The following is a 1,153,433-nucleotide window of genomic DNA, read 5'->3' on the forward strand; positions in this document are numbered from 1 at the left end:
CAATTACCATTAACTAAACCCAGAGGAGGGTTATCTCCCCCACCCCCATCCAGAAGGCAAATACTAAAGATGACCAGAGGTTGATGTATAAGCAACACCTCCTAGAACACTTGACCGTAAGTGACAGAGCTTTCTACAGCCTTCCATTGTCTATTCTCCTAGAATCCAATGTAGAGCAAGTAACGCTCAATGAACTCAAGAAGCTGAGTCTGTGTGCAAGATGCTAATTGACAGAAACTTAACCAATTCCCAAGAAATAGCCACTGGTGGCTGATTGTCTAGAGAGCTTTATTTCAAAAGATGATTATTTGTCCCAAACCATGCTCCAAGTTTTTCCCATTTAAAAAAAAAAAAAAAAAAAAGACCCTCATTAAACACCTAGATGCCACACTCAATTCTATGCTCTGAATTCTAGCTGATCAGTAAAACAAAGCAGGTACGGCTGTCCCCATTCTACAGATGAAGTTGATGCAAGGAGGTTAAATACTCACTCTCCTTGAGGCCACACAGTAAGTGGTGGAGGCAAGATTCAAACCCCAGTGGCCATGCAGAGCCTTGCTGAAGCTCTGGATGGCTGAACCTGCATCAAGGTCACTAGCTGGGAATGCAGCTTTTCTAGGAGTGGGGTGAGAGGAGGGCGGGGAATTTAAAAGAACTAAACTAAATAATTAGACTCTTGTCTGGCTGGCTCAGTAACAAGCGAGATGACCTGCCTTCAGCACAGTCGCTCTGGTGTTTCAGTGACCGCACGCTGTACCCAGGACGGCCACTTCTCCATCGCTGTGTCTCGGAATGTGACCTCGCCCCCACTGCTGCTGAATTCTGTGCACTTGGCCTTCAGGAATGACAGTGAATGTAAACCTGCGACGGCAACACACACCTTTGTCCTGTTCCGGTTTCCGTTTACTGCCTGTGGTACTACAAAATGGGTGAGAAGAGCTGACCTTGGGCTCTGTTCCTGACTTGAAGTTGGGTAGGAATGCCCTAGTGATGGGGGGAGAACTGGAATAGCTTAGCCGTGACTACTGCTTGGTGCGTAGGATGGTCTCTAGGACAGAGAGGGCTTCATCACTGAGAAAGCCGAAGCCTCCCCAGGGCACTCGGTTAAGTCATCCCACCTGCACTCCAGCGAGGGGCTAGCACCGCTTACCACACTGTAGAAGAACAAATAACAGGTTCTTCCCACTGCACTGCCCTGGGAAACGAGCAGGGAGGTCAGCTGAGATGGGTGGTATTTCTGGCTGCCTCATCTGAGTACTCCTAAGCCTCTTCCTGCCCTTTGTCCTGAAAGTAAGGTGAAGTGATAACTTGCCAGCTAGTCAATGCCACCTGCTCTTGCCTCCACTCACGTTGTGAAAAATGCAACCTGTAATAGGGCAGCCTTGCTGAGCACTGAACAAAGCAAATGATGAGTGAAGCAGCATCTGGCTTGCAGGAGTGACAAGACTCTTCACCTGCCCTTGTAGATCACTGGAAACCAGGCAGTATATGAAAACGAGCTGGTTGCAACTCGGGATGTGAGAACTTGGAGCCGTGGTTCTATCACCCGAGACAGTATCTTCAGGTAAGGGTCTTAGTTAACCTGACCTTGCTTGACCAGAATGCCTGACTTCCCTTCTCGCATAAAGCAGGAGTTTTAGAGTAAACATGAATCCAGAAATGACCATCTCCTCATGACAGGAGAATCTCAACTGCCTTGGTTGTCCAATCTCACTGACCATTATTTGATCCAATAGCCCTGCGTTACTGCCACCAACTTGATCCTAAGCCTCAAACTTACCTGACTTCTAATTCATTTCACCGGGTCTTTTGTTTCTCACTCTGGTCTCTTCCTTCTACCTCCACTGTTTAAGCTGTAGCAAAATGAATCCCTTTAAAACCTTAGCTAGCATACTTAAAGCTTTCTCTTTGTCTTCCTAGAGCTTAAGCTTAACATCGTGAGCATAACTTGCAGGGCCCTGCGTGAAACTGCTACTACTTCTCCAGCCTAATCTTTCTCAATCCTTCCCTCACTATTCCCTAACCCCAGATTGTGCTTCTGGAGTATTCAGTGGCCCTCAAACTTCTTGCCTCCGTACTTTTCTATCTCTCAGTTACTTTTATCAAATCCCCTGCAACATCTTCCCTGACTACCCCCTCCTCAGAAGGTACGTTTTTCCCATAGTACCGTATCTATTTCTTAATTGAAGTATAGTTGATTTACAATGTTTTAATTTCTGCTGTACAACAAAGTGATTCGGTTATATATATTTTGCATATTTTCCATTATGGTTTGTTACAGGATATTGAATATAGTTCCATGTGCTGTACAGTAGGACCTTATTTATCCAGTCTCTATGTACTAGTTAGCATCTGCTAATCCCAAACTCCCAATCCATCCCTCCCCCACTTTCCCTTCCCCTTCCCCTTCCCCTTGGCAACCACAAGTCTGTTCTCTGTCTGTGAGTCTGTTTCTGTTTCATAGATAAGTTCATTTGTGTCCTATTTTAGATTCCACATGTAAGTGATATCATGATATTTGTCTTTGTGTCTGATTTCACTTAGTATGACCATCTGTGGGTCCATCCATGTTGCTGCAAATGGCATCATTTCATTCTTTTTTATGGCTGAGTAGTGTTCCATTGTATCTACCGCATGTTTATCCATTCATCTGTTGACCATATCTATTTCTTGTATGGTTTTTATATCAAACTCTCAAACACTGATCTTGTTTACATATCAGTCTCCCCAATGATAGCTCTCACAAGGCCAGAATCACACAACACGTTTATAAACTTGTTCCAACACCTAGCACTTAATGGTTCCTCAAACCTTAAAGAGGTGGCATGGTCCACCCCCCCAGGATAGTAGTTAAAATCTTATTTTTCTGCAGGCTTCGAATCAGTTGTAGCTACTCTGCAAGCAGCAGTGCTCTTCCAGTTAATGTCCAGGTTTTTACTCTCCCACCGCCCCTTCCTGAGACCCAGCCTGGACACCTCACTCTGGAACTTCAGATTGCCAAAGGTAAGACCCTCTTTTGTGGAGTGTCTGGCCTCTAGTCCAAGTCTTGCCACTTCTCTGGGCGTCAAGACCCTACCTTGGTAACAAGATACTTGCCAGAGGTGTTTATGTGGGTGATGGTCTATCTCAAGCCACCTAGAGGTTCCAATCTCTTTACTGCTTCAACTTGTTTTGGCCTCTTGCAGACAAACACTATAGCTCCTACTACACTGCTAGTGACTACCCAGTGGTGAAGTTGCTTCGGGATCCCATCTACGTGGAAGTCTCTATCCAACACAGAACAGACCCCAGTCTAGAGCTGCGCCTACACCAGTGTTGGGCCACCCCCAGCACAAACGCCCTGCTCCAGCCCCAGTGGCCCATGCTGGTAAATGGGTAAGTGGCTTTTTCCTGCACCTGTGTTAAACACCCTCCACGAAGCCCATCTTGACTGCTGGATATCCTTGCTTAGATGCCCCTACACTGGAGACAACTATCAGACCAAACTGATCCCCGTCCGGAGAGCCTCGGACCTGGCGTTTCCTTCTCACCACCAGCGCTTCAGCATTTCCACCTTCAGTTTCGTGGACTCAGCGGCAAAGCAGGCACTCAAGGGACCGGTACGATGCCACCTTCTGTGGTCTTCAGCAGGGCTCTAAACCCCCCAGCTCAAGTGTTCTCACACTGTGCCCCTCTTCAGCCGAAGTGGCCCTTAAACATTGGTTGTTGGTACTGCTTTGGACCAATCAAAGGATGCCAATGGCATGTGTGACATGTCAACTAGAATCGAGTATTTTAGTGATTCTGTGATGTCAGCTTGGTTTTTCAGGATTTTCTGAAACTTCTTGATTTCTTCCTGGGGGAGATAAAGCAGGTTTGCAGACTTATCATGACGTGTTACACCATGATCCCAATTCTGTTGGCTCCCAGGTGTATTTGCACTGCAGTGCATCGGTCTGCCAGCCTGCTGGGACACCATCCTGTGTGACAACCTGTCCTGCCAGACGTAAGTTTCCAAGCTGTCTACACCAGAGGACAGATTTCAGTGTATTTGGCGTCCCAGAGCAAACCTTCTTTAGCCTGTGGCAAATGAGTCAAACCGAAGATTCATCTTATTAACGAGGCTTCCTTAAGTACTTTCATGATGCAGTAGAACAGAAATACAACTAGTTTCCTAGAATTCCAGGCCTTCTAAATATAAGCTATAAATCCTGAAAACTCTCAGCTTTAGGTTTTCTCCATATAAATTTTGCCTTAGCCAGGAGTCAAACGGGTTCACAGCCTATAATCTAATAAGACATTTCTGGTGTATCCAGATATAAATGGTAGACCTCTATACTTGCCTGAAGGCTTACAGGTGGAATAGGATTGCAGACTTAGAGTTACGTGCTCTGATGATCAGGCCCGATGCTCATACAGCTGTGTACTCCACCTGATCCCACAGATCGTACCTGGCCTCCTGAATTAATGGGGATTCATGACCCCTGAAGCTTTAAGTCCCTTATGGCAAAAAAAACCCACCTCATAGTATTTTTCATAACTATCATCTAATAGATTAAATATTGAACATCCAACTGCAATGACACATACACTTGTATACATATAAGTCTATAAAAACTAAAACTTTGAAAGTTCAAAGATCTACAACTGGCAGTAGAAATAGGATTCAGACAGAGCTCTGCTGTTAGTGTCTTACCAGGTACCTTTATATCATAGGGTCTCAGTACTAAGATACAACTGTTTAAGCATCTCTACGTAAGAAGAATGACAGTTTGGGGATAGTCCAAAGTCATCATTTCTCCGAAAGTGTTAATACAAATGAGCAAGTCTGAGACTTTGTATCGAACACATTGAGGTTTTTCTTGAGGCCCATGGAACAGAGCTATCCATACTAAGGGACCTGGCACTATTTTAGACTCCTTAACCGCTCACACCACATGTACTAACAAATCCCTAACTCGTCTCTCCAACAGGAAGAAGAAGCTCTGACATCCATCTTCAGAACAGCACTGCTAGCATTTCTAGCCAGGGCCCCATGATTTTACTCCGAGCCACTCCGGACTCTTCAGAAAAGCTCCGTAAATACTCAAGTGAGTGGAAGGAGGCCCCCAGGAGGTCCCGTATCTGAACCATTGGTCAAACCAAAGCTACTTGCTCACCCTTGCTTCCCTTACTGATTTGGCCAATGTGAGCCTCAAAAGGAATTGTCTAGCTTTTTTTCCTGTAGCTCAAGACTGGCAGTCTTTATTAGGATGTAGAATCTCTTGATTTTCAGCATGCATTAATCTACCTTTCCATCCTCCAGGGTCTCCTGTAGACTCCCAAGCTCTGTGGGTGGCTGGCCTTTCTGGAACCTTAATCATTGGAGCCTTGTTAGTGTCCTACCTGGCCATCAGGAAACGGAGATGAGTTACTCAGACCAAATGTGTTAATAAAACCAGATTGCACTGCTAGCCTGTGCTCAGCTTCTCATTTGAAAGGTAAAAAGTAATTTCTTTACACTAGCTCATCTACTGTTAGCGTCACCTCTCTCCAGCTTGGGGTAATTTTTTCTTCTGCAGCCCTCCTATCTCCTGAAGAGAACATTTCAGTCGAATTTCATAGTTGGTTGACAACTCAAGCAGAATCTGCAAGAACTTAGTATCTCAGGCTTAGCAGACCTTTTACAAGTTTATGAGGGTGTAGAACAAAAGTCTTCCACAAAGTCGATCAAACTTAGGTAGAGCTAGTCTAGAGCTAGTCACGAATCTTCTAGCTCAGAGGTCCCCAACCCTTGGGCCATGGACCCGTACCAGTCCTCGGCCTGTTAGGAACCGGGCCTCACAGCAGGAGATGAGCAGTGGGCAAGCGAGCGAAGCTTCATCTGCCGCTCCCCATCGCTGGCATTGCCGTCTGAACCACCCCTCCACCACCCCGTCCGTGGAAAAATTGTCTTCCACGAAACCGGTCCCTGGTGCCAAAAAGGTTGGGGACTGCTATTCTAGACCATTGGTTCTCCACCTTTCGTGTGCATCAGGATCAAAGGAGGGCTGATGGAAACAGTTACTGCCCCCCCCACCCCCCCCCCCGCCCCGCCCCGCCCCGCCCCCGACTTTGATTAAGTAGGTCTGGGCTGAGGCTTATGAACTTGCATCTATCACCGTGCCTCAGGTGATCCTGATCTTTCTCTTCCAAGCATTACACTTGGAAAACTAGTGCCTAAAAAAGTATCTGATCATGTAATTGATCAGCTGGGCGTGGCTTGATCAGAAGAGGCTTTGTTTTGCCCCAGAACCAGCAAGTAATTTCATAGTGTAGTAGCTCTTAAGATTAGTAGAAAAAAAGCAGGAGAAGAATGAATTATCCTGACTTCCAGGTAAATGTCCTACTCAAAGAACTCTGGTAACTAACGCTGTTAACCAACCTCTGTGGATCTCCTCTCTCCCCAGGGGGTAAGCTATGAAGGTATGGCTGGTTAAATAAGATTAGGACCATTCATCTTCATGGAGCAACTTCCAGGCCACTCTGAGGTGTAAAGTTGTTTCTAGCTTGGGGTGATTAGTAAAAAAGCTTCTTCCTGTATATACAACAACCTTGTGCAATCTCCTACTTGGAATCAAAATGGCTGTGCGACAATAGAACACGGTGAACACGATGGTGTTACTGGCACTAGGTTGTAAAAGACAGCACAGCTTCTGCCTTGGATCATTTGCTCTGGAGAAGCTAGCTGTTATGCCGTAATAAGGATGCTGAAGCAGCCCTGTGGAGAAGGACTGAGGCCCCCCCAGCCGAGAGCCATGTGAATGAGCCTCCTTGGAAGCTGATCCTCCAGCCCTAGTCCGCACCTAACCAAAACCTCGTGAAAGACTGCACCAGAACCACCCAGCTGAGCCACTTTCAAATACCTGCTCCACCACAACTGTGAGAAATGATTAATGTTATGAGCCACCACAGTGTGGGGTTACTTTTTTTTTTTTTTTTTTTTTTAAGGCACAATAGATAACTAAGCCAAACAGTCTTTAAACTTCTTTGCGAAGATGTCTTATCTTGGATATCGAGGAGTAGAACTGCACAAAGTGTATGGTTTGGCAGTTGCTTATGAAGTTAAAACATTTTCCAAAGACATTCGAAACACTTAACACTCATACTAGCTTTGTAAAGAGTTTTACTTGCTCTAAATCCCGTAAGGATAGGCATCTGTTTTGGGGAGGTAAACAGTCTACAGTTTGTGCTATAGTCTAGTGTTGGCTCCTCCTCCTTAGCTTATGCCTAGTCCAGCCTGTGGGGGCCCACAGCTGTCTCCTCTCCCCTCTGTCATCACTCTTTTTTATATAATTTTTATTGGTATAGTTTTACGATGTTGTACAGCAAAATGAATCTGTTATACATATATCCACTTTTTTAGATTCTTTTCCCATATAAGCCGTTACAGAGTATTGAGTAGAGTTCCCTGTGCTCTACAGTAGGCCCTTACTAGTTATCTATTTTATATATAGTAGTGTATATGCGTGTCAATCCTGATCTTCCAATTTATCTCTCTCCCACTGTTAACCACCCCATAACCATAAGTTCCCTTTTTCTTTAAGATTTTTTTGATGGACCATTTTTAAAGTCTTTATTGAATTTGTTACAGTATTGCTTCTGTTTTATATTCTGGTGTTTTGGCCGCGAGGCATGTGGGATCTTAGCTCCCCAACCGGGGATTGAACCCACAACCCCTATATTGAAGGTGAAGTCCTAATAACCACTGGACTGCCAGGGAAGTCCCTTATTTTCTATATCTGTAACTCTACTTCTATTTTGTAGATAAGTTCATTTGTAGCCTTTTTTGGATTCCCCATAAGAGATATCATATGGTATTTGTCTTTCTCTGTCTGACTTCACTTAGTACGGTAATCTTTAGTTTCATCCGTGTTGCTGCAAATGGCATTATTTTGTCCTTTTTCGTGGCTGAGTAATGTTCCCTTGTATATATGTATCACATCTTTATCCATTCATCTGTTGATGGACATTTAGGTTGCTTCCAGGTCCTGGCTATTGTAAATAGTGCTACAATGAACATTGGGGTGCATGTATCTTTTAGATGTATAGTTTTCTCCAGATGTATGCCCAGGAGTGGAATTGCAGGATTATGTGGTAGCTACATTTTTAGTTTTTTTTAAGGAACCTCTATACTGTTCTCCATAGTGGCTCTACCAGTTTACATTTCCACCATCAGCATAGCAGGGTTCCCTTTTCTCCTTACCCTCTCCAGCATTTATTGTTTGTAGATTTTTTTGATGAGGGCCATTCTGACCAGTGTGAGGTGATACCTCATTGTAGTTTTGATTTGCATTTCTCTAATAATTAGTGATGTTGAGCATCCTTTCATGTGATTTTTAACCACCTGTATCATGGCTCTAGTTTCTGACACTGCAAGTTCGTAACTGCAAATTTTGTTAGGACTGTTTCCTCCTCCTCAGTGTTAGCAAGCTGGGGCGTGGTTGCTGCCCATGTCTAATCAGCCGACAAACAAGGGAACTTTAAGCCAATGAAATATACTGGAATTCACAAAAATTGTAAGACTGAGACAAAATTAACATCTTCAGAGTCAATGAGAATAAAGATCTGCTGGTCACCAACCATGCAGGGACCTAAGAAGTGTTAAGTTTCCTTCATTTTTCCAGGGAAACAATTTTATCTTAGGGCAAATCTAAGAAAACGCAAAGCAGCTGGCAGAAGACTGCAAACAGCATCTTGACATCAGCCCCATATATTGAAACATTATTTTATTGGATCTTCATGTTCAATGAAATAAACTCTCTTTCATACTAGGGATTGACAGTAGAGGACTCTATTTCAACAACCAACAAGAAACTTAACTTATGTGGTCTAGGAACAGGAGAAACAATAGGAAACCAGAAGTTGAACCTGATATCACAGTAGCCATTCAGGTGGAATCCTGTGATTTTTAATAGAGAATATCAACCTCCTGCTACCCAGAATATTCAGACCAGGATATGGCATGACTGCTGGCCAGACATTTAATCTCTACAGACTCAACCTTCTCACTCCTGAAGTAAGGACTAAATTATTTCTTTCTGTCTTTAAGAATAATCTAAGAACCAAAAATTTAATCTCCTTCCGTCATTTTCCATTTGTCCTGCTTCCTAGCTCTCCCTTGGAAATTGTACTTCCCTGATTCCTTGCTCAGAATTTTCATGCTGTGAGCTGGTGATGTGCTTTTGTGTCTTACACCACAGCATACTTCTGCCGTCTGAAAGCTAAAGCCTAGCTTTTATTTAATAAAAGTCTGAGCAAGCCTTACTGCAATAGCCATAGACCAGGGGTAGCAGAAATTAGGTACTTCTGCCACTTACCAACTTCTCACTTTTCCCAAGAAGTATTGCTTTGATATGAGACTGAGGACACTGCCACAGAGAAATAAATCACCTTCCCAACACTCCCGAGTAGCCCAGTCAGGTGATGAGAAATGACCAAATCAAATGAAGGCTCTCATTTCAAGCAAAGTGGCTGGGAGTGGAGGGAGCAGAGAAGAAAGGGCTGACTACACAAAGACTTATGGTTGTAAGATAAAGAATAGGTTTCAGTGAAGTCGGATAAAATTTGTTATACCTACAGAATTTTGTCTTATCTCAATATTGGAATAAAGGGTTGAATCGTAATAGCTACTTCAAGTTTACCAGGTGTTCTTATTATGTGCCTGGTCAGTTAATTGTCCCCTCATCGGCGTAGAAGCGCTGCTGTCTCAAAAGGTTGAATTTGTTTTACATGTGTCAAAAATACCTACGAGGTCAGTTTTTAAATAAGGCATCTGCTTTCTTACCCCGAGAGGTAGTCTTGTTGTCCTCTGTGGGGTAAATGTTAGGGACTGGGGGCCGGGGAGTGGGTGGAGATCAGGGAGAGGGGAAGAGTGCCAGCCTCGGGAGAGAGACCCACATGTCCACCAGACAGAGTGATTCCTCAGCATGGCAGAGGCACACCAGAGAAGCAGCCCTGAGACCGAGGGGGCGGTTGTTTGGAGGTCAGGTTCCTGTTGCCAGTGGCCTTCATGGCTGGTTGTGCTACCCAGATCTCATCAAAGTCAGACTTCCATCCTAAAAATTCCCTTGTCCTTGTCCGGGACAAAGAGCCTGGCACAGACCAGGAGCTCAGGGAACATTTGCTGAGTGAATCACACCAAACTATGACATAATTTAACCAGATGTAAAGGAGCCTAGAAAATTCCCAGAGAATGGATGGCCGGATTTTAACCAGAACCAACCACTCATCCCCTAGTATAGGAACTCCTGACCAGGCAGGGCTTTTAGGGCATACACACTGTCTGCCTCTGTTAGCAGCCCCTTGTGGTTCGCAGGAATGACAAAAACTTCATGATAAATATGGACGGTCCCTTTGCACAAACATACATCTTTATCTTTTGACAATGAGGAAAGCCACAGATTTCAAATTTCCCATTAAAACACCCACAACTTGTTTCTCCCCTTGAGGAAAAGTACTTAAGCAAGGAACAAAACTGCCACAAAGAAAAATCACAAATCCAGTAGCAACTATAGTGTGCTTTTCTCTTCAGAAGCCTAGCCTTTGGTTCTCATAGTTTAACATCCTTATTGACATATAACTCACATTCCGTACAATTATCCATTTAATTTGTACAATTCATTGGTGGTTTAGTATATTCAGAGTTGTGCAACCATCACTACACTCAACTTTAGAACATTTTCATCATCCTCAGAGAAACCCCATTAGAAGCCACTCCTGATTCCCACCACTCCCCAACCCCCAACATTCACGAATCTACTGTCTGTCTCTATAGATTTGTCTGATCTGGAGCAGCTCACATAAATGAAATCATATAATATGTGGCCTTTTGTGACTGGCTTCTTTCATTGCATAATGTTTTCAAGGTTCATTTATGCCATATCATGTGTCTGTACTTCAGTCCTTTTTAGGACTGGATAATATTCCATTGTTACATTTTGTGTATCCATTTATCAGTTGATGGGCATTTGGGTTGTTTCCACCTTTGGCTATTAAGAATAATGCTGCCATGAATTTCGTACAAGTTCTTTTATGGACATATTTTTCTCTAGGTTATATACCTAGGAATAGAATTTCTGGGTCATCTGGTAACTCTGTGTTTAACATTTTGAGAAACTTAACTGTTTTCCAAAGTGGTTCCACCATTTTACATTCCCACCAACAATATATGAGGGTCCCAATTTCTCCACATCCTCACCAACATTTATTATCTCATACTGCAAAGTAACGTTTATAAATGATTCTTTTTTTAATGGAGTATAATTGATTTACAGCGTTGTGTTAGTTTATACATATATCCCCTCCCTCTTAAGCCTCCCTTCGCACCCTCCAACCCCGATCCCACCCCCTAGGTCACCACAGAGCACTGAGCTGAGCTCTCTGTGCTATACAGCAGCTTCCCACTAGCTATCTATTTTACACATGGTAGTGTATATATGTCAACGCTACTCTCTCAATTCGTCCCACCCACCCCTTCCCCGCCTGTGTCCACAAGTCCGTTCTCTACGTCTGCGTCTCTCTTCCTGCCCTGCAAATAGGTTCATCAGTACCATTTTTCTAGATTCCATATATGTGTTGATATACAATATTTGTTTTTCTCTTTCTGACTTACTTCACTCTATGACAGACTCTAGGTTCATCCACATCACTACAAATGACCCGATTTCGTTCCTTTTTATGGCTGAGTAATATTCCATTGTATATGTGTACCACTACTTCTTTATCCGTTCATCTGTTGAGCAACCTAAATGTATATCGACAGATGAATGGATAAAGAAAATGTGATACATATATACAATGGAATATTACTCAGCCGTAAAAAGGAACGAAACTGGGTCATTTGTAGTGATGTGGATGAACCTGTAAATGATTTTTAAACGTGAAAAAGCATAAAGACAATAAGAAGACCCATAATCCTACCAATAAAAATACTAATGTGTATGACCAAATTAGAAAAAAATTCAAATCATATAGAAAAGCACGAGTATAAAGAACTACCATTCCCCACTCCCAGTCACTCTTCCTGAAAGTAACTGTCCTCAAGAGTATGTCAGGCCAGAAAAAGCAAGCCTCATGTGTATATGGTATACCTGTTATTTGGTATCAATTTGGCATACAGTATATACCAGTATATGGTATCACTTATTTTTTTCTATGTGTATGTCATCTGTCTCTTGTCCAGAAGTCCAGTTGCCTCCAAAGAATAAGGATGCATCGGTATCAGGATGACCAGATACCCATCAGGAGTCCTGGAGGGCACCTTTTGCCTTTGTGTCTTCCCATGGGCTTAGCAAAGTATTCTGTATACAGGAAAAACCAGTTTTACAAGATGGCTTTTTATTTGACCGGACTGGAAGAAGACCCTAGTGTGTGTGTCGGCTTTTTTGCTGAGTTTCCCAAAGTAAAGCCCGCGCGGTGGGGAAGGCTGAGCCCAGGGTCAACGGTGCTTTTATGTGCCTGCATCATACTCTGCACTAGGCCATTAGATCAAGCTCCACGCTCTTGATAATGCTTTGCATGCTGTCTTCCTTGTCTCCTTCAAAGGAATTCTACCTGCAAGCATGCTGTTTCTGGCATTTGCTGTTGCCCCGGAAGCTACAGGGACAGGTGATGGGAGAGCTTTCATAAATAAGTCCATTCATAATGACGGCCGGGGAAGAAGCCTTCTGTCAAAATCACATTTAAATTCAATGAGTCAACCCTTTTTGCAATTAGCGCACAGAAAACCTTAATACAGTCTATGGGAGTGGCCTCCGTAAGATGACACAGAAACCCTTAGACACCTCCGGGATGACTCGATGCCCTTGGTTTGGGATCAGTCAACTTAATACTTTGTGTTTCCTGGGAATGAACTTTCCCTCATTTCACCCCACTGTCTACATTATAAGATTCCCTACACTGTTATTTTAGCCTTTCTTAACCCTCTGGTATCTCAAGAACCATCTGCTTTTGGATAAAACATGGAAACTTTAACCATTGAAATAGGGTAGCACGATGAAAGTACTTCCCCAGCTGAGGTCTGGTGAAAAAGTTTAGCAGAATGTATTAATGGAAAAGTATACAGAGCACAAAAGCAGTGGTATTTAAATATTATGATTGTAATAAATATTTATTTCATGTTAATGATGCACTGGGTAAAATTAAAAACAAAATGAGATGCAGAATTAATCATGAGTCTACCCTGTTGAACTTATCTAAATGAAAGGTTATTCTATGAAACAAATGGTGTTGAGAGGAAAAGATTAATTTGTGCATTTTAACCTTTGAAATAGGTGTTTAGGGAGCATAAAATAATAATTACCATTTTTTAGCATATATAACATGCCAGACACTATGTAAGCGATTTCCATGGATTATTTTACTTAATGCACGCAATGCCAAATAAGTATATGTTTAATAAATGGTGATGACTGTGGTAATAATAGTGATAATGTTAATGTTGAGAATCTCTACCATTTTGTGTGCATTTTATGTGCACTGTGCTGAGCTCATTAAATATACCGTATTTAATTCTCATAACTCTCTTCTACATATTAATGTCATTTGTGGTATCACAGTTGTTAAATATATAGACACAGGGACAAAAATAGCAAAAATTACTGTTTATAGTATGCTACATCCTACAGAAGAGAAAAACTCTTACTTATCTACCCAAAGGTCTCTTTTGAATTTATCATGGGAGGTTGACAAAGACTGTTTTGGTTTCCCATGCATCTGGTGCTTCCCTTGGCCAGAATGAGGGACACACTTGTGAAAGCAGAAGTAAAATTCTTTGCTCAACGATGTTTTCTTAAACACTCCTTCTATGCTGGGCACTGTGTGAGGGAGGTACTGAGGATCAGAACTCAGTCTAGAGAATAAAAACTTATTAAGGTAATTGTGATAGAAAGATAGAGACAAGAAAGGGTATTGTCTATGGCCACATACAGGGACCTGAGTGTGAAGTGAGGGCTTAGGAAGTTGGGGATTAGATTGATGAATGGTTGGGATGGGAAGGGCAGAGAGAGTTTCAGGGCTTGGAGAGAGAGAAAGGAGAACATTCCAAGCAGAAGAAGGAGCGTGAACAAAGCCAGAGAGATGACAAACAGCCTGATGTGTCCAGAAAATGCCAAAGAATATGGTAAAGCTATCAATCTGTAAACACTGTGAAAATTGTCTGGAACGGATAAACACATCAATAGAACAAGGCAGAGAGTTGAAACAAAATCATTTATATCAATGAATTTAATATCCAAGGAAGGCAGTATTTCTAATCATTGCAGAAATGATGAGGAATTTCACTTCCCACTCTATATACCATTGTAGGTCAGGAGTTCAGACAAGAGCATGGCAGAACGGCAGAGATGGCTTATTTCTGTTCCACAGCTGTCTGGAGTTTCCCCTGGAAGGCAGGAGGTAATGCTGTTCCCCATCTCTGTCTCTCTCTCTCCCTTTCATGGGCCATGACTACTCCTCATGGCTATGCTCTTCTGAGCCTGTCTGACCCATTTTCCCCTCTTTCCCACAGCCTGCTTTCCTTGCTAACCCGCACCAGGATTCCAGTTTCCTCATGGCTTATAATGGCCACCTGGACGCTGGGTCACCTTCCCGAATTTTATGCTCTGTTCCCATAGCCCATCCCCTTTCTATATCCCAGTTCCAGACTCCAGAGAGAAAGTATAATTGAAGTAGCTCTTCTTTGAAGTCAGGCTTCACAAATCATGGGTCACTAGCAGCCTATGATTGGTTGTCCCTGGGGCACGCAACCATGCCTGGTCCAATCAGCTGTTGCATAAGTAAGCTCATGTGATACAAACCAAGGCCACTTAACTGTAGGTAGGCAGATTCCATTAGCATGGGTTAGCATGAGATCATGTAAGCCTGGGCTGTTGTGTAAGCCACCGGCTACGTGGAGAATTTAAATTAAAATTAATTGAAATAAAATTAAAAAGCCAGTTCCTCATTTACAATAGCCACATTTCTGATGCACAAAGCCTGCCTCCCCACCACCATTAGGCTGGGCGTGCAGCCTAAGCTAAGAGAAATGATCTCAGTCTCCTGGACATGGATGGGTTTAGGGTCATCATTTGACTCCAGAAGGGTCACTCTTCCGTGACTGACATAGGTACACACAGAGAGGAGGTATTTTGCCTTCAGAGAGCAGAAGCACTGAGAATCTTCTTAGCCTAGACCTGCTAGAGGCCATCGCTACAGCCACGTGAAGAGAACCTGACAGAGAACTGCATCAAATCCCAGGCTAGGAGAGCAAGGGGGAGAGAGGGAGAGAGAGGAAGGGCGACGGGAGGAAGGAGGCGGAAGAAGAGGAGCAGGAGAGAAGGAAGAGGTGAGAAGGGCAAAGCTTTAAAGTGACTTTGTCTGTACTTCTGGATTCACTTGTGCAGGAAGTGCCAGCCTTGTAAACAGTGAATAAACTTCCGTTTGCTGGAAGGAGTCTAAGTTAGTTTAGTCCACTTACAGCCAAAAGAATCTTCATTTTCTCCACATCCTGAAGCCAAACACTGTAAGGACAGGGAAGAAAATTAGCTGATAATGTAATTTATCCTAAGTTGCAAGTTACTCATGGCTCAGTGTTTCATCTACTCACTAAAAAGGTCAATTTGAAAGGACGCTGAAGAGTTGATGCCCTCTTTCCGTAGAACTCTGTATTATCTGCTTTTTTTTTTCCCCTTTTCCTCATACTCACTCTCTTTTTTATTAACAGAGTTAATTTTTTAGAGGAGTTTTAGGTTTATACAAAAATTGAGCAGAAAGTATAGAGAGTACCCCTATACTCCCTTCCTCCCTCCCCAACTATTCCCCCCATTATTAACATCTTGCATTAGTGTGGTACATTTATTACAATTGGTGAGCTAATACTGATACATTATTATTAACCAAAGTCCATAGTTGACATTATGGTTCACTCTTAATGTTCTGGATTTTGACAAATGCATAATGCTGTGTATACACCATTATAGTATCACACAAAGTAGTTTCCCTGCCCTAAAAATCCCCTGTGCTCCAATTAGTCATCCCTCTCTTCCCCAGCCCCTGGTAACCACCGGTCTTTTTACTATCTCCATAGTTTTGCCTTTTCCAGAATGTCATATGGTTGAAATCATGCAATATACAGAGTTTTCACATTGGCTTCTTTCACTTAGTAGGATGCCTTAAAGTTTCCCCTGTGTCTTCTCATGGCTTGACAGCTCTTTTTTTAATCACTGAATAATATTCCATTGTCTGGATGAACCACAGTTTGTCTATTCATTCACCTACTGAAGGACATCTTAGTTGCTTCCAGTTATGAATAAAGTTGCTATAGATTATAATGACCACTTTCTGTTACGGCTGCCTGTCCTATTTTAAAAGCTGCTTTTCATTTCAAGAGCCACTCAGATGTCACTTGCCTGATGAAGATTTCCCAACTCCCCAGGACAGTATAAATCACAGCATTCTCTCTACCTACCACATTTCTTAAGTGCTTCTATAATAGCTTCTATTATCACATTATTGAGTAGTTTCTTTGTCTCTCTATTCCTTACCAAGTGAACTCTTTCAGGATGTCTTACTCTCTCCTGAATTACTTAATCTTTCTTTGCCTCAGTTTCCTTGTCTGTAAAATAAAAATTGTGAGAATTAAATACATTACATATATATAATATATATCATATATATTTTTAGAATGTATATTTAGAATAGTACCTGGCACACAGTATACACTATATAAATTTTAGCTATTATTCTTTTTTATTATTAACACTCATAACTATATCCACAGCAATGAGCCACTTAGTAAATGCCACTTAGTAAATAATTTCCTCATCCCATTGGTTGATATATGACTGAACATGACTTATAACTTAAAATAATAATAACTGTGTCAGACTCAACATCTATTATTTGTTTGGTTTTTTTTTTTTTCATACTATTGCTCAGCTATTTTACTGAGACTTGAGCCTCTAGGTTAAGCTGCTTCTGTGATGAGGGCATGATAGGGGAGGGCCAGCTGACGAGGCCTGGAAGAGTTGAGAGAATGGGAGGCATTTGCCTCTTTCAGGTCCACAAACTTTGTAGACCCAGAAACTTCATTTCTAGTTCTACTGACTCGATTCATCTTTCAGGAATTGACAAACTCAAACACAACAAACTTAAAAGGCTCTGGTGAGTAAACTAGAATGGTAACTTTCATTTTTCATGAAATCTGCGGTTGCCAATGAAAAGAGGATGGTTGGAGAACCCCAACAAGTGCATTTATTTTCTCCCTATAGGAAAACTCGATATCATTATCATACCTTGGTCTGTGAGTTTAAAGACATTTCTCCAAATTTATATACAACCTGTGCCATTTGTACAAGGGGTGTAGACAACATCAGCACTCCGTTTATGTCCTCCTCCCCTTTCAGCAAAGAGCAATTAAAGTTGAGTTGTAGTCAGTGTGTTCTGGGCAACCTGGGAGACCAAGTCTCAAAGTGCAACATATCTGAGTTCAAAAAATCCAACTGCCCCTCTTCTTTTGTTTGTGAAATGGGGTTAGGGATACCTACTTTTTTTTTTTTTTTAATTTTTTAATTTTGATTTTTTTAATTGAAGTATAGTTAAATTACAATGTCATGTTAGTTTTAGGTGTTCAGCACAGTGATTCAGTTATTTATATATATATATATTTTTTTCAGAGTCTTTTCCCTTGTAGGTTATTATATTGAGTACAGTTCCCTGTGCTATAGGTCCTTGTTGGTTATATTTTATATATAGTTGTGTGTATATGTTAATCCCAACCTCCTAGTTTATCCCTCCCCCTGCTTTTCCCTTTGGTAACTTTAAATTTGTTTTCTACCTCTGTGTGTCTATTCTGTTTTGTAAATAAGTTCATTTGTATCTTTTTTTTTAAGTCCCCATATAAGCAACATCATACTTGTTTCTCTGTCTGACTTACTTCACTCAGTATGACAATCTCTGGGTCCATCCATGTTGCTGCAAATGGCATTAGTTCATTCTTTTTTATGGCTGAGTAATATTCCGTTGTATATATGTACCACATATTCTTTATCCACTCCTCTGTCAATGAACATTTAGGTTGCTTCCATATCTTGGCTATTGTAAATAGTGCTGCTATGAACATTGGGGTGCATGTATCTTTTCAAATTATAGTTTTCACTGGATATATGCCCAGGAGTGGGACTGCAGGATCATATGGTAGCTCTATTTTTAGTTTTGTAAGGGATACCTACTTCTAAGGGTTGTTGTGGAGTTAAAGGAGGAGCATCGAGCAGAGAGCCCACCGCAAGTTCCCTTTATTTTACTTGTCCACCTGACTCGCCAGGGCAGGAAGGTCCTGAGGATGCAAACACAGCTCTTGCTGCTAAGAACCCACTCCCCAGTCCAACTGGATTTCCAAGTACACCTCTGCCTCATTCACAGCAGACTTGCCTTAAGGCTTAGACATAACCAATTCTCAAGAGTTGAGTCAAAGATGAAAATTTAGAAAAAAAATTCCTTTGAGCCATAATAGTACTTGAAATTTAACTACTTTATAAATGAGCTTTGATCCCTCAGTTGTGACAGTCTCTCCACCCTCCCTCCCACCCACAGTTCAGTAGAGGATGCCTAATTATCTGATCTTGCTAAGTCATTAAATATGCATTTGCTAAAGTCATTTCCCTTCTCCCCCGACCCTCCCTAGAGATTTTATCCTAATTACTGATCTGCTTTCCTTCATTAGAGTATGATTCATTTGCAAATCTTTTGTTTTGCTAATGTGTCTATGTAGCTGGGGGACCCTGGGACTTCTGTGCCTGCACACCGGTTGTGTTCTTCTTCCTCTTTCCCTCCAAAGGAGAGAATTGCAAATGCCTGCCGCCTCTTCCCAGCCTTCATGGGTTGGGCCCAATGTCAGCCAGTCTTATCAGAAATTTGAGGTCTGCGCGCGATGCAGTAATGTTGGCTATACCTGAAAAGCCCGTGAGTTCATGGGAGATGCAGGGAAGCACCAGGGTTTGCCAATCTGTGGCTCAGAGCATGCTCTGTTCCTTCTTAGGAAGCACCTGGGTGCACTCGAGGCTTGCCCCCTCAACTACTCTCCACCGTCATGCTGGTTCTCAGGGATCGGCAGGCCCCCATGAGAATGGATGTTTGGAGAGAGCGCCCTTGAGCAAGCAAGTAGTAGGAGGGGTTGCAACTATAGTTGGTCTAAATGAGCAGTTTTTGAACTGGATACGCCATTGGTGTCACGGCCTGGGTTCTCCTGAAAGCAAAGACTGAGACAACATCTTCTGGGCAGGTAGTTTGCTTGTTGGCAGGGCATATAAATCAGGAAGAGGAGCAAGGGACCAAGAGTAGAGAAACAGGGAAGGAGCAAGAGGCGATGCAGGAGGGTGTTGCCATGGTAGTGACTTTTCCGACAGACAGGGGCTCCATCCCCTGGTGTTTTCTGGGGAGCTTTCTGACATGTGACTCCGAGCTGTCCTCCCAGGGGGATGTAGGCGACAGCATTTATTCATTGGCTCTGATCCCCTATCAGTCAAGGGGGGGTGCCTCATAGGGCGAAACTCCTCGAGTTGCACTTTTGGGCAGCAGGTGCATGAGTAACCTCATAGGTGATGGGAAACCTCGGGCATGTCGCGCTGCAGCACCAGAGAAGCCCAGGCAGGAGGCAAGGGGTGCACAGCGCTTTCGGGGGCAGCGGTCCAGAGCCAGCCAAACGGCTGCGTGGAAGGACAAGGATCGGAATAGTGCACTAGAGGTAAAATTGGTCTTCATACCATCAGTTGCTTTTAATTTTCTCCTTCCAATCTCATTTCACAAATGGCACAGCCCATTCTCAAGTCTTATATGTGATGCTGCTCATTTCCAACTGAAGGTTAGAAGGCAAATTAAAAGTGATTCCCAGCACTGTTTAATGACACTCTGGGTGCTGTCAATTATTTCAAAGCACACTGTAAAACTCTCCAGAATAATTTGAATCTGTGTATTAAAATACCATAGAACATATTTCAGAGGAATACTGAGGTGGGGAGGGATGCATATCGTTAAGTCAAGCAGTGATGAGATGGCCCTGCTCATAAAGTGTTAAGAGAGCTGAAAGCATGACACCCATCTTGACACTGAACCATGGAGCTGGGTGACTTCAAGTCCTCAACAGTGGAGGCGGCAGAGGGAATAAATGCCATCTTACAGTACAGGATGTATTTGGGGAAATAACTTCCTCTGATAATAGAGGAAACCATTGTCTGACCTGGAAGTGGCTCGAATGTGATGCAAATGGAGCATTTTTATATCTTTCCAGTGTAACAAAAGTAATTTAGAGTCTAAATTTAAATGTGCAAAGTCCTGGAGGGCAGGGAGTTGATTTACATACATATCACATTGTGACTAATCGTGTATTTGAAGGGCAGGGGGCATTATGTTAAGACAGACGAGGATGTAAAGGCCAGGGGGTCCTTCAGAAATCAATTACTTGACTCTGGTTCAAAATCACACCCATGGTAACTGACAGGAGGAGATTTCTATTCAGATCTGTAGAGAAACCATGACCTTCACCATCTAAGTTAAGGAAAGAACACTGTGCAGTCACCTGAGGAGAAACAAACACCAGTCCCCTAGCCCGTAGAAAGGTGAGCTATTTGCTATATAAACCGTAGACACATGGCTGTAGTTTTCAACTGTGATTTCTCCTTCTGAGGATGTTTTCAGGAAGAAAGCATGACATTAGGACAACATGGCAGGATATTTGCCTGAAGAGTGGGCCTAAAGCCTTAAAAAAAAAAAAAAAAATCAAGTGTGTTATAATTTCTGGAGAATAGGCCTTATGGTATTTGTCTACGCCATTTCTTATCCAAAACAATGGGAATTTGGGGAAAGTCGATATCCCAGATACGACTCTGGAGTATCAGTAGAGGCACGAGAAAGAAAGGCAGAAGGGGTATCACTGAGAGGATCTTCCAGTGAAGAAGGCGGGTGTAGGTTAAAGACAATGTCGGAGCCAGGACAGAAGCTAGAAAGGACCGCTTGTGAGACCAGTCATTTTTAGACTGTGTGGGAAGCAAAGGCAGAAGACAACATATTGCGAGAGGGACAGACAAGGTCAAGGCATTAAGAAACAAAGGCAGTTTATGAAGTTGATTTTAGAGGCTGCAAGCAATATATTGAGAAGGTTATGCTAAAGGCACGTTGGTATGAGTGAGGGATTTATCTGCAAGCTACGGGTGTATTTGGCTGCAACTCAATAAAAATGATTAAGCATAAGAAAAGAAAGCCATGATTTGACTCTTCTGCTCCAATAATGTCTGAAAAGTTTAACCTTTGTAGTTCTGGAATTGAAGACACAGCAAAAGTTCAGGCTGAGCTTGACAATAACACAAAGAGATTGGGGAAAGAGAGAGCGGGAGAGAGAGAGAGAGAGCAATGCTTTGGAAGGCATCCACATGAAAGCAGCCTGCCAACATGTTTATAAATGTGATCAGCTTCCTTCTCTAAATTCTCATCAAGGGGATTAAAAATTTTTTCTGTATATAAAATGCTTTATAATTGACTTGGGAAAATTAGGCAGAAGGCAAATGCAAATCTGTTAAAAGACAAATTCCAGTTAAAGAACACAAGAGAAACTCTTAGAGGTGATAAGCTTCCAGTAAGCAAATAAAATGATAAATGAACAGAAAAGACCATAAACTTTCTCTTAAATGCCAAAGGAAAGTGTCATCTTGAGGCTTACCCAATTTATTACAATCCCATTGTGAAGATTGCTATAATGCAGTCAGAAATCCTTGCCACAATTAAATTCTGCAATGTTTTAAACTACTGAAATAACTAAAAACACTAAGGGGAATTCAATGCCTTTGTTTTACCACATCCTTGAAGCGTGGATACAGAGTATTAACAAATGTGGTAAAGACTAATACTTACCAGGCATTGTTCAGACACATAGGAATGTTGGGTGCTTTATCTCATTTAATTCTCCTGACAACGCAATGAGGTATGATACTGTTATCTTCATTCTACAAAGGAAAAAACTGAGATTTAAAAGGGTTAGAAAATGTGCCATACTTGGTTTTTTTCACCCCTGTATTCATAGTATCTCCTAGCCTAGTGGCTGGCAAAGAAAGGCCTTTAGTAACTATCTACTGAATTAATGATGAGTAAATGAATGAAAAAATGAAGTGGTGGGCTTCCCTGGTGGCGCAGTGGTTGAGAGTCTGCCTGCTAATGCAGGGGACACGGGTTCGAGCCCTGGTCTGGGAGGATCCCACATGCCGCGGAGCAACTAGGCCCGTGAGCCACAATTACTGAGCCTGCGCGTCTGGAGCCTGTGCTCCGCAGCAAGAGAGGCCGCGATAGTGAGAGGCCCGCGCACCGCGATGAAGAGTGGTCCCCGCTTGCCGCAACTAGAGAAAGCCTGCACACAGAAACGAAGACCCAACATAGCAATCAATCAATCAATCAACAATAAATAAATAAATTAAAAAAGAAAAAAATGAAGTGGTGATACCTAGACTCACATCCTGGACTGCCTAATGCCAAATCTTTAAGGGCTCTGCTCTGTTGCTTATTACTGATAGGACTGTGAAATGCAGTTTGAAATGAGAGTTTTATAATATTAACAACCTTCTGCAGCCACCAAGACAAGTCATATCCTTTCTTAGGTACTTTGATGGCTAATCTGATGGGATATCTACCCAAACAATCTAAATACCTGTGGAGAGTGTAGACAAAAGTTGTAATTTAGTCCTTCCCTCATTTTCCAAACCAAAAATTTATCCCTAAATTCAAGATAGGGTAAAAAAAATGATTTCAAAAAAAAAAAATACGTTAACAAAGAAGTGAAGTAGCTGCAAAAAAAAAAAAAAAAGGCTAATACTTACAAATAAACTCCGAAGTATTCAACAATCAGGTAGAGATCCCAGTGTTTTTTTAAAGGCCAAGAAAGAGAGAAAGGAAAGGAAGAAAGAAGGAAAGGAAGAAAGAAATGTTTACAGGAGACAAAAGTGGCGCCCCTTCAGAGAAGTTTCAAAATATGAACTGAGAAAGAATAAAATCAAAATTGTGCAACATAGGTGATCTGTGTGCCATATTCACCACAGCAAGGAGAAACCCTGTCCCACGTTCGTTTATGAATCTCCTTCAATTAAGTAGTCAAGTTGTCTCAACTTGGTGCGACATGATTGTACAATAATTATATTAGGAGCAGAACACACTGTGCTGGTGCAAACTAGCGGCGGCATCAAACACGCCTTGCAAGAGTGCTTTACCGGCTCCTCACTTGTTTCCTCTGTTAATAATCCCCTGGAGACCTCCAGCCCAAAACTCGGCGCTCATATAGAAACTGCATCTTTAGCTCGGTTCAATTGCCTTTTCCTGGCTCTGATTACGCCTTCCCTTCTCCGGTGGTGTTAATTACTTTGCAAAGTTGCACTGCCACGGCTGAAACTATTTCCACATGATGAAGAGTTCCACCAGAATCTTGACTCAGTATGAAAAGTTGTCTTTTGGATTTGGATTGCCCCAAATCCAAAGCCTCAGTGAGATTAAACCTAGGCCGATTCATTTGAGTGCTAATGCAAGAAAGTCAAAAGACCAAAGTCAATCAGAAAGTATTTTTGTAAAGGTGGAGCCTAAAATTCCACTCACAGCACCAAATCAAGTGCCAAAAGTCATGTGTTCATTCATGTAACAAACATTTACTGAACAGCTCTAACTTACGGAAAATTATTCTAGGCGCTGCTGAATGAGAGCAGAATAAGGCAGCGACGCTGCCCTTCAAGAGTTCACCATCTAATAAAACAAACAAAAGAGATTTGCTTTTTAAAAAATGTTTCAGTAAAACGATATTTATAAATCCATACAAAGTACAGTGAGGAGGGACTTTGTTTCTTGTAGTCTGGCTATCCTGATCATCTTCCCCACTGGAAAACAGATAAAAATACTAAGTGAGATATAAAAACCAACTTTGGTTTAAATAAACATTTTTATTAAAGTACAACATGCATAGAGAAAAACGTGCCAGTAACTACGGAGTTGAATTAGCACAAAGAAACATAGCAACCACCCAGATCTCCAAATGTAACCCTAGGTGCATTTCAAAAGCCAGCTTATGCCCTTTCTCAGCCACAAACCCCCTCCTCTTCCCTCAAGTTGACTTTAAAGCCATAGTTTACTTTTGCCAGTTTGTTATCACGCCATGTTTATTGGTTTGGGATCTGACTTCTTTCACTCAACTGTGAGATTCATCCATATTGTTGCACGTGTAATAGTTCATTCATTTTCATTGGTGTATGGTATTTCATCGCATAAATACGACACATCCGTATAGAATGTATTTGTTTACTGAATTGTTGAAGGACACTTTCCTACTGTATGGTCAAGCCACTCAGGGTGGCTATTCTCTTGCCCTCTGTACATCCCCTGCCTGACCAGGGCCCGCTTCACCGACACCTACTCACATGACTGACCTTCCTAATTAGTAAATGCCTACATACTTGCCCCAGCTGGTGATTGTTCTTATCAAAGGGGCGGAGGGGCAGTGAAGGGCGTGCTACTCTGTTAGTTTCCCTGGTAACTGACGAGCCAACCTGACATCAATTCCCCCTGTAACTAGGAATCTCCCCTTCCCTCCGCGAGTGAAGACTGCTGCCGCGTCCTGCCTACCGTCTGCCACGCAGTGAGGTGTTCCTCCAGGACCGTGCTTCAGACGGGTAAGTTTCCCCCAACCATTAAACCACTGATGTCTCTGTCGCTGACTCGGGGCTCGCTCTTTGGTCTTCAAGTTGGGCAGGCACCGGCCTTGTGGGCCTGTGGGGTGCAGCCCAACAATTGGTGGAGCAGCCAGGAGACTGAGGAAACTCCCGTGAGCGCCGCCAAGATGTCGGGAAATAAGGACGGGGAATGAAAAGTTGCAGGGGTGATTCCGGGGTGTCTGTTCACCAATATCTGGGGCGCCAAAGTTGCAGGCGTAATCCCAGCGTGGCCGTCCACTAACGTGGAGCTTGAAAGTTCCAGGGGTGATCCCCAAAGGTGCAGGGGTAATCCTGGGGTAGCTGTCCACTACCATGGGGGGCCCTGTGGTGGCTGTCCTCGATAAGGGAGGGCTGCCAAGAGATTAAAGAACAGTGGTCCCCTGATGGCTCTGCTGTTGTGTCAAAGTGAGCCTTTGTCATTGGTGAGCCTAGCTTTCTAGAAGGAATTGGTATTTCTATTCTTGTGCCTTTGAGACATAAATGATCGACCTGGGCTCTCAGAAACTTTAATCAAGTGTGATCTCTAAGAGTGAAGGGAAAAAAAGAGCTTTTAGGTAAACTCTATAGGAATGATTATATTTGGGGGAATGTCTATCAAAAATAATCTCTCCAGATTTTGGTATCTTGAAATGAAACTAAGTGAAATGAAGAGAATTCATTGACTATCTGGGTCGTTTCAAATAGGATAAAATATTGGAACATTAATTGCTGTGCGGGTCTTAGTTTACCTACCTTACCTTTTTAGGAGAGGAAGACTAAAGCGTAAGTTTTCCTATCAGGAAATGCTGGTATGACAAACAGTCCACACTTATTTGCTTCTTGGTTTTTACCAGAGATTAAGGTTTTTAAGGGTTACGATTATTATCAGTCATAATTCTAGTTATTGTAACCAAGTTTCTTCATTGATTACATTGTAATCAGGTATTTAACTCTGATGCTTTTGCAAAAGTGCTTCATCTTCAAGAGGATTGATAGGAAGGACCTTTCACAAGTACAGGTCTCTGATAAATTTCAGATTATACCTCTGAACTGGGTAAAAAATTTAAAAATCCTAATGGAAAATCTGATGGTTTCATAAAATGTTAACAGAAGGATTGGTTAATGAGTGAACTGGTGAATATGGTTATAATTTTTATGGTTTTAGTCTGAAATGTTACTGGTTTTGATCTGTGTTTTCCTGTATAAGAAAGCCCCTCCCCTCAAGTTAGTTATGACTTAACAACAATTTGGTAAACTACACCTGTGGGTAGAATTGAAACATTTTTCTTCGCTCTCTGCCTGGTCGCTCCAGAAATTGGAGACTCTTGAGTTCTGAGTAGCCTTAGCAGGTGAAGGGGAAAGACTGTCTCCTGACACGTGCAGGAATCTCAATATTTTGGGGACCTCTAGAAGAGAAAAATCCACCAAGGTGGGGCATGATGGCAGGCCTTTGGCATGGCTTTCCTGGCCTTGAGAGGCCTTTTGGGAATTCAGTCTGAGATTCCTGAGGAGTTCCTCCACAGCCAGTTTGGAGGAGCCTATGTGGTCAATTGATCAGACTTGTTTTACAAACAAATTAGCCTTAATTTGGCTGTGTTTGGTGGAGAAGAGCGTAATTTTAGAAAAATATTATGTTTCAGTGGATATTAAATTCTAGTTCTGCTAATTGAGGTCTGTATTTATGGAAGTTACCGCATTGGCCATACTTCTGCCCTGATGATCAGGAGGGAAAAAAATTATCTAGTATAGTTGTCACAGAGTGTGACTACTCATGATCTGTGACACAGCTTGCTTTTAGTCTGCTGCTAAAAGCACATGTACAATGCTTGTGTGACCATTGGCTACAAGTGATAACATGTGCGGCCTGTAAAGTGTTTCCCCATTTACATACCTCTGAGCCTGCTCACCATATCTGATTGGTTTTCCCCCATTGTGGATAACTATGTGAATATAAAGGAGGCCTAGCACCAAGGGACATGATCTACACCCAGGGCAGGCAACTGAACTACCCCAGCTTCTAGGGACAAATATTTTGATCATCAGTGCTTTCTATTAAATGTTTGGAATCAAAAGGGGAAATGATGGGAAAATTTGCACATGTTGAGGTATGGGGAACTCAGAAGGCTTATACATTCTTTACCTTAAATTTCACTGACCAGAGCAACGTGTTTGGTGTACTTTTAGACATGCACTGTACATGTGCTTTGTCCACTGAGGGAGGCAATGCATTTGAAAGTCAAAATGGAGTAGCTGTGGTTCAGACATCCAAGGTAAAACTAGGTAGACATTGTAGATGTGATTTTTTTTTCGGGGGCGGTGGGTGTCTTGTTTCACTTTATTTTTTACTTGAAGTATATTTGATTTACAACGCTATGTTAGTTTCAGGTGTACAGGAAAGTGATTCAGTTATACGTACATATGTATGTATTTTTTTTTCAGATTCTTTTCCCTTATAGGTTATTACAAAATATTGAGTATAGTTCCCTGTACTATACAGTAGATATTTGTTGTTATCTATTTTATATATAGTAGTGTGTTTATGTTAATCCCAAACTACTATTTATCCCTTCCCCCTGCCACTTTCCCCTTTGGTAACCATAAGTTTGTTTTCTATGTCTGTGGGTCTATTTCTGTTTTGTATGAAAGTTCATTTGTATAATTTTTTTAAGATTCCACATATAAGCGATATCATATGCTATTTGTCTTTCTCTATCTGGCTTACTTCAGTTATTATGGTAATCTCTAGGTCCATCCATGTTGCTGCAAATGGCATTATTTCATTCTTTTTATGGCTGAATAATATTCCGTTGTATATATGTACCACATCATCTTTATCCATTCATCTGTCGACGGACATTTAGGTTGCTTCCATGTCTTGGCTATTGTAAATCGTTGTGCAATGAACATTGGAGTGCATGTATCTTTTTGACTTATGATGTTCTCTGACTTACGATGTTCTCTGGATATATGCCCAGAAGTGGGACTGCAGGATCATATGATAGCTATATTTTTAGTTTTTTAAAGAACATCCATACTGTTCTCCATAGTGGCTGTACCTATTTACATTCTCACCAGTAGTGTAGGAGGGTTCCTTTATCTCCACACCCTCTCCAGCATTTATTATTTATAGACTTTTTGATGATGGGCATTCAGACTGGTGTGAGGTGATACCTCATTGTAGTTTTGATTTGCATTTCTCTATTAATGAGTGATGTTGAGCATCTGTTCATGTACCTTTTGGCCATCTGTATGTCTCCTTTGGAGAAATGTCTATTTAGGTCTTATGCCCATTTTAAAAAATAATTTAATTTAATTAATTTATTTGTTTATTTTTTGGCTGTGTTGGGCCTTAGGTGTGGCTCACAGGATCTTCGTGGTGGCGTGCGGGATCTTTCGTTGCGGCGCGTGGGCTTCTCTCTAGTTGCAGTGTGTGGGCTCTCTAGTTATGGCACACAGGCTCCAGAGCGCACGGGTTCTGTAGTTTGCAGCACACGGGCTCTCTAGTTGAGATGCGCGGGCTTAGTAGTTGCAGCACGTGGGCTTAGTTGCCCTGCGGCATGTGGGATCTTAGTTCCCCGACCAGGGATCGAACCCACGTCCCCTGCATTGGAAGGCGGATTCTTTACCACTGGACCACCAGGGAAGTCCCTTATGCCCATTTTTTGATTGGGTCATTTGTTCTTTTTGATATCAAGCCACAGCTGACCCCCGCCTCCCCAGGAGACCCTCCAAGACCAGCAGGTAGGTCTGATCCAGGCTCATATGGAGTCACTGCTTTGCCCTGGGTCCCAGTGCACGTGAAACCTTGTGTGCGCCCTCCAAGTGTGGAGTCTCTGTTTCCCTCAGTTTTGTGGAGCTCCTGCACTCAAGCCCCCTGGCCTTCAAAGTCAAATGCTCTGGGGGCTCCTCCTCCTGATGCCAGACCTCCAGGTTGGGGAGGCTGACATGGGGCTCAGAGCTCTCACTCCTGTGGGAGAACCTATGCGATATAAGTATTTTCCAGTTTGTGGGTCACCCACCCCTCAGGTATGGGATTTGATTATATCGCGAAAGCACCCCTCCTACTGTCTTGTGTGGCTTCTTCTTTGTCTTTGGGTGTAGAATATCTTTTTTGGTAGGTTCAATTCTTGTTGTCAATGGTTGTTCATCAGTTAGTTGTGATTTTGGTGTTTTCATGAGAGGAGGTGAGCTCAAGTCCTTCTACTCCGCCATCTTGTCTCTCGTCTAAAAACTTAAATTCTGATAGATAATTCACTGACACCAAAGATTATATCCTTGAACACCTGTTTGAGAAATGCTGATCTCTAGGGAGAAATTCAAAATCATTACTTCAGGACTGTTATGGATTGAGTTGTGTCTCTCCCACAAAAGATATGTTGGTGCCCTAGCCCCCAGTACCTCAGAATGTGGTCTTAGCTGGAGAGGGTCTTTACAGTGGTAATCAAGTTAAACCGAGGCCATCGGGGTGGGCCCTAAGCCAATATGACTGATTCCCTTATAAAAAGGGAAAATATGGCCAAAGACACACACCCAGGGAGAATGCCATGTACAGGTTAGAGTTACACTGCCACAGTGAAGGATCTCCAAAGGTTGCCGGCAAACCACCAGATGCTAGGAGAAAGGCATGGGACAGATCTTCCTTTACAGCTTCAAGGAGAGGTGAGATTCCATACTTCTGTCCTCTGGAACTGAGACAATAAATTTCTGTTTAAGCCCTCAGTTTGTGGTACTTTGTAAGAGAAAATAATATGAATAAATTAGGCATTCAACGTGTTTCTAAATCAACAAACTATACAGATGTCCATTTTCTATAAATTAATTAATAATTTAACAAAATTATAACCAAAACCCCAATGGGAATTTTTTGGAACTTGAGAAAACGATTTAAAGCGTTATCTGAAAAGAATTAAAGCATTAGAAATGTAGAGAGTTTGGGGAGGCATAATAAATGATGATGGAGGGCTTACTTTGTTATATATTAAAACACATTTTAAAGTTTTAGTAATTAAAATATGGTCCTAATGTAGGATTTGTTCAAATGCTTCTTATTGCCAGGAACAGAAAGCTAGTTCAAATTAGCTTAAACAGTAATGAAAATGTCATTGTTTTATATAAATGAAAAGATGTATGGCAGGCTTCCTGTGATGGTTTAATTTAGAAGCTCATGATGACATCAGGATGACAGCTCTGTTTCTCTATGGTCCTCCCTTCTGCCTTTCTCTGTCTGTCAGCATTATCCTCAGACTATCTCTCTGCGATAGCAAAATGAATGTCTGACTTGCTAAAGCTTAATGCTTGTCATGCAGATCCAATAGGATAGATAGATTAATATCCAAGGGGATATATCACATCATGTACCATAACCATCAAAACAAAAAGTCCCAAGCTTACTTCTGATGAATCATCTTAAGTCAACTACCTACCCCTGTAACAGTCACAAGGCCAATGATATGATTACTTCGTTGATGACTCTCTTTGAACTATATAAAAAAGCTCTTTCTATGCAAGGATAATTGGAATCAGAACAAAAGGACACTTGAAATAGTAGGGAAGAAACAAAGTTTGTTAGAATTCACTAGTGAAATCACCTTTGAAGGAATGTTTTTGATAACAAATTCAATTACCTCAGTAGATTAAGGACTTACATTTTTAATTCATCTTGTCAATGTGGTACGGTGTTTTTCAGGAATCTGTCCATTTCATTTTAGAAAAAGTCTAAATTTTCAAATTTATTGCCCTATAGTTCATAATATTTATTATACTTTTAATATCTGTAGTATCTGTAATGATATCTTCTCTTTTATTCCTGAAATTAGTAAGTTGTGCTTTCTTTTTTTCGTGCTCAAATAGTACTGCCATGGATTTATCAACTTTTTTATTCCTTCCAAGAACCAGTTTTGGCTTCATCAGTCTTATGTTTTCTGTTTGTTTTCATTTTATTGATTTTAGCTCACATCTATCTTATTTCATTTTACTTACCTTGGGCTTAATTCTCTTTTTAAATTCTCTCTTCCAAATGTAGAAACCTACACAATTGATTTTAAACCTTTCCTTTTCACTAATAAAAGCATTTTAAGCTATACATTTCGCTACATCCTGTACATTTTCATATGTTCAACTTTAATTATCATCCTTTTTGAAATATTTTCTAATTTTTTTCCTTTTAAGACTTTTTAAAAAATTTTATTTATTTTATTTATTTATTTTTGGCTGCATTGGGTCTTCGTTGCTGTGCGTGGGCTTTCTCTAGTTGCGGCAAGTGGGGGCTACTCTTCGTTGCGGTGCGCGGGCTTCTCATTGTGGTGGCTTCTTTTGTTGCAGAGCACAGGCTCTAGGTGCGCGGGCTTCAGTAGTTGTATCTCGCGGGCTCAGTAGTTGTGGCTTGCAGGCTCTAGAGAACAGGCTCAGTAGTTGCAGCGCACGGGCCTAGCTGCTCCGCGGCATGTGGGATCTTCCCGGACCAGGGCTCGAACCCGTGTCCCCTGAGTTGGCAGGCAGATTCTTAACCACTGTGCCACCAGGGAAGCCCTCCTTTTAAGGGTTTTAATTTCAGCTGTTAAAAAAGGGGGCAGGACTAAAAATGGGGGCAGGGCTAAAAACAAATAAGAGAAAGTGGCAAAGTCCTTATAATTGTGGTCCCGGGTCGTTAGTTCCCAACTAGCTTTTGGCCTTTGATTTTTATTTTAGGGTTGGAAAGAAAGGAGGTCATCAATCCCATCTCCTTACCTTCCTCCGAACTTAGACCAAGATCTTGCTGATTCCTTTTTCCACAATGTTCCCTTTATTCAGTATTACAGCCAAAGCTGACAGTCAAAGCAAGTGGCCACTGATTGATTTCCTTCTGAGCCTTGAACCTGGATGGCCTCAGTCGACCTTGGAAGCTAATACCCCTTACTCTTTCTGGTTCTCTCTCAGAGGAGCAGTAAGAACCCTACAAAAACCAAGCATGAAATTTACATGAAATAGTAAACATAAAATCTAAATATTCTCTTTTACAACCACAGAGAATAAAGTAGAAACAAATTAACCTATCAGAATTACAGAAAAAAATACACCATTTTAGATTTACTTAATTATTCAGAAGTTAAGGCACTGAATTTTACATTTATGAATGCACTGAACTGATTAAAAATTTCTCCTTGGTCGCAGAAAATCTCTAGTTTTAGGAGTGCTGATTATCTCCTGCAAAATCTCATTTTGTTACTTCGGGAAAGTTTATACTATAAAGTTCCTTGCTTTGAATTGTGTTTTTCAGTTGTTAACATTTGCATTAACTCTGAGTCTCAGAATTCTGTCATTAAGTATCAGATAAAGTAATCTAGTCTTAGCCAGTTTAAATGAGTTCATCAATGCAGGTTAAATAAATTTACTGAATGTGTATCTCTGGCAAGTACTAGAGCTGGGGCTGGAATCCAGGTCACCGGACTCTTAAAGCTAGTGTTCTTCAAATCCTACTTGAAGACCAATGCATCCTGCCATCATCACATAGTCATAGGCTCTTAGGGGTTTCAAGATCATTCATGTAATATTTCCTTAAACTGTAGTCTGTGAACCACTTGTATCAAAACACTGTGCATTGGCAGAGAATGGGTGCTGATTTAAAATGCAGATTCCCTGGCCTTATCAGACCTTCCAAATCAGAATATTTTGGGGCATGGCTGAGGAATCTGAATAACTTATAAATTCTCAGATGATTGTTATGCAGCTATATTGAGCGTATCTTTTCTAGAAATACTGAAAAATTAGTCTCTACTTAAATACTTCTCACAGGAAACACTTTATTTCTCAAACTAGACTAGCCCACTGTTGGACAGAAGCATTAAAAGGTCATTGGAAAGTTGAACAAAGTCCTTCTTTTTATTACTTTTAACAGTTGGTTCTAAGTTGAAACAAAACGGGATATATTTTTCTTTTTTTTTCCCCGGAACTTGTATTTTTCAAATTCAATGAGTAGACCCTCTGTGTTTTCGTTCAAGTAATCGATCATACCATTCTCCTTGTTGAAGAAAATGGAAGTAAATTAAATATTAAGAAAAAATTTGTTCTCTTTCTGTGACCTGTTAGCATTATGCCACATTTCCCTAAGATTTGAAGCTATTTTTTTCCTCATAATTCATTTTTGATGATTAAATATTTCAAATGTATAAAATTCAAAGAAATTATAGAATGGACGCTTGTATCAGACCCAAACCTCATTTGCTTCCTTAGATTTCCTCCATGCCACCTACTTCCTGGCTCTTCCTCAGCCTCCCACACCAGACAACTTTGTTCATACCCTCGTGCTTCTGCTGCCTGGGGCTGACCAGTCTTTTACCCTTGGCACGTTGGGCCCTTCCTGTGGCGCCCCGCCTTGTGCAGCCAATCTGGCTGGCAACCCCCAGGGAATGTTGGCTCCTTTTCCTACTTCCAGACTTGGATCCACCCGCCCACTCAGGATATGGATCTGGTATCCAGAGTGGGCTTCTAGAGGAACCCAAGTGATTCAGTGGAGGAGGTGGAGGGGGGGACTTGTTATGCCTCAGGGTGAACTCTGCCCAAGGGGGACCGGAGATGGAAGAGAACTGACAGATTCACTGCCTGTCCTATCTTCTCTCGTGGACTATTCCAAGGCACAGTGTCCTTTACAGAATGTCTTGTGAAGTCCTGGTGGACTAACTGCACACACCTGCCCAGCAGCTCTCTTGCTCTTCCTGATTCATGGCGGAGTGGAGCCAGTGCCTGTGTGGATTAGTTTGCATTGCTGCACAGCCTTCCTTGACTCACCCTTACTGCTTGGCTGCCCCAATAAAGCATAGTCACTTCTATCCTTGTCTCAGGCTACATTCTGGAGCACCAAGGCTAAGATAATCCCATGTAGGCACTAGCCAAGATAAACAGGGAATAGTTCCTTTCTTGCTATTATGCTTTGTATGAATGATAAATTATTTATTTTTGCGTGCATAGCATTTTGCCTCTGCTCATTCTAAACTGAGCTTTCATGATATTTTCACATGTAGGCAGTCATTTCATTATTTATACTTTTTAAACAAAATGATAAGAGTTTCTACCATTTACCTCACTGGTGAGAAAACTGCTTGAATAATTGTATTTCTTCTGCATGTAATAAAAGATGAATAAACTGACAATCAGCTGGCTATAAATTTTTGTTACTTTATAATATAATATCTTGCCAAGCCTTCTGCTCCATTCATTTCTTAAATTTTATTGAAATATAGTTGATTTACAATGTATTAATTTCTACTGTACAGCAAGTGATTCAGTTACATATACATTCTTTTTCATATTCTTATCCATTATGGTTTATCATAGGATATGGAATATAGTCCCCAGTGCTATAAAGTAGGACTTTGTTTATCAATTCAAGACTTCATCAATTCAATATATAATAATTTGCACCTGCTAATCCCCAACTCCCAATCCATCCCTCTCCCACCCATCCTCCCCCAACCACAAGTCTGTTCTCAATGTCTGTGAGTCTGTTTCTGTTTCACAGGTAAGTTCATTTGTGCCATATTTTAGATTCCACATATAAGTGATATATGACATTTGTCTTTCTCTTTCTGACTTCAGTTAACATAATAATCTCTAGGTCCATCCATGTTGCTGCAAATGGCGTTATTTTATTCTTTTTATGGCTGAGTAGTATTCCACTGTATATATGTACCACATCTTTTTTATCCATTCATCTGTCAGTGGACATTTAGGTTGCTTCCATGTCTTGGCTATTGTAAATCGTCCTGCAGTGAACACTGAGGTGCCTGTATCTTTGTGAATTATGGTGTTCTCTGGATATATGCCTAGGAGTGGGATTGCTAGATCATATGGCAATGCTATATTTAGTTTTTTAAGGAACCTCCATACTGTTCTCCATAATGACTGCACCAATTTACATTCCCACCAACAGTGTAGGAGGGTTCCCTTTTCTCCACACCAGCTCCAGCATTTGTTATTTGTAGACTTTTCTATGATGGCCATTTTGACCGGTGTGAGGTAGTACCTCATTTCAGTTTTGATTTTCATTTCTCTAATAATTAGCAATGTTGAGCATGTTTTCATATGCCTGTTGGCCATCTATATGTCTTCTTTGGAGAAATGTCTATTTCAGTCTTCTGCCCAGTTTTCAATTGGGTTGTTTGTTTTTTTGTTGTTGAGTTGTATGAGCTGTTTGTTTACTTTGGAAATTAAGTCTTTGTTGGTTGCGTCGTTTGCCAATATTTTCTCCCATTTTGTAGGTTGTCTTTTTTGTTTTGTTTATGGTTTCCTTTGCTGTACAAAAGCTGGTACGTTTGATTGGGTCCCATTTGTTTATTTTTGCTTTTATTTCTGTTGCCTTTGTAGACTGACCTCAGAAAACATTGGTATGATTTATGTCAGAGAATGTTTTGCCTATGATCTCTTCTAGGAGTTTTATGGTGTCATATCTTATGTTTAAGGTCTTCAAGCCATTTTGAGTTTATTTTTGTGCATGGTGTGAGGGTGTGTTCTAACTTCATTGATTTACATGCAGCTGTCCAACTTTCCCAGCACCACTTGCTGAGGAGACTTTTTCTCATTTTATATTCTTGCCACCTTTGTCAAAGATTAATTGACCGTAGGTGTATGGGTTTTTTTTCTGGGCTCTCTATTCTTTTACATAGATCTATATGTCTGGTTTTTGTGTCCGTACCACACAGTTTTGATTACTGTAGCTTTGTAGTATTGTCTGAAGTCTGGGAGGGTTATGCCTCCTGCTTTGTTTTTTTTTTTTTCCTCAGGATTGCTTTGTCAATTCTGGGTCTTTAATGGTTCCGTATAAATTTTAGGATTATTTGTTATAGTTCTTTGAAAAATGTCATGGGTAATTTGATAGGGATTGCATAAATCTGTAGATTGCTTTGGGTAGTATTGCCATTTTAACAACATTAATTCTTCCAATCTAAGAGCATGAGATATCTTTCCATTTCTTTGAATCATCTTTAATTTCCTTTATTAATGTTTTATAGTTCTCAGCATATAAATCTTTCACCGCCTTGGTGAGGTTTTATCCTAAGTATTTTTTTGATGTGATTTTAAAAGGGATTGTTTATATTCCCTTTCTGATATTTTATTTTCAGTGTAAAGAAATGCAACCGATTTCTGTATGTTAATCTTGTATCCTGCTGCCATGCTGAATTAGTTTATCAGTTCTAGTAATTTTTTTGTGGACTCTTTAGGGTTTTCTATATATATTATTATGTCATCTGCATATAATGACAATTTTACCTCTTCCATACCCATTTGAATACGTTTTCTTTTTCTTGTCTGATTGCTGTGGCTAGGATTTCCAATACTATGTTGAAGAGAAGTGGTGAGAGTGGGCATTCCTGTCTTGTTCCAGATTCTAGTGGGAAGGCTTTCAGTTTTTCACCATTGAGTATATTATTTGCTGTGAGTTTGTCATAATTAGCTTTTACTCTGTTGAGGTATGTTCCCTCTATACCCATTTTTGTAAGGGTTTTTATCATGAATGGATGTTGAATTTTATCAAATGCTTTTTCTGCATCTGTGGAGATGATGATGTGGTTTTTGTCCTTTCATTGATGTGGTGTATCACGTTGATTGATTTGCGTATGTTGAACCATCTTTGTGACTCTGGAATGAATCCAACTTGGTTGTGGTGTATGACCGTTTTTATGTGTTGTTGGATTCGATTTGCTAATATTTTGTTGAGACTTTTTGCGTCTATATTCACCAAAGATATTTGCCTGTAATTTTCTTTTTTGGTAGTGTCTTTGTCTGGTTTTTTTTTTATCAGGGTGATGGTAGCTTCATAGAATGTCTTTGGAGTGTTCCTTCCTCTTTAGTCTTTTGGTAGAGTTTGAGAAGGATGGGTATAATTTCTTACTGTGTGTATGGTAGAATTAGCCTGTGAAGCCTTCTGGTCCTGGACTTTTGTTTGTAGGGAGTTTTTTGTTTTTTGTTTTTTTTTAAATTACAGATTCTATTTCACTGCTAGTGATTGGTCTGTTCAAATCATCTCTTTCTTCTTGATTCAGTTTTGGTGGGCTGTATGTTTCTAGAAACTTGTCCACTTTTCCTAGCTTGTCCAATTTGTTGGCATATAATTGTTTATAGTATTCTTTTTTGGTTTTTTGTATTTCTGCAATATCGGTCATTATGTTTCCATTTTCATTTCTTATGTTGTTTATTTGGGTCCTCTCTCTTCTTGGTGAGTCTGGCCAGAGGTTTGTCAATTCTGTTTACCATTTCATAGAACCAGCTCATAGTTTTATCAATTTTTTTCTATTGTTTTTTAATCTGTATTTTATTTATTTACTCTCTGATCTTTATTATTTCCTTCCTTCTGACTTTTGTTTTTCTTTTTCTAATTCTTTTAGGTGGTATGTTAGGTTGTTTGAGATTTTTTTTTTGTTTCTTGAAGAAGGCCTGTATTGCTATGAACTTCCCTCTAAGAACTGCTTTTGCTGCATCCCATAGATTTTGTATGGTTGTGTTTTCATTGTCACGTCTCTCAAGGTATTTTTAAATTTCCTCTTTGATTTTATTGTTGACCCATTGGTTTTTTTGTAGCATGTTGTTTAGTCTCCATGTAGTCATTTTTTCCTCATTTCTTTTTCTGTGGTTGATATCTAGTTTCATGCCATTGTGGTCAGAAAAGATGCTTGCAATAATTTCTATAGTCTTAAATTTGTTGAGGCTTGTTTTGTGCCCTAATATGTGGTCAGTCCTAGAGAATGTTCCATGGTGCACTTGAAAAGAATGTGTATTCTAGGTTTTGTTTCTTTTGTTTTGTTTTGTTTCAGATGTAATGCCCTGAAAATACCAATTAAATCTAACTGTTCTGTTGTATCATTTAGGATCTCTGTTGCCTTATTGATTTGCTCTCTAGAAGATCTGCCCATTGATGTGAGTGGGGTGTTAAAATCTCCTACTGTTGTTGTATTCCCATCAATTTCTCCCTTTATGTCTGTTAGTATTTGTTTTATATATTTGGGTGCTCCTATATTGGGTGCATATATGTTGACGAGTGTAATATCCTCTTCTTGTATTGATCCTTTTAACATTATATAGTGTCCTCTATTGTGTTTCTTTTATGGCCTGGGTTTTAAAGTTTATTTTGTCTGATATGAGTATTGTGACCCCCACTTTCCTGTCATTTCCGTTTACATGAAATATCTTTTTTCATCTGCTCACCTTCAATTTATATGTGTCCTTTGCCCTAAGTGGGTCTCTTGTGGGTAGCATATTTTAGGCTCTTTTTTTTTTTTAATCCAGTCTGCCACTTTGTGTCTTTTAATTGGAGCATTTAGTCCATTGACATTTAAGGTAATTATTGATAGATATGTATTTATTGCCATCTTGAAAAACTTGTTTTCCCATTGATTTTGTATTTCTTCTTTGTTCCTTTCTTTTTGTTTTTCCTTTTGTGGTTTGATGATTTTCTTTTATATTATGCTTCTGTTCTCTTCTTTTTGGTTTTTGTGAATCTGTTGTATGTTGTTGATTTGTGGTTACCCTGTTTTTCAAGTATGTTAACCCATTACTATATCTACTTGCTTTAGGCTGATAGTCATATAGGCTCAAACAAAGTCTAAAAAATATCTACATTTTCTTACTCTCCTCCCCCACATTTTAGGCTTTTGATGTCTTTCTTTACATCTTCATGCTTATCCTTTTGCTGTTCATTCTGGTTATCATCACTTTCACAATTTTTAAAAAATTTTTATTTTTTACTCTGTATAGAGCTTATTTAACTGATTTACTTTCCCGTTATGATTTTCTCTTTCCTATACGTTCTTGCTTATTTTCTACTTGGAGAAGACCTTTCAATATTTCTTTAAGGATAGGTTTAGTATTGCTGTATTCTTTTAGTTTTTGCATGTCAGAGAAATTCTGTATCTCTCCTTCTATTGTAAATGATAAACTTGCTGGGTGGAGTATTCTAGGTTGCAAATTTTTCCCTTTCAGGATTTTGAATGTATCTTGCCACTCCCTTCTGGCCTGCAACGTTTCTGTAGAGAAATCAGCTGATAGCCTTGTGGTGGTTCCCTTGTAATTAACTCTTTGTTTTTTTCTTGCTGCCTTTTGAATACTCTCTTAATCTTTGCCATTTTAATTTTAATATGTCTTGGTGTAGGTCTTCTTGGGTTCATCTTGTTTGGGACCCATTGTGCTTCCTGTACCTGGATATCTGTTTCCTTCTTTAGATTAGGGAAGTTTTCAGCCATAATTCCTTCAAATACATTTTCAATCCCTTTCTCTTTTTTCTCCTTCTGGGATCCCTATTATGCATAGATTGGCATGCCTTATATTAGCCCATAGGTCTGTTATGTTGATTTCATTTTTTTTTCCATTTGGCTATCTACTGTTCTGATTTGGTGATTTCCATTATTCTATCTTCCAGATCACTTATTCATTCTTCTGCATTACTCAGTCTGGTATTTATTGCCTTAAGCTCAACTTTCATCTTGACAAATGAGTTTTCTGATTTTTCTTGGCTCCTCTTTAGAGTTTCTAGTTCATTTTTACAGTAATCTGCATTTCTATTGACAACCTTTCTTAATTCCTTCAGTATTTTTATTATCTCCTTTTTGAAGTCTGTGTCTATTAGACTGAAGAGGTCTGTTTCGTTGTTTGTTCTTTCAGGGAATTCTCTTGATCTTTTCATTGGGGGTGGTTCCTCTGCTTCTTCATTTTACTTATATTTCTCTTACTCTATGTGTTTAGGAGAAACAATGATCTACTGTGGTCTTAGAAGGATATTTTTATGTGGGAGCTTCCCTGTGTAGCCTGCGTGGGTTTAATATTTTTGCTGTTAGGGCTGTGTTTTGTATGGATGCCTGCCGCCTCTTTCCTCAGTGTGTGCTGGCTGTTATCCCCTTGATAGGAGGTGTGATTCATGTGGTGAACAGAGCCCCGGATGTTGAGCAGGGCTTCCACTTGGCTCTGTGGTTGTCACAGTGCTGTCAGGGGCAGAGTCTGCTCCCTAGTTGTTGGTGCAGAAGCTCCCAGTTCTGTTTCTGAGCTGTGGTGTGACGTAGGAGGGATAGAAGTGCTCCCTCTGGGAGAGGAGCCACTGAATATCCCTCTGCTGGAGCTGTCCACTGGGGAGTGTGCTCTGTGGTGTCACCTGAAACATCTTGTGCATGCTCACAAAGTCCAATGTTGTTGGCACTGCCCTTGGCCTTGCCTCAACTGTGGGAGTGCAGGCAATAGGCGCTGGTGTCCCTCAGGTGCTGTTAACCAAGCCACCGGCACAGATCTGCTGAAGTCAGGTACCAGGACCCACGGTGGGAGCTATGGAAGCAGCCCAGACGTGGCCCAGCCTCTGTGTACATGCACCCACAGACCCACAGCTGCTAAGGCCAGACCATCCCAGCCACGGGAGCACCCATTGTCCACTCTGATGTCCTCCAGGCGTTGAGTTTACAAAGCCTGCAGTGGCGTAAATCCACAAATCACACAGCTGTGGGAAGAGAGCTCAGGTTTCTGCCCTGCTTCCTAAGTCACGTGGCCCCTGGGGATCAGCTTTGATTTTAGCCCCATCTCCTCTTGTGGGTAACCCACTGGCGCTGGCGCACTCCCAGAGCTCATAGACGTGGTGCTGAGGCAGCAGACAGCGCAGAGAAAGAGGCTCCCTTCCCATTCCTCTTAACAACAGTGCTTCACTTCTGTGCGGGCTTGGGCTTCTTCTGCATACACCCCCCAGCTGCTGCTCTCCCACACTCCAGCACTTTCAGGCTGTCTGCACAGCCAACCCCAGTCCTCTCGCCAGGTCTGTCCTCTAATGCCCGAGTTTCAGCACCAGGCCTCTGCCCATACCAGCAGATGCTCATCTTAGGCTGGGAGTGCAGAGCAGTGACAAGGACCATCTGTGCAGGTTTCTCTCTGTTCTGCCTGCCACAGGCCAGCTGCTCTGCTTTCCTCCAAGCCTCTGAAGCTCCCTTTCTGTCCCAGCTGATCACCCCTCCGGAGAAGGGCCTTCCCAGAGTGAGAGAACCTTTCCTTTTTCACAGCTTCCTCCCAGTGTCACAGGTCCTGTCCTACTTCCTTTTTTTGGTTTCATCCTACCCAGTTACATGGAGATATTTCTTGCATTTTTAGTTTCTGAGATCTGCTGCCAGCATTCAGTAGGTATTCTGTGAAGATTGTTCCACATGTAAATGTGTTTTGATTTATCTGTGGGAGGAGGTGAGCTCCACGTCCTTCTATTCCGCCATCTTGATTGGAGCCTCTCCATTCATCTTTATTTTATGTAGGAGGAAGGCCCTTAGCTTCGTCTTACTGTTAAAAGCTTAAATATCAATACATATCTCCAGTTTCTCTTTCTGCCAATAAAGAGTGTAATCCTCTTATGCCCACCTATTACTTTTATTCTTAACATTACATCTGTCTATATATTTCTGAATTTACATATGAAACACTAGGTCTTCCTAATTCTAATACATTTTTGAATATTAGGTACAAAACTGCAAGTAATTCAAATTACAATGTGCAATAACTTTCAGAATTGGTGGTCTTTTAAAAAAAATTCACTCTACAGTTCTTGCTTATGTTAATATACTATTGTTCCTGTTAGAAGCATTACACTTTGTAATACTTAGTTGTATTACCAGGTCTATAAAAAGTAAATTCTTTTTACAAAAACAAAAATCCTAAGGCCCATAGAGCAATGCTTAATGCAAATGGAGTATGTGTATATCGAGGTCATAGATTTCTTAGAAGAAACAGAAGTATAAATTATATGCCGTATGGAAGGAGTTAGAACCCGTCCTGGGTGTGTGAGGGTTGGTGAGCAAAAAAGGCAAATTCGATGCTCCTTTGCCATTGAAACACCTCTGGCACAATGCTGTGTAGTATCCTGTGATCCCCTAAAACTTTTCCTCAACTGATGGTACCTGAAATCTGTAAGAAGAAAATATAAACTCAAATTATTATTTTTTTCTTTTTCATATTCTTTTCCATTATAGTTTATTACAGGATATTGAATATAGTTCCCTGTGCTGTACAATTGGACCTTGTTGTTTATCTGTTCTATATATAATAGTTTGTATCTTCTAACCCCAAACTCCCAATCCATCCCTCCCTCCCCTCCACCCCACCCCCCAGCAACCACAAGTCTGTTCTTTATGTCTGTGAGTCTGTTTCTGTTTTGTAGATAAGTTTATTTGTGTCATATTTTAGATTCCACATATAGGAGATATCTTATGGTATTTATCTTTCTCTTTCTCACTTACTTTGCTTATTATGATGATCTCTAGGTTCACCATGTTGCTGAAAATGGCATCATTTCATTCTTTTTTATGGCTGAGTAATAATCCATTGTATATGTATATACATACCAAACCTTCTTTAGCCATTTTCATGTCAGTGCACATTTAGATTGTTTCCATGTCTTGGCTATTTTAAATAATTCTTCTATGAACATAGGGGTGCGTGTATTTTTTCAAATTATAGTTTGTCTGGATATATACCCAGGAGTGGGATTGTAGGATCATATGCAACTCTATTTTTAGTTTTTTGAGGAACCTCCATACTGTTCCCCATAATGGCTGCACCAATTTACATTCCCACCAACAGTGAAGGAGGGTTCCCTTTTCTCCATACCCTCTCCAGCATTTGTTACTTATAGATTTTTTTAATGATGGCCATTCTGACTGGTGTGAGGTGATACCTCATTGTAGTATTGATTTGCATTTCTCTAATAATTAGTGGTGTTGAGCATCTTTTCATGTGCCTGCTGGCCACGGGTATGTTTCTTTGGAGAAATGTCTGTTTAGGCCTTCTGCCCATGTTTTGATTGAGTTGTTTTCATGTTATTGAGTTGTATGAGCTGTTTGTATATTTTGGAAATTAAGCCCCTGTCGATTGAATCATTTGCAAATATTTTCTCCCAGTCTGTAGGTTGTCTTTTTGTTTTGTTTATGGTTTCCTTTGCTGTGCAAAAGCTTTTAAGTTGGATTAGGTCCCATTTGTTTGTTTTTGTTTTTATTTCTATTGCCTTGGTAGACTGACCTAAGAAAACATTTGTATGATTTATGGTAGAGAATGTTTTGCCTGTGCTCTCTTCTAGGAGTTTTATGGTGTCATGTTGTATATTTAAGTCTTTAAATCATTTTGTGAACTCAAATTATTATAATCATGATGAATGTTACAACTGGAGCTGGAGCTCTTAGCCACCATAAAGTAACTTATGGACAGTTATTAAAACCAATGAAACAGTCTATAGAACTCCATAAAGAAATAAGGTAGACACTGAAACAAAATAGCAAGATGAAACTTGTCCTACTGTCTTGGACTAAAGTTGCCAGTTGGTTCCTTTGTTCTGAAATAGCAGTGTTCAGTGGTGCATTTTTGAAGCCAGTTATTCATTTGATAATCATTTCCAGAACTCCCCTTATTACAGAAGTAGAATATTGGTCATCACAGATATTTCATCAAAACATTTGTAGCTATGTGTTTTCCTGTTTCATTTTTGCTATGTCATAAGGAATTATTATTTTTCAACCCAGTCTGGCCATAGTAGGAAAAAGATTAAAAAGAAACGTGACTTCTTAGAATAAGCTCCAGCTCTCCCATTAACCAGCATTTTGATTTCTGCCAAGCCATTTAACCTGCCTAGATTGCATCATCTGAAACACAGTTGTTTAAATCCCTTGCAGCTCTAATGTTCTAGAAGGCCTGAAATGTTATCTCTAAGAGGAAACTGTTAACCACTGCTGATTGTTTCCGTACTGAATTGTGACATTATATATACTCTGATTTGGGAACATGAAACTGTAAGGATTTATTAAGTTGCTTGTTTAATACATTAGCCACGCAATTACATATTATGACATAATTCTAGATAATGTGATAGGTTCTGACCTTGTCCTATTAAGAAATGGGTGCTATTAATATTTATGGCTATTAAAAAACCTAGGCCATCCATGAACTTGTATCAAGATCAAGATGCTCCTTCCCCAGCTTCTCTCAGGAATTTCAGAGTGATGGGCCGAGGTGTTATCAGTAAGGTGACAGGGAGGTCATCCTCTTCACAACATAATAGATATTTATGAAATAATATGGGAAATGTCTAACTGTCCACGCCATTTCCATGTCAGTTGTACATGAATTCCATGCTTCAGTAAATCTAATAAATATAATACATACTTAAAAGTTCTCTTTTACTGTGTCCAGAGAAAATGAGGCAGTGACCACACTAATGGCTGGCCACCCAAACACCTTTCCAGCAGTGAGGGAAAGGAGGTGCATAGTGATATAGTCACCCAGAAAACTGGAGCTTAAGAAATAGGAACATTTCCCTAGAAAAGCAAGATAGTGAAAAAAATGTACAATTTTCATAGGTATGCTTTTCCAGTCAGGAAACAAGTATTTTCATTACAATATGACTTTTAACTGAGTTTCTGTGAGGCTAAGAACTGTCTCCTGTGCATAAAAAATAATGACCATCAGTCTAAGGAGTAAGTACCATATAGTACATTTGGAAAAATTCAAATTCAGCTACTGATACCGGTGGCTAGGTTGTTGTCTTGTCACAGAAAAAATTCAGAGGTGAGACAGGCAGGTCAAGAAAGTAAAGCAAGGATTTAATTAAGTGATAGCATGCTCTCAAGGTGATAGCAGACAGACTCAGATGAGTAGCTGCCCTGAGTTTCTTTGGCAAGCTGGTTATGTGGAGGCGTAGAAATGAAGGGGTGGATATTCATTGGGAAGGGAGGGGTTTGGGGATTGTATTCCCTCCCAGCTACACCTTCCTGAGGGGAGCAGGGATTTTTGTCCTTATTTAATCTTGATTGGAAGTGTCATGGCTTTGGTGCATGATGGGAAATTCTTTGATTTTTTTTTTTTGGTTTTTCTTTTCTTTTTTATAACTTCTCATGTCAGATTTCTAAAAAAGATTTTATTGGAGTATAGTTGATTTACAGTGTTTTATTAGTTTCTGCTTTACAGGAAAGTGAATCAGTTATACATATACATATACCCACTCTTTTATAGAGTCTTTTCCCATATAGGCCATTTCAGAGTATTGAGTAGAGTTCCCTGTGCTATACAGTAGGTCCTTATTAGTTATCTGTTTTATATGCACTAGTGTGTATATGTCAATCCCATCTCCCAATTTATCCCTCCCCCCGACCCCTGGTAACCCTAAGTTTGTTTTCTACATCTGTAACTCTGTTTCTGTTTCATAGATGAGTTCATTTGTACCCTTTCTTTAGATTCCACATGTAAGCAATACCATATGATATTTGTCTTTCTCTGTCTGACTTACCTCACTCAGTATGACAATCTCTACCTCACTCAGTATGACAATCTCTAGGTCCATCCATGTTGCTGCAAATGGCATTATTTTGTTCTCTTTTATGGCTGAGTAATATTCCATTGTATATATGTACTACATCTTTATCAATTCCTCTGTTGATGGACATTTAGGTAGCTTCCATGTCCTGGCTATTGTAAATACTGTTGCTATGAACATTGGGGTGCATGTATCTTTTCGAAGTATGGTTTTCTCCAGATATATGCCTAGGAGTGGGACTGCAGGATCATATGGTAGCTCTATTTTTAGTTTTTTAACGAACCTCTGTACTGTTCTCCATAATGGCTGTACCAATTTACATTCCCACCAACAGTGTAGGAGGGTTCCCTTTTCTTTACACCCTCTTCAGCGTTTATCATTTGTAGACTTTGATCATGGCCATTTAGACTGGTGTGAGGTGATACCTCATTGTAGTTTTTTATTTTTTCAATTTTTATTTTTATTTATTTATTTTTTAACATCTTTATTGGAGTATAATTGCTTTACAATGGTGTATTAGTTTCTGCTTTATAACAAAGTGAATCAGCTATACGTATACATATATCCCCATATCCCCTCCCTCTGCGTCTCCCTCACACCCTCCCAATCCCATCCTTCTAGGTGGTCACAAAGCACCGAGCTGATCTCCCTGTGCTATGCGGCTGCTTCCCACTAGCTGTCTGTTTTACATTTGGTAGTGTATAAATGTCAATGCCACTCTCACTTCGTCCCAACTTACCGTTCCCCCTCCACGTGTCTTCAAGTCCATTCTCTATGTCTGCATCTTTATTCCTGTCCTGCGCCTAGGTTCTTCAAAACCATTTTTTTGTTTTTTTAGATTCCATATATATGTATTAGCATACGGTGATTGTTTTTCTCTTTCTGATTTACTTCACTCTGTATGACAGTCTCTAGATCCATCCACCTCACTACAAATAACTCAGTTTCGTTTCTTTTTATGGCTGAGTAATATTCCATTGTATATATGTGCTGCATCTTCTTTATCCATTCATCTGTTGACGGACACTTAGGTTGCTTCCATGTCCTGGCTATTGTAAATAGTGCTGCAGTGAACATTGTGGTACATGTCTCTTTTTGAATTATGGTTTTCTCAGGGTATATGCCCAGTAGTGGGATTGCTGGGTCGTACGGTACTTCTATTTTTAGTTTTTTAAGGAACCTCCATACTGTTCTCCATAGTGGCTATATCAATTTATATTCCCACCAACAGTGCAAGAGGGTTCCCTTTTCTTCACACCCTCTGCAGCATTTCTTCTTTGTAGATTTTTTGATGATGGCCATTCTGACTGGTGTGAGGTGATACCTCATTGTAGTTTTGATTTGTATTTCTCTAATGATTAGTGATGTTGAGCATCCTTTCATGTGTTTGTTGGCAATCTGTACATCTTCTTTAGAGAAACGTCTATTTAGTTCTACTGCCCATTTTTGGATTGGGTTGTTTGTTTTCTTGATATTGAGCTGCATGAGCTGCTTGTATATTTTGGAGATAAATCATCTGTCCATTGCTTTGTTTGCAAATATTTTCTCACATTCTGAGGGTTGTCTTTTCATTTTGTTTATGGTTACCTTTGCTGTGCAAAAGCTTTGAAGTTTCATTAGGTCCCATTTGTTTATTTTTGTTTTTATTTCCCTTTCTCTAGGAGGTGGGTCAAAAAGGATCTTGCTGAGATTTATGTCATAGAGTGTTCTGCCTATGTTTTCCTCTAAGAGTTTGATAGTGTCCGGCCTTACATTTAGGTCTTTAATCCATTTTGAGTTTATTTTTGTGTACGGTGTTAGGGAGTGTTCTAATTTCATTCTTTTACATGTAGCTGTCCACTTTTCCCAGCACCACTTACTGAAGAGGCGGTCTTTTCTCCACTGTATATTCTTGCCTCCTTTATCAAAGATAAGGTGACCATAAGTGCATGGTTTTATCTCTGGGCTTTCTATCCTGTTCCATTCATCTATATTTCTGTTTTTGTGCCAGTACCATATTGTCTTGATTACTCTAGCTTTGTAGTATAGTCTGAAGTCAGAGAGCCTGATTCCTCCAGCTCCGTTTTTCTTTCTCAAGATTGCTTTGGCTATTCAGGGTCTGTTGTGTTTCCATACAAATTGTGAAGTTTTTTGTTCTAGTTCTGTGAAAAATGCCATTGGTAGTTTGATAGGGATTGCATTGAATCTGTAGCTTGCTTTGGGTAGTATAGTCATTTTCACAATGTTGATTCTTCCAATCCAAGAACATGGTATATCTCTCCTTCTGTTTGTATTATCTTTAATTTCTTTCATCAGTGTCTTATAGTTTTCTGCATACAGGTCTTTTGTCTCCTTAGGTAGGTTTAATCCTAGGTATTTTATTCTTTTTGTTGCAGTGGTAAATGGGAGTGTTTCCTTAATTTCTCTGTCAGATTGTTCATCATTAGTGTATAGGAATGCAAGAGATTTCTGTGCAATAATTTTGTATGCTGCTACTTTACCAAGTTCATTGATTAGCTCTAGTAGTTTTCTGGTAGCATCTTTAGGATTCTCTATGTATAGTATCATGTTATCTGCAAACAGTGACAGCTTTACTTCTTCTTTTCTAATTTGGATTCCTTTTATTTCTTTTTCTTCTCCAATTGCTGTGGCTAAAATTTCCAATACAATGTTGAATAATAGTGGTGACAGTGGGCAACCTTGTCTTGTTCCTGATCTTAGTGGAAATGGTTTCAGTTTTTCACCATTGAGATCAATGTTGGCTGTGGGTTTGTCATATATGGCCTTTATTACGTTGAGGTAAGTTCCCTCTATGCCTACTTTCTAGAGGGTTTTTATCATAAATTGGTGTTGAATTTTGTCAAAAGCCTTTCTGCATCTATTGAGAGGATCATATGCTTTTTCTCCTTCAATTTGTTAATATGGTGTATCACATTGATTGATTTGCATATATTGAAGAATCCTTGCATTCCTGGGATAAACCCCACTTGATGATGGTGTATGCTCCTTTTAATGTGGTGTTCAATTCTGTTTGCTAATATTTTGTTGAGGATTTTTGCATCTGTGTTCATCAGTGATATTGGCCTGTAGTTTTCTTTCTTTGTGACATCTTTGTCTGGTTTTGATATCAGGGTGATGGTGGCCTTGTAGAATGAGTTTGGAAGTGTTCCTCCCTTTGCTATATTTTGGAGGAGGTTGAGAAGGATAGATGTTAGCTCTTCTCTAAATGTTTGATAGAATTTGCCTGTGAAGCCATCTGGTCCTGGACTTTTGTTTTTTGGAAGATTTTTAATCATAGTTTCAATTTCAGTGCTTTGATTGGTCTGTTTATATTTTCTATTTCTTCCTGGTTCAGTCTTGGAAGCTTGTGCTTTTCTAAGCATTTGTCCAGTTCTTCCAGGTTGTCCATTTTATTGGCATAGAGTTGCTTGTAGTAATCTCTCATGATCGTTTGTATTTCTGCAGTGTCAGTTGTTACTTCTCCTTTTTCATTTCTAATTCTGTTGATTTGAGTCTTCTCCCTTTTTTTCTTGATGAGTCTGGCTAATGGTTTATCAATTTTGTTTATCTTCTCAAAGAACCAGCTTTTAGTGTTATTGATCTTTGCTATCATTTCCTTCATTTCTTTTTCATTTATTTCTGATCTCCATGATTTCTTTCCTTCTGCTAACTTTGGGGTTTTTTTTGTTCTTCTTTCTCTAATTGCTTTAGGTGTAAGGTTAGGTTGTTTATTTGAGATGTTTCCTGTTTCTTGAGGTAGGATTGTATTGCTAGAAACTTCCATCTTAGAACTGCTTTTGGTGCATCCCATAGGTTTTGGGTCATAGTGTTTTCATTGTCATTTGTTTCTAGGTATTTTTTGATTTCTCTTTGATTTTTTCAGTGATCTCTTTGTTATTTAGTAGTGTATTGTTTAGCCTCCATGTGTTTGTATTTTTTTTTACAGTTTTTTTTTTCCTGTAATTAATATCTAGTCTCATAGCGTTGTGGTCGGAAAAGATACTTGATACAATTTAAGTTTTCTTAAATTTATCAAGGCTTGATTTGTGACCCAAGATGTGATCTATCCTGGAGAATGTTCCATGAGCACTTGAGAAGAAAGTCTATTCTGTTGTTTTTGGATGGAATGTCCTATAAATATCAATTAAATCTATCTGGTCTATTGTGTCATTTAAAGCTTGTGTTTCCTTATTAATTTTCTGTTTGGATGATCTGTCCATTGGTTTAAGTGAGATGTTAAAGCCCCCCACTATTGTTGTGTTACTGTCGATTTCCTCTTTTATAGCTGTTAGCAGCTGCCTTATGTATTGAGGTGCTCCTGTGTTGCGTGCATATATATTTATAATTGTTATATCTTCTTCTTGGATTGATCCCTTGATCATTATGTAGTGTCCTTCCTTGTCTCTTGTAACATTTTTCATTTTAAAGTCTATTTTATCTGATATGAGTATTGCTACTGCAGCTTTCTTTTGATTTCCATTTGCATGGAATATCTTTTTCCCTCCCCTCACTTTAAGTCTGTATGTGTCCCTAGGTCTGAAGTGGATGTCTTGTAGACAGCATATATATGGGTCTTGTTTTTGTGTCCATTCAGGGAGCCTGTGTCTTTTGGTTGGAGCATTTAATCCATTCACGTTTAAGGTAATTATCGATATGTATGTTCCTATTACCATTTTCTTAATTGTTTTGGGTTTGTTTTTGTAGGTCCTTTTCTTCTCTTGTGTCTCCCACTTAGAGAAGTTCCTTTAGCATTTGTTGTAGAGCTGGTCTGGTGGTGCTGAATTCTCTTAGCTTTTGCTTGTCTGTAAAGGTTTTAATTTCTCTGTCGAGTCTGAATGAGATCCTTGCTGGGTAGAGTAATCTTGGTTGTAGGTTTTTTCCTTTCATCACTTTAAATATGTCCTGCCACTCCCTTCTGACTTGCAGAGTTTCTTCTGAAAGATCAGCCGTTAACCTTATGGCGATTCCCTTGTATGTTATTTGTTGCTTTTCCCTTGGTGCTTTTAATATTTTTCTTTGTATTTAATTTTTGATAATTTGGTTACTATGTGTCTTGGCGTGTTTCTCCTTGGATTTATCCTGTATGGGACTCTCTGTGCTTCCTGGACTTGATTGACTATTTATTTTTACATATTAGGGAAGTTTTCATCTATAATCTGTTCAAATATTTTCCCGGTCCCTTTCTTTTTCTCTTCTTCTTCTAGGACCCCTATAATTCGAATGTTGGTGTGTTTAATGTTGTCCCAGAGATCTCTGAGACTGTCCTCAATTCTTTTCATTCATTTTTCTTTATTCTGCTCTGTGGTAATTATTTCCACTATTTTATCTTCCAGGTCACTTATCTGTTCTTCTGCCTCAGTTATTCTGCTATTGATTCCTTCTAGAGAATTTTTAATTTCATTTATTGTGTTGTTCATCATTGTTTGTTTGCTCTTTAGGTCCTTGTTAAACTTTTCGTGTATTTTCTCCATTCTATTTCCAAGATGTTGGATCATCTTTACTATCACTACTCTGAATTCTTTTTCAGGCAGATTGCCTATTTCCTCTTCATTTGTTTGGTATGGTGGGTTTTTACTTTCCTCCTTCATCTGCTGCCTATTTCTCTGTCTTCTCATTTTGCTTAGCTTACTGTGTTTGGGGTCTCCTTTTCGCAGGCTGCAGGTTCGTAGTTCCCATTGTTTTTGGTGTCTGCCCCCAGTGGGTAATCTTGGTTCAGTGGGTTGTGTAGGCTTCCTGGTGGAGGGGACTGGTGCCTGTGTTCTGGTGGATGAGGCTGGATCTTGTCTTTCTTGTGGGCAGGACCGCATCCGGTGGTGTGTTTTAGGGTGTCTGTGAACTTACTATGATTTTAGGCAGCCTCTCTGCTAATTGGTGGGGTCGTTTTCCTGTCTTGCTAGTTGTTTGGCCTGGGGTGTCCTGCACTGTAGCTTGCTGGTCGTTGAGTGGAGCTGGGTCTTAGCGTTGAGATGGAGATCTCTGGGAGAGCTCTTGCCGATTGATATTACATGGGGCCGGGAGGTCTCTTGTGGACCAGTGTCCTGAACTTGACTCTCTCATGTCAGAGGCTCAGTCCTGACACCCAACTGGATCACCAAGACTTGTCCACCCTGGCCCGCCTCCTCCCCTTGTGTCTCCTCTAACTTCCACTTGCATTAACTTCCTTCTGGTTCCCAGCTGGAGAGCACAGATTGCGCCTGCTCCGAAGGCCAGTGGGGGCCTTGCCTCACCTGCTGCTCAGCCTCCGTTGCTTCTGCTCATTGTAGGTTTGATTTGCATTTTATGGTTTCCTTTGCTGTGCAAAAGCTTTTAAGTTTAATTAGGTCCCATTTGTTTATTTTGGTTTTTATTTTCATTACTCTAGGAGATGGATCCAAAAAAGCTATTGCTGCGATTTATGTCAGTGTTCTATCTATGTTTTCCTCTAAGAGTTGTATAATATCCAGTCTTATGTTTGTCTTTAATCCATTTTGAGTTCTTTTTTTGTGTGTGTATGGTGTTTGGGAATGTTCTAACTTCATTCGTTTACATATAGCTGTCCAGTTTTCCCAGCACCACTTATTGAAGACACTGTCTTTTCTCCATTGTATATGCTTGCCTCTTTTGTCATAGCTTAGGTGATCATAAGTGCATGGTTTTATCTCTGGGCTTTCTCTCCTGTTCCATTCATCTATATTTCTCTTTTTGTGCCAGTACCATAATGTTGTGATAACTGTAGCTTTGTAGTATAGTCTAAAGTCATAGAGCCTGATTTCTCCAGCTCTGTTTTTCTTTCTCAAGATTGCTTTGGCTATTCAGGGTATTTTGTGTTTCTATACAAATTGTAAAATTTTTTTTGTTCTAATTCTGTGAGAAATGTCATTGGTAATTTGATAGGGATTACACTGAATCTGTAGATTGCTTTGGGTAGTAATGTCATTTTTATAATATTGATTCTTCCAGTCCACGAAGATGGTATATCTTTCCATCTGTTTGTGTCATCTTTGATTTCTTTCATCAGTATCTTACAGTTTTCTGAGTACTGGTCTTTTTCCTCCTTAGGCAGGTTTATTCCTAGGTTTTTTATTGTCTTCGATGTGATGGTAAATGCAATTATTTCCTGACTTTCTTTTTCTGATCTTTTGTTGTTAGTGTATAGGAATGCAAGAAATCTCTGTGTATTAATTTTGTATCCTGCACCTTTACCAAATTCATTGATGAGCTCTAGTAGTTTTCTGGTAGCATCTTTAGAATTTTCTAAGTATAGTATCATGTCATCTGCAAACACTGACAGTTTTACTACTTCTTTTCCAATTTGGATTCCTTTTATTTCCTTTTCTTCTCTGATTTCTGTGGTTAAGTCTTTGAAAACTGTGTTGAATAAAAGTGGCGAAAGTTGACATTCTTGAATTGTTCCTAATCTTTGAGTAGATTCTTTCAGTTTTTCACCACTGAGAATGATGTTTGCTGTGGGTTTGTCATATATAGCCTTTATTATGTTGTGGTAGGTTCCCTCTATGCTCACTTTCTGGAGAGTTTTTATCATAAATGGGTGTTGAATTTTGTCAAAAGCTTTTTCTGCATCTATTGAGATGATCATATGGTTTTTATTCTTTAATTTGTTAATATGGTGTATCACATTGATTGATTTGCATATATTGAAGAATCCTTGCATCCCTGGGATAAATCCCACTTGATCAGGGTGTATGAACCTTTTAATGTATTGTTGGATTCAGTTTGCTAGTAATTTGTTTCGGATTTTTTCATCTGTGTTCATCAGTGATTTTGCCCTGTAATTTTCTTTTTATGTGATATCTTTGTCTGGTTTTGGTATCAGGTTGTTGGTGACCTCGTAGAATGAGCTTGGGAGTGTTCCTTCCTCTGAAATTTTTTGGAATAGTTTGAGAAGGGTAGGTGTTAACTCTTCTCTAAAGGTTTGATAGAATTCACCTGTGAAGCCATTTAGTCCTGGACTTCTGTTTGTTAGAAGATTTTTAATCACAGTTCAGTGATTTTTTAAATCAAATTCAGTCCTTGTGATTGGTCTGTTCATATTTTCTGTTTCTTCCTGGTTTAGTCTTGGAAGGTTGTACCTTTCTAGGTCATCCATTTTATTGGCATATAATTGCTTGTAGTAGTCTCTTATGATCCTTTGTATTTCTGTGGGGTCCTTTGTAACTTCTCCTTTTCATTTCTAATTTTATTGATTTGAGTTCTCTCCCTTTTTTTCTTGATGAGCCTGGCTAAAGGTTTATCAATTTTGTTTATCTTCTCAAAGAACCGGCTTTTAATTTCATTGATCTTCGTTGTTGTTTTCTTGGTCTCTTTTTCATTTATTTCTGCTCCCATCTTTATGATTTCTTTCCTTCTACTAACTTTGGGATTTATTTGTTCTTTCTCTAGTTGCTTTAGGTGAACTGTTAGGTTGTTTATTTGAGAGTTTTCTTGTTTCTTGAGGTAAGATTTTATTGCTATAAACTTCCCTCTTAGAACTGCGTTCGCTGCATCACGTAGGTTTTGGATTGTCATGTTTTCCTTGTCATATTTCTCTAGGTATTTTTTGATTTCCTCTTTGATTTGTTCAGTGATCCATTGGTTGTTTAGTGACATAATGTTTAGGCTTCATGGGTTTGTGTTTTTTGCCTTTTTTTCCTGTAATTGATTTCTAATATCGTAGAGTTGTGGTTGGAAAAGATGCTTGATATGATTTCAGTTTTCTTAAATTTACTGAGGCTTGATTTGTGACCCAAGATGTAATCTATCCTTGAGAATGTTTCGTGTGCACTTGAAAAGAACGTTTATTCTGCTGCTTTCGGATGGAGTATCCTATAAGTATCACTTAAGTCTAACTGGTCTAATGTGTTATTTACGGCTTTTGTTTCCTTATTGATTTTCTGTCTGGATGATCTGTCCGTGGTGTAAGTGGGGTGTTAAAATCACCCGCTATTATTGTGTTACTGTCTCCCCCGCCTTTTATGGCTGTTATTAGCCTTTGCATTATATATTGAGGTGCTCCTATGTTGGGTGCGTATATATTTACAATTGTTATATCTTCTTCTTGGATTGATCGCATGATCGTTATGTTGTGTCCTTCCTTGTCACTTGTAGCAGTGTATATTTTAAAGTCTATTTTGTGTTATAGGAGAATTGCTACTCCAGCTTTCTTTTGATTTCCATTTGCATGGAATATCTTTTTCCATCCCCTTACTTTCAGTCTGTATGTGTCCCTAGGTCTTGAAGTATGTCTCTTGTAGACAGCATGTATACCTGTCTTGTTTTTTTATCCATCCATCCAGTCTGTTTCTTTTGGTTGGAGCATTTAATCCATTTACATTTAAGGTAATTATCGATATGTATGTTCCTATTGCCATTTTCTTCATTGTTTTGGGTTTGTTTTTGTAGTTCTTTTTTCTTCCCTTTCTTTTCTTGTAGTTTGTTGATCATCTTTAGTGTTGTGTTTGGGTTGCTTTTTCTTTTGTGTGTGTATCTCTTTTAGTTTTTTGGTTTGCATTTCCCATGAGGTTTTGGGAAACCTATATATATATATACGTGGTTGTTTTAATTTGCTGGTCTTAAAGTTTTAAGTTGCTGGTCTTAAAGTCTTTAAGTTGCTGGTTTTAAGTTGCTGGTCTTGTTTTAAGTTGCTAGTCTCTTAACTTCAAATGCAATTCCCATTTCCTGCATTTGTACTCGCCTCTTCTTACGGTTGCTAATTTCAATATCATATTTGTGTATGGATGATTTCCTGATTTTACTGCATGTTTGCCTTTGCCAATGAGCTTTCCCATTTGTTATTGTGTTATTTCTAGTTGTGGCCTCTTTTTTTGTTTCCCCTGCCTAGAGAATTTCCTTTAGCATTTCTTGTAAAGCTGGTTTGGTGGTGCTGAATTCTTTTAGCTTTTCCTTTTCTGTAAAGCTTTTGATTTCTCCATTGAATCTGAATGAGATCTTTGCTGGGTAGAGTATTCTTGGTTGTAGATTTTTCCCTTTCATCACTTTGAATGTATCGTGCCACTCCCTTCTGCCTGCAGAGTTTCTGCTGAAAAATCAGCTGATAACCTGAGGGGGAATTCCCTTGTATGTTATTTGTTGCTTTTCCCTTGTTGCTTTTAATATTTTTCTTTGTATTTACTTTTTGTTAGTTTGATTAATGTGTGTCTCAGTGTGTTCCTTATTGGATTTATCCTGTATGGGAATCTCTGCGGTTCCTGTACTTGGGTGACTATTTACTTTACCATGTTAGGGAAGTTTTTAACTATAATCTCTTCAAATATTTTCTCAGGCCCTTTCTCTTTCTCTTCTTCTTCTGGGCCTCCTATAGTTCGAATGTTGGTATGTTTAATGTTGCCCCAGAGGTCTCTGAGACTGTCCTCATTTCTTTTCATTCTTTTTTCTTTATTCTGTTCTGCAGCAGTGATTTCCACCGTTTTGTCTTCCAGCTCACTTATCCGTTCTTCCTCCTCAGTTATTCTCCTATTGATTCCTTCTGGTGTATTTTTCATTTCAGTCATTTTATTGTTCAACTCTGTTTGTTTGTTCTTTACTTCTTCTAGGTCTTTGTTAAACATTTCTTTTATCTTCTCGATCAGGGCCTCCATTCTTTTTTCGAGATCTTGGATCATTTTACTCTCATTACTCTGAATACTTTTGCAGGTAGATTGCGTATCTCCTCTTCATTTACTTGTTCTTGTAGGTTTTATCTTGCTCCTTCTTCTGCAGCATATTTCTCTGTTGTCTCATTTTGTTGTTCTTGTAGGTTTTTATCCTGCGCCTTCATCTGCAACATATTTCTCTTTCATCTCATTTTGTCTAACTTACTGTGTTTGTGGCCTCTTTTCCACAGGTTGTAGGATCGTAGTTCCTCTTGCTTCTGGTGTCTGCTCCCTGGTGGGTGAGGTTGGTCCAGGGTCTTGTGCCGTTATCCCCTTGTTGCTGGGGTGGGGGGGGGGGGAGATGACTGGTGTTGTGATGACCAGAGCTTGCCCTGGATATTGAGTGGGGCCTCCACTTTGCTCTGTCATTGTCACTGACGTGTCAGGGGCAGGGTCTGCTTCCTAGTTGTTGGAGTAAAGGCCCCCAGTTCTGTTCCTTAGCTGTATTTCTGATCTCTGGTGCTAGGTAGGCAGGATTGAATCACTCCCACTGAATGAGAGAAGCCACTGAGGGTTCCTCCTCTGGAGCTGTTCACCTGTGAACGTGCTTTGTTGTGTCCCCTTTCGTCCATTGTGCAGGCTCACAAAGTACACTGTTGTTGGCACTGCTCTCGGTCCCACCTTAACTGTGGGTGTGCTGGCAGTTGGCCCTGGTAATTCTCAGGCGTTTTGTTTTCCCAGGCCACCAGCAGAGATTCACCGAGGTCAGTTCCCAGGACTGCAGCAGTCATGCACCTGGACCCATTGTGGGAGCTATGGGAGCAGCTCAGACTCTGGCCTGGCCCAACCTCCCTGTGTAGGTGCCCAAAAAGCCCACATCTGCCAAAGCCAGACTCATCTCAGCTGCAGGAGCACTTGTTGTCTGTTCATATGTTCCACAGGTGCTGAATTTAGGAGGCTGTCAGCGGAGGTGTAACTCTGTGGTTCGTGCAGCCACAAGGAGAGATTTCAGCTCTTCTTCCTTAGTCACATGGCCCCTGGGGCTCAGCTGTGGTTTCAGCCCCACCTCTGTGTGTGTTCCTCCCACCAGAGTCTGCTCTATACGTTGCTGTCAGGTGGGAGGGGGCTAAAGCAGTGATCAGGGCAAGTGGGCTGCTCAGCTGGGAGGGAGCTGAGGCAGCGATCGGGGGAGCAGGTGTCCCAGGTAGGAGCAAGGGGCCAAGGAGGCAGTGACAGGGGCATGTGAGCTGGCTCCAGCAGGAGCCCTCCCTAGTGCCCATGGAGACAGGGACTGGTGCCCGAGGAGAGAGGCTGCAGTGGCGGCCCCACCCTTTGCACATCACTCAACAGTGGCGCTTCGCTTCTTTGTCAGTCCAGGCTTCCTCACTCGCATCCCCTCAGTCTGTCTCCTCACGGCCAACAGCAGTCCCATCCCCAGGTCTGCTCTCTAAACCCTATGTTTCAGCCCCCAGCCCCCATGTGCACTAGCAGACGCCTGTCTCAGGCTGGGCCGCGCAGGGCTGTGGCATGGACTATCTGTGTAGGTCTCACTGTGTCCTGCCTGCCACAGACCGGTTGCTGCTCTCTCCTCCAAGCCCCTGAATCTCCCCTTCTGTCCCAGTTGATGTCCCCACAGGTGAGGGGGCTTCCCCAGGTGTGGGCACCTCTCCTCACCTTCAGCTCTCTTCCAGGGGCACAGGTTCCATCCTGCTTCCTCTCCTCTTCCTTTCCCCTTCTTCTTTCTTCTGTCCTACCTGGTCACATGAGGATCTTTCTCGTCCTTTTAGGTGTCCAAGGTCCTCTGCTAGTGTTCAGCAGGTGCTCTGTGAGAAGAGTTCCATTCATAGCTGTATTCTTGATGCATTTGTGGGGAGAGATGAATTTCACGTCCTCCTACTCCTCTGCCATCTTGAGGATATCATGTCAGCTTTTATAATCAGTTATTACCATATGACTTAAAATTCTATATACACTTAAGGAGCACTGACTTTGACGACAAAAACCAAGTCCAAGCCAATCTGTCCGCCTAGCTGTGTTAATTCAGACAAGTTGTGCCTTTCTGAGCCGTAATTTTCTCAACCCGAGCAAGGAGCTGCGGCCACATGTGCTTTCCCGCCAGGCACTTAAGAAAAGGAACTTCCTATCTGCAAGGCTAATTTTATTGTAATGAGGCCATATGAGCAAAAGGTTACTTTTGGGTGTCAGAGATCCTCACCTCACACTTATCGCCCCAAAATGTGTGCTTTCCTGTCAGTCTGGCAGTCACTACTTTTCTCTGTCTGCTCAAGGACCCCTGTTGTTTACAAGATGTGTGGTTTCCTGCCATCTGGCCTGTGCCCCCCTTTCTCTGCTCATATCTAGCTAACTGCCTGCTCTAACATTCCCCCCTCAAGGAGTCTGGACCCTTAAAATCTTTTAAGGGGCACGGGTCGATGGTCTGTCTTCTGTAACTGCTTCAAGCTGAGCATGGCTGCTGTCCCTACCTGTGGGTCTAGATCTCCTTGCTTCTCTGTCAGAGATAGGGGTCTTGGGTTGTTTAGAGTGGCAGAGATGGAGAGTGGGGAGTAGAAGGAGGCAGCAGCCTTGCCCAGTGGGTGTTGATGGTCCCTATCTTCAGGTGGGATGGGTTGAAATCCCTGGCATAGCATCATTTGAAGTTGGAGTTGTTGTATCCTAGAGGATAGACATTTAGCTAGGTGGTTAAAAATACAAGGACCAAGGAGAAAGATGTGAAATATAGATGGGCCTAGAAATGGGAGAAGCCAAGTATGTCCTGGAAACCATCCCTTTAGGGTCTCAGTCCATTCCTGCTTCCCTTGATTATACCTGTGGATCCAGGAAGCCTGTTCATAGATTTCTTGAACATTTACTTTTACTTCTCCTGTGACATTAATATATATGCAGCACGTTTTATTTATGACAGCACAAACCCCTCCTTGGCTTGCTAGGAGATAGTCTAGGGCTCGATGGTTGTTGAAGGCCACCTCTGCCAGGGAATCTAGGGATTTTTGTAAGAGTGTGAGAGAGTCTCCAGTTCTCTTTAGTGTGCTGTCCAGGGAGGAGGTTAGGTACCTCAGGGTTGCCTCATTGTAGGTAAATTTTCCCCAAAGGGCAGCTTCACCTCGGGTCCCCATATTTCCTGCTAGCACCAAACCAAAGGCCCTTTTTTGTCTCACATGGGTCACACTGAGGATGGTTATTTGGGCTGGAGGCATAGTTCCCAAGGTGCAGTCCGCATAATGAAGTGTGGCGTCTAGATGTGAGAGATCAGTGGCTTTGGTTATTGTGAGGTCCCACAAAGGCATAAATAATCCAGGCGGTGCTGGTAAAGCAGCGTCATTGGTTTGCTTATACAGCTGGAGAAAAGTTCTGGGAGGCGGGAGACAGTTGTGGAGAGGTCCCATCTGCATTTTTGGATTTGGTCCCTGGTTTGGAGTGTCCAGGGTGAGGTCTGTATTCAGGGATAGTCCTGGTAAGGGAGTGTCTGATATAATAGCTAGCACAAGCAGTTCTGTTGGCATTAGTTAGTGAGCTGTCATACATACATGTGTTTTGTTAGGGGTGCAGATGAAATGTAAAGAGGCTGGCACACTATATCGCTCCAATTTATAGGCTTAAAGTTATGTAGCGACAGGCTTAGGCTTGTGTTAGAGGCTTAGGGGCTGAAGAGGGGTCTGTGTGTCCCCTGTGAGTATTGCTGTGACAAGGGGTGCATCCTAAGGTTTGACTGCAGATTAGGGAGGTTTTGGTGATATTTATAGCCCTTGAATAGGGAGGTGTGATGCGGTAACAGAGCGGAGGTGGCCTTTCCCATGTCACGATTAAGGAAAAATCTTGCCTAGGGTAATTAAGAGAAGATTGGTTAAAAGCTGAGAATACAGTATGGCTGTTGACTGTGTAGGCCTTGAGGCTGGAACTAATGTCTCCTGGGGTGGTGGGTTGGGGATGGCAAACCCAACAGAGATTGAGATTTTACCCTTTAGCAATAACCCAGGAGTTATTGACTATTCTGTTATCTTTCCATGTTAAGTCTTGGGACCAAAGAGATTAGATAGGTGAGAGGAGAACAAGTAAGAGTGGGGGTAGGGTCCCTAGCATCTTTCAGAAGGAGAAAAAAAGGCTGCAGGCTGTCTTTGGGTTTTGGACAGGTCTTATCAAACCCAGCCTGGACAGAGGAGTTCCCTCTCGGGTATAGGTGCAGAGCTAAAGCAATACTCATAAAAGATTCCGAGAGCGAGGAGGAGAGCAAGGAGGACAAGTATGCAAATCCTCCAGAGTATTTTGGTTATTTTGTGGGTAGACTGGGGTATCAGAAGGCAAAAAAGAAAATAGTGGCTCTGGGCAATCAGCCTTGGATCTGTGACGTTTCTTTGTCCTTCCTGAGTAAGAGCTTCAGGTCCTGAAGATGCTCTCGCATCCACCTGGACTCTTTTGGCCATCCAAGGTCCTCCATGTCCTGTGAAGACTCAGGGGGAGGGATAGGTTTAATTCTAGGAAGGTGCACCCAACTAGTGACCCCTGTAGTTTTACTACAGTAGGAGTGCTGAGAAGGACATAGTAAGGCCCTTTCCACTCGGGCAGTAATTGATGAGAGGGGGACCCTTCTCTCCATGTTTTTAGGAAGACAGAATCTCCTGGCTGAACCTGCATGGAGCCTGTTTCCTGGCTGGGGGCTGGCAAAACCTGATTTCCATATTCTGAAATCATCATTTGGACTTGCTGCAGATTAATTAGGTACCTAATGAATTCACTGGTTTTGGTGTCTACCAAAATATCAGAGGATAAAAGGGGCCTATCATAAGTCATTTCAAAGGGGCTGAGCCTTAGCCCTGTTTTAGGTGTGACCCTGGTTCTCAGGAGGGCTATGGGTAAAAGCTTTGTCCAAGGTTCTCATGTCTCTTGACAAAGCTTAGCCAGGATTCTTTTTTCTTTTTCTTTTTTTTCTTTTTCTTTTTTATTGAAATGTAGTTGATTTACAATGTTGTGTTAGTTTCAGGTGTACAGCAAAGTGATTCAGTTGTACATACATATATATGTATTTTTTTCAGATTCTTTTCCCTTATAGGTTATTACAAAATATTGAGTAGAGTTCCCTGTACTATATAGTAGATATTTGTTGTTGTCTATTTTATATATAGTAGTGTTTTTTTGTTAGTCCCAAACTACTATTTATCCCTCCTCCCCCGCCGCCCCCGCTTTCCCCTTTGCTAACCATAAGTGTGTTTTCTATGTCTGTAGGTCTATTTCTGTTTTGTATAAAAGTTCACTTGTATAATTTTTTTAAGATTCCACATATAAGCGATATATCATATTTTGTCTTTTTCTCTCTGGCTTACTTCAGTTATTATGGTAATCTAGGTCCACCCATGTTGCTGCAAATGGTATTATTTCATTCTTTTGATGGCTGAATAATATTCCATTGTATATTTGTACCACATCTTCCTTATCCATTCATCTGTTGATAGACATTTAGGTTACTTCCATGTCTTGGCTATTGTCAATCATGGTCCAGTGAACATTGGGGTGCAATGTATCTTTTGGAATTAGGGTTTTCTCCAGATATATGCCCAGGAGTGGGATTGCAGGATCATCTGGTAGCTATATTTTGGTTTTTTACGGAACGTCCATACTGTTCTCCATAGTGGCTGTACCAACTTGCATTCCACTAAGAGTATAGGAGGTTTCCTTTTTCTCTACATCCTCTCCAGAATTTATTATTTGTAGCCTTTTTAATGATGGCTGTTCTGACCGGTGTGAGGTGATACCTCATTGTAGTTTTGATTTTAATTTCTCTAATAATTAGTGATGTTGAGCATCTTTTCATGTGTCTTTTGGCCATTTGTATATCTTCTTTGGAGAAATGTCTATTTGGGTCTTTAAATTGTTTGCTTTATTTTGATATTGAGCTGAATGAGCTGTTTGTGTATTTTGGAAATTAAGCCCTTGTAGGTCACATCATTTTCAAATATTGTCTTCCATTGTGTAGGTTGTCTTTTAGTTTTGTTTATGGTTTCTTTCACTGCGCAAAAGCTTTTAAGTTTAATTAGGTCCCTTTTGTTTATTTTTGGAAAGAAATTGAAGATGACAGAAAAAGTTGGAAAGATATACTGTGTTCTTGGATTGGAAGAATCAATATTGTCAAAATGACTAAACTACCCAAGGCAATCTACAGGTTCAGTGCAATTCCTATCAAATTACCAATGGCTTTTTTCACAGAACTAGAACAAAAAAATTTTTAAATTTGTATGGAAATACAAAAGACCCCTGTATAGCCAAAGCAATCTTGAGAAAGAGAAACGGACCTGGAGGAATCAGGCTCCCTGATTTCAGACTATACTACAGAACTACAGTAATCCAAACAGTATGGTACTGGCACAAAAAACAGACATATAGATCAATGGAACAGGATAGAAAGCCCAGAAATAAACCCACGCACCTATGGTCAATTAATCTATGACAAAGGAGACAAGAATATACAATGGAGAAAAGAAGTATCTTCAATAAATGGTGCTGGGAAAACTGGACAGCTACATGAAAAGAATGAAATTAGAACATTCTCTAATACCACACACAAAAATAAACTCAAAATGGATTAAAGACCTAAATTTAAGACCAGATATTATAAAACTCCTAGAGGAAAACATAGGCAGGATTCTTTTTTAAAGTTGATTGCCCCTTCTATTTTCCCTGATGATTGAGGCCTCCAGCCAGCATGGAGGTGGTAGCAAATGCCTAGGGCAGTAGAGATTTGTTGTGTAATCTTAGCCACAGAAGAGGGGCCATTATCTCTTTGTAAAGACCATTGAAGTCTGAACCAAGGAATTATTTTCTTTCATAATGCCTTTGTTACTTTCCTAAGCTCTCTTGGTCCTTGTTGGAAAGGCATCCTGCCGCCCAGTGAAAGTGTCAATAAAAATTAGGAGGTATTTATCTCCCTGGGAGGATGGCATCTGGGTATAGTCTTCTCCCAGATAAGTTCCTCTTCTTTGGATGGGCTGGAGGAGGGGTGGGGGCCTCTTTTCTCTCTGGGCTGTTACGGTAGCATATGTTACAGGCCTTTGTGATTTCTAAGATAGTCTGAGAAAGGCCTATGCCAGAAAAAGCTTTTTCCACCAGGCTAGTCAAAGCATCCCTCCCCAGATGAGAGGAATCATGGAGTGCCTTTAAAATTTTCCATTGTAATGCTCTGGGCAGCATTATTGTATGTTCCTTAATCCACCATCCATTGGGGCCCTTTTGATATCCCCTAGTTCTAGCCTACTTTATTTCCTTATTTATATACTGGGGTGGCAAAAGCAGGCTGGGGTTTGGTACATGGAGGGAGTAAGGTAACCTGAGTTGAAGAGGTTTTAAGAGCTGCACTCTTTGCTGTCTTGTCAGCCAGGTTATTTGCTTTTACTAGTGTGAATTTCCCCTCTGGTGTCTCTTAGAGTGGATAAGTGCCATTTCCTTAGGGTCTTGTACTGCCTCTAGGAGTTCCAAGATCTCCTGGCAGTGCTGGATTGGGGAGCCCCATGCAGTCAGGAGTCCCCTGTGTTTCAAGGAGGCAGCATGTGCATGTAACACCAAAAATGCATACTTAGAATCCCTATAGATATTGATCCTCTTGTCTTTTCCTAGCCTTAGAGCTCGAGCTAGGGCTATAAGCTTGACTTCTGGTGCCAAGGTTTGGGGTGGCAGGGCATCAGCCTCTATGAGCTCATGTAAATCTACTATGGCATACCCTGCTTTCTGGATGCCATCATGTATGTAGCTACTTCCATCAGTAAACCAGTCAGCATCAGGGTCCTCGAGGGGCTGGTCCCTAAGGTCAGGTCTGCTGGAATACACCTGTTTGATGGTCTCAGTACAAGAATGAGACAACTCCCCTGGGGTTTCTCTTGGCATACGGGTAGCTGGATTTAAGGCCTGACATACCTTAAGGGTCACTTCAGGAGAGTCAAGAAGGACGGCCTGATATTTTGTGAGGCGGCCTCCAGCCAGCCATTGTTGTCCTTTAATTTCTAATACTCCCTGTACCTGCTGTGGGGTTAATACTTCCAGGGGTTGATCCATGGTGAGTTTTGTGGCCTCTTCAACTAGCAGGGCTGTGGCTGCTATGGCTCTCAGACAGCCTGGCCATCCTGAGGCCACTGGGTCCAATTGCTTGGAGAGATATACCACTAGCCGTGGAACTGGCCCCACTTTTTGGGTGAGAACTCCCAGGGCTATTCCTTTTCTCTGAGGTAAATAGAGTAAAGGGCTTGTTAAGATCTGGGATCCCTATAGGGCTCAGGCACTAGTCAGGGCTGTCTTTATCTAATCAAATGCTCTTTGTAAATTCCCTGTCCAGTATAGAGGTTCTGTGTCCAGTCCCTTCAAGGCCTCATACAATGGTTTTGCCATGAGACCAACCCTGGGGATCCAAATCCTGTAAAACCCAGCCCTTCCTCAGAAGGTTCTGAGCCGTTTCTTTGTATGTGGTCATTGTAAATGGAGGATTGCTTCCTTATGCTGGGTCGTAAGGGTGCGCTTCTCTTGCCTTAGAACATGTCCCAGGTAGGTGACCCTCTGGGAGGAAATTTGGGCTTTCTCGGGGGGATACTTTATACCCCCTGGAGCCCAGGAAACTGAGGATCTGTACAGTGTTTTGGTCTGAAGCTTCCTTTGAAGGCCTGTAGATAAGGAGTCATCTGCATATTGTAATAATGCCCTCATATCTAACTTTAGTTTCCTTAGTTCCAAGGCCTTGCCAAACAGGTGTGGGCTGTCCTGGAATCCCTGAGGAAGGACAGTCCAGGTATATTACTGGGTCTCGTGAGTGTCTGGGTCAGTCCATTCAAAAGCAAAAATGTATTGAGAATCAGGGCGAACAGATATACAGAAGAAGGCATGTTAAGATCAAGGACTGTAAACCAGGTGTATCCTTTGGGACCGAGTAAGGATTGTGTATGGGTTGGGAACAACTGGATGAAGAGGAATTACAGCTTCACGTAAGATTCAGAGATCTTGGACCATTCTATATTCCCTACTAGGTTTGAGGACGGGTAGGATTAGAGTTTTACAGGGAGACTGACATGGCACCAAAAGCCTATATTTGATAAATTTTGAGATTAGGGGTTGGAGTCTCTGGTTTTATGGGGTGTTGCTGCCTGGAAAGGAAGTTGTTAGTTTCTTTTAAGGTGAATTTTATAGGAGTGACAAACTTTGCCTTTCCTGGGATTCCCTGATCCCAGACCTGTAGATCTATAAGTTTTTCTGGGGGAATATTTTGGGCTGGACTGTCCATGTCTTGTATAATACATAGTCCAGCCAAAAACATTCCTTGCTTTTGGCTTTCAGGGAGAGTAAGAGTCACCCCCAAGGCTTAGAGAAAGTCCCTTCCAAATAATGGGCTAGGGCATTCAGGCATGACCAGAAACTTGTGAGTTGTAAGTATCTTTCCCCAGGTGCAAGGTAGAGGGGTGGTGAAATGTTTTCGCTTTGGTCTTCCTTCTACTCCAATAATAGAGCAGGTTTCGGGGGCAAGGGGCCCAGTGTGAGAAGTCAGGACAAAGTAAGTGGCTCCCGTGTCCACTAGAAACTGGAGAAGTTTACCTGCCACGTCAGTGGTCTCCCGCAGTTCTTCCTCTGTGATGATGACTGTCTTCTCAGGAGCCCTGGGAGGTCCTGGGTCCTATCAATCAAACACGGCCATGACTAGCTTGGGGGACTTACCTCACTTGCTTCGGAGCTGGGGGCATTCCCTCCTCCAGTGGTGCACCTTCTCACAGTGTGGGCATGGCATCCTGGGTGTAGCTGGGACCTGTTTCCTGGGCATTCCTTCCTCTAGTGTTTGGAGCTCCCACAGCTAAAAAAGGTTCCCTTTCCTGGCGGGGGTCTTCTGGGAGTACTTTTGGGGTGACCAGGTGCTGGGTTAGGTCTTGCTGTGATGGCTGCCAAAAGCCTAGCCTGCAGTCGTTCCTTTCTTAAGTCACACTGTTCCTTCCTTTCCTCCTTAGCCTGGTCTCAGTTGCTAAAGACCCTGAAGGCCATATCGATAAAAAGGTTGAGAGGCGTTTGGGGCCCCATGGCAAACTTTTGGAGCTTCCTATGGGTGTCAGGGGCTGATTGGCTAATGAAGTGGGTTGCAAATACAATGTGTCCCTCAAAAGTGTCTGCGTCTACATTCGTATACTTTCTGAGAGTATCTAGTGATACCAGTCGGGCTTGAAGTAGGATTGGATTTTCATCTTGGCCTTGGGTGATCTCTTTAACCATATCATAGTTAACAGGGTTAATTATGCATTGTTTCATCCCTTCAGCAAGGCAGAGGATCATGTGATCCCTTCTAGTGATACCAGGCTGGCCTGGCCAATAGTCCCAACTGGGATCCTTTTAGAGGCACTGCTGTTATGTCCACAGGGCATTGGTGAGGTTGGGTGACATGTAATCCAGCAGCATATGTTTGAGCCTGTGCCCAAATATGGGTCTTTCCTCAGTGGTGCAGCAGTGGGAAAGAACAATATTTAGGTCCTTCCAGGTAAGGTCAAAGGATAGAGTTAGTCCCTGGAATTCTTCAGTGAGCCAGCTGGGGTCCTCCGAGAATCAGCCTAAGCGAGTGCAGCACTGGGTTGGACAAAGAAAAAGGGGTGTGGACTCCGGTAATTCCCTGAGGCCCACTTACTACTTCCTGATGGGGGCTGGGACGCTCTGGCTGCACTGCTGGTATGGAAGGGTGAAGAGGCTTATAGGGCAGGGGAGGAACTGAAGATGGTGAAAGAGTGTGGGGCTTGGGCCTTCTGTCTGGGGCTTGTGTTCCTCCACAGATGCCACTAGAGAGGGCTTTTGTGTAGCCTGAATGGGTCCCAGCCAGCAAGGTTCCCTAACATAGGACTTGCGTAGCTCCAGGTTCTCTCTTAGGGCCATAAACGCCTGAACATAAGGAACTTCTGTTCATTTAGATGTCTAACTGCAGGATGGTATGTATTATAGTTGAGGCTTCTATTTTCTGGTCAGGCCTCATCGTCCTCAAGTGTATATTGGGGCCAGGCAGTGTTACAAAAGAAAGCAAGTTTTTTTCACTTTAAACAGTCTAGAGGAAACTTGTCCTAGGGACTCAGAATGCACCTGAGGGGTCAGTCCCTGGGGATGGAAGGGGTGTTTCCTATCCTTCTTCCTTCAGGGAGATGGTGCTCCCGTGACAGAGAGGAGCGTGAGCGTTAGGAGGTCCCGTGTGGATTCCCTGAGGCAGGACGAGTTCCAGGTGTCCCTGTCCACCTCATCCCTTCGACACTAGCCACAGCGGGGGCTAGCTACTGCCCATACGGCGGTCCTGCCGGCCCCAGCATCCTGGCGCCTGTGTCCTATCCTGGTGTCTGTGGTGCCCAGGATGAGTGACCGTCCTGCAGGCTTCTCTGTAGATTCTGTGGCCAGCGATTAATCTCTGTGTTCTGGGGTATGTACTTCTAGAACAGACATCCTCATAGTTCTAGGACCTGTTTCGGTTACAGCGTTTGTTTCCTAAGAGGGTGGTATATTTCTGGAAACAGGCACTGACCATTAAGGGAGGTGGTTTGTGAAAAAGCCTTTCTTTTCCCTTCCCTTTTGTGGGCAGCCCCCCCGGGCCTTGGTGCTACCCTGCCCCCCCCCCCCGCCCCCCGCCCCCCGCCCCCCGCAAATGCTCCATGCAGCGGGCAGCGCCACCAGGCGGGGATGGGGGGATATGGTGTCCCAAGGTGGAGGCACTGTGTCTGAACTTAGTGGGATGGAGGGCCCGACAGCCCTGCAAGAACACTCCCAATCACGCAACCCAGGGGAGGCAAGCATGGCAAACGGGGGTCATGTGTCCCTGGGGCGTGGCCATGCGCGCGTCCCGCCCCCAGCATGAACTGCCCCGCGCCTACAGTGTGAGCTGCGGGCGGGGATGGATCCCACTTGTGTGGCGGACCGTGGAGGGGGCTGGCCGAATGCAGGGCGCCGTGCAGAGGCGAGTGGAGAAGGCTGGCAGCCCAGATGCAGTCCCACCGCCGCTGGTTCCAACCGCACGGGGCAGGACTGTCCCCCTTCCCAACACCAGGGGTTATGTACACAGACCACCCGGCACAAGGGAGCTCCCGAAGGGACCGTAACAGCCACGGGCACGGTGGGAACTCCCTTACAGTCTGGGTAAGGCTGCATTTTATACTTCCACACAACTGAACCCGGTGACAGCTAATTAAGCGGGTGGATAAGGCAAACCCAGAGGGCAAAGCTCCTATGGTTTGGGTCCCTAGCTGCCTGTGAGAATGCTTGGAAGCTTTTCCTGACATGCCTTGCGAGTAATGAGATGTATAAGACCTAACGGTAAGGTTGAAAAATGCCTGGCAGATTCTCTTTCCCCATTTCCAGCAGAGTAAGGCATGAAATAAGAATGGAAAGTAAAAGATAGGACACAGAGAGAGACAAGGATAGTCAGGCATAGGTGGACCAATAACGAGCCTATAAAGGTAGCTGCAGGGAGTGGGTGGTGTTATGCTGTTAACTGTGTGCCTAAAAACGTTGCCCGGAAATTGCCTTGAGGTGGGCGGACGGACCTATCGTCTTTCTCGTCCACTGCACTACCCAGTCGTCCCGACGAGAGTCTTCCAGTGGCGAGTGCCCTAGTGGCTTTTAGATGCTCAACTCGTGCCCACATCTTTGCAACAACAGGTCCGAAAATGGGACAGACAATAAGAGAGGGAGAGAGAGAGAGAGGGAGGGAATGGAGGGGGGAGAAACGAATGGCAGGAAGCAAGGCAGCGCCTCTCAAGCGCGAGGGAGGCGAGCGGCTGAGGCTTACCGAACTCCCCTGGCTGCCTCGCCAAAGATGATACTGGCGGCTGATTTCTTGTCTCGTCGCAGAAGGAATTCAGGGACAAGGCGGGAGGTCAGGAAGGTAAAGCAAGGGTTTATTTAAGCGACTGTACGCTCCCTAGGGGAGAGCAGCCGGGCTCGGGTGAGTAGCTGCCCTGAGTTTCTTTGGGAAACTTGTTATGTGGATGTAGAAATGAAGAGGTGGAATATTCATTTGGGAGGGAGCGGTTTGGGGGTTGTTTTCCCTGATTTTCATCAGCCCCACCTTCCGGAGGGGAGGAAGGATTTTTTTGTCCTCATTTAGCCTTGATTGGAAGTATCATGGCATCGGTGCACGATGAGAACTTCTTATATGCAAGGCTAATTTTATTGTAATGAGGGCATAGTGACCAAAAGGTTGCAATGGACACCAGAGATTCCCGCCTTTTCCCACCTTTCTTTGTCTGCCTTCAGGACACTCGTCACCCCAAAATGTGTGGTCTCCTGTCAGTCTGGAAGTTCCTCCTTTTCTTTGTCTACCCAAGGACCCCTGCTGTTAGGTTCCTGCCACTTGGCCATCGCCCCCCTTGCTCTGCTCCTATCTAGCTGACTGCCTGCTTTAGCTGTTTATCTTATGGCGTAGGACCAAGAGATGTTTCCAAAGAAAACAAGTGGGGTAGGAATAGATGAAATAAGAAAGGGAGAAAAATGGCTGTGAGAGTGGAAGCAGAGGCATGAAGATATGATATTATGATACTCTTTGTGATTGTTTGAATACTTGAAAATTTCTGAGGGGATTACATCTCTTGAGTTCGAGTTAGGCAGTCCTGAGCTTAATCAGAGAAGGAGAGAGTCCCAGTGTGTTTGCAATTCGTGCAACATTTCCTGGGAGATTTAATAATAATGCCAACGCAGAAAATCTGCCCCTTCCCCTTTGAGGCCTTGAGACGGAAACAAAGAGGTACCCTCCTCCTCTGTCGGCCACTGACAGCACCAATGACAGTTTCTAGAGTGACCAGCTCTGCTCCTTTAGTCTTCCTCCAACACTGATGGCCAAAGTCCCCAAGTGGAAGGAAGCTTCCTTTCCTGAATCCAGCCTTTCTCTGCTTCTCCCTGAGCACTTGTCTGTCACCGACCAGGGCTCTAAAGCCAGGAGCGATCAATCAGGAGAGTCTACAAGAATCTGCAGAATCCAGGGGACAGCTAGGAATTTGTTTGCTCACCTCTCACCTGTACTGTTGTTTCATGTCAACTCTGACTTTGGCATTATGAACAGAAGGCCTGAATCTGTCAGACTTCATGTCCCAGAAGAACATTTATTCCTCTGCACTGCGTGCTTCCTCTGAAGTGTTTTGTGGCAAAGGGGAACGTGGTCTTGGATGTTTTGTGGACCTGACCTCATTTCTTTTATCCAGACTCCTCAGAACATGAGGTCACCTCCTTGAGCAGGATTGAGGATTCCCACAGCACAAACTGACTCCTTCACCCAAATCAAAATGTTACTGAGAGGTTTAGTATGAGCCTCCCCAGAATGTGCCACTTTGGCATGTGGATCACTTTGACCTGAAGTCAGTCAAGCCTCAGAAGACTCAGGAAGAGCTTTTTACCTCCTCCTTAAGTGTCTAAAAGAATTCAGATAGAAGACCTGGTCCAGGAAGAGAACCATCACCAGGGATAACTATAATAGAGCGTGGGCTGGTGCGGGAAGCTGGGGGGAGCCAGGCAGGGCCTGTTTGTTCTACCTGGCACGGCAAAAACTTGTTTACCAAATATTTGCTCTTGCCACCGTCCTGTGAATTGTCTTCCCTCCCTTTGAAGGTCCAGACCCCACTCTCTTCTCCTGAGCTCAGGATGGCGCGTAAGCCTCAGCTGCCTCACCGTTGGGAGCCTCCCATGTCTTTGTGGGGCTCACGTACATAAAAAATTGTTTTTCTCCTGTGAACCTGTCTTATGTCCATTTAACCTGCCAAAGAGCCTAGAAAGAAAAAAGGGCAAAGTTTTTCAAGACAAATGCAAAATCTAAGTGGTACACAGCTGTGATGTTGTGCCAATGGGCTGAAAAATGACAGTAGATACCCAGCACCGCCCTTGGTACACAGTAGATGTTCAATTAGCATTGGAACGTTTCATATATCACTTACTGGTGTGCCAGTCCTCTTCCAGATTAAGACAGAAAATGAATCCCTGTTGTTGCATGGAAATGAATTTGCCCTGAATAAGGAAGAGCTTCCTAAAATGAAAGCTGATTAAAAATTAAAATGATTTGGGAGACAGTGATTTTTCTGTTTTTGGTGGTTTCCAAGAAATATGGATGACCCCAAGACAAGGAAATGACAGGGGTGGAGCTAGGTGATTCAAAATGCTCCATAGCTCTGAGGTTCCGTAATCATAAAAGCAGAAAACTTGCTTAGCTACAGGGATGTATGACAGGCCTTAAGGCAGTGTTTGGATTGCCCTAGACACACACAACTTAAAAGCTCAAGGCTTTCAAGGCTTTTTGATGCATCCCAGTTATAAGTGAAATGGAGAAAGAGGGTGAGAAAGTTAAATAGTTTAATCAGAGCAGTTTTACAGTTCTAAAATTAACAAGCAGACCTTGTAATAAAAGAGCTCCAATATTTGCAAAATGACCTTGCTTCCATTCTGAATCTCTTTTTTATTTGTAAAGATTCGCATTACATTTAAAAGGACTCAAAATGGAGTGATTGATATATTATTATCCGTGGTTTTTTTCTGATGCAACTGATGAAATCCCTGAATGGATATTGCTTCAGCTTTGATATTAAAAAAATGGCCTGACAAGAAGTCCTTAATCCACAACTGATCACGGGTGGCCGAAAGAAAGAGAAAAACCCAAAACTACTGTCAAGTTCATAATGTATCACATTGTTGGTGGATGACACTGGCTCCAAATATACAATTAAGCCCACGACACTTTATTACTATGAATATAATTATCACGAAAGTTCTTTCACGTGGATCAACTTGCTTCTGAAGGTTTTCTTGGTTCGTTTAAACTTGCATAATAAACATGCAATGAATTATTTCTTCTGAAAGTGTATTTTTTGCAGTCTTTTTGTTTTCATACAAAGATTTCATAAAGTTGCAATATTGCATCAGAGCATTGGCAAAATAAGAGCAGGAGCACAGGGGGAGGGGAAATGGGCATCTGGATGAATGAGAAGAACCTCCTCGCATCCTGAGACAGGCCACCCGTCTTCTTTAAAAGGTGCACGCAAACTGCTTTTCTTACCCTCCCCCACCAAAGAAAAGCATGAAAGAAAAAAAAAAAAAAAAACCCTCACAAAAATCAATCTAACTAAGAAAAAAAGTCGACATAAAGAAAATAAAGATGTTTCTTCATGCACATATCTTCTGCATAGCTCAACCCACATATAGTAAGGCACTATTTCCCTTCGTAACTGGTGTCCACGGCAATCTGGTAAGTGCGACAGTGCTCTGTGACCATTAGAGAGTTCCTTTCCGGATGGTGAAATAAAGAGGCCGGATGAGTGTGGCTGCCACGCTTCTCTGTGAAGGTCCCACAGTGCAAGCTGATTTCCAGGCGTCTCAGAAGGAAATCTGTGTGTGTAATGATTGAGAGTCTCCAGAATGGTTTTCTTTCCAAAGTTACTATTTTGTCCTTGTATGAATTTAGATTACACTTCAGTCATTATTCTCAAAGAAAATACACTAGGTGGGGGAAAAAGCACAGTCAAATCTTCAGAAACACAGCTTCACTGCTCCGAGAAAGCATGTAACGCTGGCAATTCAGAAAATCAGCAGATGTTTCCAAGGGAACAGAGAGAGAGAGACAGAGTCTAGAAACAGAAGAACAGAGACAAAGACAGAGAGAGCGTGTGTGTGTGTGTGTGTGTGTGTGTGTGTGTGTGTGTGTGTGTGTGTTTGTTTGTTTTCGGAGGTGATTTGAGACTGAGATTAATTTAGCTGGTCTTCGTACTGTTTCCGGAAACAATCCCCAGCCGGGAAAAATTCCCAGCACCTTTCTTGATACATCTTCCAAACATAAGATTCCTGTAAAAGTAAAGGCAATGTGTTAAGAACATGTCTTTCCCTAGGATCTCTGTGTTACCACAAAATATAAGATAGAAAGAAACTCAAATTTGTTATTTTATATACATATATATATATATCACATATGTATAATGGTGTATTTCACATAGTTATAATCCCAAATTCATTTAGATAGTTCCTAACTATACCAGGTCTTATTTATTTCTACCAATAAATAATCAATCTTCATCCTGACTGTAATATAATAATGATAAAAAACCTATTTGTGATATATGATTTTGAGGGTTCCTTAAAACTATTATTTTTGTTTAATTGTACCATTCAAATTCAAACTATTAACAATGGGAGGTGAATATTTGTGGAGGGAGAATTTCAAATAGCTCGGGCAGAACCTTAAACATTTAATATGCAATTATTTATTTATTTTAATATTTTAAATTGAAGTATAGTTGATTTACAGTATTGAGTTAGTTTCAGGTGTACAGCTAAGTGATTCAGTTATACACATACATATATTTTTTTCTCAGATTATTTTCCCTTATAGCTTATTACAAAATATTGAGAATAGTTCCCTGTGCTATATACAGTAGGTATTTGTTGCTATCTATTTTTTATATATAGTAGCGTATATATGTTAATCACAAACTCCTAATTTATCCCTTCCACTCCTTTCCTCTTTGGTAACCATAGATATGTTTTCTATGTCGGTGGCTCTATTTCTGTTTTGTATATAAATTTATTTGTACCATTTTATTTTTGGTTCCACATATAAGAGATATCATATGATTTTTGTCTTTGTCTGACTTACTTAGTATCATAATCTCTAGGTCCATTCATGTTGCTGCAAAAAGCATTATTTCATAATTTTTTATGCCCAAGTAATATTCCATCGTGCATATGTGTGTGTGTGTGTGTGTGTGTGTGTGTGTGTGTGTGTGTGTGTGTGACGTCTTCTGTATCCACTCATTTGTCAGTGGACATTTAGGTTGTTTCAATGTCTTGGCTATTGTAAACAGTGCTGTAATGAACATTGGGGTACATGTATCTTTTCAAATTAATGGTTTTCTCCAGATATATACCCAGGAGTGGAATTGCAGGATCATATGGTAGCTCTATTGTTAGTTTTTTAAGGATCCTCCATACTGTTCTCCATAGTGGCTGTACCCATTTACAATCCCACCAACAGTGTAGGAGGGTTCCTTTTTCTCCACACCCTCTCAGCATTTATTATTTGTAGACTTTTTGATGACAGCCATTCTGACCGTTGTGAGGTGATACCTCATTGTAGTTTTGATTTGCATTTCTCTAATAATTAGCAATGCTGAGCATCTTTTCATGTGCTTTTTGGCTATCTGTATGTCTTCTTTGGAGAAACGCCTATTTAGGTCTTCTGCCCATTTTTGATTTGGTTCGTGGTTTTTTTGATATTGAGGTGTAGGAGCTGTTTGTATATTTTGGAGATGAATCCTTTGTCAGTTGCATCATTTGCAAATATTTACTCCCAGTCCGTAGGTTTTCTTTTCATTTTGTTTATGGCTTCCTCTGCTGTGCAGAAGATGTTTAGTTGGGTCCCACTTGTTTATTTTGGTTTTCATTTCCATTACACTAGGAGACAGATCCAAAAAGATATTGCTGTGATTTATGTCAAAGAGTGTTCTGCCTATGTTTTCCTCTAGGAGTTACACAGTATCCAGGCTTAAATTTAGGTCTTTAATCCATTTTGAGTTTTATTTTTGTGTGTGGTGTTAGGGAGTGTTCTAATTTCAGTCTTTTACGTGTAGCTGTCCAGTTTTCCCAGCACCACTTATTGAAGAGACTGTCTTTTCTCCGTTGTATATTGTACCTCCTTTGTTGTAAACTAATTGACCAAAGGTACGTTGGTTTATTTCTGGGATTTCTTCTTTTTTTTAATTGTTATTGGAGTATATAGTTGCTTTACAATGTTGTGTTAGTTTCTGCTGTACAGCAAAGTGAATTTTATTTATTTATTTATATATCTATATCTATATCTCCCCTCTTTTTTAGATTTCCTTCCCATTTAGGTCACCATAGAGCATGGAGTAGAGTTCCCTGTGTTACACAGTAGGTTCTCATTAGTTATCTATTATATACACAGTAGTGTATATGTGTCAATCCTAATCTCTCAGTTCATCCCACTTCCCCTTCCCCCTTGATAGCCATAAGTTTGTTCCCTACATCTGTGTCTCTATTTCTGCTTTGCAAATAAGTCCATCTGTACCATTTTTCTAGATTCCATGTGTAAGTGATATTCCATGATATTTTTTCTTTTTCTGATTTACTTCACTCTGTACGACAGTCTCTAGGTCTATCCACGTCTCTGCAAATGGCACTATTTCATTCCTTTTTATGGCTGAGTAATATTCCATTGTATATATGTTCCACATCTTTATCCATTCCTCTGCTGATGGACATTTAGGTTGCTTCCACGTCCTGGCTATTGTAAATAGTGCTGCAATGAACATTGGGGTGCATGTGTCTTTTTGAATTATGGTTTTCTCAGGGTATATGCCCAGGAGTGGGTTTGCTGGGTCATATGGTAGTTCGATTTTTAGTTTTCTGATGAACCTCCGTGCCATTCTCCATAGTGGCTGTACCAATTAACATTCGCACCAACAGTGTAGGAGGGTCCCCTTTTCTCCACATCCTCTCCAGCATTTATTGTTTATAGAGTTTTTTGATGATGGCCATTCTGACCGTTGTGAGGTGATACCTCATTGTAGTTTTGATTTGCATTTCTCTAATAATTAGTGATGTTGAGCATCTTTTCATGTGCCTCTAGGCCATCTGTATGCCTTCCTTGGAGAAATGTCTATTTAGGTCTTCCGCCCATTTTTTGATTGGGTTGTTTGTTTTGTTGATATTGAGCTGCATGTGCGCCTTGCATATTTTGGAGATTAATCCCTTGTCGGTTGCTTCGTTTGCAAATATTTTCTCCCATTCTGAGGGTTGTCTTTTCATTTTGTTTATGGTTTCCTTTGCTGTGAAAAAGCTTTTAAATTTAATTAGGTTCCATTTGTTTATTTTTGTTTTTATTTTCATTACTCTAGGAGGTGTTATCAAAAAAGAGCTTGCTGCGATTTATGTCAAAGAGTGTTCTGCCTCTGTTTTCCTCTAGGAGTTGCATAGTATCCGGTCTTACATTTAGGTCTTTTAATATATTTTGAGTTTATTTTTGTGTATGGTGTTAGAGAGTGTTCTAATTTCATTCTTTTACATGTAGCTGTCCAGTTTTCCCAGTACCACTTGTTGAAGAGGCTGTCTTTTTCTCCATTGCATATTCTTGCCTCCTTAATCATCGATTAGTTGACCATAGGTGTGTGGGTTTATCTCTGGGCTTTCTATCCTGTTCCACTGATCTATATTTCTGTTTTTGTGCCAGTACCATGCTGTCTTGATTACTGTAGCTTTGTAGTGTAGACTGAAGTCAGGGAGCCTGATTCCTCCAGTTCCATCTTTCTTTCTCAAGAGTGCTTTGACTATTTGGGGTCCTTTGTGTCTCCATACAAATTAAAAAATTTTTGTTCTAGTTCTTTGAAATGCCATTGGTAATTTGATAGGGATTACACTGAATCTCTAGATTGCCTTGGGTAGTTTATTCATCTTTTTAAAAATTTATTTTATTTTATTTATTTTTGGCTGCGCTGGGTCTTCGTTGATTCACGCAGGCTTTCTCTAGTTGCGGCGAGCAGGGGCTGCTCTTCATTGTGGTGTGTGGGCCTCTCATTGCAGCGGCCCCTCCTGTTGCAGAGCACAGGCTCTTGGCGCACTGGCTTAAGTAGTTGTGGCTCGCAGGCTCCAGAGCACAGGCTCAGTAGCTGTGGCGCACGGGCCTAGTTGCATTGCGGTATGTGGGATCTTCCTGGACCAGGGCTCAAACCCACGTCCCCTGTGCTGGCAGGTGGACTCCTAACCACCGCACCACTAGGGAAGCCCGGTTTATTCATTCTGACAATATGGATTCTTCCAACCCAAGAACATGGTATACTTTTCCATCATTTTGTGTCATCTTTGTTTCTTTCATCAGCATCTTATAGTTTTCGAAGTACAGGTCTTTGCCTCCTTAGGTAGGTTTATTCCTAGGTATTTTATTCTTTTTGATGTGATGGTAAATGGGATTGTTTCCTTTGTTTGTTTTCGTCCTTATGAAATTCTTTTAACTTTTTATTAGAGTGTATGTAGTTGATTTACAATATTGTGTTTCCTCAAGTGAATCAATTATACATATACATATATCCATTCTTTTTTAGATTCTTTTCCCATATAGGTCACTACAGAGTATTGAGTAGAGGTCCCTGTGCTATACAGTAAGTCCTTGTTGATTATCTGTTTTACATATAGTAGTGTGTATACGTCAATCCCAGTCTCCCAATTTATCCCTCCCCCCTTCCCCCCCGGTAACCATAAATTTGTTTTTTACATCTGTGACTCTATTTCTGTTTTGTAAATAAGTTCATCTGACCCATTTTCTTAGATTCCACGTATATATGTAATATCGTATGATATTTGTCTTTCTCTGTCTTACGTCACTCAGCATGACAATCTCTAGGTCCATGCATGTTGCTGCAAATGGCATTATTCCATTCTTCTTTATGGCTGAGTAATATTCCACTGTATGTATGTACCACATCTTCTTTACCCATTCCTTTGTCGATGGACATTTAGGTAATTGGGATTGTTTCCTAATTTCTCTTTCTGATTATTTGTTGTTAGTGTGTAGAAATGCAACAGATTTCTGTGTGTTAATTTTGTATCCTGTGACTTTACTGAATTCCTTGATGAACTCTAGTAGTTTTCTGGTAGCATCTTTAGGATTTTTTATGTGTAGTATCCCATCGTTTACAAACAATGACAGTTTTACTTTTTTTCCAATTTGAATTCCTTTTATTGCTTTTTCTTCTCTGATTGCTGGGGCTAGGACTTCCAAAACAACACAGAGTAAAAGTGGTGAGAGTGGACCTTCTTGTCTTGTTCCTGATCTTAGAGTAAATGCTTTTAGGTTTTCACCGTTGAGTGTGATGTTAGCTGTGGATTTGTCATATGTGGGCTTTATTATGTTGAGGTAGGTTCCCTCTATGCCTGCTTTCTGGAGTGTTTTTGTCATAAGTGGATGTTGACGTTTATCAAAAGCTTTTTCTGCATCTATTGAGATGATCATATGGTCTCTATCCTTTAATTTGTTAATATGGTGTATTACACTGATTGATTTGGGAATATTGAAAAACCCTTGCATCACTGGGATAAATCCCACTCAGTCATGGTGTATGATCCTTTTAATGTATTGTTGGATTTGGTTTGCTAGTGTTTTGTTGAGGATTTTCATGTCTATGTTCATCAGTAACATTGGTCTGTAATTTTTTTTGTGGTATCTTTGTCTGGTTTTGGTATCAGGGTGATGGTGGCCTCATAGAATGAGTTTGAAACTGTTTCTCTGCAGTTTTTTGGATTAGTTTCAGGATAGGTGTTAACTCTTCTCTAAATGTTTGGTAGAATTCTGCTGTGAAGCCATCTGGTCCTGGACTTTTGTTTTTTGGGAGTTTTTAAATCACAGGTTCAATTCTAGTACTTGTAATTGGTATGTTCCTATTTCTGTTTATTCCTTGTACCTTTCTAAGAAGTTGTCCATTTCTTCTAGGTTGTCCGTTTATTAGCATATAGTTCTTGTATTAGTCTCCTATGGTCCTTTGTGTTCCTGTGGTTTCCTACGTAACGTCTTCCTTTTCATTTCTAGTTTTATTGATTTGGGTGCCCTCCCTTTTTTTCTTGATGAATCTGGCTAAAGGTTTATTCGTTTATCTTTTCAAGGAACCAGCTTTTAGTTTCATTGATCTTTTCTATTGTTTCCTTTATCTCTATTTCATTTATTTCTGCTCTGATCTTTATGATTGATTGTTTTCCTTCTACTGACTTTGAGGTTGGTTTGTTCTTTCTTGAGTTGATTTAGGTGTAAGGTTGGGTTGTTTATTTGAGATTATTTTTTTGTTTCTTGAGCCTACATGGCTGTAACTATGAAGTTTACATGGCTATACACTTCTCTCTTAGAACTGTTTTTGCTGCATTTCATAGGTTTTGGAACCTCGTGTTTTCATAGTCATTTGTCTCTAGGTATTTTTTAATTTCCCCTTTGATTTCTTCAGTGATCCATTGGTTGGTAGTAGCATAGTTTCAACATCACTGCTTGTGACTGGTCTGTTCATATGTTCTATTTCTTGCTGGTACAGTCTTGGAATATTGTACTTTTCTAAGAATTTGTCCATTTCTTCCCGGTTCTCCCTTTTACTGGCATATAGCTGCTTGTACTAGTCTCTTATGATCCTTTGTATTTCTGTGGTGTCCATTCTGACTTCTCCTTTTTCATTTCTAATTTTATTGATTTGAGTTCTCTCCCTTTTTCTCTTGATGAATCCAGGTAAAGGTTTATCAATTTTGTTTATCTTCTCAAAGAACCAGCTTTTAGTTTCATTGATCTTTGCTATTGTTTCCTTTGTGTCTATTTCATTTATTTCTGCTCTGATCTTGATTTCTGTCCTACTAAATTTGGGTTTTGTTTGTTCTTTTTTCTCTGGTTGCTTTAGGTGTAAGGTTAGGATGTTTGAGATTTTTCTTCTTTCCTGAGGTTAGACTGTATTGCTATACACTTCCTTCTTAGAACTGCTTTTGCTGCATCCCATAGTTTTTGGGTTGTCAAGTTTTCATTGTCATTTGTTTCTAGGTATTTTTTTTTTTTATTTCCTCTTTGATTTCTTCAGTGATCCATTCATTGGTTGTTTAGTACCATATTGTTTAGCCTCCATGTGTTTTTGTGTTTTACAGTTTTATTCCTATAATAATTGGTTTCTAATCTCATAGCATTGTGGTCACAAAGGATGCTTGATATGATTTCAGTTTTCTTACATTTACTGAGACTTGCTTTTTAGCCCAGCATGAGATCTATCCTAGAGAATGTTACATGTGTACTTGAAAAGAATGTGAATTCTGCTGCTTTCGGATGGAATGCTCTATAAATATCAATGAAGTCCATCTGGTCTCATGTGTCATTTAAGGCCTGTGTTTCCTTATTGATTTTCTGTCTGGATGATCTGTCCATTGATGTAAGTGGGGTGTTAAAATCACCCATTAATATTGCGTTACTGTCAATTACTATTTCCTACCTTTACTGTATGTTTGCCTTGCAGGTGAGCTTTCCCATTTTGTAATTTTTTTTCTAGTTGTTACCTTTTCCTTTCTGCCTAGAGAAGTTCCTTTAGCACTTGCTATAAAGCTGATCTGGTGGTGCTGAATTCTCTTTAGCTTTTGCTTGTCTGTAAAGATTTCTCCATCAAATCTGAATGAGAGCCTTGCTGTGTAGCGCCTTCATGGTTGTAGGTTTTTCCCTTTCATCACTTTAAATATATTATGCCACTCCCTTCTGGCCTGCAGAGTTTCTGCTGAGAAATCAACTGATAGTATTATGGGGAATCCTTTGTATGTTATTTGTTGCTTTCCCATTGTTGCTTTTAATATTTTTCTTTAATTTTTGTCAATTTTATTATTGTGTGTCTTGGTGTATTCCCCCTTGGGTTAATCCTGCCTGAGACTCTCTGTATTTCTTGGACTTAGGTGACTGTTTCCTTTCCCATGGTAGGGAATTCTTCAGCTATTATCTCTTCAAATATCTTCTCAGACCCTTTCTCTCTCTCCCTCCCTTCTGGGACCCCTATAATGTGAATGTTGGTGCCTTTGACATTGTCCCAGAGGCTGCTTAAACTGTCCTCATTTCTTTTCATTCTTTATTCAGTTTTGAAACAGTGATTTCCACCACTCTATCTTCCAGCTCACTTATCCATTCTTCTGCCTCATTTATTCTGCTATCAATTCCTTCTACTATATTTTTCATTTCACTTATTGTTCAATTGTTTGGTTGTTATTTATATTTTCTAACTAACTCTTTGTTAAAAACTTCCTGTTACTTCTCACTCTGTGCATCCATTCTTTTCCTGAGTTCTTGGATCTTTATGATCATTGCTTTCAACTCTTTCTCAGGTAGGTTGCCTATCTCCATGTCCCTTAGTTGTTCTTCTGGGGTTTTATCTTGTTCCTTCGTCTGGAACATATTCCTCGGCCATCTCATTTGCCTGAATTTCTATTTGTATTTTTATGTATGTGGAAGGTCAGTTACGTTTCTTGACCTTGGAGAAGTGGCCCTCTGTAGGGGATGTCCTATGTGTCCCAGCAGTACACTCCCCTCTCATCACCAAGGGCCAGGGACCAGGTGGTCCCAGGGTAGTTTCTGACCTGTGTTTGCAGACTCAGTTCCACAGACTGGAGGCGATTGTAGTTTTCTTCCTTCTGGTGTCTGTCTGCCCCCTGGTGGGTGAGGCTTGTCTAGAGGCTTGTGCAGGCTTCCTGGTGGGAGGAACTGGTGCCTCCGCACTGGTGGGTGGAGCTGGGTCTTGGCCCTCTGGTGGCTGGCCATGTAAGGGGCGTGTCTAGAGGTGGCTGTGGACTCAGGAAGTCTTTCTTTAGGCAGCCTGTCTGCTGATGGGTGGGTCTGCATTCCCACCCTGTTGGTGGTTTGGGTGTTGGGTGGAGCCAGGTCTTGGTGCCAAAATGGCGGCCTCCGGGAGTGCTCAGGCCAATGAATCCACCAGTGTCCTTGTCCCCATAGTGAGCCACACCTGCTTCCCCAGGAGCCCCTCCAAGACCAGCAGGTAAGTCTGGCCCAGGCCCCTATGAAGTCACTGCTCTTGCCCTGGGTCCCGGGGCAAAAAGACCTTGTGTGTGCCCTCCAAGAGTGGCATCTCTGTTTTGCACAGTTCTTTGGAGCTCCTGCACTCAAGCCCTGCTGGCTTCAAAGTCAAGTGCTCTGGGGTGGGGGGGGGGGTCCTCCTCCTGATGTCAGACCCCAAGGCTGGGGAGCTTGATATGGGGCTCAGAACTCTCACTCCTGTGGGAGAAGTTCCGCAATATAATTAATTATTCTCCAGTGTGTGGGTCACCCACCTGGGGCAGGTATAGGATTTAATTATATTGCAAGTGCACCCCTTATACTGTCTCACTGTGGTTTCTTCTTTGTCTTTGGATGTAGAATATCTTTCTTTAGTAGGTTCCAGTCTTTTTTATCAATGTTTGTTTAGCATTCAGTTGTGATTTTGGTGTGCTCCTGAGTGGAGGTGAGCTCAAGGTCCTTCTACTCTGCCATCTTGTCCCAGGATATGCAATTATTTTTAAATGACTGTAATACTACTGAATGAAGTTCATTTGAAATCATCTGCTATCTGATTAAGCAATCAAGTATATTATAATTATCAAAACCCAAACTCAGCATTTTCAGCTAATAAATGTGCAATTCTAATTTTACTTTTTCTACTACAGCAATCTTTGCATACTCATCCAGGATAACAGGAATTTTATACTAAGATACCATGACTAATATCTGAAAGTAATTCCAATATTTATGTTTAATGTACACATTTATTCCAAAATGCAGAGATTCTTTTATCATTTCTTTTAGATGATGTATGGTCCCTGTTTACCTACCTGTCCTGTGTGCTCTGTTTCATCTTTGTTTATGAGATACATCAGAAAAAACCTACAGATACAGAGAGAGTAATCAGAAATGGATTGTATGGAAATATCAGCATAAACAGATACTTCTGGTTCTGCTATGGACTAACTCTTCATGGCAGAGAAAATAAATGGGTCAAACCTGCAGGGCCAAAAAAAAAAAAAAAATGCCATGGGGACCAACAGCTTAATCAGCTTTTAAAATATTTTTTTCAAAGGAGCTATAATGTGTTCACAGATCAAGTTATACCTCTTGGGAGCTGCTTTATACCAGGCTCAGTGCCAGACCCTGCCTGCAACTGTTTCCACATTCACTCATGGAGCAGGAATTGCAATCCTCATTTGCAAAACCGAGAATTAAAAAGGTTCAATAACTTGTCTAATATCACACACTTGTGAATTCCAAAACCCACTTTTTTTTTAAATTGCTACAATGCTACTCTATATCTTTTCTGTTAGATATTAAAATCAGGTTAGAAACGGATTAAGAAATAATATTGTACTGAAGTACAGTTTTGGCTAGTCTCAAGTAAGAGCCAGATTTCTATGTATTAAAAAAAATGCAACATTTAACTGTTTCCAGGGGTGCCTAAAGAGGTCTGTGGTTCTTCAGAAAAGAAAAATGAAGATTCACATATCTCTAGGGAGCAGCTGGAACATTCCTGTTTGAAATGGCAAACACGGCCAAAGCTCTCTGAGAGGCTTGGTATATATTCTGCTCATCCTTTCCACCTTTTCATTTCATGTTCTAGAAGGTATTGTTCACGTGGAGGGCTGCAACTTCCTTTCCTAAGTCAACCTACTCGAGGAAAAAGAACCACTAGCTGTGGGTCTTTCCCTCCAAGAGCTATAAGAAGCCTGAAGCCAATGGTAAAGAGAGGGGCTCTCTGTCCTGTTTCCCCAGCTTGCTAAGGTGGGGGATGCCTGGGTATCAGGAGAGGCAGGGGAGTCCGAGTCAGGCACACTCACAGATAATTGGCCAAGTTGTGTTCCTGTAAAGTGTGGGTTTCAAAGCCATGGGGCACAGTGTCGAAGTAATCATTGCCTATCCCACAGATGAAGCACTTGGTCTAGAAGACAAAGGCAGTATTCAAAGGTCAGAGTTCAGAAAGCAAAACAAAAGGAAAACACAACTCACCACTCAGGGGCAGCTACTTGGATTATTCGGTCTACATAAAAGATCATCCCATAAGACTGTGCCAAGCACCAGAGTATCAATTTAACTGTTGCCACCACTACATCTTGCGGTGGGGTTTAAACGACATAGGAACCAACAGCAAGAAGTAACAGAGGCAGAAGGAAGAGAACAAGATGATGATGACCGAAAAGCAATGTCTTCTTTTCTCTAGCCTAAGTGAGCACGCCCACGCTTGGTGATCACTCTTGTTCATTACACTGGCTCAAATTATCTAGGTAGGACTGAATGTGTCCTCAACTGAAACCACAAACTTGGTATCTATCCTAGCCAAGTCTGATGACCAAGCTGGTGGAGGGGGGAGGCACAAATGCCTCCCATCTGGGGAGGACCAAACCAAATACCAAGCTGTGAGGTGTTGAATCAACGGTTCAGAGAAGGTCCGCCACATGCCAGGCATCATGCTAGGCACACACACAACCAACAGACATGTACTGGGATGACAGTCCGCTCTAGAAACAGGACACCTGCTCTCTCCGCTTCCCTCCCATCCCATCCATCTCTCTCTTCGCCCGCTAGGTCTGCCATCTGCAGGCCTGGTACCCAAAACCCAGGGAGAAGCAGGCCTTCCATTTTTATCATTAGCATCTCCTATGTATCAACTCAAATGAATTCAATAATTATTGTCCTCATGTGGCTCCAGATGCTCATCTTCCCTGCAAATTAGAAGCTGTTTCATACCGTCAGAGGCATGTTTATGATGCCCTAGATGCGAGAGCCTAGAATCAAGATGATTAAGGTAATTTATAATTCTCCCTGCCTTACTGATCAACAGCTGCCGACAGCAGAAAGGCTGCATTCAGCATCCAGTCTTGTACACCATTCAGTGTCTCTTAACTAAACAGGTTCCCACTTAACAGCTTTCCCCAGGAAACTGCCCTTCCTCTTTGTTACCTCTCTCGGTCACTGTGTGTGTGTAACTGAGCCACCATGCTTCTTGCTAGAGGCTCATGCTGGACGGAACCTCAGTAACATCCCCGCTTGCTCCAAACTCTTCATCCTCTGCATCTGGCCAGTCACCAAGTTCTTTTCATGCCAAAGTACTGCTTGAATCCATTTGGCTCCTGCATCATCTCCTACCTAGAAAATGCTGACAGCTGCTTCCCTGTCCCTGGGTGTGCCAGTGTCGAGCTCACTCCCCCTATTTTAATCCATGGTTATCAATCTTTTTAAAATGTAAAATCTGATCACCTCACTGCCCCGCTTAAAACCCTTTTCTTGTTTCCCAGCCTGCAAGTTACACTGTAAATTTCTCAAATGCATGATTAGGCTCTTAATTAGCTGGCCTTCTTCTCCAGCCCCATTACTAGAAAGTAATGCTTCATCCTGAACCAGTTATGCTTCCAAGAAAAAAAATCTGCACATCAAATTCCTTAAAATCAGAGTCTTGGTATATAGAACGTCAGGCGGTGACGTTTTCACAGCATCCAATGTGAATGGCACCCCTGGTGATGGGCATGGTGGGGCACTTCGGGGTGGGGAGGTGGCCTGAACTGGCCTGCGCGCTCTCTCTCTCTCTCTCAAATCCACACCTCTGCAATCTTCAGGCCTCAGCTTGGGCATCCCTTCTTTTAAGTACGCCCCTGATCATACAAGAGGAAATTAGACACCAGCCCCAGAGACCCCGGCACTCAGGGTTTCCTCCTATAAAGGGCTCACCACACTGCTCATGATGTCCTGTCTACTTATTTGTCAGCGGATCCACCACTTTGAATGAATGGTCTCCCCCTCCTGGAGGGGCAGATGGCGCCACGCTACTGTTTGTATGTACCTGGCGCCCACCACACAGCCTAGCAACAGTGCTCAACTCTGTGTATTGCCTGAATCGAAAACAGGCCAGTGAAGCCATGCATTGTTCATGTCCCTCCCCCTGCTCCCATAGCCGTCATTCTTTGATAAAAGACAGTGGGGACAGGCAGTGTCCACAACAACAGAAACGCAGAGTCAGAAACGGAGAGACTCACCTCCATGTCTTCTTTGACCTGTTCTTGTTGGTCTCTTAGTTCCCCAAAAGCATCGATAATTAAACCTAGTGTTCAGTAAAGACGGGATTTAATCTATCAATCAACCAGAGAAGGATGATGAAATTCACAGCCCCCGGGCTAAGCCTCCCAAGGAACGGGACCGTGACACTGGGAGACGCTCGGAGCTTGGCAGAAGATGTGAGCGCGCACTGGATACTCCTACGAGGGCAGCAGCGTTCTCTCTTTGGGGGGCAGACAGACATGCAGTTCCCAGGGCACATACATACTGCCTGAAAAGGGGTTTAAAACTGAAGGGACAGCAGGAAAAACCTTGGGTTACCTTGGCATCAGCAACTGGTATGTTACTACCTGCTTCACGCCAAGAAGGAGCAATGGAGATTTATGGTCATAAAGTACAGAAAATGCCACTAATGAGATTTTCAAGTGCTAATTTGCAAATCAAACATGCCCATATTAACTGTAAGGAATTCGCCTCAAATCATTTTTTTCACGAGTTCGTCATCAATAAACTTTCCGTAACGTTATTAACTGTAGCAATCAGCAACTAACGGCTTCCTGCTGCCTTGTTCCCTTTTCTCCTGTGACTTGCCGGGCTGCACGTTTTCTTCCAAGTGTTTTATATGACTTATGCCCCCTTCTAAACACATTATTGTTACACTCAATAAAGACATAAAGGAAGGGTTGTGAATCCTTTAAACGCATTCCTGTACTTCACTGAAAAAAGGGTTATCATCATTTTTTTGCCTGTGGAATTTAGAGGATAATGTCCCATTTATAGACATTTAATTCAAGCTAGGATAAATGTGTAAGCAGAAGAAGACAACATGAGTGATTTTTCTGAGGGAAAAAAAAGTTACCTTGGAATAAAAGGAGAGGAAAAAACCACCCGCTCCAAGTTCCCTTGGAGTAAAAGGAAGATCGAATGGGTCAACATGGCACGGTGGTTGCACGTGACGGCTCTGGGTCCAGACCCTGTGCGTTTGGATTCCAACCCTGACACTTTTCAGCTGTACACGTCAGCCAAATTACTTAGACTTACTATGGCTCAGTTCCTTCAAATGTGAAGAACAACATTCTGCTCCCAGGGCACACGGAACAGACATCATTTTTAAAGAAATCTTTTCAATAACCCATGGTTTAGAGCTTTATATAATTTCCATGTGATAGACCCAAAGAGGCTAAATGGCTCACCCACCACTAGTTGTAAAGGTCATCAGCGGCAGGGCAGGAAATCAGACCCAGGAAAGTGCTCTTCCCGTTCTGTTATTTGAAAGGAGGCCAAAGAAACCTGTATCCATCTCCCCGCTAGAGCAGGGTCCCCTGCTTCTTTGTTTTTCCCTCTACAGATTTCCAGTGAAGAAACACTGAGCGGAAGAGTTCCATTTGGCTTTTCTAGGAAACACCTGACATTCTTACCCTGTGTTTAATGTTAGCATCAACAATATGTAGGTCAAATTCTAGATCTTCTTGAGGATGATGCTTACCTTGTATTATGGCCAAGAGAATGACAATTACAAAGAAGAAGAAGGTGATGTCAAAGATGATTCGATAGATCTCATATTCATCGCCGGCTGGGTCTTCGATTTCATCACCGATACCCCCTCCGGCACGTACCCCGACATACATGTGGAACATATAGCACTGGAAAAGAGAGGAATGATGGCTTCACTTCCCGGAGGACCACTGCCCATTTTTATACTCAACACACCTAAGATTATCTCTCTTGTTCCTAATCTTCACTGTGGAAATGATGAGCATCTTTGCCTTCTACATCACCTCTTTTTGTTTCAGTATCTGTAATTGTGATGCAAACACTTGGCTCTTACATTCTGCTGTCTTTTAAACAAAACTCGGTGCTGCCTACTCTGCTTAGCACCTGCTGTCATACTTTGCAGAAAATGAAAAATACCTCACTAGCATCAGCCATAAGGTTATTATCCTATTAAGATCACAGTAAGGGCCACAAAACTATATTTAATTGCACTGTTCAGTTTTTTGTGAGCATAACAGACAAAGGAATGGGGAAGTAAAAGTCCATGGTATAACTGGATGGAATGTTAGAAATTAAGTGAGGAAAAAACCAAACTTAACACTTACCATCCTCTCATCTATCACATTGGAATATAATGTGAAAATTTTTTAACTTTAATGTCTAGAGTAAAGAAAAATGAGAGAGGCAGGGAAGAAATAGCAGCTCATTGTTTAAACTCTGAAACTTTAAAGCAACCAACAACATGTACAGCTGCAAGTGTCCATTGCCAAAAAAGAGGGGTGCAGTAAAGCACTTTGGGGTAGGGTTTCTCAGCCTCAAATCCGTTAACATTTTAGGCCAGATAATTCTTTGTTGTGAGGTCTGTCTTACGCACTGTAGCATATGTTTGTTAGAAGGATCTCTGGCCTCTACTCACTAGATGCCAGTAGCGCCCCACCCCACAGACAATCAAAAATGTCTGCAGACATTGCCAAGTGTCCTCTGGGGTGGCAACATCAGGACCACTGGATTAAGCATCTAGGGTTTTATCTTTATTTAGGATAAGTCCACACTCTCCATTCCAGGCCCTCTGATTTAGCCATACTTCCCCTCTCTAAGTTGATCTTTTACTGCTCCCAAGCACTGCCCTCTCCTCTACCCATGCCTCCTCCAAATACAATATTCCTGATTCTAGATCTTTGCCTGCATATTCTCCTTACCTTGCATTGCAATATTCTTTCCCATTTGTATCCCATTAGAACCTACTCATCCTTCAGAGCCTCAGTGAATAATCCTCCTTCCATGAGGCCTCCTCAGACTGTTCAAGACACTTCCGTTTACCCAGCTGATGTCACCCATCAATGCAAAACAAAAAACACTGTCTGCTGTAACCCTAATGAACGGGGCAAAGACCTCAAAACAGCATCTTCACTCACTGAGACACCACACTCCTCTGGTTTTCTGCTACATTTCTGGTCATTCCTTCTCAGCTCCCTTGGCTGGTTCTTCCTCATCTCCCTATCTCTTCATGAACTAATGCCCAGGATTGGGTTCTCTGACTTTTCGTTTCTTTTAGGACACTCCCTTGGGGAACTTTTCCAGTTTCATGCTTAAATATCATCTGTGCTAATTACTTCAAAAAATTTCTGTTTACACCTTGGGTCTCTTTCCTGAATTCCAGACTTGTATCTCCAACTTATTTTTCATTTGATGTTTTATGATCTCTCTCACTCCACTAGAATTAGTCCCATTATAAGAAGAATTACTTGGGTTACTACTCTGTCATCAGTGCCTAAACAATGTCCAGCACATGATAGGTACTCAAAAATCACTTGTGGGATGACCGAGGAGTGAAAAGTTATGACTGGTCAGCTGTTCTCATGGAGAACGGCTCAAACAGACCTCAGATTCTCAGGTCATTTTAAAGAGCATAAAGTTCAGGCAAAGAATAGGCAGCAAGATGACACCAAAATGCTCAGAGTTCAACAGCTAATTACTGATAGGAAACTTTTTGTATTCTGCATCTAAGTCAGACGCCTGGAATTTAATGAACAGAATTAAATAAAGGTTGGGTCACTTAGGCAATAGAAGTGAAAGCAAAAATAAACGAATGGCATCTAATCAAGCTTATAAGCTTTTGCGCAGCAAAGGAAACCATGAGCAAAACAAAAAGACAGCCTATGGACTGGCAGAAAATATTTGCAAATCATGTGACTGATAAGGGCTTAATTTCCAAAATATACAAACAGCTCGTACAATTCAATAAGGAAAAAACAAACCACCCTATCGAAAAATGGGCAGAAGACCTAAATAGACATTTCTCCAAAGATGCTCATCATCACTAATTATTAGAGAAATGCATACCAAAACTACAATAGGGTACCACCTCACACCGGTCAGAATAGCCATCATTAAAAAAATCTATCAATACAAATAACAAATGCTGGAGAGGGTGTGGAGAAAAGGGAACCCTCCTACACTGTTGGTGGGAATGTAAATTTGTACAACCGTTATGGAGAACAGTATGGAGGCTCCTTAAAAAAACTAAAATTAGAGTTGCCACATGATCCAGCAATTCCACTCCTGAGCATATACCCAGACAAAACTGTAATTCGTACAGATACATGCATCCCCATGTTCACTGCAGCACTATTTACAATAGCCAAGACATGGAAATAACCTAAAGGTCCATTGACGGATGGATAAAGAAGATGTGGTACACACACACACACACACACACACACACACACACACAATGGAATATTACTCAGCCATAAAAAGAATGAGATAATGCCATTTGCAGCAATATGGATGCAACTAGAGATTGTCATACTAAGCTAAGTAAGTCAGAAAGAGAAAGACAAATACCATATGATATCAATTATATGTGGAATCTAAAATATGACACTAATGAACATATCTACAAAACAGAAACACACTCACAGACACAGAGAACAGACTTGTGGTTGCCAAGGCTGGGGGAGTTGGAGGAGGGATGGATTAGTTTGGGATTAGCAGATGCAAACTATTATATATAGGATGGATAAACAACAAGGTCCTACTGTACAGCACAGGGAACTATATTCAATATCCTGTGATAAACCGTAATGGAAAAGAATACAAAAAGAATATATACATATGTATAACCGGAATCACTTTGCTGTACAGCAAAAATTAATGCAACATTGTGAATCAACTATACTTCAATAAAATTAAAAAGAAAAAAAGATTGGGTCACTCAGAAAAGAGGTTGGTCAGTCTGGGATGCAATAAGCAAAGAGCATCACCCCAGAACTGTTCTGGAGCCCAGGGAAGGGGGTCTCTCTTACAGAGAGGCCAGGAGAGTCCTGTTTTACAGACAGCCTGATGAGACCAATGGTGCCTAAACTTAATCCTGCATTCACATTTCCTCGAGGCTTAAACATTCTGGATTCCTGGTACCACCTACTGAATCAATCTTTAGAAATAAAAATTTGAAGACATTTAAAAAAAGCCCTCAGGACATGGCATTAATTTCTTAGCACTGTTTGTCTAGAACAGTGCTTGAAACTGTTAATGGTGGATCTGTGGGTAGAGAAAGTTTTACTTTCCCTGTATATTCTTGCATACTGTTGGAATTAGTTTTTACCACATGCATTTCTTATTTTTATTAAGAAAAAATTGGGGGTTATATGTTTTTCTCCAAATCTGCCCGCACATGTGATTAACTGTGGCTACAGGAAATAGAATTATTATTGCAGCTGCCTACTCTTTACTTAGTGAACTAACATAGGCCATCCTTTCCTGGCTTTCCCATTCTTAGCTTTGTTTATAATCCTCCCCCTGCCCCCTTCGGCTGGCGACTTAACTTGGACAATCTACCTGGCTGTGGTCTGGCATTTCTCCATGTCAAATTCTGGCCCTTTGACTCCCCACACTAATAGCCATAGTGGGCCAACAGTGGATCACTGCAGTTCCCTGTGCAGGTCCTGGAATGCCCTAGGTCTCCAAGCCCGCTTATTTGACATGTATGTGACTAAGATGGTCTAGCTAATTCCTCTTGCTCATTCCTGCGGACCAAGACTTCTGGATTATAATTTGGCTCCCCACATAGAGTTTTTCTATAGAGAAGAGACTATCAACTTGTTGCTTGAACTTTTAATGAGTGGAATGTTGGTATTCTGACTGATACATCCGACTCTTAGGAGTCTGGTTAATGTGAGTCTGTCCTCAGGCAAATGATTCACTTTTACTTTCTAGACATTAAAGTTGAAAACAAGACCATGGAATGAGGCTAAATTACCAAAGTAAATGTCTCCTTCTTTTTAGATCTCTCGTCAGCCACTTGGCCTCTCTTGGCAACATCTGCATCTCACTGCTTGCCTTCATTCTATGATAGCACTAAGAATTTTGAGGAGGGGGTTCCACCGTATTTCATTAAAATGAAATATGGTCATGCTGTGAAAAGAGAGGTAGAGTTTTGTGGATGTGCTTAGTTAGGCTTAATAAGATACCAAAGTGAAAAAGAATAAAATGCACAGTTCACCAGTGGGATTTTGATATTGATTTTCCCAACCTTCTCCTTCATTATCAGAAATTCTCACCGAAATAGCAGGGCCATGGCTGCTGTGGTGGAGTAGGAGGAAATGTGGTGACCAGCCAGTCACAGGAGGCGGCAGGCTGTCAGATTACCATTCTGCGCCTGAAAAGGGAAGTCCTTTCATCTACCTTCCTTTTCAGAGAATCAGATTCAACCTGATAATAAGAGCTGGAGGAGCAATGCTGGGCAGCAAAAAGTTACACTGCTTTCTTCAGAGAACCTGAGTAATGAGGGAGGAAGGTGCCTGGTGCTACAGAAATGGGGACAGGGCAGTTGCTAATTCTCAAGATTTAATATTCTGTGACTTTCCCCCCATCCAGCTCCTAAACTGATACATTCTGCGGTTAATCATTGTTTTTGTTGCCTTTAGGGGACACTGAAGAGTAACAGTTTCTAGTGGACTGGTGAAGATCCTTATAAGATCTTCACCTTGGCCAAAAAAAAGGTAGGTGTCGGGAGAGAAACAGACACAGGGAGAGAAAAAGAGAAAGAGAGAAAACAGATTATTCGTTGAGAAGATAGGGTAAAATAAGTACTTTAGAACAACTACTTAAGCAGGTTACTTCCCTAGGAGTATACTTTTTAGCTCAACCACCTGGAAAGCTGTTTCCAAAATACACAGGTCTTGATACCTTTCCTACAGTTTCTGACTCAAGGGATCTGGGGTTGGTCTTGAAGATCTGTGGATTTACAGAGAGTTTTCCTGGTGATTCCTCTGGGCATTTGAGGCTGAAAACCACTCCTTTTGAGATGAATGCTCTTATATATGCCACGTCAGCCTCCCTGGCTCTCTAGTTGCAATCAGCTTTTTGCCCTGGACTTTAGAACTTTAGATTACCTTTCAATTTCTTCTCCTACACTCTTGGTGAACAGGTTCAAATCCTATCAGGTTATGGCTGGTTTAATTAGATTCTCTGGCTCAAAACACTGTGATTCCAAATAAATAAGTAAGTAAAGAAAGATCATCACTGACTCTGCAAAACTGCAGCTACAGTGCCACCTGCTGTAAGTTACGAAACACTGGCGGGTGAATTACGTCCCCTGTAAAACCTACAATGTTCTCTGAGACCCGAAGAAACAACCTGAAACAACAAATGCGATGGGAACTCAGGATGACAGCAATAAAATACGACGTGAGTGAGGAAAACCTATCTCAGATGAGAATACTAGACCTCACTCTTTGAAAAAGAAATGCTAAGGAGACTGGCATAAAGAAAGGATTCTCTTTGGGAAATTAAAACAATGAAATCTGACCACCTGCTACTCCATAATTCTGTCTTGCTAGCTGTTTGGTTTTACTAAGCCTCCACTTTTCATGAACAGTACTGTCAGTAATTACTTACATTTTAAGTGGCTGTGGCTTCTTCAAAACCTCCCTGCACAAGCATTAGTAAGAGGCAAATTAAAAGGGGTTTTTAGATCTAAAATTGAAAGGTTAACCTAGGTAATGTGGCCTCTGACACAGTAGTTGTTAAGATCAGCTGGAAATGGACTGTGCAAAAGCACGCAGACTCCTGTCTGGTTCGACTGATGGACAGCGGTGCCTAATTATGAAAGAGGTAGGAGCCGAGGTGTAGTTTGTATCCTGGAACTGAGTTTTCTTTTTCAAGAAAGAAACACCTAAGATGCAAACTTAAGATGCCTCCAACCTCAGCTCAGCCAAAGGCAAGATCTGTTCATTGTTATTTGTAGAGACAGAAATACCTACAACAGAGCTGGTCAGAGGCAGTCTCACCCATACAGACAGAGACTCCTGAAACTGAACAAAATCCTGGCTGTAGCTCAGTCCCAAGCCCACAGATGAAAACATCAAGAAGCCAATTTCGTCATCCTAAAGTGAGGCAAGCTTCTCTATCTTCTTTATACATTTCCCTGTCATTGGGTAAAATCAACCAGGTAAAGGCAGTGGTCTTCCTAACCCACCTCTTGTTCAAATAACGCACGGATTCTTCTCATAATAAATCCATTGACAAAATTAACAAAAGCAGTGGAAACGTCCTGAGAGCAAGATGCAAAAGGTAGTCATATAAGAATACTGTTAGGGCAACTTGAACAGGGTCAGATACGACTCATGATGTGAGAGTGAGAGACCAGGATATTTTGGGGGGGGTCCTACTGTGGTAGGAGAGGCGAATGCAAGTCACACGTTGTTCCCACCGTGTAACCCAGGCCACTGCACATCCCCATCTGAAACCCTCCCTACTTTCCACCAATCGTGAGCGGTTCACTGAACATCACACCCTCTGGGAATGAACGACTGCAGGACAACTTTCTGACCTGAGGCTGGTGAATTTTGAGATTTAGACCCATTGGGGTGATTCTCCTGGAATATAAATGCATCTCCCCGGAGTCAGTGCAGGCACAAGTGCCTACCGTTAGTCCTCACTGACCCTCCTCTGTGCCTTGTTGCCTCCTCCAGCCCTCTGCTCTCCTCCCTGCATCTGGCCAGCCGCTCCCCCAAGTCTTCAGGGCCATGGGACAGAGAGACAAGGTGGTATTAAAGGCAGCACACAGAAGAGGAGGTGAAGGATCTCTAAAGTACCTTCCTCACTGGGCCTGGAATGGTACGGTAGGGATGTGGGGAAGCAGCGAGGGGGGTGGCAAAGTGTCCCCCGTTAGCGACTCTGGTGGAGGTTACTACTAGTGACCCGTCAGTCTCCCGGCGCACAAGTTTTCTCTCTCCTTGACTTGTGGTCCTACTTCCTGTACGAACTCTTGTTAACAGTTTCTTATGTATTCTTCCAGAAAAACAGTATGTGTATTCTAGCATACCTATTATATACATTCTAGCATATGTGTGTGTATCATCTTGTACAGTTAGGATCCTTTTGATCTTTTTTTTCCCACTTAAGTATAATTTGTACATCTTTTCCATATCAGCATGTACAGATTTCTCTACTATTTTAAAAAGCTACATATTTTCCATTATATGGATTTACCATAATTTATTTAATCAAGACTCTATAGATGATAATTTATATTATTTTCAATTTGTTATAGCAGCTAATATCCTTGAATATAGCGAGGCATATTTGTGAATAAACAGGTCAGTTACTAGCAATAGAACTGACAAGTCAAAGGGTAAGTACACCTAAAAATTCAATAGATATTATAAAATTTCTCTCAAATTGTTGTGTTATTTTAAATTCCCAACAGTGTTCATGAAGGTGCCAGTTTTTCAATCAATTCAGTAACTCTGGGTATTAACAAACTTTAATATTTTGCAAACCTGATAGGTAAAGGTGGCAACTGATTGTTTTCATTTGCACTTTTTAAAGTATCAATATGATAGAGGCTGAGCATCTTTTCCATATTTATAAGCTGATTCAACTTATTTTATAGTGAATTGTCTAGTCATATAATTTGCTTATTTATTTTTCTTGGCTTGTTATTTCTTCTCTCAGTTGTGACAAAGACTTTGTAAATTAAAGAAACTGGCCCTTTGTTATAGTGTTCAGTATATTTTTGCTAGCTTGTCATCCGCATTTAAGATTTTCCTTATAGTTATTCCCTTTTAAAGTAATCTTTTATGCTTACATGGACCCTAGGTTTTATGTCATGTTCAGAAAGACCTTTTCCCCATTAAAAAATTGTTGTTATGGGGCTTCCCTGGTGGTGCAGTGGTTAAGAATCTGCCTGCCAATGGAGGGGACACGGGTTCGAGCCCTGGTCCAGGAAGATCCCACATGCTGCAGAGCAACTAAGCCCGTGTGCCACAACTACTTAGCCTGCGCTCTAGAGCCCACGCACCACAACTATTGAAGCCCGCGCGCCTAGAGCCCGTGCTCCGCAACAAGAGAGGCCACCGCGATGAGAAGCCCACGCATTGCAACGAAGAGCAGCCCCCGCTCGCTGCAACTAAAGAAAGCCTGTGCGCAGCAACGAAGACCCAACACAGCAAGCAAGCAAGCAAGCAAGCAAGCAATAAATAAATAAATAAATAAATCTATGAAAAAAAATTGTTATTATTTATTTCACAAGTCAAATCCTAACTTTCATTTTTCTCTTTCTTTTTTCACTGGAAGATTTATTTCATTTGGAATTTATTTTGATGTAAAGAACTTGGTTGGCATCCACTTTTAGCAGTTTCCTCCTAACAGCATGTTCATGGTACCAATACCATTTATTGAATTATTTTTCATTTCATAATTTCTAAGGCCACTTTTATCATACTTTTAATTTCCATGTGTATCTATCTGAATCTCTTTCTAGACTGTATTCCATTGATCTGTCATTCTCTAGGACAAAAACTGTCTTAATTACTAGTCTTTATAATATTAGTAGGTCTTTGTCACTACTCCTTTGAGATGTTTATTTTTTCTAGAGCAATTTTAGCATCATGATGTCCATCATCTCTTTTTACACCAGCCCCCAACTGGGTAGGTATCTCAATTTGGAGCTCACTGAAGGATTCATCTCTTTCCAGCTAGAGGTTAAATATTTTGTCTAAATTTTCCCCTTCCCAGTCTAGCGTCTCATATATGGTAATTTCTGATTTGTCATATTAGAGATGCAGGTTATAGAAGAGTGATAAAGCGATACGAAATCTTTAACATCTGTTGATTTTAAAACCAAGACTAAAAGGGTAATTTAACCCAGGATACTCAATATAAAAGAGATATTTTTGGACTTCAGTAATTTCAGTTCAAGTCATTAAGGTGAACAAATACCTAAACCTTCTACAAGGAAACAATTTTTACCTGCTGTCCTAGAATATATGAACAACAGGCTAAAGTGTTTACATTAATCCTTCCAGTTCTAAGGACTTTACTCAAGATTCTACTAATTATCAGGCTGATGCAGTAGATGTGCAAAATTGGCAGAAACAGTCCTTCATGTTCCACAAAAAATGAAAATCATCAATTCTTTAAAAAGCCACACAACTTTTTCCTGTGTACACTATTTTCTGTTTTTCACTGTTAAAGAATAACTACACAATTCCTTGGGTTGAAGAAGCAGGAGAACTTTTTTCATTCATAGGAGATCAAAGTGTATGAACTTACCGTTAGCATGTCATCACATTTCATGTCCGGTGTATCGCCATCTTCACTTTTATTGTAGAATTTTCGGAAAAAATTGAATGCCACGACAGTATATAGGTATACGACAACAGCTAATAAGCCAACGGTTAGTACAAGCTGGAAAGCAATGTGACATTGAACATATATTAGAAATATAAGTCAGTGGATTTACTGACTAAAAGCTAATGGAATCCACGCCTCATACCTTTCTTATCCCCCCAGTGGGGAAATCTATTTTCATAGTTTCTATATTTTATCAAGTTGCCAGTTTATTTTATGTAAAACTTGACTACTTAATTGGCTAATAAATGCATACTATAACTAGAATATGAATAAAACTCTGATTTAGTTTCATATCCAAATTGGTATTAATAATAATAAGCAGCTTAATATGTTCATTTTTCTATCATCTAAATATTTGGTAGTAGATACTACATTAAATACATTCTCTCTTTTTATAAGTTCTAGTCCCTTTAAATAATTTACATTCCTAACAAAAACTCTCTCATTTTTGTTATGATAGTAAGAGGGGTTGTAAATCACGTTTTCTTTCAGTCACGTCCTAAAACTAAATAGGAATTGTTTCTAACATCTGGAAATGCACGACTGTTAATAATGTGTATCATAAATATTAAAAAAATAAATAAAACTAAGAAGTCTGGCTTTGTTAACATAAACCAATGATCAAAGGGAAAGACACTTTAATAGCTAATAAATAACACTATTTTGAAGGCTAATTTTCTCAACGTATAAATAAATAATAAAAGTCAGAGTTTGAAAGGTCTTTCTTCAGCTCTATGTAATCTTTCTTTAATTCCAAACTATACTTTACATACATGTATATATATGCATATATATGTATGTATATATAAACATATATTTTATAGAATATGTATATATATGAATATACATAGAATTTGTATATGAATATGTATATTTTTTAAATATGACTTTCACCAAGGTGGTAAGAATATATTTCTGGTTCTATCACAGAAGTTCTAAACACACTAAAATGCATTATTTTTTATGTCTACTTCCTCTGATTACAACATACCCCTGGTGTTCTTAACTGTGGCAGCATATATTAAGTCTTTTAAAAATCACTTCATAATTATCTGGAAAAACACATGTTGTCTTAATAGAGGGCTTAATTCACTTCTATAAATTAAGTGTAAGGCCACTGTAGATTTCTGCGTGTTTTACCTATAAGGGCTATTTAAGCTCCATATATCTTTGCAAATGAAAGTTTGATACCTCAAAAAGAGAAGGAATAAAGTTTAGAAATAAAAGTTTAGAAATTGAGAGTAGTGCCAGACTTTTTGTGTGAAAATACTCCACAGATTTCGCATCTCCAGTTCTTCGAACATACTGGGAGCTCAAAACCAATTTACTTAATTGACCGATGAATATGCATAGTACACTTTTTGTCACCGGACTCATGACGTGCCATGCATATCATACTCGTATTCAGAAACTAGAGTGACATATATAAGAACATCGTGCTGAAATTTAGAAAACTGAAGGTCATGATAATGTGAATTTAACCATGGACACAGTTCAAGGTTTTGGGAAGGGCACTGATTTTAAAATACACTGGATTATAAACTTCTGGAAAAGAAGGACTCTGTTATTCTAAATAACTAACATAGAGTGTGTTACCTCCCACTGGACACTTGACAAATAGAGAATGAATTGATAAGTTTATTAATAATGAAAGTTTTAACATTACAAATGGGTTGTTTTAGAGCGTAAGCTGATTATCTGGAATTAAGCCAGCTTTTCTCCAAGTAAGCATGACCTTGTCAAGTGTGAAACATTATTATTCCTTTTGCGCAATTTAAACGTGGAGAAAAGAGCCCATGAACATCCAGTTTTAAAATACGATGTTGAATTAAGAATGTAGCATCTCAGGTTTTACTACTAATGTAACTAGTGTGTTAGGACGTTGCAACATATTTTGGTTTAAGCCACAGTATCAGATACAGCAGATGTCGTATCAGGAACAAAATAATAACTATCTTCCTGAGTGTTTAATGTGCTGGAGCCTGTGCTAAGACCTCCACATTTCTGTTTTTGTTTAATTTTCACAAAACCCCTATAAGGTAGGTACTTTTATTGTACTCATTTTACAAAATGAGGGAGTTGAGATTTAAAAGATCACTAAATAATTTATCCAAGGTCACACAGCTTATCCATCAAGCCAAGACGTGAATGTAGGTCTAGGGGCTCTCAAACTACAAATCTGCCTGGTCTGTAGGAGAAAAAGTACAGATCCTCTCTTCACAAAAGTCTTTAAAACTGTACACTGTCATTTGAGGTTTGGTGTTAACTTCTGTTAGAATATTTGTTGCTTTTTCAGTTTTTGCAGGGGGAGGAAAACAAAAACTTTTACCTGTTTGCCATTGTGTGTGACTGATGACAAGATGGTTCTTAACGTCTTGAATCCCATAGCAATGTCAAGAAGATGAGCGGCAAAAAAAAAGTTGTTATAGTGCCCGAGAACGGACATGGCCATATACCAGGCAAGGTAGAGGAAGGACTATTAAGACAAAATGAGAGAAAATAATCTCAGAAAATAGAATACATACTCTTGTCAAAAACTACTCTGCTCTCATTCTATGATAACCACTCCACTGACTTTATCTTCTTAGACTGAAGATTTATATAATTTCAATCAGTTACATCAGTTTGTTTGTGTATTTTATTTTGCTTTAGCTGTTCTGCAAGGTTCAGTGCCATTCTCTCCTTTATATCGGAGTGGCTCTTTTTACTTATCCTCCCACAGAGAAAAATGTATTGACTTACTACTCAACAGCAACTGACTAATGTCAACTATTGACAGTTTGGGCCAGATAACCCTTGGTGGTGGATTCTATCCGGCGCATAGCAGGATGGTTAGCTAGCAGCATCCTGGTCTCTACTCACTAGCTGCCGGTAGTAGCGCTCCCCCGCTCCAGTCACGACAACCAAGAGTGTCCCCAGATGTTGCCACATGTGGCTGAGTTGGGGTGGCCTCCTTTTTACTCAGGGGAGTTGCTTCTATTGCTAGGCGAGAAGTTAGCTGCAAGACACCTTACTAACAGTTGACAGTCCTAAAAGATACTTCAAGACTTGATTTTGAGCTCTCCAGAGGGTTCTCTAAGGTACCCAGAGTTCTGGGCCCACGGCTGGTTGAGGCGGGGTGGGGATAGAGGCAGGAGTATTTGGGGGAGGGCTGTCACAGGTCTTTAGGAGAATGGAACTAAGGTTCACTATAAAAGTGCTAAAATTAGAGTGAGATTTTGAGACTAAATGAGATGTCCAAGGAAGAAAGCACGGCAGCAAGAACAGCAGAAGGCCTTAGGGGAGCTTCTTACGATCCTTTCTGTAGGGGCTGTGAGAAGACGGTGAAAGAATTAAGAAGCAGTAATGAGGGGATGGGCTGAGATCTAACAGCAAAAATTGTAGTCCATCTATTCAGCCACGTTTCATGATTCTCTCTAGCAACTTCCCATAGCCAGCAAATGGTAGCACAAAAACAATTGACGGTAACAGTTATTTAAACTGGAATCTCTAAGAATCAAAAATGTCATGCTGTTGAGCCAACGAGGTAGTATAATGTGATTCTCTGCCTTGACAGCTGGTGGCTTTTAGTCACGGGTGATTTTTTTTTCCATAATATTTGGATATATACGTGGGTCCCATGCCTAACTCAGAGGCTCTTATGCTCTTTGATAAAAGAAGGATCCATCAAGAAAAAGAGCACAGTAATTTAATGCACTTTATTTGGCAGAAACAAGTGGATCGCAATTAATGTTAAAAAAAACTTTTAAAAATTTATTTAGAACTTTCTAACGTCTATAAAAATTTTGAAGAATGCGATTGCTCAACTAAAATCTGAATGAAAATACACACGAATTTGCATCTCCATTTCTTTTTCTCATGTAAATATATTTTCATTTTAACCTTTCAGCTACTGAAAATGGAATGAGATATGGGCTGATTAATCATATATTTCTGTGGGTCTTTCTCAGATGTGGTCAGTATTAAACAAACTGATATTTAAGTAGCTTTCTTAAATAGCCATCTTTCCAGCCACTGAAGCCCAACAAACTCATCTAATCAGAGTGCGTTTTACTTTGTGGTAATGAAGTTGGCTTACATTGTCAGTGAAAACGACTCCTAGTTTCCACATCTGATACTTCACATCAATAGAGTTCAGTCTGGAAAGACAAAAAAGAAGAATCTGTAGATATGTACATGAAGCAGAGACTCACAGGCTTGCAAAAGACTACCGTCATTCACTCTCCATGCGGCAGGGCTGGCAACCATCTCAGGAGATTAGTTCTAGTTCTGGAGCCCAGGAAGAGCTGAGAGCTCTGCTGGAAAATGTACTCCAGAGTTTTGTGATTTTTTTTTTTTCTTTTAAGAGGAATCTTGGAAAATACAACAAAGCATCACTATGTCTCTATTACTTAAAAATAGTCTCTTCTTTCTGACCTTTTCTTTTCCTACAGTAAATATAAAATAAACACCTTATATGTGACAATTATTCCTGGAAACTACTAAATTAACTAACATAGGTATATCGAAAGTTTCCTCCCTTTCATTATACATTCATAATTGCATCCCAACAGAATAATTTTTAGTTCAACTAATAAAAACTTGCATAAATGTCCACACTTGTTTTACAACTGTACTGATTTTGCCAATGAAAGGGCTTATTCATTTTGTTTTTGTTTCCTATCGTTTTCAGAAATGCCCCCTCTCTACTTCCTTCTCTATCCAAGAAGGAATTTAACCCTTCCCCTTGGTTCCCATAGCGCTTTGTAGACACTTCCCTTTATAATCGTTTCCCATGTTGTTTTTCAGGCATAGGTGTGTATGTATGTATGTGTACTGATGCCTTCCTCACTAGTCTGTGAAATCCCCAGCACCAAGCACGTTATATCATACATTGAATGTCTCTCAATAATGTTGAATGAGTGAATCTTAACATAAATATTCATGATCTTTGCAGATTAAAATATACATGTATTAAAATATACTTTTTAATTTTCACTTTTTTCCAGAATTTGTCACTGGTTTATGGGGCTAGAAATTATAATTTTGTTAGCCTTTGCAACATTCCAGGGAATTGATATGATAATAATATAATATAATTTTAGTGTTATTTTCAAAAAGGCTTCTCTAGACTTACTTAGTCTTTTACTTCTTTAATCATTTCTTTTAATTAGGCCAATCTTAAATTACAAGTGCAATGATAAATAGTTGATAATCTAAGCTGACTTCTTAGGAGACTTTTCCCCTTAGAGTTAAGGTTTAATTTTTTAAGGAAATAAAGCAGTCTTTGAGTTATAATTAATTTTATTATTAGATAATATTTTTTAAAATTTCATGAATATTTACAATGGGTTTCAATATAAGAATACGTTTTCTTAAAAAAAGAGATGAAAAAAATAATAAACCCATGGGATAATTTGCATGAGAGCATGATTATTTCCCATGAAAGCAATCCAAAACCAAATAAGGGTTTATATCAGGATGTCTGAACTTCCCATGGTCGTTTCTTACTTTATTTAAAAGTCTGTTCTTATGATCAGTTGTTTTCCATCCCTGTCATGCATTAGGGTAGCAAGTTTCCTACCAACAGCATTGAGAGTATTTTGTAGTACACAATACTCTTTTCTCACCAGTAGTGGCAGTGATGCTGTTTGGGCAGAGCTGACTCCACCCCCAGGGATGGAGCACAGCTGATCTAGGTCAGTCAGGGCATGGCGTTAACCTGGCCACAGGGCTTGGTTCAGGGGTAAACTAGAAGCCAGAGAAGCTGAGGAGTTTTGCTAGACGGTTTTGAGATTATAAGCTCTCCTCTCACTCCATGAAGACACACATGAGGAAGCATGCAGGCTTTCTGGCTGCTGGCAGCCATTCTATCCCCAGGAGGTGAGCTGGCCACTTGTTTAAATGTGCACATACCAAGCCCTATATATCTGATGATTGATAAATAAATACACGCATACATAGATACATGAATCATCCTTGTATGCAAATGGTCACATTAAGATACTATTCATATAGAAAACAGATAATCTTTTAAAACTCCATCCTTCTAAACACTTTAATAAAGGAACACTACATGTAAATTTTTTCCTAGTAATGTGTGTTATTTACTAGATCTTTATTCTTCTAATTTTATTATCCATGTTTAAAGGTATTAATAAAAGCCACATTAATTTCTTGGTACTTTGCTAGGGGTCAAACCTGCAAACATTTACTATGTAAAACAGTGGAAAATTCCACTAATTTAAAACTGTTTGTTCATAGTAAAAAAAGAGTCTAAACTTTCCTTCTATTTTTTTCAGACATTTTCTAGAGTCACAAATGTGACCATGGAAAATGCATAATTCAGTAAAACTATTTAATTCTACATTGGTTATCAGGGGTCTGAAAATGCTAGTAAGAAACTCAGCAGCCCCCCTCTCACCATAGTCCTTACACGATATTCTAACGTAAGGCCTTAATGCCTAAGGGCTGCCAGCTGTGTTTCATCTTACGTATAGTGACCACATTTCTTTAAGAACCACATTTGTTTTCTAAAAGTACCCAGGTAATATTTTAAATTTAAATTCATAACTTGCTATATATTTGCTTATCTAACTAACTACTTTTGAACTGGGTTCACATTATTTTTAAAGACCCAACTAGCTCTAACAAGGTTTCAGAGAGATAAAAAGTATATGACCAAAGAGATCAGCCGAAATGTTTTTTTTTAATGCTAACTAAAATAGTTACCTAAGACAAACTAACATTGCTCTACAGAACCTTAAATATTTATGTCTTCAGAGAAATCATCACATACCTAATTGACTGATACCTTAAATACACAGATAAGGGAAGGTAACGAGTACGTTTTTTTCTAAAATCAAGTGGCTACAATAAGAAATTACATTTTAAAAAGCATGTAGGCTTTACAACTGTAATTCTAGAATTATAGTTGATTAAATTTGCAAGACAGATACAGATGTATATATATACATATATATATATGTATACTAACACTATACGTGCATGTGAAATTCAGTCTCAGGTGAATTCAGTTCAACTGGTTTACATCCTTCTAATGATATCATGTTATTCCATGCAAGCACTGTATAAGAGTGCCTCATTTTAAAATAAACTTTCCAAGTAATAGTATGACCGCACAGTACTTCAGCATACCAAGTCTTCGCTATTTAAATAAAACACAACACTTATAATAAAAGAATATGAACTTTGAACATTTCTAATAAAAGGTCTACACAGCTTTCTTATTTTGGAAAAGGGAGCTAACTTCGTTTCAAACAGGAAGTATTAACAAGTCAAATATTATGCTTTTGCATCTTTGACTTCAACTTAAGTGGCATTTAGGGATAAAAAGGCAAATCGATAAATCTTTTTTTCTTGCTTTATGTATATAATGACAAAGTCACCTTCAAAAATTAATAGATTAAATCTACTGATTCCATAGTGCAAAAATACGCAGAAGTACAAAAGCAGACTTTATATATTCTCTGTTTCTCTCATCTCTACTCCTCCGACACTGAAGGAAAGGAAATCAACGCACTAGCAAGTTCAGAAGCGTATTACTTTTTCCTGCTTTCCACCTAGACCTCGGACAGAGCAGAATTACCACTCACACGGCCGACAGGGAGCTGTCTTTCTTTGGCTTCTTCTTTTCCCGGGCGTCGCTGAAGTCCAGGGCAGCTTTGTCCATGCCAAGTAACTCGCTGATTCTGTCTCGGCCATAGAACTCTCCATATTTATCCATAACCTGGGGCAAGAAAAAAAACCATTTTACTGGCCTCCACCATTACGTAATCTCATCTATATATGCACATACAAACATCTAATTATTTTTATACATAGTATATATCTGTCTTACTTTCAAGTTCGCTTAAACATCTAACTAACTTAACGGCTCATGTTCTGTGATCACACTGCTTAAGGTCTTAGTGCACTTGTAGCGTTTTAAATAATGCCTAGCTGAAGAACAAGATTTCTTATGCAAGAGAGAAAGGCAGGCAAAAGAGAGGATGGGCTCAAGTAAATGGGTAAAGAGGTGGGAGAAAATGGAATAAAGTAACCGCTCCCAAATTCATACTCTGTGCCAGGAATTATGCTAAGAGGTCTAACTTGCTCTTCCCTCGTGGGACTGTCACAATATGTAAGTTTCCTGTTGTTAGCACCCTACTCTGCAGATAAAGAAATTGATCTTGGAGAATGTAACATGCCCAGTCTCAGCTCGGCAAGAGATGGGGTGAGGAAGCATCCAGGCAAGGCTGACTCCCAGCAAAGACCTTCCGCATAGAGCACGGCATGCCACTGGGCTGCCCATGACATGCTGGTATCCCCTCTGCGGTCTCCATGGCAAACATTCAACTCCCCCCATAGTATCCTGACTCCAGCCATTCTTCAGTAACACCTGAACCTGGAGCCTGGTCACCATCCACAGGTCCTCAGTTTAAATCCTACCTAGAATGGATTCCTTGTCCATCATTAGAATCACTTCTTTGCAACCCCCCTTGGCTTCCTTGCCCCTCTCTCTTCTGTCACATTTGTCTGGGCTTTGCCCAGATGTTGGGTTTTTAGATCAGGGTTTAGCCGTGGGCTAACAGATCACCTGTGAGCTCAGTACCTCTGTCTCTGATACAGCGACTCTTGGCCTACAGTTTATATACCATGAGGATCCCGCACATCATTGAAAATGGAGGCAACAGGAGAAGTAATGAAAGAAACGCAGGAGGAGAGAGAGCTGGCAGCAAGAGAGGAAAAAGAAAGCAAGGAACAGGAATATAGGAGAAACAAAGGAACTGAGAACCAGCGAAAGAGGAGGGGGAACGTTAAAGTAAAAGATTAGAGTGGATGAAGGAAATATACATAAATAGAAAGAAAGGATTAGCAGAAATAAAAATGAGCTTTTTCTGAATATATACAATCAGGTAAATTAAAAGAAAACATAAAAGAGCAATGGTAGTTAAAAAGCCTATGAACATACACTATTTAGGTTCATTAAAACAATTTGTATAATGTCAACATCAGTATTTAGGAGTATATTTAATCAAGGTACAAGACTTGTTCTTATGTATGTAAAGTTGTATGTTTGAAATTACTGTAAAGTAAATTACTTTTCAAAAAAAAAAAACAATTTGTTTCCCATTATTCTCACAGCACTGAAAATGGGCTGGGCTGATCTGACTGGGAGTTCTTTAGGGGTTGTATTCTCGCCCAGGAGAACAAACTGGACCTCAGAGCAAGAACGCTATGGTTTGTCTCAGCTGCAATTACAATCTGTCTATTTATTTGACTCTAGATATATCGTGTCCTTCAGAGAAACTCTTGCTTTAATAACTTAGAAGCTGCTGCTTTATACTGTTAAATAATTGATAAGAATAAAATATTCAAATTATCTATTTTACATGACTTTTAAAAATTATTCTTTCAGAGCTCTGGCCTAATTTGGATGCACTCATCTGCATTCGTGCAATGCTACTACTCTGTGGTCACAAGGGGACAAAAACTTGCACCAAAATGAAAATAAACACACTGCTTCTTCCAACTAGGAAGTCTTGGGGGGTTTTTTGTTTTGTTTTGTTTCTGTTTTTTTAAATGTGCTTCATTTTAAATAATGTACTTGATTTAAATTCTTGACAAACTCTCTTATCTCCCCTCAGATTGGTAACAAAAAATTTTCAGTTGCTAATCACCAGCCACCCTATGAGTAGTTCTCAACTTGGTGGAATCAAGGGGAAAAATACCACTTCACTCGGCAGATATTTGTGGCCATTCACCCTAGACCGTATACACTGGAGCTACAACTCATTATGGTACGTGGCATGAAGTGACTCATTCTGGCAATTGGCGGGTTCAAGGAATAAGAAGGAGCTACAAAATAATGATTACTGTATTTTACAATGTACAAGTACTGGTACATGCATTATTATATATATATATATATTTTAAAGTGATCTACATTAAATCCTGTGTGGTAGGAAGAGCAGAGATAATCCTTGTCTCTCGAAACCAGAGCCGACATAGGTGCCGGAGTCCGTAGCTGAACTCCTATTTGTGTTCTTTCTATCACGCTCTGATGCAGTGTGCATCAGAAGAATAAAACTTTATCAAAATAAAAAGGTCTTTGAAGTTTATGTAAAAGTAAATAAAATTCAGTCCTTTGTTGTTATACAACAGCTTTACTTTTTTATTGTAAGGGAGGATCCCAGCCCTGGTGACTTAGCTGTCTTATCAGAAAAAGAGCCTTCAGTCAATTTCAGTTACCCGAACAATCTCAGAGAAAATTCTTACCGATTCTTGTTAATGTACAGACTGAGCACTGTTTAGTCACCTGAGTCAGATGACAGGTGGGTGAGCGATGCTTATTTATTTTTTAGCTGCACAGTATGGATCTCTTATGAAATTTTTGAAATTCATATTGAATCCTGTTTCCATTTTGAAATGACATTAACAGACAAAGCACGCCTCAATATCTCAGCCTACATATGAGCCACAGCAAATTCAAACCTGAATTGCACTTTAGGAAAAAAATAGAAAATTTAAGCCCTCTCAGTAGTATTACCTTTCTTTTAACAAATTTGTCCCAGTAGTTGTTGGGAAATGACCTAAAAGGTATAAAAGCATAGAAATAAAATAGTATCATTAAAAAAAAAAAAGATAAATAACAGTATAATTTTTGGAATAAACAAAATACTTAAAATAATACGTAAACATATATTCTTCCATTCACAAAAATTACAATGAATTTTCCCCACCTTCTCGCATAATTTTTCTATCATAAGTATATTAAATATTATTTTAGATGTTAGTATATACATGTAAATCACAAAAGAGACTACGGGCTAATATTGTAATGGAGACGATTATGAGCATATTTATTAATAAGCAGTCTTGTCATATTTTTTCTTTATGTATAATGTGTTAATGTATACATTTCTTTGTCAGTTGTCTTTAAAACTTAAAGTTTCTAAAACTGTCATTGTTTTTCCTAGGAAGTAAAAATAATCTCATTCCCACTAGTTATCCTTAAGGAAACAGCATAATACCATCACATGACTCCAGCATCTTAACTAATATAGAGTTCACCTAAGGGGACAGACTTGATTCGATTTAGAGTTGCTGAACAAAATACTGAGCTAATTTAGAGTAAACATTTATAACACACAAACAAATCATCCCCACTTGGAAACCCAGAACTTATTAGAAATCATAACTTTTTAAGAATAAGCAAAACTAATCACAATGAAAAGCTATTTCACTCTTGAGTAGTACAAACTACTGAAAAATATTGTATCACTAATACCTCTAATAGTGTAAAATTAGACTTTTGTGATGGATTTTTATCTGCAGCAGCAGCTAGTAGTTTGGATCTAGACCTCACAAGGCTAAATAACTAGTATACAGAAAAGTATGTGTTTTTCTGTCTTATATTTTACGTGTCATAATGTTTAGCTAGTTATATGCTACGCCTCTGGATGATACCAACTGAAAATTTCCAACTTAGATTAAAAGTGTGAAATTCAGTATTTTTGCCTTTAATGCTACAACTCCTTCCTTAATGAATAATTTTGCTTTCCTCTTTGCTTTTAGATGAGATAACCCCACACGGCAGGTTATGTACCTCCAGCTACACACTTCCCTGAACACTGAGTAATGGATGTTATGTTCCGTCAGTGCTGTGGAAATGGACTCAAAGCCATTTTTGATGGAGGAATTCAGAACACAGAGGGCAAAAATTGATGGCATCCATTAAGAGACTGATGGAGCTTAGTCTTTTGATTTTCTTGGCTGGATATATAACTGTTATTCACCTCTGCTAAACTTTTGATAAATCTGCAAGAACTCCGGCAAAGTATTTTATGTCTTGAAATTTTTGAGCACCGAAATGTCTCATCTCATTCTTTACTCACTGTGTGTTGATTACGAGTCTATCCCACTGGCCTTTAATATCATCTTCTGAAGGCTGTTCTGTAATATAAAGCCCATCAAATTCCAATTTTCGAGCTACTTCCTTTTCTCGCTTAAAAATAACCAGTGGGACCTACATTTGAAAAATAAACATGTTAAAATTAGTTTAGATTTACTGGCATCTCTTGTGGTCACTATCTTTACAAAACAGCTTTTGGAAAGAAATATTTCCCATGTTCCTTCCAGGACGGTAGAAATTGAGTGAAAATCAATCAGCTATATTTAGGCAGAAGGAGGCATCTAGAGGTTTTTGGAAAACAAAAGACAGTATAGATATTATATAGATATGCATATGTTTTTAAACACATAGAGGTTCATAAGTAATTGCATTAATGAAATCAATTTTAAATATTAAAGAGAAAAAAATTATACAAAATTGCTTTTCTTTTGCACATTACATATACGTATATATATAATATATACGGATTCAATAAAACATAGCACTAATGTTCCAAAATGCATACTTCGAAAAACTTTTTAGAGTTTTATTTGAGAAACCTCTTTAATAATTCCATGCTCAGCATGCCCATATGCTATTTTGAAGTAAATTTTCATTTCCACATCAGCAAAAATCTTTGTCAGTTTGCCAGAAAGTCTCCAGAATTTACTGATTCCCTTTTCATATGGACAGATTTTACACAAGGCACAGATGCAGAAAAGACGCAGACATTCTGGAAGCATCCAAGAATATCCCCTCTCCCCCCCAACAAAACAAGGGAGGCAAAGGGAGGTAGAGGAGTTTCTGAAAAAAACTTTACATTCTAGTCTTTTACCCTGGACCCTGGTTTTTCAAAAGTCTTCTAGAAGCTTCCCAATCAGAAGCAGGGCACAGTGAAATAAAAGCCCTGCAGTAAAAAGGTGTCATGCTAGGAAAAGATGAAGAGGTTTGCAAAGGTGATGGGCAGCCCTGAGCACTCAGAGAGACTATCTTGAGTTCTATTCACCAAACTATACTGTTCCCTTGGTAAGGCTCTAGGGATGGAGCGCCATTATTTTCCGGGTGACGTGACAAACAGTGAAGCATTTCTGCCAAGGATAGCGAGAGATACATACCTAATAACAAAACAATCACAATGACTCTCAGAGGTCCAATATGATGTATTTCTAGAATTTCTACTACACTGAGCACTGCTAGGAGACAGTGGGTGGTCACTTCTGTGGGGTCAAATTACAGGTGAAATTGGCTATATGTGAATAATTACTGACATGTGCAAGAAAACTACAATGTGACAGCCACATCCCCTTCCCAGGGCAGCCCGCATCCAGTGACTCGTCACCAGGGAGCTCTAAAGGCCCAGCTCCGATGCCCCAGCCCAGGGCTACCCTGAAGGGGGCATCTCAACTTCAGAACAGAGACCTGTGATGTGCCCTGTTGGGTCTGTACTGTAGCCCCACTTTTCCCTTTTCTCCATGCTGCTTCCTCTCCTTGCCCCGCAGGTGTTTATGGAACATTCCCTAATAAACTATGTGTATGTAATTTCCATCTCAGAATCTGCTTCCCCAGAAGTCCAACGTGCAACAGACACACACACACACGTGGACACACACAGGTTCCTTGGTGGCCTACTATCTTACTTTCAAGCAGTAGTATCCAATGATGCAGAAGAAAGAGATAACCGTGTGCAGAATGGCTAAGATACGCAGCGTGGGCTCCATGTAGCCGCTGCTCTCCTCCAGCACATAGTGAACTGCAATGATTCTAGGCGAGCTGCTCTCCAGGCTGCTAACTCTGGCGTTTTCACTTGAACTGCGAGTGGGGAGCTCCTTTCCTTCAACCACAGAAGAAGTGGAGACCTGATTCAAATCATTTAAAGTACCGTCAGTTCATTTCCTCTGACATCAGGGTAAACAAGAAACAATGGAAACCCAGTCTTAGCAAATAGCTGGACGTGAAACCACTGCACGATGAAAAGACTAAAAGCAAAGGCTAAAAAAGATAGCTTTTTCAGTATCTTGTAATAACCTATAATGGAAAAGAATCTGAAAAAGAACATATAATACCTATATATATAGAGAGAGAGAGAAAAAATATATATAAATATAACTGAAATATATATATATATATATAACACTGAGTCACTTCGTTGTATGACTGAAACTAACACAATATTATAAATCAACTATACTTCAATAGAAAATATAATGACAAATAATGAACACATTTTAAAAATTCCCACTAATTTACCCAGACTTGAGGATTCCAGTGCATGCAGGAAATAATTAGATGGCTAAGCTGCCTTCTCAGTGATCAAAAGAATTTAATACAATACAGATATGCCACACCCAGAGAGAGTAACAAGTGAGATATTCAGCCAAATTAGACTCTGAGTATTGTGGGTAAATCCTCTGCAAATCCAACATTCTTCAGTGGGGGCATTTCTCACTTAGTGTGAAGGAGCAAGTCTATCCCTGCTGTACTGGACAGTCAGCAATGTGCCTGAGATTCAGGTTTTCATTTTCATCAAATACATTTCAGCATCGGTTTTGATGTGCTCACTAGTGGATCTGTGAAATCTTTACATTCAATTCAGTCTTTCATATTGGTTATTAAAAGACTAAGATGTACATACCTTATAAAAGAGCAAGATGAAATTGATTGCAAACGCGACAAATAAGGCTAACATTCTCATGTTGTAAAAGTTGCGAGCAAAATAGTTCTGCAGGTGAAAAAATTATTAAAAGGTCATTGAATCGAGAGACTTGAAATTTGCAGACAACTGAAATAAAGCATTCATGCATTTCCCCAAAACTATTAGTTGAGGGCCCACTGGGTTTCAAGTCCCATGCTTGGTGCTGTCGATGTAAAGCACCAAGCTTTACGACGTAAACCACCATGGAGGAGACATAATAAAGAAGCACATTCACAGATAAAAAGCGTAATTTCAGGGAATGTTAACTGTTATGAAGAAAAATCCATCAGGTTTAGGACTCAGGGAACAGGGGTGCTATTCAGACAGGTGGTCAGGGAAGGTTTATCTTAGGAGGTGACATTTGAGCTGAGGCCTGGATGCCACTGGACGGCAATCAACTGAACAGCTGGGGATGGCAATGTCAGAGAAAGAGCTTGGAGGGCAAAGGTCCTGAGTTCCAGGTGATGCTGGTGTGTTTGACGGATAGTGAGGAGGTAGTGCAGCGAGAGGAGGAGAGAGTGGGAGGGAATGAGGTCAGAGAGGTGAGCAGGGGACAGGGTTCTGTAGCCCTCTGACAAAAAGTCTGTTGCCCCTTATAGTGCAGTGGTTCAGTGTCTGATCGCTGGGACCACACTGCCTGAGTATAAAGCCTGACCTCACCACTGACTCACTGTGGGATGTGGACAAGAGACTTAATCACTCTTGGAGCCTCACTTTTCTCACCTGTAAAATGGGGATAACAACAAAACCTGTCCCATAAGTTTGCTATGAGGATTAGGTAAGTTACTATAGGGGAAGTTAGTCATTAATCTTGTTAATATAATTGGAATTATTATTTTATTCTAAATGGGATGGCAAGCTCTTGGAGGAGCTGAAGAGGGCTGATGCAATCAGATGATTTGAAAGATGATTCCAGCTACTGAGTATACAATAGATTGGAGGCAAGCAGGGAAGGCAGGAGACAAGTTAGAAAGTTACTGCAGGATGCAGGAAGAGATGATGTTGGTGGTGGTGGCTTGGACCAGGCGGTGGCTGTGGAGGTGGTAAGAACTGGGCAGACTCTGGGTATATTTGGAGGAGAGAGACGAGAAGAATTATTGTTGGGTTGTATCTGAGGTAGGAAAGAAAGAGAGGACTCAGAGATGATAATTCTGGATTTGGGGGTCTGAGCAACCAAGTAAATGGTTGGTTCTATTTTTTGAGCTATGAGGGAAAAAAAATACAAAACACTCAGAGGAGAAGTGGGTTTAAGGAAAAAGGTTATGGGGCGTACCAAGAATTTGTTTTGATATTTAAGTGGGAGATGACTATGAAGTATCTACCCGGATATGCCAGGGGCTTTGGGCTTTAGCATCATAAGGCCACAGCAAAATGACATCTCGTTAGTTATCCCTCTCTGTGGACACACCCCATTTTGACGGTGTCATCTCCCCACACATGACCCTGACTTTTCTGCCACCGTTTATAGGACGAAAGTTGGCCACCACATCCAAACCGGGTCAGTCACCTTGGTTCTCCGTGGAAGGTGGGACTGGGTCATAGGTCAGAGTTAGTTACTCTGGTTATCTGAGCTGGGAGGTCACAAGGACTCGGGTCACGAGGGGCCTGTGGCACCTGGTGTGGTCATGATTGGGCTGCTGCACGCAAACAGGTGAACAGAGAAAGTCATATTGCAAGAGAAGCAGGAAAGTAGGAACTGTGACCTCTGAGACAGAAGGATGGAAGGAAATCTCAATTATGTGCTTTACTCAACTGCAGTTACACGTACTCTTCAGGAACCCACGGGGACCGCTGCAGCTTATAACAGTGCCTGGGCAACCTCACACCCTATACCACGCCCAGACCACACCTGCAGCCACGCCCACTGTGACAACACATCAAACTAGGGGTTATCCAGAGTTGCCTCAGAAACATCTGTGTTCTGTGTACTCTGTATTAAACAATATAGTAACATACAAGGTAGTTTAAGAAAATATAGGTCAAACTATTAATTAAAATATATATTTGTATACATTAAAAAGATGTGTCATATATACATTTATGCATAAGCAGTTAGAACATATCACCACTGAGAACAATCCATTTCCCTTACAGGTGAAGTTCTCCACTACGTGAGTTTCTTGTCTATTTTTTTCTCAAAGGCTAAGTATGATTTTGCCTTTCAAATGGCCGTATTATAGAGCGTTGCTCTTAATTTCTAGGTCTGACATTATTGGTCAGTACCTCTTACAGGTTTATTCTAGACATTCATCTCCCAATCTTTTCCTGCTTGAAAAAATTATATATAATATTTATGCACATATACATACATACACATAGAAGAGGCCTTTCAAACAAAATTTTTAACCATTCCATCCTGTAGGAACAGGAATAGAGAACTACGTCTCCTTTCTTTGTTTTCCACATACAAGTATATATTTTATTAACTGGGAGAGCATTTCCACAAAATGTTTAGGACACCACATAAAGAACTGTCTTCTCCCTCTTCCTTCTTTCATTTATTTACTTATTTCCACTTAAAGAAAAATTTGGAATAGACCTTCTTATTATCAGTGGAGAGTTGGCTCACTGCATTAATATTTTTATAACTGGAATTTTAATAAAAGGGCGATGTTCTAGAACGACTGACTAACCCCACTCTGGAACATCAATATGAATTACTTGTCCCCTAGAAGGTATTCTTTGCTATAACGTATGGCAGAGCCTTCCATAGTGTTCTGCAAAGAGGGAGCCCCGGGGTTATGTTTATTGACTTGCCCTAAAGTCCTTGTAGGAAGACACTGGCCGTCACTAAATCAAGTGGACCCTCGTGTGAATGTGTGCAGAGGTTATGTGTTTGACGACAGGGATCCGTGGACCAAGGCATTCATTTTAACATATAAACACTAAGATGGGCAAATACAACATACGTGCAGGGCTGACCCAAGTGAAGGTCAATGCATATTTACTGCACCCGAATGGTTATGATCTCACAGTATATCAGTAACAACATTCATTTTAAAACATCTTACTAGAAGTTTCTGTTGATAGGCTATGATTTTCTTCCAGAATGCTGACTCAGGAACTTCTGGCTCTCCATATCTGTGTGTGTGGAGCTGCCTCAGTTTTTGTTTACCCTTATCTTCTTTGGCTTTTTCTTCTTTTTCTCCATCTTCTCCCCTACGAACACAAATGAATGAAAAATAAGCCATCCATGAACTAAAGAACTGAACAGGTTTTGTGCCAAAATATACAAACGAACAAATATTTAAATCAATGTATCAGTTTTACTAACTGATATCTCTTCCAATGAATTATGATATTCAGAACTTTAGAATTAGGGGTAGGATTTCTTGCTTATCATAGCCCCCTATAGATGGATAATTTCTGTGAAGTTCAAATCTATAGGACATTTTACAGGCTTCAAGTATCTTTGTATCTATACCTAGCATATTCCTTTCCAAGTGTAGAGTAAAATATTTAAATGAAAGAATAACAATGGAGACTGTTTTTTGGCTGTGACTTTTCAACATACCTTATTTTTAAATTCTTATTTCAATGTTCAAGCTACTAGGATTTAAAATCAGAGGCGTATGCATTTGGTTGTTCACATATATAAAGGATGTCAATACATTAATTTTGCAGACAATAATGAAACTAGAGGCACTGAAATTTGACACCTAAACCCCTCTGGGTGCAAAATACCAAGCCTTCATGGAAGTATATTTATGTATATGTGTAGTCACATATATGTAACCCACATAACATAACCCATACTTAACTCATATGAGGTCAAACATTATTTTAACGTTAAAGAGTTGCCATTGAAATGACTGTCATGCCCTGTTACATCTGTCTGCATTTCACTATAATAGTCACTTATGTGGCCATTTTTACAACTGACTCAACAGTTCAAGGTCTATGACAATGAATAGTGCTGACTGTACAAAACAGACAACAGTGGCCCCTGTTTGAAGCCTAATTCAAACAAACCAACTGTAAATATACATTTTTCAGACAACTAAAGAAGCTTAAATATTTAGCGGGTATTAGACGGTACTAAAGAATAATTGCAAATTTTGTTCAGTATAAATAATGGCATGATAATTACGGTTTTTTTAAAGTCCTTAGCAATTAGAAATGTATACAAGATATTTATGGGTGAAGTGACATGGTGTCTAGTATTTTCTTTAAAACAACTTGTCGTACAGGAGGCCCGAAAATATGTGTGTGTGTCTATGGTAGGGAGGGTAGGCAGGAGAAAACCTAGATGAAACAAAATTAGCAAAATGTTAATAATTATTAAAACTTGGTGATGGGTATACGGGGTGCATTATAACATTCTCTCTTTCGTGTGTGTTTGAAAATTTCTAATAACAAAACTCTTTAAAATTTTCTATCTCAAATAACTTGGAAATAAAAATGATTTTCCCTGAAAAAAGTGTTAAGTTATTCAAAAGGTGACTCAAGTGATGGCAAGCAGGCATGTGAAAAAGTTGAATAAAACTGTTTTCCATGAAATACAACATTAGAAATAAGAACTATTTCTGAGTTATATCATTTAATGTTATTTTAATTTTATAGCTATAACTAAATTAACACAATTCTAAATAAACATTTGCTATTCTAAAAAAAAAGAAGGAAAAACAGAACAGACAATGAAAACAGGCCAAAGGAAGTAACAGAATAGAGGAGAAAAATAAAAGGCTACATGAGAACGCTACAGGTGCACTACAGGCACTTAAAAATTTGATTTCCCCAATTGTTAAAAACGTGCATATAAAACTATGTAAACTTGGGGAAAGATGTAGGTTTCAATTACTAACAGAAAGCCAGTGTTATGAGGAAATTATACATGTTCATTGCTTCACAGCCAGCTCTTTATTTCTCATTGTTGCATTTAGAACTGTGTTCCATAGCACCAGGAATATTGCTGAAAATGAAGTTTCCTGGGTCCCAGACCTGCTGATTCAAAATCTGTGCTGGGGCCCAGGAATCTGTGTCTTTAACAGACTCTCCAGGTGGTTTTTACGCAGGTGGCCCTAGGACTGTGCGTTGAGGACCACCATGCCCCAAGAATTCTGTGCCACGGCATTCAGAACGTTTGTCCCCTCCCTCTTTTACAAGGACAGAATAGATGCTCGATTTTAAGCAGAGAACTACAGCAGTCAGTCATCTTGCAGAGAGCATGGCATGGAACCACTGAAGTCTTTTCTGCTGAGAGAGGAACACACAAACAGAATCCTCACGGCACAAGAAAGAGGCGGGAGGGGCCCCCAGGGCGGGGGGTGGGGTGGTCTACGCTTATCCCTGCCCATGGGCTGAGGCTCTCCACTGAGATGACAGATGTCATCCTGCAGCCTGAGAGTCTCCACTGCATGCCCTGAAGAGAGAGGACGAGTGAAAGACACGAAAACAAAGGAAAGGATACAGAAACTACACCTACTCGGCTTTCTCAGGTTCGGATTTGCTTTCTTCTTTTTCTTCCTTTTCTTCTTCTTTTGCCTTCTGTTCCTTGGATGAGTCAATGGGGAAAAGAGAAGCAGGATTACACATCACTTTTGAATGAGTTTAGGGAGCCCCGTGACCCTGTGTCAAACTGTAACCTATAAATGATACCCTCCTGTCTCTGTGGAGATAAAACTGCCACGTGTGTCCTTTCTTCTACTGGTCCACGCATTTCCCCCTTCCCCGCACTTACCTACCAGGCCAGCAGTAGGTACCAACTTTCTGAGCTCCTTCCCACTTTTCTTATTTCACAACTACCTTCTTTCCCTCAGTCACCTACTCAAATCCTACTCAGCCTCCAACACCAACTTAAGTCCCACTGCTTAAGTCTCATCTAACTACTCCAAGCCATACTGAGGTTTCCATTTTCTCAACACAGGTAACCTCTACTGTCTGCTGCCTATGCTACTTACCACTTAATAATTCCCTAATTTTTTCATGAGTCTTTTATCTTTCTAATAAACTCTTTAAGGCAACTTGAAAGCAGTGAGCCCATCTTACATTTCTTTTAATTTGCTATGATACCCAGTGGTGTCAGACACCTGGCCAATCCTCATAAGATATTTGTGGATGGAATGATGATCGTTCAATTGCCTAATGTCAGGAGGGTGAATACTTCAGCTCGTACTTTCATAGTTTAACTTAATAATTTATAAGGAACCTTCACAAAAGGCTAGCTCCGCCTAACTAAAAAGCCATTCCTCTTTGGCAAGTCAAGTCACGTACCGAAAACCACTCTGGCACTAGCGAGACAGCTGATGTCAAGTTCACTTATCGTGCCCACCTGAGGTCCAGAGAGCTGCTGTGATTGGAGGAAAGTTACCTGGAACTTTTCTTGCACCTCGGGGATAGGGACGGGGTTGCTCATGAGGTCGCTCAGGCCAGCGTTGGGATTATGAGGAATCAGTTTGTACTGCCCGCCTTCTCGCTTCAGGTCCAAGCCAAAGATGTCGGAAAGCAGGTCACTCTCCTCTGTCAGTTCCTTTAGGTCCGTCAGATCTTCATTGGGCAGGGCGCCTTCCACGGCTTTCCTCTCCCCGTCCTCCCCGTCTCCTCGAACCTCGTCCTGCGTGGGGTCTGGCATGTTGGCCAAGAGCTCCGCCACCTTGATCTTCTTCGCCCCTTCCACCAGGCTTCCTCCCAGCAGGAGGCTGCCGACGATGCGGGAGAAGCCTCTGAAAACGCTCGCCACGAAGTGCAGGAGGCTCATAAAAACCCCCCAGTAGGACGTAAAGAAGGCCGTGACCATGTCCTTCACCGTCATCTTCTTCACCTTCTTCATCTGCTTCTTCAGGCTCTTTAAGCTGAGCATCCGCATAAGGGTCAAGATATTATACCTGAGGGCAAACAGGGCCGACTTGACCGTCATGATGGAAAAGAAACCCATCCTCGGCCCCTGCTCCTCTGGCTTCTCCTTCTCACTCTCCTCTTTATTCGCCGACCTCTCGTTCAAATCCGACTCTGAGATCTGAGCGGCCAGCTGCATCTCAAATATGGTGTCCTCACAGAAGTTCACGAAGAGCTCCATCTTCTCTTTTTCTCCCCCTTCGTTGACCACATCAAATATAAATTGCCTTTTGGACTCCTTGACCTGGGGCTTCTCCCACTGGGTTCGGCTGGACTCACTGATTTCAAAGTAAACCCTCTCGATGCGCTTGGCGCTGCCCATGATCTCGATGCGGCCCAGAAAGGGCTGGAAGTAATTCAGGACACTCTCGGCCAATTCCAGGAAGGTCTGCAGCCGGGTGTCGTTGGGCATGTGTTCAGAAAGGTTTGTCAGAAGCACCGCCACGTTGAAGCCGATGTCCTTGGCGGGCTCGTGGAACCGTTTGACAAATTCCTCGTAGTCTAGGGTTTCGTTTTCATCTGTCTCTGCGCAGGACAGGAGAAATTCAGTCTCGGATTGGGTGTAGTGCTTATGGCTCTCCATCGCTTTGTGGAAGTCCCTCTTGGAAATGACTCCCTTACCGTCGGGGTCATACTCTTTAAAGGTATCAGAGGACGTCAAGTCCTTGAGTTTTAAGAACATGTCAAAAAATTTGAGAATCATCTCCACGTTGTTGGAAGATTCCACGAGCATATCAACCATCTGTTTGCCGATGGTGCCATTAACCACATTGCCTGGGGGTAAAGAAATGCATTGGCTCAAAATGAACATTCCCGATAAAACCGGTGTCTAAGCCGGATAGAAGCTAGTGTACGTTACTGTGAATTAATTGTAAACTGGTCCAGTTGTATAAGTTGTCGCTAATTTGTGCAGGTAAATAATAAATATCTTAAAATGTCTAAAAAAAACCAGTGTCTCTAGAGAAAATAACAATATAAATCTTATATGACATCTGAATCAAAGACAGCTCCTTGTTTATCTTCCAAGGTACGAAGGAAAAGATGAGTAATTACTTGTAAACTCTAGTTTCAAAGAATAATCTTACATGAACACAAGCAAAAGCATATTTACAAAGTAATTAGACTAACGCACGTAAAACAATAAGTGAAGAAAAGCTGACTTTTTTCCCTCTAATTGTGTTTTAGGATTAAAAAAAACGCAACATGTTTTAGGATTAAAAAAAAAAATGGGGCAAACATTTATATTATCCTAAAGCCAGAAACTGAAATACAGACTCATATTAATAATAAAAATGAGTGTTTGCACAGACCTTTTGGGTTGAAATGTCACTGCTCGTAAACGTTACCTGATTTCACGTTCATATGTCTGTGAGGCAGGTACTTTTTATTGATTCTGATTTTACTCTTGAGAAAACTGAGGTTTGGCAAGGTTAAATTAATGTGCCGGCCGTGACATGATTATTGAGGGCTAAGGCCTGGATTTTAAACAGATCTGCTGAGAGCAAATTAGATGCTCTTTCTGATTTAAAATGTAAAAGATCTCCCTGCATTTCTTCATGGTCCAGAATGTTTATAATTAGAAAATGGCAGATTACAGATAAGCTTGAGGAAATGAGATGTTATCCTAAGGTATAGTCATCAAATGCTTTTATTGCATGAACAGAGCTTGATATGTAACACGAAGACATGCATCAGGAAAGAGATGCATGGTGAAGGGTCTGTTGAGTGCATTTGTGAAGCATTAAACACCGGGGTTAAAAGCATAGGCTCAGGAGCCATGCTATGGGGATTTGAATCCAGGTCCCACCATCTGTTAGCTGAGCTACCTGGGCAGACTTCTTCACCTCTCTGCACTCAGTTTCCTCATTTGCAAAACAGTGATAATATTACTATGCAATTCATAAACCTGATATTAGGATGAAAAAGTACTTAAACCAGCAGCTGGCATATTAAACATGGTTAATTTTAAGTTGTCATTCCTGCAGTTCCTGTTGCAGTTATTATGGTTGTGGTGTTATTATTTAGACTAAAACTTGAATTGAGGTCATGGGAAAAGGATCCTGTGCTCAAAGGGTATAAAGTGCCAAAGGGTATAAAGTGCCAACTAAGGGTTTCAAGCAAACGCTGCATCGCTGAAGTCCTAGCGCAAGGTGTGCCTACTGCCTTAATTAGTCAAAGTATAGTTGTGCAGTGCAGGGCGGACTAAGAAACAGAGAGAGGAATTAGGAAGGATTTAAGAAAAAAAAGGATAGGGAACATAACAGCAAACATTTTTTATTTGCTTTGGTCGTAATTCACATGATTGCACTGAACGCTTGCATCAGCCTATCATGAGCCCCATTTCACAGAGGAGGAAAGTGAAAAATGGAGATGTAACTTGTGTCAGGGTCACGCTGCCTGCGTGGGAAAGTGGGATGCGGGCGCTGGTGGCGGATCTCAGGACCCAAGCTCTTACCTACTACGTTTACTGTCTGAGACAGAAAAGAAATGCAGTAGCAAAGGAAAGTAAATTGAAAAGAGAAAAGAGAGAGAATGAAAACCCGAGAGAGAGGCATGTGGTGGGAGGATTAGGCTGCCGCTAGACTTGGCGGGCTGGGGCCTCTCCCAAGCCTTCTCCTGCAGAATCTGAAGAACCCATCGGAGTCACAAGGCAGTCAGCTCAAAGCAGCGATTTATACAGTTGGAGTGTATCCAAACGTCTGTAATCCCCACTGGTTACAAACAAACAAAATGATAAACAAATAAAACCTTCTTTAGGTATTCTGTCCGAAGAGCATACTGTCTGGGGTATCGCTATGAAATGAAAAATATCACTACGAATGAAGTACTAGTGATTTCATTCCATAGTTCTGCAAACTGAGATGGGCAGGATTTCTCTCTTTTAAAAAACAAACTTGGAAAAAAAGAGTCATCAAGCCAGCAATAAATCTGAGGTATCTGTCCCATCTCAGTGTTGATATTTTATCCTTTGCGGCATGCTGACTCCCAAAGGATTCCACGTATGGAATCCTTAAAATAAAAGATTAAAGGGGACTTGAAGATATAAACCAAAACTACCTTCCAACATGGACAGCAACATGACCACCATGTCCTTCTGAAGATCCATCAATTCTTTCAGCAGCTCAATTTGACTGGAATCCTGAAAGAATTAACATACTGCGTTTGAGATAATATGGGAAACCTATGCAGCAAGAATGTCATACTTATTCTCACAAAAAGAGTACGGATCTACCGATAGTAGACGCTTTACAGCAATATAGAGCTAAAGGGAGACCAAATATAAGTCTGCAGCTTATTAAAAATACACACTTAAGAACTAAAGAGTATTTACTGTTGATTCCAACTCATGTTTATTAAAGTATCTGTAAGGATAATGAATAAATCTAACAAGAGTACAGAAGAACTAAAGCAGTGGTGGAACCCCTGGGGCCAGGTAGGCAAGACTCAGGTGTTTCTGAACATTGGGTATCTTTCTTTTACTTGAGTAAAGACCGGACTTGTCTTTTCTTCTTTCTAACTTACTACACCAAGATGCTATAGATTTTGTAAAAATTAACATATTCTGGAAAACAACAGGCATAACAGTGATAAGAGATTAACTTATCCTACATAAATCTAGGCAAAAATGTACACAAGTATTACCTGTATTAATAACGCACAAAATATCTTATTTACCAATTTTATCAAGCTCTCAGATATTTCTCTCGTTAAAATTTTCTGGGTTTTTTTTTTTATTTTTCATTTTTCACCATGAAAAAAAATTATTTTACAAAGATATGTTGTGTCCAAACATCACTATGCTTAAGATTCAGTGCCTGGAAATATGGAATGTACTTATATTTACATTACGACCTCATGAATCATCAGATTTTCTTATTTAAAACTATACCCCTTTCTTCTTTTTTAGAAAAAATACAAGGTATCATTTTATTCATATGAATTTTGCCACATAGGAAGCCAAATTTCAACACTGCTGGAAGGATGAGACTTTTTCTTCCTAAATAGTTGTTACCTTGACTAGGTCTACCAACTGAACAACTGCTAGGTAGCACCATCAGATGGTCATAAAATGATGGCAATACATCCGAATCGGAACTCTCCTGTGAACGTATGAATTTGGTTCATGTTGATTTCCTTTACTTACTAAAATGTCATTAGCAATTAGTTGAAAGCATCATGATATTTCCTTACTTGGTTGATTACCAGTAACGAGATACTGACAAAGATTCTCTCCTTGACCAAACTAGCCAGCTCCTCTGGGCCCTCTGACCAACTAGGCTTTAATCTTGGTCTATAAAGACTTGAACAAAACACCACCATAGTTTCTAACAGCTCAAGGCTGCACCCCTAGGATGACCCCAGCCCCCCTTTAGAGTGCCTGCCTGAGAAAACTCAAGACTGCCAGAAAAACTGTCTGTTTGTTCCAGCCAACACCTGACGATAGTAGAACCTGTCTCCCAGGCTCTGTGGGAGGGTAGAATCCTGACTTTAATATTCAGCTGGCCCAATCCCATTTACAATGAACAACCCTTTGTAATTTTCCTCTTCCCTAACCCTACTGAACCCTGCTAACACCCCTCCTCCTCCCTTTAAAACACTTACCACCTCTGTACAAGTCCAAGTTGAGTTCAGCTCACACTAGGTTCTTTTCCCTACAGTAACAGTTATCACTGACTAAATCTGTCCTTGCCACTTTAACCAGTGCCTGGCTTTATCTTTGACCAAGATATCTTCCTGCTTGTAGGCCAGAGGGCAGATGTGAGTATCCTCACTTTGCTGGAGGAAAGGAGACTCAAGGAAGAGAGATGGGACATGTGACTGAAATCGTGGGAGTTGGACTGGAGTCGTTTGACTTTGAATCTGGCATTCTCTCCTCTACCTGACACCTGGCAGATACCCACACCCTGACAGACAAGTCAGGAGAGCCCATCAAAATTCACTGCATCACAGGGACATATTTACTCAAGATTTATATTAACAGTTTTTCTGTTCATGTAACTCTGAGCTCCAAATGCAATACACGAGTGAGAAAACAGCATTCTGATGTTTTCAAGATGTGCTCCCGAATGAACATTAAAGCATGGTGGAAAATCTGTTTCTTCTTTATTTGCCTATCTGCATAGCTAATTTTTTTTCCTCTTTGACTTTCACAAAGTAAAATGTCCTGTTAATGAGTGAGTGCCATCTTTTGAGAACAGCTGCTTGTTTATGACCCTATAAGAAAATTGTCTCCCCTTAAAGAGGGATTTGGAACAGATTACAAATCCTCTTCCAATTATCTGTAGGGCGGAGGAAAAAATCCAGTGAGTAATCATCGAGAGAAGTAGGTCTACAAAGGACTGTAAAATGTACAGTGTTTGGAGACTATGTTTTATTTCTCCATTATAGTCAATTCCTCAATACCTTTTGTTTTCAAAATTGAATAACGGCTTGCACCTATTCTCAGCTTGCATAAAATTCTTTTATTTAAAAAAAAAGGTTTGTTTTTTTTGAATGTAGAGTAAAAGATGTATAAAGAAGTCATCTAAGAAAGATAATATTCAGACAAAGCAGAGCGTGTTTAATTTCCCAGTGATCATGGTCTCCAGTGTGTCATTTAGGATGGTCCAGGACAGTGACCTCACCTGAGACAGCTTCATCTGCATGTGGGCGAATACATGAAGAAAACCCACCACCGCATCCCAGAGCCTGCTGTGAGCCAAACTCTGCTGGTTGCCAGTGCAAGGACCCTGGGGCAGAAACAGACAAACAACAATCATTCCTGATAATTTAATTGCCAACACAAACTTTACAATAATAGGGACAAAGTTAACTTAGTGTTGACATATCTTATCACCAGCATGTTATCTGAAAAGACAGGAACCCAAAACAAAAGATATACAGTGATGGTAATGGTATAGCACTCTTAGGAGATAAACATATTCTTCCTTGAAATGTTTAAATCCCCAAAACAGTTTCTCAAGGCTTTTCATGTTCTGTTTCTGTATGAATACTAAAACACTGGGGAAAAAAAGGTGAATTATTTCATTTTTGTCTGACTTCGGTTTCTTCTATTTAGAGGAGATCTTAGCTAAGTTATTTTAGCTAAGTCAGATCATCAGAAGTGACTACCTGTGTGGAAAGAATTTGAGATTATGCTTTATATGAGAGGTACTTACTTCTTATTGCTAAATAGTAACCTGGATAAAGCACTCATAGAGAGGACAAAATATCCTCTTCAGTGCTTCATTGTACAACTGTATCCTGGTTACCAATCATACAACCATTGAGATTTTTAAAGGTTAATACTTACGTCATTAACTTTATGAAGCCAGAATCCAAGACAATTAGAACCTAACTTTGCTCTCTTAGCTTTCACTTCAGAAGTGATCTTTATGTGACACTAGAGTCAGTATTGTAGCAGAGACTGTTTGGATGGAGACAACTTCTATTCTTACTTCCCAAGGAGAAATTCTACAATCGCTAAGTTTTGAAAACACACCCGCATCAACCAGGAAAAGAAATAATAGGGATTATATTTCAAAAGAAAAAATATATATACAACACAGTTCTTAACTTCCAACTCATTCACTCATTAGACAAATGGCTCAGAATAAGTTTAAGTTGGAGAGCACATTAAAATGTTACAGATTTTAGTCTGGAGACAAGTGACTGGAAGACAGGACTGCATTGAAGATACTGAAAAGATGTCGACATGGAACTCTGTCCTTTATCAAGCTACACTTGAGGCCCTACAGCTGAGGATAAACGATGTAAATAACCGAGTGGGACCCTATGAGGCCTTCCCAGAATAGACGCCAACCCATGTCCTCTGCCTTCCTTTTGTCTGTAGAAAACCTTTAGTCAAAGAATACATTTAATCGAAGAAGTGAACAAATGCAGAAAGAAAGGAAAACAGTCAAGCAAGACAAAATAATACTTTAGCCATTAAACCAAGTCACAGACCTTTAGTTTCTTCTCAAGGTCTATAGATAATATTCTGAGCCATGTCCTTTGAGCTGTTTGGCAGATACTGAAACGCCCACCAGGTGGAAGAAGTGAACTGCAGGCTGCCCACAAGCACGCAGACCCCAGACTGGCTGGAATCAGAAGGTCAATGATGCTGACTTCCAATTACCTCACCACCAACCAGTCAGAAGAATGTCCACGAGCTGATCACACAGCCCACAAGCCCTGTCCCTCCCCGTCTTTATAAACCTTCCCCTGAAAGCCTCGGGGAGTTCGGGCCTTTTAAGCACTAGGCTCCCTGGACTCCTTGCTTGGCGCCCTGCAGTAAACACTGCACTTCCCTTCACCACCACCGGGTGTCAGTAGATTGACTTTACCGCACGAGGGTGGGCAGACCTAAGTTTAGATCAGTAACAAAGACAGTAAGTGTCAAGTATCTCAGTATGCCAAAAGCAAGGTGCTAGATTCAGTACCTGCGAAAGGAAACTAAGTAGATCTTTCTACCTCAAAGGTATAAAGGCGCTGGAGCCGAAAAGGGAAAGACTTTGGAAAGAGCTCTGCAGGTGCCGGGCCTCCCAGCCTCCACCCCTGCTGCTGCAGGAGAGGAGAGGGCTGCCCGCTTCCCTTTACACCATGGAGAGAGCAGGGGTCAAGAGAGCCTTCAGGAGCGCTCGGCTCCTGCACCCTGAGCTTGGGTAGCACACAGTCCCGCAGTACGGACTGTGAAGACGGAAAGTGACAACAGAAGATTTCTTAAGTTGGGTACTCGGGAGGGAGCTGTCTTGTCCAGCAGGACTTGGAAATCTTGCCGACAAAACTGTCTGAAAGGGTAATGTGATTCCAAGGTGGACGGGGACCCCCAGATGCACAGAGTCTGTGGAACAATTCGAAGCTGGGTGGGAAAAGAGGTTATTTCCAGGCACTGGAAGCAGTAAGAGGGCCAAGCCCCCTCATTAGAGAAAGAATACAACATGCCACCCCAGAGGGCAGGCTCCACCGTGCAGCCCTGAACTCCACGTGCCGGAGGGAGACCTCCCCTCCCTAATCCTTCCTCCTGCGCACAATTCCAACCCGGAGGAAGCCTGAGACCGGCAGGAGGGGAAGGAGGAAGAGCGGACGACCCTGTGGAGAGACGGTGGAGAAGCCCAGATCCTACGTCTTGCCCTCTACCCCAAGGCCTTTCCCGCACAAAATCAGGCCCAAGGGTGAGGGGGATTTTTAAATTGGATAAGAGCTAAGTGATGGTGCCACCATACGATGACTGCAGTGAGACAATCCTGGTGACAAAGTGACTGAAGGAATTTTATTTATCTGAGAGTGGTCAGTGCACAAGATCCATTCAAAGAGGGACGAAGAAGCGGGCCACAGAGCAAGGCTGAAGAGGCAGTGCGGAGGGGTCAGCTCTTTTAACTTCGAGGTTAATACACGGAGCCCATTCAATGTACCAGGCCAAACTGATTTTACAGTGTATCTTAGTCCTGTCTGGCTGTTAAAATAACTCTGGGTCAAAGCAACGGATCTTCAGGACTCCACTGTGCTCCAGCCTCGGCAATGTGCCCCGTGTGCTAACACTGGGGAGGGTGGAAAGTGCAGGAGGGCATTAGGTGGACACTAGAAGGCCATTTCGAAGAAAATAAACTTGATTTTTCCTGAAGAAACAAACATTTTCTTCATGTGGTATTTAAGGTTTTAACCAAATGTTAAAATATTATATTAGAAAGGACTAAGATCTTCTGAAACCCCTAGGTGACCAAGAGTTGTTCTGCAAACCTTAGGCGACAGAGCTGCAAACCAGAGGCCCAAGTTCCTACTTTTCCCTGTAAACCTGAAACACACAGAAGGTATTTTCCAGGACTTGCTCAGCCTCAGACCATCGACTTCTGAGAACCGTTCACTACCTGAATGGAGCATGTCTTGCCTGCCACCTCGCAGGCCTATTTCTCCTGATCTATTCAGTGCCTGTAACATATAAAACCCTTGCTACTATTACACAGAGAATGGATAGACACCAAGGTCCTACTGTCTAGCACAGGGACCTATATTCAATAACCTGTGATAAACCATAATGGAAAAGAATCTGAAAAAGAATGTGTATACACGTATAACTGAATCACTGTGTTGTACAGCAGAAATTAACACAATATTGTACATCAATTACACTTCCATAAAATAAATTAAAAAACAAACAGACACCCTGGCTAACTGCCAGAAGGCAGTTACTTTCAGGTTGACCTTCTCGTGGGACGACAAATACAGCTTTCTCTCTTCTCACGACTCACCCTGTGGTCTTAACTCCAGGCACTTGGACAATATAATGTCCTCCTTCTCAGGCGGTTCTTCTTCCCCCCTTATGAAAACTGGAGTTGAAATCTTACAGAAGATTATGTTTATTTTGATGGCTTTGGATTTCCCCCCTTGCATGATTTTCTACAGTTAGCAAAAATTGGAGTCCAAAAGCAACATGCAGTCCTGTCAACTAAAAGCCAGCCCAAAGTAAGCATGAAGTGAATGATAAGCTTTTATTCATAGTATCAACAATAATCAATAAACATGATGCTAAGGCAAATGTCTTCAAAATACGTTTCGCCAAAGGCAATGGGGTGCCCTGGGTTGGCTCTTGGAACAGAACAAGGACATTAATGAAAAAACTGGTAAAATCAGAATAAAGTCTGTAATTTAGGTTATAGAATGGTGCCGATGTTAATTTCTTAGTTTTGACAAATGGATCATGGTTACTTAAAATGCCAAAAGCTGGGAAAGCTGGGTGAATCATACATGGAAACTCTCTGTACTGTCTTTGCAATTTTTCTGTATATCTAAAATCATTCCAAAATAAATTTTTATTAAAATATATTTTTAGGGAATTCCCTGGTGGTCCAGTGGTTAGGACTCGGCACTCTCACTGCTGAGGCCCGGGGTTCGATCCCTGGTCTGGGAACCAAGATCCCACAAGCTGTGCAGTGTGGCCAAAAAAAAAAAAAGTGTGTGTGTGTGTGTGTGTGTGTGTATATATATATATATATTTATTTGAGAGTTGATTAAATTATATAAAAATGTCAAATAAACAAGGAGTATTGAGAAGTTAAAAAATGAACAGGTCATAATGAGCCTTGCTACTTTACCTATTATTCCTTGACTGTTCATTTAGAATGTTCTGTGTTATATAAACAAGTTAGAATAAATGATTTTGCACACAGTGAAAGGTCAATGGATGCTTCTAGTTTTATATAAATTTAGGACTCTCACTTACTTTAGGAACCAAGAAATGTCTACTCTTGGCTGAAAGGAATTTACGTTTTATTTGTTATATAGAAGCCATTTTCCTGTTTCTATAAAATTCACTGGCTTGCTAACGTCATCAATCAATCTTATTACTTAATCAGGACAGTTCACACCAAACGTTGTATTGCTCTCTTTCTAGACACCGATGAGTATATTAAGGTAATAACGGAAGCCAAGGAAGATGAGGAAAAAGGAACATGAGTGGACTGAACTGGATTTAAAACTTTGCTTGTATTTGAATTAAAGAAAAAGTTATTAGCATTATCAAGTGTGGCTTTTCCATTTTTAAATACTGAAATAAGGATCCTCTGCCCTGCCCATGGAGACAAGAGAGAAAGTGAGATCCTTCCAAGGTACGAATACAGAGGAGAGAGTGAGCCTGGAGGAGGTGAGGAATGGCCATTCTGCCATCTTTCCTCTGCACCACTCTGCTTCGGCGGCTTCACTTGGCCATGAACAGTTCACTCACTCAGTCATTCTACAAACACCTGTAAGTATGCTAGGCTCTGGGGATACAATCTGTTATTTTTACTTAACTCTTTCCCCCACAAGATTATGTTTAGTCTAACAAAGCCAACTGTACGTTTCTTCCTCCTATTTTATCCTTGCACATGACACTTCAATCACAGTGACTGAGTCGGAGTAATATTGGCCATGGAGACAGAAGATAGAAAGGAAAGATGACTGACTAGTCTTCTAGAAAATGGCAATGTCTTGCTTTCCGAAAAAGGCAGAAATTTATAAAATCTTTTAAGAATCTGCAGGTTAAGACTAGAAGTCTACCCCAAGAAGAATATAAAGCAAATCAAGGTTAAAAAAAAAAAAGGTATATTATTCATGGAATTTGGAATCTAACCTATATTATACATTATCGTGTTATATAATTTTATATATATACACACACACATATATGTGTGTATATATACTGTGGACAAAGAATGTTGCCTGCCGTTTCAGTAAACAAAGGATGTTGCCGCCATCAAGACATCAGCTACTACAGCTGCCCCCTGACTGTGCACCCTGAGGGGATTCAGGATGGAGAAAAGCAGGATACTGGCCCTAGGTAATTAAGGTTCACATCAGGAATGATTTCAATGAGCCCAGATTCTTGCATCTTCCCATACACAGAAAAGCACTAAATTCATTAACTTAAGAGATGTTTGATTTTCTTTAATTAATAGTAATCTTTTGACATTCGGACTCCCTGGGTTTTTTTGTTGTTGTTTGTTTGTTTTCTTGTTTTTGCCAAAAAACTCTATATATCCTATATAGCCTCCCTTACCTCTTCAGAGCAGTCCCTCAAAGCTATCTGAGAGGCCGCATCCCGGGCTTAAGTCCTCAGTAAGTCCTCTAAGTAAAACATAATTCTCAACTCCTAGGTTGGGCATTTTTTTTTCAGTCAACAATACACACATACACGTATTAAAATGAACTTTTTAAATGCTCGTTTCTTTTTCATAAAGTTTCTATGAAACTTCTTCCTTATTTTCACTGGAATACTATAAAAAGTGGTTTACAACTCTGCCCTCTCCCCTTCACTTCTTCTCTCCCCTCCTTCCTTAATATTTATTGAGTGCTTAATATATATACCAGACCCTGGAAGTATGACAGAGTCAACATCATGGTTCATGCCTTGAAGGAGCTCATGATATCCCAACCTGCCAAGTGGTAAAGCAGGTTCATTCCATATAAATTCACATCTCAAGTGAGTATTTTAAGTGGCCAATTGGCTAAGAATCTATGGAAGGGGTCAGTAAGAACGTGGATGAGAGCAGGAAAATACTTTAGGCATATTGCATTTTTCCAAGGAATTCAACGCTTACCAGTTGACTCTCTTTTCTCTCTTTCTTTCCTTCTTCAAATAACAGAAATGTTTAAAGGTTTACCTGAATATACTCTGTAAGCGTGTTAAAGACTTGTTTTGCTACTTGAATCGCTTTGGAGAAATTCCTTTGTCCTTGTTCATCAATGACATCTTTCCCAGAGTAATACCAATAGAAGTCACTGATTGATTCCTGGAAAAGAGAGATGATAGGATTAAGGCACAATCTGAAGCTACCAAAGACCTGTCCAGTTCTGGACTCAGTAATAGGAAATCATTTTAAATAACAGATTGGAAGCAAACAAAAATATCTGCGAGGTAAATACTATTCTCAATGATTTCCCTAAACATAAAATATGGCGACATCCTCCCTAGATATAAATAACAACTGGAGAGAAGATTAGAAGTAGAAAACTTAGCTTTTAAAATGACTTTCTGTCTCTGATGACCTTGAACTTCACAAACATTCATAACATTAATGCATATTTATCCATAGAGCAGTTAGATGTTTACTATGTGAGCACAGAAATTAGACAAATCATAGAACAATATTTTTGGGTTCCAGACATTTGGTCTCCTTTTTCTCCAACAAAGCCAGTAACATTTCTCTGATGAGAATTCCAGGATGTTCCTGGCTTGTGTAACTGCCCCTGAAGAAACTAGCTGGACTCCTTATAAATACTGACAACAACTGTAAACAAACATCTAACTAAGATCAATCTTTCCAAACAGGATATTTTCAACACTAACTTATATTTTGAAGGAACTTTAGTTGCCTAAATGAATAATACAATTTGGGCTACCATTTAGGTTTTGAGACATGATTTTGAAAATCACAAATATATTTTCAGCAATGCTTCTTGATATATCTGCTTCAAAAATGGACTTTTTTTCTCATTAAGCTTTAAGTAAGAGTGTTGTGCTTTTACATATGCAAAGATTAAGGGAGAAACAGAGTTTGAATTTGCAGTTTTTAAAAGTACTATACCTGACTTCCTTATAAATAAAGTGAGAAAAATAAAAGTTATATAAAATCTTATTACTGAAGAGGCCTACACCTTCAGATTCGGTTCTAGTAACGTGTAAAACATTACTACACTATCAAAGATACTTTTAAGTGATGAAGTGTTAAGCTGAATTTTTAAATTAATGCAAATATTTCGAGAGCTGAAAAGAACTAACCTCAGGCTATTAAATTTAAGTGTATGGTAGGTAGTTTGAAAGCCTTTCTTTCCCATTTTTAGTAATGTTTCAAACATTATTCTCCTATTTATCTACCAACCGTAGAAGAAGGAACAGAGCATGTTCATGCTTTACAAATTGAAAAGGAATTTAAAATGCCATCAAGCTAAAAACTGTAGGAAAAAAATATTCCCACTTATAGAACGAAAATAAGCAAAGTAAGAGCCAGGATCAGAGGCAAAGACGATAGTGGCAGTTTCAACCTAAGACTTGGGGAAAGACTGCGATCAAAGACAAAATATCTCTACAAATTCTGACCTCATAAATCAAAACACATTTCAACATGTCAGTTTCACAACTCCACCATATCTTGCCAACTAACCAACCCCTTAATTTGTTACTAACGTAAAGCAACGTACCTGAACTCTCAGTAGGTAGTCTACAGTAGAGATGATTATGTTGACAGTCGTATTATTGCCAGTCTGAGTTCTCAGATAATTTTGAAAATCTACGTAAGATCAAAAGATGTTATTAAAGCGCATCCAAAAATTTAAAATGAGTTCTTTGAATAACTCCAAAAGCAAATGATGTCTCCAGCAAAATCACCATGGCTACGTATACTGTTATATCTGATAGTTTTAATATTGAATAATTTATATTTTCCATAAAAAGTGAGTACCTCAAAAACAAATCTAGGTGCTTTACAGAATATCAATATTCAAATTTCATCTAAGAGGTTGCTAACACCTGTTTCTTGATTCCTAACTCTAGGGCTCTGGGCATGTGAATGACTGAAAACGACTTCCATCCTGTAGGACAGAGTAATTAAATGATTTATTCCATAATCCCTTATTCCTTAGTACTGTGTTAAGTGCTGGGGAAGCAAAAATCAAGATCAAGTTCCTGCCTTCACAGATACACAAGCTTGATGGAGAACCAGATATATAAACAATGAATGTAAATACATCATGCAAAGTTACACAGTGAAGTAGATTCCCCCAGTAAGATAAGTGGTAAAAAAAGAAACAGAGCTACGCATGTCTCTATAGCTATCTATCTAATCTACATCTTTCTTCACCTATCAGCTGTCTTCTCTAGCATGAGAACAACTAATAAGAATTAAGTGAGGGACTTCCCTGGTGGCACAGTGGTTAAGAATCCGCCTGCCAGTGCAGGGGACATGGGTTCGAGCCCTGGTCCAGGAAGACCCCACATGCCGCGGAGCAACTAAGTCCGTGAGCCAGAACTACTGAGCCTGTGTGCTACAGCCCGCAAGCCACAACTACTGAGCCCGTGTGCCACAACTACTGAGCCTGTGCGCTAGAGCCCGTGAGCCACAACTACTGAAGCCCGCACACCCTAGAGCCCATGTTCTGCAACAAGAGAAGCCACCACAATGAGAAGCCTGTGCACCGCAATAAAGAGTAGCCCCCACTCGCCGCAACTAGAGAAAGCCCTCGCCGCAACCAGAGAAAGCCCGTGCGCAGCAACGAAGACCCAATGCAGCCAAAAATAAATAAATAAATTAATTAATTAAAAAAAAGAAGTAAGTGAAAGGGCTAGCAAAGGACTTTGAAAGAGGCAATGCAATATAGAAAATTTCCCAGCGCCTACGCAGCAGGTAATGTTCAAGAACTGTTTCTTGACCCAAGGGAAGCAGCATAATTGGAACTAACAGACTCCTATTATTGCTTCAAAATGCTTATTCCTGGGTACCATCGACGGTCTGGGGTCTCACAAACCTGAGTTGTGTCCCTCACAAAGCAGTTGCAAGAAGCGGAAGAGGTCACAGGTGAATTCGTCATCCTGCAGAACCTTTTCTCCTGCAGGAAGTCCAGAGGGACCCAATGTTATCAACCACCTTAGCCTCGCCCTCCCTTTCTATCCCCACCTCCATCAAACTTGCATGTTGATCTAGCATCACTCTGAACCCAAAACAGTCACAAATCATAGCAACTTTTCTCTCTGAAGCTCATAAGATCATGCGCTTGACAGATAGATGCACTTTTTCTTGGTAAGAAAAGAACACTTGAATCTTAAAAACTCAGATATCTCTCTGTTAAAAGTAGCAGCATGGGTTTGGCAACATTTTAGAAACAACCTGAAGAGATTAGAGACTTAAACTTTTTTTTTTTCTTTCTTTCTATCTTTCTTTTTTTTCTTTTTGGAAAGATTTGTGTAGGAATGATCTCTGCATCTCTTACAAATGTGTAAGTTAAATCTGCTTTGTTCCCAGAGTCTGACCAAATGATTCAATGCAGAAGTATTCAGTACATATATAAAACAGGACCAAGAGTTTCTTTTATTCAAATATTAATTAAAGGATTTTTGTGAAAACTCTGGATGACTGGAAAATGTTTTTTAACTCATTTCACTTAACTCTCTCATGAGCTTGTCTAAATAGAGGGCTCGTTGGTTGGAGCATTCCTTCCAGAGGAGGAAGAACTGACAAGCAGAAGTAATTCGAAATACTAAACCAAAAGATAAACTTCGCTGGCTCCTGCTAGGAGAGCTAAATCTAACAAAGAAATGTGAGAAGGAGGACATCTCAGTGCCATAGGAGGTGCTCTGCATCATTTCAACACTAACTATACATGTGGGGCAAGGATGAAGCCTCAGAAAAGGGTTCCGATCTTTCACCTACATTTCAATTTAAATGTATCTTGATCACAAGTTACTTTGAAAGCAAAAACACAAAGAAGGAAACGAACAAAAAACAGGCACCACACAAATGAAAGCTGATTTTAAAAGCATAGAGTGTCCGTGAAAAAAAACACTGTCAACATTATGAGTGTATGCTCTGGAATCTCAATTTGTTTAGAAAGCAAAATGACCAAAAAAAAAAAAAAAAAAAAAAAAAGAAAGAAATGTTGTTTGGCAAGTGAATGAATATACTCATGTATTTAAAAAAAATAATAACTTTTCAGACTGGAAATACTTTGGGCTAAGAAAGAAAACTATGCAATGATCAAATGATCATGTGTTTACTGGAACTAAAATTATGAATGATCATAATGACAGAGAGTTGATGGACTTACCAGTCTGCAGTCTGTGACTTTCAAAGTGAGAGGCTTCATATAATGGGAGGGTTAGGAAGCAAAACCATTTTGAAAACTAATATAAACATTAAAAAAAGTACATAAAATCACTGTACTGGTTTCCCTGTTAGCCTGCAAGATATTATATTTGGTGACCAAATTAAGATCACCACGTCTACAAATGCGATGTGGCAAGTTTAATGTGTTAAATGCACATTGTTTTGAATCTCAATACATGGCTGATAAGCCCATTCCTCCATGTTCACGTTCATGACAGGATAGGAAAAAAGGGAACAGTCTAGGCTAATAAACTAAACTCTTCATTGATTACACTTAGTATCATTTCATGAAGATACTTTAGAATGCTATTTAAATCAAACTATTATGAGTTAGTTACACAGACTTATTGACTCTTTCCTTGTGAACCCATCTAAGATGTTTTGTTTTGGTTTTTTCGTTTTTCAGAAAATTGAATCAATAAAACCACGGACATACTTTCAATGTTCACATATTCAGTGTGGAGTAAGTAACCCTTGGTAGAAAGTATTCAGAAAAGTTAACACAGAAATAAATTAACATGTAGTCTACCAGTGTGCCTGAAAATGCTCTGTACGATGCACATTGATTTATAACATAAGGGTTTTTTTTTTTTTGTTGGCATGCACAGTATTTTCCGGACTGTATACCGAAACACATACGAGTAACTTCACTTACATAGGACACGCTGCACACAGCAGAACAAGAGGGAAAGGTGTGGGGGGGGGAGGGGCAGGTCAAGCCTTCATTTACCATCAATTGACACCAGGTTAATCATATCGACTAAGGTGCTATTGCTTAATGAACACGTTAGTATATGATTAAAATGCTGCCATTGCCCATGCTGCATGTAGGCAGTGCAGGAACAGAGATGGATGATGGCTTTATGTCTGCAGAAGGTACACGAGCAACAGTCTATTTTGTGATGTATGCAAAAGAAATTCCATTGTAAGATGGAGACTAAGGTTAATAATAAATAACAAAATGGAGTAAAATGTAGTTGAAAGTGCTCTTATATTTTAAAAATATTATTTGCAACAGCTGCATGATGGCCAAATGTAGATAGTGTGAAGGGCATTCCTTTGGTTTTATTTTTAATGATAAGGGGCTTATAATTTCTAACACTGTAATAAAGGGAGAGTTATTTCAGTACTGTTGTGATGACGAATTTGTTCTCTGTGCCTCAGTTTCCTCACCTATAAAATGAATGGAAAGCGTACACTGTCTACCTCACTGGCTCTGCACAATCTATATGACCGTTTTTTATCAATTGTGGAGAGGTTAATATTATTAGTAGCAGTGGTAATGACACTAAATAAAGATGGGAACAACATGCCTACGTGATAAATATAGTTATGTGAACATAGGTATTAATTGTGTTTATATTTTCAAAAAGCCACCTTAATTTTAATGGACCAAATATTTTCAAAAATATACGTTTTCACCTGGAAATAATATTAGGTAGACCTTATTTGTTCAAGCTACCAATAAAAAGTAATTCCTCATTTAGAGATCTAATAAAGTTAACACACTTTTAAAGGCTTTTCTACTCACAACTGGTTTATCCAACTAACAGAAAAGTACACAAGTGTTTAAGTTCAATAAACACAGTTGTTTTTACTTAGAATTTTTACTTAGAATATCCATGGATATAGCTCAAAGTCTGCAGACTTATCTCCAGACAAAGCTTGATTTAACTGTTAATAATTAATTATCAATAACTGTTCTAAAATTAATGAAATAAATAAAAAGACTACTATATATATATAAACAATTGAAATAGCATCAGAAGACTAAGCTCCCCATCATTGTAGGGTCAGCATGTCTAATGATGCAGAGATAAAACGGTGAGTAGCATGAAACATGACACTGGCTGCATCAAATAATTCCCTGTAATCTATTGTTAAACAGCTCTCAAGAGCCCCCCATTGCCATGGAGGAAATAATTCTGATGACTTACTAATCTTTAGAGGACTTTAATATTTATTTTGTATATGAAAATACTGAAGGATAAAGGTTAAAAATATTTTTAAATAGTGAAAAGTCAGGTATTTGATTCCATGTGGGTAGTTTTCATATCATTGCTTAAATGGTCTAAATATGGCTGCTTGAATAATATTACAACTCAACTAACGAAGAATAAAAAATTTGATATGGATTTACGATTAACATTTAGTTAGTGACTATGGTGTGGCTAGGCATTGTGCTAGATATATTTTCTCATCATTTCATTTCAGGTTTACAAAAATCTTACAAATGAGGTGATACGATCCCATCTTGTGGTTTGGTAAACAACTGAGGAATTAAGTAACTTGACTACTGTCCTACAGCTATTAACAGGTAAAGGACTTGAATTCAGTAAACTTCAGCAAACATTCACAGTCTCGTATATGCTGGGCACCTTGTGAGGTGCTAGGGACAAAAAAGACCAATGGACACAATCCCTAACCTCAAGAAGGTCACAGTCAGGCAATAAACAGGTAATTTCGATACTGTATGGTCCTTCCGAATCCATCCAGTGTGCCATAGTTTCTACACTTCATAGAGCTCACATCAGTAATCAATCTCTGACTAACAATCATTACACTTACTGTACATGATTTAAATTGTGAACTCCTAACTTGTTTTTATGAATTTTAGAACCCAAGGAAAACCATATTCTAGACACGTGGCTTTAGAAAAGTCAATTCACACCTTTCTGAGTCTTTGTTTCATCATGTTGATATGGAAATTAACAGTCTCCTGACTTCCTGAATTCATAGGGCTGTTGGGAGAATCAAATTGGTCCAAACAAGTACAACTGCTTTGAAATATGCAAAGCACAGTAGGAATAAATGTGAAGTTTTAATGGCATGAAGTCATTAAAAAAAAACCTTTAGATTTCTAAAATATAGAACACTGGTGGGTTGTGGATATGATAAATCATTCATAATTCCATTAAGTACATGTATTTAATCTAAGGTAACAACCTGACACCAGTGTATAAAATGCATTCCTAGATAATACCAATGACCACTGTGTGTGAAAAAAGTTAGGTGTGACCGATGGAAAACAGAATTAAAGTTATAGGTTAGCTGTGGGGGAAGAAATCTTTTGCTTTCAAACATGATTTGCAGATTGTTTCTCTTATAGCCGTCTCTTTTTTTTCTTTCTTTTTTTTAACTGAAGTATAGTTGATTTACAATGTTGTATTAATTTCTGTTGTACAGCAAAGAGACTCAGTTATATATATATATACATTCTTTTCTATTATGGTTTATCACAGGGTATTGAATATAGTTCCCTGTGCTGTACAGTAGGACCTTGTTGTTTATCCATCCCATATCTAATATTCAGTAGTTTGCATCTTCTTGTAGCCTTCTCTTAGTGCTTTTCAGCTGTCATTACTCTAACTGAAATCCTTAATGTCCAACACCCATTCCATCCACCAGCATCCTAACTGATCTCCGTGCCTTCACATGGGACACCCATCTTACACCCTGTTGCTGACAACAGCAGCTACAGGCAATCCAATTATAACACTCTTCCTGATCAACAGACTGACTCCTGTAACGGTAATTATGGAAAGCACACTCTGAAGAATTCCCTGCAATCTATCGCTAAGCAGAGTTCCCCAGCTGCCGTGAAGGAAATGGTGGTGACCACTCTCTTTGGAGAACCCCATGTCTATTTAATACACTAGCATTACTGAGGAAGGAGAGATCTGTGCCTTTTAGTGTTAGTAGGTTCTACTGGAAGCATTTCGAACAGCGAATGTAGGAGTTTAATTCCAGGCGGATCATCACACAAAACATAATGTATCACTTAAGTGTTACTTATTTAATGGCTCTCCAGGGTCTCAGAAAGAAAGTACAAATTCCTGGGAAGAGCAAAGAAGGTCCTTCGGCGCCTCTCACAAACTATCTTTCCATCTTCTAAGGGGTTCATTTCTCTTCAGCCACACCAGGTTGGTTACCGTCCTCTGACATGTTTTGTACCTTAAACTTTGCATAGGCTGATGTTGATCCCTTCCACGGGAATGCCCTTCTTTGCCTTCCTTATCTACCAGATAAACTTCTACTTCAGGCTACGTGTTATGTCTATGGTGATACTTCCCCATCCCTGGCAGCTAAGTATCAACTCGGTTCTCTCTTACACAGAGGGCACTGTTCTGAAGTTGCTTGTTTACAAGTCTGTCTACACAATACTGGACTCCTGTAGAACGCCAGTGCCTAGGACAGTGTCTAGCACGTAATAGCCACTCAAATTTAAATGACTGCTTCAAAGTTTAAAAACTGCAAGGATGTTAAAAAAAAAAAATCTATTTAGTGCCATGAACTACAGGCTTTTTCTTGAAGAGAAAGTTTACCCACAGGAACTGCAGAGTAATATAGTCAGAACCCAGATGTTAGCACTGGATTACACCTGGGAAAATACTTTGAAAATCTGGGGCGGGAGAAGGCCAATAAATAATTAAGCACTAAAAACACTAACGAAAAATTAGGGTAGCCAATATTTAAAGATTGCTTTAATTATCCCTTTCATTAATTAATTAAAAGGAATCCTTTTTTCTTCAACTTCACGTAAACTTCATGAGGTCACTATAAATATATCAGCAAGAACCTCAATGCAACCTATTATCAGTTACAGGTGGAAATTTGAGAAGCTTAACTTGTATTAATGTTTTATACAACATTTTAGAAAATCAAACAATTTCTGAGGAATCAGATCAGCTTCGCAATTTCATCTTGCTTACGAAGTCAAGGATTCCTGCAAAATGATCAAAAATAAAATGCAGTATCTTCGACTATATTCCAAGAAGACATTTGAAAGAAGGAAAATTACACTTTCAAGCTCATCATGAATTACTAATGAGGTTAAATGGTACTGAGGAAAAACAAATTAAAACTCCAAGGATGGAATGAAATTTCAAAGATTGATATAGGTTTTTGGTTTTGAACTTCACTCTATGTTAAAAGAAAACACATAGGACTAAAAAATACACAGAGAGGACAACACTGAACATGTGACACATCTAAACACATTTGCTTAAGAACCGTTTTTTTAAAAAAAAAAAAAAAACAAGGGGGAGTTCCAGGCTTTTGTAGAAATGGGAGAAATTTAGTAAGGTGGGATAGGGCTACAGGACAGCAACAGTGTAGAGAAAGGAATATAAACAATTAGTCTGAGATCCAGATACAGCTGTCCTTCTGTATCTGCAGATACAGCGGTGTGACCGTGCTATGCCACTTTATAACAGGGACTTGAGCATCTGTGGATTTTGATATCTGAGGGGGGTGGGGGGGGAAGAGGGGGGGTCCTGGAACCAACCCCTCATGGATATAGAGGGACAGCTGTATACAAACTTTAAAGAAGCACATATTCCCTAACGGTATCTCAACACCAGATGAGGAATGTCACGTGTAACCATAAAAAGCTTAAAAGTGATATTAAAACTTCAACAGTGGATGCAAAAATCGGCAATAGATGGGTGTCTTTGAAGGGAGACGTTACATTAAGGGACCAACAATTCTACCTAAGCCAACATGCTGGACACAAAATAAGCCCCCCAAAGACTACTGAAGGATGGGGGTTAAGAGAGTAGGCATGTGGAATGGGCAAATTAAAGACGGGAAGAAGGCCTGCATTTCAGCCTTGACCCTGCCACTTCGCTGTGTGACCCTGGACAAGCCATGTTATCTTTCTCTCCCTCACTCTCCTTATTTATAAAATAGGGAAAATACCTCATGGGAAAGTTGTGGGTATGAAAAAGTTCGTGTATTCAAGTTATACAGTTTCCATGGCAATATAATTTATGGTCATTTTATCATCATCAGGAAGAGATTTAGCTTAATAAAGATAATTGGTTAGGATGGAGATTTAGATCTATCAGATTATTTTCCCAGTCCTGAGCCTATACTGCACAAGCCTCAAGCTTTGAAGCAAGGATATCACTAACAGATTTAGATTTTTCAGCCTTTTCTATGTTTTCCAAGAGGGATGACCAATGTTCTTTCTCCTTCGAGAGTACAAACTTTTCTTAATAGTTGCAGGAGCTTAAAAGAATGGTCACGTAACAGAAATTTTAAAAATATGCCAAAAGATAGAGTCAGTATAGGTGTTCTCAATCTGGGAAATAGTGTACCATTCATTACAGCGAATGAGTTGTCACTGCATATTCTCCTAAAAGATATGTTGATGAAGGCAACAGTGTGTATTCAGAAAGCACAACTTAATCTCTGAAGCCCTGTTGACATACTAGGTACTATTCAAAAAATCTCATCCCTTCTTTATTACCATTGTATGTCATGTCTTTTAGAGACTACTTTGCAATACCAATGCCATCTTTGTTATTATCCTAGCTTGAAGAGTAAACATTTGCTACTGTTTCTACTGTTCTTTAAATGCGGTCTCAAGAATGAAAATTTGTTTTTATGGTAGAAGGTTTTTAATGTGTGATATTTTCAAAGGAATAGAGAAAAACTGTATAGATCTCTCAATACTTGGAAGGGAAGTGGCAGAGCCCAATGGCTAAGATGAGACCCAGCCATTCATAGCACACACTGGATCGGCACTGATTTTCCCGTGCACCACTTGGTGCAGCCATAAAGCCACAGTATGTCCAAGACAGAAATGCCACAGGGAGTCTATTGCACACATTCATTCATTTACACAACAGCTGCAAACACTGGGTCCACCAGAACTTTTTTTAAATGAAAGAACAGAACCAAACAAATCTAAAACCATCATTTAAATGCTTGTTGCCCCTTCAGGTCTAATATGTTAATAACTGCACATCCTCATAGGATGAGGAAAAAAAAAAAAAAAAAGGAAAGCTTGATACATAAGTTTTAAAAGGAAAAGGATGCATAATGATGGAAAGTAAACAATCTACTTGTTAAAAGGGTCTATAAAAGGAAAAAATGCATAAAAACTGTCATTATCAAGACTGTACACAAAGCTAACAACAAATAAAGGAGCAAATGAAGAAAAGGCAGTTCATTTTTAATAATTACCACGCTCATGAGTGATGACTGAGGAAGGGAGAATAGTACATTGACGGTAGTTGAAAGAAAAGGAAATGGGAAAAAGAAAGAAGTTGAGAGTTTGTTTTTGCTTTGCTGTTTGTAAGGAAATAAAATGGAAAACGTGTTAATCAATTTGGGCAATTATTTTTGTGTGCCTCTTTAAAAAGAATAAACTAATCAAACCAATCTCGTATTGAGAGACAGAACTAATTCTCACATTAGGAGGGTCACTCTCATCAAGTGATTTCTGATTTGGGACTCACAAATGTTATTCTCATCTGTATCTGGTTGACAAAGCCTAGGAGGCCCAGTAAAATAAACCTGTGTGGTCGCTATTTCTTTGTGCGGAGCTGATGTAAAGAGTGATTCAGAATGATTAATGGAATTGTGTTCAGAGCCTCTGGTACATTAGGTAAAAACTGCAGGGGAAAATGAAATTGATTTCTAATTCCATGACAGGGAAGTCAGACTTTGGATAGAGAACTGACTCATTTTTAGGCACTTTCCAGCTGGAAAATGCACAGGACTTCTGTGAGACATTAGAGGCATGCAGTTAATGGGACCTGGGATTTGTCATGACTCTGAGTTCTCCAGATGGGCCCCTCAAGGCCAGGTATTGTTAACTGTCGACACAAAGGTTAGTAATGAAGACATTTGGCTTGATGTCCATTTTCAAAAAACCTAAGTGAGTTCAGAATTCTGCTGGTGATTTTTCTTGAAGGTAGCTAACCCAATTAAATAACTGTGTGACGAATACTTGATTACTGAACCTATACATTCAAATGCCAAGCAGAAAATAAAATTACACAGGTGAAATATACAGAAGCAGCAGCGTTAGCATATGTATAAATGATAATCTTTAAAATACCGGAAGAAAAATGCAGCTAACTTTTTTTCCTATTGTGAGAACAAAAATATACAGAGATAATTAGAGAGATTAGTTAGTTCTAAAATATTTCAGAAAGGCAAGCAGACTACAAATGGCAGAGGGGAGAAAATTTAGTTTTTGCAATAAGATTAGTTTTATAGAAGACCCAATGTTCCAAAACTAATACACTGATAAGATGACAACTCCAAACCAGACCAAACAAACAAAAACAGATAAACACACAGGGCCTTACTCAAACTAAATTAATTTAAAAATCAAACACAAAAGAATAAAAACAAATCAAAACCAAAAATAGTGAAGATACTTTCTTCTTAATAAATACCAAAACGAATGCGCAACTATAGTTATTTCTGCTTTAAATGCACTGTGTGCTAAATTTTCTAGTTCATACATCTATTTATAGAGAGAAAAGCTCTAAGATTAGGTGAGTCATTATTGTCATGCACATGTAAATTAAGTGATCAGAGTTATTTAAACACAAAAATTACTCTTTATTTCATTAAACAATTTGGACTTGCAAAGACATGGATATATGAGATAGAAGGATAATTGGGCTAAAAGAGAGGAGACAGTAAGACTAGTGGTGGATTGAAGGATCCACTAGTGGTGGATTGAAGGATCTGAAAGCATCACTATCCTAAGGAGACAGAAGAATTTGAAAGCCTGACAGTTTGCTAAAGTGGCCAAAGAAAGTCAAACATTTTCTAATGTGGCTCATCCATGGGCTTTAGAATTTTATAGATAATTCTCTAATAAGGGATATTTATTTACTTACTACCCAACTAGGGGAAAGGCCACTGACAGTAGGTCTGGAATAAAAAGGAGTCAATGACCAACATGGAAGATTGGGTTTTGGGTGTGACCTGAATGAGTGTCTAACTATGAACTTTTAAATGAGTCACGTAAGCACTGTGTCCCTTTAAAGATAACCTTGTATCTCTCTGTATTGCAAAGGTAATTTCAGGGAAGAAGTGGGGACACGTGATGCTTTTAATTTAAGTGATCAATACCTGATCCTTCCTCGGTCACCATCCCAAGTCCTTCAGCTTTGTTTTGTCGCTCAAATGCGTTTAGGTCAAGGACACTGCAATAACAGGGAGGAGAACATTTAGAGGCCTAACAGAACGTTTTCTTTCTTCAGGAGAGCAAATGTCTAAAAACTGAGTATCGTGAAACGTGAACCAAATGTTATCAGATACTGAAAACATACACTGACTCCATGCCTACCAACCATATTTTTCTAGTAGCAGACTAGTTTCTCTCCAGGGTCCACACTGACATGATCCATGTGAAAGTCAAGCATATGGCATTGATGGGTTTCAACTTTGGGAGAACGTTACAAAGCTAGCAGACATACTGAAATATAATTAGAATGATCATGTTTTTCCAGTTGGAATAATAACATTAAGTATGTGGCGGGTTCCTTAGCCAAATGCTGTCAGAATGATTTCAAGTACTGTAAAAAACAGGAAATGATGAATGTGATCATGATGATCATGGCTAAGGCTCATTCATTTAGGGCAGATGAGAAGTGGTCTAATGGCTCCCAGATAAAATGAAGAAGAATTTTGTTTTTTGTCTTTTAAAAATCATACACTACTCATTTCCAGGTATGCAGAATACACATTAATTCTCCAAGGTTCCTATTTAAGCACAGGGTAGACTATTTTAAGACATTATTAACGTGGAACAATTATTAATTAAGACATTACTAACACCTAACAGCAAGATAGAACATAAGACACTTCCACACTTTTGTCCCACTTAAAAGTGTGTTTAATCATTAAAAATTCTTCTATGTATAAGTGCTTTCGGTAACGTAAAACAAGTACTTTAAAAAGTACAACCATTGAGTGGAACCAAAGCAAGAAAAGCATGTGCTTACCTGCATGACTGCATCAGGCCAGCAAGGCTCTGAAAGAAGCCCACATCCTTTTTCTCCTTGAGGTAGTCAAGCATTTTCTACAGTAGATAGATAAACCACATGGTCACTTATCACAAATCTCGTTTTTTGTTAAATAAGAAACAATAAAAACATCCTTTGATTCTGAAATAAAGATAAAAAATATCCAGTGCATACAAACATGACGAACGTCACCTTGACCACGAAATAGTGATAAGCATGTCACAGCAAGACACTTGCACATATTTCTAAGTGCAGCAGGACATACACATGGCTTGGAACAAGGGAGTTGCTTTACAAAACACCATAAGCAGCATAAATATCAGGGGGAAATAATACTCTTAATTCTCTTCATGTCACTCTGTAAGTATCTGGAGATTCAGATACTTAGTTCAAGTTTACCGGGAAGAGGGCCCACCTGGATGCTATTCACAGATTTCATTACAAAAGTGAGTTCCTTAAACAGCGTTCCAATCCGAGAGCTCTGATTACCATATGCTAATGTTACAGACAGAAATTCAGTTTCCATTACCATGGTCTCTAAACCCAAGGACTGCTGGGAATCATGTGACTAGTAATTTTTCTCCTCTTTTCTCAGAATGATGTCCAGATTCTGTGGTCAACATTTTGGTGAAACATAAATGTAAAAAATGCTAAAGCAATGCATGGCTCCCACTTGTTAGTGTGTTGTTACATGCCACGATGAAACAGCTACTTTGAATGTAGATACAATGTGCTGGAGGTTTCAGATAAGAAGTACTATTTGCAGGGCAGGAATAGAGAGGAAGACGTAGAGAACGGACATGTGGACACAGGGCGGGGCAGGGGGAAGAACTGGGAGATTGGGATTGACGTACGAGCGCTGCCATGTGTAAAATGGATAGCTGGTGGGAACCTGCTGTATAGCGCCGGGGGCTCAGCTCGGTGCTCTGTGGTGACCTAGGGGGTGGGATGGGGGGCGGGGAGGTCCAAGAGGGAGGGGATATATGTATACATATAGTTGATTCATTTCATTGTACAGCAGAAACTAACACAACATTGTAAAGCAACTATACCCCAATTAAAAAAAAAAAGTACATACAAGATGATAAGATGACAGAGGCACACCAAAGGTTTTAAGAAAATAAAGACACTGCTCTTCTCTGAATCTTGACTAGACGGGATTAATTCCTATTATCAGAGCTATCTAGATAGGGCTCAGCTAAGCAGTCAAGATATTGGTAGTACTCTTTTTTCCAGAAATCAGAGAGTTAAAGGTAATACAAAACTAAATATGTGAAGGCTGTATACACATACACAGTGTATATGTATTTGTGTGTGTGTGTATATATATACACACATATATGCATACACCTACACATGCACAGATACACATAAATACAGACACACAAAACCGCAGAGCCATTTTGGGGTGTGTGTGTGATAACTTATTGGTCTAATAAAATATGAAGCACTTATTAATCATTGGCCTTTTAAAACAAAATGAATATGGGTTACAGGGTCAAAGGGGAGTGGTGGAATATATATCTGAAGGTTTAAGGAAAAAAGAAAAGATCTGTACAGACGATGAGTACATTTATTACATGGTCTCTCAAGGTTCCTTTTGGCTCCAAGGATTTCTGAATATATATACTACACAATTAAGGTCTTTTGAAGCAATACATAAGTCAAGGGGAATTATTTATTTATAAGTATTGTGGCGAGATTAGGTTGGTTTTCTTTATTTTTCCTTTTTTAAAAAAAGTCATGTAGTCATTTACTATGGAAATCAGAAAAGAAAATCTGTAAATTGGATGGGAGAAAATTCACCTTTATTTTTACCAACTTCTAACTGAAATTTAGCATTCCTTTCAACCAGTAATCTAAGCAACAAACACTAGGATTAGTAGTAGCTACGATTTTGTCACCAATAAAGATTTCAGGTATTTTCATATCACATTACAGCTGTTGCAGCTATTTAAAAATATTTAGACACGTCTTTTCTTCTCAATAATTATTAGACCAAGTACTAGATCTTTTATTTAATGAGTTCATAAAGAAACATATTACTTTATCGAAAACCTATTTTATAATATTTTGATAACCACATTTCAATATACTTGGTTTCCTTTGTCAATCTGTGTAATTTTAATTTGTGCACTTATAAACGTTACACCGAGAGGAGGCCAGAGATTTCAACGAACTGTCAGAGGCAATAAAAAGCTAAGAACCCTCGCTTAGGTGATGTCTACGTTCTCTTCCAGTACTAACATGTAATGATTATATTTACAGAAAAAAATACACAATTTGAGAACAACGTAAAGATGAATTTTATTCACCTAGTCCAAAACTTGACTAACCCAAAAGAAACCTTCAAATTTTCTCTGCTTGTCTTTTCTTAGACTCAAAGGTTTCTAGGAGCCTATTCCTAGCTTTGTGCCACTGTAGTGATGCCGAGGTTCACAGCAACTTGAAGTCAAACATCCTGAAGTTCTCATTTGCCTTCCTTTCCTTCAATGAGGGCAGCCTTTTACCTGCCTGACTAAAACTTACCCAAGAAAGAAACAGTTATTAGTTCCCTGTTCAACCGTTCTTTCTCATACAGAAGCCAAGATACAAAAATAAGAGAGACATTATAGTTTTAGAATAACACAATCTGATGCTTATATTATGTTGTGCTTTGTTGTTCTTCAATGAGCGTAAGATTTTTTTCTGAGCTCAGAGCCACACTGTTGGCCATGTGAATGTTGTCCCCAGAGGTATGCAGTACACACCTGTGACAGTCTTTTTTTAAGTCACTCAAATACTCTTTTTTTCTTTAGTGAAGTATAGTTGCTTTACAATGTTGTGTTAATTTCTGCTATACAGCAGAGAGACTCAGTATATATATATATAAGTGTATATATATATATATTCTTTTCTCATATTCTTTTCCATTATCACAGGATATTGAATATAGTTCCCTGTGCTATACAGTAGGACCTTGTTGCTTATCCATCTATATATAATAGTTTGCATCTGCTAACCCCAGACTCCCAATCCTTCCCTTCCCCACCCACCCCTTCCCCCTTGGCAACCACAAGTCTGTTCTCTATGTCTGTGAGTCTGTTTCTGTTTCATAGATAGGTTCATTTGTGTCCTATTTTAGATTCCAAATATAAGTGATACCATACGGTATCTGTCTTTCTCTTTCTGACTTACTTCGCTTAGTATGATAATCTCTAAGTCCATCCATGTTGCTGCAAATGGCATTATTTCATTCTTTTTTATGGCTGAGTAATATTCCATTTTATATATGTGCCACATCTTTGTTATCCATTCATCTGTTGACGGACATTTAGGTTGCTTCCATGTGTTGGCTATTGTGAATAGTGGTGCTATGAACACAGGGATGCCTGTATCTTTTTGAATTATAGTTTTGTCTGGGTATACGCCCCTGGAGTGGGATTGCTGGGTCATATGGTAATTCTATTTTTAGTTTTCTGAGGAACCTCCATTCTGTTCTCCATAGTGGTTATGCCAACTTACATTCCCACCAACAGTGTAGGAGGGTTCCCTTTTCTCCACACCCTCTCCAGCATTTGTTATTTGTAGTAAGTCACTCAAATACTCTTATTCTAACAAACTCAACAGACCTTGGCCTTCAGTTGGATATGGAGATTGCATCCTTTGTCATAACTGGTTGAAGTTATCAAAATCCCAGTCCAGATAATGTCTAACTTTTAAACAGAACATCGTTACAAAACTTGGTTGGGAAGTGATTTTCTCATATCTTAGGAGAATAGAAAGAATTACAACTAGAAAAATTCTTAATGGTGCATTCTGTTTACATGTTAACCTAGGAGGCAGCTTTGTACCAAATATACAACAAAATCTTAAGAGTCAATTTTTAGGAGATACAACACTATAAAACATGTTACCAAACTAGGCTCCCTAGGTAAGGGTATTTATTTTTCACTATTAAAACAAACCAGCTGCTTTACGCCAACTTATTCACATGAAATGCAGCATTGCCAATGATGACACCGTATGACATGACTTCAGACTTCTAAACAGAGTTATTATTTTTTGTGCTACCTAGAAGGGGTGTTTATTGTGCTACCTGGGATATATTTGGATACTGGGACAAGATGACCATAAAATAAAGGCACACTTTACATAGAAAATGAAAAAAAAAAAGTACAACTAACGTACAACTAATAGTTCTTTTAGGATGACTACAATAGTTCAACAGGACGACTATACAGTCCATCTCTTCGAAAAGCACATTATGTGAAAGGCTCAGTGACATACCTGCTGTACTGTAGAGTTCCCGCCATTTAAGATAGCAATTCCAAGTTTCAAAGTAGCGGCCACCATGGGTCCAGTTTCACCTTAAAAATACAAAATATTGTGCTCCTTATCACTTCACCTGCTACATTAACCAATTCTGTCTCAAAATGTGCACTTTTAAAGTCATTATTCACCTCCTACAAACCTATGTCATGGTGGAGAGGGACAGACTGACTCATATAACAACAACAAAAAAGAATTAAAAGAGTCATAATGAATATTTTGCCACCAATGTTTTTCCTAAATTCTGTGTAATATGTCCATGATTGAAACTACATGAGAACACAGAAAAAACGAACAGGAAGAAACAATTGATTTTGAAATACTGACACCTAAAATTCTTAAAATTCAAAACAAATCATGTGTATTAAAATAATATTGAAATGAATATGAGCTACTTAAAATATTCTCCTTCCTCCCTCAAGAATAGTATGTTTGAACAACTCTTACAATTTCCATTTCATCACTTTTATCTTAATATGTTTATAGCCTTGCTTTATTAGGATGACTAGTCACCATTTTAAGTTATTTGAATAATAATAACAAAATTTTAAATCCAAGCAGTTGTCTATAATTTAGCATATTATGTTTTATTTTTACATTAGTCGCCTCCACTTATCTTAGAAATGAAATAATCCCTATATTTGGAGAGGGGTGCTTAATAACCACCATTACTTTTCCATTCCATTAAAATTACAGTAAATAGTTTTCACAAAGAAGGTATTAACAATGTAAGAAAAATCAGCTTGTACTGGCTGGCTACTGAAAAATGCAACAGTACTTGAATTACTAAAAATGACTCACTTAAAAAATCTAAACATTTATATCAAGGGCCCCGAGGGCCGAGTCCAGCTTGGCACCTGTTTTTGTAAATAAAGTTTTATTGGAACATGGCCACACCATTTATTTACATATTGTCTCTAGCTACTTTCATGCCACTCTGGCGGAGTTGAAGAGATGCCACAGAGGCCCCAATGGCTCACAAAGCCGAAAATATTTACTATCTGGCCTCTATCAGAAAACATTTGCCCACCTCTGATTTACATAATCAGTTTGTTAGAGTTGTGTCCCAATATAATTTCCAAAACTTAATGAACAGAAATAAACAATCTCTTAGTAAGATTCTGATTAAAAAATAAAATCAACATTGAACTTGGTAAGAGAGGTGGCATTTGTGAAGTCACCTGACCTAGTCATGAACAAGAAATTCAGGGACTAAATAAATCGGTAGAATTTTAGTAAGGGCGCTCCTAGGAGTAAAGGGGAAATCTACAGAATCGGCCCTTCCGAGGCAGAGCCAAGAGCCTTACCTTTGCTGGCACTGATGGTCTGCAGCACCATCTCAGCCGCACCGCGGTCGTGGAGTCTGGCTTGTTGGTACAGAAGCTTTTGCTTTTCCATTTCTTTTTCCTGAACACAAATCCCAACCATTTATGTTGCAGCTATCACTAAGCCGAGCAGCTTTCTATAAACCATATTTTCAGTCATCTCTTCATGTATGGGCTCTATGACAACATTATGGACCATTTCAACACCAACAATGTTATTCAACAGATGTTAACATAGTCAACTCTTGGGTTTTTTTCCCTTTATATTTCTTGTGATAGACTTTTGGTACTGATTTATCAGGATGAATTTTCTCAATTGTAATGATTGGATTAGTCCAAAGCCTGTATCATACTTTTGAAGTACTGTACTTCATCATTGAAACTTGCACTTTCTGAATGATACATTCGTGCATCAGTTTGTCACGTGTTTAATCATCTCCCAAGTCATGGTCATAACTTGATACTGCTCAGCAAATGGCTCGAGTTGTAAGTTATCACTGAATGACAGAAAAACATTAACTGAGGACGTGTTAGAGTTTAAGCAAAATCGAAAGCTGATATGGATAAAAAGGTAGGCTTCAACTAAGTAGTGGACATATGATAACAGATCTCCCCAGTCCCCTCCCAAAGAATAAAAGAAGCAATGTGCCTTTATATTTTGTATTCTCTGGTGGTAACAAACGATACTGCATGGTACTGCTAGAGCAATGGCTAGAGTTTGTTCTTTTCCACTTAAACTACCACTGAAAACATACAGAAGGAAATCAAAATAAAATATAAAGGCACAGCAAGTTCAAGACTGGTAGGATCATTCACTTGAGCTATCCAGTTCGCTGGAGAATTGAGACGGAACCAAGCAGTATAAGTTGCAGAATGAAAGTTGCATAGAGCCCTATGACAGCGCGTCCATCAAATGGCGTGGTAGAGAAGCTTAGTCAATGGGACATGAAACAGTCAATTAGTATCATGTCCATAAACACAACGGCCAAAACATATATGACCTAAGAGCAGGAAGAGCTGCAGCAGAGGTAGCCAGAGTGACAGCTTTGCTGCCGTAAACTTTCCATCCAAAGTACGGAAAATAGACACTGGAAGATGGAAGAGGTTTAAAAAATGAAGGCTTGCTAGTTACAGAATATGAAAAAGAACATAAACTAAAAGGAGGGGGTAAAAGAAATGGGCTCAAACAAATGAAAAAAGAAACCTTTAAATCAAAAGCAACCAACACAGACATTTATGCTGTTACCAGAGAGTTCTCGCCGAGGCTGGCAAATTTGTCTCTTAAATCTTTGATAATATCGTGCTGCGAAAACAAAATTGATCAGGGTTTTTTTTCACACTATAGTTAGAGCTCCTGTGGTTAAATTTTTATTTTTTCTTAAATTATGTGATAGGCCTAAATGGAAGCAGAAAAAAGAAAAAAAAAGAAAAAAAAAAGGCAGCTTTGCTTTATATGTAGCCATGCTAACATCTAAAAGGTTTGCCTTCATGTTTAAACCTCTTCCTGTGAAGTCAAAAACAAAACGAAAACAAAACCACACAGACACACAAAACTATATTGTCATTACAACAGAGTTTCAGAAAAACTGAAAGAAGACCCTTTTGTCTGCTCTTCAGGTGCTATTTCAAATTAGTGAGCAACATTTGATTCTTCCTTTTAGACCCAACAATCTTTGACTTTCCTCCCGTTGCCAGAGCTATTTCTGGAACTTTTACTTCCTAGCTTAACCAACTCCCTTCGTGAAAGAGCTTTCCAGTAAAACTGATAAGAAATTACTGTCTTAAGGAACTGCACTATTATTTTCATCAACTAAAGAGGCAAGGGAGTTAGAAAGAATGATTCTTCTATTGACTCAATACAACATAAAAAGATAGTCATCAGGAAATCCAAAGAAGATGGAAGATGGTAGCATGCCATATATTCTTGAGGAAAAACAAATACAGAAACCCTTCACCATTTGTGCTCCAAAGTAGGGAGACCAGCTCAAAGATCTGCCAGAACAACCTGCACAATAGATTCTAAGGTCCCAGCATCCTCTTCAGTAACTGAAATCACTCATGATGGATAGACCTCAGGAGGACCAAGAAACACAGGATATCAAATTGCCTTCTTTACAAAGTAAACTCGTGAGCAAAGATCACGCTAATTTTCCTTAGATAACATCTAAATTTCAAGAATAATATTTCGGGGGAGATGATAAGAAACATTTGAAGAAAAAATATCGAGCAAAAAAACACACTCTGATCTAGAGGCAGGAAAATCATATTTCATAAAGAGGGATCAGGTCGACCACTCTTGAATTTCTTTGTTGGAAGCTCTCTCTTGAAGAGCATCTTTAATGCTATTTCTTTTTGTACTTTGTTGTCCCCTTTGAAAACTGCTTCTGGGTATATAATTTAATCCTTCATTGGAAATTTTATCATGACATAAAAAAGTAAAACTTTAAAAGTGAAACTAGAAAGTTTTCAGGCAATAAAATGATGGATTATGTGGAAAGAAAAAAATTCTTTCATTTCAAATTTACTGCAGATTAGCTTTTCTAACCAAATTGGAGATAGATCTTTTAAAAAGTATCTTATTCAGGGAAATAGCACCTTGAAAGTACTTTTTAAAGGACCTTTTTAAAAGTAGGGTTCCTCGTCCCGCCGCACTCCAAATTCCGCTTGAATTCCTGAAGGGTCTTAAATATAACACTATACCTTCAACCTGTAGTTTAGTCTTTAAATTATTCCAAGGTTACAAAGGGAAAAATGCTTCAGGAATTGTTGTTTCTCCCAAACAAGAAGATTGTCTCAGTATTTTATTGATATAGCAAACTTCTACATTTATATGATTTTATGTAGACTCCTGGAAACCTTGGAATCACTAGTCCTGACAACCTGCAGCAAATTAGCAAGACTCTGTGGCATGGGTTTCTGGATTAATCACATTCTTGGAAGGCTCTACTTTGTGTCCCTAAATGCTTTTCATCCCTCAACACTTTTTTTCTTCATCTAACTGTATTATGTATGATTGTGTGATATTTTAAATACCAAATGAGGAAAAGGTAGAGACACATATACATGTACAGAAGCTAGACATTATTTTCTATAAATCATTTTCATTGTGACATTCCTATACTAAAAAAGCATGCAGTTTATTTTCTTTTTCACCCCTTCACAAAAGATCAGAAGTAACGAAAATTTGCAAGCTTCTGATCAGTATTTATGCCCTTAGAAGAGTTATGAAATTGCCCTGAAAAATGAACTTACTCAAAAACAGCAAATCAGACAGTTTTAAAGGTGGATTTTACCCCTGAGAACATCCAGTTCAAAGCTTTCAGTCCAAAGATGAAAAGGCTGAGGTACAGGGTAATTAAATGCGACCTGCTGAAGGTCACCTGGTTAGCACCCAGATGGGAACTCAGGTCTCCTGCCTTGGGAGGTTCTGTGCTCATTATGCTAAAAGATTTCCTCTCATTGGGCTTCTCTGACTTGATTTTAGTAAGGAAGTGAAATTGATTAAATGTAATGATAATAGCAAATACTTATAGAGTTTGTTACGTGATAGGCAATGTTCTGAGTGGATTATATACATTAACTAGTTTAATCCTCATCACAATCCTATGCAATAGAGACCTTAATTAGTCCCATTTTATAGATAGGATAATTGAGGCTTAAGATCATACAGCCATATGGTGGAGCTGGGATTCAAACACAGGTGGTCTATTCGAGTGTCTCTGCTCTTAATGATTCTGCTGTATCCCATTTCCTGTAAATAATGTGGCCAAGCATAAGCTTCAACTGGGATTATTTTTTTTAATTTTTATTTTATATTGGAGTATAGTTGATTAACAATGTTGTGTTAGTTTCAGGTGTACAGCAAAGTGATTCAGTTATACACATACATGTATCTATTCTTTTACAAATTGTTTTCCCATTTAGGTTATTACAGATTATTGAGCAGAGCTCCCTGTGCTATACAGTACGTCCTTGTTGGTTATCTATTTTAAATATAGCAGTGTGTATATGTCAATCTCAACTGGGATTATTTTTAAAAACAATAGCACATGAAGTCAAATTATTGTGCATGTCAAAAATGCACAATTATATGTTTAAATATGTGTTATCTACATACTCACATGCTATTTAGGTCTGCACATTCACATGCATAAATTACCATACACAATATAGAGGACTGTGCTTTTTTGGAACTTTGGAACTTTCCTTGTATCAGGACCAGTACTCCAGGCCACACTGAACCCCCTTCTCTCCAAGTCTTAGCGACTTGCCTTGCTTCTGAAGTACAGTGGCCCTAGAAGTGGCTTGCACCATTACTGTGTTTACGAAAGCTGGCTCTTATCACCACTACCATTGTCTAAGGAAACCACATGCTGATGGAAATGGAGAGACTGCAGTGCCTGGACACTCGGCAGGCTGGACCCAAGCTGGCTCTGGCTTCCCCAGGGGTCACCTGGAAGAGCCGGTTAATATCAGCAGGAAGTATGAAGAAATTAACACCCCGTGACCAATAAGATAGGAGGTGGGACGAAACCAGCAGATAAAGTGCTCCTTGTTCCTAAAGCCTCTCCAGGGGCATCCGACACAATCTAGCAACTAGCTGTATGGCTGGTTAGTTGTGGTTAGCTGGTCAGCTCAAGAATGCATTACTGTGTTCTCTCTGCTTTCCTGTATCAGTTCTCATTTTCCCTCACTCTTACTCCCCTGAGATTGTAACACCTCCAACCCCAGTAAAGTGTTAGCAAATAACCTCTTTGCTCTGTTTTCTAGGGAACATGCTCTAAGACAGGAGGGTATTACTGCAGATCAACAATTTCAGTATATAAAAATGCAGTTGGCAGATTGCAGCAATAAGCATGAGTATTGGAGAACACTGGCCATGAAAATTCCTTCCCCCTCTCCCCTCTATGATTCAACAGTATGACAAGAAACTCAACACTCTAGGGTCCATATTCTGACACCACAGAGCTTCCACAGTAGAAACTAAAGAAGTGTAAATTTTCTTGATAAAAGAGAGAATTGTTTCAATGTTTTATATCCATAGCTTTATCTTCAATTTTTTAATATTTAATGGTTCTCTTTGGTAAGATTCAGGAAGCCCTGCTAATCTAAATTGCTGTGTTCCTATGAACACAAGTAAATAAGCCCATTCAAAGATCAAATTATGTAGCTACTGGAGAGGGAACATCTTATATAGCCAATTCATTCTTGTAGAATTACCAAAAAATTGAATTCTATTCAAATTTAGATCATTAGAGGGGCCAGACAAAAGTGCTTTTATCACTGTGTAGAGCTATATAACATCAGTCCTTAAGACATTTTAGACCTAAATGGATTCTTTCACACATAATGGTACATACTTTGGAATATGAGCTGGGTATTGGCCTGAGTACTTAGTGAGTATGATGTCATTTTAGTTATGCCTGAGGCCCATCTGGGAGACAATATAGGTTAGTCCCCTAAGTTTTTATGACAAAATATCAACTCTGTCACAGGCATATTTGGCATTTAAGACACAAGAAGTTCTCTTTAATCAATAAGACAGAATGATAGCACCTCAGGGACTCACCAGAGAACTTATCTGTGAATTAGAAACTGGGCATTTGCCAAAGAATGATGCAACTTGCTTAATACTTGAGAAAGATGGTCTAGAAGGCGAGTTAATGGTCCATTCCTCTAGATTTACTTAAGCTTCACTGTCATTAATTTAGGTTTTTCCATAAGTAATAAATCTACATTAAAGTACTTAATTCAATGAAAGCATTTGTGCGGAATATTATCATCGAACGTTGCACCCTCAGATTTGAAAGAATGGCAGTAGGAGAAGCAACCATCAGAAGCATGTTGCTGTATGTTTTGCAAAATCATCATTTTAAAATGTGGTCTACTGTGGTACCAAAGTTCTTTCTTGTTCTACGTGAGAAAAACCCATCGTGCTCAGAAAAGTCATTCGACTTGAAATATTACTCTTTGTTATTATTATTATTTGTTTTGGCTTATGAAAAGTTCAAAGCCGAATAAAGCAATCCACTGTAGTAATTAACATTTTGGGTAATTGCTAAAACGTTTCTTCCCTTTCAATTAATATTGGCCTCTTTATAATATTTAACTGTCCTTTTTCATAGTTTTAATATTGAAGTAGTCTCAAGTCTAAAAAGGATTATATATAATTACTAACTAAATATGCAATTAAATTTTCAAATAAGTAGTTGTAGGTAAATATACATATAAATAGATGAATCTGGGAATTAAATTATCAACTTAAGTCAGGCAAGTTTTAACAGGATCATATCAGTAAAACATACATGTGATGGAAGAAGAAAAGAGCTGGTAAATACTAGGCATTTTAGCCTCCACTCCCTGTTTTCCATGTTTTTTGAGCTTTATTTACGTTACTCCTCATGGAAATTTTCTTTATAATGCTACCTTTTTATATCTACTTCTTTCTTCTTCTCAATATTCTTATAATTTAAGTGGAAAGTACAGCAAATATTAATAATCAGCCAGTTATAGGGATAAAATTCAATTAGCACACTATGTTATTCCCAAATTTATTTAACATAATTTGTTTTAAGAATTACTGAAACCGCCAAGCGACCTTTCAAATTCATTATAACTTAGATGAAAAATTCCACTATTTAGACTATACTAAATAATGTTAAACAACCAGACATCTCAATGTAAAAAGTCTGGTCCATTACTAAATTTATAAAGAGAAAGCAATAATCCAGTTGTCTAGTCAAATTTTTCAGTGGTGTTGCTGTCCTCACAGGGTCAACCTCAGACAAAACCCTCTTTGCAGGTGATTGGTTCTCTGTCAGCTCTAAAAACACGGCCTCGTTCTTCAGCTTGGAAAGAGTTCATATTGTTTACTCACAGAGTGTGTATTTTGCAAATAGACTGTTCCACAGGTTAGGCATAAATGATGAGTTATAGTATAGAAATCACACGGAGAGTCAGTCAAACATTGGTTAAGAAGTGAAAAGTCCCAAATCTCACCTATTGTGAGTATGTGGCACCACTGGCAACTCTAAAATCCTGTCTCATTCTGGGACAGTCACACCTGGTGGTCTCTACCTCCTTTTTTTGGGGATTAATTACCAGGCTTCACCATTATGTGAACTTCTCTCCCACCATCCTAAATCCAAGGCATGTAGCCCATTCTCCCAGGCGGGGCACCATACGTCTCCTGATTTCTTGTTCTCAGTATGACCTGAATCCTACACTGTACAGGCTAAGAGTCCACTATTAGTTACTCCCAGACTTCTTTTCTGAATAGGAAACCTTTGTAATATCACCAAATGTGATCCTATTTACCAAATTTTATTTGCTTTTAGATCTCCCTGAGACTGCACTCCTCTTTCAAAGTAAAATGGTTTTCTTAACAAGCAATACTTTCTCATTCTGGCCTTCCTTACCCACCCCCATTCCGTCTAAATCAATACTCTTGGGCATGAATTTCAGTGCTATCGTGAAACAAATCTTGGTGGATGTTAGAAGTCCCTTTATGTTTTCAACCCTCAACAAGTCACAGGAATTCTATCTGAGATCATTAGTGATAAAACTATAAAAATCCAGCAAATTAGGATCACGTCCATTATACCTACTGATTTAAACCCATAATCTATAATTAAGTGTTATGCCTATTCTATGCCATTAAATTATATCCATCTGATTAGAGCTAAACCTGATAACATCTGCATGAACTCAAAGTTTAAAATATGAGAACAATATAGTCCTCCAAATAGTGGGTTAAAAACATTATAATCTGTTCCTTCTAAGTAGATTCTTTATGACATTCTAAATTCATCTTAACAGAAAATATTTCACTTTTTAAAATAGAAGGCAAAAAAGAACACTTTACACTTACAAACAGAAAAGTTTTCTCTCTTTTAACTAAAGTCATTATAGGTATTTTTTTCCTGGGATGTTTATGATCGATTTTCCGACTAAATAGTCTCATGAAAATAAAATGTAAGCTTAACAGGGTTCATATGAAAGGAGAATTTTTGTGATTTTACACCAAAATGTTTTCTCTTGGCAAATTTTCCAGGTACTTAGCTCTTCAGAATATTCAGAGACAGAAAGAGTCATCTAGTTCTTCCCTATAAGGAAATGCTAAATTTACACTGAAATCATGGAATATCCTCTCCAATTACCAGCTGAAGGTATTACTAGCACAATGGAAAAGAAGATTATTTCCAATCCCACCAGCAATGCCATATATCACATCTCTTTTCTAGTAATAAGACTGGTATAAAAACCCTCAAGAGGGATGAGGCATGAAATATTGCACTGAAAAGTCACCAGCTAGAATTTCATCACCGAAAGGGTGGACTCTTTCATCTCAGCAGAGTCCACAGCTCAAAGTCAACACAGAAGATAAAATTTCAAATTATGAGGCATTTAAATTGCAAGAAGAATAAAACCTGTGTCAAGGAAGGGCTACTGAAGAGACAAACTGCATTGGAGCTACAAACTTGGTAGAAAGATTGCAAGACTTTTTTTTTTTTTTTTTAACAAAAGAATCCAAGATGTTGGGTCTAACAAAGGTAAATGTCACAAGAAACTGAAACTCAGACCCAGACAAATACACACATATATATAGTTTTACCTTGCTGCGCTGGGATCCTGTGACCTTAAGGAAGGACGAGGACAAGAAGCAAAATAGCAATAAACAATTGCTCGGAAGACAACCGACAGACCATAAACGGTGTGCACTTCAGAAAAATAGTATTATCTGCTGCTCACAGCTCATTCTACTTTAGCTCGGTTTCTTATCAATGAAGATGGATTTGAGACTAGAAATACACATACATTAGAAAAGATTATAGTGTCATCCAGGAAATTAATCTTAAGGCATTTCTCTCAGCCAGCAATAGTCATGGGTCATTCTCAAATTAAGTTTGGGGATTTTTTTTACACAATGACTTCAATGCAATGCTGCAGAGATGCTCACATCCCATTGTTCCTGAAAGGGGCACTTACTCAATATCTACTCCTCACCTACATTTTTTTGTGCGTCCACTTTAATTAAAGACTTACAGCTGGCTACTAATATATTTCCAGACTTCTAGCTCAAAGCAGACATGTCAATTCACAGCAGCAAAGAAAAAAAAAAAGGTCTAATCCATTTCCTTCCATTTAATTTCTTTTGGAAAATTGCAAAAAAAAAAAAAAAAAAAAGAACCAATAAATAAGGAGAGGGTAGTTAGCAACAGCTGGTCTTTCTTATAAGAAGCAAAAGTACAGCCTAAGCAAAGGGGGAAAATAATATTTACTTTCCCTTTGGCTAATGAATATTGAGCAGTATTTCGAATTATACGGAAATGTAAAATCTGAGAAGGTTTGATGCAATAATCATAAAATAGAACACAGCCCTAGGAATATATGCAATCCTGCCTCATGCAAGCAAACTGCATTGTGTGCCACCATCTACATATGTACAGGGAATGAGTGACCTAATTGGGCAGAAGTCAAAAGAGGCTAAATCTTTAAGACTTCTTCGATTCAGAAAACAAACATCAAACCAAGGGTTTAATTAGAAACTTGATGTCATGTTGCTCTTCCATAAGTATTTTTCTGCCACGTCTGTTGGAAATTTCAGATCACATCATTGACTGAGATGAGAACAATTTAAAGCAACCTCATCTCTGAGGGCTCTCAGGAACACTCATTCTGAACATATGGGTTTTATTGGATTCTTTAACTAGTCTATGTTCCTTGGTCTTAACTGCAGCAAATGTTAGGACTCAGATTTGTCCATCCAGCTTCTGACATGCAGTTCCTCGACACAATAAGCTGCAATAAGCCATGAAGCAAGAAACATAAATGTCAGTTAGAAGCTATGAAACAATGTTTCAACGTAGACAAAAAACAACTATAGAAAGATTCATCTTACTTCAAAACTCTTCACTTCCTCTTCCCCATCATCGTCTTCCTCGTCATGACAACTCTGATACATGTAAAAAAAATTTTGAAAAGGTCAACAAGATAAGAATATGTTGAGGCAGAAAACATAAAAGAATTTAGCACAGAATACTGAATCATTTGTGTTAGTTTATCATCGATATTGTTTAAATATATACATTATATATAATAAGCTTAGATGACACGATCAATGCATCTGTGGCCTAAAAGAAAACTATACTGTGCATATACAAAATTAAAATACTAAATTACCAATTTTATATATATCATGGAGATATTTATGAGGTCTGTATCATACTACACATACTACTTATTCATGCATTTTCCTTGTTCAAATCAAGTTACAAGCCTTAAAAACAAGGATCATTGTTTTCTCCTTTTTTATGCTTCCATTACAATGTGTTAATCCAGATACATTTAATAACTATGAATTAAAATTAAAAGAAAGCAGCGTCCATTACTTAAAATGAATCTTGTCATCTTTTTTTTGTTGTTGTTAAGTTCATTTTTTACTGTATTTGGTCTAAAGGAGGAAAGTAAAATTCCAACTGCTACCAAGATTATTCTTTCACAGAAAAATGATAAAACAGACAATTTCATTATTTTGAGTTATTTTCCCAGAAATGGTAAAGGAGCTGTGCATGTATTCTTATCTAATTCCCACAGATGAAAATTTTGCTTGCTAAGGAAGCAGAGCTGTTTGGTGGTTAGGAACATGGCCTGAGGATACAGAGTGCCTGGTTCAAATCCTGATGTGGCCATTTATGAGCTGTTTAGTCTAGGGCAAGTTCCTTTACCTCTCTGGGTCTCCGCTTCCTCATATTTAAAATGGAAATAATAAAAAAAGTAACCAGGTTCCTGAGAGGATCACATGAATTAATATATGGAAATTGTTTGCCACTTAGGAACAAGTACCTGAAAAACAATAAGCTTTTAATAAATCTCAATTGCTATTATTATCATGGTTTGGTACTAGGAATATCGTGTTGACCAAAGGAAGCAGGTCATCAGCCAATACCTGTGCTAGGAAGAACCTAAAGCTCTTCCAAGTTAGATTACTGCAACCCTTCTAAGGATTTTTTTATGGTTGGTAAACACTCAATGTATCCATTGAGCTCATGGAAGAAGTGGTTAAATATAACTTACAAATCAGAAAAATACTTCTAACTCCATGATTCACAATACTTTGAGTACAGACGTGAAGGAGAAATGGGAGCCAGGGTACAAAATGTGATCCTTCCACCAGACTCAATGATAAATGCTAAAAGGTTTGTTACATTCTTTCATTCATTCAACAAACATGTAATGAGCATCGCCCTTTCCATTTCATGAGAATGTGGACATGGTTTGCAAAGGAGAAAATAAGGGGACACAGACCTGTGACAATTTCACTACATGGAAAAGTTGCTGAATAGTATGTTTCACCACAAAATCCAAGATGTTAATTATTCATTCAGAGTGCAGGAACTTTTTGCCTATATGCTAATGTCACCTTGACTCCCGTGTCAACAGTTAATCAGGATTTTGAAAATAAATACGCATGAGAAGTTTAGCAAAACATATCTGGAAGGCAAATCTGTAACCCTCCATAAATATTGTACGTATAATGTTGAATGCAGAGGAATTTTGGCTGAGCTGCTCCTTTCCCTACATAATGCTTCCTTCACATGCATTATAAATGAGGAGTGAAACATAGGGATTTTATCAAGTAACAAGCATGATCACTATCTAATCAAATTAGAATACTAATACAAAATGTCTCTTAAGAATATAAAGTTACACATTTTCTGAAACACATCGTCTCCTATATAAATTTCATTACCTTCAGAAATACTGGGGAGGAACAAGGTTTGAGTTGAAGAATACATTTAGAAAAGTTGGTATTTTGAGTTATAATGATATGCTTTTAAGCTATAAAATTCATATGATATGTTTGCTTTTATGTAAAGGAATTTAGAGCTCTAGCTGACAGATATAGATATATATATACACACATTTTTTTGGCCGCGTGGCATGTGGAATCTTAGTTCCCTGACCACGGATCAAACCCGTGCCCCCTGCAGTGGAAGTGCAGAGTCTTAACCACTGGACCGCCAGGGAAGTCTCTGACAGATATTTTTTACAAATAATTATTTTGAAACAAAATACCTTAAACTGTTTTTTAAAAATTTCCCAAGAAAATTTAGTGAGATTCTCTTCTAATAAAGTTAAAATTTTGATTTTAAAAAAACCTATTAAACCTGAATCTATTTGGAGACCTATCTGACAAAATTCAATAAACCCATAAACCACTTTAAACTTGTCCTGATTGCCATGGGACATGCTGGGACCACAAGAAAACTATAAGCGGATGTCTAGCACTTTTTTTTTTTTAACATCTTTATTGGAGTATAATTGCTTTACAATGGTGTATTAGTTTCTGCTTTATAACAAAGTGAATCAGTTATACATATACATATGTTCCCATATCTCTTCCCTCTTGCGTCTCCCTCCCTCCCACCCTCCCTATCCCACCCCTCTAGGTGTTCACAAAGCACCGAGCTGATCTCCCTGTGCTATGCGGCTGCTTCCCACTAGCTATCTATTTTAGGTTTGGTAGTGTAGCACTTTTTAATGTACTGAACAGAAACAGAGGGATTTACAGGCATAGGACACAACGTTTTTCAATAGCAAACTGCATCCACGCAATATGTATGGTCATGCTAAGTAAACAGTAGGTTCTATTAGATGGTCCTGCAACACAGGACTTAACTTTCTGGATCAAAATGATCAATTCTAGGCAAGGAAGAGTGATATCGTATTCCAGGAAGGAAAAAAGTGAATAAAACCCATTCATAAAGGGGCAGAAGCATGAAATAGAGAATTTAGAAGAAAGAAATTAGAGAAGACCAAAACAGAGGATACTTTAGACATTCAGATATCTGGATCAAAACTCAAAACTGGCAATGAGAATTCATAAAGCAGTAAATGGGGCACTTCACCTCGCCACTATCCGCTGGAAATTTCATTCTGCAAAACAAGTGTATGTCATACATTCTTCAGTTGCCTTTCTGACTGCATCACTCCTCAGAAGACAGAGGAAGCAAAAAGAAACTTTCAGGATGGATTTAAAACTAAGTTTTGGGTGAGATAGAAAAGAGAAATCTCATAAGAAAGTGATCCTGGCATTTTATAATTTTAACCAGCAAAGAATGAAACACTAGGTATAACTTAATGTGTACCTTTCAATAAGTTATCAGAGAAAGAAGAGGAAACGTTTTCCTTAGCCAGAAACTCAAAAGAGTGAAAACATTATTGAGTGTTTAGTTTATGACAGTATCATTCTAGATACTTCTACATGGTTATCTTATTTAAATTGGTAAAACCATTCCCTTAGAACAGAACAGCTTCAGACAGTCCAGAAGGGATGATAAGTAATACAGAGATATTCTGAGAATCAAGCATGAGTGACCACGATGAGGACAAAAGGAAGGGGCAACAGCAAACCAACGTGGATGCACTGGAAATTCTCTAAGATGTTCAAAAGAGGAGATATATATGATGTAAGGAAGGGGTTGGAAAGATAAGCAGGAAAAAAATGAACCTAAGGTTTAAAATAAAGTGTGGCTCGAAAAATACAAAGATGTAAAATGATTTTTTAACATACAGCCAAACACAAAGCAAGGAGAACAAGGAACAGAAAGTACCTGATTTACAGCAGAAACTGTAATAATAATAATAGAGAGAAAAGGCAGAACTACTCATCAGCCATTCGCTTCAGACTTAACCGCCAAAGAGAAGTGATTTTTAAATATGAAAGTTACCTAGCCAAGAGAAATGAACATTAAGACCCCAATGAAATGCTATATTACACCCACCTGGTTGACAAAAGTGAATAAAACATAAAATATCAAATACTGGAGAAGATGTGGATCATCAGAATCTCTCTTAAACATTGCAGGGAGGAATGTAATTTAATGCAATGACTTTGGAAAACAGTTTGGCATCTTCTCCTTAAGTTGAACATTCATATACCCTATGACCCTTGACTTCTGGACATGACTAAGAATAGGCATTTCAAGCCCTTTTTTCACATCAGCAAAAACATAGATTCAACACAAAAGGCTACCAACAAAATAGTAAATGGATAAGCTATGGTGTAGTCGCACAATGGAATATAATGGATAAGCTATGGTGTAGTCGCACAATGGAATATAATAATCAAATCAAATGATCTCCAGCACACACAAAAGTATAGATGAATCTTAGAAAACAATAATAAGTAAAACAAGTAAGTACCAGAAGATTACATATAGCATACTGCCCTTTTAAAAGTTAAAACAACTAAAATCTCAAAAATATGTAATTATATATGTAACACACATGTATATATGTAATATATGTATTAATAAATTCATATAACTAATGAACACTATATAAAAGGAAAGCAGGGTTATCCTGAACATGGGCTACAGGAGGATGATTTCCTTGTGTGGGGAGGCAGGGTATGGGTTAATGGAGAGGACTGTATGATTACAGGTAGGGTTATTATCAAGGTCTTAGCTTTTCTTGTGAGTGGTGAGTTTATGAGCAGTTACTACATTATTAGAAACTACTAAGTAACTACTTTGAATTAAAGGAGCCAATAATGTAATGGACCAATCAGGAGGGTGTATCATGAATCCAGAGTTCTGATTAACCCAATTCTGGGCTCCTATGGTTAAAAAAACAATGAAAACTGAAAACAAAAACCAACTAATATGTAAATGTTGCCTTCAAAAAGTCCTGCAAATGGAGAAGGAAGACATAAGTCTCTTGAACAGAGTTCAAGTGTCCAGATTCAAGGCAAAAATAATCATATGTGAATGTAAAATGACCACTGGTAAACTCTGAGAAACCATGAAGGCCAAGAGAAAGTTTCAGACTCCTGGGATGCTGACTGTCAAAGTGAAGAAAGGCAGCCTCCAAAAACTACTTACTAAAAAGTTTGGTATCAATCATCAAAACTAGCAACTTAGATAAACACAGGGAAAGCACACTTACGGGTTTGTGGTTAACATAAATGGAAAGAAATATTTAACACTGGATGAGAGAAATGAACTTTAAAAGTATTTTGGCCTTGGGACTTCCCTGGTGGCGCAGTGGTTAAGAATCCACCTGCCAGTTCAGGGGACATGGGTTTGATCCCTGGTCCGGGAAGATCCCACATGCCGTGGAGCAACTAAGCCCATGCGCCACAACTACTGAGCCTGCGCTCTAGAGCCCGGGAGCCACAACAACCGAGGCCGTGTGCCACAATTACTGAAGCCCACGCGCCTAGAGCACGAGCTCCACAACAAGAGAAGCCACCGCAATGAGAAGCCCGCGCACCGCAACGAAGAGTAGCCCCCACTCGCCACAACCTGAGAGAAAGCCTGTGCACAGCAACGAAGACCCAACAAAGCCAAAAAAAAATTAAATAAATAAATTAATTTATTTATTTATTAAAAAAAAATTTTTGGCCTTGGATAATAGTCTAACTCTAATTAGAGAAATGATGACTTACACTTAACTAAAGAGTATATCAACTGCCAAAATACAGGTATGTGAGGTAAACCTCAAAAGAAATTCATAAATGACATGGAATTTAGGTGAATATGCAAGCTCTACATGTGACAAAAATGTAACCTGGCTGCCAAAAAACCAGTGAATTCTTACAATTTATTGTAAATATATAGAATTCCAAGGCAGAATAAGCGAGGATAAAGTCCCAACGTGCACTACACAGCTGAACTCACAGCCAGCACACTGTGTTCAAGTAATTTCTGGGGGGGCACATCTTGATAAATGATTGAGAGAAGAATGAACTGAGTAATGAAAGCTTAGCATTCCTGGGATACATTAAACAATAAAAGGAACAAGGTTATTTAATTATGAAGGGAAAATCTTGAGAAAAAGCATCATCAAATATGCGATCACTTATCAAAAGAGATTAGATTTAACTTCAGGATACAACCAGGACAAATGCAGAGGCTGATTCTGTTCCAGTCACAAGGAAGAACTTGAACCATCAGGAATCTCCTACTCTCAAAACAGGAGCTTCTCCCTTTTGAGCCCACTTGCTCACTGCTTCTTCAACTGCGAGGACAACAGTCCACGGGCTCCTTTACAATCTCCTTACTTATCAGCTCCTTCTTTCCTCATTTCCTTATTTATCCTAGTTAGAATCCAAGATCCAATGCCTCAGCCACTGTCATAGCGATACACAAAACCCCTGTGATCCCCTGTCCTTCGACAACAGTCTGGCAAAAATCCTTACCCTTGACAAATCTAACCTCCTGCCTTCTCTGAATCTGCATGTGGTTCTGGGAACTGCTAGAGGAAAGCCACACAACCAGAAGACTGGTACTGTCCAAATTCATAAAAAACGACATCAATCAGGCTTTCCACACTGCCTGGGAATTCTATTTTAGTTTCCAGTCAATACTCAGTCCCAATTTCCTCAGAAGGAAATATCCTTCCTCTTTAATCTTTTAACCTAGTATTTTTTTAATATTTATTTTATTGAAGTATAGTTGATTTACAATGTTGTGTTACTTTCTGGTGTACAGCAAAGTGAATCAGGTATACATACATATAATAGTTTGCATCTTCTAATCCCAACCTCCAAATCCATCCCCTCCCACCCCTTGGCAACCACAAGTCTGTTGTCTATGTTTGTTTTGTAGATAAGTTGGTATTTCTCTCTTTCTGACTTACTTCACTTAGTATGATAATTTCTAGGTCCACCCATGTTGCTACAAATGGCCTTATTTCACTCTTTTTTATGGCTGAGGAGTTTTCCATTGCATATATATATAGAATTCAAATTCTTTAACCATTTATCTGTCGATGGACATTTAGGTTGTTTTCATGTTTTTTAAACTGTGGATTTCAACCCATTAACTGGACATGAAATCTATCTAGTGAATCATGATCTCAAACAACTTTTTTATTTAAATAGAATAGAAAATATCAGACTGCATTGCTCATAGTACAAGTATAATTTCATGATGATTTTCTTTCAAGGTATCTGTTTTTGTTTCTATAAATACACTTGGTAAATGTATTTCTGACCGTAGGTTACGGTTTAAAAGAAAGCTGGAAAGCCACGACTTTTCTCTTATGCTCTGTAACCTGTCCTGCTGCCCTGCTCCCACCTACTCAAAGCCTCACTCCACAAATTATTCCCTTGTCTATTCTTTTGGGTCCTTCCCACCAGAACAGAAGCATGTTCAAATCTATTTTGAAAAAGTAAAAAAAAAAAAAAAAAAAAAAAAAGAGGCAAACAGGTAAAAATAATCCCCCTTCAACCTCACAATTCTATATAGATATTTATCACCCTCTACCTTTCTCCTCTTTCTCCGCCTTCTCTGTAAAGAGATGTCTATGCCACATCTACTCACACATGAATCTCTACTCACTTCCCCACAACACACACTTGGACCACCAGAGCTCCATCTCACAATTCTCTGCAACTGTTCTCTCCATGGTCACATGATGTCCATGTAATAAATCCTGGAGAATTTTCAATCCTTACCTTGTTCAATCCCTCAGCAGAATAAGATTTTGTTGACCACACACTCCAACAGTTACTATATATGCTCACACTTAAGATTCTCTCCTATTTTTTTTTTTTTTTGGGCAGGGGAGCTCCTTTTTTTCTAACCATCTCTTAAGCATCCGTGTCTTTAGAGGCTTGGTCCTAGCCTCCTGTTCTTCTCATGCTTCCTTCTCTGCCTGGGCAAAATCATCTACGACTATGGCTTCAGTTACCTTCTAATGCTGACAATTCCCAAAACTGTAATTTTATTTTATTTTTTAAATTTTTAAAATAAATTTATTTATTTTATTTTTGGCTGCGTTGGGTCTTTGTTGCTGTGTGCAGGCTTTCTCTAGTTGCGGCGAGCGGGGGCTACTCTTCATTGTGGTGCGTGGGCTTCTCATTGTGGTGGCTTCTCTTTCTGTGGAGCTCGGGCTCTAGGCAGGCGGGCTTCAGTAGTTGCGGCACGCGGGCTCGGTAGTTGTAGCTCGCGGGGCTAGAGCACAGGCTCAGTAGTTGTGGTGCATGGGCTTAGTTGCTCCACGGCATGTGGGATCTTCCTGGACCAGGGATCGAACCCATGTCCCCTGCACTGGCAGGCGGATTCTTAGCCACTGTGCCACCAGGGAAATCCCCCCAAAGCTGTAAATTTAAGCCTTCTGTGAGATATGGAATGTCAGACGTGGCTATCTTATTGCATGTTGGACATCTCCACTTAGCTGTCTCACAGGTATTTTTAACTAACATGTCCAAAATTTAATTTGCCATCTTTCCTCTTCACTCTAGGCCTGCAATGATTCTGGTGCTCCCCACCTTAGAATATGGTTCTGCCATCTACCCAGCTGCCCAAGTCAGAAGCCTCAGAGAAACCTGACTCCTCTTCCCCTCATTCATTCTCAGGTTATGAGATTAAACGAAATAAGCACCCAGTAGATACTAGCTATTACTATTTTTGCATGGTCAGTTCATCATTCAACAGTCAAGGACTTCCTTGAAACTCAGACTAAGGCTATATAAACTACTCCCACTACTCCTAATTGTTTCTCTACCATTAAACTTGTCAGAGTTTTTTTGTAATCATTTGTTCAAATTTTGTCTCCTCCATCAGATGATAAACTCCAAGAAGGCAGGGTGTGTGTGTTACTTTCTGATTCACCACATTATCTCCAATATGATGTCGAGTGAGTATTTGTTGAATGAATGAATGTTTGGAAAATTAGTGAGCTCTCCATAAATAAAATGTTAAAGGAAGAAACAATGATTACCTGTCAACAACGTTAGAACAGATATTCAGGCAACAAGTGGAAAGTTGCGATTAATGCCCTGTAGTTTTCTAAAATTTAATGATATTTTATTTTAATCTAGAAACACACAGATTCTTATATTTTGCCATTAACATCAAGACATTTATTTACCTTTGCCATAATATCTGCATAAGCCATATATAAAAAATCTTCCTCCAGTTTGCTATGAAAAACAAGAAAAAAATCAGTTTTTAAGTAGAAGGTTAGTTACATGCAAAATCACCATCACTGTATAAAATAACTTTTATTTTTCAACAAGTATGTCTTTTTAAAAAGAAACAAACACAAAACTTAGGCAAAGCAATTATTCAGAAATACTGTAGAATCAGAGAGCAAAGATCTTAGACTTCCTAAACAGTGGCCCCATCTTACCTTACGGAAGAGACCTTCAAGTCTCACAAAATAAATGATCTATTGATTTACACACAAATGTAATAACATTAATATTCTCTTAAAACTACAAAAGTTGAACCAAGCAAATTTACATGATGTCAGGGCTTTTGACAGCAGAAGTGATATTTGACATTTGTTGGAAAGACTCACCCAATGATCATGCTACTACGTAGTTTAAAAATATGATGGTCATAATGATTCTTAAAAAATTAAGATAGGTTAAAATCTGTTTACTATCCTCTTTTGAAAAATTATGGAAACCACTAATTCATTGAAGAAAGGCTTCCATCAAAAAATACCTGACGTTTTGCAAAGTTATTTTAGCAGTTTTAAACTTATAGCCATCAGAAAAATCCACTTATGAGAAATACCTCATTACCTGACAATGCCAGACAGGGAGCTGCTCTATGCTTAGGGATGAGATGATTTTGTTAGTTAGGAAATAATAAGAGAAAGAGAGAGAAATTGTGAGAGAAGGATGGATCACATTAGCTAAGAGGGAGAAATGTACATTATTACGACGTGCATAGAGGTCAGATGAACTCTTTAAGACTCATGCGGATATGGACTGATAATTCAATTCTCTGCAGAGGATGAGGGAGGCCTGGGACAAAGTAGGCTTTCTCTCCCATGGCAGGGAAGCAGGTAAAGGTTTTAGAACCTCCACCATGGCTCATCTACAGAATCAGCCTATGCGGTGCCCCTGTAATGAGCAGATACTGAGCACATTTTGATTACTGGGCTTATGAGTGCATTTCTTATTTAACTCCACAGAGGTTTGCCCTTTGTGGTTTCAGTGAATTCATATGACCAAGACTGTAGGAACCAAGAAAAATGGAGAATGCCCGTAAAACAGATCTCAAAGAAACCTTCCACTGACAGGATGGCTCACCCACCTCCTCAAGTTTCCTAAGACTTACTGCTGAATGGAGACAGAATCTATCCAGGAAATTTGGGGTCACCAGGGGTCTCCAAACAGTTTTGGTACTGAAATTTGCTTTGGGCTCTTTTATTTTCCAAAGCCTGTTTGTAATCAACAGAAAAAGCATTTTATAAGAAGATTCAGAATCAAGTCAACCAGCTAATTACAATGTTGTTAAGAAAAATGAGAGCTAGGTAAATATTTGACAGGTAACTATTAAAGCCTGAAGTTGTGTGAGCGTTGGTTCATGGTGTATGCCAGACTGGTCCTATCTCTGAACACTTCTCTCTCCTCCCAAGAACAAGATGAAATTGAGACATGAACACGTGACGGACAGAACACTCGGACATGGGTTTCTATCTGTTCTTCCTATGTCTCGTGTGAACCCTCCCAACCATACCATTTCTCCGTTAAAGCCGTTCGACTAAACAGAAGGATCAGCTGGTGGAGAGGATCAACCCGCTTAGTGCCTTCATCTTCTTCCGGAGGTTCTGCTCCAGGTTTCTATACAAAAGTCAAATTGATAAAATTTCACATTTAGGTGAAATGTTCACCCAGCCCCAGGAGCACTGTGAAGGCTCGGAACAACAAATAAAAAGAAAGTCTTTCTCTTCCTATTGTGGTGCGTGAATGTGCCTGTGTTATATGCATTGTACCTGCACGTGTATGCACGTGTGTGTGTGTGTGTGTGTGTGTGTGTTACATTACTGACGCAAAAGTATGAAGCTTTAAAAAAAAAAATGCTATTTAATAATGGGACCAAAAAGCACTATGGGCAAGGATGACTTGCATCATTTAAAAATTCTGAATGCTATTCTTATAAGCAGATTCATAACTAACTGAAAAGTGTATCTGCTACATGGATTTCAGCTTTAGGGAGGGCTCAATTTACAAAGAATTGCAATAAAATGCTATGTCACTCCAAGTATAAAAATGGAGTTCATGTAGCAAGGCAAAACTGATTATCAAATGAAACGTTTTTGTTGCCTACATAGACAGAGAAAGGCAAAGAATGCTGAATGAGTTAATGTCTGAACCACTTACACATTATTTTTTCTCATTTTCAGTTACTTTTAAAACTTAAAAAAGTAATTTCATTCTATTGGATAGAACATGTACCATGAGGAAAATTATGAAGCATTTTTACTGACTGTAGAATTAATTAATCCCATTTGTTGAATGATTTAATGAATTTTATATCTCTATAAGAATTACCCATTCAGACTGATATTCTCTCTACATAAATGATGTTCTTTCTTGGATTTAAGGCTTAGTGTTGCAGGTACTGTGTAAATTTCTACCAGGTTGAATATTCTAATATTCTACAGGTTTTGATTTTAAAGACAAATGAAATTCATTTAAAATATAAGGGGGTAATCAGGGTTAAGGTTTTATGAACTGGATTAGTTTATCCTTTATGTTCCCTGATAATTTGTGAGTTAAACAAAACAAAACAAAACTTTTAGACAAGAGGTCTTTAACTTGGGAATCATAAAGCCTCTAACTAGTGTGCAAAATTCTGCAGGACTGTATGCTTATAAATTTTCCTAAGATGGTTCTTGGTCAGATTTTTAAATAGGTCCGCAGCTCATAAAAAATTAAGACAATGGCTCCCCTGAGTGAAGCACTCTCAGTAACAAAGCCTCCTTATCAGCATGGTTGGACTGAAAAATTCTACTTGCCATTTATACTATATTTACCATGACTTCCCGCTCTTCCTGTACCCAATCTATCATTCTCTGCCCTGTATATGTTTAACAACCAGCTACTTTTCATTGGCTTTTGTCAACCTTTAACTTAGTTTTGGTGAATAATTCTTTATGGTTCAGCTTTTATAGTAATATCCTGGTTCTGAGGTGTGTGAAGTTGCTTTGAGGAAGAATTTAAAAGAATAATAGAGTCAAAGTTTAGTTAAATTCTGAATTGCTGGATGCTGATGAGATCTCTTTGAAATAAGAAGAGTGAAATTTTCCCTAAACACTGCATGCAATAACAATCGAGAATAAAGTTTCCTAAGGCCCATACACTGCAATGATGTTTTCCCTTCAATGTTATAAGATAAATGGCTCACACCAAGGTTATTCCACCAAGCCCAGACTTTCTTTCATCTTCTAACCCCATTAAAAATGTACCGCTAAATCTTCTATCAGTTTATCTTCAAAGTAATGTTCTTCTGTCTCAATCCAAGATTTTTCATATCCCTGAAGAAAGAGATTGACAGCCCGATGCCTAAAAGGTAAGCACAATTTCAAAGTTATTTTTAATTAAAGTGAAAAGGTATTCAGTAGCACTTTATCACTGGATTATCTGTGTACTAAAAGAATAAAATAAAAATAAACTTCCCACTCTCAACTGGAGAGCAAGACATCACAGAGGATAGAGAAAGGTTTCTCAGATCACACACTGACATGGATTTAGTTATTTCTAAGTTTTGTAACATTGGTCAAGTTATCCAACTTTGTCGACTTTCACTTCTCTCATTTATAAAACTCGGATAACCCCATCTACGTGTCAGTTTTGTGAGACTCAAACTGAGATAAAGAATGTAAAGCACGTTGGATAGATGCTCATTACATGGTAGCTCTTATGACATAAAGTGGCTCTGGATAAACGATGTTCTGGAATTATCCAGTGTTCCTGTTAACATTAGATACAGACCCTGAGGATTACAAAACTAAATGTATGAAGGGAACTTTATGGGAGTATATATCCAAAGATTAAATCCTAGAATACTGATGATAAGTGGTTGCCTATGAATTAAAGAAGACCAGTGAAGACTAAAACCGTAAGTAAACTCATCATGAAATTGATGAGATTTATGGCTAAGGTTCCACTCTAAGAAAATCACGTCAATAAGGGAACATCATAAGAGAATACCAGACGTGTTACAATGAGCTGGTGCCATTGTAGGATGGAATGCTGAGCCTAACAGTATCAAAGGCGGGCTAAGGAATCATGAGACATAAAGGTAGACAGGTTTATGAAGGGCCTTGAAATACAGGGAGAAGAACTGTCAACACAGCTGGAACGGCCAGAACTCACCATAAATTCTTGTACGAGAGAGGCTCAACCTTGCTGGTACATCAGAATCCCTGTGGAGCTTTTCAACAGTACACATGCTAAGCCCTCAGATATTCTGATTCAACAGGTTGAGGCTTGGATATTTCTCAAGCGAATCTGAGTGTGTTTCCTAAAAGCACCAGGTCTGAGAACCACCGGAATAAGGGATACAATTTTGAATATGTTACATCCGAGAGAGTGGAACGGCAGACTCCGTGACATCGTAGAAACTAGCTTGGAATCTGCTGTCATCAACATGATGTGAGTCAATAAAGGGAGTTGAAGAGGTGGCCTTGAAGGGAAGGATGGTGATGTGAAACGGTTCAAAGGAAAAGTTGAATACCGTATGCTAACACATATACATAGAATCTAAAAAAACGGTACTGATGAACCTAGGGGCAGGACAGGAATAAAGATGTAGACGTAGACAATGGACTTGAGGACACGGGGAGGGGGAAGGGTAAGCTGGGACGAAGTGAGAGAGTGGCATGGACATATATACACTACCAAATGTAAAATAGATAGCTAGTGGGAAGCAGCCGCATAGCACAGGGAGATCAGCTCGGTGCTTTGTGTCCACCTAGAGGGGTGGGATAGGGAGGGTGGGAGGGAGGCTCAAGAGGGAGGGGACATGGGGATATATGTATACATATAGCTGATTCACTTTGTTGCACAGCAGAAACTAACACAACATTGTAAGGCAATTATAATCCAATAGAGTTGTAAAAAGAAAAGAAAAGAAAAACTTGATGAAACTTGGAAAATGTCTGTATAGGAGGAACCAGAAAAGAAATAAGAATATGAATTCAAGGTCAATGTTCTATTTGACTAAACTGTGACACCATAATTGAGTCAGAGAATTTAGAAGCAGCACGTGGTTTGAGAAGGAACTGAAATATATTTTATACTTAGTGAGTGACGAGATGGCAAGGAATTTACCAGCCTTAGTGAAAAGGAAAAGTTTTGTTTGTTTTGCTTTGTTAGTGGCGGGAGGCAGGGAGGAGTTATGTTTTTGTCTTGTTTTTTTTTTTTTTTTTTTACTCCCCAACTTACGTTATTCATTCATTCAAACACTTACTGAAAGTCAGTGCTCTAGGTGCTGAAGATATGAAATTGAACATAGCTCTAAAGGATCTCAAAGTCTGAATCAGAGAGACAAACAGTCCCAATACTATAGGAAAGTGCCCACAACTAGAGGTATGTGCCCTAGAAACAAATAGGAGGAAGCATTTTCAACTTGGAAAAAGTAGAAGGGCGTGGCTTAGTCAGAGATGGTCCAAAAAAGAGATGCAGCTGAGCTGAGCCTTGTTTAACAGACATGTGGATGACGCCACTTGTATAAAGCTCAGAGTGGGAAACAGCACAGTTTCTCAGGAGAATCACAAGAAGGCTGGAATGGTACCCTGGGCTAGACTTCAATGCCACGGGCTACTTTTCTATTAACAAGTATATCTGCTGTATCTCTAGGAGAAGGTTGATGGGTCTGTCAAACGTGTTTACATTATTCCCATAAGTTAGTTCCATATCAGCTCTTTTCCCCAAGGGCTAAATAATCACAAAAATAATAAACAACCATTAACACTGCTCGTGTTACGTTCAGTTCTAAGCACTGTGTATACTTCGACCCATTAAATAACCTGAACAACTCTATGAGGCAAATTTTACGGTACAGCTGAGAAAACTATAACAAAGTCAGGTAAGAACCTTGACCAAGGTCATGCATTCATAAGCTGTGAGGTCGATTCAAATCAAGGCAGTCTGACCCCCGAGACTGAGTTCCTAATTACTCTATCCTGCCTCACATATGTGAGCAGATCCTCCTGAATATTTAAAAGTAATAGAAAACAAACTTATGGTTACCAAAGGGTAAAGGGTGGGGAGGGATAAATTAGGAGTGTGGGATTAACATACACACACTACTATATATAAAATAAACAACAAGACCTACTGTATAGCACAGGGAACTAACTCTATTCAATATTTTGTAATAACCTATAAAAGAATCTGAAAAAGAATAGATTTTTATATACGTATAACTGAATCACTTGAAACACCTGAAACTAACACAACTATACTTCAATAAAAAATAAACGTCATTTAATAATGATCTCTTACAGACCAATGAGAATACCCAACAAAGGAAAACAAAGTCAAGTATTACACAGAAGAGCCAATAAATCTTGTCCATCCTTCTCTTGGACTACTGTACTCGCGTTAAGGTAGATGCCTCCTATCACTTGTTAGGGGAAGAATAACTTTAATCCATTATAAACATTAAAGAAATTCTGACCTTGGCAGATTATATAAAGGAGCCATCCGAAAGCAGGCAACCACTGCCCGTTTCCTCTGCTTAGAGAGCAGTTTGTGCCACACGGCCTTTTTCGATCTCTGAGGATGCTCGACCTGAGGTAGAACGACACAAAGACACACGTATTTAACCCCCCAAAGGCCCCCCAAAATACAGCTGCATCTTTTAGCTAAGAACTTCTAGAATTTCAATTCCAAAAGTACCTTACAGTTATTATGGGAAAACCCATGTCCTCCAAGTTACCCAATGCTAAATTTGAAATAGTTTCAAATGTTAAATATTTTCCTTAGTAAAAATACAATATTTTCCCAACACTGTGTACTTTAGAAGCTATGTCATCTTTAAAATTCAAAGAAATAGAAAACTATCCTATATAAAACAATTTTGTATCCTTTTCAGAATTCGGTTATGGTGCCAAAACATAGTTTTTGCCTATGCAAAACAACCCATTCTTATTTATTTATCCATTTCCACTAATTTTATCATAAGAGCTACAACAGTAAACATAAATAGAGGCAGTTAAAGAAAATTCTAATGAAAAGTCCACTGTTCCTTAACATAACACAGGATGGAGAGATGACAAGTCTTTGTGAACACATTAGTAGGAGTGAGTAAAAGAATTTAATTTTGCAAAAATGTTAAAATATATAATTACTTTGTTAGATAGGGACAAATGAGAATTCAAAAGTTGCAGTAAATGATGCAAGCAAGCTATGTGTTTAGCTAATGGTGTTTGGAATTTCAAGAAGAAAAAGAGATTAATTGTAAGTATTAGAGAGAAAAAAATCCCAGCACAGAATTCTACATTAATTAGTAATTTCTAGGCAATTGAACACTGTACTTCCCGGACTGTAATATCTCCGGCGCATACATGTAGATTTCTGGAAGAAATAAAAATGTTACGTTAGCTAAAAAAGTAAAACTAAATTTATTATCCTTTGCAGTAAAGGGTCAACATATGAATGTAATAATGCCTGAAGAAAACATTAAGAACGTTTGGATTACAGTGGTTTGGAAATTTTAACAAAGCAATTTGTATAATTTGAAAGCACTTATTTCTGTGATCTTCTTCCTTCTATAGGATCAATAAACACTTTTTTATAATTATCCAGTTCAATTTTCTTCTTGGTTATATTAAGCAAAACAAAACATTGTTGAGACACTGCAGGTGAAAACAGAATCAAGGGTCGTATTATTCACCTAGAATATGGCATTCTGATCAACATGGGTGACAGTCAACAAACATAATTAACAAGGAAAGACCTTAAATAGTGCATTTTCCTATAAATCAAGTAACTAGATGTTGTTAAGATCTGTGATCCAAAGGTGAACATCAAGATGTGTCTTGTAACTGTTTGAACACCTGGGTTTGCTGCTGTGTTAGCCTGTCTGGAGTTTGAGTATTAGAAAATTCCAAGGAGACAGCTTACTGTCCTAAGAAAAATGACCAGATGTACAGTACAAAATGTTCAATTGCAAAGGTCGCTGACCCTTGAGCCAAATGAAGTCTTTCCTCTGCACCCACTATTTTTGCACCGAGTGTGGCAAATGAAAATATTCTTTGCAAACTATTCTATGACTCACAAATTAACATTAGAATAGAGGTATTAAAGGCATGAATTCCTCACACAGATATCTTCCACTCTTTTCTATTCTTTGATAACTGATGAGTTCTTTTTACTCATATTCTTAACATTTTGAAGAATACTTGGCCATGAAAATCTGACCCTCTTACCTTTTCCTAGATAATTCCTACCTCTTTAAGGTTTACACAGGGATCACCCTCATCATGGCTAGAGTAAGTCTGGGTTCCTCTTACTCTCTCTTCAGTACATTTTGTATCCTGGCACATCTAAATCACTACATATTTATCTATGTGGCCATATACTCTACTAGAGCACAAGCCACTTGAGTAGAGGGACAGAATTCAGTCCCCAGCAGAGTACAATGCTGCCATACGGTAGTGCATGCAATAAATGTTCACGGGATAAACAGCTGCTCGGTAAAGTGAATCTCACCACTTTACAAATAACATCATTCATTATGATCTTATGTATTTATGAGTATATAACATATGACTATAATAAAACAGGGTTCAATAAACTTCATTTAACGTATCTAAAAGTCATTCAAGCAAATCCAGATACGTGCATGGAAACCAGGAAGAATTAAAATCTCATGGTAGAGTAATGCTGTCAGAAATGGTCCTCTAGGAGCCATTTAATTATCATTGAGTAATCTTCCTAAATATGTATATACTTCTGGAGACACAACTCTATGACTTTATATATCACTTAACATTTCATTACCTCAAATCTTGTCATCTGCTGATGGATGATCATTTATATTTATTGAATATGTCATGAAAATATTTAGGGGACCATTAAGTTGCCTAAATAATACTTTATTATCATATTATATTATTAATATTATGGCGTTACATAATGTAAATACGTATCGATAGCCATATGGTATAAGAGTATCCTAGCTTAATCTCATCAGGTGTAGTGATAAATTGCATGGCATTGGAGAAGTTATTAGCATTTGGGGGGCATCTGAGTAAGCAAGAAGGAAATTAAGAGGATGCTACGTTAGATATACCCTTCGGTTATTTAACTGGCCAGGGCAGTGACAGGAGGTCATCAGATAATATAAAATAGGAATCAAAGAAACACATTTATTATTGCTATGCTAGTAAGTTCTGCAAAACATTCAGATGACAACATCCTGAGGTGACATGGGGCATTTCATTATTTTATGTTCAGTGTAAAATAACCGCCCCTCCATGTCAGGTAGGTCTTGTCATGGAGACCCAGGGACAGAGCACACTCTTGGGTTTACACTGAGCACACTCAGTCTGGTGTTATTTTGCTGAATGGACCTCGTGAGAAACAGAGACTGTCTCTGTGTTGCAGATATTTTACCTAAGCCAGAAGATCCCTTATACAAAAATACAATCCACCGATTGATGACATTTCAGATATTATTGGTTTGGGAATTCTTGAGCAAAGGTAATAAATAAGAAAGTCAAATACACAGGAAGCTTTGTAGCTTAAAATAGAATACAACTGAAAAATGATATAAAAACATTATTCTCACATGGCTTTAATACCAATGCACCGCTCTTCTCTAAATGTAACATATTGCTGAACTTGAGAAAAATTAGCTCAAAAATATTAAAAGGAAAGGTTAAACAAGTGACCTTAAATTCAAAATTCAAATATCAGACCAGGGAAAGATAGTATCTCAAACATGTTTTTATGAGCAGCAATAGAAAAATAATACAGTTATAAAACATTTGAAATCAGGTGTAACTCCTGAAATTTTTGTTAGAATGGCTTAAAATTAATTATATAATTTTAATTATCTGTTTAATTTTAGAAATATTTTGAAAAAGACTATAAAACAGAGGCCTTGATCTCCCCAAATACATTATTTATCGATGGTTACAAAAATTACAGGCTTGGAAATGCTGCTGATTAGATACTAAGGACTCCCAAGTCATAGATTCTTGGTAATGAACATGCTGGACATATATGTTTTCTGGCCCACAGTTAACAAGTTAACACACATCCTTTAAAAAAATATTTTTTACGGTTAAGGCAAATGTGATTGAATCAGCACAAAATCTAACCTGTTCAAGATGAAAAAGCACATTTGCTATATCCAAGACCCTTTCCACTGTCTTCTCAGGATCTGAAGTGTCATCTGTCCTGTTGGGTAAATCTTTGTAAAGAGCCATCTGCCATCTAATAGCAGGATCCTCCACCTGCAGAAAAAAAGAAAAATGTTCAAAAAATACAGTGTAAAGAGGGGAAGACCCACTTCTGAAGAGTCAATCTATAGCTATTTATTGAGCATAGCACAGGGTGAAAACATGACGCAGAGATCAAGACAGAGAAGTTAAGTACCTTGTACTCGTGAAATTTATCGTCTGGTGAGGAAGGCAGACATCAAACAAACATTGACAGTTGTGACAAGGGCTACTAGAAAGAAATACAAGGTACCTGGAGATTTAACCTAATCTGTTGGTGGTTGGGAAGATTTCCCTAAACAAGTGAAGTTTCAACTAGGATTTAAGGATGAGCTGGAGATGGTCAGGGAAAGGAAATAGGCAAAGCAATCTTTTATCTTTCTCTTTTCCTTTCACAGTCAAACACTGAGAGATTCACATATTTACTTTAGAGGCAATGATATAGGATCACATTTATCTATAAATACAAGGATTCTACAACAGAGCTCAGTCTCACTGAAACAAAGATATCAATTAATATAAAGCAACGAAGGCCTACAAAATCACATTCTTACAATAAACCAATCTACAGACTCTACTTTTTAACACTGTAAATTTCCTGAGTGAAAGATACAACGGGATTCTGAATGTTTTTAAGAAATATTATTTTAAACCATAGAAACTGACAAATACAAGCATCTTTCCAGGGATACAGCACTTGAAAGAAATAATTTAGATTAACTATGTCATTAAAAACGGGCACAGCAATACTCGTATGCTTCTCCTCCCACTAAATATTTCCTTTAAAAATGGGAGACGGAGTGCAATGAAGCAGAAGTAAATGAACAACATCTAAAACTTCACAACTACTAGCCTGAGAAAGTGTAGTTTGAAATGTTAAAAATAACTTTCATCTTAGAGGCAAACAGAGATAGAGCTTTGTGCACTGAACGACTTGTCAACACCATTTGTCTTCTGATAAAACAAAATGCTTTCCTCCATATACTTTTTTCATCTGAGGACTCTGGTACCTCTAGATATTATTCCTTCTAATATACAATCACTCCCTCTTGTCCTCAGGATTACCAGTCTTACAATTTCAAGACAATGTATTCAAGAAGGAGCTGGGAACAAAAGAACTCATTGCTTGCAAGTCTGTATATACACGAGGGCCTTGGGGCCTATTTTTATATACATGGGGGCCTTGGGGCCTATTTTTACGCCTGGCGTAAAAAATATAGAATGAAATGTCACAAAGAATAAGTATTCATTATGCCTTTATTTTCAGGTTTCATTCGTTTGGAGGTGAAATATTGATTATAAATATGCATCCTTTTCAGCTCTTCTTGTTCCTCCTGACTCCTCAATACACAGCATACATTGTCCAAAGTATCCCTACAAGTAACCTCTAGAATATAATGGAAGAATTTCCTCCTGCTTATCCAAGACATAACTTTTATTTGACTGTTTCCTGAGAGTGGTATAAACCCCTTCTTAAGAGGTAGTGAATACTTTCTGTCTCTATGTGGGACCATGGTTCTCAAAGTGTGGTCTCGAATTCCCTGGGGCTCCCGAGGTCTTTTCAGGGGCACGTGATTGCCTCAAATGTCCATGCATGTAGTATAAAATTGAGGTTCAGCTGGAGCCTTTATGAACATTTTGAATACTGTTCAAAATGTTTTTGCTATCTTCAAAGAGATCATGCTCTTATAGGAACTAATCTCCTACTCTGTTAAAGCTAAAATTCAATGGATAATTGAGTACACAACAAAGTACACATGAAATTTGCTCTAAATAATATTTGTGCATTGTGAGTACTGTAAAAGCACGTTGCACCTTTATCATATTATATTCCAAAGTGTTGAAAGAAAATGAATATGGTTTGGATCTTTGGAAAGAAACATTTTAATACCCAGTAAGGGATACATTATACTATAGCCACTAGTTTTTGACATTTGGACATTTTCACAATTAAAAAAAAAATTCCTCAGAAGGGACATCTGAATAGAAGCAAAGAGTTGAGTCAAAATAATAAATTGCTAGACTTCTCATATTACATAACAGGTCCTGTAAACAAATGAACAGTTTATCCACTACTATGAAAGCATTTCCAAATAATGGTAAATGCTTGGACTACAAAAACTACTTTGAGCAAATTTTTTACCCACCATTAGAAAGTATGTGTTATCTTGGTTTCCATTCATGTTTCTCTTCTAAATGTACCCTGGCTTTGCTGTTAAATTAATTCTTGCTATCTCGTATGTACTAATGACTCAAATACACTTATTTAATTTCTGAGTACTAGGTGTAAAATATCAAATTTTCATAGACACCCGTCTCCATGTCCCAAAGGTCCTCAAACTCAGCTATATGAAGGAAATTCCCAACCTTTATTTCAACTGGCGACATCTTTTTTCAAAGTTTGACAATCTCCAATGATCTACTTTAAAAATACATCATTTGTTATCTTGAGAGTCATTAATACAAAAGGATTTGCAAGCAGGATAATGACTGATTAAGATGACATATTTTCACTACCTTACTTGTTAAAGTAACATTATTTGTAGTACTCTTCTAAAGAGAGGTTAACTAGTTTATAGGTGCTAAGTGTGTTTTCTAATAATATTGGGCTTACCTTGCCTTGTAAGTGAATATTACTGCGGATTATATCTCGAACTTCATCCTCAGTGTCTTTCTGTCAAGAAATAAATGTTACCTAAATGAAGTCTTATAATGCATCGACTGTCACAAGTCATTAGAAATAAACCTCTTGAAATAGTATATGTTTGAACAAACGTCTTTATAGGATTTAATACATGCAACAAATGTATTAAATCGCTCAGATAATTAATATCTGGGGCTTATAGCTCAGATAATTTTTTGATATTGCTGTGACTTGAAACAAGACAACCACCTAATTTAACTCCAGTGAAAGTGCCCTAGACTCAAGACAACTGAATTTCCAATTCACAAGAAGTAGGGCAGAAGCATGTTCCCTTGGGTTCAAACAGGAGTATGTCTCCAGCATTCTCTGAAATCTCCATGAAGTCATTTTAGCACCCAATAACATCCCCAAGGATCCAGTAATAATGAGGGGCATATCCTGAGAAGCAAATATTAGACAAAAGCCAATGGGCCTGCATCTCTGCAGCTCCCTTTCCTACAGTCTCCCTTCAATTTGCTCATGGTAGGGTCTCAAACTCTGGATATGCAGAGAGGTGCGTCAGTGTGGGAACATGGGAGGGAGAACATGTCCTCCAATTTACATGAATAAAAGACAGCAACCCCAGTGTATATTTTTGAAAACTTGCATCCTCTCTGTGTAACCATGAAGAGGAAAACCAGAGACCATCAAGAAATCTTGAGAACTTCATCTTGATGCTCACAAAGGAGAAAAGCTGTTGATTCAAAAGTCAAATTCGTATCTAATGACAATCAACACAATACATTATGCATCTAACATTCAAAATCACCCTTCATAAATCTGCAGATACCTCTCATCACAAATTTGATATAGGAGTTCATATGAAGTCCATATTTTTCCACTACCAGTGACTTGTTGCCATCTTTTCTATTTGGTTTCTGAATATGCCCTGGGGGTGATTAACGTAATTTAGAAATAAAAACAGCCTCCAAAAAAAATATTAGGCAGTCTTCGTGTCTGAGTCCTAGGGCCTGTGCAGAATAATTGCTTAATAAAGCATTCAATGCAAATGAAATATTGACATAGAGCAGTGCGACGAAGGAATCCAAACACATGAGCATCTGGAGGTTGCATGATCATTCCCGCTGGTAGGAACAGGAGCCTTACCAGACTAAATCGATTTTTGGCCAGAGCAATGAGCTCCTGGTCCCCAGGGGCACAGATGTTCAAGCCAATGGGCAGTAATCGCTTCAGAGCTGCCACGATAAGAGAGGTCTGCATGGAATACCGGTCTCCTTTGCGCTTCATTTTCTTCCTTTCCTGATCAGAAACAGCTGCCTACAGAACAAAGGTAAGTGTTGGAATCTGCAATGACTTCTTGTCTCATAGGACTATGAGCCTTTTCTAACCTGCCTGTAGTTTCACCTTCCTCGTTTCCCACTGGTCCCTATTGTTTAGGAATCCTATTGAAGATACCCTTTCTCTTTCCTTCTCGGCACCTCTTGCTGATTTTAAGTCCTACTCTCAGATTCCCAAATCACTAGAATTTACTGGTAGGCATTTCTATATAATCTTTTTTTTTTTTTTTTTTAAAGAAAAAAGGTTTATTTATTTTTTTGTTTCTTTTTTGTTGTTGTTGTTTATCTGGCCACATCATGTTTCCTGACCAGGGATTGAACCCGGGCCCCCGGCAGTGGAAGCGCCGAGTCCTAACCTCTGGACTGCCAGGGAATTCCCTCTATATAATTTTAGAAGGAAAATGCACATTGTAATTTTAGAGAGGCATATGGATGCATGAAAAATCCATGGTAATTTCAGATATTGTATGTTTTATGATTTTTGGTGGTTAACAGGAAAAAAAAGATTAAGAATAAATGGTTTTTGCTTTGACAAATGCTTGCTTTGCAACACACACACACACACACACACACACACACACACACACACACACACGGCATATATAAAACTCTCATATATTTGCCTTTTATACAGGCTGAACACTCGTCTCCCCAGGGCCTTAATGTAGATGTAATATACTAATCAGTGTTACATAAATATTCAGGATTATCTCTGGATAACCTGTTTACAACTGAGAACAGCTATGATACTTCAGGGTTCTCTAGTGATTTTGTTGAAAACTATGCTTGTGCCAGGGTCACCTCCAATGACAGAGTCTAATTTTCACTGGGTAGTGAGTATTCTTCTTTCTATTAAGAGGACATGTTCTAATGTTAAAATGAAAACAGCTGTCCCATATCCACTTCTTCGTGCATGTTAAATTTCTTTGTAGTAATAAATCAAACATTGAAGATAGTTTTATGATAATGATATATTGTAACAGTTTTGGGCTGAGAAATTCAGAAGATCATTTAATATACAAATGATTTGCTTTCCCCAAAAGAAGGCAAAATATATCACAGCATGATAATGAAAGAAGTTTTTTGCAAAGTGAAAGTACTGAAACATCTGAAATCATATCGTAACGGTAGTTGATATGTTAATAATATAATATATATTATATAATGTATTATATTATTACATATATAGTATATATTGATATATTATATCAAACCTACAATATCTGAACCACAGTAACAGGAATCATATTCACTTTGCAAAGAGATGTACTTATTGTGTGGATCCCGCTTTTATCTGTACCAATTTGTAAGAGAGTACTCTCAGTAAGTTTAGTAGAAAAAGCACAGTGAATAATTATTTGTACTATTAAATTGATTAACCCATAAAAATAATGAATCAGTGGTTTTACATGAGCTCTTTGCTAAAAGGAAACCTAACCACACTGATAAAAATAATTATCCAAATGAGGAACCACCATCCTAAAAATTAAGGAAATTGATATAAATTATGCAAACATATTTCTACCCAATACTGGTAATTTAGTTTTTGCAAAACAATATTACTCAACACATTAAAGTCTAAATTTTACTGGTGCTGAAGTTTTCTTTGATTTTAACTTGTAAAGGTCTTTTGGTTTTACTGTTGTAAAAGTAGAAGGAGCTTATACCTGGCTTGATATTTATAAATATTTAAGCAACCTTATAATAAAAATAATTTAAATCAACACTGAAGGCAACTCTACACTGCTCAGTTTTGAGAAGTACTAGATAAATTAATTCCTACTTTTGCTCAAAATATCATCTTGCTTTCTATACCATAGGAAATCTGTAAACTGAAAAGAACAGTCAATAAATCTTTGAACTTTCATGCGTGACATAGTCCACTGTTGGTATGAAGAAATTAAATATACGAGCAATCAAATATCTTCATGTACATCTATAAGGGCTGGTTTTTCCTTGTTCAGTGCCGATTTCCTCCCCAGACTATGGAGCTCCATTAGGGAAGTGGCCAAACCTATTTTGTTCCTTTTTGTATATGCAGAACCAAGCACTGTGCCTTACTCATAGGAGCTGTTCAATAATTTGAACAGAACCGCTAAAACTACTGAATTTGCATAGTTCATTTTCAATCCTAACGTTTGAATCAGATATGAATACACAACAACATGGTCAATATGTAGGCACTGAAGGAAGAAATTTTCACATATTGAGGTCTGGGAAAGTCATTCTGGCTTACACATGATTTAACTTAAATTTTACGCTAATTAGAACAGCCTGTTTCGTGACCCATCAAACATGCACTGTGCATCTGCTTTAACCACTGAAGAAACAAATGCATTTAAAAAATTAAAATAGAGTAACTGTGGTTCAGATATCCAAAATGGAGCTCAGTGGCCACTGTGAATGTGGTCTGAGACACGATCCTGCATCACAGAGAACTTGAATTTTCTGAACTGTACCAGTCTCAAGGACACCACCAGCCATTCTCAAAACAACATCTGCTAGCAGCTGCCAGCTGCAGCGTTGTAGTCTCAAGATCTCCTTGGTAACTATGCAACTATTTTGGACCTCGACCAATCCTTACTTAACAAGCACACTTACTTCTTGCCAGGTCCAGTCATAATTTTTGACAAATAACTTATGTAACTTTGCAGTGTTTGCCTTTGTAAGTCTCCCCCATTTGGTAGTACGGCGGAACATAATTCAACTGCTTCTTGAATCTGTGTCTCCCGGCTTATAGTCCTCAGTTTGGCTCAAATAAAACTCTTTTCTATTCCTATTACAGATGGTTTATTATTTCTGTCAACAGCATATTTAAGGAGGAGAGTCGGATAAATGACCTCTCTCTTAAATCAATCTGTATTTGTGTGTGTGTGTGTCTGTCTCTCTCACACACACACAGACACATGCACGCACCACAAATATAGCTCCAACAATTTCACCTAAAATAACCTAAAATTTAATAGAGGACCAAGAAAAAGGGAAGAATTTTCTAATATTCCTACAAGAAAATGGCCTACAACCCCACCCAAAAAATAGACATAAAGTCATAAATGATTTATGAAAATTTAGATATATGAAGGATAAAAGTGAGCCTATTCATCAAAAAGACAAGAGATTACAAGTTTTGGTGAGAATGTGGAGGAAAGGGAACCCTTGTGCACTGCTGGTGGGAATGCCAACTGGTTCAACCACTGTGGAACTTCATGGAGGTTCCTCAAAAAATAAGAAAAATAGAACTCCCAGAGTACCATGGCCAATTATACATGCACTGGCCTCTCTCCGGGCTACATATATTTTGCTTTAAGTCAAAATGAGCTTCCCTATCCCAGATTTCCTATTCCAAATCGGTCTGCTGGCCAACTTATATACTCTTCTAATTCGGGAAATGGCACGCCATACAAATAGTGATTATCCCTGCTCGAGCGACTGGCTGAAGACTGATGTGTGACAATGTGTCCTTTGGTTGGTGTTTGCATTTGGTCTCAATCTCTGGCCAAAAGTAGTTCGTTTTTCCTGCAGGACTCTGGGAGGGTGGCTCTATCGGCTGCTGTGACGCCTTAGACAGATGGTTTAAGGTCTCGTCACAGAAATCCCTGAAGCTTTCTGCATCTCTCTGCTCTCAGCGTTTCAGGAGGTAACACCTCTCTGTTCATTTCAGTTTCAGATGTAAGACCTCTGGCCACCCTACTGGTATCCATTCTTGACACCAGACCCAAATGATACAGCTTTTTGGGACAGAACTTACTCATGCCCTGACTACCTTCCACTTCTGAATCCTTCTTGCCATCCGTGGTCAGCTGAGAACCTCAATGATACTGATAAAAACTGCAGTCATGACACTGCTATGACCAACCAGTGACTCTCAAATCTGTCCAAATGTTGACACATGCACATCATGATTACTTTAGTAAAACAATATATGTAACATGTTAGTATATTTGACTCCATTGTTTGAACTAGAAACATTTTTTCTAGGAAAAAAGTTTATAGTACTTACACAATATAAAGTGTCAAGCACATATGCAGGCAAAAAAAATTTTTTTAAAGCAAAGAAGCAAGGCATAGTCGCTGATTTCTAAATTTTTCATCAATATTACTGTTATTTGCGATCCATCTCGTCTCAGAGTGTTAGCAGTCATAGGTAAAAAGATAAAAGGGTTAACAAAATTTGGGGGGGTGGACATTAAATTTGAGATGCTCCTATCCATTACTTTTGATTTTTTCCTGAAAATAGGAGTAAATGTCAATGGTTGTAGATGCCTCAGTGTAGGTTACAGGATGTACAATGCTTTGAGTGTATGCTTGGAGAATCATTGGACTAGAATGATGGAAAACAGGGAAGAGGATGTCTGTATAGACGTGTGCAGACCTCTGCTCTGAAGACCTTTAATTTATCTTGAGTTTGATAATACACTGGAGTCATTGTCATCCTCCAAAAGAAAACACTGACCTCTTATGTCCTCTCTCTATGCCTTTGTTCACACTGGCCTAAACTGACAACACACTGACAAAGCAGGGTAATTCACTAACAGTTTTCAGTTCAGAACATCCCTGTGAAATATATACTCTTAGTATAGCATCTTCTGAAGGAGCAGTTCCTCACTCTTTAGGCTTACTGTGTGCCCAGAGGAAAGAAAATTTATCATCTTTTATGAGTGTTTCAAGAGCACAGACCCACAGAGTAATAGCCTGTGGTAGTCGGACAACTGTTCTAGTCATGCAAAGCTTCAGCCAGCATTAGCTTTGAGTTCATGTGTAATAGTATCAAATACATGGCACTTACAACTCTGAATAAGACTAGAGTAAAGGGTGATGCTATTTTATTGTCCTGGTGGTCGCCAATGAAACAAGTCAGATGGACTCTTGGGGTTCATCTCTCTTCCCATAATTTATTGAGTTGGTCGAGACTGATTTCCGTGGCCACAGTGCCACACTATTTTGCATCTTTGGCCACTTGGTAGCATATTTTGTGTGTTACCCCATCTAATACATTCATTTTCTTATTTAGTGGTAATTCAAAAGATAAAGGCACATATTTTTCAGTGTTTTGAAAGGTCCTCCAGTCCCCAACATGAGTGATGGAGAAAACAAAAATTTCCATTTCATATGTGAGAACTTAGAATCCATCCACGTGGTTCTTAAACAATGCAGCTAATTATTTTGCATTGTATTTATTTGACACACATAAATGTACATACATTCCCTCTGATGAATACATATTATTGACTAATTATATGTATATTATACTGATTGGCAATTTTGTGAGTGTGCGTGTATATTAAGCATGCCTTTTTATTCTGATGCTTTGACATCGTGGGCCCTGCTGATCTTTGGGTGCCCCTCCCAGGGTTAGTCAATTCCTAGAGTTAGAAAATTACTTGCCTGCAAGCATGCCTTTCATATACAAACCAATCAATTCAGAGTCCTTGTCATCCAATCATCTCCTTTACCTGAATCTCAATCCACCTGCCCTCATCACCCAGGGCCAGGTACCAGACAACTAGGGACAGTCCCTACACGCCAGAGCCCACTGAAATGATTCAAGCTAGCCAATGCTAAACCTGCTTTCCCTACCTCACCTGCTCCTTTCCACAGAAACCATAATAAAGGCTCTTGTCCACATCTTCTCCTTGCTCCCTCTGCCTCATGGCTGACCCTGATGCTTCCCCATGTGTCCTCACTATACGCTGTGCCTTCTGTTTCCAGGGAACTGTGAGTGAAATTTTCTTCCTCCATGACGGTCATTTCCATGCCTACATGTCTTGCCACACCTGATTACAATAAGTCCCAGGTACCCTTAAAACTGTGTGTGTATAATCAGTAAACATATTATCAAATCCATCAAATTCCAGTTACAAACCTCCAAAAGATCTAAAAAATATCAACCAATTCAACTAATGAACGTTATATTCAGACATTTTCTAGAAAGTAAAACAGATTATAGTAATACCTTGGACATCTTTGACTTGGTGTCCGTAATGAGGAAAGACATATTGTTGATTTCATTCTGTACCACGAAGTTCTGCTCTTCTCTTTTGAAATTCTGAGAAGTCCCAAAGGAAGTTTCAATTAAAACCACAGATAAGTAGTTCACGTAATAGAGGTTACAAAGGAACGCAAAGTTTCTACAAAGATAAGTAGTAATTTGATATATAAGACTTATAAAGAAAGGAAGCAAATAGTTGAATATCCAATGAGGGTGCTTGGCTGGGGGCAACAATTCTGGGAACTAGATAGAAATATGTATGTTTCAAAGATGGGAATACTAAGGTTCAGAAAATTTAAGTAACCAAGTCACACACCTACCAAGGGGTAGAACGAATACTCAAACACCAAGCACCAGGTATATGCTTACCTGGTGGAAAGCATATACTGCCTTTTGGGATAAACACAGATTTCCTAAGGGCATGCACAACTATAACACAACTTTCCATTCTGTCAGATATTTTATCTACTTTTTCATATACCCTAAAATTATTTTATTCACTTTTAATTTAGGAACATAAAAACACTGGCAAAGTCAAGTGTTTAAGCAGTGGTAGTAGTGAAAGCAAATACAGAATAAAAGCAGAAATAATCACAGAGTTTCAAAAGAGAGGTTAACAATCTAATTATACGTGTTTCTTTTTTAAAGGAGCATAACCCAAACAAAATAATTTCATAGTAAGCATCTACATATGTTAATAATTGATGAGTAATAAAAGATTTTGTATGAAGAACAGTGAATAGACTAAGCCTCAATTTTCATTCAGCTCATATTAACATTCTAATTTTACTATTAATAATATTATAACTGCTCACATAGTTTCACCTTCAAAAATTTGGGTTAGAACGTATATAACATATATTAACAGATCTGTGTTTTAAATATATCCATGAGATTCAGAAGCACATATTCAGATTCTTTTTCTTATTCTTGAAACTAACACTAGGCATTCACCTAAAAACCTACTGATTATGATAAATACTCAGCACAATTAAAAATCTCTGTGATGGTTTGAAGATAAATTACAAAACTCAAAAGAAGGCTTGGATTGCATCAAACTCCCCAGGGAAACCTAGTCTCTCTCCTGACCAGTTAAGTGATACTAAGGAGATGACCCTGAGAAACACTCTGATAGGTATTTACTAAGGGGATCGGAAAATTGATTAAATTTTGAAAGTCCTTAACATATTCCAGAGAGTAAGCACTGCCAGTATTTTCCTACTTACGTGGGATTTTGACCAGTAGATAAACACCTCGGCAACCATGCGGAAAAGATCTTCTGCTTCTGGGTTAGGCTCTTTTAGCCACTTTGCCCTAGATCACATAATAAATAAAGTGGTGTCTCAGTTACTCCTTAAAGTTAATTAAAAAAAAAAAAAATCACCCTCCTAAAGTTAAATGTGAAACCAAGTAAACTGAGGGCGAGCATGCTTGCCCACAGAGCTCATAAATGGCTTCAGTGTACAGCCGTTAACATTTAAAATAATTTAAACACTGTTAACTGTCAAAGTGCTAGCTTTTACACCCACAGGGCAGACTGCTCCACAATGGGATCTCCAATTGTAATTTTAAGATGTTTGGTGAAATTCACATCTGATAACGTCATCATTGTGAACACACTCACTGCTAAGTAGTGAATGAAGCAATTCCACTGGGACATACGAACGCAGTAAGGTTACGAGGGAATTAGAGAAATTAAATCACTTTTGAACATTCTACCTGTTATAATCCACAAATCTAATCAAGAGCGGGTAGAAGGCATAGAGATCTCTGGCCAGCGTGGTGAACTCGTCTAGAATGAGAAGTTCAGCCTCGGACATATCCCCCCTGACCTCGGATTTCAGATGGTCTTCCTCTGATACCACCATCGCTGCCTTTTTCTTGAGTTTCTCCATTAATGGCAAGAAATGAGTTTTCAAGAGCTGAGGTTTCACTTTATTTATAATAGGCTGGGAAAATACTGTTTGAAGACAGACATTAGTATTCCGCTCTGCATAAACATTCATTAAAATGAGGATGAGACGGTCATTACAATCGTATAGCATGATTAAGCCTCGCTCTCCTCCAGCACATGACTTCCTTTAGAATTCAGCCCATGCCTCAGTCCTTTTTCTAGTCCCAAACCTAATTACATAGCTGCTGTTCAAAAATGATTACTGAATTGAAACTGATGTGCTTCCTTGTTGTCAAAAAAGAAAGAAAGAAAGAAATTGGCGGCTAATTTAGAACTTTAAAAAAGACATTCATTCACTTTGGAAATCAATTCTTTTCACACAAAGAAGAAAAGTCCCCAAATGGAAAAGGTCCCCCGGCCCTTTTTTTAGAAGAGATACACACCACTGAATACTTATATGAGACCACTACCTACTTAACTACTACACCATCTCATTATAACCATCCCCATCCTTGTCCCAGTGGAAGAGATAGATTACATATAATACTGCTCTTTTATTTAATAATAGTTGTAGCTGTTAGCAACAGTTCTAAACTTGATTAGGCCATTTTTTTAATCTAATTTTTACTTTATATCAGAGTATAGTTGATTTACAATGCTGTGTTAGTTTCAGGTAGACTGCAAAGTGATTCAGTTATACATAAACATATATCCGTTCTTTTTCAGATTCTTTTCCCATATAGGTTATTACAAAATATTGAGCAAAGTTCCCTGTGCTACAGAGTAGGTCCTTGTTGATTACCTATTTTATATATAGTAGTGTGTGTATATTAATCCCTCCCCCTCACCTTTCCCCTTTGCTAACCATAAGTTTGTTTTTTAGGCCATTTTAAAAGGAATTTTTTTCTCCCTAAGAGTAACATACATACACTGGGGAGGTGTATAAAAGGGAAACGTTAGAAATCAACCATAATTACCCTACCCAAATTAGTAAGACATTGGTGTATTTTTTTTGGAAATTTTACCAATAAGTAATATCATTATGTAAACTTCTGAATTCAAATTTTTAAAGTTCTTCTTTTAACCCTCCATGATATTCTGAATATTTTCCACATCATAAAATATTGTTGAAATCTTAATGTTTGGAAAAAAGCATAATATTCTGGTATATGGATGTGCACAACCTATTTAACCATACTCTAGTGGCTGGCCATTCAAATTGCTTCCAATTACTCAATATATATAGTGCAATGATAGAGAAGCTTAAATGTAAATATTTGTATCTTTTGATTATCCTCCCCCATTCCTGCTAAGAGAGATGACTAAACCTGGGTGGCTTCAAAATCCAGTTTTATTTTTGTCTGTCTGCAGAATCATTAATTTTTACTGCTGTGTGCACTGATTAATCTTAGCGAGATTAGTCAAATCCAGAAAATGTTTACTCACTTAAAAGTAGTAACTATATGGAAAGTTACCCAATGTCTGATTAAATCTACTTTTTTTTTTTTTTTAGAACAGCATGACAGAAATAATCCAGAATATTTTTTGAGCACAGAGCAAATATTCACAAAGATTGAGATAGAAAAATTTTAGTCTTCTGTATTTCAAATCTTTTTGGAAATAAAACAAATGGAAGTGGCACATTCCTTCCCAATCTTACCTGCTAACCTTTTCATCCAGGCTCCCTCATCAATTCCCAAGTTATTATATATGATTTTCAGGATATTTCCCAGCAGCGTGTTCATGTGCTCTGAGTTCAGAGCCGTGCAGCACATCTCAGCCCTTCCTGGATTATTCTCGGGTCCGTGCTCCCACCAACGAGACATGTAGCTACACAGCATGGGCAGGATAACTTCCATCACATGTGGCATTTGTGTGTAGCGAATACCGGACTCAGCTAAGTCCACAATTTCTTCCATGAGTTTCTCCAAAGATGGTATATTTGGACAAACATCTTCGACATTAGTTGGCAAATTAAGAGCTAGAGAAGCACAGGTACAAATGACATGTATCCAGTGAAAGAAGTGACCCGAAACAGACACAAGCAACCATTTCACACTGGGCTTCAAAACTCAGCCAGACCTGGCATGTCTTCAGCTGGATTCCTCTCCTTTTTTTTTTTAAACTGAAATGTAGTTGATTTACAATGTTGTGCCACTCTCTGCTGTACAGCAAAGTGACTCAGTTATACGCATATAGACATTCATTTTTTATATTCTTTTCCATTATGGTTTATCAGAGGATATTGAATAAAAGTTCCCTGTGCCTCTCCCTTTTCCCATGGCAGCTATTTCAAACTTTCTTTTTCCCCCGAGTCCCTACCCAACCACCTGAAGATCAGCAAATGACCGATCCTTCTACTTCAGAACAAACAGGAATATCAGATGTCTCTTCTTCCAACTGCCTGCTCTCATCTGGACAGGATTTCTGTGTCTGGTCTCACATTCACGTCTGTTCCCCTTTTCAGCAGGAGTTCTGAGGTCCCTACTGATGGTTCGCCTGTGTTCTGATGTTGTCTACCCTCCAGCAGCCGCCTTGCTCAGGACTGTATTTTCAGCTCCTTCTCTAGTGCCTCTTCCCCAGCAAACCTATACACATGCTCAGCTCTCTCCTAGACTGTTTACCTTTCCAAGTGCTCTCCTAGCCACAGAAACGAAGGCTTCTGCTTTTCACCACTGAACGAATTTATTCTTTTACAATCCTTATCTTACTAAGTGTTTCAAGGGCGTTTCACATCACTGACCAAAGTTCCTTTTCCTAAAATCCCCCTTTTCCTTAACTTCAATGCATTCAGTCTTTCTTGACTCTCTTCTGAATTTTGTCAGTCTCCTTTTGCTAACTCTTTTCTCCTTGCTGAACTTTTAAATCTGGGTTTTCTTTAGGGATTTATCTTGAACTCACTTCTCTTTTTCAGCTTATATGTTTGCCTAGGCAATTCTGGCCATTCCTATGGGCTTCTGCTATAAGAGAATAACTCTCAAAGCCATATTCCCTGAAGTTTTTTTGTGTGTCTCATAAGGAATGTGTCAAAAGCAACTAAAATACAATGGGTCTAAATTTAAACTTGACCTTTCCTCTCCAATCTACCTCTTGAGCCTGCGCTACTATCTCGTGAGGACAACATTATCTAATGAGTCACCCAGGCTAGAAACCTGGGAGAAATTCTAGGCTCTGATGCTCCTTCATCTCCTACAGGAGATGATTCTACCTCTAGGATTTCTCATAACCTCTTCACTATAGACTCCATCCAAGGGGTCTTGCCCAATTAGATTTCGTCTGCATTACCACAATCATTTTCTAACTGCTGACGCACACTCATCCATCTTCCTTATTTCTGCCATGATGGAGTTCTAAAATGCAAAGCTACTCACGTTACTCCCCTTTTTAAAGCCAATAAAAGGACCCTTTTTGCACTGGTACGGTCCCCACTCCTTACCTGACACAGGAAGCCTACCTCGCCTCTTCTTGGCTTTCCATTCTTGTCTCATCTTTTCTCTTTCTTCCCTGAAAGCTACTGCCACCTCAAAGTACTTGAAGTTTCCCCTAACTACCAGAGTTTCAGTGTTCCTAATTTCAAGGCTCATCTGCACAAACGCTGCTAAGTCTTCCCAGGTGCTCTCAGCTCAAACTGCTTTTCTGTGTCCCCAGTGTTCTTTATTCTGAATTCTATCACATATATTCACCAGTCTGTCTCCCTCTACTGCAACTAAAAACTCCCTGAAGAAAAAAATCAAATCTTATTTATCTTTGTATATACCATCTTCTCCATCTACCAATGATCATTTGTTGAATGACTTGACTAAAAAAATGAATGAAGGAGAATCATTAAATGCAATTCCTTTCCTTTGTTATGCAAACGACGTGTTATAGAAAATAAGCGGGGAAATTATCTGCTCTGTGTATTTCCTTATCTGTAACAAAATAACAATCTGCTTCATTCTTGATTCATTACAAAATATTAATGAATCAAAAATCCTTAATAAGACAACTTAATAAGACATGCTTATACAGATAGTTAACAATCCAAACTCAACTGTGTTTTACTGTTTACAAATATATTGTACAACTTATATAGAAAAATATTGCTAAGTTACATTCAACATATTTTTCTTTAACTTATTCTGTGATATGAAATTAGAATCATAAATTAGGCAAATTAAATAATGATTATTCAAGCTTTTAAAAGGTTCTTCACTTGAAAAATTCACTATAAAATCAGTGTAACCAGTAGCTCCCATATAGACATGAATTACACAGAGAAATGATCTCATCAACAGAGAGGTATGCATTTGTGAACAGCTAATAATTCTTGTTCAAGTTGGGGAAACTCTTGAGGGCTTTTGGAAAATGATTAAAATAAAATATACTTTATCAGACTTAGAGGACCAAACTATTAGAAAAACATCACATGGAATAAAACTGTTCCAATAAGATAGACATACCTGGTGAACCAAGAGAAATGAAAGGTACAAATCTATAACTGTAACAAATAAGAATTCCATACACTTACTGACTACCTATAAGAGATAATTGAATCAGAAATCAGATTGACCTATTTTTCCATATCTGCTGATTATTCTGTCTTATTATTAAGAGGGTTAATTTGTCTGTGGCTCATTGACTTAGAAGAAATTAAACTAATTTTCTTTCAGAAACACTATGGAAATAGTATACAGCATTCCAAAAAATTCCAAATAATAACACCTAAGAACAAATAACATGGAGCTAATAAATTAAAATAGCCCATTAAAAAACCACGGTCAGAAAACACAACAAATGTCATTAAGTTTTAGCTTCAAATATCAAGTAGTGCACATGCTTCTGTGTTACCTGCTCTCTCTCGAGAAGACTTAGTATTGTAGATGGAGTAAATATTGTGTTTGTCGAGATGAGTTTCCAAAAATGCTACAGGAAAGGCACCAGCAAAGGCAGCCAGACACTCTCCTAATGCAGAACGTTGCCTATAAGTGGAAAACGCTTATATTTTTTAAGTCTTCTAAGTGAAAAACTGAAGAAGTTATATTAAAATTGGAAAGGTCAACCTAAAAGGACAATCATAGTGCTACTGCTACTGATAAAAACTAACCCTCAAATCCAATTTCTATATTGCAAAACATCATGTGCTTTCAACAGCAAATTCCCTGCCATTAAAAAAAAACACACCTAAATTATCTGTCAGCTAAAAAGAAGTTAAAAACAGTACAGACAAAAATAACAACAACAAGAAAAAAAAAAACCCAAGCCCTGTAAATTCCCTCATAAGTTTGGACATTTCACTTTCTTTCTTTCTTTTTTCTTTCTTTGAACATGATGACCTAAGGAACAATTCTTGCCACGTGAATAAACGCATTTTGATAAAAATTTAAAAATCAAATACTAATACAATACAAAAATAAAACTTTCTGAAAATTTACCATGTGTAAGTAATCTCAGGGTAGCTATGAAATATAAGGACATATTAGATGCTAAAAACTATTGATAACACTTAAAATTAATTTATCATTTTCAAGGGAAGGAAGGGAATCAGACTGATCAATTTATTCAAGGCTTCCCTTGCCACTGATATAAATTCTCTCTCCCTCAGTTACCTACTTCATCCAAGGCTTTACTGGCATGTTAAGTGTTCATTAAATATAGAATAATGTGAGAATTATTTCAGCAAAGTATGAACTCCTTAAATAACTTTGAATATGTATTTTATTTAAAAGTCAATAAAATGGATCAAATTAAGATTACATAATTCTCTTAGACAGTTATAAATTTCTCACTAAAAAAAATCATACTTAAAATTAACACTGTCTGATTATCTAATATTTTAATTAAAAATGACTAGATATATATTCAGCTGGGAGAAAATATCCCTTCATAGAACGACACTGAATAAGATAAAGTTCAATTCAAACATTTCATCACATTTCATTACTAAAGATAATTTAGGACATCAAGAAATTACAAAGAGCACGGGCTTTGATTCAGACAGACCCGAGTCCAGATCTTAGTCCTAACACTGTGTCACTCACCATAGGAAAATTTCTTACTCTTTTCAAGTTTTTCTTTCCTTACCTAAAAACAGGGACACAGAATTGCAAAATTTCTGGCACACAACATGGGTTCAATAAATGTTTTAAAAGAATGAGAAATACTTTATTTAAGAATTTAATAGCCTAAAATGTTTCATGTATGACCCCAAACAAAGTAGGTAATCTATTTCCAGACATCTGACTGGGCTAGTCCTTTTATTTCATTAATAATTCATCTGAATTAGTTAATAGTTCACTTTAAGATATAAATTCAGTTAGTAACTCTCAGATCAACTCTGATCATTTCTGTTGCTATTCTGGAAACAGCAATTTTTCTTTTAGATGAGTTGTATTAAAATAACTACTTTTCTTTTTAGTATAGTGCCATTTCTTTCAAAATACCTTTTATTCACCTTCAAATTTTTATTTTTATATTCTCCCAAACTCACTTTATAATTGCAAAGTTAACTGAAAAAATATATATCTTTTTAAAGAACCTAACAGAAGATCCCAAATTCTATCAAGAAAAATACCCAGGCAAGAGTAGTAACAACTGTAACAGTAACTGCTGAGGTATGAGAGAATTTGGACTACCAGATATTAAAATGTATTAGAAACTACTAACAATTTAGGCTAGATGGTATTGCTCTAATCATTTAAAAATCAAATAATTTAGAACAGAATAGAAATTCTAGAAATATAACCTAGCAGATATACTTAGTATATGATGAAGAGTTTGTTTTAAATCAGTAAATAAGAGAAATATTTAATAAATCATTATATTAGAGACATGGTGAACGATTTAAAAAATTGAATTTGAATTCTACATAACACCAAAGAGAAACAGGAAACAGGCTCATTTCCAGTAAATCCCTTCATACTCCAGAGACAATCATTTCAGACATTCTATGCCTCCCTCAAGCTTCTCACACTTGTTTCTTCAACTGTCATCTGGCTGAAGACTCAAGTCAGACTTCACTGAGACAATAAAGGCTATTACACACAGACCCATTTACACCTGACTTATCTTCTACCTGTTTCCTGTTACGTAGAGAAAGTTCTCAGTCTAAAAAGCCATGTTCTCAAAGATGCATTCCTGATTACCCCGTGTCATTCTCTGTATTGTGTGCCAACTCACACACAATAACTTGCCCCTATTACGTTCATCAGTTTCCTTGTTTTGTTTCTCTCCCTTGATATAAGCTCTCTGAGAGCAGGGATCTATTTGTTCACTGTTGTATCCCAGAACCTGACATTTGATCAATATTTACTGAATGAACAAAAGGATTACAAAGTAAATCTAAACAACTGAAAGCATGAAAAACCTAGGAGAATAAATATTTGAATTTCTAGCTATTAAGGGTATAGTATAAACTTCTTAAAATCATAAAACTAAGGGGGTGAAACACATATAGTATAATTGCTAGATCTGATTATATAAAAATCCAAAATTCTCATGTCATAAAAAACTATCTGCACATAATGATTTGTATATAAGCACTATAAAAGTAAAAACATGCTAAAAGTCATAAAAGCAGGAGAAATAACAGGCAAGACGTTAATAGTTAATAAATACAATGGTTATTACTCATCAGTAAGATAATACATTAATAGAAAAATGGACAAAAAATAAGAAAAGGCAATTTATAAAATAAGTACAAATGGTAAGGTAAACACACACACACAAATAGCTAGTAACTGGTAATGAGGAAAATGCATTTGAAAATAAAAATAGGATCTCATTTTCAACTAATAAATTTATAAATAGTAAAAAAGGAAAATAATCAGAAATGAGAAATGTGAGGAAATGAGAATTCTCTTGTAAAACTTTAAAGTACGAATTGAATTATTTTTTTTTTAAGATAGTAAAATGTGTATCACAAACCCTTAATACATGCATACTCTTTAACCTAGATCTCCAAATTCTGATAAAGGAAATAAAATAAATATACACAGAAAACTATGAACATAGATCTAGCATTACTTATGTAAGTGAAAAAGAGAAAAGAGCCTACATGTCAAAAATAAAGGAACATTTCAATAAATTATAATACTTCCTTAGGATAAAATATTTTATAGCCATAAAAATCATATGAAACTGTTGATAGTTTAACTTAAAATGCAGGTAAAACTTTAAAAATATTCAGAGTAAACTCAATTATCTTTTTCCATTGATCTACTTTCCTATCTCTTTGTAATTGTCACCTTATTTTAATTACTGTTGCTTAACTTTTAATGTTTGGTAGGCCACGTGAATGCCCTTATTACTCTAATTTTCTCTCTCAAAATTTTATTGGCTAGTCTCATGCATTGATTCTTTCAAATGAACTTTTAAATTTTTTTTCAAGTTCAACAAAAAACAAATTTCTACTTGAAATTCTTTATTAATTAAGATTAATTTGGGGAGAATTTACATCTATTCAATATTCTTGTCTCAGAATATCCTTTGACTTATTTATTTCATTTATTGGTCTTCTATTAGAATGTCTTTTTATTTCTTCTAACGTTTAAAAGCCCTCTTTCTCTTCTCTCTTCCACAGGAATCTTACAGAAGTTGCCCATGTGATCTCTCTTGTTCAGTTCAGTGGGGACACCTTATCTTACTTGACCTGTCCACAACATCTGACTCTGCTAATCTTCTCCTCTTGAACTTGAGAACATGAAATAATTAAACTGCTTTTAATAACTGCCTATATTCATTCTTATTTTGTATTTCCAATATAGAATTAGAAACCGTACCAGCAGATTCCTTCATAAGACTCATTAACACTCTAAGTTTAAACTTTATATTAAATATAGGCGTTACCACTATGGCTTTACATTTTTTGTTCATAATTCGCCATTGTCTTTTATTATATCAATTCAAATTTAGCTTAAAGATTGTCTAATTACTCCCAAGGAATTCAATATGTCAATCTGATTGTTTAGTTTATAACTAAGGAAAAAGTTATAAAGTGAAGACCCTTGAAATAAATAATCATAACACTCGAAAAAACTATTAATACAGAGTTAAACTTTTAAAATCTTACCTTTCCACATAAATACTCTTGCTGGTTCCCAATGCATACAAGCTAGTCAGAATTCTATAACATGATACCTGTACATCTTCCACTAAGGAAAAAGAGAATCTCACTTTAAAAAAAAAACACTTGTTATCAATACATTGTCCTGAGAAAGTTTAGGCTAACAACAAAATTCCATATTAAAGGCATACTAACATTTTAATATTTGAAAAAAAGCAATACAAGAACACACACACATAAAATGAAATTTAAGACCCTTTTCTCAAACAAAATTCTTTTCTTGAAGGTGCTGAAAGCATTCTAAAGAATTGTGCTCTGATTATACAGACAGAATATTATCAGGAACAATTTCTTTAGGTATAAGAATAAAGGATTTCTTCAAGAATAAAACTAAGCGCAAGGATATCTGGGAGGACAGGTCCATTTTGACTCCTGTTCCAAAGGTATATAAAGACTGTACCTTTTATTTTAACTCTCAAATGAACAAGAATAAGAATGCTAGAGAACGGGGTGTATCATTTATTTCTGAAATGACCTGAAATTCAAGGCATAAGTAAGTCACTCTTGTAGTTTTTAAAGCTAGAAAATCAAGTAAAACCTCTTAAGATGATCTCTGATCCAATAAACATGGTCAACAGGCAAAGAAAACTAAGAACCTTGGATTTCTAATGCCAACTCTGCTACCATTTCCCGGAGGACACACCATGACACGAATGGAGAAATCATCCTCATCCCCCATATTTGTTTCTGTGTCCACATGGGGCTGTAAGTAATGCTCCCATTGGTTCAAGTAGTGTCAATGTCAATGTTTTGAAACTAGTGGTTATGTCATTCACTGATGAACACAGGTGGTTTTTACACAGAGCTGTACTTCACCGGGGAGACGTACAACACTGAGAGTCTGAGTGGGTGGGTCTGCAAGCAAGACCCACTTGACTGGCAGACAAGGGCTCATATCATCTTTCATGTTCATACAAGCAGGAGAACAGGAACTTAGGTCATGTGGTTCCTTTTCCACGCAACCTTGGGCATTCTGAGGATATTTTTAATAACTGCAGAATTCCAGCCAGAAATGGCTGATGAAATCCCCTATGAAAAGAGACTGAAACCTATAAACAAAAGATATTTGAGCCACCCTAGTAGGTCAGTTATTTAGACACAGAATTTGTCTCAGCAGTCTTCAAATTTATCGGTAGGATAGCTTGCAGAAACAATCTGCATCGACTCAGAAATAATCTGAAAACATTTAATGCTGCATGTCCTTTGGTGAAACTGCATTAGAAAATTTCCATGGAAAGAGACACCACAGAAAGTGTAAACTTTGGAACTTGGATGTCAACAATGTGGGCGTTGACTGTCCATAACCAGTACCTTACTGGTCCCTTCTGTGAAGCTATGTGATTCAGAGATCTATCTCTATTAAGAATGGTTTTGGTTTTGTAACGCAAATGTCAACCTAAAGTGTTCTTAAAAAAAAAAACCAAAAAAACATTTTAATGTATAAGCAGTGTTTGAATAACCTCGATGATGTGGCTGATTTCTGATTGTACTATGTAGATAATGAAACTCTAAGTAATAGATTTACATACATATTAGATCTTCTCCGAACTGATGCTGGCCAATATGCTCAAATAATGATGACAGCATTGGCAACAGTGCCACCGTGGTATAATTGATAATCTGAGTAACACCTTTGGGCTGGTTTCGGGTGTGGGTGAACTGGCCCTGCTTAAGATTTTCCATCGTCTTCTCCAGATCCTCTGCGGCATTGTCCAGGAAAGCTCTGAGCGCACTTTTAACACTTTCCAGGCCAGTCTTCATCACAGTCCTAGGGAGTAAAGAAGAGACAGCTTACATCTTGTGAGAGGAGCACGTGAAATCCAAATAAAACATGCTTCAACATCGTGTTTATTTTTGTCCATGACGACATTCACTCAGTCAACTCAATTTTTTAAAATCCACTTTCAAATCATTCTTTCCTATATACTTGAAGTTACAGCAATAGCTCTCCGTAAATGCATAACGTTTCCTAAATGCCTTTGTAGTCAACTTAATTAGGACCTCGGAGCAAACGGCAGTTCTAACGCTTTACGTTTTCCACCTGTGGTCTCAAATGTTGAGAATATTTACTGGATAACTAAGAAACCCAGCTCCTGAGTCAGTTTAGTTCATCCCAAATCCAACAAAACTAGAATGTTTTCTGAGGCTATGGGTGTGAAAGAAACATTTAATGCCGGCTAAACCACGTTACCGAATGATACGGTTTTGTTTTTTTTTTTTTTTTTTTTACCTTAAGGGTAACAATCAATCTTTTCTAAATAAGCTCTGAAGGCTGAACTTTGCAGAGAAGTGACACTCCAAAGCCGCCATTTCTTGTAGAAAATGAAGGTGTATGGTAGCATCTCCTTTCTTCATTTATTATACAAAACACCTCAAATAAACTTTTAAACACAAAAATGGATAATTCAAGAGTATCACCACATATTCCCTGTAGAAGACTTTTAGGAACTTTTATTTAGATGTATCCTGGATAATAAGTAAATTAAATGTATGGCTTAAAGGCTGAATCAATCATGCTAACCAAATTGGTTTTGTATTTGGATTTCTGGTCATTTTAATAGTAGTGCAGAGTAGAAAGTGCACAGACTTGGAAACTGGTATATTTCCACACTTACCACGCAATCTTAAGCTTCACTTTACTCATCTATAAAATGAGAATAAAACCTTCATATTTCCTATAAAGCTAAACGTTACTAGAAATATGGAGAACCACCACCATGCCTTGAGGCTAATAAAACCTCTAGAGCTGTTGTTCATCATTTTTACCTCACATAATACAGTCCCAATTCAACCCTCAATTACATACCTAGCTCCTACAGAAATTACTTAAAATTTAAATAACAATCTATATATGATCATAAAAATAATAAAAGGCCGTTGTATTACTAATTTACAAAAGATATTCTTTTCACCTACATTAAAGTCTTTATTGCAATTCCAAAGAATAAAGACACTAGGTTCTTCTTATTATTCCTGTATATCATTATTACACTCATTGATTTAAATAAAAATGTATCCATTTACCTTGCATCCAAAGTCTGACCCAAAATATGAAGACAGTTGACAATTGATGTTGCATCATTTCCTAAAGAGGAAACAAAAAGCTGCATAAATTGCCCTGAGAATTTCTCAATGTTCTTCTTTTCTATTAATATTTGTGTTCCAAAAATTAGTCAAGGGCACAGCTCAGTAAGGATAACTCAATTCAAAAGATTTTTTGATAATCAAGTTTAAAATCATGCAGTTTTTCTGCTTAAAAGAGGTTATGCGAATGTAAGTAGAAAAGCAATAAAGCATGTCTCATCAAATAGCTGACATACTCAAGAAGCATTCAAAGCACTGCCTCAGGCTAAAGAATTTTAACTGGATTCTTCAAATATATCCTCCTCCCCATACTAGCTCACCTTATTTTTAAATCATATTGTATGCCAACTTTTTTAAGTCAGCTGATATCCTTTGTGAAATGAGGTGGGCTAAAAGTCTAATAAATTTAATTCCCTTTTAATTACCCCAAGTAACATCTGCTTTCTTATTGCATTCAACTGCATTGAGATGAATTAATTTGCCTGAATTCAATTGCATTGACATGAACTAATTTGCCTGAATGTTGTTCGTCTTTGGTGAAAACGTAGTACCAAACTATCATGCAAAAAAGCATCAGAGGCTGAATAAGTTAAACATTACTCATGAGATATTTGAAACGGGGGTGACCCTTCTTGAAAATAAGATGAAACTCAGCCATTCTGATTGGCATATTTCATCACAAAGTACAGAAATATGAATCACATAATTAGTACACATATTTTACTTTGTGATAAGGATACAAAAAAGAAAATATGAATCCAAAGTAACAAAATGATTTGACCACTCACAATACAGTCTGACACTCATCACTTCCTCATTCCATACTTTCCTATTTCTAATATATACAGTCATTCCCTGGTCCTTAGGTTAAAAACTCCTAATTGAATGTGAGTTTTTAAAACATTTGAGCATGTTATATTCTTTATACACAAAAGGACCCTAAAAGGAACAAATGAAATATACATGGAAATAACTGCCTTAGAATGTGGGCATACCAGTTTAGTGATATGACGCAAATAAGAAAAAAATAAATAAGGTATTCATTGCTAAGACTCTTGAATTCTTTCAGAAATTGTTCCATTAATCTCGTGCTTTGAATCTCAGAACTTCCAGGTAATAATGAAGACAAAATCAGCAGAAGGGCAGAATTTGTCATGCTCCTGTCTACTGACTGGTGGCAGTGCTAGGGCTTCTACAATACTATAGCCCTTAGAAGTATTACTCAGTTAATTATTCATTCACTCAATAAATGCATGTTAAATACCAGGCACTCTTAAACTTCCAATAATAAGCAAAATAGAGTTCTCATGGTACTTGCATTTTAATGGGGGACACAGACAATGAACTATTAAGCAAAACATAAATCAGTATGTAACATAGTATCAGGCCACAGTGAAAATATATAAAGCAGGGAATAGGGATTAGAGCAACAGGATAGAGTAATAGCATTGAGTGGTCACCAGAGCCTCCCCAAGAAGGTGGCATCTGAGCAGATATTTGAATGAAGTGAAGGAACAAACCATGCATATAACTGGGAGAAGGGCCCAGGCAGTGGAAACAGCATGTTTCCGGGGCAGAAAATGAACCTGGTGGTCCAGGCAAGGAAGTCAAGATGACTGATGTGGGCAAATTGAGGGGAAAGAAGGAGAATATAAGGTGGAGAGGAGGGAACCAGGTTCTAGAGCCTTGCAACCAGAGCAAGCACTTTGGATTGTGCTTCAGTGGTTAAGAATCCACCTGCCAATGCAGGGCACGTGGGTTCGAGCCCTGGTCTGGGAGGATCTCACTTGCCATGGAGCAACTAAGCCTGCGAGCCACAACTACTGAGCCTGCGCTCTAGAGCCCGCGAGCCACAACTACTGAGCCCATGTGCCACAACTACTGAAGCCCAGGCGGCTAGAGCCCGTGCTCCCCAACGAGAAGCCACTGCAATGAGAAGCCCATGCACCGCAACGAAGAGTGGCCCCCACTCGCCGCAACTAGAGAAAGCCCACGTGCAGCAACGAAGACCCAACGTAGCCAAAAATAAATTAAATAAATAATTTATTTAAAAAGAAAAAAGAATGTATGTTACGGTTTTGCTTATGGGTTGCACGTTGGTGACGGGGAAAGGAGACAAGGATGACTCCACGATCATTTGGGTGAGCAACTGTGTGAGCAGTTGGGTGAATAGTGGTAGGATTCAATCACGTGGGGAGAGCCCAAGGCAGGAGCAAAATGTGTGGGGAGGGGAGGGGGGAAGGGTTGGGCGTTCTGCTTCCGACAGGTCAAGTGTGATGGGCCAATTCATCTCAGGTAGAGATGTAGGCAACTGATACAAAAACCCGGAGTGCAGGGATGAGATCTGAGTTAGGGCTGTAAACTCGGGCCTCATAAGCATATGGATAATTTTTTAAATCATGCGCCTGAGTGAAATTAGCCAGCATGAACATAAATACAGAAGCATAAAGGTCCCAGAGCCTCCAATGTTCGGAGGTAAAAAAAAGATAAGAAGGGTGCAGCACAGAAAATGACAGAGGAGAGGCCCAGGAGGAAGAGGGGATACAAAGTGATGCCTATGAATCTCATGCAACCAAATTCAGCACCAAATCAGAGAGGCTGGTCCCTCACTCTCTTCCTAAAACTCACAGTTATACTGTCTCTTCATACAGATCATCAGTGTTTGTACTTTGTACTGAGCTTATCCATGCCTTTTTCCAAAAGGAGGTCCGGGGTACTTTAAACTTCCTTTTGTATAAGCTCATGAGGTGTGATTTTTGTTTGCTTTGTTCCCTGATGCAGCTCTGCACATAGAATAGTGCCTGATTTAGAGCAGGAGCTCAGTTAAATATTTGTGGAATGACTGGAATGTGAGTAAAAAGAGTAGGAAAGGGCACCAGTGGCCAGACAAGTTCTGTGGGTCAAATGTGGAAATGTGTGTGGTGAATATGAGATTCCTGTGATTGTTAGTCACAAAACTGGAAGCTATATCAGTTGACACACTTTGGTACACTCCAGAGCAGATATAGTACAACTTTAAATGGAAACATCTCATTGTAAAAAATGGTGGAGAAAGGACCCTAAGGAATGCAGTAACAGTATTAATTGAACCTTCAGCATTTGAATGTATGGACCAGCAAATGTATCAATTTTATTGGCATGTCTAAATGCCTAAACTAATGGTTAGTCTTGAAGAGATAAAGTACGTAGTAAGGCTTTTAAATAAAATAGCAACCTGGATATCGTCCTTCTAAAGGCTCTCCAGATCACCATAATCAGGAATGTCAGTCACGCTATTAGTAAGAACAGGAAGGGCTAGACAAAGCGTAGTAAGATGGTAAAATTTTAAGGTGATGACTGTATTTTTTCATGTTCTTAACTATATGTAATTTCTTAACTGCTTTGAGCAGTATAAAAACCAAAAGTTTGATACCTTCAACTCACGTTTTTTTCAAGGTTCAAGCTACTTTCTTTGTCTTCAAATATAACTCTCATCACCTCTGAACACTTAGGGAAACACTTATGGATTGCCTATTTATCTTTAAGATTGTATGTTTGCATCAGTGTGTGTGTGTGTGTGTGTGTGTGTATAAGCGTAAAAGGTACAAAATTAAAATCACAGCTCATACCTGAATCTAATAACAACATACAGCAAGCACTGGGTTTTTAAAAACATTGTTACCAATTCTCACAAAATACAAGTCTCTAAATAATAAAAATAACAAAGCTAACGCTGTTAAGAGTCAAAATATCCTTTTTGTATCTTAATCCCAAACTGTTCTGTGGTTTTTAACATAAGATTTCTATAATTCAGGAGTTTTCAAGGTCATCCAAAATTTGATATATCACGTACCACTTGTTTTATAATCTGATTTATTGAGAAGTCTCAGAATGTTGACTTTCTCTCTTCTGAGAAAACAGTAACAGTCATTCTAATTTTTATTCTTCTTCTTTACTTTTTCTAGCATGGCTGTTGACACAATATCTCATTATATTCTCTTCTTTGAAGAAATGATTAATCTTGGAAAAATCCTTATTAATAACATGAAATAAAATTATGCTAGAAGATACAAATTTCTCTCAAAATTATGAAGAGACAGAAATTGAAGCATGTCAAAGATTTTATTACTTCTGAAGTCAGTGATATTGAAAAGAATAAAATTAGAGTCCCTAACTTGGTGAGAAGTTTCAGTTAAACTTAGAATATATATTACACATTCTATTCATTTGTCTCAAAGTCAGGAAATTCTCTCAGAGTAATATGTTGAAATGAAATAAGTATCTATCTCTCTAATACAATCTTCTGATACTATTTTCATTATAGGTGTCTGAGTCTGATATTTAACCTCTATAAGAATTAGGTTATTTTTTTATATAGCAACTCTAATCCAGGAAACTCTTGCCTTTATCATACACACTGTCATAAAACTACAGAATCTTTAAGTTAGATAAGACCTTAAGGATCCTCTAGTGATGAATACCATACTCAAAATAGATAACCAACAAGGACGTACTGTATAGCACAGGGAACTCTGCTCAATATTCTGTAATAACCTAAATGAGAAAAGAATTTGAAAAAGAATAGATACATGTATATGTATAACTGAATCACTTTGCTGTGCACCTGAACCTAACACAACATTGTTAATCAACTATACTCCAATATAGAATAAAAATTTTTTTAAGTAGCAGATTGTGCTACTTTTTTTTCCTATTTTCCTTGACTATCATCCATTTTATTTAACCTTCAGGTTTACTGACATAAAGTTATATATAATTTTCTAACAGATTGTGCTACTTTTTAAATTTAAACCATGACATTCTCAAAATAGTGACACATTCAGTTCTCACATATGCACTATCCTCAGAGATTCTTAGTGCTTTAAGTGACTTTCCTTTCATTATATGTGTCCTATTAAACAAGCACAAGCACAATCTGAACCTTTTTAGGGATAATACAAACACATACAGTCATTCCTCAGTATCCGCAGGGGATTGATTCCAAGACCCTCCTCCAACACCAAGAATCCAAGGATGCTCAAGTCCCTTGTATAAAATGGCATAGTATTTGCATATAACGTACACACATCCTCCTTTATACTTTAAATCATCTCTAGATTACTTAAAATACATAATACAAAGTAAATGCTATGCACATATTTTTGAGGGATGGCGATTTCAAGTGTTGTTTTTTGGAACTTTCTGGAATTTTTTTAAAAAATATTTTTGATCCCCGATTGGTTGAATCCATGGATGCAGGGCCTGCGGATAAGGAGGGATGACTGTACTAATTTTCTAATATCTCCTGATACAAGATAGCCTCTCATTTAAACACATGAAGGGGGTTTGGGGTCGGGGATAACAGAAGGATCAACATAAACTTATTCCACTAATTCTTTAATCAGAGAGAGATACCAATTGATAGAATTCACTATATTACTTTATTTACTGTTAAAACTCTTTTAAAATTAACATTAAGATTTAGGTACCAGTTTAATCATTCATACTCGCCTAGAGGAAAAAACAAATACTTTAACAAGACCTATTGTTTCATTTAAGCACATGATAATACTTGTCCAGTATTCCTGAAGCTAATCTTGGAGCTGTATTAATGATGTTCTAGGGTCATTGAGGTCAACCAGAAGGAACGTTGGAGTATGAGGCTCATAATGTTGCAAAATCCTTGCTTTATTCCAGGCATTCCTAGGAATCTGTCTGTCATCAAATTTGGAAATTCTCCAGTAAATCTGGGGTGTCTCTGGACAATTAACTGTCTTGCTAATATGTTAAAAACTCACCAGAAAACAGGAAAGTAGAAAAGGCCTCTACCAAAATGTTCATTGCAGCTCTATTTACAATAGCCAGGACATGGAAGCAACCTAAGTGTCCATCAACAGATGAATGGATAAAGAAGATGTGGCACATATATACAATGGAATATTACTCAGCCATAAAAAGGAACGAAACTGAGTTATTTGTAGTGAGGTGGATGGACCTAGAGGCTGTCATACAGAGTGAAGTAAGTCAGAAAGAGAAAAACAAATACCATATGCTAACACATATATATGGAATCTAAAAAAAAAAAGGTCATGAAGAACCTAGGGGCAAGATGGGAATAAAGATGCAGACCTACTAGAGAATGGACTTGAGGATATGGGGAGGGGGAAGGGTAAGCTGGGACAAAGTGAGAGAGTGGCATGGACATATATACTCTACCAAATGTAAAATAGACAGCTAGTGGGAAGCAGCCGCATAGCACAGGGAGATCAGCTCGGTGCTTTGTGACCACCTAGAGGGGTGGGATAGGGAGGGTGGGAGGGAGGGAGATGCAAGAGGGAAGAGATATGGGGACATATGTATATGTATAACTGACTCACTTTGTTACAAAGCAGAAACACACCATTGTAAAGCAATTACACTCCAATAAAGATGTTAAAAAAAATAAAATTAAAAAATAAAAATTAAAAAAATTAAAAAAAAAACAACTCACCAGAAAACAGGAAAGTGGAAAAGGCCTCTAAATGATAACTATTTTGTGCCAGCCTTCTCAAATAGTTCCTCGAACTGAAAGGATCATTGTTGGTAGAGTTTAATGATTGTTTGAAAAGTCATTAATCATGTGTTGCTTCCTTTTCAATGTAAGTGCCCTAAGTGTTTTCATGGACCACTTAAGGAATTTTTTAAAAATGTGATTCTCATAAATTAGGAGATAAGTGGATATTTTTCCTAATATTCTCAAGGAAAAAAAATGTAAAGCCTGGGTTATTCATGAATGTAAGAAAATTCCAAATTGATAGCACTCATCTCATTGTAGTAAGCATCTGCTGACCTATCTATCTTCTCTGTTAAGACTGTAGACTTCTTAAAGGTAGGACCTGGTTGGTTGATTAATTCAGTCATCGGATATTTATAAAAGAGCCACTATGCACCAGACTTCCTGCTGGGCTCTGAGGATACAAAAATAAGCCCTCGAAGGGCTGAGTTTTGGGCCAGAGAAAGAAGTTAATCTAGTAACATCATCAGTGAGATGAAGGAAAAGTATGCAGAGCTATGAGAATGTTGTAATAGTAGAAGGAGAGAGTATAATCAGGGAGGTTGGGGATGGTCTTCCTGAGAGAATACTATTTGGGTTGAAATCTGAAGGATGAGTAGTTAACCCCATTGTGGGTGTGAGGGACTGGAGAGGGGCACGTGGTGTACGGGATCCCATCTCCGTCAGTAATTACAGCATGTGCAAAGGCCCTGGGCAGAAAGGAATACATTTTCACGAAGCAGAGAGAAGGCCACTTAAGCTGAGGCATCATGAGGAAGCCAGAGCATGCTGGGAAATGAGGATGCAGGGGTACACAGGGGACAGACTATCAAACACTATGTGGCCAGATGAAGAATTCTGATCTTTATTACAGAGAAATGGGAAGCCACTGGCTACACAGGAGTGTATTCAGTGATGAGACCATCTTGTCGTTCTGTTTTGGTTTTTGGTTGGGGAGGGGGAGAGGTATGATTGCTTTGGAGCACAGTTTAGAAGGGCAAGAGGGAATTCTAAGAGAAGGGTTAGTACATTCGTGGAGGCATACAGGTAAGAGACACCTGTAGATTGGCGTGGGGTGGTAGCAGCAGAGAGGGAAAGAAATCTGTGCTTTTCTATCCTCACAGGCTAAGAGAATGCTCACACACAGCAGACGCAAAACTGGTTACTGAAAGAATGCACAAAATGAATGTCATTAAGGCATTCGATTCATTCTCACATGTAAAAAGAAAGCCGTTAAGAAGTCTTGATACACACACACCTGTGCCACCATCACTATCCCTGCTGGAGTTCTGGTTACCAGATTCTCTTTCCCCTACAAATGACTGAAAGTCTAAAAATAGGCTGTAATAGTAAGACTTAAGTATCCTCTAAATGCTTTAAAATTAGGCAGTTAGAGAGAGACAGAATTTTCACTTAGCGTTAAGTGGGCGGAAATGGTAGGATTAAAAGCAATATTTCGTTAGTCAACAATGTGTCCATGAAAACGGCAAATGGGATCCTTATTCCTTGTCAACCTGCCTGCATCTTACCCCGTCCTAACTGATTTTCCAAAATACAAGCGTGCACCACCTTGCAATCACAAGCATTTCAGAAGTCAAAAGGGAAACCTAATATAAAATAGATGCTATTTTCCTTACTAATTTTTTCTATAAAGTATTTTAATAGATACCCCAGAACGACTGTTCTGTAGGGAATATGGCTTGTTCCCCTTTTTTAAAACCCTACCTTTTTCTAAGATAAAAGGAAATGGTTTGCACACCTTCAAAAGAATACATGAGGCATAAAAACATGACTCATCTCTCTTTAATCCTTAGTGTGCGTCCACGTATAGAAAATATTTTAAAGTAGATAAAAGATATACATAAATATAGAAGTTCAAGTTTGGGGAATCCTCACTTTACATATCAGAAAAATTTCTGAACAGCTACAACCTGGCAGACACCTTGGAATAAATATTCCATTACGGATCATACTCAGCTCCCCACAATGACCACCACCAGGACAAGAGTTTTGACTTTGGTTTATTTTAATGCTTCCCTCTTGTCTCCAATCCCACCTTGCTGACATGTTTCAGGTTAATGTATCTCCTTCTGTATTTTTGCTCCTTGACACGAAGCCCAAGTATTTCTTTGTTAACCTCAACTTTCACTTCTGTCTTACTTTATTCTTAGGCTAGGTCATGAAACAATTTTTTGGACTAAGCACAGGAAAAACATTTTGATCATCAGTTAATGTCTGCCAGAATACAGAAAAAAATATATATAATGTAAAGATAGGGTGAAAGAAAAAATAAGAGATTAATATGTCTATATATTTACAAAAGACCACTGTATATATGCTGTTGGGTCTCTCTCTCTCTCTCTTCAGGAAAATCCACAACGGTATAATTGATATATCAAAAAGTAAATACTTGGATTATACAACTTCTGCTTTGATCTGGAAATGGCTAGATTATAAAGGCTTCATGGCGCATGTATTTTAAATAACCAAGTTCCCTAGCTTAGTGTGTATGTAATTTGATTTATCTAAATAAAAGCTGTACAAATACGACTAAGAATACCTTAGATTTGAAAGCGGTACTGTTACAGTTTACATAGCACTTCAACATTCATGTCATATGAGATTTTATACATGCAATACATCTCTAAAGTTAGTAGTTATTTTAATCTAGTTTAAAAATGAAAAAAACCAAACAAACCAAAAACCAAAGAACAAAGGTTCAGAGAAGTTACGTCCCTTGTCCAAATCATTCAGCTGGTTTAGTTGCAAATAGAGGACTTACATACAGGTTTTCTGATTCAAAGCCCATTATTCTCCCCAGGACATCATGTTAACATCTAAAACCACGCTGTAACTGTAACATGTAAAGTTTACATGTCTAAGACTTAACATGCTAACACTTTGACAAGTCTGTATTACAGTATGTTTGATTAATAAAAGCTTCTTGAAGTCTGTATTGTTTTACAGGCAAATGCCTAAGCAAATTTGAAACAATAATAAGACACTAGAATAATATAAAGACTGCATTAAAATATGCTTTTGAGATAAAGATACATAGTAGCTCTCCAATAAATTCCTGTTAAAAATAAAAATAATAGTATTTAAAGGCAAAGGGATTTAACATACAATGCCTAAATGAAATATAAGAATCACAGAGAGACAGAATGAATGTTAAAATCCAGTTCTTCTCCTCTGACTGGTATGACAAGTTATATTATGCATTTATCTTCAACTACTGAACGCTCAATATATTCAAAGGCAAAAGAGAGATTAAACAACAGGTAAAATTAATACATGGTAATGGAAGTCTACATTAGTAGACCGGTAGATTAGTTTACATATAGTTCCTTTGCAGAGGGTTATAAATTGCAAAATGGCACAAGGCAGGCTTCTGGGATGCTGAAAATGTTCTATGTCTCGACCTGAGAAAATGGGCAGATACATGTAAAATTTCATCAAGCTACGTCATCAAGCTGTTCTCAAGATTTGTGTACTCTGCCGTATATATGGAATGCCTCAAAAAATTAAAAAAATAAAATTACAGCAAAACATAACATGGGAAACCAAGAAGTTAAAATATGTAAGAAGCTAGAGAGAGCACAACAGAAAGTATTATTATGGGGTCCCCATCAGAGCCTTCCCCTATCATGAGAAGGTAAAGAGTATACAAAAGCTCTGTCTGAACAATTTTCATAGAAATTTTTCTATGATGAAGAGAAGTCAAACAAAAGCCAGTCAACTGGAGAGCTTTCTGAAGACAATTTCCCCGTTAATTTTGGATAACTGAAACATTAATGCAAAAACTCAGGCAATTTATGAGAAGTATATCTTAAAAACACCCAGATACTGGATATAATAATATTAGAAACCAAATACAGCATTAAGTAGTCATATCCAGAAACTATCATTTCTCAAAAACTGTACAGAACGTAAAAGTTATTTGCATATATATACACATACACACACGTACGTGTACCTATTTCTCAGCTTATCCACTGTGGCTTTTATAGAAATGACTTAATCCTTAGGTTTTCCTGTGAATGGAATGGGACTTATAACATCTCTATCAGTACACTCAATGTTTTCTTACTGAAGTCACCCCGACGCTGTCTCAAAACCTATAGAGCATTGAGCTAAAATTTGCCTTGGCAGTTACGAAGCCAGATGCAGAAAAGCATAAAACATAAATTCTGCCGGCTGCTATAAAGTCTTAAAGCCCCACGGCAAGGAGAGTCTGTGGAAAGTGAGTGACCACCCTGCAAGGCTCTTTGAAAGCAGGTGTTTGGGAACATGAATTTCAGCTACATGAATTCTCAGAAATGAACAAAAACTGACTACTATGGGGTGAGGGGTGCTAGAAAAGTCGCTTTTGCCAAATCCAGGCCTCACTGTCTCTACTATGAAGCTCCAGTGTCTGGAATACGGCGACATGCAAATCTGTAGTCAGGAGCATTAAAAAAGTAAGTGCAGTTAAAAATTGTTGGTGTATAACAACTCATTACTTTATCTATAAGAGATAACCAAACACAAGTTCAGAGGCCCAGTTTTGCTTCACCCCTCTGAAATAAAATATGGCAGAAGCTGCCATTTTCGTTCATTTGACCTTTAATAATATAAACTTTTGATTTGCAAGTGTGCTTTGGACTAGTATACAAAGTTACAGTCTTCAATTTCACCATAGGTAATGCTACTTATAAACAACCTTGAGGACCTTACCTTGGCCTATGACGACCATGCATGCAGCCATGCAAACATGCATCCATGCAACATAGCAGCACACAACACAGTGCAAAAATGGCAAAGAAAACCAAGTGATGGCCATGCTAGTATTTGTTCAAGGGTCTCCTTACCAAATAGTGAAATCCTATGCCTGACAAGAACTCCAAGTTTGCAGAATAGGCTGAAGACAAAAGAAAAACAAAAGAGAAAAGGGAAAAGGGGGAAGGGAAGGTAGAAAAGACAGGGAGAAATTAAATTAAAATAAAACAAAAAAAAAGAAGAAGAAAAAAAAGAAAAATAAACAGCTGATACATGAGCTGGAAAAAAGCAACATGATGTCACGCAGAAAGAATCAATTCTCTGAGCAGAGTGTGGAGTAAAGATATTAAAGAAAGAGTCTCTGAGTGCGTATCTTTAACATGGTTAAAAAAGCACATATTATAAGGAATCAAAAAAAAAAATTGAAAGCAAAGCTAATTAATATAAAAGCAATCTATATGAACCCCGTAAGAATATAACTACTAAAAACCACAAGGAGAAAAATTTAATTTTATCTGCCCCAAAGTACTACTGAAGTTCTAGAAATTTGTTGTCGTTGTTATGGACATTATTTAACAATGGAAGTATGGTGCGTTGGGCATAAAATGTTTACTTTTAGTATGTTTTATCATTTGACCTTTCCTTCTCCCTGACCTTGACCACACCCCTTACTCATATACCAAAGCATCCAGTGAATCTGAACACAATGAACTAGAGAGAGAATTTAAACAACTGATAATCCCTCAGAGAAAAACGTTACAGGTGTGATAACTTAAAAGGCTTCTAATGCTAATTCATGAGTTGAACATATATTTCCTCTAGACTAAGTTCCTGGGTCTTCATGTCCTTCCCGGTGGTCACCAATGAGAGATTCCAAATAAGGGGGCCCAGCACTCAACATGATGGCATTGGTACGCACTAATGCTCGGATCACACCCCAGAGCCTGGGCAATACCCGTTCTTGTCCTGTCACGTCTGTCACCAGGCAGTCTGGTGGCTTTCTTGCTGGGCCCTGTTTTTAGGAACATCTTTCACTCAGTTCCATGCTACAATCCCTACTAAACATCCCTCAGGATTCAGCTCAGACAATGTTTACTCCAAGAAGCCTTTTCTAACACCGGGTGTTCCTTCACCACTCCCAACCCAAGCTCAAAGAAGTCCCCTCCCAGCCAGGGGCCATCTGCAAATATCTACCAGGACACTTAACCTCCCATATTACAACTGACACTATTTTCACTTCTATCCAACACTCTTCTGAACCCTCAGAGAGCACCGGTGGTCCACAGCCAGAACTTACCAAAGCTCTAACCTTGAAAATCCACTTGTACAGCACCCCCCACACTCAGCTTGATTTTCCCAATCATGATGACAGCTATGTCCTCACTGCCCCATCCTCTCTTGCAAAGCTTTCCCATCACCAGCAGTGTGCAGATGTACACTCGTGAGGACTGGGGAGACAGGCTCTATGCCATGGAATACAATGATGGCAACTGCTCGTGGCAGAATGGGAGAAAGGAGTCAGGATCACCTTTGTGATGTGGACCACTTTTATTACAGTAGGTTTTGGCCATCATCTCTCACTTCAGTAACAATGTGAAATAGCGTATTGGTGAAAATTAATTATATAGGGCATGGGGCAGCTTTTCCAAGAAAACATTCATCCGCAAGTGCTTAAGTGACTTCGAGGAGGTCTTGGGAAATCTCTTATCAGTGCTAAATTTTTTTCAAACAATGATCTATTCAAGTAGATGTTAGACATAAGATTAGACATTAGCCAACCCCCTCACCCCCCCCCCCCCCGCCCCAGAGCGGCATTATTTATCTTTAGGCTATAACTGAAAAGAACAAAGACAATAAAACAAAAGCAACTTTCTCCAGGTGCCCTCATTCACTGAGCTTTCTGTGTGTTAACAAGGATCTGTCTCCATGTAAAGAGAGTGATTACATCTTAGAACTGTACACATTTTGGATTCTTGGAATCTAGTCTATTTTAAGCGACATCTTTTACCTCTTACGCGCTGACACTTTCTAGTGTCCAGAGTGAAACATTCTCCAATGATGTTGAATTTATAATACTAGGATTACGTTTTTAACCTATGAATTTGAATTACGAATTTATAATACTAGAATTATGTTTTAATCTAGACCCGGGGTGTTTTGCGGTGATAGGAAACAGAATTGCTCTGTATCCTGAGCACATTTATGTTGGAGAATCTCTCCGAAAAAAATGACTTCTTATGGTATCAGCTGCTTCCTAACTCTAGGTGTTCCTAATTAGTAACAGATGTGCCACCAGAGAGAAATACAGATATATAGAAAGCTAGGTCCTGAGAAAAGACAAATCGTATCTCTCTCCCTTCCTGTGCCATCCTCTTTCAGGGTGTAGCTTCTGTGCAGACTCTAAGGTTTGATTATTATAAACTTTGGCCTATAGTTTTTCTAAAGACAATTTCCATAATCCCGTTATCCCCTTTCTCTATATCCCTTCATTATTAACATTCTTAAGAATTCATTCTGCAGTTTCCTCCCTGACTCATTGCCTTGTGAGGTTGCTTTCCACCTCATCGCTCTCCTGAAAACACTCTCTTGTTCTCAATACCCTCTAAGTAGCAAATCTAATAACCTCCTTTTCAGTCTCCATCCTGGAGAGCTCTCCACAGTACTTGGCATCATTAACTACTTAAATCTGCGAAACTCTGGTTCCTGTTTTACAGTATTACTTCCCACTTCCTCTCTAATTAATTGTTCTCTCTATTCTTCAAAGATCCACTTCTGAAAACCCGGGAAATGTAATAATTCTCCAAGTTTTGGTTCAGACCTTTCAGCTTCTCTCCGATTCTCCCTTAGTTTCATCTGCTTTCAGAGCTTCGAGCAGGAGATGGGTATAGATAATCCCCAAATATGTCATTTCTTGCCCTGATCTCTCCAACACCAAACACCTACCTCCCACTTTCTGCTGGAGATCTCCGGCTGAATGACCTGTTAGTACTTTATCCTTCCATACGTACCTCTTTAACCAAATTTAAACTCTTCTTCTCAAAACTAGTTCTTCTGAAGTTTCTTGTTTTCGCTAGTGAGACCACTATTGTTCCAACCACTCAGCATTGAAACTTCAGTCCCAGGTTGGCCTCCTCCTTTCTACTTGATAGGACTCATTACCAAGGCATGCTTATTTTCCCTCTTCCGTGTTTCTCAGATGCAGCCCCTCTCTGCATTTACATCTCCTGTGCACTCCCAGCACTTTATATATGGCTCATTTACACACATCACAACATAGTTCATGGTTAGCTCTATATGTAAGTGTCTCCTCAGCTATACTTCTAAGTCCATTAAAGTTGGGAACTGTGCTGGTGTATCTGTGTGTTTATCCTCAGACCTAGGACAGCACCTGGTACCCGCGGGGCATTCAGAATACTTGCTGAACAAACCCACGGGTAGCACCACCTACTGGAAGTAGCACTTCTGTTACAACAGCTTGCATCCCTGCCATAGCTCCTAACGCCTGTGATGGCTTCCCAGCCATGCTACTCTTATCAATCCTACTTATGCTCCCAGACTGTCCTCATTCTTCTATTTAAAAAGTGTCAATGGCTTCTTAGTGCTAATGAATTAAGTAAAAAGAAAAAAGATATTTTGACAGTTACTCTCAATTACAGTGTTCCATCATGAATCTACATAACCTATATTTCTCCTAAATGACCAGCTTCTATGCTGTATGTTGTTATCTAAAAAATATACCTTTTTCTTAATCTCTGACCTACATATTTTTTAAGATCAACTTTGAATGTCATGACTTCCATAAATCTCCAGCCCATCCATACCCATCTAAGGGGTTCTTACTTTACTTTGAATCCTATAGCACCACTCAGCTTTCTGCTATTGGAACAATATTCATTCCCATATACTTAGCCACTGCCATGTATACTCCTGGAGTGCAGATACCCCATCTAACTCATCTCTGTGGACAGGAGAATACTGACTTTAGACAGGAAACGCTCGATACCTAACTTCTAGTACCAGGAGGTATCTAAACAACTAATGAGAACAACCTGGTTTTAATTGTGGAGAAATTAATTTAGACCCACATAACTACTGCTACACCCAACTGTTAAACACAAATTGAAATGATCATGGCAATGCTCATCATGTGTATGCAGGTATGCTTGTTTATTCACAGTAGCAGGGCCGTTTTTTTTTTAAACCCGTTTTATTGTATTTTTTATGTATTTTCCTCATTGAAGTCATACTTAACTGTAGTAAGAAATCAGAGATTTACAAATTTCAGTGATTCCATTTCAACATGCCAAACAAATTATTTAATTTGTTTTTGTTAATGTGATAGTGATGTTGGTTGTTTTAAAACATATCTTTATGATTATTAAAGTAAGATGTTTTTCATTTTAAAAACTTGGAAAACACATAAAAATAGTAATATAAAATCTACAATGCACTACTTAAAGAAAACAACCATTAACATTAAATTTATCCCTTACCAGTACTTTACTATACATAAAAATTTAGGTTCTTTTAAAAAATCCGAATCAATACTATTTGAACAAATGTTTTATTTTTTAAATGATAATTTTCCTAAGTTATCATGTATTTGTATCCATCATCATTTTAATGACTGGACAACATGTACCATAATTTATTTATCATCACCTTATTCATTTTTCAACTCTGATTTTTTTCTCTCTGAGGATACATTCTACCTATGTTTGGCATTAAAGTACTGTGAAGAAATCAGTTACTTCTGTTATGTCTCTCATTCCTGTGTGTTGGAATTTTAATGGCATACATTCCCTTTTTCGGAAGTGCTATTGGGAGAAGTAAAACTTACCAACCCTCTTTCCAAGAAGTGAAGAAAAAAACTGAAGATGAAATCATTAAAAACTGGGGCAGTGTTATTAAAGGCCCCAAAACTACATCAACGGAGGCTAGCACAGAATCGTGATGTTCTTCTGATTTCTTCTATGAGGGATATAGTTGGTAAAGGAGAATTAGTTACTTCTGTAGTTAGTGAACAGTTCTTAGAGTAAAACTGAAAAATGAATGGCGAAAACAAGACACAATAAAAGGGGAAGGGAAAGAGCAGAACTTGCGTAATTTTTTTTCATTTTTTTCCCTATATTCTCCAACTGTATTTTGATTTATGTTAATGAGTGTGATTGAATTAACAACACCCTCTAGGAACAAAGTTTCTGTTACAAAAGGTTAACCGGCCAGGAAAGACTATGAGACTTTGCAGTAGCCTTGGTTCCATAGTGTTTAACGATAACTTGGTGTCCTGGTGTTTTCCAGCTACTGTGTGCACTCACCACCCACAGGGGAACACGGGGCCAGTGGTGTAGATGAGCGCACGTGTGAAATGAGGAGAGATGGGTCTCTCTCTCCCCTAGGGAAGGCGGAAAGGAGGCCATGCCGTAGTGGGGAAGGGGAGGGGGTTATTTGCATCTTGGAAAGTAGCTCTTCCTTCCCTTTCCTTCTGGTAACACAGTTGGTGGAAACAAAGTAAGTCACTGGAATGGATTCTCTGTTATTTTAACTATTATCCATTTTATCAACTTCACAGGAAGCTTATTACTTGAAGAAGTTTGGAAACATTTTTAATGCTGCTGCAATCCTACATCACATGATTGGCTACCTATCGGTTGGTAGACAACCAACTAGACAATAAATTTGAGTAAAGAGAGGAGCTTAAGATCCCACCCCCAGTGCTATGCACCGCAGGAATCTTACTTCCTCTTTACCCTCTGAGGACAGTCTATATTCAATGTCATCTCACCCTGTCCAACAGGCTGATACTGCACTGCCATTCAACATATCGTTAAAGTCAAGTCTATGCTATGAATCTAAAACTGCTCTAAAAAAAAGTCTTAAGAAAAAAAAAGAGGTTTGTTTCCCAGGCAAGCCGCTGATGACAGATCCATAGATACTGTGAAATGATAAATGCATATTCTTTTAAGATGTTAAACTTGTGATAATACTACTAAACAGCAATAGATAACTAAAAAGAGTCAAGACCAAGGAAAGCCTGTGTTCTACTTTATACAGGGTACTCATTTTTACAGAAATTTTTTTCAAATACAATCTAAAAGCTTGGTTTGGACTCCTGTGCAATGTAATACAGAAGAAGATTTTCTCAGTAATTGATTCTCATGTATACTAAGTTGTGGCAGAATTTTGAGGACTCAAACTTGAAATCCCCAGCAGGATCACAAATAAATCTCCGAAGAATACTTGGGTTTAAAGAGAAATAAGAAAGCATTGCTAGGATGCTGGCTTGACTGGTGTGAGCAGAGAACTTTAAAAAGTATGTATGTTTACTTCATTTTATCCCAAGATTGCTCATACCTTTTTAAAATTTAAAGTTATAATTTCTGAAAATGAGATTCTGCCCTCCTGAAAAATACAGGCTGCCAAAAACATTAGATTGAATAAATTTTAGGGAATCCAATGTTAAAAGGCATCATTTAACAAAAAATACTAATACACTGATGCATCTCCAGCCTCTACTTGTGGACTCTGTCTGTATTGGGTATTTTGTTCCTTCTACTCAGCATTACATTTAGCAGTAAAATATAAGAAAACTCAACACCTAGAACACATGTATTAACTTGCCCAAACCATCCTTCTCATAGTGTTTGATTCCAAGGGGCCAGGGGCCGGGGAACATGGGTGGGAACTCTTTGCATGATCCTACTTCAAGAACCTGAGATGCTCTTTCTCAAAAGGAAATACACTTAAACAATAGTCTTTATTTGTTATAGCTGTTTACCTAGTCACCATTTCTTTCTCTTTGTTTGATGCATGTCCTCCAGAACAGAGAGGTCTGCTTGCTGCAGATAAGAAGTATAAACGATGGTTTTTGAAATACTGATCAATTAAAGGAAGAACAACCTGAAAGAAAGGAAAAGAAAACAGATCTACACAGTGGACTCTTCCGGGGGATGAATGAGTGCTGAGTTTTTAGAGCAGCCAGAGTTCTGTCCACATGCAATAAGTCCCCAATATCCACAGCCATGCCAGTCAGCACCATTTCAAAGTATGCCTCTCATAAGTTTCACTCTACTGTCTCCAGTCCCTCTGTGTGTGTGTGTGTGTGTGTGTGTGTGTGCGTGTGTGTGTGTGTGTGCATGTGTGTAATCATAAAAAAACACATCAAATTTTCAGTGGTTTGAAATTAGTCTTAATATTTTCTCAAAATGAAACAGTCTTAATATTTTCACATCATATGGTTTCGTGCCTGAAAGGTTCAAAAACAATCAGTGATGACCTTCTACTGAGTCTCTACTACATCTGAGGATTGTAACTGATATGCTATCATTTCATGTATCCCAGTAACCACTCTGTATGGTAGGTGCCATCATCCCTGATTTCTAGGTATTAAATTGAGATGTAGAAAGTGAATGATTTACTCAAAGTCACATTGCCACTTACCTACCTGCACAAAGCTCTTACCTGGCCTCTGTCAAAGCCCACCTCCCAATTCTGCCCTCCAATCCTGCTGGCTGTTGGCCAATTCCTCCCCCTCCCCGGTCCACAGGCTTTGTACCTGCCATTCCCTCTGTCTGAAATGCTCTCCCCAGACCCCGTAACCTACTCATTTCACTCCTCCTGCAGGCCTCAGTGCAGTGGCACTTCATCAGATAAGCCTTCGCAGGCCTGTCAACTAGATAAACTCCCTGTATCCTCTGGTCTTTGAACATCATTTGCAATTTTATATTTTATATGTATGATTTTTGGGTTAGTTTCTCTCCCTAAGAGTCTATAAGGCACACAAGAGAAAGAAACATTTCTGGGTTTGTTTCCCATTAAAGCCCTCTCCTGGCCTCTATGACTACTGCTTGTTCTGTTTCATTTACCACTGACGCACCAGCGCTTAGGACCTTGTTGCAAGCCTGTAGCAAGCACTAGATAAATATTTGTTGAATAAATAAAAGAAAAAAGCAATAATAACTGGCATTACCAGTATTTAGACTCAAGCCTGTCTAAATACATTTTTCCCCCTACAAGGTAGGTATATTTTTTAATAATAGGAATACAAAAGCTTTTAGTGATCTTCCTAGGAAGTGGTGACACTGCCTGAACTTAGTGATTGACATATAATAGGTACTCAATAAATATGTGAATGAATGAATCACAGACTTTGTAGAAATTAAGCCACATTAGGCATGCATCTGCAAACAAAATCACTAGGGGCGCTGAGTGCACAGGCAATGAAATACAAGAATGTATTTTAAACGTTTGATTAGAGGCCATGAATACAGCACTTCTGATCACTGGTTCTCAAGGGCGATTACACCCCAGCAGAACAGATAACCAGCAATGTGCAGCCCAAGACAGACTTCAGAGGACTGATACAGATTTTGGGTGCAATACTGAGTGGAAAGAAAAGACAAGAGAAATCTCCCTTACAGTAAAGGGCACAATTCTGAAAACATGTAATAGAAACCAAATATTAATCAATCAAAATAACATGTCATTTTGTAAATGACCTATAACCACCAAATGCAAGTACTTTGAGAGGAAATGGACGGAAATCATTAGGTCTTCAGGTTAACGAAAACATATTGTAAATAGGAAAGCTTCCCAAGGGCATTCTGTCTTTGTGATAGTGAATCTCCAGGACATAATTCAATGCATGGCACAGACTAGGCTCAGAGTAAACACTGAGTACGTGAATGGACCCAATGTGGACACTCTGCAACTCTTCATCTCCTTCCCGTACTGGCTGGAATGTGCACACAGCAAATTCCTGATGAATTCGTATTAAACGGAATAAATAAGGTCATGGGATATACTCTAAATATGAACAACTGATCCTCTCTGAGCCTCAGTTTTCCTCTTCTGAGTAGGATTCAGGTCCCACAATGAGGATTCTATAGTATAGGTTCTTATAACACACCCACTGATAAATTAACTCATGCTTTTCCTCTTTAACAAAGAAATATTCATCTAAAAATTTTAAATCAGAACAATATTCAAATGTTAGGAAATAGATGTTTCTCCTTTATGTCATGTGATAAAGCCAAAAAAGAGAACTTTGAGTCAGACTTCACAGAGAACAAAGTCATTTGAGAAATACGGTACAGAGAGCACAGCGAGTTAAAGCATGACCAAAGGTGCTGGGAGCACATTTATCCCACATGATTCATGCAGTTATTTTCATGCCACAGAATATCTACTTAGAGTAGAATTCAGATTTGTAGACAAGTGCATTCCACAAAGAGGCAACGATCTAAAGAGTGTATTTGGTAAACAAACATATTGAAGGAAAAACAGGACGGATTGTATACTGTACTTTAGCAAAGAACTTGATTTCTTGTTCATAAGGGAAATGTTCTCCTTTGCTTCTGCTGCCACCATCTGTAGACATGAAGAGTTTTTAGGTACACGTTGCACTTCAAACATTGCAAGATATTCACCCCAAGTGCTAAGTTTAGAACACATTGCTAAATGCGTTACCCCACTAAACTGAATACACAAATATAAAGGCTAACTTCAGCCGTGTAATTTAAAAAAAGATTAAAAACATACCCAAATCAAAATAAAAAAGCTCTTGAGACAGCCCATACATGTGGTTACGAGCACAAACATACTGGTGTCGCTTTGAGATCTGATTGACATGTAGGGAGGAAACTGGAATAAAGTAAAAATCCCACAGTTTTAGCAGTAAAATCCCACATTCTCTTTCAGTAAGAAAGAAGCTCCCTGGGGTGAGAAAAGTGAGTGGAAAATAAGTAAACATAATTTGTTAGATTTTTAACACGGACCTCTAAATAAAGACAGTGACTTTTTGGTGTGACTACAAGTTACAGCCTTTAATATTAACATACCAATGGAAAAATTTCAGGAAGCCAGTGCCTGTAATGAGGGGGAGGACCACAGCTGTAATACTAGGTTGGGAAATTAACATTCTGCTAAAGAATAAAAAAGTTCACTGGTGTCAAAAGATAATTTCCATAAGCGAAGCAAAAAGCCCCGAATTTTCCCCATGGTGTAGAAAATGAGTTCAAGGTTAAGAACTGATTGACCGAATGCGTTCAGCTTAGAAGGTGGCCTTTCCTTCCTCCCTCATGCATACAAAGGAGGTTTCATGCATATAGAAGAGGTAGTAATAAACTATAATAACCACGATGCAATGCAGAACAGATTGGAGAGCTAAGAATTTCAGAACTGGATATAAGGTTTCAGTAAAATCTGTAAGCAGAGCTTCCATATTTTATAAGAATCAAACTGACTTTTGCTTGAAAAAGTTCTTTTGCACACAGAAATATAAACAATTTGAAATACGCTTTATTAAATCTTAAGCATAAATTCAGGATAATTTTTAGAGAACTTAGGTAATACTTTGTAAAATCAGACAGTGCTCTTCCCATGAATAAGTAAAAGAAAATAATGGCTTTTCAATACTTGCGAATTTCAATTTCTTTTAAATCACTTTTGTACTACATCTCTCTCAAGCATATTATGCAGAATGGCTGGATTCACCTAAGGGACCTTCTCATATAAATGTTATTAAGACAGAAGTTTGTACCTATCTAAATCTGCTAATATTTCAAAGAACTAAACAAGAAATATCTTTCCTTTCACTATATATTTTAACAAAAATGCCTCTGTAGAAAATGTGAAAAGATTTGGAGAGAATATGATCTGTGATGTAATACAAAAATTCAAAAAAGGCATAGGCATATTCTTACCATAGCCATGAGTCTATGTTTAAGAAAGAATATATTAGAGATGTGTTGCAAAGGCAATAAAGTGAAAGATAAAATAACAAGGTATTACAGAAATTTTGGTTTTTAGTAATAATGAAAATGAAAACAAATGATTGTATAGACAATCTCAACTGTGCTTCTCCTCTTGACAGAGTTCTTGTACATAATTTGCCTTGACAAAGCCACCTGAAAAAGGAACAGGTAACAGCAGCAATTGTAAAAAAAAAATCTAATTTTGTTGGGCTCTATATTAATCTAACCTTATTTCTCCCCAGAATTCTGTTCATAAGACCTTCTCTATCCTATAGAAAGAAAGAAATGTGTGAAGTGGGTGAATCTGCCCTGTAGTCAGCTTTAGTTAGCTTCTCACCACTCCTTATACACAAACGCTGTCCTAGGAGGTTTATTCAGAAACTTGAATATAATGTGAGTAAAGCAAAGCCTAAACACATTTTACCCTTCAAAGTTCTGTTTTTGCTACCCATACATAAGCAAAAACTTATTTTCTTATTCCCTTTCCAAATGATCACTCTTTATTCCCTCTTCTCCTCTCTCTTGTCAAAAAAAGAAGGCTGGATCCCAGAGCTGCTACTCATACAGATATTTTTAAATGTGGATTAGAAATGTCAACACTTAACTTTGTGCATAAAAGCTTCAAAAGTTCACCATGGGGGCTTCCCTGGTGGTGCAGTGGTTGAGAGTCTGCCTGCCAATGCGGGGGACACGGGTTCGAGCCCTGGTCTGGGAGGATCCCACATGCCGCGGAGCAACTGGGCCCGTGAGCCACAATTACTGAGCCTGCGCGTCTGGAGCCTGTGCTCCGCAACAGGAGAGGCCGCGATGGTGAGAGGCCCGCGCACCGCGATGAGGAGTGCCCCCACTCGCCGCAACTGGAGAAGGCCCTCGCACAGAAACAAAGACCCAACACAGCCAAAAATAAAATAAATTAATTAATAAAATAAAAAAAAATACTTCCTAAAAAAAAAAAAAAAAAAAAAAAAACTTCACCATGGCCTCATGCTTGTTCTTTGGTCAAATTTCATTCAGACTAATTTGGCTACTAGTCAAGATGACTATCATATTTTAAAAATATATTGTTGGATGAGTTACAAAGAGACTGCATATTATAGATTAGTTTGTATAATTGGCCTTCATGAAAAAGATGGTTAAGAGAGCAAAAAGATAGCATTTGTACTGTAGCTAAAGAGGCAGATGGAAAAAGAGGGAGGTTCTTTAAGAGAACGATGCTCAAGTAGAAAATCTCGAATCACATTTGGGATCCAGGGGCCAGGAACAAGAAAATACCAGAGCTCGAATTTCTATAAACTTTAATCTGATGCTGTACTGAAAACTAATATAAATCCTAAGAAAACAGCAGCAAAAAGAGCCCTTGGTTAGGAGGGGTTTGTTGCTGATGTATCATTAAGGGATCTAGGACTATGGGCCCCAAGGAAAGGGGCTGAAAACAGAAAGAATGAGGGTTAAAAAACCAAAACAAAACAGAAAGAGAACCTTAAAACTGGAAAAGAAAATAAGAAGATCACCACCAGCAGAGCACACTGCCTTTCAAAAAGGACCAAACTCTACTTCTTTATATCCTAATACCAACCAGTGGCTGGAAGGGGATCTGACACAAAGGTGAGTAATTGACAATGTGAATTTTAATTCAACAATGCTGAGGACAAACACAAAATAAGAGAAGTGAGAGGAGGCTGTCTTGATGATCTGTTCTGAATCTTAGATTTAAAATAAGGAGTTCTTTTTGTACTTAAATGGCACTGAGCCAGATGGGGAAGAGGTCTTTCCTTTTACTCTAAGAGAATAATCAAGTATTCTGTATTGCAGATACTCTAATATAAATGTGTAACCCTGCAAAGGCTAAACTCAAGGCCTTTACATTGTCTAGAAATTTGGAGAATCCATAGGGTTTTAGTTTGGTTTTTTTTAAGAGCAGAGAAATGAATTTCATAAGGAAAGATTTAAGTGTACCTTAAAATCTGATGTCCATCCAAGGTATCTTTCAAAATGAAAAATCAATGCCAATAAACATTTTAAGGAGAAAAGTATTACATGTTAGATTTTTTTAAGTTCTCAAAATTTACCCATCCTTAAAAATGAGTTTCCCTATTGACTTTTAGACTCAAATTAGTATTACGATGGATAGAAAGTGTTTATACCATCCGGGAGCAGACCACAAGCATCCCAGTGGTCTATGCTGTTCTATCTCCTGATGTTGTAAATGTTAAGAATAACAAAAACTGGGCCGTTAGTAATAGGACTATGGTACCTACCAAACTCCAGGATATACTGGTGGGCTTCGTCCACATAGCGAATGAGTTGCTGAAGGAAACTATAGGCAAATCGTTTCTCAATAGAAGGTGTGTCCAATTCCAGGTCCTTGAATCCTCTAGAACAGCAAAAAGGAAAGATGGAAACCAACATCTACAAAGACTGTTAGAAGGTAAGGTAAAAACGAAATATATTTTGTTAAATACCTATACATAGAGAAGTATATTTAACATTTTACATATAGCAATATACAGATGTGTATATACACACACACACAGATACAGATAAATTTGCAAGGTTAGCTAATATTCTTGTAGCTAAAAACAAAAAAAGATTTAATTTATAAAAAATACTTTGCACCTGATATAAAACTGTACTAAATAACTATTACTATGTAATAAAATGTTGCGTTTAGAAAAATAGAGTGTCATTTTTGCCTAGGGATTTTGCCTAAATGATGGATGGGGACTTAACATAAGAAGTGTAAGGAACTCAATCATGTGGCACAACAGCTAAGGGCATTAATGTTTCTGACACGTATATTTTGAACATACTAAACAGTAGCTCTAAGATTTAAAGAGATCACTGAGTTCATTTTCAGCCTTAAATCTGATAGGGATATTTAAATATTCAGTCTTACAACGAGAATGTGTAACTGGAGAAGGTGTGCTTTTACCTGGATACAGCATAGCCATTGATCTGCAGGAACTTGAGGATGTCCTGTGCTTTTTCCCTATCCTTGGCTTTCTCTTTGGCCGTCAGTGTATCATAGGGTACCAGCAGGGGATGGTTTCCACCTCCTAAGAGGACGTCAAGACAAGAACACAGCATAGTAATTAGAAAATAATGTGAAATGAGATATGGTTGCATGTATAATAGGACTGTACTACAGAACTTCTGGTGTCCTCCACTTATACACAGGATATATAGGACTCATATAAGACTCTTCCCTCTCTAGTGCCTTTAATGCTCCAATTAATTTAGGAAACCTGTTCAAGAAAGACTGTGCATATGCCTTCTAAGAGGCAATTAAAACATGAACATACAGGCATTTGTAATTTCAAATGCCAATGACATCTGCAATCACACAAGAAAGGAAAAGAAGCTGTGTTCTCTCCTCTCCACTGGAACTCCAAATGCAGAGTGTATTTATGCACCAAAACATGCACAGCTGGATCCAGTAAAATTACGAGGCATGTTTCAAGCAATATGCTTCATTTGCCACCGCACAGAGAGAAGAGAAAAAAATGTCTTAAATATGGAATTTTTACTGTGCCTCCCAGATCAGAGAGTACTTTATGGTCACATCTTTCTAAATATACAAAACCATACTTAGACTGCAGGTACAAGTTGATTGCTCTTAAATATCTAATAAAAGTAACATATGTACTTGGTTAAGAATTTTGGCAAAAACCTAGGTTTCTGGTATACCTCTTCTGGTAAGAAATACTAAAAGCATTCTTTTAGATTTGAAAGTTCTGGGAAGCATTTAAACTTTAAAAAACTGATAAAAAGAAAACAATTTATAAAATTATAAATTTTATAAAAATTTTTGTAAAAATTATAAAAATTTCAAAAAATGCACTGGTAATTCCAGATATTAAGATCTGATACAGGGAATGCTATTAAAGCAGCAGCAAAATGAATAGCACAGTATGTCCCAAATTTAAAGTTTACGAAACACATATAGGAATATATTTTATGCGGGATGCTGAAATTCCTTGAAATACAACTGCTAAGGGAACACCAGAAAAAAATAACTATTTTGTTTGAATTATGATGACAACATAGAGACTATTAAATCCCTGTCCAATGGGGTTAAGCCAGGAGCTCCCCAAACAATCATAAATGTTGAATCGGTCCCACACAAGAAATAAGCAGACAAAAAGACAAAGGAGAAAATGCCATGCTTTCCTAGAGCTTGCTTTGACTGAGCGCCATCTACAGAAATGCAATCACGCACTGAACCTTCTGACCATTAGGTGACACTATACACCACAAATGCAAAGGGAGAGTCAGGAACTACCACGTTAACACGAAGCATATTAAGAAGCCATCAGTAATTTTACGGTATGATACAATTATTAATGTAATATAATACACTTGTCAGTAGAATACAATTCTCATGTGATACTAAGAAACATTTTGTGGCCAGCAAGAAGGATACAGAATCAACTACTAAGCCCACTGAGAACAAATTTGACTTCTATCATAATCCCAGATAGAATTTAACAGCATATTTTATGCAAAAATTTATAAAGCAACCATTTAATTTAATCATGCTGCGATCATAACCTATTTAGAAATTCCACTATTGCATGTAGTCTTTTATTCCTAGAGAAATTGGCAACTTAATTTGTAATCCACAATGATCTGTGGGGGGAGGTCAGACACGAATAGGTTACTTTGGGAAGGGTGAGGGGCAAGGGCGGTGGGGAAGAGGAAAAGAGGGAAAGAGGGAAAGAGAGAAAGAGAGAGAGAGAATGAATAAAGCCTAAACTTTAAAAATCCTCAGAACACAAAGTACGCTCGGACTCTTAAAATCCTTCAGAACTAGATAGGGTGGGTTCTTTGAAGTCAGCCAACAGACTGGAAATTATGTCCTTTGCTGTGCCACTTAGCTAATGGCAGTGTGACTACCTTGATCTTGCCTACTTATAACATGAGTATAGATATTATGTGGAAGGGAGGTAAAGAAACTAGTTAAACCCGAGAGGTGAATAAATACGCAGGAATTCCTAGGACTCTGCCTCAAACATACTGTCTGCCTTGTGTACTCATTCATGCTAAAGGGTCAAAATTGTTTGATAACAGCACTGTCCTTGGCTTAGTGGCAGATCATTGCAGCCCAAAATATGTGGTAGTGGGGACAGAAGGATAAAAAGAAATGCTAGTTCTTTACATTTTTCACTAATTGGGGAGCATGGATAATATTTCTTGGACTCTCACTCCTTTTTTCTATTCATGACATACTCCTTAAACTGCCTGATTTCCCCCAAACTCTGCTAGCTTCTTAAAGCAGATTGGGAGGGCACTGAGGAACAGACAACCTGGGTGAGCAAAAGAGGAAATTTTCTCCCGGTTTTTCTAAAGCAGATTCAACTTCTGCACATAGATGTACGGATGATAAAAGAGCCCTGAGCCCTGGATGGGCTGAAACAAAAGTGGGCAGGTTTGGCACTGACTCTCTTAGCTGTCCAAGTGTCTAAATGACTAAATGGCTATTTCAAGTCATTTCCTTATTCCTGACTTCCTGGCTTCTCTCTTCTCTCCTGCTGTTTCTCCGTCTCTTTCCTATTGTTTTTCAATGTCTCTCTCTCTCAAACACATACACACACACACACACACACACACACACACACACACACACACACACCATAGGTACCAAGACATGCAGTAGGTGACAGGCCTCTCCCACGCTCCCACCCAGATCTTCTTGGAAGCAGAAGCAGAGTTGTCAGGACACAAGTTGGCTGTCAAAGTCTCCAGGAGAGGGAACACATTGGAGAAAAGACACCTGTAGTTTCTGTCCTAAAACTGTCCACAGTCTCAAGCCTCTCTGGTTCCAAGAATCATTTCTCCTTCCTTTAGCCCCAGTAACTTAAAAGCCAAGATCCAGCGCTATATATTTCAATACCTTTCCTATTGGCCTGCTGTTTTAGTGCCAAAAAACCCACTTTCTCCTTTGAAAGGGTAGCCTTCATGGGGTAAGAATACTAATTTCATCACCTCCCCTTTTAGCCTTTGCTGCAACTATGCTTGTCTCTACCCTACACAGTATGAATTTGGACCAATACAAGCTGGATGCAGAGGTACAGATGGCTCATTTATGAGTCGTGTGCTTCAAAGAAAACACTGACTGTAGGACACCTACTGGCTGGGCCAGAAATTAAAGGATGATGATTTTCTAGCATACTTATTAGAAGTGAGTACTAAGATAGCTGCTTATTACTTTTAGTTGTAACCAAACCATAGTGATTGAAACATACTTAGAAAACAAAACTGAATTTTTTTCATGTAATCTGCTCATGGAACAAATAGTAATTTTGTTATCTAGTTATGTGGACAACGCTCCTTCAAGAACCTCACTAAGTGAAAATTCTATGACTCTGTAACTCAGTTATCCATCCATCCTTCCATCCATCCGTCAGCCAATCAAACAACTGATCATTCATTTTACAAACACGTATGGAATGTTTCTACAAAAACAGATCTAGCCCTGAGCCAAATTCTTGAATAGGCAATTTTGGTATATGGAATCCTTTTTGTTCGTATCAATGCCCAATTCTAATTCGTTTTACTCGGTTTCCTACTGCTTGGTGCCTGGTACCACCCTCCAATATCACAGCTATTCCTTTCATTATGAAATATCTTCACCTCTCAAAATGATCTCCTTCTCTATTCTTACCTGTATCAATAAATAAGAAATAGAGAGTTTCCTGGTGTCCAGAGCTGTACAATAAGGATGACAAAAGTAATCAAAATTGTGGCCCTGAACCTGAACTATATTCTCACTGGGGGAAAGAGACCCACATAGGAAGTAATTAAAGAAAACACACACACACACACACACACACATTATAAACAATATGTGTATAATCTAAAGCTAATGCTGCTGATTTATTCAGCTAATGCTGAATAAATGACAATGAAAGAGATCATCAGATGCATTAAACTGAAGAAAATATTTATGCAAATAGCATATATTTATATTAAGAAATATAATTTTCTCAATAAACTAAGGAAAGATTTGAGAAATGACTAAGAGAATACTAGGTTGTTTTAGTATTTAACAAAAACAGCAGGAAAGAGCAAGCAAAAGAATGTAAGAGGGGTGGAGTCAAGATGGCATATGAGGAGGATGCGGAATTCGCGTCTCTGCACAGCTAGGGCACCTATCAGGCACCGGTGGGGGACCACGGACACCTGAGGGGACGGAAGGAACCCCCAGCGACCGGGTAGGACACGGGGCGTGGGGGGAGTGAAGGAGGAGAAGTGGCGGCGGGACGGGACTGGCGCCCCTGAGGGGAAGGGATCCCAGGCCCGAAGGGGGAAATTGGGGAACCACTGGGAGGACAGAGGATCAAAAGGGAGCGTGGCCAGGTTTCCCCTGCCCACTTGGGCCCCGGGGAGCCTGCTGAGATCCTGGGCCTGATCCTCTGCCCAGTGAGGCCCCCTCCAGCCGTGCAGGTCCTGAGGGAGAGGGAGGGGGGGAAGGGGGAGCAAAAGTAAAGGCTGGACCTCTGGGACTGGCACCCCTGAGGCGCGGCTGAGGGAGGGAAGGAGTTCCTACACGAAGCGGGACCCACCCACGGTTAGGGGTCCAGTGGCTACGGGGGAGGCCCTGGGGGAGATGGTGGGGGAGGGGCACGAAGGAACGGAGGGGAATGCAGCCAGCGCTTTCCCTGTCCACTTAGGCACCAGGGAACGTGTTGGGCTCCTGGTCCTAATCCTCTGCCCTCGAAGCCTCCCTCCTGCTGCTCAGAGCCCAAGCCCCGCCCCTACACCCCCACCCGGAGCCCCACCTCTACACTCGGAGACCCCCTCTGAGACCCCCTCCAACGTGCTGGGCCTAAACCCCACCCACACGCCCTCACTCAGGGCCCTGCCTCCAAACCCCGGAACTCCACACTCCGGAAGCCGACCTTTCCACGTGCTGCCTCTCCCCTTCTGCGCAGGTCCTAAGCAGAGGCCCTGCTCCACCCAAAACCCCGCCCCTGCCTAAGTTCCATCCACCACCTAAACCCCGTCCCTATAACCAAGGCTTTTTTGTTTTTTTCCTCTTTCAGACTGGGGTTCTGCTTTACTTGGTTGATTCACAGTTGTTGATTCTTTTATATTTTTATTTTTCCTAATAAATCTTTTATTTTTCTAATTTTATTTTATTCTTTATACTTTGTTAGTGATCTCTCCTTTTGGTGTGTTGCCACCCCCCCCCAGCTGTTTTTTTTCTGTTGTGGTTTTATTTTACCTTGCTGCAGTTGTTTCAATTATAGTTTTATTTTTCCTAATATACTTTTTATCTTCCTAATTTTATTTTGTTTTTTATTCTTTCATATTGTACTGCTCCTTTTTTTCTTTCTTTCTTCCTTTTCTGTTTTTTTTTTTTTTTTTTTTTTTTTACCGCACCACAAAGCTTGCGGGATCTTGGTTCCCAGGCCAGAGGTCGGGCCCAAGCTCCAGTGGTGGGAGCTCTGAGTCCAAACCACTGGACTAACAGAGAACCTCAGACCCCAGGGAATATCAATCAGAGTGAGGCCTCCTGGAGGTCCTCATCTCAGCACCAAGACCCGGCTCCATCTAACTGCCTGCAATCTCCAGTGCTGGATGTCTCAGGCCAAACAACCAGTAAGACAGGAATACAGCACCACCCATCAAAAATAAATAAATAAATAAAGGAAACGAAAAGAAAAAAATGTTACAGACAAAGGAGCAAGGTAAAAACCTACAAGACCAAATAAATGATGACAAAATAGGCAACCTACCTGAAAAAGAATTCAGAGTAATGATAGTAAAGATGATCCAAAAACTCGGAAATAGAATGGAGAAAATACAAGAAACATTTAACAAGGATCTAGAAGAACTAAAGAGCAAACAAACAGTGATGAACAACACAATTACTGAAATTAAAAATACTCTAGAAGGAATCAATAACAGAATAACCGAGGCAGAACGGATAAGTGAGCTGGAAGATAAAATGGTGGAAATAACTGCCAGGGAGCAGAATAAAGAAAAAGAATGAAAAGAATTGAAGACAGTCTCAGAGACTTCTGGGACAACATTAAACACACCAACATATGATTTATAGGGGTCCCAGAAGAAGAAGAGAAAAAGAAATGGTCTGAGAAAATATTTGAAGAGATTATAGTCAAAAACTTCCCTAACATGGGAAAGGAAATAGTCAATCAAGTCCAGGAAGCACAGAGAGTCCCATACAGGATAAACCCAAAAAGAAACATGCCGAGACACATATTAATCAAACTATCAAAAATGAAATACGAAGAAAAAATATTAAAAGCAGCAAGGGAAAAGCAACAAATAACATACAAAGGAATCCCCATAAGGTTAACGGCTGATCTTTCAGCAGCAACTCTGCAAGCCAAAAGGGAGTGGCAGGACATATTTAAAGTGAGGAAAGGGAAAAACCTACAACCAAGATTACTCTACCCAGCAAGGATCTCATTCAGACTCGACAGAGAAATTAAAACCTTTACAGATAAGCAAAAGTTAAGAGAATTCAGCACCACCAAACCAGCTTTACAACAAATGCTAAAGGAACTTCTCTAGGCAGGAAACACAAGAGAAGGAAAAGACCTACAATAACAAACCCAAAACAATTAAGAATATGGTAATAGGAACATACGTATCAATAATTACCTTAAATGTAAATGGATAAATGCTCCAACCAAAAGACATAGACCGGCTGAATGGATAAAAAAACAAGACCTGTACATATGCTGTCTAAAAGAGACCCATTTCAGACCTAGGGACACATACAGACTGAAAGGGAGGGAATGGAAAAAGATATTCCATGCAAATGGAAATCAGAAGAAAGCTGGAGTAGCAATTCTCATATCAGACAAAATAGACTTTAAAATAAAGACTATTACAAGAGACAAAAAAGGACACTACATAATGATCAAGGGATCAATACAAGAAAAAGATATAACAATTGTAAATATTTATGCACCCAACATAGGAGCACCTCAATACATAAGGCAAATGCTAACAGCCATAAAAGGGGAAATTGACAGTAACCCAATCATAGTAGGGGACTTTAACACCCCACTTTCACCAATGGACAGATCATCCAAAATGAAAATAAATAAGGAAACACAAGCTTTAAATGACATTAAACAAGATGGACTTAACTGATATTTATAGGACATTCCATCCAAAAACAACAGAATACACTTTCTTCTCAAGGGCTCATGGAACATTCTATGGGATAGGTAACATCTTGGGTCGCAAATCAAGCCTTGGTAAATTTAAGAAAATTGAAATTGTATCAAGTATCCTTTCTGAACACAACGCTATGAGACTAGATATCAATTACAGGAAAAAAACTGTAAAAATACAAACACCTGGAGGCTAAACAATATACTACTAAATAACCAAGAGATCACTGAAGAAATCAAAGAGGAAATCAAAAAATACCTAGAAACAAATGACAATGAAAACAAGATGACCCAAAACCTATGGGATGCAGCAAAAGCAGCTCTAAGAGGGAAGTTTATAGCAATACAATCCTACCTCAAGATACAAGAAAAGTCTCAACTAAACAACCTAACCTTACACCTAAAGCAATTAGAGAAAGAAGAACAAAAACCCCCACAGTTAGCAGAAGGAAAGAAGTCATAAAGATCAGATCAGAAATAAATGAAAAAGAAATGAAGGAAACAATAGCAAAGATCAATAAAACTGAAAGCTGGTTCTATGAGAAGATAAACAAAATTGATAAACCATTAGTCAGACCCACCAAGAAAATAAGGGAGAAGACTCAAATCAAAAGAATTAGAAATGGGGCTTCCCTGGTGGTGCAGTGGTTGAGAGTCTGCCTGCCAATGCAGGGGACATGGGTTCGAGCCCTGCTCTGGGAGGATCCCACATGCCGCAGAGCAACTAGGTTCGTGAGCCACAACTACTGAGCCTGCACGTCTGGAGCCTGTGCCCCGCAACAAGAGAGGCTGCGATAGTGAAAGGACCGCGCACTGCGATGAAGAGTGGCCTCCGCACCGCGATGAAGAGTGGCCCTCGCTTGCCGCAACTAGAGAAAGCCCTCGCACGAAACGAAGACCCAGCACAGGCAAAAATACATTAAAAAAAAAAAAAAAAGAATTAGAAATGAAAAAGGAGAAGTTACAACAGACACCACAGAAATACAAGGCAACCTAAGAGACTACTACAAGCAACTCTATGCCAGAAAAATGGACAACCTGGAAGAAACGGACAAATTCTTAGAAAAGTACAACCTTCTGAGACTGAACCAGGAAGAAGTAGAACATATAAACAGACCAATCACAAGCACTGAAATTGAAACTGTGATTAAAAATCTTCCAACAAACAAAAGTCCAGGGCAAGATGGCTTCACAGGCGAATTCTAACAAACATTTAGAGAAGAGCTAACACCTATCCTTCTCAAACTCTTGTAAAATATGGCAGAGGGAGGAACACTCCCAAACTCATTCTACGAGGCCACCATCACCCTGATACCAAAACCAGACAAACATGTCACAAAATAAGAAAACTACAGGCCAATATCTCTGATGAACATAGATGCAAAAATCCTCAACAAAATACTAGCAAACAGAATCCAACAGCACATTAAAAGGATCATACACCATGATCCAGTGGGGTTTATCCCAGGAATGCAAGGATTCTTCAATATACACAAATCAATCAATGTGATACACTGTATTAACAAACTGAAGGATAAAAACCATATAATAATCTCAACAGATGCACACAAAGCTTTTGACAAAATTCAACACCCATTTATGATAAAAACTCTCCAGGAAGTAGGAACAGAGGGAACCTACCTCAACATAATAAAGGCCATATATGACAAACCCACAGCCAACATCATTCTCAATGGTGAAAAACTGAAACCATTTCCTCCAAGATCAGAACAAGAAAAGGTTGCCCACTCTCACCACTCTCATTCAACGTAGTTTTGGAAGTTTTAGCCACAGCAATCAGGGAAGAAAAAGAAATAAAAGGAGTCCAAATCGGAAAAGAAGTAGTAAAACTGTCACTGTTTGCAGATGACATGGTACTATACATAGAGACTTCTAAAGATGCTACCAGAAAGCTACTAGAGCTAATCAATGAATTTGTAGAGTAGCAGGATACAAAATTAATGCACAGAAATCTCTTGCATTCCTATACACTAATGATGAAAAATTTGAAAGAGAAATTAAGGGAACACTCCCATTTACCACTGCAACAAAAAGAATAAAATACCTAGGAATAATCCTACCTTAAGAGACAAAAGACCTGTATGCAGAAAACTATAAGACACTGATGAAAGAAATTAAAGACTGTACAAACAGATGGAGAGATATACTATGTTCCTGGACTGGAAGAATCAACATTGTGAAAATGACTATACTACCCAAAGCAATCTACAGATTCAATACAATCCCTATCAAACTACCAATGGCATTTTTCACAGAACTAGAAAAAAAATTTCACAATTTGTATGGAAACACAAAAGACCCCGAACAGCCAAAGCAGTCTTGAGAAAGAAAAACGGAGCTGGAGGAATCAGGCTCCCTGACTTCAGACTATACTACAAAGCTACAGTCATCAAGACAGTATGGTACTGGCACAAAAACAGAAATATAGATCAATGGAACAGGACAGAAAGCCCAGAGATAAACCCATGCACATACGGTCACCTTATCTTTGATAAAGGAGGCAAGAGCATACAATGGAGAAAAGACCGCCTCTTCAATAAGTGGTGCTGGGAAAACTGGACAGCTACATGTAAAAGAATGAAATTAGAACACTCCCTAACACCATACACAAAAATAAACTCAAAATGGATTAAAGACCTAAATGTAAGGCCAGACAGTATAAAACTCTTAGAGGAAAACATAGCAGAACACTCTATGACATAAATCTCAGCAAGATCCTTTTTGACCCACCTCCTACGGAAATGGAAATAAAAACAAAAATAAACAAATGGGACCTAATGAAACTTAAAAGCTTTTGCACAACAAAGGAAACCATAAACAAGATGAAAAGACAGAAAGAGAAAAACAAATACCATATGCTAACACATATCTATGGAATCTAAAAAAAATGTTTCTGAAGAACCTAGGGGCAGGACAGGAATAAAGACACAGATGTAGAGAATGGACTTGAGGACACAGGGAGGGGGAAGGGTAAGCTGGGACAAAGTGAGAGAGTAGCACTGACATATATACACTACCAAATGTAAAATAGATAGCTAGTGGGAAGCAGCTGCATGGCACAGGGAGATCAGCTCAGTGCTTTGTGACCACCTAGAGGGGTAGGATAAGGAGGGTGGGAGGGAGATGCAAGAGGGAGGGGATATGGGGATGTATGTATACATATAGCTGATTCACTTTGTTATACAGCAGAAACTAACACAACAATGTAAAGCAGTTATATGCCAATAAAGATGTTAGAAAAACAGAATGTAAGAGAGAATAACATAACTGGACTGAACAAAACAAAGGGGCTGAGGATGGGAGATAGAATGAAATAAGAGAAATATTTAAGTTGGGGATAGAAGTCAGTGAGGGAGGTCTACGTAATTAATAGAACACCTCGGATATTAGGATGAGAAATATAGTTATCTACATGCTAAAATGGGCAAGAGAGAGCCATCAAAATTCTGAGACATGAGGAAATATACACTAGCAATAAGGAAATCAGGAAATAGCATTTCCACCTTGAAAGTATTACAGCCATATTTGAACCATTCTAATAAAATAAAGCTGTAATGAGCTCTTATGCTGAAAAGACTATTTTATCCTTATCATACATTCATGTACTCAAACTCTGATTGTTTTTTTATAAGGATTTTTAGAAAATACTACCTTTGGACTCCAGTTCCAGTTTCTTTTTCTTTGCCCATATATTATGGTAGTTTTCAGCCATCATTTCCGCCATAGCCTTAAACGAACAAAATGTTTAGCAACTAAGTTATACTCTAAACGGATAGTAGAAAAAGATAACTTTGCCTTCCAATATGTAATATCAAAACATACTTTAAGTTAATAAATCGTAGTGTGCTAGTGCTAAAACGCATCTAAAAGATAATTAAGCACAGCTTTCTTATTTAGAATCTGAATTTCAGAGGATTCTAATGATCTGTGAATTTACAAACCATCAGAGGTGATGTGATGGGAATGGTCATTGTTCTTTATAATGTTTAAAGATATATGTTTTGTTAATTTAATAATGAAACTTCAAACTAGCTATGGACTTTAAAAATATGTTTATTTACAAGTTCTTATTTTAATTTCTAAAGTTTTAAAAGATGATGTAAACCTTACTGAATGAACACTGAATGCAAAGAGAATCAGACAAGCAGTCTAGATCCATGTCTGTCCCAATTTAGGTCAGTCTGAGGTCTTGGACGAGCCTTAGCCTCTGTGGCCTTTGAGTTTTGACAAGATTACCTCCAAGATTCCTTTCATTTTTGATTTTCAAGTTTACTATGTCATGTTAATACATTCGTACCAGAGCAATGACAAAGGGCAAGCCAAACAATTTAACAATCCATAGATTTTTATCTTTATATACTTATATCTCTTGGAATAATACTAACAATGCCAATATCATTGTCTGATCATTATATTGACCTGTTAACTTATGTTCCATGGCAACAAACTTTATCTTTTCACTCAAATCAGGCAATTCAAAGTAGATTCCTTAGTGACAAAGGAGACAGATAGAAGTATGGCTGGAGAAAGCAAAATGCCATCCGTTTCCCTGGATAAACAACTTATAATATATATTCTTTCATGAGTAATTAAAGTGATCCTTGAGCAGAGCACTATAAACTACTGATTTAGTCTCTTCTCACATGCAGTTATTTAATTATATTAGGACTTTTACATAGATATGATCTTTAAAGAAAATATATTATCCTAGAAGAAGTTCTATCAACTTTTACAGCATTAAAAGCTTAGGGTACATAATCTATAAATTCCATGGACCTTCTATATGATCACTACATTCAAATAATTCATGCTGTAAAATACATGCAGGAAATGTTACAGTATGCTTTTTAAAAATGGAATTTGCAGAATATTTTTAAAAGTACTTACATGCAGATCTCTGGATAGTGTAACATTGCTCATGTCAATGGCTCGGGGGCTATAACCATGGGCGGCATCTACAGAAACCTAGATAATTTGCAAAAAAATATAGCATCTCATTAAAAAACCCAGTAGAGAGAGATTTAAGAGACACTTTGGAAATATAAGGCAAACAAAATTCCAAGTGTAACGTTTCCTCAGATAAAACTGGCAAGTAGCTACACAAATTAATTTTGCAAACATATCTAGCAGATTAAATTATATTTGGGTGTCTGACAAGTACTTATGATTGAATAATACATCCCAATATCTTAGGGATTGCCAATCTGTAAAGCTAACGATCAGGATTCAACAAATTACGTAGTGAGTCCAAGATTCTGAAATATTACCGGAATCAAAGGGTAATTGAATTCTTGAGTTTCTTACAAATTCTAATTGGCTGCAATGAAATTTTCTTTTCCTCACACAAACGGTAGTTAATCAAAGAGGTCAGTATTTATAAATGTCTTTATGGGCCAAATAGTAAGATAAAATAAAGCCAACGTTTTAATTTTAAAAGTGCATCATATAGTAGTACTCAAGTGATTTGTAAAGACATCCTCAATCACCAGAGGGCTTCCTTAATATCTCAATTTTGACATTTTAAGGATGAAATCTACAAAACAAAAAGACAACCTACAGAATGGGAGAAAATATTTGCAAATGATGCGACTGACAAGGGATTAATTTCCAAAATATACAAACGGCTCAGTATCAATTTCCAAAATATACAATACAGCTCAGTATCAAAAAACAAAAAACAAAACAACAACACCCCAATCAAATAATGGGCAGAAGACCTAAATAGACATTTCTCCAAAGAAGACATACAGATGGCCAACTGGCACATGAAAAGATGCTCAACATCGCTAATTATTAGAGGAATGCAAATCAAAACTACAATGAGGTACCACCTCTCACTGGTCAGAATGGCCATCATTAAAAAGTCTACAAATAACAAATACTGGAGAGAGTCTGGAGAAAAGGGAACCCTCTGACACTGTTGGTGGGAATGTAAGTTGGTGCAGCCCCTATGGAAAACAGGATGGAGATTACTCAAAAAACTAAAAATAGAGTTGCCATATGATCCAGCAATCCCACTCCTGGGCATATACCCAAACAAAACTATGATTCAAAAGGACACATGCACCCTTATGTTCACTGCAGCACTATTCACAATAGCCAAGACATGGAAACAATCTAAGTGTCCATCGACAGACGAATGGATAAAGAAGATGTGGTACATATATACAATGGAACACTACTCAGCCATGAAAAAGAATGAATGCCATTTGCAGCAACATGGATGGACTTAGAGATGATCATACTAAGTAAAGTAATTCAGAAAGAGAAAGACAAATACCATATGATATCACTCATACGTGGAATCTAAAATATGACACAAATGAACCTATCTACGAAACAGAAACACACTCACAGACATAGAGAACAGACTTGTGGTTGCCAAGCGGGAGGGGGTTGGATGGAGTGGGAGTTTGGGATTAGCAGATGCAACCTATCATATACAGAATGGATAAACAACAAGGTCCTACTGTATAGCACAGGGAACTATATCCTGTGATAAACCATAAAGGAAAAGCATATAAAAAGAATGTATATATATGTATAACTGAATCACTTTGCTGTACAGCAGAAATTAACACAACATAAATCAACTATACTTCAATTAAAAAGACAAGAATGAAACCTATCTTCCCATCAACTGCAAGAGGGTTTCACTTACTGTCAGGAGCTCTTACCTCATTCCACCCAATGGCATATTATGGGAAAGTATGCCACAGAAACGAACTCTGGTTCATGCTTATAAATCTGAAATTATATTTGATATATTTCATAACTGTGTATATTCTCTTGTCAGACATGGATAAACAAAAAGCTAAATAAAAGGTACAATACAGCTCAGATCTGTGCCCGTGAACCAAAGGGATGCTATCATATGCTACCATTAACCATGTTCTCATGGGCTACACTGAACTCACTGGTCAGTTCTGACGGAATCTTGGCTTCTGTGTCAGTACTGAGCCACTGCTGGGAACCATCCATAATAGAATGTGAAATAAAAATCACAGTTTTTTCTCCCTTAAATACCCACGAAAGGAAATTGAGACTTAGAGAACTTAAGTGACTCACCCAAGGTCACAGAGCTAAAATTCTGAGCAGGCAGGATTCCAACTCAGGCTGTCTGACTCCAGGCCCACTTCCCTCTCACTGTCACCTCTTTCCTTCAACATATCGCAATATATTTCTTTCCCCAGCACTCTACTACACCTGCCCTCTCTAATGTAATCAGTTTCCAAGTTGCCAAATTCAAAGTCCTCTTTGCAGCTACCATCAAACTGGTCCTTCTACGCTGGACATGACTAACCACCACTCAACCAGCCCCCTCGTTTCACGAAACCACCCACCTGGCTCTCCACTCCCCTCTCTGATCTCTCTGCCTCCTTCTCTGGCTCCTCTTCCATAAATGACCTTGAAATATTTGTGGCTTTCTGGGTTCACTCTTCAATTGTTTCTTTCTTTATTCTAAATGCTTTCTTTAGGTGTCCCTAAATATGTCATTTATCAACCATGTTTTATTAAACCAAAAATGAGTTGATCCAGCCTAGCATTGCTCCTCTGCTCTAGACTTACATTTTCAACTATTCATTACCATCTCCATTTGGGATTCTATACATGTATTCATTTTCTACTGCTGCTATAATAAGCGACTGCCAGAAATGTAGTGGCTTAAAACATCACAAAGTTATGAGAAACCTGAAACAGGTCTCAATTAGCTAAATTCAAGGTGTCCACAGGGCTGTATTCCTTTCTAGAGGTTTTATCAAAGCAGCTTTTCCCTGTCTTTCCCAGCTTCTAAAGGCCACCCGCATTTTTGACTCATGGCCCCTTCCTCCGTCTTCAAGTCAGCTATACTGCATCTCTCTGACCTTCCTTCTGTAGTCACGTCTCCTTTGTCCAAAGCCAGGAAAGGGTATCCACTTTTAAGGATCCTTGTGATTACGCTGGACCCACCAATAATTCAGTAGAATCTCCCCCATCTCAAGATCATTAACCTTGATCACGTGGGCAAACGTAATCGCATTGGCAAAGCCCCAGGAAATCAACCTTTCTACAGACAACAGTGATTGGGGATCATCTTTGGAGCCAGAATTCTGCCTAACACGACATCTAAAATCAAACGCATATTCTCTCCTTGCCACCCACCCCCCAGCACTAACCTCATCTCACATACGCTACCCACCTGGTAGGCCAGTACAGACCCATGGCAAACCCCTCTGATTAGTCCTCCTCATCTGCTATTATGGATCAGTCACAAAATTCTGTCTCTTCTACTACAAAACATCTCTGAGATACATCCGCTTCCCTCCATGTCCACTGCCTTTGCTCTAATTCAGATATTTAATGTTTTTGTTTTGTTTCATGCAACGTATTCAATATCCTCCTAGGGAGTCTGTCTTTCTGCCTTCAATCTCCCCCTTCTCTGACTCCTTCTCTACTCTGTTGTGAGAATTACATTTCCAAAGTATTGATTTTGTTATTCCCTGAGTTATAAGCCTTTCCACTGAACAGTAAAAATCTGCAGGCCTAGGCTGAGCCTCATTCATCACAGTATTCCCAGAGTCTGGCACAAGCCATCTTTCATCAACTTCAGGATTATAAAATGATTCCCAATCTCACAGATATTGAAATATGGCAAACATGCGTCTTAAAACTAATTTTAAAAAAGCATTAGACTCTGCAAATTTTGTTGAATAAATGAATCAAATAGAGTTGATATCGATAACTTTATTTGTTCCTAAAATAAAATTCTCAGTATTTAATATCCTCTTAGACCATGTTCCTTATATAACTGAAATTTATATCCTTTTAGCTTTAGAGTAAGTTATTGAGGCTGGTTTAAAGAATGCAAGTAGATATTTGTTTATTCAGAGATAGATTCTTTTTATGTTTTTCATAACCTGTTTCTCTCCTTTACATTCACAGAAATCACAAGACTGGCTAGGTCTTCTATAATTTCAAGTTACTTGGGATACATACCATCTCTGAATTTAATTAACTCTAGTCTTCTTAGCAATAATAATAACAACCACCGTGTGAATGGTTATGTGCAAGGCACATAGATTATCTCATTTCTTTAGAACAATTCTGAAAAGGAGGTACTGCTTTTTGTCATTTTAAAATGAGAAGAGGATCAAAAGAATTAAATAATTTTAAGTCATTATATCATGTAAATTGTAAACAGCAGAATCAAGTTTTTAAAGTAATTCTGTCTGACTCCAAAGCACTTGTCAACTTTCTTAAGACGGCCCCCAATGTTCCACCTGATTTGGCCCCTGAGACCTCTCTTCCCATCTCTTTGTTACTCATGAGCTCCAATCTCACTGGATTCCTCGTTTTCCCTTACACACACCAGGCCACACTCCCCATCTCAGAGCATGTGGACGACCTGCAACATCCTTCCCCCAAATAGGTCCAACTCCCTTCCCTTCTATTCAATTTATCTTCTCCATGAAATCTGCTCTGATAACCCTATTATCATACTGCAACTCATCTCCAAAGGCTAACTAACTCCCCTGCTCTGCACTCGGAATCTGCCTTTCCATGCTACGTTTTCTCTTTCCATAATATTTATCACATTTTGATGTAGTATGTAATTTACTTATATCTATTATTTACTTTCCCCGTTAACGTGTAAGCTCCATAAGAGCAGAGGTTTTTGTCTATTTTGTTCATGGACCTATTTGAAAAGCTTAGGATAGTACATGGAACATAGCAGGTGCTCAGTAAATAACTGTTAAAAGAATGAATGAATCATTCCTCTATCCTAGGCTGTATTTTAGTTAAAGATAGGTAACACTTTCCAAATTTTATTCCCATCTTCCTCTCCTTCTCAGGTTATAAGCTTATTTTTTAAATTTGTTTAAATAATTTATACCCTACATGTGTAATAAAAACCAGATATAAGAAATCAAAATTGGGAGGTAAATAAGTAATTACTGAGAACCTGTGGAATATGACTGAAATTGCCAGAAATGTCCTCCTTTTCTGCTGACTTGAGTGACGACCAAGAAGTCAAAATCCACCAATTTAGCTGCTCTACTCAGCATCTCCTCACTGATAATTATATCAGCATCTATACACTCTATTCTTTTTTTATTTTATTGAAGTACAGTTGATTTACAATGTTGTGTTAATTTCTGCTGTACAGCAAAGTGATTCAGTTATATACATATATATATATATATATATATATATTCTTTTTCATACTCTTTTCCATTATGGTTTATCACAGGATATTGAATATGGTTCCCTGTGCTATACAGTAGGACCTTGTCATTGATCCATCCTGTATGTTTAATAGTTTGCATCTGCTAATCCCAAACTCCCAATCCATCCCTCCCCAACGGCAACAAGTCTGTTCTCTATGTCTGTGCATCTGTTTCTGTTTCATAGATAAGTTTATTTGTGTCATATATTACATTCTACATATAAGTACATACTCTATTCTATATCCTATCAAGTTACTGGCTTTGTCATTGCCCAAATATTATCTTAATATGCAAATTACAAAACCCTGAGTGGCAAATTTCCTGAAATCATGATTCATGTAGTGTTCACGGTAAACAAAAGACATTAACAATGTTATTGATCCATGTAAAAATAATAATAATCATAATTAGGTTTAACATTGAAATATATGCCTGTCACTCCTTTAAGTGATTTATAAGCATCACAACATGTAATTCTCACAATAATCTTTTAAATTAGATGCTCTCTTCTGTTTCATTTTAAAAAAGGAGAAAACTGCAGCATAGAGAGGTTAAGCAGTTTGCCTGAGCTCACAGAAAAGCTATCTACTCCATGGTGAGGCCAGGATTTCAACCCAGACAGGCTGTGCCAGATCTTGCTGAGTTAAACACAGGCCACTTCTGCCTCACAGACGGAGTGCTGAGCCCCAGTGGAAGGAAGCTAAGAATATCAGCTCCAGAATCATGTCAACAAGTGATCTCAATTCACCCAATTGCAGTCCTTACTATACAGTGATGTCACCAAAAGTGTTCCTTAATTTATTCAAGAGTGTATCTATTACATAATAGAAAACATCTTTATAGTCACATGGGAAATCAGTAATGGAGAGAAGAAAAGACATTAAGAAGTTTGGCAAGATGATAACTGAAAAAGATGATAATACTGTTAGGTTAGTAATTAAGAAATGACAAGCCATTTTAACATTTCAAATAATGTTGGATTATGCTTAAAGAATGTTTGTGTGAAAATAACGGCAAGGGTTATAAATATATTTGTGGCATTTGTTGCTATTTCTGATACTGATAGAAATATAGAAATATTCTTTCTTTTTTTTTTTAAACGACTGAAAGGTCAAAGTACTACAAACTCAAACACCCTCTTTTATTTACCTTTGAAGAAATGCTCTCTGGCATTAAAAATATATAAATAATAATGGTAATAATAAGAGTTACCATTTACTGAGGTAAACAGATTGAGTAACGAGCCCAGCAGTTTATCTCTAGAAAGTGGTGGTCCCAGGATTGAAGCCCCAGTGGTCTACCTCCAGAGCTGTCCCTCTTAATCCGTACATCTGGCATAAGCACCTCCTAATATTTTGAAATGACGTAGGAGATTTAACACTATATGTCGTATGTCACACATGTCACTCTGAAAATCATTAAGACTTAAAGAGATGATTATATGGGTATCAATTAATAGTATCTAATTGAGGGCTTCATGGGAACTGAAAACTGCACCAGGAGCTAAGCGGGGTGTAAGAAGAGCAGAAATATACACAACATACACAATTTTTTTTTTTTTTTTTTTTTTTTTAGCCACCTTGAGAAAAGTTTATTGAAATTCAGAAAAACGTAATTATGATTTTCCTGGGGTGAAAACAAGGTAATCCTTTTCTGAAGATGGATTGGTTATAGCTTGTGCATTATAATTTACAGAGTCTGTAATCACTTCCGATGTTTTAGAATCAGTTTCTTACGTTTCACGTAACATTTTCTATCTGACATGATCCAGTACTGTTTTGGACTTTGTTATGTTTCGGTTACTGTTTTTTTTTTCTCAGAGATGCTCGCAAAAGTATGAAATCTGTAAGTTATTGTAGTCTTCAGGTGAGCGTGGCTAAAACTGTGGTAGGAACCTTTGCTTCTCTCCCTTTTCTGGTATTTTTGAAAAATTCTAGAGATAAGACAGGCAGAGGCCTACTCAGCAGTCTGCCCTACTTGCTCTGACAGCAGTGGCAGGAAAAGGTATGGCAAAGACAGCAACAAGAGAACGGAGTACCCCTCCCTTCTGTTGCAGCCCTTCCCTTGCCCTCTCTGGGCTGTGCTCCAGCATGTTATATAGGCCCAGGTTTTCTGGCTAATAGACAGGTCTTTTTTTCTTGTCTGCCTCCTACCATTTCTACCCTTTATTGCTGGCCCACAAAATCGGCACCGTTATTGTTTCAAAGGGCATGTTCTCATTCGACATATACAATTTTAGATTAGAGCACATAATTTTTGCTATGAAGGGCAGTGGGAGAATCTATTTCATTTTTCCTGGCAGAGCTTAAAGTCACTTCCATTATGTAATAATTTCCTTATTTCCTATACAACTTACAGGAAAAAAAAAAAAAAAAGACATCATTCCATTCTCTGCACTCTGAGCGTTTTGTACATACCACCAGCCTAAATCTTATTGTTGTGGTAGGTTTAACTAGACTGTCTCTAACACCAAGTTGTGAGTCTTTAGGAGTAGAATTGGATCTTATTATCTTCGTATTCCTATCACCTAGTACTCAGTTTGTGCTCAATATTTGTTCGAACAGATTAAAACAAAATGTGATTTAGTTAGAAATGTGTGCATACATGATAACAAGGTAAAATATGCTTTTACAGCTTCTATCTCCAGGATACTTAAGAGAATATGATGTAAAATGTGCCCAAATCAGAACTTAATCTATTTAACAGTACTGTATTTCAAATATGAAGCATGTGAAGCGCACGCTTTTGAGTACCTTCATTTTCTTTTTTTTCAAAAATGTCATCTGCGTAAATGGCAATAATAAACACAACAGTTCGGTTAAACCAAAGGCAGTGGCCCAAGCAGTCTGGAAAGGGATGACGACAGGTTTAGCTCCCAGGAGAAATGAAAGGGCCAGTTGGTATTTGGTCCCCACCTTGAACCTTAGGTTCTCAAGGTCAAGGCTGTCCTTATTCTGCCATCTTGAACACAGAAGCCCCACAGCCACGCCTTGTTCAGCTGACTGGACTTCCCTGACCTGATCCACTAGCGGTGTGCTCTTCGATTCCTGCGCTGCCTGTCTGGTTCACATCTTCCCTTCGCAAGTGGGCAGGTGCTCAAGCCCACCTGTACGGAGCACCCATGGGGGTTTTAGATCTGGATCGCTACTATCTGACCACCCCTCCAGCTCCTAAGAACCGACCTTCAGTTCGTACTGGTAAGGAGACAAAAGCTCTGTAGACAACCTTTCTGTGGATAAAGGAACACATTTCACATCCTTCATTAGCGTAACTTTAAGACTTCATCATCGAGTACTCCTTCATATACTGTCAGGAGAAGTACAACCTGATATATAAACTCCAGTACTTTAACCAAGACCTAAACTCACTTAAATTAAAAGGAAGAGAGTTTTCCCCCTTCTGAACTTTATGTTAGTCTTCAGAATTTTCAAGTTAGTTGTTTTGGAAAACACAATAATTAAATGAAATATTCAAATGCTTTTAAAATAACATAAACAGTGGATTCATCACTGTGATTCTTACCTGGCTTGTCTGGGAAATACGACGAGTCCGGTTATAAAGGGCCATGCTGTCTCCCTCCCGTGTTCTTTCAATTCTCCACCCCCAGGCCAGCATAGTTTTTAAAGATTCTTTGATTGGCCAGCGATAAATTTCTTTTTCCTAGAAAAAAATCAGAAAAGGGTGGGGTATTATGAACCTAAACAAAAATTTAAAATATTTAATGCTTTGTTCTGAAATACTCTTGTCTTCACCTACAAATTTTTGATCGGCATTGTTTATTTAAAAATAAAAAAGGAAAGTAAAAATTCTGAAGAGCAGAGTGTGAGCAGAGACCTCGTTTGACTAATGCTGCTAAGAGGGATCCTGTCTTATTATATAGCATGAGGCTAATTTCCTTTAGTTTCCCAGATCCTGATACTTCAGACAGAAACCAGAAAGGAGAAACACAATTAGGAAGAAGTGCCAGATTATATGACGTGTGCTTGAAGCCGTTTCTACCATCTGAATAAACAGAGAAGTAACTTCCTCTGTAAGCACCAAGCTAGAAAATCCTTTTCACTTCATTTATCAAGATATGCTTTCCCCTCAAAGAAGTAAAATATATGAAAACATAAATAATAAGCATATTACAATATATTACTTCGTTACCCCTTATCAAAAAACTCTTAAGAATGAAAAGAATATTTTCTAAAGTTCTTAAAAATACAGGAGAGGAATAAAAATAAAAAAGAAACAGAAAAATACTAAGTAGAGAAGAGAATAACCAATTAAATACTGACAGAAAATGGTGCTACAGAGAAAAAAACAATAGATAAAAAATGGGACCTTTGAGAAAAGGTAAAAATAGTATATATAAAATAGATATGTTAATAAGAAATTTATATAACAAAGAAAAAAAAAAACTTCCCCCCAAATTAAAACCATATAAACTTAAAAAATAAACACGTCACCTTTTCAGATAATAGTTTATATGGCTTCATTAATGGTTGAACTTTAGACGAGTCTGAATATATTTCTCCATAAATCCATCCATTTGCCAACTAAAAAAAATATCAAAAATGTTTTACATGCTTTAATTTTAGAGAGTGTAGGTGTGCATGTGTTTAAGTGTGTACTTGATAAAATAAATCTAAAATGAAGCAAGATAAGGATTAAGGTTTGAACTTTATCTAGCATAAGTCAATATAAAGACTTTCATCGTAGTCAATATTATTTTGAGTAACCACTTGGAAACAAATCTTTTTATCCAGAGATTAAAAGCATCCAGTCTTCCTTAGACAGGTCTGTGATTATGTCAATAGCCCTCCCCTAGGAGGAGGCTAAAGGCTGCACCACCCCTATGATATTCATTTTGGCCCATCTCGGGACCCCAACCTGTGTGACGAATAAGCGTGAAACACTCATTTCAAACAGGAAAACTGGAGCAGCTGACTTATTTGGAAGTCTTTCTGAATAATGCTACTTGTTTTGTCCACTCCTTTGTCCAATGACTTCTCAACACATTTGTTCCACGTGATTTTGCCCATATAATTTGGTGCATTCACTGTTTCCCTATATCATTTCATGTATGTCTATGGGATCCGGGTAACTAGGCTGAAATAGCTCAGGACTGCCTTCCTGTAAATTTCCTCTCCATCGCCACCCCACCACCTACTAGAGTCTTTATAGAGGACAGACACTTCACTCTTACTGACTTACCCAGTAAATCGATTAAGTTACTGAACAAAGAAAGAGCCATATGCTTAACAAAACAAAAAGGGGGTTTCTTGGAAGGAGGGGCTGGTTGGCAGAGGCAAGGATTGAAACTTAATATCAAGTTTAAGAGGGTGATACTGAGTTGCCACATAACACAAGCAACCCTTGGAACCTTCGCTCTTTGATTTCCACTTCGCCAAATCAGTACATGCTTATTTTAGATTCCTGCTTCATCTCAGCTTAATTTCTCTGACAAATCTATTTTAACCATCTTTTCTCAAGTTTAACTAGGCTTAACTTAAATGTGACCACATTTTTCCTCCAGAAAAATCTCATAATATGTATGTAGGACTTATGCCACGGATTGCGACTGCTTTAGTTATCTCATTCAAGTTATCTTTTCTTGACAGTGCAAATAAAACATGCCATCTTGCCTGGTAAGTGAACTGCAGATCTACTTAGAGATAAGAAATACAACAGAAGAGTAGAAGATGTAAATAATCACTAATTCTAATTAATAATTTTCAAGATTTTATCTAATATAAAATTATACATAAAGCTAAAGTTCCCTTAAAAGATGTCTGGACCTACAGTCACTATTTCTTACTGAAGACCCTAATGATAGTTTTTGAAAAAAATTTTTGAAGTATAGTTGTGTTAATTTCTGCTGTACAGCAGAGTGATTCAGTTATACATATATATATTCTTTTTCAGATTCTTTTCCATTATGGTTTATCACAGGATACTGAATATAGTTCCCTGTGCTATACAGTAGGACCTTGTTGTTTATCCATCCTACATATAATATTTTGCATCTTATTACTACTTTTTACTCTCACAAAAATGTATGTTTAGAAACTATATTTGATTTAATTAATAGATTTTTTTTGAATTTTTTAACACTGTGCTGTTTATGAACACAAATATTCTTATGTGCATTATATGTACATCAGTGGCAGAACTAAGTATTTTATTAGACTAAATATTATGTCAGCAAATCATAATTAAATGTTCTTTCCTAATCTAAAGTTCTCACTTGAAAGTAGAAAACTGTCATGGTCAGAAATATCTGAGCCATGATCATTCATTAGGTATGTTCAGTACTGAATTAGAATGTGATATTCTGACTTTTACCTTGTCCATTGACCACTTGTCATGGGAATGTTCTGCATATTTGTTAATGAAGTATTCCAACTTCTCAGGAATTGTAATACTATGAGAAAAATAAAGAAAAAAGGCTTGATTTTCACAGCACTTACAGGGAATCATATTGATAATTTACTCACAGCTTATGACTGCTTATACCCCATTCGATGCATAACTGTTAAAAAATCGGTTTAACAAGGTATTACTTTTCCATATGATAGGAACAATATAAGAAAAGTCAAGCAGATAAGGTTCTATCCACTCATCTTATAATGAGTCACACTTTATGTCTTAATGTAAGTTATATACAATAAAAATTATACATAGTATAAATGAAAATAATTAAAATGTATTCAAAGAAGAGGACAACAGATAACACCAATTTTTTCTTTAAACCTGAATGAAGATATAGTTAAATTCAACAAGCTTAAAGACATACTTTTCTCCCACATTCGTTCTTTGAAGTTATTCCTCCTTTTGACTTAAGTCTCTTAGGCAACAACTATAAATGGGTAAAAGACTGCTGAAATCTGACCTGTTCCATTTTTAAATGTACTAAAATTAATTTTAAGTTAATTGCATACAACTAGTGATATGTTAATAATTTTAAATGTTAATGGTCTATATATAAATTCTAGATTTTACTAATATGAACTATAGGGAAAATTAACCAATTCATGCTTTACGATTTTGATAACATTTCTTCTTGATTTCTTTCATGCTTAAATAAATATTTAATCCCTTGAACAGATGTGGAGTCCATGCAATTGAAGACCAAGTCTGATGGTAAATGTAAGACTTGGGACTATCAAATATATCTATGAATGGAAAAAATAACTTACTAACGCAACTAACTTTGAGAATAGAATTATAAGTAAAACCTAGTATAATGAGATGGTTTACTGTTCTTTTCTAGCAATGTTATCAGTTAGTAATTGAACTTTATGACATACACATACTTAAAAAACAATATGTAAAAAAATCACAAAGATGCAAAAATTATTGCTATCACTCTGCAAACCTAGTCTGTTAAGAGGTCCCCAAGGGGGCTAGCCGAGGTAAATTAATATACATGCCCAACACTTATTCATTCATTGGATTTAATTAATCAACACCAAAGCCACAACATTGTTCTAATGTTATTTTAAAATCCTAGATTACATTGTATGTTAACAAACCACAAACTTACCCAAGTAGGGATGTGAACATGTGATATTTTGGTTTACTTACTTTAGAAGAGATACAAAGGATCAATCACATAAGCCAAATACTGGGGGGGGTGGGGGTAGAGTCTTTTCTCACAGGACTGTTATCAAATACCAAACATGCAAATTTAAGGCATTATCAAACTAATGGCATACCACCTGGCTTGAAATGTGGATCTGGTTATGGGAGCTAAACCAGCTGAGGGGCCAGCCAGAGACGTGAAAGTTGAACTCCCAAGCAAATTCAGATGCTGCGGATGGTTAACAACCGAGTGACTACCTTGCTAATACTGATCTTGCTGAGTCACCACGGAATGGGTAAGATAATGTGGCAGGAAGAGCAGCCTCCTTGCAAATGGAAAACCATGGTCCTACTTAAAGACAGTAACAACAACAAAAACGCTGAGACTCCGAACACCTGATGTACCCAAACATCCCACCTGTAGGGCAATTGACGCAAGTAGGTACATGGAAGAGCTTTCCTAACGATAAGTAATATTTTATCTGTGGTGAAGGTTGTCACACCGCATTCTCAATCCACGCTAAATTTTCCAGAAATATTCTCATTTGATATTCCCTTCACTCTCACACTGTGCTTTATGAGGCTGAACATAAGCTGCTAACCCTAGGCCTGGCTGAGATGTAGTGATGATGAAGTGATTCCCCCATAGCTCACAGAAAGAGCTTTGCACTGCATGCTGGGAGCACCCTGAATCAAAGACTCTGCACAGAAGTTGGCTTCAATTATTAATAAACATTTAGGGTAGAATTTCAACTAAAAATATAACTGATATACTTTCTTGATTCTCATTATCATAGATATTGCCATGTGGTTATGTACAGAGAATCCTGATGATATTAAGAGTATATCTCTTAGAAGGTGTATCTTGTCTACTTCTGATATTTGTATAACCATTATTATTACTACTATCATTTCATCAAGTAGAGGGACCCCTAGTAAAAGGATACCAATTCAAAGGGGGCATGGATGAGAGAAAGTTCACTTTAGTACCTTATTCAATTTCAGACTTCACACATCATTTACAATAAAAATCTGCTGCAATAGAAAGAGTCCATACTTTGAGGTATCAACAGGTTGTGGGTTAAAGTTCCCTTCAGAATCCATTGATGACTGTTTTTCCATCATACTGACATAATTTGACTCCATGTAGTCTGGAGGCAAAGCTCCCGCAACTGCACTCAGGCAAGGCAGTGCCAGTTTGAAAAGTTCTTGTTCATATTTCTGGGAAGAGATGGAGGACCAAAAAATAAATACTCCATTACTATTGAGCAAAAGCTGTCAGCATGACCACTGCGGCTGACATGATGCTGTGAGAGAAAATCTGAATTACCTCGGGCTGGCTCAACTCCTCAAAGGATTCTTTCTCTAGAAAATGGAAACTATAGCCTGACATCCCATAAGATGAGATGACTGAAGCTTTGTACTGCATAAAAGGAATAAAATCTGTGCTTCTCTAAACGTTTATTCTCCAATATTGGAAATGAAGTGAACCTGAATATGCTACATGTATAACGTGTCTTTACAACATAAACATAATTTCAGTCAATGAGGACTATTGCTGCACCACATTATAAAGACTAGACATGAGAAATACCCAAAGTATAACATTCCAGAGAGTAAGAAATTTTAACTGGTCTGTACTGCATTACAAAGGTATGAAAAATAAAATTCTGAACTGAGAAAGAAAGTCTATAGGAGATATGCATAATCAAAATTTCTGGGGAGAGGTATTTGTATACTAATTACATAATAAGTTAAATTTGTATTTGTAGAGTTTTTTAAATCAAAAATAATAATTCCTGTATTTATTATTAAAAAATTTTTAAATTGAAGTGTAGTTGATTTATAATGTTGTGTTAATCTCTGCTGTACAGCAAAGTGACTCAGTTATACACATCTAGACATTCTTTTTTTAAAAAAATATTCTTTTCCATTTTGCTTTATCCCAGGAGACTGAATACAGTTCCCTGGGCTATACAGTAGGACATTGCTGTTTATTCATTTTAAAAGTTATCTCACTTTAAATGTTCAATTTAAAATTAAAGTTGTAAATTCTTCTCAAAATACCTTCTACATATTATTTCAAAAGGGCTCCGGGTTTACCCAAGGCAATTCAGCAAGAAAAACCATTGAGTTGTAGCTACCAAATGTAATCACAGATAAACTTCCCTTATTATACAGTAAACTCTTGGTTATACTATTCCAGTCATCTGATAATGTCTCTTTGGGAATTCAAACTGATTTTGATTAATAATTTAAGCATAAGCATATGAAGCATGTTGTTCTGATTTTCTCTGAAATAATACACTCCTGTCTTCTGAAAGTATATGAACTATTCAATATAAATATGGCAACTATAAGGGAATGTCACATACATAAAGCACTGAGTACTTAAATCTCCATAGCAGCAAAGTGGGAAAAGTCAGTAAGGCCACTGGAATATTATAATTTTATGAGATTTAATATTTTACATTTTTATATTTGACAGGATTTCTTCAGGCTTTATAAGATTGGGGAGGTGACTGACTAGGTAGGGTTTGAGTCCAAAGAAGTCCAAATGTACCAGAAACTGATCAACCCATGTGCATAATTTCCTAAAATGCTTGGCCATTTTAAAGTCAGAAAATGTTATGATCACAAGAAACATGTTACCATCATGATTATGAAAAGTTAATATAAATTGCATTCTCAACATTTGTTATAAATGAAGAGAAAAAATAAAACTATGCCAAGTCTTGATGAGCAAAGACAGCATTCCACTATTCCACTAAGAACACTATCTTACCAAGATCCTATGGCTTTTCAGTTGTTTTATCATACAAATAAAACCGCAATTACCTTTTGAGACAGGGCATCAAAAATGCCCCAGAACAACTTTCTTGATAAATGAAGTTCTTCTTCTGAGGCAGCTCCAAAGTTTCCCCACCCTCCAGGCAGGCAGTAGTATTTCCAGCATCTTTCATAATGATTTGTCAGCAGCTAGGTGGGAAAACAATTCTAAGAGCACTGAGCTAAAGACACATGGTATATATTTTCCATTTCCTCCCAAATGGCATTCTAATGCCATGTAATAAGGCCAACTGATATGGAACTGCTCAATCCCACGTGAATTCTTTTGGAGAACACTATGATCTTATATAGGACGGCTCCTTAAATTTAACGCTGAGCACAGGATGAAGACCAAATGACCAATTTCACAAATTATCTTGAACAGAATTATTTAGGAGGTTGTTTGGTTATCTGTGTACCCCTGAGTTCTACTTTAGTTGCTATCGTTTACTTACAATTTTATGACTTGTTATCCCCTGGAATCCATGCATGTAACAGAGGGACTGATGTCACAGTGACCCAGAGGATACAGCACCTAAAATGTGCATTCTCAAGGGACAATACCTCTGAATATTTGTGCTTCCTCTCTAACTACCCTGAATCATTACACTACGATTTGCTTCAGAACCGACATCTCTAAGTAAACTCCCCAAACTGCCCTACTTCCGTAATTTCTTTATCTGTAGTTCTTTGGTGGTTTTGGATGTAATTTATTTTCTTACTGGGGGTCTATGTTGCTTCTTAAGTTTTTAACCTACAAATATTTTGTGGGACTAAACTAGAAGTTCAAAGACATGGATGGAATTTTTCAATTATTCGGTAACTCTTTGGATCGTTTATTCTGGATATATAAACCGAAAACTATTCACAACTCTTTGCCAAATTAATAAAATTATTATTAATAATAATTAAAATAAAATTATTTTTTGAATAAACTGTAAATTTTTGGACCCTCTTTCCTATAGCTAAGGAGGAAAATAAATTGAGCGTTACTCTTATTAAGGCCAACTAGGTCTCTTACTGTATAAATATTTCTTCTCGTTTGGTCTCCCTCACAGTTACGAATCACTCACACACACACACACACACAATTTAGGAATCTCAAATGATGAAATATTGAGATCTAATTTGCTTAGAGTAACAGGCAAATATCTATAATGCAAAAGAGTTTTATCACATAAAGTGATACTGCATCTTTTTTTCAGGTATTTTCCAGCTCATTTGTATCAAGAAAATTTTGCATGACAAGCAAATGATAAAAACTGTAAAAAAACAGGATTTTCAGCAAGGATATAATTTACTTTACATAATTCATCAATTTCTCTAGGTTTATTAAGCCAAAATCACTTTTTGTAGAGAAAGATTGTTTTTGTTAAATATCTCGGTGTGTTTAGTGTAAGAGCAGCTGAAAAAAATAGCAGCTTATTTTTATCTTAAACCTCTTTTCACAGCGCAATTACTGGGTGGCCATGAGGAAGAAATGATGTTTACCAGGTGGCAGAGCAGAGTGGTCACCTATAAAAAGTCCACTACAGGACAATGACCTCCATGCACAGACCATGCCACTAGATCACACATTGGAACACACCTAATACCTTAATCGTGAGCCAGGATTGGTATATTACATGACAGGAAAATATTCCCAAGTCAGTAAGACAGAATGAGACTTGATCATTCACGAACAGAATAATAAAGCTGGGAAGCAAAAATGTCAGGGACTTTACTGTGACAAACTGTAACTGTATATACATAAAGATTATATTTGATCCTTATGAAATGATATTTGGAAACTGTCATTTGATTACCAGCTTAGAAAATGTTGTTTTTAAAACCTATTCTTTATGCCTTGAGGTTGCTAATACTTTAGGCCAGGCCTATTACCATGTTTTCCAGCCTAAGAATATCCTGGCTCATCTTTTTTCTTGTGGCCCATTTTCTTTCCATTGATTTCTATTTCCCTTGATTTACAGTAAACCAATCTTAGGATTTCTCTGGTCTTTTATTACTTGTTTATTTTAGGTTGAGGTACACGTATCTATAACTTACATGCCCATTTCAATAACTGGAAGAAATTTCCCAGCATCAAAGATCAAACATGATGTATCTGAGAGATATACATATTGCCAATAGGAAGCAAACCCAGAGGACCCAGTAATCAAATAACTACAAACACTTCCTGTACTTACCTTAAGAGGCATCTTTGCATGTTCATTTAATAATGGGACATCAAATACTAATCTTCTGAGTAAGTGCTGCATCATAGAAGGTCTCAGTTGGCTGGTGGAACAAAGCTAATTTTAATAATGAACATTTAATAATGTCTAAACTAAGTAGATAATTCACTAGACTAGATTATACATGCCAAGAAACTGTACCTACACCACTCTTCAGATGATGTTAATTTTAGGTGTTCCTAATCCAAAGATTAACTAATAGTTACATACTTTTGTAAAAAGTTCCATTTCCAACTCATCTCTAGCTCCCTGATCTCAAGACCAACCCTTATTTGCTACAGGAGACGTTCCTCTTCTGCTCCTTCCCTTCCTACCACTCACAACTGCAGACCCCACTGTTGCTACTAATTTAGTAAATGCTTCTTCCCTCACTCCAGTGAGTGGGAAGGGTCTTCAGTGACTAGATAGGAAGCAAAAAGAGGAGGGAGTGTAGGAGCAAGAGGAAGAGAAAAAGACTGAGACCGAAATTTTGCCAGAGGAGAAAGGGAAAGAAAACTAACACACAGTGACCATTTACTGTGTCAGCCATCCTGAGTGCTTCATCTCATTTAATATTTAGAAAAAATCAGTGAGATAGATATTTTGATTCCATTTCACAGAATTTTGGGGTCAGGGAACTAAAATTAGATTATGAACTAATCTCCTTTTTTTTTTTTTTTTTTTCTTTTTTTAACCTCCCTCAGTCCCATCTGGCTCCTACACCCATACACTCGTTCCACTATGAGTGAAAACCTTTCCTTTACCGATGTACTGGGCAGGCTGCAAGCTTTCACCTCCAAGAGCTCCCGTCCATCAGAAAGAAACCATTACCCTAGCTAGAGGCCTGAGAAATTGTCACTTTGACTGTCAGAACCTCAAAAGGAGAAGATATGTTTCTGGTTTTCAGAGTAAGACCTTCAAACACTTCTATCTATAGGAAGCGGCTTTCCAGGCTGGAGGAAATAGTCTGTCTTCATCACTGTCACAATAGGTCATACTTTAATATTATACTACATATATTTTTTATCTTTAATAAGTCTCTGTTTTCTCTTCTCTTCTGGAAGAGGAGTTAAAACCATCACACAGTGAAAAGGGGAGAATCTATTAATATTACACTAACATGGCCGGCGACACCTCACACGCCAACATCCAGAATAGCATCATTGGTCCAACACTGTATCCAATGGCTAGATACCGAGAGAGTCTAGGAGGAACACTCTTGAACTTGATCAGGAGCAAGGGCACCCTGGTAAGACTCATACCCCAGCACATAAAATGCATTAATTTTACGGTGCAGAAATTGTTGACAACATTCAAAACAATTTGTCAAGGGCCAGAGACTAAATTCTCTTTCTTAAAGAAGAAGAAACTTGGTTTAGACTTCATTGCCCACTTACCCACAAATAGAGAGTAAACACACTTCTATGGAATCTCGTTGAGCTTTGGTAAGTGAGCAGCCCTTAGAAAGTCTGTACACGGTGTGAAGTAACGAGTCAATGAGGGAAGCATGGTGCTCAGTGCCAGCAAAAAGAGGAGCACATCTTGTTAACAAAGGCAACACGGCCGTGCAAAGGTACCGATTGAGGGCCAGGGCCATGTCTGTAGCGCTCAAAGCAGCCTAGAAAGGAATTGGAGAGGAGACAGTCATTTGTGTTGGGCAGGAGACAACTTTCAAAGGGATCCGCAAGTTGACCTGTACTTTCATTACCTAAAAAACGACCAAAGTACGTAATACGGAAATGGATTCCTCTGTTATAGATTTACCTGTGGTTCATATGCTTTTTTTTTTTTTTTTTGTTTTGTTTTTTTTTTTTTTTTAATTAATTAATTTATTTTTTTTAATCCATTTTTGGCTGTGTTGGGTCTTCGTGTCTGTGTGAGGGCTTTCTCCAGTTGTGGCGAGCGGGGGCCACTCTTCATCGCGGTGCGCGGGCCTCCCACTGTCGCGGCCTCTCCCGTTGTGGAGCACAGGCTCCAGATGCGCAGGCTCAGTAGTTGTAGCTCACGGGCCCAGCCGCTCCGCGGCATGTGGGATCCTCCCAGACCAGGGCTCGAACCCGTGTCCCCCGCATTGGCAGGCAGACTCCCAACCACTGCGCCACCAGGGAAGCCCCATATGCTTTTTTATCACTAAAAACAATCAATTTTCAATTGCTCATAAATAGATAAAAATGAATGAAGTAATATCTATCACTTCAAAAGGCCCCAGAGGTTCATGTTCTAAAATAAAATATTGGGAGCTTCCCTGGTGGCACAGTGGTTAAGAATCCACCTGCCAATGCAGGGGAAAATGGGTTCGAGCCCTGGTCCGGGAAGATCCCACATTCCGCGGAGCAACTAAGCCTGTGTGCCACAACTAGTGAAGCCCCTGCGCCTATAGCCCGTGCTCTGCAACAAGAGAAGACACCACAATGAGAAGCCCGCGCACCACAATGAAGAGTCACCCCCGCTAGCCACAACTAGAGAAAGCCTGTGCACAGCAACGAAGACCTAATGCAGCCAAAAATAAATAAATAAAATTAAAAAAAAATTTTTAAATAAAATATCAAGGGTAGGATGGATGAAAGATAAAGACACTAATGATATCAAAGAATGTGACTGCTTCCCTTTACTAGGAGAGGTAAGAGAAAGTTTATTCTCACAGTAGATCTCAAATACATAAATTCTTTCTGAATTCTATGTATGAGTATTAATTATATTTCTGTTCATGTCCACCAGCATCAATAACCAAAGGCTGATTGTCCTACCACGTTATCAACTATACTACTTAGGTTCAGAATTTCACATGAACACAACCAAAACAGAACAAAAAAATTCAGTTTCATTTTTGTGATTCTCCTCTCACAGCTTTCACTATTGCCACCTCAAGATCTGATTTCCTCTGATATCAAAAAGACTCATTTAATTGAGAATAATAGGAGGTTTTATTATAGCTACTAGAATAACATTTAGAGTTTCAGCTTATTTTACAATGTTTCAAATAGTAGAACACTTACACTGATAATGGCAGGTTCTCAATACTGGCCACTGGATTCACAGGACAGATTTGAACCTATATGTACATTAATAAATGAAGACACCAGGATGATACTGTAATTGGCATGACTCAACAATGTCCACTAAACCTTCTCAATACTTTAACTGCTTTTGTTGAGATGCATAATTATTTATGTTGACTTCGAAGTGAACAGGAGCCACTGTGACCTCCCAAATCAGGGTTATATAAACTTTCTATTGTCTTCCATTGCACCTGATCAGAATTCTTATCTTACTCTTCAGGTTGTCCATTTTCTCCATTATTCAGTGAATTCCTTGAGGATATAGTCTATTTTTTTTTCTGTTTACCCTATGCTTGCCTAAAAATATAATAGGCACTCAATAACCATTTGGTGACAATGAATGAATGAATATATCTATGAAAGAATATCATATGGCAGAGATTGAAGAGTTAAAAGTTGCAGAAGTCATTTGCTCAGATCATTACCGTATCTAAAGAAGCAGCAGCCCGCAGATCTGGCAGAAAGCCAACCTCGAGAAGATGGAGGAGGAAATCTTGAACCTCAATTCCATAGACCCTGTCAAGGAACAAAACCATGGCTGCCTTGTGATCTGGGCAAAACCCCGCAGACATGTCAGGCTCCACCACATTCCCATCTAAAAAAGAGAAGGTGACACATTGTTGTTAATGAAATAGATTACAAATGGCTACTTTCCAGCCTTCTGGTGTTTTAAATAAACTTATCCGGTGAATGGTTTTCTGTTCCTCTACTATCCTCAAGCAAGGGCTGGGACTTAGCTGAGGCAATATGGCAGTGCAATGTAAATCCATGGTCATTTAAATGTTATTTGGGCATCCATTTGTTAACTGTATATATGATTAGGACATAGCATTATGCCAGATACCGAGAAGGAAACAAAATGGCACCCAAAATCCAAACTGTAAAACTGAGAGTAAATATCATAAAGCTAAAATGTAAAGCAAGGTTTGCATTCTTTTCAATACAAGAACCTCTTGAAAACTTAATAAAACATTAATAAAGTTCATGTACCCTATGTGATAATCATGGTACATTTACAAAATTTACATATTTATGGCTTAGACAATTACAGAATAATGAACAAAACTCCAGGAACCAGTCTGACTTTCAAATGAGAGGTGTTTCATTAATCATAATAGCATTTAATAACATTTAAAACATATTTGAGAGCCATATTATTTTCTCTATCAACAGTCAGTGCTTGATGCCTATATAGAGGAGCGAATTCCTTAGTATAACTCTGTAGATTCATAGAGGGGATCACTGATATGAAGAATTAGGGAATTATGTGCCCACTGAAAATACCGGAGAACAAACTTGTTTTCTGTTTGACCATGTGATAATTATGCCACATTGCTGCTGACCACACGCTATAAGACTCTGCAAATACTATCACAGAACCTTTATTACTGATGCAATGTTGGAGAAAGAAGGACCCAGGGAAAGATGACACATGACCATACCCATCCTGAAAGAACAGTCACAACGTTTTTGTTTTCATTCACAGTCGATGAATGAATTTGATATTTGAATCACGAAAATGAACAAATAACAATGCTTTAAAGGAAATTAGACTGAAGACTAGTACCAAATCACTTCCATTCCTTATAATTAATAATAAACTAATACACCTAATACCTTCCTTCCTGTAATTACAATAATAAGAATAACAATGCTTGTCATTTGTGCTGTTGTCAGGTATTGTGTTAGGAATGTTCCAGACACACTTTCATACAATTGTCACACGTGCACTACGAAGGTGGTATTATTATCTTCCTTTAACACAAGATAAAAACCGACTTTTAGGGAAGTTAAATAACGTGTCCAAAATTGCACATCTAGTCATTGGCAAAGTTAGATTTAAACTAAGTAAAACTGGATTTAAAATCCAACCCGAGGTAATTTAATCCTTAGGTTAAATCAGCATGCTCTAATTTTTGATTAAAAATCTACATGAAATTCCAGTTCCATTCTCCTAAAAAAAAATCACATTATAGGTAATTTATACTTATAGGATTCTATTCTTCTAACAGAAAGCTGTGCCTAAGGAAATGATAAGCAACTCATCGATCTTGAAATAAGATCTGTTTTTTAAACACTCATTCAGGTGGACATTCATTTTAAGGAATGCTACAGCTCCAGCTGCCTGGGAATGAAGACTCATGGATTGGCTGCTGTTTTATGTTCTCCGTCTCCTCAGACACACTGGGGACAATACAGCTGATGAACTGCCTCCGCTCAGACTCCTGGAGAATGAACTGGCACAAGGAGGGCCAGCTGCACCGGCTTTGCCCTGTGCTGCCTGCATCATTCATCCACCTAAAAGTACTACCTCAGACAATCTGCCCAAACCTGTCTGAACCAAGAGCTGCAGGAAAAGAATATCTACTTTTGAGATTAGATACTTGCCCCTTAATTTTTCTAAACTCCTCTTTCTTTCATTATCATTTTGGGCTACCCTCTAGGTCTAGGATAAGTATAATAAAAATGTATGAGACCCATCAGAATGGCCCTCATCAAAAAGTCTAGAAACAACAAATGCTGGAGAGGTGTGGAGAAAAGGGAACCCTGCTACACTGTTGGTGGGAATGTAAATTGGTGCAGCCACTATGGAGAACAGTATAGAGGTTCCTTAAAAAACTAAAAATAGAGCTACCATATGATCCAGCAATCCCCCTCCTGGGCATATATCCAGAGAAAACCATAATTCGAAAAGATACATGCACCCCTGTGTTCATTGCAGCACTATTTACAACAGCCAAGACATGAAAGCAACCTAAATGTCCACCGACAGAGGAATGGATAAAGATGTGGTACATATGTACAATGGAATATTAGTCAGCCATAAAAAAGAATGAAATAATACCATTTGCAGCAACATGGATGGACCTAGAGATGATCATACTAAGTGAAGTAAGTGAGACAGAGAGAGACAAATGTCATATGATATCACTTATATGTGGAATCTAAAAAATGATACAAATGAACTTATTTACAAAACAGAAAACAGACTCACAGACTTAGAAAACAAACTTATGGTTACCAAAGGGGAAAGGTGGTGGGGGGAGGGATAAATTGGGAGGTTGGGATTGGCATACACACACTACTATATATAAAATAGATAATCAACAAGGACCTACTGTATAGCACAGGGAACTCTACTCAATACTCTTTAATAACCTAATTGGAAAAAAATCTCAAAAAGAATAGATATATGTATATGTATAACTGATTCACTTTGCTGTACACCTGAAACTAACATAACATTATAAATCAACTATACTCCAATATAAAATAAAAATTAAAAATAAAACTCATGGCCTAGGAAAAAAATGTATGAGAAAGGCCTTAGCTAATACTGAGGGGCAGGGTACTAATGTTTAGAGACCAACTTCACATATTAAATACAGAACATATAATAGGAATTATCAACAATAGCTGGTGATGCTTAAAGAACCAACTGACTTGTCATTGAAACCTAAGAAGAAATATTGATGATTTGAGTTTTTAAAGTTGATTTAATGCATACCACAGCAAAATAAAAACATACAAGTTTCTGTCCATATTCTCCATAAAAAGAAAGAAGTTAAAAAAAAAAAAGCATCAATTTAACAATGACCAGTAGATGGTGTTTTAAAAATTAGCTTTCAGTGTGACTGTGATAGTTCACAAAAAATCCTTTAAATCCTAAGGTAGACAATATACTGCATATTTAGGACAAAAAAGTTATAACGTTACTATAACCCAACTAAATAGGACAGGAAAGAAACTAACTTGGAAAATCTTAAAGGCTAGTAAAGACAGATAACTGGAGGCAAAGGAGGTATATTGAGACTTTTGGGGCAATTCTGAAAGGGACATCTGGACACTCTTACAGTCCTTGTTTTTGGTTCTTTGTTATTCCTGATTTTAACTGTAAAGGCTAGCATTTCTTTATTCCCTAATCTGTGTGTCACTGGTATTATTCTTATCTTTTTTCCTGAGAGTGTCATTTTTGTGGCTCAGAATGTAGGGGAAAGACAAGATATTTTAGCTAAGTAAATGAACACGAGTTAGAAGTAAGGTGAAAAGAAGGTAAATGAGGAGAGTCTGTTTATACACAAGAAAAAGAAACTGTCTAAAATGGGGAAGACAAAAAGCTAGGGGACAATTTTTAAGGTCCAGCTTTCCCTAAATTTAGAATGAGTATTCAGTTATCATGGCTGTTTGTGTCACCTGAAGATGTGGGTATGTAAGGTTAGCAAACACAAAACTTTACTTCCTAACAATACGGCCGGCAAGTAGGGTAGACCGCTTGCCATTACACAGTGGTCCCCTCATTCTAGACTTGAGGTACTGACAGCTAATCTTCTCTGGGCATAATTCATGAAAGAAAAGGGTCATCACGTGTCCTTCCTATCTAATTATGTTTTCGTTCTAAAATCAGAAGCTTGTATAAAAATGATATATGTAACAATATCCAATAAAGTCTGGAAAACAGAGCAAAACTGCCATTGGAAAAAGGGAGAATTAAGTATAATTTGGGACCTAACATATCTTTTAGGTGCCTTCAGTAACTGCCTAAATTTTTTTACGGGAGGCAGAGAGTGAATTACCAACAGGGAATTGGGCCTTGGGCCCAGGCCATGTGCCATTTCTGTTGTAGTCTGGGCTAGTGCAGGGGCTCAGCGTGGGGGAGAACCGGGGTCCTATCACCACCTCCACAGTAAAGCATCGGCTCCTCACTCCATCCTTCCTGAGCTGGGCCCTCCCATCTCCTCCCAACCCAACGCGAGCAGGGCTGTAAGGAATCACAGCTTCTGGGCGTTTACATGGAGAGTCTGCTGACTTTATTTTACATGCTTTTGAGTTAACATTGGAAAACTAATCACAAGCAGTTCTAAACCAAAAATGGCATGTTGTAAAAGAACAATAAACGTTGAGTTAAAACGGGGAGAAACAAATCTTTCCAAAATGTTCTCCTCAGTCTTGAAAAGAGCACTTCTTTCAACACACTGACAATTTTTAAATCGCTAAGTCAAAACCTATGACCATTGTTTTAGAAAAAAAGCATTATAAGCAAGTGACCACGAAAACTATCAAAAAGAGTGAATTAAGGTGTTGCTGTCAAGAAAGAGAAGAATAGGGGACCAAAGAACTCTAGGAGAGACATTAGATAAAACAGTTGAGATGCTTATTTCCCTTTTCTGGAAACTGAAATGTCACCTGAAAAAGAATTAAAATCTCTTTGGAAACAGAGCTGTTTAAAAACAATGCATGTAGAAAATATTTTATAAAAAACATATTGTTTTAATTGGGGTATCGTTGCTTTACAATGTTGTGTTAGTTTCTGCTGTGTGATGAAGTGAATCACCATACATATATCCCCTCCCTCTTGGACCTCCCTCGCACCACCCCTCCATCCCACCGCTCTAGGTCACCACAGAGCACCAAGCTGAGCTCCCGGTGCTATACAGCAGGCTCCCACTAGCTCTCTTTTTTACACATGGTAGTGTATATATGTCAATCCTAATCTCCCAATTCATCCCTCTCTGTCCACACATCCGTTTTCTACATCTGCACCTCTATTCCTGCCCTGAAAATTGGTTCATCTGTATCATTTTTCTAGATTTCACATATATGCGTTAACATATATACAGTGGAATATTACTCAGCCATAAAAAGGAATGAAACTGGGTCATTTGTAGAGATGTGGATGGATCTAGAGTCTGTCATACAGAGTGAAGTAAGTCGGAAAGAGAAAAACAAATATTGTATATTAACACATACATGTGGAATCTAGAAGAATGATACAGATGTAGATCATTTTTTAAAAGAAACTTATGTAGTGTAACTATGCTGCAGGGAAAGAAACCGTGGGTACTGATGATCTTATTGAAAACATCACACCATCCACGTCCTACTGAATTACAAAGAATGGAAATTCACCTTACCTTTGGCTATCGTAGGCATCTGAAAAGCAATGCTGATTACTCCCACCAAATCTCCCAGTGGAATCAGGGATCTCAAAATAGACCTGATTCTGATGGCTTCTCCCTTAGCAGAATGAATCAGCTACAGGCAGAAAAACAAAGGAACAAAGAATCACTTTGTGAAATCAATGTTCTATCTAGAAAATTGGAAGAATGGGAATCCAAGTCTAAAATAATTTTCTGTTAATTATATATATATATATATAAAGTTAGACCTCTTTAATAATAGAACCACTCTATGATAAAGCAATTCCAATCCTGGGTATATATCCAAAGAAAACAAAAACACTAATTCGAAAACATATATGTACCCAAATGTTCATAGCAGAATTGCCTAGATATAGCACCCTAAGTGTCCATCAAAAGAAGAATGGATAAAGATGTGGTGTGTGTGTCTATCTATATCTATACCTATCTATATCTATATAGATATAGATAGATAGACATACACACAACAGAATACTACTCAGCCATAAAAAAGTATGAAATTTTGCCATTTGCAACAAAATGGGTAGACCTGGAGGGTATTATCCTTAGTGAAATAAGTCAGACAGAGAAATACAAATACTGTACATGATCACTTATATGTGGAATCTAAAAGATAAAACAAATGAACAAATATAACAAAACAGAAACAGACCCACAGTTACAGAAAACAAATTAGTGGATACCAATGGGGAGAGGGAAGGGGAGAGGGGCAAGACAGGGGTAGGGACTGAAGAAATATAAACTATTATGTATAAATAAATAAGATACAAGGTTATACTGTACAGCACAGGGAATACAGCCAATATTTTATAGTAACTTTAAACAGAGTATAACCTGTAACAATACTGAATTACTATGTTGTACACCTGAAACTAATATAATATTGTAAATCAATTATACTTTTTTTTTTTAAGTTGGTTGTAGGGTATTTTTATTTATTTATTTATTTATTTATTTATTTATTTATTTATTTATTTATTTATTTATTTATCTATCAGTGTTGGGTCTTCGTTTCTGTGCGAGGGCTTTCTCTAGTTGTGGCAAGTGGGGGCCACTCTTCATCGCGGTGCGTGGGCTTCTCACTAACGCGGCCTCTCTTGTTGCGGAGCACAGGCTCCAGACGCGCAGGCTCAGTAGTTGTGGCTCACGGGCCCAGTTGCTCCGCGGCATGTGTGATCTTCCCAGACCAGGGCTCGAAGCCGTGTCCCCTGCATTGGCAGGCAGACTCTCAACCACTGCGCCACCAGGGAAGCCCTCAATTATACTTTAATTAAAAATTTTTTAAATTAAAAATAAATAATAAAGTTGAAACTCTCTCAGAAAGTGCTGTTTCAGGCTTACAGACAGATATTTACTTGCCACACAATTTTTATTGACTTCAGCACACACTGAGTCACATACTGCAGTCTAGGCCAACAGGTATATCCATTAGAATAATAGTTTTTATCCTCTCTGGGGTTTTAAAGTATTTTAAGACTGATAAGTCTGTGAATGCTTACCCCCCAAAATTACATATAAATATCTATCCATAACATGAGCAATAATACTAAGGGAAAAATTATTATCTTTAGGTTTTGAACATATACTAATATTTAGGCTGGTTTAGCCTTTTTTGTTCTGTGATAAAAATATAATTGTATATCCACCTATATTCTACCCTGATTTCTCCCAAGGATGGGTTTATAATGTTGGGGAAAATGGTGAACATGGATCCTAACAGGTGTTTTAGACCTTCACTGGCTAATGAAGTATCTATGAAGATCGTGGACCTGACATAGTCAAGGATCTCAGCCCGTCTCTGCAACAGACTGGAAGCTTCCAATGCCAGGGAACGCATCTGTTCCTTCACCACAGAGTGTGAAACATAAGCACAATTTCTGACACCTAGGAAGTCCTCAATTAATGGTTGTTGAAGGTGAATAAATTTCTGAAGTGCCAAGGTTAGTCCCTTATTAAGTCACTTGGTTGTTTTTCCCTTTAATATAATAGAACAAAAACCTTCTATTTATTAGCATAATTTCTCTCATGTTTCCTTTGATCTTCCACTTTAACAGGAAAAGAATGAATATTGTGAGCATAAAGTTTTTTCTCTGCAATGACCTTCCAGCACACAAATTTTTGATAGTCTATTCCCATTTACTATAATGAAAATCTCATTGACAACAAGTTAAGTCGTTACAAAAATCAAACTCCAGGTTTTCTAACATTCTAATATTTCTACATCCTGCAATTCCTCTCTGTTCACAACAAAAGGTTACATCCAGAAAGCAAGAAAGTTTTAACCTATGGGTGTGAGAGAAAGAGACAAAAACAAACAATCAAACCCCGCTCCCCACACCACCGCCCCCCCCAAAAAAAAAGACATAGATTCGAAGGGTAGGGAGAAAGGTGATGTGTTATAACAGTCACTTTGGCTTCATGCTCAGAGCAGTTAGAAGTGTATTTGCTTTCTTCCCCAGGACTGGTCAATGTGCTTCAGACTCTGGCTGTCTCCCATCAACAGATCATGAAGCTAATTTTATGGGCCCTGGCTAGCATTTTTTAAATTAATATAATGGAAGAAAACAGAATAGATTAGAATAAAGTAGAAAATAGCAGAATGCATTACAGAGTAAAAGTAAGTATCGTTCCACGAACTTCAATTACCTTTTGGTCAAAAAGTTTATGAAAACACTAATCAATAGGGTCTACATAGCTCTTTCCTTTCCCCTGACCTGCTCCCAGCCCCACTTTCCCTTAAACCAGTGGCAGCACGTAGCAGCTCCTTCAATAGGACTAAATATTATATAGCAAGGAAATAACCCTTGATAGGAGTGGTGCTTTCTGCATGCACTAAAAACAGGAAAAGACACTGTATAGGAAAAATAAGTTCTTTCCTGCTTAAAGTGTGGGGAGGCTTATATGAGTTTTAGAGATATATTAGTAACTGACTATTCTATTAATGACTCATAACGAAATCTCATCACTAATTTCTGTAACCAAGAAGATATTTCCAACTAAACAAACACTTGTTCAGCAATGAGGCTGCAGCGATTATTTTTAATGGAGCATGAAGATTGCTGGTTTTGGATACTTTTGTGGTTTTTGCCAGTGATGGATGTCTTAACAAAGAGGAATAAGCCTGGATTTTTGTTCTTGGACCCCACGGCACTTACATGCATTTCGGGAGCACAGCGTCCTAAGAGGTCAATCAAAGCTGCATAAAATGTCATGATGGCATTCCCCATGTGGATGGTATCATCTTCCTCCTCTTCTGTATCACTTTCGTGGATTTTTCAAAAGAAACAGAAAGAAAAGCAAACGGGATAATAAAATGATGTTTCAGATTTATTACATACTTCTCAGAGGAAAGGGACCAGTACAGTAATTAATTCTACCTCTTCTGACACTTTTCACATATGTGTTTAATATACAGCTTGACATTTCAAAAAGGAACATAAAAATGGTTTAAAGACAAGATTTGAGATTCTATCACCAAGAATGCATCTGTGGGAACTTTAATATTAAGATTCCTTCAAAATGGAAAAAAAAAGAGGAATTATTAATTTGATGGATTCTGCTTATTTCTACTGGCAGGCAAGATATTAACAGAAAATAACTGATTGAAGAACTTGGTAAGTTTACTTTTGTCAACAGCATACATTTAGAGAAAGGGTGACAAAGATCTGTCCTATAAGATGACATATACAAGGCACCCAGTACGGTGATTTGCCCAGAGTACTTCATAAACGTGATTTCATTTACTCACCTCTCTCTTTACTCTGCCCCACCCACTCACTCCCAAGTAATACAACATGAAAAACATAAATATTTCATCATCTCGTTGATGAGAGACAAATTTGGATGGCCCTGGAAGATCATGTCATTCCTCGTTTAGTGGCCTGGCCGAAAGCTGCCTCAGCTGGACTCAGCAGTCTGCAGAGTAACAGCAAGGCCTGTTGACAATATTGTTCCTTGCAAGCAATGCTGTTCCCAAGGTCCTCAGGTGCACACCCGCTCAGGTGGTACTCGACCAGCAATCTCTTGGTATATTTTCTACTTGTTGGAAAAACTAAGGGATTCCTAGTTCCTCAACAGCTAACTGATAAATATGTAACTTGCTCTTTGAGTGCTCCCAGCCTGGAACCCTGGCCTTGCTGTCGATGGAACATTTACGCCAGGTCTCTAAGTGGGAGAACCAGGGTTTGCAGGACTACCTCTTTGCTTGGAAAATTGCCTCCAATAAGCCCTATGTTATATCTTTACCAGTGGTGCTAGCAGTGTGGTTACATGGCCCCCTAGCAGGACACTCAGCTCCACAGATTAAAAAAATAGGAAGCTGGGACTTCCCTGGAGGTCCAGTGGTTAAGACTCCATGCTTCCACTGCAGGGGACATGGGTTTGATACCTGGTCGGGGAACTAGATCCTGCATGCCACGTGATGTGGCCAAAAAACAGGAAAAGAAGGAAGCAACACGCCTGGATGAATTTATTGCTGGAATCAAGTATTAACAACAAAGACTATGGAGAAATGTAAGGTAGTCGCTGCCTCCCTGGTCACCAAGACCTTAATAAAGCATTTTACTCCTCAAAGTGACAACATCCCCTTTTCTCTGCCAGCACACCAGTTTAGTTAAGTCCCCATCCTCTTGCTAAAGGTCTCTTTCTCTCTTACTATTATCATGAAAATTCGTTCCAGCTAACCTCCCAGTAAACTCTATTCTAATTTCAAAGGCTCACTTGCCATCATTTGTAAGAACTCACTACTCCCTAGACCCCTGAGAAAATTCACAAAATACATCTCCTCCTACAACCTAACTTTTTTTCGACTAAATCCATACAATCTTCCTGAGGTCCCTCTTTGTTAGTTCACCCTATTCCAGCAGCAAATTCCATCCCTTTTCTCAAAACACATTTCATTTTCAAGGGAAGAAATCCGGAGTACCAGAGAATTATACTGCAATTAAGAGAACGCAAATTATATTTTGTAAAATTAAAAGTCAAGTAGTATCATTTAATCTCAGGAGTGTGTATATTCGACCTACGGGGTTTTGCTGGATCCACTAGTTGGTGAGGGACCATCTCGAGAAGGATCCTCAGCTATTTTTATGGCTTCTTCCATGGCTGCGAGCAGACCATTCCCACCTTCCCCTCTCAAGGCAGGACCGAAACACTCAGGCCTCCGAATGAGCAATCTCACCACGACATTTGCATTCTCCTCCACACTTTCCCCTAAGATCAAACGGGGAACAGGAGTAAGCAAACATTGACTACATGGAAGTTCTGAGCAAACAATGTTATACTAATCTGCTTATATTTAAAGAAAAATAACTAAAACCTAATAAGGTAGTAGTAGAGCCAAAGTTGAATCCAAATTACTAGTGTTCTGTCCATAAGACTCAGTAAATTTCTTTTCTTGCACTTAAAATTTTCCAAGTAAAGAAAAGCACGATGGAGGTATAAACTATTCATTTTTGTTAATTTTTTATAGGAAGTGAAGTCATTATCCTAGCTATTATTAGAGTCTAATTATAAAAACAGCAAGAATGAAAGTGCCTAAAAAGTTTTATTTAATAATGAAAGCCCAGCATCACGATCAAAATAAATATTACAAAATAAATTATTACTGTGAAAAAGCCTACTGATTATAAAATATTCAATTGCTTTACTACTATTTACTTCCTTCATGAAAATGCTGGGATGCCTCATTATTTTATACATCTATTTTTTTGCAGTTTTAATAATGACCATAAAAGACCCTAAGCAATTCATCCTACCATTACAGAAGACAGCAAATCTGAGAAAGTCAAGATATCGTTCTCCTTCAACTGGATTCCACCCAATGTCGGGATAACCCTTCGACACCAGCATCTGACAACTTTGCAGTCCACAACCAGCCAAATATCGCACTACCTGCAAAAACAAGATGATAAGCAAAAACGTTACCCCTTGGGTGAGATACTCATTAGAAGCTTGCACTAGACATGGTAAATGTTATTATCAAGGGATGGTTTAAAACGAATGCATTTTTGCAAGTTCTTTTTAATATCATGACCGTCTATATGAACCCCCTTTAGTAAAACCTTAGAATTAAGAAATACTGACAAACTGTAACAAAGTGCTATCATAGTAAAAATGTCTATGAATGAACTCTATGAAAGAAAAATATTCCTAAATTTCGTATCATTTTCAACTTTCACCTACAAGAGTCATAATATTTGATAAACTTCGAAAATGCCTAATGGCCTCTGGCCCGGTGTAAAACTTGAATCCATCTGAGATAGTGAAAGATCCATCTGAGATACGATGATATTTTAAAGAAGTGAATTTATTTCCAAAATAAAATATCAATTTAATGGGGGAAGGGGTGTGTGTGAGAGGACACCTAGAGAAGTGGAGAAAACTAAGCTCAGAGTCAAATATCACTGGGTTCAAATCTGACCTGCATTAGAACTTAGTGTATCATCTTGAACCACGGTTTCACTGTCTATTAAGTTTGGGATAATACTACCAACCTTTCTGTTTTGTTAAACTTAACACATTAAAATTTCTGCTTAGTTTGGCCTTTTAAAATATTCTGTCTTATGTGAATGTTGGTTCTCTATATAAGATTTCATAACAGAACCAGTTTTAAAAGAAATCCCTAAAAAAAAAAAAAGGAATCCCTGAAGAAGTCACTATCAATGGTAGCAGATGGTTGGAGGAGCAACTTATCAAACAAAATAAGCTACACCCAGCTCAGTCACAAGCTAAGCCAGGCTTAAAAATAAGTAAATAATACAGCTAAAAATATTTTACATCATCCTTATTGAGGTATAATTTATGTACAATAAATTCATCTATTTAAAGTATAAATTCAATGATCTTTGAGAGATTTATCCATCTGTAAGAATCCACAATCAAGATGTAGAGCATTTTCCATTGCTCCTCAGGTCCCCGTGTCTTTTGCAGACCATCTGTCCCTACAAGCCTCGGTCCTGACAACCTGCTTTCTGCCACTACAAACTAGCTTACATGTTCTAGGACACTGATACATGCAGTCATCCATTATGGGTATTTCTGAGCCTGGCTTATTTCACTCAGAATAATGATTTTGAGATTCATTCAAGCTGGAGTACATGTCAGTCCCTCATTCCTTTTTATAGCCTTATCATGGCATCTCACTACTTATGGAAATACCCCAGTGTTGTTTATCCATTCACCAGTTGTCTGGTGAGCTGTCTCCAGTTTTGGGCTCAGATGAATAAAGCCATTATCAACATCCATGTACACATCTCTGTGTGGACATATATTTGTATTACTATTGAGTAACTACTTAGGAGTGGAAAGGCTAGGTGCATATTTATGTTAGGTATGTTTAACTTATTAAAAATAATGCCAAACTGCTTTCCAACTGACTTAACCATTTTTCATCCCAACAGCAGTAGATGAGCGTTCCAGTTACTCCAAAGCCTACTCAGTGTTCAGCATTGTCTACTTTTTTAAAATACTAGCTATTTTATCAGTGTGTAGATAAAAACATTTCAAATTATATATGGGAGAAAATTCTCCAGAGGTTATGTAGAGATGCAAAGCTTCATGACGCTTGACTGGCATGTCAGAAGGATTTGGGCGAGAGTTCACTTTTTCATGCTTTCAACAGCTATGCGTTGAGCATCTACCCAGTGCCAGTGCTAAGACTGGGAAAAAGCAATGAGTAGCAGAGGAAAAAATGCCCTGTACTCACTGGCCTTACATTATGGTAAGGAGTAGATTTTGAAAAATACATAAATATACAGATTTTAGTAAAATATATTTATATTAAAATGTAATTTTAAACCATAAATATTTAAACTATAGCACGGACATGGAAGAGCTGAAAAGAAGGTGACTTTGGAGCAATGACTGGAAGGGATGTCTGGAAAAGAGCCATGAGGACGTCTGGCAGAAGAATATTGCAGACGGAGGGAACAGCAAGGGCAAAGGCCCTAGGGCATGAGCACACCTAGCAAGTTCCAGTGACAGCAAGGGGTCCAGCGTGGCTGGAGCCAAAAGAGAGACCCGGAGGATTGCAGGAAATGAACTAAGACTGATTGGATGGAGCTATTGCAGTGCCTCTAAGTGTATGCTCAAAGTGAGATAGGAAGTCTTTCGAGAGTTCTGGGCAGAGAATTAATATGATCCTTTCAAGAGACTCACTCTGGCTGCAAGGGAGGGATCAGGAAGACCACTTAGAATGCAACTGCAATTAAAACACGGGGGAAATTTATCCATATTTTGGTAAACATATATGTGGCCTAATATGCTTAGAGTGCATGGCCTTCAGTATACCAATGATACCTTGCACTGTAATATGCAAACTTCTGTGATATAAATTGTATATATAAGATGTTAAAACAATTTCTTTTAAGAAGTGTAAACTATATGATTAAAGCAAAAGTGACAGCAGATTACCAGGAAAGGACAGAAACGCAAAAGAATATAGAGTAAGTGGATTCTCTTTCCAAAGAAAACTGCATGTGATCAGAGAAAATACCTTATCTCAAATTTCTTGTTCTTTATAACTTATAATATTACATGTAAGTGTAACATATTTATAATACATAGTATATTATAATTATAATAATTATAACTGTAGTATAATTACACTTAAATATCTTGAGGAACCACTATGAACAAGTGTAATTCACACAAACACACGGGGCAGGGATGCTGTTTACCTTTTCCAGATCTGGCTCCCGCAAAGCTAAGGCTAGTTCATTATTATCCATCACTGAGGCTGCTGCCACGTCCAGTGGCGTTGAACCTCTCATAGCTGGTGAGGCTGTTCATTGAAACAAAGATGAAACAAAACCTGAATTGCGCTGCAACTATGAATTCCATGTAAAAAAAAAAAACTTTCACTTAGAATTGTATTTCTAAATGCAATACGTATCGCACTAATCCAACTTAATCTACATTAAAGTTTAATTTTAAAATCCAATATGTAAATCCCTTTTATCTTAAAGATTAAATGAAAGTCATACATTTACTTACCAAGACCAACACTGCTGTTTTCCAGTAAATAACTGAGATGATCGAACATTGCTTTCTGATTCTGCCTACTTATACGACAGAAGTAACAGAGAAAACGGCAACAGTTGGCCACCATCTTGGGAAAAGTGATTTCCTACATAAAGAGCATTTAGTTAGCTGGGAAAGCAAAGGATCTTTATAAAATTGAGTTCTGAAGTTGAGGTCTCAATCAGATTGCCCATCCGTGTGTGCCCATGTCTGCCAAGCCTCAGGTACAGAAGACCTTCGAATGTCCAGACTTGGACTCATCTAGTCCTAGAGCCACCAAAAAATCAAGCCTGGCACTAATTCGAAGCCTCACTGCCATCAATGGGTTGATCTGGAATTAATCTACAGCCCTAAACCTAAAGGTGGCATGGGCCTGGTTTAGGAATCAGGCAGGCTCAGCTGTGACTCCTGACTCACATTATTTAAGCTGCGCTTCCTTGGGGAATTATGCAATCTCACTGATTCTCTTCTGTAAAATTGTAATAAGATGGATGATAATATTTACTTGAGGCAAAGGAGGGAGAGTTCAATGAGACATATTGTGAAATATACCCAGTTTAATATTTGGAACCACATAATAGGATGTTCTTATCATCAGTGTCGCTGTTGTATTATTATTAAGATTCCGGGAACTCACATCTTCCCTGACTGGCACATGACTCATCTCCTATGATGAACACCCTTCCTGGAAGGTCTGCCCGCTGGGCCCCAGCAAACACATCTCCCCTGAGACCTAGCTCTTATTCTAGTATACCACAGATAATCCCTAAAGACTCCAAGTCCTTCTCAAACAGAGTATTTTATAAATATCTTTATAAGTCTGTCTAACTGGTAGTCGGAACATGAGAAATATGGACTCACGTCTATATTTTGAAAATTACATTTTAAAATTTCAAAAAAAAACTGAAACATTTTGCAAATCAGCGGTCATGAAATTGTATTGCTTTATATGGAGTTACATATTTTATTATTCTATTTGTTTGGTTTTAAATTTTTTTATTTTAAATTTTAATCATTTAAAAATGCACCTTAGTGTCTTATAACAAACGCTATAAAGCATCATCTTCAAATCTTGGTCTGGATCAGGAATTTAGTGGAACCAACTGTTGTCTGAATCAAGGGAACGGGTGGGTCTGAACAGCATGCTTGTGTTATGGACTTCTAATGTGATGGATATGGATTTATAATTCGAAATCTTACAAAATTAGCATAGTATTAACTTTTAAGGTTTCTAAATACCCCCTAAGTGAGGATAATCTAGGAGATAGCAAATTACATGGCATAAGGAAAATTGTTATCAATATCAAAGAAGAAACTACAGTCAGACCTCTATATTTGCAGGTTCCACATCTGCAGATTCAACCAAAACGCAAAAAATGCCGAAAGTTCTAAAAAGCAAAACTTGGATTTGCTACATGACTGCAACTATTTACATAGCATTTACACTGTATTAGGTATTATAAATGATCTAGAAATGATTTAAAGTATATGAGAGGATGTGCATTAAGTTATACACGAATACTACACCACTTTATCTAAGGGACCCGAGCATCTGTGGATTTTGGTATCTGCAGGAAGGTCCTGCAACCAATCCCTTGTGGATACTGGGGGATGACTGTAGAAGCATATCCAACTCTCAGTCTGTACAGTTTTGTTCATTTTTTTTCAAAAAGTGTTCTTTGAAAAACAGTCCTAATAGAATTTACAGAAGTTCTCATTAAGAATATGCCATGTACATATTCTAGGAGGTTACAATAAATGGCATCCCAAGAATCAAAGGGTTTCCTTTACCTTGGACTCCCCACCTCCAAGGACATTCACCATGACCTCCATCACTGTCTCGTGCATCCCAAGTGCCCTCATGAGATTAGGGTGCTGGTAAAACACTTTATTATTCATGATATCCCTAGAAAGGACAACATAGGTACAAGGGAAACACAGAAGTCAGAGCAAAATTTAAATAAAAATGTATCTGAGATCATGATAAATCTTCTGGAAATAATTACTGGAACGTATGGAAAAGTAAGAGCAATCATCGTTAAGCCATAAAAGTTAGTAAGCGCAATTGGGTCTTCCTCAAAAACACTGACAGCCTACCAAAAATAGCATACAAGTCTTCTACTCCTCTCAATTATAAGAAATGTACTAAATAGGTAAACATTCATTTATATGAAACAGACTTTGCGACACATATTCCTAGTTTTATGAATATCTAAATTCAATCTTATTTTGTTCAACCTTATTTTGTATAGAAATATGAAGCAGTGTTATACCATGTTCTTATGAAAATTTCTATATAAATAATTGTTGTATAAGTATCTCTGCTTTTCACATATGCTTTTTAGTACTATATTCATTATTTGTATGTTTAATAACAGTAGTGTTATTTCCTGCCACATTTATGTTATCATTCTGGCGAAATGCTTTTAAAGGATACATATTCTCCCAGAGACACTGAATACACATGAAGTCCAGGTACGAGTAATCCAACTCATTAAAAGGGACATTTAATTTAAAGAAACAGCAGCAGATGATACCTAGAATGTTTTGTATTATTATTATTGTATTACACATTATTACAATACTTAATGTAAAGGTACTTTTAAAGATCTTAATGTTTAGCAGTCCTTGCAAATAAACAGCTCTGTTGATTTTTATTTTAACATATAGCAAATCATGCAAGAGTCTTTTCTATAAAACACTTTCTTGTCAGAACCAGAACAAGAAAATAATGTACAATCAACGAGAAACCTGAAACTTTCCCTTTGAATCGGGTTACCTTAATTGAGTCACTCATCTATTCATTTAGTCATATGCCAACTTTTAGTTATTCTGGCTACATCAAGAAAGTGGAATAGTGTGATTCTTTTCTTTTCTTTTCTTTTCTTTTTGTTTTAGTTCTTCACTTTTAATTTAGCTTTGTTTAGGTTTGTGCTAATGAAGACAGTTTTTAGGTAGCACAACTCAGAAAAATGACTTGGGGGCCCAGGGCTCATACAGGTCTGATCTATTTAATGCAAGGACGAATAAGGTAAAGAAAGACATCCTTTCCTTCACATCAGATAGCAGCATATTTATCAAGAGAACCTTCAACTCTCAAATCACAGATGTAATCATGAGATTTGTTCTCCTGTTAATTCAAATCCTTTTGCATGACCTAACTTTGGAAGGTATCTAATTGAAAAATCTCATTTGCCTTTAGTTCCAGGTAAATTAAATGGATTTTTAATTCTACCACCAGTAGGCAGGTTGTCACTTATTAAATGTGTCATTTTAGGATCTTTCTAATACCACAAAAAAGTAACATTTTATCTTGTTTCATAATCATTTTGAGTTTTATCCCTATTGAGTGATTTATATGTTAATAGTACATCTTACTTGTTACATGGTCATTTAAGAAAGAAAGTGCTCTCCATTTCCTGGAAGGCTTTCTTTCTCATTTAATTAAGATCACTTCTCAGGAGAGGCCCCCTCAGGTTAGATTTAAGTACTAATATTCCAAAAAAAAGGCTCATGCACAGACAATTATAAATAAAGAACATAACATTAGCTTGTGTTGTTTAGGTTTTTCTGTTTTCCCTCTTTGTCCCATTAGTACACTGATTTTTAGTGTGCAATCATTATAATGATTTTTGGAATATAACCTCCCAGTTTTATGATTTCAAATACTTAATAGTCCCACAGGAAATATATAGTATTGTGTTCTGAATTTAAAATGTACATAAATATCACATAATCTGAGTCTTTCCACACTTTCGTTTCCCCTCAGAATTATTTTTCTAGCCAAAGAAAACATCGGTTATTCTATTTCCTTAGCTGTTTTTCAAAGAGCCAACGCTGAGCTTTTTTAATCCTTTTTATTATTTGTGTTTTATTTTACCTATGTCACTAGTTATCATTATCTCCTCTTTCATCTGTTATTTATAGAACCAGATTAGCTTTTTCTTGGTTGGGGGTGCTAAATATTTGTCTTTTACATCACTTTTCAACATTCTACATTCCAGATTTTTACATCCTTACATTTAGGTATTTTTTCTTATGAATATCATACAGCTTAATTTAAGCTTTTATTTTTCTCTGGTATTTTAATTCTCTCATATCTTCTTATCCCCAAATCATGCAAGCTTGTTAATGATTGCTTAGATATATGCATATATATGCACCAGTAATATACTCTCTGAAATTGATTACCTCCCATTCTTCTGAATTCCATTTTCTTTTCCAGAATATACAGCCTTTAGAAGTCCTTTCAATGAGGGACTTTAAGTAAACATTCTGAAATATCTTTGTTTTGCCCTCACCCTTGAATATGGAATATAAACTCCAATATCCAAATCCACATGAAGCACAAGCTCATGATGATGAAATCTTAGTTGAGTAACACATTGTAAACTGATGGCTATTTTCTGTTGGAACTTTGTGATATTTCGTTGAGTTATGATCTCTAGTTTTACAACTGAGAATTCTAAATATTGTTTCTTTTCAAGTGTCCTGGCTTTTTCTATTTGCTTTCAAAATATTCTATTTATCACTGGTTTTATGCTGTTTCACTATAGTCTATCCAGCTGTGGATGTGGAACGATTTGTACTCTAGGAATCTGTGAATTCATATTTTTCATCAATTCTGAAAAACTCAAGCCAATAGCTCTTCAAAGTTCCCATTCTATATACAGCTCATCTATTCTGTCTTTTCTGTAACTCCTATTCAGCATATGCTGGACCTCCTTATACTATCCCCTATGTCTCTTAACTTCTCTATCTTTCAGTGTTGCATTACTAATTTCCTCAGATCTATGATTCAATTTATTCTCTTCAGCTTTATTTATCTATACTTTTATTAATCACTACTCTTAATTTCAATTATTATATTTTTCATTTCTAGAAATTCTATTTGGATATTTTTCAAATTTTCATGGACCTTTTTTGTGTCTTATTTTTGGAGATTTGATTCATTCTCTCTTATTTTTAAACATTTTAAATACAGCAACTTTACGTTCTCTTTCTGGCATTCTATGATCTGAAATTCTTGGGGGAGGTGTTCTAACTCCACTCTTTATTGTATCTGCAGACCCTTGCCTATGGTGGATTGTTTCCTTGGGTGTTTTGCAAATTTTGATTGTGGGCTAATCTTTAGTAGTATGTAGGTTTTTCCTGCAAGAATTCACAGTGAATTGAGTTGAGAAAGCACACCTCCAGGCCAAATTATTTGTTAATTTCTCAGCTTGGGGATCCTTAGACTACATATTAGGTATAAATGTTAACCCTATTTAAGACTAGTATATACAAACTATTATATATAGAATGGATAAACAACAAGGTTCTATTGTATGTCACAGGGAACTATATTCAATATCCTGTAATAAACCACAATGGAAAAGAATATGAAAAAGAATATATATATATACATATATAAAATTGAATCACTTTGCTGTACACCAAAAACTAACACAACATTGCAAATCAACTATAACTCAGTAAAAAAATGTTAACCCTGAAATCCACATAAAGTACAACCTATGATGTTGAATTCTAAGAACAGTTGTTTTATCCCCCATTCTTTGCTCAAGGCCCAACAGACATAGGCAAACTTCCTCGTTATTTCCTGCTTGTGATTGTCTGTCCCCCTGTGGATTTTATTGTGTTTTTATTAATCTGTATTTTTTATATGTGATTGTACATTACTGAGAAATTAATAAAAATAAAATCTAAGATATTTGTTGTATATCATAGCCACCTTAGCATCTAGTTGTAAAATTAGTCATGTTTTGTTATTGAGAAATTTTCCTATTTAGCTTTAAAACATAATCTCTAGCAAAATGACAATCTAATTTAATGATCATAAAATCTAGACAGTGTATTTATACTAATGCACCTACTGTACTACTATTGGGATAAACAACTAGAAAGAAGACATTTCTAAGACAAAGGCTGTAATAGTTAAATAACTTACCCTAGTCCACGAATCATAAGTTTCTCTTCTTCTTTGCCCATTCTCACACTCAGCAGAGAACGAATCTGACCAAGAGATGCCAGCAGGTTGATGGTATCCTCCACGGAAATACCATTTATAGTGTAGGTCTTTGGCAGAGCCCGGACCAGACCCCCAATGCCATCATACTGTCGATGGAGCAACACGAACATGGCCCTCACCAACTCAGGGTCTTCAATAACAGACTCTTGAGCCCATCGGACCATGGTCTCAGAAATCAACTGCTGAAGAGTGGCTGCAAAGTAATTATGGATACTTCTTAAAGAAGGAGAATAATAAGACACATTAGATGGGCATTTCAAATGCATATCTCAGATAAGCCAAACTGGTATCAATATTTGTGCCAGGGGGCTTCCCTGGTGGCGCAGTGGTTGAGAATCTGCCTGCCAATGCAGGGGTCATGGGTTCGAGCCCTGGTCTGGGAAGATCACACATGCCACGGAGCAACTGGGCCCGTGAGCCACAATTACTGAGCCTGCGCGTCTGGAGCCTGTGCTCCGCAACAAGAGAGGCCGCGATGGTGAGAGGCCCGCGCACCGCGATGAAGAGTGGTCCCCACTTGCCGCAACTGGAGAAAGCCCTCACACAGAAACGAAGACTCAACACAGTCATAAATGAATAAATAAATAAATAAATAAAAGAACGTGAATTTCTTTAAAAAAAAAAAAAAATTTGTGCCAGAATTTCAAAAATATATTTTTTGAAAAAAATAAACTTCATTTAAATATTCTTCAATGTCAATATGTCAATACCGATAAGTTACAGACATGCAAGGATAAAAATACACAATATTTTCTTTAAAAACTATTCTTAAAACAAAGGCATTTAAGTTGTTTCAAAATTGCAGCCGCTTTTTCAAAACTACTATTGGCAATCCATAGGGCAATCAATGAGTGATCCTATTACTTTTACTTTTATTTTCTCTGTTCCATTCTTTTTCTCCCAGAAGATGTGACATCATATATCCTTATAAAGGTCAACCATGGGCATTCAAGGAGCTTTCTTTTTATCCAGCTGTCTCCTCATTTGAGTCCTTTGTAGTAGCAACCTCATGAAATTATATTTCTACTTCAATTTGTATCCCTAATTGTCACTTAAAATGTCTTCCAAAGGATTTGATTATGAAACTGTATTAAGTTGAAAAGTTACCCCATACATAGAAAATTACTTGCAATGTGACAAGCAATATAGCACACTTAAAAGCAACAAAACTTCCAAACCTCTTAAAATATATAGTAAAATTATCAAAGCTAAGTAGGGTTGATGTGACTAATTCATACATAGGTACTTAGTTCCTATCATCAATACACTGATTTCCAAAAGAAGCTGTTTAACCTGTTTTAATCTATACCATACTAAAAAAAAAAAAAAAAAAAAAAAAAAGGCCATGAAGAACCTAGTGGCAAGACGGGAATAAAGACACAGACCTACTAGAGAATGGACTTGAGGATATGGGGAGGGGGTGGGGTGAGATGTGACAGGGTAAGAGAGTGTCATGGACATATATACACTACCAAATGTAAAATAGATAACTAGTGGGAAGCAGCCGCATAGCGCAGGGAGATCAGCTCGGTGCTTTGTGACCACCTAGAGGGGTGGGATGGGGAGGGTCGGAGGGAGGGAGATGCAAGAGGGAAGAGAAATGGGAACATATTGTATATGTATAACTGATTCACTTTGTTATAAAGCAGAGGCTAACACACTATTGTAAGGCAATTGTACTTCAATAAAGATGTTTGAAAAAGGGAAAAAAAAAAAAAAAAAAAAAGCAACAAAACTTCCAAACCTCTTAAAATATATAGTAAAATTATCAAAGCTAAGTAGGGTTGATGTGACTAATTCATACATAGGTACTTAGTTCCTATCATCAATACACTGATTTCCAAAAGAAGCTGTTTAACCTGTTTTAATCTATACCATACTAAAAAAAAAAAAAAAAAAAAAAAAAAACTACCAATTTTAACCAAATACAAAATTTAGATAAAATGCCAGTATACTTCCACGTATCTCAAAACCATGTTGTCAGTTTTAATAGGTCAAAATTGATAATAATAAAAAGTGATTCATAAGAAACTTTGAACTCTGATTTTGAAGAAGACCTGGCTCAAATTTGGTTGTGATACTGAAGAATAAATTTAGAAGTAATTGTATGGATAAAAGATTTCCCTCGTAAGTTAGTGTGAAAAAAACACAAAATTTTCATGAGTTTTTTTTTTTCTTTCCATAAAAGCCATTAATAAACCAACACTGCATCTTAAATGAATGGAGTCTCAGCAGTGAGACAGTAAGTCAGCAGATCTCACAGACCTACTTCATGAAACCCTTTTGGATGAGCGTGCAGTGTCTCAAAGACCGATTGCCTCGGCGTGCTTATTTGGTTTCACAGAGTATCAGCTGTGACTTTTCAGTTAAATATTATATGGATGAATCAGAAATGCATAAGATTTTAGGAAATATTTCAGAACCAAAATATAGTTACAGACAATATCTATTTAACCTTTAAGCAAAGGTTTAACTTGATGCAAGAATATTTGAAAGTCAATAGCATAATATTTAGATATGAAGGCTAAATTACCTGCTTTATACTTTCTCTTGATAAGACTGATCCAATCCCTAAATGTTTACTTCTCTAGGGAGCCCATCCACCCTTTCAAAGCTGCCATCTCTCAATCTGTTCCTACAGATATGGCCTGATGCTGCCGTCTACTTCTGGCGGCTACAGACGTCTACTTAAGAATCTGATTCTTAGAAGCTGCAAACTCAATTTTCTCACTGGTTCATCTAGTATAATATTTAAGAGATGAGTAAATGCCGTAGTTGAGTCATTTTGGCAGTGCCCTTGCATAACTTACATGACTTCTTGGAGTCACTCTCAACGGGCTTTTCAGCTTGCTTCTTCTTTAGGTATGTCACCTTTCCTACCAAGGACAGCAGGCGTCCTCTAATTGTTAAATCACTGTTTCCATCCAGAGACCCATCTTCATCCAGCTCAATTCCTAGTAGGAAGAAAACAAAGAGAAAGAAGAAAAGAAAAAATAATATTAAAAAAACATTTAGGATAAATAATTCTCAGGTTTTGCAAGTTTTTCCATTCATAGCTTAAAGCAATGCTGCCGTGTCTGAAACAGCTGATGACACTGAGTTAAGCAATCTTGCCCACTAGCACTCATAGGTAAGAGTCACTCATTGCTCTCTCTTCCTTCTTTCTCTTTTTCCCCTGTTCTTGTGATATCAGAGCTATCAGCAGCCAGTACAAAATATAAAACCAAGCAGAGAGGGGAAAAGACTCCCTTAGGAGTCAAAATCAATTGTGCTACTTGGGCTAACCCTAAGGCATCTCTTGACCTTGGGCACCATTTAGACCTATGGTTCTGCCCTGCCTAAAAACCTCCCTAGTCTTTTATCTTCCTTACTTGCTTCCAAAAATATCAGTGATATTTTAATAAGTCGAGAGACAGAGGGAGCAGATATCATTAGATATCCTAAACTAAGGAATACTTTATGTCTGAAGCAATAAATCTACCATTTTAGAGCACTCCTTTATTTACAGTATATATATAAATGTGTGTGTGTGTATTTATAGTATAACCTTCTGGCAGTCATTCAGTGGTTCTTCATTCATAAGCTGAATTAATATACTTTTACTCTCTTCATTAAGATAAAACGAAAATAATATCACTGGCGCTATATATATACCACTTAAGAAATGGCTAATTCGTTTTCTTTCACTGAGACGCAGACGCAGACTTATCCACACCACCGCATAAAGGGAGAAAGAACCACACATTCAGAACATCCAATCAATTCCATTTTAAAAGTTCTTAGAATAAAAATAAGGGAGAATCCCCTTAATGGATCTGGGCTACTGACATATAATTTAATGCAGGAGTTCCTTAGGTCTTAATTAATTTCAAAAGATATGTGCCAGATTTCCTAGGCCAGTCCTAAAAAGTGGCCCCTCAACCAGTTTAAATACAACTGTTTGTGATCAAATTTCTTGAGACTAAATTAACTTAACACTCCCCTCTCTGCCAAAAGCACCTGATTACATGTCCCCATTCCCCAGGCCACTGAGGGAAGGAGGGAAAATAGAGAAAGAATTTTGGTCGTGGCCTGCTTGGTCTTAATGCCTTTCTGATCTCTGTACCCCTCATGACTTCCCACATGGGGGTTAGTTAACCATTTTGCCATAACAAATATTCTTATATGAACTCCTAACAGGCACCGTGTACATTTTTGAACGTATTTACATACATACTTACTTTTGTACCAGTATATGTGTACTAAAATATACATTTAATAAGAGTTGTAGGTCAAGAAGACCTTACCACAATGTGTCATCAAATCTTCATGAAAATCCAAGAGTTGGTCTTGGATTTCTTCGGGACAGGGACATTCGCTTTTGTCATCCTTAAAATTGAGAAGCATATTGATCTGAAAGTTTGGAAAAACAGAAGAGGAAGAACTAGAGTAAAAGAAAAGTGAATTCAGGAATGGCACAGCAAAGAAGATCATAAAAACCAAAGATGTTCAAAATCTGTTTTTCAGTATTCATAGATAGTTGCCCAACAGACAAAAAATCATTATCACTCAATCCAACAAACACCACAAATAAATCATTCAAATCTTAGCATGCTGAAAAATAGTTATATCTTTTGCTTTCTCTTTCTCAATTCCACAATGTTAGCCCTTTGTATACTTGGCGTTCTTCAATCAAGATCTAAATGTTGGTTTTAAAATTTTTTATTATGCTTCTCCTAAATTTTCTTTTTTTTCCAGTTAATTTCCATGCTTTATTGAATATTTTCAAGAACTATTTTTAGAACGATACAGTCAAGAAGGAAAACCAAACATAATTGAAGAGTAATATAATAACTATAACTTTTTTATATATATGCTTTATATATATGCTTTATAACTATGCTTTTTTCTAACATTAATGGATCAATTAAACAAACTGCAAGAAACTTTCTTCCATTTGTTTTAGTTTCAGATACAATAGCATCAAATTCACAAATGAAGAATAGTATTAAATTCATAAATGAAGAAAAGTCTGTTCCATAATTTTCCTTTAGGAAACAATTGTAAGTTTTCTTTTTAGAGCTTTGTATTTGAATTTTTTGTTAAACTATTATTTTGAGAAAATTGTAGATTCACATGCTATTGTAAGAAATAATACAAAGAGATCCTGTGTACCCTTTACCCTGTTACCCCCTATGGTGACATCTTTCAAAACAGTAGCACAGAATCACAACCAGGACACTTACACTGATAGAGTCAAAAGAGGGAACAATTCCATCATTTCAGGATCCCTCCTGTTACCCTTTTATAACCACACCCACTTCCATCTTGCTTGCTCTTCATCCCTAATTCCTGTCAACCACTAATCTGTTCTCCGTTTCTATACTATTGGCATTTCAAGAACGTTATATAAATAGAATCATACACTATGAATATATGTATTCCCACATGATCCTTTTGACAACCGTAGGGTCTGTATTAATATCTTGTTTCATTCCTGATTTGATAATTTGTATCTTCTCTTTCTTCCTTTGTCAGTCTCTCTAGAGTTTTATTGACTTTACAAATATTTTTAAATAACCAGCTTTTGGATTCACTGATTTTTGTAACTGTCCTGTTTTCAGTTTGCATTCATTTCTCATCTGTTCTGTATTACTTGTTTTGGGTTTATGTTGCTCTTCTTCTAAATTCTTGTGATGGCAATTTAGATTATTGCTTTGAGTGTTTTTCTCTTTTTAAATGTTAAGTATTTAATGCAATAAATTTCAGTTTTGGTTGTTTCCACAAATTTTGATATGTGATATTTTCATTTTCTTTCAGTTCAATGTAGTTTTTAATTTCTCTTGAGACTTGATTCTCAAACTATGGATTATTTAGAAGTGTGTTGTTTAGTTTCCAAGTGTTTAGAGATTTGCCTGTTACCTTTCTGTTACTGATTTCTAATTTGACTCCACTGTGGTCAAAAAAACAATTCTGTATAAAAAAATTCAATTCTTTTACATTTGCTGAGGTTGTTTCATGGCTCAGGATACAGTCCATCTTTGCAAATATTTCATGGGCACTTGAAAAAAAAATGTGTGTTCTGTTATTGGGTGGAGTGTTCCACAAATTTCCAAAAATCCTGCTAGTTGATGACACTGTTGTATTCTCCTACATTCTTGCTGATTTTCCATCTAGCTTTTCCTTCAAATATTGAGTGAGGGGTGTTGAAGTCTCCAACTAAAATTGTGTATTTGTCTATTTCTCCTTTCAGTTCTATCTGTGTTGACTTCACATATTTTGCAGTTCTTTTGTTTAGTGCATACACATTTGTCTTCCTGGTGGATTGATCTTTTATCCTTTTGTAATGTTCCTGTCAGTCTATGATAATTTTCTTTGCTCTTACCTTCGTTTGATTAATTTTTCATGACATACCTTTTTTCATCCTTTTACTTTAAACATATCTATATTAATTATATTTTAAGTGAGTTTCTTGTAGACAGCATGTAGTTAGGCCAAGTTTTTAAAATTCACTCTGTCAATCTCTGTCTTTTACTTGGTGTATTTAGATTATTTATATTCATGAATTTACTGATATGTTTCTGTTTGTTCTCTCTGATTTATTTTTCCCAACATGCTTTGAGTTCCTTGAACTATTTTTAGGATCCCATTTTGAATTATCCGTGGTATTTTTTAGTGTATCTCTTGGCATAGCATTTTTAGTGGTTGCACTGGATATTATATTAATATATACATAATTTATCTCAGTCTACTGGTATCAATACTTTACCAGTTTAAATGAAGTATAGAAACCTTATCTTCCTTTATGTCCCTTATTCTCTCCACTGAAAATATAATTGCCTTAGATAACTCTTATGCATACACTTAGAACACATCAGACAGTTACCATTTTTGCTTTGTCCATCAAACAATTTAGAAGACTCAGGAGGAGAAGGAAATTGTATTTACCCTTAACACCTTGTGTTGTTTTGCCTTCCTTCCTGATTTTTCGCATTTTCTTCTTTCATCATTTCCCTTCTGTTTAAAGAAGGCATTCTTTCAGAGTAATCAAATTCTGGTAGTTTTCCTTCATTTGAGAAAGTCTTGATTTCCCCTTCATTCCTGAAGGATATTTTCACTGCATATAGAATTCTGGTTGACAGATCTTTGCTTTCAGCACTTGAAAAATGCTGTGCCACTTCCTTCTGTCGTCCATATTTTCTGATGAGAAATCCGTTGTCATTTGAATTGTCTTTCCCCTATGAGTGTCACTTGTTTCTCAGGGCTTTCAAGATTTTTCTTAGTCAAACTTCTGAAAACTGAAGACAATGATATGTCTTGGTTTAGATTTGGTGGGTATCTCGTTTGGGATTTACTCAGTTTCTTGAATCTCTTATCTTTGTACCTTTTGCCAAATTTGAAAAGTTTTCAACCATTAATTTTTCAAGTATTTTTTCAGTTCACTCTCTTTCTCTTATCCCTCTGGAAATCTAATGCCACAAATGTGAGACCTTTTGCTATATTTGCACTCGTCCCTGAAGCTCTCTTTTTTTTTTTCACTCTATTTTCTGGTTTTTCAGGCTAGGTAATTTCTATTGTTCTCCCTTCAGTTCAATGATTCTTTTCTCTTTTTCCTCCATTCTGCTGTTAAGTCCATCCATTGAAGGTTTATAAAAATTCAGATACTGTATTTTTCACCTCTAAAATTTCCATTTGGCTCTTCTTTGCATCTTCTATTTTTTTTTTTTTGCTGCAACCTTCTTTTTTTAGTTTTGTCATCTCCGAGTTTGTATCTATTGATTGCCATTTTTCATTCAAGTTTTTGCTGGTTCTTGGTGTGATGAGTGATTTTTAATTGAAACCTGGACACTTCTGGTATTATGTTATGAGACTTTGGTTCTTATTTAAACTTCTGGCTTCTTCTGACACTATCCAGCAGGAGAAGGGCTGGGGTGCCTCATTACTGCCAGGTGGAGTGGAAAGTTCATTTCTCCACTTGACCTCCGTGAAGGAGAGAGGGGACCTTGTTTCTGCTGTGTGAGGCTGGGAGATCCAGGTCCCCAGTGGACCTGAAGTCACACAACCCTGGCTGGAAAGGGTAAGAGTGCCTTGGTATATCTCCCTCCCTGGCCTCTACTGACACTCAGGAAGGGGTAGGTGTCATTACCACTCAGCGGGGATAAAGTCCCAGCTCCCCACAGTCCCAGCTGGAGCACCTGTGTACAGCCTGGTGAGAGTGGAAGTCTAAGCTCTCCACTCAGTGTCTGCTGGTTTGGGTAGGGGGTGGGGCACAGGGTTTACTGTGGTGTTTGGCTGGAGTAGCATGGTCATTACCTAAAAGTTTTCTGTCTTGCTAGAAAAAACAGACAGTTTTTCTGGTCCTTTGGCTAGACAGAGAAGGCACTTGTTGGGGCTTTTCTTGTCTATGCCCGCTGGCGTTTCTGGGTTGCCGGCTTCTTTAGCTCCAAGTCTGGGATAGGTGAGGCAAAAAGAAAACCCAGGGAACTCACCACCACGTCATTCCTCAGCTCCCAACTTCCGTAGCCACTCTTTCTTCTATCTTTCAGAGTCTTCTTATGTTGTCTTTTATGTAATGTCCAGGGTTACAGTTGTACTTAGAAGGAAGAATAGGGAAAGGCACATGTACTCCATCTTTCCAGAAGCACAAGTCTCCCAATAGTAGTTTAACAAATGGAATTACTCTGGGAGAGGTTGGACTTGTTCTCTGCCTCAGTAAATGTTGTTTACAGCAATAAACAAGATTCCATGTCCCTTCCCTCAAAGAAATTACATTCTGGTGAGAAAAAGATAAATTCTGCAATTAGTCCCTAAACATTTTCATTCAGAGGTATCTTGGACATAGAGGGAAACAGCAAGGTAAGATATTGAAGACGCGATCTGTCAGTTATACCTTGTGACCACCATAGCTACATTTTGGTAATATCTCACACTACGAGACCCATCCTGAGGTGGATGCCAGAAAAATGCACAATCCTAGACTAGCTCATTCTTGGGTTTAGGCATAGGCTCTTGGTTTTGCTGCACCCAAGGGAGACCTGGGTTTGGAGGTGAGCAACCAGAGGAAGAACCACAAAGAGGTGATCACTATTCCTGCAAGACTGGTGGCAGTGACACTGGGTTCTTCTAGGAGACACAAAATGAAAAGTATTAAGTCCTAGGAGTCAAGGGTGCCTATTAGCTGGGGCGGTGCTGTGCCAGCCAACGAAGACCCACCTGTGCTTGGATATTATTCCTATTTGAAGAACTTCAGAATCTGGCACAGTGGTTTCCACAGAGTCCATAATACACCTGATACCTTTTAATAAGTCTCTCATCTGTTTAAACTAACAGATAATTAGATAATTTTGGTGAAACCAAATAAGTAGGTAATTTTGGTGAGACCAAATAAGTAGGTAATTTTGGTGAGACCTATGAATACTGACTAAACGAACTTAGCCAGTTTAAAGAGAACAGGAGAAAAATACACTCGCAACTTCTGGTATCATTTTGCAACGTGTGGAACCTGAAGGAACTAAAACCCAAAGTAAAAGGAAGACCTTTCAGTTCATTCTCATACCTGCTCTTGAGGCGGTGATCTGAATTCCTTTGTCTTCCTGGCTGTGAGTGCAGCCGACATGTTTAAGGCTTGCATAACTTCGTTATAGCGGAATCGTTGATTGTCTTGGAGCTTGGCTACAAAGTCATCTGAAAAGGCCACAATGGCTTCTATCCGGTGCCGGACCTGGCAGTCACAGAGGTACTGAAGTAGCAGACACATCTAAAGAGACGATTAAAAAGACACCAAATTTAATTTCTGCAACTTAGTTAATGTGTATCAAATCAAAATTTGTGGCAGACACGCTTAGTTGTCAACTCTTCTCCTTTATTAACAGAATCCTGATTTTATGTAGATAGCAATGTGCTCGGTCCCAGGGGATGAAACAGAATTCGTCTAAGTCCAAATGGCAAATACCCTCTGATGAACACTTACTGTCCCAGCCTCCTCTGCAGCTAGAGGCAAATGAGATAATGAAGAGAAGTTTGCAAGGGGTCTTCTGGGAAAGATTTTTCACCATTAATAACAGGCTAGAATATCCTCTTTTCAAAAAAACTGGCTAATGACATGATCACTGGAGGAAGAAGGAGGTGACACACTTTAGGATAAAAACCATAAACTGAGGATTGCAGGACGATAGTAAGGTCTGGGTTCCTGACGACACCACTGAGCTACGACATTCATTCTAGGACTGTCTACCTCCAGACTTTAAGTTAACGAAGTGGTTTTATTGCTTATTCATTAAATGGTCAGCTGGGTATTCTTTTACCAGAAGCCCAAAGGATTTTCAACTGATAATGGCACATCAGTAGAAACATGCCTTCCAGAGAATGTTCTGCCCAAGTTTAGGGAAACATTTAAATACACTTTATACCAATTGTGATATAAATACACAGCAGTGTTAAAGAGGACTTTAAAACCCTGTCTATCACCATCCACAGCATGGCCATTTCTGTCAATGCCAGTTCTGAGACAGCCCTAGCGTCTATGTCCCTCTCTCCATCCGCTTTGGCTTTGTCCCACCCCAGCATAAGCATTGCCCCCCTCGGGTCTGAACCAGCATGACAGCGTTCTACTAGGTGGGCTCTGGATGACCACCCTCTCTTACTGCTCTCACAGGGAGCTCTACTGAGATTTTCAGAATAAAATTATCCTGCTAAAGTTCTTCAGAGGTTTTAATTGAAATTAGAATAAAATTCAAATCCACCATATGGCTGGTTTTAGCAAACAGCCAGACTCTGTATGCACTGCCTTCTGCCTATTATCTCACCCTCCTTCCCCGCAGATGCTGGTCTGGTCTCTTCCGGAGTCAGAGCCTTTGTCATGCTCCGTGCTCCATGTGAAAAGCTTCTAGAACACTCTTCCCCTCCTTCTTCACAAGTACTGAACTCCCGCTCCTCAATATCTGACCTCAGCTAAAAAGTCACCCTTTCAGAAAGGGCTTCCCTCACCTTACTCACAGTATTCCAGTTGAAATTTTCTCTCTTCTAGAAATCCATTCTTTTCTTTCTGAGCATTTAATGCAATGAACAATAAGATATTCTAACAGAAATACATATAAATAAGTGTATATTTCCCCCAGAGATAGTGAGCTTCCTTCACCCAGCACCCAGGGCCTGGCTCAGAGGAAGACCTCGATCAGGGCTGACTGAGGAAGGAAGAGCAAAAAAAGGGTGTCAAGGATGCAAGAGACAAACCGATGCTAATGAACCAAAGAGGCGTTAGGAAAGGGTCCTTGGGACATCTGGATGAGCACAAAGACAGGCAAGGTCTTTGATTCTTTAGAAACACAGGTAGGAAGTAAAATCTTGCGTGTGAGAATGGACACACCTACTGGTGAGCAAGCGTCCTAAGGTTGGAAGGGTAGAGGTGCGGTTGGAAACAGGCACTGAAAGCCTTGCATTTCAGGCATTCCAACAGAATGTCGGTGAAATGCATCCACGGAAACAAGGAGACGCAAGGAAACTGCTAATGAATAAGAGGGAGAAGAAATGTAACAGGGAAGAACAAATGTGACTCCATATTGGATTCGTTTCTTTTACTTTAACCTTTATATTCTATTGCTTTTGCTACAAGTTGATCACTAAAGGGATGTTGCTTAAAGTATACATAGTGGTCCGTCTCCAGGGACCCTGCCTCCCATGCCTGAACATTAAGCTAAAATACCTTTGTTTAAGCTCACAGGAAACATCCTGACCAGGCCCCCCGCTGTGAATGGCTGCAGGAAGAAGAAATTAACACCTCCCCTCCTGAATCTGGCCAGAACCAGGAAATATCTGCAATAACTTCTTGCCCTTTTTTTTTTTTTTTAACTTTACTTCCACATCTCTCCCTCTTTGCTCCATAAAAGAAACCAGCATCCCAATCCAGGCAAGATGGTTCTTTGGGACACCAGTCCCCCATCTTCTTGGTCTGCTGGCTTTCTGAATAAAGTCACTATTCCTTGCCCCAACACCTCGTCTCTCGATTTACTGGACAGTGCGGCGAGCAATATGAGCTTGGACTCGGTAACACCGGCAGGACAAAAACCCACCTCCTAGGCTCCTTTCAGACAGACAGACACACACGCACATGCACAAATATGCACACGCACACAGACACACAGAGAAATAGCGACATGCCACACACACACGTGTATGACGGGCGGACACCTATGCTCCTTTCAGACAGACATACACACACGCACATGCACAAATAGGCACACGCACACAGACACACAGAGAAATAGCGACATGCCACACACACACGTGTATGACGGGCGGACACGTACTTGACCAAGGAAACCACCTTGACAAAAACCCAAAAAAATCTGTCAACTGACTCAATTGGAAAATACATGAACTTCATTCCAAACGCAAGAAAATTAGACGGGCATGTCCCCAGGCATAACAGGAAGTTGGTTAATTTTATGAAGAACTATCTTTACCCAGGAATACAAATACACACACAGACACACACAGAAAAAGAGACCAAGGTCAGTGTTAATAGGTCGTGAAATTCACTGCAATCTTTTTCTCTGATTACCTGCAATTTAACTGGCTCGGGCAGTTTCATTTGGAGCAGGCCTTCCTTGGACCTCTTACCCCCTTTGTTTTCTTCCTCAGCGGCGCCTTCCAGCTTGGAGTCTTCCGCGCAGGGCTCCTTCTCTGGCGACTCGCCCTCCTCCTCGGGACCGGCAGCTTCCTTGAACACGCTGGGCTCAATCAACTGCAAGATGTGCTTCAAGTCCTCGTTGTGGAAGATGCCCATGATGAGCAGGGTGTAGAACAGCTTGATGAGAGGGACGAACAGGAACTCAGTGGTCCCCCCGACGGGGTCCCGGGCGTGAAGGCTGCCCTCTTTCACGGCCTCTGTCAGCATCTGTATGGTCTTGGCCTTCAGGATGTCCAGCGGGAACTCGGGGCTGTGCTGGTAACCCTCGTTATTAATGCTGACAAAACTCGGGGAGGAAAACTGCATCCGCGGCCGGAGGGAGGTGCTGAGGCCGATGCCCGGGAGGCCGTGCTTTTTGTTCTCGTCGGGGAAGAGGGTGATGCTCTTCGTCTCCTCCGTCATGGGGACGATGAACTCACTGTTCATCATGAGCCTGGCGGTGGCGTAGGAGCTGAGGTGGATGTCAATGAGCAGGTCGTAGTAGCCGGCGCGCAGCAAGCCGGGCATGTACTTGTTCTCAATGGCGTAGAGCAGCTGCGGTTCGTCCACGTGGCTGCACAAGGCGTGGGCCACCCGGTGATTCCCAAGCGCGCAGACGGCCGAGTAGAGCCGGAGAGTATGGTAGTGGAATTTCAGCAGTTCTTCCTGCTCGGTCAGTTCCAGGATGTCCACGGATCTGGAGACAAGAGAAGTGAAACATGGGCATTGAAAACGATCCTCCATCAGAGGAGAAATCTACATACGTCGTTGATGTCACAAGTTATGGAAACAGACACTATTTTTTAAATTAGTTTTCTATGACGTGTTTGATGATAGCACAGATTTTAAAAAATCAGTTCTAGATGTTTTTAAGTTTTCTTCCAGATAGAATTTGATGTTGGAAATTTCCAGTCACTAGTGCTTGGAGCTTTCTTCATTCTTCATCACCTCAGGACTCTGAACATCTCTTTTAGATATTTGGGTCTCAAGCTGACCCTGGGGACTCCTCTCCTTTCAGAATTTGAGCACTCTTCGAAAAATCCTGAATCTCCTTTTCCAATTTGGCTAACCTGCTTCAAGAAGCCAGAAAACTTAGCCTTAGGCTATGTTGCTTTGTCTCTGACTTTAGGATCAGCTCTGAGTGTAACCAGTCAGTAGGTAAACAGAGGGATAATTCCTTTGACATAATTTACCTACTTACACGTCCCTCACAGACCCAAACATATGCCAATGCCACCCTGTTTCCACCAGGTATGTGCCACTCATGAAACAAACACTATTAGGGACATTTTCACTCAGGGAAGTTTCTGTTGGGAATCTGAGTTTATATCAGATCATTTTGCTTCTACCACACATCATGACCTTTCAATGCAATTAAACCTTAAGCATATGTCCAGAATGTACCTAAAGTCAAGTCATTCCTTTTAAAAGAAAATCTATTTTAAGAGCACATAATTCCTTTAGATGCGCTAATTTTTCTAAACTCTTTAAATTACATAGATTGTTCATGGGCAACACTATAGTATTAAAGGTAGAAACTTGATACATTGAAAATCAAGGGAACCACTCATTCATCTTGCAATGTATCTTTGGTGAGACTGTAATATAAGCTCATCAGGACAGGGGCTATTATATACTGTGGTTATTAGCATTCATCCAGCACCTAGCCTAGCACACAATGGGTACTGAATAATTACTTGTGATTATTTATTGTTAAGCTTTGTCACTATCCTTAGATACCCTGTCATCCTGCCCACCCCACCTATCCACTGTACCTGTGCTTTTCAGGTCACAGGCATTCTGCTAAAACCCACTGTGGCTTGATGGTGCAGATTTACTCCAGACTCCACCTTCTGACTCTCAGAGTCAGAGGATTCATGCATTATAAAATGCCTAGCAAATAATTACCCACCCTGTGTACCACCTAGACTTCCAGGAAACCACACATCTGCTGGGCCCAGTTGCTAGCACCTAGTTCTTGGAAAGGTATAATTGAGTAAGCCCCCGCCACCTCAAGGTGTAGTGGAGGATTCCCATATCTTAACTGGGCTCTTCAATCTCCCAAGAAGACTGTTACCCACCCCTCAGCCTGGCAGATGGCCAAAATATATAAATCCATTTATTGTAGCAACACAGAATATCTGTACTCCAGGTCCTTACTGAAGAACGCAATTCAGTCTACTGTCTGATCAATCTCAAAATGTCAGTTTCTAGAAACAACATATAAGGACTCTACAATCTACATTGCTGCTGCCACTCCCAATTCACCCCCCATGATTCATTTTATGATGCCATGTTCTTTCCTATAAAGCACCCCTCCTCCCTACCAGACCAGTCTTTTAAGGTAAGGGTCATGTCTGTTTTGCTCACTATTTTCTATCCAGTGCCAGGAACACAGTGGGCACTAATACATGTTTGTGGAATGAATGAATGAATGGGAGAAATCGGAAGGATTTGTAGTCTACTTCTCATAACCTGACTTAGGTCAAGGCAAACCAAAGGATGTACCTCAACTAATTCAGTCTGTCTTTCCACACCAACCCATTGTAGCAATATTCATACATTAATGAACAACGGCTTTAACTGGAGGAGAGCAAAAGAAATAACTCACTGTTTTATCTGTTATAAGCACAACGCCAAATATATCATCTAGCACATCTTTAGCGCGTGCTGTAAATTGTATTGTTGTCAGTAAATATCCTCCTTCTCCTTTCTTCCCTGTAGATGGAGTCATCTTATCGACCCTACTTACTTTGGGCTTGACTACCTGACTTGCTTTGGTCAATAAAATGTAACTGGATAGAACATCTGCCACAAGGGAAAAGAAAACTCTTAGAGGTCTGTTAGCCCTCCTTCATATCTACCCTTGACCAAGGAAGCTATACGTCCCAGATCAGGGCTGCCCCATCAGCTGGGCAAGAAGGCACGTGAACCACATCTGCAGACCATCTCCCCAGCCTGGAGCAGAGCAGCAGTGGACCCACGACCTCATGTAACACGAGCAAGAAATACAGGTTTCTTTGCAAGCCACCGAAATTTTGGGGGTTGCCATTACAGTAAAATCTGACTAATACAACTCATTATAGTCTTTAAAGTCTCCAGGGGAGAAATTTCCTTCATGACTCAATATCATTCTTTTATTCCTCAAATATTACAGAGTACCTATTATGTACTGATCACTGCGCACTGGTGAAATGATGGTGAACAATACAGACAAGATTCCTGCCCTAAGGGAGCTTACTGCCTAGTTAAAGAGAGAAACAACCCAAAAAATAAGTAAATTAAATTATGAACTATGAGTGAGATATCTCCTGAAAGAAACAGAGGACTGACATACATCTACTACCATTCAATTTTTAAAATATTAGTTAATTGCCATATTATTGGGGCATGAGGAACAGATTCTACTTGAATACTAGTCGGCATTTCCATTTTGGAATCTGAATTTTGAAACACATCCGATTTTTCTTTGGCTTCTACGAAGTGTGAAACCAATGTGCAACCATATGATGGTGTGATGTGAATGACTGTGGACCAGTCCCGGCTTTGTTATTTTCCTATCCTTACCTTCTCTGCAACCTGATTCCAATGACACTTTTTTTTTTTTTTTACAAATTTGCATTTCATATATTTTGGGAAATTGACTCAAATTCTTTACCGCCTATAGTAAGAATTTAAATTATCCATTCATGCGCATATAACTTATCACAGGTAATTAACATAAATGATACATTACTATGGCAGGAGTGTATGTTGGGTTTCTATGACATGCCAACATATTAAATCACAACCTTAAAACTCTCTGCTTAATAGAGAGAGAATATTTTCTCTTATAAAGAAAAATTCGTTCCCAAATGTGATGTTTCTTTTGGTTGCAGAGTAATTTTTTTAAAACATTAGATGCAATATTCCAATAAAACTTTTCTCACATAAAATAAAAAGTATGAAATTAAATTGAATCCTCTAAAGGGTACATTATGAATGCTATATCTAATTATTTCACCTAAAAATATACAAATAAATACTAATGGATTAAAAAAAATTCACCTGGCCAGATTTTTTTCTTTGGATTTCTTCTGTTTGGAAACAGCTTTATTGAGATATCATTTACATACTATACAACTTACCTATTTACAATAAATAATTCAATGGCTTTAGTATATTAATGGAACTGGGCAACCATGACCATAATCTAAGCTTAGAACGTTTTCCTCACCCCACAAGAAACCCAGTAGTACCCAGTGGCAGTCACTCCTCAGGTCCACTGCCCCTGCCTCCCCTAAGTAAACATTATTCTACCTTCTCTCCCTAAAGATTTGCCTATTACGGACTTTTCCTGTAAGTGGAATCCTATAACGTGTGGTAGTAGTATAACTAGTTAAAAACTTAGTATAATGTTTTAAAGCTTCATCCATTTTGTAGCACATATAAGTACTTCATTCCTTTGTATTGCCAAATAGATTTACAGTATGGATTCACCACACTTTATTTATCCACGAATCAGTTGGTGGGCATTTGGGTTGTTCCCACTTTTTGGCTACTGTGAATAATGCTGCTCTGAAATTCGTGTACAAGTTTTTGTGTGGACATGTTTTCATTTCCCTTGGGTATATACCTAGGCGTGGAATTGAAGGCTCTTATGGTAACTCTGTATTTAACTTGTTGAGGAACGGACCAATTGTTTTCCAAAACACAGGTTAAATTTTAAAGGTATTAAAAGAAAATAAAAGTGCCAAGCATGTCTAAATATATAAAAATGAACATAGCTTCTACAGCTTTTTAAGAGTAGAGTTTTAAAATATAAGAAAAATAACAAATATGTGTGTCTTTGCATTGTTTTCATGAAATGTTTTCACTCAGTTTGTGACTTAACTTTTTAATGATATTTTGGGAGGGAAATCTTGGTCCCAAACTTATTGATAATGAGGTTGCTAAAATGAAATCTCTGCAATTTAATTGGCTCTCACATGGAAAGACTAAAACTCATAAACAAAGCCACCTCTGAACATTAAGTGTACTTCATATTATTACTATGACTGTCTAGAATGCGTATAAACTTGTTTCCAAAGCCCTCAAGGTATTTTCACAATGCTCTTTCATCAACATCTCTTGGTCTCAGTTTTTCCCATCTGTCAAACAAAGGACTGAACTAAGTGATTTTTCTGATTCCCTCTTTACTATCTTACAGTTCTGTGATACTCTCTTACTCGGCTGCCTTAAGTCAGATGGCAGCTGTACATGTCTGAATTTTTACTTACTGTTATTCTCATAAGCAAAACAAGAATGAGGAAAGAGATCATACACTATCAAATCACCTCTTCACCTGTAATAATTCTGTCTCAGTAACCAAGGAGTTGAGACACAGACTTAAACTTAGGATGTACAAAATAACGTCTGCATGGCCCCAAGAAATCAGTATTTTTTAAACCCCATTTTGTTTCCCCAGCACCACCCCTGAACCCTGGGGTAGGCACCTAATTTGATGGGTCCCCATCAGACAGTAACGGACGCTCAGGCCTGACCTGTTCTCCTCTGGGATATGGAGAGACATGAACTGCAGAGGTTCCACACACTGCACCAGCCAGCCTTGGCGTTCACTTATTCGAGACACGTCTACCTTCAAGAACTGGTTGGGCATTCTGCTCCAGAGGACGTGTGAGAGGAACTGCACGTGGAGGCGAGGGGGACACTGCGGCACGGGGTTTTTGTGCTCGCTCTTGAATAATCCCGCTGAGAGAGGCATCACATTCTAGGAGATGGGGAAGCAGAAAAAGAATGAATGGATGACACTCCTGGGGGGGGGGGGGTCAATAAAGTGATGACTAGAGTTCTGCACAGGAAAGAGATAATGACAGATACGCTACGTGTTGAGCAGAGTCAATACAAAAACTAATAGAAATTGGGTTGAGCTGTTTCTGAAAGGACTAGTGGAGAAAATTTGGGGATGTCTCCTTCCCATATACTCAATGGCACAGTGAGAATGCAAGAGCAAGAGAGTATAACCAGGTATCTTTCCTATTTCTTTACCAAGCTGCGTCCTCAGGGACGCTTGGCATGTCTTTAGCTGCTTTCATCCAAACATCCTGAAAAGACTGGTCACATCCACTTGGCTTTCTCCCTCTCTTACTGTCTGTCCTTTGTCACCCACCTCATCCATCCTTAAACTACTCACACCCTCACTCATCGTCAGGTTTCTCAGGTTTGAGCAACCAGCAATATACCAGACACAGCTCAACAGATAAACCTGACTATTAAACAAGAAACACAATTTCTTTCTCCTCCACCTTTAATATGTATCCTCAACCATTCCAATTCCTACGGTCTGGCCTCAGGGAAAGAAAAGTCTCTACTTTGCCAAAGCTTATTCATTCATTTATGATCGTGATACCACCCCTGCCTGCCTCTTCTGGGCCAATAAAACAATTATCTCATCTTTCCACGTTACCTTCGGTTTCTCCCTCTCCTCTAGAACCTTCTCTACTGCATTATTTAGACTTGCTCATCCTCAAGCTACTTTCCTATTCTCTTCTGCTAATGGGGACAAAAAACCCAGGCACTTGTGTCAGGCACTGAGAATGTATCAGTGAAACAAAACAGACAAAATCCCTACCCTCATACAGCTTCCATTTCTTTTTCATTAGACATAAAATAAACAAAATCAGTAATTAACTAGTTATTAGAAAAGAGGTCATGGAGAGGGAAAAAAAAGACAGGATGGGGGAATCAGAATGCAGGACAGTAATAATAAACAGGGTGGTCAGAATGGTGTCACTGAGAAGATGACATTTACAGAAAGATCCAAAGAGAAGAACCATGTGGATATGCAGGGGAATAAGTTTCCATGAAGAGGGAACTGTGAATGCAAAGAACCCAAGGAGGGAGTTTGCCTGGCAAGTCTGAGGAAGAGCTGGGGGCCAGGGTGGCTGCAGTGGAGTGAAGGAGGGGACAGCAGGAGGAGATGAAGTCAAAGGGGTTAGAGGAGGTCAGGTGGTTTAGAACTTGAGAACCATCATCAGACCTCTGAGTTTTACTCTCGGGGAAATAGGGTTTCTAGGGTTTCAAGCAATGAAGTGAGTGACATGGTCTGATTTTTATTTTAAAATAATGACAGTCACTCAGATTGTTCTATGATAAACAGAGGGGTGAGGATGAATTAGAGGCTAGTGGCGAAATACAGATGGGAAACGATGGTGATGGAGGGCAGATCAGTAGGAGGGGTGGTGGGAGAGGTCAGAGGTGGAGGATTTGCTGGGGGGAGGAACTGGGATGCGGAATGTAAAGGAGGGAAGCCAAGGATGACTCCAAGGTTTGGGGTCTGAGTTATTAACTGACAGATCAGGAAGACTCGATCAGGCAAGTCAGGAGGAGGGGGGAGTGATGGTCAGCGGTCCAGTTTCGGACATATCCAATTTGCAATATCTATGAAACACGAAACATAAATGTCAAATAGACCAATATCAGAGTCTGGGTTCTGAGAAACTACCACTTTTCTGTCAAATTTTAACTTTTTTTCAGTCATCCAAACTTGCTGCCTCCTTTCCCTCACGTTCAATCTCAAATAATAATATGAATTGAATGATCTTGAAAAAAATACTACGGCTTCTTCCATCATTTTACTGAAATTTTTCTGGCAAGGTCACTAAAGCCCTCCTACTTAACAAAAATCACAGATTCCTTTAGTCCATATCGTATTGGCTCTTCTGCGGCAGCTGGAATCTCATTTTACAAAGGCAGAAACTGAGCTCATATGGTTTAAGAAATATGTCCAAGGTCACTGAGCCAGCATGGTAAAACTGTCTACTACATTCACCCTGAGGGGTGCCCAGCATCTCATTGTTTACAATTGCGAATTTCAACTCAATTCCTTTTCCTGAATTTCAGCAGGCTCTTCTGCTTGTTGTTGTATTAGTATCCCTTGGCTGGCCAAACTAAAAGTATTTAAATTAATCCTTTTCAGATTAACATATACACACTACTATACATAAAATAGATAACCAACAATGACCTACTGTATAGCACAGGGAACTATACCCAATATTTTGTAATATCCTATAAGGGAAGAGAATCTGAAGGAGTACACACACACACACACACACACACACACACACACAACTGAATCACCACGCTGTACACCTGAAACTAACACGACATTGTAAATCAACTATACTTTAATTAAAAAAAAAAAGTCCACCCCCAAAAAAAGTAAAAAAAAAAGAAAAAAAATTAATCCTTGATTCTCCATTCTCCTTGAGCACCAAATCCAATTTCAACAAATCCTATTAAACCAATTCATTGACAAATTCTGTTAATCTCTCCCCTAAAACATCTTCTTAAGTATCACTCTCTCTCTATGATGACTTTCGTGAATCTCATCATCTTCTCCCAGGTGGACAATATCAAACTGTTGATAGATAATTATTACTGCCTGCTCTCATTCATTTGAGGGCAGATATTTCTCCACATTACTACCAACATATTTTCCCAAAACAGGTTTGATTATACTCAGTCCCCTGCTTCAAATTTCCAGTAAAGCACCACTGCACCACTGCCTAGGGAACAGGTGTACACTTCCTAATGTGGCATTTAAGGCCTTTTCAACTTGGACTACCTTCCATCCATATTCATCTCTAGCCATATCCCAGAAGCATCCTTTGTTACAGTCACACTGAATTCCTTAACCTTCAGCACTTTCATGCCTATGTATTTTCACTTTCTCTCACCCTCTGTCTAGAATGCCCTCTCCTAGCAAACGTACCCTGAGCTCTGTAATTCAACAGTTAAGAATCAACCTAAATGTCATCTCCTCTTTCAGCTTTACCTGATCCACCCCATCCTACTTAGTTGTCCTTTCATTTATGTTCCCAGAGTACTCAATACCTGCCACTCTCGCATTTACCACAATGTAGCATACTTTCAGCTCTTCAAGCCCGTTCGCTAGCTTACCCGTGAGTTCAGTGATTATTGAGCTGTATGTAATTTGGCATTTGTGTTCTGTACAAGGCTAGTTTTATTGAATAATATACTTATGATAACCAAAGAAAACCCTTTCTAATTACTTATGTTACTCTAGTGACCTTAATGAGATTACAGAATTTTCAAATATGGAAACTTTTAAAGAATGATTTATGTGATTAATATCAGTACTAATAACGTATGGAATTAATTGAAGAAGAAGTAAATGCTATTTCCTAACAAAAAACAACCCAAATATAATACCAGGAATGAGTCTTTCTTACCTTTATTCTTCCCAACTCAAACTGAAAAACGTTGGGACTTGTAGCTTGCGCAAAAACTGCAGGAAATAATTTTGTACTTGGTTCCACCTTAAATAATCAAATGAATTTAATAATATTAGTAAAGGAAGGAACACACACAAAAATATATTTTCTTCCTAACACCTAAGAAACACTTTACAGAAAAAGACTTTTTCTTCCTCTCATGCAGATATTCTCTTTCAATAATTATTTGGAATATTTCATTTCAGGACTATGTGAACATTTTTGGAGGAATGTACTGTTTACTCTGAAGGGCTTACGGCACTGTTATTACTCAAACAGAAGTAAAAATACAGAATTGACTCATCTGTGTTTTCATTTCCTTCTAGCTTATAATTTACTTTTTGATCTTGCAAAATGTGTTCTCCTCTCTAACGGGAATAAAGGTTTCCTCCCTGGAAGCACAAGGCCATCCCTGACCACATACCTGATAGTATGTGCTCAGCTCCTTGCCGTTGGCCGTGAAGGTGAGCAGCCCACTGGCGGTGTCCACCACGCAGCCAATCTCCAGGCCGTTGTTGTTGCGTCCTTGCCCGGGGCTCAGGCTCTCACCCGCACACACCATATAGCAGTTGCTGCGTTTGATGCTGAATTGCAAAAAAACATGTTTATCTTTGAACAAGCACAGGTAGCGTGGAAAGCATGGACGTCTGGCAAACTAAACCTAAGTTATGCTGTGCAAGCAACAAGCTCATGCTGAAATGGGACAGGTGTACAGTGGGCCCGATTCTGTGATTCTGAGCAAAACTCCATTGACTTCAGTGGACATTCTGAGTCAGGTCTTCCAATCTCTCAATTTCACACCTAATGAAGACAGGTCAATGAGTTGGAACCAAGGATAAGAACTGACCTGCACCTTCCCTCCAAAAACTCAAACCAAACTGGACCTTTTTCTGAGGTTCAAAAAAGTTTAACTATGATAAAGCAGAAACTAACACACACACACACACACACACACACACACACAAAAAGTTTAACTATGTAATAATCATCCAAATTGGTAATTTTCATTCTCATGGGTTTTTTTTTTTAACATCTTTATTGGAGTATAATTGCTTTACAATGGTGTATTAGTTTCTGCTTTATAACAAAGTGAATCAGCTATACGTTTACATACAACCCCATATCTCCTCCCTCTTACGTCTCCCTCCCACCCTCCCTATCCCACCCCTCTAGGTGGTCACAAATCTCAAGGGTTTTTTTTTTTGTTTTTAAACCACTTGTTCTGAGATGAGAAGCACCTGTTTCTGAACACTATCAAAGTCTTTAGGCCAATTCTACATGAGCTGTCAGTGATTCGACAGATATAAAATTTGGCTAAAATTAAGCCCCTTTCTGGACAATTCCTGGTGATCTGTTATGAGAGACAGACTTAGCTGGGATGTGCGCAAGGTCTGTGATATTAACAACAAACCCCACCTGAGTTTCACCCTCCACAAAACCTTTACCAGAGAGAGTAGCAAACTTAAGCGATTTGAGTTTCACCTCCTTCCCTTTCTCTACTACTGTGCAGTGCATGTATGAATGAGGCTGGCAAAAAGGGCAAACACAGGCAAGTAGGAGGAAAAGAGCAAGAAGGCGGAGATAAAGTCAGTTTCTGAATAATCAAAAGTTGGCTGTGTTTCTATGCTCTATTTATGTAAGATTCAACAACCTTCCCTAGCCTGTATTTCCTACACCAAAAACATCAATCAGATACCATATCCCTATATTATCTCCTTTCACTGCCTCCATCTCTGAAAATCAAATATATCCCTCAGAATATTCCTGGAAACAGGTGATTTGGGCCCCCCCGGGCCCCCCCCACCCCCCGCTACTGACGTAAAGCACTGTTCATTGGAGAATTTTTGCTAGGCTCACTGTCTCAAGCGCTAAGTTCATTGCGGTTCAAGTGTTACAACCTGAAGGCAGGGGAGGGAGCTTCCGGTCACCAAAAATGATGGTGCAGGTATTAAAGAAAAGCAACATTATGGGGGGGGGGGGGCTCTTTCTATGAGACCCATCACAGCAGATCAGAGAGGATGCACGGGCACAAAAGGTAGATGCAAATGGCCAGATCTTCTCTTGTCTTATTCTGCAAGGAAGATAGCCTTCTTCACTTTTTTGAAGGTTTGGTTTGAGTTTGGTTTGTTTTGTTTCATAAATGAAAAAGGATGGCACAGAAACTGTAACTGACTTACCCAAAGCCACACAGCGAGTCAATGGCAAAGCTGAGGAAAGAACCCACGGCTCCTCAGTCTGAGTTCAAATACGTCCACCTGGTCTAAACCACTAAGCCCACACTGTCTTCACCTTTTTCTCCCCACCTCCTAACCAGTTCCCAAGGTGCAGATCAGACCACAGGCTAAATGCCTCACATTCACCCGTCTCTAATCCTCACACAATGGCTAAGTAATGGTAACCCAAGTCATTAGTCGTGTGCGCTGTCACCTGAAGGAATATATGATTATTACCCCAAAGAGATGCACTGCTCTTACTTTATAAGATTTTGCACTTTTAATATATTCAGATTCCTTACCGGCTTGTATGAGTAACAAAAAGGACATGGACGTTAACGGTTTGATTACACTGTTCCTATCAACAGAATATTATCTTGGACATAAAATCCAAGAGAAAAAAAAATGCCTAGGTTTATCAACATTTTTATCAAATGTCATTCATGTAAGAAGTCGAGGAAAACCTACCTTTCATGCACCTTCCCTTTTTCATCTCCTAGAGTCACGGTCACCGTACGAACTCTGTCCAAGTCAAAGCCTGTATCATATTGATGGAAATCAGACGTGATCCAGCCCACCCAGACGCTGGCAGGTTCTTGTCCAGGAAAGATTCTCACTGAGTAATAGTACTGTCAAGACAGCAACACCAAGTATCGGCAAAGCAAAAAGAAACAAAACTTTGACTTGCAATGTCTTTAAGTTGCCTAAGAAGATATGTCTTTGTTTAACATCGTTTGGCATATTTGCAGCAACATGGATGCAACTAGAGATTATCCCACTAAATGCAGTAAGTCACAAAGAGAAAGACAAACACCACATGATATCACTTATATGTGGAATCTAAAATAGGACACAAATGAACCTATCTATGAAACGGAAACAGAATCATGGACATAGAGAACAGACTGGGGATTGCCAAGGGGAGGGGGGTGGGAGAGGGAGGGATTGGGAGTTTGGAATTAGCAGATACAAACTGGTATATGTAGAAAGGATAAACAAGAAGGTCCTACTGTATGGCACAGTATAGGGAACTATCTTCAATATCTTGTAATGGATATAATGGAAAAGAATCTGAAAAAAATATTGGGTTGGCCAAAAAGTTCATTTGGGTTTTTCCGTAACATGCTATGGAAAGACCCAAACAAACTTTTTGGCCAACCCAATATACACAAATGTATAACTGAATCACTTTGCTGTACACCTGAAACTAACACAACATTGTTAATCAACAATACTTCAATAAAAAAGAAAATAATAGTATATTCAATACTAATAATAGTATATCCAATTATGCTATAACAACAACAACAACAAAGCCCAAAGTTTAAAGCAGCAAAAAAAAAAAAAAAAATCCTTTGGCCTAAGTAAAATGTTATAGGCACAAAGGACTGATGTGGCAAAGGAAAAGTCTTAAAACAGAGATCCTGAATTATTTCAGAAATAATGGGAAAAAGAGAAAAGACTATCTGAGCAAAAGATGATCTGAAGCTTTTTATACTTCCAAGTATGTATGGATGGGGGAGTACATATATAGTATGTTTATGTGATAAAATCATCAATCCATTACACAGGTAAGCTTTGAATTCTTCAAGCTTACACCAGAACAATAATCTATGCTACAGCTTTTATACCTGTTTTATACCTTGAATATGCTATCACTAACATAATATTTTGAACCCTTAAAATCACTTCGAAATAGTTCAGATCTGATATGTGAAAGTCAAGTTCAAATATGGGGGAACTCTAAAAGGGACACAGCTATATATTTTTTTTCTATTTGGCGTTTTATGAGAAGTGCTTTAAAAATTCAAAATGGCAGACAGCACACCTTGACCTCTAACAAAGTACGATAAATGATCTTGCAGACATATCACTGAGACAAAAGAAACTGCAAAATGTACTTGGAAAACTTAAGTGGCAAATAAAATGCTGTCAAGAAAGAGGATAACAAAATCAGGACTGAGGGTGCCATTAAGGATTATTTTTCCTAAAATAGCTCTCTTATTGCATAATATCCATTAGAATATACATACGTCTTTCAACTTTTCAGTCCCCAAGATATAAGTGAATAATTATTTTAAAAATAAGCTTGCTAAACAGTACGAATCAATGTTAACTATCTGAAATGCAAAGCATGATCACTGATAAATAGAAATAAATGACAAAAGCTGCAACCTCATACCGTGGACGTTTGCATCAAGTAATCATAGTCGTCCCTCTCATCTGCGAGGACGTCTTCTGTGAGTCTTGCAGAATGGCTGGTGCTGTAATCTGGCTTTGTCTTTCTAAGCAAAAATCTGAAATATAGTAGAGGACTAGGAATAAGCAACATTAAAATGTTCTGCCTATCTCAAACATAAACATATAATTAACTTAGTAGAGTGGTTGCCAGCCAGGATGATTAGCTCCCAAGAGGACATCTGGCAATATCTGGAGATATTTTTGGTTGTCACAACTTGGTGGGGGAGGGGTGCCACTAGCATCTAGCGGTGGAAGGATCCTGCCTAACCATCCTTCAATGCACAAGGCAGACTCTTACAATAAATAATTATCTAACCCAGAGTGGCAATAGTGTTGAGGTTGAGAATTTCATATTTAGTGTAAGAAAGGATGCTAAAACAATCTACCTTCTTATCCATTAAGAAGTACTATTTAGAGAGAATACTCTAAGGTTCAACCAGTAATGTAAATATAAACGTCTTAAAAACTAACACTTGGGAGAAAATACAAATCATATATCTGATAAGGTTAATATCTAGAATACACAAAGAATTCCTACAACTCAGCAACAAAAATGCAAATGACCCAATCAACAAATGGGCCAAGAACTTGAATAGACATTTCTCCAAACATGTTATACAAATGACCAGTAAGCATATGAAAAGATGCTCAACATCACTAATCATCAGGGAAATGGAAATCAAAACCACAATGTGATATCACTTCACACCCATTAGGATGGCTACTATCAAATAACCAGAAAGTAACAAGGGTTGACAAGCACTTGGAGAAATTGGAACCCTCATGCAGTGCTGATGGGATTGTAAAATGGTACAACTGCTATGGAATAAAATATAAATTTTTTTCCTCAAAAATTTAAATATAGGGCTTCCCTGGTGGCACAGTGGTAAAGAACCCGCCTGCCAATGCAGGGGACATGGGTTTGAGCCCTAGTCCGGGAAGATCCCACATGCCGTGGAGCAACTAAGCCCATGCGCCACAAGTACTGAGTCTGCGCTCTAGAGCCCGCAAGTCACAACTACTGAAGCCCGTGTGCCTAGAGCCCGTGCTCTGCAACAAGAGAAGCCACCGCAATGAGAAGCCTGCGCACCGAACCAAAGAGTAGCCCCCGCTCGCCTCAACTAGAGAAAAGCCCACATGCAGCAACGAAGACCCAATGCAGCCAAAAAAATAAATAAATAAAATAAATAAATTTATTTTTTAAAAAAATTTAATTACAGAAGTACCAGGCATCCCACTTCTGGGTATATACCCAAAAGAACTGAAAGTAGGGTTGTGAAAAGATATTTGCACACCCAAGTTCTTAACAGCATGATTCACAATAGCCAAGAGGTGGAATCACCCTAAATGCCCATCAGTGGATGAATGGAAAAACAAAATGTGGTGTATATACCCACACTGGAATATCATTCAGCCTTAAAAAGGAAGGGAATTCTGACATATGTTACAACACATATGAACTTTGAGGACATTAAGCTACATGAGATAAGTCAGTCACAAAAAGACAAATACTGTATGATTTCATTTATATGAGGTATCTAAAGCAGTCAAATTCATAGAAACAAAAAGTAAAATGGTGATGACCAGGGGCTGGGGGAGGTTGGAAAAGGCAAGTTATTTCATGGGTGTAGAGTTTCAGAGTTTTGCAAACTAAAAAAGTTCCGAGATCTGTTTCACAACAATGTGAATATACTTAGCACTACTGAGCTGTACACTTAAAAATGTTTAAGACGGTAAATTTTATTTTTACCACAATAAAAAAAATTCATAGAAAAAGTAACTCTTGAGATAGATTGTTAGTGGTAACAAATTAGATGGTCAACGGACTGCTTTTTCTTCTGTAGAATCCTTGGTACATAAAGAAGGAGGAAGAGGAAGAACAAATTGACCTTGGAAATCCCTTACCCGCTATTACCCTCTCCTGTGATCCCCTAACATAATAAATACATATTTTAAATCATTAAAGAAATTAAAATTTAAAAAAAATTTTAAAAATCATTTTGCATATATCAATGACCTTTGTTTCAGACGAGAGGGCTTTTCCTGAGCATAATCTTTGTGGTTGTTAAACTCTGGTTTTGTAGCTTCTTTGTCTTTGTCCGCTCGATCTGGCACCAGATGGCCATGAGCTGTCTTCATGAGAACCTCGAAGTCCGAATCCACATCATAATCCTCCAAATCATTCTTGGGCCCAAAGAGACTGGCGCCAGGGATGCCTCCAGCCGCAGTCTTGGAGAAGACCTCCGCGCACTCGATGGGCATGCTCAGACGATAAAACATGATATCCGTGCTGCTGTTCTGAGAGCCAAAGGACTTCTGAGTGACCTTTAAGCACGGGGAACTGTCGATGGTGCCGTCTATTCTGGTCACCTAACAAATGAAGACATGATTGTTCAAACGCTCACCATTGTCAGTTTCCTGATTCTAAAACCCTAACGAGCATCACACCTTTACAACCCAAAACATGGCCCGCCCATGGCATAATTTCATAAATGAGATCATTAAATAGAGGGATTGCTGTGTTACAGACATACTCACAGTTCTGTTTCTAACTCAGAAGATGATTTGGGAAATTCATGTTAAAACTGTATATATTCAGATTGAGCCTGACATTGCCTACATAAAAAAAGAATTATATACAGTTGACCCTTGAACACCGCAGGTTTGAACTGCTTGGATCCACTTTATATGTGTGTATTTTTCAATAGTAAATACTATAGCACACTACATAATCCGCGGCTGGCTGAATCCGTGGGTACAGAGGGCCGACTATAAAGTATATGCAGATTAACCCCGAAGTTGTTCGAGGATTAATTGTAGGTAATCAGTCTAATCAGCCTCTCATAAGTACCTAAAATCAGAGGGTAATCCTGTCCTTAGATTCCCCTACAGTGGAACACATCAGAGCCATCATTTTAAGGAAGTGACAGCAACTGTCCAAGTAGGAACACCCGCTCCTGGTTTTTGGCAATGGTCTGATTTCTAAAGGAAAAGCAAACCTCAATATGCTCGTGGTTTGATGGAACTTGGAGAAACTGAGGAAGTCTCTTGCTTAGCCACATGGTAATATCCCTGTTCGTGTTAACGGCAAATGGTTCATAGCTCTCTTGTAAGCCACAGATGGTGAAATATTTCAAGGTGCTGACATCCTTTCCAAAGTTCATCCTGCCCACTTGAGCCACTCCAAGGCTACATACAGGTATGAATCCTGGGAAGAAAAAACAAATACATCAAAATCTTCAGTATCATTCGTATAAGATCCTTTCAGCATGGAATCACCAAAAGTATTGCTCTAAAACTCTTCCTTTTGTGAGAACCGTTGCCCTGAGGCAAAAATAATAGTGGGGTAAAGAGACCACGGACACTAAGTACTAAATGTGAGGATCAGAAGACCAGTATTTGCTCTTGGCATCATAATTCGTTAAATGTGGGCCTGAGGTAAGTCCCTTCTTCCACCCTGGACTTCCGTAAAATGAGGTAACTACTAAGCAGCCCCGAGTCCTCCGGAAATCCTGGGGACCACAACCCCCTCCCCACAGCCTCCCAGCTCCGAAGTGCAGGTGACTCTCTTGCAGAGGGAAAATGAGAAAGAAGTGCCAAAGCGCATTGCCGAAGAGCCTGAAAAGTGCAAACATCAAACACAGCTGAGCTTTACATGTAACTCAAAGAAGAAAACAAAAGGATTGGAGGCCACGTTTTTAAAGGTGTTCATTCACTTATAGCTGCCTTTGATCTTTGAAGAGAATTTTGCCTCTTTTTTTCCCCCTAGGGTACCCTAGAACTAAGCGTGGAAAATATACATATAAATAAGAATTTGGAAGTAGCTGCTAAAATCCTACTGAAACTCCTCCATCTGTCCCTTTCCCTTCAATGTCACTGTCGGTATAGATTAAGCAGGGTAATGCAAAATTAACATAAATAGCTAAGATAAGAAATCAAAAAGTAAGTTAAAAGTTAACAAGAAACTAAATCAAAAGCAACAGCAATAAGCAATGAAGAAAAAACCAAAATATTTCAATGTGTGGCAGGGATGGTTAATCTTTCCATTATTAAATAAAAAGGGGAAACTACATTAATTATGTTAATTGTTTGAGTCCTTTGTAATCAACTGTCTGGCAAGGGGATGAGATGATACTTTTCAGTGGAAGGGGCATTTACATACTCTTCATATCTTTCTGTAATATTTTACACATGAAAGTTCAAGCAGTCAGCACAATAAACAAGGCCAGTATTGGGATGCAGACTACAAATTAGAGGATCTAACTTGCAGATCAAAAAAGCAGGGGAGGGTTTCCCTGGTGGCGCAGTGGTTGAGAATCTGCCTGCCAAGGCAGGGGACAAGGGTTCGAGCCCCGGTCTGGGAAGATCCCACATGCCGCGGAGCAACTAGGCCCGTGAGCCACAACTACTGAGCCTGTGCATCTGGAGCCTGTGCTCCACAACAAGAGAGGCCATGATAGTGAGAGGTCCGCGCACTGCGATGAAGAGTGGCCCCCACTTGCCGCAACTAGAGAAAGCCCTCGCACAGAAACGAAGACCCAACACAGCCAAAAGTAAAAATTAATTAATTAATTAATTTAAAAAAAATACTCATGCCTGGGCCCACCCCCAGATATTCTGGTAATTGATTTGGAGTGGGGCCTCAGCATATTCTGGGGGGGGGGGGAAAGCAGGGGACCCTCAGAGTAAGCTGACAGATTTCTACCATTATGATGTCCATTTCTTCCCTTGTTGAAATTAGTGGCAGTGAAAGCAATGTATAACTCTCAAGACAGCACAAGACAATAGAAATTACATCTGATAATTCATAATGATTTCACCCAGTTTGTATCATCAATATATATTTAAATAAATGGTTGAGTCATAGCATTACCAACCGGGAAACAAGAACACATCCAGCTGGGTTCAAGGAAGTGTGAGTGATGAGTTTCTAGCTAAAACTAAAAAATCCGCAGCTGTGTCTGCACCTGTGCCAGCTCTTGATGCAGTAGTCAAGGAAAGTTGTCTTAAATAAGTGTCCCCAAAGGAATCAAAGAAAAGGATTGGATAAATGCAATAGATCTGAGACAGCTTGAACTACATTTACACAAACGGGAAAACCTAACATCCATTTGACATAAACTAGGGGATACCAAGCCAGAAACATCTCTGCTGATGCTAAACATTTTTGTTTCTAACCACTTTATATGTAGTTGGAGTTCCTACTCTAAAAGTGAAGTTATTGGATATCTTAAAATATCTGTATAGTAGATCTTTGGGTGTTCGTTATGAACTTTTCTGTATGTCTGATATATTTTCATCTAAAAAATCAAGTATTTAGTGTTGTGCGCAAAGATTTGTGTCCTAAACTGTTCACTATGGCTATGTATACAATCATAGAATATTGTTTGGACAATAAATATGTGTTTTTCTTTTCCTGGAGATGGTATACTACTTAGCTTTTGAAAATCTGGTTCTCAAAGGTTCATTAATATATAGGAAAATATTCACAGTATGTATTATTTCGAGAAAGAAAGATGGAACATATGGCTTATTTTTAAAGATGCAAAAACACCAGAAGGGTTTTTTTAAAATCAAAAAAGTTTCAGAAGGGTGGAATTTTTAATGCTTCTTCCCTCTTTTTATGTCTCTCAATTTAACAATTTTTTTCAATGAATATGTATTTAATGATGACAACAAATGACAGCCTTCGTAAAAATAAAATATTCATTTAAGAAAATGGGATATACCTATATCTTTCTCGTATAGAAAGGTGGAAGAATGATGTGGATATAAAATGGTCCAAACAACATGTTCTTCAAGTTGCTGAAGTTCAAGTTCTCATTGCTACTGAGTGTGCAGTGAGCTTGGTACCAGAAATCTTGCTAATAAAATTACACTAGTACAAGAGTGATGAAAAGTGATTTAGCAATATGCATTAAGACACTTTCACCTATTCATTTCTTTATCCAACAGAGGTTTATTGAGCAGCTACCGTGTGCCAGAAACAGGGAATACTAGGTCGCTAACACAGACCAAGCTAAATGTTCTCATAGTCTAATACAGTGGGGAGACAAGTGAAGAAGTAATAAAATAACCTACTGACCCATCTAAAAAGAGGGAGGGGCTTCCCTGGTGGCGCAGTGGTTGAGAATCTGCCTGCCAATGCAGGGGACACGGGTTCGAGCCCTGGTCTGGGAAGATCCCACATGCCGCGGAGCAACTAGGCCCGTGTGCCACAACTACTGAGCCTGCGCGTCTGGAGCCTGTGCTCCGCAACAAGAGAGGCCACGACAGTGAGAGGCCCGCGCACCGCGATGAAGAGCGGCCCCCACTTGCCGCAACTAGAGAAAGCCCTCGCACAGAAACGAAGACCCAACACAGCCAAAAATAAATAAATTAAAAAAAAAAAAAAAGAGGGAGTGCTAAGAGCCGAGGAAGAGTAGAGAGATGAAGTCGAGTCACCATCTAAGTAGAGGGCAGACAGGCAGTCCTGGGAAATGACTAAGAACAGGGACTTTGGAATCCAAGAGACCTGGATTCAAGTTTCAGCTCCACCACTTCTTGGCAAGTTATTTAAGTTCCCTAAGCTTTAATCCTTTCTTCTGTAATATCTACCCACTAGGGTTATGGTTTTAAAAACAAGATCCTGTATATATAGTGCTTAATATATACGCTCACTAAACTCAATTTTAAATGGGAAAAAAAAGGTAAAAGAAACTAAATAGGCCTAATAAGAGAATGGTTAATTATGATACATACACAAGATTAAATAGATGTAGTCATTAAAAATCATGTTCAGGGCTCACCAAAATAAAACTATACAGGGAGGTAAAACTAACGTGGCAACATTTAAAAACTGGTGATTCCAGGTGAAGCGTACACAGGTGTACATTGCACTATTCTTGCACTTTTCTAAAAGGCTGACATTTCTCAAAATATGATATTGGTAAAAATACAACAAGTTATGCTTAAAATACTTTTATGCCTTAGGACAACATATTATATATAATATTAAGTTTAAAAAAGGTGGCAAAAAATTATTTTTACATCTCAAACCTTTAAATGGGAGAAAAACACATTAAAAGTCAAATTTCTCTCTGGGTAGTGGGAATATAATTTTTAACCATTTTCTTATACTCCTTTGTATTTTCCAAATGCTCAAAAAGAATATATTAATTTTATGAAAGATAAATAGATACACTTTTTCATTAGCTTATAGCAGTAGGTGGTTTTTTCACTGCTTTAGCGTTTTGGTCTCCTTTAAAGGAATTTATCTGTGAAAGTACATCCATAAGTAGAAATTACGCTTTTTTCTCTTTGTAATTTAAATAAAGTAGAACTTAATAAAAATTAAATTGTATTCTGACTTCAGAAGATGCAGTTTTAATAGCTGTTATGATAATAAAACAATAGATATTTCTAAAAACTACATTTTTTAAATTAGCATATCACAGCAGGAACAACTACATGGCAAAGGTATCAAAGCAGATATAGAGTGGAGGAAAAACTCCAGGCACTTTTCAGTCGCCACATGGGAAAGGGCCAGGCCTCAGTCACTTCCATTTGGCCAATGCCCTGCAAATAAATGTGCTGACAACAGATGAAATGCTTACCACACAAGGCTCCCTAACAGCAGCTAATTCCCTGAGTGTTCATCTCAGTGACCGTTAACGACCATTCATTGAGACAGGAATCATTATTGTCTTTTTCCAGTGATTTAAGTCCAATCTCGGCTTAAATCACAGCTAAGTGGCCAGAAAAGAAACCCAGGTCTGCCAGATCTCAAGCTCCGTGCTTTAACTCAGGCCTGTAAATCACCAGAGAGTAGAGATTTTAGGTTTCCTGGACCATATGGTCTCTGTGAAAACTACTCAAGCCTGTGTTACAGCGCAAAAGCAGCCACAGATAGTATGTAAACAAAGGAGCATAGCTGTGTTCCAATAAAACTTTACTCACAAAAACTGGTGGCAGGCTGGATGTGGCCCTCAGACCTTAGTTTGCCAACTCCTGCTCTAAGTTTTCAATATTCAAACATTGAGTATCAGGTCCCTCCATTTGGCAAATATCTAAAGAACACCGAACAGGTACCAACCACTATTCTAGGCACTGGAAATACAGCTGTGAACAGAACAAAAAGGAGTCCCTACCCTTCCGGAGCTTATCTTTATGTAGAGAAGGCAGATAATGAATAAATAAATAGTTACCAATATACATAACACAATGTCAGGAAATCATAAATGCTATCAGGACTGATGGAATGTTTTGCCATGAATTACACAAGACGAGTTGATAAATGACCTCACTCTTAATCATTTTCCACAGCAAAACATGATAACTGAGGTTCAATTCTTTATTAGCTTGAGGTAGTCTGAACGCAAAAATATTCCAACCCAATGAAACAGACTTCCACAAATTCACACACACCCCCCGGCACAGGTGAAATGTTGGTCCTACCTTCCTGTCCTTTGTGTTCTCGATCTTCTATTCCAGTTACCTTAACTGACACCCTGCAAATAACAAAGTCTGATGTATCTAAGGGAAGTTTTCTTCCTGGCAGTGGGTCTTAAATTAGTACACATGAGTCCAATTGGTTACTTGGGCCTGTGCCAGACCCGCCCTAGCTATTTGTAAATCTGTTAAAACAGGAGCTACAGCTTATGGCTAAACTGCTTCCTCCAACAAAAGACAGATGGCTACAGCAAATTTTAACTTTCTCCGTTGAGAAGCCTCTTCGCTCCTGAGCAGAGGGGTGTGTTGGGAGCATGCAAGTCCAGCAAAAGAAGTGGCAGTCACAGGATGTGGCACTGAGAGGCCGGCGTGAAAAGAAGATAAAGCAGATCACAAGCATACCAGCTTTTTCTAAGAATATACGATTTCAGATTTCAAATTTTCTAAAACACAGATAGGAATCAACATTTACAAGCCAAACCAAACGGCCAAAAGCAGATAAAAATGGCCGATATTACACTAACATGTAAATTTGAGTTATTTCATCAGAAGGAAGGGTAACATTTACTGGTGGCCTACTATGTGCCAGATAATATATAAGCACTTTTCCATTCATTATTATTATTATTATGCTTCTTTTTTTAATTTGGCCGTGTTGTGCGGCATGCAGGATCTTAGTTCCCCCACCAGGGGTTGAACCCATGCCCCTTGCAGTGGAAGCAAGGAGTCTTGACCACTGGACTGCCAGAGAAGACCTCCCATTTATTATTAAATATTAACCCCATTTTTCAAGATGAGGAAACAACTAAGATGTTAAATCATCTTGTCTAAGGTCCTACAGCTAGTTAAATGGGATGCTAAAAGTTGAATCAAGAATGCAGAGAAGGAGGAAAAAACAAAAACAAAAAACACTTGCCTTAGATTTCTGGGCTCTTTAGAGTTGCAAGGGTATGAAAAGACCATTTCCAATTAGTGTTTTTTATTTTAAGGATACGAAAAGAGAGGGGCTGGCCATTTGCCCAAGATCATATAGGAAGAATGATTTTCAGAATAGGGTCTAGAACCCAGGGTTTCAGACATGATATTTGTTGCTTCTATTTCATGTTGGCTTCGAAAATCAATTAAGGAATTATGCTAAGTGAGGTGTTAGGGAATTTTCCATGATGCAAATGCATCTTTAGTGCATGGATTCTGTAACATCAATGCTGGCACAATAGGGACATTCCCATACTTTCTTCCTGGCTCTTGGTTTATTTCAGACAATCAAAGCAGTAGAATTTTTATTTTTGACCTTGAATATCATTTTAAAGCCATCACATTCTCTCCATCAGTCCAAATCCAGAAAAAAAGAACGTTTAATATACACAGGGTTCTGACATCCTTTATTCTTATTCCTTGATCTTTTCAGTATAATTTAAACATTAAATCTTGCTGTTTGGCTCTATAGCATTCATAAATAATAAGCCATTGGTGTTGTAAATAAGCCATTGGTGTTGCACATCTGTATTACCCCTTCTAGTACCTCAAACATACATTCACTATATGCAAAACTGCCAATTTGCGGATAGCCTAATATATACACAAATTACCTCACTAACCACCTACCAACTTTATTCATTCTCAAAATGGTCTGTAAGGTAGAAATTTCCTCTGTTCATCAATATATAAAATTTAAATGTCAATTAACTGATCAGTTTAGGCTAAGCAGTTTGATTTTCACTGAATTCCCCAACCATTTCACAATGAATTTCCCCAAACAACATGTTGTTTAGATTACATACACATAAGCTCAAAAGATATATATTAAATAATAATCTGAAATTTAACACGAAATATTAAAAATCTCCTCACTGCTTGAAGTATTCCATGAATGTAGTACATATTTAAGAGTTTCATTCCTGGAAATATCCAGAGTGTTTCTAGGATAGCTTCCCTTTCTGATTCCAGGGAAAACTATGGGACTGATTATGCTGGTTTCCACCATCTTCATACTCTTTAGAATGTGTCTACCACTTTATAACTGTCTTTATCTTCACTCAAAATATGTAGTGTCCCAACCCAATTCCCTGACTTTTTGAATTGCTCCACTGCAGTGAGTCATACTCCTAACTTCTTCCTTCCTTCAACAATAGCTTATTTTTAATTAGGGCGATTCCCAATAACGTTACTTTCCCGGGTCTGATACAAACCTAGGTCCCAGGTCTGTACCAACAGCAAGTTGCACAGAGTGTCACTAGAGACAGGAAAGGAATTCCATGCAGTCTCAGCACCAGGTATTCAGTTTTGCTTACTGTCCTTTCAAGTGGCAGATACAGAATTAAAAGCATCCTTTCTGGATTTGATTATCATCATTATGGGTGTAGAACCCGAGGGCCCTGAGATCAGCTTTACTTACAGAAGAGCTGACAAGCTTGAAAAAGCTCCAGTGTAATGAGACATTTACACAACACAAGATATGTCCCAGGGCCTACTCTGTAAAACACAGGTAATCTCCAGACAAAATAACTATTCTTTCACCATCTGGCAAGATGTTAAATGACTCTCTGCCTTGCTTTAAATGAAGGATATGATTAGCTCTTCAAATTACTGGTAACATAAAGCTCTTGCACATTTAAGAGTAAATTGAAAATGGTTCTAGATGAGTATGGGATATAAGCGCAGAGGGGTCGTGTATTAATTTCCTAGGGTTGCCACAGCAAAATACCACAGACATTTTCTTTATTCATTCATCTATCCACAGACACTTAGGTTGTTTCCATATCTTGGCTATTGTGAGTAATCCTGCAATGAACATGGGAGTGCAGAGATCTCCTTGAGATCCTAATTTCTATTCCTTCAGATCTATATCCAGAAGTGGTTTTGCTGCAGCATATGGTAGTTACAGTTTTAATTTTTTGAGGAACCTCCGTACTGTTCTCCATAGTGGCTGCACCAATTTACATTCCCACCAACAGTGCACCAGGGTTCCCTTTTCTCCACACCCTCACCAACATTTGTTACCTTTAGTTTTTTTTGACTATAAATGTTCTTACAGGTGTGAGATGATATCTCGTGTTTTTGACTTGCCCTTCCCTGGTGATTAGTGATGGAGAGCACTTTACGTATCTGTTCAGTTTCTTTGCCCATTTTTAAAATGGGTTATTTGTTTTTTGTTTGTTTGGTTTTGGTTTTGGTTTGTGCTACAGAGTTGCAGGAGTTCCTTATATATTTTGGATTACCCCATATGAGATATATGATTTGCAAATATTTTCTCCCATTCCATAGGTTGCCTTTTCGTTGTGTTCATGGTTTCCTTTGTTGTGCAGAAAGGTTTTAGTTTAATTCCACTTGTCCATTTTTCCTTCTGTTGACTTTTCTTGTGGTTGAAAAAATCATTGCCAAGGCGACTGTCAAATAGCTTCTCCCCTATATTTTCTTCGGGTTTTACAGTTTCAAGTCTAATGTTGAAGTTTTTAATCCATTTTGAGTTGATTTCTGTGTGTAGTCCAAAATCATGCTGTGTACAGTCACAAAAACATTTTCTGTGTGGTTCAAAATTAGATAAGGTCCAATTTCATTCTTTGCATATGAATATCCTATTATCCCAACGCCAGTTATGAAAGAGATGACACTATCCTCACTATGCATTTTTGTTATGCTTGTCAAAGATCAGTTGACCATATATGATAAATTTCATAGTAAAGTTTACCTCTCAATAAAGTTCAGTGATTTTCTCTGTAAAAGTATTGTACACCTTCTGTTATAAATTTCACAGTAAAGTTTACCTCTCAATAAAGTTCAGTGATTTTCTCTGTAAAAGTATTATACACCTTCTGTTAGAGTGATAACTAGTGATTACTGAAAACACCTGATGTTACTGTAAATGGTATCTGCTATTTAATTTAGTTTTCCAGGTTTCCTGCTGGTATAGAAATGCTACCTTGCTAAATGCTCCAGTTATTCCTAGTAATGTCTGTAGATTCTTTAGGGTTTTCTTTGCAAATGATTAAATTATCTGAAGATAATTATAGACTGTTGTTCCTCTTATTCCAATTCTTAACATTTCCAGTTTCTTTTTCTTGTCTATTACAAGTTTGAAAACCAATTTAGGACAAGAGCGTTTTTAGCACAAGAATAAACTGAAGTACTAAAAGAGTTTATAAATGCTCTATATTTAAATTCCTCTCACATCTACCTGTCTTTATATCTGTGCCATGCTTGATTTGGGATTTTTACCGTCTTCATCATGTCTTCTTATTGCTACAGAGAATGTCAGCTCAGATATAAATATATTGGCTAGTAAAGCAATCAAAACAACAATGTGGTAAGATATACAAAAATATATTTATTCTCTACTAGCCCTGTTCTTGTCCCCCACCTAACATGGTAAGAATCATCTCCCCTGGGCTCCTGAGGAAGTATATCAAGGCACGCTCCACATAAAAATTATAATTTAAAAAAAAGCTTCAGTCTCAAATTTGATATGGAATAATCTCTGGCTTTGATAAGATGAACTAGACTCTGGATGAATCAGAAGAACCCCTTTCAGGTTCTTGCTATGGGGCATATCTCGATTGGCTACCAGACCTCTGTGGGTAAAAGTTAGAATGTCTTCTATGTTACGGGCAACTTGATTTGTGATCAAATTAACTCCTGATTAGTCAACTGTGTATGGACTGGGGGAATACATCTAAAGATTCCTGATGAAGAGAAATGCTTGAGGTAGACCAGCTCGCAAGCATTAATTCCTGTTCTCTACCTTTCTGAGTAGACAGGCACTAAGGATGCCCTTTGATAGTTTTCTGAGTCTGAAGGTTCAGTTGAAACTAAAAATGTATTGGTCAATGTATTTGTTTTCCATTGCTGTTGAACAAACTACCACAAACTTATCAGTTTAAAATAATGCCCATTTATTACCTCCTAGTTCTGTAGGTCAGAAGTCCAGGTATGGCATGACTGGGGTTCTCTGCTTAGCGTCATGAGGATGAAATCAAGGTACTGGCTGGACTGTTTTCATCTGAGGCTCGGAATCCTCTTTCAAGCTCCCTGGTTGTTAAATGAATTCAGTTCTTTGTGGCTGTAGGACCGAGGTCTCCTTTTTCTTGCCAGCTATCAACCAGGGGCTGTTCTCAGATTTCCACCATGTGGCCCTCTCACACCACAACAGTTTGTTCCTTGCGGTCCAGGAGAAGATTTTATCTCACACTTTGGATCTCTCTGACTTCAAGAAGGAACCAGTCTCTTTGAAGAGCTCACCTGATTAGGTCAGGCCCATATGGCTAATCTCCGCTGGATTAACTCAAAGTCAACTGGTTAGTAACCTAATCATGAGAGCTATACCCCATCATATTCAGATTCTGCCCACACTCAAGAAGAGAGGGTTATACATGCCATGTCCACCAGGGATCAGGCCTCCTAGAGGTCGCAGTCTTAAAATTCTGCCTACAACAGAGGGTACTGCCAGCTCTTTTCTTGGACTCTCCCCATTCTCGATCCTGAATGTTTGTCAGTACAATGGTAGGAAGAGATGAGGAAAAATTCACAGAAAACCTTACCAGGGACGGCATCTGCACTTGTCAGCACTATTCCTCTGTTGACATTACAGCCAGAGGACTCTTTGAAAAATGAAGATTCAATTAATCTGTTTGTTTTACTTAGAGATATTCTGAAGAGATATTTTTAAAAAAATCAAATAGAAGGGAGAATCCTAAAAGAGGACCTGCCACATAGATGAAATAGCTTTTAAAGTCTGAAAACTCCACTCCAGCACTACACAATGCTCTTGATCTCGACCATGTAAGTTCTGGTCCTTTGAGGGGAGATGAGAGGCTAACAGATCTTGTTCTTCTACCAGAGATCAGTGTATCTCAGCAATTTGCTCTTTGTCCAGTTCACATATGAGCTTTAAGGTCAAGTCCGTGGTCACTGAGGGCAAGTGCAGTCCCTATATGGGAAAGAGATCTGTAGCTTTTTAGAAGAGCCCTGCCTGCATCTTTATGGAATAACCAGATCCTCACTGGAACTACCTGTATGGCTGTATCTCCACCTGGATTTAACTGGATGACCCCATCAGTCTTTCAAAGATTTTTGTGATTTTCCTTTTGACGTTATCTAGAAACAACGTATACTGGTCAAGACATCATTTCAGTTGTGTAAACTGTACAAAAGGCAGAGACATCAAAATATGTTTAGCCACGTTGTCTACCAAGCTGATCAGATAGGATCTGCAGAGTGTGCGTGCATGTATATGTATATATTTTATATATAGAAAACTTTCTATCCGTCCTAGCACACAGTTCTTTTGATTGCTTTACATATGACTGAGCTATCTCTGCAGCAACAAAAAGAAATTCTGAAGATGTTAAAAAATACCAAATCAAGCATGGCACAGATATAAAGACAAGCTAGGTATAAGAACAATTTGAAAATAGAGCACTTATGAAACCTCTTTAGTACTTCAGCAACAACAGTATATTCCTAAATTAATGGTTTCTCGAACATGCTTCTTTGAGTCATAGATATCCCCAGGGCTCACTTTCAGTGGTGGTGGGTGAGTTAGGGAGCTCAACTCAGGGCCTCACATTGTAGTTTCACCCAGAGCAGTTCCACTGTATTTTTTAAGAAGCTGTGTAAAGTTAATAGGGAGGAATAGGAAAAATTCCACTCCCAAAAAGCATTTGGAAGTCACAGGCATGGATAAACTCTGTAGTCCTTCTTACGGCAGAAAATGTGGAATTATGATTAACCCCTAAAAAATTAATAGTTAATGGTCATGGCTAAATAAAATTTATCATCTGCCTCAGAGACCAAAAGGATACATCCCAACACATCCAACAATAATCCAACTGATGGACCATAAAATTTTCAGACAGTTCATCAGAATGCTATATTAACTCAATAATTGAGTTTTCAGGGTAAGTTTCAAGTCATTTTTAAAATTTTCAAAATTACGTGAAGTGTAAAGTCAAAAAACAAAGTTGTTTATATGACTGTGCCACTCAGACCCACCTCAGAGCCTAGCTCATCACTACAATGGTAATTGGTCTCTGTGACAGGGCTGTAGCATGAACATTATGTGCTTAAATAGTATGAACGGGCATACTGCATTGTTTATAATTCTAACATCATTCTGTGAATCTACGTCATATAAATCAAACAAGTAAAACTCACATAGGCATTTCAAGAATTTAACTTCATGAGAAGAAAAGCATAACATGCAAGCATTTTAAAATAACAACCAATTAAAAAAAAACCAAAATCTCAGGTCATATCCACAGTAGTGGACAGTATAGACAGATAACATAGAAAAAAGTCCTTCTCCCACCTTCCCTGTGATATGCTGACACTGCTAAAAGCAATACTACAGGAGGGGAGATAAGTGATGGAAGGTTAGAGGGCCAGTTTTGAAACCGAGCAGGACCCTTGGGGCTCCTGGGGCCGAAAGCCTTTCTGTGTCTCCTGTTTCTTGTTTGTAGGGAACAGACCCCAGCCTCCATGACCTTCCTTGAGTTCCAAAGGGCAGATTTGAACAGTTGCTAATCAGGGAAGGGAGGGGATGCAGAAACAAGGGAGGAACAGCCAAGAAACAATAGTGCAGCCCTGAGGCAGGGTCCTGGCTCTGCCTCAAGGGATACATATAACAATATCTTTAAGCTCTTCATAGAACTAAACCCCCAACAAATGGAAGATGTCAGCATTCTTCATTCCAGATTAAAGGAACCAGAGAAGCTCTTCAAGAAGACCACCTGAGGCCAGATTAAAGGAACCACAGAAACTCATTAGATTACCTGAGACCAGATTAAAGGACTGCAGGCCCTGCACACACCCTAATCTTATCAGCAACCCTGTCCTTGAACCAATGCTATAAAACTCCTCACCAAATCCTCCCAGGTTGGGGCACACAGTTTTCGAGGGCAGGAGCCCACTGTGTCCCCATTTGCCTGGCAAAGCACTAAAGCTATTCTTTTCTACTTCACCCAAAACTCTGCTCTGAGATGTGATTTGGCGCCGGTACACACAGGCTGCGTTCCCGGCATCAGCTTCACCCGCCACCCCGCGATACAGGTGTGCAAAATAGAAATTAAGTTATACAAATGCAAAATTCCTATTATTTTCACAAACCTGTGTTTGAGAAATGATGGTCATACCTGCTCAAAAGCTTGTTGAATGAATAACTATAGAACTTAATGCAAATAATGAGCTGGCTAACTTTTTGAGGATTGGCAACAAGTTTACAGAATATTAAAAGTATTTATTGGGGTATATCTTAAAATCCAAGACTATATATAGATATATATTCAAGTAATAGGATATATTCAAAGCCATTTTGAAAAAAACTGTTAGCTCATTTTGAAATAGATATTTATAAAATACTTTGTTAGATATTATCTTCTTTATATGCTCTAGGTTAACACTATCCAGTAGAACTTTCAGTGATGATGTAAATCTGCTCTACCTCTGCTGTCCAATAGGGCACCATTAGCCATAGGACCCTACTGAGCACTTGAAATGTAGCAAGTGCCACTAAGAAACTCAATTTTTTAATCTATTTCACTTAAATTAACGTAAATTCAAATAACCCCATGTGGTCAGTCTACTGAAGTACAGCTCTAAAGAACACCTACCTTCTCATTTGCTTCATAAAGGGCTTTTGTCCTTTTCTTACAACCCTGTTCAAGGTCATCTCAGAGCCCCACAGGCAGAGGTATTTTTTCCCTGCATTGTGCTTCCATAGAACTTTCTGCATTTCTTTATTTTAGAACTTATTCACTGAATAGAAATTATACAAGTGAGAACTTCCCCTGGTGTACTATCATCTGCCTAAAGATAGGACAGCTTTGTCATCTCAGCATCCGGCAGAGGGCCTGATACTTGGTAGGTTCTCATTACATTTTTTTTTTTTTTGAAATGAATGAACAGATAGAAGCCATAAGCAGTTGATTAAACAGGGAAGTTCTAAACGAACATTTAATATTTGTGGAAAACTGTCCTTTTGCCTGCCATTTATTTTCTTATTCACACTCATAAAAGCCATTTCTGCCTTATGGGAATCCTAGCTAAGTACCAGAGAAACAGTTTCTGCTAAAGTAATTTCAAGGGTGTTGAACCAAATAAGCCACATGGCAACCTTGTGATCTACAGCTGCAACTCACCTGCTGGCTCACTCTCAAACCAAGATGGCTGGTCAAGAGGCATCAGAACAAAGAGCTTTACTGTGCCCCAAACCTGAAAATGACACAAGATGCAGTACACTTACCATCACCAACATCAAAGTCCTTGAAAGCCAATTCTGAACCCGAATCATCAAGAAGGATTTCGCCGTTCAGTGTGAACATCATGGTACGTTCTGTCATGTCAACCATACACCCCACAACATCGCCTGCTTGCCAAGAGCGTCCATAGTGCTCATTGCCCTGGTGCCACCGCTGGGCCTAGGGACACAAGAGTCATTGTCACAGAGAAAGCCAGCAGAACAGCACCCACCCACCCCTAATCGGCATGACTCACAGTAGCCTTTGTATTAACGAGCGGGAGGAAGGAGTATAGTCAGCACATCTGTCTACAGAAATGCACAAAGCAATGTGGAGGTGCCCGGGGATGCCAAACCCCTGATATTAACATTGTATGTTATTGAATCTTGAGAAAAACCCAAATGCTATTTCATGATTTTCAGAGTCTAATATTTAAAAAATCTAACCCCACATCTTTTCTATTAAAAGAAAAACTGTCTCTTTAGAAATTTATTATTCTCACTACAATGAATGCTTCCCAGGATATGGGTTGTTTTTGTTTACTCCCCCAAATACAGAGAAGTATGAGCAGAGACTCAACTGGGAACTGATCAGAGAAAATGACATTCTAGCTTTCATCTATTTCAAAATAAAATCCCACTCCTTGGAAGCAAAGGCACTCGCACTTCAGCAAAACAGAAATCTAGAAGCATTTCAGTACATACTAAAATCAAAAAAGGTTCAAATCAAACTTAAATATATTCTCAAGATATTTTCTGAAATAGTAAGCCAAAAATTGAATATATATGTCAACACTGCCTTATATAACACACATGAAATCTCATAAATACCTTTGAAACATAGGATAAATGTCACTTTTTAATCTATAAGTATGTTCCACTGATTTATAGATACAAAATTAGTTATATTAAATATTCTGTCAGATAAATCTTTAACTTTTTCCCTAAAGTATCACCTTCATTGTGAACTGACATATAACGGGATTTAGTCACCAATGCAAAACAATGATTTGATTCTTCTAAAACATAACACATGGTACTTTTTAAATTTTTAAACTAAATTAGGTATCAAAAGGTGTTAAATTTTTCCATCTGAAATAAAAAACAGGATTCAGGAAATGTAATATTTCAGAACATAGTGGGTCAGTTGTCCTAGAAGACACAACATTAATTTATAGCCTAGAAAAGCTTTCCCACACACACACCTGGGTACCCAGGTGTCAAATCTCTTCATGATTGCTTATTTATTCTAATTTTCTTTTTTTTAATTAGAAAATACTTTTTTCCTTCAAAAGGAATACAAATTCACTGAAAAAAATTAGGAAATAAAAATAGAATAAAAAAATAAAATGTCAATAATTTCATCCCCCCAAAAAGACTATTATTATTCTCTATGGCTGTGTTCATATATACGTATTTTGTATTTTTATTTTTTTATTAGTTTTTAAGTTTTTGTCTTGATATTCCTAATAATGTGTTTCTTTTTTATAATTTTTGAATTTTATTTTATTTATTTTTATATACAGGCTTTTATTAGTCATCCATTTTATACATATTAGTGTATATATGTCAATCCCAATCTCGCAATTCAACATACCACCACCACCTCCCGCCACATACCCCACCTTGGTGTCCATACGTTTGTTCCCTACATCTGTGTCTCTATTTCTGCCCTGAAAACGGGTTCATCTGTACCATTTTTCTAGGTTCCACATATATACGTTAATATACGATATTTGTCTTTCTCTTTCTGACTGACTTCACTCTGTATGACAGTCTCTAGATCCATGCACATCTCTACAAATGACCCAATTTCCTTCCTTTCTATGGCTGAGTAATATTCCATTGTATATATGTGCCACATCCTCTTTATCCATTCGTCTGTCGATGGGCATTTAGGTTGCTTCCATGACCTGGCTATTGTAAATAGTGCTGCAATGAACATTGGGGTGCATGTGTCTTTTTGAATGATGGTTTTCTCTGGGTATATGCCCAGTAGTGGGATTGCTGGGTCATATGGTAATTCTTAGTTTTTTAAGGAACCTCCATACTGTTCTCCATAGTGGCTGTCTCAATTTACATTCCCACCAACAGTGCAAGAGGGTTCCCTTTTCTCCACACCCTCTTCAGCATTTGTTGTTTGTAGATTTTCTGATGATGCCCATTCTAACTGGTGTGAGGTGATACCTCATTGTAGTTTTGATTTGCATTTCTCTAATAATTAGTGATGCTGAGCAGCTTTTCATGTGCTTCTTGGCCATCTGTATGTCTTCTTTGGAGAAATGTCTATTTAGGTCTTCTGCCTATTTTCTGATTGGGTTGTTTTTTTAATATTGAGCTGCATGAGCTGTTTATATATTGTGGAAATTAATTGTTGGTTGCTTTGTTTGCAAATATTTTCTCCCATTCTGAGGGTTGTCTTTTCGTCTGGTTTATGGTTTCCTTTGCTGTGCAAAAGCTTTGACGTTTCATTAGGTCCCATTTGTTTATTTTTGTTTTTATTTCCATTACTCTAGGAGGTGGATCAAAAAAGATCTTGCTGTGATTTATGTCAAAGAGTTTTCTTCTATGCTTTCCTCTAAGAGTTTGATAGTGTCTGGTCTTACATTTAGGTCTCTAACCCATTCTGAGTTTATTTTTGTGTATGGTGTTAGGGAGTATTCTAATTTCATTCTTTTATATGTAGCTGTCCAGTTTTCCCAGCACCACCTATTGAAGAGACTGTCTTTTCTCCATTGTATATCCTTGTCTCCTTTGTCATAGATTAGTGGACCACAGGTGCAAGGGTTTATCTCTGGGCTTTCTATCCTGTTCCATTGATCTATATTTCTGTTTTTGTGCCAGTACCATATTGTCTTGATGACTGTAGCTTTGTAGTATAGTCCAAAGCCAGAGAGTCTGATTCCTCCAGCTCCATTTTTTCCCCTCAAGACTGCTTTGGCTATTTGGGGTCTTTCGTGTCTCCATACAAATTTTAAGATTTTTTGTCCTAGTTCTGTAAGAAATGCCATTGGTAATTTGATAGGGATTGCACTGAATCTGTAGATTGCTTTGCATACTACAGTCATTTTCACAATATTGATTCTTCCAATCCAAGAACATGGTATATCTCTCCATCTGTTTGTATCATCTTTAATTGCTTTCATCAGTGTCTTATAGTTTTCTGCATACAGGTCTTTTGTCCCCTTAGGTAGGTTTACTCCTAGATATTTTATTCTTTTTGTTGCAGTGGTAAATGGGAATGTTTCCTTAATTTCTTTTTCAGATTTTTCATCATTAGTGTATAGGAATGCAAGAGATTTCTGTGCATTAATATTGTATACTGAAACTTTATCAAATTCATTGATTAGCTTTAGTAGTTTTCTGGTGGAATCTTTAGGATTCTCTATGTATAGTATCATGTCATCTGCAAAAAGTGACGGCTTTACTTCTTCTTTTCCAATTTGTATTCCTTTTATTTCTTTTCCTTCTCTGATTGCCATGGCTAGGACTCCGAAAACTATGTTGAATAATAGTGGCCAGAGTGGACATCCTTGTCTTGTTCCTGAACTTAGTGGAAATGCTTTCAGTTTTTCACCATTGAGAATGATGTTTGCTGTGGGTTTGTCATATATGGCCTTTATTATGTTGAGGTAGGTTCCCTCTATGCCCACTTTCTGGAGAGTTTTTATCACAAATTGATGTTGAATTTCGTCAAAAGCTTTTTCTGCATCTCTTGAGATAATCACATGGGTTTTATTCTTCAGTTTGTTAATATGGTGTATCACATTAATTGATTTGCATATATTGAAGAATCCTTGCATCCCTTTGATAAACCCCACTTGGTCATGGTGTATGATCCTTTTAATGTGCTGTTGGATTCTGTTTGCTAGTATTTTGTTGAGGACTTTTGTGTCTATATTCATCAGTGATATAGGTCTGTAATTTCTTTTTCTGTAGTATCTTTGTCTGGTTTTGCTATCAGGGTGATGGTGGCCTCACAGAATGAGTTTGGGAGTGTTCCTTCCTCTGCAATTTTTTGGAAGAGTTTGAGAAGGATGGGTGTTAGCTCTTCTCTAAATGTCTGATAGAATTCGCCTGTGAAGCCATCTGGTTTTGAGCTTGTTTGTTTGTTGGAAGATTTTTAATCACAGTTTCAACTTCAGTACTTGTGATCTCTTCATATTTTCTATTTCTTCCTGGTTCAGTCTTGGAAGGTTATACATTTCTAAGAATTTGTCCATTTCTTCCAGGTTGTCTATTTTATTGGCATAGAGTTGCTTGTAGTAGTCTCTTAGGATGCGCTGTATTTCTGTGGTATAGGTTGTAACTTCTCCTTTTTTGTTTCTAATTTTATTGATTTGAGTCCTCTCCCTCTTTTTCTTGATGAGTCTGGATAATGGTCTATCAATTTTGTTTATCTTCTCAAAGAACCAGCTTTTAGTTTTATTGATCTTTCCTACTGTTTTCTTTGTTTCTATTCCATTTATTCCGCTCTGATCTTTATGATTTCTTTCCTTCTACTAACTTTGCGTTTTGTTTGTCCTTCTTTCTCTGGTTCCTTTAAGTGTAAGGTTAGATTGTTTATTTGTAATTTTTCTTGTTTCCTGAGGTAGGCTTGTATAGCTATAAACTTCCCTCTTAGAACTGTTTTTGCTGCATCCCATAGGTTTTGGATCATCGTGTTTTCATTGTAATTTGTCTCTAGGTATTTTTTGATTTCCTCTTTAATTTCTTCAGTGATCTCTTGGATATTTAGTAACATATTATTTAGCCTCCATGTATTTTGTGTTTTTTACGTTTTTTTCCCTGTAATTCATTTCTAATCTCATAGCGTTGTGGTCAGAAAAGATGCTTAATATGATTTCAATTTTCTTAAATTTACTGAGGCTTGATTTGTGACCCAAGATGTGATCTATCCTAGAGAATGTTCTGTGTGCACTTGAGAAGAAAGTGTAATATGCTGTTTTTGAATGGAATGTCCTATAAATATCAATTAAATCTACCTGGTCTATTGCGTCATTTAAAGCTTGTGTTTCCTTATTAATTTTCTGTTTGGATGATCTGTCCATTGGTATAAGTGGGGTGTTAAAGTCTCCCACTATTATTGTATGACTGTCGATTTCCTCTTTTATAGCTGTTAGCAGTTGCCTTATGCATTGAGGTGCTCCTATGTTGGGTGCATATATATTTATAATTGTTATATCTTCTGCTTGGATTGATCCCTTGATCATTATGTAGTGTCCTTCTTTGTCTCTTGTAACATTCTTTATTTTAAAGTCTATTTTATCTGATATGAGTATTGTTACTCCAGCTTTCTTCTGATTTCCATTTGCAGAGAATATCTTTTTCCATCCCCTCACTTTCAGTCTGTATGTGTCCCTAGGTCTGAAGTGGGTCTCTTGTAGACAGCATATATATGGGTCCAGTTTTCGTATCCATTCAGCGACACTGTGTCTTTTGGTTAGAGCATTTAATCCATACATGTTTAAGGTAATTATCAATATGCATGTTACTATTACCATCTTCTTAATTGTTATGGGTTTGTTTTTGTATATCCTTTTCTTCTCTTGTGTTTCCCACTTACAGAAGTTCCTTTAGCATTTGTTGTACAGCTGGTTTGGTGGTGCTGAATTCTCTTAGCTTTTACTCGTCTGTAAAGCTTTTGATTTCTCCGTCGAATCTGAATTGAGATCCTTGCTGGGTAGAGTAATCTTGGTTGTAGGTTCTTCCCTTCCATCACTTTAAATATATCATGCTACTCCCTTCTGGCTTGTAGAGTTTCTGCTGAGGAATCAGCTGTCAACCTTATGGGAGTTCCCTTGTACGTTATTTGTCGTTTTTTCCCTTGTTGCTTTCAATAATTTTTCTTTGTCTTTAATTTTTGTCAATTTGATTACTATGTGTCTCGGCGTGTTTCTCCTTGTGTTTATCCTGTATGGGACTCTCTGTGCTTCCTGGACTTGGGCGGCTATTTCCTTTCCCATGTTAGGGAAGTTTCCAACTATAATCTCTTCAAATATTTTCTCAGGTCCTTTCTTTGTCTCTTCTCCTTCTGGGACCCCTATAATGCAAATGTTGTTGCGTTTAATGTTGTCCCAAAGGTCTCTTAGGCTGTCTTCATTTCTTTTCATCCTTTTTTATTTTGTTCCATGGCAGTGAATTCCACCATTCTGTCTTCCAGGTCACTTATCTGTTCTTCTGCCTCAGTTATTCTGCTATCGATTCCTTCTAGGGTATTTTTCATTTCAGTTATTGTATTGTTCATCTCTGTTTGTTCTTTAATTCTTCTAGGTGTTTGTTCTTTAATTCTTCTAGATTTTTGTTAAACATTTCTTCCATCTTCTCGATCTTTGCCTCCATTCTTTTTCCAAGGTCCTGGATCATCTTCACTATCATTATTCTGAACTTTTTTTGGAAGGTTGCCTATCTCCACTTTATTTAGTTGTTTTTCTGGGGTTTCATCTTGTTCCTTCATCTAGTACATAGCCCACTGCCTTTTCATCTTGTCTATCTTTGTGTGAATGTGGTTTTTGTTCCACAGGCTGCAGGACTGTATTTCTTCTTGCTTCTGCTGTCTGCCCTCTGGTGGATGAGGCTATCTAAGAGGTTTGCGCAAGTTTTCTGATGGGAGGGACTGGTGGGGGGTAGAGCTGGGTGTTGCTCTGGTGGGCAGAGCTCAGTAAAACTTTAAGCTGCTTGTCTGCTGATGGGTGTGGCTGGGTTCCCTCCCTGTTGGTTGTTTGGCCTGAGATGACCCAACCCTGGAGCCTACCCGGCTCTTTGCTGGGGCTAATGGCAGACTCTGGGTGGGCTCATGCCAAGGAGTACTTCCCAGAACTTCTGCTGCCAGTGTCCTTGTCCTCACGGTGAGCCACAGCCACCCCCCACCTCTGCAGGAGACCCTCCAAAACTAGGAGGTAGGTCTGGTTCAGTCTCCTATGGGGTCACTGCTCCTTCCCCTGGGTCCCAACACTACTTTGTGTGTGCCCTCCAAGAGTGGAGTCTCTGTTTTCCCCAGTCCTGTCAAAGTCCTGCAATTCAATGCTGCTAGCCTTCAAAGTCTGATTCTCTAGGAATTCTTCCTCCCATTTCCGGATCCCCAGGTTGGGAAGCCTGACGTGGGGCTCAGAACCTTCACTCCAGTGGGTGGACTTCTGTGGTATAAGTGTTGTCCAGTCTGTGAGTCACCCACCCAGCAGTTATGGGATTTGATTTTGCTGTAATTGCGCCCCTCCTACCGTCTCATTGTGGCTTCTCCTTTGTCTTTGGATGTGGGGTATCTTTTTTGGTGAGTTCCAGTGTCTTCCTGTTGATGATTGTCCAGCAGCTAGTTGTGATTCTGGTGTTCTCGCAAGAGTGAGTGAGCACACATCCTTCTACTTCGCCATCTTGAACCAATCTCTCCATATTTTGTATTTTTAATTTTAAAATATATTATGCAGCTAAAATTATCATTAAACACTTATATAATGTATAAATAAACAATAAAAGAAGCAATTGAGGGGAATTCCCTGGTGGTCTAGTGGTTTGGACTCTGCACTTTCACTGCTGTGGGCCCAGTTCAATCCCTGGTCAGGGAACTAGGATCCCGCAAGCCACGAGGCCTGGCCAAATTAGAAAAAAAAAAAAAAAAAAAAAAAAGCAACTGACCAGCTTCCACCAAATTTAAAAACAAAAATTACCAATAATGTTGAAAATGAAAACTCTTGGCGATTGCAAACAACAAACAGCGTTCTTATGGCTATTAAATGTTTATACCTATCATTAATTATTGCTTGAGGATAAATTCCTTTTATGGAATTCCTCTGTCAAAGTGAATATATTTTAAATTAGCATATGGATTTTTAATATTTTTGATAGACAAGGATGATTCGTCTTTTTGATATGATAGAGAATCAATATTTTACTTCTTGAATTTTGAATAATCTTTTGACTATTCACAGGGTGAGGGAAAACGTTTTAAGACTACAAGAACAAAAGTTCTCCTAGGAACTATTTTCTCAAGGTTGAGCTCAGGAAAGTACTAATATTACTGTAAAACCAAAAGGAATACCAGGGGAAATCAAGCCAGGCAGCGTGGGAGCCCACAGCGTGTGGATGCCTGGTGCACAGCAGCCTACAAAACCAGGAGTCTACAAACTCCAGTGTCCGGTGTCCAGCAAAGCACACTCACCTTGAAGCCATCGAAAGCAAAGGCACGTTCATCCGAGCCAAGCTCCTGATCGGGTTGACAACCTGGCCTGCTCCAGCCAACTCTCATGTCTCCAGCAGTGACGGCCTCAAATTCAAAATACCACCTTCCTGCCTTCACAGCGTAAGTTTTCTCAGCGCGGAAGATTCGGAACCTTTCTCCTGTGCCGCTGCACACTTCAGCTCTGGCAGCTGTGAATGGAAAGGGATTCTGGTGATTGTTGCATGGGGAATTGAAAGAGGAGGGCAGATATCACATAACCTACAGGGATAATTCTAATGATACCTTCTATTCTTATCTTGGTTCATATGTTACAAAGTGTTTTCATATCAGATGGAACCAGCTGGGTCAAGTGGAAAGTACATGGCCTTCCTTGGGAGATGCTGGTTGTTAAACTTCACTAATGCTGTAGGGAAGATGATGTAAAAAAAAAAAAAAAATTTTTTTTTTTTCCCGTAGAAAAAAGCCTAACAGCCACTTGGTGGTTTGGTAGTGGAAGATGAGATGAACTTGAGGGCAAGAATGGGAAGAAGACAATAAAAGAGGTTTAAACTGTTCTGCATAGGAAATAAATAGACATTTATGGGAAGAAGAGAAGAGAGAAGAAGCACCCAGGAAGTGAGGAGGAGAGAAAGAAAACAACAAGAGAGAGCTATACATTAGCAGAGAACGGAACCATTGATAAGTTTCCCAGACAGAGTGGCTAGGGGCATAAGTCTTCTGCTACCCCACCTCTTCACTGTAATGTGCTATACACACAAATGCTGTGTTTAAGTGACTTGAGGAAAAAATAAAAGGGTCAAGTCCAACATTAGGATCCGTGTGGTGAGATGGGGAAAAAATATCTGTAGGACGTGAGGTGCACCAGAGATGGAGTATGCCAGTGGTACAAAACCTCAGACCAGGGGACCTGGAGCTAGGATGACTTGGAGAACGTCACCTCCTAGGAAATCACAGCACATGGGGACAAGGGTCCACTGAACTGATATCAAAGGATATGGTCAGCTCCATGAAGTTCAGGGTTAGATACAGAGAAGCAAATTTAAGTGACTTGACTGAAGTCACACAACTAACAAATAGCAGAATTAGGGAGCTGCCAAACGCTACAGCCTGTGTTCTCTCCACTCTACCTTCAGGAGCTCACACAGGATTAGTAGGTACCAGTTAAATATTAGTGCTCATCTGTTCTCAGGAGTTAGGGAAGACCTGATAAATAATAAAAGTGTATTAAAAGCTAAACTACTAATGTGGCCAAATAAATAAAAATAGTCACGATAAGCTCTAAAGGTTGCCGATAAACACACAGATCACCTTTAACAATTTAAGATTAGATTAAAGAAAAGAAATTGGACTAAGAGGTCCCAGCACATAATAGGAGCTGACTTAATGAAATGATCAATTATTACTTTTTGATGACTTTATGGTGATTATAGGGCATGTAGATGAAGTGCATCTGCTGATAAACCTTTCAAAAACTGGGTTAAATGTCTGAATAAGCAACATTTTGTTTTTTCACCTTTCCCCACATACACACACATGCTCACACCTAACAACCTAGTCTGCTCCAAGCAAATCTCCTGTGTCCAGCAGGGACAGCCTCAAATGTCACACATTCATATCATGCAATACATTCAAACACCTTACAGAAAAAATGAATGCATTAATACAGTTTAAAAATGAGACATTTATACTACTCTATGGAGCAGAGAGCATGTACAAAATTCTCTGAAGAAAGAAAGTTTGCTTTTGATACATTCAAGTTGGGAGTGGAAAGGGGCTTCAATGAGAGAAACATCTCCATGGTGAAGGGTAAAATAGTCTCACATCTGTTACTTAATAACTGAATGATTTTTGAAAGGTAGAATAGTAAACTACTTTTCTGAGGACAAGAAAATTAACTATTAAGGAGATAGTTCTAAATGCCATAATACTAAAAAAAAATAGGAAAAGCCACATTTCCAGAGTCAGTGTTTGCTCAAGAAACAGCACACTGATCCACTGCTTCTTTAAATCATGGTTGTAATCTTCCCTAAACTAATCTAAGAGGTACAGGAAACGAGCTATGAACTACACAAACATTGGGAGATTCCTTTTCAGGAAAATAAAACGCTCTCACATATTATCCTTATTTTTAGTGATGTCGACATGTGCAAATACAACCATACTTATATTCTAGTATGCACTAACAAATTCAATCCCAATTTCCTGAGTATGAAACACTCAGCTTTTTAGAAAACTAAACTGCTGAAAAACTCACATGTCCTTTTTCCTGTTTTATGTTCCCAGGACATCGGACTCCTTGAAATGCACAGTGTGCTCAAGAAATGCAAATAAATGTTAATATTAGCTTAAATCAAATACATTGGAAAATGTGGTATAAAAATATAACCACTATTTAATGTCCTTAAAAGCTCACTACAGAGCCTGGAGTCTCGCCCAGGGCAGCTGGTCCGCTCTCATCGGGGTGTCCTGGCCAAAGCCCGCATAGCGGGCAGGACTCGACAAGAAAAGCATCACTGGAGCTCAAGTTTGTTTTGCAAATAGCCTCAAGTTCTACCTGTCCTCGCTGATCTGTGGTTTTCTATGTGACCAGGAAATCAAACTGATAATCTGACCAGTCTGATCTCCAAATTGGAGCAGGAAGATAAAGTGATGACAGAGGAGAGAGCAACTCCCCCAGGCACCTGTCCAGACTTGGAAGTTCTACTTAAAGCCTAAGGGTTAACTTCTAAGCAGCATGTTTTTAGAAAAGAACAATCTAAAGGTATAAAAATAGTAAGAGTTCTGATTTTCCACAGTGGAAAAATGCCATAAATTAGAAAAGACACAAAGTTACCAAGAGAGTCATTTTCCCAAGAGAAAATGTGGCCCCTGGAGAGAGACCGTGAAACTGCTGTGAATTTGGAGTGAAGCATAAGTTATCTCCAAAATTACATTTTCTTTGAGCATTCCTACAAGCCATTGTTTGCATCAATGTGACTCAGATACTGAGTGTTTCAAACATAAATTGGTATTGGTTTGGCTGCCCTCTTCTTATTTTTATTATTACTTGTTTTATTTTAATCATATTTTTTAAATTTTAGTTTAATAACTTTTTTCTTTTTTTTTTTTTTTGTTCTTTTTTTCTTATTTTTCTCCCTTTACTTCTGAGTCATGTGGCTGACAGGGTCTTGGTGCTCCAGCTGGGTATCAGGCCTGAGCCTCTGAGGCGGGAGAGCCGAGTTCAGGACACTGGACCACCAGAGGCCTCCTGGCTTCATGTGATATCAATCAGCGAGAGATCGCCCAGAGATCTCTGTCTCAATGCAATGATCCAGCTACATCCAACGGCCAGCAAGACAGGAACACGACCCCACCCATCAGCAGAGAGGCTGCCTAAAGTCATACTAAGTTCACAGACACCCCAAAACACACCACTGAACATGGCCCTGCCCACTAGAAAGACAAGATCCAGCCCCACCCACCAGAACTCAGGCACCGGTCCCGTCAACACAGGAAGCCTACACAAGACACTGAACCAACTTCACTCACCTGGGGGCAGACACCAAAAATAATGGGAACGACCAACCTGCAGCCTGTGAAAAGGAGACCCCAAACACAGTACGTTAAGCAAAATGAGAAGACAGAAAAACACGCGGCAGATGAAGGAGCAAGGTAAAAACCCACCAGGCCAAACAAATGAAGGGGAAATAGGCAGTCTACCTGAAAAAGAATTCAGAGTAATGACAGTAAAAAAGATCCAAAATCTTGGAAATAGAATGGAGAAAATACAAGAAACATTTCACAAGGACCAAGAAGAACTAAGCACAAAAACAATGATGAACAACATAGAAATGAAATTTAAAATTCTCCAGAAGAAATCGATAGCAGAATAACTGAGGCAGAAGAACAGATAAGTGACCTGGAAGATAAAATAGTGGAAATAACTACTGCAGACCAGAATAAAGAACAAAGAATGAAAAGAATTGAGGACAGTCTCAGAGACCTCTGGGACAACATTAAACGCACCAACATTCAAATTATAGGGGTCCCAGAAGAAGAAGAGAAAAAAGAAAGGGACTGAGAAAATATATGAAGAGATTATAGTTGAAAACTTCCCTAATATGGGAAAGGAAATAGTCAATCAAGTCCAGGAAATACAGAGAATCCCATGTGGGATAAATCCAAGGAGAAACAGGCCAAGACACAAATTAATCAAACTATCAAAAATTAAATACAAAGAAAAAATATTAAAAGCAGCAAGGGAAAAGCAACAAATAACATACAAGGGAATCCCCATAAGGTTAACAGCTGATCTTTCAGCAGAAACTCTACAAGCCAGAAGGGAGCGGCAAGACATATTTAAAGTGATGAAAGGGAAAAACCTACAACCAAGATTACTCTACCCAGCAATGACCTCATTCAGATTCAACAGAGAAATTAAAAACTTTACAGACAAGAAAAAGCTAAGAGAATTCAGCACCACCAAACCAGCTTTACAACAAATGCTAAAGGAACTTCTCTAGGCAGGAAACACAAGAGAAGGAAAAGACCAACAATAACAAACCCCAAACAATAAAGAAAATGGTAACAGGAACATACATTTCCATAATTACCTTAAATGTAAATGGATTAAATGTTCCGACCAAAAGACACAGACTGGCTGAATGGATACAAAAACAAGACCCATATATCTGGTGTCTACAAGAGACCCACTTCAAACCTAGGAACACAAACAGACTGAAAGGGAGGGAATGGAAAAAGATATTCCATGAAAATGGAAATCAAAAGAAAGCTAGAGTAGCAATTCTCATTATCAGACAAAACAGATTTTAAAATAAAGAATATTAAAAGAGACAAAAAAGGACACTAAATAATAATCAAGGGATCAATCCAAGAAAAGATATAACAATTGTAAATATTTATGCACCCAACATCGGAGCACCTCAATACATAAGGCAAATGCTAACAGCCATAAAAGGGGAAATCGACAGTAACACAATCATAGTAGGGGACTTTAACACCCCACTTTCACCAATGGACAGATCATCCAAAATGAAAATAAATAAGGAAACACAAGCTTTAAACGACACATTAAACAAGATAGATTTAATTGATATTTATAGGACATTCCATCCAGAAACAACAGAATACACTTTCTTCTCAAGTGCACATGGAACATTCTCCAGAATAGATCATATCTTGGGTCACAAATCAAGCCTTGGTAAATTTAAGAAAATTGAAATCGTATCAAGTATCTTTTCTGACCACAACGCTATGAGACTAGATATCAATTACAGGAAAAAAACTGTAAAAAATACAAACACATGGAGGCTAAACAATACGCTACTTAATAACCAAGAGATCACTGAAGAAATCAAAGAGGAAATCAAAAAATACCTAGAAACACATTACAATGAAAACACAGTGACCCAAAACCTATGGGATGCAGCAAAAACAGTTCTAAGAGGGAAGTTCATAGCAATACAAGCCTACATCAAGAAACAGGAAAAACCTCAAATAAACAACCTAAACTTACACCTAAAGCAATTAGAGAAAGAAGAACAAAAAAAAAAAAAAAACAAACCCAAAGTTAGCAGAAGGAAAGGAATCATGAAGATAGATCAGAAATAAATGAAAAAGAAATGAAAGAAACAATAGCAAAGATCAATAGAACTAAAGGCTGGTTCTTTGAGAAGATAAACAAAATTGATAAACCATTAGCCAGACTCATCAAGAAAAAAGGGGAGAAGACTCAAATCAACAGAATTAGAAATCAAAAAGGACAAGTAATAACTGACACTGTAGAAACACAAAGGATCATGAGAGATTACTACAAGCAACTATATGCCAATAAAATGGACAACCTGGAAGAAATGGACAAATTCTTAGAAAAGCACAGCCTTCCGAGAGTGAACCAGGAAGAAATAGAAAATATAAACAGACCAATCACAAGCACTGAAATTGAAACTGTGATTAAAAATCTTCCAACAAACAAAAGCCCAGGACCAGATGGATTCACAGGTGAATTCTATCTAACATTTAGAGAAGAGCTAACACCTATCCTTCTCAAACTCTTCCAAAATATAGCAGACGGAGGAACACTTCCCAACTCATTCTACGAGGCCACCATCACCCTGATACCAAAACCTGACAAAGATGTCACAAAAAAGAAAACTACAGGCCAATATCTCTGATGAACATAGATGCAAAAATCCTCAACAAAGTACTAGGAAACAGAATCCAACAGCACATTAAAAGGATCATACACCATGATCAAGTGGGGTTTATCCTAGGGATGGCAAGGATTCTTCAATATATGCAAATCAATCAATGTGATACACCATATTAACAAACTAAAGAAAAAAACCATATGATCATCTCCATAGATGCACAAAAAGCTTTTGACAAAATTCAACACCCATTTATGGTAAAAACCCTCCAGAAAGCAGACATAGAGGGAACTTCCCTCAACATAATAAAGGCCTTATATGACAAACCCACAGCCAACATCGTCCTCAATGGTGAAAATCTGAAATCATTTCCACTAAGATCAGGAACAAGAGAAGGTTGCCCACTCTCAGCACTATTATTCAACAATAATAGTGAATAAAACCCACAGCAATCAGAAGTTTCAGCCACATCAATCAGAGAAGAAAAAGAAATAAAAGGAATCCAAATTGGAAAAGAAGTAAAGCTGTCACTGTTTGCAGATGACGTGATACTATACATAGAGAATCCTAAAGATGCTACCAGAAAACTACTAGAGCTAATCAATGAATCTGGTAAAGTAGCAGGATACAAAATTAATGCACAGAAATCTCTGGCATTCTTATACACCAACAACGAAAAATCAGAAAGAGAAATTAAGGAAACAATCCCATTTACCTTCGCAACAAAAAGAATAAAATACCTACCTAAGGAGACAAAAGACCTGTGTGCAGAAAACTATAAAACACTGATGAAAGCAATTAAAGGTGATACAAACAGATGGAGAGATACACCATGTTCTTGGATTGGAAGAATCAACATTGTGAAAATGACTATCCTACCCAAAGCAATCTGCAGATGCAATGCAATCCCTATCAAACTACCAATGGCATTTTTCACAGAACTAGAACAACAAATTTCACAATATGTATGGAAACACAAAAGACCCCGAATAGCCAAAGCAATCTTGAGAAAGAAAAACAGCTGGAGGAATCAGGCTCCCAGACTTCAGACTACACTACAAAGCTACAGAAATCAAGACAGTATGGTACTGGCACAAAAACAGAAATATAGATCAATGGAACAGGATAGAAAGCCCAGAGATAAACCTACGCATGATATGGTCACTTCATCTTTGATAAAGGAGGCAAGAATATACAATGGAGAAAAGACAGCCTCTTCAATAAGTGGTGCTGTGAAAACTGGACAGCTACATGTAAAAGAATGAAATTAGAACACTCCCTAACACCATACACAAAAATAAACTCAAAATGGATTAAAGACCTAAACGTAAGGCCAGACACTATAAAACTCTTAGAGGAAAACATAGGCAGAACGCTATGACATAAATCACAGCAAGATCCTTTTTGACCCACCTCCTAGAGAAATGGAAATAAAAACAAAAATAAACAAATGGGACCTAATGAAACTTAAAAGCTTTTGCCCAGCAAAGGAAACCATAAACAAGATGAAAAGACAATCCTGAGAATGGGAGAAAATATTTGCAAATGAATCAGCAGACAAAGGATTAATCTCCAAAATACACAAGCAGCTCATGCAGCTCAATATCAAGAAAACAAACAACCCAATCCAAAAATGGGCAGAAGACCTAAATAGATATTTCTCCAAAGAAGATATACAGATTGCCAACAAACACATGAAAAGATGCTCAGCATCACTAATCTTTAGACCAATGTAAATCAAAACTACAATGAGGTATCACCACATACCAGTCAGAATGGCCATCATCGAAATATCTACAAACAATAAATGCTGGAGAGGGTGTGGAGAAAAGGGAACCCTCTTGCACTGTTGGTGGGAATGTAGATTGATACATCCACTATGGAGAACAGTATGGAGGTTCCTTAAAAAACTACAAATAGAACTACCATACGACCCAGCAATCCCACTACTGGGCATATACCCTGAGAAAACCATAATTCAAAAACAGTCATGTACCACAATGTTCATTGCAGCACTATTTACAATAGCCAGGACACGGAAGCAACCTAAGTGTCCATCGACAGATGAATGGATAAAGAAGATGTGGCACATATATACAATGGAATATTACTCAGCCATAAAAAGAAACAAAATTGAGTTGTTTGTAGTGAGCTGGATGGATCAAGAGACTGTCATACAGAGTGAAGTCAATCAGAAAGAGAAAAACAAATACTGTATGCTAACACATATATATGGACTCTAAAAATATATATTTGGTTCCGAAGAACCTAGGGGCAGGACAGGAATAAAGACGCAGATGTAGAGAATGGACGTGAGGACATGGGGAGGGGGAAGGGTAAGCTGGGACAAAGTGAGAGAGTGGCACTGACATATATACACCACCAAATGTAAAATAGATAGCTAGTGGGAAGCAGCCGCATAGCACAAGGAGATCAGCTGGGTGCTTTGTGACCACCTAGAGGGGTGGGGTAGGGAGGGTGGGAGAGAGATGCAAGAGGGAGGGGATATGGGGATATATGTATACATATAGCTGATTCACTTTGTTATACAGCAGCAACTAACGCAACAATGTAAAGCACTTATACTCCAATAAAGATGTTAAAAAAAAAAGCTCACTACAAATTTTTCTTGGTATTAATATTTACCACTAATCTTTTCTCCTAATAGAGGTAATAAAAACAGGGGTAGTATATAGAAAATGTGGGTCAATAAGAGGTAATGATGAAGAATTTCTTAGTCCTGGCATTTTTTTCCCTGACCTTAAGCTGTTGCACTATTCTACTGTTTTAATTGAAGTGTAGTTGATGTAAAATATTATATGTTATATGTGTACAATACAGTGATTCACAATTTTTAAAGGTTATACTTCATTTTTAGTCATTATAGAATATTGGCTATATTCCTTGTGTTATACAATATATCCTTGTAGCTTATTTTATACATAATAGTTTGTACCTCTTAATTCCCTATCCGTATATTACCCCTCCCCCTTCCTTCTCCCCACACTGTTAACCTCTCATTTGTTCTCTGTATCTATGAGTGTTTCTTTTTTATTTGTTATATTCACTAGTTTGCTGTATTTTTAGATTCCACATATTAGTGATATCATACAGTATTTGTCTTTCTCTGTCTGACTTATTTCACTTAGCATAATACCCTCCAAGTCCATCCATGTTTGTGCAAATAACAAAATTTCCTTCTTTATTATGGCCGAGTAGTTCTCCATTGTGTATATATACACATCTTCTATATCCATTCGATTGTTGATGGACACTTAGGTTGCTTCCGTATCTTGGCTATTGTAAATAATGCCGTTATGAACATTGGGGTACTTGTATCATTTCAAATTAGTGTTTTTGTTTCTTTCAGATATACACCCAGGGGTGGAATTGCTGGGTCATAACTGCTACACTATTCTTACACTCATTGATGGCATTCAACTGAACTTGAAATTAACATGCTATTCATAGATATCATCATGTCAAGGACTTGTAAGCTCCATGGATCTTCCTCCAAATGTCCATGTGGCTCATAGTTTATCTTCTGTATTTCTTACATTAGTTTAGGGTAGCTTGCAACCATAGTTTAAAGAAGCAACAGTTCAGCATTCTGTTCCTGGATAAAATACTAATAGATAAATGGAAATCTGGATCCACACACGTTGAAAAACAGATTACGCAGGCAATCTGAAACAAATTTTTGTTGCATACCTTGTATCTTCAAGTGGTTGAACACAAAGTAGGTGCTCTATAAATACCTGCTAAATTGAGTCTAGGAACAAACAGTCTCCTGATCCCTGGACACAGGAGCCCAGGCAAATAGCTAATCAGCAGTACCACTGTCAAAGGTATAGAACTCTCCCCCGCAAACATGCAATTCTCATCCTTTGCGTGATTTTTTTTTTAATTTTATTTAATTTTTTATTTTTATTTATTTACTTATTTCTGGTTGCGTTGGGTCTTCACTACTGCGCGCGGGCTTTCTCTAGCTGCGTCGAGAGGTGCCTACTGTTCGTTGCGGGCTTCTCATTGCGGTGGCTTCTCTTGTTGCAGAGCACGGGCTCTAGGTATGTGGGCTTCAGTAGTTGTGGCACTCGGGCTCAGTAGTTGTGGCTCACAGGCTTAGCTGTTCCATGGCATGGGGGATCTTCCCAGACCAGGGATCAAACCTGTGTCCCCTGCATTGGCAGGCGGATTCTTAACCACTGCACCACCAAGGAAGTCCCCCTTTGCTTGATTTTAAACACTCTACACTCATACAATTCTAGCTCATGTAAGTATGTTACATAAATGATTTTTAAATTGTTATAATGAATATAACACTAATTGACATTTTAAAAAAACAAACAGCAGATATATTTCTATCACACTTATCAAAGCTACTCAAAGAAGAAATTCGGGATTTATGCCCTTAACAAACCACTTTAAGGGCAAGGTCTGATAATATACTGTGTTCCTAGTACCTCACAGATCCTAGCACTGAGAGGGCAAACACCAATGACCGTTCAAATAGGATGTAAAATATCTATACACGCTGCATTCCAAACCATACATTTAAAAGACAATTACCACTAGAGGGCAGTCAAGATCTAAGCATGTATTAAAATTACAAGTTTTTTATAACAAGCTATGAAGGAAGGCAGGCTAGTCTCTTGAAAATTGTATACGTATCTTGAATCCTTCAGGTGTATCTGTATAATAATCTTAAAAAATCATTGATATTAACCAGTTATCCTTTTAACCTGGTATAATTTCTAAGTAAGCAATTCAAATCTCAGTAAAACTTTGTAATGAATAAAAATAAATGACTTTTTCAAATGTTTTAAAATATTATTTAGAACAATTCTCCAAAAATAGTATAATTCAAATATTGAGTTCATATTCATTCTGGAATACACAAATCATCATTCTGCTGACTAACAGAAAATAAATGATAGCCCTGACCAATTACATAAGGTTAGATTCAGTTTTATCAAAAATTTTTTGTCCTTAACTTTTTTAATGTCAGCAAAAGCAGTACAGTCAATTACAAATTAATGTTTTAAATCTTATCTTAGTGATCACCATTTTGCTTTATTCCATAAAATCTCACATCTATCTATTAATTTCCATTTTTCACCATCCTTGTCCTGAAGATCACAATATTCCCAAAGCCTCCCAACTGGTCTCTCTGTCCAAGCACTCTCCCCCTCCAATCTGTTCCTTCCCACTGTTGTCATAGTTATTTTGTTGTTCTAAACTCTGATCACAAATCAAGTTTTTGCTTTAAAACTTCCTGGCGCTAGAACTCCTCGTATAACTTTACCGTATTTCTCAACTGGGTTTTCAAAATATTCCATATTTTAGCCTAATCCTTCTACCTCCATTTATTACTGTTCTGTCCTCACTTAGACCCTATAATTTAGCCTAACTAGACAATCAATTTCCCCTCAACTCTTTCTAAATTTTATGACATCAGATATACTTCCCCTCTGTCAGGAATGTCCTTTCTCCCACCAACCTCTTCTTGCTGCTATTTTCACCTCTTCAGCAGCTAACTCAGATGCCATTTTTTCCCCTTACTGATTCCTCCAATTGGAAAATGAATCTTTCTTACGTATTTTCCATATACATCAATTTAATCCCTACTAAGAGGTAGGCGGGCTCTTGGATTCCAGGACACACTGGTGAACGAAAAACAGGATCTCAGGGAATTCCCTGGCAGTCCAGTGGTTAGGACTTGGTGCTTTCATTACCATGGCCCCAGGTTCAATCCCTGGTCTGGAAACTAAGGTCCCGCAAGCCACGCAGCATAGCCAAAAAAAAGAAAGAAAAAAATACAGGATCTCAGCCTCCATTGTGGAATATTTTACATGAGCCTCTCCGTTCGTTAATCACATAACTTCAGTAAGACTGAAACTTGTCAATCAGCTATCAAGGGTTCTATCTTTAAATTCTTAAAATGCAGAAACCATGCCATCCTCTGATCACCATTTTTCCTCCCAGTTTTCTCATTTCCTTATTCAAACACATTCACTCTTCAAACTCATTAATTTCCTCTGCGGCTTCCCTTCCTTATCTCTACAGCTTTCAGTACCTTCCTGCTCTATTACTCTTCTCCTCACTTGCTCTGTTAACCCCAATCTTTGTCTAATTTTACTATCTCATTCTCACCATCTATACTTGCTCTGCTGAGCTTGCTGGAAAACACACGCACACAAAAGACTGGCACCATTACTAACTCAAAGTCTCTAACCTCAATTGGACCATTAATGTTTCTCTGCTTTTTATCTCTCTGAAACTTGCTCTCTGTCCCATCCCACAAACAACTCTCTCTAATCTTTACTGCTGAGTGACATCAGAAGGAATAGCCAAGTATGGACCTCCAAAACTACTCTTCTCTGTAAAAGCAATGAGAACAATGGAAAAAATGGTCAAAATCAACTTTTTCAGAGCTCTAAAAATTAATCAAAGGCTGGCAGCAATCTGGGGAGTGTTTATTCAATAAAAAATGGCTCAATATGCTGTAAGGACAGCAAGCTTAGTGGTGCTTTAACTTGACTTAGTGCTATTCCTTTCTTCCTAGATGCACAGTACAATGAAAACCAATAGGCCTTCAATTAAAGTGAAAATCAGCAAGCTAGAAGCCTCTGGAGGGGACAGAGCAGAGTGGCGCTCCTCCAAGCCCCATTCACACATAACTGTCATTATTTCACCTTTCTGGTAGTTCCTTGGAAAATTCCACTGGCAATACTTATCTTTATTTGACCTGATTTAGAGTTTGCCCATGCAAACAATCTTTTCCCCAGGGTCATCTGTTGAAAATCAGAGGCCATTTTTTAACACTGCAGCTGCTTGAGGTGGCGATAACAGCTGAGGCAAACAACAAGCTGTCCAAAATATTTGAAAAGAAAAGCTGGGGAATGGGATATCCACAATAGGCTGTGAAAAGTTTCAACATAATCCTGGTGATCTAGTAAGCCATGCTCACGCCCGGGGTTCTGGGTTCAGGAAAAGACCTGAGAAGGCCTTAAGTTCTCACATCTGGAAGACCCTGAGGTTCTGCAAAAGCCGTAAGTGAAGGCTGAGGTGGAGACTGGCTGGCTGTGTGTCCAAGGCATCTCCCAACATGCACACAGAGTCCCTCCCTTGACAAAAGCTGGGAGATTTATAGGTCCCATTTATGGAAGTCTCTGTCTAATCACAAGCTGACCACTAAGCTGATGAAATAAGAGATTTCAGCAGCCACACATGACAAACAAAACATCCTCTACCGAACTAGTTAAGAAAATTCATTAAACAAATAAGTAACGACAATTACAACAAGCACAATAACAAACCCTGAAGGGAGAATCCAGAGTTGCCATATTATACTATTTAAAATGTCCAGTTTTCAACAAAAATAGTGAGACATGCAAAGAGACAAGAAAGTACATCTTATATACAGGGGGAAAAAAGTCAATAGAAATTGTCACTGAGGAAGCCGAGATATTGGACTTATTAGACAAAAATGTTAGGTCTCCCTTTTATACAAGGCCAAACCCTTTACCCATGCTGTGAATTTCATTCCCCCACCCCCAACCATCCTCAGATCATACTTCGTCAAGTTCCTCTCCTTTCCTTTCAACTCTCCTTTCCTCTGATTCTTTTCCTTAGCATTTAAAAATGTCCAAATTTCTCCTATTTAAAAAAATGAAAATTTTAACCCTCTTTTTCTCTCTAGCAATAGTCTCAGCTTCATATATGTGTGTGTGTGTGTGTATACATATATACATATGTATTGAGCCTTGGTTACTCCGTCTAGTTGTCTCACATGCATCTCAGACTCAACATATTTAAAATCAAACTCAAAATCTCCCCAATTTCCCATCTCTATCTGCTCCAATTCCTGTGCTCCCAGTGAATGTGAAGGTACTCACCAGCTACTAACCCAGAAGCCATCCCAGACACTCCTTCGTCCTTCCACTGATTCTATTTCTAAATGCCAAACAATTCTGTCCTGTCAATTCTGTGAATTCTCTCTATTCACAGTATTGGCTAAGATCAGGCTTTCAACACTCCTCATCTATACTTCTTTTATAGCCACCAAACTGCTGTCCTCACCTCTAATTTTGTTCACCTTCAGCCCATTCTCCAAAGAGCCACTGGAGTAATTCTTTTAAACAGAAAACCCTCGTTTCAGTCTCTGTCTTCTCTCCTTCATCTCCTCCTGCTTCTCAAACTTCACTCTATATTCGGCCATGTAAAGCTATCTGATTCCCACGTGCAACCCTCCCTTGTCACTCCAAGCCTTTACACAAACCATCCTCTCTGTCAGGAACGCATGAACCTCACTGATTCCTACTCATTCCTCTAAATTTCACCCTAGCTTTGATGGTTTTAAAACATGTCTCCAAATATTTTGTCACACTTCCCTTCAAAAAGTGTGGGCTTAAGGGTGCAATGCATTTAGTGACTCACTTCCAACAAACAGAATATGGCAGAAGTAATTGTAACAGGCATTGAGGCTTCCTCCTCGCACTATCTCTTAGATTACTAACTCTGGGGGAAGCCAGCTGCCATGTGAAGGCACTGAAGCATCTCTCTGAGGAGGTCTCCATGACAAGGAACTTAGGTCTCTTGCCAATATCCAGAGACAAACTGAGTCCTTTAACCAACAACTAATGCAAGTGAACTGTCTTAGAAGCAAATCCTCCAGCCCCACTGAAGTCTTCAGATGACTGCAGCCCTGGCTGACTTGATAGCAACCTCAAGAGAGGCCATGATTCAGAACGACCTAACTAATCCACTCAAATCCCTAACCACAGAAACTTTCAGATAACAAACATTTGTTGGTTTAAGCCATTAAATTTTAGGGAGGGGGGGTATTTGTTACACAGCAGTAGATAACTAATACACCTCCTTTATGAAGATTTCTCTGACACCACCAAGCTCAGTTAAATCCTCTCTGCTGTGACACTTGGGCATTAATGTTTACACTGTATAAAAGCATTGACAATTTAGTCTACCTTCCCTGCCTATCCTGAAAGCGAGCTGTGGGCAAAACCGTCTTATTCATTGTTCAATCCCCAGAACTAAGCACGGGAGATGTTCAATAACTATGTATTAAAATCAAATGAAAATGAGGATGATTTGAAATATGGAAGTAACATGAAACCCAAAGATGGATTTAGTAAATATAAGCTCCTTTTCTTCCTTCTTGAAATTCATATAAGTCTCAAGAAAGTAGGTAACCATAAAGTAGTAATACATTGCCTCACAGAGGTGTTAAGAAGATGAAATTTTATTATGGCTGTAAATAATATAAAACACTGTATGTCATCAGAATAACATCTTATCCAGTATCCTCCTGAATGCAGTTCTCACTAAAAATGAATACATCAGATCTGACACAGTTTATGCCCATAATTGATAATGTTTTAAAATATAATCACCATTATTTTTCTCTGGCATACACTGCTTATTTCTTTGTACAGGGCTAAATGTATTCTCCTCCTTGAATATTGACCACAATTAACTATTTCCTTGAAGACTTAAGGTTATTGTTAGAGCCATGATTAATCATTTCTCTGAGCTATACAGTGGGCTTGTTTCTTTCCTGTTTTCTCCTTAATTCACTGGCTGTCATCTATAACTTTAGAACTGAGTCAGCCTGACTTGGGCAGCACTCTTTCTATGTAATTTTCAACGAGTATCAGAAAAGCAATGGTGGAGGAAAGACCTATAAATGTAGGTAAGACTCTAGACACCCAAAATATAAATATTCATGTGGGAAGGAATGAAAATAAAATTGGGGGATATCAAATGGCTGATATGTCAGACTTTAAAACCATGGTTGATTTTTCCCAAAACCTTTATTATTATCATTATAACATCTTCCAACAGAAAAGATATAGACTCTCATCTCTCTTATCTAATACTCTCTAGGGAGACACAAAGTTAGAAAGAAGCTCAAAAACTTCTATGACTACTGTACCCTTGTTAGGTATTTATTGTACTTATATTACGTATATACCTAATAGAGTAGTTGAATCAAATATTTTAAAAGTATGCAGGGCTTCCCTGGTGGCACAGTGGTTAAGAATCTGCCTGCCAGTGCAGGGGACACTGGTTCAATCCCTAGCCGGGGAAGATCCCACATGCCGCGGAGCCACTAAGCCAGTGCGCCACAACTACTGAGGCTGCACTCTAGAGCCCGTAAGCCACAACTACTGAGCCCACGTGCCACAACTACTGAAGCCCACACACCTAGAGCCTGTGCTCCGCAACAAGAGAAGCCACGACAATGAGAAGCCCGCGCACCACAACGAAGAGTAGCCCCCACTCGCCGCAACCAGAGAAAGCCCTCACGCAGCAACAAAGACCCAACACAGACAAAAATAAAAACAAATAAATAAATTAATAAAAAATAATTAAAAAAATAAAAGTATTCAAAAACACTGGAAAATGCTATACTATCCTAAGGTATTATTAATAAACATTTGTATGCCTGATATTTCCAATTGTTCATTAAAGAGTACATTTAATAGGTAATTACAAAAAGAGATTGTGGCTTTGTGAAACTAGGAGTCACTATGACTAATGATTGAAGTTCTCCATAGAATGCCACAATCACTAAGGAGATATTAGACACAGCCACTCATAATTATGATAGTTTACTAATAATAATCCACAATTGATGATGTGGGAAGATAAACAAATGTCTGAAAGTTTAACCAAAAAAAAAATAAGATCAATTAACTCTTTAAAAGATTTACAAGTCTTCAAAATCAACAACGTCTGCTCCATGGAAGATCTCATTTAAATAATGAAAAAGCAATCCACAAACTGGGAGGAAATATTTCCAATATCTGACATAGTTCTTATACCCAGAAGAACATACATATATGTTTATATATATAAATACATACATTTTCACAGTTTAATAAAAACAAGACAAAACAACCCAGGTTTTTTAATGGATAAAAGATGTGAACAAACACTTCATAAAAAAAGATATACCGATGGCTAACGAGTATAAGAAAAGATGCCAACATTATTATTCTTAAGGAAAATGCAAATTAAAACTACAATAAGATACCATTTTACACCTACTGTAAGGGCTAAAATCGGAAAGATTCACTACCAATTCTTGGCCAGGATGTGGGAGCAACTATACCCTCACATATTGGTCATGGGAACATATTTGCAGAACTGTTTTGGAAGTTTCTTGTAAAGTGAAATGTACGTTTGTCCTATGACCCAGCAATTTCACTTCTATTTACCCTAAAAGAAATGAAAGTACAAATCTGCACAAAGACTTGTCTACAAATGTTCATAGCAGTCTTATTCATAACAGTCAAAAACTGGAAACAACCCAAATCTATATCAACAGGAGAATGGATTAAAAAAATTGTGGTTTATTAGTCAAATGGAATGCTACTCGGCAATTAATTTTGTGATACTTGTGAAAACATGGGTGATCACAAAAACAGTATATTGAGGGACTTCCCTGGTGGTCCAGTCATAAAGAATCCACCTTCCAATGCAGGGGACGCAGGTTTGATCCCTGGTTGGGGAACTAAGATCCCACATGCCTCGGGGCAACTAAGCCCATGCGCCACAACTACTGAGCCCACGCGCCTCAACTAGAGAGCCTGCGTGCTGCAAACTACAGAGCCCATGTGCTCTGGAGCCCACCCACCACAACTAGAGAGAGAAAAACCCACACGCCACAACTAGAGAGATGCCTGCGCACCACAACCAGGGAGAAGCCTGCGCGCCGCAATGAAGAGCTCACGCCGCAATGAAAGATCGCACGTGCCGCAACTAAGACCCGATACAGCCAAAATAAATAAATAAATACATAAAATAAAATAACAAACAAAAACAGTATGTTGAGCAAAAGAAGTTACATAAAAAATATAGTGATTACTATTTGATGGGAATGTAAACTGATACAGCCACTATGGAGAACAGTATGGAGGTTCCTTAAAAAACTAACAATAGAACTACCATATGACCCAGCAATCCCACTATTGGGCATATAGCCTGAGAAAACCATAATTCAAAAAGATACATGTACGCCAATGTTCATTGCAGCACTATTTACAACAGCCAGGACACAGAAGCAACCTAAATGTCCATCGACAGATGAATGGCTAAAGAAGATGTGGTACATATATATACAATGGAATATTACTCAGCCATAAAAAGGAATGAAATTGAGTCACTGGTAGTGATGTGGGTGAACCTAGTGTCTGTCATACAGAGTGAAGTCAGTCAGAAAGAGAAAAACAAATACCGTATATTAATGCATATATACGGAATCTAGAAAAATGGTACTGATGAACCAAGTGGCAGGGCAGGAATAAAGACTCAGACGTAGAGAACAGACTTGTGGACACGGTGTGGGGGGAGGGGAAGGGGAAGCTGAGACGAAGTGAGAGAGTGGCATTGACATATATACACTACCAAATGTAAAATAGATAGCTAGTGGGAAGCAGCCGCATAGCACAGGGAGAGCAGCTCGGTGCTTTGTGACCACCTAGAGGGATGGGATGGGGAGGGTGGGAGGGAGGCTCTAGAAGGAGTGGATATGTGTATACATATAGCTGATTCACTCTGTTGTACAGGAGAAACTAACACAACATTCTAAAGCAATTATACTCCAATAAAGATTTTTAAAAAATATATAGTGATTACATTTATGCAGAGTATAAGAAGAGGCAAAATTAATCTGTGATGATAGAATTTAGAAAGTGGTTACTTTTCGGGGGCAGAGGGAACTTTCTGTGATGAAGAAAATGGTCCCCATGTTCATTTGGGTGGTGGTTTCTCTCGTGTATACAACTGTCAAAATTTACCAAATTGAACACTGAAGATCTGTGCATTCTATTATATAAAAACTATACCTCTTTTTAAAAATATTTTAAAAAGAACAATTAGCATTGAGGGCTTATTCTGTACCAGACAGCTGTAGAACTCTTCCCAATTGTTGTGTCTTGACTTGGCAGGGTTTTACTGTTTATCCATCCCAGGGGCCGTGTAGACTGCACACCCTTTAAGACAGGGATATTTTCTGTATCTTGCATATCTAGTAGTATCTGCTTCATAATAAGATCTACCAAGTATTTGTTGCTATAAAGCTGACTTCAAGATACATTACATTGTAAGAAGTTACATTATGATTATGAACATTATTGTTATTAAACAGGTATCTAATTTTATTTGTAGCAAATATAAGGATTCAGTAACTACAATGAACTGTCCAGATGTTAACTACATACTGACTCAACTCAAAGGACTGAAATCTGGGGTTGGGATCCTGCCTCTACCATTTAGTAAATGGGAAGACACAGAAGTATCTGAATCTGTTTCCTCATCTGTAAAATGAGCATAGTACACAGACCATCCTCAGAGAGTTACTGTGAGGATTAAACAATAATTGTAGAAGTCTTCTAAACACTTGTTACACATGATAAGCACTATATAAATATTACCTATCATTACTATTTAAGACTGAATTCCTATACACAGATACTACACTGAAAATATTAGTCATTAGAGAATATCTGACATAGATTTTTAAAACTTTCTATCAAAAAATACAGGCACTACAATGAAACACGCAGAGCTCATGTCATTTTTGGCAACCTTAAAATATGGATATTAACACCAACTCAAACTACAGGAGCAAAGGATTAAGGTGTCAACCGTCTTAAACCATATTCTTAAAAGGTATTATTCAAAGGAAATATTGTTCTTCATAGACCCTTTAAAAATCCATTTATTCAACACATATTTATTGAGTGCCTATTCTAGAGTGTTTTCCTTAAAGCAAAATATTGCACTAATTAACTACTATGGCCTATATGTAAGAGTCTAAGCAATGAAGGTTTAGAAAACACTGGCTCCCACTATAGGTTTACTCCCATAAACCACTAAAACTAGCTCTTCTGAAGCAGAGCTGCTGTGATAGGTGGGAATGAGGGGCAAAAACAGAATCACGGAGTTAACTGCTCCCTCAGACTCTTCGGGAAGGTAAACCCATTTCTTCCCCCTGCGGAATCACTGCGGTCCTGAGCCACTCTGCTGCAAGATGGGCTAATCCTCCAAGTGTCCTTCAGGACAAAAAATGCTCTAAACTCCTGGCCTCAATTACATTCTTCGACTGAAGGAGTCTATCTTGCACACTCCCCCTTTTATTCACGCATTTGGCTTTAAAGAACTTACTATGTTATTTTGCAACAAGAGGAGAAGAAAGCAAAATGAAAATACCATGATCTTGATCGGGCGCCTCCAGGTTGTAGCCATACCCCAGCAGCGTGCGCACAGCCTCACGGAGGCTGTCCTTGTTGGATTTCTTAGTTCGGTCATCTAGAAGGGCATAGGGAACCAGGCGAGGGTTTCTTCTGTTCTTTACATCCTACAGGAAGGCAAACAAGGCACATGATCATCAAAGAGTGACCAACAGCATTTGGAAATGAGACAGCCACCAAATACATCCAAATATAAAGCATATGAAGGTAGATACTGTGCCTTCTACCTTCCCTTTGTCTTCCCAGGCTGCAGGAGTTACTGAAATACTATCAGTATGAAAGATTTAATCAAGTGGGTAACTGCATCAATTTAAATCAGGCCCTCTCCATGAGAAGAAAATGTAAAAATAACAGCAGTAACAAAAGCCGACTTTAAGGATCTCAGTAATCATCTTCCATCTGCCCTGGTCACAAGGCAACGGGCTAACTTAAGAGAACCTACCATTTCCTTGCCAAGTTGACTGACAGGTCTTTGTTATAAGAAGAGCCTAATTATTACCCGACATCTGATTTTTGAGTCAAAGGACGACACCAGGCTGCTGTCCCTTCTTCAGAGAAAACTCAGTGCGTGGGCGGCCATCCCATGACCTCAAATAGCTTGGAAAATATGCATTAAGTTGATTCCATCAACTGGTGAAACTAGGTAATACCAGGAATACTGAAATAGCTACAAACCTCACAATTCGTCTTTTACAAAAGAGGGCCCAAGTTTAAAATGTGATTAAAATGGTGTTGACCAAGCAAGAGGACAGGCTATCTTACGACCTTGGAAAAGGATACCTAATTTACGAGTAAGTACAAAACTTAATCCCATGGGAGGTGGAGATACCCCAGGGCTGCGAGTCTTTAGGGCTCTAACATTTAAGAAATTACTTCTTTCCACTCACTCACTGCTGCAGGTTTTGTCAAACTTTCCATATTTCAGGAGGCATACTCGATTCTCAATTTACCTTAGCATGAAGAAGAACTAAGAGGCTGTGGATATTCCCCAACCTTCTCCAGAAAAAAAAAATGGTATGTGGTGGGCAGGGTTTGTTCTGGCTGGGGAAGAGCAAAGAAAACTGTTTCCTAATTTCTTCTTCCCCCTCCCTAGCAAATCTGTAGTAAATACCTCATCCGGACTATGTGACCATCTCCTGACACCTGGAGTCCAAATCATCTGGGTTGCCTGATGGGGAACCCCACTCCGAAGCCACCCCCAAATACACAAGCAGCGTAAACAGAGTGCCTGCACTGCCAGTGCAACTTCAAGACACATTAGCCAGCACCCCTCCCTTTCAACACTCGTTGTTGCCCCCCAACTTTTCGTGTAGAGAAATTAAGAGGCCTCCGATGAATCACACTCTCTGGAAATGGTGTCCTGGGAATCTGATTGTGAAAAGGAGCTGCCCTGGGGTTTCCACGTACACAAGTGCTTGAAATCAAGTGTGCTAGAGAGGCAGAGAAGAGGGACCTCAAGCAAATGCCTGCTCTCAAGGAGTTTACGACCTAGTTGTGAACCAGATTATTTATGTTAAGGAGAGGGCGATGAAAAATTAAAGACAACGCTCATTCAGATAACCCAGTAAACTTGTGCTCTGTCAGTGGGGAATGGGGTGGAGGGATGGAGTGGGAGCTGGGAGAGGGGATGGAGAAACGGTTCCAAGGAGAGCTCTGGCCAGCTCAGACAGAGCCCTGTGTTTTTATGAGGAGGACCCTCATGCACAAGGAAGAGGCGGCCACCAGGGGGGTTCTGGTTTGTCCCACAGAGTCATGCGGTCTGCCAGGCAAGTGAGCGCTTCTTTGGCAGAGAGCAAATGTGACCCCTTATCCCCCTGTGGTATATGGTTCAGGTTCACACACACACACATGCACACACACACACACACTCACACACACACACACTCACATACACACTCACACACACATACACACTCACACATACAAACTCACTCACACACATACACACACACACACACTCAGCTCAAGTGGATTGAGTACTGACAATTTCATCAGTTACAACCAGTTTAATTCAATATAAAATTAGCTTATTTTAGGAAGTAAATCAAGGCTCTCTGAGTTTTCTTTAGCCTTGCAAATGACAAGAGTCACTGGTTAAGAACAATTTTGGAAACATATTTTTCAAACCAACATGTAGCCTTTATCCTGAACCATGGCCTAAGTTTATAAGTAATAATCCAGTTTATTCCTAAAAATCTTTAAATAAAGGCACTGCCCACCATGAGCTGTCAAGAATCACTGTGATAAGGAAGAGAAGAATTTGGGCTCTGGAGTCAGAAGGATTGATTCCAACCTGGTTCTGCCACCTGGGTAGCGCTGGACAAACTGTTCTCAAGCTCCCTGTACATCATATGTGAATTGGCAATAAAAATTGTTCATCCTTCATGGAACTGTTGCAAGAGTTAAAGAAGAAAATAGATGTAAAACTCTATGCATAGTGACTGGCATCTTACAATAATAGCAAACTATTCTATATTATTTGTTAGGTGAAACGCACTGCTGTAGCCTTTCTTATACATAAGTAATATAATGAAGTTTAATAATTCAGTGAGGAGGAAAACAGTGGCACAGAGAAAATTAATTTAAGTAGCTTTCTAAAGGTCACACAGTCACTAAGAGGCAAGGCTAAATTTGCTCTGCTTTGCTATCTCAATATAGACCCAATGACTGTTAGTTATTCCTGTGAGTGCAACCATTAAAAGAAATCCATGATTCTGAAATCCAGAAAACTCAGAAAAGTCGGTTTTTTACTAAGTTTAACAAAAACTCAGTTGGTGGCAAAAATGATCTGAATTGATGCAAGGCTGTGGATAATCTTTACTTACCCCTCTTGGTATCATCAGCCTACACTGCTGAACAAAGAATAATTTATATATAGTCCGCTGCCCTGCTGAGGGCACTAGGTAACATGATCAATGTATCACCATTCTGAAAACCAAGAAATATCTGGATTCTGAAATTCATCTGGTCCCAGGGGTGTTAAATAAGGAATTGTGGGACTTCCCTGGTGGTGCAGTGGTTAAGAATCCGCCTGCCAATGCAGGGGACAGGGGTTCGAACCCTGGTCCGGGAAGATCTCACACGCTGCAGAGCAACTAAGCCCGTACACCACAACTACTGAGCCTGCACTCTAGAGCCTGCGAGACACAACTACTGAGCCCGCATGCCACAACTACTGAAGTCCGCGTGCCTAGAGCCCGTGCTCCGCAACAAGAGAAGCCACTGCAATGAGAAGCCCGCGCACCACAACTAAGAGTAGCCTCTGCTCACCGCAACTAGAGAAAGCCCGCATGCAGCAATGAAGACCCAATGCAGCCAAAAATAAATAAATAAATTAATTAATTAAAAAATAAATAAGGAATTGTGGACCTCTTCTATTATTAGTTTATCTCGAACTTCTCGTATTTCAAAAGCTTCTCCTAAAATACAATCTCAGAGAGAGAAATGCCACAAAACCATGTTATAAATCACTGGTCTAGTAATATTCACTGTGCCCCTCATGATAACAACCAGACTTGGGGTGGTCTGACTTCTTGAATCAGGCGTTTCTGTGCATATGTACATTAAAGATATCTATATGATGTGAGTTTTACGATGGTCATTACTTAATCTCTCCTGTTACAAATTATACTAATTCCTACTTAAGTCAATCTCAGAGTACGTGCTGTAGAGCTAAATCCCCACGTACCTGTTGGATGCCATAGGTCCAGCCCTGCCGGATTCGATCCCGGGCCCACACGTTATGAGCATTTTCCGCCAACTTGTCCACCATCGCCTCCTGAGACGGGGTGAGCTTGATAAAGCTCAGGTCCATCGGGGCAGGCTTGTATCCACTTGTCAGCTGGTAACTACAAAGCAAAGCCAAAGAAATATATAATGGGCCTGTCCAAAAACAGTCAAGGTTGAAAAATCCCTACAACAGTCTGTTAATTCCAATTGTTCCTAATTCTTATTGTTCCATAAACCACAGTGGTGACCAGTGGTAATGTGTCCAGCAAGCCTGAGCCCCTTTCACTTAAGCTAAAAACTCATCCGGTGCAAAGGCCACACGATCTTTATGTTTTCATTTTCACACCAATAAAACAGAAATGAGGCAACACCTGTCTCTCAAAGTTGAGAAGCATTTATTTTTGTTTGTGTTCCAAACAGTTGATGCTTTTTTACAGGATGATAAATCAAAGTATCAGTAATTAAAACATCTGATAAATTTCTCTTCCTGTTAAGTCCTCATTTTTCTTCAACATTTACATGTTATATTAAAGTAATATTTATTTCATAAATCAGCGTATGCTTTCAGATACTAGCTATTCATTATTCTACAGGGGAGTTTTAATGCATTTATACATTATTTCCCTACTGCTATTCCTAGTTACATAATTTAGGAAGCCTCAAGATAAGATAAGACACTAGGAAATACCAGGCATATAATCATCTAAAATATGATTAAGGCCTGGATTTTAGGGAACTCATACCAGAGACTATTTCCACACTCTGAGCCGGAGAGGAAAAGTATTCAAACAAGTATAAGTTTTAACCTTTTGGGAGAAATATAAAATTGAAAATAAAGTTTTCAACAGACATATATTAGGGCAGTAGGAATGCTCTGCTACAAACACACACACACACACACACACACACACACACAGAGCTGTCTCATCTATTTAACGAGAGAGATTGGCACAAAGTCTATTGTACAGTTGCTTCTCTTTCATTCTCTGTCATTGTCGTGTCGCCTACAATCAACCATGCTTTGAGGTCAGGATCTGCTCCTGATCCATTTTTCTTTTTTTTTTTTTTTAATTTTTATTTATTTATTTATTATTTTTGGCTGTGTTGGGTCTTCGTTTCTGTGCGAGGGCTTTCTCTAGTTGTGGTGCGCGGGCCTCTCACTGTCGCGGCCTCTCTTGTTGCGGAGCACAGGCTCCAGACGCGCAGGCTCAGTAGTTGTGGCTCACGGGCCTAGTTGCTCCGTGGCACGTGGGATCTTCCCAGACCAGGGCTCGAAGCCGTGTCCCCTGCATTGGCAGGCAGATTCTCAACCACTGCGCCACCAGGGAAGCCCCCTGATCCATTTTTCTAATTGTCATTATACTTAAAAGAGTGCCCAGCAGAGAGCAGCCTTTCAGTCTATAGTTTTTCAAAGAATTAACTTTATTTACAGAATGAATATAAAGAGATATCTATCTTCATCTCAAAGATTCTCCTTTGGTGCAAACAAAGTAAAGAAAATTCACCAGATAATTAAGCTAAGTTTAAGAAATTATCAGAGCATGAGAAAATGGTCTTTAAGATAAAACTATACATAATCTTTCTTCTTCTAATTATTCTGGACTACGGCTAGCCTGATTACAAGGTAAGCTCCTTAACAGCAGGGAGTTGAGAACTGCTTTGCTCATAGCTATCCCCAGGAACTAGAATAGTGCCTGATACGTGGTAGATATTCAATAAAAATTTGTTAAATGAATCCATGTATGACAGCAATAAATAATGTAAGGTTGAATAAAGTTGACTTTACCTTAAATACTCCTATTTCATTATAAGGCATCTTCTATTTTATAAATGATTTATCTATAGGCAAAAGTTTTAGAGAATATTTTGTTTGGTTTAAAGAGATCAGATTGACCTGGCAACTGCAAAAATTATGGCTAACTACCACCTTATGTCACTTCATTTACATCCACGAGCTAAATTTATTGACATGAAGTTTTGTTCTGTTTTAAATCAGAACTCTGTATGTTTGGGTAATTATCAATATTTTTTCTTTGTTTTTCTATAAAGAAGCCACATGGGATTTTTTTAATCACTCACACAAATCACTGTATTTTATAGAATTTTGATGTTTAAATGGACGTCTGTCGACTGCAAGCACAGCCTATATATAAGTTCTCACTCGGAAAATAATTTCTTCAAGAAAGAGCTCTCAATGCATTTCAAATGCACCAAGAGGTGATCAAGCCAGTATCATCTAATTTCTAAATTTAACATTATTTGCTGGAAGCAGGGTTGGGGGTAATGATAAAGAATTTGGTCTTTTGCATACAGCTGGCCAGTAAGCAAATGAAAAGATGCTCAACATCACTAAGTATTAGAGAAATGCAAATCAAAACTACAATGAGGTACCACCTCATACCGGTCAGAATGGCCATCATTTAAAAGTCTACAAATAACAAATGTTGGAGAGAATGTGGAGAAAAGGGAGCCCTCCTATATACTGTTGGTGGGAATATAAATTGGTACACTCACTATGGAAAACAGTATGGGGGTTCCTCAGAAAACTAAAAATAGAATTACCATATGATCCAGCAATCCCACTCCGGGCATGTACCTGGACAAAACTGTAATTAAAAAGATACAAGCACCCCTATGTTCATAGCAGCACTGTTCACAATAGCCAAAACATGGAGACAACCTAAACGTCCCTCAACAGATGAATGGATAAAAAAGATGTGGTACATATATACAATGGAATACTACTCAGCCATAAGAAAGAAATGAAATAATGCCACTAGCAGCAACATGGATGGAACTAGAGATTATCATACTAAGTGCAGTTAAGTCAGAAAGAGAAAGACAAATACCATATGATATCACTTATATGTGGAATCTAAAATATGGCACAAATGAACCTATCTACGAAAACAGAAACAGAATCGTGGACACAGAGAACAGACTGTGGTTGCCAAGGGGGAGGGGGGTAGGGAGAGGGATGGGTTGGGAGTTTGTGGTTAATAGATGTAAATGATTATATACAGAATAGATAAACAAGGTCCTACTGCACAGCACAGAGAACTATACTCAATATCCTATGATAAACCATAATGGAAAAAAATACAAAAAAAGAATGTATATATCTGTATAACTGAGTCATTTTGCTGTACAGCAGAGATTGGCAGGACATTGTAAATCAACTATACTTCAATTGGAAAAAAAAAAAAGACTTGGTCTTTTGTACTCTCCCATCTTCCCACCTCTATTTCTCACCCTCCTCTTGACTTTCCCCACAATCACCCAGCACATGGTAGCATAACAGTACACAATTCTCTTTTTTCTCTCATTTTCCAGTGGTCCTGACCCCTCCTACCTGTCACAGAGGATACACATATGGTCAAGTTTTGAAGCTAATCTATGAATAGTTGACTAGAGCCTATGCTACCTCAGTGAGGGATATATGCCCTCTAAAAGAGGAAAGATCCTTCCCCTGCAACCAATTCTAATGGTAGACTTGCCAGCCATGTCTTACATGGCATGGGGAGGAATTTTTGAGGGGTATTTTCTATAAAAAATTATAGATAAGTTTTACTAATCTATAGTAGAACTACACAGTCTACTATATGTCTATAGTATATATATATAGTATATGTATATATAATATTGGCATAAGCATTTCTCTTTATTTTCTAAATTTTCCTCTTCCTATATAGAATATCTACTAATGTTGCTTTAATTTGTGATCACAAGGAAAACCTATGGAGACGCATTTGCATCTGTTGATTTGAAATAACACAATGATTAGTTCACACTCATTTTCAGATGTAGACTACGATTCATTTTACTTGCTCTTCTTCATAGCCCTGTGCAAGAAAGAATTTAAAGTGGTTCTTTTAAATGGCCAATAGTCCCATCCAAATTAAAGTTACTAATTCCCTTTTCACCTGAACCTTATTTCCACAGTTTTACTTCATCTTCTACAGTAAAAATACAAATATCTTTGAAATTAATAGACTTCAACCTCAGTAGGTTGATAAAAATGATGACATCATGAATACTTTAACCAGTGGCATCAATGAGGATTTACAAGACCATTTTTCTTTATGTAAGACATGACAAAGTAAGAATCAAATCATTATACCAAAATGAGATTTTTAAAAAGTGCATAAATGTACCTCAGCAAATAATGTCCATTTCATCTTATTAATACAAGTTAATTAGGTACATAAAGATCAACTAACTACTAATATAAACTATTTTCTTTTTGTGATTGAAAACGAATAAAGAACAAAGCTTTTGAATAAAATGTGACTGATGTGAATCTTCGAAGCTAAATGGTTCCAAGTAAAGCTTCAGATTGATTTCCAGAGATTTAAAAGAAATAAAGGAAAGACTGCTACAACAATTCTTGGGAAGTAGAATTTTGTAAGCCAAATCATAGGGAAAAGGCATGTCATTAGTAATTATATTAATACAAAATAAATATAGCTCATATTAAAGACATCTATGTATTACAGTCTACCTTCTCAAGCTTTCTGGGAAAATTCTGCCAGAATCAGTTAATAGATCTCTTTCTTCTGCCATCTATTTGTCTAGTAGGTGTTAACTTCCTTTACTTTAATATGCAAAGTTGCAGTGCTAACAATCATTTTGTAAATTTAGGTTATGAGGAATATATATGGTATTAAACAAATACATTCAATATGTTCATTTCCAAAGCATCAAAGTTCTTTTGTAGCTATTAGCTTAGTTTTATTTTGATGTAGTATATAATGCAATAATATTTTAAAAGTGAGATTAACAAATTACATAAACTCTCTGGGCGTCAGTTTTCTTACAGTAAAATTTCTTTTTAAATACGTCTTTGCCTGAAAAAAAGAAAAACCTACTGGCAAACTGCCAGTTTCATTTGCATCAAATTACCAAAGATGTAAACAAAAAAATTGATAATACTTAGCCCTACTGATGAACTGCCACGTGAAGCAGCAATTCAGTTTTGTGCTTCATTCCCACCTGACCCACATTTTTTTCTAAGCAGGAATTCTAAATGAGCCTTTGAAAAAAGTGTTCAGTAGAATATCACTTAAGGGCCAATTAAAGTGGTGCAACAAAAATGTGGCAGAATACCAAAAACACTAAGGAACAAGCCTTTTCTTTTTTTCCAGCCTCTCCCATCTCTCAAGCTTACTTGTTTAGTATGAGTCGGGTTAAATGAAGCTTGGAAGTCATTACGTTGTGAAAGATGCACGGTAAACATGAAAAGATTATGTCCAAGTTCAGTGGATGTTAGCTGTAAATTTCAAAACCAAATCAGCGCTTCAAGTACCTTGGAACAAATGGGAAAAATCTCAGATGACTGCACGCCAGAGAGATTAACAACAAGTTTTGCTGGAAGCACATCTATCAAAAATGAATACTGGGCTGACATTCTCACAGAAAGGAGATAGAGAATATTCAAAAACCCTTCTCCAGAAAACAAATACAGGAGAATAATTTCAGTGTAGAAATTAGAAGGGAAAAGGACAGGGATCTATTTCTTCTACTACTACACTTCTTCGTTTTGTTTTTAAATAAACGTGTAATATGATGATATGCCCTGTGTGTCCCCCACCACTAATTCCTTTTTTAACCCAAGGCCTCCCTGTACCTCACAGCCTGTTTGAAACAAAACCAAGAGAGGGTCATTTCAAGAGAGACCAAAAAAAAGCCATTCTTGGGTTTTGGATTTTTAAAATAGGCTTTGAAAATTCACTGCAGAGACAACAGTCTTTAGAGAAAAGCCTTCTGATATTAAAAGCTCTACTTATGAACACCAAAAGCGCAAGGCCCTGATGTGTTGGAACATAAAAGGAGACCAGATAAAGAGTCCAGTCTGTCCAGCCCCAGACAGGCTGAATGTTCCAGAGCCTGGAGGAGAGGAGACCTGGAGGGAAGCCAGGGCTCTCCAGCCCCCTGCCCAGATGGAGACCAGACAGATCCAGAGCTGAGGGGAACTTCTGTCTTGCTTACCAGATTGGACCCAGGAGAATGGCCAGGTTCCAGAATCTCCCACACCCCAACCCTTGCGCAGCACAGTTTCAGGAGAACAGATTTGGCAACAAACCGAGTCTAGGCTGCCAGGCAACCTTCCCTCCTCCCTCCACCAAGAGACTGCAGTCCCCAAGTTGCCAGAGAGGGCATTCCTAGGTTTCCAGCCTCCTCTTAAAGAGGCATAAGTGAAGCTAAAAGCAGGGCAAGGACCTAGAGGACACAAAAGAGATGAGGAGGAGAGTCCCAGCGTGTGGTCCAAAGGTCAGTCAGGAGAACACGCATCCCATCATGAGGCAGGAGACAGACGGGCCCCAGATGAACAGGTACTCCAAGATGAAGACAAGAGCCGGAGGGTAATAAGAGGAGCTGAGCCCTGCCCAGATAAAAACGGAGACAGACCACATTTCCTCATTCTCGAAGCCAAGGAGGCGTTCTCAACTACACATGCACGGAAAGGCTCCTCGGAGGTCAAAAAGGGAGGGGGCGCCACCCCATGGTAGGTGATGTCCACCTACCCACAGGCCTCTTCGCTAGAATCCACGTTGGCTAAGAGACGCACGCGCACACACAGGGGAGGGCCCTGAGATGAACCAAATACAGACTCGGAACCAGGCAAAGCAAGATGACTGGCCAGAGGAAACCCGGAAGAAATGCCCCATATAAGTGATTCAAACTACCACGAGGGCACGACTCTTTCTCTGCATCTGCCCGTGTGAGTCTATTCACACGTACCCTTTTTCCTCCTAATAAACACTTCACCTGTTTCACTGCTTTCCATCTCTTTGAGGGAATTCGTTTCTACAAAGCTGATGGACCAGGGGCCTTGTCACTGAGCACTGGTCTAGTGGTTGGGATTCAGGGCTCTCACTGCCACAGCCCGACTTCAGTCCCCGGCCAGGAGCCGAAATCCTGCTTCAAGCCGCTGCAGGCCGAGGCCACCCGAGACCAGTAAGATGCTGGCAGAGACGCATGAAGACGATTAACAAAGACCTCCCTTTGGCCAAACTTGAGTCAGGCTCCTCTGAGTCCTCTTTCTGACCTGGCCTCTGACCTTGGGCTCTGTCCTTGCTTCGTTTAGTCCAGTTTTAGCAAGAATCCTGCTAGGTCAAGTTAGTGGAACCCCCCACCTGTGACCTCCGATCCCACCCCTCATCCCCCGCCTTTCACAGCCTATCACTCTGGTCTGCCTTCAGCAAGAACCCTATCAAGTTGGCTTTACCAGAATCCCCCTTTTCCTTAATGTCTCCTCTTAGTAATTTTCCATCCACTGTCCCCCACTCTGGTCCTGAGCTACAAATCCCCGCATGTTCTTGCTGTTATGTGACTACTGAGATCTCTCTTCCCCTATTGCAATAGTTCTGGAATAAAATTTGCCTTTATGGCTTTAACTTCTGTCTGGCTCTAGTTTTCTTTGATATAATTCAGCCCCTGACAGCAAACTCAAAAGAGAATGCCCAAGTATCCAATGTCCCCTCCCCATCAGGTGAGTGTCCAAAACAGACGTATAGCCCTGGGAATGAGAAGGGGGTAAACCTTGAATTAAAACTTAACAAATATTCATTCTGTAGTTGAATATTTCAGGCCCTGTTCTAGGAACTAATATCACTGAATAACATGGATAAACAATCTGTATCTTTATAGAAATTACATTTAGATGAGGAATCAGGCAATAAACAAAATAAACATAAAATAATAGTATGTCAGAGGATATAAGTGCCGTGAGGAAAAATCAAGCAGAAAAGGGAGCATGAGAGGACGTACAATTTAAAATAGGGTGCAATTTTAAAGAGGTAGAGAAAGACAGCTGGAGAAGATGACCTTTGAATCAAAACATAAAGGTGAGAATAAACACAGAAAACAGTGATTTTAATGGAGTTTGTACTGAACAGACAAGGATTAGGTTTCCACTATCAAGCTGCATTCTGCCTGCAAGGCCCATTGGGTTTAAATATGAAATTAAGTCCGACGAGAGCAAATGAAGAACGTTACACATGAGCACATTTTAAAATTTGTGGTCTGTGAAATTTACTTGCTACACATAAAAAGGGTATATAAATATTTTTTTCTTCACAATCACAGGGCCTCATCCTCACAGAAAAAAATCCAGCTGCATTTGTAACACTATTTTTCATTTAGGTAAATATTTATATACACTGAATTTTGTGCACGTGTTTGTGTCTATATGCACTGTATAAATTTGGGTCTGCACATTTGGTATCCCTCTAAGCATTCATTTCCGAAAGCCATTTTAAATTTACATATACGTATAAGCATTGAGAATATCATTCTTAACCTTCTATCTGCCCCAATATGCCTGAGAGATACCGCTTCCCATCACTACAGTGGCTACACAGCATGAGGGGGAAGGACGTGGTGCAGGAGCCAGGGAATTTAGCACTAGTCTTAAATACCTCTCAAAGGATTCGAGTATGTTCTTTCACAATTCAACACTACCTCGTACTTCCCAGCGATACCTACAAGCAACCAGTTCCTGACCTATGTTTTGGTTTGATTTAACAGCAGAGAAGTGCTAACAAAAAGTCTGAATAAAAGGCATTAGTATTCAGACAAGAATTTTATTTTCATTTAAACCTTTACATTTAAAAAAAATCTCAGCTACTCAGGGATATGAGATACTGGGAACCACAAGCTCTGGGACTGGATTCCTGTTTAGTTGCGTTTTTCTTTATTCCTATAGCAGCTGGACTCTGCTCATCAAATTCTGCAGTGGGTCAAGAGCTTAATTTTACAACAAATGTGGGAAGGTTTATGAATTTAAGAACAGACAGTTAGGTGCTGTACCATTCAGCTGTCTGCAGGTTTGTTTAGAGAGGAGGAAGAGGGAGAAAGTGAGAACTGAGCTACAATCAATCACATATTTTTTAAAAGTCTTTAAGGATTTTAAGTGAAATGATCTGTATTATCAGAAAAAAAAAACACCTAACACTCAGATTGCCTATTTTCCAATAGGGAATGTAGCACATCATTCTAATTACATTTTGAGTCTATGTGTGTCCTTAAATCTGAAATGGGTCTCTTGTAGGCAGCATATAGTTGGGTCTTGTGTTTTTATCCACCTAACCACTTCATACCTTTCGAATGGCAAATTCAATCCATTTACATTTAGAGTAATTATTGATATGTAAGCGCACACTAATGCCATCTTATTAATGGCTCTCTGGTTGCTTTGTATTTCCACTGTTTCTTTCTCCTTCTATGTCTACTTCCATAAATTGATTATTTTCCATGTTGGTGTGCTTCTGTTTTCCCCCTTTCTTTGTCTTTGTGAATCCATTCTATATAGACTTTTGTCTTGTGGTAACCTTGTAAATTACATGAAAAATCGTATAGATAAAAACAATCCATTTTAGGCTCATCAGCTATCGCAACTCACCTGTGAAAGCCTATGAAGGCTCCATCTTTTGCTCCTCCTTCTTATATTACTTATATTACAACTGATATTACTGATGTTACAACTTACCTCTTTTTATGTTGTATATTCATTATTGATTTATAGTAGCTATAGTTCTTTTTACTACTCTTTGCCTTTAACTTTTATACGATAGTTGAGTGGGCAACACCCCCCCCAACATGGAGTTACAATTCTCTGGTCCAAACTGCCTCTGTCTCTCCAGCACCAGTGTATTGTCTATTTTCGTATGTTGTCCTGTGTCAGCATCTTTTCATTCCAGCTTGAAGAACTCCTTTCAGCATTTCCTGCAAGGCAGGTCTACTGGCGGTGAACTCCCTCAGCTTTTGTCTGGGAAAGCCTTTATTTCTCCTTCTTATCTGAAAGCTAACTTTGTTGCATACACTATTCTTGGCTGGCAATTTTAATCTTTCAACACTTTGAATATGTCATTCTACCCTCTCCTGGCCTGTAGAGTTTCTGCTGAGAAATCAGCTGATAGTCTAATGGGGTTCCTCTGTACCTTACTTTCTTTTTTCCCCTGATGTGCTTTAAGATAATTTCTTTACCACTGATTTTTTAAAATTAATTTATTTATGTATTTATTTATTTAGGGCTGCATTGGGTCTTCGTTGCTGCACACGGGCATTCTTTAGTTGCGTCGAGCGGGGGCTGCTCTTCGTTGCGGTGTGCGGGCTTCTCACTGCGGTGGCCTCTCCTGTTGCAGAGCATGGGCTCTAGGTACGCAGGCCCAGCAGCTGTGGCTCACGGGCCCCAGAGCGCAGGCTCAGCAGCTGTGGCACACGGGCTCAGTAATTGTAGCACATGGGTTTAGTTGCTCCGCAGCATGTGGGATCTTCCTGGACCAGGGATTGAACCCGTGTCCCCTGCATTGGCAGGTGGGTTCCCAACCACTGCGCCACCAGGGAAGTCCTATCACTGATTTTTGACAGTTTCATTGCAATGTGTCTTGGAGAAAGTCTTTTTACATTGAGATAATAGGGTGTTCTTTCAGCTTTATGGACTTGTATGTCTAAGTCTGTCCCCAGGCCTGGGAAGTTCTCAACTATTATTTCTTTAAACAAAGTCCCTGCCCCCTCCTCCCTCTCCTCTCCTTCTGGAGCCCAATTATTCAGATATATGTTTTTCTGATAGAATCTGACAGCTCTTATAGGCTTTCATCACTCTTTTAAATCTTAGTTTCACCTCCTCTTCTAATTGTATTATTTCTATATTCCTATCCTCCAAGTCATTTACTCTTTCTTCTACATGGTCTGCTCTGCTACATATGTTCTGTGTTACATTCTTCATCTCATTCACTGAATACTTTAGTTCTAGTATTTCTGTTTGGCTCTTTTTATAATTTCATTCTCTTTGTTAGAGTACTCCTTCCATTCATTAATTTTACTTCTGATTTCACTAAATTGCCTTTCTGAGTTCTCCTGTGGCTCGCTGAATTTCTTAATACTATTTTGAATTCTTTATCAGTTAGATCACAATATTCCATGCCATTGAGCTCAGCTGCTGGAGAACTACCATCCTCTTTTTGTGATGCCATATTCCCTTGACTTTTCCATATTGGTTGTAGTCATGTGTTTCTGCTTTTTGCATTTGAAGTAGCAGAAAGCACCTTAACTGAGCTTTCATGTCTTTTCTGGTTCTTATAACTCACCAGGCTGGCTATCAGAAACCTCTCTTTTGTTTTCCAGAAGGCGGCGCTATAGCTCAAGCTTGTGGTCTATCCCTTGCCCATCCACATGGTCTGTCTACTGGAGCTCACCCTCCTTGACCAGACGTGTGCACAGGGAGCTGGCAGCAGAGTGGGAGGGAGGTGTGGGTTTAGCACTCGGTGAGTTAGGGGTGCCCACAGTCCTGGTAGGGAGATCCCGGGAGTGGCACTCCCAAAGGCATGTGGGTAAACTTTCTGCTGAGTGCAGCCCCTTTAAGGCCATTTGAAATTCTTATCTACTTCTATTTCAAAGTCCTCCCAGCCCCCAGCTGCAAGCTCCCACCTTAGTACTCCAGGTGCCAGTGGAGAGAAATGGGTTTCTCCAGCCAAGTCCCACCCAGCCAAGGCAGTAGGGCGCTCTCATGCTCCTCCTCTTTCTCCAAGGAAGAGACGTCTCTGCCACATAAATCAGCCCGATCACTACCTTCTTGGGGGTGGGGTGGTGCTGGGAAAAGTTTCTCCTACTGCCTCCGCTGTGATCAAACTCCTGTTTCTCTTTTTGTTTGTTTTTTTCTTTGTTCTTTTTTTCTCCAATGGTGTGTTGGCATCTCCCTTTGGGAGGGCTGGACTTCTGCAAGTTGTCTGTCATGGGTGCGTACCTGCCTGATTCACACTCACCAGATTCTGGTCCCACAGCCAGGAAAGGGGCCCAGGCAGCCTTACTGGCTTCATTAGGTCTGCAGCTTATAGGGATGTTTCTCTATCTCCTACCAGATGCACTGGTGAGCAAGATTCCTCTTGGGTCCCTGAGAGCTAGGTGCGAATTGCAGAAACCCCACAAAGGGACTCTTATTCATGTACGGATATCTAATTCACTGATTTATAAAAGGGGGATGAAAAGGAGGAACATCTTATGCTGTCATGTTACAGACATCACTCCTGTACTAGGTATTTTAGAAACTGGGGGCCTTGTAGTAAACAAAGCCCCGGCCTCTTATTGAGTGCATATTTCAGTTTAGGCAACCCAAAAACTAAACGAATAAATAACATCAGCTGTAGGAGTGCAAGTGAAAAAATAAAGCAGGTTAAAGAAAATGATCAGAGCATTATAAATAGAATGCTTAAGGAAGACCTCTCAGAGGAGTTTATATTTAAGCAAAGACTTAAATGAAGTGAGCGTTCTTTTGTGTTTTGTGTTTTTTTCTGATTTAAAAAGTCCTTCTCCACCTCATGGTCATGAAGATATTCCACTCGTCTTCTAAAAGTATTTTTGTTTTGTGCAATTGGGTCTTGAATTAACCTGCAAATGTTTGTGTATAGCATAAGGTAGAGACCTAACTTTTTTCTATTTTGCTAGTCAATTATATGAATACCATTGATGGATCAGTTTTCATTTCCCCACTTATCTATAACAAGATCTTTGGCATATGTCAAATTTGTATATATGCATGTATATATTTGGGAACTCTGTCTCAATTTGTCTAACCCAGTACCATTGTAACACTTCCTTCATTACCATAGTTTCATCATAAGTCTTGATATCTAGCAGAGCAAGTTTATCTTCTTTTGTAAAAGACTTCTAGATATTCTTGAGCCTTTGAAATTCCACATATATTTTAGAATAGCTTATCAAGCTGCTTAAAAACCTCTGTTGGCGGAATGACTGGAATAGTATTGATTCTAAGATTAATTGGAGGAGAACCGATATATTTGTGGTACCATCCATGATCATGATCTATCTCTATTTAGATAGTCTTTAAAGACTTTAAATCCAATTTAAACATTTAGTCTATAGAGATCTCGCACCTCTTTGGTTAGATTTCTCATCTACCTTAGGGATTTCTTTTTTTTCTTTCTTTTGTTTTTTTTTTTGCACTTCTAAATGATATTTTAAAGGTATTGATCTAGCAATATTGCTGTACTTATTGTCAACAAATAATACTGTAGATCCTCCTGAGTTTTCAATGCAATAACATTACCTGCTATTGACAACAGTATGTTTTCTTCCTTTCCAAAACTCGTAATTTTTTTCTTGTCTCACTGCATTGGCTATATTGAATACATCAGGTAATAGTAGTTTATATGTCTTATTCCTGAATCCTAAAGGAAAAACTTTGGGGTTTTACCTTATAGATTATTGGTTGCTATTGGCCTTTTGTCAGGTTAAGAAGGTTCTCTCAGACTACTGCTTGCTAAGAGTTCATATGCTTATAAGTAAAACATTTTATGAAATATTTATTACTAAACATATTGGCATGATCATATGAATTTTCTCCTTCACTCTAGTGTGAATTTAATAAATATATTTTCTAATGTTAACCCATCTCTTTATTACTGGAATAAATTTAGCTGGGTCATAATATACTGCTGAGTTAAGTTTGCTAATATTTTACTTAGCATTGCTTTGTACCTATGCCCATAAGTGAAGCTGGATTACAATTTCCCTTCCTCACACTACCCTCATCTGGGCTTTATTTTATTTATTTTATTGTCAGATAATAAGCTGTAAAGTGCTGCTTCTTTTTCATTTGAGATTACCCATTCTTAACTATTTGCTGGAAATCAACAGAAAAGTGGTTTGGGATGTGTGTGTGTATTTTAAACTATTAATTCAAGTCCTTTAATAGCTGTAGCTCTATTAACATTTTCTTTCTTCATGGGTCAGTTTTGATAATATTATATACAATTGTCAGTATTATTTAACTTAGAAACTAATTTGTTAATTAATAAATTTGTTACAGTTTGCGGTCCGTCTTAAAATATCCCTATAATTGCCAAAAGAAATATTTATTTTTTCTTTTATCAATCTTTTCAGAGATTTTTCTTCCTGCTTATTAGGTTTCTAAAACATGCTTTCTCCAAGTATTGCTTTAAATATGCAACTCATGTTTTGATATGAAGTCTTTGCCTTTGCCATTCTTGTATTTTAAATTTTCACAATGATATGTTTGATCTATAAGCTATTTAGAACTATGTTTTAAAATTTTTAAATATGTCATGACTTTACATGATTTTTTGATTGTTACTGTTATTTCCTGTGATTCAATAAATATGATATTTACAATATCAATGTCCTCATGTTGTAAAGGATGTTGAGTTTTATAAATGTTCCATGTGTTTAGTGTTCTATATATGTCAAGCTTTTAATTTATAAGGGGTTAAATTTTTATTATTCTTCATTAATATTTATCTGTTACACATATTAGTTTCTGGGAGTTATGTTAGGAATTATCACTATGATTTTACATTTGTCTATTTATTTTGGAAAATCTATTAATATTTTGCTTTCTTGATTTTTTGAAGCCATTTTACTTGGTGCATACATGAGTAGTATTAGCATAATGCTTATTTTTTGGATCCTTATACAGTGTGCTTCTTTCCTTAATTTTGCTTTCAGAGCTATTTTGTCTTATATAAGGCAACTGACAAAAAGGAAATTGCAGTTTCCTTTTGAATAATATTACTTGGAACATCATGTTCTCATTTTTTTTTTCAACTTTTCACATTCTGAATTTCTCAATGTGTCTCCTTTAGCTGGGTTTTATTTTTGTGAGGTGTATACAACATGAGTTATCTTTCTGAATCTAATCTGACAATCACTGTATCTTACCTGGAGAATTTCACTGATTCCCATTTATTGAGATTAATGATATATTTGGATGTATACCTGTCATATTTTTATTTTTAAAAATAACTATTTTTGGATACATACAAGAGAATATACTTTAAAGCATTATAATGAAATGAACTCCATTAACCCACCACCATGTTAAAAATTAGAACATTACCAACACCCTTGTATTTATCTGTGTGCTCCTCCCCTTTCAACACCCTTGCCTATTCTCCAACAAAGGTAGTTACTATCTAGAATTATGATTCCACTGCTTTAGAAAAATAGTCTTATCAAATAAGCATATATCCCTAAAAATATGTACATACGTTTTATGCATATATGGTTTTGAGCCTCAAAACTAGTCCTATACTTTATATAACCTTGTAGGATATGTTGTTATACATATTTTTTAATGGAAGATCTGAGTAAAAAGGTTCGTTGGCCTAAAGGAACTGCTAGAATTTGCACTCGCATAGCAAGCACACGGTTTCTACTTTAATTTTATGTTTATCTGGGGTGACTGATAGAAATTATGGAGTGGCTACTTTGTTTATATCTCCATGATATTACTTAGCACATTTCCAGGCCTGCTATTTACAACATGCAGGCCTCAGAAGAGTGGCTTGAATACGTAAACTAAACTAAATAAAGAAAAAGTAACAATATGTAACAGTTATCATTTATTAAGCACTTATACTCATTTAGTCCCTAAAACTTCCCGTATTAATACCTGTTCGCAGCTGAGAAAGCTGAAGTTTTAAGCAGTTAAACAAGGTCACAGAGGTTGTAGCACAGCAGGCAAAATAACTCCGAGAGCACCCAGTGCCTCCGTTTTCTCATCTTAAAGTGGAGGTGATAACACTGACTGCATAACTAATCCTGAAATAGATTTTCTTTGTAAAAATAAATGAAATTATACATCTTCTGGTGGAAAGTGGGAAACCATATCCAATCAGTTAGGATGTGGGCACGCGTGTTCACACACACATACACAAAACAAAAATAACACACTCATAACACACTACCAAATATTTTGAGAGCTTGTTTCCCCTCTGGGCACTGTGATGGATTCTCACCCCACCATGGCCTTGATGTAGCCCCTAGTGTAATACGGCAAGCTTAAATTTTGAATCTGAATTTTATAGCTTACGTGTAAGCAAGGCATCTAGGATTCCATCAAGAGTTTTGTGGGTGCAGTAACACTAAAGTAAGGCACAGACTATTTAATATTGCTTAGACATTCAACTTACTTCTTCGGCAGCTTCATTTTTTTCACCTTTTCTTCGGTGTGTTCATCTGATATACCCACATGACATCCTAATGCCAACAAAGTCCTGGAAAAGAAAACCAGACATAAGCTGCAACAATTCCTTCCCTATGTCCAGAACAACCCAACATAATAGCAGCTGGGAATGAGGTATAATAGTCCACCTCGAATGCAGAGAGAAGTATTTTGTTATAAAGCAAGAGGAAAGCTTACTTTGTTGTAAATTATTTACTGTTGAGTAATGAGTAGGACATTTGAAAATTAAATGTTTCAATTCAAACACAAAAAGGAACATATTGAAAAGTAAGTCTCTCTACAATCCCTTCCTTCTATTCCTGTTTCTTTCCCTAAAGGCACTGATTGCTACTAATTCCTGAATGTCCTGCTACAATCTATGCATATTCTAAAGCAGGTGTGTGTGTGTGTGTGTGTGTGTGTGCGTGTGGTTGTTGTTTCTGCTTTCCTTTTACGCATTGGTTATATGTAAGAGTTCTCCACAATCCGCTATCTTGACTTTACAATATAACTTTGATATATGACTTTGACTTACTGTTCTTCATATAAAGCTGGTTTATTTTTTTTTAATTTTTTTTATTTTTTTAAAATTTGTTATTTATTATTTATTTATTATGTTTATTTTTGGCTGTGTTGGGTCTTCGTTTCTGTGCGAGGGCTTTCTCCAGTTGCGGCGAGTGGGGGCCACTCTTCATCGCGGTGCGTGGGCCTCTCACTATTGAGGCCTCTCTCGTTGCTGAGCACAGGCTCCAGGCGCTCAGGCTCAGTAATTGTGGCTCACGGGCCCAGTCGCTCCGCGGCACGCGGGATCTTCCCAGACCAGGGCTCGAACCCGTGTCCCCTGCACTGGCAGGTAGACTCTCAACCACTGCGCCACCAGGGAAGCCCTGGTTTATTTTTCAATAGCTCTGAAGTGTTCCATTCACTGAGTGTGTCATAATGTCTTACCCAATTCTCTGTTCACAATCTTTTGTTACTACAAACAATGCTGCAATGAATAACCTTATACATTTAATACATGTACTATATCCTTCATCTGTAGGATAAATTCCTAGACATGCAATTACTGGGTCACAGGGGTGGTACATTTCAGAGTTTGACAAATATTGCCAAATGTCTATAGAGCTGGTAATCATTTATATTTCCACCAGCAAGGTATGACACTGCCTATTTCCCATACCTGGTCCAACACAGAGTTATCAATTAATAAGCTAATGAGATGTCTCATTTACAGTTTTAATTGGCATTTTTCTTAATGTAAGTGCATTTGAGCACCTTTTTCGTATGCTTTGGCGATATCTGTACTTCCTTTTTTTCTGTGAAAACATTCCTTGTTCACTTTTCTGTTAGATTTGGGTTTTTTGTTGCAGTTCAGAAGCTCTTCAAATATATGAGATACGAGTTACAAATATTTTCTCCAGTTTGTTATTTGTCTTTTTACTTTCTTTATGGTGTTCTATGTAGAGTGTTAAATTTGTTTTTATATAACTGAATTTTTCTATCTTTAAAAAATGGCTTCTGAGTTTTATGTGATACTTAGAGATTTCCCAATTGTTAAATCACTTGAAGGAAATGTCCTTGCTTTTTTGACGGGGAAGGGGTGGGGCAGGGGAGGCTATATGTCTTAAGGTAGAGATTTAACTTTATTTCCCAGATGGATACCCAGTTCTCCACAAAATATTTACAGAATAATTCCATTTTTACCACTTATTTGAAATGCTACTTTTATGATATACTAAAGTCCCCATATGTTTTTAAATCCTTTTCTGGACTTTCCACTCTAGAAAAATCTCCCTTTCACATGACACATCGGGGTTCCAATTGGGCAGAAACAGTTTATCCAGTGCTTAGATACACTGTATTTTTTTTACTCCCTTTAATGAATAAGCTTTTGTTGATTTTCCCAAGAAAGATCCTCACCATTCACATTTAGAACTCAACCTTAAAAGTCCCCAGACCTAGGTAGAACAACATCCTTTACTATTCATGACAATGAGTGGTTCCACCTACCTCAATAGAATAAGATGCAACATCATAAACTTTTTGGATGACAGAATTTCTAAGGTGTGGTCAGTTGCAAAAGGAAGGCAGCAAGTATCTAAAATCCATCTATACTTACCCTCCATAACACTTAAAAAATGACAATATGGAGATAGATACACACACACACAAACCCACACACTTACACACACTGTTAGCAAGTTAAATTTTAGGTTATATATGGCAAAATTGAGATGAGCCCGTGAAATTACCTTTGGAGTGTTAAACTGCAAAAATATGGATAGAGCAAGAGATAACTGAAGCTATGAAATTATCTAAAGAATGTGCCACTTCAAATGAGATTGACTGGCAACAGAAGAATCAAAAATTGACTCACAGAACAAACACAGGCTATGCTTATTCAAACACTGTCCAAGGAACAGGAAGTTTCCTGCCATCATCCTCCATTCATTTATCTATTCAGTAAGTATCTTTTGAATGCCACGTCCTGTGCTAAGTTCTGGGGATAAGCTTACAGGCCGGTGAGGACTAAGACAAAAATTAACTATAACACAGTGTCTTGCATGCAGTGACATATGTACAGGGCTATGAAAGGGTCAAGCAGGATCCCAAACCCAGCTCTAAGGGAACTCAAGGGTGACAATAACATTGGGATTTATCTTAAATCCAGGTAGTCAAACTTCTGAGTGCATGCCTACCAAGAAATCTGATTATAACATATGGAGAACCCTGCCTAATACATTAAGTGACGATAATGGCTAGCACGGTATGACCATCGCTACAATCCAGTTTTAGAATATTTCCATCACCCCATCAGATTCTCCATGCCTGTCTGAAGTCATTGATTATCCCCACCCCCAAGCAATCAGAAATGTGCTTTCTGTCTCTAAAGAACTGCCTTTTCTGGACACTTCATCTAAATAGCATCATACAGTATTGAATCTTTCATGTCAGGCTTCTTTGACTTACCATGTTCTTTAGGTTGATCCGTGCTGTAATGCACATTAGTAGTTTATTTCCATTTATTGCTAAACAGTATTGCATTGTATGGCTCTATTACATTTTGTTTATCCATTCGTCAGCTGATGGATGTTTGCAGTTTTTCCAGTTTGGGGATGTTATGTATAATGCTTCTATGAACATGTCTTTGTGTCAACACAGCCTTTCATTTCTCTTGGGTAGGTATGTAGGAGTAGAATTGCTAAGTTGTATCATAAATTTATGTTTAACATTTTAAGAAACCACCAAGTGGCAGGGCCATTTTACATTCCCATCAGTAATACATGTAGATTTCAGTTTTTTCTATATCTGCACCAATACTGAGTATACCTGTCATTTTGATGATGGCTATTCCAGCACGTGTGCGGTAGTATCTCATTGTGATTTAGTTTGCATTTTCCTAATGACTAATGATGTTGAGCATCTTTTCATGTGCTTATTAGCCATTCACATATCTTCTTTATTAAAATACATACTCAAGCGTTTTGCCTGTTTTTTAATTGGGCCATATGTATTCTTATTACAGAGTTGTAAGAGTTACCTATATATTCTGTATACAAGTTCTTTATCAGGACTTGTATGATTTACTACAAACCCTATAAATGTAAACTTACATGATTTATAAATATTTTCTCCCAACCTGTGGCCTGAGTCTTCATCTCCTTTGTGGTTTCTTTTGTATTACAAAAGGTTTTACTTTCAATGAGATCCAATGTATTGATTTTGTTTTCTTTTACGGATCGCATTTTTGGTATCATATCTAAGAACTCTATGTCTAACCCAAAGAGACTTTTAAATGAGAACAACAGATCATTTAAAAAGTCTAATGTTATCAACCACACCAAGTTCTTTGAATAAGAACTCTTTGGTCTTTATATTATCTTTATTAAAACCATTTTACTTGACTTAGCACCATTCAACTCAGCCATTTAAAATGGTTTTAAAGTCTGCAGAGGGTGGGGAGAGAGCAGCGTGAGTTGTGGAGCTTGTGCAGAGGTTAGCAGAGAGGAACAGAGTACGGGAAGTGGAAAAGGACGAGCTGGAGGTGGGCTCTCCATCTGATTCCTGTGCTTCCCACAGTAACCTGCATATGCATTCAGCACATATTTGCTACAAGATTAAGTGGCAATAATTGGTTCGTGTTGCAATTTAGCACTTCAAGTATATGGCCACCGACAAGAAGAGGAAACAGACTGGCACAAAGCCAAAGAGAGAACTGGAGGCACCATGTCCATGATATCCATTTGGTATATAAAAGCCTGGCTAGAGACTGAGCTTTATTGCTTATTCGTTGCTTCATTCATTCGACAAATATTTACTGAGCTCTGTGTAAAGTTCAAAAGATGGTGAATAAAATCAAAATCAGATGCCTGCCCTCAAGAAACTTAGGTCTGGTGGAGTAGAGAGGCCATCCTGTGATTATACATAGCTGGACAGTTTCTATGCTGAGAGATACAAACAGGCTGAGTGCCTATGAAAGGGGGCTTTATTGAGTCAAGGAGCTCAGCAAATGTTTCCCGAAGAAGTGACCTGAGATGTAAAGTATGAGAACAGGGCATGGAGAGGAGCATTCCAGGAAGTGGACGTAAAGAAGGGGAAAGGAACATGCAAACAGGTGTGCAAAACAAAGACTAGTGTGATGGCAAACAAGGAAAAGGAAGAGTAGCCTCCTACATGATGATGCTGGCGAGAAGGGAAGCAAGACCTTGCAGGACCACTGGGCAAATTAAGGTACTGCCTTTATCTTAACAGCAATGGGAAGCCATTAAAGGAATTCAAATAGGGAGAAATGACACTAAATATTTGAAAAAGATCAGAGTACAGAATGGGTAAGAGAAGAGCTAGGTTAATATTTCAACTGGATCTGTCGGGACAGTTTTATAGTTTCAGGTGGGGAATAATGGTAGCTTAGGCTAAAGACATGGAAGCAACCTAAATGTCCCTCAACAGATGAATGGATAAAGAAGATGTGGTACATATATACAATGGAATATTACTCAGCCATAAAAAAGAATGAAATAATGCCATTTGCAGCAACATGGATAGACCTAGAGATTATCATACTAAGTGAAGTAAGCCAGAAAGAGGAAGACAAATATCATAGCATTTGACTTATATGTGAAATCTAAAAGAAAGAAAGAAAGAAAGACACAAATGAACTTATTTACAGAACAGAAACAGACCCACAGACATACAAAACAAACTTATGGTTATCAAAGGGGAAAGGGGGAGGGAGGGATAAATTAGGAGGTTGGGATTTATATATATTACTATATATAAAATAGATAACCAACAAGGACCTACTATATAGCACAGGGAACTATATTCAATATCTTGTAATAAACTATAATGGGAAAGAATCTGAAAAAGAATATACATACATATACATATATATATATATATGTATAACTGAATCACTGCACTGTACACCTGAAACTAACACAACATTGTAAATCAACTATACTTCAACTTAAAAAAATGGTAGCTTAGGCTAGGGTGGTACAGTGCTGTTCTGGAAGAGGGTGTCAGAATTTCTGCAGTGCTGTACAGCACACAGATGATCATTCAAATCGGAAGTAAGCTGTCTTTTTCAACAATTTACGTGATAAAAAAAAATCACAGAAAGAGCAACAAAAATTCATATTCACACGAAATCACCCAACATCCAAAATAAGGAACATTCTGAAATAATCGTTTGCTTATTTGTCACTTGGCACTCCTCAAGATTTAAATGAGTAAAGTTGCTAATCCCACCCACATTATATATATATATTTTTTTAAAAAACTGAACTTTACAGAGTGCTTCTTCTGTTAGACATTATGGTGCTAGAGGCTTTATCAATATTGTATCATTTAGTCCCCACTACAATTCCATAAAGTAGATACACTATGATCCCCATTTTAAACTGATGTTAGAAAGTCTAAGGTTCAGAGAACCTAGGATTCCCTTTGTAGGAGCAAGTCCTTAAATCTAGACCATCCAACCATCTAGACTCTATGTTCTTACCCACTCTGCTCTAATGCCTATCAACTAACCAAGTGAATAAAGGAAATACATAAAGTACTGTACTTTCTTTAACTACTGGAATTGGGCATAGTGTGAATTTTGGAGAAATAGGAGCTCTTTCCCCCCTAATTTAAATTGTAAAGAAACAAGTGAAATTAGTTCATCATAAAACCATATAAATATTAACAAATACGAAAAGGGTTATTAGCATTCGTCATAGGCAACAGCACCATGGTACGTGCGGTCTGATGAATAATCAAACCAGCCACCAGCAGCTGTTAGGAATGAGATTAGGTTATGTGTAGCAGTCAAAGGCTCAACATACCAAGGAGATTGGTATGGAGATTTCTACATTCCAGGCTTCCCAGGATTTGCCTAGCTGGCTTAGCTGTCAATTGCTAAAATTATAGGGAATGTACTGCAAATTTAACTAAAATATCTTAGGCCATGAACTTTCAATAAAAACATCTTGTTGTAAAAGATGGGCAAATAATGGGCTGCCGTGAATTAGCAAGCTAAATGTACAAGCTTCACATCAAGACCACAAAGGAAGACAGGAGACCCTGAAGAGGAGGTCGCAGTGATGTGTTCTGCATTCCTTATTACAGGCAAGCCTTGTCATTTCTTTTTTTTTTAACATCTTTATTGAAGTATAATTGCCTTACAATGGTGTGTTAGCTTCTGCTTTATAACAAAGTGAATCAGTTATACATATACAATATGTTCCCATTTCTCTTCCCTCTTGCATCTCCCTCCCTCCCACCCTCCCCATCCCGCCCCTCTAGGTGGTCACAAAGCACCGAGCTGATCTCCCTGTGCTATGCGGCTGTTTCCCACTAGTTGTCTATTTTACATTTGGTACTACCCAGCAATCCCACTACTGGGCATATACCCTGAGAAAACCATAGGTCAAAAAGAGTCATGTACCAAAATGTTCATTGCAGCTCTATTTACAATAGCCAGGACATGGAAGCAACCTAAATGTCCATCGACAGATGAATGGATAAAGAAGATGTGGGACATGGGCTTCCTTGGTGGCGCAGTGGTTGAGAATCTGCCTGCCAATGCAGGGGACACGGGTTCGAGCCCTGGTCTGGGAAGATCCCACATGCCGCGGAGCAACTAGGCCCGTGAGCCACAACTACTGAGCCTGCGCGTCTGGAGCTTGTGCTCCGCAACAAGAGAGGCCGCGACAGTGAGAGGCCCGCGCACGGCAATGAAGAGTGGCCCCCGCTTGCCGCAACTAGAGAAAGCCCTCGCACAGAAACGAAGGCTCAACACAGCCATAAATAAATAAATAAATAAATAAATAAATAAATAAAAATTAAAAAAAAAAAAAAAAAAAAAAAAGTAAAGAAGATGTGGGACATATATACAATGGAATATTACTCAGCCATAAAAAGAAATGAAATGGAGGTATTTGTAATGAGGTGGATGGAGTTAGAGTCTGTCATACAGAGTGAAGTAAGTCAGAAAGAGAAAAACAAATACAGTATGCTAACACATATATACGGAATCTAAGGAAAAAAAAAAAAAAAAAAGGCCATGAAGAACCTAGTGGCAAGATGGGAATGAAGACACAGACCTACTAGAGAATGGACTTGAGGATATGGGGAGGGGGTGGGGTGAGATGTGACAGGGTAAGAGACTGTCATGGACATATATACAAAGCCTTGTCATTTTTTACCTGTAGTGGTTTCTCAATTCACTCGATTTGTATATACTCCTTTTCCTTTTAAGTTACTAGTAGAACCTAAACTCATTCTAGGCCCAATTTGTTAATTTTCATAAGGAAAATCACTACCAGATCTTTGAAGATATATACCTGGACCCAAATCCTAGAATTTGAAACAGTGTCTAAGTTTTATGTTCTGGGTCTTTGGTAAAATAGCTTCAATAGAACTAGCTCTTTGCACTTAACAAAACTGAAACAAAACAGAAAAAGGACAAAAGTATTGGTTTATTCCTAATATAAGCAGGTTTTGAGATAAGTGACCTATTGGAACAAATCCAGTTCTTTGAGGCCATCAAGGATGGAAAAGCGCAAAACTATATACTTAATAAGGTACTTCCTAAGTACTTGCTGATGTGACAGTTGTCTAACCATTACTGAGTTAAGGAAAGGACCCCATTTTCTGATCATGCATCACCAAGTCTTACAGTGAAAAACTGTTCTAGACTAGAAGCTAGAGAAGCTGGACCCCAGTCCTAGCACAGCTACTAACTAGCTGTCAGGGCATTTGACAGCTCTATGAGAATCCCCGGCTGTGACATCACTGGTAAATCTGAAATAATAACACTCAGTCCAGTGTGCTGCTAGGAAGATTAACCCAATACCTGTTAAGTGAGAGTGTATGTGAAAAGGCAAAGCTCTAAGTAAATAAACATACTAATTAGTATAAAGTATCATATGGTATTACCACTAACACTAATAATAAATGCCATTATTCAAAGCTCAATGCAATACCTTAAATTGGTATAAAAATTTCTAAACACTTGTTCAAACTTTTATTTACCTAGTCACACACTGGTAACAATTTATGACTGACTCTCTGAGGGGCGCTGCATCCAATGCCAAAGTCCTTGTATTCCGAAATACCCATAAACATCTGTAGAATACTCTTCGAGAAATACTTACATAGAGCACAAAGACATACAGTAATATGCTCAAAGTCTGTTCCAAACAAATACTGATTCAATTTACCAATGCATTATGGAAATTTCTAACCAGAATTAAAATGAATTAAAGCATAATATCAACACTTGGTTTCTTTCGTGTAATACAGATAGGAAAATAGGAAATTTAGGACACTCACTTCAGGGTCTCAAGCGACATCTGTAAATTGTAATTGCGTTCCTGTTCAGGCAGCTTGGAGAACTCCACCAGACACGGGTGCTGTCTCTTATTGTCATCTCTAACCTGAAACAGAACAGGATATCGACATATAATAGTTTCTGAGGTCAGATACTAGCGATGGTGATCTAATTGCCTGGAGGAAAGCGAAGGGGGAAGCAAGAAGGGGAACCCAGACCATCACCCCAGCTAAGCTGCCTCCGTCATCTCCCAGGCACAGCTAATATTCGAGGTCAGTGGTCAAGCCTGGCATTGTCTGGGCTTCCTGATGTCTTCCATTTGGCACCGTTCCTGGCCCCAGTGTCCATCCCCCATGCCCACTCTCCCAGCAACTTCCAGCATTTGCTTCAATCTTACTTTCTCAATGAGGCTCATCCTGCCCGCCTTCCTAATATGCCAATCTGCCCACTCACCCTACTCTTTTTTTTCCCGTAACAGTTACCACCTGCTAACAGACTAGGTCTTTATTTATTGGATTACTGTCTATCTCCCTGCAACTAGAATGTATGACCAAAGGAACAGGAATTTGATCTCTTTTGCTTTTTGACAATGTGTTCCCAACACCTAGAACATGCCAGGTACATGGCAGGCACGGAACAAATATTTTGTAAACTGAAATGAATTCTAGGTAAGAAGGTGTAGTAATCACTTAGTTTTGATGTGCGGGAAGTTTTACTTGTTTAGAGCCAAACAGATTAGAGACATCAATTAACATCACGACTGATTGATACAAACTCTTGGAGGTGGTTCCAGTTGTTCATTTCACCCCACGTAAGCTACTTCTGCTCTCACAAATCACTCCAGCGCTTTACCAAAGTCAGTTAACATCCCACAGCCATTTTTCAGATTAATCCTTGAAAAAGTGGATTAGCAATCAGAATAAACTAAATTCAAGATTTTAGGGATGAATTAATGAGAAAGATGTTCTGTACCCTTGCATTAGTAATTAGGTTTTTATCTTCTTAGAGACCTAAATTACACAGGCATTACTGCCGTGGTGACACCACGATCACAGCCATATGTTGTCAGGGAACAAATTACTTCATGGTAATAATTACCAGGCTTTATAAATGCCACATAAAAAGTAGGTAAACACGAGTAAGAATTTTTTTTTAAGTTTTCAGGAGTCGCCAAGTTAAAAACAAGATAGTTATTCCTTTCTTTCCAGGGATCATTGCAAATGAACAGGACTTACACAAAAGCATATAGTTTACTTATTCAAGTGTGTAACTTTGGAAATGAAATCTAGAGTTACAAAATGTAACACTAAATTCTAAACATAAAGGTAAAAATGAACATGTCCAATTCCGGAGATAATTTAATCTGCGTTCATGTAATTTCCACTTCCCCTCTATTCTCTACTCCAGAGAGTAACTGACCCCATCATCCTCTCGGGTGTCCAAGCTAAAACCAGAAATCTACCCAGATTTCCTTCCCTCTCTTATCCACATCCCATAGTGGAACTTCAAAACATCTGCAGTCACGTCTCTCCAGCCCCACTGCCGGCACACAATTGGGAAACTCACAACCTCTCACCTGGGCCACCTGAGTCCTCTCCCTGACCCCTTTTCCTGCCTCCAGGCTCACTGCTCTTCCACAAAAACAGCAGAGCAAATATTTACCACCTCCTGGAAGCCCTCCCTGATTTCACCAGAAAAGTTGTAAATATTCCTCCCTCACAGTTAGCATCTCCACTACAGTACTTAGCTTGTAACTGTTTGTGTATCTATCACTCAGCTAAACCAGAAGCACTTAAAAGAGGCAAACTGACTAAAGCAAGGTCTTTTCAATTTGTGACCCCAGTACCAAGCACATCAGGCGAATACTAGGCAAAAGGGACACACGAATGCCTGAATGGACAGGCCTGATGTTATTCCATAAAATAGAGCTCTTACATGATGCTCCTGTGAAACACATCGCAAAGACATTTAAAGAAACTAAGTTCTTTCCAAAAAGTAAAAACAAACAAAAAACCCCAACTTATTCAACAGTTCAAACTGCTCTAAAGTAAAACACAGTTGAACACTTCATTTAAAATGTCAAAGAATTTATGGAATTAGTCTCAATAACAGGGATGTACCTAAGTCTAGACTAACAGAGATCATAAAGTCAGGGATGGTGGCCACTTATCTGAAAGGAGTTTTAGGAAAGCCCTTGTAAAAGAAGCAGGACACAAGGTCAATTGTTACACGGTAGAACAATGTGAAATCTCCTCACGTGTCAGTTTGAGACTCTCCCAAATTGCTGACCCTCTGATATGACACCTGGAGCTGTGCTTGCCCAGAACGAGCCCTAAGAAAACAACCGTTTCGTTCTATCAGCAAGTATTTGAGTATGTTCCTTGTCCCAGGAAACGTGCCAGGTGCCAGCACTACAGCAACAGACTAAGTGCTTAATCTCCACCCTGGAGGCCCAATAAACATAAAGTCCAACGTTGCTTTAACCAGCCAGGACCAGGTAAAGGATAACCGGCAGCAACCAGGATGGCTCTGTGGCACCGTATTCTCTTTCAGCATCTACAGACTAGCAGCAATAGAAGGTATGGTATTGAAATGAACTGGATTTAACTGCAAAAATAGATAATAATGAGACCTTACATTTCCTCTTTTTTTAAAAGAAGAAACATAAGGAAGTTCACTGTAGAACGTAATCATTTAGGCAACCTTTAGAAGCTTGCAATAGAAATCATCTTTCTTGCGCATAAGCCTGTTAAACAGTTCCTGTTACTGTACGGGTTTTTTGTTTTTGGAGGGGAGTTGTAATCAGATGTTTTTAAATCCTAGCCTGTAATTATCTTTCTCCAAATTTTGTCCATAACTCAAATCTCTGCCTCATCTTGGAATCTTGTGGTAAATTCTGTCAGTAACTCCTCTGGCAGTTGACTAGGTACACCTTTATGATATCTCTCCTCTTACTGACTTTAACTGACGGTAAATATCTTATCTAGCATTTATTCATTTCCTCTATTTTTAAAAGTCAATGAATATAGCACAAAACTATATACTTAACAAGGTAACTTTGTAAGTGCTTGCTGATTTGACAACTGTCTAACCATTACTCAATTAATGAAAGGATCCCATTTTCTGATCATGCATCAGTAAGTCTTAATGGTGAAAAACAATTCTGCACTAGAAGCTAGAGAACATACATCCTAGTCTTAGCACAGCTGCTAGCTAGCTGTCAGGGCATTTGACAGCTCTATGAGAATCCCCAGCTGTGACATCACTGGTCAAACTGAAATAATAACACACAGCCCAGTGTGCTGTTAGGAAAATTAACCTCATACTTGTAATTGGGAGTATATGTAAAAAGGCAAAGCTCTAAATAAACAAACATACTAATTAGTATAAAGTATCATATGGTATTATCACTAATACTAATAATAAATGTCATTATTCAAAGCTCAATGTAATAAAATATGACTGGCTGAATACACTCATTTCTATATTCAGTCAAATATAAGAAAGTGTTACAACCTTTCGGATACTTAGGCTATTAATATCATAAAAATGAAAATGTTGCCACAGTCCGGCTAAAAAATGATATATGCTACACTGGGATTACACGGGAAGTTGTTTTGGTTTTATTTCATCTAAATTTTATTGATAAACGGTAAACTCTACAGGTAAAAACTACAGGTAAAGTTCTCTGAAAAATAATCATTTGGAAACGCATGCAGTCATTATTTCTCAGCCTCTCTTCCACTTAAGAAACCGACTTGAATCTTTGCCAAGAGGACTTACACTGCTACTTACAACTGGGACTAAAAGAAGTGAAACATCGGAGGAGGAGAGAAAATTGACTTCTTTCCATTTTCAGTTTTCACTTTCAATTTCAGTTTTTTTCCTGAGTTCCTTAGAAATCAATGCCTATTGTCTGTATATGTTAACCTTGATTTAAAAATGTAACTTTCAGCCTGAAGATTGATAACATTTCAATTGTCTAGGCAACTAAGCCATCCTTCAAAGAACCCGCCACTAATGTCATTCCCTCTCGTAAAGAAAAAATGCCCAAAAACTAAAGTGTAGGGGAAAAAAAATCAATCGGATCGACTCATGTCACCACGTAGCAGGATGAGTGAGAAGTTATGTTTTCAGAAAGATGTATTAACAGAATCTAAAAATAAATCACAAAATTATGTACCGGACCATACTGCCAGCCAAGTTCGATTTTATTCATAACCCAGAGTTCATGGATATTCTCTGCCAGTTTTTCTCTTATCCTCTCCAGGTGGGGAGGCAACACAATCTACAATTGAAAAAAAGAAAAGGAAAAACACATCAGAAAGAAATGCAAGAAAATGCAGCATTGATCGTCCTCACTGTGAGTGGAACCAAATAACATAGTCTCATCAACCATTAAAATATAATCATATAACAAGGTTCCAAACCATCTATTCTAAAGTTGTAAAACTAGGTACCTAAGCAATTAATAGGTAAATTTGGGGAAATTATGAATGAAAGTTAGAAAGAAAGAAAAGAGTATTGCTGAGGACAGCCATCATTAAGAAAAAAGTCCTAATGGATTTGGTACAACCACCAGAATATGCATTATTTACAAACAGAAATCATCCCAGAGTTCTTAAACCAACCTGGCCAGCACCCACCAGCTAGAAAGAAGGCAATTCAGCGTCCAAAAGATAATCCGCTGGCTCTCTGCGTCTAGAAATATCTGATGGCAGTGATTTATGTGTTCCCTTAACTCTTGTTACTTTTAGTGGTTTCCAAATATAAGCCTCAGGGGAAAAAATCTGAACCTGTTCCCATTAAAAAGGGGAAGTTCAACGGCCTCTTCATAACACAAAATGGTTTTCCAGGTGACGGCTTGGCTGTGCACACCTGGCGATGCACTGGCATGTGCCCCACAAGCAGTCCCTCAACACAGAGAGCAGGCAACTGCCCACCATGCCCGTGGATGCGGCAGATTTTCCACAGGGGGCAGGCCATCCCTGTCTCCTTCCCTCCAAACAGTAGAGGTTATCCAGGGCTCAGGACATCCTAAACGTGCTAGCGACACCACAGAGTCCCACTGTCCATTCCAGCCCATCTCCCGCCGTCCACTCCAGCCCATCTCCCACTGTCCACTCCAGCCCATCTCCCGCCGTCCACTCCAGCCCATCTCCCGCCGTCCACTCCAGCCCATCTCCCGCCGTCCACTCCAGCCCATCTCCCGCCGTCCCTTCCAGCCCATCTCCCGCTGTCCCTTCCAGCCCATCTCCCGCTGTCCACTCCAGCCCATCTCCATCTTCCAATCGTGCTTCCCGCTCAACTCTGGTAGCACCACACACACCCTGCCGTGTTCCAGCGATGGCAACACAAACTGAATTTTAGCCATGAACAAAGCTTGTTTGTTTACGTTACTGCATCATATACAAAGCCAGCAGGGAGAGACAAGAAATATGGTTCAAGGAACCAAACAACGGAAGCTTCTGAGGCCTGCTATTAATTCTATTTCAGACTTCAGACATTTCTCTGATCCTCAAAAGCTAATGCACAAACTATGAATATCTAACCAACCGGAATGAAGTTACTTCACCATTAAAATAGAACAATACTTAATTCATTGTCAATGTCAGGATACTTGCAAGTCTATGAAAGAGAAAAGCAAGAGTAACTGCTAACATTGCTTGGGTGCTTATTGGCAAAGTATTGTGCCAATGTGTTATTTATTAACTATGTCAAACGTACTCTGAACATCCCAATGAATGTGACGAGTAATTTTCTCGAGTCCCAGAGCACACATTCGATCCCAGGCATTTTGATCATAACCCTAGGGCTCACGATCTCAATCTCTACCCAAGATAAAAGTCAGTTAAATCACTTCAAAATGCCAAGTGTATCTAGATGGGAGAAGACATTGAAAACTCCACCACTACCCTAGGTAAAAAAACAACACTCTAAAATTAGTATGCATTACCTCAGGTTGTGGCCCATTAGTACATTATAAAGTCAATTTACTGGCTTGAAACCCCCCTTAAAAAACAAAATAGAATAGACTAGGCAAATGGCTATAAGTGGACATGGTAAGGGTAAGCACTAGTTTATGAAACCAATTATACATATAAATTGTATCACTGTAAAATGCATTCGTATGGGTTGCAGTCAAAGGTTTGAAAGCCACGGCATATGGGAATGACTGCAATTCAAACGTTGCCATCACAGCTGACGATCTGGGTACCTGGCTGGTATCCACGGGGATCGGTGTGAAGGCGGCTTGTGTCAGGGAAACTGTGGGACCCAGGAGGTCCCGTGTATAAGTCCTTTCTTGCTTGTACTCTCGGCTGTGTTCCACTTTCAACTTTTCTTTTGGCAGAACAGCTTCATAACAAGGAGCATACCCGGGCGGAGGAAGGAACTTAAATTCTCCATGTCTCCCCCCAAGCAGAAAGCGTACCCTGAAAAGGATGCATGTTGGGGTCGGTTAAATCTCTGGCATACAGAAAATTTTCCTAATCAACAGAATACAAGGAATAAATTATGAGTACAAAATTAGCTTTGTCAGAAGCCACATTTTTTTTCCTAAGTACCACCATAATGTCAGTACCTTAGAGATTAAGAGCCTCTAATCATAAAAGTAAAACCTGATTAAATTATGTTAATGGCTCAGCAAAAATTTATCACTCTCTGGAGAAATAATAAAAGCATATGCACCATATTCCTATGTGAATGAAATACCTGTTCATAGTATTTGGTCATTTAATGTCTCAAAGGTGCCCAAATAATCAATAGAGAAAGAACAGACTTGATCTAAATATCTGTGTACTTAAAATTGCAGGGCTGGATGAGATCTTATAAAAAGAAAAAACAGTCACAGCCCAATTTCCCTGTGAAATTCCTTAAAGGGGACTCAAATGATACTTCTATATACTAAATTATCACTTTAATTTCTCTTCCATCTGGTAGTAGCAAAAAAGGAAAGGGTTAGAGGAAACCACCTTGACCCAGCTGACCATAGGCAGATAATTTACAAGTATAGCAGGTAGAGGGTGACATGGAAAGGAGTCATCTTGACCTGATCAACCAAAACACATGTGCTTTCTGTAGAAATGAGGGGGTTTGGAGTAGGGTGGCAGAATATAATGAAAAGAAAAATTAATGAAAATAAATATGAGAAAATAAATGGTATTTTTAATGCAACATTGTTTATTTACCCTTATTAAATAAAAAAGTGAACTTAAATGGACTTGAAATATTTCAGGAACACAGGATAGAGGGATAGTCAGCAGATTGCATATCTAAAATGGTTGGATACATGAACAAAGGATTCAGCCTCCCGAGATTCCCCTCTTAGGTGAATCTTATCTTCACCCTTCAAGGAAGGGGCAAAATGCCCTGTGGACAGACGCCCAGGAGTGAGAGAGAGAAGGTTAGCAAAGCAAGTGTGATGGCAGGGCAGTCTTCCATGAAAGAATGAGAAGTGCGAAGGCAAACAGACCAAAAAACATAGAGATACTAACTTGATTCCTGCAGAGAAACTGACAACTGGAAAGAAGAGGCCATCAATGTTGAAATTCTCAAACATGCCTTGAACAGGTTGTCCGTTAATTCGGAAGGAGATGCTTGGGGCACTTAGATCTAAACAGCAACTGATGACATCATCAGTTCTCAACAGATGCTGGTTTGGTGAGCTGACAGTACGGGCAATACAACCTATGGGGAAACACATTAAGGAGGGTAATGCATCTTTATCTCAGAGAATCATCTTCAGAACCCGAGTTAAAGATCTGAATAGGCAGTGACAATCACCAAACGGTACTGGACTAGACTAAATCTTGAATGCGTATTAATGTTATATGTCAACTCCTTTACCAAAAAAAATGTTGCTTTTTTCAGGAGCCATGCTGCTATCTTTATTGTAAAATGGACCTTCTGACATGCAGAAATTTTTGCATGCAGATGGATGGTATTTGATGCTGATATCATCTTACAGCTGATAATATAATGATGTCAGGGGAAAACCTCTAGGGAAAGGCTTGAAGTCAAATTGCTACTTTATCACCTACTACTTGTATGACCATCAGCACATTACTTAAGCTCTATAAACCTTGATTTCTTGTAAACCAAATGCCATCACCTCGTAGAGTTGTTATGATGATTAAATTAATGGTTTATAAGAACAGTCTCAGACACAGCAGGCATTTATTTCAGTCCCCTTCTCAAAGATTAAATACATTTTGTTTTATAAAATAAAAATATAAAGGGATAATGAAAGCAGAACATGTGCTCATTTGTGCATTGTTTATTGAGAGACAATACATGTCAACTGGTTTGTTGTTGTTCTGTAATTTATTTCATACAAGGCCTTGGTTGGCTTCTTAAGTAGGATACAGCAGGATACAAGCTGAGGCATGAAAATGATATTTTATAAATGTCATTACTTGCCCTAGGCAGCCTATGACCTATGCCCATTCTTGACTGTGTCATAACTCCTTGGCCGATTAGTCTCATGGGCACAATGGAAAACAAGAAGGTAAGATCCTCCCAAACACACATGCTCACAAATGCAACATACAAAATTTCTCAATTTGAGCAAAGACAAAAATAGATTTGATGATGCAAGCTTTGCATTTTTTATAACACCTTTTTAAAATTTCTAGCATGCCAAGATTTCTACCAACAGCATATCTGAAATGCCAGTAGTAGAGCATATCTACATTTTAAAATGTGTACCTTTTAAAAATTTTACCAATATTCAAATCTGCAAGCAATACATTCGTTATGAGGTGGTCCCTCTAGAATTCCCTGGATATAATAAAGCCAGCTTGTTAAAAAAAATCATACAAAAGCAACAGAACTCACAGATTAAGGTCTATATCCCTGTTTGTATCAAGATCTGTAGCTGATAATGTTATTAAACAGATATTTACTATAATCCAAATATATTGCTCAATCTGAGGGATATTATAATGCTAATACGAAGGACCATAGTTAACTGTTTTGCAATGCCTGAAACAGACAGAGTGACCAGCCTAAGTCCACAGTTTCAATGGCACTCACACTGCTGAATCCGCTAGGAAGCATTCTAAGGTTGCATTTACATAAACTCAGATCAAATCCATATGAGAACTATATTCCTGTTCGCTGCATTAGCCAGAAAGGAAGACAGCAGTGGTCTGATTTATAGGTCCTGTGAGAGAATCCTTACCCATCTTTCCCATACTGTTCTACGACATTCCTCCACAGTTTTATACTTAAATTCTCCAAAAGCACCAAGGTTTTTCACACCTTTGGTCCTTACAAACACAGGATGTGGATGCCCCAATCCAGGGGTCCCCAACCCCCGGGCTGGCATCGGGCCGCACAGCAGGAGGTGAGCGGCCGGCGAGCGAGCGAGCAAAGCTTCTTCTGCCGTTCCCCATCATCACTCGCATTACCGCCTGAACCATCTCCCACCCCCCAGCCCCATCTGTGGAAAAACTGTATTCCACGAAACCGGTCCCTGGTGCCAAAAAGGTTGGGGACCGCTGCCCCAATCCAATTCTCATTCACACAAGGGGAACATAGCAATGCTATGCAAAGTTTAAGTTGGGAAGAAGAAATGAAGACAGAGCTCAAAACTTGTGCTGATAAGCCAAATTCTGGTTACAAGGAATATCTCCACTCTCCAATCACAAAAAGTTAAGTGTTCTCTCTCAGAAATCACAGATAGTTGATACTTGAAATTCTACTTCAACTATTAAAAAGAAAAGGAATAGGAGAGTGAACCCAAGAAGATTATGTGAATTACAGTGGGTTTAACAACGGAAACTCAGTCAGAAGCCAATTAGTTTAGATTTATCTTTGTTGATCCTGAATCTAAAATTAGCAATAGATCCCAGGGCTTGAGAGAACATAGCTTTCAACTACAGACATGGTAGACTGCACATTTTCTTGCCATTTGAAAAAAGCAGTCAAATATTTTCTCCTGATACAAAGTTTCAAGATGAATTTCTCCTGAAATTCCACAATGTATCCTCTTTTCTGTGATCCGTGCATAGATTCACTGAACATTTTTGTTGCTCTTATCACTCTGTTTAAAAGATACTTTGCCATGAAAAGCATATTGCATACACTTTCAACTCCAGAAGCTCTGGGTTCTTCCTCTGTGTTGACAGAAAAAGCTTCAAACTAAATGCAAACATGAAAATGATGAAGTGGCGTTATATGGCTAAAATAATGAGATGCAATTCAGCATTTTTTGTTTTTTTACCAGTGTAATGTTTCGTTTCGTTTTTCCCCTAATCTCTGTGTAATGGGAAAACAAGTGAACATGCTTCATTCATTCACCTGAGGACCCATTTTGTGTGGAGTGATACTCGAAGGTAGAGAGAGGGGATAATATCTGAAGATAATAGTTATTATATATTATAAATGTATTATCAAACAGACATTAACCCTATTTCATCTTTGTGAGGTCTTCTGAAGGTAGGGCTCTTTGCCTTTGTTTGGTGGGTAGAAAAATTCTGGAACAAGCATTGTGACTCTCTTCTGACCAGCACAGTACACCTGTGTATAAGACACACCACACTACGGCCTGGGTCCCAACCAGTGCCCCACAGGTTAGATGAAATATCCAACATACAGCTTCATCTCCTCCAGGCTACTGAGCTATTGGCACCAAAGAAAGGAAAAATTTAGTAAGTATTATTGTTCGATACAACTACATGGAGTGCTTTTCTTTATAAATTCCTTACCATAAACTCTTAGGTTTAATTAAATTTAATTAAAAATGTTCTTTTCATAATTTATGAGGCCTATAAAGCATTAATAAATGAATACCACTTGATTTGCCCATGAGAGGCAAAGTTCAGCTTTCTGTAACGTAAGGAACCTCTCTCTATTTTCTGTGTTAAATGTGCTATAAAATATATCAGGTTCATTCTAAATGCAGCTTTCTGAATACAAGCATATGTCTGCAGAATCCAAATGAATTCCAATATCTACCTAATCAAAAGGTAAACTTTTAAATAGAGCCAATCAAAATACATGTTTTAATAAATCTGAAAAAAAGAGTACTATTTTTATATATTACTCATTTTTAATATACTTTCAACCATCAAAGCTTAGCGATGGTAGCTAGTGAAATGAACTATACATTCATTTTTAAACCGTTCCACACTTCTGAAACGAAGCATCATTTTATTATGAGCTGACTCCTCACAATACACTTGACAAATTACCAACTCCTGACATGACATTACCCACCAGAAGATGGAACTTAGTCTATTTATTCCAATTATTTTCCAGGATTTGGTCTTGGTTCTTTTTTATATTGGAAGCTAATGCTTCACACATACCAATTAAAACAAGTAGGAAACATTTAAGTTTTTGCACTTGATTCTTGAATCAGAATGACACTTCTGAAGCATACCATTCAAAGGCAAAAAAGTCTTTTGGAGAGGTACTACAATTGTAAGAGTTTTCTTTTTCCCCTAGTGAAATTCTGCTTTTTACTTAACACTCTCAACATTTCAGTGTTACGTTTCTGAAATAAATGTACCTGATATGAACAGCACCAATACCAATAGCTTCTAGAAATGTCCAGTGAGGGCAAAAGATTTCCTTCAAAAACACTGTGAAAGAAAATGGATACTACGTACCTGACCAGAGGTGAAGGCCATCAAATCCATAGGAGAAGAGGTCATCTCCGACACCATTTCCACCCCACTCCTCGCCCCCTCCAGGGTAGGGCGAGTACCCCTCCGTTGAAGCCCAGCCCACTCGCAGATGAGTGGCTTCGGCGGTCACGAATGGCTCGGTGTGGTCCACCATCAACTCATAGTACCATTTCCTATACTGCGCAGACCCTTCGCTGACACCCAGAAAAATATTGGGTCTCATGCTTTAAAGAGATGGGAATAGCATGTGAGAAAATCTGAATAAAACTTTCATTGTCTTAACTTACATCATGCTATTTTGAATTACTCCTGCTTCTCAAAGACATATATTACATATTAAATATGTTTCCTTAAGTACAACAAATTACTGAAGCAATCACTGAAGTCTGCAGTGACAGCCAACCTTACAGTTAACATTCAGAGACTGATGTTTGCTTCTGGGATAACTTGGCAATGTCACTCAAGGGTCTATTATTTTTTCTTAATTGCTCTCCAGCATATTTTATATCATTAATCATATTTAAGGGGAGGCACTCAGGATAGCACAGCAGGCCCTCGGACCTAATGGAGTTACTATTAATCCAGGACATAGAGACATTTTCCTAAGCTAAGCTCTGTGTCATACAGAGTTTGAGGCTGAAGCAAGTCATAGTCTTAGTGAATGAACCAAGGTGATTAATCATCTTTGTTGTTCTCTATGCTTTGCTGTGAAAAGAATAATTTCTAGTTAGTTGTATTTAATTGCATTTTACTGAAGAACTTTTACCCTAAGTTAATACTAGGGATTAGTGAACATCTCAGAAAATACTGCTCATTAACGACAGGTCTATTATATAAAGAACCACAAAGGAAGTCTTACATCAATCTTTTCTAAAAAATCACAACGTAGAAATATACACTAAACCCTACATTTTTGTTTGAACCAGAGTGAAGTAGCAAGTATTTCCTGGACAGCTGCTAAACACAGTGTATTAAAGTTATCACTATCACATATAACATTTCCTTAATTATAAGCTGTATTTATTACTGTTGTTGTAATTATTATTTTGTATATGGAAGGCACTATGACATGGTGGTGAAGAGCTCAGTCTCTGGAGTTAGACCTGAGTTCCATTTCCAGTTCCAACATTTTAATCTATAAAATGTAGATAACAATAACACTTTGTGCAAACACAAGCAGCGTAGGATACTTGTAAAGCATCTGGCATTGTGGCTGGCACAAAGTACCCAGTGAATGTCTGATACCTTGGAAGGTAGATCTAACTGAAAATGTAGTTTTATTGCTTATTTGTAGAACTTATTATACTTTGGACATTTGAATTCAATGCCTTTCTTATACATATTAGGCACTTCACCATTGGTATTGAAGGATATAGTGTTTTTAGTTATGTTCTAAGAAGATGTAAAACATAATTATATATAATTATATCCCTGTATCATTGTCAGACTGCTCCTGAGGATGACAACGGCAATTCAGCTACCTATGAACGTGAATGAGAGCTCTTATACATTTTTTTGTAATAAATGTGTATTTTGCTTGGGTCATCTATTGTTGTTATCTCATCTGATGGGTAGAAAAAAACTCCTACCCTATTCCCTGGGGAAATATGTAAAAGATTCTAATCAAACAAATAGACTATACAATGTTTTAGCGACAAAGCTAGAACGTGCATTTTTGGTTATGCTACCTATCTGGCGACGTGGGCTCTCTGCACCTACCTGCTGACGTGGTTCACAAGGCGTGTCTGCAGTAACAGGTCTCTTCCTGGCAGAAGATTGTCACAGATGAGATGCTGGTTAGAACGGACTGCTACCCCATGGCAAACACAGAGGGAGCATAAGACGTCCAGAACCTGAAAAGAGAAGCCACCTTCAGACTCTCATTCCCTTCTCAGGTTCAAGCGTCAGCAGCAGTTTCCACAAACACATTCCCTCCAGTTACCTCTGACCCAGTCACTTTAAACATTACAGCCACGTGTCCACTTATTTTCCAACCTTCCTTCATACACAAACTGAGAACTGCTCCATCCTCCCATTGAGGCTATGCATAAGCACTAAGCAATATTACCTGATTGGAACTAAAAGGTGACAAACACTCCTGACAAATTTGACACACCTTTTAAAGATTATCTTTTTTTAAAAAAAATAGTTTTAAAATTATTCCAGAATTTATTTCTGGCAATAAAATGGTTCACTTACCTTGTGATTTCTTCCATGCTTGTCTAAAAGTGAGATAATGGATTTAATATGGCCTTCTTTAATAATATTGAGAGCTTCTGGACTTTCTACTAACACACAGTGTAAAACTTCAAGAATACCTGAAGAGAAAACAAAGAAAGGGGGGAAATATGATTAACCAAGCTACAATGATCAGTGGCTTTCCTCTTCTCTATGTGTTTATTCAGGTGCTGACTGAACATAATATAATTATTACGTGCTCAATGCATTTGTCACAGGGCACCTGTGATAGGGGACAGGTGGTGTTTGGAACGCAGGGCTGATAACCAAAGATGATGTCGAGTGAGGACAAGGCAAAGATACAGTGTTCAGCTGAGTAAGCAGGTAATTCTGCCTGCAGAGAAATGAAAGAAAGCAACATTTAAGTGGGGCCACAGAGAACTCATTCATGGCCATTTTCCAGACAGGAAAAGATGGCGGTAAAGTGCTGAGTGAAGTCTTGAATGGGGGGCATACCTCATGCGCCTGGGGTAGAAAGCCACTAGGGGATGGGACACGTAGGTTAGGGCCAGCTTACGAAGCTTCTGGACACTGAAAGCATAACCCTGCAATAATGCATCCTAACCCATGGAGATCATTACATTCTCCTGGAGGTTTATAGCAGAAAATGTTTCTTGGTTTGCAGAACAAGAGAAATATACAAGTTAACACGAAAATAAATAGAAATATACAATATACAAAACCTGGAAAAGAAGGGTAATATTTTTAGGTATTAGCTATCAGAGGATATAAAATGGAATACATCTTCTCTTAAAGTCTAAAACAGAAATTAGAAAATAAGTCTCATTATCAGAATTTTTAGTGTGAACTTGAAAAGCTAAATGGGTACATGTATATTTATTTTTTTCAGAGCAAGCCTGCCTTGTCAACAGTGAGAATGTAGTTCATTTGTAGCAATTAGACATAACACTTAGAAAGTGTGATCTCTGTCTTGAGAGCTACTGTCTGACATCTCTGAGAGTATTGAGAAGGGTCCCAGAGGAACCTTGTAGAAAGATTTATTCATTTCAAATGGAGATCACTTTCTTGGAAAAGAAATGTAAAGTGCTCAGGTTTACAAATGGTAGAGTAAAGAAGTAATTCACTATTACTGTCACAATTGACACTTGATCCAAACCAAGACAAGGGCTGTTAATACAAATTTCTTCACCAATGACTTAATTTTTTGAAATATAAATACACATTCAATGAAAAAATACCCAAAAAGGTAAGTTAATTTTTGGTGTGGTTCAAAATCTGTTGCTGTATTCCAACAATCGGTGCCTGTTGAAAATCAAAGAGAGCAGAAAATAATAATACAACAGGCTGATGGATAAATTAGATTTTTATATAAGGGTATGGAAACTATTTCTGCTATTATTGAAAAGGTAAGCAATAAAATAAACTCCATCATTCCAAGCTAAAAGAAACTAAAATAACAGAAAGGGAACAGCATTTTTTTTTTTTGGCTGTACCGTGAGGCATGTGGGATCTTAGTTCCCTGACCAGGGGTGGAACCCACGCTCTCTGCAGTGGAAGCGCAGATTCTTAACCACCGGACCGCCAGGGAAGTCCCGGGAAAAGCATTTTTAATAGATTAGTCATATGTTATCCTAATGTTTTTGTTTTTTTGTTTTCTCCCTATTACTTATTACTATAGAACACGTGGCTGCCTATGTTTATAAATAAAGTTGTACTGTGTTTACACGCACGTTTGTTCACATATCTTCTTGGAACTAAAAGTATGACCCTGCAGCAGTGCATCCTAACTAATGGAGCTCATTTCACTTTCCTGGAGGTTTATAGTAGACAATGTTTCTTAGTCTCCAAAACGAGAGAAATATACAAAATAATACAAATGGTGCTCTTGCATTAAAAAGGCAGAGCTGAGCGGCTGCAGCAACAAAGTCCGATAGTCCCAGAACCTAAAATATTTACTATCTGGCCTCTTACAGAAAGAGTTTGCCAATCTCTGCTATAAAACATAATCATTAAGAAAAAAACAAGTAGAAGATCAAGAAAAATAAATCCTTCGTGTAAATAAACATTCACGAAAACCCACAGCTTTCATTCATAAACCTAAATATATCAGAAAAGATTAAAGACTAGATTTTTGGAAAGAACAGCACGTATCACAAAATGCAAGAATGGCAATGTGAAAATAAATCTCTGATTTTTCTCATATTCAGCCTATTCTAATGGAAGGGTTTCAGAGTTTTGGGTTTAACATTAAATTTTTTTTTTTCAGTGGGGCCAGGTCAGAGCCAACAAATAAACACCTAGATGAAAAGAACTACTGCCTCTAATGTTGACAATAAAAAGTCAGAGAAAACTATTTTTAATTTTAACTGTTGGAATAAACTGCAAATAAACTGCTTTTACTTTTTATAGCAAGAAATTCCTAAAGGAAAACAATTGGAAACACCAAGAGACATTTTCAAAAATAAAAACTAGCCAAACTGCTTCATGTGTATATTTAAATTATACTGATATATGCCTCAAACACTTAGGTAAAAAAAAATGAGACAGAGAAACAGTGCTTAATATTAAGTGGCAATAGTTGACTAAAGATGATTTGACATTTAAAATTTAAATTCACTGAGTAAGACCCAGGAATGGCAACAGTACGTAACACTTATGGTCAGACTCTCAAAGAAAAGTTGTAAAGCTTGGTAGATCATAACAGGATTACCGGAATGAAAGAATTATGAACACGCTACAAAGTGTAAAATAAAAAATAAAAACCCACCCAAACTAGTAAGACAAAACATTTTGATAAGTTTAATAAATTTATGGAAATGATTCATGAAATTTTAATAATAACACAGAAATGCATAATGTATAATGTAAACTTTTAAGAGTAAATACAAAATTGTATATATATTAGGACTGCAACTATGTATACTTATTTACATAGTTGAAGTCCTAATAAAAACACCAGAAGTTATTACATCAGGATGTTAGTGCTAGTTATTGCTCGACTATGAGGGAGACCCTTGAACAACATGGGTTTGAACTGCACAAGTCCACTTACACACGGATTTTTTTTTTTTTTCACTAAATACATACCAGAGTGCTACGTGATCCACAGTTTTTCAATCCGTGGATGTGGAACTGTGGATACAGAGCCAACTGTAAAGATATACATGGATTTTCAACAGCCCAGAGAGTCGGCACCCCCAAACCCTGTGTTGTTCAAGGGTCAACTGTACTTCTATTCCAATCCTACATACACTCTATGATGTGAGCACACCTAACTCTTAAAGTAAGAAACATTTCTAGGTCCTGGTTCAAGGTAGTGATATTGGAGGATTCTAAACTCAACTCCTCCCAAGAATATACCATATCTCCATGTATATATGGAACAATTTCCTCTGCAAGAAACTCAAAACTTAACTGAGTGAATCCTATACATCAGGCAAACACAACAAAAAACCCCACACTGAATCAGGTAGGAGAGGCTGAGACACAATCTCGCTATAAACCCCACTCCCAAGCAGCAACCCGCAATCAGCAAGTGACAACCCCGAGCTTCTCCCTGAGTAGCAAAGGGTTTGGAACCCCATATCTGGCACCCCTACTTTAAGACCTGCACCTGAGATCAAGCCCCCAAAACATCTAGCTTTGAAAGCCAATGGGGCTTGCATCCACAAGACCCATGAGGCTATAGCAAATTGAGAAAAAGTCCCTAAAGGGGCAGCAGGAACTCACCTACCCCAGGGCCCAGCACAGAGGCAGCCAAAAGTACCCAGTCCTTCTGTAAAAGGCTTATGTGCTTACCTTAAAGCTTTGGCCTGAGGGGCAGGCATCTAATTTAACACAAATCTGGGGACCAACTGAAATTCTCTCCAGAGATGGAGGTCGGCGGTGCGGCACCACCTTTGTGCTCCCCAACTGACTTGCTTCAGCTCGTGGGTATCTCCTAGAGGGAGTTTCTGTGCATGACTGATGCCCCAGTTTTACATCTAGTGCCCTGATGCACAGGGACGCCCCTTCATCACCTGGCTGTGATGGCCAGCATGGCCTGTGCTCGTGTGTTCCATGAAAGCATAACACCCTGCCCAGGGTGCCGAACAGACAGAGCCAACTGAAACCCACCCCCAATTTTCTGTAAAAAGGCCTATTTGCTGTCTTGGAGCTTTGGCTGGAGGGGAAGGTTTCTGGTCTGGCATACATTTCAAGACCCCAGATCATCGGTGTCTCTGAGAAAGGAGCTTGCGTACATGTCTGACGCACCAGCTCTTATGGCTGTGAACCAAAGGACACATCCCTTGACAGTTTGGCTCTGGTGCCAGTGGGGCTTATGTTCAAGTCTTCAATGGGACAGTAGCAAAGAAAGAAGCAGTTCTTACCTAGCTATCACCCCAGGATTTGACACTGAGAGAGCAGACAGAAACGCCCATCTCCCAGTCTTCCCCTGAATGAGGTATATTTGCATATTTTAAAGGCTGCTGCCTGAGGGTCTGGCTTTCAATCAGCCTGAATCTAGGTTCTGAGATCCTCCTCTTTGAGATGCTGACAGGTCTTGGCATACTCTCTAAAAATAAAGAAACCAACCCATCTATATGCTGCCTGCAAGAGATTCACTTCAGATGTAAGGACACACACAGACTGAAAGAGAACAGATGGAAAAAGAAATTTCAGACAAATGGAGACCAAAGAAAGCTGGGATAGCTATACATATATCAGACAAAACACACTTTAAGACAAAGACTGTAATAAGAGACAAAGAAGGTCATTATATAATGATAAAGGGGCCAATCCAACAAGAGGATATAATGTTTGTACATATTTATGCACCCAACATAGGAGCAACTGAATATATAAAGCAAATATAAACAGACCTAAAGGGAGAAACAGATAGTAGTACAATAATAGTAGGAGACTTTAATGGCCCAATTTCATCAATGGAGAGATCATCCAGACAGAAAAGCAGTAAGGAAAATTGCCCTTAAACGACGCACTAGACCAGATGAACTGAACTAACATATACAGAACATTCCAACAAAAAGAAACAGAATACACATTCTTCTCAAGCACACGTGGAACATTCTCCAGGATAGATAATATGCTGGGCCACAAAACAAGTCTTAATAAATTTAAGAAGATTAAAATCATATCAAGCATCATTTCTGACCACAATGGTATGAAACTAGAAATTAGTTACAAGAAGAAAACTGGAATATTCACAAATATGTGGAGATCAAACAACAGCCTACTCAACAACCAGTGGGTGAAAGAGGAAATCAAAAGAAAAAGCAAAAAAGAGAGCAGCAAATGAAAATGGAAATACAACATACCAAAACTTATGGGATGCAGCAAAGGCAGTTCTAAGAGGGAAATGATGTGATAAATGCCTATAATGAGAAAAATCTCAAATAAACCACTTAACTTTACACTTCAACAAACTAGAAAAAGAAGAAACAAAGCCCAAGTTAGTATAAGGAAGAAAATAACAAAGAGCAAAGTGGAAATCAATGAAATACAGACTAAAAGACAACAGAGAAGGTCAATTTAACTAAAAGCTGGCTTTTGGAAAAGATGAACAAAACAGACAAACCTTTAGCTAGACTCACCAAGAGAAAAAGAGAAGGGACTCAAATAAATAAAATCAGAAATGAAAGAGGAGATGTTACAACTGATACCACAGAAACAAATTGGGAAATGTGTTAAAAAAATGAATTCTTAGAAACATAAAATGCACCAAAACTGAATTATGAAGAAAAAGAAATTGTGAGTAGACTGATTAACAGTAAGAAGATTGAATTAGTAACCAAAAACCTCCCAACAAACACAAGTCCAGGACCAGCTGGCTTCACTGATGAATTCTACCTAACATTTAAAGAAGAATTAATATAATCCTTCTCAATCTCTTCCAAAAAACAGAAGAGAAGGAAACACTTCCTAACTCATTTTATAAGGCCAGCATTACTGTGATACCAAAAACAGACAAGGACACCACAAGAAAAGAAAATTGCAGGTCAATATCCCTGATGAACACAGATGTAAAAATCCTCAACAAAATATAACCCAAACAAATTCAACAATACATTAAAAGCATGTCAGTCCCTCTTCTAGATGGTTTAACCTTCCTTTATTGCCTCAGTTCCCACCACTTCCTCCTACAAAGAATGATTAATACATACTTTTACTTAAATATTAATCATAAATATTTATTAAGTACCTACCAGGTACTGTTCCAAGCAATGGAGATGAGCAGTAAACAAGGCCTGCAAAGCCCTGGTGGAGCTTGTAGGATCTTTCTCACCTTCAACCCTTCGCACATATTTATCTCAGATTTGAACACACTTTCCTTTTCTGAGACTGCAAAATCTGAACCATCTTGCTAAGGCAAAAAGTCACCTCATTTGGTGAGTCTTTACTAACGTCCGGGGATGAATTAGTCCTTCTTTGCAGTATTGATCACATTTTATTAAAATTATTTACTTTCATTTCAATCTCCCATGAGACAATGAGCCCTTAAGGGCAGGGACTGGCTTAACTGTGCCTAATGCAAAACTGAGGAGCAAGGCATTATACGTATAATACAAGCAACATTCAGCTATTTGCCTTAAAACTTTAATAGCTGTGACTTTCTGAATCATTTATATTCTCATGAGAAAGAAAAATCTCTGAGGATATAACAAAATGGCTGGAAAGAACTTAATGGTAATGGGAGCATCCAAGTGCTGGGATGGTAGAGAATGTTCCTCACTTTGTTTTCTGTAATCAAAGTACAATGGGCCAGTTTGCTTTTTATCGATAGACGTACACGTTTGTTACCTGGTTTCCAAAACTGGGGAAGCTCTCCATCTGGGATCAAAGTTGACTGTGCTATTTTCTATTCACGGGTCATGCCCAGGGCTGTCCACGGTTGGACAAAATTTGTCGAGTGTCTGTATGGGAAAACTGGAAACAAGCCACAGAGCAGAAGTGCTGTATTTGGTCTGACTTTACCTACCAGGAGGAATCTAGTCTGGGGATTTCACCTCAGACCAAGTAGGCACAAGCTCCCTGGTGAACCTCGTCTACTTGAGAGAAGGAGTGAATAGAATCAGACTTGGAGCCACTCCAGCATAGAAGGCCAATGAGGAGCTAGAGCAAGCCATGGTACTTGGGCTCCCAGTGTCGTCACAGGACAACAAGGAGAACCAACTGACCTGGAAAGCACAATGCCAATCCCCCCAGGACATTATTTTCTCACCTATGGTCACAAGAGTTTTGCAAAATAAAACAAAATTAAAATAATCCCAGAACACTGAGGTAGATGTAGGTTTAGATGGAACCTAGTTCCCAATGCATTAGGGGTAACATGGGTGTGATTCAGATTTGAGAGAAAGGAATTATCACTTACATCTCTACTGCAAGCAACTCCAGAAGGAGTCCATGGCCTCAGATGAAGATTTCAACATGGAAACCCCTTGGGCTAAGCTAGTGGTGAGCAAATAGGAAGGCTTCAACCTGGGCGCTGACTGGTGTGAATCACACTGCTCCCTAGTTACGGAAACACTGGGGACAGGGCACATGCAAGACACACAGAAGGGTGGTATCCACTGCAGGATCAGTGACAGTTATAATTAGAGAAACCATGAATTCCAAATTATTCCAACCACAGGCTGCTTTTTTCTCTTCTCTCTTTCTAGGAGTTAAGATTTTTTGCCACGTTTTGGTCAGACCTTATTATTAGTGTCCCCAGGGCTCACTGAAGGCAAAAGGAAATAAGGAAATTTCTATTTTCGCCCTGGGTAATGAAATTTAAACAAAGTGACACAACAAGTAAAAAGACTGGGGGAAAGACACTGGGAAATGACAGAAAAGAAAACATGAAAACGCACAAACGTGAAACAAGCAGACCAAAGCTATCCATAGAGGTTACGGGAGATAGTTTCCGGATGCATTAACAAGATATGCAGTAGAGTGTCGTGCTTTTAACAGAGGGACTGGTCTACTCAATATTTACAAGGCTTAATGAGGAAATATAATAATGAGATACTGTTATTATTCTGCTGTTTTATGTACTGTTTATAAACACAGTCTAAAGGCAACGTGCCCAGATTTTAGTCCTGGCAGATTTTAGGCACATTACTTAACCTCTCTATGCTCCAGTGTCCCCGTCTCTAAAATGGGGACAATAATGGTGCCCACCCTGGGGGTCTGTTGTGAGAATATGTGGAAAGCATTTAGAACAGGGCCTGGATCCGAGCAGTGCTATATGATCACCTGCTATTATTTTATGGTTGTAACAAAATAACATAAAAGACAAATAAAGTGAAATAAAAAGGATCAACAGGGAAACATTATAAATATGCTTCTTTTTAAACAGAGGCTAAAAATTAAAAAACAGGGAAAGGTAGGGAAATGCCGAATGGACAACACTGATTAGAAGAAAAATTCAGGGAAAATATTTATCGATCAGCAGGAAGAAATGAAATAAAGGTTAGTTATTAAAATAAAATTAGTTAAGGTAGTATATCCGGACTGCGGTAAGAGAGCAAGAAGGGCAAGTAGACTCAACTGTAGAAAATTTTTCTTTCTTGAGACAGCAGGACTGTTGGGCCAAAAATACAGTGAAAGATTAACCAAGTAGCCTTACCACCTTAGAATGCTAAAATAAGGCATAAAGCACTCCTGGTGGACAGGAATCCCTTCTCATGATATTATTACCATTATGAGAAAAGAAAAATATGCAAATAATCACTGGTTAGAGAGAGCAGAAGACAAGTCCAGCTAGCGCCATGTTGACTAAACGTCCGAGGAGTCTGGGAGTTTTTGGGGTACACACCAAATGTGAAGCCATGAAAGAAAGAATCTGACAGGTGTAAAGGGCTGCATTTGTACCTGGGCCTGTGCATTTGAGAGGGTCCCGTAGAGACACACATCTGCTGTTTTGTTCCACTACTTTAAACTAAACTGCCAATAAGTCACAACTCACATATCCCATCCAAGCCATCCTTCTTTCATGGGTGGGCACGAACATGGAACTAGAAATGGCAGAAACGTCTAGTCTGAACTGGTTGGGAGCTCAGTTGGCCCTCACCCAGAACAAATAGCAGGAGTTGAATAATGAACCAGTATTTAGCATAATTACAACACATCTTTTTTAACATTTACAGTGAATTTTGCAGGTTACAGATTGAAGCGCTGAGACAGGAATAATTTGTTATTATACCGTTGTATGGGTATAAATTTGAATTCAAGGAACCATTTCAGTTTCAGTATGAGATGAACTGCTAAATTTATTTTTTTCACTTTTTAAAACAAATAGAGAGGGAGAAAAGAAAAAAGAAGTAATACAAATTTTGCTTTCTTTCCATAACAGAGGGCTAACTTGTGAAATAAATAGGAGTCACCCTAAACAGGGTTTCTGTATCTCACTCAAATAGAGAAAGAAAAATGAATTAAATTGACATCAATATTAAAATATATAAAGGCTTAAAAATAATGATCTTAAGAGATATGGTCACAAGCCAAATTAGGAAAACACATAATGGCATATACTTATAATTTATAATAATGGTTTTGAGGCTAGAGAAGAAAATGGACTCACTAAATCCTGAGCTAACATAAAGCTGAGAGGGAGAGAAAAGTGACAGGAATGAGATTAAAATATAACAGAACTTGACAAAAATAGGAAAATGAGAGGAAAATTAATAAAAATGGAAGTTAGTCAAGGTAAAGGTATTGTTGCACTGTTATTCATATACAGAAAGGCAGAATATTAGGAATGCCTTAGCAAGAAAATCAAAAAAGTTGGACCTAGGGCATTTTCTTGGAAGACAAGATGAACATGAGTCAAAAGTTTCCCATGGTAAATTAGCTGAAATAAAGCACATAAAAAGAGTAATGTAATTATAATGTACCATCCTGCCTTAGTTAGGCCTCTGATGGTTTGCTGCCTTCAGTTTAGGGAGCAATGATTTATAAAAGATAGACAAACTTCAGAAGTTAAAGGACAGCTAAAAGAAGAAAAGAAAATGTCAATTAAAGGCAGTTTATGATACAACAGAGTTAAATAATAATGTTAGAAATTTTACACTATATAAATATATGTTTGTATAAATTGTCATGTCTCAAGGCCTATGAAGTGCTGAGTGCCAGACAAGACATCATCAATACTTTAAGACAGTCTTATCTTGCTATTTTTTTTTTCATTTATTTGTTCGTTTATCACTGAGTACATAAAATGGGCCATTCTCAGTGTTAGGTCCTGGGTATGAGTAAAGTGCAGAGCAAAAATTGATACAAGCCCTGCTCTTGTCAAGTTTACAGACCATGCAAGTTCAATTCTAACTCCATTACTTTCTTCGATCTTAAAAAAATTACCTCTGAGCTTCTTATCCTCAGATTCTTCATTTATAAAATGGAAATTATAATGGAACATACCTTATAGGGTTACTGGGGGAATCCAGTGAAATAATACATATGACAGTCTCAGCACAGTGCCCTAAATTAAGATTTCCCTGGCCACACAATGCAGTCATTAAAATGTATACAAATCCAACAACTGTGTCTCTCTGTGAAATATTAGTATCTATAGAAATTCTGGCAGATGTAATTAACTGCTCTAATGCCTTTTAAATAAATATTTAGAAGATCTACACATTTCGGCATCTTCAAGATGGATTTCTCCAGGACAAGAGAAATACAGATTAATCAACTCTTCAAAAAGATACTTGCCTCAAAGCAGCAAATATTTATTGAGAAAATTATTTTGGGCAGAAATGTAAAATGATCATAGCATCTGCCTGAGCTTTATGTCAATTTTGAAAGTTCTCTTGCAGCATGAGGACAAGTCAGGGGCATTCTTTCCGATAAGCACAAAAGAAACAAATACAAAGGGATAGAATAAACTAATTCTGATACTTGGCAAGTGTGAAAAAAGGGGAAGGAGAAAAGTTACACGATACATCATTTAATGAAAAAACACAATTTCAGATAGGGTGTTAAGTGCAGAATGGTATGCAGTCCTGAGATATATCAATATGCACGGAGAAGAGAACAGCTTAAAAATGCATTTAAAAGTGGATATAGTTTTAGGAGGGTAAGCAACTGCTCCAGACCAGAGAATATCAGAAAGTACTGGCAGAGAACTTCAAAATACTTAGTCACGTGGTGGAGAGTAGTATTTTAGATCATTCACTTCTAAACTGCATTGTGTAATGTGATTCAAGAGAGCAAATGAAAGAGGGGACACAGTGCGGTGATGCCCAAGAAGGCTAGCCGGGTTAGGATACCCCCCAAAATCACTTCCACCTCAGAAATTCTACAAATCTCTGTCAACTGAGCTGGTCTATTTATACGAAAGGGTTATTATTCTCCCTCATGGTATTAGAAGAATACAATTGCACATAATCATTTGCTTCCCCCCACCAGAGGGCCGTCTATCATGAAGGGGAAGAGCATGAAATAGAGCCACACTGCAAGTGACACAGTGTAATTACTTCACCAAAGATGACGCTAAAGAATATTTAATAACCGGAATGGCATGAGCAAAACTCAAACAGACGAGAGACACTGGCATTAAACAGTCATCTACCAGCAGCAAAGCAGAAGAGCTGATGTAAATCAATTATACTTTGATCAAGTTTTTGAAAAACACGAAAAAGCGCTGAAACGTCAGTTCTGTCCATAACAATGAGACAGAAGTTCAGTACCTCAAGAGGACTAGAAACCGACCAGGTGAAATGCAGAGATCACTGTGGTTTTGTTTTTAATAAGCAGTTTTTCTCAAGTGAGCCCTCCCTGGATAATATCGTTTCTCTGAGACAAGACTCCCTCTTTTATTCCTCTCGCTAACCAGGATTTTGTAGAATGCCACCCTAAAGGGCTGCGTGCAGAGAAAAATACAATAAGTAAAAGTGGGGAACACTCCCATCTGCAAACCAACCGTGGAGAATCTAAGGAAGCAGGATGGAAACATGAATTCCAGGAACCACCCAAGAAAACCCCTGGGAGACAAAGGCTCTCGCGAATCGGTGGGAGGTGGCAGCTGCAGCGTGGATGGAGACCAGGCACCCAGGACAGGCGAGACAAGTGTAAGGCTGCCATAAAACAACGGCTTGCCCTTGGCTGCAAAATGGGCAGCAGCAGCCCAGGCCACTGGGGCCAGTGTGGAGTAATGTCAGGAGAGCACTACAGCCCTCCAAGGTCAGGGAAGTGACCAAAACAGGTGCCAACTGACCCCTGCCTTTGGGCAATCAACCTTTCGCATGTCTCTCATCTAAATATTCAGGTGACTGGTTAATTAAAGCCTAGGGAGACCACCTCTGTATATTATGCTCCTTTCTGGGGTTTAAAGTCCTGGCCTACAAAAGCCATCTCTCTATAAAAGCCAGGGATGCTCTCAGCCTGGATACTTCTGGTATCCTTCACACTTTAATGCCTACTGCTAGAAATTAGTGATGTGGTTAAATGGTAACTATGGAAAATGATTATAAAATCAATTCTATGTTGCAAAGCACTAAATTTTTTGTCTCAAATGTGAGATAGTTGAAGATCTTTTTCAAGAACCATTTTCTAGAAATGTAATTTGCCATCAATCCCACACATGGGTTTTTAGAAAAGCATTCTGGAAAGGACACAGATTTTGGATAACCTAGCGACTTGGATCATGTTTGCATTCAGAAAAGAATGTTCTCATTCATTTGGACTTTACTTTGGGGGAATTCTTTCTTCATTTTTCACATTGCTGGTGAGATATTTCAAAATACAGGAAGCCCTCCAAATCCAGATCTCTGTCCCCTCTTTTTTCTTTCCAGCTACAACTTAACGCTTTACTGAGAAAGGAAGAAGTATGGCTGTATACTAAGTTTTCTAGCATCATTCAGAAGTGAGTAATTTTGACAAGGGTCACAGCTAACTATTATTTTTTTAATTAATTAATTTTATTTTTATATTTTATTTTATTTTTTGGCTGCACTGGGTCTTCGTCACCGCGCGCGGGCTTTCTCTAGTTGCCGCGAGCGGGGACTACTCTTCGTTGCGGTGCGCGGGCTTCTCCTTGTGGTGGCTTCTCTTGTTGCGCAGCACGGGCTCTAAGTGTGTGGGCTTCAGTAGTTGTGGCTCGCGGGCTCTAGAGAGCAGGCTCAGTAGTTGTGGCGCACGGGCTTAGTTGCTCTGCGGCACGTGGGATCTTCCGGGACCAGGGCTCGAACCCGTGTCCCCTACATTGGCAGGTGGATTCTTAACCACTATGCCACCAGGGAAGCCCCTTAGCTAACTATTAAATTAGTAACCTTTAATTTCTAATACATGATTTCAAACATTTAGAGGGGATATCTTTGAAAAACGTATTCTCTGCTTCCCGGTCTTAAGTGACCCATCAGCATTAAACGTAATTTACATATCCTGATGACCCAAGATCATTATTTAAAACACCAATCATTGTAATGTACTCTAGGTGACTCTCTGGATGCAAATGGATAATTATGATGTGGGGTTACAGAGTCAAACACATATTGATCCCTACAACTATCATAAAAGATTTTCTTTAAAAGGTCTCCAATATCATCATGATTCTGATTTAGTGCTTCTTATAAGGTCCAGGTACATAAACTCCTGGGTTTAACACAGCTGACTTTCTGCAAAATCAAAAGCTTTCAATCAAGAGCTAAAGTTGTCTTCTCCATGGCTAGCTCCTAGAACACTGTCCCTTTCTCTGTTAGCATTAGTGCTGTTTGAATTGTTGGTATCACTTAAAAAGGTTAGCTATGATTTCTGCATCCCTAACAGTGGATCTCATATAATATCCTGTGAACTCATATTCTTTCTAACTCAATTGCTCATACCTAAGTAGATACTAAGGTGGAAGAGTTTCCTACACACAAGATTCTGGGACAAATTATTCCACTGGTTACAAATTTTTCCCTTTGACAAATGATGAGCTTATGCTTTGCAAGAAATAGTTGTGCCATCTTTGGAAGCTTTAAACTATCATGTTTCCAGTTAGCAAAAGCTGGATTGGACATGAGCGCAAAGCTTTGGCAATTCACGGCCACTCAAAGCCCCTTATTCCTGCTTAACCCCAGAGGGAACTTCATTCATGGCACTTGCTAAGAGTGGGAGGAATTGGCAGGAATCCCTAAGAAGGCCATTTTGATCCCTGCAAAACTATCTGGGGGAATAGACTGTGTGAAAAATAAGACTTAGAAAAAATATGCAGCCTCCTGACCAGTGGACTGTTCTTAGCCATCTCTTGAAATGCTCAAAAAGTATTTCAAGGGTTAAGAACATCCTAAAGAAACACCCAGCCTTCAGAAATACATCAACTCAATCAGTGTACTTGCTCATACAAGTCTTTTGTCTTTTCAATTAAATTTGACGCAGAGACATAGTCACACATGAAGTCTGGGCCAATGTCCGATTTATCTCCCCTCCCCCGCAAGAAATTCATAGTGGTTGTTCTTAAAAACTGATCAGATATTCTAAGAAGGCTTTATGCAGTAGCGATACTGGTTAACTTTAGATAATGCAGAATGTGAACAAAAAACTCAGCGGCCTCTTTATATCATATAGTGAAATAGCAGTTGGCTGGGTAGCAGATGCTGCCAGGGCCCTGGTTAGACTCTCATCCTCTCCATTCAGTGAACACTGCCTGATTTCCAACTGCCAGCGTCTGCACTTCTTTGCTTCGAGATTTGTTGTGACCACAGTGGTAGCCGGAGGAGCCCCAGAACTAACGTCTCCAGGAAGCGGCACCAACCAGTGACAGAAGATAAGCTGGTTATTAACACTCCAACCCCCCTCGCCCCTCAGGTGGGATAACTCTGAGGCATGGGTCCGCAGAATCACCCCAACCCCAAGTAGCTCCAGATTCCCACGGCAGTAACCTGCTTATCAACACACCCTCTCTGGCCCCTTCTCTACCTTGGCTCATGTCCACTCACGCCCCAAATAAGCTTGCCCTTCGACCCTTGTCTCAAGGTCTACTTCTGGTGGAACCCAAACTAAGGTAAGCTTTTTCACTAACACACGCTTTTGCTGACTCTTTTCATGTCTTCATCAGATTTCTACTTAAGTTTAAACCAGTTTATTTTGAGTTTTGTCCATTGCCCTTTTCTGAAGGCAACTGAGAGCTCGTAGACCCCCAGCTCTGCTCTGCTGCTCATATACAGACACAGAAGCTACTCGTACAGCTGGGAGATTGACAAGCAGAGGAGAGTGTGTATTCAGCAATCCCAGATAGAGAGAAACTAAGATGATGCATATGGAAGCACTCAGTAAACAATACAGCATGATTGAAATACATTTATATTATTTCTGTGTGTGCATATACATATATATGCATGTCCTTATTGTTACTGTCTCTTTTAAAAACTAAGCAACATTCTACTTCCTCCAGGGGAAAAAACACAGTTCACTAAAAGAATAAATGTAACTACAGCAGAGAAACCTGTTCAGTGAAAAAAATTTTAGATACTTAAAAACTAGGAGGCTACAAGGTAGAGTGAACATATTTCAAGCCTGATGTGAGGGAGCTGGTTTTCATCTTGGCTATAAAAATTAATTCTAGCATCTCAAAGCAGTCGTTTCAAGGTTCTATGCCTCAATTTTCTTCCTCCAAAGTGAGAATGTTAGGTGAAGCATTCTCTAAGGGTCCTTCCTACTCTTGACTTTCACCCTGCTCTCTCAGTACACAGGGCTTCTATTTTAAGTAGAAATGCCCGCGACCAACACCTGGATTGGGAAATGATCATAGCAAGTAGCGATTTGTAGCCAATGGAACTGTGCCTATAACTGACTAAACTGAAGACTGTAAACATTGGACTCTGTGTGGCTGAGCCTGAAACCATATGCAAGCCTCTGTGTCCCTGTCCTTTGAAGTAAAAGGCTTTTGCTTTAGTCTCTCAGGCTTCCCTTAAGTCTCAAAAGGCTGGCTCAAGAGTTAAAGATTAGGAAATGTGAAGATGCAGAAACAAAGAACAGCCTTGGGCCCAGAAACTAGTAACAATTTAGACTATACATCTGCCACATAGCAGAATCACCAAACTCCCAGTTCCCTGAAATATACAGATAAAGGCCCGACACACATTCCTAGATTGTTTTTATAGGAAGCAGACCCCAACCAGATGAAAATTGCTGACCGCAAGTGCATACACTCAACAGTGTTTGAAACCAGAAGGTTGATGATGCTTGAAACTTCACCTTGATGCCAACCAATCTGAGACCCATGCATGAGCTGATCACACACCCTGCAGCCCCCTCCCTCACAATGCCTTCCCTGAAAGCCACTGGGAAGCTCGAGTCTTTTGAGTGTGAGCTGCCCATTCTCCTGGCTTGGTGTCCTGCAATAAACGCTGCACTTTCCTTCACCACAACCCAGTGTCGGTAGACTGGCTTTACTGCATGCCAGTGAGCGAACCCAAGTTTGGTCCTATAACAAGCTTAAAGGATGCTCTGCTCTGTTCTTTCCTTCTCTCTCTCTCCTCTTTTCCTTTGCGCTTTTTTTGTTGTGCATTTTTTTAAAAGTGAAGCAGCTGATTTGCCCAGAATTCATACTGCATCCTGAAGGTTGCTCTGTTCCTTTCTCTTTCCAGATACTCCCTGGGCCAGGGAAAGAGACCAGCATACTTCTTGTATCTACTGGAGCTTGCCAACAATTCTAGATGCTTTGAACCAAGAATTTATCCATTTTGCAATCCCTGCCATCACCTTACTACTATTTGATCACTTCCTCCTAGTAGCTATTCAGTTTTTCCTTATTGAATATATTCCATATTGATTCATAGTCATCTCATTCATGCTGTGATACCCTGAAAACCCTTGTCTCATAATTCTTGCACCTTTTTTACTTCAACCATCTCCTTTTCTATTTTTGCCACCCAACAATCCAGGAGTGCCTCAGAACTCATTGTTACTCAAATTTCTCTTAACTTAGATTTAAGTTCCTGAATCTTGAACTTTGAAATTTCACTCTGTGACTTAAAAGTAACCTCCTTTGATCATAGCTATCTGTTCTTCTACCTCTCTATCCATTCAGTTCCAACAAACCTGTCCCTGAGTGGGTCTTTATCATGAAAAATCATGGAATTATTTCTGTATTAACAGGTATATTATTTAGTGAATTCAAACTGTCATTCATTCAATCAACAAATACTATTAAGCCCCTACTAAGTGCCAGATGGTATGGCAGGTCCAGAGAATACAAAGATCAATAAAACCGAGGCCCTACCTTCAAGGAGTTCACTACTAATGTAGGAGATGGACAGGAAAAATAAATAACAGAAATGGGCAGTAGTGCTATAGAAGGGCAGCTAATGGAACACTATACAAACAGATGGAGGAGCAGCAGATTCAGTTTGGGGTGTCCCTGAGGCAATCTGTGGTGCCAGAGTTCAGGCAGGCCTGGTAAGCACAGGTACATCTCCACAACAATGTAAAAGTAACATACTTGTTAGAGACAGATGTATCAGATTTATTGCCTTTAACTATTTTACAATGATGCAGACTGTTTACTGGTATTTATTAAATCCCTTTAAAACAAACTATTGTGCTACATGATTTGGAAAACTAATTTTTTTTTCCAAATCTGTCCACATAATCGTTTGAAGACAAATTAAAAATGTGAATTCCAAACCAATCCTTATTTTTCAAATTCAATTCACTTAAAGAACAAAAACAATTCACCCAAACCAATCCTTTTATGTGTATGGTATTGTAATGTACTAATATATTAGTACATTAGGAATAATTGATTTGAAAAGTAATGGGAATTCTGGCTCTTCAGTGGCTTTCCGAACTTCATTCTTTCTTAAATGTAAATGAAGATACGGTTAGACTGCTTTTCAGAAATAACTAATGAAAATACCAATGATTTTAGCAATCAGTAAACTTTCTAACCTAGTAAAAGGAAAACGTTTATATTGCACTGAATCTCAGTTTTTAATGTCTTAAGGGACATAAAATAGAAAAAAAAAACAAAACAGGAATAATATATCATAAAAAGGAGATAGTGGAAAACATACCAGAAGAAGCTTCCAGTCTTTCCAATCGGCTGATTAACCAGTCGAGGGAGCCAGAAAATTGAGCACAGTTTTTACGATTTCCTCTAATTAGAGCCGCTGCAAAACAAAAAGCAGATTTCACAGTTACGTGATTTTCTAGTTCAAAACCAAAGTAAGCTAATAGTAGCCATAAAATGTTGGATCAAAAACAAAATACCTTTATTTTATACCTAAAACGCATACAAATACACACATATATACATACACAAAAATTGAGACATTAAAAAAAGAATTGATATTTATTAATGGAGACTGAAAAAAATACTGCTTATTAGAAGGACTATATTTTGAGAAAGTAACATTTCATATTGGAAAGTCATAATGAAGGGTAATGGAAAAACCAGTGTCCTGGGAGTTTCCTCACTTGGATTCTAATACTTCTTTCTTTTAATGAGTTGTGAGACTAAATTATTTAATTCCCCTAGAGCTCAATTTTCTCACCTATATAATGAAGAAGTTAAGATAACATCAGTTTACCAGAAAACGTGGCACAAAATACTAGGAGATAGAACTGGTAATTATAACAGACACGCAAAGAGATTATCATTAAACGTTACAGGAAAAAGAGGGTGGGAGGGAAGATGGCTAGTAAGTTTGAAAACCATTTTTCCCCCTGTATCTCTTCTTTCCATTTAGAGATTCACAAGGCACATTAAAGACTCTAAGAACTAACCCCTGCAATAAAGTCATCTATTCTAACTTTGGTTAACCTAGTGTTTTCTACACTTCTTTGACCAAAGAACCCATCTTACATGAAATTCCTATGTGACCCTTAGGATCTCTTTCAACCCCACTGATATACTCAATTTAAAACTTTTATTGTTTCCAAATCATTCACCTCTTTCAAAGCAAATGTGATAAATATTTTATGTAAATTCTACTCTTACACCCATAAGATTGTTCAGAAACTGTATAACTGTTTATAAAGGGCTGATGAGGTTTTTATATAAAAAAATATGTTTAATGTGAAAAAGATGTTGCTATAAGAAAAATCAGTATTTAAAATCTGGTAGTGCTAGGAAACAGTCTGAAGAACTGAAGTTTGAGAATACCACCTGCTCATCTCCTTGTTAAGAGCAAAACAAAGGAGACCCTGTAGGAACAGAGTTCAATTAAACTTAAAGATTTCCTTCACATTTCCTTTCCTCCCCCAAAAAGTTGGCCTGAAAGTAAGAAAAGAAATAATGACAGAAAAGACAGGAAGGCTTCAGTTCTTGCAACTGCATAAGAAAAGCTCTTTTGTGAATGGAGCCCCCATAACATTTGTACAAGTATTACAAGGTGATGTATTCAATTACTTAGGCTCTCTTCCGGCTCTGGGACCAACAAGAACCAGCTACACACACACACACACAGAGGGACAAGTGTGTCAAGGATGAGGTGTAGGAGAGGAATGAGGAGTCCGATATGCTCAGTGGGACTTCTAATCTTAACCTGTAGGAACATCTGTTCCTGACTTAGAACAGCAGCAACTGGGGGAAAGTATACGGTGAAGTTTTTGAATCTTTATAGAGTTTGATTTGTTTAAAATTTAACCCATTCCTTTAATTTTGACTTCTGGTTTTTAAAATTAAAGATATTAACTATTTTCTAGAGGTCAAATGTTAGAGATAAGGTAATTCTTGAAGAAACTAATAACACACAAATAAACCCTTTTAATAAACCATGGAACGTTTAAGAAAATCATACAGTAAGCCACAAAGAAAACTTCATTAAACTTACTACAAACAGAAATGGTGTACAGACTATGTTCTCTGACAACAATGTAATGAAATTTGAAATTAGTAAGAAAAGCAGAAACAAAACTAAAACCTACATAAAAATTTAAACTCTCTCCTAAATAATTTTTTAGTCAATGAGGGAATCAATACCACAATTTTAGAATATCTAGTAAACATCAAAAATAGCAATGCTAACTTATAAAATCAATGGTCGATGGTCAAAACTTTACTTAAGGAAAAATAGACTAAACACTTTAATTGCTAAGTAACAGGGTGAAAAATGTTAACTAAACACGCCTTTCAAAATATATAAAAAGAATATCAAAAATATTAGAATAGGAAAAATAGAGAGCAATAAAAGCAGAAATTAATATGTTAGAAATAGTAGAAGTGATCTATGTAATAAATTGAAATATGATTGATCAATATAGTCAAGGATTCTTTTTAAATATAAGCTAAATACCAATGACATTAATCAAGAAAAAAAGAGAAAAAGAACAAAGTTAAGAAGAAAAAGGAATTATAAACACAGCCACTTTATATATCTCTGTACTGGAATTTTTGAACATTTAGGAAAGAGGATGGCCTCCAAATATATTTTTTTTCACCAGAATTGACCAAAGAAGAAAATCTAAATAGAGTAACAAACCATGAGTAATATTGAGAAGTATGTCAAAGACCAAAAACTTTTTTTTACATTCAAGAATTAAGTCATTTCTATAATAAACTGTTCCAAAGTAAAGAAAGTAAGAAAACCTCCCTACTTTTTTACAAAGACAGTATAACTTTGATATCAGTGCCTACCAAAGAGAGTATGCATGTAAGAAAAACTAGAGGGAATGGGAAAAGAATCTAAAAAAGAGGGGATATATGTATATGTATAACTGATTCACTTTGCTGTACAGCAGAAACTAACACAATATTTTAAATCAACTGGACTCCAATAAAATTTTTTCAACAAAAGGAAAACTAGAGGGAACTCTTACCTATGAAAGCAGATCCCAAAGTCTTATACAAGGATGGTATTTACAAACCATATTCAGCAGTGCATTAGCAGCATTAACTCAAGTGGGGCTTCATTACTCCAGTGAGACAGAAATGTATTAGGAAATCTGTTAGTAAGTCACATGAAACAGATGATGATCTCAATAGACTCTGTATGCACTTCTAATCAAAAGAAAACTGAACTCAAACAGAATGCCTCCTGAACATTATGAATGCGTGTGTGCATGTGTGTGCACGTGCAGAGTATGTTTCCCAAATAAACAGAGTGTGTGACTTATTATAATTCAGCAAGTTACCCATGAAAAAATCAGCTGAGTTTCTGAAGTAATGGAAGAATATACAGAGAAATACAAGAAAGCTCATCCTAACACTATTTATAATAGCAAAGCGCTGGAAACAGCTTGAGTGTGGGCTAAATAAATGATGACAGATCCCTTCAGTAGGGTGGAGTACATCCACTAAAGCCCGATGAAGGTTTATAGTCACTGCCGAGGAAAGATGTCCACAATACAGAAGTCAGTGGAAACAAATGCTATAAAAGAATATTGAGACTGCGATCCCATTTTGGTGGAGTAAATGTATATACTCGATATGCATGTGCACAGAATGGAGAAATTGCGTTTTTTAGAATATTTCTTAGAGAATGAGCTGACTTTTTGAGAAATAGATCATGATAAGTTCCTGGGATAGAAACAGACCTTGAGGAACATTGATAAGGGTGGGAGAGCTCTCCCCGGGTCAAAAGGAGAAATTTTCTTATTCTAAAATGGGGGGTGGGGGGAAGGAATGAATGGAGCTGGGAGGAAAAAGGGTCACCCTCTGTGACACGATTCTGCACAGGGACCCTCTGAAGCCACAATAAATTCTGTAAAATAAATAAACAAGCAAACAAATAATTCACAAAGCCTGGATAAGAATGGAAGTTTGTACGAACCAGTGAGGAGGTGATGGTCTACTGCAAGATATTACGTAACCTCAGATAAACATCAGATAATAAGGAAGAAGCATGCAAGTGGGAGACAGTGTAACCAAATAATGCCCCTAAGTGTACAGGTATCAAAGGGAAATCTTAAGTCCGCCCCAGTCCATCAAACTGGAACGTGGACCAAGTCAACTAAACCTTCAGGGGGATCAGGCCACAACTAATGTCCACTAGCAGGGATTTGCTATTGTTTATGTATGCACGTGGGTGTGTGAAATGTTTTACGTGTACTTAATGTTATATTTAGAGTCAAAGAAATATTTTTTAAAGCTTATACACCAAAATGGGTGGTTACATTTAAAAGTTGTTTCTACCTTCTTTTTTTGGTCAATTATCTAAGTTTTTTATCATGAAGATGTATTCATTTTTAAGTTAAAGAACACAATAAGGTTACTTTCTTTTTAAAAAGAGAAAGGAAAACAATGCCATTAATACTGACAGTGGCGTTAGCTATCAGATGGCTTGGAGCGCCACTCTCATGGCCAAAGAACAATGGCAACTTTACATTGTACCTCAATGTACAGAAACAAACTCAAGACAAATGTAGCTGCATGCATGCTATACCTTAAAATACTCTGTTATTGCTGCCTAATTGGCCTGGAAGAAAGTTAAGACCTTTCACCCGCCATACTATTTTTCCTCATTTATTTAAGAAATATTAACGTTAATGCATCAGCCACTATGGTTGGCCCTGCAAATACAAGCTTGAATAAAGTGTGAATATAATACAATGGTTTGCAGGTCTTCTTCTAGCATATTCTAAGCTCCTTTAGAGCTGACGCTCTGTCTTACTACACTTTTGCACATTGCCTGAAACTTAGAAGGTATGTTATTTCTTAAGGAATAAATAGTATCCAGTCTCTTATGGAATAACATCGGTGGTTAAGTGCAAACTTTATTTATATATTTTTTACAATAAATTTATTTATTTATTTATTTATGGCCGCATTGGGTCTTCATTGCTGCACGTGGGGCTTTCTTTAGTTGCCGTGTCAGGGGCTACTCTTCAATGCGGTGCACGGGCTTCTCATTGCGGTGGCTTCTCTTGTTGTGGAGCACAGGCTCTAGGCACATGGGCTTCAGTAGCTGTGGTGCGTCGGCTCAGTAGTTGTGGCTTGAAGGCTCTAGAGCACAGGCTCAGTAGTTGTGGTGCACAGGCTTAGCTGCTCTGCAGCATGTGGGATCTTCCCAGACCAGGGCTCGAACCCGTGTCTCCTGCGTTGGCAGGCGGATTCTTAACCACTGCACCACCAGGGAAGTCCCAATTTAGATACTATAAACACATTTTGAACTAAGTGCATATGATGGAAGTGCTAGTTCAGTGAACCAAACTTCTTTTGGTGCTGAGTAACTCATTAAATCCTTAAACTTTTATCAATCAGAATACAAAATGCAAGTAATATTGGCACTTAATTGAAAAATCATTACTGTTAAAAATACTCTATTCTGTATTTCTTACTAGTATCATAACATCCCCATGTCTTCATGCTTTTGTGTTTTAAACTCTGACTCAAAATTTCTCAAAATACTAACAGAATCAGAAAATTACAGATGGACTGAGATATAGGGACTTCCAAGATAACTCTCACTTTTAAAATAAATTTTAAATACTGATTACCTGCTTCGTATCAGGCACTGTTCTAGGTGTTGGAGACACACAGGAAATAAAACTATGTTTCCTCTTGGAGTTTACTTTCAAAGCCTAGAAATACTAAGTGAATAGGCCTTAAACACCACAGACAAATGAGGAGGCAACAGAACTAGAATCCAGAAAGATATTTATAATATTCAGATTAATAAGTGAACACTCCTAAATCTTGAAAATCATAAAAAACAAAAACAAACAAAACAAAAAAACCCTCAGAATGTTGTTGAAGAATTTAAGAGTGTAGTCTGTGGGTTCCCAGGTAGGCTGCCCCAAAATGTGCCTCTATGGCATATTGAGTATTTTGAATTAAAGTTACTTAAGAAATGGCCAAAGCAAGAGGGACACTCTGACCCTCCTTTCTGTCTCCCTGAAAGCAGGAAATAAATCTCTCACATGAAAGATTCATTCATATTCCCTGCATCTGGAGGTATAAGGATAAGCTTACCACCAGAAGCAGGGAGTCTGGGCCAAGAAGCCTTTGTGAACACACCCTGTTACTTCTATAATTGACAACCCAAAGCCCAAACTCTGCTTAGATTCTTCATTAATTGGGCTCTCAAAACCCAAGTTTCTTTGTCCTGTCAATTCCTCACAAATTTATTATTTCTTTGTCTAAAAAGTATAAAAGCTGCCTGCTTTGGCCACTTCTTAGGTCTCATTTCTATGACCTCCGTGGGCATGAATTAAAATCTACTTCTTTTTCTACTGTTAATCTGTCTCGTGCCAATTTTATTAAGGACTCAGAAACTGGTAACTTCTCCCATCCTAAAAGATTAGCTGTCTATCCTGTTTGTTTCATACTTCGAATTTTCATAACATGAGTAATCATAGGGAGAATTTGCCAAAGAGCATTTCTCAGGACATCTTCAGAAAATCATCCTGGCTTGCAAGCCTCCTGTAGATTAATTGTGTGGATGTCAGAAAAGATGTATGAAAGCATGCCACAGCGATGCGTTTCAAACTATGAATATTGGTGTCTATAATAGAACCTTAGGTCTTCCAGATGGCAGGCTCATAAATCTGCTTTTGCCATTCTCCACTTAAACACATATTAAATATATCCACGTCAAATTTTTAAATTGTTATAGATTATCATTCCCACCTTCTCCCTTTTCTCTCCATGCTAAATAAACCTGCTGAAGTAAAAGAAGAAGGTTTATTTCACACATAACCTCATGAAAGAACCTACTGTCTACCTTTTTGCAAGAATGGGGAGGAGGCTTAATAAATTTGAAGTTAATGATACTTGGAGCAAACTTTCTGATAGCTGGGTAAAGAGGGACAATGAGATATAAATATCACATTGAACTCCAAGTACTGCTGCCAATCTGAGACTTCTCCAGCCAAGGTGAAATATACACTTACATATACATGTCTACCTATCTTATGATTACACCGACTTCAATAAAAACTACTGGCGTCAGTTGGTTCTTCAGTCAACATAAGATTTTATTCACTATTTTTTTCCTGATCATGAAATCAGTACTCACTACAATAAAAACAGATTATCAAGAGTGGTCAAAGGAACATTTAAGCCACAAAATCTCTCATAGTTCTATTCACCTGAAACAACCATTATTAAAACTACCATGTATATATTGAAAAAGATTCTCTTTACATGCACTGACATATTCTATTTTTTAACTCAACTGGGATGAATATATTAACTTTTCCTTTCATTATCAATTATCTAGCATTACACATTTCTGTTACCTATTTTTTTAATTATAAAAGTAATACATGGGGCTTCCCTGGTGGCGCAGTGGTTGAGAATCTGCCTGCCAATGCAGGGGACACGGGTTCGAGCCCTGGTCTGGGAAGATCCCACATGCCGCGGAGCAACTAGGCCCGTGAGCCACAACTACTGAGCCTGCGCGTCTGGAGCCTGTGCTCCGCAACAAGAGAGGCCGCGATAATGAGAGGCCCGCGCACCGCGATGAGGAGTGGCCCCCACTTGCCGCAACTAGGGAGAGCCCTCGCGCAGAAACGAAGACCCAACACAGACAAAAATAAATTAATTAATTTAAAAAAAAAAAGTAATACATGTAAATAGGTTAAGAATACATGTTCATTAGAACACACAGAAAAATAAAAGATCCCTCCCCCAAGAAGCAGCCACCTAACAGCTTTCTGTGCATCCTTTCAGAAATGTCCAATATATATACAAGAATGTATATGTCTCTACAAACTTTTAATTTTATGCAGTTGGAATCTAACTATGCATACAGTAAGCATCTTGCTTTTTTTCCCCCTTAATCCCATATCCTAGATTGCCATACTAAGAAGACCAGAAACCTAGCCTGTTTCATACAGTTTTCCAAATGGTATACTTATCTCAATTTTCAATAACACAGTTTTACACTCTATAGGTATACTATTACTTATGTAACCAATCCCCTGTTGATAGAAAAATTGTTTTCAATTTTATGCTACTTATAAACAATTTTTCAGTGGACATCCTTTCCACAGTTGCACAAATATATCTCTAGAATACACTTCTTAAAGTAGAAATTCTGAGAGTAAAAGGATATATACATTTAAAGTTTTACGTGTATTGTAGACCGAGGTTTGTTTGGTTTTTTAAAATTTCATCAATTTGTACTCCCACCAAGAAGATACTACCCAACATTTTCACCAATGATGGATTTTACCATTTTTTTGGTCTGTGCCAATCTAATAAGTGAAATATGATCTCTACTTATTACTTTAATTTCCATTTCTTTATTTGCCATGTTGAGAATCTTTTACTATTTTACTCATTGTTCTGTGAACTACCCGTTGCCATCTGTTGTCTGTTTTTCTATTAGACGATATTCACTTTTCTTATACATTTATGAAAACTCTGTATATTACAGAAACTAGGCCTTTGTCTTTCATATAGATTGAATATTTTACAAAATTCCCATCTGTTTTTTATTTTGTAATGATATTATTTATCCTAAAAGTTTTAATTTTCATGTAGTCCAATTTATCAGTCTTTTACTAATCACTTACTAACATGATTTAACAGTAATGTGTACTGAGATGGTTGAGGCACTAACTGTACAGCACTGTGGCTGGCTTTGCTATTTACAAAGCCTGTCTCTCTTACTCAACCATAAGCTTGATGAGAGCAGGGACTATATCCTGCTAACAACTGCACCTCATTGCCCAGATTACGGCATATCCCCTAGCAGACACTCAATCTATGATGAATGGATGAAGCTTCTATTAAAACCCAGGTCCACTGGACTCCAAGCGGTCTCTGTTACCAAGGATGCCCCTTCAGGAGACTATACAAGCAATTAAGAGGAAAGATATTTGAGAACACAGATAAAAGAGAAAAGGAAGCTTTTCTGAAGATATATATATACGTATGTATATATATATATATATATATATATATATATATATATATCTCAAGTGGTTTGCCTCATATATAATACATATATACACACACACATACATACTTGCACACACACACACACACATACACGGGGGTAGGGGATTAGCAAAAACCCTCTGAGGAATAGCAGTGTGAAACTATAAAAGTTAAAGTTAAGAGTGTGTGTGTGTGTGTGTGTGTGTGTGTACACGTGGAAAGTACATTCAGAATTTATGTCTCTCATTGCATGAAAAAATTAGTTTAAAAGCCACAAAGCATGCTTTGCCTGAAATCACTGTGTGCTCTCTTAGTGACACATATGGTTATTATGCTATCTTCCATTATGATGTGCGTTCTAGGGGGTCCTAATTATGTCAATTTTAAGTAATAGCTCCCTTAAATCCTTCCTTAATCAAATGGGATGTAAAGAATTAAGGAAATAAATGCATATACTTAAGAAATATATGCTGTATATATACATACATACTTAATATAGAATATATATTTTAAATAGAAATATATATTTCTTGTATATCAAGTCTCTGATATAAAATAATTCTAGACAGTCTGGAGGGATAGTACTGGATTGGAGGTAAGGACAGGCAGGACATAATGCCAAGTGACTAGAGATAAATTGGCTGAAGTCACAGGTGAAAAGGAAGGGACAGACCAGCCATGGGGCTTGAGTATTCCAAAGACTAGAACAAGAAGTTATACACCAAGTATCAGAGAGTCAATGAAAGTGCATGAGGAAGCGTGTGAGGGCTTCCCAGAGCCTAAAATGAAGATTGGTGGAGAAAAGAAGTGGAAGCACAGAGATTAACCAGAAATCTCACAATAGCCAGCTAGCAACACGGTCTCAGGTGTTTACATCTCAAACACCTGCTGAGCACCGTCTATGCACCAGAGATGCAGGCTACCAATGTATGAAGTGTGTGATGCTGGGTTCAAAGAATGGGTGAAGTAACAGAATGCAGCATTTCAGCCCGGAGGCAACTATGAAAAAAACTTTGTTCCTCCATTTTCTGATGAGGAAACCAAGAGGAGGGTGTATCTGCAATAATCATGATGCTACGGCCTTCTATCAGCTAATCCAGAACTTCCCTTGCCATATCCAACAGTTCCAACTGAAGTTCCTTTTCTAAGACATATTTAAAAGGCAGGAACAACAAGAACAAAAACAGAAGTGGAAGAAACAAGCATGACTATGTTAACGAGGGAGAAGATGACGACGCAAGTATCCAAAAGAAGTGGGCATACATGATAAGAAGAACAATAACATGCTAATGTTAAGCTTCTGACATACATCATCACAATGAAGCCATCCAACAACCTTATGAATGTCTGCAAAGCGCAAACAGGAATGCATCATAAACCACTGCAATTTTTGCTGAGCATATGCCAAGTTACCTAGAAGTTGCAGATACAGATCTCCACAAGCTTAGAGAAGGAGACTGGAGGAGATCCCTGACAAGATGGGGTTGTGAGGAGTAAGATGGGCTCTTGTATGACTAACTTCAGAATCAAAAAGGGAACATTTAATGCACATCCCTACAGAGGTCCCTCACCTACAAGACTACACCCTAGACGACTCGCCCCCTTTAACCAAAGGCAAAACTACTGCTCTGGCCTCCTGTCCCGCGCAGAGATGGATTTAAATACTAAACATCATTGACTTTAGTGCAACTAAAGGAAAACTTGAAAGCCTCAAGTAAGAAGCATGTTATAAAGCTGCTGTAACCGTTACACGATCATGTTAAATAGACATAAGTCGGGTGCCTTGAAAGCCCAATCATACTTCTTACCCAGCAACTCATACAGAGAATTCAGAATCGATTTCCAAGATTCCCCTGCTTCTCTCCCAGCGACATCCGCAAAGTGTGCAGCGCTGCTGTACACGTGCAGCCTGTCTATACACTCGAGTACAAGGTTGATCATTCCCTGGAAGGGTAGAAAAATCCCCATCAGAAACTGCGATTCGGCTCACGGGCAAAAAAAAATGCTCAGTCGGTTTTTTTTTTTAAAAAGCCTGGTGTAAAGTAAGTCCGTTCATCATAAAGAACACTGACCTCATTTACTCAAAGGACAGGAAGAAACACGCTTGCATGTGAAATAAAATGTTCCTGAAATGATTTGAGTGGTTTTTAAATCCTGAGTGCTGTTCTCAAATAGAAGCAGAACAATATAAAAATACGTACTTCATACTTACATTTGCAAGGCTTAATGGTAGAACGATGAATCCGTCATAACAGTATTCTACCGTAAGTGAAAGGGTTCAGTGTGTGCCACCCCAAAATATGCCACTTTGGCATACAGATTATTTTGGGCTGAAGGCAAGTGAGAAAAAGCGGACATGGAAAATTCCCTACCCTTCTCTGTTCCACCAGGAAGGGCAGGTGGATGCTTGAGACAATGTTTGATCTACACATCAAACCAGCCCTTAACTGCCCACTAGTTTCTCCCATATATTTCCTTCCCACAATTTGTTGACCCTCCAAGCTCAAAATTCCTTTCGTCTTATCACTTCCCTACAAATTTATTATTCTTTGTGTTAAGATGCTATGTAAACCTGAGTTCTAACCACTCCTTGGAGTTACCCATCACTGAGTACTCCATGTATACACATGGTGCACACATTAATAATCTATTCGTTGTTCTCTTGTACATCTGTCTTTTGTCGGTCTAAACTGCAGGGCCCCAACCAATGAACCTGAGTAGAGGAAAATGATTTTTTCCCCTACCCTGCATAAGCATAAGAGCAGATCCTTACTTTTAGGGAGGATACCATCATCATCATCATCATCATTCCTTTTTAATAGTAAACTGAAGATACACTAAATTAATAAAGAAAAGCTCATGAAAACATATCTTTAAGGCAAATCAAAAATTCATTACAGAACTTTGTAAGAAGTTGTCTACTTTTCAAATTATGCTTTTACTATTATTTCTAGATCAAGGTTGTCAAAACGAGGCAAAGCCCATAAAAGGAAGAGCTATAAAGAGTTGACAAATTAAACTAACTTGCTTCACACAAAGAATGTAAGAGGCATTATGACCCTAAGAATATTTCTAGGTTCCCATTCAGATTGTCTTATATGAGAAATTGAAAAAAACACTAATCCAAGTCAATATTTTAAATTTTCACAGCCCAATATTTCATTTTATTTTTCTAGATATTAAATAAGTGTAGTATACCTAACAGTTTGGCACGTACAAAAAGAAATGATCCCAATAAACTATTCCATGTTGCTATTATAGGTTTATGCTGACATTTCCTGTGCTTTCATGCCATTATGAGCTCTAGATAGGTCATTTCTTTTGTACACAGTGAAAAAAATCCTCAAAAATTAATGTACGTTTCAACGGCTTTTGATGGAAAATTAGGAAACAGTTTTAAAACTAGAAGAACATAGATTTAGGAACTATGGGAACTCAACCATGTCCACTAACCATTTTTCTTAAATACTTTTTACAAAGATACTTTCACTCAGAAAAATGCATTAATCCATATACAGGGAGCACTGATAAGAATGGGAACACTTGCTGATCTGGCCTGATTTGCCAGCTCAACTCTGACATCCTCCCACTGAAATTCTTGAATACGTGGTACTATTTTGGACACCAGCATCAGGACCATTAGATGTACCACTTGGTCCTTCTGTTATTCTGCCTATAAAATATGCACTTGAGCTCTTTTTAGCAGGGGAACTTTCAGAAAATAAAATCACAGAATCTTAAGATATGCAAAAAGAAAAAATGGGGGTGCTCTATCCAAGCAGGGAGTCTGCAGCCTGCCTCCCAGGTGGCCCTCTCCCAGGCAACTTCCACCCCAACACAAGGCTCCAGTGGATCCTGAAGCATTGCCAAGGAGCCCCAAGGAACCTGCTGAACACTTCGAAAACCTTGTGCTTTCCAAAGCCTGTATCCATTTAGACGCTTTGAGAGTCTGTTTTTATATAACGAGCATAAAGCAAACTACTGTGCAACAATGATCAGAGTGAAAGCTGAGCAGACAGTAAAATAAAATGTCTTTTGCCAGAGAAGCGAAGAGTGTCATCTTTTAAAATTAATACTTACTGAGAGAGAAATAAAAACCGTTGCAGGATTCCCCCAAGGCCTGGTTCCCTTGTTCCCTTGTACAGTAGTACACCTGCTCATGTATATCTCAAAATGCAGATGTCAAATAGCTAGAGAATTTTCCCCACCAAGAAGTTGTTTCCCCAAGACAATGACAGAAAAGAAACGATCATTGGTAGAAACTCACCTCTTCCTGGAAGAGATTTTGCCGATTTTTTAGAGCTCGTAATCTGTTCTGCTTATCTTCATGCTCTAAGTGCTCATCTGGTGGGTGGAAGTAGCCAATCAGGTCCTGCAGACTTAGACTTACAGACTCTATAGGTAAGTCTACAGTGGAAGCCTTCGCTTTTTTGCTGAGAGCATCAAGGCCCCTAAAATAAATAACAAATGTTTCTCCACATCAGTGATTCATAATTTTATTTTATTATTTTTTAGTCTATAGATGATTGAAAGCTTTACTCTCTCTCCCTATATGCCTGTAAAAGGAACACATAAGAAAGGCCCTAATTTTCCTCAAACAAAAACAATGAATATATTCAAATGAGAAATGTTATAGTCCGTCAAATATATACAATGCTATATTTAAAACACCAGTATCAAGAGAAACTCATCTAGAAGAAAATCTAAAGGATCTGGAGAACCAATGCCTACAAAACCAATGTTCTAAATATTTTTAAACCAACTGATTTTCATTTTAAAACACTATATACTTCACCATTTGAGATGCAATTTCCCAGGCTCATAATTCTGACATTTACTTGTTCTGTTTTGTTTTGTTTTTGGCATAAACACCGTTAACTGCTATGCTATCACTGACCCTCACTGCCATCCTGCCTAATTCCTGCCAATTTAAAGATATATCCCAATGATAATAATTTAGAAAATTCACTTATTAATCAGAAAACAATATATTAACATGCTTTTCTATTGTCTGAAAGAGATGTATTTAAGAATGAGATTAAGAAACAGCACCAAGTTGCATTTTCCAGCCTTTGAAGAAAAGCATATGACTGGCATGTAAATGTGTTAATTTGTTGGTCTTCTGAGACTCTGAATTTTAAAACTCATAGCTTTGTATGTATCTGGAAAGAAACACTTTAAAGCATAATGTTTGTAAATCAAAATTATTCCAAAATAAAAAGATCAGTAAAAAAATACCCAACAGATACCATAAAAGAATGGGAAAATGCCTATACTATAGTTGATATAGTAACATTCATATTAGTCATGACAAAATTTGATGCATAAAATATTATACTGCCTTTTCTGCCCTCTGCATCGGCAAAATTATATGGCAATATTTTATTCCAAGGAAATATTTCTTTCTAGTTATCTGACTGTATTACAATTTATATTTTAAAAAACAATAAAAACCTTATAAATGAAAAATTAGCTTATCTTTGAACTTTATGATGCTATTATTTAAAATATATCATCATTTACATAAATATTACTAATAATTTTGGAATATTATACTTCAGCTTTATAAACAGTTCAAATAGTAAAACTGTGTGACTATCTTAAAGTTTCTACCTGTAATTCCAAATCAAGTATATCAATGAAATTCATCTATTACCTTGTCTTGTCATCTCTGCAAGGCCTTCTATGCCCAAAAAGCAACAGAAATGACTTGTCAGAAGAAAATTATTTCTCCCTTTTTAAAATGAATACTCATATGCAATGTAACATTGCTGTTCTAAACATTTTAACCCATTAATTCTAGTTGAATGATAAATATAACAAAGTCAAATTCAAATCCCATCATGCAAAAGTAAATAAAATTCAAAAGTAATTCAAATATAATATCTACATTTTTCAAACCTAAAGAGAAATAATAGCAAATGTCAGTTTTTAGGTTATTAGGTTGAATATATCTGCTATCAGAAATGTAACCATTCAATTGCTTTCCAGGAGAAGCCTCTTGTCAGACAAATGCTATCCAAGACTCTTAAAACTGTTAATGATATTGCAGCAATATCTTTTTCAATCCATCTCCCAGCATAATGGAAATTTTAAAAAATAAACAAATGGGACCTAATTAAACCCAAAACCTTTTGCACAGCTAAGGAAATCATAAACAAAATGAAAAGACAACCCACAGACTGGGAAAAAATATTTGTAAATGATATGAGCGACAAGGGATTAGCCTCCAAAATTTACCAACAGCTCATGAGGCTTAATATCGTCAAAACAAACAACCCAATCAAAAAATGGGCAGAAGACCTAAATAGATATTTCTCCAAAGAAGACATACAGATGGCCAAGAGGCATACTGAAAAGATGTTCAATATTGCTAATTATTAGAGAAATGCAAGTCAAAACTACAATGAGATATCACCTCACACCAGCCAAAATAGCTATCATCAAAAAATCCACAAACAATGAATGCTGGAGAGGGTGTGGAGAGAAGGGAACCCTCCTACACTGTTGGTGGGAATGTAAATTGGTACAGCCACTATGGAGAACAGTATGGAGGTTCCTTACAAATGTAAAAGTAGAGCTACCATATGACCCTGCAATCCCATTCCTGGGCATATACCCAGAGAAAAACATGGTCTGAAAGGATACATGCCCCCCAGTGTTCATTGCAGCACTGTTTACAATAGCCAAGACATGGAAGCAACCTAAATGTCCATCGACAGAGGAATGCATAAAGAAGATGTGGTACATATATGCAATGGAATATTACTCAGCCATTAAAAAGAATGAAATAATGCCATTTACAGCAACATGGATAGACCTAGAGATTGTCATACTGAGTGAAATAAGACAGAGAAAGAGAAATATCATATGATATCCCTTATATGCGGAATCCAAAAAGAAATGATACAGATGAACTTATTTACAGAACAGAAACAGATTCACAGACTTAGAGAACGAACTTATGGTTACCAGAGGGGAAGAGACAGGGAGTTTGGGATTGACATGTACACACTGCTATATTTAAAATGGATAACCAACAAGGACCTACTGTATAGCACAGGGAACTCTGCTCAATGTTATGTGGCAGCCTGGATGGGGGGGGGGAGATTGAGGGGGAATGGGTACATGTATATGTATGGCTGAGTCACTTTGCTGTGCACCTGAAACTATCACAACATTGTTAATTGGCTATACTCCAATATAAAATAAAAAGTTAAAAAAAATGTTAATGATTCTAAGTTTTAGGACTATCCAATAAAGAGACATTTTTCATCTTAATTTATCAAGGACAAAAAAAAAATGAAAAAAATATAATTGGGGGAAATCAAAGGTGGTAGAAGCATGCTACGTCACAACGGAAATTAAAGCCATGAATTCCAGGTCTACATTTTATAATTTGAAGATTAAATCATATTACAAACATACATTCCTCCCTTATCCCATTTACTTCAAGAATACATTTATTCACTAATATGTATAAAATGGATAACTAGTAAGAACCTGCTGTATAAAAAATAAATTAAAAAATTAAAAAAATTTTTTTTAAAAAGAATACATTTATTAATATACCTAGAGGAAAAAAAGCTATACCCTTTTTTTTTTTTTTTTAACAGTGCAGAAAAATAGAACCCTTTCCCCTATACATGAAAGCAAATGCAAACACACACACACCCTCACACACACCCCATCACCACCACTACCCTAACCTTGGGGAGAGAGACCAGAAGGGTCACAGAAAATAAACTGCATAAGAAAAATACAAATGAACAAAAACAAAATAGATCTCAACTTCCACTCTAAGAAGTAAAAAAGAAAGGTGTGAGTTTACATTTTTTTAAATGAGTCTCTTAATAGTATATAAATCTACATTAATAAAATGAATACCTAAAAAATTTTACTTTGAAAAATATGTGGATATTGTAAAATATTATAAAGATATTGAGGTTTTAAATACTTTTAGTGCTTTCATGAATGTGACAGAAGGATCAAACTATGTTACTTAAAATAACATACGCTTTACAATGTTCTGTAATTATGTAAAACTTTTCAAAGTTTCTAAGCTATATTAAAGAAGCTATATTAAATTACATTAAGCTATATTAAAGCTATATAAATTCAGGAATTCAAATAGTTCAGTAACATTAACAAGCACATAAGTAAAATCCATATATATAGAAATATATACAAACATGATGAATTAAATAATATAACCAGCGGATGAGTATTCTAGAAAGAAAAGAGAACAAAATAAAGCTAAATTAAAATTTAATTTTTGAAAAACTAATACATAATTAAGGTCAGTTAAGTTTAAAAAAGAGAAACAGACTCATTATCTTCATCCATAGCATCTGTTACATGATCACAGGAAAGAGACACACTTTTAAAAGGAGATGCTGGATAACTAGGAAAAGACGGTAGTTTGATGATGGGCTTGTGATTAGAAATCTGAAGGAGAAAAAAATATCAATATAGAACTAGCAAAGATTAGACTACACTTGCCAGGGGAAACATGGAATTTCATCTCGAAATACGAATTTCATGTGTCAACTACATCTGAGTTGCTTTCAGCCAAGATAAAGTGAAACAACCCTCCTCCCCCTCCAAAAAAAACACAAGACAAAATATTTGGAGAAGAACACATTTCAAGACACTGGACATCAAGAAATAAAGGATAGATATGATAACAACCAAGGTGAGTCCTACAATGGCTCCACTTTGCTTTAGGAGAATTTCTAGGCCATGATACAGGTATGAGAACCCAGGTGAGGCAAAGAAGACTCCCTGAGTTGAGAAGACATTGCTGAGCGTCTGGGAGACCAAGGTTGCTAGAGTTTGCAGGACACAGTACCAGAGAGGAGACCGCTACACAGGAGTGGACTCTAGAGAAGTACAGAGGGTCCCCCTCAAATATTCAGCAGAGGGCTGATCAACACGTACACGTGAGAAAACTACCAGGGCAGGGAACAAAGCCTTCTGAAATAATTAGAGAAAACAGTAACCGATACTCACACGGGATGTGAAATGGTGCCTCTTCCCATCAGTCGGATTGGGAACCCTCATAATTCCTGGGGCATCAGGTTGAGTATACAGATGGTCTTGCCTCAAGAGTGGGGAATAATTAGCCCTAGATTTAACACGGATCTGCTCCCACCCCAAAAATCCTAAAAGCAAATTCCAGAAGAATCAAACGTAACCAAGTAACTTAACTGCCTCCCAGAAAAACTCAAAAATATTGACAGGAAGACAAAAATATCCAGTACCCAACAAATTTACAATGTCTGACAACTAAACAAAAATGACCAGATAGGTAAAGAAGAATAAAATATAATCATCAATAAGAAGAAAAATCAATGAACCAAAAGAAAAAAAAAGTCAGCCTAGAATGTTATACCCAGAAAAAAAATCACTTAAAAAGAAGGTAAATTAGGACATTTTCAGACATACAGTAGCCAAAGTTTCCATCTCCAGGAGACCTGCACCATAAGAAATGTTAAAAGAAGCACTTTGGGAATAAAGATAAACTACCCACAGGAAATGTAAATCCTCAAAAAAATAATAAAGATTAAAACACCTGAAATGGCAACTATATGCACAAAATATTAGGTGCATTTGTTATTATTTAAATCTCTTTGAAATCTAATTGACCTTAAATAAAAATGATAAAAATGTAGTGTGGGGTTTATAACATCTATAAAAGCAAAACGTATGACAAAAACATCACAAAGACTGGGAGAGAGGTATACTGTTGAAATGTTCTTATATTACTCACAAAGGTAAAATGACCTGAAAGTAGGCTGTGATAAGTTAAAGTTGTAGGCTAAACATCTTAAGCAACCACTAAAATAACAAAAAAGGAATTATAACTAATAAGCCAACAAAAAAAGGAGATAAGATGGAACTGCAGAAAATTCTCAACCCAAAAGAAGGTAGAAAAAGAAGGAAAAGGGACAAAGACCAGAAGGGACAAATACTAAACAAATAACAAGATGGCAGGCAAACTTATATATCAATAATCATATGAATATAAATGGACTAAACTTCACAATTAAAAGGCAGTGACTGCCAAATTGGATAAAAAATCAAAACCCAACTACATACTGCCTAAAAGAAATGTACTTTGACTCTAAAGACAACAGTAAGTTAAAACTAAAAGAATTTTTTTTTTAAATATACAATGCTAACACCAAGGAAAACAAGAGAGCGGAAGTGCTATATTAACATCATACAAAGTTGATGTCATAGCAAATATCACTAGGGATTTTAAAAAGGTGATTTCATAATAAAGGGGTCAGTTTATTATATCCTAAATTTTTTGATGAACCTAATAACAGAGCTTCAAAATCCATGAAGAAAAAAATGACAGAACTGCCAAGGAGAAACAGAAAAATCCAATTATAGTCAGATTTCAATACCCTTCTCTCAATAATGAATAGAACATATGGACTGAAAATCAGTAAGGAAGCAGAAGATCTAAACAACACTATCACCCAACTAGATCAAATTGACATTCTTTAGCACTCCACCCAATAAAAGGAGAATGGGCACATGGAACATTTATTTTACAGTGCACACAGAACATTTACCAAGATAGAACATATTCTGGTAGAGCAACTAACAGAAAACATTATGAAAATGTCTGAGAGGACTTGTAATTGAGTTGATTAGTATGACCTTGGCTATGAAGGTAACAGAAGAGGGACCGGTGCTTAGACTGAGTTATAACACTGTTCCTGGTTCAGCGACAGAGTAAGGGCTGTAATTTGTTCAGGCTGCCTCGGAGTAGCCATGCCTGTCTCTCCATGCAACCTACATACATCCTCCTGTGCACCTCCTGTGCATCTCTAGATTACTTATAGGACACAATACAATGTAAATACTATGTAAATAGTGGTAAATACAATGTAAATGCTATGTATATAAACAGTTCCCAGCATGCAGCAAATTCAGGTTTTGCTTTTTGGATCTTCCTGGGCCATAAAACATGTCTCAATAAATTTAAAAGCATTCAGTTTTACAAAGCATATTCTCTGACCACAGTGATATTAAATTAGAAATCAGTAACAGAAAGATCTTTGGAAAACCCCAAATATTTGGAAACTGAACAACCTATTGGTCAAAGAAGCAATTAAAAGGGAAACTGAAACACAGCACGGCAAAGAGTGAGAGATGCCGCTAAGGACAGATATTTTAGCACTAAATGACATAAGAAAGGTCTCAAATCAATGATGTCAGCCTTCATCCTCTGAAACCAAAAAAAGAAGAGTAAATTAAACCCAAGGCAAACAGAAAAAAAGATTAAAGATCAGAATGGGAATCAGATAATCTTTTTAAATGATCATCCCTCCCTCAGTAGTAATGGTGTAGTATTTACATATAACCTACACATACTCTCCTGTATACTTTAAATCATCTCTAGCTAACCTACATAATACAATGTAAATACTATGTAAATAGTTGTCATCATGCTTCAAATTCAAGTTTTGCTTTTTGAAACATTCTGGAATTTCTTTCCTAATATTTTTGATCCATGGTTGGTTGAATACACAGATGCAAAATCCTTGGATACAGAGAGCTAACTATAGTTAAATATAGGTTATATAACTAACCTATTTTACCAAGATAAGCATAATAAGTGAATTTCATTAAAATAACCCAAACAAAAACTGAATTTCAATATGAAGCAGCAAATATATAATTCAGTAAGTACTTTTGCCACAGAATCCAAATTTCCCATGTTTGGTTCTCTATCTAATCAATTCAGCAAGTGTTGGATTCTAAAATTAAGCTTCCAAATCACAGACAATACTTTTTAAAAAAAAATATGATTGGTCTTGAGCAAAGAGCAAATTTGCAAAAGCAAATCACATCCAAGATGAATTATCGTATCTCGATCAACATACAAAGTGCCATTTAAGGCATACCATCACTACATTAAGTCTAAACATGGATATAGTATCTTTCTGACAAAATATGTTTTAAAACAAATAATCAGTTATTTCTCTGGTATTAATTTAGCTCTTGCTTGCCAAATGGAATCTCCATAGTGCCTCTGAAAATACCACACAAGTCACAATGTAATAAAAATTTGTCATTTTGTAGTTGGAGAAGTCAGTACTGATGTATATAATTACATAGAAAACAGACTATTTTAAAGATTTATGATTATTTTCCTCAATCCTTATAGAACTGATTGGGCTATAGTCAAAAAGAACCATGGAAAGAACAAGATGGAAAAAAATCTAAGTTGAACTGATCCTAAAATAAGTTATAATTTCAAAGTCAAAAATTTATGTATTACAAGAAATAAGTACCATAAAAAATGATAAGAATCTGATGCTTACCCCATCTCTAAGCCTGACTCCATCTAAAAAGGGTTAGAGTTTAGATGAGGCAGAGAAGTGAGATAAATACTAAGGATATGATGAAGCTGAACGCTGTGCACATTGTTTGACTTCATGAAAGTATGCACACAAATGCACACACACACAGTGGGATGGTTTATAAAAGAAGCAGAAAATAATTAAGTGAATGTTTACATAATCTTGGGTGGCAAAGGTCTTTCATATGCTGATTTATAGAGTAAACTATGATGAAAAAACACTTTAAAATCTTTTCCAAACCAGTAAGTTGGGAAAATATTTGCAATTTATATACGATTATAGGTAATTAGTATCTCTAACATAACAAAAGCTCATAACAGCCTAACAGAAATATTATCAAATAATAGGGTAAATCACAAAGAAAAAAATAAATGAAGAAAATTGGTCAACACCCATTTTTCACAAGTCTCACATAAATGCAAATTTTTAAAATAATTATAAGTAAATATGTACCTACTATAAATATATACATATACACATATATATCACTTTTTCCCATCAAATTGGTAAGCTTAAAGAGATACATAATATCCATCACCAACCAGAGTATATATTGGTATAATGTTCCCAGAAAACACATTGGACACAAGTTTGGTTTAGTTTTGTAGATATGCAATTGTTTCCATTATTAGGGTGGGAAAGGTTGCTTATTGCAAGAATCGTTCTTTTGAGTTCAAAACTCACAACGTATGTAGGCTGTACTACCTCCAGTGTGAAAGGGCTAGCACAGGGATATGTTATAGAATAATTCTGACATACAGCTATCAATTATAAGTTACACATACAAGTTTTAAAACCACAGTCTTTTTTTAAAAATTCATTTCAAAGAAAGACATAAAATCATCTAACTAGCATTTTCTAATGGGTTCTGCAGAACTGCCAAATTGTATGAGATTTACCACCATAGTATATTTTAGAATTGTTTACTTGTAAGTCTGATAAGATAATTAAAATAAAATATTAAACAACCACCACAACAAAGGACAATGTACCTAATAAACCTATTGAAAAGGAAGACTGTGCTCCGGATGACACGTGCTGTCCGTGATTCTTCATGCTGAGATCTGGATAAACTTAGGCCATCATCCATGTGACCTTCATGATGCATAATAGCCTGCACGAAAGCAGAAATAACGCCATGACTCCCAATATCTCTTTTTCAAATGGGTGTTAAGAAGTAGGCAACTCAAAAAGGTGAGCCATGACAGTAAACAGAGTCAAAACACAGCTGAAGGGAACTGTAAGCTGTCAGGTTCAGGTTAAATAACATGCACAGGTCCCTTTACAAATTAGTCATTCAATATATTTATTCAGCTATTGTTTTAAAGATGACTCAGTTGTTGTTTTAAAGAACCAATCAATAAATATATTGATTTGAAAACCAGTCACTAGAATGTTTTCACATATCTATGTTCAATGATTCATCCACAGTCTAAGCAACTCTGAACAAAGAAGCAAAGGAAAACATTACATAGGATACCAGTTATTCAGTAGTTCTGAACATAGCTGGGTTCATTAATAAGTACTGAGCAATGCTTCTAAGGCACATCAGTTCTTTAAAAAAAATGTGTTTTTATTTTATTAGTTCTTTTGTTAGCTTTATGTTTTTGAACATTCTATGAAAGAACAACATGAAGAGATAAGTGCAAAATATTAAGTGAACAGTTGAATGAATTTCACAAAGTGAACAAACCACGTAACCAACACCCAGATCAAGAAAGAGAACAATATGGCACCTTAAAACCTGCCCTGGAGTTCCCTTCCTGCCCCATCCACCACAATGTTCCCCATCTTCACGACTTTCAACAGCAAAGGTCACTTGTGTGCTATATGTAAAGGGAACCATTTGTGTCTAACCTCCTTCACTCAACACTAACAGCAAGATGTTTCTAGACCATTTAATCAGGTATACTGAACTAAAATTAGCAACCAGAACTAAAATCATAGACTATCTAGAAAGCAATGTAAAGAGGAACTCCTAATACCAAAATCAATGAGACAGATACATCTGTATTCAAAGTCAATTTTGTAGCCTTAAATGCCTTCATTGACAAAGAAACAAATGACTAAAGTGAAGGAACGTATTACTCACTTTAACACTCTAAACAAGGAAAACAAATTAAATAGAAAAGGGGAATTAATGAAGATAAAAAGAGAATTTAATGAACTAGAAATCAAATAAAATACAAGAAAAGGTTGAATAAACCCGAAATGTTTATTTTTTGAGAAGATAAATAGTTAAACCTCTCACAAACCAGGCTAAGGATAAAATGGAAAGAAAGAAAAAAACACAGAGAAAAGAATATAAGATACAAAAGACATTAAAATTATAAAATGATAATAAGACAATGCTATATGGAACTTAATGGCCAAAAAAAATTTTTTTTTAATTTAAGAACATAACTGACTACTCCAGAGGAAAAGGATGGCTTCCCAGCAAGTTAAAAATCATCAAAAGGAATCTGCCCAACAAAGTAGAAAATTTGAGGATACCAATTTATTAAACAGAGATTGGAAAGGAAATTTAAGATCCAATTTTTAAAAGATTATAGGACTAGACAGTTTTACAAGTGAGCTCTAATGAACCTTCAAAGAAATGATACTCTTAATGGTAGACTAGTCAGTGAACTACGACCGCTGCCTATTTTTATATAGCCTGTGAGCTATGAATGGTCTACAATTTTAATGGCTGAAAAAAGACCAAGAAAAGAATATTTCATGAAACCTGAAAATTGTATGAAATTCAAATTTCAGTACCCATAAACAAAGAAAAATTCATATATAACTTTCATATATAAAATGAATATATATGCTAATTCTAGACAAATTCTAAATAAACATAAATAGAATCTAATAAGATTTCAAAAGAATAATAAACTAGGCCAAACTGGGTTTAGTCTATGAATGTAAGGATTCTTCAATATCATGATGTCTATTAACCTATTTATCAACAAAGTAAAAGACACTAAAACATGATTTTTTTCTCTCTTCAAATGATAAAATTTAGCAATCATTGCTAATTTTTTTAAAAGTCAGATAAAATAGAAATAGCAGGATATTATTTAAATATATAAACTATTTCAACTGTCCACAGGATGCAAGAAGGCATAACTTCTGTGAAAGAGGAGTGAAAATTTGCAATAAGAAGTCATACTGGGATGAACAACCAGAATAGACGAAAAGACAGCACGCTGAGATAAAAAGTGACCTGGGTGAGGTAAGGAAAAAGACAAGAAAACTAAAATTTCAAAGGCATGGAAAGACATTAAGGAACAGAACTGCATCAAAGAAAACAAAGTGAGTGATTTGGGGGACACATTTGAGAAGCAAAATGCAGAGACTGGGTAAGAAGGACAGGAATGCCAAAGGGGAAGACGGCTGACCTAGAGGAGAGAAACTAGCTGTGCTCCTGAGAAAGAAATTACAACTGTAAGAAAAGGAGGCCAAAGATACGCTGCACAATTCTCCTCTCAGTTTTAAAAGACCTACGTGTGCTGATTAAAAATCCTTCGTGACACAGACATAGAGAACAGACCTGTGGTCGCTGAGGAGGGGCGGGAGAGGATTGGGAGTCCGGGGTTAGCAGATGTAAACTATTATATAGAGAATGGATAAACAACAAGGTCCTACTGTATAGCACAGGGAACTATATTCAATATCCTGTGATAAACCTTAATGAAAAATTTATGTATATGTATAACTGAATCACTTTGCTGTACACCAGAAACTAACACAAAATTGTAAATCAACTATACTTCTGTAAAATAAATTTTAGAAAATCCTTGGTGACAGATGCATTTCATAATTCAGAGTTTTCAGGGGTTTTTTTTATAATGTAATACAATGTATAAACTGTATATGTGGAACACCCGGTATGGTAGGTGCATCACTGCATAATCAATAAATTTATATTTCTGCAGCAAAACATGAATATCTACACTAAGTGGGATACATAAAACCCATGAAAAGTGATTCAGACATTTTTTTAGCTAACCAAGATTTTATTCATATGAAACAACAACAGAAAGTCAGTTTCAAATGTGTAAAGATTTGGCGAATATACAGCCAACATGCTTTTCTCGAAAAATAAAATGATTTGAGGGCTTCCCTGGTGGCGCAGTGGTTGGGAATCTGCCTGCCAGTGCAGGGGACACGGGTTCGAGCCCTGGTCCGGGAAGATCCCACATGCCACGGAGCAACTAGGCCCGTGAGCCACAATTACTGAGCCTGCGCGTCTGGAGCCTGTGCTCCGCAACAGGAGAGGCTGCAATAGTGAGAGGCCCGCGCACCGCGATGAAGAGTGGCCCCCGCTTGCCGCAACTGGAGGGGGCCCTCGCACAGAAACGAAGACCCAACACAGCCATAAATAAATAAATAAAATTAAAAAAAAAATGATTTGAAGATACTAGCTAACTGGGAAGTGTATAAAAATTAGGAGATCTAGACTGAGAAGTCCTCAACTGTCAATGACCACACTGAAGTCTCTCAACAAAGATTTAATATAATAGATGGTTCTAGAAGTAGTAATACATTTACAGTAGAGATTGTATTAGATTATCTCTTCTATGGCCTATCAAGTCTGTTTCACATGTTACTTTACTAATGTAAATAAGACTGGTTAGCTTCTCAACACCCCTGTCAAATTCTTCTATAAAGCAAGCTCTTTGTTAGCCTATGATGTAGAATGTAAGTCCCACTCTGACTTTAATCCATGGTTAAGGAATAAGAGAGTGGAGTAATAATAATGACAACAGGGTGAGGGCTAAATGAAATGAGTGGAGGGCATTGAAAATGCTGAAGGTGACTGATGGATGGATACACAGGGTCCATTGGACCATCCTGTTTTCTTTGCATATTATTTGAATTTCCATAATAAAAAGTTAAAAACAGCGAGGCTCAGTCGCGGGACAGAATGAACGCTATACAAATACTGAATACAAACATATTTAAATTTATGAGCCTAGATCAAAGACCCCAAAGACAAGCGACCGTATCATAACGATTATACGGGTCTGCGGGCGAGTTGTCCCAGGCTCTCCATCCGAAGCTCTGAGGAAGGTGGTACAGGGACGCACTTAAGCCCGACGCCATCAAAGCTGGCTTAGCTTCCCACTCCACTAATATCAGCGCTGGTCACTCTAAAAAGATAGCAATAACCTTGAACAATCCATACTGGAATGTGTATATGTTAACGATTAGGAAATCTACTGAAAATAAAAATTTCTTCCCCACTACTTCCCTTCCAAGGTCTGTTACAGAAATAATAGTTATCCCGTTAATCTGATTCTGAGTACTGTTACATGGCGGTGTAAAAACATGAAATGTGAACGATCTAGTATCTATGCTATGTACTTGCCATAAAGAAGCTCACCAATTAGAGAGAGACAGATGTAGCCTAGTGAATAAAACAGCACAGAGAGTGTATATAAAATTTAATCATACACAAATATTATGAGAACACAAAGGAGGGTGTACTAGATGAACTTAGATAGGAAGAACGTCTAAGATCATCTTTAAACTTAACCCCTGGGGGATGGATAGGAAGTGAATGGAGGAAAAAAAGAAATTTAAAAGGGCATTCCAAACAGACGAAATGGTATGTGCAAAGGCACAGATGTGGAAAAGCCACGTTTCTTTGAGGCACTGGAAGGAACGTGCTGTAAGTGGCTGGTGTGCTGGGGAACCTGAAGACACCTAGAGACTGGACAAAGAATAGGAGAATGGGGCAGAGACAGACGGGAGGCAGGTCAGGAAGGGCGTCACATACTATCAAAAGGTGTAACTGTTGTCTTGTAAGCGATGGGGTGTCAGTGAAGGACTCAGAGGTGAGTGTATGAGCACGTCTGCAGATGAGTTTGGGGAATAACAGAAACGAAACTCACAAACACTAAACATTTCTACGCATGAGCGTTATTGAGCATTGTAAAAAAGATACTGTACACACAATCCCAGCAGCATCACAGAGGACACAGCGAATTAGGCAGACCAAGCTAGGATCCAGAAAAGAGTAGCGTATTTCTTCACTTAGTATTTAAATCAGTGATGTAACATCCAGCGCTGTTCACTTACAAAAACCAGAGAGTTTATTAGGGTGGGACTGGACCTCTAGCATGTAAATTGCAAACATTAGCAGGTGGCTGAAAGGGTTAGCTACTTCTTTTTGTCGTGCGTTTGTGTTTTTCGTTCATTAATAACGACTGCCATAAATACTGTTTTGAGATACTCTTACCTTACGTTGTATGCATCCCATTCTCACAGATTTCACATCCACAGACTGGTAAGTTAGCCACAAGCCCGTATTGATATGCTGTATATAGCACACTGAGTCTCCATATTTTATTTCAGAGGTTCCCATGCCATCAACTTCTTTTCTCACCCCTACATCCAATTTTTCCTAAGAGAGAGAGAAAAAAAAGATAAGAAAAGGTTTTAAAAATAGTAGTTTATATAGAAAAAACTTTGCCTTGTTGTAAATAATGTTCCTTGAAAAATGCAACTCTCTGCCATCCTCTGAAATAATAATGGTCAAATGTTCCATGCTAGCAGTTCAACCTCGACTGAAAACTGAAGTAGGAGATTGCAGAGATAAATAACATATTCCTGAATTATTCATACTGGCAGAAAATTATTTTGGCCATAACACAAAATTTTATATTGCTTCATGGCAAACTCCAAACCAGAGATCTTAAAATCAGTAATTTAGGCTTCATATTCTTTCCAGATTATGATTTTTGTGATTGATGACTAAGAGCATAGGTTTGAGGGACAGAAAAGCCAATTTTGAGTCCAATCTCTGCCACTTATTACGTCTGTGACCTTAGGATAAGTTAATTAAACGTTTTAAGCCTCCGTTTTCTCATCTGTAAATACAGCTAACAAGAGACTCTCCCCCAGAGTATCAGAAAACATGAGATAATGAATGCAAAGTTCTCAGCACACTGCCTGAGATAAAATAAACACTTCAATAAATTCTAATGATTTTGACCATGAAAATGGTATTGATAATGGTGATGATGATTTCCTTCTTCATAAGGATGTTAGACATAATGATGATTTCTTTCAAACTAATCAAGGCTATAATTCAGTTTCAACTACTTGCAGTTTCTAACTCGGACCACAGAGGTATTCACTCCTAAAGGGCTGTCATGCTAAGCTCCCTATGCTATGAAGAAGCAATCAGTCCTCTGATACCAACTAAATGTTTCTTTTAAATCCCTATTTATTTTTTATAAAATTATTTATTTATTTATTTTTGGCTGCGTTGGGTCTTCGTTGCTGTGTGTGGGCTTTCTCTAGTTGTGGAGAGTGGGGGCTACTCTTTCTTGCGGTGCACAGGCTTCTCATCACAGTGGCTTCTCTTGTTGCGGAGCACGGGCTCTAGGCGCACGAGCCTCAGCAGTTGTGGCACGTGGGCTCAGTAGTTGTGGCTTGCAGGCTCTAGAGTGCAGGCTCAGTAGTTGTGGTGCACGGGCTTAGCTGCTCTGAGGCTTGTGTGATCTTCGCAGACCAGGGCTCGAACCCGTGTACCCTGCATTGGCAGGCAGATTCTTAACCATTGCGCCACCAGGGAAGCCCCTAAATCCCTATTTATTTCAATGCTTCTTCCTTCAATTTTCCCTCCCATGCTTCATTCTGATCTTCAAGAACACATTATGCCTTGAAGTTCTGTAGAGTTCTTAAAATAACAGCAAAAAACCCCACAAAAAACCTAATGTTCTTTTGGTTACAATACCTCCTTTTGTGATTTCTTATTCTTCTCCTTGGTCTAACTTTCCTTGTTACATTTACTAAGTTTCATCTATTTCTTTGGCTATTTGACTGTCGTGTGAAGTTAGTGCCAGTTACACAAATGTTTTTGAAGATTAGGTTGGAATAAATTTTATGTTTCTTACATAAAAAGGAACAATTCAAGTAAGACAGATTTTTTATTTCTCATGGTATTATTGCACCATACTAATAGTTAGCAACTCCAAAATAATTACGGACACTCTGCCAACAATTGAAAATTAAAATTTAAATGAGTTGAAATTCTTTTTTTTTTTTTTTTTTTTTAAAGTAACAAACACGGGACCTTGGATTGCCATCTGTTACTTCTTTTTTTTTTTTTTAAAGTATTTGTTTTTATTTATTTATTTATGGCTGTGTTGGGTCTTCATTTCTGTGCGAGGGCTTTCTCTAGTTGTGGCAAGCGGGGGCCACTCTTCATCGCGGTGCGCGGGCCTCTCACTATTGCGGCCTCTCTCATTGCGGAGCACAGGCTCCAGACGCGCAGGCTCAGTAGTTGTGGCTCATGGGCCTAGTTGCTCCGTGGCATGTGGGATCTTCCCAGACCAGGGTTCAAACCCGTGTCTCCTGCATTAGCAGGCAGATTCTCAACCACTGCGCCACCAGGGAAGCCCGAGTTGCAATTCTTAATGCAAAAAGGGTCAAGGTCATATAAGAAAGTGAATGCAATTATGAGTTAAGTTGATTTAACCATTAAGCAAATAACTTGAAACACTATTCTAAGAATCTGCAATCAAACAGATACTAAACCACTCCAATTTCATTCTATCAAACCATATAAACTACTAATCTACTTATACCAACCCTATAAATAGGAAAATTAAATTCCAGGGAAAATATATAACAATGCAATTATCTCCTCAAAATAAAACAAGGAGCCTGTAACATTCTTTTTGTTTGTCTTTTATCCCAGTAAATTAGTATGTAGTCTATTTATAGGCTTGTGGATTGTGCTTTGAGAAGCCTCAGTTACGAAGTGCAAAAGTATGCTGTGTTTGCTTTTTACTGAAGTAGTTCACATCTCTCTCTGGATTAGAAATTTTAATCGTGAAACTTCATGATGACCAGGTTTTCATAATTACTCTGATCCTCAACTCAGGTAAGAGCTGCTAAAATGATATTACAGAAAAAAAAAGAAGTGTGATTATTTGCTGAAGAAACACGAATAAAGGGCAGTCGTGCTCTTTCCTTCTTTTATTTCCTATCATTTTCTGTAGCTCAGGCTTAGGAGAAATTCAGGTGAAAATCATCTAGATGCTGTGACCAACCACCAAGTCAAGAAAACGTGACAGCTGGTAGAAGCTTCTAACAGATAATTAGTCTGTATTACTAGAAATAAAGTGTCCAGCTTAGGCGAGTAGTAATCTTCCTAAAACCCTATATTGGCTACCCTATATCTAAATTAGTGGCCTTTAGTTTCAGCATCGCTTTGATTTATTTTGTAAATCATCTAGATTTATTTTTCTTTTGAGTTATTCTGGCTTTGGGAAATGACGGTGTGGTTTAGTTGGGCTAATCCCCCCACAGATAACAGAAAATTTGGAAAAAATATTTTTCAGAATCTATTGGAAGGCACTTAAGAGGGACCAAAAGCAGAGAGAAAGTGAACAGCAGACTTCTCTCCAAAGACAGAGTACCCAAGTGATTTGTAAAAAGCAGCCTTTGCCTTGGGGCATGGCCCGCCCAATCTGCCTGGAGCTCAGGCAGAAGAAAGCTTCTGCTGTATTGATACTTGAGGTATCAGAGGACACAGTTTGGGGCTCACAAGCAGACATAATATTAGATAAGCTAAATCCTGGATGAGAAAAGTAGCCACAAAATCTGTTTATAAAATTTGCCCCAGGGACTTCCCTGGTGGCGCAGTGGTTAAGAATCCACCTGCCAATGCACAGGACACGGGTTCGAGCCCTGGTACGGGAAGACTCCGCATGCCTAGAAGTAACTAAGCCCGTGCGCCGCAACTACTGGGCGTGCACTCTAGAGCCCGCGTGCTGCAACTACTGAAGCCCGAGCGCCTAGAGCTCGTGCTCTGCAACAAGAAGCCTCTGCAACGAGAAGCCACCGCAACGAGAAGCCAGTGCACTGCAAGGAAGAGTAGCCCCCGCTCGCCGCAACTAGAGAAAGCCCACGTACAGCAACGAAGATCCAATGCAGCCAAAAATAAATAAAATTTAAAAAAAAAATTTGCCTCAATTCTTGCTGACCACTATACTATGCATGCTCAGGGGAGGCCCAGTTAATGGCAGCAGCTAGAAACCGAAATAACTGAGCACAAATAAATAGTACAAGCAACAGCCCACTGCCAAAGAGAGAAAGAAACCAGAGTTTCACTCAAGCAAGGTTCACTGCCTGCCAAAACCACCGTCACTCTTCAGAGAAAAACAAAAAACAAAAAACTACTCCCAATCCTTGCATTCAAACAATCCTACTCATGAATGCTTGGCAAATCTAATTTTCAACTGAGTATCAAAATGCTTCCAGAAGTAAAAAAGATCAGCCTGAAAAATAATAAGTGATATTTTGGCATTGGGTATACCAAACTGGCTCATGACTAAGTCAAAACCATTTCTGAGCAACTGTTCTCATTAAATGATACACACGCATTGGATATACTCACTGGATAAAGTAGACTCATTAAGAAATGTAAACTAGTCCCATAGGATTATGTTTCTATTATACGGACAAAGTGGTTCAAAGAGAGTCTTCTAGCATTAATTGAAATCTTCCTTAAATGTCTCCAAAGTATTCTGTCAAGTGGCTGATAGGAAGAAAACAAAGGCCTTTATCCTTAGATGATGAAGTGTTTGTTTTGGTAATAGCCAGTTCTCCTTAAGACAAATAACGGCTAAAGTTAGGAGAGTTAAAAGGTCCAAAAAATTTTATTTATTTGCTTCTTTATGGGGCCACATTTTGGCACAGAATAGTTGGTCACTGTGAAATATGAGTCTAAAAATGCTACAGGGTCAGAGAAATTGCTGGGACTGACAGACCAGGCCAAGCTTAGCCCATCCAGGGCAGAGTTGCAAAAAAAAATAGACAGCTTGCTTTAGCCCTGGTGTTCAGAAACTTCACGAGGAGACACTCTGGTGGGTGAGTTTGTGGACAGAAGAGCTTTAAAACTTTTCTTGTATTGCGAGGTGTAAGCAGCTCTTGGCAGGAAAAAAGCTCTTTGCAGGAAAGAGCTCTCTACAGGGGACCCCTCTGTCTTGTCACTAACCTTACACCAGGTGCCCCCCATGCTCTACTCATCTCGGGCCCTAGCACACCTTTCAAATCTTTTGACCACACAATACCTTGCCTAATCCATTGGTTCTTTCCATAGATCAAAGAAGTAGAAATGAAGAATAAGTAATTAACAGATGAGCAGATCTCTTCCCTAGCTTCTGCGTCATTAATCTCGCCAACAAACTGTGTGAACAAGACAGCATCTAAAGAAAGATCACGAGGGATCAACAAGCCTGCACACAGGCCTGCACGCAGTGGGAGACGGCGAGGACTCAGACCCCCTATCTCAATGGTTCACTGAGACGACTTCCCTGTTTCCCTTTAAAGGCTTTCATGGTTGAGCAGAATCTTCAGAGGTAGTTTTTGGGGGACACTGAGTCCACCATCTCCCCAGACTGTAAGCATTCTGATTAAAGGCAACTTTCCTTTCTATCAACATTTGTGAGTATCGATTTTGTAAGCAGTAAGCAGCGGGACCTGATTCAGTAACAGAGGGTCTTTGAGGGGCTTCCATGGGGCAGTGAAACAAGGTCACAGAGCCTTAGGAGAAGCCCTCTCATATCTTGTACTACATTTCCCTCCTCTGGAGTGTGGGTGGAGCCAACGAATATGTTGGGACATCTCTCCTGCAATGAGGTTATGTTATATGGCAAAGGTGAGACGATCTTGGAGATGTAATTAAGGTCCCTATTCAATTGACTTTGAGCAAATAAAATGGGAGGTTCTCCTGGGTGAGTCATACTTAATCAGGCGAGGTCTTTAAGGAGGGTTTAGGCTTTCCCTGATCTCAGAGACTACAAACAGTGCGTCCCATGGGTTCCATTCTGCTTACAATCTTCCTTTCCAGGCCACTTGCACTATGGACTCCAGGCTTACTCAGTCAGCCTCACAATCTCATAAAGCGAGTCCATGTAACACATCCCTTCATGTATACGTATCTCATGCTGGCTCTACCTCTCGTTAAACTCTGACCCATACACCTCATCTTTTTTTCATTTTTGTTTTTTTCTGGTTTTTTTTTTTTTTCATTTTTAAGGACATTCACTGCTTTCTAATTTTACAAACAATACATGTTCACTGCAGACAACTAAAGATACCTAAAAGTATAAAGTAAAAATTAATGATCACCCATACCCCATCCCTCCTAGAGATAACCATCATTAGCATCTTGATGCATTTCCTCCCAGTACCTACATTTTCTAAAAAATTGAAGTATAATTGGCCTACAATACTACATTAGCTCCAGGTGTACAAAACAGTGATTCAATGTTGCTATACATTACAAAATCGTCACCGTGATGTCTAGCTACCATCTGTCACCAAAGATACTATAATATTATTAACTATATTCCCCATGCTGCACACTTCATCTCCTGACTTATTTATTTGTATCTGTAAGTTTTTACCTCTTAGTCTTCCTAACTTGTATCTTAAACATTTTTTGAGCCAAGAATAAAAATCTCAAATAAAAACAACATACTAAAACTATGTCCTAAAAATATTTTGTTCTTTCTATTTTTGCCATTTGCTCCATAATCCTTGTAATCTCATTGGCAGTCTTATTTGAGGTTGGTATTCCATCATTTCAGCAGCAAAAGGTTTCTATTCATGGGGCATGAGAGAGAAAAAACTGGAGGAAATCACCCACAGAGGAATATTTTTAGGGCATTTTAAGCTAAAAAAAATGACATCCCGGGGGTAGTATAATACGTGGGTGATTGGCAAGACCTACCTTATGATGAAAACTGACATTTCAACACACTAATGCAATGGTTAAAAATTCTAGGAGTAGAGAAAGTGAAGAATAGGTCTAAGAAAACGTGCATGAATCAAATTGAATTCTTCATGATATAAAATGTTTTCTTTAAGAAAAGACCAGCATAAGTATTTTGCAATATATATGTGCATCAAATCATCACATAGTACACCTTAATTTCATACATTATTAAATGTCAGTTATATCACAATAAAGCTAGGGGAAAAAAGAGGACCAACATCAGTGATTTTATAAACTGTCTTCCACTTAATTCTGTTTATTCTGAATATATATAGTCATCAACAATTGTTTATTATTCTGCAAATCCTGAATTTGAGATTGGCTAGTGAGTGTTCACGTTAGTGCAAAGATATCCCAATGGCAATCAAAACAATTGCTCCTTATATTAACTAGTAGAACAGGTTTTTAAAGCCATTCTCATAATTTTAAGTGAGAATGATCTTAATGATTTGTAAAAAAAAAAAAAAAAAATAGTATGTTTCAAGAATATACTTTCAAAACAGTCTCATACAATCATAGGTAAGGGAATGCTACTGTAAATGCAAGGGTTCTATTTTTTTTTTGAGTTTGACTTTTTTTTTTGAATTTTTGAATTTTATTTTATTTTTTTATACAGCAGGTTCTTATTAGTTATCCATTTTATACATATTATACACTAATATGTCAATCCCAATTTTAAAAGTTTAATTTTTCATCAGTAATGAAAACTTGATTTGCTTGATTTGCAACACAGTAATTATGTCAATCAATAGTCATTTATTAATTGTATACTCAAAATATACCAAAATTGAAGAAATATCTTACACACACAAGTCTTTACCTTCCAGAAATATAAGTACTCATTATTTTCACTGGAAACAGTATAGCAAAGATACATAAAGATATGGCAAGCATTTTCAACTTGTCAGTGGCACTAAGGGAAAAAAAAAAAGAATCAAATACACCTTTACGTAAATCTGATTATTTATTTTAAAGACCAGGGGCCGTGACCAAATGTGATGATTAACAAAAGGATGAAAGAAACTGTTTAGCTATATCATCTTCTCTAAAATGTTGGCAGTATAAAAACTATTTTATTTTTAAAACATACAATTTCATCTATAATTAAGGACTGTACTTTTATTCTAGTTTAGTTAGTTCTAAGTTCAATGCTTTTTTATTATGTAATTATACTTTTCATCATGAATAATTTTTAATTTTAATAATTAGCCCTATTAGTATCAAAATATGTATATATTTGTTAAAAACTGAAATACACACACAATACAGTTGTTTCTGAGTGATGGATAGTACATGATTTTAATTTTCCCCTTACCTCATTTTTGCAGTATTCCCTTTTAAAATCCTCTATAATGACTATACATTACATATAATGAAAAAGTAATTTTAGAAAGAAATAAAAGAGTTACTATCTTGACTTCATAGAAAACACTTTATTACCTTATCTGTCAGTGATTTTAAAACGAAAATTCTTTGATTTTAAAAATAAGATGTCCTCAAAAAACTAAAAATATAGTTGTCATGATCCAGCACTCCCACTCCTGGGCATATATCCAGAAAAAACTCTAATTCAAAAAAATACATGCACCCCTATGTTCATAGTAGTACTATTCACAATAGTCAAGACATTGAAACAACCTAAATGTCCATCAACAGATGAATGGATAAAGAGGATGTGGTACACATATACAATGGAATACTACTCAGCCATAAAAAAAGAATACATGCCATTTGCAGCAACATGGATGGACATAGAGATTATCATACTAAGTGAAGTAAGTCAGAAAGAGAAAGACAAATGCCATATGATATCACTTATATACGGAATCTAAAATCTGACACAAATGAACTTATTTACGAAACAGAAAGAGACCTGCAGACATAGAGAACAGACTTGTGGTTGCCAAGGGGGAGGGGATGGGGAAGGGATGGATTGGGACTTTGGGATTAGCAGATGCAAACTATTATATATAGGATGTATAAACAACAAGGTCCTACTGTCTAGCACAGGGAACTATATTCAGTATCCAGTGATAAACCATAATGGAAAAGAATATGAAAAAGAATGTATATATATGTATAACTGAATCACTGTGCTATACAGCAGAAATTAATACATTGTAAATCAACTATACTTCAATAAAATAAATTAAAGAAAATAAAAAATAAAAATAAAATGTTTTCCTGGATTTCTCTTCCACCTTCATGACTCTCAACCATGTTATATACAATTATCATAGTGGTAACTGACAGTGGGTTATTAACAACCTGTGTATTACAGTGGTTCCATAAACATGAGTTCCATGTAGGAGACTAGTTTTAGAGAAACCAAACAGTTCATTAAAAGGCAATGTTGGAGGGCTTCCCTGGTGGTGCAGTGGTTAAGAACCCTCCTGCCAATGCAGGGAACACGGGTTCGAGCCCTGGTCCGGGAAGATCCCACATGCCGCGGAGCAACTAAGCCCGTGCACCACAACTACTGAGACTGCGTTCCAGAGCACATGAGCCACAACTACTGAGCCTGCGCCCCACAACTACTGAAGCCCCCGTGCCTAGAGCCCGTGCTCCGCAACAAGAGAAGCCACTGCAATGAGAAGCCCGCGCACCGCAACGAAGAGTAGCCCCGGCTCGATGCAGCTAGAGAAAGACTTCATGCAGCAACGAAGACCCAACGAAGTCAAAAATAAATAAATTTATCTTTTAAAAAAAGGCAATGTTGGAATCCTAGGTCTCTGTACTTTCAGTGTAACCTATGACATTACACAATCACCAAAAGCCAGAAACAGAACCTCTGAGCAGAGACCACAGAAGGAGCTGGTCAGTAAAAATTCTTCAAATGCAAACTATAACTCTAACACTGACAGAACATAAGCAGAGATATTTGGGGGGAAATGTTTCAAAAGCTATTGCTTTGGGCAAGAACCGTTATCAAGAGATTTTGAAAATATTCATAGCTTTTGAGTCAGTATTTCTGTTTCTAGGTCTAGCCCTAAAGAAATAAATTTAAACTGTGCACAAAACTTATGTCCAAGTATATCAGTACAATGGATAAATTTTTTAACTGATTTTTTTGTTACAAAGGAAAAATGGCTATCATAATAGGCAAAATAATCCAGAGATTTATTTTTTAAAAGTTAAAGAAAATGCTTTCCCCTTGCACTCATACTCTCATACACCTTCCATTTTGATCTTTCTTTTTATTAGTTTTATTTTATTTTTTTATATTTTATTGAAGTATACCTGATTTACAATATTGTTAATTTCTGCTATATAGCAAAATGATTCAGTTATACATATATACACACACACACATTCTTTTTCATGTTCTTTTCCATTATGGTTTATCATAGGATATTGAATATAGTTCCCTGTGCTGTACAGTAGGACCTTGTTGTTTATCCATTCTCTATATAATAGTTTGCATCTGCTAACCCCAAACTCCCAATCCTTCCCTCTCCCACCCCCTTCCCCCATTTTCACCTTTCTAAAGCAGCCAAAGTTAAAAGATTAGTGTAGATTCTTCCACATCTAATATATAATCATATATAAACACACACACACGGGTCTTTTTTTTAAGTAAAAAAAAATTAGATTTTTAAATTGCATTACAATTTGTTTTTTTTCTTCACTCAACAATATTATCATGGGTATCTTTCCAGATCAATATATTCTGATAGCTAATACCACTTAGCTATCAAGTCTATTCGTTAAACATTTGAGTCTACCAATTTTTCTGCCATGACAAAGAATGATAATGTGCACAGTTTTATTTTATTTCTGTAAGAAAACTCCTCTCATTAAAAATACATTTATATAGAAGACTGCTAGATCAGCAGCTGCATGTATGCAAGAAAGAAATCTTTGAAATATGTTAATATACTTGTCTCTTTTGCACTTACATTTCCATTGGAATAATCTAGCCCATTTTGCTAGAGGCATCCATTTACCTCCTGGAGAATTAGGATTGTCACAGAGTGAAAAGAGAAAGATCGTGTAGGTATTCATCTTTCTATAGCAAAATAGGATTTTTGGAGACCATGGGAATATGACTGTTACAGAAATAATGAAAAGAGAAAGATGAACGCAGTATTCAGATTTCTCCAGCAATAGCAGGAACTAGGGAGACCACAGTTAGACAACAGTGTCAGCCACCTGCCCGGGAGGCCCTACATGAGGCCCTGGTGTACCTCCAGGCCCCAGGGGCAGCCCTGACAGCCTGGGGGTGAATGAATGACCAGCCAGTCCAGGGTTCCAGGCCTGGAAGTCAGGCCTGGTTATTGAAACCCCCCCTGGCTAGTGGTTTGGAGCAGAGGTAACTTCATGTTCACTGGATCTTCTTATGTGCTCAGCCGAGTGACATGGACAAGTGGCTCATCCTTCCTGCCCTTAGTTTTTCCATCTGTAAAATGGGGATCCTGATTCTCAGAGAGATCAGTTAAGGAGACTATTGAGATCAACTGGCAGACTTACAAGAAACAGAGAATGGTAGCAATTATTATCTTTAAAAGGCCAAGAAATTAGGGAAGAAAGGGTCTCGCTTCCCAGTGCCATCAACAAGCTTTAGGAGGGCACACACTGTCAGCATGTTCCCAGCTCCCAGCCAAGGTCAAGTCAGCCCTTAAATATTCCTGGGTGAATACATGTCCACTTCCCTTCTTTCACAAACCTCCCCGCTCTTCCACCACCTTACTTTAGTAAATTTTACTACAATAAAAATATTGTTTAGTGTTTTTACTGATAAATATCTTATTTGTCACTTGATTTTGGAGTTTTAAGAAAATATTATTTGACTTTTCACTGCTTCACTGGAAGCAATCAGAGCACCTTTCATTTTTCCTCTTTCTCCTCCAATTTTTGTTAGATGTATTTTTCCTTTTTAAATGCCATATATTGAAATTTTTTCTAACATCTTTCATTGTGATATGGCTGTTCAGCTTTTTCTACTTCTTTGGGATTTTATTTTGGTAGATTATATTTTGCTGGGATGTCGTGCATTTCTTTTCACTTTTCCGATTTCCTACCATTAAGCTGTATGTCATTTTACGCTTTTTTTTTTTTTTTTTTTTCTTTTTTACTTGAAAAGGGCTTCCACCATCAGATAACTGATGCATCTTTGGTGGGTTGAATTTTTTTTTTCTTTCTGGACTGAGGTGTTATCAGTGGACAAACTAGCAAATTCCCACCACCCTGGTTAAAGTGTTGAGGAAGAAGCCCATCAGCACCAAGTCTGTTCACATTGCGATCAACTGTGCTTTCCAACTACAGACACAAGGAGCAACTAACTGCCCACCTGAGGTTCACCCAGGTACCCTCTCCAGAGCCCCTCTATGGGTCCCTACAACAAATTATAGATGCCAATCCTGTCTCAGATTATCCACTGGAGCTGACCAGCTTTGTCTATTTTTACCATAAAAGATGGGGACCTACACTGGCTGTCTTTCCAGAAGCTCTCGGGAGAATTCATCAAATCAGAAGCATCTTCTACCATTCTGTGTCCTCCAAAGCAAGAAAACTGAGAGCGTGGCACTAGGGATGTAAACTGAGGCTACTGTCTTTTTAGAGTTACTTCCGGTCTTGCTCAAACTTACCTTTATCTGTAACAGGGGTGTAAAGTTTTGCATCTCTGAGACAAAAGCTAACCAGTAAGTTAATACCTTTCCTATCATGATGCCCAAGTTTCACAATCTTCATTTAATTAAGGACAGAAATACACAATTATCACAAAAATGCATATATATAATCGATGCTTGGCATGTGTCAAATGAACAAGTGATTTTCAACTATTCCTGAGATACTTCACTATTCAGGACATCTACTGTTTTCCTGAGGCATGGTTAGCAATCCACTGCACTGCGGGGTTGGTGAGTTACGAATCTTTCATGAGGTACTGCGTGGGCCTAGCTGTGCTAAAGCACCAGCATTCCAACTTGACTTTGATGTGCATTTATTTTTTTTTCTATTCTACTCATCATCTAGTTCAGAGGGATTCTCATGAAAGATACTAAGGATTCTCTTAGAGGTTCTGTTCTTACAAATGATTCAAGAACTTAAGAAGAAAGGTCTGTATATAAGAGCATCTGTGTGAACGTTCTGGTGTGCCCATCACATTGCTATACAACAAGAGCACAAAGTCTGTGCTTACTGCACTGTCAACACCTAAGAAAACTAAAAGGGGCTGGATGGATGAGCTACACGTAAATAACCAAAGAACTATAAGCCAGGTGCAACACCTGGGAAGGTGTTAGTGGTTTAGGAAATAGGCTTTACTGAAGAGGAAGGCATCAAAGAGAAAATGGGAATTTGGAGATACATGTAAAACATACATCATTTCTTTTTGCATTTCTAACATCAAAGGAAATGCAGTAGGGATGTAGTTAAAGGAAATCGAAAATTATACATTTCTGTCTTACCTTGGAAGATCGGAAGGTAAATGCTGTTGATTTGACATCAGCTTTTTCTTTGTCCATGAGTAGAAGGCTTTTGTCTTCCATGAGGCTCAAGTATTTTCCTGTGGTGACATGGCGTAGTCGGAAAGGCTGGCCCCATCTTATATGGCTTCCACTCCACCTAACAAAAACAGGTAAGACTTGATCCAATAGCAAATACAATGACAGGAGAAACAGCAATTAAAATGTATGTGTCAGACAATGAACAAAGGTGCTTTGCATACACTGTCTTCTTTAATGATCCCCCAAACCTTATGATGTTGGTGTTATTAATTTCGTATCACAAATAACAAAATGGTTATTCAGAATGATTAGGTAATATTCCATGTCATAGAGCTAACAGTAAGTAGAAGCGAAATTTAACTCAAGGTCTTCTGACATTAAATGTAATACCATCCACACCAAACACTACTCCACGCAAAGATGACCAAGAAGCTGTGTTCCAGGTTAACCTCTAATTGCTAGTCACAGATATAGACATTATGAGTTTAAATGATACCTTAGCATTTACTAGTTATTTTTGGATTTGCACAGACTTGAAAACTAGTGATATTAGAGTCAATGCCTAATTATGATTAACTGGAACTCATATATATAAACTGAAGCAGGTATTTATCTGAAAAAAGAAATCTCTTCCTATGCTTTAAATTTTAATAATGTGGAACAATTATGTCATTAAAAACCAATGAACAAGAAAGACAAACAAGACTATAAATTCTAATAGAGTCAAGAGGAAAAACGGGAAAGCAAAATTGAATGCAACACAGAGAAAATATAAACTAAGATTGCAGAAAAAAGATAAAAAGCAAAGTTGTGATCATTAAAGTCTGCTTTTAAAAATAATGACTTTCAGATAGGGTAGAAAAGAAAAATTAAGATACAGACCATCCTTGCTTTGCACAGTACTGTGTTAACTGAAAGCCATCATTATCAGAGCCTTGCCCTTACTACGGTACAGAGTGGAAACAAGGTTCTGATAATGGTGACTTTCAGTTATCATGCTAGTGTGCAAAATGAGGACAGCCTCTTACCAATGATGTAAAATCAAATTAAAAAAATACAAATAAAAAGGATTTACCATGCATACAAAATCAAAAGAAAACAGTGATGGTAAAGTTGATAGTAGAGAAATTAGAATTCAAGGCAAAAAAGTATAAAGGGGACACTGTCGGGTATTTTATAATGAGAAAGATATACTCTAAAAAGAATGTACTATGTTATGAAGCTTCACATGTCAATGGCAAACAGAAAATGAAACAAAAGAAACACAAGGATAATTTTTTAAAAGACAATTATAGTGGAAGCTTTACCACTAGGTAAGGAATCAAATAAATAAAAAGTAAAGGTATGGAGGATTTCAATATGATTTTATTAATTAATAAACCAGTTTTAATACAGAAGCATTATAAACTTTTATATTCTACAAATTAAGAACACTTTAAAAAGAATTCACCAATCTTAGTGAACTATATGTCAATTTTATGCTGTTTTCCCAACCTGGATTTTTGACCTGAACTATTAGCCTGGAAAATTAACAGTAGAATGATATTGTAATAAGTCCATTTTTACATGGATTCGTTTATAAAGACAATTACTTTGGACAAGTCCTCCTACTAAATTAATAATCATGTACCAATAAACCCTGATAATAACACACTATTGTCTTAAAAATGAAATTAAAGTTCATTTACCAACAACAGCATGTTAAAGCATTTCTAGTCTGGTAATAGTGTATACTTTTTACCAGAATTTCTATACGGTATTCTGGATACCATGTTCAAATCTATTTAATAGGGCTCATATACATAAGCACTCCTCTCAAGCCACTGTTAGAAATGGAATGAATCTGACCAATCATCAGCCAAACTTTGTAAAGTCTAAACACATTTTCTTTAGCTCACAGGTCCAAAAGAAAAGAGGAAAAGCGCAGGAGAATCAAGGGGCAAGAAAATAATATTTCAGTAAAAACTGAAAATAGTTACAGTAAAGAAGTTATATAAAGCAGCTTCCTATATTATTGAAAACTGTTCCATATGTATTATCTATATTTACTTGTAATTATCTCAAAGAAATGAGGAGTATTTGGTCACCTGTCATGATATGTTAATTTTTTAAAGATTTGTAACACATAAGAAAGTGGAATTTTACTTAAAATACAAAATGCGTATTTATAATTGCAGTGATCATGCCCATTACAGAAACTAACATATATCCTACTTACAGTGTTCTTACAACTTTGTCCTGGGGTACAATACAGGAATGTGTTTTCTATTACATTTGACTCCCAAAATTAAAACTTACCTTATTAAAATGTTCATAATACTGAAAAACTTTTGACAACATTAATGTTATGTAAGTAAGCAATATAAAATATATAATTACTGGAGTACATAAATTATAACAAATACAAAGTTTGGGGCCTCAGTGGAGGAAAAAAAAACAAATGGTATCCCAAAGATTATAATACAAACATTGACCTTTGGAAATAAAGTTCTGTCATAAACATAAGCAGGATCTTTGACTATTAACTTCCTAAGTAAAAAGAAAAATTAATTATGTGGCCATTGCATATAATAAGACATGCAAATTAAATGCAATCTAATTTGTAAATGAGGCCAAAGTAGGTCAAAGATGCAACAAAATCTAAAAAAAAAATTTTTTTTTAATAATTACATTTGTTACATATGAACCTCCTGCTTTCCTACTGTAGATATACATCAAGGGTCATAGAGTAGAATCAAAACACCTCTCTGTAATTTTTTAAATGGTTGAAAAAATGGTTGAAAATGTCCCTGATCCACCTTGGCTGTCAAGCCCCCTTGCTGTCATCTGGATTCTAACATGCATAGCTACAAACACATGGTGATAAAGTACCCCCTTTCATCTCCATTATCTGAAGAAGGCCCAGGCCCTTTCTATATATCAGTCAACCAAATTCAAAGTGAAAACAAACTCCAAACTTTCCCTTTCAAACTTCAAACATTAGGCAACAGCAGAGAAACAGAATTAAGACCACGGGATAGAAACACGTGCTGGATAATGGGATTTATGTAATTGCAGTTCATCAACAACATTGTTGACAATGAAAAGGAACTCTTGTTGGGCTTTCAGGAGCTCTCATCCTTTTTTTTTTTTTTTAAGCCTATAAATTGAGACAGATTTAGGTCCTGGTTTCCTCAAAAAAAAAAAAAAAAAAAAAAAAATCATTTCTTTAACCACACAATTGTGAAGGGTAGGTAGATCTATAAATGTGAAAACACATCTGGAGTCCGTTTTTTAAAGGCAACAAAACTTCTCTAAATTTCACTTTTTTGGACTATTTCATTTCTCTAATTAAGCTGTCATTTTTATAATACACTAGGCAAATTACAAAAGTACATGTATATATTTGAAATTCTTTTCCCTAAATTCTCTGAATAATTTATGAAGCACACAAAAGCTATGAGTTTTCTTCCCTTTCCTTTTAAGTTATCTCTTCTTTTTCCATTGCATTAAGAGGTGCACTTCCCATAAAATTTTACTTTTATGATTCACTTTGTTATAAAGTAGAAACTAACACACCATTGTAAAGCAATTATACTCCAATAAAGATGTTAAAAAAAATTTTACTTTTAAGTTCAATGTTTATCAAAAGTTTTAATATTTCAGTCCATTTGACCAACTATGAATTTATATGGAAGAAATTTAATATCATCAATTAATTAAGAATTAATGGGGTTAATATAGAAGCACTTTTTTAAAGTCACAGACTTACAATCAGAGAAAATATAAAAAATAAATTTAATTTACATGCATTTTTTTGGTTGAATAGGAGTATGACACAGTAAGCAGAAAAGTCTTTCAATCATAAAAAAAATCCAATTGGGGTACCATTCTGTCATGGGAGAGTAAAGGAAATATGATTTCAATGAGAAAGATGAATAACACATATTTTTTTCACTGTTAAAGGGACCATGTTCAAGTATTTTTAAATAAACAAAGATGGGTATTAAATCACAGCAGTACTTAGAGACAATGGGATACTTTTATAAGACTGGTGTAACCATTTTATCTTAAAATGTCACTACTTATAATACATTGTAAGTTATATTCTATGCATCTATTTAAACTGATAATGAACAAATTTCTATGTCAAGCCTAACAATGATCAAAGAAGTACAAAGTTTTTCAAAATCATTGTATGGGATATGTAAGCAAAAAAAACAAAAAGACGAAAAACTGAAGACCACTGAACCACTTTAATCATCAATAGATAAGCATTAATCTCAAAATATCAGGTTGACAAAGACAGCTATTCCATAATAAGATAGTTCCCTACAGCCATCCATGAAGTCTGTTACCCTAAATCAATAATTTTTTAAAGTGTCATATAATAGGGAACAAATACATTGAAAACTTACTGATTTTTAGGTAAAGGACTGAAACTTCCAATCTTTTTTTTTTAAATTTAATTGATATTTAAATTCTATTTAACATAGTTCAAAATGACACCTTTACCATCAGTATTGCATTTACATAAAGGAACTAAAAGTCAATCTCTGGACAGCTTATTGAAGTCACCAGAAAAAAAAAGGTCATTGTTTCTATAATGAATACACAGTGACTTGCTTGCAATCCACATTTCTCACTCAGCTATCAAGCTATTTGTAAGTAAAGATAGTGACTGCCAGTTATGACTGTCACATCTCACTCAGGTTCAAGTTTCCACTGTTTTACATGTGACTTTACAAGGTTAAACCCAGACCTGAAATGTGTGACAGGGTTGCAAACAATTTGTCCTGTCTCCAAACCTTACATCACTCTGCTCTGGGAGCTCTTCCTGCCAGGAGATGAACAGACTGGGACAGGACGATATTATAAAAACATATGGGAACATATGTATATGTATAACTGATTCACTTTGTTATAAAGCAGAAACTAACACACCATTGTAAAGCAATTATACTCCAATAAAGATGTTAAAAAACAAAACAAAACAAAACAAATGAGGCTAAATGCAAAAGCAGATGGTATAAAATTGTTGCTTACTACCTGGTGAATGTAGGCTAGTGAAAGATAAATAAAGGCAGGCGGAAGGTAAAAGAGGAGAGACTCTCCACTTTCTCAGGGTTTCATTTGCTTGCTGGTTGTTAGCATGACCATCTCACATAAAAGCACAAGAGCACTCGATGTACTTTGTACCCGGAGCGTCAGGCTGTATTTAGAAGTTCTACTTACGCAACTCTTAGCGTCTCTAGTCTCCACAGGGAACGTGCGTGAACAGATACAGCACCGCCTTCGTAATGAACAGTTCTGTTAAAAGAAATAAAAAGCCCAATTTTAACGGTGCATTCTTGGACTCAATTTTTCAAGCCAATTCAAAGAGAAAAGTAAATGGGAAGGCTTTGGAGAAACAGTAAAAGCTACTTTTTGGTAGGAGACAATATAGCTGGAAATAAAAATAACAACAGTGACCTGAATAAACATTTGATTTAAACACATTCCTTCGTCCTTTACTCCCTCTCATCCCCTTCATCCCCTCTCCCTCACCCTGGCCATTTTTCTCTCTTTATCCCAGTGAATACTTTCACCATTAAACTTAAGTCCATACATGTACTCCACTATGAATTTAGGTGTAGTTTAATATATTTCAACACATGCATATAATTATTTGCAATTCTAAACTCTTTCTAGACATTTAAAACATTTTAAAGAAATGTGAAAACACATTAATTTTAATGTTTTCATGACAATCTGTTAAGTGATGAGAGATAGGAAAATGTAAACATCAATAAAATGTAAATATCAACAAAAAACTCACACACACACACACAGAAATTTCTTCGGATGTACATCACACATACCAAAATTCCAAAGCTCTCGTAATAACAATTTGTTAATATGCCAGACGTGATGCTAAGTAATGTATATACATTATCCAAATTGGTCTCTATACCATCCGCTTGAGATTGGTTTAAGGAAACCAAAACTTGTTTCCTGTTTCTTTCCCGAGTGCTCACCATCTGCCTCTCCACTGGGTCTCTTCATCATCCAAACACACATAACCCTGTCCAGTCACAAACATAATAACGTGTGACCATATTTTCCTCCCCTGCTTCCCTTGCTTTTCTGCCTCATTACCACCTCCTCTTAATCCTCAGTGCACTCAATCTTGTCTGCAGACCCACTTCTCCACGGAGACAGATTTAGCTGAGGCCATCCAATGACCTTCATGTTCCCAAATCCAGTGGACTTATTTTTTTTAAACACTTTGGAAAACCCTACTGCTTTGACAGTTTTCCTAACACCATTCTTGCCTGCATTCCCCTTACCTACTCAGATATTCCTTCTCATTCTATTTTTATTGTGGAACTTTTCAAAGACACACAAGTAGAGAGAACATTATAATAAACCCCAATACACCCAGGACATAGCTTCAACAGTGATCAATATAGGGCCAACCTTGTTTTACCTATAACCACAAGTTATCCTTCAACATACAACCTCCACATAAAACAATACAAAAGTATTTTTCTATACTTGATATACATATATATACATAATCTGTTTTTATGAAATACCCATTCACTGCTCAAATTTTCCCAATTGTCTCAAAAATGTCTTTTTCACACTGAAGTAATGCCATTTGCAGCAACAAGCATGGACCTGGAGATTATCATACTATGTGAAGTAAGTCAGACAGAGAAAGACAAAAATCATGATATCGCTTATATGCGGAATCTAAAAAAAAAGATACAAATGAACTTATTTATGCAACACAGACTCAGAGACTTGGAGAAGGAACTTATGGTTACCAGGAGGGAAGGGTTGGGGGTAGGGACAGTTAGGGAGTTTGGGATTGACATATACACCCTACTATATTTAAAATAGATAACCAACAAGGACCTACTGTATAGCACAGGGAACTCTGCTCAATACTCTGTAATAACCTAAATGGGAAAAGAATTTGAAAAAGAATAGATACATGTATATGTATAACTGAATCACTTTGCTGTACACCTGAAACTAACACAACATTGTTAATCAACTATACTCCAATATAAAATAAAAATTTTTTTAAATGTAGCAAAAGCCATAGAAGACAGAATGATCAGGCATCCTACCGAGAAGCATGAGGTAATCATTCTCAGGTTAACTTGCTTTCAAATTTTATTCTTTTTTAATAATGAATCTACTTTTATCCATCATGTCACAGGATGGGAAAAATCTGAATAAACTGTTCTTCAAGGAAAAAAATGTCTTTTTCTTTCTGTTGCTTTTTCAAATCAAGATCCAAATGAGATGCATAAATTTGTTTGGTGTCTTTATTTTATTCTCGAACAGTTCTCCCTTCCTCTTTTTTTTTCCTTCTTGCCATTTATTTGTTAACAAAAAACTGTATCATTTGTCCTGGAGTATTTTCTACATTCTGAATTTTGCTGATGACAACCTCACAGTGTTTTTTAACATCTGCCTCTAAGTGGTAGATCTAGAAATCTAGAAACTTGCTCAGGTTCAAGTTTGTGATTCTTCAGCAAGAACATTTCAGAAACTGGTGTTTGCCTTCCTATTACATGACATCAGGAGGTAATAATGACTACTTGTTTATCTTTCTACATTAAAATTGATTCAGGATCACCCTGATCCATTATAACCTAAGAATTTTAGGTACATCAATGACCAGGGTCCTCAGTAGGGGCTTTTTAATGGTGGTTGTGAATATAATCATGTGGATAGCTTTTAAAATCCTGAAACCTTGCCCTCACCACTGGCCAATTAAACCAAATCTGGAGTCAGGTGTTTTAAAAGCTCCCCAGCTGGTCGTAAGGGGGAGCCAAAGTTAGGAAACTATGGTCTATACCAGTCTCTAAACAGTAGCACTACTGACACTTTGGTCCGGGTAATTCTTTGCTGTGGGGGGATGTCCTGTGCACTGTAGGATATTTCCCACATCCCTGGCCTCTACCCACTACATACCAACAGTAGCCATCCAAGCTGTGACCCAAGTTGTGGAGACATATATATATAAATCCTAGTATATAGAATATATGTTATATAAAAATACATTCATATATATGTGTGAATGTGTGTGTGTGTGTATATATAATTCTATAGAAAGAATTTACTATAAGGAGTCTGCTCATGCAATCATGGAGGCTGACAAGTCCCAAGATCTGCTGGAGACCCAGGAGAGCTGATGATGTAAGTTCCGGTCCAAGCCCAAATGCCTGAAAACCAGGAGAGCCAATGGTATCGTCCCATTCCAAAGACTGACAGGTTCGAGATCCAAGAAGAACTGATGTTTCAGTTTCAGTTCAAAGGTAAGAAATAATTGATGTCTCAGCTCAAAGGCAGTTAGGCAGAAAGAGGTCCCTCTGATTCATGAAGAGTCAGCCCTTCTGTTCTATTCAGGCCTTTAACTGATTATATGAGGCCCACCCACACCAGGGAGAGCAATCTGCTTTACTCAGTCTATAGATTTAAGTGGTAAACTCATCTAAAAACACCCTCACAGAAACACCCAGAATAATTTGATCAAATAGTTTGATCAAATATCTGGATACTGTGTGGCCCAGTCAAGTTCACACATAAAATTAAACATCATAATAACTGAAAGTCCAACTTATCTATCTATATTTCTAAATCTGGAATTAATACCTACATGGTGAGTGATTCCTTTTTTTCTCTCCCCAAGATAACTACAGATAAATTCAGAGTGTTTCAGAACACTTGGATCATCCCAAAAACGTTAGTTTGATCAGTGAAGCATGAGCAAAAGAATTGTCTTATACATGAATTACAAAAATAACAATTACGTCATTTTCAATTTACTTTTGTTTCTTCAACATAGGGAAGCCTTAAATTTAGTACATTATTTTAACACTGGACAGCTCATAATCAATTATTAATGCAGTACCACAGACACCACCTTTTTTTTTTCCTCCAAGTGAACTATTTTTTTTAACATCTACCATATGACCTTCAAGCAATGGGGTAAGGGATGTTGTCATTAGTGTTCTACTTTTTGAACACATACTGGTTTCTTTTTGTCCAGAGAGAGGCTAGAGTGTGTAACAAATGCTGAACAAGAAAAGAGGGAACAAAAATAATACAAAGAAATTTAATCAGTCACATCCAATTTTGATGATGAACCAATTACACAAGTTAAAAATAAAGAAGAGTAGTTTACTGGCTTCTAAAGATTGCCGTGCCAATTCAAATGCTTATGACATGTTTATGTAGAATTCAGTAGGGACAAAAAAAGTCATATCACTGTATTTTAGTTACTGCAATGCAGGGCAGTAAAATAAGATCAGAATTCTTCATTTTTCCAAACTTGATGTTCAATAAATGAATGACGGACCACAGAGCTAAATTCTCTTTTGAAAAATGTTTTTTTAAATCCTAACGAAATAGATTTTAAAAGTCATAATTGGTATCCATAGGAACCATCACTACTTTTTATCTCAAAAGAAATGTGCTGCTTTAATACATGTAGCAAAAATGATTACTTTTCTCCTTTTGTACACATAAGTTTATTAATTTAAAGTATCACTGAACATTCATAAAATCCATCACATGCACAGGCTAAAGAATAAAAACCATGTTATCATATCAATAAATGCAAAAAGCATTTGACAGAATCCCACATCCATTCACAATGAAAACTCTTAGAAAACTAGGAATAGGAGGGAACGTCCTCAACTTCATGAAGATCATCTATAATCAACATCATTCTTAATAGTGAGAAACTAAATAATTTCCCCCTAAGATACAGAACAAGGCAAGAATTTCCCCTCTCACCAATCCTTTTCAACATTGTACTAGAAGTATTAGTTAATGCAACAAAACAAGAAAAGGAAAAAAAGGTATGTGAATTGGGGAGAGAGAAAAAAAAAAACTGTTTTCTTTTGCAGATGACATGATGGTCTATGTAGAAAATCCCAAAGAATCAACAACAAAAATAAAACTCCTGAAACTAAGAAGCAATTATAGGAAGGTTACAGGATACAAGATTAATGGAAAGATTAATGGACAAACTCAACTTTCTTATATACCAGTGATGAACAACAGAAATTTGAAATTAAAACACAATACTATTTATATTACCACCAAAAGGAAAAGAAAGGTATATTTCTTACAAAATATGTACAAGATCTATATGAGAAAAACTACAAAACTCTGATGAAAGAAATCAAAGAGTAAATAAATGGAGAAACATTCCACGTATACAAACAGGAAGACTCAATACTGTCAAGATATCAGTTCTTCTCAACCTGATCCATAGATTCAACTCAAACCCAATCAATAACCCTAGGAAACTAATCAGTTATCTTCATAGCAATTCTAAAGTTTATACAGAAAGGCCAGAGACCCAGAATACCCAACACAATATTAAAGGAGAACAAAGTTGGAAGAATGACACTACCAAACTTCAAGACTTACTATAAAGCTACAGTAATCAAGATGGTGTGGTCCTGGTGAAAGAGCAGACAAATAGATAAACGGAACAAAATAGAGAGCCCTAAAATAGGCTCATACAAATATAGTCAATTGACCTTTGACAAAGGCACAAAGGTGCTCCATTCCTTTCAATGAAAAAAGGATAGTCTTAAATAGCTAAAGTACAGGAGATTTTTAAGGCACTGAAACTATTCTGTATGCATTACAAGGGTGGATATATGTCATTATACATTTGTCAAAACCCAGAAAATATACAAAACTAAAAGTGAATCCTAATGTAAATAACGGACTTTAATTAATATTAATGTGCCCATATTGACTCATCAGTTGTAAAGGAAGTACCACACTAAAGCAACATTTTAATAATAGGAAAACTGCAGAGGAAAGTCTGGAAGGGATATGTGGGAAGTATCTGTACTTTCTGCTCAATTTCTTTGTAAATCTGAAACTCCTCTAAAAAATAATGCCTATTAAAGCCACAGTAATCAAAATAGCATGTTATTAGCACAAAAACAGATATATAGATCAATGGAAGAGAATAGGGAGCCCAGAAATACACCAATGCATCTCTGGTCAATTAATCTATGACAAAGGAGGCAGGAATATACAACGGAGAAAAGACACTCTCTTCAACAAGTGGTACTGTGAAAGCTGGACAGCTACATGTAAATCAAAGAAATTAGAACACTCCCTCACACCATATACAAAAATAAGCTCAAAATGGTTTAAAGATCTAAATATACGACATGACACCAAAAAACTCCTAGAAGAGAACACAGGAAAAACATTCTCTGACATAAATCGTACCAATGTCTTCTTACAGCAGTTTCCCAAGGCAAAAGAAATAAAAACAAAAATAAACAAATGGGACCTAATCAAACTTAAAAGCTTTTGCACAGCAAAGGAAACCATCAACAAAACAAAAAGACAACATACGGAACGGGAGAAAATATTTGCAAAAGATGTGACCAACAAGGGGTTAATGTCCAAAATACACAAAGGGCTCATACAACTCAATATGGAAAAAACAAACAACCCAATCAAAAAATGGGCAGAAGACCTAAAGAGACATTTTTCCAAAGAAGAATTATAGATGGTCAAAAGGCACATAAAAATACGCTCAACATTGGTAATTATTAGAAAAATGCAAATCAAAACCACAATGAGATATCAACTCACACGTGTCAGAATGTCTATCATCAAAAAGTCTACAAATAATAAATGCTGGAGAGGGTGTGGAGAAAAGGGAACCCTTGTACACTGTTGGTGGGAATCTAAATTGATGCAGCCAACATGGAAAACAGTATAAAGGTTCCTTAAAAAACTAAAAATAAAGCTAACATATGATGCAGCAATCCGACTCCTGGGTATATATCCTGAGAAAATAAAAACTCTAATTCGAAAAGATACATGCACCTCAATGTTCACAGCAACACTATTTACAAGAGCCAAAACATGGAAACAACCAAGTGTCCATCAACAGATGACTGGCTTAAGAAGGTGTGGTATATGTATACAATGGAATACTACTCAGCCATAAAAAGAATGAAATATTGCTATTTGCAGCAACATGTATGGGCCAAAGAATATTATGATTAGTGAAATAAGTCAGACAGAGAAAGACAAATACTATATGTTATCACTTTTATGGGGAATCTAAAAACTAATGCAAATAAATCTATATACAAAACAGAAACAGACTCACAGACACAGAAAACAAACTTATGGTTATCAAAAGGGAAAGGTGGGGAGGGACAAATTAGGGATATGGCATTTAACAGATACAAACTATTATACATAAAATAGATAAGCAACAAGGATTTACTGTATAATACAGGGAATTACATTCAATATCTTGTAATAACCTATAATGGAACATAATAAAAAAATAACTGAATCACTATGTTATACACCTGAAACTAACACAATATTATAAATCAACTATACTTCAATTTCAAAAGTCTTAATTTTTAAAAATCACTTATTTAATGTTTTTAAAAAATATTTATATATTAGGAGAAAATATACTAGGACTTTACTAGGAAGAAAATGAAGAGGATGATTATAAAATTTAGCCACTTTTATGCTTTTCTTTTGTTTTGAAAAATATCACATTTTACTAGATTTAAAAATTTTACGTTGGCAGTTATTTTCTTTAAGCACTTTTAAGCTTACATCCAATGTCTCCAATTGTCTCTTACTTGAAGTGAGCTGTAAATCTTACTGTTGTCCCCTTAAAGATATCACATCTTTTTTCTATCCGTTTTTAAGTGTTTAATTTTGTGTTTACTTTTCAGTACTTTTAGTCTGATGTAAGTGCGGTTTCTTTTCATTTGCCTTACTTAGGGTTCATAGTTCTTGAATCTGTGGCTTAATATACTTAGTCAGTTGTGGAGAATTCTTAAGCAACTGTATTAAACATTGCCTGTGCCTTGTGTACTTGCAAGCACTCTTTTTCTTGTTCTCTGTCTCCCTCCTGCTTTTCTTCTCCTGCTGCCTCCCTCCCTTCTCTATCCTTTTATTTTGGAACTCCAATACATGTATGATAGACCATTCATCATTTATCACGTATTTCGTATGCTCTTTTTCATACTTCCCAATCTTTTGACTATCAGTGTTTCAGTATTAGGTCAGAATATTTCTTCTGACCTTATTTCCAGTTCAATAATTCTCTTCTCAGATATGTCTAAGCTGATATTAAATCTATCTGTTCTAATATCAGTTATTTTAATTTTCAGTTTTAGAATGTCTATGTGACCCCTTCTTATAGTTACCAGTTCTCCACCAAATTTATTCACCTGGTCTTTTAATTCTTAGATCATAATAATCATAAATATTTAAAATTCTACTTGTGATAACACTATTATCTGTGTATCCATGACCTGTACGCCTTTTTCTATAGTGTGTGTTTGCCTTTACTTTTCAGGTGGGTCCTATCTTATATGCCTGTGCTGTATAACAAAGAATCTGGCTGACCCATGCCCCTGGTTCTTAGAAGGGAGATTCTAAACCCTTGGAATTTCCCAAGTGATATAAGTGACTATGTTTTTCATGAGCCTCTTAGATCACACCTTCATTTATGGTAATGGGGCCACTCATGGTGGGCCCCTAGATAGCTTCAGTAAGAGGGTTGGCCATGCTGGAAAGACAAATAAGATGACCAGAGGGTTGGAAGTTTGATCCAGCCTGACCTCTGAGGAGTGAAAGTGTGGTGGAGACTGATTAAATAATTGAGTACATGATTGAACTCAAACATTCCTACATAACAAAACACCAAGAAAAACACTCTAGGACAAACCCTTGACGGAGCTTCCTGGATGATGGACATGATGATGTGCCAGGAGGGTAAGATATCTTGATCCACAGGTACAGGGAACAGAAACTCTACATTTGAAACCCTCCCAGACCTCGCCCTATACATAGCTACATCTGGCCCGACTTGTAATCCTTTATAATAAAACTGTAATCGTAAGTATAGCACTTTCCTGAGTTCTTAAATCTAAAGGGGTTATGGGAACCCCCAAATTTGTAGCCAGTTGTACAGTAGTACAGATGGTCTGAGGACCAGCCCTCTCCTTGTGGCTGGTGTCTGAGATAAGAGCAGTTTTGTAGGGAACAAAGCCCGTAATTTGTATGATCTATTAATTCTGGGGAGTTGGTGCCAGAACTCTACTGCAGTACATCAGTCAGGGTTGAAACAAAATAGCGTGTTTAATTTTGATTATTAGATACGGTATATGTAAAATACAGAAATCACTTGAGTTCTTTGTGTTAGTCCCCCACCCCCCAAAGATGTACTTTTGCTTCTCGCAGGTAAAGTAATCTAGGGGCACCAGCAATCCCACATCATCTTAATCCAAATGGTAATTAATATTATTTGAGGCTGAGTTTCAATACTTGCAAGGGCTGCTCTATTTCCAGTTCATCACTGCTTCAAGGGCATAGTTCTTTTAGTTCCCTCCTAAAGTGCCTCTTCTTTGGTGGGTCTTGTACTACCACTTTTGATCCACTTGCACTCTGATGCTTCCAGCAGCTCTGCCCCACTTCTGAGCCACTCAGCCACTGCAATCCCCTGGAGAGAAGAGGCTTCCTCAGATGCCGAACTCACTCCTCTGTCTCCTATTTTGGGAACCTGGCTCCACACATTTTCACTGCTTTTTTAGCTCTCAATTATCTTTGAACAGATTTTTGGTTTTTCTCAGAGGGAAACATGGCTTGGAATAACCTCATCTACTATTGTTATCACCATCACTTCAAAAAATTCTCTTTAAAATACAATTATTTTCAACTTTGAGTCCATCAAGCTAGTGCGGAATTCAAGCACTTATTATTGTTGCTGGAGTGGTACAGTAATCTCGGACCTTGGGGAGTAAGCCCAGTTCATTTGTTAGATCTTCTAAGCGCAAGGTCTCTATTTACATGCTCCTGTCCAGTCTGAGGGCTGACGCTTTCCATTCACTTGAGAGGCTCAGGACATTTTGCTCAAGTGAAAAACCCCACAGTCATTGCCCTCTGAGTCTTGCCATCTCCTGATAAGCCAGGATGAAATGGGGAGTAGCAAGTTGTCAGGGAACAGAGCACTGGTCAGCCTGAAAGTGGAACTCAGAAAACTCTGCTCCCTCCCCACTCTCTATGAATGCTTTAAAAAAATTTTTTTTAAGATAACCATAGATTCACATGCTGTTGTGAGAATACAGAAAAATCCCTTGAACATCTGTCTGGTTTCCCTTAATAGTAATATTTTTCAACTATAATGTAATAGTTACATATATACATAACCTTAATAGTTACATATGTGTAACTATTATATATGTAATATATATGTAACTAATAGTTACATATGTAATGTAACTATTACATATACGCTTAACTATTACATATATATATGTAACTGTTACCTATATATGTACTATTATATATGTAACTATATTTTAAAACTATAGTATAATAGTTACACATATATGTAAGTACACATATATTCAAGTTACATATATATGTAATTGAATATATATATATATATATATATATATATACTATAATGGTTTTTCAATGAAGATATTGACTTTGATACAATCCCCTGATCTTATTAAATTTCTCCAGTTCTGCTTATATTCATTTGAGTATGTGTCTGTGTGTGTGTATTAAATTCTATACCATTTTATTAACTGTGTAACTTCCTGGAACCCCATCATTGTAAAGGTCCTACACCACAAGGATGCCTCACATTGCCCTCTTCTAACTAAACCTACCTCCCTCTCGCTCCCCTCTCTTGCTTCCCTAACCCTGGATAACCACTAATCTGTCCTCCAGTTCTAAGATTCATTTCAAAAATGACATAAACATGGACTCACACAGTATGTGATCTTCTGGGATTGACAATTTTCACTCAGCATAACCGCCGGGAGGTCCATCCCAATTGTTATGTATCAATAGGCCATTCCTTTTTATTGTCGAGCAGCATTCCATGCTATGGTTGTACTGCAGACTGGATAACCATTCCCTTGATGAAGGACATCTGGGCTGATTCCAGTTTACAGCTTTACACTAAGTATTTGTGAAGAAGTATTTTTGTGAACACAGTTTTTGTTTCTTTGAGATAAACACCCAGAAATGCAATTGCTAGGTCGTATGGCAGTGCATGTTTAGTTTTTTAAGCAACTGTCAAAACATTTCCCAGAGTGGTTATACCATTTACAAGCAATTTATGAGCGATCCAGTTTCTCTGCATCCTCGCCAACATTTGGTTATCAGTATTTTGTTTTGTTTTAGCCATTCTGATAAGTGTGTAATGATAGCACCTGGTGGCCTTGTATTTCCATAATCGCTAATGACGCTGAACATCTTTCCCTGTGCTTACTTGCAATCTGTATGTCCTTTCAGTGAAACCACCGTCCATGTTTTGCACCCATTTTCTAATTAGGTTGTTTGCTACTGTTGAGCTTTGAGAGTTCTTTCTGTATTTTCAGATATTTGTCCTTTGGTGGACATATGATTTGCAAATATCTTTGGCCAGTCTATAACTTATCTTTTCATCCTCTTCACAGAGACTTTTACATAATAAAATTTTCTCATTTTGATGAGATCAATTTATTAATGTTTTCCTTTCATGGACATGTTTTTGATGTCAAGTTATAAACTCTATGATCTCAAAGATTTTTTCTTAAATGTTTTACATTTAAGCCCATGATCCATTTGAATTAGATTTCATATCAAGTGTGAGGTTTGGGCTGTGGTTCATATTTTTTTTTTGGCTTATGGGTGTCCATTTGCTCCATGTGAGTGTCTTTTAAGTCTGTGGAAAAATCCTTTCTTCTCTTCTCTTTCTGTCAGAGGGAATCTCTCTCTCCCTGTGTGCAAGACACTAAGCGTAACAGCCTCCTTGGATTTAGTCTCTAGGGAATAAAAGTCAGGAAGGGAAGTGCCTTCTAGAAAAGTTAAGCTTTCTGCCAACTCTCAAACCTCCCCTGAGGAGAAAAGTGCACTGGGACTTCTAGCTGCTTAAGTGGGGGAAAAAAAATAGGAAAAATACTGGGAGAAAACATACGTTAACATCACAAAAATTACCTCGCAGGCAAAAGTTTTGCATGTTGGCAAGTATGTGAGTTCTCTCTGAAAAAAATCTATAACATACATCATACTGTCAAAATATCCACAAACCACCCCACCCATTTGTTTAAATCACTGTCTTCAAGGCTCAGATTCCTGCTGTAGGAATAGGGATTCTTCCCTGTGGAGTGACGTGAAGTCAAGATGCTTCCAATAGAGAAGGCTCTTAGCCAAGGATGTGGGGACTCAGAGGCCTCAAAATAGTGTTCTGTTCATTCAGGTTGGTAGGTTGGTTTCTTCCCCTCCTGGAATTGCAAGCAGACAATAATCTTTTAGGAGTCACGGAAATCCTACAAACAGGGACCTCAAACTCCTCTGAATTAACCAGAGCGGTTCTCGAGGCGGGCATCACACTGCTCTCCTTAAACAACCTACGAGGAAGTGCATGACTTTTTTTTCTCCATTAATTTCTTTCACAAACACAAAACAATCAGCATGTGTGTGCAGATTCCCATATATTTGTCACTCTGTGAAAGGGGTACAAAAATGAATGATACAATCCTGGCTGAAAACTAAACAGAATAGATGAACACACAGATACCAATAAAGATAATAAATGGCAGTATGTGATAGATGCCATTTACCTGGGGCAGTTAAAGACACAGACAATTCTACTACCAACACGTCCTCAACCAAATTAAGTTCCGTGTGGTGATGTATTACCAGACCCTGGATGTTGAGGATTCACCTACGAATCCTTTGAAAAACAGAAAAATTACTCACACACAGTTTCCAATGAGAGTCGATACTGAATGGCAGGTTCAAAACAATTATGGGGAAGAGAAGTTTGTTCTACTAACTTACAGGCTGGCAAAAGTATCACCTCAAAATCCAAGGCCAGCACAGATTTCCTCCTTGTCTAATCCTCCTCAACGGGTAGAATAGTAAGATACGTTCTCTACGATCTCATTTTTTTATAGCCAGCACACATCAAAATGCTTAGAACATACAAGCCCTCAATAAGCATTAAAGGAATTGAAAAATAGACCCAGGATTAAAAGATTATTGCAGAGAGAAATTATCAGTGTTTCAGTTTACACATTTTCTCAGTAGAATTTCTGCTTGCACACCAGTCTACTACGTAAGGGCCTAAGAGAGTGTTTGGCTGAGCAGCTAAGCCCCAGGCAAGCTCCCAGGAACCTCTTCATAGTAACAGAGAAATCAAAAGTATATGCCTATACAACACTTAGAGAAGCATCACGTATTTACTCAGGACTGAGTCTGTGATATTTCTATTCAAGCTGCTGCACAAGGGGAAACAGGTATTGAGACAGGACATGGACGGGCCTCAGGCTGAGCAGTTTCTCCCCTGTGGACAGAAACTCCGTAATAGCAGAAACTCCATAAAAGCAGGATGATGGAGGAGGCTGGGCCCTGCCCAGGTAAGAGATAAAAGACCCCATAATCCTCATCCTCGACGTCAAGGAGACCTTCCTGACTACATATGTGCAGAAAGGCTCCTTGGAGGTCAAAAAGGGAGGCAGCGCCACCCCACAGTAAGTGATGCCAACTGCCAACTACCCATAGGCCTCTTCGCTAGAATCCATCTTGGCTAAGAGACGTGCACGCACACAGAGCAGGACCCTGAGGGAGACCAAATACGGACTCAGAACCAGGCAAAGCAAGATGACTGGTCAAAGGAAATCCGGAAGAAATGCCCCATAACAGTGATTCAAACTACCACAAGGGCGAGACTCTCTCTCTCTGAGCCCACCCGTGTGTCCATCCATACATACTGTACTCTTTTCCCTCCTAATAAACACTTCACTTGCTTCACTGCTTTCCACCTCTATGTGGAAATTCATTTCTACGCAGTTGATGGGCCAGGGCCTTGTCACCGGCCACTGGTCCCTGGTGGTCTAGTGATTAGGATTCAGGGCTCTCACTGCCCCTGCCCAACCTCAATCTCTGGCCGGGAACTAAAATCCTGCTTCAAGCCGCTGCAGGCCGAGGCCACCCGAGATCAGTATGTTTTGAGATGTCACGTCTGCATAAAATGTGAATGAATCATCGTGGATTAAAAACAATAACGTCCTTACACTCCGAATCCATATTAAAGAATCTTATAAATAGGACCAGAGCAGAAAAACAACAACAAACATTTGCTACTTTTACTTTTCACTCCGTACGGAATATAACACAACCACAAAGGAATTTGGAAATTAAAAAAAAGAGGACGCTTTTCTTTTCTTCCTGTGAGATATTGCTTACGCCTAGATTAAGTTAAGAAACTAAACGTGGACCAGTAAAAGCGGTCTTAAATTTTCACTGAGAAAATAACTGGGAGATTTCTCTCTCTTTCTCAATGTTGATTTTTAATCTATTGTCTCTTGCCAGTCACTCACTCTCAGTGCATCCAACACCTCAATTGGTTTTTTTTCATTTTTACTGTTATCCAGTGGCTCCAATTTCTGTGAATATTTTTAATCCTTTGCCCTCAAAGCCTGTATTTTGGAAAACAGTGCCTTCTAGCCCAGTTGTTTCTGGAGAGCGTGGCTCTAGACCAAGTCAGGCTGCTAAATGGTGACAGGCCGAAGCAAGGCCAGGGTGCTCTCTGCAATCAGCAGGGAGGTTAAGTTTAGGGGGAAGACTGCATCTCTCTACAGGGAGAAGAGGCAAAGAAGAAAAAAATAGCTCTCCTTCATGTGCTTACTCTTCTAGCGAAACTATTTGGGAAATCTGTCCTATCCCCAGACGCAGGCTAAAGAGGTATACACAGGACATGAAGAGAAGGAAGAAAAGTTCTTATATGATAACTTGACCGTTTTGGAGCAAAACAGCGCAGCTTCAGAAGCTTGCGCTGAGGTAGTGACTGAGGGCGTACAAACCCTGCAGGGTATTAGTCATCCAATTGTGTATGTAGACATAAACCACGCCTCTCCTTCTAAGCCAGACTGAGAGACACTTAATTCATTAGATCAAACCCATCTCATGCCTTATCAATTATTCACAAGTAAAGCTCACTGAATCATAATATTAAAAGGGGCATGAAGGCAAAAATATTGTCATGCATACATACGGCATGGCTTTTGCCTGCTGAGTCACATTCTGGAGAGCAAATGTAGCATTTATCTCCAGACATTGTCAGAAACAATGACTTAATGCTCCTGAGTTTGAAAGAAACAAGACAAAGCAAGTATATGCCAAGAGTAATGCCTGGTAAGATGGAAACAGGACAACTTCTCTATCCACACTCACGCCTGCTTGCGTTCTCTCTCTCTCTCATACACACACACACACACACACACACACACACACACACACACACCATCAGGTGTATTTTATCTATGCATGCATGGGTTATGTGTGTGCATTTATAAACAAGCATATTTAAGTTTTTATTGTTACATATCCCCACTAGAATGTAAACTCCTTGAGAAAAGAGACTTTGTATCTTTTTAGATACTAACAACCCAGCACCCAGAACATGGTGGTCATTCCACAAATTTTTATTAAATGAATAAAATTACCTATGAGCTATGTGGTAAAAACTGTTTTAACATACAAATAATGCTTTTCAAAAAACGTTCCCCTAATACCGGTTTCCACATCAGAGATCTCACATAATAACACTCCCCTAACTCATCTTTCTTAAAACTTATTAATTTAAAAGTATGACACACTTAATTCAGGTAGTGCATATTTAATCCATTAGTAAGCGTGTGTGCACATAAAGTAAATGCCTTTGTTGACATTTTATTGTATTCACATAAAAATGGATGGAAGTAATAAGGTGCAATCCAGAAACAGAATCTAGAACAGAAAACATTCCCCATATAAAAGACTTCATGCTTGAAATGAAAACTGATAATCAAGTTTCAAGGCTCCAGAATGAAATCTTTTTTTAAAGCAATAATTTAAAAGCTGTGTGGCATCCGACAGATCTCTTGCCAAGTAGCAGAACTTGTTTCTCCTTAATTTATCCCATCTCACTATTTGAAAAGTTTGAGAAAGAACAAAGAAATTACAATTCTACAGTTAACATTCCGTGCATTTCTCCCTTTCCCCCGCCTGCTCACAACGTCTAGAGATGATGATTTTACAACTTTTATTGTTGTTTAGACCAGTTGTATACCGGTAATTTTAGAGCCACACATCTTTCTAGAAAAATCTCAAGAAATTTAAAATAAAACCATAGTGATGCTTTACTTCACGAACATGTCAGAATTCAATCCGTAAAAGCAACATGAGCGGGAAGTGTGGGGAAAATATATGTTTAATTTAACTTTGGTAGGCTTCATTCTCCAATTCAATTCCACTTAATTGAATGGGACAATATATGCTCTTCATTCTGGGGGGTCTGGTTAACACTCCCATGAGAATGCACAGGAAACCACAAACATATACAAATCTAAGTGTGAAGAGGAAGTTAAAGATCACTCCATCAGAGAGAACAGACTTGTGGTTGCCAAGGGTGGGTGCGGATGGTGGGGAGGGATGGAGTGGGAGTTTGGGGTTAGCAGATGCAAACTATTACATATAGGATGGATAAACAACAAGGTCCTACTGTAGAGCACAGGGAACTATATTCAATATCCTGCAATAAACCATAATGGAAAAGAGTATGAAAAAGAATGTGTATATATGTATAACGGAATCACTGTGCTGTACAGCAGAAATGAACACAACATTGTAAATCAACTATACTTCCATAAAATAGATTATAAAATAATAATAATAAAAGATCACTGCATCGGTATCTAGAATTACAGTACCCATCGTTGAACTGCGTTTTCAACTGCTACAATTATAGTTCTATTATGTACATTCAAAACTTGTCATGGGAAGGAGGCACGAGCAGATTGACAAATCCACTTACTAACCCAGCATTTACGACCAAAATGGTCCTAAATTACTCAGAAGCGACTGTCACTTCTGGCCTTCTCCTTAATCAATTCCACTACTTCTTATAACAAACCTGATTTGACTTCAGTTATTTAACTTTAATAACAGAATATAATTGAGTGTAGCCAGATCATAATTACAGTGAAGAATTATGAGTTAAAAGAAATCTTCATATATTTCCCTGGAACTTCTCCAGCTCTCAGAAAGTCAAATTATTTTTATTTCTTTTTAAAAAATGAATCAAAATACATTTTTAAGGTTATCACTATGTGTTTTCCCCCCAATACAGATTCACATCAATTAAAGAAAGGCTGCCTCCTGGCTGTACAGTCCTTTGCCTTCCCCTCATTCTGTAAGACATTGAAGTGACTTAGCGTGAGGACAGGGAAAGATAAAGAAATTTCTACACACTGATATTAACAAGACCTGAAAGAAGATAGGGCTCTATAAATGTAAAATTTAAGGAATTACTTTCATCGTTGCATGCAAATAATTGTTCAATCTCACTGTGTAATCAAGACATAGATAACTTTCAGTCTTAAGCAACATCCCTCAGGCTCCTGCTGCCTATTTCTGACTCATTTTCTCCCTCAAGTCATGAGGAAGAAAGGGATGTCATGAGGCATGTCAAGTCTGACACCCATTTTAATCTAATTTCACCCGTGTAAACATGCCGTACAAGGGGCACTAAGGATGTGTTCTTACTGACATCACTAACTAGAAAGAGCTGCAATATGTTCATCTGAATACATATTGAGATTAATTTGACACAGAAATGAATAACATTAAATCCAGAATAATACTGGAGGGGGGCGGGAGCAGCCTTCAATACGCATACAATGGGAAAGCGGACCCAGAACAATACCAAACTGTCTCTGACATTTCCCCTAGTTTTCTCTGTAATAACCAGCAACGTAAAGAGTTACAGCAATGTAATAATAACCAGCAGGAGAGATGATCATACTAAGCGAAGTAAGTCAGAGAAAGACAAATACTGTATGATATCACTTACACGTGGAATCTACAAAAATGACACAAATGAACTTATTTACAAAACAGAAAGAGGCTCACAGACTTGGGAAACAAACTTATGGTTACCAAAGGGGAAAGATGGCAGGGAGGGATAAATTAGGAGGTTGAGCTTAACATATACACACTACTATATATAATATAGATAACCAACAAAGACCTACTGTAGAGCACAGGGAACTCTACTCAATATTCTGTAATAACCTATATGGGAAAAGAATCTGAAAAAGAATAGATATATGTATAAGTATAACTGATTCACTTTGCTGTACACCTGAAACTAACACAACATTGTAAATCAACTATACTCCAATATAAAATAAAAATTAAAAAAAAAAAATAAAAGGCATCCCCCCAAAAAAACCAATTAGCAGGAAATCTATAAGTATCCTGTTTAACAAAACCCCTCTTCAACATACAGACTCTCTAACGCGCAGGAGAGGTGGAAAACTGCAGTCATTGCCCATGAGCTTAGTCCAAGAAATGTGGGATCTATCTGACACTGAATATTCTCATTTGAAAATGAAAACACCCAACTGTTAAAACAAAAACTATGCTCATCCATTCCTGGCTTCTAAAGCTTAGCAAGAAAGAGGAGCCCTTCCCCACCACTCACCTACCACATTCATTTCAAAACAGAAGAGGGTTTTCTTTGATATAGTTTAGTGTCTCTTCCCCTAAAATCTACGCTCTACCATACTTTCACCCGCATGCCCAGGGTCCCTCAAATGTTTCCATATCTGACTAAACGCTGCTCTTCTGTCTAAACAATAGTGATAAAATAACAACAACAATAATACACTTGTTGATCTCCTAATATGCATCAAGGTTTTACGTGCTTTTTCCTACTGAACCTTCACAACAATCCCATGAAGTAACAGCTAACATTTAAGCCACATTTCACAGAGGAGAAAAATCATGTTTAAAGAAATTAAGTCACACAAGTCACACAACTATTAGTGGCAGAGGCGAGGCCCAAACCCAGGTCTACAGCCCATTCTCTTAATTACAAGTCTCTACAGTGTCTGTAGAAAGAGCAGACGGGCTCAAAGAATGACTTCGTTTCAAGTGTTTCGTTTAACAAGTCAGAGACTAAAGATCCAAAAGACTATGGCACAGCCTCTTTTTGCTCCTAAGTCTCTATGATGATATTATAGCATTGAACACATCTACACCCCAAGGCTACTTTGGGTTCCATAACTAACTTCCCTGGCTTTCCATTTAACTACCATTCTGCCTCTCTTGTGCCTTTTCTTCACCTGTCAGTGTCCTAAATATCAGCCTTATCTAGGATTCCATCCTCAGCCTCCTCTCTAGTTAGTCTATTCCAAGGCTTTGCAGCCCTTTAAAGCAATGCTCAAGTTGCTAAACATAACACTCTACTCACTGTTCCTCCCTCTCTACCTAGGGCTCCCATTCTTTCAACTACCCCCTGTGCACTTGTGATTTATATCCAACCCAAGCTTTGTCTACGTTAAAGGCTCAAAAATTCCAATTTCCCATAAACATTTTATTTTATTTCTCATAGATCCTCTGCACTCACCAGTGTCCAAAATCTCACTCAGTCCTTTGTATCAAATCTGTACATCTCCTACAACCTTTAACACCATCTCTCTTCCCTAGAGTCAGAAACTCTAGGGAGTTTCTCGCCCTTAAATCTGATACATTCTCTCACCGACCACATAGAGTTCATCCTTAAACGAGTCAATCTGACCTGAAATGTTTCTGGGCCAGGCTGTCCTATTCTCATGGCCACTCTCCAGGATAAGCTTCTCCTTTTCTCTCACATGAATGACTTCATCAGCCTTCTCCAAGTTGGTTTCCCTGCTCCAGAATCTCTCCACCTCCGATCTAAGTTCTTCTTGTTCATCAGAGATACTCTTTTCAAAGAGATCTGACCACGTCACCCCCCTCCCCACACACCCCTTCCCAACTATCTCAGGGTAAAAGCCAACCCGTGGGAATGGCACTAAGGAGCCTTCAAAAGCTGACCAAACTATTCCCTCCTGTCTAGTTTCCATGCTTCTTCCATCCTGCCCCTCATCACTCTGGAATAACTGCAATTCCCAGTATACACTGCATCCCTCTGAGTCTTCTGTTTGGAATTAATTCCTCAAATAAACCGTCTTTTGAATTCCCTCTCATCTTTTGTATAAACCCTATCAACACACCATTAACATCTTCTTCCTAACCTACTAAAAGCAGCACTTTTCGTTTAGGGAATTTTTCTAGGCTCTGCATTTCATGCTTCACCATAAGCTAGGTCTACCTGGGAGAGGTAAGACTAGCACCCAGGTCTCAGAGTGACTTTTCCCAAGGTTAAGCAGCTAATTAAAGAAGTATTAACTTTCTAAATGTTCTCTGTATCTTTCTTTAAATTACAAAAATAAATATTTATCAATAATAGTTACCTAAGTGATATGCTAATATTACGAGAAACCTCCATTAAAAGACTTAAAGCCATGTAATAAATCACCCGGATCATGCCTTCTCTCACAATAATCGCTTATTTATGCATTCCACTTACCATATTCATCCATTAATTTGTGAGGCAAAATGAAACATTCAAATCACCCTCAATATTTTTATGGTTTTGTATTATTTGTGCATTTTTCCCCATGATCCAGGCTACTGCTATCTTGGCCCAATGCCAAATAATATTAACATAAGAGAGGTATTAAAATCACATAAAATATTAGGGAAAATGCTCAATTTTATTATCTATCTCAGTAAATGGGAGGTAACAGAAAAAGGCCCTAAACCTTTGGGCACTTTGAGAAGTCTGAAACTGAACTGGAGACTAAACATTCCAGAAAGGGGATTCATCAAAACGAATGAACATTTCACGAAGTTTTAAGTAGGTGAATGTGTTCATTCCTCCCACTCAGGTTATTGTATTCACTGCTTCTCACCATGTTTTAATTATACAAGAATTTTCTGCAACTCTATTCATAGGTAGTCAAAACCGTATGTGAGAAAAAAACTTCAGAGGAGGCCAGCAATGGATCACTTCAGTAGACAGATGAATGACAGTGGCCCACTTTCTCTTATGCTAATGGCCTGAACAGACAAATCCTTAATTTACAAAACTTATATCAGAACAAGAAAATGCAAGGCTCAAGGCGCTGGGCTCAGGTACCAACCTTCGCTGCTCTTCACCGTGTTCTCCTGAAGGGACCGTGAGGCATTCATCCATGTGTCCGTGAAGCAACCTGAGGACGTCACCACCAATCAGATACCCTAGAAGGATTGAAATGCAGTCACATTTGAACTGTCATCATCAGATGTTGACAGCTGAACAGATCATCGGCTCCAATCTCCTATTTTCATAGACAGAGACACAGAAGTCCAGCAAGGCTTAAGTACCTGGCCAAAATCACAGAGATGGATGGTGCCACCTGCCTGCCACCTCTGAGCCCTGGGTTCCCAAGTCCCACAGTTAGTGACGTTCCCACTATTATACATGACCTCAGCCTCATAAAACCCTCCACTGAACATGCAAGCCTGGATAGGCCCAGATTTGAACTTACATAAGTGAGAACAACCAGAACACACATATATTTCCTGGGGAAACCCTGATGTACAAGCACTGCTGTGATCCAGTTCTAAGTCACGCACCCTGGAAGATGAGAAATCTTGACAGTAGCCTAACTAAGCAATACCCTGAGGCCAAAACACTGGAGAAAATAACCCCTAGAAAGCTAGCATGTAAAACACACACAAAAATAAGCTAAAGCTGACGATAGCATAAAAATAAGAGGAGATAAACCTTAACACAAACTTCACTTTTAAATAGCAATTCAAATGAGTTTCTTAAATGTCATGTATCTGCATTACAGAATATTTTGACACAAACAGCTCTAATTAATTTACTCATTATCACAAACCCAAAGATGACTGTCAACTCTGCATCAGGGACCAGCCCCTAATGGAAGTGGAGTTCTTACCTTGGGCTGCTTCACTTCCTGAGCTGATTGGGGCCACGCTCCAGAGGGTCTGCTGGAAAGCGGCGTCCACGTGCAAGCTGCCGTTGCCATAAGACAAGTGCTGCATTAGAAGCAAAAGAAGGCATCACTACAGGCTCTGGATAAGTCTCAACATGGAAGTGCTTCTGGCAACTCAAATTGAACGCTGCCAACATGGGACTGTCCACAGAGAGCCTCTGTTGCAATCCCATCACTCAAAAAATGAAGAGACTAGTAGGAAAAAAATTAGAGTTTATATTTGACTTTAGGTATTTTTCAGCTTCCTTCTAAGAGTTACTACTTAAGCCACTAATCCGAAAACACAAATAAGATAAATTTATTTGTGAAAACAGACGATTTTATTTTAAAGGCTTATTGATGGGCAAATTTGTACAAACAGTAGGCCCTTACCATTAAAATTATAATTAAGTTTTTACATATCACACTGTGACAGTGTGTTGACAGTGACGTAGGTTAAACCTACTGGACTAATGTGTTAGTTTCATGGGGTCCTTTAGGAATTTTTATCTACAATCTGATGTAATAGCCATTAGATGGCAATATTTCCTAATAGGCATCAAAAACCAAGACAATACATGTCCTTCAAAATGCAGACATTACAAATTTCAGATGTTCCTTCTTAAGTCAAATGTATTAAAAGAACATCATATTTCACATCTTTGAGAGCCATAATTGATGAGTTCTGAAATGATAAGTAAAGAAAAACAGAATTATGAGTATAGACAAATGACTTGCTTATTTCACTAACCATTACCTGGTTGCTGCTAGAATTTCAAACATACAAAGAACAACCACCTTTTTTCTTGGAGTCATCTGAGTAAACATCACCAATATTCCTATAATGTTCCTGCAACACTTTCCAATGCTGATGACAGCCTAAGCTTTTAAAGACTTCAATTGTACTAGAACTTTCCCAGATATCTGACCTTCCTAGTTAGACAAACAGCAATCAACAGCATACAGAGTCACTCTGGTATATGCCACAAGCCTTTCAACATCCAAAGGTCTCTTCTGCCTAAATATACTAATCTCAAGTCACCAGCAAAGGTAGGCATTTCGTTTTCTTTCTCTTAAAAACAAAACCCAAGAAATTTGTGACATTTGACATATATGTAATTATCAGCAATTTTCCAATCAATAAGATTAAAAGTGGAGGCATCAGATTTAGCAATAACCTGCTCTTACCCCTCTCCCATCTCAACCAGCTCTCTGCCTTTTTACAACCTCCTTTCTACCTGGACCTGTCATTCTTATGCAAAAATCCAGCTAAGATGTCTACTGAATTAATTTCTTCCCTAATATATTAAAATTCTTTAACTATTTACAAATAAATCATATGCCATCTGCTTCCACAAACAAGAAAAATATATTTTCCTTCATAGGCCTCATCACAATGTGATCATTTAGTGTATTTTTCATTCTTCCTCTTGTAAGCTATCTGACACAGGCTCACAACTGTATCCCTAGCATCTAGCAGGGTTACTCAATAAAGAAGTATGTGCAGAAGCGAACCAAACCTTTAAAATCAAAGTAGCGTAAACTTGAAAAAAATATTTTAAGTTATTCCATAAATGTTCCTATTTCAATGACCTGAGCCAAAATAACAGCACATACACACCAAAAAAAAAAAAAAAAAAAGAAACCTGTAAAACCATATGGATTTTATCAAACCATCAGAAGACGATTCAAAATACCAATGCTTATATTTTTACTTTTGAATTCAAGTGAAAGCTCATGCCATATTACGATAAATAGATTTGTTCATTCATCCTTGTCCATTGAATATACTATGTGTAAAGCATTGTGCTAAACATTAATAGAACACATTCTCCACCATGAGGGTGCTCGTAAGCTAGAAAGGAAAGTAAAATATACCCACAAAATGCTGTGAGTCAGTGTTTTGAAAATGTTAGCTGAATTGTAATCAAAGTGCTACCGGAATTGACAGAAAAGAACACTTGGACCAGCCTAACTGGAACAGAGTTCATTGTCCTGGGCCTTGAGGACAGGTGGTATTTCCACAGCAGAGACAGGGTTCCACGTGGGATGAGGCATTTGAAGAGCCAGTAAGATCATCTGGCCTGAGCCTCACATTTATATACTTAGAGATGCTGTCTCCAAAAGTCTGTACATACACTGAATTTGGGTAAGTGTATTAATAATGTTAATGCACTAAGTGTAAATATTTTTAAAAATACCAAAACTTTTATAAACTAGTTTGGAGATTTTCATTCTTAATACACCAGAAACCTCGTAATTGGAAGTGGCCTGCGCTTTTTTGGTGCTGTAGGCTCTAATAAGGGAAATGGTACCCAAAGGGGCAGAGATACGGGAACATACAGCACAGCAGAGAGTTTCATCTTTGGGGCTTACAGCATATACTTAGAAAGAGAGTGAGAGATAGGCCTGCAGACAAAGCAGGTGTCAGATCAAGGACCTTATGGGCAATAAGGAGCTACTGCAGTGAAAAAACAATGGGGGGGGGTGGGAGGACGAAAATGTAATCTTCAAATCATATCTAAGCCTAAAGGTACGCAATAAATATAACCATTAAAGAAGGAAAATTTCAGTCTGTTGGAGAAAGTAAAAAAATATGTCTTTAAGATCATATTACACCATTTAAAGTTACCTAAATCATGTCCACTCTTCTCAAGAAAATATTCTCTAGGCATAACTATTTTGGATGCTTCTATTTAATTTTGCCACTTAAGCAACAAAGGGAAATCTGAGTAAGAACCACACAGGCTTGTGATATTAAATATTCAGAATGCAGTAACAATTTCAGTTACTGACACTAACTAAGACGGGTTATCCTTAAAGCCAAAACAGATGTTGTCAGAGGTTGAAAGCAAAGTTGGCCTTAGGCTGAAATATGTAACTGCTCTAAAATTTACACACCCCCCAGGAGCACTGCAGGTGCTTTGGGGAGTGATATGCTCTCTCCTATCACCTTGATTCTCATGTGAGTGACTCTCAAGTTCTCATGGACACACAAATCATCTGAGGATCTTGTCCAAAAAAGGCAAATTTGAATTCAGGAGGTGTGAAGGGGGACCAACCAAGGCCACTGGTTCAAGAAGCATATTTTGAGTAACAAGGCTTTATATGATAGAAGCACGAAATCTCAGGAATAGAAAAGATATTATAAATCACCTCCCAGGAGATCTCAACCTGGACTCCACTTTGATACTTTTAGTTCCCTTTGTAATCCAGTGTATATATTTTATGCATTTTAAAAGATAATGAAACAAAGAGTCAGTAAGCTTTCTCCGACTGTCCGAAAGGTCCAAGGCACAAGAACTCCTAAGAATATCCGAATTCAACCCTTATCTGATGCATTTATTCACTCATTTATTTCTCTCTTATTAAGTGTCAGGCACTTGGCCCTGGTGATGCAACACACTAGAAAAATGATCCTCCAGTGACAGGGAACACAAGTAAACAAGATATATCACCCCTCAGACTTCACTTTTTTATTCTGAGAAAAAAACGAGGGAGACAGAATAGATGCTCTTTCCAAATGCAACAGTCTATGATTCCATCACCTGAGCCATGGAGAGAAAAAAAAAAAAAAAAGGCTCAAGGTAAATAAATAAAAAATAAATTGGTTGATACGATGAAGAGCTTGAAAATATTTATGATCACTGTCTTTTTAGCTATCAATATTTTTAAGCAACTTGAGGGAGTTCAGTAACTTACTATGCAATCAGAACACCTAGCATTTATTGGAAATTCAGAGGTGGGTATGAGACAAGGAAATTTTTATGAGCCCTAGAATAGCTTTCTTTTAAGCATTTTTCATCACTTTTTAGATTCTGGGGTTCTGCTTTTCCTAATTTACTTTTAGACAGTTGTTTGGTAATGTTTCCATGGATTTTAAAAATCTGCTACCGTATGGCACAGGGAACTCTACTCAATACTCTGTAATAACCTATATGGGAAAAGAATCTAAAAAAGAGTGGATATATGTATATGTATAACTGATTCACTATGCTATACACCTGAAACTAACACAACATTGTAAATTAACTATACTCCAATAAAAATTTTTTAAAAATCTGTCCGTTTCTATAGGTGACAGAGAAAATTATTCAAAAATCAATGTTTCAAGTGAGAGCAATCCAATCCATGGGTTGAAAACTCTTGTGCATACCATGGTGATTTTTCTATCTTTCTAACACATAAAAATTATTTTGCGTGCTTTACCTTATTTTGTTTAGTTTGAAAGAGATTCACAGTAATACCTATTTGACCATATTTCCTCTCTTTTAAATTGTATCTTTCTCTTATATTTAAGCTGCTTTGATAAAGCCTCCTTTAAAAGAAAAAAATGAGTCGTTCCAATGGGTCAAAGGAATTTTTCTTCCCCTTAGATATTCCTGAAAAGAGGATGAGAATATCATTTCATATTAGAATATGAAACAGCAAGATTAGAAAAGACATCATTTGGATGAGTGGCTTACAACCTTTTCTGGAGATAAAACCCTTTATGCCTGAGAAATCATGTACAAGGTTCATCACATAAAGCAGAAAAGAGCCGAGCATCCTAGGTGGGGCCTGGGCTTCCGGAGCCCAGCACAGTCCGCAGGACACCTCCGCAGAGGACAGAGTGAAAATCAATCCTTCAATCCGTTTTAATCAATTTAGCATCCCAATAGTTGTCAGCTTGATTAGAGCAGCAAACGCACAATTAGATAGTTCAACCGTAGCTTAACCAGCACTGTTCGTGAAGAAAAATTAGATCAAAGGCCAATAGACACTAACAAATGAAAAGTTACAAAGTCAATGACAGGACATGCTTATTTTTAGTAGTTAGTTTTTTTTTTAGTAGTTAGTTTTAACGGATGTGTTTTCAGCCATATTTCTTATTTATTTTAACCATATCAGCATCTTCTCAGAATATGAATCTGGCTTTCACATGATAGCCCTTTATTTAAAATCAACTGTAACTGTCTCTTCACTTCTCACTTCCCAACTTTCTCCTCTTCTGGTTAAATATCTACAGTTCTCAATAGGCACAAATCTCCTGGGTAAATAGTGATAACAACTCACTAAGCAATTTTTATATGTGCCATTCATAGAGCTAAGAGTCTTGTCTGGATTGAGCATTCAATCCTCTTAATATCCCTGTGAACTAGGCTATTACCCCCATACTGCAGATGAAGAAACTGAGGGTTTGAAGAGGTTATATGATTGGCCCAGGCTCATGCTTAGCAGGCTCCGTACCAATAAACAAGTGTGTGTGTGTGTGTGTGTGTGTGTGTGTGTGTGTGTGTGTGTGTGTGTGTGTGTGTGTGTGTGTGTGTGTGTGTGTATGACCAATTTTCAGTTATTCAGCTTCAGTACGAGGATTATTCCAGCTGCCGCTGTTTACTCCAATGTCTTTTACTGCCTCGCTTTTTGCCCTTTCACTTCCTCCAGATCCTTCTCACTAAGTACCATGTAGGTCCTTGAATCCGTGAACATAATACTGTATATTCTCACTACTAATTACTCACAGTGGAAATGTGAGGTAATAATTAACTATCCCTACACCCATAGAAACATCCTTCAGCATCTCTAACCTAAACCCTAACACTTAGTTACTGTCTTACGATACTCTCCTACAGTTCCATGGGTTTGGTTTGTTTTTTCCACTATTTTTTTTGAGGGTGGAAACCATGTGTAATCTGTCCTTGGTCATTCCTGTGGTTTCTGCTATATGCTAGGTCTATACAGATGATCACTAAACTCACTGACTTCGTCATCAAATCAAAGTGAAATTTTAACAATCTGGTTGGCCAACTATCTGGAGCTCTATATAAAAGGTTATCAGAAAAGGCACTTAAATAAGTTGGCTAAAATGTAGCTTGAACATTATCTGCGAATGTAATTAATCATGAGGTTTACTTATTTCCCGAAGTAACAGAAGGGGAACCTCAGGCATTACAATTACTGCCATTGTTTGTATAGTGTTCTTTAATTCAAAGCATCTTCAAAATCCATCACAGTAACTGTGGTGCTAGGGACAATCATCACCATTTTGCAAGTGCGGAAGCCAGAATTCAGGGAATTAAGAGACTCAGGAACTTGCTGGTAGAATTGATGCTATAAGCCCTGGCCTCAGTGAGATTCTGAATTTTCTCCTCCTTCTGTGCATAATGATACCATCCTGTCAAATAAACTCTGCTGTGTAGTGGAAAGAACAAGTGATACAGCAGAAACATGCAAAGTTATGTCCAAATCAAAATAAGATATGTGTAGAATTTATATACTAAGAAGCACGCATGAATTAGTTTTATTACTGCTATTGGTTTCCAAGTAAAACTACAACTCGAAATGTCTGTCTCCTGATCAAAATACATCACCTTCACATACACAGCACAGGCACACAGCAAGGGCTCAATAAATGCTTATTTGACGAGCTGACACCTCACATTGTCCTAGAAATGTGCGTGGTGCCTGTTTCCACCTACACTGCTTAAGAGACAAGAGGACAGATTTTCACTGACACCCTTCACACTTCCACTGATTTCAATATTCTGCGAAATTCTGCATGTGATTATTCTTTAGCAAAAATATAATTTACTACAGAAGTTAAATAGATATTGGCCTCACCACAAAAGTAAAAAACACCTTCAATGATTAAGCATAAAGTTCTTTCCTCAATCTCCCATTTCCAGCCCTTTCCCTTTGAAACAATGCAATGTCAGTGAGGGAATTAAACTGTTTTTTAATTTTGTTTATTTCTCCTTTCTTAGCATGACAAGTGTTTTCTCACATAATAATCTGCTTTCATAAATATCAAAATAGGTAATCACAGCCTCATCAATATAGCCTTCTCATTGGGTGCAAAATAAAGTCCATGGAATTTCAAATTCCTGATTGGACTGCATTTACATGCTGTTAATAAAATAATCCAAGAACAGGCACTATCGATGTCACGAACATACATATCAAGGGCACGAGGGAAGCCTGTCTAAATAATCCTGGTAAGCCACACTTCCGCACATGTCACATCATTCTTCTACTTAGGGAGCTATGTATAATTCATCAAATAGAGCTACGGGCTTGTTTCTAAGCAATTTTCCTAGATAATTTGCAATTTCAGCTTTAAAAAGATCATTCTACTGACCTGTCACTTATCGTATCACCAACTGCATGATCCGACTTTGCACACTTACCAAGTACCTTTCGGAGGACACACTAACTAAGATGAGGTCATCTCCAACCCGTACTTTTTCCCCTTCTGAGCGCTGCTTGGAGGCAGGATGGATGGTCCACCAACAAGCTTCACCTGCACAATGATTGAAATGTGAAACACAAAGAAATGCCTCAGTTTCAAACTCGATGTTCTTTGCCAGTGACTCCAAAATGCAAGAGGGAAATGAAGTCCTCAAAATCAGTTTTCTTAAAATGAAACCGTCCTATTCACACAAACGTCAGAAATTTGAAATAGAATGCAAATTCATCTCTTAGACCGTGAAAATCAAGAGAATTAGGCCAAATTAGCTTACAGTCTAAAACAATAGTGGGTATATGTATAACTGATTCACTTTGCTGTACAGCAGAAACTAACAGAACATTGTGAATCAACTATACCCCAACAAAAATTGGAAAGAAAGGAAAGAAAGGGGAAGAAAGAAAGAGGGAGAGAGGGAGGGAGGGAGGAAGACGTACTGACATGCAAAGACTCTTCTCATAGAAACTGGCTGTGACATTAGGGGAAGTTTGGTGTCTCTTTCCCCCACTAAGAATTGCTTTATTTATTTATTTATTTATTTTTAAGAATTGCTTTAAAAGGACGTTTGTTTACGCTAAGACAAGGCCAATTTCACCAGCCGTGCTGATCCAACTTCGCTCCTTCCACAATCACATGTTGTTACACTGCTCACATTGCTCTCTCCTATTAACATCTAGTTGTTTTGCCACTTGATTTGCAAAAGGATTTGGGTTTTTGTGACACGACGGTTGCATTATAACAATTTAAAAAACCTCTATTTTTTTGGGGGGTGCTGATGCAAAATACGTACAAATATTGTCCCCTAAGTTTTACTATCCTGTGCTGTGATGGTCCAGCCACCGCAGGGGGTCTTCCAGGTCCCGGCGGAGAGGCGTAAGGGACTGAATAGCACCGCGAGTATGGGGTCAGAAGGACCAAGACAACTGATGGTTGCTAGGCACTTTATTTAGAATCTACTGAATCTTATATAGACAGAAAAGGAACTCATTATTAGACAATAATCCCATAGAATTGCTTATCGTCTCAGTTCAGTCACTACCACAGAAGTCAACAAGTTTACAACTATCCTTGAACATTGTCTTCCCTTAACCAGGCTCACACACAGCCCCCAGCCATAGGGAACAACCAGGACTCTCAGTTCCCTGAGGTCTCCTGGCTTGAGATAGCTTTGCTAATCTCTTTTACATTCCTCAGGCCTGGGAAAAAGAGTGTATTCCAAGGTAAGGGCTTTGCTTTTTCTGAGAGACATACTGTCTCCTCCAGGAGTTACCTCCGGCTAAGACTGCATGCTTCCCACACTGTGCCTTATTTTACAATATGTTGTTATTTTAAAATGTGGTAGTTTCTATTAATCTAGGAGTAAAACAGTAGAGAATCCTACAGAATTTTCTGGGATACATTATAAAAATATCTGGGTATACATAAAATCAAATAATTTCTTCTAGAACAAGTCAAGCATAAGCCTCATGAACCATATAACCACACTTCATACTTCAGTCTCATCACCTAGGATATAAACATAAGCACACAATTCTTCAATCTGTTCACAGTTCCTTTTGCAACCTTTAAGTTCTACCGCAAAATGGGAATAGTTTTAGTGATATCTGTTATCTAATAATTATCATTCTCTGTGCCCAGCTTTATTGTTTCTCCATAAAACTTATTTTTTTGCTTCTTTACTAACTGCCCAATGCCAAAATGTAAACTCCATGATAGCAGAGCATTTGTATGTTTTGTTTACTGGGGTTTCCCCAGCTCCTACTAGCATTTTGTAGGCATTCAATAACAATTCATTTTGCATAAATGAGTAAATGAATCAGCAAACAACACTTCTTAAGCATACTTAACAGGCAATATGTAATCTATGCCCTGAGCTGCTTTTCTTACACAAACCATATTCTTACTTGAATGTCATGTTGTAGAATTCCTTATCTTCATCCACTCAACTCACATTTTTAGAGTTGTAGGGAGTTTTTCATTCATTCACTCAAACATTGATAAAGCACACACTATTTGTCAATCATTGCTTTAGTAGCTGGGGATACCTCAACAAATAAGGAAGAAAAAATTATCTGCCGTGTGAGTTTCATTCTGATCAAGGCAGGCACACTACAAATGATAAATATAGCAAATAGTTCAGTAATTCAGAAGAAGTAGAGACCTATGGGGAAAAGAGAGTAGCATAAGGGTGTAGGGTGAAAGACTGCCTTGTTTGGTGGGTTTCACTATTATATAATCATCTCAACGTATGAAAACAAGTTATAGACCGTGCATGTCTTTTACTTCTTTTGAGAGAGAGAATTGAAGATTATTTTTCATGTAACTATGTGCTGAAGTAAATTAATTACAATGAGAAAACTAAAAAAACTAGCCAAAATACAGAGGAATGATGGAGCCTATAGAAAATGAAATAAACATGAGAAGAATACATTTATCTTTTTGGTGTCTAGGATTCTTGGAATTTCTTGTACAAGGTGATGTGTTGGTCCATTAAAAAGTTAATTAGGTTGGTAAACAGAACTTTATTTTTATCCATTTGTTATCAGTGAAACTTTTAGAGTATGGGAAAGTATTTTAAAAAGGAGGGCACGTGTGAGCTTGATCCCACCCATAAAAGCAACAACTTAATGAGTCGGTCTATTTCCTTCCATTCTTTTTTCTAGTTGGTCTTTTATTTATTTTTAATTTCTATTTCCTTCCATTCTTTTTTCTAGTTGGTCTTTTACTTATTTTTAATTTCTATTTCCTTCCATTCTTTTTTCTAGTTGGTCTTTTATTTATTTTTAATTTCTATTTCCTTCTATTCTCTTTTCTAGTTGGTCTTTTATTTATTTTTAATTCCAAAATCGGGCATGCTCATTGTAAAAGATAAAGCCATCAAATTGTACAGAGGTGTATAAAGAGTAAAGTTCTCAAAGCATTGAGAATAGAAACACAAATAAAGCCTATACTTTCCTATCTGGAGTCTCCAAAAGTATAAATGTGTTAATATGTGTTTTTTGTTTCAAAAATCTGTAAATACATAGATATGGAGTATGATGACCTGTGGACAGGGAAATGAAGGAGGCTTTCATTTTCTACTTTTTTGTTTGAATGTTGACATTGACAATGTAACATGTGTACACTTAAAAATATTTTAAGATGAAAGCTGAAAGGTAGAAAACATATGCATTAATACTACTTTACAAACTAATCAGAGCACAGTAATACAGTTAACCATCAGCAGAGCATGTCAGAAGTACTGTTTTCCTACCCAACTCCAACAAAAGAATAAGGTTTGAAGTCTAGTTTGCACATCAAGCTAATTATGTGGGGATGACCCAACAGTAGAAACAATGTACATTTCCTCCTTCTATTAAAACCTTTCCTAGTCAGTCATTTGTTTTCTTCCTGAATCCGTCCCTAAGAATATTCAACCAGCGTATCTTCCATCGTGTCTCAATACGTCTCCCAATCCAAGCCCTGCCACGATCTGAGTGCGGCTTCATCACGGACCAAGGTGCTCACCTGTTGTGTCCTCTTGCAAGCCAACATCAAAGGCCAGTTTATCAGTTGAAGACCGAGAGGTGGAGAGGCAGCACAGATACTAAAAGACACAGAATCAGTAGCTGTCACTCAACATTTATTGTCCATTCCAAGTATAGTTCTGAGCACGTACACAGCCTAAATGAGGAACAATGCTGTAGAGGAAATGTGGTTCTTCCCCCCTCACAAAAAGACTAAAGAAATATGTCCTGTCGGTAAAAGAAGACAAGTAATTGGGGATACGTCTGTACATCTCTCACTTCATCTGATATTCACGATCATAAGCAAAAGGACAACCTCATCTGTCAGTTGGAAATCTTTCTCCCAAGCAGAAATTTGAACACGATTCACTTTTATCGTCTAGTTTTGTTTTCATTTAAAAAATTTTAACTCTCTGAAATTTATCCAGAATTGAATTTCAAACAGGGTGTGTGTGCAGCCTGTCGCTTCACTGCAGTGAGGGTTTGTCACATGTATACCAATGTGTGTTTCCCTAGGAGGAATGGAACTCTCCCAACACCACCATCTCCTGATTTTCTTTCTCGCCCTCTTAAGTTTTCCTAACTATATATTCTTGGACATAAAGTTTAGGATAATTTTTCAGGGCAACTCCTCTATCCCCACCCCAACCTCAAAATCCTCATTAAGTGTTGCCAAGAATGAGAACACAAAGATGAATGTGATATGAGCTCAAGATACACTGCCATCTACACCAACCAAGTGCAGTGCCAGAAAGAACAGGAGCCCTGCAAACAGGACTCAGGGACAATGCTGGGGACTGAGCAAGCACAGACGTCCCAGAATCATGGAACAAGTAACGAGAAGCCTAGAAAACCCCTATGATGGAATAGGGTTCACCCAGCTCAGGGGATGTCTGTGAGCATAAGGAGGCAGGTGATGCACGGATTGGGGACAGATGTGCTGGCACGTTAGATGGAATTCGGCGCCATGAGGATGTAAAAAGCAACTGACCTGGAGCCTCTGTCTCTTGACTGCAAACCAGTGACTTCCAAAGTTATAGAAACAAGGCTTCAAGGGTCCCCAAACATTCTCCTAGCTAGTCAGGAGTATGAGTCTGACCTCAAGACATGCAGCCCATGGTGGTCCCTGAGGGTTACAGACCTTAGATCTAAGCATACTAAATATCTGCCTTTATTTGAGAAAAAGTAATAGTGTTATTATACTGATTTCCCAGGTAAAAACTTAGTGATCTCTATTAAAGTCTTCTGTAATATTTCTCAATAATATTACAGTACCAGGCACTGCAACTGTTAGCGTACATTCTCTCCTCTTCTAACGTTCACAGCAACTGTGAGGCACACACTGTAATTATTTCACTAAATGTTAATTAAATTCTGTAAGGGTAAAGACTTGGTCTTATTTACTACTATATCTAGCACCCAGAAAAGTATCTAGCACACAGGAGGTGCTAAATAATATTTACTGACTGAATGGGTAAAATTCTCAGATGCAATTACAGGCTTAAAGAAGTTCAAGAAGTTCGGCAAGGTATCCAAGGCCGTACAGCATACAGGAAAGTGAGCCTGAACCCAGATCTACCAACCAAGTTCAGCCTCTTACCCATCTACTATGTATCGAGGGTACTTTTCTGAAAACTGACTCTCATATTTATTATTTTATGTGTTTTGATTGCTATTGAAAGTGGAATTCCTTCCATGAAGTTCTAATGTGTGAGTGCTATATGCAAAAAGGTTGTTTTTATGTATTTGTCTTCTATCCAGCCACTTAAAATGTTCTCCTTTATTTCGTATCTTACTAAGTCAGCCAAGATTTCCAGAACAATGTCAGACAGCATATTCTTGGGAGTTTCTTTTCTTTTAGTTTTGTCAAGAATGGATTCAGTGTTTGACAATTAAGTATGAGGTCACTGATTTGACATAAATATTTTCTTTATCATTGAGAAAATAATCATCAATGCTAAGTTTTTATTAGGAATTGGTATTTTTATTAAAAACCTGTTTCAGCACCTGTTAAGATGATCACAGTTTTTCTCATTTGACCTACTAATGTGATGTAGCACATTAACATAAATGATATTAAGTCATTATGAAAATCACATCTATACTTTTCCTCTACTTCTCTTCCTATAATTTTCAATTCCATTAACCAGATTTTTCACATCAATATTCATGATGATATTGAGGCTATACTTAAGTTTTTGCTCAGGAACAGTTTACACATTTTGGGAATTATCTCCTTCTTAAAAGAAATGATTATTTTATACTTCCAGGTATTGGACTATCATGTAGTCACTAAAATAAACTTGATGAAAAATTTAAATAACATGGATAATACTTATACTGTGATAATATGTAAAAAAAATCTGGATATAAATTTGGTTATATAACAAGATCTCAATTATATTAAAAAAATTTTAACAATAGCAAAGATTGAAAATTTTTAAAAAGTCCCCAACAGTTTTCTCTCATTGGTGTGATCATGAAGATTTTTTTCTTCTGTAATTTCCAAATCTTACAGAATGAATATGTAGTGTTTTTATAACTTAATAAAGCTTTTAAAAGAATGGAATACTTACATATTTTATTTTATACATATTTTATATATACGTACACACACACACACACACACACACACATATACATAAATGAGAATGGGTAAATTGTGCCTGAGAGGAACCCAGTGGATAAGTGGATAACTGGGTGTAAGAGGAGCTGATACGGAAAAACAAAGAGAACAACTAGTTAAGAAGGAAAAGAAGTTAGTGGAGAGTTGAAGGTGGGACTCGCAGGCAGTTTTTTATACTATTTTTCAGTAAGGATGCTTTAATTCTCTAACAAATAAACTGTTTGAAATAAAATCAGAAATGAGAACTATTTCTTACTTGACTCTTAACATCTCTCTCCTCCTAAACCTAGTCTTTCAAAAGTAAGATACGAAAAATAGAAGTTACATAATGATAGAACTGAAGGACCTTAAAGGTCCTCTAAGCTAACTGTCATAAGTGAGACAACTAAGCAGGATATAAAGATATTAAAAAATACATACAACCAAGCTTGTTAAAGCCATCAATGAAATGGGATTACCAAATATTTCCTGACCACATATGCACAAACGGATCAGCATGACCACAGGGGAGATGCAGTCTACACGTGTACTCACCATGCCGCTGTAGGAATGGCGCAGCAATATGGCATGTCCGTAGAGGAGCGTTCGGTGGCCACCCCCTTGAGCGGTCTGCATAGAGCAGAGAAAGGGTCGACAAGGAAAAAAAGAAAAAAGAGTAAATTTAATTAAGTCCATAAAACGCTCTCTTGTTCTCATGGAAAAGTTTAATGGGAAAAAATAAGAGCTATTGCAGATGAGCAAAGTGCTGTGGAAAGAATGCTTAAATTGGGACAAAGCTACCAAGAAAACCTTCTCCTGTGGTGGGGGGAGGGAGCGCGGGGCTAGCAGTTGATCTAGTTCTTAAAGAATGAACTCGAGTTCAGTAAATACCATAATTTGTAATTTTTGATTCCCAGTTATTTGTTGTCTGTATTTCCCATTACACTGTGGTCCGCGTCGAGCAGGGCCTACGGTACTTTGGGCACCGTGGTATACCAGATTCCTTGCAAAATGCCCGGCACAGAGTAAGGACTAAATAAATACTTCTTCAGTCAATGAGTATTCTTAAAACACAAAATTCATCAAATCATCTTCAGGCTTAAAAACCTTTCTTATCTTCCAATTGTTTATAGAAAAAGAGTCCAAATTCCTTTATATGAGATAGAGGAATGCTTCTCAAATTCTAGCATGCTTACAAATCACCTGGAGAGCTTGTTAAAACACAGAACCCTGGGCCTACCCCCAAGATTCTGATCCAGTAGGTCTGGGGTAAATACAGAGATGTTTCATTTCAAAAATTTTCCAGATGACACAGGTGCTGTTGTTTCGGGGACACATAGAGGACTTTAGTACACACATAGAGGACTTTAGTCTCAGCCCTTTCTAGCCTCGCCCCCAAATCCCTTGTGCTCCAAACAGACACACTTTCCCTGCCCTGAGCTTTCTTACTGCTCTGTCTTAGAACACAATACTCCTTCCCTCTGTAGTCTTTTCTGCCTCCTCGACTGTTTTAAACTCAGGTTAAGGGCTCCCTCTTCTATGAAGCTACAACCTGAGCTAAATTGAGAAGCCAGATGGGTTCCCCGATCCAGGTGAGTAAAGGTGTCATAGGAAACAACTCCAGGGTATTAAGAAAGAGGAAGGGACCACGGGATTGCACTGCTGGGTCGCAGAGAAACTAAACAGGAGCCATAAAATTAGATCAGGGTAACATCATGGGAGGTACAGAACATTATGCCAAGGAGGCTGCCCTTTTTTCTGTAGGAAAAAGAGGTCTTTAAGGATGACTGTGATGTTATTGACTTATACATACTCTAAGAAGTACAGGAGAAAGTACTTTAATATTCATTATTATTATGCCTTTTTTACTAAAACTATATCCCCTTCCAATTGTTCCAATTTCTTAAAATAACTTTATTTACATGTTATGCTTAAAAGACTTCCAAACCATTTAAAAATAGGTATTAAAAGGTACTAAAATTATGAGAAAAAACTACCTTACAAAAAAGGAAAGTTACTTTTTCATCTCCAGAGTGAAAAAGGGAAAAATCTACTCTGCAAAATTATATTCCTCCTAAGAAGGAGGCCCAAACTGTTTAGAGAGTACTTTTATTTTCTATAATATATTTGATTTATTGTGACCAAGAACAATTTATTTACCTTGTCTGATTTGTACTAGTTTGGTAGGAGCTTACCTCTCCCTATCAGATATAAGTTCCAAAGGTACAAGATCCAGCTGAACTTTAATGACACTAGACAGTCATACCAACCAAAACAAGATGTTTTTAAATGAAGAACTAGCTTTAGATTTAACCAGAGTGCTGTTTTTTCTGTAAAGCTTTGCCCGTGCATTTCATGTGTTCATATGCACATATATACATAAATGTTCAAATTGGTTAAGAGGAGATATTTTAGTATCTGAATTTTCTTTCAAAGATTTTATATAGAGAGATTTTACACAGTTGTCTATTACGGATTTAACACTACAGATTTCCTCACTACTCAAATGCTAATTTATGTCACAAATTTAGTTTTAATACAATTCCTGTAAAAGTATGCAAATAATCCACACTAAATTAACTTTGTTACTTAAGAGAGCACTGCTAACACAAGTGAATATTTCTGTCACATGGTCTGCAGTCCTTTTCCTCTAACTTGTCATTTTAAATAATACTATTGTGATTGGCTCTGATTCAGGACAAATAAAATGTATAATTTCCACTCTTGGGCAGGTTGGATAACTTATTCAACAAACATTTATCAAAAGAATTGTGTTTGTGGGATGCATCCAAAGACGTACCTTGGCTCTTTATTTGTGCTTTCTGATTTGGTCAATCAATCATATCAATTTTCTTGTTAAATTTGGCCTGGTCCTTGCTTTAATTTAAGTGAACAAATATTTATGGACTTCCTCTGATGTAGGGAACTACCGGTACTTTAAGAGAATGGTTACACCAAACACTGGCTTAGCCACTTCCAGGGTTACTCCTTCAAGACTCTACAGCACGCTGCCTTAAGGTGGACTGAGTAATCCCCCAGGGCAATTTCAATGAGAAAAAGTTCATCACTGCTGGGTAATAACATCACAAGCAGTAGTAATTCAGTACTCTGGAACAAGGGGTCCATTTCTCCTCCGGCCACCCAAACCAGAACCTTACAAGCTCACAGTGCTATAACCATCATAACCTTTGGGAATCCAGCCAGGACCAACTAGATAGAACCAATCAAGCTAATGGACCAACAAGCTCAAGGCTAGCCCACCCCTCAAGATCGCAGTTTGGAAAAATACCTTGGTGTTTTCTGAAGTTAACATGTTCATTGTTCCTTGGACTCTAAAACACAGGCAAAGTAAGCAGTGCTTTCCATTGCACCAGTTAAGAGAAAAAGTAGAAAGTTAAGTTTTATGTAACAAATAAACCTTGTGTTCACATTCATGTCATCTATACTTTAGTCCTACTGATTCTCCAGTAAACATTACACAAAAGAAACACTTTTTTCTATTCATTCAAAAGATATTTATCGGGTATCTTCAAATACTGTATCTGAGAGGTACACTATCTGATGTCAAGGGTATTATGCATAATAAGCTCACAGCTTGTTTTCCTCTGCCTTCAAAATGAGAGTTTTCTCTAATTATTCATTCATTCAACAATTATAAACTGAATCCCATGCGTTTCCCTTCCAAAGACTTGCACACTAACAGCAAAGAAAACAGAAGTTTAAGAACTAATTCTCTCTGCATTTCTTACCACCTCCAACTACATGTCAGATTATCAGGTCTTTTTAGTAGAAGTATTACCTGCAACTTACGTGTCCTTGACATACATTTCCGAGTGTGACTTGGGCCCTACCTGTTTCTGAAAATGCAACGGTCTGTCCATCACACCCCAGCTCTCTGCTGTCATTGCCTGAGCCTGTGGTATGGTTGGTGAGCTGTCAACAGCCCTCTATGGCCCCTGTGCAGATCCTGAAGTTGGCTTCTGCAAGACTACTGTAGTCTCCCATAGGTGAATGGGGTTTACACTAAGGGACTATTGTTCTTTCAGGGAAAAACAACACCAACCCAAAGTAACAACTACCATTTCCAAACTCCTCCCTCTAAATATTCTGGTGTCAGAGAGCCAAGAATAATTTAATAAAAGGTAAAATTGGACTTTCTGAAAATATCAGTTAAAAAAGTTTTTTCAGTTCTGTGCGTAGGTGTGGTCCCACGACCCCTGAGATGACTGACAGGGCTAATATTAAACGACAGTGTAAAAAAGTTGAACTGGTGAACTGTAAGCGGAAAAAAAAGTTCAGAGTACGTTCAAACAAAATCTAAGCAACAAAGCTGTATGTATTCTAAACAAACCACAGTTCAATTTTTCCACAGATTATTTTAATACCAATTTGGTATTATTAGGTATTCCTATGCCTTGAGCTTTCCAGGATCTTGGCCCAAAATGTGCAGTCAAGGTACCCATATCGTAAGCAGAAGCTCTGGTGGAAATACTTCTACATTTACATTTACTTAGAATAATATGCAGTCATAAGGTATCATTTATTAATCTGTTATACTTCTCTGTGGGGAGGGGAAAATTGGATCATTGTAGCTACCTTTGAGATATCACTGTTACAAGCTTAAAATACAACACCAGAAAAGCATAGTACATAAAACCAGAATAGTAATGACTAAGATCAACTCAAGAGGTTTAAACATGCATAAACGTTACTGGCTATGTGTTTCTGTTGTTTGGGGTTTTTTTCCTCCTCTGTGTTTAATGAAATATGTTTGTACCACATATTTGCTTATTAATGCATCTTTAGTGTCATTGCTATTTAAAACCATTTAATTTACTAACCGTATAACATCTAAATATTATAAGGTTTTGTTTTACTAATCAATTTTTTCTGTACAAAAGTGCTATGCTAATCAATATAGGACATTTCTCATAATTCCAGGCCCTTATTATTCAGGAGGGTTTTTTTAAAAAATAAATCAGACTCTACAGGAGAACTTCTCTATATCCCTTGATCATTATAACACACCATTTCAGAAGAAAAACAATGAAATCTTAAAAAGAGTTTACTGCTTAGGTAATACTAAGCTACACAACCAAAATTTAAAATGATAGACAACAACAAAAAGGAATTTGCCTTAGAGACCTTCTTTCATAGTGCTCAGATATTTAAGCAGAGAAGCTTTTAAGTTTACCTTCAAATACATATAGTGATACTTGGGTAATGAGTTGTTTCAGGGGGAAAAACAACAAAAAACATCTCTATGCGTAAGCCTTCACATCATCTGAAAGTGACTTTCCAACGCAAATGTGAACAGCACAAGATGGAGGAGGAGCACAGAATTGCTGGGCCTGGCATCTGGCCCACCTGGGGTCCCCGGCAGCAGGAGCCATGCAAACAGCCCTGCCATCTTCAACAGTGAATCATATAACAGGTTCAAAGGATGAGTAAAATAATTAATGAGAAATCTGGCTTCAGCGCAAAATAAATACATCTGACAAATCCAGCTGACCACTGTCGAGACAGCCACTTGGCATTAGATGGCTAACTTGTGAGGGTGTCTTTAACCAAAGGTCTCCAGAGGGAACAGACCAGGCCTAGGACAGGACTAACTGATCACTGCTCAGTGCCACCAGCAGAAATGACCACCTGCGACAAGGAAGCATCTGGCTGGTTCTAGGAGGTTCTAACGATGTGTGTCCAGGTCTGAAAACCAAAGCAAGTCACGATTGAAAAGTGAAAAAGCTGAAGAAAATTTAGCATCCTTTTCCTTGTAATTGGTTTAAATTACTATAGTTTAATGCATAGGCCCTCGCTTAGTCAAATTCTAACCTTTCCAGATGATCCAATGCAGGTATGAAAATAAGTCATTGGGTTTCTGGCCTTGCGGTTAAAAGAAGTCAGAGCTTAATTAAATTACTTCAGGTACACCACCTGGTTTAAACCAAATGGACATCATTTTTCTATTTGCATTAATTTTTATATAAATCTGCTCTCATGAAAGAGCTTGAGGTACATGCTTCAGGAACTAAGCCATTTACCGTTCTCCAAGGAACCACAGAAATGGCATAGACAAAGGATTTGAATAGGAGTGAGATGATAAAATGAGTACAGTAAATGCAGATTTAGCAAGCAAAACTGCTAATTTTTAAAAAATCAAACCCAATTTCATTATTTATTTATTTAGCCTCGCCGCGCGGCATGTAGTATCTTAGTTCCCCTACCAGGGGTCGAACCTGTGCCCCCTGTGCCCCCCTGCAGAGTCTTAACCACTGGACCGCCAGGGAAGTCCCCTTCATTATTTATTAATATTTGCAAAGAGAGAACATACTCGTGTTTTCTGCGGTTGATAACATTTTCCCAACCAAATCCCTTGTTTCGTGATCTGCCTCATTGAGCAGTTCATGTCCTCGCTTCCCAAGGTAATAACAATAGTTTCCACTGAAAAATAATGGCTGGAATCATTTGAAATTTTGGAAAATGTTTTGGGTCCTTGTTGATAGGGACTTCAAATAAGTGTTCTGCTCTGTCACCCTATCCAAACTGTCAAATTCTTAATGTTAACGAATAGGTCCATGTGTCGGTGCAACGCTCCTGGTTCAGAGTTTTGTCAAATATGAATGTAACTCCACAGAAAATGAATCCTTTGCTTCCTTTTCTTCTAAGCAACCTTTTAAATCTATATCCAGAATTTTGATTTCACACTTTTCAGAGTTTATATCTTTTGAAATGATATTCTTTTGAAATTTTTAAATATATTAAGCCTTCATTACCTGAACACAATCAATTTCTCTACACAATTTTGCTCAGTTTTTAGGATAAAAATTAAATTTCATGAATGTTACATGAGAAATGTAGCAGGTATATAAAAATGAAACAAAACATTTCTACTTTTTGTCTCAAATAATGACATTCTGCTGTTCCTCTCCTTTCCCTACATGTGTCCTTCAATGACATGAAGATGGATTTTACTCTTCTCTTTTAGTTTGTCTCTCTTAAAACCTTTTTGTTTTTCTAATTTGATTGAGGAATAAAAAGAAGTCGAATTATTTTCACATCTCCTGGAGTAAGTAGTTCACTAGGAGCTTCTTGGTGCCTCTTCTAATTTTCCAGTGTATGAATTTCCTATTGTATTCGTGCAACAGTGCATAAACACAAAACAGCCAATATAATCCCCACAGTGAAAACTCTAGATGGAGAACGACAGAAAAAAATCTGTTTCAATGGGAGAAATTCCTAATGTTGGCTAAGTAAGACTTAGTATGTCACAATAGGATCCAAAGATGTCAAATGTCAATAAATGTAAACATGGGATGTATTTACTGAAATTTAAAAGTTTTGATTTAATTTTTAAAAACTTTAAAATGTGAAGAAAAGTGCCATGAATTCAAAAATTAAACATGAGTAACCAAACAAAAAACATACAAAGTATTACATATACAGCAGATGATCCAATGCCTTACCTTCATCATGAATTTCTGTAGGGGCATAAGGAAAAGAGAGAAAATATTAAATATACATTATTTCAAAGACATTTTAAAAGATCTTATTTTTAGACTCCACCATTCTAAATGGAGTTACATGAACAATAAACAAAAAAACATTCACTGTGTTGTCATAACAAAACTTAATATCAACTACATGCTAGAGAAAAGGTGTAGCAAGCAAAACTCTTTTTTAGAATGCTTTTACATTAGTTCTTTCTTTTCTGTGAAAACATGCTACTTGACTTTAATGCGTGATTCAATTTACAGCATATTTAAGCACCCAAAAACAGGTATAATCTTAAAATTGTACTCTGACAATGCTTTAAAAATTTTTTCATCTCATCTGTTGCATAAAAATGCAGTAATATAAACAGCAACCCAACTAACTTAAGTAGAAGTAGTGGATTAGAAACAGGTACGGTAGACCATCCATTAATATGCTGTGATGAGCTGCCCGTTATTTCATGCAAAAATGACAAAAGCAATTCCTTAGATACTACATATTGTGATATGTGAATTTCAAAGAAAAACCACAAAACTTTTCTCTTTTTCTCTTGACTCAGCCACTTCTCATGATTTACATTATAACAGCTTTTTTTCTCCTACAAAACATAATATGCACATATCAAACATAATATGTACATATCGATATATTCCTTCCTTTTTCTTTAGACCCATAAAGTTTCTTTGACTTCTTACTCCTGGGAGAGGTAAACAGATGAAAAAGAGCAAAGAAGGAAAAATGATATTATGTTTCCAAACTTAGGGCTGAATTTAGTTGTCAGGTACATACATGTAAGTCCTACAGAAGAAAAAATACACACATCCACATTAGTTTTAAAGAAAACAGCAAGGGAAAGTTTTCTAACATAGATGTTAAATACCACACTTGTTTCCCTGAAACATACATACATAGTAATATATGTATATTACTAACTGGCAATTCTATTATGATTGATTTTTTTCATTTTCAATATTATAATGTTAAGGAAAAACTGTAAAGAACCGTTTCATTCTCAGCTTAGAAAATACAGGCTGTGTAGTTACATTTTTGTAGCTAATATCCGTGGTAAATGGTATCAAGGAACTTTACTCCATGTTGATACTGACCAATCACACGCCTACCTGTGATCACTAGTGAAGCAGATATGACTGAGGCATTAGGGAAAATCATTTAAGCCTTAATTCAAAGAAAAACAAAAATCCAAAATTTTGCTACAGAAAATGGTTTATAATAGATACTTTCTTCATGAGATTTTTGGGTTTTTAACTGATTTAGGTTTTAGAGATTTTTCTTTCAGAAATGTCTTCAGCCTGATTTTGTCAGTTACCTAGGTTGAACTACTTTAGAATTGTAGAAAACAGGAAAAAAACGTCATTTAGCTACTGAGGTCTGCTCTTCATAATTTTTAGTTGTGTGTGAATACAGGATGAGCAAGTCACAGAGAAGAGTAATCTGCATACAGGATAAAATAAAATGAATACTGTAAATTAGCAAAAACTAAGATGGCCATCTATAGAATGAGAAAGAAGAGCAGATGTGACAGACACACATTATTTTCAAAAGACAATCAGGAACATGAAAGATTATTTGTGGCATTACTGACATTAACTTTTTGTACAAATCATCTATTGGTCCATCTATTTGGCTTATTACATTAGAAGATATTCAAAAGGGATCATTCAAGGGCAAAGAAGAAGTCAAAATACATTAATATATAAAGGAAAAATATATTATTTTAATCTCAACGTAAACACTGCTTAAGTATGATAAAGAGCAACAGAAAAAGAACGAAAATTAAAATCCTTTACAAGCTGGTGATGTGATAGGAAGAGAAAAGAAACTCATGCATGAAGATAAATATTGAAACAGCCTCAATTTAGGTGTAAAGCATTATCATTTTTATGCTTACAATAAGTTTAATAAAGGAAATCAATTATTTAAGAGCTAAAATTTCATTAGACAAGATACAGAGATGGATAATAATAAAGACAGAGTCCAGGCATGGTGCTTTCTGTCTTAGAAGAAATTTGGGCATGATAATCAATCAACACAGAAACACAAAAGTGGGAAATTTTAGTTCTTTAGGGTAAAACTGCAAGTGGCAGTAATTCAGTGTCCCAGGTTTAGGTGAATTACTTCAGAATGGACAACTCAGACGAAGCTTCAAATGTGAGCAAGAGCTGGGGACGTAAGCACCCCCCCCCCCATTATGCTAGACTAACATGAAAACCAGGAAGAGAAACAGCAATCCTTATGTTCTAACTCAAACAAAGATGGCCCTGGGAATCTAATGGATGGTAAAAAGAAGTAGAATTCTTTGGTTTATAAGCATATGTCACTTGATCTAGTAGATCTGAAAGCCCTAAGGGATTTTCTTAGCATATGCAAATAATTATGAGTAGAAAAACAAATCAAATAGCAATACTTTAGTCTGAAAATTATAATCAAACATCAGACATCAAGAGACTGTATAATTATATTCCATCTGTTACTGGTACAAAGAAAGATACAGAAATTGAGGTGATGTACAAACCTCCTCTACCATAATTTTGCCTTTCAGTTCAAACTTGGATTTTTTTCCACTGTTATTTCAGGTTTGTGAAATGACAACTGATTACAAAAATTAATTCCTCTATAAATGGACCTTTCTAAGAAGTTTTAAAAGAACCTTTGGTGAAATGTCTTCTTAAAAATTATATAGATAAGGAAATAGTAACAAAGCACCAAAATAAACATTTTGGGGCTACTTAAAAAAGAATTATCAAATAGGACAATCTGACAGACTAGGGCAAAATTTTGCCTCTGGAGTCCTAACATGAAGTTTCCACTGAGGCAGTGAAATGCCCTACTCTGCACACCAAATATCCATGAGATTTAAGCCTCTTTTGTCATCTTTTTTCTCCTTGTATCAAGATGCTAGGATTCTCCATAATCCTCCAGCTGGTCTTCTCTCCTTTGTGAGTGAGGATACATGTGGTAAATTTCATTATGTTGAGAAAAGGAAAAAATATTTCACCACTAGAGACTTGGGTTTGTTGGTGGCTTTTTTAAAATTAACCATGCTCCCCCAGAATTTTAGAGGGCAAAAGAAATTTAAGATTAACAATTCCAAGTTCCAAACATATATCAATATATACTATCTAATACCATATGTGGGTATATCTTTGTGAAAAACCTCAACAGTTTCTCTTATGATGAAGATATCCTATGTAAATGCTTAACTTTCTAAGACTTCCCCACTGAAAATACTCAAGACTGCACTGATTGACAGACATGTTGAGGGTAGGCCCAGAAAGCATCTAAAAGAGGGTTCCGCCTTTAGCCCATGAAAAAGCAATTATACATATAATGATACAGCCCATGGCAATGCTCTTGCATTACTCATATTAATGACCATCACTGGCAGCTAGTTATATGCGCATGCTGGTATTTTTTTTTTTAAGAATTCAGTATAATTTGGGGGCAGATTGGGAGCAACTGTTGTCTTTTTCAACCTATCAACAACTCTGTACAGATAGTGTCTAAATGGACTGTCTTTTCTCTCATGTGTAAGGGTCTGACATATAGATGTATATATAATTATCCAGTTCTTCTTTAGAAGGGTAAAGGAAAATAAACAATTCTGATAAGCTGCTATAAATCCTCATCTTTTATCTCTGTGACACATTTATAAATCACTGAGCTGCATGAATGCTTAAAACATGAAGTAGAAAAGCTATTGAGGGCTTTCTTCCTTTCCCACCTTTCTCTCAATCAAAAACCAACAAACTGATCTCGACGGAGAGTATGTGGATCATAATGACCTGAGGACCTATAAAGCCTGCCCTATACTCAGAGCACCACCTACCTAGAAAAAATTGTCTTTATCAGGATATAGAAGATTCTGTATATTTTTTTCAAAACCATTTCAAACATGATTGAATCTTGATAACATGAGAGCACTTCATAGACCCTCACATCATAGTAGCTGCACGAAAAAATGCATTATTAAAACTACTCTCAGTTATAAACATTTGAAAGGATTTTGTATTTTAATAATTCCAACAGCATCAACATATGTTTTAATATGTATGAGACATCATTTGGTCTACAGACAATGCTTCATATACAACAATATGACAATGTTTTCCATCCCTTTATTGTCCCCAGCTCCATCCATGACTGCAATCCCAGGCCTCCGTGTTAGAAACCAATGCTAGAGGTTAGGGGGCTAAAGGGCTGAGGGTGGAGTAGATGGAAATAACAATTCATCACGTTTTAATCCAGAACTCACAAATGTTATTCTCTCTTGAAGTACGAAGAGCAGCATTTGATTACTCAATGAGCTCTTGATTAAACACAAATGCCCAAAGGTGCTCAAAGAGACACTGGAAAACAGCTAGAGAGTGGAAGGAAGGGAGGAGGAGGGGGGAGAGAGAGAGAGATTGACTGATGTGTGATGAAGTTTCCAGAATGATGCTATGAGAAAATTTATAAAGAAGCAAATCTAATTTTCAATATATTTAAGTTTTATAAGGCTTCTAAAAGTCTCAATCTAGGGTTGTCACCTGTGTTCTGTAGACAAGCAAATATAACGGGGTGTTGAAATAGAACACCTGTTTCAGAACAAGGTAATGGCAAATACTCTCATATTCCAAACCACACTGTGATACCACCCAGACAGGGACACCAAAGCAGGTGGCTGAAAATCCAACTGCTGCCCTAAGCTGGCCCCCAGCTCCAGTCTATCAGGAGAGGTTGGAGAGCAAAGAGGTGGTTTCTTAGAGAGAGGTGTTGGTTGGCTTGGAGTTCTGTTTCCCCAGAGCTTGCCCTCAGCTCAAGCCTAGAGAGGGTGGCTTCAGGGATACCTGTGTCCCAGCAGAGTAACGTGACAACTGGGAAGTGACCACACTGCCAAGAGCAAATGGGGGCCACACTAGACGGAGCCAGCCTGGGACTGTCTCCAATGCCACCAAGAGACCAGGGATGAGGAAGTAATCACCACTGATCAGCTAGAGGACGGGGCATGTGGATGCAGCAAGAGAAACCCAGCTCAGAGGTTTCCGGTGACGGAGTCTCCACCAGTCACCTCCCAACTACCCAGAGAGAAAGCTGAAAACACCTGACCAGCCCGATGAATGACAGGTTCATCAAAGAAGACTTGCCTGCCAACTTTCCTCTTCTCCTTGCCAGGACACCCTGAGAGGGTCAGAAGCCGCAGGCAATGCGCAGGCGCGCGCGCGTGCGTGCGTGCGTGTGTGTGTGTGTGTGTGTGTGTGTGTGTGGAAACTGGCAGAGGGCAGTGAGATGCAGATTCCTCCCTACCCCCCACCCCCTCCAGGCTCCTGCCGGGAGAGGCCTGAGCTGTCCCAGACCCTTAACTAGAATTAACATCAAGCGTGCTCCACTACACAGGACTGGGTATTTTAATTACTGAAATGAGACTTGTGTGACTTGAAATGGCTGGGGGCGGGCGGTGTTTCATTGTCTATGAGAAAACATAGAACCCATCGTAATTTAACCCAGGGCACACAGGAGAATGAGCCCCCAGAGAAGGTAGGTAGGCAGGGGATTAAACGGTTTTCTGTTACCCTTCAAGTAACAGAAAAAGGTAACAAATTCTACCTGTGACAGTAGACTTTCAAACTCCTTACGGCAAGCGCATAAGGTTTGACCTACACGGGTCTTCAAAGAAAGAAACAGCTCAAGTCTAAAATTTACTGAGACCTATACATATAGTGATTATCAGTTACCTAGAGCAAATCCAGCTGGATATTTTCACTACATGATATCTCAGTGAAGGTACATTTCAGCATTGATATGTCTTATCATTAACATAACAGTAATATTTTAGAACCAGAAAGGGCTAGCCCAGATTCTAATTCTATAAACAAGGAGACGAATGCCCACAAATAGCTGACATAGGTTACGAAGTGAGTCACAGAGCTAAACTGCATTACTGTCAGCTCAATGTTACCTCCAATACTTTCGCAGAACTAGAAAGCAATCTCTAAGGTAAAGCTTTGCAAATAAACCTACTAAGAATAAATTTTGAGATGAGAAATTCCTATGAAAATGAGAGGGAGAAAATCCACATAGCAAGGCACTTCAAAAAAGCAACCAAATGCAGGGGAAAGAATGGGGATACTTCTAGACAGTGGTAGAAAGGGGGTTTATTCATTTAAATATTCTATTTCCAAAGGAATTAAAGTGGCTTGAGTGGTTGGCTCAAGAACTACTGACTTGGATACAGCACAGGAATACTGGAAGGGAAGTGAAGGGATAAAAAGATGAGACAGGGACTTCTTTGAGGATGGCTAATCTTGGGGAAGGAGCACAAAATGGTGAAACACATGTTCTTAGAAACAGGTTTCCATTCCCAAGACAAGAATTCGGATCAGAATTTTAACTAGAGGCAGAGAAGAGAGGAAATTTCAAAATGAAAGAGTTGAACAAAATTAATAATAGCTTAGTTATGAAGAAACAGATGATGAATTAAAATTATTTCCAGAGTTATAACATAGAAGTAGTAGCTCTTAAAAATCCATACATGGGTGTCATCATCATGGAAATGGTAAATTTAATAAACAAAACGTTCCTTAAGTATAAAGGGCTGAAAGAAGTTTGGGAAACAGGGCAAGTGTTTGGGAAACACAAGTGAAAGGCTACTGAAAAGACAGCAAAAGTCTCAAGGTGTTGCCTCAGGGGAACTGCATCCCAGAATCAGGGAAAATAATGAAAGTAAAATGAAGCCATCAGGTAATCCAGTATTTGCTGATTCATCATATTAAGTCACAGGGCAAATAAGAACAAAACAACACAAGAGTGAAGGGCCTCACTGTTTTGCACACTTGGGGAAAAAAGTGGATCGGGGACATCAATGTTGGTGAAACTCTAATTTCCATTCAGAATTACAAGGAGTTCAGAATTAGAAGGATCTTTCCCTTTCCCTCTGTCCCCCTCCCTCCCTCCCTTCCTCCCTCTCTCTCAATAGTTGAAGAAACTGAGACCAAGAATAGTAACTTAATTTGGCCACATCACACACTTTGTCACACTGTTGGTCTCCAAATTAGCCTCCAGAATCCTGCAACTGTTAACTTTCTTCATGATATTTTCTCATTCACCTTCTTTTTAAGATTGTATGACTATGTATAAAGGCTTTTTCTATAGCACATGGAAAAATGTGAGAGCTAAGCAGTAGGATTCTAAGATTAAACAGTCAAGATTTTTCAGTAAAAGATACACAATATTAATAATAAAAGCCTTCTCATTGACCAGAAGCCTATCATAATGATAAAGCCGATTACATAGAGACTATAATGTTCCAGGGATAGAGAATATTTTAATAGATTCCATTTCAGGAGAAGAAAACTAGAAACTTATAAAGGTTCTAACTGGAGACTGGTAAAATATGTGTTGATTACAACAGAGCAGTTATTTTGAATTCTCAGTACCAGCCACACTAGGAAGCAAAACAAAGATTAGAGGCAACAGCAAACATGCACCCGTTTATATCACAATCTTTTTGTAAATACGTGGAAACACATACCCATTTTTTCACATCAACTTTCTGTGGAAAGAAAAAGCCAAAATAGTAACAGGCAAACAAATAAGTAGCTAGCAAGGTTTTAATTACTGTCATTTAAATAAATTGAAATGTGGTCCCTGCACCAAAACCTACTTCCAATTCTGAAGGATACGAAACAGTATCCAAACTTTTAATTAATAACATTTAATCTCCTCAAACAAACAAACAAACAAACGTTTTCAATTAATTTAGGAATCAGAACTTCAAAAGGCATTAGGCTGAATATGTACCAGGTACATGAAATAACAATAATCTAATATATTCAAAAGCAAACGTGAACATTTACCTAATTCTCAAACCTACAGGCCTTTGATTTAGGAACCACTATTCTCCTCTAACTATAAAAATGTATTTAACGAAAAAGATCTGTTTAGAAATACAGCAATAATTTATAGAAATAACTATAAATCTCTGATGAAATAGAAGTAAAATTTCTCTTAGCCCAATCTTTCTAGCATTATATAAATGTTCACAGTATAACAAAAGGCATGCTTTGCCAAATAATTCTGAAGCTGCATCAGAATCCAAGTATTGTTTAAAATGTAGTTATTAATGAATGCATGTTAGTCTCATAACCATTATATGACTCTTTAAAAATTAAGTGAATATAATTATATCCAAAGCGTAAAACAGAACAAATAAAAAGCCATATGTCAACAACGACTGCCTCTGCAAGGCCCTAAGATTCCTAGCAAATCAATCAGAATTTAAAAATCTCAACACTGAGGGATATACTCTCTCTCTAAGGTAAGTTTCCATAACCAACCTCCCTTCTTTAGCACATATGATTGGGGGTCAGTGAAACTTGAGGTTTGCTTCAGACTCTTCACGCATTTACGTTTACTTGCAATTTTTTTTTCTTTAGAAAATTCATTAATCAGGTCCAAAGCTCATGCTACTTCGCCATAACTAAGAATCTCCACTCCTTAGTAAACAAGCTTCAAGAAGGAAATGTGCATAAGATGCATATACATTGTGATTACTTTTTAAATGCTATAAAGTGATATAAAAATATCAACCTAAATATACAGGTGGGATTGTTTTGAAGGCCCAGGGAGATTCAATAGATTCAACAGATTACTTACAACAGAGCATTTTGGCTTCATCAATAATTTATTTAGTCTTCAGAAAAATCTCTTCTAAGCCTACCCCCAACCTCTGAATTTACAAACACATTGTTACTTAAGAAAGAACACTTTACTGAATGGAAAGCCCTGGTTTTCACTGTAAGTCTTCAAGATATTTAGCTGTTATCCAAAGCTCAAGTCCTCATTTTAAGCATGAACCTATTAAAGTGATGAATCTATTTCTTTAGATCCTGGGGCAGAGAAACAATTTAGTCAAGTCCAGTATAATATAATTATCATTCACTTTTCTACCTTTAAAAGGACAAATTCTTATATTTATTCTCTTCCATGAAAAATAACTTAAGGAAATGTGAAATGATTTCCCTTTCATGTTTATCAGGAAACCAGGATATGCCATGCTTTTTCAATGATTAACAAAGACATTCTATTATCCCATCATTATTTTCACATCAAAATGTTAAACATACACACACACACACATTTGCATCAGTGCAAAGATAAAGTGTTGTGGGATTTTCCTAGAAGAAAGAGAAATTGTAATCAAGAGTCATAGTTCCTAGAATTAGTAACAGAAGCTCTTTAATGATCTATATTACAAAAGTGAAACTTTTTTAAGCAGCAAGAATTAGCAATAATATAACAGACTCAGTATCCAAATACCCAAAGAAAGGCTTAGCAACAGCATGTGCTGGGGGTGAATTTTCAGCTAAACATAGAAGACAAGACAAATGGTCAACAGAGTTAAAACACGGATAAAGTACAATAAAGTTGTAATTATGCATAAGCGATGTAGAGCAATTTCATGACACGTCTCTTATGAATGTTAACAAGAATTATTTAATTAAATGCCTGCAAACAGTGGAGAATGATTTATATGAAGCTAATCAAGGAAGGGAAATACAAAGCTCACAATGAACTTGACCAATTTTATAATTTAAACAGTTACCAAATCCATAAAGCATATAAGACAAATGAGTACTTATTCCAATAATTTTTTATCCAAGTATGTGGGATTTTTAAAAAACATACTGATTCCATTAATTTAGAGAAAATAAATATTTTACCATCTGTAGGAAACTGCATTAAAAATTTAAGACCAACAAATGAGCAACCTTATTTTCAAATAAAAACACAATTTCCATTAAGGAAAATAAAACAGTCATTTAAATAGCAACTTGACTAAGCAGAGAGGACAGAAGTTAAGAACATAATGCAAAAGTAATTAATTATAAATTATATCATATGAAAGGTGGAACATTCACATGACATCTCCATTTTTGTATTCATATTTTAATCAATATGTACATTTAATTAGTATATTTTAATAATTTTAAACATATTTAATTAATATAGAAGTTATAAATTAGGGCACAAAACATGAACTATTCCATACCTATAAAAATGAGTTTGGTTGCTTCTTTCAAGTTGCTTATTTTACTGTTTAAGGTAAAGAATGTTATTATTATTAAATCTATAGGTCATATAAGTAAGAAGTTACTATGTGACAGGCTTGGAGCTGAACACTTTACATGTAATCTTATTGACTGCATTTTATACATGAGGAAACAAATGACATATAAATGTGCTACACACTTTCCTCAACAACAACAACAAAGTTGTTGGAAAAAAAGGATGGAGCTTGATCTTGAAATTGGGTCTTTAACTTCAAATCCCCACTCTCGTAAGCTCTACTATGTATGCCAAAACCAAGATACATCATCTTTTTTCTTTTGTTTCAGATTTTTAGTCTCTATTTAATTTGGAATTATTCACCAGCCTATTTCTTATGGTAAGTGCCACCTAATACAATGTGTTAACGTCAAGATAAGAGAATGTAAAATGAACCTAGAGATTCTTATGATATCGAACATGTTATTTAGTTTCAGTTATTCAAACTGCATGTCTGGTTTTTCACATAGATAAATTTCTAGATAACTACGACACAACAATAAAACATCCAACATAAAGTTTTTAATATCAAGGCATAACATAAGAAAAGTAATTGAAATATTTAATACATACATTACCCTGCTAAGGTTTTTAAAATAATAAATTAGAGAAAAGTGAAAAACAAAATCTACTCTACCCTATAAGTAATTCTCCACCACACATGTTGTTTATTATTAAGATTAGGGGGTAAAACTTGAAAAATTTGCACACTGTGTTCCAGGATTCAAAATATAATGAAGTCGTTTCAATTTTCTAAAAGTAAAACTATGATTTGGAGGGCCCACATTTTTAATAAATACAAATTCAGAAAAATATATAAATCATGAGTATATAGCTTCACAAAATTGTACTAGCAAATAAACCCATGTAATCATCACCCAGATCTAAAAACAGGACAGAACCTACAACCTAGAAGCTGCCTTCATGCTCTCTCCAAACTTAACTATTATTCTATCACCATTAATTACTTTTCTAATTTGGAAATACAGACTATGTTCTCTTTTTATCTACTTCCTTTAGCTGACATTAGGTTTGTAAGATTTCTCACATTGTCGCATGTAGCAGTAATTAATTCATTTTCCCTGCTTATCATATTCCATGGTATGAATATGTCACAATTTATTTATCCATTCAACAGTTGAACATTTGGGTTGTTTCCTGCTTAGGGCTATTACAAGTAATTCTACGGTGAATATTCTTGTATATATCTTTTGGTGAATATAGGAATATATATCTATTGGGTATATACCAGGAGTGGAATTCCTTGGTCATGGATTTATAAATATTTAGCTATAGTAGATACTGCCAAAGAGATTTCTAAAGCAGTGGTATACATTTAACTGTCATCAGGAGTGTATGAGTTTCACTTGATTCACATCTTGCCAATACTTCTAGTCTTTTAAATTTTAGATCTTCTGGTGGGTGTGTAGTAATACCTCATCACAGTTTTCATCTGCATTTCTCTGAAGCCTACTATGATGAAGCATTTTTCCATATGCTTTGGATATTTTGAATATATCTGCTGTTAAGAAGTATTTGTTCAAGTCTTTTACCCATTTTTTACTATTAGGTTGTCTATTTTTGTTCGGACTGATTTCCCAGAATTGTTTATATTTTTCAAGTATTCTCTCCCAGTCTGTGTCCTGTCCTTTCCATCTCTTAATGGTAACTCTGATGACAGACATTCTTAGTTTTGGTACAATTTCTCCATCTTTTCCTTCATTGCTGGTGCTTTTTGTCCTGAAAAGATCCTTCTACATTATTTTTGAGAAAATTTATTATCTTAACTCTTACCTGAGACCTCAGTCTGTTTGGTATTGGTTTTCTGGGTATATGGTGATAGGGAGGGAATTCAGATTCATTTTCCCCCTCATTTAGCTGTTCAGTTGACCTTGAACCATTTACAAAAAGATAATTCTTGCCTCCACTGTACTGCATTGCCACCTCTGTCATAAATCAAGTTACTAACATGTGGAGTTATCTATGAACTCTCTTCTATTTTGGCCTATTTTTCTATGCCTGTGCTAATACCACACTATCCTAACCACTGTTCCATCAGAATAAGTTTTGATATCTGGTAGCCAAAGGCCCCAACTTTGTTCTTTTCTTCAATATTATATTTGTTAATATTGACCCTCTCTATTTCCTATAATCAGAATAGACATAAATTTTCATGCACACAAAAAGAAAACCTGCTGAGATTTTGATTGAGATTGCATTGATCAACAGATCAATTTGGAGAGAGCTGCCATCTTTATAATACTCAGCCTTCCAACACTGTATATCCCTCTTTTTTTTAGGTCAACCTTTAATTTCCTTCAAAATCCTTTTCAATTTTCTATGGAAAGGTTTATATATCTTTCATTAGAATTATTCCTAGGTACATGATGTTGTATTATACCAATATAAGTAGACTCACTTAGAAATTTTTATTTTATGTTTGTTTTTTGCTAATATATAGAAATGTAACTGACAATTTATACTGAGTTCTAACTTTACTAAATTCACTTTTTAATTCTAATAGTGCCCACCTTCGCCCCTTTAACATTACACTAAAATAATTCAATATTTCACTGGTTTTCCATTTTACAGATAGCGTCTATCAGATTAAAGAGTTCCCTACATTACAAATTTACAATAAATGATTTATTTTTTAAATGTTTTAAAAGTATCAATTAAAGTATGTAATCTTTCCCTTTATGTCTTTTAATATGGAGAAAGACATTAATCACTTTCATGAACACATTAGCTTCTGTTGAATCCCACCTTAGTTATAATATGCTATTGATTTTGTACATCCATAAATTTGGTTTGCTAGTATTTTGTAGAGAATTTCTGCATCTATGACCTTGACGAATATTAGTGTACAACATTTTTTCTGGCAAGGCCTTTCTCATGGTTTAGGACCATGGTTATGCTGACATCATAAAATTAGTTGAGAAGGATTCTGCAAGAGGTTAAGATTGGTATTACTGCTTTCTCAAATGTTTGCTGGAATTGACCAGAGAAGCCATCTGGGCCTGTACTTCTTTGTGGTAATGCTTCTTTTTCTAATAGTCAGTACTTAATTTTTTTAAATATTTTTAAACTGAGATATAATTGACATATAACTTTATATTAGATGAATGATTTGATATTTCCATATATTGTGAAATGATCATTACAATAAGTCAAGTTAACATCCATAACCACACGTACTTTCAATTATTTTTGTGATGAGAACTTTTAAGATCTACTATCTTAGCAACTTTCAAATATACAATACAGTGTTATTACCTACAATAATCATGCTGTATATTATATCCCCCGGGCTTATTAATTTCTTAACTGGAAGATTGTATCTTGTGACCACCTTCACCCATTTTGCCTCTCCTACACCCTGCCTCTGCAACCACCAATCTGTTCTCTGTAACTATGGGTTCAGTTTGTTTGTTTGTTTGTTTGTTTGTTTTTCAGATTCCACATAAAAGTGAAATTATATAGTATTTGTCTTCCTCTGTTTCACTTGTCTCACTTAGCATAATCCTTTCAAGGTCCATCCATGTTGTCAAAAATGGTAAGATTTATTCCTTTTTATGGCTGTATAATATTCCGTTGCACGTATATGCCACATTTATTTTTACCCATTCATCCATTGATATACACTTAGGTTGCTTCCACATCTTGGCTATTGAAAATAATGCTGCGATAAATATGGGGGGGCATATATCTTTCCAAGTTAGTGTTTTCATGTCCTTTGGATAAACAGCTGGAAGTGGAATTTCTGGATCATATGATAGTTCAATTTTAGTTTTTTGCGGACCCTCCATACTGCTTTCTGTAGTGGCTGCATGAATTTACATCCCCATAAACAGAGCACAAGGATTCTCTTCTCTCCACGTCCTTGCCAACACTTGTTATCTCTTGGATTTTTGATTATAGTCATACAAAAGGTGTACAATTATATTTCACCGAGGTTTTTTTTTTTTTAAACATCTTTATTGAAGTATAATTGCCTTACAATGGTGTGTTAGCTTCTGCTTTATAACAAAGTGAATCAGTTATACATATACAATATGTTCCCATTTCTCTTCCCTCTTGCATCTCCCTCCCTCCCACCCTCCCCATCCCACCCCTCTAGGTGGTCACAAAGCACCGAGCTGATCTCCCTGTGCTATGCGGCTGCTTCCCACTAGTTATCTATTTTACATTTGGTAGTGTATATATGTCCATGACACTCTCTTACCCTGTCACATCTCACCCCACCCCCTCCCCATATCCTCAAGTCCATTCTCTAGTAGGTCTGTGTCTTTATTCCCGTCTTGCCACTAGGTTCTTCATGGCCTTTTTTTTTTTTTTTTCCCTTAGATTCCGTATATATGTATTAGCATACTGTATTTGTTTTTCTCTTTCTGACTTACTTCACTCTGTATGACAGACTCTAACTCCATCCACCTCATTACAAATACCTCCATTTCATTTCTTTTTATGGCTGAGTAATATTCCATTGTATATATGTCCCACATCTTCTTTATCCATTCATCTGTCGATGGACATTTAGGTTGCTTCCATGTCCTGGCTATTGTAAATAGAGCTGCAATGAACATTTTGGTACATGACTCTTTTTGACCTATGGTTTTCTCAGGGTATATGCCCAGTAGTGGGATTGCTGGGTCGTATGGTAGTTCTATTTGTAGTTTTTTAAGGAACCTCCATACTGTTCTCCATAGTGGCTGTATCAATTTACATTCCCACCAACAGTGCAAGAGTGTTCCCTTTCCTCCACACCCTCTCCAGCATTTATTGTTTCTAGATTTTTTGATGATGGCCATTCTGACCGGTGTGAGATGATATCTCATTGTAGTTTTGATTTGCATTTCTCTAATGATTAATGATGTTGAGCATTCTTTCATATGTCTGTAGGCCATCTGTGTATCTTCTTTGGAGAAATGTCTATTTAGGTCTTCTGCCCATTTTTGGATTGGGTTGTTCGTTTTTTTGTTATTGAGCTGCGTGAGCTGCTTGTAAATCTTGGAGATTAGTCCTTTGTCAGTTGCTTCATTTGCAAATATTTTCTCCCATTCTGAAGGTTGTCTTTTGGTCTTGTTTATGGTTTCCTTTGCTGTGCAAAAGCTTTTAAGTTTCATTAGGTCCCATTTGTTTATTTGTGTTCTTATTTCCATTTCTCTGGGAGCTGGGTCAAACAGAATCTTGCTGTGATGTATGTCATAGAGTGTTCTGCCTATGTTTTCCTCTAAGAGTTTGATAGTGTCTGCCCTTACACTTAGGTCTTTAATCCATTTTGAGTTTATTTCTGTGCATAGTGTCAGGGAGTGTTCTAATTTCATACTTTTACATGTATCTGTCCAATTTTCCCAGCACCACTTATTGAAGAGGCTGTCTTCTCTCCACTGTATATGCTTGCCTCCTTTATCAAAGATAAGGTGACCATATGTGTGTGGGTTTATCTCTGGGCTTTCTATCCTGTTCCATTCATCTATATTTCTGTTTTTGTGCCAGTACCAGACTGTCTTGATTACTGAAGCTTTGTAATATAGTCTGAAGTCAGGGAGCCTGATTCCCCCAGCTCCATTTTTCGTTCTCAAGATTGCTTTGGCTATTTGGGGTCTTTTGTGTTTCCATACAAATTGTGAAATTTTTTGTTCTAGTTCTGTGAAAAATGCCAGTGGTAGTTTGATAGGGATTGCATTGAATCTGTAGATTGCTTTGGGTAGTAGAGTCATTTTCACAATGTTGATTCTTCCAATCCAGGAACATGGTATATCTCTCCATCTATTTGTATCATCTTTAATTTCTTTCATCAGTGTCTTATAATTTTCTGCATACAGGTCTTTTGTCTCCTTGGGTAGGTTTATTCCTAGATATTTTATTCTTTTTGTTTCAATGGTAAACGGGAGTGTTTTCTTAATTTCACTTTCAGATTTTTCATCATTAGTGTATAGAAATGCAAGAGATTTCTGTGCATTTATTTTGTATCCTGCTACTTTACCAAATTCATTGATTAGCTCTAGGAGTTTTCTGGTAGCATCTTTAGGATTCTCTATGTATAGTATCATGTCATCTGCAAATAGTGACAGCTTTACTTCTTCTTTTCCGATTTGGATTCCCTTTATTTCTTTGTCTTCTCTGATTGCTGTGGCTAACACTTCCAGAACTATGTTGAATAATAGTGGTGAGAGTGGGCAACCTTGTCTTGTTCCTGATCTTAGTGGAAATGGTTTCAGTTTTTCACCATTGAGGACAATGTTGGCTGTGGGTTTGTCATATATGGCCTTTATTATGTTGAGGAAAGTTCCCTCTATGCCTACTTTCTGCAGGGCTTTTATCATAAATGGGTGTTGAATTTTGTCGAAAGCTTTCTCTGCATCTATTGAGATGATCATATGGTTTTTCTCCTTCAATTTGTTACTATGGTGTATCACATTGTTTGATTTGCCTATGTTGAAGAATCCTTGCATTCCTGGGATAAACCCCACTTGATCATGGTGTATAATCCTTTTAATGTGCTGTTGGATTCTGTTTGCTAGTATTTTGTTGAGGATTTTTGCATCTATGTTCATCAGTGATATTGGCCTGTAGTTTTCTTTCTTTGTGACATCTTTGTCTGGTTTTGGTATCAGGGTGATGGTGGCCTCGTAGAATGAGTTTGGGAGTGTTCCTCCCTCTGCAATATTTTGGAAGAGTTTGAGAAGGATAGGTGTTAGCTCTTCTCTAAATGTTTGATAGAATTCGCCTGTGAAGCCATCTGGTCCTGGGCTTTTGTTTGTTGGAAGGTTTTTAATCACAGTTTCAATTTCAGTGCTTGTGATTGGTCTGTTCATATTTTCTATTTCTTCCTGGTTCAGTCTCGGCAGTTTGTGCATTTCTAAGAATCTGTCCATTTCTTCCAGGTTGTCCATTTTATTGGCATAGAGTTGCTTGTAGTAATCTCTCATGATCTTTTGTATTTCTGCAGTGTCAGTGGTTACTTCTCCTTTTTCATTTCTAATTCTATTGATTTGAGTCTTCTCCCTTTTTCTCTTGATGAGTCTGGCTAATGGTTTATCAATTTTGTTTATCTTCTCAAAGAACCAGCTTTTAGTTTCATTGATTTTTGCTATTGTTTCCTTCATTTCTTTTTCATTTATTTCTGACCTAATCTTTATGATTTCTTTCCTTCTGCTGGCTTTGGGGTTTTTTTGTTCTTCTTTCTCTAATTGCTTCAGGTGCAAGGTTAGGTTGTTTATTCGAGCTGTTTCCTGTTTCTTGAGGTAGGCTTGTATTGCTATAAACTTCCCTCTTAGCACTGCTTTTGCTGCGTCCCATAGGTTTTGGGTTGTCGTATCTCCATTGTCATTTGGTTCTAGGTATTTTTTGATTTCCCCTTTGATTTCTTCAGTGATCACTTCGTTATTAAGTAGTGTATTGTGTAGCCTCCATGTGTTTGTATTTTTTACAGATCTTTTCCTGTAATTGATATCTAGTCTCATAGCGTTGTGTTCGGAAAAGATACTTGATAGGATTTCAATTTTCTTAAATTTACCAAGGCTTGATTTGTGACCCAATATATGATCTATCCTGGAGAATGTTCCATGAGCACTTGAGAAAAATGTGTATTCTGTTGTTTTTGGGTGGAATGTCCTATAAATATCAATTAAGTCCATCTTGTTTAATGTATCATTTAAAGCTTGTGTTTCCTTATTTATTTTCATTTTGGATGATCTGTCCATTGGTGAAAGTGGGGTGTTAAAGTCCCCTACTATGATTGTGTTGCTGTCGATTTCCCCTTTTATGGCTGTTAGTATTTGCCTTATGTATTGAGGTGCTCCTATGTTGGGTGCATAAATATTTACAATTGTTATACCTTCCTCTTGGATCGATCCCTTGATCATTATATAGTGTCCTTCTTTGTCTCTTGTAATAGTCTTTATTTTAAAGTCTATTTTGTCTGATATGAGAATTGCTACTCCAGCTTTCTTTTGATTTCCATTTGCATGGAATATCTTTTTCCATCCCCTCACTTTCAGTCTGTATGTGTCTCTAGGTCTGAAGTGGGTCTCTTGTAGACAGCATATATATGGGTCTTGTTTTTGTATCCATTCAGCCAGCCTGTGTCTTTTGGTGGGAGCATTTAATCCATTTACATTCAAGGTAATTATCGATATGTATGTTCCTATTCCCATTTTCTTAAATGTTTTGGGTTTGTTATTGTAGGTGTTTTCCTTCTCTTGTGTTTCTTACCTAGAGAAGTTCCTTTAGCATTTGCTGTAAAGCTGGTTTGGTGGTGCTGAACTCTCTCAGCTTTTGCTTGTCTGTAAAGGTTTTAATTTCTCCATCACATCTGAATGAGATCCTTGCTGGGTCGAGTAATCTTGGTTGTAGGTTTTTCTCCTTCATCACTTTAAATATGTCCTGCCAGTCCCTTCTGGCTTGCAGAGTTTCTGCTGAAAGATCAGATGTTAACCTTATGGGGATTCCCTTGTGTGTTATTTGTTGTTTTTCCCTTGCTGCCTTTAATATGTTTTCCTTATACTTAATTTTTGACAGTTTGATTAATATGTGTCTTGGCGTGTTTCTCCTTGGGTTTATCCTGTATGGGACTCTCTGTGCTTCCAGGACTTGATTAACTATTTCCTTTCCCATATTAGGGAAGTTTTCAACTATAATCTCTTCAAATATTTTCTCAGTCCCTTTCTTTTTCTCTTCTTCTTCTGGGACCCCTATAATTCGAATGTTGGTGCGTTTAATGTTGTCCCAGAGGTCTCTGAGACTGTCCTCAGTTCTTTTCATTCTTTTTTCTTTATCCTGCTCTGCAGTAGTTATTTCCACTATTTTATCTTCCAGGTCACTTATCCGTTCCTGTGCCTCAGTTATTCTGCTATTGATCCCTTCTAGAGAATTTTTAATTTCATTTATTGTGTTTTTCATCATTGCTTGGTTCCTCTTTAGTTCTTCTACGTCCTTGTTAAATGTTTCTTGCATTTTGTCTATTCTATTTCCAAGATTTTGGATCATCCTTACTATCATTATTCTGAATTCTTTTTCAGGTAGACTACCTATTTCCTCTTCATTTGTTAAGTCTGGTGTGTTTTGACCCTGCTCCTTCATCTGCTGTGTGTTTTTCTGTCGTCTCATTTTGCTTATCTTACTGTGTTTGGGGTCTCCTTTTCACAGGTTGCAGGTTCGTAGTTCCTGTTGTTTTTGGTATCTGTCCCCAGTGGCTAAGGTTGGTTCAGTGGGTTGTGTAGGCTTCCTGGTGTAGGGAACTAGTGCCTGAGCTCTGGTGGATGAGGCTGGATCTTGTCTTTCTGGTGGGCACGTCCACGTCTGGTGGTGTATTTTGGGGTGTCTGTGGCCTTATTATGATTTTAGGCAGCCTCTCTGCTAATGGATGGGGCTGTGTTCCTGTCTTGCTAGTTGTTTGGCATAGGGTGTTCAGCACTGTAGCTTGCTGGTCATTGAGTGAAGCTGGGTCTTGATGTTGAGATGGAGATCTCTGAGAGATTTTTGCTGTTTGGTATTACGTGGAGCTGGGAGGTCTCTTGTGGACCAGTGTCCTGAAGTTGGCTCTCCCACCTCAGAGGCACGGCCCTGATGCCTGGCTGGAGCATCAAGAGCCTTTCGTCCACACGGCTCAGAGTGAAAGGGAGAAAAAATAGAAAGAAAGAAAGAAAGAGGCTATAATATAGTGAAATAAAATAAAGCTATTATAAAGCAAAGCTATACAGACAAAATCTCACCCAGAAGCATATACATATACACTCACAAAAAAAGGAAAAGGGGAAAAATTAATATATCCTGCTCCGAAAGTCCACCTCCTGAATTTGGGATGATTCGTTGTCTATTCAGGTATTCAACAGATGCAGGCACATCAAGTTGTTTGTGGAGTTTTAATCCGCTGCTTCTGAGGCTGCTGGGAGAGATTTCCCCTTCTCTTCTCTGTTCGCACAGCTCCTGGGGATCAGCTTTGGATTTGGACCCGCCTCTGCGTGTAGGTCGCCTCAAGGCATGTGTTCTTCGCTCAGACAGGACGGGGTTAAAGGAGCAGCTGCTTCGGGGGCTCTGGCTCACTCAGGCCGGGGGGAGGGAGCGGTACAGAGGAGGCGGGGCAAGCCTGCGGCGTCAGAGGCCGGCGTGACGTTGCACCAGCCTGAGGCGCGCAGTGCGTTCTCCTGGGGAAGTTGTCCCCGGATCACGGGACCCTGGCAGTGGTGGGCTGCGCAGGCTCCCGGGAGGGGCGGTGTGGAGAGTGACCTGTGCTCGCACACAGGATTTTTGGGGGTGGCAGCAGCAGCCCCAGCGTCTCACGCCCGTCTCTGGGGTCCACGCTGATAGCCGCGTCTCGCGCCAGTCTCTGGAGTTCGTTTAGGCGGCGCTCTGAATCCCCTCTCCTTGCGCGCCGTGAAACAAAGGCAAGAAAAAGTCTCTTGCCTCTTCGGCAGCTGCAGACTTTTTCCCGGTCTCCCTCCCAGCCAGCTGTGGTGCGCTAACGCCTTCAGGCTGTGTTCACGCTGCCAACCCCAGTCCTCTCCCTGCGATCCGACCGAAGCTGAGCCTCAGCTCCCAGCCCTGCCCGCCCCGGCAGGTGAGCAGACAAGCCTCTCCGGCTGCTGAGTGCTGCTCGGCGCCGAGCCTCTGTGCGGGAATCTCTCCGTTTTTTCCTCTGCGCCCCTGTTGCTGTGGGGTCTGCGCTGATAGCCGCGGCTCGCGCCCGTCTCTGAAGTTCGTTTAGGCGGCGCTCTGAATCCCCTCTCCTCGCGCACCAGGAAACAAAGAGGCAAGAAAAAGTCTCTTGTCTCTTCGGCAGGTCCAGACTTTTTCCCGGACTCCCTCCTGGCTAGCTGTGGTGCACTAACCCCTTCAGGCTGTGTTCACGCCGCCAACCCCAGTCCTCTCCCTGCGATCCGACCGAAGCCCGAGCCTCAGCTCCCAGCCCCGCCCGCCCCGGCGGGGGAGCAGACAAGCCTCTCGGGCTGGTGAGTGCTGGTCGGCACCACTCCTCCGTGCGGGAACCTCTCCGCTTTGCCCTCCGCACCCCTGTGGCTGCGCTCTCCTCCGTGGCTCCGAAGCTTCCCCCCTCTGCCACCCGCAGTCTCTGCCCGCGAAGGGGCTTCCTAGTGCGTGGAAATCTTTCCTCCTTCACAGCTCCCTCCCACTGGTGCAGGTGCCGTCCCTATTCTTTAGTCTCTGTTATTTCTTTTTTCTTTTGCCCTACCCAAGTACGGGGGGAGTTTCTTGCCTTTTGGGAGGTCTGACGTTTTCTGCCAGCGTTCAGTGGGTGTTCTGTAGGAGCAGTTCCACGTGTAGATGTATTTCTACTGTATCTGTGGGAAGGAAGGTGATCTCCGCATCTTACTCTTCCGCCATCTTCTCTCCTCCCCTCACTGAGGATTTGATTTGCATTTCCCTGATGATTAGAGATCCTGAGCACCATTTTATGCACATTTTGGTCTCTGTAAGTCTTTAGGAAAATATCTACTCAGATTCTCTGCCCATGTTTTAATCAGATTGTTTTTTTAGTGAGCTGTATGGGTTCTTTATATATTTTGGATATTAACCCCTTATCAGAGATGTAATTTTCCCCCATTCCATTGGTGGTCTTTCCATTTTGCTGATGATTTCCTTTGCTGTGTAAAAGCTTTTTAGTTTGATGTAGTCCCACTTGTTGATTTTTGCTTCTGTTGCCTTTGCTTTTGGTGTCAAATCCAAAAAATCTTCGTCAAGACTGATGTCATGGAGCTTACCTCCGATGTTTTCTTCCAAAAGTTTTATGGTTTCAGGTCATATGTTCAAGTCTTTAAACCATTTTGAGTTGATTTTTGTGTATGGTATAAGACAGTGGTCCATTTTCATTCTTTTACAAGTCGCTGTCCAGTTTTCTCAGCACCATATTTTGAAGAGATTGTCCTTTCCCATTGTATACGCTGGCACCTCTGTCATAAATCAATTGACCATCTATGCATGGGTTTATTTCTGGGCTCTCTGTTCTGTTCCACTGATCTATATGTCTTTTTTATGCAGACACCATACTGTTTTGATTACTATCTTATGAGCACAAAATATCTTTCCATTCATTTGTGTCTCATTCAATTTCTTTCACCAATGTCTTATAGTTCTCAGTGTAAAGGTCTTTCAGAGCCTTGGTTAAATTTATTCCTTGGTATTTTATTATTTTTGATGCAATTGTAAATGGCATTGTTTCTTTAATTTCTCTTTCTGCTCGTTTGTTATTAGCATAGAGAAATGCAACAAATTTTTGTATATTGATATTCTTATCCTGCACAGTTACTGAATTTGTTTATTAGTTCCAACAGTTTTTTGTTTCTTGGTGTTTTTTTTTGGTGGTTTTCTATATATTACATCACATTACCTGCAAGGAGTAACAGTTTTACTTCTTTCTTCCCAATTTGATACCTTTTATTGCTTTTTCTTGGCTAATTGCTCTGGTTACCACTTCCAATACTATGTTAAATAGATGTGGAAAGAATGGGCATCCTGTCTTGTTCCTGATCTTAGAGGAAAAGCTCTCAGCTTTGTACTGTTGAGTATAATGTTAGCTGTGGGCCTGTCACATTTGGCCTTTATTAAGTTGAGGTATGCTCCCTCTACACCCACTTTGTGGAGAGTTTTTCAATCATAAATGGATGTTGAATTCTGTCAAATGCTCTTTCTGCATCTGTTGATCTGCATCTGTTGAGATGGTCATGATTTTTACCCTTCGTTTTGTTAACGGGGTACATCACATTGACTGATTTGTGGATGATAAACCATCCTTGCATCCCTGGAATAAATCCCTATTGATCACAGTATTGATCCTTTTAATGTATTGCTGAATTCAGCTTCCTAGTATTTTGTTGAGAATTTTCTGATCTATATTCATTAGGGATATTGGCCTATAATTTTCTTTTCTTGTCGTATTCTTGTCTGGTTTTGGTTTCAGGGTAATGCTGGCCTTGGTGAATATGTTTAGGAGTGTCCCTCCTCTTCTGTTTTTTGGAAGAGTTTGAGAATAATTGGTATTAATTCCCCTTTAAATGTTTGGTAGAATTCATCACTGATGCCATCTTGTTCTTAAATGACATGAGACCACAAAGTCCTTTCTGCCATCAGTTTGGGAAAAAAACTCACCATAAATTTAATTAAGCAAATGAAGTCACCAAGTAAGTTCAATAATTCACTGAATTATACTTTAGCCCAATTTCCTGTCTTTATTCTGATTTTTGTATTGATCAGACAGAATATTTTTTTGAATTTGTCAAATAATGTCAAACAATGATGCAGATTTACACAATACAGGAAACTTGGCAATCTCCCACACTATTACATTCAACTTAAGGAAAATATTTAGAATTTTCACTTGGAAGTTTCAATTTTTTCTTTTAAAATTTAAACAGGGTAATAGAGGACTAAGATCTACTGCTTCCTAAATTATTCCTCTTTTAGAATAGGAAAAGCTCCTGGCAGTACTATTTAAATTGCTTTCTGAATTTGTCCAAATCCTTCGGAACATAAACACACTTTCAAAACTACCAATACTTCCATTTTCAAGCACATAATAATATTAAAATGGCTTGCACATAAAGTTTAATGCTAACAAACTCAAGTGGATGGGTGCTAAGCAAATAATATAGTATGCTCTTCACATAGGCTCTTGCCAGAATTACTAAGTTCAATTAAATACCACAAGTAAATTCATTAGGGAAAATAAATATTTAAGAAGAGTATGAACAATCAGTGAGGGAAAAAAGAACAGAAATAAGGTAGAACTAGCCCAATTAAAATTTAAAACATTCCTAAAATACAGTGATTAAATCAGTGCTGTTTCGCACAGTAAAAGACAGACATGTGTATAGACAGAATATTTAGCTTAGAATAACCCATCTGGGAATGTACAAACTTATTGTATGACAAAAAAAAAGACATCACAATAAATAAGGAAGGGAATCATCGGTTATGAATAATGATGGGAGTTTTTCTTAGCCATTGGGGAAAAGAAATCAAGTTAAACACACATCTTAAACTTTGGATGGATCTACTATGAATAATAATAAACTCCATATAATAATAAACTCAAATAAATTCCACGTCCATTTACTATAAAAAAGTAATGGGTGCAATGAGGGATACAATGATTTTAAAAATTCAGTGCAATCCCAATCAAAATACCAGCAAGTTATTTTGTAGATACTGAAAAACTAATTCTAAAGTTTATATGGGAAGCAAAAGACCCAGAAAAGCCAACACAACACTGAAGGAGAAGAATAAAGAGGACCAACAGTACCCAATGCCAAGACTTACTATAAAGCTACAGTAGTCAAGACAGTGTGGTACTAGTGAAAGAACAGCCAGATAGATCTATAGAAAAGAACAGATAGCGCAGAAATGGACTCACACAAATAAAATCAATTGATCTTTGACTAAGGTGCAAGGTGATTCAGTGGAAAAATGAGAGTCTTTTCACCAAATGACGCTGGAACAACTGGACATCCACATGCTAAAAAAAAAAAAGAGCTGGAAGGCGAAGAGCTGTCCTCTGAGCTTCTCGCACAGTTGGTTGAAGCCCTGCCTGCAGAACCACAATTTCCTCATCTTGCGCCTGCCTACCTGCCCGCCACCGCCCACAGGATGTGCCACGCAGTGCCTCCACCGATGCCAAGATCTGGGATCTAGAGTTGGAAAGACCTGTGTTGAAAACTCTTTAATCTAAACCATGTGGCTGACAGGCTCTTGGTGCTCCAGGCTGGTGTCAGGCCTGAGACTCTGAGGTGGGAGAGCCGAGTTCAGGACATTGGACCACCAGAGACCTCCCGGCCCCACATAATATCAATCGGCGAGAACTCTCCCAGAGATCTCCATCTCAATGCTAAGACCCAGCTACACACAACGGCCAGCCAGCTCCAGGGCTGAATGCACCATGCCAAACAACTAGCAAGACAGGAACACAACCCGACAGATTAGCAGAGAGGCTGCCTAAAATCATACTGAGTTCACAGACACCCCAAAACACACCACCAGACGCAGCCCTGCCCACCAGAAAGACAAGACCCAGCCCCACTCACCAGAACACAGGCACCAGTCCCCTCCACCAGGAAGCCTACATGACCCACGGGAACCAACCTTACCCACTGGGGCCAGACACCAAAAACAATAGGAACTATGAACCTGCAGCCTGCAAAAAGGAGACCCCAAACACAGTAAGTTAAGCAAAATGGGAAGATAGAGAAATATGCAGCAGATGAAGGAGCAAGGCAAAAACCCACTACCACAAACAAATGAACAGGAAATAGGCAGTCTACCTGAAAAACAATTCACAGTAATGATACTAAAGAAGATCCAAAATCTTGGAAATAGAATGGAGAAAATAAAGAAACATTTAACAAGGACCTAGAAGAACTAAAGAACAAACAAACAATGATGAACAACACAATAAATGAAATCCCAATTTTTCTAGAAGGAATAGATAGCAGAATAACTGAGGCAGGAGAACGGATGAGTGACCTGGAAGAACAATAGTGGAAATAACTACCGCAGAGCAGAATAAAGAAAAAAGAATGAAAAGAATTGAGGACAGTCTCAGAGACCTCTAGTACATTAAACGCACCAACATTCAAAGTATAGGGGTCCAAGAAGAAGAGGAAAAACAAGGGTTTGAGAAAATATGTGAAGAGATTATAGTGGAAAACTTCCCTAAAATGGGAAAGGAAATATTCAATCTTAAGTCCAGGAAGCACAGAGAATCCCATACAGGATAAATCCAAGGAGAAACACGCCAAGACAAATATTAATCAAACTACAAAAATTAAATACAAAGAAAAAATATTAAAAGCTACAAGGGAAAAGCAACAATTAACATACAAGGGAATCCCCATAAGGTTGACAGCTGATCTTTCAGCAGAAACTCTGCAAGCCAGAAGTGAATGGCAGGACATATTTAAAGTGATGAAAGAGAAAAACCTACAACCAAGATTACTCTACCTAGCAAGGATCTCATTCAGAATCGATGGGGAAATTAAAACCTTTACAGACAAGCAAAGGTTAAGAGAATTGAGCTCCACCAAACCAGCTTCACAACAAATGCTAAAGGAACTTCTCTAGGCAGGAAACACAAGAGAAGGAAAAGACCTACATAACAAACCCAAAACAATTAAGAAAATGGTCATAGGAACATATATATCCATAATTACCTTAAATGTAAATGGATTAAACGCTCCAACCAAAAGACACAGACTGGCTGAATGGATACAAAAACAAGACCCGTATACATGCTGTCTACAAGAGACCCACTTCAGACCTAGGGACACATACAGACTGTAAGTGAGGGGATGGAAAAAGATATTCCATGCAAAGGGAAACCAAAAGAAAGCTGGAGTAGCAATTCTCATCTCAGACAAAATAGACTTTAAAATAAAGACTATTACAAGACACAAAGAAGGACACTACCTAATGATCAAGGGATCTATCCAAGAAGAAGATATAACAATTGTAAATACTTATGCACCCAACATAGGAGCACCTCAATACATAAGGCAAATGCTAACAGCCATAAAAGGGGAAATCGACAGTAAAACAATAATAGTAGGAAACTTTAATACCCCACTATCACCAATGGACAGATCATCCAAAATGAAAATAAATAAGGAAACACAAGCTTTAAATGACACATTAGACAAGATGGACTTAATTGATATTTACAGAATATTCCATCCAAAAACAACAGAATACACTTTCTTCTCAAGTGCTCATGGAACATGTCCAGGATAGACCATATCTTGGGTCACATATCAAGCCTTGGTAAATTTTTAAAATTTAAAAAATTTTTAAAACAATATGCTACTAAATAACCAAGAGATCACTGAAGAAATCAAAGAGGAAATCAAAAAACACTTAGAAACTAATGACAATGAAAACATGATGACCCAAAACCTATGGGATGCAGCAAAAGCAGTTCTAAGAGGGAAGTTTATGGCAATACAATCCTACCTCAAAAAAAGAGAAACATCTCAAATAAACAACCTATCCTTACACCAAAGTGCTCAGAGAAAGAAGAACAAAAACCCCCAAAGTTAGCAGAAGGAAAGAAATCATAAAGATCAGATCAGAAATAAATGAAAAAGAAATGAAGGAAATAATAGCAAAGATCAATAAAACTAAATGCTGGTTCTTTGAGAAGATAAACAAAATTGATAAACCACTAGCCAGACTCATCAAGAAAAATAGGGAGGAAACTCAAATAAGCAGAATTAGAAATGAAAAAGGAGACGTAACAACTGACCCTGCAGAGACACAAAGAATCATGAGAGATTACTACAAGCAAATATATGCCAATAAAATGGACAACCTGGAAGAAATGGACAAATTCTTAGAAAAGCACAACCTTCCGAGACTGAACCAGGAAGAAACAGAAAATATAAACAGACCAATCACAAGCACTGAAATTGAAACTGTGATTAAAAATCTTCCAACAAACAAACAAGCTCAGAACCAGATGGCTTCACAGGAGAACTCTATCAAATATTTAGAAAACAGCTAACACCTATCCTTCTCAAACTCTTTCAAAATATAGCAGAGGGAGGAACACTCCCAAACTCATTCTATGAGGCCACCATCACCCTGATACCAAAACCGGACAAAGATGTCACAAAAAAAGAAAACTACAGACCAATATCACTGATGAACACAGACGCAAAAATCCTCAACAAAATACTAGCACACAGAATCAAACAGCACATTAAAAGGATCATACACCATGATCAAGTGAGGTTTATCCCAGGAATGCAAGGATTCTTCAATATATGCAAATCAATCAATGTGATAAACCATATTAACAAACTGAAGGAAAAAAAACCATATGATCATCTCAATAGATGCAGAAAAAGCTTCTGACAAAATTGAACCCCCATTTATGATTAAAACCTCTCCAGAAAGTAGGCATAGAGGGAACTTACCTCAACATAATAAAGGCCATATATGACAAACCCACAGCCAACATTGTTCTCAATGGTGAAAAACTGAAACCATTTCCTCTAAAATCAGGAACAAGACAAGGGTGCCCACTCTCACCACTATTATTCAACATAGTTTTGGAAGTTTTAGCCACAGCAATCAGAGAAGAAAAAGAAATAAAAGGAATCCAAATTGGAAAAGAAGAAGTAAAGCTGTCACTGCTTGCAGATGACATGATACTATACATAGAGAATCCTAAAGATGCTACCAGAAAACTCCTAGAGCTAATCAATGAATTTGGTAAAGTAGCAGGACACAAAATTAATGCACAGATCTCTTGCATTCTGATGATGAAAATTACGAAAGAGAAATTAAGGAACACTCCCATTTACCACTGCAACAAAAAGAATAAAATACCTAGGAATAAACCTTCCTAAGGAGACAAAAGACCTGTACGCGGGAAACTATAAGACACTGATGAAAGAAATTAAAGATGATACCAACAGATGGAGAGCTATACCATGTTCTTGGATTGAAAGAATCAACACTGTGAAAATGACTATACTACCCAAAGCAATCTACAGATTCAATGCAATCCCTATCAAACTACCAATGGCAGTTTTCACAGAACTATAACAAAAAATTTCACATTTGTATGGAAACATAAAAGGCCCCGAATAACCAAAGCAACCTTGAGAAAGAAAAACGGAGCTGGAGGACTCAGGCTCCCTGACTTCAGATTATATTACAAAGATACCGTAATCAAGACAGTATGGTACTGGCACAAAAACAGAAATACAGATCAATGGAACAGAATATAAAGCCCAGAGATAAACCCACACACATATGGTCATCTTATCTTTGATAAAGAGGGCAAGAATATACAGTGCAGAAAGGACAGCCTCTTCAATAAGTGGTGCTGGGAAAACTGGACAGCTACATGTAAAAGAATGAAATTAGAAAACTTCCTAACACCATACACAAAAATAAACTCAAAATGGATTAAAGACCTAAATGTAAGGCCAGACACTATCAAACTCTTAGAGGAAAACATAGGAAGAACACTCTTCGACATAAATCACAGCAAGATCTTTTTTGACCAACCTCCTAGAGTAATGGAAATAAAAACAAAAATAAACAAATGGGACCTAATGAAACTTAAAAGCTTTTGCACAGCAAAGGAAACCATAAACAAGATGAAAAGACAACCCTCAGAATGGGAGAAAATATTTGCAAATGAAGCAACTGACAAAGGATTAATCTCCAAAATTTACAAGCAGCTCATGCAGCTCAATAACAAAAAGACAAACAACCCAATCCAAAAATGGGCAGAAGACCTAAATAGACATTTCTCCAAAGAAGATATACAGATTGCACAAAAACATATGAAAGGATGCTGAACATAACTAATCATTAGAGAAATGCAAATCCATTACAGTTTATCACAGGATATTGACTCTAGTTCCCTGTGCTGTAGAGTAGGACCTTGTTGTTTATCCCTCCTATATATAATAGTTTACATCTGCTAATGCCGCACTCCCAGCCCTTCCCTCTCCCACCCCCCTCCTCCTTGGCAACCACAAGTCTGTCCTCTATGTCTGTGAGTCTGTTGCTGCTTCATAGATAGGTTCATTTGTGCCATACTTTAGATTCCACATGTAAGTGGTATCACATGGTATTTGTCTTTCTCTTTCTGACTTACTTCACTTAATAATCTCTAGTTGCATCCATGTTGCTGCAGTCATCAAAGGCATCTTAGAAGAGGCTCTGCTTGCCATAGCTCTGGCAGCGTTGCTTCCTACAGTGGAAAGAAGAATGTTGTTGATGGGAATTCCCAAAGTTAGGCTAAAGTGGGGGTGAAGTAACTTCTCTAGGTGAAGAGGTGATCTTTTTTTTTTTTTTTTGATTTGTGTGTGTTTTATTATATATTAGTCTCTTAAATCAAATAGAAGACAAAAAGTGGAGCTACAAACCAAAGTTACAACAGTACTAGCTTTTCTTGTCGCCCGTCTGTCTACTTTTACCAGAGGTCTTTATTTCTTCATAAGGCTTTGAGCTACTGTCCAGGGTCCTTGACTCCAACCTGAAGAACTCCCTGTGGCAGGCGGGTCTGGTGGTTAAGAACTCTCTCAACTCTTGATTAACTGGGAATGTCTTGATTTCTCCCTCATTTTGGAAGAAAAGTTTTGCTAGATATAGGATTCTTGGTTGACGGTTTCTTTCCTTCAACACTTCAAGTACATTGAGTCATGCCATCTGGCCTCTGAGGCTCCTGATGAGAAATCTGCTCAATGACCTTCCTGGCAAACCTTCTCTCAGCTTCATAGACTTTCATAATGTACCGTATCATGTCTTATGCAACAGAACATTTTGTATAGTATCGTGAAGTCAGTAAAGTTGTAACGTTATTTTGAGACCAGAATTTAAGGAAAAGGAATTGAACATTTCAAGTGTAGACATTATGAGGTCTCTAAAATTATTACACATTTTCAAACTAGAAATAAAAAGGCCACTGAAGTATCCTGCAGATTTTTATTTATAACAAAGTGAATACCAATATCTAATAACACACGTAAAGATAAATTTCTTTGGGATCATTTTTCCTAAGTGTAAAGGGGCCTTGAACTCAAAAAGTGAGAAAACCACTGTGGTGTATCCCCAGCGGTGATGGGTCATTTCTTGCTCTGACCTCAGAGTGCACCATTGTGATGTACTTCACAAAGCCCTATGAAAGAGAAAGGTGGGCCCAGGTTTTTGGTCCTTAGAGCCCAGGAAGCTGCTTTTGGTGACCTGACGGCCTTGGACCTACAGTTAGCTTGTGTTTTCCTTGTTTCTGCCATTTTGTTGATTTTCGTTTCTCTTTTCTCTGCTCTTTTTTATTTGTGTCATTGTTCTTTGTACAGTTAGCATAGTGAGTATTGTTGGTGTAGTTAATACTTGATTAGCATAGTTAGTGTAGTTAGTACTAGTTAGCGCTGTTGGTACAGTTAGCGTAGTTAGCGTTGTTAGTAGAGACAGCACACTTAGCCCTGTTAGTACAATTAGCATTGTTATTTAGCGTAGTTAGCGTTGCTAGGTAGTGCTGTCAGTCAGTGTAGTTAGCAGATCACCAGGATGCAGGGCCTCACAGCCAAATCTGCTGGCAAGGCGGCTCATATTGATGACTTCGAGATCCTCCACACCATTGGTGAAGGCACCTTCGGTAAAGTGAAGTTGGCCCGGCACATTCTGACCGGGACACAGGTGGCTGTGAAGGTCATAAAGAAAAGGCGTCAGAGCTTCTCAAGTGTCCAGGCACTTTTCCAGGAAGTGTGCAGTCTGAAGGCTCTGAATCACCCCAACATTGTAAAACTGCTGGGGGTGCTTGACACAGAGGAGACATTTTTCGTGGTGATGGAGTACCTCAGTGGGGGGGACATGTCCCGCTATTTGAAGACCCATGGCCGTATGACAGAGGCACAGGCCCGAGGCCCGTTCCAGCAGCTGGTCTCCGCCCTGCAGCACTGCCACCGGAGGGGCATCGTGCATCGGGACCTGAAGCCACTGAGCCTCCTCTTTGATTCCAACATGAATATCAAACTTACAGACTTTGGCCTCAGCAACAAGTGTGATGACATTGTCCAACTGGACACGATCTGCGGCACACGCCCTTATGCTGCCCCGGAACTCTTCCTGGGGCAGAGCTACAGCGGCCCTGCGGTGGACGTGTGGAGCTTGGGAGTAGTGCTGTACACCATGGTAACTGGGTCCCAGCCCTTTGTGGGAAAAGACTTCCAGGAGCTGCGGAAGCAAATCCTACAAGGGCAGTACCCCATCCCACCTTATCTGTCTTTGAAGATAAGGGACCTGTTACAAAAAATGATTGCCCTCAACCCCAGTGACAGAGGCACCTTACCTGACCTCATGAGGCATCCATGGGTCAACATGGGCCAGAAGGAGCCACTCCAGCCACCCTGTGAAAAGGACCTGGAGGTGACAATGGTGAGGACTCCGGGCTTGACTTGCGACCAGATCCAGGACACTGGGACAGGCAGTGTGAGCTCCAAGAAACCCAAGGTGGAGGTCTCCATCATAACTCTGAAGCCCTTCTCTTGCGGGGACCTCTGTGGCAGTGAACTTGAGCCTTCTCCAAGCCCTGTGGTGTCCTCCCTGCAAACCAGGTGGCTCTACCACAGAAAAAATGTGCAGCTGCAGGAAGACCAGCAGGCAGGGCAGAAGACCGGTGAGTCTGCCTGTCCCCCACCCAGCCTGGAGGCGAGGACTGCCACCCCCAGCCCAGCCCCCCAGTGTGGCACTGGGACATCCACCTCCAGCAGCAGCAGGATTGGAGCCCCAGAGGGAAGCAGCTGCCCCCTGGGTGTGTCCAACACTGGAAGGTCCTCCCACGCTGGGCAGCCTGAGAGTGTGTCCTCATCCACTGTCTCTGGCCAGAGCCAGAAAAAGCAAGGGGTGGCTGGGAGAATCTGGAACTTTATTTTGAAACATCTTTGTTGCAAGCTGCCCAGCATGAGGCGTCATAATAAAGTGAGCCCATGTGAACCCCATGGATGACCGAGGCAGGAAGGTCAGGCCGCCGCGCTCCCTGGGGCCCAGTGCAGGGGAAGAGGAGTGTGTTCTCTGCACGGCCTTCAGAAGCATCGTATCCAAGACCCTGGCCAGCTCAGAGGATGGTCCGGAGCAGCCCGGGCGACCGAAAGCGAGGCCACCGTGGCTGCAGGTCTGCCCCTCAACCCCCACCTGGGTGAAACTTGAGAGACTGGACTGTCATTCCTGGGGCACGTCTCCCCTCCCCTACTCTTCTGTCTTCCGTGTTGGTGGGGGAGGGGGATAGTTCTTGTTCCAAGAACTCCTTGGTTCTTCCAATTCTAGTTAATAAACTTGATGCTCCAGAGAGATGCATCACACTCTGCTTTGCGTCGTCCCTGCACAGAATTGGGGCTGTGCATTTTCCAGTGAGACAAGCGTGCAGCCATGGAGCGCTTGGAGGTAGTCAGAACAACTAAAGGGAAAAATGACCTAAGAGAATTAGCACAGTGACTGCCAACAGCAACAACTGCTGCACTGCAGGGCAGAAATGCAGAAAGTGTGTATTACCTTCCTGCACTACCTTTCCCGAACATTTTCAGAAGGGCCGAGGGGAACTTTTGGTCCCTGCGGCCTGTGTTAATTACAACAGAGAGGCCCATTAATAGGATCACAAGGTCCCGTGAACCAGCCTCTGCGCGGTGTGGTAAGGTCCCTGTGCAGCTGAGTTTCATGACTGTCGTGCAGCAATACAGCAGTCTTTATTGAAAAAAAAAAAAAAAAAAAGTACAATGAGGTATCACCATTTACCGGTCAGAATGGCCATCATCAAAAAAATCTAGAAACAATAAATGCTGGAGAGGGTGTAGAGAAAAGGGAACCTTCTTGCACTGTAGGTGGGAATGTAAATTGATACAGCCACTATGGAGAACAGTATGGAGGTTCCTTAAAAAACTAAAAACAGAACTACCATATGACCCAGCAATCCTACTACTGGGCATATACCCTGAGAAAACCATAATTCAAAAAGAGTCATGTACCACAATGTTCACTGCAGCACTATTTGCAATAGCCTGGACATGGAAGCAACCTAGGTGTCCGCTGACAGATGAATGGATAAAGAAGATGTGGCACATACATACAATGGAGTATTACTCGGCCATAAAAACAAACGAAACTGAGTTATTTGTAGTGAGGTGGATGGACATAGAGTCTGTTGTACAGGGTGAAGTAAGTCAGAAAGAGAAAAACTAATACCATACGCTAACACATATATATGGAATCTAAAAAATAAAAAAAAATGGTTCTAATGAACTTAGGGATGGGACAGGAATAAAGACACAGACGTACAGAATGGACTTAAGGACATGGGGAGGGGGAAGGGTAAGTTGGGATGAAGTGAGAGAGTAGCATTGACATATATACACTACCAAATGTAAAACAGATAGCTAGTGGGAAGCAGCCGCATAGCACAGGGAGGTCAGCTTGGTGCTTTGTGACCACCTAGAGGGATGGGATAGGGAGGGTGCGAGGGAGAGGCAAGAGGGAGGAGATATGGGGATATATGTATACACATAGCTGATTCACTTTGTTACAGAGCAGAAATGAACACAACATTGTAAAGCAATTATACTCCAGTAAAGATGTTAAAAAAAAAAAAAAAGAATCTAGACAGATCTTAAACCTGCCACAAAAATGAGTTCAAAATGGATCACAGACCTAAATATAACACGCAAAACTGTAAAACTCCTAGAAGATAGCATAGGAGAAAATCTGGGTGACCTTGGGTTTAGCAATGACTTTTTAGGTACAACACCAAAAGCATGATCCATAAAAGGAAAATTGTTAAGTTGAACTTCATGAAAATTAAGTCTTCTGCTCTGTGAAAAACGCTGTTAGCTGAATTAAAAGTCAACCCACAACTGGGAGAAAATCTTTGCAAAACATATATATGATAAAAGACTGGTAGTCAGAATATACAAAGAACTCTCAAAACTCAACAATATGATATACAATGGAATACTACTCACTTACAAAAAAGAATGACCTAATGCCATTTGCAACAACATAGATGGACCTAGAGAATATCATACTAAGTAAAGTCAAGTCAGAAAGAGAAAGACAGATACCATATGATATCACTTATGTGTGGAACCTAAAACATGACACTAATGAACTTATCTACTAAACAGACTCATGGACATAGAGAACAGACTTGTGGTTGCCAAGGGGGAGGGAGGATGGAGGAGGGATAAACTGGGAGTTTGGGATGAGCAGATGCAAACTATTATATAGAGAATGGATAAATAACAATGTGCCACTGTATAGCACAGGAAACTATATTCAATATCCTATGATAAACCATAACGGAAAAGAATATGAAAAAGAATATATATATATGTATGTATGTATGTATGTATGTATGTATGTATGTATGTAACTGAATCACTTTGCTGTACAGCAGAAATTAATACACTGTATATCAGCTATACTTCAATTTTAAAAACTTAACAATATGAAAATAAACAGCCCAATTTAAAAGTTGGCAAAAGATCTCAATAGACACCTCACAAAAAAAGACATTATGGCAAATAAGCATATGAAAAGATGGTCTACATCATATGTCATCAGGAGCTTGCAAATTAAAATAACAATAAGTTACCATTTACACAACTGTGAGAATGGCTAAAATCCAAAAATTGACACCACCAAATGCTGATGAGGATGTGGAGCAACTGGAACTCTCATTCATTCAGGGAATGCCACATGCTACAGACACTTTGAAAGTCAGTTTGGCAGTCTCTTACAAAAGTAATCATACTCTTAACATATGACTAAGCAATCTCTTTCCTTAGTATTTACCCAAAGGAGCTGGGAGCTTATGTCTACATGAAAACCTGCACGTGAGTTTATAGCAGCTTTATTCATAATTGCCAAAGCTTAGAAGTAACCAAGATATTCTTCAATAGGTAAATGGATAAACAAACTGCTGTACAACCAGGCAATGGCATATTACTCAGTAATAAAAAGAAACAAGCTATCAAGCTAGGAAAAGACATAGAGAAAGCTTAAATGCATATCACTATGTGAAAAAAGCCAGAATAATAAGGTTGCATACTGTATGATTCTAAGTATATGACATTATGGAAAATGCAAAACTATGGAGAGACAGTAAAAAGATCAGTGGTTAGAAGGGAGGGAGGCATGAAGAGGTGAAGCACACAGGACTTTTAGGGCAGTGAAACTATTCTGTACAACACCAGTAATGGATGTATTTGTCAAAACTTTTAGAATGTACAGCACAAAGAGTGAACCCTAACGTAAACTATGAAATCTGAATGATAATGATTTGTCAATATCTGCCCTAATGTAAACTATGAGCTCTGAGTGATAATGTTTGTCAATTATAACAAATGTATCACTCTAATGCAAGGTATTATAATAATAAAGGATGTAGGGGAGGGGAAAGGTTATGGGACTTTTTCCGACAGTTTTCTGTAAATCTCAAACTGCTCTAAAAAAACATATTCTAATGTAAATAAATTATATATAATACATACCAAATAATTATTATAAAATGAGAGAAATGTAGAAAAACTTAAAAACCCAGTGATATGGATCCATGAGTAGAAATATTACTTCTGGTGGAAAGGATTATGAAAAAATTCAAGGAAGACACCTTCTTGGACATAAGCATAGAAGGATAGGGTAAACTTTTGAATGGCTCAGAATTCTAAGTTGAGGAATTAGTGTGGTAAGAATATGAGTAATGTACCTGGGGAAAATAGAGCATGTTCAGGGAGTGAGTCCAATTTGGATAGAGAATGGACAGAATGAAAAGCTAACTAAAGCTAGACATAAAGGAAAACTAAAGCTTAAGTTCCTTCATGAAAACTGATTGTTCACTTAGCAACAATTAAATTAGGAACAATCTGCTCAGGGAACAGTTGTTCAACAGTTCAACCTAGAAAGAAGCCATAATCAAAACAGTCCTTGAGAAAACACCATGAGGGTGATCTAATTATTGGCTGAATCCCCTGGTGCACAGATTTCGTCTTAAGCAATTCTTGAATAGTTTTCAAAGGAACCAAAAACTCCTTATGGTGAAACTAACTACAAATTTACTGAATTTAAATAACTATGTAGCATTCACCTCAAATCCATTTTGGAAGTATAGAGACTATATCTCATGATTAAATACATGATATAATCCATTTTCCTACTCATAACTGTTAAACACACCAATACCATTAGAAAGAAAACAAAACAAAGTCTCCAGGTCGTGGGTGTGTAAAGATAATCTCAGTTTTTATCTTTGCCCCTGGAATCTCGTTTTTAATCCTTCACTTCTCCCCCAAATTTATAGTTTATATTATAATGCACAGATTCCACTTAAGTCCTGTCCTGGAAGAAACACCCCTATCTCCTCAGGCTCTCCCTCACCATTTCTTCTACACAGAGCTTGGAACATAAGTTACTCATGGTACATCTGTAGAGTGAACAAATGCAAGTAACTCCAGCTTATGAAGTATTAAATTTTGCTGGCCTAACGTTGCTTCGTTTGTTGTCTCTGCTGTGATTTATCTATCACTTCTCTCTCTCTCTGGTCTGCACTGTCTACTCTCATTGGGACACTTTTCTCTCATGTCAGATCACGCAACCATTTCAATAGGTTCTTCTTATCTCACACCAGGCTCACTGTCTCCAGAACTATGGAAATCAGTGCGCTACAATATGGAGCCCATTCTGTGTGCCCTGGGTGTGCTGCTCTCTGTACTACTCTGTCAATGGCCTAAGGACAGTTCTAAGGTTTCCTGTTCCAGTAAAGAACTCGACCACAGCTCTGTTGGGGTCTTAGAGCTAACGGCATCAGCATTATCTCAGAAGTCAGAGAAGTCACATCTGGTCATACCTCCAGTACTGACCTCACGCTGTCAGAATGTTCCATCTGGTCTCGAAGTTATACAGATCCCACCGGACGCTGTCTTTCTCTCACAGCTCTGAGATTAGTTGCAAAGAAGTATAGATTCTGAGAGTGTGTGGCTACAAGTCAAAAGAGTGGCTTGGATTCCTTTTAAGTCCTCAAATCTCAAAGTATATGAAAGATTTTGTATGTGTAGAAATTACCTGTATTTTTTCTGGGGAACACGTCTGAAACTTTTATATGATTCGCCAAGGTACCATGACTGGGGATGGCCATTTAGTTTCTCACCCAGACTGGGGCACTACGGACAGTGAAAGGGGGATAATAGGAATTAAGCTGTGACAGGTGTTAACCTGAACTGTGCCAGACAAACAAGGATGCATGGTTATCTAACCCCAAAAGGTTATTTTCTCATTTTCCCTTCTGAATATGTTTCTTTTCTCTCGCAATAGAGAAGGGAAAGGTGAAAAATAGCTGCACTGAACAGTCAATGTTCTACTTAGGTTCAAAACTGTCACCATAGTAGTAGACACAGAATTTGGGGCACTTTTCAGCCCCTTAATTTTTGGTTTATATATTCTATTTTGCAATCCCTCAAGTCAGCAAATATTTCCTCATTATCTAGTTCATCTCATGCTTTGTCCTAGGTGTTACTGGTAAAGCCAGTGAACACAACAGATCAAAAACTTTGCACTCATGGGATTTACACTCTAATGGGGATAGACAGCTTATTTAAAAATAAAAATAAAAACAGAAATATATAGTATGTCAGAAGGAAAGAAATGCTTTGGAGACAACTCAAGCAAGGTAAGAAACAGTGCTAGTGGGCTTCCCTGGTGGCGCAGCGGTTGAGAATCTGCCTGCCAATGCAGGGGACACGGGCTCGAGCCCTGGTCTGGGAAGATCCCACATGCCGTGGAGCAACTGGGCCCGTGAGCCACAACTACTGAGCCTGCGCGTCTGGAGCCTGTGCTCCGCAACAAGAGAGGCCGCGATAGTGAGAGGCCCACGCACCGCGATGAAGAGTGGCCCCCGCTTGCCACAACTAGAGAAAGCCCCCGCACAGAAACAAAGACCCAACACAGCCATAAATTAAAAAAAACAAAACAAAAAACTCAAGGGGCATCCAATCATGGGGCCTCTCACAATACTGTGAGATTTATCACCAGGAACTCAACGAGGGTCCACAGTGAATATCAGAGAAAAATCCCCTTGTGATTTAAAAAAAAAAAAAAGAAACAGTGCTAGTGAGGGGGTCGAGGAAGTAAGGGGAAGTGGTATTTGATAAAAAGTAGTGAAAGAGGATGTATTCTGTCAAATTAGACTAGACTGTTTTAAGAAAATACAGTTTACTTTAAGAGAATAAAAATTAGAGGCTGTTTGGCTCAATAGGTTACGAATATCTTTAAATCACTGGTAAATTCAGGAACAATCTAGCACATAAATTTACTATCTGATTCACTTGTTATCAAATATTTACACGTGAAAAATATTTTTTATTTTAAATATCAAAAAATCTGAGGAAGATGTTCAAATTGAATGATACTAATAGAATAGAATAATCTATACATTCAAGAGTCATAATCTAAAACAGTGCATAATGCTGGCACGGTGATTAAATTACATGTTGATTAAATTGACCTCCTTATTGAGTTTGGTGCTGGTGTCTCTGGAAGCCACATCATTCAAATACACAGCAGTATGTAGTATACTTAGCTTCAGAGTAGGAAGTAGTCTTTCTGGACAGAAAGACAGTAAAACAGAAAACGTCTACAAATAGAGGATGCATATCTCAACCATAGACAAATGTCCACATTCACATAAGTGGTAGATAAATAGTTGTTGCTCAGTGAATATTTTTAGCTATATGCCCTTTAGGAGATAATAATCCCATTCACCTTCTAAATCACTGCACCAGTTTCACAGATGAAAGACAGGTACATGATTATGTACACAGGCTTTAGACAAGATGCTGGCTAACGAACACACCCAGTCAGTAAATGTGTTAATTTATTAGCTTTAGAGCCCCGTTCCCAAAAAGCAGTATTTATGCTTTACTAGGGATGTTCGTGAACAGCAAGGCAAATAGAACCCAGCCTCTTCAACTAAAATGTTAAGTTATTAGTAGTTAATTGGGAATTTCAGTTTCAACATAAATAGCTAGTAACATCATCTTGCCTACAATATAAACAGACTAATCCATTAAACTTTTCACTGTTTTTACCTGTAGAGGACCTCAGCCATTTATGATAGGATGTGTGCCTTCATATAGGGGAGGTAGTGATGGGAAAGTACTTAAGAGCTCCCTCCTCTGTACTCTCACTGGACTGTTTACTATCAAAAGCACACTTCACCCACATTCAATGGTGTATCTACCTTTTCTTTTCACTATTAGATCACTAAATTCCCCAAGAGCAAGGATGCCTTCTTATTTATCCCTGTATCACCAGCCCAGAATTCACAATAGCAACTCAACACACTTTCGTGGAATGAATACTGCATGAATCAGTTGGGTGGAGAAGAGACATGGGTTTTCCATTTCCCAGCTTCAGAGACCACTGAGCATAGACTTTGATTTCTATTCCTAGGTAAGGATTTAACTTGCTAGATCTAGTTTGGCTTAAGAACCTGGAGGATCTCAAATCTAAATAAATACTTCCAAATAAGGCTTAAGGGTACCAACTCCACGTCTGCTATATATCGTAACAAAGAACATTAGGAATCGTCCAACGTTCATTTGCATGTATAACCCTCCTCTTTCTCCCAAAAAAATCCAGTTTTGTAGAGGTATCCTTTCTTCCCTCCCTCCCCATGCTCTGAGCCAGTTGTGTTGGCCACATTTCCCCTTGCTGGTTAATAATCTGGGCAATGAGTATGTGACAGTGGGCATAGGGGAAGTCTACCAGGAGGTTTCTGGGAAAATCTCCTTACTCTTATAAACAAAAGCAAAGAAAGTCAGCTGCTTTGTGTGCCCAGAGATGATGCTGAATTTGGATATCATCACTGATATGATGATACAGCCCTGTTGTAATCATGAGGGAAACTAGCCTAAGAACCAAACAAACAGAGAGAACAGAGTCAAGAGAATTATAGAAAATCTGAGCCAGAGCCCTGCTCAATTAAACCTGGATTCTCTTCCTTTGGACTTTTTATGTCCTTATTTTTTTTAACCATATATGATTAAGTTGTAGAAGATGATACAATAGTCTGTAATATGATTCTGTTTATGGAAAAATATTTTTTATACATGATGTTCTAGATGGATATAAGCCAATCTTAGCTGTGGTTATCTTCAGGGGAAAAAAAGGATTATGAAGAAGGTACTTTCATTTTATACTCTATTACTGTTATGAAAATAGAAGATTGATATGGTTCTGGAATTTAAACTTCAAGGGAAATTTAAGTGTATTTTTATATTGCATGCATGATAGGCCCTAACTACTTTTTCCCAGTTTCATTGAGATATAATTGACATATATCATGGTGTAAGTTTAGGGTGTACGGCATAATGATTTGACTTACATATATTGTGAAATGATTACCACAATAACTTTAGTTAGAATCCGTCCTCTCACGTAGATAAAATAAAAAGAGAAAGCAAAAAAGGGGAAAAAGGGCTTCCCTAGTGGCGCAATGGTTAAGGATCTGCCTGCCAATGCAGGGGACACAGGTTCAAGCCCTGGACCGGGAAGATCCCACATGCTGTGGAGCAACTAAGCCCATGAGCCACAACTACTGAGCCTGCACACCTAGAGCCCGTGCTCCGCAACAAGAGAAGCCATGACAATGAGAAGTCCGCGCACTGCAACGAAGAGTAGCCCCCGCTCGCCGCAACTAGAGAAAGCCCACGCACAGCAACGAAGACCCAACACAGCCAAAAATAAAAACAAATACATTAATTAATTTTTAAAAAGGGGAAAAAAACATTTTTTCTTTGTGATGAGAACTCTTAGGATCTACTCTCTTTACAATTTTCCTGTATATCATACAGCATTGCTAACTATAGTCATCATACTGTACATTATATCCGTAGTACTTATTTAGCTTACAACTGGAAGTCTGTACCTTCTGACTGCTTTCCCTCCAATTCCTCCTCCCTCTACCTCTGGTAACCACAAATCTGATCTCTTTTTCTATGAGTTTGTTTTTGTTCTTGTTGTTGTTGTTTTAGATTCCACAAATAAGATCATACGGTATTTGTCTTTCTCTGTCTTACTTCACCTAACATTATATGCTCAAGGTCCATCCATGTTGTCACAAATGTCAGGATTTCCTCATTTTTAATGGCTGAATAATATTCCACTATACAGATATTCCACAATTTCTTTATCCATTCATCCATCAATGGACACTTAGGCAGTTTTCGTGTCTTGGCTATCATAATTCTGCTATGAACATGGGAGGTGCAGATATCTTTTCAAGTTAGTGTTTTCATTTCCTTTGGATATACCCCCAGAAGTGAAATTGCTGGATCATGCGGTAGTTCTGTATTTAATTTTTGAGGATCCCCCATACTGTTTCCCGTAGTAGCTGTACCAGTTTACAATCCCACCAACAGTGCACAAGGATTCCCTTTCCTCCACAACCTCGCCAGTATTTGTTATCTTTTGTCTTTTTGGTGATGGTCATTACAGGTATGAGGTGATATTTCACTGTGGTTTTGCCTTGCATTTCCCTAATGACTAGTGATGCTGAGCATCTTTTCATGTACCTGTTGGCCTTTCATACATCTTCTTTGGACAAATGTCTATTCAGGTCTTTTGTCCATTTTTAATTTGATTATTTGGTTTTTGCTACTGAGTTGCATGAGCTCTTAATATATTTTGGATATTAACTCCTTATCACATAATATGGTTTGCAAATATTTTTCCCATCCCATAGGTTGTCTTTTCACTTTGTTGTTTCTATTGCTGTGCAGAAGCTTTTTAGTTTGTTGTAGTCCCACCTGTTTTTATTTTGTTGCTTGTGCTTTATGTGTCTCTAATGACTTTTAACATTATCAATATATAAGATTTATTGATTCCTTACTACAGTCTAGGCAGGCATCTTGCTGACACAAAAACAAAAACTGTGAGTGTGGTATTATTTTTCTTTATTAAAAAGTAGCCCCATTCAGTCTTTAGCTCTGGTCTCTTCAGAGGCAGATATCTACTGCCCCGAGAGTACTGAAAAGTGTAATCACAATTTTATATCCTAATTGTTTGATTCTGTATTTCAATGGAGACTTAGACTGTGTAGAGCAGTAACATATTTGAAAATGGATGAACAATATCAAGTGTTTAAGTAAAGTTCAATTTTTTCCCCAGTGAATCATTAGCCCAGCCATCTGAGAAACCTATTTTTAATAATGTACAGAATACAATCTATATTATATGATCCACAGCAAGGTTTGCCAACCCTTCCTTTTTCCTCCACACTACCCCAATTCACTTTAATGAAGAGAAAGCAAATGGAAAAAAATCAGGATGAAAATAAAACTCAACCAGGGTGGATGCAACATTAACTCTTAATTTTTGATCCTTGGCCTATCCTCCCAAGAGCATGAACAAATAAGTCTTTTAGATGTAGTGAACATGAACCAAAATACCAGAAGAATAAGAATATAAAAGAATATTAAATATATTTAAATATAAGTATAAAAGAAATATTGAGCACCACTCTTGGAGTAACCAATAAATACCGAAAACTCCTTAGATAATAAAGTCTTTTCAATGTAAAATATGCGTGAATCTATGGATTAGTATGTATATATAAGATAGGCTGAAAATAATATTGATTGGTTTGCAGGAAAACCAGGCTCCTGTCAAACCAAAGTACACTTTTCAGTCCTTATTCAACTAGATTTCTCTGATTTTCAACTGATGTTGTCAACAACATCTTACTGAAAACTCTACACTTCCATGATGTAGTAGGCCAAATAGTGGCACCCCAAAACCATCCACATCCTATTCCACAGAGCCTGTGAATATGTAACATGATAGTATGTTGCTGGCTTTGAAGATGGAGCATGGGCCACCAGCCAAAAATATAAGCTAGAAAAGGCAAGGAAATAGATTCCTCCCTAGAGCCACCAGAATTAATGCAGTCCTGCCAAAACTTTGATTTTAGCCCATTGAAACTAAGTTTTAGAATTCTCACCTCAAGAACTTTAAGATAATAAGTTCATGGTGTTTTAAGCCATCAGGCTTGGAGTCATTTGTTACAGCAGCCATAGAAACTAATACACATGGCTTCTGTAACTATTTTCTCCTAATTTTCCTCTTATCTCCCAGATTGTATCTTCCCAGAGCCTTCCATGGGGTCCTCCTCCTCTTCTTCCCACTGCTTTAGTAGTGACATCCCCTTAGGCTCTCCCACTGCTCTCCTCTTATTACATGGATACTCCATAGTAAAGAGCTTAAAAGCATAGACTTCAGAGCCCAATGGAGATAAATTCATACCCTACTTCTACCACTTACTAGCTATGTGAACTTTTCAGATACTGTAATTTTCAGGTCTAGAAATTCCATTTTGTTTCTTTGAATAATTTTTATACGTTGAGTTTTTTTAATCTTTTTGTTCACAGTAAACATATTTTCCTTGATTTCATTGAACACAGCCATAATAGCTGCTTTAAATCCTTGTCTGGTAAGATCATCTCCAGGTTGTTCTTGGTAGTCGTCTCTCTTGAGATTGGGTCACATTTGCATGTTTCTATACATTTTAAACAATTGTGAATTGTATCCTGTCCTTTTATATTGTTGAGATTCTGGATTCTGCTATATACCACTGAAGAACGTTGATTATATTCGCTTTAACAGGCAATTAACTTGGTGGGACTCAAATCACAAACTGCAAAATGCTTGGTGGCAGTGCAAACCTCAGTGCAGTGTTGCCCTTAGCAGTGGTAACTGAATTCACACCTGCCCCCCATACACGTGGCTAAGCATCAGCCAGAGACTTGAGCACAGTGTATGCACAGAATTTGGGGCTCCCTCTCTCTGGATTTCTCTTTTCCAGGATCACTCCTTGACTTTCTGTCTTCCGAGAGACTGTGCATGTTCTTTTAGAGTTTTCACTACCACACAGCACTGACTTCTGTCAGCCTCCAGGCTAAAAGCCTTAAAAAATGTAAAAGTCACTGGCACCAATTCCACTTTCCAAGTCTGACTCCTCTCCAGAATACGTCTGCTTTTGGTCAACTCTCTGGAGCCTTGAGGTAACTGGGGGTTTTATTGCTGTTTGTTTGTTTTGCTTTTAGTATTTGGACCAAATATGTTTTTTAATACTTGGGCCAAATATGATTTTAATATTTGGACCAAATATTTGGTCTGGAGCAAACATTTGCATTCCCAAAGCAAACACGATAATAAGATAACAGCATAGCTATAGTGCTTCCTGTGTGCCATGCATGTTCTATACACATTAGTTATATGGACTTATTAGATTCTCACAACAGCACTATGAAGGGGACACTATTTTTTCCCCCACTTTATAGATGAGAAAACTGAGGTACAGAAACATTAAGCAGCTTTCCTAAGATTACCAAGAATTTAACTCAAGGAGTTTGCTCTAGAATCTGTATGCTTAACCCCCATGGAATATAGCACACAACTTCTTGAACTTCAACTTCTACTCTTGCATTTATATAAAATGATCTTAAATGCAATTACTTGCCTGAAATTGATACTTCAATGTTTGATAAATGTATTTTTAAAAAACTCATCTATGGTGCTTCAATGTTTAAAAAATGTATTAAAAATAAAAAACACCTCATTTACCAGTAAATTTAGCTGGTTACTTCTTGATGCATTTTTGAATACTCTCAGAGTACATGCTTTAAAAAAGCAGAGGTTTTATTAGAAGAATGGTACAACTGTATAATAATACTCCATATTCTATAACTTCATTTTTCATAAAAACTGAACATGTCTGAGTCTGATGTACCTCTCTATTAATAATTAAGTCACAGTGGTATTTTGTAATTACAAGACAGTATATAATTTAGAAATATGAAACACTCTTAGGAGTTCATATAAAATAATAAACCATTTCAGTAAACTGAAACATAAAGATATTAGGAATATCTCTGGACATATTATGCATAGTCCTCCTGGCAAGTACTAGTTTCTAATAGAATTCTAAAGAATAGTCTAATGAGACCAAGTTGTTCCTTGGAGAAAAATTTTAAGTGATTTTTATATTAATAGTTTTAATATTATTTCTACTTGTCTTAGAAATGATGTAGCAAGTCCAAAGAACACTGAAAAGAATGCCAAGTTTCACAAACTCAGTCCCTTCCTTGTGCTAACACTATATCTACACTTCCATGATAACACACATCATACTGCACTATAACTTTCCTTCTATTCTTGCATTAGACTGTGAATCCATTGATGACAAAAATCACCTATTATTCATCTTTCTATCCACAGAGCCGTATAAAGTATATCTTATAAATGTTCAAAGTTTGCATTAAATAAATGATTACAACTGACTGACATTCATAATAAGTAACATTTATAATATTACATTGTAAATTTTATAGATATTTAAAGCATCAGTTGTAATTGAAATTATAGAAAACTACCAATTACCTATAATAATGAGGAAAATATATGACGTAAAGTGAATGAATGACACCAATCAGAATTACCAAAATTACAAATTTCCTCCAAAAAGCAGGATATAAGGGGCAAATATTGGTTTAATTTTACTTTTTGTTTCTTGGTTCAAGCTGCTAATTGTCTAACAACAAGGCACCGATAGTCAAGTGGTTACAAGCCAAAGTCAAAAGGGACAGGGTTCTACAATTCTCCCAGAAACAGCTAAACCAAAAGACAGAAAGGACAGTCAAGGTTATCTTTGTATATACTCTCCTAAATAGTAATACGAATAATAAGCCACTTAATATACTCATGGTGTTAAACAAGAGCAATGCCTGTCAACAAACGATAACTATTAAAAATAGTGTTTGAAAAAGTAAGAATTATCAATAAATTTCACAGACTGTAAAACCAAAGCTCCTTCCACTATACTGTGTCACTTTTCACTTCATATCTGTGCTTCTATGAAATGGAATCCTTAAATTAAACTCGGCATCACAAAAATAAAATTTAAGGGAGAAAGTGTTCATCAAAAATGTTTCTATTTTACGTTTGGTAGTGTATATATGTTTATGCCACTCTCTCACTTTGTCACAGCTTACCCTTCCCCCTCCCCGTATCCTCAAGTCCATTCTCTAGTAGGTCTGTGTCTTTATTCCCATGGGAAGCAGCCGCATAGCACAGGGAGATCAGCTTGGTGCTTTGTGACCACCTAGAGGGGTGGGATAGGGAGGGTGGGAGGGAGGGAGACGCAAGAGGGAAGAGATATGGGGACATATGTATATGTATAACTGATTCACTTTGTTATAAAGCAGAAACTAACACACCATTGTAAAGCAATTATACTCCAATAAAGATGTTAAAAAATAAATAAATTTTAAAAATAAATTTTTAAAAAAATGTTTCTGAATTAAGGTATAATGAAACAAATACGCAAAAGCATAGGATCACCTAAATGATTAAACTTTATTAACTAGAACGCACACAGAAATAAGCAAATACTATCACTGACTATATTTTAACCTAATTGTGCCATCACTGAACTGGCATGACTACGTCTCAGAACCAATTGGCTGGGATATTGGAGGAGGGAGAAGGGGGACTCTGGACCAGGCAAGGTCACAGAGAAGGAAACTGCAAGGCCAGGGAAAAGGAAGTCAGGGATCGTAGCAGTCCAACCATTTCTTACAGGTATGAGAAAAAGAATAAATAAAACAATAAAAATAGCCACTGTTAAATGTATGCTGAATATTCCACATACCTCATCATTTAATAATCACTAAACATGATGATAAAGACTGACCTTCTCCAAAGCCACACAGTGAACATGTGGCACAGCTCGTATTCTTAAAACTGTTCACAAATCCTACAAAACCCTGCTTAGGCCTATGCTATATCACCGGGTACGGCAAAAAAAAATCTGAAGAATGAGAGGAGATAGAACTGGATTCAGAAGCAGACAAGTTATCCAGAACCACATAAAACCCAGAGGGAGAAGAGAAAAATTAACACAAGCAAGGATGTGCATGTACAGAAGCTCAGGCAAAATTCGGCCAAAGGGATGGGCAATGCTCCCGCAGTCATTTTTTCCTTGTTTTATGTGCATTGTCTCCACCCGCAGGATTTTAAAGGCTCTGTGAGCAGCCATTCAGATAAAGCTAAACAGGTCTTGGCCTATTTATGACTGATACGCTTTGATTAAGAATAAAAGCTAAATGATGTTTAGTGGAATTATATACATCAGACCTAGATCTGTCTTACCTGTTTAATAAAAAAAAAGTGTGATATTTTTAAAAATCCCTCCTGATAAAACCTTTCAGAATGCTTCTTGTGCCACTTATATGTTAGTTATTTTACTAATAGCCACAATAAGCAACTCTGTGGAATCAAAACTTCATAAATTAGGTAATATTTTTTCTGTTTCATTTTATGCATCTCCTTTTGTTATCGGTAAACTTCATGATTTGTTTTGGCACAAATGATGTCGGGAATTTCCTGCTAGATTTCCTGCAGCTTTAATAAAACCATGCATTTGTCCTGTGGGACCCAAGAATACAAGCAAAATGGTACTTAACCACAAGAAGAAAAGTCATGGTTCTAGATGAGAAATTTTTTTTCCTTATCATCATCAAGTGTGTTTGTATTGCTACCACGCCTATGACAGCATTTTGGACATTAAATAGTATCAGTATTAAGTGTACTGAATTACACAAAGAATTTAAGAAGAATTATTTTTTTAAAAAAAGAACAAGGCTTCTTAGAGAAAGTTGATCACAAGAGAGTGGGAGAATCAGGTAATACACAGGTTCTTTTTGATACGCTGTTAATTGGTAGGGAAAGAAATGATTTCAAGAAAATTAGCATCACCTTCCTGACACACTTCATCCCAGTCAAAGTGGATCTTTCTTTAAGCAAATCTACTGCATATAATTTATTGTTAGAGATGACAATTTGCTTGACCAAATATTGACATTTGCCACAGATTCCCATAATGAATTCAAAGGAGACAAATGAGGCGCTCGTAAAGAGGATGTGGATACCTATGGAGTCCAAAGACTGACTCCTACAAGTGCCAACAGCATTCACTGATCCCATGTAATCAGACGTGCTCTAAGGCCGGTTTGCACTATTATGATGAAGATGGTTGTTACAGTGGAAAACTAGCTCTCCTGGTAAATAAACCTCAGCCCCAACTCTGATCAGCCCACAACTCCTCCACGATACCCCCAAACTGCTCAGACCACCCCCCACATCTCCGCAGGACCTTGACTCAAGCATTTTGACTGAGGTCTGCTCTGAGTAATCGATGCCTGTGTCAAACTAGTTATGAAGTATTTTGAACACCACTGCCGGGTATAATCAAAACTCCTCTGCAGTCTAAGAATCCTTCTTTCCCCCAGATACAGTTTCCTCTGGAGCTATTTGACGGTGGTTTCTTCCTAAAAGTTACTAGCTTGAAAGTGAGATTTGGCTCAATGAAATATGTTCCTTTCCAGTAGCAGGTTTTTCTCAAGTTTTCTTTTCTAATTAATGTCTTATGGTAGCTACGCTGGTCTTTATAAATGGTATTCCACATATCATATAAATTACCACTTTATCTCTGATAGAAACTTTCTAGACGGAGTACAACTCAAAATAAAATTCAGCTAAATAAATATACGGGGGGGGGGGGCAGAAATTCTAATAAGTATCTTCAAAACATAAGTCCAAAAATAGTATTTTCAACACTTCCTATACACACAGAAAATTGAGAGCTTGCCTAATCCAACGCCATGATTCTAGGGAGGTTAAGACATCTTCTCAAAAGTTTAAATTTAGAAAAAGCAGCTTAGCAATATCAAAATTAAATTTATGGGAATTTAATCATAAGTTGGTATCTACAAAGATAAGTGAAATGACAATACACACTTTTCTAGATGCTCATGCAAAAGAAAACGGATTTTCCTTTGTAAAGACAGATTTGAATTTCAAAGTTGATATGTGATGTTTAAAAATCAGGAGGGGTTATTCCAGGTAGAAAGAAAACTAGTTAAACTGAGAAATGTTTTATTCCTCTTTGATTCAAGCATAATCCAAAAGCACTGCATTAAAAAACAGAAAAAACATTTTTTTAACCTTATATAGTTTTAATACCTTAATTTCAAACTGTTGTAACCAAAAATGAACTTGAAAAATTAAAATACGCATAACATATTTGGATCTTTTTAAAAATAAGCTGTTAGTCTAATATCAAATAAAGATCACTAAAGTTTCTCCTCCATACTCACAAACGTACTTTTCTCCTCCATACATACATACATATATGTCATATAGTATTAAAATTTTAAATTAATTTAAAATTAATGTACAAACCAATTAAAGTCCTAAGCTGCATGACACTAAAATTTAAAAAACTACAAGGCTAATGAAAATACATTACATCAGAATTGATCACTCATTTTCTGTTAAACCATATATTATCATTTTTTAATCTCTTTACTTATCCAAACCGGAGCAATGATTAACAACAAAAGCAGCAACACATGGACCAATAATGGCAAATAAAAATGTTCAGTTTTATTCCTGGAAATAGTATAGCTTATTAAACCATACGCTGCAGTAATTATAGCAACAAGCAAACAAATAAACAGGAAACAAAAATTTGACCATTCATGCTCCTGCTCAATTCTAAAATTTAATGAATTGGCTAAGAATGGGTAGCAGCCCAGAAATCACTCACAGCATAGAATGGAACATAATTTAAATTACCAAATAAGCGTTCGAAGAAAAATGTTTGCATTAGGGGACAGAATAAAAATTTCAATTTTCAGAAGAAAATGATTAGCTATTTGCAAAATTACAACTGAATAAAGCTGTAACACTATAATTTCGTTACTTCAAATATGTAAGAGTGTCATGAAATTTTACTTGCCATAAAGAAGCTTAGGACACAGTCACATGGTTAGAGGCATTTGAGAATGAAATAAAGATAAAATGACAGCCATGCAAAAAGCAATTAATTGAAAGAGTCAAAATAACAGCTCCAAAAACGTTAGAAACACAAACACTCAAGTAGAAGATTCTATTGTAACCACTGACATAAGCATGAGGTTCAAGGACACAGATCTCCCTGAGGATGGATTTTTTTAAGTTCTTTAAGACATCAACAGATCTGCTGGATGAAGCAGAAAGGCAAACTTAAGAAAATCACAACTAAAAGGCATTTACATATTTTAGTCAAAAGAAAATCTCCAAAACCTGTGAAAGAAATCATTCATATAGTAGCTGAGTTCATTAAAATACTGCAAGACAACATAAATTAAGTACTTGCCCCTTGTGACTTCTCCACAGTGTTAGCCAGCATCTCCTGCAGGGCCCGGACAGAGAGGGACTGTTCCAGCACAAAGGTGCAGATGGAGAGGTCTGGGGGGACATTCTGTGCAGAAAGAAGGAAAGCCGCCATCATCATCATCGTCGTCAACATCACCACCACCACCACCACCACCACCACCATCATCATCAAGCATCCAGACCCAATTTACCTTATTATACTTCAGTTTTCTTTCACAGAAAGAAGAAAGAGTACTTGTCAATTCTCTAATATGAGCTCCCAAATCATCCAAATACATTGTCTATACCGCTCACACTTAATCCACATTTTAATTTATGGATAACTATAAGCTACCATTTATTAAGTGCCTACTCTGATTAGGCACTGCACTCGGAGCTTTATCAATAACTCCTGTGGTCATCCACGGTAAGGATTATTACTATTATTGTGTGGACAAGAATATAGAGAAGTTAGGTTACTTTTCCAAAGTCACAATTACTAAATTTTTCAAGCCGGGACTAAAAAGCCAGACTTCTCTGACTCTAGAGCATTCATTTCTAGTCTATCAAGTACTTCGCTGATAAAAAAATTAAAAGGACAGAAAAATACTTCACTCAAATTAACAGTGAAGTTAAGCAAACATAAAATTGATTGGTATAAAATATTGATTTACACAGGCTTGCCCTTATCCACAAAGACAACGATTAGCTTGTCTTACTCAAGTTGGGTATCATATCTGGCCTCTAACTTCGGATGCAATAATTTGACTTCTATTCGGTGTCTGTGTATTGCTTTATTTTCTCACTCATTCCTTTTCCTTTCTATTTCCTTCCATCAACTTCCATTCCAATCCAGTAATAACCCCATAAATTCTGAAAATCCCAACAAGTAACTACTAAGGAGGTGAAGGAAACAGGATAAGAACTGACTGTCAAGTTAGAAAGAACTATCCCAATTAGGAACAAATGCATTATCGTGCATGCATGCTTTTACTTTAGATAAGCAGGACCCAGGAGGCAATCCAGCTGGGTATGGGAAGATGTTCAAAGGAGCATTTTCACAACAGAAGAACATTATAAATACATTAAACACAAAACACAAGCGAGAATATGTCTTCTTAAAAAGAACATTAGGAGGATAAATTGATAACCTGATGCAATGCATCAGAATTACAATGTACAGTGTTTAAGTATTTACTAAATTGAGCCACTATCAATAAAAAGATCCTCATCAGCAGAGAATGATGCTTTATGGTTTCTAGGAAAGATTAGGTACCAGGGTTCTAAAATTAAAGTTAAAGATTATTTTATGGATAAAAGAAGCATATAATCACTAGTTACTCATACCCCACAAACCTTCCTGGCACCCATGTTTTGTTTTGCTTTGTTTTATTTTTTAATGAACTTTCGTTTTCTGAATTCCTCTATCCTCTTATCATGGGCTTCTGTGGCCCCCAGCCCAATTTCTTTCCATTACTCCTCAAACTATCTCAGCTAGTAGTCAAAGGAATCTCTGAAATCTGGGTGCAGCTACTACTTTTATACTCTGCGGTAATGCAAGAAAATTTCACACGTCGAGGTATGGGGAAGTCATTCTGGCTTATACATGATTTGGCTTGAACGTCATGCTAACTGGAATAGTTAGCAATGCATGCATTGGTCTGTCAAACATGCATTGTACATCTGCTTTGACCATTTTTTCAAAATGCATTTACCAGATTGTTTAGAATGTCCACTTTGAAGATAGGAAATGGGGGCATTCTATCCCTACAATGCCAATGCTAGTACTCCTTCAGAGATGAGGTCCCCTTCCCAGACAGCAAGGTCATGCTGAGTTGCTGTGTATGTGCTAATCTTTCTCTTTTGAAACCTTGAAGGGATGCACCCCTGTTTAATATTTGTCCTTTGTTCTCACAAGATATAAAACTGTGGTTCAGGCATTCAAAATGGAGCCAGATAGCCATTGTGGATGTGGTTTCAGACAAATTCCTGTACTACTGAGAACTTGAATTTTCTCAACTGTATCAGACCCAGGGACCTCATCAGCCATTCTCAAAACAAGATCTGTTCTCAAAACAAGATAAGATCTGTGCAGCTGCCAGCTGCACCCTTATAGTCTCAAGGTCTCCCCTTGTAGCTATTCAACCATTTCAGACCTCAACCGATCCTGGCTTAACAAGCGCCCTTACTTCTTGCCAGCTCCAATTATAATTGGCAAACCACTTATGTAACTTTGTGGATTTTGCCTATATAAGCCTCCCCCCATTTTGTAGTCTAGAAGAACACATTTCAAGTGTTTCTTGAATCTGTCTCCTGGGCTATAGTCCTCAGTCTGGCTCAAATAAAACTCTTTTCTATTCCGATTATAGAATGTTTATTGATTGTTTCCATTGACAGCAGTCAGCCAGACAAGGGCTTTCTTTCCAAAATCCTCAGATAAAAGATTGGAAGCTTGGAAAGGGACTCTCTTCTACTGTGAAATTCAGGATAAGCTCTTTTAAATTTAATATTCTCAGTTCTAACTATATTAATAACAATTCATCACACTAAGACAAATGCTGCTGGGAAAAAATTGATTGAGGTAAGTGTTTATTCCATTCATATCCAGTTAAACTGTGAGAGTTTGGAAGCTACACTTTGACAAATAGCACTGGTAGAGAACTATGTTAAGAAATGGTGTGCTGGTGAACCAATTCCTAAAAATAAAAAGCACTGACTTGCCCATTTCTGTAGTGTAAATACTCCAATGATGGCTGGTTTCAAAGTATAAAAGTTTACAAATCAGCTCACAAAACTGCTAAATATGTAACAATTAGCTCTCAGGAAACTCTAAGAGCCATTGCCAACACACCACTGAACTGATTTCAGACCAATATTCATGAATTGCTTTAGAATCAGTGTATTATAATAGTTAAGAGATTGGATTCTATAAACAGATCACCTAAGCAAGAATCCTGGCCTCACTACGTACGAGCTATTAACTTTTCTAATCTTTAGTTTCCTTCCCTGAAAAATGGGATAATAATTATGCCATCCTCATAGGGTTGCTGTGAAAAAATAAATGAGATAATCTAAGTAAAGAGCTTATCACAGTGTCAAGACCATAACAAGAACTCAAAATAAGCGAGCCATTGTCATTAGTTAGTTTTGCATATTGTCATTTCTCTCCATTTGTGGCATTTATGAAGCACCACTCATTTCTTAAAATTGGTTCTTAAATGGATTCTGTTTTAGAGAAATCTTGTTTGAAACGTCAAAGCATTAACTATGCACCTGTTCATAACATCTAAAATGTTCTAGTTATTTTCAAGAAAAGGCACTTTCTGGTAATATTGAAAAGTTTACATACTGGGTATATTTAAATTGTTTCCTACTTCACTTTAATCAAAGTGTTAAAGTACGAATCACTGGAATATCTTACATTTATTTTAAAGATCTTTGAAAACCACATGGCTCTGAAATGAATTAATCCTGCCAAACAAATTTCCTTTTTTCACAGAGCGACATACTTGTTACAGATAGTGGGGTTTAACAGGAATAAATGAACAGACAATCAGCAAAGACAAGTCTCTCTCAGAGACTCTACCCATCTTTTTTTTGGACCCATCTTTATTGCTCTCTCTTTGCCCCCTCCCCCATCAAAACACACATAAATGTAACAGAAAAGCTGAGCAGTTAAAAAAAGAAAAAAGTTTTACCCCTGTCAGTAAAACTTGAAACAATACAAATCAGAGCTTTGCACTGTTAGTTTCTTTTACTGCAAAGAAAAACGTCAGGTTGTTCTAGGCAACAGAATCATTACCAAAACTTGTTACTTTTTAAAAGTAACTACTTGTCACTTTTTAAAGTAAACTACGAAAAGTATTTCTTAATTTAGATGTATATTTCTTCAAATAACCCTGACATTTTTAGAGTTAAACCACACTGCAGCATTTATGTTAAGGCTTTGTTCCCATTTCCCCAAAATAAAGTTGTCAGTGGAAAACAAAGGGTCTCATTCATTAAAGACCAACTAAATGGCCCCTAACACCAGGCACAAGAGATAAAGTATAACAGTCTATATACAGCTGTAGTGGGAACTTCAATTCGCAAGCTTTTGCATGTTACCATCTTTTCCTTAGTCTTTTTCTTTACTCAAGTACTATTACTGAGAATTTTAATTTTTAGAACTTCAACTTGAAAGAACTTTACGTGCCCTTACAATGAGTGTGCTCCCAAACCATGAAATAAACCCTTATGTAATACATGTTTTACCTTACAGGTGCTTCAAAATAGACCACATCAGAACATGAAACAAAGAACTACTGCTCAGCCTGTACACCTACCTGCCTCTTAAACATTACACTTATTTTTCATACAAAATTAAACCAGAGAAAGTATATACTTCGGTCTGTCTAAATGTGTATCTAGGCTGCCCAGAGCCCAAAGCAGGCAGGCAGGAGGTTCACAATGCTTTTCATGTGGAGACAAGACCAATTTGGTAAGGCTAGGTGTGCTTTAGCAAAGGTAACAAACCTTAAGCAAGCAGCATGGCTGTGTGTCTTCTCTTCTTTTTAAAATACAAACTGGTCCCCGTTCTTCCCTGCCTGACAAACATTACCTAATCTTACAGGTAAAAAAATTCTCAAGAATAACCACAACGTAGCATCTGGCTTTGTTGGCACTGGAGAGTCTGTGTGAAATCAATTAGGTTTCCAACCGACGTATCCAGCGAACCATTTGGCATACACAGATGTATCTGCCTAACTCACTTACAAACCTATTGAAACATGTCATTGACTTAACTGAACTGCAAACAATAATTAGGGGCTATATAAGCTACAGCAGACCACCTCTCTTGTTATCACTGTGTAGAAATTGCATACTAACATACCACTCCATTTTAAGGTCTTGATGCCTTTGCTCATACTTTTCTCCCCCTCAGCGTGACATATCCATCTCCAAGTCTCCACCAGTGGAAAACTATTTCATATTTTTAAATCACACATAAATAAAATCACATATAAAAACATTTTCCTTGGTGAAAATTCAAACAATACTGAAAAATTTTTTAAATCCTCTCTTTCCAAATTTAATTATACATACTCTCCCTCCCAGGCATAACCACGTGGGAGCAGGATGAGCTTTCAGATGTACATCTTTCCAGGCCTTTTTTAATGCATTTGCATACATATGTATGCTCACATAGAAGTATATAGATTGGCTTTTCCCATTAACGGGCTCACTTTGTGTAAATTACATATTTTAATTTATTAATATGTATTGAAGATCATTTTCTGTTAATAGATCTCTATCTACTTCATTCTTCATGACAGCTAAAGGATCTAGACAAGCCATATGCCTCCTGAAGATTGGTTCAACTTTAATACTATGAAACATTGTTATTCAACTTGGACCCTCACTCTCCCATCCCACCACGACCAGTCTAAAACGATGACTTGCAAAAGAAAGTGCTCAATGTTTGAAGAGTTGACCTCAAACTACGATTTCACCTATTTCTGGAAAATTAAACAAATGAGCCTATAGGGACACAGTAGTAACAGCCCTAATGGTGGATCTTTACTTTTGTTTTTGTTTTCATAATCTTGAGTTTCTAATATGAAGACAAGTTAATTTACCTTTTTACACTGCGTTTCAGTTGTGCACCAAATAACCTTCAGAGTAACACAGAGATATCTCAAAATGTATTTTGAAAATTAATGAGGTATTAAATCTTGATAGTTTGACAGCATAAGCAAATGGGCAGGTCACTGTACCAAAGGACATGGGATTCCGAGTCAATGCATAACCAGCCAAGGGATCCCAGGTAAATCAGTCTGAGCTTCCCCATCCATTAATTGGCAATATACTTATCACACTTCAAAGAAGAGTTCTGAAGTCCAAATAAGAAAAGAAAAGCATTACAAACTAGAAAATCCCAACAAAATATAATTTTCTCTGCCTAATTAAAAAAAATCTATCTCACATTGAAAGCCAGAATCACAGAGATATAAATTAAGAGAAAAGCTTGTCTTCTACCAAGAAATGTGAAGACAGGATTCTTTGGAGCGGAACAGATGGTCTGAAGTTGATGCAGGTTTGTTTTTTCTCAGCCACTCATCTGCTGAGTGGCCTTTGGCAAGACACCATAGCCACTGAGGGTCAACGTATCCATGAGTTATGGAGATATCAAACTTCTCCAAAAAATAAAGTTGTTGTTGTTGTTGAAGTTGCCAACTGAAGACATGAAACAGGCAAAATCACATCTACCATACAAGGCACAATATCCTTTAAAATGTTTGTATGTCCTACAATTCCAATATAATTATGATGCTGTATCCCACTGACTTATATGAACTACTTTAGAAAAGAAATATCAAGCTGGATATAAGGAAAATCTTAGTTCACTTTTTCCTCTTTATATGTCTTCAAAATTCCAATCATAACATTTCCCCAGCCTGGAAATGTGGTTATTGTCAGACTTTCACACTTTCTGGGAGAGTTCATAGTTCTGGGTAGTTTTTCTTGTCATATTCTTTTTCTCTTCATCCCACTTTGCACCAAAGATTAACAGAACATTGTCTTAGAGAAGGAAATATGCATCCTGTGTCAATCACAGGATAAATTCTTTCTTCTTTCAGAGATCAGCTTTTTGAAAGACAAGTTAAATGTGATCGTAGCAGATGAAACGGATATGCCTGGGTTTCCCCACATCTCAAGCCTTCGAATCTCTTCAGAAAAGCTCAAGTCATTCCATGTGCCATTCTTAACAACATAGGTCCAAGTCAGGAAGGATCTGTTAGCACGTTAAACAAGTGGTAATTAGCAGTACATCACCACTACAAAGAGCCACAGCTCTGCCAGCTTAGCAGTTAATTATGAAAATCCCTAGTGAATTAATAGGGTTTCATATGATTTGCTCAGTGTTCATGTTTCTCCTTGGCATACATCTTCTGTAATACAATCTTCTGTAAACATCATATTAAGTAGATATGCCAGTCTACCTTATTTTTCTAATTATTTTAATATTCAGCTGACTCAAATGTGCCAATGCAAATCTGGAGGTATACTAGTTTGACATTCCACCCTGCATGACCTCTCTCCTTCTAATATCATAACAGGAATATGGTATTAGGTCAACTCTGTTCACACGTATCTTAACTGGGAGCCACTGCTGGTGAGAACACACATATTTGGTATTTTGAAAGCAAGACACTCAAAAGGAAACCAAAGGAAAGGCTTCTGCTATGAATTGAGCCTCAAGATGATATGCAGGTATGTTACAAATCACATGTGCTACTAATGATTCATTGGATGTAGCCTCCTGCTTTTGAACATTGCTAAGTCAAACCCATCTATCTGTCACAATCTCAATAAAAGCTTAACAAACCAACTCTCCACACTCTAGGTGATGGGCCACTTGCCTAATTTGCATGTAAAGCACATAATTTCTAGTCATATATCACAATGATGTTCCAGGAAGTTGGGCCCAAATTGAGAAATCTGCTGTTAAAAAAGCTATGGCACTTCACCACTAAATTCAGAGTTCAGAGCTGAGTAAACATCTGAATAAACGGATGAATAAACAAACCACAAAAAGAAATAAATCAGTGGAAATAGTGGAACCACTGCTATAGTTCAACTACCCACAAATTACTTTGGAGCAAAGTTTCACTCTACTTGAGTCTTTTTTTAAGTATTAGCAAAATAGGGACTTCCCTGGTGGTCCAGTGGTTAAGACTCTGCGCTCTCTATGCAGGGGGCCCAGGTTTGATCCCTGGTCTGGGGACTAGATCCCGCATGCTACAACTAAGAGCCTGCATGCTGCAACTAAAAGATCCCCACACGCAGGCAACAAAGATCCCGCATGCCACAGCTAAGACCCCGCGTGCTGCAGCTAAGACCCGGCGCAGCCAAATAAATAAATTTTTTTTAAAAAAGAATTAGCAAAATATATACATATTCATTACATATGTTGTAAGCAATTTGGCAGTGTCATGATATCGAGTACACAAAAATAGTTTTGGCAAAAATAATGTATGGCCCAAGTATTTGTCAGATATCAGAGTCTGTGACATCTCAGCCTTGCCTCCCTGCAAGATCCCAGTGAACCACAGACAGTGATCAAACTTGGTGGATCCCCCAGTGAAAATTTCCAGTGATCCATATAGTTGTCTTCGGGGAGTTCTGTGAAAAGGAGATTTAGGTAGAATCAATTCATAAGTTCGTTGCCTAAAAGTATTTGGGAAAAAAATAATTTTTACCGTAACCAGGTCAACCTAATCATCTGACATATGACCTCTGTCACGACATCCATACTGACTTGTCTCATAATCTGCTTAAAGAAAGGGAACAATTCACACAATCTTGTGGATATGGGCAATCAACAGGTTCTGACTCACCTAGAGCACTACGAAAAGTCAAAAGGAGGAGAAAAAAGTGAAAACGAGAATTATGGCTTCCACATCAAGTTATGCAGGCAAAGATGGTGTCTTCAAATTTAATTAACGATGTAACACAGTGCCGATTTATCCAGGCATAAACATACAACCATCTCGCTCTTTGTGGGTATCTCATTCCATGAAAGTGTGCTGGGTAATTTCATCTAAATTAATTTAAAATGTCAAGAGCTAAATTAATTACTCAGTATCAGTCTGAACAAATTAAGCTGGAATCAACTCAGTAATATCACTTGGAACCTCAAAACTGAAACTCCAAGCAGACTCAGATGGAGACAGTCAACACCGTGGAATTCTTACTAGGATTTTGCTCACATGGAATTTCTACAGAGTTTCAAGAATTAAGAAATAACTGTGTAGACACAATTATGTAAATAATAATGGCTACACGACTTTTGAATCATCCTCTGTGTGCTAGGTCTTAATTCTCACCACAACTCTATAAGAGAAGTATTATTATTATCCTCACTTTAGAAATGAGTAAATGGTGAGTGACAAAATTAAATGACTCGATCTAAACCAGAAACTATTAAGAGGCATATCTGCTTAGCCTAAAACCCATATATCCCTTGTCCCCCTCAAGGTAATATTAGCCTGATTATCAGCTGTTCTTTTTTTCTTTTTGTTTTCCTGTACATTTGTGGTAATAGTTTTATTATTGATAAATTAAACTTCAATGCGACAGTGTACATGCTCTAAAAGAATTCACACATAGAATCAGAGCCATGAATACCACAAACTCCGTGACTTTCGCTTGAGAGACATCTCATAAGTTCATAACCTGGTATGAGCCCCTCTGGCAATGTATTAGCAAAAGCAAAAGTGTAATAAGGCATTAAAATAGTGATCCTTCCTAGATGATGCCTTGTGGGTATATCTGGATATAGGGATCTTTCCCTTGTTGTCTGAAGAGATGAGTCATCATGTCAAAGGAAGATATGATATTTTCTGGTTGAAGAATCTTGACGAGAGAGGTATATAGTAGAATTCGAAAACTAAGTCAGGAGAGATACTTCAGGTATGTTATATAGAACTGAAACTAAAACTGTATCTGTGAGACTTAACCCTGAAATAATCTTAGGTGATCTGGACATACTCCAGAGTCCTATTAATCCACATAATCTATAAACATATAGCTTAAGGTAACAGAATACAAATACAGTTTGGGTGACCAAAAATTCCATCTCACCTAACACATAATCTAGTTCAGAAGGGAGCTATCAGTAACACAAAGAAATAACACAAAGGATATTTTAAGGAAGATAACTCTAGCAGCTGTGTACATGATGTATGAAAGCCACAGTGTGACACTATTTATGTTCAAGGATCAATTCAGGAAAGATAAAAAGACTTAATGAGCTACATTTTTTAAAGAAATTATGGGGACTTCCCCTTATGACTGAGTGAGGAGGTTGGCAAATCCTCTCCCTAAAAAGCAAGCTGGCTAAAATTGACAAGAATAACCTTTCAGAGCTGTGGGACTTAACCAGAGGCATAAAAAAATATGACAAACTTTTATGCTTGAAAACTGCTGAACTTCAGGTAAGAACAGTAAGAGTCTGTGGTGCTATTTCTGAAGGCTGCTCCCATCTCCCCACGGCTCAGCTGATGTGCAGCTCCTGCAGGAATGTGGTGTGGGGTAGGCTGGGAGGACCAGAAGCTGAGCCACCTTATGAAAGGGGGCTCACTTGATTTAGAGCAGATGCCATGCACAATGCACTGTATGTGAAAGTGACACTTTCCAGGGAAACTCAACAGCTCTTCTAGCCTCACTCAGTATATTCCTGACTGAAGTTGAAGCATGCAGAGTAGTTCCAAACTATTCACACACTCCTGGCTAACTCTCAAGTAGCATGTACATAAGAAAGACACAAAGAACTCGCAGAAAGCAAATCTGGAACAGATTTTAGATAACTTGAACTTTTCACGTGCTTCTCTACCCATACACAGGTCCATATGCAGAGAACAGAACTCTTACTGTTTGAAGTACCTGAGTGCAACCCCCGTACAATCACTGCCTTAACTCTAAGCTATGCAGAAACAGGGTAACCTTTAAGAAGCAGGCTAAAATAAAAGAATGAAAAAGAAAATGGAGCAGTGACATCAATGACAACACATCATAGGGGAGACATCTCACAGGCAAGTTACTAAACAATAAACAAACCAACAAAAACAGGAACCACCACCTTCTTAGCCCAGGCAAGTTACTAAACAACAAACAAACAAAAACCGGAACAACCACCTTCAGTGGAGAAATACCAGAATTTAGAGTTCCTACAATATATTATCTAAAGAGTCCAGTTTTAACAAAAAAAAGAAAAAGTGGCACAGGCAAAGAAACAAAAAAACAGGAAAGTGTAACCTATACTGAGAGAAAAAACAGTCAAGAGAAACTGTCAGTGAGTATCCCCAGATGTTGAAATTAGCAGATAGAGGCTTCAAAGAAAACTTTAGACATCCAAATAGGAGCTTCCTTGGTGGTGCAGTGGTTAAGAATCCACCTGCCAATGCAGGGGACATGGGTTTGATCCCTGGTCCGGGAAGATCCCACATGCCGCGGAGCAACTAAGCCCAAGTGTCACAACTACTGAGCCTGCGCACCTAGAGCCCATGTTCTGCAACAAGAGAAGCCACCACAATGAGAAGTCCGTGCACCGCAACGGAGAGTAGACCCCACTCGCCGCAACTAGAGAAAGCCCGTGCGCAGCAACAAAGACCCAACGCAGCCAAAAATAAATAAAATAAAATAAAGTTAAAAAAAACATACAACTATATTTAAAGAACTACAGGAAAAATATTTAGAGAAATAAAGAAAAGTATGGTAATAATTAGTCAATGAATAGAAATGATCAATAAAGATACATGAATTACACAAACAGAACCAAATGGATTTGAGTATAATAACTAAAATAATAAATATGCTAGAGGGGTCCAACATCAGATTTAAAATGAAAGGACAAAGAATCAGTGAACTCAAAGATCATTTAATAGAAATTATTCAATCAGAAATACACAGAGAAAAAAAAAACAGGAAAAAAATTAAATGAGCCTCAAAAACCTATGGAATAATATACATGTAATGGGAGTCCCAGAACAACAGGAGAGAAAGAACAGAAAATATATTTGAAGAAATAATGGCCAAAAACTTCCAAAATTTAAAGAAAAACATTAGTTTAAACATCCAAGAAGCATAAAAATACCGAAGTAGGATAAACACAAAGAGATTCACACCTAGACACATCATACTCAAACTATTCAGAGTCAAAGACAAAAAAAAGAGAAAATATTTAAAGCAGCAAGACAAAAATTTACTCATCACAATATGATTAACTGCTGACTTCTCATCTGAATCAAGAGAGAACAGAAGGCAGTTGACGACTTATTCAAAGAGCTGAAAGAAAAAAACTGTCAACCAAAAATTCAATATCGAGCTAAACGTTTTTTCAAACATGTAAAATAAATACATTCCAAGATAAACAAGGATGGAGAATTTATTGCTACCACAGTTGCCTTACAAGAATGCCCACTCTCAACAACTTTTATTCATCATAGGACTGGAAGTCCTAACCACAGCAATTAGTCCAGAAAAAGAAATAAAAGGCATCTAAATTGGAAAGGAAGAAGTAAAATTCTCTCTATTTGCAGATGACTAATACTATATATCAAACATCCTAAAGAGTCCACCAAAAATTTGTTAGAACTAATAAATAAATAAAGTTTCAGGATACAATTTCAATACATAAAAATCAGTTGTGTTTCTACACATTAACAACAAACTATTAGAGAGAAATTTTTTTAAAAATCCCAGTTTACAACTGCAGCAAAAATAAAATAAAATACTAAGGAATAAATTTAACCAAGAAGGTGAAAGATCTGTACAGTGAAAACTATAGAACGTTATTAAAGGAAACAGAAGAAGACACAAATAAATGGAAAGACATTCTGTGCTCAAAGATTGGAAGAAGGATATTGTAGAAATATCTACACTACCTAAAGTGATCTACAGATTCAATGCAATCATTATCAAAACTCCAATTCCATTTTTCATACAAATAGAGAAAACAATCCTAAAACTCATACAGAACTACAAAAGACCCCAAATAGCCAAAGCTATCTTGAGAAAGAAGAAAGCTGGAGGCAGCACGATTCCTGATTTCAAAGTACGTTACAAAGCTATAGTAATCAAAACAGTATGGTATTGGCATAAAAAGACACATAGACTAATTGAACATTATAGAAACCCAGAAATAAATCCATGCATACATAGTCAATTCATCTACAGCAATGAAGCCAAGAATATTTAATAGGGAAAGGATAATCTCTTCAATAAATGGTGCTGGGAAAACAGGATGGCCACATGTAAAAGAATGAAACTGAACACTATCTAACACACCATACACAAAAATAATCAACTTGAGATGGTTTTAAGACTTGAAGGTAAGACTTGAAATCATTAATACTCCTAGAAGAAAACATAGGGGGTAAGCTTCTTGACATTAGTCTAGGGAATAATTTTTTGAATTTGACACCAAAGCAAAGGCAACAAAAGTTAAAATAAACAAGTGGGATTACATCAAAGTAAAAAGTTTCTATGCAGTAAATAAGACCATCAACAAAATGAAAAGGCAAACCATATCTCTGACAAGAGATTAATATCCAAAGTGTATAAAGAACGTTTATAACTCAATTGCAAACAATATGATTTAAAAATGGGCAAAGGAAGTGAATAGACATTTTCCCAAAGAAAACATAAAAATGGGCAACAGGTACAAGAAAAAGTGTTCTACATCACTAATCATCAGGAAAATGCAAATCAAAACCACAATGAGATATCACCTCACACGTGTTAGAATGGCTATTATCAAAAAGACAAGAAATAAATACTCGCAAGGATATGGAGAAAAGGGAACCCTTTAACACTGCTGGTAGGAACTTAAATTGGTGCAGACACTATGGAAAACAGTATAAAGAAAAATTAAAAATAAATCTACCATATGATCCAGTAACTCCACTTCTGGATATAGATCCAAAGGATCTCAAGGAGATATCTGCACTCTCAGGTTCACTGCAGCATTTTTCAAAACAGCCAAGATAAGGGAACAATCTAATTGTCCGTCAATGAATAAATGGTAAGTGGAAAAAGAAGATGTGAAATATATATAAAAATATGTATGTATATATTTATATACACACAAACCATGGAGAATTATTCAGCCCTGAAAAAGAAGGAAATACTGCCGTTTGCAACAACAAAGATGGCGCTTGAGGGTCTTATGCTAAATGAGACATCAGACAGAGAAAGATAAATGCTATATGATATGGAATTTTGAAAAGCCAAACTCAGAAACAGAGACTACAATGGTGGTTACCAGAGGCTACGAGGTGGGGAAAAGGGGAGATATTGGTCAAAGAGTACAAACTTCCAGTTTAGGATGAGTAAATTTTGAGGATCAGTCTACAGCACAGCAATTACAGTTAATAATACTGAATTATACAGTTTAAAGTTGCTAAGAGAGTAGATCTTAAACGTTCTCGCTATTAAAAAAGAATGGTAATTACGTGATGTAATGCACTATATATGTATATATGTATATATAATATATATACACCACATATATACATATACACACATCATATATATGTATATCATATATACATATATAATAAATATACATATATATGATAATAGTACAAAGAGAATGAAGCTATGTGGAGTAAAGTTTTTATATTTTGCTGGAATTAAATTAGTATTAATCCGAAGTAGACTGTGAAGTTACATTGATGAGGTAAAACAAAATAAAATAATGCATATTATAATCCCTAGAGTAACTATTAAGAACGTTAACTGAAAAGATATATAGAAAAAAAAAACGTTTCAACATGGCACACTAACCATTTACACAAAATAAGGAAATAACAGAGAAACAGAGCAACAATAACAACAACAAAGGAGGAATATAAAAAATAAACAAAATGGCAAATGTAAATCCAACCATTTCCTGCTTATTTTAAAAAGAAAATGTGATAAATATATAGGACGGAATATTATTTAGCCTTTAAAGAAAAAGGAAATTCTGACATTTGCGACAACATTGACGAACATGGAAGGAAATAAGTTGGACCCAGAAAAACAAATACTTCATGATCTCACTTATATGTGGAATCAAAAATGGTCAAACTCATCGAAGCAGAGAAAATAGTTGTTGCTAGGGGTTGAGGGTTGGGGGAAACAGATGTTAATCAAGGAGTAGTAAGTTTCAATTATGCAAAATGAGTAATTCTGCAGATCTAATGCACAGCATGGTAATGATAGTTCATAATACTGTACTGCATACTTGAAATTTGCTAAGAGAGTTGATCTTAAGTGCCCTCACCACATAAAAAACGATCGTAACATGTGAAGTGATGGATATGTTAATTGGCTTGATTGTGATAATCATTTCACAATGTATACATATATCAAAACACCACATTTTACACCTTAAACATATACAATGTTGGTTTGTTACTTACAACCTCAATAAAGCTGGGGGGGAAATCCCATTGCCTAATAAATTAAGACCAAGTTCCCCTATCTGGTATTCATATTCTAGATCCAACCTAATTTTCCAGCCTACATTAAATGCTTACTACAGTAGACTAAATTAGATAATTCTCTACTTTTCACAAATACATTTCATTTTCCCATCTTTGGCCTTTGTCCAATTTCTACTCATCCTTCAACTCCAAGCTCAAATACAACCACATCCATGAAGCATCTCCTGATGACCCAAACTGCCACGTATTACACCAATTTGTACACAATGTATCTTTCATACTCCTTTGTAAGCTAATGAGACAGTGTTACCCTCCATAATGCCTTACTTCTTATGTACTTTGTTGAATATTCTTAATAGTGCTGCCTGTGCCTCATAGAAAAGTCCATTAAAGAGAAACCATTTTTGTGACATGACACCTGTACCATCTCATTGCAAATAGACCACTGAAAAAATATTTGTAAATAAGCCCTAGAAATATTTTTAAATTATTTTTAAATATTAACTGATGAGTTTTCAATAATGTAGCTATGATTTGTCAAAGATAAACATATGTTAAAATAATGCAAACACTAACTGTAATATTTTGATGATGGTCTAAAAATTCTAATTTATGCTGATTGGAAAAAATATCTTCATAAGGTCGAACATTAAGCAATCAAAATCATCTACACAGAATTTAATTGCATTATTTCAGGACCCTCTACTGTAGGAATGTGCACATATGTGCACATATGTAAAAATCTCACTAGGATATGTACCTAGGAGTGAATATCTTAAATTAGTGTGCGCACACCTTCAATTTTATTAAATAGCCACAGTTTTCCAGTATACATTCCTACCAGAGTTGGGTGGAAATTCCTATTGCTCCACATTCTCACCAACAATAATACTCCCAATCTGTGAAATGATGCTTCATTGTGCTTTTAATTTGTATTTCCCCAATTAATAATGAGGGTTGATAATGTTTTCATATTATAATGGTCCATTTGTATTTCCTTTTCTGTGAAATGCCTGTTCACTTGTATCTCTTTTTTTCTCTGGTCATCATTCACATAGATAGGAATAATCTATGTATTCTGGATACTTGTAGGTCTCAAAATTTTATGTTTTGGTATGCAACAAACCAAATAATAAAACTAGGTTTTCCTTTGAGGGTCTATACTTTTTACTTTGTTGTTAAAATACATTTTCATAAAATATATGGCTCTTTAACGGTTGATATTATTCCCCTTTTCAGTTATATCTTTACATATGAATAACATACATATAAATAAATACCAAGAGAAAACCTTCATCCCTTTTATTTTGAAACTTGGTCCCAAGTTCCCCACACCTATAAATGCAAGATGACATAAGGTAATAGCCACGTAAATTTAGTGCATAGAAACATCTTTTAATAAGTAGCCTCTGTAACAGGCAGCATTTATGCATCTTCTGGACACTGAGCTTATGCACAGAGATTCAGAACAATCAGAGTGGAGATTTTTCTCTTTTCTTAACAGCAGCTTACATTTGTGTAGCATGTTAGGTATTTTCAGTGTACTTTACATACTTTATATGATGCTCAAAATCATTATAACGGATGAGGTAAAGAAATTATTATTGCCACTTCAGAACTTAAAAAAATAAAGGAGGTGAAGGGATTTGCCTAAAATGGGAAAAGCTTGGAGGCAAGTCCAGGCCTCCTGCCCTCTAGGTCCAGGATGCATCCCTCACCGTTCTACTTTCCAAGGTAAGGAATGAACACCGTCAAAGCTAAAGCGATGGCATTTTTTTTAAAGTGTGACTCATTGGTGCAGTCAGCTTGTACCTACTGCTTATAAAAGGATTATACTGTCCTCAGAAAGAACTCTATTGTAGAGCGAGGGCCGTGACAGGTGCAGAGAGAGAATTAGAGAACAGTCATCTGTATCCCTCCCACACCACTCATTTTCTACTAAGTCAAGATTTTCCCTAAACACAGATCTCTTACCCCTCACAGAAGATTTACACAAAAAAGTAAAACACAGCTATGGTGGTCAGAATTACTGAATCATCTGAAAACTAGGAACATCTACTTAGATAAAAGATACTTAGATTTGGCCCTGTGAGTCTATGTTCCCAAGCAATGATAACCATATAAAGTAGAGCACGCTCCAAATGTATTTGAATCGCTGCCAAAACCGTTTTTAAAACTTGTAGACAAAGAATGTCGCCTACCATATCAGTAAACAAACGATGTTTCGACCATCAAGCCATGAGCCACTGCAGCCACCCCCTGCCCCCAGTGCACCCTGAGGGGATTCAGGATGGAGAAAACAAGATACTGGCCCTAGACAGTTAAGGTGCATATCGAAGGAATGATTTCAATGAGCCCAGACTCTTACATCTTCCCAGACAAAGTGCTAAATTCATTAACATGAGATGTCTGGTTTTTCTTTAATTAACAGTAATCTTTTGATGTTCCAACTACCTGGTTTTTGTTGCAAAAACTCCTCTATATCCTGGCTCCTCCCTCACCTCTTTGGAACAGTCCCTCAGAGCTCTCTGAGAGGCTGCCTCCTGGGCTTAAGTCCTCAGCAAGTCTGCTGAATAAAACATAATTCTCAACTTTTAAGTTTTTAATTTTTTCAGTTGACAAACTGGAGAAAATCTCTCCTCGATATGGTTGCAAAGACTCTCATAATTTATATGATGGGCAAGAAAAAGTAAGGAACAGGTATATACGTATATTTAATATCACAAATGCATAAAGTTTTCAGGTTATGTAAACACAGCTCTTCCTTCAAAAATGAAATTTAAAAGGACAACCACGGCCATTTTCATATGACTACGTATAAGAAAATGTTTAGTTATTAATGAATTAAACTCTTTGGAACTTTATTATAGTGATATTCACATTAGTCAAGGGTAGGATGAAGACTCTCATTGTATCTTTTGGATTTTGTCCCAAGTAAATACATCAATTACTCAAAAAGTATATATAGTTCAAAACCCCTGTGTCTTATATCAAAATTCACTCCATATAGATTAAGAACATAAGAAAACATTGATAGATATTTTTATCATTATGTGGTAGGAAAGACTTCCTAAAGGCAGCAATATAAAGAACAAAATAGTTTACTAAACAGACTTTTAAAACTTCAGTTTAACAAAAACACTAAAACCAAAGCAATATGTTAACAAGAAAACTGGAAATTTTAATATACATATGATAGTGTGTATTTGTGTATGTGTGTATATAGATGATAGCTGTATACCAAAGAAGACAAATACTCTAATAGAAGAAAGGGCCAAGGATAGAAACAGGGAATTCACATAAACACAGCAAACATTAGAAATGGTCGACCTGATCAGTAATCAAAGAAGTACAATTTTTCCAAAACAGAGAACTTCTGCCTTTCAGATTAGCAGACTTCTTATTTTAAATAAAAATACCTAGAGTGGATGAGAGAATAGGAAAATGAATGCTCAGAAACAAAGCTCATAGGATTGTAAACTATCCTGAAGGGTCATATGGCAGTAAATATCAAAAGCCCTAAAACGTATATGCCTTTAGCTTAGGAATTCCACTTCTAGGAATGTATTCTAAGAAAATAATTGAACACTGCCCAGAGATAGTTGTATGATGCAGATGTTCATTGCAGTGATGCTTATAACAGAAAAAATAATTGAAAACAACACATTAATGATAGAGCTGGAATTTTAAGTGAAGGCCCTTCTTCCTTCAGTGTCTGTGCCCCTGATAGGCTAAGAGAATTGAATCTAAACTTAACAGTCTTCCTGTTACGTCCTAACCCTGTAGCAACCAACACACAATGCAGATACATACATTCTGAAGGAAACTAGCTGCCACCCTGTAGCAGGGGAACAAGCTGCATAACCAGGGGACCCTTGTTACCCAACACGATTAACCATCATGAATACAGTGAGACTTGTATTCTAATCCTCTCTTAGAATCTGTCAGTGTAATAAATGCACCTTGATCCAAATTCCTGGAGCTCTTAGTTAAGGGCTACACCCTTTTTGTATTTCTTACCATAACTGCAAGCCACACTGATACATTCTCTATCATATTAAAAAGTTGCATTAAGCTATTAAGCTGGTGATAAAGGAAATATATCAAATCTATCAAATGTATCAAAGTTTCTGATTTTTAATTCAGTGCTTACTAGTTTGACAACAGATAAACTTATCAATCAGTAAAATAAAAGCTTTTGAGCAGAAGCTTGAGGCCTGATATTTTTAAAGACATATTATCAATTATCTTAACACTGAAAATTTCATGAATTAAGTAAAAACACATATAGCAATAATATATTTATATTATAGCAATAATACATTTGTATTTCCGTTAAACTATGCCTGGGTTAGAATGGTATGAGCCTCAATTTGTTGTTCAGAGAGCAGCTTCAAAGGATGGAATGACGACATTACTGACAACCAGAGAAATACACTCTAGCTTAAGATATTAGATTGATGGGCCTTAATAGGTGAGCCCACTGGTTTTATCACAAGCATTTTATCTCTGGACAAACTATCTAGGGTAATAGCTAGATGGCTTTTGTCTTTTGCCCTTCGAAAGACACAAAAGTCATCAGACTAGTCTATGTTTTATCAACTTCATTACTAAGAAATTGCTATTTAATAATACCAGGAAAAAAATGTAAATGAGAAATTTTCTACTTGTAACTGGAGGCTCTGATTTTAGTAAAGACGGCTACTTAGCTTTTTAAAACATCTTAACTTGGACAGCTCTGGAATTATCTGGATTACAAATTCTTTCAAGCACTGAATTAATGCCCTTTCTACCATCTTTATTTACCTGTTTATTTTATTTTTAATTTTATTGGCATATAGTTGATTTACAACATTGTGTTAGTTTCAGATGTACAGCTTTATTAAATGGAGTTCCTGCAATATGCTCCACACAACTTCTTTGTCTTCAATTCTTTAAAAAATAGTATGCTACAAACAATATTTCTAATTCTCATGAAAATACAAGAAACTAAATATTCTAATATTTGCAACCTTGAGTTTTACAGGGGTAAGAGGTGTGTATTTAGTTAAGAAAGATCTCAGGTGAGTATAAGGTAGAGAATAGCATTGGTATTTTTTCAGTCTCCAAGTAGAATTTTAATTATGACATTATAATTTAAAAACACTATTAATTATTCAATTCAATTTACCGGTGTTTAAAGACTATATGACAATTCACTGGTCACTACAAAGTTAGTTTATATTTAAATCAAAGCCATGTGTCACAAGCTACATTCTCATTCCCTGTAACATTTATAGGTTCATTACTTGTTCCCTTGGGGGAACAGAAGTTCTTACCAATTCAATTCCACAAACATTTAGTGAGTAATTACTATGTGCCAGGAACTCTAGTTTTCCATTAAATTTACTTCTATTATTATAAGACAGTTATAAAGACTTGGTTACAACTTGGACTGATTGGCAGAAAACCCAACAGACTTCACTGGTGCCATGATGTCCTCAGCATTGAGAGAATAAAGCTGAAACTCTCCAATAAGCTCGTAAGTGTTTATTTTATCAAAAATGTGGAAAAGTCACATGTATCCCTGTCGTCATCAATTAATTCTCTACCATCCCTATAACTACTAGCTGATGACTAACTGTTAAGGGCATTATCTGAAAAATCAGGAGAGAAGCACTTTGTCTAACACAGCACTGAAGATCTCATTTTCTTTTGTGAATTGCCAATAACTCATAACAGTCAGTGAACATACAGGATCACTGAGAAGTTTACAGTGCAACAGGGTTACACTCAATATGTTACCAACAAGGGTATCATTTAAGCCTCACCCATTTTTAGAAATAAGAGATCAGACAAATACTAAAATTAACATATACCTACATGTCAACTGGGATACAAAAGGAAGTACAGCTGACCCCCTTTCCCAAACAGCCGTGTTTAGTAGACTAAGAGACTGCAGAAAATTAAAGGAGTTCAATAATAATCAAAGGGGAAAAACACTAACTAAAGTAACCAGATTGCCAGTCAGGCAGAGAAATCCTAATGGCTCTGTTAGTGATGACTCAAACTTCCCTTAACCGAAACAACAGGGAAGAAACCTCTTAAATATCCACTGTCCATATATTATTTTGTTACAATCTCTCAGCAATCTTCAGTAAGCCTCCCCTATGTGATAGCGCTTCCCTATATTACAGCCAAGGCAGAGGAAGTGCTTCTTGTCAGGTGACTTGTTCAAATCCAAAGAGAGAGGAAGTGAAAACCCTCACCTAAAATCTGGGTCTCCCAAAGTCAAGCGCAACACTTCCTCTCCTCCACCTTGCAGATGTGAATGCCACGAGTCAACTGTATTCTTCAACTTGAGAAATAAAAGCGAGAGCTGGCATCTCAGCAAAGGAAATTATTTTCCAAACATTATTCCAGGTTAGACCTTTGGTTTGTGCTTTCCATTCTAGCAATTTAAAACACATTATGAATTTGTCCGCAGCTCCACAGCCCTTAGCATAATTAAAACCCATTAGTTTGGTTCACAGTGTAATAATTAGTTTGGTTCACCACGTGCGCTGTGAAAACATATTCACCTAAAAGCTCCTAGGAGGACATTAAATATTCACAACCCTCAATAAAAACTTAGCAGAACATGTCAAAGTATAAAACTTTTTATTAGCAGACGTTGTAACTCACCACTCAGGAGTACGATACTTAGGTTCAGCCAGTACTCTTATGACTTTGAACTATTAGTGGTGGGAAAAGTATCTGGGGTGCCTCAGAAAACCTTTCCTGGCTCAGAAGGCCACTACACCAAGTGTCATTACGCGCTGAGAATTTTCTATTGCAGAGTTCTGAAAGAAGCTGCATGTTCAAAGACCTACCCTAACCTAATAATGTTATTTCGTATCATTCTTTCTCTTTATTATTAACCTTTCCTGACTCAAATCTTACACTTTTCTTCTTCTATACTCAAATCGGGTAAGTTTCATCCCCAGCTCCTTTCCTCCAGCAAAAGGTCACCTTCTGAAAGCCACACTGGAGGAAAAACATTCTGATCAATGATAACAATTCCACCAGCAGAATAAAGGGGAGGAAATAGAAAAGTCGATAGCATTTTAAGAATTTAAGCTAAGACTAACTCTGAGTTTGGAGCAAAATCTATGTAGATCCATGCAATAAAAACCAAAACTCTAAGAATTGTACTTTAAGTGTTCATGACTTTCAGCAACAGAAGTATCTCAGCACATTCATACAAATGCTGAATAGTTTATCAGAGACACACATATAAGGCACAAAAACAAGATAAAAGTGACTCTTACAAAAATATTTTTTCCTTCCACATATATGTGAAATTAGTCTCATTCACCCTGTTATGTTGCTGCAGTGGCACTGGTCTCTTGGGGCTGATGGAAGCCCCAACGAAAACAGAATGAAGCCAATCAAGCCAAGATTAAGAATTCTGATTCCCTAAGAAGATTAGGAGAATCTGAAAACAAAACTAAAAATAACACTGTGTCATCCAGTCACATATTACTATCTGCAAAGCTTAGGCCAATGGTTCTTTTTTTTTTTTTTTCTTCCTGGTCATAGACCTCATTGTTAACCTGTTGAAAAATGGATATATTCATAATTGTGGCTACAACTTCCAAGGACTGTGAGTCCTCATAGGTCAGCCCTGGATGATTAGAATCCTTGTTAGAAACCATATATTCCTGAATTCAGGAACCTCACTTTCATCTTTCTATACCAGCATGCAGCATTGCGCCTGCGTCCATCAGGCAGCAGAGTTGATGAATGAGAATGTGTGTCCGTAGTCAAGTGACCACAAAGAATAATTTGACTGGTTAAAGGAATGAAGCACTTGCTTCTGAAGGAATAAATGATTCAAATGCATCAGAAGCATCACTGTTTATATATATATAAGTATATGTACATATATGTATTTGTGCATATATATGTATATATGTGTGTGTGTATACATATATACACACATGCACACACATAAAGAAAAAACCTGGCCTTTTAAAGGAATCCAAATACTAAACTTATATTTGAGTGCTTCCAATACATGATGAATACTCTTTCTCAGTGAAATTCTCAACACGAGTTCCAGAATACCTTTATTAAAACTAAGAAACTTCAAAATTGAAGGTATTCAGGGTGGCTACAGTCCTTCAAACTTATTCTGAATCAAGCCATTACTATATACGCCCAGTTGATGTGATTCTTCTAAAAATTCTTTAAAATTGTTTGAAATACTTATTCTTCCTAGGTTTTAGAAGTGCACCCAAGTCTTTAAGCCTAACACCCATCTTTATCATACTTTTCTGTGGGGAGGCAATTACAAAAATGGTGGATGGTGATTTTAACTTCTATGGAAGTCATTACTCAGCATTAAAACACACCAAAGACTTTATGCCTTACCTGTTCCTGCAGTTTGTTACGGCAGAGCACAAATATTACCTCCAGCACCCCTTCAACTGTTTAAATCTACAGACCAGCCTCACGGCTTTGTCTTCTTTTATTCGTTTGCCTCCTTTTCTTTACACATCAATCTTCTTCCCCCTCTCAAGTATTTCTATTTCTGGGATGGAGTTTTCTATTAGTTTCTTTTCCCTTTCTTCTCCCACATAGGAAATAGGACTATAATTATATCTTTTATCATTTTTTTTTTGACAACTGCTTTGTTCCTTTTATATCCCTTACTTTTTCCAAATATGACTCTTTTTTTTATTTTTAATTTCCAAAGGTGTGATTTTATTTTTGTGTTCATCATGCACTTTTCAACTTCTGCAGCAACAAAACAGACCTACCACTAAAAGTCAACTGTATACGGCATTTACATTTTAGTCCCCTATGACTTTGTGCATTATTAAACTCACGGACCATTCTTCTAGTTTATTTAGACAATAAAGATTCCAAGAAAGATTTTTATATTCTTAGAAGACAAAAAAACTGTCTCCTTTGCTGAGCCATTCTTTTCAGATCTATTCTTAATGTTGGAAGTACTTGCCCTGAGCCCCCTGCTCTTCTGTATTCACAAATTTCCCCCAGAGGATTCTCACCCAAACCCATGGTTTTGAATACAGTATATCCCTTGCATATGCACCTTCAAGTTGTGAACTTTCAAAGATGCAAACCTGTGTTCGCAGGTCCAATCAGGTAAGTTAGTTCACATGTCTGGTGTACATTGTCACGTGCATGCATCCTCTATAAGTGGTTGTGCTTTTGTGTACTTTACTGTACAGTACTGAATAGAGTACAGTAGAACAGTATCTTTATTTCTTGCCTGTTCACTCGATGCCAACCCCTGTATGCCAGCTGTTGTACTGTACTACTGTACTTTTCAAGGTACTATACTGTAAGATTAAAAATGTTTTCCTTATTTTTGTGTTTGTCTATTATGTATTACCTGTGTGAAAAGTATTAAAGACCTATTACAGTACAGTACTATATAGGCTAACTTTGTTGGACTTACGAACAAATTGGCCTTACAAACGTGCTCTCAGAACAGAGCTCGTTCATATGTAAGGGACTTACTGTATCATAATATAACCCAATGACTCTCAAATCTATGCCGTTAGACCTGACCTCTCCTTAGGACTCCAGGCTGATATTAAGCTGCTTATTTGATGTCTCTACTTGATGTCATAAACCCAGCACAGTCAAAATAGGACTCAATATTAATGTCTTCCTTTCTCTATGCCTTCCACCCATCTTCCTCATCTCAACGATATACTCAAATCCCAAAATCCGTGATTCCTCTTTTTCCCTTACCTCTCAAACCCAATGCAATAAAGATCCTGAATCCAATTACTCCTATTGCCTTTACCACCCCAGTTTAAGCTTCTGTCATTTGTTTTCTCTAATCCTTTCTCCACGTGCAACCGGTACAAAAATTAGAAACATAAATCATGGAACACACTTGCTTACAACCATCCAGTAGCTTTCTATTGAACTTAAAACCCAAATCTCATTCCCTAGCTTGCAAAGCCCTTGACGATCTGACCCTTGCCTATCTCTCTGACCTCATCTCATGTCACTTACCCACTTCACCTGTTAGATTCCAACCATGCTAGCCTCTTTCTGTCCTCAGAACAATCCACGCTCATTCCCACCTTCAAGTCCTCACACCATCTCTTCTATCTGCCTACAATGCTCCTTCCTCTACACGTCCAACAGCTGGTTCCTTCTGGTTATTCGGCAGAGAGGCCTTCTATGACCAAAGCAATCGAATGGGGTCACCCTACCATTTACCACCACCTTATGCTCCACAGTATGCATCACTAATTGTTAACCGAATTATTTATCTTCTGTCTTCATTCACTAGAATGAAACATCACAAGATGATGAACTCCATCTCATTCAGTGTCTATCACCATGATTTTGGACATTGCTTGGCACATAGTAGGCACTCAATAAAGTGTTTATTAAATGAATTAAGTTAAAGAATTAATTTTAAACACAACAAAACTCTATGAATTTCACGGCATTGATTTTTTTCCCCTTTTTACAGAAAGTTACCACATTTACTAAAAGATCAAGTAAACATGCACTTTAGACAATTTTCATGGAAATGTTAGGCAATAAAGAATGTTAAAATATTACATTACAATGTTTAGAATACTCCAGAAATTATAGTACCTCCAAAACCTACATGGTGGTAATTATACATGAGAAACTATTGCATCTTCAATAATTAATTAAAATGCAAATAACCCATACTTCAATGTCTCTTCACGTTATCTAAAACATCACATTTTATGTTTAAGGAATTGAATCTCAACTTTATGTGAATTTTGCTGGCAGTGTGAAATATACCACCAAGATCTGCTATGGTTTTTTCCCAAATTTTCTGGACCCCATCCCTCTTGAACCAATACAGATTAGATTTTTCATTACATGATACTTAAGATGACTGTAAGAAGTAACACTCCTGCCCTTCTTCTGGCTTTTCTGCCTCTATTTTTATCCCAAACACTGTAAGTACAATTTTTAAAACAACATTTTATTTAGGTAATTTCCATGTCCCCCTCAAAATAAAAAAACAACCAAACCCATACGCTTTAATACAATTTCACTAACTCTTCTCACAAAGACGTTGTGCCCTAGGTTAATCAACGCTTCTTGAAATCTCCAACACATAATTCACTGATTGCCAATCTGTGGGCCTGCAATTAGGGATGATAAAAAAAAAAAAGTGAAACCACCCCACATTCCTAAAGCATGTCTGATACTGAATAATTACACATCTTGAAAGTGAATGCTTCTATGTGTGTGTGTATATGAATTGCATATACTATTTTAAAATTTGATTAATCAAAGACAACATTTTATTTAAATATTCAATAGTGTTTCTGAACTCACAGTAGTATTTTTAGTCATGTTCCATTTTCGCAACAGACACCAAACATACAACTACTATGATGTTAAAGTCCTGAAAGGTTTTTGAACTTTAAAGGGGGCTCCATATTTTAAGTTCTATTACAGTCTATTTCACTAATTAAACTCAGTACAAACACTCTGCTGACAACCCGTGTGCCTGCTACACCAAAGCAAGACCAACACACACTGCCTTAGAAGTCTCCTTAATAAAGTAAGCTTTTCTGATGATCAGCCCCTACACACCTGAAACATTAATATGCCATCAATTGCAACCAACTAAGGTAAATAATATGTATATTTTAATTCAAGTCACTGTTTACTCATCAAATATTAAGCAAGTAAGAAAAAAGTATTAAAGCTATTCCTAAAAGCCTCTATTACTTTACTCTCATGGGTCTGAAAGTTGCTAACACTACACTCATTAGCACTGATGGAAAATTACTGGAGAGTACCTCTTAAAAATGAACAAAACAATTTTTAAACATGAATTGAAATGAAATTTTAGCACACAGGGATCATTTCTTATGTTTAGATATATAAGGAGACCCATCATCATACCGTACTAGTAAGTTTACTACCTTAACTTCTTGATTTTAAACTAATTTAACTTATCGCTTACCAATATTACCTATTTCAGTTTATTCAACAGAAATAAAAATGAGAGTCAATGCAGTGAACTCCTTGAGTAAATAATAATGAAAGGTAATATATTCAATGGATATAAGATGTCAATATTTTAAAAGCCGTATCTCAGAAGTTGATTCCATTCAAAAACCATTCCAAATGTGTTCAATTATCCTTAGAATACTGACTTAAACCTTAAAAATGTATCTCACACTGTAAGTAAGCTGGGTATTTATGAGAAATGAGTCTATTAGAACAGTTCTGTGTTTGTCCGAAGAGCAAACCCAAAGATAACTCAAACACATGTAAGTATTATTTCCTTCTGAGGGGTGAACTATCCTCTATGTAGCTCTAATAAATATGCTTTCTGTATAGCCATGGTCTACTAATCTCTAAGTTCTTCCCCAAAATAACTACACTTATCCTTCAGGGTCTGACTTAGGGATCACTTTACCCAAAACCCTAAGATTGAGCACAGTAACCTTCCCGTAGGTTCCATCAGCATCTTGTACTGGACCTTAAATAGTGCTTATGACATGTAAATAAAGATTGACTTCCTGTCTCCACACCAGGCATGAAAGCTCAACAGCAGCAGGGATCATGTATTATTCACCACTTGATCCCAAGAGCCTAAAACTTACTAAATGCTCAATTAATATTTGTTGAATTGATTAACAAACTGATCAAAAACTCACAGAACACATATGAAATTTGAAAGAGGGGGGTGGTCCTTCTTTCTAACTGAAAACTAGTAAATATCCAAAAATGAGTCAAACTCTGTTACTTCTGAAAATATAAAATCTACAACACTGTTTATAGGTTATGCTGACTCAATTAATTTTAGGAGAAAGAAACTCTTCTGTAAACCTATCCAAACTCATTTTTAGAATCTATTCACACTGAATTTTCTGTAGTGATGGAAAATAACTGAATGGCATGCTAATTAGTAATAACAGAAATAATAATAGTAAACAGTAAAAACCACTGGTTACATTTACTGTGCATTTACAATGGACGCTGTTCAAAGAACTTTTTATTTATCTCATACTATCATTATAATGACAGCATAAGGTAAGTGCAATTATCTCACACATTCCACAGCTAAAGATACTGAGAAACAGGCATTATGCTAATAATAGTCCATGGGCACATACCGAGTAAATGTCACATGGGTATAAATACCATTTTGGTATTTTTTGATGCTATCAGATTGATTCTCTTTGCCAAACAAGGCAAACACAAACCTTTAATCTGTTTTTTATGGTAACTATTTATAAAATCTATTTTCTACTCTTTCTATCACTTTAATATCCTCTGGTATTTTTTGACAGATATAATGCTAGCAAATGGAGAGTACGTATAAAAATTACACAGTTCTAAAATATTATATTCAGGTTAACACATCCTAAGGTGTTGTTTCCCTTTTCAAAATATTAGCCAAACACTGACAATACACATTCAGTGATGAGGCTGTCACTCTCTACAAATCTACAACATCTTTGTACATGTTTATGTATTAACCAGTTTTGTTACGATTTCTATTACTATGTATGTGTTTGGCCAAAGAATACAATCTTTTTATTCTGTTCTTCCCTCATGTCTTGTCAATAAGACTGACGTTTTCACCAGAGGTTTCATGTGTCCATTTTACATTTGGTTCCACATGTCTTATTATTTCTGATACTATTGTGAATAACTTTCTTCTATTAAATTTTCTAGTTGGTTTTGCAAGAATATAGTGATATTAGTGTATATCAATCCTATATCCTAAAACTTTGCTGAATGATCTTATTACTCCTAATAATTAATCTGCAGATTCTCTTAGACTTCCCCTGTAGACAGTCATATTATTCTCTCTATATATTGACAGTTCGGTTTCTTTCTCAGTCGAGCCCCAATACTGCCATGAACTATCTCTATAACTTGGAGCGAGTCACTAGGATTCACTTTGTTCATTTATAAAATTAAATGATTGAGCCAGGAGATCTTTAAACAAAAACCTTCAAAATTCTAAATTTCCTAAATTATATTGCACTATATACACTTAGAATACCATGTTATATTCTGTCCCACCCTGTACCCAACCCAGTTCCTTTTGACTGTGATCCTCTAAACGGCAGTAAGCCTAATCTAGAGTTTCAGCCCAAGTGGCAAAAGCACGTACTACTTACTCAACAGACATGCGAGCCCTCAAATTTCCCAGCTCCCTTACAGTTAGATCAGACCATTAGCTCTGAGCAATTAGCTGTAAGCAGAGATGACGTGTCTCCTTGGGAACAAAGCACCCAGAAAAGGAAGTTTGTTCTCCATACTCTTTTCTTCCCCTGCCATGGTACTTAAAGTCATTCTAGACATGGAATGTTAGTTACCTGGGGCTCCTGAGTGACCACCTGGAGTAGGACCCCCTAACCAGTGGTGGACATGTGAACATGTACACAAATTAAATCACTGAGGCTTCAGGGTTCATATTTTTTCCTTACAAAAGCATAACTTAGCTTATCCTGACTAACCCAGGATGGCAAATCAGTTTCATTTCAGGTGCAGATTGATTGGTAGTAGCTTCCGGGAATTGAAAAAAATATTGACAAACTTTGGGAAAATTAGAAAGGAATGCCATGCACAGTCAATAGCTCCATAAGTGTGGGAGACTGGGTAAATCTTGAACCCCGACTTAGGTCATATGTTTTATGCAAATTGAGGCTTATGAACTAAAAGACTGGTGGTAAACTTCAGTTACTAGTGGCTTGAAAAGTAAGTCCAAACCGCAGCTGGTTACTTCTCATAGCTGCAGTATATTTCTCTAGTACAAACACCCTTAGCTTATCTCCATTCCTATATTCCTTTTCACCAAGTTGACTATCTTACCCCTACACTAAACCCTGAATTACGATCATTTCCAGTCAAGCAATTTCTGCTGCAGGCTTTTAAGGCATAACCTTGAGAATGTAAATCTAACAAGACAAAATATTATTATTCACAACATCAAATCCCAGATTCATTACTTGAGTGCTTACTGATCATTTTCAAAATGTTCTGGCTACGAATCAAGCATCATTTTCCATAAGCTGTTTTCTAATGAAGAACTTCAGAAATACAAAATGGTATGAAAGGATTATAATAAACACCCATGTTTCAACAGCCAGCTAAAAAATAAATTATTACATACACAGATGAAGTGAACCAGGTACCCAGCCCTGATTTTATTCTGTTCGTTCCCCTGAAGGAGTTATAACCATTCTGCTGAATTTAATATTTATCATTCAAGGGCATTTTTTCAGAATTTTACTACCGATGTCTATATTCTAATACTAATTCCAGAATTGTTTTTCATATTGTAACATGATATAAATGGTATCATACTGTATATGTCCATCCGTAATTTTTTATGTTTGCCCAACATTATATTCCTGGGATTTATTCTTGTTGATAAGTATGGTTATAGCTTCACTGTATGCAGTATAGCTACCGTGTTTGAAATTGATACAATTTAAGTATCAATTTCCCTACTGACAAAATCGAGAGTTTTTTGTTTTGTTTTGTTATTTAGGTGTTTATTTTTTAGAACCGTTTTAGGTTCAGAGCAAAATGGAGAAGGCACAGAGTTTCCATATTACCCCCCAACACACACAGCTGTCCCTGACCAGAGCAGTACACTTGTTACAATCAGGGAACCTACACTGAAACATTAGATTATCACCCAAAGCCCACAGTTGGCACATTAGAGTTGACTCTTGATGCTGTACAGTCTATGGGTTTTGACAAATGTACAATGATTTGTATCCACCATTATAGTATCACACAGAATAGTTCTGTTAGGGAACTGTTGACGAAAACTGCCCGCCTCGGACAGGCACAATGATACCCACTTACATGAGTTGTCTCACAACTGCAGGTCCCAATGAGAAACATGGAGCTGCCACCGAAATCTAAGTGGAAGAATTCAGGAGGGGCCAAAAGGAGGGAGGAGATGCCAGCCCATAATAAGTCCTGCCAACCTCCTAGAATCCTTTGCTCTGGAATCCACGTTGGCTGAGAGATGCGCGCATCACCAGGAAAGACCCTGAGTCAGACCAAATATGGGCCAAGCAAGAGGACTGGCCAGAAAACCCGGAAACTCACCCTATTACCAGAAAACCTGAGACTGTGAGCCACGTGGCAGAGCAGTTCTCCTGGATTCCTTTACCCTCCTGCTCTCTGCCCAGGCGCCCCTTTCCAATAAAGTCTTTTGCTTTGTCAGCATGTGTGTCTCCTCAGACGCATTTCTGAGTGTTAGACAAGAGCCCACTCTCGGGCCCTGGAAGATGTCCCCCTTCCTGCAACAGTTTCCCTGCCCTAAAAACCCTCTGTGCTGCACCTATTCATCCCACCCTTCCCATAATGCCTGGCAACACTGATCTTTTTACTGTCTCCATAGTTTTGCCTTTTCCAGAGTGTCATATAGTTGGAATCCTACAGTAGGTAGCCCTTTCAGATTAGCTTTATCCTTTACAGAAAATAGTAAATTACTAATGAAAGTTCACGGTACCAATTCCATTGTCAATCGGTGTTAAGGTTAAGCATCATTACGGTCACAAATATGAGTATTTACTCTGGTAACATGGAAAACATTAAATTAACTTCCTTGAAGCAGGAAGACTATGTCTGTGCATTCTTTGGAAGATACAGTAGGATTAAAAAAAAAAAGCCAAATGAATTGGTGCACTGTCAAAATAGATACATCAATATTAATCAAGTCATCGGTCCAAAGAAGGAAAGTCAGTTAAAATCAGCCAATATTTATTAATCATCTGCTTCCTTCAAAAACGTACTATGCACTTGAGATATAAGATGAATGGGATGTTGCCTCCGCCTGCAGGTGTTTTCCTGGTAATTATTTCATAACAGTTTCAAAAAGTAAATGTAAAGGGTCATGTGATTTTGCAGCAAGAGGTACAGTAGAAGAAGGAATTCACTATGCCTGAATGAGAGAGAGAGGGAGGAGAGGGGAGGGGAGAGGAGAGGTGGATAGGAAGAGAAAAGAGGAGGGAGGGAAGGAAAGAGAAAGGAAGGGAGAAAAAAAGAGAGAGGTATCTGTTCAGGGAGGAGGGGATGCAAATAAATGCAGGAGGGCTTCACAAAGGAAGGCAAATTTGACAGCTGCCTAAAGGATGAACAGGCTTCCTTTAGGTGAAGAATTACACAAGGATGTTCCAGGGAAAAAGAGAACAGAGCATATTCAAAGGCAAGCTGTCTTCCAGCAAACTCAATCAGGCTGGACTGATTACACCTCCAGGGAAGTTTATGTGTGTCTACATATACAAATCAGTACGAAATGACAAAGATTCGCTCTTTGACCAAACTCTCCCCAGGCGCCTCGAAATCCTCTTTTCAACTAAGTCTCAACCTTGGCCTATAGAAACCAAAGACTCTCAACAAAGATGATTTTGTCCATTCCTGTCCCCCGCCAAACTCACATTAAGAGACATAAGCATGAACATAGTTTCTAATGGCTCAAGGCCACAACTCTAGTATGACTCTAGCCCCTGCTGAAAGGGCCTCCATGAGAAAGCTCAAGGCCACCAAAAGTACTTTGTTCTAGCCAACACCTGACAACAGGCCCCACCAACTTCTCTTAGAGCATTTACTAAAAGGCCATAATACAACTGTGAATCCTTCCTCTGTCCCTTTCCTATATACTAATATCTCCTACAACTCAAGAGTGTCTTTCTCAAGTACCTGAAAGCTATTCCTTTGAAATGTAATCATCAGGAAGGATGGCACCCCTGTCTCCCAGTCTCCCCGGGAGAACAGAATCCTAACTTCAATACTTGCCAGCTAGCAGACACAGCTGCCCTAATCGATATTTATATCGACCAACCCTTTGCAATTTTTCCCTTCCCTGACCCTACTGAGTCCCCATGTGGCCCCCCTCCCTAATCCCTCATTCTCCTCTTAAAATACCCAGTAAAGTCTGTACGAATTGACATTGAGTTCAGTTCATGCTGGGCTCTCTTCTCTACTGCAATAGTATATTACTGATTACCATCTGTCCTTACCATTTTAACTAGTGTCTGGCTTTGCTCATCTTTAGTAGTAATAGAGGATGAAATAACGCAATCCACCATTCTAAAGCATTCAGTAGCTCTCCTTATCTTTCAAATATAGTTGTGCTGGTTGCATGGCATTTGAAGCCCTGCCCCAAGCCCAAAAGAACACTTGGGAATTCCCAGTCACTGACAAATGCTTCTTCTTCTCCGTCCTTTGTCCTTGTCCTCCTTCTGATATGCATCCTTCCACATCACACTCTATTTATCTACATTTATATTATACTCATTTATTCTTTCATTCATTCATATGTCAAACACATTCATTAACTTATTAATTACCATCTGTCAAGGAGTCCCACTCAAACGCCATGCCTCTACATTCCTAAAACTTCACTATTAGCTCCACCCAGAGTATTCTTTCCCAACTAGAGAACAGGGTGAGTACATCTAACCTGCAGGCAGAACATTTTTCTTCTATAGTATCTTTGATTATTGCTCCTATAGTATTTGCTCTAGCTTCTCCTTTAGGAATATAATATTTTCCACATGTTTTATGAGGGAGAGACACACTATAGTCCATGGGCCAAATCTGGTCCACTGTCTGTTTCTGTACAGCCCATGAACTAAGAGTGCCTTTAACCTTTTTTAATGGTTAAAAAAATCACAAGAAGTAATATTTTATAAACATAAAAATAAGAAATTCAAATTTCAGTGTCCATAAACACAGGTGTTTTTTGTGACACAGCCATGCTCATTTGTTTACATACTGCCTATGGCTGTTTTCATGCCACGATGTTTCAAGAACTGAGTAGTTCTAACAAAAAGAAAAAAAAACATTTGATTCACAAAGCAGAAAGTATTTATAGAAAATGTGTGCCAACCCCTGTATTAGGTAACCATTTGCTGCAGTGTATTCACTCCAGTGATGGTTAAATCATACTCTCAGATCTAGAAAGAAAGATGGTGTGCAAGACCTTTTTTTTTTTTTTTTTTTTTTTTTTTTAAAACAGGCATTCACTCAATTCAGCTCTGATCTTCTAACTTAGCAGCTTCTCCTTCCAGAGCCTATACTTCCACAATCCTGTTCCTATCTCCACATATGCCTTTACTACTTTGAGAGGACTAACGCTTCCAAAATGCACTGGGTCATCGCGAGCTTCCTGCTTACCAATGCCCATGCCATTTGGTGGGAATCTGAGTTGATGGGACAGAGTGGTGGAGGGTACAAAGAACTGCTTGTTCACACTATGCTTGTTAGCACAGCCCATGGGTCAGAGGCAGAGAGGTTCGATGGACTGAAGTGCCTGACAATCTTTCCTTAGCGTTTGAGGTAAACCTGTGTGTATCAGAGGTGAACTCCAGGTAGGTTTTTCTCCAACTGGTTCCATCTACCTTATAATTAGTGGATATCTCTCCCAGATTTTAGATTCAATTGTTTTTCAGTCTAAGATTTCAGTGTTTTCTTAAGCTTTCATTTCATTTTGAGACACACTGAACAGAAGCTCATCTTTGACTACAATGAGAATTTCTTTAAAATTTTTAAAATATTCCAAGAATGAGTCTTTAGCTCCTAAGACAATTTATTGATGCTGTATTATTCAAGTATTCCATAAAATGCTTCCTCCTTTGGGGATTTCAATTATGTTATCTTTATCCTTTCCTTTATCCTTTCAAGTCACCACCCTTTCCTAACTGGGTAAGCAGCATCAATATGTGTTTAAAACACTGAAGAATTATTTCCACACAACTTATAAATTATAATTTAACAAACAGTTCCATTCTGGCCAATAGAATGATCTGCCAAAAACTGTTAGACATTTTCCTTTAACTTTTCTGTTTTATCAGAACTTTAAGTAAGCAATCATTTATTCTTTATAGACTAGACAGTCAAACATTATTAGGGTACTTCCTTTCCGCCACACCTACCACATACTTTGTTTTCCTCTTAATGTATTGGGGAAAGAATAATTATATAACTAAAACACAAGGATTCTGAGAAACAAATAATGCTATTAATAATTTATGTTCTTTCCCAAACACATTGGTCTTTCTTTTACCTCCCTTTTGCCCAAAATTCTGTGAAAGTCACAATGAATAAATAGAACAACAAAATGGCAATAATGTTAATATTTATCTTCTATAATTGTTTTATTACTTCAATTAATTTTTATGAAAAACACTGAGAAAGCATCTGATATTTAAAACGTTTTATAAACTTGATTTTTAAAGTGAATCTTTCTTACATCATCCAGCATTTATCTTATACTGACATTTTTATTATTCAAAAATTCTCACTTGAATAAGAAGAGCAGTTCATCTGGAATATCACAACTATTATGCATCATTAATATACTAATGCATTATTTATGATGGTGAATAATATCCTGAAATGAGAAGTCACTGAAGATAAAATATTGCTCTATCATGTTCCATTATGGGAAGATATACTTTTAATTAAAGTGATGCCAAGAAATTGGAAGAAAAAGAAAGAGTTCTTGATATTGTTCTACCTAAAAGGCTCAACTTCCTTTCTGGAGGCCTAATAAAAATCAACAGTGTTGTTTTATAGGTACGGTAAGTATGGACCAGTCTTAGAAATATAGAATCATTGGAGTGTTGGGCTGAAACAAATCTTAAAAATCCTCTTACTACATCTGTCCTGAGTCCACAAAAAGAGTAGTACCAGAAAATTATATGTGTAGCAATAAGATCATTAAACAAGAATCCTACTTTTTTAATGAATTTTCTTTTTTGAGGGACCACTCCATTACTGTTGATAAATGATTGGCCTAAGACAATCATTGGTCCCCTTTCGAACTTAATGTAAACTTGAGTTTGTATGTGTGTAGGTATGTATGTGTGCACAAGCATCATTCCATATATGTGTATCTTTCAGTGTACGTTCTAACTGGTCTGCATATATGAAGGCTGTTGGTACACTGATTTTATAACTCACTGTTCTATAGATGTCTCTCATAAGTCCATTTTTGGTAGTTTTTCCACTGACTCATTTGGTAGTCTTAAGACATATAATCAGATCATCTGCAACTAGAGATGCTTTACCTCTTCACATCCAAACTTAAGTCTCTATGTCTAATAACACTGGCTTGTCCCTCCAACACACATGCACAGCAGAGATACTGAACATCCATCTTTAACTTATGTCCAATTCAAGCAACTAGTGTATGGGGATATAGGTATACATATAGCTGATTCACGTTGTTGTACAGCAGAAACTAATACAACATTGTAAAGCAATTATACTCCAATAAAACACACAGATGGACCTAGAGATGATCATACTAAATGAAGTATGTCAGACAGAGAAAGACAAATATCATATGATATCACTTATATGCGGAATAAAAAAATTATACAAATAAACTTATCTGCAAAGCAGAAACAGACTCACAGACACAGAAAACAAACTTACGGTTACCAAAGGGGAAAGGGTGGGGGAGGGATAAATTAGGAATTTGGAATTAACAGATGCATACTGGGGCTTCCCTGGTGGTGCAGTGGTTAAGAATCCGCCTTAAGTGACTAAGCCCGTGCGCCGCAACTACTGAGCCTGTGCTCTAGAGCCCGTGAGCCACAACTACCGAAGCCCACACGCCTAGAGCCCGTGCTCCACAACAAGACAAGCCACCGCAATGAGAAGCCCGCGCACCGCAACGAAGAGTAGCCCCCACTCGCTTCAACTAGAAAAAGCCCGCACACAGCAACGAAGACCCAACGCAGCCAAAAATAAATAAATAAAATGAATAAATTTATTAAAAAAAAAACAAAACAGATAGATACATACTACTATATTTTAAATTGATAAACAACAAGGGCCTACTATATAGCATAGGGAACTACATTCAGTATCTTATAATAACCTGTAATGGAAAAGAATCTGAAAAAGAATATGTATATACATATTCATACACATATATATGTACATATATATAGGAGGTATAACTGAATCATTTTGCTGTACACCTGAAACATTGTAAATCAACTATACTTCAATTAAAACGTAAAAGGAATTAGTGTCTACTCCAAATAGATATATAAAATTCACCACGTTAACTATTTTAAAGTGTGTGATTCAGTGACATTTAGCACATTCACAATGTTGTGCGGCCATCACCACTAACTAGCTACAAAACATTTTCATCATCCCGAAAGGAAATCATGGACCCATTAAGCAATCACCCTCCATTAAACCCCTGGCAACCGCTAATCCACTTTATGTCTCTACGGATTTGCCTATTCTGGATATTTCATATAAATAAAAACCATACAATATGCAAAAATAAACAAACCACTAGTGTCCCACCCCCGGTAAATAAGGTGCTGACTTTTGAACTGAAGTGTGCAAGTGTGTGTGTGTGTGTGTGTGTGTGTGTGTGTGTGTGTGTGCACGTGCGTTTGTAAAATAAATGTTAAGGAGCTATCCATCAATTCATATTTTATTATTTTTTGAAACACTGATAGATTTTAAATTTTGTCAAGAGAATTTTCCCTACCTTCAGGGACGTCTAAAGAATTTTTCTCCTTAGCTCTACTAATATGAAGAACTATACTAACGGATATTTTGGTATTGAGCCCCTCTTGGATTCCTGGAATAAACCCCACTTGGTCATGAGGTATGTTTTAATGCAACATTGTTTTCTGTTAAAACATATTTTATTTTGGAATTGTGTATCAATATTCCCAAGTAAAACTGTTCTATAATTTTCCAAAATAATTTTTTAAGATTTTGGAATCCATATTATACTAACTCAATGAAATAAATTTGGAAGTTTCCCTTCCTTTCCTATATTTGGAATAATTTAAGCTGCATAGTTAAGTAGAGGTTTATTTGACCCTGGTACAATTCTTGTCAGGAAATTATTTTATTACTTTATTTTATGACAATTAGTCTGTTTAGACTTTCTGGAGTATACTTAATTTTTCTACAGAATGATTCATTTCATGAAGATTTCCAAATCTACCTGCATATAATTGAGCAAATGGTCCCTTAGGATTTAATTTACTGTGCTGTGACTGTTTTCCCTTTTGTACCCTTATGTAACTTCTAATACATAAGAATATTTGTACTTTCTCCCTTTTTCTTAGTTTGTTGAATTTTTTCAAAGAACCAATTTTTAAATTAACTCATCAATTTCCTTTTTATCTTTATTAATTCTATCCTGTTGCTTTCTTTTGTTTACTTCGTTATTCTTCTAGTTTTTTATCTGCTTGTTTAATCCATTTATTTTCTTTTTAATTTTTATTAATACATGCATTTAATGCTAAAAATTTTCTCCTGATAACTTCCTTAGATATGCCCACATATTCTAAAACATCATGTATTCATTTTCATTATGTTCAAGAAATTCTTCCATTTTATTTGATATTTCTCCTTTGACCTAACATTTACTTAATAGTGTGCTTTGTAAATTTCAGATAGAAATAGTTTCTTAATAGTTTATGGCCTTTGTATACAAAGTCAGGTTGGCTAAATCGTTGACACATATTTTCTTTCCCTAAGTTTCTTAATATGTTACTCCATTTTCATTTGGCATAAAGCGTTGGTCTTAAAAATAAGTATCATGACAATCTGACTTTCCTTCCTTTAAAAGTGACTTGGTCTTTTTGCCTGGGTTCAAAAGATTTTTTTTCTTTACCTTTGAACTCCAATAGCTTTACTATGATTATCTGTCTGGGCCAACTAAGAAGGTGATTTTCTATGCAGGCACTATGCATTTTCAATGTGTGGTTTCAGGCAAGTGTTCTTGAGCTTTGGTTTTCTTCCCAGGGTCATTTATTATAAGTGCATTCTCTTATACCTAACATTTTCTGTTGTCCTTTTTATTTAAATGCATTATTTTATACCATATTTAGGTTCACAGCAAATTTGAATGGAAAACACAAAGATTTTCCGATTACTCTCTGCCCACAGACATGCTAAGCCTCTGCCATTATTAACATCCCTCACCAGCTGGTACATCTGTTATAAGAAATGAAACTTCACTGACATGTCTAATCACCCAAAGTCTACAGTTTTCACTCTTGGTTCTGTACATTCTATGGATTTTAACCAATGTATAATGGCATGTATCCATCATTAGAATATCATACGGAATAGTTTCTCTGCCCTAAAAATCCTCTCATTCATCCCTCCTCCCTAACGCCTGGCAACCACTGATCTTTTTACTGTCTTCATAGTTTTGACTTTTCCAGAATGTCATATAGGTGGAATCCTACAGTATGCAGCCTTTTCGGATTGGCTTCTTTTACTCAGTAATATGCATTTAAGTCTCTTCCATGTCTTTTCATGGGTTGATAGCTTATTTCTTTTGAGTACTGAGTAATATTCCACTATCTATATGTAACACCGTTTATTTATCCATTCACCTACTGAAGGACATGCTGGTTGCTTCCAAGTTTTGACAATTATGAATAAAGCTGCTATAAACATCCACGTGCAAGTTTTTGTGTGAACATTTAAACTTTCAACTCCTTTGGGTAAATACCAAGGAGCATGATGGCTGGATCATATGGTCAGAGTATGTTTAGTTTTGTAAGAAGCCTCCAAACTGTCTTCCAAAGTGGCTGAACTATTACGCATTCCCAACAATGACGAATAAGAACTTCTGTTGCTTCACAACCTTTTCAGCATCTGGTATTGTCAATGTTCTGGATTTTGGTCACTAATAGGCACAGTGGAATTTCATTGTTTTGTTGTTGTTGTTGTTGTTTTTTAAGGTTTCAATATTTTATTCAAGTTTTATTTTAAGTCATGTTAATTACAGCATTTGAAGGGGAGGAACTAATTCCACACAAAATGGAAGACTCTAAAATGTACCCATTAAACTGCTAAAAAATAAACTGAGTGGCGAAAATACAACAGAAGTTCAATTTAGATTCTGAGTGTTGTCACCATGTGATTACAGTCACAGAGACTTCCCAGCTTGCAGCTGGAGCTCTTAGAAGCTATTTCATACTCTGGTGCAAGGGCAAAAAAACACAACATGAGAAAAAACACAATTAAGTCCTGAATTATTGGCTTCATCACATCCACCTTCTCCACCCCAAAATGGCACAGAAGAAACAGCTACCACTCCCTGCAGACTACTTTTGGTGTAAAAGAGGTGATGGATTGGGGTGGAAAAAGTCCCTGCCTAAAAAAGTCCCTTTCAGATGAGTTTGTATACACCATCAAAGAGCCTCTCCTCAATCAGGGTAGGAGACCAAGGTTCACGTCTCAGGAAATCACAATTTCATTCATTTACTTAATACGAATTTACAAATTACAAAGTGCCTGCAAATTACCAACTTCCACTTGCAGCCATTTCTAGGTAAAAAAGAAACCTGACATCTCTAGAGGGGCCAGCAAGCTCCCCCTCAAGTCTACAGCTGAAAGGACCTTTTTTGAAATTGGGTTTCTTCTGTACCTCTGAAAGGGTAACACCCTAAAGCTGAATCACCTTTAACCTGGAAGCCTAACATGATATTTAGTGATACTTGCATCCCAGACATACAACATTAAATGGTACACTAAATTCTGAAGGTAGCTATGCTGCAAAATAGTTTAAAATGAAACGACTGTACAGTATTCATTTACGCTTGAAACTCCAGCCCTAGACCAAGCTTGTGGCCCCCAGCACTGACATTCTTGCCATCCAGCAGAGCTGACAGTGTCAGTTTGATACCTGGCTTTAGGGTCTGAGTATATTCAAACCCTATCAGGCTGGAGTTGTTCACTTTAGCCGAGAAGCAGGCGTCAGGGTCGATCTGGTACTTGGCTGCTATTCCGAAGCGAGTGTTACTGTTTCCCGCTGTCCAGGCCAGATTAACAGCAGTCTCCAACTATCTTGTTCACCTTCTGATAAATGAAGCCGCCAAACTCTGTCCCATCATTTTCATTAGTGTGAAGCTGGAATTCATCGGTCTTGTAGCCAACCGCAAAGTTGCTCTGGATCACTCGAGACTTTGTGGTCTCAAAATTCATCTGGTAGCCAGCCAGCCAGCCCGCCCTCATAACCCAGCACGAGAGCACCTGGGTGGAAGGCCCGGCAATGTCGAAATCCACATCACAGCCCAGGTTGATAATGTTCCCGCTTGTACCCTGTCTTGATTTTAGCATTTTTTCCCCCAGTGTTTGGTGAGAAGGATGAATCGAACGTCAGCTTCAGGCCACGTGCCAGCTGATCTTCCACAGTAATCTCCGTGCCTTGTGTGTTGTCAGCACTCCATTTCTCCGTAAACGTCAGACCATATTCGGTCCATCTGTACTTAAGTTTCCAGACTGCCCGTCACTTTGGTGGTCTCAGTGTTGGCTGAACTTGAGCTTGTAAATTCCAGTCCATTCTCAGATTTTGTTTGCAAATCAAGTTTTATTAAGCCAAATCCATAGGCCTCGGTTAAGACATCCCTGGCAGATTTGCCAAGATCAGCATACGTGGGAGGCACAGGCATCTTCTGCTCAGAAGCGGTGGCAGTGGGCTCCGCCGCGGCTACGGCGGGGACCGCAGTGTGAGGAACCGAGCGAGCGGCGGGGCAGAGGGCCTATCTCATTGTTTTTATTTGCACTTCTCTAATGACATAAGATGCGGAACAACTTTTCATGTGCTTATTTATGATCGATATACAGGTATCCCCGGCTTTTCAAAAGTCTTATTTTTATGCCAGTTTGCTTTTAGGGAAGATCTACATTAGCACCTGTTTGCTAATCAAAAGAAATCGGAAGAAGATGTTTGCTTTTACGAAAAAAGGCAAAAAGCAGAAACAGCATTCAGCTTTTGTCTTGCAGCAAGCCATTACAGATTCAGCCCATACTCTCAGCAGCAAGAGCGGCACCAAGGAGCATGATGGCTGGGTCATATGGTCAGAGTATGCTTAGTTTTGTAAGAAGCCTCCAAACTGTCTTCGCGCAGTCCTTCCTCAGAAGCTACACTCAGCAAATCAGCATCAAGCAGCCCCAGCTTTGACTGTGTCTGTGAGCATCTGTGCTTTACCTCAGTTTAATTTGTGCATCTGTTAGCAAGATGTGTCCTAAGGTAACTGCTTGTTTGCTTTAAGCCATTTTGCCTTATGAAAAGTTTCATAGGAATGCTCTACTTTCAGATGGCAGGGGAAACCTGTTATCTCCTTAAATGAGGTGTCTTAAGGCCTCTGGCCCATTTTTCAATTGGGTTGTTTCCTTACTTCTGAGTTTTAAGAGTTCTTTCTATATTTTGGAAACAGTCCTTTATCAGATGGGTCTTTTCCAAGTATTTTCTCTCAGTCTGAGACTTATCTTCTCATTCTTTTGACACTGTCTTTCTCAGAGCAGAAGTTTTTAATTTTAATGAAGTCCAGCTTATCCATTCTTTCACGGATCGTGCCTTTGCTGTTGTAATTAAAAACTTGAACTGTCTCCCCCAGGAAAAAAGACATAAACACAATTTTGGCCAGTTTTAGGGGATTTCAAAAAGCTTCTGAAAGTCCATTCATGAACTTCGGAGGCAGAATTTCCCCAAGAATGGAGCAAATAAATACCTGAGGGTACCTGAGATGGCAGTGCGGCAAGAACACTTGAAAAAATATAAATGCTATAAATAATAGTTATACATAATGTAGCTAAGAACTATGAAGGCTAATAAATATGAATATAAAATTATTTTTTTTAAATCACTTATTTGGTTTTTTTTAAGTGAGTCAATTTTATATGGCTATTATAAAAATGCAGAGGTGGAACAGGAATGCCTAAAGTTTGAATGCCTGAAGTTTAGGGAGCATTGCACAGAGGATTCACAAAATCTAAATTTAAAACACTGCAGATACATTCTGAAAGTCATTAAACATTTGTCCAAACCCATAGAATGTACAGCACCAAGAGTAAACCCTAATGTAAACTATGGACTTCAGGTCATAATGATGTGACAATGCAGGTTCATCAATCGTAACAGATGTACCACTCAGGCGGGGGATGTTGATAACGGGGGAGGCTGTGCACATGTGGAGGTGGGGGGGATATGGGAAATCTCTGTACCTTCTGCTCAGTTATGCTGTGAACCTAAAACTGCTCTAAAAAACAAAGTCTATTTAAAAAAAAAAAAAAAAACTCATCAACACACCCTAGATCACCTAGGTTTTTCTAACTATGTTATCTTCTGGGATTTTATAGTTTTGCATTTTACATTTAAGTCTGTGATGCATTTTGAATTAATTTTTGTCAAGGGTGTAAGGTCTGTGTCTAGATTCATTTGTTTGCATGTGGATACCCAGTTGTTCCAGCACCTTTTGTTAAAAAGACTACCTTGGCTCCATTGGACTGACTTTGCTCCTTTGTCAAAGAACACCTGACTTTATCTGTGGGTCTGTTTCTGGGCTCTCTATTCTGTTCCATTCATCTACTGGTCCAATCTTTCACCATTATCACATTGTCTTGATTACTGTAGATTTACAGCAAGACTTTAAGTTGGATAGTGTCAGTTCTCCAACTTTGTTCTTCTCCGTCAACACTGTTGGCCATTCTGGGTATTTTTCCCTCTCCAACTAAACTTTAGAATAAGCCTGTCAATATTCACAAAATAACTTGCTGGGATTTTTACAGGGATTGCACTGAATCTGTAGATCAAGTCAGGAAGAACTGATATTTTGACAGTATTGAGTCTTCCTATCCATGAACACAAAATATATCTATTTAATTTTTCTTTGATATCTTTCAAAGTTTTGTAGTTTTTCTCATATAGATATTATAATATTTTATTAGATTTATACCTAAGTATTCCATTTTGGCATGTTAATATAAATGGTATTGTGTTTTTAATTTCAAATTCCACTTGTTTATTGTCAGTATAGTGGGCAATTGACTTTTGTATACTAAATTTGTATCTTGCAATAATTGCTTATTAATTTTAGGAGTTTTTGGTTGATTCTTTCAGATTTTCTACATAGATTTATAACGTCATCTATGAACAGACAGTTTTACAAGAGGGAAGAGATATGGGAACATATGTATATGTATAACTGATTCACTTTGTTATAAAGCAGAAACTAACACACCATTGTAAAGCAATTATACTCCAATAAAGATGTTAAAAAAAAAAAAAGACAGTTTTATTTCTCCCCTTCCCATCTGTAGGCCTTTTATTTCCTTTTCTTGTCTCAATGCATTAGCTAGGACTTTCAGTACAATGTTGAAAAGAAATGGTGAGAAGGGATGTTCTTGGCTTGTTCCTGATCTTTGCAGGAAAGCTTCAAGCTTCTCACCATTAAGTATATTAGCTGTAGGTTTTCTGTAGGTAATCTTTATCAAGTTGAGAAAGTAAACTAAGACTATATGGGAACTAAGAGGTTTTTTTTTTTTTTTATTATGAATGCATATTGTTTTTTCCAACAGAATTTCTGCATCTATTAATATGATCGTGTGATTTTTCTTTTTCTATTGATGTGATGGATACATTAATTGATTTTTGAATGTTGAACTAGACTTGTGTACCTGGAATAAATCCTATGTGGTCAAGGTGTATAATTCTTCTTATACATTATTGGATTCTATTTACTAATATTTTCTTGAGGATTTTTATATCTACGTATAAAGAGATATTGTCCGTAGTTTATTTTTCTTGTAATGTCATTATCTTATTTTGATATAAGGGTAATGTTGGTTTCATAAATGAGTAAAAAAGTATTCCTTCTGCATCAATCACCTGAAAAAGATTATAAAGAACTGGTATAGTGTCTTCCTTAAGAATAGTAAGTGAGGGAATTTCCCAGGGGCGCAGTGGTTAAGAATCCACCTGCCAATGCAGGGGACACGGGTTCGAGCCCTGGTCCAGGAAGATCCCACATGCCATGGAGCAACTAAGCCCACGTGCCACAACTACTGAGCCTGCGCTCTAGAACCCGTGAGCCACAACTACTGAGCCTGCGTGCCACAACTACTGAAGCCCACGCACCTAGAGCCCATGCTCCGCAACAAGAGAAGCCACCGCAATGAGAAGCCCGCGCACCGCAACGAAGAGTAGCCCCCGTTCGTGGCAACTAGAGAAAGCCCACACACAGCAACGAAGACCCAATGCAGCCATAAATGAAAGAAAAAAAGAAAGGAAGGAATGAAGGAAGGAAGAAAAAAAGAATAATAAGTGAATAATCCATTGGGCCTGGTGCTTTCTGTTTAGAAAGTTATTAAATGAATACAGATGTATATATTTAAATACAGTATTGCTATTACTATTTTCAACAATCTGTTAGGTCAATTAAGAATAAGAAAAATAAAAGTTTTTATTTTATTTTAACTACTCATTCTCTGATGCTCTTCCTTCCTTGCTAAAGATTAGAGTTCCTGACCTATATATTTTCCTTATTACTGCAGAACTTCTTTTAACATTTCTTGCAAAGCAGGTCTACTGGCAAAAAATTTCCTGAATGTTCATTTGTCTGAGAAAGTCTTTCTTCTTCACTTCTGAAGGGTAATTTTGCAGGATATTGAATTCTGGGTTGGTATAGAGATTTTTTTTTTCTCTCAACACTCCAGTTTCTTCTCGTTTCCAGTGGTGTTTAGGGAAGATGGATGTACTTCTTGTCTTTGCTCCTCCATTGGTAAGTTTTTTCCCTCTGGCTTCTCTCTGGACTTTTTCTTTAATTTTCTGTACCTTGAAAATGATACACCTATGTGTAGGGGTTTTTTGCATTTATTCTGCTTGGTGTTCTCTGAACTTCCTGGATCGGTGGTTAAGTGTCTGACGTTAATTTGCAGAAATTATCAGTCTTTATTGTTTCGAATATTTCTTCTATTCCTTTCATCATGATTCTCGAGAACTTCTGTAGTTGTCCTACAGCTCTTAGATACTCAATTCTGTTATGGTTTTTCTTTCAGTCATTTTTCTCTTTGCTTTTCAGTTTTGCAGGCTTCTTTTGAGATACTCGAGCTCAGAAACTGTTTGCTCAGCGACGTCCCATTTACTAATAAGCCCATCAAAGGCATTCTTAATTTCTGTTACAGTATCTTTGATCTCCAGCATTTCTTTTTCCTTCTTTCCCAGAATTTCCACCTCTCTGCTTACATTGCCCATCTGTTCTTACAGGCAGTCTACCTTATCCATTGGAACCTTTAGCATATTAATCATGGTTGTTTTAAATTCCTGGTTTACAGTTGAAAGTCTGGTGGGCCTGGATTACCTATAGATATTATTCTGCTCCTTATTCTCTGTGACATATAAAATTACATTTACATACATAATGGAGAAGTGTAAATAATTATATAAATAAATGTAAATTAGATTACTCCACTTACACAGTATAAATTATACGTGATTATTTATAAATTATACATGATTATATATAAATTATATGATTATATATAATTATATATACATATAACTAAATAACTATATATATATAACTATATCGTTATATATATAACGATATAGTTATATATATATAGTCATATAAAAGAGAGACAAATAAGGAGCAGAATTATGTCTACAGGCAACAAAAGCACACCAGATAAACAGATAAAAATTGAGATGAGCTTCCTTGTACGCTTGGGAAAGGAGGGTGGGTCAGCATAGCTTTTGTAGCTTCAGGGTCCTACAGCAACTTGTTCTGCTGTTTTCATCTAGTGTTCAAAACAAGGCTTTTTGATTATGAGATCTATTGGCTGTTTCCCTGCCCCACTTCCACCTGGTCCTTCTCTATCCTTTGCCCCTATCCACCCTGCTCAATCTGAACTGGATTCCCAACAATTTCCCCTCGGAGCAGGGCTTTGTCAAGAAAAGAGCCTTATTTGGTTAGTTTCACAAGTCCATAAGCCAAGACTGCTCTAGAAACATCCATCCTTATCATAGTTCCTTTGCTCCTTCCTAGTTTTAGCTGCTAGTTTCACATTGGCCCACCATGCTTTCTAGTGAGTACCTGTTATCGGTTTTCAGAGACAGCAGAAATCATGTTATCTCCCCTACACTTCCTCCCCTACACTTACTGATACCAGAGCTGGGGATAACTTGTCACCTTGTTTGTTTCAGACATTATATTGTCTGTGGGTTTCAGGTTTTGCCATCGTCATAGGTCTGTTTTTATGTGGAGATTCAAGGAGATTAAAAACTATGCCTCTCTAATAACTTCTCATTTCTCCATAAACTTTTTAATAATAACAAGGTGGGTATCTCTGAAAATGACTAGTTCCAAAGAACAAAAGCCCAACTTTTCAATTCTAAAATATAGAAACAAAAATGTCATTCATATAAGTAGTGTGCAGTAAATATCCATAATTATGAATTATGAATAACTAATTAAACATATCATCAGATTTAATGTTTACATGTTCTGCAAGAAAAATCTATGCTGGAATTATGAAACATTCTCTTTCAGGCACAGATCAGCCTGAATAAATATCCTAGGGAAATGAAACAGTCTTCTGAAAAAGTAAGTCTTGCATTTGATTAGAAGATTCTGTAGCTTATTGTTTTTCTGGGATCATTTCCAGGAACATGTATATAATTTACAGTGACTGACTACTCAATGCCAACAATAATTCTGTTCTCTCAACCTTTATAATAAATGCAGGAGACACCAATTTGAGGGGCAAAAAAAAAAAAAAAGGCCATCTCTCATTTTCTACCAATGAACGTCAAATCCAGATATATCTGCATGAAACACATCTGCACCCAGGCTTAGATAGTTTAAACATCAACTGAAATCCACAGTTTTGACTCTTTGCTATTATAGAAAATTAAAAGTCTATTTTTATAAAATAAATTGCCCTAAGACTAGTGGTTGCCTTTCAAATTTAATAATCCATTAAATGTTATGAATCACACACTAGTGCTTCATACTAAAAAACAAGAAAATAAATGAGCTATACCCAGGTCCTCAGGGAATTTAGAAGCTGGTGTATGTACCTGGGAGTATATACACTTACATATTCAGGGAGAGAAGACGTTGTGGGTATTACACAGAATTAAGCCCAAGTGACAATATAATAGAAATATAAATAAATCACTTAAGAAAAACAGAGAGAAAAACAGCCCAGAGGAGGGACTATTTGAGATAGGCTTTGAAGGACAAGCAGTATTTCACCAGCAGGAGACGTAAAGGAAGGATATACAAGTCAGGGAGAACAAAGTAAAACGGAGATATGAAAAAAAACTGACACAGTAGGGAATCATCAAGTAATCTGAGTAGGGGAAAGAAAAGAGTATTTATGTTGTAAGAACTTTAAAAAAAAGTTCAGATTGGCTTACTGGACTTCAGTTACTATTTTATTCTATGCTTGATAAACAATTTCATTATCTCATCTTAAATACAAATTATCAGATAAACCGAAAAAGAATAACAGAGCACAACAACAACAAAAATGGTTGAAATGGTCAGTTCACTATGTCAACAGTCACAACTAGATAGCCAAGTATCCCTGCGAAGAATTAACCAGTTTATTTTTTTCCAAAAAATTTTTTCAGTTTTTTTCAGATATAATTGACATGCATCACTGTGTAAGCTTTTACTGAAGTATAGTTGATTTACAATATTATATTAGTTTCAGGTATACTAACATGGAGTATACTAGACTGTTCCACGTATGTTCACTTCTAGGATTTTATGGTTTCAGGTCTGACATTTAGGTCTTTAATCCATTTTGAGTTTATGTTGTATACAGTGTGAAGAAATGTTCTAATCTCATTCTTTTATAGGTAGCTGTCCAGTATTCCCAGCACCACTTACTGAAGAGACTGTTTTTTCTCCACTGTATATTCTTGCCTCATTTGTCATAGATTAATTGACTGTAGGTGCCTGGGTTTATTTATTTCTGGGCTCTCTATGCCGTTCCATTGATCTATGTGTCTCTTTTTATGTCAGTACCATGCTGTTCTGATTACTGTAGCTTTGTAGTATAGTCTGAGGTCAAAGAGCATGACGCCTCCAGCTTTGTTCTTTTTTCTCAAAATTACTTTGGCAATTCAGGTCTTTTTGAGTTCCATATACATTTTAGGATTATTTGCTCTAGCTCTGTGAAAATTTTATGGGTATTTTGATAGGGACTGAATTAAATCTGTAGATTGCTTTGGGTAGCAGACATTTTACCAATACTATTTCTTCCAATCCATGAATGGAATATCTTTCCATTTCTTTGTACCATCTTCAATTTCCTTCAACAGTGTTTTATAGTTTTCATAGTATAGGTCTTTCACTGCCTTAAGTTAAGTTTATTCCTGGGTATTTTATTCTTTCTGATGCAATTTTAAACAGGATTGTTTTTGTTTTCTCTTTAGGAGAGTTCATTGTTAGTATATAGTAAGTGGGGTTGGAGTGTTTGCTGGGCTCAGGCTGTGGCGTGCACTGGGGCAGTCACAGGCAACCAGGCAGCCATCTCAGCAGTTTTCAATCTGCCCTCTCCACCCTGCTTCAGGAGCAAGCCAGCACAAGCACACTGCTCACAGGCAAAGTTCAGGCTTCCCATAGCCCTCCTTTGAGTCCCACCAGCCCTCCCACCAGCCAAAGGGGCTCATTTACCCTGTGTCAGACCCCAGGGCTGGGGCATCCAATATGTGACAGGAACTGCTGACTCCCCAGGGCAAATCTCCACCCGTGTAATCTCTCTTTTCCTCTGAGTCCCCTCCCAAAGGCACAGGTCCCAACCTGATCACTTCTCTTCCCTTCCTACCCGATTCCATGAGGATCTTTCTTATAGCCTTGGCTGTACAGGAGTCTTTCTGCCAGTCTCCAGTTAGTTTTCAGTGAGAACTGTTCCACATGTAGATGTATTTTTGATGTGTTTGTGGGGAGAGGTGAGCTCCACTTCCTCCTACTCCTCCATCTTGATCTATTTCAAGATTAACCAGTTTAAATGAATGCCTAGCCTATTTCAGTGCCTTGACTGCTACATGACATACCTACTAGAGCATCAGGAGAGTTCATTTTTAGTACTGGAAACCAGCTCTTATATTAAAGGACCAAGAGAACCATAGCCAGTACAGTGAAAAATAAAAACCCAGCTAACTAACTGGCCTGCCTGGTTCTAGCCACGACAAAATACCAGAAACCACAGGGAAAATACTAAATATTAAAATTCTTAATAAGTTGTTTTTAAGAAGAATATTTTTCACAACTGATACCTATTGTGGTAATTTTCACAAAGAGAATGTTCAATAAACACTTGTCAAATTAAAAATAAGTCTAGGCAGGGCTCTAAAATGCATAATGTTTTGTCACCCACCATTACAATATTAATAATGTGACTTGGCATTAAATTACTATAATAAATAAATCATATGTATACATTGCTCAGTGTTATTCCACAGAGTAATGAAAGGGGTACTGTGATACAAAGGGAAGAATCAGGGACTCGAAGCCAAAAGACCGAGGTGTTAAGTGTGAAAAGCTATTGTCGACACTTGCTTTGAGTCCCAGGAAGCCTTTGGTCTAGTACCTGCCCTCTACCAGCCCCCGTGTCCTCATGCGTACAGTGACTATGACAGCAATAACCACGCACACGTTCTCCTATTGTGACAACTACATGAAATCATGCAGGTCAAAGGACTCTGTGAACTAAAAAGTGCTACACAAAAGATTATTAACTTGACTGTTTTCTGGTTGATTTTCTACCCCCAGAAACATCTTCATTTCCTCTCTTTCCTTTATTCTACACAGTCATCTATCAGCACATCCTCTAAATCCTACAAGTCTATTCTCACCACCCCCCCCAAGTTTCCCACCACCGTTGCTTCTCATCTGAAGACCCAGCAGCTGCCCTGCAGACTTCTGCAGGCACCTTGCACCTGCTCTCGCTGCTTCTAATCTTACTCTTTCAAAAGCTTCTAATCTCTCACCAGAACCCAACCATGCTGGCAACTTAATCTTGGACTTCTATCTTCCAAAACTGTGAGAAATAAATTTCTGTTGTTTAAGCCAAAAAAAAAACAACAACAAAAAACCACAAAAGACTCTAATCCACAGAAGAGCCAAATCAAATATTTACTTAAATATTAAATCAAATTGCATTGCTCACCTGATCCAATGGCCTCCCTTTATACTAGGAAGGAACCTCAATTGCTAACCAAGGGCTGACAGGCCCTTCACCTCTCCTCACCAGTGGCCCCATTCATGGTACTAGAGCTGCAGTGGCTTACCTGTTTTTCCTTAAACACTCTGCAAGCACATTCCTAACGAGGGGCCCTTGCATTGCCTCGTTCTTTCCAGGATGGTCAAGAACTTAGTACTTCTCCCTCCCTCACTTCATTCTGCTCAAATATCACTGCCTCAGAAAGGCCTTCCCTAAACACCCTTTGTGAAAGGGTGAGTCCTTGCCTTATCGCTCTACACCCTGTTACTACTCTGCTTTTCTTCACAGCCCTTATGGGTTCTGAAATTATATCACTTACTTACATCGTTTATTTTCCCCCTACTATATATAAACAGCACGGGGCAAGGACTTTGGCTATTCCTGTTAACAATCGCATCTGAGTTATTTGCAGAGAGTAGGGGCTCAACTGAAACTCTGCTTAATGAATAGGGAAAAGATTGTTCAATTTCCTTTAGTTTCTGTTCCATAGAAAATAGCAGAGTGCCCATAAATAACTTCAGTGCCCCTATTAAAACCCGAATGTTTGAGTAGCCTGAAAAGGCTTTATCCCACCTTGGAATTCGAAGTGGACTCCAAGAAGCAAAGTCTGTTGCCAAACCCTTCTGCGGCCAAACACAGCTTCTGCTGCTCTTTGTGGATGGTTGCAGTACACTGCAGAACCACTTCATCATCCTGCAGACAGGAGGAGAAGAGAAAAAAGTGAGATCTGGCATTACTTAGTCTAAATCAGATCTGCAAGGTTATTATTTAATGCTTTTTAAAATCAGAGAAAAATAGGGACTTCCCTGGTGGCTCCGTGGTTAAGAATCCACCTGCCAATGCAGGGGACACGGGTTCGATCCCTGGTCCAGGAAAATCCCTCATGCCATGAAGCAACTAAGCCGGTGAGCCACAACTACTGAGCCTGCACTCTAGAGTCCGCGAGCCACAACTACTGAGCTCACGTGCCGCAACTACCAAACCCAGCACGCCTAGAGGCCGTGCTCCACAACAAGAGAAGCCACCACAATGAGAAGCCCACGCACCGCAAGGAAGAGTAGCCCCCGCTCGCCACAACTAGAGAAAGCCTGCGTGCAGCAACGAAGACCCCAATGCAGCCAAAAATAAATAAATAAATTTTTGAAAAATTAAAAAAAATAAAATCAGAGAAAAATAAATATAAGAACAACTGTCCCCAAAAAAGCCAAAGGATCAATTCCTAATGTACTTTTATTTGCAAAAAAAGATAACTGGGTAGAGGGAGGTGGGAGAAGTTATTGTTATTCCAGGCAATCAACAGCTTTTTTTTTTTTTACTGTCATTACTGATCCCCAAAGGCAACCTGCATGGAGAAAAGTAAAATACAGGATTTCCAGGTTAGCGCTCCTACACACTGCCTTAAATCATCAAAACTATCAAAAAATGGTCTGACATATTCCTAGGACATCAAGTATTATCAAGAATGGAACAGATTCTACTAGCAGGCACACACACATCGTTCCAAAACTGGCACAGGAAAACAGGTCAATAACAGAGCTTCTGGGTTCAAACCAACCTGAAAAGTCATCTTAGTTCAACCACACGTTGGCGACTTGATCATCTTTGAAATGATCCTGGATTGCTTAAAAATGTACAGGGAGGTGATTTGTTAGTTCCGTCCTCTGCAATCCAACACTTGGTTTCCAATCAATTAATTAAGCAGGGTTCCAGGAAAAACTGTACAAGGGAAAGACGATGCATGGGATGACTCAGTACAGGCAGCACGAGCACGACAAGATGCGCGGGCTTTAGAATTAGCAATAGCTGGGTTCTTACCCCAGTTCTGCCGTCTACAAAATGAGGAGGGAAGTGAGATCAAGCAACTTACACAGTGACTGACATACAAAAGGCCCTAAATCAACAAGAAATGCAAGACATCATTATCATTTTTTAACAGGTTCTAAGTGGCAAATGCCTAAAAAGTCTAGCCATTTACATTTTGACATTTCAACCTCAAAGAAACAGGATACTTAACAGAGAAAGAAAACAAAAAACAAATATACTCATCGACCCTTTTAATTAGAATCAAAGCGAAAAAGGAATATGAGTACATGCTAGAAGATGCTCACCATGGTAGAATGGTAGAGTGGAGGTGATAAGTTATGGCGAATATTCAAAAGCAGAAAACAAGCCTTTTTGGTTAACGTGAAGAATATGCTTTATCAACTGGAAAAGTACAGCTGTAATTTAATACAAACGCTTATCATGCTATATATTTGCTTTATTTCCTATGTGGTAGCAGCAATACCTAATAGCTGGCTCATAGCACCGGTCACAGCCAAGTCCAATCTCTTAATAATTAGCTCCCAACTATCCCCACAGTGCTCAGTGATTTCCAGTGAACATTCAATTGTTACATTTTACAAGTCAGTTGCTAAAAAAACAGCACTATTTTCATATAATGAGTACATCTGAATATTAATTCATGTTCAGCATGGCTATAATAAAAAATAATGAAATATCTTTGTTGTTTATATAATCTGCAAGATCAAAGATACATCATGTTTTCCAAATAGGTGGTATAGTAACAAAGAAATGAATTGTGCTGATGTGCTCAATGCCTTCCCAAACCGCCACAGTCTTTTGCTATCTTGTCTCACCCTCTGGAACTAACTCTAGCAAGTAAACTACACTCTTGGGTAAGATAGGCTCGTTTGGATACTGGAGGCTATCTAAACATAGTTAGTAAATAATTACTGTAATGTACTAATTAAAGACGTTTTAGGAATGAGAATGAGAAAATACAGCAAGGTATAAGGCAGGTGAGAATAACAGTGCTACCCAGTAAGCCTGAAAGAAGAGAAGGTGTACCATATTTACCAAAAATATAGTGTATGCCAGACCTGGCATTAATTTATTTAATCCTCACAATATCCCAGTAATATACAGATTATCCACAGATACACAGATCAGGAAAATGAGGCTCAAAGTAACTTGTTACTCACAGAAGGCTGATCATACTTATTTCCAAGAACTGGTCATTAAACCTAATTTATCTGAATGTAAAAGTCCTCAACCCCACACTGCTTCCAGAGGCTCAGTTGATTTTTTAAGACACTTGTTATCTACAGAAGTACTTCTCAGTCTTTAACATGCATCCTTTCACCTGTAGGTCTTGCTAAAATACAAGGTCTTGGGTAGATTCTGCATTTCCAACAAGTGCTCAAGTATGAGGGGGATTCAGAATGGGTCCCAGAAAGGATATGGATCCCAGAAAAGATGTGCGAAGTCTTTTATAAGAGTTTGGAGGCAGTCAGTAACAGCTGAATATTAAAATAAGTCTGTGGACTTTGGACAGAACCAGAAATGAGAGCACATTTCTCAAGATGCTCATTAATATGTGATACAAACCAACTATATAAGGGAAAGGAACCAACAATGTACTGAACTGCTCTATTAAATTAATAAAACTAACTCACTTGTGCAGTTTCCTTACAATTTAGTGCCTCGACATTGTGTGATGAAGTGCCTGGCCACCAAGCAACACCGAGTTCAGGGAGCTCTGCCACACCACTAACAAGAGAGCCGTGACTATAGCTTTCAACTATGATCCAACTTTGATGGATCCTAGCCTGACACACTTATAAGACTTTTTCCAGTTTATCTGGGAGCTGTTTCTATTTTACATTCCAGTAAATGAAGAGCTCCTTTTTGACTGAAAGTGAAATATACTGAGCACTGATGGACCAAACACCCATTCGCAAACATCTGCCTATTAATTAACCCATCATTCATCTCAAAGCACAATTTTTCCTCCAGAACCACTGTGGTTGGAGAGCCTACTGACTATGCATTTTAAAAGTTCTAATAAGAAGCTTTATTTTTAATTATTACAACCCATGTGCAATAAATCTGGTTATTGTCAACATATACATGTGGGCGTAAGATATCAGTATACACACACACACACACACACACACACACACGAAATCTATTTTCTATTCCAAAAAGAAAGACTAAACACTGCCTAATACTGATGGGATCCAAAGAGTTAACACTGCTCAGGTAACAGAACAATAAGGATACATTAGAATATGACTTCTGGGGTCATAAGGCGTCTTCTGAATTAGTCTTTGCTACCCAGGCCCCGAAGTCCAGACTCCTAACTTAACTCTCATTTCTTGCGTTCATATTTTGGTTGTATGTGCCATTGGTGTACCTTAATCCATAAAAACTAAAATCACCCTTCAATATTCATCACCTTTTGGTATACTTTGTTTTTTGAGTTCCCATGTCATATACCTAGTACCTAGGGCAACAAATTTTTCAACTCACAAGAAATCACATTCCATAAACAAAATTCTACAAAAATGAATTGTGCTTATGTTTTTAGTTCATTTAAAATTTCAAAGTCTGTTAATTAGTTAACCATGAATGACTAGCATGATGAGATAATATCTTGCTGTTTCTGGAAATGCCTGAACCTACACCAATCCTATTGTATAAAACAAACTTAAAGAAACAAAATTACTAATCTTTCTTTATAAAATTCTAAAAAAAAAATTTTTTTTTAATCTTTTAGAAGAAACTTCATGAACAATTAGATAAATGGCAGTGCTTAACTAAAAGTGATACCCAGCTTACAGTCATCAAGTCCTATGACGTCTACTCCATCAATATCTTTCAACTCCATCAATTTCTCACCACCCTAACTACCATCATCTCTTGTTTGGACATCTTCAAAACCCGTGGAATAGTTTTCCATACTGCAAACCCCCTTCCAACAGTGCTTCACCTTGAGGTCACACCATCACCCTGACTATACTGTTTCCTGGCTTAAAACTTTGTAAAAAGTGGCTTCCCACTGCTGTAAGTAAAAAGACCGAAAACATCCTCTAGCCTACAAGGCCCTGCATTGCATGGTCTGTGCCAGCCCAACATTTCCTCCTACCGATCTTCCTTCATTCCTATGCTGCTATAGGACTTTTGCACATGTCATTAAACCTGTTCTCCATCCTCTAGCTAAGGTATTATCATCTTTCAAATCTCAATTCAAGCATCCTTTCCAGACGGTAGCCTTCCCTACCACCAGGCTAAGGCAGTTCCTTTGTTTTGTGTCCCTATCACACTATTTTCCTTCCTTCAGTTTCCTCAATTGTCACTATGCAACCATTTATGTAGTTATGAGAGTATACAGTATCTAACACAGTGCCTGGCAAATATACACAAATGATTATTTACCATAATCTACTTTATGATTACTCATAAACATGTGCTGCCACGTTGACAAACGGAGTTGCTTTTTAGAATTGCCAAGGTAAGATCCTATTTAATTTCCAATTAAAGTGAGTATTGTATGATCTCATTAAGTGATTTCATGGTTACATGCACCAGGAAATAGGGCAGTACTGGGGGAAAATCACCAATCCTATCACATCCATGAAGAATTTTAATGTATCCTAAGTATCCATTGGATCCCTGGGGAAAAAGCAATCTAGTCCTTCATTTCCCCCTTATTTCCATATAAACATCATAAAACGTGGATTACAACTCTTTCCATATACAATCTAAGCTATCAAGCATATTGTACTCTTGAAAAGTCAAAAAATGCTCTTAATATCTCTGGTCATTAAAAAGTGCCTCATATCACACCAGGTAGTTCCCTTAGACTCTTACTAGGCTTGTCTTTCAAAATGTTTATCCAGGTTTAGACTTTCTGTAAGCAGTCCTCTCCCTCAGTTACATCCTGATAATTTTCCCACAGTTAGCTCCAACTCAAAAAGTTCACCATCTGTATTGTATCCAGTGCTATCTGTCAAGCAGGTCAGATTAAACTCCATGGAAACCAGGTGTCCAATAAAAATAAACGTTTTACTTAAAACCCAAGGGAATCATACCACCGTTCAATTTAGACCACTGCTCCATAAATATACGTTGGATTGAATTCCTTTTGTTAAACGCTCCTGTGTTTTTCCTATGACCTTACAGCTCTTCAGCACAGAGATCAATTATTTATGGGGGGAAAGCCAGCACTACAATATTGCATTCCAGGCAATTTTGTGAGGAGTAAATAAGACATGATTTCTCTAACAAATGCTGCCACGTCTGCTGTAACAGTAGAAGATGGAAAATAATTATCAAATAACACCACCAACAGCTCCTTTCAAACATTCATTTATCACTGAAATATTTTCTGAGGACATAATATGTGCTAGGAAATGTTCTAAGCCCTTGAGATGATTTACGAAATAAATCAAAGATCCCTGAACTTATTAGGCTTACATTCTAGCAGGGAACACAGACAATAAACAAAAAGACAGTAAGTTCGTAAATTATGTTAAAGGTGAAAAGTCTATGTTAAAAAAATAAAATTGGAACAGGATAAGGGGCTCATAGTGCTGCTGTGGTGGGGAAGATTGAAATTATGAATAAAACTAACGGGTTTCATTGAGACAAACACTTGAAGCAGGGAAGGGGCATTAGCTATGTGAGTATCTGCAGAATGGGCAGTCCAGGCAGAAGCAAGGCCAGTGAAAGCCTCTCAGGCAGAAGAGTATCTGGCATGTTCAAGAAACAGGGAGGATGTCAATGAAGCTGGAGTGGATTAAGCCAGGGGGAAGAGGATGGTGGGAGATGAGGTCGGAGACAGCAGAGCCAGATCAAGACAGGCCCTGAGCCCAGCCTAAAGGCCAAAAGCCTTTGGCTTTTACTGAGGAACAGGGAGTCTGTGCCATAAATAAATGAAGAGTTAAGTACAATTATTATGCTTTTGAGTATTAACAGATGAGAAGAAGAGGCATTGTGAGAGTAAATCCCCGTTACCCAGCGAAGTGGTTGAACAGGATTCAAATCTGGGTCCACCTGACTCTATAACCTAGACTCCTAACCTCTGTGCTGTACTACCTCCTACAATGATATAAAATCACTGCACTAACAGTCTGGCTAGGAATCTACCCAGAAACTAAACCTAGTATATATAATCCCCTGGTTTCCATTCATCAAATATGTTTTAGCAATGTGGCTATAGGTAAAGTGAATAAAGTTACTATATGCAGATTTAACTGTGTTAAAAACAAAACCAAATGAAAAACAAAATCACATGAAAAACAAACTTACATAAAATAACAAGCAAATTTCTTTGAATGGAGGAGCAGCAGGCAATGGTGAGGTGAGAAAAAGAAGGCTCTCTGTATCATTAGTAGGTAATTAAAATTTAGTCAATGATTAAATTTTCGACTGAGAAACGGCTGTCCAAAGTAGTGCTACTTAATGGATTTTTAGGAAAGGAGAGAGAAAGGCAAAGCAGAAGACAGAGATCAATATAGACAGAAGAGGAGGAAGGGATCTTTTTAACTTCCATTTCAGAGATGGAAAAATACCTATTTTTCTGGGCTATTGTAGAAAGAATGAACGTATTAACATCTGCCATATCCTTCAGAACTCTTTAAAATACTTGATAAAATTAAGTTGTTGGCTCTGAACTCAGCAGAGCATCTTCCTCTTCAATTAACTGCTTTTCCACTTTTCTTATTACGCTAAAACCTAGGAAATAGGAGCGGTGGTGAACCAAGATGGCAGAGGATGTCCCCAGGGCAGGCAAAGGAGGTGGCACTCTCTGCAGGGAGTTTCTAAACTGAAATGAAGTCCACAAAAAGCTGGCCTGATTTTTAGTATCACCATGTACAGGCAATTCTAAACTCTGTCAGAGAATAATACAGTTCTACCCACCTGGCTGCCTGCTGCCTCTTCATGTAGACCACATATCCGAGCTGCTAAAGCACCAGCAGAAAGCTACACGCACGCGCGCACACACACACACACACACACACACACACACACACACACAGCAACTGGTATATTAAACAGCACAAATAATTTAAAGATGAAGATACAATCCTGTAATCTGATCCCAACTACAGAAGAACGGACGTAGATCAGGACTGATGTACCCCTAAGACCACATGAGGAAGCCATTTCAGCATCACGACATGTTGTATCCCATCTACTCTCCTGTGAAATTTTATTTCAAAATGTGTGAAAAAACTTTGAAACTGCCCTCATGAGTATCACCCAAGACAGTGATGGCAAACTATATTTCTTAGTAGAAAGTAAGGAAGAAGTAAAAAAAGTTTCCCAGAGACCACTAGGTAAAGGAAATTTCTTTGTTCTTAGGTTTTATTTTTTAATTTCTCTTTTAAAGATTTTTTTGATGTGGACTATTTTTAAAGTCTTTATTGAACTTGTTACAATATTGCTTCTGTTTTATGTTTTGGGTTTTGGGCCCGGAGGCATGTGGGATCTTAGCTCCCCTATCAGGGATCGAACCCACACCTCCCTACACTGGAAGGCGAAGTCTTAACCATTGGACCACCAGGGAAGTCCCTGCTCTTAGGTTTTAAATCCTTGAAAATAAGTACATTTCTGAAATATTTTAAATAATTTTTAAATTAGAATTTTAAAAGATACAGGAAAATGAAGAGCCTAAAATAGCTTGGATAACATATGAGGTCATAATCATAAAAATAGAAGCAGTTACAAAAATTAAGCATTTAATTTGACCTTTGTCATAAGAGAATTGATATGCAAGTGAAAAATCAGATCTAGAAAGACTGAACATATTTCAGACATTCTAACTCAGTATCTGTTTCATGTGAGATAGAGATTAAAGTTGACAGATACAGTCACCAACAATAACATCAACAGAAATGTACCTTTTCCCCTTTTCCACTTGGAAAATAGCATGCATAAAATCTGTGTTCCTAGCTCTGAAATGATCTGAATTTCCTACTTGGCATTGAAGATTGCCTCACATGTAAAGATGAAATTCATCTTAATATGTGTGCTGAGTATGAGACTGTTATCCTGACTTTCTCACATCTATACATGGAATACACCCACAGAAACAGCTAGTAAAGAAAATCAGTGCTCTTACTTGCACATAAAGCATTGACATCACACATGGAGACAAGCAGAGTAACTGAGCACTCAATAATGTCTCCCTGTCACCTGGTTGATGCTCAAGCATAAAGTATTAAGAGACCAAAGAGAGTGCCGGATGGGCTGGCCCCTTAGGAGTCATTCTGCAACTACACCAGAGAGTGTACCTATTGTACAAAGTATCACTTAGATATGATGCTTCTATGAAAAATTAAGTGTATTTATTCATATGACTCTGAAATACTTAGTAGCTATGCAGAACAGATGAGACCCATATTTAACTATAAAAATATGTGTATGTTATACATAATATATTGCTTGAGATTTTGCATGCGTATTTTAGAATATTCAAATTTCTGCTCCTCCTCTCTGCAGAATGGCAGAGACCCGGGGAGAAAGCTGTAGAGCTTCTCAAAGATCCACACCAGACTTGAATGCATAAACCACATTAAAGTCCTGAAGAGCAGACAACTGTGTACGAATTATTGCAACATTTTAAGGAAGGATAACGAAAAGATTTTATGTAAAGGAAGAATGCTGAAAAGACAAAAAAAGATGGAGAAATAATTTTAGAGGCAATTTTCAAGATCTGAATCTATATATCAATAACTCTTTATTTCAAGACAGGCAATTTCTGACTCCTGAGGACACTATGCTTTCTTGTATTACATATACACAGACTCTCTCCCTCTCTCTCTCTCATATATACAAGTCTATGACCTCCAGTAAGTGCAATTCTCTTGTTACTGCAGAACACAAGGACAAATTTTTAAGACTGATCAAAAAAATAAATAAATAACAGCCATCTGGACATATACATATTATACCACCCACTGGAGAATAAACACCAAAGGGTTTTTAGCAAAAACACAGAGCATGAAATAATATTATTCATAGGAACTATTTTACTCTTGTTTCTGGGATATGTTTTGATATGTACCTCCCCACCTGCATTTTTATGCAAGGCTTTCATAGCTCAAAGTGTAGGGACATAACATTTATCTATGGATTCATAGGCTTGCTTTTGAAAAACACAGGGAAATATGAGTCTGCAATTTCGGCCTCCAATTTACTTCTGTAACTGGCAAACTTATTAAATTCTGTTCTTGCTAATTATAAATATTTAATTCTGTTCTTGCTAATTATAAATGTAATTCTTTAATTAAAATGGAGATTGCCATGCAGTGCACCAAAACCTCCATATTTTTATAGGCTTTCAATAAATTTCCTCACTTTTCTTGCAATCCGTGAATATTTCAGCTGAAGGGTTTTCTCTGACCTGGGAACAAATCAACGAACCACCAAACTATACCTGAGCATTAAGCTATTTCTGATAAGAGTCAGGTTGTACATATGCACTCTAGAAAGTGAGTACAAGCAAAATAGCAATTTTCAGCCTTTCTGTTATTTTCACTCAGCTTAACCCAAGTATTATAAACATCAGCAAAAGGTTACTTTGTACTTGAAGCAAAATCATGATACAAATATTAGGACCAGCTTTTGAAAAGCTTGGTGCTGAACTCACAAGTGCCAGTTTACAAGGGGTCAAATATAATGGATGGAAAATACAAAAGTTACCCAGATAAAGTGAGACACACAAAGTATCTGTTACAGAAATCTTGTGTTTGTGCAAAAAGAGCCCCCTAGAGCCCAATTAGAAACTCAGTGTCTTTATCTATTAGGTGGAACTTATATAATAATGTGATGTAATAACAAGTTTTATAACAGTATAATAAGTTACATAGTAAGAATTAATATAGTAAGTTATATAATAATAACTTGCCCACTATACATAACTATTATTTAATCATTTGTAATACTTAATAATATGAATTAATACTAAATAATATGAATTAATAATATGTAATACTAAATAATATGACCAGACTCAGAGTTTAAATCCCAGCTCTCCAGCTCTCCTTTTTCTAGTCACTGTGATTGTCAGTAGTTTCATCTATGAAATGAGAGAACACCTACCTTACACGGTTGGTGCATGCAAGGGATTAAATTAATCAAGAATCTAATATTTACAAAGTGCACGGGAAAGGGTTCCCAGAATATAAAAGATGATTAATAATTGTTATTTCATCATTCCTATTTTTGTAAGAAGTAAATTCACTTATTCAAGACATGACCACCAACATAGCAGAACAAGTTCTTGCACCCATGGAGCTTATACTCAAGGAAGAGATAAATAATAAGTAAATGAATAGTTTATAAAATTTAACATCAGATAGTGATAAGAGCCAAGAATACAAAAGGACAAGTCAAAGATATCAAGAGTAATGAAGGGGATTATTATATTAGAGGCTGGTCAGAATCAGTTTCTCTGATGAGAAGACTATGAACAAAGATCAGAATAAACTTGGGAGTGAGCACGTGGAATATTCCAGGCAGGGAAGGGCAGCAAACACAGCAACCCTGCACTAGGAAAGGGTCTGGTGAGCGAGGGGCTGGGGGGATGAGTAGAAGAAACAATGGCAGAAACTTAGCAGGGCTGGATCCAGAGGGGATTGTAGGTCATGGGAAGGACTCTGGAGTTTGGTCCAAGTATGATACTAGCAATCTACAGCTTTAATGAAATCCCTATCAAAATACCCATGACATTTTTCACCGAACTAGAACAAATAATCCTAGAATTTATGTGGAACCACAAAACACTGAGAATTACCAAAGCAATCCTGGGGGAAAAAAAACAAAGCTGGAGGTATAACCCTTGCAGACTTCAGACTACAATACAAAGCTATAGTAATCAAAACAGCGTGTACTGGCACAAAAACAGACAAACAGATCAATGGAACAGAATAGAGAGCTCAGAAATAAATACACACACCTATGGTCAATTAACCTCAAAGACAAAGGAGGCAAGAATATACAATGGAGAAAATACCGTCTTCAACAAGTGGTGCTGGAAAAGCTGAACAACTACATGTAAAAGAATGAAATTAGAAGATTCTCTAACACCATATACAAAAATAAACTCAAAATGGTTTAATGATCTAAATGTAAGACAAGACATCATAAAACTCCTAGAAGAGAACATAAGTGAAAAATTCTTTGATATAGATCGTAGTAGTATTTTCTTAGATCTCTATCTCAAGAAATAAAAGCAAAAATAAAAAATGGGACCTAATCAAACTTAAATGCTTTTCCACAGTAAACGAAACCATCAACAAAATGAAAAGACAATCTACATAATGGGAGAAAATATTTGCAAATGATGAGACCTACAAGGGGTTACTACCCAAAATATACAAACAGCTTATACAACTCAATATCAAAGAAACAAACAATCCCATCATAAATGGGCAGAAGACCTAAATAGACACTTTTCCAAAGAAGACATACAGATAGCTAACACGCATATGAAAAGGTGCTCAACATCACTAATTATTAGAGAAAATAATGCAAATAAAAACTACAATGAGGTATCATCACACACCAGTCAGAATGGCTATCATCAAAAAGTCTACAAAAAATAAATGCTGGAGAGGATGTGGAGGAAAGGGAACCCTCTTGCACTGTTCGTGAGAATGTAACTTGATACTGGCACTATGGAGAACAGTGTGGAGGTTCCTTAAAAAACTAAAAATAGAACTACTATATGATCCAGCAATTCCACTCCTGGGTATCTATAAAGAAAGAAATGAAAACTCTAATTCAAAAAGATATCTGCACCCCAATGTTCACAGCAGCATTTACAATAGCCAAGACATGGAAACAACTCAAGTGCCCATCAACAGACAACTGGCTTAAGAAGGTGTTGTATGTGTATGTATATATACACACGCATATATACACATATATACATATGTATACATATAATATGTATATATATACACATACACACACACACACACACACACACACACACACAGAAATATTAGCCATAAAAAAGAATGAAGGACTTCCCTGGTGGCGCAATCCGCCTGACAATGCAAGGAACATGGGTTTGAGCCCTGGTCCATGGGTTTGAGCCCTGGTCCGGGAAGATCCCACATGCCACAGACCAACTAAGCCTGTGCGCCACAACTACTGAGCCTGCGCTCTAGAGTCCGCGAGCCCCAACTACTGAGCCCGTGTGCCACAACTACTGAAGCCCATGTGCCTAGAGCCGTGCTCCGCAACGAGAGAAGCCACCGCAATGAGAAGCCTGAACACCACAACAAAGAGTAGCCCCCGCTCACCGCAAATAGAGAAAGCCCACACACAGCAACGAAGACCCAATGCACCCAAAAATAAATAAATAAATTTTTTAAAAAAGAATGAAATATTGCCATTTGCAGCAACATGGATGGACCAAGAGAATATTATGCTTTGTGAAATAAGTCAGACAGAGAAAGACAAATACTATATGACATCACTTATATGTGGAATCTAAAATATAATACAAATAAATCTATATACAGAAACAGACTCACAGACATAGAAAACAAACTTATGGTTACCAAAGGGGACAGAGAGTGGGGGAGGCACAAATTAGGAGTATGGGATTAACAGATACCAACTACTATACACAAAATAGATAAGCAACAAGGATTTACTGTATAGAACAGGAAATTATACCCAATATCTTGTAATAACCAATATGGAATAAGCAAAAACTGAATCACTGTGCTGTACACATGAAACTAATACAATATTATAAATCAACTACAGTTCAATAATAAGTAAATAAGTAAGAAAGATGAAAACCATAGAGGGTTGTGAGCAGAGGAGAGATGTAACTAATTTCCATGTTAAAAGAATCACACTGTCTGCCATGTTGAGAACACAAATACTATTTGAAAGGTTCTCACTGTAGCCGAAGCAAAAGATGATGGTGGTTTGTATTAGAGTGTTGCCTGTGGAAGTGTTGGGAAGTGGTCAGAATTTGAGTATAATTTAAAAGTAGAGCTGACAGTATACGGGATGGAGATAGAGAAGAAAAAGAATATGTTAAGGTTTCAGGCTTGAACACCTGGTTAAATGCTGGTACCATGTCCTGAAATGGGGAGCATTGGAGGAAAACAGCTTGCAGCAGGGGAGGGGCTTGTGAAGGCAAGTTTGGACATATTAGGTCTGTGATGACTTTCATCCAAATGAGGTCTCAAGTAGGCAGCTGGAGATATAACTCTGGAATTGAGGAAAAATGCCATGGCTGAAGATAAATACTTAGGAGTCAACAGTATGAAAATGTATTTAAAGACCAGGATACTAGTCGAGGGGAATCAATGGGTAAACAACAACTAGAGAATCTAAAAGTGAACCCTAAACCTAGTGCACACCGACATCAGAGGGTTCAGATGGGGCTGTAAGGGAGAAGGAAAACCAGGAGCCAAGTCAGATAAACGAGCTACAAAGGAAAAAACAGTCCTAGCTGCTTTCTGAGCAGAGTGCTATGCAGAAGCTGAGTGAGATGAAGGCTTAGAATTACCATCACAGCTGGCAACGTGGTGTTCATTGGGGGTCTTGCCAAAGGTCATTTCAGTGGAGTAATGGGGATCAGATCCAGAACAGAGGGGATTTAGGAGAGAATGAGAGGAGAGGATGTAGACCAGCAGGAATAGACAACCCTTGAATTGTGCTAAAAAGAGGAGCAGAGAAATGGTACAGTAGCTGCAGGGGGATATAGAGTTAAGGAAGGAAATATCTGGGGGCTTCTGTAATATTTCAGGTATTCTTCTGGGCACTATGGGGAGAGGTGATCAAAACAGACAAAACTCCTGCTCTCCTGGGGAAGTATAATAGGAGAAACAGACAATAAACAAATAGAGATAGACAGAGACAGAGATAGAGATATAGGTTGGGGAAATTATATAAATAAAATAAAGCAGGCTAGGGCAAAGAAAGGATGGGAGTTGATATTTTAAATGGCTATAGAGGGAAGACCTCTCTGACAAAATGCCATTTGTCTGAATGAAGTGAGAGAGCAAGCCATGAAGATATCTAAGGAAGATGTTCTTGATATGCTTGGGAAATATATTATCATATGTTTATATACGGATAGGAATAATCCTGAAAAAAACCCAATAAAGAAAAAAGGCTTGTAATTCAGGGAGAGATGGGGTCAGTGCACCTCCGCCTGGGGGTTGAGAGCACAGGTGGAGGCAGTGGCCTCAGGTAGGAGCAAGGGTGGGGTTCCTGGAAGGTGACTGATTCAGTGGTGGGAGGAGGCAGAAGTTGTCTTCCAAGGGCTTCTGTTTTCTCAGTGGAATAAGAAGTAAGGTAGCAGCTGGGAGTGAGAAAGGAAGACAGGGTTTGAGGAATGCAGGACAGTAAAGCTGCCTGGGGAAACAGAGGAGGACTGCCAGGATCCATGTAAGGTTAGAGCCCTAAACATTAGATGATACACATTTAAATGAGAGAATGTCTACAAACTCTAAAGTACTATGGAATCATGTGATACTATTTTTAAAAAAATGGGAGAAGAAAGATAATGGCTGAGTAGAGAGGATAAAGTACACTACAAGTATGGACACAGGCTTGTCACTGCAAGTCAAGTATTATGAAAATGCTTGGACAAGCACCCTCAAAGCACTTAGAGTACTGTATAGCACCGGGAAGAGAGAACAAGTAGATAACTGACTGTCCTAGAGTAAATGTGTACTATAGCACCATGACCGAAAAAAGCTCAGGATGCCAAAGGAGCAGAGACAAGGCTGGATGAGTCACACTGGGAGTATTGTCATGGCCTCCTGCTGTGCCTTTGCCTCTCTATTTTAAAAAAAAAATTTTTAATTGAAATATAGTTATTTACAATGTTTCAGGTGTACAGCAAAGTGATTCAGTTATATATATATATAGAGAGAGAGATAGATACATGTTCTTTTTCAGATTTCTTTTCCATTATAGGTTATCACAACATACTGATCATAGTTCCCTGTGCTATACAGTAGGTTCTTGTTGTTTATCTATTTTATATATTACAGTGTATATCTGTCAAATCTACCTTTTAACGTAACAGACTTCTCTAGAGCTGTTCCCTGTCTGCTATCCAGTTCAATTCATCCCAGTACAACTTGAGGCATATTAGGAAAGGCTGTTACAGTTGCCTAAAGAAAATGTACTTCCACAGGGTCAAAGTGTAAATTACTCCGCAAATCTTGAAGTAGATGGATGGAATTCCTCATCAGGACCACGATTCACAAATCCATCACACTTCCTGCCTTGCCTCTTTCTTTTCCTAGACTACACTCTTCAAAGACAAGGACCATGTCTCATTCTTGCTGCACTTGTGACAGCCATCATACCCAGAATATACTAGATGCTCCACAAATGTTTGATAGATGAATGGATGAATTAGAAGGTACAAATTTAAAAACAACAACAACAACAACAACAACAAAACTCTAGCCAACATGAGTTAAAAGAGCAATTTTCCCACTTTTTAGCTGGTGAACCTGGGAATAATCCACTTCAACAAGACTCAATGATCTTATTCATTAAAAAATTACCCTTACCTACATCATACAATTATTATAAAGACTAATTAAATAAAATAAATCTAGTCCTTTGCAAACTGTGAAGTACCGTATAATAGTTGGCTATTACTAACATCCACGTAACTGGTAACTTGGACTAGGAACAGAGGTCATGAACAAGGTCATAGCCAGTTTCAGCAGCATGGGGAACCAATTAAAGACCTAATCGCCCGTTAAGAACTTTGCACTGGTCAATATTATCCAGAAAAGACAGACACTGGTATTAAGCAACACAAAGGCTAAAACAAATTGTAAAAAGGTATTCACTATGAGAAATACATAAACCACATCTGATTTGGACAAAGAGAGTATTAACCTTCCAAACGTACTCAGCAAAAATTTTGTCTACAAACTGGCACTTTAAATTCCACGGGTTTCTGATATCCTATGAAGGATGTTTAATTCAACAACTTTTTAGATCTTCACATTAAAAAAAAAGTATCTAAGAGAACATTCAATGTCAAGCCACCTTTGTATGTCTTTTAAAAATCCAAAAGGGATTTTTTAGAAATCTCTCAATGTTAAAATAGTATCACAACTCAATCTTATTAAGTCTTATTATCATGAAAACTGAGTTCATTCCTTTTATTGCTTTACATGCCTCTCAGGGCAACTATGCAGTCACATAAAAACATCCTTTTCTATCCTTTCTTAGCAATCAAAAGGTAAAAAGACTATATTACAGAAGGATCTTCAAGATGGCGGAAGAGTAAGATGTGGAGATCACCTTCCTCCCCACAAATATATCAGAAATACATCTACATGTGGAACAACTCCTACAGAACACCTACTGAACGCTGGCAGAAGACCTCAGACCTCCCAAAAGGCAAGAATCTCCCCACGTACCTGGGTAGGGCAAAAGAAAAAAGAAATAACAGAGACAAAAGAATAGGGACGGCACCTGCACCAGTGGGAGGGAGCTGTGAAGCAGGAAAGGTTTCCACACACTACGAAGCCCCTTCGTGGGCAGAGACGGCGGGTGGCGGAGGGGGAAGCTTCGGAGCCACGGAGGAGAGCGCAGCCACAGGGGTGCGGAGGGCAAAGCAGAGAGATTCCCGCATGGAGGATCGGTGCCGCCCAGCACTCACCAGCCCGAGAGGCTTGTCTGCTCCCCCGCCGGGGCGGGCGGGGCTGGGAGCTGAGGCTCGGGCTTCCCTCGGATCACAGGGAGAGGACTGGGGTTGGCGGCGTGAACACAGCCTGAAGGGGTTAGTGCGCCACGGCTAGCCGGGAGGGAGTCCGGGAAAAAGTCTGGACCTGCCGAAGAGGCAAGAGACTTTTTCTTGCCTCTTTGTTTCCTGGTGTGCGAGGAGAGGGGATTCAGAGGGCCGCCTAAACAAGCTCCAGAGACGGGCGCGAGCCGTGGCGATCAGCGCGGACCCCAGAGACGGGCATGAGACACTAAGGCTGCTGCTGCCGCCACCAAGAAGCCTGTGTGCGAGCACAGGTCACTCTCCACACCGCCCCTCCTGGGAGCCTGTGCAGCCTGCAGCCCGCCACCGCCAGGCTCCGGTGATCCAGGGACAACTTCCCCGGGAGAACGCACGGCGCGCCTCAGGCTGCTGCAACGTCATGCTGGCCTCTGCCGCCGCAGGCTCGCCCCGCATCTGTACCCCTCCCTCCCCCCGGCCTGAGTGAGCCAGAGCCCCCGAAGCAGCTGCGCCTTTAACCCCGTCCTGTCTGGGCGGGGAACAGACGCCCTCAGCTGACCTACACGCAGAGGCGGGGCCAAATCCAAAGCTGAACCACAGGAGCTGTGCGAACAAAGAAGAGAAAGGGAAATCTCTCCCAGCAGCCTCAGGAGCAACAGATAAAATCTCCACAATCAACTTGATGTGCCTGCATCTCTGGAATACCTGAATAGACAATGAATCATCCCAAATTGAGGAGGTAGACTTTTGGAGCAATAATATTTTTTTTTCCCTTTTTCTCTTTTTGTGAGTGTGTATGTGTATGCTTCTGTGTGTGATTTTGTCTGTATAGCTTTGCTTTTACCATTTGTCCTAGGGTTCTGTCTGTCCGTTTTTTTGTTTGTTTTTTTTTTTATTTTTTTTCTTAACAATTATTTTTTATTTTAATAACTTTATTTTATTTTATTTTATTTTACCTTCTTCTTTCTTTTTTTTCCTCCCTTTTATTCTGAGACGTCTGGAGAACAGGCTCTTGGTGCTCCAGCCAGGCGTCAGGGCTGTGCCACAGAGGTGGGACAGCCAAGTTCAGGACACTGGACCACAAGAGACCTCCCAGGTCCACGTAATATCAAATGGTGAAAATCTTCCAGAGATCTCCATCTCAATGCTAAGACCCAGCTCCACTCAATGACCAGGAAGCTACACTGCTGGACACCCCATGCCAAACAACTAGCAAGACAGGAACACAACCCCATCCGTTAGCAGAGAGGCTGCCTAAAATCATAATAAGGTCACAGACACCCCAAAACACACCACCAGACGTGGTCGTGCCCACCAGAAACACAAGATCCAGCCTCATCCACCAGAACACAGGCACTAGTCCCCTCCACCAGGAAGCCTACACAACCCACTGAACCAACTTTAGCCACTGCGGACAGACACCAAAAACAACGGGAACTACGAACCTGCAGCCTGCGAAAAGGAGACCCCAAACACAGTAAGTTAAGCAAAATGAGAAGACAAAGAAATACGCAGCAGATGAAGGAGCAAGGTAAAAACCCACCAGACCAAACAAATGAAGAGGAAATAGGCAGTCTACCTGAAAAAGAATTCAGAATAATCATAGTAAAGATGACCCAAAATCTTGGAAATAGAATGGAGACAATACAAGAAACGTTTAACAAGGACCTAGAAGAACCAAAGAGCAAACAGTGATGAACGACACAATAAATGAAATTAAAAATTCTCTAGAAGGGATCAATAGCAGAATAACTGAGGCACAGGAACGGATAAGTGACCTGGAAGATAAAATAGTGGAAATAACTACTGCAGAGCAGGATAAAGAAAAAAGAATGAAAAGAACTGAGGACAGTCTCAGAGACCTCTGAGTCAACATTAAATGCACCAACATTCGAATTATAGGGGTCCCAGAAGAAGAAGAGAAAAAGAAAGGGGCTGAGAAAATATTTGAAGAGCTTATAGTTGAAAACTTCCCTAATATGGGAAAGGAAATGGTTAAGCCCAGGAAGCAGAGAGAGTCCCACACAGAATAAATCCAAGGAGAAACACGCCAAGACACATATTCATCAAACTATCAAAAATTAAATACAAAGAACAAATATTAAAAGCAGCAAGGGAAAAACAACAAATAACACATAAGGGAATCCCCATAAGGTTAACAGCTCATCTATCAGCAGAAACTCTGCAAGCCAGAAGGGAGTGGCAGGATATACTTAAAGTGATGAAGGAGAAAAACCTACAACCAAGGTTACTCTACCCAGCAAGGATCTCATTCAGATTTGACGGAGAAATTAAAACCTTTACAGACAAGCAAAAGCTAACAGAGTTCAGCACCACCAAACCAGCTTTACAACAAATGCTAAAGGAACTTCTCTAGGCAGGAAAAACAAGAGAAGGAAAAGACCTACAATAACAAACCAAAAACAATTAAGAAAATGGTAATAGGAACATACATACCGATAATTACCTTAAATGTAAATGGATTAAATGCTCCACCCAAAAGACATAGACTGGCTGAATGGATACAAAAACAAGACCCGTATATATGCTGTCTACAAGAGACCCACTTCAGACCTAGAGACACATACAGACTGAAAGTGAGGGGATGGAAAAAGATATTCCATGCAAATGGAAATCAAAAGAAAGCTGGAGTAGCAATTCTCATATCAGACAAAATAGACTTTCAAACAAAGGCTATTACAAGAGACAAAGAAGGATACTACATAACGATCAAGGGATCAATCCAAGAAGAAAATATAACAATTGTAAATATTTATGCACCCAACGTAGGAGCACCTCAATACATCAGGCAAATACTAACAGCCATAAAAGGGGAAATCGACAGCAACACAATCAAAGTAGGGGACTTTAACATCCCACTTTCACCAATGGACAGATCATCCAAAATGAAAATAAATAAGGAAACACAAGCTTTAAATGATACATTAAACAAGATGGACTTAATTGATATTTATAGGACATTCCATCCAAAAACAACACAATACACTTTCTTCTCAAGTGCTCATGGAACATTTTCCAGGATAGATCATATCTTGGGTCACAAATCAAGTCTTGGTAAATTTAAGAAAACTGAAATCGTATCAAGTATCTTTTCTGACCACAGCACTATGAGACTAGATTTCAACTATAGGAAAAAATCTGTAAGAAATACAAACACATAGAGGCTAAACAACACACTACTTAATAACCAAGAGATCACTGAAGAAATCAAAGAGGAAATCAAAAAATACCAAGAAACAAATGACAATGAAAACACAATGACCCAAAACCTATGGGATACAGCAAAATCAGTTCTAAGAGGGAAGTTTATAGCAATACAATCCTACCTTAAGAAACAAGAAACATCTCAAATAAACAACCTAACCTTACACCTAAAGCAATTAGAGAAAGAAGAACAAAAAAACCTCAAAGTTAGCAGAAGGAAAGAAGTCATAGAGATCAGATCAGAAATAAATGAAAAAGAAATGAAGGAAACGATAGCAAAGATCAATAACACTAAAAGCTGCTTCTTTGATAAACAAAACTGATAAACCATTAGCCAGACTCATCCAGAAAAAAAGGGAGAAGACACAAAGCAATAGAATTAGAAATGAAAAAGAAGGGGTAACAACTGACACTGCAGAAATACAAAGGATCATGAGAGATTACTACAAGCAACTCTATGCCAATAAAATGGACAACCTGGAAGAAATGGACAAATTCTTAGAAATGCACAACCTTCCGAGAGTGAACCAGGAAAAAAACAGAAAATATGAACAGACCAATCACAAGCACTGAAATTAAAACTGTGATTAAAAATCTTCCAACAAACAAAAGCCCAGGACCAGATGGCTTCACGGGAGAATTCTATCAAACATTTAGAGAAGAGCTAACACCTATCCTTCTCAAACTCTTCCAAAATATTGCAGAGGAAGGAACACTCCCAAACTCATTCTACGAGGCCACCATCACCCTGATACCAAAACCAGACAAAGATGTCACAAAGAAAGAAAACTACAAGCCAATATCACTGATAAACATAGATACAAAAATCCTCAACAAAATACTAGCAAACAGAATCCAACAGCACATTAAAAGGATCATACACTATCATCAAGTGGGGTTTAGCCCAGGAATGCAAGGATTCTTCAATATACGCAAATTAATCAACGTGATACACCATATTAACAAATTGAAGGAGAAAAACCATATGATCATCTCAATAGATGCAGCGAAAGCTTTCGACAAAATTCAACACCCATTTATGATAAAAACCCTCCAGAAAGGAGGCATAGAGGGAACTTTCCTCAACATAATAAAGGCCATGTATGACAAACCCACAGCCAACATCGTCCTCAATGGTGAAAAACTGACACCATTTCCACTAAGATCAGGAACAAGACAAGGTTGCCCACTCTCACCACTATCATTCAACATAGTTTTGGAAGTGTTAGCCACAGCAATCAAAGAAGAAAAAGAAATAAAAGGAACCCAAATTGGAAAAGAAGAAGTAAAGCTGTCACTGTTTGCAGATGACATGATATTATACATAGAGAATCCTAAAGATGCTAGCAGAAAACTAGTAGAGCTAATCAATGAATTTGGTAAAGTAGCAAGATACAAAATTAATGCACAGAAATCTCTTGCATTCCTATACACTAATGATGAAAAATCTGAGAGTGAAATTACAAAAACACTCCCATTTACCACTGCAACAAAAAAAATATCTAGGAATAAACCTACCTAAGGAGACAAAAGACCTGTATGCAGAAAATTATAAGACACTGATGAAAGAAATTAAAGATGATACAAATAGATGGAGAGATATACCATGTTCCTGGATTGGAAGAATCACATTGTGAAAATGACTCTACTACCCAAAGCAATCTACAGATTCAATGCAATCCCTATCAAACTACCACTGGCATTTTTCACAGAACTAGAACAAAAAATTTCACAATTTGTATGGAAACACAAAAGACCCCGAATAGCCAAAGCAATCTTGAGAACGAAAAATGGAGCTGGGGGAATCAGGCTCCCTGACTTCAGACTATATTACAAAGCTTCAGTAATCAAGACAGTTTGGTACTGGCATAAAAACAGAAATATAGATCAATGGAACAGGACAGAAAGCCCAGAGATAAACCCACACACATATGGTCACCTTATCTTTGATAAAGGAGGCAAGCATATACAGTGGAGAAAAGACAGTCTCTTCAATAAGTGGTGCTGGGAAAATTGGATAGGTACATGTAAAAGTATGAAATTAGTACACTCCCTAACACCATACACAAAAATAAACTCAAAATGGATTAAAGACCTAAATGTAAGGCCAGACACCATCAAACTCTTAGAGGAAAACATAGGCAGAACACTCTATGACATAAATCACAGCAAGAACCTTTTTGACCCACCTCCTAGAGAAATAGAAATAAAAACAAACAAATGGGACCTAATGAAACTTCAAAGCTTTTGCACAGCAAAGGAAACCATAAACAAGATGAAAAGACAACCCTCAGAATGGGAGAAAATATTTGCAAATGAAGCAACTGACGAAGGATTAATCTCCAAAACATACAAGCAACTCATGCAGCTCAATATCAAAAAAACAAACAACCCAATCCAAAAATGGGCAGAAGATCTAAATAGACATTTCTCCAGAGAAGATATACAGATTGCCAACAAACACATGAAAGGATGCTCAACATCTCTAATCATTAGAGAAATGCAAATCAGAAGTACAATGAGGTATCACCTCACACCTGTCAGAACGGCCATCATCAGAAAATCTACAAACAATAAATGCTGGAGAGGCTGTGGAGAAAAGGGAACCCTCTTGCACCGTGGGTGGGAATGTAAATTGATACAGCCACTATGGAGAACAGTATGGAGGTTCCTGAAAAAACTACAAATAGAACTACCATACGACCCAGCAATCCCACTACTGGGCATATATCCTGAGAAAACCATAATTCAAAAAGAGTCATGTACCAAAATGTTCATTGCAGCTCTATTTACAATAGCCAGGACATGGAAGCAACCTAAGTGTCCACCAACAGATGAATGGATAAAGAAGATGTGGCACATATATACAATGGAATATTACTCAGCCATAAAAAGGAACGAAACTGAGTTATTTGTAGTGAGGTGGATGGACCTAGAGTCTGTCATACAGAGTGAAGTAAGTCAGAAGGAGAAAAACAAATACCATATGCTAACACATATATATGGAATCTAAAAAAAAAAAAAGCAAAGAAAAAGAATGGTCAGAAGAACCTAGGGACAAGACAGGAATAAAGATGCAGACCTACTAGAGAATGGACTTGAGGATACAGGGAGGGGGAAGGGTACGCTGGGGCAAAGTGAGAGAGTGGCATGGACATATATACACTACCAAATGTAAAATAGATAGCTAGTGGGAAGCAACCGCATACCACAGGGAGATCAGCTCGGTGCTTTGTGACCACCTAGAGGGGTGGGATAGGGAGGGTTGGAGGGAGGGAGATGCAAGAGAGAAGAGATATGGGGACATATGTATACGTATAACTGATTCACTTTGTTATAAAGCAGAAACTGACACACCATAGTAAAGCAATTATACTCCAATAAAGATGTTAAAAAAAAAAAAAAAAAAGACTGTATTACGAGCAAAACCTAGATTTCTTATGAATAAAGAAAGAAGGAATTTCCTGCCTGGGATTCTCTGGATGATTACTGATGAGGGGAAGTAAAAACCAAGAAAATATCACCCCAGTTCGTATTGAAGATATCTTGGCAAAAGATGATTTAGTGAAATACTGACTGAAACACAACCCCAAACAGTTACTTCTCTTTCGAAATAAATGGACTTTCCCAAATTATGTATCACCTTTATGTCATTCTAATCAGATTCTGCAAAGACCCATAAGCATCATGATTTATAGTCAAGATTTGGGGAACATTATGGAAACCTCCGAATTCTTTGCTCAGCCTTTCCATAGGTCAGTTTACAGTGTAACTTCTCAACTTTAAAACTCAGCTAAGATACCCTGGACGCTTTCTATTTTCTATCTTTGCTTTTAGCATAACCAGCAGTAGGTTCCCCTTTCAAAACAATCATTCCCCCCACCCCACAACTGCCACAGGTTCCACCCACCTTTGTCCAGTTATGGCAATACCCTGTGGAGGGGTCATTGTTCTGTAGAATGTCTCTCTTTTGTGTGTTTCCCCCAGGGTGCAGAGCACTTCAGACTCATCTACAATGGCCAGCAAGAGCCAGCTTATTAAGCTGTGATGGGAGCTCCTTTTCGAATCAACTCCAGAAAGAGGAAGTCTCTTGTGCCCTTGAACATAAAGAAACTTCCAAGCTACCAGAAGCACCTCCAAGGTTCCATGGCATCTGAGTGGGCTCTTTTCCTAACATTTCCTTCACCGTGTAGTTACCATAAGTATGTCTTTACTAAAAATTACCCCTGACAGGAGCCCTTCCGCAATGAATGGGCCAGAGAGGGAGGGCAGCGCTCTGAACATGGAAGTCTATGTAATTTCAAACTCCACAGCCAAAGGAAATGACAAGAAAAGTGGAGCTGTAGCTCAAAAGCTGATTTTACAGAAACAATTATTTTTTTCAGGAGCTCAAATACTTACTCTTCCTGGGCTATTTAATCATTTTGAGGGCTTTCTCTCCTCCCTTCTTCTGAAACAATCTCAGAAAAAAATCAGGAGAGACAATGGTTGTAGAACTGTTTATAATAAATTATGAATCATTGAAAGATCTTTTCGTCCAAATTGAAATAAAAAAGAGGTAAGAGCAACAATTAAACGAGTGCCAGTACTAGACAAAATTTGAAAAGATATCTTTCAATTAGTACCAATAATCACTTGCACAATAATATATAGGCCCGCAAGAGATAGGGTAATAACAAGGACAAAAATTTTTATTCACCTCCCATTAAAATTGACAACCAAATGTTTTAAATTACCCATTGCTTGGCTGAATTTATAAATTAAGCTAATGGTCACTGAATCACCATCAAACTGTTAAAAACAAACAGTATTTAAAAAGTAAAAAATCATCATGTGTACTCCTATTTCTGAGCAAAAACCAAATCAAACAGAATAAGAAGACAAAGGCTGCAAACCACCAAGTCAAAAAAATATGAAAGTAATTGAAGTTTCAATTACCTTCAAAATGAGTAAGAAGTTATCAATGTTACTTGAGGATTCAAATATTTCAGAAACAATGCTGTTGTGCAAAAAGCAAATATGCCTGCCTAAAAATGAACAGGACTGGCAATTCTATAATGCTGCTGGCATAGAGAGGGTCAACTAGAGTGACAAAGCAGTAGGATAAAGAAAGAAAACAGATTAAAGCACTCATGGCACAGGGTGACTTCAGATTAAAGCCACTTCTGCAGTCAAAGGAAATGTTCAACAATTGTTGATTGATAAACCTGTTTAGAGTCTATGAAGAGACAGAGATTTCCCAAATTAAAATTCATCTACAGATTTTCTCTGATCACCACTGCCCTTTCACAACATAATCTATGTTGAGTTTCTCTTCCCAATTTGATACATTATTTAAAACTCCTCAACTGACATCAAACTTGAGTCTAAATTTGTGGAGGCCTTGTTTTTGACAGCTCTGTGATCTCCATCTATTTTTATGCTTGAATGGAAATGAACTTTTCTGTACATGTGCTAACCCTACATCCTTACTGTTCCAGGACCCTGTCAAATAGGGAAATAGAGCTGAATTTTATTTCCACATTAACAGGTACATGTTTGCCTGTAGAAGCTTACGTAGAAATTGTCTCATGCAGCTGCTCAGTGCATGGTGAGCTCTGCCCTGACAAAGCTCCAAAGTCCAGAGAGAGGCATTCCAACAGAACCAAAGGGGCCTCTAAAGAGGCCAATTATAATACAAACAAGTTACCTTTCACAAGAACTGATAAAACATGAAACAATGAATGATTATATGATCCAGCAATCCCACTCCTGGGCATACATACCCAGACAAAACTATAATGCGCACCCCAATACATATACTCCAAAGATACACGCACCCCAATGTTCACAGCAGCACTATTTACAATAGCCAAGACATGGAAACAACTTAAATGACCATCGACAGATAAAGTAGATGTGGTACACATATACAATGGAATATTACTCAGCCATTAAAAAGAATGAAATAATGCCATTTGCAGCAACATGGAAGGACCTAGAGATTACCATACTAAGCGAAGTCAGAAAGAGAAAGACAAACACCATACGACATCACTTACCTGTGGAATCTAAAATACGACAAAAATGAACGTATCTACACAACAGAAACAGATTCACAGATACAGAGAACAGACTTATGGTTGGGAGGAGGGGCATGGGGAAGAGAAAGATTGGGAGTTTGGGATTAGCAGACACAAACTACTATATATATGTAATGGATAAACAACAAGGTCCTACTGTACAGCACAGGGAACTATATTCAATATCCTGTGATAAACCATAATAGGAAAAGAATATATATATATATGTATAACTGAATCACTGAGCTGTACAACAGAAATAGGCACACTGTAAATCAACTATACTTCAATAAATTTTTTAAAAATAAATGATTAAAAATCACTTCTTTTTAAATAAAAATAATAAATAAAATTTTAAAACTTTTAAATAAAACCATGAATCCATTGGTTTTTATGAGAGAAACATACTTTAAAGCCTTTGCTATAAATGTCTTTGAAAAAGGGAGTCTCCATTGGAACTCGTGGGATCAGACTGGAAGCAGCACTAAATGTGGAAAGATGATTTTTTCTAAATTTCTAAATACCACCTTGTGCATGAACGTAAATGGATAGTAACATTTAAGCTGAAGGGGGTGGCAATCTGTTGTTTGGACAGCCCAATCATCACTGCCCCTTCTGGTGAGACATCTTGATATTCCTCTTTGGAGGGACTTTCTCCTCCCAGTCTCTCAGTCCAGGTGATTTGGGTAGAGGTGATTCCGCCCTTCCTCCCCTCTCAGGGGGCAGGGGTCACGCATATGACCAGGACCTTCCATCTTCCTAGTGACATGACCCCCGTTGGCGCAATGAGACTCAATCCCAGCAGTGGAACTCTTAGGAAGGAGAAATCTCTTTCTGCCAGTCTCAAAGCTAGTAGAATGTGGGCCTGGAGCTGCTGGTGACCATCTTGTTACCTCACAGAAAAAAACCTATCTGCATATGTAGGCAACCAAGAAGAAAACAGAGCCAAGAAACAATGGCATCAGTCTAAATGGCATCATTTGGATCCTTGGAAAGAGCCATGATTGAATTTAAACCTACCCTGGACCTTTCAATTACATGAGACAACAACACCTCCCTCCTTTATTTTGGCTTGAACCAGCTGGAGTTGGATTTCTGCACATACATCCAAAAGATTTCTACCAGTACCCTAAGTAAATCAATAGAGCACTGGCAACATTAGAACTTGAAATTCACAGAACCTCAAACCTAATGCCTTTTCAATGAAAGGAAGTCATTTTCTGTAGGAAATTTCCACGGGGACCTTGTGCTAAAGTGATTTCCAAGAGGTTACTGCTCATCTGCAAGAATTCATGGTATTTATCTTCTCAGTCCCTTACTTCATAGTAACAGGACAAATGGTGACCCTCACACTAGCAGGAGAACTCCTAAACTTCTGAAAAAATCTAGGATTCAAATTCATTTTATGATACCAGGGAATTAAACATCAGGTGAAAACAACAGACTCTATGAGGCAAAAAACTTGCGACCTTCTGTGCTTAAGCACTAACGGCAGCTTTAATGAGAAAGCCAAATGATCTTCTCTAATGATAAAATCTTGAGAGAAACAGAAAGATATTCTTTTATCCAAACTCCCTCCCTCCCTGCTGGGAATATTGAAATCTTAACTATTCCTCAGAGTCCTTGCACTCATGCAGAGTATACTGCTGATGAAAAAGTGAGATGTTCTCTTGGTATATATACTACATCGTGGAGTAACGGCTCAGAAAGAAAAATTAAGAGCCTTGTTCAAGTGCACTGCTGCATGATCACTGAAGGCTGGGCACCCCCAACTGGGTATGTTCAGAAACATTTTTCAAAGGAATAACAATAACAAACATATCCATATTTCCATATATGGGCAAGAGTTCCCCCATCTTTTGCATCATAATTTTTTTGCACTTATATATGTCTACTTGAAAGAGGAGGCACGAAGAAGTCTGACTGGGAAAAGTGTTATTAGGCTGATGTTGACCCACATAGAATGATCATTCTCCTGGATCCCCCCCCCCCACTTCCTGATTGGTTTAGATCCCTTCATTGTTGTTTTTCCAAGTCGACTTACAGATGCTAGTAAATATGCTAGAGAATATATCTCATTATCCAATTCAAAACAAAGTGGAACATTAACTACAAAGGTCAACTGCAAATCTATTACAGATCCTATAATATTTCTATATTAGAAGTTTTCATCAATAAATAAGAAACACAAAACTGCTGACTTTATTAGGTCTTTAACAATTATAGTAATACGTGAATCGCAGGTCTGTTATCAACCTGCACATCCTGGGCACATACAGATCTAAAGAACACAATTCCAGTACAACCTATCTGGCTGGTGGTTCCACAGTCCTCATCGTGGCTCCTCATACTGGAGAAGGTCAAGACCAGGGGGTCAAGAGAGAGATTAAAATCATCAATATCTGATTACCAATATTACCCTTCTCTGAACTACGGGACCATCACAGAACACCGTAGTCAATAAAGGATACTCACAGGGCCTCCAACCATTCCCCTCCCACTTTTCAGGAAAGGACCAAACCGAAAACATCTTAGATTGCACATCTCCTCAAAATAATATCTCAAAGCATCCCATTCCATTATTAAGAGTTTCTACCACCAAAACTATCTTAAGTTACTTAAACTCAAGCTAAGTTCTTTCTCTCTTGTTGACTGCTCAAAGGATAAAGAATCTGCTGCCTGCCATCTTCATTATTTTTTGTTACTTTTATACTGAAAAGAACCGCAGACTTCCTTTCTCTACCAATAACTCCGCGTGCAACCTTGGATAAATCACTGAATTTTCCTACATCTAAATTTCCTCCTCTACAAAATAAAATATCAGGACAAATCTGTGGATTCCTAAGGCTTTTCCTAAGTTAAAGTTCATTTTGTAACTCTAGATTGCTGATTGTTCCTTAGACCCTGTTCTACCTCTTAAATACATGCCCCATCTGCATTTTTCCTAAACTCCTAGCCCTTTCTTGCCACGTCCCAAGAAAAAATAATAATAATAAAGCAAAAAGAGACCAAAACGAGGAAACTCCAATGCTATTCACTGATCCACTCTGTCACAGTAACCACCGCTGGCAAACGTGAGGTGAGCTAATACAGCAACTAGCAAGTGTCTGAAACACAGCAGGTATATCCTTTCTTTTCCTGCTTGTATCAGGGGTAATCATAGTCATCCCTTTGTCTTTAGAAATAAAATCTCTCCATTTCGTAAATGAACTTTTAGGTGTTTTATTGCTGTTGTTTTTGAAAATGGTTGTAGGATAGGATGCTGTGAAGAAGGAAGAACTTTTTGTACATGGGCTCCTCATAGTCCCTCAGAATATGCTGGAATGAATGGAGGGTTGAGAAAATTCTAGTCACAGAATACAAAAGAACACTGGGATAAAGGTAAGTATGTGTTGAACATCAAGGCTTATTTCACATTCCCACCTCAAATACACATACACATGACACACTAAAAGTTAGCATTTGCCTGTTTAAATGATGGCACATCTATACCTTACCTTTCGCCCTAAAAACTGTTTTAATGAACCTGGTGCTCAGCCTTAAAGGATGATGCGGAAGTAGCTCAATGCTCTATCATTCTCTTAGACCCCTTGTTACTTCGATGATATCAATAATCATAACTTTGTTATCTTCACATCTGCTTAGAGAGCATCAATGCTCCAACTGCAGTAGCCAAACCCAAACTTTTCCAACTGTTTGAAAAACCAGACAATAAGTAGTTCACTCCGCAATCTCTACTTGGAAGGAACTGTGCCCCAATTCAGATTATTCAGGGTTAATATCCAGGAACCACTTTGAGAAGCAACCCTACAGTGGATAGAAACCATAAAACCAAGCAAGACAAAGAATCTGACTGCTAACGCCAAGATCAGAAATTGCATGGACCCCCCCCCCATATGATCTTATCAGACTACCCTGCAATTTCTTTTTGGGGGCTGCTCTCAGGAGGTTGGATGTTAGATCAAAAACAACTGTGCATCAATGACCAGGAGAAGGTGAATCAGGAAGGCCTAGACAGTGACCTCTGTACACTGGGCAGGGCCTTTGGCTAAAAGTAGGAAAGCTCCTCTTATTTAAATGACAACTCTCTAGAACTATTTATTTTGCTTTTTTGCAAACACTATACAAAGAGGAAAACTCAATGCATATGGACTGGGGTGGAGAGAAAGAGATCTAACAGTAAAACCTAATCCTTTACCAACCAGTCAGAATTGTGGAGAGGATGCATGGGCTTCTGAATCAAGACCCCTCAAAGAAGATACCAAGTGGACCCCAAATCTCAAGGAGGAGTAAGTTAGAGCTTTCAACCACCTGTATCATTTAGAGTAGACAGGATACATTTTTACAGCATCCATAAGCTACTTTAAAAATTAACTAGACTCTTGGGCATTAAAAAACACAACACAAGGGAATTCCCTGGCGGTCCAGTGGTTATGACTGCCAAGAACATGTGTTCAATCCCTGGCTGGGGAACTAAGATCCCGCAAGCCACATGGCGCAGCAAAAAAAAAAAAAAAAAAAAAATCACAAAACTGTGAGCTTCTTCATGACAGTGGCCACATACATCAACTTTGATTCCCCTACATTCACCGCAATGTCTAGAGATGAGAAGCCATCACTAAATGTTACTGAATGAAAAAGTGATTGAATAAAAAGTGTTCTTAATTTCTGCATTTACAGACTACCTAGAAATGTTTTCCAGTCTCTAGAATATCACCCTTGAATCCACCACCTGTTTAATTTTCACAGCAAAAAGTAATTTACAATTATGAGTATGTTTACATTAACATTTCAATTTACATATTTCAATTCATTTTCTCAGTTAAGAACTTTGAGATCATGCCAATAGAGAGTACATAAAAAATTACTTTGACACCTAAGATTCAATGACAAGCCAATTCCCACTGAACAGATATTTCAGATATAAATATTGGAGTATTTCATAGGCTCTGCATGGAAAGGAATCCATGAAGGAATTAAATACCATAATTTACTAATAGCCAAAGCCGCTTTCTGGCAAGTACTGTGAATTCTGTCTAGATAGAGTCAAAGGGTTGATGAAGGAGGTGTGGTGAGTGACAGAAGAAAATTCAAAGATCCATTTTGAAAGTTCCGTCTGGCTCTTATGATTCCATGACTTTACTATCTGAGAATCTGTGTCTGTCAGGGGAGTCACAGACGCAGAAAGGAGACTTGCTTTTGCTGAAAAATAAAGGTTTTTCTCTAAGGATAAGGTTACTTCAGAATATTCTAGAAACTAAATGTTGGCAGCTCTAATAATCAAGGAAAATGCATACTCAGTGCGTTCCCCGTGAGTCCCTGAAGGTCAGCTACTTAGGACTTCATGTACCTATGCCCAGCACTGACCAGTAGGCCCATCTTTTATGTGTCCTCAATAAACGTTTACTGACTAAATTCAAGACACTGTCATTCTCAGCAAATGAAATGCTTTATAAAATAATTTAAATGCAGAATTCACACCAAATCTTTCGCATACAAAAAAAAAAAGAACAAAAACAAAATGAGGCAAAGACACAGACTTGAAGTGGAATCCATCGCAATCAGTCAAGAAAAACTGGGTACCATTTTTTCTTCCATTTAAATTATGTGTTTTCTTTTCTCTAGCTGGTAGGGCTTGGGTTATTTACTGTCTTGAAGAAAGCAAAGATGTAGGAGATTATAAAATCACCTTCCATCAAGGGTGGGAGGTAGATTTTCTTGTTAAAAGAAGGAACTGCAAAATTCAGTGGGCTCTATATGAGAGCACCTTCCTCCTAGAAGCTGGAAGACTCTGGGGATCTTGAGGGTAGGAACAGAAAGCTATTATCCCTGCAAATTTCAGACAGCTTACCTAGAACTTCAAAATGTTTCTCATTTTTTGGTACTTTGCTGGTAACTACCTAAGTGGCAAAACATCACACAGAACTGTCAAGTAGGATGTAGGATCCAGGTTTCCAGGTAGGGGGTTAAAGCAAGGGACTACTGAACCTTTAGGGTAATACTGTTACCTCTGACAGAGCTGAAACTCCAACTTTGTTTGATTGGCAGTTCATGTGCTTATTGACCTACCTACCTACAGTTGGTATTGTTAATGGTTGAGAGAGTTACATTTAAATTACAGTTTGGATTTGCAGAATTTCTAAACAAGTTATATCTAAAAGGGCATATCATTCCAAGGGACACTCCAAAAAAATATATAAATAAGAAGATGTGGTATATAGAGGGAGAATGGACTACTACTCTGCCACAAAAAAGAATGAAGTAATGCCATTTGCAGCAACATGGAGAGACCTAGAGATTATCATACTAAGTGAAGTCAGACAAAAAAGACAAATATATAATATCAGTTATTTGTGGAATTTTAAAAATGATACAAATGAACTTATTTACAAAACAGAAATAGATTCACAGACACAGAAAACAAACTTACGATTACTAAAGCGGACGGGGTGGGATGGGGGATAAATTAGGAGTTTGGGATTAACAGATATGCACTATTATACATAAAACAGGCAAACAACAAGGACGTACTGTATAGCACAGAGAACTATACTCCATATCTTGTAATAACCTATAATGGAGAAGAATCTGAAAAAGAATATATATATAACTGAATCACTTTGCTGTGCACTTGAAACTAACACACTGTAAATTAACTATACCTCAATAAAAATATATACATATATCTTTACTATAGAAATTTTTTTAAAAAGAAGTATAAGACTACCAAGCTAAGAATGGCGAGACTAAAAGCCATCACACTTGACTGATGCACGACACACATGCTAAGTTCTAGCCATGTAATATGAATAAAAATCCAGTAAACATTCATCAGAAATTCACCCAATGGAAGGAGGGTATATAGAAAGTCACCTAATAAGAACCCATCAATAACTAATACAAAATTACTGAATAAGATCACGAGAAAAAGTAAAAGCTACTTACATACCTAAAATGATCATTTATGTCATAAACTTCTCTCCCCAAAATAACAAAAAGTTATGTTCAACCGATGGAGTTATGCTCGCACAAGGGGGAATATCAAGAAGGATAAAGTCATCTGTGAACCTCTAAAAAAGTCTAAGTTCCAATCTAGCAATGTGTTCTTACAATATAGTTAAATACATTTTGGGTATTAAAATGAATTGGAGCACAGACACTCATCAAACAGTAATTTACAGTATTCATGGAAATATAGGAATTATCTCAGGCTATTTCTTCTTAACACATACACCTGCCCTACTGCAAGATGGTGTTTCTTCACTCTTCACACTCTTCTCCCGTAGATTTCCTGCTTTCTCCTTCAATATCCTATCCTACTGCGAAAGCTAATAAAAATAACAGTGATGCACGGCTTATCCCAAACACCCAATGGATGACGCAGTAAACAAAAATGCCTTCAGTGCTGAAATACATTCAAGCATAATTTGTATCATTCTAGCATGCAAAACTTTCTCTCCTCTGTTCACAATTTTTCATATGCTATGGTCTGAATGTTTGTCCCCCCCTCAAATTCACATGTTAGAACCCTAATGCCCAATGTGATGGTGTTAGGAGGTGGGGCCTTTGGGAGGTGATTAGGCCATGAGGGTGGAGCCCTCATGAATGGAATTAGCACCCTTATAAAAAAGGTCCCATGGAACTCAGAGCCAGCTCCTCCTTCCATATGAGGACACAATGAGAAGCTGTGACCCAGAAGAGGGCCCTCACCCAACTATGCTGGCACCCTGATCTCAGACTTCCAGCCTCCAAAACTGTGAGAAATAAATTTCTATGCTTACAAGCTACCCAATGTGCGCTATTTCATTATGGCAGCCCAAACGACTAAGACATCAGATGGAATACAGAAGCTGCTATCTAAAATTAATTAGTTAGAAACAAGCTACAGAACCCTGGGTCGGCAGTGAAGAGACCTCCTCTTGTTTCACACCTCCTGGGGTTAACAGGCCTCCTATCACCTCATAGCATTAGCCCACAGGAGTCCCAGAGATGCTAAGAGATTGGCCCACCACCACCCTGACCCATGGCAAAGGAAATAGCTATTCATGGTGTCTCCTTTGAAAAAGCCAAGTGGAACAAGACTGGTAGGAAGGCGTGGGGAGGGAGAAAGGCTTGACAACACATAACTACTTACTTAGGCCATGACTACGATGTTATGGACACAAGCCTCATACGGGACATTCAGGGCCATACTGCCTGGCTGTGGATTCTTCTAATGCCACACAAATCCCCCTTCGTTGGGTAACATGAAAATGCACTTTCTGTATTTATCGCCATATACTGCATTCTGTGGAGATTAACAAACTTCTGGCCTCAGGGGGAATTTATGTGGGTAAAACAAAAAAGGTATGATATTAATTAATTAACCATGCCCGCCCCCTAAAGCTAATGATGGGCTCTCCATCATGGATTCTCATACATCTCATCAACATGAATTAAATTTATTCAGGAAGTTTTGAAAAGCACTTATTCACTTGCTTTACCCACTCTTGTTCAGAAAGGCATTTAACTGGCTTAAAAAATAAACAGGGAAAAGCAGATTTTTAAAATGACCAAAATATACAGCTCTTTTGATTTTTTTTGTATAAAGCTGCTCAGAGGCAAAACAATTCAATCAGCTACATAAACAAATCTCATAATCCCCAATCATCACACTAAAATCACGTTCATCTTAAAATTACCACAGATTTAACTTGTATACAATGAAAAGCAAGTATGCTCCAAATTATAAGCAGTCAAATTTTTAGAGTATCATTTAAAAAATAAAAACATCCCAGTATGCAACTGACTTCTATTAAGCCAACTATCATGGGTAGGACTAAATCTACATTTGGTAAAGAGATAAGCTTGTTTTTTAAAAACTGAGTATGTCTCTACTTTCAAAGTCCTTGAAAGTATCTCCATTTGGAAAAAAAAAAAAGTATAATTTTAAGAGGCTTACTTATTCACTTCAAGTGATTGCTGGGTGTTGCTTTTACTGTATTTTTTCTTTTTTTTTATTTGACTTTTAGTTTATTTTTTATACAGCAGGTTCTTATTAGTTAGCTATTTTATACATATTAATGTATATATGTTAATCCCAATCTCCCAATTCATCCCACCACCACCCCTCCCAACCCCCGCTTTCCCCCCTTGGTGTTTACTGTATTCTTCTAAAGCTATTTGCCATTACATGATAGGATAACAAGTCTAAAACTACTATAATTGTGATATGTAGAGGAGAGATTAAATTCAACACTTGCTCTTAAATAAATCAAGTTGTATTAGGGATGATATTGGAAATATTTATTTTAAAAGGTTTTGAACCCATCACTAAGGTTACATTTTCCCTCTCTCTGTTTATGCTAGCCACAATTTAAGTTTGGTGTTTTCCAATTCAGTTTGTCAACCAGCAGAAATAAAAGATAGTCTCTTTTCATGATTAGTTTCAGTTATTTTTCTTAGAGCAATGTAATATTTCAACATTTTATTTACCTTTAAAATTAACAACATATATTATGACACTAAAGAGAGCATCTAGATTGCATTGTCCAGGCAGAGGGCAGAGCTCTAAAAAAAAATGAAGGGTATTTTGCTAGGCTACAATTCTTATACATGAGCAAACAGGGACGGTGCTGGGGAAGAAGCTCTGTGACACCCAGCAAGTTCATCACCTGCCCAGTGTGTGGGACGCAGGGATGGTGATTAGATTTGAAGCCCATGGAGGTTCACTGAGGCACTTCAGTTTACGTGATAAGCTTCAGCCATAAAAAAGAATGAAATATCTGCAGCAACATGGGTGGACCTAGAGATTATCATATTAAGTGAACGAAGCCAGACAGAGAAAGACAAATATCATATGGTATCATTCACATGTGGAATCTTTTAAAAAAAGATACAAAATGAACTTATTTGCAAGACAGAAATAGACCCACAGACATAGAAAACAAACTTATGGTTACCAAAAGGGAAAGCGGGGAGGGGGCGGAATAAATTAGGGGTTTGGGATTAACAGATACACACTACTATATATAAAACAGATAACCAACAAGGACCTACATATAGCACAGGGAACTCTACTCAATATTTTATAATAACCTAAAAAAGGAAAAGAATCTGAAAAAGAATATATAACTGAATCACTGTGCTGTAGACCTGAAATGAACACAACATTGTAAATCAACAATACTTCAGTAAAAAGATTGGTTTGGCCATAAAGTTCGTTCGGGTTTTTTTGTAACATCTTATGGAAAAACCCAAACGAACTTTTTGGCCAAACCAATATATAGAGAGAGGAAAAAAAAAAAGCTTCAATCCAAAGCCCTCTGGTTTTTATTTCACTGTGTTTTGTGGATCAAGACAGAATAAGAACCTCTCAGCACATGAATCCTAAGAATTCTGCACTAACTGACATTAAATGCCACCTCCGGGCCCCGACCCAGCTTCTTTCCACCCAGTCGGCTGGACCACCAGGATAGGAGCTACTTCAACTCCCTGACAGAGATCTAGGATGCCTCTGCCCATTGAGCCCTTGAACACAGCCCTTCAACCAAAGTCCATCATTCAGGAAATATTAAAAGACAAATCTTACTACAGCAGACACAGTGAAATTCAAAAGGAACAAAAGCATTAACATCAAACCATCCACGTCCCTTTCCGGCGGTGATGACCTCCCCAGGAGAACGTGCCTCTCGCAAAGGATCTCCTTCATCCCTCTCCAGAAGAGAAGAGGAAACACAAGAAGTGCCTGGTGCAGAGCCCCAATTCCTATCGCGTGGATGTGAAATGCCCAGGATGCTCTAAGATCACCACCGTCTTTAGCCATGCACAAACAGTAGTTTTGTGTGTTGGCTGCTCTACTGTCCTCTGCCAGCCTACAGGAGGAAAAGCAAGGCTTACAGAGGATGCTCCTTCAGATGGAAGCAGCATTAAAAGCACCCTGAATCAAGATGAATGGGAAACCATCCCAATAAACACACTTTGGGTAAAAAAAAAAAAAAAAAACCAAAAAAACCATCCACCTCCAACATGCACAAAAGTCCATAAAGTACTACATTTCTGGTATTAGATTATTTTTCAGTTAACATACGGATAGTTAAGGATTTGCCAGCTTTCTTTTTCTCAACCAAATCAAAATCAGGTAGCTAAAGCACCACCCGTCACCTCTCCCTTTCAGGGACACATGTTATAACATGTCTGCAGAGCTGGGTTTACAGCTTTTTATCACCAATGAGCTGCGTGACCTTGGGGAAGTAACTTCACCCCTGAAAGCCTGTGATTCCATATCTGCAGAATACTTCACAGAACTGAAAAAAGCAAGAATTAGAGTGGTTGGCACAGTTCTGGGCACACTGTTGAGTGCAAACAGACGTTAGCTATCACTATTTTTCTTCTACTGCCTTCTTGTCACCAAAGGCTTCTTGTTCAAGCTATACACCAAATAGCATTCCAAAACCATGAAAAAGGAAGAGAATTTGGCAACATGTTTTAGATAACATTTTACGGAAGCTTTGGACAGTACAAGTCCTCACCGTTTACACGTAATTGTTATTAAACCATTATGCGACACAAATGCCCTCCCCACTCTATTCTAGATGACACCTCTAGAAATTAAAACCTGGCCTCCTACACTGTCTTGTCACTTTTAAGTACCATGCATTTCACCAATAATCACTTCTCATCTATCCCCTAAAAGTAGCAATCCTGTTTCAAACGCTCTTAAATGGTGATTACAATAGGGAACAAGCTGGAGTCTAAATCTACTAAGTTCTCTCTCAAAAACGCCTATACAGAGGCTGTGTTCTGAGGTCTCTAAACTGCTTTGAGATCTGAGGTGTTTTTCTAAATAAACAGAATAACTACTCGTATCATATAACACTGCCTAAGACAACAATGCCTTCTGAAGCACAATAATAGGTCACACTGTCAGTAATAAACAAAATACGGAAGCAACACCATTGAAAACATAATGGAAAAGACAAAACACTTCAAAGACACAGAAAGGAAACAACAGGACCTAGGTCCAGAGCGATACGCTTTTAAATCCTAGAAATCGGTGAGAGGTGAGACATGCAGCAATTTAATACGAACTCAGGATTCCAACTATATTTATACCAACACGCAATTTTCCCACCAAACCACAAAACTATTCCCGAACATCATAGCCACCTGTCCCATTTCCCAATTTTAACAGTAATGTTAACTTTTCGCTAGATCCCAGACTTGATCAACTCCCATCTCTAACGTTAAAGAACAGCCCTTTCTCACCATTCCTGGCTTCTGTCGGGAAGGATTCTCCCTGACCACCCACTGCCTCCCTCTGCCCCGTCACTCTCGCCACCCCCAGGAGCCAACCTGAACCAGCTGACTGGGAAACTTGGGAAAAAAGTAGGCACGCCTGGCTCAGCTCTGCCCTTTCTTCCTCTTGGGAACATGCTGCACACAAGGATAGGTCCCCTATCAGTAATAAACGTGATGTTCTAATCTTTCATCTGCTTTACTCTTGTACTGATACTTCCCACATTCTTCAGAACCTAGGCAAGAAACTAGATGCTGCTGACTGGGTCTACTCAAAGACCAAAACACCAAGACCACCTGAGAAGATGCAAACAAAACCAAAGCTCTCACTGATGATGCAACAGAGAACAAACAAATGTTCTGAAATAATTAGGACCTCTGGAAACACAGCAAAGTGGTTAATGGCAAAATATCTACAGCTGGAATGCAATATTTGAACCCCTCTCTGCCAACTATAAAACTGGGGGCAAATTTCTTAATTTCTCTGGGCCTCTGTTTCTTCACCTGTCAGATGGGGATGATAATAGTAACATACGATTATTAATATATATAAACATATAAAACAATGCCTAGACATAATAAGCTAAGTAAACGTTAGCTATTACTAATATTACCGTTTTCCTTATTTCTTTTTCTTACCGTTATTACTATTACTATTTTGCATCACAAGATAAGACGTGAAAAGAAATACTCGTCCATGATAGGTTAGATTACATTTTATAAGTTCATGTCTATAGTAGGACTCCAAGAAAAATGAACTATAATGGAAAAGTTGTAGGAAAATGAATCAAATTGGTCCACTATGGGTGATGTAAGTCAAAACTGTCTTTTCAGGTGACAACAGAAGAGGAAATATAAGGGTACACCATTCGGCACACACACAAAAATTCTTTGTGTTTCTGTTTTTGTCTTCTTTTGTTTCGGTTCGTGTTTTTCATGTCAATAATTGCTCTTCAGCTGCTCCCCAAATATGTGATGTGTGTGAATCTGCCTGATGATAGACTGATCAGGGCAAACCTGTGGTGTGGACAAATATTTTTCTGGATGACAGAAGAAAGGTCATGCGTCCTTTGCTCAGGGTTTCTATGACCCAGGATGAGTTACTTCTCTCCCTGTATTACATACCTTAAAAAAATAGGAGGAGAAAAGAAAGTTCTGTTATTTGACTCACCAGAGTACATATTAACTGACCAAATATGCCTACAGCTAAAATACCAACTCTGGGAATAAAGTTAGGTTATCAGAGACCTTTCCTCTTATTAGGAACCAAAATTGACTTCATGCCTTAACTTAGCATTGTTCAGGAACACACATGCCTCTTTGCCTATCACAGAGACATACAGAGTCCCGTTAACAGGCTCAGATGAATCACCAGCACTACTCTTTAGGACACGTCTTTTCTTAAGGGGTCAACTTGCTCTGACAGCAAGCACGCAGGACCACAGCTCAGATGGAAGCTTGCAGACGGGCAGCACAGAGATGCCTCGTTTTTAGAAAAGCACAGAGTACCTTAAGTTACTGTTGGAAAAGTAAGTCCACTCTGTCTTGGTGGGACAAGGCACGTGCCACAGGTTCTAGAATTCTCATCTTCTAACCTAGAGAAATAGGTGCTATAAACAGGGAATTAAGCAAAACGCTGGATGCTGTAGATCTTTTCATTGTCTTAACTTTTTTTCTATTATTCAACTACAGGCTATAGATTTCTTAGTTCTCACCAAACTTGCATCATTTTAAACCGACTTGCATATGTTAAAAAGGAAGAAGATCTTAAGTAAAATGCTGACCCCAAGTAACGCAGGACAAACCTGCCTCATGTTTATCCTGAAAACAATAATTTGAGGAAGAAACTTAAGTTTGGGGTTGGAAAATGCTATTACTACTGGACTATTAGGAAAAATCTCCCCAAGGCTAAAAGCAGAGTGCGTCTCTATCTACCTCACAGGTATCATCAAGACCTTAAATGTAGACTGAAAACCTCAAGGAAGAAGAAAGACATTTCTTTCCAGAGTACTACCAAAAATCTGAGGAAAAAGATGACAGACGCAGCAAAAGACAGGACTCCGGGGTGAACAAAAATAAGAGGTTTGAGTATCTTTGAAGAGCTGTAACATTCAGAGACTCTCTCTGGCTTATTTCTGAACCAACATATCCACTGGCCCTAAACTTCCATTTGTTTTTTTTTTAATTTATTTATTTTTGGCTGCGTTGGGTCTTCGTTTCTGTGCGAGGGCTTTCTCTAGTTGCGGCGAGCGGGGGCCACTCTTCATCGCGGTGCGCGGGCCTCTCACTGTCGCGGCCTCTCCCGTTGCGGAGCACAGGCTCCAGACACGCAGGCTCAGTAGTTGTGGCTCACGGGCCCAGTTGCCCCGCGGCATGTGGGATCTTCCCAGACCAGGGCTCGAACCCGTGTCCCCTGCATTGGCAGGCAGATTCTCAACCACTGCGCCACCAGGGAAGCCCTAAACTTCCATTCTGATACATTCCGAAAGATGATACAAAATGTTACACTAATGCAACAGTCCCAGGATAAAACAGGCACACAGGTCCTCCTGTAACCACTAGCCTCTCCTTTCCATAGCCCCTGCCAACGGTCACTCCCAAACCTCTCACACCGTCTGCCCTGGAACAAGCCATTGCTTACATTTCAAATATTTGTCTTACCAAAAAACAAAACATAATAAAACAAAACACGAGCAGGGTGACTAATTGTTCAGTTGAAAGACTGCGATGTCATTTACAAAATGGAACACATCATTCCCCCAGGGTCCAGGCTGAAAGGGCTGGCACTGACCTGCTGACATGGAAAAGATTAGCCATGTCTGCACTGACTTTGACCACCACCCGGAAAAGGTCAGTTCAATGAGCCACTTGAAAAAGACATAAAAGCATCTCCTTCCTTGTTAAATCACACAGCTGCTCTATATGCGTTTAAATCAAGAAATAGGTAAGAAACCAGCTACTAATTCTACTTGAGAATATGTAAGTACTAAAACACTAAAAGATTTTTCTTTTTAAACAATTGATAGTATACATGTCTAAGTCACTATAGGTGTTACCAACAAAATGTCTGAGATGGCCTGAAATTTTCCAGGATTTCCATGCCCTTCTCTTTTTGAATCACATCTTTCCAGTACAGAAGAGCTCTATTATTTCTTAACATTACATGTGAATCTACAATTATCTCAAAAATAAAAATTAAATTACAAATTTTTTTAAAAAAAATAAATCACATCTTTCCCTATCATTGTAATACCTATAAAGTATTGACATGTACACACTCCTATATTTAAAATAAAATGCTTTAAAAAAATATCAATCGTATGAAATCATTAAGGAAAATTTAATAAAATATTTACAAGATCTATATGCTAAAAGTTATAATAATGAGAGAAATTAAATAAGTTCTAAATAAAAACAGCTATATACCAAAAAAAACCACAAAAAGGTCATGGTTGTGACCAAAGCAAAGTTAATCAAATTGTTATTTCTACTACTGACTATTTTATTCAGAAAAATCACGCTTCCTCTTGCACATTTCATCAACTAAATTTAATGTCCTAAATAAGCAGAAGTGAGCTTCTGTTTTGGTGTTTCGTCAAATCAATACTTTCATTCAAGTCTTTCACTAATCAAAATAATAATAAATGAACATTTTTCCAGAAAAGTAATGGATTTAAAGAATATAAATGTATAAGATACTTTAGCTAGCAACTTCCAAGGCCAGGAGGCATGTCTCCAATGTTAATCAATGAAAGAGACAAGCAGACTTTGCCTTGCTGGACTCCTTCCAAACGCTGAGGATAGTTCTGTTCTCCGAGCTGGTTTCCCCAGCCACTACTTCTTGATAATATTCACCCGACATTCCTGTATGTATTTCCTCAACTACAAAATACCTGCTCAAAGAAGCTATTGTGAGCATCCAAGATAATGCATAGAGTGAACACTACAGTGTGGGACACGATAGGTGTTCAATAGTGAGTACAGAATCAATCATACATGCTATGCAACATTATGATCATAGTTATTAGCACAGACATACATATGGGGCAGGTATGTCCTGCATCTGCAGCTCAGCACAACGCCTGCCACATGGCAGGTCTCAAAAGATATCTGTTGAGTAAGTGGAAAAAGGAGATTCCGAGACTGTTTAAAATTGCACAGCTTTAAATAACTAAGCAGGAGTAGAAGCCGGAACTCGTGGCCCTGGTCTCATGCTCCTTCAAATTCACGGTGAGCCCTTGCTCTGCTGCTGGCCTTTGGTGCCTGTCTCATTTGACAGTCATGTGAGGTAAGTGCTGTGCTCCCCCATTTATACCTGAGGAAATAAAGGCTGAGAGAGGAGAGTAACATCCCTTCCCTCCTTTGGACTCTCTACAGGACCTCAGTTTTGTGCAGGTATCCGTGTGCCTCAAGGGGCCACCCCACTCTGAGCTGCAGAGGTTATTCTCACTTTGTTAGTAATTATTTCAGGAATGGGCATTTGACCATTCTCTGGTTAATGAGACCGGAGAGAAGTCTCTTGGGGAAAAGGATTCTGGGAAAATGTTCCTCTCTAGTAGGAAAGGACCATAAGAAGAAATGGTCTTTTTTCTTCCTCTAGTCATGGTCACGTCCAGATGTGATGCCCGGTAGTCCCGTAGCCAACTTGCTGTGAGTTAACAGACAGACTAACATCAAGTGTAACAGAGAAGAGGGATGGATCACCTGCATCAGCCAACTCTCAATGGGCTCGACCTCTAGACTTCACTGAGCAATTCCCTTTGGTATAAGGCACTTGAAAATAAGAGTCTCTTATTTGCAGCCAAAAGCACCCCAAGTGGTCTCCTGCCCAAAGTCAGAGAGTGCCCTATTCAGACTCAGATGTATCTGATGCCCTGGCTTGTTCTTTTTTTTTTTTTTTTGGCCACACCCCATGGCACACGTGACCCTAGTTCCCCGACCAGGGATCGAACTCGTGCCCCCTGCACTGGAAAGCAAAATCTTAACCACTGGACTGGTGGGGAAGTCCCCTGGCTTGTTCTCTTGATTGTTGCATTTCACTGGACGGTGGGCACCCCACCCAAAGCCAGAGGCCACGTGAAGAGAAAGCACTGACTGTGTGACAGGTCCCTTCTAGATACTTCATATACTTTATGTAATTTCTTCCCCATAACCCAGCCTTTGACCCTAGGACTCAAATGCCAAATTCATCATAGTGAACTGCCTCCTGAAGAAGGCTGGATTTTACTAAAGCTGAAAAAAAATTTTTTCTTAAGAAGCAATCAGTTGTATCAAAAGCCTTGATTTGCAAAGTATGGCAGAAAGAAAATGTGCTTAGGAGGTGAAACCTGTAACATCTTGGGTAGTTGTTCAACCTCCCCTAACCTGCATTTCCTCAATTACAAAACACCTACTCGGAGAAGCTCCTGTGAGACAGCAGGTATCCAATACTTAATAAATACTCATAGCTAATAGTCCTTCTGAATCTATCTACAGTAGCACTGGAAAAGAATCTATGAGCAGGGAAACATTTGAGTGGTTTCATATTAATCCTGTAATCATAATCAATAAATCACAGTTTGCATTCAGCAAGGATTCCTCTTAATGTTTATCCACCATCAAAATGAAAAATAACCCTTAATAATCGATAATCTTACTTATCTTTCCAGAGATGACAGGCAATTATTAAATCCTACTGATGTTTCCTCAATGGAAGAGCAAAGATGAAAAATGAATGTGTAACAAAAAGCATCCAACCAGCTTCTAAATAGCTCAGAAATGTTAACAGCATAGCCACCCTGCATATCAAGATACAGATTTCATAGACCACTAAGTTATTAGTCACTAAGTGATTTTAAATTTTGCCATAAATTCCCTTGTCCCCATTAACTATTATTTCGCATTCTGAATGCCACAGTAATAAACACTCTGAGCCAAACCAACAGAGCAAAGCCTCTGTATGCAGACCACAATCTCGAGGTACAAATCCCTGCTCTCTCTCAGTGGGTACTCAAGGTGCCTCGGAGAGAACAGAGGTCCCCTCTGGTGGGCAGAGGGGAACAGGAGTCAGCAGTCACTGTTCCCATATCATCACAGCTCCCAATTCCATCCTCCCGTGCCTGTACCTTGGAATTTGCACTTTCTCATCACCACAACTAACATTTCCTGAGCTAGTTTTTACTATGCACTAGACATTGCTTAAGTACTTTGCAATCCTCTCAACTAGGTGCTATTATTATCCCCATTTGACAGAGGAGAAGACAGAGGCACAGAGAAGTAACAAGCCCAGGGTTGCATGGTTAGTATGTAGTGTGCAGCCAGGATTCAAAGCCAGGCCAACTGTCACCAAAGCCTCTTCTTTTAACCACTGCCTAAAGCCCTTGGTAAGAACTAGTTGGTATCCCAAACTAAACCTTCCCAAATACTCCCATGGTCACTTTAGGTACATCTCACTTTCCATCCACTGTCTTAAAAAAATATATCTTTTAGACTCTAACATCAAGAAGACAAGTAGCTCAACAAATCACCTGAAGCCTGAGTCGCCAAGAAGGAAAAGGTATTTTTTGGGTTTTTGTTTTTACTGAAGTATAGGTGATTTACAATGTTATGTTAATTTCTGCTTCAGAGCAAAGTGATTCAGTTATACATACATATACATTCTTTTTTATATTCTTTTCCATTATACTTTGTCACAGGATATTGAATATAGTTTCCTATGCTATTCAGTAGGACCATGTTGTTTATCCATCCTATATATTATAGTTCGCATCAAAAAGGTTTTATTATCAATATTATGTCACCAGGAACTAGCAACACACAGAGCAGAGAAAGAGAGCAGAAGATCACAAAATATTTCTTTGAAAGGAAAACCAACTAAAATCAAGTAAAGAAGACATGTCAGAGCTGTGACTGAAGAAGAGGCAACATCACTTCCCTTTTGAAGGTCACTTCTCCACCCAGGATGCTCAATGACCTACCAGTCAAGGTGCCTATTGGGGAGGCCTCCCCCAGAGTGCGCAGTCTCCTTGGGCAGAGGTCCAAAAGGCTTTATCCCACCAGCCCTGCACCCATCGTGTAAGAACCCTACTTCCTATTAGAGACTAAGTACTACACCATTTAGTAGTTAGAATTTCAGGTACCCTGGAGGGGCAGGAGAGGTGTGGGGCGCAGTCTTCCACTTTGACAAACATTAATTAAATACCCACTGTGCACAAGGCACTGTGCTACCATTCAATGAGCATGGGCTACACCAGGTCCTATAGCAAATGCTTCAAACTGCAATATTTAAATAATGTATTGAATATATTACAGCTTTTAAAACATACAATCAATTTAACCCCAACATAAGGCTTAGAGTCATCATTTTTCTAGGTTTTATCGTAGGTTCCCAACATATTTTATCATTTTATTGACTTTTTGAAAAAAGCAAAGAAATTTTTGCTTTAAAGCCCAATATTCAAGGCTAAGTGTTGCATTATTATGTATCAATACCTATTGAAACAGGTATATAGGTGGAAAAGACTAAATTCATAGTGATTCAGATGTTGTACGGAACCTAAATTTCATCTATGAACCAGAAAAGTCTTCAAAAATCAAAAGTGAGTTTAAGTTGAAAGAGGTCCTCATATATACATGATCTTACTGGACTAATATTTTTCATCCCATATGTTGTTACAGGATTTACATTGAGAATGATATAACATGTTCTTTCCTTAAATATTTTTAATTTATACTTTCTAAACTTGAAATATTGGCTTATTATGGCATGAGATAACATTCTGACAGTTCCATATTTTTAATTCCCTAAATTTTGTGACCTAACACAATCTTAATAATATAATTACTAGAATATAATGGAACATATTTGGAGATTCCTTAAAAAACTAAAAATAGAATTCCCATATGATCCTGCAATCCAACTCCTGGGCATATATCCAGACAAAACTTTAACTCAAAAAGATACATGCACCCCAATATTCATAGCAGCACTATTTACAATAGCCAAGACATGGAAGTAACCTAAATGTCCACTGACAGATGAATGGATAAAGAGGATGTGGTATATATATACAATGGAATATTACTCAGCCATAAAAAAAGAATGAAGTAATGCCATTTGCAGCAACATGGAAAACAGACTAGGTTTTGAAGACCAGCAAATATGGGTTTCCTAGTTTTGTAACCCTGGGAAATTGCTATATCCACATCTTTAAAATGGGGCTTATACAGGATGTATATGTAAACTATTTAGCTCAGTTAGAGATTATCATACTAAGGGAAGTAAGTCAAAGACAAATATCATATCATTTATATGTGGAATATTAAAAATGATACAAATGAACTTATTTACAAAACAGAAATAGACCCACAGACATAGAAAACAAACTTATGGTTACCAAAGGAGATAGTGGGGGGGGGGGCACAGGGGGGAGGGGATAAATTAGGAGGTTGGGATTAACATATACATGTTACTATATATAAAATAGGTAAATAACAAGGACCTACTGCATAGCACAGGGAACTATACTCAATATCTTATAATAACCTATAATGGAAAAGAATTTGAAAAAGAATATATATGTGTAACTGAATGTGTACTTTGCTGTACACTTGAAACTAACACGACACTGTAAATTAACTATACCTCAATTTTAAAAAATAAAATAAAATGTTACTCCATTAAAATATGAAACTTTGGCAACATGAGACTGCAAGTGTACAGTATTAACCCCTCAAACTATTTGTTGTTATGAATTAACAGAGAAGCTCTTTAATTATCGTGGAATGCACCTGCAGTATCCCAAGAACTGAGCTAAATAGTTTTCATATATATCCTGTACAACCCCCATTTTAAAGATGAGGATATAGTAATTTCCCAGGGTTCCAAAACTAGGACACCCGTATCTTCTGGTCTTCAAAACCTAGAGGGAAAACACCCTCTTCATTTGTGTATGAATATAATAAAAAGTATTGTAGTATGTTTACAGTGATTACTATAGATCAAAAATGCCCACTTAGGAGGCAAATACAGTCGGCCCTTGGTATCAGAGAGAGATTGGTTCCAGAACCGTTCCCCTCCCAGGTACCAAAATCTGCAGATGCTCAAGTCCCTTACAGCCCACACTCCGTATCGCAGGTTCTGCATCTGCAGATCCAAACAACCACGGATCCACCCCGAGTTGGCTGAATCTGCAGATGCAGAACCCACCAATACAGAAGGGAAATATGGCAACATAAATACATAAAAACTACTCCATATGATTTCAGGAGTACCAGTGAACAGGACACCTCATTTATAGCATCTTAATTTGTTTTAGAAAAGAAGACTGATAAATAATAAATATATGCCCCTGAAAACCAGAGACAACTATCTAGAGAGTCATACCAGTGCTAATCAATATTTAAGGGGCTTAGAACTCACAAATACAGCATTCTGCAATATTCTAAAACATATACTGGTTTTCCATACAAAATATGCTTCTGACTTGTAGGCTTACGAATTATCAAAAATGATTGCGGGTTTGGAGGTGAGATAAGCCCTGGATATTTCATTTTCTGAATTTAAAATCTAGTATATTTTCTCTATCAGCCTTTGATTTTCACACGAAAAGGATTTAAAAAGGCAACAATATGGAAATCCTAAAGGAAAAAGAATGTCAGTGGGAAACGCTATCTATTCATCTAATCTTGACTTCTAGTTAAATTTTTACAAAATAAATGAAAAAAAGCCTGGAGGATATTTTAAAACTGAAAATGTTAAATACGCTCAGAGAGGGCAACTGAAAAACAGTTAAGTGTTTATAAGTATAGTATTAATAATGACTTACAATCACTAGGACCTAAAATGAGGTTAAAGAAAGTGCCGGTGGGAAGAGCTGGCAAGATGGTAACATACTAGAGACGTTAGTTTAATTTTAGTTAGTTAGTATGTCATACTTTAAGAGTGATGTTCTTTTTTAAGCACTGAGTTATAGGTGCCTAGGAAACCAATCAGATCTCAGACACTGAAGGTTGATGAACCAGAGGCACTGTGCTTTACAAGGAGAAAGCAGTATTTCACTCAAATCTTGCCAGTGCTACAGATTTTCCTCCTGGAAAGTTTTTCAAATGATTCTGGGAACAAAAAAAAATTCTTTTCAAGGTTGCTTTACCCTGGGATTGCTGGCTCAATTCCCGGGCCCAATGAAAGTATAACGGGTGCCAGAACTAAGATGCCAGCCTTGTTTATAGAACAGAATGAACTTAAACCATATATACCCTCACCTTCTCTGAGTTGACTGCATCTGATGTGTGGAACATGCTGCTTGGACCATTTTCTTTCTCCTGCTCAAGAACTGCAAATCCTTGTAAAATTTCTAATGTCAAACTCCTTGGTATACATGTTTCAAAAGACTTTAAAAGATGCATGTCTTTGATCCAGCAATGCTGTTTCTAGGGATGTTTTATTATGTTCACAAAGGTGCATGTAAAAGGATTTTCCCTGTAGAAAACATTTTTCATTATGTTGAAAAATCGGGACCTCTTAGCTGTTCATTAATAAATTTTTAAGTTCATTGACAAATCATATTTATCAGCAGAATGGAACTTAAGGGGACATTAAAAACACCAAAGGCAGCTTTGTTTGGCCCAGAGTAAAAGTACTAAAAGATTTTAGGACTCACTTTACGTTTCCTCTTTCCAGCCCCAAGGTCTTGGTAGCCTGGCCATCTCCCAACACCTGCCACCCGCTCCCCTTAGGAAGGTGACGAACCTGTTACATCCAGGTTGAAAGCTTGCTTTTTTATACATCTATAGTATTAAAAAAGCATTTTATAAATCTATAGTATAAGAAAAGAAGTATGGGGGTACTCATCTCTAGATTATAGGATTAAGAGTGAACTTAATTTTTTGCTGCATTGTTTTTAGTATTTCCTAACCTTTTCCCCAAAGAACATCCTTTGTAAACCAAACAAAAAACACTGCAAGAAACAGTCAAAAACAGGACAGATGTCTGCAATTTTTTTTAATGCTTAGTCATCTGCCAAACAGATTTAAGATGGCAATGTCATAAAACTGCCAAGTATCTTTGTTGCTCTGTGCAAATCTGACTTCAAATATCTTATTTATCTATTTAATTTCCCTCATCTAATTAACTTCATTTGTTTCCATCATCAATTTTCTCGTAAGTATGTCCCACATAAAAGGTGACACTTTCCTCAAGTGGATACCCTACTTATCAACCATCCTCAGGAGTAATTAAATCATGCTAGTTGGAGTGAAATTAAGTGGGGTGAGTCACTAAGAATAGTCCTTAAACACACACCGCAATTATTCAGTACACACGGAAAGCACTTTGGCATTCAGGTAAGTCAAGCATGGCATTGTTGATATTTCTTAAAAGTGGGGAAATCATGGTTCAGAGACCTGTCAAATGGATAAATAAACCAAAAAATAAATCCACTGCAATAAAATTGCCTCCTGGAAAATAAATGATTCCTTAGTTTGGCTTAAGAACTGATACAATGGTAGAAAAAGTCCTAGACTTGGTATAGGGAAAACCAGATTTTCATCCCAGCTGTACCACTTACTAGCTATGAAAACTCTAGCAAGTTTAAGCTAAAGGTTTCATTTCCTTACCTGAAAATTAACTCTGAAAAAATGTCAGAGGGTTATTCACGGTACAAATGCAAAATTATCAGGCTAAAAAGGTTGCCTCAAAGAGCATAACCAATTCCTAGCCTCTCTATCATCACTGCAGAGTAAACTAAGTAGCTGTACACATACAGTCAAATATGAGTGCCAGCATGGCCCCAGCTCCCTGAGTCCGTGCCATGGGATCGCACGGCACTTGAAATGGGCCATGGTGAGCCTAGAACTCAGTGATCTCTGGACCAGATAAAGTTTAAAGTTTCTGTGCCCTATTTCCACAGGGAAGAACTGCACAAACGCATCCAGGAATGCCATTCGATAACCTCAGCAGTATCCAAGGCCAAGGCTAAACTCGAACATGGCACTGCATGAGACCCACTCCCTCAGTAGCGTGTAGATTTCTCTGTGTGATGAAAACCAACTCAATCAACTCCATTTGCTCTCCCACAATTTTCCAACAGAAATATCCATGACAACACATGAAGGCTGCAACAATATCAGCACCAGAAATTAAGAAAATCAATTACGTAGTTTTCAGTCTCTGAGGAATTATCCCAGACTTTGGCCCAGGTGGTCCTAGTCCTGCCTCACTCAGGCTGGACTGCTGACCCCAGAGCCTGCGCTTTTGCAGATGGTGGGAGAAGCTTCCTCCATCTGACAGCCCCAGGCAGGCATCAGAACCTCTCCGCACAGACCCTCACAAGACCATCGCACCCAGGAATGCAGACTGTCAGGGGGAACTGAGACTGAGGGAGTCGATGTGCCTTAGGACACAGTATGGTGGAGACAGGAAAAAAACCAGGGAGAAGACCTTCACCAGAGGAGCAGGAGAAAATGCTGACTCACCCGAGGTCAACACCCACCAACTCCCACACCCTCCGCTAGAGCCACTCATGCTGGACATCAGAAACCAGCCAGGCCTACACGTGTCAATTTGACCTTCAGATCTGAGGGGCGGTTTTAGGAGCAATTAAGAACAAAGAGAATATTGGTAAAAGATGGGCTCCTTTAATTCAAGGATGGGCACACAGGGAAAAATGGTACCTAAGACTCTGTGACATGCAATAGAGAATCCCCAACATTTCAGAAGGAAAACATACTATAACTGGAATATGGGGCAGTCATGGTATTATAAAATCATTTTTACAAAGAGTTTATTGGCACAGAAATGCTAATGATATAAAAAGTGAAGAAAAACAGGACATGCATGATATGAATGATTCCAAACTTATTTTTAAACATGAAAGAAGAATATACACATAAATATATAGAAAAAAATAAAATAAAATATATTAAATATTAACAGCAGCTTAGCTCTGGGTAGCAGGATTACAAGTAGTTTTTATTTCCTTACATTTCTTTATTTCTTTATATTTTCCTACAAGTTTTCTATATATTACATTTCTAATAAAAAACGTTATAAATTAAGAAAAAGAGAAGTACAATCTTTCTAAAATCCAAGGACATTTCAGGTGTATCACACTCCCCCCTCTGGCATTTTTAATTCACTTGGACTCATATTTCCCAAAGGAAAAAATATATAAGTAGCAAAATTAGAGCATTAGAACAAAGCTTTAATATATGTAAACATATATACATATAGTAAATGTAATTGTAAAGACTTGATCATTGGTCATATAAAAATCTAAGATGATGGCATTTCCAAAATCATGTCCAACAAAATGTTGTGTGCGTGTGTCTGTGTGTGTGTGTGTGTGTGTGTGTGTGTGTGTGTAGCACCTCAAAAAGCAAGTACTACTCAGCACTTCTAGTCCAACCACTGTATTATTCAAACATTTTTCAAAAGAAATCACATTACGTATGCATCTCAACACAACTTATTTTATGTAATAGAATATAGAGTGTGCTTCAATTGAACGAAACACACAAACACCCATACAGAAGGAAATCACACAGCTCCTCGTGTTACCATAGTCTTGGACATTCAAAATTGTCACTATTGTAAGCAAACAGTGGAGTCAGCAAACTCCATAACGATGACACCTGTTTTTGTCACTGGCTCAATGGTTACCAGTGAAAACTTTGAAACCATTAGCTACTTCACACATACTGCAATACAGCAAGACAAAAATCATTGCAAAGATGCAATGATTTTTGTGCACTAGTGCTGCTTGCACTAATGCATATGTGCCCTAATGTGTGAGCTCCTGCCCATGACGTTCACTGGTCAACCTAACATCAGTTCATCCTGGGCGGTACAGTTGGCGAAGGTCACATGGGTCTCAGAGCAAATCGGAATCCTTGTATCTTTCTAAAACCTAATACTCCTCAACTATTTTCAAGGATCCTAAGGTGAAAAATAAGAAAAAAATTAATATGCTACAACAGATTTGAAATTATGTACAAAGCTGAAAAGGATGGGAATCTTTTAGAGTGCTGGGATCCTACCAGTGGATAAATGGATTTTTTTTTTTTTTCTATAGCTCATCCTAGAAAAATTTTGAAAAGACAGTCATGCAGTGGGGTAAAAAAACATAAAATACTTTATAAAAACTACTTTTCCCATAAAAGCTATTCCCATAGAATTCGTCACCACTGGTCCTTCAAATGTTTGACTTCATCCATGAAAACACAATATCCAGGAAAGCATCCAACAGTGGTTTGATGGGTGCTCAAAGGTTTTCTAAATAAACTAATGTGCCTTATTTGTAACAGAAAAAGAATGGACACCACCTAAATAACTCACAATAGGGGCATAATTTCATAAAATAAGGTACCTTACTTGACACAGTGTTATTTAGGATTTAAATTATGGGACAAATGTAATATGACACAATGTTAACTGTAAAGTCAACATATGCAAGCGTCTGTATTATTATTATATCTACATGGGTTATAATTAAACACACATGCAAAATGTAGTTGATCTATTAGGGTTAAAGGATTGTGAAAAACTTTATCTTTTAAGAAAATATTCATTATGTTGCTTTATAAAGTTGTTCCCATAGTAACTATTTCATTTAGAAGAGTTTCGCACTCACAATATTGCCCTCCTCGCCTACCTGCCATCCTACCTGCCTGCTCCCTTCTCTACATTTCCCCATCACAGGAGCTAAGAGATCAGAGCAGAGAGAAAACCTTTCAGTCGGAATGACATTCAAAAGATGTAGAAAGCCATCTTCAATATTTCTGAATGAGTACTGTTCAGAACAAGTTTTCAGTTAACAAGTTATTTTTTAAAGAACACAGATTTTTAAAGGAAACTCTGTGTATATTTTGTAAAGGAAATGGACTAGGGGAAAATTTAGATTATACAAAGAGATCCTCAAATCTGTTCCCAATATTGAAGTCTTCATAAGCAAAACCAGGTGGCAGAAAGTTTTGCAAATAGAAATGAGTGACAAAGATACGAGAGCACACTATCATCAGACACAAAAAATAGATCCATCAGATCACACACGTCTACCTTGAGAAAAAATTTAACTCAAAATTTATAAGTAAATGTAAGATGATGATGATGTTAGGACAAAATCTTTTCTTACATAGATGAAATTCACAATAGCCAACAGTATCTTCTAGGTCTTAAACTAAGGTTTTTTTGTCTGCCCCAACCTTATCTCTCCAACCTCTCTATTATCAATGTATCTTGCACTCAAGCTCATCCAGAGCTGCCTTCTTTGAGAAAATCCAGCCAAACTGTGATAACCTATCTTTTAGTCGTCTGGCAGTTCATGCAACAAATCAGTAGATAATGATGAAATAACTCAGAAGATCCAATGGTGTTTATCACACTAATTCTGAATATAATCTATCTTCCTGTCCAGCACCTGACAGATAACGAACGTTAGCACATAACAGGCCTGTCATAAACCTTTCCCACAGTCCAATGCCAGAGTCATCATGCAGCCAAGGGAGGATTTAGACATCAGAGCCTCCAGAGCCTGTCATCCAATGAGAATTCCACGTGGAAAGAAAGTTTGACCTTCCTGTAAACCTCAGTGAGGTTGATGATGCGGAGGGAGGGACCAGGAGAATACTGATAATACCTGTGTGTGGAAAGGGACTTGCCTAAATTATTGTAAAAATTGAACCTATGGACTAATAATCATTTCATTTCTAGTGCATCAGCTTTTAGGAAAAGGACATCCTACCTATGTCTGTTTGCAATTTCCCTCTAGTAGTCAGAAAAACACAAATGAGATTTCCCAGCAAGAATCACAAAGCTATTTTTGTCCAAACTGACAAGTGTGCACCTCATCTGAAGCTACAAATCAACGTATCTGTCCAGAGCTATTAGGGAAAAAAACAGCTGTCCAGACCAAGTTCTGCCAGTCAAACAAGACCTTGAATAATAGCAAGGGCAGTGTCAGGACCTCAAAGAGACACTAATAGACTACAAAAGTAAACAGGCATCCAGTCAGGCTGATTTCTTTCATTTGGTTCCTGGCGACAAAGGCAATGACAGACACAGGTCAAACACGTCTTGGTCCAGTCCTTTTCAATTCTTGGCTAAAAGAGGCTTATTTTAAAAACACAACTCAAGAAAATGCTACTCTGATATTTCTTATCATTAAAATTACCATCTTTCCATAAATGGTATCCTGTATCATTAAAATCTACATGGGAAGGCCTGACAAAAGGCACAAAATGAATCAGAGTTGGAAACCCTACATTGATTATTCTTTTATGATTGACACACTGATAGAGCCAGATCCCTGAATGATTGATATGCCAGCCCCATCACCACATTCCAAACTGCAATTAGTTCAGGAAGTCAAAATTAAAAGAGGTAGTCACAGAACTTTAGCAGTTGATGGGAAAACTGAGGTTCCTTTGAACCAAATTCAGAGAAATAAGGACTCAAAACTATATTAACATATAACAAAATGGACTTGCTGTTTTCTATGGTTTATTTCTGGTTTCATTTGGAGAGGAGCGGGCGGCGGGGGGAGCAGTTATAAACCCAAAGTATCAACATACTGACAAATATTTAAAATACGCCCCAGAACGGCAAAAGTAATACCCTAAAAATGTGCAAAGTTTTCACTTATTTTCTGATGAAAATCTATTTCTACTTCATTCATAAAGGAACACTGAGAATAGGTGAAAATGAATAAAACAGAATAAACCAAAAATAAAGAGGCAGAGTGGAGCTGGACTGCCAGGATTCAATCCTACCTCAACCACTCAAGAGCTGTTTGACTTTGGGCAAATTAATTAACCTCTCTGTTTTCCTTATCTTTAAAAGAGAGGTGATAATAACAGGCCTATTTCATAGGGTTCCTAAGACCAGTTAAAGGAGTTATCAGTTGCAAAATACTTAATATAGAAATAGAGCAAGTGCTATAGAAATATTTATTACAGTCAACAAAAATCAGCTCATTAACAAAAGTTTCTGGAGTAAATTCAAATTAGCATAATTTTAAATTTAATTATAAATGTAGATATTGATATATCATTGAATTTTTGTTAGAAAACTATTTTATATTGTATTTTCCCCATGCATCGGAGATATCTGCAGACATGAAATTATTTCTCATGATCTACAGAGTTGAGAGAATCCGCAGAATCGTTGCAACCCTATGCTGTTTTGTATTGTTATTTCTCAGTCCAAGAATGTCTTGCCTCTATCACGCAAGTAAAATTTCCTTGAAGACAAAGACCACATCAGATTTTCATTTTATATACTCGGCAGGACCCTGCAAACTACTAGACATGAAGTTTGCACTCGTGAAGTTAACTAGATTAATCTGACAATTTTTATGGCAAGGACCTGGAATTTAATTAAGTTTATTAAATTCTTAGTATAAATACAGAAAACTTGGCCAATTTGGTTATACTATAATCCTTCAAGTTGTTGAAAACTTTCTTAGGTCATACATGGACTACCATTTCTCCAGAAAGAAAGAAAAAAGCAAATATATTTCCAAAAATCATTTCTTCTAGTGATTTTCTGAATCTTTTTCGAGTTTTCCAAGGTCCTAAAAATTGTGGATTACAAAATATACTGTGAACACTGGTCCATTCCAAAACACCAGGAACAAACAAATCAATCCTCCAAGTTGAAAACCTACTCTTTCCACATTTTTCAATACTTCTCAGAGGGAAGCCTATTTAAGAAAACAGATCTGCTCCTTATTTATAAATGCTAAAGAGACAGAAACTAACACAGAACAAAGAATTCTAAGAAAAAGATCCCACCCTCAAAAAAAATGTCAACGCTATATTCAAACATATTTAATAAATATCATTAAAAATCTAATTCCCAGGAATTCCCTGGCGGTCCAGTGGATAGAACTCCGCACTTCCATTTCAGGGGGCATTAATATATACATTAACGCGATTCCTGGTCAGGGAACTAAGATCCCGCATGCCTCATTGCGCGGTCAAAGAAAAAAAAGGTATTAAAAAAAATCTAATTCGCTTAAAATGCAAGGATTAAACACACCACACTTCATGAAAATGCAGCACTTCAGATGGTAATACATCTGTAAAATGACAGAAAAAAGATTAACATTTTTGTAGACTCAACACATCAACTAGATAGTCCTGTAAGAATAAAATCATATTCATTACAGATGGGAACAATTGGGTCATTTCATTTGCAGGCAATTTGACGAGAAATGACTCATCTACAGTACTTTCTGGAAACCATTCTATCAAAAACTCTGAAATTTATGGCCATAACCTAGATTTTGTCATTACCTCAAGAAAATTCTCTTTTGAAATCGTATACTCTACTTTCTGCATTGGATCACAACCTTCTTCCTTCTCTTTCCCATTGCCTCTTCACCAAAAATTTGTCCAGGTGTATCAGACCTGTTCCTGACTTTTCCTCCTGTAAGCAGCAATCGCACTCATCCACGACTGATCAAGACAATTACATCTTAAAACCAACTACCCCAGTAATTCCGCACTTCCCTAACCCTTATGCTACAACCACCTTGCATACTCACATCCTTAGATCAATCCATCTACTTGAATTCTTGTACTGTACCCCCAAACTCAAGTTATAGAGCATTACTGCATAAAAGTCACAAGACTCAGCTATGTAGTACCACTAGAAATCTAATTTTAATCCTAGATGAGCACTATCACTATTCATTTCTCTTCCTATTCCCCCAGCTACAATTCTAGAAATTCACCACTTCTTCCAGTCTTCTATTCAATCCTTAACTATTGCCATTTCCACAAGATGACATTACCTCCCATCTCCTCATCAACTCCACAATACGCCCACATTTCCACGTTTACACAAATGTATCTTTCAGAAATTTGCTTGATTTATTATGTTCGCTCATCTTCCTCACTGGGATAAAAATAGTCAAGTCCTTTTCATCTGAAAAAGTCTTTGCCTCAATACTGTTAGGTGGTTATATAATTAAGGAATATACAAAGAGATTCAGAGACAGAAAACTATGGCTGAGCAATAAAAGCAGAAGAGTAATAAAATTCAAGACCAATTAAAAAAAAAAACAACTCTTAGCAAAATCAGGATGAATGGGAATTTCCTCAATTTGAGAAAGTATATCAAACATCATAGTTAATGCCCAGTTATAACACTTCTATTGAACCTTATGCTAAAAATCTGAGCTTCTGCAATGGGACAAGAAAAAGAAATAAAAGACATGAAGATTACAAAAGACATTACTCACAGACAATATGATTGGCTATAGAATCTTCAGGCAAATTATGTGAATGAGTTCAGCAAAGTGGCTAATATAAGATCAGTATACAAAAAATTAATTTACTTCATATACACCAAGAACAAACAGAACATGTAATTTTTGAAAAGATTCCATTTACTACAACAAGAAAAAAAAATAAGAAGTACCTAGCAATAAGTGTAACAAAAGATACCTACATTTTTCTGAAGAGAATTATAAAACTTCAAATATATACATTAATGTGGAGGAAAATAGATGGAAAGAGATACCATATTCATAGATGGGAAGGCTCAATATTTTAAAGATATCAACTGTCCCCAAAATGATTCATAAATTCAATATCATTCTAATTAAAATACCAACAGTGTACTTCATATACCTTGATGAGCTAACTCTTAAATCTACATCAAAATCCAAAGTGCCTAAAACAGCTAAGAACATGTTAAAATAAAGACCAAGGTAGAGGACTTATTATCAAAACTTACTATAAAGCCATAGTTAAGACAATGTGATAATGATACAGAATTTGAACAGACTTGGAAGGACCAAATGAGACCCACAAGTATATTAGAAATTTGAAATATGTCAGAGCTGACATATAAATAATTGGGGTAAAGATGAACAATGATAAATCAGTATTAATTTGGAAAATATAAAATTCCAAGAGAAATTCCAGGTGAACTCAGTAAGTAATTGTGAAAAGCAAAACCTAGAAACTCTTAAAAGATGATGCAGGAGAAAAATTTTATGACTTAAAGATAAAAAAATTTCTTAAATAAGAGAAAAAGAACACCATCCATAAAAAGAAAAGGCTGAAAATTCTGACTTTATTAAAATCTTAAAATTCTGTGTATCAAAAGGCATCATAATGGTAAAAGGTAAACCAAGACTGGGAGAAAATATTTACCATACAGAAAAATAATACTTATATCTCTAGTATAAAATGAACCAAGGAAAACAGCTCAGTGATAAAATGGACAGAGAATTTAAATAGGTAATTCACAGAAGAGGAAACCCAAATGCCCAATAAATGTATAAAAAGATGTTCAACCTTGCTAATCATCAGGAAAATGCAGTTTTTAAACTTTGTTACATCCTTCAGATTGGCAAAAAAAAAATTTTTTTGTTTGTCCGCACAGCATGTAGGATCTTAGTTCCCCGACCAGGGATGGAACCCGCGCCCCCTGCAGCAGAAGCAAGCGCAGAGTCTTAACCACTGGACCACCAGGGAAGTCTCAATTTTTTTTGTTAACTAAAAGTCTGATAATCCCAACTGTGGAGAGTCAGGAACTCATTCACTACAGATGGAAGAATAAATGGCACAATCATTCAGAATTGCAATTTGTCAATAGTTGGAAAAGCTGAAAAAGCACAAGCCCTCAGATTTAGCAATTCCTGCACTAGGTTTATGCCCTAGAGAATCCTGTACACGCGCTCAATGAGACATGAACAAGAATGTTCACCAGAGCAGTGTCTCAAATAGGAAACAAACAAACAACACCTGAAAACAATATAAATACCTAAAGACAGGAACAAATTAATAAACTGTGGTATATGCAATATGCTTACAATGGAATGTTATACAGTGACACATATCAGTGAATCAGTGATCAATCTAGAGAAATCTCAAAACAATGCTGAAGAAATAAAGAATACAAAAATGTATCGCTTTATCATGTTTTAAAACATATAAAAGAATGCCATATATTGCTTATGTATGGATGTATGGATGGAAGGGAAACATGCATGAAAATGCTAAACATCAAATTTAACAGAATGATTCTCTCTGGGAAGCAGGGAGGGAGCACATGGGAAGCCGGAGGAGCACATGGGAAGTTTCAATAACATCTGTACATTTTTTTCTTAATCTGGGTAGTGAGCACTTGAGTGCTTGTTATAATATTCTTCACTCTTTTTTATATGCCTAAAACATTTTATCTTTTAAAAGATGCAGAAATCTGAAGATAGAAGACATAGGTGTGTACTTTACAATGGATGCATTTAATTGTATATAAATTACACCTCAATAAAGTTTTTTTTTAAAAAGGAAAGAAGTTACAACCTGTGTTTAAGGAATTGCTGTATAGAACATGGTCCAAATATTTTCAACCCAGCTCCAACCTATGTTCCTAAAGATGGAGCCTAAGCTAAATACGGGTGAAATATTTTAAAATAATAAAAACAATGAATAATTTTTTGGAATAATTTTTTAAAGAAACCAAGAGTTTGTTTTAAAGTCTAGAAATATTTTAATAAATTATATTTTAAATTAGTAATTTTAATAAATTAAACTTGGTAGGTTTACATTTATTAAATTTTGTTAACTTAATAATCAAAAAATACTAATTTATTTTTAAAGCCAAAGAGAAAGATTTTTCTCCATGTAGACAAGTTCCAGTCACCAAATCACAAACATTCTATCCTGCATGACCACATATCATGGTTTCACTAAAAGACTATTGGATTAGAAAGAGAAGACTTTGGTTCTAAACTACCTAGCTAGTAGAATTTTGTAGAAAATCTAATAAGAAAATGTATATGACAATATTTTAAAAGGCATAAGGCATATCATTAAAAATATAAGGAGACAATATTATTACTATCATAAAGCCAGATAAGTATGTTTCCATGTGTTACTATTCTACCCAGGTTATCCAACTAAAAAAAAAATTTTGTTTTCATTTTTCCTTGTCTCAATCACTATATTTACTACAGTTAAAATGCAAGTAAAAATAATTTGTTATTAGAACATTAAAAGCCTACCAAAAGTACGTTTCACTAAGTATTCTTAGATCATAACATATTCAGTTGCTGCTTAAGCTGCCATTTATTTAACACTTGTAATTGATGATTTCTTAGCTTATCCTGACCTTTGCATTATGAGAAAGGAAAGCACTGCTCTGATGTCCTTGAAAAGTTAGCCTTGGGATTGGAAAAGAAATGAACACATTCCTTTAGGTACCCAATGCTTTAAACAACCTGCCAGACAAGAGGCACTAGTAGATAATTAGCTATTTGAAGACTGAAATTATAAAGAACTTTCCCCAAAGAATTGTTTTTGTTTCTTCATTAATATTCACAATTCAATAATAAGAAGTAGAGTTAACATGTGATGACTGTTCACAACTTTTGGGACATTATGCGAAGCCCTTCACATGTATTAGCTCATGTATTCCTCACATCCACACAATGAAGTGGGAAATACTATGTCCTTTCACAGGTGAGGAAACGGGCATAAAGAGGTCAAATAGCTAACTGAAGATTATATAATTACTAGTAGTAAATTTGGAACCAGAATACAGGTCCGTCCGGAACCAAATCTGGTATTTTTAACCACTATTCCACAGTGCCTCTGTATATAAATACAAATGTATAAAAGGCAGAATAGAGTGCACTCCCCACTTAATGTCAAGATTGAAGGAGACATCAAACTCTAATACTGGTTCTTCCGAAGTGTCAGAATGTCGAGTGATCTAATTTTTATTTTAAGTTCATTTTAATCATTGAAGTTTTAAATTTAGTTTTCTGTATTTTCCAAAATTTATACAACGAAGCATGTTCAACTTTTATGGTAAATGTATCGGAAAAATAACAAGAAAATATGTTTGCATGCATGAACTTAACAGCTTGAGTAATAACTTAAAAGAGTTCAAAGAGTTTGGAGAAATTTTACAATATCTATTCACAGATCAGATTCAATTCACACGTGCGGGATAACGTGATAGGTGTCAGGCTCTGCGTGACGCACCTGCCTTTGCAAACACCTGGACCTATGAAGAAACTGGGGTTCAGAGGATTCTCAGAGGAAGTAGGATTCCAGCCCTGTGCTCCGCGGCTGCCTCCAATTACAACAAGGAAAGCTTCAAATGGGGACAACATGGTGATTAGAAACCAGCAGCTTCAAACTCCTGGCTCTCCTACGCAGGCTCAAGGAGCAGCAGAGATGCTCTCTCATCATTCTCTCCAACAACGTAGTTCTGTGGGCCCTGCTCACTCTCCCTAATTCTGTATACAAGATGAGTGTGGGCAGCCTCTGGGCCAGGGTCAGAGTCTACATGAATGGTCAGTATTCATTTCCTTAACTCTCCAACCTCGGCACCTGTCTGCCCAATGTCATGGGCCCCGCCGGTACCATCCCTTCTTCTGCAGGACTTGCCGTCAGCTCTGGATGTTTCCAGACTTCTCTCTCCTGCACAGTAATCTCAGGGACTGGCCCACTGGCACCTTGAGGGCTATGTCTCATGCACGTATAGTACATAGTGAGGTTCAAAGGGCTTAGGAATCATTAATTCATTAACGATCTTGACTTTGTGCCTGACAACCGTCATTGCCACCAAACCTTTCTTCTTCTCTAGATTTCTATTTCAGGTCCCTCTCAGCCCGCCCTGTCAGCGTCCAGGAGAAGAAAGGGAAATTAGCAGATGCAAGAAACCATGAAGTCATATCTGTACGCTGCCAGCAACTCCATCAAGGACAAGAGAAGAAGAAACTAAATGCACTTATGCAAAGGATACATCTGAGAATGCAGAAGAAAGACACTTCCAGGCAAAATTTCTTTTCAAGTGCTCCGATCCATGGCAAGTGCTCAGAGACATTAAAAGGATTCTGCTTGCTCAAAGTTTTGGAGAAAAAAAGAGAAGTTAAAGATGGAACGACAGCTATGAAACAATGTTTGGCTCAAGAGAAAGACAATCTTCTCTTCATTAGAGTTTTTTATTAAACTACTAGAGATGCAGTGAGGGAAAAAAAGTGACAGAGGTAATAAATATATTCTTCTTGAATGTGGTCAAAGTCTTAATGTCTATGATTTTGTTTTACAGGGTTTTATATTTGTGCCTTTTTTAAAGTACTTGTCACTTTTGACATTAGTAGAAAACATGCATTTCATTTCCTCAAAGTTTTCAGAGTTTCTGGAAAGTAAGAAATCTGAATTACGTAAAAATAAGTACCAAATACATCAGCAATTTCCAACAGCTTCTCCCCTGAAGAGCAATATTCAGTATCTAGCGCTGAAGGAAGTGAGGCTGCTGACCTGTGGAGGGCAATGAATTCCCCCAGGATTAATCATTTTAATCGATTAACGTCATCACTGTGCCAAGTTACAAGAAGTCATTCAAAAATGTGCAAGGGGCTTCCCTGGTGGCGCAGTGGTTGAGAGTCTGCCTGCCAATGCAGGGGACACGGGTTCGAGCCCTAGTCCGGGATGATCCCACATGCCGCGGAGCAACTGGGCCCGTGAGCCACAACTACTGAGCCTGCGCATCTGGAGCCTGTGCTCCGCAACAGGAGAGGCCGCGATAGTGAGAGGCCCGCGCACTGCGATGAGGAGTGCCCCCACTCGCCGCAACTGGAGAAGGCCCTCGCACAGAAACAAAGACCCAACACAGCCAACAAATAATAATAATAAATAAATAAATAAAATTTATTAAAAAAAATGTGCAAGATCTTTTTCAAAGGCAGAGGAAGGTAAATTATCAGAGAAACTCCAAACAGGTATCATCTTACCCACAGATTTTTGGATTTGGGAGAATACTGAACAATGTCTGCTTCATCTATGTCATTAGGTTTGGGTTCTAAATAACACCAGATAACTTAAGTATTGTACATATAATATCTATACTACTATTACAGCTAATGTATATTTGATGACAATTTGTTCAGTTATTCTTCTTTTTTATTCTTCATTTTATATTGGAGTATAGTTGATTTTCAATGTTGTGTTAGTTTTAAGTGCACAGCAAAGTGATTCAGTTATACATATACATATATCTATTCTTTTTCAGATTCTTTTCCCATAAAGGTTATTGCAGAGTACTGCACAGAGCTCCCTGTGCTATACAGTAGGTCCTTGTTGATTATCTATTTTATATACAGTAGTGTGTCTATGTTAATCCCAATGTCGTAATTTATCCCTCCTCCCCATCCCTCCCCTTTGATAACCATAAGTTTGTTTTCGAAATCTGTGAGTCTGTTTCTGTTTTGTACAGTTATTCTTAACTTGAAAAAGTACACTTAATAGAGCAAAATAAAAAATCAAGAAAATTGGCTTTTAGTAAGTTATACTTAACTTACTTTACATTGCTCTGTTCTAGCTGAAAATAACTGCCCTCCGCCTTCCTCCCTTTCTTGAATTTTCAGATGCTTAGTGTCTCCCATGATCTTTTGACTCCTGTGTAAAGCACCGTCCAAAGGCTAATTAATTGGCTGAGCAGTTGAATGTGCAGCTTCTGTTACATAAGTTGAGTTCACAGAATTTGGAATGACTTATCAATGTATTAAACACCATCTGAAATGATTTTGTTCAGCCAAGTCTTGGCTCTGTCCCCCAGAGCCTCCAGGCCTTGGACAAGTCACCCCATCCCTGCGAGTTTAGTCTCCTGGAACTGGACATTCATTCTACAGAAACTCCTACCCCAACTGTGCCACTGCGGTTTTGGGATGAGGCCCTGGAAGAAATTCGAAAAGGTATGGTCATGGGTAATCAGGGACTTGCATACGCCAAATCCACTTAGTCTCACTGAAGGCACCTGATCCAAAAATGGAGCAGATGTTACTCAGCAAGTAATAATCACAAGGGCAGCAACAACAGAAAACTCCTATCACCCACTTCTTCCTCTGGAAAAAATTTCTATCAGTCATTTGATATTTTAAATAGTCATTTGAGAGTTTTTCACATAACACTGATATTTGTCAGCAAGAATAATAAATGCTCCCTGTTTCTATCGTTAAATCAGATCAAAAGTGGTTAAAATCGTCTTTTCATCACATAGAGCTAGAGATTACCTGCCTACCGACTGCATTGCGTGGTATGATTGTGCTGCTCTTTTATCTGGCCTCGATCAGAACACAAACTTGGCAACACAAGCGACACTGCAGCAAAACAAATGTTGTTTTATAGCCAACAGCTCACTTTTCTTGTTGAAAATGGCAAACAGTTTTGTCTGATAAAATCTAAAGCAGTCAATGGTATCCTTTGTAGAAAGAGAGAAAATAATCCTAAAATTCATACAGAATCTCAAGGGACCTTGAATAGCCAAAACAATTCTGAAAAAGAAGAACAAAGTTGGAGGCCTTACATTTCCTGATTTCAAAACATACTACAATGCAAAAGTCATAAAGGCTGTGTGATACTGGCATAAAGACAGATACACAGATTGATTAAACAGAACAGAGTCCAGAAAAAAACCTTTGGGTATATGGTCAAATGATTTTGAACAAGAGTGTTAAGAGTACACAATGGGAAAAAGACAGTCTCTTCAACAAATCGTGTTGGAAAAACTGGATATCCACATGCAGAAGAACAAAGCTGGACCTCTACCTTACACCATATACAAAATTAACTACAAATAGCTAAAAAATAATACAAATGAATTTACATACAAGACAGAAACAGACTCACAGACATAGAAACCAATCTTCTGGTTACCAAAAGGGAAAAGGAAGGGGGGAGGGACAAATTAGGAGTATGGGAGTAAGAGATACAACTACTCTACATAAAAAAGATAAGCAACAAGGATTTACTGTATACCACAGGGAATTATATCCAACATCTTTTAATAACATATAATGGAATATAATTTGCCAAAAATAAAAACTGAATCACTATGCTATACACCTGAAACTAGTGCAATATTGTAAATCAAATATACTTCAATTAAAAATTTTTTAAATAAATACATAAATTACAATGGATTAAAGACCTAAACCTAAGACCTAAAAATAAAAAAATCCTAGAGGAAAACACAGGATGAAAGTTTCAGCACACTGGATCTGGCAATGAGTTCTTGGATACGTCATCAAAAGCACAGGCAACGAGAGAAAAAATAACAATAAATTGGACTATATCAAACTTAAAAACTTCTGTACATCAAAGGAAACAATCAACAGAGTGGAAAGGAAACCTATATAATGGGATAAAATATTTGTAAATAATATATTGGTTAAGGGGGTAATATCCAGAATATGTAAGGAATTTCTACAACTCAACAACAGAAAAAAAATTTATAATAGGCAAAGGACTTGAATACACAATTCTCCAAAGAAGATATACAAATGGTCAGCAGGCATCTAAGAAGATGCTCAGCATCATTAATTGCAAAATAAATACAAATCAAAACCATGATGAGATACCACATCACACTGCTTAGGATGGCCATTAACAAAAGAAGATAAAATAACAAATGTTGGCGAGGATGCGGAGAAATTGGAACCTTTGTGCACTGTTGGTGGGAATGTGAAATGGTGCAGCCATTATGGAAAAAACCATATGTGAGTTCCTCAGACATTTAAAAATAGAATTACTATATGATCTAGCAATCCCCCTTCTAGGCATTTATCCAAAAGAATTCAAAGCAGGATCTTGAAGAGATACTTGCACACCTATGTTCATTGCAGCACTATTCACACTACAAGAGGTGGAAGCAACCCAAATGTCCACCAAAAGATGAACAGATAAAGAAAATGTGATGTATACATACAGTGGAATATTACGCAGCCTTAAAAAAGTAAATCCTGTCACATGATACAACATAGGTAAGCCTGGAAGACATTATGCTAAGCAAAATAAGCCAGTCACAAGAGGGCAAATACTATGTGATTCCATCATATACCTAATGTCATCAAAATCATAAAAATAGAAAGCTGAAAGGTGGTTGCCAAGGCAGGGAGGAGGTGAAGGAATTCATTTTTAATGGGTATAGCGTTTCAGTTCTGCAAGATGAAAAAGTCCTGGAGGTTTGTTATGACAGTGTAATAATACTGAACGCTAATGAACTGTATACTTAAAAATGATGAAGATGGAATTTTAATGTTATATGTTTATTGCCATAATTAAAAAATGAAAAGAAAAAAAAACCAAGATGCAAAACAAAAACTCTGTTAAAAAATCTGAGGCAGTTGATATTGAGACTACAAAATAACACGGCAACACTAGACTCCACAGATAAAGTCACCTAAGAATAAATTTTAAATGGCATAATGGTAAGTGCTAACACTTAGTGAGCATATATACCAGGTGCCGGGCTAGGAGCTTTACATGTATTTTCTGATATAATAATCCCAACAGTGTTAGATGAGAATCACTGTCTCCATTTCATACAAAATACTGAGGCTTAGAGAGGTCACATTCTGATAAGAACCGCGTGACTCCCAGCCTGTCCTGCTGAGTACTGTGCTATATGTCACATGACTTAATACCTTCTCTGAACACTCACCTAGACCAGAGAATAAAACCCACGAAGGATGCCATTTTTTCCTAATTAAACAGAAATGAACAGACAAAAAAGCAATGCTGAGCTTTAGAAAACTGAAGCATGGTGCCCCCTGTGGATTTCCCATTTTTATTATAGAGAGAGCTTACAATACCTAACCCAGATGAGGAGTCCCTCATTCTTATCCTTCCTTTTTCTTCTTTTTTTAAAATGTTTATTTTATACTGGCGTATAGCTGATTAACAATGTTGTGTTAGTTTCACGTGTACAGCAAAGTGATTCAGTTATATACATGTATCTATTCTTTTTCGAATTCTTTTCCCATTTAAGTTATTACAGAATATTAAGCAGAGTTCCCTGTGCTATACAGTAGGTCCTTGTTGGTTATCTACTTTAAATACAGCAGTGTGTACATGTCACTCCCAAACTCCCAACCTATTCCTCTCTCCCACCCTTCCTCCCCCTCCCACTGCAGTTCCTTCTCTAAGTCTGAGTCTGTTTCTGTTTTGTAAATAAGTTCATTTGTATCATTGTTGACCTAAACTTGTAAGTAAATGACAGAAAACCACCTTTGTGGAAAAATATTTACAGCAGAAGCATACTCATTCAGCAACCTTGCACAGACACATCACAGCAGGTATATATCATGACATTCCTTCACCAGAACAGCAGTCAGTGGGCCCAGATCAATTTCAGCTCTCTCATCTCAAACTAGCTGCTTAAGGACTGGGGACCCTGAGACCTGGCTGGTGCTGCTGGCTCAGCCACATGGCTTTAGCGATCTGGGCAAAGAGAAGAAGAAGTTAAATCCAAGTATGAAAAGAAAAGATCCTTTTGCAGTATGCATAACGTGACAGACAGCAAAGAGCTTTAAGATTTTTCATGGACAGAACCACTAAAAAGCAAATCGCAACTGAAAACTCAAATTTAAGAAATCCAAGCCTTCACAGATATGGTTTGGGGAGGACCTTGTGTTCTTAAAATAATCCCCCAAATCTGTCAGTCCTAGGAGATTGTGCAATTTTGTCGTCTGCCTTGTGCCAAGGGAGCAATTTCATAATGCAAGTCTCTATGACATTCTTATCACTGCATTTCTATTACAACTCCAATCTGAATTTGGGGGTGGGGCTCTGAAGGGTCCCATCGATTGACTTTGTGAACGTAGCACAGAGCCAGGCTTCCGCAAGGCTGCAGTGAGCTCTAGCTCTGGCTTTTGGAGGTGGTGGAAAGCTGATCCTTTCCCCGGGTTACCCTCACTGGTCGGTGCAGGCCCCAGAGCTACCCAAAATGCTGCAGTAGCACAGACGCAGCTATCAGAGCCGGGCTCTCTGGGGGCCTCGAGATGCTGGCGGGGGCCTCGAGATGCTGGCTGCATCCTCTGCAGCCTATGAGCTCTGCAGTCATTTGACACAAATATGTCCAGAGGCTGAAAACTTACTGCGGGTTTCGGTGACACTCACAACCACAGGAAAAAGTGAATAGTTACTTTTTTTTAAAGGCTTTTCTCTCTGTTTTCAACAGCAAATCAAGACGATGCGATTTCTGGGGACATATGGTAAAGGACACAGTGACGCAGGTCTATGATGCAAGTGGATCTTATTCTGTTTCTGTTGTTCCACTGGAGGGAACGCCCGGAATAATCATCCAGAATTTAGCCTTCAATTTGGTAATCAAAGTTGAAATCAGACAACTGTAAATCAAACTATCTAACCAAACACTGGGGATCACTGACACCTTAACAAGTCAAAAAATCAAAACAACGTCAATATTCAGAGTCGTGTGCCTCATGTGGTCCAGTTAAACTGAAATCAATACCACTGCAACAGTCTGACAGTGGGATCCAGATTTCCCCTCATATATATACTAAGGATCTCATAGGACCATGTATTTGTTTTTACATACGTAATCGTAACCATAACCACAATGCTTGCATTAAAATAGTTCTAAACGTGCTAGCCGAGCTAATAGGGAGACTTTGCCACAGGTCATAATTATGTCTGGAAACTACATACAGAGAAATGAAATAGACAGAAAAATATCTTTCTAATTCACAACGATAAAGTCCTATAAGACAAGAGCTCATCTCTCATGACACGGGATGCATCATTTACCCACAAGAGGGCTTTGGATTACCAGGGGGAAAGCAACTCCCAGGTTACAGACCTGTGAGGTTCTGGAGAACAGCCCTCAGACCCCCTGAAACCTAAGAAATCAAGGGCCGGAGACCCAGAAATAGATTCGTGTCAGCACAATCCTGGCAATGAAACCTTTCGTGTCAGGACAATCCTGGCAATGAAACGTTCTGGCCAGGCACCTAAGGAGCAGGCACTGTCGTTTTCCAAGCTGTTCCAACTTCAGGTGAACTGAAGGCTGCATGACACAGCTGCCAGAAGCTCTGCTGCAACTGACTGTGATGCACAGAGCAGCAAAAGAAGAGCCAGATGCTGATGCTTCCTTAGTCTCCTTGGTGTCACGTGTTATCTACAGAAGTCTAACTGTTCCAGAAAGACGAAGCTTGTGACCACTGCCTGAGAATGTCCACTCACTTCATCCTAAGTATACACAGCCACGGACCATCATTCACCTTCCCAAATGGACCGTGAGTTATGGAGGCAGGTAACTGTGTCTTCTGCGTGGCTGCATCCCCAATGCACACAACACAGTAAGTACTCAGGGGTGTGCTATTTGTTTGTTACTGGACTGAGAGAGAGTCTGAGACACTTCTTTTGAATCCAAGGGGTGCCAATCTAAAGACGAACCACAGGTGAAGGAGCTGGTGATAGGGGATCTGTGGAGTAAAGGAGTGCTCCAAGGAAAGATAACAAGCTCTGCTTTAGATAGAAGGAGCATGTCTTAGTCCATTCAGGCCACTATAACAAAGTACCATAGACTGAATGGCTTGTAAACAACAGACATTTATTTCTCATGGTTCTAAAGGCTGCAAGTCCACGGTCAGGTGACAGCATAGTTGGGTTCTGATGAGAACCCTCTTCAGGTCACAGACAGCTAACTTCTCACTGTACCCTCACATGGCAGACAGTAGAGGGAGCTCTCTGGAGCCTCTTTTATAAGGGCACTCATCCCATTCATGAGGGCTCCACCCTCATGACCTAATCACCTCCTAACACCATCACCTTAGGGATAAGGTTTCAACACACGAATTTTGAGGAGGACACATTCAGTCCATAACAGGGCACAAAACCTAACTAAAGTAAATTTGGAGAAACACGCTGAAATCGAAATACGTTATGCCAGCTATACCTGTGAAATAGTGATGGTCAGGACTTTTTTGTATGAAGACTTTTTCAGATGGGAATACAGTAGGTTCTGTATAATTTTAATCAAAAAATTTAAAAAATAAAAAGCTACAAAGAAATGTATGATTCTGGAAAAATAGAAGCAGTACCATATGATAAACAATAATAATGCACAAAAACAAGACTGTGAACATCAGAGATCATTTATAGACAACCATCGTACCCCAATGGCACTTCAGTAATAGCTGAAGTCAATCATTATCTAATTTTTAAATAAAAGTGGACGACATAAGTATTATTTTCATCAAAGACTATTCTGCAATTACGCCTATAATTTAACAGAAAATAAATTATGTAAGCCTCCGGAAAAAAAAAAAAAATACATCCTTGATGAAATTAATGGTTCCTGGAAAGTTGTTCTTTTCTTGTAAATTGTATTCCATAATTTGGGAAAACTTGCATCATCTCGAGTAGATAAAGCTGAGTCGGCATCTTCCCATCTCATAACTGAGAGAAAGAACAGGAGCCTCATGCCCTCCCAAGACTGCAGCAAGATGAATCAGCCTTCAGTCGCCTCCTCACTCCAGCCCCGCCTGCTCCTTTGCACCCAATACCCTTCTTCACAGCCATGGAGTCTTGGAACACAGGCTTTCCGGGGGAGGCAGGATGCCCCCAGAGGCCCCACGCACTGTGCCAGGCCAGGTTGCTGCCGCCTCCCTGAAGGCCCGCCACGCCCCACCCAGCACACCCCCTTCAAGGTTCCACATCGTCACTAGGACAGGCACTCCCAGAAAGGTAAAGTGACCCAGGCAGCTTCCTAAAGCAACAAATTACGTGGAAAGAATTGTGTCGTAAGCCCCGATCCATTTAACGGCACAGTCTTACAGTGTTTAGAACCTCCTTCCCTTAAGTACCTGGGGTTGCGCAGTTCTAGTCGCGGACTCACCCAGAAAACTGACGTGCCGCGTGAAGCTTTGCCTTCAGTTGTCAGATAAACTCCAAGGAATCACAGTACCAGCTGCCCTCTTTTACAGAGAAAAGCCGCCCCTTCTCTCCCACCCCTGTCCCATGTCACTGGTATTTTAGCAAAGGGAACAAAGCAAGAGACATAATACTGGATCTGAGTTCGGGAAGGGCACTGAAAGGTCACCCAATCCGTCCCCCGTCTGTCCATCAGCCCTAATCTCAACTGTAACATTTTACGTTCTGTCTAAGGTTACCTGAACAGTGTCTCCTCAGCTCGTTTCCATGTATAGTCCTTACCTGCACTCTCTGGAAATTCTTTCTCCTCATCTGAATATGTCATATTAACATTTAAATACGTGTTCCTTCATTAGGTGCTCGGTGGTTTCCACACACCGCCCCCCCCCCCCGCCCCCGCCCCCGCCCCCGCCCCCCGGTCTTTCCTAAAACTGCCATCAAAAGGTCAGCAATGGCCTCCCAACTGGCAAATCCAAAGGGCTATTTGTAGTTCTCAGCCCAGCAGGCTTCATTTGCGCCTGCTGGTCGCCACCTTTTCAATAAACCGAGTGTAAATATGCCTTCCTCTAAATTCTTCTTTCCTGGTTCTAGTGCTTTTCTTCTAACTTACCTTTTCCAGACCTTTTTCACAGGTTCTCTTCCTCCACCGAACTTTTAACTACGGCTTGTCTAGGATTTCACTAACAAATAAAATAGAGCAGATGTAGGCAAAGTAGATTCTGCATGCAAAGGGTTAAGAAACTGGGATGATATATTTTTGAAAAAGAGAAGGCTTTTGTGATTTATAACTTGTTCAAATCTGTAATTCCTGTAATAGCCAACTTGTTATGTGCTGATTGCTTCAGGACCAAAGTCAGGATTTTTCCATCAAAGAACAGCCACTTGCCATTGCCTGAATCAGTGCACAGTAAATTGAATTGCAGTCTGGTTGACCCACTAATGTTTTCACTTATCATGCTATACCAGAGTTATCAGCTTTCATGGTTGCTTTCTCAGATAAGCAGGGTATTGTAAAAGATAAAGATGAGGTAATTCCTTATAAATTCCACCATATCAGGTCCCTAATTTAGAATCCCTTGATGAAGTATTACTGGATTTGGAATAAAATCTACCCTCCTCATGCTACTCTGAAATGCCTAAATGTTTGGCTCCTTCCTACTTTTAAAATCTTCCTGGCCTTCTTTGTGGGTCCCTCAAATATACTGCCCTGAATCCAAACTCTGAAAACAAAAAAAATAGATTTTTTACAATTCTGTATGTTCACACCACGTAATAATATAATCAAATCACAATATATATATACATATTATAGTAGGTGATATTATTTTTATAAAGTTCAAAAGTGAAAAATATATTGTTTAGAAGTATATTTGTGATTCTTCCAGTAAAAATAAAGGAAAGCAAGAGAATGAAAAAATAAGACCAGGCTAGTGGCAGTTTCCAGGGAAGGGAGGTGAGCCCTGGAATGGGATCAGGAAGAACAGGGAGCTTCATTTTATGTTTAAGCCACATGACCTGCATATATATAGCATGCATTCTTCTGTGTGTACCAAATGTTTCATAATTCAAAAAGAAACTGAAGACCAAGTTTGCAGTTCCACACCACAGCCGCCTGCAACCGAACTACAATTTACCATGAACCAGGTCTGGTGACAACAAGCCACTGCTCTTTGCCGGCAAGATCCTGACCCTGGTCCTTCCGAATCAACCACTACATAACAAGTCAGCTGTTACAGGAATTACAGATTTGAATAAAATTATGTCACCACTAATCCTTCTCTTTTTGAAAACCGTATCATCCACTTTCTTAACCCTTTGCATACAGAAGGTAGTTTGCAACCATTCAGCATGTATACAAGACCTGAATTACCTTAAGCAGCCATCGTGCAGTGGTGGTTTTTCTAGGCCACTGAGGCTGGTGGGCTGGCTGGTTTGATACCCTTTGTACCACATTGTTTCTAGTTGAGGTATACCAGAGCCAATTATGCAAACAGAAGTCCCAGCAGGCCCAGCTCTGCCACATCATCCAAACCAAATCATTGACACATCCTGCGCAGCTCGGACATCCCTGGTGAGGGATGCTTGGATGTGAAAGAGTCCTCTGGAGCTCCCCGCCTGAGTTCAAAGCTTGGCTCCACCACCCACCAACAAGCTTGACCTTGAGTAAAGGACTTAACATGGGAATAATCATTGGACCCTCTCTCTTGCGCTACTGTGAGCGTTAGATGAGATAATTCATGAAAGCACCTAGAGCAGGGGCTCAGTCTACTCAGTGAGGGTCAGCAATAATAATAATAATTATTATTATTGCTGTTGTTGTTGTATTTATTATTATCATCATCACCTGAGATGACAGATGACAGATGCTGATGATGATCTGAGCTGACCAGAAAGACAAAGCAGAAAAAGAGGAGTTACGCTAAAAGATCAAAAGTTGGGAAAGTAAGTCTCAGAAGACATAAAGTCGAGCTGTGTATTAGAAACAAAGGGGCCACAAGGTCAGTTACCAGAGAGCAATCAACAGAGAAACCAAGGCCCAAAAGAGAGAAAAATGCGAAACGCAGGCCACACAGAGCAGCTCAGGGAGGGAGAACAGACAAGGGTTATAAGAGCTTGGGGTGGGCAGCCTGGAATCCTCCACCGTCAGTCATCACCTGTCCTGTTCTCACGCCCTTGCCCGCTCCTCTCAGCCCCCTAAGAGTCTTGCTTTCCAGACCAGGGGACTGAAATGCAGCGTTCACTTCTCAGGCCATCATCCAAGGCTCTATCTCCCAACCAGCCTCCACCACTGGGGATCTTGAACTGCCCTTAGCATCTCACGGTGGCCCATCGTGGATGACAAAGATGCAGTTCAGTAAGCTAGATCCCCTATCAACAGACCAGCCGGAATCAAAGTCTTATCGCTTAACAGTGTCACAGACCTGAAATTTGGTCAGAAAGCCAGGGCCACTCTGGCACCTTGCCCTACCCTCCTGCTCACAAATGGCACTCTCATCCTCTTGACTCTCTTCGCTTCCTCTTGGCCAGTCAAGCAGAACTCAGTCCCAGGATGGAGCTCTGCGAGGATAATGGGAAGCACGAGACCCAGACTGAATGGGAAGGGCTGCCCTACCTCTGCGTGCCTCCCTCTATGCCCAGCCCCAGAGCCCAGCTGACAGGGCACAGTGGCTAGGGCAGCTGGTGTGAGTGGGAAGCATGGGGGCTCTGGACATAGATGCCCTGATGGCTCTGGACGTGGAGCCCTGATCAGACACCTGGGAGCCATGTGACCTCCGCTGAGCTACCTTCCCCTCAGTTTCCTCAGCTGTAGGACAAGAGGAATAATCCTATCGCCGAGATGTTAGTAGTTAACTGAAATCACACGACAAAGGGTTTAATAGTTAGAATCTGTAAGTTCTGATAAATATTGGCTCTTCCTCTCTGCTTCTTCTTCCTCCCCTCTTCTGCAGGACCATTGCAAGGGCTTCTGAAGGCATTCCTAGCCTCCTAAATTTAGAGAATTTCCTGGAAAATTACACGTAGACTCTAACACCAGCATCTAAATTTATTGCTAAATCTTCCAACTTGCCTATAAAAAATACAATGAGAAAGACTGGGTTAAATACAATGTGATTAACCTCATCAGCGGATAGTTGTTTTAGTGAATCTTTGTCCAACATGCTCTCCAAGTATGTCTCTTAACTACCTGAAATACTTCAGAGGATGGGTGAAAGCAATGCAGAAATCCCAGTACTATTTCTGTTCCTCTGTGACCTGCCATATGGCAGAGATAACACTTGCTCATCAGGACACTCTTGAAGAAGAGCAAGGGTTGCCCTAAAAGATATCACACACCACAATAGCTATTGTAATTCAGGCAGGATAGTGTTAGCACAGGGAAAGAGAACCTTAACAGAATAGAGAGGTCAGAAACACACAGGGGACAAAGGTGGCAATGAGCAAAGATGGTCTAATTCAATAAATAGCACTAGGGCAATAGCATAATACATATGGAAAAATAATATTAGATATCTACCTCACACCATAGAGTACACACTAATAAAACTGATGGTTATTAAGGACCTAAAGGTTGAAAGTAAAACTTTGAAATTCTGAGAAGAAAATTTTTTTGGAATCTCTATAACCTTGGAGGAGAGAAGGATTTCTGAAACCAAACACAAAAAAGTCCTAACTATAAAGAAAAATAATACACAAATTCTCCTACTGTAAGAACTAAGAATGCCTGTTCACCATAGAGCTGTATAGAGAGTGTGGAAAAGACAAGCCAATAATTGAAGGAAGACAGATGTTCGCAGCACATCACGGGCAAAGAAGCAGCATCTTGAAAATACAAAGAAAATAAGAAAAATGACAACTGAATAGACAAAGTATTTCCAGAAGAAGAAAGATAAATAGCCAATAACCATATGAAAAGATATATGAGCATATCAGGAATCAGAGAAATACTAATTAAAACCACAGTGAGATTTTATTTTATAACCCTAACTGGCAAAAATTAATGTCTGACAATATCAAGTACGGCAAGGATGTTGAACATGCAGAATTCTTACATTTCTCTGGTGCGACTACATGTCATAAAACTCTGGAAAACAATCTGGCTCTGTCATATAATATAGTGTAAATCTGTTATGCTGGAAAACATATTTTTCCCACGTATAAACATTATATATATTTCTTTGAAAACTCTGGAAAACAATTTGGCATTATACTGTTAACTTAAACATGCCCATACCCTACAACCCAGTAATTTCCCTTCTAGGTGTAAATACTAAAAACTTCTTGCACCTGTACATCAGAAGACATATACAGGATGGTTTGTAGCAGCTATAGATAAAAAAAAAAAGAAGCAATCCAATCACCATCAGCAAGTAGTGTGTATAAATAAATCGTGGTACATACATATATATATATATTTACGAAATGGAATACTATACACTTGTGAAAATAACTGATCTGTAGCTACGAGCATCAATGTGGATCAATCAGAAACATAATGTTAACTGAAAACAGCAAGTTGCAATAGATTACACTTACAGCATGTGAAATCATTTTTAAATTTCAAAAACAAGCAAGTAAGTCATATGTGGCTTTTAAAAACAGGAAAGCAAGAGAACGAGAACAAAAGTCAAGATAAGAGATTATTGACTGCGAACTACTGTAACAGAGAAGAACAAACCTGACTCCATATTAGATCTGTTTCTTTTACTTTAACCTTTGTATTCTATTACTTTTGCTACAAGTTAATAATGTTGCCTATAGCCTGAAATAAACAGGATAGTCTATTCTCAAGGCTCTGACCTTTACAGATATAACACTTTTCAGTTCATACAGAGATTAAAAGTTGCAGAACAGAGAATAACATTTGTCTTGTTGGAGGTCTACAGGAACATCACGACGTGATCTACAGGGACAGCTGCAGGAACAAAGGATTCTGACACCAAGAAGTTTGCAACAACCAACCATATCTCCTCCCCCTTTTCATATAAAAGAAGCCTGAATTCTAACTCGGGGAAGATGGTTCTTTGGGACACTAGTCCACCATCTTCTCAGTCTTCTAGCTTTCCAAATAAAGTCACTGCTCCTTGTCCCAACAACCTGTCTCTCAATTTATTGGCCTGTCATGTGGCGGCACTACAACCCTGGACTCACTCAGCAACACTAGGAATTCCAATCAAGAAAACGCTCACAGGGATCTAGTGAAGTTGAAAATGCTCCTTACACTGGGGGGTGTGTACTCACACATTTTCAGTTTATTCCTAGCTTTTATAATTTACATAACTGTAACATGATTTTAAATACCTAAAGTTTAATAACTTTGAAAAGAATTTTAAGATCAAATTTGCTACGTATGCTGCATCATGTCCTAAAATCACAGAGCAATTTCAAAGCAGACAGCTGACTTTATCATGTAGTAACCAATTCAGAAGGAGCTGGGCAAAGATACTGCCAGCAAGAGAGCAGAGAAATACAGTCAAAGCCAAAGCCAATCTCCATGCTTTGTGAGATTGATAAGGAGGTACTATTTTGAAGGACAATCTAGCATACACTAAAGACTATCTTTTTATTTACAAAAAGATCTAGTTATTCTATCTGCAAAAGCACTGGTAATCTCAGTAAATATCAAGATACCATTTCCTCCCCCCTAATTAAACATCTGACACATGTACCTGTTCCCCATATTAACTTGTTTCAGTTACACAGTTTTCTGGAAATACTGTGTATTCCTGAACTTTCTAATAAGCTTTCGTACAAAGTTAAAGAACATCTTCACCAGACACACAGTAGTAAAATGCAAATGAAGGATTTTCTATCAACTCTATCAAATAAAGTGTCAATATTTTCATTGTGATCCCAAGCAAAATGTTAACACCTGCAGTGTTAAAGATTTTTTATTTTTTTAAGAACACATAGTTCCCAAGGTACAGAAAGTACTGAAAAATTGATCACAAATTCAGGAAAACCAATAAAAATAATAAAGCTCATGTAGTACTAACAAAACCAGTGATACTAACATTTGGGTTTTTTTTTAATCAGCAAGATTTCCAAGTCAAGACCAAGGATGTACTTATCTCAAACAATACTCAATACAACTAAGTGTCAGAACCCAATAAAATCATCTTTCGACCATTTTTTGTGATTTCATAACCATGGATGTTTATATTTGATAGTGTATTTTAAAGTAAAGAAGGAATCATTGTCAATTATAATTACAAAAAATTACCTGAGAAAATTTTACAATGTGAATGTGAGTAATAGAACACTGGCCATTTGTCTGAGCTAATAGGAAATTATTATAGTTTTAAAATTAACTTTCTAACCCATCACATCTACAATGTGCCCAACACTGACAGTGCCAATGCTACTGGGTAGGAAAGCAGAAGGCCTGCTATGGGTTTTCCAAATTACGGCTGTCAATATAGGGAAGGACCTTCTTACAGGTCCTTCTTCTGTAAATGAGGAATGCAGGGTGAACCTGGGACCCAACAGAGGCTGTGCTAGCTGGGACTGTCTTAGGGCACTCTGATTGCAATCAGAGATATTTGTAGTTTCAAAGTCATTCAAAATTATATACAAGATAGGCCACAGGCATTAAAAAATGGTGCTTTATATACCAAAAGAATGGTATATATAAACCACATCAATGGTTCAATGATCTCTACTAAAACAAGCGCAACACAACTGATTTTCAAATATATTACAAATGCACACATGCACATGAAAGCATGGGTATATAAGTATGTAGGTATATATAGAGAGACACACACTGAAAGAAAAAAAATCACACACGGGGTTATGGGCATGACTCTAAAGTAATACAAAATGTCCTAAAGGCCATAAAAGAAAATAAATCTGAAAACTCTTCCAGAAGACTGACATCTATAACAGCAGGTTACAGAGCAACCATTTTTAAGATCCACCATAATAAAAATAAAAAGAGATTATTTCTGAAAAGTACATAAAAGAATTCAAGAACTACAGCATATAATTAAAGCCCTCAGGGGACACTATCTAGATTGAATGTGACATGTAGAGATTATATAGGACATAAGGGACTTCCCTAGTGGCACAGTGGTTAAGAATCCACCTGCCAATGCAGGGGACCCTGGTTCGAGCCTTGGTCCGGGAAGATCCCACATGCTGTGGAGAAACTAAGCCCGTGCGCCACAACTACTGAGCCTGCGCTCTAGAGCCTGTGAGCCACAACTACTGAGCCCGCATGCCACAACTACTGAAGCCCACGCGCCTACTGCCCGCGCTCCGCAACGAAGAGTAGCCCCCGCTCGCCACAACTAGAGAAAGCCCGCGCGCAGCAATGAAGACCCAACACAGCCATAAATAAATAAATAAATAAATAAATAAATAAATAAATAAATAAATAAGACATAATATAGCTGTAAAATGCAATGCAAATGAGACCTAACACTTTTAAATAAACAGAAAAATATAAGCCTTCAGAGTATGAGTATTATAAAATTTGCATACTCAAAAGCTATGCATAAGCTCATGACTCATTTGGAAGTTATACATTATTAATAAGACCAAGGCTTTGCAATCATAAAGGCTGACTCATGATAACACTTAAAATCTGGAGACAAATGTTTGTTAAGAAATGCTGCAAATAGAAAACCTTATTCACAGAGTGTTTTTTAACCTTCGTTGATCAACTTACATAACTCAGGGACTTGGTTTTTTTAAAACGTGGAGTCTGTGACATCGATCACTTTGCCCTCACTAGTAATTGAAATCCTTTACAAATATGACTGACTCCTGATCCTGGGTCACTGTTTGAGTTATTTATAACAGCAGAGTCCAAAAGAGTCCCATTATGAAATTATTCCTAAATACTTAGCACGATTTAAACGTATCCCCCCCAACTTCGCTGTTATTTGAAAAGGCAACAGGTATGCTAGAAAGAACACGAGATGGGAAATTTTCAGATAAGGTCGAAGGGGAAAATAAAGAACTAAATACACAACTGCAAGTCACTGTCTTGGGCACTACCCACAGGAAGGTGCCATAGCGCAGGGGAGGATGGTGGACCTCCAACAGGACACTGGGGTCAGTGAAGGCTGAGATTAAGGGTAGGGGGCAGCAGGTGGGCACTGGAGGAGGGAAGGTTCATAAATGGGAAAGATCATCTAGAGAGAGTAGGAGTATCTGAAGTCAAAGTTCAGTTCTAAGGGAGCGCAGTTTAGGAGACAGTAACTAAAGATGGTGCCTTGGAGTTGGGCAAGAAACCAGATCACAAAAGGGAGGCCAAGTGGATAGTAACAAGAACACACTGGTTGTTTACAATTTTTTTGTAACATTGCCACTAATCTGAGGACAGATTAAAACTCAAAATCCTTGAGGAAAACTCTGAGCCACACTCAGAATTTATTATAAATGTGCCGCTCTCTAAACTCATTTAATACCTTGTTTAAATATTAAACTAGAGTGAATGAAGAAAAATGAAACATTTTTAATTCTCCTGATGATGAATATACCACAATCAAGTACCCTTGGAATTACCTCCTTTAAATTAAATAAAATTAAGTACACTAATCTTTTACCATGGAAGGTCAAACTCTTTTAATGCGTCTGGCCAATTTTCTAATGCCTACACAGGAAATGAAAAATCATGCATAAAAAGTTAGTCTGTCTGAATCCATACCTGGGAAGCGTAAGGAGCTTCACCCACCCAAGAGCAAACAAAATTCAAAGTCTAGGAAGACGACCTACTGATGAAATTTATCTTTTATGACCATACATTAAGAACTTGGTTAAAGAGGAATAAGAGCTCTGTGATGGGAAGAATGAAATAGTGATTTAATTATGCCCAAATGGCAGTGGTGAGAATGGAGACCATTTAAGCCAGACTGATGAACTTGCTACTCTCTTCTCAAAGGTCTGCACACATTCAACGGCACAGCCAAGCCAAGTTGCTGCTTAGCAGACACTGACGTCAAGGCAAAGAGAGCCTGGTTCAGGAAAAACGATGGGGACAAGAATGAAGAGTGCTTTTAACCTTTTGGGTGCAAAGCAGAGAAACTCCTGAGTCAAAGCGTTGATATTCCAGCTAACAATCTAGTTGTGTTTGCATAGAGCTCTCTGATCGTCCACCTGTTTGGGAAGCATAAGTACATTACTTGTTGTGATCTGAAATCTAGAAATCTGAAGCAACAGAAATCTGAAGCAACGAGGCACATGCAGATGAATCTATTGCAGCCTTTTTCTAAATCACTGCTCTGCATAATTAGAGAAACTCTGATGAAAGCAGGTTTTTGAATAACAACTTCCAGAGGCGTCTCGGAGATTTTTGCTTGTCCCTTGAGAATTACTGATAATATCTTGATAGTGCAATAGTTAATAGCCAATATATCAACAGGCAGATTACCTAATGCACTGAGCTGCAAAGGTTTCTAAAACCTAGTAAGAAAATGAGTATATGGAAGTGAGATAATATAAATCACAGGCATTCTGATCCAGATATTAATATCACTGCTGTATTTTCTCTGCAGGTAGTCACCAACGGGGCAGACTCAGGGGGTTGTAACTGTGTGGCCAGAAGGGTTAAAACCGGAAAGTCCTCTACCCCCATAGACTTGATGATGGGTTTCACTCGTTTGGCAAGTGCTTCATTCCACATATTCATTCCATATATACAATTATATATTGTAATTGACATTTTAAAGCACTATATTTTAAAACGTTTTTAATGGGAGGACCTATTTTCAAGAAAAGTCCACCCATTTGGCCTCTCTCTCTTTACCATAACCAATACCCTTCAGAAACCTCTAAGAAATCCTAGAACTACTTAGAACACAGATTACAACCACAGGTGTCTTGCATACACATACTTCTCCTCCTCCTCCACCAGATCCCACTCCTGCTCCTACACCCATCCTCTTACACCTCTACCTATACGTACGCCTACACCTACACCTGCTTCTGTACCTATACGTATACCTATACCTACTTCTACGTGTACACCTGTACTGCTCCTACACCTGCTCCTCCTATACCTACACGTACACCTACACCTACTCCTGTACCTATAAATATACCTATACCTACTTCTATGTACACCTGTACTGCTCCTACGCCCATCCTCTTACACCTATACCTATATGTACGCCTACACCTACACCTGCTTCTGTACCTATAAATATACCTATACCTACTTCTACGTGTACACCTGTACTGCTCCTACACCTGCTCCTCCTATACCTACACGTACACCTACACCTACTCCTGTACCTATAAATATACCTATATCTACTTCTACACCTGCACCTACTACTACACCTACACATACACGTAATACCTACACCTATTCTGGTTCCTAGAATGACTTTTAAGGCAGGTTCTGTGTTTTGCATCAGCTGCATCTTCATCCAGCTCTATAACACAGTAGTTCAACATCTGACCATAAGTCACAGGTACCTTCCTCAATGCTTTTTTGAAAGATTTTCTATACTTGTAGGATAACAACCTCTTTTATTTGCTAATTACTCCTTGTATCCTTACAAAGCACTTTAACAAACATTTATTGTAAACATTTAAAACACAGGCTTGAGATGAGCGTGAAATGAAATGAAACCTTTACTTCAAATAACTACCATCTGGTTTCTCTTTAGTCTCATTTTATCATTAGTCCGCCAGCTTCTGTGAGCCACTGGCACCCTTGGACCACCGGGCTGAGACGGAAGAGAGTCACTGCTCCAGGTGTTACGAGAGTTCAAGTCCTCATCTGAACCCTGCGTCTTGCACCTCCCTCCGCTCTACGTGCTGGCTGTACTCCTGCCACGATGCCCTCCAACCTGCCCAGCCTCCCCTGCCTAAGAGCCTGGCACTGGCTGCTTCTCTGCATGGACGGCTCTTCCTCTAGCTCTTTCCAGAGCTGGCTCCTCTTCATCATTCATGACTCGACCCAAGCAGCACATCCACAGAAGAATAATCAGACCGAACCTGACTAAAATGCCCTCCCTCTTACTCTCAATCCCCATATTGCTCTCTTTCCCATTGCTGTGTGGTTGTTTTCTTCTTCAGAACAATATCCCTGTCTGCCATCACCTCGCTTATTTTGCTTATTGTCAGAATCTCTCCATCTTCCAAGGTACATTTCACGAGAGGAGGATGTTTATTTTGTTCACCACTGAATCCCCAGCACCTAGAATAATGACTTTACACAATAAGCACTCAAGAAATGAGATGAAGTGGGGCGGGGGGGGAAGATGTCCAAACTATAGCTAAATCAATATTAAACAGTTAATTTTAGAGGAATTTTTAGATACGAACTTTTATGTGCTGTCTAACAGTTCATAAAAGGTAGGATTTTAAGTGTTTCTCATTCTTAGGATTTTCACTGAACAACATATCATGCCTACAGTATATGAATTATCCATACAACAAAAACCTACTTAGGTACAAATGGTACAATTACTTCTAGGGCTCTAAGCAAATCTGCTTGCTTTATCATGTTTTGCTTAAAATATTCCAATTATGTTATACACTTACAAATGTGAAGGTAAAATTCCAGTCATATTTATTTTTAAAACAGGGCAAGAAATTAGAAGCATATTTCACCTAGCAAAAAGGCAATTACACACAGCAGCCCATTCATACCATAAGCCAAGACAAAAACAAAATGATATTTTGGTGTTTAGGGGGGAAAGTAATTTCTAAATAATTAGATGACATTTAGAAATGATGAATGCATGTTCACACTAACTACAATTTAGTAACAATTTAATATTTGATGCAATCACACACATCTCATTCGGTCACTATCAAAAGAAAAAAAGAAATCACCATGGCATATCAAAGGTACTCAAAGTTTCCTATTATTATGGAAAACCCAAAGATGAAGGAAAAAAGTCATAGGATAAGATATCTCAAATGAAACATTTAATTCTGTTCTTTTTGGTTGGCTACAAAGAATAAAACAAAAACAGGAAAATCAATAACCAAATTGTTTCCGATGCCATACACCCCATGCGGATGAAATTAAGAGTATAGACTTAAATATTCCTAGCACATTTAGATCAACATCCTAAAAGATCAAAAGCCAAAACTGCTTCTGACCACTAAATTAAATCTATAGCTGGTATAGAGCATTTAACATCTGAAAGTAGGGCACATCTGATGGCAGACAGTTCTGTTCTTCGCGGTGGCATAAAACACTAGCAGAAAGAGATCGTTGAAATCTAAAACATTTTAATTACCCCCATCCTTAAATTTCCCCCCAAACTATAATTCAAGTATCATGCGGTACACATTTTTTCACCTCCATTCTCCAAAGGCACGGACGATCCTCTCAGAGGGCTGGAGAAGACATGGCAAAGATAAGCAGAAGGCTTGGCAATCTATCAACTTGATCATCAGTCTCTTAAGAAATAACAGACTCTACCTTTAACAGGCAGGGGTTCCAGAAGACAGATGACACCAAAGTCCCTAACTCTCAAATAACTGACTTCCAGGAAAAACAGGATGTCAAAAATGCAGCTATGAAGTTCCTAAGCCAGTCTCTCCTCTGCACACAGAGCAAACCCATTATTCTTTTCCTTTCTTTTTATAAATTTATGTTATCTATTTATTTTTGGCTGCGTTGGGTCTTCGTTGCTGCGCGCAGGCTTTCTCTAGTTGCGGCGAGTGGGGGCTACTCTTCCTTGCGGTGCACGGGCTTCTCGTTGCAGCGGCTTCTCTTTGTTGCAGAGCACAGGCTCTAGGTGCGTGGGCTCAGTAGTTGTGGCTCGCGGGCTCTAGAGTGCAGGCTCAGTAGTTGTGGCGCACGGGCTTAGTTGCTCCACAGCATGTGGGATCTTCCCGGACCAGGGCTCAAACCCGTGTCCCCTGCACTGGCAGGCGGATGCTTAACCACTGTGCCACCAGGGAAGCCCAAACGCATTATTCTTAAAGCTTCGTCCCTAACAAAACTTCTAACAAGTAACGCGCAGGAAGAGAAGGCCATTACTGGCACAGAATGGGGCTAACAGTCTCTTTACTGGAAGCTGGCCAAGCCTACCAAGCCCACGTAGGATCTACATAGAACATTTATAGGCAAATGGAGTGAGATCCAGGCCATTTCTAAGACACGCTGTGACAGCTGTAGGTTCCAGCCTGCCCCAACCCCCAGGACTACTGGTCTCCTGACATCAGTACCCCAATAAATCCGTTTCCCTTTGGCTGGGTGGGTATCCAGGAAAAGAAGGGGTTGTTATTGTTGTTTGGTTTTTCGCTTTAAGAAAAAGAAAGTCAGCCTAGACTTAGAATCACAGCTTTCACCTATGGGCTCCTAACATGCAACCAGACATCAGAGAACCACACTGATTCCCTAATTTAGAGAAAACTACTAATGACAGACTGCATTGCTTACTCTCTGCCTTATAAGCAGGAATGCTCACACTATCATATTCATCAAGGCAAAAAGTTAGAGCAAACAAAAGAATGTCCTCACCATCGTGGCCACAGATAATTACTCAGCAAAATTGCCCTCCCTGGAGACAAACTGTTGAACAGTCTTTGTTCCTCTAAGAAAAGCTGGACCACTACCATTTGATGTGAGGACCACTACTTTAACTGTATGTGGATTTTTTATTGGAAGGTAGGAAATTCTGAGTGTTCACGTATCATTCTCGTGCCTACCCACTGATAGGAAAAATCAGGCTTCTCTCCTCTGTTCTCCAGATTGAGAACCAACCCCTGGAAATATCCAAGAGGAGAGACTTCTCAGCTGTGAGCAGGGATTCACCAAAAACGCCATTGCAATCTGCAGTCTGTTTCATCAAATATTCAACACAGCACATCTTTGGAAATCAAATAAAGAAGCTTTGGTGATAGCATGTGGGAGACGATCTTAGAATGTTAAGTGATAACAGCCAATCCGCAGTGAAGACGTGGGTTCTGTTGGTTAGTGTATTTGTAGCTTTAGTTTTTGTTCAAACCCAAACAAAAACATTTAACTCATGTAATTTATGCCACGCATACTCTCCGGTGACTACTGATTTTCTTGTTAGGTCGTGCTGTACAGAGGTTGAACCTGAAACCCTAGAACCTAACAAGTATACCCAGATGTTTTTATTTCCTCAAAACTGGTATAGGAGGCAGCAAATGCCCTGAGCTCAATGAGACCTTCTGGACGGCAGTACAATTTGTAACTAGAATTGCAAATGCTCTATGGTGTCCAACTGCCAACATGAAATTTAGGTGTGTCAGAGAATTATTTTGTTTTCTTAAATACTCATGACATGACTCAGTCATGTAACATGTCTAAAGAATAAATAAAATATGCAGTAGATTTTACCTGCTTTTCAACAGTGAACTGTTACGTTCATTCATTTTAAAATATAGGGCGAATTTCACTTACTAAAAAACTTTTTCCAAATAATTTAAAAATCTGGTCTCCAGCCCCGAGAGACTTCAGTCTAAAATATCACTGTCAACAGTAGCAAATCACAAATTTCAAAAAGATCATCCATGTGTACAAATGGTACATATGCATCAGGAAACAAAATGTTTAATTGGCTCATCTTTCTGCCTCCAAAAACATTCATGCAGAAAGCATCTGTTTTATTGCTGGTGTTGCCTAATATTACGTTCAGGAGACTGCTCACAAATAGTATCAGAGAAGCAGGGGAAGCTGGCAAAACCCCCGGTGTTCTATGTCAGATGATGGGAAACTATCCTTAAGAAGCAAAATTCCAGGACTTCCCTGGTGGTGCAGTGGTTAAGAACACGCCTGCCAAGGCAGGGGACACGGGTTCAAGCCCTGGTCCGCGAAGATCTCACATGCTGCAGAGCAACTAAGCCTGTGCGCCACAACTACTGAAGCCCACGTGCCCTAGAGCCCGTGCTCCGCAACAAGAGAAGCCACCGCAATGAGAAGCCTGGGTACCGCAACGAAGAGTAGCCCCCGCTCACGGGAACTAGAGAAAGCCCGCACGCAGCAACGAAGACCCAATACAGCCAAAAATAAAATAAATAAATAAATAAAATAGATTTATTAAAAAAAAAAAAAAGCAACATTCCCAGGTTCAATTTGGCCGAATGCCCATGGCACCGTGGTGGGTGCAGCACTAAGATCATCCTCACACTATTTATTTTGAACTTTTAATAATAGATGAAAAAATATTATTTAAAATAAATTCAAGAACATTATGTAATCTGGGGATAGGCAGTTCATAATTTACCCCAACCTTACGAAAGCCAGGGCCCAATTTTTGACAGTCTCAAAAATTTGTAATTCACCCATCTGTTTCTCTAGTGCTTTCAGATAAAGCAAGGAGATTATGATCCTTTTTAAGAAATTTCATCCCTTATGAGTTCAGCAGAAATTTGCACATGAATTTGTCAAAAATACTTAAGCTTTTCTCCTGAAAATCAGTTTCATTTCTTTCCTGTTACTGATTTTTCAACCATCCACCACTTCACCTGCCTCTTCTGCCTTCTCCATCAGCACTCTCATTCCAGGCGTAAAAAACAAAATGAATAATAAATAACATGAGGCCTAAAAGCACGAACATTGCAAATATTTCTCTGAAATATATTCCCACATGGGGCCGGCTTATTTCATGATTTTAAATACATCATAGCAGGCACATGGGGTATGGACAGGAGCTAGAGAGAGCCCCAATGATTCTGGAAAAAAGGAAGGGGATTGCCTTTTGAGAGTTAGCATAACATATACACACTATTATATATAAAATAGATAACCAACAAGAACCTACTGTATAGCACAGGGAACTCTACTCAATGTTCTGTAATAACCTAAAAGGGAAGAGAATCTGAAGAAGAATAGATATACAGAGATATATAAAGATATAAAACATATATATGTATAACTGAATCACTGTGCTATACACCTGAAACATGATATTGTAAATCAACTACACTTCAATTAAAAAATAAAATAATAAAAATAAATAAATAAGAAGGTAGCAGAAACAAAACTGTAAACAAAGATAAGCAAAATCAACTTGGAGAGCTCTGGCCTGAACTAGATCTCATTTACAAGCATAACTACAAAAAGCTTATGTCTGTCAAAAAGGCAGGGAGTCATGGGGTGGGTCCTTGATTCCAAGCTCATCAAGCGCCCTTTGGCTGAACAGTCAGCAAGGTTTCGGGATGCCAGGCCATGTAAGCCAGCAAGCCGGCCACTCGCTGTCACAGCTTCCCACTGTCACCTTCGGTACATCATCGCTCATCGTTATCTGATAGTTTTCCCGTTCTTTATTTCTGCCTGCCTCTGCTCCCTCACCCTGCCTCCCTCTCAGAACACTCTAGAACACTTGTCCTGTTCACACTGTACCCCAAGAGCCTAGAAATACTGTTTGATGAACGAGTAAGTAACGTGGCTCACCAAGACTATAGACAGGCAACTGCAAAATCCAGCCCAGCTGACCCAGCATTTTTCAGTGTCAGTTAACAAATCAGCACTCTGGTGTTACTCCTTGGTTTTGTGAGCTTTCTGAATTCAAGGCAGGGAATCTGATTCACTCCAGGACATGAATGAAATTACTTTTCAGGTCCTGCAGAAACAGAGGCCAACTTCACCTCCAGCTCCCCCATCAACAACCTGGGCAGGCAGGAGATTGGCTGAGACCGCCCCTCTGCCCCTTAGCTCCCCTCCTCTGTTTTGTCTGTGTTTTACATCCAGTGGCTGAAGCATATGCCAAATTCTAGACCTCTCAAAGGCGAGTCAAATCTTTGTGGCAAGCTAACACATCCTGGAGCTAACAAAAAGAGGTGTCTTCCAGCTTCCGCCTAGTTTTCAAAAGGAAAGACCAATTTGCTAACCCCTGTGGTCACACTCAAGTTCATGTGTCCAATACACATTGAGGCCAAACAAACCAAAACATAGGAGTTTGGAGCACAGAAATGTTTATTGCAAGGGCCAAGCAAGGAGAATGGGCAGCTCATGCTCAAAAAGCCCAAACTCCCCGATGGTTTTCAGGGAAGAGTTTTTACAGGCAAAATTTGTGAGGAGGGCTGTGGGGTATGGGAATGGTTATTTTGCCATGTTCTTACAACCTGTGATTTCATTTCCTATCAAAATTCTACCACTCCACAAAATTGTTTTTTTCATACAATCCAAACACTAAAAGAAAACAATAGCCACTTATAATCAGAAACTGCTGGCTAATGTTTGTTAAGTTTAAACATGCTTTTTGGTCATCAGATATTTGTTAAGCTTCAGAATGGCCATCATCAAAAACTCCAGAAACAATAAATGTTGGAGAGGGTGTGGAGAAAAGGGAACCCTCCTGCACTGTTGGTGGGAATGTAAATTGATACAGCCACTATGGAGAACAGTATGGAGGTTCCTTAAAAAACTAAAAATAGAACTACCATACGACCCAGCAATCCCACTACTGGGCATATACCCTGAGAAAACCATAATTCAAAAAGAGTCGTGTACCACAATGTTCACTGCAGCACTATTTACAATAGCCAGGACATGGAAGCAACCTAAGTGTCCATCGACAGACAAATGGATAAAGAAGATGTGGCACATATATACAATGGAATATTACTCAGCCATAAAAAGGAACAAAATTGAGTTATTTGTAGTGAGGTGGATGGACCTAGAATCTGTCATACAGAGTGAAGTAAGTCAGAAGGAGAAAAACAAATATGTATGCTAATGCATACATATGGAATCTAGAAAAATGGTACTGAAGAACCTAGTGGTAGGGCAGGAATAAAGACGCAGATGCTAAGAACAGACTGGAGGACACAGGGGGGAAGGGGAGGCTGGGACGTAGTGAGAGAGTAGCATTAACATACATACACTACGAAATGTAAAATAGATGGTTGGTGGGAAGCTGTTGCATAGCATTGTGAGATCAGCTTGGTGCTTTGTGACCACCTAGAGGGGTGGGATAGGGAGGGTGGGAAGGAGGCTCAAGAGGGAAGGGAGGGACTTCCCTGGTGGCACAGTGGTTAAGAATCTGCCTGCCAATGCAGGGGACACAGGTTCAAGCCCTGGTCTGGGAAGATCCCACATGCCATGGAGCAACTAAGTCTGTGCGCCACAACTACTGAGCCTGTGCTCTAGAGACCACGAGCCACAACTACTGAGCCCATGTGTGCCACAACTACTGAAGCCTGCGCGCCTAGAGCCTGTGCTCCGCGACGAGAGAAGCCACCATAATGAGAAGACTCTGCACCGCAACGAAGAGTAGCTCCTACTTGCTGCAACTAGAGAAAGCCCCTGCACAGTAACGAAGACCCAACACAGCCAAAAAAACAGAATAAAATAAATTTAAAGAAAAAAAAGAGGGAGGGGATATGGGGATCTGTGTGTGCATACAGCTGATTCACTTTATTGTATGGCAGAAACTAACAACATTGTGAAGCAATTATACTCCAATTAAGATGTATAAAAATAAATAAATAAACTATTTATGTTTGTTAACTTTAAAGTGGCTTTTGGTCATCACATCCCTAATTATCTCTATTTAGCCTTTTTAAGCTCCTTGATGATAGAGGTTAAGATCATTGGGCAGGGGCGGTGGGGAAGGAGGGTTAACCTGACACACAAAAGTCCAATAAAGATTTCATGGGTGAATTATGTGATTACATGATGGCATGATTATTCTATATTAACATACTGTATAAACTTACAAATGCCTGACTCACACATGATCCACCAAAAGAGTAAGCTGGTAACCTGCTTCCAAACCTCCTCTCCCCAGAGGAAGCTATGTACCAGTTCAGAATACAATCCAAACTCAGTATTATACTGGGGATTACCCTATGGACACTACAGAAAAACAGATCTTGGTACATAATAGGTCTTGTATTCACTTGCTCCACAAGTGAACAAACCTATCTGCCATCCTTGTTAGAGTGAAAGGATGTGGGTTTTGGAACCAAAAGACTCTCATTTGAAACTTGGTATCACTGTATCACCAGCACCTAGTGTCAATGTTTACATTAGAAAAAGAATCTCTCTCTGGAATTCCCTGGCGTCCAGTGGTTAGGACTCTGTGCTCTCACTGCCCAGGGCCTGGGTTCGATCCCTGGTTGGGGAACTAAGATCCCACAAGCTGCCTGGCACAGCCGCCCCCCCCAAAAAAAGAATCTCTTTAACAAGGGTATTTACATGTATCTGTGAATGAGTGAAGGGATAAACATATGCGAAGAGTATTCGTGTCATCCAAAACAACTACTTCTCTAGTATGCAAAGAGAGAGATCTAGTTGCAGTTTCTCAATTTAAAATATTCCGGTGGATATTTACATGGAAAAGATATCTAACAAATTATACATTTTGCTTCAAATTCAATTCAAGTAGACAACATTACTGGGATTTTTTTAATTAAAAATACTGCATTGATCAATAAACTCCCAGCTGATATAAAGTACTTCCTTTAGTTATATTTAAACTAGTTATCAACTTTGTATACAATGTTTCTTTTAATTTTTTTTCCTCAAAAATTTGCTAACAGTGAAGACATGTATGTCTTACACATTGTGAAAGGTACAAAAATCTAAAAAGGAAGTGAAATCATTTGGGATTATCGTTAGAAAAATGTGCTTCAAATTCATTTTGTTTTTAACGAAAAGTCAAGTCCTAGTCAAATACACTTTATAACCACAACTTCATCTGGTCACACCTGATTTTTCAAATGCTTAAATGATTCTTTTTATCCACAATATTTGCATGCATAGCCTACAGTTCAAACAATGATTCCTAATCTATAAATATTAGAATCTCCTAATATAGCACTCCATTCAATGTATAACTTAGTCACCTAGTAAGCAAGTTTAAATTATATGATTTCTTAAATGGCTATAAAGAAAACAACTGCTGTGGGCAATAAAACTCTAACTAAACAAAATCCCATCATGGGTCTAACATCCAGGAAGGTGATAAGCCCTTACAGAACCTCATGTTTCTACATGTACAAATAATTAATAATAAAGTATAAACAATATGCTTTAATATAATATAATGGTTTAGAATTAAATTACAAAGAATAATTCTTTCTTTTATCAATTTTCAGGATCAACTCTTAGTTTCTTGTTTTGCTTTCTTTACCATCTATGGGGGGAGGAGGGCAGGAAATCCAAGTTTAAGCCCATCACCTTAAGCTTGTAACATCTCACCTTCCTATATGAGAAATGTAAATATCAGTGAGAGGCTGTCAGTAGACATTAGCAGAACAGCAACTCAATTAACAGCAGAATGAATGTATATCCAGATACTCAGGACTACACTCTCAAACATCCCTTCTGCTTAAAAAAAAAAAAATCCACAGACATTTCTTCCAAGTCCAAAACAAGCACTCAGACAACAGAAAAGAAATTAAATTTCAATGTCTTCCAGGATGGCAAAATCTGGATAACCTAGTAGAAGAGAGAATCACTTGGTATTATTGACAAGTAGAACTTAAGAATTTAGAAACAATATTAAAGACATAAGGAGGAAATATAACTAAAGACCATAAAAAACTTGTTGAGATAGACTGACACCTTTGAAAAACATTTCTCTAAAAATGGACAGTCTTTTATTTCTAAAATATATTATTAATGTGTACACTCCAGATCCTCACGAAATTAATATGAATAATATATATAAACTTGTTTTATAAATTGGACTGCTTTAAACCAGTATTAAGGTATACTTCTTCAGTGTTAGGACAAGTAATCCAAAGATTCCACTGTTTATATCATATGTGTTTGTCAGATACCGATTTTTAGAGACTTCAGGAATCATGTAACATTATTCTAGTAACCCGGCATATTTATCATTCCATTAAGTAAGGCATGGTCCCTGACCTCAAATATTTAATCTGGAGGGGTAAATAAAACTCATACCCATGTAGCAAGCAATCAGTAAATACTATAAGATGAAACAAAACTAAGTTTCCAACTGCACAAAAATAATTTCATAGGATTCTGTCTTCATTGGGGAGGATTTCATGGAGGAGACAGTGATTGATATGGGCCTTAAAACATAGCTCGGATTTCTATGTTTTATTTCTCTATAAGATTGAAAATTTCCCAAAGGATCAATCTGTTGACACTACAAGCTCTTTGCACCCCTCTAATTCCCTGCCCTTGCTGAGTACAGAATCAAATTAACTATTTAATGAACTGAATCACAACTGCTATGAAAATATAACTGCTCGTCCCAAAAAAGCAATGATATGGAACCTCTATCTTCACACATTTAACAGAACTCTCCTGACCACTGGCTCCCCTTTTTCTCCCTAGGTACACTGCCCTCAGACCACACTTTGTCCTGGACCAAACATGATCTACGACTTACTTCCCACTTCTCTTCCTGGCTTTTTCTCAGCCCTTTCTAGCACCAGTGGATAACCTGGATTACCACATGTACAGTGAGAATGCCACTCTCCGCCAGATCATACCACGCCTGAGGGAAAGCACTTGTATCCTAACATTGGCTACCACCTGGCACTTCACATAAACTCATTAGAGCTCCTTGGCCTCAATCATAGACACACAGGACTAGATCTATTATTTTATTCATTCATTCATCCATCCATCCATTCCCTCATTCAGCTGGCAATCACTTAGTCCATCACTCCCCTGTGCTGAGCACGATGTTAAGTACTGAGTGGACAAAACTGGATGTGATTCTTGCCCCACAAGGGCTCATGGCCTATTAGTTCAAGTGTCCATCAAAAGAGGATAACGAGAGGAGCTTCAAGATTGCACAAGAGTAAGACGTGGAGATCACCTTCCTCCCCACAAATACATCAGAAATACATCTACATGCGGAACAACTCCTACAGAACACCTACTGAACGCTGGCAGAAGACCTCAGACCTCCCAAAAGGCAAGAATCTCCCCACGTACCTGGGTAGGGCAAAAAGAAAAAACAGAGACAAAAGAATAGGGACGGGACCTGCACCAGTGGGAGGGAGCTGTGAAGCAGGAAAGGTTTCCACGCACTAGGAAGCCCCTTCGCGGGCAGAGACTGCGGGTGGCGGAGGGGGAAGCTTCGGAGCCACGGAGGAGAGCGCAGCCACAGGGGTGCGGGGGGCACAGCGGAGAGATTCCCGCACAGAGGATCGGCGCCGAGCAGCACTCACCAGCCCAAGAGGCTTGTCTGCTCACCCGCCAGGGCGGGTGGGGGCTGGGAGCTGAGGGTCGGGCTTCGGAGGTCGGATCCCAGGGAGAGGACTGGGGTTGGTGGCGTGAATACAGCCTGAAGGGGGCTAGTGCACCACGACTAGCCGGGAGGGAGTCCAGGAAAAAGTCTGGACCTGCCGAAGAGGCAAGAGACTTTTTCTTGCCTCTTTGTTTCCTGGTGCGCTAGGAGGGGGGATTAAGAGCGCCGCTTAAAGGAGCTCCAGAGACGGGCACGAGCCACTGCTATCAGCGCGGACCCCAGAGACGGGCATGAGACGCTAAGGCTGCTGCTGCCGCCACCAAGAAGCCTGTGTTCAAGCACAGGTCACTATCCACACCTCCCCTCCCGGGAGCCTGTGCAGCCCGCCACCGCCAGGGGCCCGTGATCCAGGGACAACTTCCCCGGGAGAACGCATGGCGCGCCTCAGGCTGGTGCAACGTCACGCTGGCCTCTGCCGCCGCAGGCTCGCCCCGCATCCGTACCCCTCCCTTCCCCCGGCCTGAGTGAGCCAGAGCCCCCGAAGCAGCTGCTCCTTTAACCCCGTCCTGTCTGAGCGGGGAACGGACGCCCTCAGGCAACCTACACGCAAAGGTGGGTCCAAATCCAAAGCTGAACCCCAGGAGCTGTGTGAACAAAGAAGAGAAAGGGAAATCCCTCCCTGCAGCCTCAGGAGCAGCAGATTAAATCTCCACAATCAAATTGACGTACCCTGCATCTTTGGAATACGTGAATAGACAACGAATCATCCCAAATTGAGGAGGTGGACTTGGGAGCAACGATATACATATATATTTTTTTCCCTTTTTCTCTTTTAGTGAGTGTGTATATGTATGCTTCTGTGTGATTTTGTCTATATAGCTTTGCTTTTACCATTTGTCCTAGTGTTCTGCCTGTCCGTTTTTTGGTTTTTGGTTTTTTTTAAGTATAGTTTTCAGCGCTTGTTATCATTGGTGGATTTGATTTTTGGTTTGGTTGTTCTCTTCTTTCATTCTTTTTTTTTTTAATTACTTTAAAAAAATTTTTAGTAATTATTTTTTGTTTTTTATTTTAATAACTTTTTAATTTTAGATTAGTTTACTTTAGTTTAGTTTACCTTTTTCTTTCTTTCTTTCTTTCTCCCTTTTATTCTGAGCCATGTGGATGACAGGCTCTTGGTGCTCCAGCCAGGCATCAGGGCTGTGCCTCTGACGTAGGAGAGCCAAGTTCAGGACATTGGTCCACCACACACCTCCAAGCTCCACGTAATATCAAATGGTGAAAATCTTCCAGAGATCTCCATCTCAATGCTAAGACCCAGCTCCACTCAATGAGCAGCAAGCTACAGTGCTGGACAGCCTATATCAAACAACTAGCAAGAAAGGAACAAAACCGCACCCATTAGCACAGAGGCTGCCTAAAATAATAATAAGGTCACAGACACCCCAAAACATACCAGTGGACATGGACCTGCCCACCAGAAAGACAAGATCCAGCCTCATCCACCAGAACACAAGCACTAGTCCCCTCCACCAGGAAGCTTACACAACCCACTGAACAAACCTTAGCCACTGGGGGCAGACACCAAAAACAACGGGAACTATGAACTTGCAGCCTCTGAAAGGCAGACGCCAAACACAGTAAATTAAGCAAAATGAGAAAACAAAGAAACACACAGCAGATGAAGGAGCAAGGTAAAAACCCACCAGACCTAACAAATGAAGAGGAAATAGGCAGTCTACCTGAAAAACAATTCAGAATAATGAGAGTAAAGATGATCCAAAATCTTGGAAATAGAATGGAGAAAACACAAGAAACGTTTAACAAGGACCTAGGAGAACTAAATAGCACACAAACAATCATGAACAACACAATAAATGAAATTAAAAATTCTCTAGAAGGGATCAATAGCAGAATAACTGAAGCAGAAGAACGGATAAGTGACCTGGAAGATAAAATAGTGGAAATAACTACAGCAGAGCAGAATAAAGAAAAAAGAATGAAAAGAATTGAGGACAGTCTCAGAGACCTCTGGGACAACATTAAACGCACTAACATTCGAATTATAGGGGTCTCAGAAGAAGAAGAGAAAAAGAAAGGGACTGAGAAAATATTTGAAGAGATGATAGTTGAAAACTTCCCTAATGTGGGAAAGGAAATAGTTAATCAAGTCCAGGAAACGCAGAGAGTCCCATATAGGATAAATCCAAGGAGAAACACACCAAGACACATATTAATCAAACTACCAAAAATTAAATACACAAAAAAAATATTAAAAGCAGCAAAGGAAAAACAACAAATAACATACAAGGGAATCCCCATAAGGTTAACAGCTGATCTTTCAGCAGAGACTCTGCAAGCCAGAAGGGAGTGGCAGGACATATTTAAAGTGATGAAAGGGAAAAACCTACAACCAAGATTACTCTACACTGCAAGGATCTCATTCAGATTTGACAGAGAAATTAAAACCTTTACAGACAAGCAAAAGTTAAGAGAATTCAGCACAACCAAACCAGCTTTACAACAAATGCTAAAGGAACTTCTCTAGGCAGGAAAAACAAGAGAAGGAAAAGACCTACAATACAATACCCAAAACAATTAAGAAAATGGTAATAGGAACATACATATTGATAATTACCTTAAATGTAAATGGATTAAATGGTCCAACCAAAAGACACAGACTGGCTGAATGGATACAAAAACAAGACCCATATATATGTTGCCTACAAGAGACCCACTTCAGACCTAGGGACACATACAGACTGAAAGTGAGGGGATGGAAAAAGATATTCCATGCAAATGGAAATTAAAAGAAAGCTGGAGTAGCAATTCTCATATCAGACAAAATAGACTTTAAAACAAAGACTATTACAAGAGACAAAGAAGGACACTACATAATGATCAAGGGATCAATCCAAGAAGAAGATATAACAATTGTAAACATTTATGCGCCCAATATAGGAGTACCTCAATACATAGGCAAATACTAACAGCCATAAAAGGGGAAATCGACAGTAACACAATCATAGTAGGGGACTTTAACACCCCACTTTCACCAACGGACAGATCATCCAAAATGAAAATAAATAAGGAAACACAAGCTTTAAATGATACATTAAACAAGATGGACTTAATTGATATTTATAGGACATTCCATCCAAAAACAACAGAATACACTTTCTTCTCAAGTGCTCATGGAACATTCTCCAGGATAGATCATATCTTGGGTCACAAATCAAGCCTTGGTAAACTTAAGAAAATTGAAATCGTATCAAGTATCTTTTCTGACCACAACGCTATGAGACTAGATATCAATTACAGGAAAAAATCTGTAAAAAATACAAACACATGGAGGCTAAACAATATACTACTTAATAACCAAGAGATCACTGAAGAAATCAAAGAGGAAATCAAAAAATACCTAGAAACAAATGACAATGAAAACATGATGACCCAAAACCTATGGGATGCAGCAAAAGCAGTTCTAAGAGGGAAGTTTATAGCAATACAAGCCTACCTCAAGAAACAAGAAACATCTCAAATAAACAACCTAAACTTACACCTAAAGCAATTAGAGAAAGAAGAACAAAAAAACCCCAAAGTTAGCAGAAGGAAAGAAGTCATAAAGATCAGATCAGAAATGAAGGAAATGATAGCAAAGATCAATAACACCAAAAGCTGGTTCTTTGACAAGATAAACAAAATTGATAAACCATTAGCCAGACTCATCAAGAAAAAAAAGGAAAGACTCAAATCAATAGAATTAGAAATGAATAAGGAGAAGTAACAACGAACACTGCAGAAATACAAAGGATCATGAGAGATTACTACAAGCAACTATATGCCAATAAAATGGACAACCTGGAAGAAATGGACAAATTCTTAGAAATGCACAACCTAACGAGACTGAACCAGGAAGAAATAGAAAATATGAACAGACCAATCACAAGCACTGAAATTGAAACTGTGATTAAAAATCTTCCAAAAAACAAAAGCCCAGGACCAGATGGCTTCACAGGCGAATGCTATCAAACATTTAGAGAAGAGCTAACACCTATCCTTCTCAAACTCTTCCAAAATATAGCAGAGAGAGGAACACTCCCAAACTCATTCTACGAGGCCACCATCACTCTGATACCAAAACCAGACAAACATGTCACAAAAAAAGAAAACTACAGACCAATATCACTGATGAACATAGATGCAAAAATCCTCAACAAAATACTAGCAAACAGAATCCAACAGCACATTAAAAGGATTATACACCATGATCAAGTGGGGTTTATCCCAGGAATGCAAGGATTCTTCAATATACGCAAATCAATCAATGTGATACACCATATTAACAAACTGAAGGAGAAAAACCATATGATCATCTCAATCGATGCAGAAAAAGCTTTCGACAAAATTCAACACCATAAAAACCCTCCAGAAAGTAAGCATAGAGGGAATTTTCCTCAACATAATAAAGGCCATATATGACAAACCCACAGCCAACATCGTCCTCAGTGGTGAAAAACTGAAACCATTTCCACTAAGATCAGGAACAAGACAAGGTTGCCCACTCTCACCACTATTATTCAACATAGTTTTGCAAGTGCTAGCCACAGCAATCAGAGAAGAAAAAGAAATAAAAGGAATCCAAATCAGAAAAGAAGAAGTAAAGCTGTCACTGTTTGCAGATGACATGATACTATACATAGAGAATCCTAAAGATGCTACCAGAAAACTACTAGAGCTAATCAATGAATGTGGTAAAGGAGCAGGTTAAAAAATTAATGCACAGATATCTCTTGCATTCCAATGCACTAATGATGAAAAATCTGAAAGTGAAGTTAAGAAAACACTCCCATTGACCACTGCAACAAAAAGGATAAAATACCTAGGAATAAACCTACCTAAGGAGACAAAAGACCTGTATGCAGAAAATTATAAGACACTATTGAAAGAACTTAAAGATGATACAATTAGATGGAGAGATATACCATGTTCTTGGATTGGAAGAATCAACATCGTGAAAATGACTATACTACCCAAAGCAATCTACGGATTCAATGCAATCCCTATCAAACTACCACTGGCATTTTTCACAGAACTAGAACAAAAAATTTCACAATTTGTATGGAAACACAAAAGACCCCGAATAGCCAAAGCAATCTTGAGAAAGAAAAACAGAGCTGGAGGAATCAGGCTCCCTGACTTCAGACTATACTACAAAGCTACAGTCATCAAGACAGTATGGTACTGGCACAAAAACAGAAATAGAGATCAATGGAACAGGATAGAAAGCCCAGAAATAAACCCACGCACATACAGTCACCTTATCTTTGATAAAGGAGGCAAGAATATGCAGTGGAGAAAAGACAGCCTCTTCAATAAGTGGTGCTGGGAAAACTGGACAGCTACATGTAAAAGAATGAAATTAGAACACTCCCTAAAACCATACACAAAAATAAACTCAAAATGGATTAAAGACCTAAATGTAAGGCCAGACACTATCAAACTCTTAGAGGAAAACATAGGCACAACACCCTATGACATAAATCACAGCAAGATCCTTTTTGACCCACCTCCTAGAGAAATGGAAATAAAAACAAAAATAAACAAACGGGACCTAATGAAACTTCAAAGCTTTTGCACAGCAAAGGAAACCATAAGCAAGACGAAAAGACAACCCTCAGAATGGGAGAAAATATTTGCAAATGAAGCAACTGACAAAGGATTAATCTCCAAAATTTACAAGCAGCACATGCAGCTCAATATAAAAAAAACCAACAACCCAATCCAAAAATGGGCAGAAGACCTAAATAGACATTTCTCCAAAGAAGATATACAGGTTGCCAACAAACACATGAAAGAATGCTCAACACATCATTAATCATTAGAGAAATGCAAATCAAAACTACAATGAGGTATCACCTCACACCAGTCAGAATGGCCATCATCAAAAAATTTACAAACAATAAATGCTGGAAAGGGTGTGGAGAAAAGGGAACCCTCATACACTGTTGGTAGGAATGTAAATTGATACAGCCACTATGGAGAACAGTATGGAGATTCCTTAAAAAAACTAAAAACAGAACTACCATATGACCCAGCAATCCCACTACTGGGCATATACCCTGAGAAAACCATAATTCAAAAAGAGTCATGTACCAAAATATTCATTGCAGCTCTATTTACAATAGCCACGACATGGAAGCAACCTATGTGTCCATCAACAGATGAATGGATAAAGAAGATGTGGCACATATATACAATGGAATATTACTCAGCCATAAAAAGAAACGAAATTGAGTTATTTGTAGTGAGGTGGATGGCCCTAGAGTCTGTCATACAGAGTGAAGTAAGTCAGAAAGAGAAAAACAAATACTGTATGTTAACACATATGGTCATGAAGAACCTAGGGGCAAGACGGGAATAAAGATGCAGACCTACTAGAGAATGGACTTGAGGACACAGGGAGGGGGAAGGGTAAGCTGGGACAAAGTGAGAGAGTGGTAGTATATATATGGATATATATATATACTACTAAATGTAAAATAGACAGCTAGTGGGAAGCAGTTGCATAGCACAGGGAGATAAGCTCGGTGCTTTGTGACTAGCTAGAAGGGTGGGATAGGGAGGGTGGGAGGGAGGGAGACGCAAGAGGGAAGAGATATGAGGATATATGTATATGTATAACTGATTCACTTTGTTATAAAACAGAAACTAACACACCACTGTAAAGCAATTATACTCCAATAAAAATGTTAAGAAAAAAAAAAGAGGATAAGAATGTTTTGGACAAAAGATACAGCATATCAAAATGCTACAAGCTGAAAGTGAGAAAGCTAAAGTTGAGGTATTTATAGGAGGATAAGAAAACGGGAGGGGAAAATAAGGCAAAATTTTCTGATCCTAATAGACAGAGGTCTACAGAGAAAAAATCAGAGCCAATTTCCTCCTCCAAAGTCAGGGGAAAGGAGTATGTGGAAAGGATAAACTGTAGAAGTGAACACGATATTTTTCTTAAGAGTATGTATACAATACTCTCTTGACTCCAGATGTTTATGCATCTCTTTCTCTCTCGTTAATGTCCTTTCTTTTATCCCCACATGTCCAAATCCTGTCAATCTTTTAACTCATATGACTTCAAATCCTTCCCTGATCCCCACGGCTGGAAGTAATCTCATCCTAAACACCCATATCACTTCATTTATAAATATTTTATGATAACTGAATTTTTTAGAGGAAGAGAAAGGAACTATCATTTATATATTTGTGACCTTCTATGACAGATACTTTAAAAGCATTAACCCTTTTCATTCTCACAGGGTGTTTTCTATTTCCATTTCATAAATGAAGAAATCAAAGGTCAGCCTGTGGTCTCTATGGCTCCACGTCCCTTTCACAATACTCCATTGTGCTATCCATGTTATTATACTGATTTAAGTATTATATTATATACTTATATCAACATAATATATTATATATTGATTTAAGTATTTCACTCAATGCATATTTACTGAAGACTTAGTCTGACCTCTATTCTAGGACTACAGAGGGGTCCTTTCCATGCCTTCAAGATCAGCATTTAGTGTGGAAGTAAGTAGGCAATTGCAATTTAACATCCCAGAGAATATTAGTTAGCTGAACATTAATAGGAAATTGTGCTTTTTTTAAAGCCTCAGCATGGGGAACTCTGAGTCAATAAAGTCAAACAGGTCTTTAAGACTTCTCAGATTCTTTAATGTAAAATCTCCAGGAGGTGAATATGAGTATTTCCCAGACTTCTTTTTTGTTTTTTTATTGTAGTTAAAATATACTTAGCATAAAATTTACCGTTTTAACCATTTGTCAGTGGACAATTCAGTGGCCTTAAGTACATTCACAATGTACAACCATCACCACTATCCATTCCAGAACTTTCTGACCATAGGTTTTGTGGAGAATACTACTACCAGTGTGGGGTCCCAAAGAATACCTTTTAAGAACTGTGTGACATGGTATCAGGGCTATGGCAGGGGATACACAGGATGCTGTGAGAACACAGAACCCAAGGGCAGGTCTTTCCAACACAGAAAGGCCTAAATGTCTAACCAGACACCTGCAGGCCAAGAGTGAGCCAGAAATGACAGACGTGAGCAGCAGGGTAAAGGTCCAGTTTGAAAGAGATACTGCATCCTCAGGCCTATGAAAATTACTCATGGGCCCTCAGAGACAAGAGGAGCATCATATAAGCAAATGGCTGGTTAAATGTCAAGGAGACAAGGAGATCGGCCAAGGAGAAGACAACTTTATGCCTCTGTTACTTTCCTCAAGGCTGCAGTGATGGTAAACTTTTATAACTTCTGGAGGCTCAGAATTCAACGTCTGTTTTCAGGGGGAAGGAGTAGGCCCCAGTACCAACTATTTGCATTCATCCCAATCAGATCTATAACTGCATGAAAGATCATTAAATAGTTGGCCATGCATATATCACCAAAGCATTTAGAAATGAACTACAGGAACATTTAGGTGAACATTTACATTATAAGTAAAAATTTAATAAAACTTTCTTCCAATACAAAACTAGAAATATCTACCTTCAGTTTCAGATCAAGCCATTTACTCTTTCCCTTAAACAAAATTCTGAAATCAAACCGAATGTCCCTTTTTGTAGTTTAATATACCACCCTCTAATAATGGTTGTTAGTTTCTTTAACGTGTTCATTTCTTTCACTTCCCCTGTTTTATTCGGGGAACTTAATTTGAGAGAATGAGACAAGTGTCGCCAAAGTAAATCCCAAAAGATGTAAAGACCCTGAGACTTGAAATGCAACTGCCTCCCCAACCCACCAGGACACCTGAGACTTCGTAAAAGCAGTAGAAAAGTCTGAACAGTGATGAAGTATTCTTTCCTTCTCGGTAACAGCATTCTTCATCTTTATTACTGCCAAGAATGGTAGCTTGCTGTTAAGAGACTTACAAAAATGTTGAAAAACTCCAAGTTCATTCTTAAAACCAACAGGAAGAAAGTATGGAAAAACGTATACAAGCGTAATATACTTTAAACCGTGTGCATTATGTACACTGAAGTCTATAAAACCTCTTGACAGAGAAGGAAGGTCCAAATCCACACAGGTCATTCCTAAATTCTTTCATCTCTATATTTCATCAACTCTATATTGTTTTCAGAAAACTGGGTAAGCAGTTTTGGAGTGTTTCACTGGCCAATCAAAAACTGAAAATAAATGTAGAATCTAAAAAAAGTTTAATAAAAAAATTTTTTTAATAAAAATAAGCTCATAGACACAGAGAACAGAGGCAGGAGGCTACAATGTACAGCATGGTGAGTATAGTTAATAACACTGTATTGCTAACTGAAAGTTGCTGAGAGAGTAGATCTTAAAAGTTCTCAGCATAGGGGAAAAAATCCTGTAACTATGTGCGGTGATGGATGCTACCTAGACTTGTAGTGATTATTTTGCAATATATATAAATACTGAATTACGTATGTTGGATACCTGAAACTATATAATGTATATTGTACACCTGAAACTAATATAATGTATGTCAATTATACCTCAACAAAAAAATTAAAATCCCAAATCCAAAACAAGAATAAAAAGTCAAATAACTTCACAGAAAGTCATACACTGTATTTCCCAGTTGTAGATTCATGCTGTGCATATTAAACACTCTAAAAACTTCTGCAAAAATGAAACTTACCTATTTTTCTCTAGGGAAAAAAAGGGAAAATAAGCTGCAACTAACTTTCCTTAGCCCACAGATCTTCAACCTCACACAGGGGATAACGTCATCCATCCTGGAATAGCTGGCTAACTTCATCATCGAATCACTGCAGGTCTCAGTAGATCTCAGGCTGCCCCACCAGCAACACTTTGCTCCTGGATCTTCACAAAAGCAATGAATCACTCACTTACCACAGGGTGAGCGCTCTTATTTGTATCACTGTAAAGTAACAATGAAGCAACAAACCAGCTAGGAGGGTTCAGAAATACAAAGCTAAATTGAGGAGAAGGTCAGAATCTTATTTGCATACAAAACTGCAGAATTCACAATCTGCAATTCCTGTGGCTGCTTCCTTTCAGGGCTATAATTGGAGGTTAGCAATGTTCTCTTGGAGCAGCAAGGCAGCCTAAAGACCCTCTCTCAGGCTGCAGTTTTTATACTCCTCCTCTTTTTAAATGGTGTTTATCTCCCCAAAGTCATCTGCGCATTAAATCCACTGTCCTGCAGAATGGAAATTTTTGAAAGCAATAAGTACCAAACAAGAAAATTTTAAAGACATCATTATTTTAATCTGTTTTTTCAGAAAAACACTCTTTGCCCAGTGGTGAAACAGTATTTCTATAGTAGAAGACTACTTCTTTATTTCCAGTACAAACATAGACTTGGGCTGATTTAAATGAAAAATATGTAACAACTCATAGAAGCATCATCTAAATTTATGATGTTCATTTTCTACCCATAGCCTAAAAAATGGTTTTGCAGGTTGTCTGCAAACTTATTGGCAAAACTAAAAGATATTTATTAGGTTGTGGTTTATAACCTTCCAGAACCACCACCACCAAAAAAAAAAAAAAAAAAAGGTTCTGCATACACATCTCCCTCATACCATCTATAACTGTTCCATGCCAGCTGACTCAACATTAATTCATTATTCAAATGTATTGCATCGGCACACTAGAATTATTTCACGTACATATTATCACCTAATTTGAACTACTAGAATAAGGATGGGCAATAAAGGCCCATAGCTATTTAAAAATAAAAAACAAAAACACACAGAACAATGTAGTTTCCAGTTCAAGAATTCCTAGGAAAAACACTGCCCCTTTTCCTATCCCCTACCAACTTGTTCCTTTCCTCCTATATGTCCTGTCTCCACTTACGAAGTCATCATTTACCCAACTACCAATGCTAGAAACCTTTATCTCATTCGTAATTCATTTTTCCCTCCCCCAACATTTCTTCAATCCAATTCTTCACCATCCAACTTCTGCCCACTCTTGCTCCAAATAGTCTCTCACATCTGTGTACTCTTTGTCCAGACCTTCATCTCCTACAAGAGCATCTTAATTGTTCATCCTATTTCCAGTCTCTCTACATTCACCCTAAATCACCTTTTGGAAATGCAAACGTGATCCAGCACCTACCACAATGACCATTATAAAGGTCCTTAGTAAATATCTGCTGGGCCAATGGCCATGTCATGTCCTATTTCTTACAAACCTTTGCCTCCTCCCCTGCCCACCTCCATTTCCTAAAGGGCATCGATTGTAAGGGCACTGCCCTGCTCCATCACCAGTCACCTTGTCATTCTCATTATTACACGCAAAAATAACAACAGCCATAATCATAGTGATCACACACGTTGCACAAAATATCACACACCTTGAAATTTTTTTAAAGTATTTATTGATGTATCTTTACTTAGCAGATGAGAAAAGCAGCGGTTTATGAGGAAAGACAGAGAGACTATAAGTAACGAAATTAGAATTTAGGTCTTTCTAACTGAACTCTACAATCCTATCGTTATCCTGCTTAAAGCTTGGTTATAACAGTAAAACCATTTAATTTATTATTTCTAAATAACATGTAGAAATAATCAAAGAGCTGATTTTGAGAGGTGTCTTATGCATTACTGAAAGTCATTTTCATTAGAGTCAAAACACCAAAGTCTGGGTGGCTGTCTCTTTCAGGATAATTATTCCACTCTGTCATATCCATTATTGGAGCAGTCATATGCCCAGTTTTTAAGTAAGTAATAATGTCTTTCAGAAGAAGCACGCTTTGGTCTCTGGACAGTTCTGGCAACGGCAGCATTGCATGTGAATACTAATGTCTTGATACTAAGCTTAAAATTAAAAATCAGGCAGAGTACAATCCCAATGCAAAATTCAATAGCCGTGAAAACTATTTTCCTGACAGCACATTATTCCTAGATCTAAAATTAATCAGAAATAAAAATCAAGATGAAAATTAACCAACCCAGTCTATTTTTCTCCTGTGATTCCTGTTTATTTCTTTAAATCTCACCTTCAAAACCATGACCCTCGGCTCTAAAGGAAGAGAGGTGATCAAGTAATACTAAAACCACTGAGCTAAACCCTTGCCCCTCATGTTAGCAAATTAGAATTCTCTTCTTCCAGCAGCATATGGAGTTAAGTAAACCCGTGACAATCAAAAGCAAAATTAAAGGCTTTGAAGCCAAGATCTATGGGATTTTGTATTAATTCCTTCAGACATGAAATCCAGGAGGATTTCCAGAATCCTCCGGTTGAAAGACTCAAGAGTTTCATCCCTGCATTCTTAACTTCCCCAAATCTATTATTGAAAATCTGTAAAATGTATCATAGGTTCAATATTTCCATTTTCTACCGGTAATGTTTTTCTTTCATAGAATAAAGGAGATGGCTGTGTAATCTATGCTGTTTAAAAAAAAAGAACAAAAAAACTTTCCAACTGCTAATCCAAGAAAAGTACCTGCCTTACCTATACTCAGGGGCTTTCCACATGCTGATATTGTGGTAAGTACTGAGGATACAAAAATGAAACGCTTGGTCCCAGCCCCTTGCAGAAGCTGGCTTTCCAAGAACCTTCCAGCCTGTGACCTCACTCCATCAAAAGCACTGCTAATTTGAGGGGCAAGCCACACCCAGCATTCGTAAGTTCTCAGTAGATGTTACTTCTGAACACGGTAGTATAATAACAGTAGTAGTTCTTGTTGTAAACCAAGCCTTCAAAATTTTTACGTAACACAAAGTCCCACGAATGAGCTTTCTTGGGTGGAAAATAGGCCAACGTGTGAATCAAAATGGCAAATATCTCTTGTCCTGGAAATATCGGTGTCTGGCTTCCTCACCTAAAAATTCCCTGAAGGGCACCATTTCAAGATACCATTGAGGCAGCCCAGGCTTCCTTTTACATGAAAACAAGGTAATACGATAACCAAAGGCCAGCTATGAAGTAGCTTGAATTTCCAATTAAGTTCCTGCAGAAGCCAAAGTAAAAGTTAAACCAATTCAATATATGATGGTGGTCTACAACAGAGGTGGGGAAAACCTTCATTCCATTTCACAGGAGAACAAAAAGTCCCTCATCTCCCTTGTAATGAGATCTAACAATATTATTCTGCTACTGTCTTGTACTCTTCCCCTCAGTCAGAAAGCTGCCTAGGGTTAATCTTAAGTGAATCATTATTATTTTGTTTATGGTACTTCATTGGCAAGTATGTTTGGGGGACCTAACTGCTAAATCTCACCAAAATATCCTCATAAACTATCTATATCAAGCAGTTCTCACATCCCCTATTCTAGCTCCTTTTAAATTTGCTTCTAATTTTCAAGTATTTCAAGAACACAGACAGGCATAGAAAATAATGTAATTGGCATGTTTCAAACAAACTATCCAGATCTAAAAATGTATCCTCTACCACATCTGGTATCAATTATTGTCTTAATTTTTGACGTTCTATCTCCCCGTAGGTTTGACCCTCTGAACGCCCCATCAACTTTTTGAACAATGCTTCCTACTTGATTTGCTCACTCTAAAGGAAAAGCCAATCCGGAAGAAGCTAAAGCTTGGAGCCAGAACTGTACACAAACATGGAAGAACTCGAAGAATTTATAACATTTTGGGTAGGGTACTGGATTCCTCCAAATTCTGAAAAACGGCAGTCCAAGACAACTTATCTAGATCTTAAAAAGTAAGGCAATTCCAGTAACAATAAAAATAACTTCTATCATTTAATACTTACTGTGTACTGGGTTGTTTATATTCATCATTTCCATCTTTGTAACAATCCTACAAAGTAGGTATAATGATCATGTTTGTATGAGGAAATGGAGGTTCGGAATGACTTGTCGAAGATCACAAAGCCAGAACCAGGTTTCAAACACAAGCCCAGTTGGCTTCAAAACCCATATTCTTTCCACTCTTCCATGATAGAAATGGACCATCCATTTTCCAATAAACTCCCATTTGCAATAAGCATACCGGTCATCCACGTATACATATTTCGATGAAAACCAATCTCCCAAAAAAAGGGAAATTAGAAAGGAGAAGCATTTTTTATTAACTATCTACTTATCCCACTGCCCGATTATTACTAGACTCTAGACACTTCAGCCAAATCACACGTACACACCCACGTCATCTCCACTATAATCTACGCGTGACCCAACACATGGTAGAGCATAGTTCAGAAGAGAACCGTCCTGTTACATCAAATTTTCAGATGACCCAACCACAGGGCTTGCTCACTATAATTAAGTCTGTCCTGAATAAAGCCAGATAGAGGTGCCATAAGAAGGCCAAGGTCAAGCCAAGGTGAGGAGTAGAAGTGTTTTTAAGAAAACATCGTTAAAATTGGCCAGCATCACTTGCTTGGTTATTATCCTAACAGAAGAAGCCTTTGCAAGAGCTACCTACATGTCTTTGCTCTACTCAGTTAAAACTGATTCTCTGATAGCCACAGGGTTCCAGGATTCCAAACGTTCAAATATTCAGGACACAAGGACTATATGCCAGATATGCCTTGAGAACAATGTCCAAGTAATTAAAAAGTGGCTCCTCTAATCGAGGAGTTTATTTTACACTATGTATCATGTGCGAGACAACAACCTCTTAGTGAAAAGTCACTCACACTGAAATGTAAGAATGTGATTCCCCAATGAAATCTCAAAATTGCATGACTGCCCCCAGACAAATCCAAGTTGTTGAAGGTGTAAGATGGTCATCCTTTGAGCAGAAGGAAGATGGATTCATGAGGAGCTAAAATTTAAATGAAAAGATGGATGAAAGAACACCGCGAACAACAGATGATTTGTGTGTCTGTCCCACCCCTGCCCCCATGCCCTGGTAATTGATGTTGTATTTCGTTGGTTATTGTTAATGTTACCAGAATAGCTGCAGACCCCTTTCCGCTTAAAGTAACAGGAACAGAGAAATTTATCAAAATTAGCAAGATCAACAAGGTGCTCACTTGTTTGTTCAATTATTACACTAAATTTAAAATGCTCTAGAAGTCTTTTTAATCTCTCAATCAAAAAGAAAGATTTCTCAGGCCCCTTATGTAAATATATAATTCAGTATGGCATCCTTGATCTTTTCTGGCACATAGTATTTTTATGTAAATAGCGTTTCCTGGAACTGCAAATGTATATTTTCAAGTTATCTGGCTGACCCCAAAGACTTCTTACTAAGAGTTTTGTTTAGGCATTAATCATCCCCACCCTAGAACAAAGGGCATTTACAGCCCCCCATTTAAAGCTGGTATAAAAATGAAGGCCAAATTTAGATTTTAAAAGGTATTAGGTTTGATGCTAAACAAATTGTATATGGGTGATTATTCTAGATTTGAAGAGGGAAAAAAACTCCAAAAGAAGGTATGTCTCCAAACTATGGTCTCTTTTTTCAAAGATTTAACAAGATCATATATCTGTCGTTTAAAACTCAGAAATTAAACTACTGGAATAGATGAAGGTACTACTTAAGATGCATTCCGGAAATAGATTAACATATTCTCCAAGTGAAAGAAAAAATTGGCACAGGGATAATTCAAACAAGCCCAACTCCAGTGGGGCTCAGAAGTGTTTTTACTGGTGGACAGAAATGGGTAAAAAATGCATTTTAAAAGGATTTAAACTGTCTCAACTGAGCTAGTCAAGGAAAACAGCTGGCGATACAGCAAACTGCTGTAAGAAGAAACGTATCTTATAAACAGTGGGAATTGTTCGCTCCAGGAATGCCAAATGCTACGTTATCTACATATTTGAAGTGGGTTCCCAGGAGAACCATGTCAGTGATTCTTGGAACTTTCCCACGCATTCCTCTCCAGGTCAACTGAACAACCTTCTTGAGGACACAAATCACACACTAAATTCAGCAGCACCCCTTTCCAGTCAATATTGGTGTGTTCTTTAGACAGATTACTGATAGCCTACATACCACACACCAAATCAACACATGAGATTAAAAACAGTGGAATCCATGCAGTCAGAGTTTAAATCATACTTGGACATCTCCCTAAAATTTCCAAACCCTGTCACCTGACATACTTTTCCACTCCTTCTAAAAAGATGGCTTTTTCAGAAAAATTCAACAATTGATTGCATTTTCATTGGACCAAAGACAGCACCACATATCAAATTTGTTATCCAAATGGATGCTAATCTTTGATCCCTCTTCAGTCGTGATCTATTATCAGCATACTGATCTGGGCAAATTTCACTCTCACGTTCTTATCCATGCTGACATGCCCTGTTCACTGAGACGTCAAAGCCTTAAACAGGATCTTTTTTACCCAAACACAGTGGCAGCTGGAAGAGAAAACCCCTTCCACTTTAATAACAGATCCTTGCCCTCAATGGTGAAAAACTGAAACCATTTCCACTAAGATCAGGAACAAGACAAGGTTGCCCACTCTCACCACTATTATTCAACATAGTTTTGGAAGTGTTAGCCACAGCAATCAGAGAAGACAAAGAAATAAAAGGAATCCAAATCGGAAAAGAAGAAGTAAAGCTGTCACTATTTGCAGATGACATGATACTATACATAGAGAATCCTAAAGATGCTACCAGAAAACTCCTAGAGCTAATCAATGAATTTGGTAAAGTAGCAGGATACAAAATAAATGCACAGAAATCTCTTGCATTTCTATACACTAATGACGAAAAATCTGAAAGTGAAATTAAGAAAACACTCCCATTTACCATTGCAACAAAAAGAATAAAATATCTAGGAATAAACCTGCCTAAGGAGACAAAAGACCTGTATGCAGAAAATTATAAGACACTGATGAAAGAAATTAAAGATGATACAAATAGATGGAGAGATATACCATGTTCCTGGATTGGAAGAATCAACATTGTGAAAATGACTCTACTACCCAAAGCAATCTACAGATTCAATGCAATCCCTATCAAACTACCACTGGCATTTTTCACAGAACTAGAACAAAAAATTTCACAATTTGTATGGAAACACAAAAGACCCCGAATAGCCAAAGCAATCTTGAGAACGAAAAATGGAGCTGGGGGAATCAGGCTCCCTGACTTCAGACTATATTACAAAGCTTCAGTAATCAAGACAGTTTGGTACTGGCACAAAAACAGAAATATAGATCAATGGAACAGGATAGAAAGCCCAGAGATAAACCCACACACATATGGTCACCTTATCTTTGATAAAGGAGGCAAGCATATACAGTGGAGAAAAGACAGCCTCTTCAATAAGTGGTGCTGGGAAAATTGGACAGGTACATGTAAAAGTATGAAATTAGAACACTCCCTGACACCATGCACAAAAATAAACTCAAAATGGATTAAAGACCTAAGTGTAAGGGCAGACACTATCAAACTCTTAGAGGAAAACATAGGCAGAACACTCTATGACATACATCACAGCAAGATTCTTTTTGACCCAGCTCCCAGAGAAATGGAAATAAGAACACAAATAAACAAATGGGACCTAATGAAACTTAAAAGCTTTTGCACAGCAAAGGAAACCATAAACAAGACCAAAAGACAACCATCAGAATGGGAGAAAATATTTGCAAATGAAGCAACTGACAAAGGATTAATCTCCAAGATTTACAAACAGCTCATGCAGCTCAATAACAAAAAAACCAACAACCCAATCCAAAAATGGGCAGAAGACCTAAATAGACATTTCTCCAAAGAAGATATACAGATGGCCTACAGACACATGAAAGAATGCTCAACATCATTAATCATTAGAGAAATGCAAATCAAAACTACAATGAGATATCATCTCACACCGGTCAGAATGGCCATCATCAAAAAATCTAGAAACAATAAATGCTGGAGAGGGTGTGGAGGAAAGGGAACACTCTTGCACTGTTGGTGGGAATGTAAATTGATACAGCCACTATGGAGAACAGTATGGAGGTTCCTTAAAAAACTACAAATAGAACTACCATACGACCCAGCAATCCCACTACTGGGCATATACCCTGAGAAAACCATAGGTCAAAAAGAGTCATGTACCAAAATGTTCACTGCAGCTCTATTTACAATAGCCAGGACATGGAAGCAACCCAAATGTCCATCGACAGATGAATGGATAAAGAAGATGTGGCACATATATACAATGGAATATTACTCAGCCATAAAAAGAAATGAAATGGAGGTATTTGTAATGAGGTGGATGGAGTTAGAGTCTGTCATACAGAGTGAAGTAAGTCAGAAAGAGAAAAACAAATACAGTATGCTAACACATATATACGGAATCTAAGGAAAAAAAAAAGGCCGTGAAGAACCTAGTGGCAAGACGGGAATAAAGACACAGACCTACTAGAGAATGGACTTGAGGATATGGGGAGGGGGTGGGGTGAGATGTGACAGGGTAAGAGAGTGTCATGGACATATATACACTACCAAATGTAAAATAGATAACTAGTGGGAAGCAGCCGCATAGCACAGGGAGATCAGCTCGGTGCTTTGTGACCACCTAGAGGGGTGGGATGGGGAGGGTGGGAGGGAGGGAGATGCAAGAGGGAAGAGAAATGGGAACATATTGTATATGTATAACTGATTCACTTTGTTATAAAGCAGAAGCTAACACACCATTGTAAGGCAATTATACTTCAATAAAGATGTTTAAAAAAAAAAAAAAAATAACAGATCTTAACAGTCAAACCCTCTACATTTAAAATTACAGCCGAGGCACAGAATTTCTCCCTTAAAACTTCTATTTTCAGCCTAGCAACCATCAGTTCCTAGTGTTCTTCTTCCCCTCCCCCCCTTCCCTAGAATGGAAAGCTGGTGTTCTCTGGTCTCTTTAGAAAAACCAGTCATCAAGATCTGGGTCACTGATGTTCACATGTGGAGCAGGTCTAGACCCAGTGTGTACACAGAGGGGGTGGAGCCAAGGGCCGGAGCTCGCAGAGCTCACACTGGTGCAGGAGGGGAGGAGGCCGACAATTAGCAAGGCAACAAACACAGGAACAAGGTATTGTCAGACCCTTAAGTGCTATAAGGAAAATCTCAAAACATGGTGCCCAGCAATTCCACTCCTAGTACACACCAGAGAGATGCCTGCATTTGGCGCCAGGAGACAGAACCAGAATATTCATAGATTATCACAAGGCGGGGTATCCACAGGCAAGAGCATAGATAAATACGTGCTTCTAGGTACACGTTACAGAGTATTAGCTACTGGCAAAAATCAATGTGTACAGCTGCAGGCAACAATAGGCTAGTCTTAGAAATGTAACACTCTAATAAAAAAAAAAAGGATACAAATGAACTTATTTACAAAACAGAAACAGATTCACAGATCTTGAAATCAAATTTATGGTTACCAAAGGGGAAATGTGAGGGCAAGTGATAAAATAGGAGATTGGGATTGACATATACACACTACTATATATAAAAGAGATAACTAACAAGGACCTACTGTATAGCACAGGGAATGCAATATTCTGTAATAACCTATATGGAAAAAGAATCTGAAAAATAATGAATATATATATATACACACAAACATATACATATATACATATAACTGATTCACTTTGCTGTATACCTGAAACTAACACAACATTGTAAATGAACTATACTTCAATAAAAATTCAAAAAAAAAATAAATGTGAATTTTTTTTAAAAAAGAAAATTAATGCTAATTGGAAAAGGCTAGTCCCAAAGGACTAGAGTGCACCTTTTTTTTTTTTTAAAGTCCAAAACTAAGCAGAGCTAAACTATTGGTTTAGTTTAGAACTATTCATTAAGAAGACATGCATATGTGGTACATGCAAGGAAGTAATAAATAGAAAATTCAGTTGAGAGGGAAAATTCCTCTGGGACGGAATCAGGGGGTTTAACAGAGGAAACCCAAGGTTTAGTTATCAAGCTGGGCTCTAGGTTCACAAGTATTTACTTTATTACTAGACTTTATAACTTAGGTATGTGTTACATACATTACTGTGTATGTATCAAATATTACATTCAAAAAGCTATGAAGGGATAAGATGGCATCTCTTGGGCAGCTAGGACTGAACTGTGGTTTAAGGGAACATAAAAATTAAGAATAAGAAGTTTTATGGAATCTAAGGAAAAAAAAAAAAAAAAGGTCATGAAGAACCTAGTGGCAAGATGGGAATAAAGACACAGACCTACTAAAGAATGGACTTGAGGATATGGGGAGGGGGAGGGGTGAGATGTGACAGGATGAGAGAGTGTCATGGACATATATACACTACCAAATGTAAAATAGATAGCTAGTGGGAAACAGCCGCATAGCACAGGGAGATCAGCACGGTGCTTTGTGACCGCCTGGGGGGTGGGATGGCGAGGGTGGGAGGGAGGGAGATGCGGGAGGGAGGAGATATGGGAACGTGTGTATATCTGTAGCTGATTCACTTTGTTATAAAGCAGAAACTAACACACCATTGTGAAGCAATTATACTTCAATAAAGATGTTTAAAAAAAAAAAAAAGAATAAGAAGTTTAATTCTCACTGTTAAAAATAAGGGAAGTGATGTCCTCTTTCCCTTTTCTTCGAGTATTTACTTTGGAAAATTTGAAATTGTAGGTTCTCTCTTGCCTCTTTCGAAACATATGTAAATAATTTTAAAGCTAACTAAGGCTTCTGCCAGCTTCATGACCCAGGAGTGTCTTTCTCAAGGACCTAAGAACCATCTCTTTGTAATGGAAACATCTCCCAGTTTCTGTGGAGGGTAAGAGCCACACTTTGCCGGGGTGCACCGGGCTCCTAGTTGCAAAACTATCTCCTACCATAAAGATAGAAAAAAGTTCATTTTTCCTGTGTATGAACCAATTAACTAACAGTGATGGTCACCCCCAACAACCAGGTGAACTTAGGATGAACTACGTGTAATAAATGGTGCCCTCAAATCTTCTTACCTGAGGACGCGTCACTGTCTGCCTGGAGCACATGTCTGCAATGGGCTGCGTCTACTTGGCTACATAAAAGGGTGAGATTTCTTTGTCTTTGCAATCTCTTAGCAGATTGCCTGTGAAGCTCATCACATTCTGGTTTCATGCTTATTCAATAATAGAACTGTTTTCTCTACTCCCTTTGTGCGGAGGGTTTCTGCGTTGAAAGAAGATTTGAGTTCATTCTATTTCCCCAACAGTGGTTGGAAAGGGGCTATTGAAATTGGGTCTTAGGTCGGATTGGAGCAGACCCAATCTGGAGCAGATCCTAGGAGGAGAAGTCGTCGTGCAAGAGGATTAGTAAGGAAATGCTCCCAGGAAGCAGGTAAGGTGGTGGATAACAAAACAGGGATGGGGGGTGGGGTGGAGGAAGCCAAACAAAGGGGCATGGCAGTCAACGTCCCTGATTCCACAGGGGAACTCTGGAGAGTAAGTTCTGCCTCAGAAGGGCGCTGTCTTTCACGCCCACATACTGGACAGGTTACCGGGGTTGTGGGCAGCAGACAGGGACCTAAACTTGCAGGCACTGGCTGTGTAGGCAAAGCAGCTATGGTAGCTAAAGGAATCTCTTCCAAAGAAGAGCTGCAGGCGTCCACACTGGGAAGCAAAAGCCCCCCAAAGCTGAGGACGGGTAAGCTTTAGAGAAAGGTAGTGAGCCGAGGCACAACCTAATGAGATCACAGACACAGGCAGGTTATGGTAGCTCGTGTGACGGAGCTTGGGTTTTATCCTAAATGCAATGAGAAGCCACTGGAAACCCTGAAAGGAATGAGTTGATTTATGTTTTACATAATGATTTCCATTTCTGAACCATCAAATCAAAACAACAAAATGATAGGGAAATGTGGGTACTTTTGTGCCTCAGCAAATTTAACAAATGTCTTGTCACAGAACTAGGAGTTACTCACCACAGACAGACCATGAATGTTCAATTTAAGCACACCAAGGAGCTACAGAACCTTCCCTCTTCAAGGAAGAAAGAATCCAGAAGACTGTCTCCATCTACTTGGAGCTGGCAGGTGTCTTCACCTGCAGGGAGCCGGTGAGAGGGAGAGGCAGACAGAAATCAAAGGTACCACTGGTCCTCATCTGTGTGGCAGATAACTGAGAGGCGGAATGCCTGAGACATCCTCTCCCCATTCACAGCTTCCAGTGAAACAGGGAGAGCATAAAATAAAATAAACTGTCAGTAGGGAGCTCTGGGGATCAGAGCCTGTTCTGTGTGTCTGACCTTGAGCTCAGTTGTATATTAGGGAAGAGCCTTTGTATTCTATTACAAGTTAATCACTAAAGGGATATTGCCTATAAGCTTAAATTATACATAATGGCCCATCTCTGGGAACCCTGCCTCCCAGGTAATGAGCGTAAAGCTAAAATACCTTTGTTTAGCTCACAGGAAACATCCTGACCAGGCCCACCTGGGAATGACTGAGGGAATGAAGAAATTAACACCTCCCCTCCAGAGGCTGATCAGAACCAGGAAATTAGTTTGACTTTACTCCCTCCCCTTTTACTATAAAAGAGGCTTGAATTCTAACTCAGGCAAGATGGCTCTTTGGCACATGAGTGCCCCACCTTCTCTGTCCACCGGCTTTCTGAATCAAGTCGCTGTTCCTTACCCCAACCCCTCATCTCTCGATTTACTGGCCTGTCGTGTGGCAAGCAGTACAAGCCTGGACTCTGTAACAACAGAGCAGGTGAGATCAAAGACCCCAGCGTGGGGAACCTCTTTACTCCAAAGATCAGCATGCTTCTCCCAGCTGACCCACCTTCATCACAGGGCAGCAGGGACCCTAACCAGTGTGGTTGATGAGGTCCCCTTTCCTCCATGCCTCTGTGGTATACCCCAGGTTACTGAGTATTTCTCTTATCCTACCACATCGGTTCCTTCCCTGGGTTCACTCCCAGAAACACTATTTAAATTCACCTGAGATACCTGAAGCATGAGGCCATTTTCTTAATTCATTGTTTCGCCTTGTGTGCTTTCTTTTGGAGCAAATAGGACACTGAGACATGAAACAGTGCAAAAAATACAGCATTCCACTTTGTGTCCATGAATAAGTGTCCAACACTTGGGTTTCATACAAGTGCCAGAATAACTGTCTGACTACACAGGAGTGTAAGAAACAGAAGAGAGCAGGGAGTTCGGAGCCCTCAGGTGTGCACACCTCCCCTGTAGGGTGCTGGAGTCATCCTGCATGCCCAGAGACTAAGGACAAGACTCAGAGGATCAGTGAGTGTGATGCCAGGGGCGGGGCGGTCAGAAGGTGTCCCCAGTGAGGAGCTTCTTAGGTAAGAATATAGCCGATCGGCCTCCTTTAAGGAGGGATCTGATGGCAAATCCCACAAGTGCTCGGGGAGACTGTGGTTAACCGAAAGTTACATGACTCCTCCCCAAGATATAAAGTCTTTGGAAGGCCACCAGGCTATCCCATAACTATGAGGCAGTAGGGACTCGGGGGGATGCCTCCATTTTAAACATCTCGGAGGACTGGATTAAAACAAAAAAAATTGGCTAAAAAAGCATTTGACAAGATTCAAGCACCATTCATAGTTTTAAAAAATTCTTACCAAACAAGGAATAAGAGAATTTCCTTTACCTGACCAAAAAATTCTACCAAAACCAACAACAAACATCTTAATTAATGGTGAAACATCAGAAACTGCCACCCTTTAAAGTCAAAAATAAGATAATGGTACTCAGCAACACTGTTTCATTCACCACGGTACTAGAAATTCTAGAAGGTACCGTCAGACAATAACAAGAAATAAAATATGTGCAAGCTTTATTACTCAGCCATTCCTAAGCGTTGTCTGGAAGATGTTCCCACTCTGTGCACAAGGAGACATGAACAAGACTGTGTGCACTGCAGAACTGTTTTGTAAGAGGAAGTTTTTTAAAAGGCAACAATCTAAACGTCCATCAACGGGAGGATATTTAAAACTTGCAATCTATCTCTACAAGGGAGTGGAACGTAGCACAGGCACTCAACATGCAGCTGCTAATAAAGAAGAGACAGACTCAGCCTAGCTCTGCATATCCAGGGGACACTGAGAGGCTGGGAAAGGTGAAGTCCTGGTATTAAAAATGATTTTATGCAGATAATCCAGAGATGATCTTCTATGCGCCAAAGTGAGCCAGCTCGGCTCTAACGGTCCAGAGCCACCTGATAATAATTAACCCACTTCCATAGGAACAAATACGGCCTAGACTCAGAAATTCTATGGGTTCCCAGAGCCTTTCTATTTAAATTAAATAAATAAAGTATAATATATATATACCTTAAATCCAAATCCATAAAATCATCCTACAGACTTCACCAAGAAATTCAAACTACGAGGGCCTAATTTCAAACTGTTGATTTGGAAATAAGAAATTCGAACAAGACCATCTCTAGCAGCCTTCTCTGTCTCAAGAAGAATATAATTAAACCTGTGGGTGACTGGATTCTGCGGTGGGGTGTTTCAGACACCCTCAGATGGAACATCAGTGTTGTACATCTTTTGAGAGGAAATTCAGGTTCACAGAGCACTGTGGAGAAAAATTAATCACAACCTAATCTGTGATAATTGGCTTAATAATAAATTTGCACATGCTTATTTTAAAAGTCTGCGCTATGCAATACCTCTAAAGATAAATTTAAACTGTCCCATGCAAATAATCAAGCACAAATGGCTACTCTACTTAGTTGGCACAAAAATCAATCCATCAAGTCTTCTGGATGGAGGTAAAGAAATACATACTCGTGTGTAGCTTTAAACTAATAAAAGATGAAAGATGAAAAACATGATCTAATCTAGTGTTTACAAATTACATTCTACAATAGTGCTTCAGGCTTCCATGAACATTTGGTTCTGCTTTCTTTTTCTAGTAAATTTCAAACTTATTAAACTCTTATTAAAGAAACATACACATTCAAATATATGTTGTACTCAAGCAGTCATCAACGTTTTTATGTCCAGCTTTCAAACAAACCTAACAAAACACAAACGTCACCTTCTTCTCCCCGAGTCTGAACTCGTGTGCATCTCTATACATACATTTTGAGCTAATCTCTGTACATATATTTTGAGCTATCATATCACCAAGCACCCCCCTGCCAGCCAGCAAGTCCATTTGTCAAGGCCTCCTTACTTACAACCGAAGTATGATAGTATTTGTGAAATATTTGAAACTGTTAGTGCCTTTTGCTCTCATTTATAAAAAATGAATATAAATAGAAATATTTTGAAAACACAACAGCTAGTGATACGTGCAATAGAGAAGGTCATCAGGCAACAGGCATATGCCATACAATTCACATTTAAAGTGTACAAGTGACTGGTTTTTAGCACATTCACAGAGTTGTGCAACCATCACCTTTCTCCCATTTCAGAATATTTTTCTCACCCCCAAAATAAATATTGTACCTCTTAGCTGCCACCCTTCAATCTTCCCATCACCCTCAGCCCCTGGCAGCCACAATCTACTTTTTCTCTCTCAACAGATGTGCCTATTCTAGACATTTCATATAAATGAAATCATACAATACGGGGTCTTGTGTGTCTGGCTTCTTTCACTGAGTATTGTGTTTTCAAGGTTCGTCCACATTGTAGCATGGGTCAGTACTTCATTCCTTTTTACAACCAAAGAATACTCCATTGTGTGGATATACCACATTTTGTTTATCCATTAATTGATGAATACTTGGGCTGCTTCTACTTTTTGGCTATTATGAACAATGCTGCTCTGAACATCTATGTACAAGTCTGTGTGTGGATACATGTTTTCATTTCCCTTGGGTATATAACTGGGAGTGGAATTGCCGGGTCATATGTTAAGTCTATGTTTAACCTTTTAGGAACTGCCAGGCTGTTTCCAAAGCAGCTTCAACACCTTACATTGTCACCAGTGTGTACAAGGGTGCCAGTTTCTTCCCATCCTTGCCAACATGTGTCTTTTTTATTCCAGTCATCCTAGTGGGTATGAAGTAGTATCTCACTGTGGCTTTGATGTGCATTTCCTTAATAATTAAGGATGTTGAGTATCTTTTCATGTGCTCACTGGCTACTTCACATTCCATTTTTATACACCTTTAAAATAAGATTACATTCAAAATAGGGAACCTCCAGATTATGAATTGTAACATACCGAATACTGCCAGTGTGCTAATGTGTTCTCATTTCTTGATTTTATAATGAGTAAATTTTATAAATCTGAACTTACAAAATAAATACTAATTTATTTTTTGTATGTGTTTCATAAACAACTTCATTTTAACTTAAAAAAAATTTGAAAACACTAACCTACTCAAAACTCTCATCGTTTATTTCCACATATAAGAAAAAGAAGCCCAGAGACTCTAAATGACAAAACTAGATTGGGGTGGAGAAATAATAATAATAATAGTATCTTGTCTCCCAGACTACCTACCCTTTCTAGCAGAATTAGATGAATAAGAACAACAAAATTAATTAAAAAACACCTTAGGGATATGTACATTGTACAATATGCCCAGCACAAAAGTGATAAAACTAGAAAGTAAAGCAAATAAATGATTATCACAAACGTCAGGATAGAGCTTATCCAGGAAGGGCATCACACACGAGTTTCTGTGGTGCTGACCATGTCCTATTTTGGGTAGTGATTAAACAAGCGTTCAGTTCTTAACTATTTATTATTTTTTATCACTTATTTATTTAACTGTTTATAGATGTTTTACAGACTTTATACTTCACAATAAAAAAAGTTAAAAATACATTTTTACCCATGCAAATTTACCAGTAATTAAGTAAGAGATTTTGCTTTAGAAATCGCTTAAAATCCATTCAAAGTTGACAATTAAAGACAGAAAACTATCTTCCTTTGATCCTTCATACTTATTTGAATGGAGGCCACACTGTACATCTTAAAATTTATTCTGTACAAACAGATCACTGCTTTCGAACATAACCCATTTTTCCAAGTAACCCCCCCTTTGGTAGGTATCATTTGTTGCCAATTTACTGAAAATTTCATGAATTGCAAGATCATAAATTCCTTGACATCCTTGTCAACTCTAAACTGAGCACAACCCCAGGGTCACACCTGTTCCTTCTCCTCACGGAGAAATCAGCAGCAGCATAAAGGACATCTCACATTAGCCACTAAAAGCTTTACTATTTACACTGCTTAGCAGCCCAGAGCCTGCTCTCTAGTCAATTACTTTAGTGTCGGAACCTAACTAAAGGTCAGCCTAGCAAAACAAACATAGGCAACAAAGTGCTAAACACAAGGGCAGGCAGAAAGAACGCTCCCCAGCCTTGCTGACTCAAGACGCCTACTACCTCCTATGGGCAAAGAATTGTGCTTTAAGGAAAGTGAAATTAGTGGTTACAACAGAGACCACACACACACACACACACACAAATTATGTTACTTGGTGATTCACGAAGCAAAGTAAAAATTTGCAAGGTCCCTAGTATAGACCATAAGCATTAAGGTTATGACCACTGGCTACCAGGATCTAAAATATTCTAGAGAGGTCTAGAATATTCTACCCAGCATCCTTTTTTAACCACCCATCTATAACCTTTGATGCACTGAGAACCATAACTTTGCTTTCACATTGCAGTATATTTGAAGAGGCAAACCCTCTGTCTCCCCCCCCAGGACTTCTCCCACCCACATACAGTCTGCTCTAGAAAGATCCAATGCATTGAGCACACGTCCTAAATAACCATCACTCTGCAAGATGCCAAGCCCGCCCGGGACCTGCCGGAGGAAGCGGGGTGTGCTCGTTATAAGCTACTTGGGAGTCTGACAAGCCATATGGTAGGGAAAGGCAAGAGAGGGGGAAAGAGGGAAAGGTTTCATCTGGCTCTTTATCACCTGGAGCTCACAGAGGCCCACCTGACCAGCATGTCCCTTGTCACACAGCCCAGGTAACTGCAGGAAACAGGTGACAGCAGGAATAATCCAAGGTTATTGAGCACCTTACACAACTCTGCCCAGCACTAGATATTTTTCCAAGAACCTCTCGGTGTTATAGCGATACCACACTCCACATCACTTTTTCACACGGCAACTGCATTCTAGGCACGTAGCAGAGTATTGCTTCTACTTTATTACTGCATCAAATAGCGTTAATTAAATTCATTTGGCAAAGCTGGTGGTTCGGGTCGGGGTAGAACAGTGGTCTGTCATGGCCACTCCAGTTATGTTAGTAAGTTACTTGTTTGCATCTCTCCTTCCTAAGAACCAGGAGGAGCACAGCGTCATGAACTGAGTGGGGCTTCTGCTGCCCACCCTCCGGCCCGGGCAGCTTCCCTGGCTCCCACAGGACCCGATGACCAAGTAGAGGGGCGGTAACAAGCCAATACGCCTGCAGGTCCCACCTCCAGGGCAGAGGCTCTGCTCTCTGTCTGCTTCATGTTGTCAACACTGAATGCAAGAGCGCATTCAGCTTAGGAAAGATCCTCTAGACGTAGCCACACAGGTCTAGGGTATGAAAACAAAAGCTGTACAAAAGACAGATCCATCAAAATTAAGGACCCTCCATAAGCCATAAATCCAAACTCGATGTAAAACACAAGCAGCAACATGAACCTGGGAGAGGCCAAGAGTGTGACTTTGGAATGTGTCAGCCAGAAGAACAACAGGAAACCCCAGTTCCCCATGAAATTCTATTACAGGAACTTTTTTCTTAGCTGCCTCGTGGTATTATATCACAAAGATAATTGAGAAGTGATGCTATGCCATCCTTGGTTGCTGTTGCTAAGACTTCTTGAAGATACCTGAAAATAAACTACATGTAACTCAGTAACCTTACATAAGGCATTGAGCTCATGAGTCATCCACCGCGGGGAGCTTGCACGCCAACTATGCTGCAAACAGCTTACTTGTCAACGAAAAGTGATCTAAGGTTTGTTTTCCAGACTCCGCCTCCACTTTTCCAGGCTCTGCTCCACTATTTCCATTTTTCCTGCCACAGTGAGACAGTGTAGCACAGTGAGCAGGGCAAAGCGTTTGGAGCCAAACTACCTGGGTTTGAATCCCAGACCTGCCTCTTTCCAGCCCTATGACTCAGTTTCCCCATCTGTAGAACAGGGATGATAAAAGCATCACAAAGTGTCCTGAGGACTGACGACGTTAATGCATGTGGAGTACTTATGACAGTCCCTGGCACTTTCTACAGCTATTTATTAGCATATCATTATCATAGAACCAAAAACTTTGATAGTTCTGGGCTTCCCTGGTGGTGCAGTGGTTAAGAATCCGCCTGCCAATGCAGGGGACACGGGTTCGAGCCCTGGTCCGGGAAGATCCCACACGCCACGGAGCAACTAAGCCCGTGCACCACAACTACTGAGCCCGCATGCCACAGCTACTGAGCCCGCGTGCCACAACTACTGAGCACATGCACCTAGAGCCCGTGCTCCGCAACAAGAGAAGCCACCGCAATGAGAAGCCCGCGCACCACAACTAAGAGTAGCCCCCGTGCAGCAACGAAGACCCAACACAGCCAAAAATAATAAATACATAAATTTATTTTAAAAAAATTTTTGAGAGTTCCTTTGACCACTTGCTTTGAAAGGAAGTATTAAATTCTATTTTATCCTGCTCATCTTTACACATACGATAATTAAAGAGAACCTCAGACAAACTGGTTAAAAAATCACACAGATGTTATCCTAGTGAGCTCGGTGCTTCAAATCCAAGAAAACATGTTTAATGGCTGCAAACAGAAACGTGGGCAACCAATGGGGCATGTGCTTTCTTACCTTTCCTAACTAAATAAAGGATGACCACCACCCACACAGGTGCTCCCCCAACTCATTCCACAAACAACTGGGGGAATGCCTACTTGCCCTGTGGGGGGTAATCCAACCCTGAACAGGCAGTATTAAAAGGCTCAAATACACACTGCTCTACACATTTTCTTCTTGCGCCTAAATTAAAATAAAGGCATTCCGGGTGGGAATAGAAGACTTCTCACATTCCATAAGAGAGTTCAACCTACCTCCTGTTTCAACTGGTCGTGAGCAAAATACTCCAGTCTTTATCAGATTAGACGAATCATTTACCACCTCCTATCAAATCTCAAGTAAGAAAAGTGGTCTGCAAAACACATTCTAAACCAATGGTCTAAATCACAGACTATCACGTCTGAGAAAATGGCCCATCACTTTCTTGATTTCTTCTCTTCCAGTGATCTTGTTCTCCACCAGATCTCCATCCCTCATACCTAGGGTCACTCCTCAGACCTTACTAAGTGTAACTCCTCCAGAACCTCACTTCCAAGCATCCCACTGGCATCTCTGCTAGTACTTTGTCTGCAGGACTTGTCTGACCCCTGAAATCTACAATCCCTGATCCTGCCACCAGCCCACTGTGTCCCAAGCCCATCCCCACTCCTCCAAAATGCTCACTCTCCTCATCCCCCGGCTTCAGTCCATAAGCCATGATCACATCCTGACCTGGTATATACCCTCAGTTTCCTGTCCTCCCTACCTTCCCTCTACCTGCCTGACAAAACCATCCCTGCTAACAGTCCAAATGGACCTGAACACTAAGTGGGACCAGAGGGAATCCTTGGATTCTTCCCCGTTCAATCTCACACCATCCTAGGCTATTTCATTTTTCCTCTCTCCTTAGAACTCCAACATCTTCCCAATCCTTACTCTCAATGGAAGACAAGGCCTACTATTTCATTAAGAAAATAGAAGCAATCAGAAAAATTGCACAAGCTCTCACCACACTCACCCACCTAACTGCATCTGTGCCCATATTCTCTGCCTTACTTTTATATAGATGACTGTCCTCACTCCTGGCTATGGCCAACCCTCAGCTAGAAACAGCTATGCCTTCTTTGTCCTATTCAAGGACATTACTCCCCTCTCTCTCCTGCATCATCAAATGTTCTCTATCAATTAGAACCTTCACATTAGCATACCTGTATGCTTGGATTCCTCCCATCTTAAATTCTCTTGACCCTGCTTCCCAATCCAGTTACCATCCCATGTTTCTCCTTTCCTTTAAAGCCAAATTTTTTAAGAGCTGTCCATACTCAATTCTTCTCCTTCCATTTGCTTTTGTACCACTGTAATCAGAAGTTCACCCCATCACCTTATGTCAAGGTCACCAATAAGCTCCATGGTGATAAACCCAATTCTCAATCACCATGTTACTTCAGCAGCAGCACTTAACCTAGATGGGAGGTAGCACGGCAAAGTGGTTAGGTGTATAGATTCTGGAGTCACACTACCTGAGTTCAAATCTTAGCTCTTCCACTTACATCTTGGGTGACCCTGGGTGAAGCTGTTAATCTCTCATCTGTAAAATGAGGGTGATAATAATACTATCTCATAGAAATTGTTGTCAGGATGATATTAGTTATTATATGTAAAGGGCTTAGGAAAACTGGCTGGAACTATGTGACTAATTTCAGTCACATCTTCCTTGAAGGATTTTCTTCAGTAGGTTTTCAGACCACTACAATCTCCTGCTTTTCCTCCAGTCCTCTGCTGGGTCCTCTTCATCTCCAGGATTCCACCCTTCATCCTGTCATCATTTTTCCCTCAGTGCTCTCCATCAAGTCTAATGCCCTACCATACACCTCTGGCTCAGAATGCTCCTCTGATCTCCAGATTCATTAATCTCATCTATATTTTCATTCAATAATATTTTTAAGCAGGTATTTTAGGCCAGGCACAGGCACTGAAGGGACAGCAGAGAATAGTAAAAAAAAAAAAAAAAAACTGCCTTCATGGAGCTATTGGATAAATTAGGGAGACAGTGAGCAAAATGGATAAAACATATTATGGATTAGAAAAGGAGGATGCTGATGATATTATTCTGCTTCACATAAGGTACTTCCCTTTGCAACCTCCTGCCCTTTGTGCTATTGCTGTCACATACTTTACTTCTACATATGCTACAAACCCCACAATAGACTGTTATTTTTCTTTAGACAACCAATTATTTTTCAAGGAGATCAAAAATTAGAGGGAAATGTCTGTTTTTATTTGCCCACATTGTTACCATTTCCAGCACTCTTCATTCTGCTGTGTAAATCCAAACTTCCATCTGTTAATCATTTTCCATCTGCCTGCTGAGCTTCATTTAAAATTTCTTATACTCCTGGTCTGTTAGTAATGAGTTTCCTCAGCTTTTGTTTGCCTGAAAATGTCTTCATTTCATCTTCATTTTTGAAAGACATTTTATCTAGGTAAAGCATCTGGCTTGACAGGGTTTTTTTCTTTCATTACTTTAAAGTTATCACTCCACTGTCTTCTGGTTTGGACAGTTTATGAGAAGGCAGATGTTATTACCTTTACTCCTCTGTTTGTAATAGTTTTTTGGGTTTTTTTTTTTTCTGTATGCTCTCAAGATTTTCTCTTCATCTTTGATTCCCAACAGTTTGACTATTATGGCCTAGGTGTATTTTCTTATGTATTTATCTTGCTTGGGGTTCTCCAAACTTCTTGGATCTGTAGGTTGCTGTCTTTCATTAATTTTGGAAAGGTCTTACCCATTATTTTTAAACATATTTTTTGCACCTTTATCTCTCTTTTCCCTCTATGAGTTCAACTGTATATGTTTGATATCTGTCCCACCTGTCTCAGATGTGCTGTTCTCTTTTGTTTCGTTTTTCCATACTTTTCATTCTTTGTGCTCTGGTTTGACTTTTATCAAACCTTTCTTCAAGTTCACTGATTCTGTCCTCTGGAGTGTCCAGTCTGTTGATAAGCCCATCTGCATTAGTTATCCATTGCTGTATAATAAATCAACCCAAAATTCAATGCCTTAATGCACAGTTTCAGTGGATCAGGGATTCAAAAAACACCACAGCTGATGGTTCTGGCTCAAGAGCTCTCATGAGGTTGCTATCAATATGTCATCCAGGGCTGTCATCATCTGAAGGATTGGCTAGAGCTGGAAGATATGCTTCCAAGATGACTCACTCACATAGTACCAGTTGTTGGTAGAAGACCAGAGTTCCTCTTTACATGGGCCCCCCTACAGATTGCTTTAATAGGTCTTCATCACAAGGTGGGATGGCTTCCCCCAGAACATGGGACCAAGCGGAGAGCAAGGCAGAAGCCACAATATATTTTCTGATGTCGCCTCAAAAGTTACACACTTTTATTTCTGCAACATCCCATTGGTAACAGATTATCCCTGGTCAGTGTGTGAAGACAATACACAAAGGTATGAACACTAGGAAACAGGGATTAGGGGTCACCTTGGAGGCTGCCTACCATCCTGTGAAAAAAATTCTTCATCTCTGATACTATGTTTGCATTTTCAGCGTTTCTAGTTGATTCATTCTTAGGGTTTCTATCTCTCTCATGAAATTGCCCATCACTATAATTTACCTTTTCCACTTAGATCCTTTAACATATTAGTCACAGTTATTTTTGGTTTTTTTTTAATTAATTTATTTATTTATTTATTTTTGGCTGTGTTGGGTCTTCGTTTCTGTGCGAGGGCTTTCTCCAGTTGTGGCAAGTGGGGGCCACTCTTCATCGCGGTGCGCAGGCCTCTCACTGTCGCGGCCTCTCTTGTTGCGGAGCACGGGCTCCAGATGCGCAGGCTCAGTAGTTGTGGCTCACGGGCCTAGTTGCTCCGCGGCATGCGGGATCTTCCCAGACCAGGGCTCGAACCCGTGTCCCCTGCATTAGCAGGCAGATTCTCAACCACTGCGCCACCAGGGAAGCCCTAATCACAGTTATTTTTAAAGTCCCTGTCCAATAGTTCCTATGGTTGGGCCATCTCTTTATCTGCTTCTATTGACTGTTTTACTTCTTGACAATGGGTCTTTTCCTCTCCCCTCCCCCCACCCTCTTTTGTTTCTCTTGTATTTTTATTGAGTGCCAAACACTCTGCTTAAAAGAACCAAACTGAATACTATTTACATCAGAAATGCACACACCTTTTCTTCTATCAATCAGGGCCATTAGTGTAGGGAGTCAATCTAGTCTATAGTTAAACTGGATTTGGCTTTTGTTGTTCCTGTAGTTACCTTCAATGCTCCACAGACTTCAAATTCCTCCAGTGCAGAGCTGTTAGTACCTTGTGCTTAGTGTGAGGCCTGGAGTGTCTTTTCTCAGTTTTACCTCTCCACCTTCACTTGTGGCTGTGCCAGAGGCCATGTTTCTCCACTCTTCTGCTTCTCCCCAAGTGATATGATACTCTGGCTTTTCACTTGGTAGAAGCTCAAAGTGGAAACAGGAGACTTATTCATTTCTCTACTCCAGCCTCAGTCTTTTCCCTGTGTATGTGTCTCAGGGGTGGGGCTTTCTCAATACTTCCTTCCCCATCTACCAGTGATAAGCTGGGCTATTTTAGATTTCTGTCTGACAGGAAAATTGTATCCAAAAATTTATTTGCATAAAAAATTTGAGGCTTATGATGTTATCTTTTTCCAGAGAAGACTAACATCTGCTTCTGCAGATACTTGATCATAATCCAGGATCATCTTAATCTAATATCAGGTACAGAGGTGATTTTTAGTGAGCCCTTAAGACCTTATGGCAGCCAGTCTATTTGGTCTATTTCCAGTTCATTCTTTTCCCTGTTTAGTCCTCTAGGGAACCAACCTCAAGCACAGCTGATATCCTTTTAGCAAGCTATGGATTCCAACTTTTCTCTCATACTCTGTTAAATCACTTAAAACTGCTTCTTAGTATCTCAGCAATATTTTCTAGACTAAGTGAACAACCCCAGAAGATACAGCTCCAAATGTCAGGCTCATCTCTCTAGATTTCCCAAATCATGGCCAGTACTTCTTTGCCACCTTATTAGCTATTTCATGCCTTCAAGTATGTTTTCTAAATACTTCATCCAATTTCCTTGGTTGTTGTCAGCAGAAGAGAGGGCCCAAATTACCTTGTCTACCAATACCTGAAGCAAAAGTTTTCTAACTTAAGTTTTAATGGAATAACTCTGGCTTCTGCATGGAAGATAAAAGCAGGGAAAGGACAAAAGCAAGACAACCAGCTAGGATGCTACCAAAGTAATTCAGATGAGAGAAGACAGAGCCTTGTACCAAGAGGGTTGCAATGGAGGTGAGAAGTAGTCAGATATCCAATGACCTGTTCTACATCTGCACTTGGATGTCTAAACAATATTTCAAACTTAACAAGTCCAAATGCAATCTTTCTTTTCCCACTGAAAGCTACTATTCCTTTAGTCTTCTCCACTCCAGAAAATGGTAACTCCATCCTTCAAACTGCTTAGGCCAAGAACCCTGAAGTCATATTTAATACCTTTTTACTTGTACCTAACATCCAGTCCTGTTATCGCTATACTCGAGATACATGCCAAATCCAACCTCTTCTCCCACTGCCTCTGCTACCACCCAGATGCAAGCCGCTACCAATTCTCACCTGGATTATTGCAATAGCCTCTCAACTGTTCTCTGTGGTTCTACGTGGGCCCTTCCCATTCTGACCCTCAACCCCTCTCATCCAGTCCCTTCCGGCAGCCACAGTGATCTTGCTAAAATGTAAGTCAGATCAATCACTCCTCTGCTCAAGACTTCTGATGGTTCCGATCTCACTCAGAGTAATAGTTCAAATTCACATATAACGGCCTAGGAGGTCCTACGTAGTCTGCCCTGCTGCCCCTCTTTGATCTCAACTCCTACTCCCCATCCCCTTATATTCACTCTGTTCCAGCTTCACTGTCCTCTCTGTTATCACTCCAACATGCCAGGCCAGCACCTGCCTCAAGAACCTCGCTCTAGTTAATTCCTCCACCTGGAAAGCCTTTCTCCCATATGGTCACCTGGCCTACTCCCTCACCTGTTCAAGGTACGTTCTCAGGGAGGCCTTTCCCCAAGGATCCTATCGAACATTTCCCTCCTCGCCTTATTTTTCTCCACAGCACTTTTTGCCATCTGACATCTGTTTTACTAGTTAACTTATTTATTCATGCCTAGCTCTTCCCACCAGGATACAGGGTCCATATGAGAAGAAAATTTATTCATTGTTCTATCTCCAGCACCCTGACCAGAATCCAACAAATCAGTATTTGTTGAATAAATGAATGCTGTGGTCTTTAAACTTCCATATCTTTTCTCTTGCATTCCATAAATCATCCTCTCAAAGTTTGGGGTTTGATAGAAACAAAACAAAAAAATTTACACCTATAAACAGATATTTGTATGTTTTCCACCATTCTGCTATTACATTTGTCCCTTATAGAAAATTGCAAGGGCATGAAGTAATTAGATAGCTTTAACTGGAGCAAATTTTGAGCCTATTTCTTCTTCCCTGAGATCTACTTTTCTAAGGGATAAGACTATATATGCATCCACTCCTCCTGATGCTCAAAGCATTTTCCTTGGGTAACTCTTGATGAGCAGAACACTATATATTTGTATTTCATTAGCTGAGAACCTCATAAAATCAACAACGCCAAGGCATACCTAAATATCATACCCTTGGTTTTTATCAAAGATCTCTAAAAGAAAGGGCCACATGAAAAACATTTTTGCATTAACTGAAGAACTCTTGCCAAGGACACCGTTTACATTACTCACCGTCCTTATACAAAGTCCCATGAGAAATTCCTTTAAGAATTTAAAGCCAAGAAAAACAGTGTTTCCCCCAAATAGATCAGTGCTTATGGTTAGCATATTTGCTTCCTCCTTTGCTTGACTCTGATTCAATTTTATTGACATTAACTTATGTGAGTCCCCAATTGAGATCTACTCCAAATTCTTTGGGAGAAAGACTGGAAATGTCAACTACTAGATACATATAGACGTACCACAACTAGGGTGGACAACTGTCCTGGTTTGCCCAGGATTGAGTGTGTTGGGACATGGAACATTCAGTGCTAAAACCTGGAAGGTCTCAGGCAGACCTGGGTAAGTTGGTCAACCATAGCACAAGGGAAAATGAAACAACTTCCTGAGGGATGTGAAAATTCATTCCATCATTCTTTACACCTATACCAGTTCAGGTCCTCCAAGGAACTGACACCAAGACAGAAATAGACATGCAAGCAGTTTTCTGGGGAAACACCCATGAAGGATGAAGGGGAAATGAAGCAGGAGTAGGCAGGGAGAACACGCAGACCCAAATGCAGGTCTGACACCTGTGAAAGAGCGAGGGAAGGAAGGAGGATCCAGGGAGGAGGAGCCTCAGAGCAAGTCTTGGCAAGGCTGATGGGGGGAGGGGAAGGGAAAGCAAAGGCTGTCAATCAGAGGAGTCCTGCACAGGCTAGAACAGCCCAGCTCTAATCCCTCCACCAGACAGTCACTGGATGGGAGCAGCCCAGGGCAAGGTGGGCTGGCATGAACCCTACAGTGTACCTGAAGGTGCAACAGCTGAAGTTTTCACCAACTACTCTCTCATAGCAGGTTCTCCAGAAGGCAGAGCTGAGGGGCACCTCCATGGTTGCCACATTTTTTTGTTTTTTGTTTTTTGTTTTTTTTGTTTTTTGTAATATGTACTTTATTTTGTACATTAGAGAAAGTGACATTTTTTAAAGGGCTATTTTCATTAAGTAACAAAGGTTTCTTCTTGCCCATGCTAAATTAAAACCAAAATAGACAGCAAAGCAAAAAGTAAAATTCCTTTCATATGTGTATTTTCCTTTTCACAAATGTGAAAAACCTTAATTTGAAAGCCTGTGTCTAAACTGACTTTTCACTCAGTTTGATAATTTTTCTAAATTCTCTTAAGGAATTTAGCATAGGGACAATATTGCTAATACTTTTATATCACTCTGTTTCCAGTCTATAATTAAATTTCATCTCTCCAAAATGAAGGCATTCCCGTACTAGTAGATGATCTCAAAGGGTTACTCAGCTGTTGTAATTTCAATGTTAACAGAGTGAAAAGCTGTTAAATCCCAAAACCTGCAACGTCTTCTGTTTTTTTAAACAGCCTTTATTAAGTCATCACTTTTCTCCTCTGTGGCTGAGAGTCACAGACAGCAGACTGAGCTCACAGGGCTTAGCAGCAGAATCTCTAATATAACCAGAACGGTCCAAGAATCTCGAAGTACTCATAACCAACCAAACCTCTGGGCCTGGTGGCAGCCCCCTTTAAAATACCTTCCCAACATCAACCAGGTCAAACAGCACAACCAGGACGTTAACCAGCCCAATGTCTTACAGATTCTCTGGACCCTTTATTCAAGATTCGTAGCTTCTCCTCTTCCCGGCAAATACTTCTGTCTACAAATGTTAAAGTCACAGCCAGTAGAGAGAGACCTTACTTCCTATGAATTAGTTTCTACCATAGTTTTCTCTCAGTCTCAGCATTCAACACTGCTGGTTTTCGCAAAGTTAAAAAATCTCCAGGTTTCCTTATGTGACTTTTTAAAACTCACCTGCTGCATGAATAGAAGTCATTGAGTGACACGTGTTACCCAAAATTAGAGCTGTCAGACAACAGAAGGGACTAGACTCAGGAGATAGTGAGTGTGTGGTAGGCATAGCAATGGCCCCCAAAATGCCCACGTTCTGATCCTCAGAAGCTGTGAATGTGTGACTTTCCCTGGCAAGGGGGAATTAAGGTTCCAGGTGGAATTAAGGTTGCTAATCAGCTGACCTGAAAATAAAGAAATTATCCTGGATTATCTAAGTGCACCCAAATATAATCACAAAGGTCCTTCTGAAGAGGAAGAGGCAAGCTGAAGATTTAAGAGTCAGAGTAACGGGATGTGAAAAAGACTCAACCGGCCATTGCTGGCTTTGAAGATGGACCAGGGCGAAGGAATGGAGGCAGCCTATACAAGCTGGACAAGGCTTGAAAACAGATTCTCTCCTAGAGCCTTCAGGAATGCAGCCCTGCCATCACCTTGATTTTAGCCCAGTGAGACACATTTCAAACTACAGAATTACAGACCTGTAAGGTAACAACTCTGTGTTGTTTTAAGCCACTCAATTTGTGGTCATTCATTGTAGCAGCAATAGAAACCTAAGGCAGTGAGCTCCCCGTTTTTGAAGGTAATCAAGCAGAAGCTGACTGGTCAATTGTGAGGATACCACAAAAGTGAACCCTGCACTGAAAGAGAAGTTGTAACAGGTGACCTCTACAACTCCTTCCAACTCGAACATTCTGTAAGTAAATATTTTCTCCTAATTTCTGGACGTAAGGTGCCTGACAGGTTTGGGGCAAGTCATCACAAATCGACCATAAGCCAGTTGGCCAGACTCCAGCTTGTTTCCCGGCCATGCGTCACCACTCGCTGTAACTGCTCTCCATCTGTAAAATCCTTGCTCTCTAGAAGTATTTCACTTGACATCATTTATAATGATGCAGCACGAGATGGTAACATAAAACAGTTTCTCCTTGGAAGAAAGGAACAACTAGAGCATTAAAACATGTTTTGAAGCTCTGCTAGAGCAGGGCTTTAAAAGTAGTGATAAAAATCAATAGAGGGGGTCCTTCTTCCATCAGTATTTATAAATAATAACAGAATAGAATCAAATACAGCAGAAAATATGAGAATTCTTTCACGAGTTTTTGTTTCAGTTCTGTGTGAAGTGTGTGCGCGCGCGCACTGAATCACCATGCAAAATGTCGTTCTCACTTTGGGTCACAGCCCCAAAAGTTTGAAAGTCACTGAACTACAGCGGATAGAAGCACACTGTTTAGTACAAAAGGCACACACACAAACTGTGTTATATACAACTGCTATAACACTGACACTTGTTCATTAAGAAACTTCAAGGAAGATACAAATGTCTTTTCATCTCAGAGTCTAGAAATTTTAGTTTAGCCCTTATATACATAAGGTTTTCACTTTAAAAAATATTTAAAGAGAAAACCTGTTAACTTTCAATAAAAATTATTTGAGAAGGTGATGGCACATTTACAAATAGCTTAAACCTGTTTGCAATCACAGAAATCAGTGCTTCTGTAATCCCTAACAAAAATCAGGCAGCAGCCCTAAAAGAAACTTAGCTAACTGCTTCTCCTATCGTTTAATTAGGATCATAGAATTTGCTGAATAAGTCTTTATTCATCCTACATATGCCATCATTTTTGTGCATGTTCCCTTTTAGCTTTCATCTTCTGAAAAGGAAAGATCATAATCCTGTTCCTTCCTTATTCAGAAACCCAATGTTCACTGCAAATCAGCAAAGAGTTTACATGAAGGGACTTCATTGCTAAAGTGACCTTCACCTCTCACCTTCTTCCCTCCCGACTAGATCATCGCCATCAGCATCCCTGACGGTCAACTGCAACCCCCCGTTTCTGGCATCTAACATGAATGAACCCTAAATGCTCCACAAATCTCATCAGCTTTTCAGTGCCTCATTCAGGGCTCTGATGAAAATGCTGACCCCCCCCCCAAATGGGCTAAGGCAGGCTTCCCCCTGGAGGGTGACCCACCAACCAGTGCTTTGAGGAAACAGCCACTGAACTCGTTTTGTCTCCACATTAATGAACCATCATCCATTATACTTTCTCCGATACCTCGCTCCTTTTTTTCCACAAGGAAACCAAGAGACTTTTATCAAGTACACCACGTCTGAATCCATCTATCCCATTGCTACAACATCCTGCTGTTTCCCAGTGTAATGATGTTGCTTACAAAACCAACAAGGTCTCCTGCCACGCTTGTTTCAGTGAACCCATGATGGACTCTGGTGATTACTGTTCCCCCTACTCACAGAACAAACATCTGATTAACAAATCCAGAATTTCATCTGAGACTAAAACCAAAAACCCCAATCTAAAGTTTGTGGGATTCAGTTCTCTGTCCCCTGCTACCTCTCCTTTTGCTGTAGCTCCTCAATGACTAAGGACAATGGTTTGGCAATCTCCACTACAAATTCTGAAAATATCTTAGGAATTAATTTGTCCACATCAGGAAAGTTTACTTTCTCCTTCCTTTTCCTGGGCTTCAAATCTCTTACAAGTAAGTTTTTACAGCCTTCTCCTGACCAAGAGAAAACACGAGCAAAACAGGAGTGTTTTCTCTTTCCACCTTCAGTGATTCTTAAACTGAATGAGAGAATTTTTTTAATTTTTACTTTATAGTGGAGTATAGTTGATTTACAACGTCGGGTTAGTTTCAGGTGTACAGCAAAGTGATTCGGTTATCATATACATTTATCTATTCTTTTTCAGATTCTTTTCCCATCTAGGCTATTACACATTACTGAGCAGAGTTCCCTGTGCTATACAGTAGGTCCTTGTTGGTTATCCATTTTAAATACAGCAGTGTGTACATGTCAATCCCAAACTCCCAACCTATCCTTCCCCCTCAGCCTTCCCCCCGGTAACCAGAAGTTGTTCTCTAAGTCTGTGAGTCTGTTTCTGTTTTGTAAATAAGTTCAATTGTATCATTTTTTTTTTTTAGATTCCACATATAAGTGATATCATATGGTATTTGTCTTTCTCTGTCTGACTTACTTCACGTAGCATGATAATCTCCAGGTCCATCCATGGGGCTGCAAATGGCGTTATTTCCGAATGAGAGAATTTTTGTAAAATGCCAGCCACAGTGCTTGGCTCTAAGCTGGTACTCAAAAACATTTGCTTTCTTCCTTTTCCTATTTCACCAGGAGCTGAAAAATCCCTTTTCATTTTTCTCCTTGACCTAAATACACCCCCCAAAAGATGCTGTTTGTTGCTCTGTCTGCATTTTGCAAACTGCATGAGCCTCACCTCTCTGGGTTACTCATCCTTTCTGTTGCCACCCTTACAAGTCAGTACCATGTCTTCTACACACCACCTATACATGTTACAGGGGTCTTACTAACTAAACATGCACGCACACACGCGCGTGCGCACAAACACACACAATTTAAATCTGTAGTTGTAGGTTCTAACGGAAGAAGAAAGCTCCTCCTTTCTTTGCCTGCCAAACTGGCCTTCTATCTAGGAAGGTCACCTGCTTGGCTGTAGCCCACAGCGTCAGGAGGGATGTGCATAGCGCGAGGGGAGAGAAAGCCACACAGAGCTCCAGGTCGCCTGGCAATCAGCGGGGCCACAGATGTACCACAAGGATCGTTCTCACAGCCACTCAGAACTCCATTCTGAAAAGCCCTCATCCCTCATGAGCCACTATATATTTTAGAGAGCCAATCAGGGAAAAGCAACAACTACAGCAACGGCAACAGTAATAATACAAAGCTCCATGAGCACACTTAGCTTCACAACAAACCTAAGTAAGTTCTACTATTGTTTACCTTTTACCAATGAAGAAACTGGGGCTTAAGAGACTCGCCTAAGGTCACAGAGCCACTCAGTGGAGGAGCCGGACCCAAACCAAGCTCAGACCCGCCTTGACGCTGTACATTTAGAGCCACCATTCACGAGCACTTACAAGATTCCATGCACGTGTTAAACTCTTCACATGCATTGCCTCTTGTCAGACTCGTAACAACTCTGCATTTCAAAGATGAGTCAGATGCTATTTCTGACACAAACTTAAGTGGCGCTAAATAGTCCAGGGTTGTTGGAATTTAAAGTGCATTTCCCAACCACCATAATTCCTCAGGTACTTTTGGATGCGATGTTTAAGTAACATAATAAAAGGACTTACTACGTGTCAGGCAATGTGACAAGGGCCATAAAGAAATTACTTCATGAATCCTCCCAATGCCCCTGTGATGAAAAAACTAATATTAAACCATTTTATAGGTGAGAAAACTTGAGAGTCAGAGAAGCTGATAAATTTGCTGAAGGCTATAAAGCAAACTGGGGAGACAGAACTCAGAGACCATAAAAATAAACACTACACCGCACGGCCTCTGCTTTTAAGAACAAGTACCTGGGTGTTTGGCCTAACACATCCACTTGTGCTCTCGGACAGAAGGTGATGCTCTGTCCTTTAATAAAACATGTTATGATAAATAAGTAGCTTATCACCTGCTAGCATATGTGGTGTCAACTAAGCCCAAAATATGAATGAAAGTGATCACAGATGAGATCCAGTGAGGAGACGTGGCTCCAAGAAACAGACCTTAGGGACCCAGTGACCAGACAGAGGAAGGCAGTGCTTCACTTCAGGAACATTCTCTTTCCAGCCCTGACTTCAACCCATAAAACACAAACAGCAGAACAGCGCCAGGCCCACGGAGGCCGACCCAGCCTTCCCTTCCATTCATCAGACGTGTGCAAATCACCCAAACCGACCACCCTGAGAGAGAGGGGCCCACGGGAGCCGGGATGGCCCCCATCTGACGCTGCACCTGGAGGTCTGTCTCTGGACACCTGGATCCAGTCTGTCCCGACCAGCACCAGCGTCCAGATGCCCACGGGGGGCATCGGGTGAGACTCAAGATGAGGGTGCAGGCCCACACGTGGTTTTAACAAGTACCCACCATCTTGGTTTGCCAGGGTGGCCAGAACAGAGGACTACAGACTGGCTGGCTTACACAACAGCAATTATTTAAGTTCTGGAGGCTAGAAGGAGTCACAGGCTTCTGAGGCCTCTCTCCTTGGCTTGTCAACGGCCCCCTTCGCCCTGCGTCTTCACACGGTCTTCTGTCTGTATGTTAGTCGCTTCTTCTTACATGGACACCAACCAGACTGGAGCAGAGCCAACGCTAATGATCTCATTTTAACTTAACTGCCTCTTTTAGAGACCCAGTCTCCAAACACATCCCTTTCTGAGGTGTTGGGGGTTAGCACTTCAACATATGAATTTGGGGGGACACAATTCAGCCTGTAACACTCACATTGTAAACAGACTTCTTTTCAACATGTCAGAACAATTTCATTCTAAATCCATTTTTACAATTTTTTTTTTCACGTGAATTAGGTCCAAAAAATGCAGTAAACTTAGGCTCCTTTAAATACTTAACCATAACCAATTGAATAATATTGTTAATAAGTAGAAAATGAAATAATGCCACTTGCAGCAACATGGATGGACCTAGAGATTATCATACTAAGCGAAGAAAGCCAGACAAAGACAAATGTCATATCACTTATATGTGGAATCTAAAATATGACACTAATGAAGTTATCTACGAAACAGAAACAGACTCACAGACAAAGAGAACAGACTTGTGGTTGCCAAGGGGGAGGGGGGAAGGGATGGATTGGGAGTTTGAGGTCAGCAGATACAAACTATTATATATAGGATGGATAAACAACAAGGTCCTACTGTATAGCACAAGGAACTATTTTAAATATATTTTAATAATGTATAATGAAAAAGAATATGAAAAAATATATATATATATGTATATCTGCATCACTTTGCTGTACAGCAGTAATTAACACAACATTGTATATCAAATATACTTCGATAAAATACTTTTTTGTTTTGTTTTTTTTTGTTGGTGGGATTTATGTGACTTTTAATTCTCATTTTACTAACATTTTACAGTAAGTGTGGGGAATAAAGATGGGGTGGAGTAAGGGAAAGGAAGAAGAGAAAAGTATTCTTTCAAGTTCCTTGAACGACTGAAGCATGTGCTAGGATAAGAAAGTTCAGTAAAAACATCATGTCCTTTTCAGCACAGAGCTCTTAATGGAGATGCGTGACAGAGATACAGCAACTCTTTAGATCTGGTGGAAGTGACTCCAACAGAGAATTAATACTTTTAAAAAATAAGAAGAAAGGAAAAATCCTTAAAAACGTGTAATCCCTTTGACCCAACTTTCATATACACAGATTTACTCTTAACGTTTATATAAAAGGAAGTTCATCGCATCATGCTTTATATTAGCAAATGTAGAAACATCCTAAACGCCCCACATTTAAAGAACTGATTAAATAAATTATGTTATGGCATCTTATACAGCCATTAAAAATCATGCAGTAGAGGAATGTTTATGTCTTAGAAAACATTCACTACATAATACTAAGTAAAAATGTGGCTTATGAACCCAAACATATGTTCAAAATGATGTCAATTGTTAAAATAAAGAATATTCATACATAGGCATAGGGATACACGCCAAATTTATCTCAAGGAGGGTTAGGAAATATTTATTGCTTGCATTAGCATTAAAAAATTTTTCTGATAAAGAGAAAATAAATCTTAATCTTTTCTCCTTTGAGAAAAAGCTGTGTGTTCTTCGCTTGGCATCCCAAGTCTCCGAGCCTCAGTTTCCTCATCTATAAGGTAAAGATAGTGAGGCCTTCTGAAGTTAAGTATTTACAGTGTATTCAAAACATACTCTGAAAATAATTAAGTTGCATGCACACATAGACACACACACAAAGTATTTTTTTTTAACTGTGATAAAATCCACATAATATAAAATCTGCCATCTTAACCATTTCCAAGCATACAGTTCAGCATGTGAAGGACATTCACATTGTTACACAACCAATCTGCAAGAACTCTTCATCTTGCAACACTGAAACTCTACCCATTAAACAACAACTCCCCAATCTCTCTTTCCCCAGCCCCTGGCAATGACCATTCTACTTTCCGCCTCTACAAATCTGACTATGGAGTACGGATTTTTGACTAGGAGCTCTGCACTTCCACTGCAGGGGGTTCAGGTTTGATCCCTGGTCGGGGAACTAAGATCCCGCATGCCTCGTGGCCGGAAAGGAAAGAAAAGAAGGGAAGAAGGGAGGGAGGGAGGGAGGGAGGGAGGAAGGGGGGAGGCAGTCATTCCCAGCCCTTTTTTCAGATGCACCTGGGAAAATCTAATTCTCAAAAAAAAAAAGTAAATAAATTTACATCAATTCCCATTTAAAATGTACCTACATACATGCATATTCCTCTAAGTTCTTTTGAAAAGTGAGAAGGTATTTGTGTTTGTTGCAAAACCACTAAGGTTGAAAATGGACTGAAACAGGGACGTACTACAGTCCTCCACTCTACCAGCTGAGCTATCAAAGGGAGAACACAGACACTGATGACAAATGCATGGCTACCAAAGGGCAAAGGGGGAGGAGAGGGGTAAATTAGGAGTTTGGGATTAGCAGATACAAACTGCTGTATATAAAATAGATAACCAACAAAGTCCTACTGTATAGTACAGGGAACTATATTCAATATCCTGTAAAAAATCATAATGGAAAAAAATCTAAAAAGTATATATATATACACACTCTTCAGATTTATTTATATACATATATACATATAAAACTGAATCACTGTGCCACACAGACTAACACAACATTGTAAATCAACTATACTTCAAATTTTTTAAAAATGCACATTTGTTTTTGGTGGTATTTACCACAAAATTGATTTCATTTCCAAGAAGGAGAACACTTTCTTTCTCACAAGAAAGTTCTGTCACACTTTCTTTAAAAAAAATTTTAAAAAATAAAAAGGGCTTATTAACACAACACTTTGTTGTTTTTTTTTTAACCACGTTGGGTACTTCTTTGTGTTGCAGTCAAGCTGAGCTGGGGGCTCCTAAGGGTTTCCAGAAATAGCCTCGTGGTGCAAGGGCTGCTCTCTGCTGTTCCCTGGGCATCTGGGGAGGGAAGAGAGGTTCTCCTCCAAGTCTGTCAAAGAACCATGCCTCCCGCAGAACAGAGAGTGCCAGCCTATTCACAACAGCCAAGACATGGAAACAACTAAATGTCCATCAACAGATGAATGGATAAAGAAGATGTGCTGTGTGTGTACATACACACATACAATAGACTACTACTCAGGCATAAAAAAGAATGAAATAATGCCATTTGCAGCAACATGGAGGGACCTAGAGATTATCATACTAAGTGAAGTAAGTCAGACAGAGAAAGACAAATACTAATGATATCACTTATATGTGGAATCTAAAATAGGACACAAATGGAGTTATCTACGAAACAGACTCACAGACATAGAGAACAGACCTGTGGTTGCCAAAGGGGAAGGGAGTGGGGGAGGGATGGATTGGGAGTCTGGGATTAGCAGATGCAAACTATTATGTAGAGAACGGATAAACAACAAGGTCCTACTGTACAGCACAGGGAACTATATTCAATATCCTGTGAAAACCATAATGGAAAAGAATATGAAATAGAAGGCATATATACGTGTAACTGAGTCACTTTGCTGTAGAGTAGAAATTAACATTGTAAATCAACTATACGTCAATAAAACAAATTAAAACAAAAAAAGAATGGACGGTGCCAGCAATGAAGCAGAGGGCCACCACCCCGCCCGGGGCCAGCTGCAGCCCCTCAGCAGGCAGCCTTGGTGACAACCCTGAGGAGGAGAGGGGAACAAAGTCTTCACTTCACTTCCCTCCTGACCGCTGCCTGGCCCTCGTCTCTCTCCCCACTATGAACTTGGATCTCCACGTCTGGGAACCCTCCCCACGTCCCATCACTTGGTGGTGACGACCTTACCCTTTTAGTTTCCTGGATCCTCTAGGACAACAGAGCCCACAGTAAGCTGCAGATACATCCTCATTACCGAGCACCTTTGCCTATATTAATGCAAGTAATCCTCCCAACAACGCTGGAAAGCAAATACTATTACTATTCCCATTTTACAGAGTAAGAAGCTACCAAGACTCACAGAGGTTGCGCAACTCCCCCAAGGTCATGGTGCTGGTTAGAAGGTGGTGGGCTGGGTGGGAAGCCAGGCAGTCTGGCTTCAGGGCTTGGGTTTTCACCCTCTAGGCTAGACTGACCCTCGCCCCTATTGTTATATTTTCCTAAATTAACATTTCTCAGTGGAGTAGCGTTCTATCCATCCTAGGTCTTCTTCCCTCAAGGATATGATTTCTGAAAGGATTTTCCACAGTGATGTAGATGGAACAGTAGCAGCTTTTAAATCTAAATATTTACAAACTTCTGACAGAGCTGAAGTGTCTTACACTCTTGTCTATCACTCATATGTGGAATCTAAAAAATGATACAAATGAACTTATTTACAAAACAGAAACAGACTTACAGACATAGAAAACAATCTTATGATTACCAAAGGGGGCGGGGGGGGGGGGTGCGGAAAAGAAGTATGGGATTAGCAGATACACACTACTATACATATAGATAATCAACAAGGACCTCCTGTATAGCACAGGGAACTATATTCAATATCTTGTAATAAACAGGAGATATGGGGTTATGTGTATAGCTGATTCACTTTGTTATAAAGCAGAAACTAATACACCATTGTAAAGCAATTATACTCCAATAAAGATGTTAAAAAAAATCCATAATGGGAAAGAATATTATATATATATATATATATATATATATATATATATATATATATATATATATATATATATATATATATAAATGAATCACTTTGCTGTATATCAGAAACTAACATAACATTGTAAATCAACTATACTTCAATTTAGAACAATAAAATAATCCCTTTTAAAGAAATGCCTGGTTGACCATGTGTAAGTTGGGCAAATAGCTGAGAGAGGAAGATGCCAGCTGTGTGCATACGTGGATCAATAAAGACCCCGAGTGGGCATCATGCCCAGGCCACCTGTTCTGGCTGAGCTTAGGGCCCACACTGAGTTTTGATTTCACTGGAATAAAGGAGACTTAACTAGCATATCAACGTTATAGCTTTAAGAAGTATTAACTCTCACGTGATCTTTAAAAATAATGCCCTCAAAGACGTTGAAACCGACTGATGGAAATTCATCTCTACCACCCAACAGAGATGTTCGTTGGCCGACTGAATTCCACTTTCCAGCTCTCTCTATTCCTTTGCCCGAAAAATTCTGGTTCTTCTGTTTTCTCACAAGCGTGCTACACGGCTCCTCTACCCTAGTTCATGGCAGTTTCAATTCGTTCCACAAACATTTAAGAAGTGCCCTCTGAACCAGGAACCGTGTGAGGTGCTGGGTGATGCATTCGTTCAGCATGACTCCTGACCTGCAGGGATGGGCACAGCCTTAAATGACCACGGGACGGAGTCCTATACCCCGGGGGCGGGGGAGGGCAGCGGGCAGCAATGCCCTACGGTCAGGAGGGAGGGGAAAGGTCCTCTTCCAAGCTTATGAACACCAAACCTCAGAAATGGTTAGTACCTAAAGAGCGGGGGGTTTATTCTTGATTCCTATAGAGTACTGTGTCTTGGACCCAGGAAAGGGGTAGCACATACTGCTGGGATATGTGAATACAGCCCTTAGTAAGATTCTGCAAAGCTTATTTAATAAATATTTATATAACACCAAGGCTCTGTGAGGTTGGGCACTTAGGGGTAAAGAAGCAAACAATCAAGACACGCAATTAAGGAAAAACCAGCTAAACACAAGAATGACAGCAAATTACACAACGAAGCATAAACGAAATAGGAGCCAGAAACTCGGCTGTTATTTTAAAGGTCAGCTGCACGTCATGAAAGAATCACGGCCCCCATTCCTAAGAGGCTTACATTCTCCTAGGGAGATAAATCAAATGAACGTGGATCCCCAGAAACGTGAAACTCTAATTGTTACTCTATGTAGGTTGGAAAGGTGAGCCCTGGCATCAAAGGAAGAAAACATTACGTCACTTAATCCTCTGAATTGGACTGGAAGGGGTGAGCCACGAGCTAATTTGTTTTTTTTTTTAAATGTTGTAGTTTAAAAAAGAAGAGGTGGGTTGGAGTTCTCCCTGGCTAAGGCACAGGCCGGGCAAAAAAAAAAAAAAAAAATTAATGGAAAAAGGTAAATAAATTTAAAAAAGAATCATTAAAGTGTAAAAAAAAAAAAAAATAATGGTGGTGGTAAGGTTGGAAAGAACTGACTCACGGGAGGCCCTTACTGCCTTCCACCTGTGTATCACTTCCTGGGCATCCACTGGGGGTCAGCCCCACCCCCAACTGCATCACCAACTGTGTGTCTGTCTGACAGTGGCTGGGTGGGACACGGGGGTGCCACAAGCGTTCCTGACACAGTGCCTGCTTTCATGGAGCTCACTGTGGAGTGAGTTACATTTTGTCATCTCAGTTTTACAGGCTCTGAGACACCAAACACTCCAGCTCCCCCAAGAGCCAATGCTAGAGCTCATATAGAGCGGAATCAGGACGCAGACAGGCAGGTTTATCCGGCCTCAAAATCATGACAGGCAAAAATGAGCAAAAACTTAAAGAGCACCCCAAGGACAGCAGTGTCCTTCATGTGACACTTCCCACGTGTCCCCATTTCCCACCCTAAAGCACACTTCACACCCAGGACTGCAAACCTTCACGTTGCCTCAAGACCCACCCCGCAGGCCACATCCTCAAAGCAAGGGCTACTGCCTAGGACGCCAAATCCTCTGTCACACGTGGAAGGCTCCATGGGAAGTCGGGAGAGGAAAAGAGAGAACTATCATCATTTCCTCGCAGAAACAAAGAGAATGACCTCTCCTCCATCCTCTGCGACTTGCGAGAGCAAAAAAGGAAAGCAGAATACAACCATCGGAATGGAATGGGCCATCCTATAACGGATTCCACAAGGATAGTGCTGCAAACGTCCTTCTAACTAGATTTTTCCCCTCTCTTAGCAGCCTGACCAGTATCAGAAATCTCACCAAGTAGACATTCATCTATTTCATCTCACACTCCACCCTCCAAGCGTCCTCATCCAGGTTGCAGATGCTCCTGCAAAGCACTTCACAGCCAAAGGGGAAAACAGTGGGCCCAGCACCCGAGGCGGAGAGTTTGAGACCCGTCATCACGTTGGACCTTGATACAGTCATTTAACTCCCTACTCTCCATGAAGGGAGGCTACGCAAGTTAGCTCAGGGGACGGTGAAAAGCAGGTAACAAACAGAAGCACCCTGCAGCAGAGCCAACGGCTCAGCAGAAAGTAGGCAAGTGTTAGTGGACGCTGACACTCGGCATCCTCGTTCCAACTGACGAAGCCCGAAGTTGGAGTCCCCGACAGGAGGTTCCAGAGCACTGGCCCCCAGAAGGAGGAACGAAGTTGTGATGACACGGAGTGACGAAGGAGCAGAGCTTACCTGGGAAGGTGGAGGTGTGAACCTGAGACGAACTGAATCTGCCAGCTTTGCCGAGAGCAGCGGTTTTCAACCCGTACCATCAGCATCACCTGGGAACTTGTAGGGAACCCTCAGGCCCCGCCCCAGACCCACCTGATCAGAAACGCTGGCGGGGAGGGGGTCAGCAATCTGGGTTTTCCCAAGCCTTCCAGGGGATTCTGAGGCAGGCTTACATTTGAGAACCACTAGCAAAGAAAGCCAAGCGCACACAACATTTAGTTCTATGGTTCTGTAGTTCTAGAAGGAAAATTAATGTAAGACCTAGCACATTCCAACATTTCTACCCTTGGAGAGCACAGCCAGGGGATTAGACTTTCCAAGCTTAGCACAAGGGGGTGCAGTCGGCCTTGTGTGTGTCTTGTGACCAAACTCTGAAACCTGTTATAGGGCGCAATGCTCTCGGAGCTCAGAGCTGGGTCACGGGCTCAATAAACATCACTGCACAGCATAGAGAACACGCTTCTTGCTTTTTAAAGCAAAAAGCCTCCACAGAGCTAATCTTCCCTGGAAAATATCAGCAATCATCTAACTCTATTTGCCCCACCTGCCTTAGCACATATTTTTTAAATTTCCAAAATCAATCGAACGGCAGGCCTGCTGCAGAGCAGAGATGCCGCCTCACCGCGGGCTGCAAGTGCTCCCACCAACAGGCCCACACAGAGGCCCTGCTGCGCGATCCACGGTCTCGGCGTGTTGCTGGCTTTAGGGTCTCAAAGCACAGATAATCAGATACTGCTTTTCAATTTTCCAAAACATACAGCTACCGTCACAGGCAAAAATCAATGCAAAAAAATCTCCCGTTTCGAGGCAATTTTCTCACCGAGCAAATCTATGCCTGAATTTAACTGCATGTAATTTGCCAGCTTAAAAAAAAAAAGATAGCTTTTAATTTTAAAAAATATAGAGGTGCACATGACACTCCCCTGTACATTTCTTTGCAACATCTGAGAATCTATAATTATTCCAAAATAATATAGCTAGTTAGGTTTTCCCCCTGGTTATTTTGTTACACACACACACACACACACACACACGCCACAGACCCCGAGGGAGGGCTCGGCTCAGGACCCTGTGGCAGATCAGCCTCAAAGGCAAGAGATCACGAGCTAAAATTTTGGGTCATTTCAGAATTAAACCCACTTGCTCAGGCCTGTGTAGAAGAGTGGCATCGTCAGTGTGGCCACCACAGGGATAAACTAGTGAGCAGGTCCTTGTCACCACCATCGAGGCGCACACTCCAGCCGCCCTCCGGAGCCAGCACCCCAAAACACAGAAGCTGACTTAGCTCAGAGGCGCTCAAAGTGTAGAAGTGGGGCCTCCCAGTGAAAAAACCCAGAAGGCAAGAGAGAACACTGCAGGACTCCTAAGACCTGCTTCCCAGATCTTCCTGATCATGCAAATCACCTGGAGCACTGAAGGGAAAATGCTCACCGGGAGGAGGTGGCCTCCCCCAGTTTCCCCCTTCCCTCTGCTTCTGGGGGGAGAAGCAGCTTCTCGGACTGACATACCTGGGAGAATCACGGGGTCCCCGCTGGGCTCAGCTCTGGAAGTGAGCTTCTCTGCAGGCTGCAGGCACTGGTGCCGCCTGGGGAACTCGGCCCGGAGGGAGGGATCTGCTCAGGACTCGGCCAGATCAGCCTCCATCCAGGAATGCAGAGCAGGCCGCCCAGGCCGGCTGACCTGACAGCCTCCAGCCCAGCCTCTGTTAGGGAATAAGTGACATTCCGAGCTCCTTTTTGTCCTAGTCACTGCTTTTCTTCTCCGTTTGCTCAGAACCTGGGCGGGAACGAGGACTAGGATCCACCGGGACCCTCACCTCGGGCACCTGCCCCAGGTGTATTTAATGATGCAGATTCCAGCCCCGCCCACGCCTGGGGGTGCTGGCTCCTTAAGGCTAAATCAGAGTCTGGTGCTGCTAGGAGGAGCCCAGGAGATGCTCGCTATCTGGAAAAGGAAGGAAATACTACTGTCTGAAAGAATTTCTAGAATTGAGTTCCCTGTTATGCGAAATTGAGCTATATGGGGGCCAGTTTCTGTAGAGGTTTGCAGCACTGTCTAGAAGTTTCGCTCTAATCACATCCACGGGGGAAAACTACAGAGACCATGAACTCGAGACTGGAACATTTTATCGGAAGGTTAAGCAGCCCGGCAAAGGAGTAGAGGCTTCCCAACGATGCCTCCAGAAAATAAAGGAAGATTAGGGAAAGCAAAGCCTTGACAGTAGGGATGGGGTGGGGGTGGGGGGGAGAATGGCTGCGGGGAAGGAGGGGGGCTGACACTGTGAGGGAGGGGCGGCCTCCCCTGCTTTGTGGGAAGTGCTTCTCTGCAGAAGCAAGACTGCTTGCCACTGTGCATGGGGAAGGGTGCTCCCCACACTGTCTTCCCCCGCAGGTACCCCACTTCTCTCCACCTCTGCGACCACACCGGAGCCTGAGCATACTTACGGGCGTCAGAGATGAAGTCACCTGCTCTGAACCAGCCATCAGAAGGGCTTGGCATCTGTTACCCATGACAGGGCAACGTATGTTGATGAGCATCTCAGAACAACTCACATTGCAGGGACATGAGATCCTATAACGTTTCCTAATAAGCAAGGAACCATAATTGGAATTCATAGTACAGCACCCATGACTTGTAAGTTAGGAAGCAGAAAGCATATACTGTCATTGACATTTGGATGTCATCATGTGAGGTGCTGGTCTGTTTTAGTCTCGTAAACATGGTAGCGTTTTGGGCTTCCCTGGTGGCGCAGTGGTTGAGAATCTGCCTGCCAATGCAGGGGACACGGGTTCGAGCCCTGGTCTGGGAAGATCCCACATGCCGTGGAGCAACTAGGCCCATGAGCCACAACTACTGAGCCTGCACGTCTGGAGCCTGTGCCCCGCAACAAGAGAGGCCACAACAGTAAAAGGCCTGCGCACCGCAATGAAGAGTGGCCCCCACTCACCGCAACTAGAGAAAGCCCTCGCACAGAAACGAAGACCCAACACAGCCAAAAATAAAAATAAATAAATAAATAAGAATTAAAAAAAAAAGTATAGCATTGTCTAGAGTCTGTGCATGTACTTTATATAAAAAAAACAAAAAACAAAAAACATGGTAGCATTTACGAGACCTCATTGGTTCACTCCTGACTTCAGTCCTCCAACCCTATTTTTCCCATGCAGTCTTTTCTTTTCTTTTTCTTTTCGGGGGGGGGGGGGAATGAATGAATGAATGAATGAACGCAGTGAACAAGGCAGCTGGGCTAGCTTAGCATCCTGCTCCACCCCCCTGAACCGTGTTTGCCAGAACAGAGAATTTTCTGTCAGGAGGAGGGATGACTTGTAAGCGGACGGCAGCCACCCTTATTTGAGACCTTATTTACAAGGTTCCAGAAGGAGCTTCTGCACCGAAAAGCCTCCCCAGACAGTCAGCCAGGGTGCCTGAAATTCCCAGCATCATCCCCAGACCTCAGGAGAGGGCCTCGGGGGAGGAGAGAACGTGGTAAGACCCTCACAGCCATTAGCATCTGGGCACGAATCAGTCCGTTCAAATAGCCATCCCCCAACAGTAAACGTATAGAGGGGGCCTGCCACGTCCAAGCGCTGTGCTTAGAAACTCAGGACTAAGTTAGAGGGAGGCTCCATCCCCACCATCAAGGATGCAGGGGTCTCGGCAGGGACAGAAGTGCGTACACAGACAGCCGTGTTCTCAAAGCTGCAGGGAAGGTGTGCACGGCACCCTGAAGAATCGGAGAGGAGAGATGGCCTGGCAAAGAAGAGAGGAAGAGGGAACAGCGCCTGCAAAGCCACAAAACTGTAAAAGGCACAGCACAACTCACTGGGCTGGAATATCACAGGCAAAGAGCAGAAGATGAGGCGGAGGGGGAAAGGGGCACACTAGGATGGTGTTTTGTCTTACTGGTGGGGAGAGGCGGCAGGGAGTGAGAACAGGGCGGATTTCCAGGAAGACAGCCCCTGGGGCAGGTAGCAGAGGTGCTGGAGGGAAGACGCCTCACTGCCAGAGGCCTTGAAGAAAAGGCTCTGGGAAGTGAGAAAAGGTCCAGTTTGCTGAAAGAGGAGAAAACGGCCCGGAGTGTGGCGCAAAGCTCGCGGAGAGCCGGGACAGCTGGTGACTGCGGAGGCTGTGTCTGATAACCGAGCGCGATGCAAGGACTCGGCCGGACCCCCCCAGGTCCGAGCCACAAGCAGGCACCTTCCAGGGATGACGGATAATGGGTTGTTCCCTCCAGGTCGCACTACAATCAAAAAGGGTGGGAGATGGACTGGAGAGAGGAGACCCCCTTCCTAGTGCAGGGGAGGCAGGCCGAGGGGCCGACCTAAGGCGTCTGCAGTTACACCACAGGAGATGAAGAGCCCCTCAAGGAACTTCAGCCCAGAATGATGGAACCAAGAAACGCCTGGGTGACCACAGAGGGACAGCCAGACCAAAGGGAGCCAAAGTTCGTGCTTGCAAATAACGGAAAACCACTGAGTTGGAACGCTGATGGGCGCTCACAGAAACGACAGGCAGAGGGGAGAATTTGTCTTGAAAAGTGGACGGGAATCAAAAGAAGCTGGCGGCCAGAGCAAGGCCCGTGGCCAAGGCCCACACAGGAGCAGTCAGGACACCCCAGCACCAATACCTGAGTTAGCTCTGACCCACCCCCTGGCCAGAGTCTAACTGGTTGTACTCAAACACAGTCTGAAAACAGCGAGAGGCTGGGCAGTCAGCCTCTCACTGTTATTTAACTACTTTCCTACATGAGCAGTAAGTGTAAACTTCCTGGATGTATCTGCATTTAGAAAGAAGACACATTACTATTAACGATAGCCATACATGGAAACAACCTAAATGTCCATCAGCAGGTGAATGGATAAAGATGTGATATACAGGGTGGTCCAGTGGTAAAGAATCTGCCTTCTAAAGCAGGGGACACAGGTTCGATCCCTGGTCGGGGAACTAGGATCCCACATGCCGCAGGCCAACTAAGCCCGCACTCCACAACTACTTAGCTCGCATGCCTCAACTAGAGAACGTGTGTGCTGCAAACTACAGAACCCATGCACTCTGGAGCCCACGCCCCGCAACTACAGAACCCACGTGCCCTGGAGCCTGAGTGCCACAACTAGACAAGAGAAAACCCGCACTCCACAACTAGAGAGAAGCCCATGTGCCACAACTAGAGAGAAGCCTGCATGCCGTAATGAAAGATACCGCATGCCTCAACAAAGATCCCGTGTGCCGCAACTAAGACCCAATGCAGCCAGATAAATAAATAAATAAATATTTTTTTAAAAAGATGTTATACACACCCCACACACACAATGGAATATTACTCAGCCATACGAAAGAAAGAAATACTGTCATTCGCAGCAACATGGATGGACCTAGAGATTATCGTACTAAGTGAAATAAGTCAGAGAGAGAAAGACAAATACCTTATGATATCACTTATATGTGGAATCTAAAATAGGACACAAATGAACATATCTATGAAACAGAAACAGACTCGCAGACACAGAGAGCAAACTTGTGATTGCCAAGGGGGAGGTATAAGGTGGTATCAGATGAGTGCTTCCTGGGCCTCTCGACCTTGGGGGAGGGATGGATTGGGAGTTTGGGATTAGCAGATGCAAACTAGTATATAAGAATGGATAAACAACGAGGTCCTACTGTATAGCACAGGGAACTATATTCAGTATCCTGTGATAAACCATAATATAATGGAAAAGAATATGAAAAAGGATGTATATATGTATAACTGAATCACTTTGCTGTACAGTAGAAATTACCAAAACATTGTAAATCAACTATACTTCAAAAAAATAAATCAAAAAAAAAGGAAAGAAGAGGCATTAACCATGGCCGGACTGCTGGTGTGTGTACATGTGTGTGTGCATATGTGCAAGGTGGAAGGTGAGAACAGAAATCTGGTTTCGACCTTCCCAGGTGCTTCTCCAGGCTAAACAGTACCTAGCACTCTCCCCTAAACAAAGCCTTGACTCAGGTAGACTGATCTACTCCAGCTCCCATTCCTTGTTCCTTCCGGGCATTTTTCCCACCTGTTTGTCCTGTCCCCCATCTGCCCCGCTACATCCTGTCCATCTCTATGGGCTCATCTGAGCCCCAGTCTACCCAGCCCCTCCCACTGCCGAGGACCAGAGCTCTCTGACCTCGAAAATCCTGCAACACTCACAGTCGAGAGGCCCAGGAAGCACTCATCTGATACCACCTTATTTCAGTAACTCACCTTTGATGAATACACAGACTTTAAACAAGATTGAAATCATAAATGCAGAAATTATCTTTCTTGCCTTCCTCCCCCTTAGCTTAGAAGACATATTCAAATAAATGTTAAGTGGCTGATAAACTACAAAAGTGAAACACAGAAAAAAGTGAAACACAGATGAAAAGCGCATTTTGATAAATTGTTTAAGAGCTTCCTGGGTAGAGGGGCAATAATTCCTCAATTAACAATGAGGTACCCGCTGCTTTTCCTTTTGTACAAATAAAGGTTTGTGGTATTTACAAACCTGTCTGGAGACCCATTTGGCACTTACCTGATATTGCCTTATACTATGAATTAGTATTAATATACTAATTAATATACTTCCGTGTATATTTATTTTAAACAAGATTGAAAACATTATATGAGTAGGAATTCTCACTCTCACTCTGTGTATGGGGGTGGGAGGGGAGCTTGCTTTTGACCTCTATAGCTCAATGTTATTTGACTGATAGTCGGGGAGGGATGGATTGGGAGTTTGGGGTTAGCAGATGCAAACTATTATATGAAAATGGATAAACAACAAGGTCCTACTGTACAGCACAGGGAAAATATCCTGTGATAAACAATAATGGAAAAAAATATGCAAAAGAATGTGTATATAAGTATTACTGAATCACTTTGCTCTACAGCAGAAATTAACCCAACATTATAAATCAACTATACTTCAATAAGATAAATTTTAAAAAATAATAAAAATAAAAATTATCTGACTAACTAAAAGGATTAAAAAATAAAATACAGATGAAGTTTGCTTCCTGTATAATTTTTAAAAAATCTATCACTGCTCTAAGGAGATAGCGTCCCTTACTAATGGTTAGACCACATATTACTGAATCTGTACCAAAAAAAAAAGATTTTGTGAATTTTTTTTTAACTTATAAAAAGTAGTGGCTGGGGACTTCCCTGGCGGTCCAGCGGTTAAAACTCCACTTCCACTGCAGGTGGCATGGGTTCTATCCCTGGTCAGGGAAGATCCTGCATGCTGCGCAGTGCGGCCAAAAAATATATATAAATAAATGGTTAGTTCTTTAAAAAAAAAAAAAAAAAAAGGTAATGGCTGGAATCTGACAGGTAATTTCCTTGGAGGCAACAAAGGGATGAGTCTAAGAGAACAAAAGTGGCCAGAGCTGGATGGACCTAGAGTCTGTCATACAGAGTGAAGTAAGTCAGAAAGAAAAAAACAAATACCATATGCTAACACATATATATGGAATCTAAAAAAAAAAGTGGTCATGAAGAACCTAGGGGCAGGGCGGGAATAAAGACGCAGACCTACTAGCGAATGGACTTCAGGACACGGGGAGGGGGAAGGGTAAGCTGGGACAAAGTGAGAGAGTGGCATGGACATATATACACTACCAAACGTAAAATAGATAGCTAGTGGGAAGCAGCCGCATAGCACAGGGAGATCAGCTCGGTGCTCTGTGACCACCTAGAGGGGTGGGACAGGGAGGGTGGGAGGGAGGGAGACGCAAGAAGGAAGAGATATGGGGGTATATGTATATGTATAGCTGATTCACTTTGTTATAAAGCAGAAACTAACACACCCTTGTAAAGCAATTATACTCCAATTAAAAATACATAAATAAATAAATAATTTAAAAATGGCCAGAGCCAAGTGTCTAAACATGCTTACTCATTAAGCCTGGGACTTACAAGTCATGCCAGCTCTGCCAACCAGCTAAAAGGGAAGGCTGTCCCTCAGGCAGGCAACAGGGCCATTAGGAGATAGGCAGGTACCGAAAGGGAAGCTTCCGGACCTTGAAAGGAAGGGCTGTGACGCAGCCCTTGTGAGACCCCAATGTCAGCTTAGGAAGCGAGGGGGCCAACAAGCCATCTGAACAATCACCTCTGGACAGACCAAGCAGGGCAGACAGAATCACACCGGGGTGAGGGGGGACTCTGGGGGCTGGACAGATGGGATGCAAGGGGGGACTGAGTGGGCCATGCAGCAGGGAAGGAGGAGGTGGGATGGGGCCGCAGGAGGGTGCATCTCTGTATTCAGGGGCCAGGATAACCTCAGAGGGACCCCAAGGATCCCATACAAAAAAAAAAGAGAATCAGTGGCTGACTCAAAAACCCCAAGAATTCCAGGTACGTGAGCCGTTCTTGCCCCGGCTTCTGCTCACTCAGCAACTGTCCATTTCAATTATGGATCAGGAACTCCTCAAAGGCCCAGACACGCCAGGAGAGGCTCAATGAATAATGTAAGGATGAAGAAAAGAAATTCATGCTCTTTTATGTCATCTATTTCCTTCTCTGCTTTTCCACTTTCTTTTTTCTACTTTCACGTTATCTTCCCACCCCTTATTTTTTGGCAAGCATTCTTTTGAAAGCTCCAACCAGTCCCAATGGGGACCCAAGAAGAATGGAAACAAACCCATTTTTAACCTAAATCGTGAGCAAAAGCAGGCAGAAGAGCCCAGGAAGGAAGGTATGGAGGTGGCAGTGACCTTCACCCCAGACATGGAGACAATAGCAGGCAGAACTGGGGCGGGTGCACCCCAGAGCTGAGCATGGCTCTGAGGCCAGGGGGCCTGGGTTCACATCCCGGGTCCTCTTGTAATGGGCTGCTTAGCCTGGGGAGGTTTCAAAATTCCTCTCTGCCTCAGTTTCCATATTTGTAAAATGGAAAAAAATAAGAGTGCTTACTTTATAATATTCGGGGGAAAATTAAATAAGTACTTAGAACAGGGACTGGCACCGAATACCCACCTTTTCCTTCCTTGTTCTTTTCTCCCAAATAAATACCTAAGTGTTTTTCAAAAGAAGGTCCTACTGATCCACCCTAGGGCACGTGGTACTAAACAATTTCCTAGTACAGAGTAGGATTTTTCGTTTATAATTCATCCTTATATATCTGTGCCCTGTCCTTGGATTCATCTTATAACTAATTACTGAGGCTGGCTGGCCACCTGTGTTCCTGAAACACGAAGAGAACCACCACCTCTGCTGACCAGCTCAGCTGAATGAACCTAAATAGTACATTTACTGATATTGCATTTTCTGGTTTTATATTATACTTACATTCATATCGCATTTTCTGGGCCTTTTTCCTTCATGGTCACACTATTTTCCCATTGTTAAAAGATGATAGTTAAGAACCATTCATTTATCAGGGGGGTTATGAGACTCAGAGTCTGCACAGACAAAGAACTCAAGTGGTTTTTGGATTCCTTCTGCATAGGATGTAACGGGGCACACGTTATTGATATTTGGGAGCTGAGATGGCTGAGATGTGTCTTGGGGAGAGACTGCCTCAGGGAGAGACTGCCTTGGGTCCTAGTTGAGTATTTATCAGGGTCTGCAGCTCTAAGCCTCATGAACTTCCCTTTCAGTCAAGACTGAGTCACTGGCGCTTCTTCTGTGTTCAGGAATTTGATGGCACAAGTGACTTTCCCTTCCAAATTTTCTACATTTTGAAGGTCTTAAATACTCCTTTCATACACGAATAGTTGAATGTTTCCCATTGCATGGGAAATGAGTTGGGAGTAAAAGAGACCATCAATTCTCCTGGATTCCTTAACTCAATCTTGATTTTTATCTTCAAGTACAAAAATTTTAATGCATACATTTGAATAAAGAAAATGGTAAAGGAAAGTCAATTGGAAATTCAAATCATGATCCAAGATATTTCTCTAACACACAAATGTGCATCAACAAAAGCAATGCAACATAAAGGCCAACAGGACTGGGGCATCTGCTAGCCAAGAGATCACAGAATGTAAATCTTGGTTTCTCCCTCTCCAGGTCTGCAGCCCAACTAATGATTACTAACATTACTGGTCATAAACGTACATGGAATATTATCACACTTGGTATAAAAAAATCAATTCCCAGAAGGAGTAAACTGAAATCTTTTACTTAAGCCCATATGCTCCCTGCCAAAAGAAATTAAAGTTGCTTTAATTGTATTATAAAAGACATTTTCCTTTTGTCTTATCCTTTGCGATCTTGTATACTAGAGTGTCATGAGGATCCCTGAGAAACAGAAATAAGTATTAAGTAGAAATCTATGTAAGTATACCAGAGATCCAGAGGCCAAAACGTAATTCCTTCTTACTTAACCTGATTTAAATAATGGAATAGATTTCAACAGTCACCCAATCAGAGAACATTAGTTCTGTCATCTGGGGTTCATTTCCTTATTAACAATTAATACACAAGAATGAAGAACCAAACAGGAGAGATTCCGCCAGATTCCTTAACTCAAAAAGCTCAGCCTCTTCCCCCATTTAACTCAAGGCCTGTACCATTTTTCAGAGTTTAGCGCTGATGAAAAGGGCAGTCTGGCAGCTCTAAAGAATTCCACTTTATTTATTTATCTACCTAAGGGACATAGTTTGGATCCTTTATGCACTGGAATACTTGAATCATACGAGCTGGAATACGAGCCATCCACAAGTTGAGAAAGAAAAGAAAATATATATTCAAGCTAAAATTGATCCAGTTTTAAGAAGGCCATTAGTCAACCCCAATTTTAGGAAAGTTTTGAACAAACAGGCTGGACTAAAATAGAATAAAATTACAGGGCGAGTGAAGAGCTTTCACTTGGGACTCTATCCCCACAGCAGACTGCAGGACAGAACTTCAATCCCAACTCCTTCGGGGTGGAAGACTTCTGGTTCAATACAGTTTAAGAGAAAAGCTTTCTGGAACACACCCCACAGATTTAAAGGGGGCATGACACACTGCCCTCTAGCGGCTAGGTCACAGAAGACAAGTTCCAAACAGGCAGGAGAGCTCACTTTGTGCTCTTCTGGAACTACTATCTCCTGTCCAAGTGGTGAACTCTTGAAGAGCCTTTATTCTACAGTTGAGTATCTTCGATTTTTTTTCTGAAGCAGGTTACAGATGGTAGAACAACTAGCACAAAAGTCAAACTACTCCCAGACACCATCACTGGGGTTAGAAAAATAAGATGCCAATCTACCTTCCCTTGCCAAAGGCAAAGCTGCTCAGGGAAATTAGAATTGAAAACAATGTACTCCCAAATACTTCAGTTTTAGGGGTTGTAAAAAATCCATTCCCGGGCTTCCCTGGTGGCGCAGTGGTTGAGAATCTGCCTGCCAATGCAGGGGACACGGGCTCGAGCCCTGGTCTGGGAAGATCCCACATGCCGCGGAGAAACTGGGCCCGTGAGCCACAATTACTGAGCCTGCGCGTCTGGAGCCTGTGCTCCGCAACACGAGAGGCCGCGATAGTGAGAGGCCCGCGCACCGCAATGAAGAGTGGCCCCCGCTTGCCGCAACTAGAGAAAGCCCTCGCACAGAAACGAAGACCCAACACAGCCATAAATAAATTAATTAATTAATTTTTTTAAAAAATCCATTCCCATAGAAACCATAAACTTGAAGTGTTCGTTTCTGTTTTTTTTTTTTTTTTAAAACAGAAGAAAGGGTTCACAGTTTAGAAATGACAGGGAAGAAGCAGGAGTATCTCAAGTATAATGACAAGAGCTGGAGAAAAGAGTTCCATGTGATTTAATCCCAAACAAAACAAGTCCAGGAAGAGATTTCCCAGACTGGCAATTGGACAACACCCTTTCTTCAATGGAAAAGTATTTAAACATGGCATTGCTTAACGTCATAAACCAAAAGGCATGTCCCTTCTGTTGAAGGAAGAGACTGTCAATCTGGTCTTTATTCCTCCATCCCATAAATCCAGGACTGTGAAAGTCTATGAAAACACAAAATAATTTTCAAGATCCCAGGAGCCATGACCTTCACCATTTTCCTGTGACAGTTTATAAGTCCCATTCTCCACAATAATTTATTTGAAGACTCAGACCTCTACATGAAAAACGAAAACTATTCTAGTAGAACAATTCAAGTGAAACCTAGTTTTCTCAGGGCACACGCCGTCCTTCCTGCCTGCAATGCTCAGGGTTCAAGGTCAGCCCCAGGTCTGCTCCCCTGTATCTATCTAGCTGACACCTTTATCTCTTGTGGCTGGTCCCTCTTTGCCTGAGTTGTTGCCTGAGCCAGGCTGAGCCATGCGATGAGTAGCTTATTTCATGCCTATTACATGCCCATCTTGTTTCTGATTGGTCTCCTTGATGTGTAACTTCTCCCCAGCTGGGAACACTGTGTGGCAACGGTTAGGTGTTAAAATTTCCCAAAGCGGTCTGCAGATGGAACACAAAAGGCTAGCTCCTTGATCTCCAGGTACCAGGCCAGCAGGATGCACTACAGTTTGCCTAGTGGGCATTTCCTTTTAGTGAGAAAGAGATTTCAGTGGTCCTGCTGTCAGCTAAAAATATAATATGATAAATAACCCTTTTATTTTGGATAGCACTTTTTGGCTACAGAGTGATTTCAAGCATGGTCCCAGGAAAATGTCACACTTTTCCTACATGTATGGGAGAAAGATCGACCCATAACTTCTAGGGTATCTCTGTTGGAAGAGTGCTGCATGGCTCCACAGAGGCTGCCAAGGAAGTATGTGGTACATACTTAGAGAAATAGGCAGTGTCCAACTCTGGCTTACATAATTCCAAGTTTCGTAGTTGAAGCCAAGGCTTCCCTTAACAAGACAAAATGATTAACTATATAAACTTGATCTTAGATACTCTTGATACCCCCTTGTCCCCTTTACTGTCTCTAAAATATTAAGGAAAAAATACTGGCAGAAAAAGTTCACTACCTGTATGGTGTTATTTTTAACACTGTAATGTCTTAGAGGCATGGTCTAGTGGCAACGCCAGCTAACTCGCCATCTTGACTTGGTGTACATAGTTCTCTTTCTGGTCCTCTCTGTTTCTTCTCTCAGCCCCAGCCTCACGGTGGGGTCTCTCCTACTCCCCCACATCCTCCTTTATCTAATGCCCTCGGATGGCCCCCATCATGTGAGCCCCTAACCCACTCTGCACTGCTGCTCTCCAACCTAAGGAGAGCTGGACCATCACCCTGCTTCCTTTCTCCACTGCCAGCCCACTAAAACCACCTGTCCAGTCCCTGAATCCACAAGATGGGGAGGAAAAACAAGGGCTGTGGAGTGAGACAAGCCTAAAGGGAAATTTACAGCCTACAACTCTCCACCTGCCCCATCCTTCCTCTAGAATGTGGGGTGGGGAGTATTTAGCAAAGGGAGAAATGTTGGCAGTATCTCCAACATTTTCATTTGCAACTAGAGCCTGAAGAAGGTACTTAACCCAAGCAGAAGTCCCACCTATAAAACTAGGGTAACACTTAACATGATGAGGTTGTCCAAGGTTTATGCGACATAAACCCTGCAACGTTCTTAGCACAGTGCAAGGCACCCAGGAAGCCCTCAATACACGGTAGCTGAGATTATGTGCTACCGATGCTTGGAAAGACAAAAACAAATGACGCATTTGTAAAACATTTGATAAAAATTAAATCACTCTGTTAATCAATATTTATTGGGCACCTTCACTGCTATGGTCTGATGTTTGTGTTCCCTTCAATTCATATGCTGAAATCCTAACCCCCAAAAGTGATGGTATTAGGAGGTGGAGCCTTTGGAAGGTGATCAGGTCATGAGGGTGGAGCCCTTATGAATGGGATTAGTGCCCTTATAAAAGAGACCCCAGAAGCTCCCTCGCCCCTGTGACAACACAGCAAGTAGGTACTATCTATGAACTAGAAAGCAGGTCCTACACCAGACACCAAATCTGCAGGAGCCTTGATCGTGGACTCCCCAGCCTCCAAAACTGTGAGAAACAAATTTCTGTTGTTTATAATCCACCCAGTCAGTGGTATTCTGTTATAGCAGCCAGAATGGACAGACTTTTACATTCAAGGATTGTATCAAGAAACAGTACCCCCTGACCTGCCCTCAAAAAAGGGAAGTTTACCTATATTCCTTGCTCATAAGGAATTCATTACCTAGTAGGTCAGTGATACACAGAATACACTTTAAAAAGTGCACAAAAGTATTTAGAGATCATACATAGAGAGGAAGTTAAAGCACAAATACTGTACAACTGAGCACCCACAGAACCAATATTAGGTGGTGATTACTTGCAATAACAAAAGAACTTTCCACAGGGTTCCTATATGTCGCAAGCTTCCCCCTTAGTGCATTTAAGCTGTATGTTGATTTTGTTTTTTCATTCAATTCACCCTTTCAGGAACACCCTCTCCATAAAGCCGGATGTATCCATATCCCTGCAAAGGCACAGAGGTGGAAGCAGAGGAATCACAGAAGGGGGTCGCCCAGCTCCCCTGCCCCACCGACCCCCTCCAGACACAGGCTCCCTAGCTGCCCTCCCTGCTACTGACCAAGACTCTTCCACTGTCACTGCCTGAGGTTCACAGATTCATCCTCCAAATATCCAGGACTCCTGCTTCCCCCACTGCTTCTATGTCCACACCCTACCCTGCCCCCACTCAGGTACAACACACTTTGTCACCTGTTCAAGGTGAACTATTCTGCTGTGGTGTGAGGAGAATCTCAGGAAACACAAGCCACACACAAATTATCTCACTTACGGAGAAGTCATCACCATCAATTTTGCTCAACAAAAAGAACTGAAGCATCTCTTTGGCCACTGGGATTCCCTGTCTGCCAAGACTCTGGCTGCTCTTGAAGCCCCAAATCCCAACACTAACTTCCACCTCCACCCTCAGTCCAAGACTGAGCACTTCCCCCAGAGCCCATGGTCCTGGTGAAGCAAGGTGATGTTTCTGTATGGCCCCTGTCCTCAGGGCTGACACTGCTCTCTCCGATCATCGGAGCCCAGCTAGGTGTCAGCCCAGACTCCCTACAGAAGCTCCCTGGGGTCGCCACTCCATCACTTCTCTCTGAGCTGCCTCTGATCTCCCATTTCCTTCATCTCTTTCCTGATTGACTGCCCAGGCAGCTCCATGTCATGAATGAATCATATGCCCTCTTTTTATGTTCTGAAGTCTTTCTAAAAGTCTCAGTTTCTTCTTAGCTCTCTCCCCAGGGCACCATCATCATGGGCTCCAACTGTAATAGGGAAAAACAAATCTGACTCCATACTGGATCTGTTTCTTTTACTTTAACCTTTTTTTTTTTTCCAATTTATTTATTTATTTATTATTTATTTTTGGCTGCGTTGGGTCTTCATTGCTGTGTGCAGGCTTTCTCTAGTTGCAGCAAGCGGGGGCTACCCTGCGTTGCGGTGCATGGGCTTCTCATTGCAGTGGCTTCTCTTGTTGTGGAGCACGGGCTCTAGGCACACGGGCTTCAGTAGTTGTGGCTCACGGGCTCTAGAGCGCAGGCTCAGTAGTTGTGGCACACGGGCTTAGTTGCTCCACGGCATATGGGATCTTCCTGGACCAGGGCTTGAAACTGTGTCCCCCGCACTGGCAGGTGGATTCTTAATCACTGCGCCACCAGGGAAGTCCCTAACCTTTGTATTCTATTGCTTTTGCTTCCAGTTAAGAATGTTGCCTATGGCCTGAAATATACAGGATAGCCCATTCTCAAGGCTCTGACCTTTACAGATATAACACTTTTCCATTCTATAGAGATTAAAAGGTGCAGAACAGAGAATAACATTCGTCTTGTTGGAGGTTTACAGGAACATCACGACCTGACCTATGTGGACAGCTGCAAGAACAAAGGATTCCCCCACCAAGAAGTTTGAACAACCAACCACGCCTCTCCCTCACGTTGTCTTTAGAAGTTGACTTTTTTGCTCTGCTGAAACCCTCTGGGTAGTTTGGGGGGGCATGAGCCACCCATACTCCTTGTATGACCCTGCAATAAACCTTGCTCTGCTCCAAACTTTGACATTTCAGTATTGTTTGGCCTCACTGTGCGTCGGGCACACGCAGTTGCATTCAGTAACGCTAACATGCAATCCAAAGTCACTACATGTTCCTTAAGGAGCCTCCAGTCTCAGCTGTTGGCTGTTCTTTCTATTCAAATGATCTTAGAGAGCTGGTACAGTCCAATATGGTAGCCACTAGCCTCATGCGGCTATTTAAATTTAAACTGATTCAAATTAAATAAAATTTAAAAATTCAGTTCCTCAGTGGCATTTGCCACATGTCAAGGACTTAATACCATAGAAGGCTCGTGGCTATAGTACTGGACGGTGCAGATAAAGGACATGCCCATCATCACAGAGTCACAGAGCACTGGAATACACCCATATACCACTGCTCTGGCCATAGTCACGTGGAGGGCAGGGTCCAATTTGGCTACAGTGGGACTTATCCAAAAAATGTCATGAAGGGAGTTTTGAACTAGGTTTTGAAATCATGATGACACTATCTTGTATCTGTATAGTAACTTGCATATACAAGGATTTTTTTACATATATTTTTTAAAAACATGATTTCAAATGGGGTAACATTTTCTATGGCACAATCGCATATGCAAAGACACACAAGGGAAAATGCAAAGCCTGAGAAGTCAGCAGACCTTCTCTCTCAAGAAAACAAACATTCTTTAATTTGAGGGGCTGTTAAGGTTTCAAAAAAGCCAATTAGATTCTGTCTACAGATATTTCAACCTGCTTTTATATTCCTTAATTTGACCTTAACAACACTCTATGGTGCTACCAGGAAACACTAACCCATTACCAACCCAGACATGGACAGACCAGACCCCATCACACAACAAGTCCTGATGGTCCATCTTTTCTATAAAGACTCCCTTCCCCTGATATCAGTATTATAAAGGTGCTCCAGTGCATTTTAATCATGCAGCTGTCATTCTAGATGTATTCATATGCCAAATCAAGACCACAGAGGGCGAGAGAAAGAACAGGACAAAAATAAAAGGAAAAAAGAACATACGGATATCAAAAACACACCTACATTTTTAACCCATCCCCTGTTGACTCTGCTCCTCTCTCTATATCCCCATCCTCTTAGCCAAGAACCGTGGCATCAAAAGCAATGCTTTCTGCTTGCAGGGTGTCTGATTTAGCAACACTCTGGCTCACAGCTAACATATCCGGCAGCACAGTCTGGAATTTAAAGGGCTAGGGTGGGGCTCAGAGGTAGGAAAAGTAGGAACTCAGGTTTGGCCATGGTTTAGGATTTGAAGAACAGATCTTAGAAGAACACTCCCTGGTGTGTCTATATTTTCAAGTCCATGTCACTGAGGATTTGGGAAGGGTGCCCTTCTTAGGGTGAGCTGTTTCCTACAGGAGCCCAAGCTCACCCTACAGAGTACAAAAGCACATTTCTATCCTCCAATCAGCCCCCAGAAACAACCTGCCTGATGACAAAGCTCACACTACAGCAGCTGCCAATTGTGCGTCTAGACGTCCATAGAGCCCCCAACAGTTAACAGGGATGGTTTATCCCAGACTTCTTTCCATTCTGTTTGCCATGCCACATTCTCAAAGGTAACGATTTAATACAATATGTATCTATTAATATCTCCCTCCAGAACAATACTCCTTCACCAACCAAAACTTTCTCTATAAAAAATATTATGTGAAGATTTTTCTAAGAATAAACGTATGAAATCAAACATGAGTTCATAACCTTCATTCAATTAGTAACTCAGCATGTGCTCTCAAGTCAAATCAGCCGTCACTGTGACACTGCAGCTCTAGACCCATTAGGTTTTATCACCAACCCCTGCTTTACTTATATTTTATTGAAGTATAGTTGATAAACAATATTATATAAGTTACAGGTGTACAATATAGTGATTCACAATTTTTGAAGGTTATACTCCATTTATAGTTTTTATATAATATTGGCTATATTCCCCGTGTTGTACAATATATCCTTGTATCAATAGCTTATTTTATACTTAATAATTTGTACCTCTTAATCCCCTACCCCTATATTGCCCCTCCCTCTTCCCTCTCCCCATTGGTCACCACTAGTTGTTCTTTGTATCTGTGAGTCTGCTTCTTTTTTGTTATATTTACTAGATTGCTGTATTTTTTAGATTCCACATATAAGTGATATCATGCAGTATTTGTCTTTCTCTGTCTGACTTATTTCACTTAGCATAATGCCCTCCAAGTCCATCCAGGTTGCTGCAAATGGCAAAATTTCATTCTTGTTTTTGTGGCTGAGTAATATTCCACTGTATATACATTACATATATATATATATTTATATATATATATGGTGTGTACATATATATATATATACACACACACAATATTGTCTTTATCCATTCATTTGTCGATGGACATTTAGGTTGCTTCCATGTCTTGGCAATCGTAAATAATCCTACTATGAACACTGGGGTGCATGTATCTTTTCAAATCAGTATGTTGTGGAGGTTTCTCAAAAAACTAAAAATAGAACTACCATTTGACCTAGCAATTCCACCAATCCCTTCTTAAAACTGAACTTTCCCCTAGGAACACTAAGCCAAGTGACACGCTCTCTCAGTAAGCTTTCTGCAACTAAAAATGTCTCACACTTAAAAAGCAAATCACGGACTGCACTTCGCTTGGAGATCAGAGGGGACAGTGTAACCAAAGGTACACAGAGTCTCAGCCATTCAAGCAGGTTGTACTGACTGTGCCTGTCACAATATCCTACTTCTATACCCAACTGTAGGTTCCTATTGCCACTGTAACATCACCACAAACGTCGTCACTTAAAACAATGCAAATTTATTATCTTACAATTCTGGAGGTGGGAAGTCTGAAATGGGTTGGCAGGGCTGCATTCCTTCTCGAGACTCCAAGGGAAAATCTGTTGGCTCATGGTCTAACAGATTTTGGTTCCTCCATCTTCAAAGCCAGCGGTGTGGCATCTTCAAATCTCTCTCTCCGACTTCTGCCTACCTCATCACATCTTCTTCTCTAACTCTGACCCTCCTGCCTCCCTCTTATGAGGAATCTTGTGATTACACTGAACTCATCCAAATAATCCAGGATAAACTTCCCATCGTAAAATCCTTAACTTAATCACATCTGCAAAATCTCTTTGGCCGATAAGGTAATATTCACAGGTTCCATAGACTAGGACATAGATATGTGGGGGGAGAGTATTATTCTGTCTAACATACCAACCTTATAAACTCATTTCTACACACTACCTAATTAAAAGCGACCTTCTAAAGTACCATGGATTAATTAAAAATTCATTATATATAGTCTCACCAACTGAAGTTTTATATTTGCATTTGGTTTTTTTTTTTTGGCCGTGCCACACAACATGTGGGATCTTAGTTCCCTGACCAGGGATTGAACCCACACACCCAGCATTGGAAGTGCAGGGTCTTAACCACTGGACCACCAGGAAAGTCCTATATTTGCATTATGTACTTGAATATCAGGTAGGATTCACTGGGAATAGTTAAGGAATGTGAATTATTTTTCTAAACTATTGACTAGTCACCTTTTTATATTTCTTAATAAGACAATATGCAATTATCATCTGCAAGAACTAGTGTGGATTTCACTGTATCCTCTGAGGGACTTCGGTGATAAAAAAGTGAGGTCATATATAAACTTGACATGAGATATTTTAATTCAATCTCAGTAGCTTATTCCTTTAAAATCATGTGGTTTTTTGTTACTTTTTACTGATTCACTACCTCTTAGTGACAAACTTTTTTTATGAAATAACTTTTTAATTTAATTCATCATTTTCAAGGTATCTTTATTCTTCACACTGGACTTATAACCACACATCCGCTAGAGATCAATGTGGATCTTTTTTTTTTTGAATTTTTGAATTTTATTTATTTTTTTTATACAGCAGGTCCTTATTAGTCATCAATTTTATACACATCATTGTATCCATGTCAATCCCAATCTCCCAATTCATCCCACAAGCACCCCCAACCCCCACCCCTTTCCCCTCTTGGTGTCCATACGTTTGTTCTCTACATCTGTGTCTCAATTTCTGCCCTGCAAACCGGTTCATGTGTACCATTTTCCTAGGTTCCACATGTATGCGTTAATATGCGATATTTGTTTTTCTCTTTCTGACTTACTTCACTCTGTATGACAGTCTCTAGATTCATCCGTGTTTCTACAAATGACCCAATTTCGTTCCTTTTTATGGCTGAGTAATATTCCATTGTATAGATGTACCACAACTTCTTTGTCCATTGGTCTGTCGATGGGCATTTAGGTTGCTTCCATGACCTGGCTATTGTAAATAGTGCTGCAATGAACATTGGGGTGCATGTGTCTTTTTGAATGATGGTTTTCTCTGGGTATATGCCCAGTAGTGGGATTGCTGGATCATATGGTAATTCAATTTTCAGTTTTTTAAGGAACCTCCATACTGTTCTCCATAGTGGCTGTATCAATTTACATTCCCAGCAACAGTGCAAGAGGGTTCCCTTTTCTCCACACCCTCTCCAGCATTTGTTGTTTGTAGATTTTCTGATGATGGCCATTCTGACTGGTGTGAGGTGATACCTCATTGTAGTTTTGATTTGCATTTCTCTAATAATTAGTGATGTTGAGCAGCTTTTCATGTGCTTCTCGGCCATCTGTATGTCTTCTTGGAGAAATGTCTATTTAGGTCTTCTGCCCATTTTTGGATTGAGTTGTTTGTTTTTTAATATTGAGCTGCATGAGCTGTTTATATATTTTGGAGATTAATCCTTTGTCCGTTGATTCGTTTGCAAATATTTTCTCCCATTCTGAGGGCTGTCTCTTTGTCTTGCTTATGGTTTCCTTTGCTGTGCAAAAGCTTTGAAGTTTCATTAGGTCCCATTTGTTTATTTTTGTTTTTATTTCCATTACTCGAAGAGGTGCATCAAAAAAGATCTTGCTGTGATTTATGTCAAAGAGTGTTCTTCCTATGTTTTCCTCTAAGAGTTTTATAGTATCTGGCCTTACATTTAGGTCTCTAATCCATTTTGAGTTTATTTTTGTGTATGGTGTTAGGGAGTGTTCTAACTTCATTCTTTTACATGTAGCTGTCCAGTTTTGCCAGCACCACTTATTGAAGAGACTGTCTTTTCTCCATTGTATATCCTTGCCTCCTTTGTCATAGATTAGCTGACCATAGGTGCATGGGTTTATCTCTGGGCTTTCTATCTTGTTCCATTGATCTATGTTTCTGTTTTTGTGCCAGTACCATATTGTCTTGATTACTGTAGCTTTGTAGTATAGTCTGAAGTCAGGGAGTCTGATTCCTCCAACTCCGTTTTTTTCCCTCAAGACTGCTTTGGCTATTCGGGGTCTTTTGTGTCTCCATACAAATTTTAAGATTTTTTGTTCTAGTTCTGTAAAAAATGCCATTGGTAATTAGATAGAGATTGCATTGAATCTGTAGATTGCTTTGGGTAGTGGAGTCATTTTCACAATATGGATTCTTCCAATCCAAGAACATGGTATATCTCTCCATCTGTTGGTATCATCTTTAATTTCTTTCATCAGTGTCTTATAGTTTTCTGCATACAGGTCTTTTGTCTCCTTAGGTAGGTTTATTCCTAGGTATTTTATTCTTTTTGTTGCAATGGTAAATGGGAGTGTTTCCTTAATTTCTCTGTCAGATTTTTCATCATTAGTTTATAGGAATGCAAGAGACTTCTGTGCATTAATTTTGTATCCTGCAACTTTACCAAATTTATTGATTAGCTTTAGTAGTTTTTTGGTGGCATCTTTAGGATTCTCTATGTATAGTATCATGTCATCTGCAAACAGTGACAGTTTTACTTCTTCTTTTCCAATTTGTATTCCTTTTCTTTCTTTTTCTTCTCTGATTGCCGTGGCTAGGACTTCCAAAACTATGTTGAAGAATAGTGGTGAGAGTGGACATCCTTGTCTTAGTGACAAATTTGAACTAGTACTAGACTGTACAAAAATAAATTATTTCCAATTTAAATATATTCAAAGGGAATGAAACCATATATGGAAAGAAACATTTATTCTTTTTCACACTGCTATCTTATTTGGAAATGGATCTGACAATTAAAGGGATGGGAAGAAAAGGCTGTGCTTATTCTCAAACACGCCTACCAAGATGTTAGTTTTCTTCATTTATACGTAAGAAAAGTTAGTCTGAGATCCTTTATGGAATAGAGCTCCCCCATTAGGAACGGGTTAAGCTGGAGGCAGATGAAATGAACAGAATAAGCAGCGATCTCCTGAGAGGTCTGAAGTACTTATAAGGAAGACTCAGCAGGTGAAAAGGGCAAAAAAACTAGAGGGTGCCTCCCCATGCGTTTGGGGCTATTGTTAACCGAAGGATGAGTGGTTCAGCTTCGTGGGATCCACACAGGTTTGGTTTGCTAGGTGGGAGCAAAAAAGGCTTTTCCTGTTATAGTATAAATTCAGTCAAGAAAGGGTTATTTTGCCTTTATAAACAATACAAACACTTACATGAAATTCAATGAAAAGCTGTCTCTCAGAATACTGTCCTGTTACTTCTTTCAAAGGCAAGATTTTACGAGCCATATCTTCTTTCCATCACATGACAGCTTAATCTAAACACATCTAAGTACCATGGGAAAAATACTACCTACCACACAATCAAGGCTGGAGACAATTAACTTGAAGGGTAGAAAACTTACTTTACCCCTTGAATATTTTCTACAGCAACATAAAACCAATGCAGGCTAATTCGTGAGGCCGTAGTGTCATCTTTTGCCAAGTAATGGAACTCAAAAACATGAAAGAATGTGAAATCATTGATTAGCAACCTCAGAAAAGTAAACCAATGCCCCTGGTTTGGGTTTTGGCTTGGTTTTGTCTCCTATGGCACAGGAGCTTGGGGTGACAAGTTGTGAAAAGCATTTATTCCAGCAGCCATCCAATACTCATTGACACATCTGTTGAAGGAGCCTATGAATAGGGTCCACTCTTGCAAGGAAAGTTCAAGAAGGAAGGGACAGGACAAGTACCTGCTCCCCATCTCTCCTGATCAGGCACTGAGACTTAGAAGCGATGGTCACAAAGGGTGAGGCGATGGCCAGGAGGACCTCACTAACCATGTGCAGTTTGCCCAAATATCAAAGGCCACCAATTCATGAATGCACACACGCCAGGCACACATGCCAGGCATGGCTTTGGATGTGGCTACTCCCAAGCACCCTGGGGTTGTGAGGAGTAAATTCAGTGAGAAGCATGTCTCCCATCTCTTTATATCAACTTCCAGCACTCTCTGGAAGACTGAAATAACAAGGGCAGCCATCGTCCCATTTCTAAATTTGAAGGGGCACACTTCTCAGCTGGTGCCAACAGATACCAAATGGGTGGGACATATACAGATGACTTCAGCCAGCATTCACAGAGAAATAACGGCGGTGAACACTCTTTTTAAAGTGGTCTAAACATGGATGGACCTAAAAATTGTCATACTGAGTGAAGTAAGTCAGACAGAGACAGACAAATATCGTATAATATTGCTTATATGTGGAATCTAAAAAAATGGTACAAATGAACTTATTTACAAAACAGAAACAGAGTCATAGATGTAGAAAACAAACTGATGGCTACCAAGGGGGAAAGGGCGGGAGGGATAAGTTAGGAGATTGGGACTGACATACACATACTACTATATATAAAATAGATAACTAATAAGGATCTACTGTATAACACAGGGAACTCTACTCAATACTCTGTTACGACCTATATGGGAAAAGAACCTTAAAAAGAATGGATATATGTATACGTATAACTGAGTCACTTTGCTGTACAGCAGAAACTAACACAGCATTGTAAATCAACTATACTCCAATAAAAATTAAAAACAAAAAAAAAACATGAAGTGGTCTAGAATGCTTTCTCTATTCTAAATAATAAGAAGAATTTCTGGGGCTTCCCTGGTGGCGCAGTGGTTAAGAATCCGCCTGCCAATGCAGGGGACACAGGTTCGAGCCCTGGTCCAGGAAGATCCCACATGCCGCAGAGCAACTATGCCCGCGAGCCACAACTACTGAGCCTGCATGCCACAACTACTGAAGCCCGCGTGCCTAGAGCCCGTGCTCCACAACAAGAGAAGTCACCACAATGAGAAGCCCACACACCACAATCAAGAGTAGCCCCCGCTCACCACAACTAAAGAAAGCCCGTGCACATCAACAAAGACCCAACACAGCCATAAATAAATAAATAAATAAATAAATAAATAAATAAATAAAATGTATTTTTAAAAAAATAAGAAGAAGAATTTCTGAGATGAAAGCCTCCTAAAGCTACATGGGAACCTCAGATTTTCACTGAGGCTCATTTTAAAAGCACATCCAAGCCCACTGTGTTAAGAGGAATGTGAGAAGAGAAACCCAAGACGGCCACCCAGAGGCAGAGAGGGGCATCAATCCTGTCAACATCTCAAATCTGAGAAATGTGGGAAATGCAGTAAGTTTCCCTTCTGTGCGCTGGGTTTCTGACAAAATGCGTGAACGCCATTTTCTGCTTTACTGACATCTTCATGGGCTGAAAAGAACATATACATCCTCGCGCATCTGGTATTAGGAATAAGTCTACATCCACAAATGGTACTTGAAGAGTGAATCATCACTCATTACACTTCTCACATTGTGCATCTCCATTTAAACAAAAACATCTACATCTTTTATCCTGATATTGCTAGACTATAAAATCAGATGATTCACCACAGGTAGGTAACCAGGTTCACAAAGAAGCAGCCTCAGCAAAGGAAAGCCAAATGAGCAGTAGATCTTAAACCTGGGATTGAACCTGGAAACAGAATAGCAGGTGACAGAGATGCTACTATAAATACACTGAATAAAAATCAAGCCCAAAGAATGAAGACTGGTTAGTGCATTAGTCTCTCATCCCAGCTGGTTCAGGTGCTGTTTGGGAAGCCACAGTAACATGTCGGGGAAGAAGAGAAATCTGGCAAAAAGTTTTCCCTAAAGCCATTCCTCTTGCAGGGAATCCAAGCTTTAATGTGAAAGCAGGCCTCCTATCTTTCTCAAGTGCAAGGTGAGAAGTGTTTTCATGGCCGGTGGCCATGAAAATACACTCTGCAGCCTGATAAGAAAAGAACTCACATGCCACAACAAGCCACAGACACTATAATTTGAGTGTTCTAGGTATATTTACACACAGATGCAGGCAATTCATACTCTCCTAGCTTTAGAATTAACTTGTCCATTGTTATCAACCCTATCTTCATTAAAACGGCAGAATTTTTACTGCTTTCAGCCAACCGGGTTCCACTGCAGCAGCAGAATGAAGGCCCTGTATCTTTACACCCTCAAACCATAACACTGCCTGTGACCTCTCCTCCCAAAGCTCCAACACTCCCAGCATCACAAGATGAAGCAATGTGGTCCTACCTGGTACCTCTTGCCACCCCACAATCATCACCGCCCTGCACAGGGTACCAATGATTTGCAGGAGATAAAATTCCCCTAAGCAAGCCCTAGCTTGGATTAGTTAACCAACATGCTTAAGCTCCCTCTTGAGGTCAGCACCCCTCCTTTCTTTCCCACCACGATACCTTCGTAAGATAAAGGTAACAGATGGGGATGGAGGAAAGGATGAATCCAGAATGAAAGAGTTAAAAATGCTTGGTCGCTGAGATGGGAAAGTGTTACGGGCTGAACTGGCTCCCCAAAATTCATATGTCGAAACCTTAACCCCTCAGTACTTCAAAAATGTGACCTTATTTGGAAACAGGACCTTTAAAGAAGTAATTAAGATTAAATGAGGTCATTAGGGTGGGCCCTTAATCCAATCTGACTTGTGTCCTTACAAGAAGAGAAAAGTAGGACGTAGACACACACAGAGGAAAGACCATGTGAAGAGGCAGTGAGTAGACAGCCGTCTACGAGCCAAGGAGAGAGGCCTCTGGGGAAACCAAACTTCCCAACACCTTGATCTTGGACTTCCAACCTCCAGAACTGTGAGAAAGTAAACCTCTGTTGTTTAAGACACCCAGCCTGTGGTATTCTGTTACGGCAGCCCTAGCAAACTAATAAAGGAAGGAACAGAGCATCCTTAAGAGTAAAACGTCAGAAGTTGCCTCCTCCTATCCATTTCCACACAGCGGTCTTCCCCCTGGGGATCTCTCTCCTCAAGCCCCCAGGAGCTCAGGATCCTCATACTGACCTGCAACTGAAATTAAGTAACGGAGCATTTCACTGCAAATGCTCTTGGCTCCTGATACTAGGAAAGCAATCTGATTAAAAATGCACACACACAATTACACTACTCCAAGAATACAGCTATTGTATATCCTATGGCTTCAGTCTACTGTTCTTTCCCTTTGCTTCCCTTCTCCCCCTTCCAGCTTCCAGGAACAGCAGAGAAGAAATGTAACATTTACTGACATTAAGAGTTTTATCTTACTGGGTAGATTTTATTTTATGCAGAAGGGAAGGGACTCAGAGAGGTTAAAGTAACTTTTCCAAGAGTAGATCCAGAAACTGAACCCAGATATTTCTGAATCAAAAGCCCTTGGGACTTCCCTGGTGGTCCAGTGGTTAAGACTCCGTGCTCCTAACACAGGCAGCACCAGTTCGATCTCTGGTCAGGGAACTAAGATCCCGCATGCCACACGGCGAGGCAAAAGAAAAGAAAAAAGAAAAACCCCTTATTATTCCCACGAAGCCAGTTTCTTTCCTGCAGCCAAGATGGCCAAATGTTTTATAAAATAGTTCTATTGGGGAAAAAAAGCCACTGTAAACACTCTCCTAATATCCCTAGAGATTTAATCTTAAATTGGTATTAATTAGATGCTGCTTACTATCGAAGCCTGTGAAACAACTAAAATTTCTCTTGAAATTTCACAAATCATGATGAACATAAATGACAATTAACAACATTGAACAGTTTTTACGGCAAGATAAACCAATGAAATACCTACTTTTTTTTTTTTAATTTTTTTTATTTATTTATTTTTGGCGGCGTTGGGTCTTTGTTGCTGTGTGCGGGCTTTCTCTAGTCGCGGCGAGTGGGGGCTACTCTTCATTGCGGTGTGCAGGCTTCTCACTGCGGTGGCTTCACTTGTTACGAAGCATGGGCTCTAGGCAGGCGGGCTTCAGTAGTTGTGGCACACGGGCTCAGTAGTTGTGGCTCGTGGGCTCTAGCGCGCAGGCTCAGTAGTTGTGACTCACGGGGCTTAGTTGCTCCGCGGCATGTGGGATCTTCCCGGACCAGGGCTCAAACCCGTGTACCCTGCATTGGCAGGCGGATTCTCAACCACTGCGCCACCAGGGAAGCCCGAAACACCTACTTTTAAAATCCAGCTTAATGACTATAAAAAGGCAACGTGCCTGTGCTTTCCTACCATTTTTCAACATCTGGCGGGCGCAGCCCTGGGGACGAGGCTGCTCGGAGCTCACAGAGGCCACGTGTCACGAGGCAGCCAGCCCCGCCCCCCCAGGCAGGCGCTTTTCATGCTTCCTGCCTGGCTGCCGCAGGTGAAATCAGCAGTTAACTTCCCCTGATAATAAGCCCAAATCAGCTTAATTTAATTTTCTTTCCTGAGAACTGAAAAGGGCTGAGTACCTTCAGGGAATGCCTGACTATAAGCGAAGTCCCCAAGCAGTAAAACTGAGCACAGTGAAGGCCCCCAAAACTGCAAGACCAGCTACCGGGAAGAAAACTGGCCTAAGAGGTGATAAAAGCAGAGCACAACCCCTCCTGGCCTCAGGGAGAGGAATGGGGGCCTTGAAGGACCCCCTCCCCCTTCTCCTTTTGCTCTCGGAAAGGCCTGGCCGTGAATAAAAAGCAACGACCACCTTCACGTTCATGAATAGCTCTATATGCCCAGCCACCTTGCTGCCTGGAACAATTATGCACATCATTAAAGCTGCTGGCCATTCCTCTGGGACTGCCATTCAGTTCCCACCACACCCTCGGCTCTTGGGTTCTTAGTAGTCACAGCTTTTGGCTGACACAGCACAATCGTTCCGTTACTGATTTATAAGATTAATGGGAACATCAGCAGCCGGGAAACTAAAAGAGCACAAACGAAAGCAGAGAAGCCAGCTTCATGCGGATGAGTCTGATTTGGGACAAGCTGAGGGTGAGGTAATAACGGGGCATCTAGTGAAAACAGTGAAGAGATGCTGGGTAGAGCCCTCAGCCCAGTGTGCTGGTGGCTGGCTGTGAACGAGATCTTCAGAGGGGAGGACGTGTGGGCAGATAAGGAGGATGAAGGACCAGACTCTCAGGCATCCACATACAGGCAGTGGGAGAACCGTGGGAAGCAGAGGGAAACCAGGGAGCGTGGTGAAATAACCACCACTTAGCGCCTGCTATCCAATATGGCCCGTTCTGTGTGCCTCCTGGGTGCTTGAGGCCCGTCCACACTGAGATGTGCTTGAAGTATAAAACACACACTTGACACAGATGAACTTACCTATGCAACAGAAGCAGACTCACAGACATGGAGGACAGACTTCTGGTCGCCAAGGAGGAGAGGGGGTGGGGGAAGGATGCATTGGGAGTTTGGGGTTAGCAGATGCAAACTAGTATATATAGGATGGATAAACAGCAAGGTCCTACTGTAGAGCACAGGGAACTAGATTCAATGTCCTGTGATAAACCACAATGGAAAAGAGTATGACAAAGAATGTATATATATATATGTATAACGGAATCACTTTGCTGTACAGTAGAAACTAACACAACATTGTAAATCAACTATACTTCAATAAAATTAATTTTTTTAAAGAAAGAAGTAAAACACACACTGGATTTTGAGGCCTAAATGGACAAAAGCCCCACGTCTCCTAGGGAAGTTCAGAGAACTTACGCCATGGGAAGGTATCGGATGGCCCACTGGCAATCTCTCAACAGCCCTGTTGGAGAGCAGTGAGCCAGATGACAGTAAACCATCGCTGTGTCTACACATTTTGAGCAGAGACACAGTAGAATGAAGGGACGTTTTGTTTTGTTGATTCTGAAAGAGAAGACTTGTGAATGTCTGTAAACAGCACGCTAGCCCCTTTTTATTCCAGCAACACGGGGACACGCGGCCTCCCGAATTCACATTCTCATCCCCACGGAACCATCTGGGAAGAGCACACACACCAGTACAAGCAGAGATGGGGAAGGGAGAGGGATGGGGAGGAACACTGTGATTTATCTAGAAAGGAGCTCAGGCGTTCTGTGTTTGGGTTTTTGTTTTAAATCCTGGATGAGATCACGAACAAGGCTGAAAGGGCCGACAGAGGGTTAGCTGCTGGGCCTGAGGACAGCATGGGGTGGCACCACCGAGCACATTCTGAATCCTGGTGTTCCAAGGCCATGTCACCTGGCTGTTGGCTTTGCAATTGCCACTGCTTGTGTGAATAAAAAATATTGCCTGCCACATCAGAAAACAAAAGATGTTGCAGCCATCAAGCCGTCACATTAAAGCCACCCTGACAGTGAGCCCTGAGGGAGCTCAGGATGGAAACAGGATGTCCCCCATAAAACCATCAGATACTACAGCCACCCCTAACGGTGCACCCAGAGGAGACTCAGGATGGGAAAGCACAGGATGCTGGCCCCAGACAGCTGAGGTGCGTATCGAAGGAATGATTTCAGTGAGCTCAGACTCTTGCATCTTCTCATACATAGAAAAGCTCTCAATACCTTAACCTGAGATTTCTGGTTTTCTTTAATTAACAGTAATCATTTGATGTTCTGACTACCTAGTCTTTGTTGCAAAAACTCCTCTATATCCTGGTTCCTCCCTCACCTCTTCAGGGCAGCGTCTCAGAGTTATCTGAGATGCTGTGTCCCGGGCTTAAGTCCTCAGTTTTGTCCGCTGAACTCTCAACTTTTAGGTTGTACATTTTTTTTCAGTCGACAATTGAACATACATTCATCAAGAAATTTCTCCACGGTTGTGAGAAATTTTATTACTACCTAACTTCAAGCATGTACCTAAATGCCACAGAGCCTTCAGGCTGCTTTTTCCTCTTATTCCCCAGCCCCTAAATAAATTAACTTTGAAAAGTGTAACTGTTGATAGCTATCTGTAACTTCTGAATGGAGACTAATGGAAAAAAGAGGCCCTGCCGGCACGCTTGATCCAGCATCAGGCTATAATTCTGGATGGGCTACAAGTCACTGTAAACACTCACAAAAAAAAGAAAAGATGCGGGGACTTCCCTGGCGGTCCAGTGGTTAAGACTCTACACTTCCACTGCAGGTGGGCACGGGTAAGATCCCATGTGCCATGCGGCCAAAAAAAAAAAAAAAAAAAATAAGAGGCAAGTAGTTACAGAAAGTAAGTCCTCTGGCAAATTGTTAAAACATCCAGTCTTCGTTTCATAAACAACTAGATGTTATTCAAGCTTTTGTGACTTCTCTCCTGCTGCAAGGAGATGTAAGAATTAAGGACACCTGACACTGCAGGTGTGGATGGAAACATTTATTTCACATGCATATTGTGTCACAAACTTGACCTATTAAATTCCTCAAATACTGAAGTATAACAATAGCGGGGGTGACCTTCCTGGTGGTGCAGTGGTTAAGAATCTGCCTGCCAAGGTAGGGGACACGGGTTCAAGCCCTGGTCCAGGAGGATCCCACGTGCCACAGAGCGACTAAGCCCGTGCACCACAACTACTGAGCCTGCGCTCTAGAGCCCGCAAGCCACAACTATTGAAGCCCACACGCCTAGAACCCGTGCTCTGCAACAAGAGAAACCACTGCAATGAGAAGCCCATGCACAGCAACGAAGAGTAGTCCCGGCTCACCGCAACTAGAGAAAGCCCAGGCACAGCAACGAAGACCCAACGCAGAAATAAATAAACAAACAAACAGCAGGGTCCAATTTGACACTCTTTCCATATAGAAGAAATTTACAGAGAAACCAACAAGCACGTGGTTGACACACATCTGCTTACCCAAGCACTTGGTGGTGACCTTATGGTACTAAGAACTTGGAAACACTACAAGCCTGCATGAGAGGCAGCTGTAAGTGGCAATTCTCTCTTTGGTATAATACCTGTGCAATTTTTTCCCCTAATTGAAGGACCTTAATACCAGGGTTTTAATTCCACAAGATAACGGGGCAGTGCATGAAAGCAGCACCAACAAATTAAAACAGAGGGACACTGACAATAACAATGTTAATATTTCATTTCCAGGCCACAAGAAATATTCAGCATCATAGTTCATTGATGGCTCCTACCAAAGACCTTTGTTTTAAAGCAGAGTAGTGTAGCTGTTAACAGACAGGCTCTGGCACAGGTTGGAGTCCTGGATCCAAAAGAAGAGCTGTGCGGTTTAACTTCCCAGTGCCTCAGTTAAAATACAGATAAAAATAGCATAGACTTCACATGTCCTGTGACGAGAAGATGAGTTAATGCACACATGTAATAGGGAAGAACAAATCTGACTCCACATTAGATCTGTTTCTTTTACTTTAATCTTTGCATTCTATTGCTTTTCCTACAAGTTAAGAATGTTGCCTATGGCCTGAAAGATACACGAAAGCCCATTTCTGAAGGCTCTGACCTTTAAAGATATAACATTTTTCCATTCTTATAGAGACTAAAAATTGCAGGGATAGACTGAGAGCTAGGGATTGACATGTACACGCTGCTATACATAAAACGGGTAACCAACAAGGACCTACTGTAGAGCACAGGGAACGCTGCTCAATATTCTGTAATAACCTAAATGGGAAAAGAATTTGAAAAAGAATAGATACATGTATATATATATAACTGAATCACTTTGCTGTACACCTGAAACTATCGCAACATTGTTCATCAACTATGCTCCAATATAAAATAAAAAACTTTTTTTAAAAGTTGCAGAACAGAGAATAACCTTTGTGTGGTTGGAGGTTTACGGGAACATGGTGACCTGACCTACAGGGACAGTTGCAAGAACAAAGGATTCCAACACCAACAAGTTTGCAGCAGCCAACCACACCCCCTCGCCTTTCGGTATAAAAGAAGCCTGAATCCTAACTCAGGGAAAATGGTTCCTGGGGACACTAGTCCCCCTTCTTCTCGGTCTGCTGGCTTTCTGAATAGAGTCGCTATTCCTTGTCCCAACACCTCTCGATTTATTGGCCTGTCGTGTGGCAAGCAGTCCGAGCTTGGACTCGGAACTCAAACACTGCTTTACAATACCACCTGACCCCTACTAAGTGCTCAATATTGTCACCTACTATTTTAATCAATTAATGCTTATCGGCACCTTGATCATAGCAAACCAAGATCCCAGGTGGTGACTTCACAGACCAGGACTGAAAGTTTCACCTCTAAAGAAGTCTTTGCCCCCATTTCTCTCTCCTCATCAAAAATTCACAGTGATCTCAGAGCTGTTAATTCCCTCCCCCCGCCCCCCCTCTGCCAAAGGTCCTGATAACGCCTGCCTTCCAGGGATTATGTCTAAGTAGTGCCTGGTGGCGTTTACCTTTAAAAGAAAGAAGAGCTCAGTGATGGCAGCCAGGGGAGGAATAGCTGCTCTGTGAGAAGAAGCTGACAATTTTTCAGGAGTAAAGGTTTTATGTCTTTAGCCCTTAGATAGCTATCTCCTGCAACATAAATAAGAGAAGCCGCTGGGGAGTACAAGATTCCTGATAAGAGCCAGTAAAAAACATCTTTCAGTTTGGATGGGTCATTGGGGCAGGGTCCCATAATGCAAGATGTGTGTGACATATACATAATACGTGCACAACACGGGTGTTAACAGACATCTTGCACATAAATTAATTCCAAAATTTTTAAACTGTCATGAGGAATTTTATTTAGTAACCAACTTGAAGCATTTGTGTGTGTATATATGTATGTGTAGGAGTGGTGTGTATACATGTATATGCATATGCATATATATAAAGGGAGGGATCTCTCACAGGTCTACATATAATCTGCAGTCCCTCCCTGAAGTGTGGGCCTTGGGTGTCCACACAAGGGAACTGAGGAGCAACAAACGTGGGGCATCCTGGACTGAAGCAAAGGTAGATACATCACGTCTATGGCTCAGAGCCTCTGCTGACATTCTTTCCCACGGACTCGCTTCTCACACTTGACCCTCTTCTGAAGGTAGAAAAAAATACAGGGGCAGAAAGGGTGGAAAACCCTGAATAAGCAAAATTATAAAACAAACTTTCCAAAATTTTGCTTAGAGCCTCAGATTTTAAAATCACAGCACTGACATCCAAGCATGAAATCTCAATCAGCAGGCTTGATTCCTAGGTCTCTAGGCTCATGATGACAGGGCCGGGGGAGGGGGGAGGGCAGACTCCCACATGCCACTCTACGAGCACGGCTCCCCAATGCAGCATCTGGCCTGACCCCGTGTCTAGGGCCTGCCATGCAATTGCAGGTGCATGTTCAGTATCTCTACTTACTCATACACCAGCCTCAAAATCAATGACATCATCCTGACCTGCAAATCACCTCCTCCCACTGACGTCCCTCTGTTACATAATACAACCATAGTTCCAGCCACACAAATGTGAAACCTCTTGAGTCATCTCTGATGGACTGTTTTCCCCTGACCCTCAAGTGAGCAGGAACGGACCAGACTCTACAAGGGCAAAGAAGGCAGCTGCCTTGGGTTAACAATGGTCACGGCTGAGATGGCACTAGAACATGCACTGAACTCATGGCTATTTCATAAAACCAGTCGTAACTAACACCGTAAATCTATCTGAGCAGGAAGAGATTGTGGCCAGGATAGACCACGTAAACAGGTTGGTTATGTAAAAAGACAGAAGCAGGTGACTTTGGATGAATGCAAATGCCGTCATGGTGAATCCTGCTTGAGGTCTCTATAGTTTACAGGAGCCTCTGCCCATCTCCCATTAAGGCCACATCTTCCTCCCCAAGGACCCACCCTGTTCTTCCCGTTCCCACAGCCGTCACAGAGTTTAGGGCAGCACCATCTGATAAAATATAACACGAGCCACACGTATAATTTTAAGTCTTCTGGTACCCGCGTTACCAAAGGGGAGGGGGGGGGGAAGGATCAATTGGGAAATTCGGACTGACATATATACACTACTATATATAAAACAGATAACCAACAAGGACCTACTGTATGGCACAGGGAACTCTACTCATTACCTCGAAATAACCTATAACGGAAAAGAACCTAAAAAAGAATATATATATGTCTAACTGAATCACTTTGCTGTATGCCTGAAACTAACACAACATTGTAAATCAACTATATTTCAATTTAAAAAAATTTTTTAAGGTAGAAGGAAAATGGGGAAATTAATTTTAACCATATATTTGACATCATCTAATATGTCCAAAGTAGTATCATTTCAACATGTAATCAATATCAAACAACTACTAATGAGATATTTTACATTCTTTTGGCCACACAAAGTCTTTGAGATCTGCTGTGTATTTTATACTCAGAGCACATCTCATTTCCCACTAGCCGTGTTTCAGGTGTTCAAAGAGCCAGGTGTGGCAAGTGGCTACCACACAAATCCCTCTAAATAATGATTACTTCAAATACAGCCCCAGCAGTAACTTGCTACATATGCCCCTTCTGTCTCTGAGGTTCTCCTCTGGCCCTTGCCCTCTCTCCCCACCCATGTTCCACAGTGAAGCTGGACTAATCTACCCAAAACAATCTGATTTGCTTGCCCAAAGTAGGGGCCATATCTGTATTGTCAACATCTACCACAGGGACTTCCCTGGTGGCACAGTGGTCAAGAATCCGCCTGCTAATGCAGGGAACACGGGTTCAAGCACTGGTCCAGGAAGATCCCACATGCCGCGGAGCAACTAAGCCCGTACACCACAACTACTGAGCCTGCGCTCTAGAGCCCGCAAGCCACAACTACTGAGCCTGCGCTCTAGAGCCCACAAGCCACAAGAACTGAGCCTGCGTGCCACAACTACTGAAGCCCGCGTGCCTACAGCCCGTGCTCCGCAACAAGAGAAGCCACCGCAATGAGAAGCCCGTGCACCACAATGAAGAGTAGCCCCCGCTCGCCGCAACTAGAGAAAGCCCGTGCGCAGCAATGAAGACCCAACACAGCCAAAAATAAAATAAAATTTAAAAATTAAAAAAAAAAAAACCAGGGCTTCCCTGGTGGCGCAGTGGTTGGGAGTCTGCCTGCCAATGCAGGGGACGCGGGTTCGAGCCCTGGTCTGGGAAAATCCCACATGCCGCGGAGCAACTGGGCCCGTGAGCCACAACTACTGAGCCTGCGCATCTGGAGCTTGTGCTCCGCAACAAAAGAGGCCGCGATAGTGAGAGGCCCGTGCACCGCGATGAAGAATGGCCCCCGCTCGCCGCAGCTGCAGAAAGCCCTCACACAGAAACAAAGACCCAACACACCCAAAAAAATCAATCAATCAATCAATCAATTTATAAAAAAAACAAACAAAAAACCTACCACAGACTAGACGTTCAATAAATGTTTGTTAAATAGTCGATCAATTAAATGCACCAGGATGAAACCCACGTTCCTTAAAATGACATTCAGGTTGAGCCTTTAACTCTCCCTCCTTCCTCTTTGTAAACCCGCCACCCATTTCCAAAATTCCAGTGAAGGTAGAAAGTGAACAACAGGCTGTGTCTTCTGGAGCACCAATTATACTACCTGGTGAGGATTTTCAAATACTTTTGTGTTAAAATGCTCTGATGCATCCTGAACAGGAAGGCTGGACCCCTATCAGCTGTTAAGATTAAATACAAGTCTCCAAATACATTCCGAGCGTACAGCAAGCAGCTTTAAAGCTGATGCTGCAGAAAACCTCCAACCACTCCCATTGGCTTTTGCTCCCCTCTTGCTGGTCGGCACACTGATGAAAATACTCCCAAAAAGCTCTGGCTGCCCGGTGCCATCTGGTCACACCACATGCCTGCTTATCTCTACTCCATCAGGACTCCCTTCACCTGTCTCTCCCGCACCCTCTCTCCCATCTCAGATGCCGGGGAGACCACCCTGACTGGTGGGAAGTAGAATTTCCTAAACTGCACCTGACCTTAAAAGTGGTATAATTCTCCTGGCATAAATTATACCCACTTATCATGATTAGGTGGCCAGCTTTCTCGCTGCTCCTATAACAGAGAATCCTTAAGAGCAGGGACTCTATCTCCTACAGCTTCTAATTCCCTGGAGTGATTTCCTGCTGACTGATAGGTGAACAGAATGTGCAGCCAATTCTGCTTCAGGTCACCCAGCATGCAGGAGAAAAACATAAAAAAATGGAAAAGTAAAAAGTTAAACACAAACTTGAGTATGTAAAATCTTCCCCCAATGACTTCATTGGGCAAACACGTTTTTCTTATTTGTGGGTGACAAGTTTATAATAATATGATGAGCAATGGAAAACAGTTAAAAATTTAGGGTGAGGCGAACAAAGGAAAATGTTTATTAACATCACGCCATACTCTATGTTCGTTTCAATGTTGAATGTAAGTTTTTAAGGAAAACTTCCTAATAAAAGCAAAACTTCCCCTAATAAAAGTTAGGGGAAACCAGTATTAAAGTGAAAAATCATAAAGTAAAACATATTCCTGGAGCAATGGCCTAATAAAATAAACTGAAATAAATAATTTTGAAAATAAAGCATCATAAAAATTGTCTAAAATCTTGCCTGACAATAGTTAGAAGAAAACAATGGGCTTTGCCAAAACATTGAAGGAAATGAAATTATTCAGTCCTGATAAATCAGTACTTCACTTAGGTTTTTAAAAAATGTGAAAGGCAAAAGTATTGACTGATAAAAAGCATCATCAAGGATTTTCCTTGGGAAATATTTCACTCTTAAGTATTATATAAACATTCCTGATTTTTTTGGACTATTTTTAGCCATTTGGATGACAGACATTAATAATTAAGTCCAGTACAAAAGTGCACTCTGTACCCATCATACGAGCTATAAATGTCCAAGTTGTTGTGCCTATTTTGAAATGTATTACATATATAGACGCAAATAATTTCTTAAATTATTAAATTCCTGAAGAAGTAAATTTATATATCAGTACACATTTTTTAAATTGCCCTGTTAATAAAATCACTCCCTTTAAATTCTATGGGTAAACATTTGAGTGGTTCTCTTTATTCTTCACCCGCTTTCTCTTTATCATCACAAAATACAGCCAGATTATCAGGAAAAGATGCGTAACTGGGATAGGCTGCAATTTATTACATGCATTTTTCTAGGACCTAGCATACATTCACCAACACTCTGTTAAAAAAAAAAAAATCGCAGCTCAAGATCATAACGTCCTAAGGAGCCACTTTTCCCCATCCATCATTAAACTTTTCTTACTTTAATAAGCTCTTCTCAGAAAAAGATAGTTCTCCTGGAACGCTAAACTTTAAGAGGCACAAGAGATTTTGCCTCCATTGTATGTATTTTTTCTCAACTGGCTCACCTAGGAGCAGGTCAGAAGAAAAATGTCAGTTAAAGGTCACAGTACAAGGAGATTCTAATAACAGTAACAGAAAATTCATTTTATACAACAAAAGCCAGAGAACATTCAGGGAAACCACTTATGCTCAAAGTAAAAATGGATTTTGGTGAGTAAGAATTCATTTAAATACTGGCTTCAATCATAATGGCGGAGGAAGAACTTTCCTACAGAAATTCCCATACCCAAACCCACTTTTGCAAAAGTCAGGGCAAATGTAATCATGATAGGCAAACAAGGTAGATGACACCAAACTAACAAATGGGAAGTCTTTTTTTTAATCCCTAAGAATAGAGGACATCCAACCACCAGCAAAAACATGGAAGTGCAAACTGAAACAGAATCTATTTACACAGACAGCCACATTGGCAGGGGACAAATAGACAGCCAACAAAATCTTATCTGTCATAATAAAAGTTTCAATAGCACATATGGAACAATAGCAACTTCAACTGTTCTTAAGCCATGTCAACAGTTCATGACCTATAAAACTAGTATTTTTGCCAAGGCACAAATTTTGCTGATTGATAAGTGAGACCCAGCGAGTCACCCAGCCTCTGTGTGTCAGTGTGGCTTTGCTGTAATCACCATACTGTATAGTATATGCTTATTTTCAAGAAACATTAAAAAAAGAAAAGAGAAAACTTTGTCTCCTCTGAGGAAAATGGCCCCAGAAAGAAAGCCAAGTACTAGTGCCACTGACTGAGATTGCTGTGAAGAGGTCTTTAAAATATATATATAATTCCTAACCAAAAAATTCAAAGTTTTGGATAAATTAAGGCATGGAATGTTGAATTTGTTAGTGACTTAGTTGTATGGTGTGACTGATTACACCACAAACTCTACGTAGAACAAGGCAATGGAGGTCCACTGTCATCATCAAGGAGAAAGAATGTGAAATTAACATGTTTGCACATTAAAAAAAAAACCTCAGCTAAAAGAAATAAAGAAATATAATGCACTGAATAAAGCATGGAATGTTAACAGAAGAGAGTCAGGCAGGAAGAACCTTCCAAAATGGCACAGTAAGCCAAATCAAAACCACCTGGTATTGGACTTCCCTGGTGGCACAGTGGTTAAGAATCCTCCTGCCAATGCAGAAGACACGGGTTCGAGCCCTGGTCCGGCAAGGTCCCACATGCCGCGGAGGAACTAAGCCCGTGCTCTACAACTACTGAGCCTGTGCTCTAGAGCCCTTGAGCCACAACTGCTGAGCCCACGTGCCACAACCACTGAAGCCCGCGCACCCAGAGTCTGTGCTCCGCAACAAGAGAAGCCCCGCCCCAACTCACCGCAACTAGAGAAAGCCCGCAGGCAGCAGCAAAGACCCAACACAGCCAAAAATAAATTAATTAATTAATTTTTTTAAAAAAACCACCTGGTATAGTGGTCACAGATTGGAAGACCCAATATAGTCAAGATGCCTATTCACCCCAAATTCATATACAGGTTTAATGCAATTCTTATCAAAATCCCAGTGAGATATTTTGGTAGATATAGACAAGACTATTCTAAAATGTACATGGATCGGCAAAGGAACTACAATGGTAAAGCAATGTTGGAAAACAGGAATAAAGTGGAAGGAAACATTTTACCTGATTTCAATACTTATTAGGTGGCTACAGGATTCAAGACTGTGTGGTACTGATGGACACACAGACACACAGATGAATGGAGCAGAATACAGAACCCAGAAATAGTCCCACGCAAGTATGGCCAACTAATTTTTTGCAAAAGCGCAAAAGCAATTCAGTATAAGAACAGTAGTCTTGGGCTTCCCTGGTGGCGCAGTGGTTGAGAGTCTGCCTGCCAATGCAAGGGACACGCGTTCGGGCCCTGGTCTGGGAGGATCCCGCATGCCGCGGAGCGGCTGGGCCCATGAGCCACAGCTGCTGGGCCTGCGCGTCTGGAGCCTGTGCTCCGCAGCGGGAGAAGCCGCGATGGTGAGAGGCCCGCGCACGGGGATGAAGAGTGGCCCCCGCTCGCCCCAACTGGAGAAGGCCCTCGCGCATAAACGAAGACCCAACACAGCCATAAATAAATAAATTTTTTTAAAAAAAGAACGGTAGTCTTTTAAATTCTGCCATTTACAACGATGTGTATGGACCTAGAGCGTATTATGCTAGTGAAATTAGTCAGACAGAAAAAGACAAATACTGTGCTATATCACTTATATGTGGAATATAAAAAATAAAACAAATAAATATATCTAGTAAAACAGATTCACCAATGTAGAAAACAACCTAGTGGATACCAATGTGGAGAGGGAAGAGGAGAGAGGCAAGATAGGGGTATGGGATTAAGAGATACAAACTATTATGTATAAAACAGATAAGCAACAAGGATATATTGCATAGCACAGGGAATTATAACCATTATTTTGTAATACCCTTAAATGGATTATGTAAAAATACTAAATCACTATGCTGTAAATGCTGTAAATCACTATGTGTACCTGAAACTAATATAATATTGTAAATCAACTATGTTTCAATAAAAAAAAATCCTTCTAAAAAAAAAAGAATGGTAGTCTTTTAAACAAATGGTGCTGGAGTACTTGGGTATCAATACGCAAAAAATAAACTCTACCTAAGTCTCACACCTTATTCAAAATTGACTCAAAATAGATCATAGATTTAAATGTAAAACATAAAACTATAAAACTTTTAGAAGAAATCATAAAAGAAAATATTCATGACCAAGGGCTTGGTGAAGAGTTCTTAGACATGAGACTAAATTACAATCCACAAAAGGGAAATACTGATAAGCTGCACTTCATCGAAATTAAAATCTTTTGTTTTTCAAGAGATTCCATTAAGAGGAAGAAGAAATGAGCTACAGACTGGTGAAAACATTTGCAAACCACATATCTGATAAAGGACTCATATCCAAAATTTATAAAGAACCCTCAAAATTCAACCATTAAAAAAAAATCCATTTGACCAAAGGGAATTATTCGATGGCAAATAAGCACATGAAAAGATGTCCAACATCACTAGTCATTAGGGAAATGCACTTAAGACCATGATGAGATATCACTAGACACCTAGCTAAAATTAAAAAGCAGTGACAGTATCAAAAGTTGGTGAGGATGTGGAGAAACTGGATCTCTCATATACTACTGGTGGCAAATAAAAAATGGTACAGTGCAGCCACTCTGAAAAATAGTTTGGCAGTTTCTTTAAAAACTAAACATAGACTTACCACATAACCCACCAATCACAGTTTTGGGTATTTATCATAGAGAAATAAAAGCTTATTTCTACATAAATACCTATAAGATTACTCATAGCAGCTTTAATTGTAATAGACAAACCTGAAAACAATCAAAATGTCCTGCCATAAGGTGAATGATTAAGTAAAAAGTGGTACCTCCCTAGCATGGAAAGGGCATTATGCTGAGTGAAAAAATGCCAGTCTCAAAGATCACTTGCCATATCATCCATTTGCATAATATTCTCACAGTGACAAAATTATAGAAACAAAGAATAGATCAGTGGTTGCCAGGGGTTAAGAATGGTAGGAGTGAGGATGACAGCTGTGAATGCTCAAGGTTAGCACAAGGGAGATCTTTGTGGGGATGGAACAGTTCTGTGTCTTGATCATGATCATACATATCTACATGTGATAAAATAACATAAAACTATACACAGGCTTTATACCAAGGCCAATTTTCTGCTTTTGATATTACATGATACTTAAGTAAGATGTAACCAATGTGGAAACTGGGTGAGTGTATATAAGATCTCTCTGCACTGCCTTTGCAACTTATATAATTACTTCAACCTAAAAAGTTTCTTAAAAACAAGGTAAATTAAAAACACATGGTATGATTTTATTTACTACTGAAAGACAGTTTCCGGTGGAAGACTTCAGTTTCTGGTTATCATGGAGAAGCTGGTATCAAACTAACCTTTCCCTTGAGTACAACTATAAAAAGTGGATGAAATACACAATTATTTGAAGGCATTAGAGAGCAACCAAATCATGGGCTGTGAGGAGCCTGCATACAATTTCCCTAAGTAGAATATAGAAATGTGGGCAATATAAATAAAGCTAGATTGAGATTTCAGCATCCACAGGCAAAGGAGTCCTGCTAAAAGTCCAGGCATTCAGATGAGACTGGAAGAGCTATACCTACAAGTTAAGGGCATCCAGAAACAAAAAAGCCTCAGTTAGATCAATCTGATGTGCCCCTACTCTATCTACCGGCCAGATATTAATATATCTGTGGAAGAATATGGAATATTCTGTGGAATAATACATGAGGGAGAAGATATCCTCCAGAATTCTACAAGTTTTCTTATATAATATCCAGCTTTCAATAAAAAAAAAAAAAACCATGCCTGCCAGAAAATGACACCAAATGTCTGAAAACCAAGAGAAAAAACAAAGGACAATAGAACCAAATCTACATGTGATAGAAACATTGGAATTATGTATTACAAAAATGCTGTAATAAATATCTTTAAAGACAGGTGAAAACAGGAAGAATATCACAAGAGAATTTAAATCTAGAAAATGAATCAAATGCAAATTTTATGACTAAAAAATAAAATAACTGAAAATTTAAGAATTCAGTAGATGGGTTCACCAGCTGACTGGACAAAGCAGAAGAGATTTGAACTGTGAACTGTGAACTGTGAACTGGTGGAAAGGTGAGAAGGAAATATTCAGATTGAAGTACAAAGAGAAAAAGGAGTGAAAATGCAGATGAGAATGCAAAAAAGACATGGGGAAAAGGAGCAAAATACGTATAATTGGAGTCCCAAAAAGAGGGACGAGAGAGAGAATGAGACAGAAGGAATGTCTGAAGAAATACTGGCCAAGAATTTTCCAAAATGGATGAAGAATATCAAGCCGCAAATACAAATCCCAAACAGAATGAAAATATCTCCTTTAAAAATTAAAAAAACAATAAGACTTACAGCTGACCTTTCAAATACAAACAATGAAAGCCAGAAGGGCTGAAAGGAAAACCACCAGCAACTGCCAATTCTATACTCAGATGAGAAGAAATAGAGATGTTTTCAAACAAAAACTGAGCAGATATATTGTTAGTAGACCCAGGATAAAAGAAATCCTAAGGGAGTTCTTCAGACAGGAGAAAAATGATCTCACGTGTAAGCATGGTAATGCAGGAAGGAATGAAAGGTACAAGCCAGTATAACATACTGGTAAATCTAAATGAATACTGACTGTTTTAAAAACAACAATAACGTCTTGTGGAGTTTAAAGATGTAGAGAGAATTAAAATAAAATACACCAACACAACATCACAAAAAGCAGGAGGGGGGTAAATGAAATTAAACTGCTTTGAGGTCCTTGCATTGTCCAGAAAACTATAAAAGTACTCATTTAAAGTGGATGCTAATGAATTAAGGATACATGTTATTGGGCTTCCCCAATAACATGCGCATGTTGTGTATTGTGGCGCAGTGGTTGGGAGTCCATCTGCCATTGCAGAGGACAGGGGTTCGAGCCCTGATCCGGGAAGATCCCACATGCCGAGGAGCAACTAAGCCCGTGCTCCACAACTAATGAGCCTGCGCTCTAGAGCCCGCGAGCCACAACTGCTGAAGCCCGCATGCCTAGAGCCCGTGCTCTGCAACAGGAGAGGCCACCACAGCGGGAAGCCTGCGCACCGCAACAAAGAGTGGCCCCCGCTCGCCGCAACTGGAGAAAGCCCACGCACAGCAACGAAGACCCAACAGAGCCAAAAAAAATAAATAAAATTTAAAAAAATAAAAAAATAAGATACATGTTATAATCTCTGGTATAAACACTAAAAGAATAATAAAAGAATGTATAATTCACAAGCTAACAGAGGCTTATTAATAAATGACTAATCTAAAAGAACTCAAAAATGAAAAAATAAAGAAGTACAAAAAACTAATGGAACAAAAGTAAGACGACAAATTTAAACCCACATTATTTTTAAGCTGTATGTGCACAGGGTAAGACTCCCAAACCAAGCAGAGTTCAGATGCTTAAAGCAGCAAAACAAAACCTCTTAGAAAACCACAGCAAACATCATACTTGATGAAATTCTCTAAGCTTTCCCTTAATCTGAGGGAAAGGATCAAAGATCTGTCATATCTTCTAGTTCAAATTTATTAAGGTCCTGGTCGGTGCAATGAGTCAAGAATAAAAAATGAAAATGGGGAAGCAAAGAATAAAATGGTCATTATGCACAGATGACATGATTGGATACACAGAAAATCTAAAAGAATCCACAGATAAACTATAAGAATTAATAAATAAACTTAGCAAAGTTGCTAGATACAAGGTCAATACATAAAGTCGACTATATTTTTACATTCTAGGTAACAATTATTAAATGATACCATTTACATTACCATCAATAAACATCATGCACCTAGGAATAAACTGATCCCAAAACTGTATAAAACTCTCCTAGAAAACTAAGTGTAATTACTGAGAGAAATTTAATATATAAATATAAATAGAAGGTTAACTCATATTCATAGACTGTGAATCATAAATAACATTGGGAAGATGTCAATTCTTCCCAAAACAATATATAGATTCAATGCTATCTCATTAAAAATTCCAGCAGTTTATTTTGTGGAAAGGTACAAGCTACATAATTCCAATATTTAAACAGAAATGAAAGAGCCAAGAAGATCAAAGAAAATTTTGAAGGATTAACGTTAGAGGACTAACACCAACATATAACAAGACAATATAAAACCGGAACACTTTAAAGTTTATAACACTGGAGCAAGAAAAGCCAAAGAGACCAGTGAAGCAGAATATAGTGCAGAAATAGACAGTCCTGCCTAATTTACTACAAACATACTACTGCAATGCAGTGGGTAAGCCAGTGGTCTCTTTTAGTAACTGGCGCTGGATCAGTTGTACATCCGAGGGGATCTCTACCGCAAATCACAAGCAAAAATGTCAATTCTATATGAGTCATAGACCTAAATGTCAAAGTTGAAATAATAAAAAGCTCTAGAAGATAACATGGGAGAACATCCTCATGGCCTTTGGGTAGGTAAGCCAAGGTTTCTTAAACAGGATACAAAAAGCACAAACCATGAACAAAAAATTGATAAACTGAAATTCACTAAAATAAAAGCTGCAGCTCAACAACACTAAAAAGAGTGAAAAAGCAACAGTATCGGACAAGATATCTGAAGAGACATACATAACCAGAGGCTCACATGTAGAATATATAAAAGCTCTCAAGAAATTAATAAAAGACAACTTTATTTTTAAAATAGGCTCTCACTTGAACGGGTGCTTCACAAGAGTACATCCAAATGTCCATGACAGAGATGAAAACGTTTTCAATATCATGAGTCATCATGAAATGCAAATTAAGACCACAATGAAATATACCATAACGATTAATTTTTCTGGAAACTAACATTTACCAAGTACTGCTGGTGGGAGCATTAATTGGTACAACCACTTTGTAGGAAAAAAAACTGTTTAGAAAGCTGAGTGGTCATTAAAAAGTCTACAAATAATAAACGCTGGGGAGTGTGTGGAGAAAAAGGAACCCTCCTACACTGTTGGTGGGAATGTAAATTGATACAGCCACTATGGAGAACAGTATGGAGGTTTCTTAAAAAAATAAAAATAGACCTACCATATGATCCTGCAATCCCATTCCTGGGCATACATCCAGAGAAAACTATAATTCGAAAAGGTACATGCACCCCAATGTTCATAACAGCACTATTTACAATAGCCAAGACATGGAAGCAACCTAGGTGTCCACTGACAGATGAATGGATAAGGAAGATGTGGTACATATATACAAGGGAATATTACTCAGCCATAAAACAGAATGAAATAATGCCATTTGAAGCAATATGGACGGACATAGAGATTATCATACTAAGTGATATAAGTCAGAGAGAGAAAGACAAATATCACATGATATCACTTATATGTAGAATCTTAAAAAATGATACAAATGAACTTATTTACAAAATAGAAATAGACTCACAGACACAGAAAATAAACTTATGGTAACCAAAGGGGATAGTGTGAGAAGGGGAGATAAATTAGCAATTTGGGATTAACATATACATTCTACTATACATAAAATAGATAAACAACAAGGACCTACTGTATAGCACAGGGAACTATATTCAATATCTTGTAATAACCTATAATGGAAAAGAATCTGAAAAAGAATATATATATATATATATAACTGAATCACCTTGCTGTACACCTGAAACTAACACAACATTGTAAATTAACTATACTTCAACTTAAGAAAATGGTTAAAAAAAAAACAACTGAGCATTATGTACACTCCAGTCAGCAATTCCACTCACGGGTACATATCCAACAGAATGTACACATACCTGAATTTCAGGCATTCGCTTAAATATTTAATATTTGAGAATATCAATACCAGCTTTATTCATAATCATGAAAACTGGAAACAACTCAACGTCTATCCACAAAGTGTGGCACTGAGCAATAATGAGCACCATCAGATGCATCTCACAGATACAACATCAAGCAGAAGAAACCACAAAAGAGCACATATCACACTATTCCATTTACGTAAAGTGCAGAAACAGGCAGAACAAACCTATTTTGCTAGAAGTCAGAATATCAGCTACCTCTGGAGAGACAGGTGACTACTGGGGGTGGGTCTGAGGGAGGCTTCTAGGTCTGATCTGAGTGATGGTTACACATGTGTGTTCATGTTGCAAAAGTTCATCAAGCTGTATACTTAAGATTCATGTACCTTACTGTATGTGAATGTTATATACTACATTTTTTATTTTAAAAGTTTTTTTTAATTGACTTAAAAAATTAATAGGAAAAGAGTCTACGAAAGGCAAATAAATGAATCTTAGGAAGAGTTGCTTGCAGGCAAGGACTATGTCTTATATATCTCATTATTTCCATGGAGTCAAGTAGAACGCCTTACATATAATACGTATTTAGAAATGCTAAGAACATCATCATGGTAATAATAATACATAAATTTACATACAAATTCTATTTCTACAGATGCAAATACGAGAGCTTTCAGCCAGCATTTGATCATCCTCATTAGTTTCCCCTTGGATAAAATGGAAAAATGTGGGCTGGCTGATTATAGACAACACAGAACTTATTTGACAGAGACTAAGATGGAAATCTTAGGTTAGCCCTTGCGTTCTAGTCTCAGCTCTTTCCAGTCTAGCAGACTTATTAGTGACTCTACGGAAATTATTTTAAAATACAAAAGAAGGAACTTCTAAGACAAGCTCACAGCACCCCACAAACACCTGACACACAGGAGGTAGTGAATACATCTTTGTTGAATGCAGGAATATGCACACATAGATAATCATGGTCCCATCCAGTACCTTCACAGTATCACCATTCAATGAAAACATCAGCCTAACATACGGTCAATGCAATATTTATAGCCTTTATGATGAACCGGAGAAACCACAAGCCAACTGTGGAGGTAAATAAAAATGAAAGCCTGAAAACTTATTAATTCATCACCTACCCCAAAAAATATAGCCTCCGTCTCCTATCATTTATAGTAGTTTTTCTCCTCTCTTTCTCACTCATATGAAAAACTGTTCTGCTCTCAGTATTTCAGTTCATGGCATAGTAGAATCTTATCAAAAACACTTGAGCAATAATTTTCCCCTGCCCATAAAAATTGGCTGAATTTACCTAACCTTAAAAATAGACTCCACTGGGTTTCCCTGGTGGCACAGTGGTTAAGAATCCACCTGCCAATGCAGGGGACACGGGTTCGAGCCCTGGTCTGGGAGGATCCCACATGCCACGGAGCAACTAAGCCCGTGCGCCACAACTACTGAGCCTGCGCTCTAGAGCCCGCGAGCCACAACTACTGAGCCACGTGCTGCAACTACTGAAACCCGCGTGCCTAGAGCCCATGCTCCACAACAAGAGAAGCCACCGCAATGAAGAGCCCACGCACCACAATGAAGAGTAGCCCCTGCTCACCACATCTAGAGAAAGCCCGCACACAGCAAGGAAGACCCAATGCAGCCATAAATAAATAAATAAACAAACAAACAAGCAAACAAACTTACCATGTCAAAAAAAAAAAAAAAGACTCCATTTATCACAGTATTGGGCCCCTGCTTGGAAGCTGTCCCGCTATATTAAGCAGAGTTCTTGACTCCTGATGGTCTGAACAAGTGCAAGAAGGTGCCATTACTCATTTTCTCCCTTCCGCAAAGATTTGCAAGTCCTTCTCCCTGATTTATTTAGCAGGCTCTTTTGGTCAGATTTTAGTTTGCTCCATTATTCATATTAGAGGGCAACACCATAAACCATCTCTAGTGTTGAGATCTTAAAATCCATTTCTGTATCTTTAGTCTATCCTCAGTCATCTGGATTATCTATATACACAGCACCCCCTCTTACAATACTCTGGGCTTCAGTCTGCCCACATGTAGAGAGGAATGGAGAAGTGATCTCTCTGCTCCATCCCTACTGCGTGACTGCAGGAAACTGGTATCATTACAGAATCACTGGCACCATTTTCTACTGACATACATGGCCTTGCTTGGGGCCTTTCCAGAGCAATATTTTTGTTTGTTAAAACTTATGTCCTATTTCTTGTTCTGCTAATCATATGAAATTCTCAAAATTCTGTTCTGTAGAAAATGTCCTTGGCAGGACCAAAACTAGAAGATGTTCCACTGACAGTAGATAGGGCCACTTCTTTATAATTCTATAATGAAAATGTTGGGAAGCTATTTCCCCATCGTCTAATTTGTGCTTGAGTGTTACTGCCCCATCTCCCCTTCTCTGGACCAGTATCCATAAGCAGTATAACCAGGCAGAAAGATGGTAGAGTCCTAGGGGTTAGAGAGGAAGAAGCCTCCAGATTATTCGGCCCGACCCCTCTTTTCCCTCCCTTAGTTTCCCAAATCCTCTTTTACATTTGCACAAGAGTGATTTCGTTCTCTAAGAAAGGGGTGAGAACTGAATATGCGTGATTGGGTAAGTCTGAGTGAGGGCCCATTCTAAAACTTAATTCTGGCACGTGGAATAGTAGAAAGGTAGACTCCTTGACCTTAAACTATGAGGACCTCTCATGCCCAGCAAATCCTGGCAGCCCTGAGCACAGTTGGGCAAGACTGAGAAGCCAATAACATGACTGAACACTTCACCTAGTACATTACTGATTGAAGAAAGGTCTTAAAAAGCTACAGATTATAGAAATTTAATTGACATTTGTCATATACATATATACATTACATATCTATATACATTAGGGAAAGTAAAATGTATCTAATTTGACAAGGGCAAAAGGTGACATACTTTTAATTCTGTCGGATGCATGGTCAGCATGTGGTTTGGCTAGCTGAGAAGATCCTATCATAACCATCATCTTAAAAGGAGTTTCCTTTTAAGAAAGTGTAGTGGGCAATGACTGAGGTACCGAAGAGATTAAGATAATTCTTTGTCGTTAAGCACAGATATCTGTTGAAAGCTTTTACTTTTCTATCACTGGTGTTAAGTATGAAACCAACTGGGATTTGCACATTTAAATGCTATGTACCTTTACTGTTCAAAGTTTTTTAAAAAACAGAGCTTTGCAAGCTATAAACTGTATATGCGGTATACTGCCAATCACATTAAAATGTAAGTTTTATGGGAATTAAAATATCTCAGAAAAATGCAAATTGCTTAATTTTCTGAAAAATTACAGAAATTTACTTAGCCAGCTAAACTATGTATCACAGTAGGACAGCCAAGGGCAGCTGCTATCAGTAGAATCATTTTGTTTCCTAAGATATTTTGACATGTTCCCCTGATAGAGCTGTCAGAAAATTGTTCTAATATATTCCATTTGCTAAAAGTTATTTGTAAATACGTATACAAACCCCGCAATCTTTCTGAATCAGTAGCTACGGGAAAAAAATAAAACCACTAGCAAGATGAACTTCTCCCACTCGTCCTAATGAGATATGCTAGCTGGATTATTTCATCACCAACACCGTGCAACATCCAAACAAAACAAGCCCAGCTTCGAACCAGCGAAGCTCTAACTAATTGCTTACTGCAAGGTCCCCAGCAGAAAATGAAATTTTGCAAAGCTAACTGAAAACCAAACGAAAATAGTGTGTGCTCTCAGATTAGGTAAAGCAGTAAGTAATTATCCGCTAAAAGAGGGGACGCATCTGTTTATTTGTGTGCCCAATTATGGTGGCAGGTGGAGGACGGGGCGGTCTCTAGCCTGGCCTGTACCTAGGCCTCTTGCTCCAACAATTGTACCTTTTCCACCATAACCTAGACTGTGGTCTCTCCCATGCGAAACCAAAAGTGGATATATGTATACCTATAACTGATTCATTTTGCTGTACAGCAGAAACTAACACAACATTGTAAAGCAACTGTATTCCAATAAAAAAAAATAAAATTTAAAAAAAATATTTTTTTTTAAAAGAGAAATAATCAGTAACTTTCCGTCAACCCTGCTCCCCCCCTCAAGCTACCACCTCTGCTCTTCTTCCTCCTCACCAACGGGTGGGGAAAGAGGTCTCCTGCATCATCCACCTCTGTTTCTACGTGCTCCTTGTCTGAGACCCTATCCATTTTCGTGGCTTTGCTATCACACCGACGGCGACCTAAGAGGATGGGCCTAGGTCTCTCTAGGCCCATCCTCTCTTACAAACACAAAATCCACATTTGCAGCTTTGCCCTTTGTATTGTTTCCTAGGGCTGCTCTAACAAAGCACCACAACTGGACAGCTTAACAGAAATGTATTGCCTCCCAGCTCTGGAGGCCAGAAGTCTGAGATCGGGGTGTCAGCAGGGCTGGTTCCTTCTGAAGCTGCGAGGGAGAATCTGTTCCAGGCCTCCCTCCTGGCTTCTGGAGGCCGTCGGCATCCCCTGGCTCGGAGATGCGCGGCTCCAATGCATCTGTCTTCACGTGGCCTGCTCCCTGTGTGTCTTCACATCAGCTTCCCTCTGCACGTGTCTGAGTCCAACTTTCCCCTTTTTTATAAAGACACCAGGTCATCTTGGATTAGGGCCCACCCTTATGCCCAGGGCCCACCCTTACGCCTTCATTTTTTTTTTTTTAAGCACCTATTGTACTTGAACATTTGTTACTTTATTTTATTTTGTTTTTAATTTATTTATTTATTTTTGGCTGTGTTGGGTCTTCGTTTCTGTGCGAGGGCTTTCTCCAGTTGCGGCGAGCAGGGGCCACTCTTCATCGCGGTGCGCAGGCCTCTCACTATCGCGGCCCCTCTTGTTGCAGAGCACAGGCTCCAGACGCACAGTATGCCCTCATTTTAACTTCACTATCTCTGTAAAGACCCTGTCTCCACAGGAGACCACATTCTGAGGTCCTGAGGGTTAAGACTCCTACTGTATCATTTGGAGAGGGATGCACGTCTGTCCATAATGTACCTCAAAATCAGGATGTCCCAAACGAATCCCACTGCCTTCCCCTAAAACCTGCACTTGGGCCACGTTTCTTCGAGTCTCCTAAGCTCACGCTTGTCTTTTTCTTCTCCTCACATGGAATCAGTTACCAGTCAGTCCTGTACATCCTTCCTCCACGGCATCTCTAAGCCTCCCCCTCCTTTTCATTCCCACGAACACCATGCAAACTCAGACTGAATGATCTTGCGCCAACTCCACGGTGACTGTCCCTAACAGGCATCTCAGCTCCGGTCTCTCTCTGATCTCTCTATATCTCAATTTATCTTATAAATTGCTGCCACATCAATCTTCCTAACAGACAGCTCTGACCCATTTCCCTCCCTAGAGAGGAGGAAAAAAAAAAATCACTTCAAGGGCCCTTCCTACCTTGTGAATTAAGCATAAATCACTGTCCCTGGTGGTCTCAAGGTTCCCACCCTGCCGGGATTACCCCAGCGCACACTCTCAGAGTCCCTTTCCCAAACATGGCTCCGTGTGTTTCTGGATGTTTCCATCAGAGTCTTGCCAAGAAAAGAAACAGAAATCTCAAAGGGCCTCTTTGAAAGGCATTTAAGGCAGGGACCAAGGAGTGGGCGTGGAGGGTGACAGGGCCCAACAGAGGCGGAGAGACACCTAGTGACCAACCACAGTGGGAAGCTGGTGCCAGCCCTCTATCTGAGGGGACAAGGGGAGGGGACGCCTCCCAGCGCCCAGCGGAAACAGGAGCCTGCTGGACACAGAGCAGGGCAGAGACAAGTGAAAACAAGCATCAGGGATGAGAACACAGAGAGTACCAACCCAATGCCTCTACTCACACCCCTTCTCCCCTGGGATCCTGTCTGCCCACCTCCTCAGCCCAATTCATCAAAATCCTATCCATCTTTAAAGGGCATATGAGTGGCATTAAAGATATTTTTTTACAGGTAAAAGCAACACTCAAACGAATGTAAAATGAACACGTGTCTAAGATTTTACTGAATTCATCATTAAATGCCAAGACCCAGTATGATGGTACCACACGTTCAAAGGAAAATCCAAAGAACATACAAATACATGCACCCATCAGGAAAACCGAAACGAATTTGCTTGCTAAGTGCAAAACTGCTCAATATCCCCACCTGCATTCCACCAGATACAATCTGCATTTTCTCTGATCAAGAATCCAACATCCAGGAACCATTACCATCAGTTTTCTACAACTTACAGAGTTGTAAAACGGCTCAAAGATAAACGAAAGGCAGAGATAACTCAAATGAGTGAGTGAGGTAGGCGGGGCACCTTCAATTCTTTTTTTCTACTGGCCAAATTCAGTCTTTCATAATTTTCCCTGACGACTGGAAGGAAACAAGGAAGGAAGGAAGGAGGGAAGGAGGGAAGGGAAGAAAAGGGTTTTGGCATCAGAAAGACCTTGGGCTCACCGCCAACATCACTTACTCATGAACTGCCCTTGAGTAAGTAATTTCACTGTCTGCAGCTCAGTTTCTTGGTCTGTACAACAGAAATCAACTGCTTTATGGACTAAATGAATTGCTCCCAGAATCAGATGCATGGTGGCTATCCCGAGCCAAATAAATGATAGCCAGCATACTTGAGGCCCTTTCATTTTCCGTCACCACAAATCATGGAGGTAGACCAGAAGTCCCTTTACAGTCTGAAAATTCTGCGCCTGTAAATGTTGCCCTCTTCCATGAAGCCTTGGACCATCCTAATTACCAGGCATGGATCCCTCCCTCTTCAGCATCCTCTCCCACACCAGTTCTCCACCTCATGTTCACTCTCTCCGCATTCCCCATCCCACCCACCAGAGACATAAGAAACTCAGGAACAAGCTCAGATACACTTGGGTCCCAGCACCCAGCCTGGTGCTTGGCACATAGTAGGCAGTCAACAAATATTTCTAAATGAACCCAAAGAAACGATGGATCAAAACTACAGCGATGTAATGTTATATATGAAAGTTGTTAAGAGTAAATCCTGAGTTTTCATCCCAAGGCAAAAAAATTTGCTTCTATTTCTTTGATTTTGTATCTATATAAGATGATGGATGTTCACTAAACTTATTGTGATAATCATTTCATGATGTATGTAAGTGAAATCTTTATGCTGTACACTTTGAACTTACACAGTACTGTAAGTCAACTATATTTCAGTAAAACTGGAAAAGATAAAATTAACCATTCATTTTAAAAAAATAAATAAAAGCAAGATTACTACACACACACACAAAAAAACTACACTGAGATATCATGTCACACCTGTTAGAATGGCTATTATCAAAAAAGACAAGAAATAACAAGTGTTGGTGAGGATGCAGAGAAAAGAAAACATTTGTGCACTGTTGGTGTGAATGTAAACTGATGCAGCCACTATGGAAAACCGTACGGAGGTTCCTCAAAAAATGAAAACAGAAATACCATATGATCCAAAAACCCCACTTCTGGGTATTTATCTGAATGGAACAACAGCACTAACTCAAAAAGTTATATGCCTCCCCATGTGCACTGTAGCATTATCTACAATATCCAAGACACGGAAACAACCTAAGTGTCCATCGATGAGTGAATGGATAAAGAAAATGTGGTATTATATATATACATATATATACATATGTATACACACACACACACAATGGAATATTACTCTGCCATAAAAAGAATCAAATCTTGTCATTTGCAACAACATAGACAGACCTTGAGGGTATTATGCTAAGTGAAATAAGCCAGACAAATACTGTATGATCTCACTTATATAGAGAATCTAAAAACAAAAACAAAACAACCAGACTCACAAAGAGAAGACTGGTGGTTACTAGGGGCGATGGCGGGGTGTGGTGAAATGGGTGAAGGGGGTCAAAAGGTACGAACCTCTAGTTATAAAATAAATTAAGTCCTGGGGACGTAACTTACAGCATGGTGACTATAGTTAATACTACTGTATTGTGTATTTGAAAGTTGCTACAAGAGAAGATCTTAAAAGGTCTCATCACAGGAAAAAAAATCTTTACATGTGGTAATGAATGTTAACTAGACATTGTGGTGATCATTTTGCAATACATACAAATATATCATTATGCTGTACACCTGAAACTAACATAACTGTGTATATGAATTGTACCTCAATCAGATAGATAAAGAGAGAGAGAGAGAGAGGTACTAAAGCAGTCCCATGGGGAAAAAAGAAAGAAAAGACAGGGCGCTGAAGCAGGAAGGGGTGAGACCACAATTCTCTCTTCTTCTTTCCTAGTTCATGCGTCCTCTTTTGCGTGAGTAGGACTCAAGCTGGGCTAATTTTGCAGGCTTTTCTGAGTGATGCTGTTCTCTGTAGCAGCAGCAAGACCTTTAAACTGAATAATAATACCCCGTCTTCAGGAAAATGATGGCCCCCTTTACTGTCACAAAGAGGACAGAAATGGAACTGGATGCTTTAAATTTCTTTGACAGCCATCAATCAGAAACAATTCATCCCAGGTTTTCATTTGTCTGTAACTCAAGAGGAAATTTCTCCTCATGTGTCACTGAACCTATAAGCCAGAACTTGTAAGCTGATCGTAACTCCCAACCGTGGGCACGGTTCTCAAAGACAAATCATGTCAGATGTGTCCAGAGGTAAAAGAGCACCGAGGATTCAATCCAGTGAGTGTGGGCGACCGTGTGTCTCTGCTAAATGTTTCAAGTACCCCAATCATCCTTCAATATGCTGTTCTTCTCTGAAAGGCAGGGAAAAAAACTGGGCTCTACCCGATGGGTTCAAAATTGTATGTGCCCCTGAAGTACTTTACGGTCAAAATTTGGTAAAAAGAAATATGGAGTATTAGCTTACTATCTTTCTTTTGTGTGTATGTGTGTGTGTGTGTGTGTGTGTCCAAAATTTCTTTGAGTGTGAAATAAATACAGATTCTAGTGAAATTTAAAAGAAGTCATATTTTGATCACCATAAAGCCACTGTGGAAAATAAATGAGCACAGCTTTTAACAGCTAGAAGCTCAGTGTGACATTCAGTACCTATTTTAACAGGGGCCCAATTTACTCAACACTAAGGATTTGATTTATTTCCTGGAATTTTTCTTTTTTCTTATCTCTTTTTCTTTGTGCTCTCAAAATATATCTTTTACTTTATGTCTTTGGCTATGTATTAAATATGAGTGAAATTCAGATTCATGTGAACTTTATGAGTCTGGTTCTAAATTCAGAGGGAAGTAAGACAATTAAAAATTTCATTAGAAGTGGAACCAGTGTGCCAAAAAGCTTTTAAAATAACAAACTTCTTTAAGAAAAAAAAAAAAAAGTGCTTACCGTAGTAGAAAAAAAATAAATTGACCACATATACTTGTCCTTCCTCCCAGGCTGATGGCGATGGTGGGCCTGCGTCCCTGGCTCAACAATCACACTAAGAAGTGTTTATCCCCGTGGACAAGTGTTGCTCACAGCACTGATGAGGGAACTCCTGCCTCCACCCTCCCCAGACCCAGCAAGGCTCCATCATCCTCTGAGCTCCTACAGCACTTTCTGCTGTTCCACTCACCTTGCCCTGCAACTGCCTTAGCTCCCCAGCGAGATTTGAGGTTTTCTTCAGGAAACTGGCAAATACTGATGATCGCTTGGTGACAGTAGGTGCCTGGGCATAGCCACCTAGTGGAGGTCTCACCTGGGCACACGTGTCAGTGGCTCCCACTCTCTGGACAGAACTCTGTTTGGATAATGGGCGTGGAGGTAACCACATGCCGGTCCTCTGAACGCTCCAGGTCAGCAACAGGGAAAGCTTCAGGTTTCCGCTTCACTGCAGAAACATCACTATAGGACTTTTACTGGGCCACAGGAAGCAGGAAGAACACCTTTTATCTGGGCCAACTATCTATTACGTTTTAGGAAACCCCAGAAATATGGGTCAATTCTTCACCAGCCCAAGTAACAACGGGAAGCCAGGGAAGCACTTCAAAGCTGAGACCATGGAGAGGAAAACGGTCACCACAAGGTTAGTTGTTGATGCTGTGATCCACCAGGACGAGAATATCCAGAGACGCCAGCATCATTCAAAGTGTGCATGTCCAATATTTGCTCACAAAATGTATTACATGATGTTCTACACTTGTGTTAAGGGCCATTTATTTGTCTGTGAACTTCTAAGCAGCCAATTACTTACATGTAATTTTTATAATCCACAGTAATAGCTTAGGCTCTTGTTACACACAGCACATCATAGGTACAAAGTATATATTTGTTGAAAGAATAAGGGAAAAAAGATAATATGTAAAATAAATTGACCTTCAGCTTCTAGATTCTGAATCTAATTGCATTTGTTTGATTGCTCATTATAAATAAATGACAATGGATGATACTGTAAAAAAAAAAAAAAAAAAAAAAAACAAAACACAAAGTACACATGTCCAGTTCAAGGGCAAGGTTTTTATTACACTCATTCTTTTAAACAGTTTGAGTCTGGCTGACCCCAGGACTCTTAACATGGCAGAGAGCCCCTCAGAGGTAACTAAGTCCCCATTTTACGGTTCCTGAAAGGATTCTTATGGGACCCTGCCAACCCAAGGTCACACAACCACTGACTGGTAGAGCTCCCGTTCCAATGTTCTTCCCATGATTAATAACGATGAAAAATTTTAAAAAGTAATAATAAAATTAAATTAAATTAAAAAATAAAGGTGAAAGTAAGGGGATAAAACCGCTGCACTGGATGCCCCTGTGATGCCCTGGAAGTCACCTCACCATCTAGAAGCTTCTCACATGAAGAGTACAGATTCTGACAGGAACCCAGGGTCTCTCCCAGACTCACTTCATCCTTCTTTTATTCTCTTTCTCGCCTTAGTCACTTGTCTCAGTCACCTTCCTCTCAGTATCTCCTCACAAGGCTGAGATTTTGCAGGATGAGGAACCCAAGTAAGGTGTCAAGAATCAGATTATAGAAGGTCCTGAACCTGGGAGAGAAGTCAGACTGGGTGTGACAGGAACCTGGAACCGAGGAGTGGTGGCGAGAACACAAGGGTATTAGGGGGATGCAAATGGCAGGAGAATTCAAGGGGGGCTTCAGTGGCTGGAGGAAGGGGGAAGGATGAAGGCTAGAACAAGTACTGGGGTACGAAAGAAATCTAAACCTGAGCTAGGTTGCCAGGGAAATCACGATAGGAGATGATGACAAATTAGATACGAAGGGATCAGAAAGAACTAAACGAATGCACTGGGCACATACCATGAGCCCGGCACTGTAACAGGTTTTTGCACATAAATTCTATCATATGAGCTTAAACAATCCCTCTGAGATGCCTAATATTATCTTCAGGTTTTAAGCAAATTTTTTAACATTTTCTCAAGTCCATAAGCTAGGTCCTGGTGGATTCAGGCCTCAGACCCAGGTCTTCTGGAGGTTTGGATCACACTGGTGTTTCTAAGCCAGTGCCACTGGCCAACGCAGAGCCACTGGGAGGAAGAGCCACTCAGGGGACAGAATACACGTGTGCTCAGGACAGTGTGTCCCGAAGTAGGAGGGGAGTTAAAACAGAGGCCGTGGGCAGCTGGAAATGAGGGTCCAAAGGCTGTCAGATCTGGGTGGCTTTCTTCTACAGGAAGGAACGGCTTTGGGAAAGTTCCTGGCATTCCTCTGGCTCCCAGAGCTGCATGAAGCGACTGTTAAGGCTTTTCAAACTCTGTTATTCCAAGGATCCCAGACTTTGTGGCACAGATAAGCTCACGAAGGCAGAAGAGCGAGAACTAGAAATAGGACAGTATCTTTTGGGACAACCAAAGACTAAGAGTAAAGGGAGTGAAAAGAACCCCAAAAAAGCATGATCGTAAATGTATAAAAATAACTCAATGTATCCTAGCTCCAAAGCCAAACAGAGGAGCTTCAAAAAGGAGAGCAAGATTAGTAGAGTTTGTGAGGGCTAAAGGAATAGGGGTAGAGAGAAATGTTTAGATTTGGCACAGAGGCGATTACTGGTAATATCACCTACTAAAGTGATTTTAACAAGAGAAGCTAGGTAACAATTACCAGGCGGGGTGGAGACAAGCAGTGGGTGGAGACTACATCTGGAGGAGTTGAGCAGCTAAATAAGGCTGTCTCGGAGTCAAACAAAGAAATTTTAAGATGGGAGAAATTAGCATGCTTCAAGATCAACCAGAAGGAACAAGTGGAGAAGGAGGCAGAGAAAGGATGGAATTCATGCAAGATTCCAGTCCTGGACCAGCGAGCAAGTACTGTGCTGAGATCTAGGACACACTAGGGATTGCAGCTTTAGAAAGGAGGAACGAAACATCCTTGTCAGCAGCTAGAAGGACAAGAAGGCAGATTTAGACAGTGAACCCTGTGAAGGTGATGATAAGCATAAAATGGGGCAGGTGGGTTTAGATCTACTCTACAAAGAAGAATGGTGTGCTGATGAACTAGCTTTTTGGCAATTCTTCAGAGATTTTTCACACACTTTGCATTACTCTACTGCTGCTATTATGGGCTGAATGTTTGCGTCCCCCCATGTTTCCTATATTAAAATCCTAACTCCCAAGGGGTGGTATCAGGAAGTGGGGGAGGTAATTAGGTCATGAGGGTGGGACCCCCATGAAAGGGATTAGTGCCCTTATAAGAAGAAACACAAGAGAGATGATTTCTCTGTTGGCCATATGAGGATACAACAAGAAGACAGCCATCTGCAAAGCAGGAAGGAGCCCTCATCACACACTGGATCTGCTGACACCTTGATCTTGGTCTCCCCAACCTCCAGAACCATGAGAAATAAACGTTTGTTGTTTAAGCCACCCAGTCTGTGGTATTCTGTTATAGCGGCCCAAACCAAGACAGCCACTAATCTGGAGTGTGACACTGGGCCAAATCATTTCACCTCTCTGAGCTCTTCCTTATCTGCAAGATGACAGGGGAGGGAGACGCAGGGATAGACAAGATAACATTTTCCAAAGGTCTCTTCCTATCCAAATATCCTATAGTTTCTACATGTGCTTTTTCCTTCTAGTTGTTCCACGCCAGGCTCTAAATCTTTTCTTTGCAATTATAATTGCAGACCACTTTTTTCCTTATTTCGAATGCTTCCCTAACACCTACTATCACGCCATGCACACAGAAAGTGTTTGACAAATGTTTTTCTAAATTAACAAAAAATCTCCATAATGTCAGAGTTTCAGGAGGCCAATGTGTGCCTCATCACATCTTCCTCTTCCCCAAGGGCTATTTACAGAATCACTGTCACCCAGAAGTTGTAATCCTTTCTCTGGTAATTCAGCCTTGATAAAAACACTTATCTAAAGCCAAAGGACAAACAAGATGGAATGTCAAATAAATTAGCGCCCTAAGTGTTTCAGATCCTGCCCTTCCTGCCAATGTGTACACACTAATTTCTAGATTAAGAAAAATACATGAAAAAATAAGCCTGGGTGGGCTTTCCATCAGTTCCTTGAAAAAATACCACAGTGCCTATCTATCAAAAGATCCTCATGCCTTCAGTATCAGGGGAGCAAAAAGGGCTCACCCAGAATCTTTTCGTTTGTACTCTGTGACATTCCTACAGCTAAGAAAACTGATTGTGTCTCCTGTTTGTCTCCTGTGAACCAAAAACATGCTTCAGCAGCTGATAAAGCAGCCTTTCTCTCCTGGAAAGGACATCAGCCTAAGATCTGAGTTTTAGTCTTGGTTCTGCACTGCTGAGCAACTGACTTTATACAATTAACCTTCCTGGACCTCTACAAACTGGGGCTACACATTCCAGCCTGATCTATTTCACCGTGTTGTGCAGTGGCATTTATACTTTATGGTTATTACCATTAACTGCTAAATCCTTTCTAAGATGCTTCCTATCAATAGCAAGCAAGATGTGGAAGCAGTGGGAAGAAATCTACGGTGAAATAGTTCATTCTGCAAAGGAAGGCCAGAGGAAAGCTCAAAGCATTCCTATCAGAATAATTTTTGCAGCCAGGACTAAGTTTGAAGTCTCAACCTATGCACAAATGCAAAACTACATGACACAGTATATCCCCAGAGTAACTTCACTGTGCTTACACAAATGAAAGAAAGGCAAAGTACTTAGAAAAATCAACTCCAGACAAAGGTTATTTTACATCATGGTTTTCTTAAAGTCAAGGAATTCCAGTTCATTGCTATATTGGTAAGTTAAGGACATTTTTAAAATAAAATAAACAACACATTCCAAATCATGGATATGTTTGGAAATGACGGTGAATAAATCCATCATGGGCTGAGGGCATATTTTATGATAGGATTCTTCTAAGTGTCCCAGCACGTCCAGAGTTTAAACATATGTATTCTTAATTTCTCTCAAAGACAAACACATCAGGGACTTCCCTGGTGGGGCAGTGGTTAAGAATCCACCTGCCAATTCAGGGGACATGGGTTCGAGCCCTGGTCCGGGAAGATCCCACATGCCATGGAGCAACTAAGCCCGTGCACCACAACTACTGAGTCTGTGCTCTAGAGCCCAAGAGCCACAACTACTGAAGCCCACACGCCTAGAGTCCGTGCTCCACAACGAGAAGCCACCGCAATGAGAAGCCTGTGCACCGCAACGAAGAGTAGCCCCCGCTCGCCGCAACTAAAGAAAGCCAGCGCGCAGCAACGAAGACCCAACGCATCCAAAAATAAATAAATAAAGAGATAGATAGATTTTTAAAAAAAAAGATAAACACATCGGAGTGGGCCTGCTTCTAGCTGGTGGGAAAGCCACTGAATGGAAGATGATCTTTCATCTATGTAACCATTTGAAAGGAATGTTAGCAAACTCACAATTACATAATTGAAAAGAGCTGGGAGAGGGACCAGCAGCGGCTAAATACAGTGAAAACACCCTCATTCACAAATGAAGAATCAAGTCACAGCAGCAGACATAACTCACGGACACAGTCCATTAAAGATTTCACCTTTGCTTCCCTTGACAGTGATTACAAACCTCTTCCAGAAGAAGAAGGAAGAAGAAAACTTTCTGTGGACAGAAAGATTCCAAAGATTCTTCAGTGAGCTGCCATGCTTGAATAAAAATCCAAGAGACTACTTAAGGTGCTCTACTCAGAACATATGAAATGTCCAGTCAAATTCACCATTATGGCCTCTTAACGACTAACACTTTTTTTAAGCACAACAGCTTTATCCATAATCTGTAACCGTTTTATGTAGATGTACAGGTTGTTAATACTCCCTGGGCTGCTTAAAAAAAAAAAAAAAAGAAGAAGAAGAAGAAGAACCTCATATTGACAAGACTGCACGCAACAGAGAAAAAAAAATGCTCCAGGAAAAAAAAAAAACCAGATGAATTTACCGCTAAAAACTACATCCTCTCCATTCCTAACTCCATTAACATTTCTGAACCAACAACAGAAGAGAACAGTTAAGAGAATAAAATGGAAAGGAGCAAAGGCAGACAGAGGAATAGTAAAGGGTTTGAGAATTTCTGTCCTGAAACGGTAAAATATAGAGGGGAAGGCATGTTTTCCTTTTAGATGTTCATGCCACACCAAAAAAAAATTCCCCTGCTCCACCATGCTACTTCCTTCAAGGTCATTTATCATCAGCACAACAACCTACGGATGTTTTATTAAAAGAAAAATCCCAGCCCAGGACTGCCAGATCTCTACCCAGGAGCCACTTATCAAAGGTGTCACTGGGGCTGACAGGCAGCTGTCCAGGGGCACAGACTTAACATTACTTTATATGTACAGAACCCCATCAGCAAGCACATTAGCTCCGCCCCCATTAAGTATTCTGATAACACCACCTCCATGTGCTCGGCTTAACATTTAAGCCTGCAGGAAGCCCTTGAGTGCACAGAGCCTTCCAAAATTTTCTAGCTAATTTTAACCCTATGGCATTTGAAAAAAAATGAATTTAAGAATTACACAGCAACTAAATATTTTATCCACCCAAACAAAAAATGTCATGGTACTGAGAAACATCTTTTCATATGGTTTTTTATTAGTTATTTAAAAACCATATAGACAGTTGTCCACTAAAAAAACAAAAGTAAACTGTATTCCTAGTAGGCTTACAATATTCCCCATGAGCAAGGTTTTGGTGAACTGGCTCTTCAGAGTTGGGTGGTGGACCAGTAGTACCACCAACAGCACATGTAATGGTGCACGATGTGCAGCTATTAGGTCAAATCAGTCGCCATCTGATGTGTACCCTGGATTTTTATCCTTTCGAAAGGCTGCCCGCCCCACCCCCGCAAAGCAAAACTGAGTGCCAAAAAAAAAAAAAAATTAGAAGAGCAAAATAGAAGAACTGGCCACTTACAATGTTCTTGGACAAATGTACTGTTTTCACTTGTTCAGCCCCCAAATGCGTCATCTAGGCTACTTTCACACCTAAAAGTTGCTATCTGGTTAATATCTCAAAACGCAAATCTCTCTCTTATTTTCTGTGATTGCGGAGGTAACTGTAACTGGGCAGTGGCAGCTTTTTCGCCGCTGGGGAAAGAAGAGCCAGGAGAAGCTGCAGTCCTGGGGGTGGGGGGGGGGACGATGACGGGGAACCCTGTAAGGGAATATCCTTCAGAGACGAGGATACAAGTGCAGGGAAAGGAAAGACCAAAACGCTGCAAACGCTCACTAGGTGCTTCTTGACAAGAAGTTACGGCATTTTCTTTTGCCAAGGGGCTCTCCAGTCCCCGCTTCGAGGTGAGCAAAGCCTCAGCCTGAGAAGTATCTGCAGCGTTCGAACAAATCAGCGACACGAAGGAGCAGTGCCAGGAGGTACTTAAAGAGAAAAAATTGTATGAGTGGATCCAACCGTCCCCTGCTGCCACCCAGTGTGGAAATTCCGGGCAGCCACCCTGCCCTTACACACACACACACGCACGCACACTTTGCTGCACTCAGCGTTCAATAAGCCAACATTTACAGAACGACACGTTCGCGTTGTCCCCCGCCACCCCCGCGCGCGCGTGCACGCACACACACACTCGCTTCCCATCCCTTCCACGTTCTGCGAGCAGTCACAGCACCACCAATGGCCCCAACCCCAGGCACCGCGCTGTCCACGGAGGCGACTCTCCCTCCCCTGCGCAGCACCTCGACTTGGGGGCACATTCTGCCCCGCCTCCCCGGCCCCGGCCACGGCAAGTAGGCAAATCCCTGGGTTGCGTGATGGCGCGCGGGTCCAGCCCGAAAGCCCCAGAAACCGCGCCGCGGCGGAATTCCGGGCGACTGCCCGCGTCCCCGCCGGCCCCCGCGCCCCACGCGCCACCGGGTCTGCACCCTGCCCCCGGCTGCCCGGAAGATCCCAGCCCCACCGACCGGACAGGCCCGACCGGCCGCCCCCGCGTCCCCCGACTCCCGCACCTCCGAGGCGCCCCGCGACCCAGCCCGTGCGCCGCCCGCCCGCTCGCCGCGCTCCGGACGCGCTCGGTCCCCGGGCTTTACACACGCGCGCATGGACACGCACCCTCCCTTCCCTCGCCCCGGCACGCACACCTGCGCCCCCCGGGGGATGCCCGGCTCCTCCCGCATCCCCGGGGGCAGCCGCCGGCCCGCCCGCGTGTCCCACTGCCCGGACCCGGTCGGTGGATGCCCCGGCTCCCCCTGCTCCCAGGGGAAGCCGAGCCGCGCGGCACTTACAGTTCGCAGGAACTGGATCTCATCCTCGCCCTCGCCCCCATCGGCCATGGCTCCGCGCCTTCTGGCCGGGGCAGGCTCCCGAGCCCCGCGGAGCCCGGCGGCGCTGGCGGCGGCGGCCCCTCGCGCTGTCTCTGCTGCTGCTGCCGCCCGGAGCCGGGGGCGGGAGGGAGCCGCGGCTGCTGGGCGCCGAGCGCCAGGCGGTCCCCGCCTGCAGAGCGGAGGAGGAGGCGCGGGCGGGGGCGGCCGAGGCGGGAGCCTCCCTGCGCCGCACTGTGCGGGAGGAGGGGGACCCGGCCCGGAGGACGAGGGCAGGCGGCCCCGCAACCCCGCCGCGCCTGCTTCGCGCGTCCGGCCTGCGGCAGGCCGACTGCTCCGCCCCGGCTCCTCCGAGCGAGTGCGTGGAGCCCGCGGAGCCGCGCTGAGTGCCGCGGTGGGGGCGGGGACTGGGGGCGGGCGGGCGGGCGGGGAGGAGCTCGCCGGCTCCCCTCTGCTGCAGGTAATCCGCAGCCCGCTCCTCGGGGCCGCCAAACTCGAGGCCCAGCGCCGCTTACTGGCCGTGCCGGGTATCGCGGCCGAAGCGCGCCCGACGAGCGGGCAGCCTTCCACCTGCGCCCTACTGTTCCCCTGGGCTCCTGCACCTGCCCCTTCTGACCTTCGAAACCTGGGCTCGGCATTCCTTTCTCCTGGAAAGGGCTACCGCGGTAACTTCCACAGCACTTCGGATCGCAGGCAAGAATCATCTTTCACTCGGATGCCCGGAGTGGGTCACCTCCAAATAAAGGTGACACAACACATGGTATTTTAAACTTGGATTACCTCTATTCCCGAGCAGCATGAGAATTCTTCAGTACCTAGTGCCGTTGCACCATGCTTCTCACAGATCAACCACGCAAAATGCATGGTACGCAGAACTTTTAACAAATTCATGCAACAAATACATGGTGAATGCCTATACCAGACACTGCAGTATAAACAGACCGGAGTTTATACTCTAGATTAGAAATGCAAACCTTAACAAGGACTTGCGATAAAGGATGGGATGATATCTATCAGTATGAATCATTGAGGCGGTCTAAACTCGGACTATGGCACCTGCTGTCCTCACTATAAAGCCGTTTATTTCTGAAGAAACTCGAGCGTTTCACAACAGGTATCAATATCTAGTTCCCGCAATCCTCCGTGCAATTACCCTCCAAATTTCCGCGTAACAAACGGCTGTGACTAAGAAAATGCGGGGTCTGCGACAATTTGGATAAGAAAGCACTTATCTCTTGCTCCTAGTGCACGACTCGTTCATTTAAGATACTTAAAAATAAGGATATGCAAAACAAAAGTTGCAAATGTCAATCCTCCGAAGATGCAGACAACTGTGAAGTGAAGGCTTTTCATCAATTTACCTACACTGCACATTTTGCAGCATATAATTAGTTATTAAAATCTGCCTGTAAGTTCTATGCACCTTACGTCTTATTTTCAACTTTCATGAACTTTATACTTACCGAGCTAGTTTTGCATATTTCCAGCAGAATGAATAACATAAAGAATATGCCTATAAATACTGTCCCTCCTGGTGAGACTAGTAATGTTCTGCTCTATCTTATGACAGTAATCATCTTACCAAAGTACTTGACATATTCTTGTATATTGATCCATAATGACTAACCAACTCTTAAGGCATAATTTACATGAATTTTTACTCCTAGGAACCACTAAATGAGCAATCAGGGATCTCATAAAGTCCCCCATGAGGAAGGGCTTTATTCTGAAATTGATTCTTCATTTTATGTTAAATAATTTGATCTTCCAAATTTATGACATATCAAATTGTCCCCTTTCCGAGTATTTTATTCTTAAGTAAAACAAACATCTATACTGTATGTGCAATTACTCCCTTCTACACATATGTTAAGTAAACTATTATAAAAACTCTAACTCACCAGGTTTTCGTTTTGGCATATTAACTAGGCTGTAAACTTTTCTAACAAGAGCTATATTTAGTATTTTATTAATTCTCTTAACAGAAGTGATATATAATGCTAAATGGCCTAAGTACCCAATGATTATTATTCACCATATAGAGTCTTCAACAGCAAATAGAGAAGAGGATGGTTACAAAACATACCATTTTTATGGACTTTAAAACACAAAAATAGAATACTGTGAGGTTTATGGACCTCCAATCTGTACTAAATATATAAAAACATGTTTGAGAATGATACATATTTATTTTTGAAAGGAGAACTAAAGCAAATATAGCAAGTGGTTTAACACTGGTGGTGAGTATATGGGTGTAATATTATTGGGGGTACTCTGATTTTTTCATATATTTAATGATTATAAAAACTGAAATAATTTTTATGAGGAAACTACTAAAGCTTTTAAAAACTATGGAAATTTTTTACTCACATTATTTTTTAAGATTTGTTCTGGCTGGTGTCATTTATGTATGATTTCCTAGTCTCTTCTTCTGATGAACAACTGTAGCAAGAAAAATTGGTTTTGACTGAAAAGATCATAGAATGATAGAATGAGAACTAATCTCAATTTTAAATATAATTTTAATTGAGAGAAACAAATATAATTTGGATACAGCTTAAAGTTTCTGTTCCAAGTCTTTAATTCTTATTATAGTCTTAAATTATAAGGGATTAGCAAGTACACATTTTCACAGACACAGAACTCCAGTTCATAAAATAGAAAAAATATTTTGTTTATCTAGAACTTTCATAAGCATCCAATACTTGATATCTATGAGGTTTGTAATTTTCACAAAATATTTCTTTTTTCTAAATGCATATTATATATAATAGCCTATTTTGCTTTTTGTTACTGAAATTTATCATCTTAATATTGCTTTATTGGAATAGATGTTGTGCTTCCCCTAACACTCCATTTCAGGACTTTATTAATCATAATATAAAACAGTTTAGAGGATGATATTTCCACATTTTTAGTCCAAGTCTGTGGAGTGTTTTTCTTTACGATCCATTATATGTCATGCAAGAGAGGGGAAAAAATCATATTTCTTTTTATTTTTTTAATTAAGATATTTTTTCTACAGTCACCTAATCAAGAATGGGCCAGCAGAGCCCACTGTTCACTTGGCAGAACTTTAGACATCCTTAATGGAGAAAAAATTGAGACAAATGTAAAATTTTTCATTTTGCCTTCCAATTTAACTAAGTTCACCGGTGATGTACACAAGCATTAGAAAATTAACTTCTTCTTCAAGGTTTCTATGAAAGTCAGCTAAAATACTCAGTGTTACTTTAATTCAGCTTCTTTCCGTTAAGATCACGTAAGTTAAAGACCTTAATGCGGAAGTGAGAGCCTCTGGGATTGTCAGTGGGTCGTTATAAAATTACTATTGGAGAAGCCCTCGCATCTAGAGATTAAGCCCTTTCCGCGTTAACTCAGATTTCCAGTTTCAGTATTTCCACGGAAGGTTTCATAGCATTTCTTCTTATCGCATTTCAGAACTTAACAGACCAAAATTGCAGAAAATTGCCGTTTTGTTTACATCTTTTATTGCATGTATCCTAAAATACTGTAGTTACGATGCGCACCTGAACTAAAAATAAACACCGGTAGATCCCAGGTACTCACCGCAAGCTGGCCCCCAGGACAACAGGGCTGGAAATAATATCAAGGGTCATGATGATAATGATAAAGGCTCATTGACTATTTATTGCGCTCCAGGCACTTTATTTTTATTATTTCTTTTCATCTCCACCGCAAATGCGATTTTAGAAAAAAAGAGACCAAGATTTACGCAAGATTACACAGCTGCTGAGTGGTGAGGCAGGGGTCTGAAGACTCCTGAGCTTTTTATCACTGTTTTGTGCTATTACTCCTCCCAGACCCCAGCATGAAAAACACAAGAAGAGTCTAGACTAGCAGGAACTAAAAACAAGGCTCTGGCAGCCCCAGGAGATTTATTGCTGGTTTCAAGCCAACCTTAGGAGTCCTGCTAGCTCTTGGAGTGCCAAGTGAGTTCTGGAGAAGGAAACAAGGATTACTATAGCTCAGAAATAAAATCTAACTCATGGGACTTCCCTGGCAGTCCAGTGGTTAAGGCTGTGCGCTTCCAATGCAGGGGGCACGGGTTTGATCCCTGGTTGGCGAACTAAGATTCCCACACGTTGCCTGGCATGGCCAAAAAATGGAAAAACTTTAAAAATTTTTAAAAATTAAAATCCAACTCATGCCCTCCTCCATAGTTTGGATTCTTAGGGGAAATCCATTTTTGCAGACTTGAAAGTTATTCATCACTATCTCATCAATTCCCTAGATTGATCTTAAAATTACAATCTAAAAATTATGAAGCCCCAAACTATAATTAGTCTTCTGATATCCAGGGTCAGGACTGAACTGAATATAGATGACAAAAGTGAAGGTGATCTATCTTTTGGGGTCAACAGAGCCCTTGACTTCACAGAGAGGGTTGACCCTACATAACAAAAAGTTTGCTAATTAATCACCTTCTCTACTGAAAGAAGTGTTACTGAGGAGGTGTGGGCTCCCCAAAGACATTCCTAACCCAAATCACCTCGGTGCCTTCACAAGTAGGTCACTGTGACTATCACATACCCCCTAAGGCAGATCTTCCTCCTGGTGTGACTATTCATATTGTACCACAGCTCAGATCCAAAACCTAATCATCCTCTGTGATTCCCCCCTAGTATGGGCTGAATGTTTGTGTATCCCCAAAATTCATACATTGACACCTAACCCCCAAATGATGATATCTGGAGGTGGGGCCTTTGGGAAGTAATTAAGTTTAGATGGATCATGACAGTGGGACCCCCATGATGAGATTAGTGCTCTTATAAGAAAAGGAAGAGGGGTTTCCCTGGTGGCGCAGTGGTTAAGAATCCACCTGCCAACGCAGGGGACACGGGTTCAAGCCCTGGTCCGGGAAGATCCCACATGCCGCGGAGCAACTAAGCCCGTGGGCCACAACTACTGAGCCTGCACTGTAGAGTCCTCGAGCCACGACTACTGAGCCCATGTGCCACAACTACTGAAGCCCGCGCACCTAGAGCCCGTGCTCCGCAACAAGAGAAGCCACCTTGGTGAGAGGCCTGCACACCGCAACGAAGAGTAGCCCTCGCTCGCTGCAACTAGAGAAAGCCCTTGCACAGCAAAGAAGACCCAACGTAGCCAAAAATAAATAAATAAATTTATTTTTTAAAAAAGAAAAAAGAAAAGGAAGAGGGGAAAAAAGAAAAGGTCATGCAATTACACAGTGAGATGGCAGCTGCCTACAAGCCAAAAGAAGAGTATACTCAGAATGAAAACTACTTTTCAAGCACCTTGATCCTGGACTTCCCAGCCTCCAGAACTGCAAGAAATAATTTTCTATTGTTTATCCAGTCTATGGGATTTTTATTAAGGCAGCTCGAGCAGACTAAGGTATTCCCTTACCTTCATCACCCAACATCTTTTTGGGTGATGTCTTTTTATGTGTCTTTTTATGGGTAAAAAGATGCCTTCCTGATTCTTGTCTTTACATCCCAAATTATTTCACTAACTTTGCAACCAATCTTCCTGGGTTTTGTTCTTTACCACTGTGAGTCATCTTCCAGACTCCCACCAGAATAACCTCATATAACAATGTTTCTATCTTGTCACTTCCCTGCTGAGTAAGAACTGGAGCCATTGAAGAATGGTTCCCAGACACTTACCATATTACATTCAAACCCCTCAGCCTGGCATTAGAGGCCCACTGAGATAGAGCCTCCTGCAAACCTTTTCAATATTTACTTCCAAGGACTCCCTTGTTTTGGCTCCAAACCAAATTACTGTTTCCCAGATAATATGTATGCATTAATCGACCATGCCTTTTCTTATGCTGTTTCTTCTGCCACCTAGGGCCAGAAAATCCTGTCAAAATCTATTCCATCCTCCAAGGAGTAATTCAAAACCTTCTTCTGGGATTTGGATTACTCTCGCCAGAGATTCTAACTCTCTCCTGGGAATCACAACTCTTCATCCTATATCGCCCAGGATTATAGTTATGTGTCTAAGGATAGTATCCCCACAAACGCACTAACAACCACCAAGAGGCAGAGACAGTGTATCTCCTTTATCATGCTCATAGGTAATAATTAAGAATCAATTTCTTCTTAGGTGCAAAGTGGCTGCGAGTCACTGCTACCACTTTGCACATGACTCTCCAGTTTCATTTTCCTTTTAAGAAGATTCCATGTTAAAACACTCTTCTTCTGTCTATCACTTCCCCTGCATGGAGATCATTCATTAATTGCTCACAATGCAGAAGTAACCCCAAAAAACTTTGTGAATATAGAGTCTGTCCCAGAATAGAACCAATCCATCTAGGGTCTTCCAGGTTTTCATGCAATAACATAGGACATGAGCAGGTTCTTTGAACTCACTCTTCATTCATTCATTCATTCATTCAGCAAATATTTATTGAGCATCTACTATGTACCAGACCTTGTCCTAGTGAATAAAGCACAGGACTCATATCCATGGGGCTTATTCTAGGGCAGGAGGTAGATACATACAGATAAATATATACTTCAGGTGCATTCAGTGCTATGAAGAAATACAAAGCAGGATAAGGGAACTGAGAGTAATAGAAGAGACTATTTTGTAGATAAAATGTTCAAGGAAGGCATCTCTGATGAAGCCCCATGGCAGCAGTGACTTTAATCAAGGGAGGTAATGAACCTCATAGGATCTAGAGGAAGAGCATTTCACGCAGAGAACTGGTATGTGCAAGATCTGTGAGGTCAATGGCACGTTTGAAGGGGCAGCGTAATGAGCAGAGCAAGGGAGTGAGAGGATGGTGGGCAATGAGGTCAGGGGGCCAGTAAACACGGTACATATCCTGCCCCATTCCAAGTGGGAACAGTCATCACTTTTTTCAGGAAAAGGATCTAGTGTACTCATCTGGTTTGAACGAGGCCAGGTGGCTACCCATTTTAACATCTAACCTGAATCTCCCTGCTCTGTACATTTGAAATTCCTGGCTATTGGGAGTCTTCCATATGAGTATCAATTCTCTTTATCTGTTGAGTTTTTCTAGGAAGTCCAACTGGATGGATTATATTTATTTCTTGTTATACCACCCTTGGTAAATGGCTAAAACAAACAGACTCATGCTTATCTGGTCCTCTGCCAGGAAAGAGGACAAGGTAGTCATCATAAATGTGGGCTTTGGAGCTAAACAAACTCATTTCTAATCCCTTCTTTGTCATTTACTATGAAGTTACCTGATTGTCTAAACCTCTGTTTCTCCATGTGTAAGATGAGGGTAATAACAATACCTCACAAGATTGCTATGAACATTAAATGAGATAATGAATATAACTTACAGAGCACAATGCCTGGGATATGGACACACTTGTTAAACTGTGAGTATGTGTGTATGTAATTTACATTTAAAACTGCTAAATTTAAAACTGAAATTAGGGACTTCTCTGGTGGCACAGTGGTTAAGAATCCGCCTGCCAATGCAGGGGACACGGGTTTGAGCCCTGATCTGGGAAGATCCCACATGCCACGGAGCAACTAAGTCCGTGAGCCACAACTACTGAGCCTGCGCTCTAGAGCGCACAAGCCACAACTACTGAAGCCCGTGTGCCCCAACTACTGAAGCCTGTGTGCCTAGAGCCCATGCTCTGCAACAAGAGAAGCCACCACAATGAGAAGACTGCACACTGCAACGAAGAGTAGCTCCCACTCGGTGCAACTAGAGAAAGCCCACATGCAGCAACAAAGACCCAATGCAGCCAAAAATTAATTAATTAGTTAATTAAAAATAAATAAAACTGAAATTATTTATATTCTCTAAAATAAAATCAGTCAGATGGTATGTTCAGTGCAGCAACTTCAGAGGTAAGGGTTTTTCTAATTTTTCCATGATGGTTATTAATATGAAGAGTTTCTTTGGGAAGTTCTCATCTAGAACACAAATGCACTAACTTTCCCCAAAATATCCCAATATCTTTTAGAATTATTTTGGTTACAAGTAATAAAGACCTAAAAAGCAAGGGCTTAGACAACATAGGGGATCATTTCTCTTGTGTAACACTGTCTAAAATTAGGCAGTCCAAAACTGGCACAGTGGCTCCATGATGTTATTAATGTGCCATCTTCCTTCTATCTTTCAGCTCCATTATCCTTAGTTCATGAAATCAAGTCTCATTGTTGCAAAATGGCTGCTCAGTACCAGCCATCAGGTCCAAGTTCCAGATGGGAATGAGGGTGTAGAGTAGGACAAAAGCCATATGAGTTAATCCACCATTTAAGAAGCTTTCCTGGGATTCCCCACCAAAAATTTTCACTTCTATTTCATTAGCCAGAATTTAGTCACCTCTCTTTATATGAGAGGCTATGAAACACAGGTTTGAGCTGGTTACACTGCAGCCCTCAAGAAAATCAGGGCTCCTTGGTAAGGAAAAAAACAAAATGAAGGTGAACATTGGGTAGGCAACCAGCAGATTTGGCCTCAACCTCCATACAACTGCCTTTTAATATGATATATGTACATAATTTTACAATTCTTTGGTTAAGAGGGTGGTGTCAAGAATGTCTACAATCCCTTAAGAAAAGAAATATATTTTATGTCATCAAATCAGGACATCATTTGCTTAAATCCCCAAATAGACGTTACTTTAAGTGTTTCTCAAAAGCCTTTTAAAAAGTTATGTAATTTACTAAAATAGCCTTTTCCCTATTTTCATCTTCAGTTTATTCAGATTTTCCTGTTGCACATACTGAACTTCTTTTACATATAATGTATTGGATTTGTTTTTTGTACCACAAGTTCATACCACACTCTAGCTTCAATCTGATTTGACTATAAGAGATCCGCTTGTCTGGGGTAGAGGTTTTGGGGAGAAAAGAGTGGGTTACACACACATCCAACGTTGTAATACTTTTGGAAGAGTATAAAATTCAGGAGAAATTTAACACTGACTTCTACAGCACTTAACTGGACACAAACCGAATATGGCGCTATGATGCAAACAGACACAGACCTACTAGAAAATGGACTTGAGGATATGGGGAGGGGGAAGGGTAAGCTGTGACAAAGTGAGAGAGTGGCATGGACATATATACACTACCAAACGTAAAATAGATAGCTAGTGGGAAGCAACCGCATAGCACAGGGACATCAGCTCGGTGCTTTGTGATCACCTAGAGGGGTGGGATAGGGAGGGTGGGAGGGAGGGAGATGCAAGAGGGAAGAGATATGAGAATATATGTATATGTATAACTGATTCACTTTGTTATAAAGCAGAAACTAACACACCATTGTAAAGCAATTATACTCCAATAAAGATGTTAAAAAAAAAACCTTAAAATAAACCTAAAAAAAAAATAAGAAGACTTGTAAGCTGAATAATAAAGAGGTGTCATCCAGATTTGTAGGCAGGGTGAGCATAGGAAGAACAGTGACCCTCGTGATTAAGGGGCATAGGAAAGACCTTACTGTATGTTCTTGTTAATAATTAAGTTGCTCAAAAAACAGTTATCAAGTGTCTACCATACACCGGGCACTGAGCTAGGTGCTAAAAATGCAAATATAACAAAAGATGGTAAGATGGTACTCTTTTGCCTCAGCTTCTGCTAAGGCACCAAAGCCAAAATCAACAAAAGAAGTGACAAAGACTCCCATATTCCGAAGAGAAATTCTAGAACACCTACGTAGGAATTGCAGAGGAAGGTGCTGGAGGAAACTTATTTTTTTTTAAGATTTTGTTTTCGATGTAGACCAATTTTAGTCTTTATTGAATTTGTTACAATATTGCTTCTGTTTTATGTTTCGGTTTTTTGGCAACGAGGCATGTGGGATCTTAGCTCCCCAACCAGGGATGGAACTCACACCCCCTGCATTGGAAGGCAAAGTCTTAACCACTGGACCGCCAGGGAAGCCCCTGGAAACTGATTTTGAAGCCCTTAGTCCTTGAGGATATAAAAGGGTAGAGGTTGAAGGGGCTGAGAGAGACAATTTCTTTGGAGAAAACTGGAGGACTGTCATATTTCTGAGCCACCAGAAATCCACACAGTCTCGGGGGAGGAGAGGCAGGGAGGAAAGACAAGGGTGTCCCCCTCACCTCAAGTCAGTGAGAGTGGCTGGAGGACACTGCTCAGAAAGTGTGAAATAGGTTCCCTGGAGATTCCTGTCTGATTCCTGCCTGAGAAAGGCAAATAGTGAGAGGTTTTCCCCGGGGAAGACACAGTCACACCAGGAGCTAACTGCATGTCCACAGACCACAGGTCTATTTTCCTGCAACTTAGCATCCTTTACAAAAGGAGCCTGGAGAAATGCAAATCAACACTACAATGAGGTAGTATCACCCCACCCTGGTCAGAATGGCCATCATCAAAAAGACTACAAATAATAAATGTTGGAGAAGGTGTGGAGAAAAAGGAACCCTTCTATGCTGTTGGTGGGAATGTAAGTTGGTGTAGCCACTGTGGAGAACAGTATGCAGGTTCCTTAAAAAAATAAAAATAGAACTACCATATGATCCTGCAATCCCATTCCTGGGCATATATCTGGAGAAAACTATAATTCGAAAAGATACATGCACCCAAATGTTCATTGCAGCACTATTTCCAATAGACAAGACATGGAAGCAACCTAAATGTCCATCAACAGAGGAATGGATAAAGAAGATGTGGTGTGTGTATATATATATATATATATATATATATATATATATATATACACACACACACACACACACACATACACATATATACAGTGGAATATTACTCAGCCATAAAAAAGAATGAAATAATGCTATTTGCAGCAACATGGATGGACCTAGAGATTATCACACAAAACGAAGTAAGCCTGGCAGAGAAAGCTATCATATGATATCGCTTATATGTGGAATCTAAAAAAAAAAAAGATACAAATGAACTTATTTACAAAACAGAAACAGACTCACAGACAGAAAACAAACTTATGGTTACCAAAGGGAAAGGGATAAATTAGGAGTTTGGGATTAACATATACACACTAGTATATATAAAATAGATAAGCAACAAGGACCTACTGTGTAGCACAGGGAACTATACTCAGTATTTTGTAATAACCTGTAAGGGAAAAGAGTCTGAACAAAGAATAGATTATAATATAGGTTACTGAATCACTGTGCTATACACCTGAAACTAACATGACATTGTAAATTAACTATACTTCAAATAAAAAATAAAAGTAAAATAAAATAAAATAAAGGAGCCTGCCCAACAGGGGCTTCCTGCCCAGCACAAAGAGGCTGGGGATGGGGGGAGAGCAGGCAGGGGAGGAGAGACATCCATTAAGTTACTTGCCAAGTGCAAGTAACTCAGCCCCATCCTTCCTTCTGTTCTTCCTCACTCTCAGCGACCCCCTCCAACCTGGAGGGGGAGAGGCTGCCTGTGGGGAGGACGGAGGAGGAGAGGAACCAAGTAGGAAAATGTGAAGCTAACCTCATGGCCCGCCACCCTTAGGCTTCTCAGCTGGATGCCCCCAAGCTCCAGGAGAGAGGAAACTTTTTAATGAAGTTGAAAGTCATGACTGCCACCCTGGACTAAACATTCTAGTATTAACCCAAGACTATCCTGCAACTGAAAGGGACAGAAGTGTCTTCTAACTTATGGATCTGAGATTTCATTCAGGGAACTGGGCCCAAAGCAAGCCTTCACGTGGTTTTAAAGAGATAGTGAGAGAAAAGAATAAAGCTGCTTTCCATGGGTCCCTAGTCAGGTCTGGCCTTTCAACATAACAGCTGCACAAAGATGCATGACTCACAGCCTTGCCTTCAGGAAGCGCACAAAGTCCAACAGGAAAAAAAGGTTTAAAGCAATTATGACCCAACATGCTAAAAATTAGAGCTACGATCGTGGGGCATATGTAATGGAGAAAAAAGGAAGATATATGGAAGATTTCAATATTTTGTAGATGTTGAAGTAGGGTTGTCAGACAAAATACAGGCCCTCTGGTTAAATGTGAATTTTAGATAAACAATGAATAAATTTTTTTAGTATAAGTTATGTCCCATGCAATATTTTTATTTGCTAAATCTGGTAAGGCTATGCTCATGGGACAGAGATTGGCCCTGGGATCCCTCTTATTTTTTTTATTTTTTATTTTATTTTATTTTATTTTTACTTTTTTTTTAAATTTTTAAAGAAACCTCTATTTTTTTTAAATTTATTTATTTATTTTTGGCTGTGTTGGGTCTTCGTTTCTGTGCAAGGGCTTTCTCTAGTTGCGGCAAGCGGGGGCCACTCTTTATCACAGTGCGCGGGCCTCTCACTATCGCGGCCTCTCCTGTTGCAGAGCACAGGCTCCAGATGCGCAGGCTCAGTAGCTGTGGCTCACGGGCCCAGTCGCTCCGCAGTATGTGGGATCTTCCCAGACCAGGGCTCGAACCCATGTCCCCTGCATTGGCAGGCAGATTCTCAACCACTGCACCACCAGGGAAGCCCGATCCCTCTTATTGATGTAGCCTGTTCTCCTCGTTGCTCTTGCCCATCCTGGATGCTGGGTTCTACACACATGCCTGTCACACCTGGACCACATCATACCCACCACTCATCTACTGTTATATTTGTAACTACTTCACAGAGAAATTGTGAGGATCCCAATGAGGTCATCTCAATATCTTCTCTATGCTGTGACTTCTAAATGGTTTCTTGCCAATGCCAACCTCTCCACCTAAACACTGGAATTATATCCAACTACCTACTCAATCCCTCCATACAGATGGATAGCAGGCAGTCAAATTCTACATATCTCACACAGAGATGGCGACTCCCAAATTTCTTCCCCAAACCCCTCCTTCTTGAGTCTTCTCCCATCTCAGTGTACAATGCACAGTTGATCAGACCAAAGACCCAGGCATCATCCTTGGATCAACTCTCTTTCCTTATTCCCCACATCTAATCCAATGCCAAGTCCTACCTCTAAAGATATTCCAGATCCAGCACTCCTAACAATGCCCACTGGCAGCATCCTCGGCCAGGCCTCCACCCTCTCCTCTACGTCAACATCCTCTCTCTGCTTCCGCTCTTGCTCAATCTACTCCACCCTGCACCACAGCCGTGGAACCTTTTACAACGTAAATTGGACCACGTCATTCCCCTGCCCAAAACCCTCAGCCCTCTTCCCATTGACCTTGAAGAAAATCCATACCCTTTGTCACATACCCTCAAGGTCCCTCATTCTCTCGTCATGTTTACCCCTCTCTTTTTTCACTGCATTTCAACTCCACTGGCCTTCTCTCCACCCAACAGACAGGCCAAGGTCACCCACTTGCTGCTCCATCCATGGGGCACTCTCCCCTGGATTGATACATGATTGGCTACTTATCACTATTCAGATCTCAGCTCAAGCATCTTCTCCAAGAATCCTCCCTGATGACCACTTCTAAGGCACTAGCCTTCACCCATCACTTCTCTCCTAATTCTTCTGCTTTATTTCCTTCGTAACTGGTTATCACTACCTGAAATTATCTTATGTATTTGCTTCCCAAACAGAAATCAAAATCCTTGCGGAAGTCATGATAGTTAATATCTATTCCCTCCCCCTCAATCCAGCAGACTTGTCATTCTGTCATAGGAGGAGATTATTTTAGTCTGACAGGATTTGTTCTTTACAAAGCCATGCTGTTTACTACTGTTCTTATTAAAATATTTATAAAATAGTTTCACAATTATTTTCTTCCAGCCTCTTTCCAGATATGGAGGTTGTGTTTATCAGTCCAAAAACATCTAGATTATTTTCATAAATATGTGACATTATTTTTGGTAATATCCAAACTTCTCCTCCACAGAGTCTCTAAAATGGAACCAATGCTTGCTCAGTACTTTAAACTGTAAATAACCAAAATTGTGGATACATATGACTCAGATTTTTTTTTCCTTATTTTAGATTCAATTTATACCTACAAAGTAAAACCACATAGCTCTGTTCCAGTACAGAACATAGATGAATGGATAGATAACTAGATTGGTTTCTTAATGTCTCCATCCCACAGGCATCATTTCAAATTTACCTAATACATAAAAATACTTTCCTTTATATATGTCACTACTAAGATATTTAGTCTTTCAATTTTCCTTTAGGAACTTTGCTTTAGTTTTCTCATTTTACCTACTAACTTTCAGCATTCTGCATGTTTCTCCTGGTAAATTGCCCCACTTTCATTCCTGCAAGATTCTCATTTACATTCCATGTCCTAGAAAGTGTTTTGCTTAGTCAATTAGTTTTTCATTTTACATTCTTCTATTTCCATGTATGGAAATTACCCTCTTGTTCTTAATAAAGCATATGTAAAAATGTCCAGTCTTCTTGCTCTAGCTCCATCTTTTATTCCTTTTTCAGTTTATACTAATCCAATTTGCATATCCTTAAAATGCATTTTAATTATTTGCTCATCAGTCTTAATCTATTCAGTATAAAATATCTTTAGATAGAAAAAAAAAGTCCTCCTTGTTTCCAACAATCGGCAACAACAATAGCAACAACAGCTTATTATTTAGGGAACCACAGCCCCATAGTAGGAGTCATTTAAACCCCTCACAGATGCTGGGTCCCTTCCCTGCTTCCCTAAATCAATCTGAGCCTGTCTTAGTCCATTCAGGCTGCTATCACAAAAATACCATAGACTGGAGGACTTAAACAACAAACATTTGCTTCTCACAGTTCTGGATGCTGGAAGTCCAAGACCAAGGTACCGACAGATCCCATATCTCTGAGTGCCCTCTTCCTCATTTGCAGACTGCTGCCTTCTCACTGTGTCCTCACATGGTGGACAGAATGAGGGAGCTCTCTGGGTCGGTCTCATTAAAGGGCACTAATCCCATCCAAGAGGGCTCCGCCCTCATGACCTAATCACCTCCCAAAGGACCCTCCTCCTAATACCATCACACTGGGGGTTAGGATTTCAGCAAATGAACTTTGAAATTCAAAATGTTAACCAAAATAAAAATTTCAATAGAAATGTTGTAAGTGAAAAATTGAAGAGATTTCCTAGAAGTAGAACAAAAAGAGATGGAAAATAGGAGAGAAAGATGAACTACCTGGGGGTTCAATCCAAGAGATTAGGCAAGAAAGAGAGATAAACAACAAGGTCCTACTATATAGCACAGAGAACTACATTCAATAGCCTATGATAAACCATAATGGAAAAGAATATTAAAGTGAATATATATATATATATATACATATATATGTATAACTGAATCACTTTGCTGTACAGCAGAAATTAACACAACATTGTAAACCTCAATAAACACAACATGGTATACCTCAATAAAAAATATTGATTAAAAAGGGAGAACCGAGAAGATAAAGGGGGCAAATTATCAAACAATAATACAGAGTTGAAGCCTCTAAGTAGAAAGTCTGAGATGGCAGGAGGAATGTTTGCTCCACTCTGTGTTCGGACTCTAGTTGAGCTTCTGCGAGAAGGAAGTGTCTGCTGTTTAATAAAATGTGCTGATTAAGCAGCATAGGTCCCAGGGGACAGAGAGTATTGGGGTAAACCAGGGGTCCAAGGAGACCAAGCAGGACCAATCTACAGATTGATATGAGAGTTGCGAAACCATTGAGCAGTGGCATCCTTACCATGTGGTATCATCAATACAGGGAGAGGAGAGGACCTAGCCGAAACTTTTTTATCCACTTCTCATAATTAGAACAGGCAGAACCAAGTTAGAATGTCAACGATAACCCCTGAAAGGCCAACAGGTTGTTGGGAGGGATCTACTTCTTTGTACCCAAAGCATCCCAGTTTTGGGTACATGTAGGAGGGAATCAATTGGGCGTTGATTGAACGAAAGAATGAATGAGTAACTAAGGAAATGAATAACTCTCCTGGAATGGGTAGTATCGGGGGCTGTTTGGAAGGAGATCAGGTCATGGAGGTTGAGGATATTTGTGCTCTTACAATTCAGTGGATAGTTGGAAAGGCTGGACAGAGAAACAAGGACAGGGACAGAGACAGAGCACCATAAGGGGTAATGCCACTCCCAGGAGCACAGTTTCCAGACTGAGCAGGGAAAGCTAGCAGCCCCGGGGAAACGTCAAACTAGGTCAGTGAGTATGGAGGGAGGGAGAACTTCAACAGCCCACACATGGATTGGCGGAGGTAGATGAGGTTTGGGATAAGAAGCAGTCATTTTAGAGCCCACAAGGAAAGGAAAGATACTGGGTTGTTCACTGAACTGGTAAGAGAAACGGGTGCTGAGTAGTTCTGCGCAACAGCTATCACAGGACAATTAAATTCAGTGTTCTGAGGAAGGGAACAAACCAGTCCCTCCCACCAGAAAACAGAGCCCTGACAGTGAAGAAAGCAGCCTTGAAAAAAAGAGAGAAAACGACTTGCAGAAAAATCCAAAATCTACCTTTTCCCAAACACCTTATTAAAAACAAGACAAATGAGGTACATCACAAGTCCAAAAGGTCATACTCTCTAACAAGAATCCTACACGAGTATGTATGTGGCAGAGTGTTTTGTTTTGTTTTCTGGAAGACTACAGCAAAGAGGTGGGGGGAGGGGAGCAGAAAAGAAGGAAAAAAAGGAAAGAAGGAAGGAAGGGATTTTGTTTGTTTTTTGCGGCACTCAATTTAGGTTAATTACTCCTCTTTAGGGTTTGTAAATTACACAGAGAAAGATTAAGTTAATGATGAAACTAGGTACCATTTCCTGAGAACTTTGCATGAAATGGGCATGGAACTAGATACTGAAACGTGTTCCCTCCCCCTGATTAGATTTCAGTTGCGGGGCATGTTGAATTTGGATTAAATTCCACGGGCAACAGGAATGTGTTGAAAGGTTTCAAGCAAGGAAGTGTCGTGATCTGATTTTTTTGAGTAATAAGAAACATTTTTTCTTATTTTTCTCATTTTTAAATTTCTTTAAGTGTTAGCTGACTGTTTAAAGCAAAACTAAGAATATGGTATTGTGGAGTTTATAACCTGTTACGATGTTATATAAAATGTTTGACAACAATAGACTATGAATGGTGGGGAGGCGGGTTGGAAGTTACCATTACAAGGGTCTTATTCTAAGTATGAAATGCTAGGATTCTATTTGAAGATTTGAACTGTGATAGGTTAAAGATATATCTTTTCAATCCTAGAGCAACCACAAAAAGTAACACTAATAAAATGGAGGTAGAGCTAAAAAGCAAAAACAAAAAAGAGAGAAAGAAAAACCAATACAATAATCAAGGGATCAAAGAACACAGCAATGGGTACACTGATTAAAACTATAAATATATCTTTGAATTCTGAGAAGGATAAGAGAAAACTTTAGCATAGTGTAACTTATCATATTAAACTTATGGAATTTTATAAATTATTAAAATATTTTAACAAAACCTGGTAAATTCTAACACCTTATTCTTTTAAGTTATAACTATGTAGACTTGCCTTAAGCCAAAATTGGAATTTTTCTTTTACATACAATAGGAGAACCCATGAAATGACCATCCTTGTAGTTCCTCAAAGAGTTGCAGGTCAAAATAAACTTGAGATTTTTTTACTCCTAAAAAAAAAAAAAAAAAATCAAGGGAGAAGTGAGACAATTTCACTGCTAGACATGGGAGTTCAGGCGCTCTTAATAAGCCTAAGTCTCACTGCTACTCCTGAGTTCTTCCTGATTCTGTAGCTCTCCTTTTCCAAGGGAGTTGTCTGCCAGTAAGGGGATTTCTTCCAGGCTGGAGTTATATTAAACACTTAAGTTTTTAAATTAAAACAATAGTACAGTGCACTGACATTTTGTTCCTAGAGCTTGTGGAGTAATATTTTTATGGTTTCTCTGGCAACCGCAGAGGCAAGAGTGGGCAGGAGGAAAGGAGAAGAAGGGCTGGCATCAGTGGTGGGGAGGTAGAAGGAGCACGTCTCTGTGGCATGCTGGCTTGGGGTCTAACAGGACAGGGCCAGAAGTCCAGCTACTGCCCAGAAAATGGCCCAGATCCCTAGCCTGAGTCATCATCCCATGACTGGAGAATGTCGACAGATTATTTTCTCAAGAAACTAGCAATAAACCAAGAGGGTGTAGGAATTAAGAACTGGTTCTAAAAAAGAAATGTTTATATAGGGCTAGATGTCAGCCTAGGAAGGGCAGTTGTTGGTTGAACCACTATTTGTAGACAATAGGTGCAGGCATGGCCACATCCACAGAGACTCATGTGCTGTCAAGGACTTGATTTTGCCATTGGGACCAGATTCTGGGGCAGAGTCTGAGCTGGGTCCTACTATCTCTGCTACCTCTATGTTTATGAAACATGGCTCCATCATTATTTAGTCAGCCTCTACTGTGGACCAGCTGTGCACAGCACTGAACCAAGGACTTTGGAAATATTAAAAAAAAAAAAAAAAAAAAAGACCTACCCTACCCTTGCCAAAGATATAAAGCAAATGAGGCAAATAAACTCATACTTATGTGACCCACACATTTTAACTCCTAAGTCTTAAAAAGAAAAAAGTAGTTGTGGGAAGGAAAGAAAGTCCAAGAATCCTGTTGGAAGTCAACACATCTTAATAGTTAAGAGTGTTGGCCCTGGATTTGAATTCCAACTTTTATTTACTTGTTATAGATCCTTGCCAGGTACCTATACTTACTGACTTGGATTTTGCAATTGTAAAAAGGAGGGGAAATTCTTACCTCATGAGTTTGTCGTGAGAATTAAGTGAGAAGATGTATGACAAGCACTAATGCAATGTCTGGCATACCACTGGTCCTCAATAAATGGTAATTGTCACTACTGCTATCATTCACACATTCAGTCTTACCCTTGTCATGACTGGTATATGGGCACTAGGCATGGTGAATTGCTTCCAGCAATATGGAGCTGGCAGGGATAACCAGGAGCCAGGATCATGGAGAGGCTATGGAAGGTGACTTCTAAGGTCCAGCCCTCCTGGCAAGGTATAGCATCCAAGGGACACTGGAGCCTAGGGACAGAGGAGGCACAGTGGTCTTGGCATCAAGGGCAGGACAGCCGAAACATTCAGTCATCAGTTGGAAACCATTCGATGGGATGCCTGGCTCCAATCACTTAATCTGGGATTTACTAGGTTCCAAGTACTGTACCGAATACCTCATCCAGAGGGCAGAGAACGGGCCTGGGTAGGGTTAGCCAAAACCTACTCCAGAGAATTTTCCAACATTGCAAGGAAAACTGGTGAGTCCAAGGAGGAGTTACTACCCAAGGAAACTGGTTGGTTTCCCCTGGGGACCCTGCTGTCACTCAGGACCCCACCTCACTGTCTTCATTCTGAAGCCTGCTAGAAGAGGCGGAGAACTAGTCACACCTTCCTGCCTCGGGTGTGGCTTAGCTGAGAAACAGAAGTTGTGTTGGGCCTTCAGGAGAATGGTCCAGGGCCCAGCTGCAGGAAGCTGGGCAAAAGAAAAGTGGGGTGACCAGCAATGAGGTGAGGAAGCTTGTCACTATCTCAGTAACACAGCAGAATCCACTTGGGCTAATGAGAAGTTGTTTCACCTCTCTGTTGGGTTAGTCACCCAGTTCAAATTATTTTTAAGATAGTGTTCTATTTATATACCAAACAGCTAAGTATGTAACTCTGTGACTCCACGAGTACTCAAAATTATTCCACATAGACTAAAATGAAAACATAAAAGATAAATGAAGCCAGACCAGATTACCTCAATTTTCAGATGATCGTATCTAGAAAGTAGACAATATTAACATTTAGATGGCTTTTAATCACAGTCAGAACCAGAGAAAAATGTTTCCATTTGTCAATCTCTTTTTTTTTTTTAAAGATTTTTTGATATGGACCATTTTTAAAGTCTTTATTGAATTTGTTACAATATTGCTTCTGTTTTATGTTTTGGGTTTTGGGCCCGGAGGCATGTGGGATCTTAGCTCCCTGACCAGGGATTGAACCCGCACCCCCTGCATCGAAAGGCAAAGTCTTAACCACTGGGCTGCCAGGGAAGTCCTTGTCAATCTCTTTTTAAAAAAAAAAGCCTCAAATACCTTGTAAGTATAAGAAGTGACTTTGATTACAAATAATCCCTTTCTCCAAATGCGGTCAAATTGGTTATAAGAACAACTAAGTCAAACTAGTTTCCTTGAGTTTCCAGTGAGAAGACATAATTCTGACTTTCCTTGACTAATAGAATTGTCATGTTGTCTGGCTAAACATAGAAAATATCATCGAATGAGGACATAAGTGCTGTCACTTCTAGACCAGTGGCTTTGTGGTGAGAGGATTGGAGACCTGCGTTCCAGCCTCCTGCTCTGGACAAGTCACTTAAAATGTGTGGAGCGTTCACCAGAGCACATTTCCGAGTAAATAAGGGGTCTGGGAGAAGAGAAGTTTGGTCCTTTCCTTCAGGTGATTTAGCATCTAGTTGGTGTCACAAAATTAAAACCAAAAGTCCACGGGTGCCCAGTAAGACAGTTTGCGGTGAGGTTCCATGTTGATAGACGATTCGGAGAAATGGGAGGCACAGCATTTAAATGACTCAGGAATGAGCAGGTTCCCAACCTGGGTGAGCAGGTGGTCCTTAGTCCCAAAGATGGAGGCAGTTGCCAGGTGACCTGGGCAGGGCCCTTAGTGGATCCACCGGACAAATGAGGGTGGGAATAATTTCCCTCCTACTTTATAGGAGTGTTGTGAGATGACGTGAGAAATTGTTTAAAACATTTTTTAAAACACATCTGACATGAATGGATAAAGAAGATGTGGCACATATATACAATGGAATATTACTCAGCCATAAAAAGAAACGAAATTGAGTCATTTGTAGTGAGGTGGATGGACCTAGAGTCTGTCATACAGAATGAAGTAAGCCAGAAAGAGAAAAACAAATACTATATGCTAACACATATATATGGAATCTTAAAAAAAAAAAAGGTTCTGATGAACCTAGAGGCAGGACAGGAATGAAGACACAGATGTAGAGAATGGACTTGAGGACACGGGGTGGGGGGGAAGGGAAAGCTGGGATGAAGTGAGAGAGTGGCATGGACATATATACACTACCAAATGTAAAATAGATAGCTAGTGGGAAGCAGCCGCATAGCACAGGGAGATCAGCTCGGTGCTTTGTGACCACCTAGAGGGGTGGGATAGGGAGGGTGGGAGGGAGACACAAGAGGGAGGGGATATGGGGATATATGTATACATATAGCTGATCCACTTTGTTATACAGCAGCAACTAACACACCATTGTAAAGCAATTATACTCCAATAAAGATGTTAAAAAAAAAAACACATCTGACATAGAACCAGACAGCGTTTTACTTAGTATGCTGATTAGTGGGTTGCTGTCCTTTTAGTTGTGACTTCGTTTCTCTATTATTCATTTCAGACATACTTAGTTGTTTTCTGACTCCAGATGACACCCTTTTTAGGAACATGAACAATATATGCCGACACTTCAGCCATAGCCCTACTGCTTACGTGCTGAGACTCTCCTCTGAGCTGTGGCCACAGTCACTGTGTGTGAAGCCCTTTCTATTTGTAGCTTTATTGCTTTGCCCTGGGGGTTCCTAATCTCAACAAGGGCTTCTCTAGCCCCGATTAGCTAGGTCAAGTTGCTTAGTCTAAGCCTACTGCTTACCTGTGGGACAAGGACAGCCACATGATGGACGTTGGTTGTCAATGCAGCCCTGTAGCATTTCTGCCTTCCCTGCCTATAGTCTTCAGATGGTTAGAGACTGAATGTCCTGTTTACCTCACGTAATTATTTTGTGTATACAAACTGACTTCCAGTAATTGGATTTTTAACGTTATATTAAAGAGCCTCTGTGGTTGTACTTGCAAAGGCTGGCAATGCCGGGGGGGAAAAAAAGCCGAGTAAAGAGAGCAGAAAAAGAGAGACGGTACTGAATAGATTGAATAAGAACCAAGCCTTCCCCTCTTGCCTCTAGTTTGGTATCTCAACCCTCAGCAGCTCTCCCGCCCCAACTTTCCTTTCCTGTTACTGACACGGAGCCTGGAAAGAGCGAGGTGATGGAGAGAGGGAATGAGAAGATGGAAAGGTAACATGCTAAGAGGTTTTAGGGAAACCAAAGAGATCAGTGGCACCCCCCTAACGCCTTCCTGCTCATCCCACTTTTGCTCTCTCCCCATATCATTTCCAATTAAGTTTTATCTTTTGCTCAGTTGCTTAAGCCCTTAGAAGGCAATTTCTCTGACCCCTCTGGTGCTGTGGAGTTCAAGCAGGAATTCAAAAACTAAACTCACTTTCACCCTTCCCTCTGTTCTCTTGGCATTCAGGAAGCCCCAGACCTCTGTGGAGTTTAAGACCTAGTTTGGGTGCCCTGGTCTTAAAGAGGCTGAGAGTCACTGCTTGAGGGGTAAAAAAAATCCAGTTCAACCTCATCTTGAAAGAAGAGCTAAAATCGTAGAAAAGATACTGCATAGTTACTTGACAAAATGCATGGGGTGGAAATTCAAAGATTGTCATAGCAATTCATAATATTTGCACTGTAATCTTCCATTTTCCTGAATTTGTAGTCCTTCTCTTTTATGGCAAATCATTTACTCTCTGAGACGTTTATTACCTTCAAGCTACAATATTTCGTGCCCAAGAATGTTATGAGGATCAACAATACATGGTCACATGTATTCCTGAGTGGAATGACCTAAAGTGAACTAACAAAATGTTATATCATGCTTAACAAATACCGGGTGCTGCGTACAAACTGGTGTTACTAACACCAGTAATTATTGCGATACATATGTCTTAAATACATCAAAAATATCTACATAACTTTTCATACCTACTTAAATAACAGTTGTTAAATTGCCAGGAGGATTCTAAAGCATTAAGAAATGTACAAGGAAAATTTCTAGTGCTTTCCTCCTTTATATACTCAAAATAGAGTTACTAACACCCTTAAAAATCATCTTTCAACCTGCTTATAAAATTGAAAACCTACACGTGGTGTGGAAAGGGGGAATTAACTTGGACTATAAAACAGTTAAAAATGAAAACAACCTTCCAAAGAATGAGAGAAAAATGCCTTTTACAACAGATACAATTATGGTTTGGCTAGAAGAAGAAAAGCCTATCCTAAGCTACATGTCCTAACGGGTTTGAGTTTCTCTGCATAGAACACTTTTTGGCAATAAGCCAGAAGCAGAGCAGAGAGGGAAAGAGAGAGCGAGAGCGAGAGAGAGAGCGAGAGAGAGAGAGAGAGAGAGTGTGTGTGTGTGTGTAAAATTTACTCATTCGTTCACTTAATTAATGTTGATTGACCACCTAGTTTATAACAGGCACTGGGGATAGAATAATGAACAAAACAGACAAAAATCCCTGCCTTCATAATATTTATATGCTAGAGGATAATACATATGCAAATGTACAAGTCACCTAATTATTTATACATAGGCTCAAAGGTATATGTGTACATAGACATATGGATTCTGTTAAAATATTTATTTCCTTCCTATTTGCAGCAAGAGCTTAATAATACAATAATTATAATCTATGTTCCTAATTGTTTTCTGCTTCAACGAACCTTTTCAACCTCTCCTTGGTGGGTACCTGAATAATGCTGAATGGTTAATCAAAACCCAGAAAAAAAAAAAGCTCTAATATTGCTGGACCTTGAGTTAAACCAAGACAACATTCAAAAGTGAATTCCTGGCTTTAGGTTCAAGATGGAGAATAAATGGAATGGAATGACTACTGCCCTTCCCTCCCCGAATCCCACTCATGTGAGAGCAAAGAAAGAGACACAAATGGAACAAACCCAAACTAGTACAACAAATGGGAAAAGTTAGCTATCGGCGAAGCAGTATTGTTGACGAATTCTAGAATGTGGAAAATGTGTGGAATATTTGAACAGAAAAAAATGAAGCAGAGGAAGCTACAGTCCAGAACTTGCATTAAGGATGATTGAAAGCACGTGTGGGCCAGGATTCGACCCCACCTCCTGTCATTGGCCTCACTGGGCTCACCTGTAACTAGCCCCCCACTATAAATGAAAGAGGAGAAATGAAAACTGATACCACAGAAATACAAAGGATTATGAGACTATCGTGAAAAATTATATGCCAACGAATTGGATAACCTAGAAGAAATGGATAAATATCTAGAAACATATAACCTACCAAATCTGAATCATGAAGAAATAGAAAGTCTTGACAGACCAGTAACAAGTAAGGGATTTAATCAGTAACCAAAGACCTCCCAACAAAGAAAAGTCTAAGATCAGATGGCTTCACAAGTACACAATACAGTATCATTAACTACAGTCACTAAGCTGAATATTAGATCCTTGGAGCTTATTCATCTTACATTATAACTGAAAGTTTGTACCCTTTGACCAGCATCTCCCCATTTCCCCCACCTCTCAGACCCTGGTACGTTTTTACCCAGATAACTATTAGAGGGACCACTGCTCCCTGCCTGCATCCTAATTTGCACTCTTAGGCCTCACGTTAGCCAATAAAGAGTGAAGTCCTTTAACCCTGCACACCCCACCCTGGGATCCTAACAAAGGCAGAGCCCCAGGTCCACACTCTTTCTCTCTACCCGTGACCTCACTGTGTGGGTCTTGGGTGTGCCGTGTACCTTCCAAGACCTGTGAATAATAGATCTTGATCCTCGAAGTTCCCTGATGGTTGCTGAGGTACGTCATGCAATTATACTAAGAACCACAAGGGCCAGTCCAGCCACAGCCTTGGCTCTGGAAATGCCTGTGGGCTCAGTGTGGGTCACACAGTCCCAGGCGAGTCCCTCAGGCATTCCCAGCTGACAGCATTGCTGCCTGTAGGCTGAGAGCCACACAAGGCAATTGTTATACGAAGCACAAGGAGCCTCGGCCCCTTCCTGGGGCCCGAGTATCAGGCAGTCAGATCCCCAAACTCCCTTGAGAGTTCATCTCTCAAGTTCTCATAGATCCTAAATGTCTGAACAGGAAGGAACTCTGTCGCTTCTGAGGGTGCTGTCTCCAGATGTAGGTCCATGTTGAAGCCCCCCACTAGTCTTCATGGAAGGAGGAAAAGCAAGGCAATTTGGTGGGTGTCTGTGGAAGGTGGCCCTTTACCAGGAAAGAATGCCCTTTGTTCCAATGTTATTAACCTCAGGGCTGCCCAGAGCACGTGGCTGTCACTGCACACCTCCAGGGGGCTCCATCCATGTTCACCACAATGACAATGGCGCTCCCAGGAGCTGTGCAGCATGGCAGCCTGGCCCGCTCATTTGTGACTGTGGATGGTGCTTGGTTTGTTTCTCTTTCTCCTCCTTTTCCCCCTCCTCATCTTGCCTCTCCTCCCCTTTCTCAGTGGCCTCACTGGCAATCAGAGGAAGAAAGGAAGGATATAGCTCAAGGGCCAGACTTCCCCTGGGAGCAGAGACCCCGCCTGGGGAAGAATGGAGGAGAGGGAGAGAGGATTAGTTTACTTTGTTTCAAAATGGACCTAGCATTAGAGAACAGATTTGTGGTTGCCAAGGGGGAGGGGGGTGGGAGAGGAATGGATCGGGAGTTTGGGGTTAGCAGTTGCAAACTAGTATATATAGAATGGATAAAAAACAAGGTCCTACTGTATAGCACAGGGAACTAGATTCAATATCCTGTGATAAACCATAATGGAGATGAATGTGAAAAGGAATGTATATATGTGTATAACTGAGCCACTTTGCTGTACAGCAGAGATTAACACAACATTGCAAGTCAACTATACTTCAATAAAAAATAAATTTTAAAAAACTGGAAAAAAATGGACATAGCAAACTTAACAAAGCAAACAAACAAAAACTCACCAGGAAATCAGAAGCATAAGAGAAAGAAATGAGGAGATACTGGAATATAGACCTATGTTTCCTTTGTCCTACCCAGAAAAATTTCAGCTGTAGGTATCACCTGAATAGCCAGTGGATGGGGCAAAGATGAGTACCCGCATTCTGAAGCAAGTCCCTTAGACATTCTCCTGACTACCCACTCACTGTACTTGTTTTTCAATGTCTAGTCTTTAAATTCTATGCCATTTCTATTCTCAAAAGAAGCAAGTAAACAGGGAGTCAGGGTAACATGGTGAAAGGAGAATAGGACTGCAAAGCACGATTTCTCATAAGCAGTTATTGGGGGCACTTACCAGTGGGGAACTTGGCAAATTATTTTTCTGGGCCTCCTTGTTTGAGAAAATGAGGGAACTGTACTAGCTGATCTCTATGGAGATCATTTTGAAATTCACTGTGGCCTTTCCCAGCTACATCCAAAAGGCCAGAAATGAAGCACAGGGCAGCTCCTACATGGAAAGACCACCATTTGGCTGACGCCCTGCCCCCCTTACCCTGTGCTCAGATGCCACAGTCCTACAGGATCAACGTCTATGACCTGTAACAATTCAGTCTACATGCCGGAGCTCAGGACCCCCAGGGAAGATACCAGCAAAGCTCACATTTATTTCCCTTCATTTCCCACCCTTTGGACAACTATTTAACGAGCACTCCCTGTGTGCCAGGCTCTGGAGGATGATCCTGGGAACCAAACAAATGGGGCAGATTTCTCTCTTTAGAGCATTCACCGTCCAGTGCAGGGAATTTAACACCAGCACTTTCACAACAGGGTGATAGGTGCTTTGACAAAGCCTGAAGAGGGTGCTGCAGTCACCACTGCGAGTGTGCCCCTTCGCACCCCAGCTCCGGGGAACAAAGCCCACAGGACTTCTTGATAAGGGAAAACAGTCCGCTTATAGCAAACAGTGACGCACGTCCCTATCTCTAGTGATGATTTGGAAAGGTCAAAACTTACCCCCGTGGCAGAAGGCAGTTCTACCCAGTGAAGGGAACCAATAGGAATCCAAGTGGCAAAGGGGCCATTTGTTACCTGGAGGAAGCCTTGGGCCACCTTGGGCTTCAGAAATTCTCTGCTGGGAAAGGATCATCAAGCTCTGGGCCTAGGGAGGTAGGTGGGGCTTCACCTCAGGGAGGACAATGGCAATTCAATTATTCCAGCCATTCTCTCTCCCCCTCTCGCCAGCCCCCGACACCCCGTCTCCCTCCCCAATTCCTCTCAGCCACGCTGTCTCTGGGAAGACAGAGGGACCACTGTGTCCCCACCCCAGATGCCCCCTGGGACCCAGCGACCAGTAGGTAGGGGAGCTCTGCTGATATCTGACGCTCAAAAGCATCAGAGAGTCAGTCGCCCGGCCTCTCCCGTCATGGGAGGGACGGCTGCCTGAGGAACATGAAACATTAATGAGGAGAATCTGAGTGCCTGGGCTTCCTTTCTCCTCAGACCAAACCAAATCAATAAAAGTCTCCGCTCCTGCCAATAAAGGGCAGGACAGACGTGTGCATCACCCCTGGACGGTCAGAGGGCCATTAGAACTACAGAATATTTGGAGCTGGAAGGCCCCTCAAGGTCCCCCAATTGTGCAGAGAGGGAAACGGATGCTCAGAGTTTCGGTGATGTAGCCTCCAGCACCGCAGAGTGAGCGGCAGACTCTCGGTTCAGACCCACCCCTTTGGATGGGCTCTGACCACACAGCGTCAGGATCAGGAAGCCCACCGGCCTCACAAAGCCATGGGGAGGCAGGTCAAGGGGGTGACAGGTGGCCGAGAAACCTCAGCTCCTTTTCCCTCGAAGAAAACCCCCAAGTGGGAATAGAGAGAAAAGAAGCTAATCCAGGCTCACCACTGCCTTGACCCTGCCTGGACTCCTGGGCACACTGGTGTCCTCTGCACCTCGGGAGTAAACAGAAACAACAGACCTGGAACCCTGCTCAGGGGTGGTGGCCGGGAGACCCTGCGAGGCACAGCCAGGGCGCCCCGGGCCTGCCCTAAGCCCGGTGAGCGTTCCGGGCGGCAGGGCACATCGCGGCCTGTCTGGGCTAATTCGCTCACAAATGAGGTAATAATGACAGAGCTCTTCTGAGCCAGTTGTGTTTTCCAGGCACGGAGTCAGGTAGCCTTATTTAGTCCTATAATTTAAACCGTTTTTTTTTGAAATCCTGTTTTGGGAATTGACAGTGCTTTTAAAAATTCCTTCAGATTTTACTTTTTAGAACAGTTTTAGGTTCACAACAAAATCGAGAGGAGGATACAGAGGGTTCCCATACGCCCCCTGCCCCGCCCGTGCACAGTCTCTGCCCCACTGTCAACAACCACCCCCAGGTGGGACATTTGTTCAGTGGATGGACCTGCACTGACACATCACCGTCACCCAGAGTCCAGAGTTTACTTACGTTAGGGTTCACTCTTGGTGCTCTATTGATGGTGCTTTTTTGAGGCTTTTTATTGAACCGGCAGTGTTTTCTTCCCTAACTGTGAGTTTGGGGGAAAACTACTTTCTTCCCCAAAGTGTTCTGGTGGCAAAAGGACAGCCCCGAAGTCAGAGAGAACACAGCACGACGGACCCCGTTCCCCTCCTGGCGCCGTGTGAGGTCACCGAGCGACACGGAACACCCGTCACCCTCAGGTTCGCGGGAGAAATGAGGACACTGACATATCATAAGGGCCAAAGCCAAGGAGACAGAGGCCACCGCACAGAGGTGGCCGAGTGACAGGAAGCTCTTCTCTCCGCGTTAGCTTTGCCAAAGCTCGTGAGCACACTCCTGTCAGCAGCGGGGAGGGTGACAAAGGACGTAGAGCAGGTGACAACCACGAGAGGGGCGGGGCGCTCCTGACACTGACAGCTCTGCATTTCCATTCAGGGAAGCTGGGCATGGGGTCACCCAACTGGCGTGACTGAATGAGCCAGAAGGACAATCACGAGGACAGAAGGACATATGTGGGTCACAGATGCTTTCTCACCGCTGGGCTTTTCATAATATTCTACCCCTAAACCTCTGCCTAGCGAAGACCTCATTGCCAATCATAATGAGTGATGGTGACCCCCTGTGTCCTGTGCCTTCAGCACACTCTCTCCTCAGAGCACCTTGAGGAAGCTGGTGCAGCTCCAGAGGAGACCGGTGACCCCAGAACACCTGTGTGTCTGCTCTGGGGACCTTGCTCATCCTGCAAGAGAGAACCAAGACCAGAGACACCATGATGGCCAAACACCCTGGGCTCCAGCCTGGACATGTGCCTCACCTTCCTGTAAAAAGGCCGTCGGGACTATCCCACCAGGCCCCTCAGCCCCGCCCACCTCAGACTTCACAGTGACGTCACAGGAGGACGTATGGAAGCACATAACCCAGAATGGCAGAAAAGGGTTCTGGAGAAGAATCAGAGAAGGCTCGAGGGATGAGCTGGTGGAAGGCACCCCAGTAAAGACAGGTGGCTGGAGACTCTGTCAAGATGGCAGTTTGATTCAAAACTCTACAGATAACAAAGGCTGGAGAAGGTGTGGAGGAAAGGGACCCTCCTACACTGTTGGTGGGAATGTAAGTTAGTGCAGCCACTATGGAAAACAGGATGGAGGCTCCTCAAAAAACTAAAAATAGAGTTGCCATATGATCCAGCAATCCCACTCCTGGGCATATATCTGGAGGAAACTATAATTCAAAAAGATACATGCACCCCTATGTTCCTAGCAGCACTATTTACAATAGCCAAGACATGGAAGCAATCTAAGGGTCCCTCGACAGATGAATGGATAAAGAAGATGTGATACATATAAACAATGGAATACTACTCAGCCACGAAAAAGAATGAAATAATGCCATTTGCAGCAACATGGATGCAACTAGAGATTATCATACTAAGCAAAGTAGTCAGAGAAAGACAGATGCCATATGATATCACTTATATGTGGAATCTAAAACAGGACACAAATAAACTTATCTGTGAAACAGAAATGGACTCACAGACATAGAGAACAGACTTGTGGTTGCCAAGGGGGAGGTGAGTGGGGGAGGGATGGACTGGGAGTTTGGGGTTAGCAGATGCAAACTAGTATATATAGAATGGATAAACAACAAGGTCCTACTGTATAGCACAGGGAACTATATTCAATACCCTGAGATAAACCATAATGGAAAACAATATAAAAATGAATGTATACATATGTATAACATATGAATCACTTCGCTGTACAGCAGATACTAACACAGTGTTGTAAATCAACTCTACGACAGTTTAAAAAATCAGGATGGCACTTTGAACCTATACATTTACTTTTGCTGCCATCTATAATGATAATAAAGGGGAAAAAAACGTTGAAGACAAAAACTCCCATGAAAAAAGAAGGTGAGAGAAAAGAGGTAACTGGAAAGCTGTTGGAAGGGTGATAACTACCCAGAAGACCTGAGAAAGCTGAATCTTAAACCAGTTTTGGAGAAAGTAAAAAAATCAGTCCAGTTTACATCAGAGCATCTTCAAAGGCTCAGGAGCTAGTGTCACTGGTTACCTTCAGAAAGAAGATGAAATTGATAGAATACCTGTTGCCTCTAAATGTGTTGAGTAAACAGAAACAGAGTAACAGATGTAGAAAACAAACTCATGGTTACCAGGGGGTAAGGGGGTGGGGGGAGGGATAAATTGGGAGATTGGGATTGATATATGCTCACTACTACATATAAAATAGATAACTAATAAGGACCTACTGTATAGCACAGGGAACTCTACTCAGTACTCTGTAATGGCCTATATGGGAAAAGAATCTTAAAAAGAGTGGATATATGTATATGTATAACTGATTCACTTTGCGGTATACCTGAAACTAACACAACACTGTAAATCAACTATACTCCAATAAAAATTTTTTTAAAAAAGAAAATGAGCTATAAAGCCATGAAAAGAAAACAAAATAAAAAATAAAATAAAAATAAAATAAAATAAAAAAATAAATGTGTTGGGAAAGACGAGAAATTTGACACAGAGTTTCTGGTTGAATTAGTGATTAGTGTTGGATTAGAGATAGAAACTAAGCAAACAAGACAATTATTTACTCTAAGGAAAGCAAAATACTTTGGAAGAAAGTTTAAATAATTACAGTTTACTCCATGGCTCAGCTTGGAATAGCATTTAAAAGGTCACGTTAAAGTAAACCCTTACCAAAGTTATAAGTAAATATTTTTGGAAGTGTGGGTAGAGGGACCAAATAGGCGGATGATTGCAGTGGAGGAAAGGGTGAAGGAGAAACACGTCCTTATCTTCCACAGTGGGCTATAAACTGATATTACCTAAAACTGAAAAATCAAGAAGTCGCTGTCTAAAAATGTTATTTAGAGATATGAAGGCGTATACCCAAAGAATCATCTAAAAGAGTTGAAAGTGTTGTCCTCTGAGAAAGAAGGAACAGGGGACCTCTGCCTCTAGTAACAAGCCTTTTAAAATACTTGCTTTTAAACTATGTTGTAAAATAATCTGATGAAATAACAACAAAAGTAAAGGTAAAAGAGAGTGCTAGGGCAGGACATTCTCAACAGAGAGAATGGGACGGCATTGCCTTAGCATCCTAGAATGTTCTGTTTGCATAAGGGCTTAGGATGCAGAGGAGAAGGCAGAAAAAGAGGAGTCTTTTTTTTTTCCATTCCCTATTTGATACTTAAGTGCTTAAAGTGACAGAAATTGTTTTTTCTTTCTTAATGAAAAATAAACATAACTTTGTAAAAGTCATAAAATACCAGTGTCCCTTTGATCTCAGCCTAGATTTTTCTGCTGTCAGCTGGACCCACTGTAAACAGTAAAGGATGCATTTTTGAACCCAATTCCAGATATTTGAAAGTAAAAGAGAGAGGAGCTTCAAGATGGCGGAAGAGTATGACACGGAGATCACCTTCCTCCCCACAAATACATCAGAAATACATCTACATGTGGAACAACTCCTACAGAACACCTACTGAACGCCCGCAGAAGACCTCAGACTTCCGAAAAGGCAAGAAACTCCCCCACGTACCTGGGTAGGGCAAAAGAAAAAGGAAACAACAGAGACAAAGAATAGAGACAGGACCTGCACCAGTGGGAGGGAGCCGTGAAGGAGGAAAGGTTTCCACACACTACGAAGCCCCTTCGCGGGCGGAGACTGCGGGTGGCGGAGGGGGAAGCTTCGGAGCCACGGAGGAGAGCGCAGCCACAGGGGTGCGGAGGGCAAAGCGGAGAGATTCCCGCACAGAGGATCGGCGCCGAGCAGCACTCACCAACCCGAGAGGCTTGTCTGCTCAGCCGCCGGGGCGGGCGGGGCTGGGAGCTGAGGCTCGGCTTCGGTCAGATCGCAGGGAGAGGACTGGGGTTGGCGGCGTGAACACAGCCTGAAGGGGTTAGCGCACCACAACTAGCCGGGAGGGAGTCCGGGAAAAGTCTGGAGCTGCCGAACAGGCAAGAGACTTTTTCTTGCCTCTTTGTTTCCTGGTGCCCGAGGAGAGGGGATTCAGAGCGCCGCTTAAAGGAGCTCCAGAGACGGGCGCGAGCCGCGGTTATCAGTGCGGACCGCAGAGACGGGCAGGAGACGCTAAGGCTGCTGCTGCCGCCACCAAGAAGCCTGTGTGCGAGCACAGGTCACTCTCCACACCGCCCCTCCCAGGAGCCGGTGCAGCCCGCCACTGCCAGGGTCCCGTGATCCGGGGACAACTTCCCCAGGAGAACACACGGTGCGCCTCAGGCTGGTGCAACGTCACGCTGGCCTCTGCCGCCGCAGGCTCGCCCCACATTCCGTACCCCTCCCTCCCCGCGGCCTGAGTGAGCCAGAGCCCCCGAAGCAGCTGCGGCTTTAACCCCGTCCTGTCTGAGCGAAGAACAGACGCCCTCAGGCGACCTACACGCAGAGGCGGGTCCAAATCCAAACCTGAACCCCGGGAGCTGTGCGAACAAAGAAGAGAAAGGGAAATCTCTCCCAGCAGCCACAGGAGCAGCGGATTAAATCTCCACAATCAACCTGATGTGCCCTGCATCTGTGGAATACCTGAATACACAACAAATCATGCCAAATTGAGGAGGTGGACTTTGGGAGCAATGATATATATATATATATTCCCCTTTTTCTCTTTTTGTGAGTGTGTATGTGTATGCTTCTGTGTGTGATTTTGCCTGTATAGCTTTGCTTTTACCATTTGTCCTAGAGTTCTGTCTGTCCATTCTTTTGTTTGTTTGTATTTTTCGTATAGATTTTAGCACTCGTTATCATTGGTGGATTTCTTTTTTGGTTTGGTTGCTCTCTTCTTTCTCTTTTTATTACTTAAAATTTTTTTTTATTAATTATTTTTTATTTTAATAACTTTATTTTATTTTATTTAACTTTATTTTATTTTATTTTATCTTCTTCTTTCTTTCTTTCTTTCTTTTCTCCCTTTTATTCTGAGCTGTGTGGATGACAGGCGCTTGGTGCTCCAGCCAGGCATCAGGGCTGTGCCTCTGAGGTGGGAGAGCCAAGTTCAGGACACTGGTCCACCAGAGACCTCCAAGCTCCACGTAATATCAAATGGTGAAAATCTCCCAGAGATCTCCATCTCAACGCCAAGACCCAACTCCACTCAACGACCAGCAAGCTACAGTGCTGGACACCCTATACCAAACAACTAGCAAGACAGGAACACAACTCCATCCATTAGCAGACAGGCTGCCTAAAATCATAATAAGGCCACAGACACCCCAAAACACACCACCAGACGTGGACCTGCCCACCAGAAAGACAAGATCAGGCCTCATCCACCAGAACACAGGCACTAGTCCCCTCCACCAGGAAGTCTACACACCCCAATGAATCAACCTTAGCCACTGGGGACAGACACCAAAAACAAAGGGAACTACGAACCTGCAGCCTGCGAAAAGGAGACCCCAAACACAGTAAGTTAAGCAAAATGAGAAGACAGAGAAACACACAGCAGATGAAGGAGCAAGGCAAAAACCCACCAGACCTAACAAATGAAGAGGAAATAGGCAGTCTACCGGAAAAACAATTCAGAATAATGATAGTAAAGATGATCCAAAATCTTGGAAATAGAATGGAGAAAATACAAGAAACGTTTAACAAGGATCTAGAAGAACTAAAGAACAAACAAACAATCATGAACAACACAATAAAAGAAATTAAAAATTCTCTAGGAGGGATCAATAGCAGACTAACTGAGGCAGAAGAACAGATAAGTGACCTGGAAGATAAAATAGTGGAAATAACTACTGCAGAGCAGAATAAAGAAAAAAGAATGAAAAGAATTGAGGACAGTCTCAGAGACCTCTGGGATAATATTAAACACACCAACATTCGAATTATAGGGGTCCCAGAAGAAGAAGAGAAAAAGAAAGGGACTGAGAAAATATTTGAAGAGATTATATTTGAAAACTTACATAATATGGGAAAGGAAATAGTTAATCAAGTCCTGGAAGCACAGAGAGTCCCATACAGGATAAATCCAAGGAGAAGCATGCCAAGACACATATTAATCAAACTATCAAAAATTAAATACAAAGAAAAACTATTAAAAGCAGCAAGGGAAAACAACAAACAACACACAAGGGAATCCCCATAAGGTTAACAGCTGATCTTACAGCAGAAACTCTGCAAGCCAGAAGGGAGTGGCAGGACATATTTAAAGTGATGAAGGAGAAAAACCTACAACCAAGATTACTCTACCCAGCAAGGATCTCATTCAGATTTGATGGAGAAATTAAAACCTTTACAGACAAGCAAAAGCTAAGAGAATTCAGCACAACCAAACCAGCTTTACAACAAATGCTAAAGGAACTTCTCTAGGCAGGAAACACAAGAGAAGGAAAAGACCTACAATAACAAACACAAAACAATTAAGAAAATGGTAATAGGAACATACATATCGATTATTACCTTAAATGTAAATGGATTAAATGCTCCAACCTAAAGACATAGACTGGCTGAATGGATACAAAAACAAGACCCGTATATATGTTGTCTACAAGAGACCCACTTCAGACCTAGGGACACATACAGACTGAAAGTGAGGGGAAGGAAAAAGATTTTCCATGCAAATGGAAACCAAAGGAAGCTGGAGTAGCAATTCTCATATCAGACAAAACAGACTTTAAAACAAAGACTATTACAAGAGACAATGAAGGACACTACATAATGATGAAGGGATCAATCCAAGAAGAAGATACAACAATTGTAAATATTTATGCACCCAATATAGGAATACCTCAATACATAAGGCAAATACTAACAGCCATAAAAGGGGAAATTGACATTAACACAATCATAGTAGGGGACTTTAACACCCCACTTTCACCAACGGACAGATCATCCAAAATGAAAATAAATAAGGAAACACAAAGCTTTAAATGATACATTAAACAAGATGGACTTAATTGATATTTATAGGACATTCCATCCCAAAATAACAGAATACACTTTCTTTGCAAGTGCTCATGGGAGATTCTCCATGATAGACCATATCTTGGGTCACAAATCAAGCCTTGGTAAATTTAAGAAAATTGAAATCGTATCAAGTATCTTTTCTGACCACAACAGTATGAGACTAGATATCAATTACAGGAAAAAATCTGTAAAAAATACAAACACATGGAGGTTAAACAGTACACTACTTAATAACCAAGAGATCACTGAAGAAATTAAAGAGGAAATTCAAAAATACCTAGAAACAAATGACAATGAAAACACGACAACCCAAAACCTAGGGGATGCAGCAAAAGCAGTTCTAAGAAGGAAGTTTATAGCAATACAAGCCTACCTCAAGAAACAAGAAACATCTCAAATAAACAACCTAAACTTACACCTAAAGCAATTAGAGAAAGAAGAACAAAAAAACCCCAAAGTTAGCAGAAGGAAAGAAATCATAAAGATTAGATCAGAAATAAATGAAAAAGAAATGAAGGAACTGATAGCAAAGATCAATAAAACTAAAAGCTAGTTCTTTGACAAGATAAACAAAATTGATAAACCATTAGCCAGACTCATCAAGAAAAAAAGGGAGAAGACTCAAATCAGTAGAATTAGAAATGAAAAAGGAGAAGTAACAACTGACACTGCAGAAATACAAAGGATCATGAGAGATTACTACAAGCAACTATATGCCAATAAAATGGACAACCTGGAAGAAATGGACAAATTGTTAGAAATGCACAACCTTCTGAGACTGAACCAGGAAGGAATAGAAAATATGAACAGACCAATCACAAGCACTGAAATTGAAACTGTGATTAAAAATCTTCCAAAAAACAAAAGCCCAGGACCAGATGGCTTCACAGGCGAATGCTATCAAACATTTAGAGAAGAGCTAACACCTATCCTTCTCAAACTCTTCCAAAATATAGCAGAGGGAGGAACACTCCCAAACTCATTCTACGAGGCCACCATTACCCTGATACCAAAACCAGACAAACATCTCACAAAAAAAGAAAACTACAGGCCAATATCACTGATGAACATAGATGCAAAAATCCTCAACAAAATACTAGAAAACAGAATCCAACAGCACATTAAAAGGATCATACACCATGATCAAGTGGGGTTTATTCCAGGAATGCAAGGATTCTTCAATGTATGCAAATCAATCAACGTGATACATCATATTAACAAATGAAGGAGAAAAAATATATGATCATCTGAATAGGTGCAGAGAAAGCTTTCAGCAAAATTCAACACCCATTTATGATAAAAGCCCTGCAGAGTGTAGGCATAGAGGGAACTTTCCTCAACATAATAAAGGCCATATATGACAAACCCACAGCCAACATCATCCTCAGTGGTGAAAAACTGAAACCATTTCCACTAAGATCAGGAACAAGACAAGGTTGCCCACTCTCACCACTATTATTCAACATAGTTTTGGAAGTTTTAGCCACAGCAATCAGAGAAGAAAAACAAATAAAAGGAATCCAAATCGGAAAAGAAGAAGTAAAGCTGTCACTGTTTGCAGATGACATGATACTATACATAGAGAATCCTAAAGATGCTACCAGAAAACTACTAGAGCTAATCAATGAATTTGGTAAAGGAGCAGGATACAAAATTACTGCACAGAAATCTCTTGCATTCCTGTACACTAATGATGAAAAATCTGAAAGTGAAATTAAGAAAACACTCGCATTTACCATTGCAACAAAAAGAATAAAATATCTAGGAATAAACCTACCTAAGGAGACAAAAGACCTGTATGCAGAAAATTATAAGACACTGATGAAAGAAATTAAAGATGATACAAATAGATGGAGAGATATACCATGTTCTTGGATTGGAAGAATCAACATTGTGAAAATGACTCTACTACCCAAAGCAATCTACAGATTCAATGCATTTCCTATCAAACTACCACTGGCATTTTTCACAGAACTAGAACAAAAAATTTCACAATTTGTATGGAAACACAAAAGACCCCGAATAGCCAAAGCAATCTTGAAAAAGAACAACGGAGCTGGAGGAATCAGGCTCCCTGACTTCAGATTATACTACAAAGCTACAGTCATCAAGACAGTATGGTACTGGCACAGAAACAGAAATATAGATCAATGGAACAGGATAGAAAGCCCAGAGATAAACCCACGCACATATGGTCACCTTATCTTTGATAAAGGAGGCAAGAATATACAATGGAGAAAAGACAGCCTCTTCAATAAGTGGTGCTGGGAAAACTGGACAGCTACATGTAAAAGAATGAAATTAGAACACTCCCTAACACCATACACAAAAATAAACTCAAAATGGATTAAAGACCTGAAGGTAAGGCCAGACACTATCAAACTCTTAGAGGAAAACATAGGCAGAACACTCTATGACATAAATGACAGCAAGATCCTTTTTGACCCAGCTCCTAGAGAAATGGAAATAAAAACAAAAATAAACAAATTGGGCCTAATGAAACTTCAAAGCTTTTGCACAGCAAAGGAAACCATAAACAAGACCAAAAGACAACCCTCAGAATGGGAGAAAATATTTGCAAATGAAGCAACTGACAAAGGATTAATCTCCAAAATTTACAAGCAGCACATGCAGCTCAATATAAAAAAAACAAACAACCCAATCCAAAAATGGGCAGAAGACCTAAATAGACATTTCTCCAAAGAAGATATACAGATTGCCAACAAACACATGAAAGAATGCTCAACATCATTAATCATTAGAGAAATGCAAATCAAAACTACAATGAGATATCATCTCACACCAGTCAGAATGGCCATCATCAAAAAATCTAGAAACAATAAATGCTGGAGAGGGTGTGGCGAAAAGGGAACAGTCTCGCACTGTTGGTGGGAATGTAAATTCATACAGCCACTATGGAGAACAGTATGGAGGTTCCTTATAAAAAACTAAAAACAGAACTACCATACGACCCAGCAATCCCACTACTGGGCATATACCCTGAGAAAACCATAATTCAAAAAGAGTCATGTACCAAAATATTCATTGCAGCTCTATTTACAATAGCCAGGACATGGAAGCAACCTAAGTGTCCATCAACAGATGAATGGATAAAGAAGATGTGGCACATATATACAATGGAATATTACTCAGCCATAAAAAGAAACGAAATTGAGTTATTTGTAGTGAGGTGGATGGACCTAGAGTCTGTCATACAGAGTGAAGTAAGTCAGAAAGAGAAAAACAAATACCGTATGCTAACACATATATATGGAATCTAAAAAAAAAAAAAATTGCTCATGAAGAACCTAGGGGCAAGACGGGAATAAAGACCCAGACCTACCAGAGAATGGACTTGAGGATACAGGGAGGGGGAAGGGTAAGCTGGGACAAACTGAGAGAGATCCATGGACATATATACACTACCAAACGTAAAATAGATAGCTAGTGGGAAGCAGCCGCATAGCACAGGGAGATAAGCTCGGTGGTTTGTGACCACCTAGAGGGGTGGGATAGGGTGGGTGGGAGGGAGGGAGACGCAAGAGGGAAGAGATATGGGGACATGTGTATATGTATAACTGATTCAGTTTGTTATAAAGCAGAAACTAACACACCATTGTAAAGCAATTATACTCTAATAAAGATGTTAAAAAAAAAGTAGAAGACATGACTGCATAATAAGAAAAGCACAATCTAAAGGGTATTACCTCACCCTGAACACACAGCTGTGCCTTCCTAACCCAGGGCAAATATTAAGAGAAAGTCAGGAATTCCCTGGCGGCTCAGTGGTTAGGACTTGGCGCTTTCACTGCTGAGGGCCCGGGTTCAATCCCTGGTTGGGGAACTAAGATCCCAGAAGCTGCACAGGTGGCCAAAAAAAAAAGCAAACAAACAAAAAAAAACCCCAATGTATTTACAAACAAGATTTAATAATGCTCACAATAATAGCGTTTGCCCCCAAATAGGAAAACTACACATTGTTTTGTTTCAAGAGGTTACAAATTCAGTGCCTGAAACATCCAACAGGTAAGCAGCAGAACTAAATGGTAATCCCACTTCCATTTATGTTGTGCAAAACCCCAACACAATGTTGCTCCCATCCTAATAATGAGAAAAGTTTGGATAGTCTACAAAATCGTAACTTGTCTTGAACCCAGCAGAAAGCGAAGATTTCAAAGCAACCAAGGGAACTGAATTCCAAAGAGTGACAAACCCTTCCAAAAAAATATGGGACAGAGTAACTTTTTCACCATTGAAAGAGCACAGGAGGAAAAAGAGGCTGAGTTAGAAGTGGGTAAGAAAAAGCTAAAAAGTGAACAAATTCCTAAAGGTCGCCTGCAGCTAGTCTATCAGTTTAGAACTTGGAGCCCCAGGTACACAGAAAGTTTGCACTCAACCCAAGACTTTTCCATGAAACTCCACTCAGTGTTCACAAGTGATTGGAACGGGCAGGGGACCTGAGAGAGCACCCCTCACTGACACACATGTGTGGCAGGTGAATGCAGCTTCTGGGGACAGACACAGAACACCACCTGCTTCCCAAGATGTACTTCTCTTGTGAAGCAAAAGCCTTACATCATGGGGAAGCAGCAACAAGCCCCCTTTCCCCTAGGACTGCTGAAGAAGAGAAAGAAGAAACCAGTCTGCTCCTAGGGGACAGGGTAGAGACCCTCTATCCTGCCCCAGGAACCAGCCAAAAATCTATTTTGTCTGGAGGAGGGGGTAGAAGTATCAACTGTCTGCCTGTGGAGGAGGGGTAGGAAAAATTCACTGACCCAGAATCTTGCATTAACAAAGAGCAGGCATTAGCTACTGTTGGGGAAGGGCAGGAAACACTCTCCTGCCCTGAAACTACCACAGATAACAAGGGAAATTTTGGCTGTGATGGGGACAGAGATAGAAATTCCAAGAAAGCTCACACCTCGGGCATGCAGGTCCTGCCTAAAACTGAAGCTTGACAGAAGGGCCGTGAGGTCCTCTTTATCCCCCAGCAATGAACCCAGCACTGAGTAATAAACAATAGCAGTATACCCCTGGAGAGGGAGGGAAACATGTGGAGAGAGAATCCCTGTCTGGTTAGGTGTGCAGAGATGGCTGAAAGTGGAGTAAGAACTGTGAGAAAAACCCTCTGGCAGCTCGACCCTGGAGAAATGTGAAGCCCATGGGGCACTGAGAGTAACAAACGACAAGAAAACCCAACTTCTGCTTAACTACTGACTAGACTGATTCATTCCTACTACATGCACATGCATGCATGCACACACACACACACACACACACACACACACACACACACCCCTGCAGAAGAAGGGATGTTTCTATTTCCAGCTGTAAATACTGTTTACCTAAGTCTCTATTGTTCTATAAATGATGCCCATTATTCAATAACAAATTGCAAGACACACAGTAAAGCAAAGAAAACACAACCCATTGTTACAAGACAAAGCAATCAATAGAATCAGACTCAGAGATGACCCAGATGTTGTAACTCTTAGACAGGAAATTTAAAGTAACTGTGATTAATATGTTAAAGGATCTAGTAGAAAAGATGGATCAATGTATAAACAGATTAGAAGTTTAAGCAGAGATGGAAACTATTTTTTAAAAATCAAATGGAAATGCTAGAAATGGAAAACACAATATCAGATAAGAAGAATTTCTTTGACAGATTTTTTAGCAAATTGAACACAGCAGAAATGAAAAAATTAGTAAGCTTGAATTTATAGTTTTAAAAAATGATCCAAAATGAAACAGAAAGAGAAAATAGAGTTAGGGAAAAAAAGAAGAGGGCATCCAAGAACAGTTGAACAATATCAAATTGTCTAATATATTTGGAATTGGTGTCTCAGAAGAAAAAGAATAGAGAGAAAGAGGTGGAAGAGATATTTAAATAGATAATGGATGAGAGTTTTCCAAAATAATGAGAAAACAACAAACTACTATTTCAAGAAACTCAGAGAACTCAAGCAGGATAAATAAAATACACATACACACAAACACACATTAGACACATCAAGCTGCCAATAAAGGGGAAACCCTGAAAGCAGCTAGACAAAGAAATGAGCCTGAAGAGGTAAAGAGGAACCAGATCACAAGGAGTTTTATACCCTATGCAAACAAGTTTGACCTTTTTCCCCCTGATGACAAAGAGAAGCCACTAAAGGATTTTAAACAGAGAAATGATTTGATTGAATTTACACTTTACAAAGACCTCTCTAGCAGCAGTGTGGAGAGTTATTTGGAAGAGGCAAATCAGAAGCATGGATAAATGTATTGTGGTGTGCTTCCATAGTGAAATAACACAGCAGTAAAAATAAACTAGAGCTAAACATATTACCACGGATGAATTTTATAAGCATAAGGTTAAATGAAAATATCAACTTGCATAAGAAAACATATGATACAACTTAAACAAAGTTTAACAGCAATATTGTTAAGGTATTAGAAACATAAAAATAAAATTCATGGGAATTTAAAAATAAAATAGCCCAGGGAGAGAGGAGAGTATAGAGAAGAGGACGCAATCAGCAGGAAGTATACAAGGGTTTTAAAGACATTAGTAATATTTTATTTCTTTTTTGCAAATCATGTATCTGATGAAAGGTTAATATCTAAAATATATAAAGAACTCATACAACCCAATAGCAAAAAACCAAACAATCTGACTAAACAATGAGCAGAGGATCGGAATTGACATTTTTCTAAGGAAGACATACAGATGGCCAACAGGTACATGAAAAAGTAATATCACTTGTCATCAGGGAAATGCAAATCAAAACAACAATGAGATATCACCTCACACCTGTTAGAATGGCTATTATCAAAAAGACAAGAAATAACAAGTGTTGGCAAGGATGTTGAGAAAAGGGAAAACTTGTGCACTGTTGGTGGAGATTTAAATTGGTGCAGCCACTACGGAAAAAAAGTGTGGAAGTTCCTCAAAAAATTAAAAATAGAACTACCATATGATTCAGAAATCCAGTTTCTTGGTATCTATCCAAAGGAAATGAAAACATTAACTCAAAAAGATGCATGTACCCAAATGTTCATTGTTTAAAATAGCCAAGACATGGAAGCAATCTAAATGTCCATCAATGAATGAATGGATGAAGAAAATGTGATACACACACACACACACACACACACACACACAGGAATATTATTTAGCCATAAAAAAGTAAATCTTGCCATTTGCAACAACATGGATGGACCATGAGGGCATTATGCTAAGTGAAATAAGTCAGACAAAGACAAATACTGTATTATCTCATTTTATGTGGAATCCAAAAAACAAAAACGTGAACTTATAGATATAGAGAACAGATAAGTGATTGTCAGAGGCAGGGAGTGAGGGATTGATGAAATGGATGAAGGGGGTCAAAAGGTACAAACTTCCAGTTATAAAATAAAGAAGTCCTAGGGATGTTATGTACTGCATTGTGATGTAGTTAATAATACTGTATTGTATATCTGAAAGTTGCTGAGAGAGTAGATCTTAAAAGTTCTCATCACAAGAAAAAAAACTGTAACTATGTGTCATGATGGATGTTAACTAGACCTACTGTGGTGATCATTACCTAATATATACAAGTATTGAATCATTTTGTTATACACCTAAACCTAATATCACGTTAAACGTCAATTGTATGTCAATTCAAAAAAGAAAAGAAAAGAAAAACCAACAAAAAATAAAACAAAGATTTTAATCTTAAAAAATAGTTAATGGAAAAAGTGGATAAAGAATTTAAATAGACATTTCTCCAAAGACATAAAAATGGCCAATAAGCACATGAAAACATACTCAACATTAACAATCATTAGGGAAATGTGAATCAAAACCCCAATAGGATACCACTTTATACCCACTAGGATGTCTAGAATAAAAAAGACAATAATAAGTGTTACCAAGGTGGAAGAGAAATTGGACCCTTCATACACTGACAGCAGGAATGTAAAATGATACAGCCACTTTGAAAAACAGTTGAAATTTCCTTGAAAATTTGAACACAGACCCAGCAATTCACTCCTATCCTAGGTATATACCCAAGAGAATTGAAAACAAGTGTTCAAACACTTGTACATGAATATTTATAGCAGCATTATTCATAATATCCAAAAGATGAAAACAACCCAAATGTCTACTAACAAACAGATAGGTAAACAAAATGTGGCATATCCATACAATGGAATATGATTGGACCATAAAATAGAAATGAAATCCTGACATATGCTACAACATTGGATGAACCTTGACAACATTATGCTAAGTGAAAGAAGCCTGTCACAAAGGACCACGTACTGCATCACCACATTTACATGAAATGTCCAGAATAGGCAAATCCACAGCAACAGAAAGTAGATTATTGTTTGCCAGGAGCTAGGTAAAGGAAAGAATGGGGAGTGACTACTGAAGGGTATGGGGTTCCTTTTGGGGTAATAAAAATATTCTGGAATTAGATAGGGAGGATTGTTTCACAGTCTTGTGAATGTAGTAAAAAACCACTGATATGTACACTTTTAAAAGGTGAATTTTATCGTATGTGAATTACCTTTCAATTAAAAATAAATTGAGTCAAGATGGCTGTGTGGGAAGATGCTGAGTTAGCATCTCTCCACAACTAGGGCACCTGCCGGCTGCTGGTGGGGGACCCTGACCCAAGGAAATGGGAGGAACCCCCAAGTGAACCGGTAGGACGTTGGGGGACAGAGTTGGGGGGAGAATTGGAGGCCGGACAGGATCGGCGCCCCTGAGGCCAGGGAGATCAGGAGAGGCAGGTGGGAGGAGATATCGGGAGGAGCGGGAGAGGAATGGAGGGCATTTGCCCCACCCACTCGGGCCCGGGGAGCCTACTGAGCTCCCAGCCCGGTCCTCTGCCCTCCAACGCTACCCTTCCCCCTGGCCGCAGGGCATAGGAAGGAGGCCGAGGGGAATTCAAGAGAGGCAGGCGGGAGAGGCCCTCTGGGAGGAGCGGCAGAGGAGCAGAGAGGAATTGCCTCACCCACTCGAGCCCAGGAAGCCTGCTGGGCTCCCAGGTGAGGTCGCCCACCCTCTGAGACCAGGGGTGAGGGGCACGCCCGGGCCCCTTCTGTTCCTTGAGCCTAAACCCCACTCCCCACAGCCCCCAGGGGTCCTAAGCATAGGCCCCGCCCACTGCCCAAAACTCGCCCTTGCTTAGGCCCCACCCTCCACAGCCAAGGTCTCCCCCTCCCCCTTTTTTTTTCTCTTTTCCCTCCTCCTCTTTCTTACTACTGTGGTACTGTTATACCTTCCAGTTGTTGATTCATCTATATTTTTATTTTTATATTCTTTCCAACATATTTGTTAGTTTCCTAGTCTAATTTTATTTTTTACTTTGTTATTGTTCTCTCTTTTTTTTTTTTTTTTGCCACCACTCGCAGCTTGCGGGATCTTGGTTCATGAGCCGGGGGTCATGCCGAAGCTCCCACAGTGGGAGCTCCATGTTGGAACCACTGGACTAACAGAGAACCTCAGACCCCAGGGAATATTCATCAGAGTGAGGTCTCATGGAGGTCCTCATCTCAGCACCAAGACCCAGCTCTACCCAACAGCCTACAAACTCCAGTGTTGGAAGCCTCAGGCCAAACAACCAGTAAGACAGGAACACAATCCCACTCATTTAAAAAAAAAAAAAAAAAAAAAGAGAGAGACAGCAAAAAAATACGTCACAGATGAAGGAGCAAGGTAAAAACCTACAAGACCAAATAAATGAAGAGGAAATAGGCAATCTACCTGAAAAAGAATTCAGAGTAATGACAGTAAAGATGATCTAGAATCTCAGAAATAGAATGGAGGCACTGAGTGAGAAAATACAGGAAATGTTTAACAAAGATCTAGAAGAACTAAAGAAGAAACAAACAGAGATGAACAACACAATAACTGAAATGAAAAATACAATAGAAGGAATCAATAATGGAATAACAGAGGCAGAAGAACGAATAAGTGAGCTGGAAGACAAAATGGTAGAAATAACTGCTGAGGAGCAGAATAAAGATAAAAGAAAGAAAAGAATTAAAGACAATCTCAGAGACCTCTGGGACAACACTAAACACACCAACACTCGAATTATAGGGTCCCAGAAGAAGAAGAAGAGAAAAAGAAAGTGTCTGAGAAAATATTTGAAGAGATTTTAGTCGAAAACTTCCCTAACATGGGAAAGGAAATCGTCACCCAAGTGCAGGAAGCACAGAGAGTCCCATACAGGATAAACCCTAGGAAAAACACACCAAGACACATATTAATCAAACTAACAAAAAAATTAAATTCAAAGAAAAAATATTAAAAGCAGCAAGGGAAAAACAAAAAATAACATTCAAAGGAAGCTCCATAAGGTTATCAGTTGATTTTTCAGCAGAAACTCTGCTGGCCATAAGGGAGTGTCAGGATATACTTAAAGTGATGAAAGAGAAAAACCTACAAACAACATTACTCTACTCAGCAAAGATCTCATTCAGATTCGATGGAGAAATCAGAAGCTTTCAGACAAGCAAAAGCTAAGAGAATTCAGCACCACCAAACCAGCTTTACAACAAATGCTAAAGAAACTTCTCTAGGCGGGAAACACAAGAGAAGAAAAAGACCCACAAAAACAAACCCAAAACAATTAAGAAAATGGTAATAGGAACATACATATCAATAATAACCTTGAATGTAAGTGGATTAAATGCCCCAACCAAAAGACACAGACTGGCTGAATGGATACAAAAACAAGACCCATCTATATGCTGTCTACAAGAGACCCGCTTCAGACCTAGGGACATACAGAGACTGAAGGTGAATGGATGGAAAAAGATATTCCATGCAAATGGAAATCAAAAGAAAGCTGGAGTAGCAATACTCATATCAGATAAAATAGACTTTAAAATAAAGACTGTTACAAGAGATGAGGAGGGACACTACATACTGATCAAAGGATCAATCCAAGAAGAAGGTATAACAATTATAAATGTTTATGCACCCAACATAAGAGCACCTCAACACATAAGGCAAATGCTAACAACCATGAAAGGAGAAATTGACAGTAACACAATAATAGTAGGGGACTTTAACACGCCACTTACACCAATGAACAGATCATCCAAAATGAAAATAAATAAGGAAACCCAAGCTTTAAATGACACAACAGACCACATAGATTTAATTGATATTTATAGAACATTCCACCCAAAAGTGGCAGAATACACTTTCTTCTCAAGTGCACAAGGAACATTCTCCAGGATAGACCACATCTTGGGTCACAAATCAAGCCGTGGAAAACTTAAGAAAACTGAAATCATATCAAGCATCTTTTCTGACCACAACGCTATGAGACTGGAAATCAATTACAGGAATAAAACTGTAAAAAACACAAACACATGGAGGCTAAGCAGTGCGCTACTAAATAACCAAGAGATCACTGAAGAAATCAAAGAAGAAATAAAAAAATACATAGAAACAAATGACAATGAAAACACAATGACCCAAAACCTATGGGATGCAGCAAAAGCAGTTCTAAGAGGGAAGTTTATAGCAATTCAATCTCACCTCAAGAAACAAGAAAAATCTCAAATAAACAATCTAACTGAAAGTCACTAGAAGGAAAGAAATCATAAAAATCAGAGCAGAAATAAATGAAATACAAATGAAGAAAACAATAGCAAAGATCAATAAAACTAAAAGCTGTTTCTTTGGGAAGATAAACAAAACTGATAAACCCTTAGCCAGACTCATCAAGAAAAAAAGGGAGAGGATGCAAATCAATAAAATTAGAAATGAAAAAGGAGAAATCACAACTGACACCGCAGAAATACAAAGGATTATAAGAGACTACTACAAACAACTATATGCCAATAAAAGGGACAACCACGAAGAAATGGATAAATTCTTGGAAAGGTACAATTTTCCAAGACTGAATCAGGAAGAATTAGAAAATATAAACAGACCTATCACAAGTAATGAAATTGAGACCATAATTAAAAATCTTCCAACAAACAAAAGTCCAGGATGAGATGGCTTCACAGGCGAATTCTATCAAACATTTAGAGAAGAGCTAATACCAATCCTTCTCAAACTCTTCCAAAAAATTGCAGAGGGAGAAATACTCCCAAATTCATTCTACAAAGCCACCATCACCCTGATACCAAAACCAGAAAAAGATATCACAAAAAAAGAAAATTATAGACCAATATTACTGATGAACATAGATGCAAAAATCCTGAACAAAATACTAACAAACAGAATCCAACAAAACATTAAAAGGATCATACAACATGATCTAGTGGGATTTATCCCAGGTATGCAAGGATTCTTCAATACACACAAATCAATCAATATGATACACCACATTAACAAATTAAGGAATAAAAACCATATGATCATCTCAATAGATGCAGAAAAAGCTTTTGACAAAATTCAACACCCATTTATGATAAAAAAACTTTCTGGAAAATGGGCATAGAGGGAAACTACCTCAACATAATAAAGGCCATATATGACAAACCCACAGCAAGCATCATACTCAATGGTGAAAAACTGAAAGCCTTTCCACTAAGATCAGGAACAAGACAAGGATGTCCACTCTCACCACTCTTATTCAATATAGTTTTGGAAGGCCTAGCCACGGCAATGAGAGCAGAAAAATAAATAAAAGGAATCCAGGATTGGAAAAGAAGAAGTAAAACTGTCACTGTTTGCAGATGACATGATACTACATAGAAAATTCTAAAGATGTCACCAGAAAACTACTAGAACTAATCAATGAATCTGGTAAGGTTTCAGGATACAAAATTAATGCACAGAAATCTCTGGCACTCTTATACACCAACAACGAAAAATCAGAAAGAGAAATTAAGGAAACAATCCCATTTACCTTCGCAACAAAAAGAATAAAATACCTAGGAATAAACCTGCCTAAGGAGGTGAAAGACCTGTACTCAGAAAACTATAAAACACTGATGAAAGAAATCAAAGATGACATAAACAGATGCAGAAATATACCATGTTCTTGGATTGGAAAAATCAATATTGTGAAAATGACTATACTATCCAAAGCAATCTCCAGATTCAATGCAATCCCTATCAAGCTATCAATGGTGTTCTTCACAGAATTAGAACAAAAAATTTTACAATTCATATGGAAACACATAAGACCCTGAATAGCCAAAGCAACCTTGAGAAAGAAAAATGGAGTTGGAGGAATCAGGCTCCAAGACTTCAAACTATACCACAAAGCTACAGTAATGAAGACAGTATGGTACTGGCACAAAAACAGAAATATAGATCAATGGTACAGGATAGAATGCCCAGAGATAAACCCACACACATATGGGCACCTAATTTATGACAAAGGAGGCAAGAACATACAGTGGAGAAAAGACAGCCTCTTCAATAAGTGGTGCTGGGAAAACTGGAAAGCTACATGTAAAAGAATGAAATTAGGACACTCCCTAACACCATACACAAAAATAAACCCCAGATGGATTAAAGACCTGAATGTAAGGCAGACACTATAAAACTCTTAGAGAAAAACATACGAAAAACACTCTTTGACATAAACCATAGCAAGATCTTTTTGACCCACCTCCTAGAGTAATGGAAATAAAAACAAAAATAAACAAATGGGACTGGGACTTAATTAAACTTAAAAGCTTTTGCACAGCAAAGGAAACTATAAACAAGACAAAAAGACAACCCTCAGAATGGGGGAAAATATTTGCAAATGAAGCAACGGACAAAGGATTAATCTCCAAAATATACAAACAGCTCATGGAGCTCAATAAAAAAAACACAAACAATCCAATTAAGAAATGGGTGGAAGACCTAAGTAGACATTTCATCAAGGAAGACATACAGATGGCCAAGAGGCACATGAAAAGATGCTCAACATCACTAATTATTAGAGAAATGCAAATCAAAAGTACAATGAGGTATCACCTCATGCTGGTCAGAATGGCTATTATCAAAAAACCTAGAAACAATAAATGCTGGAAAGGGTGTGGTGAAAAGGGAACCCTTCTGCACTGTTGGTGGGAATGTAAATTGATACAACCACTATGGAAAACAGTACTGAGGTTCCTTAAAAAGCTAAAAACAGAACTACCATATGACCCAGCAATCCCACTACTGAGCATATACCCTGAGAAACCATAAGTCACAATAGACATATACCACAATGTTCATTGCAGCACTATTTACAATAGCCAGGACATGAAACCAACCTAAATGTCCATCGACAGATGAATGGATAAAGAAGATGTAGCACATATATACAATGGAATATTACTCAGCCATAAAAAGAAACGTAATTGAGTTATTTGTAGTGAGGTGGATGGACCTAGAGTCTGTCATACAGAGTGAAGTAAGTCAGAAAGAGAAAAACAAATACCATATGCTAACGTGTATATATGGAATCTAAAAAAAAAAAAAAAGGTACTGATGAACCTAGTTGCAGGGAAGGAATAAAGATGTAGACATAGAGAATGGACTTGAGCACATGGGGTGGGAGGGGGAAGCTGGGGTGAAGTGAGAGTAGCATCGACATATATACACTACCAAATGTAAATGTCTACTTTTGTGGAGAGGAAAATACAGAGGGACCCATGAAGTGGCCCAGAATAAGTAAGATCATAGGAGGTAAAAAGCATCATAAAGCCATAAAGGGAGAGCTTCATGGAAAAACTGGAGTGTAACAGCATAAAATATTGCTGAAGAGACAATAGTAACTACTAAAATGTTGTTGAAAATTATGAGAACTTCAGTAATTCTGAAGGAACAGTTCTTTAGGAAAAGTTGGAGTGGGATCCAGAGTCCTAAGATGAAAGTCTAAGAGCTGGGACTACAGAATATGACAACTCACTGCTCTTGACTTCCGATAAGAACAAAGCCAGAAGAACCCTTCTGGCAGATAATGCTCAACATAGTCTTACAATATGACGGTTGACTATAGGGTAGGACACCATGCACGAGTATTTCAGCCTGAGAGTCAGTATCATACCAAAATATTCTCTGGCAAAACAGAACAGAATATCATTGTTAAAAGGGGCTAGCATACCACATGGTCCAACCCTCTCCATTTTTAGGTGAGGAAAACCTAAATTTTTCACATGTGGTTAATTTTCCCAAGAATCTGCAGCCTTTTGGTGGCAGAGCCAATTCTGTAACTAAGGATCTCTGCCTTCTCTATCACTGTGTCTCCCAAAAAAGTAACACTCACTTCTGTAAAATAACCTCCAATGCCCTTTAAGAAGTGAGAGGGAAAGCAGTAGAGACACATAATGCCTGGAAAAATCTGCTTCTTAGGCTGGTCTGTTGGAAATTTGCTCAGCCTGTTTTGTAGACGTCTTCCAGTTGTGAAAGCATATACTTGCTCTTTTTTCATTGATTTGGTGAATCTAGTAGAAGATTCCCTTTCTTTCTCTCTCACAATGAGTCTTACTGCAATGTGTCACCTGGGATTCCAATGAATGACAGCATTCACCCAACAATACAGTCAGATCATCTTTATATAGCCCTACTCACCAGGAGGAGTAAGTCTCATCATCCTATACCTGCTTATTTCACTGAAGATCAGATCTATGTCTCAATTTTAGCAGAAGTCTTTTTCTTTTTTAGTTCTGTGGGGTCTCTGTACCTAGGTTTTCTTGCCTTTATTTTTTAAAATATCTTTATTGAGATAGAATTCACATACCATGCAATTCATCCATGTTAAGTGTATCAATACAATTCAATGGTTTTTAGTACATTCACAGAGTTGTACGACAATCACCTCAAAATTAAACCCTGTACGTTTTAGCTGTCATTCTCCTATCCCTCCTACTCTACCCCACCCTAGCCCTGAGCAACCGTTAATCTACTTTCCGTCCCTATAGATTTCCCTATTCTGGACTTTCATATGAATAGAATCATATAACATGTGGACTGTGGCTGGCTTATTTCACTTAGCATTATTTTTCAAAGATCATCCCTGTTGTAGCATGTATCGGGACTTCACTTCTATTCCAGGGCCAAATAATATTCCATTGTATGGTTATGCCACATTTTGTTTATCCATCTGTCTGCTAATGGACATTTCGGTTGTTTCCACCTTTTGGTTATTATGAATAATGATGCTATGAACATTTATGCACAAGTTTTTCTGTGAACATGTTTTAATTTCTCTTGGGTATATGCCTAGGAGTAGAATTGCTGGGTCATAAGGTAACTCTATGTTTAATCGTTTGAGGAACTGCCAGACTCTTTTCCAAAGCAGCTGGAGAAACTGTTTTTAAAGGTATGGGTTTTGTTTTTTTTTTTTCTCATATACATGCTTTGACAACAGGCTATCTATTTGTGGAAAAAAATAAAACTCTAAGCTGAAATAATAAAAAATAAATTTTAAAAAATGCTCCAAATTGAAAACCCTATAAAACATCAAACAAGCTCTAAAAGTAAACTATTAAAGAAAATTATGGATAAATATTTTTATCACCTCCAAGTAGGAAAACCTCGGTAATCTTGGTATAAAAAGCAAGGGGAAAATACGGAAAGGGGAAAATAATCATAATTTGACAATATAAAAATTAAACAATACTAACTGGCAAAGCAAGTAAATAACACTTTTAAAAATGGAGACAAACAACAAACTAGGAAAATCTCTCTGTTATATATAATAATCTGAGGGTTGATATCTATAAAAAAAGACAGAGTTCTTACAAATCAAGGTAATATTATTACCTAACTCCCATATGCCCACACTAATAGGGGGCCCATGATGACGTCTTAGGTTTCTGAATATCAGTGTTGTCTTAGTCTCCTTGGGCTGCCATCACAAAGTAACAAACTGGGTGGCTTAACCAATGGAAATTTTTTTTCTCAGTTCTGGAGGCTGGAAGTCCAAGATCAAGGTGTCAGCATGGTTGGGTTCTGGTGAGAGCTCCCTTCCTGTCTTGTAGACAGCCACCTTCTGGCTATGTCTTCACATGGCAGAGAGAGGACAAGCACCCTGTGTCTCTTCTTATAAGGGCACTAATCCCATCACAAAGGCCCCTCCCTCATGATCTCATATAACCTGAATTACCTCCCAAAGGCTCCAAATACCATCACGTTTGGGGTTAGGATTTCAACATACGGACTGGGGAGAGGGGCACAAACATTTAATCCATAACAAATGTCAAGTAGGGGTCTGTGTCCAATAGTCATTTATTGAAATATTTGGTATTCTTTCCTTGATTCTTCCCTATATACTTGTCATGCTGTTACAGGGTCCTTCCTCTTGAAGACAAGATTCTCTTTCAGCCAGTGGGTTTCAGATCCAAGATCTGGTCAGGTCTGGGAATTGGCAAGGAGTGTGATTTTTTACTGGGATGTTTTCTTCTGATGGTATAAATTGAGTGGTATCCTTGTTGATTGCCCATCTCTTTTTCCTCTGAAGTCCCATGTTCCAGTAACCACCTCCATAACTCTCTACTTAACAGTCTCTAACAGTCTACTTAAAGTAGTCACCAAAGCCTGCCTTATCCAATCATATGCTCAGGTCTCCTTGATCAAACACTTTCAGAACACAGTGCCACGTGTACGCAGTAAGCTCCTGCCGGGACATGCTGGGGAGATCTTGCAGCCTCTTTGGGACACGGTCTTTTTCCCATGTTGATCCAAACTGGCCACACTTTTGTATTTGTACTGTGACAAATCACTGGAGGTAGGCCACACAGGAAGGGTGTGACCCTGGCCAAGGCAGTTCTCTTGCTGCTCAGGCTGTCTGCCCACACACTCCTAGTGGCTACAACCAAAATCCTTCCTCAACTGGGGTTCTGGTGGTGCATCTCCCACTCCATCACAATGTTTCATTGGAAGGAGTTTCCAGGATGGTGAAGCAGAAACCCTCTCTTGTATTTCATCTCCTCCCCATAGGAAAGGACAATATTCATTTCAGGGTCTCCTTAGGCTCAGCACCTACCTTCTCCTGCTCTTTGAAAAGGCATGAGTGATAGGGATAGAGTAGGATAATTAAATAGTTAGTTTAAAAATCCCACTAGGAGGACTTCCCTGGTGGCACAGCGGTTAAGAATCCACCTGCCAATGCAGGGGACATGGGTTCGAGCCCTGGTCTGGGAAGATCCCACATGCTGCAGAGCAACTAAGCCTGTGCGCCACAACTACTGAGCCCTCATGCTGCAACTACTGAAGCCCGCGTGCCTAGAGCCCATGCTCCACAACAAGAGAAGCCACTGCAATGAGAAACCCATGCACCGCAACGAAGAGTAGCCCCCGCTCACTGTGACTAGAGAAAGCCCGTGTGCAGCAACGAAGACCCAATACAGCCAAAAATAAAATAATATAAATAAATTTATTTTTAAAAATCCCACTAGGAGATTAAAGACAGGAAGGGGATTTTAAGGGAGTTTGGGAGACTACTGTAAGCTCATGATCCCATAAGAAAAGAATCCAGTAACCTAGCAGCAATCTACTCTACCTTGAAGGAAGATCAGGTAAAAGCAAGTGCCAGGCACACTCAAGCCACAAGGCCTGATAGTTAAAACACAAGACAATAGATATGGAGTCTGAATCTTGTTACATGAAGTCAGAGAGTTAATAGTCCTTGAAGAACAGCATTTCTGCATGTAGCCAAGGCAGGAATATAGATGAAAAGGGAAAGAAACTAGGTGAAAGGGAACAGTATACTGAAACCTGAGATGAATTACCATATGTTAGTATGTGTTACCACCCTTTTGCTAATATACATATGATTTTAATAGCACCGTGACAATTCCAGTTAGACCATATAGGGTTAAAGGAGGAACTAATGATGTAAACCTTGATGTCTACTGAAGAATGAGGAAGCAGGTGGTCTTCTCCCCTCCCCACTTTCCCTTGGATTATAAAAATGTAGCCCTCGTTGTTCTCAGGGTGATGCGTCCGTGCTTGCCCACTTGTATCTCTCCCAAGCGTCCTTTGCTAATAAACTCACTCTTTGCCTATCACTTTGCCTCTTGCTGAATTCTTTCTGCATTGAGACAAAGAACCAGAGCTTCAGCAAGTCCTGCGACCAGGTGAGCAGTTTTAATTAAAAGACAGTGGGTGTGAGTCCCCTCCTAAGTCAGGGATCGTAGGCTCAAGTCCCAAACTGAGGTGCGGCTGGGTTCGAGTCCTATCCGAGGAGGAGTGCAGTTTCATGAGGATGGGTGCTTTTGCACGGGAAGCCACCCCTCTCTGACCATAGCCCTCCTTTTCTCCTTCAAAACATTGGTTGTTCAAGTCCCAGGACAGAAACCAAGACAAAACGCCTAAGCTAAGAGCTGGTGGAGGGGGAAGCACTGTGGGAGGCTGGATGCAAGGAGAGGAAGAAAACGGAAGCCCAGCCTTCATCTCATGGGAACCTGCAAGCCCTCAACATCAGCCATAGAGAAGCAGCTTAATAAATATTATTTGACGATGATAATGATGCAGCAACCCTCAACAGCATACATTTCCTTTGTCACTTTTTACTTGCTGCTCATAATCACAGAGAGTAATCATATACACACACACGCACACATGTATTTTTAGCTTCCTATCTCAAAGCATTTGGCAAGCTGAAAATTCCTGCACCAGCCACCTGCAAGGACCATCTTGTAGCTCACAGAAATGCAGCCAGCTCGGAAACAGCAGCTGTTCAGCAGAGCAGGGCGATGCCACAGGGGAGCTCGGGCAGGACCTGAAGACACATGACCTAGCAGGTGAAGCAGCAGGAGGAATTCTAAGTAGCCGGAATACAAGGAGCAGATGACAGAAGATGAGCAGTGGGAAAAGGGCTTCAGAGTCTTAACTCTTTACCCAAAAAGCTCTGGATTCCTTCATGACCTGAAATGCCTAAAACCTGGAACAGATGACTGCTGGATATAGAAAACAAGCAGAAAGATATTTGAATCCCAAATTCTTAAAATATATACACTTCTATATATAAAATAGATAACCAACAAGGACCTACTGTATAGCACAGGGAACTATACTCAACATCTTGTAATAACCTATAATGGAAAATAAGAAAGAATATTATATATATGAATATACATAATCACTTGGCTGTACATCTGAAACTAACACAACATTGTAAATCAACTATATTTCAATAAAAATTTTAAAAATTTAAAAGTTAAAAAAAAGATATTTTAAAGAAACACACATCACAGCCATCCAATACCAACAGTCAAATCTACATAGTGTCATCTGTGTCGAGGTGGCTGGGTGGCTGAGATTTGGACAATGGGCATTCGTGAAAACAAACACGGCTTCCACAGTTACAGTTAAACTTGCAATTTAAAGGTTGTGACTGGGTTTCCCTGGTGGTGAAGTGGTTAAGAATCCACATGCCAATGCAGGGGACATGGGTTCGAGTCCTGGTCTGGGAAGATCCCACATGCCGCGGAGCAACTAAGCCCATGCGCCACAACTACAGAGCCTGCGCTCTAGAGACTGCGAGCCACAACTACTGAGCCCGCGTGCCACAACTACTGAAGCCTGCGTGCCTAGAGCCCGTGCTCTGCAACAAGAGAAGCCACTGCAATAAGCCGCACACCGCAACGAAGAGTAGCCCCGCTCGCCGCAACTAGAGAAAGCCGGCGTACAGCAACGAAGAACCAACACAGCCAAATATAAATAAATAAATAAATGAAATTTTAAAAATAAATAAAGGTTGTGACTGAAGTTGGTTGCAGGTCATAACCAAGTGCTGGCTAAGTTTGCGGTTGTTTGGAAAACTTGCTTTTACTGGATTGCACTAGTCCACTATGGTAGTGACAATATAAAGGTTCGTATTAATCCAAACAAATCAGAATTTAAGTCAGAATGACATTTTAGATCTTTGACTTCTTTCACCTGGAGCCTCGAGAGACAGGGTGAACCAAAGGGGGTCGGATGAAAGTCAGAAAGAAGCATAAAACCTGCATCTGTTCTTTTCTCTCCCTCTCTTTCTCCTCTCCCTCCCTCCAGTTCCCTCCCTTTTTCCTTCCTTTCTTCCTTCCTCAAGCATGTTTTCGTTATATTTTTTCTTTGACTTCTACAGAGTTAGACACACCTCTTGAAATAGAGGAGTGAATGCTAAAAAAAAATCAGATGATTTTTGTCCCCACTTTGATTTTTTTTTTTAAAAATTGCACTTGGAACAACAATAAAGGAAAGAAATGCTTCATAATTGCATCATCCCATCAGCTTTTTTCTTTCCTTCCTTCCATCGTTGTTCATAGAATTGAATGCATGGCATAGCTAGGATAATTTTTTTTTAATTGGAGCATAGTTGATTTACAGTGTTGTGTTAGTTTCAGGTGTACAGCAAAGTGAATCAGTTATATGTATACATATACCCAACTCTTTTTTAGATTCTTTTCCCATATAGGTCGTATTGAGTATTGAGTGGTGTTCCCTGTGCTATACAGTAGGAAGAATGATATTATACATACCATTTTTCTCTTCTGCATTTTTCACTTCCTTCTGAATCATCACTTTTTTTCTTGTTGCATCAGCTCCCCTTTGGCATACACACTAGAGAATAAACTGAGAGAAAGCAGGGTCTTTTTGTTCACTGTTTCAGGGTCTAAAATAGTGCTTGGCATATTGTAGGCATTCAATAAATATTTTTTGAATGAATCATCGTCTTTACGATTATACTTTTTTAACAGTTGCTTAGATCTCATTGAGTAGATCCCGTGGTTACTTCCTGCTGTCGAATGTTCAGGTGGCTTCCAGCTCTTCACTCCCACATGAATAATAAAACACCAGCCATCACCAGACCTATAGCTTTTTCTTTTCACTTTAGTTATTTCCTTCATGTGAAGTCTCAAGAGTGGGGTCCATGGTTGAAGTGGCTTTAACATTTTTATGCTTCTCGATCTGAAAAAGAATTTTCCAGCGTAGACTGCCACTAGCAGTGCCTGGGTGCGTTATCAGATAGTTTTCCAGCTGATCCCTAGGGGTGAGGACCAGACCTGAGGACCAGATGGGAAGTGATGACAAGAGATTTGCTGGTTATAAATCCTGGGAGCTCTCGTGGCCTTCAGTCCTCTGTTTTAAAAAGTCATCAAACGCTTACCTTGTTCTCTGTGGGTTCCCAAGTGCTTCCTTCAAGCCATCACCTCTATCTTATTTGGTTTAAATCATGAAGAGTAAGTTAGAAGCTGGATCCCATCGAGAAGACGAATGTGACAGATAGTTGGACTGCCCAGACGCCTTTTGGAGCTCTTGGATTCCACGTGGGCTGAACTCAGCCTTCACACACCTGCAAACTCCATCTGCTCCGCTGTTACGGGATATCGTCCTCTGTGCGGGCACCGCTTACTGTGCACAAGATGTGTCTGTGTAAGAATTTTGCTTCGCCACCCTCTCCTTCCCTGCAGCTGCGCCTATGCTCAGTCAAACCACCCATCACTTACATTTGCTGGGAGCACGCAGGGCAGTGGCTTGTAGAGGAAATTCATAGAGAACTTACAGTCCGGTCCATCTATGAGTGGCCAGTTATTCTGCAACGGGCCCATTGGAAGAAATAGTGGGAAAGAGAGTGGACGTTCGTGTGAGAAACGCTTGTGCTATTTCCAGCTCTGAGAGGCTGCAAGACCACGGGTGAATCACTCACCACCTACCATCGTCAGCCTCCCTTTCTGTCACATCGCTTTCAGAGACAATCTTGCATCTCTCCTGGTTGGGCCAGAATCGCGTGAAACCATGTATGTGAACGCTTTGCAAACTGTGAATTGCTATGAGATACACAGCACTGTTATTACCACTATGATGCCGACCTTGAACTACACAAGAGAGCCCTTGGGAGGCAGAGGCTGTTGTTTGCCCTCCCCACAACCGTGCCCTGCTCCTTCCTTGCTCACTGAATCCCAGTTGTATTCAGGGAGCAGGTGACTTGGGCTGGTACCCAGGAGTGATCACGACTGATCTAAAGGAGTTGTGGAAATCCTGTCCCTTCTTTGCTGCTTTGAGAAAAGCATGTGAACTGATTCACACTTATGACACCTGAAGGGAAGCACTGCCATGAATGGTGGCCATCCTCTCTGATGGGATATTCCTCCCTGATGTAAGGAGAGAGCCTTAGGAGGAAAAACCCTCCTCCTTCTTCCTGCCCCGGTGTTGCCAAGCAAGGACCTGGTGCTGGGCACTGCAGCCACCTTCTGGCACCCGAAAGGGAAAGCCAAGAGCAGCACAGAGGGGCTGATCCAGGGTCCTGACTTGGTTGAACCAGTGCATTCACCACCTCTGGAAATGCCAGCCTCCAGATTCCCTGTTATGTGCCATTTGTTGAAAAAAAAAAAAAATCAGATATTCTCTTACCGAAAGGCACAACGGTGAGAAACATGGTCAGGGTGAGCGAGTCTTGGCCAGCAAGTTTGCTTCCTGGCCTTCTTGCCTTCACCCACTTTGCTTTATTGTGGGTCACTCAGAAAATTACAATAGTTAATAAAGCTCTGAGGCAACACCAAAATCATATACGAACTTAGAAGTAAGTGGCTACAGGGAAATAACATGGTGATATGAGAAATGAATGAACCATGGGCACTGAGGACAAGCAATGGGCCGGGAGGTCTTCCGCACAGGCACTGGATGCCTGGACAAAGCACTGGGTGCAGGGGGGTGAGTTAAGGGGAGTCTGGGGCTTGAGGAGCAACTCTGAGGAAGAGAAAGGCTTCCACCTGGAATGCTGTCGCCCACACCTCTGGCTGGGCGAATGCCTCAGTGCTTTCCCCAAATGCAACCCTTATTCCCATGACTAGTCTGGATATCTTGTCTCCATTATCGTAAAAAAATTCAATGTAACCTTTTGTTTTGTTTAATGTTGCACCTTAAGTGCATGGAACTGTACCAAGTATACTCCTTGGCTCGCAACATGTAATCACCATTGGTCCTTACATAGCCCTCTTTACTTGCATTATTTATTTTTATTACACAGCAAACATTGCAAAGCTAATCTCACCCAAGAGTTAAAAATTTACCAGTGATACATACCTATCTGTGTGCTCACCCACTATCCCATTTCCCTGCTTGCCTCCTACAGGAAGTTAATACCTTGAATTTGTGTTTATCATTCATATCCTTTTTACTTTTTTTTTCTTTCTTTTTTTTTTTTTTTGGCTGTGTTGGGTCTTCGTTGCTGTGTGTGGGCTTTCTCTAGTTGCGGCGAGCGGGGGCTACTCTTCGCTGCAGTGCGTGGGCTTCTCATTGTGGTGGCTTCTCTTGTTGCGGAGCACATGCTCTAGGCACGCGGGCTTCAGTAGTTGTGGCTCGCGGGCCGTAGAGTGCAGGTGCAGTAGCTGTGGCGCATGGGCTTAGTTGCTCCGCGGCATGTGGGATCTTCCCCGACCAGGGCTCAAACCCGTGTCCCCTGCACTGGCAGGCGGATTCTTAACCACTGCGCCACCAGGGAAACCCCTACCCATTTTTCTTTTTTCATTTTGTTTTATCCCGTATATATGTATGTCTAACCAATAGATTGTTTAATTTTGTTGGTTATTTAACGTTGCATATCTAAGATTCACCCAAGTTGTGGCATTTGGTTGGAGTTCAGCTATTTTCTCTGTGGTATGATGTTCCATTGTGTGGCTATGCCACAATTTATTTATCTATTCCCTTGTCAAAAGACATTGGGTTGTTTTCTTTTCTTTTCTTTTTTTAACTATCTATAACAGGAATTCTATGAACAGTCTTGTGTATGTGTCTTGATGCACGAGTGCTGGATTCTCCTGGGTACTTACCTATACATGGAATTGCAAATATGCAAACGTTCAAATGGACAGGATAATGCCAAATTATTTTCCAAGTTGTTGTGCTATTTTAACTTCCCAGTGGCAATATACAGGAGATTCCAATGACCATTTTTGTCTCTAATACTTGGCATTGTCAGACTTCTTAATTTTTATAATCACATTGGTATAAAATAGTGTCTAATTGTTTACATGCTATACAATCCCCCAACACTTAACCTCTTTTTATGTATTTGTGTTTGTACTAGGTGAAATACACTTTTATACTTTTTGCTCATTTTTCTATATTGGGTTATTTTTCTTTTTCCTGTTGATATGTAGAAATTCTTTATCATTCTTGAGTAATCTTATTTTTGTGGTGCAAATATCCTCTTTCTCAGCTTTCACAAGGATATATGATACATGCACTATATTCTAAGTGCACGTTAAGAAAGACTTCAACAGTCTTTCATCTTGTTGATTAAACAAAAAGACTTTGTTACCGTCACTTTTTTGGATTTTGGCCATTTTAATAAGTATCTCATCATTGTTGTAATTCGCAATTCCCTAATGACAATGTTGAGCATCACGTCATATACTTATTTGCCATCTGTATATCTTCTTTGATGAGGCATCTATTCAGATACTTTGCCGATTTTTTAAAGATGGGTCCTTTGTCTTATTGTTGAGTTTTAAGAATTCTTTGCATATTTGGGGTACAAGTCATTATCAGATATGAGTTTTGCAAATATTTTCTCCCACTCTGTGGTTTGTCTTTTCATTCCCTTGGCAGTATCTCTTACAGAGCAGAAGTTTTTAATTTTAATAAAGTCCAACTTATCAAGTTCTTTCTTTTGTGGATCTAAAAACTCAATGCCACGCAGAGGCTGTAAGGCCCCAGGGAAGAGGAGGGGATGCTGCAGAGAGAATTCCCCCATTAAATGGGTTGAAGATGAGATAGAGGGTCATTTAATCTTGAGTTCTTCAGGTTTCTTCCAGCTTTGAGATTTGAGGTTAAAAATCCTAACAAGCACCTTCTAAAGATGAAATCCACCAGAATACATGGTCCTCTGCACTGTAGATCCACCAGTGCAGGGACTTTGGCTCTCTGGATCTCCACTGAGTCCTCAATTCTTCCCATACAGGCCCGGTACAACTAATTATTAGTTAGATGATCAATAAATGATCAGAGTCCAGTGGTTAAAAAAAAAAAACTAACCTCAATGCCAAATTCAAGGTCACTAGACTTTTCTCCTGTTTTCTTCTTAAACTTACTCAGTTTTGCATTTTATACATAGGTTTAAGATGTATTTTGAGTTAATTTGTGTGATAGTTGTATGGTCTGTGTCTAGGTTGGTCTGTTGTTGTTGTTGTTGTTATTTGCATACGGACACGCAGTTATTCCAACACCATTTGTTGAAAACAAAATCTTCTCTGTTGTATTGCCTTTGCTCCTATATCAAAGATCAGTTGACTATATTTGTGTGGGTCTGTTTCTGGGCTCTCCATCCTGTTCCATTGATCTAGTTGTCTATTCTTTCACCAGTACCACACTGTCTTAATTACTGTAGCTTTATAGTAAGTCTTGAATAGTGTCAGCCTTTCAACTTGCCTTATTCTTCAGGATTGTGTTGGTTATTCTGTTCTTTTGCCTTTTAATGTAAACTTTAGAATCAATTTGTCAATATCCACAAAATAACTGGCTGGGATCTAGATTAGGATTGAGTGGAATCCATAGATCAAGGTGGAAGAACTGATGTCTTCACAATATCGATTCTTCTGATTCATGAACATGAAATCTCTCTCCAGTTAATTATTTAATATTTTATTTTTTATTTTTGTCTTGAACTGAAGGAATAGAGCATGAGGTGAAAAGCAATAGCCACTAAGGGTGTGACTCAGGTGAGGACATGAGACAAATTCCATGTTTTTAAGCACAATTGAGAAAAATACGCTCAAAGTAGGGAAGAGGCAGACCTCGGTCACGTACACAATGAATAAACAAAGAACAGGAGCTCTTTGGATAATCAGACAAAGCATTTACTATATAAATAGGATTACTTAAGACTTAAAAGCTCTCTGTTTAAATAATTTGGCGCGTATAAACGTTTGTCTCAAGTACACGAACAGCTATGAGTATAAATCTAAGGTTTCATTTTAAAAAGAGATAAAATGGAAACTTCATTTACTTATCGTTAGTTAGGCCGGTGATCCATGACTGTATTTCATGACTGAAATCTAATTTATCTTAGCAAACTAGGACGTGGCTGTCATGGACAAAATGAGGAAGGAAATTGAAGCAGTTCTTGTTATATTTGGGTCAAAATATAGTTTGATCTCAATTTTCTAGGTCATTTAGGTAAAAGTTGTCCCTGAGAGTGAAAGACTCAGTAATTACTTCATTTCACTGTTTTCTGTGATAGAAGATAAGTACATACTAGTTTTCCTCTGAAGGAAACAAAAAGCACAACTTCGATCCATTTTAGCATTAATTGTGAATATATATTAATTATTCATTCATTCATTTATTTAATCAACAAGATGTATTGAGTGCTGTGTGCCAGGCACTGTGATGGGCACAGAAGAAAGACGTGTTCTGAAGAAAAATAGAGCAAAAAAAGGGAGACAGGGATGGAGGTCCTGTTTTGTATGGGGTGGTCAGGGACAGCTTCTCTTAGAAGTGACGTTGGAGCACATGTAGACCTAAAGGATAAAAGAGGTGGGTATTTGGAGGAAAATATTTCGAGGTAGAAAAAGACAAGCACAAAGATAGGAGCATCCTTGGGGCTCTGAAGAAAACAAGGAGGCCGGAAGTGGAAGTTGTGGGAAGGCATGAGGAGGAGAGGGAGTGAACGCTGGGGTCTTGTCGGGCTTGGCGAGGACCCCTGGAGGGTTCTGAGCAAGAGAGTGAAGTGATCTGATTCCCATCTTTAAAGGCTCACTTTGCCTGCCTTTACACATGTGGTCAATGAAGTGAGGGGGCAAAAGGAGCAGGCAGACTGGTTAGGAGGCTGTTGTGTAGTCCAGGGAAGCGATGCCTGAATTGCTATAGGTAGAGAGAGGTGAGAAGAGACAGGACTGGGGATATTTTTCAATGTAGAGGACGCGGGATTTGCAAATGGGTTGGATGTAAGGTTTGAGAGATGAAAATTCATTTACAACTGACAGGGTCACCCCTGGGGTCTCTGGAACTTAAACAGTCAACACCTAAAGCCAGGAAGTGGGTTTCCCCAAACCAACTCCACCTTTATAGGCCCCAGAGGGGGTCCGAGCATCTGAGCGGGAACAGGAAGCACCCCAGAGGAGACAGCAACTTACTTACTTTCTGTATTTCTTGTTGTCAATGTCCATGTCAGAAGCGTTTAGAAGTGCCTATGTTTATTTAGGAAAATTTGGAAAATGAGAAAGAAGAAAGAAGAAAAATAAAAACAACCATCTTCCCACCGCTGAGCAAGTGTAAAGCCGTAATGACATTCAATGTAGGTTCCTCCAGGCTTTGCAAATATGTACTCACATATATGACCACATTAAAAAAAAAATGATATCAGGATCATACTCCTTTGTAATTTTTTTCTTTTTAGCAAGGGGACATCATCTTTATTTAGATTCCTTTTTTTTTTTTTTTTTTGGCCACGCCACGCAGCTTTCGGGATCCTAGTTCCCTGATCAGGGACTGAACCGATGCCCCCGGCAGTGGAAGCGTGGAGTCCTAAACACTGGACCATCAGGAAATTCCCAACATCATCTTTATTTTGTCATCGATCCATTGCAGTTTTGCTTCAACTTGTCTCCTACCCAAAAGTATTCTTACAATTTTTAAAACAAATATGAATTAGGAGATTATTTCACTCTCATTGATCTCTCTAAAATATGAAACTGATCTAACAGATTAACATCATTCTCCACTTTAGTCTTGAAAGGGAGGCAGGGCATTCAATCATCAGATGGGAGAACTGGACCAGGGTTCTCAAAAGTGCCTTTGGTGCTCAGATTCTTCCACTATGTGATTTTCAGACACGAGAGTCATGTTTTAAAACAGACCCAAGTTTGGCCTCTCCCATTTCTCTCTAAATCACAAACTCACATAAAAAGCACTTATCTTTAAAATGAGAAATAAAGGAAGGATTTTTAAAAAAACAATATTCTGAGAAGCTGTAAAAGCCTAACAGCCTAACTTCCCCAGTCTCACAGCACTTAGGCTTGAGGTCACCTGGGTTCTTCATCTCCTCCCTTTACTCCATAATAGAAGCCTTTTCTAACAACTAAAGCTAATAGGAGCCCAATGCTCAGCTCTGTCATATGGCCTTTTGCATGAGCGGGTCAGAGGCAGAGCTAGAAACAAAACCACACAGTTACTTTCCAGAACCTCAACCATAGGATGCCGGTGAGTAATTTCCCAGTAAATGTATTTCTTTATTAGTATTAGTCTTAGCAACATCATTTTATTCTTACATATGAAGAATTTTATACTCCCTTACTGATAAGGAAAAATGATGCTTACAGAGCCAACAGTGTTTTCTAGAAGCTCTGTAGACGTGGGCTTCTACTTTCCTCAGTGATCTGTGGAATTCCATTGTTTGACTAGAGGAGCTTAAACTCTCAGGATGCAAAAGCAGTAAGTTCAGAGCTTCAATGGGAATATTGGATGAGTTGTACCCATATCACATTATTAAAGGGCTTCCTACGTTCCTGGAACCCAAACAAGACAGTGAGGAAAATATTTGGATCGGTTTAGCTATATGTGCTAAACAAAACAATGGCTTTCATAGGAAAGCAATATTCTTCATAATTAGCCAAGAAGTACAGTCTATGGAAAGACACAAATCTTAGTATCAATCCTGGTTCTGCCTTATTAACTGGGCGACCTTGACTAAATTACTCAATCTTTCTGAGTCTTAGTTTTCTCTTCTGTAAAATGGGAAGTTCTGATGATGAACTAAGGACATGCCTATAGAAGTATTTAACACAGTGTATAGTAATAATTAATAGCCAATATCTGATAGATGCTGTTATTATTACTATATTATTATTATCACTATTATTATTATCATCTTCCTGTCTTTGTTCCTATTCTTCCATCCTAAGTAACTGCCATCCATGCTGGCTTGTTTTCCAGCACCTTCAAGGATAAATAAGCTAGCACATTACTGCCGTGTCTTTTAGTCTTTCTATAGCTCAGTCTTTTTCTATCACTTCTCAGCTCACACCTTTCTTGGCTGACCCCAATAACCCACACAAGCCCTCTAGGTTGTGCTCTGCAGCCAGCAAGGGTCAGTCTGCTTGGGAGTCTAGTTCTTTTGGAGGAGTAAACAGTGAAGAATGGAGACAGCGCTTGCAATGAGACATCAAGGCCCTGGAGAAAGATCTCTGAGACTGAAGAGGGGAGAGGGAGTGGAGTTTTCTTGAATAGCAGGGACCTGGGATGACAGGATATTAACACAAAGGCTTGGGAGATCTCTGTGTGCTAGCTTTGAAAAGGACCATGTGCTCTGGGACAGTGTTGCATCTCAATAGTGCAAAAGCAGACTGAAAACGAGAAGGTCCTTCTGGTAGGCTTAAAAATGGCTCCCCAAAAGATATCCATGTCAAGTCCCTGGAGCCTGTGAATGTTACCTTAATTGGAAAAAGGATCTTTGTAGATGTGGTTAAGGATCTTGAGACCCTAGATTATCTTGGTGAGCCCTAAATGCCATCACAGGTAGGCTTATAAGAGAAAGAGGGGAGAAGACAGAAAAGAGAAGACACAGAGGAGAAGGTGATGGAAAGATGGAGGAAGATACTGGAGTGATGTAGCTACAAGCCAACAGATGTCAAGGAATGTCAACAGCCACCAGAAGCTGGAAGAGGCGAGAAAGGATCCACCCTTACAGCCTTCAGAGGAAACATGGCCCTGCTAACAACTTTGCTTTAGGACTTCTGGCTACAAGAGCTGTGAGAAAAGCTGTTCTTTTGCCTTAAGCCACCAAGTTTGTGTTAATTTGTTACAGTAGCTACAGGAAACTGATACAGCCTTCCTTCCAATGTCCTGGGAAGCATATGTCTTAACCCCCAAGAACTCCTGAATGACTTTAGGAAGTGGTAGCCTCCCCCAACCTCCCCTGCCCCCAAAATACATGATTGAGATTGAATTACTCAAAATCCTGATAAATAGGAGTTGGAGCTAAACCTAAATGTAATTTTTTTAAAAGTAAATCTAAGTGCCTTTTCTTGTACCTAATTATTGTGGAATAAATCCTTTCCTGCTGCATCTCGGGGTACTACAAACAAGTTGCTGTCACTAGGCTTCTCCTCCCCTCCTGTCATTGTCCCTGCCTCTATGGCTGCAGGAAATTCCAGGGAGAATGGAAGTAGAAGCAACCGTCCCTTCCCTGGAACCTCAAGGTAGCATACCCCATTCCCAGGGGACCCCATGTCTCAGGAAGTCAAGAATAGCTCCTCCTCCCCACAAAGGGTAAGGCTTTTCTATGGAGCCACTGGAGGCGTACATGTCAGGAAGGTATCTTCATCTCATCTTGGTTCTAAATTCTCCAAGAAATTAATCTCACTAACACTTCCCTCTCCAATCCAATATGGTCGAGGGAGAGATCCAGGAGTTTAGGCGCTTGTGCTATGATGCAAAGTCTGCACAAAACCTTCCTTGTTTACTAATTTATCACCATCCCGCCCACAACCCGACCCAGTGATCTTTTAAGCGCTAATGTATTCCGCACAAAATTTATAATTAGATTAGTTTTTATGGTTTCCTCCTCTCTCGTTATTTCCTGCCCAATGACCACCAAACATCCTAATCTTTTGTAGCCTGTCTTTGATCTCTCCGGTGATGGGAGCTCCATTGAATTTAGTACCACCTACGTCTACTCTGCTGCTGATTCTCTTCCCAGATATTTTTCTTAAAATGCCAAGTTAGCTTAGACCTAAGCTAGCAGCCTCATAAAACTCAGCTCAAAATCCATTTCTCATTTTCATTCCTTGAACCCAGTGACTGCCCCCTCATTTCTCATATCTAACTGGCTTTTTCCTGATGGGAAAATCATCATTAAAGTCTAAGCCCTTCTTCCTCTTTGGAGCTTTTTGCTAGATCCTACTAGGGGATCAGAAAGTTTACCAATTTATACTCAGTGACAGAGCTTTCACTCCTTCCCTAGCCAATGATGTAAACAATGGCAGCTGGAGCTGATATGATTTTCCTTCTAAATGCAAAGCTCTTAAAATGAATATGGAAAAAATTAATATGGGGATGGGAAGATGGGGCTTGATACAAACCAATGTGCCCCTTCCCGTTCCCTCTCTTCCTCGTGACCAGGAAGGTCGCACGTGGAGACCTTTGCAAAAGAATCAGAGGGCAAAAGCAGCTCCTTTTCTTGATTGGCAACAAATACCATTTATACATGATAATGGTGCACAGTAGATCTTGCTGAGGATTCAGCGGGCTAGGACAGGGGTTTACACTGTAATCCAGTTTAGCAAATGATTTAGAGTAGAATTTTTAGACCCCTTTCTTCAGAGCTCTTCAGCTCTTCCCATTAGTGACCTCTTCTACCCAGGCTCCAGCATTCTGCCATGTTTCTGGGCCCCCTCTTTCTCTTCAGACCTCCTCTATCTCCTTCTTAAATACCTCCCACTAGCTCTCTGAAATTCTTTTTTTTTTTCTTTTTTTTAACTTCTCTTTTTTTCCTATTGGGGTATAGTTGATTTACAATGTTGTGTTAGTTTCAGGTGTATAGCAGAGTGATTCAGTTCCATATACATATAATATTCTTTTTCAGATTCTTTTCCCATGTAGGTTATTACAAAAGATTGAGTAGAGTTCCCTGTGCTGTACAGTAGGTCCTTGTCATTTACCTATTTTATATATAGTAGTGTGTGTATGTTATTCAGAGACTTTCAAAGTGTCTTCATCTCTCTCTTAGACTATTCAAGCCATACTCTGTGATCTATCACTTCACAGGTCAAATGGTTTATCAGGCGGTTTTGCTAAACAATGTTTCCTCCCCGAAAAGGGATTCTGCCCCCAGGTTTTGCATATTTTCTCATCACTTCATCTTGATGAGAGGCATTTTTTATGTTTTTATATTTGTGGAATACAGAATTCCCTTCTCCCAGCTTTGGATGCCTACCCCTCTTCTACCAGAACGAGGGAGAAGAGAACCCTCAGTTTGTGACTGACAAAAGCCAGGAAAGCAAAGAACTCAATTGATGTGAGCTGTGAGATGTGGAGTGACACTAGAAAATCAAATTTCTCCTATCATCACCGTGAACACTCCTCACCAGGGTGCCACAGACGGGCCTCGCTTTGCCAGCGAGGTGAGGCAGCTGGTCTGGCAAGTGACTTGTGGGGCCCTCCCACCTTCTCACCCACAACAGCAGATGGCAGAGAGAATCCATCACTGAGCATGTGAATCCCAGGAAGGAAGGAAGGGAAAGGGGAAGGGAAGGAGGGAGGGAGAAAGACAGGATGGGAGGGGAGAGGAGAAGGGAGGGAGGAAAGAAGGAAGGAAGGGTGTCCAGAATCCTAGGGAGGCATTGAGCCCGGAGAGAAAAACTGCAGGGTAAAATAACATAGTTTTACAATTATGAAAATCCTGATGGCTTGTGATGAGGAACTTTTCTTTTTCTGAAACCTTGACATCCTGGGGCTGCAGGAAGAGAGTCCCTGAGCAAAGCAGACGGGGCGGATGCTGCTGAGGGATGTGCCCCTTCCTGTGGGGAATGTGTGCAGACTAAAAATCGGCTGGAGAGGTAGGTAGAGCTTTGAGATCTACCTGCAGATCCTGACCTACTATTTTTTAAAATTAATTAATTTATTTTATTTATTTATTTTTTGGCTGCGTTGGGTCTGTTGCTGTGCCGGGCTTTCTCTAGTTGCGGCGAGCGGGGGCTACTCTTCATTGCGGAGCACAGGCTCTAGGCATGCGGGCTTCAGTAGTTCTGGTACGTGGGCTCAGTAGTTGTGGCTCGTGGGCTCTAGAGCGCAGGCTCAGTAGTTGTGGCGCACGGGCTTAGTTGCTCCTCGGCATGTGGGATCTTCCCGGACCAGGGCTCGAACGCGTGTCCCCTGCATTTGGCAGGCGGATTCTTAACCACTGCGCCACCAGCGAAGCCCCTGACCTATGTTTAATCAAGGTTCTTACACTGAACTCCATGGGTCACCATGTCCTAACCACGCAGTAACCCCCGTGTGCCTGTGAATTACCCAAATGTGAGAGGAAAACTGGGCTGCAGAGTGGGCCGAGAGTAGACAGGAATTCTCTCTACTACCCATACAACTCTTTTGTAAATCTAAAATTATTTCAAAAAAAATTTTTTTTCATTAAAAAATCAAAAGTGTCCTTCCACTGCTAAGATCCCCAATTGGATGCACAGTGTACCCTGGATAAAATCCAAAGTCCTTATCATACTTACATGGTCCTCTATGACCTGACCTACCTCTCTTTTTGATCTTATCTCCTAATTCTCTCCTTCTTACTAACTCCCTCCATTCACCGGCCTTCTTACTGTTTCTCAAATCTCAGAGTCCTTGTCATGTAGGTTCCTTCCACCTGGTATACTCACAGTCTTCACATGGCTGGTCTCATTGCTTCCTTTGGGTTTCTGTTCAAACATCACCCCCACGGAAAGGCCTTCCCTAGGTAAATAACACCCCTCCAATCCCTATCACTCTGAATCCCTCAATTCTGCTTCATTTTTTAACGACATTATGGTATATTTTTATATATTGTTGTTTGTTCATTGTCTGTCTTCTCCATGTGACTTAAGCTTCATTAAAAAAGGAAATGTGTCTGTCTTCTTTGCTGTGTCCAGAGCCTAGAAAAGTCCCTGAAGAACAGCTGTTGCATAAATATTTGTTGACTAATAAATGAAAGAATGGAAACTTATGGGAAAATGAAGTGCCAGGAATGGCCATGGTATCTTTGAGGAAGAGGAAATTTGGGCTGGGGTGGTAGACTCGCCCTATAAGATATCCAGACATTATACCACTACAGTGATTAAAATATAATGTCATAAACTCACATTCAGCTTTTCTCAGGCAGATACTCTTAGAGGATATGTTCAATCAAATCAAGGCAAAAAACAAAGCAAAGAAATACAGAGGAAAACAGGAGCATGGCCCAAGAAAGAGGATGGAGAAAACCAAACGTGGGATACAGGAATCAGGAGACCCAAGGCGAGGAAGGCCAACAGGGATCCTCAGAATGATGGTAAATGGAGATCCCAGCATGACAGCTAGGCAGCCCACCCAAATTGAAAGAAGTCTACAGGAGTGACTTTTTCAAGAAGGAGAAATTGATAGACTATTTGATGTGGGTAAATGTTTTAAGAGGAGATTTAGAAAATTGTTCATGGACTGTGAGGTTGGATCACTAAAAATACTTAGAAAAATAAGCAAATGGACAAAAAGCACTCAAAAGAATGATTACCTGCAGGGAAAGGTTTTGTAGAAAAGGAAAAACAGTCACATTTCCTACATGTTTCAGCTCTAAATAGCATACACATTCGGAATATTGTTCTACTGAATATTAATCTAATCAAAATTATTCTAAAAGAATGGGAGATGTGAAATGCATAAATATGTGATAATGACCCACATCTAGTCCTACTGTGACCCCATTTCTGGTGTTCTTCGCAACATGAATTCGTCAAAGAATTATCTTGACATGCTGTCATCACTTCCTCACTTCACTCCTGTTTTCGCACAAAATACTAGGTATTCTTTCACATTTTTTTAAAAATTATTAGCACCTTTAACTATTATTTATTTATTTATTTATTTATTTATGGCTGTGTTGGGTCTTCGTTTCTGTGCGAGGGCTTTCTCTAGTTGCGGCAAGCAGGGGCCACTCTTCATCGCGGTGCGCGGCCCTCTCACTATCGCGGCCTCTCTTGTTGCGGAGCACAGGCTCCAGACGCGCAGGCTCAGTAGTTGTGGCTCACGGGCCCAGTTGCTCCGCAGCATGTGGGATCTTCCCAGACCAGGGCTCGAACCCGTGTCCCCTGCACTGGCAGGCAGATTCTCAACCACTGCGCCACCAGGGAAGCCCCAATACTAGGTATTCTTGTTAGAAATGGTCAACAGTTAATTTACCAGCACATTTTACTGACATTGGTGCTTACCCTTCTTGCTATGCTCCACTCTTAATCTGGGTTCACTTTTCTTCTCGCTAAAGTAGATTCAGTAGCAATTCTTTCAGCAAAGTTCTGTGGGTGATAAACTCTTAGCCTGTGTATGTCTGAAGATGTCTTAGTTACAGTTCCCTTTCTTGAAAGTTTAATTGTGAATAGATTGCTAGATTGCAGTTCTTTTTCCTGAGCACTTTGATGAGTTATTTCACCTCAGCCCTGATTCCTGGCACCTTTTATTACTCACAGAAGTCTGCTGTCAGCCTGCCATTCTTTTTTTTTTTTTTTTTAAAGGAATTCCTTTATTTTTATTATTTATTTATTTATTTATTTATTCTCGGCTGTGTTGGGTCTTCATTTCTGTGTGAGGGCTTTCTCTAGTTGCGGCAAGCGGGGGCCACTCTTCATCACTGTGCGCGGACCTTTCACTATCGTGGCCTCTCTTGTTGCGGAGCACAAGCTCCAGACACGCAGGCTCAGTAGTTGTGGCTCACGGGCCTAGTTGCTCCGTGGCATGTGGGATCTTCCCAGACCAGGGCTCGAACCCGTGTCCCCTGCATTGGCAGGCAGATTCTCAACCACTGCGCCACCAGGGAAGCCCCCAGCCTGCCATTCTTTTCCCCCTGGTAGCCTTTTAGATTTTTCCCTTTATCCTTGATACTCTGCAATTCTACTATAATGTGTCTACGGATGGGTTTATTTGTATTTATCTTGCTAGAGACCTACTGTGCATTTTCAATCTGAAGATTTAAGGATTCATGTCTTTCTGCAAATCAGGGAAATTCTCTCTGAATACTGAGTCTCTTCCATTCTCTACTTCTCTGACTCCTATTGGGCATGTCTCGGCCTATCAATCTATTTTCATAATGTCAACATCTTTGTATTTTTAAGCTATGTTCTGGGTCACTTTCTTCACAGTATCTTCCAACTCATAAATTCTCTCTTCTGTTGGATCTAGTCTTGCATTTACCCACTCTACATTTTAATTATTATTTCAGTGACTCAATTTTTTCTTCCCTTAATTCATAATTGCTTCTTTTAAATTAGTTTTTAAAATCTCCATCTGCTTTCAATTCATTCATTGAAGAACATTTATTTAAGCATCTACAGTGTGCCCAGCACCATTCTGAGCTCTGGAGACTCGGCAGTAATAAAATACACAGGCTTACGTGTCTCTGAAGTAAAATGAGTAAATGAGTAAAATACGTAAATAAAACAAAGTGAAACATAGATTGTACCTGTTGGTGGTAAGTGCTATGAACAAAAAATAGATCAGGGGAGTGGGCTAGGGAGTGAGGGGGTTGCCTTACTCATCAAGGGAAAGAGAAACCCAGGATTATTATGGGATTGAGGTCAACAGGGTTCCAAGGCATAATGAGCCTCAGTAATGCTAAAAAAGACAGGAGTGTTAGAGGGGTATGCTGGGAGGGAGAGATGGGGGTCTTGCCAGGAGCACACAACTCTGGGTTTCTCTCCTCACTTCCACTGGTGGAGAAGCACAGGCCAAGGGAAGCAAGAAATCAGGGACAAGTGGGCCAGGCCTGGAGAGCTCTCAGGTCAGGCAGAGCACTCAGAATTCTGAGATGGCTTCTTAACTCTTGGTTTTGCATTCATAATTTCTTATGCTGGCTTTATGGGTGTTATTTTTTCCTTTATCTCTTTGGGGAAACAAATATACTTAAGTTACTTTACTGTTTGAAGTGCTTCGGGAATTAATTTTCCTATTTGTTCAGTTTGTTGGTTATTTTTTCATTATGTTATTCACTTCTGTGCTCTGGAATTTTAATATACAGACTCATCTTCAGTAGGAGGGGTGAGAGAGGCAGAGACAGAACAAAAGAGAGTTACAGAAAAAAAGAGAGCTACAGAGAGAGAGGGAGATAGAGACAAAGGTAAAGACAAAGATGATAGAGACAAAGATAGAGATGATAAAGATAGAATGATAGAGTGCTCACGCATGTTTTTGTTTTTTTTTTAAATATGAGGGTTTTAAAAAAATTATTTATTTATTTATTTAATTTATGTTTTGGCTGTGTTGGGTCTTCATTGCTGTATGCAGGCTTTCTCTAGTTGCGGCGAGTGGGGGTTACTCTTCGTTGTGGTATGCGGGCTTCTCATTGTCGTGGTTTCTCTTGTTGCAGAGCACGGGCTCTAGGAGCGCGGGGCTTCAGAAGTTGTGGCACAGGGGCTCAGTAGTTGTGGTGCACGGGCCTAGTTGCTCCGCGGCATGTGGGATCTTCCCAGACCAGGGCTTGAACCCGTGTCCCCTGCATTGGCAGGTGGGTTCTTAACCACTGTGCCACCAGGGAAGCCCTTGCCTGGTTATTTTTAACTGCATCCACCGAATCCAACAGGCTCTCCAGTTCAAAGCAAGGCTTAGATGGGTAGCTATACTCTTGTTTTTGGTGATACTGCTGATCCAGTAGCAGGCGGCTTGGCCCAGGAGCTCACTCCTGGTTGTCTCAAGTCCCTCTGCTGTCCCCAGAACACAGCTTGACACAGGAAAAGTCACTCTGGAGAAGTCACAGCTCCTGGTTCTGTAAAGAATTGAACTTGAGGCTGCCTTGGCCAAGTGATGAGTTCAGAGCCTGGATCCTTGAGCCTGCAGCCTTAGACCCACTATGTCTGTGTGTAAAGACCACAAAGATATTTTTTATTTGTCCAACTTGGGGCTGCACTTATATCATTTTAACATTGCTTTTATGTTTTGTGTCTTAGTTAACTTTATTAACAAACAAATGCAAAAGTATGTAAAGGCTTAAACACGATGGAAATGCGTTTCTCGCCTGAACGATAATTATCTCCTAGTGGTAATTCGGGGAAGATATAAGCTCCTTCCATCTTGTGTCTCCTCTATTTACAGCACATGGACTCTCCTACTCAAGTCCAATGGCAAGAACTAACCACATGGCTCCATCTAGAAGCAAGGGGCCTGGGAAGTGCAGTCTGGCTGGGCAGCTGCCTCCCAGCAATAAGAGAGGGAATCTGCCTACCACTTCCACCTATCACGCCTGCGAGCTGGAGCAGAGGAGAGGGGTTTAACATGTGAAATCCCACCATCTTGACCAGAAAGGTCTACATTCACTCTTCAACTCACTCTCATCCGGCTCCGTCACCACTACTCCACTGGAATTTCTGTTTATCAAGATCACCATGAGTTTGATTTTTTTTTTTTGTAGATTCCACTTATATGTTACCATGCAGTATTTGCCTTTCTTTGTCTGCTTTATTTCATTTAGCATAATGCCCTCAGGGCCCATCCATGTTGTCGTGAACAGCGGGATTTCCTTCTTTCTAATGGTTGAATAATATTCCATTGTGTGTGTGTGTGTTTTCTTTATCCATTCATCCACTGATGGACACTTAGGTTGTTTCTGTATCTTGGCTATTGTGAGTAATGCTACAATAAACATGGCAGTGAAGATAACTCTTTGACATTGTGGTTTCATTTCCTTTGGATATACACCAGAACTGGGATTGCTGGATCATATGACAGTTCTGTTTTCAATTTTCTGAGGAACTTCTATATTGCTTTTCCTAGTGGATGCACCCATTTACAACCCCACTAACAGTGCACAGGGGTTCCCTTTTCTCTACATCCTCGCCAACACTCATCTCTTGTCTCCTTAATGATAGCCATTCTAATAGGTGAGAGGTGCTATCCCACTGTGGTTTTGATTTGCATTTCCCTGATGATTAGTGATGTTGAGCATCTTTTCATGTACCTGTTGGCCATTTGTATGTCTTCTTTGGAAAAATGTCTATTCATTTCCTCTGCCCATTTTTTAATCAGATAGTTTGTTTTTTTTTGCTATTGAGTTGTATGTGTCCTTATATATTTTGCATATTACTCCATTACTGGATATGTGGTTTGCAAATATTTTCTCCAATTCAGTAGGTTACCTTTCCATTTTGTTGATGGTTTCCTTTGCTGTACAGAAGCTTTTAAGTTTGATGTAGTCCCACTTGTTTATCTTTGCTTTGGTTTACCTTTGCTTTGGTGTCACATACAAAAAAATCATTGCCAAAACCCATGTCAAGGAGCTTACCAAAAATCACCAACAGTCTCTTTCATGCTAGAGCAACTGAACACTTTTCTACCCCCATCTTGTTTAGTCTCACAGCAGCTCCAAGCTCAGAGGACTCTTTCTCCTTCTTGAAAAATTATCCTTTTGGCTTCTATGATGTTCTGTTCTCCTTGGGTGTTGTTTTGTTTGGTTCTTACTTTGTTGGGGGCAGTAAGTGGTAGGCTGAAAATAGTCCCCCAAAGATATCTGTGTCCTAATCCCCAGACTCTGTATGTTACCTTATGTGGCAAGAGTGATTTCACAGGTGTGATTTATGTTAAAGATCTTGTGATAAAGGGGATTTTCCTGGATTATCTGAATGAGCCCTAAATGCAATCACAAGAGTCCTTATGGGAGGGAGGTAAAAGAGGATATGACTACAGAAGAATAAGGCAAAGTCACATCTGAGCAGGATGCTACACTGCTGGGTTCGAAGATGGAAAAAGGGACAATGAGCCAAGGAGTGCAGCTCTAGGAGCTAGACAAAACAAGGAAACAATTCTCCCATAGAGCCTCTCCATCCAAGGAGTACGATCCAGCAGACAGTGTGGTTTCAGCCCAGTGAAACTGACTTGGGACTTCTGACCTGCAGAACTGTAAGAGAATAGCTGTATGTTATTGTAAACACCATGTCTATAGTAATTTGTTACAGTGCAATAGGAAACCAATAGACTTGCATAGTCCCTCTGTGGCCTTCTCCTCCCCTGTAAGACCTTTAAATTCTTAAGTGCTACAAGGCTCAGCCCTGAGCTGACATCTCCTTTCCCGCTACTCTTTTAGCTCCACTTTCCTCCCTGGTGGTCAAGTTTGTTCCTGTTTCCTTAAATACCATTTATATCTTGATGATTCCCAAATTCTTATCTCCAACCCAGACCACTCCTCTAAGTGCCAGATGTCAGTATCCAACAGCTTTCTTTACCTCTCTATTTGGATGGAACATGCAAAACAGAACTCTTGGATTTCCTACCCTGCAAACCAGTTCCTCCCCTTGCCTTCCCCATCTCAGCAAGATACCTCTCTCAGCTTAGCTGATAAAGCCAAGAACTTTACAAGTTACATCCTTGATTCCTCCCTGCTTTCACCCTGCCCACCCCAGTATCCTACCATTTGTAGGTCCTGCCAATTCTACACCCAAAATATAATGAGGTTCTGCCCACTCTTGCCCATGCCTCCATTATCTCTCAATGATGCAATAGCTCCTGTCACCACTCTGTCCCTCAAAGTCTACGTTTTCCACATAAGATCCAAAACGATCTTTTAAGAGTACAACTCGCGCTATTCACAATAGCTGAGATACGGAAACAACATAAATGTCCATTGACAGATGAATGGATAAAGAAGATGTGGTACATATATACAATGGAATACTACTCAGCCATAGAAAAGAATGAAATAATGCCATTTGCCACAACATGGACGGACCTAGAGATGATCATAATAAGTGAAGTAAGTCACAAAGAGAAAGACAAATACCATAGAATATCACTCATATGTGGAATCTAAAATAGGCCACAAATGAACTTATCTATGAAACGGCAACAGACTCACAGGCATAGAGAACAGACCTGTGGTTGCCAAGGGGGAGGGGGTTGGAGGAGGGATGGAATGGGAGTTTGGGGTTAGTAGATACAATTACATATAGAATGGATAAACACCAAGGTCCTACTGTATAGCACAGGGAATTATATTCAATATCCTGAGTTAAACCATAATGGAAAAGAATATAAAAAATAATGTGTGTGTGTGTATATATATATATATATATATATATGTACAACTGAATCACTTCGCTGTACAGCAGAAATTAACACAGTATAAACCAACTATACTTCAATAAAGAAACAAATTTAAAATTTATTTTAAAAATTAAAAAAATAATAAATAAATAAATAAAAGTGCAACTCCGAAGACCCAACACAGCCAAAAATAAATAAATAAATAAATAAATAAAGTAGGTGACTTAAAAAAAAAAAAAAAAGTGCAACTCAAATTGTGGCCACCTCTGCTTCTAAAGCTTCACCACCTTCCCTCGGTGCTAAGGGCAAAGTCCCTAACCTGTTTTCCAGAGTCCTGCCCTGTCTGGCTGCCCCCCTCGCCTCCAGTTCATCTTGGCCACTCTGCCCCTTGCTCACCACACTCCAGGCCTCTGATACTGTGATCGTTTCTAGAATACGCCAAGTGTTCTTCCCCTTCTCACTCCCGCACTCTTGCCCAGCCTGTGCTTTGCTGGCTCTATTCTTCCTTCCATCTTGGCGTCCTGGATGTCCCTTCCCCGGGGATGCCCCTCTGACCACTCTCCAAAATGCTCCAGCACCTGATCTTCCGTGGTGCCTTCATAGCATTGTTCCGTATGCTGCATGTTCATTTTCTTATTTATTGGCCGTCTCTCCCTCTAGAATGAAAGTTCTGTGAAAGCAGGCGCCACATCAGCTTGTTCACAGCTGTATGCTCAGTGCCTGGCATGAGAAATTCCCCTCCCCCCCCCCCCCACAAAAATTGTTGAATTAATCGATGAATCAGCCCCCTCATGCTGGCTGACGGCAGGCTTCCGTATCCTGACCTTGGGGAATAGGAAGTTAGGCTCTTCCAGAAAAATTTGGGACTGACTTGTAAAGTGATCTTGAGTAAGTCACTCATCTTTACCTGTCTCATCATCCACTTGCTTCCCATGAGATGTCTCTTACCTACCTATCCTCAGGTGGATGGATTACATGCTCATGAAGCAGGGCAGGCAGTCAACAGAGCCTCAGCCTCATGGACACAAGACGTTTGTTTGCAGGCGCTTCTTGTGCAATGACTGTATTTATTCTAGAACCTAGAATTAGATTTAAGAATGCTCCCAGGAGGGCCCTGTGTTCTGCTGCCATCTGGGATCTTAACTGCCTGAGTTGGAGCTGCGGGGAAGGAAAACGGCACCGTTTCTAGAGCCCAGAGCTGTTTGTCCTTGAAAACTTCAGCCGCTGAATTCCCTTGTCAATGAGCTCAGTATTGAGACACGTTCCTGGTAAATTTGGAATGACATGGTCAGGATGCTTCATGGCTCATCAAACACGTCACAGGAAACAACAAAATAGGTGGGCGTGTCTTCGATGAAGGGCTCTGGGGCAAGAACGAGTTAGTACTTCGAGGAAGGACAGTGGATGGCACACATGGTCATATCGAGGGCACATCATCATGAAAGGAGAGGCGAGAAACCCCCAGCTGGCATGACAAAGCATGCTGGACCCCTTAGATGGATGGGTTACATTTCCTGCAGAAAATGGATTTGCAAGCGCAGAAAATCTTCCCTGTGGGTGGGATTTGCCTAATGGACCCAGTGTTAGAAAAGTCCATTTGAGAAAATGTTAATAAAAATATTTTTTCCTTATTTTTTTATCTTTCTTTCAGAGGCATCTCTTGGTGGCATAACCCTGCAGCTATTTGTTCCTATATTTAGACCCATCGCTCTGACTGTAGGAAATGAAGATCCTCAAGTATGTAAAAGAAGATCAGCCCTGCTAAGCATCACCTGATAAATATCAGCAGGAACTTTAAGATTACAAGCAGCTTCTTTCTTTGATGTCGGGCCTAACACGTGTGCCTTCTGCTGCTCTGAATATCAGTATGTTCAGATGTACTTAAGCTGCCTCGTTTGTGGATAAGCCAAAAACTCAGGAATCATGAATGAGGTCTTCACTCTACAAGTAGGACTTCTGGATCGCTGATTTCAAGTTCCTATGAACTGAACACAATGTGTGAGCCCCTTGTGTTCATGGAGACATGATTTCCAATTCTGAATGTTTGGTTCCAACCTTCCCACACGGAAGCCTCTCCCCAGAAGCAGTAACCTCTGTTTCCTGAGCTTTGGGAGCCATTGAGCCACTTCCAAAAGGTGAGGGGGCAGTTAAAATAACTTCGGGGTTTTGTGCTGAGAACAGGCCTTCTATTCCCTGAAAGGCTTCTTGAGAAAAAGATAAACGATTGAAAATCCTGCTCAAAATTAGCTCCCATATATCATCTAGGGATGATAAGTTCATCAGGGCAAGAACATTCTCTCCAGAGAGTAGAGTCCAGTAGACCTTTTGTGAATTGCTTTGCATCGACGTTCAGTCATTCATTTATTCAATGTGTATTTATCACCTTCCAAGGCAGAGATCCATAGGTAAATGCGGGTCATAGTGCTCAGGGACTGGGAGCCTTGGCTTGGGCTTCCTGGAAGGCCTGGATACGGTGGGGAGTTTGGACGGCACACTGGATGGCATGAAAGCAACAGGCAGTGGAGAGGACGAAGGAGGAAGGAGTAGGAGACAAGAGGAGAGCGGGGCAGCACCCAATCAACGGCCATCTTCCTAGCGCCTCGGCAGCGGCCATGAGCGGCTGAACGACGTTTCTGAGTTTGGTCCCATTTGCTGAAGCTGCTCTGCAATATCAATAGGCCCTGATGCAGCTAAGCTGCCTGGCTTATGGATGCAGCAAAAACTTAGGACTCTTGGTTCATTTGCAGATCTACAAGCAGGATCTGAAAATGATCCTTTGGATCATTTATTTTACGTTCCTATGACCTGAACACAATCCATGAGCCACTCTACAATGAGAGCTGCAGGGAGGCAGGGACCAGTCCACCAAATGTGCATGGAACACTGTGTCTACTTTCCTGTGCGTCCACGTTCCCTTCCACGGCCTCCAGTAGCTCCCGGGTCTGGCCCTGAGCCCTTGCCGCCCTCTGGTCCCACCGTTCTCCTCCTTGCCCACTTACCTCCAGCCACCATGGCGGGCTGCTCCTTGAACATCACCACGTGTTCACTCACCACAAGACACTTTTCTTTATTTCCCCCGCCGTGGACACCCTTCCCCAGATCTTGATAATTTCCCCACTCGGGTCTCAGTCCCAATGTCCCTTCCTGCATTCCCATTTCTGGAAATGGTTCTTCCTCTGAGAGCAGCTGGGAAGACTGGTAAAGATAGAACTGCCTCTCTGGGGAGGCAGCAGACAGCTACCAAGGCAGTGAGAACTGCAGGTCTAAGAGGGAAAGCAGGCTAGAGATGAGCCTAGCACCTGGGACCACCGTTCCTCAGAGGCATAGGCGATTTCTGAAGGTGGAAGCTGAGAGCCTGACGAGCTGAGCAGAGGTCTCCACACATCGAGAAACTAATGATCATTTAAGACTGTATTCTTCTACATGCACCCCAACGTTCACTGCAGCACCATTTGAATAGCCAAGACATGAAAGCAACCTAAATGTCCATCGACAGGTGAATGGGTAAAGAAGGTGTGGTATATATGTACAATGGAACACTACTCAGCCATAAAAAAGAATGAAATAATGCCATTTGCAGCAACATGGGTGCACCTAGAGATTACCCTACTAAGTGAAGTAAGCCAGACAAAGACAAACATCATATGATATCACTTGTATGTGGAATCTAAAAAAAATGATACAAATGAACTTGTTTACAAAACAGAAGTAGACCCACAGACAGAAAACAAACTTACGGTTACCAAAGGGGAAAGGGGGAGGAGGGATAAATTGGGAGTTTGGGATTAGCATATACAGACTACTATATATAAAACAGATAACCAACAAGGACCTACTCTATAGCCCAGGGAACTATACTCAATATTTTGTAATAACGTATAAGGAAAAAGAATCTGAAAAAGAATATATATATATACACATATATATATATATATATATATATATAAAATGTATGTATAACTGAATCACTTTGCTGTACACCTGAAACTAACACAACATTGTAAATCAACTATACTTCAATTAAAAAATAAAAAAAAGAAACTATGGGCTTCCTTCACTCAACTAAAAAATAATAAATAAAAAATTTTAATAAAAAAATTTTTTAATAAAAAATAATTTCTAACAATCCACAGTGATGAGCAGGATGTACCAACAAATCAGTCTTTTTATGCTTCTTCCTTAACATACATTATTACTTTATGAATAGTTTTTTGTTTTTTTTTTTTTAAGGAAAGAAAAACTACTGGCTTCAGAGACTGTTGAGGAGGAGGGGTTCAGGAAAGCTATCAGTTACCTTGGGAATCAGTGTGAACCAAGAGACCAGCCTTCACAGGGTCTGAAGCTCAGCTTCAAATAATTTAAATACTTGATTGAATTAATGCAATCTGGAATTATGAGTGTTTGTAATTTAGATGGCTGCCAGAAGCAGAAATGCATCCTCTCTGGAAGACTGTAACAGCATTAAAAGCCTCAAATTAACACTATAGATTTTCATGTATAATATCTGGCACTCATTAAAACATAATTAGACTGTATGGTGATGGATGGAAACTAAATTTTTGGTGGTGAGCATACTGTATAGTACATGCAGAAGTAGAAATATAATGTTGTACATGTGAAACTTATATAATGTTATAAACCAAAGCTACCTCAATTAAATACATACATATATATAATTAAGCATGTAGGCAGATAAAGCATAACCAAAAATAAAGGAAAAAATAGACAATAGAAACAGACCCACAACAGGTCCAGATAATAAAGCAGACACAAATTTTAAAATAACCATGATAAATATGTTTAAGAATATAAAAGACAGGATTAAGAATTTTGATGAATAACTGGAAATCATGGTTCAAAACCATAAAAGATGAACCGAAGGGAAATTCTAATATGGAAAACTACTATGACTGAAATTAAGACCCTATGGGTTTAACGTTGGATTTGACATAGCAAAAGAGAGAGTTTATAAAGTAAAAGCTAGGCCAGAAAAATATACATCTAGAATGAAAGAGACAAAAAAGATGGAGAATACATAAAATAAAAAACAAACAGGACATTGTGAAAAGTTCTAACATAGTTGAGCAGGTGTCCCAGATGGGAAAGAGACGGGGAATGGGGCAAAAGTAGGAGATATTAATTAAGGAGATATTACTTAGCTGATGAGACCCCATGGCTCTGTGTGTGTGTGTGCGCATATGCGTGTGCATGGGAGAGAGAGGAAGAGGAGGAGGGGGGGAGAGAGAGAGAGAGAATTCTTATGGCCATGCAACAGCCTACAGGAGCAAGGCTAGACTGACCTCAAGATTTTAGCGCCCTATCCCAACCCTACCCTGGTCATCACTCCCACCCTTGTCTCCCTCCCATCCTTCTCTCAATCTGTGGTGTTTGCTATGGGAGTCCTTAGTGCTCTTCACCAGAATTTCTGGCTCTCCTTCTAAGCACAGTAGGATTGCACTTCCCCATCCCCTGGAAGTTAGGTATGAGCAGGTGCCTTGCCTTGGCAATGACATGTCACAGCCGCATGTGTCCATTTTGTGTAGAAGCTTTAAGAGCCAGTTCTCAATATCAATTTAAGGTATGTTATTGTCTCCCTGCCTCAGTGTCAAGGTGGAGCCTCCATCAGCCCAGTTTCCTTCTGATCACAGAGGCAGAGCTTCCTGTCGATCTGAGAGGGACAATTAGTGCACGTAAGAAACGAACCTGTGTTGTTTGAAGCCACTGAAACATTGGGGTTGTTACCACAGTACAACACAGCCTATCCAGACACAGGTCCCTTTTACTTGCCTTTTTCCATCCCGTTCTCACCATTTCCCTCCTCTTTCAATCCAAGCCACCAGGAGACCTTTGCTTTCTTTAATTTGGACCACAGAATCTTGCTTTCCCCTTAGGATCTTTTCTCTGTCTATTCTTATTTCCTATTCCTCTTTGCTGAAGGTGGAGATCGCTTTCATTCCCACGAATGCACCTTTTATCTACTTCCTTTGTTACAGACAGCTGCAGCTCTACGCAGCAGTGGAAGCTTCTCACGCAAATGACTAAAAATCATGTCCCAGGGAAAAATCTACCTCCCTCATCTCTCTGACTGTCTGAAGCCCAGCCTTCCCTGAACTTGAACCATTCCACAGCACAGTTCTGATTGCCACAGCCAGCAGATGGAGAGAAGCTTCTCCAGGTTTCATCTCCCTGGGGAAGTCAGCCGGTGAATCCTACTGGCGAAGGCTGCAGTCAGTTATGGACTCTGGGACACCACCTAGCAGGCTGCCGGCATGTGGCAAATGTAAACAAACAAACCACAGGCTCTGGGTGATAGCTTGAGAGTTGTATGAAAACTAAGAAGAAAGCTATCCTTCTTATGATGGGCTGGTTGTGTGACGAGCATCATGTTCCGTGGACAAGGATAGAGGCTGAAGCAAAAGGTTTCATCTCCTTTTCTTAACGTCCCCAATCAGCTGCCGGTAGGTGTATCTAGACTTGAAAGGGCATTCCTCTCAGATCAGCAAGGGCCAAGGAAATCCCCTCTGATTTGCAAGAGAAGATTATATTGCGTTTATCAAGTATTTTGCTTTTAAAAGTTCCAGCGGGGTCTCTGAATTCACATGTTTACAGTTGCTAAAATATCTGCGTGGTGTGTACACACACAAACCTATTTTCCACAAACAAGGGGATAATGAAAGGTTTCTGTCCTTTCCAGGCACAGAAGGATGAGTCACAGATATCGTTTGAAGAAGTCCAGTCTCCTCAGGGGACAGGTGGAGCTCCTGACACCCTCCCTTGAAGGGAACTGATCCCCACTGGGCTCGGCTTTCTGTTTTCTGCCAACAGTTCTATATTCCATATCCCAGCGCTGAGTCTCTGAATGCCCCACGGCAGGAACCCTGCTCTTTTTACAGAAAGTTCAAAAGCCCTTTTCTGTCTCTCTTGCCCACACAGACGCAGTAGCAATTTATCTCTACACTCGCCGCAGCTGGAGAAGGGATGGGCTTCTGGCTGTGAGGAGTGGCCCCTGTTACAGGCTGTGCCCTGCTCTGGCGAACACCCTGGACTTCTTATCTTCTCGGGGCCACATCATGCCTCTCCCTGTAGGACTCAACAGTTGGCGAGACCGATGGCTCAATTCTCCAGGCAGAACTGAAACAGCTGCCACTCAAGGAACTATTTAAAAAATACTGGTGTTCCTTAGAGGCAGAGAGGTGAGACTGGCTGATTTCTTTGGAATCCAGGAAGAAAATGAAATGCAGTCTGTCTACCCAGCACCAGCCACGTTCGTGGGCAGAAACAGGTGGCTGCGTATATGTTGGTCTGTGAAGGATGCCAAGAAGGTGCCCAGCCAACAATCCCCACCCCCCTGCACCCAACTGGTCCTGAGACGCTAAAATCTACCATCCTTCACCCAGTAATCCTTTCCTTTACAGTGTTCCCTCCTCCCGCATCCTCTTTACAAATGCAAGGCATTTTGGAAGGAGATGATCTTTTATCATTAACTCTGTTACGGACTGGACTGAACTGTGTCCCCCTCCCACCCCCAAATTCTTATATTGAAGCTCTAACTCCCAGAATCTGAGAATGTGATGGTATTTCGAGAATGGGCTTTCAGAGAGGTAATGAAGGTTAAATGAGGTCATGTGGGTGGGCCCTAATCCATTCTGACTGGTGTCCTCATAAGAAGAGGACATTTGGACATACAGAGAGATGCCAGGGATGTGCGTGCACAGAGCAAAGACCGTGTGAAGAAGCAGCAAGTGGGCGGCCATCCGCAAGCCAAGGAGAGAGGCCTCAGAGGAAACCTACCCTGTCAGCACCTTGATCTTGGACTTCCCGCCCCCAGAGCTATGAGAAAATAAATTTCTGTTGTTTAAGTCACTCTGTCTGTCGTATGTTATTATGGCAGCCCTAGCAAACGAATACAGTCCTTAATGTAAATTCGTTTATCCACAGAAACAGACTCACAGGCATAGAGAACAGACTTGTGGTTGCCAAGTGGGAGAGGGGGTAGGGGAGGGATGGAGTGGGAGTTTGGGGTTAGCAGATGCAAACTATTATATACATGATGGATAAACAACAAGGCCCTACTGTAGACTGTATAGCACAGGGAACTATATTCAATATCCCATGATAAACCATAATGGAAAAGAATATGAAAAAGGATATACATATGTATAACTGAAGCACTTTGCTGTACAGCAGAAATTAACACAACATTGTAAATCAACTACACTTCAATATAATACATTGTTTTTAAAATCCCTAATCCTCTGCTCTTGGCTAACTCATTAAGGTTTGGAGTAGAAATGGGAAATAGGTTCTTCCCAAGAAGGGAAGGTCTGGAGAAGATTCGCAAGGAATTGTAAGGGAGTTGAGCACATGGGAGGCTGATGTCCTGGGCTGGAAGGAAGAGGGAGAGAAAGCGTCACCCCCGGAGCCTGGACTCAAACCTAATACCATCGAGTCCCACTGAAGACAAACGTCTTTGTCTTCCCAAGTTTGCTGCGACCAACCCTATGGCTCCCCCACTCTGCAGCCTGCACCGGCCTGTGTGATCTGCACTTTCCCGGGAACAAAGGGCCAAACTACCCTCCAACCCATCAGGTTTACATTGCAGCCTACTGGCCGTAACTGCGCCCCCCTCAGGGCCAGGGCTGTGTCTTAGTCCTCCTGTAACCAAGCAGGACCCTATGGGTCCTTCTGGGGGCAGAACCGCCCCCCCCACCCCCCCACCCCCGCCATGTCCTCCACCCACCTCTTGTTTGTAGAAAGGCTTTTGTCTCCCAGGCGTCCCCTGAGCCACAAAAGGCTTAATGATTGGAAGAATGTGAATGTGTAGTATCAAAAGATGGCATAGGGCCAGGAGAACTGGTAACAAGTAAAACAATAGATCAGCCATATAGTAGAGTCACAGGGTCTTTCGTTCCTCCCTGAAGGACATAGATAAGTGTCTGATGCACATTCCTGAGTTGTTTTACAGATACTAACACCCCCATAAGATGGAAGAAGTTAACTACATGATGACCATGGGCACATAGCCCCCAGGTCTCCTGGAGCCTGAGGATTGATGATGTGAACCCCTGTGACACCGCCCTGCTACCTCACCATCAGCCAATCAGAGAATTCTGCACGACTTGATCACACACCCTGAGACCCTCTCCCTCACCTTGCCTTTAAAAACCCTTCCCCGAAACCCATCAGGGAGTTGGGGCCTTTTGATCACTAGATTACCTGGACTCCTTGCTCGGCCCTGCAATAAACGCTGCACTTCCCTTCACCACCACCAGGTGTCAGTAGATTGTCTTTACTGCGGACCCAAGTTCGATTCAGTAACACTCTTTTTAGTCCTTGTAACACCTGATATAGAGCCTTCCCCAGATGAGCAGAATATCTGCTGATTGAGTCAATATGACCCTGCTTTATTTCTTGCCAAAGTGAGGTCTGGATTAATCCAAAGCACATTCAAGGACTTATTCCAAACATCCTTCAAACGACAGCCTGAAGATCATCAGTGACCTGGCCTCCCAGCTGGCCAGTCTCCTTCTGTGTTAGTCAAGAATTAGCGTGGCTGCTAAGCCGGCTCGTCTGCAACAGAAACTCAGCCACAGCTGCGTTCAGAGCCACCCATCGTAGGCCCTTCACTGTAACAATACCTGAAGAGGTTCTTCAGTACGGGGCTTCTAGTGACAGCAACAGAGCTAGCGACTAAAGGCAGGGTCCTTTAGTATACCGTTTAATAAAGTTATCGTAAGTGTAGAGTCACACACACAACATGCAACGCTAAAGAACAGGTGACCACAGGGTGGTTTTGGATCCAGTTCTGAATCAGCCGCTGTAAGTGTGGCTGTGTCTTTCCCCTTCAGTAAGGCCAGGACTGGCTCCCAAGGCCCCGTGCTTGGTTTAATGCTCTAGTCTCTCCATTTGAAATGTTTTATAATTTTTGAACAAGAGACTCCATCCTTTCCTTTTGCACTGGGACTCACAAATTACATCCCTGGTTCTGAGAGAGGCCTCATCACTTTTCTGTGTCAGAGCTAGTATGTAAATTGCAGAGAATTCTCAGGTTCTGGGTCTGTAATTCAGAAGCGCAGATGGGGATTTCTCCGGGGGGGGGGGGGCGGGGGGGGAGGGGCACTAACCTGAACACAGATGCCTCCTAGTCAAGCAGGGCCCGTAGTCGCCATCGCTGCATCCAACGCGGTAGCTAATCTGGAATCACACTCAAGGCCACGGTCAACACCGAGACCTGACCCGAGTAGGGTCTGGGAACAGACCTGGCCGGCAGCCGCAGGGATTCTCAGCGTCACAGGAGGGCCAAGGTCAGAAGCCAGGAAGTTCGGTCCAAAACTGCTGCAGGACACCTGGGAGGAGGGCGCAGACCCTGTGGAGTAGGAGCCGCCCAAAACTGCCCGAGGAGTTCAGGACAACCGGGTTGGGTTTAGGGGCCCGACTCCCTCCCAGCTGGGAAATGGAAGAAAACTGGTAGCTGGAAACTCAGGAAGGGAGAAGGGAGGGTCTCGTGGGCCCCTTAGGATCTGCCGGGCAAGGACCTAACATCCCGAGTTAACTAGCTCCCTCTGGCGGCCAGTGCGGAAGGACCCAAACCTGTTACAGTGGAAACATGCAGGGAAAGCCCAGTGATAGAGCGCAGCCAACAGGTGAAGGTCTTTATGCTAAATCTCGAATTTCTATCAACAGCATCTCCATAGCTTTGGCTGTATCTGCTCTTATTTGCTGCAAATGTTGGTCAAAATCCTAGAATTTAAGAAAGTATGGTCATCTTCAACATTTGTACTGAAAAATTCTCTCCCTAGGGGAGTAAAATCAATCTCTCTCTCTCTCTCTCTCTCTCTCTCCCCCTCTCTCTCCCTCTCTCTCCTTCTTTATCTCCGCCTCCCTTTCTCTCCCTGCCCCAGATCTTGTTGGTAATGAAAGTAGCCTGAAGGCTACTGGAAAATCTCCTGACTCACAAGGCCTGTGTTCACGGAGTATCCTGTGCTCACCACAACCACCGGCCATGGCTCTAGCAGCTGACTTGAAAACTGTCTTACCCTCATTGGGACTTGCTATTTAACCATTTCACGTCCACATGTGTCATATATCCACTCCTCAGGCAGCGGCTTGGCTTTGCATAAGAAATACAAATGGAAACACGTGCCTTATATTCTGAATTTTTTTCTGAAGGCTGAACTACATGATCTCTAAGATTCCTGCCAGAATCTATTATAAGTAAACCAAAATCTGATTGATAAAAATCTCCCTGAAAATTGTCTGAGATCTAAAGCATGTAGTCAATGTAGACACATGTGAACTGTGAATGACTGAGTCTCGTAATTTGACCACGGCTCATGTGTTTTGAACGCTAACTGGGTATCAGGTACCGTGCCAACTATACAATCGCATTATCCTCACAACAACCTGGTAGGAATGTTCCTTAACATCCCTGTTTTATGAATGAAGAAATCGAGGCTCTGAGAGCTTGAAGGACTTGTCAAACTCACACAGCTAGTTAGTGCGGGAGCCAGGACTTGATGCCCAAGTCACACCTGTCTGAGCATCTCAACGGGATGCGGGTTCAGAGGGAATCAGTGCCAGGAAGGCCCCATTCCTAAGCCCCTGTTGTAGCTCTCCCAGGACAAGCATTTAGACCTAGTCATGGTAACTGGGCCTGGAGCTGCTGAGCTCATAGGTTTTCTCTGCTCCTGACGTGGATTCTGACAGCTTATTACATTACCGTTATCTCTGCACCGTGTCACTGCTTCCTGGCCTTGGCTGTGTGTTCAGGCAGACTTCCCTGACCCCTTTGGAAATGTGCTGCTTGAGATCATTGAGTCAGAGGCAATGGTCTGCATCTTCTAGAAGGGAATGTCCAGTTGTCATTATCCCCTGGCTCTGGCTGTGCGTGGACCTACCCACCGTTACATGGTATCTGCTTCAATAACTCAAACTCTGGAGGGTTATGTTTAGCTAGATCTACTTTCTAGTTTGTAAATCTGATAAGCCGCTATATTGTGGAATCAGATCTCATTGCCTTAAAATGTATTCCATTTGGCTATTAAACGGTTTTGAGAATAGTGCCAGACCAGTGAGTGTGTGTGTGTGTGTGTGCATGTGTGTGTGTCCTGCCCACCCCATCTTCCCTGTCACCCAGACTACAAACTGGGGTTGTCTTCAGTTTGCCTGCACACACACACCCACAGCCTGCATCCTTCCCTCAGTCCCCCAGGTGTCCTTTTTGAGGTCTCCTCCTTTCCTCTGGCCCCAGACAACTCTAGCAGTCTCCTGCCCTATCTGCCTTCATCATATTAATGCTGAATCATCACCCAGAAATAAGGTCAGCCATGTGACAGGCCTCCGAATCCCACAGGACTGGTTCCCTGGTCAACACTCAGTAGCGTCGCATCCTGAGTCCTGCAAAATCTGTCTCCAGATTTACCCCCCAACCTTATCACCTTAAAATTCATCCCACCAACCGTGTTGGGAACCAACATCTATTGAGCCTCTGCTAAAGCCAGGGACTCTGCACCTGGTAGGGCACGCTGGCAATGGGATGTGAGCCTGTGATCTGTCCTGGTCCCACAGCCCCTGTGCCCTCCTGTGACTCTGTCCAATGCTGGCTCTGTTCCCTCTGTTCTCTTTCTTGCCTATTAAAATCATTCTCATCTTCCAAGTCAGGTGTCTACTCTCCGTGACATTGACCCCAATCCCCTTGAAATTCCCTCCTGGAGCCTGAGTACCTGGGTTTTAGTCCTAATTTGCTACTAACTAGGTGTGTGACTCTGGGAAATTTTAAAAATCTCACTGAGTCTCAGTTTCCTCATCCTGAAAAACTGCAATAATAAAAAATACTTCCTCACATAGATGTTGAGAGGACTATGTCACAGTGAGTACAAATGAATACAAATGAGATTTTTTTCTTAAAGCGTTGAAAACTGGGTAAGAAATTATTTCTAGAATCTTGGCTCCCAAACGTTGTTTTTATTGCTATTTACCCTCAGATCATTCTGCCTTCCTTTTGTATCTGCTTCCTCTAGTTGATTTTTAGTTTCTTGAGGCCAGGGACTGTCATTTTTAATTTTTTTTTGTGAGGCTGAGAAAAGAGTAATTATTTTATTTTTTTAACATCTTTATTGGAGTATAATTGCTTTACAATGGTGTGGGGACTGTCATTTATCTTTGCATTCTAGTGGGTCAGCTAATAATGAGCTTTGACCATAGTACATGTTGGCTTAGTTGAGTTCGATTGCTACATGATTATAGATATGCTGGGAAATTTTAAGGTCATTTTACCTATTCCCCTGCTTCAGGTAGGACTTTCCTAATTCTGGGTAGATGAGAATCTGGCCCATTGGCAACCTATTCCACTTTCTTTTACTTTAAATGAACTGAAGGAGACCTTAGAGATTATTTCATGCAAGGATAACAAATAGATGCCCTTTTATGTGCTGACTCCAATCAATTAATAATGGCTTTCTTGAGTGCTGGCAGTGCTACAATAGATTAATGATGTCTGCTCCTTGCGCAGGTTGGGCAGTTAGTAATGTGCATGTAGTGTATTTACCTTTCCCGATTTAGTCCATTGCTCTCATTTACACATGAGGAAACTAATGTCCAGAGAAGCTGGGTGACATACTCAAGGCCAGAGAGTTAGTTAGAAGCAGGGTATAAACTGGAGGAGGTCAGATGTTCTGGAAACTAGCTCAGTGTTTTCTTTTTTCTTTTTTTTTTTTTTGGAGAGACTAGAGTTTGGAAGAGAAGAAAAAGATCCAGTTGTGAGTCCATGGCCCATTTACCCATGGATTTAACTGCTCATGCTCCTCATTCTGTGGCCTGGAGACTGTGTCTCTGAAAAACAGCATGTGAGCAGCAATGACCTAGGGGAGGAGTTGCTCCTTCAAACCATGGGCACATCCTTCTCTCAGACCATCTGTCCCAACCTGGAATTGCCAGATGGAGCCTGCCCGGACCACAGGATGGCAAGGCTGAGTCCTGGGCTACTTTAGAAGCAGAGACATCTCAAACAAATTCCCATGAATTTTAAACTCTTACAAAATAAGATTAGGTGCATGGTATGCCCCCTGGGGGAATAGCCTCTTCTTTATAGTATTGAATTTATGATTTCAAATTTGAAATGGAAACACTGAAAGAAATTCTTGGTGGATGGGAAGGGGGATTATTCTGCAATATTCAAAAAAAGTTGTAGATGGGACTTCCCTGGTGGCACAGTGGTTAAGAATCCGCCTGCCAATGCAGGGAACACAGGTTCAAGCCCTGGTCCGGGAAGATCCCACACTCCACGGAGCAACTAAGCCCGTGCGCCACAACTACTGAAGTTCATGCGCCTAGAGCCCGTGCTCCACAACAAAAGAAGCCACTGAAATGAGAAGCCCATGCCCCGTAACGAAGAGTAGCCCCCGCTCACCGCAACTAGAGAAAGCCCGCGTGCAGCAACGAGACACAATGCAGCCAAAAATAATAAACAAATAAAATTAAATTAAATTTAAAAAAAGTTGTAGAATTCAGAACTTCCAAATAAGCTGAAATTTCTGGAGAATTCAAAATACATATTTTATGTCAATAGAATTTAGACTCTGCTTATGTACAGACTAAAAGTAGGTAGGGAGAGAAGGGGGGCAACAATACACCCAAAAAAGCACTAAGAGGCAAAATTCATTAAAAACCAGGCATCTGCTCTCAGGAATGATTAATGTTCCAGCTGCAGACTGTGCAGTGCCATTGCTGAGTTACATTGCACTGTAGCTCTCACCTAAATACAGCTTGATGCCAACTATCAAATGGCATGCTTTGTTGTATATCTTAGTACACAAACACCTGTACGTAGAATCATGGGATAGTACAGCTGGAGAAGAAGTTAAAGACCATGGCCCAAGCCCCTCTCTTTACAGATGTCCCCAAAAGGTGAAAGGGCTTAGCTGAGGCCACACTGCCGGTTACAGGCAAAGCTCGCCCAGACTTAGAATGGGAATCTCCATTCTAAGTCTTTCTGCTGTCCAGTATACACATCCCAGAGTCACACATTTTCCATGGAAAGAGGGATAGACCATTAGAAAGAAAATATCCAAAGAAATGTAATTCAACCCCAAAGATCGGTATTTGCATCACCTGAGTTAACAATTCCATACGTTATCTTTTCCTTTGATACAGCCTCCCAGCCCGCCCTGAAGATTTCAGACTTGACAGCCTCCATAATCTTGTGGGCCGGTTCCTTAAAGTCAGCTCTCTCTCCGTCCTACCAGTTCTGTTCCTCTGCAGAACACTGGCTGATGCACGTGGGGCGGGCTCCCTTGGGCACCTTTAGGTCTCCAGCAGAAGCCTTCTCGGCACCCCCCACCCAGGCCCCTCCTCTCGGGGCCCACACCCTGACCTCCATTTGCCCTGTGAGAGGTAGGGGGCTGGAGGGCCACCTCCTTCCAAACCAGAACCTGTCCCTGCCTGTTCAGAGCACCTGAGAGCACAGGACGAGGCTGACCATCCCTCAGCTCCTGCCACAAGAATCTCCACCCCTTTGCATGGGGGGGGGAAGGGAGCGGGGGTGCTTTGTAACCAAAGATTCCATTTTACCCCTCTCGCAGATTTGAGCTTCTGCCCCCCTTTTTTAAAATTTTATTTTATTATTTCTTGGCCGCTGTGGCCTGTGGGATCTTAGTTCCCGGACCAGGGATGGAAGCCGGGCCCTCGGCAGTGAAAGCACAGAGTCCTAACCACTGGACCACCAGGGAATTCCCTGAGCTTCTGCCCCATGGAGAGCAGAGGGGAGGGAACCTGGAGGTCCCCCAGGGGTTAGGGTGTGTGACCAGCTTCTCAGTCTGTACCACTCATACATGTCTGGTCGCCAAGGGAGGGGCTTGCAGCGTCCGTGTGGACCACTGTGAGGGGGGCAGGGAGCGGTGGTTCTTGGCACCAAAGGCCTGAGTCCCAGCGAGAGCGTGAATCCTGGAAGTCAGCTGGGCCAGGGCTCCTTCCAAAGCAACTTAAACATCTTTGTTTCCTTCTCTGTGAAATACCCCATTTCGCCCTCTATTGATTTGAAAGTCATCCATTCTATTTCTATTCTTCTCATCTATAGAGCAAAGCAGTATAGATTCAGTTGAACCAAGTGAAACTGCCAATATTGGGACATTTTTTATTTACAAAAATGTAATTTCATGTGGTCCAACAGGTTTCCCCAGCATACACCAGGATTCATAAGACACTTTTTATCTCCCTTGAAAGTGGGACTTTCAAGCCCCACTTCCTTCATCTCGACATCTTACACTGATACCGATCTCGGGTGGCCTCGGCCTGCAGTGGCTTGAAGCAGGGTTTCGGTTCCTGGCCAGTGATTGAGGTCGGGTCGCAGCGGTGAGAGCACCGAATCCCGGCCACTAGACCAGTGGTCAGTGAGAAGGCCCTGGCCCTATTGCAGAAAAAGAATTCCTACAAAGACGGAAAGTAGTGAAACAAGTAAAGTATTTATTAGGAGAAAAAAAGAGTACAGTACATGTGGATAGACACACAGGCGGGCTCAGAGAGACGGTCGCACCCTCGTGGCAGTTTAAATCACTTATATTGGGCATTTCTTCCATGTTTCCTTTGACCAATCATTTTGATTTGTCTGATTCAGAGTCCATATTTGGTGTATCTCAGGATTTTCCCACGTGTGCACGCGCGTGTCTTAGCCAAGGTGGATTCTACCGAAGAGGCCTGTGGGTAGACTTAGCCACTTAGCGTCACTCCCCTTTTGACCTCCAAGGAGCCTTTCTGTGCATGTGTGGTCAGGGAGGTCTCCTGACTTCAAGAATGAGGAATATGTGGTCTCTTATCTTCTATCTGGGCAGGGCCCAGCCTCCTCTCTCAATTGTCCTGTTATTCTCCTCTCGGAGTATTGGTCCGCAAGGAACGATCTCAAACCGTTTGCCCTGGGGGCTCATCTGTCTTCTGCCTCAATATTATCTGCAAATTTAGGTCCATATTTCTAATAAATGGCTGTTTTTGAAGCAAGGATACATTTTACTTACTTTTTCTCATTGTTACCTCTTGTATGACCCTTCTTGCCACTGCATTCTAGCATCTTCTAACGGGAACACAAGCTCTTGTAGTTTTTCGGGGGAATCTATGGGTGGTAACTCCTTAAACACTTCATATAACTTAAAATGCCTTTATTTTGCTCCCACTTTTGAATGATTATTTGGCTAGATATAGAAGTACAGTTTACACTTTTTCCCATGGCACCTTAAAGATATTCCTCCCTCATGTCCTGACTTCCAGCGTTGCCAATGAAGAATCTGTTGCTTTTGCAAAATTGTATTTTCTGTTTTCAAGATGTCCAAATAGTCTTTTTTCAAAGCTACATGTTCTTATTTCATAATCACCAGCTTTAGGGATGTGACGCCTTCCCTTTATTTCTTTGAGAATTTTATTTGTTTTTAGGTGTCATTTGTAATAGCTTTATTACTGAAGTATAGTTTACAGTCCATAAAAAGACATTCATTATAAGTGCACAATACAGTTATTTTTAATAAGTGTGCAGAGTTGTACAACATCACTGCTGTCAAGTTCTAGAACTTTCCCATCATTGAACAAGTTCTGCCATAGCGTTTGTGTTCAATCGTCAATTGCCTCCAGCCTGAGGGAATCACTGATCTACTTCCTATCTCTGTATATTTTTTTTCCTTTTTTGGAAATTTTATATAAATGGTATCATATAACACATGGTTTTTTGTGTCTGGCTTTTTTTCCTCTTAGCATAATGTTTTGGAGGTTTATCCATGTAAGCATGTATCAGTAGTTCTTTATTTATATTGTTGAATAGGATTCCGTTGTGCTACATTTTTATCCAGGGCTTCCTATGTGCACTGTTCTAAGCCTCATTCAACGTGGTTTACAGTCTGCATGGGGGATAGAGCCATGCCCATCTAATCTGGAGCCATTTCTGGAGGAAGACATGGTCATTTCCATTTCTCCAAGGAAGACATACAGATGGCCAATAGGCACATGAAAAGATGCTCATCATCACTAATTATTAGAGAAATGCAAATCAAAACTACAATGAGGTACCACCTCACCCCGGTCAGAATAGCCATCATTAAAAAGTCTACAAATAACAAATGCTGGAGGGCATGTGGAGAAAAGGGAACCCTCCTACACTGTTGGTGGTAATGTAAGTTGGTGCAGCCACTATGGAAAACAGTATAGAGGTTCCTTAAAAAACTAAAAATAGAGTTGCCATATGATCTAGCAATGCCACCTCTGGGCATATATCTGGATAAAACTATAATTCAAAAAGATACATGCATCACTATGTTCATAGCTGCACTATTTACAATAGCCAAGACATGGGAACAACTTAAATGTCCATCGACAGATGAACGAATAAAGAAGATGTGGTATATATACACAATGGAATATTACTTAGCCATAAAAAAGAATGAAACAATGCCATTTGCAGCAACATGGATGAACCTAGAGATTATCATACTAAGTGAATTAAGTCAGAAAGAGAAAGACAAATACTGTACGCTATCACTTATATGTGGAATCTAAATTAGGACACAAATGAACTTACCTATGAAACAGAAACAGACTCACAGATATAGAGAACAGATTTGTGGTTGCCAAGATGGAGCGGGGAAAAAGGAAGGATGGATTGGGAGTTTGGGATTAGCAGATGCAAACTAGTATATATTGAATGGATAAACAACAATGTCCTACTGTAGAGCACAGGGAATTATACTCAATATCCTGTGATAAACCATAATGGAAAAAAAAAAAAAAAAGACATGGTCACTTCTTTGACAGAGCCAAGCCCAGCCTCATCACCTACCACTTCAAGATGAACAATATTTTCCTTCCACAGCTGGTTAGAAAGCAGGTGTCGTCCTGTGAGTCCAAGCCCCTCTCTCTACGGCTCACAGGCTCCTGTGCTGGCTTCCAGGTTAGTGAATCTTAGCTGGTAAAGGCTGGGGGACGGGGATGGGGGGTAGCTGCCAGCATGCAGCTCTGGGGAGGGGCCTGGAGCCTGGACCTTTCCCGTTGCTCCTTGTAAAGCTACACGTCTTGTTCTGAAGCATGCTGCTTAAAGTTGACTTTTCCTTGAAAGGAAAATGTTCTGAATTTTTAATGCTTCAAAAAGGAAAGAGAAAGATAAAAAAGAAAGGAAAGAAGGCAGGCAAGGAAGAGCCATTTCCATTTTCCTTCTCCTTTAAATCCATCTCTGGACATACTCGGTGGCAGCCCTGCCAGCTGTTAAAAGTATTTGAGAGTTGGCAGAGGGCTACAGTGAGGAAATCAAATCTCTGCTCCTCCAGAGAACACCATTAGCGAGATATTTAAACTGTGGCTTCACCTGAAAGAGGAAAGACAGCAGCCCACAAGGCAACCTCCCCGCTCCTTACAGAGCTCTGAGAAGCAGCTGGGTCCTGTTTCTCAGGCCTTGACAACACTTCCTACTCCTTCCGCCTACAGGAATATTCTGAAAAAAGACATTAGTGCACTTGAGACATCACCTCTCCTCCCCTGCTCCATGTCATGCAGCCAGAACCCAGCTAGATGCAGTTAACTAGTGTTCTCAGCAGGCTGCAAGGGGACAGAGGGGGAACAGAAATCCTGCCCTCATGCATAATATTATAGCTCCCCAACGCTGAGAATACACTCGTCATAAGAAGACTGATAAATTTGGCATATCTGTACACAGAAGTATACATTTCCATATTATGAATGTAATACAAAATAGCCAGTTTATATTTTAAAACCAGCAATGTGATACAATTTTATTTGTGTGGCAGTTTGTTTGGAAAATTCAGCATTCATTTTACAATTAAATACATGCTATAAATACATATCGAAAGCCAAGGAAGTGTTTATAATCATTGACCCTGAAACTCCACTGCAAGGAATGTGCCCTAAGGCCACCAACTCAATGGGAAAAAAGAGCCAAGATGCTCAATGATTGTTCCTATTGTTAAACTGCAGAACTAGATACTATCCAATTTGCCACAGAGAAAAATGGTTAATTAAGATAAATCAGCGTGCTGGGTGGTGGTGGTGGTGGGATGAATTGGGAGATTGGGATTGACATGTATACACTAATATGCATAAAATAGAGAACTAATAAGAACCTGCTGTATAAAAATAAATAAATAAAATAAAATTCAAAATTTGGAAAAAAGAAATCGGCGTGTTGTGACATGTAAATATTTTAAATGATTATGATTTGTTATGATGTTATGGGATGTCAATTGTGATTATTATGATATCACATGGGAAATATTTGTGATATAATGTTCAGTGAAATAATCAGAAGATATAGCTGGTATGTGGCCCAAGTGCACAATTTCACAGCAATATTTCTGTATATGGACTTGCCAAGAGGGTGTCACAGAGAAACGAAATTAGTTGTTTTAAAGTAGTAAGAATATGAGCAAAAGTTTTCTTTGGGGACTTCCCTGGTGGTCCAGTGGTTAAGACTTTACCTTCCAATGCAGGGGGTGCAGGTTCGATCCCTGGTTCAGGAGCTAAGATTCCCACATGCCTCGAGGCCAAAAAAGCAAAACAGAAAACAGAAAAAAAAAAAAAAAGTTTTCTTTTGATGGTGCCGTATTTTTTAAATAAAAATGGAAACAAAAAGCAATGCAAATTTTAGTTAGCTCTCTGCATCAATGCATAATAACCCTTTTAACTCACAGGTAGTTCATCTAAGTACTAATCATTTCCATCCTCAGTTCTAGGGCCTAAAGACAGGCTCTGCAGAAGGAAAATTAAAGAGAGAGAAGGGGTGGGGAAAGAAGAGAGAACTGAGGAAGGAGGGGAGGCAGAGGAGAAAACGCAAGTCAAGATGTCCAACCACCTCATCTTTGGCCTCTATTTGCTTTTTTTTTTTTTTTTTTTTCTATTTGCTTTTAAAGTTTTGTCTTAAGCTGAACTTATTTCTTTAACTTCCTCAATCAATTCCTCCCCCGAATTACATTTTTTTTCTGATTTCATATCTCTCCCTCTCCAACCTGAATATCAGATTCTCTCTTCAATTAATATCATTGTAAACCAAGATCTATGGGTTTTAATAATTACTTGGTTAAAAATCAGCCTGGCAGGGCTTCCCTGGTGGCGCAGTGGTTGGGAGTCTGCCTGCCGGTGCAGGGGGCGCGGGTTCGAGCCCTGGTCTGGGAGGATCCCACGTGCCGCGGAGCAACTGGGCCCGTGGGCCACAATTGCTGAGCCTGCGCGTCTGGAGCCTGTGCTCGGCAACAGGAGGGGCCGCGATGGTGAGGGGTCCGCGCACTGCAATGAGGGGTGGCCCACACTTGCCGCAACTGGAGGGGCCCCTCACACAGAGGCGCGGACCCAACACAGCCATAAATTAATTAATTAATTAATTAAAAAAAAATAAAAAATAAAATCAGCCTGGCAAATGAAAGAGCAAGAAGATTGTCTTCTTTTCAAAGACTACTGCCTTCACCCAACAGTTTACTGCAGTAGAGATAATATTTTAAAACCTGGTAATACTTGATTTCTTACCTTCCTAACTGCATGACCTTCTCCCAGCCAGTCCAGAGCATCCAGGCACAAATTGGAAGAAGGGGATGTTTGGGGGAAGATTAAAAATGTCACAGAAAAAGTACAGAGAGAAAGACTTAGTTTAATATTCAGCTTTTCACATGTAAAGTAGGATTAACTACTAAGGCAATAGTGTTGCAACCAGGCTACAGCTTTAATAGAGGATTTTTAAGATATCTTTCTCTCCTCCACTGGAATATTAACCATCAAGCCTGGATGACTCGGGTCATGGAGTCATCCATCGAATGAAGAAAAGGCAAATCCATTTGTCTGTAACAACTAGAGGGTGGGGATAACCCTACAACTTGTGTTCCTCTATGGTAGAAGTGGGATAGTTAGAAGTTGAACTGTGTCCCCCTTCCAAATGTATATTTTGAGGTCCTTAAACCCCAGTTTATGACTCAGAACATGTCATAAACTGACACACTGCAGAAGTAATCAAATTAAAATGAGGTAATAGGGTAGACCCTACTCTAATGCGACTGGTGTCCTTTTATAGGGAGAAATTTGCACACAGACAGCTATACAGGGAGACTGCCATATGAACATGAAGATGGTTATCTATAAGCCAAGAGAGAGGCTGGAGACAGACCCTTCCCTCACAGTCCTCAGAAGGAACCACTCCTGCCAACACCTTGATCTCAGACTTCTGGCCTCCAGAATTGGGAGACAATAAATATTCTGTTTTTAGGCTACTCGGTTTGTGGTACTTTGTTACAGCAGACCTAGCAAACTAATACAGTGCCCAAAGGAAGAGAAAAAGAAAATCCCTGCTTTCCACTCTGAGGGGCAATGGGAAGAAGAACAAAAGGATGCTATTCCCCTCTCCTCATTTGGGGCTCTGGAAAAAGGCCCAGTAGGAGGCTTCCCTGGACCAGCCTCGATGCCACCACAGCAAAGCTAACCTGCCACACAGGATGGTCAGGTGAGCAGGCCTTGGGCACATGTTGGCTGGGCTTTCCTCAGTTCAAGTGAAGTATATTGTAGGGGAGGAAAAATAATTTTCCCTCTAACCTTCTAGGTTCTAGGCTGAGATGCCCCCGTAATAAAAGACAGATTAGTAGAAGAAAACCAGAAGCTTAGTAACATGTAACTGAATAGCTCCCCGAAATGGCCCAAGCCACCACCTTAAATACCATCTCCACCTAAAGACAAAAGGAGATGTTGGCGGGGGGGTTGGGGGGGGCCAGTTACAGGAGGTTATCAAGCAAAGCACAGAAAACAAGCGCATGGTTGTTATGCAGGTTTAACTTGCTGTTTTCTCCATTGATAAGCGTTTCCAATGATTGAGTCATTCTCCCCTTCCTGGTACAACCTTACAAATGGAGATTTCCCTTGTAAATATAAACATCCCGGAGGACCTTCAAGATGGCGGAGGAGTAAGACATGGAGATCACCTTCTTCCACAAATACATCACAAATACATCTACATGTGGAAGAATTCCTACAGAACACCTACTGAACGCTGGCAGAAGACCTCAGACTTCCCAAAAGGCAAGAAAATCCCCACGTACCTGCCCACGTGGCTGACAGGGTCTTGGTGCTCCAGCCATGTGTCAGGCCTGAACCTCTGAGGTGAGAGAGCTGAGTTCAGGACATTGGACCACCAGACACGTCCTGGTCCCACGAAATATCAATCGGCGACAGCTCTCCCAGAGATCTCCATCTCAACGCTAAGACCCAGCTCCACTCAACGACCAGCAAGCTACAGTGCTGGACACCCTATGCCAAACAACTAGCAAGAAAGGAACACAACCCCATCCATTAGCAGAGAGGGTGACTAAAATCATAATAAGTTCACAGACACCCCAAAACACACCACTGGAAGCGGCCCTGCCCACCAGTAAGACAAGATCCAGCCTCATCCACCAGAACACAGGCACCAGTCCCCTCCACCAGGAAGCCTACATGACCCACTGAACCAACCTTACCCACTGGGGGCAGACACCAAAGACAGTTCCTGTGAAAAGGAGACCCCAAACACAGTAAGTTAAGCAAAATGAGAAGACAGAGAAACACGCAGCAGATGAAGGAGCAAGGTAAAAACCCACCAGACCAAACAAATGAAGAGGAAATAGACAGTCTACCTGAAAAAGAATTCAGAGTAATGATAGTAAAGATGATCCAAAATATTGGAAATAGAATGGAGAAAATACAAGAAACGTTTAACAAGGATCTAGAAGAACTAAAGAGCAAGCAAACAGTGATGAACAACACAGTAAATGAAATTAAAAATTCTCTAGAAGGGATCAATAGCAGAATAACTGAGGCAGAAGAACGGATAAATAACCCGGAAGATAAAATAGTGGAAGTAACTACCGCAGAGCAGATAAAGAAAAAAGAATGAAAAGAATTTAGGACAGTCTCAGAGACCTCTGGGACAGCATTAAACACATCAATGTTTGAATTATAGGGGTCCCAGAAAAAGAAGAGAAAAAAAAAAGGGACTGAGAAAGTATTTGAAGAGATTATAGTTGAAAACCTCCCTAATATGGGAAAGGAACTGGTCAAGTCCAGGAAGCACAGAGAGTCCCATACAGGATAAATCCAAGGAGAAACACGCCAAGACACATATTAATCAAACTATCAAAAATTAAATACAAAGAAAAAATATTAAAAGCAGCAAGGGAAAAACAACAAATAACATACAAGGGAATCCCCATAAGGTTAACAGCTGATCTTTCAGCAGAAACTCTGCAAGCCAGAAGGGAGTGGTAGGACATATTTAGAGTGATGAAAGAGAAAAACCTACAACCAAGATTAGTCTACCCAGCGAGGATCTCATTCAGATTCGATGGAGAAATTTAAACCTTTACAGATAAGCAAAAGTTAAGAGAATTCAGCACCACCAAACCAGCTTTACAACAAATGCTAAAGGAACTTCTCTAGGCAGGAAACACAAGAGAAGGAAAAGACCTACAATAATGAACCCTCAACAATTAAGAAAATGGAAATAGGAACATGCATATTGATAATTACCTTAAATATAAATGGATTAAATGCTCCAACCAAAAGACACAGACTGGCTGAATGGATACAGAAACAAGACCTGTATATATGTTGTTTACAAGAGACCCATTTCAGACCTAGGGACACATACAGACTGAAAGTGAGGGGATGGAAAAAGATATTCCATGCAAATGGAAATCAAAAGAAAGCTGGAGTAGCAATTCTCATATCGGACAAAATAGACTTTAAAATAAAGACTATATTACAAGAGACAAAGAAGGACACTACATAATGATCAAGGGATCAATCCAAGAAGATATAACAATTGTAAATATTTATGCACCCAGCATAGGAGCACCTCAATCAATACATAAGGCAAATGCTAACAGCTATAAAAGGGGAAATCGACAGTAACACAATAATAGTGGGGGACTTTAACACCGCACTTTCACCAATGGACAGATCATCCAAAATGAAAATAAATAAGGAAACACAAGCTTTAAATGACACATTAGACAAGATGGACTTAATTGATACTTATAGGACATTCCATCCAAAAACAACACTTTCTTCTCAAGTGCTCATGGAACATTCTCCAGGATAGATCATATCTTGGGTCACATATCAAGCCTTGGTAAATTTAAGAAAATTGAAATCGTATCAAGTATCTTTTCTGACCACAACGCTATGAGACTAGATATCAGTTACAGGAAAAAAAACTGTAAAAAATACAAACACATGGAGGCTAAACAATATGCTATTAAATAACCAAGAGATCACTGAAGAAATCAAAGAGGAAATCAAAAATTACCTAGAAACAAATGACAATGATATGGAAATATGTATGGAAATATGTTAATATAAATGTTTCAGACATTACATGAAAAAAAAAAAATGACAATGAAAACACGACGGCCCAAAACATATGGGATGCACCAAAAGCAGTTCTAAGAGGGAAGTTTATAGCAATATAATCCTACCTCAAGAAACAAGAAAAATCCGAAATAAACAACCTAACCTTACAATTAAAGCAATTAGAGAAAGAAGGACAAAAAACCCCAAAGTTAGCAGAAGGAAAGAAATCATAAAGATCAGATCAGAAATAAATGAAAAAGAAATGAAGGAAACAATAGCAAAGATCAATAAAACTAAAAGCTGGTTCTTTGAGAAGATAAACAAAATTGATAAACCATTAGCCAGACTCATCAAGAAAAAAAGGGAGAAGACTCAAATCAAAGAATTAGAAATGAAAAAGGAGAAGTAACAACTGACACTGCAGAAATACAAAGGATCATGAGAATTTACTACTAGCAACTATATGCCAATAAAATGGACAACCTGGAAGAAATGGACAAATTCTTAGAAAAACCCAACCTTCTGAGACTGAACCAGGAAGAAATAGAAAATATGAACAGACCAATCACAAGCACTGAAATTGAAACTGTGATTAAAAATCTTCCAACAAACAAAAGCCCAGGATCAGATGGCTTCACAGGTGAATTCTATGAAATATTTAGAGGAGAGCAAACACCTATCCTTCTCAAACTCTTCCAAAATATAGCAGAGGGAGGAACACTCCCAAACTCATTCTACAAGGCCACCATCAGCCTGATACCAAAACCAGACAAAGATGTCACAAAGAAAGAAACTACAGGCCAATATCACTGATGAACATAGATGCAAAAATCCTCAACAAAATACTAGCAAACAGAATCCAACAGCACATTAAAGGATCATACACCATGATCAAGTGGGGTTTATCCCAGGAATGCAAGGATTCTTCAATATATGCATATCAATCAATGTGATACACCATATTAACAAATCAAAGGATAAAAACTATATGATCCTCTCAATAGATGCAGAAAAAGCTTTTGACAAAATTCAACACCCATTTATGATAAAAACTCTCCAGAAAGTAGGCATAGAGGGAACTTACCTCAACATAATAAAGGTCATATATGACAAATCCACAGCCAACATCATCCTCAATGGTGAAAAACTGAAACCATTTCCACTAAGATCAGGAACAAGACACGGTTGCCCACTCTCACCACTATTATTCAACATAGTTTTGGAAGTTTTAGCCACAGCAATCAGAGAAGAAAAAGAAATAAAAGGAATCCAAAATGGAAAAGAAGAAGTAAAACTGTCACTGTTTGCAGATGACATGATACTATACATAGAGAATTCTAAATTTGGTACCAGAAAACTAGAGCTAATCAATGAATTTGGTAAAGGAGCAGGATACAAAATTAAGGCACAGAAATCTCTTGCATTCCTATATAGTAATGATGAAAAATCTGAAACAGAAATTAAGGAAACACTCCCATTTACCATTGCAACAAAAAGAATAAAATACCTAGGAATAAACCTACCTAAGGAGACAAAAGACCTGTATGCAGAAAACTATAAGACACTGATGAAAGAAATTAAAGATGATACAAACAGATGCAGAGATATACCGTGTTCTTGGATTGGAAGAATCAACATTGTGAAGATGACTATACTACCCAAAGCAATATACAGATTCAATGCAACCCCTATCAAACTACCAATGGCATTTTTTACAGAACTAGAACAAAAAAATTTCACAATTTGTATGGAAACAGAAAAGACCCCGAATAGCCAAAGCAATCTTGAGAAAGAACAATGGAGCTGGAGGAATCAGGCTCCCTGACTTCAGACTATACTACAAAGCTACAGTCATCAAGACAGTATGGTACTGGCACAAAAACAGAAATATAGATCAATGGAACAGGATAGAAAGCCCAGAGGTAAACCCATGCACATATGGTCACCCTATCTTTGATAAAGGAGGCAAGAGTATACAATGGAGAAAAGACAGCCTCTTCAATAAGTGGTGCTGGGAAAAGTGGAGAGCTACATGGAAAAAAAATGAAGTTAGAGCACTCCCTAACACCATACACAAAAATAAACTCAAAATGGATTAAAGACCTAAATGTAAGGCCAGACACTATCAAACTCTTAGAGGAAAATATAGGCAGAACACTCTATGACATATATCTCAGCAAGATCCTTTTTGACCCACCTCCTAGAGAAATGGAAATAAAAACAGAAATAAACAAATGGGACCTAATGAAACTTAAAAGCTTTTGCACAGCAAAGGAAACCATAAACAAGACAAAAAGAGAACCCACAGAATGGGAGAAAATATTTGCAAACGAAGCAACTGACAAAGGATTAATCTCCAAAATTTACAAGCAGCTCATGCAGCTCAATATCAAAAAAACAAACAACCCAATCCGAAAATGGGCGGAAGATCTAAATAGACATTTCTCCAAAGAAGATATACAGATTGTCAACAAACACATGAACGTATGCTCAACATCACTAATCATTACAGAAATGCAAATCAAAACTACAATGAGGTATCACATCACACCTGTCAGAATGGCCATCATCAAAAAATCTACAAACAATAAATGCTGGAGAGGGTGTGGAGAAAACGGAACCCTCCTGCACTGTTGGTGGGGATGTAAATTGATACCGCCACTATGGAGAACAGTATGGAGGTTCCTTAAAAAAAACTAAAAACAGAACTACCATATGACCCAGCAATCCCACTACTGGGCATATACCCTGAGAAAACCATAATTCAAAAAGAGACATGTACCACAATGTTCATTGCAGCACTATTTACAATAGCCAGGACATGGAACCAACCTAAATGTCCATCAACAGATGAATGGATAAAGAAGATGTGGCACATATATACAATGGAATACTACTCAATCATAAAAAGAAACGAAATTGAGTTATTTGTAGTGAGGTGGATGGACCTAGAGTCTGTCATACAGAGTGAAGTAAGTCAGAAAGAGAAAAACAAATACCATATGCTAACATATATATGGAATCTAAAAAAAACCCTGGTTCTGAAGAACCTAGGGGCAGGAGAGGAATAAAGACGCAGACATAGAGAATGGACTTGAGGACACGGGGAGGGGGAAGGGTAAGCTGGGACGAAGTGAGAGAGTGGCATTGACATATATACACTTCAGAAGGGCTACGTCCTGGCTGGACCCTCACCAGGCAGAGAGAGATCAGTTCACAAGTTATGCAGCTGTAGGCTTCAGCTGCAAATGCTAGCAAAGTGAGCGGCTCCCAGATGGACAAGAAACATCACCCCCAAAGACCAGAGCACCGCTAAGCACCCCGATCCCCCCGCCATATGAGATGTGCGTTAAGCCTCACCCGCTCCATATACCATCTTAGAGAGAGAAGGGGGCAGAAAACGTATCTGAGAGATGGAGCATTTTTAGTCAAGAGGCGCTGGGCAAAACCAAATGATCAGATCAGACTAAACTTCAAGCTGGGATGGACATTTAATTATTTTTGCCCCACCCTACCAAGTTGTATTCTGAGTTTAAATCCTACAGCATATACACAAAATGCTTCATGATCAGAGGACTTGGGGGCAGTGGGAGAAGTAAAGTGGGACCATTTAACATCAAGGTCACTATTTCAACAAAACAACTTTAGAAACCCCCTCCGGGGGATGGTCATAGTGGCTCCTCTCGTGGTTTCGAGAATGGGCTGGATGGATTCCGAAGATTCTCAAACTGTTTTGGTGTCACTAGCTTCAAGTCGTGGAGTTTCACAGCCTGCAGGGGTGCTAATTAAAGTCAATATCAGCTCTTCGAACCTGCCACCACACCCCCAATAAACAAAGGCACGCCCTGGTCTGTCAGCCACATTGGACGCTCAGGCGGGGGACTGAACTGTAAGTGAAAAGCTGTCAGGGCCGAAATTGAAGCGGGTAGAGCTGTGAAGGGCTAGTGAAGCGTGAGCTGGGGGTGTGCAGGATGTGGAGGCTGCCCTTCTCATCTGGGCATACCTGGGAGCCCCGGTGCACTTCCTACTTGGGATGAAGAAATCCCTCCCAAGAGGGAAGTGCACTAGCCCAAGGCGTTTTCAGGTAGAGGAGTTGAGTCTTTGATGATGAAACGTTCATTGTAAAGAAACAGAATGGTTTTTTAGATATGACACCAAAGTGAACAGCATGACTGACAGGTGGGTCGCTGTCTTCAAGAGCCCTGGGAATCCCAGCTCTTAACAGAGACCTTGCCCTAAACAGGGCCCCATCACCCAGTCCCACTTCATATTAATAAAGGCAGCCAGTAGACATGGTCATTGCCCAGGTAGTTTCCTAGTAACTACTAACAGGCCAAAAGGCAGCTCTCAGTGGCTGGCATGCAGAAGGAGCACACAAGACAACAGTTGCTTTTCTTCCGGGCATTTGGGTCTCCCCAAGTGGGAGGCAGTGTGCGGAGGCACAGGAGGGAAGAGAGTGACACACAGATGTTCAGACCCAAAACCCAAGGAAAAGAGAAGCAGCTGTGCACGGTGCAGTGGTTCATTCTTATGTCCATTCGACATGCATTGACTGGACACTGGTCGTGTGCTGGACACGATCGAGGTATGGAAGGTACAGCAGCGGACAAAGCAGCATCCTTGCCCTCGCGGAGCTGATGCTCTAATATAGGAGACAGACAGTAGCCGACAGGGACTAGAATATCAAGTAGCGATGTGTGTTAGAAGCAAGCCGATCAGCAGGCTAGACCGTGATGGGGTGGAGGAGAGAGGAGCTGCCCTTTTATGAGGCGGCCGGTAACATCTCTCCAAGGGGTGATATTTGAGCAGGGACCTGAATCTCGCTGGGGAGTGAGCCACGAGACCCTCTGTGCGGAGAACATTCCAGCAGGAGAGAGCAGGACCAGGGAGGCCGGGGCTGAGAGCACGCTGGGAGATGAGGACAGACCCAGGGGCCGGGTCCCACAGGGTTTAGACCTGATTCTGGAAGAGAGAAGTCATGGAAGGGTTTTGAGCCACAAGGCTTGTAGTGAACGCCAAGCAGAGCGCAGGATGCAGGGACAAGAGTGGGAGCACAAGTGCCATTAGGAGACCGTGGCCGTGACTCAGGAGACGGGTCCAGGGAGGCAGAGGGGCATGAGAAGGAGCTGGGCTTCTCGACGGGGTACATTTGCTGAGAGAGGCAACTGCACGTACTGATGGATTGGGTGTGGGTGTGAGAGAAAGAGAGGGGCAAGGGCTGGGGGCCTGAGCGTGGAGGGGTACCTGGCTGACGCGGGGATGGGCTGGGGGGCCGTGGTGTCTCCAACGAAGGTCACTGAGCATCCAAGGGCAGAGAGAGAGACAGAGAGAGAGGATTATATCCATGTCTCTCCCCTCTCTTCTCCCCATTCTGCACCAATTCCTCTTCCTTCATCCTTCATCGGTCTTCACTAGCTCTTGCTGTCCTCGCTCTCTTGCCCCCCGCATGCGTTTCTCCATCTCTCTGTGGCACAAGTTCCCCCGGGGACACACCTCTGTCCCCACCCCACCCCCCCAGGTTGCTTTCTGTGGTGTCTTCACAGGTGCTTAAAGCAAATTTTCTCTCTCTGGTGAAATACAAATGGTCGAGCTTGAAACGTCCTTGATGTGAACGCTGCTCTTCCCTGGGCACAAGCCCCTCCCCCAAACCTTCCAGACAGGTTTCTAAGCCTCAAGGCTTTGAGGAAGACTTGGTGCCCACTGTCAAAGCATGAAGTTTACAAAGGTGGGAAGACAGGAGGACTAACTCCCTCCCCCACCCACAAGACACCAGTCTTTTGATTTTCCTTTATCACCCGTTCGTTTCTCTCTTTATTCCTTCATCTCTATGTCAGTATTCGACAGGAACAAGAGTGAGTCATGAAGTTTCCTTCCATTTCCAAAACAAACCTTTAACTTTGGAATGAAGAGGAAAGAATATTTTTTTTCTAAACCAAGAGTGTAAACCGGCTGGACTGTTTTGTAAAATGATCACACCCTCTCAACACTTCGCAGATTTGCCTGCTACCAGATGAGCGTTTTTTCCCTTCCTTCAATCAACTCAAGTAAATACACAACACTCAGCCAAATCACATCCGCTAGCAGGAGGAGAGGTTTTGAGATGTTTTCTTGTGAATTGTTTACCTTCATCTGAGACAGAAAAGGTGGCTCATCAGAACAAAGTTACTAAACGGATTTTCAGGGGCTGGCAGGGGACTGGCGGCAGCTGGAGGTCTGTTATGTAACTTTTGTTACATGTCTCTTTCCAATTTCAAGGTGTTCAGCAGACCCTGATTAATTAAGACAGGAATTGATTTATGTGCTTGGGCATCCCACCCAGCTGCGACAAGCCATTTCAAGCTCTGCGTTGGAAGACATTCTCATTGCTTCTTTGGTAATGCTGAGCCCTCGTTGGATGATAATGACAGTCCTCTGTTGTCACTCTGTGAATAATGCAGTAAATTAGAACATGACCCACGGAGCCTCGGTGCTCATGTGATCCTCTGGATGGAGGGACTCTGGTCCAATGACTTCAATGTATCCTGACTCTCCCTGGACACGTCCAGTGAGAGCCAATTCACGACTGTCGGGTAGCTGTTTGCTGTAGTTCAGCTGGGTCGGAGTCAAAGGCAGTTATTCACACAGGTTATTTCCCCCTTTGGGGATCCCTGTGGGGACATGTAACTCCAAGGAGCAACTGGAAAGATGCCCATCCAAGTCTGTTCTCATCCAAGGTCAGAATTCTCCAATTAGAGCTTGCTCCTTTGAGGTTAAGAGATTGTCACGATCTTTTCATTATTATTTATTGAGCAAACGTTTTGTGCCAGCCATTGTGTTATCTTCCAGGATGCAACTTCAGTAAGACCTATTCTTGGTCCACCAGGGGCTTATAGTCTAGTTCATTACATTTTAATTACTCTGAAATGGACAAAACAGTATCGGTCATTTATAACTTTCATCAATCACACACTAGTTTATTCAATGAGAATTTATTGACTAGAAGTGACAGTCTAGTAGGGAGAGAAACATGAGTAAGTCATTGTAACAGGAAGTTACAAGGGCTATAATAAAGCACCACTTATTTACTTGACCCTTTTTAAGGTAACTGGGCAAGGAAAGCTTTCAGAAATGTTAATGCAGAAAACCTAAGGGCACTGAACACCTGTAGCAGTGGGAGAAGGATGCTGCCAGAAAGATCTCTTCCGTTCTGATTCTGGTCAAGGGTAGCTCAGCCTGTTGCCAGCTGATGGACTCCAGGAGTCTCTGCACAAGACCTATAATCATTCTCACCTGTGAAGGTGGTGTGGCTAATGAGAGGTCTTGTGGTATTGGCTTAATGAGGTGAAACGATTAAAATGTAATTAGCACATTTATTATTTTAATATGAATCAGTGCTTCTAAAGCCCCTGAAAAGAATTTAATCTCCAAAATAATTTAAGCCCTTTCTACAAGCTCCTTCATACTATTAAACACGCCAATTTTTTTTCTTGGTATAAGTCACAAACTTCAGCCTCCAAATAGTCCCAAGCATATGAACGGCCAGGCTAAAAGTAATTAAATTTTATTGTAAATTGTTCTTTGGGCTTTTCTGAGACTCCCAAGGAAAGGCAAGGAAGAGCAGACCTCTTGCTAGAATCAAATTCTGATGGATTGGGATGAAAGAACTATGTGTTGGGTAAAACCAAAAATGATGCTTTCTGGCCGGAAGTCCTGCCTGACCCAGCCCGATGAAGGAAGGTAGGCAGGCAGGCAGGCAGGCAGGTTTGTGTTTTCTCCAATCACTTGTTGCCTTTGCACCTTCATGCATCAGGCTGAACAGAGAATCAATAACTAGTTGCCTAGCAGGATTTTTTAAGGTTATCACTCCCAATCCTTCATTTGATGGATGCTTAATGTTGATCATATTGACTGAGTTGAAAAGTTGCCTTCTGCTGCAGGTTTGATGAGTTACCATTTTCTGCCAGATAAAGAAGTTTCTACAAAGGAAGAAAAATTACTTTTCTGGGATCTTCTCTTGCTCTACAGAAACAGAAATGTAGCTAAGAGGCTTAAAATGGAAACACCAGACAATTCAGCCTTCGCCGAGGACTATGCCTACTTATTTCTGACAGAAAATTCCTCTTGTTTCATGCATATATTTTGCAAATCGCTTTTCCTTTTTGTAAGAAAGAATTTTTAAGGTGTATTTTCTTTGAAAACTCCAAAGCAAAGCAAAATCTATTAAATACCTGGGATATGGTCTTAGAATAATCCTAAGCAAGAATCAACATATGTCAAAAGATGTCACTATCAAAATTCTGATTTATTCTACAATAAATTCCTATTTATCCAAAATGTTTCTAAATTCCTGGATATTTTTAAAAATTCAGATTAAAAAGAGATACCAGAGAGTGCCAGCTTTGGCAATAGTCATGTCTCCTTTCCATATCTGTAACTGTTTTCTCCAACAATGAAAAACATGTTTTACTAACAAAAGTAGTGCTTGTTTCAGCTTTACTGCGGTATAATTGACATATAAAATTGTAATATATGAAAAGTGTACATGTGACAATTTGATGTACATATATTGGGTTGGCCAAAAAGTTTGTTCCGGAAAACCCGAACGAACTTTTTGGCCAAACCAATACATTGTGAAACGATGCCCACAATCAAGTTAACTAACACATCCATCACCTCATACAGTTATCTTTTTGTGTGTGTGTGAGAACACTTAAGTTCTACTCTCTCAGTAAATTTCAATTGTACACTATAGTATTATAACAATAGTCACCATTTTATACATTAGATCCTCACACATTATTCATCTTATAACTGAAAGTTTGTACCCTTTATTCCCATTTACCCACTTCTGAGCCCTTGGCAACCAGCATTCCACTCTCTGTTTCTATGAGTTTGATCTTTTTTTTAAAGATTCCACTAATAAGTGATACCATGCAGTATTTGTCTATTTCTGTCCGGCTTATTTTACTTAGCCCTCAAGTTTTGTCTATGTTGCTGCAAATGTCAGGATTTCCTTTTTTATGACTGAATAAAATTCCAGTGTGTGTGTGCGTGTGTATGTGTGTGTGTGTGTGTGTGTGTGTATCTCATACTTTCTTTATTCATTCTTCTGTCAACAGACACTTATGTTGTTTCCATACCTTAGCTATTGCAAATAATGCTACATTGACTATAAGGACTTGGAGGTACAGATATTTCTTCAAGATAATGATTTTATTTCCTTTGGCTAAATACCCAGAAATGAGATTGTTGGATCATATATTAGATCTATTTTTAACTTTTTGAGGAACCTCCATACTGTTTTCCACAGTGGCTGTACCAATTTACATTCCCTCCAATAGTTTACTAGAGTTCCCTTTTCACCACATCCTTGCCAACATTTATTGTCTTTTTGATGATAGCCATTCTGACAGGTAGAAGTGATATCTCATTGTGGTTTTGATTTGCATTTCCCTGATGATTCATGATGTTAAGCACCTTTTTATGTGCCTGTTGTCCATCTGTATGTCTTCTTTGGAAAATGTCTATTCAGGTCTTCTGCCTATTTTTTAATCGGTTTATTTGGTTTTTTGATATTGAGTTGTTTGAGCTGTTTATATATTTTGGATATTATTAATCCCTTATCAGACATACCATTTGCAAATATCTTCTCCCATTTAGTATGCTGTCTTTCATTTTATTGATGGTTTCCTACACTGTGCAAAAGCTTTTAAGTTTCAGGTTCCATTTCCCTTGCCTGAGGAGACAGAGCCAAAAGAAAATTGCTAAAACTTATGTAAAAGACTGTACTGCCTATGTCTATTTCTAGGAGTTTTAGGCTTTCTGGTTTACAATTTGGTCTTTAGTCCATTTTGAAGTTATTTTTGTATATAATGTGAGAAAATGTTCAAATTTTGTTCTTTTACATGTGGCTGTCCAGTTTTCCCAACACCATTTATTGAAAAAACTGTCATTTCCCCATTGTATATTTTAGTCTCCTTTGTTGTAGATTAAATGACCATATGTACATGAATTTATTTCTGGGTGCTCTTTAATTAATTTGGTTCCATTAATCTATGTGTTTGTTTTTGTGCCAGTACCATATTGTTTTGGTAACTGTAGTTTTGTAGTATAGTTTGAAATCAGGAATTATGATACTTCCAGCTTTCTTCCTTTTTCTCAAGATTGCTTTGGCTATTTCAAGTCTTCTGTGGTTCTGTACAAATTTTAGGATTATTTGTTCAAGTTCTGTGAAAAATGTCATGGGCACTTTGATACTAATTGCATTGAATCTGTAGATTGCATTGGGAAGTATAGACATTTTAATAATATTAATTCCTCTAATCCATGAACATGGGATATCTTTCCATTTATTTGTACTGTCTTCAATTTCCTTCATCACCATCTTATAGTTTTCAGAATATTGGTCCTTCACTTCCTTGGTTAACTTTATTCCTAGGTATTTTATTATTTTTTGATGCAATTATAAATGGGATTGTTTTCTCTTTCTGATAAGTTCATTATTAGTGTATAGAAAAGCAGCAGATTTCTGTACACTGATCTTGTATCCTGCAACTTTACGGAATTCATTAGTTCTAACAGTTTTTTTGGTAGAAACTTCAGGGTTTTCTGTATATAGTATCTGCAAATAGTGATGGTTTTACTTCTCTTCCTATTTGGATGCATTTTCTTTCTTTTTCTTGTTTGATTGCTATGGCTAGGACTTCCATTACTATGTTAAATAGAAACGGCAAGAGTGGTCATCCTTGGCTTGTTCCTGGTTTTAGAGGAAAAGCTTTCAGTTTTTTACCATTGAGTATGATGTTGGCTGTGGCTTTGTCATAAATGGCTTTTCTTATGTTGAGATATGTGTCCTCTATACCAATTTTGTTATAGCAAAAGCTAAGAGAATTCAGCACCACCAAACCAGTTCTACAACAAATGCTAAAGGAACTTCTCTAAGTGGGAAACACAAGAGAAGAAAAGGACCTACAAAAACAAACCCAAAACAATTAAGAAAATGGCCATAAGAACATACATATCGATAATTACCTTAAACGTGAATGGATTAAATGCTCCAACCAAAAGACACAGGCTTGCTGAATGGATACAAAAACAAGACCCATCTAGATGCTGTCTACAAGAGACCCACGTCAGACCTAGGGACACATACAGACTGAAAATGAGGGGATGGAAAAAGACATTCCATGCAAATGGAAATCAAAAGAAAGCTGGAGTAGCAATACTCATATCAGATAAAATAGACTTTAAAATAAAGAATGTTACAAGAGACAAGGAAGGACACTACATAATGATCAAGGGATCAATCCAAGAAGAAGATATAACAATTATAAATATATATGCACCCAACATAGGAGCACCTCAATACATAAGGCAACTGCTAACAGCTATAAAAGAGAAAATCGACAGTAACACAATAATAGTGGGGGACTTTAACACCTCACTTACACCAATGGACAGATCATCCAAAATGAAAATAAATAAGGAAACAGAAGCCTTAAATGACACAATAGACCAGATAGATTTAATTGATATTTATAGGACATTCCATCCAAAAACAGCAGATTACACTTTCTTCTCAAGTGCGCACGGAACATTCTCCAGGATAGATCACATCTTGGGTCACAAATCAAGCCTCAGTAAATTTAAGAAAACTGAAATTATATCAAGCATCTTTTCTGACAACAACCCTATGAGATTAGAAATGAGTTACAGGGAAAAAACCGTAAAAAACACAAACACATGGAGGCTAAACAATACGTTACTAAATAACCAAGAGATCACTGAAGAAATCAAAAAATACCTAGAGACAAATGACAATGAAAACACGATGGAGGCTTCCCTGGTGGCACAGTGGTTGAGAATCTGCCTGCTAATGCAGGGGACATGGGTTCGAGCCCTGGTCTGGGAAGATCCCACATGCCGCGGAGCAACTAGGCCCGTGAGCCACAACTACTGAGTCTGCGCATCTGGAGCCTGTGCTCCGCAACAAGAGAGGCCACGATAGTGAGAGGCCCATGCACCGTGATGAAAGAGTGGCCCCCGCTTTCCGCAACTAGAGAAAGCCCTCGCACAGAAACGAAGACCCAACACAGCCAAAAATAAATAAATAAATAAACGAATTAAAAAAAAATTCTAAAAAAAAAAAAAAGAAAAAGCGACGATCCAAAATCTATGGGATGCAGCAAAAGCAGTTCTAAGAGGGAAGTTTATAGCAATACAAGCCTACCTCAAGAAACAAGAAAAATCTCAAATAAACAATCTAACGTTCCACCTAAAGGAACTAGAGAAAGAAGAACAAAACCCAAAGTTACCAGAAGGAAAGAAATCATAAAGATCAGAGCAGAAATAAATGAAATAGAAACAAAGAAAACAATAGCAAAGATCAACAAAACTAAAAGCTGGTTCTTTGAGAAGATAAACAAAATTGATAAACCATTGGCAAGACTCATCAAGAAAAAGAGGGAGAGGACTCAAATCAATAAAATTAGAAATGAAAAAGGAGAAGTTACAACAAACACCGCAGAAATACAAAGCATCCTAAGAGACTACTACAAGCAACTCTATGCCAATAAAATGGACAACCTGGAAGAAACGGACAAATTCTTAGAGAGGTATAACCTTCCAAGACTGAACCAGGAAGATATGGAACATATGAACAGACCAATCACAAGCACTGAAATTGAAACTGTGATTTAAAATCTTCCAACAAACAAAAGTCCAGGACCAGATGGCTTCACAGGTGAATTCTATCAAACATTTAGAGAAGAGCTAACACCTATCCTTCTCAAACTCTTCCAAAAAATTGTGGAGCAAGGAACACTCCCAAACTCATTCTATGAGGCCACCATCACCCTGATACCAAAACCAGACAAAGATACTACAAAAAAAGAAAATTACAGACCAATATCACTCATGAATATAGATGCAAAACCCCTCAACAAAATACTAGCAAACAGAATCCAACAACACATTAAAAGGATCATACACCATGATCAAGTGGGGTTTATCCCAGGGATGCAAGGATTCTTCAATATATGTAAATCAATCAATGTGATAAACCATATTAACAAACAGAAGAATAAAAACCATATGATCATCTCAATAGATGCAGAAAAAGTTTCTGACAAAATTCAACACGCATTTATGATAAAAACTCTCCAGAAAGTGGGCATAGAGGGAACCTACCTCAACATAATAAAGGCCATATATGACAAACCCACAGCAAACATCATTCTCAATGGTGAAAAACTGGAAGCATTTCCTCTAAGACAAGGATGTCCACTCTCACCACTATTATTCAACATAGTTTTGGAAGTCCTAGCCACAGCAATCAGAGAAGAAAAAGAAATAAAAGGAATCCAAAATGGAAAAGAAGAAGTAAAACTGTCACTGTTTGCAGATGACATGATACTATACATAGAGAATCCTAAAGATGCCACCAGAAAACTACTAGAGCTAATCAATGAATCTGGCAAAGTTACAGGATACAAAATTAATGCACAGAAATCTCTTGCATTCCTATACACTAATGATGAAAAATCTGAAAGAGAAATTAAGGAAACACTCCCATTTACCATTGCAACAAAAAGAATAAAATACCTAGGAATAAACCTACCTAGGGAGACAAAAGACCTGTATGCAGAAAACTATAAGACACTGATGAAAGAAATTAAAGATGATACCAACAGATGGAGAGATATACCATGTTCTTGGATTGGAAGAACCAATATTGTGAAAATGACTATACTACCCAAAGCAATCTACAGAGTCAATGCAATCCCTATCAAACTACCAATGGCATTTTTTACAGAATTAGAACAAAAAATCTTAAAATTTGTGTGGAGACACAAAAGACCCCGAATAGCCAAAGCAGTCTTGAGGAAAAAAAACAGAGCTGGAAGAATCAGACTCCCTGACTTCAGACTATACTACAAAGCTACAGTAATCAAGACAATATGGTACTGGCACAAAAACAGAAATATAGATCAACGGAACAAGATAGAAAGCCCAGAGATAAACCCACGCACCTATGGTCAACTAATCTATGACAAAGGAGGCAAGGATATACAATGGAGAAAAGACAGTCTCTTCAATAAGTGGTGCTGGCAAAACTGGACAGCTACATGGAAAAGAATGAAATTAGAACACTCCCTAACACCATACACAAAAATAAACTCAAAATGGATTAGAGCCCTACATGTAAGACCGGACACTATAAAACTCTTAGAGGAAAACATAGGAAGAACACTCTTTGACATAAATCACAGCAAGATCTTTTTTGATCCACCTCTTAGAGTAATGGAAATAAAAAACAAAAATAAACAAATGGGACCTAATGAAACTTCAAAGCTTTTGCACAGCAAAGGAAACCATAAACAAGACGAAAACACAACCCTCAGAATGGGAGAAAATATTTGCAAATGAAGCAACTGACAAAGGATTAATCTCCAAAATATATAAACAGCTCATGCAGCTCAATATTAAAAAAACAAACAACCCAATCCAAAAATGGTTAGAAAACCTAAATACACATTTCTCCAAAGAAGACATACAGATGGCCAAGAAGCACATGAAAAGCTGCTCAACATCACTAATTATTAGAGAAAGGCAAATCAAAACTACAATGAGGTATCATCTCACACCAGTTAGAATGGGCATCATCAGAAAATCTACAAACAACAAATGCTGGAGAGGGTGTGGAGAAAAGGGAACCCTCTTGCACTGTGGGTGGGAATGTAAATTGATACAGCCACTATGGAGAACAGTATGGAGGTTCCTTAAAAACTAAAAATAGAATTACCATATGATCCCACAATCCCACTACTGGGCATATACCCAGAGAAAACCATAATTCAAAGAGACACATGCACCCCAATGTTCATTGCAGCACTATTTACAATAGCCAGGTCATGGAAGCAACCTAAATGCCCATCGACAGACGAATCGATAAAGATGTGGTACATATATACAATGGAATATTACTCAGCCTTAAAAAGGAACGAAATTGGGTCATTTGTTGAGACGTGGATGGATCTAGAGACTGTCATACAGAGTGAAGTAAGTCAGAAAGAGAAAAACAAATATCGTATATTAACACATGTATGTGGAACCTAGAAAGGTGGTACAGGTGAACCGGTTTGCAGGGCAGAAATTGAGACACAGATGCAGAGAACAAACGTATGGACACCAAGGGGGGAAAGTGGCAGGGGGGTGGTGTTGGTGGTGTGATGAATTGGGCAATTGGGATTGACATGTATACACTGATGTGTATAAAACTGATGACTAATAAGGACCTGCTGTATAAAAAAAATAAAATAAAATTCAAAAATTAAAAAAAAAAAACTGCCTTTTTTTTTCATGTGGAAGTTTTATCTCTTGAGAATCTAAAGATAAATCAAGTCTGTCTTTAAAACCAACAATCCAACCCAACATTGACAAAAAAAATTAGCCTTTTGTACCCAAATAAGCAAGTGGATTCTGCTTCTATGGATGTTCAAGTTCACAGGTATTCTCATCTGTATTGTAAAGATACCCTGCACCTGAAAAAAAAAAAAAATACGTGTAAAAATGTGCTACTAAGCACTCTCACAGTCTGCAGATTGAAACAGCCTTTTGGAAAGCAATTTGGTTAAACACACCAACAGTTTTCAATGTAATGCTCCTTTGAGTAATTCATTCTTAGGATGTTCTCAGAGATGTGGACAAAGGTGTAGTGTTCATTTATGCTCACACTTTTGTAACCTACAATGGTAAAAAGTTAGAAAGAGCCAAACGTTCCACAAGGAGGAATGGTTATATAAGTTATAGCATGTATTTAGAATAGATTGTTACATAGGCTTAAAAAAATCTTTGAAGAATTTGATTTAAAACAAGGTGGAAAAAAAGTAATATAAAAATAGATATGTATAAGCCATAATGAGACACCACTTTACACCCATTAGGATGGCTATTATCAAAAATAAAATAAAATAAAATAACAAATGTTGGTGAGAAACTGGAGCCCTTGTGCACTATAGGTGATAATGTAAAATGGTACAGCTGCTGTGGAAAACAGTATGGCAATTCCTCAAAAAATTAAACATAGAATTACCAAATGATTCAGCAATTCCACTTCTGGCTATATACCCAAAGGAAATGAGAGCAGGGACACAATCAGATATTTGTACACCAATGTTCATAGTAGCGTTATTCGAAATAGCCAAAAGGTGGAAGCAACCCAAGTCTCTATCAATTAATGAATGGCTATAAAAATGTGGCGTATTCATACAATGGAATATAATTCAGCCGTAAAAGGGAAGGAAATTCTGACATATGCTACAACATGGATGAACATTTTAGACATTATTCTTAAGTGAAACAAGATAAGTCACAAAGGGACAAATACTGTATGATTCCAAATATATGAGGTACCTAGAGGAGCCAACTTCATAGAAACAGAGAGTAGAATGGTGGTTGCCAAGGGTTGGGAGTAGGGGGAGAGGAAATGGGGAGTGACTGTTTAATGTGTATACAGTGTTAGTTGGGGAAGATGAAAAAGTTCTGAAGATGGATGGTGGTGATGGTTGCATAACAATGTTAAGGTACTTAATGCCACAGAACTGTACACTTAAAATGATTTAGATGGTAAATTTCATGTTATGTATATTTTAACCAAATAAAAAATAACACTGGTACATGGATATATACAATGTGTATGTATATTATATATATAATATGTATGTGTAGTATATATAATATGTATGTGTAGCTTTATATATACAGTAACATATAAGTCATATTATAAAAGGTATGTGGTAAGTAGGTTGATAGGTATAAAAATTGATACATTCATGGTATATTCATTTCCTGTCACTGCTATAACAAATAACCATGAACTTGGTGGCTTAGACAACGTACATTTATTCTCTTACAGTTCTGTGGGTCAGAAATCAGTATCACTGGCCAGAATCAAGGCGTCAGCAGGACTGCCCTCTTTCCAGAGGCTCTGGAGAGAATCCATTTCCTTGCTTTTGCAGCTTCTGGGAGCTGCCTCACTTCCTTGGTTCATGGCGCTTTCCTCCATCTCCAAAGCCAGTGGCACAGTGTCTTGCTTCAGTGGTGACTTTGCCTTCCTCTTCTGTGTCAAATCTCCCCCTGCTTCCCTCTTCTAAGGACAGGTGTGACTGCACTTAGGCCTCACCGGATTAGCCAGAATAATCGCCCCATTTCAAGATTCTTAATCACATCTTTTGTCATATAAGGTAATATTCACAGGTTCTGGGGACTAGGATGTGGATATCTTTGGGGGTCACTACTCAGCTTACCCACACATGGATGGACAGAAGGAAAGAAAGAAGGAAAGACTATGGAAAGAAATATAATAAAACATTAATACTAGCTAAACGGGGATTATAGAACCATGAATTATTCTCCTCTGCATACTTTTATAGAGTTTACAAGCTTTTTGCAATGAACAAGTTTTATAATGAAAAATGCTACCTATTGTTATATGAACTTTTAAAATAATGCAAATATAACGTAGTGTATTTGGGGTGCTTTTCCACGTGTGCTGTGGATTTCACTAAACTACTCATCATGTCTGATAATTCTCCTCATGACTGGAATAATCCATTTGTAAAACGTCAATCCTGTAACAGGAATATTGTCTATAATTGTAGAACCAAAACAAGTTTCCCACTTATGTCTATTCAGGACTCAATCCAGTCAAAATTAAAATAAAATTTCTATAGAGAAGGTTAATGTACAAAAATGTGATGCTACATTTGATAAGGTACTTGACAAAACCCAAATCACCTTCTCTTAATTAGCAATGGCCTTGATTTGCACCCAGTTGGCTCATCCGTGATATTTATAGCTCCCTCTGGAAAATTCCCCATATCATCCCTATTAACGTTGCTTGCCCCTGAACTCCCTTTGTGCCTCTGGTATTCATAATTAGAGTCACACACACTGTCTATAAATGAGGTATGTCTGATGTGGTGTTGCATTCATTTTTCCGTAAAGCATGGAGAAAATCAAACATCTCCCAAGGGTCTCCATTATCATTCTTTGGTTAATGAAGATTTTTTATGTTAAGCCAGGCACATGCTGGATGCCTTCTGCGGAGGACTTCATCCCAGCTCCTGCTCTATCCTGCCAGGTGAGTGCCAGCATCACTGTCATCTTAGAGAGGGAGAAGCCGCAGCTCACAGAGGCCATGTAGGTTGCCCAGTGTCACCCAGCTAGTAATTGTTGGAGATGTGGGGGGAAGGCATTGGTGAAGAGTACAGAACTTACGCTACAGCTAATCACACACTTGTCCACTGAAAGACAAAACCATTCATCTCAGGCCAGCCGGTTCATTAACAAACACCTAACATCTGCTCTCCTCAATCTCTTCAAAGTTTCAAACCATGCAAAGAAAGCGGAAGAGATGGCTCTTGCCCTTTTATTTTTTAAGTTTATTTTATTTATTTATTTATTTATTTTTAAAAGTCTTTATTTGTTACAATACTGCTTCTGTTTTTTTTTTTTTCCTTTTTCTTTTCTTTTTTTTATGTTTTGGTTTTTTGGCCCTGAGGCATGTGGGATCTTAGCTCCTGGACCAGGGATCGAACCCGCACCCCCTGCACTGGAAGGCTCTAGAGTGCAGGCTCAGTAGTTGTGGCGCATGGGCTTAGCTGCTCCGCGGCATGTGGGATCTTCCAGGACCAGGGATCCAACCGGTGTCCCCTGCATTGGCAGGTGGATTCCCAACCACTGTGCCACCAGGGAAGCCCCACCTCCTCTGCTTTTGAATCTGCAGTGAAGGATGTTCAAGACGTGAATGATACAAAGTCCTGGAGGGAGTCAGTTCACTACTACTCTCCATGAGGCCAGGGAATGTGACTCATTGTATACCCAACCCTTAGAACAGGACCTGACCCAATAAATGTTTGATAAATGAACATATAAACGAATGGACTGAATGAATATGAATGAAGGCACAAATGCCACATGACAGTAAATTCTTCCCCTCTTGGGGATCTCAGCCAAAGCAAAAGGAGAGGTCATTTGCACAATCAGCATTTTCTCTCTCTAATATCATCAGCATTGTTTGAGCTCATGGAAAAAAAAGTTTAAAAGGTAGATATAAATGGTTTTTCCCCTATTATAGCAAATTTTAGCAGTACAAAATAATCAAGGTTTTTCAGATTTTTACCTTTCAGGAGTCAGCGAAGTGGCCTGTATTCGTAAAATCAAAGTGATTGGCAACACACCCATCCCACTAGAGTAAGCACCCACGTCTTTTCCCTACAGAAGGAAGGCTTGGTCCCACTAGAATCCTTTCCACTCTCTCCCCATTTTTAAGGCAGTCGTGACTCCGTTACTCTTTCCTGTTTTTCCCCCTGCTCCCCACCCTCAAATGTGCCCACAAATGTTGGCTACTTATACTACCAAACCCTTTGTAAAATTCGTTTCTGCTCTCCACCATCCAGAAATCTCAACCTCCCCACCACACACTTTGTGAGTCAAAATTTAAAGGTGGCATCCAAAGCCAAACCTCACTTTTCACTTAATAAAACCCAATAATTACTGTGCTTTCTGAAGTCAGATCCTCCTGCTAATCCGATACAAACCATCTAAAATTAGCGTTTTCCTTCCCCCTCAATGCCAAGGGTGGTAAGTGACTCAGCCCTGCCAGGCACCAGCCCCTTCAGCTTCCAGGGTCTGTGCTGACACCCCGTCATGACACACTGCCTCATTCTGTGACATTTCTTCTACATCTTTTCATTCACCCCAGTGAACCTCCTTCATGACACACTCCCTCATTCTGTGACATTTCTTCTACATCTTTTCATTCACCCCAGTGAACCTCCTTCACTTCAGCACCACCCCCCTCCCCCGCCTTCTCTAGTTTAAGCTACGTCAGGCTTGGCTCTTTTGCCACGGATGAGAGCAGAAGATACTCTGTTATCTGACAACGGGGGAAGAATTTCTCTTTATCTATTTTCTGGTTAAAGGAAAGGAATCACCCTTATCATCCTTGGGTGGCCAGCCTTCAAATACAGTAATTCGCACGGTAAAATGTGCCTAATACTGAAGCTATACCGAATTTTCATGGGTCTTGGATGATGAAGGCTCTTGTGGGAATACTGGAATACTTTCGGCTCATCGTTATGAATATCACTGATCACTGAATTTAAATTGTATTGGTTTTGTAGTTGTATTTGTATAACTCTATTCTGGTTGTATATCAGTATAGGTAAAATAAGCTTGAGGAATTTATCCCTGATTTTATGACAGTACACATGCAAGCAATGTCATAATAAAACTAAGTTTTAAGTCATGCTTAAAAACTTAAAACTAAGTTTTAAGTCACGCTGCAGGGGAGGGGGGATTGCCTGTGAGAACATGTACTCTTTCAAAGGGGTCCAGGCTTGAAAGACACTGATCTACATATGCATTTCCTTTTTAAAATAAATTTGCTGCTTTTGAATCTTATCACTGGTTTAACAGCAATATCTACGATTTCATTCGAAATATACTGAATTTAGTATCTTAATAGCAAGTAATTCTAAGAAACAGTTAAAGATGATGACTTTAGTGTGTACTATATATTTTATGGTGGCTGAATTTTATATATTACAGTATGTATTATAAGATTTTTAAATTAACCTGCTTTTCACTCAGAACCTCAGGGTGTTTATGTGTATTCATGCATTGTGCATTCAAGTAAGTGAAACTGAAAATCTGGATTTTATACTTACTATTCAAATACAACCTATATTAATAAGCCAAATTATATGAAACTAACACAAATTTCAGAAAAAGTATCTTACTGAACTATTAAAGGTTTATCAGTGAAAATAAAGAGTTTTGCAAATACAGCAGACAGTGCTTTGGTCTAGATTTCAATACTGGTCCTCTGTTGCCAGGTACTTAGATTTCTTTCAGTTCTTCTGTTTGCCATCTTCCTTGAGAAGAAGCTGATCTTGGTTATAACGATTGAGGAGGCTAGCTTTACACTAGAGGGAGGAAGAAATCCTTTCATCATACTCCAGGAGAGGCTGTCATATATAGAAATCTTCGCATGTATATCATCTTCCTTTGCTTTTGCTAAGATCCACCCAGCCAATCTTCCACCATCAAATGTTTGTGTAAAACATACTTCTCCTCTAGGTTGAGGTGTCTTATATTTAATCCCTGAGGAGAGTTCACCTTCGTTAACATCAGTCTCTTCTGAATTTTCCTCAGTCTTTCATCTCAAACACCATCATCCATAAATTCTGCATAAACTGAGATAAGAAGATGCACATGTAGCCAAAAGCCTTGGAAACACTTATTGTCTGTCTCGTGCGCCCATTTTCGGCAGGGGCAGTTCAGATGTCTTTGTCGCTGCCACTTGGTCCATGTATCTCCCGAGACCTGAAGTATTTTTAATTAATGATATTTAACACTATTCACCAAGACAACTGGATTTCAGATATTTGCACTGAAAACACGCACAAAATAAATGCCTCTTCTTTCCTCAAAGAGGATTATGCCTCATGATTAAAGACAGGTAACCACTGAAATTCTTTCAGATAATCTGGAATGAAATGTCACTTTTCTCTATTCTGGTTTCTCTCTGGGTGAAAGAACAAACAGAACTGTAAAAAGTTCAAAGTTCTTTTCTCAGCTTCTGCAAGCTTCATACTCTATAGGTTGCCATATGTATTTGCGTTATGGAAGGCAAAGACTGTGATAAACATCATTCATGAGTCTGTCTGGTTTTTGTTTCTTCCATTTCATGGCATATCTGCTTCTCAAGGTTCTCAAAAATCATTTAATCCAAGATCCTTTCCTAGACAACAATTCCAGAGATTGCTTGTTTTATGAGTCTCCAAAAGGCTATAATAATACTTAAAAGCAAGGGAGGAGGCAAAAGAGATCTTTGAAAATTATATTTGAAGAAGGGAGAATGTAAATGGAATTAGCTATTCCAAGTGTTGAGAAATACGACCAAGCTTAGGAGTTAGCTCACTTAAGTGCTAACTTTTCACTCAGATTATTCAAAACAGCATCTATTTCAAGTTGGATTTGTTGCCGAGCTAACCTTTTTTAAAGTACAGTAATATTTATATCTTTGTTGTAAAAATTCAAAACAGTGCAGAAAGAGTGAGAAATATCCAAACCATGAGGCCCTCACCCCTGGTCCCCCAGTCCTATTGCCCAGAGGGAACCACTTAAGACATTTTGTGGGGCTTCCCTGGTGGTGCAGTGGTTAAGAATCCGCCTGCCAATGCAGGGGACACGGGTTCGAGCCCTGGTCTGGAAAGATCCCACATGCCAAGGAGCAACTAAGCCCATGCGCCACAACTACTGAGCCTGCGCTCTAGAGCCCACGAGCCACAGCTACTGAGCCCACGTGCCACAACTACTGAAGCCTAGAGCCCGTGCTCCGCAACAAGAGAAGCCACCGCAATGAGTAGCCCGTTCGCCGCAACTAGGGAAAGCCCACTCCAAGCAACGAAGACCTAACGCAGCCAAAAATAAATAAATAAATAAACTTATGAAAACTAAACAAATAACCACTCAATTCTACCTTCCCATCCCACCCTCTTAAGATAACTAAGTAACCTGCCTCTCCTCCTCCTGTCTTCAACCCAGCACAGCTAGTCCCCAGAACGCCCCTGAAACTGCTCTAGTGAGGGTCACCCGTGAGAGGGGTCCCATTCCCAGATCTCTCGGCAGCACCAGGCTCTGTGGCCAGGCCTTCAACTCTCTCTTCCTTTGCTTTGCCTGACGTGGCCCCCTCTACCGGTCTCATTTACCCCACACGGCGGCTCCTCCCTTGGCTTCCCCACCTCCCCGGTCCCTGGTCCGAGAATCAAGTTCCATCTTTTCTTCAGATTCTCCAGCTGCGATCCCGTCTGCACCTCCACCCCCACGTGGAAGTCTCCCAGTTCTAACGCCATTCTTCCAAAATCCCAAAGTCAGGCATCCAACTGCCGGTATTCAGCCACAGGAAACTTGTCCAGAGCTCCTTTCTCCTCCCCGCCTACATTCTCTGCCTGCGCCAACGGTGCCAGCAGCCATCATCCTCCAAAGCCCGGTATCTGGAGCCACGCTTAGCTCTGGCTGGACAGGGCACAGATGTTCCACTCTCTGTCCCCACCTCTGCATTGCCGTGCACTCTGTCCTTCCTTTCTTTAAAAAATACATTTGACACACACAAAACATTATCTACAAAGTCACCATCCCAGATTTTGGCTTATTATTCCCTTTTTCCTTTATTATTTTTATGTTTAATACATTACGTACAACATATTTAATACATACAGAATTCTACGATATACATGAGTTATAAAGCATAATATAATAAACCATAAACCTACCATACAACCCAAGAACGAGAGAACATTACTAATAACTAGCAACCACCCATGTGTCCCTCTGTTATCCGTTCCCTCTGTTTCCCTCTCAGAGGTAAGCAGTAGGCTAAATTTTGGTTTATCATTGTTTTGTTTTGTTTCTTACAGTATAGTTTTGCCATTTATGTATGCTTAGACAACGTACTCTTTGGTTTTGCTTGGTTTTGAGCTTAATAAAAATAGTCTCAACCATACCCTGGGACTTGCTTTTTTTTCTTAATATTTTCTGAGATTCATTCTTATTGTCAGGTATAGCTGTAGTTCACCTCTTGTCACTACGGAATAATATCCCTTCGTGTGAATATACCTAATTTACTTAAACATTCTCTTGTAGACAGAATGGCATTTCAGTTTTTCCAGTTATTAACTATTATGAAGATGTTACCATAAACATTTTTGTACACACCTGCTGGTACACAAATCTAAGAGTTTACTGGATACACAACTGGGAGGTGGAGTCATAAGCTAGGTCCTAAAGTATGCAAATGTTCAACTCTGTGAGGTGTAGTTGTTTCCTAAAGCAGAGGTGCCTGTCTACACATCCACACAATGATGAGCTCACATTTAGCACCTGGTGCTGTCAGACTCCTTAATTTTACAAATCTTATGGATGTAAATTGCAAGCTCATTGTGGTCTTAATTCATATCTCCAAGGTTTCTACTCATTTATAAGCCCTATGTATTTCCTCTTCTTGTGAAATGTCTTTTCAAGTTTCTTCTATTTTTCTTTTTTTTTTTTTTTTTGTGCTTTCTGATTTTTTTTATTACTCAAAAAGGGTTCACTTTTAAATACAAAAGCTAAATAAAGCTTTCTGACTCTGTGCTTGTACTTTCAACACTTTCACAACAATTTTCTGCTCCTCAATAAGGAAAGTGTGTTCGATCCTGTCACGGACACATTTAGCACACATGGAACCACCATAGGCCCGGCTGACACGTTTTTTTGTTTTAGACGACCTCACAAGAACTTAAAAGTCTCACAGTGCGAAATCCTTGAAGTCGGCCTGAGCACACGCCACAGGCGGATTTTGGTGTTTTCCTAACCTTCCTGGTATAAAGGTAAACAATTCTATTACCAGGGGTTTGGGACAGGCTGTTTTTGTTAGAGGCTTATTGTAGGACAGCTTACGATGGTATGTCAAACGCTGGACCCTCCTGAATGCCTCTAGATACCGTCCCCGGAAGAGGAAGGCTATTTTTCTGTTTTTTTAAAAAATAGGAATTCTCTATATATTCTGCTTACTACTCCTTTGCCAGTTAACTGTATCGTAAATGTCAAGTCTTGGTTTGTCTTTCCACTACACTAAATTGTTTGTTAGCTTAACTTAAGTGCTAGTTTTAATATATTTGATTTAATTCATCTTTTCTTTTATGATTAGCATATGTCTCAAGAGATTCTTTCCGGCCCTAAGGTTTTTTGCCATGCAAACATTTAAATACTTGCTTTTCGTAATCAAGACCTTGATGTATTTGGAATTGACTGCTCGGTGAGGTGTGAGGCAGAAATCCATTTCATGGTTTTCCACAAGGATAACCGTTGTTCTAGCACTACTTATGGAGCCACCCTTCCTGCCCCCACTGACCTGCCATGCCACATCTCAAAGGGCAGCATATACGCCTGGGCTATTTCTCAGGCTCCTGAGCTCGTCGCACTGCTCAGAGCGCCTACCTCTGCACCACATACAACACAAACTCTGTAATAAAACTTACTGTCTTGTAAAAGGTCCCCTCAACCTCCTCATTATAGTCAGAAGCATCCAGCCGTCTTAGTCCTTTGCTATTCCACAGACGTTTAGATATCTGCCTGTCACATCCAACAAAACCTCTGTTGGAATTTCTGCTGGAAATGGCATTGAATCTGTAGATGATTTTTGGGAGGTTTGATACCCTTACAACCTTCATGAACAAAGATACTGTAGTTCTTCATTTGTTTCTACCTTACTTCTTCACCTTTATCCTTCAAATCCTCAATCAAGACTTAACCTAAACACTGCCTGCCTCAAACATGTCTTTTACCTTCTCAACTAAAAGGAGGACAAGCGTGTCTTTCATGTGCAAGTTTTTTAGATAGCTGCAAGAGTCCAAGAAAAAGATGGGGTGGGTTTGAGGTTTCTCGCTGAGTACACTGAGAATTCGAGAAGAGTAAGATGATACTGGTTTGAGACACACTGAGTCTTTGGTGTGCTATGTGCGCTTCAGCACAGAGGAGTCTGGATAGATTGCCCACTGAAACTGTATGACTAAGAAGGTAACTAGTGACAGGCTCATGAGGACCAGGCTTTAAATGGGCAGAGGAAGAGAAAACTATGAAAGTAGCTAAGAAATCACAAGAAACATGGAAGGTAAATCAGAAGAGTGAAGTCAAGGGGGAACCAGGGAAAGGAGATTTTTGGAGAAGTGGTCAGTATTGCCCAAACTCAGAGAAGAAAGATCACTGGAAAGGCCACGGGATCTAACAATTAAGAGGTCATTAATGACAGAAGAGATGGGTAAAACAAACAAACAACAACAACAAAAAAAACTAACTTCACTGAGTTAAAGAGAGAATGGGAGGAGAAGGTGGTTGGCACAGAGTAGACACTCGGATATTTGTCGAGGACAAGCCTGAGAGAAATGGAAAGAGGGCAGACTCTTCTCTAAATGAGCTCAGCTGTGAATAGAGGGAGGCTGATGGCAGAATATCTCAGATGAGAAACAGGGCGCTGTAGGATCTGACCTCAACCACCATCCCACACACCAGCCTCCACGTTACAGACAGCAGAGTGGGCAGCAGAGTGCGGAAGGTTCCGAACAAGTGCTTCTTTAGAGGGAAAAAATAAATATGGGATCCCTAATGGAAATGATGAGAGTGAGTGAGTGGATGTGACAGCCACGGACGTCGATGACAAGGAGAGGTTCTGGACATACCGGCAGAGACACAGAAAAGACCCCGGCTGCAGAATGGTCACCTTCCTGCCTTTGAGGTCACCTGACATAAACTAAGGTAGGGGTTTTCAAGCTATATTCTATATTCTTTAATGAACATATAGGCACTCGAACTTGCACAAATTGTTTTTGTCTTTAGATAAAAGGCATCCATCATGGGATTAGATCAACAATACATTTAAGGAAGCCATTCCGTCACATAACTAGTTGAGAAAAGATATGGTACATACTTAATGAAACTGGGAGACTCTTAGCAACTGTAATTCGGATAAAATACATTAAAATATTTGGAGGGGGGTTATTCTTTCTTAAAGAAGGATGTGCCAACACCTAGAATAACATACCTGCTATGGAAGAGAAAATAAGTCCTCCACCTGAGCATCTCGGGGAAAATGAGTCCCAGTCTCAATGTAGCACAGATTAAATGGACCTAAAGAAAGCATATAATTCTCTTCATTTTAAGGGCAAGTGATGCCTAAGAAGGCATGTTACTCTGCAGGTAAATGTGTATGTGCTACAGTTATGCAGGATTATCGTTTGCTAAGTTTTTTTTCCCCTTTCACTTCCAATGTACCTGAGTGTATATTTGATATAACTGCTTTGGGGCAAGGCCAGCTTACATCACGAGGGGACGGGGGCACTGTCTCACAGAAAATGAGGGCTGATGGTGCCGATGACAGAGACAGTAGCTTCTCTCTCCAGTCACTGTGTTCAATGGGGCTCTAATCCCAGAAAGGGTACCTAGTCTATTCAACGCGGTCGTTCCCATATGCATTTCCCCAGTATCTTTTCACCTCCATTAATCTCTTATTCCCTTTCCATGAGCACCTACCCTGTGCTGAGCTCAGGGACCCCCTAGAGAGCTCTACAGAAGCTGCCGTCTATCAAGCTCTCACTGTGTGCCGCAGCCCATGTTCCCTGCCTACGTGCATCGTCTCCTTTAATCCACACCTCATGCCCGTGAGAGAGGAGCTAGTCTCGCTGTCTCCATTTCACAGATGAGAAAATCGTGCTGATGCTTGAGTCGCACGGCAAGGACGCGGCAAACCTGAAACGCGAATCTGGGTGTGTCTGACTTCAAAGCCCTGGTTCTTAACCATCTCCCCGCGATGACCACAAACAAGTCCACGCGCTGCTCCCATACCGTGCGAGCCTGGAGCTGGGGCAGCGCAGAAAAGGAAGCGCTGAGTGGAGTGGTGCTGCTCACCTATCCACGCTGCAGGGACCCGCGGCTGAGCCGACGGCCTGCTCAGTTCTGCAAAACAACCCGAGGCTGTTAACCACCCTTAGCGGCCACTCTCTCTGCCCACCTCCTTTCTCCCCCCTCAGGGTGGGGGAATATGAGATCACGAGAGGACAAAATGCTTGGAGAACGTGACTGTATCCGACCTGCCAGGGCCGGCAGCAGCCTAAGTACCTCTGATAAGCCGGAGGGGGAGAGCATGCCTCCGGCCGCAGGGACTTCTGCAGGCGTCTAATCGAGGCTTCAGAAAAGGAGGTCTCGGGAGAGAGAGATCTCGGGAGAGCAGAGCTTCTCCCCTGTAGGAGTAACTGCTCTCACCACTCAGATTAAAATGCCCCGTTGCTCACAGCGTCACTCTGCCACAGGGTCACATCCCCCTATTCAACTGACTTTCAGGCTTTTCTCTGAGAAAGAAGAAAGAAAGAAAGAAAAAAAAAAAAAGAAATGGCCTCCTAGGTCTGGGGTAAAAATGAAAAAAGCAAGTTGACTTGCAAAAGACCTCCACCTCCGGCTTGTCCTAGTCCCTGAGGGACCGGGGACACCCCCGGAGTCTTGCTCACTGCTCTTCGTTCAAAGTCCCCTGGAAAACAGCCGCTTGTTTTCCAAGAACTGTAGGAACACGCTGTTCGTCCACAAGGTCCCACCAAACGTCCACAACCTGGAGCGGCACAAAGGTCAACCAGATGCAGATGGGCTCGCGGCCGCTGCGCTGTTATTATTAAGGCACTTTTGACTGTGTTTCCTCGAGGAAACAAGTATAGACAAGGTTAAAAAAAAAAAAAAAAAAGTTAGTCTGTATCATATCCCAGAATGGGTCCCAGCCATTTCTCAACCTCGGCCACAGACATGTTCTTCCTCAAAGCATAATCCTCAATCTGCAAAAGATTAAAAGCAGTTTATTAAACCAAAATGATAAGACTTTTTGAACTCAAGTTTCCGCAGCATTTGCCAAGATACATTAAGTACGTTTTATGTCTTTTGCCTTAATAGTAATCCACTGAGTTAAATGGAGACAGATATTTATGTATTCATCGAGGTGCCTTATTTTCTGGGCAGAAAAACAACATGTCGTAACTACCTCAGGCTGAGAGCCTGGCTGGGGTGTGTGTGTGGCAGGGGTGTGGGAGGGTTGGTCTCTGTGTAAACGGCAGGGCGAGAAATGGGGCAGTGGGCTGAAATCAAATCAAGACATAAACTGGAGTACATTTCTTCATCCTTTCCCTCTCATTTTACTCTCACTCACATGTAAAATAAAACAGGTTTAACAGCTCCATTCAAAACAAGACAGGCATCTAGGGATGCCACACACAATGAAACAGCTAACCTACCTGATCCTTGGAAATTTTCCCCACGGCAAAATATCTGGACCTCAAATTGGAGAAGTAAAGGCCGGATACCGCTGAAGCAGGTGCCATGGCCAGCGATTCTGTTAACCTAATGCCTGGGGAGAGCAGCATGGGGAGAAACGCTCGTTTATTCAGTGCTGAGACAGGCCTGCCCACGTGGTAGGCTCCCAGTAAATTCTTGTTTACAAGTGAATGAGAGTGAGTGTGTGCCTTCCAGGGGGACACATGACACAGAGTGAAAGATGTGAGCAGACTCGTCTAGCAAATTCCCGCCGAGGGGATGAACAAATTCAGGATGTGCAGCTCTCCTCTAACCTGGGGGGAGAGGCCTGGAAAAGACTCTCTACATTCTTATCCCCGCCCTCCAAGATCAGCCATGGAGGCTACGCCTGGGCCTTCAAGACAAGGACTCCAACCGTGCAGATGGGGACACCACCTGGACCTCCAAGCGCACCTGTGAGGCCAAGGCCACTAGGGGAATGACAGCCAGCCAGGCCCCATTGAGGATGAGCCCACACCAAGGCTATCTAGTCTACGCCATTCACTTTCTGGACAAGGCAACGGAGCGACGTAAAGGCTCGGTGCTTTGCCAAAGATCGCCCAGCAGGCTTACGGCAGAAACGGGTCCCAAGGCCCCGTCTCGTGTCTCCTGGAGCCGGTGCCATCCCTGCCAGCCCAGATTCAAAGAGCCCCACAGCAATTCATGTCCATCTACATTCCTTTAACGTCTTCGGCGTGGATGGCACGCTTTTGACGAACTCCACTGGAAACAGTGCACTGTGTTCGCAGTGGTGTAGAAGTAAAGAGAGAGGGGGCGGAAGGGAAGGGTGGGAATTCTGTGAGACGAGGGTCCAGAGACACTCCTAGAAGTGGTGGAAGGAGAGAGCCACGTGAAATACGTTACTAAAGGTTACAAAGGTCACTCACTAGTGGAGAGACTGAAAACAGTAACACACGTGTAATAGGAAAATGGGGCAGGGGATGTACCGGCTGGTGTGAGTCAGCTAAGCTCCCATCTACTGTAGGTGAAGAGAAAATAATGAAAACTGATAAACCTGAAAATGGTGATGAAAGACCACTACTCAATAATAATGCTACGGGGCCTCCACGTGCACGAACTAAAATGAGTTTCTTTTCCTCCTGTTAAAATAATAATAACATGGAGGTGAAGGACTAGAGCACACTGCTGGAGGTGAGGAAGGGTGGGGTCAGGGGTCTCACTGTAAGCCTCTCCGTGGCTTCCACCTGCTCCCCCCATGCGCCTTCCCTTCGCTACCGTGTGTGTAACACGAGGCAGGATGCGCGCCTGCCCGGTGCTGACCTGTGTGCCGCTCCACGTCTGCCAGCCTCCACATGGTCAGCTTCTCGGTGTGGTCGGGCTGGCTGGGGTAGCCGGGCGCCGGCCGGATGCCCTCGTAGCGCAGCCTCCGCAGGTCGGCCACGGCCAGCTGCTCGTCGCCGCAGTAGCCCCACAGCTCCCTGCGGACCCGTGCGTGCAGCTCCTCGGCAAAGGCCTGGGGCGGAACACGCGGTCAGATGGAGGCGGGAGCCCTTCTCCCGCCCTCCCTCCTGCCCTCCGTCCTGCCCGCAAAAGCACCTCCCTGACCGGACAGCAGGCGGGGGAACCGGCGAGAGGGATGGGCGGGGGGCTCAACTCATGTGTACTGTCAAAAGCTGCTCTGCGGCTCGGTTCTGGCCTCAGCCCGGGCTCTCAAGGATCATATTCAATGACCCGAGCATCCGAGGCCCTTCAGACCTTTCCCTGACGCTCAGGCTACAGCTTATGGTGGCCAGAAGGAGGAGCGGGGACCATGACAGCAGCCAGCGACTCTGCTGTGAGCCTCGGGAAGAGGGGAGCGGCTCCCACAGCTTAGGCTGCCCCACCCCACAGAGGAAGATGAGGGATCTACAGGGGAGCCCAACATCAGAACGAGAAGCTCTGAAACAGAACCTGTTTGGCTTTTTGCAGGCTCCTCTGGAAAACATCAAATCACAAGCACAGGGCGACACCAGAACCAAGACAATGAAGTCAAGGCTCCACGGGCCACTCCAACTACAGCGTCGCTGAAGCCTACTCTGTGCCCAAAGATGAGGCGTGAGAGTGACTCGAAAATACAGGATTTAAGAGTATGTGTGCTGTTAGAGACAAACACACACACACACACACACACACACACACACGCACGCACGCACACGTGCGCACGCACTCTGGCCTCAGGGCACCGCGGCTCTACCTCGGCCAGCCGGTCGCCCAGCGCCTTGACCATGATGCTGCTGTAGTCGTCACACTCTTCCTCGTAGGCCTTGCTCAGCTCCTCCACCCCGAAGCAGGCGACGGCGAACAGACCCAGGTAGTCGGGGATGCCCGAGTGCAGAGGAGCGATGAAGTCCGAGAGGCAGAGGTAGGGGTCCGCGCTGGCAGAGTCCTTCTCGGCCTTGAAACGCAAGGAGTGGGCAGAGTGGCCATCAGCATGGAATTGGCACCAACACACAGAGAAGAGCAATCGAGCGCCTTCCAACGAATACAGCTTCAAACGGGGCTGCCTGTCTGTTTTGTTCACTGTTACATCCCCAGCACTTAGAAGAGTGCCTGATATGTAGTAAGTGTTCAATAAACATGTGTTGAATAAATAAATGGAACGAGAGTTTTAGAAAGATATGACATGAAATGACATACACAGTCGAGAAACCAGTTAACTCGCTCATTCACACACTGACCAAACATTTACTGAATGCCTACAGGTACTGGAACGCTAAATATTCATATAAAAAGGTTTTCTTTTCCTCCAAAAGTGTTTTCAATTCAAGACCCACATTAAATCCTAAAGTTATGTTCAAAAGGGGTCCACTAAGTGTGTAAGCCTCTACTTTGCATCGACAGAAGCAGTTCAACAAACGGCTAAGGTCAGCAACACAGGGCCACGTGCTGTCCACCACGGGCGGTGGGTCAGGGGGATGGCTAAGGACACTGCTGGGCTGGCCTGAAACCAATCAAAAAATTGAGCAGGATCTGCTTCTGGGGTTCTCTCCTCAGGCCAGGTGGCCATCCTCGCCTGCTTTCCATCTTCAGCTGATGACTGACTTATCCCTGCTACTGAGCTGACAAATAAGGTCTTACACATACTTCACAATCAACACATGTTTGCTGAGAAGGTAAATAACAATATAATATTTACTGAGTGCTGACTGTGTGTCAGGCACTGGTCTTGGTGCTTTATACGAATTAACTAATCCAATCCTCTCAACAACCTTGTGAAGTAAGTGATACCACCAGCTCCATTTTATACAAGAAATCCGAGGCAGCAAGAGCTTGAAAAACTAGTTCAAGGTCAGACAGTGGCAGGCCCATGGGTCTGATCCACAGCCAATGCTCTTGACCACTATACAACACTGCTTAGGACGGATCAATTAATCAGCAGTCAACCCAGAAGCTTCACAGCTATTTGCTTGCCAGCTCTGGAAACAAGTACAGTCTAATGGACACTGGGCAGAAAACAGTTAAGTGGCTGCAGACAAGAAGGTATTTGATAAAGGCACGTGGAAATGTCATAGAGCCAGGGCCAGCTATGCAGGGAGGAGCTGCCTTCCACTTGTACTCTGCCCATCAACTGGAGATGCAAAGTTTCCCAGCACCACAAGGAGAGACAGGTCACAGAGCCACACAGCTCTTTAAAATAGACAGCGATCAGAGCCACTCAGAACAGAAGACTCCCGGAGCAGTAAGTCGCTGCAGCCAGAATTTTCCAGCGTACTAGAAAAAAGCACATCCTTAGAAATAGCTATCTGGGTAGGTAATACATGTACATTGAAAAGTCATTATATTAAATGCCCTAATACAGTCCCTCACAGACTGCCTGGACATGAATGGTGTTGGATGTAAAAAGAGATCAGAGGACACAGGACTTGAAGGATGGAAATTCAGGCCAGGGTGGAGGTTTCTGACCTTAATTACTTCTTTAAAAGAAAAGTCACCAGCTCCCTAGTGAGGAGGGGCTAGAACTTAACATGAGAATCCTCTTGTGTTCTGAGGGGCCTGAGCCTGAGTGCACGGAGTGAGGATGCACCAGGCCTGGGTGCAGAGAGTGAGGACGGACTGGGCCTGGGTGCACACAGTAATGGTGTAGCTGCCCCCGTTTAACTTGTTATGACACCGTTTAATGTCCCAAGTTTAAGGATTCCCTCAGACGTTGTTATAGTTAAAATATCTGACGTTATGAATCACATTGTGATTATGATTAAAAGCAATACTACCACTCCTGAATGACTGAAAATGGTAGTAAGACCACGCGAGAATCACTTGCTACCGTCCTTTGTTAATGACTGGTGAATTCTGGCTCCGATTCTTGATCAGGGCAGCTCATTTTTTATAGCAGCTAAAGGGACATGCTTACAGATTTGCACGTTTAAAGGTGGGGTCACAGGAGAGGGAGCCGTGTGGAGGAGAGCGTGTTCTATGAGCCGGGAGAAGCCAGTGGCATGAGAGAACAGCCACTGGGGTGTGGGCAGGCTGGGCTCTGCCCCTCCGAGCTGCGCGGCTCAGCGCACTCCCCATCAGCTTTCGTTTTCACCTCTGCAAAACGGAAACATATAAACTGCCCGACAACAGGTTGTGTGGAAATGAAACAAGATGGTCCATTAAGTGCCCTGCTAAGCAGCTGGCCCCTGGTAGACACCCAGCGAATGTCTGCTCCCCGCTGTCTTCGCCTTGAGAAAGGAGCCGCCAGCCTATTTTAACGGCAGGCCCGGACGCAAACCGATGTTCTTGGGCAAGTGAATGTCCACCTGCGCGTGACCCCCCGAGGCAGCAGCAGTGTTTCTCCTCACCCATCCAACCCCGAGAGGAAACACCTCCCTCCTGCTGGTGCCCGAGAGGCCCAGCTTCTAAATCCACACTGGCCCCTTCTCTCCACCACAAATGCCTTGGGCTCGGGGCCGTGACTGGCCATTTGGGGTGAGGTGTGGCAGAGCTACGCTTACACAAAGTTCAAACTTACACCATTCTTATTTATGTTTTTTGAGTGCTTAAACCAAAGAGTAGGGCAATGTGTCCGCTGGCCGCAGGGCCTCCGCACCTGCTGCCTGAGTCCGTAGAAGGTGGCGATGGGCTCCACGGCCTGGGGTGCCGCGCCCTCCGCATACAGGTGGATGTCGTCCTGGCTGCTCTGCGCTGGCCAGAACCCAACCACACCCCTGGCGTGGAGCTGCTTCTGACGAATCAGCGCCTGCAGCATATTTTGGGCATCATCATAGACTTTTTTGGCCTCTTCACCTGTCAGGAAAATATCGTTAAGAATTCACTTAGAGATGCCAATAATAACCAGCAAAGAATGCTTCTTTTTAAAACTACTACCTCTCCTCAGTCATCTTCTCTCTTCACCCCTCTATTTTCCCCTCAAATACTTCAAAAACCAGTGTTTGCCATCAGCACAACCCCAGGTGCAGGAGCTAAGGGTTCAGCAGTTCTGCTACGTGCAGCTCCCGTACACAGTCTGCTTCGCCAGCTCAAGCCACTTATTTTTCCGTTCAGCAAAAGGCAGACAGCCAGCTCTCGGCTCCCCGCAGCAATGTGTCAGACAGAGAGCGAGACAAAGCAGGCCAGACCCTTCCACCACCACATTCCTCGTGCACAGACAGCTCCCCTGACCTCGCCGTGACCCCTGGGGGTGCAGGACAGCCTGAGGAGTGGAGTGTGGCTTCAGTGCTGCTCCTGCACGGCCCAGCCCAGGGCCCGTCAGGCCCTCACCTGGCTACGGCAGGAGCCAGCGGGGTTAGGGTTAGGCTTTCCGTCCGGGCCTGGCCAGCCCTGCTTCAGCCACTCAACTGCTCATCTGTGACCACTCGGGAGCAGATCAGAATGAGAGCCCCTTGCCCACTGCTGCACCCCAGCTAGCCCGAGAGCCGCTGAGTCACGGCACCTAGCACGCACCCCAGGGCCCCCCCCAGGAAGCGGGCAGGGGCCACTCTCCCAGGCTCCCCTCAGCCCTAACCCCCCACGTCCACCAGTCCAACCCCACCTCGCTCTGAGCTGGCTGTTACCGGACCCTTTGAAGGGCTTAGTGTTTCGGTCCCATGTCTCTGGGGGCAGGGCTGGCAGCGAGACGCGGGGCTAGCACTTTATCTATCGACTAGCTTGTCACCCCCAGCCCCTCCCCAGCAGGCACAATGGCCTCCTTGCCGGTCCCCAAATCAGCCCACGTGTCTGCGCCTTCCCACTCGGTCTCCTCGGCCTGGAGTGTCCTTTTCTTCATCACCACCTCACGTTCCCAGTCCCAGGCCCAGTAGCTCCCACTGATCTTCAAAAAGCAGTTCAAACACCACCTCCTCCAGGAAGCCTCTCCTGATGTCCCTCTCTGAGGTCTGTCTCATTTCCCTGTGTCCACAGAAGCCGGGCCTTGGTCCCGCAGCAGGAGCTCGGCCTGCTGTATGGGAATCACCCTCCAATGCTGCACCAGCCAGCCGGGTACCAGATGGCAGCGATGATACGTCTACTTTTGTTTATCCCCAGTGCCTAGCATGTAACTGATGTCAATAAACATTTAGTAAAGAATGGATAAATGAAATGTGAAATGTAGTCTGTAAATAAGGACCAACCCAGCAGTTTAAAAACTGTCAAAGAGCTGAGCGGATGGAACAGTATCCTACATCATGTCATAACAATAAACTCTATCCTGCATAATCCACCCCGCTGCTCACCACCTATTCTTGTCCTCAAAGTCCCAAGACCATGTCTCGGATACCAGAGCAGGATGGAAGGACTTATTGAACTAACCTACAGCTTTGTCGTCAAATATCTTGGGAAAGCCTCGGTTCGGATATTTGCCCCGGAGCTGCCAGACATCGAAGAAAGGCTTCCAGTCAATGTAATCCACCAGCTTCTGCAGGTCGTAGTCTTCAAAGACCCGAGTCCCAAGGAATGTGGGCTTCACTACAGGACAGAGTGAGAGGCGTGAACCCTGGCGCCGGCCTGGGGCTCAGTGCCGCTCATGCGTGGTGCCGCCTGCGGGAGGCCGTCCCGCTCTGTTGGCTCCCACGCTCCGCCTCCCTCCTGTCACCCGGAGGAGTTGTTTTACGAAGAGGGGAACTTGAAATTACTGTGGCGAAGGAGTAATTCGTCAGCACATCTTAAAAAAAACTCTTCTTCCCCTGCAGCTGACTGACTGCACCACCCTTGGAAACTCTTCCCTCAACCCTCCCCACCAACACCCCCCCCCCGCCCAGGAAACAAGACAGACTGGGGTTGATCTCACTTGTACAAATGAAGACGATACTAAAAGAAAGAGCGCTGGAGAAAGACACATGTAACAGGCCACTTCCATAAAGTTTAAAAACATGAATCAATAATCGATCAATGTATTGCCTACTGAACATATGCACATAATCAAAGTCTGAGGAAATGCACGGAAATGAGGCATCAAATTCAGGATCCTGCAGGGGAGGGAGGGGCTCACAGGAATTCCCACATGTATGGTTTTGTCTTTTTTAAGTGGGCAGTAGCTTATTCCTTAAGTGCCTGGTGGAGGTACACAAATGTTCAATACAGTCTTCTTTACACCTCCTTGTGAATCTAAAAAAGATCCTAAGTGAAATACTGGTGAAAACTTCAGAGACAGACGGTGCCACTGGGCTTCCTGGGGCACGAGTACCGCCCCGCGCCACCAAGCCCCGGTTGGTTAGGCTGGGGTCCAAGGTGACCGCTCCGCTGCCCGCTTCCCAGCCCTCACGCCCTCAGTTTCCTGATCTGCAAATAAGGATCAGAGAACTTAACCTAAAGCACCACGCTCAGGTGCTCAGGGATAACACAGAAGTCTCAAGAGTGTTTTTCCCTCGTTAGACAGTAACAGTGAGAGGTGAAAGTATAGGAAAAGAAAAGTATGCGCAGCTTCTTAATTTTGCCTGGAAATCTCTACCTTTTGACATAGTTCATGGTAGCTTTTTCCCATGTGTTCCTGGTCATCTTTTTATTATACAGGACAATCCTTTCTTTGTAAATATTCTATTATGCTGGTTTGTTTGGTAATTAAAAAGAAATTACAGCTATTCTCCTGACTGAAGTGTCCCCCTGCCTGGAAAGTCAGGGAAACGCTCTGCTTCCGGGTCACTCAAGGGTGTTATTCTTGAATGAGCTTGTCGGTCAGAGTTGGAGATGTGTTTGAGGTTTTACCACCAAAGACCTAGAGAGAAGAACCTTTCCTTCTCTCTTTATTGACTTCTTGCAACTACGCTAAGGCTGGGTTGTCCTTAGGGGCCCTACAAGGGGGTTAAACAGTCACTTGAAAAGTGTCACCACTGCCACCTGGTGCTGCAGGCCTTCAGTGGACTATTGCCACTGAGATGTATTTTGGACGTTTGGCTTGGCTAAAATGGACTCCCCCTTGTGATATTTTTCCAATTTCATACTGAAAGGAAAAGAGAAAATAATAGTTTGGACTATAGAGTGATTTATATTTTTCTGAGGTTTACAAGTCTTATCTTATCCTCACATTTCCATAAAGTAACTCCTTTTTTACATATTAGAAACTGTAAAACATGGAAGCAATATGCTCAAGGTCACTTGGGATCAGAACCCAAGCCTCCCAACTCCCCATCTGCCTTCTTCTCACTAAACCGCACTGAACTCAGCAGGGCTGAATCTAGAACCCAGCTCACCTATGTTTCCAATTTAATCCACTCTGCTGAGCGTGTGTAGAACACGGGGGTCATGAGCAATGCAAGTGGATTTGAGATGTTACCTTGGAAATACAGATTCAATTAATATAACCCCTGTTCACCCTGTCTCGATTTTGCATTCGTATCACATGCCTCTTTGAACCTGTCAAAACGTCTTACACATTATATTCCTTCATGAACACCTATGCAAGGCAAGAAAAGTGGCTAGAAATCAGAAGGGGAAGAAACCAAATGAAACAAAATCAAAAGAGGGAAGCATCCAAGAGAGAATGAGAGTGAACAAAAATAGGAGAGCCTGCTTCGCTGCAATGTTTTAAGGTCTGTTCAACGTGCAGGCATTTGCAATTTCAGACATTCCACGTCTGCACTTGGGCCCGCCTGGGACCCAGGCCAAGGCAGTGACAGCACCACCCAGGCAGGTCTCTAGAACTGGCTTCAACCTGAAGGAGGCCCACTCAAGCAAAGCACAGAGGCAAGAGTATGGGTTTAGAAGACAGATCAGAGATAGAATGCTAGTAACCTCCCAAGTTATTACCCGAAACTCAGTTTCTTCAAGTAAAAGTGGGGATAATAGCACTCTCTGTGCCAAGGACTCAGAGCCGCTGCAGGTCAACCTGAGGACAATGTTTGGTTCTCCATAAATGGCACCTATTGACTTTTATTTTTGATCATCACTGTCCTTCGTCATCACTACTGAACATAATTAATAGTTTTTAGCTGCCTGTTTGATTCTGCTGCTCAGTAAATGCAAACATCTCTTCAGCGCAAAGTTATCACATGCACTTTTCTCTAACCAATAGCCAAACAGACCTGGGGGAGGCTCTGACAGCCAGTCAATATGGAAACCGCTTTCTCTAGCTTGCCTTAAGGTTAAGTATCTTCTTTCCTATGAAAAAAGGAAAAGTTATTCAGTCAGAGACTCAGCGTTTCAGCTGCTACTATGAAAGCATGCCCAAGGAAGCTAGTAAATAAGTTTTGCAAGAAAACATATGCTTTTATTCATGAAAATTCATATCCTAGAAAGCTCTTCCTTTTCCATCTAATATGGCTTCACATCAGCACCAGAACAATAGAGAGTAAAGATGCAATGAGCATCCGTTACATATGGATACGTAAATGCAAGGCGGATCTGCAGCCTTCACCGTGAGGTAAGCGTGCGATGGGGTGGCCTCCTGCCTGTACTTCACCTGAGGCTGGGATTAACTGGTGGCCACCGACCGCCCTGAGGCCCAGAAGGCAGAACCAAGAAACAGCCAAAAGTGGGCAAACTAAGGAAGGGAAAGGCCAACCACAGTGCCCTGGTCCAGCTGACACCTCAGAAACTTGTTCCCATCTCGCTGTCTGTTATCCCATTTCACTTACCTGGCCACCCCTAAAATACACCCCCCGCCTCCCCATACACAAGGCCCAGCAAGCAGATAACCAGGAAGAAATATCCCAACGACCTCTAAAGAGTAATCATGCCTAGTCTCCATGGATCTCCTGAAGCTAATCTACAGAGGGACAGTTCTTGAAACATTATTCTGCACAGAGAGCTTCGGGCGATCAGGCAGAGAGACTTACAATGGTCCTGTCTAATGTCTTCATTCTCTTCCATTATTTCCTCATGCATAAGGATCTGTGGGAGTCACCTCAGTACACTCAGTCCCCGTCTCCCTGCTGCCTATGAGCTCATGTTTTATTCATTCTCATAAGTGGTAGCCAGCACAGCACCCAATACCTACTGCTTACTCAGTACATGTTTGGAGGAATAAATAAGATTAACCTTAATATAACCCAAAATTACTGGGAACACTGAAGAACGCTGATGTGAACTAGAAAGTAGGACTTCCCTAAAATGATCCCAAACCTTCCCCTCCTCCAAACAGCAAAGTCACATTAAAAACTGTAGGATCGGACTTCCCTGGTGGCCCAGTGGTTAAGAATCCGCCTTCCAATGCAGGGGATGTGGGTTCAATCCCTCGTCAGGAAACTAAGATCCCACATGCTGTGGGGCAACTAAGCCTGTGCGCCACAACTAGAGAGCCCGCGTGCCGCAACGAAGATCCTGCATGCCGCAACTAAGACCTGACGCAGCCAAAAAAGCCAAAAAACAAAAAACTGTAGGATCGTTTTATTACCCAAACAAGCGGGGACCTGTTTTTGTCACTTACCTTGAGAGACTCATAATGGTCTTGTCTAATATCTTCATATTCTTCCATGATCTCCTCAAAGTACTCATCTTTTAGATTCTCATCTAACAGTTGAGAACACTGAAAATGCAAGATCAGAGTTCAATAACCATAGAGCAGCGAAAGAAGATAAAACATGAGTAATACTGGTCAGTCCTAGGGTCACCTCCTTCAGGAAGCCTTCCCATACTAACATCATTTCCTCTCCCTTCACCAGTTGTGCTAATGCCTGCCTGGCTTTACTGTAAAGGGTTAACTCAGCAGGCCTGGGATGCTCCAATGTTGTACATTACAAAGAAGAGACTGGACTTTGACTGCTCCTGGGAGATAAACTCTAAGCCCTCAGAATATCCTGCCTGATAAAGAATGTCTTTGTCTACCTGGGGCCTCGGGCCATCCCAGAAAGTTTATGCTTACAATGTGAATTATGGGGGAACTTGGCTTACGTGCTATCTAACCTCTGGAGGGCTTGAAGCCTGAGTACCCCATAAGGTACTCAGACAGGTCAGACAGGTGAGCATGCCCTGCCTATGTGACTGGCTTCCAATAAAAGCCCAAGACACTAGGGCTCAGGCGAGCGTCCCTGGTTGGCAACACTCCGTACATGCTGTCACACATCATTAGTGGAAGAATTAAGCTCTGTCCGTATGACTCCGAGGGGAGAGACACCTGGATGCTGGTGCCTGGCCTTTTCTAGATTCCACTCAATTTTAATCTGTATCCTTTCATGGTTATAAACCGTGATTGTGAGTATAACAGTGTTTCTGAGTTCTGTGAGTCCTAGCAAATCACTGAAACTGGGGGTGGTCTTGGGGCCCCAAAACACACTGGTTAGGTACCCCCTCTTCAGGGTTTCAAAGATACTCTGTTCATCTCTCCATCACTGCATTTACCACAGGCTTCCAGCATCTGCCTAGGCATCTACCTCCCTGACTAGAGGACAGGCCCTGTGAGGGTAGGATTGCACCTTAACCACCTTCGTGCCCCTGGCTTCTAACGTGGGGCCTGGCACGTAGAAGGTGCATCCCCACAAAATGTTTGCTGATGGAATGAGGCTGATCTTCACAGTCAACCATGAGCTTGTGCTAAAATAAGGAAACTGATCATCTGAGAAAAGTGAGGCTACTCAGTAAACTGTAAAACTAGAATCAGCTAAATAGTATTTATGACTATGATTATCAAATAGGTAGAATAGCTGCCACCAAAGCTCAAAATAAAATCACAAAGGAAGAGGAAATGGCTGCTGCTGGTCACATCAGTTCCAAAATCACAGCACTGCCCCAACCCTGCATCCTCCAGTGGGATTTTCTAACACACAAAAAGGCAGGGAAGTTCAATACCATTATCTGAAATGGAGGAAGTTCGGCTGGATGATGGCTAAGGTGCCCATCAGCTTTAAATGTCTATAATTCTGTGTGAATTGTCTAAGTATCTCTAATAACAATCCAATCACCTGTGAGTTAGTATAAAACCAAATCACTTTATTAAGAAATATAATCAGTAAAGGCCATCGTGATAAGCCTAAAAACAGGCTCCCAAATGGTATGCATACCAGAGTAATTCCCAGTCTTACGTGAACCTCACCTCAATGGAGTCTTCATTTAGGAAATCCAGCAGAGCTCATGAAAACAAGAAGGGATGTCTACTCCTGAGCTCCCCCAAAGTACATGCAATCAATGTTTTAAAACACTGTTGCATTCTGCTAGAATTTAAACTCTGAGAAAGTAACCCCCCGATTTCCAGAACTTGAAAGCATCCGACACAGGAACTACCTGGAAAATGGAAGGGGTTGCTACAGTTGGCTGGTCCCTTCCACAACTCCCGTGGAGCTCCTGCTGCCAGAGCTGCGGTGACAGGCCCCCCCCTGCCCAGGCTGACTTGCTCAACGGAAACAAGTTCATGGCCAATTATATGGGCTAATCTATGTGGTCCTTCCATCACAAAACCAGAGTCCATCCTGTGTTTTCTTGCCAACCATCAAACATAGTAGGGCTTTTCTTTTCCTTTTTTTCTTTCTTCTTTCTCACGGCAAATTGCAGCACAATTTACATTGGGAATATGGTGAAAATTTATTTTCTAATTTAAAGAGGACTGAATATTCGCACCTTGTTTTTTATTTAAAAAAAAAAAGGGAAGAAAGTAAGTGGGCATCCATTGTCTGGTCTAAATCTCCAACTACTATGTAGTTGCCACATTTTGGAACCTTTCAAATAAATACATGAGACAGTAGCCAGAGTGTAAGCCTGCGTCATGATCACTGCAGTGAGGTCAAAAGACTCTAAACCAGCAATCAACCTAAACAAACTGTACTAGTGACTCCCGAAATGTGTCACTGGCAATTACCCAAATGATTTACCATCAGACTTATGTCTGAGTAATTTCAAAAGGCGGCTGTTTCTTTGTATATGAGACGAGCCAACTACTGCCAGCTGCCTACCTGGACCAAACGGTAAAAGGCACAGACACCCACGCCTCATCCTCTGTTGGCTTCCAGCTGGGCCCACGGTGCTTTAGCTCTTCCAGACGGTGGAGGAGTGTCCTCGGAAGAGAATCAAGGGACCAAGTCCTTCCCAGCTAAAGTCTTCCCCGACCTGTGGGGGCAGTATTACCACTGTGCACGCAAACAGGCCCAATGGCCTGGTCTCCAAATGGGAAATGTTCACAGTCATTCATTAGCATTTGAAAACAATGCTTTTCAACAAGGCTTTAAGGAATGAGCCTTAAAAAGAGGCTCACTGGTTACTCAACCGTGGACCTGACACAACCTCTTTATGAAACACTATCCAAATATAAGATCCAAAAAATTGTTTTTAAATTGAGTTGTAGAAATGTAGTTTATTTGCACGTTAGTCTATCTCAATGGCAATTTAAATAACTGCAATTTTATGACTCCAGCCCGATTTAATTTTATCCTTCTTAATAAAGGAGACTCATTAAATATTAATGGAAACAAGTTTCACTAACGCCGCACAGAGTACGAGCACCTGCATTCAAATCCACACCTGTTGCTTCAGGGATGTGTGGCCTCAAGAGTTACTAATCTCTTCGTTCCTGTTTCCTCACCTCTAAAATGGGGATAATGAAAGTATCTACCTCATGAGGATTAAATAAAAAATCCATATGAAGCACTTAGCACAGTGCTGGGTACACTATAAATATTTAATAATGTTAGCGATTATTGTATAATTTTCATATAAGTAAATTCACAGATCTGAAAGAATTCCTTTGGAAAATGGCTCAGGAAATGTGTCATCCTGGTCCAGGCTGCGTGACAGTGCCTGGTAGTGTCACAAGTCACCAGGCCCCTCACCTGCAAATGTGAAGGTTGGACTAGATTAGTGGTGTTTAAATTGCGTTCTTTCAATGAGAACCAGGAGTGGGATGAGGGGTGGAAGGGGCCGCTCTTATTTGTATTCTACTGAGTGTGCAGGGGAGACATCACTTGCAAACAAGGTTTCTGTGGCTAAAACAAACTTGGAAACCACTGGACCACATGGTCACTCAGATTCCCACAACCTATTATATCCCATTATTCAATGAAAATAATGAAACACAAAACAAGAGATGATGTTAGGCTTCACTGATGGAGAAAAGCAGGAAAAACCACTTAGGTAAGTTGTTTATTATATTTACCGAATTCTGTGTTTTCAACATATACCTGTGAATGCTTTTCTGCCCTTGGGTAGGGTCAACTGGCCCATTCCAGATTAAACGTTTTTCTACCTGGAAATGGGTCATTTAAAAAAATTCTACATTCCTTACTACTCAGCCATAAAAAAGAACAAAATAATGCCATTTGCAGCAATATGGATGGACCTAGAGATTTTCATACTGAGTGAAGTAAATCAGAAAGAGAAAGACAAATACCATATGATACCACCTATATGTGGAATCTAAAATAGGAAATAAATGAACATATCTATGAAACAAAAACAGAATCATGGACATACAGAACAGACTGGTGGTTGCCAAGGGGGAGGGGGTTAGAAGATGTAAGCTTTTATATAGAGAATGGATAGACAACAGAGTCCTACTGTATAGCACAGAGAACTGTATTCAATATCCTATATTCAATAATGCAAAAGATTATTAAAAAAAGAATGCATATATATGCATAACTGAATCACTTTGCTGTACAGCAGAAATTAACACAACCTTGTAAATCAACTATACTTCAATTAAAAAATATATTGATTAAAAAATTCTGCATTCCTTTCAGCTCTGGCACAGAGTTAAGAAGGTGCCCATTCATGTTTGTAAATATTTGTAAATGGCTGAAATCTCTCTTTGGGGTGGTGTCAAGGTCCAAGTGTCCTGGGACCATTCCTATTACTCAGGCCAGCACTGCTGCAGCTGGTTCGGGGAAGGGTGCCGGAAAGCAGAGGACACACTCACCCGTCCTCCTTCAAGCAATGCAGACACCCCCAGTGACCACGACAAGAGCCCTAGGATATTCTTCCACATTTTAAAAGCAGAATTGAACAAAAACCAATAGAACTTCTTGGGCGATACCCTCAACTCTCAGCGCTCTGTGTTTCACCTTCACAGCAACTCTGACTCTCACTGCTCTCTGTTACTCCTTCACAGCAGCTCAAACTCTCCGCGCTCTCAGTGGTCCCTTCACAGCAGCTCTGACTAACTCTCAGCGCTCTCTGTTACCCCGTCACAGTAGCTCTAACTCTCAGCGCTCGGTGTTGCCCCTTCATAGCAGCCCTAACTGTAAGTGCTCTCTGTTGCCCCTTTACCGCATATTCCACGAACTCTCACCGCTCTCCGGATCCCCTTTACAGCAGCTCTAACTCTCACCGCTCTCCGTTTCCCCTTCAAATCAGCTCTAAATCTCAGTGCTCTCTTTTGCCACTTCACAGCATCTCTAACTCTCAGCGCTCTCTGTTGCCCCTTCACAGCAGCTCTAACTCTCAGCGCTCTCTGTTGCCCCTTCTACGCAGCTCTCTCAGCGCTCCCTGCTGCCCCTTCACTACATCTCTAACGCTCACCGCTCTCACTTGCCCAATCACAGTAGCTCTAACACTCAGCGCTGTTGCCCCTTCACAGCACCTCTGACTGTCAGCGCTCTCTGTTGCCCCTTCAACGCAGCTCTATCTCTCAGCGCTCTATTGCCCCTTCAACGCAGCTCTATCTCTCAGCGCTCCTGGCTGCCCCTTCACCACAGCTCTAATGCTCAGCACTCTCAGTTGCCCAATCACAGCAGCTCTAACTCTCAGCGCTCTCTGTTGCCGCTTCAACACAGCTGTAACTCGCAGCGCTCTGTTGCCCCTTCACAGCAGTTATTACTCTCAGCACTCTCTGTTGCCCCTTCATAGCACCTTAGATTAACTCTCAGCGCTCTTTGCTGCCCGATCCCAGCAGCTCTAAGTCTAAGCGCTCTCTGTTGCCCCTTCAGAGCATCTTCGACTAACACTCAGCGCTAGCTGTTGCCCATTCACAGCAGCTCTGACTAACTCCAGGCGCTCTCTGTTGCCCCTTCACACTACCTGTGACTAACTCTCAGCTCTCTCTGTTGCCCCTTAACAGCAGATCTGATTAACTCTCAGCGCTCTTTGTTGCCTCTTCAACGCACCTCTAACTCTCAGCGCTCTCAGTGGCCCCTTCACAGCAGCTCTGACTAACTCTCAGCGCTCTCTGTTGCCCCTTCACAGCAGCTCTAACACTCAGCGCTCTCAGTTGCCCAATCACAGCAGCTCTAACTAACTTTCTGCGTTCTCTGTTGCCCGATCAGAGAAGCTCTAACCCTCAGCGCTTTGTGTTGCTTCTTCACAGCAGCTCTAACACCCAGCGCTTTATGTTGCCCCTTCACAGCACTCTGACTAACTCTCAGCGCTCTCTGTTGCCTCGTCAGAGCAGCGCTAACTCTCAGCGCTCTTTGCTGCCCATTCCCAGCAGCTCTAAGTCTAAGCGCTCTCTGTTGCCCCTTCAGAGCCTCTTCGACTAACACTCAGCGCTAGCTGTTGCCCATTCACAGCAGCTCTGACTAACTCCAGGCGCTCTCTGTTGCCCCTTCAACGCAGCTCTATCTCTCAGCGCTCCTGGCTGCCCCTTCACCACAGCTCTAATGCTCAGCACTCTCAGTTGCCCAATCACAGCAGCTCTAACTCTCAGCGTTCTCTGTTGCCCAATCAGAGAAGCTCTAACACTCAGCGCTTTCTGTTACCCCTTCACAGAAGCTCTACGTCTAAGAGCTCTCTGTTGCCCCTTCACAGCACCTCTGACTATCTCTCAGCGCTCTCTGTTGCCCCTTCACAGCATTTTCGACAAATTCTCAGCGCTCCCTGTTGCCCCTTCACTGCAGCTCTAACTCTCAGCGCTCCGTGTTGCCCCTTCACAGCAGCTCTGACTAACTCACACCCGCTCCGTCTCCCATTCACAGCAGCTCTGAATCTCAGCTCTCTCTGTTACCCCTTCACTGCAGCTCTAACTCTCAGGGCTCTCTGTTGCCCTTTAACAGGAGCTCTAATGCTCAGCGCTCTCAGTTGCCCAATCACAGCAGCTCTAACTCTCAGCGTTCTCTGTTGCCCAATCAGAGAAGCTCTAACACTCAGCGCTCTCTGTTGCCCCTTCACCACAGCTCTACCTCTAAGAGCTCTCTGTTTCCACTTCACAGCACCTTCAATTAACTCTCAGCGCTCTTTGTTGCCTCTTCAACGCAGTTCTAACTCTCAGCGCTCTCAGTGGCCCCTTCACAGCAGCTCTAACTCTCAGCGCTCTCAGTTGCCCAATCACAGCAGCTCTAACTAACTTTCTGCGTTCTCTGTTGCCCGATCAGAGAAGCTCTAACCCTCAGCGCTTTGTGTTGCCCATTCCCAGCAGCTCTAACTCTCAGCGCTCCCTGTTGCCCCTTCACAGCAGCTCTGACCAACTCACACCCTCTCCGTCTCCCATTCACAGCAGCTCTGAATCTCAGCGCTCTCTGTTGCCCCTTCACAGCAGCTCTTAGTCTCTGCGCTCTGTTGCCCCTTCACGGCAGCTGTGACTAACACTCAGCGCTCTCTGTTGCCCCTTCACAGAAGCTCTACCTCTAAGAGCTCTCTGTTTCCACTTCACAGCACCTTCGATTAACTCTCGGCGCTCTCTGTTGCCCCTTCACAGCAGCTCTGAAACAACGCGAGGCCCACACTTACCACCACCACGCTCTTAGACGCGTCCAGGACGTGGATCACAGGCGCGCTGTATCTTGGGGCTATTTTAACTGCTGTGTGGGTTCTGAAAAGAGGCGTCAGGGAGAAAAACACATCCGTCAGGCCTGACAGTTCCTCCACAAGTCTTGTGCAGAACCATTAGAGATAATGTGCTCTTACAGTGCTTTTCAGAGAAAGATTTTAAGGTACTTATAAATATTGAACTCCAAATTTCCCTTGGAAAATGAGAATGACTTTCTCCCCACCCTAAGAGGGGCAAGCCAAGGGGAAAAGGCATGGATTTTTGGCCCAGACTACAAAGAAGCCTAGGAGAAAATGAGAAGGATGGTGTCCTCAGCTCTCTGTACTAGCAGCCTTTCTGAACTAAGGGAGCCAACCGGCCCAGGCAACAGCACTTTGTTGTCATAAAGGTCAAGGGGAGTTTCTTCCTGCAGACGAGCTGGGCCACCAGCCAGGACCCCTGGAGTGCCAGACACTGACAGGGGCCACGGGGCGCCACTCCCCAGCTGCTGCTCCCTGCCCCCGGAAGACACCAACACTTCTCCACCCCAAGCCCACCTGGTACTTGTAGGAAGGAACCTCGAACCGTAAATAAATTCAACACAAAGTAACACAGAGAGGCCAAAGCAACAATATCTTATCCTAACACTGGCTCAGCCCAAAATCCCTTTTGCCAAACTTGAAAATGTCAGTTCTGAGGAAGAAACACCCTTTAATCCTTAAAATTACCTAATTTTACCGCAAAATTGCCCTCTGACTGCTGAATGTTTATAGCAATAGCATAGGCTACACATCTGCTATTTCATTACGGAACATAACATATTAAAGTGAGAACTGAAAATGTATACACCCTCCCCTACTGTAGTTAAACCAGTACCCTGAAGCTGGGACAGAAGTGTGGACTTTGCCACAATTCCACAAAAAAGCATGACAACGGTAGTTTCCACAATATGGGCAGTGTTTCCAGTCTTTTCTCCTCTTTCCTTCCCCCTTAAAGTAGCAGCAGCTTTCCCCAAGTCAGATCCTTTCATATTCTTTCCCCTCAACTAAAATGTATTTTCATTTGGAAAGATGTCCAGAATATGCTACTTTATGAGGAAAAACCAAAGTAGCAAAACAGTATGTTTAATACAATTTTATTTAAAAAAGAAACAAAACAGGGCTTCCCTGGTGGCACAGTGGTTAAGAATCTGCCTGCCAATGCAGGGGACACGGATTCGAGCCCTGGTCCGGGAAGATCCCAAATGTTGTGGAGCAACCAAGCCCATGCGCCACAAAAACTGAGCCCACGTGCCACAACTACTGAAGCCCGCACACCAAGAGCCCGTGCTCCGCAACAAGAGAAGCCACCACAGTGAGAAGCCTGCGCACCACAATGAAGAGTAGCCCCCGCTCGCCACAAGTAGGGTAAGTCTGCACGCAGCAACGAAGACCCAATGCAGCCAAAAACAAAACACAAAACACTACCACCCTCAACCTGCCCCAACCAACCAACTTGCATGTAAGTGTCTGTATATTTAGGAAACACGGAGAGACAGACATCAAAGAGTCAGCACTGGTTATACGGAGGTTAGAACTGGGACTGAAAGTGGGAAGGGAGAGACTAAATTTTACTTTCCATTCCTCTGAATTGTTTGACATGTTCTAATAAGTGTGTATTACTGAGGTAATTTTTAAAAACCAAGAGAATATTAAAGGTGCATTATTTGTGTGAGTGTGTTTATAAGAGGCTTCTAAGGGAAGGCTGTAAAGACTTATTCATAATGAGACAGACAAGACCTCTAACATTTCACCTGTCCCCTTTCTAAGCATATTTCTGTGCATAAACAGGAAGCAAAGGACGAAAGCCATAATCCACCAGAACTGGGCTGTGAGATGGAAGTTGAGGCCTAGGCCAGTTAGCACAGGAGATGCCTTCTGGACTGGGAGGCCCACCAGCAGGGGGAGCTGCATCTCGGCCCTGGAGCCGCCTAACGGACACCACTGCCTCCTCAGGACCCGTTTTGTGCCTACTGTGTGCTTGGGGGCCAAAGATTCTGAAGATACCTTGGGTAGTCTATGAGGGGGTGAAGATTTTCAAACAGTAGGAAAAGTTATAAAGAAGAAGTTGCTTCCAGTTTCAAAACACAAGTTAGACTCTGTATGCGTCCTCTTCCTCAGATGCTTCCTTAGCAACTTGAGACACACAAATATACCTCAGTCTTTCTTCTGCATGAAGTTCCCACAGGAAACAATGTTGTAAGCCTGATGTAACTTCAGTGACATTTCTTTTAAAGACAGCCAGTAAAATTTAAAATGTTTAAATCAATATAATTGGTATTTATTAAGTATCCAAGGGTTCTCAGTGTAATTCTGGCCATTCTCTCTTCGATGAACCTCTGGAAAAGGGAACTGAGAAGAAATGGATGGATTTCATGATTGAAAAAGACAAAACAAAACAAATCAAAGTGCTCCTTTCCAACACAAACACTGTCCAAGCTGGATGAGCACAGGCATGAAATTTGAGCTTGCCCAGCTATCAAAGAGTGCTTCCGGGGACTTCCCTGGCAGTCCAGTGGTTAAGACTCCACGCTTCCACTGCAGAGGGTGAGGGTTCCATCCCTGGTCGGGGAACTAAGACCCCCCATGCTGCGCAGTGCAGCCAAAATAAACAAACAAAATACCTCATCATTACTTAAAAAAAAAAAAAAGTGCTTCCAGTTTGACATTGATTCCACTTTTTTCTAAGCTTCCATTTACATGAACTTCTCCAGCTGAAAGATTTCTTTCTGAAGTCTGAAAAGATGCAAAACAGTGGAATCTCTCCTCCCCTTCCTATGTACCTAGGGCAAAGGGCTAAATGCTGAGGCTGAATCCCAAATCCATCTCTGCTAAGTCACTAGTCAACATTTAGGATTTAATTAGTCACCTCCCACACTTGCCAAATAGGCATGATCATGTTAGCCTTAGAAGATCTTTTTTAACACTCTGAAAAAGAAAAAGCACTCCAAGCACTTATTTCATGTCATACCCTATCTCAGAACTAGTGTTTTACATAAATGCAGCAAAACCAAAACTTAAAATTTGATGAGAAAAAATGAGAGAAAATGGGAAATAAGGATGGGAAAATTAAGATGGAATCAGGAGGGTTTCCCTGGTGGCGCAGTGGTTAAGAATCTGCCTGCCAATGCAGGGGACACGGGTTCGAGTCCTGGTCCGGGAAGATCCCACATGCCACAGAGCAACTAAGCCCGTGTGCCACAACTACTGAGCCTGCACTCTAGAGCCCACAAGCCACAACTACTGAAGCCTGCGAGCCATAACTACTGAAGCCCGCACGCCTAGAGCCTGTGCTCCACAACAAGAGAAGCCACTGCAATGAGAAGCCCACGCACCGCAACGAAGAGTAGCCCCCGCTCGCTGCAACTAGAGAAAGCCCGCACGCAGCAACGAAGACCCAACGCAGCCAAAAATAATAAATAAATTAAATTTAAAAATTTATTAAAAAAAAAAAGAAAGATGGAATCAGGAGTGAGATTAGCATGTAAAATTCATTCCTTGAAATCCTATACAAAGGAAAATATTATCAGTTATGTAATTCAGCACCTTACTTCATAGCAGTTTAAAAAAAAAAACAGAAAACTCAGAAAATTACCTCCACCTTTGAGCAATGTGACTTCCTGTTGAATTCTCCAAGTTAAACTACACAAAACATAATTGAAAAAGACATTTTGCAGTTATTGGCTTTAAACCAGTTAAAAATTGAGAGCTAACTGGCAGACTTGTGCCCCTGAGAAGTTCTGTAGCTAAAAGGGCCAGATTTCCATTAAAGTCATTTCTCGTTTGTGATACAAAACCATCTGTATTACAGACAGGAGAATATTCAGTTTTCTAGTCTCTTATAGCTACAGGTTAAAAAGGGCCATTCCAAGCAGATTTCTACCCACATATGACCCCAAATCTGTATAACCCTTTCAGCCTCTCCAAGGATCCATCCTCAAGCCTCATTTCGTGTCTTGGGGGTACAGTTCTAATTCTCTCATGCTACCTACCGCAGGCCCCTGAGGTTTGGAAAAGCCATGCTGCTATTCCCCTCACAGATCTGCTTTCATGAGAATTTGGAAGTCCTGAGCCTCCATTTGCTCAAAAACAGCAAAGGAAAGAACTGGGCCTCTGCTGAGCCCTCCATAGGTCTGTAGGAGGTGACGATAAGCGTTCTCAGATGACTTCTGAGACATTCAAACTCCCGAATGCTTTCTAGCAAAGCTGATTCTCCCAGGGTAGGAGGCTTCTTATACAGATGCGAAAAGCACTAACCATAAAGAGATCAATAAATCCGACTTCATGAAAATGAAGAACTTTTGTTACCCAAAATACCACTAAGACAGCAAAAGGTAAGCCATATTGGAAGACTCTATTTGCAATATATATTTCTGACAAAGAGTCTTGTCTCTAATATAAATAAAGAATGCATACAAATCAGTAAAAGAAAAAAAAAGGCAGAATACCTAATTAAAAAAAAAATTAAAAAAGCATATCCAAGTGGTCAATATACACATGAAAAGGTACTCAACATCATTAGTCAGTAGAGAAATACAAATGACGACCTTAGCAAGATACTGTTACACACACACTAAAATGGATAAAACTGAAAAGGGTGTGGAATAACTGGAAATCTCATAATTGCCGGTGGGAGTATAAATTAATACAATCACTTTGGAATAAATATCTAATGCCGATGACCATATGCATATTCTGTGACCCAGCAAGTCTGCTTCAGGGCAGAAATACATACATAGCAGCATTCCGTGTAATAGCCCCAAACTGGAAAAACCCAAATGTCCACCAACACTAGCATGGATAAATAAGCCAGAGGGCACAATACAATGCAATATTATACCACAATGGGAAAAAAAACAAAAACAAAAACAGTACTGTAATAATGAGTTTAGGCCTTAAAGACATAATGTTGAGAGGGACACAGAAGAATGAATATATACAGTAGGATTCCACTTACACAAAGTTGAAATTTCAGCAGACAAAACCAAACTGTGGTGATAGAAGATAGAATGACTAGGTCGGGGGATCCAGTGAAGTTCCCAGAGTGTCATTAATGTTCTATTTCTTGATCTGGGGGTTATTACATGGGTGGTTTCATTTTTGTAAAAATTCATCAAGTTGTTTACCTGTGACTTGTGTACTTTTCTACGTGAGTGCTATACTTAGCAAAAGTGCTTACTTAAATAAGAGGGCTTGACGAAGCAAGCCTCCAGGTCTGAGACCTCACCCACCGTCACCACTTTAAAATGAAGGCAGAAGGGGGAATTTTACACTGACATTCCTGGAGGCTGCACGAGAATCTGTTTTTCAAAGGCTGCTCTTGCACTACAATGGAGAAGGGGATGGTTACCTGGAAGCACCACTACTGGCTTTTATTTTCTAAATAATTTTTCAGAAACTGCAACAGGCATGGAAGAGAACAGAACCAGAAAAGCTCATCGAGAAACAAAACATCAGAGAGTTAAAGAGACCTTGGGAGGTCATGGGATCCAGATTTCTGTCTCCTTGGAGGAACACATTCAGTTTCCCAGACGATGAGAACAGATATTCTACAATAGCACTAAGACTGTGGGTGATTTCTGATCTGATTAATTTTAACTTGATATACCAGGTTATAACTGGTATAGAGTCATAGCCATAAGAGTCCTTTATGGCTAAGTTTGCCAATGATGTATCCTGAGAGGCTAGTCATGTTACTTCCGGTTATTTTTTAAGAAACCTCTTTAATCTGGTGGCTCTCACTTGGTAAGAGATATAGTAGAATTAACTATTGGTAACATTCCAACTTGCACAAGTAGCAATATGTGGTTTCCTGGTATTGAACTCCCGAGTGCAGTGTCCACATAAAGTGGTTCTTATTTGGAAACCAGCATCACATTTACATAACTCATAATGCATTTCATTACATCTTTTCATTTAAATATTTATTTATCCTCTTTTACAACCATGATTTTAAAAGGTCTTTCATTTTGACAATAATCTGTAGATTCCCTTACCATTCTCTTTGCTAAGCTAATGAACATTCACACTATAATCATCAATTACCCACAACCACGCTCATTGAAACCTCAGTTATCGATGGTTGGTCAAATCCCTGGAGAACGATCTGTCAGTATCCTAGTGGGTAAGTCCTTCATGGAGAAGCAAACCGAGTTTTCTAATGTGAGCAACAATAGCCACACTACTGAGTCCTTCAAGTATGAAAAGCAATTACTGGATACATGACATAGAACCCTGACTACTCATGAACATGGTCCATTCAGGTTATAAACGGAAGGATGGTCAATTTTATGTGCCAATTTGGGTAGGCCATGGTACCCAGTTTTTGGTCAAACAACAATCTAGATATTTCTGTGAAGGTATTTTTTAGATATGATTAACATTTAAATCAGTAGGCTCTGAGTAAAGCAGATTGTCCTCCGTGTGGGTGAGCCTCATCCAATCAATTAAAGACCTTAAGAGAAAAGACTGCAGTCCCCAGAGGAAGAAGGCCTTCTGACTCCAGACCGCCTTTGGACTCAAGATGCAATAGCAACTCTTGCCTGGCCTCCAGTCTGCCCACGTTCCCTGCAGATTTCAGACGTACCTGCCCCCATATCGCATAAGCCAGTTCCTTAAAATCAATCACTCTCCCTCCCTCCCCCCACACCCCCTGTATGGACACACACACACACACACACATGCACGCACACACACACCCCTTACTGATCCTGTTTCTGTGGAGATCCCTAATACAAATGGCTTAACATACAGTTGTTTCCAGAGTGAAAGGAACTCTGGAATAGCTTTGTCCCGCATCTACAGTATTTTGTATCAGAAAGGTAAACTGCATGCTTATGCGACCATCAAGGTCAGTGCTCCTCCTGGGCACTGCTCCCTGCCAAAGTGAACTACATGGGGCATAAGGAATGTGTCATAAGAAGTCTAATATCCATGGAACTCTGCTCAACATTATGTAACAACCTAAATGGGAAAAGAATTTGAAAAAGAATGGATCTACGTGTATGTACAATTAAATCACTCTGCTGTACACCTGAAACTAACACAACATTGTTAATCAACTACACTCCAATATAAAATAAAAATTTTTTAAAAAGTCTAATACCCATAATTAACATACCTCTCACCAAATATCATTATGATCGTGACCCCAGGAGAAATCCGACAAACTGAATAATAATCATGTGACCAAATTTGAACTTTCTCTTCTTTAAATTATTTGACCCAAAGGTCTCTCTTTCAGAAACAACTTCCCAAAGTGATCCTCTGATTCATTCTCTCTAGGTCAGCTTTCTATCTCAACTATTACAAGGTCGGAGTTTCTTCAAGAGAACCTGTAATTATTCAGTCAGACACCCGCTTCAAGACAGAGAGTGGGTTAAAGTTCAAGCAGTGTTTTTGTGCCAAAAAACACAGCTTCTCCACTCAGTTTGATTTCAAGAGGATAAGTGTTCGTTAGAAGTCTCAGGAACTGACTGGGAGGTGAGAAGATGAAGGAAAAGAGGACTGCAGGCCAAAGGAATCCAAAAACAGGGAGAGGCGGGTAGATGACAGAGGAGTTTCCTGCAGCAGGCCCCCAAATGATTCTGGCTCTCGTGGTGTGAAGGCTGGAAAGTTCATGTATTTATATGATAGGGAGCCAATGCACTATGCATAAGAAAAAAAGTCAGGTTTTATCACTGTTTATAAACACTGGCATTTAAGAGAATTTAAGGGAAGCACAAAGCTCATTAGCATGACTTACCTCGAAGTGGTAGCTCCTCCAATCAACAACGGAATCTTTATAGCTAATCTCTCCATTTCCTTAGCAACGAAAATCATTTCATCCAGGGAAGGAGTGATTAGTCCTGACAGGCCAATTATATCTATTATTTAAAAAAAGAGAAAAAAGGACAGTGAGAAGGAGGATGAGAGGAAAAGTATGAAGACCCATTTTCAAAACTTTGTAATAAAGACCACAAGACAGAAGATAAATTCCTAATTTCTAATTCTGAGGCTTCTTTTCTGACTGGGGGTTTTCAATGTATTGTTTGCTTTCAGGAGTAAATATGATTTGCAACTTCAAGTTGCAATAATATGCTTGCCACAGTTTCGGGAAGCCAGGCAATTGTAAGTTCATGATTTCCCAGACTCAACATGTCACAGTGTCAGAAGAAACATAAAAGCAACTACACACAGAGGAAAAAAATCTAATAAAACTGTTCTCTTTTAAGAAGCCTGTCCCCATTCCCCTTCCTCATAGCTAGAAAGGAGTTTCACGGTTACCTAGTCACCCCTTCGACCTCCATTATAAACAGCAATGACAGCACCCCGAGGCAGAGCTGGCACTTGAATGTCTGAATGTCCCACCATCCCACATGGGCTGGGACATGACTATTCACCGATAGACAGACATTGGGAGGAAATGATATTTACTGAAATGCCCAGGAACACGGCTGCACAGTACCTGCTTTGTGGTCGAGAGCAGCTTTCAGTATCTTGTCACATGGAGTCATGACTCCTAAGTCAATAACTCTGGGGCACAGAAATGAGATGTGAGAAAATTAATGAGAACCCACTGGCGAAAAAGCTAAACGAACATTTTTATTTAGCCATTAAATACTGCTCTAACGTAAACTGGAATCACACTGAAAAGCTCACTAAATATCAGCCACCAACTCAACGACGACTGCCATTTATTAGGAACTGACCATGGGTCAGGGACTATGCTGAGCTTTTTTAAACACCTTTGCCGACTTAATCCACAGAGCATCTAATCCACCTATTTAAAGTAGACAATTCAATAATTTTTGGTAGAGGACACTATTATTTCCTAAGCTCTGGTAAAATATATATAACACATAATTTGCCATTTTAACCTAAGTACAATTCAGCATCACTAATCAGAGTCAGTCGCAATGTTATGCAATCATCACCAGCATTTATTTTCAAAACTCTTTCATCGCCCCAAAAGAAACTCTGTAATCCCTCAGCAACAATCCCCGATCGGCCCGCCCCAACCCCTGGTAACTTCTACTCTACTTTCTGTCTCTATGAATTTGCCTAGTCTGGATATTTATACAAGTGGAATCATACATTATTTGTCCTTTTGTGTCTGGCTTATATCACTTAGCATAATGACTTCAAGGTTGCTCCACGTTGTAGCCTGTGTCAGAACTTCATTCCTTTTTAAGGCTGAATAATATTCCATTGTATGAATGTGCCACATGGTGTTTATTCATCCATCTGTCAACGGACACCTGGGTTGTTTCCACTATGCTAAGCCTTCTGTATAAATAATCCTGTTTAACCCTCACAGGAACTCTACATGGAAGCACTACCATAAGGCCCATTTTCTGTGGTTTGTTTCATATTTTACTTCATGCATTTATCCAAATATATACACTGGATGGATGATTACAAATAATAATTTCATACAGCTTTTCATACTGTTAGATTTTTTAGCTTGTTGCCATATTACTTAAATTAAAAAAAATAATAAACTAGCACATATGGAATCCTCAGTAAGTACACAATTTCAAATCAATGCTAACTCTATTCAGGTCTGTTAGCACTAAGCCGGTAGAGAACAAATGCTGTAGGTGTTGATGATGGGGCACTGCAGGTTATAACAGGGGCGAGGTGGAACCCTTTTTTTTTTTTTTTTAGCACATTGCACTCAGTCTGGCAACTGGATTTGTTAAACTGTGACTAAATACAGCCTATAAAACTAAGCAAAATAGCATATTGCTTTTATATCAAGACAAAGAGGCATGTATTTCAAAGCTGACTGCTTTCAGCATTGCATATATTTTAAAAATTCAATTAAAAATCATCAGTATGATGGCAAGAATCATCTTCCTCTCAATTCTTTTTCTTGTTTTAGGCACTGTATCGTTCAGGAACATCGTGTGATGCTTGCTTTTGTTTGAGGAAAAGTAAGGAGACCTTGTGGCCGGAAAGAAATGGAGGAAGGAGAAAGCTGTAGGGAGTAAGGTCAGAGAGGGAGAAGAGGGCATCTTTTTTTCTTTTTTTAATTTTTATTATTATTTATTTTTTATTTTTGGCCGCGTTGGGTCTTCATTGTTGCGTGTGGGCTTTCTCTAGGTGCGGCGAGCGGGGGCTACTCTTTGTTGCGGTGCGTGGGCTTCTCATTGCAGTGGCTTCTCTTGTTGCAGAGCACGGGCTCTAGGCGCACGGGCTTCAGTAGTTGTGGCAAGCGGGCTCAGTAGTTGTGGTTTGCGGGCTCTAGAGCGCAGGCTTAGTTGCTCCGCAGCATGTGGGATCTTCCTGGACCTGTGTCCCCTGCACTGGCAGGCGGATTCTTAACCACTGCACCACCAGGGAAGCCCCGTAGAGGGCATCTTAGTGGCAGCGATTAGTTCGATTTTCAAAATATTGTTTCTTTAGCTATCCAAATGGAGCCCTTAGGTAGTCGTCTGGATAGGTAAGCCTGGAGTCCAGGTGACAGATCCATGCTGGGGATAAAACTTGGGACTTGACAGCATATTAGATGGTGTTAAAAAGTCCTCAGACTGTGTGTAAAAGATGTAGAAAAATAAATTGCCAAAAGCGGGTGGAGGGTGGGGAGAAAGGGGGGGAGGGAAGGCGGGGAGAGAGGAGGGGAAGGGGAGGGGAGATGAAAGGGGAGAGGAGCAAGAAAAAAAAAGTCATGAGACTGAATGAGATGATCTAAGACTCTCTGACCAGACCCACTTTAACCCGATCTGACTTTTATCAAGATCCCAGGTGGTCAGAAGGCACATTACAGTCCGAGAAGCACTAACCTAGGTAGTGAGGACAGACAGAGAAGAGGTCCCAGGGCTGAGCCTCGGAGCACTCCCCTGTTCAAGGGTTGCACAGAGAAGGAGAAATCAGCAAGAGAGTAACAACCGGCAGTCAGGCAGGTAAGAAGAGGTCTGGAAACAGTGAGCCAGGGGTCTGGGGTACAAGTTCAACTTCCAACATATTAGGCTGCCTTAAGAGGTCTTGCTGGGAGACAGTCAAATACATCACTGTTTAGAGGAGCACTTCCCAACGTTTTCCACGCATAGAAAGTAGTATTTATGGCACTGGGATACAGGAAGGAGGCTGCTCACCACCAGGGACAGCTAATCTAGGCCTGGGGTTGTCCCCAGCCCCACCCAAGAAGAAGGGGATCAGTTTCTGAGCATGTGTGAGTTGAGAAATCAGTTTCTGAGCACATGTGAGTTCATTAGAATATGAATTCTAGACAGTTACAGAAAGATAGACAAGATGAAAAGGCAGAGGGCTATGTTCCAGATGAAGGAACAAGAAAAAACCCCAGAAAAACAACTAAATGAAGTGGAGATAGGCAACCTTCCAGAAAAAGAATTCAGAATTAATGATAGTGAAGATGATCCAGGACCTTGGAATAAGAATGGAGGCAAAGATTGAGAAGATGCAAGAAATGATTAACAAAGACCTAGAAGAATTAAAGAACAAACAAACAGAGATGACCAATACAATAACTGAAATGAAAACTACACTAGAAGGAATCAATAGCAGAATAACTGAGGCAGAAGAACGGATAAGTGACCTGGAAGACAGAATGGTGGAATTCACTGCTGCGGAACAGACTAAAGAAAAAAGAATGAAAAGAAATGAAGACAGCCTAAGAGACCTCTGGGACAACATTAAACGCAACAACATTCGCATTATAGGGGTCCCAGAAGGAGAAGAGAGAGAGAAAGGACCAGAGAAAATATTTGAAGAGATTATAGTCGAAAACTTCCCTAACATGGGAAAGGAAATAGCCACCCAAGTCCAGGAAGCGCAGAGAGTCCCATACAGGAAAAACCCAAGGAGAAACACGCCGAGACACATAGTAATCAAAGTGGCAAAAATTAAAGACAAAGAAAAATTACTGAAAGCAGCAAGGGAAAAACGACAAATAACATACAAGGGAACTCCCATAAGGTTAACAGCTGATTTCTCAGCAGAAACTCTGCAAGCCAGAAGGGAGTGGCATGATATACTTAAAGTGATGAAAGGGAAGAACCTACAACCAAGATTACTCTACCCGGCAAGGATCTCATTTAGATTTGATGGAGAAATCAAAAGCTTTACAGACAAGCAAAAGCTAAGAGAATTCAGCACCACCAAACCAGCTCTACAACAAATGCTAAAGGAACTTCTCTAAGTGGGAAACACAAGAGAAGAAAAGGACCTACAAAAACAAACCCAAAACAATTAAGAAAATGGTCATAGGAACATACATATCGATAATTACCTTAAACATGAATGGATTAAATGCCCCAACCAAAAGACATAGACTGGCTGAATGGACACAAAAACAAGACCCATATATATGCTGTCTACAAGAGACCCACTTTAGACCTAGGGACACATACAGACTGAAAGTGAGGGGATGGAAAAAGATATTCCATGCAAATGGAAATCAAAAGAAAGCTGGAGTAGCTATACTCATATCAGATAAAATAGACTTTAAAATAAAGAATGTTACAAGAGACAAGGAAGGACACTACATAATGATCAAGGGATCAATCCAAGAAGAAGATATAACACTTATAAATATATATGCACCCAACACAGGAGCACCTCAATACATAAGGCAACTGCTAACAGCTCTAAAAGAGGAAATCGACAGTAACACAATAATAGTGGGGGACTTTAACACCTCACTTACACCAATGGACAGATCATCCAAAATGAAAATAAATAAGGAAACAGAAGCTTTAAATGACACAATAGACCAGATAGATTTAATTGATATATATAGGACATTCCATCCAAAAACAGCAGATTACACGTTCTTCTCAAGTGCACACGGAACATTCTCCAGGATAGATCACATCTTGGGTCACAAATCAAGCCTCAGTAAATTTAAGAAAATTGAAATCATATCAAGCATCTTTTCTGACCACAACGCTATGAGATTAGAAATGAATTACAGGGAAAAAAACGTAAAAAACACAAACACATGGAGGCTAAACAATATGTTACTAAATAACCAAGAGATCACTGAAGAAATCAAACAGGAAATCAAAAAATACCTAGAGACAAATGACAATGAAAACACAACGACCCAAAACCTATGGGATGCAGCGAAAGCAGTTCTAAGAGGGAAGTTTATAGCTATACAAGCCTACCTAAAGAAACAAGAAAAATCTCAAGTAAACAATCTAACCTTACACCTAAAGAAACTAGAGAAAGAAGAACAAACAAAACCCAAAGTTAGCAGAAGGAAAGAAATCATAAAGATCAGAGCAGAAATAAATGAAATAGAAACAAAGAAAACAATAGCAAAGATCAATAAAACTAAAAGCTGGTTCTTTGAGAAGATAAACAAAATTGATAAGCCATTAGCCAGACTCATCAAGAAAAAGAGGGAGAGGACTCAAATCAATAAAATCAGAAATGAAAAAGGAGAAGTTACAACAGACACCGCAGAAATACAAAGCATCCTAAGAGACTACTACAAGCAACTTTATGCCAATAAAATGGACAACCTGGAAGAAATGGACAAATTTTTAGAAAGGTATAACCTTCCAAGACTGAACCAGGAAGAAACAGAAAATATGAACAGACCAATCACAAGTAATGAAATTGAAACTGTGATTAAAAATCTTCCAACAAACAAAAGTCCAGGACCAGATGGCTTCACAGGTGAATTCTATCAAACATTTAGAGAAGAGCTAACACCTATCCTTCTCAAACTCTTCCAAAAAATTGCAGAAGGAACACTCCCAAACTCATTCTATGAGGCCACCATCACCCTGATACCAAAACCAGACAAAGACACTACAAAAAAAGAAAATTACAGACCAATATCACTGATGAATATAGATGCAAAAATCCTCAACAAATACTAGCAAACAGAATCCAACAACACGTTAAAAGGATCATACACCACGATCAAGTGGGATTTATCCCAGGGATGCAAGGATTCTTCAATATACGCAAATCAATCAATGTGATACACCATATTAACAAATTGAAGAATAAAAACCATATGATCATCTCAATAGATGCAGAAAAAGCTTTTGACAAAATTCAACACCCATTTATGATAAAAACTCTCCAGAAAGTGGGCATAGAGGGAACCTACCTCAACATAATAAAGGCCATATATGACAAACCCACAGCAAACATCATTCTCAATGGTGAAAAACTGAAAGCATTTCCTCTAAGATCAGGAACGAGACAAGGATGTCCACTCTCACCACTATTATTCAACATAGTTCTGGAAGTCCTAGCCACGGCAATCAGAGAAGAAAAAGAAATAAAAGGAATACAAATTGGAAAAGAAGAAGTAAAACCATCACTGTTTGCGGATGACATGATACTATACATAGAGAATCCTAAAACTGCCACCAGAAAACTGCTAGAGCTAATTAATAAATATGGTAAAGTTGCAGGATACAAAATGAATGCACAGAAATCTCTTGCATTCCTATACACTAATGATGAAAAATCTGAAAGAGAAATTATGGAAACACTCCCATTTACCATTGCAACAAAAAGAATAAAATACCTAGGAATAAACCTACCTAGGGAGACAAAAGACCTGTATGCAGAAAACTATAAGACACTGATGAAAGAAATTAAAGATGATACCAACAGATGGAGAGATATACCATGTTCTTGGATTGGAAGAATCAACATTGTGAAAATGAGTATACTACCCAAAGCAATCTACAGATTCAATGCAATCCCTATCAAATTACCAATGGCATTTTTTTACAGAGCTAGAACAAATCATCTTAAAATTTGTATGGAGACACAAAAGACCCCGAATAGCCAAAGCAGTCTTGAGGGGAAAAAAACGGAGCTGGAGGAATCAGACTCCCTGACTTCAGACTATACTACAAAGCTACAGTAATCAAGACAATATGGTACTGGCACAAAAACAGAAACACAGATCAATGAAACAAGATAGAAAGCCCAGAGATTAACCCACGCACCTATGGTCAACTAATCTATGACAAAGGAGGCAAAGATATACAATGGAGAAAAGACAGTCTCTTCAATAAGTGGTGCTGGGAAAACTGGACAGCTACATGTAAAAGAATGAAATTAGAATACTCCCTAACACCATACACAAAAATAAACTCAAGATGGATTAGAGACCTAAATATAAGACTGGACACTATAGAACTCTTAGAGGAAAACACAGGAAGAACACTCTTTGACATAAATCACAGCAAGATCTTTTTTGATCCACCTCCTAGAGTAACGGAAATAAAAACAAAAATAAACAAGTGGGACCTAATGAAACTTCAAAGCTTTTGCACAGCAAAGGAAACCATAAACAAGACGAAAAGACAACCCTCAGAATGGGAGAAAATATTTGCAAATGAATCAACGGACAAAGGATTAATCTCCAAAATATATAAGCAGCTCATTCAGCTCAATATTAAAGAAACAAACACCCCAATCCAAAAATGGGCAGAAGACCTAAATAGACATTTCTCCAAAGAAGATATACAGACGGCCACGAAGCACATGAAAAGATGCTCAACATCACTAATTATTAGAGAAATGCAAATCAAAACTACAATGAGGTATCACCTCACTCCTGTTAGAATGGGCATCATCAGAAAATCTACAAACAACAAATGCTGGAGAGGGTGTGGAGAAAAGGGAAACCTCTTGCACTGTTGGTGGGAATGTAAATTGATACAGCCACTATGGAGAACAATATGGAGGTTCCTTAAAAAACTAAAAATAGAATTACCATATGACCCAGCAATCCCACTACTGGGCATATACCCAGAGAAAACCATAATTCAAAGAGACACATGCACCCCAATGTTCATTGCAGCACTATTTACAATAGCCAGGTCATGGAAGCAACCTAAATGCCCATCAACAGACGAATGGATAAAGAAGTTGTGGTACATATATACAATGGAATATTACTCAGCCATAAAAGGGAACGAAATTGAGTCATTTGTTGAGACGTGGATGGATCTAGAAACTGTCATACAGAGTGAAGTAAGTCAGAAAGAGAAAAACAAATATCGTATATTAATGCATGTATGTGGAACCTAGAAAAATGGTACAGATGAGCCGGTTTGCAGGGCAGAAGTTGAGACACAGATGTAGAGAATGGACATATGGACACCAAGGGGGGAAAACTGCGGTGGGGTGGGGATGGTGGTGTGCTGAATTGGGCGATAGGGATTGACATGTATACACTGATGTGTATAAAATTGATGCCTAATAAGAACCTGCAGTATAAAAAAACAAACAAACAAAACAACTAATACTAAACTTTCATTGGGTTATTTGTATGGAAATATGTTAATATAAATGTTTCAGACATTACATGAAATTTCTAAAAACCTTATATTTGTATTTGTATGGAAATATGTATGGAAATATGTTAATATAAATGTTTCAGACATTAAAAAAAAAAAAAGAATATGAATTCTAATTCATATTCTGAATTAGGATATGGTGTGACAAGTGCCACAGAGGAGGCATTTACAGTGTGCTGTGGGAGACCATCTAATCTCGGTAACAACTAGAAGCACCCCAGGAGGGTGATTCCAGCTGCATTTTGAAAAAATACGTAGGTATTAGCTGGATGAAGGAAAACAGAGGGCCACCCAGGCAGAAACTAGTACTATGAAGGTCCAGAATCACAAACAACTGGCCCTGGGGAACCCTGGCTGAAGGAAAGGATCTGAAGCCTGGGTCAATCCCATCCCTGCCTTCCGTGGCGGCCGCCATTCTTCCCACCATCTCTTCCCATTTTCTCTCCCCTTTACTACAACTCCCTGCATCCCCCAAATAGCTCTCCACCTCCCTTGGCTTTCCCTTGGTTTCCCTTCTGCACTCTGAGCTATACCCCGTGTCTGTAGGCCTCTTATACACATTCTTATATTTTGCCACATGAGAGATTAAAGAAAATAAAAATGATGTTATGGAAAATTTTGTATTTTATAATCATCTTTCTAAAGTGCTTATAACAGAGCTGTAAATGCAAGCATTTAATTTGGGTTTCTAATACAGAAAAAAATGTAAGCTGTACTAAATGCCTTAGCAAAGGCATCCAATACTACTTAAGAATTCATACAATTTAGAAAATAAATATTGTAATATATAAAGCCCCTTTTACTCTCCAGAAGGAACTGAAATGGAATATAAAGCTAGCTTTGCATCTGCATCCACTTAGGGTGCCTCATATTTGCTGTCATGTGAAATGAAGTTAAAGGTGGCAGCTTCTTCTGATCCTGCAATTCACATGTACCACCACTAGATGGGAGTACCGTACCAGTCTGCAGCCCCAACTAAGGTTTCCAAGCTGTGGTTAAGAACAGATAAATGGATAAAGCAGGAGTGATACATGCATATGATGGAACCATAAGAAGCCATAAGAAAGAAGGAAATCCTGCCATTATGACATGGATGGACCATGAGGGCATTATGCTAAGTGAAATAAGTCAGAGAGAGACAAATACTGTATGATATGCTTACAGGGGGAATCTAAAAAAGCTGAACTCATAGAAACAGAGGGTAGGACCAGTGTTACCAGGGGCTGAGGGGTGGGGAAATGGGGAGATGCTGGTCAAGGGTACAAACTTCCAGTTGGAAGATGAATAAGTTCTAGGGATATAATGCACAGAACTGTGAATGGAGTTAACAATACTCTATGATATACTTGAGAGTGTTCAGAAAATAGATCTTAATGTGCTCACCACAAACAAGAAATGGTAATTATGTGATGTGATGGAGGTGTTAGCTAACACTATGGTGGTGATCATACTGCAATATATAAGTGTATCAAATCAACACGTTTTACACCTTAAACAATGTTATATGTCAATTATATCTCAATTAAGCTGGAAAACGACAGACAGACACAGACAGACACACACACACACAGTTGAAAGCCTCCAAATAATTATAAAGAGAGCATGTTGAGGTGCTAGGAGAAGTCTCTAGTGCGCCCTTGACTTAGATACAGTCATTTTCCTCACTCAGCTGAAAGCTCTAACATTATACAGTTTCAAAGTGTCCCCTTCTTAGCCATATATTGCGTATTATTTACCCATACTAGACAATTATATTAAGAACCACTGGTTAAAATGAAAATATGCCTCATTATCTGTTTCATCAGATCCATATTTTTTAAAGTACTAGATGTATATCTAATTTTACCATTTCTGTTAATATATCCTACTTTTTCTTACCCAGTTAAACAGTGTGCATTATCTGTTAAATGGGAAAAGTCCACATTTGTCTTTTTATATAATTATTATTAAAGAGTATATCTAAAATCAACTTTCATGTAATCAAATATCTGATCAAAATTGTTTTTAAATATTCTAAATTATTTCTTCAGAGGAATTTAACTACAATATTAATATTATACATTACAGTTAAAGTTGTTTATAACTGGAATAAATACTGGAAGCTAAACTGACATAACACAGAATCCCGACTTTTGGATTCAGAAGCCCTGAGTACAGCCTGCCACTTGCTAGCTGTGTAAAATGAGAAATACAATAATTGAGGCAGGCAAAGCAGGATCAAAACCATAAAAAGAAAGAATGAACAAAAAGAAAGAAAGAAAGAGAGGGAAGGAGGGAGGGAGGAAGGAAGGAAGGAATCAGGAAAAGAATACCAAAAAACAAAGAAAAAGAAAAATCAGTTACATAAAAGCACTATATAAATTGTGAAGCAGAAAACAAATGTTAGGTATTTAGTAAACTCTTGGTGGACACATCCCCAGATCTATTTAAATTCTCAAATGTGCAAATTCTATTGCATCATCCCCATAAAAAATGTGTTTTCTGTCTAGACAGAACTGTCACTTTCAGTCCTCTTTACTTCTTTTTTCCCCCACAGAGAACACGTCTTTTCATGAGATTTACTGCATCAACGACAAAGAACCAGGAATGAGAAAGTTGCATTAATATCTGGTACTGGATGGTTTGCTAGACTCACTCACTAGCTGGGTGATTCACCCAGGCATCAGCTGGAACATGGATACCGAGCAAAAGCATACATTTAACTACATAAAGCAGCTATCAGGGGCACCTGTCTACTAGCTGACATCATAACATTAAACCCATCAGTGCCAAGAGTCTATGTGTTATACGACATAAGACCCAAAGGGGTGTTTGACCTGATAGAAAAAGTTTGCACATTAACTTATTTTTTTTTTTTGCAAAAAGAATAAAATTTCATCAGAAGATGTTTCTCCAGTTACTCCAGATAAGTGGCCCCCAGTGCACAAGCCAGAGGAACTGGGTATGCTGGAGGAAAGCCTCAGGTTTAATAAGCCGCCTTCAGTGTTGACAATGGGCTCCAGTAACACCCTGGAGAAATGCCACAGTTTTCCCTGGCCTTTTTTTTTTTTGACTGCTTTGGGTCTTCGTTGCTGCACGCGGGCTTTCTCTAGGTGCGGTGAGCGGGGGGGCTACTCTTTGTTGCGGTGAGCAGGGTTCTCATTGCAGTGGCTTCTCTTGTTGCGGAGCATGGGCTCTAGGTGTGTGGGTTTCAGCAGTTGTGGCTCGCCAGCTCTAGAGCACAGGTTCAGTAGTTGTGGCGCATGGTCTTAGTTGCTCCGCGGCATGTGGGATCTTTCCAGACCAGGGATCAAACCCGTGTCCCCTGCATTGGCAGGCAGATTCTCAACCACTGCGCCACCAGGGAAGTCCCTTAAAATGTTTTAACGGGAGGAAAAAACATTCCTGGTATGATTCTCTCAGCTACTTGTCCATTTTTCATAATAAAAAATGATAAACACATGACAATGATATCTCAAGAATTGCTGTAGAGAGTTTGCCTACAAATTGCCTTTTCAATAGTTCTTGTCCCACTATCACCACTGAATATGTTCCTGGCTTTTTAGCCTGATAAACAGTAAAGTTCTTGAATGGAGAAAAGTCAACTAAATCACTTTGGTGTCTCTGATACAATGCATGGTATGTAGTAGATGATCTATAAACATTTATCAGCGTAACTGAATTTGAACTAATTATGATGAATGCAAATAGAAACCAACAACATAGGGTTTGAAAAGATGAGACAACAGAAGAAATGTCAGAGATTTTAGGAAGCAAATACCTCATCCAAATACTTATTCCTCGTCCAAATACTTATCCTATAGGTAAAATCTCATTACAACAACCTCCACTGTATCTCCAGTATTTTTATCTTAAAAAACAAATTAATATATTCCAAGAACAATATTGCTCATTTCCAGGACCAGGAGAGAATGCTAAGTCTTTGACAGTGAACAGGCAGCCAAACGGAAGTGCCTGTGAAGACAGTCAGAGGGAAGAAGGTGCCGCCCTGACACTGCTCCTCCATCTCCAGCCTTTCTGAGTGGTTCTTGGCTGCATTTAATTAGCCTTGAATGAACGCAGACATGGATAAACATTTTGAGAGTAGGCAGGGGGCTTAGAGGGTAATTATTATCTGACAGTGGGCAAAGACAACTCCAAGGGGGCCCGGCTGTAGCTGCAGTCAAGTCTCTCTTCTCTATAGAGAAAAACGCACATTGGAAAGAAGTCCATGACTCAAAGAGACTGTTGGTTGGACATGGACCAGAGAAGACACTAGTTATATTAGGTTTTTCATTACAAAGAATATGTTGAAATCTGAGCAAAACATGCTCTTACTGTGGGTCATGAGCTCTCACATAGAAATAAATTTGTGCTGAATAATCATTCAACTATAATGAAAGATATAAGAAAGGGATTTTACTTGTATACAACATTCAAAAACTAGCTTCATCAACACCAGGAGGCATGCCTGGTTCTGTTCCAAGCAAAGCAAAAAGAACGGTACAGTCAAAGCCTTCTTAAAAAACTCCATTTGGCCAAGGTCTTAACAAGATCTTGGCTCTAAAAATCTGGCAGTTCATTGAGAGGAAAAGGGAAATATGTTCAATGTCATGGGCTATGGGGTGGGACCCGATGTTCTAGCCTCTGGCCGGAGGTCAAATCCCCAGAAGCCTCTTGTTGTTTTGACCCTGCTTGAATAGTTTTTTCCATTCTTTTTGTCCTTACTGAACATACAACATTAAATAATTACTAACTTCCTTCATTTGAAAAGATATGTTCAATGTAGAAAATTTGAAAACACAGTGAAGAAAAAGAAATTAAAAATAACCTCTAACATCTACTGCCCTACCCCACCCTTCGCACCCAGTAAAGAATTACCCTGTTAATGCTTTTATTTTAAATAAGAAAGGGGGTGAAAACGACGGGTCTTAACTCACCTGAAATTATTGCAGCCAAGGACTACTCCAACTATGTTCTTGCCAATGTCATGCACGTCGCCTTTAACGGTAGCCAGCACAATGGTACCTTGGTAAGGGTCCTGGAGAGGAAGCCAAGCAGCTAAGCATCGCTGTGGTCACTTCAGAGCAGATCACCCAGTTCTCTAAAGCCAGACAGGTGTCGGCACAGAAAGCAATTCAATACAACCAAGGCAACCTCAAAGATGGACCCGGGGGACTTCCCTGGTGGTCCAGTGGTTAGGACTCCAGGCTTCCAATGCAGTGGGTGTGGGTTTGATCCCTGGTCGGGGAACTAGGATCCCACATGCTGCGTGGCACGGCCAAAAAAAAAAAGATGGACCCAGAAGCCAAGTCCCGTGCTGTGTGAGAAGAAGGCTGTAAGCCCCAGCAGCTCGGAGGAGGCCCGTCCAGCTGGTTAGCTCAGGGGGCTTCAACCAAGATCACACATTCCATCACCTCAAAGGACAGTTTAAGTTCAAATACAAAACAGTCCCATCGCTGAAGATCATATCCTTAACCCCCAAAACCTGCCTGATAAACGTTTGCTGTTAGCAGTAAAGGGAGAGGAAGGAGCTGGTGAATTGCACCCGTCCTGTCAGAACGGGAAGGACCACAACAGCCCAGTGCAGGGGGGTTTCAACACTGTTGCTCTATACTGTCAGCAATCCTTCCCTCAGAAAAAGGGAGGGAGGGAGGGAGGGAGGGAGGGAGGAAGGAAGGAAGGAAGGAAGGGAGAAAAGAAGAAAAGAGAAAAAGAAAAGAAAAAGGCACACAAGGCAAATGGGATTTTTATAAACACTATGCAAGAGCCATTCACAAACTCAGATCGATTTTAGAATTCAGAATCCTAGGGGCCAAAGCTGCCTGAGCTTCACACGGGGCTAAACAAGGTCAAAAGCTTAATGATTTACTGTGGTGGTACAGCCAGCAAGAATGGAACTGAATCCAGAAGTGGTGACAAGAACATGACCAGCACACAGGAAATATTCAGTTAAGAGGTTAAGAGGTTTTCCAAAACTAAACAGCATCTCAAGGGTAGGGACCAATCTTTTTTAGCTACAGTGTCGAGCACAGTACCTGGCACGTAGTAGGAGCTTTGTAAATAGTCAGTAGATGAATGAACAAACTGCTTTTGTCTTGAAATCATGGGCTTTGTTTGAAAAATTATGTTCCTATTAAAAATTTCATGAAGCCACATTTATGGGAAAAATCCCAGGGTATTCTGATATTTGGTAAAAGAACTGGATCATTTCTCCCTTTCATCTTCAATGACAAACACAGCCAAGCCTGATGGCTTAGGTCCCTACCCACACCCCAGTAAGAGCGTGCAGAGCCGATCCCCACAGGGCCCACAGGCTCGGACAAAATGACTCACCTTGTCTTCTATCATGCCAGTAAGCACTCTGGTTTCTTCCCTCTCTTTTTCCATGAAGGGAATAAGGTGACCCACGGCCTTCTTCATGACCCGAGCTGACTTTATAACCTGGGGTAAATACACAGAATCAGGCATATTTACCAGAACACCTGGATGATTGCTGCTGGCCACTTGTGAAATTTTAGCACAAATTATTCTGCATGCTTTGTCCTCAGGTCAGTCACCCTGGAGTCCACTTATGACAGTGGGTGGGGTAAGGAAGGAGATCTCCGTGAGGAAAGTCAATGAATGAGGTAGAGCAGAAGGAAAACAAGGCTAGAAACCAAATGTTGCAGTTTCTGTCCTCTGAACTTCTGCACGTTATTTTTTCTCTGCCTGGAAGGCCCTCCATCACATCTCCATGTTCTATACATCCTTCAGGTGTCAAGCTTCTCCTCCCAGAGCCCCTTGTCAGCCTTCTCTTCTCAATCCCCAGTGTTACAATTCACTTACAATTAAGGCTTATGCAAAAAAGGACCTTTTAAAGCTTACAGAATTGGAGAAGAATTTTGCAAACATATATTGGATAAGCGATTAATATCCAAAATATATAAAGAACTAACACAACTTCATAACAAAAAACCAAATATTCCGATTAAAAAGTGGGCAGCAGAACTAAAAAGACATTTTTCCAAAGAAGATATCAAAATGGGCAGTAGGCACATGAAAAGATGCTCAACACCACTAATCATCAGGGAAATGCTAATCAAAACCACACTGAGATATCACCTCACACCTGTTAGAATGGCCATCACCAAGATAAGAAACAACAGGTGCTGGTGAGGATGTGGTGAAAAGGGAACTCTTATGCACTGTTGGTGGGAATGTTAATTAGTCCAACTATATAGAAAACAATATGGAGGTTCTTTAAAAAATTAAAAATAGGTCTACCACACGATCCAGCAATTCCACTTTTGGGTGTAAACCCAAAGGATATGAAATCAGGATTTCGATAAGATATTTGCACATCCATGTTTATCACAGCATTATTTATAATAGCCAAGATATGGAAACAACCCAAACACCCATCAACAGATGAATGGATAAAAAAGATGTGGTACATATATACAATGGAATATTATTCAGCCATGATAAAAGAGGATATCCTGCCATGTGCAAAAAACATAGATGGACCTTGAGTACATTATACTAAGCAAGATAAATCAGATAGAGATAGATAAGTACTGTATGATATCACTTACATGCGGAACCTGAAAAAGGCAAACAGGAAAGAAAAAACAAAACAAAACAGAGAGTAAAATGGTGGTTACCAAAGGATAGGGGATGGGAAGATAAGACTGATGGTATTTAAGGGTACAAACTTGTAACAAGTAAATAAGTCACAGAGATCTAACACAGTATAATGAATATAGACAATAATATTGTACTATAATGATACAGTGTGATAAAAATTACTTCAATGGCAATCATATTACAATATATAAATGTATCACTGTGCACTTTAAATTTACAAAACATAACATGTCAAATTTATTAAATAGACAAAAAAGAACAGGGCCTTTTATAAAATTCATCAACGTATGCTAAAATTCATGAGTAGAAGTAGGATGAGAAACAGGATATTTGCATAGTCTCAAAGTTTCTCCCCACAAGTAAATTTACAGTGGAGAAACATAGCAGGCACCATTAACCAAATGATCAAAGTTAACCTCACCAGTAATGAGACACAGCAACATGATGGGCCTCCTGATATGATCCACCGAGAAGGGCACAGCATTATACTGTGTTATTCTTGCCAAAAATGAGAAAACATCAGACAAATTCAAACTGAGGGACTGGCTACCATTATCAAACTGTACTATATTCTTCAAAAGTCAAGGTCACAAGGAAAGACTCAGGAACTGTTAGAAAAGGCAGGATAAAAGCAATGTGGGGTTGTGGAACACAAAGAGAACAGCAGCAGAAACACTGGTGAAATCTGAATAAGGTCTTTCGTTAACAGTATTACACCAATGTTAATTTCCTGGTTCTGATAACTGTACTATGATCAAGTGAAAATGTTAACATTAGGGGAAGAAGTTGAGTGAGGGATACATGGACACTTTAAACTACATCTGCAACTTGTCTGTAAGTCTAAAGTTAACTCGAAAATAAAAAGTTAAAATAGTAAGTCAACATCATGAAAAATAAAGACTGTGGAACTGCCCCACACGGGGGAGACTAAGACAGGACAACTGAATGCTCCTTATTCTGAGTGTAGTTATGGTTTCACAGGTGCAGACATGTTAAAGCTTATCAAACTGCATCCTTTAAATACGTGCAGTTTATTGTATATTAATTATAAAACAATAAAGCTATAAGAAAAGATGAATGCTATGAAGGAAACAGGGGAAATGGGCAATGAATAATTAAATGTAGAATGAGTTTTAAAAAAATCAACTATACTTTAAATTTTTAAAAAAGTTAAATAAGAAAAAAACAAAAAAGAACAGGGACTTTTCATTTTTTATATGCCTCACAGACCTGAACCCAGAAGGTTCAACAAGACTTGTTAACTGATGTGGTCAGTAGCTGCTGTAAGTCAAAATAAGAGTACTGGTTTTACTTGAAATATATCATTTAATGTATATCACTATTTAAAATGGTAATGACTTTTTCAAAATATTCATCCTTAAGGATGAGCACTGGCTGGTCAAATCAAATCTTAATATGATAATTTTACATTAATCTTCGGGGGTTTTTTTTAATTTAATTTAATTTATTTTTATACAGCAGGTTCTCATTATTATCCATTTTATACATATTAGTGTATACATGTCAATCCCAATCTCCCAATTCATCACACCACCACCACCACCACCCCCGCCACTTTCCCCCCTTGGTGTCCACACATTTGTTCTCTACATCTGTGTCTCTATTTCTGCCTTGCAAACCGGTTCATCTGTACCATTTTTCTAGGTTCCACATACATGCATTAATATACGGTATTTGTTTTTCTCTATCTGACTTAATGCACTCTGTATAACTTGAGTTTTATTTTAATTTGGGGGTGGAGGAGAGACAGGTGTTAGGGTAAGAAGTGATACAGAAGCCCCGAACATGAAGACTAGAATGCTGGGAATATCCAGATGACCTCTAACCTCCACACCAGCCTAGATGGACTTTTCCAAACTACTCCTAAAAATGAATTTAGAGAAAGAATGACCAGAATCACATCTCAATGTCCCTGAGCTCTTGTCAAAATTAAAACCTGAGAAATATACCCAAACTTACTATGCATTAAAAGATAAAGGCTTTTTCTTTCAATTGTAAAAATTTCCCCCCCACCATTTGCCAACCTGAGGTAGAAACATTTTTCCAGCTCCAAAAAGATCACCAACAATTTTCATGCCATTCATCAGTGGCCCTTCAATGATATTCAGAGGCCGGGGATATTTTTCCTGGTTTAATCTGGCTTCCTCAGTATCCTCAATAATGTATTTTTCAATGCCCTACACACACAAAAAAAAAAAAATAGGAAAAATATCACAGAAAAAATTGGCTTAAGTTCAAATAGCCAACAAAGAATAAATCATGGAAATACTTAAGATTATGGGTTTTGGAATCAGACTGCATGGGTTCAAACCCTGGCTCCTATCACTAATTTAGACAATTCATTAAGCCTCAGTTTCCTCGATTAATATATCACACAGTACCAACCTCATGTGGTTATTCTGAGGGTTAAATGAGATAACCAGTGTAAAGTGCTTAGCTGGCTTTATTGATATAAAGTAAATATTGAGTAAAAGTGAAAAATTAGTGACAGAAGGAGTACTAATAAGTGAAGTTCAAATTCATAATAAAATACACTTTTTTTCCTAGTGGTTTAACAGGTTATATATTAACAAATATCTCCTGTGAAAACAGTATGTTTTCTCACTGTAATGTTACAGGGCTGGGTGGGGGGAGGAATGACAATGGGCAGGACACTTAGACGAAGTTCAGTCCATGAAGCTTCTACTGACTTGTCCTGCCTTCACTGCTCAGGCCCTAATCCTCCAGCATCCCCAGTTCAAGGATCCTTAGAGGTGGCTGACTAGTTCCACAACCTGAAGTAGGTGAATCTCAAAAGGTCCAAGAAATTAAAAGTTAAATCCTAGAGGCAAAAAAAGAACTCTGGGGCTTCCCTGGTGGCGCAGTGGTTAAGAATCCGCCTGCCAATGCAGGGGACATGGGTTCGAGCCCTGGTCCGGGAAGATCCCACATGCCACAAAGCAACTAAGCCCATGCGCCATAACTACTGAGCCCGTGCTCTAGAGCCCGTGAGCCACAACTACTGAGCCCACGTGCCACACTACTGAAGCCCGCGTGTCACAACTACTGAAGCCCGCGCGACTAGAGCCCGTGCTACGCAACGAGAAGCCACCGCAATGAGAAGCCCGCGCACCGCAACCAAGAGTAGCCCCCGCTCGCCGCAACTACAGAAAGCCCGCACGCAGCAACAAAGGACCCAACACAGCCAAAACAAATAAATTAATTAAAAAAAAAAAAAAAAAAAAACTCTGAAATTTTCCGGACTCACAAATGAGAAAACTGAAGCCAAGAGATTATTTATCTGGCCTAAAATTCCAGTTATAGCAGAAGAGCCAGGATTCGCTTGTTGACCAAACGACAGCAACTTGGTCTCGGACAGCATTTCTCAACCTCGGCATTACTGACAGTTTGGACTGAATAATTCTCTGTGGTGCAGGCCTATCCTGTGCATTGTAGGATGGTCAGTTCAGCAGCATCCCTGGCCACTGGATGCCAGTAAAAGCTTCCACTGCCAGTTGGGAAAACCAGAAGTATGTCTAGATACTACCAAAGGTGCTGGAGGTGGGGGGGGTGCGTGGAGGGCAAAATCACCCAGGGTGGTCCAGGGAACCTCCTTTGTCAGCTGCTGCAGCACCTCCCCTCCAGCCACATCATCAGCTCCCAGGACGAGCCCCAGCCTCCAGCCCACACTCACCTTCACAAGAGCGTATGCAAGGCGTTCTTCGATGGGGCCATTCCTCCACTCATCGGTCTGGATGACTTTCTTCCCTCCCTTGCCCTGAGTCTGGATTGAAATTTGGACAGAGAGATGATACAACAGGTCACTTACTCAGCTAATTGGCAGAAAAAAACTATGCCTTATTCTTCTTTTACATTTCAAGGCCCTAGTAGAGTATCCAGCATGAATTAAGATCTCGGTAAATGTTTGAGGTAAGGAGAGACGGAAAGAGAGAAGTCTTTTAGGATTTGAACTTTTATTTTTAAAAAGATGTTTTCCTTCCAGTTTTATTAAAATAGAATTGACATACAGCATTGTGTAAGTTTAAGGTATACAGCATAATGAGTTGACTTACACACATCATGAAATGTTTACCACAGTGAGTTTAGTGACCGTCCATCATCTCATATAGATACAAAATAAAAGAAAAAGAAAAAGACATTTTTTCTTGTGATGAGAACTCTCAGGAGTTATTCTCTTGACAACTTTCATATATAATATACAGCAGCATTAATTATATTTATCGTGTTGTACGTTACACCCCTAGTACTTACTTATCTTACGAGGAAGTCTGTATCTTTTGACTGCTTTTATCCTATTCTCCCTCCCACCATCCCTGCCTCTAGTGATCACAAATCTGATCTCTTTTTCTACGCGTTTGTTTGTTTTTAAAGCATAATCGACCTACAACACTATGTTAGTTCCTGGCGCACAGCATAGTGTTTCAATATTCCTATAATCACAAAATGATCACCACTAGGATTTGAATGCTTAGTAGAGAGACAGAGGCTCCATTTTTTTTCTTTCCTTTTTTCCTAAAAGATAGCATCTTAGAACCAAAGATTTCCAGGACAGTAAGAGAAGCTAGCTAAACCTCATATCTGATGAGCTTTTAAAGTTCTCAACAAGGACCATCACTACCCACAGATATGTGCAGAGAGGCTGTAATGAAGCTAAGCCAGAAATCATCCCGGAGGTGGGCACACAAGACACAGACTGTGCTCTCGGGGACTGTGCCGTATCATAAGGGAGGTGGAAATACACAAAGAAAGGTAAGCTAAAGAGAAAGCACGTGCCAAGGGCTGAATGACGAGATGACACAGACGAGGCTAGAAATTTTGAGGATCATCGCAAACTGGAGTGGTGAAGAGAGACCTCGAAGAAGCTGACAGATTCAGCAAAGGGACAAAAGCACAATGATCATGGTATGGAAGGTGAATGGCATGCTGTTTCCTCCATCTCGACTGATGGCACTAGTTGCCCAAACCTAAGACCTAAGTATCACTCCTAAGACCTAAGTATCACTCTTGACTCTCCATCCATTCCGCACGTTCAATCAATCGCCTAGTCCTAATGATTACGTCGTCTCAATTTTTCTCTACCCTGCTTCCACTTTCATACTGCAAGCAGCTAACTGGTCTCCACAGGCCAGGATCACCCTGGTCTCCAATGCATCTTCCACCCTGTAGCCAGAGGGGCCTTTCCAAAATGCAAACCTGATCAAACTGCGCCCATGGGAAAAAATTCACTGTAAGTTCCCTATTTCTCTCCAGATACGGTACCGACTCCTCTCCACGCCATACAATGCCCTGACCTGACTTCCTCCCAGCTTCACCTTCTGCCACTCCTGAGGAGCTCAGCCGTCTTGGACGTTTCAATTCCTTACACTCTCCATCATCTCTTTCACCGCCCCCCGGCCTTCACTTCCGTTCATCTGACATTTATTCAGCACCTACCAGATGCCAGGCCCCAGCTAGATGCAAATACTCCTCCTCTGGCAGGGAATACCAGTACAGTCCAACCCCAAACCTTAGCCTGGCTAACTCCTATTGAGCTTTCAGGTCTCACCTGATCCAGAATTTCTGGGAGGCTTTCCCTGACCACCTCTACCTTTGGGTTCAGTGTCCTTCCTAAGCAGTCTAGAGCATCCTATACATGCCCTGTCACAGCACCTACCCACCACACTCGATGACAACTGCCTCTACACACTTCTGCATGTCTCACTGAGCTGCAGGCTCTGTAGGGGCACGTCTCTCTTACTAGTTAGATCCTCTAAGTACAGAAAGCACAATGCACAAAACAAGAGTTGGGTAAATATTAGCTGAATGATTTAATCCTGAACAAGAACGGATTTTCCAGAGCAATGTTTGGGCAGGATAGTAGAGGCCAAGTCACAGAGTGCCAGAAATCCATGCTCTGGAGTTTGGACTTAACCTTCCAGGCAGTGGTGGTAGGGGTGGAGGTGGGGGAATGATACAATACAAAGTTCTGAAGCTGCAGAGTAACATTCAAAGTAGTAATTTTTTTTCTTTTGGCCACATGGCTTGTGGGATCTTAGTTCCCCACCCAGGGATTGAACCCGGGCCCTTGGCAGTGAAAGCACCGAGTCCTAACAACTGGACCGCCAGGGAATTCCCATCAAAGTGGTATTTTTAAGAGAACCCTAGAAGGGGGAGAATATTTTAACAGTCCATGATGAAGGCCTGAACTACAGCGGGAGGAACAGGAAGAGGAGGAAAGGACAAACATAAAGGCATCAAGTAATGGACAGTGTGGTAGGAAAGAAGGAAGGGCCTGGGGGGAGCTCCAGGGTTGAGGTCTGGGGTAACTGAATGACGCAGGGCTTTGTCACATGTCGAGAGACCAGTGCCTCTCTCGCATGCTGAAAAACCTTAAAGATGGCAATAAAAAAAATATATGTATATATATATATATATATATGTATCTCAGCATTATTTACAATAGCCAAGATGTGAAAACCACCTAAGTGTTCATCAGTGAATGAGTGGATATAGAAAGTGTGGTGTATATATATACAATGGAATATTATTTGGACATAAAAAGAGGAAATCCTGCCATCTGAAACAGCATGGATGGACCTTGAGGGCATCATGCTAAGTGAAATAAGTCAGACAGAGAAAGACAAATACTGTATGATCTCACTTATATTTGGAATCTAAAAAAGAAACAAATGTGGTGATGGACGTTAACTAAACTTACTGTGATGATCATTTCACAGTAGATGCTGATATCAAATCATTATGCTGCACACCTGAAACTAATGCTACAGGTTAATTATACCTCAATTAAAAAGACTAAAAATTCCAAAATCCATGGACTATGTACTCTGACCTTTATTTAAGAGAAAATATGAAACTAGAGCTGTGTGACACCACAAAAAAAAAAAAGGAAAGGAAAAAACAAGAAAGAGTCCTTCTAAAGCTCACATTCACATCACCTGATACATGTAAACACCATTTGTTCTATTAGCCACACAATCAGGCAATTCCTGCCTGCGGGATGGAGTCTGATAAGTAAAAACAGGGCAGAGTGTTCCAAACACTCTTGGAAAAAAGACGTGGTGTGTTCACAGAAAAACACCAGTGCTCTGCACAGCAGGGGCGGGGAGGGGTCGATACATGTGTGATTATGAACAGTGGGAAACGAGGATGCAGTGAAGGCCAGTGAGGATTTCACTACAGTGTCAGGGATTTCACTACCCCACCTCATAAATGATAAACATGCTTCAGAAAATCAATATTTTAAATGGTACCATTTAAGAGCAGCTATTTCAGAAGTACGACCTGGCATGCTGTGCCCATCTGCTTTCCAACTAGTTATTCGGTAGGATACTCTCCATGATCTAAACACAAGTTGCTGCGGTTTCACACACTAAGTCAGCCAGACACCAGACACACCGAGGAAGCTCATCAAAACAGAAAGATTCCAAGCAGAGTGGCCACTCAACTGCCAAGTCCATTGGCTACTCCTTCAACTGCATCTACTGCTCGAGAGCAGCTCCCGCTTCACAGGGTCCTCGTGGGGACATGTGTTTTGGTTTTGATATTAAACTGGACCAGCATCAAAGGAGGAAACTCCTCAAGAAGAAACCAAAGGGGAGCGTGAGTGCCCACTGGCACTCAGAAGCACCAAGTCCGGATCAAGGAACAGATGGCCTTTTTTCCAGAAAAGTATCAAGAATACTTCGTCCGATAAACCCATCATAAATTGAAAATACAGTAAGTCGAAAACACAATTACACACCTAACCTTGAACATCATAGCTTAGCCTAGCCCACCCTAAACATGCTCAGAACACTCACATTAAACTATAGATGGGCAAAATCATCTAACACAAAGCTTATTTTATAATAAAGTGTTGAATATCTCATGTAATTTATTGAATACTGTCCTGGAAGTGAAAAACAGAATGGCTGTGTCGGTACAGAGTGGTTGTAAGTGTAGTGGTTGTTCCCCTCGTGATGGCGGGCTGATGGGGAGCTGTGATTTGCCGCCGCTGCCCAGCATCAGGAGAGAGGATGGTACTGCATATCGCTCGCCTGGGAAAAGACCAAAATTCAAAAATTCAAAGTATGGTTTTTACTGAGTGCTTACTGCTTTCGCACCATCGTAAGTTGGGGACCTGTGTATTCTCACAATGGATGGCCATTCAAGAGCCATCCCACCCAGAGCAGAGATCCTCCCCGTTCATGCCCAAAGAGTACTGCCTAATAAACTCCACGGGAATTGCATGGTCTCATGACACCTGGAACTTACTCGCCACAGTTCAGCCTGCACCAAATCAGGGGAATTATTTTTCAATAAAGCCCATTAGAGAGTTTAGGAAGATCAGAGACAGGACTCTTTCCACCCTTTTTAATAATAATATTGAATAATCTATCAGATGAAACTTGGGTGCAGAGTTCATCATTTCATATGAAAAAGAAATAATCATTCTCTTATATAGAAAATAATTCCTCAACCCTTATTTGTCTCATAATATTCCTGCTTTTCACGCTCCCTTTGCACTCGGTGTATCCTGAGGAATGGCTACAGAGCTGACGACTCCTGGCAGTGATGAAAGCATACCTGTTTTGGTTATTAATTCCTTACTGGTAACAGAAGTCACCTTGAATGTAGACAGCCTACTTGACAGAGGGGTCAATGGCTTGTGATAAGTCCTTGTGCTTACATGAAGAGGGCGGCACTTGTTTATACGATGGATTGTTGAACTCTTGCAATTTTTTTTTTCTTAATTAATTTATTTTTGGCTGCATTGGGTCTTCATTGCTGCACACGGGCTTTCTCTAGTTACGGCAGGCGGGGGCTCTCTTCATTGTGGTGCATGGGCTTCTCATTGCAGTGGCTTCTCTTGTTGCGGAGCACGGGCTCTAGGTGTGCGGGCTCCAGTAGTTGTGGCACGCGGGCTCAGTAGTTGTGGCGCACAGGCTTAGCTGCTCCACGACATGTGGGATCTTCCCTGACCAGGGCTCGAACCCGTGTCCCCTGACTTGGCAGGCGGATTCTTAACCACTGCGCCACCAGGGAAGCCTGAACCCTTGCAATTGTGATGAAGATTTCCCCCTTAATCTTCAGCTGTGCCCCAGGGGCAAAACCTCTCGGTAGCTCAGCAAGATATAGAGAAACAAAAAATTGTAAGCAAATACTGAAAGTGAACAAAGACCGAAAAGAATGACTGATATAAAATACAAGACCAGCAAAACCGTATATAAGAATAGACTTATGGAGCCCTACCTTTCCTAAGCGAGAGCTGTCTCATCTGAACAGTAGAGAAGATGAAATAGCACATCACTTTATGGGTTAATTAAGAACGCTCTAGTATAACTTCCTGATATAGAAGCTATGATGCCCTTCTGGCCTTCAGCAGAACCCTGTTTTAGTCAGTGATTCATGAAGGATCCCCCGCTAAGTGGAAGGCAGGCTAAGACAAAAACTGAATAGTGTTTCACACTCACGTCTTGGGCTAAGCACTTTGTCTACCTGAGTAGAAACAATCATGGAAATAGTGAAGGAAAGCTAGGCACTGTTTCTTATGTAATGAGCTGTGATGCAGAACTTGATTATATTTGCAACAGTCAAGACATTTCCGTCCTGGGTCCACATGAGAAATCAGAAATGTCCCAAGGAACTGAGAGGAGGGTCATGTGCTCACTGGCACTGAGTCTGAACTCCACTCAGCCTTGCTGAATGAACCTAAGGCTAACATGAGCGGTTTCAGAAATCTAAATCTTGTCTCCCGTGAGGCTAATAAATCAAGGATGCAGTTAATCCTAAATTGTCCTATCCTTCTAGAACATTTCAGTACTCTTCGAAGGAAGAGGAAAAGTTAGGAGTTCTGCCAGAGATGAATTCAGATTTTAACATGGAAAACATTAACACAGGTGGCAACACACACAAAAGCATTCTACCACTTTCCCAACGTGCTTTGTGAGAAAAATGTCTTCCCTTGCTATCACTTTCTGAAATAAATTAAAAAGTAAGTTTTCTTGAGGTAAAGATCTCATCTTTCCTTAAACTGAGTTCTAGGAAGCAGCACCCATAATAGATACTTAATACACCTAGGACTGCCAAACACGTAATAAATGGAAACAAGGAACTGATTTTTGGATTAACAAAAATTATTCTCATGTCTATAGATCAAATGTGTACAGACCTCAAACCCTGAACGGTAGAACTGTGCCACAACTGGACTAGATCCTAATATAAACAGGTATAAATACAAATATAAAGCTGTAACAAAATATCCAAAGTAGCCAATTTACATTATGAGGTAGAAAAATATCCAATAAAATGGAAAGATGTTCCCAGTATACTGCTAAACAAACGGGTTATCAAAAAAGCATTGAGAATATAGTTAACATTTTTATTAAAAATGTGAGTGTGCGTGTATGTGTGTGTGTGTGTGTGTGTGTGTGTGGACACACCTATCAGCACATATTCGTATTGAAAAAAACCAAAACCATGACTAGAAGGTTGTAACAAAATCTCAACAGTGGTTAAAAATGGGTAGTAGGATTATGAGTAATTTTTATTTTCTTCTTTTGCTTACCTGTATTTTGTACATTTTCTAGAGTTAATATGTGTTACTTTGGTATGAGAAAAATTAATTTTACGTTTTAAAATAAACTTAAAGAAATATAAATTAAGAATACTGAAGCAGATGGGTAAGGCCTGCTTCTCCTTCCTTGCCCTAATGAAAACACCTTCTCTAGAACTCTCTGTAGAAACTTTCAATGATTCAAAGACACGGCTGGATCCTTGCTTCTATTCTACAACGAAGGTCTAATAACACTAAGTGAATGAAAGATTCAAAGATAGGAAAAGCCATCCATCGGAACACCTCTCCCTACCTGGGCGTAGTGTAAGAGCTTCTCGGTGGCCTCAGGGTCTCTGTTCCAGATGAGGTCCTCACAGAGCTGGAGAAGTTCCTTGTGGATGTCATCATACACAGGAAGGCTTCCAGCATTCACTATCCCCATGTCCATACCAAACTAAGGGCAATAAAAAGAAAAATGAGGATTTCTAGGGATACTCTAAATCGGAGTCAGCGACTCTTTCTGTGAAGAGCCAGATAGAAAATACTGTAGGCCACAGCTTCTGTCGCAACCACTCAGCTCTGCTGCTGTAGCATAAAAGCATCCATAGACAGGATATGAGTGAGAGTGTGTGACTTTGTTCTAATAAAACTGTATTCACAGAACTCTGAATAAAGCAGAGCAGAGTTAGTTTGTGGGCCGAAGTCTGCAAACCCCTGCCCTAAGTAAAAGCTGGTGTCAAAGGGTAAACAGGTGTTCCACTATACCTTGATTGCATGGTAAAGGAAAACCCCATGCATTGCTTCTCGAATGGCTTCCATTCCTCGGAATGAAAAGGACAAGTTGGAAAGACCTCCACTTACTTTGGCTCCAGGTAACGTTTCCTGAAAAAAATTTTAAAATGTGAAAAGATTTCCCTACTTTGCCAAAAGCAGCAATCACATCCCTTAAGCTTTATTTATAACAGTGGAAAGTAAAAAAAAAAACCAAACATATAGAGTTCAAAGTATTTCAGAGCTTCTTTTAGCTAGACGTAGACCACAACTTGCATATCAGGACATCACAAAGGCAGTGCTTCATAGTTTTTCCTACTAGACTCTAATCTCCCTAAGGGAAAATAAAAAATTCTGCTTTATCTCTGTATACTTCTGCAGGGACCATGATAGGGCCACAATACATGGTGAGTATGCCATAAAATATTTGCTGGAGAGGGACTTCCCTGGCAGTCCAATGGTTAAGACTCTGCGCTTCCACTGCAGGGGGCATGGGTTCGATCCCTGGTCGGGGAACTAAGATCCTGCATGCCGCACCGCACAGCTAAAAAGAAAAAAAACTTTGCTGGATAAATAACAGAAAAAGAAAGAAACAGAGACAGATAACAGAGAGAGAGAGAGAGACAGACAGAGAGAACAAACAGAGAGACAGAGAGTAGTTGGTCATTCACGGAAGGCACAAGCTACTAGAAGGCTTCCATTGCCTAAATGAACAAACTCCCAGGTTCACTATAAACTTGACTAATTTTAAAAGGGCAAAAGGAAATTGAGGTTCCCACCACACCTTATGACATATCAAGCATTAGTATGCATGTGGAACAACAGGAACTCTTACTTACTGTTGGTTAAAGTACAAACTTGCTCAAGCATTTTGGGAGAGAGCTGGTCACTGTCTGCTACTGTGACCCAACCCTTCCACTTCTGGGTATATTTTATAGGGAAGCTCATGCAAGAGATATATACAAGAGATATACACAAGAACGCTCATGGCAGCCTTGCTCATAACATACCCAAATTGGAAACACACCAAATGTCTAGGGACTTCCCTGATGGGGAAGTGGTTAAGAACCCACCTGCCAATGCAGGGGGCAAGGGTTCAAGCCCTGGTCCGGGAAGATCCCGCGTGCCGCGGAGCAACTAAGCCCGTGCGCCACAACTACTGAGCCTGCGCTCTAGAGCCCATGAGCCACAACTACTGAGCCCATGCGCTGCAACTACTGAAGCCTGCGTGCCTAGATCCCGTGCTCCGTGACAAGAGAAGCCACCGCAATGAGAAGCCCGCACACTGCAAGGAAGAGTAGCCCCTGCTGTCCGCAACTAGAGAAAAACCCGCAGGCAGCAACGAAGACCCAACGCAGCCAAAAATAAAACATTAAAAAAAAAAAAAAAACCCACAAAAAACCAAATGTCTATCAACAGCAGAACAGTTAATTATGAAACAGGTATATGATGGAATATTATACATTAATTAAAATGAACAAAGTACAGCTACAACAACACAGGTGAATCATTAAAATGAGACTGGGTGAGGAAAAAAGGCATTAGAATCTTAAAGCTCAAAAATAGGCAAAACTATACTGTTTATACAGTTAATTCTCATTATTTGTGATAGTTATGTTCTATGAAGTCACTGCAAACACTGCAAATTGGGGAAAAAAAACACTGCTCCCATGGGAAATGCAGGGTTAGGTTCGTGAACCTCTGGTCCCAAAATTATCATCACTGATCAACATATAACCCTGTTTTATATGTGTTTCCATTTAAAGACATCTTGTTTAGTATATATTGTTGATTTCCTACCACTGAGCTCACAGCCAACAGCACCACAACTCGTGTCTAAACAAAGTTCATCTAACACACATATTTTCTCCATAAGGCACACAACAGCCTTCTTGCACATAGGAACACTAGACAACACTTCAGCACAATGCGTGGGGGCCATTTAAATAAGAGAAATCAATCACCAAGAAAAAGCTCAAAAATGTGAAAAACATGGCACTAAACGGACCATGAAAAGGGCACTTGTTTACGGAATGAGGGCTGAACCAAGAGGTTCAACCCTGTTGACTCATCTGGAACACGTGGGTCAGGCACTCAGCTCTCTCACCACTCTGCACAAGCATATGCCTGTGAATGATGCAGAAGCACCATCAGTATTGATTTTGGGGTCACAAATAAATTTTAGTGAGTAGGTGAATTTGCAGATACAAAATCTATGGATAATTCAGATTGACTGTGTATACAGAAGTGATAAAATTTTAAAGAAAAGCAACAAAGTAGAATCATAAAACTCAGCCTGTTGAAACATGCATAAAATTCAGAATGAGGGTGTAATGAGAAAGGGAGAGCCATGGGGGCACTACCCATGTTCCATTTCAGGACGCAAGTGAAAGTGAAAGCTATTACATGCTTCATAATTAATTATTTATCATACTCTATTATTTTTTCTATATTTCCCGGTATGTGTGCTTTACTTCACAGTATAAAATAACATATAAAAGAAAAACAATAAAGGCCCCTAAATTTCAGAAAACCAATTTACTACCTAAGAATAAGAATGTCAATATTCCTTGCCAATAAATATATATGTTAGCTCAAACTATTCACTGGAGCCATGTGATAAATCTAAGCAATGTCTTGGGTAGAAAGGAGAAAAATACTCATACTCACTTTAATGACTTTTGTTGCATTGATAAAATTAACAGCATACAAGTTGTGTTCTTCCATCCCAGTACCAATGGTGAGGATATTAGGGTCAAAGATGATGTCATTTGGATTGAAGCCCAGTTTTTTCAAAAGGAGATGGTAGGCCCGGGTGCACACTCTGATTTTGGTGTCTGTTTCTGTTGCCTGGGCAAAGGAGTAAAAGATGTAATTTGAAATAGAAAAATGAGGTGTTATCTATGAAAACAGAAGGACAATTTACTTGTTGAAAGCGCTTAAGTATCAATGCTTGGATTTCATAGAAATCCAAATGCCAAGCAACCTCTAAATGTTTATCAAATTATCTCCAAGGAGGAATTGGTTTAAAGTCCCTTTGTGTTTTCATCAACACAAACAGCTACACTACTTCTGTAAAGATCAAATCTTACACACACGTATGGTATATTAATAAACAGCCTTCTTAAAAATACACACATATGATAAAAATTCTACTACTACTAAAGAATAAATTTAAAAATACGTGCCCTTTCTCTCTGGACCTGCCTGCAGTGTCCTAACCCATCACCCAGGCTTTCTTGGACCTTCCTGCAGTAACAGTCTACACAGATTCATAGATGTGTATTTATTCCCCACCTCCAACCCCACCCACCATAACATTAGCTAACTAACTTGTGCCTTAAGTCATAAATATAAATATTACTTTTCAAAACAGTGACCCTAGAAAGCCAAGCACGGACTCCAGCAAATCCCAGTTCTCCTGTTGCTTCCCATCATCCTCAGAATCAGGTCCCATGCCTCCAATTCTGTTTCCTACCATTGCCCCCTCATCTACTCCACTCTCCCCACACTGCTCCCTTGATGTTCCTGAAACCCAACAAGCTTGTCCTCCCTCAGAACCTTTCTATTCATTACTGCCACTGCCCGGAACACACTGTGACATGGCTTTGTGCTTTGCATCACTCAGGTCTCCACCCAAATGTCCCCTTTTCAGAGAAGCCTTCCTTAATCACCATCTCTAAACCAGCCCCCTGCCGCCCCTCTTGCATCCTCCACTCTTTTTCATGGTATCTCTCCTTCTAGAAAATATATTTATTTGGCAACTTGTTTATTCTTTTTTGTTTTGTTATTTATTATTAATTTGTCATCGTGAGCTAGAATCAGTCTTGCTGTATCCCCAGAGCCTAGGGCAGTGCCTGCCAGAGGATGTGCTCAATAATACTGTTGAATGAATGAATGAATGAGGCTTTGACCAGGGCATTTCTTTTTCTTTCTTTCTTTCTTTCTTTTTCTTTTTCTTTCTTTCTTTCTCTCTCTCTCTCTCTCTCTTTCTTTCTTTCTTTCTTTATGGCTGCGTTGGGTCTTCGTTGCTGTGCACAGGCTTTCTCTAGTTGTGGCGAGTAGGGGTTACTCTTCCTTGCGGTGTGTGGGCTTCAATAGTTGTGGCATGCAGGCTCAGTAGTTGTGGCTCGTGGGCTCTAGAGCACAGGCTCAGTAGTTGTGGCACACGGGCTTAGTTGCTCTGTGGCATGTGGGATCTTCCCGGACCAGGGATCGAACCCGTGTCCCCTGCACCGGCAGATGGATTCTTATCCACTGCGCCCCCAGGGAAGCCCCGACTCAAGGCGTTTCTGAACTTGGTCATGGAAACTGTCTTCAGGTCAAATTTACAACCTCAACGCGAGGCTTATTCAACGAATTTCATGCTGAATGATTTCTGTTTGTAGAAAAACAACAAATCTGCTCTGAAGAAAAAATGAATACTTGCAATCACTACAGTGGTTCCAAAAAAATAAGTCACATACAGTTCTGAATAAATGTGCAAAACGTTCTTGAAAAGTGTCCAACACCACTGAATTAAGTGTTGAGTCTTCCAGGCTGACCCCTTGGAGGGAGGATACCCTTGACCAGATGTGAACATGAAGTATGGTAAATAAGCTGCTGATCACACACATCCTGACCTCTAGAGGGAGCTCTCAGGCGACCACAGGGATGAGGGGTGCGGACACTCTGCTGTAGTTCAAGGACATTTAGTGAGGCCCCAGCCTCCAGAGAAAGGCGTGGCAGGGGAATTATAAAAAGAACTCCCTCAGATCTAGGTTTCTGATTGCTCGCCTACTTTGGTGTTCTTTTTCAACTGTTCTCCGTGATGTCTAATCTATCCCTGCTTCCTGCAGCTGCTGGGGTTAGAGTTTACCTCCTGCTGGGATGTGCTCCCACGACTTAGCAGACCAAGGGGCCCAGGGAAAGGACCACAAGGAGTGGGCTCTGCAGCCCCACTGCTCCAGGCTTCAGGGAAGGTGGCAGGCTCTCATCTTCCTTAACTGAATGTCTTCAACAAACTTCTTACTTCTTCCCTCAGTTAGTGATAAAGTTAAGGTTAAGATCAAGATGTGGGCCCAGAAGAAAGTGGCCAAGAGCAGGTCACCCAGGGTCACCTTTAGTCTTGGACTTTTATTTCCCCTTTCACAGAGAGCCAAACAGAGTTCTAGGCTCTAGGTTCATGGCCCAGCTAAGCTCACTAAGAGAAAAGGCACAGGGGTTTGGGGCTACCAGTGCTGTTAGTATTTCTTCATCACCTAGTTTGGTTGGTAGGTCCTGGTCATTTCTTTCTCTGAGCCATGAATGACATCTCACAGGACAGGAATTCATTTCTAGGTCAGAACTGAATCATCAACTATCAGCTCTGCAAGGATGAGGCCCCTGTCAAATTGTTCTACCAGCACCTAGTACACTACCTGCCACATTAACAGACAAACAGCTACTGTCTGCTGAATAAACAAGCAAATCTCAGAATGCACAGAGTTTCGATGGACAGGCCTTTGCCAGGAGCATATCGTGTTAGATTCTCCAAGGTTCTCTTTGTCCTGTTCCTCAGCCAGGGTTGTGAGATAAACATACGAATAAGCTTCAAGGCTTGAGGATTTCAAAGATCCAGAAGCTCTCAACTCTGGTGGCACATTTTAATAACCCAGAGGGATTTTCGTTTTCTAATCCTAATACCTGAACCTCACTCGAGACCAGTTCAATCAGAATCCTAAGACGACCTAAGCAACAGTATTTTTAAAGAGCCCCTTAGCGATACTAACATACAGCCCAGGTGAGAACCACTGAAGAGTGAGAGGCACCTTCTCAGGCTGAGCTAGAAGAGACCTCAGGGACAGTACTGCAAATCTAAGGGCCAAGAAGGAGGAATAAATATCTTTTATGATTTTATGATTTATCAGGTTTATTCTTAAGCTGTAGTAAAGCTAGGCAGCCATCAGTAGGTAGGAGGCTTCAGTTAAGAAATCCACTGCTCAGGCTTTGCTAGATTATCAGACACTTAGGGAAAAATGAGATAAGAGTAAAACAATTTTTGATTTAGTCATCGAGGCTGATACTGTGAGAAAGAAAGAAAAAGGATCAAAGACACCTAGGTTCTGTGAAAATGCACCCTGACAAGGAGCAGAGAAGGAACGGGACCAACTTCAGAGGCAAGTTAAAGGTTTCAAACTTGACTGAACCAGCTTAACGTGGGCCACGGAACACAGCAGAGTTCAAAACGGAAGTGATGGAAAGGGACGTGTGTGCCACCATCAGAAAGGCACTGACAAGTCAGAAAGGAAAAAGCTGAGGAAGGGAAGTTTCCAAGGGAAAATACAGGACAAGGCACCCGTTGGCCTAAAATCACTCAGGGCAAGGGATTGGTTCAGAAATCCTTGGAGTGACTTCCCTACTGGGGTAAATGTGTGGGCGTAAGCAGCTGAAGGTTAGGACACCCAGAGGCCGGCAGAAGCAGCAGGCCTGCGGGCAGAAGTGGAGGCATGGGATGAAGGACAGGGCAGAGCACTGAGCTGGGGTCGTAGGAGACGCAAGGTCACCTTGGAACGCCTCCTGGCTCACTTTTCTCCTGAAAGAACGGAGGCTGTGCCCTGGCAGAACTCACACTTAAGGCAGAATGTGGATGCCAGGAACTCAGGATTACAGAGGAAATGGATAGGATTTCAGACATGGAATCGACACCGAGAGGCGATCTGGTGAGGAAAAAGAGGTGTCAGTTGCAATCTAGAAACTGCAGGTGCCACCACACTGAAAACTTCTGAACTCTTTAAAGAAGTCAAGTTGTTTTAAACGTCACCTTCTAGGAGAGGATGCAAATCCTGTGCGGGGTGAAAGGGAGGAAGGAGAAGGAAATTCTTAATATGTTTATCGATCCCTGGATAGAGTGGAGGATGGGTCGGCTTTAGTACATTCAAAGGGAGAGCTAAGAAGGGGATACAGTAGAAAGAGACAGCTCATAGGAAGAGCAAAGAAAAAGACTGACCTACTATCCAGAGATGTATTTAAAACCAATACCCAAAAATATTTAGATAAGACCCATAACCTATCTAATTTTGCCTTCCTTTTAACAATCGAGCTTTAAATATGAACTCTTTCCCTGCCCTTCAGATCTTTCTGGAATCCCACCATGCTAGATTTTCCCTGCTTCATCAGGTCTTTCTTCCACTTTCACCAAAACCTCTGAAAGGCACTGAATCTTGCAAGGAGCTGGGCCTTCTGCTAACCCTTATTTATCCTCAGTGCCCAGAGCCCAAGGCCTGGCACAGAGGATTAAAATACGAAAACCGTATTTGTCCTTTCCCCATCAGCCAGACAACATCAGAGAGAAAAACGGGTAGCAGAAAAGAAGCTGCCCTGGGTTAAGAATTGGGTTACTCAACCTTGACACTGTTGACAATCTGGACCAGAGCATTCTTTGCTGCGGGGGCCGCCCTACGCATTGGAGGGCTTTCAGCAGCGTCGCTGCCCGCTCCCACTAGATGACGGAGCACATCCCCTCCCAACAACCCAGTCATGACAGTAAAAAATCTGTCTACACATCGCCAAATGTCCCCTGGAGTGGCAAAATCACCCCCCTCCCCACTTGAGAACTACTGGTTTAGAGGAACCACAGGGGATACAGCAGGTGAGGAGACCAGAAACCAGACTCATCTGCAAGGTCATTATCATGAGCCAACGGGTGCTCGTGGCTTTTCTCTAGAACCTGCAGAGAGAGGCTGTTTGCTGGAAAATCCTACTCTGCAAAGCCAAATACTAAGGCCTGGATGAAGCAACGCTACGTCCCAGCAGGGGCAAATGAACCCACTCAAATCTTCTCTCTCACAGCGAGGGGTGCCAGGCACATGCCGGGGAGCTGGGACCCTCAGCATAGGAGGTATGCCTACTGTATGCTGTGCTGTTATTCTCGTAGGACAACTGAACACCTCAGGCATGGAGGTCTTGAGACCAGGCGTGGCTCAGAGGCCTATGTTCCCCATATCCCTACCACAAACTCCTACCTCTGAAGGCAATCTGGACAAGTCTCCTCCTTACAAACAGAGAATTTAAAATGTAACTACCTTATAAGGAAAGGTCCAAGGAGATAAATACTCAATCATGGCATCTTAACCGGAGAGGGGTGACCTCTCTATAGCCACTAAAAAGGAGGCCCCTGAAATGCAGAAACATATGTCGGATTTTAACAAAGCTGGGAGAGCGTCAGAGCAGAAACTCTGAGAATCAACTCCTAGGCTTGGGTCAACTACCTTCACCAAGGAAAAAAATAAAGGGCAAACTAACAACTATTGATTTTGGTTTCCTACAACTATGTGTTTATCATACTACGGTGCATAACCTACTGGAAAATATAAGATATTCAACTCGAAAACAGTGTCAATTTATCTAAGTTTTAAAAAGAAGTTGTTATGAAATAAAAATCTAAAATATTACTACCAAAGGAAAAATATTTAAGAAAGGAAAAATAAGCCAAAATCACAACAACAAAACAACACAAATACCTAGGAATGTTCTTGAGGTTTCCTATTTAAGAAAAACTATAAAACTTGATTGAATAGTAACCAGAAAGATATATCATGTTCCTGAATGTCTCCCAGATACCAATTCCTCATTATATTCTAGGTTAGGATTTATTACATTTTAATCAATATCCTAATGGAGTTTTATTTCTCCATAAGTCAGAAAATTATGTTCAAATCATTTTAATATAGGAAAATGTGCTGAATATAATGGATCTTTTATAGGATGATATGGATTATTCTTTTTTTTTTTTTAACTTATTTATTTACTTATGGCTATGTTGGGTCTTCGTTTCTGCGCGAGGGCTTTCTCTAGTTGCGGCAAGCGGGGGCCACTCTTCGTCGCGGTGCGCGGGCCTCTCACTATCGCGGCCTCTCTTGTTGCAGAGCACAGGCTCCAGACGCGCAGGCTCAGTAGTTGTGGCTCACGGGCCCAGTTGCTCCGCGGCACGTGGGATCTTCCCAGACCAGGGCTCGAACCCGTGTCCCCTGCATTGGCAGGCGGACTCCCAACCACTGCGCCACCAGGGAAGCCACCTGGATTATTCTTTTACATAGTTTACACAAGTGCAAACAAGAATAACATAGTCTATTCTACTATGTGATAACTGTATTTCTAAGAAAACTTACATTATCAAAAATTGTCATAAAAATAATCACTTCAATTAGAAAAGGAGAATTAAATCTAGAGGTGAGTAGTAATAATTTTTCCCATAGAAATTTCAATAATGAAAGTGTTCTTTATATTTTATATATTATTACAGACATTATATATATATTTTGTTGTTGTTGTTATTTAGAGTTAAAAGTAACAGCCGATCAAAACTACTAACATCAACAAAAAACACAGAAGTACTTCCTTATTTGCCTTCTAATCCAGAAGTCTCAGGGCCAGTCCTCCCTGTCATATCTGGCCTTGACCTTGCAGTTTTCATTGCACTATGGATCACAAACATAAAGCAAAGACGGTCGCCATGTACTGGAACATAAGCACGTTGTATGTTCCTCTGCTTTGTTTAGTTGCAACAGTGGTCTTCCATTTAAGAGAGCTGTTTTCTCCTTATAACCAGTGGTGTCATCCAAGCAAAGCAAGTCTTGGTTCTTACCTGATTGTTACACTCAAAGGTGTTACGAACTCAGTTAACAGAAGAAATGCCTTTGCATCAAAATATCTGTATTGTTGATTTCTGAACTATTCAAGTATATGAGTTTTTTACTTTGTTCTTTATAATTTTCAATACTACAATCCTTCAACGAGCATATGTACGTCTATAATTATATAGAAAAATTACTTTTAATCAGGAAAAGCAGTTTTTGAAAAGGGACCTTTAATCCCACCACCTTTACTCTAATAGCTATTCTCCTTAACGGCATTCTCCTCCAATCTTTGTCAAATGTGGTTTTTATGTAGTTGCATATACGGTGTCTATATAGCTATTGGTTTTTAATTTTTTTATTTATATCTTGTAAGCACTGTCATACAGCTCCATAATCTTCATAATTAATATTGAAATACTCTGGATAATATTACAACAGAATGATAACCTAAGTTATCACTTTCTCTCCAGTTGGGCGTTGAGGCTGTTTTATCTTCAGTAAAAAGCTGGTGAAGGGACTTCCCTGGTGGCGCAGTGGTTAGGAATCCGCCTGCCAATGCAGGCGACAGGGGTTCGAGCCCTGGTCCGGGAAGATCCCACATGCCACGGAGCAACTAAGACTGTGCGCCACAACTAGCGAGCCTGCGCTCTAGAGCCCGCGAGCCACAACTACTGAGCCCACGTGCCTGAACCGCTGAAGCCCTCGCGCCTAGAGCCCGTGCTCCGCAACAAGAGAAGCCACCGCAATGAGAAGCCCGCGCACCGCAACGAAGAATAGCCCCCGCTCGTTGCAAGTAGAGAAAGCCCGCGCGCAGCAACGAAGACCCAACACAGCCAAAAATAAATATGTAAATAAATAAAATTAAAAAAAAAAAAAAAAGCTGGTGAAAAACCTTGGCATATATAGAATTCTTATGCTGCTGAATGCTTTTACTGGGATACTTTCCCAGAAATGAGATAATTACCTCAAAGGGTATGGACATTTTCATGTCTCTCGATAGGCATTATGGGGTCTTTCAAAAGGACTGTCTCAGTTTTTACTACACTTTACAATGAATGAGGCCTTCTGTTTACCACTGCTGTACCAGCACATATCTTGATCATTTTAAAATTTACTTTTGCTAACTTAATAAGGACAAAAACGTCACTTTAATATTGCTCTAATGTGTGTTTCTCTCATAACTAGCAAGTCAAAAAATTTCCCCTACATTTGCTTTTTATTTGTGGACTCATTCAAATCTAAATTGGGAAAGCTTGTTCTCAGCCAAGATCAAGCACTCTGCAGGGGAGATAACACAGGATTTGGAAGCATGCATCAGTCTTCAAACTAGGCAGACCAGGGCTCCAACACGTCCTAGCCATTTGACCTTGGCTCACTGTAAAATGGGGCGACAGCTACCCCACATGGTTACTATGAGGACTAAATGAGATGAACTCTGCTGGTGGTTTTCAGCCAGAGTATACAGGAAAATCACGTCTAAGGCTTTAAAATTACTGAAGCCAGGTCTCACCCCAGACCAAATGAGTCAGAAACTCAGGGGGCGGAGCCCAGGGGTGTGTATGTGTTTTAACAGCACAAGCAGTGACTACCCTTCCTCACGGGAGTGCTTCTGCTTCACACTTCTGGTAAAGCACCAGTACACGAAGCAAACAACGTTCCATTCTCATTCTCAGGGCTGACCTTACCTCCTGCTTCACTGAGAAAATAGAAGCAGTCAAACTCCCCCCAGCACTCCCAGCTCTGCCTGCTGCTGCTGCGCTGTGAGCACGCTGCCCCGCCCCCTGCACACTGGCTGCCAGCCCCTTGATCCACGAGGTCATGGACTGAGCAAGTGCCCCCTTTCTCCTGCGCACCAATTCCTCCTTCTCTCTACCAGCTCACTCCCACCAGCTTACAAACACATACTGTCACATCACCTATCTTCACACACACACACACACACACACACACACACGCACCCTTTCTTAACCTCATATCCATCTCTGGTTTCCACCCTATTTCTGTTCCCCTTTATGGCAAAACTCCCCCAAAATGGTTTATACCTGCTGCCCCCAATTCTCCTCTTCTCTCGTGAACCCACTGCGATTAAGCTTTCATCTCCTTGGAAACAGCACAGCAAGATCATAAACTACCCCATTTCTAAATCCAAGGGTAAATTCTTGATCTCCTCCTCCCTGATCTACCCACAGCTCTTTAAAATAGCTCGTCACGCCCTTCCAGAAGCTTCCTTTTCACTTGGCTTCCAGGTGAACTCTCCCCTCTGGTTCCTCTCCTACCAAACAGGCCGCTCCTTCCCAGGTTCGTCTGATAGCGTCTCCTCTTCTCCCTGACCACGAAGCACTGTGGCTCCAAGACTCACTTAGTCCTAGGGCCCCTTCTCTACTGTCATTCCTTTGGTGAAGTCAGTCTCACTGCTTTAAATATCATCTAGGAGTAAATAATTCCCAAGTAAGGCAACCCTATCTTCAAGCCAGACTTTGCCCATGGAGCCCGGACTCATCTACACAACCACATCCTGAGCATACCACTGAAAACATACGGCCAGACCGAACCTCTCCTCAGCCCGGCCCAAATCGGCTGCTCGCCGTCCTCCTACCTCAACTGCCCAGGCCAAAAAAGCTGAATATTACCTGTGGTTCCTCCTCCTTTCACAGCTCACAACCAATGCGAAGGCAAATCCTACTGGCTCTTCTTAAAGACACATCTAGAAATGGATGACTCCTCACGTCTTCTGTTGCTCCCGCCTTGGTCCCGGCCACCATCATCCCTCATCTGCGCTAAGCAACAACCTCCAGTGGCTCTGATTGGTCCCCGCAGACCATTCTCCCCAAAGAACCCGAGTGGTTTTGAAACATAAATCGGACCATGATCGCTCCTCTGCTCAAAACCCTTCAGTGGCTTCCCAGCTCACTCAACAGGGAGAGCCAAAGTGTTAACAGTGGTCTCCCAGGCCCTACACGATTTGGTGGCTGCCTTGTTTTTTTTTGGCCGCGTTGGGTCTTTGTTGCTGCGCGCGGGCTTTCTCTAGTTGCGATGAGCAGGGGCTACTCTTAGTTGCGGTGCGCGGGCTTCTCACTGCGGTGGCTTCTCTTGTTGCAGAGCACGGGCTCTAGGCGTGCGGGCTTCAGTAGTTGTGGCATGTGGGCTCAGTAGTTGTGGCTCGCGGGCTCCAGAGCACGGGCTCAGTAGTTGTGGCGCACGGGCTAAGTTGCTCCGCGGCATGTGGGATCTTCCCGGACCAGGGATCGAACCCGTGTCCCCTGCATTGGCAGGTGGATTCTTTTCCACTGCGCCACCAGGGAAACCCGCAGCTGCCTTTTTAACCTCAGAACCTCTCGATCTCCTCTTCTCCCCTCTGTTCCGTCCCAAACCATCCTATATAAAAGAGCATCCTCCACCCTCATCCTGGTACTCCTACCACCCTTATCCCTTCCATGTCCCTTCACTGTATTCAGTACCATCCAGGGGTGTGTGTGTGTGTGTGTGTGTGTATCTTTATGTTTTTTCATTTCTTATTCCCCTTGCCCCCTAAGAACATAAACTGCACAAGGGCAGGGACTAGGTTTGTTCCCTGCTATCTCCTCAGGGCCTGGCACATACCAGGTGCTCAAGATATATTTCAAGGAATTTGAGAAGATATCTGCCTCCATTAAACAATAACAGGTTGCTATATAAATTTGAAAAAGAACATTTAGGTAACAAAAAAGAGCTCCTGGAAAAAGAAGACATAAATACAGATGTAGAAATCTCACATAGAGCAGAGCAAAATGTCAGCACTGAAAAACAGGAGGGAAAAGATAAGAAAATTAGGCGATCTTTCTAAAACATCCAGTTTCTGAATAATACACAGGCCAAGAGAGGATAAACAATTCAAGGAAACTTCCTGCAACTGTGGCTATAAGTTTCCTGACTGACAGCGCCTACTGAGTGCCCAGCACAAGGAATGGCTCATAATCACTAGATTTCAGAATACCATGGACACAGAAGATCCAAGAAGTATCCAGAAAATGAGACAATAAATAGGTTTCACAAAAAGAATCAAGGGTTAGAATAGCACTGGACTTCTCACCAATACCAATGGAAACTAGAAGACAATGGATCAATGAGTTCAAAACATAGAGAAAATAATTTCAAGCTTGTACTCCTATACCCACACAATTGTTAATTAAGTATAAAAGTAGAATAAAGCCGTTTTCAGACATGAAAGGTTTCAAAAATATTTACTGCCATGTCTTCTTTCATAAGAAGCTAACCAGAGGACACAGTTCACTAAATGAGAGAGTAAACCAAGAATGAGGAAATTATGAGATCTAAACACCTAAGAGAGAGGTGAGAAGAACCGTCCACATGATGGGGAGGGACATCTTGCAGTGACAGCTGTGCAGTTGGGCTACTGAGCAACCTTTCCAGATTATGTCAGAAGACTTGGAGAGATAATTCTTCAAGAAATTAAAACAACAGTCTACTTAGTGTCTTTGGATACACTGGATATTGGACATTTACACAACTAGGGAACAGTTTGAAAATACATAAGAAGCAAAGCAAACGCAAAGATAGGCATTAACTTCATAGAAAAGAAAGAGGGTGCAGGAAAGGAAAAGGAATCATGGTATACTACATGGCTCAGCTTTTACACAGCTTAATATAAGTGCCAAAAATAGTTACAATTGAAATTAACTATATTGGAAGGATGGGGGGATTAAAAGTAAAGATGTGTGGAGTGGGGAGTGGAAGATGGAGAAAAAGTCAAATCCTTAGCCACTATAGAAAGGCAACAAATAATAACTAAAACTGTAATTTGAAGTTAAGGAGGTAAATGATACAAGAATCAGCTAACTTGTAAGTGGTTGCCTCTGGGGACCTGGAGGCTTAGGGCTTCTGTTCTTCATAAAAAGAACTATCTGTCTCTTTCACTATCTGCATATATACCTTTGGTAAAAATAAAAATTATGTCAAATGGTCTTACCACACTGAACTAGTAGCAGAAGATGACTAGATACAACTTTTCAGAAGGAAAACTTAACGATGTGTGTTAAAATGTCAAATGTGCACACCCTTTGACCCAGCCTCTGACTGCTTCTATGAACTAAGAAAATCACTCTACGAGAGGAAAACGGCTGCACAAATTAGTATGTTCAATGGCCACTGTTCATCCTACTAAAATTTTAGAAACAATCGCAAGTTTATGCAATAATAGACTAAGTAAAACATACATACTGGAATATAATGCAACCATAAAAGATGGAGTTATAATCCATATTTACGAAGATGGGAAGACGTCAACATTTTATTGAGTCAGGGCAAGAGTTAAAGAACAGTAGTTCATACAGAATCTTCAGTTTTCTAGAACCTCTTCTCTTCCCCTAAATGGCCACGTGGCTTTCTCGTTTTATTCAGGTTTTCAAACATTTCCCCCTCAGAGAGGCTTTTCAAGACCACCTTCCCTAAAACAGCCAACTCTTCCCTGACAGCCTCACCCTGGATTCTTTCACCCACCCATTTAGCCCAGACCCAGATCTCCTGGGTTTGAATCCGAGCACGACTGCTCGCTACCTGTGTGACAACAGACAGTCGGGTAAAGTCTTTGTGCTTTGGTTTACTCACATGAAATACAAAAATAATAATATATACCCAACATTTATATGTTGGGAAGAAAAACTGATTTAACATGTGAGTGTGCTTGCTTGGTGCAAGTAAAGGTTCAACACGTGTTTGTTATCAAAATTAACTCTCTCTTGTCCTCTTCTGGACTATGTGAATTTTTTTCATGAAGAAAATATATCTTGGGACTTCCCCGGTGGTCCAGTGGTTAAGACTTCACCTTCCAATGCAGGGGGTGCAGGTTCAAACCCTAGTCGGGGAGCTAAGATCCCACATGCCTTGTGGCCAAAAAACCAAAACATAAAACGGAACAATATTGTTAACAAATTCAATAAAGACTTTAAAAAAAAAAAGAAAATATATCTTCTGCACAAAAACAAGACACTTCTGTTACAAACAGTTTTACTTCAAAAACACAAGAAAACAAAGAAAAGAAAGAAAAATAACATATAACCCCACCACTTATCAATTATATAAATAAGACGTCAATTCACCCCTACCCTCCAGTTAACAACAACCATATTTTTTTCTCTGTTTACAGACACACATATATTCATATAAATCCTTTTTTATTAAATAAAACCAGGATCGTGCCACTTTGTGTTTTTTTTTTTTTTTTTTTACTTTTCAATATATTTTAGGGACTTCCCTGGTGGTCCAGTAGTTAAGACACTGTGCTTCCCCTGCAGGGGGCACAGGTTTGATCCCTGGTTGGCGAACTAAGATCCTGCGTGCCACATGGCGTGGCCAAAATATATATATATATATATACACACACACACACACACACACACACACACATATATATACACATACATATATTTTAGACATGGTTCCATCACCTCATTCTTTCTAACTGCTACACAGTATTCTATATGACATGTAGGCAGATTTAAGTATTCCCCTATTAATGGACATTTAGAGCCTTCTCAATTTTTTGCTACTACAATGCTACAATGAATATGAACACATACTCAACCTAAAAAAGATTCCCAGAAGAAGGCTGAATTATAAGGTATAGATTTTTTTAAAATTAATATTTAATCAAATTAAATATGGAATAGATATGAAAGTATTCATAACATTATAAAACAACAATACAGTAATCACCACACACCCATCACCCAGGTTAAACAATCATTGTGTTTGAAGCCTCCCATCGCCCCTCCCTGATTCTGTGGCACAGACAACATTGGAGTTGCCATTTCTCAATTTTTCCCCTTTTTTTCTTTATTTGATAAAGGAAACTAGTATCTCATTATTGTTTCATTTTTTATTTATAGAAATATAATATAATTATTAATAAGTATGTAACTTCTCATAGGTTTATTGGTTATTTGTGTTTCTTTTTCTAAAAATCGCTTGTTCTTTTCCTTTGTTCATTCTTCTACTGACTTGATTAGGGCATTTTACTTTCTGATTTATAGAAACTCTTTGCATAGTAGGGATATTAACCCACTGCTATTAGTCCTGAGGCAAATAATACCATATCTTTTGTCATACAAAGTTTTACATTTTTAGGTAAATAAGTCTATCAGTTTTCTTTCTGCCTTCCCAAGTTTCAGTGAATATTTTCTCATATATTCTTTAGATTTTTTTTTACATTTAGATCTTTAATTGATGTATATTTTATATTGGTATATGGTGGGAAATGGGGCTCTAACTTTTTCTTCCAAATGCATAGTCAGTTATTCCAATAGCGTTTACTGAATAATTCCTTTCTCAACTGATGTAAAAACCTTATTGTGTCTTATGTAATTTTCATATATCTATATATATATACACACACACACATACATATATATATATGTGTATATATATATATGTATGCACGTGTGTGTATGTACTTGTGTATACACACATACACACACGTGTATCTATAGGCATACCTCGTTTTACTGGCCTTTACTTTATTGCACTTCACAGATACTGCATTTTTACAAATTGAAGCTCTGAGGCAACCCTGCCTCAAGCAATCTATCGACACCGTTTTTCCAACAGCATTGCTCACTTCATGTCTCTGTGTCACGTTTTAGTAATTCTCGCAATACTTCAAGCTTTTCATTATTGTTCTACTTGTTAGGGTTACCTGTGGTCAGTGATCTTTGATGTTACTACTACAATTCCCTGAAGGCTCAGACGATGGTCAGCATTTTTTAGCAATAAAGTATTTTTAATTAAGGTATCGACATTGTTTTCCTAGATATAATGCTATTGCACACTTAATGGACTACAGTATAGTGTAAACATAATTTTTACATGCACTGGAAAACCAAAAACTTCATGCGACTGACTCACTTTACTGTGATATCTGCTTTATTACAGTGGCCTGGAATGGAATCCGTGGCATCTCTGAGGTATGCCTCTGTGTGTGTGTGTACACACACGTATGGTATATATGGTAAACACATTTGCTCTGGACTCAGTTCTCTTCCACTGCTCTAAGCCTGTGTAACACAATGGAGCGAGAGCAAAATAAATCACTCACCTGTCCTTCTTCATCAAAAGCCATAACCACCACAGCAGCTCCAAACTTTTTAATCTTTCTGGCCTTCTCCAAGAAGTCATCCTCTCCCTCCTTCAGGCTGATGCTGTTAACAATGCACTTCCCCTGGCAGCACTTTAACCCAGCTTCAATCACAGCAAAATTGGAAGAGTCGATGCACAAGGGCACCTGAGGTCAGAAGGGTAAGGTGATCACAGAAAGACTGTTAAGTCACCACAAATCCCCTTCCAAGGACCCCCAGATATTCCCTCTTTCTTTCTTCCTTAGGGAAACAAGAAACAAATAACAGTAGTGTGATAGAGATACAATTTTAATCTGATTTTAAGCCCTTGTTCCTAAAGCCCAAAAGACTTGGTTGGAGTAATTCCAGTCTCACAAGAGACCCCATGCATGGGCCAGAAATTGGTAACTCAAAAGATCACAGCTAAACATCAGAATGAAAGCACTGAAGTCACTTCATGGGCTCCTCGTCTGATTCAGTCATTTAGCTTCTCTGCACCTTAAATTCGCAAAATATTTACTCCCAGAGGACTGTGGAGGCTTTTAAGTGCGGAGTTGAATTCAAATGAAGGACAGGTTAATGTAACTCACTGCTTACCACAAGACTTCTAACTTACACATTTGCTGAAGCCTAACGAAAAAACGACAGCCCTACCTCTTTAAAGCACTATAGGAGGTGTCTTTCAAACACCACCACCAACAATAAAACCAACTTCATAAATCACTCATCACAATTTCAATGGTAGAGAAGTGAAGTGAGACTTTTAAAGTTTTTAGACTCGATCTATAATTTTTGAAAAGATGGACACAAAAATTAACTTTCATCTCTTAAAGAAATGTAAAAGCTGACATTAATACCTTGATTTAATCTTGTTTTATAAGTCTGTCTCACTCTGATAAACCTAAAAAGGTCTCTTCTTCCTGCAATAAGGAAGGATTAACTGAGTTCCCTTGTCTGCGATAGGAAGAGAACTAATGATTCGGTAGGAACAGGTAAGTATATCCTTCAGAGACATGAAAAGTTGGTTCCTAGCCTAGCCAGACATCAGAGGAAACTCAGTCAATCCTTGTGACCAACTCCAGAAGCCTTGGAAACAGCCACACTGAAGTCACATCCCTCTCCAAAGTCTGGTTTCTATCGAAAGGTCGCCATTAAGTGAGAAAACTGACAATCAGAAACCACTGGGCTTTCAACACAGGACAACAGAAAACCAGTGTATGACAAGACAGATGAAGGGAAAAGTGACAAAGTTAAATGAGAGACAGAGCAGCACATGTAAACTCCCTTGATGAATCAAGGTTTTGTACGACCTTGGCAATGTCAGGCTCGGACGTGATGAAGTTGCAGAATCTGGTCATTGCACTTGGTCCATCCAGCATGCCATCATCCATGTTGATATCCAACACCTGTGCTCCCATTTCCACCTGCATTTTGGCAACGCTCAGAGCTTCCTGGGGACGGAATTCAAGAGGAACGAGCGTTGGGAGAGGGTGACTAAGAGAAGGCTGACAAAAGTAGTCCTTCACCACCCCCAAGCAGGCAGTCCTTTTAGATTCCACTAGACTGCCTGGCCAGCACCCCCAACCCTGAGCCTGCTCTCAACCATCCCAGATGAAGCTTTCTTACACATCGCTTCCATCACAGCGGGTCACCCCTCAGAACCCAGCGAAGCTCCACTCTTCCTGTAAAGAGCCTCAAGCCCTCAGCCTGGTGTTCCGGGCCCTCTGGGACCTGCCCCATCTTCTTATGCAACTGAACTTCTCCCCCATCGCCCACTCCCGGCACCCTCCACTCAGCCAAATCTGTTTCCACCTCTGTGTCACACATCATGATGTTCCCTCTGCTTCCAACACAATCCCCTTCCTTCCTGTACTGTTTAAGATCCAGCTCAAGTCCCATCTCCTCCAAGAAAAGTCCTTAGAGAAAGTCCGAAACTTATCTAACTCTTCAGTGTTTGCCGAAACATGCAAAGCAGTCATTGTAGGCTGTTGGTGTAGAAGTTACGTGAAATATGCGTTTAAATAAACTTCTTCTGTGCTAAAAGGATTTTCAAATCCTATGAGACACTATTATACACCATAAATCTCCAAGGACAAGATACAATACACAGCATTTCCCACTTACGGTCATTTAAGGAATATCTTGTAGGATCAGTGTTCCAGAGAACATACTTTGGGAAACACTGCTTATTCCGCAATGACCGGCTGCCTCTAAACATCTGTAACTATTGTAAACATTATCACATGGTGTATTACATTATCATTTCCTCACGATTTCACGAGTATTAGCTTATTCTCTGAAATAGATTTTAAGCGTTTGGAAATCTAGAAAGGTCTCCGGTATCTCCCACTCTCATTTGAACAATACTGGGCAAAACAGACGTGTTCAATAAGGCTTTCTAACTGACTGGTGCAGCAGAGACTTTAAGTCTTTGTTGCACACTTCATAGTGTCATAAAATAAGCAGGGATAAAATCAACGGTCGATTCTGATGTTGTCCTAATTTTTTCTTAGCCGAAGAAACCAAATAGAAATTTTTAGCAATCACTGCAAAAGAATAGGCATGAGACCCTTTGGCACAGGCCGCAAGGAAAGACCACTCGTAATGACACAAGGTTACACAGAGAAAAAGGATGGCAATAAAATTCAGCAGAAAATGTTTTCGGTATCAGCAGTATGTTAAATATTAACACCATAAAGAATAAAAGGAAGTACAAGTCACAGTCCCTGTTCTTGCAGGGCTTTCCTCTAGTTGGGGGCATATGATGCAGTCATATGAAAAGCTACGGGCACTGCCATACAACGTACGAGTCAAATGTCCTGCCTAAACACCAGGAAGGGCAAGATCTCTGAGGACTGAAGTGCAGGAAGCTACCTGAGAGACAGCAGCTTCAGCTGCCCCTGGGAAATGGACTGCAGGGAGGACAGGGGAGACGGCAAGCGACCTGGTCAGACCAGAGGTCAAAAGACACACAACACAGATGCCAACGCCTGACCTTTCTACATCAGAAGAGCCACAGAATCACAGCTCGGCGCGCCAACCTTCCCAAACAGGCTCCGAGAGATGAAGTGATTTGTTTAAAGGTGTACAAGTCGGGCACAAAGACAGGACTGGACCTTCTCTCAGGTCAGTCCCTTGACCACAGAGCCTTGAGGGGTCACTAACTATGGGGAACTGGAATCCAGTGAGGAGCCATTCCTCCCCAACCCCCTCCTACTTCCCAGCCTCCTTCCCGTGTCCTCCAAGCCAAGACAGCAGAGCGGTGAAGGGTATGGGCTTGGAGGACTTAGGGTCTATCATTCACTTGCTGTCAAACAGTAGGCGAGTGGTTTAACCTCCCCCAAGCCTCCAGCTGCACATCTGTAAAATGGGGATAATAGCAGCACCTATCTCACAGGTCTGTAAAGATGACACGAGCAATGCTGTATAGCGCTCAGCACGTGCTGGCTAGGCAGCAGCGGGAACGAAGAGAACAGGACGGACGGGAACTGTGAGGAACCAGGTAAGCAGGCCCTACTGACATACCTGCAGAGGAGATCGCTGAGGGATGTCGCGGAGCAGTCATTAACAAGTCCATAAAGGACGATAAATGAGCCCTTTCTTTGTGATTAGAACTAAGTCTGCTTCGATACTGGCTGCTGGAAGATCTATTTCCTAAAGGCTGCAAAGGCTATCATTAAAGCCCAGATCAGGTTCCTCCATTTTTAACTTTGTATTTGCATAAGAAAAAAAAATTTGTCCAGGTTTTTAGAGTGGGCTCTACTTGGATTAAATTTTGCTCATCCTTAGAGTGACCGAGTTTAAGAATCCTATGGTGAAACTACCCTGCAAGCTTTGTTTGTTTAGCTTATTTTACAGTGAACAGAATCAATAATACCACATTAGTCAGTGTCTGATGTGGTCATGAGGAAATGAATAGGAATTGTCCTGGCTTTCCCTTTTCTTGGAAAGATTTCTGAGAAGCCAAAATGAAGAGTATCCTCAAATTTTTAAATGTATTTCACAATTAACAGAAATAGCTAGAACCTGGGTGCCTCCCATCTCATCCTACTTCATACCCTGAATGCATTTCTTTGAGAAACACTGACAAGGGCAGCTATGACTTTCTGAAGCCTCATCCTCCCACCAGCGCTGCCAGCTACAAACACACTTTTCCGTTCTTCTCACACTTCCCAGCAGCTCTGCTAATGATTATCAAAGGCAGAGCTGTTTCACTTGCGTGCTGTCTTAGCCAAAAACCTGGCAGATGCCTCGAGGGTCTTATTAAGATACTCACTTCATAATTTCCTGTCATGATGAGTTTAGCAAACTTCCTGGATCCTGCAACGTTACAGCGCTCTCCAATGTTAACAAAGTTGGTGTACGGGCCGATCCTGAAGGGCTCTAGACCTTAAAAGGAGAAGCATTTTGAAAATTTTCTGAAAATGCATGTAACGACATGAGACAGACAGAAAAGAAATGTTTTCATGAGAAAGAAAAGAAGTTTCTGTGCCACAGCCCGTCTGACTAGCTAAGGAGACCCAATGTGGAAAAAGGGTCATGGCCAACCCCCCTAGAGATACTTAAACACAACAAAAGGCTCTACGTTTATAACCAGAACTCTCAAAAGAAGAAATATTTCAGGGTTTTAAATTGCAAATTTCTCTCAAGAGCTGAATCATATCAGCTCTGAGAAACAAGGAAAAATTATCATCATACTCTTATGTAACCAAGAGTCTGGGGCAAAAATCACGAAGTTAGAATCTAAAGTACTGCTCCACAGCTGTCCATTCAGACATCGGCTTGAAGCCCGATGGAGCAAGCGTTCTTAATCCCACCAACAGTGTGTTTAGAGCTTTATCTCGTCTCTTTGATCCAGAGGCCAAGAACCAGTAACCAGCAAGGCCTAACAGGGTCACGAGGAAGGACCTGGGCTGAGCCCTGGGAGATGGCTGACTCTGGGCAAGCCACTTGGGCTTTCTGCTCCTCCTTCCTTATTTGCAAAGGGACAATATCATCTCCACTGTTACAGGCTGATTTAGGGGCAAATATCAGATAACTAACGTGGACACATTACACTGAGGTAAAAAGCAACATGCAGCATAAAGTACCGCTACAGGAAAAGGCCTTTAACTGGTTTTGTTCTACTCATTATATTTACAGTACTAGGAGCAGGAGTCTTGCTAGATGGTGACAAGCAGGCTCTCGGGAAGCCAGCCTTAGGGTATGAGCCCTGCACAGCCGACTCAGTGAACACTCTGGGGGACTTCTCTCAGAGTCTCTGGGCTTATAAAATAGAGACAGCAGAAGTATCTGCCTCACAATGTTACTGTAAAAATGAAACCAGATAACATTGATAAGCATTATCAAGCTTATAAAATTAGCACCAGCAATCATAGCTGTTCTTGTTAATAAAAGGAAATGGCTTTTGAGTCCTTTCCCAAAGCACTGGTTGAGGAAGAAACAGACACGAGGGAGAGGAAAATAATGAAGATAGGTAATTACAAAACTATTCCAGGTCTTCTGTTCCCCGACTGGGAAGACTATCACTTCTCAGTTTGGGCTGTGATTTCCTTTCCCATTGGTAACATCCTCACAGCCCCTCCCCTCCATGTCGACCCTTAGTCAGACCCTGGGGTTCCCAGGGCAGACAAGCAGGGCTGCCAGCATTTAAATGCCGAAGAGACCCTGTGGTGTTGCCCTAAAAGCATTTCACACAAAGCACTTCTGATCTATTATGAATGTGAAGTATCTGACATAAAAACTGCATTGTTCTCAGACTTCCCTGGTGGCGCAGTGGTTAAGAATCCGCCTGTCAATGCAGGGGGCACGGGTTCGAGCCCTGGTCCGAGAAGGTCCCACACGCCGCAGAGCAATTAAGCCCATGCGCCACAACTACTGAGCCTGCGCTCTGGAGCCCGCGAGCCACAACTTACTGAGCCCACGTGCTGCAACTACTGAAGCCCGTGCACCTAGAGCCCGTGCTCCACAGCAAGATAAGCCACTGCACTGCAACGAAGAGTAGTCCCCGCTCTCTGCAACTAGAGAAAGCCTGCGCACAGCAACAAAGACCCAGCGCAGACAAAAATTTTTAAATAAATAAATAAGTTAAAAAAAAAATCACATTGTTCTCAAGTCTGCAATTCATAAAAGAACAATTAAAAAGAATGTATTTGGTGTCATTCTTTTAAAATCTGATTGAAAGTGATTTTTAAAACAATTTAGAAATAGCACATGAAATTCAAATCAGAAGAAAGAATTCTTTCATTCTTACACATAAACTCTTCAAAAATCATAACTAAACAGTTCTTTCATGTTTCGATTTTGGCCAAGGCTAACAATGTCAACTTAGTCCTTGGCTGAAGTCAATTAATAGCTTTAAGATCTAAGGTTGAAAGAAACTATCCTACCACACCTTTCTCTGATAAAAGCCACTTTTTCAGGGTAGGGAGTGTGTCATAAGTCACAAATCCCTCTTCCTCTAATCTCATCCCGTCTTCTGGAGTATAAATGGAAAAAAAGGGTAGCCTGAAGAGGCATATGTCTAACCCAACTTTATTTTCACTCACTGGGAGTAATTCTATACAATATGTTCTGAGTGAGAAAAGTGGGAATTACTTTTGCTGTCACTTTTATTTCATTTCACTGTCATTTTATTTCATTTTTCTTAGGAGAACATATGGAACAAAAATACATCAATTTAGAGAAATGTTAAATTCTCCATTATTAGGGTGCATAATTCCTCATGTGTGCTATTTGCAGGTTCTCTCAAAATCTGTATACACTTTTTTTTTTTTTTTTGCTTAAAGATACTACCTAAGAATACATCGTTAAAGTATTATGCCAAAAATATAAAATTTAAAGTTATTTTTCTAATAGTTGGCATGATAATCTATTTTACTAATGTTCCTTTTGTGAATATCAGAACTCATTCTGAAAAAAGGAAGCTCCCTACTCCACAGGGCTGTTGAGCACAAAACAGAATAATAAATATCACAACTCTCTGTAAAGCCTAAACCACACAGCCAACATAAGAGCATGACAATAATGTTATAGAAGCAAACAAAATTTTCTAGGAAGAGGCTACCATCATTAAAAAACCTTGAGCCTGGGCTAGATTTTTTACGAACTAGCAGCAAATCTGATGATTAAAATTGTTAGGCTGTGGCCTATGTACGTTTTCAAAGCAGTGCACGATAAGTCTGACCAAGGCCACTACCTGTGCTTTCATTCACATTTCCCTGAAGTCAGTATCTTCCCACTCTCACCCCTAAAAAAAACCAAAGCGTCCTTTACTAGAATTCATTTAAGTACCAAGAAAAATATGTACACTTCTTTGACCTAATAAACAAGTTCTTTGGCAGAAACATCACTACGACGTAGACTAAACATACTAACAATCTACAAACGATTTCTGAAATCATAAAAAATCATGTCTTTACGACTTACCAGACAGTAGCATATGCCCTTCAAAAACAGTGGCAGGTGGAACTCTAGGCTTATAGCTTTTCACAGCTTCAGCAATTTCTCTGAGTTAAAAGAGAAAACACGATATCCATTAAATCCAAACAAAATTCAATTAAACTAATTTCCACGTATGAAATTAAGTCTGTTTAATATAATTATATACCTAGTTCCAAATGTGAAGCAGCAACTGTGCTTTTCAGTTTTCTCAGTAATGCAGAAAATGAATCTACAATCTTTAACATTTCTGTATCTGCCCCGTTGCTGTGCACTGATTGTACCAGGTTCTGTGCTCACAGATGTGAACCTACAGACGTGATGGTTTGCACAAATGCTAACAGCAAATCTCCTCCACTCCTTCCCAAACCTGAAGATATCCTTAACTCCATCAAATCCACATGGTAATTTAAAAGAAAAACAGGTTTCATTGTTGAGAAGGAAGAGCAAATAGGAGAGGAGGTGCCAGGAGTGAAGGAAATTAAATCCTTAAGGCCTGTTTTTTTCAAGCACACATATATGGTAGAGAGGGTAAAGAGTAATACATCACTGAAACTCCAAAATAATTACTCCTAAAAATTTGTTTTAATTATTCATACGCTTTTGAACCTTTATCAGCTTCGATGAAATATGTCTTCTAATCAGCCTAGAAAAATCTGGCTGCTCTGCTAAATTTATCAGGACCAGTATGAACTGCTCACTCTACTGCCCCCCAAATGAGTATGTGAATGGCAAAGTAAAAGCAGCAAATATATATGCAGAGATAGACATACACACACAAACCCACACACACAGGTCTTTTTAAAACAACTGTTTCTATAAAGGAGGAGATAATCTTAAAAACAAAAAGAGATCCAAAGATAAGCTATCCTCAACTACTGATAACTTTCAGGTATTATTTAAAAGATGTTTAAAAAGTTATAGAGACTCTTCATAGAGTCTATCATGGAAGTCAACAAAATCAGTGCAACATTAGGCAGTTCAGTACAGTGAACATATTATAGGCATGCAAGCAGACGAAGAACAGTAAGATGACTGGCTCAAAATATGATCATCAGTCACTCTAGGGAAAAAAAACAAATACAAACAGTCCTCAACTGCGTTTTATTCCACTCAACTGCAATCTTCTTATAAACCGTGAAACTGCAGGGACTTAAACACACCCTTCGCCATGCCCTTGTCTCCCACCCCCTTCCTTCATGCCCTCACTCTGCAACGTGGGTTAAGCAGTGACTGTGTCAGGCGAGGTGAAGACGCTCCTCTTGACCTCAAGGTACTTGTTGCTTATTGTCTTTTCCTTTCATGAGAGAATCTAGTGGAGGCAGGTATTCGCCCACAAAAAACATCAGCTGTCCCTCCTTGAGCACTGGAATATTATTCAGGTATTTAAGGGAAGAATGTTAAGATATCGAGGATTTGCTTCAAAACTACAATGAGGTATCACCTCACACCAGTCAGAATGGCCATCACCAAAAAATCTACAAACAACAAATGCTGGAGAGGGTGTGGAGAAAAGGGAACCCTCTTGCACCGTTGGTGGGGATGTAAACTGATACAGCCACTATGGAGAACAGTATGGAGGTTCCTTAAAAAACTAAAAATAGAACTACCATATGACCAGCAATCCCACTACTGGGCATATACCCTGAGAAAACCATAATTCAAAAAGAGTCATGTACCACAATGTTCATTGCAGCTCTATTTACAACAGTTAGGACATGGAAGCAACCTAAATGTCCAACAACAGAAGAATGGATAAAGAAGATGCGGTACATATGTACAATGGAATATTACTCAGCCGTAAAAAGGAACGAAATTGGGTCATTTGCAGAGACACGGATGGACCTAGGGACTGTCATACAGAGTGAAGAAAGTCAGAAAGAGAAAAACAAATATCGTATATTAATGCATATACGTGGAATTTAGAAAAATGGTACAGATGATCTTATTTGCAAAGCAGAAAAACAGACACAAACATAGAGAACAAACGTACGGATACCAAGGGGGAAGGAGAGGTGGGATGAATTGGGAGATTGGGATTGACATATATGCACTACTGATACTATGTATAAAATAGATAACTGATGTGAACGTATTATATAGCACAAGGAACTCTACTCAGTGCTCAGTGGTGACCTAAATGGGAAAGAAATCCAAAAAAGAGGGGATATATATATACGTATAGCTGATTTACTTTGCTGTACAGCAGAAACTAACACAACATTGTAAAGCAACTATACTCCAATAAAAATTAATTAAAAAAAAAAAAAAAGAAAAAAGATATGTAGGATTTGCTTTACAATACCCTAAGGGAAAAAAAGTTGGAGAATAAATAAAGTAAGAATAGCAAAATGCTGAAAATTATGGAAACTGCGATAGGTGCATGGGGGTTCATTTTACTATTTTTCTACTTTAATTTTTGGAATTTTTCATAATATAAAGTATCTTAGTTTGCTAGGGCTGCCATAACGAAATACCACAGACTAGGTAGTTTAAACAGCAAAATTTATTTCTTCAAGTTCTGGAGGTTAGAAGTCTCAGGTCAAGGTGTCAGTAGGACCGGTTTCCTCTTAGGCCTCTCTTTGGTTTGTAGCTGGTTATCTTCTCCCTGGGTCTTCACATGGCCCCTTCCTGTGTGTGTCTGTGTCCTCACCAGTCACATTGGATCAGGATCCATTCATATGACCTCATTTTACCTTAATTACCTCCTTAAAGGCCCTACCTCTAAATACAGGCACATTCAGAGGAATTGGGGGTTAGGGCTTCAACCTATGAATTTTGGGGACACAATTCATCCCATAACAAAAGGTAAAATATTTAGAAGGGATTATCACCTGATATGATCTGGTGTCGTACCACAGCACCCGCCAACTATATTGACCAAGCCGTCCATAGCAAAATCCTGCATTTAGGAAAAGAAAAAGTTTCAGAGAGTTCATCTGAATTCTAAGCTCACCACTACCAATTCAGCAGAAAATCTGCATTTCCTGAATAACTAATTTTCCATTTAAAAGAGAGCTAAACATACTTAAATCTAGATATCAAGCTTTCATAAGCCTTAGACATAAGGTTAAAAGCAGAGACCAGTTCAGATATTATGAAATGCTATGAAATGCAATGAGATATTTGCCTATCTGATCACAATAAAGTTTTGTTTTACCCATATGCTGAGCAGAATGAATGTGAGCTAAGTAATGCATTTTCCAATAATACGTATTCAGTTTTTAAATTTAAATTCAAATCTTTAAAGAATTAAAAATTCAGTTCCTCAGTCACAACAGCCACATTTCAAGTGTTCCAATGACCACATGTGGTAGAGGCTACACATGTGGCTACACATATTGCCCAGTGCAGGTCTGGAGTTTAACCACAGTTGGTTTGAAAGCTGAAGTTTAACCACAGCTGGTGTGAAAGAAGGACAAGATAACCTAGAGAGAGGAAGTCAAGGAAATGAGAAGTCAGAGTATTGAAAAGAGCATCTACATAAGGTACTGAAAACATAAGAATTAAGTGAGAAATAGTTTAGGAGAGAATGTCAGTAAGCCAGAAGCTAAAAATTCAAGGAATGAGGGAAAAGAGACCCAGAGGTCTTAGGGACACCCTAAGGAGGGGTGGTGGGTAGTACGCTTTCGTGACCTGGGATTCAAAGATGGGAGGTGTATGGGAGAGAAGGAGAATGGGGGAGGTGACAATGGGGAGCAAGGAGACATAGACTCCACCCAGCAGTCTGCAGGGTGGAGGGGACCACTTGGGAGGGCTGCAGAGGAGAGCTGAGTTTCAGTTAGTTTGGGCTGGACCTCTCTGAGAATTTCCCAGTAGCCACTAGTACCCACCATGGAGAAGGATGCTGAGAGCGGGCCCCCTCCCTCTGCCTCCATCATTTTAATTCATCTAAGCTTTTATTTTTTATATACACACTGGGATTTCTTTAGGGGAAAAGTCTACTTCTAGATATTCTAAATCAAAAATTCCATTTCTCTATCTCTTAAAAACCAAGTGAAAGAGGATTCTTGACCTTTAAGTGCATGGCCATCATGTGCGGAGTTTCATCATATTCACCGAAGGTATTGGGAAGACCTAAGAAAGTATATTTCAGCCATTACTGGAAACTACTTTAACAAATGACATAGTATTTATAAAGGCTTTAGGTTAAAAGGTGAGAAAAATATTTATAAGTAAATCGTGATTACTTGCAAAAGCAGGTAAGAATTCTTAACATTAAACATAATAAGTACAGAGACGCCATACCAGACAAAAACAATAAAATCACAGAGGAAAATAAACATCCATTATTTCTTTTCTATTTGAAAGAAAAGCATCACTACTACATGAGACAAAATTCCCCCACCCCTATCCCTCCCTTTTCTGTAAAGGAAATTCATTCTTGTCTCCTAGACGCCTAGGGGTAGGGGTTGGAGGAGTACCACACATGCTTTGAACTAATGAGCACCGGACATGCAATTAAAAACAAGCAAAACACAACCCATCTCCTTTCAAGTAAGTTTTCCCAAGTAAGACTTTAGCATCTAATTATCCAATTTCCTGTTTTACTTATTATCCCCTTCCAGTTATCTTACTCCTGGTGGGAAATAAAATTTACTGTGCATTAAAATGTATATATTTGGAGAAAGAAGGCTGGAAAATGATTTTTAGCCCCAAGTAGTTAAGTGGTGCTCAAAAACATTCACCAGGAAATCTGGTTAACCCAGAATGGATTACCAATATTAAATGGATAGTCTGAAAATCATCTACATTTATCTTAGGAATTTTTATATACCGTTAAGTCCTAACTTTTAAAAAGGAGAAAAGTAACAGGCTCTTTTGTCGATACAGTGGAACAAAGAAGAGGGCTCTCTCTCTCACGTTCTTTGCACTCGTCTCTTTGGCCACGCCCACATGGCGAGCACTGTCACCAATTCCAAGGCTCTGGTCAGTTAAGCCATGACTAGGCTTCACGCCCCCAAGTTCTGTCCACTTCTGACCCTTTCAGGCTGAGCCAAACTGTTCCTTCAAGTCTAGAGGGAAACAGTGGTCTAGACCCAAATACTCTTCATTTAGAAAATTGCTATTGAAAGTCAACTATATACTAAGACCTGCAAAACAAACTCTTTTAATCCAGATCTGTTACCCTATCTACCCATGTCTTGTGTATTTGCATTTTCCTATGTGTGACTCCCTTGAAACACATACCTGCGTTGGGATAACAGAGGACATAGGCTGTTGTACATTTTCCAATTGTTTCAATAAAAGGTCTCATTTCAGCTGCACCCAGAGCACAATTTAATCCAATGCTGGAAAAACAAAAAGAAGGTATTAGAAGTACCCTCTTTTATTCTAAGTATTTATACATATAAAAAGTTATGATAAAGAAAGGAGTATATTTAAAACCAAGCAGATAGTAAGTCTCCTGATTCAAATCACGTTTATTCAGCTCCAGTCAAAGCCAACTCACTGAAGTTCCCTGCAACACTAAATATTTCTGCCCATGTCTCCAACATTAGATCCTGCCTACGGATGTGACTCCTTAAATAAGTTCACCGTTTAGTTAATGGTATAGCATGAAACAGAAATGTCTGCAAACTACCACTGCTAATAAACACTGGAAAGCAATACTTAAGAGAAAGAAAAAGGAAAATCTTGGAGGTAGAAGGAACATTAATGGCACATGGAAGCCACTTCAGGGGTCTTAAAGACCAAGACTCAGTCCTTGCTCCAACTGAATTGCAACGTGACCTTGGACTTAGAATTTGTCCTCTTATAAATTAATTTGTAACCAAGGGGCTCTCTGTTTTGCAAATGAAACTTATTGCAGACTAAAATAAAACAAATCAAAGCAGAGCTGCTAAACCCCTCCAAAATCACACTCAGTGGGAGCTGCCGAAGTCTTCAGGAATTCAAGAATTAACTATGAAGTGACAGGACTATGTCATCTTTTATTTTTTCACATTTTACTTTTTTTCTTTTACTGTGGTTTCTAAGTGCAATGTGATATACTAGATTAGATCCTGGAACAGAAAAAGGACATTAGTGGAAAAACCTGAAACCAGAATAAAGTCAGGAGTTTAGTTAATAGTAATATACTTTTAGTTTTGACAAAAGTACCACAGTTAATGCAAGATGTCTCATTAGAAAAAACTAGATGAAGAGCATATGGGAATTCTCTGTACTATCTTTGTGACTTTTCTGTAAATCTGAAATTATTCCAAAATAAAAAGTTTATTTAACAAACAAATACCCAACTCCCATTCCTGATAAAAACTCTTAGTAAACTAGGAATAGAGGGGAACTTCCTCCACTTGATAAAGAACGTCTCTAAAAAACCTATAGCTAACATCATACTTAATGATACAGAACTAGATGCTTTCCCCGCAAGATCGGGAACAAGACAAGGATGCCCGCTTTCACCTCCTGCTAAACATCATGCTGGGAGTCCTAGGTGAGGCAATAAGAGAAGATGGAAAATAAAAGGTATAAAGATTGGAAAGGAAGAAATAAATTTGTCTTTGTTCACAGATAAGACTATCTATTCCAAAGAATCATCTAAAAAATTCTTAGAACCAAGGTTGTAAAGCACAAGCTTCATACACAAAAGTCAACTGTTTACCTATACACCAGCAATGAGCAATTGAAATTTGAAATACGAAACACATTATTTACAATGGCACCAAAACAAATGAAATACTTGTGTATAACTACAAAACTCTGATGAAAGAAATCAAGGCAGATCTAAATAAATGGAGATCTATACCATGTTCATCAACAGGAAGACTTAATATAGTTAAGATGTCAGTTCTTCCCAATTTTATATACATTTACACAACGCCAGTCAAAATTCCAGCAAGTTATTTTGTGGATATCAACAAACTGATTCTAAAGTTTACATGATGAAGCAAACAACCCAGAATAGCTAATACAATTCTTGAAGGAGAAGAACAAAGTCAAAGGACTGGTACTACTCGACTTCAAGACTCACTGAAAAGCTAAAGGAATCTCTGGTATTGATGAGAGAGCACAGACAAACAGATCAATGGTGCTGAATAGAGTCCAGGAACAGAATCACACAAATACAGTCAACTAATCTTTGACAAACGAGCAAAGGCAATCCAGTGGAGAAAGGATTGTATTTTCAACAAACAGTACTGGAACAACTGGACATTCACATCTGAATACATTAATCTAGATAAAGATCTTACATCTTTCATAAAAATTAATGCAAAATAGATCACAGATCTAATTGCAAATTGCAAAACTATTAAAGATATAAATATATATATAACGATTACACAGGAGAAAAATCTAGGTGTCCATGGGTTTGGAGATGAGTTTTTAGATACAACACCAGAAGTAGGATCCATGAAAGAAAGAAAAAAAAAAAAATGATAAGCTGGACTTCACTAAAATTACAAACTTCTGCCCCGCAAAAGATATGGTTAGGAGCATGAGAAGACAAGCCACGGACTAGGAGCAAATATTTGCAAAACACATATATGGTATCCAAAATATTTTCTTTAATTTTTAAAACTCAACAATAAGAAAACCACCCAACTAAAACAATAAGCAAAAGATCTGAAGAGGAGCAGCTACCTCAAGGTGTTGTTGCCAAAATTAAAAGAGAGAACTCTCATAAAGCACTTAGAACCGAGCCTGGCACACAGCAAACTCTCAGTAAATGTCTATGACTCTTATTTTTATGGCCAAGGCTATAATAACAGTGAATAGAGTGCTCTGAGAAGAACATCGACCTGGGCTGGTAAGAGAGGGACGGGTCCCCGGAGAGGACCCTAGAGATGGGTCTGAAAGGCTCATGTGGCGGGGTGACCCTGCAGGGCAGGCACGGCCTCCAGGCAGGAGTAGAACATGCACGGAAAAGGCACAGGAGGAAACTGTATAGACTCTTGGAGCTTCCATCTCACTCACGGTACAGAATTTAAACCATTTTCATCAGAAAAATAGAGAGATGTTTCAAACTAGAATGTAAAAGCCATGTTAATTTTAAAGATAAAAATCTGAGCTTTAGAATTCCCACCTTATTTCAAACTACCCTACTTCTGGTTGCTCCGCATGCAGGGAGTGAAAAAACCTTGCAAAGTTTTTAAGTGCTGATAATAGATTTAAAGTGTTGTTAGTGGGCCAAGCCAGTCTTAAACTATAAGGGGGACACTTACAGACAAAAAGGCAACTCTCTGGTGGGCCCAGGGGGTATGAGAACTCTCCCCCCCTCCCTCAAATCGACCCATTTAGGCAGCGTCTTCTGACGTCCTCAGGGCAGTCAGAATGTACTTCAAGGAAAGACAACATCTCATGCAAGTGGTACCACAGAAATACAGAGAAGCAATCCCCTCCCGGGTCACCGTCTGTAGTCATCAGAAGAGATCCCCGTTGTGCTCGCTTCGGCAGCACATATACTAAAATTAGAAGAGATCCCCGCAAAAGGAATGGAGTCAGAAAAGAATGATCACTCACCAGAGTGGGTCTGCATGAGACACGCTGATGACAAACGCCTCCCCGGTCTGGCCAGAGAGAGTCCGCCCACTTTTATCAACAATTGTCCCTGAAATCTGAATTGAACAAAGTAAACTCCGTCAACAGCATAGACCTGAGTTAAGAATACAGTCACAGAAACAAAATAAAATGAGCAAGCTGACTTTGTTTTTTTACAAGGAAGAGAACTGTGGCACTCAAACTCCAAGGCAGCACTGTTTTTTATAACGGTCAGAACAGATGAATGCACAGTGCTCAGGGGAGGGGTTGGAAAGCCACAGAAACAGAGAAAAGGGAAAGTCACCGAGACAAAAGCAGTGTCCAAAAAAGCTTTAGGATTCACACCTCCAGTCCCATTGGAGAAGACTTCCCCACAGATACCTCAGGTTATCCTGGTCTCCTGCTGTTCAACATCTGATTCATCTGACACCCCTTGTTTGACTCTATTCTATTCTCACCAAGCAATGGGGGCCTGCCTGTTGCATTACTGAACCGGCAGCACGCTGTCTCTGGTGCTGGACACTTCACGGTCAGCACGCCAGTCCGTCCGCCCTCGGGCCCTAACAAGAGTGAGCCTTTGGCTTCGGGGGACCGGTTCAGCCAGGCTTCTTTGGAATAGCCCGCCTTCCACAAACCACCGCTACATTCATTTTCTGTACATTTCCACGGATAAGACTGCTAGGGGTCTAGAGGTGGTGGAAGAAGGGAGGTGAACCAAGCAAGTAGCTGGTTCCTAAAAGATACTGTCAACAGTTCCATGGCAGGAAAACAAAAACCCCACCCTCAAAATGACAATATTAATAAAAACCAAAATTCATCATGGCAATATTTGAGAACTTACAAGGATAGGCCGGGGAGCATATTCCTCTTCAAAAAGTCTGTGGACTGCAAACAAGGCTGCCTGTCGGAGAAAAAGGACACCTTTGTTTCTGAGAGACTGCGACACAGGTCAGCCTAACTGGCTGATGAGAATGCTCCCTTACCCAGACCTCTTCAGATAAGATACACATCACCTTCCCTGGGGAGGAGGAGGAGAAACACGTCCTCCTGATAACACAAAACCCCAGGGCCCCTTTCTCAAGGGTAACACTGTACACGTTACAACAAAACAAATGCTGACTGAAAGTCCCTCCACGAACTAATACTTCCTCTGAGGAAGGGCTGAAGAGCTACTCTTTCTGCTTTCACTCAGTCAAAATTAAAAATAGATAAATAAGAAGCCTCTGCTTTCCACAGTCTCATATATACATGGTAGGTATATGAACCAACAGTGTATGTCATTGCAAAAAAGAGTATGAGCTAGAATGGGCTGTAAAGGCACAAATCCCATGTTAATCTGTACCGTCCATGTTTTATTAAGTTCCGGGACCAGACATCAAGGTCCTCCAATGCTCAAGGCTGTTCCACATCGGAACCCACTGACACGGAGGGCCGACGGCACAAATTATAACTATAGTGAGGTAGTATTTTTCAGCTATCAGATTGGAAAAGATCAAAAAGTTCAACAGAGAGGGTGTGGTGAAAGCAGCACTACTGTGCACTGCTTGCTGATTGGAGGATAAATGAGTACAATCTTAGAGGGAATTTGACACTAAAAATCAAAATTAACAGTGCCCAGACCCTTTAAACCTTGCAATTTCACTTGTAGAAATTTATCTTCAGAGACACTGTGCAAAAACGTATGTATGAGGATATCTACTTTTTATTCCACACACTTATGTACCTTTGTACATATACAAAGAATATAACCACATACACATACGCACACGCATCACGCATGCTTTTATCTGCATGGAATCTCTGTCAGGACCCTCACACCAGTAATAGCAGTTGTCCCTGGGGAAGATGGCTGAATACCCAGGGAATAGGAGACAGGAGGATATTTACTTTTTATTCCATACATTTATATGTCTTTTTTTTTCTTTTCTGGCGAAGCAGCACGGCTTGCGGGATCTTAGTTCCCCAACCAGGGATGGGACCAAGGCCCTTGGCAGTGAAAGCTCCAAGTCCTAACCACTGGACCACCAGGGAATTCCCATTTATGTGTCTTTTGAATTTTAGAACCATGCGTATATATTTATTACCTATGCATCTATGTACATATAGTAGCTATATATGAAAATATTTACTTTCATAATTAAAAAAACATTTTTTAAAAGTTAGATACATAACCTTTTGAAGTTTCCTTCATTCTACTGGACTCAGTTAGAAATATTCAAGAATAAAATGGAATCAAGGAATTTGATTTAACTTTAATAATGGTTATTACAGTCTCCTCACTACATTAGGGGATGCACCCCAGCCCCCAGCCCAGCCCAGCCGCTTTTTTCTCCTTTAACTCACCTTGGCATTGGCGGTATCAAAAATAGTTTCAATGAGTAAGATATCAACCCCACCATCCAGAAGCCCTTTGGCCTGCTCTTTGTATGCTTCAACGAGTTCATCAAATGCTGCAAAAACCAAACCACACCCAGGACATTAGTCATGGACATCCTCTGAAAGCCCAGGACACACTGAGCTCAGGCCTGGTGCCAGGTGAACTGACCACTGCTGGTCTATAATGCATAATTTAAGGGCAACACCACCTTTTGTAAGAAACATGGCAGTGATGGAAGTTAAACCAGCAAACTGAACACGGATGCTCCTAAACACTTAGCACACGGGCTCACTTCCCATGTGTGAGCCGAGAATGAGTGGCTGGGTGGAAAGGTGTATGATTTCTTGAGCCCTGGCTCTTACTTTTAAGATCTTTAAAATAGATCTTTCCGGGGATGGTGTTAATCAATTCAGGGATGAGTGTGAGGAACAACTAGAGAAACATGTCACACTGATCTGGATACAACACCCGTTGCATCACATTCTCTCACACCCTCTGGGGTAAAAGTCTGCGGTGCTGTAGATTTTGCTCCTGCCCTCTAACACCAGCTCTGTCAGAGAAGAAACCTGCCTGGGGGGCAATTTCACTCTCAAACACAAAAGAGTCTAATCACTCCTAGATAAAATTTTTGTTAGAAATGTCTTGTCTACTTCCATCTGAGAGGTCACCCCTCTCCCCATTTGATCTCTCACCCAAGAAAGAAAAGATGTTCATATATTCAATAGAGAAGCCTACTTCATCCTATTCAGCACAAGAGACAGGAAACGTTAGCTCCTCACTGCCACACCTAGACCAGAGGGAGGACTGGCCACACGTCAGCCCAGAATGAGCAACCCCCAGTGGAAAAGTGTGGTATGTCACCAAAACCTACAATCCACACTTGCCTGAACTTGTCTTCTACACAGAATTCATTACCACACGTAGTATCATTACTATTCTGCTCTGATCATTTAATACTTTTTGTTTTTTTGTAGTCTGATGCTTAAGAAATTGACCTAGATTTCTAGACTTTTCATACACTCTCAATGCAAGTATGCTTATAGATGGTAGTTTACAACGTTTACAATGCTAGTATGCATATATAGCTTGGGCTGCTTTCTGATAAATAAAGTGGGAGTCTAGTGGGTTATTCTATAACTGACCAAGGCCTGGTGTCTATATTTGCTCAACTTCTCAGTTTAAAGTTTTATTTTGACTGGTTTCATTTCTGCAGCTGATAAAGAAGCCCAAACACAACAACATGCACCTTTGAAAGCAGGCTCAAAATGCGTAATACTAATACTATGACTAATAATAGCTCACTTTTTATTTTAATGTTTACTACATTCCAGGGACTGCTGTAAGCCCTTAAGTCACAATAATCCTTAAGTAGATGTTGGTATTGGCCCCATTTTACAGATTTACAGATTACTGAAACACAGAGGTACTTGCCCAAGGTCAATGATTATATCTCATACTCACTGATGTTCCTGTAATCTGGTCTTTCCACAGATGGGGACACAGAGAGTGTCTTGTTAGTTGGACCCAGAGCTCCTGCCACATACCTCTTAATTCCTTTAGGAAAAGAAAAACAAGTGTGAAATCTCTAAACAGCTCATAAGTTAAAACGCTATCAGATTTCCCCTAGAACACAGGTATATAATCCTCTGTCCGTAACTCTGAAATCCAAAAAGCGCAAAAGCCCCCCTTTTTTCCTTGATTCATTTGACAACAAAACTTGACCTCTCCTAAACTACAAGAGGCTATTTATAGTCTTTACCTCACTTAGTGGACGATTCATAGATTTTACTGCAAATAGATGTTTGATTATGAGGCTGTCCTGGATCCCACTGAGGAAATTATGAAATATAAAGTATGTGCACATGTTACCGCCAAGCCAACCCAAAAAACTCTGAATTCTCACACATGTGGCTTCAAAGAATTTCAGTTAGTAATCCTTTTCTATCACCATAGCTATGCTTGGACAAATGCTCTCTCTCCCTACTCTTAAGAAACCCTGAATGTCGTGAACATAGGTTTTGCAAAAGTTCCTCACAGTAGCATTGATCTTGAAATGCTCTCCACTGCTGTACTGCAGGGCCTTTGCTGGGGGAAAATATTAAATCACGATTAACAATTATAAAGCCTGAAATTCAAGTATGAAGCAGATCAAATCTCACATTAAAACTCTTTCAAGAATGTTTTAATAAGCTTTCCTCTAGGCTAGAGTCTAGGTGCTTCTAAAGGAGCCGGGGATGTTGTGTTCCTTACATATCGGAACACAGGGCAGGGCCGTAGTGCTCATCACCTTTGGTGGTTTTAACCAGGTGGTTATGCTTTACCATCTAACTGGAGCCAACTACCCACCAGCTGATAGCCCAGCCTTTGAACAGCTTACAAGCCCCGATATTCTTTATCTTCCCCAAAGCTGAACAATAACGTGGGTGTAAGAAAAACGTCCTTGTCTTTCCCTGCTTTAGCTGGTTTGATAGCCTCTGACCTGTGACTTTGTTGGGGCAACAGTCTATGCCCTTCCGATTTCAACATTATCTCTCAGAAACGGAGCTCCTATAAATTGCTTCAGTCTTCATTAGTATGCTGTGTCTAACTTCCCAACAATTTTGCTTTACGTCTTCCTTGTTGGCAATAATTTCACGTTTCCAAATCTTCAGGGGCTCCATGTATTTCTTCTATTCCTTTTCCGCCCTCAAAGCCTCCCCTCCAGCTGGTGCCCAAGTGTTCTTATGGCAGCCAGCCAGGAGACTAGTTATTTCGGGGAGGCACTTTTCAAATCCCAGCAAGACTGACTCTCATGCCACCCTCTTTGTGTGCTACACAGCGCCTTCAAAGACACTAGTGGTATGAAGTAGAACACGCTCAAAAGATAATCTCTCTTTACCTAAATAAGGCAAAATCACAGGGATGAGGGTAGCTTTCAAGCGAGAAGATCAAATATCTTAATGATCACCAATGTAACCAAAACAGCCGTGCCTCAATAACCAAAAGACATACTTCCAAAGGGAGACAAATCATTTTAGCTGTAAATGTACAAGGAAGTCACGGTTCTAGCTACAAAGTTAGGATAAAACACCCAGCAGAGTAAACACAGCGTAAACCCTGAGCCCAAGGCCCAAGGAAACAGAGTCAATTCAGAGGGACACTGAATGCTTGACTATGAAACTGCAGAGAGTAACCTACAAACAAGTACATGATGGTGTCTGCAGTGCTGCTGTAGGCCAACTGTCGTGAAAGGAAAAGGGGCAGTAAGGACAGTATGTTACAGTTGAGGATGTCAAAGGAAACATCTTTGTAAAAAAAAGAGAGAAAACTGTTCCTTACCTGTCTGGAGAGTGATCTCCTCAGCTGCTTTTCTGGCCACTCCCGCAGAGCACTTGTTCATCCTATAGGCCTAACACATCAACTGCAAATGTTAGTTTGTCCTTCTTTCCCTCCATAAAATAAATAAGGAACCTTCTAAAACACAGTTTTATTCAGTAAGGAAAGGTGGAGTAAATTAGTTTGAGGTCTGAATGAAATCTTAGTCAAAAAGGCCTACCAGCGGCCCCAGCCTTGAGGGCGACAGGAAAGGCAAGAGTCTTTGGGAACTGCTTTTACGGTCTTCCACAGAACCATGAGCCATCTGGCAAAAAGGGCAATCTCTGGACGTCTGGCACGTCAGAATAAGCTGATGTAGTGAAATATTCTGAGAGTTAGGAAAAAGCATAGTAATGGAAAAAGCAGGGGCTTCAGAGACAGAAGACCTGGGTTCTAAAACCAGCTCTGTCACTACCTGCCCGGGTGGTTCCCTTAGGAACTCCTCCAGGTCCTGGCTTCCTACACTGTACAATGGTTGGAATCAGTGGGTCTGAAGTTTTTGTAGATTAAGAAACTCTTGAGAATTTGGAGAAGGGCCATGAACCCTCTCACTAGGAAATAAAGCAAGCATGCAGAAACATACAAAGTAGTGCCTGCAAGTTTTACCGAAATACACTCAAGCCCATTCATTTACGTATTGTCTGTTGCTGTTTTTTTTTTTTAAACATCTTTATTGGAGTATAATTGCGTTACAATGGTGTGTTAGTTTCTGCTTTATAACAAAGTGAATCAGTTATACATATACATATGTTCCCATATCTCTTCCCTCTTGCATCTCCCTCCCTCCCACCCTCCCTATCCCACCCCTCTAGGTGGTCACAAAGCACCAAGCTGATCTCCCTGTGCTATGCGGTTGCTTCTCACTAGCTATCTATTTGACATTTGGTAGTGTATATATGTCTATGCCAGTCTCTCACCCTGTCACATCTTACCCCTCCCCCTCCCCATATCCTCAAGTCCATTCTCTAATAGGTCTGTGTCTTTATTCCCATCTTGCCACTAGGTTCTTCATGACCTTTATTTTCCCTTAGATTCCATATATATGTGTTAGCATACTGTATTTGTTTTTCTCTGACTTACTTCACTCTGTATGACAGACTCTAACTCCATCCACCTCACTACAAATACCTCCATTTCATTTCTTTTTATGGCTGAGTAATACTCCATTGTATATATGTGCCACATCTTCTTTATCCATTCATCTGATGATGGACACTTAGGTTGCTTCCATGTCCTGGTTGCTGCTTTTGCACTATAATGCCAGCGTTGAGTAGTTGCAAAAGAGACTGTACGTAGCCAACAAAGCTTTAAATATTTACTGTCTGGCCCTTAACGGAAAATGTTTGCCAACTCCTGCCCTCAAATAATTCCCCTGATAACCCACAAGGCAAGTGATTTCACAAAGCCCCATCACCAGGAGGGAAAACAGTGTCAGAGCACTCAGGACTACGTGCATGAACACAGAGGCACGTTCTGGAAAAATCCCACCCAGAAATGGGGACCTCAGCATCTACCATATATTTTCATCATTATCAGTTTACAAAATTTGAATATGGAAGCATCTTGTTGACTAAAAAGAAATGAAATCCTTTACCCCACACCCACTAGGATGCCTACTATCAGGAAAAAACAAAAAGAGAAACAGAACAAATGCTGGCAAAGATGTGTAAAAACTGGAAACCTTGTACACTATTGGCAGGTATACAAAATGATGCAGCCACTGTGGAAAACAGTATGGTGGTTTCGCAAAAAATTAAACATTGAATTAGTGTATAGTTCGGCAACTCTACTTCTGGTTATGTATATATGCTCAAAGGAAGTGAAAGCAGGGATGAAGAACAGATTATCTGTACACCGTGCTCATAGCAACATTGTTCACAGTAGCCAAAAGGTGGAATCAGCCCATGTCCCTCAACAGATGAATGAATAAACAAAATGTGGCATATCCATACGGTGGAATATTATTCAACCTCGAAAGAGTACGATATTCTGATACATGCTACAACATCAGTGAACCTTGGGGACATTAAACTAAGTGAAACAAGGTAAGTCACAAAAGGACAAAAACTGTATGATCCACTCATACAAGGTAGCTAGGGGAGTTAAATTCATAGAGACAGAAAGTAGAATGGTGGTTTCTAACGGCTGAGGTGGAAGGGAAATTGGGAATTATTGTTTAATGGGTACAGAGTTTAAGTTCTACAAGGTGAAAAGAGTTCCACGGACAGATGGTGGTAACGGTAGCACAACAATGTGAATGTACTTAATGCCACTGAACTGTACACTTAAAATTGGTTAAAACGGTAAATTTTATGTTACCTGTATTTTTCCACAATTTTTTTAAAAAAGGAAACCAAATCTGTCACCCGACTTAAAAAGGCTTCACAGAACTGTGCACATGGCCAATCATTATGCTTTTATTCACAGTCACTGCATAATAAGTATCGTTTTTATTTGATTATTACTTGCCCATAAAGAAACCAGCTGGAAAATGAATGGGCTGTTGTGTTTATAAGCAGAAGCGATTCTAACCATTTTCCCCATCTGACCACAAATAATACATAACTAGGCATTAGCTTGACTCTGCAGCTTTGGCTGGTTTTCTCACTAGCAATTACCAATGCAGCAAACGCTCATGAATATCTTAGATACAAGGAAAAACGAAATCCTTACCAAGTGTTCGAGGCCATAGTCAGCTTGGGCAATAGCAGTGCTGCTAAAAGTATTTGTTTCAATGATATCTGCCCCAGCCAGCAAGTAATCCTGCCACGAGGGAAAGTAATGTCAATGCTATGAGTTTTAGAATCCCTGTCCCCCAACAATAAACTAGTCTTTTCCTCACCAAGGCCACCAAACATCTTTTGACCACTTACTAAGTGCAAGGCACTGTACTAGATAGAGGCTGGGGATGCAAAAAGACCTACGGATTTCATAGAAAGGCCTGTGGTATGAATAAATAAACACAGAACTTGAATTCAGACAAAGTTCACTTGCGGTGTGAATTGAGTCAAGTTCCTTAAACTCTGTGAGTTTCAGTTTCCTCATTCGAAAGTAGTTTAACCCTACTTCACCGGGTGGCCAGATGATGGTACAGATCACACGCCAAGCTTCTAGCACACGATGGCCCTCAACAAACATTCCTTCTGTTCCTTTGCCAGCTCTCTGCTTCAGCGCGGTCAGAGCCCCACTGAGAAGGGCACTATCTCTGCAATCTTGATTCTGACCACAGTCGCTTCAGTCCACAGCTCCTGGTCCCTCTGAGCCACATCTGCACCCTTACGAAACCCTGAGGACCTCGGTGCCCTCCGGTTCTCCCTGTTTGAAACCTTTCTGTCTTGTTTCACTCTTTGGACACCATCTCAACCTCAATCCGATGAAAATTCTGGAATCTCTTGATCTTCCAATAGTGAGTAAGCCCAACCCCACCTAAGCAGATGGACACTGTTTGCAGAAGAGCTGGGAAATGAAAACCAAGGTTCACACATTTATAATAAGTCACAAACATCCCAACTATCTATCACTAGGGAAATGGCTAAATAAACTATAATATGTCCATTTTATTACATGCTATGTGGCAGCTAAAAAACAGTGTGCACATATATCTACATATACTAACACAGAAAATCTCCAAAAGTATTGAGTAGAAAAACAAAATTGACTGATATGTAAACCATGACACCATTAAGTTTAAAACATACATACACACAAATAGTACTGAGTTTTCTACAGATATCTATATGTATACACATACATACGTAATATATACATATACATAAATGCATAACAAATGATCTGGAAAGACATACACCAACTAGTATAAGTGGTTATCTCTGGGGAAAAAATAGAAATTTGGAATAGTGGTTAAAAGGGAATTTATTCTTATCTATGGGTTCTGTTTTATAAGAACAAATTAAAATTTAGTTTTTCAACAAAGAGCAAGAAAAACTGAAAACAACCTTAATGTCCAAGAATAAGGTTAGTTAAGTAAATGATGATATATATGTAGAATAGATTATTATGAAGTTATTAAAACCATGTCTCAGGATATTTAATGCTCATGGTATTAAGTAAAAAATGCAAATTATAAAATAGTATGAAGTAATAATAATCCAAATTTAATTTTAAAAATCCAAACACAGAAAACTAGACTGAAATATAAATTAAAATAGGTGAATGGCAATTATGTCTTGGTATCGATATTACAGGTGGTTTTAATTTTCTCCTTTATGCTTTCTACAGCATCTAGCTAGACATTTTATGTTTGTAACAATGAACACATATTGTCTTTATAATTAGGGAAAAAATATTTCTAAATTCCTAGTTATTATTTTCTCCAATTGTGTGTAGATTTAAAATTTTAAATAATATAAAGTTTAAAAGGTGTTCCTTCTAGCTCTTCACCCTTTCTCTCCACCTTCTTTCCCGGAACAATATCCCACTCATGGGCTCCGGATATGACACCCCTGAGATTACAAGCCTATTCTCACCAATTGAAAACATGTGTGATATGGGCAAGCTACTTAATTTCTCTACCCCTCAGTTTTCGCATGTATCAATAGAAAGCTGTCAAGATTAAAGGAGGCCATTAATGACAGCAAGGCCACAGGCTACCAACAGGTGTTTTAAATATTGGTTCCTGTTGGTCTCAGCCTATCAACAGTGATAAGCTAGGAATGCCTGATGCACTCACATGGGCCCTTACCGCCTGTGCTGAGCCAGGACCAAGCCAATGCCACAGCTACACTGGCGCTATTGGTTCTTATTATGATTGCAAGACTCACCTCAGCAACAACCATCAGGGAACTTTTGAAAACAAACAAGGTTTATTCCCCATGGGTCCTGGAGAGTACAGGCATGCCCGGGCCATACAGTGAGGTAGCTGGGGGAAGGCGTGGGTTGGGCAGGAATGACTGTGATGTTTAGCTAGCAGATGTGTCACACAGCTGGCAGGGTGTTTATTGACATAGATGCCTCTTAAACAATGCCTCAGCAACCAAAAGCTTAATGTCAGGCGCTTACATTACAATCAAAAAAGCTTAGTGTCAGACACTTGCACTTCAAATAGAACCTGGCCATTCCATTAAAATTAAGTATCAGGGGATCAGCTCTATGGTCAGTAACTCCACTAGAAATAACTAAGTGTGCAAATAACCCAGTCTTTTTCCCTTCCTCACCCATGAACACGACACGGTCTCTACATCCAGAGAACTCCAGCTAGTCAATATTCCCCCACGAATGGGACAGCTAGGTTACACCTTATGGTATTTAAAGTCATTTTTGCTTCACGTCCCTATCTTGGGAAACTTGCTGTTCTATCTACATGCCTACCTAACTCACAGGACAAAGATTCGTTCCCTCAGAAAACATTTACTGGGACTTTCCTGGTGGCGCAGCAGTTAAGAATCCGCCTGCCAATGAAGGGGACAAAGGTTTGAGCCCTGGTCCAGGAAGATCCCACATGCCGCGGAGCAACTAAGCCCGTGTGCCACAGCTACGGAGCCTGCGCTCTAGAGCCTGCGAGCCACAACTACTGAGCCCGCATGCTGCAACTATTGAAGCCCGCATGCCTAGAGCCCGTGCTCCACAACAAGAGAAGCCACTGCAATGAGAAGCCTGCACACTGCAACGAAGAGTAGCTCCCGCTTGCCGCAACTAGAGAAAGCCCACGCACAGCAACAAAGACTCAACACAGCCAAAAATAAATACATAAATAAAATTTATTTAAAAAAAAAATTTACTGACTTACTATGTGCAAGATACTGTTTTAGGCAGTAGGGATTCAGCAGTGAAAAGCAGGCCCAAATTCCTGCCCTCAGGAAGCTCATACTCTAGTGATAATCCACTTGAATAAGGACAAAACCACACGTCATGGGCTGGGCTGGGCTGGGCTGGGTGTCGGGGGTTGGGGGAGGGTGGTGATTTCACCAACTGCATAATAAGAACTGATGTTTGTAACCACGCCAAGCAATTCATACCCATGATGGCATTCCCAATCCACAATATACTGGAATTTTATAATGCTATTTGACTACGTACTCTCAGGCCTCGCAGAAAAACTCGTAGAACCAAAACTCTTCAAGGACCAATTTAAAATCTTCCAGTAACTACAATTTCCATTATGACCAAAGGAAAGGCATTCCTAGCTCTTCTTCAAATGAAAACCATTCTGCATCTGATCTAGAACAAAGTCTTGATCACCCAAGAGAAGGATCCCTTCCACCCTCAATAAATCATTTAATCACTGATTTGTTTGAGTTTTTTTTCTTTAAGAAGAGTCTGAAAGGCAACAAAAGCAAAAAATAAACAAGTGAGACTATATCAAACTAAAAAGTATCTGCACAGCAAAGGAAACCATCAACAAAATGAAAAGGCAACCTACTGAATGGGAGAAAATATTTGCAAATCATGTGTCTGATAAGGATATCCAAAATAGACAAAGAACTCATACAACACAGTAGCAAAAAAAAATCCAAACAATCTAATTCAAAAATGGGCAGAAGACAGGACTTCCCTGGCAGTCCAGTGGTTAAGACACCACACTTCCACTGCAGGGGGTGTGCAGGTTCGATCCCTGCTCGAGGAACTAAGATCCTGCATGCCTCGCAGCACGGCCAAAAAAAAAAAAATGGGCAGAAGATCTGAATAGACATTTTTCCAAAGAAGACATACAGATGGCCAACAGGTACATGAAAAGATGCTCAACATCACTAATCATCAGGGAAAATGCAAATTAAAACGACAAGATATCACCTCTCACCTATCAGAATGCCTATTATCAAAAAGATAAGAAATAACAAGTGTTGGTGAGGAGGTGGAGAAAAGGGAATCCTCTCGCACGGTTGGCAGGAATGTAAATTTGTGCAACCACTATGGAAAACAGAATGCAGGTTCCTCAAAAAATTAAAAATAGAACTACTATATGATCCAGCAATTCTATTTCTGGGTAATACCCAAAGAAAACAAAAACACTAACTCAAAAAGATAGATGCACCCCCATGTTCACTGCAGCATTATTTACAGTTGCCAACATATGGAGACAATCTAAGTGTCCAATGATGGCTGAATAAAGGAAATGTTATATGCATATGCAATGGAATATAACTGAGCTATAAAAAAGAAGGAAGGTGGTTGCCAGAGGTGGAGGGTGGAGGGAAGGGGAAATGGATGAAAGGGTCAAAAGGTACAAACTTCCAGTTATAAAATAAATAAGTCATGGGGATGTAATGTACAGCATGGTGACTATTGTTAATACTACTGCATTGTATATTTGAAAGTTGCTAAGAAAGTAGATCTTAAAAATCCTCATCACAAGGAAAAAAAATTTGCAACTGTGTAGGGTAACAGATGTTAGCTAGACTTACTATGGTGACCATTTCACAATATATACAAATTTCAAATCATGACGTTGTACACCTGAAACCAATGTTATGTTCTTTGTCAATTATGCCTCAATTTTTTAAAAAAAGTCTGAAACACCTATAACAATGTCCTTCTCCAAAAGATAAAACTTTCTTACTTCCCTGGTAAATATGTTTGTCCTTCAAATTGAATCCAGACCAGAAAAACAGATTAAATCACCTTATTAGCTCTTCTAGTCATAATCCTATGAAATTCCCATGATAAGCTATGAAACAGTTTAGTCCTACACTTATTCTTAAATTTTAAAAGTCTAGCAATACCCAGTTACTTACTTCTGATTTCTTTATGTTGGCTAGCCATTTTTTTAATTTGTTTTTTGGTCATGCCACACAGCTTGCAGGATCTTAGTTCCCTGACCAAGGCTAGTCATTTTTATTAAAGACAGGAAAACAGCATGAAAGAACACGGGACTTCAAGTCAGTAAACCTCTGTCACGTCAGGCAAGTTATTTAAACTCTGAGGTGCTCAGTTTCCAAATCTACAAAATGAGAATAACAACTACCTTTCAGTTTTAACTTCATCAGGGCTGTTGTGGTGACTTAAACAAGTTAGTGTAGGTAAAAACCCTAACTTGTCCAGGATTTTATGGTTTTTCACTGTCGTTGAAATGCCTCAAAGGCAGAAAACCTGCCCTCCTCATTTCCTTATCTTGAATGCTCAATACCGTGCATGACTTTTACATGGCGCCCAAAACCTGCTTTCTGAATAAGCCACCTCTATCTGAACAAGTCATCCCTTTCTTCTGTCTCCCCCAGAGCACTTGGCCCAGTGGTCTGCCCTCAGGACACCAAAGGCCTTTCGGAATGACAGGATGAAAATATAAGAACCTGGGGATGCTTTACCTTATGGATTTGGTAAATGACATTGGGCTGAGTTATACTTAAAATGTCATTGTTGCCTCTCAGGGGCCTGGCGTGATCTTCAAATTCTTGTCCTCGGAAGTCGTCTTCACTCAGCTTGTGCCGCTGGATCATGGTCCCCATCCCTCCGTCAAGCACCATAATCCTCTCCCGCAGGATGGCGTCAATCTCATCCTGCAGGGTCTTCTTCATTCCTGCTTTAAGGAAAGTGAAAATCTGACTTTACAAAATGAAAGGGGGAAAACGTGTGTGGAGAGGGAGTGTAGACTAAATTATACTAATTCACAACAGGGAGTAAATGGGGCTCATAAAACACGAGCTTGTAACCTTGTGGCATTTGAAAAATGCTGCCCCAAAATGTTTACATTAAATAACAATGCTTAATGAAATAGGACACTGTACACAGCACAGAATCACTGGTAAAGCACCACACCAAGGTTAAAGTAGGCTCTAGTTGTTCCTGTTTCAAAGATGAGCAAAACAAGCAGCAAACAGCCAAGTGTTACAAGGCCAGGCCACCTGCCGGAGAACATCTTTAGGGCTCTCTGTTGGTTCTGTGCTTGCGTCCCCTCAATAAGGAGATTTAGCTTGATAATTGAAAGCCATCAATAATTCCAAACGGCCATTTAGACTGTTAACTTTGACCGTCTCTCCCACCTACTGCCAGAACTCACATAGCCTACACACAGGGTTTTCCTCACCCCTGCTCCATCTCTGGACCAATGACTGCCTAACACCCTGGAGCTTCTCAACTCTCCCCGTGCCCTTGACTTCTCCTAATTCCCAGTCCTCAAAAGCCCCAAGGCCTACTCCTTCCAATCCTACTTTATGGTCTCCAAGAACTACTGGAAAGCCACAAAATCATGCTGTTCGGAGTCACTGAAAATTCCTAACATCGAGCCTCTTGTTTGGTTCACCTTTTCTCGGCTCTCTCTACACTTCCCACACCTGCTGTCCCAAACGTCTGCTTGCTTTTGGCACCAAATCCTTCTCATCCTTTTCACTCACAGGTGATTTCACCTAATCCTGTACAAAAGAGTCTTCTTTGGGGAGCTCCTCAAATTCACCCCCCTCCACCTCAAAATCCTCTTGCAGCTCGGCTCCCTCTGCACCTAAGGAAGAGCACATGACCAGCTCCACCCACACCTCCCACTGCTCCTCTCTCCCCCCCCACCCCCACCCCCGACCCCAGGCAGCTCTAGCTCAACCTCTCTTCTCGCTGTGGCTTCCTCCTAGCCTCTCTACCGCAATTACTCTCTCCAAAGGCACCCATGACCTTCGAATTCTCAAACACTGGGCTCCAACCTTAGACCCAGATTTCAAGATGTCCACCTGTGATGGCCCCCTAGAATACCCACCTGCCCCTCAATCTATCATCCAAATCCAAACCTGCCAAATTTCCTGTCTGATCTCCCTGTTTCTGTGAATGCCACCACCTTTCCCAGAAGCCTGACCTGACAACCTCAGTGTTATCTGACTCCTTACTCGCCCTGATAACCAGCATCTACTCAGATCTCAAGCCCTATAGATCTGGCATCCAAAGTGCCATTCACGGACTTCCCTGATATTGATTGACCATGATGTGGTTGTCCTATCAGCTAATAAGCACCCAGAATTTGACATGATTAAGTTAATGGTGATGACAAAAAAAGCCAAGAAATCGGGGTTTTAGTCCTAGCTCTCATAAGTAGCTACGGGGTTTTGACAAGACTGTGTTTCTGAAAAACGGGGAAATATCTGCCCTGCCTTTATCACAGAAAGTGTGATAATAGAATGAAACAATGTGCTTGAAAGCAAATTTCAGATGTTAACAGCTGGGACTCTCAAATCACACAAGTCATGAAATGAGACATATATCCTTCACATAAACAGCCCGTAAATGTTAACGACTCTTACTATGTCATTATTATTGCACAGCTGATAAAAAGTGGAGCTGGGCTTCAAACTCTAAAGGTTGCTTTCTATATACTACAGTGTCCAGAGGACCATGAAAAAGCATCACGTAAGCCTGAAGCTCTCAGCTCTGTTCATCTTGGGGCAGGAAGCAGGGATGGCATGTTTACAGGTTTGGAAATGAACATGAATGTGGCAGAGGGAAAACAATGCTCAGTGAAAACTTTTAAATGGAGATCCTTTCAGATGGGGAATAAGAAGAGAGAAGGTTAAAAACTTTAACCTATATGCTCAGCTGAGTTCCTTTTTTCTTAAAAGAATGCAGCTGCAATCCACCCTGAAATGAGAGCATGTGAGCTTAAGTAGGTGTGACTGAATCACCCGACTGTGGGGCGCACAGGGTGTGGACATGGTGGCGGGGGGGCGCGCGGGGGGGGCGGGGAAGTAAGTGATGCATCTGAAATTTAAAAAGTATTCAAACCTTCTAGGAAAAAAACCCCAGTCTTTTCCACAATGAAATATGCCTTTGGCATCAGCAAAATGGTCAATCAATATCATATTATTTACATGTCTTTGTCCTTCTATCTCCTCCACTGACCACGTGCACACATGCTTAAGGGGACAGGAAGAAGAAAGGAGAAATTAACATAACGACATAAGAAATGCCCCATCTCCTCCCACCCTGGTCTCGCTCATCAGTGTTGGTTTGGCTTTTCTCTACTCACTGCAAATCTGACAATGGAGTGCACCCCACTTCTCCCATTTTCATAAGAAGTCTAAGCATTTTTCCACGAGGCCTCTACTGTATTCACTTCTCAAATCAGAAATATAGATTGTTTTCAATCTGTAAGACAGTTCACTATAGGGACTTCCCTGGCTGTCCAGTGGTTAGGACTCTGGGCTTCCACTGCAGGGGACACAGATTCGATCCCTGGTCAGGGAACTAAGATCCCGCATGCCGCGTGGCAAAGCCAGAAAAAAAAAAAAGATAGTTCACTATTTACCATAAAACAATCCCATCCCCACACATACAAATTGTGATATCTTGTTAAGAGCCATCACATATGTAAGAGATCAAAGGTTTTTTGTAAACTCTAAACAAAACATGTGATTTTTTTACGAGAAACTTGATAAACTTACTCTGTAATTTATGTGGAAGACTAAAAGTCCAGAAAGAGCTAAGTTAACTTTTAAAAATTAGGAAGAGATTATTTGGCCTACCAAATATTATGATACACTACAAAACAATATCATAAAATAAGGAAAGTAAAATATAGAATATCTTTATTACTTAGCATAGGGAAAGACTTCCAAAGACTCAAAAAGCTCAACCTATAATGTTTAAAAAAAAAAAGGTGAATTTGATTACATAAAAACTAAAAATTTCTGTTAAATGAAAGTCACCACAGACAAAATAAACAGATTATGAATTGAAGGAAGATTCTGCAATGTCTATAACTGAAAGGGACTGGGAATTCCCTGGCAGTCCAGTGGTTAGGACTCTGCGCTTCCACTGCTGGGGGCCCAGGTTCAATTCCTGCTCAGGGAACTAAGATTCCTCAAGCAGCACGGCACGGCCAAAGGAAAAAAAAAAAAAAAAAAAGTGTAAGTGAAAGGGACTAACATCTATAATGTACCAGGAGCTCCTACAAATCAATAAGAAATCAAATAGAAAAATGGGCAAAAGATGCGAATAAGCAAACCAAGCGAAGGAAAAACTGAATAATCAACAAGTATATGAAGAGATACTCCAACTCATTAACTATCAAAGAGACAGGAATTAAAACAAGACAAAACCAATATATACACAATGGATGGGCAATAATTAGAAGACTGGATAACGCCAAAGAAAATCTGAACTCTTGCTTTTTGGAACACAGACAGATACAGCCATTGTGGAGAGCAGCCTAGCAGGAGTCAGTAAAATTAAGCATGAGGAGACCCCAACCATCTCACTCCTGGTATTTCCCAAACAAAGTCTCCATCGATCCATAGAGAACATATCAGAGGATGTTTATAGAAGTGGCAAGCTGCAGACAACCTTGGGAAATGGCAAAGTCAAATGTGCAACATGCTCATGCAGAACACTACTGGGTGGCAGCCGGATCTACCTCTGTGTTGCTCTACTGTACGGACAGAATATTGAGGGAGAAAGTTAGAAATGACTAACTACCAGGTTTATATTTATATGAATTAAAAACACATACACAGACTAGCGTCTACAAGGAAATGTACAAATACGTGGAAATATGTGAAACAGGAGCAAGAGAATTGTGAACAGAAAATAGAGGCAAAAGGGAACACATAATACAACAAATATGAGTGGGAATTGTAAGGATTGAATACAAAACTCCTCTGCAACTGAGGTCCTTAAAAATCCAATGCATCTACATTTTCCACATGATTATTTATCCTTTGGGGGATAACGTAAGATTTACGGTAAGAGAAACTAAAAGATCCTCCTCCCATATTTGTTAGCATAAGTGTTCACTGTTCTAATCTTTATGTGTTCCCCAAGACTTTCCAGTAGGGGATTATCTTTCACTGGCTTCTAATCACCATTGCTCCTCCAGAACCTTCTCATAAGAGTAAGTCGCTTTAACAATTCTCCTTTCCCTTGGCAGGGTGAGCATTTGTTGAAATGCTGCTCTTCCATAAACAACAAAAACAACAAAACAAACCTCTGGTATTTATCTGTATTCAGTTCATTAGGTCTAGAACATTCTGTACATTTTAGTCAGGTTCTAAACAGAGCAGATTCTCCCTAACATCTTTCACAGTAGAAGTTTTGCAGGTCCTTCATTTAACTGACTAGTTACAACACTGTCTCAGAAATATTTTTAAGTTTAACATATATATGTATTATATAGATACGCAGTCCAGAAGAGAGAGTCCTTGTCTAGCGAGCTTAAGAGATCACAGTGTTTTTCCCAGTTTGAGAGGACCTAGCCAATGTATTTTGTTCATTTGGGTGATTTTTTTTTCTACCATTAACGTTTTATTTCCCAGTAATAATACTGTGATTCATAATAAGTGTTCCAAAGAATAAACAAACATGGGTTAACTGGTTAAAACACCAATTAGATGTTGAGGTGGGTAAGTCAGATAGTATCACCTTTAAGAACCATCCTGAAGAATGACAAGATGAAGGCATAAACCAATAAACCTCTAATACACAGGATTTTAGGTAATTAGTGTCAGGAACACATTTCCTCTGGGGATAGAATGATCCCATGTAGCTGATTTATTCAGGACTCCCATATCCACGGCACTAACTGGGGAACACATAGAGCAAGGAAAAGAAGTTTTCATTTTCTGCATTGTAAACAAATGATCCCAACACATTCTCAGCAGCTTCCTAACTTTACTATATCAAAGACTATCTTACTGCTGCCCTGTAAGTCCCTTGCAAGATACTTCATTTTTGAATCTCTAACTTCTAGGTTGCACCAACTTGCTACACTTTGTAGACATCTCTTTGCTTGTGCAATGTTCCATTTCTGAAATATACTATTTCCGCTTTGATTTTAATAAGACAGGGAAGAATGAGAATCAGGTAACTGGCTGATATCAATTCACTGGCTCATTTAGTCATTCTTTCATTAATCATTTAAAAACTGAGTTCCAGATAACATACATAGCAAGGATGAAACTAAGCAATGTTTAGAAGCTGTAAACTTTTCTCACAAGAAGTATTTGCTAGCTCACCAGCCTCTTTCCTAAGGGGGTACAACCATGGTCTGAGGTCATGGACATTTAGGTTTAAGGCCTGACATCGAGATTAAGAATTCCCAGTTCTTCATTAAAGAGCTTCACTAAGACTGGACACCAATAAGTAACTAAGTAAGGGTTTTTAGGAAGTTAAAACCTGATTCTCACCCCAACATACAGGCTGCCCACACAGAGAGAAGCTGTAGAAGTGAGCCTTGGGGTCTAGCTGAGCTAGATTCAAATACTCTACAATTTTCCTTTCATCTGCTGTACAAAGATCACTCAGTATTCCAACTATTCTAAATCTTTAGAGGCATTTTGCTGCTGGATAAGGGAAATCACATACCTCCTTTTTTAATTAAATGGGGAGGGGAAGGCCAGAAGTCATCAGTAAGAGATAAATTTATTTTGTCAAATAAATAAATGACACCCCTGTGAGAGATATAGGTCTTACTTTACAGCAACAGTGATCAAATGTTTCTCAGTCACAGTTCCACTTGTTTCATGAACAATTCTAACGGTCCCATTTATCGGGACCTTACAATCTACAGGGTCACTAGCTCACCTCTGAAAAATTTCCCTGAGTTATGAATTCAGTCTTCACGCTCCTCCCTGAGCTGAACATCGTCATCTGTCATAGCATTGCTACTGTTCCGTCCTTATTACCGACTCTCTTGTTTCTTCATTTTCTACTTCATACTTCACATGTTTTTATGGGTGTATCTGCCCACAAATTACAATCAGGGATGGCGTTAAAGGCCCAGAGCTCATTTTAAAGCTGAAAATATATTCTGTTCTTGTGCTAGTTTTTTTTTTCCCCTTCATTGTTGATGCCAGAGCCACCAACATCAAAATCACTCAGGATTATTACTCCACATCCCGACCTACTGTGTACCTGCTGATCTATCTTAACATAGTGATTCTATGCACACTGGAGTTTGCAGAACTACTGCTCTAACCCCGAAGTGGAAAATAAAACTTCAACGCAGTTTTAAATAGTTCTCTGGGCTTCCTTATCTCTCAGCGCCTGAACCTTCTTTGGCTTGGGTGCTCAGTAAACATGCTGAATGAGAACGTTCAATCATGCAAAACTTCCATAGGGCCCTGCAGGAATATGCTACGTCAAAGTGCAAAGTGTAGTTACCTTGACGTTCAGAATGTGTTTCGGGGGCACTGCGGGGAGGGGGTGTGCTCTACGGATTTGATGGTTTGTTTGCCTGGGGAGGAAGGGGGAAGTGGGTGGAGGGAAGGAACGCAGCAAGAAAACGTGGGACCTCACGGCTCCTCCGCAAGTTCAAAGGCGCCGCCCGCCCACGGGGAAACCTAACCACGTGTCTCCGGGTGGTGAGTGAATCACCCCAGGGATTAGGAGGCACTAAACCACCGAAGCGCGGAGAGCGGGTCGCAGCGTTACCGGATGGCGTCAGGTCGTGGAGCGCGGGGGACATGCTGCGGAGTCCTCTCCTCCTCGGGCCGGGGACGCGGCGGGGAAGACGCACCCTCCCTCCACACGTGACGGCCCAGAGCCACGCCAGCCAGCGCGGGGCCAGTGGTTCACAGAAGGCAGGAGTCCGGGGAACACTGAGGGAGGGGCCTGCCCTCAGGACCCGGGCGCGGCGCGGCGACGACAGGCGGACCCTTGGCCCAGACCACTGCTCAAGCACGTGCTTTCTTCTCGGCCACCTGGCCTGTCCTTGGCAAGGGCCTGGCGGCTAGACCCGCGCGACCGGAGGCTGGGTCGCCGGGAGGGCGCGGGATAGACTCGAAGAGGAGGACGACGTGGCGGCCGAGGCGCGGGCCGAGGCTCACAACCCCCTAGGGGTTTGGGGCAACTCAGAATACTGTTAGTTTGTGCGCGCACTCCAGCCTCAGCGTGGGAGGTCCCGCCCTTCAGGCCCGTGATTGGTCTGTAGGAGCTCGTCGCGGCTCTATGGGCTGCTAGATCTCAACCACTCACCTGAGGCTTTGCCCCAGGGGTTTCTGGGAGATGTAGTCCAGGGTCCCAGGTGCCCGTCTGAGGCTTTGCGCATCTCAGCCCAGCGCCCGAAAGTGCGGCCGCAGGGGGTCTCCCCAAGTTTAAATCCTGGTGTGAAGTTGGCGCTGACCTCAACATGTTGTATGATGTCAAGAGCCCGGTACTTGGGAGTCTTGGAAGACCAGGTACGAGTCACTCTTTACTCTTGACTGGCGCGGGGCAAGATACTTAACCTCTTCGTCTCCACTCTACACTTTATAAAATAGGAAATGATAGGGTGGTGATAATTACTATTTTGTAAGGTTGTAGTAGGGATTAAATAAGATCGTGTGAACGCGCTGGGAAAACTATGAAGTACATATATGCGTGTTAATTGTCACTTACTGACAATAAACGTTTATTGAGCACGCACTATGTGTCAGGCTTTGGGGTACACACTTGGAATGCAAAGACAGACAAGGTACATCACCCCCACACACACACACCTTTGTCTTAAGAGGAAGAACTCACAGTCTGGTTAAGACTAGTAATTGAACAGGGAAAAAATAAAATAAAAAGAATGACATACAGTGTGCCAAAGGAACTCAGAAACCCAAGGGTGTTGGGGGAAGGTTTCGAAGAAGACGCTGAGTTCTGAAGGAAAGGTGTGTGCCAGCTAAGACCATTCCAGTTGGGAGAAACTCCCAGCTAGAACACAGCACTTGAGAGAATTTGAAAATAAAAGACAGCTGTGTAAGGCTAAGCATGCTAGGAGGAAAAGCAAATGAATCTAGAAAAAATAAAAGAGACAAAATTATGAAGCCTACTAACTTTCAAAAAGAGCACAAATTTGCTTGCCCTTCTCATTTTGCTGTATGTAATTGTACCTCAATTGTTTAAATCTACAAAATTATAGTAATGTGTATAGCATCCTTACCAAAGATGGTCATACCTGGAGGGGGGAAAATGGAGTGAGTGGGGAGAGAATGAAACAAGAGTGTGAGAGGGAGGGGATATCCCTGAATAGCGAAGGTCTTGTTAAGATTGTAAGGGCTACTTTTAAGTTTTTCACCTATCTCTCCAAGTTTGTTGATGTCTCTCTTGAAAAGTGATCTTAAAGGCATCTAGTCATTTACTATCCCCTATCCTAGTAACAATTCCAGGTATTGTATATCAGTCTCTGTTGTTAGCAAGTCGTCAGAAGTTTACTTTCTCAGATAAAACTGACCAAATTAACCATTTTCTTAATTGTAAAAGGGGAACAAGATTTAAGGGATACATAATGCCTAAAGCGGCAGTGAATTCCTACTACAAAAACTCACACAACTTAAAAGTTCCAAGAATACTCGTGTGGGTTGAATTGTGTCCCCCCCAGGAAGATATGTTGAGGTTAGTCCTAGACTCCCGTACTTGAGAATGTGAACAAATTTGGATATGGGGTGGTGGTTGATGTAATTAACATGAAATCATATAGGAGCAGAGTGGCCTCCTTATAGGAAAAGGAGAGAGATGCACAAGAAGAAAACAGTCATGTGACAGTGAAGGCAGAGATTGGTGTGATGCAGCTACAAACTGTGAAGTAAAATTCATAGTTTATGGCCAGACAAGAAAAATTTAAACGTAAGAAATTCTTCTCTGCCCTTTGGCCTCCTCTCTCCCGCCACTGTGCATTGTGTATCTACATTATGCATGGACCAAACCTTCTGCATCAGCAGGTTACTGCTCCACCATAAAGAGCAACATTGTCCCAGCACCAAAACAACTCCTTAAAAGATAACATTCCTTCTTGAGCTTGTAAGGGGTCACATGACCCACCACCTTGTACTTGCAGATCCGGATTATGTAAACTGTCAATAATAGGTCATTTGATGGACAGCACTCTGTCTCAAAAAACGTAGGTAACAGTGCCTTTACTTCTAACTGGCGGAACAGTTCTCAGAGCTTTCTGAGATGCTTTTCCCCGGTTATAATCCTCAAATTTGGCTCAAATAAAATTTTCTGTTTCTTTCTTAGATCGACTAATTAATTTTTTGTCGAGAAAACCAAGGAATGCCAAGGATTGCCGGCAAACATCAGAAGCTGGAAGAGACAAGGAAGGATTCTCCCCTGTAGGTAATTGTAAGAATTATTTTTAAACTTCCTCAGAAAATGCAATGTGTGGCGGGTTCTGTATTTTGGTTTTTGTTTTTTTCTTCTTTGATTTGGATTTTTTGGTTTCTGGGGGGGGGATTAGTTGTTATTGTTTGGGGGGGTTGGTTTTGTTTTGAATTTGTTCTGTTTTTTTTCTATTATTTTTTTCTTTTGGTTTTGCCTACGAGTAGTCAAATATTTTTGTTTAATAGACAGGAATCTGGTACTTAAGATGTTGAATTGAGAGCTAAACTTGATAATTGCTAATCTATCGTACTTATAAATGAGGTATAAGGAGGGGAAAGTGCTCTGACAAACACTTTTTAAAGTTCTGTCTTTGAATCCTGGAAATTTGTGTCCTAAACACGGAGGGAAATCAGAAATAATTTTTATTTTATTTTATTTATTTATTTTTTAAAACCTACACTTCATTTAATATGGGTGCTATTTTTTAAAAATATTTATTTATTTATTTATTTTTGCTGCATTTGGTCTTCATTCCTGTGTTTGGGCTCTCTCTAGCTGTGGTGAGCGGGGGTACTCTTCATTGCGGTGCACAGGCTTCTCACTGCGGTGGCTTCTCCTGTGGCAGAGCACGGGCTCTAGGAGTGCGGGCTTCAGCAGTTGTGGCGTGTGGGCTCAGCAGTTGTGGTGCACAGGCTTAGTTGCTCCACAGCATGTGGGATCTTCCCGGACCAGGGCTCGAACCCGTGTCCCCTGCATTGGCAGGCGGATTCTTAACCACTGCACCACCAGGGAAGTCCCATAAATAATTTTTAAATTGAAAAGAGTACATGAAGGACGAATTCTTTTCTCATAACCAAAAAGGAAACTGGTTAAAGTTCAATGCGATCTAAACTAATCTAAAGTTCAGCAACCTAAACCAGTTAGTATTTTGCTTTGGTTTTCTTTTAAAATTTCAACATACAGGTGATTTAAAAGAATTAAGTGAACTAGCCAGTATTGTTTTCTGGCTCAGACTGGAAGGTGAAGTGCAATTAAGATAATCAAGTTTTGGGGAATTCCCTGGCGGTCCAGTGGTTAAGACTTGGTGCTTTCACTGCCTTGGCCGGGGTTCAGTGAACCTAGAAATTCTGTGGTTTGGGGGACATAATCAAACTCATTAAAAGATAAGAGTTCTTGTTATACTGGCTTTTAAAGACCTAATTGTTGAAATCCTATGAATTGTTAGGGCATTTATTTATTTCACAATTATTTATTGACACTGTTATGTGCCGGGCATTGAAGCTAAAATAATGAGACAAAACAGATCCAGGTCCTGCAGCCTAGAGGGTATGACAAATGATAATCAAATATATCATTATAAAACAAGATCAGTGCCACTGAGGAGGCTCTTTATAAGCTAGTTTCTGTTATCATCCTTGTTTACTGATGAGAAAACCAAAGTAAAGAGAGGTTGGCTGGTCAGAGTGCAAGAGTGCAACAGTGTTTACAATTCATTGATCACAGACAGGTATAGATTTGTTTGTTCCTTCTCCACCCCCACTGCTTCGCTTAACTAACCAAGAAGAAAAAGGGAAAAAAAAGGAAAGAGAGAAGTTAAACAACTTGCTAAGAGGTGGTACAGCTGGGCCTCAATCCTGGGAAAACTGGTTTCAGCATTCCTCCTCTTTATCTGTAAGCCAGTACTTCCCCTTGAATAGCTGATGAAAGAGCCCTCTCGGCAGAAAAATGGACACACGGAATTGCTTGCAATTTCAGTTGTTACTCAGATTCCCTGGCCTTAATTTACAGAATAACATGAGTTTATAAAATGTTGCCACGTCGTTAGAATTAAACAAATGCTATCTTCATTCATGAAACCATGGAATTTTAAGTATACTACATTTTCAATGGGAGATATTCCTAACTTGGCTTTTGGGAACAGATAAACCTTTAATGTTTAAAGGGTTCATGTTTAAAGGTCACCAAACGCCATCCCCAGAGTGTTAGTACAAGACCTTTCTGAGCTCTGGTAGGCCAGGTGCCTTGCCTGCTCTTTTGCCTTGCTTACTTAAGTCTTTAAAGTCTTATTTTAGTACAGACTTTTTCTGGCTTGGTCCTAGCTATAGCTACAGCGACATTTAATACCTGGCACACGGTGGCATGTGAGGAAATAATGTTTGCAAGAATAAATTACTGGAGAAATACTGCAGTCATCATTTTCTGGACATCACCACTAGCTCAGCTTTCATAGCAGATGCTTTACTGGCAGAAAGAGAGATTTTTGTTTTATTTCGTCTTCACGAGGATGTAATTTGAAAGCTATAATCATTCTCTAAGATTGGAAATATGATTCCCTAATTAGCCAATGGTAAGATGAATCTCACTAAGGTTAACATTAAATAAAGCAAAATAATCCCCAGGCCAAGTGTAATTTGGTTAAAGGTATTAATCCTGGTGAAGAAACACCTGTCTGTCAGCAAATGTGGGGTTCGGGGCCGAGTACTGGTTAGGATTGGAGGCATAGACTAGGGAACTCGGGAATGTTCACCTGGTTGCTGGGATCTTTAACCCTGTTCCTGAGATGAAAGTGCAGCTGGTATCTATAATGGAGATTGCATACCTCAGGTTGTCCTGGTTTGATAGCACTAGTATTCAAAGGCATTCAACTATTGCCTGGGTCTTTATAGAAAGCTAGTCTTTCTCTGGTGACAGACAACCATGTTGGTATTGCTCTTCACATTTAAAGTGGAAAAATACTATACCTGGTGTATGATTAAGAATAGCCACGTATAAGTATCATGTACTTCTAAAACTATGTGAGGTAGCTTTTACACTTGGCTAGCCAGTTGGTATTAAGAAACTTAATATAAGGGTTCTTATTATAAAACCAGCAATTTGGATGTTGCACAGAAATGAACTATAGCCTGAAAACGTTAAAATTAAATAATGTATTTTTCTTCAAGTAAATATTTAACCACCAATTATTCTATTTGTCAAACATTATTAAGGTACATTGCAGGATTAGTTCTGCAGTGTGTTCAATCTTGGAATTTTTGTTATTAGGAATTAAATTAATTTCAAAGAAACTGAAGCCTATAGCCTTGTTCAGATTATCAAAATATATAATTAATATTGACAGCAGAACTTTAGAAAATCCAATAAAACAAGTGCCAATTAAATGCCTGAAGTGGATAAGCACCATGTCAGGTGCTTTGGGGAATATAAAGATGTTCAAAATAAGATTCCTTCCCCAAAGACCCTTCAAGACAAATTATGAATGAATAAGACAAAAAGACAAAGCAGATCATAATAAATGGAATAACGGAAATACAAATGAAAAGCTACTGACTAGGGAAAAGGAAGTAAAGTTCATTCAAAATATGAAGAACTGAGAAAGATTCATGGAAGGAGGTGAGTTTGGAGTACAAAAAATGGTGCTATGGGCTGAATGTTTGTGTTCAGATTCATCTGTTGAAATCCTAATGCCCAATGTGATGGTATTAGGAGATGGGGCTTTGGGAAGTGGCTAGGTCATGAGGATGGAACCCTCAGGAATGGAATTTGGGGTCTTATAGGAGAGGCCCAGCAGGGCTCCCTTGTCCCTTCTGCCGTGTGAGGATATAAAGGGAAGTCTGCAACCAAGAACAGGGTTCTCACCTGACCATGCTGACACCATGATCTTGAACTTCTCAGCCTCCAGAACTGTGAGAAGAAATATCTGTTGTTAATAAGCTACCTAGCCCGTGGTATTTTGTTAGAGCAGCCCAAACGGACTAAGACAAATGGGTAGGAAGGAAAAGGGTATTACTTGGCTGCAAGTAATTTTTTGAAGAAGGGCACATAGATAATAGACGTTCTAAACTCTGCCATATGTAAAATGTCTTTCTACTGTTCATTTACATGCACAACTAACTGGCTGCCTATGAAATTCTTGATACACAACCTCTTCCCCTCAAAGCTGATTGCTGCGTTGTCTTCTTCTTTTTTTTAACAGCTTTATTGAAATATAATTCACATATCATGCAGTTCACCTATTTAAGGCATATAATTAAGTGGATTTTGGTGGTATTGGTATAGCTTTTGGAGGAACTTCAAACTGTTTTCCATAGTGGCTGCAGCATTTTACGTTTCTACAAGCAATATACAAGGGTTCTAATTTCTCTGTATCCTTGCCAACACGTTATTTTTCATTTTATTGTTAATAGCCATCCTAACAGGAGTAAAATGGTATCTCATTGTGGTTTTGATTTGCATTTCCCTAATGATTAGTGACGTTAAACAACTTTTCATGTGTTTATTGGCCATTTGTATATCTTCTTTGGAAAAATATCTACTTAAATTCTTTGCCCATTTTTGAATTGGGTTGTTTATTTTTTGTTGTTGTATTGTGGAAATTATTTATGTATTCTGAATATTAATCCCTTATCAGATACATGATTTGTGAATATTTTCTCCCATTCTGTGGGTTGTCTTCTCACTGTCTTGATAGTGTCCTTTAATGCATAAAAGCTTTTAATTTTGTTGAAGTCCAGTTTATCTACTTTTTTTATTACTTGTGCTTTTGGTGTCATATCTAAGTCGTTGCTAAATCCAGTGCGATGAAAGTTTTCCCCTGTGTTTTCTTCTAAGATTTTTAGAGTTTTAGCTATTAAGTTTTGGTCTTTGATCCATTTTTAGTTAATTTTTGTGCAGGGTGTAACATAAATGTCCAAATTTATTCTTTTGCATGTGGAATCCAAATTTTCCCAGCACTATTTGTTGAAAGGACTGTCCTTTCCACATTGAATTATTCCTCAGTTCTCTATTCCATTGGCCTATATATGTCTGTTCTTGTGCCAGTACCACACTGTTTAGCTTTGTAGTAAGTTTTGAAATCAGGAAGTATGTGTCCTTCAACTTTGTGCTTTTTTTTTCTAAGATAGTTTTGGCTATTTGGGGTTCTTTGAGAGTTCATATGAATTTTAGGGTGACTCTTTCTGTTTCTGTAAAAAAAAAAAAAAATGCCATTCGAATTTTGATATGGATTGCATTGAATCTATAGATTGCCTTGGGTAACATTGACATCACACAATATTCCAGGTCATGAACATGAGATTTATTTGGTCTTCCTTTACCTCCTTGCGTAAATCTATTCCTAAGTATTTTATTCTTTTTAATGAATTTGTAAATGGAATTACTTCATAAGTTCCATTTCAGATTGTTAATTGCAAGTGTGTAGAAATACAACATCAACACCTCAAAATCAGTTGTATCTGCAACCTTGCTGAACTCATTTATTTGCTCTAACAATGTTTTTGTGGATTCATTAGGATTTTCTACATCCAAAATCATACCATCTGTAGAACAGAGATAATTTCACTTTCTTTCCAATTTGAATGTCTTTTCTTTCTTTTTCTTGCCTAATTGTTCTGGCTACAACTTCCAATTCTTTGTTTAATAGAAGTGGTGAAAGAAGGCATCCTTGTCTTGTTCTTCATCTTAGAGGAAAAGCTTTCAGTCTTTTACTGTTGAGTATATTAGCTATGTGTTTTTCGTTTCATATGGCCTTTATCATATTAAGGAAGTTTCCTTCTATTCCTAGTTTATTGAATGTTTTTATCATGCAAAGGTGTTGCATATTATCATATTCTTTTTCTGGGTAATTTCAAATGTCTTATCTTCAAGTTTGCTGATCCTTTCCTGTCGGCTCAAATCTTCTATTAAATCCCTCTAGTGAGTTTTTCAATTCAGTTATTGTGCTTTTCAACACTAGAATTTCAGTGTGGTTCTTTTTGATCATTTCTATATCTTTATTGATACCCTCCTTTTATTCATACACCATTTTCCTGATTTCCTTTAGTTCCTCTGTCCATGGTTTCCTTTATCTCATTGAACATATTTAAGATAGTTGATTAAATGTCTTTGATTAATAATTCTAATATATGAATTACTCAGGTATGATTTTTGTCCAATTCTTTACTTCCAATGAATGGATCATACTTTCCTGTTTCTTAGTATGTTTTGTAATTTTTTTGTTGAGAACTGAACATTCTGAGTATAATGTTTTGGTAATTCTGGAAATCTAATTCTCCAACTCCACAGGGATTGCTAGTTTTTGCTTGTTGAGGTCTACAGCCATGTGAATTTTCCAAACTAATTTTGCAAAGTTTGTATTCCTTATTAGGTATGATCACTGAAGTTTCTCTTCCATTGTCTCTGCGGTCAGTCTTTGACCTTACAAAGATTTCCTTAAATGTCTGGCTCCCACAAGGGGAAAAATAGATCCTGTTTCTTTATTTTTTTATTTTATTTTATTTTATTTTATTTTTTCATCCTTGTCTCGTTCCTGATCTTAGAGGAAATGCTTTCAGTTTTTCACCATTGAGAATGATGTTTGCTGTGGGTTTGTCATATATGGCCTTTATTATGTTGAGGTAGGTTCCCTCTATGCCCACTTTCTGGAGAGTTTTTATCAGAAATGGGTGTTGAATTTTGTCAAAAGCTTTTTCTGCATCTATTGAGATGATCATATGGTTTTTATTCTTCAATTTGTTAATATGGTGTATCACATTGATTGATTTGCGTATATTGAAGAATCCTTGCATCCCTGGGATAAATCCCACTTGATCGTGGTGTATGATCCTTTTAATGTGTTGTTGGATTCTGTTTGCTAGTATTTTGTTGAGGATTTTTGCATCTATATTCATCAGTGATATTGGTCTGTAATTTTCTTTTTTTGTAGTGTCTTTGTCTGGTTTTGGTATCAGGGTGATGGTGGCCTCATAGAATGAGTTTGGGAGTGTTCCTTCCTCTGCAACTTTTTGGAAGAGTTTGAGAAGGATGGGTGTTAGTTCTTCTCTAAATGTTTGATAGAATTCACCTGTGAAGCCATCTGGTCCTGGACTTTTGTTTGTTGGAAGATTTTTTATCACAGTTTCAATTTCGTTACTTGTGATTGGTCTGTTCATATTTTCTATTTCTTCCTGATTCAGTCTTGGAAGGTTATACCTTTCTAAGAATTTGTCCGTTTCTTCCAGGTTGTCCATTTTATTGGCATAAAGTTGCTTGTAGTAGTCTCTTAGGATGCTTTGTATTTCTGCGGTGTCTGTTGTAACTTCTCCTTTTTCATTTCTGATTTTATTGATTTGAGTCCTCTCCCTCTTTTTCTTGATGAGTCTGGCTAATGGCTTATCAGTTTTGTTTATCTTCTCAAAGAACCAGCTTTTAGTTTTATTGATCTTTGCTATTGTTTTCTTTGTTTCTGTTTCATTTATTTCTGCTCTGATCTTTATGATTTCTTTCCTTCTGCTAACTTTGGGTTTTGTTTGTTCTTCTTTCTCTAGTTTCTTTAGGTGTAAGGTTAGATTGTTTACTTGAGATTTTTCTTGTTTCTTTAGGTAGGCTTGTATAGCTATAAACTTCCCTCTTAGAACCGCTTTTGCTGCATCCCATAGGTTTTGGGTCGTCGTGTTTTCCTTGTCATTTGTCTCTAGGTATTTTTTTATTTCCTCTTTGATTTCTTCAGTGATCTCTTGGTTATTTAGTAACGTATTGTTTAGCCTCCATGTGTTTGTCTTTTTTACGTTTTTTTCCCTGTAATTCATTTCTAATCTCATAGCGTTGTGGTCAGAAAAGATGCTTGATATGACTTCAATTTTCTTAAATTTACTGAGGCTTGATTTGTGACCCAAGATGTGATCTATCCTGGAGAATGTTCCGTGCGCACTTGAGAAGAACGTGTAATCTGCTGTTTTTGGATGGAATGTCCTATATATATCAATTAAATCTATCTGGTCTATTGTGTCATTTAAAGCTTCTGTTTCCTTATTTATTTTCATTTTGGATGATCTGTCCATTGGTGTAAGTGAAGTGTTAAAGTCCCCCACTATTATTGTGTTACTGTCGATTTCCTCTTTTATAGCTGTTAGCAGTTGCCTTATGTATTGAGGTGCTCCTATGTTGGGTGCATATATATTTATAATTGTTATATCTTCTTCTTGGATTGATCCCTGGATCATTATGTAGTGTCCTTCCTTGTCTCTTGTAACATTCTTTATTTTAAAGTCTATTTTATCTGATATGAGTATAGCTACTCCAGCTTTCTTTTGATTTCCATTTGCATGGAATATCTTTTTCCATCCCCTCACTTTCAGTCTGTATGTGTCCCTAGGTCTAAAGTGGGTCTCTTGTAGACAGCATATATATGGGTCTTGTTTTTGTATCCATTCAGCCAGTCTATGTCTTTTGGTTGGGGCATTTAATCCATTCACGTTTAAGGTAATTATCGATATGTATGTTCCTATGACCATTTTCTTAATTGTTTTGGGTTTGTTTTTGTAGGTCCTTTTCTTCTCTTGTGTTTCCCACTTAGAGAAGTTCCTTTAGCATTTGTTGTAGAGCTGGTTTGGTGGTGCTGAATTCTCTTAGCTTTTGCTTGTCTGTAAAGCTTTTGATTTCTCCATCAAATCTAAATGAGATCCTTGCCGGGTAGAGTAATCTTGGTTGTAGGTTCTTCCCTTTCATCACTTTAAGTATATCATGCCACTCCCTTCTGGCTTGCAGAGTTTCTGCTGAGAAATCAGCTGTTAACCTTATGGGAGTTCCCTTGTATGTTATTTGTCGTTTTTCCCTTGCTGCTTTCAATAATTTTTCTTTGTCTTTAATTTTTGCCACTTTGATTACTATGTGTCTCGGCGTGTTTCTCCTTGGGTTTTTCCTGTATGGGACTCTCTGCGCTTCCTGGACTTGGGTGGCTATTTCCTTTCCCATGTTAGGGAAGTTTTCGACTATAATCTCTTCAAATATTTTCTCTGGTCCTTTCTCTCTCTCTTCTCCTTCTGGGACCCCTATAATGCGAATGTTGTTGCGTTTAATGTTGTCCCAGAGGTCTCTTAGGCTGTCTTCATTTCTTTTCATTCTTTTTTCTTTAGTCTGTTCCGCAGCAGTGAATTCCACCATTCTGTCTTCCAGGTCACTTATCCGTTCTTCTGCCTCAGTTATTCTGCTATTGATTCCTTCTAGTGTAGTTTTCATTTCAGTTATTGTATTGGTCATCTCTGTTTGTTTGTTCTTTAATTCTTCTAGGTCTTTGTTAATCATTTCTTGCATCTTCTCAATCTTTGCCTCCATTCTTATTCCGAGGTCCTGGATCATCTTCACTATCATTATTCTGAATTCTTTTTCTGGAAGGTTGCCTATCTCCACTTCATTTAGTTGTTTTTCTGGGGTTTTTTCTTGTTCCTTCATCTGGTACATAGCCCTCTGCCTTTTCATCTTCTCTATCTTTCTGTAACTGTGGTTTTTGTTCCACAGGCTGCAGGATTGTAGTTTTTCTTGCTTCTGTTGTCTGCCCTCTGGTGGTTGAGGCTATCTAACGATCCTGTTTCTTTAAATCCCCTCCTTGCTGGGAAGTCTTTCCTTAAAAGTCCAGTGTCCAATGAGATTATGGAATTGAAGTTCTTTATCCCCAGTAGACTGCAAGTTCTTTTTTTTTTTTTTTTAATTTATTTATTTATTTTTGGCTGCATTGGGTCTTTGTTGCTGCGCACGGGCTTTCTCTAGCTGCTGCAAGCAGGGGCTACTCTTCGTTGTGGTTCACAGGCTTCTCCTTGCGGTGGCTTCTTTTGTTGCAGAGCACGGGCTCTAGGCACGCGGGCTTCAGTAGTTGTGGCACGTGGGCTAAGTAGTTGTGGCTCGTGGGCTCTAGAGCACTGGCTCAGTAGTTGTGGCGCACAGGCTTAGTTGCTCCACGGCTTGTGGGATCTTCCTGGCCCAGGGACCTAACCCGTGTCCTCTGCATTGGCAGGCGGATTCTTAACCACTGCGCCACCAGGGAAGCCCAGACTGCAAGTTCTTTAAAGACAGGGACCATGCCTTATTTATCCTTGGATCCCCACTCTTTATCACAGTGCCTGCATACAGCAGGAGCTCAGTAAATCTTTGTTGAATAAATGATAATGTCTCAACTCCTAAGCTTTTTTTTTTTTTTTTTTTTGTCAAGGGACATATGGCCTCAGTCAGTGCTTGCACCTGCTTCACGCCAGTGCCCACCACTGGCCAAAGCTTGTCTGTCTCTTTCTACCCCAGGGCTTAGGTCCCCAGAAATTTCCCAGGGACTGTGGTCCCTGGGTGAGGGCTGTCTGCAGGGCAGCTCACTGGCAGAATAGACATTATGGATACTCCTGAGCTTGCTGCCAGCTTTCTCAAGGTTGATCTCGGCCAGATAAGAGGAGGGCTGGTTGGTACATGAAGGAGGTGCTTGATGAAAATGTTTGCTGGAAGGACTGGTCTGACAGTGAGCGGTGTGCAGGTGGAGTGACCGGGAGAGAGTCAAAGACCAACACCCACCTTCCACCCCCATAGAGAGCTGAGGCGGTTTTACGACAGAATATTCTTTCATGCGTGGCAATAACAATCATTGCAAGATCCACGGAAGAATGCGAAAACATGATTTTGAGGAGGCTGTTGTAATAGTCCAAATAGGAGATAAGGGCCTGGCCTAAGGCAGAGGCAGAAGAACAGAGACACCTCAGATGGGTCTTCTGATCCTAAGTTGAAACCACTCAGTTTAGTGTCCCTGCCTAGTTTTATCTTCTGTGCCTGAACGTGAACTAGATTGACACAGACTCCTTTTGAAAGTTGATATTAACTAACATTGGATGTCCCTCTTATTTACTGAAATTCTCTTTTTTGGCTGCACCACAGCTTGTGAGGTCTTAGTTCCCCGACCAGGGATCGAACCTGGGCCCCTGGCAGTGAAAGCGCCAAGTCCTAACCACTGGATGGCCAGGGAATTCCCCTGAAATCTTCTATCTTTAAATTGATATGTCCCAAAACGTGGTTAACAAGAGAATTTTAGGTATGTGAAAGAACATTCCTTCTCTTGATAGATAGGACAGACAAGGAAGAGTTGACAAGGGCCAGCACTGCCCAGGCTACACTCCTGAGGTCTGCTGTCGGATTTGCTTGACCTCACAAACCCCAGCTGCCTGTCAAGACTCCACCCCAGAGCCTTCCATAGTTATCAAGAGTAAGTGGGGCAATGAACAGTTAGTTTATGATAACCATTTGGGGGCTGCCAGATGTTGGAAGAAGAGGCAATAAGCATATAATTCCATAGCAACAGCTTGGTGTCCACACAGCTCCCCACTGAAAAGAAATGCAGTGGTTGTAAAACGAATGAATGAATGAATGTGTTGAATTTGGTACAAAATGTCATTATCTCTCATTATCAAAACTCATACAAAGATACATTGAGAGGGGCTGCCCTGGTGGCGCAGTGGTTGAGAATCTGCCTGCCAATGCAGGGGACACGGGTTCGAGCCCTGGTCTGGGAAGATCCCGCATGCCGTGAAGCAGCTGGGCCCGTGAGCCACAACTACTGAGCCTGCGCGTCTGGAGCCTGTGCTCCGCAACAAGAGGCACCGCAATAGTGAGAGGCCCGCGCACCGCGATGAAGAGTGGCCCCCGCTTGCCACAACTAGAGAAAGCCCTCGCACAGAAATGAAGACCCAACACAGCCATAAGTAAATAAATAAATAAAAATTAAAAAAAAAAAAAAGATACGTTGAGAGATTAAAAAAGAAATGTAAGTGAAAATGTTTAGTACAATCTAAAATATCCTAAATGTAGCTATACAACCAGGTCAGGAAGCTGTCAAGGTTAATACCATATTATTTAGGGTAAAGCTAAGCTGTTGTAACAGAGATTCTAAATATAATAGCTTAAAACGTACACAAGTTTCTTTCTCCACATGGCAGTTTTGAGGAGAGCAGCCCATGTCACTGGGGCCATCTGTCAAACAGGAACCCAGATTTCTTCTAAGCTGTAGCTGTGCCATCCCTTCGACTTACCAACTATGAATGATGCCTACTATTTTTCCCTTAAAGACTCCTTATTTAGTCCAATATACTCAGGAAGAGTTAGGGGAAATTAATTTGAACACACCTTTGACAATTCCTTTTTTAAGTAAAATGTTTTTATATTATCATGTGCTTTAATTATATTTTCATCAAAATACTGGAGCCACAGATTTACAATAGATAATTGAAAAAATGGAAAACGTCCCCCATGTAGCCTAATTACCCAAGTCAGGCTAAATGATTAACTAAATCAGCCTTACTTTCTGTTGTTAAATAATAATAATAATAATAATCATCATCATCATCATCATCATCATCTGACTTCATTTTCAATTCAAATAAACTCTTAACACATTTTGAGGAATAGTATAAAAACCAGAGAAATAAATATTGCAACAAACCTTGTAAAGGCAGTTAAAATGCCATGTGCTAATAGAATTAAAATTTTCATTATGTAAATTTTTCTCATTTATTTATACAGTGTAATACGTACCTACACTTTTAAGTTATTCGTGAAGCAAGGGAGATGCTAAAAGGAGTGGCACTCCTTTGATAAGTGTGTGTGCTTGTGTTTATGTGTACTGAAGTCATGTTTGGGAATAATTAAATAAAAATCATGTATAAAATTAGGAAATAATTCCATTAGTTTCCTTAGACATTCTGATCAAACTCTTTCAAAGTATTTAATGAAAGAGTAAAGTATAAACTGCCAAAAATTAATTACTCTGGTATCTAGCATGAATTTTATTTTTTGGCTAACATGAAATAGTACATACTGAATATTTTATAAGATGAAGTAAGTTCAAGATTGTCACATGAAAATGTTGTAGGCTTGGATGACTGTGTTTTAAGTGCCTTTTTGTATAATACACATCACATCTAAAAGAAATCATGTAAACAATTACCACAGGTTTTATCTAGTGAAATTTGAAAACTGTGGTTGTCTCAGAAAGCATTCCTATTACCGGCCTGTGCTGCCTTCTTTATTCAGTGGTGCTTTTCTGATTGGCTAACTCATTCTAAGGATTATTCTTCTTTTGTTTAATTTATTTTATTGAAGTATAGTTGATTCACAATGCTGTGTTAATTTCTACTGTACAGCAAAGTGACTCAGTTATACATATATACATTCTTTTTCATATTTTCCATTATGGTTTATCACAGGATATTGAATATAGTTCCCTTGTACAGTAGGACCTTGTTGCTTATCCATCCTGTACGTACTAGTTTTCATCTACTAATCCCAAATTCCCAATCCTTCCCTCCCCTCCCCCACCCTTGGCAACCACAAGTCTGTTCTCTGTGTCTGTGAGTCTATTTCTGTTTCGTAGATAAATTCATTAGTGTCCTATTTTAGATTCCACATATAAGTGATATCATATGGCATTTGTCTTTCTCTTTCTGACTCACTTCGTTTAGTATGATAATCTGTAGGTCCATCCATGTTGCTGCAAATGGCATTATTTCATTCTTTTTTATGGCTGAGTAATATTCCATTGTATATATGTACCACATCTTCTTTATCCATTCATCTGTCGATGGACATTTAGGTTGTTTCCACGTCTTGGCTATTGTGAATAGTGCTGCAATGAACAATTGGAGTGCGTGTATCTTTCCAAATTATAGTTTTCTCTGGATGTATGCCCAGGAGTGGGATTGCAGGATCATGTGGCAACTCTATTTTTAGTTTTCTGAGTAATCTCCATACTGTTCTCCATAGTGGCTGTACCAATTTACATTCCCACCAACAGTGTAGGGTTCCAGAGGGTTCCCATTTCTCCACACCCTCTCTAGCATTTGTTAATTGTAGACTTTTTAACTATAGCCATTCTGACCAGTGTGAGGTGGTACCTCATTGTAGTTTTGATTTCCATTTCTCTAATAATTAACAGTGTTGAGCATCTTTTCATGTGCCTATTGATGGCCAGGCATTTAAAACACTCTGATACTCACCGTGAAAGGAATGTGTGTGCTCAGGGCCTGGGGAAATCCAAATAAAATCTTCTAAGCTCAGCAGTTGTGGCTCGCGGGCTCTAGAGTGCAGGCTCAGTAGTTGTGGCACACAGGCTTAGTTGCTCCACGGCATGTGGGATCTTCCCCGACCAGGGCTCGAACCCGTGTCCCCTACATTGGCGGCGGATTCTTAACCACTGCGCCACCAGGAAAGTCCCGTCATTGTAGTTTTGATTCACATTTCTCTAATAATTAGCAATGCTGAGCATCTTTTCATGTGCCTGTTGGCCATCTGTATGTCTTCTTTGGAGAAATGTCTACTTAGGTCTTTTGCCCATTTTTCAGTTGGGTTTTTCTTTGTCCTAAGGATTATTCTTGAAAATAGTTGAAAAGAATTGCTCATGTTTAAATAGACGACAAAAAAAAAAAGCCATTTATTTCTTATGGATGCTCTGATTTGCCATCACTTCTGCCCATTTGTTTTACCAACAGGGAAGTCTGCAGTGCTGTGGAGATAACTTCGGAAAGACCTTAAGGTCCCGGGGAATCCTTGGCTAGGAATTCTCATTGACAAATCACAACCACCTCCAGCTCCCAGCTTAAAAAGAATGATGGTTTGTCAGTTGCTTAAGTATTGAGTTATTAAGATGAACCGCTTTGCAGGGCAGAAATACAGACACAGATGTAGAGAACAAACATGTGGACACCAAGGGGGGAAAGTGGTGGTGGTGGGATGAATTGGGAGATTGGGATTGACGTGTATACACGGATGTGTATAAAATAGATAAGAACCTGCTGTATAAAAAAATAAATAAAATTAAATTAAAAATAAAGTATTGAGTTATTAATGAATGAATCCAAAAGGGGAAAAAAAAATGTCTCCTTCTTTGCTGATTCCAGCTGAAATATGAGAACGCCTCACACAGGACAGTGCAATCACTCTGTAGGTTCCTGCATCTGAGAAAGTTCATGGACACAGACACACTCAATGCCTTCTTGTCAAATATTCCAAGGCAGCTGTGGGCAAATCTTTGTCAGCTTGGTAACAGTTAGCTACTACTTCTTAAAATACAAGTTTCTGACTTTATATCATTTAGATTTATTTCTTTTCACTGAAAGGCTGTAGAGAGCTCATCTCCAGCTTATTTCACGAACATACATGAATCAGGTACGTAGCAGGAAAGAATATGAAGCCAAGTGTACCCATCTGAAATTCAGCCATTGCCAAGCATTTGTATATTACCAACCAGATGGTGCAGGGGTTGGCCTGGCCATTCATACGGTCCTACCATTAAGCTTTCCAGTAAGAGTTTCTCTAATTGTCCGAGACTTCCTAATTACTAATGACCCTTTCCATTACCTCTAATCCAGTGATTTTCAATTGAGGGTTATTAGAATCCTCCATGGAGCTTTTAAAAAATGCAGATGTCCAGGTCATAACCCAGACCGTCACAACTTGAAACTCTGGGGTTAGGGCTGGGTATGCACACATTTTCAAAATACCTACTGGGGACTCTGAAGTGATCTCCTGGGTAAAAATTTCTTCCTAATCCATTTAGTTTCCTAATCCATTTATCACTCACCTCTAACTGAGTCAAACCTTAATTCCTCATCTCAAATTTACCCTTTACCCAACAAGCCAGTCTCTAATAATTTAAGGGAGGCAAATACTAAATCAAATGAGAGTTTTTAATGATGATGGAAATTTTACATGAGAAAAGTTTGTGGTTAACCAAAGAAGCTGGTTATTCTTTGAAATAATAAAAAACAGGGATTCCTTTTCTGTTACAAATTAAGTTTAATAATTCAGCTTCAGAAATAAAAATAACTTCTAAAATGAGAGTATAAACATGTTAAGTGTTTTCAGAGTTTATTTCCTTTTTTCATTTATTAGCAGATAGTATTGATCCATTCTCTTGCCTGAATGTTGTAAAGAAATTAAAGTTTTAGGTAGATGAACTACCTATACCTATCCTAAAACACCACAAATCCCCCTAGTAGCCTCAAAGGCAGAACAACTTCCCATTTTTTCCTTAATGTTTATGGCTGGAGTATAGCACCTGCTCGAAGTAAAATAAGGAGTCACAGTTCATCTAAATGACACCCCAAAAGTGTTTGGCACTGAACTCAAGGACTAAGATATTTCAGGAATTTGTAAACTATCAACTATTTAATAAAATGAAGCAAATTAAATGAAATTTATAAAAGTTGAAGATTCTAAGTGGGCCAATTGTGTAAAGGTATTAAGTTACCAGACAGTCATGAATGGAAAATATCACATTTCCAACTACTGGTGGAAATCTACAAAAATCTGAGGAAACAAACTGTAGGTAACACGTTACTGCTTTTCTAGTAACACTTTAATTGCTGTTTACAACTGTTTTTGTTTATAATTCATGTCCTGATCATTAAGGACTCAGATATAAAAAGAATGCCTGCTTTATTCTCTACAGGCTGTCAACAAGATGGAAAAACTGGGGAGGTACAGCATACGGTAGCACAAGCAGGAAAATGAACGAACACTGACAGATCTAGCTGATGGTGGGAGCCACTGGTGTCTTCTGCATGGGGCTTCCACGCGGACAGAGCCAGACTCAGGATGTGTTAGGATGCATCATCCAATCACAGCGGGAACATGCACTGAGTGCTGGCAGAAACATCTAGGAACTCCTACTACACGAAATGAATTCACCTGAAGTATGTAAAGGTTCTACAGTGAAAGAACTTACCTCTACTGTTGTTGAGAACTAGTCCTTTCGTACTAACTCTTCCTTCTGATGCCTTCTCTTCACCATATCATAAAACTCAAGGTATAAAGGAGAAGTTCTGCCTGGAGAGCTTATAAAGGTACCAGTTTTTGACTTGTCCCCTGTTATGAACTACTATCAACACCTGTTTGTTTAAAAACAGAGCACTTATGTACGGTCATCTCTTGAGAACCTAACATACTAACAAGCTCTAGACAAAGTACAGAAACCTGGAATCAATAAATAATCCTAAAAAACTCATTTTACCTAGTGATTCCATCTTCTTCCCCGGCAATTAAACTGACTTCCATGTTTCCTGAGGTCCCTACTTTGGAGGATGAGTAAGGCATTGAAACCCACTAATTAGACTACATAGTCCTAAATAATGAAGAGCTGACTATAATCTCTATCTAAAATGCTTTAAGTACTGAAGCTCTTTTGGGTAGTCTGTTTCTATTCCCTGGAAGTTCCATCTCACAATATTAAATTCGGCTAAAGAGGCGACAGTCCATTTATCTTAAATATAGCTAATCTTTGGATAAGCAAGAAAGTAAAACACCAGTATCCCAAATATATTCCCCTAGGGATAACCATATAAGCATATTATATATATGAAGAATATTTTTTAAAGTATCAAACATTTACTATTATTTTTCTGCTCTTGAATCTTGGGTATTTTGGAATTTTCCCATTTTGTACATTTCTTCTGTCCCTAGGTCTTCCTAATTTCACACTACTCAAGAATTTGCTTTGTTTTATCAAAGAAACCAGCAAAAACCCTGATATTTCATTGCATTTGGCTAGAATCTCAGAAATAAAGAAACTTATTTGTTAAGTACGCTATGTCATCTACTGGAAAAACTTCAGCCATATTACATTGCTGGCAATAACTGAGCTGCAAAAAAAGTTTTCTCTCTCTCTTAACTGAATAAATCTTGTCAAAGTTTCCAAGAAACAAACTATAACTTGAGCTTTTATTGCATTCTGCTGGGACCAGCGATTACAGAACCCCGGCCTCACAGATCGCTCTCCCCGTAGAGCGCGGAGGAGAAGGCGGCGTAATCCAGGGCGCCGGGCACGCTGCCTGGGCCTGAGTAGGCGGGCATCCTCTTGATGCAGTACTGGGCCTGGTCAGGGGGCAGTTCTCGGCGCAGCTCCTCCGCCAGGATGTACGGCTGGAAAAAAAAATACACACGTGTTTGCAAAATCAACTGCAGAAAACACAGGAACATAAATGGTTTAAATACACTGCTTGCATTTGTGTAATTTTAAAAAAGGACTAACTGAATCACTTTGCTGTATACCTGAAATTAATACAACATTGTTAATCAACTATACTCCAATATGAAATAAAAATTAAAAGAAATAAATTAAAAATAAAAAAGGACTAAAGGCAGGGTGTCTAATGTGCACAGTACTGGACAACCAACAAAAGGCTGAGTTTTACTTGTAATTCATCATCTGGCCAGCAGGAAATTTAATATACTTCATAAAGGCAAAGGGAGCAGTACCCTCAGTACTTCTCGAACTGAGCCATAATGCAAGTGAAAAATACTATGATGTAAATTTCATACCAGAAAGATTAAGGGAAGGCTGGTTTACATCATATGCTGATGAAAACGCAGGATTATTTAATTTGAAATTATCAATGTGGTTGTTTTTTTTTTAAATATATGTGATGTGCACTTTTAGAAAATGGAGTCACATTCCTACACAGTTTATTAAAAGCTAGCGGCATGTTACCACTGGAGAAAAGCTCTTTCTAAAACAAAACAAAACTGACATTGAACAATGGAGTCTTTTTTTTTTTTTTTCATGTCAAATGTCCAAGAGGAAATAGGGTAATTCACATAAAACAGATTGGCTGGGCTTCCCTGGTGGCGCAGTGGTTAAGAATCCGCCTGCCAACGAAGGGGACACAGGTTCTAGCCCTGGTCCGGGAAGATCCCACGTGCTGCGGAACAACTAAGCCGTGCGCCACAACTACTGAGCCTGCGCTCTAGAGCCCATGAGGCACAACTACTGAGCTCGCATACGACAAATACTGAAGCCTGCCCGCCTAGAGCCCGTGCTCCGCAACAAGAGAAGCCACTGCAATGAGTAGCCCCCGCTCGCCGCAGCTAAAGAAAGCCCGCACACAGCAACGAAGACCCAACACAGCCAAAAGTAAATAAGTAAAATAAATAAATTTATTTTTAAAAAAACAGATTGGCTGGTCAAGATAAATAGCAAATATCATATTGTAATTTATAGTAGGGTTTTTTGGGGGGTTAAATAAGCCTTGGTTTATTATCTCCTACATCAGCTGGACTTCTTCCCCTCCACCCCTATCCCCATGATAAAGGATTCATTTTAAAACAAATGTAATTATTTTAAAGATAGTTTATCTTGTCTGATAAGGGTTTTTTTTAAGGTAATAAACATGGCCATGTTGATGTGTTTCTTTTTTTTTTTGGCTGTACCGCACAGCATGTAGGATCTTAGTTCCCCAACCAGGGATCAAACCCATGCCCCCTGCATTGGAAGGTGGAGTCTTAACCAGTAGACTGCAGGGGAAGTCCCATGCTGATGTGTTTTAGAATCCTAACTTCCCTTCCCTCTCAGCTAGAACACAGGGTAAAGGAATCATAGCCCAAATTGAGTTTATACATACTGAGATGTTTTTATATTGGGAAAGAGATTTTAAAATTCTGTACTTGCAATTAAACTCCTACTTAATTTCTAGGCTTCAGATAATGAAAAAGTGGCCAATTTTTTAAATGAATGAATAGCTCTATTTAACTTTGCTCCAGGGGTGGGGCACAGTGTCAGGGTCATTGATCCTTGAGAGAAGGTTCTCAGTTTTATAACATCTGAATTGCATTGTTCCTTCTTTCCGAGTCATAGCTACCAACCCAGAATGTGAAGTAGGGTCGAACCAGAAAAACACACAAAAAACTGCAAAATACATGCTCTCGGTTCCTTCTATAAAACTCCCCGTAAGGACAAGCACAAATGCCAGGACAGAATGTCTGTGTTTAACCTGTTCTGGGTGCATCACTGTTATGTTTACGTGCTTTCTGAATTCAGTGCTGATGTGGTACAAAATGCCATACATCAAAATGGTTATTATTTGCAACGCTGTTTCCTTTTTTACTAGAATGAAGCAGTGGGCCGTCACAAAAGCAGAAGAAAACACGTCCATGCAGACCTTGTCGGAAGCCAGGATTCGGAAGGAGGCGATGACCTGCTCGGCGGTGTCGGTGTCGGCCGTCTCTCTGGTCATGAAGTCAATGAAGGATTGGAAGGTGACGGTGCCCTGCCCGTTGGGATCCACCAGGGTCATGATGCGGGCAAACTCAGCTTCACCCTGAGGCAAGGTTGCAAAGAAACATTTACTTCAACCGTACACAACTCTCAGCAGTGCCATTCTCCTGCTTTTACCTGTTGGCATGCAAGTTCCTTTTTGCTTGAAAACTTACATATTCCCTGCACTTCCCTTCCGTTTTCGGAACAGATTCCCCTTACGGGTGACTTAAGTTTACTGCCGTCATATGATTTTTAAACGTTGCTGTAGCATCAACCCAGAAGCTCCTGAATGTCAGAATTCCTTCCTCTCTCTAACCCATGTTGCCGTTGGGACGTAATATAGTTATGGAAGAGGAATTCAAAGAGGGTTAGGCCTTTTCTCAGACTACAGTTGAGAAGAATAATACTGCAAAAGAGAAGGCAGGTCAGAGGAGGGTTCTCATGATGCTTATTTGACAGTTCTGAGAGGAATCAAAGCAGCTCATGTTCAACATTACACATTAGCAGGTAATAGAGAAGTGAGGGTATAAGGGCACACTCACAGCCCACAGGGAAATGTAAGATTTCTTAGCTGATTTAGTACTAAAAACTTTTTACCTTCTAAAATACTAGAGGAAAAAATGCTTTAAAAATCAGCAGGAAAAGACACTGAAGTGTATACTCTCAGTGGGTGAATTGTATGGTATGTGAATTATCTCCCAGTTAAAGCTGTTTAAAAATCATCAGGAAAGTTTATGTTCTCTTCCTTCACTAGAAAAAAACCAGCTGACCGATGACTGAATGAAAATACATGTTCTGGCTCTGTGAAGTTATTTTTATATGGTACCAGGCAAACCTTCAAAAATGTTACCCTAGACAATGTAAATCAACGAACCCCAAATGAACTGCCAGAGTTTAAGGCAGTTGTCTCCTATAATACAAATCTAAGCTCAATAGAATATCACATGGTAGTGAAATTTTCAACTTCTGTCTTACCAAGTCATAACCCATGGAGATCAGGCAGGCTCTGAAATCCTCATGATCCATCAGGCCATTCTTCCTCTGCCGACAAATACAAAGAACAAAGAAGTTGAGGGCTTCCCTGGTGGCGCAGTGGTTAAGAATCCGCCTGCCAATGCAGGGGACACGGGTTCGAGCCCTGGGCAGGGAAGATCCCACACGCCGCGGGGCAACTAAGCCCGCACGCCACAACTACTGAGCCTGTGCTCTAGAGCCCACAAGCCACAACTACTGAGCTCGCGTGCCACAACTACTGAAGCCCACATGCCCAGAGCCTGTGCTCCGCAACAAGAGAAGCCACCGCAGTGAGACGCCCGCGCACCACAGCGAAGAGTAGACCCCGCTCGCCGCAATTAGAGAAAGCCCGCGCGCAGCAACGAAGACCCAACACAGCCAATAAGTAAATTATAAAAATAAATAAATAAATAAAAAGAAGAAGTTGAGAGAGGCAAAATAAAAAAACTCTACTTGACCAGGGAACAAAATCCAATACAAGAAGGGACACTTTGAGATTTGCCAAATAATTTGTAAATGTCATCACTGACTTAGAGGAAGGACAGACCCGACACAGGAATGTTAGAAAATAGTTTCTTAAAAAGGAAAAAGGAGGGCTTCCCTGGTGGCACAGTGGTTGAGAGTCTGCCTGCCAATGCAGGGGACACGGGTTCGAGCCCTGGTCTGGGAAGATCCCACATGCCGCGGAGCAACTGGGCCCGTGAGCCACAATTACTGAGCCTGCGCGTCTAGAGCCTGCGCGTCTAGAGCCTGCGCGTCTAGAGCCTGTGCTCCGCAACAAGAGAGGCCGCAATAATGAGACGCCCGCGCACCGCGATGAGGAGTGGCCCCCGCTTGCCGCAACTAGAGAAAGCCCTCACACAGAAACGAAGACCCAACACAGCCATAAATAAATAGATAGATGAACAGAAGTTTTGAGAAAAAAAAAAAGGAAAAAGGAGAAAAGGAGGGTAAACAGCAGTCAAAAATGAAAGGAGACCACACATTCTAGAAAGCAGGAGGGACTACCCAGTGCCAGTGAAAATGACCTCGTCAGGAGCTGCCCACTGCCACCCACCGATGGCCGAACACACTCTTAAGTGTTCTGAGAAATGCGCACGCTCTCACGGCCCCAGGCAGTCCTCACTTGTAAAATTCCCCCAAAGATGAAAGCATGGCTAGGACTCACACTGGAAAGTTACCCCGCAGCTACTCTCAGGCCCGGGTCCCTCCAAGACACAAAAATCCTTAATTTAAACTTTTAAACTTGGCAGGTTCTGCATTGTCTGCCTTTGAACTTTGGTTGCAAGAGACAGTCTCGTTATCCTAGATTCAAATAAATTTGGGGTTTTTTTTCCTATGAGGTGGCCCAAATGATTGAGGGCTGTCTTCGCATAAGCCCGGGTGGATGTGTGTAGGGACGATGATCAATTATTTCCCTCCACGGGAGGAAAATGACTCAACCTGAAGGAAGTCAGGTCAGTGTTACAGCATGTTTTGTACAGTGCAGTTGTGCTGAAGCCAAGCTAACTTTAATGTCCTACTCTGTGTATAATTCTTTATTTATGCCTCAGCTCCCTGATCAGAAGTCTACTTTCTGAACTCTTTGATAGGCCTGAATATGGCTGGTCTAGAGCAGAGGCATTTTAAGAACCATTTAACTGATATCTGTAAACCATAAACCGGGTCCCCGAGCAAAGTAATGAAATATACTTACTTTGTTACGGATCTTTTAACGAATGGAATGTGGCCTTAGGAGTCACTTTTAACTAGATGATAAGCAAACTGGCCATTTTCTTGTGAAGAACTGGTTTTACTCAATTGTATTCAAATCAAAATACTAGATAATATTTTAAGAGCTGCACTTAACTTTTTATATGATCACCCTTTTGTTGGTGCATTTTCCTTCAACATTCCATGAATCAATTTTGTTAATTAAAAAAGAAAATTAAATTTTATGGCAAAAGAGTAGGCTAATTTTCATCAGGTGCTTCACCTAAATAGTTAATTAGGAAAAGTTCATTACAGCTTTGTATTTAAGTACTTAGAAAATGACCTAAATCCCCAAACCACATTTTGTTAAGGATACACTTTCACTTAGAACAAATCTAGTGTTGCCCCCAACTACAAAGACATTCGTTAAGTGCCCTGTATTAAACAGCCCACAAACCTAGACTTTGTGTCACCTTGAGTGACATCAGAGCTGAGCACACTTCATTTCAGAGGCTCTTTTCCTTTGGCCTTAATTATCCTGTTTCCCCATAACCTTTAAGGACATTAAAACTTAAAATAATAGCATGAATATTATTTCAAATACATCTTTTGATGTCCCCAGTGGTGCCTTTCAAATAACTAGAGGGAGTGAGGTACCCTGTCGAAGTGGTTGAAGGAGGCTCTGAACTCATTCATCTGCTCCTGGGTGATGCCCTTCGCATCTCTCATCAGCATCTGGGTCTCCACTTCGTTGATGGTTCTGGCGATGGTCGTCAGCAGCAGCTCCCAGCCCACACGAATGTGCTACCGAGGGAAACAGCAAACAATCAGCTCCAGGTCCTCCCAGCAGGTCAATCTTGCCTCCTCATTTTCATAACAAGAGAGTCAACCCAAAGGGAGATAAGTAGGGCTTCCCTATGCTTTTTTTTTTTTTAATTCTACTTTTCCACTTTTTTCGAGATTCTATAGTGGGAAATACTCAGAAGTGAGACCAGGGTTCTAACAGTGACAACTGGCACTGTGAAGATAAAATATACAATGTACAGTGTATTATTTGTCACTAGCGTTTACCAAGTAGCAGGATGGGCCCTGGATTATACCCACCGGCCTATTTGCAAGATCAAATTGGGTCAAACTGGCCAAAACGTTAATAGTCCAATTTCGGTTAGTCTCTCCAAAGCAGTGCAATGAATTCCTTGTTGTGATAATAATGAGGATAAAGTTGTTGAGGATGGTGATGATAATTAACAACTATGTAGTGCTTGATCTAGTTCACAAAGCTTTTTCACATACAGTGACAGGAAAGGTTTAATGATCCCTTTTCATACTTATAGAACAAAACAGGAACCGATGGAGACAAACGTGGGAGGAAAACACCCTGAGAAGGTGAAGTGGTCAACAACCAGAAACCAGAGCAGTGCAGGCCTGCACGGTGGCTGTACCTCCATGGTGTAATTAGTGTGCTTGTTGTCAAAGACCAGGGCCTCCTGGATGAGCTGATGGTCGCCTTCCAGCTTGTCGATGTTGTTCTTGTAGTTAATGATGTTGTGCTCGTACTGCTTCAGCTGATTCATCTGGTCCTCCAGGGCTCCCGTGATCTGGATGGAGCTCCGGGCAATCTCCTGGTGGAGGCATGAACAGGAGAAGAACACAAGGTTACTACGGGGGCCTTTCAGGTTACTACGGGGGCCTTCCTGCTTCTGCTTCCAATGCTATGCCGGCATTAGGCGGCAGCTAGAGACACTTGCTTTTTCAGATAAAGTGGCAAACAGGATAGTACCGCAGCATGAAACAAGCTCTATTTCTAGTCTGTCTAGAGAATGGGGAAAAAACAAAACCAAACCACCAAGATCCATAAAAGCAAAGCAAGACGGGTAAGAAAGGAGCCATTTAGGCCTCTTCCAGTGAACTCAGAAGGCTCCCCGGGCTGGAGCTGCCTCTTCCGGAGGAGGCCAGGGGATGGTCTGCATGAATGCAGCTGCCAGGGAGATTTCAGACCACTGGATGCTTCACCACCGGTCAAAAGAATTTCCTAGATTTTTAGATGTCCTCCTCTTTAAGAAAAAAGTTAATATTTTATCACCAAAAGGGAGGCTAGGAGAAGAATAAATAGGCCAATAAATGTCTCTTGGCTGTTCTTGGTGATAAAATGAACCCAGCAATCAGTGTCATTCAAAGATTACTTTTCCCTGAATGTTCTGAAAATGCCAAGTATTTGTGACTCATTAGGGACAGACAGTTTAAAAATCTAGGTCCTGCAGAGGCTGAAAACTGAGAAGGAGCCCCGTCACCATTCTTAAGGACAGAATGAATGGATGCAGCAAGAAGAGCCTCAAATTTGGTGCACAGGTGCCCTCCCTGCCCCCCACCCCGCACTGACGCTCATGGGCGCCCAGGCTGCAAGAGCCCAGGGGCCATCAAGAGTAAGGCCCACGGTGAGCTGGATGGTGCTCTCGCGGCACTGAGTGGAGACGGGTCGTCGTGTCAGCTCAGGGACCGATTTGGAGGCTGTGACAGGCTCCCTCTGAAGGGCACTAACCCACCTCCATCTTGCTCTGGATCCAGGGCCCAATGGCATTGGCCTGTGCGGCGAACTGGCGCCGCAGACGCTCGTTGGCATGCTGGCGGGCCAGCTCCTCCTGCAGCGACTGGTCCCGGACGGGCACGAGCTGCTTCACCTGCCAGGGTTCAAGGGCAACAGGGGTTAGAGGCCAGCTGTGGTCCAGGAGGAGGGACCAAGATCGGTGGTGGTGGCTGAAGGGCAGGGGTGGGAGCAGAGAGAGGGGGAGGGGAGCGGGGGGAGGGGAGGGACGGAGGGAGGGGAAGGGGAGTGGGGTCCCTACTTTAGGGACTAAAGGAAGAGGTCAGTCTAGCCTCGACTGCCACCCAGTGCCTCCACTGCCTGCTGAAAGACTGGCTAAGTCTGCAAGAGGGACACTGACCGTTCCTCTAGCCAGGGGCTCTCAGCCTGCAGTACTAACCCTGCGGGGAGCTGGGTCCAGGGTGATGAGAATTTGTGAACTTGAATGAGGGAAAACTGGCATCCTTATTTTCACCACCCCTAATGGAAAATGAGCATTTCCTTTGATTATGAATGCGGGCACCAAATCCACTGTGACTTTATCACAATAGAAATCACAGACATTCTCATATACATCAGTTACTGCCTGCCTCTCAAAATATCATATACACTCATCACTACTCACAATTATTAGACCTGCTATTAGATCTTGGTAGTGGTAGTAAAGAAGCACATACATTACTATATCCCAACTTTAAATACATATATATATATATATATAGCCTTTCATTAAAATTTATTTTTTATCGAAGTACCATTGATTTACAGTGTTGTGTTAGTTTCAGGTGTACAGCAAAGTGATTCAGTTATATATATAAAATATATTTTAATAACTATTTTTAATGTAATTTATTTCCTTTGTAACCTTAAATTTTTTTATGAATTTACAGATATTATTATCAGAAGGGATCCACAGGCTTCCCTGACTACCAAGTGGATCCAAGACACAAAAAAGTTGAGAACCCCTGCCAGTTTCAGGAGCTCAGTCCTATATGATGCTGGACCACAGGAAAGTATCCTACCCTGCCTACATCTTTTCCATTCCATTTGTACCCTGTGATTTACACTTTAATGCTATGTCTCAGTTCTTTTTGAATCCGCAGACAAAAGAGCTACTTCAAGAAGGCTTTTCTGTGTGTTGGCAAAACTGCTGCTGAAGACATTATTATTCAAGGTCCCTTTTACAAAACTCCCTCTGGCAAATTTTGCTTTATAACTTAGTGACAAGAGAAAAGTTTGTCTCACCTTAAGAAATGATACATTTTCCCTTTTTTTTTCAAGGAAATTACTTAGCTCAACACGGTTCCCTTTTCACTCTGGCTGTCAGAAGAACAGAGCTAATTTTAAGGTCAAACACAATAACTAATTATGGTCTCTCAGGTGAACACTCTTTCCCATATCTGTTTTTTTTTTTCCTCTTTGCATCGTTTATAACTAAACGATTGCTGAATGTGTATTTTTATAGCAAGCCACTTCAAATGCACGTTGTGGACTTCTTAAAGACTATGTAGTAGCATACTAAGATGATCGTGCCTCAATTTAAACATGAAAATAAATCTTTCTTAAGAATGAGACAAAAAGGCTCAAATGATCCCACTGGACTACAATTAAATCTGTACGGTTTCCCAAAATATAAGAGGCAGCAAATTAGCAGGAAGTCCTTTGGTTCCCCAGATACAGTTTTCTAAGTAATCTTCCCGCATTTAAAATTCACACACACTTGGGACATGTCTATCCCATATTCTAAAAATTCTTTAATGAAGTACTAGCAGCAAGCCGATTCCATCAAATTTTCAGTTGGGGTTTTAAAAGTAGTTTCCTTTATGGTATTAGTATCATAACCTGTACTGAGTTTGCCAACACTGATAAGGTTTTCCTTAAGGACAATCATTTCTACTTTCTTTCCTTACAAATCACAGAAGCTGCTGAATGGTATTTAAGAGTATAACATATTTCATCTGTTAAAAACAACAGGCCCAAAATAGAGTCGAGTGCTAAATCCCACTCCACCAGACCAAGACTTTATTACAGTTTCCGCTCTCCCAGAAACAGAATCTTAGTCAATCAGTCATCTGGGTAGACCCCTTCCCTCCCCTAAAGGAAAGTAACTCTGCAATAACCAATCCGCTTTTTGTTGGCCAGATAACTTCCCTGTTCCTACTCCCTTCTGCCTATAAAAGTCTTTCATTTTGTTCAGCTCCTTGGAGTCCCTTTCTGTCGGCTAGACTGGATGCTGCCCAATTCGAATCGATTTTTGCTCAAACACTTAAAATTGTTACTATGCCTCAGTTTCTCTTTTAACATGTCTGTGAAATTTGGGGTGAAGGACAACCCTGATGGTGAGGCAACGTCACGCAGCCACTCTAACTCCCCCAGGGGTTCACCTCTTCCCTCCACCTCGGCTTCGAGAACGTCAGCCTCGCCCCCTCCCCCTTCAGTCGCCCACCTTGTCCCACTTGGACCGGATCTCGTCCACGGTGACGGTGCTATAGGGGTTGCTCGAGCTGATCCTGATGCTGTAGCTCTGGATCACCTTCTCCACCTCGTTCTGGATGGCCAGGATGGACTGCCGCTCGCCGTCCGCCTCGGGCAGCGTGGCCCTGAATTGCTCGTGGGCGGTGATCAAGCTCTAAGCCAGAGACACAGCAGAGAAAACCCGACTTACTTCAGTGTGAATTTTACAGGCTTGCTGTTCCCTTCAGCACGTGTATAAGTGACTTTATAACTGCGGGAACCTCCGGTGGAAGACAAATTCTGGATGTCTTAGAAAAGCTATCTGGTGCACAAAAGTCAAGTTCCTCGAAAAGGGAAAAAAAGATCTCCTGATGACTCCTTGGCGGCTATTAATCCAGTCTTCAAAAAATAATTGTTTTCTTTTAAAAAAATTATGTTTGATTTCATCATATATGATCCCCAGCTATTGTTTAGGTCTTACTCGCCACTGACATACAGAACTTAAATCAGGGCTTCCCTGGTGGGGCAGTAGTTAAGAATCTGCCTGCCAATGCAGGGGACACTGGTTCGAGCCCTGGTCTGGGAAGATTCCACATGCCGTGGAGCAACTAAGCCCGTGTGCCACAACTACTGAGCCTGCGCTCTAGAACCTGCAAGCCACAACTACTGAGCCCATGAGCCACAACTACTGAGCCTGCACACCTAGAGGCTGTGCTCCGCAACAAGAGAAGCCACCACAATGAGAAGCCCGCGCACCGCAACGAAGAGCAACTCCCGCTCGCCACAACTAGAGAAAGCCCGTGCGCGCAGCAATGAAGACCCAACGCGGCCAAAAAAAAAAAAAAAAAGTGTGGCTGTGTCCCAGTACACTTAAAAAAAAAAAAAAAAAAAGAAATTAGCTGCCCTTTCTAATGACCAGGTTTACCTATAGCCCAAGAAAAGAACCTCACATTTGCTGCCTTTATACCTAAAGATCACAGGAAGTACATCCCTTTCTCCAAAAGAAAAGGCCACAGAAACCAACTTCTTCCCCTCAGGCTTTATAAAACCTCCACTTAACAACCCTATACCCTTGGACCCTAAAGTATAAGACAGCAGCCCTTTATGCTCAGCTGTAGGAAGGTGCCACATGGACCACCTTCCAGGGCGAAGCTAACACTCAGTTCAGATGCTACAACAGATCAGCTGCTAGCACACCATTCACTAAACAGACAAACTACTTCATGCATCAAGTATGGCTTCCAAGGCATACTTAGACATCTCACTTATTCCAAAAATAAATGGTTTTAGGTTGCCAACCTCTGCTTAAGAGTCTATGCAAGAAACACCATCACAGCCTCTTTCAGAAGACAAAGGCAACGTTCAACAAATTTCTTTCCTCTTACACCCCGGTGCAAACCCTTTTAGAATGCTCCTTGGCAGGGAGATACGGGTTCAAATCCCAACCTTCAGTATTTCCTTTATATTTGGATTCTTTTCGATGACCTATCTATTTTACAGAAAAAAAAAGAATCTAAAAGTATTTTCTCTATATTCCATTATACATCAAATTCAGTATACAATGGTCTCTAATATATTGGGTCCTGGCTATTGGAGAGGAACGCTCCTCCCTAACTCGATCACTTAGAGGTCTTATTTACAATCTGAAGCTCCAGCAAAAATCAAAAGCAGAACATTTTGGATGGTGGGAAGCAGAGGGTACTGATTTGTGGCTTCTTATGCTTTATGATCTGGCAAAACCTTATAGATCTTAATGAAGGGTAATATGCAAACATTTGCAAAATAGTTAACTCAGCAGCCAATAAACTCATAACTTGCTGTGACTAACTCCAAGAGCATATGTCTATTTTGCTCATATGATTCCACATTCCATTTTAGAGAACAGACCCTTTTAGATGTAGTCACCATTATCTGGCTGATGTTAATTTAGTTGCATTAAAGAGTGGTATACACATTTTTAACCTAAAGGCCAAAGGGTAATATGGGTTTTCTAACCACATTTTTTTTTTAAGTTAAAAAGTGAAACAAAACCAAAAAGAGAACTCTAAGTTTTTAAAATTACAATTCATTTCTGGTACAGTGAGAGCACAGGGCTGGCTTCAGTTACCTGGATTTCCTCAATGCTGTGGACAATGAACATATCTTGCAGATCCTCCATGGCGCCTTCCATCCAGTTGTTGAAAGGAGCAGCTCTCTTGGCAAACTCCAGGTGAAGCTGATCGATGGTTTCCAGCAATTTCTCAGTTCTCTGGAGATCAAATAGAAACCAGTGTTATCATAGGTTAAATCATAAAATTTCTCTGAACGTGTAAAGAGGCACTCCAGAGCAGTAAACTATTATCTGACATTTTGATGGTCACAATCCTCTCATCATTAGCTTGTGTACACAAAAGATTAACTGATGTTCAAATGATTAGGCTGAGCCCTGCAGGTCTCCGAAGTGCCTTCTGCATCAGAGATGGATTTAACAACATCCAGAGTCACACTGTTCTGAAAGTATTTAAAATACTCTACCACATGCTACGCTTTTGAAAACTGAGACTCCACGTAGGGTATACAGGCACTTGCTTTCAGCTAAAGCAGTACTTTGTAAGTTATAGGACCTGATTCCCTAACCGTGCTGGTTCCCAGAAAATTCACGGTATCTTCCTCATTTTATAATCAACAGTGTGCCTTTCCCAAAAGTCGCCTAGAGAAGACAGAAGGAACTACAGTTCCACATTCTTAAATCTGCATTCAGGATTTCACACAGAGACCCTCTTTGCCTTTCTGAGCATATGAAAGCACAAGGCTTCAAGCCACCGAGAATGGTACTACGCGTTTCCTATGGCAGAGAGGATGGGGAGCTGGCACGGAAGCGTCTGGTATCTTCAAGTCTTCTATAATTAGATTCATTTTTCCTCCTGTTCTAAAATATTTGAGCTGTCTCTGCTATATGCCTGGTCCTTCCTTTCTCTCAGCCTTTTTCTTTAGGTGGACATGTTAACAGCTGGTTGGCATCCAGGAAGCTTGGTATCACGCGTGTTAAAAGTTTCGTCAGAGTCAAGGTGAAAAGACTCAGAAAACTGCTAACTGCTTCTTTCTGTCACGTCGTCTGAGTCTTCCGTGGTGAGAGACGATTAGGTTCAGCTAAAAACCAGCTGTTTCTCCAAGCCTCATACTAGAACAAGGCCAAATTCATCCTGATCCTGTTTCATATCCATTTTTCCTTACTTCAACATGTGTTGCCATTTTCCCTTTGCACATCTCAACTTCCGTTCCTCCTGATTTCCTGACTCATTCATGGCTCAATTCACTCTCAGATAAGGACTCTGGGGAATTAACTGCCATTACTACTTCACACAAAATGAGTTTATACCGTTATCTCATTACTACTGGATTTTTGTTTCTTTAATTCAAAAGGATGCGTCACTGCTGTATGGATAAATTACAGTACAAAACTACCAACTTTCCATTTCCCTCTTTCTCCTACTTTTCACGTTCTCTTGTAGAAGCTCCTTTCACTAGGTAATCTGTTTCGATTTATACACACCATACCACAGAAAAACAAAGTAACAGTGACTTATTGAAAGAGCCCCTATTAAAAGATTTCGTGCCAACAGGTGGCTTGGAGACTCACCTCCAGGGCCTCTCTCCTCTTCTGAGTGAGTGTTCCCAGCCTGTCCCACTGGTCACAGATTTTCTGGCACCGATCATTGATGTTCACAGCATCGTGATAGTCCAGTTCACTATTAGAAGGGAAAATAAAGACTGACTTTCCCAGATGACGTGAAGAAAAGTGGACATGGGCTTAAAATAAACAGATGATAATTTTTTTTAAAAAAAAGATCTGATGGGGAACTGGCAGGGTATTTCAGGGTTTTGTTCATCATCACCATCGCAAACATGATCACTATTCCCTTACATCACGGGAAGAATTAGTAAAACTCTTGGTGGTCAACAGATTTCTAAACAGAGAGAAAGGCTGTCTTCTCGATGCCTCAGGCTAACTTTATTCTCCCTTCGTTTTCTTAGCCAGGCCTCCGGAGTGCATTATTTTTAAGTGGTGATGTACCTGTAAATGAAGCCAAGTATCTGACCTGGAGGACAGTCCCAGGGGCTGTGCTGAAGCCACGGTGATGGGAACATCAAATGAGTCATGAGGGAGGGAGGGAGGGAGGAAGGGATCAGCTTGCACCCCATCATGTCCTTGGCTGCTCTCAAAGGGCACGGAGCTGGATGGAGCACCACGTCCAGGAGGGGCACCGGGACTCAGAGCCCGGCAGGACACAGTCCTTCCTCTTCTGACAAAGATTCCGACTCGTCTTATGCCATTCGTGTGACAGCAGGAACAAAATGATTTCTCACTCAGTAGTCCCTCTTCCTCTCCAGCCCTGTCTGTACCTCCTAACGGGATCTTTGTGACGTGAAGTAACTTGAACCTAACATTCAAGCAGATTCTCGACTAGAAGGTTAACCTATTCTCTCTGGGGGTAAAAAGTTTGAATCCTGGACAAAATGTAATCACCCTTTTAGTTAAGATGAAAGCAAGACTCAGGGAGGTTTAAAGACATCTTCAGGAGACTTCTCCTTCAAAAATGGTCCAAGGTGAGGCTTTTAGGAAATTCCCTCCTATCCATCCAAATCCATTTCCCTGAAGCTTAAGTTTATTTCTTCTTCCAACTCTAAATGAAGGCAATGGTTGTTTATTACTTGTTTTTTCTCTTAAGTGATATTAGCTTGTCCTTATGGAATGTTACTGTTTCTGTTACTGAATAAAGAAGATGCATACAGTTGTGATCTGAGTGTCATTTCAGTGGGTAAGAAGCTCCCTATCACCTAATGAAAGCCTGTCCAGTTCTTAAGAGCAGCTTTCTACATACACACACTTCACTAACTGAGATGGACTGAGATTCTGTGCTTATTATTATAACCAGAAAACCAAAACCAACCAAAATACACCAGCAATGTGCACAGCCTTGAATACAAAGTGAGAAGGCCATGGCCCTTCAAAATGCAACTATTAAAGAACAGAAAGATTTCAAAAACAAAAACCTAGGAACCGTCTACTGATCCACAATGGAGACATCAACGCTCATCTCTCCGTGGTTATCTTTAGGGTGTACATTTTTCCCTCTTCTCTCTAATTCATACGTACTAGCTCAACACCTACTTGCTTTCAAGGACTTAGGGTTTGCATAACTGTGCATACTATTTTTATTTTTTGTACTTTAAGAACTGCACAAACACGTTCGTTATTTTAGAAAAGGTAAAAAGGAAAGGGAGACTAATAACAGTAAGATGAGCACAGCTTTAAATTCTGTGGTTCCTCTCTTGACTGTAAAGAAATACGCATTGAGGATACCGAGAATAATAATATAAAATTATTACTTAAATTTTAAGGGCAACACTTAAAACCATTCCAAATTACTTATGGGAGCTATGATAGAGCATTAAATTGCTTGAGTTTCTCCCCCTTATTTTATTTGTAATTGTTAACAAGCAGCCAAACGGCCAACATGGAAGAAGCATGAGCAATAAGATAAGAGTAAGGCCACAAACACAGTGAACAAATTAGATATGAAGACCACAAATAATTAAGAATATATTTAGGCAAGGCCGAATAGGAAGATACTCTTAAAAGAGGCCATCTCTGTTAATTAAGGCATTTGCTCTGGTTAAGAGTGAGCAACATGGGGGTCTTAAAATATACCATATCGGGGCTTCCCTGGTGGCTCAGTGGTTAAGAGTCCACCTGCCAGCGCAGGGGACACGGGTTCAAGCCCTGGTCCGGGAGGATCCCACATGCTGCGGAGCAACTGGGCCCGTGCGCCACAACTGCTGAGCCTGCGCTCTGGAGCCCGCGAGCCACAACTACTGAAGCCCGCGCGCCTAGAGCCCGTGCTCCGCAACAGGAGAGGCCACGACAATTAGAGGCCCGTGCACCGTAATGAGGAGTAGCCCCCGCTCGCCCCAACTAGAGAAAGCCCGCACACAGCGACAAAGACCCAACACAGCCAAAAATAAATAAATAAACTTATTTAAAAAAAAGGTAACATATCATAATAAACATTTATTATTGGTTGTTTAAAGTTATCATTATGTGACAGGCTCTAAAAATTGTGCAGATATATCCGTGGTTATAATGAGAGACAGAGAAGTAGGCAATGAAATTCTGTATTTATCAAAAGGAAGCAAGGGTCTTAAAAAAAAAAAAAAAAAAAAAGCTTAGAAACACTGCAGGGAGGCCCCTCTCCCGGAGGGTGGCCACAGCCAGAGGCAGCACCACCTGGACCAGTAGGACCTACAACTCCCACTGGGTAAACCAGCCTGGGCTCAACCTCATGCTAGCTCCTCCCATAAAATAAAAAGCATGAAAATGAAATAGCACTTATTTGATGACAAAGAAAAGTGGGGTCTTAATGTTTCTTCCTTCAGAGGTGTCTTGTTTTTGGTTTCTGGGCGGGCAACGTAGTCCCGTCTCCTGCACCCAGGTGAGGCCGCCTTTGCGAGCCGTGCTCTGTCCTGTTACTTGTTTCTCATTCTCTTGGATACGAAGCTGCCTGTGCTGGGACTGGGGGTGCTGCCCGATGGGAGGACACAGGGACGCTACCACAATCAAAGCACCAGAGCAGAAGTCAGTGCATCTCTTTAAAAAAAAAAAAAAAAAAAAAAGGATCTTTCTTTTTAGATTCCACGTATAAGTGATATCATATGATATCTGTCTTTCTCTGTCTGGCTTACTTCACTTCTTCACTTAGTATGATAATCTCTAGGTCCACCCATGTTCCTGCAAATGGCATTATTTCATTCTTTTTTATGGCTGAGTAGTATTCCATTGTATACATGTACCACATCTTCTTTATCCATTCATCTGTCAATGGACATTTAGGTTGCTTCCATGTCTTGGCTACTGTAAATAATGCTGCTATGAACACAGGGGTACATGTATCTTTTTGAATTATAGTTTTCTCCAGATATATGCCCAGGGATTGCAGGATCATATGGCAACTCTATTTTTAGTTTCTTAAGGAACCTCTGTACTGTTTTCCATAGTGGCTGCACCAAATTACATTCCCACCAACAGTGTAGGAGGGTTCCCTTTTCTCCACACCCTCTCCAGCATTTATTATTTGTAGACTTTTTGATGATGGCCATTCTGACTGGTATGAGTTAGTACCTCATTGTAGTTTTGATTTGCATTTCTTTAATAATTAGCAATGTTGAGCATCTTTTCATGTGCCTGTTGGCCATCTGTATGTCTTCTTTGGAGAAATGTCTATTTAGATCTTCTGCCCATTTTTTGATTGGGTTGTCAACAAGGACCTACTGTATAGCACAGAGAACTATACTCAGTATTTTGTAATGACCTAGAAGGGAAAAGAATCTGAAAAAGAATAGATATATATATGTATAACTGAATCACTTTGCTGTACATCTGAAACTAACAAACACAACACTGTAAATCAACTATATTTCAATTAAAAAAAAAAAAAACAGGACCAATCCCATCACAGGGTCCTCTGGCTTGGTTCTATTGATACATCTAGGACAGGACAGGAAAGGCAAGCTCCCCTGCCCCTCCCTGGGAATGCCTGGGGAAGCTCTCCACCGAGTCCTCGCTTGGACCCAGGGCTCAATGTCAGCACTGGCACCCACACAGAGCACGTACTTGAGCTCCTGCGCGATGGCCGCGATCTGCTCCACGCGGTCCTGGTGCGCCGCCAGGTCGCTCTCGAATGCCTCGTGCTTCCGCAGCAGAGCCCGGACTTCGGTCAGAGACGCCGACTCGTAATCCTTCTGCAGCAAGATCTGCTCTTTGCCTGCAATGGTTGTAGCAAGGGAGTGTGAGTGCTGTCACACTTCAGCCTCTTTGCAAAGTTCTGGGTGATTCCAGAGAACCAAGAGGAGGAAAGGAAGACAGCCCCAAGAGGCAGAGGCCACATTTCAACTGGAATTCAGGCTGTCACTCTGCTAAGGCCCCGAGTCCCTCTGTGTTCTGAAAGCTCATGTCTACAAATACAGGGCGGAAAGCATGCTGAGCACTTTCTAAATAACAAGTCTGTGATAAACCTAAGAAACAAGTATCTGACTTTCCCGTGAGATGCTCAGTTAAGTTGGTAATTATTAGCTCACAGAAGTTACCTGGGATTATTAGGTAAAACACTTGTACTCTATTTGTCTGCCCATGGGCTCAACCTTTACTCCAATTCTTTTTGTTTGAAAGCTTTATTTTTTTAATGTGGTTAAATGCAGCTTGTGATTTTTTATCTAGTAACATTGGAAAAATTTCTCTCCGAAACTCCACCTATTTCCCCACAAATATTTCTTAAGTTAAGCAACTGCTGTGGTTATAACTGGACCCATTTTTATTCCCTGGTTGATGACCTTTAAGAATTTAATTCCACAAAGCTAGACATGGAAAGCAAATGTTCATATATTTAATGACGACAACATAGCACTTACCATCTGCCAGATACCAATTTTACTACTTTATAAATACAAACTCATCTAAGTCTTCATCAAAACCCTGTGAGGGAGGTATGATTGTTATTCCAATTTGGAGAGGACGCTGAGGCCCTGAGAGGTGAGAATGCATCCAAGGCCCACAGCTGGGAAGTATCAACTGCATGTCTGTGCCTGTGACCGTCTCGCTGTGCAACACCGACAATCAAGCAGTAAGACAGCAAAAGGGACCCAAGGGATGAGGGGAACCTCCCTGCCCTTTCTCGAAATAGATTACCATGTGTTGAGGTGAATGTTTTGTTCTTTAACCTCAGCAAACAGCAGAGCCAAAAAAAAATATCATGACCATAGTATCACGGCCACGGAAACAGGTATGTCTGCAAGGCCTGAAAGGAGTAGATGAATCTAAGTGAAGCAAAGGAGTTAAGACTATAGAAAATCACACCTCGTGTTCTTCCTTTCCAAGCAGATTTTCTAAGTGGGCAATTATGCTGCTTTACGGCATTTAATAAACCTTCTATCAGCAGAAGCTAGAGTCTGGGCCAGGGTTCTCTGACCCGCAGTTAGGGAATAAACAGATGCTTGTGGAATCAGAAGAAAGCGGGGGAGTCAGGAGGAGGCGGATACCTACGCAGGTAAGTGTGGGAAGAACACATTGTGAGTCCTGTTTTATAAAAACATCCATCTTCATACCCACCTCTTTTGTTTTTTCTTTTTTTTTTCTTTGGCTGTGCCGCGCTGCTTGCGGGATCTTAGCTCCCCAGCCAGGGATTGAACCCGGGCCACGGCAGTGAAAGCGCCGAGTGCTAACCACTGGACCGCCAGGGAATTCCCCACACCCACCTCTTGAAGAACCGCAGTACCTGGGACAGCAGACGAGAGGGGCGAGGGCAGCTGCCCGCAGGGTCACAGGCACCAGGGACAGTGGTCACTGCACATGGGGCTCTGTCCATAGCTCAAGCCCGATTCTCCAGGAGCCCCACCGCATCCTGTGGACTCACCGTAAGCCCAGGTTTCGTGCGTGGACGCCTTCTGCCGGAACTTCTCTGCCAGGTGTTCCACGCGCTCCAGCCTCCGGATCTCATTCAGCAGCCATTCCTCGTAGCCCTTCTCCGCCTGCTCCAGCCGCTGCCAGGCGCCCGCGATATCCTGGGATAGTTGGGGACAGGCAAAGGCGCGTCCGTTACGCCCTGGCCTCCGGGGCCTCTCTACGAATCCCCTCCACCACGTCCAACAGTGTTTTCCTTTGTGTCTTCTTGTCTTTCCCTCACCCCTGTGCCTCCACACCCGCCCCAAATAGCCATTCAAATGTTTTGGCTTCTAAACGTCTTCATTACCACTGCACCCTTTTAGAACTAAGATCATGGTTCTCATCGGCGAACAGATAACCTGATGCTTCTCCGGATGTGGACAAAGGCTAATGGGGCTTTAATTTTCTGGCTACGAGAAGATGAAGCCTCACAGTGACTCAGCCCAAAACGGCTCTGACTCAGCGACTGGGTTCAGTCAGCCGTTAACTGTTTCCCCGGCATCACGCACGTGCCAAGCACAGTGAGAGCCTTTGATATAAGAGTGAACAGCACCTGTAAAGTTCCCTGGGCCCCTGTGCAGCTTTCATGATCGTTGGGGGAGAAAGACATTAAATAAGGAATTCAACAACAAGTGTAATTCCTATTTCCGATCGCGATGCACTCTGAAGGAAAAACAAATCACGGTCGGGGCAGTTCCTTTAGGCGGGTTACTGAGAGGAGACCCCTCTGAAGAGGTGGCACTGGAGCCCAGACCTCACTGATGGAAAAGCCAGGTATGGGATGAAGTGGGGGACGAGCTAAAGGCCTGAGGAGGGGGTGCACTCCACGTAGGGGAAGGACCACAGCAGGCGCGGCGGCCACATAGTGGGTGAGGGGTCGAGCAGCCAGAGATGCGGTCAGCAGGGTGGCCGTGGGGTCAGACCACATCGGATCCCGGATAAGGAATCTGGATCTTATTCTAAGTATTTTGGGAAGTCACTGGAGGGTTTTGAGAAGAAAGAAGACATGCTCTGATTTATGTTTTAAAAAGATGACAGCAGCTGCTACGTAGAGAATGCATTTTAGGGGAAAAAGAACAAGAAAAGCAAGTGAGAGGGTTACTGCAGGGTCGAAGGAGAGACACTGGTGGCTTAGCATAGGCGACAGCAGCCGAAGGGCTGCTCAGATTTAAGATATAATCCGGACGCAGAGCCAGTGGCACTGGCTGAGGAACCAGGTGCGAGAAAGGGACAGAATAGGAGGATCAGTGATGACACCTGGGTTTGGGGCTTTAGTCACTTAGGGGATGGTGATGCTATTTACTAAGACAGAGATCACTGCGGGAGGACTCTTGGATGTTAGGTTTTGAGACATCCAAGCGGCTCCATGAACCTGGAACTGGGGGAGAAATCAGAGCTGAAGATGTAAAATTTGGGAGGTGTTGCCGTTACAGCTGGTAGTTAAAGCCACGGGCCTGGTCACCTGCAGGTGTCAAGACAGAGAAGGTCAGCATCCCTGTACCCACGAACCATCCACCTACAGCCCGGGGACAGGAGGAGGCAAAGCTGTGAGCAGCGACGGGAAGGACTCGGTGGTCAGGTGGGAGGAACTCAGCTAAGTTCAAGGGTGGAAGGAGTTTCAAGAAGAAGGCCATGGTTACAGCTACAGCGAATACGAAAATAAAAGTGACCACTAGGTTGTCAACACGGACGCTGTTGACTTTGAACAGAACAGTCTGTCTTAGGGTGGACGGAAGCCGGATTACTTACTGCAGGTTGAAGAGTAAAAGACATAAAGGAATGGGGAGCGACCAAAAACCAGTACCATAAAGAACTCTCTCTAGATGTCCTGCTAGACATAAAGGGGAGCCGAGAAACAGGACCGGTGCTGTAGGGAGGCGTGGAGTCATAGGAGGTTTTCATTTTCGTCTGGCAGATTCTAGAGTGCTTCCTATGCAGATGTGAAAGCTTCAGCAGAGCGGGAGAAACTGATGGTGCAAAGAGGGATGTAAATATGGGACTGAGCCCTGGAGAAGGTGAATCGGGGAGATGGTAACAGGAGGGAACAGAGGGCCTGTGATCTAGATGCTGGTCCACCTGGAGGCGGGGAGGAGAGGAAGGGGACCATCATCATTAGGTGTTTGTCAGAGGCCTGTTCTGTGTGAGGCACCAAGAGCAGTGAGAGTCGAGAACTGCATGACGGCAGGGAGAAAAATAGCCAGAAGGAAGTGGTCACAGGGCCAAAATTATAGTCAATGCCTCTTCTCAGTGGCCCATCAGAGGAAGGACTTTGGGAGAAAAAAAAAAAAAAGGGGGGCTGCCCCCGGGGCCAGGGGGCTACTCACCGACACCATCTTGCCCTCAGAGGGCATGAAGGCCGGCCGGTTGCTGATCCTCAGCTTGGTCTGCAGGGTGTTGAAGTTGATCTCCAGCTGGCACTTCTCCTGCACCTTGGGAGGTTTGTGCTTCCGGCGGTAATCCCGAAAGTCCTCCAGTTTCTTCTGCATGGCCTGCATGGTCTTCTCAGGGGTCCGGTTCTCTAGCCAGGGGATCGTGCGCTGAATCCATTCCAAAAGCTGTTCCCAAAACACACACACACACACACACACACACACACACACACACACACAAAACTGCTGAAAGCACCAGCAAACTGCCCCCCAGTTAAAAAACAGAGGCACTCAACGATTGGGAATGGATTGACTGAATGCTCCCGAGATTACAGAAGTGTGACTGTAACGGCCCTGACTGGAAGGAGGGCATAAATACAAACTTCTGTGCTCACCCAGGGCCACTCACCATCGCCCCAATGACACCACGCATAGGTCGAAAATTCAGAGTCAGCACGAGTCATGTTTTACAAAAATGGGACATTTACAGGAAACTTGGGGACCAGACATTAGCAGACAAATGCTGGATGGAGCTTTCAAATGAAAAAACAAAAACCTCACGTGGTGGAATAAAATCAGGAAAGAACTGGGTTTAACTCAAAATGTATTTCTAGTTTAAATCAGCTTAAATCTAACGGGTCTACTTACGAGATGAAAGTATCGTAAATCTGGGACTGACTCAATGCCAAAGTATATTTTATTTTAATAGCTAGCTTTCAAGGAAATCCACAGGATGAAAGTGAAAATGGCAGTGACTCCAAGGATGACGTATGCCCCCTTCTCTTGAATTACTACCAAGGCCTTACAAAGGCCCTGCATAGTCTGTTTAAGGGGTATAAATGAAGGACCAGGTAAGAAAAGGAAGGCTATCATCACTGAGGAGCATCTGTCCTTCGGTCCTGGTCATACTTCAACCCTGATGTTGATCACTGGCATTAAACAATGTTGCGAAATGGAATTTTCCCATAGCAGCAGGAAATATAAACAGTATCATTAGCTTGGACTAATATACACCACTACTTGGGAAGATTGATTCCCAGTGTCCTGATGCTTTGCACAGTACAGACCAAGTATCAGCCAAAGTAAGTCAGAGCAAACATTATTTGGTCTCTGACATTGCCACTGTGATTGAGTTCAATCCAGAGAGAAGGTGGCTGTGGACCTCACTCAGATCCTGCTTAGTTAAGATTTGTGCTATAATAAGAACGAAAAGAAAAGCAACGTGGAAAGTGCTATTCTAACTGAGAAATCTAGCTGAAGAGCCGTAGAAAGGCATCCTGGAAACTCATGCTCAAATGTCTTGGACGGAGGGCTCTGCCTCTCCCGAGGTTCCCTCTAGATATTTAAATACAGACACAAGGCTGAGCCTTGTCTCACTGGGCATGTTCCTTAGATGTTGAGTCACCGCGTGGAGCTGGGATTCTGAATACGGAGCTCACCCTACGTGATGTCAGTAGCCGATGAAGCAGGAGAAAAACAAGGAACGCAATGTCATCTAGGGGAGCCCGACCCCGGAGATGCAGAGCTGAGGATGGAATCACATTCTACGTTTTGTAACATGCAAACTACCTCTGTGCCTTGCAATGCTTGGAAAGGCCAGCAGCATTACCTTTGTGCCAATAATTAAGCAAGATGAACAACCCCTGAGAGCGAGAGCGTACTTTCCTACTTTTATTCTGTCTGAGATGAAAAATGCAAAAAAAAAAAAAAAAAAAAAAAACAACACTGACAATCTGTGTTCACCCTCTGTGCCTCACCCTCAGGGTGGGGATGGACAGGACCGCAGGGACCCGTTTCCTTTACCTCACTCGCTAGCCTCTCATATTCTTCCATCAGCCTCTCATTCTCTTGATTCACAGCAAGAACCTTACATATCCTGTTAGCCGCTGTCTCGGCCTGTAAAACACAATAGGTAAACAGGACGGCTCTGTCGACAGGGACGTGCATACACAACGTGGAAGGTGGCAGGGCAGGGGGTGACCAGGGAGGCAGCATGTGCTGTAAGTGGTGCAGGTTCTGGGTTCGGGTGGGGTAAGCCTGAGGGTACAGCTCTTTCACACTACGGGTCATTTCACACCTTTGGGACAGTTTTCACACAGACTTACATGGCAGGCTGAATATACTGTAGGGAAATAGCATTAGTCGCAAACACAAGCTTTGTGAAACATCAAGCAAGTTAGTAACAGAAACTGATGGGTTGAGGAAACAACGGTCCCTGGGCGTCCACCTGAGCCCCCTGCCAACCTCACGACTACAGGGAGAGAACTCTCTGAGTTACATTAGCCTTTGGAAATCAAAGCAGACAGGACTGGATCCTGAATGTATATCTGTCATTGCACTGAGTTCACGAGGGCCTCTACGTATTCATTCCTGAAATGAATACGTCGAATGTGCTAGATGGGATCCTTCCACGGGGCAGAACCTGCTTTAATACTTTGTTTAACCCATGTGAGTAGCTGCTGAGGTATCAATAATTCCCAATCATTGTTTTGTGGGGAGCTTGAGCTGGGAGTGGCCAAGTGCCTTAAACCATGACCATGAGATCTGTCCGGCGTCCGGGCCTGCAGCCTGGCCCACAGCCTTGCCTCTGAAGCCCTAGTAGGGGCCGATTTCCAGTTACCATTGTTTGCTGGTGATGGTCTTTTTTTTTTTTTTTGGCCCCGCCAGGCGGCTTGTGGGATCTTAGTTCCCCGACCAGGGGTCGAACCCGCACCCCCTGCAGAGGAAGCACGGAGTCCTAACCACTGGACCGCCAGAGAAGTCCCCCAGTGATGGTCTTAAACGGATCACAGAAATGATACATACTCTGTCCAACCCCATCTCTCAGGACTCTGCAAGTAGAGATAGGGGGAGGGGCGGGAAGCAGAAACAGGGGAACGTGGGGAAAGCAGAGGGACACCCACCCGTGATGTCCCTCAGGCTGTTTATCTTAAGGAGTATAAATTTTTTTGAGGTTTTAACACTGCTAGACTTTCACTATTTCAGTTAAATTCAGATTCATCTTGCAAGATGTCTGAACACATCACTGAACAGTGAAGGCAATCTCCAGGCAGAGAATGGGAAAGGGGCCCTGGAAAGGCGTTCACCTCTCCTTGTCCAAGTCCCCCTTCACCGCTCAATCAGTGTGGCTCAATTTTCATGGCCCTTGTTTTCTCCTGAAGCACAAATGTTTCCCACCATTGATTAATGAAATAAGAGCAATATCTTAGAAAGACAGAGAGCTAAGAACACTTCAGAACTGTCTAAAGGTAAAGCTGTTAAATAGAAACGCATTCGCAGTTTGGAACTTGCCATATTAGGTCATTACAAGACACTTAGAAAGAGTCCAAGGTAAGATGTGAAGCGCACGAACACACACCCAGGTATGCACGCGTGCGCCCACACAACTAAAACCGATGCACAAGAGCAGCCCGGCAACCGGACGGACGAGGGTTAAATACCTGCTCCGCGCCCGCGAAAGCATGGTAGAAGCAGGAAACGTATGTCATGATAGCTCTTTCATCGGGTTTGGGAGTGTTCACAATGTCTGAGGGAGGGAAAAATAACACAGAAGACAGACACACGCACAGATGAAGAGCAGAAACCAGGGTGAACAAAGGGAAGAATGAACTGGTTTACACTTGACTTTCTGTGTTTCTCGGGCCCACACTCCTGACCCTCAGGAAGGCTGTACGGAACTGACACACTCGTAAACAGAATGCTTTCAACCAGCACGTTTTTTTGTTTTTACATCATCAAACCAAGGGCTTCCCTCCTCCCCTACCCTGGATGGCTTTTTTTAAAGTGCCGGTGAGGCATTCCTATGGGAACCCGTGGGCTGCCTATCAGGGCTGGTACCCACTTCCTAAGGACCTGGGGGATCCCGTCTTCTTGTCTTTTGACTGGATCAGGTCATCTGCCACTTTGGCTGTGAGCAAGGCATGTCCCTCTGCAAGATGCGGGGACACACACAGACCTCTCTGGCCCCATCTCGGATGCCACTCCCCGCCCCCACCCTCATAATCCTTGGCTTTCTGCTCTGTGCACGGCCCTGGCTTGTGTGGGGATGAAGTTCATTGAAGATGGCATGTTTTCTAATCCTTCTATACATACTTGCCATGCCATTGCTAGAAACTACCCAGAGTAACAAAGCATCTAAAGAGAAGGGTCTACACAGCTTGTACTTATTAACTATGACTCTTGCCACTGTTTGTATGAGCTGCCGAGACAGCTACCAGGAAGAGAGAAAACAGAACCACGGGAACACACACCCTTGCTTCCTCACCTTGGCCTCACCCCATTTTTGGCTGAATTACTTTCTAACTTCAGACTCAGTTCAGTCACTGGACAGAATGCAGTTAAAAAGGTGCCTCGTAATTCCCTAAGGTGGAACCTAGTCATTGGGTTTCCAGAGGATATTGATAGAAAGGACGTGGGGATGTGGAACAGCATGGAATCTTCTGGAAAACAAAGACGAATGGCATACTACTGCAGGGACAGGAAGTAAGTTTCAAAGAAAACTGGACTGAAAAAGACAAACGACTGCCTCCTCAGAACCAGACGGGTCTCCTTACTCAGAGGAGTTGCGGGGGAAAAAGAGAAAAACAATTGAAAAAAAAATCAAGACACAGAAGGTAAAGGGTGAGTGGTGACTTGTGTTTTACCTCCTCACCTTCTGTGCACCAGCAAAAGCATGATAGTAACAGGAGACATAAGTCATTACGACTCTTCGGGTCTGGCGGTGTATACTAAATCTGTGTGGAAAAAAGGTTAACTGCTCAGATGTTCCGACAGCAGCAGGCTCCTGCTAAGGGCTGCCTCCGAGAGGCCAAGGTCATGAACCTTCCCGCAGCAGCCCCACACACTTGTGTTTTTCAAACTTTGGCTCAAATCAAAGAAGTCACATTTGCAAAGTCATTACTCTGTGTGCACTTCTAAGAACCGCCAAAGAGAAGGGCACGGCCAGCTCAGAAGAGCCCTAAACTAGCAAGGAAGTCACATCCATGGCCAGAGTTGGACCTCCAGAATTCCACAGAGTGCACGCAACAGCACTTTCTCTCTCTGGACAGATGGAGGGCCCAGGGGTCAGCGAAGGTCCCTCCTGCAAGTCCGCACAGAACACGGGCACCCACAAATCTACAACCGGTAATCACCGGAGGGAGGAAAACAGAGAAACAATTTTCATAACCTTTTAAAAAGCATGCAAGGTAGTTAAGATGAGGAAGAGTTTCACCAGTTTTCACTACAGGTTTATGGGTGAGCAGCCCAATTAGCCACTTGAAAATCCCCATTTAGGGTTCAGAGACTATCACAAATGCCAGGAAGTAAGGTCAACAGCAGCAGGCGGTGGAGAGGCAAGGATTCGCCAAAGGGATTAAGTGATCTGAGGGGAGGAGACCAGTATAAGACATTACAGTAAAAGAGCAGCAGACGTAAGAACACATTCATAGGAAGCTGTGGGGAAGGTAAGTCCGGATGCAGGTGGCAAAGATGCAAAGGGTAACTAACACATGGGGGCTGATCTGCTGGGGAGTTGGTTATACCACAGCTCGCCCCTCACCCAAGTCAGTCAAGTTCATAACTCTTTCACCAGAAGACTCTTACAGAAATTGCTCTGCAAAGAAAATAATAGCGTATGCAAGCATTTTTCCGAGCCATTAAAAAGGAAAGAAAAAGAAAAGTAATAAGAGACTAGGATGTGTCACAAGGGAGCAAGAAATGAACAGAGTGCTAAGGCATCCCATCCACTCAGAGGATAAGCAGAACATACGCCCAGACCAGGACTCAGAGACTAAGGGAAACCCCGGAACAGGAGGATGGTTAGCCTGCCAGAGTGATAATGACAGTAATCCTGAGCTCACCCTCAACTGTAGGAAATCAGGGAGGCATCAATGAACGGAAAGATGAATTTACTAAATGTGGCCTGTTTTCTCCTGTCTTCAGTATCCTAGCTGTTGATTCAAGTGGTAAACTCTGGGTAGTTATTTATGGCATGGAAAGGTCAAAGGACAGAGCACCCAAATGCAAACTTAGCTTAGAGAGGACAGACAAGAAGGAAAAGGTATTTTCCTACGTGGCAACTTCACTGTTTTACTGTCTTTCTCCCTCTAAAGAGTTTTTGAAAAAAGTAGATTCGGAAGAGCATATTCAAGTGTGTTCAACACCCAATAATACAGGTGTTTGATAAAATGGCTAAATTAACAAACGGGCAAAATCAGAATCCTAATGGACAGACTACTGTCTCAGTTGCACTGTGTTCCCAAAAATGATAGGTGGAGTCCTACCTCCTGGTACCTGTGAATGTGACCTTATTTGGAAGTAGGTCTTTGCAGACGTGATCAAGTTAAGATGAGGTTGTGCTGGAGTGAGGTGTGGCCTTAATCCATGATGACCGGTGTCCTCATAAGTAGAGGGAAAAAGACACAGAGACAGACGCAGAAGGAAGATGACCATGTAAAGACAGAGTCAGAGACTGGAGTGATGCTACCACGAGCCAAAGAACACCTGGGGCTTCTAGAAGCTGGAAGAAGCAAGGAAAGTCCTTCTCTACAGACTTCGGAGGGAGCATGGCCCTGCCAACACCCTGATTTCAGAGTTACAGTTTACGGAACTACAAGAGAATAAACTTCTGTTGTTTCAAAAGCCACCTACTTTGTGGTGATTTGGTACAGCAGCCGTGATGCAATCACCAAAAATAAGGAGGAACAGAAGACTGACAACTGACCAGAATCAAGGTCTTTGCTTTTCCCCAACAATGCTAATTAGCAGAAGCAATGAGCTGATAGAGAATAATAAGATTGACAGTAATATAAGTCCTTGAGGGCCGGGCCCTGCCTTATACATCGCATCATCTCCTGCAGCATCTCCAGGGTCTTATACATAGTAGGTGCTCGGTAAGCGTCTGCTGAGTAAGAGGTGACTCATGCATAAGTGAAATGAAGGAATGGTCTCCACGTATCTGTGCCTTAAATGCTGTGCCAGGGCGAAACTCCCACGAACTCATCTCCGATAAAGGGCACAAGAGGTACTGAAACTAGTCTCCAGCATGAGGGCCACTAAAGCTGCAAAATATTGAGAGGTTCTAGCTCTAACAAAACTAAATTTAATTTGGACAAATTAAAAATGAAATGTGAAAGTTTGAGAGGCACATGATGAATGACCGCTCCATAGTCTAGATTGAGATTCTATGACTTCCAGTTGGAAGGAAGCATTTTTTTCCTTGTGGAGTCTTAAAGAACAAGGAGATTTATTTGTTAAATTTCTATGTGGTTTAAAAAAAAAATGTTGTTAAAATAAAAATAGGAAGCTTTCCATTGAAAATCACAAACCAAAGCATTCTGTTTCTTTGCCAAAGCTGAACCTTTTACCCAACCCTTTCATTGTAGTTTTGCTGGCTTGGTTTTGAGCAGGATTCTAAAAAATAATTTTGAGCAAGCTACATATGAAATTCTCTAATATTCATGAGGCCAATGACAGAAACTTCTCAGGAATCCTAAGTCCTTCAGATGTAACCTGGCTATAAAGTTTACAGGTCTTTATGCGTGGTCATAACATAGGGAGGCAATAGATTTTCTGTAAGCCAATAAACACAATTTTCATCTCACCCTCAGCATCCAACATTTTGGGAATATCCAGGTGTTTCTCTGCAATTTCCATGGCCAAGTTGATATTTCCTATTGGGTCATCCTGCATGGAAAACAGCACAACCAGCTTTTTAGCATATTTTTTTGAACAGGACTTACGACTGTTTTTTATATACCTCATTCTGGGGAGGAAACTTTCCCATCCACACATAACCATAATAGGATAAGATTTTCCTTCTTATCTTTTCCCAAACTTTTCAAACATTTAGAGAAATATCAAAAATGACATGAAAATCACCCAATCATGCACACTCCAACTTCATAAAATGTGAGCAAAAGGTTGAAGAGAACAGATACTGTGCAGCTAGAAGGAAAGTTGTGAGGTATTTTCTCATGGATGGAAAAACACCTGGATACCTCAGCGCTGCGCTTCAACCCTGGGTAACAAAAATCTAGATGATTCCAAAAGGAAGCATGAAACATACATTGTCCACATCTGGAAGGTGATCATGGAGAATATTTAGTACCACACTAACTTTGTTTATTTTTGTTTTAAATATAAGAAAACACACTGCTTTCAGCACGTTTAGGTGAAAGTTTTAGGTCACTAAAGAATATTACAAGATGGCTACAAAGAGCAAAAGTTAGGTTTCTAGGATGTTAAAGACCACAAGAAATGAAAGAAACTTAACATTATAAAAGAAAATTGTGAAGAAATTTTTGTTCGTCCGATTGCGTTTGTCTTCCACGGTAAAACTGGTTAAATACATACGTAACATAACAAAATACATTGACCCAGAGGTGTATAACTGAAATACTGAAAAATTAAAAGAGGTATTTAACATTTCCTGTTTTAATCTTCTAAAGAGATTAAGTGTTGTGAATCTGAAATGGGATGGGGGTATGTAAGACAGAAAAATCAAAATGAAAAGTAGCATTAGTCCAGGGATGACTGTAATGAATTTTAACATCAAAGCCGTTTAAACATTTCAGAAACTGCAATGCTTTGCAATGAGCACAATCATTTTAATACAGTGAAACATCTAAAACACAGAGGCTTCAAATACATTCGGTGCTCAAGGAAGAAACCAAAGCAAGCTTCCTGGCCTCTCAGAGTTTACTATCATTTCAGGCAAAATGTTTCTTCAGCTCCATGTTATTTTAACAAAGCATAAAATCATTTCACTAAAAGCAGCCATATAATAAGGTGAGTCTTACCTGTATATTTTATGCAAATGTTTAGAAGACCAAATAGCTGAGTAAAAGTTTCCTTTTGTTCTTAATATATAAGAAAATTTTCAGCATTAAAAACAGAGTAATGATTCTGAGTCTTTGTGAAAGCTATCTCACTTACACTGTAACTTGGATAAAATGTAGCAATTAAGTGTTTTCTCGGCTCAGCTACTGGTATGTGACCCTGGGAAGATTAAAGAATTCCTCCCTTCTTCATCTGTAAAACTGGGATAATTAGTACCTCCTTTATAGATGCATCATATTATATAGTTTACTGTGCATTATGAAGATTGAATGACTGTGTATGTATAACATACATAAAATATATGTATTAATATTAACATACATATATGTATATAAAACATTAATAGATGTAATATCCACATATGTAACACACACTAATACACATATATAATACACATATATACTTATTTATTAACAATGTCTAATCTAGAGCTATAGAAGTATTCACTGCTATGGTTAATTATTATCCTTTTTCCACCCATCATAGGTGGCCAATTACCATGTATTTTGATCTTTTGTAATAGAAACTGACCGTTATAAACTGCTAATGAAATGAGGTCTATCTAGTATAATCCCTTCATTTTGCAAATGAGATAAAGAGTAATTGAAAAAAATATACACCGTCTCTATGTTTGAAACGTTTCAAAACAACTCAGGGATGAGAATACATGCTTGGGGAAGTCGAGAAACTCTGGCTGCCCCGTTCCCTTAGGCAACCTTCCATTCGTGTACGGTAGCTCTCATCTTCAGGATACAAGTACATTTTTCATGTGCTATCCTGTCGTCAGTGGAGAGAGGCCAGGGGAAGGGTGGTGAGCACATGACAACTGCAAAGGTGGCAAAAGCCAGGACACTCTTCCTACTACCCCCTGTGCCACACGGGGAGGGCAGCATGCAGCAGGACCGGATTCCACACCAAACACAGCGACACGAGGTGCACGGCCAACGAAGCACACCAGCAACCACAGGAAATGTGCCCCACTACTCCTGGCAGGAATGGTCATGGGGCGGGCAACACTTTCTATCTTAAGTCTCTACACGGCATTATTTCTAGGACAGATGGATTGTCCACCACAAGATTTAGAAGGGGCCAGGATTTCTTTTTTCCATCACAGATCACATGTGCAAACTACTTTTAAAGAAACAATGTGCAGACTATTTGAAACTTAAGCACAATAAAGCTTAAGCTTAAAGGGAGAATGAAAGTTTCCTAAGCTGAAAACATAAGTTCCCTAAGTTGAATTTTCTGAAAAGAGAGAGAAAAAAAAAAATCCCCCAAACTTCTTTTCTAAGGGCGCAACTAATACCTTGTATCAATAGCAAGATAAGCATCCCTTGTGTGAGAAACAAGTTAATCAACTCTAAGTAAATACGTCGGCAACTAAATCCTTCAGAAAAGGTAAGAGGAATTTAAAAAGAAGGTTTGGGGTATCTGAACCGTTCTCTCTCCCCCCACGGCCTGCCCGCCCGCCCTGCAGCAAAACAGACACTTTTCTTCTCATATTTACAACCTGGGAATGTAAAATCTCTGAGAAACATGTATAAAAGCTTTCATAGGAAATCAAGCCAAATCAACAAACATATCGTAATGTGGGCAAAAAGGTGACTTGGCTTTGGGTCTTGTCCTGCCCTAATTATAACAGGTGAGTATTTTCCCGCCACCCTTCCTGTTTTCATCCCGTGCCAGGCTAGCTGGGAGGGCATGCTGGCGGCAGCCTAGGTGTTGGTGTGAGTTCAAGGCCGATGGGCTCACTTCCAGGACGACATGCTGGGGGCAGGGCGGACACAGCATGCCGGGCCCCCCAAATGACCTTGTTCAGCTTTGAGTAGTCAATGAGGTCGGGCCGGTGTCTGTGGATGAGTGCACAGAGTCCAAGGCCGTCTTTCCAGCTGCATGACGGTCACGGTCGGGAGGAACAGGAACATGGGTTAATGGACAGGCAGCAGCAAGGGGCTGACCTTGGTCAGACGTTGGCCTGAAATCTCGGACCTGGGGCCCCAAGGACCTCCCTCCCTCCCCCACCCAGTGACACCCTGGCCCCTTCCCTGGACTCTCGCCTCCCTCCCAGGGTCTGCCACCCCCTTACCAGTCTCCTTTCCATCTACAGCTTCAGGCCCAACCTTGCCTGGGACTCACTCCCCCTAACCTCCCCCCACCCCCGCCGCGTCCTGCCCCGGTCCCTGCCGTGCTGGGAGAACTGGCAAGGACTGGAGAGAAGATGCCCCCTATTGTCCCCCTCCTCCCTCAGTGCCCAGCAGGCCCGGCTTCCTCCTCTCTTCCCCAAGTCTCCATTCTAGACCTGACCCCCAGAGTCTGCCAGACAGACAGACACAAGGACGTCCACCCAGAAATGCCCAGGACACACTTTCCTCCAAGAGCACGCCCCTTAGTATACTCAGTGCTCCCCGGTTCTCCTCTATCTTTCTTCATAAGGTTCCTTTTTGTTTGGGATTTCTTCTTTTAAAGGCAAAGACGTGTAGGCAGCTGAGGGACTTAGCAGGGAGGGTTTGGATTTCCAGTCTGTCTGCCCAGAGACACCAGCGCTCACCGTTCCCAGACACCCCCAGGCTACGAGCTCCCAATTGATGGGCAGCGGGCTCACTGAAGACCAGGAGCCCGTGCCCCGAAGGGTCGGGGAAGACGGAAGCCCCTGGGGCCACACTGTCGAAGGGCTCGGGCCCATCTCGGGCCAGAAGAAGAAAAGCAAGAAGGTGAGTGGGAGGCCAGGCTGGGCCCTGAGACATTCACCGGGCAGGTCCCACACCCTGACGGCATGATGTACGAACAGGAAGCCTCCTCCTCACCTGTGTGCACTCAGGGCGTGGCTCAGGGCCTAATAATACTTATCTACCTAGATAACCTCCCCAGTCTGTCCTAGTGGCTCGTCCATATCCTTCATTTCTTTTCTCTGATCTATGGGGGCCAGTGACCCATTTATATTCACGGGTAACCCACCACACAGAGGGAGAAAATATAAACACCTGACAAAAGATCTGCACGAGAAAAAAAGACTGAAGCAAGGGACAATATCATGCTCTCAGATTATATCTGGATTTCCTTCATCCAGTTCCCTATAGTTTTTCAAACATGATTTGCCTACTTCTCTCCAATCCCAGCCTACAGAGCTGACTGATGAAGCATCTTTTGGGCACGACAGAGAGGAGGGATGGGGTGGAGCTCGTAGGCGGGATATGCAGACCCTGCTACGGTGTCTCCTTGTCACTGAGAATCCATCCCTGCCGCATCCCTGCATGATACTCACTTATAAACAGTGCCAGCCTCCCAAACCTTAATCCAACATTTTCCCCTGAGAAAGCCTAAGCATCAATCATTCTAGAGCCTGAGTTCTGCTACATACAGAAAACGCGCGTCAGACAGGAGGAGGAGACACAGGAGTAAATAAACATTGTTCTCCCTGCCAACCTGGATTCCAAAGAGAATACAAGGACCCCAGGACCCTGGTTGCGCACCTGGTGTGGAAGTTCTGAATGTTCACATTTCTATAAGGAGCGGTCTTCCTTTGACACCAAAGCAGCAGACCTTCTTTGGCAGAGGTTTCTGTAATGACAGCCAAGAAAAAGTGTCCACAGGGAAACACTCACCCTCACTGCTCACTCACCCAACTTCTAGTCACTTGCTACAGAGACCTCCCAGGGGGCCAACGCCAAAGGCAACCTCTCTTCTCCAGTCTCTGCAAGAGGATGGAGCTGGAACCCTGCTCCCAAGGACTGACTTCTGAGGCCACTTGAAGGGACTTGAAAAGGACAGTGCAGGAGCAACAGCAAGTTATGACATGATGAATACAAAACTGGACTTCAGGGTTACTGGTAACGTACCTTTCAGATGAAAATTTGTTTTAATGCGCATAATTTATGACCTAACTATCCCTTCATTTATCTCATTTATAATTTATATTCTTAGGTAAATGGAATTCACAGAGGCCACTGTGTCTGAAATGTACTCCCTTACCCACTGATTTTAAAATACTTGAAGGCTTTTGTTGGCAAATTCCAAGTTTGGCCACTTGGGTTCTGACCAAGTTAAGAAAGCAACCACTCCTGTGGCAGCCATGAAGACGTGCTGCTCAGATGTCCCGCTGCAGGGAACACAGGACAGAACTGATGTCCCAGCTGCCACACTCTGAATCCGCCCCTGCATTCCCCAGAGGCCACACTTCTTCAGGGCTACTCCAGCCACAGACTGAGTGAGGGAGGGGCACCAGAGCTGGGCCATTCCTGCCACACATGGGACTCCTCTGAGAGCAACTGAGGCTGAAGGACTCCCCATTGGCCCGCTAACGCTGCCTGAGGACCACTTTGCAGAATGAGATTCTTCTTTCTCAAGCCTTTCCTTCCCCAGCACGGGTGTCAGCCAGGTGCTATGCCTGAAGGGGCTCTGCCATCTCCTGCTTCTCCCCACCCTTATCCTCCACAGGCATTTCCCCCAACAAATCTCTTGCATTTCTGCTATGGATGGAATGTCTGTGTCCCCCTCAAATTCATAGACTGAAGCCCTAACCCCCAATGTGATGACATTTAGAGATGGAGCCTTTGGGAGGTAATTAGGGTTCGATGAGGTCGTGAGGGTGGGGCCCTCATGATGGAATTAGTGCCCTTATAAGAAGAGACAACAGAGTGCTTGCTCAATCTCTCTCTCTCTCCCTCTCCCTCTCTTCCCTCCACCCCCCTTCTCCCTTCCCTTTCTTTCTCTGCCGTGTGAGGACACAGAGAAAAGGCAGCCATCTACAAGCCAAGAAGAGAGCCCTCACCAGAAACTAACTATGCTGGCACCCCGATCTTGGACTTCCAGGCTCCAGGACTGTGAGAAAATTAATTTCTGTTGTTTAAGCTACCCAGTCTATGGTATTTTGTATGGCAGCCTGAACAGACTAAGACAACTTCTAACACCATCTTAGCACTTGCTTCTTAGAGGACCCAAAGTTTTATACATCCAAACAGCTCCTAAGAGCCACTTACATAACTGGGATTCTGCTTGTATTTACATCTTAACAATTTAGAAAGCTCCTATGAACATGTGGACTCCTAACCAACATTGGGACCTGGCCTTCCATTTCAGTAAGAGCTTAAGTTGATTTTTTCAAGTCAAAGTAAGTATTCTGTAATTATTTACCTAAATTGTCCATTTCTAGTTCAGATTTTTCTTTGACCCATAACCCATATGAAACACCCCCCCGCCCCTCACAAACTTCCACATGCTCTAAGAATAATTTGAATGATTCCTGATCATGTCTCTTATCTAGCAAATTCCTGTTAAGGAAAACGACTGAAAGTACTAAGACTTTATTAAAATATTAACTGGTATAGATATCGAAATATGGAACTCCATATCCAGTTGTTCTGCTATACACACAATTGCCTGCCTTTGGGGTCCCGGCCAACGGAATTAGTAAGAAAAAGTATAACAGGAGGAAATAATCCAAACTTTTTTATAAAGTTTAAATGGCACTTAGATTAGAAAAGTAAACAGAGGTAAAGTAGATCAATACAAGCTTACAACTGCCACTTAAGCTTAGATTTATAAGTCATTGAGTTTCACTTAATTTCTGTCTGAATACGTCTGAACACTCTTAGGCTATGAATGTTGAACAAAGTTTTTTCCTTATTGAATTAGCTACTCTAACAAAGCTGACTTTCTCCCACCCCAAGTCCATTCTGAGGCATTCAGCAAGAGGTTACAAGCCTGTGCCAAATAGTACATGACTGTGGTACCTCCACCCCGCCCCCTCAGGTGTAGGTTAAACCTGAGAAGTCCACACACAGAACCCTGACGGTGGGTATAAAAATCATGTCATAAATAGGTAGTGTCATTGGTTATTCCATCATGAAAAACCATAGGATGCACCAAGGAGCCCCATCTACTTGGGCATCTCTGCACTGCCCTCACCAACAGGTATGTCAATCTCTCATTTTCCTTCTTTGAAGAGGTCCATCATTCTGTTGACGGAGCCTGGCTCCTCAAAGAATTCAGTTTAATAACAATGTCATTTTCCTACATAATATACATCATCAAAATAAATTAGACAATTTTTCTGTAGATTTACAGAAATTAAGTGAGGTTGTTAAGAAATGACTCCATGGAAGTAAAACAAATAAAAATATAAGTTAGCAAACTAACTTCATCTGCTGTGTGGGACACTGGAAGACTTCTGCTTGAAGAGATTTAAGCACCTTGTCAGCGATATCACACTTTTGAATGTTTATTTCTTAGTCTTTTGAAAAGCAGATTAGTATATCTTTCTATCATGATGTTTTACGAAATACTATGATTTGATTATCTTATCTTGGGCACATAAATAAAAAATTGGGGAACCTCTAATGGATCACACCATTCATAGTTACATTTGAAACAGAATTAAGTTTTCAATTAGTATTATCACTAATTTGAAATCTGTAACCAATCAGAAGAAAACCTGAGGTCAAGCTCACCTCTGTAATATTTGTGGGAAAAGGATTTGCTAGTGTAGCAAATGCAGTGGTGTGAACAAGATTTTTAAAAATAATATTTGTTCTATCAGGTGGGCTCAACTGCTTAAATATTTAAATGCCGAAGTATATAAAATTGATTAAATGATTACAAACTATTCTTTTTTAATAAAGCAGGAACTTTTAAAAAGCAGATTATTATTTTCACTAGCATGAAAGAAATGTACCTTAATAAGAGTACATTGTATGAAAGTTTTCAAATTCAGACTCTTCATAAATTCGAGCTGGCTGTTATTCCTGAGCCTGAATTCTTGAGGTTTTAATATCATTATATCTTAGTTTGATTTTTAGAGGGCATAAGTAAATTCCTGGACAGAATTATGAACCACGCTCCCAGGCCTGACCATTTGGGGGCGTGGTTGTCTTCTAGGTGACAAAGTTAGAGGAGACTGCCTGGTTGGACAAGTCAGACCACCCTTAAGTACGTTCTTTTTTTTTTTTATTTATTTGGTCGTGCTGGGTCTTAGCTGTGGCATGTGAACTCTTAGTTGCAGCACGCATGTAGGATCTAGTTCCCTGACCAGGGAACGAACCCAGGCCCCCTGCATTGGGAGGGCAGAGTCTTAACCACCGTGCCACCAGGGAAGTCCCAAGTATGTTCTGCAGCTATATCTTTTGTGATTTGAGTGCTAAATAGGCCAAGTTCTAATTTTAGGAATGTCAATTTGACACTTTCGACAGTGCTGAATTCATCAAAATATTCTGGAGTGCAGTGGGCGTAAAAGACTAAAGATCTGCACCTTCAGTGGCAGTGCCGAGGATTAGGGTTATGTTACAATGATGGAACAGTTATTGGGCCAAAAGACACGATGACAATAGAGATTTTGTTTAAAAAAAAAGGGGGGGGGGGAGGGAGGGAGGGAGGGGAGAGAGAGAAAAAAAGAAAGAACAAATGAACAAACGCAGATTTCAATCGATTATCTTTCAGCACTTGAAGGAAAGCGTTTCAAGCGTTTCAAGATATAACAGTCTAAAGAACTGTTATAGTCATGAACCTACTAGTATAATAAGCAATAAAGAAGCTCAAAAAATGCTCATTTTAAAAAGCGACTTCTGTTCTGAACATGTACTCATCTTTTCCAAAATGATTGCACCCCCATGAATGAAACAGCATTGCTGGGGTCTTTTTTTCATACAAATAGAAAATTTGTGAAAACCCAACTTGCGTATCTTTCATTCAATCCTGTCAGTGACTGTTCAATTTTACAAAAGCCTATCCCAATTCAACTTCATCAGCTCAATTTACAAATTACGCTAAGTGTCTTAATACCATCAGGTTTTTAACCCTGTCCTTTACCTTCAACGGAAATATCCTGAATAGCAAAGCGCAGGATGATGGTCCAGATCATACCCAGCGTCATCTTCACGTTGCCATCAACAATTTCTTTAGGTAAGAAAAAACATCAACAAATGAGGGTAAAGATAACATTATCAGCACATAAAGTTTTCCTATAAGTTATGAGTCTCCTATAAAGTTTTGACTTCAGAGCTACTGGAAGATACACATATGGAAAGACCAGTTTCTGTTTTCGTAAGTGTTGCAGCGTGTCTAGTTATAAATGTGGTATTCATAACCAAACGTCTCCAGTTTAAATGAGTTATGAGTTAATAATGAACACAAAGCTTGCATATGCAAAGTCACTGAAAACAACCCAGGGGTTTCCAAGGTTTAAAGACTAGATGAGCCAAGGTCCTAAATAATCAAACAGAGAGAACACTGGATCATCTTTACCCTGATCCCTCTTCCGGAGCTCCCCAGTTGGCAGGTTCTCGGGCTCAGTTGCATAGAATGAGAGGTAGGGCAGTCTCAGCTCCTGCCAGACTCACCAGGACTCCCAATCTCCCACAGAGAATGGAGATCCTTCTTATTAGTTCTAATTAAGAGTCACTGAGATGTACAAGTTCTTTCTCATTTGGATGATCAGTTTGAAAAAGACAGCATCATATTTGACTCTTTTTTTTTTTTGTCCACACCATGCAGTATGTGTGATCTTAGTTCCCCAACCAGGAATCGAACCTGCGGCCCCTGCAGTGGAAGCTCGGAGTCTTAACCGCTGGACCACCAGGGAACTCCCTTGACTCTATTCTGTACAAATGATCCTAGAGCCTTGTCTCCCGTTCATGGTGCCTACGGGGAGCCTGGCAAGAGAGGCTGACACAGGAGATGGGGGGGAAGGAAGGGGGGGAAGGAAGCAGGCACCCAGCTGCAGGCCCACTGCCCCATGGGGAGGTCTGTGCATGGTCAGGGTCATTCCCATCACACCCCATTTACCTTCCGCCCCGATGGACACCAGCTTCACGCCTTTGCTGGCTATGTAATCCAAGGCTTTGTTGACGTTAGCGATTTTGTGGAATCGCATTTTTCCTCGGTCAGGTTTGGGCAGCCTTTCCCCTGTTGGATGAAGAAAGAATCGTGTAGACACAGAGAAAGGAGACCCTTGATGCAGAATCAAGATGCCAAAACTCAGAGTCCGTGCCCTCCTTAAATGGGAATCATTATTTGACTGTTCCTTATGTGTTCTCGGTTTCTGTAAATCACAGTACTTTCAAGGTCAAATGGACCAGAGGGGAGCTATGCTATTAAGGCCATATGCTTTTCAGATCTGCTGGGAGAGTCCGGTTTGGTCTTTGAGCCAAAGTACGAATGAGTAAGTAAGAAGCTGGTTGGTGCCCCTGCGGCATTCAGAGGTGCGGACCAGCTGTGGGAGAAAGTCAGGGAGCTTCGTTCAAATCACAGGGCTCATCTCAGACGTGGAGTTACGAAGATACCTGGATCAGGGCCGCCCTGCCTTCATCCTTCCCACTCACACCTCTTTAATTAAGCCGGATCCACTCTCCAGTCCAAAGTCTAAACCAGCCAGCTGAAATTCAGGGCAAAGGATAACCCCTCGGGGACTTTAACTCCTGTTTTCAGAGTTAAGCCAACATGTACACTGGCCTTTGGTGTGAAAGACAATTTCTGGAATACACACTAGCTGGACTTAGTGGAGAGGGCAGCCTGGTGGGCAGTCATATAAATGTCATTTTCTCTTCTCTTATTCTGTTTCGAAGTGGGTGGTAGAAACATGATTTTAATAAGTCAATTTTAAACAGAATTCACTCCTTTTTTAGAGCAGAAAAATAACTCCAGGCAGACTGCTCTTTGGAAAGGTTTGCTTTGTCAGTAATACCATCTCCCCCAGCCAGGTTCAAAGTGAGCTTTTTTTTTTTTTTTTTTTTTAAAAAAAAAAAAAACCAACAGATGCATATCTACTGCTCGGACATAGAAGTACGTGTAAGATTGGGTATAACACGTACGAAAAATGTTTAAGACTCACCTGAGATGACTTCCAAAAGCAGCATGAGCTTAAGGCCATTCCGGAAGTCTTCCTCGATGTTCTCGATCTGAGTGCCAGCTTTCCTGAGGTGGGAGTTACACCAGGCAGTGAAGGTCTGCAACGAGAAGCAAACAGTGCTGAGCACAGCCCCGTGAGCACTCAGAGCCCCTCCACATGGACCATGCCTGACATCTTACACATCCTGGGGAGAACACGAGGCTGGGGCATCTTGGACCTTCGAGAGAAAGCAGACCGAATTGGATGGAAAGCATGATTTGAGGCCTGAAGGTAAGATTTTAATAAACTTTCCTCTTTAGAGAAAAAAAAAAAAATCATTTATTGGGTCTAACCACCTGAGGAATTTTTGCCTTCGGTTTAGAAAGGTACCACATTTGGGATTAACATATACACACTACTATATATAAAATAGATAACTAACAAGGACCTACTGTATAGCACAGGGAACTACACTCAATATTTTATAATAACCTATCAGGGAAAAGAATCTAAAAAAGAATATATATATATTATATATATACATATATATATATAACTGAATCACTGTGCTGTATACCTGAAGCTAACACAACATTGTAAATCAACTATACTTCAATTAAAAAAATAATAAAATTTTTAAAAAAAGATACCATGTTTACACCTATGCCTTTGCCTTCTGAAAACCTCTTATTCTGTAGGAAATTAGGATGTGCTTATTCTCTGCATACAACAAAAATCAGCGTGCTTGCAGAATGGATGAATAAATTATGCTTAAAGAATGTTCAAAATGTCGTACTTTAGAGCAGAGGGTGGGCGGCATTGTGCAGTAGAAAGGGGAAGAGAAGAGGGACCCGTAACCACTAATTATCTACAACTAGTTTATCCTGGATGAACAACAGTTTTAAAAAAAGTAACTGAATTAATTAAACAAATTTGCAGTATAGTCAATCATTAATAATAATAATAGTAGTAGTAGCAATAATAATGAACTCCTACTGGCATATTCTAGGTCCTGGGCTAGAGCCCGGATTTCAAAGACAATTAGATACAGCCCTGCCCTGGAAGGGCTCAGAGGCTAGTCATGTTAACAAATAACTAGGGCAATATTAAGCAGAAAGATGAACTATATACTAAGTGGCATCCAAAGTCATTCTGTTTATTTTTCAAACTTCTTTTAACTTGGTTTCCACTTGTGCACTATTTCCTGCCAAAACCAGATTAGAAATGCTTCTGGCAGCTGCTGGCTAAGAATGCAAACTGTGCCCTTGTCACACAACAGCTGCTGGGCTCCGGAACAAAGTGCCGGCACATTACGCTTCAGAGAGACAGACAAACAGGGTTTGTGTTATAGATGAGAAGATGAACCTCTCAAAAATAGAGTTTTTCCAAGTAAGACTACAAAAAGACACAGTTTTCCATAAAAATGATTTTTCTGGGTAACAAAAAGGATTTTCAAATCTGACTGATGGGCACTTATTTCAAGAAATATGTGATAGTATTTGCAGCAACATGGATGGACCCAGAGATGATCATACTAAGTGAAGTAAGTCAGAAAGAGAAAGACAAATACCATGTGATATCACTTATATGTGGAATCTAAAATAGGACACAAATGAACTGATCTACAAAACAGAAAGAGACTCACAGATACAGATAACAGACTTCTGGTTGTCAAGGGGGAAGGGAGCTGGGGGAGGGATGGATTGGGAGTTTGGGGTTAGCAGATGCAAACTATTATATAGAGAATGGATAAAGAACAAGGTCCTACTCTGGGATGAAGTGAGAGAGTAGCATGGACATATATACACTACCAAATGTAAAATAGATAGCTAGTGGGAAGCAGCTGCATAGCACAGGGAGATCAGCTCGGTGCTTTGTAACCACCTAGAAGGGTGGGAGGGAGACTCAAAAGGGAGGGGATATGAGGATATATGTATACGTATAGCTGATTCACTTTGTTATAAAGCAGAAACTAATACACCATTGTAAAGCAATTATACTCCAATAAAGATGTTAAAAATAAAGGTCCTACTGTATAGCACAGGGAACTATATTCAATATTCTGTGATATACCATAATGGAAAAGAACATGAAAAAGAATGAATATAGATGTATAACTGAATCACTTTGCTGTACAGCAGAAATAAACACAACACTGTAAATCAATTGTACTTCAATAAAATAAATTTAAGAAAAAGAAATATGTGATGGCATTAAATTCTAGGACAAAAAGAAAATGTAGGTATTTTCTTGGATTTCCAATAATAAATGTTACTGTGAGAGCCGAAACTAATAGTTATTTCTCCTAAAACACATCTAAACTTTAGTCAGGTCTAAACAGAAGAGATACTCTAAGTCATATACTCTAGGTCTGCACCCAATCAATATGGTAGCCAGTAACCATACTTGGCTATTTAAATGTAATTAATTAAAATGAAAGGAAATTAAAATTTTAGTTTCCCAGCTGTACAAGCCATCTTTCGAGTGTTCAAAAGCCACATGTGTACAAGCACATCTGTACTGGATGGTGCAGATGTGTACAAAACACTTCCAGCATCACAGAGAGTTCTATTGGACAGTGCTACTATACATAATCAAATTTTGTTTTTTGAAGCTAAGATTATTAACAAGAGTCTATTATTACCTGGGTTCAAAATTCAAGTGGTTCAAAAAGGCATAAAGTGGAAAGACTCCCTCTCACTCCTGTTCCCAGCCACCGAGTTCCCTTCCCCAGAGGGAACAACATAGAGATTCAGTGTCTTGTGTTTCTCTTCAACAATATTGTATACATACATAAACACACAGACACACAGTTTTTTCTATCCCTTTAACACAAATCATAATATACACATTGTTCTGCACCTGGCTTTTTTATATTTTTTAAGAAAACTATAACCTAGGGTCATTCAATATCAGCAAAGAGCATTCCTTTTTATGGCTGCATAGTATTCCACTGTCGTGACTATACCATACTTTATTTTCTAACTAGCTCCTTGGATGGACATTTAGGTTGCTTCCAGATAACTAGGTTCATACAGTGAAAAACTTCCCAGGCCCCATTTTCAGCAAGCAAAACTACTCTAAAGGTTTTCTGTTTGTTTTTCTTTTTTTCACAATACCAAGACTAACCATATACCTAACCTTTTGGGGAAGGCACAAGAGAACAGAGGGTTATGGAATTGACAGAGAAAAAAATATAATGATATAAAATATTTATTGAATTATCTTTATCTATACTCTAATTAAAAATGGGCAAATATTGCTGGTGTAAATTACCTTAACTTATTACCATGTTCTTTAAGCCCCTTCATAATATAAGTATCAGAAGCACTTCTGGATAGAACCCCAAAGCTTTTCATGAGATCAGTGCAGGTCTCCTGACCCCCACTATGGAACACTGTGAACATCTGCTGGATACCACCTTCTTATAGGCATGCATGCGATGAAGGTAACTTACCACAGGTAATTATTCAGCTGTGCAAATGCAGAGAATGAACTGAATCTACCAGGTCAATTTTGTCAGTTAAGCCTAATGAAGTTTCGCCTTCTTTAATGAGTATTCCGAAGAGCCAATAAAGGTGGTAACTAACCAACTTAAATGTGAAAAAGGACCCCAAGGCTCTGTGATAATAGCTTGCAAAGAGGCCAGTGCACTCTGAAAAGGAATTTTAAGCTTTATTAGACTGTTTAATTTTCATTCTATTTACAGTTTCCATTACCATGGCCTACAAAGACTGTTCCTATGCCTTCCCCATTGTCCTCCGCTTCTGTGAAAATCCCGCTAATGGTGGAGGAGATAAAAACAAAAGCCCACAAAAAGCAGCAACAAAATCCCACACATTGTACCTAAAAGACTTCTTTGTGGGGACTTCCCTGGTGGCTCAGTGGTTGGGAATCTGCTTGCCAATGCAGGGGACACGGGTTCGAGCCCTGGTCTGGGAAGATCCCACATGCCGCGGAGCAACTAAGCCCGTGCTCCACAACTACTGAGCCTGTGCTCTAGAGCCCGCCAGCCACAACTACTGAAGCCCACGCGCCTAGAGCCCGTGCTCCACAACAAGAGAAGCCACTGCAATGAGAAGCCCTCGCACCGCAACGAAGAGTAGCCCCCGCTCGCCACAACTAGAGAAAGCCTGCGCGCAGCAATGAAGACCCAGTGCAGCCAAAAATAAAATTAATTAATTAAAAAAAAAAAAAGACTTCTTTGTGGATTTTCTTGCTCTTTGATGGCAACATGCATCTTTAAGGTCCCTGTGAACTAAATCTGGGAGAAATGAAATGGAACCAAGGTAGGTCCAATGTGGTTTTGGAGGGAGGCTCCTTGGTTCAAACCAGATTAGGAAGGCAGGTGTCCTTTCTTAAAAGACATGGTGTTACAAACCAGACAGAGACCCTCAAGAGGCCAACGTCTTCCCAGCCCAGAGCTCACCTCAGAAGCTGCCTCGTCACATTTGAGGTCCTCCAACCTCCTCCCTTGCTTCCAACTCAAATCTTCCTCTACCTCTCTCCTAGAGAAGAGCTTCTTCCCTGCCCCTGTTCACCTAGTGATAAATACATACACTTTTTGCATCTTGAAAATAAGCACATAAAAAAAACCTCTCAGAGCCACACAAAGAGAACCAAGATGGGAAAGCACGAACCATCCACCTGCCGACAGGAAGGGCTGACGCTTCCAGTTGTTCTCGCCCTTCAAAGACACTCACGACAAAGGTAAGGGAATGATGGACCTAGAGATGATCATACTAAGTGAAGTAAGCCAGACAGAGAAAGACAAATATCATGACATTGCTTACATGTAAAATCTAAAAATAAAAAGTGATACAAATGAATTTATATACCAAACAGAAGTAGACTCACAGACATAGAAAACAGACTTACGGCTACCAAAGGGGAAACGGTGGGGGGAGAGATAAATTAGGAGTTTGGGATTAACAGATACACACTACTATATCTAAAATACAACCGACAAGGACCTGTTATATAGCACAGGAAACTCTACTCAATATTTTGTAATAACCTCTAAGGGAAAAGAATCTGAAAAATAGATATGTATAACTGAATCACTCTGCTGTATACCGGAAATTAACACAACATTGTAAATCAATTAGACTTCAATAAAAATAAATAAATATATATGTATATATTTAAAAAAAAAAAAAGCTAAGGGAATGAGTGTTCAAGTCACAGAGGAAAAGACGGAAAGGCATGGGAGTCACCGTCTCACTTTGTATATTCCTTAGGCAACGGGAGCAAATATTAGCATTTCTTCCTGAAACATACAGAATCATAACCCATGAGTCACTGGCCAGGATGGACAGTCCTGTGGGTGCAGACTGGTCTCCCTGCTCATACAGGACCCTCTCTGGTCATGGTACTGAAACTCACCAAACACAGGGAGCAGAGGAAGAGGGCCTGGGGGTTAAGGTCATGTGCCTGTGACTTACAGTATTATGTATTCCTGGGATAAGTCTGAAGGATACTCAAACAATCAGCGGTCGCTGCCCCGTTATCTTCCTGAACATAATCTAGAGATCCAGAAAATGCTCCTCAACTCCTGAAACACGGTGGTTGAGAAAAATGTCAGTTGGAATAACCAACACACGGAAGCAGCCTAAATGTCCATTGACAGAATAAAGGATAAAGAAGATGTGGTACATATATACAATGGAATGTTACTCAGCCATAAAAGAGAATGAAATAATGCCATCTGTAGCAACATGGGTGGACCTAGAGATTATCATACTCAGTGAAGTAAGTCAGAAAGAGAAAGACAAATATCATATCACTTATATCTGGAATCTAAAATATGATACAAATGAACTTACCTACAAAACAGAAACAGACTCACAGACATAGAGAACAGACTTGTGGTTACCAAAGAGGAAGGGTTGGGGGGAGGGGTAAATTTGGAGTTCGGGATTAACATAGACACACTATTATATATAAAATAGATAATCAACAAGGACCTACTGTATTGTACAGGGAACTCTACTCAATATTCTGTAATAACCTATATGAGAAAAGAATCTGAAAAAGAATGGATACACATATACGTATAACTGAATCACTTTGCTGTACACCTGAAACACAACATTGTAAATCAACTATACTCCAATATAAAATAAAAATTAAAAAAAAGAAAAAGAAAGAAAAATGTCAGTTGGAGGAGTTTTCCAGTAATATCTGTTAGCAAGAATTGCTACCCCCATTCAGAGGCCATACCTTCTTCCTTGAAGAACATACTAGCAAAGTCCCAAGTCCATAGGAATCCTAAGACCACTGTCTTTCTCAAAGTTAAATTATATGCCATGACGATCAGTACAATGTGCTTAATGGCAAAAAAGCACTTATTTAAAAAAAAAGGGACTTCCCTGGTGGTCCAATGGTTAGGACTCTGCGCTTCCACTGCAGGGGATGCAGGTTTGATCCTTGGTCAGGGAACTGAGATCCCAAATGCTGTGCAGAGCAGAAAAAAAAAAAAAAAAAAAAGCACTTATGTCCTCACTGAAATATTGAGATAAGCTTGAGTTACTGAACGTTATGCATTTGTATTTGGTTTAAGTTGTCAATGAATTCTACAGACACAACAACCTACATTGTAGACTATTCCAAAGAGAGAAGGGAAAACAAGGTCTTTTAATCAAAATGAGTAATATCTGTGATTATATATATTGTTTAAATAACACAGGTTTGCATCTCTACCTGGAAGAGATTATCACCTGGAGACACAAATAAGGACCAAAAAGATCAATCCTAAATCTGACACGGTTCTCTGAGTTTGAGTCCATTTCATACCATCAGTTAATTATTAATTCTTCTAGCATTCTAGCTCTAGGGTTGGGCTGGCTCCTATAACTATCCCTGTTCAATTTACTATTCCATTTTCTCCAAACAAAAATCTGGCAACACAACAGCTATCAATTTCTTTTATACTCTGTTAACCAGCTTTTATTTTCATAATAACTGCATAAAATACTAATTAGAGGTCACATTTCCTAACATAGAGACTCACTACAGCCACGGGGCGTTTCTGAACAAAATAGCACAGGGTTTACTGAGGGCTGGGATGTTCGGGCAGAGCCTGCAGCATGAAGCTCAGGGTAGGCAAGCCTGAATGATTTTCAGCTTTTAAATCCACCGATTATAAAACAGCCTTGTCACTGGGAGTCTGGGGTTAGCAGATGCAAACTATTATATATAGAATGGTTAACAACAAGGTCCTACTGTCTAGCACAGGGAACTATATTCAATATCCTGAGATAAACCACAATGGAAAAGAATATAAAAAGAAAGTATATATATATATATATATATATATATATATATATATATATATATATATATATATATATATATATATGTAGCTGAATCACTTTGCTATACAGCAGAAATTAACACAACATTGTAAATCAACTATACATCAAAAAAAAGAAAAACATCCTTGTCTATCAGGTCTAAACAGGTTTGGGCCATCATCAGAGTGTTCTACAATTTTGAGTTTGCTTATCACTTACTGTTCTCAGAGAGTAAAGACATCAAGTGGCTAGCATGGGGATTCCTGGCCTGCATCCTATGGGTGGCACAACTGAGCCCCAGGTGAGCAGGGGGCAGTGGTCCCTGAGAGGGAGCAGGGAGGACAGGTGGAGCCCCGTCCAGCCCACAGTCGTGGCTCAGAACTCGGATTCTATTTCTGACTCTTGACACCATGCAATTATTTATCCTTCACGTCCTGACACCTTCCCAGCTACCAAAAAATTGTCATGATCAACTTTATGAAACAATTCAAAAGGTTATCAGGAGGAGAAGAAATACAAAGGCCAGCCGGGCCACACGACCTATTATCACAATGGTTCTGAACAGCCTCCCATGAAAAACTGTTGAAAACCACAGCTCTGTTAAGTTGATTTTCTAAAAACGCTCCATTTGTTTTTCTATTTACAATAATCATTATAACAGTGTCTTCTTTTCCACTTCACAAATTCTCAATTTGCCAGGATCCCTCCTAATCGTTTTCCTCGTTCTTTTTAAATATTCAAAAAGTAAGGCGGGGTTCGGGTGTCTGGAAAGATGCACACATTTTGTAAAATCTCCGGGTAAGGGAGGAGAAGGGGGCAGCGCCAGCATTTAAGAAAGGACACACTGCCCTCCTGAAGGGCAGGGAGCCGCTCCTTTGAGAGGGCAGAAATTCCTGCAAACCATGTGGCTGGCAGAAGCAGGTGTGCTGGTTCACCACAAAGCTTCACCATCCCTCAGCCAGAAAGACCCTGACCCACAAATCACAGGGGGAATAGCACTGGGTGAGCCTGGACAATGCCACAACATCCAGAAAAATGGGCCACTCCAGCATCACATCAGAAAAATCAGCAGAATGACCTTAAATTGAAAGATTCAGACACTCAACCATCTTTAAAAACGTTTAAAAGGTGTTTCTCAGGATCACAGACATAGAGAACAGACTGGTGGTTGCCAAGGGGGAGGGGGTTGGAGGAGGGAAGGAGTGGGAGGCTGGGATTAGCAGACGTAAGCTATTATACATAGAATGGATAAACAACAAGGTCCTACTGTAGAGCACAGGGAATTATATTCAATATCCTATGAGAAACCATAATGGAAAAGAATATATATGTATAACTGAATCACTTTGCTGTTCAGCAGTAATTAACACAACATTGTAAATCAACTATACTTCAATTAAAAAAAAACACCTAGGGCTTCCCTGGTGGCGCAGTGGTTGAGAATCTGCCTGCCAATGCAGGGGACACGGGTTCAAGCCCTGGTCTGGGAAGATCCCACATGCCGCGGAGCAACTGGGCCCGTGAGACACAACTACTGAGCCTGTGCGTCTGGAGCCTGTGCTCCGCAACAAGAGAGGCCATGACAGTGAGAGGCCTGCGCACCGCGATGAAGAGTGGCCCCCGCTCGCCGCAACTAGAGAAAGCCCTCGCACAGAAACGAAGACCTAACACACCCAAAAATCAATCAATAAATAAATTTATAAAAAAAAAAAAACTAAAAAAAACACCTAAAAAATTTTTTTAATGTAAATTGCAAAAAAAAAAAAAAAAAGGTGTTTCTGCTGGAGTTTATACTAACATTAGGATAGTTCTCTGGACCCAGCAGTCACTCAACAGTCATCACCGACTCTTCAGCACAGTGAACGTTGAATAATCATCTGATCTTGAAAAAATTCCAAATATTCAAGGTTACCAAGCACCCAAGTAGACTTCTCAACTACAGACATTTAAAAAATTGAATCAAAGCAAGAAGTACGTAAGTAGAAGAGTGTTCCTTCTAAGGATGCTGCATGTGCTACAATCAATTACCAGATATCTCGGAAGTCCATTCGGGGCCCTCCTGTTCTCATAACTGGCATAACCAGGAAGCTAATGACACGGTGGGCAGCCCTTTCTTCTCCACCCACAGATCTCTGCTTAGTCTCCAAGACCCTGCTGGATAACATGGCATGCAACAGCTCAGTTTAGCAGTCCCTAAAAAACAGCGACCCTAAAATCCGAAGCCTGGCTCTGTGACCAGCTCAGTGTCTGGTGTGGGTAAGTCAGCTCATCTCTCCTGTGGCTTATTTCTTTCCTTTTCTTTTCTTTTCATTTTATTTTTAATTTTTTTTAACATCTTTATTGCAGTATAATTGCTTTACAATGTTGTGTTATTTTCTGCTGTATAACAAAGTGAATAAGTATACATATATCCCCATATCTCCTCCCTCTTGCGTCTCCCTCCCACCCTTCCTATCGCACCCCTCTAGGTGGTCACAAAGCATGGAGCTGATCTCACTGTGCTATGCGGCTGCTTCCCACTAGTTACCTATTTTACATTTGGTAGTGTATATATGTCAATGCCACTCTCTCACTTTGTCCCAGCTTACCCTTCCCCCTCCCTGTGTCTTCAAGTCCATTCTCTACGTCTGTGTCTTTATTCCTGTCCTGCCCCTAGGTTCTTCAGAACCTATTTTTTTTTATTACATATATGTGTTAGCATATGGTATTTGTTTTTCTCTTTCTGACTTACTTCATTCTGTATGACAGACTCTAGGTACATCCACCTCACTACAAATAACTCAATTTCGTTTCTTTTTATGGCTGAGTAATATTCCATTGTATGTACGTGTCACATCTTCTTTATCCATTCATCTGTCGATGGACACTTAGGTTGCTTCCACCTCACTACAAATAACTCAATTTCATTTCTTTTTATGGCTGAGTAATATTCCATTTTATGTACGTGTCACATCTTCTTTATCCGTTCATCTGTCGATGGACACTTAGGTTGCTTCCATGTCCTGGATATTGTAAATAGTGCTGCAATGAACATTGTGGTACATGACTCTTTTTGAATTAGTTTACTCAGGATATATACCCAGTAGTGGGATTGCTGGGTCATATGGTAGTTCTATTTTTAGTTTTTTAAGGAATCTCCATACTGTTCTCCATAGTGGCTGTATCAATTTACATTGCCACCAACAGTGCAAGAGGCTTCCCTTTTCTCCACACCCTCTCCAGCATTTATTGTTTGTAGATTTTTTGATGATGGCCACTCTGACAGGTGTGAGGGGATACCTCATTGTAGTTTTGATTTGCATTTCTCTAATGATTAATGATGTTGAGCATTCTTTCATGTGTTTGTTGGCAATCCGTATATCTTCTTTGGAGAAATGTCTATTTAGGTCTTCTGCCCATTTTCGGATTGGGCTGTTTGTTTCTTTGATAATGAGCTGCATGAGCTGCTTGTATATTTTGGAGATTAATCCTTTGTCAGTTGCTTCATTTGCAAATATTTTCTCCCATTCTGAGGGTTGTCTTTTCATCTTGTTTATGGTTTCCTTTGCTGGGCAAAAGCTTTTAAGTTTCATTAGGTCCCATTTGTTTATTTTTGTTTTTATTTCCATTTCTCTAGGAGGTGGGTCAAAAAGGATCTTGCTGTGATTTATGTCATAGAGTGTTCTGCCTATGTTTTCCTCTAAGAGTTTTATAGTGTCTGCCTTACATTTAAGTCTTTAATCCATTTTGAGTTTATTTTTGTGTATGGTGTTAGGGAGTTCATTCTTTTACACGTATCTGTCCAGTTTTCCCAGCACCACTTATTGAACAGGCTGTCTTTTCTCCATTGTATACTCTTGCCCCCTTTATCAAAGATAAGGTGACCATATGTGCGTGGGTTTATCTCTGGGCTTTCTATCCTGTTCCATTCATCTATATTTCTGTTTTTGTGCCAGTACCATACTGTCTTGATTACTGTAGCTTTGTAGTATAGTCTGAAGTCCGGGAGCCTGATTCCTCCAGCTCTGTTTTTCTTTCTCAACATTGCTTTGGCTATTCAGGGTCTTTGGTGTTTCCATACAAATTGTGAAATTTTTTGTTCTAGTTCTGTGAAAAATGCCATTGGTAGTTTGACAGGGATTGCGTTGAATCTGTAGATTGCTTTGGGTAGTATATTCATTTTCACAATGTTGATTCTTCCAATCCAAAAACATGGTATATCTCTCCATCTGTTTGTATCATTTTTAATTTCTTTCATCAGTGTCTTATAGTTTTCTGCATACAGGTCTTTTGTCTCCCTAGGTAGGTTTATTCCTAGGTATTTTATTCTTTTTGTTGCAGTGGTAAATGGGAGTGTTTTCTTAATTTCTCTTTCAGATTTTTCATCATTAGTGTATAGGAATGCAAGAGATTTCTGTGCCTTAATTTTGTATCCTGCTACTTTACTAAATTCATTGATTAGCTCTAGTAGTTTTCTGGTGGCATCTTTAGGATTCTCTATGTATAGTATCATGTCATCTGCAAGCAGTGACAGCTTTACTTCTTCTTTTCCGATTTGGATTCCTTTCATTTCTTTTTCTTCTCTGAATGCTCCGGCTAAAACTTCTGAAACTATGTTGAATAATAGTGGTGAGAGTGGGCAACCTTGTCTTGTTCCTGATCTTAGTGGAAATGGTGTCAGTTTTTCACCACTGGAAATGATATTGGCTGTGAGTTTGTCATATATGGCCTTTATTATGTTGAGGTAAGTTCCCTCTATGCCTACTTTCTGGAGGGTTCTTATCATAAATGGGTGTTGAATTTTGTCAAAAGCTTTTTCTGCATCTATTGAGAGGATCATATGGTTTTTATCCTTCAATTTGTTAATATGGTGTATCACATTGATTGATTTGCATATATTGAAGAATCCTTGCATTCCTGGGATAAACCCCACTTGATCATGGTGTATGATCCTTTAATGTGCTGTTGGATTCTGTTTGCTAGTATTTTGTTGAGGACTTTTGTATCTATGTTCAACAGTGATATTGGCCTGTAGTTTTCTTTTTTTGTGACATCTTTGTCTGGTTTTGTTATCACAGTGATGGTGACCTCGTAGAATGAGTTTGGGAGTGTTCCTCCCTCTGCTATATTTTGGAAGAGTTTGAGAAGGATAAGTGTTAGCTCCCCTGTAAATGTTTGAGAGAATTCACCTGTGAAGCCCTCTGATCCTGGGCTTTTGTTTGTTGGAAGATTTTTAATCACAGTTTCAATTTCAGTGCTTGTGATTGGTCTGTTTATATTTCCTATTTCTTCCTGGTTCACTCCCAGAAGGTTGTGTTTTTCTAAGAATTTGTCCATTTCTTCCAGGTTGTCCATTTTATTGGCATATAGTTGCTTGTAGTAATCTCTCATGATCCTTTGTATTTCTGCAGTGTCAGTTGTTACTTCTCCTTTTTCATTTTTAATTCTGTTGATTTGAGTCTTTTCCCTTTTTTTCTTCTCTGAGTCTGGCTAATGGTTTATCAATTTTATCTTCTCAAAGAACCAGCTTTTAGTTTTATTGATCTTTGCTATTGTGTCCTTCATTTCTTTTTCATTTATTTCTGATCTGATCTTTATGATTTCTTTCCTTCTGCTAACTTTGGGGTATTTTTGTTCTTCTTTCTCTAATTGCTTGAGGTGTAAGGTTAGGTTGTTGAGATTTTTCTCGTTTCTTGAGGTATGACTGTATTGCTATAAACTCCCCTCTTAGAACTGCTTCTGCTGCACCCCATAGGTTTTGGGTTGTTGCATTTCCATTGTCATTTGTTTCTATGTATTTTTTTATTTCCTCTTTGATTTATTCAGTGATCTCTTGGTTATTTAGTAGTGTATTACTTAGCCTCCATGTGTTTGTATTTTTTACAGTTTTCTTCCTGTAACTGATATCTAGTCTCATAGCATTGTGGTTGGAAAAGATACTTGATATGATTTTTTATTTTTTTAATTAATTTATTTATTATTTATTTTTGGCTGTGTTGGGTCTTTGTTGCTGCACACGGGCTTTCTTTAGTTGCAGTGAGTGGGGGCAACTCTTCGTTGCAGTGCACGCGCTTCTCATTGTGGTGGCTTCTCTTGCTGCAGAGCATGGGCTCTAGGTGAGCGGGCTCAGTAGTTGTGGCTCACGGGCTCTAGAGCACAGGCTCAGTAGCTGTGGTGCATGGGCTTAGTTCTTCCATGGCATGTGGGATCTTCCCGGACCAGGGCTCGATCCCGTATCCCCTGCATTGGCAGGCAGATTCTTAACCTCTGCGTCACCAGGGAAGTCCCTTGATATGATTTCAATTTTCTTAAATTTACCAAGGCTTGATTTGTGACCCAAGATATGATCTATCTTGGAGAATGTTCCATGAGCACTTGAGAAGAAAGTGTATTCTGTTCTTTTTGGATGGAATGTCCTATAAATATCAATTAAGTCCATCTTGTCTAATGCATCATTTAAAGCTTGTGTTTCCTTATTTATTTTCATTTTGGATGATCTGCCCATTGGTGAAAGTGGGGTGTTAAAGTCCCCTACAATGATTGTGTTACTGTTGATTTCCCCTTTTATGGCTGTTAGCATTTGCCTTATGTATTCAGGTGCTCCTATACTGGGTGCATAAATATTTACAATTGTTATATCTTCTTCTTGGATTGATCCCTTCATCATTATGTAGTGTCCTTCTTTGTCTCTTGTAATAGTCTTTACTTTAAAGTCTATTTGGTCTGATATGAGAATTGCCACTCCAGCTTTCTTTTGATTTCCATTTGCATGGCATATCTTTTTCCAATCCCCTCCCTTTCAGTCTGTATGTGTCCCTAGGTCTGAAGTGGGTCTCCTGTAGACAGCATATATACGAGTCTTGTTTTTGTATCCATTCAGTCAATCTGTGTCTTTTGGTTGGAGCATTTAATCCATTTACATTTAAGGTAATTATTGATATGTATGTTCCTATTACCATTTTCTTAATTGTTTTGGGTTTGTTATTGCAGGTCTTTTCCTTCTCTTGTGTTTCCTGCCTAGGGAAGTTCCTTTAGCATTTGTTGTAAAGCTGGTTTGGTGGTGCTTAATTCTCTTAGCTTCTGCTTGTCTGTAAAGGTTTTAATTTCTCCGTCGAATCTGAATGAGATCCTTGCTGAGTAGAGTAATCTTGGTTGTAGGTTTTTCCCTTTCATCACTTTAAATATGTCCTGCCACACCATTCTGGCTTGCAGAGTTTCTGCTGAAAGATCAGCTGTTAACTTTATGGAGATTGCCTTGTATGTTATTTGTTGCTTTTCCCTTGCTGCTTTTAGTATTTTTTCTTTGTATTTAATTTTTGATAGTGTGACTAATATGTGTCTTGGCATGTTTCTCCTTGGATTTATCCTGTATTTTTCATTTTATTGAAGTACAGTTGATTTACAATGTTGTGTTAATTTCTGCTGTACAGCAAAGTGACTCAGTTATACATATATGCCTTTTCATATTCTTTTCCATTATGGTTTATTATAGGATATTAAATATAGTTCCCTGTTCTATACAGTAGGACCTTGTTGTTTATCCATCCTATATATAATAGTTTGCCTCTGCTAATCATGTGGCTTATTTCTTCCCCTAAGCAATGCACCATGAACCTAATTCGATGAGTTGGCTGGGAAGTGTGATGAACTGTAAAGGACTGGAAAATATTTTGCAAATATAAATGCTACAGGAACACACACAAAAAAACCAGCAGTCAGTGATGGCAATTCAAAGAAACTTGAGGTGCTTACAATGGAAATGGAAGTAAGTCATCACATAGAAAAATAAAGACAGCCCACGGTCACAATTTATGTCTACTTGAACAGAGGAGATATTCCACCTCTGATAACTGAACATAAACATGCTGTCAGTCAGCACATTTCATAGACTACTGCTGTGCACAGAGAAGGATGCAAGGAGGTCTGTGATCCAAGAACCCAGAACCATGCCAGGTCTCCATCTTTGCTGGTTTATCACAAGTACTCACCCCACCATTCAAAGAACCAGAGACACCCACTGGCATATCTTAACTTCCTGAAGGTACAAGGTGCTCAGAACACTAGTTTTTGTTCATAGAGGGTAAAAATATTTTGCCCATGAACTTTAAAATTAACTCGTGTAAAAACACAAATTCCAGGCTTCCCTGGTGGCGCAGTGGTTAAGAATCTGCCTGCCAATGCAGGGGACACGGGCTCAAGCCCTGGTCTGGGGAGATCCCACATGCCGTGGAGCAACTAGGCCCGTGCACCACAACTACTGAACCTGCGCTCTAGAGCCCGTGAGCCAAAATTACTCAGCCTGCATGCCACAACTAGTGAAGCCCGTGCACCTAGAGCCCGTGCTCCACAACAAGAGAAGCCACCACAAGAGGAAGCCCGTGCACTGCAACGAAGACCCAACTCAGCCAAAAAATTTTAAAAAATAAAATAAATAAAATTTTTTTAAAAAGACAAATTCCATTGCATTCCATTGCAAATGGAAGGCCCACAACTGGTTCCCCAGGCTTTTATATGCCCGCAGGTATACATATTATGAATCAAAGAACCACAATGTGAACACAGTAGCCCCTAGTCTTCTCTTATTCACCTTTGTATCAGCACCCAGCAGGGACACCAGTATTCACGCACACAGAGCTAGCACTCATTCAAATTTTTAATACTTCAAGCTTAAACTGTGACAATTTCAGTCATGAATGAACTGGAGCCTCAACAGTAACAACGCACTGCTTTTAACTTGAGTAACAGGAATACTCATAAATACAAATTTGATTACTCAAAGACAAAGTAAGAGAAAAAAACAGAGGCAGCCTTTTCCCACTGATTCATCCCCAACAAATACTGCCTTCAAGCAGGATTCAGGATCTCTTTTTAGGCAATGTGAGAATATCTGACAATTTCTAATTAAGGAATATCAAAGCCTACAAACAACTCAAGTAGGGCTGTCACCGTCAGAATTCTTTAAGGACTTGGTAGGGAAGCAGGAATAATCCTCTCAGAAATACCTGGTGGGTGACACCACCACCTGGAACATTCTAAAAATGTCCGTGAAAGTGCCACACAGAGAAGCTGGGATTTTTGTTTTGTGTTCTAGACAGTGCCCGGGACCTAGTGGCAGTCAGTAACTATTTGCTGAATAACATCTTATTTGACCTGCTGCAATAGATCAAAGAAGATAGCAATCAGATTTTTTAAACTGAAAAAATAAAAAACACCGCAGAGCTAAAAATCTCTATCTGCTCAAGTTCCAGGCTTTTGAAAAGTATTATTATCATGTCAAACTTAACTAGAGAATCCTTAAACATTAAAAAAGAGGAGTCTGTAATCTTGCTCCCCAAAAAACACCTCATAAAAAGTAACAGGCAACCTTACTGCTGAGGGGACCTAAAAATAGAATCAGGCTAATGGATGACTGAAGTGGGGAGGTTAAAGATGGCTCTCCCAGCCTCTGAAAAGACAGTCCTAACCAGGTCTGGTTTTCATCATGAATTTTAGGCTTCAATCACCAGGCTCATAAGACTGACTTCCATTTAGTCCCTGGATGTTCAGAATAGATAAAGAAATATGCTAAAAAGCCTTGAGGCTGCCTAACCGGACAAAAATGCTTTTCACTTTTTTTAACAAAGCCAAGTCTAGCCAGGACTAATTCCAGTTTAAGGAATGACCTGTCTGGGACTTCCCTGATGGAGCAGTGGATAAGACTCTGCAATCCCAACTAGATCCCACATGCCGCAACTAAGAGTTCACATGCCGCAACTAAAGATCCCACATGCCACAACTAAGGATCCCATGTGCCGCAACTAAGGAGCCCACCTGCCGCAACTAAGACCCAGCCTCAACCAAATTAAAATAAATAAGTAAATAAATAAAAAAGGAATGACCTGCCTAATATGTGGAGTCTCTTCTGTAACTTCCAGAAAGGATGCAATTGAAAGTTATGGAATTTGGAAAGAGGAAATAGCTAAATAAGGTACTTTACGTTGGGAAGCATCTGAGCTCAAACGGGAAAGTTGTGCATTGTCTATGGCATCACTTCTACGCTCTTCTACAACTCATCTATCTAAGCCAAAGATGATCAAGAGCAATGCAAAGTCATTCTTGTCTACAGACAAGGAATGCATTCTGTCCAGTTCAGGGACAACCCTCCTTCCACCCACAGAAAAGTATGTGCCACCATTTGGACATTAATTTCAATATTACCAATCTATAAATGTGACTGTTCTTCAGATTCTCTTTTGAACTGGCTGGAACACCTCTCCAGTTTTCTCATTAGTAAGTTAAATAACATCTTTAACGTGTTTATTTTTCTTCTTGTATGAGAGTCGTGGTTTTACCTTTATTTAAGAAGTATCTTTTAATAGTTTTAGTCTTCTAAAAAGAGGTCAACATTCACATGTTGTAAAATATTCACTATTCTGGTCTAAATTTTACTGATTTTGATGAAGACAAATAGTAATTAATGCACAAGAATGATACACATAGAAAACAAATTTATGGTTACCAAAGGGGAAAGGGGGTGGGGAAGGGATAAATTAGGAGTTTGGGATTAGCAGATACAAACTAATATATATAAAATAGATAAACGACAAGGTCCTACTACATAGCACGGGGAACTATATTCAATATCTTGTAATAAACTATAATGGAAGTATATAGTTATAAGTTATATATGCATAACTGAATCACTTTGCTGTACACCAGAAATTAACACAACATTGTAAATCAACTATACTTCAATAAAAAATAAAAATAAAAAAGGACATGAGCAAAAATTTTACAAAAAGAATGATACACCAAAATAACTGAAGTCTATCACTTGCTGATGTTAATAACAGTATGCTTCTCTTGTCCTGTGAAAATGACAACTGTCTGAAGTCTCAGCTTACTGCATTCCTTTTTCATTTAAAACCCAATGTGCGTCCCCGTGTTCCCTCTTATACAGATCACCAGAAATAATATTGGATTTGGGTTGAATTATTTAGCACTTTTCTGTTTCATAAAAAATCTTATATTTCTCTAGAAGCTAAAGTACCTCCATCTGTTAATTTCCTCCCAGCTCATGAAATTTCCTACAAACATTTTATTACCACTTACAGGAGTCCTTATTACTCATTCTCTTAATTCTTATTTTTCAGCTGCAATTACTCATCTCTGCATCTCTGTAGTCCTCAAGGTAGAGGGAAGCAACCTAGCAAGGACATCAAACACTTCTGTGAGCCACTGACTCCCAATACTAGTTTGCAATCCAAACTACCTCTCCTTTAATTCCAAGGGATGTTTTGCAATGCTTGAAACAAAATCTTAATTAAAAAAAAAAAAAGTTACAGCCTTCTGTCTTCTAAAGGACAGTTAAATGATCTTGATGAAACTCCCCATTTTAACTGTTAAATGGGAAAAAAAAAAAGTTAAGGTAAGAAATATGCAGCTACTTCCCAAACTATTGGAGGCATACGCTAACCAAATCAAATCTCTACAGAATCAAAGTTTTGGTCATTTTTGCTCTAAAGTATTAAAAACAAAAACAAAAAGTGGTAAGCTCAAAGAACCACATGAAAGCTATTGGTGCCTGGTCATCTGAGCTTAAAGATTTCCTGAGGTCAAGAGCCTGACTTAGCCGCTGGCTGGGAGTTTTGTGGGGTCACACCTGCCTCCCCCAAGCTGGCACGACCTCCGTGGAGAATTCCTTTGACGACTTTCTGGTAAGCAAGCATTTAAGGCTCCCAACAGCCTTACATATGATTGATCCTGAGTTACGCTTCCCAAAATAACTTGCTCCCTTGGAGCCTGGCTAATTATGTGTAAGACGTGGCTCTGGGACAGGGCAGAACCAACTGTTGCTCGGTTATAGGCAAGAGCAACATTAATTGTACTTTCACGATTCTCTTCTTGAGGATGAATTCAAGTTTAAAGAAAAGCACACTGATGTCCCCCTCCCCACCCTGGCCCATCCCAGCAACTGGGGAAGCAGCTTGTACTACCCAGACACCAAAATAAATATTCTTTAATTCAAGCTCACCATACTGTTACTATTTTCAGGGACCCAAACAAATGGCTGCCTGCACAGAGAAATTAAAGTGTTCATTTCGAAGGGAACAGCTCTCTATAATACGCCAGTCTCTGCGTTGGTAGTTTGGACAAGAGCACAGTTCTAAGTGAGGAACAGCCCCCAATCAGGTCCGTCTACAGGTTTGCTCTACATATGCGGAAAGCTCTGGAAAACAGAAGGGCTAAAAAACAGGGAAGCTGGTCATTTCCAAAGTTCCTGCCCACTCCGCCCTGGGGGAACCAGGCTGGGATTTCCTCCATCGAGAAGTTCTTCCCTAGGGCTCATGCTGACTAAAAAGTGTTCATAAAAAGAGATAATAAAGTCTTCGTATCCTGAGCCATTTCAGACAGTTATATATTATAGTATAAAACACAGAAATATATGCTTTTCTAGTACAGCGTCAAGTCATCTAGCAGGCAATATGGCAAAATGTTAACACTAGTTTTCTCTACGGTATGACTTTTTAAAATTTCTTCTCCATATTTTCTGTAGTGAAGACATATGACTTGGCTGATTATTTGAAAATGTATCTTAAAAAGGTAGTTTGGGAAAGTCTATATAATTTGTTAGGCTAGATTCTTCTCCCTTCCCTGGTTATCTGTAATTATGTTAGCTAGCTTTCTTTCACTCAGCCTCCATCGTTTTACCTGAAAAAGAAAAACTACTTACATTGGATACACTCCAGCAAGCCTACATTTCTGAAGTTAATCAGTTGGTGAGGTGCTACTTCAGGACTTTTTTTAAGTTTGACACTAAAATCCCTATTTCAACATGAAGTTTGAAAATGCCCATGGAGAAGGTACACACTGTCCAAGTCCAAGGACCGCAGCAGAGGAATCCTTAGTATCCAGTTACCCAGACACCAGTGACAGCAATAGAACCCACTGTCACTCCCCAAGTATTTCTGACAGCATTCACCCTGCTTCCCGACCAAGACCTTAATGGACTCGAATGGTGACAGCCCCACCTGTGTCTCATGACAGAAGGGACAATTTTACATTAAACACGATTTTATCCCACAGTAAATATACGTATCACCACTTCACTTCCAGACTTTCAAGTGTCTAAAGATATATACAATTTTATTAGAAAAAGACTTAAGCTGTCATAAGAACAAACCTAGAGATCCAACCTTGGAAATTGGTCCAGATATTTCAATAAAGTCTAACCCTTAGTTTTTTAGATGTGCAAAATAAGCATCCTTAAAGCCTAGCACATATTAATAGCAAGCTATCTGAAGTATGAGTACATATACTATTTATAAAACCACACAGACGGCATACAAACTACCATAAGGACGACGACAATGTGGATTTCAGAGGGAAACCTGGCCCACAGCAGGCCTCCAGCGGGGTCCGTGGTCCCATACCCTCCAGACGCAGGGCTCACTCCCACCGCTGGCTGCAAGGCTTGGTCTTCTAAGAAATTACTAGACAGTGATATTTAAAACTGTCAAAGTTTTAGAACTCTCATTTCACCAATATTTGCACTTTTTCAAGTTCAGAAATAGGCCAGTACTTTGAGAAAAGGCATTACTGTCCAATATACAAATTATTTGGGTCTCAATATTATGTTAACCTTCTCTGAGGTGGCCTTGTGTATCTCCTCTGAACAGTGACCACAGAATTTGAAGTCTAAACTGGACCACTTCTGAGAGTCAAAGGTGATGCTATTTATAGTTACTCTGGGCCAAGAGCCACAGCTGGGACTGCCCTGGGCAAACCTGGATGAGGGGTCACCCTACCTGTGGAATCAGTCCACCCTCCTTCCTCATTTCCTTTCATGAAGAATAGAGAACCTGAGAGATGGGCAAGATGTTGTAACCCTTCAACTTACACAATGTTACATGTCAATTACATCTCAGTAAAGCTGGGAAACAAATAAAATAAAATAAATCTTCGTAAGGAAGGAGGTGGCCTGGAACTGCTACATGCAGGCATCCCTCCCAGGGCTCCCCTAGAATTCACATACCTAAGCAGGTGAGGGTGTGCTCTGTACCTAAAGAAAAGCTGCGAAAGCAGTCTTAGCAAGACTGCCCCTAAAAATAACCTTTCCCCAAGAACACTTAACATGTGTGTTCTGCTCCTTCCTCCCGCTGCGCTCTGGGGTGGTGGAGGAAACAAAGATGCAGAGGTATCAAATTCAGCCTCTTCAGACACGGTGCCCACCTCCTGTCTCAAATTCAGGCTCCCCACTCAAAGAAGTAAAAGCAGTGGTCGCAGGAGCTAGACCAATAAACCTGAAGGAGGTTATGGGGTCAGTTTATCAGATCAGTCTGCAGCAGGAGAAGAGAAATACCCTATCAGTACTGACTTTACAAGGGGCCACAAACAGCGGTTAACCATCCCCATTTACAGGATGTTAAAAGGCTTTGCCTCTGCCAACAGTGCTTTCTTAGCACAATCCTGTCCTCTTCTCCTACAGAGCCTGAAATTCACCATCAGGGTCCTTCCTGGAATTAGACAACAGCGTTATTGTCTTAGAAAGGTCACCTTTAAAATATTGATGATCCCTGGAAAAGCAGGTCTTGGGAATCTTTGGTTTTTAGAAATAGCCAATTGTAACATTAACAGCATGAGAAATTACTAGGAGAGCTGGGGGTTAGGAGAGGTAACCCAGCAGAGCAGGGAGGAGGCCTGGACAGCCAAAAGGGGTAGCAGGAAGCGTGGGGTCTGGCGGGGAGGAGACTGGAGTTTCAAAACAGGGAAGGCAGCTGTCGGCTTAACTGGCAGTTTTGATTCAAAATTTCGTTTAGAGAATAAAGCCATCTATTGAACATAAAAACTTTCCTTTTCCTTTTAGGATTGGACATCCCTGGTAAATATTTCACAATGTATACATTTATCAAAACATGTGGCACATTTTAAATATATAAAATTTTTTATTTGTCAATGACATCTCAATAAAGCTGGGGTAAAAAAAGAACCAGGCATCCCCTATTCACGAAACTTTGGTTTTCCTTGGCCAGCGGGATTCAGAGGGATTCGCTATATGTTCTCTCTGCTTTTATGTATGTTTGAAATTTTCCATGATAAGAAGTTAAAGGGCTTCCCTGGTGGCGCAGTGGTTAAGAATCTGCCTGCCAGTGCAGGGGACAAGGGTTCGAGCCCTGGTCTGGGAAGATCCCACATGCCGCGGAGCAACTGGGCCCGTGAGCCACAACTACTGAGCCTGCGTGTCTGGAGCCTGTGCTCCGCAACAAGAGAGGCCGCGACAGTGAGAGGCCCGCGCACCACGATGAGGAGTGGCCCCCGCTCGCCGCAACTAGAGAAAGCCCTCGCACAGAAACGAAGACCCAACACAGCCAAAAATAAATAAATAAATAAATAAACAAATTTATTTAAAAAAAAGAAGTTAAAAATAAATAAAAGGCAGGATTTTTTTCAATGTAAAGTGAAGGCAGTCCTTGGCACTGCCGTTGGCCAAATCTCTGTGGAGCCCCAATCTTGGAGAGCAACCCTTTCCACTAAGGCATCACGTCTGCAGGAGGATGGCTCTAATCTATGCTCTTGCCTCTGGAAGTCTCCTTTTCTAGTTCCAAAAGGGAACTGACTCAAATACTAGGGCATCCTGAACTCCGGCTTCTTTTTGGAACTGTGTCAGACAGACCAGCAGGTAATTCCAGAGATGTGCCCTTAATGGCATGTCCTGTAAGCCTCCATTTGAGAGGTGTAGTTGGCTTTTCCTGTGGTCCCCTTCCTCCTCCTCTGGCACTTCTGTGGGTCAGAGTGATTGCTAGGCCCTCACTTGGGGTTACCTTGGAAGGACAGTATTTTCCATAACTCAAAATTTAGTCTTCTCATTCTCATCAGATGTTCCCCCTGGACCCATTTAGAAATTAAAAATTCAGACACACACACCCTTATGCATGGGCAGTAGGTTTTGGATAAGTGAAAACTTAGGAATACTGAATTCCAGGTTTTTGCTCTGGGTTGTTGGTTAAAACTCTGAGCAAAAAAGCAACAAAAACAGAAAAAATTTAGTGGTTAAAAAGCACCACCTTTGACTACTCACAATAGCCAAGAAACAACCTAGATGTCCATCAACAGAGGAATGGATAAAGAAGATGTGGTACATATATACAATGGAATACTACTCAGCCATTAAAAAGAATGAAATAATGCCATTTGCAGCAACACGGATGGGCCTAGAGATTATCATACTAAGTGAAATAAGTCAGAAAGAGAAAGACAAATACCATATTGTATCACTTGTATGTGGAATGTAAAACAAGACACAAATGAACTTATCTGTGAAACAGAAACAGACTCACAGACATAGAGAACAGACCTGTGGCTGCCAAGGGGGGAAGGAGACGGATTGAGAGTTTGGGGTTAGCAGAAGCAAACTATTATATATACAATGGATAAACCACAAGGTCCTACTGTATAGCATGGGGAACTATATTCAATATCCTGTGATAAACCATAATGGAAAAGAATATATATGTCTAACTGAATCACTTTGCTGTACAGCAGAAATTAACACAACATTATAAATCAACTAAAATTCAACAAAATAAATTTTAAAAAAATAAAAATAAAAGCACTGCCTCTGGAGTTAAGCATCCTGGATCCAAACTTCAGCTCTGCCACTTGCAGACCAAAATATGCAATAAAATAATTAGCATCTCCATGTGTTATAAAATTTCGATTGTGAGAGAGAATATCTTTGTAATTTAGACAAAATTCTGTGTGCATGTTCCAGCTACCACTTCCCCACCCTCAACCACACTTAGGTAAGTTACTTAGCCTTCCTGGTTGAAAAATGAGAATCACAATACTCATCTCCTAAGACTGTTGTGACGTTCGAATAAAATAATACGTATGGTCAAAACAGTGTCTGGGGGCTTCCCTGGTGGCGCAGTGGTTGAGAATCTGCCTGCCAATGCAGGGGACACGGGTTCGAGCCCTGGTCTGGGAAGATCCCACATGTCACGGAGCAACTAGGCCCGTGAGCCACAACTACTGAGCCTGCGCGTCTGGAGTCTGTGCTCCGCAACAAGAGAGGCTGCGATAATGAGAGGCCCGTGCACCATGATGAAGAGTGGCCCCCGCTTGCCACAACTAGAGAAAGCCCTCGCACAGAAACAAAGAATAAATAAATAATTAAAAACAAAAACAAAAAAAAACAGTGTCTGAAAATTCTCAATAAAGAGCTGCTCTGCCCTATATACTGAATAGTTTGGGATACTAGGAACAATATGCCAAATCCCCTCCCATTCTTTTTTTAATCCACTGGAAAAAATCCATATATTAAAATATCACTTTTACTGTCTTACTGGAATATTTTTGTTCTGCTGTTATACTGAAAAAATGAAAATAAACATCATTTTGTCCCAAAATTTAACAGGAAAGGTATGCAATGAAATATTCAGACACTTCCTACTTCATAAACTGCAGTAACAGAATAGAAATTGTACGGTTTACAAAATGTAAAACACATGGTTTGCATTTTTCCAACGAATATCCCCTCCTCACGTCCCAGACCAACCTGATCCTTACCCTTGCCGCCCCTCCAAAATAGATTTGTTTTTAAATAGAAAAATATTACCCTCTATGGGTAATCTTGAAACTGATTGTAATTCTGTTATGTCTTTTACTATTTTCATGACTGATACACCCAAAATATCAATAATATTTTTTTAAACCTTAAAACAAAACCCCTAAATGAGGACCATCACTCATCCTATTTTCTTAATTTTATAAATGATAAAACAGAAAAGGGAAACCCTCCTTGTGGTTGAATGCTACACTTGGTATGTTAAGATGAAACCAATTCTTTTCAGTAATGAAACTACTTTCTTCAGTAATCCTTACAAATTTTCAATAAAGTCTTCCTCAATAAAGCCCAGCCTTGGCCATTCCAGCTGCAGAAGGATTTTATGTCACAGACTTGAGCACACCACCATAAATAGTTTCTTACAGCTTTTCACTTCCTTTGCAAGCATAACTTATCTCATGAGCTAAAAGATCTCCCATTTCACGGTGCCAAAGCCCTGGGTTTCTGTTCCAGCAACTAAACAGATTCAAATGTCAGATTCAGACGGACTGGTGAAGTTCCAGAGAAATACCAAGGTGAGATTTCTCCCGGAAGAAAATCAAAGACATTTCGACAGTTCATCTAGTTTTAAGTCGTCCAATAAATGCATGTTTTCATCCAGAGAAGCGATGCTTCCACGTTTTGGTAATCACTGCTTCCTCTGGGAGCCCTCGATGTTAGCTCACCTCAGCGCCTGGCAGGTAGATCTTCCACTTTCCCCTCCTTACAGTTTCAACCATGGCCTCTGAGCAGATAACTCCCACACCTAAATCTCTAGGCTTGACCTTCCTTCTCGATATTTCCATGGGCTGTCAAGCCCTCAATCCAAACCTCACATTTTTAACTTCTACAAAACCTAACCACCCCTTATTTTCCCAAATGAATACCAAAGGCATTAGAGGTAAGACTAGAAACAAGCTGAACTCAGTTTTATGGCTTGGCTGTGGTGTGGTCTTGGTCAAGTACCTTGAATATAGTGGGACAATAGTGATAAAGTGGTTTTATTGGGTTGAGCCATAAGAAAGTGCAATTTTTGGAGGTCAAAATGGTCAGTGTCAAAAATTTCCTACGGTTCAACCTAATGCATACAAAATATCTTAAAATCCTGATAAAAAACAATGAGATTAGATTACCTACCTTCGAAATAATTATTATCTTCCCATCCTGTTGGACTATAATGAAGGAACTTAAAGACTCCTCATGACTCTAAAAGATAGGATTTCTTTTTTTTTTTTCTTTTTTTCTGGCCGTGCTGCGTGGCATGCAGCACCTTAGTTCCTCGACCAGGGATCCAACCCGTGTCTCCTGCAGCGGAAGCACGGAGCCCTAACCACTGGACCGCCAGGGCATTCCCAGGGATTTCTTGAGTTGCCAATCTCAATTATAATTGTCTGTATAAGACTCAGTCATACCTTCAATGTCAAATACTGTTCTCATTTCCCCTCAATCTCATATTCACCTACTTGCCCACTTGATCCTCACCATCACTAAAAAAATAAGAGTTTTTCCCGAGATAGCATGCCTTTTAATGAAAAGGTTGTAACGGAGGCTAATGAGAATCTATTTTCATTAGATAGTAATTTCTAGGAATGATGACTAACACATTTATCGCCTAGCAAAAACAAACAAACACAGCAAGACAACTCAAAGCCATGCTAACTCTGTAGTCTTGGGTTCGGCTTATATCAGTACCGCCCAGGCCAATTCTTTTCCAGGGTCCACACGCTCTGCAGAATCATCTGCATCTCTTCTCTCTTTTCCATTTCCACTATTGAGAAGCCTAGCATGTCTTCCAAAAGTTTTTGTCTTACCAGGATTTACATCCAGAAGAACAAATTTAAATGTATACTTCTCTGAATCTAAATGAATTTGGAATTTTCTCTATGATGTGGGTAAAGGTTTTCAATCTGGACAAAACAGTCATTTCAAATCCAATTCAGGCTACCAGAGCTTTGTTCATTAATATGGTGACACATTTTATTATCATTTAAATAAATCTACATGTATGATTTTATTTTATTCCCCAAATCTCTAAATTACAAATTATTATTATTTTTTTTAATTAAACAGCTTATCTTTGTAGGCTCAGTCTGAGAATAAGAGCTAAGTCGGAGAAGTCCATCGTTTGGGGAACTTGAGAAAACATCTTTAAGGAGCATTAAACAAGTATGAGCCGGAGTTAATACATTTGTAGCTCAAGGAGTTGCAAAGATTGCAAAATAAAAATTTAATTGTACTAAATTCTTTTCAGAAGTATGACTTACAATTCCTGCATTGCACAAATGCGAGTGCAGACTCTAAGCAGGACCACTGCAGGGCCAGGGGGCCACAGGACAGACAGCGTCTGCTCATAGGGGAGACCAGGACAGCACCCAGGGACCCATGTTCTAGAGGAGGGGCCCAAGGAAGAACTCCCAGGGCGGGTAGAGGAGGTAGTCTTGGGTATAAGCAAAGAGGAGAATCAAACACGTGGGCTCCAGGAGCCCTGGGGGGAGAGGCGGAGCAGAGAGAGGCTGGCTCAGGCCTGGCTCCCAACACCCTCCTGAAGGCAATAAAGAACCACACAGGGGCTTTAAGCAGAAATACCATGACCAGGCTTGTGTTTTATACAGATCACTCCTGCAGTATCAGGCAGAAAAAAGCCTGAAGGCAAGCACGGTGTGTGGAAGAGCGACAAAGCAGGGGCCACCACCCGCATCCAGGCAGGAAGTGCAGAGGCCCTGAAGGCCTTCAAGCACATGACGGGAGGAAGGGGCAGGGTCCAGAGGACTTTAGGAGGTGGGCTCACAGGAGTTGAGAGACAGGGAAGCCTCAAGGGTAACTCCCAGCTTCCCTGCAAGGCGCCAGGGAAGAAGATGCTTCCAGGCACCGCGACAGGGGACCATGCAGGAGGGGCTCTGGAAATGCTCTCCACTCCCTTCCACCGGCCAGGGTGAACTGCGCGTCCCTCCTCTGTACTTCTCACTGCCCTTTCTGTCTCTTGAACTAAGCTGCAAGCTCCTTAAAGCCTGGGGTGGTGTCAACTCCATTGCCTAACCCGGGCCTCTAGCGGGACCGTAATAAACGTCTGCCAAAGGAATGAAAAGAATAAACAGCCGTGCCTGTGCTCCACTTCTATTCTGCCCTTCAGTACGGCTGCAGGAGAAAACATCTAGTTTCTGATCAAGAAAATCATGGGGAGGGGTACGGGTGTGGTGTGGGCTCAGAGGCGAGTGTGCAAGTGCTCAGACTGACACGTGCTTGTGTAAAACATGTTCCTCAGCTTCTTTAGAAAAGCCCATTTCTGGCACTCAAGATTTTCCTTCCTTTGAACTAAGTCTAGCACGGTAGTTAGCAAGCGTTTTCCCCCTCGTCTTTGAGTTCTGTTCTTTCTGGAAGAACTAGTACCGTTCCCAGGGAAACAGCGGTACAATTCTGACTGTCCTCCAACGTATTCCGTACCAACTCCTCTGCTCACCACGGGAGTGCCTCCACCCACCCCAGAGCTGCGCCTTTTCTGTAGCCCAGCTGCAGCAACCGACTGCAGCACTTTCTGACAGTTTTCTGAAGCTGCTGTTCTTTAGGCTTCCCAGCTAAGAGTTCTATTCCTCCTCCCACGCTCCCGGAAAATCGTATCTTGGGTTCAAGTTTCTTCCTTGGTGAATGTGGCTGAAGGGGTAGGGCAGACCCCAGGACACACTGCAGTGCCTAAGAGAAGACGCAGAAATCACAAAGAGTGATTTCTCCACCTTACGACTCCTGCACCTGTGGTTCTCCATAGCAAACCAAGGGCATCTTGAGAACAACAGCCCTTCTGGGGGCAGAGATTTCTTACAGCTCATACAAGATTCTGCCTTTGCAAGCCTGCCCATCAGCAACTCTCTCTGGACATCAAAGGCTGCCTGAAACTCCAGCCCTGCATGTAGGCAATGGCCACCTGGACACACAACTTGCCCCTCATCACTCAGCCCCTGCACTGAATGATATATCCTGTAAATGGTTAGCTTTCCACCCAGACACCTCTCCTGACTAGATAAGCAGACACTCCTCATTAGTTTCTTTGTTACTTGTCAATATCACTATCTTGAGTTTTAAGCCCAGGAGCTCTAATGGTGAGATCATGTCTGCTTAACTGGATTTATAAAACAGCCTGCCATGCAACAACATGGCATTATTTAACACTTTTTATAATCCCTCCTGATCACTCTCAGATTGATGGCTTCCTCACCACTGCTTCTAATCCTCACCGCTTTAAACGTATCGTCCCTGTAACGGGCTTCTACCTGGGTCCCCCACCTCAGGCTTTCACCCACTCCGATTTATTCTGCAAACAGTATTCGACTTGAAGCATGGCTCTTCCTGGCTCAAATATTCCCAGAGCTCTGCACTGCTTGAAGAACGAAGTCCACGCTCACCCTGGCATCCTAGGTCCTCTGTGAACTGGCCCCGCATTACCTATGCAATTTTCTCTCTAAATTTGAATCTGCATCTTTAGCTTCAGTTAAGCCTAGACTGTTCACTCTATTTCTCTAGCCAGGAATGTTCTGTTTCTCTCTCCTCGCCACCCAGCTAGTATTTAGTTATTCCTCAAATTAAGGCCCACCCCAAGTTCTACTCCCTTGTAAAGCTGTTTCCCCATCATCCTCACCCACAATGGTTTTCCTTATTTGATCTCCTAAAATTTTTGCTCTTTATACAACAAGCACCTGGCACTTGTTATTAAACAATTTCTTGTTCTAAGTGTGGAAGCGTGTAAACCCTACCTTTAAAGGTACATGGGGGGAGGAGGTAATAGGAAGTTACTGTTTAATAGACACAGTTTAACTTGGGGGTGATGGAAAAGTTCTGGAGATGGATGGTGGTGATGGTTGCACAACAATGTGAATGTATTAATGTCACTGAATTGTACACCTAAAAATGGTTAAAATGGTAAATTTTATGTTATGTACATTTTACCACAATTTTTTTTGCAAAGTACATCCAAGTCACTAAGGAACAAATCACATGCTTCTTCATCCTTACAAATTCAATCACAGTGCTAATTACTACGACACCACCTGATGAAATTAATAAGTATTGGCTGCACTAGGACAGTAATAATATTTGAACATTTACAGATCCCTCTACAGCGTACAAAGCCCCTTTGACATAAACTAGTTTGACCATTTGATTCTGAAAAACTCTGTGAGGCAAGAAAGACAGGAATCCCTTATCTTTATTTTCTAGATGAAGAGATGGAACTCGAAAGTCTTAGTGACTTGATTACGGCCAAACAGAGGGTAGGTACCAGGCAGAGCTGAGATTCATCTGGGTCTCATGAGTCTGAGACACTTCCCAGGCCCCTCGTTAATCGTTCACCTCGTTGGAACAATTCATGCCTTTTTTTCCCCAGGAAAAATTCCCGCAAGAGAGTACTCCACTGTGCAGGGGAGAAGAGCCTTGACCTGCACGCTTAACCAGCAGTTGCTCCTTGAGACACGGAAAGGGGCAACTGGCAGGTTCTGGATCCTCTATTTAATCCAACCTGTGTGCAGCTGCTCCCACACAAGCGTCCTTCACCACTGCCTGACCCCACGTGGCAACGTTTCAGCCTGATGACAGGACAGGCAGCAGGTGTGCTGAGGTGAACGGTGAGCTGGTCCATCTAAATTGTGACTATGCGGAAGAACTTGGATTTCTTTAGGAACAATGAAAACTAATCAGAATTCTGAATGTGGAATAAATGAACGACTCTCTTATGCTCTTCACAACTGGTGAAAAAGAGTATCGATCACCTAGCCCGGTACAGATTAAGGATGTAAGGACCCTTTATGTATCGAAACACACAGTCATTTCCTTAAAAGGTCTGTTCTAGCCTCCCAGAGTGGTGAAGGACAGCGTCCTGTGCCCACGGAGATAGCACACATATTCAGCATTGCTGTTCTGACAAGTCACCTCCCGATTAGGCCGCAGTTGAATTAAAGGCTGAATGTGCTCTTTGCTTCCAGGAGAAGCTTACTTCTAAACACCAAAGCTCTAGAAGTTTCAGAAGTCCACTAAAGAGAGCTTCATTTATGTGACTATAAATATTCTTAAACACCCCTGAAAGAGGAGAGCACTTTGAAATGCCTGTACATACTCATGCTAAATTCAACATCTTCCAAATTGCCTTCTTTTGGAAAAAGCACTGCATGTCCTCAAAAAACTGAAAACCAATCACTGCCACAAGATCCAGAAATTCCACTTCTAGGTATCTAACCAAAAAAACCCGAAGGCGGCGACATGAAGAGATATTTGTACACCCATGTTCACAGCAGCATTATTTACAATAACCAAAAGGTAGAAGCAATCCACGTGTGCATCTATCAATGAATGGGTAAACAAAATGTGGTCCATACAGTCAGTGAAATATTATTCAGCCTTAAAAAGGAAGGAAATTCTGACACATGACACGACGTGGATGAACCTTGAGGACATTATGCTAAGTGAAGTAAGCCAGATGCAAAAGGACAAACAGTGTATGATTCCACCCATATGAGGTCCCTATGGGTCAAATTCATGGAGACAGAAGGCAGAAGGGTGGTTGCCAGGGGCTGGGGGGTGGGGAGAATAGAAAGTTATTGTTTTATACAGAGTTTAATTTTGCAAGATGAAAAGACTCTTGGAGATTGATTGCACAACAATGTGAATGTACGTAGCACGCCTGAACTGGACGCTTTATTTAAAATGGTTAAGATGGTAAATTTTACGTAAAAAAAAAAGATCTCCCATCACACACACACACACACACACACACACACACACACACACAGCACTACAGTTTTACTAAGTTCTTCTGTAGCAAGGCATTCCATACCAGAGCAAGGTTTACCACAGCCCATGAGACTCTGTGAACTGTGGATATAATTAGGTCCCTCATCCATTATAACGCTACAGACGTCATCATGTGTTACCAGCATCTGTTGACAGATCTCATACCCGGCATATCATTGAAATGGCAAGTGTGGAAAAGGTAGCCCACAATAGAAACAATGGCATTTTATCCCTGTCCTGTTCCAGCAGTTTGGCTCATAGGACATAAATAGAGGCTACTGCTCTGGCTGCCCGGACCTCACAGTTCAGTATTACTTTACCGACTTGAGTGGGTTCTCTACCCAAAGTAGAAACAGAGGATTTCTGGATCTGTTCTGGTCTGTGTCCTAATGTAATGTTTGGCTCTGTTTTGTTTGTCACTAAAGTCACAACACAGCACTCAACCTACCTGAGAAAAAAAATGAATTCTCACTTTAAACTTTTTAGCATTATTTTATACAAGGACCAGGACATATGTCTGTTTTTTAATATATAATAATATATTCACACAGGAACCCCAAACTTTAAAAAAATCACAGCAATGAAATTATATCCAAAAATACTGTGAATAAATTAAAAATATAATTATACATCATATATTAAAAATAATTTTAAAATTATATGTATATGACAGAAGACATATATCAATGTGGTCTTTGGAAACTAAAATTAACTCTATCCTGTACTGTAATTTTAAAAAATCAACAGAAACCACTGTGATTAGACTATTACTTTCAAAAACGATGGGCAGACTACCCTTCCAATTCCTTAGCTATTTTGCTCTTCTTCATGAGGGAAAAAAAAAAAAGCAATCTCTGCAACAAAAACTTAAGACTTTTTAAAAAATCCATGAAAAAATGTAGTAATCAAAATTGCGGGAAAAATTTTTAAAAAGAAACACTCACTGTTAAAAATTAAAGCGACTATTTAACTTCTTTCTCATTGATGATGCAGCAATTAGCCCAGATGACAAACTAATAATAATAATAATAACAACACATTAATAATCCTCAAGCCAGGTGTTTAAAAAATTGCAGAAGGTTTGAAATTTTATTCTCCTTTATAGACTCAGCTTCTACTTATCACTCCAATTCTACTGTTTCCAAGAAGACAGGGATGATGGAACTAAGGGGGAGAATGAAATGTAGCTAAATTAGAGCTTTAAGACAGTAATAGTAAGTGGTTTTAAAAGAGAGAATAGACAACAAAAGAAAAATCTTGATTTGAAAATATCATGGTTATTTTATAAATAACAACAAAAAACCCTAAAATGGTTATCTGATAATTATCCAAATATGGGACCTCTCTCCTTCAGCTAACACTGTTTGTTGGGAGTTATGTGTTTCCTATAGTCAGACACATTCACCAGGCACTATCAGATAACCACCCACAGTGGCAGCTACACAGAGCATTCCCAGGCACACAGATGGTCAACAGAAGTTATCCACTTAATGGCAGGCCCTTATAAGGGAAACCCACTTTGCCCCAACCCGAGAAAAATAGGGGGGAAAAGCAGAGGGCACTTTGCTTTTGCCAGGACACTGTCATCATAAGGTTGGGTGAGCAGGTCTAGGTTGGCATCCCTGACCCGGCCAGGCTCTATGCCCAAACAGGAGGCGGGATTTAGCCTCCTGGTGAGCAGTCCCTAGAATTCTAGCCAAGGGGATCAAGAAGAAACCTTGAGATAGTGGAATGTTCCATTGGGCCCCCAGAGAGCGCCAACCAAGATGGGAAGGGAACTTTTAGAGCTGGCTGACTCCCTCGTCCCTGTGCACTTACCTCAATGAACCGTAAATAGAGTGTGAAATAACTATTAATTTATCGGTGAACGTCTAGTGTTCATACAGCATCTCTCTCCAGGGAACCCCAAAACATGTAATAAATGATTTTCAATTACTCTCTGGGGCAGCCCTGTGAAAATCGGAATGAAGCCGATGTTCTTTTGACCTCTTTTATTTGGGGAGAGACGGGTTAGGGGGAAATGGGACACAACGGGACCAGAAGACACAACTCTGTGGCCAAGGTCACAGACTCAAGGGGTCAGGAGCAGACCTGAGACTTTCACATTCTGGTCTAATGCAGGTTAAAACAGAAACGGCTGCACTGTTCTTCCCCTAACATTCTTCGTTTTGTGACTCTTATGTGACACACGCGCGCACCCACGCACACTCGCGCGCGCGCGCGCACTCACGACGCCCAGTTCCGTGCCTGTCCCTGGACTTTTCCCGAGCTACGAGGACATGGGACAACGCGACCCTCCATCAAGCTCCCTCCCGCTAGTCCACACCGTCGGCGGCGCCCCCGGGCGGTCGCCCCCCGGGGAAGGCGACACACAGACACGCGGGTCCAGCCCGCAGACGGCGGGCACGCGGCCCTGGCTGACCTTCCTCTGCTGCTTCTCCCAGGCCGGGTCGAGGAGCAGGTCGCGGTCCCACTCCTCCTCCTGGATCATGTACTCGTCATCTTCGTAGACGTAGTTGTACTGCACGCCGGGCTCGATCTGGTTCATGGCGCTCGGGTGGCCGGGGCTGCGGTGGGGCGCGCGGGGCTCGGGCGGTCGGACGGGCGGGCGGAGACGCGGCGGGGCGGGCGAGGCGCGCGGGGCTCGGCGGAGGTGCGGGCGGCAGACGGGCTGGCGGGCGCGGGGTGACCTTCGCGCGGTCCTCTCGGGGCGGCACACCTGGGCGCTGGGTCGCGGGCGAAACACCAGCTCGGGCGGCGGAGCAGCGGCCGCGCAGCTTAATACTCGCGCCGCCCGTCACGTAGCCGCCCGGCCGCGCCCCCACCGCCCCGCCCCGCCCCGCCCCGGCCTCCCCCCGCCCCCGCCCCTCCGAGCACTTACTGGCGGGCAGCGGGGCTAGGCGGCTCGGGTCCGCGTTCCCGGTGCTGCCCCAAACTTCCGGCGGTGCGAGCTGAGGCCGCCGGCACCAGCCCACGCCTCCCACCCACCCTCTGGCTCGCTGCGCGGCTGGACTTGCGGGCGCCCAGGTGGGTTACCCGGGTGGGTGGATGTTCGCGGATCAGAGGAGGGACACACACGGCCTGGGCTCCTCACCACCCCCAGCACATCCAAGTTGTCCAGCGTATTCACGTTTTCCATATATTCCCACGTATTCATAGATAGCACACACATACACCCCTAAAAAGTAAAGTTTAGAAGCTACGGCACCCCCTTTCTTCCTCCTCTCCTCCCTGCCCTCACCTGCGGAAACCGAGGCAAGGGAGTTGGCCCAGCCGCGTTAAAAAGTCAGGAACCAAACCAAAGGCAGGAAGTGTCTGCTCTCACCTGCCAGTCTTAAAACAACTGACAATTGAGGACAAGCAGCCAGCTTCATGTCACATTTCCATCTCCCCCTGATGTGTTGCACTTAAGCCTTTTCCTCCCTACCATCCTGGCTGGCTGTTTCCTGTCCCTTATGCCCCTGTAGGAACCAAGATGAGGTCCCTTGAAGAGGAGGTTGACATTTTTTCATCACATATGTGTTAGACACTGGGAATCCAGAGGCCAGCTGACAAGCAGGGCACTTGCCTCATGCAACTTATGTCCAAATTGAATAAAAGTTGCCCACCGGTGCTACACAACTGTGGTTCAGGGCTACTAATTTGTTGACAAGCCAACAAATTGGCTTCAATTTGTTTGAAGCCAGGTTTCAAGCCAAAAGTATGCCTGGATTCATCATTGTTCCTTAGAATTTTTACATCACTTAGTTTTATTTTTTTGAGCTTTCTGCAAAAAAAAACTTTGACAAATTAGCAAATACATCATGCTAACATTTTTTTAAAACATGCCCATTAGAATATGAACTCCATGAGGCCAGGGCTCTTGTCCTGTTCACAGCTGTAATCCCCAAAAACCACTAGGTGCTCAAGTATTTGTTGACAAGATAAGTATCCTTAGAAACAGTGACTGAGCTAATTTGCTTGGATTTAAATTTAAATTTTAAAGTTTAAATTTTGGATTAAAATTATAATCTCGGAACAAGTTTATGAGTAAATTTAATTATTAGAAACTGGACCAGCAATTACAAAAACTGTTAATGTTATGCTTCAAAAATTGTGGGGACTTCAGGTTCCAGATGAAATGTATTAAAAGACACCAGATTTACAATCCTGCCTGAAACAACTAAAATCTGGAGGAAAATATATTAAGCAAAGCTTAAGACATTGACCATCAGGCAATGAAAGATGATGATCCCTGAGAGGCAGGAAACAAATGACATGAGCACTCTGATTACCCCAGGTTATTGCCTGGAGAAGGTTTCCAAGATGTACCAGAATAAGGGGAACCCAGGCATAGCTCAGCGGTCTCCCTCAACTGTGAGTTCAGAGAGACAAAGGCGGGTAGAGTTTGCAAGGCCAGTTGCAGAAGAGGCGAGAGCTGCAAAGAGAGAGAGAACCCTGGAGATTTGCAGAGGGTCTCCCTTGAGTCTTATCAGTGAATGTGTGGGAGAAAAACACCTGAGGCCAAGGAAGGAAGCACCCAAAAAGATTAGAAGGAACGATTCTTAGAATTTCCAAAGGGCTGGAAATAGTTCCTGTTTCCATTGACCAGAGTGGAAAACCTCATAATTCACAGGGCATTAGATAGAGTGTTCAGAAGTGGGGGAGTGGGGAAAGGGGCATTAGGCTTAAACTAAATGATGTACTGGTGCTACCTGAAAAAGCGCAAAAGCAAGACCTGAAAGGGTCAAACTGTTTCCAAGTCACATAACTGTGTCCCCTTGCTGGGGGGTAATCCACCATGGGTCCTGATTATGCCTGCACATTCTTGCAGGTATGCCAAAATTGAAGAACCCTGGCCGTTTTATCCAGGCAATTTCACCGGGTTGTATTTGCAGTGAGCAATCTTGACAGATGAGGTAATGTTCACCCCTTTGAACAAAGAACAGTCTTGCTTCTGCTTGCTATGAAAGTCATGAGTCCCCAAGCTCAGTCTTCCTCTCCTATAATGAAACCCACAGTGTGTGCAGGCTTCCATTATGGGTCCTTTGAATCACCCCAATGGGACTTAGGAATTATGGAAAACCAGCATGAGCAGCAAGATAGACCATATTCAGGGCCATAAAACACCTCTCAATAAATTTAAAAGTATATAAGTCTTACAAAGTATGGTCTCAGACCACAATAGGATTAAATTAGAAAGCAGAAACAAAGAGACCTCTAGAAGATCCCCAGATATTTGGAAATTCAATAACACATTTCTAGGTAATCCAAGTATGAAAGGAAAAATCAAAAGGGATATTAGAAAGTATTTTTTAACTGAATGAAAATGAAAACACTATATATCAGAAGTTGTGGGGTGCCATTAAAGCAGTGCTTAGGGGGAAATTTATAGCACTAAATGCCTATATTAAAAAAGAAGAAGCATATTACGTTAGTAACCTCAACTTCCGCCTTAAAAACTAGAAAAAAAAGCAGAGTAAGCCCAAAGTAGGCAAAAGAAAGGAAATAATAAAGATCAATATAGAAATCAATAAAATAAATAAAACAGAAACCCAGTAAACTTAAAGCTGGTCCTCTGAGAAGATCAATAAAATTGATCCACTTCAGGCCACACTGTTGATCAGGAAAAAAAAAGGGAAAAAACACAAATTATCTGTATCAGGAATGAAAGAGGTCTCATCATTACCAATTCTATATACACTAAAATATAATAACAACTATTATTAATACTATTAACTATATTCCAATAAAGTCAACAGTTTAGATGAAATGGACAAATTCCTTTAATGACACAAGCTACTAAACTCACTCAAGAAGAAGTAAAAAATTGGAGTAGCCCTATATCTGTTAAAGAAACTCAATTTGTAGTTTAAAACACCCCTCTCCCCCAGCACAGGTACACAAAAACTCTTAAGGCCCAGATGGCTTCTGTAGTGAATTCGATCAAACATTTTTTTAAAATTTTATTTATTTATTTATTTATTTATTTATTTATTTATTTAGGATGTGTTGGGTCTTCGTTGCTGCACGCGGGCTTTCTCTAGTTGCGGTGAGCTGGGGCTACTCTTCATTGCAGTGCACGGGCTTCTCATTGCAGTGGCTTCTCTTGTTGCAGAGCACAGGCTCTAGGCGCGTGGGCTTCAGTAGTTGTGGCACACGGGCTTCCATAGTTGTGGCTCACGAGCTCTAGAGCACAGGCTCAGTAGTTGTGGTGCACGGGCTTAGTTGCTCCGCGGCATGTGGGATCTTCTCAGACCAGGACTCGAACCCGTGTCCCCTGCATTGGCAGGTGGATTCTTAACCACTGCACCACCAGGGAAGACCTGGTTATACATAACCAGGAAACTGAAGAGAAGGGACTACTTCCCAACTCATTATAAGACCAGTATTTGTCTGATACCAAAGGTACGTAAAGATGTTACAAAAAAAGAAAACTATAGATCAATATCTCTCATGAAAATTGATGCAAAAATCCTCAACAAAATTTTACCAATTCAATCCCTGATGATCAAGTGGGATTTATTCCAGGAATTCAGGGTTGGTTTAAATATTCAAAAATCAATTAATTTAATTTATCATATTAGCAGACTAAAAAGAAAAACCATATGATCATCTCAAGAGATACAAAAAAATTTGACAAAATCCAACATTCATTACTGATAAAACCCTCAGCAAATTGGAATGGAAGGGAACTTTCTGAACCTGAAAAGGGGCATCTATTTAAAAAAAAAAAAAACTATAGCTAACACCATACTTAATTTTGAAAAACTGAATGCTTTCTCCCTAAAATCAGGAACTAATCAGGAACAAAACTGTTACTGTCTGCTCTCACAACTTCTATTCAACATTGTACTGGTGATTCTAACCCAGGGCAATCAGGCAAGAAAAAGAAATAGTCATCAGGATTGGAAAAGAAGTAAAACTGTGTTTTTTAAAATAAATTTATTTATTTTATTTATTTATTTTTGGCTGCGTTGGGTCTTCATTGCTGTGCCCAGGCTCTCTCTAGTTGAGGTGCATGGGCTTCTCATTGTGGGGGCTTCTCTTGTTGCAGAGCATGGGCTCTAGGCACGCGGGCTTCAGTAATTGTGTCTCGCGGGCTCTACAGCACAGGCTCAGTAGTTGTGGCGCACGGGCTTAGTTGCTCCGTGGCATGTGGGTTCTTCCTGGACCAGGGATCAAACCCGTGTCCCCTGCATTGGCAGGCAGATTCTTAACCATTGCACCACCAGGGAAGTCCCATAAAACTATTTATTCACAGACAATGATCATCTATGTAGAAAATCCAATGGGATCATCAAAAAAGTTACTAGAACTAATAAGTTAATTTATCAAAGTTGCAGGATACAAGATCAATATACAAAAAATCAAATGTATTAAGATATATCCTGATCCAAATGGCTTCACTGGCAAATTTTAACAAAAGTTAAAAAAGAAATACCTCTAATCCTACACATTCTCTTCCAGATAATAGAAGAGGCAGGAACACTTCCCAACTCGTTTTATGAAGCCAGCATTATCTTGGTACCAAAACCAGACAAAGACAGTACAAAAAAAAAGGGAGAGAGAGAAAGCTATTCTAATTAGTCTATTCCAATTGGTCTCTTCCAAGTAGACCAGTTTCCCTCATGAACTTAGATACAAAAGTCCTCAATGAAATATTAGCAAACTGAACTGGTTATATATAAAAAGAATAAAAACATTTGCAAATCACATATCCAACAAAGAGCTTATATCCAAAATATATTTTTAAAACTCTCTTCATGCAACACTAAGAAAACAATCAACCCAGTAAAAAGATGGTCAAATGGCTTGAACAGATAATTCACCTGAGAGGATATACTACCAGCTTACCTCGTTTTCTTGTGCTTCACTTTGTTGCTCTTTGCAGAGACTGCATTTTGTTTTTTACAAATTGAAGGTTTGTGGCAACCCTGCATTGAGTAACTCTATTGGTGCCGCTTTTTTCTGACAGCATTTGCTCACTTCATGTCTTTGTGTCACATTTTGGTAATTCAATATTTCAGACTTTTTCATTATTATTATATTTGTTATGCTGATCTGTGGTCAGTGATCTTTGATGTTCCTGTTGTCATTGTGTTGAGGTGCCATGAACTGTGCCCAGGATGGCAAATTTAATCAGTAAATGTTGTGTGTGTTTCCTGACGACTCTGTCTACTGGCCATTTCCCCATCTCTCTCCCTCTCCTCGGGCCTTCCTATTCTCTGAGACACAGCAATATTGAAATCAGTCCACTTAAACCCAGCAGTGGCCTCTAAGTGTGTTCAAGTGGAAGGAAGAGTTGCACATCTCTTATTTTAAATCCAAAGCTAGAAATGATTAAGCTTAGGGAGGGAGGCATGTCAAAAGCCAAGACAGGCTAAAAGCGAGGCATCTTGTGCCAAGCAGTGAGCAAAGGTTGTGAACGCAAAGGAAAAGTTCTTGGAGGAAATTAAAAGTGCTGCCCCAGTGAACACACGAATGATGAGAAAGTGAAACAGCCTTATTGCTAAGATGGAGAAAGTTGTAGTGGTCTGGATAGAAGAACAAACCAGCCACAACATTCCCTTAAGCCAAAGCCTAATCCAGAGCAAAGCCCTAACTCTTCAATTCTATGGCTGAGAGAAGTGAGGAAGCTTCTTCTCAGATCCCATCTCCATAACATGAAAGTACAAGGTGAAGTAGCAAGGGCTGATCTAGAAGCTGCTGCAAGTTATCCAGAATATCTAGCTAAGAGAATTAATGAAGGTGGCTACACTAAACAATAGGTTTTCCATGTAGATGAAACAGCCTTATATTGGAAGAAGACAGCACCTAGGACTTTCATAGCAAGAGAGGAGAAGTCGATGCCTCACTTCAAATTTTCAAAGGACAGGCTGACTCTCTTGTTAGAGGCTAATGTAGCTGATGACTTTAAGCTGAAGCCAATGCTCATTTACCATTCCAAAAATCCTGGGGCCTTAAGAATTATGCTAAATCTTCTCTGATTCTATAAATGGAACAATAAAGCCAGGCTGACAGCACATCTGTTGACAACATGGTTTACTGAATATTTTAAGCCCATTGTTGAGGCACTGCACAGGAAAAAAAAAATTCCTTTCAAAACATTACTGCTCAATGATAATGCACCTGGTCATGCAAGAGCTCTGCTGGAGATGTACAACGAGATTAATGTTGTTTTCATGCCTGCCAAC

General features: G+C 39.7%; 4 protein-coding genes, 1 long non-coding RNA gene and 3 pseudogenes across 14 annotated transcripts in view; 3 read left to right on the forward strand and 5 right to left on the reverse strand.

Annotated features, from left to right (window-relative positions):
- ZP4 (zona pellucida glycoprotein 4) overlaps positions 1-5,388 on the forward strand; it is a 7,700-nt gene extending 2,312 nt beyond the window's left edge. Inside the window, exons 5-12 of the mRNA XM_068548854.1 lie at positions 742-929; positions 1,467-1,564; positions 2,873-3,003; positions 3,186-3,375; positions 3,452-3,599; positions 3,910-3,985; positions 4,953-5,057; positions 5,285-5,388. Of these exons, the coding sequence (XP_068404955.1) occupies positions 742-929; positions 1,467-1,564; positions 2,873-3,003; positions 3,186-3,375; positions 3,452-3,599; positions 3,910-3,985; positions 4,953-5,057; positions 5,285-5,388 (1,040 nt within the window). The remainder of the gene's footprint in view (positions 1-741; positions 930-1,466; positions 1,565-2,872; positions 3,004-3,185; positions 3,376-3,451; positions 3,600-3,909; positions 3,986-4,952; positions 5,058-5,284) is intronic.
- Positions 5,389-70,985: 65,597 nt separating this feature from the next.
- On the reverse strand, positions 70,986-606,196 carry RYR2 (ryanodine receptor 2). Its single transcript, XM_068548931.1, has 106 exons — positions 606,185-606,196; positions 605,203-605,322; positions 553,628-553,736; positions 510,291-510,307; positions 502,735-502,749; positions 495,827-495,901; positions 492,668-492,746; positions 489,102-489,214; positions 481,900-481,999; positions 481,096-481,192; positions 460,247-460,321; positions 454,994-455,150; positions 442,026-442,190; positions 436,789-436,910; positions 427,681-427,864; positions 425,222-425,357; positions 414,658-414,753; positions 396,677-396,795; positions 396,197-396,330; positions 394,460-394,701; positions 390,338-390,530; positions 389,059-389,275; positions 387,025-387,129; positions 382,844-382,947; positions 373,989-374,072; positions 357,998-358,157; positions 354,269-354,416; positions 333,861-334,069; positions 325,712-325,886; positions 311,046-311,254; positions 310,064-310,416; positions 307,988-308,102; positions 306,274-306,434; positions 304,017-304,176; positions 303,551-303,637; positions 299,837-300,063; positions 294,207-295,011; positions 291,204-291,404; positions 285,955-286,060; positions 284,479-284,622; positions 281,588-281,861; positions 277,429-277,543; positions 275,611-275,743; positions 275,295-275,398; positions 272,373-272,508; positions 271,641-271,827; positions 269,772-269,877; positions 266,590-266,710; positions 261,103-261,272; positions 259,016-259,236; positions 257,592-257,682; positions 255,415-255,555; positions 253,634-253,797; positions 251,338-251,416; positions 249,459-249,548; positions 248,530-248,667; positions 239,687-239,764; positions 238,451-238,526; positions 227,557-227,680; positions 226,883-226,998; positions 223,175-223,239; positions 220,649-220,770; positions 213,963-214,012; positions 202,542-202,602; positions 201,047-201,285; positions 199,464-199,545; positions 195,245-195,375; positions 192,075-192,395; positions 190,240-190,480; positions 189,747-189,834; positions 188,485-188,577; positions 182,341-182,511; positions 181,165-181,224; positions 178,431-178,565; positions 175,633-175,677; positions 174,779-174,975; positions 171,561-171,657; positions 169,829-169,932; positions 168,225-168,276; positions 159,241-159,294; positions 157,954-157,977; positions 149,322-149,421; positions 147,973-148,052; positions 143,683-143,759; positions 142,808-142,881; positions 132,570-132,650; positions 131,247-131,335; positions 129,710-129,838; positions 123,218-123,322; positions 120,651-120,732; positions 117,070-118,367; positions 116,185-116,252; positions 113,771-113,918; positions 110,700-110,786; positions 109,705-109,923; positions 108,072-108,202; positions 106,724-106,766; positions 103,788-103,921; positions 100,271-100,331; positions 98,522-98,668; positions 96,112-96,246; positions 86,543-86,699; positions 85,038-85,102; positions 82,848-82,948; positions 81,852-81,903; positions 70,986-72,314 (listed from the first exon to the last, which is right to left on the reverse strand). Exons 1-106 carry the CDS (start codon positions 606,194-606,196, stop codon positions 72,219-72,221), a joined length of 14,985 nt encoding a protein of 4,994 aa, XP_068405032.1. The 3' UTR covers positions 70,986-72,218.
- Positions 594,204-595,089, reverse strand: LOC137767585 (non-selective voltage-gated ion channel VDAC1-like; annotated as a pseudogene).
- A 33,273-nt stretch (positions 606,197-639,469) lies between the features above and the next one.
- On the forward strand, positions 639,470-642,357 carry LOC137767690 (small ribosomal subunit protein eS27-like; annotated as a pseudogene).
- A 279,687-nt stretch (positions 642,358-922,044) lies between these two features.
- On the reverse strand, positions 922,045-1,052,411 carry MTR (5-methyltetrahydrofolate-homocysteine methyltransferase). Of its 5 annotated transcripts, none has more exons than XR_011074468.1 (34): positions 1,051,963-1,052,411; positions 1,044,927-1,045,141; positions 1,039,339-1,039,428; positions 1,036,630-1,036,699; positions 1,034,773-1,034,865; positions 1,033,278-1,033,384; positions 1,031,776-1,031,835; positions 1,030,917-1,031,011; positions 1,027,644-1,027,744; positions 1,026,469-1,026,530; positions 1,025,288-1,025,355; positions 1,022,442-1,022,521; positions 1,019,290-1,019,402; positions 1,016,324-1,016,464; positions 1,014,995-1,015,180; positions 999,980-1,000,159; positions 997,304-997,420; positions 996,852-996,992; positions 989,678-989,767; positions 988,029-988,181; positions 984,691-984,798; positions 983,295-983,395; positions 970,536-970,603; positions 969,834-969,954; positions 962,033-962,114; positions 954,876-954,974; positions 953,533-953,608; positions 950,825-950,980; positions 949,128-949,324; positions 946,290-946,490; positions 945,377-945,569; positions 944,038-944,150; positions 941,811-943,584; positions 922,045-922,081 (listed from the first exon to the last, which is right to left on the reverse strand). XR_011074468.1 is itself a non-coding variant. In XM_068547549.1 (33 exons), the coding sequence occupies exons 1-33, from the start codon at positions 1,051,994-1,051,996 to the stop codon at positions 943,498-943,500; spliced, it is 3,795 nt and encodes a 1,264-aa protein (XP_068403650.1). In that variant the 5' UTR covers positions 1,051,997-1,052,411; the 3' UTR covers positions 939,638-943,497. The 5 variants fall into 5 exon arrangements, 3 of the variants coding, with proteins under 3 accessions (XP_068403650.1, XP_068403648.1, XP_068403651.1); XR_011074469.1 differs by lacking the exon at positions 922,045-922,081 and adding an exon at positions 930,640-930,705; XM_068547549.1 differs by lacking the exon at positions 922,045-922,081 and having other exon boundaries at positions 939,638-943,584; positions 1,044,927-1,045,138.
- Positions 939,327-942,910, reverse strand: LOC137767696 (large ribosomal subunit protein eL34-like; annotated as a pseudogene).
- On the forward strand, positions 1,051,970-1,071,379 carry LOC137767013 (uncharacterized). Its single transcript, XR_011074470.1, has 3 exons — positions 1,051,970-1,052,708; positions 1,054,516-1,054,614; positions 1,070,825-1,071,379. It is a non-coding gene; the product is annotated as an uncharacterized lncRNA (long non-coding RNA).
- Positions 1,071,380-1,072,062: 683 nt separating this feature from the next.
- ACTN2 (actinin alpha 2) lies at positions 1,072,063-1,146,805 on the reverse strand. 6 transcript variants are annotated; one of them, XM_068548835.1, is made up of 21 exons: positions 1,146,680-1,146,805; positions 1,112,632-1,112,746; positions 1,111,587-1,111,706; positions 1,110,612-1,110,698; positions 1,106,282-1,106,369; positions 1,104,622-1,104,700; positions 1,101,575-1,101,656; positions 1,097,432-1,097,517; positions 1,095,795-1,095,887; positions 1,093,947-1,094,177; positions 1,091,594-1,091,741; positions 1,089,799-1,089,949; positions 1,085,767-1,085,875; positions 1,084,255-1,084,395; positions 1,082,140-1,082,322; positions 1,079,656-1,079,790; positions 1,078,555-1,078,734; positions 1,077,770-1,077,916; positions 1,075,382-1,075,447; positions 1,074,309-1,074,467; positions 1,072,063-1,072,293 (listed from the first exon to the last, which is right to left on the reverse strand). In XM_068548835.1, exons 1-21 carry the CDS (start codon positions 1,146,803-1,146,805, stop codon positions 1,072,135-1,072,137), a joined length of 2,685 nt encoding a protein of 894 aa, XP_068404936.1. In that variant the 3' UTR covers positions 1,072,063-1,072,134. The 6 variants fall into 6 exon arrangements, with proteins under 6 accessions (XP_068404936.1, XP_068404935.1, XP_068404939.1 ...); XM_068548834.1 differs by having other exon boundaries at positions 1,074,309-1,074,495; positions 1,075,371-1,075,447; XM_068548838.1 differs by lacking the exon at positions 1,082,140-1,082,322.
- Positions 1,146,806-1,153,433: the final 6,628 nt, after the last annotated feature.

Source organism: Eschrichtius robustus, chromosome 7 (genome assembly GCF_028021215.1).
Source record: "Eschrichtius robustus isolate mEscRob2 chromosome 7, mEscRob2.pri, whole genome shotgun sequence".
NCBI classification, from domain to species: Eukaryota; Metazoa; Chordata; class Mammalia; order Artiodactyla; family Eschrichtiidae; genus Eschrichtius; species Eschrichtius robustus.

Bases quoted from the DNA above. Each gene is read 5' to 3' on its own strand.
- RYR2 (XM_068548931.1), bottom strand. The intron at 311,255-325,711 runs GTAAGTGTACTG...TTTTCTTCCCAG, and splicing joins GGACTTTGATGTTGGTGATG to GATTCATACCTGTATGTAGC. The intron at 98,669-100,270 runs GTAAGCCAACTT...TTGTCTTAATAG, and splicing joins GAGTCGTTTTCACTGACAAT to TCCTTCCTCTACCTTGCCTG.
- MTR (XM_068547547.1), bottom strand. From the start codon at position 1,051,996: ATGTCCCCCGCGCTCCACGACCTGACGCCATCCG. The intron at 1,025,356-1,026,468 runs GTCAAGAATCCT...TCCTAAATGCAG, and splicing joins TGATGGCCATGCACTTAAAG to GATTTTGCTATGGACGGCTT. The intron at 989,768-996,851 runs GTAGGGAGAGGT...ATTTCAATCCAG, and splicing joins AGCTCTTACACTACGCCCAG to ACTCAGGGCAAGGGAGGGAA.
- ACTN2 (XM_068548834.1), bottom strand. From the start codon at position 1,146,805: ATGAACCAGATCGAGCCCGGCGTGCAGTACAACTACGTCTACGAAGAT. The intron at 1,094,178-1,095,794 runs GTAAAGGAAACG...TTTTGGGAACAG, and splicing joins ATGAGAGGCTAGCGAGTGAG to CTTTTGGAATGGATTCAGCG. The intron at 1,077,917-1,078,554 runs GTACAGCCACCG...TTCCCTCGGTAG, and splicing joins ACACTAATTACACCATGGAG to CACATTCGTGTGGGCTGGGA.